At 42.1% G+C, this 1,153,433-nt stretch overlaps 3 protein-coding genes, 1 non-coding gene and 3 pseudogenes across 4 annotated transcripts; 1 reads left to right on the plus strand and 6 right to left on the minus strand.

Annotated features, from left to right (window-relative positions):
• Positions 1-4,400: 4,400 nt before the first annotated feature.
• Positions 4,401-729,401, minus strand: LOC126298982 (lysosomal acid phosphatase-like). Its single transcript, XM_049990605.1, has 7 exons — positions 729,340-729,401; positions 691,209-691,307; positions 655,624-655,863; positions 619,213-619,398; positions 591,963-592,086; positions 16,749-16,960; positions 4,401-4,651 (listed from the first exon to the last, which is right to left on the minus strand). Exons 3-7 carry the CDS (start codon positions 655,846-655,848, stop codon positions 4,499-4,501), a joined length of 900 nt encoding a protein of 299 aa, XP_049846562.1. The 5' UTR covers positions 655,849-655,863; positions 691,209-691,307; positions 729,340-729,401; the 3' UTR covers positions 4,401-4,498.
• On the minus strand, positions 120,737-120,854 carry LOC126299628 (5S ribosomal RNA; annotated as a pseudogene).
• LOC126299947 (5S ribosomal RNA) lies at positions 349,165-349,281 on the minus strand (annotated as a pseudogene).
• LOC126298981 (uncharacterized) lies at positions 462,072-467,295 on the minus strand. The gene is made up of 3 exons (XM_049990604.1): positions 466,451-467,295; positions 464,574-464,732; positions 462,072-463,796 (listed from the first exon to the last, which is right to left on the minus strand). Exons 1-3 carry the CDS (start codon positions 467,289-467,291, stop codon positions 463,561-463,563), a joined length of 1,236 nt encoding a protein of 411 aa, XP_049846561.1. The 5' UTR covers positions 467,292-467,295; the 3' UTR covers positions 462,072-463,560.
• Positions 729,402-871,005: 141,604 nt separating the features above from the next.
• On the plus strand, positions 871,006-871,080 carry Trnas-uga (transfer RNA serine (anticodon UGA)). The gene has a single exon. It is a non-coding gene; the product is annotated as a tRNA-Ser (tRNA).
• Positions 871,081-984,662: 113,582 nt separating this feature from the next.
• LOC126299696 (5S ribosomal RNA) lies at positions 984,663-984,780 on the minus strand (annotated as a pseudogene).
• Positions 984,781-1,078,384: 93,604 nt separating this feature from the next.
• On the minus strand, positions 1,078,385-1,084,194 carry LOC126298568 (uncharacterized). Its single transcript, XM_049989935.1, has 3 exons — positions 1,083,362-1,084,194; positions 1,081,374-1,081,532; positions 1,078,385-1,080,120 (listed from the first exon to the last, which is right to left on the minus strand). The coding sequence occupies exons 1-3, from the start codon at positions 1,084,026-1,084,028 to the stop codon at positions 1,079,885-1,079,887; spliced, it is 1,062 nt and encodes a 353-aa protein (XP_049845892.1). The 5' UTR covers positions 1,084,029-1,084,194; the 3' UTR covers positions 1,078,385-1,079,884.
• Positions 1,084,195-1,153,433: the final 69,239 nt, after the last annotated feature.

Raw genomic sequence — 1,153,433 nt, forward strand, 5'->3', positions numbered from 1 at the left:
TTGTTCGCTTATGCTCTCCCTGAAACTCTGTACAACCTCTGAGCTACCCATTCTTCTTCTACTGTGTTTCTTTCCCTCGTTCCTGTCAATTGTTTGCTTATGCTCTCCCTGAAACTCTGTACAACCTCTAGTTTAGTCAGTTTATCCAAGTCAGGAATAGATTGTAGTCAGAGTCCACATCTGCCCCTGGAAATTTCTCACAACTTAAAACCTGCTTCCTAAATCTGTGACTTACCATTATATAATATATCCGATACTTTCTACTATCCCCAGGATTCTTCCATGTATACAACCTTCTTTTACGATTCTTGAACCAAGTGTTAGCTATGATTCAGTCATGCTCTGTGCAAAATTCTACCAGACGGCTTCCTCTTTCATTTCTTGCCCCCAATCCATATTCATCTACTATGTTTCCTTCTCTCCCTTTTCATACTCCCTAATTCCTGTCACCCATGACTATTATTTTTGTCTCCCTTCACTACCCGAATAATTTCTTTTATCTCTTCATATGTTTCATAAATTTCTTCATAATCTGCAGAGCTAGTTGACATATAAACTTGTACTACTGTAGTGGGCATGGGCTTTGTGTCTATCTTGGCCACAATAATGCATTCACTGTGCTGTTTGTAGTAGCTTACCTGCACTCCTATTTTTTATTCGTTATTAAACCTACTTCTGCATTACCCCTATTTGATTTTGTATTTATAAACCTGTATTCACCTGACCAGAAGTCTTATTCTTCCTGCCACTGAACTTCACCAATTTCCACTATATCTAATTTTAAACTATCCATTTCCCTTTTTAAATTTTCTAACCTACCTGCCCGATTAAGGGATCTGACATTACATGCTCTGATCCATAGAACGCCAGTTCTCTTCCTCCTGATAACGATGTCGTCTTTAGTAGTCCCCACCCTGAGATCCCAATGGGGCACTATTTTACCTCCAGAATAATTTACCCAAGAGTATGCCTTTATCATTTAACCATACAGTAAAGCTGCATGCCCTTGGGAAAAATTATGGCTGCAGTTTCCCCTTGTTTTCAGCCATTTGCAGTACCAGCACAGCAAGGCCGTTTTGGTGACTGTTACAAGGCCAGATCAGTCAATCATCCAGACTGTTGCCCCTAACTACTGAAAAGGCTGCTGCCCCTCTTCAGGAACCACACATTTGTCTGGCCTGTCAACAGATACCCATCCGTCGTGGTTACACCTACGGTACGGCCATCTGTATCACTGAGGCACGCAAGCTTCCCCACAAAATTCAAGGTCCATGGTTCATGGGACAGGGAGGGGGGGGGGATATGCTGATATCAATATTATTCAAGAAAAGGCTCCAAAGAAGATATGGAAAACTATCATCCCTTCCCTCATCTTCCAGCATTTTCTAAAGTATTTCAAAAGCTTGCTGTAATACAAGCTAGAAATTTCATTAAAAAAATTTTTGTCATCTCAGTAAATTAATTTGGTTTCCCAAGAGGCAAAAGCACAAATTATGCTATTAATTGTGTAAAAAGAGTTCTAACTAACAAACTACACAGAAAACTCTCAGGAAACTACAATAACTTTTTTTACTTACCAAAAACCTTTCACAGTGTCAAACACCCTTTACTTACACACACATTGGAAAAATATGGAATTGAGGGTTGCATTTTACAGTAGTTTGTCATATGCTGTCATTCAACAGAAAATGGAATCAGAGTGGAAAACCATTTTAAAAGGAATTTCACAAGGCTCTGTATTAGGGCAAATATCATTTTTTATGTAAATGACTCACCACTCAACATAAATTTTCATTCAGTATTATTTACAGTTGGTACAACAGTGCTGATTGAACACAGTAATGCATACTTCCCAAAAATAATGCACAAGCCCAATGCTGATTGAATATAGTGATGCAGACAAACTTCCCAAAAATGTTGCATGTGCCCTAAGAAATTTGATACCCAATTTCACTGAAATGGACTGAAATTAAATATTTCAAACATTCAACTATTGCAATTTAAAACCAAACAATCAAAAACAAATCGTATTCAGATAAACCACAAAATTGAGGAACTAAAAGAAGCAGACTGTGTCAATTTCTTGGAAACTCGTGCAGATGAAAAGCTGTCACAGTTTTCACATATTGCACACTTTCCAAATAAATTAAACAGCCGGGCATTTGGTATGACAGTTGAAGCCAACACAAGCTACATGTACACAAGAAAAATGGTGTACCATAGTTACTTTGAATCTGTGCTAAAATATGGTATTGCCTTTTGGGGAAACACAGGCAACATGAAAGAATATTGAACCAGCAAAACAAAAAAAAAGAAAAAAAAGAAAAAAAACAATTATATATATATGACACACACTTCTGGAAATTGAAATAAGAACACCGTGAATTCATTGTCCCAGGAAGAAGAAACTTTATTGACACATTCCTGGGGTCAGATACATCACATGATCACACTGACAGAACCACAGGCACATAGACACAGGCAACAGAGCATGCACAATGTCGGCACTAGTACAGTGTATATCCACCTTTCGCAGCAATGCAGGCTGCTATTCTCCCATGGAGACGATCCTAGAGATACTGGATGTAGTCCTGTGGAACGGCTTGCCATGCCATTTCCACCTGGCGCCTCAGTTGGACCAGCGTTCGTGCTGGACGTGCAGACCGTGTGAGACGATGCTTCATCCAGTTCCAAACATGCTCAATGGGGGACAGATCCGGAGATCTTGCTGGCCAGGGTAGTTGACTTACACCTTCTAGAGCACGTTGGATGGCACGGGATACATGCTGACGTGAATTGTCCTGTTGGAACAGCAAGTTCCCTTGCCAGTCTAGGAATGGTAGAACGATGGGTTCGATAATGGGTTGGATGTACCGTGCACTATTCAGTGTCCCCTCGACGATCACCAGAGGTGTACGGCCAGTGTAGGAGATCGCTCCCCACACCATGATGCTGGGTGTTGGCCCTGTGTACCTCGGTCGTATGCAGTCCTGATTGTGGCGCTCACCTGCACGGCGCCAAACACGCATACGACCATCATTGGCACCAAGGCAGAAGCGACTCATCGCTGAAGATGACACGTCTCCATTCGTCCCTCCATTCACGCCTGTCACGACACCACTGGAGGCGGGCTGCACGATGATGGGGCGTGAGCGGAAGATGGCCTAACGGTGTGCGGGACCGTAGCCCAGCTTCATGGAGACAGTTGCGAATGGTCCTCGCCGATACCCCAGGAGCAACAGTGTCCCTAATTTGCTGGGAAGTGGCGGTGCGGTCCCCTACGGCACTGCGTAGGATCCTACGGTCTTGGCGTGCATCCGTGCGTCGCTGCGGTCCGGTCCCAGGTCGACGGGCACGTGCACCTTCCGCTGACCACTGGCGACAACATCGATGTACTGTGGAGACCTCACGCCCCACGCGTTGAGCAATTCGGCGGTATGTCCACCCGGCCTCCCGCATGCCCACTATACGCCCTCGCTCAAAGTCCGTCAACTGCACATACGGTTCACGCCCATGCTGTCGCAACATGCTACCAGTGTTAAAGACTGTGATGGAGCTCCATATGCCATGGCAAACTGGCTGACACTGACGGTGGCGGTGCACAAATGCTGCGCAGCTAGCGCCATTCGACGGCCAACACCGCAGTTCCTAGTGTGTCTGCTGTGCCGTGTGTGTGATTATTGCTTGTACAGCCCTCTCACAGTGTCCGGAGCAAATATGGTGGGTCTGACACACCGGTGTCAATGTGTTGTTTTTTCCATTTCCAGGAGTGTATATATAAAATAAATAATCGAGCATACACACAATTCTAGGAATAAAGAAAAGTTCATGCGTGCTACTCTCAGGTTTTTGTCCACACTTTGCACTACATAGGAGTGGTGATTTGTAACAAATTAAAAGATAGAAATTAAAATAGAATCAAGAATAGTTTTCTGAAGAGAAAATTGTACAGCATGCTACTCCAAAAGTGCTATTACTCAGTAGAGGAATTATTGAATGATAATGTTGTTACTTGACCAAGAATACAGCAAAAGGAACTAAAATATGTAAACCTACATTATCTTAAATAGTGATCAGTTTCCATGTAGCTTATGAAATTAAATGATGTATTATAGTTGAACTGTGCATGATCACGATACACTGAAACTGGACTTTAGAATAACATTGGTGAGTCACTTGTATGTAAGTCTATGATTTAACTTTTAAAGTATATTATGAGAAAACAAGTTTATAATTCTGATAGCTTTGCAATGAAATAAGGATGACCACATTTCCTGCAGATACATCATGAGTGAAACTTCTCTCTCCATAAAAATGTATTATCTACATGTAACAAATTTATATTTATTTACAAAAGAAGTGACAAAATTCAATCTCACATTTATCAGATACACTCTGAATATGGTACAATTTTTTTTTGGCTGTGTGATCACATTTATGGCATGAAATATTTGATCATTAATATAAGTGTTCAATCACTTTGCTGAATATCTGTTATTTAGCTGTCTAACTTTTGACATTCCACTGTCCAGTCTACTGGTAAAACAGGCTTCATCAGATCTACAAACTGCTGCAGATGACAACTGTCTGTGCAACCAGGAGTGTTGAGGACATGTGGCTCACTGTCAGAAGCATTGTTCAAATACAACACCTGTAACAAAGTCAGCATTAATTTAATAATACATTGTGTGTATAAGGTGACATTTGATTGGTAAAATATTTTGTTGTTATAATGGAACGTCTTGTCTGAATATAGTGACTATGATGAAAGGCAGCCATCCACTCCCCAGTGAAGTAATGTGACCATGAGTATGTTGTAAGAAAACTTGTTTGTATGTGTGGTAACAGACATACAAAAGAAACATCCTTTAATCCGTTTCTAGAAAATTGAAGTTGTGGTTTCACTTGAGATACATGAGATAGAACTGAACAGGGTCCACACATTTATTATAAAGATTCAAAGGTTGCATGTAAGCTGTTTTGTAAACTTCTTGATTGTGTCAATTAGCACAAAAAATTCCAAACCCAAAACAGACAAAGACAGAATACTCCACTTCCAGACATCTGTTTTTGAAAATAAACCATTAAAGAGATCACAAAAATCATTAGGTCACTGAAAAACAGTAAATCTTTTAATTATAACAGTATAACAAGCAAAATACTAAAATGTTGTCCTAACTTGATTGTGGCCCATACAATACTCTGATGCATAAAGGTATGTTTCATGAATAACTGAGGTACACAGTAATATCACCTGCTTGTGAAAGTGGTAAAAATACGTTACTTCAAACTGTAGCTCAGACTTAATCCTTTCCAAGTTCTTAAAATTTCTGAGATGGCAGCTTTTTACAAAAGAATGTTGAAACATATTCCATAAAATTTTAATAACAACTCAACCTGGATTCCACAAAGGCTTCTCCACAGAGGAACTGAAATTAACCACAAGAATAAGATTAAATTCCGACTGGGGAAACATTAAGTAATGGAGCCCTGTATGCTTCAGTGCTTGGTAGACCCTTGTTCTTGACTGACATAAATTATCTGTACGTGACATTTGAGGACTTTTCAGAATTATGATGGCTATTGATGACAATTAGACTGAAAAAGTGCCCATAAAAAATCAGGACAATTATAGAATATGATGACAGCCATTTCATAGCAAACACCTAAACATTTAAGCATACAAAGGCATGCTACACCATTCCATACAAATAAAAGTCATTTACAGGTGTCTGCACACACTAGATGAGACTATGTGCAATACTACTCAGCATCGAGATGGATAATAAAGTGATATGGCATGAACACGTGAATAAGTTAACCAAAAAGCTCAGTTCTGCTTGCATTGCATTTATAAATTTTACCTTATCTACCACTCCTGTAATTTATAAGAGTATTTGGTCTGAAGTTGTAAATTCAACTTAACTCTAATGTTTGTGTTAAAGAGGTTTTGACATTGTCATTAGATACACAACTAATAGTGTTCTGTGTAAAGTTACATAAAACAGCAACTGAGCTGCGTAAGTGAAAGAGTAGAATCTAAAATTGCTACTTTTCTCATAGTATACCCATATGAAGTAATATATACAAATAGACTACCTAATAAAAAAAGTGAAGCATTCAGAAGGGGAGGAGAGAACAAAACTTAATGTGTTGAGAGGATCTACGTCTCCATCCATATATATATACTCCTGAAGCCACTGTATGGTGCGTGATGGAGAGTACCCTGTACCACTACTAGTTATTTCCTTTTCTGTTCCACTTGTAAATAGATCAAGCAAAAAATGACTATCTATATGTCTCCGTATGTGCCCTGATCTCTCTAATCTTATCTTCTGGTCCTTACACAAAATGTGTGTAGGCAGCAGTAGAATCACTCAGCAGTGAGCCTTAATACTAAATACTTGCATGTTGCCTGAACCTGCTGGTATCAAATCTAGTAGCGGGCCTCTAAATTGCTTCAACGTCTTTCTTTAATATGACATGATGCAGATCCCAAACACTTTAACAGTACTCAACAACAAATCACCCTAGTCCCCTATATGCACTTTCCTCTGCAGATGAACCACCCTTCCGTAAAATTCTCCCAATAAACCAAAGTCGACCATTCACCTTCACTACTACAGTCCTTACATGCTCATTCCATTTCATATTACTTTGCAATGTTATGCCCTGATATTTAAATGATGTGACTGTCAAGCAGCACACCACTATTACTGTATCCAAACATTATGGGTTTGTTTTTCCTACTCATCTGCATTAACTTACATTTTTCCACCTTTAAAACCAGCTGCTATTTATCTCACCAACTAGAAAATTAAATAGAAATTTTGTCTAAGTCATCTTGTATCATCCTACAGTCACTCAATGACAACATCTGTCCATACACCAGAATATCATCAGCAAACAGCCACAGACTGCTACTTGCCATGTCCGCCAAATCATTTACGGGTACAGAAAATAAGAATGGTCCTATTACACATCCCTGGGACACTCATGATGACACCCTTGTCTCTGATGAACACTCACTGGTGAGGACAATTTACTGGGCTCTGTTACTTAAGAAACCTTTGAGCCACTCACATATCGAGTACCTATCCCGTATGCTTGTGCCTTCATGAACACTTCTCAGTATAGCATTGTGTCAAATGTTTTCTGGAAATCTAATAATACTGAATGTGCCTTTTGCCATTCATCCACGGTTCACAGGATTTCATGTCAGGAAAGGATAAGTCAGTTTATTTTGATGATTACAAAACTGAGTCAAATTTACAAAGAGCCCACTTACCAGTTTAAAATTTCAGCCCCTCTGGCCTGTAAGCATGTGTTGGTTCAGCTGGGAAAGGTGTCATAAAGCTGTTGTATACTACCCTAAGGCAAACTGCTTTGCATCTTTCGTAACTGGTCCTTGATGTCCCAGACACTGGCACCAGGACAAAGTTGACATCTGGGCTGGTCCCACACATTCTATTGGGAACAGATCTGAGGATAATTCTGGCCATAGTAGTACCTCAGCACAATGCAGTCAGTTAATAAAGACATGTGTCATGTGTGGACAAGCATTGTGCTGTTGAAAAATGGCACGAGAAGAAACACATGTGGACATGTGATGTCCATAACATGCCATTGTGTCATCAGAGTTTGCTCAATCATTTCCAACCACAACCTTAAATTTGCACAGGATTGGCTCCCCACACTGTGAACCCAGGAGTATCAGCCCTGTGCCTCTCCAAAACAGCTGAAGAACAGGGTCTCTCCAGGCTACCTGCATTTATGTCAATGATGGAAATCCTGGGTAGTGCAGAACTGTAATTCATCACTGAATATAATGTGACATCATTCATCAGCAGTCCATGCTTCCAATGCTTGTCAGTCATGAAATCACTCAATGTACTGCCAGGAATGTTAATTTCCTATTCCAGCTGCTGGTAGCCTCTGACCAATGGTGTTGGATGACACAATGTTGAAGGGAGTCCATTACTTGTTTCAGGATGGCAGGTGAAGATGTGAAGAGGTTATGATGTGCTTGGTGGATATTACAGTGACTATCTCTTGTGTTGTCAGATATCATCAACCAGAATCTTGATGATGAGTATGCCTGCTGTCACATTCTCATGTGGTCCAATACCAGGACACTGTCACATCCATATGCCCCACATATATGGATATTGCACAGTTTGCCCAGGTGGCCAAATGAGGACCCACAATGAGGCCCCTTTCAAACTCTGTAAGTTGCTGATAACACAGTCTCATTAGAAGATGAAATATCTCCATGCCCTTCACAGTGAGCAGCCAACATTTCATGTTGTTCACACCCTTCATAAAACCTACCAGGCCTGGTAACAACACTACACATGAACAACACAAATGTATTCCAGTGGCTGTTCCACCTGTCGCACATAATTACAACTCTAATCATTTACATACCCACTGATGGTGTGTACATGTATGAAGTTACAATGACATCTGACCATGACCACGACTTCCGGGTGCTTCACATTTTTTTATCAGGTAGTGTAAAATGATTCATGCTTATCCTAATGTTGTAACTCTGTATTTCAGATCACTTTCCCTGACATGTGCATCTATCATGTGGGACAACAAGGGAATCTGAACAGGTGAAAACTTTCTACTTCAATTACATTTCATCTGTTCCAGTGTCTTCAGAGCTGAATATAGTTCTACAATTCGCTGATGAGCCATAACATTATGGCTACTTACATAATAATATGTTGGCCCTTTTTGGAACCCAATACAGCAGCTATACTTCGTGGCGTGGTGTCACCAAGTCCCTATTACTTTCCCGGCGAAATGTGTGCACAAATGACAGACTGATGGTGTGTGTGAGCAAGGAACTGACATTGGATAACATCCCAGCTGTGTTCCATCAGATTCACATCGGGCAAATTTGTTGGTCAGGAAATCAGCCTGAGTTCAATATCATGCCCCTCAAACCACTGTAGCATGATTGTGGCACATGAAATGGTCAGTTATCCTGCTGGAAGGTGCCATTGCCATTGGATATGACGTCTAGTGTAGAGAGGTGCAGGTGGTCCACAGTAACATTCATGTAGTCTACGGCTGTCATGTTGCTTTCAATTATTATCCCAGGTACCACGAAAACCAAGGTGAATGTCCCCCATATCATATCACGGCCTCCACTGACCTACACCAAGGGTGCAGTGCATGTTTCAAGCATCCTTCCAGCTGGGTGATGGCATATGCTGACATGACCATCATCTTGGTGTAACCAGAAATTCGATTCATCTGACCAAGTGCCATGTTTCCTTTGCTCCACAAGAGAACAGTACTGAGGACTTGGAAAAATAGGCACCTGCCAAGTGTGCAAACACAGGGGGAGAGTAAAAAAATCCATGAAAAAAAAGACAGCTCAAGAACTACCAAGGAGAGCTAAGCAAGTTCTGCTAACCCTCATTTTGTTATCTTCTGCCTGCAAGAAGAAGCCTTTCCCTCTGGCAATGACTATAAATGTATGCTGCTGTTAGAGTGTAATTTTGTCCCAGTATTATCATAAAGAAATGAGTACCACTGAACAGATGTCTACCATCAACATGAATTACGCGGCAACAGAGTGCTTGGCTGACACAGCTGCATCATGGGATTTTTTGCTATGGTGATATATCTAGTTACTCAAAGCAAATATATGCTATCTGACCAAAGGCTGTTTCAGCTAAAGTATATAACACAATAATACATGAAATGCAAAGTAGAGTTTACATATATCACACTATTTCATCTTGGTTACCTGTCAGAAAACACTGTAAATGAAACCTCTGAATCTTATCCTGAAAACTGTACAGCTGAATTTGCTGACAAATACCAATTGCTGGTGTTGAATTTGAACTAGTGACCCACAGCACACCAGTCAGTGATGCTAACCTCAAGACTGGACTGTATGCACAACATCTCATGGCAATATTGGCACAGACAAGCTAGTTAACAAAACAGCTGCTTTCAGGTTCCAGCTGAAAGAACAGGTGAAAAGCAGTGATATGGCCCCCTTTTGGATATTTGTAAAGGATAGGTCAAGGAATCCTTATCCAGTCATCAAATTAGCTTTAAGGATATTTAAAGAGAACACCAGTGATTGCAGCACACAATTTTAGATAATAAGAGAAGCTACTTAAGGTCAATTATGGTGAAAGCTGACTATCAAATTTAGATATTTTGTCAACAGAACACAGCTGCTAAGTGTGAATTTTATAACATAGTCAATGAACTTGTTTCACTCAAATGAGGAAACTGCAAATTAAAATTGTAACCCTTTTTATTTTATTTCTGATTAGTAATTTAAGCACAATTAAAATAGGGGTGTTCAATAAGTAATGCAACATATTTTTTCTGAAAACAGATTGAAGTATGCCATATTATTCCCCACTCTTTTGGCTACAAAATTCTATTTTTCAACATAATCCCTGTTCAATGTGATGGTCTTATGCCACCTTACTGGGAGGGCCTGTATGCTCAAATGGGACAACTCTAATGGTTGACATCAGAGCCAACATATTGCTGCGGTAATAACTTCCCCATCATTCACATACTGCTTCCTGTGGAGTGCATCCTTCATTAGGCCAAACCGATGGAAGGTACAAGATCCGGGCTGTAAGATGGATGAAGAAGAACAGTCCAATGAAATTTGTGATCCGCTCTCAGGTGCACACATTTGTGTGAGGCCTTGGTTATCATGGAGAAAGAGATGTTTGTTTCCATTTTTGTGGCAATGAACACACTGAAGTCACTTCTTCAATTTCCTGAGGATAACACAACACAATTCTGAGGCAATTGTTGCAAACATGAGGGAGGACATCACTCTTGTTTCTGGTTCAAAGTGATGAACCCATGTCATCAAAGTGACCTGTGACGATGTTCGACAAAAAGTTGTCATTATCAAACCTTGTAATGCACAAGCAATTCTGTACACATGGTCCTTCATTGCTCTTTATGGTCTTCTGTTAGGTGGCAAGGAACCCAGTGGGCACACACCTTTGAGTACTCCAGCTGGTGGGCAAGTGTGTCACCACTACCAACAGAGACATCCAGTTGTGCAGCAAGGTGTTGTATTGTGATCCACCGATCACCTCATGAGAGTGTCCTCGTGTTCCAGTATTGCATAAGTCACAGCTGTGTGCAGCCAGCCACCACGTTGGAGATCACACAGGTTTGCACAACCTTGCTGCAATGATGACAACGCCTTGCCCAATGACTCACCATGCTTTTGTTCACTGCCAGGTCTCCACAGACATTCATCAAGTGCATATGAATATCTGTGATGCTCTGGGTTTCCACCAAAACAAACTGAATGACAGCTCTCTGCTTGGAATGAACCTCTGTTGCAGGTCCCATTTTGAAGGCTATGCACAGCACCGCAACTTATCAGAACTTCCTGAAACTATAGGGACTGAAGCCCAAATATTCCATGATGTCCCACAACAAGTTCTGAATTTTTCAACCAAAATTGGCTGAGGAAAAAAATGGGTTGTATTACTAGTTGGAGGCCCCTTGTAGTTTATGAGAAACAAAATGTATTATATATCATACTGAAAACAGTGTGCAACAATTGTCATAAATAATAAAATTTAGATTTTTTACTCGCAGGTTTTCAGAAAATTTATACAATGTTTAATTTATTTACTGCATTGATACTTTTAATTTGCTGTATGTAATATTTTATATTATCAATATGGTTAATTTAAGGAGTTTTTCAGTAATGTTCCATTTTTATTAAACTATACTTACAAGAGTATCTGTGTAGGGAAAACTGCAGGAAAATAATTTAATGGCAGAGGAGGTTGGCATGCTGGCAAGGGGGAGGGTGGGATGGTGGGGAGGGGGTTTGGGGGGAGTCAGGGGAATGGAGTGGGGTGTCACGACTTTGGCAGTTTTATCAGCAGTTCAGTATCACCTTAGCATGACTCTGATCCAGAGCCCAGTCTCTATGATGCCATGCCAACTGCAACCATATTTGACAATGCTGTCAGATCATCAAGGGAACATACAGGCAATGTCTGCTGCAGAGCCCCACGTTCAACAATTTATGTTGAACGGTGTGCTCTGAAACACTTGTGCCTACACCAGCATTGTACTTTGTTATCAGCTCTACCACAGATCACTATCTATCCGGCATCACAGAGTGGACAATCCTTCAACCTCCATGTCCTGTAATGATGCATAGACATCCAACACTTTGTTGCCTATTGATGATTTCACTATCCTTCAACCATTTTCCATAGATGCTCACAAGTGTAGCATGAGAATAGCCAATGAGCTCGGCCATTTCTTTGATTCTCATTCCTTGGTGCCAGCCTGTAACAATGTACACTTTGTTAAAATCATTTGTGTGTTAGTGGGTTTCCCCATTTGTGGCCCTTATCATTTCTAGAATGATTCCATAATTGTCTCTGCTTCATTTATATATTTTCTTTGGCATGTGACTTGCTTGCATCACCACCAGGTAGTATTCAGTCTCATGGTGCCAATGGTGAAAATGCTTTTGCTCATCATTGTTTATACACTACAATAAAGTTGAGGTACATACTTGTTTAAAATTTTACAGAATAAAGACTTAAATATATGTACAAAGCTCATTTATTTTTAAATTGTTTCAAACCCAAGAAGCCGAAGAGGCACCATCTCAGTCTTTATTCATTTCTCACATCCGCCTCTAAAACAAAAGTTTTATTTTGATTCAAAAGGCACTGTTGCTTACAGATTATGAAATGGTTGTTACGTTTGTGGGCAAGCAATGACATGAATAAAATGTTACTTGCAGGCATACAGTTGCCTGTGGTGTTTTTTATAACATAGAAGACCACTGCACCATGTAGACTCACTGCCTGATATATGTGGGGCCTTATCAGTCCAAACACAGACTGGGAACAGGGCTCATTGAAAACCCCCCAATGACTAAACTAATTCTCTCACAGTACACTGCACATGAATTATTTTAAACCTATCATCCAAACCCAAGCTGGTATTACACAAAGACTCTGTCGAACTAGGGTACACAGGCATACTATGACACACATTTTAAAACATCCAGATCTTTGAAGAACCTTACTCTCAGGTCCATATGATGTAGCAGCAATGAAGCTTAAAATCAAGTGTGCCCCACAAACCTCATACAGGGAGGTCAGAAATCCCCATTACAAACTTTTACAACTTGTATAGGGGACTCAATACATAGTAATTTGAAGAGGAACCCATGTTCAGATGCGTACTGCTTCTGTTGTATGACAGTTTCAATTCAGATGTTTAACTCATACACTTCTGCTTGAGGAATTGAATTACGCATGACACAGTGCTATTATTAGGTAGCAATTTAAGAGGAATTGTAACAAAACATTCATTTACCACCTAAGGACATTTGATTGTATTAACACTTAAACACTGAACATTACCTGTTTACATTATTCCAAAACAAACAAGAACCTAGAGCATACTCTATGTACAGAACATAAAATTTGCCTAGAGGTGATGTTGTCATTACTGAAGGTTATTCAAAACAAATATTTCACCAGGCAAGTAACATGTGATGTTGCCCAATCCTGCATGAAAATATTGGAGTGGACACAGTTGCATTTTTGCAAAGTTGGAATCACATGTTGCACAAGGAGGTCCTTATGTTATGCAGATGCCAGTGTATACCTTATAGGCCTGTGAGGTGTCATCCTCAAAGAAAAACAGACTGAGAATGAAGGAGCTTATAAAATCCCATCACTCAGTCACATAAGTTGTGTGTAATGGATGTTCCTGCAGAACTCCATATGTGACAATTCTGGACATATACAACACTGTGCAGAGTAAAATCTGCTATGTCCACCTTAAGGATATTACTTGGCCACGTGTCACCTAGTTCCATCTGTGCCAAAAACTGATGGACAAAGTCATGAAGTTGTAGCCTTTCTTGAGGCTTCATTTGATGCACATTCTGAATACTGTAAAGACACCAGTGTAAAATACATCACAAAATCTTTTTAACTGTTTCCCAGGACAGAGAGAATTCCCATGACACAGCTTGAGCACTGGTTGCAGAATCTGAAGCACATGCTGCATGGCAGGTTATAGCTACAACAACTTCATCAATAACTGCTGTGGGAATGAGTTGCCTCCCTCTCCCTCCTGCACCACGTTACTCATCTGTTTCTTCAAATTTCTTGATCATATTTTATAGCCCATTTATTAACATCAGGCCTCTTTGCAGTTGTTTCTGTTGATGATATTCCCACAATGCAGTGCTGCTGTTGCTGGTGTTCTGATAAAACAACTTTACCAGCAGCACATGATCTTTCTTCTCAACAGTCATTACATTCCGTATGCAAAACTTAACCCTTTATACCAACAGTCACTTCACAAAGAAGTCAACACGCATTGCCCAGTGACAAACAGCATACTGACATTGAAACAGGGAACATTACACATGCATTCTGATTGCTTACAGCACCATATTTTCACCTTGTGGCAGAAAGTGGAACTATTATCTTTTTCAGCGTACTTCATAAGTGCACTCATTAATTAACATAACTATTTTGATGTCACCATCCTGTGATGTATATGGCATGCACTGTATCACTCTGAACTCTTATGTTTAAATGGAACCACCTAGTATTTCCTATGCAGGTGGTAAGCGCAACACTTTAAGAGCTACTTGAGCATGTGCAGTCCTTCCCGAATTTTTAATAGGGGATTGAAAAAGCATTGCTCCACCAATTATGAAATACCCCATTACCTAAATACATTTTAAAAGGGTGAGGAGAGCATTTCTTTAATTCTCTTGCTATGAGCTCCTGTAGCATACTGTAATCAACTATCATGACCAGGTAACATGAGAAGCTGCAGACAAAACAAATTCAAGCTCCAACATGCAGAAGGGACTACTGTAAGCTTCGTGATTGGTAGAATAAAACTCCCAACAATCCATTTCTACAAACACTTTGCATTATTGAAAAACTGGATCCTAACTAGCAGGGGCAGTGACCATGGCAAAATGTTCCACCATTTTCTAGATTTCCATTGGCATTACAGCAGAAACTTGGTAACTTCTCTAAATGGAGTGGTTAAGAACTGTTTCTCTTCTTAATAACTCAACAATATTTTGTCTTTGCAATCCTTAAGGCTTTTTTTTCCCAACAGCTTACTTATCTTGAATCCAGACAGAGCTGGGAAACTAACTTTGATTGCAAAGAGGCACTCGAAAGTGCAACAGAAATGACTTGAGCCTTGTCTAAATCACTCTGAACAATTTGCTACTTCAGTAATCTACAATAAACTGTAGCTAGTTGCTGAATAAGTTGTTTTGCATGAACTCTGTATAATTGTAGAAGTAATTCATTATACCTAGCTGCCTTTGCTCTGGTGGCCAAATTTTATCTAATTTTTCCACCAGAGTTTCTTTTTAAGCTTTAGCTTACCACTAATAAGTTCCACATCATTACATATTTTCATCCACACAAGACATATTGAAGGCTTCACAGCATCAGAATACTTAAGAGCTTCAAGGAACCACGTAAAGGAAGACTTTACATATTGGCACCAATCATTAACTCCAGAATCTTTGTACTTCAGTGGTCAACAAGAAAATGATATCAGACATTAGTAATACAGCACATAAACATTTTTTAAGTTACAGATAATATTTTATCAGCAGGCTGCTCTCCACCAGCAAAATATCTCCACTTAAAATGCTCTATACCTGAGAAATCTCATTCCTTAACAAGTACAACTTTGAAAGACATTCTCCAAATTATAAAGAATATGAACTTTCCCTCTTATTTAACCTCAGTGATGTACCTAGCTACATAATAAAAAAGGTTGGTAATGAGATAAAATTTGTGTGTGATACAATCAAATGTTCCATAAGTTAGTGTCCTGGGATCTGTCATCACACAGATTCATTTATTTATACTGTATGTTTTCCGACTGCTTTTGGTTATCTGAAAATCACCAGATCTTGTGTAGGATGCATCTTCTGCAGTTTATATGCCTGTTACACATGGGCCAGAATGTATGTGTTGTCTTCCTTGAAAGCGACTCCTTATTAACAGCAAATCAGTTTGGCATCCATAAGAAAATCATTCAAACACTGAAGTTCTCTCTTCATTTAATGATCTGAAACAGTGTGAGTCAATCTAAAATATTATCCTTCTAGTCTTTTTATGAATCCAACAATAGCCTTTGAACTAGTAAATTAATATCTGCTCTTACATAACTGAATATATATATTACAAGATGTGTCTACAATCAGTTTTTCCAATCCTGTCTGTCAAATGTAATGCATCTGATGGAAATAACAACACCTGATGGAAGAATAACTCCATCAAATAAATTATCCATTACCTAAGAAGTACCACAAGGCTCAATGCTACATTTAATACTCTACATTCTGTTAGTAATGATCTCCCCGGAAACCTACCATCAACAGTACTAGTGTTACTTGTTGATAATGCAGCCTTTTTCTCACCTAACATTTCACAATGGCAGAAAAGAAAGGACCTAGACAAAAGCAAATGAAATGCCCTTGTACTGGCTGAATGATAACAACCTTTTGTTGAACATGAATAAAACAATCAATATGAGCAGAACTACCTTGATGATCTTCTGCTCATCAAAGCACAATCTATCATATTTTGTACCTAGCATGACTAATTTACACGAATAAACATGTAGAATGTCAGTGCAGTCAACAAAATTTAAGACATCTAATTACTATTTTATATGCAATGTCTACATACCTTAACTTCATAATCACTGTCATTTGTTGAATGAAGTTCAATGATAACTGCTGCACCATACTGTGGCTTTAATAGATCTGTGAACCCCATAGTTTGGAGAACATTCACAATGGTAACATCGTGGGCAGAAAACATGAGAAATTTTGGAGACACAGTTCTTGAAGTATTACTTTGTGACTGCATTTTCTCTACAATGTGTTTCACTAAAGGACCTGAAAAATTTAAAATTATTTTAGAATATCTTACATAATTATTGCACAACTGCTAACATCAGTCAGAGAAGCAAAAGACAAACCTCCATTAAGACGTTTCATGGTCTGACTTTCGGAAAACAAAGCCAAACTTCTGGCAGCCAGTGTCCTTAATTTATCTGGATAATAACCAGCAGTCCAAGCAGGAAGCTGCAGTTTACGTTTTTCCTGTAAAAGATAAAAACTGACAAGCAACACACTAAGCATTTCATCAAATGAGAATGTTACAAAAAACAGTGTGCTATCAGTGCCACATAATATTATTCTTAGAAAGTCATAAAAGTGTCTATGAGTGGTAATTTAAAAGTAGTTAATCACTAGCCAGTGGAAATTTAAGAACGAAAAATTATTCAGGTTTCAAATAATGGAAGGAGTATAGATAACATCTACAGTATAGTTGAGGAATTGAGTGATCAATAGCCATGTTCCCAAATTAATGATGGGAACCTCTGGTGGTCAAGTACAGAAGACTTGCACTATTCACAGGAGAACTTCTCACAGTGTGCATTATAGGATAGCCTTGTAGCATATCGGATGAAGCCTGTGAGTCCAAGCAGTTACTACAAAGCCCACATTGGCAAACAGGACTGCATTGTGGTATGATTTTTCAACATCCAGTCACTTGTAGTTAGTTATAACTGGCAGTGTTGACATTGGCAGTTTTATGCAAAATTTTAGCCAACTTTTGAGAGAATGTATCTATGTGTGCTGATAAGTTTCTTCTGTCATAAAATAGTACCCCTAAACATCTGTAAACAGTGTTATGTAAGCTTCAACTGTAGCCTAGTTTACAAGTTGGATTCCAGTTTAAGGAAATTTGCCCCTTAGGCAATGTATATGTATTTTTATCTGCACTTATTGCTAATGTCACATCCCTGCAACAACACTGCTTCTTTGTATGTGCAGGGTTTTATTTTCTTCAAGCTTCTGTTCACAGCCCCAGAGACCACTTTCAAGTTATCATCAGCATAAGCCAGAATTCAATCTGCTTAATCAGTGCCATCATACAATTCTAGCAGTGTCTCAGTTATCAAGGTCAAGAAAATCTGTCTACATCATTGAGCCCTATAGCCAGCTCTTGGCAATCTTTTTTAATTGCCTTGTGCTGTCAAGTAAGCCATTTGCTGTACAATCTTACAGAAGTCCATGAAAGTTAAATGAAATAGCTCCCCACAAGACATACAGGATTATCATCACAGCAACTTCCTTTACTGATTTTTCTGGAGTTCCCTTTCCAGCAAGAAATGAAACTTTGCTACTCACTTTTTTTGACCTGTCACTAACCTGTGTAGAACATGAGCATATATAGTGCCCATATTGATAAAAAGAAAAAGGAACTTTCTATATCATTTCATTGTTTTTCATATTGAGCCAACATAGCTTCACAGCATAACAAAACAATCCATTTCTATCATATTCAAGTTACATTCTACAGTTCATTTCATTTTCTTAATTTTTCTCCAGTATTGCTGTCAATTTTTTTCCTGTCTCTAGCATTTCTATAGTGTTACATGTAGATAGTATCCACACTTCCCTTTCCTTGCACCACTTATTGGAAAGCACCATATAATTTGACATCAAATATCTCCTCATTTCAGTTTTTTCTGAAGTTTTGCTTATTGTGCCTGTTACTGTGAACAGTACCACATGTTTTTGTGCCATGGTTGCAAAGCCAGGCAAACAAGTGTGGCTTTAATATATATTGTTACTGTAAAGGGTGTGTGCATGTTCCACAAATGTTGCCACTTGACGTAGCCAGTCTGACAGTCACACCACATACATTTTGTTTAGATCAACTGTATTCCATTTTGATATAATAAATTGTTTGAAAGATATAAACACTCTTTAACAACAACAGGCTTTTGTAAATGCAGAATTTCTGCTACAGATTGAATTCACTAAGGGATACCGTACAAACATTACCAATACTGCTCCCAATTTTAAAATGGCAGAGGTGTCACTGAAATCCAGCATTATAAAAAGTGAAAGAAGCTGTTCTCTATACATAACTTCACTGAAAACTGGCTTGCTCATAAAAACTTCTCTGGATTAATATCTGTTAATTTTTAGCTGCTTTGTGGGAGGCATGAGAAAATAAACAGATATGAAATAGTACATTTCTTCACATCCTGTATCTACTTCCTTTGATAATCATGAATGCAGTGATTCTAAAACAGTTTACTTGAATAAATAAAACTGACTGCCTCATCACCATAAATGTCATCATATCTACTGTGAAGAATAACAAGAAGTCTAACAGAGTGCTTGGATCATTTCCTGTTTGACACTTGTGTCCAGATGGCGAATCATCAAAACTGTGATTAACTGGATGAAAATCATTTTCTTCCCTGTCAAATTTGTGACTAAACCGTAATTTCTTTCTAAACATTTAACTATCACTGTCTCAGTCTTTGAATTCACATGAACTATCAATTACATCTCTTGTTGAAACATAGAACTGTGGTTTACACCTGTTAACATTGATAGCTTAGGACTGTTGCTTTCAGAATATGAATAGTAGTTATCACTTACATCAACATTGAATAATTCATCCCCACCATCAATCAGCATCTTTATGACCTCTTCCTCAGTGAAACTATGAAACCTTTGTCATTTTCTTTGTAGCACAAATGATGACAAAAGCCTTTTTACCAAATCCTGATGAATATTAAGACACGAAATGAAACTAAATGCAGAAAAATGAGATCACAACAGACAAATTACAGGAAGAGAACTCTGTGACCAGAACTGTAAAAAGCTAATGAGGTGTGTAACAGAAAATCTGCTGTACATTTAAACTTACTAACAGCACACTGGTACCAGAGTTGTGGCATAGCTATACTTTTGATTAGCACTGAAGGATCAGCATGGATGCCCAAGTTAAGCCATCAACTGTGCTGAATGAGAACCCAGAGGCCACACACAAACTCATCAATAGCACCTGGGAAGCAGTTGAGCATAACAAGTTAACTTGTCAATAGCAGTCAAAGAGTTAACCAATCAGCAAGAACTTTATGTGGCTGACTCCATAAATCATATTTAAGTTGCCCATTTAGAAAATGCTCCAGCATTTCTTCTTAGTTCCTCAAATCTTTGTCCTATGTACCTGGTTACAGTATTGGTATGTATTTTGTCTTGTGTACCTCTGATCCTTCCTAGTAAATGCTGACGGCTCAGGGTGGAAGAAACTATTTTGCAATGTGCACTCCATGCAATTTTATCCATAGTGCAATGGAAGTGAGATCATGGTTGTAATTTAATAATTCACAAGAGTAATTTGTTTCAACCACATGTGTAATGTTTGTCACCTTAAAATATGATCACATTAAAACTGATGTGTTCACTACACCTCTCCATACAATATTTTATTATACAATCAAATCATCTGCACCCATCTATTATTCTGAACTTCTCAGTCTCCAACTACTGGTAGCTTACTCCAAACTCACCTCCACAAGTTTTCCAATCTTCTGTCATTTTATTCCTGCCTTGGAATACCATTGTTCAACTAGATCCACTCCACATTCAGTGAACCCCCTTGTCAACCCCTTGTAACATGCAGCCCTTCACCTTATTCACTTCTTCCATCAACAACATCTATCAAAATTCCCTCCAAATGCTTCAAAAAATCTACAAGCCAAATAAATCCAGAACGCTGGTGTCAACCTATCCACTATTAACAATGATGCCACAGAAGTTTTTTTCCTATTCCAAAGGTCTAAATTCAGTGATGCTGGGTTAGTCAAACATCTATTCCCCTTTGCAGGATCTGTATAGTGGAAACAATTTCCTTCTGAACCTTACCTTTCTATAATACCTCTGTCCAAGCATTACCATCTTACAATCTCACCCAACCAGCTCTGATTACCTTCCAGTTATTCCTTACCTCCAACTTGATCTCAACTTCCTTTCCCAGGTCTCTTCTTGAGAACATAAACCTCTTAGTGGAGGAAAGAACAGTTTCACAATTGTAAAAGAGATTCTGATTTGATTATCAGCCATGCAGACAAAGATTCTGCCATTATCATGAAGAACTACACTGATTACCTGACAGAAGGTATAGGTCAACTGTCTGACGCTCTCACCTAAAGGCCCAACAACAGTTGTCCCATCTTAGAAGTTCATCATAAACTCTAATACCATTGCAAATTCCACAGCAGATTCTCCCTCCTCATCTAAGATATCTCCATGCACAGTCACTTTTTATGTGCTTCCTAAAATTCGTAAATCTAACCATCCTAGATTGTTCCATGGTAATTACTGTGCACCCATAAAAGTAATCTTTGCTCTAGTTGCCCAACACTTCCAATCCACTGACCACAGCTTAATTTTCTATATCAAGGCAAGGACACAAATCACTTCTTTCATCACTTCTCCAATCCTCACTCTATTATGAGCTGGATTCTTGCTTATCACATTTTACAACATTTGCCCACACATCAATGTCCCTCATGGCCATTACATTATCACCACTAAGCAACATTTGGTGAGCTAATATCTGATGGTCTAATATCTCTGGCAGACGTACGTCCATGAAGCTCTTGATAAGTTACGTGATTAAAATTGAAATAAGAGGTAATTTAGTTAATATTACATTTTAGACTAGTGCATTTACTTCTTTGCTAGGCTACCTATTGAATGTTTCACTTTTCTGAACGTATTTAGATCAAAAAGAAAGTATTTAATAAAAACCGATAGTCTTTCATTTTGTTTACATTTTAGGCATAAATTTTGTGCGAGTGTAGACCTTTATTTATTTATTTATTTACTAGACTGAGCAGTTCAAAGTTAAATTAATTCATGTTGATCATATAGAGTATAGGTAGGTAGTTAATACTTTCGAAAGTAAGTTTAAATGTTTATTTACATTAGCATTTAGTTATGTATTAGTACAGGCTACAGAACTTCAGTGCTCTTATGCCAAGTTATTCTCTGATTTGCTCAAATTTTGTAAAAATTTTTCTATCAAACCATGTGTGACTAATGTGGTGGTTGCCTTAGAAATCTGAAGTGGGGGGGGGGGGGGGGGTTTCTGTCAAGACTGTACGTTATGGTTTCATTGGGGCGAATGAAGCAGTGAGGAAACAGGGTAGATAATGAGGCCCTTACATGGTAATAAGGGTTACATAGAAAGGACAGAAAAATCTCTGAACAGGAGGCAAAAATTTGTACCCTTATGGCTGAATTATCAAATGTGAATTTGGAATTTTGTAGGCTATGGGGGGAAAAAGATATTGGGTGCTAGGAAAAGGTAGGAATCAAAGGGCGAAAAAGGGGAACTGCTGAAAAAACTATAGAAATTGAGTTAGTAAACCAGTTTGGCTTGCTATCTGAAGTAGTGGAGGAAGTAGTCTACTTCGCATATTTTCATACGCTTATGTCATATGGTATTATTGTTTGGAGTAATTCTTCTGATTCAAAAAAGGTATTTTTGGCTCAAAAACGGGCTGTTCGAGCCATGTGTGGTGTAAGTTCGAGAGCCTCTTGTCGACTCCTATTCAATAGCCTGGGAATTTTGACATTGCCCTCACAGTATATATTTTCTTTAATGTCGTTTGTTGTTAGCAATATTAGCTTATTCCCAAGAGTTAGCAGCTTTCACTCAGTTAATACTAGACAGAAATCAAATCTGCATGTGGAATGCACTTCCTTGACTCTTGTGCAGAAAGGAGTGCAGTATTCTGCTGCATCCATTTTCAGTAAGCTACCACAAGAACTCAAAAGTCTTAGCAGTAGCCCAAACACTTTTAAGTCTAAACTGAAGAGTTTCCTCATGGCTCACTCCTTCTGTTCTGTCAAGGAGCTCTTGGAAGAGCTAAAAAATTATGCAAATTCCAGTGTTACATTCTTGATTTTCTTTATTTAAACTAATGACTTGTCGCCTGAATATGTTTCTTATATTTCATTTTATCTGCTTCTACAATCATGTTATAATTTCATGTATTGACTCGTTCCATGACCATGGAGACTTCTCCTTAATGTGGCCCCACGGAACAATAAATAAATAAATAAATAAATAAATAAGGGCCTCATCCAGATGTAGTTGAATGTAGGCTGAAGCAGAATATTAGCTTACAGAAAAATGACAGGTCGGCAACAAATCAGAATAGGAAAAGAAGAATTCTGCTTCTAGGTAGCAGTCATGGGAGGGGTGTAGGCCAGCAGCTTTTAGAGAAATTACATGCAGGGTACCAGGTGGCAAGTTTTGTGAAACCAAGTGCTAGCCTCAGCCAGGTGACAGGAAACTTAGGTCAGCTATGCTGTGACTTTGAAAAAGAAGATAAGGTAATTAGTTGGGGGAGCAGGAAACAGTCTGGCTATTAATCCTACATACAGTATTAGGAGTGACCTGGACAAAATAGGAGAAGAAACTGGGTGCACAAATGTGGGGCTTGTGGAGGTCTTTCAGTGCCATGATTGGCCCTGGGTAAACACTGTTGTAAGATGTGTTAAGACTGAGATGAACAGGATGCTACAGTCACCAGCAAAATCTCACATAAGTGTTGTTCCAGTTGATGCTACTGGTAGGTGGGATACACTATACACAGCCTGCACCTAAATAGGAAGAGGAAAGATAAGTTGTCTTCACTGCTAGCAGGTACTGTAGGGGCAGGGGGGGGGGGGGGGCAGTGTCACACAAGAAGTGATCCCTGTGGTTAATGAGACCAGGAAAACCACTTTTTTGGGTTAAAGCCAAAGTCCAAACAGACAAGGACCAAGAAAAAATAATAGAAGTAGTTCCACGTACACTAAACAGAGATAAAGCTAAGGGTATTACCAATTTACTTTAGCAAAATATCAGTGGAATAAAAAATAAAGTAAATAAGTTGTTAGTGTGTTTACATGACCTCAAACATAAGAATGAGATTGATATACTTTGTCTGCCTTCACACCACATAACTGTGGCAATGGAAAGTGTCACTATAAATGGGTATAATTTAGCATCTTACACCTGCAGGTTTAGTGTGGATAAAGGATGAGTTGCCATTAACACAAAATGAGGGAACAAGTACAAAACTATAGAAGTAAGCAAATTTTGTGTCAATCAGCACTTTGAAGTTTGTGCATGTGAACTACAGGTAGACAATGTAGCATTGATATTAGCACCAGTGTACAGGTCCCCATTAGGAGATTAGGAGCTATTCATAAAAAGGTTTGACTCCCTATTATGCTGCCTGTCAGACAAAAGGAAGAGGTTATTAATTTGTGGTGATTTCAGTGTAAACTTTCTAAACATTTCTGATAGGAAAAGTGAATTGGAAGTGTTATTAATGACATATAACTTAGAAGCAGTGATCAACTTCCCTTGTATAGATCATGACAGTAGCACTCTAATAGATAATGAAGTTGTACAGCAAGAGGATGTAAAACTAATGCATGCCTTCACTGTGATAAATGGATTATCAGACCGTGTTGCACAACTAATTAACTTTCAAAACCTGGCAGGGCGTATAAATCAGAAACCACTAAGCAAAGGTTAAAGTCTAGTCAAGCCGATACCTATAGGGCACTTCAGAGAGTGAGTAAGAAATGTTAATTGGGGAGGTGTATATAATGAGCCAAATACTAACAATAAATACAACATATTTCTTGATAAATTTATATCACTTTTTGAACACTGTTGTGCCAAAAAAAATTACTAAATGTAAAATGAAATAGTTTTCAAAGAAACCTTGGATTACTACAGGTATTAAAGTGTCTTCAGAAAGAAAAAGAAAATTGTATGAGACAGCAATAATTAGTGAAGACCCAGAAGTAATTTTACACTATAAAAATTATTGTAACATACTTAGAAAAGTTGTCAGAAAATAAAAAAATTATGTATATTAGAAATGAAATTAACAACACAGGCAATAAAATCAAATCAATATGGAATGTTATACTTATATGGATATGGTGTCGGTTGTTTCAGGCATGTCCGAAAGAACAAACACCATTGATGACCTGCAGTCATCTAGAACAAAATTGGAATTATATTAATACCTTCAGCTGTTGATGGGCATTGATTCATATGACGAGGACAGGTGAAAAAATTGGTGAGAATAGTTCAAAAGAAAAAGCCAAGCAGTACATGGAAGAGTCAGTTTTGAAAAATCCTTGTCAGATTAATTTTCATCTAACAAGCTCTGGTGAAATAAGGAAAATCATTAAATCTTTTAAAAATAAATTTTCTGTCGAGTAGATGATATCTCTGAGATATTAAAACAATTTGGAGCAGTTACAGTTAATGTCCTGAGCTACATCTGTAATACATCACTAACACAAGGTATTTTCCCAGACAGGTTAAAATATGCCATTGTCAAACCTCCCTACAAAAATAGAGGACACCACCAATGTCAATAATTACCAGCCAGTATCCTTGCCTACAGCATTTCCAAAAATTGTCGAGAAAGTAATGTACACAAGAGTGGTCAGCCATCTCAACAGTAATGGGATACTTGTTGTTGTTGTTGTCTTCAGTCCTGAGACTGGTTTGATGCAGCTCTCCATGCTACTCTATCCTGTGCAAGCTGCTTCATCTCCCAGTACCTACTGCAACCTACATCCTTCTGAATCTGCTTAGTGTACTCATCTCTCGGTCTCCCTCTACGATTTTTACCCTCCACGCTGCCCTCCAATGCTAAATTTGTGATCCCTTGATGCCTCAAAACATGTACTACCAACCGATCCCTTCTTCTAGTCAAGTTGTGCCACAAACTTCTCTTCTCCCCAATCCTATTCAATACCTCCTCATTAGTTACGTGCTCTATCCACCTTATCTTCAGTATTCTTCTGTAGCACCACATTTCGAAAGCTTCTATTCTCTTCTTGTCCAAACTAGTTATCGTCCATGTTTCACTTCCATACATGGCTACACTCCAAACAAATACTTTCAGAAACAACTTCCTGATACATAAATCTATATTCGATGTTAACAAATTTCTCTTCTTCAGAAACGCTTTCCTTGCCATTGCCAGTCTACATTTTATATCCTCTCTACTTCGACCATCATCAGTTATTTTACTTCCTAAATAGCAAAACTCCTTTACTACTTTAAGTGTCTCATTTCCTAATCTAATTCCCTCAGCATCACCCGATTTAATTTGACTACATTCCATTATCCTCGTTTTGCTTTTGTTAATGTTCATCTTATATCCTCCTTTCAAGACACTGTCCATTCCGTTCAACTGCTCTTCCAAGTCCTTTGCCGTCTCTGACAGAATTACAATGTCATCGGTGAACCTCAAAGTTTTTACTTCGTCTCCATGAATTTTAATACCTACTCCAAATTTTTCTTTTGTTTCCTTTACTGCTTGCTCAATATACAGATTGAATAACATCGGGGAGAGGCTACAACCCTGTCTCACTCCTTTCCCAACCACTGCTTCCCTTTCATGCCCCTCGACTCTTATGACTGCCATCTGGTTTCTGTACAAATTATAAATAGCCTTTCACCCCCTGTATTTTACCCCTGCCACCTTTATAATTTGAAAAAGAGTATTCCAGTCAACATTGTCAAAAGCTTTCTCTAAGTCTACAAATGCTAGAAACGTAGGTTTGCCTTTTCTTAATCTTTCTTCTAAGATAAGTCGTAAGGTCAGTATTGCCTCACGTGTTCCAACATTTCGACGGAATCCAAACTGATCCTCCCCGAGGTCTGCATCTACCAGTTTTTCCATTCGTCTGTAAAGAATTCGCGTTAGTATTTTGCAGCCGTGGCTTATTAAACTGATAGTTCGGTAATTTTCACATCTGTCAGCACCTGCTTTCTTTGGGATTGGAATTATTATATTCTTCTTGAAGTCTGAGGGTATTTCACCTGTCTCATACATCTTGCTCACCAGCTGGTAGAGTTTTGTCAGGACTGGTTGTCCCAAGGCCGTCAGTAGTTCTAATGGAATGTTGTCTACTCCGGGGGCCTTGTTTCGACTCAGGTCTTTCAGTGCTCTGTCAAACTCTTCACGCAGTATCGTATCTCCCATTTCGTCTTCATCTACATCCTCTTCCATTTCCATAATATTGTCCTCAAGTACATCGCCCTTGTATAAACCTTCTATATACTCCTTCCACCTTTCTGCCTTCACTTCTTTGCTTAGAACTGGGCTGCCATGTGAGCTCTTGATATTCATACACGTGGTTCTCTTCTCTCCAAAGGTCTCTTTAATTTTCCTGTAGGCAGTATCTATCTTACTCCTAGTGAGATAAGCTTCTACATCCTTACATTTGTCCTCTAGCCATCCCTGTTTAGCCATTTTGCACTTCCTGTCGATCTCATTTTTGAGATGTTTGTATTCCTTTTTGCCTGCTTCATTTACTGCATTTTTATATTTTCTCCTTTCATCAATTAAATGCAATATTTCTTCTGTTACCCAAGGATTTCTAGCAGCCCTCGTCTTTGTACCTACTTTATCCTCTACTGCCTTCACTACTACATCCCTCAGAGCTACCCATTCTTCTTCTACTGTATTTTTTCCCCCTATTCCTGTCAATTGTTCCCTTATGCTCTCCCTGAAACTCTGTACAACCTCTGGTTCTTTCAGTTTATCCAGGTCCCATCTCCTTAATTTCCCACATTTTTGCAGTTTCTTCAGTTTTAATCTACAGGTCATAACCAATAGATTGTGGTCAGAGTCCACATCTGCCCCTGGAAATGTCTTACAACTTAAAACCTGGTTCCTAAATCTCTGTCTTACCATTATATAATCTATCTGACACCTTTTAGTATCTCCAGGGTTCTTCCACGTATACAACCTTCTTTCATGATTCTTAAACGAAGTGTTAGCTATGATTAAGTTGTACTCTGTGCAAAATTCTACTAGGCGGCTTCCTCTTTCATTTCTTAGCCCCAATCCATATTCACCTACTACGTTTCTTTCTCTTCCTTTTCCTACTGTCGAATTCCAGTCACCCATTACTATTAAATTTTCGTCTCCCTTCACTATCTGAATAATTTCTTTTATTTCATCGTACATTTCTTCAATTTCTTCATCATCTGCAGAGCTAGTTGGCATATAAACTTGTACTACTGTAGTAGGTGTGGGCTTTGTATCTATCTTGGCCACAATAATGCGTTCACTATGCTGTTTGTAGTAGCTTACCCGCATTCCTATTTTCCTATTCATTATTAAACCTACTCCTGCATTACCCCTATTTGATTTTGTGTTTATAACCCTGTAGTCACCTGACCAGAAGTCTTGTTCCTCCTGCCACCGAACTTCACTAATTCCCACTATATCTAACTTTAACCTATCCATTTCCCTTTTTAAATTTTCTAACCTACCTGCCCGATTAAGGGATCTGACATTCCACGCTCCGATCCGTAGAACGGCAGTTTTCTTTCTCCTGATAACAACATCCTCCTGAGTAGTCCCCGCCCGGAGATCCGAATGGGGGACTATTTTACCTCCGGAATATTTTACCCAAGAGGATGCCATCATCATTTAATCATACAGTAAAGCTGCATGTCCTCGGGAAAAATTACGGCTGTAGTTTCCCCTTGCTTTCAGCTGTTCGCAGTACCAGCACAGCAAGGCCATTTTGGTTAATGTTGCAAGGCCAGATCAGTCAATCATCCAGACTGTTGCCCCTGCAACTACTGAAAAGGCTGCTGCCCCTCTTCAGGAACCACACGTTTGTCTGGCCTCTCAACAGATACCCCTCCGTTGTGGTTGCACCTACGGTACGGCCATCTGTATCGCTGAGGCACGCAAGCCTCCCCACCAACGGCAAGGTCCATGGTTCATGGGGGGGATGGGATACTTAGTAAATCACAATTTGTATTTCAAGAATGCTATTCTACTGAAACAGCAATATACAGTTTCGCTGCCCACATAACAGAGTCTTTAAGTAATAAAATGTCACCAACAGGAATTTTCTGTTACTTATCCTAAGCATTTTATTGTGTGAACCATGATATTATGTTACAGAAATTACAATTCTAAACCATAAATGGAACAGCATATAAGTGGTTTAAGTCATATCTACAAAACAAGAAGCAAAAAGTTTCTTTACATGGATTAAATGACTTAAGGAGGGTTTGACCATGGGTCCCCTTCTGTTCTTGATGTATGTGAATTACCTCCTTTCTTCTCTGAAACAAAGAGCTAAATTGATACTGTTTGTTGATGATACAAGCATAATTATTAATCCAGTAAAAAAACTCCAATAGAAAATGATACAAACAATGTCTTTGGAAAAGTTATTGATTGGTTTTCTGCAAATGGGCTTGCTCTGAACTTTGAAAAAACACAGTACATCCTATTTTCTACAGCAAAGAGTACAGCTTCTTCAATAAATATAACGCATCATCAGAAGTCACTAGCCAAGGTAGAGCATACTAACTTTTTGAGTTTACACAGAGATGAGAATCTTAAATGGAAAATTCATATTTTGGATCTCCTAAAGTGACTAGGTTCAGCAACTTTTGAAATCACAATAATTGCTAATTTTGAGGATATAGAAATTATCAAGCTAACATAATATGCTTACTTTCACTTCCTGACATCATACGGAATAATATTTTGGGGTAACTCAACACTTAGGCAAAAAGTATTCACTGCTCAAAAAAAGTGTTTGGAATAATGTGTGGGGCTCATAGTCACACATCTTGTCAGCGTCTGTTTTACAGGTTAGGAATTCTTAAAACAGCCTCACAGTACATTTACTCAGTAATGAAATTTGTTTTCAAGAACATGGACGAGTTTAAAAACAATAGTGACATTCATGATTATAATATCAGAAGAAAGAAAGACTTATACTATCCTCTATGTAATCTATCTTTGGCAGAGAAAGGGGTAAAATATGCTACTGTAAAACTTTTTGATAAATTACCAGGTGAAATAAAATGTCTGACAGACAGCAGTAATAGTTTCAAAAATAAATTGAAATCGTATAGGTATAATACATGCATTTTGTTCCATTTAAGGGAATGGACTAATTAAAAAAAAATTAATCTTTTTCCTTTTTTACACTACTAGCCATTAAAATTGCTACACCACGATGATATGTGCTACAGAAACAAAATTTAACCAACAGGAAGATGCTGTGATATGCAAATGATTAGGTTTTCAGAGCATTTACACAAGGCTGGTGCTGGTGGCGACAGCTACAACGTGCTGACATGAGGAAAGTTTCCAACCGATTTCTCATACACAAACAGCAGCTGACTGGCATCGCCTGGTGAAATATTGTTGTGATGCCTAGTGTAAGGAGGAGAAATGCGTACCGTCACGTTTCTGACCTTGATAAAGGTCGGATTGTAGCCTATCGTGATTGCAGTTTATATCGCGGCACTGCTGCTTGCGTTGGTCGAGATCCAATGGCTGTTAGCAGAATATGGAATCCGTGGGTTCAGGAAGGTAATACGTAACGCCGTGCTGGATCCCAATGGCCTCGTATCACTAGCAGTTGAGAAGACAGGCATCTGATCCGCATGGCTGTAACAGATCATGTAGCCATGTCTCAATCCCTGAGTCAACCGATGGGGACGTTTGAAAGACAACAACCATGTGCATGAACAATTCAACGACGTTATCGGCAGCATGGACTATCAGCTCGGAGACCATGGCTGTGGTTACCCTTGACACTGCATCACAGACAGGAGCACCTGCGATAGTGTACTCAGCGATGAATCTGGGTGCACGAATGGCAAAACGTAATTTTTTTGGATGAATCCAGGTTCTGCTAACAGCATCATGATAGTCACATCTGTGTTTGGCGACATTGTGGTGAATGCACATTGGAAGTGTGTATTCATCATCGCCATACTGGCGTATCACCCGGCGTGATGATATGGGGTGACAATGGTTACACGTCTCTGTCACCTCTTGTTCCCATTGACGGCACTTTGAACAGTGGATGTTACATTTCAGATGTGCTGTGATCTGTGGCTCTACCCTTCATTCGATCCCTGTGAAACCCTACATTTCAGCAGAATAACGCACAATCGCATGTTGCATGTCCTGTATGGGACTTTCTGGATATAGAAAATGTTCAACTGCTGCCCTGGCCTGCACATTCTCCAGATCTCTCACCAATTGAAAATGTCTGGTCAATGGTGGCTGAGCAACTGGCTCATCACAATATGCCAGTCACTACTCTTGATGAACTGTGGTATTGTGTTGAAGCTGCATGGGCAGCTGTACCTCCATCCAAGATCTGTTTGACTCAATGCCCAGGCATATCAAGGCCATTATTACGGCCAGAGGTGGTTGTTCTGGGTACTTGTTTCTCAGGATCTATGCACCAAAATTGTGTGAAAATTTAATCACATGTCAGTTCTAGTATAATATATTTGTCCAATCAATATCCGTTTATTATCTGCTTTTCTTGGTGTAGCAATTTTAATGTCCAATAGTGTAAAAAGAACCTTTGATTAATGTGTGCATTTCTTATGCACTTGCCACATTCCATATCATAACAGTTTCTGTTAGACTGATCAATGGAACACCCTGCAAACCAACCAACCAACCAACATCTGTTCCATATTCCGCCAACTACAAAGGCACCACCTCATTCTTTATACAATATGTTCTTGTGCACAACTTGTTTTCCGTTGAGAGGAAGATTTAAAAACAAATTTGTGGCACAGCCATGGTGCCTACATAGTACTCTCACATGTCAGCCTGTTCATGGCCATCTACAGGAAATGTTCCTAATCTCGCAATTTTTTTCTGGGATCTAAAATAATCAAGATCATTAAGTGCTCAAATCATTACTTAAAATGGGTTGTTTCCTAGGGACAGCACTCCATGGTTCCGGCAGTCAGTTGACACATAAGAGCCTAAATGACATATATGGAGAATGACATTTAACATTGTATGCTAGTTAAAAAGCAACAAACATGGTAGAAAGGTAAAATGAACAATTACAATGACATTCCTTCTTTAACAGGCCATTTTATTGGAGTTTATAGATCAACCTGTGTTCACGATGAAAAAATTAAATCTCCTTTGTGAAGCTGCTACAGTAAGAAAACAGTAGAATACATTCTAGAGCCTGTGCTGTATCTGCTATAACCTTGTATAGCTCAGATGGCAAACATACATTAAAGTGTAAGGGGTTAAAAACTGAAGTTGGGTTAGAAAGCAGGGTGCCATCAGCGTTTTATTAGAGTGAGAGTAAAGAGGTGCGGGATCACTGCATAACAGATGACGATGACTGAAAAAGACAGAGCCCTAAATATAGACTAGTTTGCCAGAGAAATGAACACTGTATGTGCAAGAGTGATAGAATGTTCCTACATATAGCAATGCTGAGATCATCCATAGGGACAGAACTGTTAGAAAGCTTTTTAGCAGAGTTGCAGCCATAGTAGCAGCAGCAGCTGCCTCATTTCCTGACCTGTGTCTAAGGACCCATGTAAGAGATACATTAGTACCAGCATCAGTGAGTAAGTGAAGGCATTCATGGATCCACTGTACTAAAGGGAGGTATGTCTACATCACAGTGAGGCTCTGGAGAGCAGCAAGGAATCAGAGCATATAACAGACTCAGCGATTCCATGTCCATGAATGTACAAGATGGCCTGATAAAGGGTAAACAGCTCTGCAGTAAAAATTATGCACAGATCTAAAAGACAATATCTAAAAACTTCTTTACCAACAACAAAAGAGCATCTCATACCATGATGATCCTTAGGGCCGCCAGTGTAAATGAAGGTGGTCTCTCAGAACTACATATAAAGGTTCAGAAATATAAAAAAAGTTATTGGAGCCAGGGTAGTGTTCTTTAGTATTGAACTAAGTTCAAGATGGGCACAGACCTCTGCATGGAGCCAAGGAGAGGAAAGAGACTGACCTCACAGAAACATAGCACATAATGCAAGATGGAGCTTTTGAAGGATATGAAAGTGAACTCTCAGAGGGAACAAGGGAGCAGAACTAGTGTCATATTGCCAGTCAGGGGAGTCATTAATGAGGGAAGCATAAGATGGATAGGTGGACACCAAGGAGAACTGGCAAGTATATTTGCAGAGGACACCATATCACAATAACAGTGGTAATTTGGCAGCGCCTGGATAGAAGCTCATGACTGAACTGGTGGGGAACACACCAATAATCAAGTTGATTCTGCAGTGATGAATCACATTAAGGCTGCGTAAAATGAATGGTCATGAAGATGAATGTAAGATTCATCCATAGTCCAGCTTCGATCAGACTAAGGATTGCTACAAATGAAGAACAGTCTGGTCCACTCCCCATGATGTGCCTCTTGGAAACTGCACAACATTCAGAGATTGTACAGAGAGAGATGCCAAACAGGACTCAAGAGAGCATCAACATAGTTTTCTGTAAGCTGTTAACCCCAACCATTTCATGGTTTCAATGAAAAGGGGTGCAGTGGTACCAAGATGTAAGTATGGTAAGAGAAATTCCTTTTGCCAACAAAAATTCTTACAGATAGTTTGTTTAGTGGAAAAGAACATAAGAAAGCTGTGTTCTGCAAAAGGAGAGATCCAAGTGTGACAATGAATGTGTCAAATTTGAAAGAAATGTGGATTTGACTATGTTGAAGGAAATAATATTAAGCTGATTCAGAATATCTGTCATGAGTGTGCGCCCTTCCACAGGTCCTGAGAAGATCCTATATAGGATGGTAGGTCATAGAACAGCCAGAAAATTGTTGAGAGCTTGGTGATAAGTTGTAGTACATATGCCCATGTGAGAATAAATGATGGGTGAATGTAGGTGTTGCAAAGGGAAAATGTAACACCAATGAAGGGTGATACAAACAGCAAAAACTTGCAAATACATGTTCTACAGAATGATATGGCTATGGACATCCAACTGGATGAGCATCATTACACCACACAGAGCTGGACTGCCATACTGAGAGGAAGACTGTTCAGAATGTTCTTCAAACTGATTGCCAACAGCTATGGTCCGATGACATGGAACATTATCATCCATAAAAATTCCATTGATGTTTGGAAACAAGAAGTCTAGGAATGACTGCAAATGGTCTTCATGTAGCCGAACATAACCCTTTCTAGTCAATGATCAGTTCAGCTGGGCCAGAGGACCCAGTCCATTCCATGTAAACACAGAACACACCATTATGGAGCCACCACCAGATCGCACAGTGCCTTGTTGACAACTAGGGTCTATGGCTTCATGGGGTCTGCACCACACTCTGACCCTACCATCATCAGCTCTTACCAACTAAAATCAGGAACCATCTGCAATCAGGAACCATCTGACCAGGCCACAGTTTTTTTACAGTCATCTAGGGTCCACCTAACATGGTCACAAACACAGGAGAGGTGCTGCAGGTGTGCTGTAAAAAAAGGCACTCACATCAACCATCTGCTGCCACAGCCCATTAACAAAATTTTGCTGCATGTCCTAATGGATATGTTTGTTGAACATTCCACATTGATTTCTGCATTATTTCCTTCAGTGTGCTTGTCTGTTACCACTGACAACTCTATGCAAATGTCACTGCTCTTGGTCATTAAGCGAAGGCCTCTGGCCACCACATTATCTGTGGTGAGTGGTATTGCCTGAAATTTTATATTCTCAGCACACTCATGACACTGTGGATCTTGAAAGTTTTGTGAAGTCACAATAGATTTATTTGGAAGTTTAATCTAAGTAATATTTTTAAGATACTGCCTGTCTAATTCTTTGGGAAATTCACAAGCTGATTTCTGAATGGCTAGCTGCAGAGGGGCTACTTTGCTCATGTCTTCAGTCCAGACAAAGGTGCTTAGAGGTGAGCCAGTGAGAAAGTCATATCTACTTTGCTGGAGAAGAAACACTTATGTTCACAGGAACTTTTAATTAACATCATTGAACATAGTGCCAGAAGTGTGCTGTTATATGGACATGACTGCTCCAAGATAATGGCTGCTGGATATCATTGCTAGACCTCACTCCATCTTCTGGTTTCCCAATGATAGGAAATGATTCTCTACAGTACCATAGTTACCATTAATTAAGTGCACCACAATTAAATTGTAGGCAGAAGATGATGAGTAAAAACCATAACAGGTTTGTATGAACATATGACACTAAATCATGCTGGCTAGCAACAGGTCATATTCTTGCATAAATTCTACTTTAAATCTGACTGCATTGATGCAAGACTTTTACTGATTGTTGCTGAGATGATAGCCATATTCAAATGTGTATTCTAAGATGTCAAACTGTGTGATGGAGTAACTTTAGTTATTTCACTTACTACAAATTGTAAATATTTTCCATCATTGCTGTTGCCTAATGAAATCACATTGTGTCTGATATGGAAAAAGTAAATATCAGTGGTTATAAACTAGCTGCACATATGAGTAGAGAGAATAAGGTGAAAGGAGGAGTTGCCATATATGTCAAAAGTTATCACTGTGTAGAAAGCTTAATACAAAAAAGTTTTGTCTGGAGCAACATATAGAAGCATGTGCCTGTCAACTTAAACTGAAGGAGGGCTCTTTTATAATTGTAACAGTATATAGGTCCCCTTCAGGGAACTTTCATTTATTCCTGGAAAACTTGGATACTTTGTTGTGCTGTCTGTCAGATATGGGAAAGCAAATTATTATTTGTGGGGACTTCAATGTTGATTCACTGAAAGAGCATAATAGGAAGAATGACCTGGAAGTCTTGCTCAGTTCTTTCAATTTGACATCTGTCATTAATTTTCCTTCTTGGGTAGTAAAGGACAGCAGCACATTGATAGATAACACTTTTATAGACCAAGACAGGTTTAAAAACATAAAATCTTGTCCTGTTGAGAATCAGCTTTCTGATCATGATGCTCAACTAGTTACAATTTATGACATAGCTCCATTCAGTAATTCAAAACTACCCTCCAAAGTTTTGCATTTAATTAATGACACAACAATTAGAAATTTCAGAAAAAGTGTTCAGCAGTTAGACTGGGATGAGGTGTACAAGGAACCCGATGCTAATTTAAAATATATCTTATTTCATGATACACTTGTAAGAGAATTTGAAAACTGTTTCCGTAATAAAGTAGTCAAATCTAATTATAAGAAACCATGCAAAAAACCTTGGCTTACTAAAGGAATAAAAATTATCTTGTAACCACAAAAGGGAACTGTATCTAACAACAAGAAAGAGTAATGACCCAGAAACAGCCAAATATTATAAAAACTACTGTGCTACATTAAGAAAGTTTATTAAAAAGTCCAGAAGCATGTGCATCATGTCTGAGATTAATACCTCTGATGGCAAAATCAAAACAATTTGGATTATTATTACAAGGGAGACAGGGCAACCAAGAGTACAGGATGATGGCATCACCATCGAAGCAAATGGAAACTTGATAAACAACAAGCCAGAAGTTGAAAACATTTTGAATAATCATTTTTTAAATGTTGTAGAGAAAATAGGATCTAAATGTTCATTAGAAGAAGCAAGGCAGTTAGTGGAAGAGGCCTTACCCACATCATTTGATACAATTAAAATTCCACCCACCTCTCCTGCTGAAATTAGGAAGATAATAAACTCTCTCAAGAATAAAAGCTCATATGGAATTGATGGCATTTCCTGCAGAATAATAAAAGCTTGTTCCCAAGAAATAAGTGGGATTCTTAGCCACATATGTAATAGCTCTCTAAAGCAGGGTATGTTCATAGATAGAATGAAGTATGCCATTGTGAAACCACTGCATAAAAAAGGGGATATGTCTGATGTCAACAACTACTGCCCAATCTCTCTTCTGACTGCCTTATACAAAATTTTTGAAAAAGTAATGTATTGTAGAGTAGCTTAACACCTTTGTAAAAATAAAGTTTTAACAAAATGTCAGTTTGGTTTCCAGAAGGGTTTTTCAATGGAAAATGCAATATATATACTTTCACTAATGAAATATTAAATGCTCTGAGTAACCAGAAGGCACCCGTTGGGATTTTTTGTGATCTATCAAAGGCTTTCGATTGTATAAATCATGGAATACTTCTAGATAAGCTCAAGTACTTTGGTATGAATAGGACAGTGCTCCAATGGTTTATATCATACCTAAGTGGAAGAGTGCAGAAAGTTGAAATAAGCAGTTCACATAATATGCAAAAAAACTGGTGATTTCTCAAACTGGGGAACAATCAAGAATGGGGTGCCACAAGGTTCGGTCTTGGGTCCTCTTCTGTTCTTAATATATATTAATGACTTTCCATTCTATATTCATGAAGATCCAAAGCTGGTAATTTTTGCCAATCAGACCAAACTGACAGGAATTAACTGGTGAAAATGTAAACGATGTTTTTCAGAAAATCGTTAAGTGGTTCTCTGTAAATGGGCTCTCATTCAACTTTGACATAACACAGTATATACAGTTCCACACAGTAAATGGAATGACACCATTAATAAATATAGACTTCAATCAGAAGTCAGTAGCTAAGGTGGAATATTCAAAATTTCTAGGTGTATGCATTGATGAAGAGTTGAACTGGAAAAAACACACTGAGGATCTGTTGAAATGTTTGAGTTCAGCTACTTATGCTATTACGGTCATTGCAAATTTTGGCGATATACATCTGAGTAAATTAGCTTACCATGCATATTTTCATTCTCTGCTTTCGTATGGCATCATATTCTGGGGTAACTCATCATTGGGTAAAAGAGTGTTCATTGCACAAAAGCGTGTAATCAGAATAATTGCTGGAGCTCATCCAAGATCATCCTGCAGACACTTATTTAAAGAGCTAGAGATCTCCACTGTAACCTCACAACACATATATTCACTCATGAAATTTGTTATTAACAATCCAAATGAATTCAAAAGTAATAGCAGTGTACATGGCTACAACACTAGGAGAAAGGATGATCTTCACTACTCAAGGTTAAATCTAACTTTGGCTCAGAAGGTAGTAAATTATGCTGCCACGAAAGTCTTTGGTCACTTGCCTAATAGCATCAAAAGTCTGACAGATAGCCATATAGCATTTAAAAGGCAATTAAAAGAATTTCTTAATGTCAAGTCTTTCTATTCATTAGATGAATTTTTGGATATAGTAAGTGGGTAATTTCCCCAAACCCCACAAAAAATTAAAACTATTAAGTGTCATGTAATATTTTGTGTAATGTAATATTTTGTATAGACACCCTTAATTAACCTGACATGTTCCACATCATTACAATGTGTCGTATTAATCATCTATGGCACAAGTACTAATGTAATGTAATGAAAGCAGTAAACAGTTTGAATCTGCATACTTCTGGATCTATGTTCTCATTTCCTAACATAACAACAACACCATTCCTTTTTTGGCCTGTCCAGTCTACATCTACTCCAGAAATGACTATGGACGGCATTGTGGATCGTACTTCATATTAATTTTCTTCTCCTTTACATCTTGCACTAATGAATGCAGTTGGGCAAGATTGATTGGTTGAAGACCTCTGTAAGCATGTTAATCTCCCTTCTATTGTCTTGTTACGTACATGAGGCCCCCAATGAAGATAGAAGAAATGTTTTGTCTATTTTGAATACTAAGTCTTCAAACTTGCATAATAGCATTATACAAAATAACTGTTCCTTTCTAAAGATTTCTATGTAAGATTCTCGTGCACCTTCACAAAACACTAATTCTAATTCAACCAGCCAGTTAAAAATTTAATAACATGAATTCTTTTGATTACCTTCTTTAATCAGACCTGCAGAGGATCACAAAAATTTTCAAACAAAAGTCTCTTTCACAACCTAATTTGCAGCTGTACTACAAATTCCCAGAATTCTCCCAACAAATACTAGTCATTCATTTGCATTTACTAAAACTTGTTCTATGTATACTTCCCACTTCTTATCACTAAACAGAATTATGCCTAAATACTTAATCAGAGTCAGACAGCCTGTGTACTGCCAATACTGTACTCAAAAGCTACCAGTTTTTCCTTTCTAGTCAGGTAAATGATCTCTGATTTATCCACAATCATGGCAAGTGGCCATTTATTACACTGGGTGATACTTTGTCCGACATTATCAATTTTGTTGGAGCTAATCATTGGGCAGACTGTCCTCTACCATTTTTGTATGTTTGCTAACAGTTAGGAGTGTCATTTGGTGTCAGATATACTATAGTCCAGAAATACATTAGAAAGGTATCTTTTCCTTCTCTTGTATCAACAGTTTATGAGATACTGTGTTAAAGCTAAAGTTGCAATACACTCATCATATTTCCTAAAGCTGCACTGAGTTTCAAGGAGAACATTCTTATTCTTTAATCATGATATCAGAATATTTTCTGGGATCCTATAACAGACAATCATTACTGATATTTCTGACTAACTTCATACATATGTTCTTCCATTTACACCTAAATCTGTATCTATTAGGTTGGTGTACAATTTCATGGCCTTTTTTGTTTTGCATGTCAGTATTCTGGTTGCTAAGGGTCTGTTTATCGACTTATTTTTTTATTTGTAGTTGACTATTGCTATCTGAGTTTACATGTCTATATTTTGTCATTTGGAGATAGTGAGTGGAGCTGTGGATGTTAGAAAATGGAGTGCCAAGTGGAGAAATTGGAATATTTCTGACATATTCTTCAGTTGAATTCAACAGAGGGGTGACAGCAGCAGAGGCAGTCATAAATATTTGTGCCATGTATGGGTACAATGCCACTGGACAGAGTATGGCAAGAAAATGGGTTTCTTGTTTACGGAGGATCATCACATAAGTGAATCGCCATGTTCAAGAGGACCTTCAGGGTTTGAATAAGGTCATTGAAATGCATTAATCCACAATGACCAATGTCAGTGTAACCGAGAAGCAGAGAATGTGATTAACTGTGGTGATTCCACCATCATACAACATTTGCATGCAATGGGGAAGGTCCAAAAATCATGTGTGTGGGTACCGCATACTCTAAGCCAAAATCATGAAGATCAGCAGCGGCCGTATGTGCATCTCTACTTGCTCATCATCAACTGGCTCATGAACAACAGCAACCATTCCTACTCTATATTGTTACTAGTGACAAGAAATTTTATCTTGTTGCTAACATAAAAAAAATAAAAAATGGTGCAGCCCAAACAGTGCAGCAGTTCTCCATACAATGACCTGCATGCATCTACAAAAGATAATATTACGCACCTGCTGGAACGCTGATGGTGTGGTGTACTACAGATTGCTTCCCTAAAATGTAACCATCAGTGTCAGTGCTGATATTTATTGTCAACAACTAACATGTCTTGCAGACACAATCAAAGAACAGCAACCAGGAATACTGGAAGACTGTATTAAATGATGCTACTCCATGATAAAACTTGCCCACATACTGCTAGACTGACAAAAAGTACTATTAAGGAGTCAGGTTGGGAAATCATTCCACACCCACATTATCTCATGCCCGAGATATTCACCTTTTCAGATTTCTATCAAACAACCTTCAAAGAACTTCCTTTCTGGATGAAAATGCGCTACAAACATGGCTAAACAGGTTCTTTGCCTCAAAATCACATGATTTCTACAGGCACAGAATTGAAAAGTTACCCCATGGGTGGCAGACTGTTGTAAATAGTGAAGAATAATATATTATTATTGACTAAAGTCCCTGTTGTGTGTATCTGTTGTGTCTACTGAACTTATGGGAAAAAGAAGCGCTATGAAATTATACACTGACCAGATATATCTATATCTATACTTCAAAAACCACCTTCCAATGCATGGTGGAGGATGTTTTGTGTACCACTGTCACTTCCTCCATTTTCTGTTCCAGTCACAAATGGTGCATGGGAATGACAGCTGTTGGTACACTTCCATGTGTTTTGGAATCTAATTTTCCTTAATGTTCTTTCCACAATATGTATGTAGGAAGAATCAGTGTATTATTAGACTCTTCTAGAAATGCATAGTCTTGGAATTTTTAAAGTAAATCACAAAATTGATGCACAAGAGTACTTACAAAATGAATTGTCCTGCTATTCTTTTGATCTTCTCTATCAAATCTTTCTGTTTAGGGTCCCAAACTAATGAGCAATTCCCAAGAATCAGCCCAAATGAGGGTTTTGTAGGCTACTTCCATACGATATCACCTCCATGGGTGGATCACACTTCCTGCGGATTCTTCCAATGAATCTCAGGCTGGCATCTGCTTTCCTACAATTGGTTTTGTGTAATTGTTCCACTTTGAATCACTCTGTATGCTCACTACCACATTCTTAAAGTATGTTACCATTACCAGTGAGTACTGAACAATCATGTAATCACACAACAATTGGTATTTCCATCAACTTATGTGCAGTGTATTCCATCTGTTTATGCTGAAGGTCAACTGCTGGTCCCTGCACTAAATGTTGATCATCAACAAATCTTCTGCCTGAATTTTGCCACAATTTTATAGTCTTATGACTTCTCTACATACAACAGTATCATCCACAAACTAATGAATATCAGCTAGATTGTTTATGTATCAGTGCTGGTCCTGTATCACTCTGCTGGAGTATGACTGAAGTTACTTTCATGTCAGAAGATTTCACTCCATTAAGAATGAAATGTTGCGTTACATTTACATTTCAGTCACAAAGCTGGTCTGATAGCGTGTGCACTCACATTTTTTTAAATTAGAGAACAGTGAGTAACTGTATGAAAGACCTAACAGTGGAGAGTCCAGATTGGAATATCAGCAATATTATGAAAAGGAAAGTGTGCTACTCAATGTAAAGATGACAAGCTAAGTTGCAGACAGCCTCAACAAAAACACTGTTACACGCAGAGCTTTTGGCCAAAGTCTTCTTCAGGAAATAAAAGAAAACACATGCACAGTCACACAAGCAAGCACATCTGAAGTACACATGACCACTGTCTCTGGCTATTCTTGCCAGAGCAGCCGCAGATAGAGGCTATGTGTGCAGGAGGTGTGCTTTGTTTTGTTTTCTCTCTTTTCTCAAGAGGGCTTTGGCCACAAGCTCAATGTGTAACAGTCTTTTCATTGCGCTTGTCTGCAACTCAATGTGTCATATGTGTTGTGAGTAGCAACATATCCTTTTCATAATATTGTTGTACCTAACAGCCTCTAGAAGTCTAGGAATACCACATCAACATGAGCAGTATCAACTATCTTCTGTGTCTCATGAATGAACACAGTCAGCTGCACTTCACATGAGACACATTTGTAGAATTCATTTTGATGGCTACAGAACAGATTTTTGGTCTCCAGAAAAGCCATAATAGGCAAGCCTGAAACGTGTTCTGAAATTCTACAATGAACTGACATCAGCAGTATAAGCCCATAGTTGTGTGCATTTTTTAGCTAAAGATTCTTGAAAATGTAAATGACCTGGACATTTTTACAATCATTTGAAACACATGGAAGAGGCCTGGAGATACTAGAAGGTATCAAATAGATTATATAATGGTAAGACAGAGCTTCAGGAACCAGGTTTTAAATTGTAAGACATTTCCAGGGGCAGATGAGGACGCTGACCACAATCTATTGGTTATGAACTGTAGATTAAAAATGAAGCATCTGCAAAAAGGTGGGAATTGGAGGAGATAGGACCTGGATAAACTGAAAGAACCAGAGCTTGTAGAGAGCTTTGGGGAGAGCATTAGGGAATGATTGACAAGACTGGGGGGAAGAAATGCAGTAGAAGAAGAATGGGTAGGTTTCAGAGATGAAATAGTGAAGGTAGCAGAGGATCAAGTAGGTAAAAAGACAAGGGCTAATAGAAATCCTTGGGTAACAGAAGAGATATTGAATTTAATTGATTAAAGGAGAAAATATAAAAAAAATGCTGTAAATGAACCAGGCAAAAAGGAATACAAACATCTCAAAAATGAGATCAACATGAAGTGCAAAATGGCTAAGCAGGGATGGCTAGAGGACAAATTTACGGATGTGGAGGCTCACTAGGGATAAGATAGATACTGCCTACAGGAAAATTAAAGAGACCTTTGGAGGAAAGAGAAACACTTGCATGAATATCAAGAGCTCAGATGGAACCCTAGTTATAAGCAAAGAAGGGAAAGCAGAAAGGTGGAAGGAGTATATAGGGGGTTTATGCAAGGGTGATGTTCTTGAACACAATATCATAGAAATGGAAGAGAATGTAGATGAAGATAAAATATGAGATATGATATTGCGTGAAGAATTAACAGAGCACTGACAGACCAAAGTCTAAACAAGGTCCTGGGAGTAGACAACATTCCATTAGAACTACTGACAGCCTTAGATTAGATTAGATTAATACTTGTTCCATAGATCATGAATACGACACTTCGTAATAATGTGGAACGTGTCAGGTTAATGAAAGATGTCTGTACAAGATATTACATTACACAAAATATTGCATGACACTAATGCTTAAGTTAGTTTTTTCCCCTCCCTTAATTTATATCTAAAAATTCAGCCAATGAGTAGAAGGAGTTGTCATCTAGAAATTCTTTTAATTTATTTTTAAATGTTGGTTGACTATCTGTCAGGCTTTTGATGCTGTTTGGTAGGTGACCAAAGACTTTTGTGGCAGCATAATTTACCCCCTTCTGTGCCAAAGTCAGATTTAACCCTGCATAGTGAAGATCCAGTCCTGACAAAACTCTACCATCTGGTGAGCAAGATGTGTGACACAGGTGAAACACACTCAGACTTCAAGAAGAATATTATCATTCCAATCCCAAAGAAAGCATGTGTTGGCAGATGTGAAAATTACTGAACTATAGGTTTAATAAGCCACAGCTGCAAAATATTAACATGAATTCTTTACAAACAAATGGAAAAACTGGTAGAAGCCGATCTCGGGGAAGATCAGTTTGGATTCTGTAGAAATGTTGGAACACGTGTGGCAATACTGACCCTACAACTTATCTTAGAAAATAGATTAAGGAAAGGCAAACCTACACTTCTAGCATTTGTAGACTTAGAGAAAGCTTTTGACAATGTTGACTGGGATACTCTCTTTTAAATTCTGAAGGTGGAATCAATAAAGTACAAGGAGCAAAAGGCTATTTACAATTTGTTCAGAAATCAGATGGCAGTTACAAGACTTGAGGGGCATGAAAGGGAAGCAGTGGTTGCGAAGGGAGTGAGACAGGGTTGTATAGGCTCTCCCCGATGTTATTCAATCAGTATATTGAGCAAGCAGTAAAGGAAACAAAAGAAAAAATTGGAGTAGGAATTAAAATCTATGGAGAAGAAATAAAAACTTTGAGGTTCACTGTAATTCTGCCAGAGACAGCAAAGGACCTCAAAGAGCAGCTGAACAGAATCGACAGTGTCTTGAAAGGTGGATATAAGATGTACATCAACTAAAGCAAAATGATGATAATGGAATGTAGTCAAATTAAATTGGGTGATTCTGAGGGAATTAGATTATAAAATGAGACACTTAAAGTAGTAAATGAGTTTTGCTAGTTGGGAAGCAAAATAACTGATGATGGTCAAAGTAGAGAGGATATTAAATGCAGACTGGCAATGGCAAGGAAAGCATTTCTGAAGAAGAGTAATTTGTTAATATCGAGTATAGATTTAAGCATGAGGAAGTTGTTTCTGAAAGTATTTGTATGGAGTGTAGCCATGTATGGAAGTGAAATGTGGAGGGTAAGTAGTTTAGACAAGGAGAGAATAGAAACATTTGAAATGTTGTGCTACAGCAGAATGCTGAATATTAGATGGATAGATCACATAACTAATGAGGAGGTATTGAATAGAGTTGGAGAGAAGAGAAATTTGTGGCACAACTTGATTAGAAGAAGGGATCGGTTGGTAGGGCATATTCTGAGGCATGAAGGGATCAGCAATTTAGTATTGGAGGACAGTGTGGAGGGTAAAAATCGTAGAGGGAGACCAAGAGATGAATAAACTAAACAGATTCAGAAGGATGTAGGATGCAGTAGGTACTGGGAGATGAAGAAGCTTGCTCAGGATAGAGTAGCAGGGAGAGATGCATCAAACCAGTCTCTGGAATGAAGACAACAACAACAAAATTGAAACACTTTGTTCCTCTAGTGACCTATGGTAGGCTGCTACTACAAGAAGAGAATGTGCTCTTCAATATGCTATGTAGAATTGTTAAGCTATTACATTAGGCCCAGTTACCTTCCCTTCTCTTGAGTACTTTCAGTTGTTTTTCTGTATCACAGTCACTTATTTTGATATATGCTATTTTAGGATTAGTGCAACAACTGAAAAGAGGAACTGCAGAGAAATTTTCTGCAGTGATGCAATTTTGGAAGAAGTAATTTAGTATTTTGACCTTCTCGCTGTCACCTTCTGTTTCAGTGTCATTATGGTCACTGAGTATTTGGTATGGTGGGTTTGATATGTTTACCAATTTAACATAGGATTAAAACTTTATAGGATTGTCTGTCACCCTTAAAATGCAAGAGGGTAATCTATAATGTCTTTCACTCACATGTAACTGGTTAATCAGTTCAAAACATGAGAGGAATGCCGTACTGTCCAGTTGCTTCATTTGGTTTCACAACTGCCTTCCAACATGAAGGGAACTTATATCCACCTTTAAAAACTGAATTTAACTTTTCAAATTTACATTTGTTGTCCTCTATTTTACCACCAAACTGATCCATGAATGGTAGAACAAAAGTTTGAAATTCTGTTCTGCCTAGTACAAAACCAAGGTGTGTGATTTACACCTATATATGGGAAGAATCTGCCCAAAGAATCTTAACTGGTAAGTTTAAATTTGATGTTAAATTCAAGATAAATTTTCTTATTTAATTTTGAAGGGACTGTGTGAAATTTAATTTATGATCTTATTCTATGCAATTTAATGTTTAATAATCTACTAAAGCAAACATTTTCAAAATACAGTTTTCTTGCAAATTTATTTCAGACATTTAGTAAGAATTCTTACTAAAATGGCAATATGATAACTAAACTTTGTTTTCTTGTTAATAATGCCTATAATGTGAGACCTACTTATCAGAAATATATATGAAATATTTACCATTCATATAGTCTGTTCCAGTAGTTGTTTGAGGTAGTAGTCACTGAATATGGAAAGTACTATTTTTCTTTAACATTTATGTATGCCCGAAGTACTTATTGCATTAATACCCAGTAATTGTTTGACAACTTGGAAGTCACTCCAGTGTATTATCACAGTTGAGTCTTTTAGTGAGCTTAGAACACTGTAGTTTAATCTGGTGGCCAACAAAGACAAGTGATTACTTATTTAGACTGGAACGCATGTTCACAGTTTGGCTGTAGTATCAACAACTTAAACTTTTGTTTGTTTATATTTCTTCATTCATTTATTTAGTGTCTTGAACCGGGGACACAGAAACAACAGAGAGGCTTCTTCCTGTCACAGCCCTCAGTGGTTCACAAGCCCACAACAGACCACAGCAGTCTACCCAACCCACCGCCACCCCACACTGAACCCAGGGTTATTGTGTGGTTCGGCCCCCAGTAGAGTAACCCCAAATGTTTGCATGGTAGAGTAATTATGATGTACAGATGTGTGGAGACAGTGTTGGCACAGCGATTGCTGACATAGTTTAACTGAGGCACAGTAAGGGTAACCAGTCTGTATGCACCAAGGCAGATGAAAAACCACCTTAAAACCATCCACAGCGTGGCTGGCACACCAGACCTCCACACTAATCTACCGGGCAGATTCATGCTGGGGACTGGCACACCTTTCCATCTGGGAATCAGTGCAGCTAGCTGAGTGGGCCAACTTTTGTTTACTACGGTAAACACATGTCTTGAAAAATTAAGTTTCTCTCTTCTCAATTACTTCTGCATTCTGTTAAAAATCTCAGAACACCTTACCCCAAGTTGCAGGTTGTCTTGATGTGGAGGTTATTTATTGTAATGGCTTTCTTCAAGGGAATTAAATTCTAGAACACATTGTTGTATATCTTTAACCTTTTCATACAGCATAAGTTGCAGCATATTAGCTTATGAGACAACAGGTCAGCCAGACATGTACTGTGTCCATGCACTAGATTAGTAGCCTTTGTTTTGGTACCTCTCCCTGCTTAGTGAGGCTTTTAGTCAGTTTGTCACCCTTTTCTAGGCATATGCTGGGCTGGTCTCCAGTGTCCACATCAGACAAAATTAAAGACAAACAGTTTAAATAGGATATGGTATACAGAGCAAATTTCACACAAGTCACAGAACAGGTACTACACACAGCATTTCTTTCAGATGAGATGATTTTGGCAGGAGATAGGGCATCTGACCACGAAGTAAAAATAAAAGTAATTGGCAAACCATGAACTGGGTTGTACCCCATAAGTACAGAGGCACACAAGAGAGGACGAGAAGATTGTCGCAAATCTTTAGCAGCTATCAACTATACTTTAAAGAATATTTCACTCTACAACGAAGTGAAGACTGTTACAAAACTCCTTGCTAGATGAAAAGTAGGTGCTAGCCTGGTACTTGAATTACGATCTTTGCCAACTGATGCAGCCCATGAGATGTGTTTAGATAGCTCACTTTTTAGGAGCATTACACATAAAAGGCACTGATCTGGGTCCAAGTTCCAGTTAGCACATTTTGAATTAGGCTATTTACTCTCTACCTTTGGTTGTGATCTGGTACGGTGTTTTGTTTATGTCATGGCAAGCTTTCATATACTTAAACTATTTTTGTGCCTTTTAATACCTTTATAAGATATTGCTGTTTTACTCTGTTTTTATTGCCCTGAAATTTATTTGTTTCTAAACCTCTGTTATTTAAATGTGGCATGTATGTGAATGTAGCCTATTCCTGAAACCTGTTTCATGATATGACCTCTCAAATTCTATATACAAACAGAATATTCATGTTTTATTATCAGTTATAGATTTAATTTATGAGTTAATTAAAAGGAGCATTTTCTGAACGTACCTCAATTTCCAGAGTATTGTACAGATATTCAACATCCAGGATGCTCTGAATGGATTTTCCTGTGTGTTTAGACAAATATTTATACAGCTCAGAGTTTTCTTCATTAATTTTTTGTATTTCTGGTGAGTTATACATCTGCTGAAGTTCTTTCTCGTATCTGGGGCATGGCTTCTTCATTACAATCAACTATAAAGAAAATTACAGTCATAAATGTATAAAAGTATCTACTGGAAGAATGATATTTTGGATTTAACTAGTACCAATGTATATGACATTTGCATGTACAGAGGTAGCAAAAGACGAAACCAGCAATGCTTATTTTTTTAAAAAAGAAAAGAAAAAGATAAGGGTGGGGGTGGGGAGGCTGGTCTCAGGTGTAGTCTCACACCGAGTTAACATAGCCTACTTCCCGCAATATATCTAATGCATTACATTGTACAGTGTCTCCTTTCTCTGCATTAAGAATATTATGTAGTTTGGACTGCTAACCAAAAATTGATTAATGTCCAAAACCAGAAACAGCAAAAAAAATAATTTTTATAAAATTGAGAATTGTTTAGTGTGTTTTCTATCATCATTACATTTTTAAATACACAGAGTTTCACAGTGAGTAAAGTAGTTAGATGTGGAGTTGTATATACATGACGAATCGGCTACAGCTATCATATAAATATTTCTCAGACCAATGTGTAATCAATGCCCCTCCCCCTCCCACCATATACACATAAAATGATAAAATGGTAGTACATTCCATAAAAAATTAACTTAAATTGTCATTCTAAAAATAATGGAAATGCTGTTTTGCAATGCCATAAATACAACATTGATAACAATAAATTTTTTTTCATCACAGTGGAGTTTGATGCACAGTCTACTACAAATACACTATGAGGTATCATCATTTTACTCTGATAATTACTGTTTGCTCCCACTGGAACCACTACTAGCATGGTGCCTGTACCAAGGGCAACCAGATGTGTTCTGTTTTCATATATGTTCAAAATGGTGGCTATTAGCAGGAGGTATCCATGCTTTTAGTCTTGAACACAATGAGTTCCTACACACTGCAAAGAATTACATACAAAAGAGCTCTAATCTGGTATTTAATTTAAGTTCGTTTGTCATGACAAAATACAATCTTTTAAAGAATCTTTTATCTCTCACCATAGAACTGTGTCTTGGTTCAGAGGAACAGGCTTGTTAACTTACAAGTTCACAAGTTCTCTTTGCCCAATGGAGCACTGAGGTAACCTTTGTTCAATATGTGCTATAGAACAGCCAGCTCCACACCAGGTGAGGATCCAGTCAGGCAATAATTATGTATACAGTAAACACAGCTGAACCAAGGCATTTAATTCTATGCAGTTGGTTTTCCAATCATCTCAAATGGTCATTCTGTAGACACAAAAATTACCACTTCTTATTTATTGCCTTTCACTGTTTGGGGGCTCTATTTTTATAGCTTTTGGAGTTCTCTGAGAGGTACTGAGCTGGTTGTACTGAGTCTTGTCAAAATTAAATGATAATCCATTTGCTTTGAACCATCTGTTGATATTTTCAAATATTTCATTAGATGCCTTTTCAGTAAGGGGATTGGTACAATTTTTTATTCCAATACTCAGATCATTTGCAAAATGTACAAAATTTGTATCTTCTTAAACTGTAAGTGGAACATCATATATCAGAGATAGTAGACGACCAAAAATCGAACCTTGTGATATGCCATGTCTGACTGCTACAAATTCTGAGCACATATCGCCGTGTAGTTGATACAGAACTGATACATATTGCTTTCTATCATTAAACTAGATAAAACTGATGATCCTGTTGTGCCCACTATTGCGTAATATTTTAACTTTTGCATTACGGTATCATGACGTACACAACCAAGAGGCTTAGCCAAGTCAGGAATCATTATCAACACACAGAAAGCATAGACAAACTTCTCACAATCCTATAATTTTATTGTGTTTGCACCTGTTAAATATTAATATGAACAGAAAACAAATGTATTGAGTCAAAAGAATACACTATTTACATGTACTATTAGAGCCAGTGATAAAACTAATAAGATCTATACATTAACACTCTGTAAACTACTGAAGTACATGAGAGAAACTACTACTCATTGTGCCCCATGTTACTGTTTCTTCCTGTTCCATTTGTATATGGAGTGCAGGAAGAATGACTGCCTAAATTCCTGTTTGCGTGTTTTAATGCATGTAACTTTATTTCCATGGTTCCTATAGGTGTGACATGTAGGAGGGGAGAGGAGGGGGGGAGGTAAATCAAGGGCAGATCTATATTCTTCACTTTATGCTGTATCTTGAATTTCAGGAAGTAAGCTTTTGTGGTATAATTTGCTTCTATCTTCAGCATTCTGAAAGTTCAGGTTTATCAACACTTTTGTGGTGCTCTCCCACACATCAAGAAAATCTGTGAATATTCGATACCCTTCTTTGTATTCATTTGATATTCCCTGTGAGTCCAATTTTGTTTGGATCCTACACACTTCTGCAATATTCTAAGGCAGAACACACAAGTGATTCATAAGCAGTCTCCTTTGTAGACTGACTGAATTTTCCCAGTATCCTGTCAGTGGACCACAGTCTGCCACCTGATTTACCAGCTATTGAGTCTATATTATCATTCCATTTCATATTCCTACAAATTGTTGCACCCAGGTAATTATATGAGTTAAATAGTCATAACTATGTAAATCCTTGGTATTTTAGTCATAGATTACTACACCCTTCATTTTGTAAAATGAATAATTTTATTTTACTGTACATTTACAGCAAGTTACGAACCTTTGCACCACTGGGAAACATTATCAAGCTCAAATCAAATATTACAATAATTTTTTTTTCAAAGTGTAAATAACGGCATCATTTGCAGGAGGTATGAGGTTGCTATTCATGTTGTCTAACAGGTCATTAATGTACAATAGAAACAACAAAGATCACAGTACACTTTCCTGAGGACATCTTGAGTTACTTTTACATCTGTCAATGGCTCTCCATCAAGGTGACAGGCTGCATCCTGCCTAACAATAAACTGCCCACCCAGTCTAAAGAGGCAGTTCTCTACACTAATCAATCCTGTGCAAGTCTCTTCTTAATTTCAACCTACATTTCCACCTGCTTGCTCTTGTAGATTCAATTGGTTTCTGACCTGCTCTCATAATCTCAAGAACGTATTCTACTGCAGCACCAAATTTCAGAAGTTTCTATTCTCTTCTTTTCTGACATTTCAAGGCAACTTCAGACAAATACCTTCAGGAAAGACTTCCTAACACTTAATTTTTTTATTGAGACAAGAAGGAATTACCCAAGGACCAGTCTCAGGTAGCACCTGAAGAAGACAGCGAGGCACGCTGTTGAAATATCGTGCGAGAACGACGCGAACATCCGACTGGATTGCCGAATATCCAAGATGTCAACAGATCGCCGGGAAAGCATGAAGAATTACAGGAATTACAGGCATTGGCTGTGAGTCGGCATTGATTGAAATCACTACCATAGCATTCCTTCTGTTGCAACCAAATTCTCGACTTATCCACACACTACTAATGTAGAGGCCCTTGCACATTATCCACATTACTTGCAGCATTTTGCCAATTCCTGTAAGAGTTCAAGTCTGGTGTCTGAAAGAACAGACTCTATATATGTATACATACTTAAGTGTATATTCTAAACCGTGCATGAACATGTCATGAAGGCTCAATAGTACCGTCTGGCCGCCATGTCATCCTCAGCCCACAGGTATTACTGGATGCTGATATGGAGTGGCATCTGGTCAGCACATCACTCTATGGCCGTATGTCAGTTTAAGAGACCAGAGCCACTACTTCTAAGTCAAGTAGCTTCTCAGTTAGCCTCACAAGGGCTGAGTGGATCCTGCTTGGCAAAAGCACTCGGCTGACTCAATAGTTACCCATCAAACTGCCGGTCCAACTCGACAGCACTTTGGTAATCTGACAGGAATCGGTGTCACCACTGTGGCAAGACCATTGCCTAAGTTTATATTAAATGTCATCAAATTTCTCTCTTTGAAAAATATTTTTCTTGTTATTGTCAGTCTGCATTTTATATCGTCTATGCTTCAGTTATTATCAGTTATGGTGACTAAACAGCAAAACTCATCTACTACGATACTTTCTGTGTCTTATTTCCTAACTTGATTCGACATGCACCTAATTTAATTCCATAATCATTGCCTTATTTAATACTACAACATTCTATTATGGTAAGCTTGTTTTACTTTTGTTGTTGTTCATCTTATATCTTTCTTTCCAGATGCTATTTATTCCATTCAGCTGTTCTTCCCAGCCCTTTGCTGCCACTGACATAATTATATCATTGGCAAACCTCTTAGTTTTAACGTCTCCCTTAACTCTTATTACTTTTCCAAATTTGGGCTTCATTCACCTCACGAAAAACACTCCCCAAAATGTCATCCTCCACACACAGTGGGATAAACGCCTCATTGGGCTGTTGGAGCATTCTATGCCTTCCATAATTTTAGAAGAAGCAAAAATCACGTTTTGTAGAATCTCAGTACACTCCTCCAGTCAAGTACTCTCCAGTTTATGTATTGTTTGACCCACAGAAGATGTGGAACTTCATGTGCCACTGTGAGGATGTATCAGACTCAAAATATCTATTACAAGCAATTTCTTTCGCAATATTCACTAGTAAGTTGATGTGTACCTGGATCCAATGATAGCAGCAATTCCTGTCGACTTTGCAACCGACTGTCGCTAACGAGGCGTGCAATCTTCTTCGAACTTGGTTAGTAGGTTTTTGTGACCTCTGTTCTTGCACCATCTAACGTGGCCACAAGTGATACACCAGTCTTGTAGACATGTTGAATGGTGCCCAAAGATATCGGGCAACTTCGTTCACGACGTGGCCTTGGACGTGTCCAAACTTGATAGCTCATTTCGGTTATTCTATCACATCTGCAATTCGACCCGTCTAAGTGCAAGTAGGCCTACACACTTGCACAAAAAATCGAGCGATTGTCTATAGACATGTAGCCAGACAATGTACACTACTGGCCTTAAAAATTGCTACACCAAGAAGAAATGCAGATGATAAACAGGTGTACATTGGAAAAATATATTATACTAGAACTGACATGTGAGTACATTTTCACGCAATATGGGTGCATAGATCCTGAGAAATCAGTACCCAGAATAACCACCCATGGTCGTAATAACGGCCTTGATACACCTGGGCATAGAGTCTAACAGAGCTAGGATGGCGTGTACAGGTACAGCTGCCCATGCAGCTTCAACACGATACCACAGTTCCTCAAGAGTAGTGACTAGCGTATTGTGACGAGCCAGTTGCTCGGCCACCATTGAACAGATGTTTTCAGTTGGTGAGAGAATTGGAGAATGTGCTGGCCAGGGCAGCAGTCGAACATTTTCTGTATCCAGAAAGGCCCTCACAGGACCTGCAACATGCGGTCGTACATTATCCTGCTGAAATGTAGGGTTTCGCAGGGACTGAATGAAGGGTAGAGCCACGAGTCTTAACACATCTGAAATATAACGTCCACTGTTCAAAGTGCCGTCAATGCTAACAAGAGGTGACCGTGACGTGTAACCAATGGCACCCCATACCACCACGCCGGTTGATACGCCAGTATGGCGATGACGAATACACGCTTCCAATGCGCGTTCACCGCGATGTCGTCAAACACGGATGCGACCATCATGATGCTGTAAACAGAATCTGGATTCATCCGAAAAAATGACTTTCTGCCATTCATGCAACCAGGTTCGTCATTGAGTACACCATCGCAGGAGCTCCTGTCCGTGATGCAGCGTCAAGGGTAATCGCAGGCAATGTCTCCGAGCTGATAGTCAATGCTGCTGCAAACGTCGTCGAACTGTTCGTGCAGATGGTTGTTGTCTTGCAAACGTCCCCATCTGTTGACTCAGGGATCGAGTCGTGGATGAACGATCCGTTACAGACATGCGAATAAGATGCCTGTCGTCTCGACTGCTAGTGATGCGAGGCTGTTGGGATCCAGCACGGCGTTCCGTATTACCCTCTTGAACCGACGGATTCAATATTCTGAGTCATTGGATCTCGACCAACGCGAGCAGCAATGTTGTGGTACGATAAACCGCAATCGCGATAGGCTACAATCCGACCGTTATCAAAGTCGGAAACGTGATAGTATGCTTTTCTCCTCCTCACACGAGGCATCACAACAATGTTTCACCAGGCAACGCCAGTCAACTGCTGTTTTTTTATGAAAAATCGGTGGGAAACTTTCCTCATGTCAGCACGGTGTAAGTGTCGCCACCGGCGCCAACCTTGTGTGAATGCTCTAAAAAGCTAATCATTTGCATATCACGGCATCTTCTTCCTGTCGGTTAAATTTCGCGTCTGTAGCACGTTATCTTCCTGGTGTAGCAACTTTAATGGCCAGTAGTGTTTATAGCCAGTCCACGTACTTCGTCTCGTGTACACATTTGAATGATATGTGCCTTTTTCCTAGATATCTGCTAAATATGGCTGACCATTTTGAGATTTCTGCTTGTCCATTGATGATAGTAAATACCGAAGTAAATCGAAATAGGAAATGTATACTGGTTGCAGAGGAATTTGTTTCGGTTGTAATTTACTTTCGACTCGAAAGGGTAAGTAGCAAGATTCTTTTTTTATATCACTCACTGCTACTTTTTTTTTGCCAGCTCTTCGATAGCCAGCCTCTTCCTGTTGCGATTTTTATATTTGGTATTACTAACATCCCACGAACATGATGTCACATGAAAATCTACAATCAGCTGGCCACATCTTGATAAGTGATGTTTAACAACAAAAGCAAAAACTTGAATTGGAAAGGTCATACAGACAATTTTGCGGGAAAAGCAAACCAGAAACTGAGATTTATTGGCAGAATACATAGGAAACGCAACAGATGTATCAAAGAGACTGTTTACACCACGATTTTCCGACGTCTTTAGGAGTATTGCTGTGCGGTGGGACTGACGAAGCATATCTAAACCGTTCAAAAACGGCACCTTGTTTCGTATTATCGCGATTTATGGGAGAGAGTACCACACATATGATACCTGAGTTGGGGTGCCAATCATTAAAACAAAGGTGTTTTTCGTTGCGGCAGAGTCTTCTCGTGGAATTCAAATCACCAACTTTCTCCTCCGACTGCGAATATATTCTGCTGGAGCCCGCCTATATAAAAAGATATGATCATCACGATGAAATAAGATAAATCAGAGCTCGCACACAAACTTAGGCTAATGCATCAGTAGGCGATTTTCTCCGCTAAACGTGAACGATTTTTGTCTCGCCGTAAATGGAATCCATGTTGCATGCGGAAGGTGTCACACTGAGCTGAAATTGTCGTTCCATTATGTTTCCGCGCGCGACTGTCGCTGTCGAATGGGCCCGGGACTATTTTTGGCGCGGCAATAATCGTCGGCATCACTGCCACACTAGACTGTTATTATCACCAGCCTGGCAGCAGCCACAATGATACTGCACTCAGTTCTGTGTGTGGCACTGTCCGAAAACTCTGTAAATGTTGTTCCAATGGATCATTTGGACAGTCAACTGATAATAATTGAGGTCCAGAAATATCCCTGCCTCTAAAACATATAATCGCAAGATTCTGCTGAAGACAGAAGCATGAGGGAAGGTGTGTGTAGATGTTGTAGGAGCCTGGAAGTGGAACTCGTAATCACTGAAAGCACAAAATGCAGCAGGCAAGAAGATATACGTACATACATGTATATAAGTGCTTGCAAAGTTTTACGACATGTGCAAGCTTCTTCATCTCCCAGTACTTACTGCAAACTACATCCTTCTGAATCTGCTTAGTGTATTCATCTCTTGGTCTCCCTCTACGACTTTTAACCTCCACGCTGCCCTCGAATGCTAAATTTGTGATCCCTCCTCATAAGTTAAGTGATCTACCCATCTGATCTTCAGCATTCTTCTGTAGCACCACATTTCGAAAGCTTCTATTCTCTTCTTGTCCAAACTATTTATCGTCCATGTTTCACTTCCATACATGGCTACACTCCATACAAATACTTTCAGATACGACTTCCTGGCACTTAAATCTACACCCGATGTTAACAAACTTCTTTCTTCAGAAACGCTTTCCTTGCCATTTCCAGTCTACATTATATATCCTCTCTACTTCGACCATCATCACTTATTTTGCTCCCCAAACAGCAAAACTCCTTTACTACTTTAAGTGTTTCAATTCCTAATCTAATTCCCTCAGCATCACCTGATGTAATTCGACTACATTCCATTATCCTCGTTTTGCTTTTGTTAATGTTCATCTTATATCACCCTTTCAGGACACTGTCCAATCCATTCAACTGCTCTTCCAAGTCCTTTGCTGTCTCTGACAGAATTACAATGTCATCGGCGCACCTCAAAGTTTTTTATTTTTTCTCCATGGGTTTTAATACCTACTCCGAATTTTTCTTTTGTTTTCTTTACTGCTTGTTCAATATGCAGATTGAATAACATTGGGGAGAACCCACATCCCTGTCTCACTCCCTTCCCAACCACTGCTTCCCCTTCATGTCCCTCGACTCTTGAAATTGCCATCTGGTTTCTGTATAAATTATAAATAGCCTTTCGCTCCCTGTATTTTACCCATGCCACCTTTAGAATTTGAAAAAGAGTATTCCAGTCAACATTGTCAAAAGCTTTCTCTAAGTCTACAAATGCTAGTAACGTAGGTTTGCCTTTCCTTAATCTTTCTTCCAAGGTAAGTTGTAAGGTCAGTATTGCCTCACGTGTTCCAATAAAAAAAAATTACTTCCACTATTCCGGGCTTCACCAACCGCACGTGCTTACCGTCAATGGCACCTATGCAGTAAGGAAAATTTGTAGTTTCCTCAAAATTCAGAGCTATTTTTGTAAGTCCTTTTTCGTTGGCATTGGTATGTACTTTGGTGTACGCAGTTCCAAATTTCTCTGCATGTATCTTCCATTATAGATGCAATAGTTGAGTGGACTAGTACAAGTAAAAACTCATATTGCAGAGACTTCATGAGGCATCCCGTTCCAAGATACCTGTTATAAATAAGTAGAGCATAAAACACAATATCAGGCTGATGGAAATTTATTAATTCTAATGAGCAGGTGTAAGAATAATTTTTTTAACGTTCCTACAGGAAAAGAAGTACAAAAACGGTGGAAAAATATGCGTGATGCATACAGTCGCAGCCTAAAAGAATATTATAAGGAAATAAAAAGAGTGGCAGCGCAACGACTACAAAAAAAAAAAAAAATATGTCCACTAAAGACAGATGTCTTTCCTGCAAGAAGCCATGGAGGCAGTAAGTAAAAACTTTCTTCTGTAATTTTGTAACATTTAAATATATTTACAATAGATATGGTAGTTAATTACCTACTCAATACCGACTTGCTACATACTTACCACATCAAACCCATTTGCACAGTACAAAGTCACATGCGGGTTTTTCCAAAAATGTTTCTTTTAACTTCAGGACCTCAGGAAATATGAGTGTTGCCTCTATTGTTGAGGATGATGAAGCCGAAAAGTATCATAAGACAGTGCACCGCCACCTAACAGTCCAGCTCTAAGCCTTCCACCGCTGAAGCAAATAAAAGGAAACTTCAGGATCCATTTGAAAGAGGGTTGATAACAGTTTTGACACATAGTTCAATTTTTTTGTGCTGCACCACAAAAGGATCCTGATGAGTTGTTTTTGACATATCTTTTGTCTTACTTAAAAGAAATGACTACCGACGATTAAACAGACTTTCAAATACAAACATTACAATTAATAAAATCTTACAGCCTAAAGACTATAGAGAGCAGCACTAACACTGACTCCATAAATACTGCACCGTCAGGTACGTCGACATTGACAAGCTCACAAAGCCCTACACCTGAGAGTCTAATCACTTATTTCTCACCAGTTATTGGTCTGCCAGATTAAGACTCGATCTTGTCATTTGAAGAATATTATAAGTGATTAGGCAGCTGAAATGAACTTGTAATGTAACCTAGTTTATGTTAACGTCATGTTAAGTGTATGTTCATGTCCATAAATTACTTACTCTATTTAAATAAAAAACGTACGTCAATGTTACTGCAAGTTTTTCTTCCACGCCAACGCAGTCACGTAAGTTGGTATCCTTCTTTTGTAAGTTAGTTTCTGTATTTGAGAGCAGTAAGTCGAAAGATGCTACGGTCATCTGGTAATAATCAAAGAATTTCTCCCTATAACTTCTAAGTTTCTTGCGTCATAACACAAACTTTCCTTCACTTGGACGATTCAGAATAATTGGATGAATCTACTATTTTTGTTGGCCGTTATGCCTTCTGCGACGTCGACCTACATATACTGCTACTGCAGCTAAATATCTTAGTTTTGAATGGCAGGTCATCATGTGTTGTGTCTCATGGCTAGCTGCAACACAACCGCAGAAGGCGCCGATTTTTGGCGCTAGTGCAGCACCCGCTTTCGTCGGCGGGACTTCATCCGCCGCGATTGTAATCGTTTGAGGTGTGGTATCCTAGGCGACTATTTCAGCCGTGATTATTACCGAGGGGAGAAAATCGCCTAGTGTGGCATTAGCCTAGCGCTCATTTTCCCCGCGCGCCGTTTGAGAGTGTAACGGTAGAGAAATAACTTGAAGGTGGGTCGATGAATCATTTGCCAGGCAATTAACTGTGAAGTGTAGAGTAATCAAATGTTGAAATGTTTGTGAAAATCTTATGGGACTTAACAGCTAAGGTCATCAGTCCCTAAGCTTACACACTACTTAACCTAAATTATCCTCCCTAAGGACAAACACACACACCCATGCCCGAGGCAGGACTCGAACCTCCGCTGGGACCAGCCGCACAGTCGATGACTGCGGCGCCTAAGACCGCTCGGCTAATCCCGAGCGGCGCAGAGTAACCATGTAGATATATATGTATAAGAAAACCGACGAAGCCTTTTACACGGCGCAAAGAGCCGCCGTGCGACCTGGCGCAGGCGCGTGTCGCGTCGCAGTCGCGTCTCGTTGCGTTGCAATTTCGCTGTCGCAATTTCGCTGTCCCATTTGAACCAGTTAAGTTACAAAAATACGCACTGCGCCACGTCGTGCTATACGCCTCTCAATTTCATGTCTGCCAACACGTCCACTCTACGACGAGTTGCGCAACATTGCCCAGGCATAGGCTATTTTCCTATATTAAGCAGATGGTTCGTGTTATTGTTGCTGTGATTATTATAACATTTAAACATCATTTGCGGTCAATATTTTCAAAAAATGTTACTTTTATGTAATTAGAGTTTAAAAATCATTAAATATCAATATCTGGTCAGGTGATCGAAAACGCTCTGATAGAGGCTGATGCTCTGGTGACATCACAGGCTAGGAGTAAGACGGAGCTATACGTTTGTTATAGGAGCGTTAGCCGAAGTTACGAGTGTTTTACGTACCCTTTTTGCAAACAGTTTACCTATCTAGTTATGGAAAACACAATTACAGCTTTTAAGTAACAATAGAAAGATATTTTGTGAACGCTGATAGTGGAGTACCTTCTCACGCCCAAAGATGTAAACAACCACGCATGAGCAGCGCCTATTAGACGAAGTGGGTCCGACAGCCGATCAGTTCCAGTCATTCCACCAGGAAGGAGGTACACGGCTCATGTTATCTGTAGTGCAACCATGCCTAGACGATCGATACTGCGGTTCGATCGAGTTTGCATTGTTACTTTTGGCCAGGAAGGGCTCTCAACAAGGAAAGTGTCCAGACGTCGCGGAGTGAACCAAAGCGATGTTGTTCAGACATGGAGGGGATACAGAGAGACAAGAAATGTCGATGACATGCCTCGCTCAGGCCGCCCACGGGCTACTACTGCAGTGGATGACGACTACCTACGGATTCTGGCTCGGGGGAACCCCGACAGCAACGTCACCATGTGGAATAATGCTTTTCGTGCAGCCACAGGACGTCGTGTTACGACTCAAACTAGGCGCAATGAGCTGCATGATGCACAGCTTCACTCCCGACGTCCATGGCGAGGTCCATTTTTTTCAACCACGACACCATGCAGCGTGGTACAGATGAGCCCAACAACATGCTGAATGGACCGCTCAGGATTGGCATCACGTTCTCTTCACGGATGAGTGTCGCATATGCCTTCAATTAGACAATCGTGGGAGACGCGTTTGGAGGCAACCTGGTCTGGCTGAACGCCTTAGATACACTGTCCAGCGAGTGCAGCAAGGTGGAGGTTCCCTGCTGTTTTGGGGTGGCATTATGTTGGGACGACGGCTGTACGATACGTGAATGCCATCCTTCGACTGATAGTGCAATCATATCGACAGCATATTGGCGAGGCACTCGTCTTCATGGATGATAATTCACGCCCCCATCGTGCAAATCTTGCGAATGACTTCCTTCAGGATAACGACATCGCTCGACTATAGTGGCCAGCATGTTCTCCAGACATGAACCCTATCCAACATGCCTGGGATAGATTGAAAAGGACTGTTTATGGACGACGTGACCCACCAACCAATGAGGGATCAACGGCGAATCGCCATTGAGGAGTGGGACAATCTGGACCAACAGTGCCTTTATGAACTTGTGGGTAGTATGCCACGACGAATACAGGCATGCATCAATGTAAGAGGACGTGCTACTGGGTATTAGAGGTACCGGTGTGTACAGCAATCTGCACCACCACAACCAGCACCACCACCACCACCCCCACCACCACCACCTCTGAAGTTCTCGCTGTATGGTGGTACAACATGCAATGTGTGGTTTTCATGATCAGTAAAAAGGGCGGAAATGATGTTTATGTTGCTCTCTGTTCCAATTTTCTGTACAGGATGTGGAACTCTCAGAACCGAGGTGATGCAAAACTTTTTTTTAATGTGTGTAGTAATATTGGCAGTTACAAGCTTTACGACCTACAGGCCAATGATCACATGTTGTGAGGCGTTAGTGTTCTTGCTGAACGGATGGAGGATCTGCTGGAATAAATCATCCTGAGTGATGCAGGGACATTCCATATATCTTGAGGGTTTAAGAGCCACATTGTGTAGGTACGTGGTATCAAATAACCCCATATAGTCGTTCTGACAGGACTTCACAACCAAACCACTGACCCGCCTCTCCCCCCTCCCTCCCTCCCTCCCTCCCTCTCTCTCTCTCTCTCTCTCTCTCTCTCTCTCTCTCTCTCTCTCTCTCTCTCTCTCTCTCTCTTTCCCCAGCTCTCTCTCTCTCCACCCTCTATCCCCTCCTTGTATGTGTTTTTCCCTGAAGACAGCAATCGCGAATATCTGAATAAAGAGGTTCAGTGTCGATGGAACTAAAGATTTACTGAATCGCCCAACAAATTAGACTGGTCAAAAAAAAAAAAAATCTATCACAAGAACGAAACACAGTTTCTAGAAGATAATTCGTCCCTGAATTCAGTTTCAGAATGTCTGTATCGGCCTCAATTTCCATGTGATACTGGTTTCTGTAAATGTCTATGCCAGCCTGTGTAACACATTAATCAGCCAGAACATTATGACCATCAACCTACTATCGATATAAACCCGTCCAGGCGACAGCAACTTCACCTGTCGAGGAGTGACTGCTAGTCAGACACACACTCAGTGCATGTAGTATGAGTGAATGTCCGTGTGTAAAATGGAGAAGGCGCGCGATCTGAGTTTGATCGAGGACAGATTGTGATGGCCCAGAGGTTCGGCACGAGCATTTCGGAAACTGCACGACTTGTCGGGTGCTCGAGGCGTACTGTGGTGAGTGTCTTCAAAACGTGGCGAAACCAAGATGAAACCTAGTCCAGACGTCGTGGGGTTGGGCGGCCACGACTCATTACAGATCTCGGACATCATGGGCTGCACAGACTGATACAAAAGGACATGCGGGGAACTGTGGCGGAACTAACATCAGACTGTAACGCCGGGCAGAGTACAAGTGTGTCTGAACCCAAATCCGGCGAAAACTCTTAACGATGGGCATCTGCAGCCAACGAACCTTACATGTGCCAGTGATAACGCCACGACGCGGCAGCTATGACTGAAATAGGCACGTCACCATCGGGACGGGGCGTTGGCGCAGTGCCAAAGAGCTGCATGGTCTGATGAATCCCGATACCTTCTTCATCATGCCGATGGGAAGGCGCGAATACGTCGTGTTTGACACCTGTACTACGGGGCGAAGATAAGCTGGTGGCGACTCCATTATGCTCTGGGGAACATTCACGTGGGGGTCCATGGCTCCAGTGGTGCTCATGCAAGGCACCATAACGGCCAAGAAGTATTGTGCACTGGCTGCAAATCACGTACACTCCTTCATGACGATCATGTTTTCCGACGTCAGTGGCATTTTTTCAAGAAGGTAATGTGATGTGTCATAAGGCCAAGAGTGTGATGGAGTGGTTCAAGGAACACAGTGGCTAGTTCCAATTGATGTGCTGCCCCACAACTCGCCAGATCTGAGCCCGATGGGTCACATCTGGGATGAGATTGAACACGGCGTCAGAGATCATCGACCCCCTCCCTGAAATTTACGGGAATAGGTGACCTGTGTGTGCAGTCGTGTTGCCAACTCCCTCCAGCGACCTACCAATGCCTCAATGCTTCCATGCCACGACGTGTCGCTGCTGTTATCCGTGCCAAAGGTGGACATACTGGCTATTATTTAGGTGGTTCAAAGGGTTCAAATGGCTCTGAGCACTATGGGACTTAACTTCTGAGGCCATCAGTCCCCTAGAACTTAGAACTACTTAAACCTAACTAACCTAAGGACATCACACTCATCCGTGCCCGAGGCAGGATTCGAACCTGGGACCGTAGCGGTCGCACGGTTCCAGACTGTAGCGCCTAGAACCGCTCGGCCACCCTGGCCAGCCGATTATGTAGGTGGTCATAATGTTCTGGCTGATGGGTGTATGTGTCTGGCACAAGGAGAACAAAAATGTCTGTGTCAATACTCATATGAGCCAAAGAAATGAGCAAGATAAGATTAAAGAAAAGTGAATAAATATATCTAATAATAGTTTCTCACTGATTTTCTGTAAAAATTTGCCTTATGACAGTCTCTTTGTAAGGTCCAGCAGTACTCCAGATGACTTGGTAACAAATCTCCATTTAAGAAATGTCCTGATGGAACCTTTCTCTATGTTCGTTTATTTCTGTCACACAGAAATAACAGTCTCTTGTGTGAGCCGTTGGTCCCCTCCAAATCATGGGGACAAAAAAGGAAAGTGACGTTATCCTTTTAACCAACCTGTCAGGAGAGTAGCACATGTGAAACAGCATATGTGATTGCCCATTTCTTGTATTAATCGCAAACCTTGCACCCAAAATAAAGTTCACAGCTCTTTTTCTTACGAGTAGATTAAGTTTTCGTTTTTGCGAATTCAGAGTTAATTCACCACGGATACAACAGGAAGAACTTGGGTTATTTACACAGTTATGAAGCGTTTCCACTGCACTGTGTGGAATACGAAGATTCTGTTATAGTTCACTAACCTGCTGTCTTCAAGTTGATGTCCCCAGAGCATAAAACAGCACGCAGGTCGTAGGTTCTGTATCCAGAGGCTGAAACCGACTTTTAGGGAGGTTCTGTTCTGAAATAATGTATCACTTCTTTCGCATGCCACTCGCGTATTTTAATATAGCCACACGAGAAGACTACATGATCTTAATAGAACACCTTCTGATACAGCAAAGTACATGATCAAACATAATGTTTACGAAAATGTATCTTTACACTATTTGTGGCACGTGTCTGTGCCTCATGACTACCGGAGTGAATCTTTTGTACTGAATACTGGCAAACACATCCTGCCACAGACAACATGACTGTACATCCCGACTGCCTAATCCAGAGTGACGAACAGGAACTTGAATAAAAATTGGAAACACATCCTAGACAGACAACATGTCTGTTCTTCTCGACTGCCTAATCCAGAGTGACGAACAGCCCGAAACACTTCGCGCGCCATACCAGAAAAGGCGTGACCCGAACGCTTCCGAAGTGCTTCGTCTGCAATTTCGTCAGTCTTTTGTTTTTGATTTAAATTGTTTTTAATAATTCTATAATGACTAATTGATAGTCAGCTGTTGAGATATATTTATATTAAAAAGTGAAGTCGTTCCAAGGAGTAGTTTAACTAACAATAATAACTATACTTCGACGTTTTGGCGCACTGTCTCCGAACACAGTAGCCAATCACAGAGCAGTAGCATTATGCAGGCGCTATTTCTCACGGGAATGGTACCGAATCTAACATCTATCACAGGTACCTCGCATCACATTTCGTCATCTATATACTTCTTGCATCTCCACTGCTCTGGGAACAGCTGCTTGGAGCCTAATATGATGGCTGACTAAGGCAGAAATACTACAAGTGGGGAAATCTATTGAAATAAGTGACTTTTCGAGCGGTCTAAGGCGCTGCAGTCATGGACTGTGCGGCTGGTCCCGGCGGAGGTTCGAGTCCTCCCTCGGGCATGGGTGTGTGTGTTTGTCCTTAGGGAGGATAATTTAGGTTAAGTAGTGCGTAAGCTTAGGGGCTGATGACCTTAGCAGTTAAGTCCCGTAAGATTTCACACACATTTGAACATTTTAAGCGAGTTTAACAAAGTACAGATTATTGGCGTTCGGAGGCTTGTCTGCTCTGTAAAGTAGGATAGATCTGTGGCATCGCTGCCGAAAGAGCAAAATGCTGGTGCACGCACAAGTGATTCGGAGCACACCGTTCATTGTAAATTGCTGAACATGGAGCTCCCGCAGCAGAACACCCTACGTTTTCATATAATGATGCAACGACATTGTCAATTACGATTGCAGTGGGCACCGGACCATCGAGATTCTACCATCGATCAATCTAAACGTGTCGGCTCTTCGGGTGAACCACATTTTTGCTACACTAGGTCGTTGGTCGTCTGCACAAACGCCATTATCGAGGTGAACAGCGGCTCGAAATGTGCAGCGCGCCAAGGAAGCAAATTGGGGGGAGCAGTATACGCTACGGGAGACATTCTCCTGCGCTTGCATTTGACCTGTAGTAGTAATCGAAGACACGCTGACAGCTGCGAACGAGCTACATCCCTTCACAGTTTATGTCTTCCCCGACGGCGATGTCATCTTTTAGCAGTATTATTGTCCGTGTCTCGGAGTCAGAACCGAGCTACAGTCGTTTGAGCACCATTATAGTGATGTGTTGATGTCTCGGCGACCAAATTCGCCTGATGTAAATCCTATGGAATTCATGTGGGTTGCTATCGTGCGCCATCACCGGTACACAAATCAGCGGCTCGTTATTTACCCGAATTACGTGACCTGTCCGTAGACATCTAAGGCCACATACCCTCCACGCTGCCCTCCAATGCTAAATTTGTGATCCCTTGATGCCTCAGAACATGTCCTACCAACCGGTCCCTTCTTCTTGTCAAGTTGTGCCACAAACTCCTCTTCTCCCCAATCCCATTCAATATCTCCTCATTGTCCGCAGCTCGTGGTCGTGCGGTAGCGTTCTCGCTTCCCGCGCCCGGGTTCCCGGGTTCGATTCCTGGCGGAGTCAGGGATTTTCCCTGCCTCGTGATGACTGGGTGTTGTGTGATGTCCTTAGGTTAGTTAGGTTTAAGCAGTTCTAAGTTCTAGGGGACTGATGACCATACATGTTAAGTCCCATAGTGCTCAGAGCCAATACCTCCTCATTAGTTATGTGATCTACCTATCTAATCTTCAGCTTTCTTCTGTAGCACTACATTTCGGAAGCTTCTATTCTCTTCTTGCCCAAAGTATTCATCGTCCATGTTTCACTTCCATACATGGCTACACTCCACACAAATAGTTTCAAGAAACGACTTCCTCATGCTTAAATCTATACTCGATGTTGACAAATTTCAAACTCATTCCTTGCCATTGCCAGTCTACATTTAATATCCTCTCTATTTCGACCATCATCAGTTATTTTGCTCCCCAAATAGCAAAACCCCTTTACTACTTTAAGTGTCTCAATTCCTAATCTAATTCCCTCAGCATCATCCGACGTAATTCGACTACATTCCATTATCCTCGTTTTGCTTTTGTTGATGTTCATCTTACATCCTCCTTTTAAGACACTGTCCATTCCGTTCAACTTCTCTTCCAAGTCCTTTGCTGTCTCTCTGTATTTTACCCCTGCCACCTTTAGAATTTGAAAGAGAGTATTCCAGTCAACATTTTCAAAAGCTTTCTCTAAATCTACAAATGCTAGAAACGTAGGTTTACCTTTCCTTAATCTTTCTTCTAAGTTAAGTCGTAAGGTCAGTATTGCCTCACATGTTCCAACATTTCCACGGAATCCAAGCTGATCTTCCCCAAGGTGGGCTTCTACCAGTTTTTCCATTCGTCTGTAAAGAATTCGCGTTATTACTTTGCAGCTGTGACTTATTAAACTGATAGTTCGGTAATTTTCACATCTGTCAACACCTGCTTCCTTTGGGATTGGAATTATTATATTCTTCTTGAAGTCTGGGGGTATTTCGCCTTTCTCATACAGCTTGCTCAACAGATGGTAGACTTGTTTTGTCAGGACTGGCTCTCCCAAGGCCGTTAGTAGTGCTAATGGGATGTTGTCTACTCCTGGGGTCTTGTTTGGACTCGGGTCTTTCAGTGCTCTGTCAAACTCTTCACGCAGTATTGTATCTCCCATTTCATCTTCATCTACATTCTCTTCAATTTCCATAATATTGTCCTCAAATACATCGCCCTTGTATAGACCCTCTATATACTTCTCCAATCTTTCTGCTTTCCCTGCTGTGCTTACAACTGAGTTTTCACCTGAGCTCTTGATATTCATACAACTTTCTCTCTTTTCTCCAAAGGTCTCTTAATTTTCCTGTAGGCAGTATCTATCTTACCCCCAGTGAGATAAGAATCTACATCCCTACATTTGTCCTCTAGCCATATCTGCTTAGCTATTTTACACTTCCTGTCGATCTCATTTTTGAGACGTTTGTATTCTTTTTTGCCTGCTTCATTTACTGCTTTTTTGTATTTTCTCATTCCATCAATTAAATTCAATATCTCTTTTGTTACCCAAGGATTTCTACTAACCCTACTTGATCCTCTGCTGCCTTCACTACTTCATCCCTGAGAGCTACCCATTCTTCTTTTACTGTATTTCTTTCCTCCATTCTTGTCAATTGTTTCCTTATTCTCTCCCTGAAACTCTGTACAATCTCTGGTTTAGTCAGTTTATCTAGGTCCCATCTCCTTAAATTACCACCTTTTTCTAGTTTCTTCAGTTTTAATCTACAGTTCATAACCAATAGATGGTGGTCAGAGACCACATCTACCCCTGGAAATGACTTACAATTTAAAACCTGGTTCCTAAATCTCTGTCTCACCATTATATAATCTATCTGAAACCTTCTGGTATCTCCAGGCCTCTTCCAATGTATACAACCTTCTTTTATGATTCTTGAACCAATTGTTAGCTATCATTAAGTTATCCTCTGTGAAAAATTCTACCAGACGACTTCCTCTTTTATTTCTTATCCCCAGTACATATTCACCTACTACATATCCTTCTCTGCCTTTTCCTTCTCTCGAATTGCAGTCACCCATGACTATTAAATTTTCGTCTCCCTTTGCTACCTGAATAATTTCTTTTATCTCATCATACATTTCATTAATTTCTTCATCATCTGCAGAGCTAGTTGACATATAATCTTGTACTCCTGTATTAGGCATGGGCTTCGTGTCTATCTTGGCCACAATAATGCATTCACTATGCTGTTTGCAGTCACTTACCGGTATTCCTACTTTTTTATTCATTATTAGACCTACTCCTGAATTACCCCTATTTGATTTTGTATTTATAACCTTGCATTCACCTGACCAGATGTCTTGTTCATCCTGCCACCGAACTTCACTAATTCCCACTATATCTAACTTTAACCTATCCATTCCCCTTTTTAAATTTTCTGACCTACCTGCCCGATTAAGAGATCTGACAATCCAAGCTCCGATCCGTAGAACGCCAGTTTTCTTTCTCCTGATAACGACGTCCTCTTGAGTAGTCCCGGCCTGGAGATCCGAATTGGGGACTATTTTACCTCCGGAATATTTTACCGAAGAGGACGCTATCATAATTTAACCATAGAATAAAGCTGCATGTCCTGGGGAAAAATTACGGGTGTAGTTTCCCCTTGCTTTCAGCTTTTCGCAGTACCAGCACAGCAAGGCCGTTTTGGTTAGTGTTACAAGGCCAGATCAGTCAATCTTCCAGACTGTTGCCCCTGCAACTACTGAAAAGGCTGCTGCCCCTCTTCAGGAACCACACGTTTTTCTGACCTCTCAACAGGTACCTTTCCGTTGTGGTTGCACCTACGGTACGGCCATCTGTATCTCTGAGGCGCGCAAGCCTCCCCACCAACGGCAAGGTCCGTGGTTCATGGGGGGGGGGGGGGGGGACTGAATTATAAGTAGGCCAAATATAAAGTACTGAAAAGGAGAATATTACGTCAGATATTAGGAGCGTTGGAATCAACCAGAACATAGAATATTTAAAAACAAACTATATGGAGACGACTAATGTTGTTTGGACATTTGTACAGAATGGCAGAAAAAAGGTTAACGAAACAGATTTTCGAGGAACACAACCACAATAGTGTTTATTTAATTTATATACACTACTGGCCATTAAAATTGCTACACCAAGAAGAAATGCAGATGTTAAACGGGTATTCATTGGACGAATATACTATACTAGCACTGACATGTGATAACATTTTCATGCAATTTACGTGCATAGATGCTGAGAAATCAATACCCAGAACAACCACCTCCGGCCTTAATAACGGCCTTGATACGGCTGGGCAATCAGTCAAACAAAGCTTGGATGGCGTGTACAGGTACAGCTGCCTATGCAGCTTCAACACGATACCACAGTTCATCAAGAGTAGTGACTAGCGTATTGTGACGAGCCAGTTGCTCGGCCACCATTGAACAGACGTTTTCATTTGGTGAGAGATCTGGAGAATGTGCTGGCCAGGGCAGCAGTTGAACATTCTCTGTATCCAAAAAGGCCCGTACAGGACCTGCAACATGCGGTCGTGCATTATCCTGCTGAAATGCAGGGTTTTGCCGGGATCAGATGAAGGGTAGAGCCACAGGTCGTAACACATCTGAAATGTAACGTCCACTGTTCAAAGTGTCGTCAATGGATATAAGAGGTGACCGAGACGTGTAACCAATGGCACCCCGTACCATCACGCTGGATGATACGGTAGTATGGCGACGACGAATACACGCCTCCAATGTGCGTTCACCGCGATGTCGCCAAACATGGATGCGACCATAATGATGCTGTAAACAGAACCTGCATTCATCTGAAAAAATGACAGTTTGCCGTTCGTGCACCCAGGTTCGTCGAGTACACCATCGCAGGCGCTCCTGTCTGTGATGCACCGTCGAGGGTAACCGCAGTCATGGTGTCCTAGCTGATAGTCCGTGCTGCTGCAAACGTCGGCGAACTGTTCGTGCAGATGGTTGTTGTCTTGCAAACGTCACCATCTGTTGGCACAGGGATGGAGACGTGGCTGCACGATCCGTTACAGCCATGCGGATAAGATGCCGGTCATCTCGACTGCTCGTCTTACGAGGCCATTGGGATCCAGCACGGCGTTCCGTATTACCCTCCTGAACCCACTGATTCCATACTCTGCCAACAGTCATTGGATCTCGACCAACACGAGCAGCAATGTTGCGATACGATAAACCGCAATCGCGATAGGCTACAATCCAACCTTTATCAAAGTCGGAAACGTGATGGTACGCATTTCTCCTCCTTACACGAGGCATCACAACAACGTTTCACCAGACAACGCCGGTCAACTGCTGTTTGTGTATGAGAAATCGGTTGGAAACTTTCCTCATGTCAGCACGTTGTAGGTGTCGCCATCGGCGCCAACCTCGTGTGGATGCTCTGAAAAGCTAATCACGCATGTCACGGCATCTTCTTCCTGTCGGTTAAATTTAGCGTCTGTAGCACGTCATCTTCGTGGTGTAGGAATTTTAATGGCCAGTAGTGTATTTTAAGGACGTTCAGTCCCTACCTTAATGAGACCTGCAGTGGTGTTCCTTTTCGCGAAGATGTATGGCTATTTTATTCTGTTTCACAGGTTTATTTTGTTTGCAACTGATTTCTGGATAATAAGAGGGGTGAGGAATGTTACTAAAGTTTCCCAGTCGTGACTGTAGGATGCGTTGCAAGGGGCAGTTCTGGAATTCGCCTTAACGCCGAGGGAAACTTACGAAAACCCTGACTATAACTGTTGGTGTTTTACCAATTATTTTAGTGGTGTCGGTGTCCGTCTGCTGGTCCCCATTGCGCGTTCTCCTTGAGTCGCGGAGGCCAGCAGCAATATTCCAGCAGAGGACGGACAAGTGTAATGTACGCTGTCTCTTTAATGGGTTTGTCGTGTCTTCTAAGTGTTCTGTCAACAAAGTACAGTCTTTGTTTCACTTTCCCCACAATATTATCTATGTGGTCGTAACTGTAATTCCTAGGTATTTAGTCGAATTGATAGTCCTCAGCTTTGTGCAATTTATCGTACACCCAAAATTTATCGGATTTCTTTTAGTACCCATGTGGATGACCTCGCACTTTTCTTTGTTTAGTTTCAATTGCCACATTTCACACCATGCAGAAATGCTCTCTAGATAATTTTGTGATTGGAATTGATCGTCTGATGATTTTATTAGACGGTAAATTATAGCGTCATCTGCAAACAATTTAAGGGGGCTGCTGAAGATTATCACCTAGATCATTTATGTTAATCAGGAACAGCAGAGGGCCTATGACACTACATTGCGGAACGCCACCATATGTCACTTCTGTTCTACTCGATTTACCATCTATCACTACGAACTGTGACCTCTCCGAGAGGAAAAAACGAATCCAGTCCCACAACTGAGACGATACTTCATACACACGCAATTTGATTAATAGTCGCTTGTGAGAAACAGTATCAAAAGCCTTCTCGAAATGTAGGAATATGGAATCGATCTGAGATCCCTTGTCAACAGCACTCATTACTTAATGGGACTAAAGAGCTAGCTGTGTTGCACAAGAACGGTATTTGCTGAATCCGTGTTGGTTATGTATCAATAAGTCATTTTCTTCAAGGCGATTATCGCCTTCTCCGATGGCCTCCGTTCGATCATCGTTTGGTCACCATCATCTTTTTGCTGGATGTCTGCGCTGCCTGATGCTCTTAATTGCAACTTTCCGTCTGGTGCGCCACAGTAGCACACGCAGTGCGCTGGTTTGCGCCTCACGCGTTACCCTCTATGGCCGCCGATGCTGGACCTACCTCAGTAAAAAGCATGCAGCTTCCATCCCGTTTCGAGCACTGTTCCGCTACTGTGAGTGCCTCGTCGACGTCATCGCGCAGGTTGTTCTCGCTCTGATGTGCTGGTTCGGGTCCTGCCCCTCCACTACTCTTATCACTGGTAGATCGCAGAGGGAGCGGCAGTTGTCACGCGAGAGGGGGGGGGGGGGGAGAGAGAGCGGCCTGCTGCGCCAGTGGGGAGACCACAATGGGTAACTCAGAAGGCGATATTGTGGGACAGCTGCCTGGTCGTGTCTTCCAACGTCTTCTCTTCTTCTGCGCGGAATTTGGCGTGCACATGTTTCGTCGTCTCCTTCTTTGCCTGGCTTTCGGTGCCGCACCTCACATCAGCGGGCGCACGTCGGTGTATTCTCGTCCTCTGCGAGTGTAGTGTTCTCCGGAGCATAGGACGCATCTGATGGCGTTAAGGCAGTATTGCGTCACTTGGCCGTCACCCAGACACCGAAAGCACTACGGCTTACGTTCCAGGTTGCTTGTTAGTGCTTCCGCTGTGGCAGAGAAGTCGAGGAGCTTGCGCAACGTCGCCTGCAGTTTGCACGGCGAGTACAGCGGCGGCCTCTTCTTATTTGTCCGGTTGTGCAGCTTTACTCCTGCAACACCGAAGGCATCTCGTTGCAGCCTTTCCTGGACTGCCTCCTCATTACAGATCCGAGGCAGTCCGCGAAGTTGGGGTTTAAAGACACACGGAGAGTATGGACGTATGCGGTACCTCGGGGGGAGTACCGCAATACAATCAGATTCCTGACGTCGGTCTCGCCAAAACTCGGCCGCCAGCGATAAATTTTATCGACAGAAACTTCGCACCCACTTCCGGTAAACATAAACATCTTTGAATGCCGGACATTTGCCACACTTGGCCCTTCGCCAGGTAGCTTGAGTAAGCGATCCCTCAGGTTAAGGGACGCCCTTCCCCGCACTACCTCCGTCCGCTTTCAAACCACCGTCTCCATTTACTCGATACAACCAGTACGTAAGGGACCTTCTTCTTCGACATCCTGGCCAAATACAGAGCTTCTTTTCCGAAATTGAAATATTTATAACTTTTGTGAAACGAAAGCAATACCGACGATTATGTTAGTATGTAATTAGTTCTGCCAAGTATAAATATAGATTCCTCTGCCTGTACGGTAGCTTGCTTTCATGCTTACTGATTGCGATAGAAATAGTCCGTCGACGTGGGAGCAAAAAGAAAGGAACGATGAAACGAGAATGCGAATGTACGCTAATCATTTCTTTTTGATCACTGCATTGGTGCCTACTTTAATTACTACAGCTGCATACCCAAGAGACAATAGGGAAAGAATAAATGGGTTTGTGAATGTTTGAAAAGAAGAACGACATACTCCATATTAATTTACTCTCTAAAAACATTAGTTAATAAAGTGTAGCGGGACAGTGTTCAAAACATAACTGAAAACAAAAAATGGCTCTGAGCACTATGGGACTCAACTGCTGTGGTCATCAGTCCCCTAGAACTTAGAACTACTTAAACCTAACTAACCTAAGGACATCACACACATCCATGCCCGAGGCAGTATTCGAACCGGCGACCGTAGCAGTCGCACGGTTCCAGACTGCGCGCCTAGAACCGCGAGACCACCGCTGCCGGCTAACTGAAAACACGTTCACCAAATAGGGATAAGAACATCTATGATTGACATGTCATCTGAAGTCGACTTACAATTTTAAAATGTTAGAAATAAGGAAGTGAAGTAATACAGAATGCTACGCTTGTAACGTACGTTGTTGTTCTACATTGTTTAGCTCTGGTATTTACAGGGTCACAGAGAAAACATCTTAGGTTCTGGAGGGAAAAGCAGTAATTGTAATTATCTGCGCTACAACAGAAACAAGGAGGACAACTTAAGGAAAAATAATGTAAGCTCAAAATCTACTTTGAAGTAGATAGTTCCTGTGACTTAGTATGGGCAGAAGTTATATTCGATAACCGGAATAAATTAATAACTAGCTCCTTTTATCGACACCCTGTCTCAGATGAAACAGTTGCTGAACAGTTCAAAGAAAAGAAAACTTGAGCCTCGTCACAAATAGGTAACCTACTCATACAATTATGGTTGGCAGTTACTTCAATCTACCTTCTACATTTTCATACCCTATTGTAAATAGAAAACAACTTCCGTAATTGCTCTAAATGCTTTTTTAAATTATTTTTAACAATTAGTTGACGAGGCCATTCAAATTGTAAATGGTTACGAAAACACACTTGACCTCTTAGCCACAAATAATCCTGGGCATCACGACGGATACAGGCTTTAGTGAACACGCAGTCGTAGCGAGGCTCACTTCTGTAACAAAAAAATTCACCAAAACTAAACGCGAAATGTATCTATTTATGAAAGCAGCTAAAAATTCGGGTGAAGTCTTTCTAAGAGAGAGTCTCCAATCCTTCCAAACTATGTAAATGAAGACCATATGTGGCTTAAGTTCAAAGAAATAGTATCAACAGCACTCGAGATATTCATACCAAATAAATTAATAAGAGACGGAACTGATCCCCAACGGTACACAAAACACGACAGAAAGCTGTTGCAGGAGCACCGCAAAAGGCACGTATAATTTAGACGAACGCAAAATCTTCAAGATTGGTTAAGTTTTGCTGAGGCTTGAAATTTGGTGCGGATTTCAATGCGAGATGCATTTAATAGCTTCCACAACAAAACTCGCTCTAGAAATGTGGTGGAAAATCCAAAGAGATACTGGTCCCACGTTAAGTAGACCAGCGGAAAGTATCAATAAATACCTTTACTGCGCGACAGCGACGGTAATGTTATGATGACAGTGCCACTAAAGTGGAGTTAATAAATGATGCATTTTCCGAAATTCCTTCACCAAAGAAGACGAAGTAAATATTCCAGAATTCGAAATGAAAACAGCTGCAAACATAATTTAGAAGTAGATGTCCCTGGTGTTGCAAAGCAACTGAAATTACACTGTCAGTGACAGAGGAAATGATCATTTTTCAAAAAGTCTCTAATGTATAAGAAAAGTAGGTCTAATACATTTGTTTCTGATGTTCTTTAGTAACAATTTTCAGTCGTAAGCTCCTTGACTTTACTGACCTGTTTAAAGATAATCAACAATTTAGTAAGAAAATTTAATTTTTAATGGACTATATCTAAATGTACTTAAGTAGATTTACGTCTACTATACATGTTTGCAGCTAAACTTAAATAAAAAATATTTGAGGTGCCAAAATTGTCAACCTTAGGATCAGATGAGTTTTGGGATGTCAATTTTAGGTGCAATTTAAAGGTTCATTTCCCATTTTCTTTTACAAAAGCGTATACTATCAGTTTAACAAACCATGATATTTTAGGTGATAGTTGCGATTCTGAAGCTTCACAAAATTATTTTAGAACTCACAATTATTTAATAGTATGGCCATAATATTGGAAGGTAGAAAAAAGTTATCCTAACGTGACAATAGGGATACTTTTGTGAGGCTTGAAACACTTTTTAATTTTTCATTAAAGGCTGATTCGTATCACACTTTGGACAGGCTTTGGACCGTGAAAATGATAAATGACCATATACCATTCTGGCGTGTGTAAAATCAGCCTAAACACGCTGAACTAATGTACACTCTATTTACAATTACAACTTAATATTAGTTCCGATAATGCTGCTTCAGTGTTTTAATAATTTTATCTCAGTAATCTGCGAGGACTCAGTGGTCTTCATAGTTTTTAATACATTATTTTTAACGCATTCTGAATATGGGCAATGGATTTCAAGCAAGGCCTAATGTTGCCAGTCTCTTCATAAATCTTTACGATTCTCTCTATCCTGTCATCTAGCTTCAAGTACTTCTCCTTCCTCTTCTTACCTTCGACATTCATTTCCAATTTCATGTACATGCAGTTTGTGAGCTCTGCTTCCTTTTTCAAGCACTCCACCAAATAGTTGATTCTAGGGTAAGGGTTTCCAATAATACTATTTATTTTGTTGTGCCACCCTTCAACAGCATTCGTCGTTAAGTGCCTTTTTCCGTAACAGTGCCACATTTCTATTGTGATATCGTCATTCTCTAGCAAATTATCCACAAAGTAGTCAAAAAATTGAGAGAACCTTCAGTTATCAGGAGCTTCTGCATTAATCTCAATCCATCCATTGCTTACGTACTCCGGTTTTACAACTGCCAGCGGTGCACACATGCTGACGTGAAATCTTAAATCCTCGTTCTAGCAGTACTCCTCAGTTAGACCGAAAACTCGAATTCTTCTCCATAAACTTCTTTATATGGAAATAGAATCCATTTATTTCAGTTGTGGAAAAACTTGACCAATGGCCAATATCGCAGCTGCCTCAAAGTCCACCTTTACTTGTTTAGGACACCACTCACAGACAGCCTGTTTTATCAGACGAAACAGACGAACATAAGTGTCTTTCTTCTTATTAGGGAGCAGTGAAAATACAGTAGGAAGAATGTTTGTTTCTTTAATCGGGCCTCCTAAGTCTACGTGTATGGTGTAGATCTGTGCAAACTGCTTGCTGCATCTCTTGAATGTTCCATCCATAAAAAAATGGGAATATGTTTTTAAACTTTCTTTTCCTTTGCTTCCACTAAAAATCATTATTCTCACCTCTAATCTATCGTCTTCCAGAAGAAAACTACTGCAATCTCCCATTTTAATATATCTTCATGAAGATAAATTTCATAAGAGGTCTTAGGCTCTTGTTGGTTCCCCCGCTCTTGACTCCATCTACGACGCATGGTTCTCTTCATAGATTCTGAATTAGGCATCACTGTAACAAAGTCATAAACTTTATTATGTAGATTTCCAATTTCATTCGCGTATATCTCCGATAACTGTGTAGTTTCTTCTCAAGACCTTCTCTTCGCTCTTTTCCACTTGCTTTCCACTTGCTTTCTCACTTTCAGAGCTGCATCGTCAGGTGGTCCACAGAGATGTTCTAATACGCTCAACACTTCTCTGCTACTCGAAAGCAGCTTTCCCTTGCAATGATCCGCTTTTTGGCGTATGCTCATCCATGTAACAAAACCTTCTTTAGATTCCCTCTGTTTAAGATATGCGTAACCTTTCTAATGTTCGTTGTAATAACTTCCATACTGATGGTCACGTTAGGAACTTCGAAAGCAAACTGGCCGGGCGGGTGAGCAGGAGGAGGAGGAGGAGGAGGAGGAGGAGGAGGAGGAGGAGGGGGAGGGGAGACAAGGGACCTGACCCTTCGGAGCAGGTAAAACCGTAGCAAATGTCTAGCGTGGCAAATGTGGCAAATGTCCGGACATCAACATCTTTACCGGCAGGCTTACAGCAAACTCCGCACAACACCAACGTCGTCCCAGGCAGGCTCACAAACACAGAACTGTTTTCCTACACCGGTCACACACTGGCTGGAATCCGATCGTGTAAGCATCCTCCGGGGGTATATATAAACAGTAGCCTGGGCCTTAATAGGCCTGGGTCACTCACAATTCTGCTGCTCTACTATATAGCTGCGGTTCACATCGTCGCTGTCGCTCTTCTCGCTCATCTACACATCCGAACATGTCTGGAAGCGGAAATGGAGGCGAAGGTAAGGGGAAGTCGAAGTCCGGCTTGCTTGCCACCACCATGGAACACCTGGCAGACGAGGTATTGGAGTTGACCGCAACCACAGAGGAAGAAGAGGAAGAAGCTGCGCTACCACTGCCACAAACTTGGCGACGTGGCCGAGTACTGGAAAGAAAATGTAGCGTGTATGTAGTGCGCACAAGCGCACGACACAGTTGAGCACAAAAATGGCCAATGAACGACAGGAAACCGCATCGTTGGCCGAGATTTGCTTTCTGTGTAGGGCGGCAAACCGGAGCCAACGAAGCGGTTGGCCTTAGCTGCAGCTTGGTCTGCTGGTGGTAACATCAAAGCGTTGACAGTTGATTGGCATTGGGAGCCCTCTTCTTAGTGTTAAAACCAGGTCGGATGTTTGTTGATTAAGTAGCGATTTGTTGTGTCTCTGGAACAGGTGTGTATTTAAAATTTGCAGGTAAGCCACAAGTCGCACTCTGCATGTTTTATTGACCAGTTTTGCTCTTTAATTTAACAAGTGGATTATCAGAAACTCTGGAATTAAAGTTTAAAGTGCAGTAACTGGCTATCAAATCAAGGAGTGAAACCAGTCTATAAATACATACAGAGTGCGATGTGTGGCTGTCCTGAGAAACTTAATTTCAACATTTACTGTCACCCCTGCAGGCAAGGCCTGATCTCACTAAGGATATGTAAAAAAAATGTTCAAAAGCGTGTGAAATCTGCTTAGGTCATCAGTCCCTAAGCTTACACACTACTTAACCTAAATTATCCTAAGGACAAACACACACACCCATGCCCGAGGGAGGACTCGAACCTCCGCCGGGACCAGCCGCACAGTCCATGACTGCAGCGCATATAGACCGATCGGCTAATCTCGCGCGGCTTAAGGATGTGTATTGCTTGTGTTTAAAAATACTGGCGTATACATTGGAATATGGAGAAAGCATTAAAGCTGACAGTTTTTTCGTGAACAGGAATATTTATGGCGTCCTACGGACTGCGATTATAAAAACGGAAAAGACCAGACACTTGAAGTTATTAGAAAGTGGTGTGCACGATGTCAAAAATAAAACAGTGCCTTGAACGTGGCGCGAACGACAAAAAGAAACAAACAAAACCGGGAGAGTCTTTTAAAATCCTGCTGCAGATACATCTCTCCAAAAAAACCGTTAACTTTGGAAACAGCTGGGCCAATATGGTTCAGTTATAAATCCAAGTCTGCAGGTTTCGTTCGAAAAGAAAATTATAAAATACCCCATATTCCAAATCAGCTTAAGGCAGACACTAATTTTGTTTCACCCCACCGCTCCCTGCTTCTTGAAAGAGGGGTCATCCACCAGTGCCGTCTCTTCGTCTTCTTTTTCTGGTGATCAGCTTCTTTGAGTAAAATAAATGCTGCACATGAAACGACTGTTAAATCCCCTTCTCCCCTCATAATATCGGCCGATAAAATTGTAATTAAAACGCTACACCTGCGGCAGTCTGTTGGACTTACTAGTCTTACACACTGCACGCACACGTGCACCTTAAGCCACGACGCACAGCAACAGGGACATTACTGTCTCAACAATTCTGTACCAAAATAGCACTGATAGCTTCCCAATTTTCTATAATAATGCGATATTTCAAGCCAACATGAATTTTACGAATAAAAATTACACCTTTTTTAAAAAAGGATAATTCACGAACAAAAAAGTAATAGCGTTGCTGCTATTGGTATATGATATTTCGGTTTTTTACTCGGTAAAAAAAACACCTGTTATAACCCAGACCAAACAAATATAGAAAAATACCGGTTACTCCGCACTAAAATACCGGTATCTGTGCCGGCCGAAGTGGCCGTGCGGTTCTAGGCGCTGCAGTCTGGAACCGCGAGACCGATACGGTCGAAGGTTCGAATCCTGCCTCGGGCATGGATGTGTGTGATGTCCTTAGGTTAGTTAGGTATAACTAGTTCTAAGTTCTAGGGGATTAATGACCTCAGAAGTTGAGTCCCATAGTGCTCAGAGACATTTTTGAACCGGTATCGGTTTTAACCGGTCGGTTTTTTTCATCACTACCACCCAACCGTCACCGGACGCGGCCTCGGTGTATCACACTCCACTGCCTCGTTTGGGCTAGCATTCATGGACTCTGTGAGAAACTCCATATTCCGGTGTTGGAATATACAGGGTGTTACAAAAAGATACAGCCAAACTTTCAGGGAACATTCCTCACACACAAAGAAAGAAAATATGTTATGTGGACATGTGTCCGGAAACGCTTACTTTCCATGTTACAGCTCATTTTATTACTTCTCTTCAAATCACATTAATCATGGAATGGAAACACACAGGAACAGAACGTACCAGCGTGTCTTCAAACACTTTGTTACAGGATATGTTCAAAATCTCCTCCGTTAGCGAGGATACATGCATCCACCATCTGTAGCATGGAATCCCTGATGCAGCCCTGGAGAATGGCGTATTGTATCACAGCCGTCCACAATACGAGCACGAAGAGTCTCTACATTTGGTACCGGGGTTGAGTAGACAAGAGCTATCGAATGCCCCCATAATGAAAGTCAAGAGGGTTGAGGTCAGGAGAGCGTGGAGGCCATGGAATTGGTCCACCTCTACCAATCCATCGGTCACCGAATCTGTTGTTGAGAAGCGTACGAACACTTCGACTGAAATGTGCAGGAGCTCCATCTTGCATGAACCACATGTTGTGTCATACTTCTAAAGGAACATGTTCTAGCAGCACAGGTAGAGTATCCCGTATGAAATCATGATAATGTACTCCATTGAGCGTAGGTGGAAGAACATGGGACCAATCAAGACATCACCAACAATGCCTGCCCAAACGTTCACAGAAATTCTGTGTTGATGACGTGATTGCACAATTGCGTGCGGATTCTCGTCATCCCACACATGTTGATTGTGAAAATTTACAATTTGATCACGTTGGAATGAAGCCTCATCCATAAAGAGAACATTTGCACTGAAATGAGGATTGACACATTGTTGGATGAACCAGTCGCAGAAGTGTACCCGTGGAGGTCAATCAGCTGCTGATAGTGCCTGCACACGCTGTACATGGTACGGAAACAACTGGTTCTCCCGTAGCACTCTCCATACAGTGACGTGGTCCACGTTACCTTGTACAGCAGCAACTTCTCTGACGCAGACATTAGGGTTATCGTCAACTGCACGAAGAATTGCCTCGTCCATTGCAGGTGTCCTCGTCCTTCTAGGTCTTCCCCAGTCGCGAGTCACAGCCTGGAATGTTCCGTGCTCCCTAAGACGCCGATCAATTGCTTCGAACGTCTTCCTGTCGGGACACCTTCGTTCTGGAAATCTGTTCCGGCCGCTGTGGTCTCGCGGTTCTAGGCGCGCAGTCCGGAACTGCTACGATCGCAGTTTCGAATCCTGCCTCGGGCATGGATGTGTGTGATGTCCTTAGGTTAGTTAGGTTTAAGTAGTTCTAAGTTCTAGGGGACTGATGACCACAGCTGTTAAGTCCCATAGTGCTCAGAGCCATTTTGGAAATCTGTCTCGATACAAACGTGCCGCGTCACGGCTATTTCCCCGTGCTAATCCATACATCAAATGGGCATCTGCCAACTCCGCATTTGTTAACATTGCACTGACTGCAAACCCACGTTCGTGATGAACACTAAGCTGCTGATGCTACGTACTGATGTGCTTGATGCTAGTACTGTAGAGCAATGAGTCGCATGTCAACACAAGCACCGAAGTCAACATTACCTTCCTTCAATTGGGCCAACTGGCGGTGAATCGAGGAAGCACAGTACATACTGACGAAACTAAAATGAGCTCGAACATGGAAATTAAGCGTTTCCGGACAGATGTCCACATAACGTCTTTTCTTTATTAGTGTGTGAGGAATGTTCCTGTAAGTATGGCCGTAGCTTTTTGTAACACGCTGTAGACTCTGAGAACTTCCGACTGGTGGACTGCAGTGTTAACCTCGGACCTATCAAGCAATGACTTATTTTCTTGTTGACTGCCAGTGACAAAGCATTTACTGGTGAAATTTTGGTTAAAATATGTTGTTCCCTTGCGGTCATGGACACGAAATAAAGATTTTGAAAGAACTATGAAGGAAGAAAAAGCAATGGAAGGAGTTTTTTTAGGAAAAAACTAACAAAGAAAAGATTTATAGAAAGGAAGCAGAAGACTGTTGCAACATGTTCTGAGGAGAGGATAAAGACAAACAGTAAGAGAATTAAGGAGTGTAAGAGGAGGAGGAGGAGAGAACAGCAGGGGATGAAGCATTGAAAATGTCCGTTTCTAGGAGACCCAAAAATAAACACGTATGTAAGTTCATGTAAGCTTTTCATTTATTGAGCTTCTTACTACGGAAGACGTCATTTGCAGTATAACTGGATTAACAGTTGGCGTGCGGCTGGGGTAATATTACAGCGCTTCCTGAAAATGGGGATGTGCGGCGGACGTAATATTACGTCACGTCAGTTATAACTATCTTCCACACTGTCAAACGTATATTTACGACTCTCGGTAACGTCTGTTAGACCTGCAGCCTTCGCAGTTTCTTTTAGATGGCAGTAGCGGTATCATTGGAAAAATTCGTCGTTTTTGAAACATTTGTTATCTCTTGTTTCATAGGCGGTAGCAGGGGTTCATGTTCTCTCTTTCGAGCGCTTTTGTAGATTGCGTGTCCAAAATGTGTAGTAAAGTGGCGAAACGTCTGAAGCGAATGATTTTCAATGTCCTTGACGATTCTACAGATGATGAGAATGAAATATTTGATGATGATGATTCAGATTACACGTTTCTCGTAGATTGTGTCGTCATGAATAATTCTCCAGCAGGTAAATCAGAAAACCAATTCGAACATATCATAACAGTGAGTGCAATATTGGATATGTGCAGGGTGAAAATTATTGAACTATACGAAAAAAATCTTAAATTAATTACAGACTAAGGGGTGCAAACACTTTGTTCAACACGTAAACGTTACTACAAATATTCAGATTTACGTTATCACGAGTCCGATACGACTGTCATCACTGACGATGATGTGATACAGACGAATAGCGAAATTCTGCCTGAGCCGCTGAAGTGTCGAAATATCGATGCTGTCGATGACCTCCTGAATGGCTGTTTTGAGCTCGGCAATGATTTTGGGGTCATTGCTGTACACATTGTCTTTAACACAGCCCCACAGAAAGGGGTCGCGTGTGTTCAGATTCGAAGAATATACGGCCAATCGAGGCCCATGCCAGTGGACTCTTGGTACCCCATGGCCAGAATTCAGTCCCTAAAGGCTCCTACAGGACATCAAACACACTCTGGCTTCAATGGGGCCGATCTCCGTGTTGCATAAACCACACATTGTCGAAATAAGGGTCACTTTGGATAATGGGGATGAAATCATCTACTAAAACTTTCACTTACCGTTCGGTAGGCTCTGTGCTATCAAGGAATATCGCACAGATAATTCCGTGACTGGACATAGCACACCACGCAGTCACCCGTTGAGGTTGAAGAGACTTTTCGATCGCGAAATGCGGATTCTCAGTCCCCCAAATGCGCCAATTTTACTTTTTGACGAACTCATCCAACTGAAAGTGAGCTTCGTCACTAAACCAAGCCATGCATGCTCATACTAATTTCCATCATGTCACGTGGCCAGCCGCGCAGTTTGAACGTCCTAACGCAAACCGGTTAGAAGGTATGAATATTTTATTTTATATAGTTCAATAATTGTCACTCTGTATCTATGTTTCAATTTTTATCGCGTACCCACCATGAACGTAAAATTTTGTTTTGTTATTGTGTTTTCTGTGTTGCTTTAAACTTGTTTTACAATCAATTTCAATCTAAACGCAGAGAGCACTTGTTTGCGTACCGGGGTACGAATTTGAATATCACGACTCCTTTATAATTTTTTCCGCGAAAATTACTATTAAATTTAAGTTTCATCTGTAGATTCAGATTTAACACTAGCAATGCCAAAATATGTAATTTAAGGTAGAAAGTCTAAAAAGCATAAAGTTTTAAAATTCGAATTACGGTACATATTTGTACACACGGTTACGACTTCCAAAAACGACATTTTTGCCAGTCCGTAGTTAGTGGTAGTTACGCACAAGACCAGCACCGTAAGTGTTAAGGTAGTGAGTAGCTGTTTGGGTAAAGTCAGAGACTAGAGTCACCTTACCGCATCGAGATTCCTGGGCGTCGCGTGGATTGGTATGGGCTGCCATAGCAGCTCAGTGTTCCAGACTTGATCGCCCTTTGGAGGGTACAGGCCTGCCAAGCAAGTCTCCGCACTCATTAAACAGCGATCGTTGTCGCTGCTCCTGACGTGCACTTCTTGCGGATAATACGTTTCACTCAGAAACCCATTGTATCGTTGCCGTAAGAATTTTCCAAGTGTAAACATCTCCACTTTCCCTTTCTGTAAACAAGGAAGTGGAATGTGTGATTAGTATACAATTTTCAAAGAAAATACCACAGAAGCTAAAAAAACTGAAGGCAGTGAATGTGGAGGGCAAAAATGACTGATACAGCATATACAGAAGGGTATTAGATTTCTTGAAGAAGGCTACTCGAATAAGGGCCCAGACGCTGGTTCCTCATTTTATGATAGGACATGGTCAACAACCCACTAACATCTTATGGACGAAGGTAAGAAAGATTACTGAGCTTTCTCGTGAAAGTGTGTTAAGTGGGAAAATCAATACACTAAGACACTGGTGTCAGAAACACACAGACAGGTTTCATCTATTGTATACCATCTTAAACACGAGACAATATTTACGCAACTTTTATAGAAATATGGCATTTCAGTCTTTGATCGCTATTTTTTTATTTTCAGTAACCGGTTTCAGGCTAGCTGCCCTTCTTCAGATCTGTTAGATAAAGCTAAAAATATAATTAACAATCGAGATTATATAATCACTGATAGAACTATCTTAGTTTACAAAAAAAAAAAAAATCGGAATGAATTAAAATGTAAACATACCATACATTGCAGTTATAGAGTAACTTGTCAGTACAGAACTATTGGTTCGCTGTCATAACTAAAGTCATTTTTAATCTGTTAAAACCTTATATCACAGTTTGGAGAAACCTGATTGGTAAAAGTAAAAAGTGCCCTCCATCTGTAAGAATTGTGTATATAGACCAGGAGGTTATGTTATCACCGTACATATTAATGGCGAATATACTTTTTAATAATAAGACAATTTTTAAAGAAATAACATTTACATGACCTATTTTGAGTGCACAATGAACTGAAATAATTTACATAATTAAAAATTGTTTTCAAATAACTTAAAAATATACTTAAAACATTTTATACTTTTTCAAATATGCGTTTCCTCTTCTGTTTATTAATTGGTGGTAGAGAAAGTTTCCCTAGGTTAGAACGCACACAGCGCCACGCCATGTCCTCTTCCGCTGCGCCCAATTTACCTCGCTGCCAGTACGCTGGAAGGCCGTTACGCTGCAGCTGGTTCTTATTGGAGCGTGCTATTGTATTCAAGAGTAAGCCTAAAATATGTCTTTAAAAATCTCATAATTCCATATTTTTATTCGAAGAACGATCGTGGATATCCCAGTAAGACAATAATGTCTAGTTTTGATATACGCAACTTTTATCATTCGATATTATGAACTTGATATGAAATGCTGCAGTTGTTATCAGCATATAAAGACGAGATTTGTGGTAAGAATGAGTTCCAACTTCATACTTTACGCTTTCAATCCAAAGGAAAAAGAGAATGTAATGAGAAATATTTCTGGCAAGTCATGTAGTGAGAATAGCAGAGCATAATCAGAATATGTTGCATATACAATGGCAAGGTGATAATTTCCCTCTATAGCAGTGAACGACTAACTGTTTTAGATAACTGCGCTTATTTTCCTAAATTACGTCCTCAAAAGCTCTTTGTGAGATACTACTCAACAGGTGACAAATTTTTGCACTGTACTAAAATAGATTTTCTTAGCCACACATTTCTTTAGATATGAGAATACACCGACGAAAAAAAATCCAACACTAAGGAATAAGAGGGGTGTTCGGAAAGTAAGGTCCGATCGATCGCGAAATGAAAACCACAGAGACAATCAAAAATATTTTATTCGCAACAGTTGGTCACACCTCCCAGCTACCTCTCTAATTAATTGGCGCTTCGACTTAGACATTTGTCGTAGAGTTGTACAAACTTTCCACTACCCTCGACTCAGAAAGCAGCCGCCTTTGGTTTTCGCCTATTCTCTACGCTCGTCTGCTTTTCGTGGTTTGTGCCAAAATGTTGTCTTCGTAGCCAGCGGTTCATGTGAGCAGAGATGATCAACGTAGGGTGCCAATTAAGGGCTGTATTGTGGGTGATCAAACAGTTCCCATCGAAAACACTGCAGGAGCGTCTTCATTACCCCTGCAGAACGCAGCTGAAAATTGTCTTGAAGAGAGAAACGCATGACATTTATGTAGGCTGCAAAGCTTCAGGCGAAATCTCTCACCAGATCCACATACTTGGTGGGAAACAAGGTTGTTTTAGGCACTTCTACGTGATCACTTTGCGCTCTGAACTGAAAAGAGCGACTTCAAGCGATCGACAGTCACACTACAGACACTACCCAACACATCTGTGCATAGTTCCATTGGATTTTCACAGTGGTTTCCATTTCGCTCCTAATCTGACCTTACTTTCCTAATTCGCCTCATTCGTTTAGGTAACCTATTTCAGTGATTAACGTTGCAAAATCGCAAGTTAATGTAAGCGTGAGAAAGCCATTGCAAATGTGAAATGCTGGTAAATTAACAACCAGTGTAACCGCCAGAATGTTGAATGTAAGCATGCAAACGTGCTAGAGGTCAGTTTGGGGGTTGGAGTTCCCTGCATGTACCATTTGGGGGGTCAATATAGGGACGGTTAGTGCTGGTTGTGCATGACACTGGAGTTTTTGTCCATCTGATGATTCAGCAGGCCCAGGCGACATGTCGACACTCTGTACAGTATGTTGGGGAACAAAAGCGGCATATGGGCGAGCATTATCCTGTTGGAAAACACACACAGGAATGATGTTCAAGAATGGCTGTAGGACATGTCGAATCACCAAACTGACTTACAAACATGCAGTCAGTGCGCGTGGGAAAACCATGAGAGTTTCCCCGCTGCCACACGAAATCGCACGCCAGACCATAACTCCAAGTGTAGCTTCAGTGTGTCTAGCACACATACAGGTTGGTTGCATATGCTTAGCTGGCCTCCTAACAAATACACAGCCATCACTAGCACCGAGGCAGAACTAGCGTTTGTCAGAAAACGCGACAGGCATCCACTCCGCCCTCCAATGAACTCTCGCTTGACACCACTGAAGTCACAAACGGTGGTGGTTTGGCGTCGGTGGAATGCACGCCATAGCTCGTGTGGCTCTACAGATCGCACTGTGGTGCCAACTGCTGCTGCTGACGCAGTAGAATGCGCCACAGCCATGCCGAACACGACGGTCTTCCCTTTCGGTAGTGCCACGTGGCCGTCAGAAGCCCAGTCTTCTTGCCACCGTACATTCACGTGACAACCACTGTCATCAATCACGTACAGTGGTTACGTTCCTGACAAGTATTTCCTCCATATCGCGGAAGGAACATCTAGCCTCTCGCAAACATATTGCACGACCTTAGTCAAACTCTTAACTGTTAATAATGGCGTCTTTGTCATCTTAAAGGCATTTTTGACTGTCATCAACTCGCCGCGCCCAGTCTCAAATGTAACTAACGCTCACGACCGCTACAACGTGTATTTAAAGCAAACCGGACTAGCATTCTCAGGGTGGCTCTATTAGTGCCACTCTTGTGCGACTGGTGCTAAATTTGAATAGGAATCATCATTCACCTCCCCCCATGAACCATGGACATTGCCGTTGGTGGGGAGGCTTGCGTGCCTCAACGATACAGATAGCCGTACCGTACGTGCAACCACAACGGAAGGGGGATCTGCTGAAAGGCCAGACAAATGTGTGGTTTCTGAAGAGGGGCAGCAACCTTTTCAGTAGCTGCAGGGGCAACAGTCTGGATGATTGACTGATCTGGCCTTGTAACACTAACCAAAACGGCCTTGCTGTTATGGTACTGCGAACGGCTGAAAGATACAGCTGTAATTTTTCCCGAGGGCATGCAGCTTTACTGTATGGTTAAATTATGATAGCGTCCTCTTCGGTAAAATATTCCAGAGGTAAAATAGTCCCCCATTCGGATCTCCGGGCGGGGACTACTCAAGAGGACGTCGCTATCAGGAGAAACAAAACTGGCATTCTACGGATTGGAGCGTGGAATGTCAGATCCCTTAATCGGGCAGGTAGGTTAGCAAATTTAAAAAGGGAAATGGATAGGTTAAAGTTAGATACAGTGGGAATTAGTGAAGTTCGGTGGCAGGAGGTACAAGGCTTCTGGTCAGGTGAATACAGGGTTATAAATACAAAATCAAATAGGGGTAATGCAGAAGTAGGTTTAATAATGAATAAAAAATAGGAGTGCGGGTAAGCTACTACAAACAGCATAGTGAAAGTATTATTGTGGCCAAGATAGACACGAAGCCCATGCCTACTACAGTAGTACAAGTTTATATGCCAACTAGCTCTGCAGATGATGGTGAAATTAACGAAATGTATGATGAGATAAAAGAAATTATTAAGGTAGTGAAGGGAGACGAAAATTTAATAGTCATGGGTGACTGGAATTCGACAGTAGGAAAAGGGAAAAAAGGAAACATAGTAGGTGATTATGGATTGGGGCTAAGAAATGAAAGAGGAAGCCGTCTGGTAGAATTTTGCACAGAGCATAACTTAATCATAGCTAACACTTGGTTCAAAAATCATAAAAGAAGGTTGTATACATGGAAGAATCCTGGAGATACTGAAAGGTATCAGACTATATAATGGTAAGACAGAGATTTAGGAACCAGGTTTTAAATTGTAGGACATTTCCAGGGGCAGATGTGGACTCTGACCACAATCAATTGGTTATGAACTGTAGATTAAAATTGAAGAAATTGCAAAAAGGTGGGAATTTAAGGAGATGGGACCTGGATAAACTGACTAAACCAGAGGTTGTACACAGTTTCAGGGACAGCATAAGGGAACAATTGACAAGAATGGGGTAAAGAAACACAGTAGAAGACGAATGGATAGCTCTGAGGGATGAAGTAGGGAAGGCAGCAGAGGATCAAGTAGGTAAAAAGAAGAGGGCTAGTAGAAATCCTTGGGTAATAGAAGAAATATTGAATTTAATTGATGAAAGGAGAAAATATAAAAATGCAGTAAATGAAGCAGACAAAAAGGAATACAAAAGTATCAAAAATGAGATCGACAGGAAGTGCAAAATGGCTAAGCAGGCATGGCTAGATGACAAATGTAAGGATGTAGAGGCTTATCTCACTAGGGGTAAGATAGATACAGCCTACAGGAAAATTAGAGAGACCTTTGGAGAAAAGAGAGCCACTTGTATGAATATCAAGAGCTCAGATGGAAACCCAGTTCTAAGCAAAGAAGGGAAAGCAGAAAGGTGGAAGGAGTATATAGAGGGTCTATACAAGGGCGATGTACTTGAGGACAATATTTTGGAAATGGAAGAGGATGTAGATGTAGATGAAATGGGGGATACGATACTGAAGAGTTTGACAGAGCACTGAAAGGTCTGAGTCGAAACAAGGCCCCGAGAGTAGACAACATTCCATTAGAACTACTGACGGCCTTGGGAGAGCCAGTCCTGACAAAAACACTCTACCATATGGTGAGCAAGATGTACGAGACAGGCGAAATACCCTCAGACTTCAAGAAAAATATAATAATTCCAATCCCAAAGAAAGCAGGTGTTGACAGATGTGAAAATTAACGAACTATCAGTTTAATAAGTCACAGCTGCAAAACACTAACGCGAATAATTTACAGACGAATCGAAAAACTGGTAGAAGCTGACCTCAGGGAAGATCAGTTTGGATTCCGTAGAAATGTTGGCACACGTGAGGCAGTACTGAGCTTACTACTTATCTTAGAAGAAAGATTAAGGAAAGGCAAACCTACGTTTCTAGCATTTGTAGACTTAGAGAAAGCTTTTGACAGTGTTGACTGGAATACGCTCAATCAAATTATAAAGGTGGCAGGGGTAAAATAGAGGGAGCAAAAGGCTATTTACAATTTGTACAGAAACCAGATGGCAGTTATTAGAGTCAAGGGGCATAAAAGGGAAGTAGTGATTGGAAATGGAGTGAGACAGGGCTGTAGCCTCTCCCCAACGTTATTCAATCTGTATATTGAGCAAGCAGTAAAGGAAACAAAAGAAAAGTTCGGAGTAGGTATTAAAATCCAGGGAGAAGAAATTAAAACTTTGAGGTTCGCCGATGACATTTTAATTCTGTCAGAGACAGCAAAGGACTTGGAAGAAAAGTTGAACGGAATGGACAGTGTTTTGAAAGGAGGACATAAGATGAACGTTAACAAAAGTAAAACGAGGATAATGGAATGTAGTCGAATTAAGTCGGGTGAGGCTGAGGGAATAAGATTAGGAAATGAGACACTTAAAGTAGTAAAGTGGTTTTGCTATTTGGGGAGCAAAATAACTGATGATGGTCGAAGTAGAGAGGGTATAAAATGTAGACTGGCAATGGCAAGGAATGCGTTTGAAATTTGTCAACATCGAGTATAGATTTAAGCTTGAGGAAGTCGTTTTTTGAAAGTATTTGTGTGGAGTGTAGCCATGTATGGAAGTGAAATGTGGACAATAGATAGTTTGGACAAGAAGAGAATAGAAGCTTTCGAAATGTGGTGCTGCAGAAGAATGCTGAAGATTAGGTGGGTAGATCACGTAACTAATGAGGTGGTATTGAGTTGGATTGGGGAGAAGAGAAGTTTGTGGCACAACTTGACTAGAAGAAGGGATCGGTTGGTAGGACGTGTCCTGAAGCATCAAGGGATCACAAATTTAGCATTGGAGGGCAGCGTGGAGGGTACAAATCGTAGAGGGAGACCAAGAGATGAATACACTAAGCAGATTCAGAAGGATGTAGGTTGCAGTAGGTACTGGGAGAAGAAGGAGCTTGCACAGGATAGATTAGCATGTTGAGCTGCATAAAAATAGTCTCGGGACTGAAGACCACAACAACAATAACATTGAGATGTAGAAACATGTCTACAACTTTTGTTTATGTCGCACATCTCCTCCTTATTTTTCGCATGAGTGTAGATGGAAGTCAGATGAAGACAAATTTGATGAACAGCGAGGTCTGTGACTAATTTATCAATTTTAACATTGCCGGAGCACTTTTATTGTCAGTTGTACTGACCAAGTGAAAGACAGTATTTTACTTTTTCCAGTCCGAGCCTCCTGCCGTTCATTTATTCCCAATTCAGTTGGCCTGTAAGACTTGAGCAATATTCGCCTGTTACTGCTTTACCAGTTTCCGGGTTACCTACAAAAGAAATCTTCCTGCAGTACAGAAATCACTGGACATACTCGTTCCCGAAGATGACATCGAAATCGCCTTCGTTTCGCGCCAGGGCTACCGTCTTCCACCAGCTGCTTCGTTTAATGTTCCGTTCCTGGCGTGAAATAGTGGATTCACATCTCATGTAGTGTAACAAACTGGCTCACAAAATCACCTTGAATCGTTTAAAAAGAGTCAAAACATTGCCTAGGAATTATTTTTTGTATTTTTTGGTCAGTATTCAACAAATGTAGCATTTATTTGTCAAAAAACACTGATAGTTGATTATTCATGTACAAGTACCGTAATTCTTACCTTTTGGTATGGCTATGGTATCAGATATTTAATGCGCCGTTAATGGTCAATCTAAGAAATTTAGGTTTTATGTCAAAGCGGTAGGTGGATCAAAACAAAATGTCCAGACACTCTGTGACCAATATGGTGCTGAAACAGAGGATGACAATCTAAAGGCCGAAATACTAAATGTCTTCTTCCAAAGCTGTTTCACAGAGGGAGACTGCACTGTAGTTCCTTCTCTAGATTGTCGCACAGATGACAAAATGGTAGATATCGAAATAGACGACAGAGGGATAGAGAAACAATTAAATTCGCTCAAAAGAAGGAAGGCCACTGGACCTGATGGGATACCAGTTCGATTTTACACAGAGTACGTGAAGGAACTTGCCCCCCTTCTTGGAGCGGTGTACCGTAGGACTCTAGAAGAGCGTAGCGTTCCAAAGGATTGGAAAAGGGCACAGGTCATCCCCGTTTTCAAGAAGGGACGTCGAACAGATGTGTAGTACTATAGACCTATATCTCTAACGTCGATCAGTTGAAGAATTTTGGAACACGTGTTATGTTCGAGTATAATGACTTTTCTGGAGACTAGAAATCTACTCTGTAGGAATCAGCATCGGTTTCGAAAAAGACGGTCGTGTGAAACCCAGCTCGCGCTATTCGTCCACGAGACTCAGAGGGCCATAGACACGGGTTCACAGGTAGATGCCGTGTTTCTTGACTTCCGCAAGGCGTTTGACACAGTTCCCCACAGTCGTTTAATGAACAAAGTAAGAGCATACGGACTATCTGATCAATTGTGTGATTGGATTGAGGAGTTCCTAGATAACAGAACGCAGCATGTCATTCTCAATGGAGAGAAGTCTTCCGAAGTAAGAGTGATTTCAGGTGTGCCGCAGGGGAGTGTCATAGGACCGTTGCTATTTACAATATACATAAATGACCTGGTGGATGAAATTGGAAAGTTCACTGAGGCTTTTTGCAGATGATGCTGTGGTGTATCGAGAGGTTGCAACAATGGAAAATTGTACTGAAATGCAGGAGGATCTGCAGCGAATTGACGCATGGTGCACGGAATGGCAACTGAATCTCAATGTAGACAAGTGTAATGTGTTGCGAATACATAGAAAGGTAGATCCCTTATCATTTAGCTACAAAATTGCAGGTCAGCAACTGGAAGCAGTTAATTCCATAAATTATCTGGGAGTTCGCATTAGGAGTGATTTAAAATGGAATGATCATATAAAGTTGATCGTCGGTAAAGCAGATGCCAGACTGAGATTCATTGGAAGAATCCTAAGGAAATGCAATCCGAAAACAAAGGAAGTAGGTTACAGTACACTTGTTCGCCCACTGCTTGAATACTGCTCAACAGTGTGGGATCCGTACCAGATAGGGTTGATAGAAGAGAGAGAGAAGATCCAACGGAGAGCAGTGCGCTTCGTTACAGGATCATTTAGTAATCGCGAAAGCGTTACGGAGATGATAGATAAACTCCAGTGGAAGACTCTGCAGGAGAGATGCTTAGTAGCTCGGTACGGGCTTTTGTTAAAGTTTCGGAAACATACTTTCACCGAAGAGTCAAGCAGTATATTGCTCCCTCCTACGTATACCTCGCGAAGAGACCATGAGGATAAAATCAGAGAGATTAGAGCCCACAGAGAAGCATACCGACAATCCTTCTTTCCACGTACAATACGAAACTGGAATAGAAGGGAGAACCGATAGAGGTACTCAGGGTACCCTCCGCCACACACCGTCAGGTGGCTTGCGGAGTATGGATGTAGATGTAGATGTAGACTATATTTTAAACTTTCGCTACAATTTTATTTGTGGTCCCAGTCTTGGGATGACATTCAAGTGCATTATCATCAAGGAAAATATCGCGGAAAACAAAGAGTGGGCGCATGGCCACGGTGGTGTCACCGCCAGACACCACACTTGCTAGGTGGTAGCCTTTAAATCGGCCTCGGTCCGTTTGTATACGTCGGACCCGCGTGTCGCCACTATCAGTGATTTCGGACCGAGCGCCGCCACACGGCAGGTCTAGTCTAGAGAGACTCCCTAGCACTCGCCCGAGTTGTACAGCCGACCTTGCTAGCGATGGTTCACTGTCTACATACGCTCTTATTTGCAGAGACGACAGTTTAGCATAGCCTTCAGCTACGTCATTTGCTACGACCTAGGAAGGCGCCATATTCAGTTAGTAAAATTACTTCAAGAATGTCTTCTGAACAGATAATATTGTGACTCATGTACCGTCAAGAGCGACGTCCATCATTAATGGATTTAAGTTAAGTATCAAACTAATTACGTCCGCTTTCTGAATTCTCATTCCTTGTCATGTTCCAGACCTCACGTCAGTAAAGTTTTTCCCTTCTCACGCCAGCCTGCGTGAGTTACAACGCGTGCATTTCGGCCTCCACTAGTAACACGGTGTTGGCTCTTCTACCAACACAAAAGCCACGATGAGCCAGACGCCTAGAATGTCGGCAACAGGCGTGAATCTGGCTATGCCTACTGTTAGACAGCGTTTCCTGCAGTCTGGGCTGGTGGTTCTATTACTTGAGGTGCTATTGGAGAAACGCCTGAATGTGCACTGCAAATCTGAAATATGTTGTACTGTGGGACAAAACACAGTGTTCTCATTTGAATTCCGCTTCAACCCGCTCTTCAGTGAAGGTTGCATATGGAAATTTATTTATTTGTAAATATTACAGAGTCCCCCTCCGCCCTGGAAATTATGGTGGGTCGTTTGCTACTAAAAACTAGTAAGAAGCCGCAGAGACAAATTCTTTGTCTTTTTATACAGCTTCTCTCAGTACTGTTATTTTTCTTGTCTTTAACTTAACAGTGTTAGTTGTTAAAAAAACCTTTCCACGAAGTACATTTTCGAAAAGAAAAACAAATTTGAGTACACTCTTCAGAAGAAAAAAACAAAAGCAAAGATTTAGTTCAGTGTTTGTCAAAGTAGAGTCTGCAGACCTCTGGGGGTCCGCGGTGCCTAACCACAGGGTCCGCAACGCCTAAAAATTGAAAAGTGTTGTAATAAAATTCAATAAGTATTTTTCAGATAATAAAAAGAAAGCAATTACAAATTATACCTACGTTTGTAAATTTAAATGTTTCCCTACTTTACTATTTCTGCCCCGAAGCTGGTCAAGCGTTATATAGGACTACTTCAAACGAGAGAAATTCGTTCTTTGTTACGACACTTTTACAGGTTGGAAGACAGGCCTAGCGACTCGAGAGCAACCTTTAGCAGCAGAAGTAGTGTACTAATTGATTCATACACAGAGAAGCTTTAGCAGCGAGAAAAATGCCTGACGATTTGAAACGTGTTCTGGATGAAGTTACAAAACTTGATACTTTCATTAAATCACGTTCTCTAAATTCCCCAATTACCGTCTTGTCACAGTTTTATGTGGAATTGTCAGTTAGCACCCTCAACTCTTCTTACATACTGAAGTGTGTTGTTCGACAAGAGGGTAAGTTTTATGTTGTTTCTTTGGTATGCGTGATGAAGTACGCTTGTTTCTTTTGGACAAGTAACATTGTTTTTCAAGCGATAAATTGTGTGATTTTGATTGGTTGTTTAAAGTGGCCTACCTGGTGGATATTTTCTCCATTCTCAACGGATTTAACGGGGGCCTACAAGAAAGAAATGGTTATAACATGTAGGTTGAGAGTAAAGTTGAAGATACAATTAACAAACGGCAGCTGTGGGTAGTTCGAATACAGAACAATAACGATTCATCATTTCCAGTGCTCAGGGACTTCACTGATTCTTCGAGTGGAAAACCTCTGTGCTGAAATGCAGACCACTTGTAAGACACTTTATAGCATTAGTTGTAGATTTTCGAGAATATTTCCCTGTGCCTCAACCTGGTAACTGCTAGATTGAAGATCCTTTCACTAATGGCGAAATGTCTCTGACACAGTACAAGAACAGCTATTGGAACTATCCTGCAATACTTCGTGGAAACTGTTCTCAAGGAAAATGAACTTCGTCGCTTTGGTTGCGTGTGCGTTGTAAGTATGAAGAGTTGTCTAAAGAGGCATTGCAACATTTGATGCCTTTCCCTACCACTCACTTACTTGAGCAGACATTTCCTGCTCTTTGCAGTATTAAAACCTTAAAACGAAATCGTGTTAATGGGGAATCAAACCTAATATTGATGGTGACAAAACTTATTGAAGATTTCAATGGAATTATGGAAAAACACAATTTAATTCCTCAAATTGGTGACCCTACATTTCTGAACATTGCTTCTTAAAAAAAATAGGACAATTTTCAGTTACTGTATTTCTTGTATTACTATACTGTTACTGTATTACTGTAAGCTACAGTATTTTCAATTGACATTTGGTTCAATAGCCAACAATCATATCTTTAGAATAAATTACTTATCGCATTATTTATCTTGACATTTTTGTCAAGGTAATTCTGATTAGTACATTTTTTTAATACCATGTGAAATTTTAGATAGCATTGCAAGGGGGTCCGCAGGTCACATTCCGAAAAAAACATGGGGGTCGGCGTTATCGGAATGTTTGAGAGCCATTGATTTAGATACTAAAAGACGTCCCTTAAAATTGCCATTTCAAGTGGGAGGGCGTCCCCAAACCCGCTTCAGTCCCTGTAGTTTCATTAAGTTTCGATAGGTGGGGCGCTATACGTAGCTTCACAATGGCGTCTGAAACGGAGGTGTATTCCGAACAGAGAGCTGGCATTGAGTTTATTTTCGCGGGATGTCAGCCCATTGCATATATTCATAGGCGCTTGCAGACTGACTACGGAGACCTGGCAATGAACAAACACTGAGTCGTTGGGCGAAGAACAGAAACCTGAAGGATGCCCTTCTCTTGGACTCATGGTAAGCTGATCACTATACCAACTCTAACCCAAAACAATTGGTGGGATATAAACTGATGAAAAGCTACGCTCATGGAAGGTAAGTAAAATGTCATGGCGCCATGCAGTGTAGTATGAATCATTTATGTAAAAAAGTTCAATGAGACGATGGCGTTTAGAAAGAGACTGCAACATAGCTGTTTCACGCAGATGTTCGGTTGCGGATCGTCCCTAATTGGAACCACAATGATAGGTGGACAAAATGCCCCATGATTCTTGCACCCAGAATAATCGTCATGCTATTATCCTTTCTAACAATTAGCAGAGCAAGTTGCTGAGACTAATCGGTCGGTAGCTGTCGACGGACGCTGGGTCTTTGCCTATTTTAGGGATTAGGGCGAGGATGCTATCTCGCCACCACGAAGGTAAAACACCTAGTCGAATACAGTTGAGGACCCTGAGAAGATGGAGTCTTTGAGTAACATTCAGTCGTTGATTCATCTGATGATGAATCAAATTAAGAGTCTGATGCACTTCCCAGTCAGCAGAAGGTTCATCAAATGATTCAGAGTGATGAGGATGAAGGATAGGGGGATGTTTTTAACATATCCTTTGTGCATTCAAAAAGTAACCCGTTAAAAGAGGACACTTAAGCTGTCGCAAAGTTGGTTGCAAGGAATTTAGCAAGAATCGTTGCATCAGTAGAAATGAAAGAGACCTGGAACATTTGCTGGACAGTGGTGGACCAGTAAGCTACAGTGCTTGAAACACACCTGGGATGCGTTGACATACATTCCCAAGAAGAAGAAAATCTCCCAGCATTCCTTTTTACTGCATTTAATGAGGTAACGAGGATGGGCAGCGAAAGTGGATAGTAGTATCACCATCGAGGAAATGCCGATCATAATCGGAAAGAAGCTGGTCAACCAGTAGGCCCTGCCCGACGACATGGAAGTTATGCACAACGGGAAGGTGTGCACTGAAATCCCCAAGTAAGAGAAAATGAAAGGAGAACTGTCGGATTAAGGTGGCCATCTCAAGGGAGGTATGTCCCCTTCGTGGGGGTAAATAAACGTTGGAAACTGATGACTGGCTTCGTTCACGCTTCCATTGCAATTTCTTCCAACATGGTATGGAAATTACTCCACTCGCTGACCCCTCTAGTGCTCTCTTGGCACCAGTATAGCTCTGACAGACTGCATGGTAACCTCAAAGATTTGGGACATGGTCATCAATGAAATGCATTTCTTGGAGAGCAACATAGATCGCAGAACAGGAAAACATTATTAGTTGTAGTTCTGGTGGGCTAAAATTATATCCATCGCAGTTCCACAGAATTATTCTGGCGAGGTTGTCCTTATCAGGCGTGAAGTAGTCAAGAGGACAGGACTGCTGTGTCACGGGTGAGGGTGGAACAGCATCAACGAGCGTACGTTGAGAGTCGAATGGCGTGCGGGTTCACCAGAATCCTCTCTTCTTTATCCACTGTGGGTATAAGAAGTGAGTGGAAGTGAGCAACCCTGAAATACGCAGTCCGTGGCGCCTTCAGCTTCACATCGCAGGTCTGTACATTTTCACGGAGAGGGCTCCCAAGAAACACTCATGTCTGACGCCAGGTGCAAGGAGTTGGGAACCTCGAAGATGGTGTAGGAATCACAAGAGAGAAAGGCTCATCTCCTGCATGGCTCAATTTATTTGTGTGACTGCCACAGGTCGACATCGAGGCAGTAAATATGTGAAGTACTGCTGACAACCTAGCCACAGCAGCGGAAAACGTAGATATGTTTGGGAGCGGATATAAATGATTTACATTTTCAGAGCTTCAAAGTATGAGAGGCGATCAGAGACCTTCTGTTCCTCGATTTTTACTCTGTAATGAGGGTAGCATATTTTCGGAAATGGGGATGGTGGTCGTTTCCGCAACTGACGTAGATAGGTGGTAGCTCATGTGGTGAGATTTCATGAAGAGATCGACGCAAATCCAGTTGTATGTACATCGCAAGACTTACGCATGAAGTGCAGCCATTTGGAGCATCGCATAGGGGACCGGGAATTATGGCTACAAATTACAGTTAAGAAAAAGCCCTATTCCTTGGCCATGCCATGGCCTCGCTAGATGTCAGCAGAGGCGCTTTCACATTACACATCAGCAGATGATCTTCCACGCTACGCGTCAGAAGAGACGCTTCGCTGGCAAGTTCCCAAGAAACGTTTCCTTGCTGCATGCCACGAGAAGGATTGTTACGCTATATGCCACGAGATATACTACCATGCTACGCATCAGAAGACACACTTCGATCCTAGGCTCAATGTGAAGCACATGCACAGGTTCGCTCAGAACTACGTGCAATGCGTGCCACACATAGAAAGCCAGGAGACGGCACATAAACAGTGTGATCAAAAGTATCCGGACACCTGGTTGAAAATGACTTACAAGTTCGTGGCGCCCTCCATCGGTAATTCTGGAATTCAATATGGTGTTGTATCACCCTTAGCCTTGATGACAGCTTCCACTCTCGCAGTCATACGTTCAATCAGGTGCTGGAAGGTTCCTTGGGGAATGACAGCCCATTCTTCACGGAGCGGAGAGGTATCGATGTCGGTCTGTGAGGCCTGGCACGAAGTCGACGTTCCAAAACATCCCAGAGGTGGTCTATAGGATTCAGGTCAAGACTCTGTGCAGACCAGTCCATACAGGGATGTTACTGTCGTGTGATCACTCCGCCACACGCTGTGCATTATGAACAGGTGCTCGATCGTGTTGAAACATGTAATCGCCATCCCCGAATTGCTCTTCAACAGTGGGATGCAAAAAGGTGTTTAAATCATCAATGTAGGCCTGTGCTGTGATAGTGCCACTCAAAACAACACGGGGTGCAAGCCCCCTCCATGATAAACACGACCACACCATAACAACACCGCCTCCGAATTTTACTGTTGGCACTACATACGCTGGCAGATGACGTTAATCGGTCATTCGCCATACCCACAGCCTGCCATCGGATAGGCACACTGTGTACCGTGATTCTTCACTCCATAGAACGTTTTTCCAATGTTCAATCGTCCAATGTTTACGCTCCTTACACCAAGCGAGGCGTCGTTTGGCGTTCACCGGCGTGATGTGTGGCTTATGGGCAGCCGCTCGACCATGAAATCCACGTTTTCTCAGCTCCCGCCTAAGTGTCATAGTACTTGCAGTGGAACCTGATGCAGTTTGGAATTCCTGTGTGATGGTCTGGATAGATGTCTTCATATTACACATTACGACCCTGTTTAGCTGTCGGCCGTCTCTGTCAGTCAACAGACGACATAGGCCTGTATGCTTTTGTGCTGTACGTGTCCCTTCACGTTTCCACTTCACTATCACATCGGAAATAGTGGACATAGAGATGTTTAGGAATGTGGAAATCTCGCGTACAGTCGTATGACGCGAGTGACACGCAATCGCCTCACCACGTTCAAAGTTCGTGAGTATCGCAAAGTGCCCCATTCGGCTCTCTCACTATGTCTAATAACGACTGAGATAGGTGATATGGAGTACCTGGCAGTAGGTGGCAGCACAGTGAACCTAATGAAAAACGTATCTTTTTGGGGGTGTCCGGATACTTGTGATCACATGGTGTATAAACCTCATCCCAGTGAGCCACCGACGAGCTCACTCTTCCATCACTCGCAGTCACCAATGGCGTGTGGGAGTGGGAGTGCCATGCATGCACGCCACCAGAAGAAGCTGAATGACCACACTGTCTGTGACTCTGACTGGTCAGTGCATCTTTTTCAAACAGTCCCACTCAGAGAGCAGCACTGAGATTCACAGTATCTTCGGATCTGGATCAACCTTAATATAGAAGACTGCAGTGAGAAATTGTATCTCTATAACATGATACTACTAAGCATTACTAGTGTTCAGAGACTGTCTGATGGTACCGACATTCAACACTATTTGTTTCTACCAATAACGTTACTCTGCTTGTATATAACAACACTGCAGAAGAACCTGCAGCAATTCATGTGATGTCTATCTCAGTCATTAAGTGTACATATTGCAAATAAACTGAAGAATGCGTTACCTATTTGTAAATGTCTGTCTTTCTTAGCCACCTCAGTTACCGACAAATCAGTATTGTTCTGAGCACCATGGCTGTCAGGTGTAGTCATTGCTGATTGTCAACTGTCCCAGTTCGCCACAGCCACTGCGTTCAGCCTGACCACCATCTACATGCAAGCTATGCAGCATGCCACTGGAACATTCTATGTGCCGACCACTGCATGCAATCATTCCATGTATGGGTAAGTCAGCCAAGCACTATATATAAAGCAACTCCAGTAACAGTTCGCCTGTGAGTGCTGCCTTTGTCTCAAGCGAGAAGGTGAAATTCGCATAAAATGACCCTACAACTGTCGTTAATATTATAGGCACATTAGTTTTCTATTTTTATTTGGGTTTGTGATGGAAGTACACTAAACAGCCAAAGAAACTGGTACACCTGCCTAATATCGTGTAGGGTCCCCGCAAGGACGCGGAAGGGCCGCTACACGACTTGGAATGGATTCGACTAATGTCTGAAGTACTGCAGGAGTGAACTGACACCATGAATCCTGCAGAGCAGTCCATAAATCCGTAAGAGTACGAGGTGGGGCAGATCTCTTCTGAACAGCACGTTGCAGGGTATCCCAGATGTGGTCAGTAATGTTCGTGTCTGAGGAGTTTGGGGGCCAGTGGAAGTGTTTAAACCAGAAGAGTGTTCCTGGAGACACGCTGTAGCAATTCTGGACGTGTGGAGTGTCGGGAGTGTCGCATTGACCTGTTGGAACTGCCCAAGTCCGACGGAATGCAAAATGGACATGAATGGATGCAGGTGATCAGACAGGATGTTTACTTACGTGTCACCTGTCAGAGTCATACCTAGATGTATTAGGGCTTCCATATCAATCCAACAGCACGCGCCCCACACCAACATTGAGCCTCCACCAGCTTGAACAGTCTCCTGCTAACATGCAGGGTTCATGGACCCATGAGGTTGTCTCAATAGCCGTATACGTCAGTCTGCTCAGTACAACTTGAAAGGAGACTTGTCCGACCAGGCAACATGTTTCCAGTCATCAACAGTCCAAAATAGTTGTTGACGGGCCCAGGCTTGCGTAAAGCTTTGTGTCGTGCAGTTATCAAGGGTACACGAGTGGGCCTTCAGCTCTGAAAGTTCATAACGATGATGTTTTGTGGAATAGTTGGCACGCTGACATTTGGTGGCCCAGCGTTGAAATCTGCAGCAATTGGCGGAAGGGTTGCACTTCTGGCACGTTGAACGATTCTCTTCAGTTGTCGTTGGTCCCGTTCTTGCAGGATCTTTTTCCGGCCGCAGCAATGTAGAGGATTTAATATTTTACTGGATTTATGATATTCACGGTACACTCGGAACCCTGAAATGGTCGCACGGGAAAATCCCCACTTCATCGCTACCTCGGAGAGGATGTGTCCCAACCCTAGTGAGCTGACTGTAACACCACGTTCAAACCCACATAAATCTTGATAACCTACCATTATAGCAGGAGTAACTGATCTAGCAGCTGCGCCAGACACTTGTTGTCTTACATAGGCGTTGCCGACCTCAGCGCCGTATTCTGCCTTTTTACATATCTCTACATCTGAAAAGGCATGGCTATACAACTTTCTTTGGTGCCTAAGTGTATATTAACTGTTTGTAAGTCTGTGATGGAGCTCGATTATGAAGAGAGGCGGTTCGAATCCACGTGGTGGGAAATTTTCGCTGGTGGTATTTGGCTGGCTAGGGTAGACGAGGTGTGGTGTGAACTTCCCAGTCACTTGTCTTTGAGTCAACAACCTGGATTAAATTCCACCCTTTCCATAGTGTGTCACGAAGTGAGGGCACGTGACACTGTTGATGATGTTCCGTCCATCTGATAGGGATGCTGAACTTGGTGTCCCCATTGGGTGCTTTTGATAGGAGTACGCTATGTACTGGCACTGGGTGCACCCTCTCCCTTCCCTTCATCCATAGGAACACAAAGCCAACACTACACTGTGCAAGCATTCATCACAGTCATCCACACGACTCGGACACTCACCGGAGACTTCATAACTTGTAGGAGGAAGGCAGCGGTAAACCACCTCCACTAGGACCTTGCCAAGATCGACTACACAGGATCCCTGCATCTGCTCCCCCGCGCTGATTTCCTCAGTATGGAACCACTTTGAGCTATTAGTGAATGTAACTGGTACAAAGATGATAAGGTATTAAAAGGTCTTCAGTGACGTTAGCCACATTTGGGCAAAGAAATGAATCAATGACAACATGTGAATTTTTGTAACGGACTAGGACTTGAACCCTCATCACCCATTCAATATGAGCGATCGCCTTAACCACTTCGGTCATCCTAGCACCTTTCGTATCCGATCCAAATTCCATGCCTGTTGCACACTACCACTCGTAGAATAGCGTCAACTATCCATCAACCCTTCACTCGCCATTTCGGATTCACATACTGAAAGAATGGATTTTTGGTGTGTGTGTGTGTGTGTGTGTGTGTGTGTGTGTGTGTGTGTGTTTTTGACATGTCCGAGAGTGTATATATATATGGCCACACTTTCAGGAAACATGTCTCACACACAAAGAAAGAAAATATGTTATGTGGACATGTGTCCGGAAACACTTACATTCCATGTTAGAGCTCATTTTATTACTTCTCTTCATATCATATTACTCATGAGATGGAAACACACAGCAACAGAACGTACCAGCGTGACTTCAAACACTTTGTTACAGGAAATGTTCAAAATGTCCTCCGTTAGCGAGGATACATGCATCCACACTCCGTCTCATGGAATCCCTGATGCGCTGATGCAGCCCTCGAGAATGGCGTATTTTATTACAGATGTCCACAATACGAGCACCAAGAGTCTCTACATTTGGTACCGGGGTTGCGTAGACAAGAGCTTTCAAATGTCCCTATAAATGAAAGTCAAGAGGGTTGAGGTCAGGAGAGCGTGGAGGCCATGGAATTGGTCCGCCTCTACCAATCCATAGGTCACCGAATCTGTTGTTGAGAAGCGTACGAACACTTCGATTGAAATGTGCAGGAGCTCCATCTTGCATGAACCACATGTTGTGTCGTACTTGTAGAGGAACATGTTCTAGCAGCACAGGTAGAGTATCCCGCATGAAATCATGGCGGTGAATCGAGGAAGTACAGTACATACTGACGAAACTAAAATAAGTTCTAACATAGAAATTAAGCGTTTCCGGATCCATGTCTACATAACATCCTTTCTTTATGTGTTTGTGAGTAATGTTACCTGAAAGTTTGGCCGTAACTTTTTGTAACACCCTGTATATATAGAGGGTGATTATAATTTAAGTTTTACTTTCAAACCGCTGTAGAAATAACACCACTGGTCAGAATGACGTCAGATTGGAACACAATATTATCGGAGTAGAGGGGGAAAACGAATGGCAGAAGAAAAATAAATAGTAACAAAATATAGCAATAGAAAATTTTGATATTTGTGGTAAGGTCTTAGAGAGACCAAACTGCTGATGTCTACGGTCCCCCTAAGCTTACACAATATTTAATCTAACTTAAACTAACTTACGCCAAGGACGACACACACACCCATGCCAGAGGGAGGACTCAAACCTCCGACGGGGGCAGCCGCGAGGACCGTGACAAGACGCCCTAGACCGCGCCGCTGTAGCAATAGACGGCGCTGTAAAAATCATAATTTAGTAGTGGTCGACTACAAATGACAAATGAATCATAGAACAATGCCTAAGATGTACGTTTGACGTTAAACATACTTTACCACTCAGTGTGCGTGGGTGTACAGGTATGATACTGTTAGTTACGTAATCACATTCACCATGGCAAGGTCATATGACATCGGATGGGAAAAATCGGTTTTTAATTGACCAAAAACCGCATAGAAAGAATCAGTCAAAATAAAATCAGATTATTAATTTCCGTGTGACTGGCGCAAAACATGTACAGTATGCTGTCCACCGGTTTCTGCGTAAAGTTTAAATCGAGGAACAGCATGTTTCACAACTGACCGAAGTGTTTCTGGGGTCACGTTCAGAATGTGTTGCGCAACGCGAGCGTCCAATGCAGCTAAGTTTGCAATCGGAACACTGAACACAACATATTTGCCGTCCGGTGTGGCCGAGTGGTTCTAGGCGCTTCAGTCTGGAACCGCGCGACCGCTACGGTCGCAGGTTCGAATCCTCCCTCGCTCATGGATGTGTGTGATGTCCTTAGGTTAGTTACGTTGAAGTAGTTCTAAGTTCTAGGGGACTGATGACCTCAGATGTTAAGTCCCATAGTGCTGAGAGCCATTTGTACCACAACATCTTTCAGATAGCACCACACCCAGAAGTCACACGGATGAAGATCAGGTGATCGGTACGGCCAGGCTGATAATTCTAGCATTTCCGAAATGGCGCTTCAGCAGCTGCTTAACTGGATTTGCAATGTGCGGCGGTGCGCCATCTCGCTGAAAAATGATCCCATCCACACATCCACGCTGTTGGAGAGATGGAATGGTGTGGATGCGCAAAAAACACTCTTAGCGCTTACCAGTGACGGTACAGGTAACGTGACAGGAAGCACATGTCTCTTCGAAAAAATATGGCCCTATGATAAATGATGCCGTAAACCCGCACCACACAGTGACCTTTTCAGGATGAAAAATTGATCTGAGTGTGGCTTGTTTTTCACTTAAAGAGCGCAGTTGGACTTAACTACATGGCAAATTTCTTTTGCTGCCTTTCTTGCTGCCTTAACTACCCCCAATCGCTCGCTGTGTTTCTGTTTCCGGTCCTCTGTCCATGCTTCTTGTCGGCCTCGTGTCTTCGGCATCATCTTGGTTGCCTTTTTGGTTGCCCATATTTCTATCGTTTTCCGGCTGTGATCATGTTTGTGTTCTTCAGTCCATTTTACGCCTGTTCGTTTGTCACAGTGTATCTCATGTAGTTTACTTTTCTTAATAATGTTTCTGAATTTTTTCGTCATTTATTGTGTCTTGTGTGATGTTGAGTTGGTTCAGGTCGTTTTTTTATCTCTGCCGCCCATTTGTTGTTTCTAGTGGTTACCCAGTCAAAGATCTGCTTGGCCAGTCTGTGTGATGGCAATCTGTAGGTGGCCATAGAATTGAAGTCTGCGTTCTCTAATCTTTTCTGTGATAGTCTCCGTCAGTTAGTATAGTTCCTCTGTAGGTTTCTTGATCGATATTCAATTGCTAGTAGTTGAGCCAAATATTTTCCTAAGTGTTTTCCGTTCTACTTTTTCTAGTTGTCTGATACGTGTATGCTCTAGGATTAGTGTGGTCTCTGCTGCATATAGTGCTTCGGGGAGCACCACCGCGTCGTAGCGGCGTAATTTGGCTTTTTGTGAGATAGACTTCTTATAGTAATGATTCCACACTACTTTGTATGCCTTGTCCAGTTTAGATTTGCTTTCTTCGTTTGAGTCTCTGTTATGTCCGCTAATTTGTAGTGTTTCACCGTGGTATTTAAAGTTTGTCATTTTGTAAATCGTGCCATACTTTGTGTTCAGGGATGAGAGTTTCTTTGTCCTCATAAACTGTGTCTTTTCGTAAGAGATCTGTAGTCCAGTTTTGGAAGCGATTTCGTGTAGTTTTTCAATAGCTTCTTTTGTTTCGTTTATACCTTTCTTGACAATCGCTAAATCGTCTATAGAAGCCAGGCATTTAATCTGTTGGTTTCCTAAGGTTATCCCCTGTTGTGATATTTCCCATTCTTTTATTACCTTGTCTAACACTAGATTAAAAAGGAGAGGTGAGAAGCCATCGTCTTGTCGGACACCTGTGCGAATTTCAAAGGGCTCTGACAGTTCCCCACAGAACTTTACTTTGGAGGTCGTGTTGGTCAAGGTTTGCTCTATGATAGTCCGTGTTTTGTTGTCTATTTTGTATTCAGCTAAAATTTTGAACAGGGTTTTCCCGTCGATAGAGTCGTACGCCTTTCTAAAGTCGACAAAGGTAATGATCAGGTTCTGTTTGTGTTGTAAAATCATTTTCAGGTTCCACATTTCTTCCGCACAAGAGCGCCCTTTATGGAAGCCTGCTTGGTATTCCCCAATCAAGTGGTCGGTCTGGCATTCTAGTCTGTTTAGTAGAGCTTTAGAGAGGATCTTGTATGTTACCGGTAGTAGGGATATTCCTCTGTAGTTGTTCGGGTCAGTCTTAGTACCTTTTTCGTGTAGTGGGTGTATCAGGGCAGTTTTCCTGTCGTCAGGAATTTTCATGGTCTCCCATATATCTTCCAAGATCCTGTGGATGTCTCTGGTGAGTTCTGGGTCTTGCAACTTCCAGATTTCAGCGTTGATGCCGTCTTCTCCTCGTGCTCTACGAGTCTTGAGTGACTTGAATATTTCTTTAACTTCTTGTAGAGTTGGAGGTGACCTATATATAAACACAGTAATGAAACTGTTGGACTGTGACACTCTACCCATGGGAATAAAATGTCTGACAATGTGCTTAGCTTCAGTACAAATCATTTGGGGGTGTGATTGCACCACAATGTGACACAAATTCGGCTATTGTTACAGGCAGCACCCATCAGGGCGATGTAGTACTTCATCTGTGTATGTGCTACTTGATCCCTGTCTAAACATTTGTCACATACCAGGAGCGTGCCACGTGTTAATTGGACGACACGTTATGGGGGAGCTGAATGAACAGGGGAAGTGACGACCAAACATAAATTTTGATTTGTTCAAGAAGATACACAAACTAACTGAAGTTTCCAGACACCCCTCTGTGATGCAGAATCTAACACTAGACGTCACGAGATGTGGAAACACGAGTGTAAAAGGAGGCAGATAGGGTTGTGGTGTGAACAGGGAAGCAGTAACAGCTGAATGAGTCGCTCACGAGAGTTCAGTGACTTCTAACGTAGTCTGGTCATAGATATCAGCAGAGTAACTTATCCATCAAGGACATTTCAACCCATCTAAAGCCACTCACGTCGACTGAAGTGGAAACACGAAGAAACAGCCACAGCTAAACCATGATCAGGTAGATCACATGTACTGCCAGGCAGGGACCCACCGTTGGGCATTGCGGAGGGATGCTGTAAAAGAACACATGAAATCAGCGGAAGGACAAACTCACAAGTAGACTACTGGCCATTAAAACTGCTACACCAAGAAGAAATGCAGATGATAAACAGGTATTCATTGCACAAATATATTATACTACAACTGACATGTGATTACATTTTCACGCAATTTGGGTGCATAGATCCTGAGAAATCTGTACCCAGAACAACCACCTCTGGCCGTAATAACGGCCTTGATACGCCTGGCCATTGAGTCAAACAAAGCTTGGATGGCGTGTACAGGCACAGCTACCCATGCAGCTTCAACACGATACCACAGTTCATCAAGAGTAGTGACTGGCGTATTGTGACGAGCCAGTTGCTCGGCCACCATTGACCAGGCGTTTTCAATTGGTGAGAGATTTGGCGAATGTGCTGGCCAGGGCAGCAGTCGAACATTTTCTATATCCAGAAAGGCCAGTACAGGACCTGCAACATGCGGTCGTGCATTATCCTGCTGAAATGTGGGGTTTCGCACGGATCGAATGAAGGGTAGAGCCATGGGTCGTAACACATCTGAAATGTAACGTCCACTGTTCAAAGTACTGTCAGTGCGAACAATAGGTGACAGAGACGTGTAACCATTGTCACCCCATACCATCACGCCGGATGATACGCCAGTATGGCGATGACGAATACACGCTTCCAATGTGCGTTCACCGCGATGTCGCCAAACACGGATGCGACCATCATGATGCTATAAACGGAACCTGGATTCATCCGAAAAAATACCGTTTTGCCATTCGTGCACCCAGATTCGTTGTTGAATACACCATCGCAGACGCTCCTGTCTGTGATGCAGTGTCAAGGGTAACCGCAGCCATGGTCTCCGAGCTGATAGTCCATGCTGCTGCAAACGTCGTCGAACTGTTCGTGCAGATGGTTGTTGTCTTGCAACCGTCCCCATCTGTTGACTCGGGGATCGAGACGTGGCTGCACGCCCGTTACAGCCATGCGGATAAGGTGCCTGTCATCTCGACTGCTAGTGATACGAGGCCGTTGGGATCCAGCACGGCGTTCCGTATTACCCTCCTAAACCTACCGATTCCATAGTCTGCTAACAGTCGTTGGATCTCGACCAATGCGAGAAGCAATTTCATCGCGATAGGCTACAATCCGACCTTTATCAAAGTCGGAAACATGATGGTACGCATTTCTCGTCCTTACACGAGGCATCACAACAACGTTTCACCAGACAACGCCGGTCAACTGCTGTTTGTGTATGAGAAATCGGTTGGAAACTTTCGACATGTCAGCACGTTGAAGGTGTCGCCACCGGTGCCAACCTTGTGTGAATGCTCTGAAAAGCTAATCATTTGCATATCACAGCATCTTCTTTCTGTCGGTTAAATTTCGCGTCTGTTGCACGTCATCTTAGTGGTGTATCAATTTTAATGGCCAGTAGTATACCTACGTGCTACCGGTGGTCCAGCTAACACAATGTTTATGGAGTCAAAAAGAATGTGGTACAATGACAGGGTACCGCCACATAAGCCACACGTTTCTGTAGTCGATGGTAAGCGATTCTAGAGGTGGTATAAAGAGCGACGCTAGTAGACAGAGGATGACTGGAAACGAATGGCTTGGTGTGATGAATCACGCTATACGCTGTAGCAACCAGATGGAAGTGTTTTGGTTTGGCGAATTACTCCAAACATTACCTGGCATCATCTCTAGTGGCAACAGCAAAGTGGGGAGGAGTTAATATTATGCTATCAGAGTGCTTCTCGTGGTTAAGGTGTGGTCCCCTTGCTGCATTTAAGAAAAATCTAAATGCAGAAGGATAAGAACACATTTTACAGCATTTTGTAATGCATACAGTAGATGAACAGTTCGGAGACACTGATTGATTGTATTGGGCATGACAATGCACCTTGCTTTGAAACAGCATCTGTGAGACAATACTTTGCGACAGTAACATTCTTGAACCCAATGGGATGTATTAGACGTCGACGTCTCTGCAGACCCTACGGCCCCATGTCATTACGTTCTTTGGTTTCGGCTCTTAAGGAAGAATGAGCTGCCGTTCCTCCACGGACATTCAGAAATCTCGTTGAAAGTGTCGCCATACAGATGTCCACTAATACACGGTCCAGTTACATTAATGTGACCACCGCCTATGCTTCACGTCAAAATGGAATAAACAAGCACAGACGGCAAGTGGCAGCACTGGCAGTGGAGGATACACACACAGCGTCTGAGGACGCGGAAAACAGGGCAGTCGATGTAATGCGAAAACAAACATTTTTATGACGTCCAGAAGGGCATGACCACTGCCTTCGGGCCAACGGTGGAAGCATTTGCGAATCGGCTAGGTTTGTAAACTATTCGCGTGCCGCCGTGGTTAAAGTATATTGTGCGTAGCAAAATGGCGCTATCCAGCTTTCAAAAACTGTCGCCGAGGCAACTGTGGTTCACCACGGGCCGTATATGACAGGGTTGAATGATGGCTGCGGAGATGTGTACGGGCGAAAAGGCGTGCATCTGTTGAGCGACTGTGATCAACTGACAGCCCAGATGAACCAAGGGGCTGCCAATAGTCTCCTCAACGACCGTTCGGCGAACGTCGCTGCACGCACGAGCGCCCCCGCGGGGCCGCGCGCGCGCGCACACACACACACACACACACACACACACACACACACACACACACACACAGAGAGAGAGAGAGAGAGAGAGACAGAGAGAGAGAGAGAGAGAGAGAGAGAGAGAGAGAGAGCATGTGCCTGGTTCACGCACTCATGATGGCTGCTGTTCATCGGCGAAGAAGGCTGCAATTTGCACGACAATACCGCATGTGGACGTTCACCGGTTGGCGACAAGTGGCCTTTTAAGATGAATTACGGTTTTATGCTCCGTCGGATAGATGGTCGTTGGTGTGTACGGCATGAAAGGAAACATCTAGCAATCAGGAGGGAGCGTTATGGTCTGGTGGATGTTTTCGTGGCATTCCCTGAGTGAACTCGTTATTCTCGGAGGCAGTTTGCTGTTTCTTCAGTACGATGGCATCTACGAACAGGCCATTGCTACGTGTCACACAAGTCGTAGTACACGTGCGTGGTTCGAAGAGCACCAATTCAACGTATTCCTCTGGCCACCAAACTCCCCGGATCCAAACCCAATCGAGAATTGTGGGACTACCTCGACGGGACTGTCTGCACCAAGGGTCCTAAACCGAGTAACCCAGGCAGCTGGCCACGGCACTTGAGCCGCCTTAGCTTGATATCCCTGTCTGTAGTTTCCAGGATCTCATATACTCTCCTCGGGCACGTCTCGCGCTGCACAATGTGGTTATTCAGGCTTTTGACAGTTGATCACACTGTGACTGGACAGTGTAGACCTCAGGTAACGTATATAATTAATCAATGTTTAGAAGACAGTGTATTGTCCCTTTTCAGTTTATCCTCCGAAAATTGTTTACTTTGCAAGTCCCAAATAACATCCCAAATTAATTTTCCCTTCACCAGAGATAACTATTCCACTGTTGACCGAGCGAGGTGGCGCAGTGGTTAGCACACTGGACTCGCATTCGCGAGGACGACGGTTCAATCCCGCGTCCGGCCATCCTGATTTAGGTTTTCTGTGATTTCCCTAAATCGCTCCAGGCAAATACCGGGATGGTTCCTTTGAAAGGGCACGGCCGATTTCCTTCCCCGTCCTTCCCTAATCCGATGAGACCGATGACCTCTCTGTTTGGTCTTTCTCCCAAACAACCCAAGCCAATCCACTGTTGAAGCAATTTTCTTTGTAAACATTTACCATCAATTTCAGCTGTTATTTATTCGCCAGGTATTGCAATACCTTCTTTCAAGTATTTGGTTTCATGGTAGAGCTCTCTCAAAAAAATAATCAAGTCCTCGCGCAACCTTTGTAAACAGAAGGCTAACAATAAAATAAAGATTAATATCAGTAGCACCGAAGCCATTACTATACCATGAGTGGGCGCGGCGAGTATTGGTGACGAATTCTGGTATTAGCAGACGGCAACAGGAAGCTCTGCGCTTGCGCAGTCTTCAGTAAACTCAGGAGTTTAGAACGTTACACTAGGAACAGTCAACAGATCATTGACAGGCTGGTGTGTGATGCACGTCCACTACGAGTAGTCGATTTCGAACACAAAATCGATCGTGTGAAACAGGCTTAATTTGCAGTGGTCTTGAAGTTAAGCCATTTCCGGTTTTCGTTGTCGACCAGGTCATATGAAACGCTCATGCTGTGCGATACGTCAGTTAATGGGGGCGTCCTGCCTCGCTAGTGCCGACAAGCCTGCATTCGGAGCAAAGCGTGGAGCTTATCGACGACATTGTTAGTGGATCCCAGAAAATCTCCTATTTGGTTACCGTTGTAGTACACTGATGTGATGGCCCCCTCCGCGTGGAATCATTTCAAAGGTCATCATCATTTTGCACCCATTAAAAGGGATTTTTTTCCGCTGTGCATCATCTTTGTTGTTTTTAACTTTTTCCCATATCGACACAGTCATATTTATGGCTTTTACACTTTATATACGACGGTTGTTCAATAAGTAATGCAACGCATTTTTACTCTGCCAGTTTCGGTTGAAAATAAGTAGAATCTGTTGATGGACATTGTGGAACATTCCTGCTTCAGTCCTTATAGTTTCATGAAATTCCGATTGGTGACGAAGCTGTACGTTGATTTCAAAGTGGCGTCTGAAACGGGCGTGCGTTCCAAGCAGGGAGCTGACACTAAATTTCTTTTGGCATAAAACTAGAGCATCGGAGATATTCATAGGGGCTTGCAGAATGTCTGCAGAAACATAGCACTAAGAAAAAAACACGCTGAGTCGTTGGACGAGATGTCTGTCGTCACTGATCAAACAAGGTCACTCAGATCTCCCACGTGCCGGCCAGCCTCACACAGCTGCGATTACTGCAATGTTGGAATGTGTGGAAACATTCTAGCTGATCGATGGATCACTATCGAACACCTCGCTGCACAACTGAACGTCTCTGCTGGTAGTGCTCACACACTCGTCCACCAGTTGGGGTACTCAAAGGTGTGAGCCCGCTGGGTTGCTTGCTGCCTACTAGAAGCCCATAAAGAGCAAAGAGGGGCTATTTGTACGGAATTGGTTGCGTGTTACGAGGCTGATCGTGATAATTTTTGTCGAATATCGTCACCGTTGATGAAATGTGGGTTCATCACATAGAACAGAAAACGAAAGGGCAATCCATGGAGTGGCTCCACATCACTTCTTCCCCGAATAAAAAGTTCGAAGCTGCACCCTAAGCTGGTAGACTCATGGCGACGGACTTCTGGTACTCAGAAGCGGTTGTTCTGTTTGATGTCTTCCCTCAAGGTGAAATAATCTTCTCCATGACGGCGCAAGGCCTCAGCCAAGTCTGTGCACCCGAGAGGTGGTCACAAAACTTCATTGGATTGTTCTTCCTTACCTGCCCTGCTGGCCAGATCTTAAACCTTCCATCTGCTTGCCGCAGTGAAGGATGCACTCCGCGGGAAGCAGAACGTGGATGATGGAGAGGCTATTGATGCCGAAGACGTTGGCTCCGACGTCGACCAGTAGAGTGATACTATGCGGGCATACAGGCCCTCCGAGTGAGGTGGCATAAGGCCATTGCATTGAACGGAGATAATGTTGAAAAAGAGGTTTCCGTAGCCAAAAGAAAGGTGAATAATATGGTATATTGGAATCCTGAATAAAAATAACCTACTTTCAGAAAAAATGCATTGCGTTACTTATTGAACGCCCCTCGTACTTTCAGTAAACCCAGCTCGTAGTTTTTACGGTACAGGCATCAGTTTGACCTTGATGCAGACAATGCCCAATGAACTTGATGACGTCAACCAACGATCATTAAACCCAAACGTTTTTGGTAATAATTACTTGACCTCCCTCTTCCTCGATCCTGTCATCCAATTACTGAATCAGAAGACAAATAGGACCCACAGCTGCAACGACACGTTATAACCAGTCATCCTAATGAATGCAGCCTGTATTAGTAACGAGACGGATAAGAAATTAAGGCAATGGGCTCTCATTGGGGAGGAGGGACGTTCAAAGGCCCGTTGGTCAATCCTGAGTATGGTCAATCCAGACTGAGGTTTTCTGGTAGTTTCCGTACATTGATTAAGGCAAATGCTAGGACAGTTCATTTGAGAACAATATGGGCGATTTTCTTCCGCATCCTCGTGCTTTCCGAGCTTGTGCTGCATTTCTGACGCCGTTGTTGTTGTTGTAGTTGTTGTTGGTGGTGGTGTGGTCTTCAGTCCGCAGATTGGGTTGATGCAGCTGTCCATGCTGCTCTATCGTGTGCAAACTTCTTCCTCTCCGAATAGCTACCTCCACATAGATCATTCTGAATCTGCTTACTGCTCGTCTCTTGATCTGATAGTTCGGTAATATTCACATCTGTCAACATCTGCTTTCTTTGACATTGGAATTATTGTTATTCTTGAAATATGAAGGTATTTCGACTGTCTCCTACATATTGCTCACCAAATGGAAGAGTTTTGTCACCTCTCTCCCAAGGCTATCAGTAGTTTTGACGGAATGTCTTCTACTCCCGGGGCTTTCTTTCGACCTAGGTCTTTCAGACTTCTTCCGCAGTATGATATCTTCCGCCTCATCTCCATCCTCTTCCATTTCCGTAATGCTTCCTTCAAGTTCATCTACTTTGCAGAATCCCTCTATTACACTCCTTGCACCTTCCAGCTTTCCCTTCTTTGCTTAGGACTGGTTTTCCATCTGAGTTATTGATATTCATACAGCTGCTTTTGTTTTCTTTTCCTGTAGGCGGTATCTGTCTTTCGCCTAGTGATTACATGCTTATACTACTTACATGTGTCCTCTAGCCATTCCTGCTTAGCCATTTTGCGCATCCTGTCTATCTCATATTTCTACTTCATTTTCTGTATTTTCGTATTTCCTCCTTTCACCAACTAAATTCAATATCTCCTGCGTTATTCAAGTATTTCTAGTAGACCCTGTCTTTTTAACTCTTCGATTCTCTACTGCTTTCATTATTTCCTCTCTCAATACCACCCATTCGTCTTCTACTGTATTCCTTTCCCCCGTCCTAGTCAGTTGCTGTCTAATGCGCCCTCTGAAACTTTGAACAACCTCTGGTTCTTTCAGCTTACCCCCAGCCAAACTTCTTTAGGAGGTGTCAATAACATCCGCACTGGCCTCTGTCGCTATCGTGTCATAATCGCTCTTGCTGGCGCTCGTCGTATGCCTGGACTTTTGGCAGCTCTTCACTTCAGCCAGGCGTTCGATCGGGTCGATCACGACTACCTGGAAGAGGTGCTCCGCAATATGGGCTACCCTGATGCTACCGTCGACGTCGTAATGCGTCTCCTTCGTGGAGCTACTTCTCGTGTACTCTGCAATGGCAATCTCACTCCTCCCATCTCGATCCGTCGAACTGCGTCAAGGCTGCCCGCTCTCTGCACCGTTGTATGCTTTCGCCATGGATCCGTTGTTCTGCGGCTTTCCTCAAAGCCTCTCTGTGACTATGCATTCAGCAGCACTGCTTATGCAGAGGTCAGGGAGACACTGGCGAGGGTTACCACCTACGGCGAAACTTTTGGTAACTGCCTTAACGTCCACAAATCGAGCGCCATGGCTATAGGTGCGGGGCTCTCTATGGACAGCGTTGCCCCTTTGCGTGCACCTAATACTATACGATGCTTAGAACTCGATTTCGCTAGTGATCTGTGGTGCACGATTGCCGTCAACTGCCGTGCCTACTGTGCCAATAAGAGCTGGGCTCTTAGATCACCGTGTACGAGCCCTCGACCTTCTGCAACGGGCACAATGTGTAAATGTATATTTGGCGTCACGTATCCCCCATGTGGCACAGACACTTCCTATTCCGCTATCCGTGGCCCACCGCATTGGGTTCATTTGTTTGCGACGGCTTGCTGTTCGAGACCTAGTAGATAGTGCCGGAAGTTCCATGCGGCTTTTCGTGGATGATGCTGTTGTATACAGAGAAGTTGCAGCATTAGAAAATTGTAGCGAAATGCAGGAAGATCTTCAGCGGATAGGCACTTGGTGCAGGGAGTGGCCACTGACCCTTAACATGGACAAATGTAATGTATTGCGAATACATAGAAAGAAGGATCCTTTATTGTATGATTATTTGGTAACCGTGATAGCGTTACGGAGATGTTTAACAAACTCAAGTGGCAAACTCTGCAAAGAGAGGCGCTCTGCATCGCGGTGTAGATTGCTCTCCAGGTTTCGAGAGGGTGCGTTTCTGGATGAGGTATCGAATATATTGCTTCCCCCTACTTATACCTCCAGAGGAGATCACGAATGTAAAATTAGAGAGATTCGAGCGCGGACGGAGGCTTTCAGACAGTCGTTCTTCCCGCGAACCATACGCGACTGGAACAGGAAAGTGAGGTAATGACGGTGGCACATAAAGTGCCCTCCGCCACACACCATTGGGTGGCTTGCGGGATGTAGATGTAGATTTAGAATCGGTCTTGTTGCAACATCGTATGGTCTTGTTCAAAGTAACACTGTGTCAGTACTTTGTAATCTTTGTTTTATTGTTTGTTTGTTGGCTTAGAGTTTATCGTCCAGAACAGAGCCCGTTCGCTAACTGTCAGAAACGAAGTTGTACTCAGTCGATAGATCCATTGACGCTACTTCAAATCCTAGCAGTGGAACAAATATTTTCCTCTGAATTTGTCGGGGCAAAGGGCTTATGACAAGGCACATATATGTTTCGTGCGGTGGTTCTTTAACAAAGTCGAATGGTCCACAACGAGAGCAGGAAAAAGTGTCGGAGCAGGTGAATGTATCTACAATGTAACTACAATGGTGAATGTAACTACAATAAACAACAGCAATCGACGAAAAAGCTTATTTTTCAGAAAAATCGGAGTATTGTGAAGTACTGTGAATGCTGCATGTATCGAAGCTAACTTAATAATTTTTCATTCGGATGTACTAAATAACATTAACCAATTAAATAGTCTGCTATCGTCAATCTTCCATTCTCAACTTCTTGCTGATCGTCGAGAACCCTGACATGTTACTCATGCATAATACGCTTCCTCAAAAATATAAAGTTTAAATCACGTCAGGTATATGCTAGCAGTGTTTCTTAGGAGAAGCACAGCTGATTCCTCGGTCAACCTTTGTCCAACTTAAGGCAGTGCTCATTATCTAAGGACCAATATTTAAACTGGGTGCGAGCTTCTAGTAAATAACTAAAGACCGAAATGATTATATCACTCTTGGCTGTTGCACGATTACACGTGTAGATTTCAGCAATGGAAAGATCGAACATGTTACTATGCAGCTGGCTTTCAAAAAAGAGAGAATAATTTACTTACGTGTTTCCGGATATCAAAAGTATAATTGAGAAGTTATAGCAGAAATTATTAGCAGTCGTCATTCGAGTGCAAGTTAATTTCTGAAGAGACAAACATGAATCCATCTTTTTCTTATAGTCAAAACATTAAAATCGGTGCTGCCTTACGTCATCTTGTATATATGTTCTCGTCAGATGCCCTTAGAGGCCGGGCAAATGTCTTCTTATTTGCAGAGTTCTGCCTAAATGGTCCGACACAGATCGGGAATGAAGCGGTAGTATATTGTCTTGTTGGATATAATAGGTTGATCCATATGTTCGTAGCGTTTATGTTTTACATGTTGGTATTCCAGTTGCTATGGGTTTTGTTTGTAGTTCGCTGTTGCTATTTGAGTTTACGTATTGTAATTTCCTCATTTTGAGACAGTGAGTAGAGCTGTGGACGTCAGAAAATGGAGTGACAAGTGGAGAAATCGGAACATTTCCGACATATTCTTCTGTTTGAGTTCAATATAGCGGTGACAGCAGCAGAGGTACCCAGAAACATGTGCACATTGTATGAGGATAATGCCATTCAACAGAGCATGGCAAGAAGATGGTTTTCTCGTTTTAAGGAGGATCGTTTTGTTATTAGTGACTTTCCATGTTCACGAAGCCCTTCGGGGTTTTATGAGGATCGTTTAAACGCATTAATCCACATTGATACACGTCAATGTACTCAAGAATTGGCAGATGAGATGAACTATGATCATTCCAGCATGGTACGACATTTGCATGTAATGGGGAGGCTCAAAAATCGTTTTTGTGGGTACCGCATGCTCTAAGCCAAATTCACAATGTTGTGCACATAGTTCTGCGTAGTTAGCGCTTACACAACTTTCACACTAGAGCGCACCCCGCTAAGCACAACAGCGCAGGCGCAGCGCTCGTCCGTCTCCGCACTACGAGATGGCGCTGCCTTAGAGACGGACCAAATTCTGCTTCCGCCGATCCGTGTATTAATATGTAACGCAGCCAATGAGATTGCTGCTAACATAGAACCTTTTCTCCTCGCGGATCACACTCGCGTTGTGATACCTGAACGCGCGAGGTATTATAACGAGTGTACAGACCTCCGATCAGTCAGTCTACATTTGTCTGTAGCAGTCTATAGTCAAGTTTCAGTCTGCGCCTAATAAGATTGCCATATTCCTGTACATAGCCATGAAGATAAATGTATAGACACTTTGTCGAGTATCAGAGATATGTGAGAATAAGATTAACGTACCAAGACCAAAAGAACTTCTGATTGTCAATTGTAAATAGCTTCCAGAATCAAGCTACATAAGGTTTATGCTTGTTACTATTTTAGTAAATGTGTGTGAAAATTAATCAAGTTCTGTTTAAAGTTGGTCACCGTCAATCTGCTACTCTAAACGTGCAAGTGGCATTTCTATCGTCTGACCTAACGGCAGAAGATAAACATGCCACGATAAGACCAGTAGACATATTGCTGACACTCACCTACTTCGTTAGAGTGAGAAGTCAAATAATCTGATGGTGTGTGTACCGAAGGTCTTACAGTACGCACACCACACACAAAAAGCAGTGTGGGGCCATATGTGCATCTCTGATTGCTCGTCATCAAATGGCTCGTGAACAACACCGACCATTCCTATCATGTATTGTTACTGGTGATGAGAAATGGTGTCTTTATACTAACATAAACAAAAGAAAGGAATGGTTGAGTCTATAAAAAGCAGCATCTCCCTGCACAAAGATCTGCGCACATCCACAAAAGATAATGTTACGCATCTGGTGGAACAGCGACCGTGTGGTGTACTACGAAATGTAACCACCACTGCTGGCATTTATCGTCTACGACTGAGAAGTGTTACAGATGCAATCCGGGAAACATGACCAGGAAGACTGCGTGAAGTGATGCTACTCCACGATAACGCCCGCCCGCATTCTGCTAGACTGATAAAAAACCACCCACCTTATTCACCTGATTTTGCGCCCTCAGAGTCTCACCACTTCTGCTCTCTATCGAACATCCTTCAAGGAACTTGATTTCCGGATGAAACTGCGCTTCGAACACGGCTCGACGAGTTCTTCGCCTCAAAACCATGTGATTTCTACAATTGCGGAATCGTAAAGTGACCTCAGCGTTGGAAGACTTTTGTACATAGGGAAGGAGAATATATTATTGATGACTAAAGTCTCTGTTATTCATATCTGTCGTGTTCGTTAATATTCTAGAAAAACGCTACAAACTTATTCACCAACCCAATACATCAATGGATTATTGGAATTTGAGGACAACATAAAATATGTGATTCCTGAGTTTCTCCCAGCGTATTTGATAATCAAAATATCCACGGGTGTACTGCCGGTCTACAGTGTCCAACGGGCACAATATTTCGGCGATCATACATGTCGCCATCATCAGGTGAACTGACGGACTGAGCTCCTGTGAACATGCCGGCACGTTGATCCATGAGCAGCCATAGCGTACGGATCTCCGTGCCGGCACGTTCACAGGAGCTCAGTCCGTCAGTTCACCTGGTGATGGCGACATGTATGATCGCCGAAATATTGCGCCCGTTGGACACTGTAGACAGGCAGTACACCCGTGGATATTTTGATTAACATAAAATATGCTAGAGATTCAGTTTCATTCCATGATAATATTTGCAATGCTAGAGTACCACCGCACATGTGAATTTAACCCCCCCCCCATTTCCAAGAACAGGAATTATTCCTATTTTTCTGGCAAACGTACCTTGCCATGACTGTATGCTATAGCCATACACCGTAACTCCTCAGCCCAGACGACCTTCGTCCATACTGCACCATGCTAATCTTTGTTCCCTGTTGCGTCGTCACCGGTCAGTTCAATTTTCGTTTTCAGTCAGGATATTGGGACAAGAGTTAATACACTCAGTGTATTGTGTGTAGTAAGTCTATGTCTCCAAAATATCGGTGGCTGCAGCTGAATCTTGTTACAGCTCCTGTGAGCCGAAGGAGCAGGAACAGTTACTCTCGTGAGAACGCTTGCCTGAGTACCTCCCTCTCTCGTCCACATAAAACAAGAAAATACGAAGTATGCGCACCATCCTACACTGTCGGTAATTACAAGCACACGTCACGATGTACATTTTTCTAGGAATTTGTGACGAATTGTTTCGAATATTTCTTCTTTTGATATGGGATATTTGTCATTTGCTTTGATACGATACGAAACGCCGAAATAAATTGGAAAAAAATATCAACAACTCGTGTAGGCAATCACAGTATGTGATCACATTTAATCGAACTGCTATCTGTTGCAATAACAGGCTGCGGACTTGAAACCAATAACAAAGATATTTGAGGCTAGATTTGATTGAAAAGACTCCTATGTAAAGCGCGTTGCCACTGAGAAATGTTGTCCGAATGACAGACGCCACCTTTTCACGAGTTAACTAGGCAGGAGCTGCTGCGTTCAACACTCCCCTCGGCCGATGAGGTTTAGTCGCACCGTGACGTTCAGAAAGCGGAGATATTCGTGACTCATTGTGGCTTTTGTTGTGCAAGACGGTTTGCCGGTGGCTTGTCACAAGTAGCTGTTCTCCATTGCTGAAAACACTGTAACGTGTCTATCCTTTCTTGCAATCCCAACTAGCCAACGACGACCCTTCTCATCCACTCGATATTAAACAAGGACAATGATTTTGGTGGCAGTGATTTTGTCCGAATCTAGGTAAGTCCTTTGATTTCCTTTTTGCTTGGGGGGAGGGGGGGGGATGGGAGAGGACTACGAAAAGTAAGCACACAAACATCTTCGGGGATGGTGTAATGGGCAAAGTCCTATAGCGTGACGATTATTTGCTGCACTGAAGTATTCCGTTCACCTACGAGTCTCCAACATAGCAGCCACCTCTAACTCAGTAGTTCATCAGTATTAAGATGACATGAAAATACAATGAGTTGGTGAGCATTCATTATCAATTGTGCTCGTCCAAAGCTGTTTAGATGATGTCTTTCTCACGACAACATACTCTTTGACTGTGTATATAACACCATTACTGAGGCATAGCGTGATTTGATGTTTTAATGGATGTGTCAGGCCTTAGGAAGAATAGAAACTGTGGTGCAATGGTGGATCAAGCGTTCCTCGATATGAAATCATAAGTACATAGTACAAAATATTTAAAAAGCGGCAAAAGGTTTATCAACAGTTATGAGAGACATTGTTTCTGGAAGACAGGTACAGAAAGTAGACGCCAAGCTTCACGTTGACGTCTGCAGTCCATTAGAGAATGGTGCTCCGGAATATCGACTGTTGGTAAGACCATATACTATCAGGAATATCCCTAATTTTTCCTGTATGTTATTTACGCAAAATACATGTAAAAGAAAGCAGTATGGTGACTTACCCATCAAGGAATGTTTGCTCTCTCAATTTCAACAAGGAAACCATGCTGTGACGCACAACGCCTCTAGTGTAACGTCTGTTAGCGGAGTTGAATCACCATCCCTGTGGCACTTTTGCATTTACAAAACGAATCCTTAACAAAACGCACAGCTCGTCATTTGATCTTTTTTACGACTCTATCAGTCCTACATGGTTAAGTTCATCTACATCTACATTTATACTCAGCAAGCCACCTTTACGTGCCACTGTCATTGCCTCCCTTTCCTGTTCCAGTCGCGTATGGTTCGCGTTAAGAACGACTGCCGAAAAGCCTCCGTGGGCGCTCGAATCTCTCTAATTTTACATTCGTGATCTCCTCGGGAGGTATAAGCACTCCGTCTTCAGGTCACAAGTGGCCAATCGGGACCATCTGACCGTCGTGTCATCCTCAGATAAGGATGCGGAGAGGAGGAGCGTGTGGTTAGCACACCGCTCTCCCGGTCGTTACGATGGTTTTCTTTGACCGGAGCCACTACTATTCGGTCAAGTAGCTCCTCAATTGGCATCACGAGGATGAGTGCACCCCGAAAAATGGCAACAGCGCATGGTGGCCCTAATGGTCACCCATCCAAGTGCCGGCCACGCCCGACAGCGCTTAACTTCGGTGATCTGACGGGAACCGGTGTATCTACTGCGGCAAGGCCGTTGCCCCTGGGAGGTATAAGTAGGGGGAAGCAATATATTCGATACCTCATCCAGAAACGCACCCTTTCGAACCTGGACAGCAAGCTATACCGCGATGCAGAGCACCTCTCTTGCAGAGTGTGCCACTTGAGTTTGCTAAACATCTCCGTAACGCTATCACGCTTACCAAATAACCCTGTGACGAAACGCGGTGCTCTTCTTTGGATCTTCTCTATCTCCTCTGTCAACCCGACCTGGTATGGATCCCACACTGATGAGCAATACTCAAGTATAGATCGAACGAGTGTTTTGTAAGCCACCTCCTTTGTTGATGGACTGCATTTTCTAAGAACTCTCCCAATGAATCTCAACCTGGTACTAGCCTTACCAACAATTAATTTTATATGATCATTCCACTTCAAATCGTTCCGTACGCATACTCCCAGATATTTTACAGAATTAGCCGCTACCAGTGTTTGTCCCGCTATCATGTAATCATACAACAAAGGATCCTTCTTTCTATGTATTCGCAATACATTACATTTGTCTATGTTAATGGTCAGTTGCCACTCCCTGCACCAAATGCCTATCCGCTGCAGATCTTTCTGCATTTCGCTGCAATTTTCTAATGCTCCAACGTCTCTGTATACTATAGGCCGAGGAGCAACACTCGAGTAACGACTGAAAAAGTTTTGTATGTTATCTCCCTCGTTGGTTATCTACCCTCCCTGAAGATTGCTTCAATGAATCTTAGTCTGGCATCTGTCCCTCCTACGATTAGTTTTATGTGGTAGTTAAAGTTTAAACAACTCGACAGGTATATACCCAGATACTTAATGGCTATGACTGTTTCCATTGATTTTGGACCAAACAATAACGGGTCTGAGGGTGCACGATCTGTCACTCATATACTTTGATCGATCCAAACCTCCATTCATGCACGTAATCTATACTAGAACTCTTCTGTTGACGTCACTTCGTTTATCATAGTTCAGAAACTTGCTGATGAAATGAGACATGGGCAGGGACTTGATGATTCACAGAAACGTTTGGATGCTATTTGAAAACAAACCATTTAATAATAGCTGTCGATACGGTACACGGGTCAAATAATCAAATGTGGTATTCATGTTGTGAAGTCAGTCAGCCGATCTGGTACCTCTGGCTTGCACGGACGTCTGCCCAGGGCAAGTTATTATAATTACTGTACGTAAATATTGGCTGTATGTTGGATTATTTGGTGTTCCATGATATATCCAGTTCCTTTCAGTCATCTAAATTTGAAAATTTAGCAGAATGGTAATAATTAGACATCACAGTCTTCTACACTGAAGAGCCAAAGAAACTGGTATACCTGTCTAAATATTGGCTGTATGTTGGATTATTTGGAGTTCCATGATATATCCAGTTCCTTTCAGTCATCAAAATTTGCAAATTTAGCAGAATGGTAATAATAAGACATCACAGTCTTCAACACTGAAGAGCCAAAGAAACTGGTATACCTGTCTAATATCATGTAGGGCCCACGGGAGCACGGAGAAGTGCCGCAACACGATGTGGCATGGACTCAAATAATGTCTGAAGTAGTGCTAGAGGGAACTGACACCGTGAATGCTGCAGGGCTGTCCATAAATCCGTAAGAGTACGATGGGGTGGGGATGTCTTCTGAACAGCACGTTGCAAGGCATCCCAGATATGCTCAATAATGTAAATGTATGCGGGGTTTGGTGGCCAGCGGAAGTGTTTAAACTCAGAAGGGTGTTCTTGGAGCCACTCTGTAGCAATTCTGGACGTGTGGGGCGTCGCATTGTCCTGCTGAATTTGCCCAAGTCCATCGGAATGCACAATGGACATCAATGGATGCAGGTGATCGGACAGGATGCTTACTTACATGTCACATGTCAGAGTCGTATCTAGGCGTATCTGAAGTCGGCACAGTCCATGGATTCATGAGGTTGTCTCCATACCCGTACACGTCCATCTGCTCGATACAATTTGAAACGAGACTCGTCCGACCAGGCAACATGTTTTCAGTCATCAACAGTCCAATGATGTCCGTGTTGATGGACCCAGGCGAGTCATAATGCTTTGTGTCGTACAGTCATCAAGGGTACACGAGTGGGCCTTCAGCTCCAAAAGGCCATATCTATGATGTTTCGTTGAATGGTTCACATGCTGACATTTTTTGATGGCCCAACATTGAAATGTATAGCAGTTTACAGAAGGGTTGCACTTCTGTCAAGCTGATCGATTCTCTTCAGTCGTCATTGGCCTCATTGTTGCAGGATCTTTTTCAGGCCGCGCGATGTCGGAGATTTGATGTTTTACCGGATTCCTGAAAGTCAAGGTACTCTCGTGAAATGGTCGTACGGGAAAATCGCAACTTCATCGCTACCTCGGAGATGCTGTGTCCTATCGCTTGCGCGCCGACTATAACACCACGTTCAGACTCACTTAAATCTTGATTACCCACATGAAGACGCACAATTCACACAAAAAAGCTGGGGGCCTGCCAGAGGGAAGAGGTGTTGGTAGGAGAGAGAGGGCTAGGGGTATGTGCCAGTGGGAGAGTGGAAGAGAGGGGTAGGGGAGAGGGTAGGGGGGTATTGGAAGCTCGGTGAGGGGGGGAGGGGAGGGAGGGAGGTAGTAATGGGGGGAGAAAGGAAAGAAGGTGTTATGGAGGTAAAACACAGGGGGAGGAATGGGAGGATGAAAGTTGGTAGGAGGGGTAGATGGAAGGGATGAAGGGATCATCAGGGAGGGGGAGTTGGCGGAAGCCAACTTGGGCAATGGTATCGAGTGTGGAGAGACGGAGAGTGGGTGGGATGTGGGAGTACAGGCTCAGCAGTGGGCAGGGATAGAAAAGGATGGGAGAGACAAGTTTGTGGGAGGTGTAAAAGATCCGTGTCCATTCAAGGAAAAGGAGGAGGTGTAGGAACGGAATTAAGTCATACAGGATCTGCATGGGGAGGGGAGGCAGATGCGATAGGCGAAGTGGAGCGCATGGCGTTCCAGGATTTGAAGGGATTTGTAGAAGGTAGGAGAGGCGGCGATCCAGGCAGGATGGGCATAACAGAGGATAGGGCAGATGAGGGATTTATAGGTGTGGAGGACGATGGAGGGCTCCAGACTCCATGTGCGGCCAGAAAGGAGCTCGAGGAGGCAGAGTCGGGAGCGTGCCTTGGCTTGGATCGTCCAGAGATGGAGGATCCAGGAGAAGCGATGGTCAAGGGTGACGCCAAGGTACTTGAGGGTGGGGGTGAGGTTGATAGGACGGCCATAGATAGTGAGATAGAAATCGAGGAGACGGAAGGACGGGGTGGTTTTGCCTATAATGATCGCCTGGGTCTTGGAGGGATTGACCTTGGGCAGCCACTGGTTACACCAAGTGGTGAACCAGTCAAGATGGGATTGGAGAAGGTGCTGGGAGCGTTGCAGGTTGTGAGCGAAGGCAAGGAAGGCAGTGTCATCGGCGTACTGGAGAAGGTGTAAGGGGGTGAAGGCGGCGGCATGTTTGCCGTGTAAAGAAGGCAGAGAAGAGGGAAGAAAACGGAACCTTGGTGCACACCGACGGAGGGGTAGAAGGTGTAGGAATCCGTGTAATGCATGGTGACATAGGAAGGACGGTGGGAAAGAAAGAAGGCGATCAGACGGACGTAGTTAATAGGAAGGTCAAAGGTTTGGAGCTTGAAGAGGAGGCCGGAATGCCATACACGGTAGTAAGCACGTTCAAGGTTGAGGGAGAGGAAGATGGAAGAGCGATGGGAGTTGAGTTGTTCGGAGAGGAGGTGACTGAAGTGAAGGAGAAGGTCATCGGCAGAGAAGGACAACTGCGCTACACACTTATTGTCTTATATAGGCGTTTTCGACCGCAGCGCCGTATTCTGCCTGTTTACTTATTTCTGTATTTGAATACGCATGCCTGTACCAGTTTCTTTGGCGCTTCAGTGTAGTAGGCCAGCTGAGTGATCAGTGTATAAGACAGAGCTCAAAGTGAAAGTTATTGTTAAATGTACTCTGAGTGAGAGAAATGTATTTTGTCTGCATTAAATGATACGTTAATGTCCAAAGGTAGATGTAAATACTCGTAAAATTCCTGCGGAAATGAAGTGTACAAAACTAGATAATTCATCTTATCTACACTACTGGCCATTAAAATTGTTCACAACAAGAAGAAATGCACATGATAAACGGGTATTCATTGGACAAATACATTATACTAGAACTGACATGTCATTACATTTTCACGCAATTTGGGTGCATAGATCCTGAGAAATCAGTACCCTGAAGAACCACCTCTGGCCGTAATAACGCCCTTGATACGCCTGGGCATTGGGTCAAACAGAGCTTGGATGGTGTGTACAGGTACAGCTGCCCATGCAGCTTCAACGCGATACCACAGTTCGTCAAGAGTAGTGACTGGCGTATTCTGACGAGCCAGTTGCTCGACTACCATTGACCAGACGTTTTCAATTGGTGAAAGAGCTGGAGAATGTGCTGGCCAGGTCTGCAGTCGAACATTTTCTGTATCCAGAAAGGCCCATATACGACCTACAACGTGCGGTCGTGCATTATTCTGCTGAAATGTAAGGTTTCGCAGGGATCGAATGAAGGTTAGAGCCACGGGTCGTAACACATCTGAAATGTAACGTCCACTGTTTAAAGTGCCGTCAATGTGAACAAGAGGGACCGAGACGTGTAACCAATGGCACCCTATACCACCGCCGGGTAATATGCCAGTATGGCGACGACGAATACACGCTTCCAATGTGCGTTCACAGCGATGTCGCCAAACACGGATGCGACCATCATGATGCTGTAAACAGAACCTGGATTCATCCGAAAAAATGACGTTTTGCCGTTCGTGCACCCAGGTTTGTCGTTGAGTACACCATCGCAGGCGCTCCTGTCTGTGATGCAGCGTCAAGGGTAACCGCAGCCATGGTCTCCGAGCTGTTAGTCCATGCTAGTGCAAAATTCGTAGAAGTGTTCGTGCAGCTGATTGTTGTCTTGCAAACGCCCCCATCTGTTGACTCAAGGATCGAGGCGTGGCTTCACGATCCGTGACAGCCATGCGGATAAGATGCCTGTAATCTCGACTGCTAGTGATACGGGGCCGTTGGGAACCAGCACGGCGTACCGTATTACCCTCTTCATCCCACCGATTCGATATTCTGCTAACAGTCATTGGACCTCGACCAATGCGAGCAGCAATGTCGCGATACGATACACCGCAGTCGCGATAGGCTACAGTCCGACCTTTATCAAAGTCGGAAATGTGATGGTACGCATTTCTCCTCCTTACACGAGACATCACAACAACGTTTCATTAGGCAACGCCGGTCAACTGCTGTTTGCGTATGAGAAATCGGTTGGAAACTTTCGCCATGTGAGCACGTTGTAGGTGTCAACCCCGGCGCCAACCTTGCGTGAATGCTCTGAAAAGCTAATCATTTACATATCACAGCATCTTTTTCCTGTCGGCTAAATTTCGCGTCTGTAGCACATCATCTTCGTGGTGTAGCAATTTCAATGACCAGTAGTGCAGGCCATGGTACAGGACCACCTCTGCCAATCCACGTTTCTGGGAACCGTCAGTCCAGGAATAGACGCACTCGATGACTGAAATGTGCCGGCGCCCCGTCATGTTGGAACCACATGCGCTGTCTGGTAGCGAGCGGGACGTCATCCAGATATTCTGGCAATGCTCTGGCGAGAAAATTGTAATAGTGCCTACCATTTAATGGCCTAGGTAGCAGATACGGCCCAATTAAACAGTCTCCAGCAACACCGACCCACACATTAACGAAGAACCGCACTTGATGAGCGCTAGTAACTGTGGCATGTGGGTTATCCCCACCCCAAACATGCAAATTGTGAATGTTGAAGACTCCATCACGCCCGAACGTTGCTTGGTTCAAATGGCTCTGTGTACTATGGGACTTAACATCTGTGGTCATCAGTCCCCTAGAACTTAGAACTACTTAAACCTAACTAATCTGAGGACATCACACACATCCAGGCCCGGGGCAGGATTCGAACCTGCGACCGTAGCGGTCACGCGGTTCCAGACTGAAGCGCCTAGAACCTTACTCCCACACCGGCCAGCAACGTTGCTTCATCGGTAAACGACACAGAGGATGGAAACGTAGGATGCATTTCACACTGTTCCAGGTACCACTGCAAAAACTGGGCTCTGGGTGGATAATCAACTGGTTCCAGGCTGTGGGCACGCTGTAAGTGAAATAGCCGTAACAATTGCTCTCGGAGGACTGTTCTTACATTCGTCTGATTCGTCCCTATGTTACATGCAATTTTACGAATGTTAATTGAAGGTACTCGCTCCACATGTTGCAAGGCAGCTTCCTCAAATTTTAGCGTTCTTACCATGCGACGGCGTCTCTGTCCAGGTAATCTGCTAAATGACCTGGTCTCACGCAGACGTTGGCACACAATAGCAAAGGTCGTATGATTCGGGATACGGCGATTAGGATATTGTTGCTGATAAACCCGTTGTGCATCTCGTCCGTTGTGGTGCGCTACGTAGTACGCACCAATCATATCAGTGTATACACTCCAAGTGCATCGCTCCACTAGTAAACAGAGACAATGCACTACTACACTGGTGGACAGCAGTTGTCTACAACTGAAGATCGTAATACGCCCTCTAACAACTGAAGATCTTAATACGACCTCTAACAACTGAAGAGCGTAATATGGCCTCCATCGGTTTGAATAATCCTCATAGGAAAAAATGACAATAGGGAAAAATATTTGTTTTGATGTCCCCTACAACCTCCCAGAATTTGTCGGTTTAAATACTTTTCACACTGTATACACACATCAAAAAAAAGTTTTGCATCACCCCGGTTCCCAGAACTCCCGAAGATAGACGTTGACTGTGGATATTGTATCACAGACACAGTCCCTTTCACTGTTCAGAGATTTCACTAAACCCGCCCAAAGATGTAAACAACGATGCATGGGCAACGCCTGTTAGACGGGGTGCATCCGATAGCTGATCACTGCTAGTCATTCCACCGAGAAGGAGGTACACGGCTCGTGTTGCCTGTAGTTCAACCATGCCTAGGCGGTCAATACTGCGGTTCGATCGCGTCCGCATTGTTGCTTTGTGCCAGGAAGGGTTCAAACAAGGGAAGTGTCCAGGCGTTTCCGAGTGACCCACAGCGGTGTTGTTCGGACAAGGAGGACATACAGAGAGACAGGAACTGTCGATGACATGCCTCGCTCGGGCCGCTCAAGGGCTACTACTGCAGTGGATGACCGCTACCTTGGGATAATGGCTCCGAGGAACCGTGACAGTAACGCCACCATGTTGAATAATACTTTTCGTGCAGCCACAGGACGCCGTGTTACGATTCAAACTGTGCGCTATAGGCTGCATGATTCTCAACTTCACTCCCGACGTCCATGGCGAGGTCCATCTTCGCAAACGCGACACCATGCAGTGCTATACAGATGGGCCCAACAACATGCCGAATGGACCGCTCAGGATTGGCATCACGTTCTCTTCACCGATGATTGTCGCATATACCTTCAATCAGACAATCGCCGGAGACGTGTTTGGAGGCAACCCGGTCAGGCTGAACGCCTTACACATACCGTCCAGCAATAGCAGCAAGGTGGAGGTTCTCTGCTGTTTTGGGGTGGGTTTTTGCAGGGCCGACGTACGCCGCTGGTGATCATGGAAAGCGCTGTAGTGGCTGTACGATACCTGAATGCCATCCTCCGACCGATAGTGCAACCATATCGGCAGCATACTGGCGAGGCATTCGTTTTCATGGACGACAATTCGCGCCCCCCATCGTGCAAATATTGTGAATGACTTCCTTCAGGATAATGACATCGCTCGACTAGAGTGGCCAGCATGTTCTCCAGACATGAACCCTGTCGAACATGCCTGGGATAGATTGAAAAGGGACGACGCGACCCATCAACCACTCTCAGGCATCTACGCCGAATCGCGTTTGAGGAGTGGGACAATCTGGACCAACAGTGCCTTGATGAACTTGTGGATAGTATGCCACAACGAATACAGGCAGGCATCAATGCAAGAGGCCGTGCTATTGGGTATTAGAGGTACCGGTGTGTACAGCTATCTTGACCACCACCTCTGCAGGTCTCGCTGTATGGTGGTACAACATGCAATGTGTGGTTTTCATGAGCAATGAAAAGGGTGGAAATTGTGTTTATGTTGACCTGTATTCCAATTTTCTGTACAGGTTCCGGAACTCTAGGAACCGTGGTGATGCAAAACTTTTTTGATGTGTGTAGTAATAAGCTGTACTACATGCATAAACCACTTGGCAGAACACATCAATAAAAGTAACTGGAGTAACAGATGAACAATCAACAGAATATAACATAGGCTACACCAGAGAAAATAAAACTTCGAGTAAGGTGAAAGAATTAATTACAGAGTGCCTATGTTACTCGTCCAACGCAGATATAGATTTACATCAAAGAAAACACTGAAATTAATCCCACCAAGCAGTGACGTACCTTAAAACGATTTTGGCTCAGAAGTAAGGGAGATTCAGCAACAGGACAACAGAATAAAATCAAGCTTCATCAAGGAAAATAAAATATTTGAATAAGGTGAAAGAATTAATTGCAAAGTGATAATGTTAGCTGTCCAAACTGATAATGAATTACATCAGAATCATAACATTAAGACTAATTACATAAAATAGTAACCTATCTAGAAACAATTTTCGATTTTAAGTCTTGGAAAGAGAGCTCGAGGGGTGAAGGGGAGGATAGGGTGGAGAGAAAGGTCGTGTGGGTAGGGAAGGTGGGGGGGGGGGTTGACAGGAGGTAGGCCTGTGAGGGGGCTGGGGACAGGTAGGAAGGAAGGATGACGTAAATGCTTGTAAAACGGTATTTAATTGCAGGAGATTAATCAAGCGACGGGAAAAAGCCAATGATCGGTGCAATGTTGTTATATGAACAATATATTGGGTTTACTATAGGGTAGAAAAACATATTTAACAAAGCACAAGCCACGACAGCTAACATAGTTTGGAAAGTTAACGATCCACCTAGTCACGAGCAAAAAGAAAGCATATCTCGCTGATCACAAAAATGTATAAAGTAAATAATTAAATTTAGTCAGCGACGACATGAAGGAACATGGTGACACATATTTGTATAAAGAACGTGGAAGAATTTTATTAAGAACATTTCTGGCAGCTCCAAATAAGCAGGGGTGGGGGATAGGTTGTTGGGAAGAAGGTTCAAATGGCTCTGAGCACTATGGGACTTAACATCTGTGGTCATCAGTCCCCTAGAACTTAGAACTACTTAAACCTAACTAACCTAAGGACATAACACACGTCCAAGCCCGAGGCAGGATTCGAACCTGCGACCGTAGCAGTCACGTGGTTCCAGACTGTAGCGCCTAGAACTTCACGGCCACAGAGGCTGGCGGGAAGAAGGAGATGGGAGATATTACACCGTGGCGCCACTTTGTAGCCCCTGCCCTCCGGTGGCTAACCTTGTCTTTCTTCCCCTCCAGCTCTATACGATAGCTAGTAGTCAGCTTATGTTACATATGCAGGGTGTTGCACAATTCGTGTTACACACTTCTAGTGATTGTAGAGGGACTTATTAGAGCACGCTATACACAGGAACCCACGTCCCGAAATGTCATCCAACGACACTACGAACGTTACAGGTGCTGGTGTCTATAAATGTATGGATGTGCAGGGACATTCTGTCATGATGTTACAAACTTTCTAGGATGATGCAGAAGGATAAGTGTATCGATTAGAAGTAAGGGTCCCTATAACGGAAAGCAACGAGTCGAAAGTTATAAGCGGTAACCGTTCTTATACCTCTGACAGAGGGCCGGCCTTAGTGGCCGAGCGGTTCTAGGCGCTACAGTCTGGAACCGCGTGACCGCTGCGGTCGCAGGTTCGAATCCTGCCTCGGGCATGGATGTGTGTGATGTCCTTAGGTTAGTTAGGTTTAAGTAGTTCTAAGTTCTAGAGGACTGATGACGTCAGAAGTTAAGTCCCATGGTGCTCAGAGCCATTTTGAACCTCTGAAAGTGGAATACATTCACTGGTACTGTTTTTGCTAAGATTGTAGGGTAGGCAACTTTCGAAAGTGCTACTTTGGACCAAAAAAGGAAAAAAAATTCAGTAAATATGAACTCTAAAATGCGCACCTGAGAAGCTATGAACACTTGTTCATATTCACTAGAGTGTAACATATCTCCTCTATTGAACAAGTGTACATAGCTTTTAAGGTGTGCATTTTAGAGCCCGTATTTACTAGACATTGTTTATTATTTTGATCCATATTAGCATCTCTGAAAGTTGCCAACACTACAACGTTAGAAACAACAGTACCCGTTCAAGTATCTCACTTTCAGAGGTATGAGAACGGTTTGCGCTTATAATTTTCGACTCGTTAGTTTCCGAATCAAGGACTCTTATGTCAACTGATACATTTATCCTTTTCCACAATCCTAGAAAGTCTGTAACATCATCATAGAATCGGCCTGTATATACACACATTGCCGGCGCCTCTGACTCTCCGTAGCGTCGTTGAACGACGTTTCCGGACATGGGTTCCTATGTAAAACTCGATTTACTAAATCCCCTCTACAGATGGTAGATGTGTGTAAAGTGAATTGTAAAACGCACTGTAGAGCTAGCCCTGTGGCCCTCTGTGCACATGGGTGGGTTTTCATATATTTTGTACTTTGTTAACGCCTGTTATATGTTTACACATTGTACGTACAGATTTGTTCTCATCTGGTGTTGGAAATAAACGGAAATGCGTAACTTGAGCAATTTGGGTAATGAAGTCATTTTTAACCGGGTGTATAACTTGTTTGAAGTGACTAATTCAGCTTCAATACAATATTACGTTGCAATATAACAATGGTCCCCTGCCTCCTCCGAAATTTCATGTCTCAAGTAAACTGCACAAGTAGTTTGATTTTCGTGACCTTGTAAATGCATTAAAATATGGGTAATGCTACGGAAGACAGAACCGTTGGGGAAAGAATTCTGAGGGCTGGTTATGAGAGAGCAACAGCAATTTATCAACAGCTGGACATATCAGCCTTTTTTAAGATCCAAAAAAACGGACCAGACTGCTTGATGCATGTGAAACGTCACCTTAGAAAAATTAGTGAATTACTGTGCTGGTAAACCCCTTAAGTTATTTGATTTTCAAACAGCTGAACAAAACTGAACGTACTCAGACCTTTCTCTCTTTACTTATTCTGATCATCATTAAACTGACACACAATATTTTTAGCGCAACGCAATCTGACTTTCAATAATCCATAGAAAAGAATGGCCCTGACTAACAATAACCTATACCTTTCATCAATCACTTACCTCACAAAAATCTTCATTACTCAAACTACTGCAATACAGCGAGCGCCAATACTGCCAGCTAAATAAAAGACTTGTAACTACTGAAGTCACTAACTACTGATAGGCATAGTTAGCAAATGAAAATTTTGATAAAGAACAAACAATGTATTTACCTTAATAGTGTTCAAAAGTTTATATATATATATATATATATATATATATATATATATATATATATATATCCAGTCTTACAAATTTACTGTCTGTGATGGACACACGTCCAGATCATCCGCTCTCAAAACTCCGACATCTCTCTCCCCACATCCACCACTGCTGGCGGCTCACCTCCAACTGCACAACGCTACGCGCTGTTAACAGTCAACTGCCCAACACTACCATAGCTACTATTTCAACAATGCCCACTAACCACAGACTGCACACAGCATCGCCAGTGATTTTCATATAGAGCGCTACGTGGCGTTACCAACATCAAAACCTAAACAGCCTAGTTACACACGTGCCTGAAGAGTACTACGGAGGGCCGGTCTCTATTCCATTTTTACATTGTTTACTGAAAATAAGAAAGCGCTGTCTGGATTTTCTTCAATGTTTCCAATTTCAACTAGTGAAAAACTCTTAAACTGTGACGAACGAGAAGTGTTCAAGGCTTTAATTGAACTCTACATTGAAGATATAGAATGTGTAGTGGAAGACATTCTTGCTGAGATATATTTCTAGAGAAGGAGATCTGTGAAAAAAGGTTCCGAAGCTCCATCTGTCATGGAAGCACTGCAGTTACGCAACGAAGACGTGTATCCAAATATGAACAGCCATCTGAAGGTATCGGCAACACTTCCTGTATCGACAGCCACAGCAGAGAAGTCATTTCCTATTTAAAGAGAAGCGAGACATACCTAATAAATTCAACAGGACAGGGAAGTTTTGAAATATGTTGTCTTACATTCTTATACAGCAACTATTAGATTTTTATTTTCTATTATTTACAAGTTCAAAAAATAATGTATGTTGTCGTACTAGTTGAGTTATCCTTTCTGAGAACACTAAATGGATTAGACCTCTTGTCCATTCATCGTTTAGAATCTGTTACACCACTGGAGGCGACAGACAACCTTGCCAAGAGAAAAAAGGAACTGGGTATGTCATTACAGGGAACATGCTTATTATTATCTGGACCGTAGACTTACTTTTGATTATTTTAAGCCAGAATTTATTTATTTGTTTATCTGTAGAACTATGTAAGTGGTATGCATGCCGTCAATACTTCGCATAATGCTTCTTATATTTAGTCCTAAAACACCAACCCTCAGGCTGACTAATGATTTGCCCCTTTTATTCAGATCCGTGCTAGGTTTTGCAAAGTTCTATACTTCCATATAAATTATGCTGAGAAAGGAAGCAGCCGGCCGTTGTGGCCGAGCGGTTCTATTCGCTTCAGTCCGGAGCCGCGTGACTGCTACAGTCGCAGGTTCGAATCCTGCCTCGGGCATGGATGTGTGTGATGTCCTTAGGTTAGTTAGGTTTAAGTAGTTCTAAGTTCTAGGGGACTGATGACCTCAGAAGTTAAGTCCCATAGTGCTCAGAGCCATTTTTTTTTTTTTTTTTTTGAGAAAGGAAGCATTTGAAGTGGACTGTCTTATAACTTTATAGACGCTAAATACTCATGATTTATGTCAACATCCTTAAGCGTCGGAATTTTTGTACTACAGCGCTTTCATCTCCGCTCAATTCTGTCACGTGACCGAGTTGTTTTAAATACTCGTCGAACGGCGCTGGCGCGTTCTGCACACACCACTGGAGAAGTGTACTCGCTCGCCGCAGCTACTGAGGGGAGTGTCTCGCCCCAGTAAAACGCCTGACTGGATTCACGTTTTGGACTGGATATCGGTATCACGTCACTAGCTACTGTACACACCTGGCTGCAACGACAGAAGAACAGCTAACATGGAACTTATGCTAGATTGTGTATTCGTAGCTATAAAATTCGTGTAGGCACAAGATAAATTATCGATTGTACTAAAATGGCTGACTGCTATTAATGGAAAAATATAGTGCTAATTACATTTCAGTTGTGGTTAAAAACTTTGGCCTGACAGACAGAAAGAGTGTGATTGCTATTTTCGCAACACATGTTTATGACCCTGTTCTACAAGCACACTCAAGATTAAGCAGTTGTTAACGTTTGTTGTGACATACGTGGTCAAGTTAATTGTTATATTACGGTATCGAAGCTTTGCTCGAGAAGTTATTACAAAAAACTGTTCCATACGCTACTGGCGCGTTGGGGATATTGATATTTTAAACGTAAGTATTACTCAATGCACATAAATTACTTTAATGTTGAGTAATTGTTTAATTTTAGATATAATTATTACTATATGCCCATAAATTACTTTCCTGTTGTAAAATTGTATCCGTGAACCAAGTGAACGACTTTCAAATTTGATAAACGCTTCTGTTAACACTTGGTGTGTGATACAAAGTTCACATATTCTTCTAGGCATATGTATGACTAGTTAAGATAATTCATTGAAATCTTCATCCCAGCGAAGTTAAAACTATTAAGATTTATTCAGTCTAAAAACGAAGTCTAGATTACTACCGCATGCCAGTTCATGCCTGTGTACAACACGTCTTTGTGATAATGACGCAACCAGCTTTTGTCTGCGTTTAGAATAAGGCATTTTTTAGCTTCTAAGTCTACATTTACATCCATAATCCGCAAGCCACCTGACGGTGTGTGGTGGAGGGTACCCTGTGTACCTCTATCGGTTCTCCCTTCTGTTCCAGTCTCGTATTGTTCGTGGAAAGAAGGATTGTCGGTATGCCTCTGTGTGGGCTCTAATCTCTCTGATTTTATCCTCATGGTCTCTTCGCGAGATATACGTAGTAGAGAGCAATATACTGCTTGACTCCTCGGTGAAGGTATGTTCACGAAACTTCAACAAACGCCAGTACCGAGCTACTGAGCGTCTCTCCTGCAGAGTCTTCCACTGGAGTTTATCTATCATCTCCGTAACGCTTTCGCGATTACTAAATGATCCTGTAACGAAGCACGCTCCTCTCCGTTGGATCTTCTCTATCTCTTCTATCAACCCTATCTGGCAGGGAGCCCACACTGGTGAGCAATATTCAAGCAGTGGGCGACAAGTGTACTGTAACCTACTTCTTTTGTTTTCAGATTGCATTTCTTTAGGATTCTTCCAATGAATCTCAGTCTGGCATCTGATTTACCGATGATCAACTTTATATGATCATTCCATTTTAAATCACTCCTAATGCCGACTCCCAGATAATTTATGGAATTAACTGCTTCCAGTTGCTGACCTGCTATACTGTAGCTAAATGATAAGGGACCTATCTTTCCATGTATTCGCAGCACATTACACTTGTCTACATTGAGATTCAATTGCCATCCCCTACACCATGTGACAATTCGTTGCAGATACTCCTGCATATCGGTACAATTTTCCATTGTTACAACCTCTCGATATACCACAGCATCATCCGCTAAAAGCCTCAGTGAACTTCCAATGTTATCCACAAGGTCATTTATGTATATTGTGAATAGCAACTGTCCTACGACACTCCCCTGCGGCACACCCGAAATCACTCTTACTTCAGAAGACTTCTCTCCATTGAGAATGACATGCTGCGTTCTGTTTTCTAGGAACTCTTCAATCCAATCACACAATTGGTCTGATATTCCATATGCTCTTACTTTATTCATTAAACGACTGTGGGGAAGTGTATCGAACGCCTTGCGGAAGTCAAGAAACACGGCATCCACCTGGGAACCCGTGTCTATGGCCCTCTGAGTCTCGTGGACGAATAGCGCAAGCTGGGTTTCACACGATCGTCTTTTTCGAAACCCATGTTGATTCCTACTTGCAGTGGTAATACAATTAATGCTGTAAATCACTGAGAATGGTGGCCTACATAATTGTCACGTATTCAGTATTCCTTTGACGGCTCTGGTTGTTTTCTTTTGCACAGTAATACTGTTAGTGAACAGTGAAGATTCTGCAGAGAAAATTGTTACAGACGAAAGTAGCATGAGTGTAGCTTGCAACTATTTATCACTTATATTGGTTCCTAATTTGTGAAGGATGAAACCACTTTTAATAGCATGTTATATACCTGCTTAGTATGTGCCTACAACCTCAATTTGAGACTTATCAGTGGGACTTGACTTCTGATCGAGCATACTTATTAATTCCGTCACTGAGTTTGTGATGGAAAATGTAACTAGCATCAGCTTCAATGTTATTCGAAATGTGAATGTTATGTGGAGAAACGATTAAGAGTACCTATTATGCCTACTTTCTTTCCCGACTTAAATGTGGATAGATAGTCTGGATTAATTCGGCAGCAACTAAAATAGTTTACAGAATACAAAAAAGGCCATTAGGGTCGTAAAGGATGTCAACTCTGTTTACATTACGGTGACTCTTGTTCTTTAAAAGCAAAGTAATGCACAAGAAATAGCATGCTATTTAAACAGTGACAGTCATCCCCGTAACAACATTGTGGTGGCTGTTGTCTTCATTCTGGGACTTATTTGATGCAGCTCTCCAAACTATGCTAATCCGTGCAAGCTTCTTCACCTCCAGATAACTGTTGTAACCTGTACCATGTTGAAACCGATTGCTGTGTTCATCTCTTTAATAGCACAAAATATGTAAAAATAAATAAATTCCAGCAACTAATATAAAACAACAAGCAGTAACAAAACCAGCAAACGAAATGAGGATAAGCAAGCGAAATGGGAGTAGACACGATGGTCACGTGGTATCAACTTACGGTCCGAAACGTCGGCGCGGTAGTGCTGAGAAAAACTGATCAGTTAAAACCGATACCGGTGTTTTAGTTCGCAATAATCGGTATTTTTCGGTATTTGGCTGTTTTTGGTTGTAACAGGTGTTTCTTGCAGTAGTACTTAAATTTTTAGTTTGTAAGTAAACCTTTTCTAATGAACGAGGATTTTTTTATTCGTCAAATTTCCATCGCTTTGAAGTACTGCGCTGTTATAGAAAATAGGAAAAGCCATCAGCATAACAATGCCATGAGACAATAATGTATCTGTTACCAGATGGTACGAGTGCACATTTCAGTGTGCAACACTTGCCCCGTCTGGTGTGAATGGTAGTTTCTCACTGCCGTTGTTGGACATCAGTTTTATTATGGAATGGCAGAACCCCTAATTGGGAAGTTCTTACGAAGTGCGGCATCTATGAAGAGTGATGCTCAGTTTGCTTTAAAAGATTAAAAACGGGAGGAGACACAAAAAAACTTGTGACGTAACATCGAAGAAAACTTAAAACGTAACAGTTCATCCATAGTTCACAATAACAACTGAAAGCAACTGACCTGCTGCCTGCGTCTACATGACGTGCCATTATCTGATTGTAGCCCTAAAAAACCGACAAATTTACGTGTGAAGTAGAGTGCCTTAACCTCAGTTTCCACTCTTTAGCATCAGCTTTTCGTACTATCCCAATAGTGGTATAATTCAACAGTTTATAAAAATTAGAATCAATAGGAGAATAATGGTGATTTTTTTGTAATAATCAACCAAAGAAAACTGGCATTCTACGGATCGGAGCGTGGAATGTCAGATCCCTCAATCGGGCAGGTAGGATAGAAAATTTAAAAAGGGAAATGGATAGGTTAAAGTTAGATATAGTGGGAATTAGTGAAGTTCGGTGGCTGGAGGAACAAGACTTTTGGTCAGGTGAATATAGGGTTATAAATACAAAATCAAATAGGGGTAATGCAGGAGTAGGTTTAATAATGAATAAAAAATAGGAGGGCGGGTAAGCTACTACAAACAGCATAGTGAACGCATTATTGTGCCCAAGATAGACACGAAGCCCACGCCTACTACAGTAGTACAAGTTTATAGGCCAACAAGCTCTGCAGACGATGAAGAAGTTGATGAAATGTATGATGAGATAAAAGAAATTATTCAGGTAGTGAAGGGAGATGAAAATTTAATAGTCATGGGTGACTGGAATTCGACAGTAGGAAAAGGAAGAGAAGGAACCGTAGTAGGTGAATATGGACTGGGGCAAAGAAATGAGAGGAAGCCGCCTAGTAGAATTTTGCACAGAGCACAACTTAATCATAGCTAACACTTGGTTCAAGAATCATGAAAGAAGGTTGTATACATGGAAGAACCCTGGAGAAACTAAAAGGTTTCAGATAGATTATACAATGGTAAGACAGAGATTTAGGAACTAGGTTTTAAATCGTAAGACATTTCCAGGGGCAGATGTGGACTCTGACCACAATCTATTAGTTATAACCTGTAGATTAAAACTGAAGAAACTACAAAAAGGTGGGAGCTTAAGGAGATGGAACCTGGACAACCTGAAAGAACCAGTGGTTTTACAGAGTTTCAGGGAGAGCATAAGGGAACAATTGACAGGAATGGGGGAAAGAAATACAGTACAAGAAGAATAGGTAGCTTTGACGAATGAAATAGTGAAGGCAGCAGAGCATCAAGAAGGTAAAAAGACGAGGGATAGTAGAAATCCTTGGGTAACAGAAGAGATACTGAATTTAATTGATGGAAACAGAAAATACAAAAATGCAGCAAGCGAAGAAGGCAAAAACGAAGACAACGTCTCAAAAATGAGATCGACAGGAAGTGCACAATGGCTAAGCAGGGATGGCTAGAGGACAAATGTAAGGATGTAAAGGCTTATCTCATGAGGGGTAAGATAGATACTGCCTACAGGAAAATTAAAGAGACCTTTGGAGATAAGTGAACCACTTGTATGAACATAAAGAGCTCAGGGTGACCCAGTTCTAAGCAAAGAAGGGAAAGCGGAAAGGCGGAAGGAGTATATAGAGGGTCTATACAGGGGCGATGTTCTAGAGGACAATATTATGGAAATGGAAGAGGAGGTAGAGGAAGATGAAATGGGAGATATGATACTGCGTGAAGAGTTTGACAGAGCACTGACAGCCTTGTGAGAGCCAGTCCTGGCAAACCTCTACCATCTGGTGAGCAAGATGGATGAGACAGGCGAAATTCCCTCAGATTTCAAGAATAATATAATAATTCCAATCCCAAAGAAAGCAGGTAATGACAAATGTGAAAATTACCGAACTATCAGTTTAATAAGTCACAGCTGCAAAATACTAACGCGAATTCTTTACAGACGAATGGAAAAACTGGTAGAAGCCGAACTTGGGGAAGATCAGTTTGGATTCTGTAGAAATGTTGGAACACGTGAGGCAATGCTGACCCTAAGACTTATCTTAAAAAATGGATTAAGGAAAGGCAAACCTACGTTTCTAGCATTCGTAGACTTAGAAAAAGCTTTTGACAATGTTGACTGGAATACTCTCTTTCAAATTCTGAAGGTGGCAGGAGTAAAATACAGGGAGTGAGTGGCTATTTACAGTTTGTACAGAAACCAGACGGCAGCTATAAGAGTCGAGGGGCATGAAAGGGAATCAGTGGCTAGGAAGGGAGTGAGACAGGGTCGTAGCATCTTCCCGATGCTATTCAATCTGTATATTGAACAAGCAGTAAAGGAAACAAAAGAAAAGTTCGGAGTAGGTATTAAAATCCATGGAGAAGAAATAAAAACTCTGAGGTTCGCCGAAGACATTGTAATTCTGTCAGAGACAGCAAAGGACCTGGAAGAGCAGTTGAACGGAATGAATAGTGTCTTGAAAGGAGAGTATAAGATGAACATCAACAAAAGCAAAACGAAGATAATGGAATGTAGTCGAATTAAGTCGGGTGCTGCTGCGGGAATTAGATTAGGAAATGAGACACTTAAAGTAGTAAAGGAGTTTTGCTATTTGGGGAGCAAAATAACTGATGACGGTCGAAGTAGAGAAGATATAAAACGTAGACTGGAAATGGCAAGGAAAGCGTTTCTGAAGAAAAGAAATTTGTTAACATCGAGTGTAGATTTAAGTGTCAGGAAGTCGTTTCTGAAAGTATTTGTATGGAGTGTAGTCATGTATGGAAGTGAGACATGGACGATAAATAGTTTAAACAAGAAGAGAATAGAAGCTTTCGAAATGTGGTGCTACAGAAGAATAATGAAGATTACATGGGTAGATCACATAACTAATGAGGAGGTATTGAATAGAATTGGGTAGAAGAGGAGTTTGTGGCACAACTTGACTAGAAGAAGGGATCGGTTGGTAGGACATGTTCTGAGGCATCAAGGGATCACCAATTCAGTAGTGGAGGGCAGCGTGGAGGGTAAAAATCGTAGAGGGAGACCAAGAGATGAATACACCAAGCAGATGTAGTTTGCAGTAGGTACTGGGAGATGAAGAGGCTTGCACAGGATAAAGTAGCATAAGAGCTGCATCAAACCAGTCACAGGACTGAAGACCACAACAACAACAACAACCTCTTGTCACTTTTAGAGAAAAACAGCGAATGATGGACGGGCAAGTTTTTCCTTTATTAGCCTACTCAATTTAATATTTCAACTCTATGAATTTTAAAACTGAGGGAGTCTAATTTATTCAACCTTTGTTCGATTTCACAGGAAATAATAGGAATAAAAAACGTAAAATAGGTTATTTCAGGAACCAGTTTTTTTGAGCGGTTTTAATAGTCCGGTTAAACTGGCTTGAAAAACAACGGTATAGCCGAAAACCGGTTGTTTCAGCAATAACTGCCATCCTTTCGGCGCAGCCAGGCGTTTTACTGGCGCGAGATACAGCGAACTACTGAGCAGGCTCTTTCCGATGGCGCGGCAATCCTAGCGTGGTCTCCTCTGTCGAGCTACACTGAAGAGCCAAAGAAACTGGTACTCCTGGCTAATATCGTGTAGGGCACCCTAAAGCATGCAGAAGTGCCGCAACACGACGTGCCATGGACTCGTCTAATGTCTGAAGTAGTGCTGGAGGGAACTGACACCATGAATCCTGCAGGGCTGTCCATAATCTGTAAGAGTACGAGGGTGCGGAGATATCTTCTGAACATCACGTTTCAAGGCATCCCAGATATGCTCAATAATTTTCATGGCTGGGGAGTTTGGAGACCAGCGGAAGTGTTTAAACTCAGAAGGGTGCTCCCGGAACTACTCTGTAGCAATTTTGGAAGTGTGGGGTGTCGCATTGTCCTGCTGGAATTGCCTAAGTCCGTCGAAATAAACAATGGACATGAATGGATGCAGGTGATCAGACAGGGTACTTATGCACGTGTTACCTGTCAGAGTCATATCTAAATGTATCAGGGGTCTGATATCATCCTAAGTGCACATGCTCCACATCATTACAATGACTCCACCTGCTTGAACAGTCCCCTGCTGACATGCAGGGTCCATGGATTGATGAGGTTGTCTCCATACCCGTACACGTCCGTCCACTCGATACAATTTGAAAAGAGGCTCGTCCGACTAGGCAACATGTTTCCAGTCATCAATAGTACATTGCTGGTGTTGACGGGCCAGGCCAGGCGTAAAGCTTTTTGTCGTGCAGTCATCAAGGGTACACGAGTGGACCCTCGGCTCCGAAAGCCCATATCGATGATGTTTCGTTCAATGGTTCCCACACTGACACTTGTTGATGGCCCAGCGTTGAAATCTGCAGCAATTTGCGGAAGGGTTGCACTTCTCTCACGTTGAACTCTTCTCTTCAGGACCTTTCCTGGCCTCAGCGATGTCGGAGATTTGATGTTTTACCGGATTCCTGATTTTCACGGTACACTCGTGACCTGGTCGTATGGGAAAATACCCACTTCATCGCTTCCTCGTAGATACTATGTTCCATCGCTGGTGCGCCGACTATAACACCGCGTTGAAATTCACTTAAATTTTGATAAGCTGCTATTGTAGCAGCAGTAACCGATCTAACAACTGCGCCAGACACTACTTGTCTTATATAGGTGTTGCCGACCGCAGCGCCGTATTTTGCCTGTTTACATATCTCTGTATTTGAATACGCATGTCTATACCAGTTTCTTTGGTGCTTCAGTGTATCAGCAAGAAAACATCGTCTGTCATAGCATAGGCGCGGCGGCTCTGAGTGGACCGTGCCACATGCCTTATCTGGCGACGAGATGAACTTACCATCGAGATTTGCCGCTGGCGTGTCACTTTGCGTCGAATCGGCTCACTTTGGCTCGTATGAAATGGAGCCCAAGTGTGTTCTATTTTTGGTTCGCTAGGGACTTATTGGGTGATAGGGTCACTGGTTTACAGGACGACATATAAACGTCGCCATTGACGGCTTTAAAGGTGATTGTGTTCTTCTTTCGTACAAATGTTTACTGCTAACTACTGGCATGGTGACAGTTCCATGCTGACTGAGGCTGCCGTTTGAATGACAGTAGTTGCGTTTGTTTTCTGTGCTCATGTGTGTTAACTGGTATCCATCTTTATTCCCAATGTTTTGGGCGCTGTATAGAGTTTTAAAGCTACCATAGACTACCGTAAACTATCACAAGTAAGCGTACACTACGGTAGTTTCCATAATATCTTTGGTCAGTTAAAATCGTAAACGCCTTTCCTGTATGGTATGTGTGTTGCATACCTACAGGACGTTAGCTAATTTCGATCGCTTTCTTTGCTTATGCGATCAGTGTCTTACTGGATCCCTCTAGAAACAGAGCTTGTGGCGAGCTGTCTGGAAACTAAAAGAGGATTTCTATTAAGAGACCCGTAACCCATTGAACAGTTTTGTTGAACATAGCTATCCTCCGGACTTGTACTTAAAAATAAACGGTGATTATAGCAAATCTGAAGTGGTCAATATTTAATTCACGTTTATTCGAAAACTGTTGATCTGTAACGTGAAACGGAGGAATGTAATACAAATAAAAAACAATACAGACGTATCATATAGCACCAGAAAATGTAATTTCTTTTAAAAACCGGTAAAATATAAAAAAGGCACAACAAAAACATGTCAAACATATCTTCAGTTCTTCGTCGAGGTTATATAAAACACGTTTCTGGTATTCATAAAAACTTTCGAACTTATCAGCAGTAAGAGGAAACTCTTGCTTTTGATCATGTTGAAGAACTTTTTATGGTGTACAGAAAATAACAATAATAAACATTTTTATGTTTGTGCATGTATACTATTCTTGAATCAGAAGTACTTGCTTTGGTTACACAAAAGCGCAGAATTTCCTTAATCAACAAATTTTTATTACTTGAAATATGCAATTTATATTTTGTAAGGATACAGAATGCAAAGTGGACTAACACTGAATGATGTATGGTCTAGTTACGTGTAAAAAAAATAAATAAACAAACAAACAAAAAACAAAGAGAAGTCTTCGGCTCCCGGTTTCTCTCTCATATATTCACTTACGTTTCTGTCCCTGCCAATGCTACCAGTACTGCTGGTAATCCTACCATTTACTAAGTCTTGTGTGTACTGTACCAAAACGACGGAACCGTAATTTTGGTAGAGCACAACACTAGTATCGAGTATTTTGTGTAGCCGTATGTTGGTCATACTGTGTTCCTTAAAACGTCTGGTGATTATTGTCTGAGGCGGATTTTTTAACCTAACTGGATTTGAAATAACAACGCACCTCATTTAATTGTTTTAAAGAGTCAAATATAAATGGTGCCATAGTTCTGAGATCTTTAGGTCGTTTTAATTGTGATACAAGCTGTGTATTGTATTGTATGATTAACTGGGAGGGGGGGGGGGGGGGGGTGGCGCGGGGAGAGGGGAGTAGAGACTTGGGGACAGGCGTCTCTTTACTTTGGACTTCAGTCTAAAAATTTTACGTGATTAATAAAAATGCTTCCTGAATGTTGTTGCACACCTCTCAACCCACCACTCCACTTCTAATATCACCATAGTATAAAAATTTTTAGTAGATGCAACCTGAGTTCCAATTCTAAACGTTGAAGCAGTTTATGAGAATTCAGCTGCTGATATTTTGCAATAATAATCTTAATCAATATCTTGTACTTGAACAGAACCATCCCCCCCCCCCCCCCCAAAAAAAAAAAAAGAAAAAATTGTCTGGGCCTCTTTGGTCGTGGAATGGTAATCTACTTCTAAATACTCGACTGGAAAACCCTTTGTGTAGCTCCCAGTTCAGTGGAATATGGCTCAAAAGAATCGAGTGTTCTACAGCAGCCTGCAGCCTGGTGCCAGACATGTCCCCTTGGGATGAGATGTAGCAGACTGGAACTCTTCTATACTGGTGTGGCGTATACGGTGTATATGGATTGAAATAGGGGGACCATAACCGATTACACTGAGATAGGGAACCAGTGATCGGAAATCCATATTTATTGTTATGGACATACACAGCATACACCGAACAACAACAATGTAGCTCATAGTAGTTGTTCAAAAGCCAGTCTCGGTGCATGTATTGCAACTGCACATGTAGTTCTTGGAGACTGCATGCTGTGTTGTCTGCGAACGTGGTTTCAAACGACAGTGCACCAACTAATTTCTCTGCTAATGTCCGAGAGCACCTGAACAACACGTACACTCGTCGTTAGGGAGGTCCTGTCTCATGGCCAGCGTGATCACCTGATCTCATGCTTCTGGCCTTTTTCCTCTGGGGCTATGTCAAGACGTGGGTGTATGAAGCCCCCACAGAAACGGATCAAGACCTGCTTTCTAGGGTCCAAGCTGCCTGTCTCCTTGTAGAACAGACACTATAGTCCGACCCACGATTGATGGCTGTCCATGCATCTTGAGACACGGACGGGAATGGCATTGTTGAAGATTCCAAGCGACAGCTGCGGTACGCGCATGCGCGAGCTTTTCGCGTGAAGGAAGCGTATAACCTGCAAATTACGTCGCTCGCTTGCTTATGCAGAATTTATCACTTACCACAACCATCGACAGTGACAACTCGCAATAAATGAAATATAAATTCATTAAACAATTCGCTACGATCTTGTTTAAGCTCGTATTAGCTACGGCATTCAAACGTTCAGATGTGTGTGAATACCTAAGAGACCAAACCGCTGAGGTCATCGGTCCCTAGACTTACACACTGCTTAAACTAACTTAATGTAACTTATGCTAAGAACAACACACACACACACACACACACACACACACACACACACACACACACGGCCGACGGAGGACTCGAACCTCCGGCGGGAGAGGCCGCGCAATCCGTGACATGGCGCCTCTAACCGCGCGGCCACTCCACGCGGCTACGGCATTCAGAGCAGAACACTACTGAACACTCTCTGTCTGTCGCAATATATCTGACGTAGGTGCGCAGAACAATCGACAGAATGCCCTGTGGAGATACACTCCTCGGCTGTGGCAAACTTACCGGAGTGCCACAGGCGACCGGCGGTGATGAATCGTGCTCGACGAATTGAGCGCGTGCCCTGACCAGTGTAGGCTTTACGGCATTGACAAGGTATTCTGTGGACTACAACCTTCTGCAAACCTAGTTCATCCGCTACATCTACATGGTTACTCTGCAATTCACACTTAAGTGCCTGGCAGAGGGTTCATCGAACCTTTTCCATACTACTTCTCTACCATTCCACTCTCGAATGGCGGGTGGGAAAAAGGAGCACCTAAATCTTTCCGTTCGAGTTCTGATTTCTCTTATTTTATTAGATGATCATTTCTCCCTACGTAGGTGGGTGTCAACAAAATACTTTCGCATTCGGAAGAGAAAGTAGGTGATTGAAATTACCTAAATAGATCTCGCCGCATAGAAAACCGCCTTTGTTTCAGTGACTGCCACCCCAACGAGCTGCCTTTATTTGCACTTTTTCGATGTCCTCCGTCAATCCTACCTGGTAAGGATCCCATACCGCGCAGCAGTATTCCAGCAGAGGACGGACAAGCGTAATGTAGGCTGTCCCTTTACTGGGTTTGTCGCATCTTCTAAGTGTTCTGCCAACAAACCGCAGTCTTTGTTTCGCCTTCCCCACAATATTATCTATGTGGTCTTTCCAATTGAAGTTGCTCGTAGTTGTAATTCCTAGGTATTTAGTCGAACTGACAGCCCTTAGATTTGTGCGATTTATCGTATACCCAAAATTTATCGGCTTTCTTTTAGTACCCATGTGGATGATCTCACTCTTTTCTTTGTTTAGCACCAATTGTCACTTTTCGCGGCCTACAGAAATTCTCTTCAGATCATTTTGTAATTGTATTTGATCGTCTGATGATTTTACTAGACGGTAAACTACAGCGTTATCTGCAAACAGAGTAAGGGGTCTGCTCAGATTATCACCTAGATTATTTGTGTAAATGAGGAACAGCATAGGGCCTATGACACTACCTTGCGAAACGCCAGATATCACTTCTGTTCTACTCGATGATTTACCGTCTTATCACTACGAATTGTGATCTCTCTGAGAGGAAATCACGAATCCAGTCACACAACTGAGACGATACTCCATATGCACACAATTTGATTAATAGTCGCTTGTGAGGAATGGTATCAAAAGCCTTCTGGAAATCTAGGAATATGGAATCGATTTGAGATCCCTTGTCGACAGCACTCATTACTTCATGGGAATAAAGAGCTAGCTATCTTGCACAAGAACGATATTTTCTGAATCCGTTTTGGTTATGTATCAATAAGTCAATTTCTTCAAGGTGATTCATAATGTTCGAGAACAGTATATGCTCCAAAATCCTACTGCAAATTGCGGTCAGTGATATGGGTCTGTAATTCAGTAGGTTACTCCTATTTCCTTTCTTGAATATTGGTGTGACCTGTGCTACTTTCTATTCCTTAGGAACAGAACTTTCGACAAATGAGTGGTTTTATATGATTGCTAAGAAAGGCACTATTGTGTCTGCATACTCTGAAAGGAACCTGATTGGTATATCATCTGGACCGGAAGACTTGCCTTTCTTAAGTGATTTCAGTTGTTTCGCAACACCTAAGATATCTACTTTTATGTCACTCATGCTAACAACTGTTCTGGTTTCGAATTCTGGAATATTTACTTCGTCTTCTTTCGTGAAGGAATTACGGAAAACTGTATTTAGTAACTCTGCTTTAGCGATACCATCATCGGTAACATTTCCATCGCTATCGGGCAGTGACGGTATTGACTGTTTTTTGCCACTGGTCTACTTTACATACGACCGGAGTCTCTTTTGGTTTTCTACATTATTTTGAGATAATATTTCGTTGTGGAAATTATTAAAAGCGGCTCGTATTGACGTCCGCACTAAATTTCGAGCTTCCGTGAAACTTAACCAGTCTTAGGGATTTTGCGTTCTTCTGAATTTGGCATGCTCTTTTCGTTGCATCTGCAACAGTATTCTGACGTGTTTTGTGTATCATGATGGATCAGTCCTGTCTCTTGTTAGCTATGAATCTATCTATTGCTCTCGATGCTGTATCTTTGAATTGGAGCCATATGTGGTCTACAGAGCCCAAAGGAGCATAGTTATTTGTAGATAGCCTAAAGATTACTTTAACATAACGTTAGTTGGGTTTCTGCGTGATTTAAATGAAACACTGTCCACATGTGGAAGGAACGCCCTGGACTGGAACAGCTCCTTCTCTATGTCATCTTGCGGATGGTAACACTGTCCTAATCTGATGTGAAGAATATCCATTGTCCTTAAAAACAGACTACAGGTGCTTTGGCTGCTTTACAAGGCTGTCTTTCAGACATAACGTGTGTCCAAGGCACCAGCGTACGAAGGACGGCCATAGATTGCGGAAGATGGCCCCAACTGAGGCATTAAAATATGGGTCGGAGTGTGTGGACTTCAATAAGCAGAACGCCCTAACGACCCAACTTTCCAACTGACTAAAACTTCTCGAAATGGAAGACAGCCACTTTTCTCCATTTCCACTGTCGACGTCATCTGTCCGTCAAGTATGTAAATTTTGTTAAGTGTTTTGCTGTGGCCAACGGCCTTGCAGCAGTAGTAACACCACTTACCGTCAGATTACCAAAGTTTCGGTACCGTTGGACCTTCAATGTCTGTTCGGACAGTGGTGTTGTTGCTGCATGTACCGTTTTAACAATTTTAGTAATGTATTTTTGGGACAGATATGGGGAACCAGCCCAGCATTTACCTAAACTTGTGTGGAAAATGGCGTGTAGACTGGGTAGAATATCAAATGGTTCAAATGGCTCTGAGATCTATGGGCCTTAACTTCTGAGGTCATCAGTCCCCTAGAATTTAGAACTACTTAAACCTAACTAACCTAACGACATCACACACATCCATGCCCGAGGCAGGATTCGAACCTGCGACCGTAGCGGACGCGCGGTTCCAGACTGTAGCGCCTAGAACCGCTCGGCCACCCCGGCCGGCGCTGTTATATCAGACCAATAATAATTCTTAATCTGGCGCGTGGATCAATCCGCGTCTGAACAACCTCACTGACCAGTGCGTTACGCATTAACGAGAATATCTGTAAGAATCAACACGCATTCCACAAACAGAGATCTCGTGAAACTCATCTCGCTGTCTTTGTTCGTGAGATCCAAAGGCCTACCCAGGTCGATACGTATTCCTTGACTTCCGGAAGGTATTCGAAACGGTTCCTTACTGGTGCATGGCAAACAGAATACGGGACTACGGAATGTAGGGTCATCTTTGTGCCTATGAGTTTTATTTTTTTAATTTTTAATTTTTATTTATTTATTTATTTATTTTTATGGGGTGAAGGGAGGAGAATAAAACCGTTCCATAGATTAAACAGGCAGACAAGATAGGATTTAATGCCTTCACTCTCCTTAACGATTCATAAGCGTGTTAAAAGCCTAAATTTCAGCAAAACTACTAGATATACATGTTTACTTAGTTTATAACAGTGGACGGCTTGGTTGGCCGAGCGGTTCTAGGCGCTACAGTCTGGAACCGCGCGACCGCTATGATCGCAGGTTCGAATCCTGCCTCGGGCATGGGTGTGTGTGATGTCCTTAGGTTAGTTAGGTTTAAGTAGTTCTAAGTTCTAGGGGACTGATGACCTCAGAAGTTAAGCCCCATAGTGCTAATAGCCATTTGAATCATTTTTTATAGCACTGTTACTGAAATATCAATTCCACACGGTGTGTAGTAGAGAATGAAACTAACAGAAGGTTACTCAGTACAGTCAAATCGTCGAGTGGATTGAGCGAAAATGTCAATTATTACGTCGGGATTCATACTAAAACGTCGGTTAGCGGACAGGTGTGCCAATCCATTCAACTTCTCTTCTTTCATTGTCAAGCGCAAGCAACGATTCCAGCAGCCGAAACTTCGTTCACAACTGCAGGATGATAGAAGGACAGCTAATATTCAGTGTGCGATTTGCAGGGGGGTTGGGGGGGGGATTTCCTCCCCTCTGCATCAGACCATCCCCTCCTCTGGTTTTAGTTTATGCTTCCCAACCTGGGATGTTTATTTCTCACGCATTGGAGTAAAACTTTACATATAATTTAAATTTGTGGAGCCGAAAACTGAAAGTTTTTAATAATACTATTCATATGTTTCAGTTTTCAATCATCAGGATAAGTACATCTTTTCACAAATGTGCCTCTACTTTTTTAATTCCCCTCGTATATCTGTATCCGTATGTAGATGATTTTGTAAATAAGCTTTACCTATAATGTGTTTTTAAAGATATAACAAGAGATGGCTTTTCTGATAGTGCATACGCGTCAATAGTGAGTTTCGCTATTCTGCTAACCCCCTAAGACATCCCCCCTCCCCCCCCCCCCCACCACCACCCCACGGGTAAAAGCACAAATCGCACCCTGCTAATATTTGAATCAGTGTTCGGATGTTCAGGAAGGAAGTCTCCGAGCAGATTCTAATGTTTCGACTGCATTGTTCGCCTTATCACTCTGATCAACGATTTCCCATTTCTTCTTCCACCTCTCGAAATCACTTTATAAACACTTCCTGAACTTGGGAGGTCACTACCTAAGCGCGAATAGTGAACTGTGTACCTGAAAAGTCGACTTTAGTAATGAATTTCGGGACAAGGTATTGCAACTTAAGATGTTCATTCTGATGTCTGGAAAAAATCTGACAATTCACTGTGTAATAGTTGAATGTAGGGATGTAAAAACTGATGTTGAAGTATTCCTCAGGTGTCTAGCGTGAAGTGTTCTCACGGTCCTGTTGTCTTCCAACCAAACATGGCAATCGAACGTTGACACCAAGCTCTTCACAGAGCTCTGGAATCTGGAGAAATACCGTTAGCTGATTGATTTCATCAACATCATTTTGCCTTCTTCCACCCAGTATGCTGAGGACATCTTCAACCTGGAACGAGAGAAATTATACATTTTTATTTCTATGAATAATTTGTCATCTTTAAAAGGTAACACAGCCACTTATTCAGACGTTGAAAATTTACTCCAATTGTTACTGGTTCGAAAGTTATAAGTTGATAGATGAAAAATCTCTAGTTAAGTGAGTCCGAGCTAGTGTCTTCCCTTCTTTATGTGGTTGGAGGTGCTTACTTTGGTGTGATTGGACAGTGGCTTGAAGATCACTCTCCACTCCATGTGAAGCTACATGATGTAATCCTCTTTCTGATGCCACAACTGTTAAGCCTATGTAATATGTGTTCTGACATACATAGCAAAATATATTTAGATACACAAGACAAACTTCAGACTTTTTTCGCACATTTAATACCTCAATTACAGATATGTAAGCTAGAAAGATTTCTGTGGTGGTAGATCTACATTTCCCAAGCCATTCTGTGCTTCATTGAGTACCTGTATGACATTCTTCTCTGTAACATGTAATATCCTACATTTCAAGGCTTTTTCTACAGTTGCAGAGAGGACAGATATAATGTAACTTGGACTGTAATTTTCAGGATGTTTCCCATCACCACTTTTATAAATGAGCACTACCTTATTCCTTTACAGGTATTTAGGAAGTACAGTATCCCTTCTTTCATCAGTTGAATGTATCAAGTCAGTCACATCTTGCCAACCAATAAGCACAACATTTTACTACACTAATAGATATTTCATTAAGACCCTCTGTTGATTGTGTATTATTTTTGCTACCTCAGGTTCTTTTGTTGGCAGTAGAAAAATACGGTCTGTGAAAGTAGGTATTTTATGCTTTCGGAAGCTACTGGTACTGTTATGTATTTTCCACTATCTCAACATGATGTTGATTGAACATATTGGTGGCCTCATTTAGAACTCCACATCCCCTCCAGTCTTCTTTCAGAATTTGTTTACTGTTCCATTTCCTACCAGAAACTGTCTTATATGCTTTTATGTGGAATGATATAGTCTCAGAAGTGTTACTGGACCCTCAGATTTCATTTTGGTAAAACCTAGATTTCGTTTCTCTTATTAACCAACCATAGATTTCCTTCTTGTCCTTATAAATGTTTATGCTGGCTTGAGTTACGTTTGCATTTCAATTTTCATGTGTCGTGTTCAGTTCTTCATTTGATATCATAACACATGTTGTGATTGCTCTCATAGTATTCTCCATATTCGATTTCTGCATCCAGTGATGCATGCAATATTTATGTAGTAACACAGTTTTGAGGAAAAGTATCCTCTTTTTTTCCTCCATAAAACTAGATGTCTGTTTTTCCCTTCAGTCTTTTGCTGTAGTAATATTTTCAGCCTTTATGAATTTACCCTTTTCAGTTCCATAAATTCTGAAGATTTTTTTGTTTTCTTACAGCAGACATTGACATATGGTGTTTCAACTACTTTTTCATAATCATTTGAGATTACAGTATTTGTTACTTGCACCATTTGCCCACCTTTGACAGGTATTAGTACTGCAATTACATGGTAAGAGTCTGTGATGTCCTACAAAACATTGTTGAACTATTTAGCTATCGGTTATCCCAAGCATCAGCAGTAAACCATGTCAGTATCTTCTGTAAAATTTTCCGGAGATAAAATAGTCCCCCAATCGGATCTCCGGGTGGGGACTGCAAAAGATATAGACAACGTGAAGGAAATGAATCCCAATTTTAACATAGCCACTTGGAATGTGAGAACACTGCTTCAGTGTAGCAAGCTAGAAAATGTAAAACTTGAAATGGAGCGACTGGAAATCGATATCCTGGGCATATCGGAGATGAGATGGCCCCAACCAGGTGATTTCTGGTCTGGAGAATACAGAGTCATTCACACCGGAACTGACCAAGATAGACCGGGAATGGGAGGAGTTGGAATAATTTTGAGGAAAAACTATGGCTCACGTGTCAAGGGATATGTGCAATATAGCTCTCGAATAATACTAGTCAAACTTGAAACTAAACCAAAGGACACTGTGATAATACAAATATACATGCCAACATCCAAAGAAGAAGATGCAGTCATTGACGAAATATACGAAGAAATAAGTGATGCGATGAGAAATGTTAAGGGAGATGAAAACCTGATTGCCATGGGGGACTGGAACGCGATTGTGGGTGAAGACCCGGAGGAAGGAATTGTTGGCAAATATGGACTTGGAAGAAGAAATGAAAGAGGTGATCGACTGATCGAGTTCTGCTCAAAGCACCAATTAGTTGTTGCAAACACACTTTTCCAACACCACAAACGAAGAAGATATACATGGAAGGCCCCTGGAGACCTGAGGAGACAACAGATTGACTACATTCTAGTGAAAGCACGTTTTAGGAACCAGATAAAAGATTGCAGGAGCTATCCATCTGCAGACATAGGCAGTGATCATAACCTGGTCATGATGAAAAGTTCACTGAGATTCAAACGTTTGAAGAAGAAGCCAGTAAAACTTAAGTGGGAACTAGAAAAACTGAAAACTGAGGGACTGGCAAAGCACTATGCTCATGAAACAGACAACCTAATTAAGAATTTTCAACATGGTGGAGTAAATGAAGACTGGAATCAGATTAAATCTGGTATATACAAAGCAGCAGAAAAGATAGTTGGAAGAACTGAACCCAAAAACAAGAGGAAATGGATTACAGCAGGTATTATTGAGCTTATAGAAAACAGAAGATTATACAAAAATGCAACTGAGGAACAAGGAAAAGCTGAATACAGAAGACTAAGGAATTTAGTTAATAGAGAAGCTAGAAAAGCAAAAGAAAATTTTCTTGGAGAAATGTGCAGGAAAGTAGAAGAAAATATGCAAAACGGAAGAATTGATTTAGCCTACAGAACAGCAAATCAATTTTTTTTTAACAAACGTAAAACAGTACTCTCAGGCACAATAGAAAATAAAGAGGGGAAAATGCTGTTTGGTGAAGACATGCTGAAGAGATGGAAAGAATACATAGAGGAGTTGTATGCTGGAAGAGAAGAGGAAGTAGACGAAGATGACAAGGGAGATGACATTCTGCAAGAAGAATTTGACAGAGCTCTAAAAGAACTACAGGACAACAAAGCAACGGGTATTGATGACATCCCTGCAGAACTAATAAAGAATGCTGGTGACGGCATGAAAATGATGCTGCTTAAACTTATTAGGTCCATCTATAACACAGGAGAGATACCGACAGACTTCCAGAAATGTATCATTGTTCCTATACCAAAGAAGGCAGCAGCTACAAAATGTAAACAGCACCGAACTCTTAGCCTAATATCACATGCATCAAAAATTCTCATAAAAATAGTTCTGAAGAGAATTGAAGAGAAGGTGGAGGATATGCTGAGTGAAGATCAGTTTGGTTTCAGAAGGGGATTGGGAACAAGAGAGGCGATTCTGGCACTAAGACTCATTATCGAAAAGCAATTACAGAAAAATAAACCAACTTATATTGCCTTTATAGACATGGAAAAGGCATTTGATAACGTTATCTGGCAAGAGATGTTCAGAGTGCTGAGGAAAATTGGAATAAAGTACAAAGACATCCGCCTGATACTCAGTTTCTATAAGAATGAGGTGGCAGTGATTAGGAACTGTCACCAGGAACAACAAGCAAATATTAGAAAAGGGGTAAGAGAAGGATGTGCTCTCTCTCCTCTTATATTCAATGCTTACATCCAGGAAGCTATAGACCAAGTTCGAGAAACTACTGAGGTGGGGATCAAAATTAATGGGCAGAAGATAGACATGGTACGTTATGCAGATGATATTGCTATAGTCACGGGGACAGAAGAAGATCTAGAGGAAGTCCTCAGAACAACGGAAAAAATTCTATACAATCAGTATGGAATGAGAATAAACAAGAAAAAGACTAAAGTGATGGTATGCAGTACAGGAGCAGAATATGAACCTCCGAGAATTAGAATTGGAAGAGAGGAACTGGAAGTGATACAGGAATTTACTTACCTGGGAAGCAAAATCACAAGGGATGGTAGAAGCCGGAAAGAAATTGCGACCAGAATACAAAAAGCCAAAATTGCATTTAATCGGAGAAGGAACTTACTCACCAGCAACAACATCAGTCTGAAAATAAGGAAACGCATCATGAAAGGTTTCGTTTGGAGTGTGGCCCTATATGGATGTGAAACTTGGACAGTTGGAAGAGCAGAGAGAAGACGGCTAGAGGCCGTGGAGATGTGGTGCTATAGAAGGATGATGAAGATCAGCTGGACAGACAAAGTAACAAATGAAGAGGTGCTTAGAAGAGTACAGGAAACCAGATCTCTGTGGAGGCACATCCAAACAAGAAGAGACAAACTTGTAGGGCACATCCTACGACACAACAATATCATTGGAACAATAGCAGAAGGAGTTATTGAGGGAAGGAATTGGCGGGGGCGACCAAGGATATCATACATGCAACAGATCATGAATGACGTTGGATGTAACACATATGTGGAAATGAAGAGGAAAGCAGACAGAAGAGAGGAATGGCGCTCTGCTGCAAACCAACCTCAGGGTTGAACACTAAAGAAGAAGAACATGAGATTGCATGTACTTACCATGTCACAGAAAATTCTTGTATGACAACTATCTTTTAAAGTTAGTTTTATTTATTTATTTAGCCATCCGTGGACATTTTAAAACTTATGGATGTTGTCAGTTGCGTACATTCATATAGTTATACAGTATGTTGTTACATGTAGTTAAACTTTTTTTTTACAATCATTTTTGCTCCTTATCAAAATATTGTGAAACAAACACTATTTACAATCATTTTGTACTAAGGAATTCACTTATAGTGTAAAAGCAGTGATACTGCAAAAACAATTTAAGAATTTTCCTAAAGTGGTACATGTTATCTGCTTCTTTTATTTTTTGCGGCAGTTTATTATACAGTTTTACACCTTCATACAAGAATCTATTTAGAGTCTTGTGTTTATTCTTGCTGTCTAGGTGAAAACAATAACTTGTTCTTGTACTATAGTTATGAAAACTGCTATTTGTGCTATAATTTTCTATATTTTTCTTGATGTACACTATGGTTTGGAATATAAATTCACGAGGAACAGTTAGAATTTCTAACATATTGAAAAATTATCTGCAGTGGGCCCAGTTACAGCTTTTTGTTATAATTCTTACTGCTCTCTTTTGCGTTTTAAATACTGTTTGTAAATTCTGAGCACTGTTTCCCCAGAAAATAATACCACAACTGGTTACTGAATTAACATAACTAAAGTATACAGTTCTCAAACATTCACTACTGCATGCGGATACAAGCACTCTAAGTGCATAACATGTTGTGGATATCTTTTTCGAGAGTTTCATAGCATGTTCATTCCACTTCATTTGGCTGCCAATGTGCATCCCTGAGAATTTTGTTGTAGATACATCATCTATGGAGATGTTATGTAGTTTTAAATTTAAGGGACTCTGTTTTCTGTTCGTTCTAAAGCATATTGTATTTGTTTCCTTTACGTTGAGAGTTACTTTGTTTTCCTGAGACCATTTGTGAACATCCCTAAGCACTTCAGTAGAATTTTCCAACATTTGTGCTGGTGTCTTACTGGTCATTACTATGTTGCTGTCATCCGCAAACAATATCTTCTCTCCGTGGTTGATATGTTGCGAGAAATCATTTATATACACCACAAGTAATACAGGGCCTAGTACACTTCATTGAGAGACCCCAATATTGATATATTGTGGATCAGATATACGTTTTTCAATGTACTTTGATCCACTGGAGACATGTGTGACTTCTACTGACTGTACTCTGTTTTCTAGATATGAAGGAAACCATTTGAGAATCACTCCCCTTATTCCTAGTGCCTCTAATTTATGCAACAGCTTCTGGTGGTCAACTGTATAAAATGCCTTAGACAGGTCTACGAAAAGGCCACTTACATAGCTGTTCTCATCTAGTGCTTCCAAAACTGTTTTTGTAAATTGTGTAATTGCATATTCTGTACCTCTGCCAGGCCTGAAACCATGCTGGTCATTGCAGAGGAGGTTGAATTTCCTTAGATAGCTCAAAAGCCTGTTTTTCATTATTGTTTCCAACACTTTGGAAAAGCATGACAATAGGGCTATTGGTCTGTAGTTCTCAATGTTTTCTATGTCACCTTTCTTGTGAACTGGAAAAATTTTGGCATGCTTCAGATAGTCAGGGAAGGAACTAGTTTTGAAGGACTCATTTATGATTTCTGTTAGCAGAGCTGTGATACCGATTATGCATTTTTTTCAGCACACACATTGGGATTTCATCTAAACCTGCTGAACACTAGATCGCGTGTTGCCTTACAACATTGCATACTTCCTCCTCAGTAGTTGGAAGCAATACCATTGAGTTTGCTAAATGCTTCTGTATTGGTTGACTAGCACCCTTTGTAAAAAATTTCTGTAAGTTCGTTGCAATGTTGCTAAAGTAGGTATTCACATAATTTGCTAATTCCTTCTGGTTACTTTCTACGTTTTCCTTGTTCCTGATTTGCGTGTTTGTACCTCTCTGCTTCACAGTTCCTGTTTCTTGTTTCACTACAGCCTATGTAGCTTTACTTTTATTATTGGCTAAATTTATGAACCTATCGTTGGCTGATTTTTTGCAGTGTTGAGTACCTTCCTGTAGATCCTTTTGTAGTTTTTGCAGTAGTGCAAAAAAAATGGATCTCTATTCTCCTTTTTATTGGAGTTTAAGTATGTACAAGTTTCAGCACTTTTTCTAATTCCTTTAGTAATCCATTTGTTGTTGTTGGGTGTTCGAATGGGAATTAATGCTTTGGGGAATGTTTCTTCAAATTTTAATTTAAACTCAGACATAAAATTGGGGATCTTGCTATTTACTTTAGTTTCTATGTATACTCCTTCCCAACTTTCATGTACTAACTTTAAGGAAAACTCTTTCAAAGCTGATGGAGAGTAGACTCTTTTATATACATGCAGTTTTGATTCTTGTTTTACACAAGCTTTTACTTTTATAATCTGACATAGGTGGTCAGGCAGTCCCAGATTTTTGACAAGTACATCAGTTTTCTCTGCCTACATCTGTAGCTACATTGTCAATTGTAGATGAGGAATGTGTGGTTATTGTTGTTGCACAGTTGACTAGTGATGGTAGACCAAAACTATGTAGGATATTCATAAACGTATTACTGGTGCCAACTGTTTTAGTTATATTTATGTTAAAGTCCCCACACAAAAGGATATTATGTTTCAGAGTCAACACTAGTTCTAGGCTTTGTATAAGTTTTGAAAAAAATATCTCTAAATTATCACTGGGAGAATGATATACACATAATATAGTTAGTTTCTTGGGCATATTTATAGCAACTATCTCTATTGCTGACACTGCAAAGTCTTTGTCTACACTTAGCATGATAATATCATTTCTGACCGTTCTTAACATTAATACATGATCCTCCACCTTTCACTGTGTTTCTGCAATAAGAACGTGCTTGGACATATGAGGGTAAATTAATATATAAGATTTCAATTTCTTCACACCAGTGCTCTGTAATACAGATAACAGTGCTGTCTAAGATTTGTAACTCGACTTCCAGCTGTAGCACTTTGTTTTTTACACACTGAATATTTTGGTGGAGTACTGTTAGACATTTAATGTTACTTATCTTGGTGGCTTCTTTTTTGTCATATCTACCACTAAAAAATCCTTCAGATAGGAAGGAGGTGTCTTTTTCCATCTACTTGCTGCCCCATGGATGGTTGTTTCCATGACTGCTGCTGTTCCTGCTATTGCTGGGATTTCTGCTGTTACTGCTGCCTGTGATGCTGCTGTTGATGGTGATGCTGTTGTTGGCATTTCTGTTCTGATTATTGTTTGTACTGCTGCATTTTGTGTAACTGCTATTGGTTGTGTTTGTTCTGCTGCATTTTGTGTTGCTGGTATCATCTGTGATGAGGTGGCTGCTCTGTTTTGATTTGATACAATAATAGGCATGATGTTTTTTGTGTACATCATCTCAGCCACCTCATTTATTCTAGAACCTATAAACTTTTTCCCATGAGTATTTAAATGGCTACCTTGCCTGGTGAAGTGTTTCCTTTGAAGAATTTCACATCTAGGAAGTTTGTGTTTCTGTATGCTTTGCATATTTTGTGAAATTGCCTGTTGGCCTTAATAATTTCTTGGTTGATACATGACGTTTCTATTAGGTCATATCTGTGTGGTATTCCAGTCACTATTACACTTTTATTTTAACTGTATCTAGGGTTTTCCGGAGGTCACAGATGGCACTTTTCAGTTCATTGCAATAAACACCATTTGCACCACCAAGGCCGGCCTGAGTGGCCGAGCGGTTCTAAGTGCTTCAGTCTGGAACCGTGTGACCGCTACGGTTGCAGGTTCGAATTCTGTCTCAGGCATGGATGTGTGTGATGTCCTTAGGTTAGTTAGGTTTAAGTAGTTCTGAGTTCTAGGGGACTGATTACCACAGATGTTAAGTCCCATAGTGCTCAGAGCCATTTGAACCATTTTTTTGCACCACCAAGTATAACTAAAACCTGATTTTCTTGTGTAGTGTTATCACGCTGTGTGTTCCTTATAGCTTCGTTCATAGGGGCCCCATGTTTTACATAGCAGGTAGCTATAAGATTGTGTTTGTTTTGCAAGATTTTTGCAAGATCACGACCATGACTGTCTGAGTAAACAACTAACTTGGATTTCCTAAGATATGTATTGTGTTCTGTAGATTGTTTGTATGATTAATCATAATGATGTGTAACAAATCATTTTATATTTGTGTTAAACATTCACATATAAATATGGCTACATTCTGAGCATCTACAATCCTAAGTTAATAATTCCTGCTGATCACCTTTTATGCATTCTTCTATAAAGTATGAGTTGTCAAGGAGAAACTTCTTCAGTTCAGTTTCAAATTTAACTTGGCTGACTATCAGATATTTTATATCACTCGTCAAGGGATCAGCAATTTTGGTGGCAACAAATATTAATATTTTGCTCACCCTCTACAACTACATAAGGCAACTCCTTAATGGCCTTATATAAAAGCACTTACTGTTCTTTCAGAAAATGAGAGAGCTACGTGATCAGTACAGATACAGTATCAAACTCTTTCCATCCTGTAACTGTATTTGCATAGTAGATGCTTTGTAAATTTATTTTTGACCTAAAATACAGCCTTCCTCTGCTAAACCAAAAACCTCTCTCTTTGCTTGTAAGTAGCATCATTACTGTACTGTGAGTGCTAGATGCTTACTCCATCTCGTGGGGTGCAAGATCACCCATTGAACAAAATAGTGTGCATGTACAGAGAGCACTAAATCCTTTTCTCTCCTCCTGTGTCCACAAACTGCCCAAGCACTTTATGCATAAATCATTCACATCTGATTTGTAATTTAAATAATTAGTTTTAATCATACTTTATAGAAGTTTATGAACACCAAGATATCACAGTTATCATCTCCTGCAGTTTACTAATACTGCATGACAAACTGAGGAAACAGTTTTGAAGATGTGGCTTTCCTCCTTTCTTTGCCCTTCACTCAACTCATCTGCCTTAATTAGGATTCAGTCAACTTTTTTGTCCACCACAGCTGAATCTGTAATTGCATAGATCTTGGTGTGCTTCCTGAACATGAGCCAACTTTTGCTAGTGAAGCAAATGCCATTGGTTGCCATAAAATAATAATCTTCTGAAGCAAAATTAAACAGCTGGCTCTGAGGTCTCTGTCCTCATCCGATAGATGTCCTGATGTATAGGGATTTGATAAAAATATGGAAACACCATGGGAAATGCATTCCTGGACATAAATGCAGTACTAGCCAAGGTGGCAGGTTGTTCTCTTGTATTTGCCCATGAATGGCAATGTCCTCAATATATTGTAACTGCCAGTCATAACTAGAACAATGTTCTATGTAGCTGGGGCTACCTGAAATCAAACATGGGCAAATGGTTGATGCTTGTATGAGGGGGGGGGGGGGGGGGGGTACTTCCATAACCAAGGCAGCATGTGTCTGGTGCTTCAAGAGGCTCTGTATTGAGGATTTATACCACATGCAGGGATAAGCAGATGAACTTTATCCTCTAAGTCACAATGTGAACAAAGCACGTGTTGAGTGATCTTGTCAGATGGTCATTGAAGAGGACTGTGATGAAAAATGAGATTATGGCAGTTGTAGAAATCACTGGAGAAGTGACTATCACACTCCCAAATTCTGTCAGTAGCATGAAAGCTCCATAAGCAAGAAAGCTGGAATTCCAAAACCACACATCAGTAATTCAGATGCTTGTAATAGAAAAAACATAAAATGGACTGTGGAGCAAATAAAGATTCTTATTTGGTTGGATAAGTCTTGTTTCACATTGTTTCCAACTTCTGGTTAAGTTTACATCCCAAGAGTGACACATGGTGAGTGTTCACTGAAGATTCGGGCATCAATATTGTGGCATTCCGTGGGCCCTGTGGTTACTCGGCAGGGTAATATTACTGCCAGGCATTATGTGACCAATTTATCTGATGAGATATCTCCCACTGTACGGCTTTGTTCCCCAGAGATGATGCTATGTTCCAAGGTAACAGGGTAACAGGATTCCTATTCACAAAGCTCACATAATCCAGAATAGGTTTTGTGAGCCCAAGGATGATATTTTGTATCTCCACTGGTACGGCCACAAGATCTTAATATTATTGAGCCTTTGTGGTCTACTTTGATGAGAAGAGCATGTGATTATTATTGTCCTCCATCATTGTTTCCTGAACTTGTCACTGTTTTACAGGAAGAATGGTGCTAGATTCCCTTGAACAGAATATAGTATCCTGTTATCCCATTCATATTTATCCAGCCTGAGATCTGAACTTGTCACTGTTTTACAGGAAGAATGGTGCTAGATTCCCTTGAACAGAATATAGTATCCTGTTATCCCATCCATATTTATCCACCCTGAGATAACTGGAAGCTGGTTTCAATGTCAACTCTTTCCCTGCTGAGTAACCATGGGGCCCATGGAATACTATGATATTGTTACCAAAATCTTCAATGAACCCCCACCATGTTTCACTCTTCATATGTAAACTCAACCAGAAGTTGTGTTTTTGGTGTTACCATATTTTTTCCACCCTGTGTATGTTTCACACTGTTTTTGTACACAGTCTAAAATGTGAACTGTTTCAGAATATAAACTGCTTAAAATTTGTGAAAGAGTATTTCTGGATGAAAAATGCATTACTACCATACTGTAATGTCATCTCAATAATAACTATTTCTTTTTTTCTTGCACTATTTGATTATTAAGTCAAATCACTGAACTTAAGCACTGTCAGCCATGGATGGCACTTGGATGGGTGAAAATCTGGACTGCCATGTGCAGTTGACCTACCAGGGTGCACTCAGCCTTATTATGCCAATAGAGGAGCTACTTGGCTGAACAGTAATGACTCCAGGGCACAAAACTGACAACGACCAGGAGAGGGAGGGAATTTGATTATTAAGTTTATAGAGATGACAGTAACCGTTTCTGTTGAAGCTGCAAGAATAATACGATGTGGAAGTAAATGAAACTGATTCACTTTATTTCCAAGTAACTTCATAATCATAATAAAGAGGACCAGGTTAGCAATTCCTTCTTAGAAACTGGACAGGGATCGTGGGAAATTGTTGAAAACACCTGACCATTTTGTATGTTTAACCTGTTAATAAGCTTTCAGATATGAATGTAACAGTCAGTTAGAACTGCATATATTGGGGCAATGAAAATCAGTACATTGTAGCACAGTAAGTAAATAATATTCATGGGTTGACAGTGTGTTGCTTTTGTCTGACAGAAAAATCACAAAGTCCATTTTTTTAAGGGAATTCTGGTGCAGGATACTTGTATTCGCCAACTCTAATACTGAATGTGGTATCCCAGTGGTTAAGCCACAGAACTCCTGTTCAGGAGGACCATGATTAACATCTTTAATGAACTAACCAGGCTTAGATAAAAGGTGAAATGATCGTATGGCATTTTGGGTTTGGAGGCCCCATGCGGGGGAGTTCGGCGGCCGTATTGCAAGTCCTTTTTAGTCCCCTGCCAGGAATCAAACCTGGGCCCCTTGCATGGATGGTGGAAACGCTACCACTACACTACAGAGGCAGACAGATAATCTAAAATTTCCCTACATTGTTAAAGCCAAAGCAAAGGATGTGATCAATTTACTTTCTCCACACTTGATATATCCTTGATTGCACTCCAGCTCTTGATTACTTTGTCATCAATAGGAAACTAAACTCATGCCTTTGTTCCTCAGTATCTCCAGGCAGATGACAACTCCATTTGCCAGCAGGATCGTGCACTACTACATCACCATCAAGACACTCACTCCTGCGTCAAACACTTGTCAGGAAATGGCTAGGCAAATGAGAAATTATTGAATACCCACTCAGGTCTTCATGTTTAATACTTTATCATTAGACTCTAACCTTCCTTAGTAAAGCAATTAAGATCACACATTCAAGAATGTTGCATATTTCTGCCAAATTGAGACTAGTCAGTCTTAACTGAGAGTAAATATATCATGCGCTATAATGTAAATGGCTTAGATGCTGAATACTTGGGTGACATAACCTCTGAAATAGATAAACTACAAATGATTTTGACTGAGATTAAAATTATTGACATAATTTGTTGAAATGAACACTTCATGACAGTACAATAAAAATATTAAGTAAAACTGAAAACTTTAAGGTAGCTACTAGCTTTTCTACAAAAAATAAGTCAGTAGGAGGTTCATGCATACTTATTCAGGTGTAGATTACCATGTAACAAGTGACTTTAACTGTCTGGATGAAGAATGTAGTTTTGAGGTTTATTACGTCAAAATTAAGGAACATATATGTTCTTATAACATCAATTTATAAAATCCTGGGAAGAGTTCAACTTAGCATTTCCTATGTAAACTTCAGTTTTTGCTAAAACACTTCAGTAAAGAGAAAAAGAAAAAAATTGAAATTTCTGCTGATTTAAATATCAGTGCATTGAGTCAAAACACTGAAGCACCAAAATCTATTCATTTAATAAAAAAATAATGTTTGAAATAAAAATTTTCAGAAGCAGTGAGATAGAGTTCTCAGTCAGCTACATGTATTGACAAATTTTAATAAATTAGGTGTTTGACCATTTGGATTTAGGAGTTTCTGATCATTCAGCATTATTAATTGAGCTGCCCATATCAAGTAAGGAAGTTCTGTGTAAAAAAGTCTACATAAAAAGGAACTTTAATCAGGTAAATGAGATCTTATTTCATGACAAGCTGAGTGGGACACTATGGCACTTTGAGCAAATATTTCAAACACCACAAATTTTTAAGTAGTTTTTTAAAATGTTTCTAATGAAATGATTCCACATGAAACTTGTTTTAATATAGTGACAAAAAATTGAAATGGATCACTAAAGGTACAAAATCTCTAGTGATAAGAAAAGACAGCTACACAACTAAGGTATAATAAAAGTACCAAATTTGCTAAATATACAAGATTATAAAAAAATTACATTTAAATAAGTGTGAAGTCAGGAAAGCGAATGGCAAATAATAAATTAATTTTAAAGACATGAGAATAAACGAAAAGCTGTGTGGTCAGTTGTGAAATCTGAATTAGGTATTAAAGCGTCTAGTCATGAAATTTGTAAAAATCATTCTTGTAAATTCAGCTCAAATTTCAGAATGCTTCAATGAATTCTTCATTAATGTAGTGGTGAAATCAGATGACAGTGTTGTAGATTATGACAACAAAGCATGCCATTTGTACCAGATCAAGGGCCTGACTGCCTTACAAAATTTTAAAACAGTGCCAGCAGTAGAAGCAGAAAATATTATATTGATACTGAAAAATCAATGTCCTGCAGGTTGGAGTGAAATATCTGCAAAAGTTCTCAAATTCCTAAGTAAAATAACAGGACACCCAATATTTATTATATTAAACCAATCTTTTGAACAAGGATGTTTCCCAGAGGTGCTAAAGTATGCAAAAGTAAAACTACTGTTTAAAAAAAGTGTCAAGAGATGATATGGAAAATTATTGTTCCATATCTATTCTTAAAATCCTCTCAAAAGTGTTCAAAAAGTTGCTGCTACACAGGTTCAAAATTTTATTGAAAAACAAGAGATTATTTTGAAAAATCAATTTGGTTTCTAGTATGGAAAAAGTGTTATAGATGCAATTAACAAATTTGCTGACAAGATTAGAACATCTTAAATGGTAAGAATACAGCTGCAGGGATGTGAAATTGGAGATAATGTTCTACATTGGCTCACTTTGTTCATGAGCAATAGGAAACAATGAGTGACTGTTTCTGCAAAAGCAGCAAATTATTCTTTCAAATGGAAGACAGTAACATAAGGTGCCCTCAGCATCCTGTTCTAGGACCTACTTTGTTTCTATTTTTCATTAATGACCTACTAATCAATCTAGTGCCACATTGGTTTCATTTTTGGATGATACATCCGCATTAATTGTCAAGTGTGAGTCAGAAAATATTCCTGTCTGTATCAGCAGTGCAATAGATACTTTAGAAACATGATTTCGTCTCAATGAATTAACCCTGAACATTTCAAAAACGCAAATGATCCAGCTTAGAACCAAACAGTCAACATCCTAGGAAATTAAAGTAAACCATAAAAACCAACATTTATAAGAGATGGATACAATGAAATATTTATAATTAAACCTGGACTAGAATTTAAATTGGAAATGTCGACTATCAAGTAAACAAACTATGTATGTAGATTTACATCTGCAATGCAAATATTAGCTAATGATACCGACAGGGACAAAAGGAAAAATTGCATATTATATCTACTTTTAGTCAGTTATAAGATATGATATTGCGTTTTGTGGAAATTCGAGCAACATAATGTGCACACTGAAATCACACAAAAGAATTATTAGAAATGTGTGAAGTGTATCCAAGGAAATCATGTCACCTGTTAGTTAAAATTCTAAAACTGTTAACAGTTCCCTCCCTAGGTGTCTATGATGTTATCATGTTTTTACATAGAAATTTAGAATTATGCAAGGAGAAATGCTTTGGTCACACTTGCAATACAAGAAATAAATATAATTTACTGCTCCCTGCTCATTGTTTTAATCTATATGCTCAATCTCCTCAGTATATGAGAATGAAAATTTACAATATACTAAAAGCCAAAGACATTCTGAGTATGAACCCAGTTCAATGAAAAGAAAGCTACATGATATTCTACTTCAGTGATGCTACTACTCAGTTGTAGAATTCATGAACAATGAACTGAATATTTGAGCAGGCTGCAGTGTGTGCATTGTCTTGTTATGTAATTATCTAAAGGTATCTTTCCACAAAAAAGTTGCATTAATGTCTGAATAATACTGCATCTTATTAACTATAGAATTCTAATATATGGAGATAGTCATGTTCAGGGAACAGCACAGAACATTGTGAGTATCCAAGACAACTTTACAGCTATGGCTCACATTCAATCTGTAGCAATTCTTTCTGCTGTTGTGAAGCTGTGTGTGCTAGATAGTGAATCTTTCTCAGAAAATAATTATGTCATAATCACGGGAGATACAAAAGATATAGCAAAAGATCAAGCAAATTACACTATCAGGCACATGAAAGTGACACTTAGTAAGTTAAATAGCACTAAAGTAATTGTTGTTAATATTATACAGAGACACAATCTAATGGAACACTGCACAAGGCTTAAGACAATATGTAATAAATGTCACAGTGTGTCTCTAATAAATGTCAGCAATCTAGAAAGAGACCTGCAGACAGCTCATGGTATGCACATGAATAAAAGAGGCAAAACAATCGTCAGGAAATTTACTGTTGTGAAAATTAGACAAAATTCTCCACAAAGTGGTATAAATAAGTGGATTGCCTTGGAATGGCACAACCCACCAAATCAGGATCTGTAACACTAAGAGCCACTGCAGGCAAGCCAGGAAAAACTGTAAAACCTGCTGGACAGCTGGGTATTCCTAAATCACCCTGTATGGGCCAGCAGAAAAAACTCAATGTCCTACACCAGAATTTTGGTAGCCTAAAAATAAGTACAGTTATTTGGAGGAGAAGGAGGTTAGAGTTTAATGTCCCATCGACAATGAGGTCATTCGATATGCAGCACAAGCTTCGTTAGGAAAGGACGGGGGAAAGAAATGGGCCATGCCCTTTCAAAGGAGCTATTCCAGCATTTGCCCGAAGCAATTTCGGGAATGATCTGCATATCATTGCAGGTGTTGACAGACCTAATACCTTAGTTGTAGCTGAATATTTGTACACTGAAGATCTAATAAGCAATAATCAACCACTTTTCATGAAATTCTGGTGTAGCAATCTTCACTGTAAAAGCAAGTAATTTCAGTGTTATTGCTGTAAGGACATTCTGCTTAGGAGGGGTCAGATAATTTTCTGCAAAAAATTTAAGATACGATGGAGAAAATATAGTGATTATTGTCATGTATAGGCCACCTGGGGCTTGCATGGATACCTTTTTCAAAAATGTATCTATCTCTCTAATAAATATAGATAGTACATTTTCAGGGTTGAAAGGCCATGTAAATCTTATAATGATAGGGGATGTAAATGTAGACTTATTAAACAATGATGCCAACTCCTAAAAGCTATACCTCCTACTCCACAAATTCAATCTGACCCCAATTATCCATAAGCCAACTAGAGAAACAGGAAACAGCGAAACAGGTCTAGATAAAGTAATAACAAACATGACCCATATTTCCCACATCTGTTCTAAAACTAGCCATCTCTGATTGCCATGCAATATAGCTGCAGTTGGAGATAAATGAGATGCCCTTCATCACTAAGGAAAACTATGTGTAAGCAAATGATTTATGTATAATGATAACATCAACAGACTGAGCTGCATATTTGCACACATACCATGATTTCAGAATGGTAGGTTTTCCTATGATAGCTTTGCTGCTGACTTCTACTACTGTTTTGATGCCACATACTCAGTTGTAGCCAAAAAAGTGATACAAACAAAAAATATAAACAGAAGTACCCACTGATGTCACTGAAGCAAGGAAATATTAAAATTACTCCATAGTGGAATGTTGAATAAGAGAGAAACTCTCAAGCTAATGGAGACCTTCAAAATGTATCAAGAATATTAAAAAGATTTATTAATACTGTGAACAAGCAACTATGTTGCTAACAAGCTTCACTTTGTTACTACTGGCTTCTGGGGAGTGATAAACTGTTTTAGAACAGGCAGAGACAAATCCTGTATGGACTTTATTATTGACCACTGTGCAGTAGTTGTGAAAGACCAACTTGAAGTTGCAAATATTTTCAATGGATATTTTTCTTCAGTAAGGGAAGCTATCACTGACAAACATAATAACCTGTTGTATAATTTTAAAGGCAATCCATCTGAGCACAGCATATCTCTATCCCCCAAAAATTGCAAAGAAAGAATGAAAATCAATTGCTCTTTAAAATCCTCCAGTTCTGCTGGGCATGATGCCCTCAATACTAATGAATTATAAGTGTGTAGAAAAACTGTCTCTGTACCTCTTTGTGTAGCAGTAAACAATATAACAGAGCTGGCCACCATCCCACACAGGTTAAAATTTCCCTGGTTACATTAATCTTCAAATAGGTGACGAATACAAAAGTGAAAATTACAGTCAAATCTCAATACTTTCTGCCCATTCCAAAATAGTTGAAAAAGTCATACACAATGCGCATTCAGAACAGTTTGCACAGTTGTCTCTATTTCTTTTTTCATTTTTTGCAGGAGGAGAATGAAATTTTTTCTTAACATATATACATATATACATATACATGTATATGTATGACTTTATTATACATATACATACATATATACATTGGTATATACAAGCATTTTCTTTTATTTACAGGTTAGCCTTAATGGACCGTGAAGTAGATGTCAGGTTGTGACAACGGTCGGTGATGGAGTCCCTGTTCAAGACTAGCGCTGACTCTGCCACCTCGATTCACAGGAAGTTGCTCCATGTTTATAGCAAAGACACAGTGGATCACAATAGTATCCTGCAGTAGTTGCAGAGGTTTAAAGTAGGTGATTTCTCTCTACTGGACAATCCATCGATGGCCGTGAGTGATATGGATAAGGAGAAAACGATGAGGAAGAATGTGTGCGAGGGTCTTGTGAAGACCTTTACTGAAGAATGGAAACAGTGTTTTGATGGCATCATTACCCAGGATGAAACATGGTTATTTTTGTCTGAACCTGAGAGCAAAACCCAATCCATGGAGTGGCGTCATCTGAGTTCTCCTTGGAAGAAGAAACCAAGACTTTGATGAGCAGCAGGCCGAAAGGTGATGGCCTCCTTCTTCTGGGATCAGTGTGGTGCCATTTTCATTGACTTTTTGGAACCTGGCTCCACAATTAACTGGTACTGTTACTGTTTATCACTGGACAAGCTGCAATGTGCCATCAAGACCCACAGACCACAGCTTCAGGGTCAGCTCATAAGACTACACCATGACAATGCCAAACCATATACAGCCCTTACGACACAGGAGAAAATCAGGAAAATGTATTGGAAAATTGTTCCTCATCCTCCCTACAGTCCAGATTTGGCTCCATCTGATTTTTACTTCTTTGGTCATCTGACGGCCCACTTGTGCAGTAAAACTTTTGATAGTGAGAAAGACATTATTTCCTGTGTCAAGCAATGGTGTAAAAGTCAATCCCCAGAATTTTACCAAAGTGCATTTACATCATGGAAAGAATGTTGGGCCAGATGCATCACAGCTGATGGAGGCTACATTGAGTCAAAATGGGTCTTTAAAATGTAAATCAATTAGCATAGCAGCTGCTCTGTTAACTGAAGCGTTAGTAAGTGACATTGAGAGCAAGTAACATGTTGCAGGTATATCCCTCAACCTGGAGAAAGCTTTTGACCGTGTGAATGCTACGGTTCTGTTAGATAGGCTGTGGAACACTGGCTCGCGAGAGGTAGTGCTCACGAGAGGTAGTGCTCACGACCTAATAAAGTCTTACATGACTAACTGAAAGCAGTATGTACTGCTCAAAACCAAAAGTGGTGTTCACAAATCCAAAATCACTAATATAAGATACAGAGCGCCCCAGGACTTGGTGTTGGCTCCTCTTCTGTTTTTTATGTATGTAAATGGTGTAAAATAATGTGCACAAAGTTTCAAAGTAGTTCTGTATGAGGATTAGTCATCTGTTGTGTGAAAAATGGAATCATTTATCAAACTAGAGACCCATTGTAAAAATGTGACAAATGAAATTGTTCAGTACTTTAATGAAATCCATCTAAATGTAACCACTACTAAAACTTGTCTCAAGGAGTTGAACAACATCAGTTTTAGTGATGAAGTTAAACTGTACATAGGCAATGAATGAGTAAAAAGAAGAGTTTAGTGTAAAATTCTTCAGTTTAACAATTCAAAGCAATCTGAAATGGGATCTACATGTTGACATTTTAGCATGTAAGTTGTCTAAGAACATATTTGCAATTAGACAGTTCTGCAAAGACACTGTTGTCCCAAAGACTGACTCCATGCCTTATTCTCCTCTCACCTGAATTACAGAATAGAAATTTGGGGAGCAACAACCAGAGCAAACCTATATAAGCTATTGCTACTTGAAGAAAGGGCTATAAGAATCATTTGTGGAGCAAAATATAAGGAACCATGCTGTGGCTTGTTTCCAAAAACTGGTGTGCTAACTGAAGTAAACATGCACATTCTAAAGGCCCTATTACTTGTTAAAAGACTACAGTCCTGTATTTGTTCTGATTTGCATCAGTACAGTTTCAGAAATAAAGAGAAAATTTTCATCAGCAGGCACAGAACTGCACTTTAAGAAAAGCATTCACAATGTGCAGGTTTAAAATTAGTCATCAAGAACTGTAGCCTGTTTTTATACAAACACAATGAATCATTTGATGGTGAATAAAGTATTATTATAATTATTATTATTACTACTATCATTATCAGTGAAATTGTGCTAACCATATTTTGTTTTGTCTGCTGTACTCTAATCAAATGACAGGAACATCACAATTCAAAATTTTGAATTTGTGTTTCAGAACCATATTTCTACAGAGCAACCATTTTTCAATTTTTAAAATAATTTAAAAGCCATGATTGCTTCAATCGTTTATTAGATGACCGGTTTCAGCACTCTGAAAGTGCCATCATCAGATCTGAAATGAGGAATAACATTTATAAAAGCATGTGGACATCATGGCATATGAGGCAGACCATGTGATAAAATGATTATCACAACCAATAAAAAATAATAAACTGCTCTCATGGTCTTTCTTTCCATAAAATATAAAACTGAAGTCACCAGATGAAACTCGACGCGCAAGTCACCAAAGTGGCGTCAAATCAAAAGGCTTGCACCAGGCAAACGGTCTACCCGTCGGGGGGCCCTCGTCACACGACATTTCATTTATACCAGATGAAACTACCACTGCTCGCCAACACCGGTCGGTATCATCACTCTAACCGGTGATAGGTGAACTGTTGTAGTTTCATCTGGTGATTTCAGTTTTATATTTTATGGCAAGAACGACCATGAGAGCAGTTTATTATTTTTTATTGGTTGTGACAGTGATTCTATCAGATGGTCTGCCTCATATTCCATGATATCCATATGGTTTTATAAATGTTAATCCACATTTCAGATCTGATGATGGCACCTCAGAGTGCTGAAACCAGTCATCTAATAAATGATTGAAGCAATCATGGCTTTTCAATTATTTTAAAAACAGAGTGATCAGCCCACAACACACCATATGTTAACTGCAGTTTTCAATTCATTGATCAACATAATTTTTGAATGACAATATTTCAATAACTGATATTTTCTGTAACTTATCTCAGTTCTTTTTATTGTACTGTAAACAGTATTCTTTATTAAGTACTTGAAATTATGATGTTATGGATGCTGTGGGAATAGGTTTATTTCTATCTTGTCTAGCTAACAGAAAGCTGCAACAACAATCAGATGGAGTGTGAGTATTGAAATAGCATTTTCAGAAGGGGAGAAATCACTACTAATGTGCCACATTGTACAAAATTGGCTCCATTTTTAACCTTTTCTGTCACTTACCAAAGAAGCAAGAATTGTTCTTTTGCTGACTATGCAAGCATTGTAGTCAAGAGATACAACAGCAGAGAACATAAATGAAATGATCCTAAAAATTCATAACTGTTTCTCATAAAATAGACAAAGAGCATCCAACTCTCTTTTATATACATTATCTCATCCTTAACAAATACCACCAGTTAGATGAAGTTTGCAAAATTTTTGGGTGTGATTCTGATATAGTATTGAAATGGAAGTCATATAATATACATTATCTCAAATATTTGAGTTCAATGCCATTTATGTTACAACTAATAAGAGTTATGGTGTACCTTCACTCACGATGCACACAGTTACAGAGAATCTATACAGTTCACAGGTCTGCTTGTAGAATCTCCCGGGGTCAGCCGTCTGGCATGCTCTGGTGAGCCACCAAACAAACAACATTATTTAAGTGATCACAAATGAATGCTTAGCCTATCCTAGGTTGTATTACTGTTGTCCAGTCAATGTGTTCAGTGCTACACACAACCTGTACCATACACGTTGCTCTATAAAGCACAATGTTCCAGATAAAATGTTTGTTCTTGCTATAACAAACTTGGCATTGAGTGAGGGTTCTTTTTTCTCTGTGTTGTACAGTGCTATGTCACTCGATAAACCTTTCAATGGAAGAAATACTCCAATGTCTCATTGCCCAGCAGCAAGGTTTCATGGAACAACAGTGAATGGACTACACCACTTGTAATTGTTAAGAAGCTGATGTCACGATTAATGGACAGTCAATGATAGATATGTATCCTTTGGCCCACTCTGATGAGTTACTTGCAAAATTGTCAGAGGCCCACTACTTTTCCAAGACTGATTTGTAGGGAGCATACTTCTAGTTTCCCTTGGATGAGGCCACTAGTTGCCTTCTCATTACAGATACACTTTCTCGTTTATACCAGTATCAACGCTTGCCTTTTGGTGATGCTAGTGCACCCACAATTTTTTAGCATCTTTTAGAACAGCTGACAGCCTCTGTACCCAGACAAATCAATTACCTTGATGTTGTAGTTGTTTTGGGTTCTTCCTCCGTAGACCATATTAGCAATATCTGATCATTTTTCTCTGTTTTGCTGTGCAATCTTGCAACATCTCAGTTTTTTCAGCCATCAAATGAGTACCTAGCTCTTCATGTTTCTCACACAGAGATCAAGCTATTGCATAACCACATTGGTGCAATTGCATCTTTGCCAGTGTTTCTAGGAAAGTTGTGTACTAGCATAAGTTTTAATCAAACGCATCCTCTTTGGGTCAGCTAGTGCATACACTTTTGTGCAAAAACGTGCCTTTTTTGGTCCCTGTCTTGTGAGTAAGCACTCATATTGCTTAAACCTAACCCTCAGTCTGTGCCACATGTGGCCACTTTTCAGCTGGGTCAGCATCTTGTCTTGGCTACACATGCCTCTCAGCATGGTCTTCATGGACAAATACACACATGGATTTGAATGACCCATTGCTTATTCTTCTTAGACTTTAACTCCTACTCAGCAGCGGTCTTCACAGACTGAAAAGGAGGCTTTAGCAATTGTGTTCACCCTTAAGAAATTTCAGGTCTTCTTGTGTCGTTATGAGTTCAGTTTAATTGTGGATCACAAGCTGTTGGTTGCTCTTTTTAACTCTTCAGCTTCTGTGTTGCACAAGGCAACACATTGTTTGCAGCAGTGAGCTCTCTTCCTTTCCTGTTATCATCATCAGCTCCAATACTGGCAGGTGATACAACAGGCCAACTCTGATGCCTTATCTTACCTTCTGATTTGGCTGGACCCAGCATTTGATCAGGGTGAGTTTGGTTTCTTTCTATTTAGACACTGAGAAACAGAATGTGGTCGATGGTTTTCCCATTACTAGTGCCACGATAACACCAGGTAAACACCAGATGTCACCGCAGATCTTTTGCTTAGTCAGATCCTATCTTCTGCATCTTTTATGCCTTGCATATTTACTTCACCCACCAGTACAGCCTTTCTGTGTTTAATGGGGTTCTTTTGTCAGCTATGGAGGACTCTTCACCCCGGTTTGTGATTCTCACTTCCTTATTCCATAATGTACTGCAACATTTGCATGTTGGAAATTGAGGGACCTCTCGCACCAAAGCTTTTGACTGCCAACTTGTGTATTAGTCAGGCATAGATGGGGATATTGCAGAACCTACCACCACTTGCATTCACTGTGTTCAGCAACAGGCAGCCCTACAGGCTTCTTTTTCCCCCTGGCCAATGCCAAAGTTCCAGTGGGAGCTTCTACATGTTGATTTTGCTGTGTCCTCCCTAAAACAGTATTGGCTAACTGTAGTGGATGCCTGTTTCAAGATTCACTACATGATGTATTGTCCGTCGACATCCATGGTGACCACTATTTTGACCCTGTGTAAGTTATTTATAACTGAAAAACTTCCATAGAGTGTGGTTACTGGTAACAGCTCCCAATTTGTTTCTCAAGAATTTGCATTTCTTTGTCAGTCTAGTGGTATCAGCCATCTCACAGCTCCCCAGTTTCATTCTCACTGTAATGGTGAGGCTGAACACATGATTTAGATGTTTAAAACTCACATGCAGAAGTATATATCTGGCATGTCCTCTGAAGCTGTTTTAAACAGTTTCTTGAGTTCGTACTGTTTCACTCCAGTGGGGGACAAGAGCCTGGTGGAACTGGTACATGGACACCAACCAAGGGACCTTCTTCACCTACTCCATCTGACACCATGTCTGCTCACATTACCAGCCCCATGACAGTTTTGGCTGGGTGTGCTTGATTGGGCTCATGGTTTCAGCTGCAGGCTAAACTAGGTTCCTGCTGTCATTAAGTGTCACCAAGGCCAGTGCCTGTTTGTCATCCACTCTCCTGATGGGCAGCCATTCCATCACTTCAATAAGCATGGTGGAGCCTGTTATGGAGGGCCTTCCACGTACTCTGCCTCCAACACAGCTGATGCATGTTGCTGCATTGCAGACAGTCTGGTTTGTCCACCAGATGCCACAGCCACTGCTAACAGTTCCATTGCTGCATATCCTGTGCAGCCATCATCTCTTATGTCCCCACCTCTGGCAATGAACAATGACATTAATGATGACGTCACTATGGAGATGCCATTCCTTGTCCTAACCTATGGCCTCTCATGAGAGAGAAGACAGCATCCCAACATACCCCCTCATCATTTCTGCACCAGCCACCAACACTGGGTGATGAAATGGACATCACTATCATCACTGGTATTTTCTGTGACTCATAATCTTGGTGCCTTGTGAGATCAGTGTTTCTTTTTTCCTTTTTCATGGTACCAGTGCTTTGTCTTTATTAGTGCTTTTTTGGTACTAGTGCTTCTTTTCTGTATCATGCATTTTTCTTTGCCCACTGTTTTTGCGTATATGTGTATTTATGTGGTCTTCCCACCCCTAAAAGTGAGGAGTGATGTATTAACTGATGAATGCAGTTTCAGAGAGAGCACGTCCATACAGGTCACAGGCCTGCTTAAAAATGCCACTTGGGTCAGTCACCTGACATGTTCTGGTGTGCCGTCAAAGAAACAGTATTATTGAAGTGATTGCAAGCGAGTGCTAGGCCTATTCTTTATGATGTATTACTGTTGTGCAGTCAATGTGTCAGTGCTATGCACAATCTGTATCTTACATGCTGTTCTATAAAGTACTATGTTCCATATACTGTATTTGTTCTTGCTATAACAAGTTATTTTATTTATTTATTGCCCAGAAAAAAAAACAATGAAGATAAAATATGGTTTTCATCTTATGACGTGATTTGCAGTAAGTTCTTTCAACTGCTGTATATATTGGCAACAGTCTGGTGTTAAATCTGTGTTATCCACTAACATCATACTAGTTTAGCACTGTTCACCACAAGAGGTATGTGAGGAAACATCATGATTATTTTTATACACCTTCTTTTCACCATAATATTTTCCATCACTTTCTTCCATGATGAGCAAGATTGTTGTGACAATGTGAAGACTTATGCAATATGTATCATACTAGTACCGGATAGGCATAAGGATTTGTGATAGTTATGTATGAAGCACCTTGTGCAAGCATCTCTTAAGTAACCACTGTGAAATTTGAATTCAGTTCATTGTCTCCATCCATCGATATACACCTAATTATGATGTTTGTAGATCTCATCAGTTCACTGAATGCATGCAGAAAATCATAAATTATTAGACTACTGTATTTTTAAACTAAATACTTCATACATTTAAAAACTAAACTCACAATATTTCATTCATTTGAAGAACTAGTTGGTGAAGACCGCTGTCAGCTACTGTGCTCATCAAACAACAAAAATTTAGATACAGCTGTACCTGAAGTTTGTAAGTTGGCATTACTAACTCTATCTTCACCACATACACCAACATCCTTCTTCTTTGACACTTCAGTTGTTGGGAAACACTGTGTCTTTACTTACAGATTACTGCAATATTTTGTAAAGATATCAGCAATACATTCACTAATCAAGGAATATATACTGATTTTAAGTGAAGGTTAAAAGGGGAAGACCAAGTAATGGTCTGGAATTAAAATTAGTGAGTCCTATAAATTGTGAAACAATTGTATGGAGGAAATTTTGCATACATTATGCTGGTTATTAGTATGAACCATGCAACAATGAATAAAGATGGTTTTCCTTACATTTGTTTGAAATAAATTACATATTATATCTTCTTCTTCTTCTTCTCCTTATTATTATTATTTTAATTTTGTATGATAGCATATCAAATTAAATAACTGTGATTTTACAAGTGTCTGAGATTCAGCATATTTGCATTCATAGGGAGGAAGAATTTGTGTGTGTGTGTGTGTGTGTGTGTGTGTGTGTGTGTGTGTGTGTGTGTGTGTGTCACATAGAGAGAGAGAGAGAGAGAGAGAGAGAGAGAGAGAGAGAGAGAGAATGTAAAAAAGACTGCACTGATCCCTTACTTGTCATTCAGAAAATGTAGCCATTCCCCTACATGCTTCTTTTTTTGTTTTTAAAGCAAGAATTGTGATGGTGATGGTCTCAGGGGGAACACTAGAACCAGCTCTAGAGCTCCCAGGTTCAGTCCTGCATAGGAAGAGGAATTTTGACTTGTTCTAGTCCCTCTTGGATGGCTACAGGTCAACTCAGTCAGCTATCAAATGAGTACTGTGATCTTTCTTGGTAAAAGGTGGCTGGGGTGGTGGTGTTACCACTCTACTGCTCGTAGTGTTGTAGCAAAGCCAGGCCTCACTGTACCTGCTATCAGGTTAATAGTTCAGTCATGGGCCTGTGCTACAGACTTCATTTTTACTTTTGCTTGTCTTTTAATGCAAGAATACATAAATAATGCATCCATTATTGAATGGCATAAATGCATTCCTGTATGTCATCATTTCAAAATCTCCATTATTGGTTAAAAATCAGCCAAAAACTGTAGCCCGACTTCTATAACATTATTATCATCAATCCCACTTTGTAAGTATGCAGGGTGTCTCAGAAATTTTGCTATAAGCTTCTGGGGGAGCTGGGGCACATTGCAATGTTTGAGAATTGCATAGTAACACGTGGTAGCTATCATCATTGTATGCCACTAGGTGATGTTATACATGAGAGTACTGGAGAGGCACATAAGGATTTCCTCATTAAAGCACTAGTCAGCATAAGGAGCATGAAATGAGAATGGCGAGCTTGCAGGCATGAACTTAATGTACGGAATAGCTGAGTGCAATGAATGAGCTGCTGGATGCATTTGTTGAGAACACTTCCCCGATAGACATCAACCACACCACAGTTTGTTTAGATGTTTGCACTGGAATTTGTGAAAGTTCAGGGCATCAGGATGTGGTAAGGGTAGTGAGGGCAGGCCACAACTGGCACATTTGGTCATTTGGGAAGAAAGTGTGTCGGATACCATGGAGAGTAATTCAAATATTGGGATATGTGTCATTGCCTTGGATTTAAGAATGTTTCATACCAGTGTCCAGCATGTTTTGAATGTTGAGTTCTAAATCAAATCAATCAAATCATCTCAAAAGAGTGCAGTTACTGCATCCTGATAACCATCGAGCATGTGTGCATTTCACACAGTGGTTTCTGCAACATTGTGGCTGAGATGAACATTTCTATGTGTTATGACGCCAGATTCACCACAGTCACCACAATTACCATTTGTGGACACCATAAAACCCCCACAGTGTGTGCCACTGCATAGCACATCATCACTTCACAGTTAATGTGTGGGAAGGTTTTTTGAGCAAATGCTTAGTCGGGTCATCCATTTTATCATAGCACTGGACCATGGAAAATTATCAGAACTTTCTGGAAGAGATTCTTCTCAGCTTGCTTCAAGATGTTCCAGGAAATTTCAGGCACAGCATGTAGTTCCAACACGATAGGGCACCTGCTCATTTTGGACTAGTTGTATGTAGGTGTTAAAACAGGTCATTCCTGTCTCAATGAGTTGGGCATGGTGGTCCGGTTCCCTGGCACCAGCATTCATCAGATTTATCAAGCCTTGATATCTTTCTGTAGGGAGCCATGAAATCATATTCATATTCATATTCATATTCATATTCTTTATTCACCATTGACCACAAGAGGTGGAATAGGCAATTTACATGGATATAATATAACACTTTCCTTGAATAATATCTTAAAGCTAAATGAACATTGCAAATAGTACCCATAGATGCTAACATACACCATAACATAAGATAAATACATTCAGTGACATCACATAATGAAATACTTAAAAATTAATGTCAATTGATTTTATATTCATAAATTCTGTTATATTGTAAAAAGGATTGATTAGTAACCATTTTAGTAGCTTGCTCCTGAAGCTACATATATGAGCCAACCGAGAAGAAAATGGAAGTTTATTAAATATTTTTATACTATTGATTAGATGGGCATTTCCTGTTCTTGTCAGCCTGTGCCTAGGTATGTCTAATTTTGTTTTGCCTCTGGTATTATGGTGGTGTATGTTTTCTCTCATTTCGAAATCTGCTATATTATTTTTTGCATACAATGCTGAGGTGTATATATAAAGATTAATAACTGTTAATATTTTCAGCTGAATGAACAGTGGCCGGCAGTGCTCTAATCTACCAGAATTGCTCATTGCCCTTATCACTTTCTTCTGAATTTTTAGAACTTCAGTGATGTGAAGAGAGTGTCCCCATATCAGCAGTCCATATTCTATATGTGACTGAAAGAGTCCAAAATAAATAACTCTTAAATATTCTTTCGTCACTAGGCTTCTCAGTTTCCACATTAAATACATAACTCGAGACAATTTTGTGCAGATATGGTTGATGTGTGTTTCCCACGTTAACTTAGAATCTACATGAATTCCTAGAATTTTAACTGCTTTCACCTCTATCTCTTTTGACAATCCCAAGTATAATCTGCTGGTTTTTATCAGGATTGCAAAGCAGTGTATTTGATGAGAACCAATTTAGTGCCGCTTCCAGGCCATCTCGCATCATATCTTCCAGAACTGACATGTTCTCATGCTGAGCAAGCAAAGTTGTGTCATCAGCATAACAGATAACAGTATTGGGGATACAATGGGGTAAATCATTGACTGCAATTATAAAGAGGAAGGGCCCAAGGACAGAACCTTGTGGAACTCCTGTCTTAACATCTAGTAATTGTGAGTCTTTGTTTCCGACAGAGGCAAACTGCTTCCTATTGTTTAGGTATGATTCAATTACTGCCAATGCAGAGTCTTGTACACCATAGAATTTGAGTTTTGCAAGTAAGATATCATGAGAAATGCAGTCAAATGCCTTACTCAAATCGCATAAAAGAAGTGATGCTTTATTTTTATTCTCAAAGGCTGTTATTACTTCATTCACAATTGAAAGAACAGCATTGGTGGTATTTCTTCCCTTGCGGAAGCCGAATTGACTATTAGAGAGTAAGTTATGTGACTCAAAGTAGTAGTTTAGTTGGTTATAAATAAGAGATTCAAATATTTTCGAGAAAATGGGAACTATTGAAACTGGTCGGTAATTTTTGAGATCTTGTTTGTCCCCTTTTTTATACACTGGGATAACTTTCGATATTTTTAGAGTTGTAGGATAAACTCCAAACTCTAGACACCTATTAAACAGAAAGGCCAATGGTTCACTAATTATATGGACTGTTTTTTTAATTATGTTATTGGACAACCAAGAGTAGTCCATACTCTTGGAGTTTGAGAATTTTGCCACTACCTTTGTGATCTCAGAGGGTGTGATTGTCCTCCATTTAAAGGTATAGTTCCCAGCTTCTGTTTGCTTAAGTAGATCACTTGCATTAGTGTTCGTTGTTTCAATTTTGTTCCTAATATCAGTTACAGAGTCCATGAAAAAACGATGGACTACATCTGGGTCAAGAGCTACGCTATGTTCATCATTCCTGCAATGCTCTTGTGCAACAACATTCCATGCAGCTTTGCACTTATTAGTAGCCCCTTCAATGTATCTTTCGTATGCTGTTCTTTTTGCCATTCTAAGCTTAGTTCTGTAGGTTCTCTTACATTCAAGATACGCTTTGTACAATTCATCTTTCTGCTCCGTTCCATATTTAAGAGAATTTTTATACATGTGGTACAATGATAACATATTTTCCCTCACATTGGTAAGTTCATCTGTGTACCACTTAATGTTTTTTCTTTTTAGGTCGACTTTGTGATTGATTTTTATAAGAGGAGAACAAGAATACCACAAATCTAAATATATTTTAATGAAGTTCTCAAAAGCAGCTTCAGTCTTATTTATTCCCACTTGACAGTTATATACACAGTACCAGTTAATATCTCTGAGTTTCTGAATGAACTGGTATACCAATTCTTCCTTCTGCCCTCTAACCCAAGTCACCTTTTCCTTAGCATTGGCACTAGTGTTGGAGGGGAGTCCTTTAGTTTTGTTCAGGTTGAATGTGAGGAGTATTGGATCGTGGTCTGCAAATCCCCCACCTACAATACTGACAGTGTACAAATCCCTATCAAAGTTAACAATGATGTTATCTATACATGCTCCATCACGTGTGGCATTTCTATTGCTACAATATAGATTGAACATTCTGAGGAGGTTGAAAAAATACTTTGTGGCTTGCTCACAATCATTTCCCATTTCTATGTTGAAGTCCCCGCAGACAGCAATTTTTGATTTAGATTTTAACAACTTTTCCATTATTAATTCAAATTTCTCAAAGAAAACAGACATGTCACCCCTTGGTGATCTGTAGAGACTTACAATAATTAGGTTATGATCCACAAGATTTACACAGGTGAATTCCCCATCCATTTCAGAACAGTATGGGCTAATATCAATTTTTCTGAATATTGTACCCTCTTTGACAAAAATGCCTGCCCCCCCATTTTTTTTCACTTCCCGACAATTCACATCTGCAGCAACATATCCCTGAGGAATAAAGCAATCTACCTCATTACTCCTCAGCCAGTGCTCTGATACACAAATAACATCTACTTTCTTATCAACGCAGAAATGCTCCAATTCCAACAATTTATTCCTAATGCTACATATATTCACTTGCATCACAGTTAGTGTTTTGTTAATATGAGAAAGTTTTTTAGTCATATTCTGTGTCGTGTCCTGTTCTGTGTCCTGCTGAGGCTCCAAAATTCCTTGAGAAGCTTCTACATTTCGATTACTTTCACTATTATTATTTAGAGAAGGTTGTTTTGATTTGTCACCCCCTACAGACAGTATCAGTTTCCCTTATTTTTGATTATTTTACAGATATCAACGAGCATTTTACTAAAAGTCATTGAACCCAGTCTATTTAAATGAACACCGTCCCTACTCAGACATTTGTCACTCAGGAATTTGTTTGGGTCAACGAAAATCGCACCAAGTTCATCGCACTGTTCCCTAATGCCACTGTTTAAATTGTTTATGTGAGTATTACTCACCGATCTTCTTTGTAAAATTCCACTGATTACCAGTCTTGAGCCTGTATAAACAGTTTTGGCACAGTGAATTACGTTTCGTGTTTCATTTATTATTTCTTCCTGGCTGTTGCTTCGTAATGAATTTGTCCCTGCGCGTATTATAACAGCTTTGAAATTTGTATTAGGACCACTATTATTTCTGGAGTTAGAATCATGCTTTTTGATATTCTTAAAATGTTTTGCGAGTTGTTGAGGCTGAATGCCAGGGCGAACATCAATATCACAGTTCGGAACTACCACATTTTTTAGTATGGAATCGCCAATAACGAGAAATTCCTTTTCATCAACCTGTTTTGATGAGACACCGGAATTTTCGAGTTTGTTCTTTTTCTTGTACGTAACTGTTTTCCAAATGTATTTGTTTACAGATTTTCCACTCCGTATGCCCTCTGTGTCTTTTTTCACTGAAATTTGCGCATGAGAATCGTCCTTGTTTTGTATTGTACTTGACAAAGAATTTCCATATACACAAGAAACTGTTTCACTTGTCAACTTTGCGTTTGCGTCTTTCAGAGATTTAATCTCCTTTTTCAGAGATCCAATATCACTTTGTAGTAATTTTATTATTTCATCTTTCGACTTTATCGTAGTTACAAGTTCGGCTGTTTCACACTGCAAACAGTCAGAGCAAGTCCATGCGAGATCGTCACTTCTGAATATTAGGTTCACTCTAGCGCACTTTTCATGATGCCAGTAGTTGCACTTTACACATAAGACTCCTTTCATAACACGTTTTTTACACTGTTTACACAATGAACTTTTGTTTTTACTCTTTCTGTACGCATGCGATGTGTCATTACACTGTTCACTCGGCGCCATCTTATTTGAGATCATATAACCAAATCCTGTGGAGTCAGAACTGGACCTAACCACAATAACTGTCTGCACAGCTGCTACAACTAAAGAAACTTCTGGTGTGCCCAAGCATGTCTGGCAGTCAGTGCTCTGTCACTGTCAGGCATGTATGGTGTCTGATGGTGCAGACTTTGAGCATCTGTTGTTAACATTAAAGCTGCATTCACATCCTATACCATGTGTACTCATTATGTCCAATAAATGTTTCAGATGAATTACTCTTTGGTTCTGTTTTTGGTCTGCAGCCTCTGCTGCCACCTACCTCCTCTTGACATTTGTGGCCATGGGTTGCTGTGCAATTCCCAGTCCTTGTGATGTACCACACCTCAGGACATCTCCCAGCAGTCTATGCCCGGTGGCATACCTATATGGTCATCATCTCAGGACACCTCTGCTCTTATCTACCCTCTAGACCATGCCATGATGAAGACTCTGCAGGTTTTCTCACATCCTCTGCACACAGGATACTTTCCAGAACAGTGTAAGTAGTCCTGGCCACATGTGGGTTAGACACTGCATCCACTTTTGGGCTCTTCCTGATCGCTGAAACATGACAATGGCACCCTCCAATTTCACAACTGGTGTCAATGAACACTGCTCCTGGAATGATTAGTCCTGTCACTGTACACATGAGGTGGTGCTACATGACATGGGAATGACTCCACCATCTCTCCCCTAGGGGAGGAGGGATGCTGTACTTGATACTGGCATTGCTGCCCCAGAGCACTTCATCACATCAAGACAGTTCCACATGACATCAAGATGGCTTCACCACCTCTTCCCTAAGGGTGGAGGAATGCTGTATCCTAGTGCTATACCCTACAATTTCAGGTAAATTACAACAAAGCCTAGATTGATGGGTTGCCACAGCAGTAAACACCAACCACCTGTAAATAATAGCATCAAATGGCATCACCTACCAGTGAATAATAATACTGGTTTGCATCCAATAGAGATAAATAACATCTTTACCAGCTGGCCTGCATTAGACTTCCACAGACTCATGGCACCAGCATCACCAATTGTGGCACCTGCATCACCACTGGTAGTGCTACAGTCACTGTACTGTTTTCCTATGCTGGTCACATACCTGCCTGGGAATGGAACATGTAACCTTCTGTAAAATGAGTATTTATGTGGCTGCCCTGTACCTAGGCAGCATGGGCCATTTGCATATCAAATCCTGGGTCAACACTGCTGAGGCCCAATGAACAACTGAGCCATTGCCAGCATGTAGCCATCACTCTCACCGCTGACCACTGCCTTGTTGAACTTAAACTCTACTGTTGCCAGTCAGCAAGCAACTAAGCCTTCACCAGTGCAGGTCCATGATGCTCACTATTGACCGCAGATTTGTGGGACTTAGCATTCAAATGAACCGTAATCTCCTACTTGGATTCAGCCTCCAACAGATTACCAGCCTTTCCTTATGTGGACTTAGTCACCAAGTGAACAATAAATCTACTAGTTTGACTCAGCATTCAAGTGATTATTTAATGTACATTATTTAGTCTTGATAGACAAACACTATTTTTCATTCCTAGACTTTGTCAGAACAGTAGCAGCTTCTCATTTAAATTCCTCATTTTATTCCATTATTTGGACCTTGCATCCCACTATTACACTCAGACTGATTTACAACCATGTGCACTGACAGGCTAACAACTTTGTGTCTAAACTAATTGCTAGATTGTGTTAAATTATGTTCACTGAGACTTAAGTAAATGTGTTTGTTTTTGGTTTGCTGCCTGGAAGTATCAGGTAACATGTGTTGTTCAGTTTTGTCACAAAACAAGACAGATTTAAATAATTATCACCCAATTTCCTAACACATATTTTCTTCCAAAATATTCAAAAAAGTAGTGTGTTCAAGAAAAGTGTTGCATTTAAGTAGAAATAATTTATTTAGTACATCACAGTTTGCATTTCAGAAGGGATGCTCTTCTGAGAATAAGTTATACACATTAGCCGATGAAGTAATTTTATTTAGCTGTAAGCAGTATATTTTAAGAATGGTAAAAATAATAATTGTACTATAAACATGTATGTCTTACATGAACTTGGGTCTACAGAAACATACCAAGAATGTTGTGGAAAGATAACTTTTCTAATCACAATATTTCACAAACTAACATTTTATTCTGGGAAAGTTATACACTTCCATAATCAGAAAAATTTGCACTGCAAATTTACAATTGTGAAATTTTGAGAAGATTACCTTTTAAGATTGGCACATTTTGGAATATGATATAACTTTGAACAAATATAGCTTTTGAAATATTAAGCCTTTGAAAAACATAAAATACTTGTTTGACAGAGAAGAATAAGACGTTTCAAATAAGGTACATTAGTCATAAAGTAATCATTTATTAATGGGTTCACATTATGAAGAGTTTTTGGTTTTAGGGAATCATAAATTTAGAACAGTTCTTTAAATAAAGTGCTTCTACATGACTTAATTGCAGTGTTATCAGCAGGCTGTAAAGTATATACTGAAAATACAGCCTGAAAAAAGAACTTGTTGAGCCATATGTAGTGATGAACTTTTCTATGATTTACACGTCATTCATGATAAAAATTGCTGTCTCTCAAATAGAAATATCTTTAATAATTACAAACTATCTAAATGAAAATATCTCAAAGACAATATTATGAAAAGGAAAGTTGCCACTCACTATATAGCACAGATGCTGGGTAGCGGACAGGCACAACAAAAGGACCCTCACAAATAAGCTTTGTCCAGCAAGGCCTTCATCAATAATAGACAACAGACATACACACACACACACACACACACACACACACACACACAAATGCAACTCACACACACATTTCTGCAGCCTCTGGCAACTGAAGTCATTCAAATAAGAGACAAATAAATGTATTTACCAGTTCATCAGATGTGACTATTGTGCCAAGTATTAACATAAATACAAGTTGCTTTATGCAGTTAGGTATTTTTTCCTGTGCAAGTTCTGTTTGAAAGTTATCTAAGTCACAATTAATCTACATATAGAAACAGACATGGTCCAATCCAAGAATATACTTGAAAGAAAATAGTTCATTTAGTAAATTAGATTGTAATGAATTTGTTAATCTATGTCAGGTCACAATGATCTATCATTGTTGTCATTCATATATTGACAATACTGTTCAATTACAAATTTTTTCACTATTCATAAAAGTAAAATGGGATTTTTACTGATAAACTATAAACCAGACAGCTCATCACAAGTTTCCTAATCATTACATCAATAAACATGAAAAACAAAATGCATCAAATTACAATCATTAGTAAAGCAAATTCACTGTACAAATGACTTGTTTACATCTTTAATAGTTTTGATTGATTCTTCTCCATCTTGGGGGTTTGGTTTCATTTCTTCATGATTTTGATAGCTGTTCCTCTTTGATAATATAAAATTGGCTTGATGTCTGTACTGTCTTGACCTCATTTTCTCATGTTTTTTGCATGTGATATACCTACAAAATTATACTAGTTTTGAGCACTGGTTCCTTCAAATATAGATCTGAGAATAATAATTCTCCTTACTGGGCCAAACTAATTCTAGGGTGGATGTCAATTCTCTCCTTACACAACTGTATGCACAGGAAACATGAAATATGTCATTTACACAAGGAACAAGAAATGGTGTGGCTAGAGAAGCTGTGGCTAGAGAAGTTTAGTATATGTGCAGTGTTCCAGCCCATCTTAGTGCATAGCACTGACCATAACATATCAACTATTCACACAACTACTGCACAAAATTTATTCTGCTAAGTTGTATACATAACAAGTACAGATGAAAACATATGAAGGGTGTCCCAGCAGGAATGATCAACACTTAGGGATATGTCCATTAATGATCTTTCCAAGCAAAAAAGTCCAGTAATCATGGGCTCTAAAAGGCATACCTTAAAAGCTATGAGCGCCTCTTCACCTTTGTTGCTGTGAAACAAATCTCTTCTTCTGCAAGCTCTTTGTTTTCCATATTTGGGGAGGTGTTAGTGTGGACTGAAACAAGAAAAAATTATCTAGTAGACATGGTCTGTAAAATGCATATCTTAAGAGGTACGAGCACTTGCTCTGAGGAAGACATGTGTTTCACAGTATTAGTTTCCATCTGAGATACCCAACATGATTGTCACAATGAATCATCAAGCACTGCCAGTAAATCTCTTTTAAAAGAATGTTGACTGTGTGCCAGTAGCTCTGCAGAAGTTCTGGACACTCAAGGGCATTGAGAAAGGCTCTGGTCCGATATCTGCTAAGTGTCTGGAGAAAATGATTACTACAGTTTTATTCATGCACTATTTCAATAAACTTTATTATGTCTGCTGATCGTAATATTGCAAGTAATTCTATGTGCTCATCAAAATTTCACACAACTAATGTATGTTTGTTTTAAGATCAAAATAGCTTATTTGAAAGACTTGTTTCTCACTTTTAAGTAATTTTTCTACTTTTCTTGAAAACTTAACACTTCAAATGCTATTCATATTTGAAATTTTTGTATTTCAAAGTATTCTAATCTTAAAATGTAATCTTCTAAAAGTTTTATTGCTACATGACTTTTAGGTTTCCAAAAATTTATATGTTTTCTAAGCTAATATGCTATTTTAAGAAGAACTTAAATTATAGAACTTCACTTTCTAGAAAATTCATGGGTAACTTTGAAAATCCCTGTGTAAAGAACAACTTCCTCATCATAAAACATCATAAAAAGGTAACTATAGGACTTCCATGCAGGATGTGAATTATATTAAAGTCTAATACTACAGATACAGTTATATCTGCTTTATTAATATCAGGAGTACAACAGAAACACATACAGGTATGCCCAACATGGAAATCAGCAACAGACTAACTAACTCCAGAGAGAGTGCACCTGCCCTCCCAATTTGTATTAGTATCAAAGAGTGTAGTTTATGACAAATTTCTCATCTCTGATGGGTGAAGTCTTCAAATATCTGTCATTTTGATTGTAAAGCATATAGTTAATGATAATTAATTCACTATGTATTTTATTTTCATATATTTTGCTTTTTTCTGCTTTTGTATTAATATTTATAATGTAATAGTTCAATATTTCACAATTGTTTTTTTTTATACTTTGTGCATCTATAAACCTTAAGCAGGTGCACTGCTTTTTCTAACAAATATGTGTGTGCAGTGTACTTCGTACACAAGTAAGGAAAAACTCTCTTTTAAGTTACCAAGGTAAACATGTATGAGCAAAATCACAGTTAATCTTATTTGAATTAAATAACAATCAAATAAACTTATATAATGTGAGCTATTACATTGTTTAATTAATCAATAATGAAATGAACTGTCCTTATACCACTTTGTTGCCACAACAAGTGTTACCACACTAATGACCCACACAAAAGAGTGCAGTTGCATCTATCCCAACCAACTGCTTATTTGATTACTATCATCTAGACAACTGCCTCATTGTGAGACTTTGCTGCTAGCTCATAGTCTGGATCATCTGCTTGTAGGGGTTGAAACTTTTTTCTCACCTAGCTTTCTGTTTATTTTATGTTACTACTGATCAGTTGGCCATAAGACAACACAATTTATCACTGTGTTAGCTAAAGCAATAATGAAGGAATGGGTATGGACTTGCAAGTGTGAAACAACAATGGAACAGTGCAAAACAATTTTATTTGTGGCTGATGCACTTTATACATAGGCACACCAACTTAAGGGTTAAATAGGCATCACACAAAAAGCCATAGTCAGTCACTCAATATGCAGATGTCTGTGTTAATCAGATAGTCTTTGCCATTTGTGAATTTTGTCAAACAACTCATTGTGTATGTATATTACTGAACAGTGTTGTAAAATCTTTGATATAACATTACAAGCTAGTTGATTTGCATGGGTTTAGCAACAATAAATGTGAATGAACTAAAAAGTAAAATCATTAACTAATCCTCTGATGAGGACTGGATAGGTAATATTGCATGAGACTGATGAGGTATATCTATCAGGTCACAATCCCTTCTGTTCTCCTGTCTTTTATTATTTTGCACCCCATTGCCCCTTCTCATGTCCTGACACTGTTTTCAAATCCTTTTTCTCCATTTCTATGTCTCCCATTTCCACTGAAATCCTTTCTAATGCCACCACCCTCATATTCATTTCTAAAGTTTCCATATTCTTTTTTTCCATGATTCCCCAATTACAGCTCCAAATCCACCATATATTGGTCACTTCTTTCATTAATTTTTTTTCTAGTACTTATGTCCAAAGCCCAAAGTCCTGTTAATCAATGTTGTAGAAACTCAAAGAAAAGGGGGACAACATGAAACACACAGACACGGCATAATTCTTACAGAGTGACATATGTATTTAGGACAATAACAAAGGACATTGGTATACAGAGATATGCTATATGGCAAAGAGATTAAAATAACTTCTCTTAAAAGAGATTAAAATAACTTCAACACTTCCCCTAAATGTTTACATTGCTAAATGCAGTACTTAACACATTCAAACTAATGATTTTAAATATTCAAGTGAAACATATGGTATTGGGTTGTTGAGAATACCTGCCACTTGTTTATTGCCCAGTATATGCTAGGAAACTAACTGATTGATTGATTGATTTTTATTGTTGTAGCGACCTCAGAGATCATCTGAGGCATTATAAAAGTGAATATTACGCAGTATAAATGTTACACACATAATTACAAAAACAATAAAAATATTACACAATATAAATATTACACAAATAGTTATGGTACCTTCACACAAATCCAAAACAGAGAAACTTCTGGTACAAATTGATATTGCATAGTAAATTTAGCCAATTACAGACTTACTCATATATAGAAGCATATAAAAACTGATCACAAAGTGTAGTCACACCATATTCTTTGCCTCCCTTAAAAATTCATCAGTTTCATAAATCCTGAGCTCATGAAGAAATTCTTTTACTTTTTTTTTGAATTTTTGAATTGGAAGATCCTTGATGCCCTGAGGTATGGCATTAAAAATTTTTATGGACTTGTATAAGAAGCACTTTTGTGTTTTTTTATAGTTACATCGGTAAGACACCAGGTCCTGCTTGTTTCTTGTGTTATAATTATGTTGCATGTCATACTGTTGATAACTCGGATAGTTTTCCTTAATATGCATTACACACTGTAGTATAGATATTGACGGCAGGGTCATAATCTGTAATTTTTTAAAGCTTGGCCTACAGTGAGCTCTGGGTGCCAAGCTACATATCAGTCTTATAACCTTCTTTTGTAGTTTGAAGACATTAGCCGCCTTGCTTTCTTGAGTCTTTTCATGGATGTGGTGCATATAAACATCATTGTTCTTTGATCTCTTGTGAAATTCAGGAGCTTTGGTTAGTTTAATGGCACTTGGATTACTGCTACTACTATTACTGCTGCTACTACATCAACAAGGACAACAGGAACACTCCAATGCCGAAATTTCTTCATAGAATTCCAATAGGCATATTGCTTCCCTTGCCCCTGCACTGGCAGCTGCATATTCCAACTTGGTTGTTGACAATGATGACCATTATTTGCTCCACATAATCTTATGAGCACTCTACTAACTGAGCACCAAGTTGCTGGACCACTGGCATAATCAGCATCAATATATGTTGTGACCCGCCGATCTTTCAAAATGCCACTGTGCACTTACGCGCATCCTCTACATGCAGCAGTCTGCCAGCCATGCAGCAGCAGCACCACCACCACCTAAGCAGCCTGCCAGCCAATGGCCACTTGACTTGGACTCAGTTATGATTTGACTGTTAAAGTGTACACATGTCTTACTCTGTTTACTTGATCTGTTACTTTCATGTATTGTTTCTTCCTTGAAATATATTTGTTCAACTTGAAGTTATAACAATTGGTGATGAGGTAGTGATTTTTCTTTTCCATCATTGACCCACATGTTTTCATGGCTACTTTAGAGCAACTATTGCAAGGTCTCATAGAACAGCAAATGCTTCTCACAAATGCAATTCATGATTTCATAATGGCATCGAATGCGGTGCATCTCTCGTTGTTGTCTCTACCTCCTATTCCTCCTTGCGACGAGATGGCAGAAGACTGGTATGATGACGAAAAATGTCTTCGACAGCACTTCTTCGCATTTCATGTCATGGACGAACAAATATGTGAGCCTCTGTTCCTTTCATGAATTTCACCTCAAATATATTGGTTGTTGTCGCAATTGGCTCCTTTGAAAGATCCTGTGTCTTTGTCCTTTGCTGAAATGTGCTCACTTCTGTTTCTCTATTTTCAAAAGCAAATGCATGTGGTAGCCTCTCGTGTTGCCTTTTATCATTGTCAAAAACAACCGAATCAATCCTATCTGGCTTGGGCTGCTGAATTTCAATATACATCTCAACTCTTCCAATTGCATGCTTTACATCCAACAACACTGAACCTTTGGTATACTTTAGAACAATTTTTTACCAAAAACCAGTGATATTCTTGAGGTTTCTCTAAAAAATATTGACACACAGCTCATTCTAAAATCTATATCAGATCTTGTACCAACAGCTAAATATACAAGACAGCTAACTGCTTCTTGATATGGAGCATTTGTTAGTTTATCATTAGTGAGCACATCTGGTTGTAGATATTGCTCAATTGGAGTTGACACAGAATGTGCCTCTGTCATGTTAAACTATCAAAGCATGTCTTCAGCATAAATTAATTGGTTAATGTCTACTGATTCATCTTCTTGACATATAATATTAATATTTAAGAAGTATCCTACTGGCTCTATAGTAATCTTAAACAGATCTTGATTTTTCCTCAGGAAAACTTCAATGCCATAGTTCTTACTTGCACGTATTAACTCATCATCAACATACATAACTACCATAAATGTATCATTACAGCCTTCTCAGGGATCTGCCTTACTTTTTGGAAGCCCAAGATTCACTATGAAGTCCTTGAACCATTGAGTCCAGTACCTCAGAGATTGTTTCAATCCATGTAAACTTTTATGTAGTTTGCACACCAGATCAGTCCTACCAGTGAATCCCGCAGGCCCCTGCATATATATCTCTTCTTCTAGAAATCCATCCAGAAAAACAAATTTTGCATCAAATGGGCTAAACAAAAATGAATGTTAGCAGCAACACTCAAAATTGTTCAAACTGTGTCACCTCTAGCAATAGGACTAAATGTCTGATAATAGTCAGTACCTTCTTGCAGACTAAATACATGTAGAACAAGACTTGCTTTATAATGATGAATTTTACGATGAGCTTAATGCTTAATTCTATAAGTTCAGTGGTTTGCTATGGGCCTAAAATTTGGGGGCAGAGGTTCCAAAGACCATTTATCATTTCCTCCAATGAAGCCATTTCTTACTCCATTGATTTTTTCCAATGTTCATTGTCTACAGACTTAATAGCTTCTGTATAAATCTTAGGCTCATTTACCTCAGCCAGAATAATTTCAATAATGTTGATATGGTTCCTTGAGTTGTCACCCATTTCTCAATTCTCTCTCTCTACATCTTGGTACTGCAGGTTCTTTAAACTCAGTTGTATCATCTTCATGATTAATATTGATTCTTCATCGCCCATTTGACTTGGCAGCATTGCCACTACCTTTCCAATTTTCTCAGGTACAAAGACAAAATCTTTGCTACAAATAACCAATTTTTCTTATTTGTTCCACACTGGAAAGCCATCAGAGGCATTAGAATATCCAGAAAGGTTCATGATTTTCCTTTTGGAACCCCTTTCCTTTGTCTTTCCTTTTGAATATGAACAAAACACCTTGTCCCAAGAATATGTAGCTTGTTTAGCTCTAATATCTTTCCAGTGAATACTTTGTTGGGTGTTGTACCATTCACATGACTTGTACTAGTTGTATTTAACACTCAAACAGCTGTGTTAATTGCTTCTGCTCACATAAGCTTAGGGAAACCATGAACTAGCAATATGGTTTGAACTACTTCCACAACACTTCTGTTGTTTTTCTCAGCACACCTGTTCTGCTCTGGAGTGAAAAGATATGTGACAAGAGTTGTACAGCATTTGATTTCACCAAATATTTAACTTCAGTTTTCTCAAATTCACATAATCCAAAAAAATAAAATGCTTTTGGTGATCAGCCACAAAAGTTATTTGCAATGCTTAGTATTTTCACAATTTTTTCTGTAGTCTCAGACTTTTGCCTGAGAAATCCAGCCATACATGATCTTCAAAAAACACAGGTAAAATACAGAAAACATTCAGCTCCTCCCAGCTATTTACACTCTGTGGGTCAACACAGATCAATGTGAATCACTGCTCCAGGTGTTGTAACACACTGTTGTTGTGGCTGAAAACTGCTCTGATGCTGCTTCTCATTAATGCATACCTCAGAAAATTTTATGCCCAAGTGTTCAGCAACAACACCAAATTGCTTCAAGAATTGTTATCATGATATTTGTTCTGATTATCCAAGCATTCATGCCAAATTTGCAAAGATTCCTTGGCTGCAAGATTTACTTAGAGATCAATTAACTTTGTCACTCACATCAACACCTTCAATAAATTGCTACTACATATACCACATGCTTTAGCAACATCATTGTTTCAATTCACACTTGTCTTTTAATGAACTAAAGTCTGATTCCTTGTCCATAGCAGATGACACAGAAAAGAGATTTCCTCACCATTCTGCAGTGTAGAAAAATTTATCCATATGGCATAACTTAAATTCTCTATCAGTAAAAGCTTCAAAATAAATAGTCCTTTTTCTTAGTTGAGTAGTTGCCCAAACATATCTGCAATGGTTTTGTAAATCTAGTAAATGATTCATACCACTCAGTTGTCTTGGTTATGTGGTTTGTCACTCCACAATCAGCAACCCATGAGCAATGAGTCCTCATCTAATTCTTCACTCATTACTTCACCAATGAAAGCCTACTAGAGGCAGTTCACTTTTATTTTGGTTATGGACATTTTTCTGGTTGTTTCTGATTGTCTGAGAGTTGGACACTTCTTTTATTATTTTTTTTAATATAACAAAATTCGCCACAATCAAAACTTTTAAGCTTCTTTTTGTTTGTTGACTTTTTGTACTTATTTGAAAAGGTAATACTCTTTCCAGTGGTACTATCTGCAGTTCTCATTTCTTTAATATTTGTTTGGTAGTGAACAGTGAAACTAACTTGTCTCATTTTCCCCTCCGAAAAGTACAACAACTTCCATCAGATGTTAACGCATGCATTAAATGTTGTCTATTGACCTTCAGATCTTGCCCACCATATGTATAAAAAACTTTCAAAATTGCCAGGACATGTGTCAAGTAGTCACACCATTAATGATGATTCATCAAGTCTCACACTGAGTTGCTGCATGCAAAAAACCATATTTTCAAACTGAGAGAAATGTGTAACTATGTCATCACCTGAAATCATATGAAAATTGAAAAATTCTGACTGAACAGAATGTGTTTCTTGTCTTCTGTTCAAACATTGTAAGTAGCTTGTCCCACATATCTTATGCACTCTCACAAGTAACCAACAACACCATGAGTATTGCTTCAGCAGTTCTAATATAATCTTACTCATTGCATTATCAGCTTTGTACCTTGTCTTTATCACGGAATGAACCCCATCTGTTTCTGCTGTTGTAGCATCTGCTGGCAAAGTTGCTGGTTTTTGCACATTACCAATACACAGATGCATGTAATATGTTTTGTACTGCAAACTTACATACCATTCTGTTTTCAGAGACACACATTTTCTCAGTGCCATAGAAATTCTTTACAGCGTTGTAAAACAGTTCAGATCTGCAGTGCTAAGATTCTGCACAAGAACATGATGCACAATTATTCATACATGATATAACCATGCAAATCACATAAAACATGCAAATGTATTTCTGTTGGTACAAGCAGTACAATAACAGTACCCAGTTTCCTTCTTGAACCACAGAGTGGACCTATAATTTATTGTACAAATGTAAAGGAAATGGAACAACTGAGAGCACATGCATGGCATAGTTCTTACAGCATGGCCCATGTATTTAGGACAACAACAAAAGATGTTGCAGAAATAACATACATTGCTACATAACAAAGGGGTCAATAAAAACATGTCACTTCAACACTGTGCATGTTTCAGAAAATGTTCTAATTCAAATGTAATATCTACCCTGGTAATAACCTGTTCATATATTCTACATTTCCCTTAGTAGTAGATATTTTGAGATATTCCCTAATGCTTAAATATCAAAATTAAATAAAGCATACAAATACAAAATGAACATACTTATATTTTTTTCCAGAAGTTCACTTTGTCGGATGTCCACAGTCCTTTCTTCAGCTCATTTGCAATTTATCACTTTTGACAGAATCTGCATTACCACCAGCTCTCCAACATTTAAATTTGGTTTTATTTGTGGTGCTGATAAATAAACAGTACATTAACAGTTCAACGTTTTATATAAAAATCCCAGAAGATAACTCAAATATAATATCCTCTCTTATCTATGAAGTATTTTTTTGAGAATTAGGTATATTATTAGTTGCGATATAAGGAATTTCCATCAGTCATGACAAGTGTACCTCAGTATATAACAAACACTTTCACTGCACTGCATGTATTTAATAGGATAGGAATGTTATGATAAAAAAAACTATTTGTTACTTACAGTTTAATGGTTTCCTGACCTAGTGTGTGTTCAGATTCAATTTGAATAAAGCAATTAATGCACTCTAATTTTTTATTTACAGCTCATATTTCACAGCCATTATCAACCACATCAGAAAAAATGTAACACCAAATTATGTTTTATAGTGAATGTAGTCTGTAAGTGCTTGACACAGAATGTATTTGGGTTTGTGTGTGACACTTATATAAAGATGTGTGTAGGACAGATACTACAAAATGATAAAATACTCAGTATTTACATATTCAACAATAATGTGAAAGAAAAAAAACAGTAATACATAACATTTAAGCAAATAAATATTTATTATACAACTAGTAAGTTTCTTTATCCATAAGCTGTATAATCTAAAATGACAAAATAATAGTTCTGTTATTTGGGGTTTAAGTTTTGGCATGAACTTGGATCTACAAAAAAACCTCAAGAATTATCGATGAAGTGTATTTTCAAATTGAAACATTTCACAAACTAACATGTCATCATAGAAAAGTTTTACATTTTTATAAACAGAAAAACTTAGATTGCAAAACCATAACAGTGGTTTTTTTTTAATTTTAATATTTTGGGAAAGAATGATTTTGAATAATTTGAAATATCACATTTTTGAAAAACATAAAATATTTTTTTGATGGTTGTGGTGGTTAGTGTTTAACGTCCCATCGACAACAAGGTCATTAGAGACGGAGCGCAAGCTCGGGATAGAGAAGGAATGGGAAGGAAATCAGCCATGCCCTTTCAAAGGAACCATCCCGGCATTTGCCTGAAACGATTTAGGGAAATCACGGAAAACCTAAATCAGGATGGCTGGAGACGGGATTGAACCGCCGTCTTATCGAATGCGAGTCCAGTGTGCTAACCACTGTGCCACCTCGCTCGGTAATTCTTTTTTTTTTTCTTTTTGACAGTGTAGAATAATGAGTTTCATATAAGGTATATTAATCCCAAAACAAACAGTTATTAACAGGGTCAAATTATGAAGGACACATGGCCTTAGGAATTGCAAATTTTGTGTAGTCTCCAGTTGCTGCCGAGTCTACAAGCTGCAGTTTTTGTCTGTCGTCTCCAGACTTACGCTCAGTAGACGTCATAGGCCAGATCTGGATTCTACATAGGAATCACTCAGAGACACAGTGATGGCACTTTGATATTTTAGAGGACTTGTAATAAATTCAAATGTCTAATTGTGCTGGAAATTTCACAGGAAGAAGTATCATTTAAGTTGATCATTTCTTCATATTTAATAAATATCATTTTATTGCTAGTTGTTGTGATCATTCTGACTGAATATAACATAAGCTGTCCTCCCACATTCTCAAAACTCACAATGGTCTAGTTCTGCTTCCCGTAATATCCTTGATAACACTTTTTAGGATTCTTAAGTTTCTCTGAGGTGCTGGAGAATATCTCCAGAATATGTAACCATATTATACTGCTTGTTAAAACATGCACTCGTTATTAAATGTTCATTTATGGATCCTTTTAGGACCCTTAAAAGACAATAGTTGTACTCAGCTTGGAACTGATACACTCAATATATTTATAAACTTTATACTTTGTGTTCAAGTACTAAGAAAATTTGGTGACTATTTATTTCCAGTAACTTGATTGTTGATAATGACATAAGGACAATGCAAGACACTATTTTTAAAGCTATAGAGATTGAATTTTAAGAGATGATTTGTTTCAGACCACTTACTGAACTGATATGCAACAGAGGTTGGATACCTTAACTTTTTTCTCTTACTTTTACCAATAATGTTCACCTATGACACTGTTGATCATTTAGCACCACCCATGGGTCACATGTAGGGTAATTTAGGTTATACCTATGGACGTTAGCAATGATCAATCCCCAATGTGTCTGGAAACATAACCAATAACCATCCTTTTCAGGATCATCCAACTAGAGATGAGAAACACCCAGTTCGTATTATGCAACTTAATGTTGAAGGCATAAGCTCTGCCAATTGTGAGTATCTACAGAAACAGCGGCATGAACTTAACATTGATGTTGTCAACATTCAAGAAACACATGCCAAAGATATCAAGATCTTCAGCATAGAGGACAATTACCTAATTATACACTGGTTGAAGCTATCCACCATCCAAAATATGGAATAGTCACTTATGTGAAGTCAGACCTAAATGGAGTGCATGTAATTGATTCTACAGAAGTCAGCCACCTACAAAATAGTAATCCAGGTAAACAACTTAAAAACTGTCAACATGTACAAGCCTCCAAGTGTGAATTGGACCTCCACAGTTCTGCCAGCTTTCGATCACCCTTGTATATACACTGGAGACTTTAACATCTGTCACACAGATTTGTGGTTCAACACTGTGGGTGTCAATGGGGAATCACTAGCTTGGTGGGCAGAAACTACCAGCATGCACTTGGTCTTTGATGTGAAAGACAAGGGAACCTTCCACTCTGCATGCTGGAATAACGATTACAACCCAGACTTGGTATTTATATCCGAAGATCAGCTAGATCAACCACTTAACACCACTTGTACTGTTCTGTCTAACTTTCCAAACTGCCAACACCATCCTGTTATGACAGAAATTGGTTTAAAAATCCCAGTTGTAAACTCAATGCCCCTACCCAGATGGAATTTTCATCGAGCTAACTGGGATGGATTCTCAAGAGACCTTGACTCCAACTTAGCTGCGAAGAACTTACAGCAACAGCAAACAACTACAATGAATTCATTAGACTAGTTATTGAAGCTGCTAAGTCAAACATTCCTAGGGGTTACAGAAAGGAATATGTGCCTCGCTGTAACCAAGAAAGTGAGGCTTTATATCAAGAGTACCAAAGTAATAGAAATCAAAAAGTGGGTTTACAGCTACTCCATTCTTTAAACAAGAACAGATGAGAGAAATGGGAAGCAACCCTCAAAGAAATGAACTTCGCCAAGTCAAGTAGGAAAGCATGGAGAGTCTTGAATGGGCTAACTGGCAAGCAACACCTCAAAAAGTCGTATCCTAAATTGAGTCCTGACCCCATTGCCAACCAGATCGCAGACCTCACAAGGGCAAACAGAGACAAGAATCATACCAGAGCAGTAAAATGTAACGTCTCTAATCTCAAGAGCAGTGCCCCAGAAACGAGCTGCTTTCCAGGCCCTTCTCCATAGCAGAAGTAAAAAGTGCTGTCAAACAACTGAAAGTCAGTAAGGCTGCTGCTCCTGATATCTATAATGAATTCATTAAGAACATGGGCCCACACTGCATATGCTGGCTCACTTAGCTCTTCACTTACATACTCAAAAAGAACAAACTTTCCAGTCAATTCAAACTGTTGAAAGTTATAGCCACTCTCAAACCTGGCCAGCCTGAAGACAGCCCTGGAAGCTACCACCCTACAGCACTGCTCAGTTGTACATTAAAACTTTTGGAATGAGTCCTCCTAACCAGAATAGCACAGTTTGTTGAGGCTGCTACCCCTCCTGAACAAGCTGGCTTCAGACAAGCACGCAGCTACACTGATCATGTTCTTGCCCTAACTACCCAATTGAAGCAGGTTGTCAAGGCCATGAAATCAACAGCTGCCTTCATCAACCTGACAGGTACATATGACACTGTCTGGCGACAGGGACTGATCTACAAGCGACTGCAGTTTCTACTAAGTCGAGAAATTGTGGATCTAATATCCAGCATGCGTAGTGAAAGGCAATTTGAAGTGTTTCTAGACAGCTCTAAAAGCCACAAATGGAAACTAAATAATGGACTACCACAGGGATCTGTTTTAGCCCCATGACTATTCAATTTATACATTAATGATTTACCAACCACAACAACAACTAAATTCATCTATGCTGATGACATTGCACTGGTAGCACAGAGCAGTAACTTCGAAGATGGTGAACGAATTCTTATGGAGGGTCTGGTGATGTCAGCCTTCTTTTGGACCTGGAGATTGATCCAAAGCACATCAAAACCTGAAGTCTCTTGTTTCCACCTAGTGAATCATGCTGCAAACTACAAACCAAAAGTTCTGCTCAATGAATAAACATTGAGGTACAATCCTCCAAAATCACTCTAGATATAACCCTGAGCTACAAAGAGCACATCACCAAGCTTTCTCGCCAAGTTGCTGCAAGAAACAATATACTACATAAGCTCAGTGGTACCACCTGAGGAACCTCTGCTGAGTGTCTGCATATAACTGGCATCAGTCTTGTGTACTCTATTACTGAGTACTGTGCACCTGTCTGGCTGGAAAGTGTACATGTGAAGAAGGTAGACACAAAACTGAATGACACAATGCGCTGCATTACTGGTTCCATCAAATCAACCTCATGCCACTGGTTACCTGTATTAAGTTACATCTCTCCACCTCACTTAAGGTGGAAACAAGCTCTACTGAGGGAGGCCAAGGAAATCTCTGCATCACCCATCATAATTGCAATCAAGAAGACCAGCAAGTGTTACTGCAGGACAACTCATCATGGATGGTTTTGATCTAAATGAAAGCTAGGAGCATGAATGGTCAACAAAAACATTGGGAACAAGAGCCCATCACCTTGATCCCACAAAGAAGCCAAAACATTTTGTCTTACCAAGGAACTTCTGGCGCCGCCTCAACAGGTTAAGAACTGGACAAGGTTGTTGTAACTACTTCAGGTACAAATGGGCTTGATCAGTTCACCAATGTGTGAATGAAATCAAGAAGAGCAGACAACTGAACATCTAGTCCAATGCTGTCCACTTTATTCATACCCTGGAATTCCTGATGACTTGTTCACTCTCACACCCAGCTTAATTAATTGGTTGAAAAACACGGACTTTAAGGTTTAATCTTGTCTTATATGCATACTGCATAAAATCACTTGTCTTATATCAACTGTATATTGTATAAAATCACCATATGATTAAATAGAACCAATAATGTTGTATTATCATCAAACAAAAATGTTTTATGTGAATGAGCATACATGTGCAGATCATTGATATAAATCAGGAAAAGAAGAGGTCCCATTACTGACCTGTGAACTACCTCATAGGTGACTGAGCTTTCTTCTGACTAACATTCTGTGACTATTTGTGAATTTACTTTGTCATATCAGATGCTTACCTTTGCTGGTGATTGCTAAGAAATTAAGAGATCCATTACAAATGCAATACTGACAACAGCATCAATACATTCACTTAATTAATAATAAAATTAGTAGTAAAGTAACTGAACTGTTGGTGAGTGAAGGTGTAGTCAAAATTTCTTTTTGGATTTGTAACAAAGTAAAAGAAAGCTGTATTCATATCAATTGACCTCAGTTTCAATTGCAGCCATCTAGTGGGTTAAGCTACTTGCAGTATCTCTTTGAAAGAAAGGATAGAAGGAAGGTAGAATATAGTTTACTTTTTTTTATCAATAGCAGGGCTGTTAGAAATTGTGTACAAACTCAAACTGGACAAGGATTCAATAATTAATTGTCCATTTTTTGTTGTTGTGGTCTTCAGCCCTGAGAATAGTTTGATGCAGCTCTCCATGCTACTCTATCCTGTACAAGTTTCTTCATCTCCCAGTATGTACTGCAACCTACATCCGTCCATGGCATATTCAAAAGAACCATCTAACCATTTGTCTGAAATGATTTTACGGACACCACGGTGAAGCTATAGCTCAATTATTGGATGAACATATATTACCCTCCCTTGTTCTAGAATTTCAGCCCAGGTGTTATACACTACATCATCTTGCAGGAGATTTCTTGGTCTTACTTCATGGAGAATTCGTCACTGTGTGTTGAGGCTTGCTGCCAGGTCTTTTCAAAAGAGCTCAGTACACAGACTTCTTTCAGAGTGATATCTTACCCTTGTGGTTTGGGTGTCACCAACTACTACACACCCACTTTCAGTTGTTACCTAGTTTCCCAACTACCCCAACTGCAAGATCAATTTTGTTTCCACTTCAACCTAGGAGTTCTGGCGATTTGATACCCAGTTTATGTCTGGGATACACATTTGAATCCTCTGTGGAGGTGTTTTTATCCTCACACTTCACTGTATCAATCAGATCACTTCATACTACCACCTCCGTGTGTACGTAAACCCTAAATCTATTCCATATGACTAAAAGCTATGTTTCCTTTATTGTCTACCAGTGTATCTTTTTCTCTGTTATCCATAAGTGTCAAGGACCCAGTATCATCTATAGTAATGGTTCTAAAGATATTGGAAGAGACACATGCTATCTGCCAGGAAATACTCTATCTGCCAGAGATATGCAGTGTCTTCATGGCAGAAATTATGGGTATTGTCATAGCATTCTTTTTTATCAAAAAGTAAGACTATTAGCAATTTATGATATGTGGTGTCTCAATGAATATTGTACAGGCTTCCCTCAGCACATGACAGTGTCCACTATCCACATCCTTTTACATGACCTCAGCCACAGTTGTCATTCAGTTGTCTTCCCTTGGGCCCTGGGTCATACAAAGATCCATGGAAATCAGAATCCTGTGGCCTAGACAGAGAAGTACCCTCATTACTGACTCTTGCAATGGGAATACTGAACTGTGACCCAGAGGAAGTAGTAGCAGTAGTAGTAGTAGTAGTAGTAGTAGTAGTAATAGTAGTAGTAGAAGTAGTATTAGGAAGTTTATTCACCTCAGGATCACTTTTATGACAATATTGGCTTTATCATATATTAGAATTAAAGAACAAAAAAATATAATTCAAACTACGGAGAGTGCTGGATCGAATAACAACAATATAAAAATGATAGATTGCTGTTCAGTTGGGCTCCAGCACCTGGAGAAATGACTGTGTGTGTGTGTGTGTGTGTGTGTGTGTGTGTGTGTGTGTGTGTGTGTGTGGTTTTTTTTTACTATTTCAGAAGAAGAACATTCTCCAAAAGCTTAATATTTTAGCACTCTTTTTCATTATGCCTGCCTGTGACTCAGTGCCTCCTCTACGTGGTGAGTAGCAAACTATTCCTCTGATACTGTAAATATATAATTCAAATATACAGCTGTTTACATACTTACATGTCTTGTTTGATGAGGATGGGGAGGATAACAAGAGCCATCTCAATGCTGGCCTTAAGTAACTTAGAGAAACCATGTAAAACCTAAGTCAGGATGGCCAGATGGAGATTGGAACCTACATAATACAAGGATAATGTGTCTAAAACAATAACCTCATCTGGTTTATCCATAGTGCACAATACTGTTTTTCAAAGATGTTATTTAAGAATTCATGTTCCAATAGCATACACCACAATACACTGTAACACATTGCAAGACGCTACAATACTATACACACTAAACAAACTGTACATACATTGTTTCAGAACACACCATCAACTGACGTTAAGACCATGGTGACAGTTAGTTAGTTGGTTAGTTAGACAATGTTTGGTTTCCATTTTTTATATTGCAGCTTCCCATTTTCTTGCCAGAAAAATTGACCCAACATTCCTCCAAAACGAGTGAGAAGTTGAGGAAAGAGGATAAGATTGCAGTTTTACCAATTCCAGAGATTTTTGTTGGAATTTCCATACACAAAATTATAGAGAGAAATTCTGGTATCAAATGACAGGATTGTTTATTATTATTATTGTTATTACTATTTAGTTTTGTTAATCTTTTACTAAAATGCTTCTTTGTGTTATCTAATTAATTCCCCTTTGTACAGATTTTGCAGATACAAGTTTTTTTAACTGTCTTTTTAAATAGATTTGTCTTTGTAGCCTCCTTGGGTAACCTACTCTACAATATTACTCCATGTAGATATTGCTGTTTTGAGTATTATGTTTATTCTTTCTTGGTAGATGTAAGTACAGTCTAGATCTTGCTCCACAGTCATTGCCATAGCTGTTTGTGACTAATTATTAAGGTTATTTCTGATGTGCCTAAATGATTAGTTAATACAGTACCATATTCACATAGTGTATTTAAGACCCTGTGTTTTAACAGATTTTTAGAATGAGGCCAAATCTATTTTTTGTTATAATTCTTACAAATTTTCAATAGTTTGAAAACTTTGTTCACATTATGCGCATTTTGGCACATGAAAAGAATACCATAGCTATGAATTGGGTGCACATATTGATAGTAGACACTGATCAAGGGCCTCTTAAGTGCATAATATGCTGATGATATTATGTATGCAAGAATCTTTGTGTGTTCATACTATTTCAATTGAGAATCAGTATACATTCCTAGAAATATTTTGGTTGTTATTTTGTTTATAGAGGTACCATCTACATTTAAAATAACAGGGGCATTTTGCCTCTTCAAACTTAAACTCATGGCGTCTTTTTTCTTTTTTTCAGTGTACCTTTGTAGTTTTCTAATCAATTTTAAACTTCCATGAGGGTTTCATTTGCTTTTACTGCAAGGAGTTCTCTTGTTTCCCCATTGACTATAATATTACTTTCACCAATAAAGATAATTTTTTTCTCATGACTAACACTATTAGGAAAGTCATTGATGAAATTAGGAACAGTATTAGTCCTAATATGCTTTCCTGAGGAATTCCTATATTAAAATATTTTGGTTGTGATAAGTGTGTCATTTAAAATTTAACCTTATTTGAGTTTTGTGTTAGTCCTGTTCCTTGTACCGTTTCTGCTAGTTTGATTGAAACCAGGCATTAGCTATCTACACCTCTTATTCCTAATTATAGTAGACCTTTTGTAAAAATCTTATGGTCAACAGTATCAAAGGTATGACATACTGCTACATAACAGACTTTCACACATTGATGGTGGCTCTACAACATAAATTGCCCTTCTACCTCCATACCACTGCAGATCTGCACATGTAACTTCTGACTGCAGCTACTTAAGAGACCTCAGAAAAGCAGTGTTGAAGAAATTGAGAAACATAACTACACGTCAGAGGCCGCCATAAGTACAACATGCTGAAAATAGTTATGTGAACTCTAAAGAATAAATTGGAAATGGGTTGCTGTTCAAATGTCCTATTAAACTTGCATGAGGATTCTTTTTATTGCTGTTAAGCAAAATCATCAGGCCATATGTGTTCAAATCATTAGAGTTCCTGTTCACAGTACTTGTCCCACTCAAACAGCCAGAACTTTTCCTATCCAATGCCAGAGTAACACAGCCAATAAACAGCTATTTACTTTTGCACTCGGCATTCAGTGGTTGTCTTTAAATAAAGTGAAAAAAATTTACTTAGTACCACCACGCTTTTTGTTCAAAGTTTACATACACGATTTTCTCCAGAACGAAGCATCTCTCGACTCTTAAAATTTTACAAATAGTTAACAGTAAACACCAGCTACCTTTATCACTGTACCAAAATGTGGAAGTCACAATATCACTTCATTTTACACATAATGCGTTTGGATACTTTCAGCATGACCGGCTCCTTTGAAAGCTAGTCCACCACCTCCTTTTTCTCTCTCTGCCTCTACAAGCCCCTCTATTTCCTGGGTTAGGTGGAAAACCGTCTCATTTCTTATTGGCTGTACAGAAATATGGCCAATCAGATCTGACTTTCAGGGCATGGCTCACACCAAAATCTAGCAAGAACCAACCACTGCTCTCAGCTCATTGAGAGAATTACAAGCTGAAAATTTAATATTGTCAAATGTCCCACCTACACTCACACAAGTACTCTCTTTCACACTCACCCTAATATAAAACATAAATATCTACTTGAAATTCTTAAAGTTATTACTACAGCAAAATTACGGAAGGTGTTCTAAAATGAGAACTTTCCAAATTTGAGTCTAAACACTGAAGGTGTTATCATATCTTTTCAAATAGTCACAGTTGGTGAACTATTAACATACACATATTGATTTAGTTTTTTAAGTGTCAGATAATTACATTTTTACTGACCTTTTTTGTGTAACTTCCAAATTATGGCAGTTACTTGCTTCAGATTTTGACAGATTGTTCCTTTACACAGCAGAAGGTTATGTACCTAATATGAAGTTCCTCAAGCTATTTCTAGATCAGTTATTAATTCTTATAATTCCAGAGAAGCGCCACTCTGCAACTTTCACATGCTGCAGTCATGCCATATGGTCATGATGCACGTCTGCAGGACACAGCTTGCTTGTTTCAGATCGTATATAATTCTGACTGCTTACACTGGAGCCCACACACATTCACACAAGAAAGCTTTAATAGACAAGTTGGTGATCACGCCCTAGCTGCGATGCCTCAATACCACTTTTTTGAATTCTGCTATGGTTGAATTCTTACTTCTATCACTTAGAACATAGCATATATTCAAGTTATTCATTAATCTTACTTTTATAAATGATTCTATTGTTTTTGAGAAGGATGATGGCTGGAAAATGGGCCTGCAGTTTTCTATGCATTATCTTTCTTTAGTGGAAGCACAACTCTTGCCTATTTTAAATACTCTGTAAAATACCCCAATGTGAATGTCTATTTTATCATGCTCTTCTTTTAAGGCTTCTGAGGTCTATATGTATTGTTTCAAAAATGGCTCTCAGCACTATGCAACTTAACTTCTGAGGTCATCAATCACCTAGAACAGAATTAATTAAACCTAACTAACCTAAGGACATCACACACATCCATGCCGAAGGCAGGATTCGAACCTGCGACAGTAGCGGTTGCTCAGTTCTGGACTGTAGCGCCTAGAACCGCACGGCCACTACGGCCGGCTTGTATTGTTTCACTACAAAGTTTGGTACTTCTTCTCAGCCTGTTAACTTTCTATTATTTGAGGTTAGTACAGTTTTTATGACTTCATGCTCTGCACTTGGCAACTTATTAACATCATTGTACTTAGTGAATAATTATTTCCAGGTGCAATGTTTGTTTTTGGCTGTTTTTACTGTAATTAGTCTGTGAAAAGAATTCTCCTAAAAATGCTCATTCACAAAGCTTGTTAACTGATGTGCATCAGTTATTACTTTATCTCTGTAGATTAGCTGTGTATCAGAGTGCTTTTGTTTGTGTTTGCATTTCCTCAGTCCTGGAAACTCATCTATGACAGGCAGTCTCTGAGACAATGGGTTTATTCCTAACTTTAATGTTTTGACCACACCCTCTTGGAGGGCGGAGCAGTTGTGGGAGGGCTACAACTGCTTCTGCTTCAAATGTCAGCCCAGACACTGAATTTGTTTCACTACCATCTGTAACTTTCAGATCTTTACTGAGCTTTTACTCCTTTGCCCTTTTACTTGTGTTAACTTCATCTCCACCAGTATGGTATATATTTGTAGTATTTACTATAAAGTTGTTTCATTTCTGCACTGCATCAGCTTGAGAATCCAGGTAGGTGGGGCCGCCCAAGACTGAGTGCACGATCTGTCACTAAGCAAATTAATAGTTATTAGCCAAAGCTACAAATTACTAATATTACTTTACACACAAACCTAGGGAACAAATCCATTTTGTATGGGTGATGGCTTCTAAACACTTGTGCCCCATCTTTATTTGATTAAACCTTTAGAAATTAAATTCCCATTAAGTCACTGAATATTGGGGCTGGATTAGCTAGTCACCCAAACTTCAACATCAGCTGGGGCACTGAGGTAATGCTTGCATCCTAGCAACAAACAGGTGAGGGCAGTGTCTGGGTGTGTGCTGTGCCTCTCATCACAGATGAGCCCAGAGGGCTCCACATCAACTCACTAGTCTACAAGCCAACCTGACCTCACATTCACTTTGTAGCTCATGCAACTAGTCCAATAACCCTAGCACTGAGCACAACATCTTTCAGATAACCCCATAGCTGGAAGTCACACAGATTAAGATCAGGTGATCTGGACAGTCAAGCTGTAGTAAAATGATGGCCAATAATTGTAGCATTTCCAAAATTCCTCTGCATTAGCCACTTTGCTGGCTGTGCAATGCGAGGAGGAGTACCATCTTGCATAAAAATAATCCTACCCACACATCCATACTGTTGAAAGGTTGGAATAACATTGCTGTGTGAAAGAATCTCATAACATTTATCAGCGACAGTACAGGTAACAGAACCCATGGAACTCATCTCCTCAAAAAAATATGGCTCTACAATAAATAATTCCACCAATCAGGACCACAGTTACCTTTGTGGAATGAAGTGGTACTAGTGGATGGGCATGCGGATTTACTATTGCCCACATTCTGCAGTCCTTCATATTTAAATGTCCTTGGAAATGTAAGTGAGCCTTGTCTGTTCCCAGAATGTTCCAACTCCATTCATTGTCCACTTCCATGTGAGAAATTCTTGAATGAATGGTGGCTTGCTGACAGGTCAGCAGGAAGCATCCCCTGAACATGGAAGATTTTGTATGGAAAATAATGCAGGATGTTTCGTAGGATTTTACGCATTGTGCTCATAGTCAGTGTTTGGGCAATTCCCTTTGCACTGCATGTTTGCACACAACTGCTCAACAGCTCCTGTGAGGCTGTGGCAATATCTTCAACAGATGATTTCGTCCCTCTGTCACACTGCACTTTCAAAGAACCCATATTTTTTAATTTTGTAATCATTTTCTAGAGAGTTTAGCAGACATCAGAAAATGCCTTTCTTCATACTCTTGAGTGTCTGGAAATTCTGTAGGGCTACTGACATACAGTCACCATTCTTGTAAAAATGCTTTACCAGCAGTGCACACTCCTTCATGGAGACAGTCGTATTGGGCATCCTGGAGGCAAACTGAGGAACAGTTGTATTCTGTGTATCTGTTGCTATGCATATTCTGATGCTTTCAGCACCATTTCTTGGTCAAATTTTCTTTAATCTCCGCCCCCCCCCCCCCAATGATATTTGCCCTGCATCAGTAATATGATGTTCAAATTTGGCATAATTCTGAACAGTAGTACTCTTTTTGCACTATTTTCGAAACTGTAACTTTCATTGTGTATACAATGTACATCACTGAATTGAAAATGAGAAAACTATTTGTATATGAGATTTTAGATTTTGTCTTTGTAATTTATCTTACATTTAAGATGGATCAAAGCTGAATGTTGTTTACAGACTAAAGAAAGACATTTTATACACTCTTTAGAACGTTTTCTATCTTTGGATCTTTCATTTTGGGAGCACCATCCACATTTTGTCTCACTTTATACTTGTGCTGAAGTAGGCAAAGGAGGGGGAGAAGAACGAATGAACTTTACTGTGCCAACATCCATTTCTCTGTATAAGAGGTGTTCCCAGTTCAAGAAGAAATTCTTCTAGTTAGGATTTATATTCATCCAAATTATGAAAGCACTGAGGGCAGTAATATCCAAAACATTATAAGGAGATTACTGCATCTGATTCCTGGGAAGCAAAGGAGAAATGTAGCTGCAGTTTTAGAAATTGATAGGACAAATTCTACAGGTAATCCTTGTTAATATTTTCTTATTGTTCCCGGCAGAGTCATAAGAATAAGAATTATAAGAGAAATGTAATATTTTAATCATAAATATTTGTTCTCAGTACTAACAAAAGTTCTAAGTTTTAGCTGCAGCACCAAATGGCACAATTAAAATAGCCCAGCATAGAAATGAAAGCAAATTTTCTGATAAAATTGTGACAGCTCAGTAAAATTTTTACATCTCAAGAAAAGTAAAAATTGCAACTGTTACATTAATTCTTTATATAGATATTAAAGATCTGTCATATTTACTGAAATGGTAAAGGAACCCACTAAAGAATATTTTGAGGGACTTCTTGTACAACCAGCTGGGAAACACCGGAGTTGAGATCTGTTTCTAGGAAATATAAAAAGTATCTAAATGACACAGCACATCATATATCAACTTAGGCTTTATGGAGGTAGTGAAATGATTGGATTCAGTCATAAAACCATTTTCAAAGTGGAAAAATATCTTCTATAAATGCAGCAGCACACCACATTTATGCTTTTCAGACATAGCATGAAGGACATTGAATTACTTAAAAAATGTAAGAACATTAAGTACTCAGCATTATAACACTGATCCAAACAATAACAGGTAGTCTAATTATTGTTTGTTGGGTCAGTGTTGTAATGCTATGCACTCACGGTTATTACAGTTTTCTAGTTATTAATCCATCATGCCATGTCTGAAAAGTATGAAGGCGATGTGGTATTTCCTTTGTAAAAGATATTTTTCCACTGCCTAAGTGGTCTTATGAGAAATTAGTTGTGAATAAACTGGGTTAAAAGACAGCATAATGTTCACAATGCATTTCAACAAATAGAAAGGAAGAGAGAGTTTTATGGAAACAAGCTAGTGCATGCAATGATATAAAAGTAGTTACTTATTACTAACAGTAAGAAAATCTGTCGTGTGTGTGTGTGTGTGTGTGTGTGTGTGTGTGTGTGTGTGTGTGTGTGTGTGTGTCCACACACCATCAAATTTTAGAACTGTGATGTACTCAATACCTTTAATACCACAAAAAAATGTGGATGAGAAATTTGATTGAAATAGATAAGCACAAGAGGCAAAGCAGTACATAAAAGGAACAATATATCAATCCTCAGCTTTGTTTGCCAGTGAAAGAGTCCCTGCTGTCCACATGCTGATCCAATAACATTTCTGCACTACTTTCATTTGGAAGCTCTTTCTCACCAGTCTGTTGATACACAGTTTTACTGCCACTATTAATTTCATTTCATCACTGTCTGGGGGTCTCCTAGTGGTCATGTAATGACAAATGTCGTATTACAAATGGTGTGTCTTTGTTATAGTTCCTGTCCATTAAACTCACTTGTTATGTATCTTTGAGTCAATTACTTTGTATCATAGGTTCATAAATATTTTTGCTCTTTCTATTTCTTTGTATACTGTTGTGAACTACTTGTACTCACAAGCTACTACATGTTGTATTTGTTTTTTGTAACAAATAAATAAATCATACATGCAGTAAATGTATAACTTCACATATTGTTTTAAGAAGAAAAATAATGCAATCTTATGAAAATAAAAATACATGCCAAATTTCACACAGATTGGTACTATCTACAAGAAAACTGAGACCACAGATGTCAATAAAATACTGTGTGGTCTCCCTCGGCTTATATACACTCTGCAACACCGAAAATTGTGCAACCAGAGGGAAGAAAGACACAAATGTGAAATTTTGCAAATAATTACAGTGAGATCTGATATGTAAATGTTCCAAGTTTGATGTCAATGTGCATACCCACAGACATTGCAGTAGTGTTGTAGTCAGACAGGGGGTCCTATTTAAACAGTGTATAGTGAATGAATCGTACATATGATGATCACATCCTGACTGTAGGAGGGCATTAGTAGGTGGAGAATGCCAGGTAGATGTGCCAGACAACATTTCTCACAGCTAAGCTTGTTTCAAATGGGCTTAATCATTGGCATGAAATTTGCAGGCTGGTCAACACACCATGTGGCTTGGTAGGTTAATTGTTCTGAGTGTTCTGTCAGACAGTGTTGGGAGTAGAGGACATGAGATGGCACCCAAGTGACATATTGAATCAGGAGTGACCAGAAAGACAATGAGGTGAAAAGGTCCTGGAATTGCGAGGAAAACGATCAGAGATCATACAGTGACTGATCCCATGACACAAGCAGATGTATCGGTGCTAGCTGTTCCACAAACTGATTCCTGATGCCTTGCAGATGTGAATTTGCAATCCAGTGGTCCTTGTTGTTTACTTCTGTTAGCACTGAGACATTGGTGACTCCATCTACAGTGGTGCCAGAATAACACAGGCTGCCACAGCTTCGAAAATTGTGGTGTTGAGTGATAAATCCTGATTCATTTTGGAGTTGGATGATAACTGTATATTAGTGTGTAGGCGGCCTGGTGAATGGTACATTTCCACCCTTGTTGTCATATGATACACCACGAAAACAGCCAGTGAAATGGTCTGGGGAGCCATAACCTATGATAGTCGATCCCATCTAATTGTGTAATGTTGATGGCATTCTTCAACCCATTGTGAGACCTTTCCTGCGAAGTCTACCCGGGGCACTTTTCCAGGAAGATAATGCTAATCCACATACAGCTTGAATACATATTCCTAAATCATGTTTGGACTCTCTCATGGCTGGCCTGATCCCAGACTTGTAATCCATTGTGCATGAGCTGGGCAGGCTGAAATGCCAGATGACACTGCATCACTCTGTAAAAGATTTGGAGGCATCTGTTCTTTGTGAGCCAGTCTACCTCAGAATAACGTCAGATGTCTAATCAACTCAATGCTGGATTGCTGAAAAATGTGGTCTTATGCTTTACTGGTGTTGCACTGTATTTGTCTCTTCATAATCACTGTTTTTATTTACATGTCTTGATTCTGGGATCAAGTGAATCTCTCATCTGCATCATTATATCTAATTAATTTCATTTGAAATTTTCTGGGCTGCAGTTCTTTTAGCATTTTGTGCAGCTTGTGAATGTCTCTCTAACAATTAAATAAGTATAACAGACTTAATGCCAGGAGGTATTACACTAATACCAAGTAACACCACCTTTAGCTTGGTAATAAACTCAATTCAGTGAGGAAGAGAGTCCAGAAATTTCTTCAGGTGCATCACATCAAGCTCAAGCCATTGACTAATTAATAGATCTACCAAAAAGTCGTGGTGTTCACTGATACATCCCATCTGCTGTTCCAACTAGTCAAGGTATTTAGTAATGGGTTAAGGTTTGATGCTTTAGTAGGCTAGTTGAGATGTGATAGGGTGCTGGAGTGTTCACAAAACCAAATGCCTGTTGCATGCTCCCTGTGAACACACCTGTTGTCATCTTGGAAGACGGGAGTATTCACAGCACACTCATCATGAAGATGTAGAAGAAAGGGTAACATTCAGTCACCAAGAATCTTAAAGTAAACCACCTGCTTAATATTCATGGTAACCTGGAGTGGGTAGTCATCATGATACAGCAAGAAAAGTTCACTCAAAACATCATAGGACAACCTTCATTCCGAAGTATGCCTTCTACACACTGTGAGTTAAATGCTTCCTTGTGGTGTCAGTGCACTTGATGCTTTCCATCATTTCAAAAGAGGCAAAATCATGTCCTATCAGACTAAACCACGTGCTTCCACTTAGCTACTGTTCAGTTTTGCTGTTTTTTGGACCTTTCAAGATATGTAGCTGTATGTGCTGCTGTGAGAAATGGCATTTTGTGAGGTAAATGGCTCCAAAAGTCAATTATGTGCAGTTTAATTCCCAATTCTCCCATGGAAACTTTTTGTGATTCACCTACATTCTTTAACACAGCAATTCCTGTTGGGTTGGAAACCAACTATTATTCATTACATGTGATGCCCATCTCTGAACTCTGTTGGTTAAGATATTTTTATGACCACTTTTCATATCATACGTTACATAGCTGCAAGTGGTACACTGTTTCTTGTTGATTCATTGGACTGTCGATATAGAAACACCAAAGGCAGGTAACTACACCAACAGTATGGTGATGGGCATATCCAAACACAACTGTTCCATTCTATCATGAAAGCTGCACGGTCATCAACAGTATCTGTTCCTTCGAGAACAGTTCCTATCTTGATATATATAGTTAGAGGCTACCCAGCCATTGACCTTCGTCGGTGCAAATGCACACAGGTTACCCAAAGCATGCGAGAGTAATGAGTGGATGGGCAAATGACTATAAGGTACATTACATGTATAGAATTGTGGACAGTTGGGAATGTGAGTCTCATGGGAAGTGTGCAAGGGATAAGTCCCTGCAGTCGCACTATTCATCTGTGTCTTGGTGGCTCAGATGGATAGAGCGTCTGGCACGTGAGCAGGAGATCCCGGGTTCTAGTCCCGGTCGGTGCACACATTTTCAGCTGTCCACATCGAGGTATATCAACACCACCTGCTGGCAGCTGAGGGTTTCAGTTATAGCCTTCTTTGTTTGTTGTTGAAATGTGTTACTGACATATGTCATGTTCTCTTAGACCATTCTTCATTAACTGTGTACCTGTCTTCTTCAGTATGCTACAAATTTTGCTCACAGGAACATGTCACTTTTAACAACCTTAACTCTGATGAAACTGTTTGTCAGTGGATGAAGGAAGATGTCAGTGATACAGATATAGAAACAGCCAGAATGTATGAGAATTTGACAACAGCCAGTGATCACAGTTCTGCTAGCAGAGGGTCATTCAGAGGAAGAACATAAGGACAATTGTGATGTGATCCTCTGATTGTCTAATAAAATACTTATTGTGTTCTCTGTGGTGATGAAGAAAACTATGGATCCCAGTATTGAATGCCACTTTTGTAGACATGCTTTTTACACATATCAAGGGCAATTGTGATGTGAAACTTGCGTTTTCTGTGAACATTTGTTTGCTACAGAGATGATATAGTTTTCCAGAACATAAAATTCATTTGTCAAACAATTTGTTTATGTGTGCTACTTTCAAAAATGCACAAAATGTGTGATTTTGTATGATATTAAGTAAATTACTGCAGGCTTAATTTATCAAAATAAGGTAAAAAAGGAGTACTTAAACAACACTTAAGTAATTCTAAAACTAAATTTTATTTAACTTAAATTAAAAATTTCAGACAATTTATGCATTAAATCTCAGTTTAAATGTTAGATTCCTGTAGATTTCACTGCACAGTATACATTACACAAAAGTAAGCTTGGAGTTAAGTGTTAATGAAAAAGAATAATTCAGAACCTTACAACAGGTAGTTTTAGTAACGTACAGATAGATACTAGGCCATTATTAACCGTAAACACTTAGAGCTGAGGGTGTTTCACGTTTTTAATGTCACCAATCTGAAGTTTATTTGAGACAGAGCACCTATTTAGGGGAAGAAAGATTGGAAAAGGAAGCAGTATGGCTTGTCTATTCATAAATGAGATATGTACCATATTATTTGAAGCAACAGGCAAAATTATCTCTTTTAGTTCGTTATACGAGAATGACAGGTGGGGAAAATAAAGGAGTGTTAACACAGTGAATTATAAATGATATATTGTGAAATACTGAACTTATCTTCCATGCTCTAACATTCTCTGATTTTTCAAAAGAGGTAGTTCATGAAGTTGAGTATAGATAAAAACAGCATCAGTAGTAAATACAGATCCTTAAAAAGATTAGTAAATGTGGCAACATATTCTAAGTCTGCATGGTTACATTTTGTTAGAATTTTAACTAAGATATTTATTTCACAGTAGTTTCAAATTTGAAACTTAAGCTGCTTTTGCAATAGGAGTAACATGGAGACAAATCAGTATGTAAACATCATGTTCTTTCACTAATGTCCTATCACATAGTATTTTGGGATAATTCTACGCTGAATCTTGAAGCATTCATTCTTAAAAGGTGTATAATTAGAATAATGCATTGAATTCAAACACATAAAGCTTTTAAATACCTATATAAACATTTATGAGGACATGAAATGGAAAGATCGTTTGGCATTGATTGCCAGGAGTCCCCACATGGGGAAGTTTGGCTGCCAAGTTGCATGTCTTTTCAGGCGATGCTAAGTGGAAAACTTGATTGTCTGTGATGGTGAAATGATAATGAGGACTACATAACATGCTGCTCCAAGCAGAGAAAATCTCCAACCTGGTGAGGGACCAAACACTGGACTGCGAGTCTGCTGCTTGACAGTCAGCTGTGCTGGCCACTGAGATAAGGGGTGGACTTCCGAGTAAATGAAACATCACTGCAGTACATTCATACTATAATAAAATTTGTTTTCAACCAATTGTGTTCTGAACATTTTTAAGTCTTTAATTTTTTTATTACAAAAAGGGAAAAGATACACAAATGTGAGATAGTAATTTCTGCCCTCCACCTTTTACATATTACAATAATAGAAATTCTTCTGTGGAATAGAAGGCGTTGTCAAGGAGAAACTTCCTCAGTTTGTTTCCAAATTTTACTTTTCTGTCTGACATTTTATATCACTGGGTATCTGATCAAAGATTTTTGTTTCAGTGTTGTGGACCCCTTTTTTTGTGCTAAAGATCACATTAATATGGTGTAATGAATTTCATTTTTCCTTCTGGTATTTTAATTATATAAGTCATTGTTCCTTTAGAACTGCAATGGATTGTTTACAGTGAATGTAAGAAGGGAATAAATCTACTGACAAGCAGTTCTCAGAATGCCCTCCTTAAACAGATGTCTACAAGACGGTTGTGGGTGAGTACCTCATAGTAGTCTTAGCATAGTTCAATGAACACTTTTTTTAAAAGATGAGTGACCCCAGGATGTTATTGTGTGTGGCATTATTAAATAAAAATATTGATTTGTCTCTCCTCTGAGATTTGCAATGATTTAAGTGCAAATGTGGATGAACTAAGTTGTTTTAGAATTTCCAAAATGTGTTATTTTCTTTTGTCAATTGAAATTCTCATCAATATGAACCCAACAGAATTTTGAAGTTTCTACCCTATTTATTATTTCCTGACCATGTGTTACACTTTTCACTGGTGTAGTACGCCTAGCTGTGCAGAACTGAGTATGTTGTGTCTTTTTAAAATTCAGGGTGAGACCATTCATAGAAAACCAATCAACGATATTGTTAAGAAATTTGTTTGCCATTTCTTCTGTTTCTTTATATATTCTTGGATTGATTGCAATACCAGTGTCATCTGCAAAAAGAACTAATTCTGCTTCTTATACATTAGACAGAAGATTGTTTATGTATGTGAGAAACAGTAGTGGACCTAATATTAAACCCTGGGGAACCCCATGTGTGATTTCTCCACAGTTAGAATTACGTCCCTGGACTATATTCTTTGAATTACTGAGTACAACTTTCTGCATTCTTTTGGTTAGATATGACATTATCCATAGGTTGGCTATACCATCAGTCCAATATAAGGTCAATTTATCTTGGAGAATATTTCAGTTCACACAGTCAGATGCCTTAGAGAGGTCACAAAAATACCAACCAGCGCTATTTTATTACTTAATGCTTGCAAAATCATGTGAATGAAAATATAAACGGCATTCCCAGTAGAGAAATCCTTCTGAAACACAAACTGTGTTTTGCTAAGGCTACTACACTGATCAGATACAATATTATGACCACTGACCTGCTATTGATATAAATCACTCCATGCAATAAAAACATCACCTGGTGAGGAACGACTGCTAGTCAGACACAAACACATCGCATATAGTATCAGTGAACATGATGTCCACATATAGAATGGGGAAGGCACACGGTCTATCTGAATTTGACCAAGGGCAGATTGTGATGGCCTGGAGGCTCAGCATGACCATTTTGGAAACTGCACAATATTTTGGGTATTCCAGGAGTGCTGAGGTGAGTGTCTTCAACACATGGTGAAACCACATCCAGATGTCATGGGTCTGGACAGCCACCCCTCATTACAGATGGCAGACATCGCGGGTGGGCAGACTGGTAAAACAGGACAGATGGCAACCTGTGGTGGAGCTAAAATCAGACTTTAATGCTGGGCTGACAAAGTGTGAGTGAACACATAGTGCACCAAACACTCATAATGATGGGCCTCTTTATGTGCCAATGTTAACATCATGACATCGGCAACTACTACTGAATACCTTGTTCATCATGCTAATGGAAGGGCGTGAATCCATCGTTTTCCAGGTGAACAACTCCTTGACACTTATACTGTGGGGGAAGGAGACAAGCAAGTGGAAGTTCCATTATGATTTGGGGGAACATTCATGTGGACATCCATGGACCCAGTGGATCTTGTGCAGTGCTTCATGACTGCCAAGGAATATCGTACACTGCTTGCAGACCATGTACACCTCTTCATGATGATCATGTTTTCCAAAGGCAGTGATATTTTTCAAAAAGATGCTGCACCTTGTCACAAGGCCAGGAGTGCAATGGAGATGGTCGAGGAACACAGTGGGGACTTCCAGTTGACATGTTAGCCCTCCACCTCACCAGATATAAACTAAATCAAACACATTTGGGATGTAGCACTCATTGCCTCCTTGCCAGTATTCACAGGTATTAGGCTGTGTGTGCAGATGTGGTGCCAATTCCCTCCAATGACCTACCAAGGCCTCATTGCTTCCATGCCAAGACACGTCACTGCTGTTATTTGTACCACAGGTGGGCATACTGGCTATTAAGCAGGTGGTCATAATATTCTAGCTGATCAGTGTATTGCTGATAATATCCGATACTATTCTAGTATACATCACCTTCTCAGAAAGTTTGGAGAATGATGTCAGCAGTGAAACGGGTCTGCAGTTATTGACACCTTTCTTAAAGTTGGGTTTAACAATGGCACATTTCAATCACCTTGGAAAAATTTGAGTTAGTGATGCAGTACATATTTTGGATAAGACTGGGCTTATTACATGGGAAAAATCTTTAGTACTGTATTGGAAACAACATCAAAACCAGATGCACTTTTATTTTTCAGAGAATGTATAATTTTCTTAATTTCAGAAGGATAAGTTGGTCATACATTCATACAACTGAATTTTGTGAGAGTTCCATTTTCAACATGGTGCTGTGATTTTGGTCTTGAACTGTTTGTCAAGATTCAACAGAAAAAAAGAAAACCTCACATCATCCACATGACTTTCATGGTTTCTATTTTTGTGATCTGAAACGTCTCTGTGAAAACTCTTTTACTTACATGATATCTCTAGATGCAGGTGCTGTGGAATGTAGGTTTTCTTAATTCTGAATGACAACTCCTTCTACTCCATAGATGAATTTTTAGACATAGGCCAAAGAAATACAGTAAGCATTAACAATTGTACCGTATATAAGACTAACAATTATTATTTGGGATAAATTAATCTTGTGTACTTTGACACGTTCCACATCATTACAAAAGAATCGTGTTCATGATCCATGGAACGAGTAATATAACTAACTAACTAACTAACTCAGTCACATATCATGTTCTCTAAATCTGATCAAGAAGGAAAGCCTTAAGGGATAGGGAAGGGGTCAAGTATACATATCAGGCAGAAGTAGTCACTGCAGACCACTTCTGAGAAGTAATCTAATGACAAATCATGACTTAATGTGGTAATCCATGCAAATTGATATTTACATAAATAGCTTCTACATGAATTTATGTATGCACAGAAAAAAAACGAACAGCTACTCTGGAAAAAGCCACTGCTACTCACCTTACACTACTCAACTGCTATTTTTATCTCCTGCTTTATACCAAGCATTTATGTAACTTAACTGATTTCAAAGACTGCTATAACTGTCTATAAACTGAGAAATTTATAAAAGTGCCTAATGTGAACAGTAGTGTTAATCAGTGTTTAAGTCCTGTAGCCGAAATATTCAGATTATTTATAGGAGGAGTCATTAATAATATCATCTTATTCTTTGTTTTAGAATATCTGGGATTTTCAATCTCCTGCCTGGTGTCTACTGGAAAAATGTTATATACTTTTACACAGTGCTTGGTTTAGATAATACACACCAGTACCCTATATCGGTAAATCTGACAAAAGAAAAAAAAATCAGAACCACAGATTCTGAGGTTTGGTGTGACAGAAATTAATTTTTACCAGTAAAAATGTTGTAATCACACTTGTGCATAAAAACATTGAAATAACATTATATGAAGTCTGCCTGATTTTCACTAGAATATAAAACATTTACACTAAATCCTAAATAGGGATGCAATGACTATTAGGGAATTATATTTAGTTTTAGTATTTTGATTGTGAATTGCACAGTTATTACTAAATTCACTGTTGTAATTAACATCAAATATCATTGGGGAGCAAATGCATGTCGCAAAAGTTTAAGAATTCCTAGTTCACTGATGAGACCTCTGCAGGGTAGTTGTTTAAGTCATTTCACATTGTATTTTTACTGCACATTTCTGTAGCATGAATATATACAGTAGGCTCAATGATCTGGCTCATGACTGTGACTTCTTCACAATTCAGATTACCTAATTAATATCATAGTAATACTTCTCTGTGATAAAACGAGGATTAATGTATTGTATGTAGTATACCTTTACAAAAAGTTAGAAGGTGGGTGTCAGACATAATTCTGTGTGGCGTTTCAAATTGTTTTATGTTGCTTTTGTGCTTCTAGCACATCTGTGGTCACAATTATAAAGTACATACTGAACTGCTAATATTGAATAAATTACCGGAACCACTCTTTGACAAATGATATTTGAAGCTCTCTTTCAGTGGTTCATAAACAACAGTAAACACATATAGAAAGCAGTTCTGTTGGGAGTCGTTTGTCCTCCAATTCTTCACTTGCATAGCAGATGTCCAAAGAGTGTGAACTGTTAAATTGTTGCTTTGTGTGGTGCTTTGTGTTTTAGGTAAAGAGTCCAGAATGAGTGATTAAAAAAAAAGAAAAAAATTGTAGTGACCATGGATCAAAAACTACTTGCTATTATGAAACTATTGCTTTGGAGATAGGAGTAGGAAAAAGTAGTGTTAGAGATTGGAAGAGAAATTGATCAGAAACTGAAAAGTGGTGTTCTTCCAAAGTTAGTGGAAGTGGAATGAAAGTAAGGAGGAAAATGTCAAAAAGTAAACATAAACGAGTTCAGAAAGCTTTATTTTTATGGAATGAACATCTAAGAGGAAAAACTTTGCCTGTTATTGGACAACTACTACAGGAAAATACATTGTCAAACAATGGAAAATCCAGGATGAAATTTAACAATATTATGAAAAGGTTTGTTGCTAGTCATCATATAGCAGAGATGCTGAGTCACAGATAGGCACAACAAAAAGACTTTCACAAAATGAGCTTTTGGTGAGCAAGGCCTTTTTTGAAGGGAAAAGGGGGGGGGGGGGGGGGCTGGAGAAACCAGCTGACATGCGCGCACGCACAAATATATATATATATATACCAAACAAAAGTGTTGGCATGTTGATAGACACACACATCCATCCGAACATATACAGACCCATATACAAAATCACACAAATGCAACTCACATGCGCTTGACCATAGTCTGTTGCAGCTTAAACCAGAGCAAAAATCATTGCAATTTCAATGACAGGTAAAAGGAGAAGACTCAGAATTTACTGCCAGCAATGATTGGTTGAAAGCTCCCTATGAAAATGCTACGTTCAAAAAAGGAAGTTGCAGCACTCAGATACAAGAAAAAAAAGAAATGAGTAACACATCAGTTTTCAGTAAGGCAACTGGCAACCATAAGCTTGGGCTTACATTGATAGATAATTATGGAAACCTAGAGCTTTCAAAAACCTGAAGAATCAGGAATCACTGGCAATATGAAGGTAAGTCAATTATTATCTGCAATTTTGTTACATTTTTGTTTATTTTGGTAATACTGTCATTTTTCATTGATGATGCAGGTTTTGTCTATTTTTTGTCATATCTTTGCTATTTTCAAGCTGCTAGGTTAATTTTGCTATTGCTGCCATGCTGTTAATCATGGCTGCTCTGCAGTCTATTTGCACAAAAGAAGATCAATGTTCAGTGATCCGTTTCTTGTGGTAGGAAAGCATACCAGGGGCCAAAATTCATCAAAGACTTTCAGTAAAGTACGGGAACAGTGTTTTGCCACAACAGAGTGCCTACAAATGCATTGAAAAATTCCAAAATGGTTGCACAAGTGTTATGCATGATGAAGGAGCTGGATGACTATTTCCCGCTACAAATGAAAAAATCATTGAGTGTTTATGTGAAATGATTCTCTTAGACAGATGATTAACTATTGACAAAGTGGCACATTGTCTGCAAATAAGTCATGGTTCTGCCTACGAATTTATCCACAACAGACTTGAGCTTCATAAAGTTTGTGCAAGATGGGTCCCAAAACTACTTACTCAGTTGCATAAACAAATGCTCTTGGGAATCTGCAAAAAACATTTGGATCACTAGGGTAACGAAGGGGACAACTTCTTAGAGAGGATCATTACTGGTGACGAAACATGGATCCATCATTAATAGCTGGAGAGTAAATGGCAGAGTATGGAATGGAAACATCCAAATTCGCCATGCAAGAAAAAGTTCAAGACTCAAACATCTGCAGGAAAACTGATGCTTATGGTTTTTTTGGGATGCACAAAGTCCAGTACTGGAACATTATGGGGAAATCCGCACAACAATAAACAGTGTACATTACTGTGAGATGCTTACAGCCAGGATAAAGCTTGTCAAAAGGTGTTGTGTTGTTGCACAACACTACCCATCCACATACTGCTGCCCACACTGCTGAAACACTCCAGAAACTCAAATTTGAAGTACTGGATCATTCTCCATACAGTCCTGATCTTGCCCCTTCTGACTATCACTTGTTCTGTCCACTCAAACAGGCATTAAAGGGCCATCAATTTGCCTCAGACAAAGCAGTGAAAGAAGTGGTACATTCCTGGCTCGCAGCTAAACTGAGAAGCTTCTTTTATGAAGGCATCAGGAAGCTTCTACAATGATTGACCAAGTGCATTGAAACCCAAGGAGACTATGTTGGTAAATGATGTTCTTGTAAGTTTCCTATTTCATTACAATAAAATGTTATAACTACTTTGCGGATAATAATTGACTTACCCTCGTACATTACACTCATGGAAAGAAAGCATGCATGAAATTGAAAATTTTAAAGATTGTTTCCAGAATGAATTTGTACTAGCTGTAGAGAAATATCTGAAAGAGAATGATTTACAAAGGAAATCTATGCTGCTTCTTGATAATGCACCATTGCAACCTGCCAGAGATGATTTCACAGATGTAGATATCAAAACATCATTCTTACCATCAAGTGTGACTGCTCTTTGTCAGCCAATGGATCAGGGAAACGTTAAAGAAGTATCACCATCATCTTCTCTGTTAGTTGATATCAGCAACTGATAACAATGAAGAATCTTGCCAGATGTTATATGGTGGTTGGCTGGTGCATTGGGAGATTCTGAATTTATAACTAGCAAGGTCTTGGAAAATTCTTTTAGACCATGAAGGTGGACACTGTATCTCTGAAGCCATGATTGAAACCAAAGTCAAAGATGGAAACAATGATATTGTTTTGTTGTTCAAAATTGAACCAGTCTGTGAGGACATCTGTGCAGTGGATTTCACAAAATGGATGGCAATTTATGAAGTTGATGAGCTAACTAACAATGATATTGTGGAAATGGTGATGCAGGGAAAGTAACTCAAAAGAAGGATGGCAGGCAAACTCTCATCCCACATTTGGAATGTTTCAAGATGACTGAGGTAGTGCTACAGTACATTAGTGAGCAGGAGGAAGCAATGTCACCTGACATCATCAGCTGCATAAGTGGAGGGATACTGCAGCATGAAAGAGGGCTAAAGGAGGGAAACAGTCATCTATTAAAGACTATTTTAAAACCTCAAATGTGCAAGTTTCATGTTTTTTGTTGGGCCTGGCTTTTTACATATGTGTAATCATACATTCATTCTTGTAAAAGTGGATCATTTTATGTTAATTTTTGGAGGGTACAGTACGCACATAACAAACACTTGTAACTAGCATGTATATTGTAAGAAGTCAGAAAATGTTGTTAAAACTGTGTTCTGGTATAGAAAAGGGTGTTTTGAATGCTACAGCTGGGGTTAAAAGAGAGAATTTATGTAACTCTGGCCTATCCAGCCATTCTTTTATATGGCTTGAGTTTGTCACATTTGGATGGATAGCTGAGAGTCAACATCAGTCCAGATAGTTGAGAGTCTACAATACTATTTTGACTTCAGTTGTGTTGCCCTAGAAGAGTATGTCATAGGAGAGTATTAAGTGGCTGCTTGCAGGATATTTTAGAAATCCTATCAGCTGCTCAGCACAATGAGAGATTTTTAACCTGGACTAAGTTGTTTGGATAATTAATTCATGTGATGGTGCCACCAGTGTGCATATGTAGTCCACACATGAAGCCTCATCCGGAGTGTTCTCTCTAATATCTACTTCAGACACCTAGAAGTCACTTTTATTTGTTTGGAATCACATACTAAGAGTCTTTGTAAGATTAAGACTTAAGCACTTGTAATCCTGTACCATTATTCTGCTTGTGGAGTCTGATATGGGTTTGTTTAAACCCTTTACTGGTAGCCTGTGCTTTACTGCAGTCATGCAACATTCATGGTAAATCATTTATGTAGATCAAGAACAGGATTAAACCAAACATTAAACCTTGCACGAAACTGTAACTTTAGGTTTCCCACTTGGAATATAGTTTTACTCTTATGACATAATTTGTTAATGTGAGCCTCTGTTTCCTATAATTAAGATATTATTCATTCCATGCAAAGGGAATGCCACAATGTATAACATTTTTTTTCCCCTTGATGAACAATATGGTTTACATAATCAAAAGGATTGTTAAGATACATGTCAACACACTAATTTTTTGTGTTTATTCTACCAGGATGGAGTTTGTGAGATAATTAATTGCTGTCTCTATAGGACAGCATTAACAAAGGGCAAACTATGCTTCTGCCAAACATTATTATCAGTAATATTCAATATTCAGTTACAAACTACCTTCTAAAAACGTTTTGAGAACACAAGAAGAAGGGAGATGAGTCTACAATTGGAGGTCACCTGGTTGCCTCAAATTTTGAAACAGATATTACTTCTGCAGGTTTTGTTCTTTCAGAACATATACTTTGACCCATCAAATGATTACAAAGCAAACTCAGGGTTCCTGTTGCACTATCTTGTAAGTAGGAGAGTTTAGTACCGATGTCAAAATATCATCACCACCTAAATTGCTGTTGGCCTACCAAAATTTGGGATCTCTGTAATAACAGATGATATGGCAAACCTGCTGTCTGCTGCTGAAGAATGTGAAGTCTAAGCAAATCTAATGGATATGCTTTCAACTATCCCATTTGTGCAAGTTTTTCCAGCTGCTATATGTAGGCTTCACTGAATTTTGGAGACAGTGATTTGAATTTAACATCCATTTCACTACTACAGTCATCCAGTTGCTAAAATTATTTATAGTCTAGTCACTGAAGGAAATTAGGGGAAAAATTAGTATAGTTGCAAATTTTTGTTCAGTGGTCGGAGGGCGTGAACACCAGTGGGGTGTGAGCATGGAGATGGGGGAGAGAGGGGGTTATGATGGGGCCATTTGAGAGTTCCCTTTTTGGTTTTTCTTGAAGAATTTGGAAACTGCACCTTCTAGCAAAAATGTTTCCCTGCGCAGACTTAAACTACAAATTTTACACAAAAAAGGTCCCATTCAATTGTTATCTAGAAATAATATTTCCCACATTAAAGGAGCTAGGGAAAAATCACAGAGTATTAAAAATAGTGTTTTAAAAGGTTAAAATTATTGTTTATTGTTAAATGAAGAACAAATATCAAATGTGTGTACCACGTCTTAGTGCTGTAGAGATGTAGTAAGGGATGAATCATGTTCTGGGGGTGTAGCAGGATGGAGGGGGTAGTGGACAGAAGAAACATGAGGAAAGGTAGCTTGCTGAGTTGTGGTCATGCACATTTCTTCTTTGTGGGTCTGCAAATTGAAGAGTGAGCAGGCAACTCCCTACTCTCTCTAACCCAATACTTCTCATGAAGCAACTGCAGAATGTTTCACCAAGTTATTCTGATTCTGTGGCCCACCTTGTTGTTCACTCACCTCACTGTGCGCAATCATGCCCAGGGATAGTTCATTTTCCATAAAGTCTTAGCACCACATAGAATACTGATATGAGTTACTAATAATAGTATTACAAGAAACATGTATGGACACGGTGAGAATAAAACAAGTGAGAGTGACAACACAAAATGGAGAGAAAGGAAAAACCACAAGAACGACGGAAGGGCAAAAAACACTTGAATGGACAAAAGGTGAGAAGAAAACCACAGAAATGCAAGAAACAGGCAGAAGAGATTAAAACAACAAAACAGATTACTATGGCTGGCTGACCATGAGAATAAAAAGGAGAAGCCAGCCACTCTGCAACACATTAAAACCTCCACTCTAAAAGCACTAGGGTAGAGGACACAGAGAGACAATGGACATACACTAAAACTTAGATCAAATGATAAAACCTACCGTCATGAATAAAACATAAAACTAAATCAGCTGATGAAGCATTGTCAGATAAAATTAGTGGCAACGGGTCTGATAACTAAAGATTTTGTCGCAGGGCAGTCAAAGTGGGGCAGTGCATCAGAATATGGGCCACTGTCAACTGGGCACCACATTGACACTGACGTGGTTCTTCACAGTGCAGTAGGTAGTCGTGGGTTGCCTATGTGTGGTCAATGTGCAGCCAGCAGACAACCACAGAGTCCCTGCAAGAGGCCGACATGGAGGACTGACACATGTTCATAGTCTCCTTAATGGTACACAGTTTTTTGTGCATACTGAGACTATGTCATTCCATCTCCCAAAGCTGAAAAAGCTGGTGTCATAACAATGAACACAGGTCAGTTATTGGAATGCCAATCTCCATAAACAGTTCCCATGATTCCTGTTTGACCAGCTGGTCAGCAAGTTCATTGACTGTGATTCTGACATGTCCTGGGGTCCACACAAACACCACTGGATGACCGGACCGTTCCAGGGCAGAGATGGACTCTTGGATGGCCGCTACCAAAGGATGACGAGGGTAGCACTGGTGAATAGCTTGTAGGCTGATCAGGGTGCCAGTACACAGAAGTGGTGCTTGATTGCCCAGGCCACTGACGAGTTGGTTTTCCAATTCCCACACCACTGCGTAGAGTCTCATCGCTGATGCTCAGGATAAGAATTCTGGCAATTTGCTGAAGCTCTCTGTTGGGGAAGTCAGGGGCAATTGCAGCAACAATCACAGATCCTTATTCTGTACCATCTTCAGCATCTTGAGTGATATGTTGGCAGTATTTCCCAACACCACAATGGTGAACTCCGGCACAGGCCTGATGAGTGCCAAGTACAGTGTGATGCTGCATGTGGGGTCCTGCCCACTTGTCGCTTATAGGGTGCCTTACACAACAATTCAAGTAAATAGCATTAGCGGTTTTTATTACAAATAGGAAGAATGACAGTACTTAACTTTGGAGTTACATTGGTGTCACAAGTGATGGGCGACATGGAAACATTAATGTTCTTCACTATAGACAAAGTTCAAACTAGCAGTGGATATGGATCACTAATAACTGTTCTCATAGCACTCTCTGCTAGGCCACGATAATGCTGTCCACTAATGTCCAGGCGAGGCTGGCAGGAGCAGTGCTTATATTCATTTCGAATAGATTTCACTCCTATAGTGGTGACGACCTGGTCAGCACACTATTGGCTGACGTCTTCTCACCACCTTCTCTGGTCTTGTGTTCTTATCCTTTGTTCTGGTGCTTGTGGTTACAACAGGACACTGCAGTGTGACAGCAGCACCGTTGTAGGGTTATATGTGGAGTACGGCAAGCATATCCACCTTACCGATCACCTCCTGAAAGTGCAGTTTTGAAATTAGACACCTATCCAAAGTGACGCCAAGTTACATTCCAGTGCAAGATCAAGGAATGGGGCCACCTATGATCTCACTGGCTGGAGACCTGTGGACAGCTTCTTGCAAATGAAAACCACCTCCTGTCTCTTAGCTACACTGAAATTGAGCTGCCATTTAGTGGGCTAGGGTACCAGCTCATTGCAGGCCAGCTGAAAGCACAGGCCCAACAGTTGTGCATTCTTTCTCCATGTGAACGCAGTGGTGTCAATTGCATAGTTCACCAAGTGGCTCCTCGATGTCTTTGATACATCTGCAGTAAAGAGGAAATATAGAAGGGAACGGAGAACAGACCCCTGTGGTAGATCCACTCCAATGAGACGAGCTGTCGAAGTGCCTCCATCCACATACATGCAGAATATGCACCCAATCAGATACGAATGGAGAAGGTGGATGTGCTAAACAGGTCCCACAGTACAAGCAACTTGTACAGGACCTCGTCCTGCCACAGGTTGTCAGGAGGATTTCAGTGACAATTCTAGATTTTAAGTGGCATGATTTAAAGGGGCTTGATTTAAAGAAACACACTTTGAATAATAAAATAGCAATTATTCAGGATGTGTACGAGCCTACAGCCGATTATAACTGGTTTCATGGCATCACTTCTGGTGTTAGTTAATGCCATTGCTTGAGTTATATTCAAGGTCACCCAGGGAATCCGTGTCCCATCCACACACTTATATGGAATATATTCAAGGTCAGCCCCTCTCTTTCTCCCTACAGGCTTGCCCTTACACTTGAGGCACTGCAGGTACAAGCACCCATCCCTCAGGCTTTCCTGTGTACCTGAAGACTTACACTGCTAGATTACACTTCATCTTGAAGGGGATGCCAGGTTATACTGATAAGGACTTACAGATATCTTCCCCACACAAAAGTATGCGGTACATTGCATGTAACTCCAACTTACTTGAGGGACTCTCTTCAACCTGCTCCACACACTGATAAGGGCTTCCAGGAACCCTAGTCATATGGCCTCTGGGAGCAGGGCAGCAGGGGGGGAGTGAGAAATAAATAATAATAATAGCTTTATTCAACATCAAATGGCACACTGCAGACGTACAAAGAAACAGTAATGATTAAAGTTATTTTCACAATACACAAGACACATTCTTCTGAATACGTCATTAATTTTCAACAAAATTACAATAAGATATTTACTGATTTCTATTCACATAATTTCACAAAGCATTTGTTGTTCTTCATATAAGTATGGTACTCTTATAATGTGTAGAAAGGGTGTTTTACTAAAACTTTCTTAAGCTGATGTTTCACTTTATTTTTGTCATTGCAGGTTTAAAACTGTTTATCACTGCCCAGATGCCAGCAGTTATGTTGTGTGAGTTTTGAAGCTTATTTTCAACATAGTTGCTCCTGGTCTGTGTGAATAAGTCCTTATAGTGTGCTTGATATATTTTTAAGGCTTCCTTTAATTCAGAAATCTCTCTATTACTCAGGAGTGCACTGTGGAGTACTTTTAATTTTTCCCTTGCTTCAGTGATATTACTGTTTACCCAAATTTTTGTTTATATTTTTAGTTTGTTTCTTTTTTGTGATCACAACTGGGCATGTGGTATCAAAGCAGTAATAGAAGTCAGTTGCAAAGCTATCATATGAAAAGGTATTATTTTCAAACCATTTTATTTGTGCTAGCATGTAGTTTATTTATGTTGTCATTATACATTATTCTTTTATTTACAAACCGTTGATTTGTGGTGACAGTGGGGGCCTCATGGAGCTCCGATTTAAGCTGTACTGCATGGTGATCTGAGATGGGTAGTTTTAAAACCAATGCACTGTGCGATAGGTGGGTCTTGTTTGTTATTATGTTGTCAAGACATCAAGACATGTTTTACTATTGCCAATTTCTCTAGTGGGTCTCCGACTGAGTGGGGGCAGATCAAATTCATCACACAGGCGATGTACCGTTTTGGTGCTGACATCCCCTGTAACTATGATATTTACATGATCATTGTGTCTATATATTCAAGTAAGTCAGAAAGATTTACAAAAAAGGTATCTGTATTTGCTACAGGTGGCCTGTAAACACCGATAACTGTTATGTTATCTCTACCCCATTTTAGTTTTATTGCAGCAAATTCTGAGACTCCTACCAAGCAGAAGGCACTCACATCAGTAACATTAAAATTACTTTCATTTACAGTGAAAATTGCTACACCTCCTCCAGTCTTGTCTTTTCTACTGAAGGCTGATCAGAATTTCACACACAGTGATTGACTAATGTTAATCAGAGCTTCATTATACCAAAGTTCAGTTACAACTAACATATCGGGTTTGTCAATCTGTGAAATTACATCTAGATCATTATGCTTATTTCTAAGACTACCAAAACTGTGGTGTATGATTTTAAGGCTGAGGTTTACCTGCTGGGCCTTAGAGGATAATTTTGGACTAGCAATGAGACCAGCAGGCTTTACAAGTTTCCCGGCTTGCCAGTGGTGGCTGGTGTTGTGGCAGATTTTGTTGAGGTGGGTTGTACCACTCCATGGCAATGGACTTCTTTTCATCACTTTATGAACAATGTCGCTTGAATTCCTCAATAATTTTGCTACTAACAATCTTTTTGCCTCTTTGGTTCATGTGCAGACCATGAGATGTGTGCAGCTCCCTTTCTAAATATTGTCATTGTGGTCTTCAGTCCTGAGACTGGTTTGATGCAGCTCTCCATGCTACTCTATCCTGTGAAAGCTTCTTCATGTCCCAGTACCTACTGCAACCTACATCCTTCTGTATCTGTTTGGTGTATTCATCTCTTGGCCTCCCTCTACGATTTTTACCCTCCACACTGCCCTCCAATACTAAATTGGTGATCCCTCGATGTCTCAGAACATGCCCTACCAACCGATCCCTTCATCTAGTCAAGCTGTGCCACAAGTTCCTCTTCTCCCCATTTCTATTCAGTACTTCCTCATTAGTTATGTGATCTACTCATCTAATCTTCAGTATTCTTCTGTAGCACCACATTGCGAAAGATTCTATTCTCTTCTTGTCCAAACTATTTATCGTCCACATTTCACTTCTATACATGGCTACACTCTATACAAATACTTTCAGTAACGACTTCCTGACACTTAAATCTATACTTGATGTTAACAAACTTCTCTTTTTCAGAAATGCTTTCCTTGTCATTGCCAGTCTACATTTAACATCCTCTCTACTTCGACCATCATCAGTTATTTCGCTCCCCAAATAGCAAAATTCTTTTACTACTTTAAGTATCTCATTTCCTAATCTAATTCCCTCAGCATCAGCCGACTTAATTTGACGACATTCCATTATCCTCGTTTTGATTTTGTTGATGTTCATCTTATACCCTCCTTTCAAGACACTGTCCATTCCGTTCAGCTGCTCTTCCAAGTCCTTTGCTGTCTCTGACAGAATTACAATGTCATCGGTGAACCTCAAAGTTTTTATTTCTTCTCCATGGATTTTAAAACCTTCTCCGAATTTTTCTTTTGATTCCTTCACTGCTTGCTCAATATAGGGATTGAATAACATTGGGGATAGGCTACAACACTGTCTCATTCCCTTCCCAACCACTGTTTCCCTTTCATGCCCCTCAACTCTTATATCTGCTATCTAGTTTCTCTACAAATTGTAAATAGCTTTTCGCTCCCTGTATTTTACCCCTGCCACCTTCAGAATTTGAAAGAGAGTATTCCAGTCAACATTGTCAAAAGCTTTCTCTAAGTCTACAAATGCTAGAAACGTAGGTTTGCCTTTCCTTAATCTAGCTTCCAAGATACGTCGTAGGGTCAGTATTGCCTCACGTGTTCCGATATTTCTACGGAATCCAAACTGATCTCCCCCAAGGTCTGTAAAGAATTCGCGTTAGTATTTTGCAGCCGTGACTTACTAAACAGATAATTCGGTAATTTTCACATCTGTCAACACCTGCTTTCTTTGGGATTGTAATTATTATATTATTCTTGAAGTCTGAGGGTATTTCGCCTGTCTCATACATCTTGCTCACCAGATGGTGGAGTTTTGGCAGGACTGACTCTCCCAAGGCTGTCAGTAGTTCTAATGGAATGTTGTCTACTCCCGGGGCCTTGTTTCGACTCAGGTCTTTCAGTGCTCTGTCAAACTCTTCACGCAGTATCATATCTCCCATTTCATTTTCATCTACATCTTCTTCCATTTCCATAATATTGTCCTCAAGTACATCGCCCTTGAATAGACCCTCTACATACTCTTTCCACCTTTCTGCTTTCCCTTCTTTGCTTAGAACTGTGTTTCCATCTGAGCTCTTGAGATTCATACAAGTGGTTCTCTTTTCTCCAAAGGTCTCTTTAATTTTCCTGTAGGCATTATCTATAGGATTTTTACGAGCCCTCGTCTTTTTAGCTACTTCATCCTCTGCTGCCTTCACTACTTCATCCCTCAAAGCTACCCATTCTTCTTCTACTGTATTTCTTTCCTCCATTTTTGTAAATTGTTCCCTTATGCTCTCCCACAAACTCTGTAAAACATCTGGTTTAGTCAGTTTATCCAGGTCCCATCTCCTTAAATTACCAACTTGTTGTAGTTCCTTCAGTTTTAGTCTACAGTTCATAACCAACAGATTGTGGTCAGAGTCCACATCTTCCCCTGGAAATGTCTTACAATTTAAAACCTGGTTCCTAAATCTCTGTCTTACCATTATATAATCTATCTGAAACCTGTCAGTATCTCCAGGGTTCTTCCATGTATACAACCTTCTTTCATGATTCTTGAACCAAGTGTTAGCTATGATTAAGTTGTGCTCTGTGCAAAATTCTACCAGGCGGCTTCCTCTTTCATTTCTTAGCCCCAATCCATATTCACCTACTATGTTTCCCTCTCTCCCTTTTCCTACTGGCGAATTCCAGTCACCCATGGCTACTAAATTTTCGTCACCCTTCACTATCTGAACAATTTCTTTTATTTCATCATACATTTCTTCAATTTCTTCGTCATCTGCAGAGCTAGTCGTCATATAAACTTGTACAACTTCGTATCTATCTTGGCCACAATAAGGCGTTCACTATGCTGTTTGTAGTAGCTTTCCCTCATTCCTATTTTCCTATTCATTATTAAACCTACTCCTGCATTCCCCCTATTTGATTTTGTGTTTATAACCCTGTAGTCACCAAACCACAAGTTTTGTTCCTCCTGCCACCGAACTTCACTAATTCCCACTATATCTAACTTTAACCTATCCATTTCCCTTTTTAAATTTTCTAACCTACCTGCCCGATTAAGGGATCTGACATTTCACACTCCGATCCGTAGAACGCCAGTTTTCTTTCTCCTGATTAACGACGTCCTCTTGAGTAGTCCCCGCCCGGAGATCTGAATGGGGGACTATTTTACCTGCAGAATATTTTACCCAAGAGGATGCCATCATTTAACCATACAGTAAAGCTGCATGCCCTCGGGAAAAATTACGACTGTAGTTTCCCCTTGCTTTCAGCCGTTCGCAGTACCAGCACAGCATTTAACCATACAGTAAAGCTGCATGCCCTCGGGAAAAATTACGACTGTAGTTTCCCCTTGCTTTCAGCCGTTCGCAGTACCAGCACAGCAAGGCCGTTTTGGTTAGTGTTACAAGGCCAGATCAGTCAATTATCCAGACTGTAGCCCCTGCAACGACTGAAAAGGCTGCTGCACCTCTTCAGGAACCACACGTTTGTCTGGCCTCTCAACAGGTACACCTCCGTTGTGGTTGCACCTACGGTACGGCTATCTGTGTCACTGAGGCACGCAAGCCTCCTCACCAACGGCAAGGTCCATGGTTCATGGGGGGGGGGGGGGGGTCTTTCTAGATAGCTGACATCTACTAGACACACATTCTGAAATTTACTACATACAGCTTTAATCCTATCATTTGTTTTATGAACTTCCCGGTTCACAATAGACTGTTTCATAAGAGCATGCCTCTGTGGAATGTTGACAACAGTTGTTTTGGCGTCATGAAATGAAAGTCAGCACTGGAAAAGTGGGACTGATGCTTACCCTCCTGCTTCTCTAACTAGAGCACTGGTGTGGGTGGCTTCATTCTTGCATTGGACACAGTAGGGAGAGAACCATCATGTTTGTTACAAACAATAATTTTCTCTCTTTAGGGAAAAGGTCAGTTGATAATAACAATGATATAACAAATTAATTTACTGTTAATTAAAATTTTTTGCAATGCATATATTTATAGTATTTTTTTATAGTTTACACTACTGGAAAAAGTAATTAGTACACCCTTTTAGACATTATTAGTATTTTCACTTAAGCATTAGATCATCATTTTCTCCACACAAAACACATTGAACAATGGCAGCATGATACCTTACTGAATCATTAGGTACCGTAATAAAATATTTGTTCACCACAAGATTGGGAAACCCACAGGCGTCTATTGTCTATTGAGTCCTAAATGCTGTAGTGTGCAAGTGAGAGAGACGAAAACCTACGTCATAGGGAAACCCAGTAGAAGGCTATTGTGGCCAAGGAGGCATAGCTGTGTTAAATATGGCGGACCTAAGATCTGCCATAAAGAGAAACATTTATGAAAACTATTTAATTCTGTAGTAATGCAGGAAATCAAGCCACAGTATTTTTAATCTGCAATCCTCCATAAATTTTCGTGGTGATCCCAATAAAACTTGAACATTGATCATCTCCATAATAGTTCTGGATTTACTGTTAAAGTGAAATACATAAGTTTTGTAACAAAAACCTGAATGCTAAAATCTGAGCGCTGTGGTCGATCTTAACGAACGACATTTCATATAGAAGCGCCTCATTAAAATGACAAACTTTGCAAATATCAACTCTGTAACTGTATTTCTTTAAAGGATATAGTAAATTTAAATTAACAGTATAATAGTTAAACATCCGTTTATCATTTCCTCCACAAAAACATACTGAACGAAGACAGCATGACACCTTATTGAATCAGTCCGCAGCCCGTGGTCGTGCGGTAGCGTTCTCGCTTCCCACGTCCGGGTTCCCGGGGTCGATTCCCGGCGGGGTCAGGAATTTTCTCTGGCTCGTGATGACTGGGCGTTGTGTGATGTCCTTAGGTTAGTTAGGTTTAAGTATTTCTAAGTTCTAGGGGACTGATGACCATAGACGTAAAGTCCCATAGTGCTCAGAGCCCACCTTATTGAATCAATAGGTTACAGAATATTTGTTGTAAAGTTTAGTGCATAATAGTTACTTTTGTGCTTTACTTATTTATCAGAAAGCATATTAGTGCATTCAAAGCAAGAAGGAAATTGTATCGGTTTTGTGTAAAAGAACTTAACGTTTACTATGTAATGGATATTATTGTTGCTTTATTTAGAACGTGAAAGTGGCAAAGGTTTGGTTATTTAAATATGTTAAAATGTAAAATAATGTAGAATACGCTGTAGCCAATCAGATGGAAAGGGAACTGCTCTAGTCAGCTGAGCGACGATGTTGGGCACGCGGGGGACGCAGCCAGAGACGGGCAGAGGACAGACGCACAGTTCTTGTGGAGACACCAAAGGCTACAGCGCTGGCGGACGGGTGGTCTTCAGGCAGCTGGGAAGTGAAACGACTTAGAAAATGTCGCGTTGTGTGGTACCGCGGGACTTCAGTCTCTGAGAGGTGAGCAGCTGCGCGCCTGGTGTGAACTCAACTTTTCGTGTAGTTAACGAGGTGGAGTATTGGACTTGGTTGAGATTGTGAATGATCGAATTGTGTCAAATGGATATGCAGTCGAGTGTAATTGTAATTCTAAATACGAATTTCGCTATTAGTTTGCTTTCTGAATAAAATTATTCTAACCAAATCGCAACTGTGTAGGCTACATCATTTATGGGTTGTTAATTTAGCTCCCGATATTATTATTACTACTGTTATATGTTATATTAAACACACAATTTCGCAAACTTGCATCAGCCAGACAATTTAACCGAATGGTCACAAGTGTCTAATTTATAGCCTGTAATGCGACACTTGCGGTTCAACCTCTTGACGAGTTTGAGCCAAGGCATTTCGACGAAGAGGAACCGCATGTGAGCCTGATCATCTTCGGGAGACTTTTCCCTGGTGCTCCCTTTGATAGGATCCTCCAAATCGTCGCGTGTGAAAACCTCATTGGTTTATAGTCGATCAGCCCTCGTTAAAACATGGGGAACGTTTGCCAGAACATTTGCCAACGCTTCGGAGGCTATGTCACACCCCTTTTCGCAATAGAGCGATAAGAAGGCAGATTCATAGCCAGGACCTATGTCAACTTCTGCACCGCATCTACGACCCATTTGTCATAGGTGGTGATTTTAATGCAGTGTTCAGTGGTTCAGATAAAATGCCATGGCCAAACAGATTCTCCAAACTTCTTGCTGTAGTCGACAGTTTCCAGCTTAAAGACATGTGGTGTGTCCTGAATCCAGACAAATCACACTACGCCTATTTTTATAACACGGACCATAGTCAGCTAGACAGGATATACACTATGTGATCAAAAGTATCTGGACACCTTGCTGAAAATGACTTACAAGTTCGTGGCGCCCTCCACTGGTAATGCTGGAATTCAATATGGTGTTGGCCCACCCTTGGCTTTGATGACGGCTTCCACTCTCCCAGGCATACGTTCAATCAATGCTCGAAGGTTTCTTGGGGAGTGGCAGTCCATTCTCCATGGAGTACTGCACTGAGGAGAGGCATCGATGTCGGTCGGTGAGGCCTAGGATGAAGTTGGCTTACCAAAACATTCCAAAGGTGTTCTATAGGATTCAGGTCAGGACTCTGTGCAGGCCAGTCCATTACGAGCGGCTCAGTAGCGCCATCAAGTTTCTCGAGCGACGTAAACTGAAACGCTAGGAATTACTGAGCGCTATTGTGACTGGAAATGAAACGTGGGTGGCTCATTACACGCCTAAAAGTCTCATAGTGGCGCCACACTAATTCCTCATTTGCCAAAATATACAAAACAACAATTTCGGGGAAAAATTATGGCCTCAATGTTTTGGAACCGAAAAGACACCATTTGGGTCGAATTTCTGCCTCAGGGGGAGACCTTCAACGCACATCGATTTTGTGAGACCCTAAGAAAACTCAAAGGAGTATCCAAAACGAAAGGAGGGCAATGCTAACGAGAGGAGTGTGCCTGTTACACGACAACGCCTATCCTCACACAGTCTTTGAGCCCTCTTCCAAAGCCCCTGATTTGGCGCCTTCAGGTTATCTTTTCACCTGCTTCAAGCCACACGTGAATGGAATTAAATTTTCAACCGACAAGCAGGTGCAGAAAGAGGTTCTGAAGTGAGGGAAGGAGCTGCAATGAGAGTTCTTCGAGGATGCCACAAAGACGCTTGTGCCACAGCTCACCACTTGCATTGAACAGGAGGGCGACTATGTAAAAAAAAAAAGTAGTCAAGAAGTGTTTTAACGATATCCTGTATTTTTTCAAAAAAAAGTAAACATTCAGTACACTTACTTTCAGAACATGCCCCGTACATCTCGCGAAATGACCACAGCGGTAAAATGACATTAGAACTCGCACAGAAGTTTAACAACAGTCGGTCTTCCTACACACCACTCGTGAATGTAAACATGAAAGAAAAGAAAAATCCTCTGTTCTTGCCTCAGACCGGCCACGATGCCATCCGCAGCCTATGGTGCCATTTGGATGCGGTATTAAGGTGCGCCGGCCGCGGTGCTCTCGCGGTTCTAGGCGCTCAGTCCGGAATCGCGCGACTGCTACGGTCGCAAGTTCGAATCCTGCCTCGGGCATGGATGTTTGTGATGACCTCAGGTTAGTTAGGTTTAAGTAGTTCTAAGTTCTAGGGGACTGATGACCTAAGATGTTAAGTCCCATAGTGCTCAGAGCCATTTTTGTAATTACATGTCAGTTCTAGCATAATATATTTGTCCAATGAATACCCGTTTAACATCGGCATTTCTTCTTGATGTAGCAATTTTATTTGCCAGTAGTGTGTAAAACACCACCCAGTGGAGCTACTGAGTGTGTTTTATGTCTGAAGAAAAGAAGGGACGTGTAACATGTCATTCTGTCCTACTTTTCTATTGGCTCCACCGCATCGTACAATTTTTATGTTGGCTGTATACGTATCTGAGGTTCAAAATTTCTTCGTTGGGTACAGAGACGGAAGTGATATCAATGAATTTGTTGATATTTTTCTTTATATTGCACAATAACGTACATCAATTGTCAATCTGATTTGTGAAACTATTTCATACATATAACTTTCTAAAGCTGCCCTGCTATATACAGGGTGAGTCACCTAACATTACCGCTGGATATATTTCGTAAACCACATCAAATACTGACCAATCGATTCCACAGACCGAACGTGAGGAGAGGGGCTAGTGTAATTGGTTAATACAAACCATAAAAAAATTACACGGAAATATGTTTTTGAACACAAACCTACGTTTTTAAAAAAAAATGGAACCCCGTTAGTTTTGTTAGCACATCTGAACATATAAACAAATACGTAATCAGTGCTGTTTGTTGCACTGTAAAATGTTAATTACATCCGGAGATATTGTAACCTAAAGTTGACGCTTGAGTACCACTCCTCCGCTGTTCGATCGTGTGTATCGGCGAGCACCGAATTACGTAGGGATCCAAAGGGAAGAGACTGGAACAGCACATTACGTCAACATGCTAACACCTTTTTATTGGTCTTTTTCACTGACGCACATGAACATTACCATGAGGGGTGAGGTACACGTACACACGTGGTTTCCGTTTTCAATTACGGAGTGGAATAGAGTGTGTCCCGACATGTCAGGCCAATAGATGTTCAATGTGGTGGCCACCATTTGCTGCACACAATTTCAATCTCTGGCGTAATGAATGTCGCACACGCCGCAGTACATCTGGTGTAATGTCGCCGCAGGCTGCCACAATACGTTGTTTCATAGCCTCTGGGGTTGTAGGCACATCACGGTACACATTCTCCTTTAACGTACCCCACAAAAAGAAGTCCCGAGGTTTAAGATTAGGAGAACGGGCTGGCCTATTTATGCGTCCTCCACGTCCTATGAAACGCCCGTCGAACATCCTGTCAAGGGTCAGCCTAATGTTAATTGCGGAATGTGCAGGTTCACCATCATGCTGATACCACATACGTCGACGCGTTTCCAGTGGGACATTTTCGAGCAACGTTGGCAGATCATTCTGTAGAAACGCGATGTATGTTGCAGATGTTTGGGCCCCTGCAATGAAGCGAGGACCAATGAGGTGGTCGCCAATGATTCCGCACCATACATTTACAGTCCACGGTCGCTGTCGCTCTACCTGTCTGAGCCAGCGAGGATTGGCCACAGACCAGTAATGCATGTTCCGTAGATTCACTGCCCCGTGGTTTGTGAAACCCGCTTCATCGGTAAACAGGTAGAACTGCAACGCATTCTCTGTTAATGCCCATAGACAGAATTGCACTCGATGATTAAAGTCATCACCATGTAATTACTGATGTAGCGACACATGAAACGGGTGACAGCGGTGACGATGCAATATGCGCATGACACTACTTTGACTCAGTCCACCGGCTCTCGCAATGTCCCGTGTACCAATGTGTGGGTTCATGGCAACAGCAGCTAACACACCCACTGCACACGCTTCTCTTGTGACGGGCCTGTTACGGACCCGTTTGCGTGCTTCGACCATACCAATTGCATACAGTTGGTGGTTGATGTTTTGCAATGTGCGGCACGTTGGATGCTCTCTGTCCGGGTACCGTGCTGCATACACTCTGCAGGCTTCAGCTGCATTTCGTGGACACTCGCCATAGATGAGTATCATCTCCGCCTTTTCAGAGTTCGAATACACCATGATCACAGTTCCTACAACACTACACATCACAGACGTCTGGTAACATGCTGTACTACAGTTGGTCTGCGTGCGGAGACGAATGCAGTATAACAATAGCAGCAAGCGCTACATGCGGACACTGCGACAGCTAGACGAAATCACAACAGTGAACTACAACCACATTCGTTAACACGGTCGTCATCGTAAACATGTCCCTGCAGATGCTGCTCGCCGACCGTGGCCCGTGTTTGTTACAACACGCAATGAACGTCGGAGGTTTCAAGCGTCAACTTTAGGTTACAATGTCTCCGGATGTAATTAACATTTTACAATGCAACAAACGGCACTGATTACGTATTTGTTTATATGTTCAGATGTGCTAACAAAACTAAAGTGGTTCCATTTTTAAAGGAAACGTAGGTTTGTGTTAAAAAAACGCTTCCGTGCGTATTTGTATGGTTTGTATTAAACAATTACACTAGCCCCTCTCCTCACGTTCGGTCTGTGGAATTGCTTCGTCAGTATTTGATGTGGTTTACGAAATATATCCAGCGGTAACGTTAGGTGACTCACCCAGTATATTTCGACCAAATAGATAAACTGAAAATCTGCACCATCTCGAATGTCTTCATTTTGAATAGTTTGTCACCAACCGTAATACATCCAAAGGCGATGAGGGATTATACAGAGTGCACTGTTTCATTCTAAACAGTTAAGGAATGGACAGCTCAATTCGAATGTAGCCACTCTTCAGCGTGATTCACTTGTTGCACGTTTGAAAACTGCAACAACACGTGAAAATAGCCGCCCTACATGAGTTGTGAGGTGGAGGGATGTGGGGAGGGAGATGTTCGGTAGGCATCCATCACACAGGGCACCGATGGTTGAGTGCACCATTCTCCCCTAAGCTAATTAGACATTTCTACCCAGACCTGCCTTATCATAAATTTTATTTTACAAGCAGGCATGGACGACAGTTCAGTGTTACATGAGTGACATTCATCCTCACACTTCAGACTAAACATTTAACTGAAAATATTTTTATTTTAAAGTTGAATAACGAATTATTCTTAAGTCTTTTATGTGTGATAATAAATGAAGATTCTAAAACATGTCTTTCTGTGTAAACCATAAAACAAAATTAAGACCCCCTGTTATATTTTTGAAGACTAAAGTTGGATTAGCTTGTCTTCCTAGCACGAACATCAGCTGGAAATGTTATGGAAGTGCTCACATCTCTGTAACCGATAGGTTAGGGCTATCTCTGGATTAAAACATTGAAAAAGTGCCATATATCACCTCGACGATCAGCAGTTACAGCTCTGTGAAATACCTAATGCCATCAACACGTCAGATGAGTGCAGTACATTTTATATCAATAATTAACTAGTAGAAAGCTTTGCGTAAAATGATCGTGAAAAATGCTATTTATTTCTCAGTATTTTTGGGTCATTTTGAAGAGAATTAAATGTTTTTGTATTGCAGTTTGTTTCTATGAATAAGACAAGGATACATCACTTTGCATCACAAATGAAGAACGGAAGAATTGTGTTTAGTTTTCTTTCAACACTGCGGTCGTTAAAGGAGGAGCACAAGCTTGATTTCGAAAGGATATGGAAGGAAGTAGGTTGCGCCTTTTTCAAAGTAGCAATGCTGACATTTACTTGGAGAAGTACCCCTGAATTACTTAAAACGTAAACCTGAATGGCCAGACAGGTATTTGAGCCGTCGTCCTCCAGAATGCGAGTACAGTGTGCTAATCACTGCACCACCTCACTTGCTGTCAAAAATGTACACAAATCAAAATACTGAGTCGAGGCTGATGATTTTGCAGCGAAAGGATGAAATCGGTTTCATCTGTCAAAAATAAGCCTGAATTGTGAGTGTTTACAGGTATGGTACACAAAATGGATTCTTTATATTGATTACCCTGCAAAGAATAAAACAATAGTGCTTAATAGTATTTGGTAGTGCGACAGTGAGAGTTGATAAACATATTAAGATGAGGCGTGAATTACAAAAGAAACTAAAAACTCATCTTTCTTCAAGATAATTCACATGTTCACAAAGTTTCAGTGGCAATGAAAGTACTGATTTGATGCAGCTGATTGACAATAAAAATTAAATGACGTGAAAAAGAAACGGGCTATATGTAGGGGAGATATTTACATTGAATTTGAAACTTCGTAGAGGTGAAAAACAAAGTAGATATTTTTAGAAACATTTAGAAGTACCTCTTCCACTAGCAGTTAGAAACAGTAACAATAAACGGTAAAACGAAGCACAGTTAGCGCACGTTTAAAAACGTGTAAACCGTGATGCCGAAACACTGATATTTTTTTTTTAAAAAAAAAGCACTTTCCTAGCATTAAGAACCGGGAAGACGTGCGCTAATGTAAGAAGTCTGTTGTGGGGAAAGGCCGACCGTGAGGAAGGTACGAATGTGACGGTATAAGCATGGAGGACTGGTGCATAGTAGCGAGGGGGTAGGATTGTCTGTTGTGACAGAAGAAGGGGTGAGGTTGGACTGGGTGACCAGATGTCCTATATTTTATGTGACTATCACTTAGCTTAAGTGTCCCATTGTTTCCACAAAGAGAGTAAAGGTCGAACACTGTCCCGTTTTTTTGTTAAATGTCCCGTATATTTTGAAACAGCATGTTTTTAAGTAACGTGCAGCATAACAAAATGGAGAATAAATGTCGTCACACTGAAAAAATAAAGAAAATACACGTTTTGATTAAACCAAATGGACGAGACACTTTTGTTAAGTTCTGTGGTTTGTAATATGCAACGCTTTCATATAGCAAGGAGTTTGTCACTTACCTTTTTTTTTTTTGGTGCATTGTCTATTGCTTCAGGTCATCATGTTTAGAAGTGTAGTATTAGACTATAAGAATCACACGTTACGTCACTTCGTGTCACACACTGCAAAATTTTCGCACGAATCCTAAAAAGATTATTGTATTTACAGACGAAATTAAAGCATAGTTTCAATTTTTGAAATTAAAACGCAAAACTAGAAATCATTTTCCTCATTTGTTTGGATGTTGCAACCACAAATAATAAAATATTTGCTCGATTATTAACAGAAGAGTTCTTATTTCAGTGAGTTTCAACAGAATGGTACTGTGAGCTGCGTAGTTGTAGTATAAACAAAGTATTTTAACACAAATCTAGTACATAAAGGTAGTGTTAACTAAAGTTTCCACAAAACATAGATTTATTTCAGTTTCTGATTTTGTACATCAGGTCTCCCTATGGTAGAAATGGGAATTGGTGATGTTAACTGTTGTTGGGAAAATGTGTATACCATACTACCGCCATTTGTATATGTATCTGTATCCCATGGCTACAGTGACCGCACTGTAATATAAAAAGAAACGATGTTTGTTGAACCCAATACAGCGCCTCAAATGTGGCGAGCGAAGGAGGCCGAGGTTCTACATTCCTGTTTCAGCCAACTGCCAGACCTACCTCTGATTTTGAGACACTAGTGTTTACATCAGTGATCGGATGTATAGTGCACACGCAGAATATCGTGACCTTCCGATGCGCAGTCGGCTAGACCTGCGTGCTGAGAGCGGTAGTGGTGGAGGTTGCGGGCAGGCGCTAAGGTAAATGCTGATCGCTGGAGTGAGAGCGCCATTCTAGACTGAAGCCTACGCTCATAGTTTTTGGAAATAGTAAGTGGTGTCCCTCCACATCCACACTTGAATGGTGAACACTCGAAGCGATATACTGTCAGCTTTGCTTTGGTTAGTGTCTAAGAGAATTCTGCTGAAAACAAATCCAGCGATTTATTTTTCCCTGACTTGTTAACAATTTGCAGATTACAGAGAAGTTATATTGTAACAAATAAGCCCTCGGTCACAAGTACTAAGTCAAAATTGACCTGGTTTCGACGCTACTATAAGCGTCGCCCTCAGAATTAGACTAAATGTACTAAAACATTAGGTATATAGTTCATTAATAAAATTAAAGTTTGTGCTGACAAGAAAAGATGCAGTACTTACAAGTCACATATTAAAAAAGATCTAAGCCGGAAAGGCGACGTCATGGACACTTGTGAGATGTTGAGCCGCTAAGGGCTGCTCGTACTGTGAACAAGGGTTGCAACAAGACTGAGAACCCCGCCGATGGAATTGATCATATATTTATACTTTTTAACGACCTCCACGAAAAAATTTCTTTCACTATTGAGCTCGAAAACGATAACCGCCAATTAAATTATTTAAATTTGACGCTTACAATAGAAGACAATAACATTACTTCCAACATTTTTCGAAAAGAAACGTATACTGACCAAATCGTGCCTGCTTCCTCTTTTTATCCACAGTCTCAAAAAATGGCCTTTTTTCTCTCTACCGTCCACCGAACCACCTCCATACCACTTTCAACAGAAAAGTTTAATGAGAAGATTAATTTACTTAAAACACTTAAAACCATAGCAGTCAATAATGAATATACGTCTAAGATAGTGGACAATATCCTAAAAAAGAAAACTGGAAGAAGTACCACTTTCAACACCTCATGCACTGAAATTTCCCCCAAAAAAAGTTTTTCTATTCCTTTCATACGACCCATTTCCTATCAGATTCAGCGCATGCTTCGCAACAAATACAACTGTAATGTGTGCCTTACGGCTCTACTAACAATAATTTAAAGAGAAACTTAATTCATAATTTGAAATCCATTCGCTCCCCTACAGAAAGTTCTGGCGTTTATAAGATCATCTGCGATACCTGCTCCTCCTATTATCTAGGGCAAACCGGACGTTCTTTCACCATCAGATGTAAAGAACATCTTTTGAGAACGAACGGCACCAGTCCCCTAAATTCATTCTTTGCCGATCATCTCTGAATTACTGGACACTTGCCGAAAGCCATAGGCGATAGCAGTATTCTGCATACCGAAAAGAAGGGGCGTAGGTTAGATGTCTTAGAGGAACTGGAGATTTTCTAACATCTCACTCGTCATGATGGCCTCATCCTCAACGAACAGCTGCAGTTGCGAAATAAAAACTTTTTTGACTGTATAAAGCCATTGCTTTATCTTCGATTCAGTTTTCCTCATGCAGTTTACCGGAATGTTTTCCTGTCACATCTTTGCTGTTTTCTTGTATGTCAAAACTAACGTTTTTACGTTACAAAATGTATCTATATTTAAAGCAGATAAATATGTTGCTTCATCCTGTTATTATTAATGCTTACGTTATGCCTGAATCAGCTGCATCACAATTTCATGTGTCTAATTTTGAATGTACAGTAGCCTAGTTGTTTCTGCGGCTTCTAGATGGCGCTCGAAGCAACACCATGTTTACTTGCCCACACTTTCTAAAGTGGGCACCTCAGTCTTGTTGCAACCCTTGTTCACAGTGCGAGCAGCCCTTAGCGGCTCGCCATCTCACAAGTGCTGATGACGTCGTCTTTCCGACTTAGATCTTTAATATGTGACTTGTAAGTACTGCATCTTTTCGAGTCAGTACGAACTTTAATTTTATTAATGTACTGTATACCTAATGTTTTACTACAGTTTAATTCTGAAGACGACGCTCATAGTAGCGTCGAAACCAGGTCAATTTTGAATTAATATTTGTGACCGAGGGCTTATTTGTTACTATATAGTTCTGATAGGGTCACAAAACCTTAGCAGCTATGTTCAAAGTTACAGAGATGTGTCATGAGTGGCGAATTTTGAGCTTAAATCTCATTTCTCTTGTTGTCAAGGTAAAATTTTTACTTTGGCCATAGCACGTTGGAGATACTGTTTTGGTGCACACGCTACTTCATTGCGCAGACTACTACAAAATCCACAGTATTTCTCGTTCCATCAGCTATTGATGGCCCCTATAAATAATTACGTAATTCCATCGAAAAGGTTTGTACTAAGTGAAATAACATGCTAAACCTGAAATATTGTATTACCATATGGAAAATTCTCTGCTCTCAGCATGCTATCGTCTGCAAAAATCTCATTTTGATACCTCAAACAGCTTATGAATTATGAGTGTTCTGGATGTTTCATTCTGGCTTTATCGCTACCTTGCGCGATCGCAAATGGGTGTGCTACATCAGATGAATTTTGTCGAGGTTGGTAATAGATCAAGACCTCGACCCATGTCTCCAGAAAGATTTAGTATGTTAGTTAAATTTACGACGCAATAAAATATAATGTAATATGCACAAAAGGCAAAATAATAGAAACCCCTGATTTTCGTTGCAAGCTTTTTCGAAATTTACAGTATATTACGTAAGAGCAAATATCACGATAACTATGACCATTGACGGAATGCCGAACACGGCATAGTGGATCTGACATGTAAAGGTATAAATAACGCAAAAAGATTTTTACAGAATAATTTCTATAAAATCGTTTAAAAAAGATTGCATGGCGTGCGCACACCGGCCGAAAATTGCTTACTGCACATCGGCCACAGTACTCTTTGCGGGCTGTCCGTGCTGCCATCTCGTTTAACAGTTGAGAAACCACCTAAGTGTGACTCCCGTTGGCGGCTATCAACTCAACTCTGTGAAGGTACACGTTTGCTACACTATTGAAATTCCACATAACGCATCACATTGAACACATAATACTCAGTGAAACATGAATTTAATTGATTAAAATAAGATACGGTACGTCCATGGAAATAAAAGGCGAAGTGATTTCGTTGTAGTAGTTACACGCTCGTTTTGTATCGCTATTTTTGTAGTGTATGAATAGCCATCTGAAGCGCGTGTACGGTCAGGAAAGCTAAGGTAACCCAAGGTCGTCCTAATTTAAATCCACTCGGTCTTTGGTGTGGTCGAGTGTGGAAATGGTTTATGAAAGTATTTTAGTAGAAAAGAATCTTTAACAACTATGCATACAGAGTTGCTCGTCTTGAAGCGGCGGTTGTCGGTCTCAAGTCTGAATGGAGCAGGTGGGATGACTGTCTAAAGAAAAGCAACGCCCCTTCTTCGTCCATAACGTTCTCTTGAACTCCAAATTTATGCTAATGATGGATTTAGTAAGTACAGTATTTATCATTATGCCCGCTGTCTTTGCACCATTGAAAATCGACGACGAATTTACAGGAATTTTGGTTCTGAATAAATTCACTGTCCTCTAGCGTTCGTAACTGAGGCATAAACAAATTTTTAAAGCTTTCACAACATTTGGGAACTGATTTTTAATACATGTCTTGATATGACCACGTAGCTGGAATTTTTCTCCACTTTTAACAATTTCCCAGATGAAATACTTATTGTACTACTTCATCTGCAAAATTCACTTAAAAGTCCGCAGAACAGTTTTCAAGGAACCTATTTGTTGCTACGGGCACCTACCTGAAATTCGGCAACAGACTTCACTCAGAACTCAGCGAAAAATCTGTACAGGAAAGAGCTCTCCTTTAAGCATTTATACAATCAGGAAATACTCAGCGTAGCATGACTATTGGTACGTAAATGTCATGATCTCCTCTGTTCCACGAACCGCAGTTTTTCCTGTTACCATCATCGTGTATTTCGCTGTCATTTTTCCACTTATTTTCTCGTAGTGATCGAATATTTCTCTTTGTGATGTTACGAAGTTTCGTAACGATTTCAGAAACTCCACAGCCATTTGAAGCTCAACTGCTCTATTTTGTAAGACTCTGTTAACGCCATTCATCCGGTCTGGTGCTGCGTTTTGTAAGGACTGAACTGTTGGAGGCTTGTGATTCCCACCTTAAGCAACGTTCAAAAGGCTTCAGAAACTGGGTAAGGTTTTAAGAAAGCATATTTGCTGCGTCAGCTCTTCAACACCGTCTAGTGTTATGTGGCGTTTTTAAAACAAATGCGGCGCCTTGCCAACAGTAATGATTTATCCCTTAAAGATGTTCAAGCACGGAATAACTCAAACCTTCGGTTCAAATTGGAGCAGATTATAGTGGGACCAAACCGATTATTATGATGTATCGGACAAATTCTCGACTTGAATTTTTTGTTTAAAGGACACACGCAGCGTACATGGCGTAATAACGATGTATCGCATACTAACTGCTCAAAGTGATCACCAGTCTGAATGTACATATGGCATGGCGCATGGAGTTTTACATTAGGCTCTCAAAGATACCTGGTGTTTGTTGTACCAGGAGACAGGCAGTTTGGACTGTAGTAAGTCTTAATCCCTCAAGGGTGTGTGCTGTTTAAAACCCACTGCCTTTTCGTGTATAACAGATGCCCCAAATCTGTGCGAGAGTGCGTCAGAACTGAATTGCGTCGCTTTGAACAATTACTATGAGCTACCTTATGCGTCGTATGTACACAGTGCATTAATTATGCATTTACGACTATCGATCCTTTATCTCAATATAATCCGTCGTGGGCACACTCTGCCGTGTTTCGATTTGACCAAAAAGAGATTCTGTATCTTTATCCACCGTTTGGATAAATCTGAGAAAATGGTACATTGCTTGCACCAGCAACAACAATGAGGTTGCTCCAGTGCATCCTTCCACAGTAAATACTCCAACCTGAGTCTAGTATTCATTGTTTTTTTGTTTCGAACACATATATATCACAATCCTTTTTCATACACGAACATTGTCTGATCCAGAATGAAATTTTCACTCTACAACGCTGTGCGCGCTGGTACGACAGTCCTAGCTGATTAGAGCTGTGTGCCAGACCTAGACTCGAATTCGAGACAGTTTCGTGGTTAAGTGCTCTACCGACAGAGCAACCAGTGCACGACTCACGACCCGTCCTCACAGCTTTACTTCCGCCAGTAACCCGTCTCCTTCATTTCAAGTTTCACAGGATCTGTCTTGCGAAACGTCTGTAAGAGAATATTTTGTGAAGTTTGGAAGGTAGGCGACGAGTTTGTGGCGGAATTAAAGATCTGAAGACGGGTCGTGGGTCATGTTTCTTTAGATCTATCGGTAGAGCACTTGCTCACGAATGGCAAAGGTCCCGACGTCGAGTTTTGGTCCATCACAGTTTTGATTTACCAGAAAGTTTATTTGATAATCTTACCTAGGCGCCTAGATTTCTTGTAATGCTGAGGAAACGTGGCCCACAAATAAAACTGTATGTGGTAGATTTAAAATCGTAAAAACGCAGCACTATCCTTCAACAAAAAGACAGAATAATTTTTTATCGCCAGATAAAAGTCTACAAAATCCGTTAAGTGTGGAGGAACAGTCGTTAACACGTATCTTTTAGTCGAAATGCTAAATTATTGCTCGCGAGGCAAAACGTTTGTGCAGTACATTAGGTTACTAGGAGTAGCAGTCCTCAGGCCGCTACCTGCTACGCGTAGTGGATCACAGGCAGGGCAGTAGCAATAAACTTACTCCTCGCATTACACAATGCCTCTCCAAAATAATCGCCAGTTACCCCAGCCTGCATTTTCAAAAATGGCTCTGAGCACTATGGGACTTAACTTCTGAGGTCATCAGTCACCTAGAACTTGGAACTACTTAAACCTAACTAACCTAAGGACATCACACACATCCATGCCCGAGGCAGGGTTCGAATCTGGGACCATAGCAGCCGCGTGGTTCTGGACTGAAGCGCTTAGAACCGCTAGGCCACATCAGCCGGCTCAGTCGTGAACACTTGGTGGAAATATACACACCTTTTTCAGATTAGTCATCGTGAATTATTTTTGAACTTATTGTGTGGGTGAAATCTTATGGGACTAAACTGCTAAGGTCATCAGTCCCAAAGCTTACACTACTTAACCTAAATTATGCTAAGGACAAACACACACTCCCACGCCGAAGGGAGGTATCGAACCTCCGCCGGGACCAGCCGCATAGTCCGTGACTGCAGCGCCTTACACCGCTCAGCTAATCCCTCACGGCTATTGAACTTATTGCTAGAAGAAAATGAAGATATTCTGCACCAACAGTTGAACAATGGAAAAGTTGAAACATATCCCATCTTTAAGACAAGGCCTGACAAAAATTCCGTTTGCGACACTCCTTAAGCGAAGGCCAAGTTCCTTGAGTCCTTCTGGTTAAGTATTACCCGGTTCAGTTATTTCTTAGATCTGGCTAAACTAGCTTTGGGAAAGAAATAGCTATTTTTATCCAGTAACACCTGACGTGAATTAGCTGTAACACTAAAGTAAGAAAGTCAAAATAATTTGAAGACTACAGTCGTTTATCATGTTCGCTGTTGTAAATGGTGTTTTTCCACATGCCTGGCAAATATTAACAAAAGCAGAACAGCTGCAGTTTCACTCCAGGTGTAAGTAGGCTGTATAGGTTTTGTTATTGGTAACTAATCACTGGCTGTGCTGTGCGCAGTCTGTGGCTAGTTTGCATCGTCTGCAATTGTAGCGTTGCGCAGTTGGAGGTGAGCCGCCGGTAGTGATGGATGTGGGGAGAGAAATGGCAGAGTTTTGAAATTGGTAAGACTGGATGTCATGAACTGCTATATATATTATGACTTTTCGACACTAGTAAGGTAAATACATTGTTTGCTCTCTACCAAAATATTTCATTTGCTAACTATGCCTATTAGTAGTTAGTGCCTTCAGTAGTTCGAATCTTTTATTTAGCTGGCAGTAGTGGCGCTCGCTGTATTGCAGTAGTTGGAGTGACGAAGATTTTTTTTGTGAGGTAAGTGATTTGTGAAAGGTATAGGTTAATGTTAGTCAGGGCCATTCTTTTGTAGGGATTTTTGAAAGTCAGATTGCGTTGCGCTAAAAATGTCAGTTTAAGCACAGTCATGTATAATTTTTCAAAGGGGACATTTCATATGTCGGCCCTTAGCCGAGGATGCCTCACTGAAATCTTCTGATTTTTTCTTGTAGTTTTTGTTTATTGCTAACGCGTAATTGTAGAGAGAATCTCCTTTGTATTAGCAGTCTTTCATTCTTGGACAGTAAAACAGTTGCGGCATGCGTGTAGATTTGCACCAAGTATTTCGCAGCTGCGCTTGCGATTAACTAGATATTACTTTCAGTGCTATGTTAATGTGTGTTCTTGTTTTTGCTCTTCAAATTGTGCTTTTCTGTGTTACTGTGGGAAATACTGTGACAGTTATGGCATGTGAAAAACGTAATACTAGGCTCCAAAGTAAACTGAGAAATGACAGTGAAGACGAAACCAGTGTGTTAGCGCCACCGTGTAATGAATTAACTACTGTTCAACATAGTAATTTGGTAATTGTGCATAGGGAAATGGAGCGGGCGGCAAACAATGGTATAGACAGTGAAACAATTAGTGAACAGGGAAGCATTATCGATCGATCGGTCCGCAACAGCCCGCCTCAGGAATCTGGAATGACAGGACACAATCTCGCAAATACTGCAGATTCAGGTTTTGGGTTCTCACCGTTTTGTCAAATCAGTCAAGACACATTTTCTGATTGTCAAAATGTGAATGTTGCCGGTGCAACTTCACTGCCGAAAAGCACTGAGGAACATGTTCCAGACATCAGTGCATTGTTATTACAGTTAATGCAACAAATGGGACAAAGGCTACAAAAGTTAGACACAATGGAACAACACCAGAGACAAACACAGCAAAAGCTTCAAAAGTTAGACACCACACTTTAACAAACAAGTGACGATTTAACTACTGAGTTACGTAACATTGAATAGAAATATCAAAAAGTCTGTAATGACGTAAAAACACAAATTTGTGATCATTTTCAACCTATTTTTTCGCGGCATGAAAATGCATTGCAGAGTCACGAAGCAGCCATAAAAGAACTGCAAACCATTGTTCATGAAAATCATGAGACCTTGTGGGCTAAAACTGACTCAGTTTCATCCACCGATTTGGTTACGCTACTTGCAAAAACTCAGGAAAACTTAAAGGACACAGTAGATACGACTTCAACACAAATGGACACTCTGAAACTTGGTTCAGAAAAACACACTGAGGAAATAAGTACACTATCGGAGAAAGTAGCCGAATTTTCGGATCAGTTCTTTAACTTATCTGCAAAGGTAGATGATCTGAATGACACAAGACCTGTAGCCATCACCGACACAGAAGAGTATGAACAAATTAAGAAATTCAAACAAAATGAGAATCTAATTAATACGCAATACAAAAGAGAAATCCGGGAAGTACAGGATCAGTTCGCACAAGTAATACAAAAATTACATATTTCAGAGGACACCGGCGCTCCAACACGGGAAGAGGAACTTTGAAATACGGAAAAGCCACAAAATAATAACACAGGGCAGTTCGGAAATTACGAAAGAAATTGGCAAGGTGCACCCAATTTTGAGATGGAACCGCAGACACGAAGTAACAATGACCGATCTGCTACACGCCGACACGATGATTTTGACTATAAGCTGTTCATTACTACACGTAAATTCAAAACATTTAAGAATTCTGACGACATTGATCCACAAGCATGGCTTCATCAATTCTCTCATTGTTTTCCTCCCAACTGGTCATTAGAGCACAGATTAGAATGTATGTGTGGCTACTTAGAAAATGAAGCAGCTGAAAGAATGCGATCCGTCATTAAAGATCGTCACAGTGAAGGAGAATTTTATCATGCCTTCCTCTCTGCATATTGGTCTCAAGCCACACAAGACCGAGTAAAACATAGATTCATAATGATGAAACATTTCGAACAATCTGAATTTTCCAGTCTTGTGAAATATTTTGAAGACATGTTGCACATGAATCAGTACCTGTCAAACCCGTACAGCCCCTCAGAACTCCTCCGCATTTGCTTAATCAAACTACCTGAGCATTTACGACCTATTATTTTGGCAGGACGTTGCAAAGATGACATCGAAGCTTTTCAGGGACTGTTACAAGAATTGGAAATTGACACTGACAATCGCGTAAAGCGAAACCAGGAACATAACAATTACAGGTCACATCTGTCACAATTCCGCGATGCAAGAAATAGTAACTGGACACGACAAAGCTATTCTCACAACACAAATCGTGACCAAAAGACACCACCCGTATGACAACCGTTGGCAGAGTAGTAATAATTACAGGGAAAGATCACCTCTCCTCGGTAGTGACTATCACAGAGACAATCAGAGAAACAGACAATATGGGAACCAAAATAATTATCAAGGGAGAGAGAATAACTTTAGACGCAACGGTCCAGCGCGAAGTTAAGATTCAGGGAGAAATTCTCCACCACGTGACCGACAAGAAAGAGACTATGGAATCTACCGACATGACGACAGACGATACGTTCGTAACGACAGACCTGAATTGCATCAAAACTGGCGGGATTCAAACAGGGCGGGGCCCTCTCGCCTAGGTGAATTAGTAGAAGGTAGGTCTCCAAATCCCAATAACGACGCGCGCCAACAAAGAGACAATAGGCAATGACTCATACCGCTGGCAGCCACAAAATGTACTTCTGAAACTGACGACGCAGCGGCCGTATCTAGTAATTACGTAAAAATGGAAGACATTAGGGACATCTTACTCCAGGAACGCGACGTAGAACATAACATTGCATATCCTGTGATTCACATTACAGTAAATGACGTAAAATTTACGGCAGTACTAGACTCAGGCAGTCGCATTTCAGTAATTAGTGAAACAGCCTTTAGCAAATGCAACAAATCGAACGATTGCCCCATACTTCCGTTACGTAAGATTAAATTACAAGGTGCAATCTTTGGAAAAGCTGTAGATGTACGCCAACAAACCAACTTGAATTCTTTTGTCAAAGCCACAGCTTCTCTATGAACTTTATTGTTCCATTATTGTCGACGGGAATTATAGGGGGAGCAGAATTTTTGAATGAATACAAGGCAATCTTAAACTTTCACGATGCTGAAATAAATTTAGAGAAAGAAGGTAAGTCAATAGCTTTGAACTTTGAAGATTGGCTCTCAAACCATGACGAAGAAATAAATCGGCTTCACCTCCTGTTACACAATAGTTCGGAATTTTCGACGGAACTTGACACGAACAATCACTCTGCAAGTACTGACAGGGATGATATCGACGGCGCATTTGATAGTAATGAGTTAATTCAGAATAAATTGGAAACAATTGAGAATTGTAATGACACTGATAGGCAAGACCTTTTTGAGATCTTACAAGCACATTCCACAGTTTTTACTCCCAAAACAGTAACAATCAAGGGATTTAAATACCAATTTAGTGTTCGTGAGCATACAAAATTTTGTGTTAGACCATACGTAATTCCGGCACATTATAGGGACCGTGTTAGAACATAAATACAATCTATGCTTGACGAGGGCATTATTGAGCCTGCAGTAAGCTCATACAACAATCCATTACATGTTGTTGAGAAGAAAAATGGATCGATCAGGCTTGTCTTAGATTCGAGACAACTCAATACTATAATCATTCCTGAAACAGACAGGCCGCAAACGTTGGAAGAACTTCTTCAAAATTTTAATGGCGTAAAAGTGTTAATTTCTATTGATCTCAGATCCAGCTTTTATCAGATCGAATTTCATCCAGAATGTAGAAAATACACAGCTTTCCTTTGTTTCGGCGTTTATCTGTTTCGGAAACTTCCTTTTGGTTTGAACATTTCTTCGGCGGTATTCATTCGCGGGCTAATTCCATATTACCTGAGATCTTAAAACGTCACATCACCTTGTATGTGGACGATATTGTTGATAGCAGAAGCCTCATAGGAACAACACAATCGCATCCTCAACAGCGTGTTAAATATTTTTGCAGAATCTGGAATTACCGTTAACTTGGAAAAGTCTGAACTCGGTAGGACAAAGGTGAAGTTTTTGGGACGTATTATTTCTTCTGAAGGCATTCAGCTGGATCCTGAAAAGTCAGAAGCAGTCAAAGCCATTCCAGTTCCATCTGCAAAAAACAAGTCCGCAGTTTTCTAGGTCTCGTAAATTTTTACCGTCGTTTTCTGAATATGCAAATTCTAGTTACACCAAAACCATATCCTCCCACGGTAAAAAATACTATTTGGAACTGGGACGAACAAGTACAGTTGGAACTCAATTCTTTGAAAGAAGCGTTACTTAACGCGTCAATACTAGCTCATCCAGATCTGTCACAAGATTTTTGCCTTAGCACGGATTCTTCTAAAGTCGGTATTGGTGCTCATTTATTTCAAGAAGCCATAGAAAATGAAACAACTGTTCATGATTTAATTTTTAAGACATCAGAAATTGTAATGCACGATGATCACTATACTTTTACGTGCTTAACTGAAAGAAAGAAGCGGTATTTATTAAATGCCCAAACGATAGCTAAAGCTTGTAATTCAGTAAAGGAATAATTTTTCAGATTTTGTTAGCTCTTGGCTAGCAAAAGCAATGGTTTTCTATTGCTTTTGCGTATTTAGTCACTGAACCATTCCTGGCAAAGTCGGCTGTACAACTGGGGCGAGTGCTAGGGAGTCTCTCTAGACCTGCCGTGTGGCGGCGCTCGGTCTGCAATCACTGATAGTGGCGACACACGGGTCCGACGTATACTACCGGACCGCGGCCGATTTAAAGGCTACCACATAGCAAGTGTGGTGTCTGGCGGTGACACCACATTCCTCCCCCGCAAATCGGCGTACGGTTGTGGCATAAGGCTTCCGTCCGAAGTGGGAAGTACCCCATGTTGACGTATGCGACGAGGTGGGGTGCCTAACAAAAGGCGAGGCTATGCCATTCGGACCGCGGGGAGCTAGGGAACGCCTGAAAACCTGCTCCAGGGTGCACGACAACATGCGGTGTATGCGCCCGTAGAGAGACAAGAGGGGCCGAAGGGGCGACCTCCATCGGGCCGGGGCACCAGCCGGGCGAAGACGACATATGGTCCGGAGCGGGCAAGAGTTCAATGTCGGAGGAAAACTGGTCCCGGGAAGCGATCGGCGGCGCGTGACCCAGGGAGGCGCCCGGCAGCTGCAGCGACGCGTCCACTGCGGGCGGCGGCGGCGGCGCGTCGCCATGGGGCAAAATGGAAGGCAGCGTCGGTAACACCTGGGACTGAGGTGAGCCAGTAGATGGGTCCCCAGGGCGCTTACCGGGCGGCACCGTCGCTGAAAGCAGAGGGGGAGCGGCAGACCCCGTACGACGACAGAGGCGCAGCTGATTGAGATGCCGACGCACCTCACCAGAGGCCCCCAAAACCAGATACATAGCGCGGCCGAGGCAGCGAAGAATGCGCCCTTCGAGCCAACGCCGTGAACATCGATAGTGCCGATAGTAGACAACGTCGCCTGGAGCAAAAGCAGGTGTCTGCCGCTGCATAGGAACCTGATGCGGCGGATGTAGCAAAGACATCAAGGTTTGATGACCGTGGAGCAACTCAGCCTGCGAGCGACCATCTCGGGGCTGAGAGCGATACGAGGACAAAAAGAGCAATGACACGTCGTCCCGAGAATGCGACTCTTTCAACTTCAACATCTGTGGCTTGTAAGCCCTGACCAATCGTTCAGCGGCACCGTTTGACTGTGGCGAAAACGGTGCGGACGTCAGATGTTGAATACCATTGGCCTTGAAGAATGACTGAAATCCTGGGGAAGACCTTCAATCCAAAAGATAGCAGATACCGCTTGGATGGTGGCAGATGACGTCGTGGAAGACATCCGGACAACAAAAGGAAAATTACTGAATGAATCTACGACAACCAACCATGGAGCATTGCAGAATGGACCAGCAAAATCGGTGTGTAAGCGTTGCCAAGGGGAAGTGGCCTTTGGTCACGTAAAGAATTTCCGCGGTGGTGGTGATTGTTGTTCGGCACACACCATGCAAGAAGAGCACATTTTCGTAATAGCGGCATCGATTCCGAACCAAGTACAGTGCTGACGAGCAAGTTGTTCATTCGCACTACACCCCAATCTCCTTGGTGGAGAAGTTGTAAGACAGAGGACTGTAACGAACGTGGGACCACGACCCTAGACTGATCATAATCAGAACGCAACAGCATAACACCACGTCGAACAAAGTCTCTCCTTGCGAGCAAAAAATCGGCAAACTAACGGGTCACCGATCCGTGACTTTGACAAGGGCCATTGCGTAGCAACAAAACGCAGAATGGTAGCAAGTACAGTGTCGGTAGCTGTGGCTGTAGCTACACGACGAACATCAATCGGAAACGATTCGACCACGTCATCGGTTTCCGCATCAATGAACATGGAACAAAGTTCGGAGGAATCGAATGCTCTATCCTCAGCAACAGGCAAACGGGACAACGCATCGGCCTTTTCCGTGCGTAGCAGTGGACCTATATAAGATTTCGTAGCGGTACTGCTAGAGGAAAGTAGACCAGCGAATGAATTTCTGCACTGTACGTGGAGGTACAGGCTTGTTCGCATGAAAAAGCGATGTCAAAGGTTTGTGGTCTGTGATGATGATAGCGATGACCATACAAGAAATCATGAAACTTTGTAACACCAAATACGAGAGCCAATGCTTCTTTTCCGATCTGTGAATAATTTCTTTGAGCAGACCAGAGCAATTTGGACGCAAAGGCAATAGGGCGATCGTGGGATCCATCTTTGTGCGCAAGCACAGCACCGATCCCGAAATCCGATGCATCCACCATCAACAAAAGGGGCTTCTGGGGATCGAATGGCGTAAGGTAAGTATTGGAAAGCAACGCAGATTTCAACTGGCGAAAGGCGCGTTCGCATTCCGTCGTCAAGACGAACGGAACACCTTTACGGCGTAAGCGATGAAGCGGAGCTGAAATGGAAGAGGCATGTGGCACATAGTGGTTGTAATACGTAATATTTTCCAGCACACTCTGTAGCTGCTTCAAATTCTGCGGCGAAGGCAAGTCTTGTATGGCACGGAGGTGGTCGGGACTGGGATGTATGCCTTGGGCATTGAGTACATGTCCCAAGTATGGCAAGTCCCGAGCAAAAACACACATTTGTCCTTCCGCAAGTGAAGACCATTTTGTCGCAAGACCAGAAATAATGATCTGAGATTGGCCAAATGTTCTTCTTCCGTCTTTCCGGAGATGACAATATCGTCCGGATAATTTGCTGCAGTAGGGACCGATGCACAAACAGTTTGTAGATATTGCTGAAACAATGCAGGGGTGGATACACACCCGAATGGCAGTCGTTTAAATTGATACAAACCAAGATGAATGTTAACCACCAAAACGCACTGGGATTCTTCGTCTACCGGTATTTGCAAGTACGTATCTGCAAGGTCCAACTTCGAAAAATATTTACCCGGGCACAGTTTGTCAAAAAGTTCTTCCGGGCGGGGTAAAGGAAAAGTTGCAATCACTAGTTGTGGATTCACTGTTGCCTTGAAGTCCACACACAGTCTCAATTTTCCGGAATGTTTTGCCAAAATTACTAAGGGTGATGCCCAGAGAGAAGCCTGCACACGTTCAATTACACCTTGTGATTCCAAATCGTGTAATGTTGTTGTGACCTCACAACACACTGCGTGGGGAACATTGTGCGCTCTGAAAAATTTCGGTTGCACGTTCACTTTCAGTTCCAAATGTGCTTTATAGTTCTTAGCACAACCGAGGCCCGGTGCAAAAATGTCTGCAAATTCTTCACATAGAAGAGAAACACTGTCTGAAGGCACAGTCTGGTTCACTGATAGGACCTGATTTACTATAGACGAGTTAAACAACTGAAATAAATCGAAACCAAACAAGTTCACTGCAGAAGAAGAACGAAGGACGTAAAATGACGTAAGTTTTGTGTATCCTTGGTATGTTGCAAGAAGGCTGCACTGTCCTAACACAGGGATCGCTTGACCTGAATAGCTAGTTAACATTTGCGGCACACAACGGAGGTGTGCCCAGCAGTTTGTGTCTTGATTGATCAGTTAAACTGCAGCCCCGGTATCGAGCTGGAATGGTATCGCTTTACCGTTAATGTCCAAGTCCACAAAAAGTTCATTGTCCTGCTGACAAGAGCGACTGTCTCGTGCAACGTGAACTGACACGGGTACAAAATCACTTGCAGCTTTATGGGAGTCCCGGCGATGTCGACGCACACTATTTGTGGGACGAATACAGGCACTATTAGAGCAGTGGAGCAGCTGCCGCCGCATCATTTTGCATCGCACGTTGACCCTGGACGCGCTGTCAAAGGGCATCTAGTAAGGCATGCATCTGCTGATTCTGTGAGTGATGAAATTCTGAGAGTACATCTGGAGATTGTGGAAAAGCCATTACACAAGTAAATCAGGGCAATATCGATAATAACACGGGTTTTGCCTCGTCGCCTGCGTTATGGTCGGCAGGAGAGCCGACACCATGTTACTAGAGGAGGCCGAAATGCACGCATTTTAGCTCACGTAGGCTGGCGTGAGGTCTGGAACAGGACAAGGAAATTAGAATTTAGAAACAACGGACGTAGCTGGTGGAATACTTAACTTTAATCCATTAATGATGAACGTCGTTCTTGACGGTACGTGATTCACAATATCAATAGTAACTGAACATGGTGTCTTGCTAGGTCGTAGCAAAGGACGTAGCTGAAGGCTATGCTAAACTATAGTCTCGGCAAATGAGAGCGTAGTAGTCAGTGAACCATTGCTAGCAAAGTCGGTTGTACAACTGGGGCGAGTGCTAGGAAGTCTCTCTAGACCTGCCTCGTTCTGCAATCACTGATAGTGGCGACACGCGGGTCCGACGTATACTAACAGACCGCGGGCGGTTTAAAAGCTACCACCTAGCAAGTGTAGTGTCTGGAGGTGACACCACAAACAGCATGAGATTCTAAATGCACCAGGCGAATACTCCTACCTATCTGTTAGGCACTTCAAATAGGGCATTAGCAATTGTCCTAACAGCAGCATTAATGATATGGCAAAAGAGCTAGACTAAAATTACGTTTACCAAGAGTGAGCAAAGAAGCTACAAAGCAGTTTTTTCCGAGAGTATATAGATTAAAGAAACAAGTAAAATCAAAATATTTAAAAAATCAGTTAAAACATCTCTCAAATAATTAATACTACAAAATTGAGGGCTACGAGTATTTATATAATACAGAGTATTTAATGATAATAAATTTACATTAGTTAATTACTAATGGCTGTCAAATTCCGCCATAGCCGGTCCTACTGAGAAACCTCGTTAAAATGCCTAGGTTCAACTAGTCCGTCTGATAGTACCTACTGAGAGCTCCTGCCTGGGTCACAGGTGAATATGGTCGAAAACTTCAACGCCAGATGGATACTGCAGCTCCCAATGACGAAGAAGGAGGAAGAACTAGTTTCAAAAGCTTCTGAGTCTCATCGAGCGACTGTCCTCCATGTTAGAAGTGGCTCAAATTATAAACAGCTTCAAGACTTACAACCATGATATTGAACAACCTGGTACTTTCAGGTAACCAAATTTGTACACCTGTTTGACAAGTTACATCCAGTATGAAACACAAACCTAAGATTAAAAGAACGTCAGGTGGTATTCATTCCTTCCCCCTCCCCCCGCTCCCCTCCCCCCTCCCCCTTGCTTGTGACGCAACATGGATGTCTGGATGTCTTCAAATAATGGGCGATCTACCTTTTCAAATATGACCCAACTTGAACTTAGAGTGAACATCTAAGGAACCTCACTTACCTTCCTACGAACTCACTCATAAAAACTGGGGAACTTAAAAATATACTGGAAGTCCTGAACTACAAGAGCTCCGTTACAGAAGCACCCCAAGAGATAAGATTCCCATGGAATCACAAAGATTCAGAATGTATAAATGAAAACTTGGTGAGACATCGAGAATCTACCCGTCTTGGGGACTGGATTTGCAATACTGTACTGCACAAATAGCTTCCAAGCACACTTGACTTCTCTTCACCCAATGACAGACCCTCGTTAATACCCATCAGGTCCTGCAGCAGGGTGTACTGTTGGTAAACTTCTATGCTCCTACCAATGACTCTAAAAGGAAAAACTGAGGGATCACAGACCAGTATTTGGATACCCTTGTGGAGTTACTCGATAAGGCCGCCCCCCCCCCCCCTAACACAAGATCATACTGCTAGGAGGTATCAACGTCCAGGTTAGGAGATAACAGATACTGCGGAAGATTGTCGGAAAACGCCTTGTCCATAAGAGAATTAACAAGAATGGCGAAAGCTTAATCAGACTGTGCACCAAGTATGGAATATCCCTGATGTCCACAGGCTTTTAAACGTCTACAACGTAGGTCAAGACGTGGTACAGACCAAATTGCATTCTCAGTGAGTTCCAGATAGACCACGTAGCAATACACAGGCTTAATGAATGTCGACGTGCATAGGAGAGCTAACATCAATTCCGATCACTACCTATCGCTGTCAAGATAAATCTAATGCCACTGATAAGGACCAAAAATGACAGTGAAGAGTAAGAAGATTCGTAGATTTGATGCCACAAAACTTGAAAACGACACTACTAGGTACCGAGAGAAACTGACACAGAATACCAACGGAATGAACACCGTTACAAACTGGGACCAGCTTAGGCACGCCATAGCAACAGCTCAGGAGACAATCCGCAGTAGAGTTAAGGGGAAAAGACACTATTAGTGGTCCAGTGAATGCAATAATACTACAGGGGCGAGACGATTAGCGTGGGACAAATGGAACAAGCACAAGAATTAAGCATAGCTAACAGCCTTCATTACACAAAGGTAGACTGCAGCCAGCATCATAAGAGCGTCAAAGACAAAGAACAACAGGCCGGCCAGAGTGGCCGAGCAGTTATAGGCGCTGCAGTCTGGAACCGCGCGACCGCTACGGTCGCAGGTTCGAATTCTGCCTCGGGAATGGATGTGTGTGATGTCCTTAGGTTAGTTAGGTTTAAATAGTTGTAAGTTGTAGGGGACTGATGACCTCAGAAGTTACGTCCCATAGTGCTCAGAGCTATTTTTTGAAACATACAGTAGACAGGCGTATAAATACAGTAATCCTGGACATACGGGCCAGCGAGAACCTCCCAGGCGACTTGACCTCGCCCGTTATCCCCCAATTCACAAATTATCGCTCCTTGCAGTCACGAACAAAATCTTTCCCAAGAGGCTCGGACGGCAGGTTAACGAGACAGTTGGACAATGAGTTAGTGCAATATCAAGCATGTTTCAGAGCATGGAATACTTGTACGAACAAACATAATACCTAAAGACCATTCTTCGATACCGCAAAGAAACAACCAGGTCCTACCGGAAAACATCGGGTTAAGGGTAGTGATCAAAGCAGACAACTGAAGGATCCCGTGCCTGGGTTTCTGCTAATGACCTGATCATATTGGCAAACGACACCCAAGAGGCTTCGATACAGCTCCAAGCGCTGTAATCAGTATCAGAGGAAACAGGACTATTGATCAACATCGACGGATCGAATTCATTACGAGTATTAGACGTCCATAGAACAATGAGATTGAGCTCTACCAAAAAATATCAAGAGAGTCAAAACAGGAAAGTACCTTGGAGAAAGCATATAAGATGTTGTCAGTGACGCGGTAGCTCTCGAAAAAAAGGGAAAATCAAACTAGATAGGGCAGTCTTTCATGCAGCGGACTGCCTATCCCCAGCTAAGAAGATCACAGACGAGTCCTCATATTACAAGAAAGGAAATTCCTGCGAAAGATAGTGGGACCAAGGATCGTGCCAGGTGGGAGACGATGGTACAAACCTAATCGCAAATTCTACCAACACTAAAAACTCCACCGATGCCATAAGATGGCTAGCTTTCTATGGCTACCTTGAAAGGTCTATTGGATTCCTTTCATGTTAATTTCTTAAATCTGTTGTCATTTACGGCATAAATTCCTCTTCTAAATTTACTGTGGTGTTTCTGACTATCCGGGAGGAGATATAGTAGTGAAACGTGTTACTTTTACACATAAACAAGAACGATCTGTCACACTACTACACTTCAAAACACAGTTTATATGTAATTCATGTCTCACAGTCTCATACGGAACCTACATCCGCTTTCTTCTATATACTTTATATGATAAGATACCGTCATCCCCCTTCCCTTCTGTGTGAGAAGATGAATGAGCAAACGTATTTCTAGTTCGATGTTTGTTGGTAGCAGACAAGCCTGTCTGCTAGAGAACAGTAGGACCAACTTCGGAACATGTAGCTACGCTTTCTAAAAGCAAAGAGTTTTGTATTCTTAGTATGGTCCTGTCCGTCCCTTGTCATGTTGGCATAGGAAGCTGCCTCTGTGGTCACTTCGGTTTGTATCGGTTAAGCACGCTCGGTAGGAGCCCAGGTCAGTCTGTCCGCGGGGAGCGTCTGAAGTGGTAAGATCTCCGGCTAAGCGCGTGTCTGCTAAGTCCGTAGGACAATGGATTTCTTAAGTTCAGCCTAACTGAAAATTTAATCACCTTTATTTCAGGTTTAACTCTGAAATATCTAATGTTATCTTAAACTGCAACGCAGTGTAACTAGAGTATGAAGTTCAGAATATCTTCCGGTAATTGCTTTGTCACTACTTTGTGAGTAAAGTGGAACGACTTGTTGATCAGTAACACTAAGATCATCAGTCTTAAATGCGAATGTGCGTGAGATTATATCGTCTCGTCTTGACAATATTTTTCAATATAGCAACTTTCCTTTATGTTCAACCCACGTGGGGTGTAATTTGTAAGACCAGTACCACGTGCTTATACAATTTTGACCCATCAGGTTAATAGTAAGACGATAGTAGCCAGTTCGAGATTTTTCTTTTGTAAATTGCGTTTCGATGTAATTTATTACAATTATCAAAATTATTGTGGAGTTACTCTCTTTGTGTATAGCAAGTTGACCACGTGAAGCATGTGGTGTAAGCATCAAAGTAGCCTTCAGCTATTCTTTGCGGGAAGATTTCACAGAAAGTTAGTATGAATTTAGTATACCAGTGTGTGATAATTTAATGACGGACAGGATTGCGCTACGAACGTAACTTATTTGGGTGAATATTGAATCGGTTGGTTGTGGTTAATTTTCTCTTGCATATGTTTCAACGTTCTTCGTGTGTTATTTTATGAATGCAGTGTTGTATGTAGTCTCCCAGTCTTGGCTCCCTATTTGATGTGTTCCGTAAGATTACAAACTCACATTTTCACAATCCTAAATAAGGCACCAGTTTGGTTGCCGTAAGATGAGTACTAAAAGATTATAATTAATGTTAGTCTGGTTGGGAATTTGGTAAGCTAGACTAGATACCTGGTGAAACAGTTGCGCAGTAATGCAAGGTTAACTTCCTCAGATAGCTCACAGCTTTTAACCCACTTTCATGGTCTTGAATATCAGCACCGCTAACAGAACAAATCTTTGCAACAACATTACAATCTGTACTGAATGTAACCCCAAAGTCTATACTATACGATCTTCAAAGAAAACAAGGGTAAAGCTACTGTTTTGCTGTGGCTCAATCAACTAGAGAACGACCTTGCAAATCTTTATATTAGGCAAGGCATAATAGCTAACAGCAATGACTATCATTTAGTTATTGAAACCAGGTCGTTCCTAACATCCCTCACAGAGGTTAACGCCTATGAGACCAGGAAATAGTTCGTGGAACACAAGAGGTAGGTCAGAAGCAAAATAAAGGAATGGTGGTGTAAAAGAAAAGCGCAATGTACTAACAAGAAAAAGATACTATACTTCACCAAGAACACCAGAAATGGTAAACAATAGCACAGCTAACATAAAAGCACTGTGGTCCACAGATTGTCCAAACGAGGTAAATCTATAGGAAACTGACAGTTCAATGAATGTTTTTATAAAATATTATGCCCAGAATAAAATAACATTACTGCATGAATGAATGAGATACTTCGCATAATTTTTTATTTTTTAGTTAAAATAACTTGCCTCATATAATTTTGTGAGTAACCTACGCACGTATAAGCAACTAATCGACTAACTAGAAAGTAGGTTGTTTAAATTCCACAAACTGCTGCTAAAGAATCAGTTTTTTCCTGAATTTACTATTAACGTCTTACGCGCAAAAATAAGATCTTTTATGACTGAACTTAATTTTCATGTTACGCTATTTTTCATTTTTGTAATTTCATTAAGAAATGGACATTACATAACACGGGATTCTTACAGTTTCAGATAATGGTATATACAAATGGAAATACTCAGTTCTTTTCAGTACTGCACAATACTTAAGGGAACAAGTTTTATATCTATGGAATAGATCGGGTAAAATAAGTTTGACATGATGTATGGTCATCGTGAACGGCGAATACTTCTGCAAGGCCAACATGACATTTTTTCAAATCAGCTTATTTATGAAATTAAAAAGACAACCACAACAGCATAAATTCTTTTTCCACAACTGGTTAATGGTCAGCTCATTTTGAAATGGGTTTAAGAATAAACCAAAAACGAAACAATAACCACTACAGTATGTTACAGAACAGCAAATTGTGATTGCCAATGTACGTATAAACTCTGCTAAATTATGACGGAGCAAAATATAGCATTCCACTTAAACGTACAAGTCTACATAAATTACGCAGATAATCTTCAGAAACTTCTGCTTATTATGACGCAAATACCCAATTTTCTAGCAAAGCGAAGTGGTAACTCGGCCGTAGCAGGAACTAACCTGATAACCTGAGTAAGTATAGCCAAACTGAGGTTACGTTGTGCGCGTTGTTACATCGCAGTGCAAACATGGAAAGTTTAACGCTATTAATTTCGTAACCGCCAGAAGGTTGCACGCAAGCATGCAAACTTGCATACATTGCGTTGTACACGTTCCGTATGTCCGTTTGTGGTATTCAACTCAATGCTTCATGCACTTGATCGGTCGATACGGGACGCTTAATGCTGTTTGTAAATGACGCTGGAGTGTCCCCCGATGATGTCCCATATGCGCTCAGCTGGAGACAGATCAGATGATCCAGCTGGCCATGAAAATACGTCGACATTCTGTAGAGCATGATGGATTGCAACAGCGGTATGTGGACAAGCGTTATCCTGTTGGAAATGACCCCCTGAAACGCTGTTCATGAATGGCAGCACAACAGGCCGAATCACCAGATTAACGTACAAATTTGCAGTCAGGATGCCTGGAATAACCATAAGAGTGGTCCTACTGCCATACGAAATAGTACTGCAGACTGTATCTCCAGGTGTAGATCCAATCTGCCTAACACGCAGACAAGTTACTTGCACGCACTCTGTAGGCCTCTTCTTTAGCAAGGTCACTGGCACCAAGGTAGAATCAGGTTTCATCAGAAAACTCAGCAGGCGTTTACTCTGCCCTCCAATGAGCTCTCACTTGACCACAATGCTGTCTCGAATGGAGGTGGTTTGGGGTCAGTGGAATGTACGTTACAGGGCGTCGGGCTCAGAGCTGTCCTTGAAGTAATCAGTTCATAAGAGATCGTTGTCAGTGTGGTGCCAACTACTGCTGCAGATGGAGTACGATGTGCCAGATCCATAAGCCGAACTCGGTGGTCTTCATAATGTTCAATTGTGTTTGAATTCCTAAGGCGCCAAACTGCTGAGGTCATCGGTCCCTAGACTTACACACTACTTAAACTAACTTAGCGAAAGATATCACACACCTATGCCCGAGGGAGGACTCGAACCTCCGGCAGGAGGGGCCGCGCAATTCGTGGCCTAACTTTAAATATAGATAAAAGTAAATTAATGCAGACGAATAGGGAGAAGAATCCTGCAATGTTTGAATACTCCATTAGTAGTGTAACGCTTGACGCAGCCACGTCGATTAAATATTTGGGCGTAACACTGCAGAGCGATACGAAGTGGGACAAGCATATAATGGCAGTTGTGCGGAAGGCAGATTGTCGTCTTAGGTTCATTGGTAGAATATTGGGAAGATGTCGTTCATCTGTAAAGGAAACCGCTTATAAAACACTAATACGACCTATTTTTTATTACTGCTCGAGCGTTTGGGATCCCTATCAGGTCGGATTGAGGGAGGACATAGAAGCATTTCAGAGGCGGGCTGCTAGATTTGTTACTGGTACGTTTGATCATCATGCAAGTGTTAGGAAACGCTTCAGGAACTCGGGTGGGAGTCTCTAGAGGAAAGGAGGCGTTCTTTTCGTAAATCGCTACTTAGTAAATATAGAGAACCAGCATTTAAGGCTGACTGCCGTACAGTTTTACTGCCGCCAACTTACATTTCGCGGAAAGACAACAAAGATTAGATAAGATAGATCAGTGATCGTACAGAGGCATATAAGCAGTCATATTTCCCTCGTTCTGTTTGGGAGTGGAACAGGGAAAGAAATGCTAGTTGTGGTACGAGGTACCCTCCGCCACGCACCGTGTGGTGGTCTGCGGAGTATGTATGTAGATGTTGATGGCGCCTTTAACCGTGCGGTCACTCCGCGCGGCTCAATGGTCTTCTCTTTGTAGTGCCACGTGGCCGTCCGGAGCTCGGTGTTCTTGGAACCCTACATTCTCGTGACCACCGCTGCCAACAACCATGTACAATGACTATATTCCTCAGTTTTTCTGCAGTATTGCAGAAGGAACATCCAGTTCCTCTTAGCTCCACTGCACGATGTCCTTCAAACTCAGTGAGGTGCAGACACTGGCGTCTTTGTCTTCTTAAAGGCGTTCTTGACTGACTTCATCTCACCACGTCCTGTCTCAAAATTAACAAATGCTCACGACCGTTAAAGCCTGTATTTAAAGCAAACCTCATTTGCATACCCATCGTGGCGCTACTAGCACCTCTCCTACGTGGCTGGCGTGAAACGTGAATAGATAACATCTTTCAGATGTAGAAACACACCAACTTTCGTTTATGTCGCACAGCTCCTCCTTGGTGTTGGGATATTTTTCCGTTAGTGCATTAGTTAACGCGGCAGTAATAGCTAGACTGCTTCAACGCAGAAGCGCTTCACTTTCTTGCAAAGTGGTAGGAAATTGTTGTTCCATCATGAATGTCCGTTTCAAGAGGTAGAGTCTTTGATCTTTACTTCGTAAGTAATCTATAAAAAACTAAAACCGAAATATGTCATTTCAAATAAATCTTCGTTTATTAACAGTTGTCGATTTCCCGGAAGTATTAGACACTCAAACATAATAATGCGGTAGTAAATATCATGAGGAGTGAGAAGAGCTTGCCACGCTAGTTACACACTGTGCGTGTTAGTCACGAAATCTGAAATCTTCCCCATCCACCCCCTCTTCTTGGGCAACTTTAGTAGGTAAGTGTTCTATTGCAGTAGACTGATCATCAACCAATTCAGTCATTAAATGATATGGCGTCTTCGAGTCGTGGATTCAGGTAGGCTTTCAGCAGGCTTCTCCAAGTGGGACTGTCTTGGGCAGTTCTCTGCCAGGTATTACTAGCGATCTTCTTGATGTCTTTGCCCCATCTGTCTGGTGGTCTTCCTCTAGGCCTCCGGTGTTCTCTCGGACTCCACTCCAGTACTAACTTCGTCCATCTGTTGTCTTTTCTTCTTGCGATGTGGCCAGCCCACTGCCATCTCAAGGAACCAACTGTCTCTAAGATGTCACTAACCTTCGTCACAGACTGGATGTCATCTGCCCTTTTCCTATCCTTTCTTGTCTAGCTCAGCATTGATCTCTCCATGGCTCTCTGTGCTGTCCTAAATTTCCCTTTTGTAAATGAGTTCAGTGTCCATGTCTCGCAGCCACCCGTAATCACAAGAAGAATACGTTGATCACATACTGCTTTCTTCAGATTTAGTGGCATTTGTTATCTGAATACTGTAGAATTCTTCCCAAATGCTTGCCAGCCAAGCCTGATGCGTTGATAGATTTCTGGCCTTATGTCTCCCTTCATATTTATAATCTGGCCAAGGTAGACATATTCACTGACCTCTTCTAGTAAACTGTCCTTGACTTTCACATCTCCAGCTTGGACCCATTTTTTGACATCACTTTTGTTTTGGGAAGGTTCATGTTCAAGCCAACCAGCTGACATTCCGAGGCAAGATGTGTAACTAAGTTTTGGAGCTCTGTGAAGTCTTTGGCCAGTTAGGCAATATCATCAGCAAATCTCAGGTTGGTAAGCCTTCTTCCATTAATTCTAATTCCCTTACCTTCCCAGTTCAGCTTGGACATAACCATTTCCAATACAGCAGAGAACAGTTTCGGGGAGATGGGATCGCCTTGCTTGACACACCTCATGATGCGGAATTCTTGAGTTGATTTCGCCGATGTTAACATATGCTGAAGAAATGTCGTCGATTTTCCTGAGCAATTCAATGTATGCTGCTTCCACTCCTTGTTAATTCTAAGCTTGGAGGACAGCTACATGGCTAACGGAGTCAAATGCCTTTCCTAAGTCAACAAACGCTGTAAGGATACGGAAACCAAAATAAAAGCTACTATTAGCTTCGCTGACGAATCTAGTGATATCACAGATCAGAAAAAGTACTTACTCACATACGCTATCTTATCAAAAGCATCCGAGATCACCTCTGTGTAATTCGGAATTAACAAATAAATGTTGTTCAAGTGGCTCTGAGCACAATAGGACTTAACATCTGCGGTCATCAGTCTCCTAGAACTTGGAACTACTTAAACCTAACTAGCCTAAGGACATCACACACATCCATGCCCGAGGCAGGATTCGAACCTGCGACCGTAGCAGTCGCGCTGTTCCGGACTGAGCGCCTAGAACCGCGAGACCACCGCGGCCGGCACTAGGCTTACATCTAAACACTGTAATACGAATTTCGTAAACAAACTTCACATTCAATCACTACAGACGAAGAACTGGAAACAACAAAGTAAACTGGCAGTTGTTTTCATCATTGTTGCCAACAGTATTTCATCAGTGTTACCAACTAAGCTTTCAAACAGCTGTGCTGTAACAAGTAGTCACTAGCGAGTAAAAAGAAGGTTGAGTTCATGAAAAGTGTGCGTTGCAGGGTTTGACTAAAACGCTTGTAAAACGGAAACCACTCAACATAAATTAATAAATTTGGTATCAATTTAAACCCAATATATGTGTAACAAAAAATTACAATTAATCAAAAATTTTGAACCAAAAAACCATCCGACTCACCTTAAGGAACGAGACTGGCAGGATGTTTATAGTGCCGACCGATAACATATATGACAAATATATTGCTTTCCTTAACACATTTCTCATGCTCTTCATAAGTTGCCTACCATTAGAACGTTCTGTACAGGGTACCAGCAGTAAAAGGCAGTCAGGTGGATGACAAGTGGTATAAGGATATCATGAAGAACAAAGCGAGGATTAAATCAAAATATTAGTACTCTCAATCAAGCTAGAGAATTCCATTACAAACAGTACTGTAAGGCGCCTAAAATGTTATTAGGAAGGTTAAGAGTATGTGGTACGCAAATAGAATAGCTAATTCACAGGATAAAATTAAAACCATATGGTCAGTTGTGAAGAAAGTGTCTGGTCAGCAGAACAAGGTCGACGATATAAAGTCAGTTTGCAGTAAAAATATTTCTTTACTGATACGCCAGATATATTATCAGTATTTAACAATATTTTTCTGAACATTGCTGGTGAATTAAATAACTAAGTTTCTACAGGGAATAATATAACTTTCTTGACAAATGCCTTTAAGAGATTGATGTCTGAAACATTATTCTGTGATACTTACAAGGGGAGATCGAGGCAATAATTACAGCACTGAAGACTAAGGACTCACATGAATATGATGCAGTGCCTAGCAGAATATAAAAGAACTGTGCTGCACATGTTAGCCCTGTACTTAACCATATCTGTAGTTCCTTCTTTAAGGATGGTCAGTTTTCTGAACTATTAAAGTACTTGGTAGTAAAGCCGCTTTATAAAAAGGGAGAAAGGGATGGTGTAGACAACATTAGACCTATTTCTATGATATCAGTGTTTGCTTAAGTTATTAAAAAGCCTGCGTATGTAAGGACAATTGATCATTGTATATCATATGATTTGCTATGAAATGTACAGTTCAGCTTTAGAAGTTGTTTAACAATTGAAAATGCTATATTCTCTTTTCTCTGTGATGTACTGGATGGATTAAACAAAAGGTTTCGAACGCTAGGCATATTTTTTGATTTAACTAAGGTTTTTGATTGTGTTGATCACAAAATATTGCTCCAAAAAGTTGGACCATTATGGAATATGGGGAGTAGCTCGCAACTGGTTCACCTCTTACTTTAACAACAGACAGCAAAAGGTCGTTGTTCACAGTACTGAGAATGGCTGTGATGTGGGGTCTGAGAGGGGCACAGTGCATTGTGCATATTTATATAGATTATATGCCTTCTGGTATTACAGGTAATTCTAAAATATTTCTCTTTGCTGATGGCACTAGCTTGGTAGTAAAGGATGTTTTGTGTAGCACTGGCTCTGTTTTAGATAGTGGATTTCATGACATAAGTTCATCGCTTGTAGAAAAGAAACTAACGCTAAATCACAGTAAGACTCAGTTTTTACAGTTTCTAACACACAATTAATCAAAACCAGACGTTTTAATTTCACAGAATGGGCATATGATTGGTGAAAGTGAACAGCTCAAATTTCTAGGTGTTCAGATAAATAGTATTCTGTCGTGGAAATTCCAATTTAAGGATCTTGTTCATAGACTTATTGCTGCCATTTTTATTATTCGAACGGTATTTGAAGTAAGTGATCGTTCGACACCAAAGTTAATCTACTTCGCTTATTTTCACTCGCATATGTTACATCGTATTATACTTCTATATAACTCTTCCCAGTCTCAAATGATATTTTTGGCTCAGAAACGGGCAGTTCTAGCAGCTTTAACTCAGCTGATACTAGGCAGAAATACGGTGGATCGCACTATCTTAACTCTCGTGCAGAAAGGTATGCAGTATACTGGTGCATACATTTTCAATAAACTACCACAAGAATTCAAAAATATTAGCAGTAATACGCGCGCATTCAAATCGAAACTGAAGAGTTTCCTCAGGGGACATTCCTTCAATTCTGTCGATGAGTTCCTCGAAAAATGAAGCTGATTACTATGTTATATTGTTGATTGCATTTACTGGAACTTCTGACTTTACTTTTGTGGTTTCATAAACATTTATTTTATGTTATTACTTTACGTTGCAATTTCATGTATTAACACGTTCCATGACATTAGAGATTTGCTCCGGAATTTCTTACGGAACTAGACATGAAAATAAATAGATAAATAAATAATTATTCACCTAGTGGGATGTGGGAAGCTGCCTAGTTGCCACTTCCAGGCTAGGTGACCCTCACTGTTAATTTGCCATATTAGATCTGGGGTCAGGCCAACTGCCCGAATCCTGGAGACGGGGTGCTAATAAGTGCGACTATCCGTGAGGGTTACGTGGCACAGTGATAGTGGAAGATATCTTTGTGAACTCAAGTCCATTCAATATTTAAAGCTACAAATATTTATATGTACGACATAATTATAGGACACTTAGCGCGAAATTTAATAAATATCTTTCAGTTATTCGCTTTCAACAAGCACATAAATCGGTAGTTGTGGCCCATTTACTTGAAACGCAACACACTTTGGACAATACTGAAAACGACGTAAAAGTCCTACAACGTAAATCCAAAACTGGACTTTGTAGAGCATTTAAAAATTTTCAGGCACGAAGTTACGAAATAGTAACATTTGCTTAATGGAAAGACCAACAGCGAATACATTTAAGTTGTCAATAGTTTCAAGAAACTTTCGTTTAAACTATACCACGCATTTTAAGCTCATATCTTTATACTTTCTTTCTCTTCAGGAATCAATTTGTCAATTTTTTCTGTAAAACCTCTCCATATCTAATAATATTATGCTTTACAATTACTAATGTAATACGTATATACAGGGTGGTCCATTGATCGTGACCGGGCCAAATATCTCACTAAATAAGCATTAAACGAAAAACTACAAAGGACGAAACTTACCTATCTTGAAGGGGAAAACAATGGCGCTATGGTTGGCCCGCTAGATGGCGCTGCCATAGGTCAAACCGGTATGAACTACCTTTTTTTAAAATAGGAATTACCATTTTTTAATATTGGTGTAGTATGTAAAGAAATATGAATGTTTTAGTTGGACATCTTTTTTCGCTTTGTGATAGATGGAGCCGTAATAGTCACAAACATATGGCTCACAATTTTAGACGAACAGTTGGTAAGAGGTAGGTTATTTAATTAAAATACAGAACGTAGGTACGTGTGAACATTTTATTTTGGACGACCAATCCACCTGTCACGAAAAATGCTATTCAACACCGCTTCAACCGCACGCGAGCTATGTGCTGGACATCTATCATGTTGGAAGTACATCGCCATTCTGTCATGCAGTGAAACATTCTGTAGTAACTTCGTAGAACATTACGTAGGAAATCAGCATACATTGCACCGTTTAGATTGACGTCGATAAAATGGGGGCCACTTATCCTTCCTCCCATAATGCTACACCGTACATTAACCTGCCAAGGCCGCTGATGTTCGACTTGTCGCAGCCATCGTGGATTTCCCGTTGCCCAATAGTGCTTCTTAAGCCGGTTTACGTTACCGCTGTTGGTGAATGACACTTCATCGCTAAACAGAACGCGTGCAAAAAATCCGTCACCGTCCCGTAATTTCTCTTGTGCCCAGTGGCAGAAATCTACATGCTGTTCAAAGTCGTCGCCATGCAATTCCTGGTGCATAGAAATACGGTACGGGTGCAATCGATGGCTATAGCATTCTCAACACTGACGTTTTTGAGATTCTGATTCTCACGCAATTTGTCTGCTACTGATGTGCGGGTTAGCTGCGACAGCAGCTAAAACACCTACTTGGGTATCATCATTTGTTGCAGGTCGTGGTTGACGTTTCACATGTGGCTGAACACTGCCTGTTTCTTAAATAACGCAGCTATCCGGTGAACGGTCCGGACACTTGGACGATGCCGTCCAGGATACCGAGCAGCATACATAGCACTCGCCCATTGGGCATTTTGATCACAATAGCCATACATCAACACGATATCGACATTTTCCGCAATTGGTAAACGGTCTATTTTAACATGGGTAATGTATCACAAAGCATATACTGCTCGCACTGGCGGAATGTTGAGATACCACATACTCATACGTTTGTGACTATTACAGCGCCATCTGTCAATGCCAAAAAGTGAGACAACTAAAACATTCATATTTCTTTACGTACTATACGAATATGTAATAAAAAATGGGGGTTACTATTTTTAAAAACATTTGATATCCGTTTGACCTATGGCAGTGCCATCTAGCGGGCCAACAATAGCGCCATCTGGTTTCCCCTTTCAAGCTAGACGAGTTTCGTTATTTCTAGTTTTTTCGTTTGATGGTTATTTCGTGAGATATTTGGCCCGGTCACTATCAAAGGACCACCATGTATACAACAATCTTACTTTTCCAAGTCAAATCAATAACTGCGCATGAAAACTTCAAGCAATATTCATTAGTCATAGACTGCATTGCTAATTATTTCTCCTTTTGCTTTTGATACGATAAGGGAGTCTTGGTATATCGGTAGCGTTGGGACTTACAGCTGACTCGTGAAAGGGAAGGTCATTTTGAGTGACGGAATACTTGTAAAGCTGTCTTCTGTTGAAAGCTGTTTTCCGCACAGGTGGAGAACAGAGGACAGTCTGCCATCCCAGCCCAGCAGTAATGTCGAGGAGGCCGGGTAACGGGCCATAAATCTGCGTTGTGCAAGAAGCACAAGAAATCCTTTTTATCTGACAACGGGAGGCCACGACATTGGGATCACAGATTTACTTCAAAATATGTACACCTTTAGTAGACCATTAAAACAACATAATGTGCAAGTAGTGAGGTGTACTACTCTGGCAATTCCGAGAAACTCGCAAGAGAACTTCAACGCGTCTACTATGTAACTGATGTATCTGTACGTAGGTAAGAGTTCACGGTGGTCTGGCTTCAGCGGCCGCCCGGTGTGGACGTGCCGTGCTTCCGCCTGTGGAGCATGTGAGCTCTGTTTATTTACATTGCGACTTACCCTACGCGCGGGCTTCGCGCACTGAGATCAAGACAAACACACTCAGTCGCAAAAGTATTCGGACAGCACGTAACGGCGCATAATTTTGCAGCTTGCCGCATGAACAAATACAGAAATAGCACTTTGTAATGTATTTGGGACTCTGGGTACGATATCGCAACATGAAAAACGCGTCAAATACGAAGAATTGTTGTTGGTTATGTGTCTGTTAGGTAATGTTTCCTGAAAACGGCATGGGAAAGTGCAACAACAGTATCCGGAAAAAGGACGACAACGTGAGAGAATAATTCATTTCGAGACGCACAGAGGGTGAAGCGACTGCAGTGTCACCGAGATTTCCGCGCGACGATAGCGATGATAAGTAAACACGTATCGCAAACCTGTGCAGGTCGACGATGGGACGCAGAGGGAAGTGTTCTACGTTCGAGCAAAGGCAGCTTATCGTTTATCATCACGCGAAGTGGAAAACCTGCAGGGAAATTGCCGCAATAGTGAACACGAAGAAAAGTACAGTAAACGACATAAACGGTTCGTGAAAGAAGACTGATTTGAATTCCGTTGCAGTACAGGACGGCCACGGATATTTTCACAGAGATGAACGTGTGATCGTGTGAAAGATACAAAAGAATCCGAAAATATCTGTTACACGAATTGCAAGTGAGGTGGAGGAAGACCTTGGTATAAAAGTTCAATCTGAAACCGTGCGGAGAGTACTAAGACGATCGCAGTACCACGGTCGAGTGGCACGGTGAAAGCCATTCATACATGCAGTGAACCAGAAGAAACGTATGTAGTTTTCGAGGGAATACGCCGAATACGATCAGGCTTGGTGGAATCGGGTGATATTTTGCAACGAAAGTAAATTTTCATTATGGCAAAGCGACGGAAAGGCAAACGTGTTGCGAAATACCAATGAAGACCTGAATCCCAGGAACCTCAAACCAACTGTAAAGTTCGGAGGTGTGAGCATTATGGTGTGGAGATGAGTGTCCGACAATGGTGTGGGTGATATAGTGTTCATTGATGATACGATGAACAAGGAAGCGATTTTGACTATACTGCGAAGACATTTGAAGCAGAGTGCACGACATCTAGGTATTGCGAACAACTTTCATTTTTATCAGGATAATCGTGGTGTCACCGTCGGACACCACACTTCCTAGGTGGTAGCCTTTAAATCGGCCGCGGTCTGTTAGTATACGTCGGAACCACCACAATCAGTGATCGCAGACCGAGCGCCGCCACACGGCAGGTCTAGTCTAGACACTTCTAGTTCCTGCCTCGGACATGGATGTGTGTGATGTTCTTAGGTTAGTTAGGCTTAAGTAGTTCTAAGTTCTAGGGGACCGATGACCTCAGAGCCAGACTCCCTAGCACTCGCCCTAGTTGGACAGCCGTCTTCTCTAGATGGTTCAAATGGCTCTCAGCACTATGGGACTTACGTGGTCATCAGTCCCCTGGAACTTTGAACTACTTAAACCTAACTAACCTAAGGACATCACACACATCCATGCCCGAGGCCGGATTTGAACCTGCTACCGTAGCAGTCGCGAGACTTTGCTAGCGGTGGTTCACTGTCTACATACGCTCTCATTTGCAGAGACGACAGTTTAGCATAGCCTTCAGCTACGTCATTTGCTACGACCTAGCAAGGCGCCATATTCAGTTATGTCTTCTGAACAGATAATATTGTGACTCGTGTACCGTCAAAAGTGACATTCCTCATTAATGGATTAAAGTTAAGTATCGACCTAATTATGTCCGCTTTCTGAATTCTAATTCCTTGTCATGTTTCAGACCTCACGTCAGTATAGTCCTTCCCCCCTCACGGCAGCCTGCGTGAGCTAAAACGCGTGCATTTCGGCCTCCACTAGTAACACGGTGTTCGCTCTTCTGCCAACACAACAATAATGATCCAAAGTATACCGCGCATATTGTACAAATGTGGTTGCTCTTCAATTGCCCGAAAGTATTGCACCCCCTCCCCAATCACCAGACCTTAACCCAATCGAACATTTGTGGGATAAATGGAAACGGACCCTCCGCGCGGACATCTATACGAAGAAGACCTTGAAAGAGAAACTACGCCAAGAATGGGAAAATATAGGCCCAGATTTCACGAAAAAACTCGTGGAAAGTATGCCTAGTAGATTTGAGGAGGTATTGAAAATGAAAGGTGGACCCACAAGGTATTGACATTTTCGTCGTACAACTTACGAATACTTACTCGACAGTGTCCGTCGACTTTTGTAGCAGCAGGGTGTGCAGGACGTTTCATTTTTGTTGTTAATTTGTCTGTTTCTTTTTTGGAAACTAAATAATACATAAATTCCTTTGTAATTAATGTTGTTACGCATATTTATTGCTAATAAATATGTTTAGGTTTCATTGTGAAACTTCCCACTGTCCGAATTCTTCTGCGACTGAGTGTAAGTTCAGAAAATCGACATTACGTTTCATCTTTTGCCCAGACTTAGCACGACCGAAAGCCTTAGTTGTGGAACGATTCCTCCGTAAAGAGGAGAAGATTCCGCCGTCAAAACGTCTGGGTATCAAACTCTCGAATCTCAACAACACGTTTACATTAAAATGATCAATGACGCTGCGTGCGAGCGCGTTTGGAACGCGACCAGACAGAGACTGCATTTCCGTCACGCTGACGGTAACGTCGGTGTGGTCGAAGTCCAACATACGGGATTAGGCTGAGATTAGCTGAGAATGAAGACACACACAGAGGGCGGAAATAAATGGTTCATTCCTTTTTCTTGACCGCAAAACCTCGTTCAAGAACGAGATCTGGGCGCCTGGATTTAACACTGATAATTGTTTTGTAAGTTCCAATGTGGAAGATCGATGCTTGAAAATCGTATACGCACCTGTTCCTAAACACAGCAGTGTCCTATCGGAATCAAAATACTTGCTGCTGTCAGAACAACAAAAATACCATCCCGCCGAATGTTCAGCTTTAAAAAAGATAAATGGATAGAGCACGGTTAGGAACGGGATATAGAAATAAAAAAATCTCTGCCCATTTCCGGAAAAGTAAAATCTCTGCCCAATCCCGGAAAAATACCAAACCTTCGTAGACACCTTTCAAAAGACTTCTAGAAGATATACCACAAGCCCACAGAAAGGCTCCTATGAATCAAAGAACGTCCTGAAGAAGTACGATGCACTTCAGGAACCAGGAGGAAGTAGTCCCATGCGGGGAAACACTAATGGAAATGATTACTAAGTGACAAAGAAATTGAGTCTAAACGCTGTGAAGAATGGATATAACCCATAACAGCATATTGGCCTGTAACTTAGTCAATAAACTAAACTATGGCCCTTTTTAGTCAAACAACTTCCTACAGTAACACCCAATAAAATTGCCTACCAACTCCTATTAAATGGAAAATCCAACGAAAAATGTCAGAAAATCAAAATCATCAGAAACCAAGAATCAACCATGTTCGAAACACCATTCACTGTAAAAAGAACTAAATCGTGGACTGAATTCCATTAAAAATGGGAAAGCAGCTGGAGTCGACGATATACAGGGTGTCACAAAAAGGTACGGTCAAACTTTCAGGAAACATTTCTCTCACGCAAATAAAGAAAAGATGTTATGTGGACATGGGTCCGGAAACGCTTAATTTCCATGTTAGAGCTCATTTTAGTTTCGTCAGTATGTACTGTACTTCCTCGATTCACCGCCAGTTGGCCCAGTTCAAGGAAGGTAATGTTGAATCCCCACGCAGTTGTGCAATCACTTCCCGACAGGAAGACGTTCGAAGCAGTTGATGGGCGTCTTAGGGAGCACGGAACATTCCAACCTATGACTTGGGAATGGGAAAGACCTAGAACGACGAGGACACCTGCAATGGACGAGGCAATTCTTCGTGCACTTGACGATAACCCTAATGTCGGCGTCAGAGAAGTTGCTGCTGTACAAGGTACCGTTGACCACGTCACTGTATGGAGAGAGCTACGGGAGAACCAGTTGTTTCCGTACCATGTACACCATGTACAGCATGTGCAGGCACTATCAGCAGCTGATAGGCCTCCACGGGTACACTTCTGCAAATTATTCATCCAACAAGAAGTCAATCCTCATTTCAGTGCAAATTTTCTCTTTACGGATGAGGGTTCATTCCAGCGTGATCAAATCATAAATTTTCACAATCAACATGTGTGGACTGACGAGAATCCGCACGCAATTGTGCAACCACGTCAACACAGATTCTTTGATAACGTTTGGGCAGGCATTGTTGGTGGTGTCTTGATTGGGCCCCATGTTCTTCCACCTACGCTCAATGGAGCACGTTATCATGATATCATACGGGATACTCTACCTATGCTGCTAGAACATATGCCTTTACAAGTACGACACAACACGTGGTTCATGCACGATGGAGCTCCTGCACATTTCAGTCGAAGTGATCGTACGTTTCTCAACAACAGATTCGGTCACCGATGGATTGGTAGAGGCGGACCAATTCCATGGCCTCCACAGCTCTCCTGACCTCAACCCTCTTGACTTTCATTTATGGGGGCATTTGTAAGCTCTTGTCTACGCAATCCCGGTGCCAAATGTAGAGACTCCTCGTGCTCGTATTGTGGACGGCTGTGATAAAATACGCCATTCTCCAGGGCTGCATCATCGCATCAGGGATTCCATGCGACGGAGGGTGGATGCATGTATCCTCGCTAACGGAGGACATTTTGAACATTTCCTGTAACAAAGTGTTTGAAGTCATGCTGGTACGTTCTGTTGCTGTGTGTTTCCATTCCATGATTAATGTGATTTGAAGAGAAGTAATAAAATGAGCTCTAACATGGAAAGTAAGCGTTTCCGGACACATGCCCACATAACATATTTTCTTTCTTTGTGTGTGAGGAATGTTTCCTGACAGTTTGGCCGTACCTTTTTGTAACACCCTGTATGTGTAAAACAGATTAAACACCTCGGCCCTAGTGTCTGACAATGGCTCTGTCAACTCTTTAACCACCTACTTGTATGAGGGACAACCGCAACCGGAAGCAGACATCTTTAATAATAACCGCTCTTGTAAATAATTTTTTTAAGGGGAGGTTTACTATCTTTGGCCCGAAAATACATGCTCTTTGAGAAGTTTTTTCTCCTCGTGTTACAGGTATCAATGTCAAATTTGGTCACAATGTTTTCTGATATTTCCTCTAAAAACTGGAATTTTTTCGACCGGAAATGTCTAAGAGCAAATCGGAAGCGCCGTCGGAACGAAACAAAATTTCTATGTAGACCTCCACGCACGGTCACAGGTCAGCCGGCTCGTATGAAATCAAAATTGAGTTAACGTTAGCGAAGTATGTAAGATTCTTTAGGAGTTGCACCTCGGTTAAGTTATTTGGACCATAGGAAACAAAATGGCGGCTATTTGAAGAAAAAGGGTTTTTCATCGATTTTTCGACTTCATCGGTCTGGTAAAAATATTTATAATTGATGGATCGGAATAAAAGTGCTGCAACGCCTAGACAATTTATGTAGCTTCGTCGGAAACAAAGAATCATGCAAATCGGCATCATACCGCGCGAGAAAAGTCATTCCGAGAAAAACGCGTTTGCCGGTTGGGGTGGCCTTGCGGTTCTAGGCGCTACAATCCGGAACCGCGCGAACACTACGGTCGCAGATTCGAATCCTGCCTCGGACATGGATGTGTGTGAAGTCCTAAGGTTAGTTCGGTTTAAGTAGTTCTAAGTTCTAGGGGACTGATGACCTCAGAAATTAAGTCCCATAGTGCTCAGAGCCATTTACACCATTTTGAAAAACGCGTTTGAAGTTTTGACTACATGTAGATGCAGTATTATGCAGCTTACTTTCAATCTGCTGTTCCGGGTCCATAAACTAGTCCTTCCTCTTTCTCATAGAAGACGTTCTGCGCAATCTAGGACATCCTGTGCTGCTTCAGAGCCGCTCGTACGGCCGGTGACAAGCGGTTTTCAGCCGCTTCAATCCAGCGGTCGTTCGAATGCTTGGCGAACTGCGTCGAAGAGAGTCCCAGGGCGACATCCATCGTTGTCATGGTCTTCAGAATTGCTGAATACCCTTCGCTGAAGCTGCTCACTTCCAGGAAAGTCGCAATCTCCACAGTCTTCGCACCAGAATGCAAATGCTTGGGAGCTAACTTCCAAACACACGCGTTCTAACTTTCATTTGAATTTTGTGTGTATCCTCCCACGCACCGGTACAATAACTCGTCCTCCTAAAGAAAAAACTAGTGCGTGAAAAAGGCCGATTTCAGGAAGGTACATTTTTTGTTCAACCGCGAATAACATACATTCAGTTCCGTATTCGGAAAAACCGTTTCAGAGGTTGATTCTTAACATTTTTATGGATCCAAAAATACAATTTAAAAACATCGATTTTTTGAACCAAAAGATAGTAAACCTCCCCTTAACAACCGGTGTCGTAGCCTAGATGCCACATCATCAGGTTGGATCTTTTGAGGTAGAAAAAGCGTTCGCAACAATTGTAGTATATTATAGATACAATCAATAGTGAGAAATCGAGCAAATTAATTACTTGTTAAATCATAACATTAAACATGCGACATGAAGAAATGACAAGAAATGTTCAAATATGTGTGAATTCCTAAGGGACCAAACTGCTGACGTCGTCGGTCCCTAGACTTACACACTACTTAAACTAACTATTGCTAGGAACAACACACACACCCATACCCGAGGGAGGACTCGAACCTCCGCCGGTACCAGCTGCACAGTGCATGATCATAATCCATCAAAAGAGCCTAGGAATTAATAAAAAAATAAAGGAACTATCACCAGGAAGCCGCTTGGTAATAAAACAGTACGAAACCGAAAACTGATGGAGAAATCTGTGTGCTGATGAAATTGACACACCACGAGTACAGCAGACCGCGATGCATGGAGATGCAGGCGAAAGTGTGCCTAGCTACAGACAGCAGAAAGTTGCGTCGGTCATGTTATATAATGTCTACTTCGTTATTCAGTCCGGGATACTAACATTTGTCTACGAATATGGTCACGCCACACGAATATTACTCTCGGTCATATTGCCCCATCGTGCATGCGCGAACCCGGTTGCCACGACCGACACGACATCTTGCTGTCCGTAGCTGGGCGCTTTCTCGCCTGCATCTTGATGCATTGCGGTCTGTTGTGTTTATATATGATTCTCATCAGCATACATATTTCCCCATCAGTTACCTGCTTTAAAGGCTTTTTCTAATCTAACAGATCTAACCTGACGATTTGGCTTCTAAGCTACGAAAATGGTCCTAAAATAAATTATTTTTAAGAGTAGCGAAACGGTTTTTATTCAGGATGTCTTTAACACTGCGTAGAAATATGCAAGACCCCAAAAATGTGGAGGATATCAAAGATAGTCACGCTATTGAAATCTGGGAAAAAGGCAAGCCAACCAGAGAACTACCGCACAACAGCGCTGTTACACTACCTGTATAAGCTGTATAAACAGTCTATTTAAATCGAATAATAAATATCGCAGACCAAAAGCTCATCCCCTAACAGGCTGGATTCAGGTTCGAAAAATCGTGCACCAGTCAAATCCTGTCATCTACAGAAAACACACAAAGGAATAGTTTGAAAACAATATGTGTAGCTCTGGTAGACTCAGCAAGACCTTCACCGACTATCAGCTCACAAAAATTATTGAATCTCTACTAGAAAAGCGAAACCCTTACTTAAAGCTAGAGGGAAAGATCAGTTAATGAGGTTGACAAAAGGAAGCCCTCGCACACGGCAGCGTCCTGGACCCCACTTTAACTATACATAAGTGATCAATTAACACCATGCTACCCATTTCAAATGGCTCTGAGCATTATGCGACTTAACTTCTGAGGTCATCAGTCACCTAGAACTTAAAACTAATTAAACCTAACTAACCCAAGGACACCACACACATCCATGCCCGAGCCAGGAGTCGAACCTGCGACCGTAGCGGTCGCTCGGCTGCAGACTGTAGCGCCTAGAACCGCCCGGCCACTCCGGCCGGCTGCTACCAATTTCCTGCATGCCGATGATCTGGGTACTAGCGTATAAGGTAAGAGCTTTGAGGAAGTAGAAGAGAAACTGGAAAGCTCGTTAAACTTAATGTCTCAGTATTAGGAAGAGAAATGGTTGAAATTTAACCCTTTGACGACATAAGTTAGCGCTTTCCACCTTAGCGCAAAACAGACAAACAGAAAGCTGAACGTCACCTGGAATGGCAGCAACATGTTTAAGATTCTTACATCTATTCTGCTATTGTACAGGGTGCGCCGCTTAAATCAGGACAAATGAAACTTTTTTAAAAAGCAAACTTATTACAACAAAATAGAAATGAAAATGAAAGTCCATTTATATGTAACTAGTGGTATCTTTCAAGGGTAAATTAATTGTTGGTAAGGCAGGTGCCAGTTTGAGATTCACTGGGAGAGTCCTTAGAAAATGTAGTCCATCAACAAAGGAGGTGGCTTACAAAACACTCGTTCGACCTATATTTGGGTATTGCTCATCAGTGTGAGATCCGTACCAGGTCGGGTTGACAGGAGATAGAGAAGGTCCAAAGAAGAGCGGCGCGTTTCGTCACAGGGTTGTTTGGTAAGCGTGATAGCGTTACGGAGATGTTTAGCAAGCTCAAGTGGCAGACTTTGCAAGAGATGCGCTCTGTATCGCTGTGTAGTTTGCTGTCCAGTTTTCGAGAGGGTGCGTTTCTGGATGAGGTATTGAATATATTGCTTCCCCCTACTTACACCTCCTGAGGAGATCACGAATGTAAAATTAGAGGGAGTCGAGCGCGCAGGAGGCTTTCCGGCAGTCGTTCTTCCTGCGAACCATACGCGACTGGAACAGGAAAGGGAGGTTATGACAGTGGCAAGTAACGTGCCCTCCGCCACACAGCGTTTGGTGGCCTTCGGAGTATAGATGTATATGTACTCGATGTAACACCCTTCAGCCGCAGTGACCGATAAACATCTTGTCCTGAAGCGATAGCACGCACTCTTTAAAGCATCACTGTCCATATTCGCGAATTCTGCTTCAATAGCTGTGCGTAGAGATGAGACATTAGGGCGCCTAGTCTTATTGGAAAGCCTTCCGCCTACGCTCCAAACATAATGGTCGAGGTGTTAAAATCAGGGTTGTTTGGGTGCTATAAGTCCTTTGGTCAGAACATGTCAACGTTATCCGAGAGCCAATTCGGACTACATGGCTTGTATGAGGTCCTCTTCTGCAATCCGACGGACTGTTCGTTCGTTGACGTTCAATATTCACACCAGTTTCCCCTGCGATTGCCCCTGGTCCTCCGAAAACCGCTCCTGAGCCATTTCGATGACTGCCGCAGTTCGTGACACGCGTTTCCTCGAATGAGCTTCCTCGCCGGGTTAGCGTAACCTTCCCCAGACTTCTCAGACTGTGTGTGCCACAATATCATAAACGCTTGATCTCGTGCACCTGAAGAGTCTAACTATTTCAGTGGCCGAATGTCCAGCGAGAAGACTATGATCGCGGCTCTTTGGTTGTAATCCGCACTTGTCCGTAACATCTCTGCCATTTGGAAGTTCTTACCGTTTACTAGATGCCTATGGCGGAACTAGGATACGACTGGAAATCCATACTGAAATTTGTCCGGATTCCAGCGCCGCGCCGTGTAAATAATCCACCTTTGCTGTCATGGGACAAAAATAAATGAGAGCACTGCATTGGAGGCATATTAGCACACAGTTTAGATTTTTCAGAGAAAGAGATTTGTTATTTGTGAATCTTGGACCCGCGCGAGATTAGCCGAGCGGTCTCGGGCGCTGCAGTCATGGACTGTGCGGCTGGTCCCGGCGGAGGTTCGTCCTCCATCGGGCATGGGTGTGTGTCTTTGTCCTTAGGCTAATTTAGGTTAAGTAGTGTGTAAGCTTAGGGACTGATGACCTTAGCAGTTGAATCCCATAAGATTTCAAATACATTTTAACATTTCGAATTTTGGAGAAATTATCTGGAATACTTTATTATCGAGATGGAAACACATTTATAATACTTTCTTGTTCTTTTTATTGATGGAGAAGATTTTGGAGGAATTTTAAAGGTTTGTTTGTAATTTCTGTAATTATAGAATTTTGTAATTGTTAGATTCTTATGTTGTGCCGTATTTTTTTCAGTAACTAAGTCTGATTCCTCAAACTATTTTCTTTAAAGTAAAACCCACCACCACGATTCACAGTGAAGTTTTGAATTTACATCGTACGTGAATTGCCTCTTACGCATTTCTAACAAGAAAGATTGAGTAGATTATTTATTTTTAGCTGCTGCACCTGCTATTTGTTTGCGAGAACGCCAGGACTCCAGACACAATAAACTGTGTGCTGAGCAAGAGGTAAGTCATTTTTATTTCAGGGCAGATCTCTCCTTGCAGTTATGCGCAAACAGTGTGTAGTCAGGATTGTCAGACGTCGTGGTAGCTAGTAAGTACATTAATTTTCAGTGAATAGTATTGGTAGTTTCGAACAGTTGTTTTCTTCTGACTAGAGCTGTAATTTATTTTTGTGGATATTCTTAGTAAAACTTTGCACTTAATATCAGGTAACGTGCGTAATGTGTTTCGGTACTGAGTTTTAGTTATATAGATTTCACTGAGCACACAATTAGTTTCTTTTCGCATTTAATTAGATTCATGTTGTTTATTCCAAATTTTTCATTTAAAGAGGTTCAAAGTTATATTTCATGAGACTGTTCACATGCGCAGCACAAGGCCAACCAACAGTGAGTTTTTCTCAGCGACTGAATATGATAACTGAAGCACACGTTATATAAGGAGAAAGTTTTTGTAATCAATACATTCTACTTTTGTTCTATGGGGTCCGCAGTGGAAAATATGCCTTTCAATGATATGATTATTATGAATAATAGCCAGCTACACTGCTATGTAATTTTTTTATATTTTATATATTTCACCATGAGCCCATTTCGACAAATTGCCATCGTCAAGAGCTCTGTAAATACATAAGTGATGGTCTTGATATAATGGTCTTGTAACTATGATACGAAAAGCTGTAACACATCATTAGGTGTTTTCACCTTACATGTAAGATCGTTGCTGTCATGTTCTGTCTGTTTTAGAATTGTTAACTCCTCCCAGGTGTACAATGGTGATGGATATCGGGTTTTACTTTTTTCAATGTATGCTATTTCTCCGACAGCTTGGATGACAATGGGTCAGCGATATTACATGTTGACATAGTTAACATTATAAATAAGTGATGTGTGGAATTCAGTTGTTATGCGTTATTTTTATAACTTTGTTTCTAATTGTTTTTGCCTAGAGTTTTTCAGTTTTATTTGAGATTTTTATTTTACGTTATTAATTTTTTCCTAATAATTGTTGTCTATTACAAATGTTGGTGTTATGCCTGTGTTTTATACTACTCATGTTGTTACAGCTGTTACTATTTCTATGTGTTATTACGCGTCTCTGTTTTTATTACTTTACCCGTTTTCTTGAAAAATTATGTGAATAAAGTTTCCTAAATACTTTTTGTGTTTTGTCGGTTTGTTCGTTCAGTGATTCAGTCGGGTTGCCGTATGCATATGAATATACACTAAGTGATCAAATGTATCCGGACATCTGGCTGAAAATGACTTAAGAGTTCGTGGTGCCCTCCATCGGTAATGCGGAGATTCAATATGTTGTTGTTCAATCCTTAGCCTTGATGACAGCTTCCACTCTCGCAGGCATACGTTCAGTCAGGTGCTGTAAGGTTTCTTGGGGAATGGCAGCCCATTCTTCACCGAGGGCTGCACTGAGGAGAGGTATCGATGTCGGTCGGTGAGGCCCGGCACGAAGTCGGCGTTCCAAAACATCCCAAAGGTGTTCTATAGTATTCAGGTCAGGACTCCGTGCTTCATTTATAGTTTATACGTCCTGTTTCACTGCGTGTAAATGTTGAAAAAATGTTCGGCAATTTGTCGAAATCGTTTCATCGTAAATGATATAAAATACAAAGAAATTACATACCACTGTAGCTGGCTATTATTCATAATAATCAATATTGTATTTAGTTTTCTCACATAAAGAATAATTTTTGTAGAAAGCAGGCACATGTCGACCCTTTTCGCCTAGGATAGTCCTCAGGTGTTTCTGTGATTACGTAGTTAGAAAGCAACGCAGGTTCTCGAAAGCAAACCACTGCCACGAGCATATGTACTAAAATTTGTGTTTTCTCTTTGAGCTATTGTAATTTCATTGTCATTTATTTGTGTGAAAAATTTTGCTTCTTTTGTAAAATAATAGTAACTGAAGAAATTTGTTGCGTAGCGGACACTAATACAAACCGTGTCAAACACTTCTGGGTTAGCTATATTTTTCGCAGATATTTGTTGCTTGAAATAATTTATTACTTCCGGTTACTTAATTCCAACTTTATTACTTTAGGTTATTTAACTGCAAATAAAAATTTTGTTTGCTAATTCAGTTTTGACACTTTGACGTATGGCTTGCAAAACAGTATTTTGTCGAGCTACTAGATCGCAAACCACGTCACAAAGTAATTACGCAATTATTAATGAAACAAAACAAACACAAATATCGTTCTACATTAATAATTAACTTGAGATTTCAAAGACTGCAAATAACTTACCAACACAGATGAGTTCTTTATTAGTAAAGGCAACAGTACAATTTCCAACAGTGAACAAGAATTTTCAGAAGACTAATCAGCATGTGAAAAGTCGCTCAACCATGCGAAATTTCGCAACAACCAGATACTGAGACAGTCGATTCGGGTTATGTTTCTGTTTCTTTTAAGCAAACAGGAAACGTGCTCACGTTACTGACTGACATTACACAGTCAGCCGTTGCAAATCCACTAAATGTGAATGCGGAAAATGATGTTCCAGATTTGTTAGAATTGCTACAAAACACGAATAAAATCTGGAAAGACACAAAGGACTTTAACAAAACGCAGAACAATTACAGAAACTATACAAAACACTAGAACAGTACACAAAAGCACTTACGAGACTTAAGGCTATGCTACGCAGCGTTGAAGCTGAACAAAATAATTTAAAAAACTATGAAACAGAAACTCGAAGCAAATGCTAACACACAGTTAGTCGATTTGAGTTTAAACAGCGAAAAAAATACGCGCAGTGACAAAGTAGGACAACCATCTCAAGAAAACAACGTAATATCATGTACCATTACGGCTCATGGAAAACAAGAAATCTAATATCTTGCTATCCCAACCTCCGAAGAACAATAACAGCTGTCGTTTCGAGCAACATTAATAGAAACTAAGATAACGTTTTTCTAGTTTGTTCTTCACGTAGAAAGAAACTTGCAGCTTTAGAATAGCATACAGAAGATCACGTAAGAATACGGAACAACCTCTTACACATAGTGGAAGAAAATGCGAGTACGATGATTCTGGTCATTTTTATTTACATTTTGGCGCCTGCCGTATTTGTATGTGTTCATGGCATTAAGAATATTTCGTGACAATAGAATTTCACTCGCTGTCGAAACAGTGAACAGCCTTGGCAGCATACCAGAGAGGTTTAGTGGATACAGGAAGCTTACAATTGCAATTACAAAATGTTTTCACACAGTGAACTTTGGCGATTACTTTCTCGTACAAAAATGCACTTACACACGCAGGGAACAATCCTCTCGCTAATATACTGAGCATTGGAGCAAAATAATTACAAAAATAAGTGAAAATCTAAATTCGATACATTTTACTAAGTTCAAATACAGGCAAGGGATCCATTATCCTTGTTTGAATACATTGACTGGCGAACGACGCCTCCCCAATTGGGTTTTTACTGTTTTTCAGTTTCTTGGTACACTCGTCTTCTCGTACAATCCTTTTTAGCCGCTAAGTGCTAGTAATTTTCTTCTAATAACCTAATGTATACCTGTTAAAAGTAATTTTAGTGACTAATGACCAAGATCAAGGATGCGTACATTCCGATACTGACAAATTGAAGACTTCGATTAGACTCATTTCGTGACAGTAACAAAATTTGTCCCTGTAGAAAAAACGTTAAAATGCAACATAGCTCGTATTTTATGAATATTTGATCCCGTTAGAAAAGATGTAAAGGAAACCAAGTAGCATTTCATTAAAGCTAGACCGCGGCACATATGTAACAGTACGTGACAGGAATGCACTGCACGACAGCGACTTGCAGTTCCAGCATTAAACAAGGAGTCACACCACGCAGAATATACCGCTGCCACCACATTCAACTTTGTTTATTTAAATAAATATCTCTGATATCTTACTACCGCCCCAAACACAACGTTATAATACCCACCTCACACAAAAACACGAATCGTAGTTTCGGTAAACTTTTTTCGATACGAAATTTTTGGAAGTAAGACACAGATTGACGAAACAGGTATACGTCTTTGAACACCATTTGTACATTCAGCAGTAGCAGCCATGTGTTATAAAATGAAAGATTTAGTACCAGTTCTTATGAGGTATACAGATTATTGAGTCTATAGTTGTGTTGTCCAAACAGTCTTTTTTGCAAATACTAGTGGTACTGATTAATTACAAGTACGATATGAAGCATTTTCTATCAGTTCAAGGAATAATTAAAAGTTGTTAAATGTACAACTGTGTTGTCTGAAAACAATTGTCAGTGTTCGAGATATGTACTTTTGTGAAGATTTTCTCATGTAAGTATTAATGAACGAGAGAAGGAAGTATTTACTGTTTTTTTTTTTTCGGAATGTGTGGATATTAAAAGATATGAAGTTATACTGATAATACAGTGGAGGCAAAAATGTTAAGTCTAGTGAAAATTGGTAATGATGGCGGTTGTGAGGGTAATGATGGCGGTTGTGAGGGTAACGATGGCGGTTGTGAAGGTAATGACAGAAATATCCAATGGTTAAGAATTACGAAGTATTAAGAGGAATGAGTAGAAATGGTTGGAACATACGTTAGGGCTCTGTTTTTGTTGAAGTTGATTTTCCTAAGCATGGATATATTTCTTTAGTTCACATGTAATGAAAAAAGAGTGATGAACAGTCATGCTTAGTAGCACAACAGAAATCTGAAACGGTAAGTAACACGAATTTGGTGAAAGGCAAAACAATTTTTTTGTATGAAGTTTTTTTCTCTTCAGGTATATCTGGTGTGGCATACATTTCTGACAGATTATGTTCTTATGTTTTGTGGTGTTTTTTATTTTGCTGCATATGTCATACGAATGCATTACCCTGTTGAGGTATGTACTTTTTTGTTTTATGACTAACCACACACCTTTTTGTTTTCAGGTCAGATTACGACAGATATGATGCTATACATATGTATTCAAACGAATTTGTGTACTATGCATATGTTCCAGATTTATAATCCATAAATGTACATAAGATCTACCGTTGAATAACAAGTATTTATGATGATACTAGTCAGAGATGGAAAACATGATGTATTTTGTGCTAAAATGAGCATTTTAATAATTTTTTCGTTTTTTCATTTCAGTGCTTATTAATTTTCTTTCCATGGCCTAGGTTAGTATTATGAAATGTTTATAATTCTGTTACATAATATGAACATATCTTAACATAGCTTTTTCCTCCTGTGAACTCATCCATATCACAATCAGTGGTGCACCAACAAACTTTGAAGCTGCTGTCTTAATGGCATTTTGTGGTGACATGCTTGGCTGGGTTTGCTACATCGCTTTTATGATGCAACTATTGCTTATGATGAAACGTCCCCTTAGAACAATTTATACACGACTGTGCTTAAACTGACACACAATAGATTTTAGCACAACGCAATCTGACTTCCAAAAATCCCTACGAAAGAATGGCCCTGACTAACATTAACCTATACGTTTCACAAATCACTTACCTCACAAAAATCTTCGTTACTCAAGCTACTGCAATACAGCGAGCACCACTACTGCCAGCTAAAGAAAAGATTCAAACTACTGAAGGCACTAACTACTGATAGGCATAGTTAGTGAATGAAAGATTTTAATGGAGTACAAACAATGTATTTACCTTAATATTCATAATATATATATATATATATATATATATCAGTTCATGACACCAATTCTTACAAATTTCAAAAATCCGGCATCTCTCTCCCCACGTCCACCACTGCTGGCGGCTCACCTCCAACTGTGCAACGCTACCCGCTGTTAGCATCCAGCTGCCGCTACCCAACACTACAATGGCAGACAAAAATGCAAACCAGCCACAGACTGCACACGGCACAGCCAGTAATTTTTATACAGAGCGCTACGTGGCGGCGGCATTACCAAAAAAAAAACCTAAACAGCCTACTTACATAGCCCCCATGCTCCCCACAAAAAAATTACAAGTTGTTTTGGGCAGTGGCCAATACAGAGTTGAAAATTGTTTTCATAATTACAATGACAAAGAAATGAAATGCACACACTTATCGATACGATGTTGGTCAAAAGCTAAAATTTTCTCACAGTCCATAAAGACAGTCCTGATCATTCATCAAACTAAAATTGCAGTGTTTTTCTCAAAGTCTGAGTAGTAAAAGAAAATGCACACGGAAGTAGTGGATTTCCATGCATTCTTGAAGAAGTAGTGTTGTCCTTCCAACGGAAAGACAGTGCTGACTCTTGACATGCAGACAGGTAATGGGCCACAACAGAGCAAACCCACAGCAGAGTCAGTCGAAGTTTTCAAGAAGATCGGTAGGTAGGCCGTCACAGAGTAGACCCATTGTAGTCCTGGTAGAGATTACGGTATTGGTGGGCCACCAGAGGTGCAGACCCACTGCAGTCCTTGTAGAAATAATGGTATCGGTGGGTCGTCAAAGGTGTAGACCCACTGTAGTCCTTGTAGAGATGGCCAGCAGCCATCTGTTTGACTGTGCAGGTGCACAATCACCATTGAAGAGTCTTGCGGATAATATAGCAAGTCCATAACCACCACTTGTGCACTCACAAAAATTGTTTTTGAAATGTCCTTACAACCAGCAATGCTGTTATACAGTCCCTTGTTGAATTATTAACACACGTGCAAACACTATCAGTCCCTACTTCTCACATATTGTCCATATACCATGACCAACAGAAATGTGTGCAGTGAAATGTAATTTACAAGTTACTTAATTTGATGAACTGGTGTCAATTACAATTTTATAACATAAGAATACAATAATAAAGGTACAAAATACATCATTAAAGAACATAACAATACAGATAACATTAGCAGTAGTACAGGCTTTACAAAAGAATCGAAATAGCAAATACATCAGTGTTACAAAATTACGACATAAGTACATACATAAAAGATAAGAATAACTTTTGAAACATCAACTTCACACATGAGCATCAAAACAGAACAGAATAAATAATTTCTAAACGTATTTACAAAGAAAACGACATATTATTAAAGCAAATTATATTTGAGGATAACAGTATTCCTCATCATAGTGAATGTAGCTGAATATTAGAAAATTCTACAACGTAAGTCTTATCAGATGAACATATAAAGACAGGAAGAACATAAATACACAAGGGTACACAAACACATAGTGGGATAACACAAGGAAAGGGCAGGGTTTGTTTTACTGCAGTATTTTGCAAACAAAACTTTCTTTACTTCTCGGAGATCTCCCTTCGTTCTTCATTATTTACAAAAAGTCCTATCTATACCTGCTTTCTGTACTTTTCTCATATAACCTCTCAGTACATTTCGTCAAATTCATCGCAACTCATTCTCTTATATAGGTTACCCCCTCTTAAGCTAACTTAAATCCACTGAGCTCAGATGCTTAACTAAGGGACGAGGCAATGCAGCAGCACAACACAATTTACACAAAAAGCAATGATAAAAAAATTGAAATTGGCAAAAAAAGGCAGCAATATTACAACTAATATAAGGCAATGCGCAGCAAACAAGAAAAATGAATCAGTAATAAAATTGGTTTAACCTAGTAATACAAAGTGACATTCAGTAGCACTATGAATAGCAAACAGCCGCAGCAAATGCTATAACTTATATCTAAACATGACATAGCTCAAGCAGAAAAAATATTACACTAAAGACAACAATGCAGGTAAGGGAAATGTATATTCACATCTTAATTTCTATATAATTAAAGTGGTGTACCACAAAAACTAATGCTACAACAAATTACCAAGTACTTGAAAAGAAAATTATGTATGCAGTTCCTGTTACTCATTGTCCTTTCCTTTCCAAGTGCTCCTTTTTGAGGAATGTGGATCATAAAATTATTATTTTACAGATCTGTTGACAGAAAGTTTTCACATTAGCAAATGCATTTACTTTTATTTTATAAAACCAATGCTGCAACACAGCTGGAAAACAGATATCAAATGAAATAAGCATGTATGTAAAAAGCATAAAAATATCATTCAATAGTGATGTGGCATTTCATAAGTTAGTAGAAATTCTCTCAATTCTCGTAGAAAGACGCTTGTCATTATCAGGTGTGCAGATGTAAGAAAGTATCTTTCCAAGTAATGAGCGTGTCGTTTTTGCGATGCTTTCTACAAAGGAATGTCAATAGCGAGGATAACGGCCTCCCTTTTTTTTTCACGTGTGCCTCTGACAGGCACACACTAATAGCTTTCTTTTGTCAGGTGGTTGTCGCGCAGCTGGGTGCCCACGATGCATTACGTACAGGTGGACACTTAACTGTCTTGTCGAAATATTTACGACACCAGTTTCCGCTACAGTGGCAGTCTCATATAAAAAATTTCACAGGTTAAGCATTTGCGTTACAAATATGTAGAAACAAAATCCTGTAAATATAACAGTGTCCAATAATTTTTGGCGGCCTTGTGATACATTCACGCGTATACACACATTTCATAACTCTTAAAGTACGATTCTTGGTTTCCAACATCCTTTTTCACAAACCAGAGTCCCTAACCACTACTCATTATTCCTTACCTTATTATACATATGTATATTCGTCGACACGTCTTCAATATGTCATCATAACAGATACGTAGCATAACCAAATAACTCATATAACATCAGCTTAAGCATACTTCAGCAGCGTAATTCACATCGTCGTCGTAATAATATCATAACACCACAGTCAAATTCTCAAAATCTCGGTAGCTTCCTCCAATAATTTCAATACCTAAAAAAAAAATTCGCTGCTCATGTCAAAAGTGTCATCTGCCTCAAACGTACTTTAAAAATCATGATCACATACCAAATAAATCATTCCAAGCTCTCATAGTATCACAATGGTTCTGAAAAAGTATGAACTGTTCACAAAGTACAGACAAAATACAATTTCGTAAGTCTGAAGCTATCCAACTGTGTAATTACGTAAACATCTGTCACTGATGTAGTATAATAAATGTTTGTTTCTCTCAGTTAAATGATCAGATAGCTGTGGAATTTGTGTGTTATAGAAATATGGTACCGATGTGTAAATTTGTATAAGCAAATACCATATTAGCTAGGGCTCCTTGTGCTTGCCATACACATTGTACACAAAGTAAGCGTGCACCCCCCTGAGGATTAATGTAATTATATCCTCAGGTGTTACAGATTACAGCAATGGAATGAAATGTATCACGGAAAACTTTCTTTGTAATTCAAATATGTTGAAAAATAAATAGTTTAATGCCTGTCCTGTAGCGCTAAATGTGCGTCTTGCTGTAAGACAATCTCTGTGGAAGTGTCGTAGTTATTGTCCTCCGAAAGCTAAGTTCTGCAGAAATCAATGTACTTACCTCATGATAAACGAAATTGAAATGAAATGCTTTGCGTATAGATACCTTAGTTATTACGCTTATTGCCATGATGAAGTAAGTACTGTACTGTACGTATTGTTGTGCTACAGAAAAGGTTGACTCATTGTAGCTATGCCACAAAGTTACTACTGAAGCATGTTTCCCTTTCCAGAAGAATTCAGAAAAACTGTGCAGGTATAAAACAGATACGCCGCAAAAGCACAATGTAAATTGTCACACATTAGTAGCGTCGTGATATAATCGTGTAGCTGTCAAATAAACCAAATTCTAAGTCATCTTTAATTTCACAGAAAGTACTTCAAATAAAGAATGTCTTTTCAACTAAACCAAAATGTTGCATTAAAATCTCATTACCAGTACTGGTAAATGTTCTAAGTATGTGATCCTTATGGTCGTTCCGTAATCGTGCAACTGTTGTTGTTGTCTTCAGTCCTGAGACTGGTTTGATGCAGCTCTCCATGCTACTCTATCCTGTGCAAGCTGCTTCATCTCCCAGTACCTACTGCAACCTACATCCTTCTGAATCTGCTTAGTGTACTCATCTCTCGGTCTCCCTCTACGATTTTTACCCTCCACGCTGCCCTCCAATGCTAAATTTGTGATCCCTTGATGCCTCAAAACATGTCCTACCAACCGATCCCTTCTTCTAGTCAAGTTGTGCCACAAACTTCTCTTCTCCCCAATTCTATTCAATACCTCCTCATTAGTTACGTGATCTATCCACCTTATCTTCAGTATTCTTCTGTAGCACCACATTTCGAAAGCTTCTATTCTCTTCTTGTCCAAACTAGTTATCGTCCATGTTTCACTTCCATACATGGCTACACTCCAAACAAATACTTTCAGAAACGACTTCCTGATACATAAATCTATATTCGATGTTAACAAATTTCTCTTCTTCAGAAACGCTTTCCTTGCCATTACCAGTCTACATTTTATATCCTCTCTACTTCGACCATCATCAGTTATTTTACTTCCTAAATAGCAAAACTCCTTTACTACTTTAAGTGTCTCATTTCCTAATCTAATTCCCTCAGCATCACCCGATTTAATTTGACTACATTCCATTATCCTCGTTTTGGTTTTGTTAATGTTCATCTTATATCCTTCTTTCAAGACACTGTCCATTCCGTTAAAGTGCTCTTCCAGGTCCTTTGCTGTCTCTGACAGAATTACAATGTCATCGGCGAACCTCAAAGTTTTTACTTCTCCATGAATTTTAATACCTACTCCGAATTTTTCTTTTGTTTCCTTTACTGCTTGCTCAATATACAGATTGAATAACATCGGGGAGAGGCTACAACCCTGTCTCACTCCTTTCCCAACCACTGCTTCCCTTTCATGCCCCTCGACTCTTATGACTGCCATCTGGTTTCTGTACAAATTATAAATAGCCTTTCGCTCCCTGTATTTTACCCCTGCCACCTTTAGAATTTGAAAGAGAGTATTCCAGTCAACATTTTCAAAAGCTTTCTCTAAGTCTACAAATGCTAGAAACGTAGGTTTGCCTTTTCTTAATCTTTCTTCTAAGATAAGTCGTAAGGTCAGTATTGCCTCACGTGTTCCAACATTTCGACGGAATCCAAACTGATCCTCCCCGAGGTCTGCATCTACCAGTTTTTCCATTCGTCTGTAAAGAATTCGCGTTAGTATTTTGCAGCCGTGGCTTATTAAACTGATAGTTCGGTAATTTTCACATCTGTCAGCACCTGCTTTCTTTGTGATTGGAATTATTATATTATTCTTGAAGTCTGAGGGTATTTCGCCTGTCTCATACATCTTGCTCACCAGCTGGTAGAGTTTTGTCATGACTGGCTCTCCCAAGGCCGTCAGTAGTTCTAATGGAATGTTGTCTACTCCGGGGGCCTTGTTTTGACTCAGGTCTTTCAGTGCTCTGTCAAACTCTTCACGCAGTATCGTATCTCCCATTTCATCTTCATCTACATCCTCTTCTATTTCCATAATATTGTCCTCAAGTACATCGCCCTTGTATAAACCTTCTATATACTCCTTCCACCTTTCTGCCTTCCCTTCTTTGCTTAGAACTGGGCTGCCATCTGAGCTCTTGATATTCATACACGTGGTTCTCTTCTCTCCAAAGGTCTCTTTAATTTTCCTGTAGGCAGTATCTATCTTACCCCTAGTGAGATAAGCTTCTACATCCTTACATTTGTCCTCTAGCCATCCCTGTTTAGCCATTTTGCACTTCCTGTCGATCTCATTTTTGAGACGTTTGTATTCCTTTTTGCCTGCTTCATTTACTGCATTTTTATATATTCTCCTTTCATCAATTAAATTCAATATTTCTTCTGTTACCCAAGGATTTCTAGCAGCCCTCGTCTTTGTACCTACTTTATCCTCTGCTGCCTTCACTACAACATCCCTCAGAGCTACCCATTCTTCTTCTACTGTATTTCTTTCCCCTATTCCTGTCAATTGTTCCCTTATGCTCTCTCTGAAACTCTGTACAACCTCTGGTTCTTTCAGTTTATCCAGGTCCCATCTCCTTAATTTCCCACATTTTTGCAGTTTCTTCAGTTTTAATCTACAGGTCATAACCAATAGATTGTGGTCAGAGTCCACATCTGCCCCTGGAAATTTCTTACAATTTAAAACCTGGTTCCTAAATCTCTGTCTTACCATTATATAATCTATCTGATACCTTTTAGTATCTCCAGGATTCTTCCACGTATACAACCTTCTTTCATGATTCTTAAACCAAGTGTTAGCTATGATTAAGTTGTGCTCTGTGCAAAATTCTACTAGGCGGCTTCCTCTTTCATTTCTTAGCCCCAATCCATATTCACCTACTATGTTTCCTTCTCTCCCTTTTCCTACACTCGAATTCCAGTCACCCATTACTATTAAATTTTCGTCTCCCTTCACTATCTGAATAATTTCTTTTATTTGATCGTACATTTCTTCAATTTCTTCATCATCTGCAGAGCTAGTTGGCATATAAACTGGTACTACTGTAGTAGGTGTGGGCTTTGTATCTATCTTGGCCACAATAATGCGTTCACTATGCTGTTTGTAGTAGCTTACCCGCATTCCTATTTTCCTATTCATTATTAAACCTACTCCTGCATTACCCCTATTTGATTTTGTGTTTATAACCCTGTAGTCACCTGACCAGAAGTCTTGTTCCTCCTGCCACCGAACTTCACTAATTCCCACTATATCTAACTTTAACCTATCCATTTCCCTTTTTAAATTTTCTAACCTACCTGCCCGATTAAGGGATCTGACATTCCACGCTCCGATCCGTAGAACGCCAGTTTTCTTTCTCCTGATAACGACATCCTCCTGAGTAGTCCCCGCCCGGAGATACGAATGGGCGACTATTTTACCTCCGGAATATTTTACCCAACAGGATGCCATCATCATTTAATCATACAGTAAAGCTGCATGTCCTCGGGAAAAATTACGGCTGTAGTTTCCCCTTGCTTTCAGCCGTTCGCAGTACCAGCACAGCAAGGCCGTTTAGGTTAATGTTGCAAGGCCAGATCAGTCAATCATCCAGACTGTTGCCCCTGCAACTACTGAAAAGGCTGCTGCCCCTCTTCAGGAACCACACGTTTGTCTGGCCTCTCAACAGATAACCCTCCGTTGTGGTTGCACCTACGGTACGGCCATCTGTATCGCTGAGGCACGCAAGCCTCCCCACCAACGGCAAGGTCCATGGTTCATGGGGGGAGGATCGTGCAACTAACAAGCAAGAATGTACAAATAACAACACTGCGTCGTCTGTTCACTATAACAATGCATTCGTAATTTCTGTTTAAAAATGTTCCCTAGGTTCTAGACTGGATAGTTAACTTCAAATGATTGTTGCATGTTAACCGTTTCTCAGTGTGACAAATTGTACTAGTGGCGTGAAGTGAAAAGTTTTATGGTAAAGACTAAGTTAAAAAGCAGATTATCTTTCAATAAACGGTTTTACATGTGAAATATGGTGCAATCCTTTACTCTTCATAGTACTCAGGGTTTCAACTTGAACGCAATTATCATGCGGTAAACGTCGGTAAAGAATACTGGAGTTTTTCTCAAGGTTAGCGCCTATGTTATTTTCCTCTGAGTCGGCCGGCGCACGCGGCTGCCTGCGGTGCGAGTCATTGTCTGCCTCTTTGTTGGCGCGCGTCAGTATTGGAATTAGGAGACCTAACTTCTACAAATTAACCTTGCCGAGAGTGTCCTGCTCTGTTTGAATCCCGCCAGTTCTGATGCAATTGAGGTCTGTCGTTACGATCATATCGTCTGTCGTCATGTTGGTAATTTCTGTAATCAATTTCTTGTCGGCCACGTGGTGGAGAATTTCTCCCTGAATCGTAACTGCGCGCTGGACCGTTGCGTCTAAAGTTATTCTGTCGCCCTTGATAGTAATTACTTTGGTTTCCATATTGTCTGTTTCTCTGATTGTCTCTGTGATAGTCACTACCGAGGAGAGGTGATCTTTCCCTGTAATTATTACTACTCTGCCAACGGTTGTCATACGGGTGGTGTCTGTTTTGGTCACGATTTGTATTGTGAGAATAGCCTTGTCGTGTCCAGTTATTATTTCTTTCATCGCGGAATTGCGACGGATGTGACCTGTAATTGTTGTGTTCCTGTTTTCGCGTTCCGCGATTGACAGTGTCAATTTCTAATTCTTGTAAGAGTCCCTGAAAAGCTTCAATGTCGTATTTGCAACGGCCTGCCAAAATAATATGCCGTAAATGTTCAGGCAATTTGATTAAGCAAATGCGGATGAGTTCTGACGGGCTGTATGGGTTTGAAAGATACTGTTTCTTATGTAACATGTCTTCAAAATATTTCACACGACTTAAAAATTCAGATTGCTCGAAATTTTTCATCATTATGATTCCATCTTTTACTCGGTCTTGTGTGGCTTGAGACCAATATGCTGAGAGGAAGGCATGGTAAAATTCTCCTTCACTGTGGCAATCGTGAATGACCGATCGCATTCTTACAGCTGGTTCATTCTCTAAATAGCCACACATAAATTCTAATCTGTGCTCTAATGACCAGTTGGGGGGGAAACAATGAGAGAATTGATGAAGCCATGTTTGTGGATGAATGTCGTTATCAGAATTCTTAAATGTTTTGAATTTACGTGTAGTAATGAACAGCTTGTAGTCAAAATCATCATCTCGGCGAGTCGCATGTCGGTCATTGTTACGTCGTTTCGGCGGTTCCATCTCAAAATTCGGTGTACTTTGCCAATTTCTTTCATAATCTCCAAAGTGCCCTGTGTTATTTTGTGGCAGTTCCGTATTTTTATGTCCCTCTACCCGTATTGGAGTGCGAGTGTCCTCTGAAATACGTAATTCTTGTATTACCTGTGTCAGCTGATCTTGTACTTCCCGGATTTCTCTTTGGTGTTGCGTATTTATTTGATTCTGATTTTGTTTGAATTTCCTAATTTGATCGAACTCTTAAGTGTCATTAAAGACTACCGGTTTTGTGTCATTCAGATTATCATCTACCTTAGTAGATAAATTAGTTAGCTGATCCGAAAGTTCAACTACTTTCTCTGATAATGAACTAATGTCCTCCATGTGTCTTCTGAACCAGTTTTCAGAGTATCTACTGTGTCCTTTAAGTTTTCTTGAGTTTTTGCAAGTTGCGAAACCGAATTGGTAGATGCAACTGAGTCAATTTTAGCTTGCAAGGTCTTATGATTTTCATGAACAATTGTTTGCAGTTCTTTTATTGCTGCTTCGTGATTCTGTAATGCATTTTCATGCCGCGAAAAAATAGGTTGGAAATGCTCACAAATTTGTGTTTTTAGGTCATTACAGACTTTTTGACATTTCGATTCAATCTATGTAACTCATTAGTTAAATCTTCACGTGTTTGTTCAAGTGTGGTGTCTAACGTTTGAAGATTTTGTTCCATTGAGTCTAACGTTTGAAGCTTTTGCTGTGTTTGTCTCTGATTTTGTTTAATTTGCTGCATTAATTGCAATAATAATGTATTAGTGTCTGGAATCTGTTCCTCTATGCTTTTCGGCAGTGCATTGGCACCGGCAACATTCACATTTTGACAAGCAGAAAATGTGTCTTGACTTATTTGAGAAAACGGTAAGGACGCAAAACCTGAATGTACAGTATTTCCTAGATTGTGTCCTGTCGTTTCCGATTCCTGACGCTAGCTGTTCCCGACCGATCGATCGATAATGCTTCCCTGTTCACTAATTGTTTTACTATCTACACCATTATTTGCAGCCCGCTCCATTTCCCTATGCACTATTACCAAATTACTATGTTGAACATTAGTTAATTCATTACATGGTGGCGCTAACATACTGCTTTCGTCTTCCCTGTCATTACTTTGGAGCCTAGTATTACGTTTTTCACATGCCATTATTGTCACAATATTTCACACGACAACACAGAAAAACGCGATTTGAAGAGCAAAAATACGAGAACACATTAACACAGCACTGAAAATAATATCTAGTTAATTGCAAGCGCAGCTGCGAAATACTTGGTGCAAATCTACATGCATGCCACAACTGTTTTACTGTACAACAATGAAAGACTGCAACTACAAAGGAAATTCTCTCTATGATTACGCGCTAGCAATAAACAAAGGCTACACTAGCTACACAAACTACAAGAAAAAAAAATCAGAAGATTCCAGTGAGGTATCCGTGGCTAAGGGTCGACATATGAAACGTCCTCTTAGAAAAATTTATACAAGACTGGTCTATGTGAAACGACCTCTTATAACAATTATACACGACTGTGCTTAAACTGACACACAATAGTTTTTAGCGCAACGCAATCTGACATCCAAAAATCCCTACGAAAGAATGGTTCTGACTAACATTAACCTATACGTTTCACAAATCACTTACCTCACAAAAATCTTCGTTACTCAAGCTACTGCAATACAGCGAGCACCACTACTGCCAGCTAAAGAAAAGATTCAAACTACTGAAGGCACTAACTACTGATAGGCATAGTTAGTGAATGAAAGATTTTAATGGAGTACAAACAATGTATTTACCTTAATATTCATAATATATATATATATCAGTTCATGACACCAATTCTTACAAATTTCAAAAATCCGGCATCTCTCTCCCCACGTCCACCACTGCTGGCGGCTCACCTACAACTGCGCAACGCTACCCGCTGTTAGCATCCAGCTGCCGCTACCCAACACTACAATGGCAGACAAAAATGCAAACCAGCCACAGACTGCACACGGCACAGCCAGTAATTTTTATACAGAGCGCTACGTGGCGGCGGCGTTACCAAAAAAAAAAACCTAAAAAGCCTACTTACAATGATTCATTTTCCTTACTGGCTTACCATGATGATTCTTTTGCTAGATCAGCATATGATAAAATATATTGCTGCTCTGGCATTCAAATAAAATATCTGACATGCCTATATGTGTATGATCATCTAATTGGGTGCATTGCTTTTCTGATGAAATATTTTTGTGATTATATGTATATCACGACGCCTACAGTTTTATGAGAAGTCACTTAGGATAAGCATTTACTGTTAGAGGCTATTAATAAAGTATATGTTATAACATAACAAAATTATGAAAAATGGGTATACGAGGAGAGTAAAATAAAAATGTAACAGATTCATAGAGAAATGAGAAAGGAATGTGAGTGTAATATGAAAAAATGAGTATATGCACGTTGAATAATAATTATATTATGTGAGTATGAGGATGTGATAATGAAATGCAGTCAAACTGACGATGTTTTTGGCAGGAAAACTGAGAAATGATATTATGAGGAAAGTCTGAGGTTTTGAGAAAACATACCGTAAGCATGCAGTACAGAAGTAAAAAGTGACTAGTACACAACAATAAGATATTACACAGGACGACTGAGACTTTCCTTTTCCTTTATATGAACCGTGAAACATTTGATTGTTAGTCGTTTACTTCTGGCCTATATGCGTTCTTCCTCTTAAATTGTGTTTTTGTCATGTCTGTATTTTTACTATCACTGCTCCTGTGTTTGCATGTTAGTTATTAGATCTGAATAACTAAACATCTTCTGTAACATAAGATGAATTAGTGTTCACACTGTTTTCGTGTACATTTTTATGGCCACTTGTCACAATTAGAAGGTAGGGATATTTGGTAGTTGCCCCTCTTCTTAACTTTGCTTTGTACCTGGCACAAAATATTGTATAGCTCTTTCTGGACCGTAGATATTTTATGATCATACTGACAATTGTGATCAACAAATACAGTGTTTTAAACATAAGCTTCATGTTACACCTTCAAGTAATGCTGTATTACTATTTCAAATATCTGCTAGGAATAAGGTCCTTTTTCTAGAGAGACAATACTGCAAGTGCAGTTCAGATTTTTGTAATGTATAATCACAAATTCAATATAGTTGCTAGGTATTTAAACAAGTTTTGCACGGACTTACAGGAAATGGTTGTTGACTGCACTAATTACTTATTGTTCATACTATTCGTCGATAGAAAATGACACACCTCAGACTGTGTAAAAATTCTTCGTGAAACCATAGTCTCGTCATATCTCTGTAACACGTTTAGATTACAAAAACAGAGTGTGTGAGTAATGATTTGCTTGTGTGTGATATTCGGTGTGATTGAGATTCAATACTTGTAAGCAGACAAACAAAAATACCAATTTTAACAGTAGCATTTGAAAACATTCCATGCTTCATTTAGTGCATTTTAAACTCGAAAAGGCAACTATAATGCAAGAGAGTCAAAAAATCACACATACAGATATCATAAAAAATATTTCTGTTCACCAATGCACTTGAAAATAATAATAAAACCTCGAAACTCTTCGTGTTAAGCATGAAAAAGTAACAGTTATAAGTTAGGACCTCAAAGAGGAAGCAGATAACAAATGTGATTAAGATGAAGTCCACACGAAATGTACCCTTGAGGACCTATGGCTTGCCTAGAATGAAACATAGGACGTGGCCCGCTATTAGGCTGAAAAAATTAGAAAAGAAACTTGCCGGTCGCGAAAAAATGAAGTACAGGTATGTAAGTGCAGCTTACACACATAGATGCAGATATGCAGCAGTGCACAATTACAAAAGATTTTATATGTAAACTGTCTATGACTGCACGCTGTTTGGAGGAAGAGGATTGGAGGTGACTTAGATTTCAAATTCTGTTGCACATAAAAGCTGTGGTACATTAAATGAATTCGCAATTGCGAATACGGACAGCCATCAGCTATAGAAGGGAATGATGGCAATGAAAATTTTGGCCGGACCGGGTCTCGAACACGGAGTTCACGCTTATCGCGAGCGGTCGCGTTACTACACACATCAAGAAAGGTTCCGCATCACCCCGGTTCCAACTCCAGAACATAGACGTTGACTGTGGATATTTAATAACAGACACAGTACCTTTGGCTGTTCAGAGATGTCACTAAAACCGTCCAAAGATGAAAACAATCAAGCATGAGCAGTGACTCTTAGACGGAGGGGTTCCAACAGCCGATCAGTTCCAGTGTTTCCACCAGGAAGGAGGTACACGGCTGGTGTTGTCTGTAGTTCAAACAAGCCTAGAAGATCAATACCGCGGTTCGATAGCGTCCGCCTTGTTACTTTGTGCCAGGGAGGGCTCTCAACTAGGGAAGTGTCAAGGCCTCTCGGAGTGAACATGGAGGAGATTCGGAGAGACAGGAACTGTCGATGACGTAAATCGCTCAGGCAGTGGATGACCGCTACCTACGGATTATGTCTCGGATGATTCCTGACAGCAACGCCACCATGTTGAATTATGCTTTTCGTGCAGCCACAGGACGTCGTGTTACGGCTACGACTGTGCGCAATAGACTGCATGATGCGCAACTTCACTCCCGACGTCCTTTGCGAGGTCCATCTTTGCAACCACGACACCATGCAGCGCGGTATAGATGGTCGCAACAACATGCCGTATGGACCACTCAGGATTGGCATCACATTCTCTTCACCGATGAGTGTCGCATATGCCTTCAACCAGACAATAGTCAGGCCCGTGTTTGGATGCAACCCGGTCAGGCTGAACGACTTGAACAGACTGTCCATCGAGCGTAGCAATGTGGAGGATCCCTGATGTTTTGGGGTGGCATTATGTGGGGCCGACGCATGCCGCTGGCTGTCATGGAAGGCGCCGTAACGGCTATACGATACCCTGAATGCCATCCTCCGACCGGTAGTGCAACCATATCGGCAACATATTGGCGAGGCATTCGTCTCCATGAACGACAATTGGCGCCCCCAACGTGCACGTTTTGTGAATGACTTCCTTCAGGATAACGACATTGCTCGACTAGTGGCCAGCATGTTCTCCAGACATGAATCTTATCGAACATGTCTGGGATAGAATGAAAAGAGCTGTTTATGGATGACGAACCCAGCAGCCATTCTGAGGGATCTACGAGAAGTCGCCGTTGAGGTGTGGGACAATCTGGACCTACAGTGCCTTGATGAACTTGTGGATAATATGCCACGACGAATACAGGCATGCATCAATTTATGAGGACGTCCTACTGGGTATGAGAGGTATCGGTGTGTACAGCAATCTGGACCACCACCTCTGAAGGTATCGCTGTATGGTGGTATAACAGGTGATGTGTAGTTTTCGTGAGCAATGAGAAGGACGGAAATGAGGTTTATGTTGATCTCTATTCCAATTTTCTGTGCAGGTCCCGGGACTCTCGAAACCAAGGTGATGCAAAACTTTTTTTTGGTGTGTGTATTATTACGCATATTAATTATTTAGCGAAGCAAGCAATGCTTCGGAATTACTAAATATGTTTTGGAATTGAATATATATCCTATATTCCTTGCCCCACCCCTCTCTGCCCATCTTTACATCACGGCTCTCTCTCCGTACATCTCCTGCTCATTCTGAATGTTCAGTAGCTCCATACGTCTCTTCCTCACCCCCCCTCCCACCCCATCTCTGTATGCATAACCTCCCCCCCTCTCTCTGTCCACCTCCTCCTCTCTACGTCCATTTCCATCTGAATGTTCGCTAGAGTATCGTGTATAAACTTGAACGCGGCCCCTCCCGCCGGAGTGGCATGGGTGTGTGTGCTGTTCTTAACGTAAGTTAGTTTAATTTAGTGTAAGTAGTGTGTTACTGTAGGGACCGATGACCTCAGTGGTTTGGTCCCTTAGGAATTCACACACATTTGGTCATTTGAACAAAAACTTGAAGTAAATACATCAAGCTCTTTTAGAGATTTTTGGTAACTACGTTTCCCACTTACATATTACATATACATCTATATACGTAATATACTACAAAAATATATATCCATTGGCGTACGAAAGTTAATTAGAACAACGTGTAAAATTTCCTAGTAAATTGGTAAATAACTTTTCGAGATATTCCGCTACAACTTTTCCCTTTTATGTATTTGGTGATGATCTCTTAAAACTGATTTTAATTCCAGACTGACCATGTGGATTTAGAAAAAAAAATTTTCCTACAAACTTCCTCCTAACAATTGCGAACACAATAAGGACAAAAATGAACCAAATCTGTCGAGCCGTTCTTAATTCGTGGCATTTCATACATATTGCAACTGACTTTAATCTCTGACTTTTCCGTTGGATATTCCATAAATTTTATGTCATACAAACTCTTAAACACGATTGCGAGTCAGAAACTGTGTATAGCTGTAGAGAATGAAAAGGTCAGTCAAATAGTTGCAAAACAAAGGTTTTTTAGCTCTTGACCTATGTTTCGATATTTCTAAAAACATCATCTTCAAAAGGAGTGGAGCTTGTTACATCACATGACAGTGCATTAGATTCTGTTAATAGATAACCTAATGCACTATCATGTGATGTAACAAGGCTCACTCCTTCTGAAGACAACATTTTTAGAAATAGCGTGGGGGTGTAGCTAGGGGTGCCAGACGGCCTTGACCCGCCTCGTGTACCTCTGCAGACCCAGCCTCCCCCCGGCTGCCCCTCGGCGCGTGGGCGCGACTGACACGTGGCTGACCCCTCAGGCAGCGGCAGACAGTGTCCTAGACCTCACTCTCCGTCTTCTACAGTACCCCATCGTAACAGGGTTCGTTTGCAACACGTGTTACTTATGTCCTAAGTCCAGTAAAATACACTCCTGGTAATGGAAAAAAGAACACATTGACACCGGTGTGTCAGACCCACCATACTTGCGAGAGGGCTGTACAAGCAAAGATCACACGCACGGCACAGCGGACACACCAGGAACCGCGGTGTTGGCCGTCGAATGGCGCTAGCTGCGCAGCATTTGTGCACCGCCGCCGTCAGTGTCAGCCAGTTTGCCGTGGCATACGGAGCTCCATTGCAGTCTTTAACACTGGTAGCATGCCGCGACAGCGTGGACGTGAACCGTATGTGCAGTTGACGGACTTTGAGCGAGGGCGTATCGTGGGCATGCGGGAGGCCGGGTGGACGTACCGCCGAATTGCTCAACACGTGGGGCATGAGGTCTCCACAGTACATCGATGTTGTCGCCAGTGGTCGGCGGAAGGTGCACGTGCCCGTCGACCTGGGACCGGACCGCAGCGACGCACGGATGCACGCCAAGACCGTAGGATACTACGCAGTGCCGTAGGGGACCGCACCGCCACTTCCCAGCAAATTAGGGACACTGTTGATCCTGGGGTATCGGCGAGGACCATTCGCAACCGTCTCCATGAAGCTGGGCTACGGTCCCGCACACCGTTAGGCCGTCTTCCGCTCACGCCCCAACATCGTGCAGCCCGCCTCCAGTGGTGTCGCGACAGGCGTGAATGGAGGGACGAATGGAGACGTGTCGTCTTTAGCGATGAGAGTCGCTTCTGCCTTGGTGCCAATGATGGTCGTATGCGTGTTTGGCGCCGTGCAGGTGAGCGCCACAATCAGGACTGCATACGACCGAGGCACACAGGGCCAACACCCGTTATCATGGTGTGGGGAGCGATCTCCTACACTGGCCGTACACCTCTGGTGATCGTCGAGGGGACACTGAATAGTGCACGGTACATCCAAACCGTCATCGAACCCATCGTTCTACCATTCCTAGACCGGCAAGGGAACTTGCTGTTCCAACAGGACAATGCACGTCCGCATGTATCCCGTGCCACCCAACGTGCTCTAGAAGGTGTAAGTCAACTACCCTGGCCAGCAAGATCTCCGGATCTGTCCCCCATCGAGCATGTTTGGGACTGGATGAAGCGTCGTCTCACGCGGTCTGCACATCCAGCACGAACGTTGGTCCAACTGAGGCGCCAGGTGGAAATGGCATGGCAAGCCGTTCCACAGGACTACATCCAGCATCTCTACGATGGTCTCCATGGGAGAATAGCAGCCTGCATTGCTGCGAAAGGTGGATATACACTGTACTAGTGCCGACATTGTGCATGCTCTGTTGCCTGTGTCTATGTGCCTGTGGTTCTGTCAGTGTGATCATGTGACGTATCTGACCCCAGGAATGTGTCAATATAGTTTCCCCTTCCTGGGACAATGAGTTCACGGTCTTCTTAATTAAATTTGCAGGAGTGTATCTTCTGATACAATTAATAGTTTAGTCCGATTGTCAAGAGTACCCTCTCCCCATACTACTTCGCAGGAACTATCTACTTCAATTTCACGACAAGGTAAACAACTTCTAACAGCAAAAAATACTCCACCACCAACTGTATTTGATCTATCCTTTCTGAACACTGTTAGATAGTTTGAAAAAATTTCGGCTGAACTTATTTCGGGCTTTAGCCAGCTTCCTATACCTATAACTATTTCAGCTTCAATGCTTTTATTAGGGCTTGGAGCTCTGGCCCTTTCCCATAACAGCTACGACAATTTACGACTACAATACCGGTCGTTTCGACAACTACCTTACTGTGTTTTACGTGCCGCCTTTTAGACGGACGCCCTTCCTGTGGTTCTCTGAGACTCTCTAACCTAAATTTATCTATAACGTGAAAGACCTACTTAATGAAATCAAAAATACTAAAGAAATTTTTTTATTTAAAAACAAATTATCTTGCGATTTTGATAAAAAACCTAGAAAATGGCTTGGTTGAAATGGATCTGAGCTGTATGCGACTTAATTTCTGAGGTCATCATGTAAGGTGTCAGGCAAATCCAACACCTTTCATGAAAACCCTGACATAATAAGCAAATCTACTAGTATGTCACATAGCTCCGAATAAATCGTGACATTAAATTAACCAAAGTAATACAAATAACGAGTGAGCAAATGGAATGCCACAGACTAACACAAGAATGCCTAAATGCATGTCCTACCTTCCCACCGTGAGGCAGACGCAGTTCCGATGGGAGAAACGAGGACAGAAACCGAGAGCAGGCCCATGTTAAAAGCTAGAGCCATCCAGAAAAACAGTATAGATCTTACGATAACACAAAAAGGGCCACTACCACCCGCAAGTTTTGAGCATGAGACTTTTTCGCGTCTCAGGTACGTCAAGGACCACCCCCCAGCCCATGTTAAAAGATAGAGCCCTCCAGAAGAACAGTATAGATCTTAAGATAACGCTAAAAGGACCACACCAGCTGCAGGTTTTAGCGTGAGACTTAAAAAACATTGCCCCACCACGAAAAGTATAGGGTTTCTCATTGGATAGACAGAATTTTTGTAGGTGGAGTTTAAGGTTAACATTGAGACCCTGATTGGTCACATGAAAACATAGCCAGATAGTTTTTTTAAACTAACTTCGGTAAATTGTAGTAAGGAGAAGTTAGGAGTGAGTTGCTTGCTAGATGGCGAGGTGAGCGGAGCTGTGCTGCCCGCCGCTCTCTGACGAACACCGACAAGGTAATGAACGCACGTGATGCCGCATAGTAGCACATAAAGCTTCACTCAGAACTGTAGAAGACTCATCTGTTACACCCCTTTTTTGCGTAATACTAGTGTCGATCGTTCATTAAAACTAATGGTGTTCACATTTGTCACTTGAAGAACAGATTTGAAATGCTATGATTTTTTCTTTTATATAGTTATTGAGAAGCCACATCAGCCACTATAATTTACGACAAGTTAGATAAGTATTTAAAGATGATTGAGGGTCACTGTAGACCATTTTGATAGTTTTCTCTTTTGTGAAACTTAAATTAAACCTAGATTATAGATGTGATATGGCATAGGTCATCCTTCGATCGATTGTAGAACTTGGAAACCCATTCAGGGAATATTCCTTCACATTTTTGTTGAACGGAGTTGGTTTTTACCATCCTGTATTAAAACATTTCCTTTTATCAATAGTGCAATTTATAAATGTTTTGTGAGTAGAATAAAATTTCCAATGGTAAACTTAACTGCTTTTTCGACGTTATTTTACCAGCTAACTAAAAATAGGAAAGCCTTCAACTCTTTCCACTATATTTAGTTAGTATTAAGATTCTTTTACAGGGAGTGCAGTGGAGTTGACGCTGAAATCATTTAGTATTTGGTTATATCATCGATAGTCTCACTGAACTTTTCTGAATTCTACATGTCATGTGTGGTCTGCCGTCTCCTTACCAGCAACAGGTCCCAGGTTCAAACTAGTCAATTTCCTAAAAAACTCGCTCAAAACGTCGTTGCGCGAAAGTGGTAGGGAGACACGATATAGAACAATCAGACACCACCATGAATGTTTAGAATCAGTCGCCTAGAACTTAGAACTAATTAAACTTAACTAACCTTAGGACATCACACACATCCATGCCCGAGGCAGGATTCGAACCTGCGACCGTAGCGGTCGCTCGGCTCCAGACTGTAGCGTCTAGAACCGCACGGCTCTCCAGGCCGGCAAATAACTTTGGGTGTAGCATACCCTGATAATATAAAGTAAAGTAGTGTACTGAAATGGTTATTGTAAAATATACTGTAATGTTGTAGAAAAGATTAAACTGCTGAAATGTAGTGCTATAATCAACACAGAAATTAATCAGGTTGTTCTGTATTATCTTTCGAACAATGTGTAGTGTAGAGTTCATAAGCGATTAAACCTTTTAGCATTCTCAAACTAAATACAGTTAAGGCCCACCATTTGATTAACTGCTGAAATGATGCATAAATGAAAGAATGATAAATTCAAAGTATGTCTTAATACTGTTAGTAACATAATGCAGCAATTCCACTTAACTAACTTAGAATAATAACTGGTTCACCAAATCGTATTTGTAAAGACCCCTTAAAGCCGATTTTTCGTTGTTTGCACTTGAATAATATTATCTACACAAAGAATAAGGTTTTAATGTATCTGGGTGCTGTAGCATGTTGGGCCTGTTGACAAAGTAAGAATGTAAGTTAGCTGTTCTGCCGGCCATGAGAAACTGGTTCTGCTTTCCTAAGCACAGTAAGATACATACGAAACAGGAAATCACAATTTCGCTTAGAATAATCCAATGAAGGCCAATTCGTGCCTAATTAGACTGGCGACGGTTCATAAAGAGTCTTGACCACATAAAACACCTGGAACCAAAAGATTACTGGTTGGATTTCTGATTGCCTAGTGGCTTGCTCCAAACTGGAATCGCATCATATTCGAAACAATAGTCTGACACTTGCATCTATTACACATACACTACATGGTCAAACTAACTTCTAAAATTCCTGTAAAAGGGGCAACGTTAACTCAATGAATGTGATTTAGAATCTGCTTTTAGGATAACTTTTGTTAGGAATTGTTAGAGTAGGTGGTGATTCGTTGATACCGACAGGAGGCCACATTCAGAAGAGAATGTTAAACACGGATAGTGTTGTACTTGCGTCTCTGTGACAGGACGTTTTAATGTTACACGTGGCTTTTACCCGTGACAGTACTAATAATACTGTAAAAGATTTAAATGTTACAAGGGTACTACATCACAACTGACAATGATTCAACTAATCATTTATGATCTCAAGACATTTTGTACTGAATTCGACTTGATAATTAATGAAAGTATTCACAATATCGTGGTCACTTACTGCATACTAACTCGATAGGTCCACAGAAGGAATTGTACCTACTATTAAGCATAGTAAACATTTATCTGCTTTGTTGGCAGATGTGCGACCGCTCCTGATGCGTCCGTACCCCCATCCATCGCCAATTATGATCTCATCTTTTGTGTTTCTTCAGATGAACGCAAGCTTCTGTTCCTTTTCCCCCAGCCAACAAGATGCCAGGAAGACACACACAGCTGGCGAAATGCGTCTCTTTCCGCAGCCTCAGATGCACCAGTTTGAGACAAGACAACGTTTTGTTACCTTAAAAGACAACATCACCACGCTGCAAGGTTATTACCTGAGGTTGAATGACAGCTTTACCTTATGATTTGTAACACATTCATTCTTTTAGGCTGGATATCATGTTACCTGCAACAACACGATTATTCTGGAAGATGTGTCAGACTTACGAAACTCAGAATCTCGAAGTGTTACGCGATTTTTTCTCCCAGTGGTCAGTACTATACGCTCAAAGCGACTTCCCACCTCACTCTGATGATGTTGTATGCGATAACATAGGCAAAATCTCTCAAGATCGCCTCCAGTAGATCGTGCCAAATTACACTGCACATACAGTAAACATGGGATGTGAGCTTTTGCTTGTTAGCGCTCAGAGATCTACCTCGTTTTTAAGTCTAAATAGACAGACAATAGTGGCAGGTTCATTGGTAGATGCCTGATTTTCTCTATTTCTCGGGGCTGTGTCATAAGTTCAAAGCTTTTTCTAAATTTGTTGTCTACACGACATGCTATCTCAAATGTAAGTTTTTTTAATATTTTGTTGTTGTAAATGAATATACCACGCTTGGGAGTTTTTTGCTTATGGAGGAGGAGAAAAATTCCTTTTCGGCTGTTTCACTTTGCTCGATAGTGTCTGACGAAGTAATTTGCTACATATCTCGGCACAGAGACGTGACATCACTTGATGTCACTGCTGATACCAACCAACATTATAAGAATGATCCCTGAAGCACTTCACCTCCATAACGAAGTATTAGTATATTTACTATTTTTGGTCAAACTTATTGGCGTGCGTTGTAACCTTTGTCGCCTCTGTACACAGCCGGCGAATGTATCCGTTCCTGGTCAAGAGAACGAAGGTTTTTTCGAAGAGAGTCTTACGGCATCCTCTTTGCAAAACGTGTGCCAGTGCAGCTAAGAAAATGGCTTGAGCACTATGTAACTTAACATCTGAGGTCATCAGTCCGCTAGAACTTAAAACTACTTAAACCTAACTAACCTAAGAACATCATACACATCCACGCCAGAGGCAGGATTCGAACCTGCGACCGTAGCGGTCGCGCGATTCCATTTCATTCCAATGATCCTTAATTTTATGCCCCTCTGTTCGTTGTCACTACTTTCTTCGTACAATCTATGTACATCTATTCAGTTACTTTGTAGTCTACACATGGTGGTCACAAACAGTTTGATAAGCTTGTGCGGGTGTTGGTAGAGATATTGGCCTGAGATATAACTGTAGCAAAAAATTCGATACATTAAGCCTTTTCCGAGTTATTTAGCACTGAATTACTCAATCAGGTTCCTGCGAACGCAAATTGAAGCAGTTTGCTGGAGGGAAATAGTGTCAATTTTCTCACAGTGTAGATTACAGAGCACGGGACAGTTCAGTCTTTGTCTCTAGTTCGACCATTACTGCCGTGTCAAGTTCAGTTTTTGTATCGCTGTCTTGTTCGGATATAGGAAACCAAACGAAGTACACGTTTGGCGACGCTGTGTCTGGCGGGCTGCTTGAATTTGCGTGGGCTACGACCTGATTGGCTAACTTCAATGTTAACTAACTCGCAAACGGTGCAACCACCGAAATTTTTCTTAAAAATTATTCCTCAGTAAAACGTATCCTGCAACACCCTTAGACGCTTTTCAGACTGTTTCTGAGCGCACTGTATATCCACGGTTCTGACGATTGGAGAATGACCTTGACCAGCGTTAACCATTCCTGTAAACTGCTATGAAAATAGGATATAATTATAAATCACGAAGACAGTCACAGAGGATTACAACCTTCGTTCAAATCCATGTCTGACGAAGGTCTTAAAATGAAGCGTTTAAGTTTATAGTGACATTAGCTGATGGCGTTTGTCCTCTGTTTTCAGCACAGCTAATATTCATAACAAGTCAGTTTAAAACACGAATATCTGAACTCTATACTAGATAGCAGAGATATCATCAGTAAATCTTAGCTCTCTGATACTGAATTACCAGGACATATACTCCAAAGTCATAATGCAGCTAACAGTACCTTTGTTGCAATATCTCAGCATTCTTTTTCAAAAATCAAATTCTGCTTACATTCTGCAGTGAGTCAACAACGGTTATGTGGCTTGACAATAATACGAAAACGAAGGGACACGAAACATTGAGTGTCATAAAATAAGCAAGTCTTCATTCACCTAAGATAGGAAAAAATATTTTAAATAAGAGAAATATTTAGTTTACCAACAACATGTACTTCACCAGCAGTTCATACTGAACGTAGAATACATACTTATGAATTACGTTTAAATTAACGTTGTGTGTTCTGTATTGGACGAAACTTACACATCAAAAAAAGTTCTGCATCACCTCGGTTCCGAGAATTCCAGTACCTGTACACAAAATCGGAATAAAGATCAACATAAATATCATTTCCGCCATTTTTGTTGCTCATGAAAACCACACATTGCATGTTGTACCACCATACAGCGAGACCTTCTGAGGTGGTGGTGGTGGTACCCCCAATACTCAGTAGCACATCCTCTTGCATTGATTAATGCCTGTATTCGTCTTGGCATACTCTCCACAAGTTCATCAAGGCTCTGTTGGTCCAGATTGTCCCACTCCTAAACGGTGATTCAGGGTAGATCCCTGAGAGAGGTTGGCGGGTCACGTCGTCCATAAACAGCACTTTCCAATCCATCCCAGGCATGCTCAATAGGATTCATGTCTGGAGAACATGTTGACCACTCTAGTCGAGCGATGTCGTTATCCTGAAGGAAGCCATTCAGAAGACGTGCACGATTGGTGCGCGAATTGTCGTCCATGAAGACGAATGCCTCGCAAATATGCTGCCGATATGGTTACACTATCGGTCGGAGGATGGCATTCAAGTATCTTACAGCCATTACGGCGACTTCCATGACCACCAGCTGCGGCCCCACATAATGCCACCCCAAATCAGCAGGAAACCTCCAACTTGATGCATTCGCTGGACAGTGTGTCTAGGGCGTTCAGCCTGATCGGGTTGCCTCCAAACAAGTCTCCGACGATTGACTGGTTGAATCCATGTGTGACACTCATCGATGAAGAGAACGTGATGCCAATCCTGAGTTGTCCATTCGGCATGTTGTTGGACCCATATGTACCGCGCTGCATGGTGTCGTGGTTGCAAAGACAGACCTTGCCATGGACGTCGGGAGTAAAGTTGCGCATCAAGCAGCCTACTGCGCACAGTTTGAGACGTAACACGAGGTCCTGGGGCTGCACGAAAAGCCTTACTCAACACGGTGGCGTTGCTGTCACGGTTCCTCCGAGCCACGATACGTTGGGTGCGGTCATCCATTGCAGTATTAGCCTTTGGGCCACCTCAGCGAGGCAAATCATCGACAGTTCCAGTCTCTATGTATCTCCTCCATGTCTGAACAACATTGCTTTGGTTGAGAGCCCTTCCTGGCACATAGTAATAATGCGGACGCGATCGCACCGCGGTATCAACCGTCTAGGCATGGCTGAAGTACAGACAACACGAGCCGTGTTCCTCCTTCCTGGTGGAATGACTGGAACAGATGAGCTGTAGGACACCCTCCGTCTAATAGGCGTTGCTCATGCACGGTTGTTTACATCTTTGGGATGGTTTAGTGACATCTCTGAAGAGTCAAAGGGACTGTGTCTGTGATATAATTTCCACAGTCAACGTCTATCTTCAAGAGATCTGGGAACGGGGATGATGCAAAGCTATTTGTTGATGGGTGTAGTTGTCTATGTTTTTGTTCTGAACTTGGGAAGGAGGTCTTACTAGATAACAAATTTTTCTACAGAAAACTGTTTGCTTTTGTATGTCGCTAACATTTCGAGTGTGTAGTTTTCAGTATTTGCTGCTGACTATGGTATAAGAATACAGAGACGTTTGTAATACTGATACAGCAGAGAAAATATTGCTAAGATTATATTCCCTTTTAGTATTAAAAAGTAATTGAACTAATTTTTTAAATACTTTTTTCTTCCTCAATTTACCATTTTTCTGTGAGACAATATACAGGGTGGTCCATTGATAATGACCGGGCCACATATCACAAGAAGTAAGCATCAAACGAAAAAACTACAAAGAACAATACTCGTCTAGCTTGAAGGGGGAAAGCAGATGGCGCCATGGTTGGCCCGCTAGATGGCGCTGTCATAGTTCAAACGGATATCAACTGCGTTATTTTTAAAATAGGAACCCCCATTTCTATTACAAATTCGTGTAGTACGTAAAGAAATATGGATGTTTTAGTTGGACCAATTTCATTTGGTTTTTTGATAGAGGGCGTTGTAATACTCACAAACGTTGAAGTACGTGGTATCACGCAACATTCCGCCAGTGCGGACGGTATTTGCTTCGTGATACATTACCCGTGTTAAAATGGACAATTTACCAATTGCGGAAAAGATCGATATAGTGTTGATATATGGCTATCGTGGTCAAAATGACTAGCGGGCGTGTGCTATGTATGCTGCTCGGTATCCTGGACGACATCAACCAAGTGTCCGGACCGTTCGCCGGATAGTTACCTTATTTAAGGAAACAGGAAGTGTTCAGCCACATGTGAAACGTCAACCACGACCTACAACAAATGATAATGCCCAAGTACGTGTTTTAGCTGCTGTCGCGGCTAATCCGCACATCAGTAGCAGACAAATTGCGCGACAATCGGGAATCTCAAAAACGTCGGTGATGAGAATGCTAAACCAACATCGATTGCACCCGTACCATATTTCTATGCACCAGGAATTGCATGGCGACGACTTTGAACGTCGTGTACAGTTCTGCCACTGGACACAAGAGAAATTACGGTACGATGACAGATTTTCTACAGGCGTTCTATTTAGCGACGAAACGTGGTTCACCAACAGCGGTAACGTGAACCAGCATCATATGCACTACTGGGCAGCGAAAACTCCACGATGGCTGCGACAAGTGGAACATCAGCGACCTTGGCGGGTTAATATATGGTGCGACATTATGGGAGGAAGGATAATTGGCCTCCATTTTATCGATGGCAATCTAAATGGTGCAATGTATGCTGATTTCGTACGTAACGTTCTACCGATGTTACTACAAGATGTTTCACTGCATGACAAAATGGCGATGTACTTCCAACATGATGGATGTCCGGCACATAGCTTGCGCGCGGTTGAAACGGTACTGAATAGCATATTTCATGGCAGGTGGAAAGGTCGTCGAAGGACCATACCATGGCCCGCACGTTCACCGGATCTGACGTCCCCGAATTTGTTTTTGTGGGAAAAGTTAAAGGATTTTTGCTATCGTGATCCACCGACAACGCCTGACAACATGCGTCAGCGCATTGTCAATGCATGTGCGAACATTACGGAAGGCGAACTACTCGCTGTTCAGAGGAATGTCGTTATACGTATAGCTAAATGCAGTGTGGTGGACGAATATCATTTTGAGCATTTATTGCATTAATGCGGTATTTACAGGTAATCACGCTGTAACAGCATGCGTTCTCAGAAATAAGTTCACAAAGGTACACGTATCACATTGGATCAACCGAAATAAAATGTTCAAACGTACCTACGTTCTGTATTTTAATTGAAAAAAACCTACCTGTTGCCATCTGTCACAAAGCGAAAAAAGTGGTCCAACTAAAACATTCATATTTCTTTACGTACTACACGAATATGTAATAAAAAATCGGGGCTCCTATTTTAAAAAAACGCATTTGATATGCATTTGACCTATGGCAGCGCCATCTAGTGGGCCAACCATGGCTCCATCTGGTTTCCTCCTTCAAGCTAGACAAGTTTATTTCTTAGTAGCTTTTTAGTTTGACGCTTATTTCGTGAGATATTTGGCCCGGTCACGATCAATGGACTACCCTGTATGGACAGATTTTTGTGTAACGCTAAGCAATTTTGAACTAAAGAAGAGATGAACGGAGTTCACTAGTGCTGTGACAAGGGCTGCGAACGGGGAAATCCGCTGACACGAGCGACTTTGACAAAATGCAATTTTTTCTGGTCCAGCAACTGGGAATGAGCATTTCGGAATAGGCGAAGCCGATTGCATCTCTGCATGCTATTGTCGTGAGCATCTATGGAAAATGGATCAAAGACGCTGCAACCACAGTAGGCGACAACATGCTGGATTTCCATACCGCATCACAGAACTTGTAGATCGGGGGCTTGTCCATTCTGTAACGCAGGATAAGCGGCGGTCTGCGGCACATCTGAGGACAGAGCACAATGCTCGTGCAGGTACAAGTGTTTCGGAGCACACTATTCAGCGCATATTGTTTAACATGGGACTCCGTAGCTGACGAACCTGCCTCCTCCTCTGATAACGACGTGAGCAAGCGATGTGACACAGTGATTAACACGTGTGAATCGTATTCGGGAGGACGCCGGTCGTAATCTCAGTACGGCCATCCAGGAAAATGTCTGTGGTTCCTTTGAAATTGGTGTGACTAATCTCTTTCTCCATCCTTAAGCGAGCTTGTGTAACGTCTTTAATGACTTCATTATAGACGGGACGTTACGCTCTAATCTTCCTTTCTGTTTCAGGGACATCGTCAACTGCGAGTACAGTGGAGACGGGATTGTCGAGATTTGACTGGGAATCAACGGAAACGTGCGGCCGAGGGTCGGATGATGCACGTTTCTGGTAACAACATGGTGATGCTCGTGTCCAGATATATCGTCATCCAGGGGAACGTCTACTCTAAATACGCTTCGCGTCACGGAAGCAGGGCGGTGGGGTTATTATGCTACGAGTGACATTACTGGACTCATGTGGGACTGGTGTTAGCAATGGAAGGTTCCATGACAGTCGTGAACTAAGTGAACATTTCTGTGGACTACCTGCATCCTTTAATGGTACATGTCTTCTACACGACTGTGACATCTTCCAGCAGAGGAGTAGGATGGTGAAGCCGTTTCAGTATCTTGGCCACAAATCTGCCTGATGTGAGCCAGATGAAACACACGTGAGACGCTATCGGGTGGGAGCTCAACGCCTACAAACCACAGGGTCAGAATTCACGGGAACTTCGTGACTTTGGGGTAGACATCTGGTGCCACGTACTTCTGGAAACCTACCAAAGCCTTGTAGAAGCCGCGCAGAAAAGCTCATGTACTGCAACATAAAGGTGGACTAACCCGCTGTGGAGGTCATCACGATTTGGCTGCTCAGTGTGTGTGTCACAACAATGTTCGTTGTTACCCACGAAACATAACGAATGTTAAATGATACGCTGTTCGGGTAAGTGCACCTGTTCTGAAGAGTGTATGTTAACAAAAAACGTAAAGTGTAAAGGTCATTTCCGGTAAATAGCGTTGACCTTTTAAGCATAATTATCGGATTCATGTTATTCTTCATTTATGAGTTTCTGCGGAAGAGCATAGTTACGTATTGTGCCGCAGGGCAAGGAACAGTAACGTCATCACGTATTAGTAAGCAATATATACACTTTTGTCATTACTTGAAAATCCTACCCTCGTATTTAATGTGTAGGCTACATTAATTTCTACAGTAAGTGGAGAGAATAAAGTTATCTGTGCGTGACATGTATAAGTCGCATTGTAGTCAAGATATGCCTGTGTCGTCTGTGAACTTCAAAGCTCGTATATCCGGATTGCTTCATGTTTGGGTGGTAAATCTATATGGTGGATACAGTTATTTTTTTGCCCATTATCCCTACGACGTTTAGGTTTTGCTTGATTAAAAATTCCTCGTCTAAGATATAATAATACTACAACATGCACAGTATGTAATATAATCTAATTCAGTATAGTTGCTGATGAGACCTTAACAAAATAGTGTAATATAGAACCTTGCAGAAGAATAACCTTTAATCTGAAGTCTTAAATAAACCTAGTCGTCGGGAAGCATAGATTCTTTATAGTAAATGGTTGTATTATATTAAACCGATGACCTATAAAGGACGGAAAGGCTTCGTCCTGCTGTAGCCCTCAGTGGTTCACAACTCCATAGCAGTCCACCAACCCCACCGCCACACCGCCGCCGCCCCACACCGAACCCAGGGTTATTGTGCGGTTCGGCCCCCAATGGACACTCCCCCCCTCCCCAAAATCCTCTCATGGCAGACGAGTGTAGCCCCAAATGTTTGCGTGGTAGAGCAATCATGGCGTAAGCGTACGTGGAAACGGTGTTTGCGCTGCAATCGCTGATGCAGTGTAACTGAGGCAGAAAAAGGGGAAACAGCCCGCATTCGCCGACGTAGATGGAAAACCACCTTAAAATACCTTGCTCAGGCTGCACGGCACACCGGATCTCGACACTAATATGCCGTGCGTATTCGTGCCGGGGATCGGCACGCCTTCCCGCTCGGGAAGCAGCACGTTATTACTAACGGCTAGTCTGGCGGGCAGTAAATGGTAGGTTTTAGCTATTTTAATTTATGTAACGAAAATTGTTTCAGAACCCTCGAGTTTATCCCACAGCTTTTATTTTTCCTTGTAGAAACGACATTCTGAACATAAACGCTGTTACTTACCATTTCCTGCTGCTGTTAATGAAGATCCGAGATGATCAGTTTTAAGCTACTCACTTACCAGTAATTATTTGTGTTAGCTTTCATAACAGGAACTGTGAAAGGAATCCATGACGACGTTAATAAAAGAGGAGTGAAAATAACATTCTACATGCCATTATATGACAAAACCCTTTTTCTGTGCTACTGTGTTCGCGGCACTCTGCGTGTCTCTAGACTTGATCCAGGTGCCAAACCACGGCGACAGTGTTTCAAATATGCCTTAGTAGATGGCGTAAGGTCTTTGTGACAAGCTGGCCTTCTCTCTAGAATTTCCAAATGTAAAAAACTTAATGCTGTGTATCTGCATTTGTATTATCAGAAATAAAACGTAGTGATTTTGTATTAACGGCACTTGAACAAATACCTTCTTCCGCCTAGTTTGTCGAAAAATAAGGTTATTGAGACTGTGGCTTTGAACAGAATACAAGTTGAGTCATGCAGTGAACAAAATAGTAACCAGCCACTTTTCATAATGCTGTTTAGGTACGCAAATAGCGCTGTATTGTTCTCGAATCGACAGGTTCACCTTCCGACGGCTGCCCAGCTTTATATTACATTTTTTGTTGTTTACATTAACTGTTGAAAAAAACTAGTGTAATCAACACTAAATTTAACATAATCGTAAACAGCCATCTGAAGATGAACCCGTCGGTTCCAAACCGGTAACAACGCTACTTGGGTAAATAACCTTTTTGCGATGATGCGGTCAACAGTATAATTCAGCACAATCAAAATACATTCTCAAATTTTGGTATAAGATTTGGCACTTAGAACGTTTCCTGCTTCCACTCTCCAAATGCTAGTTGCGTGAAAATTAGGGATTATCGTCGTCACAAAATATATTTTTGGAAACATTTTGCTCACATTTCTATTGCCGAAGATTCAAAACGTTCAGTTTGAAGCTGTTGCTCTACCTTAGCAACATGTGCGCTAGTGGAGCATGGTTTATCAATAGAAACCTCTAAATATACTGCAGTGGTTAATGCATGACCAGCAGCACGATGGTCTCAAAACGGCAGCAGCCGGAAAGGTGGCCACACTTCCCCTATACAGGGTTTTTATGAACCCCTCGTTGGTCCTGGTCCGTCCCCAGGCCTGTACAGTCCTTAAGAGACTGTCAGGTTTATTGAGGACGGAACAGTTAAGCCCTCCCCCCCACCTCAACAAGGTCTGGGGTCCATAGGGCGGGACCAGTAAGCCGCCCAAAATCCAAGAGCCCACGTCCCTTCCTTCTGCTGAAAGCATGTGTAGAGACGTATGCTCTTTGGACCGTTCGCAGTTTACTGGCAACCAAATGCCAAACTCTAATTAGTGTGCCAATACATGTTGAGGACACCAGCAATTACTGGCTATCAAACGACTGAATCTACAAACAGAAACTTAATGAAAGAGAAGTGTTTAATACCTTTTGAGCGAAGTGGATATATCTTTCCGTGCCTCCCAGTCTGATAATAAAAGAACCGTGAAGCATGGAGATAACTACAATACAGGATTTATACTTGGTCGGAATGTCTCTCTACGGTCGATGAATCGCAAATAAGCGACACAATCGAGATGTGAAATGCGAAATGCAACGACAGCATTTGAAACGACGAAGTTGTTAACAAGGCATTTGGTCTTTATGACCTCTTACACTTATTTCAAATTCTTTCTTCGCTGTACCATATCGGCACTTACAGATTGTCGCATCACGGAGCAATGACCTGTCTTCGGGCTGGGAGACTGTGGGAGGCTCTCTGGCACAATGGTCGGCCGCGAGGGAAGTCGTTGTCACCTGGAGTGTGGCAAGCCGGAAGCTTGGTCGGGGGTCCTGACCGGGGACAATGGTGTATCTGGAGCCATGCTCAGACAGTGTTATTGCAGAAGTATCAGTGCTTGATCGGAAAACGTGACAACAAAATTTTTGTGCTGATGTAAGAATGTGCGAAGCTGACGTTTGAAATAAGGTTAATGAAACCCTTGTTAAAGTACTGTGCCAATGAACTCCATGTGATGTTGCTTCTGTAAAAGGAAAATACGCTATATACACGTCGTATGCTGCTGAATTATTGGACAGGATAGTGGCAGCTCTACGGGAGTGCTGCAAAAGAAGGGAAGCCTCAGGTTGTATTCACTATAGATTTCTGTACTTCTGAAAAGCGTGTTCACCTACTGGATTCTAACCTGGATCGAAAGACTCGTGGATTCCATGATTATGATTTGTTCAGGGAAAAATCTAAATGGTTGTTCCGTCGTTTCATTAAAATAATAATTTTGTATTTTGTGTTTGCTATTTTTAAGTTCTGGTCTTAACATCTTGTTGTGTTTGATTATCAGAAACTATACAAAGTATTACGGAAGGTAAAGGCTCGAAACAGTTTTGCTGCAGAAATTCAATTTTTAGTAGCTTCATCCTGTTAGTCATTCCTATATTAACCCGCAGTCGTTAAGCTATACTAAGTATGATATCTATACTTGAGATCTACATCTACATCTACATCCGTACTCCGCAAGCCACCTGACGGTGTGTGGCGGAGGGTACCCTGAGTACCTCTATCGGTTCTCCCTTCTATTCCAGTCTCGTATTGTACGTGGAAAGAAGGACTGTCGGTATGCTTCTGTGTGGGCTCTAATCTCTCTGATTTTATCCTCATGGTCTCTTCGCGAGATATACGTAGGAGGGAGCAATATACTGCTTGACTCTTCGGTGAAGGTATGTTCTCGAAACTTCAACAAAAGCCCGTACCGAGCTACTGAGCGTCTCTCCTGCAGAGTCTTCCATTCGAGTTTATCTATCATCTCCGTAACGCTTTCGCAATTACTAAATGATCCTGTAACGAAGCGCGCTGCTCTCCGTTGGATCTTCTCTATCTCTTCTATCAACCCTACCTGGTGCGGATCCCACACTGCTGAGCAGTATTCAAGCATTGGGCGAACAAGCGTACTGTAACCTACTTCCTTTGTTGTCGGATTGCATTTCCTTAGGATTCTTCCAATGAATCTCAGTCTGGCATCTGCTTTACCGACGATCAACTTTATATGATCATTCCATTTTAAATCACTCCTAATGCGTACTCCCAGATAATTTATGGAATTAACTGCTTCCAGTTGCTGACCTGCTATTTTGTAGCTAAATGATAAGGGACCTATCTTTCTATGTATTCGCATCACATTACACTTCGCTACATTGAGATTCAATTGCCATTCCGTGCACCATGCGTCAATTCGCTGCAGATCCTCCTGCATTTCAGTACAATTTTCCATTGTTGCAACCTCTCGATACACCACAGCATCATCTGCAAAAAGCCTCATTAAACTTCCGATGTCATCCACCAGGTCATTTATGTATATTGTGAATAGCAACGGTCCTATGACACTCCCCTGCGGCACACCTGAAATCACTCTTACTTCGGAAGACTTCTCTCCATTGAGAATGACATGCTGCGTTCTGTTATCTAGGAACTCCTCAATCCAATCACACAATTGATCTGATAGTCCGTATGCTCTTACTTTGTTCATTAAACGACTGTGGGGAACTGTGTTAAACGCCTTGCGGAAGTCAAGAAACACGGCATCTACCTGTGAACCCGTGTCTAAGGCCCTCTGAGTCTCGTGGACGAATAGCGCGAGCTGGGTTTCACACGACCGTCTTTTTCGAAACCCATGCTGATTCCTACAGATTAGATTTCTAGTCTCCAGAAAAGACATTATATTCGAACATAATACGTGTTCCAAAATTCTACAACTGATCGACGTTAGAGATATAGGTCTACAGTTCTGCACATCTGTTCGACGTCCCTTCTTGAAAACGGGGATGACCTGTGCCCTTTTCCAATCCTTTGGAACGCTTCGCTCTTCTAGAGACCTACGGTACACCGCTGCAAGAAGGGGGGCAAGTTCCTTCGCGTACTCTGTGTAAAATCGAACTGGTATCCCATCAGGACCAGCGGCCTTTCCTCTTTTGAGCGATTTTAATTGTTTCTCTATCCCTCTGTCGTCTACTTCGATATCTACCATTTTGTCAACTGTGCGACAATCTAGAGAAGGAAGCACAGTGCAGTCTTCCTCTGTGAAACAGCTTTGGAAGAAGACATTTAGTAATTCGGCCTTTAGTCTGTCATCCTCTGTTTCAGTACCATTTTGGTCACAGAGTGTCTGGACATTTTGTTTTGATCCACCTACCGCTTTGACATAGGACCAAAATTTCTTAGGATTTTCTGCCAAGTCAGTACATAGAACGTTACTTTCGAATTCATTGAAAGCCTCTCGCATAGCCCTCCTCACACTACATTTCGCTTCGCGTAATTTTTGTGTAATTTGATGAAAAAAGGCACAGGCTGACAGGGTAGACACGGTACAGACAGTGTGAATCAGAAAAGGCGTGTGAAACTGAGGGCTATGGTAGCGCACGGAATCGCTGACCACGCTTAAGAAATGTGTTAAGGAGTGCATAATGGGGTCTGCTGGGGTTGCGGTAAGCAGGGACACACAAAGAATGAGTGCGCAGAGACGCAAAGGATCCAGCAAGTACTTTGAAAATTGTCAGCGAAAGATTATGAGTGTGATTCGCGAAAAGACAGGTTCGCGGTTACTGTTTATGTGCAGCCCTTAACGGAATGGGGTACCTATGTGTGGACTGTTGCACTTAAGCATTGTCATTTAATGGAAATTAAGACTGTTGTGTCAAAAATAAACATGTATACACGTGGGGAAGGTTAGGGCGATAGTCAGGAGAGTAGTGAACGGAAAATAAAACAAATTTAAGAGTGAATGGTTCTGTTAAATTAAAATCAGTGTTGGGAATTTGTCTGGAAGATAGGTATGAAGGCGATAGAATATGAAGCTGCCATTTATATCCTCGGAGCCGATTGGATTGCTAAGGCAGGATTAATTCTCCATTAGTCTCGTGGCCATTCTTACTTTAAATTTCGTCCCCAAAGAAAGGTGTTCTTATGGGCACATGAACAGAAGCCCGTCGTCTTTGCCACAAGTGGGACACAAAAGGGCGAAAAGAAAGACGAAGTTAAGGTCGAACTATTTGAAGAACAAATGGCTCATTTGGTTGAAGCATTAAGGGAGCAAATCAAAGGACTGTACACAGAGCGCTCCTGCAGTACGGACAACATGGGTGGTGGCGGGAGTGTAATGGTGCGGCAACTGGAAACACACTCCCAAGTTGAAGTACGCTGGACCGTACGATTCTTGTGAGCAAAATGTCTCAATTGCACAGATTCACTGTGATCTTATGGTGGCATTTGTGCCAAATGAGAAATGGTGTTAACAATGTGACCCAGATCCCTCTGATGTGTGTTATTCTAGTCGGGAAGAAAGGCCATAGACAATGTCCAGGTATCGAGGGAGAACATCAGGGGGAAAGAGATCTTCAACGATCAAGACATTCAGACAGCAGTTCTCGAATGGTTTCGTCACCAAGGAGTGGATTTCTATTGCCGACCATCTGAACAGTTGGAAAAACGTCCTGCCCTTTATTTGTAGATACTTGGTGACTATGTTAAACGACAGTATCTACGTCACTTTGTAGTGTAGTGCAGCATTCAAGAAAAGTTACTTGGTCTGTCATAATAATGTGTAACATAGTTTTTGAAGTTCACTGGTATAATTTTGTCAACACAAGTAGCTTTTGATGGGAAAGGGAGAGCGGGACGAATGTCATCCACGCCGCAAGGGACACAGTGGGAAACACTGAGTGAAGGCCCCCCAAGCCCGATCTAGCATGAGAAGCATCTCAAAAGATCTACTGCCGCCTCTGTATTTGTTAGTAATTACATTGAGGAGTTCACAGAAGCAGGGTCTGTGATGTCTGTCCACCTAGGTAAGATTACCCATCAACACGGGCCCATCGCGTGATAGAAAGTGGTAGATATTCGTTTGAAAGAAGAGTGGTTTTAAGGGCGGAGGGAAAAAAGTACCAAGGCAAACGTCAAGGAAAGAAGAATGCACGAGAGTATGGATGACTAGTAAGAACACTAGCGGATATCTTACTGTCTGCGATGTGTCATGAAAAGGTAGGTTGTGTTAGTAGTGGGTATCATGCAGCCTATACTGGGTCATAGCCATTTGTTCGCCATGATGAGATCTGTTCGAATCTGTGCGGCAGGAACAGTACGCTGTTGTGGGGCGCCACTGCGGTAGAGGATACAGTGCACATTACTCGTAATTTCCTTTCCCGTTCCACTCTCAAAGACTGCGAGGGGAAAAGACAGTCTATATGCCTCCGTAGGAGCCCTAATTTCTCGTCTCTAATCTTCGTGGTCCTTAAGCACAATGTATTTCGGGGCAGTAGAATCGTTCGGCATTCAGCTTCAAATGCCGGTTAACACTTACGTGTTGTTTGAACGTACCGCTAACAAATCTAGCAACCCGCCTCCGAATTGCTTCAATGTCTTCCGTCAATCCGACCTGGTACGGATCCCAAGCACTCGAGCAGTACTCAGGAATAGGTGGCACTATGTTCCTATATGTGGTCTCCTTTACATGTGAACCACATCTTCCTAAAATTTTCCCAGTAAACTGAAGTCGACGTATCGCCTTTCCTACCACAGTTCTCACATGCTCGTTGCATTTCATATCGCTTTCCAGCATTACGCCCAGATATTTAAACAACTTGACTGTGTCAAGTGGGACAATATTAATACTGTATCTGGACATTACAGGTTTGATCTCCCTACTCATCTGCATTAACTTACATATTCTCACATTTAGAGCTAGCTGCCTTTCATCACGGGAACTAGAAAGTTTGTCTACGTCGTGTTGTATCTTCCTACAGTCACTCAACTTCAAAACTTTACCGTACATTACAACAAACAATCGAAGATTGCTGCCCACAATGACTCCCAAATCATTTATGTACATAGAGAACAGCAGCAGTCCTATCACAAATCCGTGGGCCACTCCTGTCGGTACCCTTCTCTTTGATAAACACTTGCCGTCGAGTTACTTCTTCATCCCATAGTCTGGCTGAATAGCTGGGTCTGCTGCTGCTGCTGCTGCTGTGTCTTTCCAGAGCGCGGCCGCAGTTCCCGTCCCCCCCCCCCCCCCCCCCCCCCCCCCTGGCGGCTGGTCCTCCCCACAACAGTTGGGACATTCCAGCCGCTCGGAGGAGGGGAGGGGGGGCAGGCAGCAGTTGCTGACAGCTGGCGCCGTCGTCTTCTCCTGCCTCCTATGTAAGTTGGTCCGTATTCAATTCCTGGCCGAAATGGAGATTGTCTCTGCTCGTGGACTGGGTGTTGTCTTGTCCTTATCATTTTATCCTCATCACTGGCGCGACAGTAGCCCAGTGTGGTGTCAAATGAAATAACACTTGCACTTGGTGGCCGTATTTCCGTGAATGTGGCCTCCCGGCCAAATGATATCATACACTCATTTCCATTTTATCTCATAGTTTGACTACTGTAGACTGTTCGGCAGGGGCAGTGCCTGAGGAGTGGATGTCTGCCTGGCGGCTACCTTCTCCTATGACTATGCTGGGGCAGTGGCAGGGGCACGTACCCCTCTGCCTGCTAGAAAACTCTCGACGCAGTCTTTCTGTGTGGCTGAGAACGCAGTCCTCTGTGTACCATGATGGCTTGGATGGCCGTAGTCGTTCCTCAGACGTTAAAACGCATTGTGGCGAGCATGTGGACGGTCTTCTGCTGCTGCTGTGTCTTTTCAGATCACAGCCACTCAGGGGAAAGGGGGGGGGGGGGGGAGTGAGGGTTGCAGCGGTTGCTGACGACTGGCGTCGTCGTCTTCTCCTGCATCTGCGTGCGCTGAGTCTGGGCCGCATACCGCCATCGGCTTGGCTGCCGCCAGAGATGGCGTTGTAGCAACGGTAGTTGACGACACGGTGCATGGCACAGCGAGCACCCGCGTCCTCCATGTGTCTCCTGCTAGCAAGGCTGTCATGGTTGCCTGAGTTTCTGACGTATCTCGGTGTGTTGCGGCAGCACTTTGCCACTCGGCCCTCTCCCCGGCAGCTGAAGCAATGCAAGACCGGAGGGAAAGCTTCAACTTTGATAGGGAAGACTTGGACGTCTTCCCACATTGATTTGGCGGCGGCTTTTCTTCTTTGCTGGTGCCTCGACATTTAGGCGACCATAGGCGCTGTGAGTGCCCTGTGGTGGGCCATGCTCGCTGGTCGCAGCTCGGCAGTAGTGTGTCAGCAGACTCGACACCTACATCATGCCTGCAGCAGCCGACTAAATCATCGTACAGCACTGCCCGTGCTGTATCTATGTCGTGGTTGTGCAGAGGCAAGGCAGGTGCGCGATCTTCTTCTTCTTAAAAAGTAAAGTCAGTAATCCGTTTTTTCTTTTAAAAAAAAATCTTCTACTAAATTTTAAGTGCTCTAATTTGTTGGGAATAGTTCTTTTATTTTCCAGTAAATACAATGAATGCACATGCATAAAATTTTTCATCGTAGATTTAAGACAGCAGAGGACGGCAATCCGCACTGATTCGTCTGCTGCCCTCTTTATCCATCTTCATTATCATCCGAGAACAAATATTTCTTTTTTAGAGCATTTAAAACTATTAAAAATATTGCAGTCCTGTTAAGAAATGTAAATGTGTGTTATCACTTGAAATATTTTCACATAGTACTCTTGGACTCTGCAATACACCTATCAGCTGAGATTATCACACACAATCCTTGGGCACCTCCAACACAAACAGATCAGCCGGAAGAGCGTAACGTGACACGCATTTCTTACAAACATTTCATCCTTTCTGTCACTGTCTCTCGGGATTTGGTGCTCAGGTAAAAAATCCATCCAGCTTATTACGATGAATCAAAACTTTCTTGTATTACGATTTGGAATTTACTCAAAAAACGTTCTGTTGCATTATTAAATTCCTGTGGAAGTATTGTTTGATATTTGTAAGCTAAACGAATGGAAAATCTTGCTGTGTCTTCCATGTTCTTCTTATCGACTTTTTTCTTCATACCTTCATTCTTCTACCTGTTCAGTAGTCTGGTATTCTTCAGTTGTTCTTACGAAGCAATCTGTTATGCCATTCGTTGTGATACAGTAATAGTTGGCCGGCTGCGGTGGTCTCGCGGTTAAGGCGCGCAGTCCGGAACGGAGCGACTGCTACGGTCGCAGGTTCGAATCCTGCGTCGGGCATGGATGTGTGTGATGTTCTTAGGTTAGTTAGGTTTAAGTAGTTCTAAGTTCTAGGGGACTGATGACCACAGATGTTAAATTCCATAGTGCTCAGAGCCATAATAGTTGTTTTTGGTAAAATATGACTATTATAAACTGAAACACATTCGTCAGGATCCATACATCGCTTTTAGAAACATGAGATCCACCTCACAGTCAGCTTACATAACTTGCACATTTTGAGACGATACTGCAGAAATTTTTTTTCTGGTCAGCACAGATAACTCATCGAATTGAAAAAAATTCTTTTGATGCGTTTGAAGTCACTTTTCTGTGTTTCCAATCCTGGCTCTTGATAAAAACATGCGTCTTATCTCTCTCTTCTAAACCATCCTTAAAAAGAATTGTTACTGAAAATGATCAGATTTTGGACAAAAGAATGGAAATTTTGTGAAGATGGTGGCCAAAGAGATACGTCGCCGTAGGAACCTGGACAGGCTAGCGAAAGGTTAGTTGACACAAGCGCACAATAAATAAACATACTTTACTCCAGGGCTACTGAAGAACTGATACGCTGTTAACAGTTTCTGGCAGCCGTGGCTACGAAAAGTAGGGACTCTTGACAGCAAGTTTCCTTCTTCTATTATCAGCCACGTTCTGAGTAACAGCGCCACGTATCATGAGGTCACTGCAATACTTGCCAAAGCTACATTTAATCTTACGTAAACTCTTGTAAGTCTGTCACACACCACCCCGGCTGTTTCTTTAGTCTGACATATTCAAACCTGGCACCCACCAAAAGGAACTTCTTGTCATAATATCTATTCCAAGCGTGGATTAATTCTTCATAGATCACAAGTTCTGGTCCCGAAGTGGGCAACAATGTGCAGTACATCCTATAAACTGACACAAAAGCCGTTGTTAAAGAGACGGTTCAACAGTACTTGGCATTGGTGTTCAAATAGATGAGCAAATAGATGAGCAAATAGATGAGCTTCAAAATGGACCAGCTACTCAACCCACTCCTCTTTGACCACTTGAAATGGGCGAAACGGAAGCGCTAAGGGCGGCTGTGTAAGCTGTAATTGGTGGCGCCTGACGGTGATTCTCATTGATTGCTGTCTGCATCCGAATGAAGCCCTTCATAAGCTCATTAACCTGCGTCATTTGTGGCATCTCTGTCTGAAGAAGCTGTGTTAGATCGAGCGTTGGTGTCAAAGGCGCTTGCAATTGTGGCACCGCTAACTACGAGACGGGCTGGCTTGGGGCGATGCGATAGCCATGGCAAAGTAAAAGATGCTAAAGCTATATCAATATGTGGCAGCACAAACAAGTAAAATAAGAGAAAATTGCATGTACGGATCTGAAGCACATATATCGAGAAGCAGAAATAGTAAAAGTTCAATTAAAAATATCCAGAAAGCGCTAAGAAAAATAGGCGTCGAGAGAAGAAAAGTGATGCTTGCGTCTATGTACACCGAATGTTTTCCCGTAGAGCTATCTATCAACAGCTTGATCTAATGTTCGGCACCATCTAGTAACACCGAACTAAACTCGAACTAGATGACTGGTGCCGAGTTGGCAGCTGTCTGTAATACCGTCCTGATAATGTTCATTAGCCGGTGGCCTGGATGTTCTTCATTGGTCAGGTCGTCCTACTGCTGACAATATTCAAAGCGCTGCTCGCAGTGCACGAAAGAATTTTCATCGAGACGCCACCTCTAGCAGTATCGATAAGCTGCGACGCTACATTCCTCCCTCCAACCACCTCTCCATTGTCGTGTAGTGACAACTGCAACAACAGCGGGGCGGGAGGCGTGGATGCAGGAAGAGACGAGGAGGTAAGAGGCGAATCTGGGGCTGGTGCCGAGCTCCTATATGCGCCCTGGCATTCGTTTTGAGGCCGTCCTGGAACGCCAGCCGAGAAACGAGACGGAATGTGCGTCTCTGCATCCAGCAATAGTGCGAGGTCTCCTGGTGGTCGAACCGATACGGTGTCTCGAATTGGTGCGTCGACCCCCTGGCCGGCCGTGAAGTGGAGAGGACCAACGCCTGTGGACGTCTGCTGTCCGCTAGACGCCGGATGAGGTGTAGGGTCCAGGACCTTAGGTTCATGGCCAGGTGCTGGCGACGCAGGACCCCAGGTAGCCAGAGAAGACACAGGCTGCATCACCCGCTCTGGCAGTGAATCTGTGAACAAAGAGTCAGTAGCAGGATAACGCAATTTACAGGTGCGAATTTGATTCAGGTGCTGTCGCTACAATCTGCCTGGACCCTCTATCAAACAAAAATAAGTTATTACCAAGCAACCTTTCAACGAAGCCGCGTTACCAGCACTTCCGATCGCTACGTGATCTGAAAAAAAGCAACTAGGCTCTTAGTTTGATTCGTAGCATGAGGAGAGGAGTAGGCACCGACCACCGCGGTGAGCGCAGCAACTGGAGCAAGATGCGGTGGCGCCGTCCATGAAGCAACTCCACCAGTGATGCGCCGTTGCGACAGGGGAATGGCAGGACAAGAAGAGCCACAAACCTTCATCCCGTGTCTGGTATGTGGGTAGTTCATCAGCTGCTTATAAGCGCGCAGGCAGGTATCTTCATCGATGCACCAGCTCCTTCGGTTAGCTGACAGACGACAGATAAAGTGGCATACGGTATCTTACATGTATCTAACCCATCGCTTCCTTCTTACGTTGATGGATACTGATCACCAACTGTTTAAGAAATTGTATACCTACCTTAGCAAGAAACTAGAACATTTTCCCTTTCTAGAAGATGAAACAACATCGCAAGAAGCTCTTTCACTTTATGGCATTACGATGTACCTTCGACATTAGATCTTGTTTCTGAAGACCTAAGTCATGCTATAGGCCGCCTACGACCCGCTTCCACGATTTTTGTGGTCTCACGATAGAGAAGACAGATGAAATCTTTTTTTCTTAAATACGGAAGACACTGTGGCAAAAATTATTCGCGGATGTTTTGCGAAACATGTAGGAACTGTAACGAGAAATAGCAACAAGAAATAAATTTGCTCTAATATGGCCTGGAGATTATTAGAAGTTTTCGAATGTTTTTGATCAATTTCGAGATAAATAGAAGCTGCAAGAAGTAAAAAATTATCATTGTCTCCTCAGTTGTCCATCTTCATACGTTTCCATTGTTTTGCAGATTCTCAAAAAATTATAGATGCTATATTAATACCTCCCGATGGTTTAAAATGAAGACTCAAGTTGGTAAGCGTAGGATCAAAGATGATTTTGCTTTGCTAAAACATATGTCAACTTTGTCGCATTCTAAGATTGGCAAACAAATATTGCGATCGTTTTCTTTAACGCTTTGATGCTCTGTGGTTAATTCCGATTTTCGTTAGTGAAATTATAGTTCTTTTTCCACTGGAGAGTATCATCAGTTACATGTCTTTTGATGATAGAAGCTTTGTACCGGCAGTCACGCGAAAAATTAATTGAATAATAATTCGTGTACATCGTCATCTCTTTTTTCACTTGGTCAGTAAATGAAATTCGTGTCATTATTGCTTGTTTGGAGCCTTTCGGACGTATGGTATACTGTGCACTTTGATAACTGCTTAGATGAAGCCATGTACCGGGTGATCAAAAAGTCAGTATAAATTTGAAAACTGAATAAATCACGGAATAATATAGATAGAGAGGTACGAATTGACACACATGCTTGGAATGACATGGGGTTTTATTAGAACCAAAAAATACAAAAGATCAAAACATGTCCGACAGTTGGCGCTTCATCTTATCAGAATAGCAGAAATTAGCATAAAAAAGTAAGACAAAGCAAAGATGACGTTCTTGACAGGAAATGTCCACCATCATTCCTCAACAATAGCTGTAGTCGAGGAACAACGTTGTGGGCAGCACTGTAAAGCATGACGGGAGTTATGGTGAGGCATTGGCGTTGGATGTTGTCTTTCAGCATCCCTAGAGATATCGGTCGATCACGATACGCTTGCGACTTCAGGTAACTCCAAAGCCAATAATCGCACGGACTGAGGTCTGGGGACCTGGGAGGCCAAGTATGACGAAAGTGGTGGCTGAGCACACTATCATTACCAAGTTCAAATATTTCAAATGGCTCTGAGCACTATGGGGCTTAACTTCTAAGGTAATCAGTCCCCTAGAACTCAGAACTACTTAAACCTAACTAACCTAAGGACATCGCAAACATCACCAAGTGACGCGCGCAAGAGATCTTTCGCACACCTAGCAATATGGGTTGGTTCTAATAAAACCACATGTTATTCCAAGCATGTGTGTCAATTTTTACCTCTATTTACATTATTCCGTGGTTTATTAAGTATTCAAATTTATACTGACTTTTTGATCACCCGGTACATTATCTCTTAGCTTGAAGTTTCTCTCTTCATTGGGAACTCTTTTCGCTGATATTCCTTTTCATTGGCTACTCTTTCGCTGGTGTCTCAGATTATGCTTAAAACAGTCATTTGGTACTTTCGGTTGCTACTGCTGAAAAAAGGTGCATCATGTTATCTACGTGTACGATGTATCACAGTTTGCTGGAATATGTTCTACGACAGTAAATTCACTTAAATGAAAAACTTCTTTTCTGTCTCTGTCATACTACCATTTTTTTTCTTTCCCTGTCAATGTACCTCATGCTCGCATTTTATTAATCGTGTTTTGCTGCAGGCCTCCAATTTAGTGCGGAATTTCATAGTATTTGATATCTATTTCCCATAGTCGACATGGTTGCACCCTTTTTCAATAACATGAGTGACTGCGTTAGCATTTTGAAGGTTTTGTTTCGTCCGATAGCCCATGGTCACGTCTGATATGTCACCTCTGTAATGTCAATTCCTATTCGCAGACAGATATACCTTTGCAACATCATTAAAACATTTTTAATCATTAAGCTGTATATGAAAATGTTTCAACTTCTTTTTGTTAATAAATATTTCTTTTTATCAGCTACTTTCAAAGAAGGTTGTTTCTATGAAACAGAGATGTGGCAGCTGAATGGAAAGCGTCCATTGTCGCTTTGGATCACACGATAGATCCTCTCAAAAATGTCTTTGGCTCAAGTAGCTTAACTATGTACAGTTATGCCTCTATTGCATATGAAGTTTCTATCTACTGCTTTTCATTTATTATAATGTTGTTCTACCAAGAACGGACGAAAATTCAGATAACATGAAGGTTCTGTTGTTGTAATTCTGACATTATCCTCTTCTTCCACTGTCCATGCGAGTAAATTCTTTTCACATATGAATTTGCAATCTTCAGTTAATTTAACTCTCCGTGTATGAGTGTCTGCTCCTCTCACTTTCACAGCTGCTGCTGTTTCATCGTGTTTTATCAGATTTCTATATTCTTTAGCTCGTGTATTTAAATCTTATCTTCCTTATGAAAACACGAGGCCCGCTCGAGGGGAAATGAGTGAATTGTATTGTAATAACTCAGGCAAATACTCCGGTGCCTTCTCAAAGATGATAAAATGGCGAATCGTTCCAAGATCCAATACAATTCAGCTGCATCGCATTCATTCTGAAATTGTTGTTGTTAAATAGAAGCCTTTGTCAATGTGCTTCTTTTTCCTGGAAGTCAGTGGTTCAATTTGTAGGACAACGACACAGTTCTGAGAATTATTCGTTATAAATTTATGCTCCTTACTGGTTAATCCCCCCCTCCCTCCATGAACCATGTAGTTTGCCGTTGGTGAGGGGGCTTGGGTGCCTCAGCGATGCAGATAACCGTACCGTAGGTGTAACCACAACCGAGGGTATCTGTTGAGAGGCCAAAGAAACCTGTGGTTCCTGAAGAGGTGCAACAGCCTTTTCAGTAACTGCAGAGGCAACAGTCTAGATGGTTGACTGATATGGTCTTGTAATATTAACAAAAACGGCATTGCTGTACTGGTAATGCGAACAGCTGAAAGCAAGGGGAAACCACACCCTTAATTATTCCCGTGGGCGTGCAGCTTTACTGTATGGTTAAATGATGATGGCGTCCTCTTGGGTAAAATATTCCGGAGGTGAATACTCCCCCATTCGGATCTCCGGGCGGGGACTACTCAGGAGGACGTCGTTGTCAGGAGAAATCGAACTGGCGGTCTGTGGATAAGAGCGTGGAATGTCAGATCCCTTAATCGGGCAGGTAAGTTAGAAAATTGATAGATTAAAGTTATATATAGTGGAATTAGTGAAGTTCGGTGGCAGGGGGAACAAAACTCCCGGTCAGGTGAATACAGGGCTATAAATACAAAATCAAGTAGGGGTAATTCAGGAGTAGGTTTAATAATAAAAAATAGGAGCGCGGGTAAGCTAATACGAACAGTATAGTGAACGCATTATTGTAGCTATGATAGACACGAAGCCCACGCCTACCCCAATAGTACAAGTATATATGCCAACTAGGTGCGAAGATGACGAAGTGATTGAAGTGTGTGTGATAAGATAAGACATTATTCTGGTAGTGAAGAGAGACGAAAATCTAGTAGCCATGAGGGACTGGAATTCGATAGTAGGAAAAGGAAGAGGTGGAAAAGAAGCAGGTAAATATGGAATGGGGGTAAGGAATGAAAGAGGAAGCCGCCTGGTAGAATTTTGCACAGAGCATAACTTAGTCACAGCTAACACTTCGTTTACGAATCGTGAAAGAGGGTTGTATGCATGGAAGAGGCCTGGAGACACTAGAAGGGTTCAGATAGATAATATGGTGGTAAGACAGAGATTTGGCAACCAGGTTTTAAATTGTAAGACGTTTTCAGGGGCAGATGTGGACTCTGACCACCATGTATTGTTTATGAACTGTACATTAAAACTGAAGAAACTGCAAAAATGCGGCAATTTAATGGGACCTGGACAAGCTGGAAGAACCAGAGGTTAGAGAGAGGTTCAGAGAGACCATTAGGGAACGATTGAAAGGACGGGGGAAAGAAATACAGTAGAAGTAGTACGGGTTTCTTTGGGATATAAAGTAGTGAAGGCAGCAGAGGATTAAGTAGGTAAAAAGACGAGAGCTACTAGAAATCCTTGGGTAACAGAATTTAATTGATTAAAGAAGAAAATATAAAAATGCACAAAATCAAGCAGCCAAAAAGAAATACAAACGTATCAAAAATGAGATCGAGAGGAAATGCAAAATGTCTAAGCTGGGATGGCTTGAGGATAAATGTAAGCATGTAGAGGCATATATCACTAGGGGTAACATAGATACTGCCCACAGGAAAATTAAAGAGACTTTTGGAGAAAAGAGAACCACTTGCATGAATATCACGAGCGCAGACGGAAAACCAATACTAAGCAAAGAAGGAAAAGCAGACAGGTGGAAGGAATATGTAGAGGGTCTATACAAGAACGATGTACTTGAGGGCAATATTATGGAAATGGAAGAGGACATAGACGAAGATGAAATGGGAGATATGATACTGTGTGAAGAGTTTGCCGGAGCACTGCAAGTCGTAAGTCGAAAAAAAGCGTAGACAATATCCCATTGAACTACTGATAGCCTTGGGAGTGCCAGCATTGACGAAACTCTGCCATCTGGTGAGCAAGATGAATGAGACAAGCGAAATACCCTCAGACTTCAAGAAGAATATAATAATTCCAATCCCAAAGAAAGCAGGTGTTCACAGGCGTGAAAATTACCGAACTATCAGTTTAATAAACCACGGCTGCAAAATACTAACACGAATTCTTTGGAGACGAATGGAAAAACTGCTAATAAGTCACGATATTTCCTATTTTGGGAGCAAAATAACTAATGATGATCGAAGTAGAGAGTATATAAAATGTAGACTAGCAGTGTCAAGGAAATTGTTTCTGAAGAAGAGAAATTTGTTAACATCGTGAATGTATGTGTCAGGAAGTCTCTTCTGAAAGTATTTGTATGGAAGTATGGAAGTGAAACGTCTACAATAAATAGTTAAGACAAGAAGAGAATAGAAGCTTACGAGATGTGGTGCTACAGAAGGATGCTGAAAATTAGGTGGGTAGATCACGTAGCTAAGGAGGAGGTACTGAATAAAATTGGGGAGAAGAGGAATTTGTGGCACAACTTGACTAGAAGAAGGGATCGGTTGGTAGGGCGTGTTCTGAACCATCAAGGGATCACCAATCTAGCACTGGAGGGCAGCGTGTAGGGTAAAAATCGTAGAGGGATACCAAGTGATGAATGCACTAAGCAGATTCAGAAGGATATAGGTTTCAGTAGTTACTTTGAGATAGAGGTTTGCACAGGATATAGTAGTATGGAGAGCTACATCAAATCAGACTCTGATCTGCAGACCACAACATTAACTGGTTAATCTGAGTTGTTAGGCTGAGTTATACTTTAATAGTTGAAATTTACACCGATGAACCAAAACGTTATGACTATCTGTTTAGTAGCGTGTTCGTGCACGTTTCAAACACATACAAGAGTACACCAGCGATGTATTCTACAAGTCCTCGCTAGGTTTCCAGATGCATGTGTCATCAGATGGGTACTCACTTGTCTCTAAATTTTCGCAAATTGCTGGACCACTGTTTGTGGGCATGCAGCTGCCGCTAGCTAAGACATCAATGTGATGTCACTATCAAGTTCGTCAAACCACACTGCAGCACGATTTAAACCTTGTATCATGGAGAGTTATCCTGCTGGAAGATGTCATCGGCGTAGTGGGAGACTCAAAAGAATGAAACGATGCAGGTGGTTCGCAGTAATGTTCCAGTAGCTCACTGCTGTCATGGTTTTTTCGAGTACTACCATGTGTCTCACAGAATCCCAGCTCAATGTACCCCACGGCACAATTATGCTCTCACCAGCCTGCATCTGTGGCACAATGCAAATTTCAAGCAGCCATTCACCTTCTTCATGGCGTGTAAGAACCCAACGATCGATATGGTGTAACAAGAAATGCAACTCATTCGACAAGCGAAACATATCTATTGATCCACTGTGAAAACACAGTGATGCTGTGCCAACTGCAGTCGTAAATGACGTAGATGTGTGATGTGGAGCTCTATGTTCAACAATGGACATTGAACAGTGTGCTACGAAACACTTGTACCAGCACCAGCATTGTACTATGACGTCATATCTGCCACCGATCGGTGATCACACATTGTGGGATCCTTCGACCTCTACGTTTTGTACTGAGACGTGGACGTCCAGTACCATACGGCCTACGCGCTGTTCCACCATCCTTCAACTACTTTCCCAGGTGCTCATGACAGCAGTACGCAAACAGCCGACAAGCTTCGTCGTTTCAGAGGTTGTCGTTTCCACCAGCAGCGCCACAACAATATGCCCTATGTCAAACGCTTTTGCCGCCGGCATCTTTGCTGTAATGACTGCCCACTCGTCTCTTCCGCTTGCATGTTTTCATCACTGCGTCATGTGCCCGCAACACCACCAGGACCCTTTGAACTTCCCAGTGGGCAGTAGTAGTTATGTTTTGGCTCATAAATGTAACTCCGTACAATGTTGCCATAGACTAACTACGGTGGATGATCTTCATCCTTTTGAGACGGTTGTTTTACAAATTTGCTCCCAGTCTTTAATTTAGCTAATTGCGTGTAGTCTTACCGTTCTAAATAGGCATAAATACTTCACCTGCATCAATTATGTGCATTTTCTGGCGGAAATTATACTGTATTTCGTGTTCTGATATAATAAAGCGGCACTGAACCTCCTTACCATGCTACTTCTTTTTACATCGATTAAGTACGGAAACAAGATATTACAAAAAAACCAACTCTTCTGTTCTTCTTAAGTGATAATACCTCAACGGTGTCACGTTCTTGTCTCGAAAATTGTTTGGTGCTCTAATTTAGAGTTTCTGTCACAATTTTGCAATAAAGTACTACGATCTTCCAAATACATATGCCAGTTGTAACGCTTTTCTTATATTTCATTTCAATTAACAATTTCATATCATGTAGGGAGGCAGACTGGAAGATTATTACGTGGCCGCGTGTTTTCATATCAAACATAGTCATGCTGCATGCTTTTTCCTAACCCCACTCATCACTCACTTCCTGCCACAGTTTTCTACTTTGATATTGGAGTGCTGTTATCCCATTTGGAATTAGAGCAACCCCCCTTCGTTGCATAATGCCTTCTATTAATTGTGGGTATAGAAAAATGACACTCAGGAAACGGATGAGGAATTAAGGTTTATCGCGTACCTGTAACGAAGTAAGCAGTGAACCTCTTTTATTTTTGATATGATGCGGGATTGTCATCAACACTACGCGAGTTCCTTTTCCAGAGGACAGTTGTTATCGTAGCACTGCCCCTGTGGGCAGAGAGGTTTGTGTGTTAATGTCAAGCTGAGGGCTATGCTGGCGGTAGCGTAGCTACTGGCCGGGTCTCCCAAGCCGGACAGGTCTCAGCGGATGAACCAGACAAAGTGTGTCCCACAATGCACCATCCCTTTCGGCATCCCTTTCCATAGTCCCTTTCCCTAACATCCTACGACTCAACAGCGAAGCAGATGGAAGAGGAACATATCACACCTGAGTTCCCCAACGGTCGCGTAGGCGGAAGAGGTCATGCCACACGAATTGGCTGTAAACGCGCTGCTCTACTGTTTTAGAGCTCGCGGAACTTCGCTGCAGTACTGGTGTCTGAAACCACAAGTCTCGTACACACGTGCCGCGATGAATTGTTCCAGAATCATAGTGAGCGGGTCACTTCCTTGTAAGCTGAGATCTACCTTAGACAAAGACACGCGATTGGCAATTGCTCCTCCCATCTTTCTTGAAAGCCAGTGGCGATGGGATAAAGACGGTGGTGGTAGGCGTGAGCAAGGCTGAAAGCTAGTAGTCTGGACCTGCATATTAGAGGCAGGTGTGTGATGGTCACCTTCCTGAGAACTCGTGTGACTACTCAGGCCATTCGTCTGCGACTGGGCAGGCCTATTTAGGATAACCGCTGCCCGCCCTGAATGGGCAAAGCCCTAGAAAAGGCTGATTAAACATCAGTAGTTTCTCTTGTACCTGGCTCTGAATCTTCACACAGAAGGTTACTCCTAATTTGCAGACGAAAACCCAGAAAGAATAATTTGATAATGACTACTGGAACATGGAATGTCAGGACTCTTCTGGACTTAAATGGTAACATCCCAGAAAGAAGAACAGCTCTTATCATCCACGAGCTAGCTAGACTAGATGCAGATATTGCTGCCTCAGGTGAAACTAGACTATCAGGGGAACGACAACTTTGTGAGGCTAGCTCAGGGTACACAATATTTTGGAAAGGATACACCCGTGGAGTAGGATTTGTGGTAAAAACAAATATAGCGAAACAACGTCGATTAACCCCAAAACGTGTCATTGAAATAGTTGTGACTCTTCGAATTCTCATTTGTGGAGACAGCTTCGTTACTCTTGTCTCTGCCTCTCCCACATTAGGCGGTGAGAAGGATACAGAGAATCAATTCTCCGATCAGCTGATCGTCAAGATACCAACTGCCAATAAACTCTTGTTACTAGGCGACTTCAGTTCTTGAGTGGGAAGAGGGAATAGTTTTTGGGGTAACAATGGATAATCAAGGTGTCAGAAACTGTACAGCAAATGGGCTGCTACTTACAGGTCTCTTAGATGAGCGTGAGTTTTGCATCATCTACATGCATTTCCGCTTACCTAATCGTTATAAGACAACGTGGATTCATCCACGCTCCAAACACTTGCATCTCAGTGATTATGTCAGCACTGTCCAGCATGACAAGAAAGTCGTCCTGACCACAAAAAAACAACTCGAAACATCGATGATTGCTGGACCGATCATAAACTGCTGGTTATCCATCTGACGATCCTTGTACGTCGTAAACAATGATCCTCCTCCTTAAATCCTTCGCGGAGAAAATTCAACATCAGCGTCCTCCAGAATGAAACGGTTCGTTCTCCCTTGCAAGACACACATTTGGAACGACTTAGCAATACCCTAGTTAACACAAAAGATGTTGAACAGGAATGGTCTATTTAAACAAAAAAATCAAAAAGGCTGCAGAGGTAATCAACGTTTGGTGCGAAGTAGACAAATAACTGATTTTATGACAAAAATGAAGTGATTAAAAGTCTCATAAGAGTGGGATATATTCCTATGTATTGCTCGAGATCCATCCTACTTGGAAAAGAAAACACACTTTCAAGAGATCAAGCAGAAATGTCAGAGTGAAATAAGAACAATAAAGAACCATTGGTGACAATAAAAAGCAAAGATACTTCAAAGTCTGTCAGATGTCGGGGACTTGCCAAGTTTTTTGCTGGAATAAAAAAAAATTGGGCCTGTTCGTTTATCATCAGGAATCCTGAAGGCCGCCGACACCATGACAATCCTCGCTGACAATCACAGGACATCTTAAACCGGTGGAAACAGCTTCACGACTCACTTTTAAACCGTAGTTCTACTGCTGCTGCCGACTTTCTCGGACATGTCCCACAACATCCAGTACAACCTTGTATAGCAGTCACACCGATATTTCATGAACTCAACAAGGCTCGAGATAGTATAAAACCGACAAAGACGCCTAAACGTGACAGCATCCCTCTGGAGACCTTTCAAAATGGTGGCTTTCCTCTAAAAAACAGACTATTCTCCCTGTTTCTTCTAATGTGAGAAACCCGTGAGGCACCAGCTGACGTAAAAAACTCCACACTTGCCAAGATTTTTAAAACAGGCGACGGAACCAAAAGTGACAATTACCCTGACATATCCTTGGCCTCCGTAACTGGTAAAATAATTTCTTAATTTTGTCGAATCACCTCCAGACTCTTTCTGAGACAGTACTTCCCTGCTCTTAGTACGGATTTCGCCTCTCCAAAGGATCAACTTATATGTCAGCTGCATGAGAGGTGCTAGGCATAACGTAAGCCTTTACTAGTTGTGCTCTATGATCTAGACAAGGCCTTTGATACAATGCCAGAGAAGCATCGTGGAAGGTCTTCAAACGTTTCGGCTGCCCTGAAGACTTTAGTCAAATGACTCAAGCTTTCCATGATGACATGTCTGAGCTACGCTTTGCGAGACTTCGCCTGTAAGCAACGTAGGAGAAAAACTTAAATACAGTTTTGACCCAGGGCTATTCAATTAGTCCAGACTGCACTCTAAAAGGTTCACATGTCTCACTTAGGTAACTAAACTGCAGTACGCTGACGACAATGTTTCTCCACCTCACACCCCCACAGAGCCGCAACTGTCTGTAAATTGTTTCGGTATCGCATATAAACGGTTTAGCCTGACCATCAGCATACAAAAAACAAAGATTTAGCAGAGCCAGCTCCTGGAACGGCCTTTCCGGATTTTAGTATCTCTATTCCCAGCACACCTTTGGAACAGATAGAGCACTTGCTCTACCTAAGAAGTATATTATCAACTAATTGCTCATCGGAAAAGAACGTGAAGAGCAGACTGCATGCCGCACATGTTACTTTTGGACGTTTCCCACATAGGGTATCCCTGAATAAAGATCTTACACTATCGACAAAACTGATTGTGTATCGAGCAGTTGTTCTTTCTACCCGGCCCTATGGTTAGATACATCATTAACATAAAATGAAATGACTCCGTATCAGACACTATGGTTCTCGAGAAGGACAAGATGTATAAAATAGGAGCCACCGTTACCGGATGGATAGATTGGTCATGTCCAATGGATGAAAAACAGACTTCAAATGCGAACATTTTAGGTTAGGCTTTACCGTGACTGTTATTGACATTAAATGAACCAATAAGTTTACTGTTACTAGTCACTGTTTGTCTCCACGATGCGTTTCAAAGGTTTAAACCTCCATCATTAGGTGGTTAGTATAACATTCGAATGTGTGTTGTGTTACAATATTTTGGAGGAACATGTGGCTCTGTCTACTGGAGAAGAAAATGATTATTTCTGAACATGATATTGGGTTTCTTTTGACAAAAAAGCTAAACGTATATCTAATGGTAAAAACAAAGTAAGTAAAACAGAGTACCTACAGTGGTAACAGGTTCTTCTCATTGTCGTAACACATCACATGTATAAACATATTTTGTAAACAAATATGGCGTCTGGAAACTATTAGGTTCAAAAAATGGTTCCAATGGCTGAGCACTATGGGACTTAATTTCTGAGGTCATCAGTCCCCTATAACTTACAACTACTTAAACCTAACTAATCTAACGACATAACACGCATCCATGCTCGAGGCAGGATTCGAACCTGCGACCGTAGCGGCCGCGTGGTTCCAGACTGTAGCGCTTAGAACCGATCGGCCACCACAGCCGGCGAAACGTTTTGGTGCAAGGATCGTATAGCAGACGAGAAAACATTATCACAAAGCTCAAGGAATATACAATGCAGAAGAGAAAACATTATCACTAAGTACGAAGAATATACACACATGAAAAGAAGTTTTGTATCATACCTGTTCCCAGAACTCTTGAAGATAGGCGTTGACTATGGATATTCTGTCATGGACACAGTACCTTTGGCTGATCAGAAACGTCACTAAAAGACACCCAAAGATGTAAACAACCATGAACGAGCAGCGCCTATTAGACGGAGGAGGTCCAACAGCCGATCAGTTCCAGTCATTCCACCAGGAAGGAGGTACACGGCTCGTGTTGTCTGTACTTCAGCCATGCCTAGACGGTCAATACCGCAATTCGATCGCGTCTGCATTGTTACTTCGTGCCAGTAAGGGCTCTCAACAAGGGAAGTGTCCAGATGTCTCGGAGTTAACCACAGCGATGTTAATCGGACATGAAGGAGATACAGAGAGACAGGAACTGTCGATGACATGCCTCGCTCAGGCCGCCCATGGGCTACTACTGCAGTGGATGACCACTACCTTAGGATTATGGCTCGGAGGAACCCCGACACCAACGCCGTCGTGTTGAATAATGCATTTCGTGCAGCCACAGGACGTCGTGTTGCGACTCAAATTATACGCAATAGGCTGCATCTGCATGAAGGGCAACTTCACTCTCGACGTCCATGGCGAGGTCCATCTTTGCAACCATGACATGCAGTGCGGTACAGATGGACCCAACAACATACCAAATACTGTATATCGCTCAGGATTGACATCACGTTCGTCACCGATGAGTGTCGCATATGCATTCAACCAGACAATCGTCGGAGACGTGTTTGGAGACAACCCTGTCTGGTTGAACGCCTTACACACACTGTCCAGCGAGGGCAGCAAGGTGGAGGTTCGGGCCGACGTACGCCGCTGGTGGTCATGGAAGGCGCCGTAACGGCTGTACGATACGTGAATGCCATCCTCCGACCGACAGCCCAACGATATCGGCAGCATATTGCGCTGGCATTCGTCTTCATGGACGACAATTCTCGCCCCCATCGCGCACATATTGTGAAAGGTTTCCTTCAGGATAACGACATCACTTGAATAGAGTGGCCAGCGTGTTTTCTAGTCATGACCCCTATCGAACATGCCTGGGATAGATTGAAAAGTGCTTTTTATGGACGACGTGACCCACCAACCACTCCGGGGGATCTACGCCGTATCGCCGTTGAGGAGTCGGACAATCTGGGCCAACAGTACCTTGATGAACTTGTGGCTAGTATGCCAGACGAATACAAGCATGCATCAATGCTAGAGGAAGTGCTATGGGTATTACAGACACCGGTGTCTACAGTAATCTGAGCCACCACCTCTGAAGGTCTCACTGCATGATAGTACAATGTGCAATGTGTGGTTTTCATGAGCAATAAAAAGGGCGGAAATGATGTTTATGTTGGCCTCCGTTCAAGTTTTCTGTACAGGTTCCGGAACTCTCGGAACCGAGGTGATACAAAACTTTTTTGATGTGTTTTCATCGTAACAACATTATTTCAGAACAAATTTTTAAAGGATTCTGGAGATGTTTGTTTTGAGGTGTCGATTGCATGCGTTGGAATAAATATTTCTGGTGACACATAAACCCTATTTTTGAGAAGTTAATATAGCTTAAACTTCATACTTGTTTATATAATCAGGTGGCATGTTACACACTTTAAGTACAATAATAATGTTGGCTACAGTGGTAAAATTCTACATTAATGACAATTTTTTTGGTATTAGCAGTTACGCTGGTAGCAGAGGGAGAGTAGAGAGAGAGGGAGGGAGAGGATGGAACGTGTGATTGTATGAGACCGAACTTTACAAAGCAGGGGGTCTTAAGATTTTATCTGTTACATATAATAACTTGCTAAAGGTTGCGGTACTGCATTAGTTAATGCCTTAAAATATGCAGATAGATGTACAAATTTTGCCAGTAGTTGACGTACATATAGTTTCAAGCTGATAGGGGTCACAAGAAAAGCTGGGATTACTGAAGAAATACTAGATTTATTGTATCACAGAAACAACTATAAGAAGGGAAATACAAAAAAAGCAAAATGCAGGTCAGAACAATACTGAATGTGATTGTGACAGAAGTTACAGGGGACGAAGAAGAATGGATGAAGGAAATTAGGCGAAGTTCAAGAACGATGTACTGGAGTAAGAACAGATAAAGCATATAACGCGATAAAGCCACTGCAGTACATACTTAAACAAGTGGTACCACGATAAAAGATACGAACGGACAGATACTTATTGACAGAAAATATAAGAGATACCGCTGGAAGGTAGGTGTTGAAGACTTGTACTCCGATGAGGAAGTGTTGGAAATTACAACCATTTCTATCCTGAATATGTGGTGGGAAAAAAAATGGTTCAAATGGCTCTGAGCACTATGAGACTTAAAATCTATGGTCACCAGTCCCCTAGTACTTAGAACTACTTAAACCTAACTAACCTAAGGGCATCACACACATCCATCCCCGAGGCAGGATTTGAACCTGCAACCGTAGCAGTCGTGCGGCACCTGACTGAGCGACTAGAACCGCTAGACCACCGCGGCCGGCCCATATGGTGGAAGAAGATAATTAACGACCGATAATCACACGAAAAAAATTGATCCAGCACTTCAGCTGTTAAAGAACAAGAACGCAACAGGAATATACAACATCCCAACAGCACTGCTGAAGAGATCAGGAGAAAAAAGTGAAACAAAAACTGTACAACGTCATTGTAAGAAGCTATTACAATGGATAATTACAGGAAGACTTTTACCGAAAATAGGACAGTCACTTTACCGAAGGAAGGAAATGTTAGTGAATGTTCCGACTATAGAAAACTAATACTGCTGTTGCACGCAGAAAAATATTGCTCAATGTAATTAAGAACGGAATTAAAAAGAACACTGAATTGAAATTTCTCGGGTTTCCAGCCACGTCAAGTAATTAAAATGACACGATCTTTCCGCCAAGCACTTCTTGGTTATTGTCAAGTGGTATGACTGTCAGCGAGATGCTGGTACGCCCCTTACAAAGGGCCGGGCGTTGTGACCGAGCGGTTCTAGGCACTTCAGCCCGGAACCGCGCTGCTGCTAAAGTCACAGGTTCGAATCCTGTCTCGGGCGTGGATGTGTGTGATGTCCTTAGGTTAGTTAGGTTTAAGTAGTTCTAAGTCTAGAGGACTGATGACCTCAGAGGTTAAGTCCCGTAGTGCTTAGAGCCTTTTGAACCATTTTAACCTTATACAGGGTGGTTCGGGAGGAAAGGTCAATATTTTAAACAGTGATTGTATAAGCAATTGCAATGTTCAAATGTGGGTGAAATATTATGGAACTTAAATGCTAAGGCCATCAGTCCCTAAGCTTACCCACTACTTAATCGAAATTATCCTAAGGACACACACACACACACACACACACACACACACACACACACACACACACACACACACACACGCGCGCGCGCCCGCCCCGTGGGAGGACTCGAACCTCCGCCGGGACCTGCCGCACTGTAATTAACTCTGAACAAAAAATGTTACGCGAACATAGGTCCACAAATGCTTCGTTAGGGAGGTATGGGTATTGAAAGGAACTTTGATTCTGCAAAATTGATGTGCACAGCGTGAACGTATACGCAATACAATTGGACCGTAACTTGATTTTCTTGCGGACAATGCAAGTGTACATGCCATGTTTACACTATGCAACCTCCCATGTACTATGGTCATGTGACGTACGTAGTACATAGTACAATTACCCGGTGTTTACGCAGTTGTGCCGTGTAAGCCGCATTGAGTAGTGTACTGGCGACGGATCGGTTAGCTGTGTAGCGCGTGGTGTTAACTGTTTTGGTACAAGCGCTGCTAACAATTCCACACGTCCACAGTATTGAGAAATACGCAGATATGATGTATGTTTATGGCTTCTGCGACGGTAGTGCTACCGCTGCAAGAGAAGAATACCACAGGCACTTTCCGACTCGAAGCGTACCTGATAGCAGAGTGTTTATCAAAGTGTTTATCACTTTTCGTGTAACAGGCTCTCTTCCAAGTAGACATTTTTCGTACGGTACGGTACGAGCAAACGAAGAATCTCCCTGCGAATGAATGTCCCACAGACACGTGTATGGTAGACATTACATGCGGAAAACCTGTATCCATTTCACATACTGCGTGTCCAAAATCTCCACGTTGGCGACAGTGCCCAACGACTTCAGTTCTGTCACTAGGTAATTGAGAATAGTCATTTGCTTCCACGCATACTATTCACTGACGAAGCCCAGTTTTCATTACATGGAATGAACAACACACGCAATAATCATCGATGGTCACGGGAAAAGGCGTGGATGCAATTCACAAGTTCTTTAGGCCATAAATATTTGGTGCGGCATGATCGATAATCTGTTAGTAGGTCAGTTCATTATCAATCATCTATTGACGGGAGAGAGGTACTGCATTTTTGGAAAATTCATTTGTAGAGCTATTGGAAGACGTTCATTTAGCCAAGCGAACTGGAATGTACTTTCAACACGACGGTGCCCCTCCACATGTTACCTTATGTGTTAGGGACTATCTCAACCCCACCTACCCTAATCGCTGGACTGGCCGTGGCGGTGCTATTAACTGGCCTCCAAGACCATCTGACCTTACACCTTTAGATTTCTGTTTATGGGGTTCGATTGCATCAGAGGTGCACAAAGTGAAGATAAATACACGAGATGAACTGCTTCGTCGCATCATGGAAGCTGCTGAATAGATTAGGAACCAACCACAGGCAATTGAACATGCAACTCAACATGTTACTGCTAGAGCGCAAAAGTGCATTGACGTTCATGCTGGGATATTCGAGCCTGTTGTGTGAACGGTACATTTGTACGGTCGCAGGTTCGAATCCTGCCACGGGCATGGATGTGTGTGATGTCCTTAGGTTAGTTAGGTTTAAGTAGTTCTAAGTTCTAGGGGGCTGATGACCACAGATGTTAAGTCCCATAGTGCTCAGAGCCATTTGAACCATTTTTGTAACAGTTTCCATTTCTATCAGCACACGTCGTGAGGATGACTTGTACTGTTCATCTGAAAACTTCTTGCTGCAGGCGGATGAACTGCTCCAAGGGTGGTGTGCATTGCTTGCATATCTGAAAGCGTCTGTGTGCTTAGATTCTAGGGAAACAGAGATTCAAAATATAGTAAATGCAGATATGGCTTATCGGGAGTGCATCGCCCGTTGTAGATGACATACAGATTAGTTATTGGTCACCTAGAATTTGGTTTTATAACTGATTTCGGCCCACAGAATCGAACATCATCTGTCAATCGTTTCCCACAGACGCTCGCATTTGACGGGCGAATCCGGGCATAAAATCTGGTTGCGTGCGTCCTGCAGCTGTTTTATTTGCATATTAGGGAATTAAAGCACAAGACTTTTGAAACAAATTTTTTTGTTAAATCAGTATATATATATTCCGTTCGAACGTGCAATTCTATGAAATCAAATTCTGTTGCTGGGTGAAACTTCAGTATCATTTTGTTCCGCCCCAATCGTTGCAACACGCGTATGTCCTCCTTGAAATACTGTCCACAACGTGCCCAGATGTTACTGCTGAACAATGTCCCATTCTTTGACGCTTTTCTGACGGTATTCAGTATGAGAGGAAGCTTCTTGCGAAGACACGCTGCGAGTTTCGAATGGCGTCCTTCAAATTACCCTCGACAGCGATGAGTGGCTTCAGATATCTGTACATTTTACCGCCCAAAACACGACTGAGCCACCTCCTTGCTGAACCTGAGGTACAGGCATTGATACCTGTCCACCTCCACAGTCTCCGCTTACGATCATCAGGCGCCAGACAAATTCTGCTCTGGTCGGTCAAGAGAACTCGACGCCACTATTCCAGTTTTCATTCGAGATGTTCTTTCGCCCAACTACTTCGTGTATCACGGTGTTGGGGTGCTTGTACTATTTCTCATAAACGACGTTTAGGAGCAAATTAGATTGTGTGGAGACGATTTCGTGTTTGAGTCGCAATTTGTACGTAGTGGTTTGCATGATCACTAAGAGGCAGAATTTTAGTAATTTGAGTCTCAAGGTAGTGGTGTAACTATAGAGTGACGTAGACGCGATGAACACCAGTTTATGACCATCTGCCTTCCGTGAAATGGAAATGAGCGCATGGAATTAAGCGTGATTCAATCCTTCGAGGCACGTTGACAAACCGAACAGTGTTCACAAGCTGCGTTGTCCCACAGCTACTGAGAAAGCTACCTTACCTCTACCTCAGTGACACTAGTGCATGTACATTGTGCTTTCCTAGAGTTAAGACAGCACTTAGTTTCCTCTGTGAAAAAAATACAAACTATGAAAATCGTTATGTTGATTCAGAACGGTCTTTGTGTATTTTATTGGGACCATCTTCTAGGGCAGCCATGGGACAGGAAATGGAGTAACGTAATCTACCACGCGCGGCTGGAATAGTTTGTAGTGCCACTGTTGGTCATGTGTTCTGCTGATTCTTATCCGATTTTATCCTTAGATGCGTAGGAAGTAGATAACACCACAGAAATCGCCACTAGTTCAAATAGCTTTGAGCACTATGGGACTTAACATCTGAGGTTATCAGTCCCCTAGAACTTAGAACTACTTAAACGTAACTAACCTAAGGACATCACACACATCCATGCCCGAAGCAGTATTCGAACCTGCAACCGTAACGGTCGCGCGGTTCCAGACTGAAGCGGCTACAAGCGCTCGGCCACAAAGGCCGGCAGTGTCATTTTTTTTCATTCACTGCATTGTATTACAACAGCCTTAATCTTTTTGCAAATTACATGCTACAAACACGAACCGCATTTTAAAATGACCGTCTCTTTAACGCGCTGTCGGAATACATGTTAATTCCGTCTGACATTTATAACAAAGCATCTGATCCGTGCTAGTTGCTCACGTTCGTGAGTTGTCAGTATTGAAAGTCGAATAATAAAATATGCTCCCTCTCACGTCTATCAGTCCTACAGTGACCGCGCAACCGACAAACTTTACTTAGCTCACTTGCAAATTCACCAACATCAGTTAAAATTAAGCACATCTTAAAATATTACTGTTTCTTTAAGGATTTTGTTTGTAACTAAGCCAGAAAAATACTCTTAAGACGCTCTTATCTTTAGTTTACGTTTTTTGATTCGGCTGTTAGTTGGTTGATGCATGTGGGCTTCACGAATCCTTGGTCTAAACACTTGTATTCAGAAAGATTTAAGTAAAAGGTATGTCTCCTTCCAACAAACAAAAAGCACTCCGCCATCAGGCCACATGTGGCCCACCGGGACATCCGACCGCCGTGTCATCCCCACTGAGGTTGCAAATAGGAGGGGCATGTGGTCAGCACACCGCCCTCCCAGTCGTTATGATGGTTTTCTTTGACCGGAGCCGCAACTATTCGGTCGAGTAGCTCCTCAATTGGCATCATGAGGCTGCGTGCACCCTGAAAAATGGCAACAGCGCATGGCGGCCCGGATGGTCACCCATCCAAGTGCGGCCACGCCCGACAGCGCTTAACTTCGGTGATCTGACGGGAACCGGTGTATCCACTACGGCCAGTCCGTTGCCACTGATTGCTTCCGACAGGTGCTACTTAAATAGATTGATGACCAGCTGGGTAGCGGTCGCCCGGTTCCAGACTGTCGCCACTAGTGACACAAACTCAAAGTAGAAAACTCGTTTACAAAATTGAAACAGAAAGGTCTTACTATATTTTTTCAGCCGGCTTAAGTCTTGAACGTTAGTTAATCGTATTATTGGCATTACTCTAACTTGCGGTATGGATGCATTGCTGAATATGGCAATGCTTCATATTACACATTTCAGATCAAAATTATACTTAAACACCCATGGTATGTGGTACCGACATCTAGATGCCACGAGAGGAGGACTAACCATCATAAACTCTAAGAAAATGGGAGAGAAGTCGCTGGAAGTAAGATAGTTCATGTTCTAACAAACAAATGATTACTATTTCAAAAAGTGGGACGATTTATTCAAGAGAAAGAGCTTCAGAAACCGAGCAAATCAGTAATGTGTTGGTCCACATCTGGGCCTTAAGCAAGCAGTTACTCGTCTTGGCATTGACTGATAGAACTGTTGGATGTCCTGAAGGATATCATCCCATATTATGTCCAATTGGTGCGTTAGAGGGCCAAACTTCCGAGCTGGTTGGAAGGCCTTGCCCGTAATGCCCCCAACTTTCTTAATTGTGGAGAGATGTGGCGACCTTGCTGGCAATGGTAAGGTTTGGCATGCATGAATCAGGGCAGTGGAACCTCCCACCGTGTGTGGATGGGCATTAGCTTGCTGAATAGTAAGCCCAGGATTGTTTGCCATGAAGGGCAACAAAATAGGGCACACTATATCGTCGACGGACCGCTGTGCTGTAAGAGTGGTGCAGGTAACAACCGACGATGTCATGCTGTGAAAAGAATGGCACACCAGAGCGTCACTCATCGTTGTCGGACAGCACGGGGGGTGAAAGTGTCTTTGGTATCTCACATCCGTCCGTGTCGTCTCGAGACATGTCTTCGGCATGTAATCTCATTGAATGAGTGGAATTGCCTTCAGTGATGAGTCCCGCTTCGAACTGAGCCTTGATGAGCCCAGGCAGCAGTGGGATACCGATATGACTGTCACCTTCCTAACAGCCCGATAACCAGGAACGATGGTCTGGAGTCCTTTCCTTTTCATAGCAGGACTCCTTCATTTCTCACCGTGGCACTCTGACGGCATAGCGGTAAGTAGACGGTTTTCTACGCCACGTTTTGATGCCCGTCGTGCAAGTGATCCTGGGCTTACATTTCAGCAAGCTAACACGGCGAGAGTTTCTCCTGCTGGTGTTAATACTTGGCAAACCCTGCCGACTCCTGTCCCACTCTTATAATTCCTTCATGGGCTGTCGTTTCTGTCTAAGAGTGTAAAAGGAGGCAAGGAGTATTGTATTGTCTGTTGAAAAGCACTGACTGCAGAATGGATTGGTCTGGAGAGCTCAGTGACTTCGAACATCGACTATTCATTGAATGTCACCTGAGTAACAAATCAATCAGGGACACTTGATCCCTGTTAAACCTGTCCAAGTCGATTGACTGTGAAGTAGAAACTTGAAGGAACAACCACAACTAAACCAAGACCAGACAGACCTAATGCACTGGCGCAAGTGATCGTTAAGCATTATGGAAGGTAGTTGTAAAAAAACGCATGCAGTCAGCATGAGGGACCACTCGTCAGTTGCAAAAAGGTACAACCAGTCCAACTGGCTCAATGACTTTGTGTTGAAAGTTAAAACGAGTGGGGTACAATAGTCAGGCATATTCTCATAAGCCACTCAATCCTGCAATCAATGCCAACGGGTGTTTGAATGTTACGAGTGCTGCCACTGGACAATGGATGGCGGGAATTCTGTAATAGCTCTCATGAATCACGCTGTATGTGACATTCCGATGAGAGGGTCTGGGTTCGCGAATGTCCACAGAAAGTTACCTGCCAACATGTGTAGTGCGATCAGTGAAATACGGAGGTTGTGGTGTTATGGTGTGGGGCTGTTTTTCGTGGTTATGGGATTGGTCTCCTTATTGGGCCTAAGGAAACCGTAAATGCGGAAGGATATGAGCACATTTAACAGCAATGCGTACTGCCTATAGTATTGGAACCGTTCCGAGACGATGATTATTGGTGTCAGCATGACAATGCACCGTCATAAAGCAGCATCTGTGAGGCGATGGTTCGTGGACAACACCCTTCCTGAAATGGACTCTGCTGCTAAGTCAATGGAACACCAATGGAATGAGTTAAAACGTTGACTTTGCTCCAGGCCCCATTGCCCGGCATCACTACCTTCTCTAGTTTTGGACCTTTCGGAAGAAAAGGCTGCCATTCCCTGCAGTCCCTTCACTGAAAAGTGTCCCCAGCAGAGTTGAAGCTGTTACAAGCGCGATGGGCGGACACATCCCATCATGTCCACTAATAATACTTTATATCAGAAGATCAGACAGATTATACCAGCAACATATCTGCATGTCTTTAGCTGAAAAACTTCGATATACCCGAAATTAGGTAGAATAAAACCTAAGTTCTTTGATGATTCTACACAAGAATCTTCAAACTGTTGACTAGACGATAGCTTACAGTGTCTGAGATTTCACAAATTGTTCTCCTTAACTTCCGATCTATCTTGCGTCCTGTTTGTTTATTTGGAAGTTCATTTTACACCATATCAACTGTAATTTGTTATGTGAATCTATATCTGTATGTTATGCACCCTAAAATCCATTTCGGTTTTAGTGAGAATCTAATAGTAACTAGGAAAAACTTTAACGCATCATGTGTTATGCTGCCATGGAATATAAACTGAGCTAACAGCATGCATACTAGTATGAACAACAATAATTGTTTCTTGTACTCAGTATCCACAGTAATTAAAATTTTAATTGATGAAATCGTTCTCACTATCACTGGCTTCAGCGGTGAGTCCCATAAGTAACACATCACTTTTTTTGTACTCGAATCAGTAATTAATGTTCAAATATGTGTGAATTCCTAAGGTACCAAACTGCTGAGGTCATCGGCCCCTAGACTTAGACACTACTTAAACTAACTTATGCTAAGAAAAACATACACACCCATGTCCGAGGGAGGACTCGAAATTCCTACGGGAATGGTCGCGCAATCCGCGCAAACCGCGTGGCCAGTATATGAAGTGTTATCTGTTTGCAATTGTTAAAAAGCAGAGTGATAACAGATTTATTATTTTATTTTTTTGCTTTAAACAAAGATTTATTATATGAAGTGTTTACTGTTTGCATTTCTTCGGGAAGAGAGTTACTTTTACAAGAAATGAAAAAAAATCTCTAACAGCGACCTTATTTTTCTATATATCATGCTAGTCATTCTCCTATGCGACAAGAAAGCTCCTGACACTGTGTACCTGGTGTGAAGCGCATTACACTATGAATGAAAATGATTTATTTTGAGAATTTAAGCTCATTATGCATAAATTACTTAACAGCACATACAAGAGGAACGTTCAACATAATTATAATCTGAACGTTAAGTCGTAAACTCAAAATTTTTTCTAAAATGACACATTTTGATACACGGCGAATCAAATGGGTTTGGCAGCTTTCTTTTGTATTTTCATATAGTAGCTTCTAAACTGAAACTGACTTTACGCAACTTGGCCATGCAGACAGCACACCTTTTGATACACTTATCATAAACAGTATTCATTACCTTATGATCTTCATTATTTACTTGTCTAACGTCATATTCGTTGTTTAAATGTACCTGAAATAATTTCCGCGATTACTTTCTGTCAGTCTGAATGACTCATCCAGTAGTGGCAATTTTAAAACCCATAAAAACTCTCACTTAGGGCAAGGAGGGACTTCAACCTGTCACAAGACAGCGCAGTTTGAAAATATGTTATTTATTATAAGAAAGACAGCGTTTTCCTCAACTAGGAAACCGTCGGTCAAGCAAATGGCGAATTATTTACAATAAATCATGTAGCTGTGTAGATAAATAGTTCTTTCGTCATCTTAATAAATCAACGAATTGGTCACTTTTCCGCTGTGACGGTTTAAGACTTCGAAGTGAAAAACTATCCAAAAATTATTTTTTAGATACTTTTTGTATAACGAAAGTGAAGACATCATCCATTCAATATGATTTCCCTGCTGACTGTTTTCTTTTAGCTTTAGAGAGTTGCAAAACATTGCTAAAGTGTCTGTCAAGTCATAAGTGCTACAAGTTCAGTCGAATTAGCTTCTAGCTTCTACGGTAAACGAAGACCGTATCACGGTTTTGCTGCTGCAAGCTAGAAGTCAGCCTAATTTTATGCACCAAATAGAAATTCCACCTAAAATGTTTAGCAACTATATTTCCAATAAAGAAACGATCTGATTCTACGCAAAGATGAATTAGAAGTGAATGACAGAAGTGCGTTCTGTCGGGCAGACTTCTGGGCTGCGGCTGCGGGTGTGCCTTACCTGAAGAGCGGCGCGAGCAAGGCGTCTGGCCGCGGCTGCTGCTGGCTGTGGACTCCACCCCTTCGCAGGAGCTGCCGCGCCCTCAGTGGCCGTCCGCAGCGGCCCTAACCATGGAGACAAACCTGTTCCACCCACGCTCACTCCACCGACCGAGGCCAGCCATATGGGAGGTATTGATCGTTCTCGTCGTCCCTCCGACACCTTCTGCTCCGTGAAAAATAGCAGAAAACCGGTAGCGCCATTGGGCTATAACGAGCCGATATCAGAGCAGTGATAAAACACTATCACGTTCTAGATACTTCTGCCGGTTCACAGGATAGCAGTTCCTCCCAAGCACAACTGTTGGCACTCTTACTTTCTTTGTTTGAGTCCGTATAACCAGGCTTTGCTAAGGTATACGACAACTTAATATTTTTTTTCTGGAGGTTGACACCTATTAACTGTGTTCCTCTCGTAGGTTTCCGAAATAACACCGTACACGATATTTTGTCTATAGAAGTCCATTTGTACGAAGTTCTTTCTGAATGGTGAAGTAGGCTACTTATCGTGGGAGTATGTAATGTAGAGATTGCATCCACTTCGTCTCCGTGGCTCAGAACAGCATTGCTGCCTATGAAGCAAAGGTCGTGGGGTCAAGCTACGCGTTGGCCAAGGCCATGAGTTATTAAGGTGTCGATACTGCATACATACTACGCTCATGTGAAATCAAATGATACAAAATTACGTTGTACAAATTAAAAATGTCTTGTAAATAAATTTCATCATAATCTGTAACATGGTTGGGATTAAAACCTCACGTCTCGAAGCTGCCAAAATAGATGAAAACAAACGACAGTGTAAAAAAAGAGGGAGGAGGACATTAAACGGTGACTTTACTCGCCCTATCCCCTGCTCTCTCTCTCTTCTTTTTTTTCGGACGTACACGACTAAATTGGTCTTGCATGTCGGTTTCTCTAAAACTAATGAATATCAAACATTAATGGCAGCTTTATTAGACATTTTCTACCGAGACACGAACCCTCCCAGTTCTCCCCACAAATCGCTCTCAGTGTTCACAGTAAATCTCTCCTCTTGAAGGTGTGTTTGATTCCGAGCAAATTCGAGGCGTGCTAAGATAGCTCATACTGAAGAGAGCAGAGATTTTACTGAGAGTGGCAAATGTCTGCTACAAACGTATGATGGGTCGTAAATATTCACGATATGTAACGCGTTATAAAAGATTTTATTTGGTCGCCCACGTGCTATTAGGAGGGGAAGAAAGGCAGACTATCGAGGACCAGTACGCTCTCACAGTAGAATGTTAGTTACCAACGTCCTTAGCCGAGGTCGTTGGTCCACTCCTGTGCGCTGTCTTTTGACTTGGAAATAAGCTGGTTCGAATCCTGGTGGTGGATGAAATTTTTGCTGCAGTATTTGAAAGGGGAGGGGGATGGTGTGAAGTTCCTGATCACCAGTCCTCGATTAAACTGCAAAGCTCTCTGCAGCATTTCATCAAGTGAGTCATCATATCAATTATGTTTTGTTGAATAGTTCGCACGCTGACACTTCAATGTTATTGACTATGCGCATGGAGAGAAATCATTGTAGAATATAATGAGATTGCGTTATTAAAATGTTCAGTGCTGATCTGGATCTTTTGGCCACCGGACTTAGCTTACATTCTAATTGTAGCTGCAGGCGGTGCACTCCGAAAACACCGGAGCTTGTCGCAATCAAGATAATCCTCCTTGGATGTTCTTCTCTTCACTTCAATAAATAAAAAAATACTTCGTACTGTTGTTCAATGTAATATTTTTCACGCACGCATATTATACATAGAGCTCACATTACTTCATATCCAAAATCGCACATCTTCGTCGTCCTTCTACCCACGAGAGAGTTTTAAAAACAAAAAAACTGTACAAAAATTGAATGTTTTTTTTCTTTCATTTGTCATCGCCTTACCGCGCATTAACTTCTTGGCAAACTCTCTGATCGTTCGGTGTTTCATTTCTTTTGTTTCTTAATAAATCTTAACTTTACGGCTTCTCGGGGCCTTTCATCATGTACCTACACAATTGCCACCACACTGTACGTTGGTGTGGTATGGAGACATACAGTGTTTTTTTGTTTTTATTTACATTTGCCGATAGAGATCGATGCCCTTTATTGTCCTCTTCCTTTTTCATTTGATGACTGGACATATCAGCTTATCCTATGTATGTTAGAATTTTAAAAGAAATTAAAAGATTATATACATAATGACAGTCCATTGCATGTTTGAATTTAGCACGCTAACATAATGTTCAGTTTGCTTCATAGATCTGATGCTAACAGCTACCGCCCAATTTCACTTTTGACAGCTTTATCAAAAAGTCTTGAAAAAGTAATGCATTCAAAATTAGCATCACAGTGTCGTCGTAACTGCCGTCTGCTTCACATCTGCTGTGCACCAAGCTACGTAAATTTAAGCATTAACTTTGTTTTTCTTACTTGTCACTTCTTTTTCCGTGTGTGTTTGCCTTTAGGAAGCTTTAATTTTCGAGTACTAGTAATAGTGTTCCATAGATTTCGTGTTTGTTGTGAATACAGTCCAGTTAGAGGTAGTGCTTATTTTCATTGTTTCCAACAAAGTGTCTAGTAACCACAGTTTAGTCAGCTATCAACCGCTTTTAGTGAATTAGCAGTCTAGTTAAAAGTTAATTAGCTCTCTACAGTAAACTGTTTATTTCTTAGGATGGATAGGATGTGTGACTGATGTGTACGGACGCAGGAGGAGCTGGCCACAGTTCGTGAACAGCTGAACGTGTTGATGGCCGCGGTCAGGCATCTTCAAGCTGGTGCCTCGGAGTGTAGCGGCAGTGGGGAGTCCGGTGCGTCGTATGGTACACCCCAGGTATTACAAGCTGCACCCACGGTCCCTGCTGTCGAGACATCTTCGTGGGTACCGGGTGCTGTTGGGCCACCCTCTCCCCAAGGGGAGTGGCGGGTTTAGCGGCGTTCCCGTCGCACGAGGCGCAGGGTCAATGTGGAAGCTGGCGGTGTGGCATCGCCCGCTCTGCCTGTGAGTGGACACGTGGCCTCTCCAGCAAGGTGCGGGCAGGCTCACCGGGGGAGGGGTTTATTAGTGATTTCATGCTTTCCCGGCGAAATGCTGACATTCTGGAGTAGTCGGGTGTTCTGCCGGATGTTCGTGTCAAACTTGCACAATATTTCGACAGTGTGCCTCACTGTCTTCCTCAGGTGCTTCCTGGGACTTGTTCCTGTTTGGAACGCGTCCAGTATTTATGCCTAGGTGTTAGGCGTTCCATGTGCGGTCCACGCCGAGTCCTCTGCTCTGTGATTGGTCTATTCCCGAGAGGGTGTGTCTGGTTGGCGCCTCTTGCTCCCTCCGCCGTCCGCGCCGCGCCAGGCGTCCCATCCGCCGTCCGCGCCGCGGCAGGCCCTTAAAGTGCACCAACGTCTGGGGGCCTTGTACCCCTCCTCAATGAACGTTCTGCTCTCTCCGTGAGGAACGGGCTTCTCGTCTACCGCCTCTTTCTCCGCCCTGTGATGGATTACGCCAGCGCTGTGTAGGGCAACGCCGCCACTAAGCACATTCATCGCCTTCAACAGCTACAGAACAAGGCCCTCCGCCGTATTTTTCACGTTCCTGCCACGTTCCCATCTCTCTTTCTCCACGAGGCAGCTCAAGAGGAATATGTTCTGGCTCGTTTTCAACGCCAGGCCAGACTTCTGTATCGGTGCGCTGGGGACTCTGCGAATCCTCTCATCCGGAGCCTCGGTGCCCTGTCTGATGACAGAGACCGCTATAAGCGGCCCAGTGCTATACTTACTCGCTAAGGTGCAAAGTATAGCTCTCTTCTTGTGATTCAGATTTCTCCACCGCTTGCATGCTGACATATAAATGAACGTGATGTCCCTTCTTTCCTTATTTCAATCTGCTGTTAGTAGTAAATGCCTCCTTGGTAAACACTACCTTTCCTAAGTTGATGAAACTCTGATGATGCGGACCGGCTGCGGCAGGCGCTTTCTCCGCCGTCCGCGCCGCTGCAGGTGCTGCCTCCACCGTCTGCGCCGCGCCGAGCTACGGGGATGTCGACGGGTACAGACCACGTTAGCTGCGCTCCGGAGGGGACTGACCGCCGCGCGGTGGGGCTTGCCCCGCCGCCGGCCCCGTCAGTCACTCCACTTACGACGACCAGGCAAAGGAGGAGGGGTAATGATCTGCTGACGGCCACGGCGAGGAACTTGGACTATGATATGGATTATTCGACAGATGTTTCGACTGAAGATGATACTACTGGGCATTCTACTGCGTCTGCCACGCAGTACCGCCGAAAACGAAGCGACCCAGGACCTGCAACTCAGCCTGCAGCAGCCACGGACGACGGTTTCGTCAGACCACCGCGGAAAAAACAAGCCAAGAAGCAGCAGCCAGAGGCAACCACTTCACTACCGCTAAGCAACCGTTATGACGTCATCCAAGATGGCGGGACGGCGGCCGCGGACGATGCCGCACAGCAGCAACCGCAACAACAACAACAACAACAACAACAACAACAACAACAACAACAGCCACTGCAGCAGCAGCAACAACAGTCTACGAGGATACCGCCGATCGTTTTGCAGTAACCTAACTCTTACAAGGAACTGTACGACTGGCTGAAGAGTAATTTGAAACAACCTTTTACGGCAAAACAGGCTGGCGGCGACAAGTTAAAACTTTCTGTTGCCACTACTGACGACTATATGACGGTCATGGACATGGCTGGGGCGCGCGGGATACCAAGTTACACCTTCCCTATGGTGCGGCCACCGACGCTGAAGATCGTCCTGCGTGGAGTTGTGCAGTCTCTCTCCAATGAAGATGTCAAGGACGAATTGGCGGAACTTGGCTTCCATGCTTCCATCGTGGACTACCACAAGATGCCTGGCACGAACAAGAGATCTGGACTTCGCGTCGTCATCCTGCCAGACACGCCTGATAATCGGAAGATCTTCAACGTGACCCGACTCTGTGCCTTGTCTATCACTGTAGAATCACTACGAAAATCTCGTGGTGTTACGCAGTGCTTCAGATGTCAAGGGTTCAATCATGTGGCTCGACACTGCACCATGCCCTTTGTGTGTGTCAAATGTGGCGGGCCTCATGACAGCCGACTGTGCCCTGTGCCGAAACAAGACCCAGCTAAGTTTGGTCTCTGCGGAGGAAATCATACAGCTAACTTCCGATCGTGCCCCAAGCACAAGGAAGCTAGTCGTCGGCAACGCGGGTTCCCTCCGCTTACTGCCAAGGAGAGGAATAGGAGGACCAACGTCGTCCGTGGTATCCCAGCAAGCTCTCGCGGCGCTGCAGTGTTTCCAAAGGAACAAGTGCCGCCGCTGCAGAGTCGCAATGCGGCTCCCCAGCAACGCCGTTCGACTCCCTACGTCATTCGGCACGACGCTGCCCCTTCAGCGTCGCCTCAGGACGGTTTTGTGGCTGATACAGCTGCTTTCCCGACTGCTCCCAGATGGCCCTCTACTGTGCCTGACCGCCAGCACCGTCGAACGTCTCCAGCTGATACCACTGATCTTGTTGACCTGCTCAAAACCATGATGACTGCAGTAACCGAGATGAGTAGAGCTATCCAGGCTCTCCCCACGACTCTTGCAGCAACTGTGGAGGCCACGATTCGAAGTGTCCTTCGACCAGCGAGCGGCTCTACCACACATCAACATGAATAGAGCGCGTCGTTTTGAAGATCTTCGCATTGTCACTTACAATGCTGATGGGCTGTATCACGATCTCCAAGAACTCGATGTTATGGTCCACAAGAAAGTGCTTGACATCATGATGATCACCGAGACGCACCTGAAACCTGCTCTGAGGGCAAACATCTCCAACTACAGCTGTCATCGTACTGATCGCCTGACGCGAGGGGGCGGCACGGCCATCTATATCAAACGTTCCATACAGCATTACACTGTCCCTCTTCCAGCCCTTCGGCAGAAGGAAGCCACGGCTGTCACAGTTGAGACGTCGGCGGGGCTCATCACCTTCATCTGCGTTTATTGTCTGCCGAAATATCATCTGGACGCTGACGATGCCGCAGTGCTGCTCCGGCTCCCTGGCAAGCTATTCCTTGCTGAGGACTTAAATGCTAAGCATGCGGCGTGGAATTCTCTCCACACCACCTACAGTGGCAGACGACTTCTCCAGGTCCTTGAACGTGCGAATGCCTACGCCTGTGGCCCTGAGGAGCCGACGTACTATCCCTCCAGAGGCACGCCGGACATCCTAGACATCGCCATCACGAAGGGATTGCACCAGTTTCTGACGGCTGACGTCATTCACGAGTTAAACTCCAACCACCTGCCTGTCCTGTTCGACTTAGCGGTCGGCGCTGCCGCCAGACCGCGGAAGTGCAACCTCCGCCTCACGGACTGGGAAGCATATCGCACCGACATCACGGCCATGCTGGCACCCCATCTCGACGCGGATCCTGCCTCAGTCGATGCTGGCATGGCAGTTTTTACTGATACCGTCGCAGCTGCTCTGCACTCGTCAACTCCGCCATCACGCGGCCCCTCTCGCCCACGCCCAGGACTGTCTGCCGATATCCTCGACTTCATCAAAGCCCGGAACCGCCTACTCAAGGAATGGCGCTTAACTCGAAATGTGGAGCTCAAGCGAAGGATCAATCGGTTCCGCCGGGACATCAAGGCCGCCACTATTGAGTACCAGAATAGCCAATGGGCGCAGACGCTCGAATCGTTCACTCCTGATCCTGATGCATGGGACACGTTGCGGTTTTTCACCAAGAGGAGGGCCACTATTCCACCTTTGGACGCTGCAGCTGGAATGGCATAAACACCGTCAGATAAGGCCAACGCCCTCGCCGACGTTTTTCAGGAGAACTTCCTTCCGGTAGCGGATCCCATTGACGCCCAGCATGTGCGACACGTCGAAGGCAGCCTTGCGGCATATCTTACTGCAGAGGACGCAGATGACCGACTTCCACTTATTACCACGGACGAAGTCTCTTCCTGTATAAGGGCCTTGGGTACCAACAAAGCCCCGGGAGCGGACGACATACCAGGAAGGGCGCTTAAGGAACTCCCTCATGCAGCGTTTACATATCTCGCGCTGCTCTTCAACCTTATTCTTCAACTGCAGATTTATCCTGCGGCGTGGAAGCACGCTGTCATTGTGGCTGTCCCCAAGCCGGGACGTAACAGGAAAAATCCACTTCATTACCGACCGATCAGCCTCCTGCCGCAGTTAAGCAAGATCTTTGAACGGATGTTACTTCATCGCCTCAAGCGGATTATTGATCGCCGGCAGCTGCTACCCCCGGAACAGTTTGGGTTCCGCAGCTGGCACTCCGCGACACTGCGACTCATATGCGTGGTTGAAGAAATTACGAAGGCCTTCAACAACAAGGAATATTGTGGGGCCCTCTTCCTTGATGTCAGTAAGGCTTTCGACAGCGTATGGCATGGTGGGCTACTCTGGAAGGTGACTCTGCAGGGATTCCCGCGATCTGTCATCAAGCTGCTCCGTTCCTACCTGCAAGGACGGACCTTCGCTGTTCGCATCGATGATGCCCTCTCCACGGTTCGACCCATCGCTGCTGGCGTGCCGCAGGGATCGGTGTTGGGCCCCACACTCTATTCCCTGTACACGTCTGACCTCCCTCGGCTTTCACGCATAGAACGGGCCATCTACGCTGACGACACCGCTCTCTTCACGCGGAGCCGCTGGTCCCAAGCGCTGTATCGACGCCTCCAGGACGCCTGTGCCGCCCTTGAAACCTGGGCCACCCTTTGGCGCGTTGGATTCCACGCTCGGAAGACTCAAGCTGTCGTCTTCACCAGGAAACGAGTTAAACCTCCAGACCACCAGCTTCTGCTCTTTGGTGACGCTATCCAGTGGACGTCGTCAGCCACCTATCTTGGGGTAACCATGGACAGCCAACTCATCTGGCACTTACAGGTAGCCAACGTTCGCCGGAAAGTGGATCAACGACTGGGAATGTTGTACCCACTCATTAATGAACGGTCTTCCCTGTCCATCAACAACGGGCTCCTGATATACAGGATGTTCATCCGTCCAGTCATGGATTATGCCTGTGCTGCATGGGGTAATGCGGCGAACCGCCATCTCCACCGCCTCCAAGCGCTCCAAAATAAAGCGCTCTGAAGGATTTTTCATGTGCACCCGCAGTTCCCATCACGGTACCTCCATGACGCGGCGTCGGAACTCGAGGTCCTCGCCAGATTTCAAGCAACAGCGCGCATGATTTATCACCAGGTCGCCGCCTCTGCTAATCCCCTCCTGCGGGCGCTCGGAGCTCCATCGGATGACAGAGATGTGTATAAAAACCCTGTTGCGCTGTTAAACAGGTAACAAGCACTTAGCCTGAAGCGCGGCTAAACAAACCAGAAACCCAGGATGCAATGACCTATCCCACAAATAACGAAGACACACTCAACTCCTGAAGCCTATCTACTTCCTACCCATCGAAGCCGTAGTAAATGCCTTCGGGTAAAAGCTACATTGTCTCACTTGGAGTAGTTCGAAGACGTGGACTGGAGCCGCGCCGAGCTTTACGATGGAACTGGAGAAGGATGGTCTACTTCCTTTCCTGGATGTGCTGGTTAAGAGGAAGGCAGACGGTACCTTTGGGCATAGTGTGTATCGCAAGCCCACACATACGGATTTGTATCTACAAGCAAACAGTTGTCACCATCGAGCACAAAGGAATGGTGTGCTCAAAACTCTTATCCATCGGGCACAGACGCTCTCTGATTCTGACAGTCTGATGACAGAGATGGCACACTTGCGGTCAGTATTTAACAGGAATGGATATTCTGCCAGAGACATCCAGAAGGCGTTTCACTCAGTAAGTGCAGCAAAGGAACCAGCAGAGGAACAGGAAGAGGAAGAGGCCAAGAGGGTGGCATACCTCCCATATGCAGGGCCAGTATCTGCCAAAATCAGCAAAATTTTGGCCAAACACAACGTCAAGAGCATATTCTGCCCACCCACGAAGATCGGTGCACTATTGGGCAATACTAAGGACGACCTGGGACTACAGATGCCAGGAATTTACAGCATACCATGCTAGTGTGGGTTGGCATACATAGGCCAGACCACCAGGACGGTTCAAATCAGGTGCAAGGAACACCAAAGGCACACCAGATTGGGACAAGCTACGAAATCAGCAGTGGCTGAACACTGCCTAGAACTTACCTACGCCATGGACTACAAAAACACCAGAATAGTAACACAGACGCCGAGATTCTGGGACAGTGTCATAAAAGAATCCATTGAGATTAAGATCAGTGAAAACCTCATCAACCGTGACACTGGATATCAACTTAGTGCTGCATGGAACCCAGCACTGGAGCTTCTAAAATCTCAACGAAAAAACGACTGGGAGAGCACCTAGCAGGTCGCAGACGGCAGAGGGAGCGCCCAGGGCGGCCGGTCCGCATCATCAGAGTGTCATCAACTTAGGAAAGGTAGTGTTTACCAAGGAGGCATTTACTACTAACAGCAGATTGAAATAAGGAAAGAAGGGACATCACGTTCATTTATATGTCAGCATGCAAGCGGTGGAGAAATCTGAATCACAAGAAGAGAGCTATACTTCGCACCTTAGCGAGTAAGTATAGCACTGGGCCGCTTATAGCGGTCTCTGTCATCAGACGGGGCACCGAGGCTCCGGATGAGAGGATTCGCAGAGTCCCCAGCGCAACGATACAGAAGTCTGGCCTGGCGTTGAAAACGAGCCAGAACATATTCCTCTTGAGCTGCCTCGTTGAGAAAGAGAGATGGGAACGTGGCAGGAACGTGAAAAATACGGCGGAGGGCCTTGTTCTGTAGCTGTTGAAGGCGATGAATGTGCTTAGTGGCAGCATTGCCCCAGACAGCGCTGGCGTAATCCATCACAGGGCGGATAAAGAGGCGGTAGACGAGAAGCCCGTTCCTCACGGAGGGAGCAGAACGTTCATTTAGGAGGGGGTACAAGGCCCCCAGACGTTGGTGCACTTTAAGGCGGACAGCCACTGCCTGCTGTTGCCACGTCAGTTGACGGTCCATAATGACCCCCAGGTAGGTGGCGGCGTCGGTCCACTCAGTGTCCACACCAAACAGGCGGATCGGCTGGACTTGTGGCGAGCGTCGTCTGGTGAAAATGACGGCCTGGCTCTTGAGGGCATTAAAGGAGACACGCCATCTCGTCGCCCACGTCTAGAGGTCAGAGCAGGCATCCTGCAACCGACGGTGGAGAGCTGCTCGCCAGCGGCTACGTGTGTAGAGAAGGGTGTCGTCAGCGTACAGGGCCCTCTCGACGCGGGGAGACCGATGGAGGTCCAACGTGTAGATGGAATACAACGTGGGGCCCAGGACAGAGCCCTGCGGAACGCCAGCCGTTATCAGCCGAGTCGAGGACAGGGCGTCGCCTATCTGCACCTGAAAGCGGCGTCCCTGCAAGTACGAGGCGAGGAGATAGACGATCTTCTTCAGGAAGCCCAAGTCCTTGAGTTTATACAGCAGCCCGCAATGCCACACACTATCAAACGCCTTCGAGACATCCAAGAAGATGGCGCCGCAGAACTCCCTACTGTTGAAGGCGAGGGTAATTTCCTCCACCACACGGATCAACTGGAGGCAGGTGGAATGCCCCTTCCGAAAGCCAAACTGTTCAGGCGGCAGAATGCGTCTGTGGTCCAGGAAGTCCCGTAAGTGGTGCAGCAGAAGCCTCTCGAAGACTTTGCTGAGGTGAGGCAGCAGACTGATAGGCCTGTAGTTGCGAGGATCCTGACGGGGTTTAACCGGTTTAGGAACAGCCACAACAATCGCACCCCGCCAAGCTGTTGGGTAAATGGACGTCCGGATGATGCTGTTCAAAATAGTGGCCAGGATCACGAAAGCGATGTGCGGCAATTCCTTCAGGACCCTCACAGGAACGTCGTCAGCGCCCGGCGCCTTGGTCACTATAAGGCAGCAACGGTGGACTTGATTTCCGCCGGAGTGATGGGAACGAACAGATAGTCCTCCTCGCCAGTGTCTTCCGCCAAGTACGTGGCCATAGCCCCCACCACGTGGTGAACATGCTGCAGATCGATGGGGTCTCCATTGGGGCGAAAGTTCGCCTCAAAGACGTCGGCCAACGCGTTGGCTTTGTCCAAAGGCGCATAATCGACGCCGGCAGGAACGTCCAGAGGAGGAACGGAGGCCTTCCGTTTGGTGAAAAACCTCACAGCGTCCCAGGAGTGGGCATCCGGTGTAAAGGAGGATAGCTGCGACGCCCATTGACGATTCTTAAGTTCAATGATGGCGGACTTGATGGTCCGGCGGAGAAAGTTGACATGCCGCTTCAGGTGAGGATCCTTTGTAAGCCGCCAGTCCTTGAACAGCCGATTTCGCTCACGGATGAGATCGCAAATGTCCGACGGAAGACCAGGCCGCGGCTGTGGAGATCGTCGAGGGCGCGGCGTGGAAGAATCCAAAGCATTCCCCACAGCGGCGGTGAATTCATCAACCGCCCAGTCCACGTCGCGAGCGTCATCCTCAGGGTGAAGATGAACAGAATTCGTGAGGCGGGCATGGAAACGGTCCCAGTCCGTCCTCTTGAGGTCCCGACGAACAGGCTGTGACGATGGGGTGACAGCAAGCCTGAAGAGGACAGGGACGTGATCGGAATTTAGCGCATAGATTGACTCCGTCGTGAGAAACTGCCGCAGCCCTTTGGTGATTGCAAAGTCCAGGACATCCGGAGCACCCCTGGATGGAAAACAGGTGGGTGTGTCGGGCCCACAGGCATAGGCGTCCACCTGGTCCAGGACGCGAAGAAGTCGCCGGCCATTGTGTCTCGTGGTCATAAAGTTCCACGCGGCGTGCTTTGCATTGAGATCGCCTGCGACGAAGAGCCTGCCACGAACTTGGAGCAGCGCTCGGGCTTCATCCATGATGAGAGGTCCACGTGGCGGACGATAGTCCGCGATGAAAGTCACGAGGCCGGCAGAGGTCTCAACCGCGACCGCCGTCGTCTCAAAGGTGTGGAGCGGCGGCGTGGGTGCAGCATAGTGACGAATACTGGCCTTGACGTAGATGGCAGTGCCGCCCCCGGCCGTCAGTCGGTCAGTACGGTAGCACCGATAGTTAGCAATGTTGGCCCGGAGTGCAGGCTTCAGATGGGTCTCCGTGACAAGGCAGAGATACACGTCATGGTCAAGAAGGAACTGCCGCAGGTCCAGGAGGTCGTAGTAGAGGCCGTTGGCATTGTAAGTAACAATGCAGAGATCCTGCAGGCGCCTAATTCTGGCCATGCTGGCTAGAGGGTGCCTCGTTGGTGGCACGTAGTGCTCCTCGAACGGTCGCCTCGACCGCGGCTGCAATAGTAGCTGGGAGTGCGTGAATGGCCTTGGTCATCTCCGCAAGAGGAGCAAGCATCGTGTGAAGAAGAGTCTTCACGTCACATTCGGCATCGTGGGGTTGACTCCCGGAGGGGTGCTGACGTCCAGCAACCGGAAGAGCCTGGTCAGTTGGAAAATTTCATGATGGCGGTCCGTGTCGGGCAGCACGACGACCCGCAAACCCGACTTCTTGTTCGTGCCAGGAATCTTGTGGTAGTCCACGAAGGTGGCCACGAAACCGAGCTCTTCAAGCGACTCCTTCACATAGTCATTTTGAAGGGAGTTTAGAATCCCTCGAATGACAACTGTCAGAACCGGTGGGCGCACCATCGGGAAAGTATAACAGGCGATGCCCTGGGAGCCAACCATATCCATGACTTTCATATAGTCGTCCGTGTGAGTCAGCGTCAGCTTCAGCTTATCCCCGCCGGCCTGCCTAGCGGTGAACGGCTGTTTGCAGTGCTGCTTAAGCCACTCGTACAACGTGCGATAATCTGCAGGATACTGTAAGACGATGGGCGGTATCCTCTGTTGTGGCGGCGGTGCAGGGCGTTGCTGCTGTGGCGGTGGCTCCGGCGGCGCTGCCGCACCCGTCCCCTCGTCGCCTTCTTCCATAGCCTCAAAACGATTTTGCAGGGCGATCGCGTCATCAGAAACTTCCTGTCGATTTCGCGCCACTTTCTTTTTGGGAGGGCGGACAAACCCTTCCTCGTAGATTTGCGATGTTGAAGGACGTTGGCGTCCTTTTCCTCTCAGGCGTCTGTCACTCCGACAGAGGTTGGAAATAAACTGCTGTTCAGCGTCGTCCTCGACCGACGCGTCCGTGGAATATTCTGCTGCGAAGTCCAGTTCACCTGCCGTGATCGTCAATAGATCGTTACCCGTCCTCCTTTGCCTGGTCGTCACCGGTGGAGTGACTGATGGGGCCGGCGGTGGGACATGCCCCACCGCACGGCGGTCAGTCCCCTCCTGAGTGCAGCTAACCTGGTCTGTACGCGTGGACATCCCCGTAGCGACTGGGGCCCAGCGTGGCGCAGACGGTGGAGGCAGCACCTGCAGCGGCTCCAGTCCACGTCTTCGAACTACTGCGAGTGAGGCAAGGTAGCATTTACCCGAAGGCATTTACTACTGCTTCGATGGGTAGGAAGGAGATAGGCTTCAGGAGTTGTGTGTCTTCGTTATTTGTGGGATAGTTCATTGCATCCTGGGTTTCTGGTTTGTTTAGCCGCGCTTCAGGCTAAGTGCTGGTTACCTGTTTAACAGCGCAACAGGGTTTTTATACACATCTCTGTCATCCGATGGAGCTCCGAGCGCCCGCAGGAGGGGATTAGCAGAGGCGGCGACATGGTGATAAATCTTGCGCGCTGTTGCTTGAAATCTGGCGAGGACCTCGAGTTCTGACGCCGCGTCATGGAGGTACCGTGATGGGAACTGCGGGTGCACATGAAAAATCTTTCAGAGCGCTTTATTTTGGAGCGGCGCGGACGGCGGAGGGAGCACCTGCCGCGGCACGCTCACTCGCAAATTCACAGAGCTTCATGCTCTGGTGTGTCGTAGGGTGAGCGGATCACGCCTTTCCTACTTCTATCTTGGGTTGATGGTTGTTTTCCTCTTTTTCTGGATCTTCGTCTCGGTTGCGTTGTTTCTTTTCTTTCTTCTAGCTCGTGTTGCGGCGTATATTTACGCCAGCAACAGATCTGGCCACCTTGTGGTCGGGAGCCAGTGCACCTGGTTGCCCAGGTTGCGGACGGGGTCGTTCTCCGAAGTCCTCGCGGTCGCATAAAATCGATGCGCCGCTTGCCAGAATCGGTGTTTGAGCAGCGGTACTCCGGCTATTCTGTGGAGTTCTCCGGTGCTGAAATCTCGTGGGATGTGAAGCGCTAACCTAAGCGCCTTTTTCTGGACCGTCTGCAGCTTGGCGATTGACGAGTCGGCCGTGTTGCCCCACACCACAGCAGCGTATTCTAACAATGGCCTGATCAATGTTAGGTACAGTGTAACACCGCAGTGTGGGGGCAGGGTCGTCGCTGGGTTCAGTAAGGGGTATAGCAAGCGCAATCTGCCAAGCGCTTTACCCCTTACTTCCTTGATGTGCGCCTTCCACGTTAGGCGCCGGTCCAGTGTGACGCCTAGGTAGCGTCCGGTGTTCGACCATGGGATGGGGCCTCCCATGATGTTGAGGGGCTGGAGGTCGGCCGGAATTTTCTTCCTGGTGAAGATCACCGCCTGACTTTTGGCTGCATTGAACTTTAGCCGCCATTTGGTGGCCCAGGCTCCAAGCACATCGCAAGCCGATTGCAGGCGGTGACGCATCATCCTGGCGTTGATGCTCTTGTTATAGAGCGCGGTGTCGCCTGCGTAGAGCGCGACATGCACGCCCTGCCTCTTCGGGACGTCGGCGGTGTAGAGTGAGTAGAGCAAGGGGCCGATGACGGACCCTTGCGGTACTCCGGCTGCAATGGGACGCGCTGTCGATGTCCCGTCGTCGGTGCGCACGTGGAAGGTGCGCCCAGTCAAATAGGATTTGATCAGGCGGGCGTGCGACACCGGTAGGCCCTGTGTAAGCAGTTTATACACATGGCCGTCGTGCCACACGCTGTCAAAGGCTCTGGAAACGTCCAGGAGTACCGCCCCAAGGTACTCGCGACGCTCCAGCGCCTCCATCGCCTGCTCGACCAGTCGAAGCAGCTGCTGCTGAGTGGAGTGGCCCCTCCTGAACCCGAATTGTTCGTTAGGGAGCAGGCCTTCCTCCCCGACGTGCCGCCACAGCCTCTTGACGTAGAGCCGTTCGAAGACCTTCGAGACTGCGGGCAACAGGCTGATAGGTCTGTGGTTTTGCGGCAGCCGCAGGTCTTTTCCGGCCTTGGGGACCGCTACAACTTCCGCATGTTTCCATGCAGTTGGGAAGCTGCAGGTCCCGAGCACGGAGTTGCAAATCCTCGTGAGTTGCCGCACAGCGGCTGGCGGCAGCATCTTCAGAAGCTCGCTGCTGATGTTGTTGCACCCTCCCGCCTTCCTCTACCAGGCGGACGTGCTCTTCGTCCACGACGTCCTCCACTGGCGTGAAATTGGCGGCGAAGGCGTCGGCTAGCGCGCCAGCTTTGGCGTCAGGCTCTGTGATGGCGATGCCTCCGACTTGGAGCGGTGGGACTCGTTGGCGTTGTTGCAGGAAACTCTTGGTCACCCTCCAGGCCGTTCCATCCTCTATCCTGAGAGTGGCAATTCTGCCGGCCCAGTCGCGATTGCGGTGGTTTTCAATAGCGTATTTGATCTCGCGACGCATTCCGTTGATGGTGGCCTTCGTTGCCGGCTGTCGCGTGATCTGCCACTCTCGGAACAGAAGGTTCTTCTCCCGGATGGCCTGGAGGATGTCTGGTGGGAGCTGCTTGGAGTGTTCCCGTGGACGTCTGCGTTGGCGTGGCGTGGCGTGGCGTGGCGTGGCGTGGCGTGGCGTGGCCGCTGCGGCCGCTTCGTGCGTCAGACGCGTGAATGCTGTAAGGGCGGCATCGGCGCCCTCGTTTTCTGGGTCAGGCATGGCGGCGACCGTCTCTTCTAGGTGGTCCCGGAAGTGGTCCCAGTCGACGTTACGGTACTGCTTGCGGCCCTCCGGTGGTTCGACCCCGTCGGTGGCGAGGTCGAATACCACAGGAAGGTGGTCAGACGATAGTGCCACCCGCGTGGTAGCGACAGCGTCGTGTGCGGCACCCTTGATGATAGCGACGTCCAAGACGTCGGCGCGGCCGCGTTGGGGATAGTGTGTGGGGTCAAAAGGCCCCACTACTATCGCGTCGTGTTGCTGGGCCGCTCGCAGTAGCCTCCTCCCGCTAGTGGTCGTCATCCGGGAGTTCCACTCCGGGTGTTTGGCGTTGAAGTCGCCGCCGATGAACAGGTTGCCACGCATCGACAACAGCGAGTATGACCCGCCGAGGTGTTGACCACAACACCAGTCGCCTCCACTGTGGTCAGTTCGGAAAGTTGGAACGGGTGGTGCCGCAGCGATGTTTTCACATACACCGCCGTTCCGCCGCCCGCCGTCTCTCGGTCCGTGCGGTAGCACCGGAAGTTCGGCGCCCGCACTGGTTTCAGCCAGGTTTCGGTGACGAAGCACACGTCCACGGCCTCGTCACGTAAAAACTGCCGAAACTCCCCTGCATGGTTACGGATGCTGTTTGCATTCCAGACGCAAACGGTGAGCCTCAGTATTGGCGTATTAGCCATGATGTGGGGCGGGGGCTGCACGTGTGGTGGCGGCCTGGCTGGCCGTAGTCAGGGCAGATACAATCATCTGCGGAAGCTGCAGTATGAGCTGCTTGAATTCACGCAGCTCTGCAGCTTCACTGGGCGCAGCTGGCGTCTCTGCCGTCTGCGTCGGTGGAGGCAGGACTTGCTCGGCGGGCGTCGAAGCGGTGGGGGCGTTGTTTGGCCGCCCTCTGCGTCTGCCACACCGGTTTTCTGCCCTGGCTAGCGTGGACTCTGCGGCTGGCGGTGCGCCGGTCAGCGGTGGCTGCTCTCTTCGCCGTCCGCGTCCCTGGCCCTCGGATGCTGCGCCCGCAGGCGCTGGCTGCTCTCTCCGCCGTCCGCTCCCATGGACGTCCGCGGGGTGGGCGGGTGGTCTCTGGGCCGGTCTCGTCATCAGTGCCGCAGATGCAGCCGCTTGCACAGGCCTGGAAGGCGCAGGTCGCCCCCTGGCCGCTGCTCTCTTGAAGGCCTTGCAGCCTCTGTAGTTGGCTCCTGCCGCGGCTCCAGTCCACGTCTTCGAACTACTGCAAGTGAGGCAATGTAGCTTTTACCCGAAGGCATTTACTACGGCTTCGATGGGTAGGAAGTAGATAGGCTTCAGGAGTTGAGTGTGTCTTCGTTATGTGTGGGATAGGTCATTGCATCCTGGGTTTCTGGTTTGTTTAGCCGCGCTTCAGGCTAAGTGCTTGTTACCTGTTTAACAGCGCAACAGGGTTTTTATACACATCTCTGTCATCCGATGGAGCTCCGAGCGCCCGCAAGAGGGGATTAGCAGAGGCGGCGACCTGGTGATAAATCATGATTGCTGTTGCTTGAAATCTGGCGAGGACCTCGAGTTCCGACGCCGCGTCATGGAGGTACCGTGATGGGAACTGCGAGTGCACATGAAAAATCCTTCGGAGCGCTTTATTTTGGAGCGGCGATCAATAATCTGCTTGAGGCGATGAAGTAGCAGCCGTTCAAAGATCTTGCTTAACTGCGGCAGGAGGCTGATCGGCCGGTAATGAAGTGGATTTTTCCTGTTACGTCCCGGCTTGGGGACAGCCACAATGATAGCGTGCTTCCACGCCGCAGGATAAATCTGCAGTTGAAGAATAAGGTTGAAGAGCAGCGCGAGATAGGTAAATGCTGCATGAGGGAGTTCCTTAAGCGCCCTTCCTGGTATGTCGTCCGCTCCCGGGGCTTTGTTGGTACCCAAGGCTCTTATACAGGAAGAGACTTCGTCCGTGGTAATAAGTGGAAGTCGGTCATCTGCGTCCTCTGCAGTAAGATATGCCGCAAGGCTGCCTTCGACGTGTCGCACATGCTGGGCGTCAATGGGATCCGCTACCGGAAGGAAGTTCTCCTGAAAAACGTCGGCGAGGGCGTTGGCCTTATCTGACGGTGTTTATGCCATTCCAGCTGCAGCGTCCAAAGGTGGAATAGTGGCCCTCCTCTTGGTGAAAAACCGCAACGTGTCCCATGCATCAGGATCAGGAGTGAACGATTCGAGCTTCTGCGCCCATTGGCTATTCTGGTACTCAATAGTGGCGGCCTTGATGTCCCGGCAGAACTGATTGATCCTTCGCTTGAGCTCCACATTGCGAGTTAGGCGCCATTCCTTGAGTAGGCGGTTCCGGGCTTTGATGAGGTCGAGGATATCGGCAGACAGTCCTGGGCGTGGGCGAGAGGGGCCGCGTGATAGCGGAGTTGACGAGTGCAGAGCAGCTGCGACGGCATCAGTAAAAACTGCCATGCCAGCATCGACTGCGGGAGGATCCGCGTCGAGATGGGGTGCCAGCATGGCCGTGATGTCGGTGCGATATGCTTCCCAGTCCGTGCGGCGGAGGTTGTACTTCCGTGGTCTGGCGGCAGCGCCGACCGCTAAGTCGAACAGGACAGGCAGGTGGTTGGAGTTTAACTCGTGAATGACGTCAGCCATCAGAAACTGGTGCAATCCCTTCGTGATGGCGATGTCTAGGATGTCCGGCGTGCCTCTGGAGGGATAGCACGTCGGCTCCTCAGGGCCACAGGCGTAGGCATTTGCACGTTCAAGGACCTGGAGAAGTCGTCTGCCGCTGTAGGTGGTGTGGAGAGAATTCCACGCCGCATGCTTAGCATTTAAGTCCCCAGCAAGGAAGAGCTTGCCAGGGAGCCGGAGCAGCACTGCGGCATCGTCAGCGTCCAGATGATATTTCGGCGGACGATAAACGCAGATGAAGGTGATGAGCCCCGCCGACGTCTCAACTGCGACAGCCGTGGCTTCCATCTGCCGAAGGGCTGGAAGAGGGACAGCGTAATGCTGTATGGAACGTTTGATATAGATGGCCGTGCCGCCCCCTCGCGTCAGGCGATCAGTACGATGACAGCTGTAGTTGGAGATGTTTGCCCTCAGAGCAGGTTTCAGGTGCGTCTCGGTGATCATCATGATGTCAAGCACTTTCTTGTGGACCATAACATCGAGTTCTTGGAGATCGTGAGACAGCCCATCAGCATTGTAAGTGACAATGCGAAGATCTTCAAAACGACGCGCTCTATTCATGTTGATGTGTGGTAGAGCCGCTCGCTGGTCGAAGGACACTTCGAATCGTGGCCTCCACAGTTGCTGCAAGAGTCGTGGGGAGAGCCTGGATAGCTCTACTCATCTCGGATACTGCAGTCATCACGGTTTTGAGCAGGTCAACAAGATCAGTGGTATCAGCTGGAGACGTTCGACGGTGCTGGCGGTCAGGCACAGTAGAGGGCCATCTGGGAGCAGTCGGGAAAGCAGCTGTATCAGCCACAAAACCGTCCTGAGGCGACGCTGAAGGGGCAGCGTCGTGCCGAATGACGTAGGGAGTCGAACGGCGTTGCTGGGGAGCCGCATTGCGACTCTGCAGCGGCGGCACTTGTTCCTTTGGAAACACTGCAGCGCCGCGAGAGCTTGCTGGGATACCACGGACGACGTTGGTCCTCCTATTCCTCTCCTTGGCAGTAAGCGGAGGGAACCCGCGTTGCCGACGACTAGCTTCCTTGTGCTTGGGGCACGATCGGAAGTTAGCTGTATGATTTCCTCCGCAGAGACCAAACTTAGCTGGGTCTTGTTTCGGCACAGGGCACAGTCGGCTGTCATGAGGCCCGCCACATTTGACACACACAAAGGGCATGGTGCAGTGTCGAGCCACATGATTGAACCCTTGACATCTGAAGCACTGCGTAACACCACGAGATTTTCGTAGTGATTCTACAGTGATAGACAAGGCACAGAGTCGGGTCACGTTGAAGATCTTCCGATTATCAGGCGTGTCTGGCAGGATGACGACGCGAAGTCCAGATCTCTTGTTCGTGCCAGGCATCTTGTGGTAGTCCACGATGGAAGCATGGAAGCCAAGTTCCGCCAATTCGTCCTTGACATCTTCATTGGAGAGAGACTGCACAACTCCACGCAGGACGATCTTCAGCGTCGGTGGCCGCACCATAGGGAAGGTGTAACTTGGTATCCCGCGCGCCCCAGCCATGTCCATGACCGTCATATAGTCGTCAGTAGTGGCAACAGAAAGTTTTAACTTGTCGCCGCCAGCCTGTTTTGCCGTAAAAGGTTGTTTCAAATTACTCTTCAGCCAGTCGTACAGTTCCTTGTAAGAGTTAGGTTACTGCAAAACGATCGGCGGTATCCTCGTAGACTGTTGTTGCTGCTGCTGCAGTGGCTGTTGTTGTTGTTGTTGTTGTTGTTGTTGTTGTTGTTGCGGTTGCTGCTGTGCGGCATCGTCCGCGGCCGCCGTCCCGCCATCTTGGATGACGTCATAACGGTTGCTTAGCGGTAGTGAAGTGGTTGCCTCTGGCTGCTGCTTCTTGGCTTGTTTTTTCCGCGGTGGTCTGACGAAACCGTCGTCCGTGGCTGCTGCAGGCTGAGTTGCAGGTCCTGGGTCGCTTCGTTTTCGGCGGTACTGCGTGGCAGACGCAGTAGAATGCCCAGTAGTATCATCTTCAGTCGAAACATCTGTCGAATAATCCATATCATAGTCCAAGTTCCTCGCCGTGGCCGTCAGCAGATCATTACCCCTCCTCCTTTGCCTGGTCGTCGTAAGTGGAGTGACTGACGGGGCCGGCGGCGGGGCAAGCCCCACCGCGCGGCGGTCAGTCCCCTCCGGAGCGCAGCTAACGTGGTCTGTACGCGTCGACATCCCCGTAGCGACGCCTGCCGCGGCGCGGACGGCGGAAGAAGCGCCTGCCGCGGCGCGGACGGCGGAGGGAGCGCCAGGCGCCAACCAGACACACCCTCTCGGGAATGGACCAATCACAGAGCAGAGGACTCGGCGCGGACCGCATATCGAACGCCTAACACCTAGGCATAAATACTGGACCCGTTCCAAACAGGGACAAGTCCCAGGAAGCACCTGAGGAAGACAGTGAGGCACACTGTCGAAATATTGTGCAAGTTTGACACGAACATCTGGCAGAACACCCGACTACTCCAGAATGTCGGGTTTATTAGTGATTGGGAGCTCTGTTAGGCGGGTGATGGAGCCACTTAGGGAAATAGCGGAAAGGTTGGGGAAGAAGGCCATTGTTCACTCTGCTTGCCAGAGGGTTTCATCCGAGATGTGGACGGGACCCTGCCGGCGGCGATAGAGAGCACTGGGTGCACCAGACTGCAAATTAATTGCTGCTCATGTCGGCACCAATGACTCCTGCCATCTGGGTTCAGAGGTCATCCTCAGTTCATACATACGGTTGGCGGAGTTGGTGAAGGCGGAAAGCCTCACTCATGGGGTGGAATCTGAGCAATTTGTAGCATCGTTCCCAGAACCGATCGTGGTCCTCTGGTTTGGAATCGAGTGGAAGGCTTAAACCAGAGGCTCAGATGATTATGCGGAGATCTTCGGTGCAAATTTCTCGATCTCCGCTATCGGGTGGAGAAAGTAGGATCCCCCTGAATAGGTCAGGCCGGCACTATTCGCAGGAAGCGGATACAAGTGTAGCGTGGTACGTGTGGAGTGCACATGGGTTTTTTTAGGTTAGAGAATTACCTCCCTAGGCCCGACAAGGCGCCTCCTGAGACGGGACAAGGTAGTAGTAGGCAAAACGCAACAGAGAATAACAATATTAATGTGGTAATAGTAAACTGCAGGAGCGTCTATAGAAAGGTCCCAGAACTGCTCTGATTAATAAACGGTCACAACGCCCACATAGTGCCACGAACGGAAACTTGGCTGAAACCAAATGTAAACAATAATGAAATTCTAAACTCAGATTGGAATGTATACTGCAGAGACAGGCTGGACAGTGAAGGGAGAGGCGTGTTTATAGCAATAAAACGTGCAATAGTATCGAAGGAAATTGACGGAGATCCGAAATGTGAAATAATTTGGGTGAAGGTCACGGTTAAAGCAGTCTCCAACATGGTAATTGGATATCTCTATAGGCCCACTGACTCAGCAGCTGTTGTGGCAGAGCACCTGAAGCAAAATTTGGAAAATATTTCGAGTAGATTTCCCAATCATGTTATAGTTCTGAGCGGAGATTTTAATTTGCCGGATATAGACTGGGAGACTCAAATGTTTATAACAGATGGGAGGAACAAAGAATCCAGTGAAATTTTTTGAAGTGCTTTATCTGAAAACTACCTTAAGCAGCTAAACAGAGAACCGACTCGTGGCGATAACATATTAGACCTTGTGGTGACAAACAGCCCTGAACTATTTGAAACAGTTAACGCAGAACGAGGAATAAGCGATCATAAAGCGGTTACTGCATCAATGATTTCAGCCGTAAATAGAAATATTGAAAAAGGTAGGAAGAATTTTCTATTTAGCAAAAGTGACAAAAAGCAGATTTCACAGTACTTGACGGCTCAACACAAGTTTTATCTCAAGTGTTGAGGATCAGTGGACAAAGTTCATAACCATCGTACAATATGTGTTAGATGAGTATGTGCCAAGCAATATCGCAAGAGATAGAAAAGAGCCACAGTGGTACAACAACCGAGTTAGAAAACTGCAACGGAAGCAAAGGGAACTTCATAGCAAACATAAACATAGCCAAAGCCTTGCAGACAAACAAAAACTATAAGAAGCGAAATGTAGTGTGAGGAGGGCTATGCGAGAAGCGTTCAGTGAATTCGAAAGTAAAGTTCTATGTACTGACTTGGCGGATAATAATAAGAAAATTTGGTCTTATGTCAAAGCGGTAGGTGGATCAAAACAAAATACCCAGACACTCTGTGACCAAAATGGTACTGAAACAGAGGATGACAGACAAAAGGAAGATATACTAAATTGATAAATATAGATTATGAACAGAAGTCCGTTGCAAAGGCAGAATACTCAAAATTTCTGGGTGTGTGCATGGATGAGAAATTGAATTGGAAGAAACAGGTTGATGATCTGCTGAAACGGTTAGGTTCAGCTAATTATGATATTAGGGTTATTGCAAATTTTGATGATAAACGTATCAGTAAATTAGCCTAATATGCCTATTTTCATTCACTGCTTTCATATGGCATCATATTTTGGGGCAATTCGTCACTAAGGGAGAAAGTATACTTCGCACAAAAGCGTCTAATCAGAATAAAAGCTGGAGCCCATCCAAAACTACCTTGCAGGTATTCATTTAAGCAACTGGGGTTATTCACAGTACCTTCACAATACATATATTCACTTATGAAATTTGTCATTAATAACCCATCCCAATTCAAAAATAAGAGCGAAGTGCATACTTGCAACACTAGAAGAAAGGATGATCTTCATTATTCTGGATTAAATTTCACTTTGGCACAAAAAGTGGTGAATTAAACTGCCACAAAACTTTAGTCTTTTGCCAAATAGTATTAAAAGTCTGACCGATAGCCAACGAACATTTACGAAATGTCGTATTCGTGATCTGTGGAACAAGGTTAATGTATGTATGCATGTGTTCTCGCTGTCTGGTTTCGCGCTGGTGCACTGGCCGATTTGGCGTCTAAGAGCTAGGCGCTAACGGTCAACATACCAGAAGCTACCGCCGCACGTGCGTACAATCGCTTTCTTAGTGTTTATTTCACACTGAGTACTAGAGTTTCACCTGAGTGCCACGTATCGAAGATTTGCTGTGGCGGTTGTCTTCATTCAGGGTGCAGCGGGTGTGTGCTTACTGTTCAAAATCCGACGCTGTAGCAGAAGATCTCCATTTTTACGACTCGGGCGTCATTATTACCCGTCGCACACGGATCTTCAGCGGAGAGAAACCCTGGCCAACAGCATCCGTCGATGAGGTAAGTACCAGCTCGAACAACTATAGTTCACTTGTCTATGTCTCAAGCGTTGTGAGCCACGATGCTCAGAAGTTATTTCGTTGCACACGCATGTTCATGTCACCACACTTCAGCGTCCACTTGTTGAAAGGCACATATAGCCGTCCAAAATATTGTATAAATTGCTGGTCTTTGAAGTTCATTTCTTCATATGGCGTTTGGTTTCCAATGAAAATTCATGCAAGTATTGAGTTACAACAATATACATAACACGATAGCTTATACCTATGGCTAACATTCCATCCATCGCTTATATTACAAACACAATTTTTTTAATTTTTAAAACGTCATGAAATTTTCATTAACTGGTTTCTGTTACTACAGTTTGGTTGTTAGTTTCAACTTCTCTTCGTTCACATCACATTTACAAAGTGATTACATATCATATTATTATGACAAAATACAAGCATATGATACATTTATCTTTCATTGTAGATACACTTTTATCACTTATGGGAGCTCATTCCTTTCAAAGGTATAAGAGGGAGAAAAAATTGGAAATAGAACTAAAACTTTGCACACCACTGGCCTAACTACACTTGGCGCCCTCTCCTTTGTCTGGGAGGGAAGAAGGGAAATACTCATATACTGGCTCAAGAATTTATGAGGAAATGCTAATCGAACAATGATGGACTAGTTGCCAAGGAACGTTTGATTCATTGAAACAATATGCACCGACTAATCACCCAAGTAGTATCATGTTGTTTCTACATGTGTTAGTGCTGTTTACTTCAATTCACGTGTAGCTTAGGGTGAAACATGACGTTTTTACGATCGTAGACTTGTCTTTCTCAACTACCTTGAAATGTCAGTATTCAAGCTTAACTGGTTTTGTAAAATCTCATCCTTAAATGTTTGTGTGCTCTGCATCGAATAGGAACTGATAAGTGTCATGGAGACACACTGAAACGATGCATATTTCATTTTTCATTTGCCTTATGACCTTTGTATAAATATCCATATAACTAAATTGTTTACTCCACGTGCGGCGCGTTTCTTCTTTTGGTACCGTACCTGCTACTCTTGACGTTAATTCCCTTCTTCTGCGATGTGATAATACATTGGTCACTGAAAGAAAAACCTTAAAACTAACTTAAAACTAATTGCATTACGTAGCTCGATGGCCACTGATACGTTTGGTCATTGCATGCGTCCGTAAAAATTTTCCATATTTCGTTTAAATTCATAGACATTTGTTTATTCTGTTACCCATTATGATCATTTACTCTGCGAAGAAAATTGTCATCTCTCACGGTATTTTGTCGTTAGCCTTTAGCTTACACGTCTCGTGTAGTTCTTCATAATACTTACTTTTAGTTGTAAATATGTTGTATATAAATTAGTATTAAATTAAGTCCCTGTGTACAACATATACATAGGTTCCTTAGTCCTTAGATAGTTGTAGTATTTGCGTAGTATTTCCGTTTACTTTGTATTTAAGTTAGGTACATATCGAATTCCTGTTTTGGTTGCGCCTTCTGAAAGTCTGTCGCACATGCGCACAGGTCAGTGTCTCCTCTCCTGCTACTAACGTCAGCGCGTATTGTTGAGCGCGCGACCGCTGACCCATAAGCCAATATCGTTTATACTTTCGCTTCGCATTAAGTGATGTGTTACTACTCATTGCTGTTAATTTTTATGCCTACGTGTACAGATCAAAAGAATTACTCATGCCTATACACATTACTTTATCTTAAATTCCATGAGAAAAATTACACTTAGAATTATGTACACTATGTACAATTATCTTACGATAAAAAAAATTGTTGCCACGCTTCGTCATTTCGTAAAGGCTTTTATATCATTGTGAGGGTGGAGACCCTTGTCTCTTCCTGTTTTCTCATAAACTAACCAGTACGTCCCAGGATATGGTATTTTAGAAATTACATATGGCCCTGAATAGAAAAACTGCCACTTATTCAGTTTGCCAAATTTTGTCGATTTAGGGTGCGTACCTAAGACGACTCGTTGACCTTGAAAATTTCTGTTTCAGTTTCTTGTTATAAATTTTCCTCTTGCACTCGGCCCTGTTTTGTAGTGTTACTATGGCTCGTTAGATTTTGTCTTGTGGTGTCATTTCTGTAGTGGGTACTTTTGGTGTAGGGGACTCTCACTCATTCGTAGGTTTTGACTGAAACGTCACTTCATTCGTTGTGAAATCTGTTGAAGAATGCGGAAGGTTACTGACCACTTGCATGAAAGGAGTTACGTATTCCACCCATCAGGTGTGTTTGCGAGGTGTGTATGCCCTAATAAACCGGTTAAATTCTTTAAAGACTCGTTCTATTGGGCTTGCTTCTCAGTGAAAAAGGCTTACAAACACGTCCTTTGCGCCCTGTGATATCATAAATGGTTTCCACTTTTGCCCAATGAAATATTAAGCATTGTCAGTTAGTAGTACCTTTGGTTTACCTACGTTTTTCAAACAGTCTCCCTCAGTCATTTTTAGTCGCATACATTTTGAAGCGTTACGAGGAAATGGCATATAGTGCTACTACGTATCTTACTCCTCCTTTACTTCTTAGATATGGACCAGCTATGTCCAGGGACACTACACCTAGAGATTTTTTTTTTTTTTGGAGAGTATTGGATGTAGCTCAGTGAATTTTGACACACTGGACGGTTTAGAGTTTTGACATATGGCACTCTTTCTTAATACCTGTAGGAATCGCCTTCTAAAATTTAGAAAACTAACAGATTGTTGCAATTTTTTCAGTACATTTGCCTACTCCATAATGCCCCATACTTCATTTGTGTGTCTTATAAATAATTTTCAGGAGTACACACACCACTGATCAGATTTTTCTTGATTCCCATGAAACAAAACGCCCTTGTACTCCTAATACCATTTACTTACCTTTCCACCTTCATCTTACTTAAGGTTTTGCATGACTTTACTCCATCTGCGATCTTGCTGTTGTATAATTGTCATTTGCTTCCAAAACGTATGGTAATCAGGCTGCTATGCTGTACCTTGGATTAATAACGTTCTCATATTCAAAGCCTGCTCAGTTAATTTACTAAATCTTGTGGTCCCCTGGACAAGGCAATCACGATAACATTCTGACTTCCTTTAATATAAATGATTTCAAAATTGAATTCTTGTAAATATAGACACCACCTAGCTAATCGACAGTGTAATAATTTACATGTTAAAAGAAATGACAGTGACTGGTGGTCACAATAAACTTTGGTATTCTTGCCCTACAAAAAAAATTCAAACTTTTTAAATGCTCATGTTACAGGAAAGCTTCCCAATTCTGACACAGAGTAACATCTTTCTGCTTCTGATAGCGTGCTGATAGCAAAACTGATGACCTTGGGTACTTCCTTAACTACTCCCTCTCGCATCTGGAATAAGCATGGCCCCAGCCCTTGAGATGAGGCATTTGTGCATAGACAAAAATACTTGGACAACTCACGGTAACTAAGAATGTTTGCATTGAGTAATGCCTGCTTAATTTTATTAAAGTCCTCGTGACATTTGTCATCCCATAACCAAATCCTATTTTTTCCTAACAAGCTGAGCAATGCATCACTGTTCATCAGTTGTTATGGTACGAACTTACGAAAAAACGAAACTAGTCCTGAAAAGGCCTTTAGTTGCTTTTTATTTCTTGAAGCTGGAGAATTGTGTATGGCATCAAGTTTCATCGCATCAGGGAATATAACTTGTTCTAACACAACATGTCCGAGAAATTTGACTTGCTCTTTCCCAAAACAAGACTTTTTTAAATTGGCTGTTACTCCGTAATCTGCAAATCGTTGAAGCACCTGTTCAATGAGTCTGATATGTCCTAGCCACGTGGGTGTGGCTATTAGCATGTCGTCTACATAAAGAGTGACTTTGCTAAGCAATTCTGTCCCTAAAATCTAGTCCAGTGCAAGTGTAAACACTGCTGCGCAAATGTTCAGTACAAAAGGTAGAACACGGAATTCGTAACTTCTACCATCACAAGCAAATGCTGTATACTTCCGACTTTCTTAGTGGAGCTTGATTTGCCAGTAGGACATATTGAGATCATATATACTAAAATATTTTGTATTGTCAAACTACAGAAGCTGCTTTTCCAAGTTCTCTGGACTTATGCGTACTGGTACTATGATCTTGTTGATACCTCTGGCATCGTAAACTAATCTTACAGCACCGTCTGGTTTCCTTACTGGTAATATTGGACTACAATAGGGTGAAAATGGAGGTTGTATAATTCCCAATTTACTCATACGAGTGATCTCTTCCTTACTGACTCTCGTTTTGACCATGGAATAGGATATAACGTTACACAAGATGCTGTGATTCACTCTTTTCTGCTCTATCATTTCGTAAGTAACCTCAGAGTTTGCTTCTTGTTCAGTATCAAATTTGTATGTCAAATATACAGCTGGAAATGAACATTGTACCACTACGTTTGACTATAGTTTGTTTTTGTTACTTTCATTAGTTGTCTAACATTCTGCGTGGTGTCTGTCTGTTCTAAGTCATGTCTCCCTACCGCTTTCGCGCAACGATGCTCTGAGCGTGTTTTTTGGGGAATTGACTAGTTTGAACCTGGAACCTGTTGCTGGTAAGGAGACGCCAGACCACACATGACATGTAGAATTCAGAAGAGTTCACTGAGACTAGCGATATATAACCAAATACTGAATGATTTCAGCGTCAGCTCCACTGCACTCCCTGTAAAAGAACCTTAATAATAACTAAATTTAGTGGAAGGGGTTCAAGGCTTTCCTATTTTTAGTTAGCTGGTAAAATAACGTCCAGAAAGCAGTTACGTTTACCATTGGAAATTTTGTTCTACTCACAAAACATCGTTTATAAATTGCACTGTTGATAAAAGGAAATGTTTTAATACAGGTTGGTAAAAACCGAGTTCAACAAAAATGTGAACGAATATTCCCTGAGTGAGTTTCCAAGTTCTAAAATGGATCAGAGGATGACCTATGCCATATCACATCTATAATCTAGGTTTAAATTAAGTTTCACAGAAGAGAAAACTATCAAAATGGTCTACAGTGACCCTCAATTATCTTTAATTACTTATCTAACTTGTCGTAAATTACAGTGGCTGATGTGGCTTCTCAATAATTATATAACAGAAAAACCATCACATTTCAGATTTTAACTTGCCTAGCAAATGAGAATACCATGAAATTCAGTTGACGATCGACACTAGTATTACGTAAAAAGATTAGACTTCTGCAGTTCTGAATGAAGCCTTGTGTGCTTAAAAATGCTACATCGCATGCGTTCATTACCTTGTCAGTGTTCGTCAGGGGGTGGCGGTCGGCGTAGCTCCATACAGCTCAGAAGCAACTCCCTCCTAAGTTCTCCTTCCTACAATTTACCAAAGTTGGTTTAAAAAAAATATCTGGATGTGTTTTCGTTTGACCAATCAGGGTCTCAATGTTAACCTTCAGCTCCACCTACAAAAATTCTGTCTATCCAATGAGAAACGTTATGCTTTTCGTGCTGGGGCAATGTTTTTAAAGTTTGAAATGTAACAGAGACGAGAAAAAGGCTCACGCTAAAACTTGCAGCTGGTGTGGCCCTTCTAGTGTTATCGTAAGATCTATACTGTTCTTCTGGAGGACTCTATCTTTTAACATGGGCTGGGGGTGGTCCTGGTGGTTAGCTGGCGACATGGGTGTCCGTCCCTTATCGTAGGGCCTTCTAGCTTAACGCTGTTCAGCTCTCGGCTTCTGTTCTCGTTTCTCCCCTCGGAACTGGGTCTGTCTCACGGTGGGAAGGTATGACATGCATTTAGGCATTCTTGTGTTAGTCTGTGGTATTCTATTTACTCACTCGTTACTTGTATTACTTTGGTTAATTTAATGTCACGATTTATTTGGAGCTATGTGACATACTACTGGATTTGCTTATTATGTCAGGGTTTTCATGGAAGGTGTTGGATTTGCCTGACACCTTACATATCACCACCCGTCAAACTTAATTTTTGCACTGAAGTTAGGCAATGATTGAATAATTGTCTAAGTCAGTCAAAATTATTCCATATCTACATTTTGTTGCCTACTGTTCAGCCACATTATTCTGGTTCTATGCTAGTATGTATTACTAATTTATATTTTTATATTCTTCCACATTATTCTCAAAAATGTGTTTATATTGACAAGAGAAGAATATTTTTATGCTATTATTATTATTATTATTATTATTATTATTATTAATAATTATTTTCTATCTTTATTTAAGTGTGAAGTTTGTTTTATAAGAAGTTTGTTATCGAAAGTGAGGAGTCTTTCACATCGATTTTTTTAGAATATTTTTTTATAAATTTAGTAATTAAGTAAAATCTATTCCTAACACATTTTCTAAATAGCATGTACAAGTAAAATGTTTTTCTTTTTCTAGGCACTCATTTCAACATTGTTACACTAACAAATAAGAACCATTTCCAAGAATTGCTTTGACAAAGAAATATACATACACAAGTATTGAGATATTACCCTAACAAATGGTACAAATGTTAAAAGAAAGGGAAAACATCCAACACGATAATTTTTATTCTTTGTTTTTTTAAGGGGAAAATAAGTAAAATACAGTTATTCTTTTATTTTTCTGAGGAGAAAATAAGTGGCACATAGTTTTGGTGTTTATTATGCCTTACTTTTGTTCTTTATATACTGTCCATTTCAGAACTAATGACTTATTTTTATCGATAGTGTATTTTTTAATAAAGTCCATAGTCAATTACTGTTATTTTGTAGTTAATTAGCTGTGTGGTGTGCTGTGCTTAACTTATTTAGTTTTTCACACATTTCTTTTGCACAGTTCCTACATCACATAATTTGATTTCACACAATCCTATGAATGTTTAAGCATGAGGTTGGCAAATGATTTTATTTATTTATTTATTTATTTATTTTTTTGCACGAAGGTGATGGACTTTGGAGATATGGATGTGGGCAAGTATTTGATGTACAGCTTCATTCGTCATTCCTTGTTGGCTTTGCAAGTGTGTGTTGCTGTTGTGGAGGTCCCATAATGGAATGGAGCTGTGAGTGCAGAATCTTGTGGTTTACTGGTCGTTGTATGCGTGAAAGTCCTCGTTATGTGTCACTGAAAGCGGGCGTTTTTCGTTGCAATACTTCGCAGACGACTAGTTTACAATAGGATAGGGATTTGGGAAGGTATGTCTTCTATTCTTCACCCATCTTCTTTCTTGGTCTCAATCTTGCGAATCTTCAACTTCTGTTCTTCCTGCTTCTTACTTGCTTCTTGGTCCTTCTCTGGGCAGGATATGGAAATATTTATTGATAACTAGTCGCTTTGAAGTTCTCCTCTTAGTAACAGTTTGATAAATTGTTTGGATGTGTCATTTTTACTTTGTGGAAGTTTTCTTCAGTTCCGTGCATCAGTGCTGTTTAATAGCAGTAGTGTGACTTTTACACATTTTTTTTTTTTTTTTGCCAGTGGTGGCTTGCCCAAGCGGTCTTCTCGTCGGGCCGTTTTTCCTCGTTCTGCTGAGTCGCAGCGTTCTAAGACCCTCTTGGCCTTCCGTGTTCTGCCACTCTGTGGTTCTGTCTTTCTGTGTTTTGTCCCAGCAGGGTTCCGCCAACCTGTGGTTCAGCAGATTTACTTCCCACTTCGGCTACAAGGGCCTTCTGTCGCTCTCGCTGTCCTTTCCCTTCTCTCGATGCTTCTGCTTTGTAGGAATCATGTCTTGCTAATTACGTCCTTTTCTTTCTTGATACTTCTCGCATTGCAACTTTGGGGCCTTGCATCTGGTCTTTGCTGGAGTTTTTACAATGGTTCATACAAAAAGTTTTACTTATAATCATCTAACATATGTCTAGTACCTACATTATTTTATGCCTTCTTAAAAAGCTTTACAAATTTTGGCCCCCTTTCCATGTTACAATTCTAAGATATTTTGAGTCTCAACTTCTACAAGAATCCTCAAATTAGTTTTTTTTGTGTTGTCGTGGTATATAGCATTTTAGTATTTCATTCTGTCACAGTATCTACGCTTCATCCCTTCACCTTAATCTATGGTACTTTTGGTGGTGTTTTTTGTTTTTGTTTTTATTGAAACTACTGTCTTTTTGCCACCTTCCTCCCTCTTTCTCCTGACGATCTTACCTGCAACATAATCTTGAAATATTGTGCTGATTATTTACCAGTAATAAAATTAATCTTCAAACTTTTTGATATGGTTCACATGGTGAAGTCCTAAGATTTTGCCAGTTTTTGGGTTTATTAGTTCCATAGCAATATCATGAGCAATTCAATTAATTATGACAGGTCCTTTGTATGCAGCGTAAACCTTATGTATTTTGTGTTTTTGTTTGCTAGAGAGACGGTGTGTTTTTACAAATACTTTGTGGCCTACTGAGAATGTTCTTTTGATCGCTGTTCTTTTCTTTTTATGGCTGCCTTTCTCATGTTGGAGAGTGCTGTTGCTATGACTTGTTTGTGCTGTCTACGTGATTTAATAGGAATTATAACAGTTTCTCTGGTTATGTTTGTGCGTTAGTGTGACATTTCTGAATGTTACGCTACCTTTCCTCATATCTATTATCGCTAGTCTCTCATTTAAAAAATCTGCACCTATAATCAAATCTATGGTTAGTTTAGGTATAATCATGAAGTTGGCTCCAATCTTTTGACCTTGACACGAAAGAGTTAACCTTGTTTGTCTCGTAACTTCCGCAGCATTGTTTCTAATAGGACCTCTTACTCTAATCTTACATGTTTTCAGAAATGGCAATTCCTCATTGGCATTACACAGCATGAATAAATTTTCTGATATCGCAGTCAGTTCACTTCCGCTATCAGTTACAATATTGACTGGGACATGCTTTACCATGGCCTTCACAATTGGTTGAATTTGAAAGGGTTGGTTTTCTTCTTCTTCTTCGTCTTCTTCTTGCATCAACGAATCCTCCACTGAATCATACATGAGTCTTTTCAGGAATTTCCCTTGTAAATTAGAACTTTCTATAGGATAAGCTTCGACTGCTACTTCTCTCTCTTTTATTTCCTCTTCTCTATTTCTTCCTCCATTTACACTTTCTTCAACGACCTCTACTTTTCCTCCTCCTCGTCTATCTTCTCCTTCTTTGTCGCTACTTCCACATAATCGCATCTAAATGCTGTAATTATCGCTTCATAACTTCCTTCATTATATATGTTGGGTTGTGTGCCCAATAAAAACTTATTTTCAACTTCTGTCGACTGCGCATTATCCTCATAGAATTCGCTTTCCCTGGTTTCCATCTCAAATAGCTCATCAATACTCATTACTTCATCCTTTCCTCCTACATTCGTTGTGCATGCCTCTGGTAATTCATCTTCTTCATCAGTATTCTCCCAATTAATTTCGTCCCAACACGATATTGTTATTTTCCTGTCTACGTTTTGATCTGGTCCTGCGGATTTGTTTCTTCCTTCTTCTCTTCTCGTGATAAGGTATTTACTGCTCTGTTCAAGGTCCTGCAATTGTCCTGGGTCGGTGCGTCATTCGCTTTGGCATGGGCACCTAGCTGTCAATTCGAACGTTTTTCGGGGTTTGGTGGTCTTACCTCCACCTCTTCTATCTGTATTCTCTTTTCTTGCTCAACTTGTTGATATCGGTTTCTTTGTTAATGATTTGTCGGTCTATTGGCGCTCCAATACCCGTTCGGGTTGTCGTTATTCCCTTTGTGATAGCTGTTGCTGTTCCTGGGTGAATTATAGTTATTACCATATTCTCTTCTAAATCCATAACCGGTTCTTTGTTGAAATCTATTGTCGTTTCTTGGTGCGAAGTTATCACGTGGTTCGTAATTATTGTATCTTCGTACTGTGTCTTCTGGATTCCACTGCTTTTTACTTTCGTTTTCACGTGCGCTTGGTTTTTTTTTTTTTTTTTGTGCATCATCTTCCGAAAATATGAACTCTAGTTCCCTTAGCATACCCTTAAATGCGACGTCATTGCCTCCGCGACCTACTAATGATTTCTGGTATTTCAATGGTAACTTCATCGCGCATAATTTAATCAACTTTCCGTCGCTGTATGGTACATCTAAACATTGATTTTTCTTTGCCATTAATTCGAAAAATTTCACGGGACTCTTCTCTCCTGAATTTTCAAAATATGGGTCCTGTAATAATTAGTACTTCACTCTGTTCTGTGCTTCGCTGGACCAATATCGTGAGAGAAACTTCTCTCTGAAATCTTCGTACGATCGGCATGTCGCTACAATATTCTGCATGGTTTCTGCGACTGTTCCTGACATGTGCACATATAGTGTCTAATTTGTGTGCTAGCGTCCAGTGTTCTGGTAATCCTACTCGGAATTGATCAATAAAAGTTCGTGGATGTAATGAGTTTCCTTCTCGAAAGTGTTGAAATTTTCAGACTGTGAGAAAATGATCGTTGTCGTACTTCGTCATAGTTCCATATGAAATTCGCGATTCTTCGCCACTTTTGTTTCTGATCGTTTCTCCCGTCGTTCCTTCCGGTTGTGGTATCTCCATTGGATATTGTCCACTGTAACTTTCGCCCACCCTTGCGTAGTATCGTTGAAGTGGTACGCAATAATTTTCTTCCATCGGTTGTGAACGTGTAGCTGAATGCATTGCACTGTACTCTTCGCGTCCTATCTTTCCATTGTCACGTATTGGTTGGGTATCTTCTCTGGCTAACCTTGCTGCTTCATTGCACGATCCAAACTGTCTTGAAACATACATTTGTGGTTCTGCATGTGTTTGTGGTGCCGTTTGTTCATCAGGAATTTCGAAACGTGTTTGTTGCGGTGCAGGCTGTCTGATATCACGTATGTTATTTTCCGCCTGTGATTGGAATCGCAAATGCTTAATATCTTCGTTAATTGCTTGTTTTTCCGGTGCTGTCACAGATACGGATGTGGTTGCAGACTCTGTGCTTGTTCGATCCTGTTCACTACGCTCTTCAATGGTTTGCAACAACTCTGTTCGCAATTTCTGAAATTGTTGCTTCGTTTGCGCTTCTATTTTGACTCTGCGGTTATCATATCTTTTCGGCGCTGCTTTTGTGATACGTTTGTGTAACACACTGTTTTCAACAATTTCACGTGCTGTACCTGCTGCTTGTCTAGTAATTACGTTTATGTGTTTCTCTAGTTTGTTGACTCATCCCTGTGTGTTGTTACGTAATGTTTTGATCTCGTCCTGAGTGTCATTACGCAATATTTGTACGTCTGCTTGTACCTTGTCAATGTCTGTTCTCAATTGATTGTGACCTTTTATTAAGTTTCCTATGACTTATCGAGATTCTTTTGCGTCGTCTTCAATATGACTTAGGTGTAATTGAATTTCTTTGTTTTGTTCTTTAATCTCACGTATTTGTCTCGTGGTTACTGCAATTTGTTTCGTCGTTTCTGGATTCTGAATTTTAATTCGTTTCGCAATTTCTTTATTTTGTCTTCTCATAGTTTCCGTAATTTGTTGTAATAATTCTGACAGATTTGTGGGTCCTATTGCGTTTTCTTACGACGTGCTACGCTCTGTATTTTCGCCCACGTGCTGGTTTGCAACCGATTGCATTGAACTGTGCGGCGACACGTTTCTGCTCGAATTCCTTGGATTTGCCTGAAACCTTAGAGGTGTTTTGACTACATCAATAGAAGAGATCTGATCCTTTTCAAAAAATGTGGCATTTACCATTACCTATGTCAATCTGCGTTTAGTATCTTCTAATTGGGTCCATGCAAATAAGACAATTAACTATAAGTTTGTCGATTATAATAAAGTTGCACTACACTGTAAAATGTTCAATTTGTAATGGAATAAGTGCCTAATGTTTAACCAATTTAGTCTTACTGTCTGTAGCAGTTTGCACCTTGAAATTTTGAACAGGAAATGTTGGGAATTTGCCTCTCGTCTTCAATTCACAAAAAAATGCATTTGACATTAGGTTAGTAGTTGAACCCGTATCTAAAATTTACAGTGTGTCAGTGTTAAATACTTTCACCTTAATGATTGCTTGTGTTTATTCTCCTTGACTTTATCTACTATATCTAACTCAGGATGATACGAATCATCCTTGATGTCACTTTGTTTGTCAAACCTTATAAAACATATTTGTAGTTCTGCCTTGCCCCCACTCCCTGAGAGGTCAAAAGCCTGGGTTGGTGTTCTCCGACGCCGTAGTGCGACTTAGTTAGTTAGCTGTGGTAATTTCAGTCAGTTGCACTGTGTGGGTACTTCGCCAGTTTGTGTTGTTAGCGTATGTGCAGAATTCGACGCAGGGTGTGTAGGTACATGATGAAAGGCCCCATGATGCCTTAAAATTAACATTTATTGACAAAAATGAAACACCGAACGACCAGAGAGTTGGCTAAGACGTTAATTATGAATGCACGGCAAGGCGCAGACAAATAAAAGGAAAAAAAAGACATTCAATTTTTGTACAGTTATCTTGGTCGGAAATCATTGCAATCTTCTCCAGTCTGGTACAGGTCATCTCATGCCAGACAAGTAGACATTGCTCTCAACGAAGCGTGCAGGTTGATCACAGGTTGCTTAAGACCGACCCCAACTGATAAGCTCTACTGCCTGGCTGGAATAGCGCCACCATGGACACGCAGAACAGTGGCTGCCAACAAGGAGAGACTGAAAGTGGAACAGGACAGTACCCATCAAATGCACGGACATAATCCACCACAGCAGCAGCTGAGATCGCGAAAGAGCTTCCTGAGAACATCCGAGAAGCTCACCATTTCACCAGAGAAGCAAGGCTGGAGTTATGGAAGAAACCGACGCCTCACCTGCAGACGCCAGGAGCTGAAGAACTACCACCTGGACACAACGAGAGCTGGCTGGTGTGGAAATGTTTAAACAGATTACGATCAGGAGTTGGACGATCCAGAGACAACCTGAAGAGATTGGGCTTCATAACAGAAAATACGTCATGTGATTGTGGACTGGAACAAACCACAAGTCACATGCTCCAGTGCCTTTTGAGCCCTACATCCTGCACGAAGATTGATCTTCTGCAAGCCACTCCAAGCGCCTTGGAGGTTCCTAAGTACTGGGCACATGTAATATAAATACAATTAGTGTGTATATACACTCCTGGAAATGGAAAAAAGAACACATTGACACCGGTGTGTCAGACCCACCATACTTGCTCCGGACACTGCGAGAGGGCTGTACAAGCAATGATCACACGCACGGCACAGCGGACACACCAGGAACCGCGGTGTTGGCCGTCGAATGGCGCTAGCTGCGCAGCATTTGTGCACCGCCGCCGTCAGTGTCAGCCACTTTGCCGTGGCATACGGAGCTCCATCGCAGTCTTTAACACAGGTAGCATGCCGCGACAGCGTGGACGTGAACCGTATGTGCAGTTGACGGACTTTGAGCGAGGGCGTATAGTGGGCATGCGGGAGGCCGGGTGGACGTACCGCCGAATTGCTCAACACGTGGGGCGTGAGGTCTCCACAGTACATCGATGTTGTCGCCAGGGGTCGGCGGAAGGTGCACGTGCCCGTCGACCTGGGACCGGACCGCAGCGACGCACGGATGCACGCCAAGACCGTAGGATCCTACGCAGTGCCGTAGGGGACCGCACCGCCACTTCCCAGCAAATTAGGGACACTGTTGCTCCTGGGGTATCGGCGAGGACCATTCGCAACCGTCTCCATGAAGCTGGGCTACGGTCCCGCACACCGTTAGGCCGTCTTCCGCTCACGCCCCAACATCGTGCAGCCCGCCTCCAGTGGTGTCGCGACAGGCGTGAATGGAGGGACGAATGGAGACGTGTCGTCTTCAGCGATGAGAGTCGCTTCTGCCTTGGTGCCAATGATGGTCGTATGCGTGTTTGGCGCCGTGCAGGTGAGCGCCACAATCAGGACTGCATACGACCGAGGCACACAGGGCCAACACCCGGCATCATGGTGTGGGGAACGATCTCCTACACTGGCCGTACACCACTGGTGATCGTCGAAGTGACACTGAATAGTGCACGGTACATCCAAACCGTCATCGAACCCATCATTCTACCATTCCTAGACCGGCAAGGGAACTTGCTGTTCCAACAGGACAATGCACGTCCGCATGTATCCCGTGCCACCCAACGTGCTCTAGAAGGTGTAAGTCAACTACCCTGGCCAGCAAGATCTCCAGATCTGTCCCCCATTGAGCATGTTTGGGACTGGATGAAGCGTCGTCTCACGCGGTCTGCACGTCCAGCACGAACGCTGGGCCAACTGAGGCGCCAGGTGGAAATGGCATGGCAAGCCGTTCCACAGGACTACATCCAGCATCTCTACGATCGCCTTCATGGGAGAATAGCAGCCTGCATTGCTGCGAAAGGTGGATATACACTGTACTAGTGCCGACATTGTGCATGCTCTGTTACCTGTGTCTGTGTGCCTGTGGTTCTGTCAGTGTGATCATGTGATGTATCTGACCCCAGGAATGTGTCAATAAAGTTTCCCCTTCGTGGGCCAATGAATTCACGGTGTTCTTATTTCAATTTCCAGGAGTGTATATATATATGTACATATATATTGATGTGTATAACTACTGTAAATTTGTATGTTTCTGATTGGAGAATAATAATAATGGCTACTGTATATAGCAAATGACACTGTTTGCACATCGCCAATTGCTTGCGACGCGTTCTTCTAAATCAAAGTTTAGTATTGTCAATCTACTTTTAAAAATGGTTCAAATATCTCTGAGCACTATGGGATTTAACTTCTGAGGTCATCAGTCACCTAGGACTTAGAACTACTTAAACTTAACTAACCTAAGAACAGCACACACATCCATGCCCTAGGCAGGAGTCGAACCTGCGACCGTAGCGGTCACGCGGTTCCAGACTGTAGCGCCTAGAACCGCTCGGCCTCTCCGGCCGACCAATCTACTTTATGGTAATAAAACCTATTAACGTGATTTTCTTCAATTGTTGTGTAGCTATTCGAGAAAGCAGCATCCTTTAGACGAGTGGGCAGGACACCACATAACCCACAACATTTTGAAGTTCATTGCGTGCCCCCTTCAAGATGTTGGAATTGGAATTTGCAGAACTGTAATTGCTTGCGGAAAGCAGTTAATGAAGCGCGGTATGTATGGTGGTGTGATTCGTAACGTGACAAAATAACGTGCACTTTCAGTTTTAGCATATCTTACACTAACCCTTCATTACGTCCCACTGCCCATCATACTTAAATAAATATTTATAACAGGAAATACAGAGCTGAAACAACAACTTTTATGAACATTGTTTCGTCGTAGTCGAATGAACATATACAGGGTAGTCCATTGATCGTGACCGGACCAAATATCTCACGAAATAAGCGTCAAACGAAAAAACTACAAAGAACGAAACTTGTCTAGCTTGAAGGGACAAACCAGATAGCGCTATGGTTGGCCCGCTAGATGACGCTGCCATAGGTCAAACAGATATCAACTTAGTTTTTTTAAATAGGAACCCCATTTTTATTACATATTCGTGTAGTACGTAAAGAAATATGAAACTTTTAGTTGGACCACTTTTTACGCCTTGTGATGGATGGCGCTGTAATAGTCATAAACGTATAAGTACGTGGTATCACGTAACATTGGGCCAGTGCGGACGGTATTTGCTTCGTGATACATTACACGTGTTAAAATGGACGGTTTACCAATTGCGAGAAACGTCGATATCGTGTTGATGTATGGCTATTGTGATGAAAATGCTCAACGGGGGTGTGCTATGTATTCTGCTCGGTATCTTGGACGACATCATCCAAGTGTCCGGACTGTTTGCCCGATAGTTAAGTTATTTAAGGAAACAGGAAGTGTTCAACCACATGTGAAACGTAAACTACGAGCTGCAACAAATGATGATGCCCAAGTAGGTGTTATAGCTGCTGTCGCGACTAATCCACACATCAATAACAGTTAAACTGCGTGAGAATCGAGAATCTCAAAAACAATGTTCCAAGCGTTCTAAGTTAAGGAGCGGTCCTGGGATCTTGATGGCCGACGTAGGCTTTGGTAAGCACGAAGACAATAGGTAGAAAGTCTCGCCGTGTGCGGGTGGACGTTATCTTGCTCAAATCTAAGCCAAGGATTGCTTGCCATGAAGGACAACAAAACGGGGTGTAGAATGTCGTCGGCGTACCGCTGTGCTGTAAGGACGCGGATGACAACCAAAAGGCTCCTGCTACGGAAAGGAATCGAACCCCAGACCATCACTCCTGACTGCAGACACGTCTTCACTTCTCAGTTCGAAGCGGGATTCACAGTGAAGACATTTACACTCCAGTCAAAGAGATTACAGTCCGAAAATGTGTTTGGAGATACCCTGGATAGCGGTGGGATACCAATCTGTTTGCCGCCCGCCCCATGGCCATTTATTTTCGCAGCAGGAATCCTTTGGTTTTTATCCGCTGCATTCTGACAGCATTGCGGTACGTCGGCGATATTCGATGCTCAATTTTGTTGCCCTTCATGGCAAACTATCCTGGGCTTACATTTAAGGTACGTAATGAGCATCCGCATAAGGCGAGAGTTTCTACTGCTTGTCTTCATGATTGCCGGACCGTACCTTCACCAGAAAGTTTTCTGGGTCTCTCCGAAGTTTAGAAAGTTTGGAACATTATAGGCAACCCCTCCTGAGCTCTCCAACCAGCTCGGAATTTTAGCAATCTAACGCGCCAATTGAATTTGGCTCGATATTCCTCAGTAGGAAATCCAACAATTTCATCAGTCAGTGCCAAGTAGAATAACTAATTGCATAAGAGTCAGAGCTGGACCAACACATTACTGAATTCATGAACCTGTGGAGATCATTCTCATGTATAAATCACCAAATTTTTCTGAAATTTTAATTATTTGTTTTTGTGTACACGTAAAACTCATCTAGCGATTTCCGGCCCATTCGAATAACTCCTACGAGATGCCCATTTTTTTTCTCTTGGAGTGTACAGGATGATTATAATTAAAGCTAAACTTTCAAAACGCTATAGAAATCCAACCACTGGTCTGAATGACGTCAAATTGCAACAGAATATTTTCGGAGAATGGAGGAAACGTATGCCAGAAGAAAAAAATAGTGTGACAATTGATCAATAGATGGCGCTGTACGTGTCCGAATGTGTAAATGGAAACATCTGTCATGCGCACGACCCATTGCAGACGGTTTTTCCTCCTTTCGCTTCTGGGACGTTCGCCGTGACAATCTCAAAGCAGGGTCGCGCTCTACTTGTAAAGTTGTATTATAAGAATGATGACTATGCATACGTCGCTCTGAAGAAGCTTCAGACACTGAAGAGTTTGAAAAAGGCGTTGGCCCTAGGGACTGCCGTGGGTCTGGAGAAACTGATTCGGAAATTCGAAAAGTCGGGTCCTTTTGGTGTGCAGCCTGGTAGAGGGAGGAAATGAATTTATTCGACGTCAGAGGAGGCAGTGGCCACAGCAATGCAGGAGGAGACGAGTGGTGGTGTGCAAACGTGTAGTGCACGGAGAACTGCCCGAACATTGGACATACCCGTGAACGTGGTGCGTAAAATCCTATGAAACATTCTTCTTTGCTATCCGTTCAAAACTTCCCATGTGCACGAGTTGCTTCCTATTGACCTGCCAGCAAGAGACGTTTGCTTTAGAATTTCTTGCTCCCGTGGAAGTGGACAACGATTGGCCGAGGGAGATTTTGTGGGCAGACGAAGCCCACTTCCATCTGACACGATACGTCAATACACTGAATTGTTGAATATGGGCAACGGAAAAATCACACGGAAATCAACCAGTACCACTTCATCCTGAAAAGGTCACTGTGTGGTGCGGGTTTACGTTATCATTTATGATAGGGTCACATTTTTTCGAAGAGACAGGTGCTTCTGATTCTGTTACCTATACCGTCACTGGTAAGCGATATGAGTGTCTTTTGCCCAACCACGTCATTCCACCTCTCCAACGGCTTGGATGTGTGAATGGGATCATGTTTGTGCAAGATGGAGCACCTCTGCACATAGCAAATTCAGTTAATCAGCTGCTGAAGCGCGATTTCGCAGATGCTAGAATTATCAGCCGCCATCTCCCTACAGCCTGGGCGTCCCGATCACCTGATTTTAATCCACGTGATGTCTTGATGTGGGGCTGTCTGAAAGATGTCGTGTTCAGAGCTCCGATTGAAAAATTAGCTGAATTGAAGGCAAGCATTGCGCAACGCATTCTGAACGTGACCCAGGCAACACTTCGATGATTTATGGAACATGCTGTTTCTCGATTTCAGCTTGTTGCAGAAAACTGTGGACAGTATCCTGAACATGTTTTACACCAGTCACACGGAAATTAATGATCCGATTTGATTTTCATTGATGCTTTTTATGCGGTTTTTGGCTTCAGGACAATTAAAAACCTATTTTTCCCATCCGATGTGATATGACCTTGCCGTGGTGGATGGGCTTACGTAACTAACAGTATCACACCCGTACACCCATGCACACTGATTTGTTTAACGCCAAACTTATACCTTGGGCATTCTTGTATAATTCATTTTTCATTTGTAGTCGATCACTATAAAATTATGATGCTTTCTATTCCTTCATTTTATATCTATTTATTTTTTTCTGCCATACATTTTCTGCACCTTTCCGCAGTGGTAACACCGGTTCCCGTCAGATCACCGAAGTTGCGCGCTGTCGGGCTGGGCTAGCACTTGGATGGGTGACCATCAGGTCTGCCGAGCGCTGTTGGCAAGCGGGGTGCACGCAACACTTGTGAGGCAAATTGAGGAGCTACTTGATTGTGAAGTAGCGGCTCCGGTCTCGGAAACTGACATACGGCCGGGAGAGCGGTGTGCTGACCTCATGCCCTCCATGTCCGCATCCAGTGACTCTAGTGAGCTGAAGATGAAACGCCGGCCAGTCGGTACCTTTGGGCCTTCATGCCCTGTGTGGGAGGAGTTTAGTTTTAGTTTTCATACGTCTTCCCTCTCTCCGATAATATGCGGTTGCAATTTTATGTCATTGTGAACAGTGGTGTTATTTCTACAGCTATTTGAGAGTTTAACTTTTATTATAACCACCCAGTATAATTCGTTACGTATGAAAGTATTTTAGGGTGATCTTAGTACCATGCAATACCTCTAATTCGCAATTATTAATTTTCACTAAGAATATGGTAATCGTTAAGCAGTCTCTTTCTGTGAATTAGAAAAGATACGTAAAGATACATAGACGATTAGGGACACCAGGCAATGGAAATCTAACAGATCTGCAGAGTTCCATCACAACTCACCTGTAAAAGTGAAAGATTTCTTGTAGTAACGTCCAGTTAGGATTGTAAATGAAATTAATACCAATGACTACAGTATCATTTATTTCTGGAAACGAGTTATTAAACAGGACCCGTCAGGAACTTTCTTATTGGTTTTTTAATGCAGATGAATTTAAAGTTCAGGTCGTGGAGTAGGTATCCACCGTAATGAACCTTGTTGGCAAAGTCTCGTGGTGAGAGCGTATACAATCAGAGAATTAGTAAGAGCATCTCATGTTGATCATTGAACGAAACAACTTCGTGATTTAATCGGGAGATGAATCGGCAACCAGGAGTCAAGTGCTACCTACAGGCTAGCTAAGTTCCACTATCGCTTCGCGTTTGTCGCGCCACTGAAAATATCAGAAGATATAAACTTGTAAGCTTGCATTTAAAATATATATTTTTGTTATCCAGAGAAACCTGATGATATGTAAATCTGGCGCCCACTGTATTTCAGTCATCGTGTGAAATGTGAGCTCTTGTCAGGGTTACGACTACAGTATGGTCGTCCTTTTCTGTTAATGCACATTCCCATGGTTAGCTTTGATTAATCATTGTACAAACTAACAGTTCCAGACACCATGAGACGGAATCTCTTTATTCGATTTCCAGTTGTTAAAGGAACTAATGGGCAGTGTAGTGTATCTCCATGTCATATAATACAGTCAAGCCGGAGGGTCTAATACTGCCAGTACCATACTCAGTGCTGGGGGAGATTGCTATTAAAATGAATCATTCATTTTAAAGTAGAGTATTTGCAGATATGGAGCTATATGGCAGGGTGCTGAAGGGACAAGGAATGCAGAAAAGCTTATATGTGGTTTGGAAAGTAACAGACAGGTATTGGCAGAATAACAAATTACGTGACTTTAATATAGAATACAAAATATTAACGTACTGGATCCGCATTTAGGAGCTGCGGGACACTTGGTTGCTGACGGCTGCTGTTTCGTTGTGGACTTGTGACAGTATCTGTTTATTGTTCAAATTTTAGCATATTGGTACTATATTTTATGTATATGTAAAGTTAAGTGTCTTATACTGGAGATTGAAGTTCTTTTCGTTATATGTGACTAATGTATGTAAAATACTATTTAAATTGTTTTTTACCTTAAATAATTTTCTGATATTGTTTGCATTTCAAAATATTGGAGTGTATAAACTATTCATGTTGATGTAAATTTGACAACTGTAAGAATTGTCACGCTTAGGACAATGTAAGAGATAGGTGTTACGTAAAGGCCAGTGTGCTATTGTTTGAAAAGAAAATGACTGAGGAGTGGAAAAGGTGGTAAGGACGGATTGGCGCGCTGGCTAAAGCAAGGGCGCGAAGTAGGTAATAGTCTCTGGCAGCAGCGATTTGGAGCAGGAGAAGCTTTGCCTACAAATTTGGACAAAAATGCTTCGGGTGAAGACTGCAAAAGGCTTAAGTCATAGCTGCGAGTTGTTGGGCTATTGCATGTAAAATTGAACGACGCCAAGAAGAAAACTGAGCCCGTACAGCAAGATAGCTGCAGGCCGTACTGTGGCTAGTCCAGCAGTCACAACTGTTCGCCGCATCCAAATCTACAGCCAACATATAAGATTTTTTCTTTAAATTTTACTTTTGTACAGTGTGGACCAATAATTTAAACTGTGTTTTAATTAAACTCTTCAACTTTAAAGAAACTGGTTCACAGTGTTACTTCATCCTAATCATTCACCTGTATAGGGTCCCTTCCTGGTGTTTGATTAATCCGAGTACTTTTTTTTTTACAGACTTATGAATTGCCAAGTTAATATAAAGAGGCACCATTTAACTTGTTTTTGTGTTAATAATAAAAAAGTTTTCTTTTTTAGCTACCTTGAAGTTATCTACTGGGCTTTTTCTCTTTTTAAAACGTGATGTATAAGGGTGTAGTCCAACATTGTTGAAGTGGAGTAATATTTATTTGATGAAGCAACTTAAACAATAGCAAGAAAATAACCAAAATTCATACTTCTGCTTTTCCAACACTTCACTGTTTCATTACCTGGATAGGCTGGCGACGGTTAGTACATGTTTCAAAACACTAAATGAACTTGGAACTGAGTTGTCCTAGCTTCAATATAATACTTTTCATACTGTGTTTCTTTCGAACCACTGGGTAGAATCTTAAAGAATCGAATAGTCTGATTTACTTTTCTCTACACATAACACACGGTCAAATCCAGTAGAGAGTAACTCTGTTGATTAGCTTTTCCTTTTAACAGTACTATCCTCCCATAGCGTGCTTTATTTGGAAACAAAACTAAATTTAGTAAGAGGGCTATACGTGGAAAGATAGCGAGTGTGTTTTCTGTTATTTAGGTAAAATCATACTAAATTACAATAGTAGTGGTAGGATTATAGACTTCGCTGTCTGTTGAGGCCATTTTAGGTCACTCGTACACTATCGGATTACTAGTATCTGGACACCTGTTAGGGGATATTAGTATGGGGTGTTCACTCCATTCTCCTTTATGACGGGTTGAGCTCTGTTGGGAACGCTGGGGTATGGAGCAAAGCCAACGGTCTCTCTCATCCGAAAGGTGTTCCACTGGGTTCAGGTCAGGCCTCTGAGCAGACAAGTCCATGCCAGGAATTTTATTGTCCAAAAACCATTGCCTCACAGACGATGCCTTACGAAAGGGTTCATTGTCATACTGATACAAACAATCAGTCCCTCCGAATTGTTCCTCACCTGCACGCAGTACAAAATATTGTAAAATCTGTTCGTATCCTTTCGCATTTAACGTGTTCATCAGCGCAGTAAGAAGCCCACTCTCAAATCGTGAAAAACATCCCCATACTGAAACAAACCACCCCCTCTGTACTTCACTGTTAGCGCTACGCATGATGGTAGGAAAAGTTCTCCAGGCATTCTCTTCTTCTCTTCCTTTGTGCAGCAGTTCTCGAAACGTCGGCGTGGTTATGGTCCGATCTGGCGTGGTTAAATTTAAGGGGTGGTTAGATGCCCTTCCTGTCGCCACTGCAAACCCCCTGGGACGGAATTAGTGTACCCCAGCTATCGGTGTCTAGTGGAAGCCGTGAAAGAGTGCGAACGTTTTTAAATGTCTGCGAGCTGTGTAACTGAGGCAGGACATGAGGACCAGCCCAGTATTCCCCTAGTTGGATGTGGAAGACTGCCTAAAAACCACATCCTGGCTGGCACACTGGCCCTCGTCGTTAACCCGCTAGGCGGATTCGATCTGGGACCGGCGTACCCATCCGAGTCCAGGAAGCAGTGCGTTAGTGCCATCGGCTAACTTGGTGGTCTACCAGGCATTCGCCGAACCCAAATTCTTCTCCGATTGCCACAGGGTATAGCGTTATTCAGCACTCCCAATTACTCACTCCAGTCAACCACCGACCAGTAGCGTAACTCTTTACTCTATCTCAACGTACGTAAGGCACTGACTGCAGAAACGTTTGGCTAATGAGGAGCGTCTAGAACATTGTGCCCCTACCTTTTTAATTCCCTACGCACAATCGTTATGCTAGCTGGACTGCTGGTAGCACTTTGACAATTAGGGGTGATTCATTCTGTGGATTTCATTCGAATTTTTACGACCACCCACCGCAATGCTCCACGGACCCTACCCGTCAGCACGTATGGTCAGGCTGGTCTTAGTTTAGCTGTGGTTGTTCTTCGCGTTTCCCCTTCATCATAATATCAGCAATAATCGACTTGGGCAGGTTTAAAAAGGTTTAAATCTCTCCGATAGATTACTTACGGAATTGACATGCAATGACTAGTCAACATTCGAAGTCATGGAGCTCTACTGGCCCACCAATTCTGCTGTTACTACACTATGTGATCAAAAATATCCGTGCACCCCCAAATAATACGTTTTTCCTATTAGGTGTAGTGCGCTGCCACCTGCTGCCAGTTACTCCATATCAGCGACCTCAGTAGCAGAAAATGAAAGTTCGTGGCGCCCTCCATCGGTAATGCTGGAATTCAATATGACGCTGGCCCAATCTTAGCCTTGATGACAGCTTCCACTCCCACAGACACACGTTCAGTCAGGTACTGGAAGGTTTCTTTGGGAATGGAAGCCCATTCTTCACGGAGTGCTGCACTGTGGAGAGGTATTGATGTCGCTCGGTGAGACGTGGCACGAGGTCGGCGTTCCGAAACATCCCAAAGTTGTTCTATTGAATTCAGGCCAAGACTCTGTGCAGGGCAGTCAATTACAGGGATGTTATTGTCGTGTAAGCACTTCGCCATAGGCTATGCATTACGAACAGGTGCTCAATCATGTTGAAAGATTCAATCGCTATCCTCGAATTGATCTTCAACAGTGGAAAGCAAGAAGGTCCTTGAAACATCATTGTAGGCCTGTGCTCTTGTAGTGCCACGCCTCAGTGAAAAATACGACCACACCATAACACCACCGCCTCCGAATTTTACTGTTGGCACTACACACGCTCTCAGATGACGTTCACGGGGCATTCGCCATACACACAACCTGCCATCTGATCGCCACATTCTGTACCGTGATTCGTCACTCCATACAACATTTTTTCACTGTTCAGTCATCCTATGTTTACTGTCCTTACTCCAAGCAAGGCGTCGTTTGGCATTTATGGGCGTGATGTGTGGATTTTGAGAAGCGGCTCGTCCATGAAATCCAAGTCTTCCCACATCCCACCCAACTGTCATAGTACTTGCAGTGAATCCTGATGCAGTTTGGAATTCCTGTGTGATCGTCTGGAAAGATGTCTGCCTATTACACATTACGATCATCTCAAACTGTCGGCGGTCTCTATCAGTCAACGGTCGGCCTGTACGGTTTTGTGCTCTACGTGTCCCTTCACGTTTCCACGTCGCTATCAAATCGGAAACAGTGGACCTAGGGATGTTTAGGAGTGTGGAAATCTCGCGTACAGACGTATGATCCAAGTGACATCTAATGACCACGCTCGAACTCCGTGAGTTCCGCGGTGCGCCCCATTCTGCTCTCTCACAATGTCTAATGACTACTGAGGTCGCCGATATGGGGTACCTGCCAGTAGGTGGCAGCACAATGTACCTGATGTGAAAAACGTATGTTTTTGGGGGTGTCCGGATACTTTTGATCATATGGTGTATCACTAGTGTATTTCACGTCACTACTCCAGTGGAAACGCTTCGGCAAATACTTTCAGAAGTTACTTCCAAGTTTATAGACGCCTTACCACTGACCATTGCCTTGTCAATACCTCTCTGGCACTACCTTCTCCTACAGAGTGAAGCGATGTTGGTGGCCGCCGCTATAGTCCAGTTTAAACCAGTTGGCGTTTGGTGGCTGTGGGGCAGGGCTCTTCCCACCACGAGTACACCAATGGGGGTCTGTTACTGCCGTCTACCACTGTGCTGCCGCTGAGCAAACCATCGAGTTCTCAGGCAACCATTGCGGCAGGAGATTCGTGTAACGTTCAATTTTGCGTGCCTTGCAGTGTGCGATGAAGGCAGTCGAAAGACAGGCATAGGGAGAAACTACATAAATCTACACTCTACTAATTTTTTATTCTATTTTGGCATTAGATAGCGGCCTTAAGGTTATTTTCTACCGTGGAGCACTGTTGCGCCTGCTGCAGACACTGCTTGTCTCGAAAACGTTGTGGGGCCGAAATGGACAGTAACCCTAGAGCGTGCACCAAGCCATGAACACTGGTAGCCGTCTCGAACTCTGTCGTCCAGGTTCCTGGTACATCCTGCGAACATCATACGCCCCACATCAAGCGTTGACATGAGTCGATATTACTCTGTGCATTGTTTCCTCTAATGCTGAGTCTGCTGGGTGAGTCACTAACTATTGCCACCTAGAATAACTCCGAAAGTATGATAGTAGCTGAAAAGTCTGTGGGACAAATGTTGCATGGGACAACAAGGGCCAATACACGACGTTGTTTTTTTGTTGCTAGGTGGGGTCGCGTCAGAGATATGAAGATCAACTTTGTTTTTTATTTTAATGGGATGCCATAGTTTGGCAGTTTCTTTTCTGACAGCGGCTGTTGAGACGATTTCAATGATGTGTAACAGTAAGGTCTTTGAAGGTCAACGAAGGTCAAAAAGGTGGCATGAAAGTCCATTTATTGAAGGTGTTCGAAGTGATGACCATTGGTATCGGTGAAATGCTGCAATCTTCTTATCATGGATTGTGTGGTATTCCTTATCACATCGGCACTTATCAAGGCTCATGCTCTGACAGTTCTCTCTCGCATATCTTCAGGTGTACTTGGAACGTCTTTATAAACAACGTCTTTTACGAATCCCCACAAGAAAAAATTCAGAGGCGTCAAGTCTGGCCGGCGAGTCGGTCACGACACATCTCCTCCGCGTCGAATCCCACGATTTGGGAATTGTCTCTGCAACTCATTTCTAGCCATCAGCGAAAAATGTTCCGGACACCCATCGTGTTGATGCCACATTCTGTTCCTTGGTCCTAAAGGTATTCCTTCCACTAACAGACATAATGTTTCTTACAGTAATGTGATGTACTTCCTACCATTAAGACTTCCTTCGATGCCGCAATCCCACACCATACATTCACCGACCATGGTCTTTGGAGTGCAACTTTTGGCAGCCAACATGGATTTTCAGTTGCCCAATAATGCGTGTTATGCAAATTAATATTTCTGTGGTTCATCGATGTAGCCTCGTCAGTAAATACACTCCTGGAAATGGAAAAAAGAACACATTGACACCGGTGTGTCAGACCCACCATACTTGCTCCGGACACTGCGAGAGGGCTGTACAAGCAATGATCACACGCACGGCACAGAGGACACACCAGGAACCGCGGTGTTGGCCGTCGAATGGCGCTAGCTGCGCAGCATTTGTGCACCGCCGCCTTCAGTGTCAGCCAGTTTGCAATGCCATACGGAGCTCCATCGCAGTCTTTAACACTGGTAGCATGCCGCGACAGCGTGGACGTGAACCGTATGTGCAGTTGACGGACTTTGAGCGAGGGCGTATAGTGTGCATGCGGGAGGCCGGGTGGACGTACCGCCGAATTGCTCAACACGTGGGGCGTGAGGTCTCCACAGTACATCGATGTTGTCGCCAGTAGTCGGCGGAAGATGCACGTGCCCGTCGACCTGGGACCGGACCGCAGCGACGCACGGATGCACGCCAAGACCGTAGGATCCTACGCAGTGTCGTAGGGGACCGCACCGCCACTTCCCAGCAAATTAGGGACACTGTTGCTCCTGGGATGTCGGCGAGGACCATTCGCAACCGTCTCCATGAAGCTGGGCTACGGTCCCGCACACCGTTAGGCCGTCTTCCGCTCACGCCCCAACATCGTGCAGCCCGCCTCCAGTGGTGTCGCGACAGGCGTGAATGGAGGGACGAATGGAGACGTGTCGTCTTCAGCGATGAGAGTCGCTTCTGCCTTGGTGCCAATGATGGTCGTATGCGTGTTTGGCGCCGTGCAGGTGAGCGCCACAATCAGGACTGCATACGACCGAGGCACACAGGGCCAACACCCGGCATCATGGTGTGGGGAGCGATCTCCTACACTGGCCGTACACCTCTGGTGATCGTCGAGGGGACACTGAATAGTCCACGGTACATCCAGCCTGTCATCGAACCCATCGTTCTACCATTCCTAGACCGGCAAGGGAACTTGGTGTTCCAACAGGACAATGCACGTCCGCATGTATCCCGTGCCACCCAACGTGCTCTAGAAGGTTTAAGTCAACTACCCTGGCCAGCAAGATCTCCGGATCTGTCCCCCATTGAGCATGTTTGGGACTGGATGAAGCGTCGTCTCACGCGGTCTGCACGTCCAGCACGAACGCTGCTCCAACTGAGGCGCCAGGTGGAAATGGCATGGCAAGCCGTTCTACAGGACTACATCCAGCATCTCTACGATCGTCTCCATGGGAGAATAGCAGCCTGCATTGCTGCGAAAGATGGATATACACTGTACTAGTGCCGACATTGTGCATGCTCTGTTGCCTGTGTCTATGTGCCTGTGGTTCTGTCAGTGTGATCATGTGATGTATCTGACCCCAGGAATGTGTCAATAAAGTTTCCCCTTCCTGGGACAATGAATTCACGGTGTTCTTATTTCAATTTCCAGGAGTGTACAATCAAATTAATAAATTTGTCATCCCTCTGAATCTGAAGTTAAGCCCATCGACAGAATTCAGTGCGACGCATACAATCCGTACCATTTAATTCTTGGTGGAGACTGATATGGTAAGGGTGATATTTATGGCGATGCAGAACACGAACAACACGTCTTTGGCTCAAGCCAGATCGCCTTGCGATTTGACGCGAACTAACACAACGACCACGAACCACAGCGGCAAGAGTACCAATTTCTGTTTCCTCGCTAGTAACTTTCCTTGCCCGATGTATTTCCTATGCGTTAAAGATCCAGTTGTTCTCAATTTATAGTACACATATTTAAATTTACGACATGTAGCGTGAGTACGATGAGGATATGCTTCAGCGTGTAAGTCTCTATCTCTCACTGAATTTCGTTGGTACTCTCCGTAAACGAGAAGCATATCGACTTGTTCTTCGAAGGAATACATCATTCACAGTCGCTTGATTCGACGATACCAGTCTTACCGTTCGTATTACTGTTCTATTGCGAAACCGTCGAATGATGTTTACATGTCAGTGGCACGTTAGATGGATATGACCGTATTCTGCGAATATTTACAATATGTACGATATACGACAGAATTCTCAGAGCATGTGTTTTGATAAGTGCCGAAGTGATTAGGAATACCACTCTACATGAAATATGTGGCATTGTCTGACCAGGACAGCACATGCTTCTCTCCTAGGCACATTGTTTGAACTAGGATCCGTTCAACTCTGAAACAGCAGAGCTAGAGAGGGAGCCGTTTCACGTCAGCATTTGTGGGGTCACGAAAGGCAGGAAACGTTAGTCACCGCAAGGTGTGCTCGGCACTGGTTGTCTCAGACGTGTTGCTGTACGCAACAGGTTAGTCAGAGATGGAGGTGGTGGGGTCGCTCACACCCTTGTGTGAATCGATTTACCAACGGTGCACTGACCTACATCAGCCAGGTGAGGTTTAGCGCTCTCTCGGGGTGAATCGGGCAGCTAGATGAATGGAAAAATCTGGCAGCAGAGTCGTCATTTTTGTTTAGCAGTGGCAGTGTGGCTGGCAGCAAGAGTCTAATGAAAAGCAACATCCTTATGTGTGTCTTATTTCCCAGTCCTGTAATACTACAACATATCCTCTGTGCGATGCCCAGAATCTAATATTGTGACCCTCCATTACATAAAGACAAACAGAGACCAGAGACCAACAGAGGTGCCGCAGCACTTAGCCCACAAGACTCATACTCCACAGGGGTACATAGGAGTAGCATTCCGGTCCCAGAATATTTAAACTGACACCATGAAGCTTGTAGTAACCCAGCTCTACAACACTACTTTAGTCACAGTGGAAACAAACACTTCTAATCCTGCTCGTGTCGTGAGTAAACGTTAGCTCTACCAAGCAATATAATTTAAGTTTATCAAATTTTGACCGTGATAGTGTTAAATAATCTGTAAATGAGGTATGGAATTTCTTACCAGAATGATATCCGTAAGTACCAGAATTGCAGAAGATAAAAGATTTCCAATAACCTTAAAAACAAGGTCTTAGAGTCACTAATACTCCCCATTGTGTGTATTGAACCTGGGACCTAGAAACGACGGAGAGGCTTCGTCCCGCCGTAGCCCTCAGAGGTTCACAACCCCACAACAGGCCACCCACCCACCTCAGCGCCACCTCACACCGAAGCCAGAGTTATTCCAGACGAGTGTAACTCCAATGTTTGTGCTGTAAAGCAATTATGGTGTACACGAACGTGGAGACAGTGGATGCGCAGCAATCGCCGACATAGTGTAAGTGAGGCGGAATAAGGAGAACCAGCCCGCATTCGCAGAGACTGACGAAAATCACCTTAAAAACGATCCACAGGCTGGCCGGCACAACAGTCCTCGTGCCGGGGACTGTTAAGCCTTCCGGCAAAGGAAGCAGCGCGTTAGACCACGCTGTTAGCCGGGCGAGCTATACTCCCCATACTTAACTATGGTGTTGCTATTCTCCAAGAACGTACGTACGAAACCGCACGCAGGCTAGAACTGGCGATGAATGCTTGTGTGAGATACATTTGTGACGTATGCCATTTCTACCATCCCGCTCACGTCTATGAACAATTATCATGGCTGCGTGCCGATAAGTGTATACGGTTATTAATATATCCGCCGTCCGCGGATTGGAACATCTCAGTGTGTGTGTTATAGCGTTTTTATTTAAACTAAAGTATCTCTTCAAAATTCACAAAACAATATTCGTGAGGTAGGACTGATCCTCCAAGCCTACCAAAAACTAAATCAGAGATTGTTCCAAACATAAACTGTCCGTAGTAACCATACAACGTCTCCAAACCAAGCCCCGGGCGTCTCGAGAAGAGCGGCGCTGAGTCCAGGTGCCGTCACCGGAGTCCGAGGACGAGTAGAGGCCCTGCGAGGATGGCTCCGGTACGCTGGCGACGGTGGACGACGACGCGGCGGCTACGATGACACCAGTGGGCTCGCTCTGCACTGCACTGCAAATATCTGGTTACATCTACCAGGAGGGAGACAGGCTAAGCAGCGAAGCTGCTGTTCCCGTGTGGACCTCAAAAACTGTGTGGCCTCACGGTGAGGATTGGCCTATGGGAGCGTCTGCGCGGGGGCGGACGCTGCGTCAAATGTGTCACAGTCTGTGGAAGAAACTACTCCCTCAGCAGATCAGGCAAGGCGTGGTCGGCCTGCGGTGGACTTGGTGTCCCAGTCCGCGTATAAGACGACTGCCAGAGTGTTCTGCAGAGGCATAGAACACCCTGGCGGACTGCCTGAAGCGATCCCGCAGCACAGCAACGGGACGCCAGCTTCCTCATGAAGGAGCCTTGTGGAGTAACGAGGCGGCTTGTGGAGATCGAGTCGCAGCGCCCGATTCTGGACACGCTGGAGCATCGCAACGTGCGATGGAGCGGCATTCCCCCACACAACGGCGGCGTACTCGAGTACCGGCCGGATGCGGGCCAAGTACACGGTCAGGCCGTGCCGAGGGCGGAGGGTGGATGAGGGGTTCAGCAGCGGGTAGAGCGCCCGGAGACGCCCAATCGCCCGCCCACTGATGTCGCGGATGTGCGGCAGCCAGGTGAGATGCCTGTCCAGCGTCACACCGAGGTATGTGCCGGCCGGGGACCACGGGATGGGGCCTCCCGAGATCGAGACAGGCGGCAGGTCAGGAGGCAGCCGTCTCAGAGTGAAGACGACCGCATGGCTCTGGGCGGCGTTAAATTTGAGTCGCCACTTGGTGGACCACGCCCCCAGAACGTCCCACGCTAGTTGGAGTCGGCGGCACATCGCGACCACGTTCATGCTGCGGGTGAACAGCGCAGTGTCGTCGGCATAAAGAGCCAACTCCACGCGCGCCACCCGCGGTGCGTCAGCAGTGTACAAGGTGTACAGCAGGGGGCCGAGAACCGACCCCTGGGGTACCCCCGCACGAATTGGCCGGTCAGTGGAGGTGCCGCCGGCGGCCCGGACGTGGAAGGTGCGGCCCGCGAGGTAGGACCGCAGCAGAAGGGCGTGTGACGTCGAGACCCCATGTACAAGGAGCTTGTACACGAGGCCCTCGTGCCACACGCAGTCGAACGCCTTGGAGACGTCGAGGAGTACCGCCCCAAGGTACTCCCTTGACTCCAGCGCCCGCATCGCCTGTTCCACCAGGCGTAATGGCTGGTGCGTGGTCGAGTGGCCCCGCTGGACGGAGCCCTTCGGCAGTGACGTGCCGCCCAGTGGGCTCGCTCTGCGTGAACTGCTCCAGCCTAAATACTGCTTGGCGCATGGATATGGCTGACTCTATTTGCAGTCACGTGTCGAGCGGAAGGAAAGAGGTCCGTGGCTGTAACGACCTCTTGCGGCGCCGTGGACGCCTCCTGGTGGTCTCTGGGAAGCGTCTATGTTTCCGGGACGACCGGCCAGGCTGACCCCTACTCGGTCCGTGGCCCGCTGTACCGGTCTGCTTCGCGGGAAGCGGAAGGTGCAGGCGCTTAGTGTGGACACAGTAGTTATATTGTATGTATTCTCAATCACTGCTACCTGAAAAGCACAGCAGAAATAGTCGTTCTCAACGAATTAAAATAATCTCTGTACCATCTTGTAACTCTCCCATGTTCTGTCATTTTTTGTATTAGGAAGCTTTCTCCGGAAAATCTTCATGAAAATGTCAAGAAATTAAATTTCTTCCAAACTTCAAAATACAGTTATTGCCCCCGCCTTCTGTCACAATAGACATCTCTTCCATATTCTAGCCTACAGCTTACTCTCGTCAAACCATTTCCCTCCCCAATGTTAGCAGAGTTCTTTATTTGAATTGTGTTCTTCCTAATAGCCACTCTCTCTGACATTTCGATCTTCTCCTCTTTCCTTATCCCATCCGCTTCTATAATACTAAACATGGGATCAAATGTGCTGAATTAATCTGTATCATTTTTAAGGACCTTTAGTATTTTCATCATTGTTATTATTATTGTCAGTTTTTACCTGGTCAGATGTAACAGAAGGCCATAAAATTCTAATCAGGTCAGGTTAGATAAATAACATATAAAGAAATAGATAAATAAATACATAAAAGAGTTCTTTAACAGAGTGGTAGAATCAGGAATCTGAGAATTTTCTTAGCTGTTTCACAGCCTCATGGAGAAGCCTTAGCGACCATTTCGTCCAGCCCTTACAACGGAAGAGTCTCGAATTATTCAGCTGACATAAAATCCAATCAAGATTCGAACAGATGGGAATATTATGAAACCATTGACTACGATCACGCATCGATAGCGTGCATAATAAATGAGTTGGAAAACTTAATAAGGAAATTTGTTCTAGGACATCAATTTTGCTGTGGATTCCGGACCGCCCGATGTGTAGTTGAAGCACAGGATCATCAATTGATAAGACTCCGATAATTTTGATACCCACTAAACATGACGCAGCTCGTGGTCGTGCGGTAACGTTCTCGCTTCCCGCGCCCGTGTTCCAGGGTTCGATTCCCGGCGGGGTCAGGGATTTTCTCTCCCTCGTGATGACTGGGTGTTGTGCGATGTCCTTGGGTTGGTTAGGTTTAAGTAGTTCCAAGTTCTAGGGGACTGATGACCTCCGAAGTTAAGTCCCATAGTGCTCAGAGCAATTTTGAACCCACTAAACATATTATGAGAGATAAAGTCCCAAGATTGCGTGGACCATTGAAGGAAAATAAGGTTTTTGCTTCACATTGCCTTTGTGACCACACTGGCACGAAGTAAGACCTCTCTTCTCGGTATGCTCGAATGGCACCATTTCAGAATGGACAACCTAAGAGCCGGGGAGTCGCCCCCCGCTCCCCCCACCCACCTCACTGCATAAAAAGCAGTAGAAAGGTTAGTGCGGGGTTGAAATTTGTAAACAGTGACAACTGTAAACAGTGACAACTGTAAACAGTGACAACTGTAAACAGTGACAACTGTAAACAGTGACAACTGTAAACAGTGACCACTGTAAACAGTGACAGTCCTACAGAACCTGGGGCTCTTGCTGGAATAAGCGGTTTTCCACCGGAGAGAGAATGAATGGATGCCGTTACTTGTCATTTCCCTGTGTTTCCTCGGCAACGATTTTGTGTTCGGTGTCCACTCAGACATTTTTATTCATACAATCTCTCAACGGGAATGCCTACAAGAGGCGTGGCCTTTAAGATGCTCATTTCGGTCTTCATTTGCGAATACTTTACAAACTGCAACAGACATTTTGCCGCATTTCTGTCGTTTCCAAGGGAAACTGCATTTCGCCTCTTATTAAACTTATTTACAAGATAGCCAAAGAGTATGACGTTAATTAAACTACTTTTCAGTATTTATATAATTTCCAGTGCTTGTGACGTTTTCTTCTTCACTGTATTTTATGTGCACAAGTCATAAATGATTTTAGGTTACTCATGTAACTGATAATTTGAAAGTGTTTACAACACAACTTTTATTTACGTGAGTCTACATGGAAATGACTGAATAACAACGAAAAGTCACAATTACAAAGCCAGTAAGAATTTCCTACTAGAGGCAACAAAAGATAACTTGTAAGTTTCCCACAAGAGTCCAAGGTAACACACATGCGCTTAATTCCAAGTCCTGTTCTGATGTCGAAGACGTAGTCTTCTGAGGAGACGTCCTTGAGGGCGATATTTGGCTAGAACTGACGTCCCGTACGGGTTCTGGCCTATAAATAGTATAGGCCAGTCAATCAGATGTTGTTGTAGTAATACTTTCTGCAGGACATCTCGAACTCCCTCTGCAGGATGTAGTACGCGGAATGTTTGTTACCAAAACAGCAGATGTTTTCAATTGCTTACGCCTTGGGCATAGACAACCTCGGTCCTGTGTGGTGTTAGATGTGTTGCCGTCCCGGAGTGTCTACCTTGGCAACGGCGTAACACCCCTCCCCCCCTTGCAAGAGCTAGAGTGCAACGGGCGACCGCGGGGGGAGAGAGCACCGATGTAGCCTGGTGCCGTAGGCCGATCAGCAACTAAGTTGTCCTGAAGGAGGTGGTGGAAACCGGTCGCCGGTGAGTAGGGCACCGTCTTCCGCGTGATGTGGAGGGAACGTCGAAGCGGTGGCGGTTGCAAGCCGACGGTGAGCTGTGCAAGCGGCATGGGAATGTTCGCGTTCTCCAACCGGGGCGCCGCCGAAGAGGGGCCCGGAAATGGATCTCGGGGAAGAACCCGGGGTTGCCCCAGGTCCGGAGGAAGCGGCGGTAGCGCGGTGCTAGCAGCCGGCGGCTATTGGCCATTTCCTGGAAGATCCCCCACTAACTGAGAAGAAGGCAGCAACAGAGGCCTCATGGAAGGGACTGGCAACGGGAGAGAGAGAGAGAGAGAGAGAGAGAGAGAGAGAGAGAGAGAAGCGAGCATTTGGGGCTGACGCTGGTCGAGGAAATGAGGACGAAGTTGGTTGCGGTGACGCGAAACCATCCTGTCGTCCAGGCGGATGTCGAACAGTTGTCGATCACGGGGCCCGAGAACGACCCCCGGCAGCCTGCGGGGCCGGTACCCAAAACCGCGAGCCCACACTGTGGAGCCGGATGAATATCTGAAAGCACCGGGCTGGGCGCAAGGTGCCACCCACGACAGGAGCAGATGGAATAGAATCCGAGGCTGGCGACAATGGAGCAGATGGGCTGCACTCGTGTCACCCACTGGCGTGGACCTGTAGGAACTGAGAAATAACGTAAGAGTGTCTTCCGGAGAATGGTCTTCCGTGTACTTTCTAACATTCTGCGTGGTGTCTGTTTGTTCCATATCGTGTCTCCCTACCACCTTCGCGCAACGACGAGTTTGTTCTTTAGGGAATTGACTAGTTTGAACCTGGGACCTGTTGCTGGTAAGGAGACGCCAGACCAAACATGACATGTAGAATTCAGAAGAGTTCAGTGAGACTAGCGATGATATAACCAAATACTTAATGATTTCAGCGTAAGCTCCACTGCACTCCCTGTAAAAGAATCTTAATACTAACTAAATATAGTGGAAAGGGTTCAAGGCTTTCCTATTTTTAGTTAGCTGGTAAACTAACGTCCAAAAAGCAGTTACGTCTACCATTGGAAATTTTATTCTTCTCCTCACAAAACATCGTTTATAAGGTGGTGGGTAGTGTTAAACGTCCCGTCGACAACGAGGTCATTAAGGACGAAGCGCAAGCTCGGGTTAGGGAAGGATTGGGAAGGAAATCGGCCGTGCCCTTTTAAAGGAACCATCCAGGCATTCGCCTGAAACGATTTAGGGAAATCACGGAAAACCTAAATCAGGATGGCCGGAGACGGGATTGAACCGTCGTCCTCCCGAATGCGAGTCCAGTGTGGTAACCACTGCGCCACCTCGCTCGGTATCGTTTATAAATTGCACTATTGATAAAAGGAAATGTTTTAATACAGGATGGTAAAAACCAACTGCGTTCAACAAAAATGTGAACGAATATTCCCTGAATGGGTTTCCAAGTTCTGCAATGGATTGAAGGATGACCTATGCCATATAACATCTATAATCTAGGTTTAAATTAAGTTTCACAAAAGAGAAAACTATCAAAATGGTCTACAGTGACCCTCAATTATCTTTAATTACTTATCTAACTTGTCATAAATTACAGTGGCTGATGTGGCTTCTCAATAATTATATAACAGAGAAATCATCGTGTTTCAGATTTTAACCTACGTAGCAAATGTGAATACTATGAGATTTAATTGACGATTGACACTAGTATTACGCAAAAAGGGGGTGTAACAGATGAGACTTCTACAGTTCTGAGTGAAGCTTTATGCGCTACTATGCGGCAGCACGTGCGTTCATTACCTTGTCGGTGTTCGTCAGAGAGCGGCGGGCAGCACAGCTCCGCTCACCTCGCCATCTAGCAAGCAACTCTCTCCTAACTTCTCCTTACTACAATTTACCGAAGTTGGTTTTAAAAAAACTATCTGGCTGTGTTTTCATCTGATCAATCAGGGTCTCAATGTTAACCTTAAGCTCCGCCTACAAAAATTCTGTCTATCCAATGAGAAACGTAATACGTTTGGTGGTGGGGCAATGTTTTTGAAGTTTGCAACGTAACAGAGGCGCAAAAATGTCTCACGTTGAAACTTGCGGGTGGTGTGGTCTTAGCGGTAGGCTGGCGACGTTGGTGTCCAGTCCGTCCCTTATCGTAGGGCCTTCAGCTTGACACGATTCTGCTCTCGGCTTCTGTTCTCGTTTCTCCCCTCGGAACTGAGTCTGTCTCACAGTGGGAAGGTATGACATGCATTTAGGCATTCTTGTGTTAGTCTGTGATATTCCATTTGCTCACTCGTTACTCGTATTACTTTGGTTAATATAATGTCACAATTTATTGGGAGCTATGTGACATACTACTGGATTAGCTTATCATGTCAGGGTTTTCATGGAAGGTGTTGGGTTTGCCTGACACCTAACAACTTCTGCATGAGTTTTAAATGTACTAACAAGGCTCTCCACCCCGCCGTTGTATTGTGGATGAAAAGGCGAGGTGAACACAAGGTGGATACCAAGGTGGCAGAATTTGGCGAACTCTTGACTGTGAAGTTGCGGGCCATTATCAGCAACCAAGGTGACAGAAAGGTCTACAATGGAAAATATTTTGGCCAGGCGCATGATAGTAGTCCCGGTGGTGATACAGGCGCATCCGACAATGAAAGGGAAGTGGGAGCAGGCATCCGTCACATACAACCAGTAAGCCCGAGGAAGGGTCCCACAAAACACACATGGATGTGTTCCCATGGTAGGGAAGCAGCCGGCCAGGATTGGAAAGACTGGCATGGAGCAGGAATGGCCTGGCTACACTTCTGACAACATCGGGCCATGCGCTTCACGTCCACCGCCATCCCTACCCAGAAGACATTGTGACATGCAAGGGTTTTCACCCGAGCAATACCCCAGGGACCTTGATGTAAGATGTTTAGAATCCAGGACTGCAGGGAATTTGGTACGATGATTCATGGATTGGCACTATGTTCCACATGAAGGAGCACCCCGTCAGTGGCCACCAGGTGATGGCAGATGGAGAAAAAGAATTGGTGGTCAGCCTGGGCACGAGGCGGAGGAAGTGTCGGCCAACCGTGGAGAACATAGTGGTGCACCAGTTGCAGGAGCGGATCCACGGCTGTCGTGGTGGCCACCCATGCAGCTGTGAAAGGGAATGCCACTAACGCCTACTGTGTTTCTTCGTCGACCTGAAAAATTAGATGTCCAGTGAGTCAAATTCCAAATCCTGGCTCGAGGGGAGCTAAGACAAGGCATCGGTGTTGACATTATGGGCAAGGGGCCAGAAATGGATGGTACCAAAAACATGAAAGAAATAGGGCCCATCGCTGCAGGCGGTGGGAAGTCTTCGTGGGTAACTGGGCTGCTGCTGAAAATAAGGCCAGAAGGGGCTTATGGTCAGTGATTAAACGAAAAGACGTACCATAATGGTATGGGAGGTATTTGGTACAGGCAAACATGATGACGAGGGCCTCATTATCAAACTGGGAATTTTTGCATTGGGCCTCTGTAAGGGATTTAGATATGTATGCTACCGATCCATCCGGTAGATGGTGCCGAAGGACAGCCCCAACACCATAGTCTGAGGCATCCATAGACAAGAGAAGAGGAAGAGATGGGGTATACGGCATGAGACACTCGCCGAGCGCAACCCCCACCTTAAGGATCGGAAAGCCGATTCACAAGCCAGGGACCAATGAAATGGCACAGTCTTTCGGCATAGGCGAAGGAAGGGCGCTGCAACGTGAGTGGCGGAGGTAATGAGCTTTCAATAATACGCAATTTTACCCAGGAAAGACCGCAACTGGTGGGCGTCGCTCAGACGAGAAAGGGCCTCTATAGCGGTGACGTGACCCAGATAGGAGACAGCAGGTTGAAAAAAGGAGCATTTAGCAAGTTGGCTTTTTAGGCTCGCAGTCCGCAGGAACAGGATCAATTGTCGCAGATGATTGAGATGTTCATCCACGGCACAACCGGTGACAACGATATCGTCGAGGTAGTTGATACATCTGGGCACATCCCGCAAGACCTGTTCCAAGTAACGCTGTAAGATGGCCGGTGCACTACCGATGCTGTACATGAGGCGATTCAACTGGAACAGCTAAAAAGTGTGTTGATAATGGCCAAGTGAGTAGAAGGCTCATCAGAAGGTATTCGGGGGTAGGCCTGTGCAATATCGATCTTCGAAAAAAATTGTCCCCCAGCGAGGTTGGAGAATAGGTCCTCAGGACGGGGAAGGGGATAGTCTTCAACCTGTAGCTGAGGGTTTAGTGTACCCTTGAATTTGCCACAAACCCGATTACGCCAATTTGGTCTCTTGAGGATGACCAGGGGTGTCGCCCAGTTACTGTAACTGACCAGAGTGATGACTCCCTCCGTGGTGAGACAGTCCAGTTCCTTTTTAAGAAGATGCTAGAGGGCGAGGGGAACCTGCCAAGTGTTGAAGTACTTTGGATGGGCAGAAGCTTTCAGCTGGAGCAACACCTGAAAAATCTTGAGCACAGCCGACGCCCAGCGGGAGGAGGTCCTGGAATTCCGTGCACAAGCTATCGACTATGGAAACAGAACCTGGGAAGACACCACATGAACATAGTCGTCGATGACAAAGCCAGAGGCACGGGAGGCATCCAACCGAAAGAGGTCGGCAGTGGCTGCATTGTTGACTACAAGGAAGATAACTTCCCATCAAACCGATTTACACAGGATGGAAGCCGTGAAGTGACCCAAGAGAGCGATCGCTTGCTTATTATATGTAAGGAGGCGCTGAGGTGTGAGCTCCAGGTGGCGCCCCAATCTTCGCATTAGAGGAATAGTTGATCAGTGAGACCACTGCTTTGGTATCCACCTGCACCTGCGGCGGCCGATCGTTGACCTGAATGTCGATCATCAGCTTGGAAGATCCCGAAGATTGCGCCTGGTTGATGTCAATGGGTAGCAGCCACCGACGGTCATTGGCTGGAGGAGGAGGAAGAGGAGGCTGCCGAGAGCGGAAGACCGAACTGACATCTTCATTATGGGTACACACTATACAATATGCCTACCTGTCAGAGCAGTCTTCCGGTGCATGGTCCTAAAAGCATCCTGGGCAGGACAGCAGTAATGCACCGACGGTCTGCGTCAGAGCCGCGGAGCCAGGAGAGGGTGCGAAGTCCTGGACAGGGCGGCAGTCATCAGAACAGACAGATGGAACGTCTTCGACCTCCACTAGTGGCGCAACAGGCTTCGAGACGTCGTGGTCTCAGTGGGACGCCACTTCCGGCCAGAATTCCAAACTGTTGACGGCCGCCGTAGAGATTTCGTACTTGAATGCCAGATCAATGATCTGGTCCAGAGTGGCATCGTCGAGTCTGAGGGCGTGGCGTTGGAAATTCGCGTCAGGGGTGGCCTGGATGAGGTGGCCACGGACCATTTCGTCCATGTAGGATTCTTTGGAGGCCCATTTGATGGATAGTCACTTCTGGCTGAGACCTTGCAGTTCCGCTGCTCACTGGCGATAGGAGTGGCCTGCCTTCTTGCGACACTGGTAGAATTCGACTTGGGCAGCCAACATATGGAACCGTCGTTGGTAGTAAGCTGCGAGAACCACACAAAACCAGGAGAAAGTCCAGGCATCCGGGGGTCGAGGTTGTAGTTTCGTCAATAGAACATGCACTGTGGAATGGTTCCAGGACAAAAAGTAGAAACGACGAGCAGCCTCTTGGATAACCTGGTAGATGTGAAAATGCTGCAAGGAAACGGCCGGGGTGGCGGAACAGGTTGGTTTTTCAAGAGTTCCGTAATGAAATGTTCCTGTGTTTCTTGAGATTTCTGGCAAAACTGTTGAACTTGGAGTAAATCGTGCACAGTTTGGATAAACTGCTGATGCACTATTTCCGCCATAATGAAGACACACACAGGTACAAATTCGTCGCCACTTGTGTTGTTACTGACAATTTGAAAGTTATTACAACACTACTTTTATTTACGTGAGTCTTCATGGAAATAACTGAATACCAACGAAAAGTTCAAATAGTTCAAATGGCTCTGAGTACTATGGGACCTAACATCTGAGGTAATTAGTCCCTTAGAACTTAGAAATACTTAAACCTAACTAACCTGAGGACATCACACACATCCATGCCCGGGCAGAATTCGAACCTGCGACTGTAGCAGCCACGTGGTTCCGGAGTGAAGTACCTACAACCGCTCGGCCACACCGGCTGGCACCGAAAAGTCGCAAACACAAAGCCAGTAAGAATTTCTTACTAGAGGCAACAAAAGATAACTTCTAAGTTTCCCCACAAGAGTCCTAGGTAACACACATACAGTTAATTCCAAGTCCTATTCCGATGGCGAAGACGTAGTCTTCACCCCCTGTGGGTTCGGGGGTAAGAATAGGCCCACGGTATTCCTGCCTGTCGTATGAGGCGACTAAAAGGAGTCTCAAACGTTTTGGCCTTGTGAGATGGTCCCCTAACGGGTTTGACCTCCATCCTTCTAAATTTTCCGAAGAGCGAGCCGATTGGGGAAGGGCGCCTTACAAGGAGCGATGTGTCCATCATGCATTACCATCTCTAGCCAGGTTTGTCGTCATCGCTTAGCAGTCCCGCTCACCTACCATCTCTTGGGCGTGGATTTGTTCTTGGGTGCAGTTTATTGCAGTCTGCTATGCTGTGTCGCTTTATGCGCCAATGACGATATTGGACTACATCACCTGAAATCCAGCACGGTAGCCAGTCCGTTGTGGTGGGGCCGCCATGTACCCTGTTCGTTGTAGCTCCCTGACTACACAGGGATCGCTCTGCTGATGCCAGCACCGTTAACTCCCCACGTATGCCAAGGAGTAGATGCCTATCTCCTTGGGGCATTGGGACTCCCGGCAATGGCCATCCTGCCAGGTGGTCGTTGCTGAGGCTGGGTGGCGCCCGTGCGGAGGGCCCTTGGTCGAAGTAGGTGGCATCAGGGCGGATGACCCGCAATGAAGCGTGGTACATCATCTCTTGCTGCCGGCCAGCCACCAGCAGTCTCTAAGCGTTCCAGGGCTCAATACAACGCAACTACATATGACCCCAAATTGTTCCCCTCCCTGGCTACACCATGGGAGGAACGAAAGACTAAGGATGCCAGCGAACCATACTCGCCCCGCTACCTGGTGTGTACGAGAGCTGATGGTGAATCCTTTACATCCATGAAGCCTCAGTTCTTCATCGAGCACTTAGGGGACAAGTTCGGGGAGGTGGAGGGCTTGTCCAAAATGCGCTCGGGCTCGGTTTTGATCAAATCGGCGTCCTCCGCCCAGTCCCGCCGGTTACTCGCTTGTAACAAGCTGGGGGATGTTCCGGTTACAATCACACCCCATAAGAGTCTTAATATGGTCCAGGGCATAATATTCCATCGGGACCTTCTATTGCAGTCCGATGACGAGCTTCGCGCCAATTTAGAGTGGCGAGGTGTCCACTTCGTCCGGCGCGTACATCGTGGTCCAAGGGATAAGCAGATTGCCACCGGTGCCTTCATCTTGGCCTTCGAGGGTGATACTTTACCTGAGAAGGTCAAGGTGATGGTCTATCGTTGTGCCGTCAAGCCATATATCCCTCCCCCGATGCGGTGCTTTAAGTGCTGGAAGTTCGGCCATATGTCTTCCAGCTGTACTTCCAGCCTCACATATCGAGATTGTGGACGCCCATCACATCCCAATACTCCATGTGCTCCGCCTCCCATCTGTGTAAACTGCGGAGAGCACCACTCGCCTTGCTCGCCGGACTGCAGGATCTTCCAGAAAGAGCGCAAAATCATGGAGTATAAGACCCTGGACCGCCTGACATACACTGAGGCCAGGCAGAAGTTCGAACGCCTCCATCCTGTTCGAATGACTGCCTCTTACTACTGTTATGGCCCCATTAGCTCTCCCTCAGACTGCCACCTCTCAGAGCCGGAATGCTACACCTGCCCCCTTGATGGTGGGGGGCACTTCACTCCCTGCTGCTCCTGCACTACCTGCCTCAGGAGCAGCAACCCCCCAACCATCGGGGACATCAGTCCCCACTTCTAAGCTGGGGAAGCCTCAAACTTCCCCGGCTCGAATTGCACGGAAAGGGTCCCTTGGGTCCTTTCCTTCCCAGGTTTCCGCCTCTGGGAAGGGTGACGTCAGCCAATGGAAGAAAAGCAGACCAGGGCTGGTCGCAGGGCTTCCCGCTCCTCCTCCGTCCCGGAGACTGACTCGCTGGAGCCCTCCCAGCCAATGAAACCCAAGGACCAGAGAGACAAGACGAAGAAGAAGAAGACCTCTAAGGCCAATGACCACGCGGTGGCATCCACCCCACTGCTCCCTACAGGCCCTGCGTCCGAGGATAAGGTGGGGATCCGGGCGTCCGCTGAGGACCTGGATCTCGCCGGACCCTCAGACACCATGGAAGCAGATTGTACTGGTCCTCCATCGGTGGCGGCAGGTGACCCAGTGGCGTGATCTGCCTCCTCGGGCCCTTCACGCCTTTGTCGGACATGGACAAAGCGATACTCCAGTGGAACTGCAGCGCTTTTTTCCACCACCTTGCTGAGCTTCGCCAACTCATCAGCAGTCACCCTTTCCTCTGCATTGCCCTACAGGAAACTTGGTTTCCGGCAATGCGGACCCCTGCCCTACGTGGGTATCGGGGTTATTACAAGAACCGGGCAGCTTATGAGAGGGTATCTGGTGGAGTCTGCGTCTACATCCTTAACTCTGTCTACAGCGAATGTGTACCTCTTCACACACCTTTAGAGGCTGTCGCTGTAAGGATGTGGACGCCTCAGCCTATTACTGTCTGCAGTTTGTATCTTCCGCCAGATGCTGATGTCTCGCGTCAAGTGTTGGCTGCATTGATAGCACAACTGCCTCCTCCTTTTGTGTTACTGGGCGACTTTAACGCCCATAACCCCCTGTGGGGTAGCGCCGCGATTACTGGCCGGGGTAGAGATGTCGAGACTCTTCTCTCGCAGCTTGACTTCTGCCACTTAAACACGGGAGAGCCGACACATTTCAGCGTAGTCCATGGCACATTTTCGGCCATCGACCTTTCTATCTGCAGCCCCGGACTTTCACCATCCATCCACTGGAGTGTCCATGACGACTTATGTGGTAGTGACCATTTCCCCATCTTTCTGTCACTACCACAGCGTCACTCTTCTGAACGCCCCTCCAGATGGGCTCTGAATAAGGCTGATAGGGGCTTATTCTCCTCTCTCGCCACTATCGCACCTCCTTCCCATGACACCATTGATGCGGTGGTTCAGTCGGTCACCACCGGCATCGTTTCTGCGGCGGCATCTGCGATTCCATGTTCATCCGGGTCCCCTCGGCGGAGGACTGTGCCTTGGTGGGCGCCCGAAATCGCAGAGGCGATTAGAGATCGCCGGCAGGCTCTTCAACGCCATAAGCGGCACCCGTCCTTGGAGAACCTCATCGTTTTTAAACAGCTCCGGGCCCGTGCCCGACGCCTTATTCGCCAACGGAAGCAGGAGTGCTGGGAACGGTATGTTTCCACCATTGGCGTCTGTACCTCTGCATCGCAGGTTTGGGCTAAGATTAGGCGACTTTATGGCTATCGGCCACCTGTCTCTGTCCCTGGGCTTTCGCTGAATGGAGTGGTGTGTACTGACTCCGACACAATTGCGGACCGGTTAGCAGCGCATTTTGCTCAGTGTTCCGCATCTACGAATTACCCACTGGCCTTCCGCTCCCGGAAAGAGCGGTTGGAAAGTTGGAGGCTTTCCTTTCACACGAGCCACGCGGAGTTGTACAATGCTCCTTTCAGCGACTGGGAATTCCAGAGTGCCCTATCTGCTTGCCCTGATACGGCTCCTGGGCCAGACCGCATCCACAGCCAGATGCTGAAACACCTCTGTGAATTGCCAGCGACGCCTCCTAGATGTTTTCAACCGCATCTGGGTTGAGGGTGTGTTCCGTCTCAATGGCGAGAAAGCATCGTCCTCCCCGTGTTGAAACCTGGCAAGAACCCGCTGAAGGTGGACAGCTACCGCCCCATAAGCCTCACCAACGTTCTTTGCAAGTTGCTAGAACGTATGGTGAGCCGGAGGCTGAGTTGGCTCCTCGAGTCTCGAGGCCTTCTGGCTCCGTCTCAGGGTGGGTTCCGTAAAGGCCGCTCTGCCGTCGATAATCTGGTCTCCCTAGAGTCTGCCGTCCGTACAGCCTTTGCACGCCGCCAACATCTGGTTGCCGTCTTCTTCGACATGTGGAAGGCGTACGATACGACTTGGCGATATCACATCCTGGCCACACTTCATGGGTGGGGTCTTAGGGGCCCGCTCCCGATTTTTATTCAGAATTTTCTGTCGTCTCGTTCCTTCCGCGTGCAAGTTGCTGCGTCCCATAGTTCCTCCCGGGTCCAGGAGAATGGGGTCCCACAGGGGTCTGTCCTCAGTGTCTCCCTGTTTTTAATTGCGATCAATGGGCTCGCTGAGGCGGTGGGATCGTCCGTCGCAGCTTCGTTGTATGCAGACGACTTCTGCCTCTACTACAGCTCCGCTGGCATTGCAGTTGCTGAGCGCCAGCTGCAGGGCGCTATCCGCAAGGCGCAGTCGTGGGCTGTAGCGCACGGCTTCCAGTTTTCGGCCGCTAAGACCTGCGTCATGCATTTCTGCCGGCGTCGCACGGTTCACCCTGAGCCACGCCTTTACCTTGACGGTGAACCTCTTGCTGTGGTAGAGACGCATCGGTTCTTGGGACTGGTATTTGATGCCCGGTTGACTTGGCTGCCTCATATTAGGCAGCTTAAACAAACATGCTGGCGGCATTTAAACGCTCTCCGTTGCCTTAGCCACACCGGATGGGGTGCCGATCGGTCCACCCTTCTCCGGCTGTATCAAGCGCTGATCCAGTCCCGCCTTGATTATGGGTGTGTGGCTTATGGTTCGGCATCGCCATCAGCGTTGCAATTGCTGGATCCCATCCATCACTGCGGGATCCGACTCGCCACAGGAGCATTTCGGACAAGCCCTGTTGACAGCTTACTTGTGGAGGCTGGTGTTCCTCCATTGCGGATCCGGCGCGACTGACTTCTGGCCGCTTATGCTGCCCACGTTTGTAGCTTGCCAGGGCATCCCAACTACCGTCTCCTGTTCCCGCACTCGATCGTCCATCTTCCAGACAGGCGGCCCCGGTCAGGGTGTACGATCGCGGTTCACATCCGGGCTCTACTGTGTGGGATTGAGTTTTTTCCTCTCCCACCTGTTTTCCGGGCCAATCTCCTTCTGCCCCCTTGGTGTGTGCGCCGACCATGCATTCGGCTGGATTTGGCACAGGGTCCGAAAGACTCGGTCCCTCCTCCGGCCCTCCGCCGCCTCTTTGTTTCTCTCCTTGCCGAGTTTCCCGGATCTGCCGTGGCCTATACCGACGGCTCGATGGTCTCTGGTCGCACTGGTTACGCTCTTACTCTAGAGGATCATTGTGAGCAACAGTCGCTGGCACCCGGGAACAGTGTATACACTGCCGAGTTGGTTGCCATCTATCGCGCCCTAGAGTATATCCGCTCCCGCTCAGGTGAGTCCTTTGTCATTTGTAGTGACTCCCTGAGTGGTTTACGAGCTCTTGACCAGTGCTTTCCTCGTTCCCGTCTGGTGATGGCCATCCACGAGTCGCTCCATGCTCTTGCCCGTTGCGGCCGCTCCGTGGTCTTTGTTTGGACCCCAGGTCATGTCGGCATCCCGGGCCATGAGCGGGTTGACACGCTGGCTAAACAGGCAGTGAGTTCACCGGCTCTGGAACTCGGCCTTATGGAGTGTGATCTCCTGTCGCTTTTGCGCCAGAAAGTGCTTGGTGCCTGGGGTGACGAGTGGCGCACCCTGCCCACGCCCAACAAACTTCGGGCGCTGAAGGAGACGACCGGTGTGTGGCGCTCCTCCATGCGGGCCTCTCGGAAGGACTCTGTCGTCCTCTGCCGGCTGCGCGTTGGACACACGTGGCTGACGCACGGCCATTTGTTGCGCCGGGAGGACCCACTGCTATGTCGCTGCAGGGCAGCTCTGACGGTGGTCCACATACTGGTGGACTGCCCGCTTTTAACAGGACTCAGGCAGACGTTTGCGCTGCCTGATACCCTCCCTGCCCTTTTATGTGATGACGTTGCTATGGCGGACCTCGTGTTGAGTTTTATTCGGGCAGGGGGTTTTTATCGTATGATTTGAGTGTTTGTCCTTTCATTTCCTGTATTGACTTGGGCCTTTGGCCTGTGGTTTTGAACTGTGGGTTTTAATGTCATTTAGTGGTTGGCTTTTCCTTATTTTCATGGTCGGCCAACCACCTTCACACTCGGTGTGATTTTAGTTCCGTTTGTCTGGTCTTTGTCTGTCTTTCTTGTATTGTGTCGTCCCTTGTCTCAGTTCTCCGTTTTTAACGACTGACAGTTTTTATTTCGTATGATTTTATCGTGGAACAAGGGACCGATGACCTTAGCAGTCTGGTCCCTTCAATCCCACACCCAACCAACCAACGTAGCCTTCCTTGGAGACGCCCTTGAGGTCGATATTCGGTGTGAACTGACGTCCGTGCTGGTTCTGGCCTTTAAATAGTATTGGCCAGCCAGTCAGATGTTGTAGTACGAGGTGCGTTCAAGTTCTAAGCCCTCCGATTTTTTTTCTAACTAACTACTCACCCGAAATCGATGAAACTGGCATTACATCTACATCTACATCTACATCTACATGACTACTCTGCAATTCACATTTAAGTGCTTGGCAGAGGGTTCATCGAACCACAATCATACTATCTCTCTACTATTCCACTCCCGAACAGCGAGCGGGAAAAACGAACACCTAAACCTTTCTGTTCGAGCTCTGATTTCTCTTATTTTATTTTGATGATCATTCCTACCTATGTAGGTTGGGCTCAACAAAATATTTTCGCATTCGGAAGAGAAAGTTGGTGAGTGAAATTTCGTAAAAAGGTCTCGCCGCGACGAAAAACGTCTATGCTGTAATGACTTCCATCCCAACTCGTGTATCATATCTGCCACACTCTCTCCCCTATAACGCGATAATACAAAACGAGCTGCCCTTCTTTGCACCCTCTCGATGTCCTCCGTCAATCCCACCTGGTAAGGATCCCACACCGCGCAGCAATATTCTAACAGAGGACGAACGAGTGTAGTGTAAGCTGTCTCTTTAGTGGACTTGTTGCATCTTCTAAGTGTCCTGCCAATGAAACGCAACCTTTGGCTCGCCTTCCCGACAATATTATCTATGTGGTCCTTCCAACTGAAGTTGTTTGTAATTTTAACACCCAGGTACTTAGTTGAATTGACAGCCTTGAGAATTGTACTATTTATCGAGTAATCGAATTCCAACGGATTTCTTTTGGAACTCATGTGGATCATCTCACACTTTTCGTTATTTAGCGTCAACTGCCACCTGACACACCATACAGCAATCTTTTCTAAATCGCTTTGCAGCTGATACTGGTCTTCGGATGACCTTACTAGACGGTAAATTACAGCATCATCTGCGAACAACCTAAGAGAACTGCTCAGATTGTCACCCAGGTCATTTATATAGATCAGGAACAGTAGAGGTCCCAGGACGCTTCCCTGGGGAACACCTGATATCACTTCAGTTTTACTCGATGATTTGCCGTCTATTACTACGAACTGCGACCTTCCTGACAGGAAATCACGAATCCAGTCGCACAACTGAGACGATACCCCATAGCTCCGCAGCTTGATTAGAAGTCGCTTGTGAGGAACGGTGTCAAAAGCTTTCCGGAAATCTAGAAATACGGAATCAACTTGAGATCCCCTGTCGATAGCGGCCATTACTTCGTGCGAATAAAGAGCTAGCTGCGTTGCACAAGAGCGATGTTTTCTGAAGCCATGCTGATTACGTGTCAATAGATCGTTCCCTTCGAGGTGATTCATAATGTTTGAATACAGTATATGCTCCAAAACCCTACTGCAAACCGACGTCAATGATATAGGTCTGTAGTTAAATGGATTACTCCTACTACCCTTCTTGAACACTGGTGCGACCTGCGCAATTTTCCAATCTGTAGGTACAGATCTATCGGTGAGCGAGCGGTTGTATATGAGTGCTAAGTAGGGAGCTATAGTATCAGCGTAATCTGAAAGGAACCTAATCGGTATACAATCTGGACCTGAAGACTTGCCCGTATCAAGCGATTTGAGTTGCTTCGCAACCCCTAAGGTATCTACTTCTAAGAAACTCATGCTAGCAGATGTTCGTGTTACTTCTCTGCGTAATCGCCCTGCAGACGTAAGCATTTTTCACAACGCTGATGCCATGATTCCTTGGCAGCGGCGAAGGCTTCTTTAGGAGTCTGTTTTGACCACTGGAAAATCGCTGAGGCAATAGGAGCACGGCTGGTGAATGTGCGGCCACGGAGAGTGTCTTTCATTGTTGGAAAAAGCCAAAACTCACTAGGAGCCAGGTCAGGTGAGTAGACACCATGAGGAATCACTTCAAAAATGTTATGACGAAAAAACTGTTGCGTAACGTTAGCTCGATATTCGGGTGCATTGCCTTGGTGAAACAGCACACGCGCAGCCCTTCCCGGACATTTTGTTGCAGTGCATGAAGGAATTTGTTCTTCAAAACATTTTCGTAGAATGCACCTGTTACCGTAGTGCCCTTTGGAACGCAATGGGTAAGGATTACACCCTCGCTGTCCCAGAACATGGACACCATCATTTTTTCAGCACTGGCGGTTACCCGAAATTTTGTTGGTGGCAGTGAATCTGTGTGCTTCCATTGAGCTGACTGGCGCTTTGTTTCTGGATTGAAAACTGGCATGCACGTCTCATCTAGTCACAACCGACGAAAAGCAAGCCCCATTCATGCTGTCGTTGCGCGTCAACATTTCTTTGCAACATGCCACACGGGCAGCCATGTGGTCGTCCGTCAGCATTCGTGGCACCCACCTGGATGACACTTTTCGCATTTTCAGGTCGTCATGCAGGATTGTGTGCATTGAACCCACAGAAATGCCAACTATGGAGGCGATCTGTTCAACAGTCATTCGGCGATCCCCTGAAACAATTCTCTCCACTTTCTCGATCATGTCGTCAGATCGGCTTGTGCGAGCCCGAGGTTGTTTCGGTTTCTTGTCACACGATGTTCTGCCTTCATTAAAGTGTCGCACCCACGAACGCACTTTCGTCACATCCATAACTCCATCACCACATGTCTCTTTCAACTGTCGATGAATTTCAATTGGTTTCACACCACGCAAATTCAGAAAACGAATGATTGCACGCTGTTCAAGTAAGGAAAACGTCGCTATCTTAAGTATTTAAAACAGTTCTCATTCTCGCCGCTGGCGGTAAAATTCCATCTGCCATACGGTGCTGCCATCTCTGGGACGTATTGACAATGAACGCGGCCTCATTTTAAAACAATGCGCATGTTTGTATCTCTTTCCAGTCCGGGGAAAAAAAATCTGAGGCCTTAGAACTTGAATGCACCTCGTAATACTTCCTGCAGGCCATCTCGATCTCCCTCTATAGGAAGTAGTATGTGGGATGTCTGTTTCCATAACAGCCAAAGTTTCTCATTGCTTATGCCTTGGGCATAAACGTCGGTCCTGGGTGGTGTTAGACGTGTTACCAACCCGCAGGTGCTACCTTGGCGATGGCGTAACAGTAACCGGCAGTACGGAGCCTTTTACAGCTTTTGCAGTAATTTCGTCAGACTTAATCGCTGACTTTCCTTCCCCCCCCCCCCCCCAACCCCATCCCCCATGGCCTTGTCGCAGTGGTAACACCAGTTTCCGTCAGTTCAACGAAGTTGAGCGCTATTGGGCACGGCTAGCACTTGGGTGGGGGACCACACGCTCTGCTCAGCGCTGTTGCCAAGTGGGGTGCACTCAGCCCTTTTGAGGAAAACTGGGGAGTAGCGGCTCCGGTCTCGTAGTGACATACGGCCTGGAGAGCGGTGTGCTGACCACATGCCCCTACATATTCGCATCCAGTGACGCCTATGGGCTGAGGATGACACAGCGGCCGGTCGGTACCGTTGGGCTTTCGTGGCCTGTTGTGATGGAGTTTACTTTAGTTTCTTTTTTTCTTTTCCCATCGAGATCTGACATCAATCAGCCAAACAACTCTTCTCGAAAATTTTTATTATTAAGCAAGCATTTGAACGAATTTCTGATAATAATATATTTATCCTTCGCCTCCATTCTTCAGCGACGTTGTTAGTGTGATGGGGTGTACCACTGCAGTTATAGGTATCCATTGGCATACGCATGTTATCGAACCGCTGGTCCAGAAATAATCGTGTAAGTCCTGAAACTTTTGGTTTTCAGATGTGCTCTCCTAACTAGACAGCCAAACATCACCCAAGTAGTATAGGCATGCGTATTCTTAAACAGATATATGTAAACAAGCATAATACGGCGCTGCTTTCGCGCGGGTGCGCTACACGATATTACGAAGTGGCACCAGTTGCCTTGGCTCTTCAGTGTAACTGTGTCGTTTTGAGGGGATAGTCTTCCTTTTAATTTATATTTTTGGCATCTATAAAACACTTGTACGTCACTTGTTCTTTCTTGATATACGAGGGTTATTGGGAAAGTAAGGAAATCAGGCAAGGACCCACGCCACCCATCGAGCTACCGACCCATCACCCTGCTCCCGACCGTCTCTAAAGTTTTCGAGAGGCTGTATGTGAGAAGACTCATGCGACACATCACCCAGGATGATATCATGCTGGACGAGCAGTTCGGGTTCCGAGAAGAACATGCCACTTCCCACCAGCTCTTGCGTGTGGTAGAACCGGCGGTGAGGGCACTGGAAACAAGGGAATTCTTTGGGGCAGTGTTACTCGACGTCACCCGAGCGTTTGACTCGGTGTGGCACGACGCTCTCGAGTTCAATATTTTTGAGCAAGGGATGCCGAAGTCTCACATGACGCTGCTGCAGTCGTACCTGTCTGAACGAATCTTCCACTTGAGGGCTGAAGACGGTACGTCCACAGACCGGCAGATACGCGCAGGAGAGCCGCAGGGGTCAGTTCACGGCCCCTCGCTGTATTCCCTGTACACTGGCGACGCGCCGAAAGTGGCAGGAGTCAAACTGGCGCTGAACACTGATGACACAGCCCTGTTCACTCGCAGTATGAAGTCCCAAGTGCTGAGAAAGCATCTCCAACGCTGATGCGACGCCTTGAGCTCATGGGCAACAAAGTGGCGGCAGAAATTCAACGCCACAAAGAGCCAGGCAGTCGTTTTCACCCGAAGACTTCCTCCGCCAAGGCTTACGCCTGTCGAAATCGTGGGAAAACCTACGGAGTGTGACGACGAAATACCTAGGGGTTACCCTAGACCGCAGGCTCACCTGGAAGCATCAGATCCGTGATGTGAAAGGGATAGCAATAGGACGCCTTCGCGCCCTGTATCCGCTGCTAAACCCGCAGTAGTCATTGCCACTGCAACAGGGCATCACTCTTTACCTAACATTGGTTCGCTCACTGTTACAGTATGCCGCCGTGGTCTGGGGAAAAGCCGCAGATGCTCACATTGTGACTGCAGCGGATACAGAACCGCGGCCTAAAGGCTGCTATGCATCTTCCGAGGCGCTTCTCGACGCACCAACTCCGCGAGGACACCGGGATCCTGCCTCTCCGAAACAGGTTTCGCGCCATCGCCAGGAAGTTCTGCGAGAAGATGGGACGCTCCCGCAACCGGCTCATCCGTGGACTGGGCCAACAACCTCATCACAGGCCAACCACGCGTTGGGCTCACCTGCTGAAGGATTAAGTTTTACTAATCCCTCAACAGAGTGTATCTTTCTCTTTCTCAGGTTACACCAGATACGACCAATCAACAAGAGTGGTAATATATCTTTCTCCCTCTTACAGGAACCACAGGAATGACAAACTTTTGTCTAAACTGCACCACCACGACCCAAGGACAGGCTCGTCATTCCAGCGTCAACAAACGTCCCCATCTGTTGACTCAGGGATCGAGACGTGGCTGCACGATCCGTCACAGCCATGAGGATAAGATGCCTGTCATCTCGACTGCTAGTGATACTAGGCCGTCAGGATCCAGCACGGCGTTCCGTATTACCCTCCTGAACCCACCGATTCCATATCTCGACCAACGCGAGTAGCAATGTCGCGATACGATAAACCGCAATCGCGATAGGCTTCAATCCGACCTTTATCAAAGTCTGAAACGTGATGGTACGCATTTCTCCTCCTTACACGAGGCACAACGTTTCACCAGGCAACGCCGGTCAACTGCTGTTTGTGTATGAGAAATCAGTTGGAAACTTTCTTCATGTCAGCACGTTGTAGGTGTCGCCACCGGCGCCAATCTTGGGTGAATGCTCTGAAAAGCTAATCATTTTCATATCACAGCATCTTCTTCGTAGCGGTTAAATTTCTCGTCTGTAGCACGTCATCTGCGTGGTGTAGCAATTTTAATTGCCAGTATTGTATTTGACACAGTGCCCCACTGCAGGCCGTTAACGAAGATACTAGCATACAGAACAGTTTCTCAGATACAAGAGAGGCTTGAAAACTTCTTGAGAATACAGTATATTGTCATCGACGGCGAGTGTCATCAGAGACAGGGGTATCGTCAGTTGTGCCCAAGGAAAATGTGATATGACCGCTGTTATTTTCTGTATACGTAAACGATCTGACAGATGGGGTGGCCAGCAACCGGCGGTGATGATGCTGTGGTGTACTGGAAGGTGTAGAAGATGACTACCTGCACTAGGATACAAGATGATTTAAACATGATTTCTAGTTAGTGTCAAGAATGGCAGCTGGCTCTAAACGTAGAAAAATGTACGTTAATTCAGTTGAGTAGGAAAAACAAATCCGTAATGTTCGGATACAGCATTGGTAGTGTCCTGAAAGGCACAGTCACATTGTTTAAATATGTGGACGTAACGCTGCAAAGCGATATAAAATGGAACAAACGTGTGTGCATTGTGATTGGGTAGGCGACTGGTTGACTTCGATGTGTTGGGAAAATTTTAGGATACTGTGGGTCTTGCGTGAAATAGACCTCTTATAGGACGCTTGTGCCAACTATTGTTGAGTATGGTCGAGTGTTTTGTATCCGCACCAGGTCGCATTAATGGAACATATGAAGCAATTCAGAGACGGGCTGCTAGATTTCTAAGTGGTAGGTACGAACAACACTCAAGTGTTACGGAGATGCTTCGCGAAATCATGTGCGAACCTTTGGAGGGAAGACAACTTTTTTCGAGGAACACTGTTGAGAAAATTTAGAGAACCGGCATTTACAGCTGCCTGCAGAATGATCCTACTCCCGCCAATAACTAAGGAACATGAGGGGGCATATAGATAACGGTTTTCGCTCTGTCTGTCTGCGAGTTGAACAGTAAAGGAAACTACTATGACTGGTGCAGGATACCCACCGCCACGCAACGTACGGTAACTTGCGGAGTATGTATGTAGATGTATATGTAGGTGAAAGGACAGGTGCCGTTTTGCTAACAATTCTTGGCGTAGGGACACGTATGGAAAGGAGCAGTCCGCAATTACGATGCGCCCACAACTGCGAATAGTGGTTATAAACTCTTTCACTATCTCCACGCTGCTGTTATCGACCTGAAACGGCCCTTGTCGCTGTATGCCTGCGTAAATTTCGAGGTTACAAGTATAAAGCATCTTTGAGCCAAAAACTTTTATTCCGTACTTGACAGGTTTGGTCGGCGTATATTTTATAAAGGACCACCTGTCCCTAAACGCCTCCAGTGTCTCATCAACAGTGACATCTGCCTGAGCTGCGTAAGAGTTCCCACAATTTTCCACGAATTCCTCGAAAAAAGTCTCGAATTGGAGCCAACAGATCAAATTCTCCTTGTTGTTGACGAGATTGTGTATCATCCAAGTATTTCCACTCCAAACTCATTTGCGCCGTCTTCGAGATTTGACCTCCCTCCCTCGAACATCGTAGCAAAATATGAAAGCTGAATCACGGCTTTGATTTGTGTATTGTCCATTGCTATTGCATCCCTTTCTCGAACATAGACGAATCGAACTGATGTACTGATTTGTGAATGTGACAATGGTGTCCAACATCACATCATTGAATAAACAGTGTCAGGTGTTCAGAATGCCCTCTACCTTTTTTTTTTTTTTTTGCTTCCCCCATAACGGAAAGGAGTCTCACCTGCAAATTGGATGAACTTGTTTACACCGATTGGTGTAGGAAGTTCCCTTCCATGAAAAGGTTTCGAGAATCTTCCTGCATCTGTGTAATCCTGCGCAGAGTTTAAATCCTTATGTTCTTCTATTTGTTCTGACGCATCTATGTCGTAATCCTCATCGTCCGGGTGATAGGAAGGTTGTTTTAGATCATTTACAGAGGCCCCCGGAGTAGGAGCATTGAAGTCCAGTAGAGAAGAATCTTCAACTAGAAGTTTCTGGAATACTTTAATATCTGCTGGATCATTTAGGTCAAAGCATTTCGACGCCATGTCGCCCCTGGAAGATCACAATATCGTAATCCAGTCATCAAAAACAGTCACTGAAGATAAGAAAATAAAAAATGAGTGTTTTGGCAAAAAAACAGAACAGGAAAGAGCAGGGATTGGAGAGTAAATGAAAAAGAGTTGCAGTGGTTCTATTAGATGCAATCCGTAAATATCCTACAGAAATAAAATAATTGTAACGTTTGTGCTAGAAGCGAATACATTTATGTAGAAGTGCAATAATAACTACGAAAAACGAAAGTTTATTCAGTCAAAATACTTACAGAATTTAGTCGCTGTGGGTCGCACAGATCCATCTGGCACCTACGGCACTGCATCATATCAGTCGGAACGTCGAACTAACACTGAAGTATAATGCCTGACTAGTTAGGAGAATATTGGGGCGGGTAGCTCCCCACTCAAAAACACTAGCTGTGCACTGACATTGTGCAATTAGTGGTAATAGAATAGTGGACTCAATTTTTTATTAACACACTTAACAGCGAAAGATATGTGCAAAAAATTTTGCAACCATTTTTTAATTAATGAAGTGAAATAGACTGAAGCTTCGCATATTTTCCAAATTAGTTGGCAAGGACTCATAAGGCCATCGTTTCTTTGCATGCAGTTCATAATGTGTCCCATAACGGATTCGTTAGCAACAATACACCAACACGCGGCCCGCTGGAAGTCCCGATTTTGGGGGCAGCGCTACGGGATAAAGTGTACTCAACAAATCCACACACGTTAAAGGAACTCGAAGATAATATCTGCTAACCAATTAATTCAATTTCTCGAAGAGAATTACATCGAATGACGAATAATTTCTTGTGTAAATGTCATAAACGCGAAGGAAATAATGAGAGGCCGTTCCAGCATCCCCTTGCATGTTATGGGTGAATGCAAAATTTATTTGCATATGTTTTAGACTAGCGAATCCTACAATGTTTCACAATTGCTAAATATTTAGGGGAACTGGATGTGTGTCCCAATCTCCATCTCCGTCTGTCTCCTCTTCCCCCTTTCTTTGTCTATCTCCTCCTCCTTCCCCCTTTCTCCGTGCATTGCTTCTTCCTCCCTCTCTCGGTTCATCTCCTCCCTTTCTCTATCTCTCTGTATTCATTTCCTCCTCCCTCTCTGTCCACATCCTCTTCCCCGCCCTCGTCGGTGACTTTGAGAGTAGTGTATTAGTGTTGTAAAGGAAACGTTGATGGAGAAACTGAAGTCTTAAAATGAGTGAGTAAATCGGTTAGGATCATTTGGTGTACAGGGTATGAGAAAGCCCTCTCCAAGTGCTGGATCTGTGCGAATAGTAACATCAAAGACAATGTTTTGCATGGTTTTAATCCATGAACGAGAAGGATTACAAATTTTCAGATGATTGAGACTTCGTTTTGATAAGCCTTTAAGACATAAATACAACTTTTTGTTTAGTTTTAGAACCAACTGCTAGGATAAAACCAAACAAAATATTGTTGTGTTTGTTCGAAATTATACAGAGGGAAGAAGAATACGTGTAGGAGAAACTATTTGTCTAATTGTTTAATTGTCTTCATATCGTAGTTAAAATCGACCGCGAGAAAAAAAAGTAAACCACACCTTTTTACATTACGGCACAGCATTCTCTCTCGCAATCACTTTTACCAGAAAACCTGTGTAGTCTTGTTTAAAGAGGGGTGGAATGGATTTTGGTTCAAAAAATCGATTTTTAAATATTATTTTATAGATCTACATAGTTTAATCTGTGTTGTGTGTGAGTTTTATCGTGATAGCAGCCTTAGAAATGCCTTTAAATCGTTAAACTGGTTAACTCTACACTGGCGGCCACTCCCACCTTTTTTTTGCTTCAGCGGAATTTTTTTAAATGTGAAGGATCTTTTCTTTCGAGATCTTTGGCTGACATATATATCTCTGGCTGACATCTGTATCTTTGCCTGAAAACTTTCTTGAATGTGGTTCATTTACGTTTTGACAGTACTAACACATATTAGTAATTAGAAGGTTGAATTCGCAAAATTTCACTGGAAATAGAGACTTAGGCATAATAGGTGGTGGAGAACCTGTATTTGCTATACGGAGGTTTCATGGAAATCGGTTTACCAACAAAAACGAGGAAGCAGCTGGAAATAAAGAACAGAAGCCCCCAGCTTCAGCATCTAAACTTAGGGCGGGATATCCTAAATACCTTGGTGATGAGGACTCCTCTTCGTTCAAAGCTGTAACAGATAAAAAACCGAACAATACACTATAGAAAATTTGGAATGTGTTGGCCACAAACTGAAGAGGCTTGGCGGTAGGCTTCGTGACTTGCTGAAAGAGAAGAAAGGTGACGTACTTGAGGATGGAAAACCACTAGGAGGATAAGGCAGGCTTACTCTGAAAGAAATTGATTCTCCTCAGTTATTTTATGGGAGAGCTATCAGAAAAAACACACACAATTTGGAGTCAATGATGCGTTTTATGTGGCCAGTTTTTTTCACAAATTATCCACTGGCCAAAACCAACGCACAATCTGTGTGCGAAAGACGACTGGTGTAAGTTCAACAACAGAAATGAGACGTATTCAAATAAACACTCATTACCAGAACCTGTTATGAATGAAATTAAGCCCACATTCAGGTTCCTTGGGAACCCTGAGTTATTGAGAAAGTGTCATCACGGAAAGACATTAAATGCAAAACAAAGCCCCAATAATTGAATTTGGATTAGATGCTCGAGAAGGACATTCTCTGGACTTGAAGTACTCAAAAAAGGTGTCTATGATGCAGTTTTATGTTACAATAACGGAAAAAAATTGCAGAAGTGAAGTGCTGAAGAGAGTTGGTATAGATCCTGGCGTGTTTACAACAAAAGCATTTTACACCATCGACGAGAGCAGTGTCAAGAAAAAATAACAGATCAATGTCTTACGTGCAAATACAGGCCAAGCAGATTCGAAGAGAAGAGAAACCTGGAGGATGTGGAGTATCAGTATGGAGGATTTTAAAACTGAGGTAAGCTTATTACGTGTAGAAGTATGAGAAGAAGATCTTTGAACCATATTTCCTCTGTTTTACTTTTTTTACGTTATTAGAAGCCTTTTCTCAAAAAGTGTATGTGATAATCCTATGAACTCTTCACAACGTGTTGCTGTATCCCTGGAACTAAAATATGCGAGATCCTGCAATTACATACAGAGTTTCAGATGACTGTATGTAGAAAAAAAGTTAATTTTGGATTTGTAATATTAAAAACTCTGTTAATGATACAACTTGTTCCATAAATTAATAACCGTAGTTCAGCGGTCTCATAATCATCTCAGGACACTTCAATAAAATTTTCAGATTATTTGCATGATTTAAATGTGAGTTACGGCTTTTATAAAAAGAAGACCATAAAAAAAATAAAAATTCAGATTTCTGGCAAAATATTAATTCTGCATATTTTGTTATATTTTTCCGTTAAAACACAGCTCTTTTGCTTTACACATGCAAAATTTTAGATTTGTACATCAATAAATATGGCTGTAATGATTTTTAAATAAATGTTTATATTTTGCGTTGCATCCCTCTTTAAAACATTTGTAGCCTATGTCCGTCGAAATGTTCAGAGCCATGTACAAAAATTCGAAGTACATCGATCGAGAACGTTTCGAAATTTTTGCAAAAAACATTTGCATATCACGTCTTGTATATATTTATATATTAAGGATGTGTATATTATATGGCTGTATTTTATTACAGTGTCGTGTCAAAAGTAGTGGTAAATCCGTAAAGAACTTGGCGTTTCTGAGTTGGCAACTCATGAGGCGAACACTAAATGATGATTCGGTGCGTCAGTCTGTATAGAAAAAAAACTAAATGTCGGAATACTATTGATAGTGACTGTCAGACTTGCTGCCTTAACTCTAACTTCCTCCCACTGTCTCCAAATAAGTAACAGCTTACCTGAAAGACCTTCGTGTCACTTTGCCGGTGGCAGCAACGTAGAATCGAACACACAGCACATGTTTCAACTGGGAAGTATTGTAGAACTGGGGACAGGTCGAGGATCACACCCGAGTAACAGAGGTGCAGGAAATCAATTAATTATTGTATCTATTGAACTATAAACACAAATGAAATATAAGGCTTCCGTTTCAGAGTGGGATAGTAACATTCCACAATGCCCGATTCTCCGTATTAACCACCTGTCCTCTACTGGATTATGAATTTACGAAACGTGAATACAAAAATTTCTTCCAACCCATAAGGAGTTGTAGTTGGTAAAAACCACGGGAAGTAGTTTTGACTGAAGGAAGTAAGACAATGTTTGACCATGACGATGAATGAGATTCGAATGTAAATGTTACTCAAGTAGCATCGGCGTGTGGTGTGCAGTCAGCTCACAGAACAGATTGCGAGAACTCGTAGTATCGGGAATAGTGGTAGTCGTATACATACTTTTGCAACATGAACGGCTCCCTACATTGATAATTCTATGCACATCTCACTCCTAGGTGGTGGTGGTCAAAACAAGCTGCTAACTAATATGACGGCCGGTTTCCACGCCAGTTTTCTCGAACGAATTCGAAACCAAATGGCATCGACGAGAGCATGCATCAGGAAGTACTGGAGTGGTTGTCCCAGTTAGTTTTATTGCCCAGGTGGTGTATGTCTACTAGTAAGAAGATAGCCTCCACAGCCAGCATTACCGAGTGACACTTAAACAAAGATCGAATGTGTTGACGTTTCTACGGAGGCCAGGTCACTTCAAGTAGTGGACCTCGGAATAGCGTCTTCAGGGTGTAGGTTACCAGGATGGCCGTCACTATCTGTGACGTTCAACTGGGGAAAGGTCACCTCCTGTACTAAGAACCCTACCAGCACACCAGTCCGACAGATGGCCGTGGTGTGTGACTTTGTCCCAGTTTACAATACTGCAGTTGATCTCTGACTTAAAAGTAGTGATCCGTGTTCAACGTTTTGTGAAGATGGAGTTCACCGACACCACAAAAAAGGAAGCATTTATTAATTTACAACGATCATCATTATACTTTGTATATTGAACTACGAGGTCTGTTCGGAAAGTAAGGAACGATAGGTGGAAATCAAAACTGTTTTATTTGCAACAGTTAGCTTCAACTTCCAGCTACTTAGCTCTATAGTCGCCGATCCGACTTAGACGTTTGTCGTAGCGTTGTACCAACTTTCTAATACCTTCGTTATAGAAGGCAGCCGCCAGAACTTTCCGCCAATTCTCTACGCTGGCCTACAGCTAGTTGTCTGTGCCAAAATGTTATCTTCTTAGCAGCGGTTCATGTGAGCAGAGATGAAACTCAGAGGGAGACAATTACGGGCTGTATTATGGGCAATCAAAAATTTCCAATTGAAAACGATGCAGGAGCATCTTCATTGCCCCTGAAGAATGCAGCTGAGAATTTTCTTGAAGAAGAAAACGCATGACAGTTATGTAATGTTAGCTGCATAACTTCAGGCGAAATTTCTCACCAGGCCCCCTTTACTTGGCGGAAGATACTATCGTTCTAGGTATCTTTATGTGGTCCCTGTGTACTCAGAACTAAAAAGAACGACGTAATGCGATCGATAGGCATACTACAGACACTGCCCGACATACCTGTGCAAAACTTCATCGGATTTTCACTGTGGTTTCCATTTCGGAAAGGAACGTTGCTTACTTTCGCAATAACCCTCGTATATCAAGAAAGAACATGTGACGTACTAGCGTTTTATAGACGTCAAAAAGGTAAATTCAAATGAAGGCTATCACCTCAAAACGACACAGTTACGCTGAAGAGCCAAGGAAACTGGTATAACTTTGTAATATTGTGTAGGGCATCCGCGCGAAAGCAGAAATGCTACAACACGACGCGGCATGGCCTCGACTAACGTCTGAAGTAGTGCTGGAGGGAACTGACACCATGAATCCTGCAGGGTGTCCGTAAATCCTTAAAAGTACGGGGGTGTAGAGATCTCTTCTAAACTACACGTTTCAAGGCATCCCAGATATGCTCAATAACATTCATGTCTGGGGACTTTGGTGGCCAGTGGAAGTGATTGAACTCAGAAGAGTGTTCCAGGAGCCACTCTGTAGCAATTCTAGAGGTGTGGGGTGTCGCATTGTCCAGCTGGAATTGCCCAAGTCCGTCGGAATACACAATGGACAGGAACTGATGTAGGTGACCAGACAGGATGCTTACGTACGTGTCACCTGTCAGAGACGTATCTATAAGTACCAGGGGTCCCATACCACTCAAACCGCACACACCCTACATCACTTTCGAGTCTGTACCATCTTGAACAGTCCCATGCCGACATGCTGAGTCATGGATTCATGAGGTTGTCTCCATCTGCTCAATACAATTTTAAACGAGACTCAAATAACCAGGCAATATGTTTCCAGTGATCAACAGTCCAATGCCGGTGTTGACGGCCCAGACGAGGCGTAAGGCTTTGTGTCGTGCAGTCGATAACGGTACACGAGTGGGTCATCAGTTCCGAAAGAACATATCGATGATGTTCCGTTGAATGGTTCGCACCCTGACACTTGTTTATGGCCCAGCATTGAAATCTGCAACAATTTGTGGAAGCGCTGCACTTCTGTCACGTTGAACGATTCTCTTCAGTCGTCTTTGCCCTGTTCTTGCAAGATCTTTCTCCGGCCACAGCGATGTTGGAGATTTGATGTTTTGCCAGATTCCTGATATTCACAGTACACTCGTGGAATGGTCGTAAGGGAAAATCCCCACTTCATTACTACCTCGGAGATACTTTGTAGTATCGCTCATGCGCCGAGGTTAAAATTCAATTAATCTCGATAACCTCCCATTGTAGCAGCAGCAACTGAACTAACAACTGCGCCAGTCAGTTGTTGTCTTATATAGGAGTTGCCGACTGCAGGGCCGTATTATGCCTGTTTACATATCTCTGTTTTTTAAATACGCATGCCTATACTAATTTCTTTGGCGCTTCAGTGTATAACGAGAGGTAGCCATGCTGTATTCAAGTCGGAGCAGCAAATGAAGTGCGAAAACGATTTGTAAGTGCAGAAAAGCGGCCAAAAGAAACAGACTACAGTTTCATCAGCTTATGTCGAAGAAATAGGGCTCCAGTGAAGGCTACAACTTAGTAACATCGTCACCACCCCATAGAAGTGCGGAGCAGTAACTGCACTGTCTTAGGAGAAACGAGTACGCGGGATCTACGCAGGCTCCGACCAATTCTGCAGGAATATTGTTTCTAGAAAATAACTTGTTGAATAATGGCACCAGATTTTTATTTGCAGTTGATAACACGGGACCGACTGAGAGAATATTGGTGTCTGTATCTCAGGTTGTGAAACATTCTTTGTGGATGGAACGTTCAGAAATTCGAACAAATAGTTTGGAGGATTGTATATGCTTTACACCTTATATTGGAAGTTCTTGGGAGGAAACAAACACTATTCCAGTTGTCTATCTTTTTCTACGACAGAAAAAGTGAAATATTATATTTTCATTTAACTCTTAAAACCTTGAATGGGCCGTTGCTTCTCTCATTATGGACTATGAAACTGCCACAGTCCAATCAGCTAGAAGTTTGTTTCCTCAACAGAGATTATCGGTTGCAATTTCCAATTTAATCACTATCTGTGGAGAGAAGTTCAGTGTTGCGGCCGGTTTCTGACTACAAGGAAGATGAAGAAATACACTGTTACATAAGGTGTTCAGCTCTAGCAGTCATAGATCTTCCCCTGGAAATATTGGGTCAGCCAGTAAGTCAGACTAAATTATTGCAAATGCTTTAAAAGGCTCCGTATTGACGGTAACTGTTACGCCATCGCCAAGGTAGCCCCTGCGGGCAGGCAACACGTCTAACACCACACAGGACCGAGGATGTCTATGCCCAAGATATAAGCAATGGTAAAAATTGTCTGTTTTGGAAACTGACTTTCCGTGTACTCCTTCCTACACGGGGAGATTGAGATGGCCTGCAGGAAGTATTACTACACCAACATCTGACTGGCTGGCCAATACTATTTAAAGGCTACAACCAGCACTGGACGTCAGTTCACGCCGAATACCGACCTCAAGGACGTCTCCACGGAAGACTAAGTTTCCGCCATCGGAATAGGACTTGGAATTAAGTGTATGTGTGTTACATAGGACTCTTGTAGGAAACGTAGAAGTTACCTTTCATTGCCTCTAGTAGGAAATTCTTACTGGCTTTGTGATTGCGACTTTTCGTTGCCAGCCGGCGTGGCCGAGCGGTTGTAGGTGCTTCATTCCGGAACCACGTGGCTGCTACAGTCGCTGGTTCGAATTCTGCTTCGGGCATGGATGTGTGTGATGTCCTTATGTTAGTTAGGTTTAACTAGTTCTAAGTTCTAAGGGACTAATTACCTCATATTTGAGGTCCCATTGTACTCATAGCCATTTGAACCATTTGAACTTTCCGTTGTTATTCAGTCATTTCCATGAAGACTCACGTAAATAAAAGTAGTGTTGTAATAACTTTCAAATTGTCAGTTACAACACAAGTGGCGACGAATTTGTACCTGCGTGTGTCTTCATTATGGCGGAAATAGTGCTTCAGCAACTGATCCAAACTGTGCACGATTTACTACAAGGTCTTCAACAGTTTTGCCAGAAATCTCAGGATACACAGGAACGTTTCATTACGGAACTCTTGAAGAACCAACCGGTTCCGTCGCCCCAGCAGTTTCCCGTTTTCAACGAGGATACTGAAGACTGGGAAACATGTGTGAAGTGGCTCCTGCAGCATTTTCACATCCACCAGGTTATCCAAGAAGCTCCTCGTCGTTCCTACATTTTTTTCTGGAACTATTCCACAGTGTATGTTCCCTTGACGAAACTACAACCTCGACCTCCGGATTCCTTGATTTTCTCCCAGATTTGTGTGGTTCTCACTGCTTACTACCAACGACAGTTCCACATGTTGGCTGCCCAGGTCGAATTCTACCTGTGTCGCAATAAGGCAGGCCACTCCTATCGCCAGTGGGCAAGGTCGAGCCAGAAGTGACACTTCACCATATGGTCTCCAAAGAATCCTACATGAACGTGATGGTCCGCGACCACCTTATCCAGGCCACTCCTGACGCGACTTTCCAACGCCACGCCCTAAGACTCGACGATCCTACTCTGGACCAGATCATTGATCTGGCATTAAAGTACGAAGCCTCTAAGGCGGCCGTCAACTGTTTGGAATCCTAAGCGGAAGTGGCGTCCTTCTGAGACAACGACGTCTCAGAGCCTGTCGCATCGCTGGCGGAGTTGGAAGACGTCGCATCTGTCTGTTCTGATGACTGACTCCTGCCGCCAGGTCAGCACAGCGTTGGCAGGGCAGCCGCCCGGTCCAGGATTTCGCATCCTCCGCCAGCTCCGCTGGTCTGGCGCAGACTGTCGGTGCTCGGAGGGCCCCGAGTCCTCGCCAGTGCCACCCGTCCCTCCGACTGCTGTCCTGCCCAGGATGCTTTCAGGACCATGTAGGGGACGACTGCTCTGACAGGTGGGCATATTGTACAGTGTGCACCCATAACGGAGATGTCAGTTCAGTCTGCCGCTCTCGGCAGCCTCCTCCTTCTCCTCCAGACAATGACCGTCGGGGGCTGCTACCCATCGGCGGCAACCAGGCGCATCTTCGGCATCTTCCAAGCTGATGATCAATGTCCAGGTCAACGGTCGGCCGCCACAGATGGAGGTCGATACCAGAGCAGCGGTCTCACTGAGCAACTATAGTTGAAGAATGCTAGGGCGGCGTCTGCCCCTACCACAGCGGGGTTTGGCGCGTCCTCGAGCAGTTCGAGGGCTTTCGTCTGAAAGCGCTCGGCGTCGAGCCAGCGATAGCTCGGACGGCTGTCTGGAAGAGAAGCTCCGGCCACGTCGAGGCCAAAAATGACCGGTACGTGGTCGGAGGAGAGGACGTTACGCTTCTCGGCTGTCGCGAAGGGCCCGATGCCCTCCAGAAGAGCAATATCGAGCACGTCCGGTTGTCCCCCTGCAGGGAAGATCGTGGGGGTCAAACGTCCCCACGGTGATCGCGCCGTTGCGCTGAAGAACGCGGGAGAGGCGGCGCCCACTGCGGCTGACAGTTCACCCCCTCCAGCGACAGTAGGACGTCGAAGTCGGCTTCCTCTACGGGTCAGCTAGGCTGCTGATAGACCGACACTAAAAGAATCTTTCCGACGGTGGTGTTGACGGCCACTCCTGTGGCTTCCAGCGCGTTGAGCGCCGGCAGTTGAACTCTGTGGTGGCGCAGTGACTTCTTCAAGTAGGTGGCAGTGACGCTCTCGTGGGTGGCTCTCTCATCTCGGTAGCAGCAAAAACTTGCTGCTCGCACATCGACCCCGGGTTTGAGGAAGGCCTCCTGCACAAGGCAGATGTCGACCACCTCGCCCCGTAGGGATTGGCGAAACTTGTCCTGCTGGAGGTGGATACCCCGAGCGTTGAACGTGCAAATGGTTAACCCATAAATATGGTCGTTATCCATTTTAAGGCAGGCTTCTCCCGGCGGTGGCCTGGAGGGCCGCCGTCACTGCTCCCACGAGGACTGGTAGCTGCGTCATCAGCTGGTTAAGAGACCGCAGAAGCGCGGCCAGCTCGGTGGTCTCTTCCTTCGCCGTTTCGGGAAGGTTTTACTCCCTTGCGACATTTCCCGTAGTTGGCAGCGGAGCGGCTTGCTGCGAACGCCCTGCGCGGGCGGCAACCCTCCTTACAGCCTCGGGGGGGCGGCAAGCCGGCCTGCCCGACTGCAGGCGGCGACGCGAGCGAAAGCAGCTGCGACGGCTGCGGTGCCGGTGCGGCCTTCACTGCGAGCGGCCGTGGCCTCTCGGAGGGGGCGGCCGGCTTCCTCTTAGCAACGTCCGCGAAGCTGCGACTCGGCTGGCGCGCTTCCCGCTCTTGAATGCGGCGCATCCCCGGTAACCGGTGACGTGGTCCCCGTTACAGTTGCAGCACGTCGGTCGCCCCTCCTTCTTGGGGCAGTCACGCGACGTGTGCTCCTCGGCGCACTTGCAGCAGCGCACAGGCATCCTGCAAAACTTTGCCACGTGGTCCATGCGTTGGCAGTTGAAGCACTGGCCTCGTCTGCCTTTCGGGCGGAGTGGCTCGACTTTCAAATCGAAGTCGGCAATGTTTTCAACCTGAAAAATTTTCCGGTTGTCGACATTGTCGACTAAGACCACAAGGAACAAGGGCATGTCCCTGTGGGTCCTGGCCACCTCATTAGGCCGAAGTGGCGGGTCTGGAAGCCGAGTTCTTCCAGCTGCCGCTGTAGGAACGCCGGTTCCATCTTCAGCGGCAGGTGACGAAAAACGTCCTTCAGCTGCTTCAGCTGCTCCGTGCGCTTCGTGAAGCAGTTCCACTTCTCGGTCGCACAGAGTTGCATGAGTTTCGCATGGTCCTCTATGCACACTGCTCTGATCTTGTAAGTGTCGGTCCCCGCGATCATCTTCCGCGGTTTTGCGGCGGAGTAGAGCTTCTGTCTGAGCTCGCTGTAGCCCTCCCTCCACTGGAGGGTAATCAGCGGCGGGCGGCTTCGTCACCGTAGTCAGGGTAGTCCCGTCCCCGTCGGTCTCGGCCACTTCCGGTAGATCTGCAAACCGGTTTGCAGCCTCGACCTGTTCCGGCGTCACCGGTCCAAACTACCTGGCTCTCGCTGTGTGGATGAAACCTCCTTCGTCCTGCTTCCTCGGCGATGCGGTCGTCGTCCTGCGGCGCACCCTCCTCTTCTTCCGCCTGGCGCGACCGGAGCTTGCCTGGGGGGAGGGGGCGTCCTCTACAGCCGCGGCTGGGCGCTTCCGCGAGGTTTGCTCAACCTCCGCATGCTCGTCGGGTGTTGCCAGCCTGGACGTTGGTGATGGCGTAGCAGCTTCTGTAGCCACCACGGCTGGTGCGACTGCTGGCGCGGCAGCTGTCGTGGCAACTGCGACAGGTAATTGCCTGTCGCGACCCAAAAGTACCAGGGACCGGAGTCTCGTCAGTACCTCCACCCTGTCCGCATCGGTTCCCATGGCCAGGCGTTGCATGCAGATGCAACTCTCCTCGGGAGTCAGCATGGCGATGGCAGCGGCAAATTCCTCGTTTGTCAGGGAGATCGGCGGCTCGATGCGTCTTCTCGGCACAGAGTGTGGCGGCGCGACGCTGTCCGTTCGCGGAAATTCCCGCGTCCGTCCGGCGGCCGCGAGCAACACTCTCACTCGTCGTCCTCGTCGGTGATGGGGAGCCAGACGCTACCGTCGTCGGGGAAACTTCCCTTAGAACGCCATCTGCCTCACTCTACGTCTCGCCGGAGCGATCGTCTCGTTCCGGCCCCTCCTCCATGTCGTAACCCACAGTACGACAAATTTGCCTCTTTAGAAAGACACGACAGTTTTGCTTTCTCACACAGTGGGGTCACGCCACGTGGATTTTGCCGCAAGAGTCGCTAAAGGCCCTTGCAGGCTGATGTCGACTCTGGAAGAAAGAGAGAAAACTCTGGTCAGTGAGAACACGCAAGACGAGTAGCCAAATGCGTGAACCCGCGCAACCGATCGCTACAAAATACGAGCGAGAAGTTAGCCTCGGCAGCTTCAGCAAAGAGCGCCCGCACACTTCGGCAGCCACAGCGCGTTGGTCGAGATCCAATGATTGTTAGCAGAATATGGAATCCGTGGGTTCAGCAGGGTAATACGGAACGCCGTGCTGGATCCCAACTGCCTCGTATCACTAGCAGTCGAGATGACAGCTATCTTAACCGCATGGCTGTAACGGATCGTGCAGCCACGTCTCGATCCCTGAGTCAAAAAATGGGGCGTTTGAAAGACAACTACTATCTGCACGAACAGTTCGACGACGTTGCAGGCAGCATGGACTATGAGCTCGGAGACCATGGCTGCGGTTACCCTTGACGCTACATCACAGCAGGAGCGCCAGCGATGGTGTACTCATCAATTACGAACCTGGATGCACGAATGGCAAAACGTCATTTTTCGGATGAATCCAGGTTCTGTTTACAGCATCATGATAGTCGCATCCGTGTTTCGCGACATTGCGGTGAACGCACATTGGAAGCGTGTATTCGTCATCGCCACACCGGCTTATCATCCGGTGTGATGGTGTGGGGTGCCATTGGTTACACGTCTCGGTCACCTCTTGTTCGCATTGACGGCACTTTTAACAGTGGACGTTTCATTTCAGATGTGTTACGATGCGTGGATCTACACTTCATTCGATCTCTCCGAAACGCTACATTTCAGCAGGATAATGCGCGACCGCATGTTGCAGGTCCTGTAGGGGCCTTTCTGGATACAGAAATTGTTCGACTGCTGCCCTGGCCAGCACATTCTCCAGATCTCTCACCAACTGGATAATGGTGGACGAGCAACTAGCTCGTCACAATACGCCAGTCACTACTCTTGATGAACTGTGGTATCGTGTTGGACTGCATGGGCATCTGTACCTGTACACGCCATCCAAGCTCTGTTTGACTCAATGCGCAAGCGCATCAAGGGCGTTATTAGTGCCAGAGGTGGTTGTTCTGAGTACTGATTTCTCAGCATCTAAGCACCCAAATTGTGTGAAAATGTAATGACATGTCAGTTCTAGTATACTATATTTGTCCAGTGAATACCCGTTTGCCATCTGCATTTCTTCTTTCTGTAGCAGTTTTAATGGCCAGTAGTCTACTATCCGGAAATCTAGAAATACGGAAATCCCTGTTGCTCTTGAACAGTAGTTCTCAGTACTGTGAGAAAAGGGCAGGCTGAGTTTCACACAAGCGACGCTTTCTAAAACAGTGTTGATTCGTGGACATACGTTTTCCGGTCTCTAGGATATTGATTACATTCGCCCTCAGAATATGTTCTAGAAGTCTGCAGCAAACCGATGTTAATGATATTGGTCTCTAGTTTTGCAGTTCATTTCTGTTACTGCACTTCCTTTCGGTTTCCGCCTGGCACGTAGTCGGCGTTCCAAAACATCCAAAAGGTGTTCTATAGGATTTAGGTCAGGACTCTGTGCACGGCAGTCCAGTACAGGGATGTTATTGTCGTGTAACCACTCCGCCATAGGCCGTGCATTATGAACATGTGCTCGATCTTGTTGAAAGATGGGATGGCCATCACCATTTTGCTGTTGGCACTACACACGCTGGCAGATGACGTTCACCAGGCATTCGCCATACCCACAACCTCCGATCGGATCGCCACGGTTTGTACCGTGATTCGCCACTCTACACAACGTTTTTTCCACTGTTCAATCTTCGGATGTTTACGCTCCTTACAGCAAGCAAGGCGTCGTTTCGCATTCAGCGGTGTGATGTGTGGCTTATAAGCAGCCGCTCGAATATTGAATCCAAGTTTTCTCACTCCCCTCGCCGGACGGGGTGGCCGAGCGGTTCTAGGCGCTACAGTCTGGAACCGTGCGACCGTGGTAAGTGACTAAAGACTTTAGTGGCAGTATAATTCACCCCTTTCTGTGCCAAAGTTAGATTTTATCTTGAACAGTAAAGATCATCCTTTCTCCTAGTATTGTTAGTTATGCACACTGCTATTACTTTGAATTGGGTTTGGTTGTTAATAACAAATTTCTTAAGACAGTATATACAGGGTGTTACAAAAAGGTACGACCAAACTTTCAGGAAACATTCCTCACACAAAAGGAAAGAAAATATGTTATGTGGACATGTGTCCGGAAACGCTTACTTTCCATGTTAGAGCTCATTTTATTACTTCCCTTCAAATCACATTAATCATGGAATGGAAACACACAGCAACAGAACGTACCAGCGCTACTTCAAACACTTTGTTACAGGAAATGTTCAAAATCTCCTCCGTTAGCGAGGATACATGCATCCACCCTCCGTCGCATGGAATCCCTGATGCGCTGATGCAGCCCTGGAGAATGGCGTATTGTATCACAGCCGTCCACAATACGAGCACGAAGAGTCTCTACATTTGGTACCGGGCTTGCGTAGACAAGAGCTTTCAAATGCCCCATAAATGAAAGTCAAGAGGTTTGAGGTCAGGGGAGCGTGGAGGCCATGGAATTGGTCCGCCTCTACCAATCCATCGGTCACCGAATCTGTTGTTGAGAAGAGTACGAACACTTCGACTGAAATTTGCAGGAGCTTGTGCATGAATCACATGTTCTGTCGTACTTGTAAAAGCACATGTTCTAGCAGCACAGGTAGAGTATCCCGTATGAAATCATGATAACGTGCTCCGTTGAGCGTAGGTGGAAGAACATGGGGCCCAATAAAGGCATCACCAACAATTCCTCCCCAAACGTTCACAGGAAATCTGTGTTGATGACGTGATTGCACAATTGCGTGCAGATTCTCGTCAGCCCACACATGTTGATTGTCAAAATTTACAATTTGATCACGTTGGAATGAAGCCTCGTCCGTAAAGAGAACATTTGCACTGAAATGAGGATTGACACATTGTTGGATGAACCATTCGCTGAATTGTACCCGTGGAGGCCAATCAGCTGCTGATAGTGCCTGCACACGCTGTACATGGTGCGGAAACAACTGGTTCTCCCTTAGCAATCTCCATACAGTGACGTGGTCAACGTTACCTTGTGCAGCAGCCACTTCTCTGACGCTGACGTTATGGTTATCGTCAAGTGCACGAAGAATTGCCTCGTCCATTGCAGGTGTCCTCGTCGTTCTAGGTCTTCCCCAGTCGCGAGTCATAGCCTGGAATGTTCCGTGCTCCCTAAGACGCCGATCAATTGATTCGAACGTCTTCCTGTCGGGAAGTGATTGCACAACTGCGTGGGGATTCAACATTACCTTCCTTCAACTGGGCCAACTGGCGGTGAATCGAGGAAGTACAGTACATACTGACGAAACTAAAATGAGCTCTAACATGGAAATTAAGCGTTTCCGGACACATGTCCACATAACATCTTTTCTTTATTTGCGTGTGAGGAATGTTTCCTGAAAGTTTGGTCATACCTTTTTGTAACAACCTGTATGTACACTTACAGACAGTCATGCCTCATGTTCCACCCTTTCAATGAATACTTTACTTTTTTAAAAAAGAAAATTATCCATTTGCCTCGTGTGCATCTCTCATTCATAGCGACTATCCAGGTACGACTCTCCATGTGCCTGTTTGGGGTGCACCAAACTGAGTGTTAACAGGGAGACGTGGGACCCATTCGACTGGCCTGCGCTGCTCCGGTGGCCCGCAAACACAACCAAGCATGTGCGGTCATCATATAAATGGAACACGCCGTAGTATCATATGGCCAATGCCGATCTTATAGGAATCTAAAAGCACTTTTCGAATTCGTTCGTTGGTTGTCATGGCTGCTTGATAATGAACAATATTCTAGAACTGACCACACGAACAACTCGTATGCCATTTCCTCTACGGATGCATTGCATTTTCATAAATCTCTTCCAACAAATCTAATATTCCATTTGCTTGCCGTAATACTGATTTTACGTGACCTTGTCATATCCTATGACTTTTTAGTATTACCCCTGTGACTTCACAAACGAGGTTGAGAGGGTCATAAACACTGAACACCTACTGCTTCCTAAGTTATCACTTTCCCATAGTACGAAGAAACACATGACTGCGAAGAATTGTTTTGCGGTGCTCATGGGTATCCACGCACATCCGTAATATTCTGCTCCTAAAATATCAGCAACCAGCTGAAAACAATAGAACGTTCAGCAAATATATGCACCAATCTAAATAAATTAGGCGACACTTGGATCGATTTGAGCTTTAATTAGAATTTATTCTATTCAACATCTATCTGAGCTATCTTCCAAACACAAGAAGTATCAGTCTAATGAAAGCTGGTGCATGATTAAACACTAATTGTCAGTCCCACTGACTATTAAACTCATTTAATAAAGTTGCACCATTAATTCATCTACTTTGCAACAAAATTGCGTAGCGTCATTTCTGTCATCAAACTACACTACTGGCCATTAAAATTGCTACACAAAGAAGAAATGCAGATGGCAAACGGGTATTAATTGGACAAATATATTATACTAGAACTGACGTGTGATTACATTTTCACGCAATTTGGGTGCATAGATCCTGAGAAATCAGAACCCAGAACAACCATATCTGGCCCTAATAACGGCCTTGATACGCCTGCGCATTGAGTCAAACAGAGCTTGGATGGCGTGTACGGATACAGCTGCCCATTCAGCATCAACACGATACCACAGTTCATCAAGAGTAGTGGCTAGCGTATTGTGACGAGCCAGTTGCTCGGCCACCATTGACCAGACGTTTTCAATTGGTGAGAGATCTGGATAATGTGCTGGCCAGGGCAGCATTTGAACATTTTCTGTATACTGAAAGGCCCGTACAGGACCTGCAACATGCGGTCGTGCATTATCCTGCTGAAATGTAGGGTTTCGCAGAGATCGAATGAAGGGTAGAGCCGCGGGTCGTCACACATCTGAAATGCAACGTCCACTGTTCAAAGTGCCGTCAATGCGAACAAGAAGTGACAGACGTGTAACCAATGACACCCCATACCATCACGCCGGGTGATATGCCAGTATGGCCATGACGAATAGACGCTTCCAATGTGCGTTCACCGCGATGTCGCCAAACACGGATGCAACCATCATTATGATGTAAACAAAACATGGATTCGTCCGAAATAATGACGTTTTGCCATTCGTGCACCCAGGTTCGTCGTTGAGTACACCATCACAGGCGCTCCTGTCTATGATTCAGCGTCAAGGGTAACCGCAGCCATGGTCTCCGAGCTGATAGTCCATGCTGCTTCAAACGTCGTCGAACTGTTCGTGCAGATGGTTGTTGTCTTGTAAACATTCCCATCTGTTGACTCAGGGATTCGAGACGTGGCTGCACGATCCGTTACAGCCATGCGGATAAGATGCCTGTCATCTCGACTGCTAGTGATACGAGGCCGTTGGGATCCAGCACGCCGTTCCATATTCTGCTAACAGTCATTGGATCTCGACCAACGCCAGCAGCAATGTCGCGATACGATAGACCGCAAACGTGATAGGCTACAATCCGACCTTTATCAAAGTCAGAAACGTGATGGTACGCATTTCTCCTCCTTACACGAGGCACTACAACAACGTTTCACCAGGCAACGCCGGTCAACTGCTGTTTGTGTATGAGAAATCGGTTGGAAACTTTCCTCATTTCAGCACGTTGTAGGTGTCGCCACCGGTGCTAACCTTGTGTGAATGCAGTGAAAAGCTAATCATTTGCATATCACAGCATCTTCTTCCTGTCGGTTAAATTTCGCGTCTGTAACATATCATCTTCGTGGTGTCGCAATTTTAATCGCCAGTAGTGTAACATTATTGTTCACCGGCGCGTAGCAGCAGGTTGTAGCCGCGTGGTCTTAAGCGCCTTGCCACGGTTCGCGCGGCTCTCCCCGTCAGAGGTCCGAGTCCTCCCTCGGACACGGGTGTGTGTGTTGTCCTTAGCGTAAGTCAGATTAAGTAGTGTGTAAACCTAGCGACTGATGACCTCAGCAGTTTGGTCCCATAGGAACTTATCACAAATTCTCAAATTTCACCGTCGCTATTCATTTCTTAGCACAACTTGTGACTTTTACGAAGTCACATCCGAGACTAGCTCCAAAAAGTTTATCAACATCGAAGGAGTTCAAACTATCGACGATATTATCGAACACGAGTGAGTCGCCGCTTGGATCATTATCGCTGCTCCCGCTTTCTCCGTACCAAATGCACTGCCCACACAAGCAGGGGTGTAGCAATGGGGGTGCGAGAGGTGCGGCCCGAATCGGGTGCCAGCTTCACAGGGGCGTTAAAACTTGTTAGGTCCTCTGGTAGGGGTTGTAAAACATATTTCCTTTTTCATCGTTTCACTCCTGGTACTTACAGAAGGGGGCGGACAACTAGAGAGCTCGTGGACTACGCCTGAACCGTTTGTGTGCGAGAATTTTACCTCTAAAATAGCTTCTGAACAAAACAATTTCTTTTCTTTAATAGTCTACATGTCTAAAATAGTGTAATCGGAGTAGTTTCTGGTATTACTGTTTCACGTTAAACGGCCATTTGTGTGCGACTGACCCGACACAAGTGTTTGCATGCATTTATCGCGAGTAACCCGGCGCGAGTGAGTGTTTTCTTCCACATGGCACAGCTTCCAGAAAGTCGAATGAAATCTGTGCTGAAAAAATGTTCAAATGTGTGTGAAATCTTATGGGACTTAACTGCTAAGGTCATCAGTCCCTAAGCTTACACACTGCTTAACCTAAATTATCCTAAGGACAAACACACACACCCATGCCCGAGGGAGGACTCGAACCTCCGCCGGGACTAGCTGCACAGTCCGTGACTGCAGCGTACCAGACCGCTCGGCTAATCCCACGCGGCGAAATATATATTGATTTGTATGTAAGTAAATGGGATTATTTATGAATATATTTTTGTACATCATGTTAGCCTCTCTTGTTAGTCGTAAGCCAGCTTTCAAGGGTTTCTTTTCCTCAATGCAAAATGTCTGAAAATTCTCGCGGAATTACTTTGCAACGACGACGACGATGACTACAACGACAACGATTATGGTAACGATGAATCTGTGAGATGTTACTCTGAGATTAAACATGAGATTTGAAAAAGTTCTTTTTATCTGCAACCAAAGGGAGCGGACGTCACGTCACCTGCATACCTCAGGTGGAAATAAGGAATGTAAACAGTGCTTACTTGCAGACATCTCCAACACGTTTCGCGGGAATACTTTTGTCAGCGTTGTTCATTTGTTGCTCACCCATCAGCTTCTTCTTCTTTATTACATTTTTGTTCCTTCTTAACGTTTCGGCATTTTAAGCCACTGAACACAGTCTTAAGAATTCATAATAGAATCTCAGACACTGAAGCGCCACTTTACAAAGAGTAGATTGGAATAATCAGACAACTACATCGAGAGCGACAATGAACAGTAAGGTTGCGTTGTCGCCTGCTTTCATACAAAAATAGCCCTTGTCAAATGACAAAGGCTGTTTTTGTCAAATATGATTTTGACACGGGCTGTTTTTGTAGAAACATCACATTTTTGAGCTTCAGAACTCAAGGCAAGGGACGTTTCTGCCATATCTGTTTAGAACAAACTGTGAGTCTTGGTGATGACCGCAAGATTGCACTGAAATCACGAAAACGATTCTAAAAACTGACAAGAATTGTTTTTGTTACGAAATCTTCAATCGATTTAGTTCTCTGATAAATGTCCTGAGACTTAAAGTCTATCACTATAAACTGAGGTGACAAAAGTCATGGGATGCCTCCTAATATCGTGTCGAACTTCAATTTTCCAGGCTTAGTGCAGCAACTCGACGTGGCATGGACTCCACAAGTCGTTGGAAGTCCCCTGCAGAAATATTGAGTCATGCTGCCTTTATAGCCGACCATAACTGGTGCAACATTTTGTGTACGAACTGACCTGTTGATTATGTCCCACGTCGGGCGATATGGGTAACCAAACGCCGGACGGAGTCGCCGAGCGGTTCTAGGCGCTACATTCTGGAACCGGACGACAGCTACGGTCGCATGTTCGAATCCTGCCTCGGGCATGGATGTGTGTGATGTCCTTAGGTTAGTTAGGTTTAAGTAGTTCTACGTTCTAGGGGACTGATGACTTCAGAAGTTAAGTCCCGTAGTGCTCAGAACCATTTGAAACATTTGAATTACCTCCATCGAATTATCCTAAATATTCTTCATACCGGTCGCAAACAACATGACGCACTGTTGTCCATAAAAATTCCTTCGTTGTTTGGGTACATGAAGACCATGAATGGTTGCAAATGGTCTCCAAGTAGCCGAACGTAACCATTTCCAGTCAGCGATTGTATATAAACACAACCCACACCATTACGTAGTCAACAGCAGCTTGCACAGAGCCTTGTTGACAACTTGGGTCCATGGCTTTTTTTGGGGGGGGGGGGGGGGGGGGGGTGTCTGCGCCACACTCGAACAGTACCATCTGCTCTTACCAACTGAAATCTGGACTGATTTGACCAGACCACCATTTTTTGGCTATTTAGGGTCCAATCGATATGCTCCCGAGCCCAGAACAGGCACTACAGGCGATGTTGTGCTGTTAGCAAAAGCACTTGCATTGGTCGCCTGCTACCATATCCTAAGAATACCAAACTTCGCGGCACTGTCCTATCTCGACATGTTTGTCGTACGTTCCACATTGATTTCTGAGGTTATTTCACGCAGTGCTGCTAGTCTGTTAGCACTGATAACTATTCGCACACGCCACTGCTCTCGGTCGTTAAGTGAAGACTGTCGGTCATTGCGTTGCCTGTGGTGAGAGGTAATGCCTGTAATGTCCTACTCTCGGCACACTGTTGACACTAAGCATCTGAGCATATGAATTCCCTAAGGATTTCCGAAATAGAATGTCCCCTGAGTTTATCTCCAACTATTATTCCGCATTCAAAGTCTGGCAATGGCTGATGAATTTTCGATGGCGTTGGGCCACAGTCGTGGAATACTTTTTAAATGTGTAAACAGCCAATTGACGGTATTATTACATTTATCTTCTGTACTATGCAGATTTCGGCTTTTATGCCATTATCAAGTGCAATGCTAAAAGTTTTTAGACCATTATTAAGTCATATTTGTAGAGGCAGTCCAAAGTAGGTAAAAAAGTCACACATGAAAAAAATCTGTTAATTCCCGTCTTGTGCCCATAATAACTTTGGAAACCTTTTCGCATAAAACACCTGAGTACTAATGACAGGTCCGCCAATGAATTTTTTTTTATACCTTGCATACGCTATACTACCACCATTTTTATATATGCTCTCCCATGATTTTTGTCATCTCACTGTAGCTGGTTGAATTTGGGTATGAGACCGAACAGCGAGGTCGTAAGTCCCATCGGATTAGGGAAGGATAAGGAAGGAAGTTGGCCGTACCCTTTCAAAGGAACCATCTTGGAATTTGCTTGAAGGGATTTAGGGAAATCACGAGAAACCGAAATCAGGATGGCCGGATGTGGGCTTGAACTGTTGTCCTCCCGTATGAGGGTCCAGTGTGCAAACCACTGCGCCACCTCCCTCAGTCTCAGTGTATTATTTCACTAAATTGTGACGATAATGCACTGCGTCAAGACGTATGCTAGTTATGTGTGGTATCTGACATGCATCATCAGGCCTAGTGATGTTTCTCTCTCTGTCTGTGTGTGTGTGTGTGTGTGTGTGTGTGTGTGTGTCGGGTTGAGAGAGTCATGGGACGCAGCACCTCACACACCTTGGTGCTATGCAGTCTCTCTATGTAAAATTACAGGCATGTTTTGAGATTTGCTACTAACACATACATGGATGCAGGATGTGAATTACTTCAGTATTCCAATATTAATTTACCACATGGCCGATTTACAACATTCATAGCCAGCACAGAGCCCCAGTTTTTTTTTCTTAGTATTGTGCACTAATGGTAACTTTCTTCACACATCCACATTCTACACTTGAATAGCGCACTGAAAAAAAAAATGAATTGTTAAAGACGACATTTCTTCTTACCCATCTAGAAGGCTAGTTATGGTGGCTAGATCGGATGGCAGTTTTGGGAGTAAGGCGATCATGATGTCGACAACGTGTGCCCTATGTGCCTACTGAGATATCACGTAGAGAGACAAATTAAGTTGTACATGAATGAAATTTTCTTTTCTTTCAGTATTGCTTCATGGCATGATGATGTAAAAGATGGACACAGAGCATGGTTCGTAATGCTTACAGACCTCGTGTTGATGGTTTGGTTAGTAGTAAAGGTTTGTCTTTGTTTTTTTGAGCACGTCATAGTAACCCCAGTGGAGTAGTACAATATTTTCTCCGTATGTGTAGAGTAAGTGCTTTAGTTATAAATTGAAGATTAACAATCAAAAGTAGATCCACGATATGCAGCATGACGTGATAGCTCCTCCTATACAACAGTATTTCCTCGTTATATGATTAAAACCATTGACAGATAGATAATATTCTGCATTTGATGCACTGGTTCTTTTTTCTTAGAAATTGTATCTTATTCTCATTTTCATACGCCTTCACTTTTTATACTTCCAGTAACAGATGGCTACCTTATGTTCCTTACAAAGGTTCGCGTCTTTGTATCACGGTATATTTGTTTACTTTGTTCTATTTCTATGCATTTACAACTTGTGTAAAGACGCTCGCCATAGCTCTTGTGCTTCTTTCATCTGTTAGTTTTTATTACAAGCTGACGTCAGTCAATATGACTCTGTTCATTCGTTTCTTATTTGCATTGTGATAATGTATTATTTTTTGTTTAGCTTTTAATATAGCTATTTTCAGGTACAACGATGTACAGCGTCAATGTTGCTACTATTCTGCTACCTGATACCAGCCAGAACGTCTTCGTTTATTGGTTTTTATTTTACATTTTAAAGTTTGTAACTAATTACTTTGTTGTCTACATACTCATATCTAGTACTTCTCATAGATAAAATTCACTATCAATCTTGACGAAGTACGTCATCATATTTGCTACTACTTTGCCACCTGACGGTAGCCAATCAGTTTTTTTCTTTTCTGTCCTCGTTATAAACTAAAAAAATCTTTTGCTTTCTTGCTTCCTGTTGTAATTTTATCATGTTTATTTGACCACTGTATTTTTATGATTAAATTTTTTGGACTCTGTTGTGAATTACGAAGAGGTATAGCGCCAGCATCACTGCTATGCTGACATCTGGCATGACTGTTCACCTGTTTCATGTTAAAGATTTTTCCACTAGTCTGCTAACGATTGTTATGTACACATCTTGTAAGCTTTATATCTACGTGCAGCATCATGATGCTAGGCATGTTTTGCCCTGAAGCACCTTGTGTGAACAACTGAGCTTTGTTCTTGTAGTTCACTGTTCTGATTCAGTTTTGTAATTTCCATGTATCTTTGGTACTTTATCACAGATATCTAAACAGGCCGAACTTTTGAGTTTTCAGATTAAACTTCATACCGCAATCTTAAGTGCATTTACTGATAGTTTAGTGTGCTAAATACGTTAGCTGCCCCTTTATATCTGTAGAGTATCGTCATCTCTTAAGTAATTTCCAGTAAAAAACTTCTGAACCACTGTTTACATAGTCGCGAGTAGGCCTAATTTTTCGTACACGTATTTTCATTGTTTTCCGGTAACTTAATTGTCTTTCTGTCACTGAAATCGATTTGTACCATGAGTGTAAAGTGCCTGACGTGCCGTAGGATCGTTAGCTCCGGGGTCTGGTGTGATGGATGTAGTAACTTTTTCCATTGGGGCGACTGTAGTGGCGTGGGAATTGGGAAAATAGGCGAGACTCATCAGTGGTTCTGTAGGCTATGCAGTAGAGATAGGAAGATTGTGGAACAGGAGGGGAAAATTGCTTCCCTTCAGGCTGAGTTAGATGAGGCTAGGCGAGAACTGGGCAGGTTAAGGGGGGAGAAGGGTAAACAGGGGTGGGAAGTGGCAACAGGCATGAGGAACAGGCCAAGAAATTCTTCTGACAGCTTTGTTATTAATGTACAAAATAGGTTTGACCTGTTGCCTCAGTCAGAAACTGATGAGCCTCTCACAGAAGTAGATGTAGACAGGGCTCAACAAGCTTTCAGCAGCAAATTGATTAAGAATGTAGGGAAGTCTGCAAAGAGAAAGAAAGTCTTATTGCTAGGTAGTTCGCATGCAAGGGGTGTGGGCCAACTTCTACAGGATGAATTAGGGTTGGATTACCAGGTCACAAGTTTTTTCAAACCTAGTGCTGAACTTGTGCAGGTTACTGAGGATTTAGGTTCACTATGTAAAGGTTTTACTAAGGAAGACACCGTGGTTATTGTGGGTGGGCCGGGCAACAGTATTGACAGAGATCCGGGGTACAGCATAAAGTGTGACCTGGCAAAGATTGCATCGGCATCGAATCATACCAGTGTTGGGTTTGTGTCGGTTCTGGAGCGCTACGACCGACCTCATTTGACCTCTTCTGTCAGGAGAGTTAATTTGGAGTTGGAACGGATACTTGGATCTGGTGCAGGGTCACACATTGGTGTGGTTCCTGTTGATTCACTCTGTAGGTGGGACTATACTAGACATGGCCTACACCTCAACAGGAAAGGGAAGGGTAAACTGGCTGGGCTGATAGCAGGAAATTTAAAGGGGGGAGGAACTACATCTCATGGTGGAAACTCTTTTTTAGTGTAAGATCAGTGTCCAGTGGGAAACTCAGCCAGGCAAGTACTAAAGATGTTAAAAAAGTTAAAGATACTCACAAAAGTAAAGTGAAAAATACTGTTAGTATATTTCATCAAAATATTGGGGGATTGAAGAATAAAATAGATGAGCTTCTGCTTTGTTTAGAAGATATAGAAACCAAGAATGTAATAGATATACTATGCCTGTCTGAGCATCACATTGTCACTGATATGCCAAAGGTTAGCATCAATGGGTACAAATTAGCTGCACATGTAAGTAGAGATAATATGATGAGAGGAGGAGTTGCCATATATGTCAAAAGCTTCCACAGTGCAAAAAATTTAGAAACTAAAAAATTTTGTGTAGAGCAACATATGGAAGCATGTGCCACTGAACTTACACTAAATGATGGCACTTTCATAATTGTAACAGTGTATAGGTCCCCCTCAGGGAATTTCCAGCATTTCTAGAAAACTTGGATGCTTTGTTGTGCTATCTGTCAGACAGGGGGAAGCAAATTATCATTTGTGGGGATTTCAATGTTGATTCCCTGAAAGAGTGTAATAGGAAGAATGACCTTTTAGTATTACTCAGTTCTTTCAATTTGAGCTCCGTCATTGATTTTCCTACTCGGATAACAAAGAACAGCAGTACATTGATAGATAACTTTTTTATAGACCAAGATAAGTTTAAGGACATAAATGCTTATCCTGTTGAGAATGGTCTTTCAGATCATAGTGCACAGCTTGTTACAGTACATGACATAGCTCCATGCAGTATAATAAATCAGACTTTCAAAGCAGTGCGTTCAATTAACAATATAAATATTGCAAACATTAGGGAAAGCCTACAGCAGCTAGACTGGGATGAAGTGTATAAGGAACCCGATGCAAACTTGAAATATAACTTATTTCACAATACATTTTTAAGGGTATTTGAAAATTGTTTTCCCAAGAAAATAGTTACATAATTCCAAGAAAACATATAAAAAACCTTGGCTAACTAAAGGAATAAGAATATCTTGCAACCGTAAAAGAGAACTGTATCTAACAGCAAGAGGGAGTACTGACCCCGAAATTGTTCAATATTATAAAAACTATTGTGCGGTACTAAGAAAAGTTATTAAAAAGTCCAGAAGCATGTGTATCATGTCTGAGATCAGTAACTCTGATAATAAAATTAAAGCAATTTGGAATATTATTGAAAGGGAAACAGGGCAACCAAGAGCACAGGAAGACTTTAGTGCAATAAAACTGAATGACAAGTCCTCTAACAAACAATCAGAAATTGAAAATATTTTGAATAATCGTTTTTTAAATGTTGTGGAGAAAATAGGATCTAGATCTTCACTAGAAGAGGCAAGGCTATTAATAGAAGAGGCCATACCTGCGCAGTTTGAAACAACTGTAATTCCACCAACCTCTCCCTCTGAAATCAGTAAAATAATAAACTCACTGAAAAGTAAAAGCTCTTATGGAATTGATGGCATTTCCAGCAAAGTACTTAAAGCTTGTTCCCCACAGATAAGTAGGATTCTCAGCCACGTATGTAATAGCTCTATGGAGCAGGGTGTTTTCCCTGATAGACTGAAATATGCCATTGTAAAACCATTGCATAAAAAGGGGGATACGTCGGATGTCAACAACTACCGCCTAATCTCTCTTCTGACAGCTCTATCAAAAATTTTTGAGAAAGTAATGTATTCAAGAGTAGCCTCCCATATTTGTAAAAATAAAGTACTAACAAAATGTCAGTTTGGTTTTCAGAAAGGCTTTTCAACAGAAAATGCTATATATGCTTTCACTGATCAAATATTAAATGCTCTGAATAACCGGACATCACCCATTGGTATTTTTTGTGATCTCTCAAAGGCCTTTGATTGTGTAAATCATGGAATTCTTTTAGATAAGTTAAATCATTATGGTTTGAGTGGGGCAGTGCACAAATGGTTTAATTCATACTTAACTGGAAGAATGCAGGAAGTTGAAATAAGTGGTTCGTGTAATGTTAAAACAACAGATGATTCCTCAAACTGGGGTGCTATCAAGCACGGGGTCCCACAGGGTTCGGTCTTAGGTCCTTTACTGTTCTTGATATACATTAATGACTTACCATTCCACATTGATGAAGATGCAAAGTTAGTTCTTTTTGCTGATGATACAAGTATAGTAATAACATCCAAAAGCCAAGAACTAAGTGATGTAATTGTAAATGATGTTTTTCACAAAACTATTAAGTGGTTCTCAGCAAATGGACTCTCTTTAAATTTTGATAAAACACAGTACATACAGTTCTGTACAGTAAATGGCACAACTCCAGTAATAAATATAGAATTTGAACAGAAGTCTGTAGCTAAGGTAGAATTTTCAAAATTTTTAGGTGTGTCCATTGATGAGAGGTTAAACTGGAAGCAACACATTGATGGTCTGCTGAAACGTCTAAGTTCGGCTACGTATGCTATTAGGGTTATTGCAAATTTTGGTGATAAGAATCTCAGTAAATTAGCTTACTATGCCTACTTTCATTCACTGCTTTCGTATGGCATCATATTCTGGGGTAATTCATCGTTGAGTAGAAAAGTGTTCATTGCACAAAAACGTGTAATCAGAATAATTGCTGGAGCCCACCCACGGTCATCCTGCAGACATCTATTTAAGGATCTAGGGATCCTCACAGTAACCTCACAGTATATATATTCCCTTATGAAATTTGTTGATAATAATCCAACCCAATTCAAAAGTAATAGCAGTGTGCATACCTATAACACCAGGAGAAAGGATGATCTTCACTATGCAGGGTTAAATCTGACTTTGGCACAGAAAGGGGTAAATTATACTGCCACAGAAGTCTTTGGGCACCTACCAAACAGCATCAAAAGCCTGACAGATAGCCAACTAACATTTAAAAATAAATTAAAAGAATTTCTAGATGACAACTCCTCCTACTCATTGGCTGAATTTTTAGATATAAACTAAGTAAAAAAAAAAAAATTAATCATTAGTGTCATGCAATATTTTGTGTAATGTAATTTCTTGTACAGACATCTTTTATTAACCTGACACGTTCCACATCATTACGAAGTGTCGTATTCATGATCTATGGAACAAGTATTAATCTAATCTAATCTAATCTACTGCCAAGTCCGAAACACGTCATATTACGAGCAATAAAGTCATTATATTTTCAAACATGATTTTTTAATTGTGACCAGTCCAGCCTTAATATAGTACTACTATTTATTTTCAACATGTCTGTGAGCCTCTTACACGATTTTATGTGGCAACTGTGTTGTCAAATCAGCTCTATGAATGTGGACCCGAAGTATAAATGCGAGTGGCTGACTTTTCCTTGGTCACTTGTTGCTTGAACGATTAGAAACATTTTCTATAGATTGTAAATCAGAATTTCTTAACTTTCTAAATAGACTCCAATATATTCATAAAATGTGTTACTGCTGTTGAGAAAACAACTACAGCGTTCTCGTTGTTTGCCTTTAAGTGACGCACCTGCGCTCCTTTTATTTACTTTCTAGTACTTCATGCTGTATAGTATCAGTTTACCATATGAAGTGCTTTGTGTCTCAGAATTTTTGCTAAGAAGCCAGTAACTGAGCAAATATGTGTTTTAGTGAACAGGAGATAGTAATGTGTGTGTCAAATGTAGAGCGTTCGTGACTATATTGAATCTGTACTGAAAAAAGCACTGGAAATGAATGTGAATTGTTGTAAGAGGTGCCTTTTTCAGTGAGAGAGACTATTTTTTACAAGAGGCATAGTTTTTGTGAAGTGTATGGTATTCATTTTTTAGATTGTTGTGTTATTAGGCGTCACGTCGTAGTAATAAAATTGGTGTCCTCTTCTCAGTGACATAACAAACCTCCATTCAGTAAGTATAGTTTCAAGAAATGTAGTGACCCCATCCATTCACGACAATATTTGCAGTTGAGCAAGTTTTACAGACAAATTTCGTTATATAATTGTTAATGTGAAAACTATGACAGAGACATACAAGAACAAATTTAAACAAAGTATGTAAAAAAGATAATGAAGTAACAACTTGCTGAATACACTGAAACTTTAATTCTGCTTTAAAACTGATGTGCCACCAGAACAATACTGTGTTTTACAAAAATATTTTCTTCATTTACCTTCAACATGGGATTCATGAAATTATTAAACCAAAAGAACGATAATTTTTCTCTTCCAAAACTGATAAACTCATGTTATACATGATTTTAACATTATTTTTCCAACTTAAATATTGGCCTAATTAGTTGGTGCTAAAAGTCATTTAATGAAAACTTACTTTTTTGATTTTTGTCCTGAATCTTGCAAGCAACACAGTACAAGAAAATCTACAAATATTGTTGATGATCGTTATATTAGCTAGAAAAGATATACTTTTTATTCTGCATATACATACATAAAATATGTACTGCAGATTTGAAGACATACCTGCAAAAGCTTCTAGAAATAGCAGCTGTTTTCTTCGACCGATTAACTTGACTAGTTATCTATGAACGTTTTTATCTCTGTTTTGCTTATGTAAAAAGTATTGCGTGTATAATTTTAGTTAATACTGCAGAAAATCCTGACACTACGTTTATGGTAGCATCTTAACACAAACATTAATTATTGTTCATAATGAAATGAATAATGTGGAAATTCCACTCACTCTACTGAACTGTATCAGTCATGGGGATCCACGGTCTTAGTAGGGTTGGGTTATTTGGGGGAGGAGGCTAAACAGCGAGGTTATCGGTCTCATCGGATTAGGGAAGAATGGGGAAGGATGTCGGCCATGCTCTTTCAAAGGAACCGCCACAAAATTTGCCTGGAGCGATTTAGGAAAATCACCGAAACCCTAAATCAGGATGGCCAGATGCGGGATTGAACCGTTATCCTCCAGAATGCGAGTCCAGTGTGCTACCCACTGCATTACCTCACTTGGTCTACAGTCTTAGTACCAATATTAATTTGCTCCGTGATAGCCCTCAGCATATGCTGCAGAGGCCTTCCAGCTTTTATTTAGATATGTTATTGCTTACCAGTTGCCTAAAAAGCAATAAGAAAATAATTACACAAAAGAGTTGTTGTTCAAGGTATTGATCCTTTATTTAATGAAAAACATACAGAAATCATATAATCTTATAAGAAAAAACTAATTACAAAAAACACATCTCAAAGTGAAATTTCCAATTTCATAAGTATTTTCACAAATATATCAAGGATAACTCGTTCCTATATAAGAACAATTGTCAAACTATATTTTTTACACATTGTTAGCATACTTACAGCAGTACAGGTGCTCAGCAATTTCAGTTTTTAGAAAAGTCATAGACAAATGATTACCCATAAGTAGAACTGTGTAATACTAAAATTTTATTAGTTATCATTTTGGGATTCATAGTAATATACACATGATATATTTAGGGAAAACACATTACCCACAAATTTATCTATGTCCAATTAGAAATTTATCAGTGTATTTGGTTATACCATAAAAGGCTATAATTAACTGTCACGTATGATACTGTATGTAATATAGAAGCTAAGCATTCGTTTCTCACATTGTATAAAAAATGGGTTTCACACACATTTTTTACTTAATGCTCACAAACATTTTACAAGTCACTTATAACAACCAATAAATTGATAATTCATGAAATCATACCCAATTGTAGCACAGAAACTGAACAGCTACATCAGTCAGATATTATCTATCACATCCAAAGGTCAATTACATGATTAAAACAGTCTATTTAACTGAAATATTTACTTCTATTTCCAACTATAATTTTGTATAATTCCCTTTTCTACCTACAGTAATTCTACAATAACAATAATCCCCAATACAAGTTTCCATAGTAAGATTGTTCAACAAACAGTAATGTATTCTGTCAGAATTGTAGAAACATAGCAATTCTGTATCATATGTTTCCTGCTTTAAATGAACATTTTACTTAGGTTTTTAATTCATTAACTGGTATGAGTGAAGCACACATGTTAAAATCACAAGTATTTTACACAGCAGTGGAAAATGATGTAACCACTGTTGAAAGATCTCTGTACAATAGAAATCACAATAACTATGGTTGGACAACCTTCTTATTCATACCCACCACAGAATGCAGGTACCAGGCAATAAGTACACATTAGTATAAAATGCTACACGTCATCTTAATAAACAACTAGTTGACACTGTAGACACCTAGTAGATTACTTTCAGATGGCTGAGCACTTTTTCTACTTGCTTAGCATTCCATCGTCATATGAAAAGCTTTCAATCAATCTTTACACTACAAAACTCTACTCATAGCATAAAAATGAATTCTTCATGTTTAAATTTAAAAAATACACATAAAAATGTTAAGACTATCTCTGTTGGAAACCTGAGCCAGACACCACATGCATGCTTACATAAGTCTCTAAACCACCTCCTGTGAGGTAAATAAAGTTACGTACATTACTTTAGAGGCCGTAATTTGCCAATATGTCTAAAATACAAATGAAATTCCCCATGGCATTGAGCACAGGATGAGTGAAAAGAGTCATCATGTGGCTAAATTTGCATCCATCTATTTGTCGTCATTGACATATGCATCTTCACTGAGCTTCTCGTTGTCCTGAACGACATTTCCATCATCGTTCTCTTCATGCGAATTCAAACGATCCATTTCATCTTTTATGGTGGCAGCAGCAGGCTCAGTGGAAGCATTTTTGTCTTGTATCCCTGTTGCTATTTCATGTAACCCATCTTTCTCTGGCAACTGTTGAGTCAATGTAGGCTTTTCTTGCTTTTGCAGATTGTTTTCTAAAAAAAAAAAGAAAAGAAACCACAGGTCTAGTGTACATCACAGTTATTGTAATAAATAGGGTGTCGAATCTGTGGGTAAATATACAAAAAATATATTAACTGTAAGACACTTCAAGGATACACTGTGTCAAGCTGCCTATAGCATACTGTGCTTATTTTCTCATAATTAAACATTATAAGGTTCTTTCAAGACTGAAAAAATTTAGATATTTTCATTAACCTTAATTAGAAATTTATGCATGTGGCTTCAACTAATGAGTGCAAGTCAGTAACTAGCAGTGCCATAGGGACAGCACAACTTACTGAGTGACAGCAGATATTTCATACTGCTTTTAATGGAACTCATCTGTTTAAATGTTGTATAAAGTATTTGGTATTGTATGTTGCAGAAAAGCAAACAAATATCATAAACAAATAAATTGTTGTTTTTCATTAACTATGGACATAACTTCACATCATTGTAATTGCATCACAGAACAGAAAAATCGAGCTGAATGTGTATAAAGCATAGGAAATAGTGTTAAATACACAATTCTGAAAGGGAAATACTTAACACCGAAATGCGCAGACAAAATGTCAATTCTGGTTTCACAACATAATTGACTTTACGGGCAACATAAAATACAAATAAAATTCCTCATGACGTTGAGTGCAGGATGTATGACAAGAATCGCCATGTTGCTAAATTTGCATCCATCTAGTTGTCGTTATCAACATTTGCATCTGCATAAAGCTTCTCACTGTCCTGAACTACATTTCCCTCATTATTCTTACCTTGTATATTCAAACGATCCATTGCCTTTTCGATGGTTGCAACAGCAGCCAGAGTGGAAACATTTTTCTTTTGTATTCCTGTCGCTATTTCATGTAACTCATTTTCCTCTGGCAACTGCTGAGTCACTGTACGCTTTTTGCGCTTTTGCAGATGTTTTTCTGAAAAAAAAAGAAACCCACAGGACTAGCTTATGTCAGTTATTGCAATAAATGGCATATAAAATCTGTGGGCAAATGTAGAAAAAAATATATTAACTGCAAAACACTTCAAAGACACAGTTTGTAAAGCACCCTATGACATACTGTGCTATTTTCCCATAATGACACATTGTAAGGTCCGTTCGAGACTGATAAACAAGTGAGGTCTGGCAGCTATTATCATTCTTGTGAGCAACTCCATTACTTTCTGTATGAATTGCTTACCAAACACAGACCTCTAACAAATCCTTTACTACAGATAACTCACTAATAACTAGTTTAGTACAGAATACCTAGTAAGATTGCATTGGGCTGTAGCAAAGAATTAAATGAAGTATGTTGATGTGCCTCTGTGACTCATGAACTAGTAACATTCATGTGTGAAAATTCATATTTTGTGCAAATTATTTGGTAATCACTGAGGGATTCTGAGTTCCCAAAATTTAGCTGAATATAGAGGCTTGACAATAATGACTTTTCACAGTCCAATTAATATTTTCTTACTGGAAATTCAGATAGTTTCATTAACTTGAATTAGCAATTCATGTACGGTATGTAGCTGGAACTAGTAGTGCAATTTCAAATAAGGTACCACTTACTGAGTGGTAGTAGGTAGCATATTATTTTAACATGTATAAATCCACAACTAGTAGTGGAGTGTCAAATTAGATACCACTTACTGTGTGATGGCAGGTGGTGGTGGTGGTTAGTGTTTAACGTCCCGTCGACAACGAGGTCATCAGAGACGGAGCGCAAGCTCGGGTTAGGGAAGGATTGGGAAGGAAATCGGCCGTGCCCTTTCAAAGGAACCATTCTGGCATTTGCCTGAAACGATTTAGGGAAATGACGGAAAACCTAAATCAGGATGGCTGGAGACGGAATTGAACCGTCATCCTCCCGAATGCGAGTCCAGAGTGCTAACCACTGCACCACCTCGCTCGGTATGTGTGATGGCAGTAATATTGTTAAATGTTTTCATATTGTCTCTAATAGAACCTATCTCCATAAATGTTAGATAAAATATTTGTTGTTACACGTTGCAGAAAAGCAATCGAATATCATAAATAAATAAATCGAATATCACTAAATATGAACATAACTTCATATCATTGTAATTTCGTCACAGAGGGGAAAACTAGAGGTGAATGAATGTAAAATATAGGAAATAGTATACTCAATTTTGAAAGAGAGAGACAAACTGAAATGCGCAGGAAATGTCAGATTCTGGTTTATGATGCAGTCCTTTCAGAATAACACACGACAAATATAAGAAATATATACTTTACGATTCTTAGTGTGCTTTAGTATTTTGAAATTTTCTTCAGTCTGAATCACAGTCGAAAGCGATTAGTACATCTTCCTGATCCAAAATCATAAAGCAGACTTAGAAATCAACCACATTCTCTCAAAAATACAAATTTCTTTTGTGATTAAGGAAGGTTTTCAGCGATCACATGATACAACTACTTCAAATCCTGTTGGCAACAATGTATTCACTAGTTGTCTCCAGGTAGTAGCATCGAAATTTATTAGACTGGCAGATCTCTAGTGCAAGTCATGAATATAGTAAAACAATTACGGGAAGCATTAGAAAGACATCCACAGATAATATGTAGCGTAATATGTAGCGTAATATGTTTAAATTGTTATCCGAAAATTTTCAAAAGCATTATACTCACTGGGGCCTGTGGTGACACTTTCACCGGCTGTGTGTGGTGCTGCATGTGACGTGTCCTGCTCATCTGTGGATGTGGACTTTGATGGACGCTGATATGAACGCCCTGGCTGTTTGTGTGACTGCTTTGAGTGCTTGCGTTTTGGAGCACCTCGGGGTCGTTTCATGTGAACAAGTTCTGGATCTCTGTGAAACTCATTGCACTCGTTGCAGTGAGGAATGACGTCGTATGGTGTGTCATCAATTACCATAAATTCCCCAGGCTGGCCATTTGCGATATCTACAAGCACACGAGTATAAAGTTGTTCCTGCAACATCATAGCTTGCTGGCGTAGACGACGATAAAACGACTGGGTTGGATGTGGATTATCTGGGTGCATTGGTGGATAGACATCAGGGAGTGGAGGGTAGGAATGTGGCACATCACCTTCGAATGAAAGAGGATTTGGCATTTCATCGAAGTATGCTGGATTGCAGATAATACCATCTGGGAAGTAAAGCTGAACACGGATCAAGCGTGGAGGTTGACCGGCCACAGATGGATCCGCTTGTGCATCAGGAGGGTTAACAAGTATATCAAACCCAATCTGATATCTGAGGTAGTATGGACGCCCAGGAAAGTAACACATAACTGCGTTCCATCGTAATTCATTGCCAGGCTCAGACGACATAATGCCCTGAAAAGTGATCCAACTGACACTATGAAACCGACTGGAACTCGAGCAAAGCACTAAGACGCCCTTCGAATAGCTAAGACTAGTCGCACTATTCACCGAAGTCTCACTGAAACTGAATGCCAAATGCGTTATTCGTACTGTAGGAGTAGTCGTATAGTGGGGGCTCATAAGCAGTAGTGGGAGAAGTCGTGGTGGGAGAAGCTACATGGTGGGGGAAGCTACAGGGTGGGGCAATCTCAGGCAGGGCCTCCAGAACAATGCCAACACACGCTTTGTAGTGTCCATATCCAATCCCATAATAATCTTGACTGTAAAAATCAGTCAAGTTGTCGGTCAGCTTAATTGGCAATGGTCGAGAGTAAAAAAATAAAATTGAAATTTATTGATGAAATTGCAAAACGAAACAATTTATTGGCCGTAAAAGGACTGAATATGTTTAAATAGACTCTTCTGTTCGTTTTGGGAATCCATTATACGTACAGCAGGATTATTATCTTACCTTGGATTATTTTAGGCTGTCTATATTACAAAAAAATAACATCGCAGTAAGTGTGCACGTATCTGTATGTACCCGTATATAAACATATGAAAACAGGGTTGTTGCCATTACAGAATTGGACCGGCTTTCTGTGAAATTTAGTGCGACACAGAAAGTAAGGTAATTTTCTGCGGTAAATGAGACGTATCTACAATATACCGTGCCACTATAAACAAAGTGAAATACACAAAAATACAACTGTATCATTTTCTTTTTATTTTTATTTGATGAGACTAAAAGCAAATAGAAACCAAAAGTTCACAAAGGCAAATTAGCAGTTATTTATCCTCGAAGAAATAACGTCTTAGGAAAAATACATACTTTTAATTCGTGGTGATTATTTTACTTTTTTGTTGGAGTAATTAGTGGATTTCCCTCCAGGAGTAAAACAAAGAACAGTCACATTGTACTGATATTCTAAAGAACACAGTGCACTATCAAACAAGACGCTGGAATAGTCTCTTCATGGTGCATAAATAACACTCTTCTGAAACAGTTACTGTTTTGACCTCGAAATCGTTTCAAGTGATAGCTGCTATAGTCTCTTTAATAACGTCTCCCTGTAACAACGAATTGATGGCCACTTAATATGCTATTCATTTCTTGACATTAGACTGCATTTTCGGACGAGCATGCGGTAACCATTGATAGTTGGTGCTTTTATAGTCGTCAGTCCGAAGACTTGTTTCATGCAACTTTCCATGCTACACTATCCTGTGCAAGCCTCTTCATCTCCGAATAACTGCTGCAACCTACATCCTTCTGAATCTGCTTGCTATATTCATCTCTCGGTCTCCCTCCAAGATTTTTTCCTCAAATACTAAACTGGTGATCCCTTGGTGCCTCAGAATGTGTCCTATCAACATATCCCTACCTTTAGTTAAGTTGTAGCACAAATTTCTTGTCTCCCCAATTTCAGTTGGTACCTCCTCATTAGTTACTCGATCAGCCTATCTAATCATCAGGATTACTCTGTAACACCACATTTCAAAACTTAAATTCTCTTCTTGTCCAAACTGTTTATCACTCACGTTTTGCTTCCGTACAAGGCTACACTCCACACAAATAGCTTCAGAAAATACTTCCTAACATTTAAGTCTATATTCTATGTTAACAAATTTCTCTTCTTAGTAAACGCTTTTCTAAAAATTGCCAGCCTACATTTTATATCCTCTCTATTTCGTCCAGAATCAGTTGTTTTGCTGCCGAAATAGCAAAAAAAAAAAAAGGTTCAAATGGCTCTGAGCACTATGGGACTTAACATCCATGGTCATCAGTCTCCTAGAACTTAGAACTACTTCAACCTAACTAACCTATGGACATCACACACATCCATCCCCGAGGCAGGATCGAACCTGCGAGCGCAGCGGTCGCGTGATTACAGACTGTAGCGCCTAGAACCGCTCGGCCACTCCAGCTGGCGCAAGGGTTGCAGATGCCAGCTGATAAAATGCACACAGACCAGGCCAACGAAGGCCAACGAATTACAGAAACTGGATTCGGCAGAAAGTTCGTCACCAATGCAATGGCTTTAGATTTCTCATCCACACCAAACGAAGGGCTTGGGGCCAAGGGATTGGACCATGTGGAGTCACATTTGGCTTTGATAACTTGTCGACGTTGCTCCAGTTTAAAAGCAAAACTAGGATAATGGAATTAAGTCAGGTGATGCTGAGGGAATTAGATTAGGTGATGAGACACTTAAAGTATTAAAGGAGTTTTGCTATTTGGGGAGGAAAATAACTGATGATGGTCGAAGTAGAGAGGATATAAAATGTAGACTAGCAATGGCAAGGAAAGCATTTCTGAAGAAGAGAAATTTGTTAACATCGAGTGTAGATTTAAGTGTCAGTAAGTCTCCTCTGAAAGTATTCGTATGTAAGTATGGAAGTGAAACATAAACGATAAATAGGTCAGACAAGAAGAGAATAGTAGCTTTCGAAATGTGGTGCCACAGAAGAATGCTGAAGATTAGATGGGTAGATCACATAACTAATGAGGAGGTATTGAATAGAATTGGGGAGAAGAGCAGTTTATGGCATAACTTGTTTAGAAGAAGGGATCGGTTGGTAGGACATGTTCTGAGCCATCAAGGGATCACCAATTTAGTAATGGAGGGCAGTGTAGAGGGTAAAAATCGTAGAGTGAGACCAAGTGATGAATACACTAAGCAGATTCAGATGGATGTAGGTTGCAATAGGTACTGGAAGATGAAAAAGCTTACACAGGATAGAGTAGCATGGAGAGCTGCATCAAACCAGTCTCAGGACTGAAGACTACAACAACAACAACATAAAGGTAGCGTTTTAATTACAATTTCACCGGCTGATATTGAGAGGAAGAAGAGGATTTAGCAGTCGTCGCATGTGAAACATTTATTTTACTGCAAGAAGCTGATCATCAGAAAAAGAAGAAGAAACGTTACTGGTGGACAACGTCTCTGTCGAAAAGTAAGGAGCGGGGCGGTGGGACAAAATTACTGTTTGCCTTTAAGCTGAATTGGAATATGGGCTATTTCACAATTTTTTTTTTCGAATGAAACATACAGATTTCGAATTATTACTGAACTGAATTGGCCCTAATATTTACAAGGATAGCCCCTCTTTTAGGAGAGCTGTATCTGCAGCAGAAAGTTAATAGTTACTCCCTTCTGCAACGTTCCTGATTGGCTTTCAGGTGTCTAAATTGTTGGTGGGAGACATCGGGCTCGACGTCAGTGCTCTCAGTGGAGAGACAGTTAGGCCTTTTCAGTGATTAGAACGTCAAATCAAACACCTTTCAACCGTTTAAATTTCCATATTGTTATTTTAGTTGGCTTCGAGTTCCGACGATACATTACGTCATCTTCATGCCGCTCTATATGTCATATAGCCTTTGAGCAGGGGAAGATAAAGGATAGTATGAGCCTGACTGACGTGTAGGAAGATTCCCACAGATTACTCCAGCAAGATAAGAGCATAGCTGCTCCTGATAGACCGCGATAGATACATTCGCCCTAGCTTGGTCATTGCTAAGCTTTGGAAAGTGAAACATATCTTAAGGTGCTCACTGAATATGATTGTTAATTTATTCACATGTTTTTTATCATTTGGCATTAAGTAACAAAAACTATTATTCTTATATTTTCCTTTTTTTTAAGTTCTCGATACAAACTGACATATTCCATGACCATTTCCCAGTGACACTGAGTTCCATCGCAATGAAGTAGGGCTAACATGAGTTTCAGTCCTTTTATAATAACATTATTTGCTTGGCGATAGAATTTTATTTAATCTATAGAATTGCTTATTGATAAAATGAGTCACTAAATTTTATCAAAGATGCCGTGCGTGAGACGGACCGTTACACTGACAGCAACAACAGACTCGTCAACTGACAAGCGTGGTTAGGATCGTAGCTCCCGACTTCTTGCGTCATTTACGCGCAGGTCTAGAGAACGGCGGGCACCGTACTCGAAGATTTCTTCGGAATGTCACGTGCAGCGACGTCAGTGTTTCTACAGCTTCGATGATTCACAGCCAAGCTTCTAGGCAGCTGTGTGGCAGGGCCGGTGTAGCGAGGCGGAATGATTCATACTGAGAACTTTGTTGCTTCCGGCAGTTCTGCTCCCTGCTTCGTCACTCCACAATTGGGCTGCCGAGAAATTCCTGCCCGTTCGTACTCTCAAACACGCCCTTTGGAAGCAGCCATTTTCTCAGACAAAGCGATGATCTGCTGAGAAGCATCTACCAAACTATTCCGGAATGACATCAGAAACAAATAAAACTTCGAACACTGACATGGAGAAACTAATGTTGAACGAAAAGAAGTAAAATAATAAAAACTTTCTCTTTCGCCTTTACCTTCTCCTTCTAATGAGGAACAGCGTCAGAAATATGGCTTAAAGTCAATTTATATTCAAAATGCTTACAATATTATGCAGTCACATGCGGAACTTCATTCGTCTCTGATTTATATAACCTCTGTAATAATCGTGCTGGATTTTTTTGTTTATTTTATTTACCGCATAATTCAGTAATTACACATAATTTACGGAAATCGCTGCTACCAGTTCAAAACACAATGGAACTGCTGTTTTATATCTCTAGTGTTAATGTGCCTTGGTTGCTAATGTAAAGAGTTAGAGTTAAAAATACAGGGCTTGGCCAGAAATGTGTATGCGCGCAAAACACACCACATTAGCATGCCTAATACGGCACCGAGTGAGATGGCGCAGTGGTTATCACAGTGGACACGAATTCGGGAGGAAGACGGTTCGAGCCCCCATCCTGCCATCCCTAAATCGCTTCAGACAAATGCCTGGAGAGTTCCTTTGAAAGGGCACGGCTGACTTTTATCCCCATCCTTCCCTAATCCGATGGGACGACGACCTCACTGTTTGGTCCCCTCCCCGAAATCAACAAATCAACATATTACGGAATAAGCAAACCGTTGGCGTTTACAACAGCCTCCAGTACACTATGACGGATAAATACAGGTCCTGTATGGTTTCCAAGGGAATATCATGTCATTTACCCTGCAAAATAGTGCTAAGTTCAGGTAACGATGTCAGAAGTTGATGGCGGTTGTAACTACTTTCCTCAAAAGTAGGCCACAAAGGCTCAATAAAATTGATACATGGTGACGGTCGTGGCCGAGGGAGATGTGAAAATCCGTCCCCGTGCTCACAAAACCACTACTGGGCCATTCGAGCTGTGTGAACGGGGGCTCTGTAGTCTTGGAATACGGCTTCATCATTAGGGAACAAACATTGTACCATGGGACAGACATGTTCAGCCAAACGGTCGCATAATACATGTCACCCTCCACCCCGTACCGCCCTGAAAGATTGACCTTACCGTTCGTGGGGAGGGTTTGCGTGCCTCCGGATGTAAAATAGTCCCCACTGCGAATCTCCGGGCGGGGACTACTCAGGAGGACGTCGTCATCAGGAGAAACAAAACTACGGATCGGAGCGTGGAATGTCATATCCCTTAATCGGGTAGGTAGGTTAGAAAATTTAAAAAGTGAAATGGATAAGTTAAAGATAGAAATATTGGGAAGTTCGGTGGCAGGAGGAACAAGACTTCTGGGTAGGTGAATACAAGGTTATAAATACAAAATCGAATAGGGGTGGTGCAGGAGTAAGTTTAATAATGAATAAAAAATAGGAAGCTACTATAAACAGCATAGTGAACGCATTATTGTGGCCAAGATAGATACGAAACCCAAGCCTACCACAGTAGAACGAGTTTATATGCCGACTAGTTACGCAGATGACGAAGACATTGAGGAAATGTATGATGAGATAAAAGAAATCATTCGGATAGTGAAGGGAGACGAAAATTTAATAGTCACATGTGACTGGAATTCGATAGTAAGAAAAGGAAGAGAAGGAAACGTAGTACGTGAATATGGAATGGGGGTGAGGAACGAAAGAGGAAGCCGCCTGGTAGAATTTTGCACAGAGTATAACTTAATCATAGCTTACACTTGGTTCAAGTATCATATAAGGAGGTTGTATACATGGAAGAAGCCTGGGGATACCGACAGGTTTCAAATAGATTACATAATGGTAAGACAGAGGTTCAGAAACCAGATTTTAAATTGTAAGAAGTTTCCAGGGACAGATGTGGACTCTGACCACAATCTTTTGGTTATGAACTTTAGATTAAAACTAATGAAACTGCAAAAAGGTGGGAATTTAAGGTGATGGGACCTGGATAAACTGACAGAACTAGAGAATGTAGAGTGTTTCAGGGAGAGCATTAGGGAACTATTGACAAGACTGGGTGAAAGAAATACAGTAGAAGAAGAAGACACGTAAGTCGTCCCTGAAATAAGACTTAAAACTCGGCGGTCGAACTTCCCTGGATAGGGCCTCCCGCCCATCAATGCCACACGGTCATTTCATACCTTCAGCACCACGTTTTCCTGTTTCTGGCACTTGCTTCACTGCTGTGTGATTTTGAAAGCCAGCTCGCCCTGCAATCCTCTGATTTTGAAGCTCTCTTCTCGTTGTTTTGGTGCTGACAATTTGCGAGTGCGACATTCAGTTCTGCCGTGGCTTTTGCAGCTGTCGTCTCCTAATTTTTTTGTGGAAATTCTTTTCAGTGACTGTCATGATCACATAACACACGCTTTCGTTCGCATTGTGATTTAGCGGATGACGTTTTCCCGCTTTCCCTGACGTGGCATAGATCTTGGATATGGTGCCTGTTGGAACACCGAACAGTTGGGCTACCTTGGTTACAAACGCGCCTAGCATACGAGCACCAACAATTTTCCTACGTTGGAATACACGTAGCTGCGACATAATGCACTGACAACCATGTGGAACACGGTTGTACCACGACTGACACTTTGAAAACGTTCAGGGTATTGCAAAGGTGTCGTCCGGGGTCACATGCAACAGCACCATCCGCAGGCTTGAATATGGTCAAGCGTGCATTTCTTTCGGTGTTTCCATTTTTTGTCGACCCCTATTTACAGCATTCGTTCAGGAAAGACAGCCGACTTTACTATTAACATACTGGTTAGACTTAACTGACAAGTAACGTGCCCAATTTTTAGTTACTTTTGAATTCTTTACGTCAATCACATTTGTGTGTGTGTGTGTGTGTGTGTGTGTGTGTGTGTGTGTGTGTGTGTGTGTGTGTGTGTGTGTGTGTGTGTGTGTATTAAAATGAGGGCTTCTAGGCGATTTTAATTTACCGAACTCCTCTTAAAAACGAAGTTTTGTGCAAAATTGTGTTTATTTATATGAATAAATTATTTACAGACCCTGAATGAATGTTCAAATGTGTGTGAATTACTATGGAACCAAACTGCTGAGGTCATTGGTCCCTAGACTTATACACTACTTAAACTAACTTATGCTATGAGTAACACACACACACACCCATGCCCGAGGAAGGACCGAATCTCTGGCGGGAGGGGCCGTGCAATCCGTGACATGACACCGCTAACCTCTCGGTCTCTCCGCGCGGCTTTGAATGAACAATACGTCATTAAAGTCATGTGCCAGCTGTGTCATCTAAAAACGTATCTAACAATACGTAGGAAAGGGACTAGCTCCAGTCCATTATGTGTCTCCTTTTTACCCCATTATTACATTTCTTGCGATTATAGAGCGGCCGACACTAGTTAAGTGCTATTCTTGATCTACACACTCTATACTAATTGAAAATCGTGCATTAAAACATTAAATAATAGTAAACTGTGGCTTATATAATTATGACCTGATAATGATGTAGTGATGAAGACTTCATTTGTGTCCGTTGTGATGTTCATGTTGTTGATGTTGAGAGGATTGACATTGGTATTGCTGTTCGTCAAGCATATCTGTGTAAAGTAAGTGTGTGGAATCAAAACGTGACAAAGATGGTGTAAGTTGGGTGTGAAAACAGAAATGAATTTAGGGGTATGTCTATGGGTATAGAAGAACGAGCATTTGGTGTTCGCTTCATCTACTCCTCATGTGCATCTACATCAACATCTACATGATCACTCTGCAATTCATATTTAAGTGCTTGGCAGAGGGGTCATCGAACTACAACCATACTATCTCTCTACCATTCCACTCCCGAACAGCGCGCGGGAAAAACGAACACCTAAACCTTTCTGTTCGAGCTCTGATTTCTCTTATTTTATTTTGATGATCATTCAACAAAATATTTTCGCATTCGGAAGAGCAAGTTGGTGACTGAAATTTCGTAAATAGATCTCGCCGCGACGAAAATCGTCTTTGCTTGAATGACTTCCATCCCAACTCGCGTTTCATATCTGCCACACTCTCTCCCCTATTACGTGATAATACAAAACGAGCTTCCCAATTTTTGCACCCTTTCGATGTCCTCCGTCAATCCAACACCGCGCAGCAATATTCTAATAGAGGACGAACGAGTGTGGTCTAAGCTGTCTCTTTAGTGGACTTGTTGCATCTTCTAAGTGTCCTGCCAATGAAACGCAACCTTTGGCTCGCCTTCCCCACAATATTATCTATGTGGTCTTTCCAACTGAAGTTGTTCGTAATTTTAACGCCCCAGTTCCTTAGTTGAATTGAAAGCCTTGAGAATTGTACTATTTATCGAGTAATCAAATTCCAACGGATTTCTTTTGGAACACGTGAGGATCACCTCACACTTTTCGTTATTTAGCGTCAACTGCCACCTGCCACACCATACAGCAATCTTTTCTAAATCGCTTTGCAACTGATACTGGTCTTCGGATGATCTTACTAGACGGTAAATTACAGCATCATCTGCGAACAACCTAAGAGAACTGCTCAGATTGTCACCCAGGTCATTTATATAGATCAGAAACAGCAGAGGTCCCAGGACGCTTCCCTGTGAACACCTGATATCACTTCAGTTTCACTCGATGATTTGCCGTCTATTACTACGAACTGCGACCTTCCTGACATGAAATCACGAATCCAGTCGCACAACTGAGACGATACCCCGTAGGCCCGCAGCTTGATTAGAAGTCGCTTGTGAGGAACGGTGGCAAAAGCTTTCCGGAAATACAAAAATACGAAATAAACTTGAGATCCCTTGTCGATAGCGGACATTACTTCGTACGAATATAGAGCTAGCTGCGTTGCACAAGAATGATGTTTTCTGAAACCATGCTGATTACGTATCAATAGATCCTTCCCTTCGAGGTGATTCATAATGTTTGAATACAGTATATGCTCCAGAACCCTACTACAAACCGACGCCAATGATATAGGTCTGTGGTTCAATGGATTACTTCTACTACCCTTCTTAAACACTGGTGCGACCTGCGCAATTTTCCAATCTGTAGGTACAGATCTATCGTTGAGCGAGCGGTTGTATATGAGTGCTAAGTAGGGAGTTATAGTATCAGCGTAATCTGAAAGGAACCTAATCGGTATACAATCTGGACCTGAAGACTTGCCCGTATCAAGCGATTTGAGTTGCTTCTCAACCCCTAAGGTATCTACTTCTAAGAAACTCAGGCTAGCAGCTGTTCGTGTTTCAAATTCTGGAATATTCCATTCGTCTTCCCTGGTGAAAGAATTTCGGAAAACTGCGTTAAATAACTCCGATTTAGCGGCACAGTCGTCGGTAACAGTACCATCGGCACTGCGCAGCGAAGGTATTGACTGCGCCTTTGCCGCTTGTGTACTTTACATACGACCAGAATGTCTTCGGATTCTCTACCATATTTCGAGACAATGTTTCGTTCTGGAACCCATTAAAAGCATCTCGCATTGAAGTCCGTGCCATATTTCGCGCGTCTGTAAATTTTATCCAATGTTCCGGATTTCGCATTCTTCTGAACTTCGCATGCTTTTCCCGTTGCCTCTGCAACAACGTTCGGACCTGTTGTGTACCATGGGGGTTAAGTCCCATCTCTTATCAATTTATGAGGTATGAATCTCTCAATTGCTGTTGCTACTATATCTTTGAATTTGAGCCACATCTCGTCTACATTTGCATAGTCAGTTCGGAAGGAATGGGAATTGTCTCTTAGGAAGGTTTCTAGTGACACGTTTTCCGCTTTTTTTTTTAAATAAAATTAGTTTGCGTTTGTTTCTGGTGGATTTGGAAGAAACGGTATTGAGCCTAGCTACAACGACCTAGTGATCACTAATCCCTGTATCAGTCATGATGCTCTCTATTAGCTCTGGATTGTTTCTCACTAAGAGGTCAAGTGTGTTTTCGCAACCATTTACAATTCGCGTGGGTTCGTGGACTGACTGCTCGAAATAATTTTCGTAAAAAGCATTTAGGACAATCTCGGAAGATGTTTTCTGCCTACCACCGGTTTTGAACAAGTATTTTTGCCAACATATCGAGGGAATGTTGAAGTCCCCGCCAACTATAAACGTATGAGTCGGGTATTTATTTGTTACGAGACTCAAATTTTCTCTGAACTGTTCAGCAACTATATCATCGGAGTCTAAGGGTCGGTAGAAGGAGCCAATTATTAACTTAGTTCGGCTGTTAAGTATAACCTCCACCCAAAGCAATTCGCACGGAGTATCTACTTCGACTTCACTACAAGATAAACCACTACTGACAGACACAAACACTCCACCACCAATTCTGCCTAATCTATCTTTCTTGAACACCTTCTGAGACTTCGTAAAACGTTCTGACGAACTTATTTCAGGCTTTGGCGAGCTTTCTGTACCTATAACGATTTCAGCTTCTGTGCTTTCTATTAGCGCTTGAAGTTCAGGGACTTTCCCAGCACAACTGCAACAATTTACAACTACAATTCCGACTGTTCCTTGATCCAAGCACGTCCTGTATTTGCCATGCACCCTTTGAAATTGCAGCCTACCCCGTACTTTCGCGAGGCCTTCTTACTAAAAAGAAAAAAAAAACGCCCAGTCCACGCCACACAGCCTCCGATACCCGTGTAGCCGCCAGCTGAGTGTAGTGAACTCCTGACCTATTCAGCAGAACCCAAAACCCCACCACCCTATGGCACAAGTCAAGGAATCTGCAGCCAACACGGTCGCAAAACCGTTTGAGCCTCTGATTCAGACCCTCCACCCGGCTCTGCACCAAAGGTCCGCAGTCGGTTCTGTCAACGATGCTGCAGATGGTGAGCTCTGCCTTCATCTCGTAAGCAAGACCGACAGCCTTCACCAAATCAGTGTTCTCAAGAACAACATCGTACATATTTGCGCATAAAATATACGCGAACCCTGTAAAAATGAAGACGCTCGTGCTTACATCCGGATCGACTTATGGTCTCCCCCGTGAAATGACCTCATTAATGCAGTGGTCTGCCTAGGCATCGGCACATTGCTGTTCTTAATTTCTGGTGGTTTTGCTAGCAATTCTACACTCAGAACTGTGGCTTGACGGCCGAGATGCATACTGTTAAGGAAGCACGAAAATAAAAATAAAGACACACGCGAGGATTCGTTAAATGCCTTTTTGCCGAATTGTGTCAGACGAGTGGTGGAATGGTCCACATGTTCTTCTAGATAGGGGCTGCAGAACTTGACCGTAAGCTGCATATCGCACAGTAGAACGGCGTTGCAAGTCGCTAACTTACGCATCCTGTCACATTGCTGAGTGCTAGTTCTAAGTACTGAAGAGTGCTCGACAGAATCCGTTGGTCACATCTTCCGCGATTCGTGACCGACCAGTGGCTGTGGGGGTGTGGGTGGACCAGCGAGGCGCTCTGTGACACCAAAAGCTTTACTTACGTTGCACGTCATATAGAAGGCGCATTATGTTATGAATCCAGGAAAATGGGCACCCGTTTAAGAGGAGACTGAAGGCAAGTGGGCTTCCAAAATTCAATTTTTAGATTTTAGCATATTTGAAATGCCTGGACTTCCCTGCGTGAAACAGTTTTTGTTTTATAAAAATACGACAACTTCTTTGTGAGATATGATGGTTTTACTGACGCTCTGTGCAGTCTGGCATTTAAATGCCACGCCTTCCTTTTAGCACCATGTAGAGATAATGCACAGCATTCTGTTACTCCTTGTATATTATTTCATGCTTCTATTGTTTTATCGCTTCAGTGTTTCCTTACCTGTATCTACTATCGATATTCTTTTTTACGGTCGTGTTTGTTATTGTTTTCGAGCGTTAACGGTTCTACTTAGTGAAGTTTGTTGTGAGTGAAGTACGTGTTGATTTGTATTTTCTTTGGTTCCGCGTGTTTTCATAAAAATGCCGCGAATAAAGAAATTCTCACCTAAATTAAAACTCAGAGGAAATAAATACGTAAAGGTAAATGAGGTTAGCGGGTCAAAGGACCCAAGAATGTTAGACATAAAGAAAATCAGCACATCAAGAAAGAAACTGCAGTGTCTTCCAGGCTTTTCCTCACGGTCAGCTTGTGGAGATGAACATTCGTCTGGAAATATTATGGTGAACCTTAGCATACTCTGTGAGTCATTTCCAAAAATACTGTGTGCAGAATATGTGGTGCTGACGTATCTTTGGCTGAGAATCAGCGTCTTCGTAGAGAGATTGTGTCAAAACTGACATTGAGTTGCACAAAATGTGGTGCAGTTGCTACAAAAATGACATCAAAAATGGCATATAATAATTTATATGAGAACAACATAAGGCTGGTTTATGGTCCCAGATCAATTGTTAAAGTGATGGAGGCAGGCAAACTCTTATGTGCATTACTTGACATTCCAAATCCTCCTGCAAAATTTATGACTTACAATAACGCTATGGGTACTGCTGTTGTTGAAGTTTGTAACATCCCAATGAAGGAAGCAGCTGAAGAAGCACTCAAGCAAGGTGATGATAGTGAAAGTAGTGATAGTTGTGAATGTTTTTATATGAGCTGGCAGAAACGTGGACAAACTTCACTAAATGGTGTCGTGACAGCTACATCATTTGATACCGGCAAGGTAATTGATGTAGAGGTTCTAAATAAGTTCTGTAAAACTTATGGCAGTGGAACTTAGCAAGAGCATGAACATAACTGTCAGATAAAATATACTGGTACAAGTGGTGGGATGGAAGTAGGAGGAGTTCTCAGGATTTTTAATCGTTCAGAGGCAAACAGAGGTGTCAGATACAGACAGCATTTAGGGGACGGTGACAGCAAGGCTTATGACCGGGTATGTGCAGGACAACCCTATGGTCCTAATGTCACAATTTCTAAATTAAAGTGCATTGGGCATGTCCAAAAGATAATGTGGTCCAGGTTGAGAAGATTATTGAAACAAAAGTCAAAAATAGCATTGGAAGATGGTAAGGAGATAGGTGGTAAAGGTCACCTGACAAATGTTGGAATAGATAGCTTGCAGAATTATTATGGCTTGGCCATAAGAAGAAATGTAGGGAATTTCGAAAATATGAAAAAAGCCGTATGGGCTATTTATTCCCATAAGCTTTCCACAAATGAAAATCCAGTGCACAGTCTTTGCCTGAATGATCCTGACACTTGGTGTAAGTAAAGGAGAAGTGCCAAATATGACCACAAACACTCTTTACTTGCATCAGTAATGAATGATGGCTCTAGCAATATGGGACTTAACATATGAGGTCATCAGTCCTCTAGAACTTAGAACTACTTAAACGTAACTAACCTAAGGACATCACACACATCCATGTCCGAGGCAGGATTCGAATCTACGACCGTAGCGGTCGCGCGGTACCGGACTGAAGCGCCTAGAACCGCTCGGCCACATCGGCCGCCAGTAATGAATGAAATTAAATCCATATTTAGAGATCTTTGTAAAGGTACCTTGTTGAAGAAATGTCTTAATGAGAAAACCCAAAATTTAAATGAATGTGTGAATTCTGTCTTCTGGAACTGGTTACCCAAAGCTGTATTTGTTCAGTATACAACCCACAAATTTGGTGTTTATGGTGATATTTTATGCTTCAGTGATGGTGTAATTAGAAAACTGCGTGTTTTGCAATTATTGGGCATAAAATCTAGTGGAAATACTGCAAAATCCTTAGTGCAAATAGATAAAGAGAGAATCTGCAAAGCAGATATTGTTAATTTAAAATGCACAAAAGAAGCCAGACAGAAAAGAAGAGGGACCAAGAGAAGAAACGAAGATCAGTGTGATTCAGATGATGCTTAGTATGGTGCAGGAAAATATTAGTGGTAAGTAATTCTCATCAATAACTTTAGCTTCAGGTACTATGATTTGATAAACTAATGGGTTAGAAAAATGATTTTTTTAAAAAAAATGTATTGCAGATGGTAATAAGTTAATAACAAAGGAAGTTAAATTTTACTAGTGACAGAATAAAACTTTTTTTCTTCAAAACCATAAGAGGTACTATGTTCATTTTCCTTGTAAATAGATGCATATAGTTATGTATAAGCAGTAAAAATTTCATTGTTTTATCACTTATAGTTCTTTTGAAAAGTGTACCTACTCAAAGGGTAAAATAACATTGGCAGAATAGGGATAAAATTGCCTTCCGTCTCCCCTTAACCAACAGGTTTAAATGAACATCCTGCCACCTGATCATCCATCTGAACGCAGTAAATTATGTGCAACACACTGTATCCAACCCTAGAACTTTGAACGTTTCTGGCTCTCTAAATAAAATTGATAGAAATTCCGTTCAAACTGATATGTGTACAGCTAATTTACATGCAGAGTGCCCATAATTAATGTTCCAGTTTCAAAACGTTATAGAAAGATAACCATTGCTCAGAATGGGTAAAATTTTAACAACACGTTATTGACACAACGGGAAACGGCATGGAACGAAACATGTGCACACAGCCAGACACGCGGTACACAGCTGTTTCTCAGGTAGCATCCGAGATGCCCAATATGACTGACGCCATGATACATCGCGCGTTCCGGGAGCGGTGACTGTGCTCGAGGTGCCCTGCCGAAGGCCTGGACACTCAGGTGTATGGAAAATGGCATTCGTCCAATGTCAGCTAACGGTCTGCAGAAAATGATTATGTCGTTGTTGTTGTGGTCTTCAGTACTGAGACTGGTTTGATGCAGCTCTCCATGCTACTCTATCCTGTGCAAGCTTCATCTCCCAGTACCTACTGCAGCCTACATCCTTCTGAATCTGCTTAGTGTACTTATCTCTTGGTCTCCCTCTACGATTTTTACCCTCCACGCTGCCCTCCAGTACTAAATTGGCGATCCCTTCATGCCTCAGAAGATGTCCTACCAACCGATCCATTCTTCTATTCAAGTTGTGCCACAAACTCATCATCTCCCCAATTCTATTCAATACCTCCTCATTAGGTATGTGATCTACCCATCTAATCTTCAACATTCTTCTGTAGCACCACATTTCGAAGCTTCTATACTCTTTTAGTCTAAACTATTTAACGTCCACGTTTCACTTCCATACATGGCTACACTCCAAACAAATACTTTCAGAAACAACTTCCTGATACATAAATCTATATTCGATGTTAACAAATTTCTTTTCTTCAGAAACGCTTTCCTGGCAATTGCCAGTCTACATTTTATACCCTCTCTACTTCGACCATCATCAGTTATTTTGCTCCCCAAATAGGAAAACTCCTTTACTACTTCAAGTGTCTTATTTCCTAATCTAATTCCCTCAGCATCACCCAAATTAATTCGACTACATTCCATTATCCTTGTTTTGCTTTTGTTGATGTTCATCTTATACCCTCCTTTCAAGACACTGACCATTCCGTTCAACTGCTCTTCCAAGTCCTTTGCTGTTTCTGACAGTATTACAATGTCATCGGCGAACCTCAAAGTTTTTATTTCTTCTCCATGAATTTTAATACCTACTCCGAACTTTTCTTTTGTTTCCTTTATTGCTTGCTCAATATACAGATTGAGTAACATCGGGGATAGTCTACAACCCTGTCTCACTCCCTTCCCAACTACTGCTTCCCTTTCATACCCCTCGACTCCTATAACTGCCATCTCGTTTCTGCACAAATTGTAAATAGTCTTTCGCTCCCTGTATTTTACCCCTGCCACCTTCAGAAAATTCGAAAAGTCAGGTTCTTTTGAAGTGTAATGTGACAAAGGGAGGAGAGCAGTTCATCAGACGTCTGTCGAAGGTGTGATCACAGCTTTGGTGTGGAAACATACATTGCAAGGGGAATTGCCTGAATGTTAGACATTCCTGCGAGCAAACTGCATAAAATCCTACGAAACGTCCTGCATTGCTATCCACACAAAATCACAGATGTTCAGGAGTTGCTTCCAGCTGACCTGCCAGCTAGACAAATGTTCGCTCTGGAATTTCTTGCTCTCAGGTAAGTAGACAATGAATGAGCATGGAAGAGTCTGTGGACAGATGAGGCCAATTTCCATCTCCAAGGATATGTCAACGCGCAGAACTGCAGCACATGAACAACGGAAAATCCGCACGAACAACGCCCGGTACCACTTCATTCTGCAAAGGTGACTGTGTGGTGCGGATTGGCGGCACCGTTTATCTCAGGGCAGTATGTTTTAGAGGAGATTAGCCCTGTGGGTCGTGTTTGTTACCTGTACCGTCACTGGGAAACGCTATGAGGGTCTTTTGCCCACCGTTGTCGTTACAACCCTTCAACAGCGTGGATGTGTGGGTAGGATCATTTATATGCAAGCTGGCGCTCCTCTGCACGTCGCACAGCAAGTGAAGCGGCTACTGCAGAGGCATTTCGGTAACGCTGGAATCACCACCTGTCATTTTCCTACAGGTTGGACACCGATATCACATGTTGTTGTTTTCAATGCTCCAATTACGAATGTAGCTGAACTGAAGGCACACATTGCACATCACATTCAGAACGTGACCCTCGCGACACTCCGGTCTATTGCGAAACAAGCTTTTTCTCGATTTCAGTTTGTAGCAGTAAATGCTAGACATATTTAACATATTAGAAACCGATGTCATTTTGCTTTTCATGCGGTTTTCGGTCCCAGGACACTTAGAAAACTATTTTTCCCGTTGGATGTGGTACGATCTTGCCATGGTGGACAGGCTTACCTAGCTAATTGTGCCACAACTGTTGACAGCACATTGAACAACTCGGATACTGTAATGTGAAACTCACGATATTCATCGTACTGCGATTCATGTTTCATTTGTAGGCGACCCCATTTACGTCAAGACGCTATGAATTGCTAAAATTTTCGTTTCCTTTTTTTTCTTGACGTTGTCCCCTACGTCAATAATACACTGTTAAATTTGACGTCGCTTGAGCAGTGGTGCTCTTTCTAAAGCGTTTTGGAACTGTAACTTTAGTTATGGCCAACCCGTACATCAACTACATGATAAGAAAAACAGTAACTCGTTGCTGCACCTTTCTGGAAAATAACTAAATACACAAGGTTTTGAACATGGCTGTGCTTTAGTGTGCATACGAGAGCTTCAATGGATTAGAAATAACAGCCAATCAGTTGCAAAATACAGGTTTATTAAATCTTGACCATAGTTTTGAAGGTTTTAGAACCGTCTTCTTCAAAAGAGGTAGGACGTATTAACAGATTACGACATAGTGTATGGAACAAAGACTGTAGCATTACAATAAGGAAAATTACAGGAAATGTTGCAAAAAAAATTTAGAGAAGCATACTCACGTAAAATCACATTATCTATAGTCAATGTGGGAGTCGTTACCTTACGCTAGTGCATTCCATATACTTAATCACCATTTACGGTATATTATATGAAAGTAGTAGCGGTCCACTGCAGGGCTTTGTCTTAAAACTTTTAAAAAATGTCAGTTTTATACAAGTCTTTAAAGTGATATACTATATGTTGTTGTATCCTGCGTCAAATATGTGATGTATAGAAAAAAGAAATGTAAGTTTTAAGACAGGGCCCTACAATAGATAGGCACTACCTTTATATAATGTTTTTTAAATGGTGATTAAGTAGATGACATGTATTAGACTGAGTCAACGCCTTCCACATTGACTATAGATAATGTGATTTTACGTGAGATTTCTTCTCTAAAAAAATTTTGTAGCATTTCCCGTAATTTTGCTTATTGTTACTTAACGATCTTTGTTCGACACGCAATGTCGTTAACTTGTTAGCAGGTCCTACGTTTTCTGAAGAAGACGATTTTAAAACCATCGAGACCATGGTCGAGGTTTAACAAAACTGTGTTTTTCAACTGGTCGGTTGTTATCTCTAATCCACTGAGCTATTCAATACGCTATGTTCATAACCCCTTATACAGATCTCTGCTTGTTTTAGTTGTTCTTCTATTTCTGTAAACTATGTATTTTTGGTTGAACTATTTACTACATCAAAAATCCTCCTTGTGAGTCTGTTGTTGTTAATTCTATGTATGTATCCATAGAATGCAAGTTGGCGTTTTGTGATCATGTTTGTGAGCCTGTGTGTGTGTTAATATAATTATGAGACAATGTTGAATAAAAGCTGTGAGAGACCATGTCTTTGTCTGAACCTTATATGTATCTCGAATGGGTTTGAGATTTCTCCAATAAATTTTGTTTTGAATGTAGTGTCTGTAAGTGTATGTTGTATAAGTGTCCTAGTTTTTCTGTCTGTACAATATTCTTCTCATGTGACAAAGAGGACCCGCCTGGCTATGGAGTCGTAGGCCTTCTTAAAGTCCACAAATGTGACTACAGTGTTATTCGCCTGTCTGGCATTCAGGAGAGTTCGCAGGTTCCAAAACCGTTCAATACGAGACGTTCCTTTTCTGAAGTCTCCATGGCAGTCACCTATCTTTATCAGATTGTGGTTCTTATTATTTTGTAAATTACAGATAAAAACACCTAATCTGAAAAATCTTTCTGTACCACTGGCGTCCATAGACTGGAAGTCTAGAATGTGCTGCATCCTTGAACCTATAGCAGCAGCGAGGGGAGCGTGTTCCGAATTCCCGCGCTATCATCGTTCGCCCGGCGTCACTGGCCAGTTACGGCAGTAGAGGAAAGATGCCTATTATGTGATAGTTCCCTAATATGAGACACCCCAACTGTACTCATGTTAGGGGCTGCACTTTGGTAGAGAGTATCTTAAACACGTCTATTGCGTGCCAGACGACGACACAGCGAGTGGACGCCATAGTTGAGCCGGACACAGTACGTAGAGGTTGATACAAAATTTCTTGTGTTTGGAGTTTCCGCGACATCGGTATTAAGACAATATTTCAGCTTAAAAGCGAGTGGATATTACTGCACTCTTTTCTTGTTGTTATTTTTGACGGTATTACTTATAATTATTGACAGTTAGATTCCAGAATGAGATTTTCGCTCTGCAGCGGAGTATGCGCTGATATGAAATTTTCTGGCACATTAAAACTGTGTGCCTAACCGAGACTCGAACTCGGGACCTTTGTCTTTCGCGGGCAAGTGCTCTACCAACTGAGCTACCCAAGCACGACTCACGACCTGTCCTCGCAGCCTTACTTCTGCCAGTACCTCGTCTCCTACCTTCCAAACTTTACAGAAGTAAGGCTGTGAGGACGGGTCGTGAGACGTGCTTGGGTAGCTCAGTTGGTATAGCACTTGCCCGCGAAAGGCAAAGGTCCCGAGTTCGAATCTCGGTCCGGCACGATAGTTAGATTCCAATGAACTTTGTTAGCAAGTCCGTGATTCTTTGTGTAAGATGGCGAAATTCCTAATATGCGATAGGATGGGATTACAAATACGCGACAGTGTCGCATATTACCATACCTATCGCATATTCGGGGAACTTTCAGGAAATTCGTTCTCTCACGATTTGTTATATGTACTTTAAATAAATTGCTCCGAGCTTTCCTTAAGAGACACCCAGTTTTTTCAATGAGAACTCCTCAAGGTGTTGCAGCAGCAAGAGTGAAAGCTTTCACTCCAGAAAATGCAGGGAGATTTTTTGATATTTACGAATCTGTGCTATCTAAAGTCAACCATAACCCGCATCGAGTCTTGAATGTTGACGAAACTGGGGTAACATCTGTGCAGCACAAACACAGCAAGGTTACTGCTATGAAAGGGAAGAGACAAGTTGCTGCCTTGACTTAACCAGAAAGGGGAACTCTCATCACAGTTGTAACGTGTTTGAACGAAGCTGGCACTTATGTTCCACCACTAATCGTCTTCCCACGGAAGAATATGAAGCAGGAATTGACGGACGGTGCATCTGCAGGATCAATATCAGCTTGTCATCCAAGTGGATGGATACAAACTCAAATTTTTACTCAGTGGTTTGATCATTTTGTGAGTGATGTAAAGCTATCTTCAAATGACCCTGTCATTTTGATTCTTGATGGGCATTATTCCCACAAAAAGAATCTCGATGTATTAGATAAAGCACGTGAAAACAACGTTCATATTGTATGTTTTCCACCTCACTCAACACATAAAATTCAGCCACTTGACTTCGTATTTATGGGGTCTTTGGAAACCTACTATGCCCAAGAGATAGAAACGTGGTTGGCAAGTAACCCAGGTCGTGTTATCTTCCCATTATTAATAGCCAGGTTATTTGGGCCAGCTTACAACCGAGCAGCAACAATGGAAGCATCTGTGAATGCTTTCAGAAAAACAGGTCTCATCCCATGAAACAGAGGCGTCTTTAGGGAACATGAATTTTCAGTTCATTGCCATGCCGACACTCTTCCAGAAAGAGATGCCAAAAATGAAAATGAAACTACTGATGGTAATGGTCAAGCTGTCAGCCCGGCTGACATCAGACCTCTCCCACACATTGCAAAACCACCTGGAGATAGTCAAATAGGTAGATTATTTAGGGAGTAAAATGAATCAAAGAGCGCCTCGATGAGCTTCTGCTAAGAAGAATTCTGCTCTTCGAACAAATGGCTAAGTTTACCGTCGCTTTCCATAACACAGGAGGTCAAAAGTCTCGATCAATTTCTAAGAAATAATGGCTGCATTTACGCAATAGATAATTATAATCCATTCCAGTGATATCGTTGGCCAATTACTTTTTGGGGTAGTCAAGAAGAATACTTACGATAAAATATCGTACGGTTGGTGTTAGTCTCCGATTGCGCGGCTTATCTTGTAAGGCAATCCAAAAGGCGCTCGCTCTAAAATTTTACATGCCAGCAGAAACAAGAGCCAACATTCGTTTACTTGAAAAGATGTTCCAAAGAAATGTAAACTTTGCCGATGAGTCAGACTCCGGGAGACATCTTGTTCCACACGAGACGGTTCAGCGAATCAGAGGAGATATCCCAAGAAGTCAGAATGCATCAACCAATCGTGTTCATGAACGAATTAGAGGTGGCTAAATGAATGACGCCGAAAGCTTTACACTTAACTCTAAAGAAAAAAGCTACCATATTCAGATGCTTCGCATATTAGACCACAAAGATTACGTAGCTCGCAAAGCTGTGTGTTACGATTTAATAGAAGCTGCACACAGCGAACACGTCATGTATCACATTTTGTTTAAGAAGATCACATTCCGTATCTGCGGCAAAGTTAACTAACATAACTGCTACATATGAGGTAATGGGCCACCACACGCTATCACTGAATGGCAAAGAGACACACGGAAAGTGAGAGTGTGACTAGGATTGAAAAAAGCCACAGTTTGTGGATCCTCAATTGTTGCGAAAGAGTCAGTTAAAAGATATACTGTGACATGCTGGAATAATTCCTGGAACCACAGCTTCAGTAAGAAGATGGAATCACAGCACATTGTTGAACTTGGAGCTCCGCAACAGACTACCCCTACGAGGTCACATGCTGACACAGCGACATCTTCAGTTACGATTACAGTGGTCACGGAATCAACGCGATTCGAACGTCGATCAATGGAAACGTGCCAGCTCTTCGGATAAATCAATTTTTGCTACACTTGGTCGACGGTTGTCTCCACAAACGCCGTCATCGAAGTGAACGAGAGCTCGAAACGTGCGCGCCACTGTCCCAGGCTGGTGGGAACAGTATTATACTACGGGAGACATTCTCCTTCGCTTGCATGGAACCTCTGTTAGTAATCGAATACGCGCTGACAGCTGCCTACCACCTTCATACCTTCATGCTTGACGTCCTGCCCGACGGCGATGTCGTCTTTCAGCAATGTAATTGTCTGCGTCTCGGAGCCAGAACCGCGCTACAGAATTTCGCCTGATGTAAATCCTATGCAACCCATATGGGTCGCTATCGGGCGCCATCACCGGGTACGCAAATCAGCGGCACGTTATTTATGCGAATTACATGACCTGTGCGTAGGCATCTAATGCCACAAACCTCCACAAACGTACCAATGAGCTGTTGAATCCGCGATGAATTTTGTTCCCAAGACGGACATACAAGCTAATAACCAGGTGGTCATGACGTTTTGGCTCATCAGCGTACATGAGTATTACTTAAATGTATCTTCCAATAAAAAACGTAGATGTAAGGGTCGAAGACTACACCGTACTAGAAAATGCCCTTACAACCTGAAACCTAGCTCCCACGAAAATAAATGTTTGTAAATGAATCCAAAAAACCCTATTTCGATAAGTTTATAAATATACAATGTTCCACCAAGAACATGAAGTTCAGTTAATTAAAATGCTAAATAAACTTTCTTCATAGCTCTGAAGAAAAATCAGCGATTTTTACTTTTACCTATCTATATAAATATTCCTTTGACCCATTGTTTTGTATGTTATAGAGAAAAATATCTTATGTGAAACACAATACACAAGAGAACTGACTTTGTTGTGTACTTCACAACACTGAACGATTCCTTTGACAAACAGACAAGTAACCTACCCTCAAAATCTACACAGTAAGAAGGTGACGGCACTAACTCTAATATTTGATGTAATGCCATTACATTTAACTTATGTATAAGTACAGGAACAGTAAATCCTTGATTCATAACCACTTACAGCATAGAAGAAAGCCGCATTTAATATACAGGTGAGAAGTTCTAGACGAATGTTCGTGTATTGTCCTATTTGGTCCTCGAGTCGTACAGCTGTAACACGTTTGACGATAGTTGGTGGAAAGGAAACCGTTAAGATATGAAATGAGTACTCATTCTGCTGAAAAAAAAATCTATTGACCAACCGCTACTCCTTCAACATGTGCCCGTAGGAGGCTATAACTGCTGAAGCTATAGAAACACAAGTGCTTGTTCTATGTTACAATATTGTGCCGGTTGTTACATGGATCAGTTGAAAGCTTGATGGCTGATTCACGCTGAAAACATATTCGTCGAAAATCACTGTCTCCGACAACATAACGGAGCCTACTTTAATTCCCAGCTGCTTTCTGTATAGTACCCTTTATTAATGCAAGTAGCAGGATGGCAGTACCGAAATCCTGACTCGAATAAAACCTGATATTTCTCGAATGCTCTGGGAATAGCGAGATTATGCAACACCACGAATATCCACATCCAGCTTGACTGCAAATATAAGACAAGAATGGGTTGCTACACATCCATCCAAGACGACATAGAACAGACGTAATAAATCGCTGTAAATGATCGTTAATATTTCTCTGTAAACCTCAAATGTATTGTTCGAAGAAGAATGCAGTACTTCTTCTCTCGAATAGGCACGAGATCTAAAGACAACGGAAAGCACTGCATTAGATCCGTAATATGTCAGTATAGGATCACTTCAAGGTTTTCATGGCTCTTCCAAGATACAGAGAATGTTTGTTGCAAGTTGGTGTAAGAGAATAAACAAGACAATATCTGATCGTAGCTATATCTAGATTCAATAACGCCTGTAAAGCTTAAAGTTGCCCCAGAAGCTGCAGATTTCAAAGTGTGCAGAGCATATTTATACCAGTCTGAATGCTTCTCACAGTGGTGAAATGACGGAGCCATGTATAGTGAGTCTAAGAATCTAGAAACTAGACCACAAACGACTGGAAAATGATAGTTTTGACAGATGAATCCTGCACCAGGAAACAGAATGATTTCCGCCATACATATGCCTGAAGCAAAACTGGTATCTGGTACAGACGTAAAAATACAGGCTAAAGACAGCAGTTAGCGATAGGATCCGTGTGGAAGGAATAATCATATTGTTAAACGTACGGAGGAAGGTGCAGACCCCTAGTTAGGTTTGAAGGGTGCGGTAGGGGTGGTGTGGCCTCCCCCTCTCTCTTCTCTCTCACTTCCCTCTCCCTACATCAAATATAATACGTCAGTGCTGAGTACATTTCTTTTGGTTTTTGGAGAGAGAGAGAGAGTCATTATCCCATAACCTCATGACCTCCCTCCCCATTCCCCACCCGTCGAACCAGCACTTGTACGGAGCTTCACCTCCTTGCTAGAGCCGAAGATGCGCTGTAAATGGCCCTAGATATGGAGGTCAGGTACAACAGTGGCCTATGCGATTTTCTTTCATTGACATTGATACCGCCCGTATCAAGCTATTTTAGTAAATGAACCTATCGTGGGTAAAGAAATATGTCAGATGGATTGAGCGTCAATATCTGTAGCTACATATACAGGATAATTCAGCTGCCACTATCGAGAGGTTTTAAACAACACGCAACACCTACAGAAAACACGTGTGAGATATTCATATTCTCTCGCTCGCCACCCACAAACTATTAGTCCTGGCTCAAAAATCAAGGGGGCCTTTTTGTAGGAAATTTAATGTAGCTAAATTTTATACTGTGCTACGTTTTCGAGTTATTCAGCAAAACCACGTTTTAAAGTTACTTTTCTAGGTTTTTCTTGAATAACTTAAAAGAACTATGGCCTCTGGCGAAAACATAGTACAAAATTTAACTACATTAAACTTCCTACAAGAAGGTCCTGTTCATTTTTTCTGTAGGATTAAGAGTTTGCGTGTAGCGAGCAAGAGAACATGAAGATCTTGTGCGTGGTATCTGAAGGCGTTGCAGGTTACATAAAATCCAAAAACAGGGACAGATGAATCACCCTGTATACTGCGTCAGCCGGTATGCAGAGTCTGGCAGAGGGTGCTTTGTACCAATATCAGAGATTTTCTATCCCATTCCATTCGCCCAAAGAGCAACCCAAGAATTACTGTCTGTATGCATTTGTATGTGCCATGAACTTTATCTTGTTCTCATGACCCTAACGTGGGATATACGATGGAACTATCATATTGGTCGCAGTCGCTCTAGAACTCAGCTTCTTCAGATTTACAAACAGGTTTTCCGTAAACAGCGTCGTCTTTCTTCCGATTATTTCGATGTAAGTTCTCTCTGCTACACTTCCGTATGGGCTATACCGACCTGTTACTATCCTAGCAACGTGTCTCTGAATTTGTTCAATGTCTGGTATGACGCCTACTCGATAAAGACATGCTGGAACAATACTCTAGAATTCATTGGGCAATATTCTTATAATTTACGTTTTCCTTTAAAGATGCAGTATACTTTCGAAGAACCTTTCCAAGAAATCTATCTATCTTAATACTGAGCGTAAGTTTTCGTCCCATTTCATACCACTTCTTAGTATTACCGCTAAATACGAGGGGCGTTCAGTAAGTACCGCAACTCATTTTATTCGCGAAGCAGGTTGGTTTTATTCAGAATTCCAATACACCATATTATTTCCCACTCTTTTGGCCACAAAACCCTATTTTTCAACATAATCTCCGTTCAATGCGAAGGCCTTACGCCACCTTACTGGGAGAGCCTGTATGCCCGCGTGATCGCAGCCGGACTCAACGTCGAGCTGCATCAATACCCTCCCTATCACCCAAGTACTGCTTCCCGCGGAGTGCATCCTTCTTTGGGCCAGACAGATCGGAGTTGAAAGGTACGAGATTCACCTGTATGATGGATGAAGAAAGACAGTCAAATAACGTTTTATGAGCTCCTTCCGGGTGAGCAAACTTTTCTGAGGCTCTACATTGTCGCGGAGAATGGGAAGTTCGTTGGCACTTTTGTGGTGACAAACACGCTGAAGTCGTTTCTTCAGTTTCCTGAGTGTAACACAATACAATTCAGAGGCGATCGTTGCTCAATAAGGGAGCACATCGAATAGAATAACCCCTTCAGAATCCCAGAAAACCATCGCCGTGACTTTACCGGCTGAGTGTGCGGCTTTGGACTGTTTCTTCCGAGTAGAGGCAGCGTGGCGCCACTCCATGGATTGACGTTTTGTTTCCCGTTTGAAATGATGAACCCATGTTTCTTCCCCTGTGACAATGTTCGATGAAAAATGATTACGATCAGGCTCGTAACGCCCAAGTCCTTCCGCGCAGATGGTCCTCCGCTGCTCTTTACGGTCTTCTGTTACGCGGCGAGGAACAAAGAAGGCACACACGCCTATGAGTACTCCAACTGGTGGACGAGTGTGTCAGCACTGTCAACAGAGACGTCCAGTTGAGCAGCGAAATGTTTGCTTGTGGTCCGTCGATCACCTCGAATGAGAGTACCCGCACGTTCGAGCACTGCAGGAGTTACAACTGTGTGCGGCCGGTCGGCACGCGAGAGATCGGATAGGTTTGGGCGACCTTGTTGTGATGATAACAGACGCCTACTCCAATGACTCGCCGTGCTTTTGTTCACTGCCATCTCTCCGTAGACATTTTGCAGGGGTCTATGAATATGTGTGGTGCTCTCGTTTTCCGCCAAGAGAGACTCAGTGACACTTCCCTGCTTGGAATGCACGTCCGTTACAGGTACCATTTTGAAGGAGACATATTGCGCCGCTACCTATCGGAACGACGGAACTTCATGAAACTATAGAGGCTGAAGAGGGAACGCCGTAACAATGAGCACTAAAATTTTTCTGTGCGAGCTTTGATTTCTCTTATTTTATCGTGATGATCATTTTTCCCTATGTAGGGTGCTGAGAACAGAATGTTTTCGCAATCGGAGGAGAAAACTGATGATCGAAATTTCATGAGAAGATTCCGTTGCAAAGAAAAACGCTTTTGTTATAATGATTGCCACTCCAATTTACGTATCATGCCTGTGATATTATCTCCCCTATTTCGCGATAATACAAAACGAGCTGCCCTTCCTTGCATTTTACCGATGTCTTCCGTCAGGCTCACCTGATGCGGATCCCGCACCGCACAGCAATGCTCCAAAATATAGCGGACAAGCGTGGTGCAAGCAGTCTCTATAGTAGACCTGTTGCACATTCTAAGTGTTCTGCCAATGAATCGCCTTCAGATTTGTGACTTATCGCGTGATCGAAATTTAGCTGATTTCTTTTAGTGCTCATGTGAATAACTTTACACTTTTTCTTATTCTGGGTCAATTGCCACTTTTCCTACCATACAGATACCTTATCTGAATCATTTTGCAAGTTGTTTTGATCATCTGATGACTTTACAAGACGGTAAATGACAGCATCGTGTGCAAACAATCTAACGCGGCTACTCAGATTGTCTCCTATGTCGTTAATATACATCAGGAACAATAGAGCGCCTATAACACTTCCTTAGTAACTTCTGTTTTACTCGTTGACTTTCCGTCTATTACTACGAACTGTGACCTTTCTGACAGGAAATCATGAATCCAGTCCTACAGCTGAGGCAATACTCCGTAGGCACGCAGTTTGGTTACCAGACGCTTGTGAGTAACGGTGTCGAAAGCCTTCTGGAAACCTAAAAATATGGAATCAATTTGACATCCCCTGTCGATAGCACTTATTACTTCATGAGTATAAAGACCTGGTAGTGTTTCACAAGAACGATATTTTCTGAAACCGTGCTGACTATGTGTCAATAAATCGCTGTCTTCGACGTGCATCCTAATGTTCGAATACAGTATGTGTTCCAAAACCCTACTGCAAATCGACGTTAGTGATATAGGCCTGTAATTCAGCGGACTACTACTCCTTCCCGTTTTGGGTATCGGTGTGACTTGAGCAATTTTCCAGTCTTTAAGTGCGGATCTTTCTGTTAACTAGTGGTCGTATATAATTGCTAAGTATGGAGCTATTTTATCAGCATACTCTGAGAGGAACCTGACTGGTATACAATCTGGACCGGAGTCCTTGCTTTTATTAAGTTATTTAAGCTACTTCGTTACTCCGAGGATATGTACTTCTATGTTTCTCGTCTTGGCAGTTGTTCTTGATTGGAATTCAGGTATATTTACTTCGTCTTATTTGGTGAAGGAGTTTCGGAAAGCCGTGTTTAATAACTCTGCCTTTTTGGCACTCTCATCAGTGACTTCACCGTTGCTATCGCGCAGTAAAGGTATTGATTGCGTCTTGCCACTGGTGTGTTTTATGTATGACCAGAATCTCTTTGGGTTTTCTGCCAGATTTCGAGACAGAATTTCGTTGTGGAAATTATTAAAAGCGTCTCACGATGAAGTACGCGCCATATTAAATTTGCCATGCTTTTTTCGTTGCTTCTGCAACAACGATCTGACCAGTTTGATAAATGCTCCTCGTATTTATATGGTGTGACGAGCTCAAGAAATTTGCCACAAATCTTGTAAAAGGATACTGTCGGGTCCCTTCCGTTTTCTGTGGGAATTATCTAACCATTATCCGCATTTAACGAGAGGTGACATTCTTTACAGCAAGTGGAAAGTATTTCAGAACGTATCTGCACTTTCTTACGATCGCGTTGCTACGACGCTTTCCTGTAGACGACACAATCGTGAAAGGATAAACTGACACTGCAACTGATCTCACCCGACATTTTTTTATGTATATTGAGGACATTACAGGCCGTATTACGGTTTCTTGGGCATAACGATGTTAATTTCCTTTATGTTTGAACATTCACAGCTATGTAACTTACTGGGTTCTGTAGTGAATTTTCCATCGATCGGAGTTCTCATCGAAAATTTGCAGGGAGATATATCTCGGATATTAGCCAATGATGTGGTTCAGTGTCTATCGCGTCTCATAAATCTAGGAAGACGGAACGTTCTGCAAACTGCGTCTATTGTTTGAAAGATTTCGTTTAGAAATAAAGGAAGCTATATTTCACACGAATCTTAGGACGTAAACTCTGCTCTTCGTATCAGAAGTTATGTAATTTCACGTAGTGGGAACAGTTTTCTGTAAAACGAGCTTCTGTTAAGTTTTAGCTTATTCTGTAAATCTGCCAGTTTACGAGTGGCTTAATCTTGATCTGACAGCCATCAGGCATTAACAGTTGCCTTCGCCTACTCGGAGGCTTTGTTGGTCAATGTGCTTTTAGAGAAAGTTTTGAAATATTCATTTTTGCAGATACTAAATACACCCACAGTGGTTTTTAGCACAGGTTTTAGAAATTAATACAAGAGAACTTTAATCTCTTGGAACAATAAACCTCGTGAATAATACTTAAGTTTTTCAGAGAATCATTTCCGTATTCGTAGTAAACTTCAGAGGTTAGTCACCCATCAAAATTGTACACTGTGCTAGGCTAATTCATGTTTTAATAAGAGCAGTATTAATGCCACCAAGCATTTAAAAATGATTATATAAACCTAGGTATTCCCATTGTCACAATATGTGTCTGCTTTTTAGTGTGTTGGGTAGCGGGCGTATCTAGTGCAATAGTGTCTACGGTGATCCGTCGTACACGATCTGTCGTAGAAAATTATCAGCGAAGGGTAATAATAGCGGTAAACGAGTCCTCTGAAATGGTCACCGCCAACTACTGGAAAGGATCGTCACAGTGATAATTAAAGTGATGTCAGAAATCAAGAAACACCTCGTAAATTCATTCTCCATGGCCACAGACGACGTGAATTCCAGAAACGAAACAGAGGCAGACTTACAGCTATCGTTCGGTCGAAATATCACACTACGAACCTCCGCCAGCTGAAATAGAATAACACCATTGGAGGAGATCTCATCCATCTTTTAATCGATAAATGGTTAATTATGTGGGGAATCCTGTATTCCCGATGATAATTGTGAACCAGACTAACTGTTTTCTAGCTTCTAATATGTATGTGGTTCTTTGATGAATTGAAGCCATGTTTCATGCTATGCCATCATTTATATTATTACTGTCCATGGATGTATAATGGCATAGGTTTACGTGAATATTACATGTGTTAAAGTGCTTCAATTCTTCTAAGTAATGTTCTGTTCCAACGGTGCCCGTCTGAAAATTACCTGTATCGCACTAACACGTGTGTTGGGATATGGTTTGATGAACGTACGACTGAACTTCTAAAAATTATCCGGCCTTTCCCAGGATCCCAAACACAATATTAGTGAGAGTCTACACTTCACTTCAGTCTTGTTGCAACCCTTGTTCACTCAAGTACGAGCAGGTTACTAAATCTTAGCAGCTAAGTTCAAAGTTTTAAATTCTATGTTATATGTATCTGTTGTGTTCATTAAACTAGTGGAAAAACGCTACGTACTTATGCACCAACTCAGTAATTGTACTGGGCTTCTCCCTCATCAATAAAATAAACCAATTAAAAAAATTATTAAAGGGGAGGAATACAGGAAAAAAAGGGTGGGATTAGAAAAACGGTCGTCATGAATAGGAGTCTAATGTTTTATCACTACGTCATCACAGTCCGTCTCCCAACACATACGTCTATACTATAAAGATACATGCACACGCACACGCTCGCGCCCATAGGAGGAATGGTGTCAATAGGCACGAAAGAAGAAATTCCTTTCAAGTAGGAGACAGAACAACCCTGTGACATCTCTGACCCAATTATTCCTCAGGACTTCTGTTCTTGTCCTGATGATACAGTGCCCTAATGAGCTGTTGTGTCGGCCGTAGTTTCCGAGCGGTTCTAGGCGCTACAGTCTGGAACCGCGCGACCGCTACGGTCGCAGGTTCGAATCCTGCCTCGGGCATGGATGTGTGTGATGTCCTTAGGTTACTTAGGTTTAAGTAGTTATAAGTTCTAGGCGACTGATGGACTGATGACCTCAGCAGTTAAGTCCCATAGTGCTCAGAGCCATTTAAACCTTTTTTTTATTTTTTAGCTGTTGTGTCATTGTGGCAGTGTACCTTCGAAACATGGCTGTTTACGAACGCTGGGTCGACACACACAGCAGTATGAATACTTTCTCAGCACAAATTTAATGTTTCTGTTTGTCGCATGATACTGGTACTGTAGGAGACATGAAACCCATTGGCTCTTAACGTGCCGACGTACTTCATAAATTAATCTCTGTTAAGGTCCCACACGCCATAAAAGCGTAATGCACTATGGGATCAAAAGTACCCGGACACCTATTTCTGGACGTTAAAACCTTTCGCCTTTCTGATGGCTTTCCGACGGTCTTGCAGCAGTGGTAACACCGTTTCCCGCCAGTTCACCGAAGTTAAACGCTCTCAGGCTGGGCTAGCACTTGGATGGGTGACCATCCGGTCTGCCGAGTGCTGTTGGCAAGCGGAGTGCACTCAGCCCTTGTGAGGCAAACTGAAGAGCTACTTAACTGAGAAGTAGCAGCTCCGGTCTCGTAAAATAACATACAATCGGGAGAGTGGTGTGCTGACCACATGCCCCTCCCTAACCTCATCCAGTGATGCATGTGGGCTGCCGGCGGTCGGTACCGTTGGGCCTGCATGGCCTGTTCGGGCAGAGATTTTTTTATGGCGGCTTTAGCCCTTCTGGGAAAACTTTCAATAAGACGTCTGAATGTTTGTGCAGGAAGAGCAGCCCATTCTTCCTCAATAGCCGAAGCGCGAGAAGGTAATAATGGTGTTGGACGCTGGTGTCTGAACCAACCTCAATCGTTTTACTCATCCCAAAGGTGTTCCATTGGGTCGGGAATCTGGGCAAGGCATTCCATTTTCGCAACGGTATTGTCCACAACGTATTGCCTCACAGTACAGCATTATTCAGGGTGCATTGTCGTACTTATGCAAAACGGATTGCCTCACAGTACTGCATTATGTCAGGGTGCATTGTCGTACTGATACAAATAATCATAGTCACCGAACTGTTCCTATATTATACGCAATGCTGTAAAATGTGTTCATATTCTCCCATACTTAACAGTTTCAGCACGATAAGGGGACCACACCTCACCCACGAAGAATACCCCATATCTTAACACAGTCTCCTTCGTACTTCATTGTTGGCACTACACTGATGGCACGTAACATTGTCCAGGCATTCACCGAACCCACACTCTTCCATTGGACTGCCAAGGGGTATAACATGAGTCAACACTAAAAATCACTCGTTTTCAGTCATACAGTGTCCTGTGGCGACGCCCTTACACCACACCAAGTGTCGCTTAGCACGGTCTACTGATATGAGGTTTATGAGAAGCTGCCATACCACTGTACCACATTGTTTTTAGCCCCCTAAGAACAGTCATTTTTCTAGATGGATTGCTGTTACAGATTTGGAACTCACGAGTGATTCCTTCCGCTGATTTGTGCACATTTTACAAACAACGTCTGCAAAGCCTGAAGGTCCCTGTCGGTACTTTATGTATGTCTTCTCTCGGTTTGGCTGTGTTTGTTCTTTCACGTTTCCACTTCAGAATGACCAACGGACAACTTTGGCAGCCTGACGGATTTGCTGTTGGGGTGGCCCACCTTCGAAGTCACTGAACTTTACTGACCGATCTATTCTTCTTTCGAGTAGTCTGCAAAATTCCGAACAGATCGGTATGGTAAAGATTGTTGACTAAATGCAAAGTGATTTTACTAACCCAATATTGCACGTTTTCGTGGTGTGCCATCATCTTTTGAAATAAAATAAATCACATAACTACATATGAAATTAAAAGTAGTTTACAAAACCAACATAGACATACAATAAAAACATTAAAATCATGAGACGTATCCTGGAGCTTCAAGTAACCAATGGACATAGTAGTTACATGTTATACTGGTAAGAAACACGAGAAGATTATAAAAGTGGGTATGCCGCTCTACAGCAACATGGTATGAATTTCAAACGACTTACAAACAACATTAAACCAAGAGTCGTGCGCCTATAATCACGGCGGACACCCTTTCACATGACTCAGCTGAATCCCTTTTATACCGTGTGTAAGCGATACTACTGCCATCTGTATATATGCATATCGCTGTCCCATGAGCTTTGTCACCTCAGTGTAATTGATACGATGGCGTTATACAGCGCCACCCAAACTTTTGCTAGGCCATCTGGTGTTCAAAATTTGTGTAGTCGTTTAATGGTCAATAATCTCTTATCAGTCTGCCCATGCTTTTTACCAATATAACGTAACTGTTATGTCCACTGGTTACTTGAAGTTCCAGTGTACGTAGCGTTTTATGATTGTGACTGTTTTATTAGATGTATATGAGACTATTGTAGCCGATTTTTATTTCATATGCAGTTCTGTGATTTATTATATTTAAACGGATGAAACGCGTAATACTGGATTAATATGAAGTCATTTTGCATTCAGTCAGTGACGTTTCCTTCAGCGAATTATTCAGCATTTTGCAGACTACACATATATTTCGACATGGTCGCATACCTCCTTCGTCACATTCTATCCTGGCTATGCCATTCTGTTATCACCGTGTCCTCATATTTTTCTTTTACTGTCATTCATTCGCCTCGCCTAGTATTGGCGGGGGTGATGTAGGCGGAGTGGGCTATGAGCGGGTGGAAGTCGCCGCTCTTCGGCCACAGAGGGTCAGTTGTAAAAGTTAAAAAGTAAAAGGTCTGTGTGTTCTCCGTTGAACATAGGGATACATGAGTGGAATGATGAGTGAGCCTAGACTGCCTAGGAGAAAGGTTCAAATGGGTTCAAATGGGTTCAAATGGCTCTGAGCACTATGGGACTTAATTTCTGAGGTCATTAGTCCCCTAGAACTTAGAGCTACTGAAACCTACCTAAACTAAGGACACCACACACATCCATGCCCGAGGCAGGATTCGAACCTGCGTCCGTAACGGTCGCTCGGTTCCATACTGTAGCGCCTAGAACTGCTCGGTCACCCCGTCCGGCGGTATCATGGGAATTTAGCAGCTGGGGTAGTGCGTAAGAGAGTGATTGTGTAGGCGGATGTTTGGAAGAGGAATGCGAGAGAGTGAAGACGGATGCCGTTCCGCACCAATCCTTAGGCTGTGGGTGGAGGGGAGTGAAGAGGGAGAGGTTCCTGACCATATGAGGCGCGTTGGGCTCTGTTTGGATCAGGTAGGCTGGGTATACAGGGTGTTACAAAAAGGTACGACCAAACTTTCAGGAAACATTCCTCACACAAAAAGAAAATATGTTATGTGGACATGTGTCCGGAGACGATTACTTTCCATGTTAGAGCTCATTTTATTACTTCTCTTCAAATCACATTAATCATGGAATGGAAATACACAGCAACAGAACGTACGAGCGTGACTACAAACACTTTGTTACAGGAAATGTTCAAAATGTCCTCCGTTAGCGAGGATACATGCATCCACCCTCCGTAGCATGGAATCCCTGATGCAGCCCTGGAGAATGGCGTATTGTATCACAGCCGTCCACAATACGAGCACGAAGAGTCTCTACATTTGGTACCGGGGTTGCGTAGACAAGAGCTTTCAAATGCCCCCATAAATGAAAGTCAAGAGCGTTGAGCTCAGGAGAGCGTGGAGGCCACGGAATTGGTCCGCCTCTACCAATCCATCGGTCACCGAATCTGTTGTTGAGAAGCGTACGAACACTTCGACTGAAATGTGCAGGAGCTCCATAGTGCATGAACCACATATTGTGTCGTATTTGTAAAGGCACATCTTCTAGCAGCACAGGTAGAGTATCCCGTATGAAATCTTGATAACGTGCTCCATTGAGCGTAGGTGGAAGAACATGGGGCCCAATCAAGACATCACCAACAACTCCTGCCCAAACGTTCACAGGAAATCTGTGTTGTTGACGTGATTGCACAATTGCGTGCAGATTCTCGTCAGCCCACACATATTGATTGTCAAAATTTACAATTTGATCACGTTGGAATGAAGCCTCATCCGTAAAGAAAACATTTGCACTGAAATGAGGATTGACACATTTTTTGATGAACCATTCGCTAAATTGTACCCGCGGAGGCCAATCAGCTGCTGATGGTGCCTGCACACGCTGTACATGGTACGGAAACAACAGGTTCTCCCGTAACACTCTCCATACAGTGACGTGGTCAACGTTACCTTGTGCAGCAGCCACTTCTCTGACGCTGACATTAAGGTTATCGTCAACTGCACGAAGAACTGCCTCGTCCATTGCAGGTGCCATCGTCGTTCTAGGTCTTCCCCAGTCGCGAGTCACAGCCTGGAATGTTCCGTGCTCCCTAAGACGCCGATCATTTGCTTCGAACGTCTTCCTGTCGGGACACCTTCGTTCTGGAAACCTGTCTCGATACAAACGTACCGCGCCACGGCTATTCCCCCGTGCTAATCCATACATCAAATGGGCATTTGCCAACCCCGCATTTGTAAACATTGCACCGACTGCAAAATCACGTTCGTGATGAACACTAACCTGTTGATGCTACGTACTGATGTGCTTGATGCTAGTACTGTACAGCAATGAGTCGCATGTCAACACAAGCACCGAAGTCAACATTACCTTCTTTCAATTGGGCCATCTGGCGGTGAGTCGACGAAGTACAGTACATACTGACGAAACTATAACATGGAAATGAAGCGTTTCCGGACACATGTCCACATAACATCTTTTCTTTATTTGTGTGTGAGGAATGTTTCCTGAAAGTTTGGCCGTACCTTTTTGTAACACCTTGTATATCAGGGTGGATTACAGGGTCGTGTAAGCGAAGGCGATTAAAATTTCGTTGTGAGACAATGTGGAGAGTGTGGATGTGTAGCGTAGGGGGAATGTGGTGGTAGAGGCGCAGTTGAGTACCAGTAGCATTTAGCAGGGTGAAATTATAGGGTGGGGAGTGTCGAATTTGTGGGTAATGTAGGGTATTCGGAAGTGTTCAAGATGGAAGAGGAGGGAGGGAAATTTTATACATTGGTAGAGGATGCGGGTCGGGGAGCGTAAGCAGAGTGCATGGCGTTCGAGGATCTGCAGGGCGTGATACGTGGAGGGAGGAGCGGAAGTCCATGCCACATTTGCATAGCAGGGAATGGGTCGGATCAGCGACATAGGTATGGAGGATTGTGGAAGGATGCAATCGCCATCTTCGGCTGGATAGTAGTTTTAGTAATTTTAGTCTGCTCTGGGCTTTCTGTAGAATGGTTAGTAGATGGGGCTACCATGTTAGTCGGTGATCCAGTATTGGTCCGAGGTATTTTAGTGTGTCAGTTAACTGGATAGGGCGGTTGTAAATCGTAAGATAAAAGGTGTCGGAATCGAATCTGCTGGTGGTACGCTCTATTATTATTGCCTGGGTTCCGGTAGGGTTGATTTCGAGGAGCCACTGTTTGCACCAGGAGGTGAACTAATTGAGAAGGAGCTGGAGGGATCTTTCTTCTAGGATATCCTAGAAGAAAGATTAAGGAAAAGCAAACCTACGTTTCTAGCATTTGTAGACTTAGAGAAAGCTTTTGACAATATTGATTGGAATACTCTCTTTTAAATTCTGAAGGTGGCAGAGGTAAAATACAGGGAGCGAAAGGCTATTTACAATTTGTACAGAAACTAGATGGCAGTTATAAGAGTCGAGGGGTATTAAAGGGAAGCAGTAGCTGGGAAGGGAGTGAGACAGGGTTGTAGGCTATCCCCGATGTTACTCAATCTGTATATTGAGCAAGCAATAAAGGAAACAAAAGAAAAGTTCGGAGTAAGTATTAAAATTCATGGAGAAGAAATAAAACCTTTGAGGTTCGCCGATGACATTGTAATTCTGTCAGAGACAGCAAAGGACTTGGAGGAGCAGCTGAACAGAATGGACAGTGTCTTGATAGGAGGGTATAAGATGAACATCAACAAAAGCAGACCGAAGATAATGGAATGTAGTCGAATTAAGTCGGGTGATGCTGAGGGAATTAGATTAGAAAATGAGACTCTTAAAGTAGTACATGAGTTTTGCTATTTGGGGAGCAAAATAACCGATGATGGTCGAAGTAGAGAGGAGATAAAATGTAGACTGGCAATGGCAAGGAAAGCGTTTCTGAAGAAGAAAAATTTGTTAACATCGAGTATTGTTTTAAATGTCAGGTTGTCGTTTCTGAAAGTATTTGTATGTAGTGTAGCCATGTATGAAAGTGAAATGTGGACGATACATAGTTTAGACAAGAAGAGAATAGAAGCTTTCAAAATGTGGTGCTACAGAAGAATGCTGAAGATAAGATGGGTATATCACATAACTAATGAGGAAGTATTGAATAGAATTGGGGAGAAGAGGACCTTGTGGCACAACTTGACTAGAGGAAGGTATCGGTTGGTAGTACATGTTCTGAGACATCGAAAGATCACCAGTTTAGTATTGGAGGGCAGCCTGGAGGGTAAAAATCATAGAGGGAGACCAAGAGATGAATACACTAAACAGATTCAGAAGGATGTAGGCTGCAGTAGGTACTGGGAGACGAAGAGGCTTGCTCAGGATAGAGTAGGATGGAGAGCTGCATCAAACCAGTCTCAGGACTGAAGACCACAACAACAACAACAGCAACTGGAGGGATCGTTGGGATTTCTGTAAAGTGGTATAGAGGAGGAGGATGGCGTAGTCAACGGCATTCTGGTGGAGATGAGAGGGGGAAAGGGCATAGGCATATCGGCGGTGCAGATGACATGCAGGACAGGAGAACGCTGGGGCACTCCTGCAGTGGGATGGAGTTGAGTACTGCTTTGTTTATGCATGTCATTAGTATGGGTGTCTTCCAAAGTCCTGTGTACTATTCTGGAATTGATGACATGCTCTTCACATAAGACATGGCCATTATTTATGTAATGACAGATGTTATGTTATAGCTTAAATTGTTTTAACCCTAATCCATGAAGATGGTCTGTAACTGAAACCGGTAGATATTAGGGTTTAAAATAAAAAAGCATCTGATGGTCAAACATACATTTTTTTTCCTGGTGAGTTAGACTGACATTCTCTCAGAAAACAGTGCAAGACGTTACTGTGCCGCTATTCTTTTGTTCTAGCGTACTTGGAACTGATATTTCATCACATATTTGACGCACAGTATTTAACATCTCATCTTGATCACAAACGGACGTCATTTTACGTAATCTGAAGGGAGGCCACAAAGATGATACTATATCGTGTAACGTCCGAATTACGACTATCTCCTCCAGCAGTTAAGTCCAGCGCCGGCCGGTGTGGAAGAGCGGTTATAGGCACTACAGTCTGGAACCGCGCGACCGCTACGGTCGCAGGTTCGAATCCTGCCTCGGGCATGGATGTGTGTGATGTCCTGAGGTTAGTTAGGTTTAAGTAGTTCTAAGTTCTAGGTGACTGATGACCTCAGAAGATAAGTCCCATAGTGCTCAGAGCCATTTGAACCAGTATATCCAGATTTCATTTGCAAGACACACAGCGTACGTTACACCAGAAACTTGACTCTACAACAATTTAAATGTGCCTAAGTATCTTCAGGCACTGCGTTAGTATGACTTTTCATTTTACGCTCCCATAACAAAACAAACTGAACTATAGGTTACTTGTCGCCTTCGAGCACTTCTATTGTATCTATGAATGGCTCTAGAAACGTCACGACTTCATTTAACGTGTTATTATCGTAACCAATAAGATTTTTAAAGACGTCCTTCTCCATAAGCAATTCCTTGATTTTGTCGCACTGCCTAACTATATACTGTAGCATTCTAAACAAGCTGTACCTAGCCTAAACTTCAAGCTTGTCTTTATCGAATTCTTGTCACCAGTTTGTCTTTATCTGCATCTACATAGATATTCCCCAAGTTACCGCATAATGCGAAGTTGAGGGTACCCTGTCACTTCTCTTCCTCTTCCATCCACAAACAGAGCAAGGGAAAACAACTATGTATACGGCTCCATATGAGCCCTAATTTCTCGTAGCTTATCTTCGTGGACCATACACGCAATGTATGTTGGCGACAGCAGAATCGTCGGGCAGTCAGCTTCAAACGCCGGTTCTCTAAATTTTCTTAACAGTGTTCCTCGAAAATAATGTCGCCTTCCCTCCAGCTATTCCCATTTGAGTTCCCGAAGCATCTCCATAACAATCACGTGTTGTTCCAACATACCGATAACAAATCAGTAGGGGTTCCTATTGGGATAACGGCCGTTATTAAACAAGAATAAAATATATTACTTTGACTGTGACGGCTAACTACCACTGATTACTGAATCAAAAGCGATATTGTAAATAACTTGTATTTATTGTAAATTATCTCACTATAGAAATTAGATCATATTGAACAAATCGTCAATGAAAACAAATTAAACAAATTGTACACTGTTCGTAGATACACTACAATGGTAAGATTGGCTCTCAGCTCTTCATGTTAAGTTGATGCGAAGTTAGATGTAATTATGGCCCTGGATAAGCAAATGGGAAATGCGATCTGACTGCGTTCCTATAATCTCAATGCTAAGTTGATGTGCAGTTAAATTTAATTATGCCCCTGGATAAGCAAATGGTAAATGCGATCTGACTGCGTTCCTATAATCTCTTTTGTGTTTGAAATAATACGCACTTCGGACACCACCACCAAGAAACAAACCAAACAACATGCAAAAAGAGAAATAACCAATAAAGAATCGTAAGCAAAACTGCACGGATGCTCAGTGGATGGCAAGAACACGATCCAACAACTATTTTTGAACTTTACTGCCGCTGCTGCAAGTTTTACAATACCGTCTACCAGCGTGCTGGCTCCGTCGATACTACTGGGGCGACGATTGCCGCTGTGAAGTCGCTGAATTAAGATAAGTCTCTCAAATATCTTGAGCAGAATAAACTACTCAGAAACTGCTAATACCACAAGCCCTATATGTCCTCTAAATGGTATACAACGCTTTCAAGACTGGCTCAACAACCTTTAAGGTACAGCCCAGTGTATCTTGTACTAACGTGCAATACCAGTATGATAGCTCTGTGCACTGATTGACTACGTTCAATGGTGACTGCCAGCCTATAAGGCGGAATCAACTGCAATTATACTAGTAGTCAATGCAATGCCTATCTTGGACGCTGATGTCCTACTGTAGCTGCAAACTCTCGATCATACACAGCACAGTACACCGAATCTAAGTCCCTATCTCAGAGCTACCGAACTTTGCGACTGTCCGCTTTCACGGCTCAAGACACTCTCCCTCCTGTCGCCCTCTGCACAATGCTCTTGCCACAATCTTGCCGCCAAACTCTAATCAGCCAATCCCGACACTGCAAAGGCCTCCCACATCCCCCTCGCGGAGTGATACAATTTCTCCACCTATCCAAAAATTTCTCTGTTCAAACAGTGGGTGTTGACCCTCAGCGTTTCCCGCACTTTCTTATGAACTGCCCAATCAGAGCTGAGCCCATTGTCGCTAAAACAGCGCGCGACCGGGCGGCGCCAGCGCGTACGTTGGACGCTCTCTGTCTTCTCGACATTCCCCCCCCCCCCCTCTCTCTCTCTCTCTCACTCTCCCCCCCTCTCTCTCCCTCTCTCCCCCCCCCCCCCTCTCTCTCTCTCGCTCTCTCTCTCTCTCTCTCTCTCTCTCTCTCTCTCTCTCTCTCTCTCCTGGCACCCGCCGGCTTTCCTTTTGATGCTTGCAGGTCAGAGGCCCCATCCCCTGGGACCCCGCGGCCCCTGCACAATTCTCTTCCGGCGCTCACCGGCCTTCGCCCCCCCGCCTCCACTGGCAAATCCACTTTGCTTACACCTACAGCATGCAACTAAATGTTGTCATTAGCAAAGCCCGTATTATTTCAGACATGTGTCTAATCATCACGTATCTCTCTTTCTAATCCACCTAATAAGACTAATTAACCATTATTTATGTTTATTTACTTCAAATATGCAGAATAATCTGTGAAATGAATGTCACAAATGAAAGCCACCTTTCAAATCTAACAGCTCGCCTCTGAATTGCTTCGATGTCTTCTTTCAACCCGACCTGGTACGGATGCCAAACACTCGATAGTTCTCAAGATTAGGTCGTACCAGAGTCCTACATGCGTTCTTCTTTACAGGTGAACCAGTCTTTCTTAAAATTCTGCTGATAAACCGAAGTAGACGATTCGCCTTCCTTACCACAGTCCTCACATGCTCGTTCCATATCATACCGCTTTGCAACGTTAAGACCAGATATTTAAACGGCTTGACTGTGTCAATTAGGACTCTAGTAATAGGCTATCCGAACATTGCAAGTTTGTTCTTCCACATTAACTCACATTTTTGCACAAATTTGGGCTAGCTGCTATTCATCACGCCAACTGGAAATTTTGTCTAAATCGTCTCGTATCTTCCCACCATCACTCAACTTCGACACCTTACCGTACATCACGGCATCATCACCAAACAACCGCAGATTGCTGCCCACCCTGTCCGCCAAATCATTTATGTATATAGAGAACAACAGCGACCATATCACACTTCCCTGTGCCACTCCTGACGGTACCCTTGTCTCCGATGAACACTCACCGTCGAGGACAACATACTGAGTTCTATTACTTGAGAAGTCTACGAGCTACTCACATATCTGCGAACTTGTTCCATATGCTCGTCTCTTCGTTAACAGCCTGCAATGGGGCACTGTGTCAAATGCTTTCCGGAGATCTAGAAATATGGAATCTGCCTGTTGCCCTTCATCCATAGTTCTCAGTATATCATGAGAAAAGGGCAAGCTGACTTTGACACGCGCGATGCCTTCTAAAACCTTGCTGATGCGTGGAAATAAGCTTCTCACTCTCAAGAAAGTTTATTAAATTCGAACTGAGAATATGACCAAGGATCACGCAGCAAACAGATGTTAGTGATATTGGTCTGTAATTATCAGTCAATTTTGATTCCTTGAACGACCAGAGTGACCGAGCGGTTCTAGGCGCTACAGTCTGGAACCGTGCGACCGCTACGGTCGCAGGTTCGAATCTTGCCTCAGGCATGGATGTGTGTGATGTCCTTAGGTTAGTTAGTTTTAAATAGTTCTTAGTTCTAGGGGACTGATGACCTCAGCAGTTAAGTCCCACAGTGCTCAGAACCATTTTAACCTTTTTTATTTCTATTCCTTGAGGAACCGTTGCCCACAGCGACCGTAGATTATAAGAAAGGAAAGGCATACAACAGTCCCATTTGTTTTTATTATGCTTACAGATCTATATTTCGGCTATAAGTAGCCATCTTCAGTGCATTTTCGTTACAATTCAACAGACTCGCGGAGTTCACGTCACCATATGTCCCAACAGGAGGATGGGTAATGCCTATACACTTGTAAGAACATAGGGTGGCGTGAACTGCCGCGAATCTGTTGAACTGCAACGAAAATACGCAGAAGGAGGCTATTTATAGCCGAAATCTAAATTTCCAAGCACAATAACAACTCACGGGATTACGACTGACTGCTATGTGCCCCTCCTTCCTTATCAGTCAGTAATGAAAATCTCTCCCCAACACTGCTACGACCAGCATCTTCCGTACTCATGGTGCTTTCAGGACAAGTTTCGTTTTTACACTCTCCTTCCTATCACGTTCGAGCGCAATGATCCTGCAGCGGGCGACTGACCGGCGATGGGTTAACTAGAGTAGACGGTTGGGCCCTTCGAGCAATGCATGCTTGAACGAGCGTCAGGGAAGTAGAGTATAGTTTGTTATTCTGTAAGGGGGAGTATAGTTGCTCCTCGAGTCCGAAGTAGCTTTATTGGCTACCGGACTTTCACTTTTGCTGAACTAGATGCTCCGAGCAATTCGAGCGAGCACCATCTCTACATGCAGACCTCTGATAGAACGGTCAATTCCACATTACATACGGATGTCCATATACTGTTGAACAGATAGTGTTGATCAGTTCGATCGGAGAAATGACCGATGTTTTGCAGATTTGAATGCATGCTTTTCCTGTTTTTCCTGTACGGAGATCCTAACGGTAGCTACGATCCCCTTTCCAGCGTATTAGCCTAGTGAGTCCTTTCTCCAACTGACGTAGTATGACTGAGTGCCTCCTAAAATACTTTAATTCGATTTTCCTTACGCATCGGATACCAGTACAATATTACTTGCATGATATGTTGCCCATTGCCTATGAACTGTAAGATGAGGTTGTTTTAATGAGTGTGATTTATGGGCTTAATCAATGTTCTTATTTCCTTTGTATGTATTAAGATTGGTACAGGATGTATTGCCGTGCAGTAAGTATTAACATAGTCTTGCAATGCTTCTCTTGCTTCCCATTTGCTATCACCCATTCCGGAAGTAATACATAACCACTTTTTCAGTTGGGCCTAATGTCGGAGGAGTCTTGTTAGTTAAATCATTTGATCTGTTTGTCTATGTTTGAGGTAGATCAGGTTCTTTACATGATTCCTTTTTGTCTATTCTGGTTAATCTGGTGGCATATTTGAGTTGATTTGTGCGAGAATAAAACTGGAAGGAACTGAATGATTACATTTCTTGAGTGACGTGGCCCAGAGCAACTGAGTCTGTGAGTTAATTGCACAACAATAAGTATCCACAATAACTCCCCTAGCCAGGATTAACATTAAACTTCTAGGTATCACAGTTATTAACCTCCTGGGAGCCACAACAATTAATATTTATTTTATACTGTTATTAGCGGAGCATTATTTACATTTAACTGTAGAGTGTAGCACGAATCAATATTTATCAGCGTTTACATTGTTAGTCCGGTTTTTATGATATGTTACATAAATGGACATTTTGGTTCACAGTAACGGGACAGGCACGGGTAAGATTAATGTACAATCAAATTTCTGCGTTCAGAATCTATTTGGTAAAGAACACAGTCTATAATGTAACAATTAAATTTCTTTTAGTAATTGAATCCTCTAAAGCAGTTCCTATCTTTGCTGAGGAACAGAAAATCCTTACATTTTTTTTACACTTGACACAAATATTATGTTTATTGCAGATTTTGCACCATCCTCTTGTCTTGTTCCGCTGAGGAAAGTGGTCAGTTTTGTCTTTTCGGCATCCTAACGCTGACGTTACTGTCGTAGCAGTTTTTTTAATTTTTTGGACAAGTCATCAGTGCTTGGATGTAACACATTCAAATTTCCTTATTTAGTAGATATGATTGCACTAGTAAGATTTGTCTCAAACTTTCTGAGAAAAACATGTTTTTCAGACAGGGTTTTCCTGTCTTCAGAAATAGTCTGAAAAGCTTTTGAGGGTGGTGCAGGGGAACTGTGCTGAGACGTAACTGTTAAGAAAAAAAATCAGTACCTTGTGACGTTTATGGGCTATATAGCACTGAAGTTAGCCAATCAGTTCGTTGCACGCCCAAATTCAAGCACTAAAGTACGTTAATACCCAGGTATCTGTGGCTCACTGAGTTACCACTTGTTCAAACGCTCATTATCAGTTGAAATGTGCCTTTTTCGGAAGCGATAAATTTAATTTCGATGAGGATAGAAACTGAAATAATGAATCAGAATTTGTGCCAAGGTCAGGAGTTAAACCCCGGGTCTCCTGCATACTAGGCAGATGTGCCAACCATTATACCATCGTGGTATTGTGGCTCACACAGCTTCTATCCTTATCGAAGGTAAAGTTGAGACTCATACGTCTGCAGGAGAATGTAACTCCGTCAGATCAATAGATCACCTATCCCTGCGGTACAGGTGGGATTTCCCATTACGTACAAAGCTGCGGAGCTATTCCAATATAAGAGAGCATTGGCAATGCTAACGTTTAAAGAAGTGGAAATGTGCTGAAAGCATGAATTCAGGTTTGTGCGGCGGCGCGGAGTGGATGCCGGCATGGTAGTTCAGCGTGTTCGGTCGGAGGGTTTAACTGCCCTCTGCAATAAAAAAAACTGAGTTAATCGATTAACAACGAACTTAAACGGATGTCTTACGACGTCCGCAACGAGCAGATGCAACGAACAAAAGCGAAGAAAATGAGATTAAAAAAAAAAAAGTGGCCGCGCGGTTAGAGGCGCCATGTCACTGACTGCGCGGCCGCTCCCGCCGGAGGTTCGAGTCCTCCCTCGAGCATGGGTATGTGTGTGGTGTTCTTAGTATAAGTTAGTTTAAATAGTGTGTAAGTCTAGGTACCGATGACCTCAGCAGTTTGGTCCCTTAGAAATTCACACACATTTGAACATTTTTTGTTTTGTTTTGGGGTTTGTGTTAGGGAGGGGATGGGACTAGGATAACCCATGCATCTGTCTGAGCCAGAGTGCCACAGAGATGTAGTGGAAAGCACATCTGCGTAGTAAGCAGGAGAGCCAGGGTCAAGTCCCAGCCGTAAGGCAAGTTTTAATTCATTACTTCACCTTCTACTCTTGTCACAGATTATGTTGAGGCTCATATGTCTCCTACAAAATGTAGTTCCATCAAATCAGTTCATAAATTTAAGCTACGGGAACAAAGGCAAAAGCTACGGTTTTTCAGTTCGAGGAAACCAAACGAAGTACAAGTTTGGCAACACTGTCTCTGGCAGAATGCCTGAATTTGTATACGTATATGTGGTGCATGTTCTTTCGGACATGTCTGAAAGAGCAGGCACAAAATTTGATCCTCTAGCCTTATACGACAGTTAATACAAGGAATAATGGTAGTAGTTGCTACTGCGAAATGAATTATGTCATTGGGGGAAATCAGAAAATTCGTACCGGACCGAGACCGAGCACGAATTTCTTCTTTGCTCGTGGACGGTCACCATGAACGCCTAGGCCGTCCCGACACGGTCCCTGACCGACCCTTATTTACGACTTTACGACACACTACAGCGAAACCTAACTTAAGGAGCACCTCCCATAACGCCCAATTACCATTACGAGCAGCCGGTGTGGCCTTGCGGTGTTAGGCGCTTCAGTCTGGAACCGCGTGACCGCTACGGTCGCAGGTTCGAATCCTGCCTCGGGCATGGGATGTGTGTGATGTCCTTAGGTTAGATGGGTTTAAGTAGTTCTAGGTTCTAGGGGACTGATGACCACAGCTGTTAAGTCCCATAATGCTCAGAACCATTTTTGAACCCATAACGAGCAAAACAAATTGTAAAAAAATAACTTGATTAACCAGCGATGTATCGCATAACGAGTGACGACGATATAGTATGGTGTCTCCAACCGTTCGAGAGTGTTGGGGGAATCGTTCAACAACATGAATACCTTTCATTGTCGGCAGCGGAATATGACCAACGTCTTTAGTGCGTACGGAAATCTCGGTTTAGCACCTTCCTGCTACCATCTTAGTGCAGCTTGTGATTTTTCCAAACTCGTGTTCACACAATGGTTTTATTCTGAAAATTTTAACAACCTTCGTAGAAATGTCGCCGAAGATAAAGCAGCAAGTAGACGACCATTGCTGTTGTCGTGGTTTTCAGTCCTGAGACTGGTTTGATGCAGCTCTCCATGCTACTCTATCCTGTGCAAGCTTCTTCATCTCCCAGTACCTACTGCAGCTTACATCCTCCTGTATCTGCTTAGTGTATTCATCTTTTGGTCTACCTCTACGATTTTTACCCTCCTCGCTGTCCCCCAGTACTAAATTGGTGGTCCCTTGATGCCTCAGAACGTGTCCTGCCAACCGATCCCTTCTTCTCGTCAAATTGTGCCACAAACTCGTCTTCTCCCCAATTCTACTCAATACCTCCTCATTAGTTATGTGATCTACCCATCTAATCTTCAGCATTCTTCTCTAAGCACCACGTTCCGAAAGCTTCTATTCTCTTCTTTTCTAAACTATTTATCGTCAAGGTTTCACTTCCATACATGGCTACACTCCATACAAATACTTTCGTAAATGGGTTCCTGACACTTAAACCTATACTCGATTTTGACAAATTTCTCTTCTTCAGAAACGCTTTCCTTGCCATTGCCAGTCTACATTTTATATCCTCTCTACTTAGGACATCATCAGTTATTTTGCTCCCCACATAGCAAAACTCCTTTACTGCTTTAAGTGTCTCATTTCCCAGTCTAATTCCCTCAGCATCACCCGACTTAATTAGACTACATCCCATTATCCTCGTTTTGCTTTAGTTGATGTTCATTTTATAGCCTTCTTTCAAGACACTATCCAATCCGTTCAACTGCTCTTCCAAGTCCTTTGCTGTCTCTGACAGATTTACAATGTCATCTGCGAACCTAAAAGTTTTTATTTCTTCTCCATGGATTTTAATACATACTTCGAACTTTTCTTTTGTTTCCTTTACTGCTTGCTCAATATACAGATTGAATTGCATCGGGGAGAGGTTACAACACTGTCTCACTCCCTTCCCAACCACTGATTCCCTTTCATGTCCCTCGACTCTTATGACTGCCATCTGCTTTCTGGACAATTTTTAAATAGCCTTTCGCTGCCTGTATTTTACCCCTGCCACCTTTAGAATTTGAAAGAGAGTATCCCAGTCAACATTTTCAAAAGCTTTCTCTAAGTCTACAAATGCTAGAAATGTGGGTTTGCCTTTCCTCAATCTTTCTTCTAAGATTAGTCGTAGGGTCAGTATTGCCACACGTGTTCCAACATTTCTACGGAATTCAAACTGATCTTCCCCGAGGTCGGGTTCTATCAGTTTTTCCATTAGTCTGTAAAGAATTCGCGTTAGTATTTTGCAGCCGTGGCTTATTAAACTGACTGTTTGGTAATTTTCACATATGTCAACACCTACTTTCTATTGGATTGGAATTACTATATTCTTCTTGAAGTCTGAAGGAATTTTCGCCTGTCTCATACACCTTGCCCACCAAATGATAGTTTTGTTAGGCCTGGCTCTCCCAAGGCTATCAGTAGATCTAATGGAATGTTGTCTACTCGCGGGGCCTTGTTTCGACTTACGTCTTTCAGTGCTCTGTCAAACTCTTCACGCAGTATCACATCTCCCATTCCATCTTCATCTACCTCTTGTTCCATTTCATGATATTGTCCTCAAGAACATCGCCCCTGTATAGACCCTACGTATATTCCGTACACCTTTCTGCTTTCCTTTCTTTGTTTAGAACTGGGTTCATTTTTGAGACGTATGTATTCCTTTTTGCCTGCTTCACTTACTGTATTTTTGTATTTTCTCCTTTCATCAATTAATTTCAGTGTCTCTTCTGTTTCCCAAGGATTTCTACCAGCCATCGTCTTTTTACCTACTTGATCCTCTGCTGCCTTCACTATTTCATTCCTCAAAGCTACCCATTCTTCTCCTACTGTATTTGTTTCCCCCATTCCTGTCAATTATTCCCTTGTGCTCCCCCTGAAACTCTGTACAACCTCTGGTTCCTTCAGTTTATCCAGGTCCCATCTCCTTAAATTCCCACCTTTTTGCAGTTTCTTCAGTTTTAATCTACAGTTCATAACCAATAGATTGTGGTCAGAGTCCACATCTGCCCCTGGAATGTCTTACAGTTTGAAACCTGGTTACTAAATCTGTGTCTTACCATTATATAATCTATCTGATACCTTTTAGTATCTCCAGGGTTCTTCCATGTATACAACCTTCTTTCATGATTCTTAAACCAAGTGTTAGCTATGATTAAGTTGTGCTCTGTGCAAAATTCTACCAGGCGGCTTCCTCTTTCATTTCTTAGCCCCAATCCATATCCACCTACTACGTTTCCTTCTCTTCCTTTTCCTACTGTTGAATTCCAGTCACCCATGAATATTAAATGTTCGTCTGCCTTCACTACCTGAATAATTTCTTTTATCTCATAATACATGTCATCGATTTCTTCATCATCTGCAAAGCTAGTAGGCATATAAACTTGTATTACTGTAGTAGGCGTGGGCTTCGTGTCGATCTTGGCATTAATAATGCGTTCGCTGTGCTGTTTGTAGTAGCTTACCCGCACTCCTATTTTTTGATTCATTATTAAACCTACTCCTGTATTACCCCTATTTGCTTTTGCATTTATAACCCTGTATCCAATTGACCAAAAGTCTTGTTCATCCTGCCACCGAACTTCACTAATTACCACTATATATAACTTTAACCTATCCATTTCCCTTTTCAAATTTACTAACCTACCTGCCCGATTAAGGGATCTGACATTCCACGCTCCGATCCGTAGAATGCCAGTTTTCTTTCTCCTGATAACGACGTCTTCCTGAGTAGTCCCCGCCCGGAGATCCGAATCGGGGACAATTTTTCTTAAGAGGACGCCATCATTTAATCATGCAGTAAAACTGCATACTCTCGGAAAAAATTACGGCTGTAGTTTCCCGTAGCTTTCAGCCGTTCGCAGTACCAGCACAGCAAGGCCGTTTTGGTTAGTGTTACAAGGCCAGGTCAGTCAATCATCTAGACTGTTACACCTACAACTACTGAAAAGGCTGCTGCCCCTCTTCAGGAACCACACGTTTGTCTGGCCTCTCAACAGATACCCCTCCGTTGTGGTAGCACCTACGGTACGTCTATCTGTATCGGTGAGGTACGCAAGCCTCCCCACCAACGGCAAGGTCCGTGGTTCATGGGAGGGGGGAATGAAACGTTGAATCACCGAAAACCGTGAATGTCGTGTGACCGTTGCCGATTTAGCACGCACATACAATCGGTCTACATCAACTATTTGCACTATCCTCAAGAACAAAGACAAGATTAAGGAGACAGATGTTTCAAAGGGAGTGACAAGAGTATCTAAACAACGGTTTCGTATTTTTGACTATGCTCCTTATATGAATAAATGAAAAGCAATTGCAAGGTGGCACTACTAACGAGAACAACATTTGTGAAAAGGCGAGAATGATTTTCGCCGACTTCGTTAAGAAGACCCCAGCGGTCGAAGAAGTGTTTAAGGGAAGCCGTGGGGTTTCGAGACGTTTAAGGGAAAAAAATATACCGTCGAAACAGAAACGAGCTCTGGCTGTAAAACAAAATCAGAAAATTATACATATCGTCGACAACGGTTCAAATGGCTCTGAGCACTATGGGACTTAACATCTGTGGTCATCAGTCCCCTAGAACTCAGAACTACTTAAACCTAACTAACCTAAGGACATCACACACCTCCATGCCCGAGGCAGGATTCGAACTTGCGACCGTAGCGGTCACGCGGTTCCAGACTGAAGCGCCTAGAACCGCCGGCCACACCGGTCGGTTTAAGACCATATCCGGCATCCACAGCGTTGTGAGGCATGGCAAAGCAGCCAGCTCTGACTCAGACGCACCAGAGAACTGCGTCAGCCACTTCAAGATGATCATAGATTCTGAGGGTTATCTGCCGCAATAGGTTTATAATTGTCAAGAGGCGGGTCTATCCTGGAAAAACACGCCAGAGCGTACATTTGTAACAGCGGCGGAGAATGCATTGCCCGGTCACGAGACAATGAAAGCCCGTCACACTCTTCTATTCTGTGCCAATGAAAGCGTCAGTTTGAAAGTTAAACTATTGCTTGTTTACCATTCGGAAACTCCACGAGCATTCAAGAAGTGTAAAGTCCAGAAGAACGTGTTAAATGTGATGTGTAAGTTCAACAAAGCTTGGGCGACAGGTGATTTTCTTTTTGTGATTGGATCAGTGAACTGTTTGGTCCTTCGGTGAAAAAGTATTTGCTTGAGATGAATCTGCCACCGCATGTCTTGCTTGTTGTGGACAACGCTCCTACCCATTCTCCAGGCCTACAACACCATCTCCTTGAAGAGTATCATTTCATCAAGATCCAATTTCTGCCTCGCAACACCACTCCGTTACTCCAGCCTATGAACCAGCAGATTATTTCTAACTTAAAGAAGGTCTACACTAAAACACTCATCGAGCACTGCTTTCAGTTGACTGAAGCTACCAATCTTAAACTCAGAGAGTTTTTGAAATACTTCAACATCGTTGCCTCCGTCAAGATGATCAGAAAGGCTTGGAAAGGGGCTACCAAGAGAACTCTCACTTCTGTTTCGAAGAAGCTTTGGCCGGAGTGCGTTGCGAATTAGACTCTGTGGCATTTGCTTGAGAAAAATTTGCCACTCCATGTCTTGCTTGTTACCGAGAGAGGTGGCGCAGTGGCTAGCACACTGGTCTCGCATTCGGAAGGACGGCGATTCAATCCCGCGTCTGGCCATCCTGATTTAGGTTTTCCGTGATTTCCCTAAGTCGCTCCAGGAAAACACCGGGATGGTTTCTTTGAAAAGGCACGGGGCACGGCCGACTTCCTTCTCCGTCTTTCCCTAATCCGATGAGACCGATGAGCTCGGTGTCTGGTCTCATCCCCCAAACAACCCAACCCATCTTTCTTGCTTGTTATGGACAACGCTCCGGCCCATTCTCCAGGCCTACAAAACCACCTGTAGTTAACGAGATTGTATCTTTGGCCAAGACCATGGGACTAGAAGTGGATAATAATGATATCGATGAACTTGTGGAAGATCACAGCCAAGAAATGACAACCGAAGAGCTTATGGAGGTACAGTGTGTTTCATAGCAGGAAGTTGTGGAGAGGATTTCTTCAGAGGGAGAGGAGGAGGCGGTAACAGTTGCATCGTACATTGAAAGTCATCATCCAACTAAAGCAGTAGCTATGCGCGCTAGAAATTATTTGACGATAATACTGTGTCGCAATTTCTGCAAGTGTTAAAGCGTCGGCAGAACAAAAAACTGTAGATAGCTTTCTAGTGAAAAAGAATTATGTGGTATCGTGAATAATAAAGTAGATACTACTGTATGTGTAATTTTCTTTGAACAAACGGCATGAATGAGATAAAACGTTCAGTACCTTTTCTGCATGGAACGCATTGTCGTAGTTTACATTAATTTGTATGTGATAAATTGTTTCACTTAACAAGTCCTTCGCACTACGGGTAATTATGCTCAGTACCCGAGGTTCCGCTGCACTAACGTAGTGCCCCTGCCCATTACTCGTAGCTATCGCTGATTCCCTTAGGAGTTCAGGTGTGTGTGTGTGTGTGTGTGTGTGTGTGTGTGTGTGTGTGTTTCCGCACAGAAAGGATCATTGGGCCGCCTCACTCTCTCTCTCTCTCTCTCTCTCTCTCTCTGGCACTGATAGTCCAAAACAAAATTAACAAAATGGTGATTTCGGCAGAAACTACTGGAGTTCAAACGGTTAACAGGAACCATCCCATGTTACTGGGAAATTCACGTCAGGATACCTGGATTCTGAGAAAGTCTAGAGACGTAGTACTGTTGTCGATGTAAAGAAATGTTCTTAGTTATTTTATTACAAACTACCCAAAGAGTCTACTTCAGAAACAATCGGTTACGCAGTCAAGTAAGGAAAGGGATGTTGCGTTGGACTGTTGTAATGTACATTGCTTGATTGAGCCGTCAACCACGTCTGCCATACTTCACAATTGTCCATGGGGTCTCAGGCTCCAGCTACATTTCTCATTGCATGACTGCGACGGAGTGTAACAAGCCTAAGAGAATTTATCTTTAAACTTTAAATTCGTCATTCGCTCAAAACCAAAGGCGATTTTTTGTATTTTATTTAAAAAAAATTAATACGGGAAGGTATTTGAACACGAATGTTCCACAGATCAGTGTTGAATACTTCTTTTACAATACTGTAGATGCTCATTTAACCTAATTTCAAGAGGCCAGAATGTACCCAATTCCGTTTAACAACGTTACGACTGTTCAGTATACTTTCAGTCGTGTTATGGGTACCAACGAAAGAGGGTGTTCTGTTTCCATAACCTCCAAAAAAGAAATGAAAATAACTACACTGTACATGTACAAAAGTATTTCTAACATTTGTGTAACTGATAAAGTAATATGTACACATTGTCAAATGCTTGCCATCATTTTTTTCAAACACTGCAGTTAAGCCTACATATACGTATATTGTGGAACAATATTGTACTCATTGAACTAGTGTATCATGTAATAGAACAAGCTATAATCTTAAGAGACGCTTTAATGCTTAATGTACTGTTCTTCAGCACACTAGGTTACAATCAGAACACATGTTTTAATTAATAACAATCCTTATCCAAAAAATGGTTCAAATGGTTCTGAGCACTATGTGACTTACCATTTGTGGTCATCAGTCCCCTAGAACTTAGAACTACTTAAACCTAACTAACCTAAGGACATCACACGCATCCATGCCCGAGGCAGGATTCGAACCTGCGACCGTAGCAGTCGCGCGGTTCCGGACTGCGCGCCTAGAACCGCTAGACTACCGCGGCCGGCAATCCTTATCCATTACACATTTTACTTGTATAAGTTAATTTTGAAAAAGAAATTTTAATTATTGTTGGTCGTAATACGATGGCACTCTCTGAAGATACCAAATCCGGAGCAGCCTGAAATACCATGGAGACATCAGAAATACGATGAAAATATCAGAAGTGGCAACAAATCTCTGGAGAACAACAGCTGCAGCTGCCACTTAAGCGCGACTTTCCGGTGTCATATATTCATGTTCCTCCTCACAAAATGGCAGTAAAACATTATCATTCTCTTCTTTATCATAGTCAGAGCTGATGACTAGTTCTTCGGCAGCAAAGATGGTGTCTGCCTGCGTCAATACTTCCATATTGACGGCACAAGAGGGCACCAGCCGGGTATAAGCCAGCAAAAGAGCAGCATCTGAATCCAAAATTGTATCCGCATTATGAGTAATTTCAAATTTGGATGATAAGTTTCCTCTTCAGTTTCAACTACGTTATCAGTTGTTGTTCTGGTGTCTGTAGTAATTTCATCGCCAGCCGGTGTGGCCGAGCGGTTCTAGGAGTTTCAGTACGGAACCGTGCGACCGCTAGGTCGCAGGTTCGAATCCTGCCTCGGGCATGGATGTGTGTTATGTTCTGAGGTTAGTTAGGTTTAAGTAGTTCTACGTTCTACGGGACAGATGACCTCAGATGTTGAGTCCCATAGTGCTAATAGCCATTTGAACCGTTGTCGACGATATGTATAATTTTCTGATTTTGTTTTACAGCCAGAGCTCGTTTATGTTTCGAAGGTATATTGAGAGTGGTGGAGCGAAAGGACGGAAAACACATTCACCGTTGACGTTGTTGAGTGTCGCACATTATATGCAATCCTCTTACCAATCCCTCTCTTTCCCCGCCATTGCATCTTACGCTACGGTAGTGCCACGTGACCGGCAATCAGGCACTCGAGCCGTTGTTACGGAATTACGGTGCAATACATTTATAAGAAAATGTATGTAAAATGCATAATGGGAACTACCGCAGTGCACGGCACTACAAATGCACAAGGGCCGTTCATTAAGTAATACAACACATTATTTTCTTGACCAGTTTCGGTTGAAAATGCAGAATTTATTCTGGAATATCGTGAAATATTCTCGCTTCAGACCCTATAGTTTCATGAAGTTCCGATAGGCAACCTCCAAAATGGCGTCTGAACGTAGGTGAGTTCCGAGCAGAGAGTTGTCATTAATTTTCTTTTGGAGAAAAACCTGACCGTCGCTCATATTCATAGACTTTTGGAGAATGTTTGCGGAGACCTGGCATTAAACAAAAGCACGGCGAGTCATTGAGCAAGGTGTCTGCCTTCATTGCAACAAGGTCGCGCAAACCTGTCCGATCTCCCACGCCCCGGGTGGCAGCACCCTCCTGCAATGTTGGAACGTACGGACATTTTCATTCGAGATGATCGACAGACTGCATTAAACACCTAGCTACACAACTAGACGTCTCTGTTGGTAGTGCTGACACACTCGTCCACCAGCTGGGGTACTCAAAGGTGTGTCCCCGCTGGGTTCGTCGGCGACTGACAAAAGACCATAAAGAGCAACGTAGGACCATCTGCGCACATTTGCTTGCACACTACGTCGCTGATCGTGACAGGGGATGAAACATGTGTCCATCACTTTGAACCGGAAACGAAACGGCAGTCCATGGAGTGGTGCCACACTACATCTATTCCGAAGAATTCTGAGATTCTGGAGGGGTTATTCTGTTTGGTGTCGTCCCTCATGGAGCAACAATCAAATACACTACTGGCCATTAAAATTGCTACACGACGAAGATGACGTGCTACAGATTCAAAATTTACCGACAGGAAGAAGATGCTGTGATATGCAAATGATTAGCTTTTCAGAGCATTCACACAAGGTTGGCGCCGGTGGCGACACCTACAACGTGCTGACATGAGGAGAGTTTCCAACCGATTTCTCATACACAAACAGCAGTTGACCGGCGTTGCCTCGTGAAACGTTGTTGTAGTGCCTCGTGATAAACATCGGATTGTAGCCTATCGCGATTGCGGTTTATCGTATTGCAACATTGCTGCTCGCGTTGTTCGAGATCCAATGTCTGTTAGCAGAATATGGAATCGGTGGGTTCAGGAGGGTAATACGGAACGCCGCGCTGGATCCCAACGGCCTCGTATGACTAGCAGTCGAGATGACAAAAATCTTATCCGCATGGCTGTAACGGGTCGTGCAGCCACGTCTCGATCCCGGAGTCAACACATGGGGATGTTTGCAAGACAACAACCATCTGCACGAACAGTTCGACGACGTTTGCAGCAGCATGGACTATCAGCTCAGAGACCATGACTGCGGTTACCTTTGACGCTGCATCACAGACATGAACAGGAGGTTAGTTAGGTTTAAGTAGTTCTAAGTTCTAGGGGACTGATGACCACAGATGGTAAGTCCCATAGTGCTCAGAACCATCTGAACCATTTTTTTGGATAAGGATTGTTATTAATTAAAACATGTGTTCTGATTGTATACTCAACGACGAACCTGGGTGCAGGAATGGCAAAACGTCATTTTTTCAGATGAATCCAGGTTGTGTTTACAGCATCATGATGGTCGCATCCGTGTTTGGCGACATCGCGGTGAACGCACATTGGAAGCGTGTATTCGTCATCGCCATACTGGCGTATCATCTGGCGTGATGGTATGGGGTGCCATTGGTTAGACGTCTCAGTCACCTATTGTTCGCATTGACCACACTTTGAACAGTGGACGCTATATTTCAGATGTGTTATGAGCCGTGGCTCTACCCTTCATTCAATCACTGCGAAACCCTACATTTCAGCAGGATAATGCACGCCCGCATGTTGCAGGTCCTGTAGGGGCCTTTCAGTATACAGAAAATGTTCAACTGCTGCCCTGGCCACCAGATTCTCCAGATCTTTTACCAATTGAAAACGTCTGGTCAACGGCGGCCGAGCAACTGGCTCGTCACAATACGCCAGTCACTACTCTTGAGGAACTGTGGTATCGTGTTGAAGCTGCATGGGCTGCTGTACCTGTACACGTCACCCAAGCTCTGTTTGACTCAATGCCCAGGCGCATCGAGGCCGTTATTACGGCCAATGGTGGTTATTCTGGGTACTGATTTCTTAGGATCTATGCACCCAAATTGCGTGAAAATGTAATCACATGTCAGGTCTAGTGTAATATATTCGTCCAATGAATACCCGTTTATCATCTGCATTTCTTCTTGGTGTAGCAATTTTAATGGCTAGTAGTGTATGAAGCGCATTATGCTACCCTCAAGAAATTGAAGAAATGACTTCAGCGCGTTCGTCGCAACGAAAATGCAAACGAACTTCCCCTTCTCGTGACAACACAAAGCATCACACAAAACTGTGTACGTGAGAGAAGCTCTCTAAATTTCATTGGACCGTTCTTCCTCATCCACCCTACATCCCGGATCTCGCACCTTCTGACTTCCATCTGTTTGGCCCAATTATGTTTGCACTCTGCGGGAAGCAGTACTGAGTTTACGGAGAGCTTATTGATGCAGCAAGACGTTGACTCTGACGTCGAGTGGTACCGTGCGGGCGTACAGGCTCTACCAGTAAGATGGCGTAAGGCCATCGCACTGACGGAGGTTATGTTGAAAACTAGCGTTTCGTCGCCAAAAGATTGAGAAATAATATGGTGTACTGGTAACCCGAACAAAGCCAATACGCTTAAAAAAAAAATGTGTGTCGCATTACATTTTGAACGCCCCTCGTGTATACTTACCCGGTTTAGACGGAGAATAAGATGTGTAATTCGTAATGTGGAGACCAAATTTTGGTTTTTAGTACGAAGCATCTGAAATTCGGTTTAAGTGGCAGGTTTCTCGATGTAATTATGGATTAACCGAATTTTCGTTTTACCAAATTTCGAAATAAAGATTGTTTGCTTTATTACTTTATCACACTTTCATTCATGTTAACAGTGGCCATACTATATAGAGCATCTCGTTTGGGACGTGATACGTTACTATTATCGAAATCTGTTAATATTACGTTCCAGTGACAACAGTTCGAAGCGAATTCCTGCCAGAATTCGTCATATGTTTGAGGTTATAACACAGTGACTACTCGGTATGGCAAGACAAAACATTTTTATTTGCAGCCATAAAAACAGGAAACCAAACCTTTCTCTCACATACAACTAAAACAAGTTCAGGGAAATTTGGAATTTCAATTTGGAAATCTCAGGCAAATTTTTGGACGAAACCAAGTCGCCACCCATTCAGTTTGTTTTTTTCTCCGTATCAGCTTGATTTTCCGTCTCAAAGGAGAGAATGGCGAGAAGGTAAGGAGAGTAGATAAACCTATTCAGCAAACTATTTCCATTCTATAGTTGAAACTAAAGCAATTAAAACTTTCAGTATCAGGACGATCACTGTGCTTTTGTCTGCAGGAGACCCTTCAAATCTAGCGTCAGCACTGCTATGTTGAAATACAACCACTAACGAAAGAAGGATGATCTGACAGTCACGATGTTGCTATACAAGTGCACATTCCATTTAATATTACAGTTTATTACATTTTCCATTATAAGAAGCTCTCGACAGAAAGGCAATGACCCGGTTTTAAATCTCCTCCTGCTAGCCGCATTCATAGGTGGTTTTAGTGCGCCTTGTACGCAAAGTGCAGTGGTGTGTGTTGAACTTCTCGTTGAGGTAAGCAGTTACAATGCAATATGTCATTTTTAAATATGAAATAACGTTATTGGTGAATTCGTCGGTCATCGTGTCGTAAGATACTTCAACTGCCACAGGAGATCATTTTCAATTAATGTCAGAGCTGTTCTTGAGAGTATAAATTAAATACATAATGCTTTCTTTTTCTCTTTTTTATGTCTGAAAAGCTTGTCTCAAATCAGGCATTAGATGCAGAAATAATCATAATAACTTCAAAGAGTTTTACAGTTTCACAGTATGCAATCTGGGGTCAATGACAATAAACTTCTATAAGTCACCAACACCTCTATGATGCATTTCTCTGGAAATATATGCAACCAGTAGCTGTGGTATTAAACAGGAAAAACCTGAAACCGATCCTTAGCAGTCTTTTAGTGAATTTAATGCAGGTTCAGGGTAACAATGTTTATACTGATCAAAATTATGTACATTTAAAAATTGCAAAAATAACAAAAAGGCCAAGTTATTGAATCCATCTCGTAACTGTCTCATCACTGTGTACAAAATTCCACTGGCAATTCTTCCAACTTTTGTTTCCAAATTGACTGCAGTAGGGTTATTATTCCCAAGATGTTTAATTGCTGGTTCTAACATATGCTGGTCATGAATGACTCTTTCCTACATTCTTTCAGAACCGTCACATTCTGACATTAACATTTATACGGACTCATTAATTTTGTTACAAAATACCAAATGTAATAAGTCCTGGTTTGAAATATATCAAATAAGATGTCAGTCCTCACCCCATGAACCATGGACCTTGCCGTTGGTGGGAAGGCTTGCGGGCCTCAGCGATACAGATAGCCGTACCGTAGGTACAACCACAACGGAGGGGTATTTGTTGAGAGGCCAGACAAACGTGTGGTTCCTGAAGAGGGGCAGCAGCCTTTTCAGTAGTTGCAAGGGCAACAGTCTGGATGATTGACTGATCTGGCCTTGTAACAATAACCAAAACGGCCATGTTGTGCTGGTACTGCGAACGGCTGAAAGCAAGGGGAAACAAAGGCCGTAATTTTTCCCGAGGGCATGCAGCTTTACTGTATGACTAAATGACGATGACGTCCTCTTGGGTAAAATATTCCGGAGGTAAAATAGTTCCCCATTCGGATCTCCGCGCGGAGACTACTCAAGAGGATGTCGTTATCAGTAGAAAGAAAACTGGCGTTCTACGGATCAGAGCGTGGAATGTCAGATCCCTTAATCGGGCAAGTAGGTTAGAAAATTTAAAAAGTGAAATGGATAGGTTAAAGTTAGATATAGTGCGAATTAGTGAAGTTCGGTGGCAGGAGGAACAAGACTTCTGGTCAGGTGACTAGAGGGTTATAAACACAAAATCAAATAGGGGTAATGCAGTAGTAGGTTTAATAATGAATAGGAAAGTAGGAATCCGGGTAAGCTACTACAAACAGCAAAGTGAACGCATTATTGTGGGCAAGATAGATACGAAGCCCACACCTACTACAGTAGTACAAGTTTATATGCCAACTAGCTCTGCAGATGACTAAGAAATTGAAGAAATGTATGATGAAATAAAAGAAATTACTCAGATAGTGAAGAGAGATGAAAATTTAATAGTCATGGGTGACTGGAATTCGAGTGTAGGAAAAGGGAGAGAAGGAAACGTAGTAGGTGGATATGGATTGGGGCTAAGAAATGAAAGAGGAAGCCACCTGGTAGAATTTTGCACAGAGCACAACTTAATCATAGCTAACACTTGGTTTAAGAATAATGAAAGAAGGTTGTATACTTGGAAGAACCCTGGAGATACTAAAAGGTATCAGATAGATTATATAATGGTAAGACACAGATTTAGTAACCAGGTTTCAAACTGTAAGACATTCCAGGGGCAGATGTGGACTCTGACCACAATCTATTGATTATGACCTGTAGATTAAAACTAAAGAAACTGCAAAAAGGTGGGAATTTAAGGAGATGGGACCTGAATAAACTGAAAGAACCAGAGGTTGTACAGAGTTTCACGGAGAGCATAAGGGAACAATTGACAGGAATGGGGGAAAGAAATACAGTAGAAGAAGAATGGGTAGCTTTGAGGGATGAAGTAGTGAAGGCAGCAGAGGATCAAGTAGGTAAAAAGACGAGGGCTAGAAGAAATCCTTGGGTAACAGAAGAAATATTGAATTTAATTGATGAAAGGAGAAAATATAAAAATGCAATAAGTAAAGCAGGCAAAAACGAATACAAAGGTCTCAAAAATGAGATCGACAGGAAGTGTAAAATAGCTAAGCAGAGATGGCTGGAGGACAAATGTAAGGATATAGAGGCTTATCTCACTAGGGGTAAGATAGAGACTGCCTACAGGAAAATTAAAGAGACCTTGGGAGATAAGAGAACCACTTGTATGAACATCAAGAGCTCAGATGGAAACCCAGTTCTAAGCAAAAAAGGGAAAGCAGGAAGGTGGAAGGAGTATATAGAGGGACTATACAAGGTCGATGTACTTGAGGACAATATTATGGAAATGGAAGAGGATGTAGATGAAGATGAAATGGGAGGTACGATACTGTGTGAAGAGCTTGGCAGAGCACTGAAAGACCTGAGTAGAAACAAGGCCCCCGGAGTAGAAAACATTCCATTGGAACTACTGACGTCCTTGGGAGAGCCAGTTCTGACAAAACTCTACCATCTGGTGAGCAAGATGTATGAAACAGGCGAAATACCCTCAGACTTCAAGAAGAATATTATAATTCCAATCCCAAAGATAGGAGGTCTTGACAGATGTGAAAATTACCGAACAATTAGTTTAATAAGCCACAGCTGGAAAATACTAACGCCAATTCTTTACAGACGAATGGAAAAACTGGTAGAAGCCGACCTCGGGGAAGATCAGTTTGGATTCCGTAGAAATACTGGAACACGTGAGGCCATACTGACCTTACGACTTTTCTTAGAAGAAAGATTGAGAAAAGGTAAACCTACGTCTCTAGCATTTGTAGACTTAGAGAAAGCTTTTGACAGTGTTGACTGGAATACTCTCTTTCAAATTCTAAAGGTGGTAGGGGTAAAATACAGGGAGCGAAAGGCTATTTACAATTTGTACAGAAACCAGATGGTAGTTATAAGAGTTGATGGGCATGAAAGGGAAACGGTGGTTGGGAAGGGAATGAGACAGGGTTGTACCTATCCCCGATGTTACCCAATCTGTATATCGAGCAAGCAGTAAAGGAAACAGAAGAAAAATTCGGAGTTGGAATTAAAATCCATGGAGAAGAAATAAAAACTTTGAGGTTCGCCGATGACATTGTAATTCTCTCAGAGACAACAAAGGACCTGGAAGAGCAGTTGAACGGAATGGACAGTGTCTTGAAAGGAGGATATAAGATGAACATCAACGAAATCAAAACGAGGATAATGGAATGTAGTCGAATTCAATCCAGTGATGCTGAGGGAATTAGATTAAGAAATGAGACACTGAAAGTAGTAGATATGTTTTGCTATTTTGGGAGCAAAATAACTTATGATAGTCGGAGTAGAGACATGAGCAATGTTCTGTGGAACAATGCACATAAGAAAGAAATAGTATGAGGATGTAGTGGTAAACATTCTCGGCTGCCTTCCCACTGTCCCGTTGATGCATAACACAAGTTCAGGGCAAGAACAAATAAATTCGCTATGTCCTTTCTTGATGAATCATCTTGGCATTTGACGTAAACGTTTACGGAAATCTTAATCGTGATGGCTAGACAGGCATTTGGAATCTGCCTCTGAATTTGAAACCAGTGTGTTGGCCAGTGTGAAAGAGAAAAGTTAGACTTAAACTCATCACTGCAATTGAAGGGATTAGTCATGGGACATTAGCTCAGCTGCAAAGCGGATATTATACATAATCTCAAAATCCACAAGAGATAATTTGAATGACAAATTCAGCAAAACCTACACCACTTCACTTAATTGTTTTCACTTCTTGAAAATCTCATAAGCATAAATTATTTACTAATATGAAACTTGTTTGGGTAACTAATGATATAAAAATACCATGCACAAGCTGCGACATAATATGACATACAGTCACAGTCCAGTTACTGATTTTCAACACAGACATAAGTGGAAAATACTGAAGGGTGTCATCAGATAGATTAAAACTATCCCTTACACCAAGAGAATGGGAAGATCACTCCCAAAAAATTTCAAAAATGTATGTCCCCAGACTGAAATTTTAAGTCTGCAACGGAGTGTGCGCTGATATGACACTTTCATATCAGCGTACACTCTGCTGCAGAGTTAAAATTTCATTCTGGCAACATCGCCAGTCTGTGGCTAGGTCTTGTCTCCGTAATATCCTTTCTTCCAGAAATGCTGGTCTTCCACGTTTTGCAGGAGAGCTTTTGTGAAATCTGGAAGGTAGGAGACGCGGTACTGGCAGAGGTAAAGCTGTGAGAACGGGTCGTCATTTACACGTGGGTGCTTCAGTCAGTAAAGGAGTTTCCCACGAAATGCAAGGGTCCGGCACGCAGTTTTGACCTGCCAGGAAGTTTCATATCAGCGCACACTCCGCTAAAGGATGAAAATTTCATTCTGGAAACATTACTCAGGCTGTGGGTAAGCCGTGTCTCCGCAGTATCCCTTCTTCCCGGAATGCTAGTCTTGCATGCTTCGCAGGAGAGCTTCTGTGAAGTTTGGAAAGTAGGAGACGAGGTACTGGCGGAAGTAACGCTATGAGGACGACTCGTGGGTCATACTTGGGTGGTTCAGTCGGTGGACCACTTTCTCGTGAAAGGCAAAGGTCTCGATATAGAGCCACATAGATTTAACTTGCCTGGAAGTTACAAATATATGTTGTTCGGTGAAGTAAGTGTCAGAGAAAAGAGTGACAGGTGTATTACGTGTATTTTGTGTCATGGATAAATGAAATTGATAGTGATCTACCATGTTTGCGAGAGATGTTGGCACTGAGTTAAATGTGATGGAGGAACTCCTTGGTTTGACCCCAGTGCATGGCATGACTGATGATATTTTTTTTTGCTTAGAAAATAGAATGACAAACATGATCTTTTTTAGAAAAGACTCTCCTAGATCACAACAAAGCTCCAGCAATGACTGGTCACAAGCCTGGTGTCGTTGCTTTGGCGAGATAAAAGTTGGAAGAAGTTGATATTCCGCAGAAAATACCAGCAATACAGTGTGTTCTACATCACATTTATCTTATAGCAAAATAATTCAAAATAAATGGCGTCACGCATGCAGTTGTAAAGAGCTCTTGGTTAGATCACACTACGGATAATAGGTAAGGGCGCAGTAGCAAGCCGCGCCAATGACGTCAGAATGAACCCGACCAGCGCTCAGTAGCCTGCAATTACCACAGCGTATTAGGCCGTGATCGCGTTTGCGAGCGCGTTTACGGCATATATCCTCGGAGTCTTTTGCTGCGGCATGTCTGAATAAAATCTTCTCGGTTTTCAAGCCGGGTCAATATCGAACTGACGCTGCTTGAAAACGGAGAAGATTTTATTCGTTGCTTATGGTAGTTCGAATTTTTATTAGTGACTGGCGATTAAGTACAAAGTTATGCTGTAATTATCAGTGTACTGAGAGATTTTTAGAGTAAGAGGGTTAAGTGAAAAATAATGGTCTCCTGCACGATCGCCAGTTGTACTAACCCCAACAGACAAAAAAGTAAGTTAGGAATTAAAGAAGATAGGTTTCATATATTGCCTAAAAAAAAAGAAAAGAAATTTTAAAAAAGTCGAAACGAAAATGGATAAACGCTTTTAAACGTGCAGATTCGTTTCCAGTCGAAAATGCGTCTGTCCGCTAAATATATTTTACTGATTCGCGTTATGAAAGGGATTGGAAAATTGAACTGTTGAATATTCCTTCGAAAGGCAAAGCTGCCGTAAGGAAACTGAACATATTTCACGGATATATATATTACTAACTAATGAAGAACTGTCTACCAGAGAAAACGTAAGCCCTGACAACAAACACTGCTGTGAATGCGACAATGTGTGGTTACGCCACCAGTCGAAATTATGGAAACAGTAATAAAAGATTTAGGCAAAAGAATGCAGCTTTATAGGATCGTCTGTATCGATGTAGAGCTGAGTTGCCGAGATTAAAACAAGTTCCAAAAGTGACGCTGGGCTCTTTTACTGACTGTCATAAACAAGTGGTTATGAAAGGACGGTATACTAACCGGCCATCTGATGATATTCTAAAGGCTGCGACTTTCCGTTGCCTATCTTGTTTTGCCAGGGTCGTATTGAAATATTCTCTTCCTAATGAAGTCGTTATTAAGAGAAAGTTTTACTGATTTCAGCCTCAGTGTTCTGAAAACTAAATCAAAATTAATAACAAAATTTGAAAAAGACTTACTTCTTAACTGCGATGAAATGAAAGTAAACGCTTATCTATGTTTTGACCGGGCTTAGGACATTATCAGAGGACCACACAACAATGCTCAAGTTTGGCCATCAGAAGTTTGGTAGGAAATTGGGTGTTATGCATTTACTATACCTTTGACAAAGCCGTTTCTAAAAACTTGTTGACTGAAACAATTCAAGTAATATAAAATGTTTAATTTAAAGTGAGAGCATTTGTGTGTGATCTGGGACCATCAAACAGAAGAGTTATAGAGAATCTAAAATTTACATATGATAACTTAGGGACAGAAAATCCATGAAGCCAAAAATGGAAAGTAAGGTTTTTTTGTGGCCCGCCTCATGCCTTAAAACTCCTACGGAATTATATGCTTGACTGTGGTTATCGATTAAAATCTGGTAGTTTGCTCACAAAATAACCGTTCATTAAGGTAGCTGAACTTCAAAACACTGGCGTAGATTTACATTATACCCATACAATAACTACGAACCATTTGTTTACTGCTGGTATGGAAATTCAAAACGTAAGGAAACCAGCTGAGTTGTTTCCTCTCACTATAGCGCAAGCCATTTGTCACAACCTTCCTGAGTTCGGTTGTAAAAGTCATAAAAAATGGATTCGATGTACTGAACTCGAGAACCCCTGTTAATGAATACAAATTAGAAAGTGCAAATGGAAATTCGCACCCTAACAGAATAACGTGCCAGAACTGTACGATCTCATTGTCACAATGAGAGAAATAAGCTAACAGGAACCAAAAATGCCTGCCAGAGTACCTGCTCGAAGCAGCTGATCTAACTCCATAATGACCCTTCTGACAGAACTGTTCACGTGGGGCCGATCATACCGCATGAAAGCAGGAACCAAGCCAACATTTGTACGGTTCGTTGTAGAGGCTATTTTATCCAAGCCACATTCAATATTGTCGCCCTAATCCTTAACAGTACTGTTTACCGCTCCACACACAATCATAACCCTAACTCAGTGATCCTACATCCTCTATCAGTTACCGAGCGAGGTGACGCAGTGGTTAGACACTGGACTCGCATTCGGGAGGACGACGGTTCAATCCCGCGTCCGGCCATCCAGGTTTAGGTTTTCCATGATTTCCCTAAATCACTCCAGGGAAATGCCGGGATGGTTCCTTTCAAAGGGCACGGCCGACTTCCTTTCCCGTCCTTCCCTAATCCAATGAGACCGATGACCTCGCTGTCTGGTCTCCTTCCCCATAACAACCAACCAACCAATCCTCAATCAGTTCGCTAAGACAGGCACTGGGCTTCAAAATACTTGTGACCCAGTACCTGTCACTTAACTTTTCCTGCAAAATTTGGTCCACATCTCTTTCATGGCTACTACCTAACAACAGATCTTTCCTTTTACTTTCTACTTGTATTTAACAGTTGGTTTCCTGGTGAAAGTCTGTTGAGTATTAACTAAACTTACACCTGCTTGAGCCTCCTCCTTAGTTAACTGAGGTAGCAAGGCAAATCTATTGTTTATGCCAATGATGAAACTGTCATATACTGGTTTCTTTCTGTGGTCCTGTTTTTTGATACCAATTCTCACCTATTTCCACCTTTCTCTCCCCTTAACCTCTTCAGTTCCTCCCTAGCACTATCCATTTCTTCCTTACTGGCTCTAATGTCCCCTTGCTCTTCAGCTGTTTTCCTGTTCCATAAACAAACTTTGTAGTGTAAGACACCCATTTACTTCGCCAGTTCCCATGCGACTGCATTCCTAACAATGTAACCATCTGTTACAACAGCTGCATAGAACCCAAGAACTATCTTTCCTGTGGCAGATCAAACACTTCTCGTTCATAGTGTTTACAAAAATTATCTAGTCATTAAAGATATTTGAAACACGAATATACCTGTATACTATTAATATAGTAACGTAATTCACTTAAAACAACGTTAAAACTCAAAACCTGTATACTCAAAAAATTAGGCCAAAGATTGCGTATGCGCAATATGGAATTTAAGCGTTTTGAAAAGAAATAAAAAATAGAACTTAAAGCCTTTAATTCCCCTAGTAGATACGGGACTACTAATTATATATGTAACGAAAACAACCTAAATGCTTAGCTTAATACTTACGCAAACGACTTAAATTTCTATGAAAACTTTCGCCTAAAGTACGTGGAAACCTGCCGTTACTATTTCTTTTCGATAAATTCGTCGAAACGAGTGAGAAATGCAATAGATAAAATGAAGTAAACTCTACGTAACTTCCTTAAGGTATAATAATTGACAGTTATTACAGAATTAACTACTCTTCTCCACGATTTCAGTATTCTAGAATGTGCAGTCTGCGCCAGGGCTTCCTACAGAATGTCGCAAACCAGTTGCTACTATTGGTGCGTGGGAATTCACAAGACATGACCTGCATCTAAACGAGAAAGGGAAGGGTAAATTGGCCGAGATGATAGCAAAATATGTATTGGGGGGGGGGGGGGGGGTATTGAAACTAATGGGAGTACCTCTTCCTTTTAGGCTAAGATCAGTGTCCAGTGATTCAACAATTAATTAAATTAAGCTTAATGAGAACCTCAGACATGCAGGTATCAGAAGTGTTAAATTATCACAGCATTCTCATAAAAGCACAGTGAAAAATAATCTTGGCGTATTGCATCAGAATATCAGGGGATTAAAGAACAAGGTAGATGAGCTGCTTGTTTGTTTAGAAGATTTAAAAATTGAAGGTGGAATAAATGTACTATGGCTATCTGGACATCATATAATCACAGATATCATAGTGTGAAAAATTTAGAAACCAAAAATTCTGTGTATAAAAACATACAGAATCATGTACCTGTGAGCTCAACCTATATAATGGTACTTTTGTAATTGTAGCTGTGTATAGGCCCGCACTGAGAAATTTTCAGCTATTTCTGAAAAGAAACTTGGATCATTTGTTGTGCTATATGTCTGACAGAGGGAAGCAAATTATTGTTTGTGGGTATTTCAATGTTGGTTTTCTGGAAGAGTCCGACAGAAAGCACGACCTTGAAGTATTATTTGGTTCTTTCAATTTCACATCAGTTATTGATTTTCCTATTAGGGAAATACAGGAAATCAGTACACTGATCGATAATGGTTTTATAGGCCAAGATAAATTTAACCAAATAAAAACTTTTCCTGTTAAGAATAGTCTTTCTGATCATCAGGTACAGCTAGTTACAGTATATGACATAGCTCCATATAGCAATGCAAAACAGTCCTCCAAAATAGTTCATTCAACTAACGATTTACAACTGCGAATTTTAGGGAAAGTTTGCAACACTTACACTTGGATGAGGTGTACAGGGAGGGAACCTGTTGCTGATTTAAAGTTTAACCTATTTCATGATACCGTTGTGAATATACTTGTACACAATTTCCCTAAGAAAACAGCGAAGCATAATTATAAGAAACCATCTAAAAAGCTACGGCTTACTAAAGGGATAAAAATATCTTGTAAGCAGAAAAATTAAATGTATCTTATACCTAGAAGGAGAAATGATCCTGAAATAGTCAAACATTATAAAAACTATTTCTCTGTATTAAGAAACGTTTTTAAAAGTTCAGAAGTATGTACATAATGTCTGAGATTAGCACATCCGATAAAGAAATTAAAACAGTCTGGAATATTGTTAAAACGGAAACAGGGCAACCAAGAACACAGGAAGACTGTATTTCTTATCAGACTCGGTGACCAGTTTGTTACAAAAAGTGAGAAGTAATTTTTTTAAAATAATAATTTTCAAGTATTCTAGAGAAAATAGGATGCAGCTGTTCAATAGAAAATGTAAGGCTGTGTATGGAGAAAGCAATACCTGTGCCGTTTGATAAAATTGAAGTTCAACCCACCTCTCCTACTGAAATTAGGATAATAATAAATTCACTCGAAGGTAAAAGCTCACCTGGAACTGATGGCCTTTCCAACAGAGTACTAAAATCTTGTTCCAAACAGCTAAGTAGGATTCTCAGCCACATTTGTAGTGGCTTACTGGAACAGGGCATTTTTCCAGATAGACTGAAATGTGCTACTGTTAAACCATTGCACAAAAAGGATGATAGGTCTGATACTAACAACTACTGCGCAATTCACTTCTGACTGCTTTATTCAAAATTCTTAAAACGTTATGTATTCAAGAGTACCTTCACATATATATAAAAATGAAGTACTACAAAAAGATTAATTTAGTTCTCAGAAATGCTTTCACTGATGAAATATTAAATGCTCTAAATAACTTAACATCACCTATTGGGATTTTTAGTGATCTCTCAAAGACTTTTGACTGTGTGTATCATGAAATCCTTCTAGTTAAACTTAAGTAATGCGGTATGAATGGGACAGTTCACAAATGGTTTAATTCATATTTAACTGGGTGAATGCAGAATATTCACATTAACAGTACAGATAGTCTACAAAAATCAACAGAGTCCTCTAACCGAGGACATATCAAGAACTGTGTCCCTAAAATCCAGTCCTGAGTCCCTTATTGTTCTTAGTATGTAATAATGTCTTGCCACTCTATATTTATGAAAATGCAAAGCTAGTTCTATTTGCTCATGATACAAGATAATTATCACACCCATCAAAGAAGAATTAGCTGAGGAAATCGCAAATAATGTCTTTCAGAAAATTCTTAAGCGATTCTCAGTAAATTTTGAGAAAACACAGTATATACAGTTCTGTAAAATAAATGGCACAACACCACCGATAAGTATAGACTTTGAAAAGTAGTCTGTTGCTATGACAGAATATTCCAAATTTCTGGGTGTGTGGATTGATGACAAAGTGAATTGGAATGTTTGAAATGTTTAAGTTCAGCTACATATGTTATTAGGGTTATTGCAAATTTTGGTAATAAGCGTATCAGTAATTTAGCCTACTATGCCTATTGTCACTCACTGCATTCATATGGCATCATATTTTGGGGTAATTCATCATTAAGAGAAAAAGTATTCGTTGCACAGATGCGTGCACAGAATAATAGATGGGCTCACTCAAGATCACATTGCAGACATTTATTTAAGGATCTAGGGATATTTACAGTACCTTTATAATACCTATATTCACTTACGAAGTTTGTTTTTAATAATCTATTCCAATTCAAAAATAACAGCGAAGTGCATAGCTATAACACTAGAAGAAAGGATGATCTTCAGTAGGATTTTGGAATGTATACGGCATTCGAACATTAGGAAGTACCTCGAAGAAAACGATTTGCGACACATAGTCGGCATGGATTCAGAAAATATCGTTTATGTGAAACACAACTAGCTCTTTTACTCATGAAGTAATGAGTGCTATCGATAGGGGATGTCAAATTGATTCCATATTAAATTTCCAGAAGGCTTTCGGCACCGTTCCTCAAAAGCGTCTTCTAACCAAACAGCGTGCCTATACAATATCGCCTGTTGTGCGACTGGATTCGTGATTTCCTGTCAGATAGATCACAGTTCGTAGTAATAGACGGAAAGTCATCGAGTAAAACAGAAGTAATATTCGGCGTTCCCCAAGGAAGTGTTATAGGCCTTCTATCGTTCCTTATCTATATTAACGACATAGGATACAATCTGAGTAGCCGTCTTAGGTTGTTTGCGCATGATGCTGTCATTTACCGTCTTGTAAAGTCATCAGATGACCAAAACGAATCAGGCTTGTCTCGGCGAAGGTTCGAGTCCTCCCTCGGGCATGGGTGTGTGTGTGTGTGTGTTTGTCCTTAGGATAATTTTGGTTAAATAGTGTGTAAGATTAGGGACTGATGACCTTATCAGTTAAGTCCCATAAGACTTCACAAACATTTGAACAAAACGAATCAGGGCTCGCACAAAAAAATTTACGTGCTCGTTTTTTCCGCGTGTGGGGCGAATGCAGTTGGAGTGATATGGGACCCCTGATACGTCTAGATACGACTCTGACAGGTGACGCGTACGTAAGCATCCTGTCTAATCACTTGCATCCATTCATATCCATTGTGCATTCCGATGGATTTGGGCAATTCCAACAGGACACTCCATACGTCCAGAATTTCTACAGAGTGGCTCCAGGAACACTCTTCTGAGTTTTGTCCGAATTAGTACCTACGAATGTACACTGCATTACTGTGAAAGTAGGCAGCTTGTAAATACAGCCGTATATTTTAATGATAATTCCCAGCCCGTAAACAAATAAAAAAAACTTGACGCTCTATGGGTTCTTAGCCATAAACTGTTTGGCAGGAACTGCTGCAGCGTCGAGGGAACAAGCTCCATTCATCGTACACAGCGCAGTCAATCAATATACGTACAAGAATTGTGGCTCTAAAGTACGAGGGCAGTCCAGAAAGTAAGAAAGTTTACACTTACAGTCCGAGCACCTGTCTTGCGGTAGTCGCTTATTGGTTTTTGGTGTGGCGGACAGTTGCCACATACCGCTATAGGTCAGATCTCGTCAGGTAATACGTGGAGAGATAAGGGTGACCGTGGCTGTACTGACTGCGAATCCCACCGACTGTGAGGTGCGATGTGTTATTCATTTTGTGCAGGTGGAAAATAGTAGACTATGTGACATTCACCGCAGACGTGTTACTGTTTACGGTGAAGGTGTAATGATGCAGCCAGTGTCCGAAAGTGGTGCATAATGTTTAAGAATGGGAGAACAGATGTTCATGACGAAGAAAGATTAGGGCGATCCTCCGTCATCACATATCCACTGAAAGAAATGGTGGATCGCATCGAGGGACAGGATCGACGAATTACGATTATCGACGTGCAACGAACGATGTTAGGAAGTGTCTCGTTCAACTGTACACGAAGTTGTCACTCAGCAATTAGAGTACCACAAAACCTGTGCACGGTGGGTGCCACGAGTGGTCACGGACGACCAGAAAGACGCGAGAATGGTTGCTGCATTAGCGTTATTGGAGGGTTACAAAAGGGATGGCAACACGTTCATTCACCAGTGTGTTTCAGGAGATGAAACATGGGTTTCCAATAACACCCGCGCGACAGTCTATGGAGTGGTAGCCAAAGTCAAAATAAGAATCGGATGGCAGCGTCCTAAAAAGGATTGGCAAAAAATGCAGGTGTAAAACATGTATGTTAAACAGAAATGTACAAAGATTGTACAGTAGAAGTAAAATATGTTTGTTAAATAAAATGTAAAGTAGTTAAGCTTGAGATCCATGAGGTACCTTTTGTTACAAAATAAATAAAATAGAGTGACATCGCTAGAAATATGATGAGCAGCATACAACGAGCTGTCAAATCGCAAACCCTACCCAGTATATGCTACGAAAGTCAGCCAACATACTGGAAGGGGGTGGGAAATTATATGAAGAAAGCAGAATTTATATCTAAATATGCACAAAATTTATTATCAAAATCATTTTTTTTATTCAGTTAAAAGTCTCAATTGACAAGAATATCTCTTATCATTAACTCTCTCTCTCTCTCTCTCTCTCTCTCTCTCTCTCTCTCTCTCTCTCTCTCTCTCTCTCTAAGTCTGGCCTGCTGGCCTGGTATTAATTTGTATTGAACTTTTCGCCCCCTTGAACAAATTGTGCAACGCGATCTGACTAAATACCGACAAACGGGACGTCGTCGAGTTATAGCAAGGAAAGCAACCAACTCTCAAATTAATCTGACAGCTTTAGAATACAGCACAACGGCAAGGAACTCAACGCATTTATTGAATTAAGGCCGTACATTCTGCCGAGCTACGGTATCATCATATCCAAAACGACAGTAAAAGCGACTTTGCTGACTGTCTGATTGCGGCTCCCGCACCGTTAGTAGACGCTCACTGCGTCTCTGAAACCTGCCTACTCACTTGGACTAATATTGTCCGTAACACTCCTCTCTGTGAACTGCACCGGTATCGTACAGTGTGCGAGTGCGATCAGCTGCTTGCCCACTGGCCAGATAGAGATAGTCTCACTACAAGTACGATAAAATAAAAAAAGCACTTGTACTGTCCAACTGCTCTTTCAGCCACTTAATTTCCCCCACACTGCTTGCTGAGTGACGAATATACAAGGGGGGGGTGGGGGGGGGTGGAACTTGGAACTTTAATAGTGGCAACTAGTTATTTACAGATCCTACAAAACAGATACGTGCTTCAAAGTTTTACTGACCTTCAAAGTAGTCACCAACATTGTGTATAACCAGTTGACAGCGATGTGGAAGTCGTAGGTTTCTCTTAGCAGTGCCAGTTGCGTTGACGGTTCCAACGGAGCGGGCAATTGCCGGACGAATTTGAAGCGGTTCTGAAGCGAATGCCGTGGAGCGTTTCCTTCAGTTTATAAATCGAGTTGAACTCACGAAGGCTTAAGTCAGGGGAATGCAGTAGGTGGTACAGCACTTAGCAGCCCCATCAGTCAAACAAATCAGTAACAGATTGCACTGTACGTGCTTGAACATTGTCCTGCAAAATGATGGTCAGGTACTGCAGAAAGTGTCACCACTTCTGTCTCTAAGCTGGTCGTAGGGAACACTTCACGGCATTAGCTTCAGAACTGCTACAAATTCGTCGGGCAATAGACCGCGCCGCTCGAATCGTCAACACAACTGGCAGTGCTAAGAGTAGCCTACGACTTTCACATCGCTGGCAACGGGTTATACACAATGATGGTCACTACTTTGAAGGTCATTAAAACTCTGAAACACGTATCTATTCTAAACGAGTTGTAAATAAGTAGTTGCCACTATTAAAGTTCCAACCCTCGTACATTTCATAGAGACGCGCTGGTACATCTACTCGATTATCAATCGCAGCCTAAGGGCCACTCTGCTGTGCACAAGATGACGCAAATCGAGACACGTCCTCACCGCTCCCGGATAAGGTTCAGACTCATGCTCTTACACAAAACTAACAGCTCTGCTATTGCGAAAGATCACAAGGACCGCAAATTCCTGCTCATTCACATGACTCGTCTGTAAATGAGTGCGCCATTCCTACTTCGAGTCATACGGCCTGTCGCCGATCCGTGCTAGTTCACGTAGCAATTGAGCATAAATTTCCAATAGCACTCCCATTCCTGCGCAGTTTTTCAGAAGAGCTAACGGCTGTTGGTTTTTGAAATTTAAGCTATGGCCATTGGACGGCAGCTGTGATGGAGCCGTTTCGCCACAAAAGACTTTACTCCCACTCCTCCGTGTGCAAACTCTCAATGGCTAGAGCCCGTATAAACATGGAGTACTAAGTGGCCTGCGTCCTCCGCTGTTCCGTGATCACCGGCACACGTCCTCCCCGAACGACACCGCCCTGAGGCGGCCCAAGTAAGAGCGATGTTCTGTCCCTGCTAAGCACCGCACGAGCAGCCCGCTAGTTCACAATTATCCCTTGAGCATTCAATATAGACGATAAGTAACGTCATTTCATTGTCTGCATACAATGGCTCTGAGCACTATGGGACTTAACTTCTGAGGTCATCAGTCCCCTAGAACGTAGAACTACTTAAACCTAACTAACCTAAGGACATCACACACATGCATGCCCGAGCAGGATTCGAACCTGCGACCGTAGCGGTCGCGCAGTTCCAGACTGTAGCGTCTAGAACCAATCGGCCACTTCGACCGGCCATTGTCTGCATACATCAGTGTTCTAAATATACTATTGGCCATTAAAATTGCTACACGAAGAAGTAATTCAGATGATAAACGGGTATTCATTGGACAAATATATTACACTAGAACTGACATGTGATTACATTTTCACGCAATTTGGGTGCATAGATCCTGAGAAATAAGTACTCAGAACAACCACGGCCTTGATACGCCTGGGAATTGAGTCAAACAGAGCTTGGATGGCGTGTACAGGTGCAGCTGCCCATGCAGCTTCAGCACGATACCACAGTTCATCAAGGGTAGTGACTGGCGTATTGTGACGAGCCAGTTGCTTGGCCACCATTGACCAGACGTTTTCAGTTGGTGAGAGATCTGGAGAATGTGCTGGCCAGGGCAGCAGTTGAACATTTTCTGTGTCCAGAAAGGCCTGTACAGGACCTGCAACATGCTGTTGTGCATTATCCTGCTGAAATGTAGGATTTCGCAGGCATCGAATAAAGGGTACAGCCACGGGTCGTAACACGTCTGAAATGTAACGTCCACTGTTCAAAGCGCCGTCAATGCGAACAGGAGGTGACCGAGACGTGTAACCAATGGCACCCCATACCATCACGCCGGGTGATACGCCAGTATGGTGATGACGAATACACGCTTCCAATGTACGTTCACTGCGATGTCGTCAAACACGGATGCGACCATCACGATGCTGTAAACAGAACCTGGATTCAGCCGAAAAAATGACGTTTTGCAGTTCGTGTACCCAGGTTCGTCGTTGAGTACACCATCGCAGGCGCTCCTGTCTGTGATGCAACGTCAAGGGTAACCGCAGCCATGGTCTCTGAGCTGATAGTCCATGCTGGTGCAAACGTCGTCGAACTGTTTGAGTCAACAGATGGGGACGTTCGCAAGACGACAACCATCTGCACAGTGATCGAGACTGGCTGCACGATCCGTTACAGCCATGTGGATAAAATGCCTGTCATCTCGACTGCTAGTGATACGAGGCCGTTGGCATCCAGCACGGCTTTTCGTATTACCCTCCTGAACCCACCGATTCCATATTCTACTAACAGTCATTGTATCTCTACCAACGCGAGCAGCAATGTCGCGATACGATAAACCGCAATCGCGATAGGCTACAATCTGACTTTTATCAAAGTCAGAATCGTGATGGTACGCATTTCTCCTCCTTACAGGAGGCATCACAACAACGTTTCACCAGGCAACTCCGGTCAACTGCTGTTTGTGTATGAGAAATCGGTTGGAAATCTTTCTCATGTCAGCACGTTGTAGGTGTCGAGACCGGCGCTAATTTTGTGTGAATGCTCTGAAAAGCTAATAATTTGCACATCACAGCATCTTCTTCCTGTCGGTTAAATTTCGCGTCTGTAGCACGTCATCATGAATCCTGCAGGGCTGTCCATAAATCCTTAAGAGTACGAGGGGGTGGAGATCTCTTCTGAACAGCACGTTGCAAGGCATTTCAGATATGCTCAATAACGTTCATGTCTGGGGAGTTTGGTGGCCACTGTAAGTGTTTAAACTCAGAAGAAAGTTACTGGAGCCACTCTGTAGCAATTCTGGACGTGTGGATTTCTCATTGTCCTGCTGGAATTTCCCAAGTTCGTCGTAATGCACAATGGACATGAATGGATTGCAAGTGATCAGACACGATGTTTATGTATGTGTCACTTCTCAGAGTCGTATCTAGTCTTATATGGATCCGGTATCACTCCAACAGCACTCGCCATACACCATTACAGAGCCTCCCCCAGCTTGTACTGACCCCTGCTGACATGCAGGGTCCATGGATTCATGAGGTTGTCTCCATACCCGTACACGTCCATCCACTCGATACAATTTGAATCGAGACTCGTCCGACCATGCAACATGTTTCCAGGCGTGAATTGTCCAATGTCGGTGTTGACGACCCCAGGCGTGGCGTAAAGCTTTGGTCCATGCAGTCATCAAGGTTACACGAGTGGGCCTTCGGCTCTGAATGCCCATATCTATGATGTTTCGTTGAATGGTTCTCATGCAGACACTTGTTGGCCGAGCATTGAAATCTGCAGCAGTTGCAGAAGGGTTGCACTTCTGTCATGTTGAACGACTCTTCTCAGTCGTCATTGGTCTCGTTCTTGCAGGATCTTTCTCCTACCGCAGCAACGTCGGAGATTTGATGTTTTACCGGATTCCTGATGTTCACGGTTAACTTGTGAAATGGTCGTACGGGAAAATCCCCACTTCATCGCTACCTCGGAGATGCTGTGTCCCATCGCTCGTGCGCCGACTATAACACCAGATTCAAACTCTCTTAAGTCTTGATAACCTGCCATTGTAGCAGCAGTAACCGATCTAACAACTGCGGCAGACACTTGTTGTCTTACATAGGCGTTCCCTACTGTCCTGTTTAAATGTCTCTTTATTTGAATACGCATTCCTGTGCCAGTTTCTTAGATGCTTCAGTGTAATTTCTTCATGTAAGACGTTCATAAAATCCGACGCCTTACAATACTGATGACCTGGAAAGAATTGTACACGCATGTATACAAATTGTAATTATAGTCTGTAATAAAGTGTTCAACAACTGAAGGGCAAGTGTGCATTAAATCTTATAAAACCATATAAAATTATTATCAAAAGCTTTCAAACAGACGATAAAACAATGTTTCAAGTGTTAAGCAAACAGACATTTAAAATATAACATCATTATTATGTAAAAGGGCCTAACAAAGGAAGGTAAATTGTTCAGATTTTATCATCAGTTTATGGTGGCACCATGCGCCATTGGAAGAGCGGCGATGCTTTGAACTGTTCATAATCCTGGAGGCGAGGCCGACCGCTGGACACGCGTTACCGGGAAACACAAGTGAGCTGCACTCTGGTTTCAATAGAAAGGAGCGAACGCCGCCGACCCAAAGGCGTGCTAGGGTCCCATGCACGGTTTTACAAGTTGACTTGGTGTTTAGAACTGTGCCTGTAGCGTATCTAGATGCTAAAGAGGAGAACACGGCAAGTGCCATCACCCGATTTCCCAGAGCTTCTTTGACTGAAAGATGAATCATAATAACGAACACGTGTCTCGACTTATCCCTAAATGCTCACTGTTTCTGAGAAAACGGAGGTCAAAGTTTTCGACGTAGTTTACATGCCTTTTAGAGCGTAATAAGTTGGACCAAAGCGGTGGTACAACGCCTAGCGTCGAGGCGTCACACATTTGCATTCGAAACCCGGTTATTGTTTTCAATTTGTTTTTGTTTTGCATTTATCTAGGTCCGTAAAAGATTACTGTACAAATGTTTTCCATTGTATGTTGAAACAATGCTGTCCCTATGCATCTACTAAATGTCTGTTGAATCAATTCAATAAAACCATAAATGGATGAGGAAGTTATTCGAAATTTTTTTCGGTAAAATTTCTATAGTTTATCTACAGCACCAGTTCTGGGGAAAATTATCCTTTGCCGTGAAATTATTGGCAACAAATGAAATGTTCAGCAATGTTAAAGATGTTTTTTCCCGAATGAGATTCAAACGAAGATATGCCACTGTGGTTTACCTGCCCTCACGCGGTGCTCATGGTGTTCGGAATTTCTGTGTCCAATGCTCCTACGATCGGTAACATCCGAGTGGATGGACTAAAACTTCCTGAAGAAGAGTAAAATGTAATAATCAATATAAGAAATGATGTAAGAATGAAATGTAAGAACAGGAGCAATTAAAATGATTGAAACCCTCAAAATACCATAGAAATATATTATTTAGTAAATGTATGACACTGATTGTGAAACACACTTGCAATTTCACAATTACTGTTACGCCCTTGTATCCCCTAATTTGATACGAAACATTCGGATACTAATCTTCTATGGAAATTGGCAGAGGAACAAAATAAAATAAACCAACAATCGAGTTTCGAACCCGGAGAGCAAAAGTGGAAAGTCGCGACGCTAGCCACTGCGTCCCCGCAGCGGTTAAACTTATTGCCGAGCGAAAACATTATGACATCCTTCTTAATAACTTCTTGATTCATCTCTGAAAAGCATTACGGCACCGATTCTGCGTCTCATGGATTCGACAGATTGTTGGTAGGTTTCTGGAGGTATGTCGGACCAGATGTCCACGCACAAGTCACGTAATTTCCGCCGGAACTGTGACCGAGCGGTTCTAGGCGCTTCAGTCCGGAACCGCGCTGCTGCTACGGTCGCAAGTTTGAATCCTGCCTCGGGCATGGATGTATGTGATGTCCTTAGGTTACTTAGGTTTAAGTAGTTCTAAGTATAGGGGACAGATGACCTCAGATGTTAAGTCTCATGGTGCTTAGAGCCATTTGAATCATTTGAACTTTCACGTCTTCCGATTGTCCCTGATACAGATTCTGACGCTTCTGCTGCATCTCGTTGTCACATCTATGCTCAGAATTCTGAATTGGTTCCATCTTTTCCACTGAACTATAAGCAAATGGCACAGGCCACTGAAGCTGATTCAGTTTTTAACATTTTGCTAACATACATTCGCACATCTTCGCCTCTCTCATTGAATAGCATAAAGAACTCTGTAGTGCGCCGATACTTTGCACGTCGACATAGTCTCGCTGTACAGAAAGGTGTAATTCTTGTTTAAAATGACAGTGGACAGTCACGTGAGTTGATCCCTAAACCTTTGCAAAAGTAAGTGTTGCGGTTACTTCACCAAGGACACTGGGGGATTGCTCGTACGAAACAGTTAGCGAGTCGACACAGTACTTGGCGGGGTATGGACACCCAAATAGAGAGGATGACGTCACAGTGTCAAGCATGTGCGGAAAATCAGTCCGCTCCGCCACAAAAATTCTCTGCTTGGCCTAAATCTCAGTCACGTGTGCACATAGACTTTGCGGGACCTTTTTGGAACACTCTCTGGTTTATTTTGATTGACTCGTATAGCACGTTTCCTTTTGCTGTGCCAGTAAACTCGACAATGTCACGTAGCAGAATTCAGGTGTTTTCCCTTATTTTTTGCCTCGAAAATTTACCTGAAGTAATAGTGTCAGTCAATGGACCTCAGTTCAAGTCAAATGAATTTTAAACATTCTGTTAACACAGTGACATACAGTATCTCACTAGTGCACCGTTCCATCAACAGTCATGCGACGAATTGGAACGTTCTGTCAGAACCTTCAAGCAGCAGATGGCCAAACTTCGCTCCGCACACACCATGGATCAAGCATTGCAATTGTTTCCACTTCCTATCGTTCGTACTCACGAGATGGACCTTCGCCGGCGGAATTGCTTCATGGCCGGAGCTATCGGACGCTGCTGTACCTGCTCCACCCTCCTCAGCATCCGACAGGATTTTTAGTGGCAGCAGACGGAGGGCTCGAGGTGAGATCGTCCGCCGACTTGGCACTTGCATGTACTGTTGAGTGGTAGTTAAGATAGGTAAATGAATTAGTGAAATCAATATGAAGTGAAGCAGAAATTAGAAAATAATTGAATAAATTAGTTTAGTTTAGAAGAATTACACACTGGCAGACAGCGGACATAGAAGCCATCGCCCTCCCCACACACGCGGAAGCTGTCGATTCAGCCGTCAGGCCATCCCCCGACCGGCTCACGTGTTTCTCAATTTTCTCATGTGATCGAAGGCCCTCGCCTTCATTCCAAGAGCCAATGACCGACGTTAAGAAGATTCTTCGAGAAGCTTTTCAACGTGACAGAAGAGGCAATGACCGTGAAGTCGTTCACCTCCACTGAAGTGAAGTGAATAAATACGCGAGACGCAGTGGGCCCGACAAGAGTAGTTTTCAGTTCAGTTTCGGTGCTGAAGACCATCATGCAGGAAGAGACTACATCGTACACAGAAGCACCAAGTCCGCCGCTGTAATGAAATAGCAAGCAGCAGCCTCGCCGCCAGAAGACAGAAGTTAGAAGGTATTTGAAGACTGATTTTTACATACCCAGGTGACTCGTGAGGATGGGAAGGAGACGGCCTCACGTCTGCAGTCACCTGTGAGCTAGTGATGAAGATCTGACAGCCGAAGACTGGCAAGCTGGAGTCCGTTGTTCGAGTCCGGGACACTGGCCTCCCCCGCCGCCCCGCCCCGCTGGCCGACGCACAACATCCAAGGTATCACCATCCGATTCACGACTTCGTTCTCAACAATTAAACGGGCCACCGCACGAGGCGCGTCTGCAGTCAAGTGGTCGAGACGGCGACACGAGATACACACCGCCAGGCGTAATCAGACGCCGCCGCTCACGGAGCATGATGGCTTCGGTAACGACACAGCATCCGCTCTCCCAGCCATAACAATCCAGTAAGGAAACCATTGTACAAATCTTTCAATAAAAGTTATCTCATGTAAAAATGCTGTTTCATTGTACCTCATACCCGAGCCAAGGACGAACCCACCCTGCCCACATGTTGTTAAGAGAGAAGAAGTAATTTATTTAGTTTTTTTCACCCTGACTTAATGCTTTAGAATCAAATGCCCTTTGCAGTAATGCTCATCCTGACAATTGACTAGCATCAAAAGAGAGGAAGCCCAGTTACAGTACCTTATTTCATGTCCAGATGGCTTGCAGCGCCGACGTCAAAATCGACCTCGCCCCTGTAATGTGCACGATGATCTTTCAGTGTCTCTTCCACCAGATTCACGGGTCCAGAGGGCACCGCGGCCACAGCAGCCGTCAGAGGGTGCCATCACGGCACCACGGGACAACCCCATGGAGATGTAATCTTCACCTCCTCCGCCTCCTCTCGTCCTAACGATGGAGCTGGAGCCGCCCACACCGCAGCAGTCTCCGCCTTCTTCATCCGGGTCATGGCAGCTGGAGGTGGACACGTATTCTTCTGGTCCTTTTCTGGAGGACGTTTCTGCCAGAGCATGGTGGGGTACGACCGGAAGCTTGACGTCCCCTGCAACCACAGCTTCCCGTCCAGCGATGCGCCCACACTCCGGCCTCCCCCGCCATGGTCGCACTCCCTACACGACGACGGTCCGTCGACTTTGGGGGGGGGGGGGGGGGAGGAATGTTCCGGAGTAACGACAAACGCCCGCAGTAAGATGAAGAACGCAAGAGCAGACTGTCTGGCTCTGAGCACTATGGGACTTAACATCTATGGTCATCACTCCACTAGAACTTAGAACTACTTAAACTTAACTAAGGACGTCACACAACACCCAGTCATCACGAGGCAGAGAAAACCCCTGACCCGGCCGGGAATCGAACCCGGGAAGCCCGGCGTGGGAAGCGAGAACGCTACCGCACGACCACGAGCGGCGGACGAACCCAAGAGCAGAGAAGGCTGTGAGACGTCTGCCAATAGTTGGCTGACTAGGACCGCACCAAGACAGGAACGGCCTCTAAATCCACACCAGTTCGAAGTTCACTGCGTGCCGCCTTCATGGTGATGGAATTGCAATGTCCAGAAGTGAAACTGCACGCGGGAAGTAGTTAAACGAAGGGCGGTATGTATGGTGGTGTGATTCGTAACGTGACAATATAATGCACATTTTCAGTTTTTCCCAATCTTACGCCAACCCTGCATTACACCTCACTGCCCATCATACTTAAATAAATACTGTACATATAACAGGAAAAACAGAGCTCAAACAACAACTTCCATGAACATTGTTGGTTGTAGTCGAATGAAGATATATACTTATTATACTGATGAAAATAGCGTAATCAAGCAACATACTATTCTATGACGTAAATGCGGCAGGCGTTTGATAATATAGCAACCCGTAGTGTGACACCAAAAGGCGTACGTACAGGGGATAAGCAAATTAATATGAACAGTGGTAGTAATTGGATCGTTGTGTTTGACGGTCAAAAACGGAGGTAAGGCACGTGTCGCGCCTGACTTTACGTGTTCAGTACGGACTAGCAATCAGTGCAGGTTGTGGAGGAATAGTGCATACTTCGTATCTGCATTCAGAGGACGAGGACGATGTGCAAAGAAAGACCTAATAGAGTTCCGAAGAGGGCAGGCTGTGGGGTACCAATTAGCTGGAGCGCCGGTCGGTGAGGCCGAGCAGTTCTAGGCGCTACAGTCTGGAACTGCGCGACCGCTACGGTCGCAGGTTCGAATCCTGCCTCGCGTATGGATGTGTGTGATGTCCTTGGGTTAGTTACGTTTAATTAGTTCTAAGTTCTAGGGGACTGATGATCTCAGAAGTTAAGTCCCATAGAGCTCAGAGCCATTTGAACCATTTTGAACCGTTCTGGTGAAACACAACTGGCTCTTTATTCACACGAAGCAATGAATGAGTGCTATCGACAGGGGACATCAAACAGATTATATATTATTAGATTTCCAAAAGGCTTTTGGCACAATCCCTCAATCAAACCGCTTGCATGTATAGTATCACCTCCGTTTTGCGAGTGGGTTCGTGATTTCTGTCAGAAAGTATTAAGTAATTGACGGAAAGCCGCCTAGTAAAATGGAAATGATATTCTGACGTTCCCCGAGGTAGCCCTCTTCCATTTCTAATTCATACAAACGATTTAGGAGACGACTTGAGCGCCACACTTGTATTGTTTGCTGATGACGCAGTTGTTTACCGTGTAGTAAAGTCATCAGATGATGAAAATCAAATGAAATATGATTTAGAGAAGATATCCGTATGGCGAGAAAAGTGACAGTTGACGAAAAGTGTGAGTCACCACATGAGTGCTGAAAGTAATCCGTTACATTTCGGTTACACGGTAAATTACACAACTGTAAAGCCCATCAATTCAACTAAATACCTAGGGACCATAATTAGGAACAACTGAAATTGGAACGTCAGGCACTTAGGAATGAATTGAGAGTAGTCATGCAGGCGAACATAGAAAGTACGGCATGGCCCTTCTCAAACTATCGAATCCATATTCGCAAGAATGCTGTATATCAGTGAGAATGCCTCTGCATAATCTTTCCTATTATAGAGATTGCACATAGTGTTGCACCAACATAATTTGTGGGGTGTCTCTGAAATATCCGAGCATGTGGTATAATCTGTCCTGGCGTAGCGACAAATGTCGGCACAAAGATAAAGAAGGCAAGAGCAGAGGAGGCTGTGAGACGACGTCAGCCAATAACTCGCTGACTAGCACCGCACCACGAAAGGAGCGGCCTCTACAAGAAGAGGACATAAGCGCCGCTCCTGCCAGCCTGAGCCGTACAGTAGTAGACGAATACTGGTAGAGATGTCACTTGTGATCCATAGCCATTACTTGCATGGGCATTATATATAGCAAAGGACACTGATTGTTTGCAGGTCGTCAGTTGCAGAGCACTACATAAGCCGTGACGTGTGATCCATATCCATTACTTGCATGGACATTGTATATGGCGAAAGACGTCGATTATTTGAAACTTCATGCCAGATTAAAACTGTGTGCCCGACCGAGACTCGAACTCGGGACCTTTGCCTTTCGCAGGCAAGTGCTCTACCAACTGAGCTACCCAAGCTCGACTCACAGCTTTACTACTGCCAGTATCTCGTCTTCTACCTTCCAAACTTTCCAGAAGCCCTCCTGCGAACGTTGCAGAACTGGAACTCCTGGAAGAAAGGATACTGCGGGGACATGGCTTAGCCACAACCTGGGGGTTGTTTCTAGAATGAAATTTTCACCCTACAGCGGAGTGTTCGCTAATATGAAACTTCCTGGCAGATTAAAACTGTGTGCCGGACCGAGACTCGAACTCGGAACCTTTGCCTTTTGCGGGCACGTGCTCTACCAAAGTTGTGAGGACGGGGCGTGACTCGTGCTTGGGTAGCTCAGTTGGTAAATTGCAAATACAGTTGTAATAACGGAGGGGTATCTATTGAGAGGCCAGACAAACATGTGGTTCCCTAAGAGGGCAGCAGCGTTTTCACTAGTTGCAGCAGCAACAATCTGGATGATTGACTGAGATGGCCTTGTAACATCAAGCAAAACAGACTAACTGTGCTAGTACTATGAATGGCTGAAAGCTAGAGGAAAATACAACCGTAATTTTTCCCGAGGGCATGCCGCTCTACTGTATGGTTAAATGATGACGGCATCTTCTTGGGTAAAATATTCCGGAGGCAAAATAGCACCCGTTCGGATCTCTGGGTGTGGACTACTCACAAGGATGTCGTGATCGGGAGACTCAAAACTGGTGTTCTAGGGATTGAAGTGTGGAATGTAAGACCCATTAATCGAGCAGGTTGGTTAAGAAGTTAAAAATCGAATGGATAGGTTGAAGTTAGATATAGTGGGAATTAGCGAAGTTATGTGGCAGGAACAACAGGACTTCTGGTCAGGTAATATGGGGGCTACAGTTACAAAATCAATTAGAGGTAATCCAGGAGCATATTTAATAATGATTAAGAAAATACAAATGTAGGTGAGTTACTATGAACATTACCATAGCCGAGATGTACAAGAAGCCCACACCCACCACAAAAAATGGTTCAAATGGCTCTGACCACTATGGGACTTAACATCTGAGGTCATCGGTCCCCTAGAACTTAGAACTACTTAAACCTAACTAGGGTGACCAGACGTCCGGATTAATCCGGACATGTCCTCCTTTTTAGTTCTTTGTCTGGTGTCCGGGCGGGTTTTTCGCAAAGTTGAGCGTAATGCAGTTAAATTTACAATTCGTCCCGTTCTATTGCTCCTTTCTTAAATACTTTAACTATTGGCACAGCCTTCGTGATAAACACGCAAGAAGGTGGTGTTAGTAGATGGCACCAGGATCGTTGATGTTATCGTTGATCGACCTGTAAGCGAATGCAAATATCGATTATTTAAAATTTTCGTTTCGTATCTTCGCTTTGTATTGGCTTGGCTTCCTGTAGTGCACGTGTGATTTGTGAGTATAATTTTTAACCCAGTGAGTTACGTAAAATATTTGGCTATGCCTGGACGAAAGTGTACATTTTGTGATGTCCTTTCCTGCAAATATCCGGCTTTCAAGAAAGGGAGAAATGAATTTGAAGCGGAATGTAAAGACAAGTGGAGCTGGAATGTACTTCTTAGTGGCCAATAAAGGTAAGAAATAACTCGACAGATTAACTGTCATGGTTTTATTTATTGTTTCATAGTCATTCAATTTATTTGTGTTCGGAAAGGTGAAAGTGCAGTTTACATGTCAGCTGCTGCTTGAATTGTAGATGTTGGTAGCGGTGCGTCGAATGAAGGGAGGTGAATGGTCTTACGTTTTTCGCTTTGTACACAATTCCCTGTTGTTGACATAACAAAACACTTGATGCCACACTGTCACCACAATAAATATTTTTAATTTTTTTTATATTATTCAGTTAATTACCACCTGCCCATCAGTAACAATTAACTACTAGTTTTACCGGTAATTCCCGGCAGTCACGTGATTTGTCCAAAGCTGACGAGTGGTATCCTCATCTGCAGTTGACCCGTTTGATGTGTCCTCTTTTTTTTTTCTTCCTTTGTCCTCCTTTTTGAAGTTGTTTGTCCTCCTTTTGAAACAATTGCATCTGGTCACCCTAAACCTAACTAACCTAAGGACATCACACACATCAATGCCCGAAGCAGGATTTGAACCTGCGACCGTAGCGGTCGCGCGGTTCCAGGCTGAAGCGCCTAGAGCCTCTCGGTCACATCGGCCGGCACTCCCGCAACAGTAGTGGTTTATGTACTAACTAGCTCCATAAACGATGAAGAGATTGATGAACTGCATGATGAGATAAAAGAAATTATTCAGGTAGTTAAGGGAGACGAAAGTTAATTGTTATGGGGGGTTGGAATTCGACAATAGGAAAAGGAAGAGAAGGAAAAATAGTAGGTGAATTTGGAATGGGGGAAAGGAATCAAAGAGGAAGCTGCCTGGCAGAATTTTTAGCAGAGCATAATTTAAGCATTGCTAACGCTTGGTTTAAGAAACAATGGGAGGTTCCAGAGTGATTATATAATGGTTAGACAGAGATTTCGGAACAAGATTTTAAACTGTACTTGCAGATGTGGACTTTGACAATAATTTGTTAGTTATGAACGGAAGAATAAATCTGAAGAAACTGCAAAAATGTAGGAAATTAAGGAGATGAGATCTCGATAATTTGTAAGAACCAGAGATTTCTGAGAGTTTCAGAGGGAGCAATCTGCCACAATTGGCAGAGGAAATTAATAGAGTTTAAGACGAATGGATAGCTTTGAGAGATGAAACAGCGAAATCGGCAGAGGATCAAATAGGTAAAAAGACATGGCCTTGTACAAGTCATTGGATAACACAGGAGGTATTTAATTTAATTGATGAAAGGAGAAAATATAAAATGCACCAAATGAAGCAGGCGAAAGGGAATACAGATGTCTAAAATATGAGACTGACATGAAGAGCAACATAGCTAACCGCGAGTGACTGGGGGACTAATCAAAAATGTTCAAATGTGTGTGAAATCTTATGGGACTTAACTGCTAAGGTCATAAGTCCCTAAGCTTACACACATTTAACCTTAATTTTCCTAGGGACAAACACACATACCCATGCCCGAGGGAGGACTCGAACCTCCGCCGTAACCATAAGGGACTAATGCAAGGAGCTAGAATCATACACCATTAGGAGAAAGATAGACACTGCCACAGGAAAATTAAAGAGGCCTTCAGAAAAAAGAGAAGTAGCTGTATGAATATCAGATGGGAACTAGTCCTAAGGGATGAAGGGAAGGCTGAAAGGGGGAAAAACTGGAAATTTGTGGTACGTTCCTATGGTATCAAACTGATGAGGTCATCGGTCCCAAGTCTTATACACCACTTAATCTAACTTAAACTAACTTATGCTCACGACAACACACACTCACACCCCCTTGTCCGAAGGAGCCACGCGAACCGTGGCAAGGAGCCTGAGATCGCACGGCTGAAAGGTAGAAGCAGTATATTAAGGATCTGTACAAGGGTGTCGAACTTGGAGGCAATATTACAGAACTGGAAGAGGACGTAGATGAAGGTGAGATGGGACATACGATACTGCGAGAACAATTTTATCAAGACCTAAGCCAAAACAAGGCCCGTGGAGTACATGGCATTTCGTCAGAACTATTGAAACCCTTCGGAGAGCCAGCCATGACAAAACTCTTCCATGTAGTGAGCAAGATGTATGACACTGGGGAAATACAATCAGACTCCTAGAATAATATAAAAATTCCAATTCCAAAGTAAGAAGGTGATGAGAGCTATGAACATTGTAGCAGAAGAATCGTGTGGTGGTTATGATACTACACGGTTGCATGTATATTTTTAATTTCTTTTTTCGGTTCGAGTACATACTAGAGGTATCCACAAATATCAAGAATCATTATACTGGAATGTTCTCTAACTGTATACAAGGTGTTAGAAAAAGGTACGGCCCGACTTTCAGGAAACATTCCTCACACACAAATAAAGAAAGGATGTTATGTGGACATGTGTCCGGAAACGCTTAATTTCCATGTTAGAGCTCATTTTAGTTTCGTCCACCTATGCTCAATGGAGCACGTTATCATGATTTCATACGGCATACTCTACCTGTGCTGCTAGAACATGTGCCTTTACAAATACGACACAACATGTGGTTCATGCACGATGGAGGTCCTGCACATTTTAGTCGAAGTGTTCGTACGCTTCTCAACAACAGATTCGGTGACCGATGGATTGATAGAGGCGGACCAATTCCATGGCCTCCACGCTCTCCTGACCTCAACCCTCTTGACTTTCATTTATGGGGGCACTTGAAAGCTCTTGTCTACGCAGTCCCGCTACCAAATGTAGAGACTCTTCGTGCTCGTATTGTGGACGGCTGTGATACAATACTCCATTCTCCAGGGCTGCGTAGGCGCATCAGGGATTCCATGCGACGGAGGGTGGATGCATGTATCCTCGCTAATGGAGGAGATTTTGAACATTTCCTGTAACAAAGTGTTTGAAGTCACGACGGTTCGTTCTGTTGCTGTGTGTGTCCATTCCATGATTAATGTGATTTGAAGAGAAGTAATAAAATCCCCTCCAATTCTGTGAAATGTGTTTCGTACATCGAGAGTTTGAATTCTGCAAATGGTGTCGCAGATCATCTGGCCAAGTTCTCGTTGGTTAACAGGCATTATCTATGACACCTCAAATGGAGTTGCTTCTTGCACAAGGAACAAAACTCCATGGAAGAAAGGGCATCTTTCAATTGGCGAGAACCCTCTTCTTTGCAAAGAAATACTGCTAAGCCGATCTGAAGAGGGGGGAGGAATGACACAGGCTGCACAGCACTAATCACACGCTATCTGCAACGGCTCCTCATTTTTTCTTCCATTTTTCGAGATCCTTTCACTTTTTGCTGAGCACCACAGCGTCCATTAAAACTCTAAGAATCACAGAAATGAGATCCTCAGTTTCATGTAGAAAGCTTTCTTCACAGGGTGGGAGTGTTCAGTCAAATTTCATACTTGCGATCTTATGTCTTCCTCAATGGCACGCTTTTCTTCTTTTTCTAGCGCCTCAGAACGTCCTGATACCAGCATTCATTAGTGATTTTTTGTCCATTGACTATGAAACATACAACGTAATAGCTGCTTGTTGTAACCAAAGTATCATCGCCATATTTCTGAAGGAGATGTCTTCTAATACTGCTTGGATACAGACAGAAACCACCTTCAATTATGCTCCATCAATTCTTCCATGGTGCACTGGCATTCCTCATCAGTTTTTTCTAGGAAACAGTAAACTGCTTGCATAGCATCTGCCACCTCACGTACAGGGGGTCTGCCAACTGCAGTGATAGTCTGTGTGGTCTGAAGCAAAGTTTCCATGCGACAGAAAACTGTACTGTGCATCAGCTACTACCAAGTAAGTAACTGGCTATACACACTGTACCACACAGCAGTGACAACAAACATGGGATACCTCCTAGTATCATGTCATACCTCCTTCTGCCCTGCATAGGGCAGCAACTCGGTGTGGCCTGGACTCAATAAATAATTTGAAGTCCCCTGCAAAAATTCTGACCCATGGTGCCTCTATCGCTGTACATAATTTCGAAAGTGTTGCTGGCGTATGATTTTGTGCACAAACTGACCTATCGATTATGAAGTACAAACGTTTGATGTGACCCATGTCAGGCCATCAGGGTGGCCAAATCATTCGCTCGGATTGTCCAGAATGCTCTTCAAACTAGTCGTAAGCAATTGTGGTCCAGCGCCATGGCGCAATGTTACCCACAAAAATTCCATCATTTTTTGGGAACACGAAGACCGTGAATGGCTGCAAATGGTCTCCAGGTAGCCAAACTTCAACATTTCCAGTCAATGTTCGGTTCACGTGGAGCAGAGGACCCAGTTCATTCCATGTAAACACAGACCACACCATTGTGGAGCCACCACCAGATTGCATAGTACCTTGTTGACAACCTGGGTCCATGACTTTGTGGAGTTCCGCGCCACACTCGAACCCTACCATCAGCTCCTACCTGCTGAAACTTCGACTCATCTGACCAGGCCAGGGTCAGCCACTGCGTTGTCCGTGGTGAGAGGTACTGCCTAAAATTTGATGTTCTCAGCACACTCTTGACACTTTGGATCTCGGAATATTGAATTCCCTAACGATTTCCTAAATGGAATGTCATATGCATCCAATACCTTTTACAATTAAGTATTCAAAGTCTCTTAATTCCCGTCATACAGCAATAATCACATCGGAAACCTTTTCACATAACTCACCTGAGTACAAATAAAGTTCTGCCAATGCATTGCCCTTTTACCCTTTTATACCTTGTGTTTATCATCTGTATATGAGCATATCGCTGTCTAATGACTTTTGAAACCTTAATTTATACTTCTCGTGAATGTGAGCGCATTTTCTGTAAAGGTTATTTTCCTCGCAGGGTGCACCAAACCGTGTTTTGAGTCAGCCTTTTGGTTTGTTTCTTGACATAATGCAGAGGCACCTCCTCTCCGGATGAAAAGCAGTGAGTTTTAGCAGCAGTTTTGATTCAGGGTTTTATTGAGCCCAGTTCAAATAAGTAGCAACTGACTTTTCAGTCATGTAATTCTTCCGGCATTTGTCATGGATATGTCTTAAATGTTACAGTGTTATCATCCTGTCTCTTGGTACTGTCTTGAACGAAATATTTCAATACTTTTCCTCTCACAGCACTCGTCTGTGCCCCATCTTTTAACAGTCTATCAAAAACTTCATAGTCGAGGAGACATGCATGCGCATAACGAAAAAAGCTTGAAACTGCATTGAAAACCGAGAAAATATTTTAGCCTTTAAGATCCAACCATGATGTGTTGGTTATTCTGAGCTGACCGACCCACCACAAGATAAGAGTAGATGGGCTGCGAGACGCTGGAATGGGCCTGGAAGAGCGAACAATGAAGGGAGAATGTGAACAATAAATAAATCGTAGGACCATCCCGTTAGGGGGGAGGGAATGTGTTTGGCCTCCTCCAGGAGACTCACAAAAATATTCATCTCCACATCTAAATAAAAATGGCATTACTACGCAACCAACTTTAAATTAATTTCTCGTGCAAATTGTCGCTCTTTTCATTGTTACCAAGGGATTTTCATCTTTCATATATAATTCAGACTTCAGTCATTCAGTGTAAGGTTTCATAAAGCTATGGGGTGGACAGACCAGGTGTGCCACGCCAGATGAACCTCTGACAACAGGTCTTGGGTGTCCGACGAGGCTGTCCTCAAAATTTCGATACAAACAATTGTGACACGCAACGCGGAAGAGACAGATGGCAGGCAAATGTAGTTCCATTCAACTCATGGACGTAAGAGAATAAAGCGCCGTGACGTTTTAGGAGCGCGAAATTAATGTACTTCCACGTAGTGCAGAGTTTTTTGTTTATATCATATATAATTTTCGAGTTATTGGGGGGGGGGGGGGGCGGAGTGGTCGTTTTTGACGTTTTCACACAAGGATCAAGGAATCGCTATTTTATTAGCACGATGTAACGCCGATACCGCTCGTCACAATATCAAAGCGGACTGGTGCATTATGTAAGAATTTAACTAATTTTGTATAGTATGGTCATCCTTGTTGAAAAACGTATAGTTGTAGAGAGATTAGTGAAAAACTGACAAAACTGCGAATTTTTTAGGTTTGTTTGCCTTTTTTTTTGTGAAACCAACAAACTTAAAATTCGGATTCGACATCCCCAAGGATATATGGAACTGCTGATAAAGAAACTCCCGCAATTTTGTTCTGAAAACGGCAGTTCTGAGCAATTAATTGGATTATAAGGAGCAATATGGATCTAACAACGAGACGAGGCGGTGGTTGAGCATTCTCCCCAAGACAGCTAGTCAGGGAAACACTACACCCTATGGTAACTACTCGGATACGTGTGATCCTTCCTAGATTTCTTAAAAGTCGAATTCGAATTGCTGCTCGTCATGAATTGGCAAAGTGTCCTGCCACCCAACTGAGATTAAAAGGGCGAGGAGGATTTCTTTGTTCTGCCCCGTGAGGTGGCATTATATACCGTGCTACAATGGACAGTGTCGTGACCAGGTGACATGTCATGAGTTGCAAATAACACAGAACCCAGCTCCCACGTGGAGAAGGGGGTAGTTGTATCCTTCATACGTGGTAGAATTGAAGTCCAAGCTGCTCCTCTCGGTAGTCACCCTGTTGTGACAGAAAGCTGAATCGTTACTGGCGGTGGCTGTACCTGTGACAAAAAATAGGTCGCCATATTCTGGGTAATGTCTCACAGGTCGGTCTCGCCTCTCGCCATATGGGGGTATGTAAGGCACTAGAAGCATTGTCAGAAGTAATTGTCTTGATGGTCCAGGTGTTATAGTGTGGGAGGGCATAATGTTGCATGGGTGTACTGACTTCAAAACTTTTGAACACAGTACAGTCACTGGTCAGTATTATTGAGGGAACAGTACTACTTCCCCATGTGCGCCTTTTCAGGTATGTAATTACAGATGAATTCATTTTTATGGATGACAATGCACAACTGCATCACTCTGCACTGGTGGAATGCCTCTTGATACAAGAGAATCCATGAATGGCGAACTACGAGTTGTCAGCCACGCTGTTGCAGGATGAAATGTGGCCAGGATGGGAGCACATTGCAGAGCTATGCATTGCCACCCATGGTGATCATGCACTCTATTATAAACAATATCCCACCTGTAGTAATGTCTCGCTGGCCTGGGTACCCAAGCGGTTCTAGGTGCTACAGTCTGGAACTGCGTGACCGCTACGGTCACAGGTTCGAATCCTGCCTCGGGCATGGATGTGTGAGATGTCCATAGGTTAGTTAGGTTTAAGACGTTCTAAGTTCTAGGGGACTTATGGCCTCAGGAGTTAAGTCCCATAGTGCTCAGAGCCATTTGAACCATTTTGTTGTAATGTCTATGGGACCATAATAATCACAGTTACTTCAATGTAATTACTGTCTTTGAATACAGGTGTCATTTCTGTTCATCTCATTGCTCATTTCTTTTAGCTACCTTCTTCACTATATCACAGCAGTTCTTTCTATATAAGATCGAAGTTTCAGTGAGCTATGTAACTTGGCTGTGACACATCACACAAAAGCTACTGTTGTCCTTAAGTTTTGCACCCTAGCATAAGTCCACAATAGTACTTGTAATTTTCTGTACTGTGAAAAATTAGTATTGGGTTCATTGCAACAGTTCTGGGAAACTTGTGAACTTTTCCAAACCCTCTGTGTTCCTCTTGTTAGTCATCAATATTCATTAGAGGTGTCTAATACAACAAAGATAAATACAAACCATATCGATCCCAAATTCAGCAAATTCTTTCTATTTGATCCTATCTGGACAGGTTAAGTATCAGTTTTACTAAAAATTATACCGAGCAGCTTCTTATTTGATCTCGTAAGTGTAGGTAGACTCAATTCCGGAAAAACACATGGCATAAAAATCTGGGGCTAACAAGAACTGAATCCTTGACTTGTATGTCACTCTACAGTGGCGCTAACCACTAGCCAATGGAGGCATTCTTAGGACTCTGTAAGATCATTTGTTTAGTATTAGTCAAGTGAGCTGGCTTAAAACAAGTGAGAGATTATTGCTTGTAAACTGACATTCTACCAGCTTGCTCATGTGCTAATCATTATGAATAAATGGACAGACTTTTGTTTGTGACATATGTTGTTAATCCACTGGGAAAGATGTCAAAACTTTTTGTTTTCTCCATGTACTGTGTAGCTGTGATGTAAGAAGTGTTGCTTATATTCTTCACATTTTTATAGGACATGGTCTACAAGAAAAGCATAAAAATGTTCCATCAGACATGTGCTCTCACTTCTCATTCCTGTCTGTAAGTTTCACAACATTTCCGTAACACCTTTGTGATGATGCAATTTACATAATCTGTTGTATAAAATGGTTCAAATGGCTCTGAGCACTATGGGACTTAACATCTATGGTCATCAGAACTTAGAACTACTTAAAACTAACAAACCTAAGGACAGCACACAACACCCAGTCATCACGAGGCAGAGAAAATCCCTGACCCCTCCGGGAATCGAACCCAGGAACCCGGGCGTGGGAAGCAAGAACGTTACCGCACGAACACGAGCTGCGGACAGCTGTTCTGTAATTGGTGGAAAACTTCAGTGGGCATTTTCAACTACAAAAGAGTATATTTATTAAGTATCCATTCATCAAAGTTTTGACATTGGATATAGCTTACTTTGTCCATTAGTATACAGTTTTAAATATATTGTACATTGATTGAATAACATAAATAATTTTTAGCACACAATACAGTACACTAAATCACTGGAATATAATACATTAGAATAATAGCACAAGATAATATATAGTACAATAGGCAGCAAAAGCAATTTGAGATACATAATACAAAAAACAAAATAATTTAAATTTGTGTCAACAGATTTGTTTACAGTTTAATAGCACCTGTGTTCCCACATTGAATTTTTGGATTTCTTTTATTGTCTTGATGTGGACAGGAATTTTATTGTAAAATCTTTTGCAATTTTGTCTGAGAGTTGTGCTTACATACTCACTGTCGAAGTCCAATTTTTGTCTGGTGTCATCAGCATGAACTGCTTGATTTGTGCAAAGTAAGTTGTTTTTTAGCCTCTGAGAATGTATAACCATGGCAGTGGTAGTACCTGGAGTACTTTAAAAAGGAGTTTGCAGAATTTATGGATGTAGTATTTTCAATTAGCCTAATGTTACTCTTCAGTGTTATGAAACAGCATTTGCTGAATGGTGAGTTGCCCCAAAAGGTTATCCCATATCATAGCAGTGATTGTGCTTGGGCATCATACAATTCTTTCAATATTTCTATCATTTCGCGTCTAGCAATATTTTAAGCAAGAGTATAATATCCTTAGCTTCTTGCTTGTGTAACTGATGTGTGTGTTCCACATCATGTCATCCTGAATCTGTATTTCTAGAAATTTTGTTGACTTTACAGTTCCTAATTGCTTATTAAATAACTTTATGATGAAGGTTAATAGATACTTGTTTTGTGTGGTATGTAGGTGCATTGCAACAGTTTCCTCTGTGTTAGCAATAACATTGTTATTAGTGAACCATTCTGCAATGTGTGTGGTGCAATTTTGTAGGCAGTTTACCCTCTATCAATATATTTGTTTCATTCTAAAATTTTATATATTTTTGGTAGTTGCTGGATGACTCTAGGTAACTGGTAAATATCAAGACCAACACTGGGCCCAAACCAGAACCTAGAGGCACACTGTAATTAAGTTTAACATCATTAGTTATTTTATTTAGCATTGTCATTCCAAGGAGTGCATACTACAATCCATAAAGGCTATTTTTAATTTCTTAAATGACTTCAATTTATTAAGATTATATTTGTGCACTGCAAACACACTTGAAGCTAATACTATCATTTTGTACCTTTCTTTGTGAGGAATAGTCATTTGTAATGGCTTTTTAAATTATTTTTTTTCAGCAGAAGATGTGTAAGTTCTCATTTTTATCTGGGAGCAAATCATATTCACTACCTTCCTTGGCAGTATTTTGGGACAAAGCTGCTGAATGACTATTTATAAATTTACAAAAACAGCCAGTTTCCAACTGCTGAAACATCTTTCAAATATCCTGCTTTTATCACACCAATAGTTCATTCATTATTGACATTATAGTATCTTCCATAGGGGCAGAATGTTTCCAAAACTGAAAGTCAATCTCTACCATGATTAATTCAAATGCCTATTCTTGTACTGAAAACGATAGAATTGTTATTGTTGTGGTGGTCTTCAGTACAAAGACTGCATGTATCTCCATCTCCGAATAACTACTGCTACCTACATCCTTCTGAAACTACTTACTATATTTATCTCTTGATCTCCCTGTACAATTTTTACCCCCCGTCCCCCGCCACCTCACACACACACACTTCACCCAATTCCTAAACTGGTGATCCCTTGATGTCTCAGATTGTGTCCTTCCAACCTGTCCCTTCTCCTAGTCTGGTTGTGCCACAAATTTTTCTCCCCAGTTTTATTCTGTATATCCTCATTAGTTATGTGATCTACCCACCTAATCTTCAGCATTCTTCTGTAGCACCATATATCAAAAGCTTCTATCTTCTTCTTATATAAGCTCTTTATTGTCCATTTTTCACTTCCATACATAGCTACACTTCACACAAATACTTTCAGAAGAGACTTCCAGGTACTTATATCTATATTTGATGTTGACAAAATTATTATCTTCAGAAACACTTTTCTTGCCACTGCCAACCTACATTTTATATCCTCTCTACTTTGGCCATCATCATTTATTTTGCTGCCCAAACAGCAAAAGTTATCTAGTACTTTTAGTGTCTCAGTTCCTAATATATTTCCCTCAGCATGAACTGATTTAACTTGACTACATTCCATTGTCCTTGTTTTTCTTTGGTCGATGTTTATCTTACATTTGTCTTTCAAGACACTCTGCATTCCATTCAGCTGCTCTTCCAAGTCCTTTGCTGTCTCTAACAGAATTACAATGTCATCGGCAAACCTCAACATTTTTATTACTCCTCCCTGAACTTTAATTCCTACTCCACATTTTTCTTTAATTTCCTTCACCATTTTCTCAATGTAAAGACTGAATAATGTCAGAGATAGGCTACAACAATTTCTTACTCCCTTCTCAATAACTGTTCTCCTTTCTTGCCAATAACTCTTATAACTGCCATCTGATTTCTGCAAAAGTTGTGAATAGCCTTATGCTCCCTGCATTTCACTCTTGCTACCATCAGAATTTTAAACAGTGGGCTCCAGTCAACACTCCAAAAGCTTACTCTACATCTGCAAATACTATAAATGTAGGTATACCTTTCCTTAACTTATCTTCTAAGGTAAGTCGTAGGGTCAGTATTGCCTCACATGTTGCCTGAGGTTGGCTTCTGCCAGTTTTTCCATTCTTCTGTAAAGAATTCGTGTTCTGATCTAATTTCATCTACTCCCAGAGACTTATTTCGAATTAGGTCTTTCAATACTCTATCAAAGTTTTCTTGCAGTAACATATCCTACTCTATCTTCACCTACATCCTCTTCCTGTTCTATAAATATTCCCTTCAAGTTGCATAGAGCCTCGTGTACTCCTTCCACTTTTCAATTTTCCCTTGTTTGCTTAGGAATGGACTAACATCTGAGCTCTTGCTACTCATACTACTGTTTCTCTTTTCTCCAAAGACCTATTTAATTTTCCTTTAGGTGGTATCTATCCTTCCCCTAATGATATATTATTCTACTTCCCTATGTTTATCATCTAACCATTCCTGCTTAGTCATTTTGCAATTGTCATCAATCTCATTTTTTAGACATTTGTATTCCCTTTCGCCTGCTTCATTTCCTGTATTTTTATGTTTTCTCCTTTCATGAGTTAAATTCAACAGCTCAAGTTCTCAATGGATTTCTACTAGGCCTTGTTTTTTTCCCTATTTGATCCTCTGCAGCCTTTACTGTTTCATCTCTCAGAACTACCCATTTGTCTTCAACTGTATTCCTCTCCCCTCGTCTAGTCCATTGTTGCCTGATGCTCCCTCTGAAACTTTCAACATCTTTAGTCCTTTCAACTTATCTAGGTCCCATCTCCTCCATTTCCTACCTTTTTTAAATTTCTTCAGTTTTAATCTACAGTTCATAACCAAATAAATTGTGGTCTGAGTCCACAACTGCTAATGGAAATGTCACAGCATAGAGGTGACAGAAAGTAAGGGAAGAAACATTTGAATCATCATATATACTTTCGTCAAATAAATTTGGAAAAATAGCTGCTTACCAGGTGTCAGCTGAGACTGACAAAGGGGAATGGAATGGCAGTTTTTAGACCCAAAAGTAAAGAAAAGATGGAGAAGATGGGACTATTCAGAGGTGAAGTGAAGTGACAAAGTAACCACTGCCATGAGGTGGTCAAGCAGAAAAAGAGAATGGAGAAGCACTGAAAAGTCATTAGGCAAAATGAGACTGGTGATAAGGTCCACCACAAGGAACAGAAACATATTTGTCCTGTAATAATAATGATAAAAATTAATGAAAACATATATTCATACAATCATGATGAACATTTGCATAAAAGTATTTAATGAGTTCACAATCAATACAGTGTGTCAGATGTGTAACAAGTTGAGAGAATGTCTCATTGGCATGCTGTACTTCAAGATCAAGATGGGACACAAGTTAACCATAAGAATTGTTTGCTTTTTAAAATTATCAATAAAGATAAAAGTACCTTCTTAATACAGTTAAACATTAATAGTCTGAATGATATTGGTAAATACAATCAAACTCTAATAGTTGATAAGCTTGAAATTATCTGGTCAGAACTCAGAAATATCAAAGTAATTTGCTTGAATTAACACTGGGTTATGAAAGTCTATCACTGTTCTAAATAAACTGGAAACTTTCAAAGTTGTTAGTAGCTTTTTAGAAGCACTAGATGTCTCGGAGGCTCCTGTATACTTGTTGAAAATGTGTTGCAATATAAAAAGGACATGATTTTTAGGCCTCAAATGAAGAATTTGTATTTGATAGCTGCTATGTATCATTAGGCCAATTTTTTTCAATTATTCCATAAACAGGAGTCTAGCTGCTGAAATAACTTACTTATTTTCAGCAAAATCGTAATGTGTTTTTGAAAATCTTAAGAAAAAAGAAGGAAAGAAGTGTATATTGAGTACTGCTGATTTCAACATACAGACAGCAAGTGAATCAAGCAATGATATGTAGTTTGCTGATCGGTGAAAACTTTGGGAGAGTGTTCTGCTGATCTTCAGGCAAACATTTTCACCAGTAGTCTGCCAGAGAAAGACAACTAATAAATTTAACTGGACTATTGTTGGCATAAAAAGATCTAGTGGCAAAAAGAAAAGAAAATTACATGCAGAACTGTTATACTAGAACAATACAAATCCAGAGTTTATAATTAATGTTAAAAATGATAAACAAGATATCTAAGCAGCTTTTAAAGGGAGGAAAAGAAATGACCAACAATTTCATTCATTCAGAAGCAAAGAAACCAATCAAAGGCAGTTGGACAGTTGTTAAATCAGAACTTGGAATTAAATCCAACAATCAAGAAATTTCAAAAATTAAAATATAAAACATTTTCATTGTAAATCCTACTTAAATACCAGAACAGTTCAATGATTTCTGTAAAAATGGAGCACAATATGACATCGATGTAGAACATTACCTAAAAAATAAATATGTATTTCTTTGTATCATAATGTGAGTGAATGTTTTGTAAATTTGATGCAGTGACTTACAAAAAGGTGGGAAAAACAATACTACACTTAAAAAAACTAAAAATTCTGTAGGATGGGGTGGCATAAACCATGCCTCTCCAAAGTTTCTGAAAGCAGCTTCCAGTATAATAGCTGGCCCATTCATGATTATAGATCGATCATTTGAAAGGGCTGTACTTTCCAGATAATTTGAAATATTGTCATGTTCTGAGTATGAGTATTGCCGAAGATTTTGTGGCACTGTTTGTGAGAAGTGAATTAGCCAGTTGGTCTATATGACAGGGAGTCTTGACCTGGCTGTAATGTTAAATCCCTTATTACAAAATATAACGATTGGGAAGTAATTCGAAATAACCCCAGCTAGAAGTGGTTTGAAACTTTTAAATTTATTCTGAGAACAGTTCCTACTTGCCTTGAAGAAGTACCCATGAAGAGATCAAGTGTTAGTACAGAGATGGTGACTGGCTAGCACCATTCTATCTAGCTTTAACATGACACAAACAGTATTAACTGAGCCCGCACCCAATATACAATGCACACATTTCTCCAGCTAGTTGCCTTTGAGTTCATTAACTGCAATGATACTACTGCAGCTACTGTTGTCTAGTCCCCCCCCCCCCCTTCCCCCCCGCAATACAAGTGGATAAAGAATGGGAAACAACCACCATGGATTAATAACAAAATTCGGAGGACACTGAGGAGACAGAGGTTGTTGCACTCTCAGTTCAAGAGAGAATGCACAAATGTTGACAAAACAATGGTTAATAGAGATTCGTGCATCTGTGAAAAGACCTGTGTGTGAAGCGTACAACTACTAATGTCATATCAGCGAAAGATCTGGCAGAGGACCCAGGAAAATTGTGGTCCTATGTGAAATTGCTAAGTGGGCCTAAGGCTCCTATTCAGTCCTTTGTTGACCAGTATGGTGTGTCAGTTGAAGCCAGCAAATCAAAATCTGAAGTTTTAAATTTTGCATTTGAGAAATCATTCATGCAGGAGAATCATACAAACATACCATCATTTGACCATTGGACAGACTCCTGTATGGATGACATATTAATAAGCCCACCTGGAATAGAGAAACAACTGAAAGATTTGAAAGCAAATAAGTCACGAGGTCTGAATTGAATCCCAATTCAGTTGTACAGAGTACTCTGTGGCATTGGCTCCTTAGCGAGCTTGTATTTATCATGAATCTTTTGCCCAGCACAAAGCCCCAAGGGACTGGAAAAAAGTACAGGTGACACCTGTATATAAGAAGGATAAGAGAATGGTTCCACAAAATTACAGACCAATATCCCTAACTTCAGTTTTCTGCTGAATTCTTGAACATATTCTCAGTTTGAATATAATAAATTTTCTTGAGACTGGGAAGCATATGTCCACAAATCAGCATGGTTTCAGAAAGCATCACTCATGCAAAACTGATCTTACCCTTTTCTCACCTGATATACTGTGAACTATGGATGAAGGTCAACAGGCAGATTCCACATTTCTAGATTTCTGAAAAGCATTTGACATGGTGCTCCATTGCAGGCTGTTAATGAAGGTACAAGCATATGGAATAAGTTCAGAGATATGTGAGTGGCTTGAAGACTTCTTAACTAATAGAACCCAGAATGTTGTCCTCAATGGCGAGTGTCCACCAGAAACAAGGATATCATCAGGAGTGCCCCAGGGAAGTGTGATAGGACTGCTGCTGTTCTCTATATAGATAAATGATTTGGCAGACAGGGTGGGCAGCAATCTGCAGTTGTTTGCTAATAACACTATGGTGTATGGTAAGGTGTGAAAGTTGAGTGATTGTAGGAAGATACAAGATGACTTACACAAAATTGGTGTTATGAATGGGAGCTAGTTCTAAATGTGGGAAAATGTAACTTAATGTGGGTGAGTAGGAAAAACAAACCTGTAATGTTCAGATACAGTATTAATAGCGTCCTGCTTGACTCAGTCAAGCCATTTAAATATCTGGGCTTAACGTTTCAAAGCAGTATGATATGGGACGAGCATGTGAGGGTTGTGGTAGTGAAGGCCAATGGTCTACTTCAGTTTATTGGGAGAATGTTAGGAAAGTGTGGTTCATTGGTAAAGGAGACAGCTTATAGGAGATTGGTGTGACCTATTCTTGAATAGTGCTTGAGTGTTTGGGATCTGTATCAAGTCAGATTGAATGAGGACATTAAAGCAATTCAGAGGCAGGCTGCCAGATTTGTTATTGATAGGTTCAGACAACATGTAAGTGTTATCAAAGTTCTTCAGGAACTCAAATGGGAATCCCTGGAGGGTAGGCAATGTTCTTTTCGAGGAAAATTACTGGGAAAATTTTCGAGAACCAGCATTTGAAGCTGACTGATGAATGGTTCTACTGCCACCAACATATATTGCGCATAAGGACTATGATGATAAAATACTTGAAGTTAGGGGTCATATGGAGGCATGCAGACAATTGTTTATCCTCCTTTCTACTTGAAAGTGGAAGAGGAGAGCAAATGACTAGTAATGGTACAGGGTACCCTCCACCATGCACTGTATGGAGGCTTGCAGAGTACCTACATAGATGCAAAAGTAGAGTAGTGTCAATTTAAAATCCAGTTTTTTTTTTAGACATTTATAACCATTTTTGTCACATTTCTTTCCAAAGGGTTACATTTTCTTTTGTGTCAATTTCATATTTCATTTTGATACAATTATAATCTTTTTCTGATATGAGATAATTACATTTTGTTACACCATAAAAGTTTCTCTTTCTCTGTTTCTAAAAGATGTAGAGCTGTCTTGCTCTTTTGGACTCCTTTCATAGATCACTATTTCCTCACTACTACTGTTACAAGATCTTTGCACTAGTATGTTTTCTGGGCCCTGATTTACAATGATAGTTGATACACATATTCATCCACAACAATCATTGTCATTAAAGTGTTTCCATACACTTCTAAAGCATTCCATACAACATTTACATTACCTACAAAAACAGGTCATCGTAACTATTATAATCAGTGTTATACTCACATATTCAGTGATGAAATAGTATGTTACACACCTGAATTGCCTCATCTTTTCCCACTGTTCAGTGACCATTCTTTCTGCATCATTTGAACTCTTTCCGACAACATTCATATCATCTAATTGTGCAACTACATGATCTAATGGTAACTCTTAAGTTAGCAATGGAATGTGTGTATTCTCCTTATTTACTATACAACCATCAATTTTTAACTCCATTTGTCATGTTAAATCCGTCTCAGTTTTATTTGCACGTATTATTTTGTCTGTCTGTATGAATGTTCTTGTTCCATACCCTTTACAGTGATTGTTGAAGTGCACTTTTCCAACTCCTCCCAGTACTACATCCTTTGGAGCTTGCTTCCTACATAATACTGTCAGACTATTCCTCATTAGGAACCATGTATAACCACTTATTGTTATTTAAATGTGTTCAAATTCTTTGATTTAAAGATACAATCCTCTTTACACACTCACTTGGCATAGCAATTACCGGCTGAAGCAACTTTGCTTCACACATCTTCCTGATCAAGTGTTGACAATAGTGCAAATGTTTGTCTGCAAAGTATTCTGTTCTTATTTAAGTCTTTAGAATCCAATATTTTTGCATACTCTCTCTTTGCATCATTGATAAGTAAGATCTCCTCCTCTGGCTGGATGAAAACATACTTCCCTGATAGCTGAGTGATTGCTTATAGTAAAGGAAATATTCCATATAACATAAACAAGTCATTAGCTACTAAAAGTAACATTTTTTTTATATATCCTAATATTCTTTCCCCTACAAAGACATCCACATTGATAACCTTTAATGAGAATTACCCGATGATTCAACTAGAGGAACAGAGAACTTCATGTTTAAGTTCGCCTTTTGTTAAACTGAGGAACTTCACAATTTCTGGAGCAATTATTATGTGAGGCTGCGATATTCTGTTCTATGCATTAACTATAGCACTTATCATTTGTTCATACTCTGATTTTATCTCTAAATAAATCTGCCAATTGTGGCACTTATTTGCATATTGTTACAAATGTTCCAACTCTTTTAAATCCTATCTCTGCCTCTGTAACACACAATTTGATAAATCTTTCATTCCAAACTATAACACATTTTTGTTTTCCTTTATCACACTTACTGTTCTGTTTACCCCTGATAATATGACTCTTACAACTGCCACTTGTTTTACATCATCTCAAAAGCCTTTTTGAATTTTTCTCCACCTCTTTTCCGTGCTCCTTGCAATATGTAGCACCAGCTTCATCTAGTGTGCCAAGTAGTATCATCCTTAGCTCCAAAGGAAGTTAAAGAGGACATTCTTCTTTTTTTATCATTGTCTCATGCTGTTTCAACTGATGCACCAACTACTGTAATTCTGTTATCCTTCCTGTATGACATGTCACATATTTGCATAGCAAGCAACATCCTATTCAGCCTACATTAAGTTCCTTCAGAGTGCCACTGCACCTCTGTACTGTTAATTTGCCACATTGTTCAGCTGTCTGAAAATGCTCATGTATACCATCTAAATTTATACATGTTACAATTCTCCATCATGTAATCCATGTTTCCACTTCTCCTAAATAATTATAGTACAGTCCTGAAGACATCTCTATTTCTGAAACTTTGAACTCCATTAGCAATTGTTCTGTGTCAGTGCTTTCTGTGATTACTACTACTATTTGAAATGTCAGCATGTATCTCTTACCTGTGCTTGATACCTCTAAAGCACACACTACGTCCACTGAACACTTTTCAGTTATACGTTTCTCAATGTCTGTTACTTTCAGTGGCAATTTTTGTCTTCACCTGCATAAATTTATTTTTTATGGCATGATGGAAATTTCTGTACATATTCTTCTGTCTCACATTTCAATCCTTTCCATTGTTTCTACTGCTGTATCCTCTTCTGTAGCTGCCCATTGCCCTATTAACAGATTACATCTATTTTCTTTAGAATATTTTTCTTTTCTTCCAGACTAATTTCATTTTCCTTAACCTCTGCCCTGCATTTTCTGCTGACACATTCAGCATTTACCTGTGCCTGTTGCGCAGTCATCTGATTACCTCTTTCCTTTCCGTACATCTGATCCCTATCAGTATGGATTAGCTCACTGGGATGTATTCTATTAAGAGCATCTGTGCTGCTATTCAGCCTAGATGGCTTGTAGGTAACCTTGTAATTGCACTTTTCAAGCTTAGTTCTCCTATTCAGAAGCCTCACATTAGGATCCTTTACACTGAATATCCATATTAATAGCTTATGTTCTGTTGGCACTATAAACCATTGTCAATGTATGTACTGTTGTAACTGTTTCACTGCATATCCTGTAGCCAGCACTTCTTCCTCTATGTCACTATAGTTTAATTCTGCCTTGTTTAATGACCCAGATGCATATAAAATGGGCAAGTCATCACCAACTTCCTTGTCTTGTGATGTAATTGCTCCCAGAGCTGCATTTCTTGCTTCTGTTGTCACTATGAATGGCTTTCAAAAATCTGGCTACTGAAGTAGTAGTGGATTGATCAGCTTCTCCTTTAGTTCATCAAATGTATCACTTTGTTTTTTGTATCATTCATATTCTATTCCTTTCTTTAGCAATTCATGAAGTGGCTTTACAATAAACCATCGGTAGTACCCAATTAGATCTAGAAATACTTTCAGTTCTTTCATTGTTTTCGGCTGTGGAAAGAATTTCACCTTAACCACCTTTACCATGTCTGGTAAGATTCCCTTGTCTGTAATACAATGACCCAAGAAAATCATATCTTTTCATAAGAATTACACTTATCTCGTTGCAACTTTAATTTATGCTTTTGAAACCTATCAAAATTTAAACAGAGGTTCTCATTATGCTCCTGCAGATTTATTCTTTACCACACTATATCGTCTAGCTACACAAAACATGTTATCCCTTGCAGACCTGCCAAATCTTTGTTCATCAGTCACTGAAAACAAACTGGAGCTCCTTTCAGTCCTACTGGTATTTGGTTATACTCATAATGTTGATAGTAATAGCCCATATACTTCCTTCCACCATGTTTCTCCTACATTTGCTTACGGTATGCCCTCAAAAGCCACACATAAAACATCTCAATTCTTTACTTTCATTAGGCAATGATACTGGTTCATTTGTATGCTCAGTCCTTGTTTGTAGACCTATTCCTCTTTCTCTCATAGACAATAGTACACTTCCTTTCTGCAATGCTAATACCACTGCTAGGCTAATGTAATTTTATCACTGTATGATACATGCTCTTTCTAAAAATTCTACAAACTCTGTGGCATCTTTATGGTTCTCTCTACTTGTAGCCCTGCTGCCAAAAAGTCTCTCTGCATTTCATCATTGTTATTTGCCCACAACAAGATTGGTTCCCCATGGCCTAGTCTTACCTGAAACATCCTGCAAGCATAAAAGTCTATTGTCCTCTTACACAGTTCTCTTTTAAAATGTGCTTCACTTCATCCCACATCCCATTCTCTCACAAACAGATTTAACCAAAATTCCATGTTCACTAATTCACACATATATTCAATAAATTCCCTTAGGTCTCTCCTTTTCCCATCAGAAGAGTTTGCTATAACACACTATGTTCCTTCAGAATGTACATTACCATTTCCTACTGAACTTATTTTGCCAAGTGGAGCTGTTTTAAACATCTTACAGCTAGCAACGTATAATTATAGTTACAACAGGTTTATACCATCTTATTGTGGTGCTATGAGACAAACTGTCTGTACTGATTCAATGCTGTCACTCACTCTTACTGTTGCTACTGCTGCTGAGACTGGTCCCCTGGCCTCAAGCTCTTGGACCTTCAGTTGCTTGGGCATGCCCTTATGCCAACTATCTGTGATGCATCAGCCATTGACCTGCTTGGCTATGCTGACCCCCACACTCATCCTTGATGCTGCCTCTGCTACCACAGCCCACTACCAACTGGGACTCCATATGGAACTCTGCTGTCATAGAGCAGAATTTCTTCTAGGCTAAAAGCTGCTACCTGCCACAACTTATTGCAATTTTCCATAGTTGCTGTAGCAATCCAAGTAAGTAGGTTATCTTCTACACGACTTCGTGAAAGGCATTTGTTTTCCCCATACCTGGCACCAAAATTATTTCTTTCTGTCATGTCTCAAGCATGAGTGTTGACAGAATGTGTGACACATTTCAAAAGAAAGGAATTAAGGGAATTACCCAGTTGGCCTAGGTGAGGGGGAGTGTTTACATGGCTATAATGTTATTTGCCTTGTTACAAAAGTGACTTTAAATAACCTCAACTGGCAGAGGATTGTAAATTCTAAATTTATTCAGAAAATAGTTTTAACTCTTGCCATACTTGCCTTGAAGGAGATGTATGGATGTAGAGACCAAGTGTTAGCACAGAGATGGTGACACGGCTAGCACTGTTCTTCCTGGTTTGAAATGAGACTGTCAGTATTAATTAAGCCTGCACCCACTGTATGACACACAGAGTTCCCCAGCTATTCACCTATGATTACATTAACAGTGTTGAAGTTAAGACTTGGCTATCTTCTATGGATACAATAATATGCTGATGTTGTTGTTGTTGTTGTTGTTGTTGTTGTTGTCTTCAGTCCTGAGACTGGTTTGATGCAGCTCTCTGTGCTACTCTATCCTGTGCAAGCTTCTTCATCTCCCAGTACTTTCTGCAACCTACATCCTTCTGAGTCTGCTTAGTGTATTCATCTCTTGGTCTCCCTCTACGAGTTTTACCCTCCATGCTGCCCTCCAATAATAAATTTGTGATTCCTTGATGCCTCAGAACATGTCCTACCAATCGGTCCCTTCTTCTTGTCAAGTTGTCCCACGAACTCCTCTTCTCCCCAATTCTATTCAATACCACCACATTAATTGTGTGATCTACCCACCTAATCTTCAGCATTCTTCTGTAGCACCACATTTCGAAAGCTTCTATTCTCTTCTTGTCTAAACTGTTTATCGTCCATGTTTCACTTCCATACATGGCTACACTCCACACAAATACTTTCAGAAACTACTTCCTGACACTTAAATCAGTACTCTAAGTTAACAAATTTCTCTTCTTCAGAAATGCTTTCCTTGCCATTGCCGGTCTACATTCTGTACCTTCTCTACTTCAACCATCATCAGTTATTTTGCTCCCCAAATAGCAAAACTCCTTTACTGATTTAAGTGTCTCATTTCCTAATCTAATTCCCTAAGCATCACCTGACTTCATTCGACTAAATTCCATTATCCTTGTTTTGCTTTTGTTGATGTTCATCTTATATCCTCCTTTCAAGACACTGTCCATTCTATTTAACTGCTCATCCAAGTCCTTTGCTGTCTCTGACAGAATGACAATGTCATCAGCCAACCTCAAAGTTTTTATTTCTTCTCCATGGATTTTAATACCTACTCCAAATTTTTCTTTTGTTTCCTTTACTGCTTGCTCAACACACAGATTGTGTAACAATGGGGAGAGACCACAACCCTGTCTCACTCCCTTCCCAACCACTGCTTCCCTTTGATGCCCCTCGAGTCTTGTAACTGCCATTAGGTTTCTGTACAAATTGTAAATAGCCTTTCGCTCCCCGTATTTTACCCCCGCCACCTTTAGAATTTGAAAGACAGTATTCCAGTCAACATTGTCAAAAGCTTTCTCTAAGTCTACAAATGCTAGAAATGTAGGTTTGCCTTTCCTTAATCTTTTTTTTAAGATAATTCATAAGGTCAGTATTGCCTCACGTGTTCCAGTATTTCTACGGAATCCAAACTGATCTTCCCCGAGGTCGGCTTCTACCAGTTTTTCCATTCGTCTGCAAAGAATTCGCTTTAGTATTTTGCAGCTGTGACTTATTAAACTGATAGTTTGGTAATTTTCACATCTGTCAATACCTGCTTTCTTTGGGATTGGAATTATTATATTCTTCTTGAAGTCTGAAGGTATTTCGGCTGTTTCATACATCTTGCTCAACAGATGGTAGAGTTTTGTCAGGACTGGCTCTCCCAAGGCTGTCAGTAGTCCTAGTGGAATGTTGTGTATTACCGGGGCCTTGTTTCGACTCGCGTTTTTCAGTGCTCTACCAAACTCTTGACACAGTATTGTATCTCCCATTTCATCTTCATCTACATCCTCTTCCATTTCCATAATAATGTCCTCAAGTACATCGCCCCTGTATATACCTTCTATATACTCCTTCCATCTTTCTGCTTTCCCTTCTTTGCTTAGAACTGGGTTTCTATCTGAGCTCTTCATGTTCATACAAGTGGTTCACTTATCTCCAAAGGTCTCTAATTTTCCTGTAGGCAGTATCTATCTTACCCCTAGTGAGATAAGCCTCTACATCCTTACATTTGTCCTCTAGCCATCCCTGCTTAGCCATTTCAATGAAATTCACTATTTCTTCTGTTAGCCCTTGTCTTTTTACCTACTTGATCCTCTGCTGCCGTCACTACTTTATCCCTCAGAGCTACCCATTCTTCTTCTACTGTATTTCTTTCCCTCGTTCCTGTCAATTGTTCGCTTATGCTCTCCCTGGAACCCTGTACAACCTCTGAGCTACCCATTCTTCTTCTACTGTATTTCTTTCCCTCATTCCTGTCAATTGTTCGCTTATGCTCTCCCTGAAACTCTGTACAACCTCTGGTTTAGTCAGTTTATCCAAGTCAGGAATAGATTGTGGTCAGAGTCCACATCTGCCCCTGGAAATTTACGAGCTACCCATTCTTGTTCTACTGTATTTCTTTCCCTCGTTCCTGTCAATTGTTCGCTTATGCTCTCCCTGAAACTCTGTACAACCTCTAGTTTAGTCAGTTTATCCAAGTCAGGAATAGATTGTGGTCAGAGTCCACATCTGCCCCTGGAAATTTTTAACAAGTTAAAACCTGCTTCCTAAATCTGTGACTTACCATTACATAATATATCCGATACCTTCTACTATCCCCAGGATTCTTCCATGTATACAATCTTCTTTTACGATTCTTGAACTAAGTGTTAGCTAGGATTCAGTCATGCTCTGTGCAAAATTCTACCAGACGGCTTCCTCTTTCATTTCTTGCCCCCAATCCATATTCATCTACTATGTTTCCTTCTCTCCCTTTTCATACTCTCTAATTCCAGTCACCCATGACTATTATTTTTGTCTCCCTTCACTACCCGAATAATTTCTTTTATCTCTTCATATGTTTCATAAATTTCTTCATCATCTGCAGAGCTAGTTGACATATAAACTTGTACTGCTGTAGTGGGCATGGGCTTTGTGTCTATCTTGGCCACAATAATGCATTCACTGTGCTGTTTGTAGCAGCTTACCCGCACTCCTATTTTTTATTCATTATTAAACCTACTTCTGCATTACCCCTATTTGATTTTGTTTTTATAAACCTGTATTCACCTGACCAGAAGTCTTATTCTTCCTGCCACTGAACTTCACCAATTCCCACTATATCAAACTTTAAACTATCCATTTCCCTTTATAAATTTTCTAACCTACCTGCCCGATTAAGGGATCTGACATTACATGCTCCGATCCATAGAACGCCAGATTTCTTCCTCCTGATAACGATGTCCTCTTTAGTAGTCCCCACCCTGAGATCCGAATGGGTGAGTATTTTACCCCCAGAATATTTTACCCAAGAGTATGCCTTCATCATTTAACCATACAGTAAAGCTGCATGCCCTTGGGAAAAATTATGGCTGCAGTTTCCCCTTGTTTTCAGCCATTTGCAGTACCAGCACAGCAAGGCCGTTTTGGTGAGTGTTACAAGGCCAGATCAGTCAATCATCCAGACTGTTGCCCCTAACTACTGAAAAGGCTGCTGCCCCTCTTCAGGAACCACACATTTGTCTGGCCTCTCAGCAGATCCCCCTTCCGTTGTGGTTGCACGTACGGTACAGCTATCTGTATCGTTGAGGCACGCAAGCCTCCCCACCAACGGCAACGTCCATGGTTCATGGGACAGGGAGGGGGGGGGGGGGGGGGGGAATATGCTGATATCAATATTATTCAAGAAAAGGCTCCAAAGAAGATATGGAAAACTATCATCCCTTCTCTCATCTTCCAGCATTTTCTTAAGTATTTCAAAAGCTTGCTGTAATACAAGCTAGAAATTTCATTAAAAAAAATTTTTGTCATCTCAGTAAATTAATTTGTTTTCCCAAGAGGAAAAAGCACAAATTATGCTATTAATTGTGCAAAAAGAGTTCTAACTAACAAACTACACAGAAAACTCTCAGGAAACTACAATAACTTTTTTTTTACTTACCAAAAACCTTTCACAGTGTCAACCACTTTTTTACTTATACACACATTGGAAAAATATGGAATTGAGGGTTGCATTTTACAGTAGTTTAAGTCATATGCTGTCATTCAACAGAAAATGGAATCAGAGTGGAAAGCCATTTTAAAAGGAATTTCACAAGGCTCTGTATTAGGGCAAACATCATTTTTTATGTAAATGACTCACCACTCAACATAAATTTTCATTCAGTATTATTTACAGTTGGTACAACAGTGCTGATTGAATACAGTAATGCATACTTCCCAAAAATAATGCACATGCCCAATGCTGATTGAATATAGTAATGCAGACAAACTTCCCAAAAATGTTGCAGGTGCCCTAAGAAATTTGATACCTAATTTCACTGAAATGGACTGAAATTAAATATTTCAAACATTCAACTATTGCAATATAAAACCAAACAATCAAAAACAAATCGTATTCAGATAAACCGCAAAATTGAGGAACTAAAAGAAGCAGACTGTGTCAATTTCTTGGAAACTCACGCTGATGAAAAGCTGTCACAGTCTTCACATATTGCACACTTTCCAAATAAATTAAACAGCCGGGCATTTGGTATGACAGTTGAAGCCAACACAATCTACACGTACACAAGAAAAATAGTGTACCATAGTTACTTTGAATCTGTGCTAAAATATGGATTTGCCTTTTGGGGAAACACAGGTAACATGAAAGAATATTGACCTAGCAAAAAAAAAAAAAAAAAATAAGAACACCGTGAATTCATTGTCCCAGGAAGGGGAAACTTTATTGACACATTCCTGGGGTCAGATACATCACATGATCACTCTGACAGAACCACAGGCTCATAGACACAGGCAACATAGCATGCACAATGTCGGCACTAGTACAGTGTATATCCACCTTTCGCAGCAATGCAGGCTACTATTCTCCCATGGAGACGATCGTAGAGATGCTGGATGTAGTCCTGTGGAACGGCTTGCCATGCCATTTCCACCTGGCGCCTCAGTTGGACCAGCGTTCGTGCTGGACGTGCAGACCGCGTGAGACAACGCTTCATCCAGTCCCAAACATGCTCAATGGGGGACAGATCCGGAGATCTTGCTGGCCAGGGTAGTTGATTTACACTTTCCAGAGCACGTTGGATGGCACGGGATACATGCGGACGTGCATTGTCCTGTTGGAACAGCAAGTTCCCTTACCAGTCTAGGAAAGGTAGAACGATGGGTTCTATAACGGTTTGGATGTACCGTGCACTATTCAGTGTCCCCTCGACGATCACCAGAGGTGTACGGCCAGTGTAGGAGATCGCTCCCCACACCATGATGCCGGGTGTTGGCCCTGTGTGTCTCGGTCGTATGCAGTCCTGATTGTGGCGCTCACCTGTACGGCGCCAAACACGCATACGACCATCATTGGCACCAAGGCAGAAGTGACTCTCATCGCTGAAGACGACACGTCTCCATTCGTCCCTCCATTCACGCCTGTCGCGACACCACTCGAGGCGGGCTGCACGATGTTGGGGCGTGAGCGGAAGATGGCCTAACGGTGTGCGGGACCGTAGCCCACCTTCATGGAGACGATTGCGAATGGTCCTCGCCGATACCCCAGGAGCAACAGTGTCCCTAATTTGCTGGGAAGTGGTGGTGCGGTCCCCTACGGCACTGCGTAGGATCCTACGGTCTTGGCGTGCATCCGTGCGTCGCTGCAGTCCGGTCCCAGGTCGACGGGCACGTGCACCTTCCGCCGACCACTAGCGACAACATCAATGTACTGTGGAGACCTCATGCCCCACGTGTTGAGCAATTCGGCGGTACGTCCACCCGGCCTCCCGCATGCCCACTATACGCCCTCGCTCAAAGTCCGGCAGCTGCACATACGGTTCACGTCCACGCTGTCGCGGCATGCTACCAGTGTTAAAGACTGCGATGGAGCTCCGTATGCCACGGCAAACTGGCTGACACTGACGGCGGTGGTGCACAAATGCTGCGCAGCTAGCGCCATTCGACTGCCAACACCACGGTTCCTGGTGTGTCCGCTGTGCCGTGCGTGTGATCATTGCTTGTACAGCCCTCTTGCAGTGTCCAGAGCAAGTATGGTGGGTCTGACACACCGGTGTCAATGTGTTCTTTTTTCCATTTCCAGGAGTGTATATATAAAATAAATAATCGAACATACACACAATTCTAGGAATAAAGAAAAGTTCATGCGTGCTACTCTCAGGTTTTTGTCCACACTTTGCACTACATAGGAGTGGTGATTTGTAACAAATTGAAAGATAGAAATTAAAATAGAATCAAGAATAGTTTTCTGAAGAGAAAATTGTACAGCATGCTACTCCTAAAGTGTTATTGCTCAGTAGAGGAATTATTGAATGATAATGTTGTTACTTGACCAAGAATACAGCAAAAGGAACTAAAATATGTAAACCTACATTATTTTAAATAGTGATTAGTTTCCATGTAGCTTATGAAATTAAATAATGTATTATAGTTGAACTGTGCATGATCACGATACACTGAAACTGGACTTTAGAATAACATTGGTGAGTCACTTGTATGTAAGTCTATGATTTAACTTTTAAAGTATATTATGAGAAAATAAGTTTATAATTCTGATAGCTTTGCGTTGAAATAAGGATGACCACATTTCCTGCAGATACATCATGACTGAAACTTCTCTCTCCATAAAAATGTATTATCTACATCTAACAAATTTATATTTATTTACAAAAGAAGTGACAAAATTCAATCTCACATTTATCAGATACACTCTGAATATGGTACAATTTTTTTGAGGCAGTGTGATCACATTTATGGCATGAAATATTTGATCATTAATATAAGTGTTCAATCACTTTGCTGAATATCTGTTATTTAGCTGTCTAACTTTTGACATTCCACTGTCCAGTCTACTGGTAAAACAGGCTTCATCACATCTACAAACTGCTGCAGATGACAATTGTCTGTGCAACCAGGAGTGTTGAGAACATGTGGCTCACTGTCAGAAGCATTGTTCAAATACAACACCTGTAACAAAGTCAGCATTAATTTAATAATATATTGTGTGTATAAGGTGATATTTGATTGGTAAAATATTTTGTTGTTATAATGGAACGTCTTGTCTGAATATAGTGACATATGATGAAAGGCAGCCATCCACTCCCCAGTGAAGTAATGCGACCATGAGGATGTTGTAAGAAAACTTGTTTGTATGTGTGGTAACAGACATACAAAACAAACATCCTTTAATCCGTTTCTAGAAAATTGAAGTTCTGGTTTCACTTGAGATACATGAGATAGACCTGAACAGGGTCCACACATTTATTATGAAGATTCAAAGGTGGCATGCAAGCTGTATTGTAAACTTCTCGATTGTGTCAATTAGCACAAAAAATTCCAAACCCAAAAGAGACAGTCTGAAGTGTTACTATACAAAGAAAGAATACTCCACTTCCAGACATCTGTTTTTGAAAATAAACCATTAAAGAGATCACAAAAATCATTAGGTCACTGAAAAACAGTAAATCTTTTAATTATAACAGTATAACAAGCAAAATACTAAAATGTTGTCCTAACTTGATTGTGGCCCATACAATACTCTGATGCATAAAGGTATGTTTCATGAATGACTGAGGTACACAGTAATAGCACCTGCTTGTGAAAGTGGTAAAAATACGTTACTTCAAACTGTAGCTTAGACTTAATCCTTTCCAAGTTCTTAAAATTTCTGAGATGGCAGCTTTTTACAAAAGAATGTTGAAACATATTCCTTAAAATTTTAATAACAACTCAACTTGGATTCCACAAAGGCTTCTCCACAAAGGAACTGAAATTAACCACAAGAATAAGATTAAATTCCGACCAGGGAAACATTAAGTAATGGAGGCCTGTATGCTTCAGTGCTTGGTAGACCCTTGTTCTTGACTGACATAAATTATCTGTACGTGACATTTGAGGACTTTTCAGAATTATGATGGCTATTGATGACAATTAGACTGAAAAAGTGCCCATAAAAAATCAGGACAATTATAGAATATGATGACAGCCATTTCATAGCCAACACCTAAACATTTAAGCATACAAAGGCAAGCTACACCATTCCATACAAATAAAAGTCATTTACAGGTGTCTGCACACACTAGATGAGACTATGTGCAATACTACTCAGCATCGAGATAGATAATAAAGTGATATGGCATGAACATGTGAATAAGTTAACCAAAAAGCTCAGTTCTGCTTGCATTGCATTTATAAATTTTACCTTATCTACCACTCCTGTAATTTATAAGAGTATTTGGTCTGAAGTTGTAAATTCAACTTAACTCTAATGTTTGTGTTAAAGAGGTTTTGACATTGTCATTAGGTACACAACTAATAGTGTTCTGTGTGAAGTTACATAAAACAGCAACTGAGCTGCGTAAGTGGAAGAGTAGAATCTAAAATTGCTACTTTTCTCATAGTATACCCATATGAAGTAATATATACAAATAGACTACCTAATAAAAAAGTGAAGCATTCAGAAGGGGAGGAGAGGACAAAACTTAATGTGTTGAGAGGATCTGCGTCTCCATCCATATATATATACTCCCGAAGCCACTGTATGGTGCGTGATGGAGAGTACCCTGTACCACTACTAGTTATTTCCTTTTCTGTTCCACTTGTAAATAGATCAAGCAAAAAATGACTATCTATATGTTTCCGTATGTGCCCTGATCTCTCTCATCTTATCTTCTGGTCCTTACACAAAATGTCTGTAGGCAGCAGTAGAATCACTCAGCAGTGAGCCTTGATACTAAATACTTGCATGTTGCCTGAACCTGCTGGTATCAAATCTAGTAGCTGGCCTCTAAATTGGTTCAACGTCTTTCTTTAATATGACATGATGCAGATCCCAAACACTTTAACAGTACTCAACAACAAATCACCATAGTCTCCTATATGCACTTTCCTCTACAGATGAACCACCCTTCCGTAAAATTCTCCCAATAAACCAAAGTCGACCATTCACCTTCACTACTACAGTCCTTACATGCTCATTCCATTTCATATTACTTTGCAATGTTATGCCCTGATATTTAAATGATGTGACTGTCAAGCAGCACACCACTATTGCTGTATCCAAACATTATGGGTTTGTTTTTCCTACTCATCTGCATTAACTTGCATTTTTCCACCTTTAAAACTAGCTGCTATTTATCTCACCAACTAGAAAATTAAATAGAAATTTTGTCTAAGTCATCTTGTATCATCCTACAGTCACTCAATGACAACATCTGTCCATACACCACAATATCATCAGCAAACAGCCACAGACTGCTACTTGCCATGTCCGCCAAATCATTTATGGGTACAGAAAATAAGAATGGTCCTATTACACTTCCCTGGGACACTCATGATGATACCCTTGTCTCTGATGAACACTCACTGGTGAGGACAATTTACTGGGCTCTGTTACTTAAGAAACCTTTGAGCCACTCACATATCGAGTACCTATCCCGTATGCTTGTGCCTTCATTAACAGTTCTCAGTATAGCATTGTGTCAAATGTTTTCTGGAAATCTAAGAATACTGAATGTGCCTTTTGCCATTCATCCACGGTTCACAGGATTTCATGTCAGGAAAGGACAAGTCAGTTTATTTTGATGATTACAAAACTGAGTCAAATTTACGAAGAGCCCACTTACCAGTTTAAAATTTCAGCCCCTCTGGCCTGTAAGCATGTGTTGGTTCAGCTGGGAAAGATGTCATAAAGCTGTTGTATACTACCCTAAGGCAAACTGCTTTGCATCTTTCGTAACTGGTCCTTGATGTCCCAGACACTGGCACCAGGACAAAGTTGACATCTGGGCTGGTCCCACACATTCTATTGGGAACAGATCTGAGGATAATTCTGGCCATAGTAGTACCTCAACACAATGCAGTCAGTTAATAAAGACATGTGTCATGTGTGGACAAGCATTGTGCTGTTAAAATGGCACGAGAAGAAACACATGTGGACATGTGATGTCCATAAAATGCCATTGTGTCATCAGAGTTCGCTCAATCATTTCCAACCACAACCTTAAATTAGCACAGGATTGGCTCCCCACACTGTGAACCCAGGAGTATCAGCCCTGTGCCTCTCCAAAACAGCTGAAGAACAGGGTCTCTCCAGGCTGCCTGCATTTATGTCAATGATGGAAATCCTGGGTAGTTCAGAACTGTAATTCATCACTGAACATAATGTGACACCATTCATCAGCAGTCCATGCTTCCAATGCTTGTCAGTCATGAAATCACTCAATGTACTGCCAGGAATGTTAATTTCCTATTCCAGCTGCTGGTAGCCTCTGACCAATGGTGTTGGATGACACAATGTTGAAGGGAGCCCATTACTTGTTTCAGGATGGCAGGTGACGATGTGAAGAGGTTATGATGTGCTTGGTGGATATTACAGTGACTATCTCTTGTGTTGTCAGATATCATCAACCAGAATCTTGATGATGAGTATGCCTGCTGTCACATTCTCATGTGGTCCAATACCAGGACACTGTCACATCCATATGCCCCACATATATGGATATTGCACAGTTTGCCCAGGTGGCCAAATGAGGACCCACAATGAGGCCCCTTTCAAACTCTGTAAGTTGCTGATAACACAGTCTCATTAGATGATGAAATATCTCCATGCCCTTCACAGTGAGCAGCCAACATTTCATGTTGTTCACACCCTTCATAAAACCTACCAGGCCTGGTAACAACACTACACATGAACAACACAAATATATTCCAGCGGCTGTTCCACCTGTCGCACATAATTACAACTCTAATCATTTACATACCCACTAATGGTGTGTACATGTATGAAGTTACAATGACATCTGACCATGACCACGACTTCCGGGTGCTTCACATTTTTTTATCAGGTAGTGTAAAATGATTCATGCTTATCCTAATGTTGTAACTCTGTATTTCGGATCACTTTCCCTGACATGTGCATCTATCATGTGGGACAACAAGGGAATCTGAACAGGTGAAAAACTTTCTATTTCAATTACATTTCATCTGTTCCAGTGTCTTCAGAGCTGAATATAGTTCTAAAATTCGCTGATGAGCCATAACATTATGGCTACTTACATACTAATATGTTGGCCCTTTTTGGAACACAATACAGCAGCTATTCTTCATGGCATGGTGTCACCAAGTCCCTATTACTTTCCCGGAGAAATGTGTGCACAAATGACAGACTGATGGTGTGTGTGAGCAAGGAACTGACATTGGATAACATCCCAGCTGTGTTCCATCAGATTCACATCGGGCAAATTTGGTGGTCAGGAAATCAGCCTGAGTTCAATATCATGCCCCTCAAACCACTGTAGCATGATTGTGGCACATGAAATGGTCAGTTATCCTGCTGGAAGGTGCCATTGCCATTGGATATGACGTCTAGTGTAGAGAGGTGCAGGTGGTCCACAGTAACATTCATGTAGTCTACAGCTGTCATGTTGCTTTCAATTATCATCCCAGGTACCATGAAAACCAAGGTGAATGTCCCCCATATCGTATCACTGCCTCCACTGACCTACACCAAGGGTGCAGTGCATGTTTCAAGCATCCTTCCAGCTGGGTGATGTCATATGCTGACATGACCATCATCTTGGTATAACCAGAAATTCGATTCATCTGACCAAGTGCCATGTTTCCTTTGCTCCACAAGAGAACAGTACTGAGGACTTGGAAAAATAGGCACCTGCCAAGGGTGCAAACACAGGGGGAGAGCAAAAAAGTCCATGGAAAAAAAAGACAGCTCAAGAACTACCAAGGAGAGCTAAGCAAGTTCTGCTAACCCTCATTTTGTTATCTTCTGCCTGCAAGAAGAAGCCTTTCCCTCTGGCAATGACTATAAATGTATGCTGCGGTTACAGTGTCATTTTGTCCCAGTATTATCATAAAGAAATGAGTACCACTGAACAGATGTCTACCATCAACATGAATTAAATGGCAACAGAGTGCTTGGCTGACACAGCTGCATCATTGGATTTTTTGCTATGGTGATATATCTAGTTACTCAAAGCAAATATATGCTATCTGACCAAAGGCTGTTTCAGCTAAAGTATATAACACAATAATACATGAAATGCAAAGTAGAGTTTACATATATCACACTATTTCATATTGGTTACCTGTCAGAAAACACTGTAAATGAAACCTCTGAATCTTATCCTGAAAACTGTAAAGCTGAATTTGCTGACAAATACCAATTGCTGGTGGTTGAATTTGAACTAGTGACCCACAGCACACCAGTCAGTGATGCTAACCTCAAGACTGGACTGTATGCACAACATCTCATGGCAATATTGGCACAGACAAGCTAGTTAACAAAACAGCTGCTATCAGGTTCCAGCTGAAAGAACAGGTGAAAAGCAGTGATATGGCCCCCTTTTGGATATTTGTAAAGGATAGGTCAAGGAATCCTTATCCAGTCATCAAAGTAGCTTTAAGGATATTTAAAGAGAACACCAGTGATTGCAGCACACAATTTTAGATAATAAGAGAAGCTACTTAAGGTCAATTATGGTGAAAGCTGACTGTCAAATTTAGATATTTTGTCAACAGAACACAGCTGCTAAGTGTGAATTTTATAACATAGTCAATGAACTTGTTTCACTCAAATGAGGAAACTGCAAATTAAAATTGTAACCCTTTTTATTTTATTTCTGATTAGTAATTTAAGCACAATTAAAATAGGGGTATTCAATAAGTAATGTAACATATTTTTTCTGAAAACAGATTGAAGTATGCCATATTATTCCCCACTCTTTTGGCTACAAAATTCTATTTTTCAACATAATCCCTGTTCAATGTGATGGTCTTATGCCACCTTACTGGGAGGGCCTGTATGCTCAAATGGGACAACTCTAATGGTTGACATCAGAGCCAACATCTTGCTGCGGTAATAACTTCCCCATCATTCACATACTGCTTCCTGTGGAGTGCATCCTTCATTAGGCCAAACCGATGGAAGGTACAAGATCTGGGCTGTAAGGTGGATGAAGAACAACAGTCCAATGAAATTTGTGAGCTGCTCTCAGGTGCACACACTTGTGTGAGGCCTTGGTTATCATGGAGAAAGAGATGTTTGTTTCCATTTTTGTGGCAATGAACACACTGAAGTCACTTCTTCAATTTCCTGAGGATAACACAACACAACTCTGAGGCAATTGTTGCAACATGAGGGAGGACATCACTCTTGTTTCTGGTTCAAAGTGATGAACCCATGTTTCAGCACCTCTGACGATGTTCGACAAAAAGTTGTCATTATCAAACCTTGTAATGCACAAGCAATTCTGTACACATGGTCCTTCATTGCTCTTTATGGTCTTCTGTTAGGTGGCAAGAAACCCAGTGGGCACACACCTTTGAGTGCTCCAGCTGGTGGACAAGTGTGTCACCACTACCAACAGAGACATCCAGTTGTGCAGCAAGGTGTTGTATTGTGATCCACCGATCACCTCATGAGAGTGTCCTCGTGTTCCAGTATTGCATAAATCACAGCTGTGTGCAGCCAGCCACCACGTTGGAGATCACACAGGTTTGCACAACCTTTCTGTAATGATGACAACGCCTTGCCCAATGACTCACCATGCTTTTGTCCACTGCCAGGTCTCCACAGACATTCATCAAGTGCATATGAATATCTGTGATGCTCTGGGTTTCCACCAAAACAAACTGAATGACAGCTCTCTGCTTGGAATGAACCTCTGTTGCAGGTCCCATTTTGAAGGCTATGCACAGCACCGCAACTTATCAGAACTTCCTGAAACTATAGGGACTGAAGCCCGAATATTCCATGATGTCCCACAACAAGTTCTGAATTTTTCAACCAAAATTGGCTGAGGAAAAAAATGGGTTGTATTACTCGTTGGAGGCCCCTTGTAGTTTATGAGAAACAAAATGTATTATATATCATACTGAAAACAGTGTGCAACAATTGTCATAAATAATAAAATTTAGATTTTTTACTCGCAGGTTTTCAGAAAATTTATACAATGTTTAATTTATTTACTGCATTGATACTTTTAATTTGCTGTATGTAATATTTTATATTATCAATATGGTTAATTTAAGCAAGTTTTTCAGTAATGTTCCATTTTTATTAAACTATACTTACAAGAGTATCTGTGTAGGGAAAACTGCAGGAAAATAATTTAATGGCAGAGGAGGTTGGCATGCAGGCAAGGGGGAGGGTGGGATGGTGGGGAGGGGGTTTGGGGGGGGGGTCAAGGGAATGGAGTGGGGTGTTACGACTTTGGCAGTTTTATCAGCAGTTCAGTATCACCTTAGCATGACTCTGATCCAGAGCCCAGTCTCTATGATTCCATGCCAACTGCAACCATATTTGACAATGCTGTCAGATCATCAAGGGAACATACAGACAATGTCTGCTGCAGAGCCCTACGTTCAACAATTTATGCTGAATGGTGTGCTCTGAAACACTTGTGCCTACACCAGCATTGTACTTTGTTATCAGCTCTACCACAGATCACTATCTATCCGGCATCACAGAGTGGACAATCCTTCAACCTCCATGTCCTGTAATGATGCATAGACATCCAACACTTTGTTGCCTATTGATGATTTCACTATCCTTCAACCATTTTCCATAGATGCTCACAAGTGTAGCATGAGAATAGCCAATGAGCTCGGCCATTTTTTTGATTCTCATTCCTTGGTGCCAGCCTGTAACAATGTACACTTTGTTAAAACAAATTTATGTGTTAGTGGGTTTCCCCATTTGTGGCCCTTATCATTCCTAGAATGATTCCATAATTGTCTCTGCTTCATTTATATATTTTCTTTGCCACGTGACTTGCTTGCATCACCACCAGGTAGTATTCAGTCTCATGGTGCCAATGGTGAAAATGCTTTTGCTCATCATTGTTTATACACTACAATAAAGTTGAGGTACATACTTGTTTAAAATTTTACAGAATAAAGACTTAAATATATGTACAAAGCTCATTTATTTTTAAATTGTTTCAAACCCAAGAAGCCGAAGAGGCACCATCTCAGTCTTTATTCATTTTTCACATCCGCCTCTAAAACAAAAGTTTTATTTGGATTCAAAAGGCACTGTTGCTTACAGATTATGAAATGGTTGTTACGTTTGTGGGCAAGCAATGACATGAATAAAATGTTACTTGCAGGCATACAGTTGCCTGTGGTGTTTTTTATAACATAGAAGACCACTGCACCATGTAGACTCACTGCCTGATATATGTGGGGCCTCACCAATCCAAACACAGACTGGGAACAGGGCTCATTGAAAACACCCCAATGACTAAACTAATTCTCTCACAGTACACTGCACATGAATTATTTTAAACCTATCATCCAAACCCAAGCTGGTATTACACAAAGACTCTGTCGAACTAGGATATACAGGCTGCTACCTATGACATACTATGACACCCATTTTAAAACATCGAGATCTTTGAAGAACCTTACTCTCAGGTCCATATGATGTAGCAGCAATGAAGCTTAAAATCAAGTGTGCCCCACAAACCTCATACAGGGAGTTCAGAAATCCCCATTACAAAGTTTTACAACTTGTATAGGGGACTCAATACATAGTAATTTGAAGAGGAACCCATGTCCAGATGCGTACTGCTTCTGTTGTATGACAGTTTCAGTTCAGATGTTTAACTCATACACTTCTGCTTGAGGAATTGAATTACGCATGACGCAGTGCTATTATTAGGTAACAATTTAAGAGGAAATGTAACAAAACATTCATTTACCACCTAAGGACATTTGATTGTATTAACACTTAAACACTGAACATTACCTGTTTACATTATTCCAAAACAAAGAAGAACCTAGAGCATACTCTATGTACAGAACATAAAATTTGCCTAGAGGTGATGTGGTCATTACTGAAGGTTATTCAAAACAAATATTTCACCAGGCAAGTAACATGTGATGTTGCCCAATCCTGCATGAAAATATTGGTGTGGACACAGTTGCATTTTTGCAAAGTTGGAATCACTTGTTGCACAAGGAGGTCCTTATGTTATGCAGATGCCAGTGTACACCTTTAAGGCCTGTGAGGTGTCATCCTCAAAGAAAAACAGACTGAGAATGAAGGAGCTTATAAAATCCCATCACTCAGTCACATAAGTTGTGTGTAATGGATGTTCCTGCACAACTCCATATGTGACAATTCTGGACATACACAACACTGTGCAGAGTAAAATGAGCTTCGTCCACCTTAAGGATATTACATGGCCACGTGTCACCCAGTTCCATCTGTGCCAAAAACTGATGGACAAAGTCATGAAGTAGTAGCCTTTCTTGAGGCTTCATTTGATGCACATTCTTAATACTGTAAGGGCACCAGTGTAAAATACATCACAAAATCTTTTTAACTGTTTCCCAGGACAGAGAGAATTCCCATGACACAGCTTGAGCACTGGTTGCAGAATCTGAAGCACATGCTGCATGGCAGGTTATAGCTACAACAACTTCATCAAGAACTGCTGTGGGAATGAGTTGCCTCCCTCTCCCTCCTGCACCACATTACTCATCTGTTTCTTCAAATTTCTTGATCATATTTTATAGCCCATTTATTAACATCAGGCCTCTTTGCAGTTGTTTCTGTTGATGATATTCCCACAATGCAGTGCTGCTATTGCTGGTGTTATGATAAAACAACTTTACCAGCAGTGCATGATCTTTCTTCTCAACAGTCATTACATTCCATATGCAAAACTTAACCCTTTATACCAACAGTCACTTCACAAAGAAGTCAACACGCATTGCCCAGTGACAAACAGCATCCTGACATTGAAACAGGGAACATTACACATGCATTCTGATTGCTTACAGCACCATATTTTCACCTTGTGGCAGAAAGTGGAACTATTATCTTTTTCAGCGTACTTCATAAGTGCACTCATTAATGAACATAACTATGATGATGTCACCATCCTGCAATGTATATGGCATGCACTGTATCACTCTGAACTCTTATGTTTAAATGTAACCACCTAGTATTTCCTATGTAGGTGGTAAGCGCAACACTTTAAGAGCTACTTGAGCATGTGCAGTCCTTCCCGAATTTTTAATAGGGGGTTGAAAAAGCATTGCTCCACCAATTATGAAATACCCCATTACCTAAATCCATTTTATAAGGGTGAGGGGGGGGGGGGGGGTGGGCATTTCTTTAATTCTCTTGCTATGAGCTCCTGTAGCATACTGTAATCAACTATCATGACCAGGTAACATGAGAAGTTGCAGACGAAACAAATTAAAGCTCCAACATGCAGAAGGGACTACTGTAAGCTTCATGATTGGTAGAATAAAAGTCCCAACAATCCATTTCTACAAACACTTCGCATTATTGAAAAACTGGATCCTAACTAGCAGGGGCAGTGACCGTGGCAAAATGTTCCACCATTTTCTAGATTTCCATTGGCATTACAGCAGAAACTTGGTAACTTCTCTAAATGGAGTGGTTAAGAACTGTTTCTCTTCTTAATAATTCAACAATATTTTGTCTTTGCAATCCATAAGGCTGTTTTTTTTCCAACAGCTTACATATCTTGAATCCAGACAGAGCTGGGAAACTAAATTTGATTGCAAAGTGGCACTCAAAAGTGGCAACAGAAATGACTTGAGCCTTGTCTAAATCACTCAGACCAATTTGCTACTTCAGTAATCTACAATAAACTGTAGCTAGTTGCTGAATAAGTTGTTTTGCATGAACTCTGTATAATTGTAGAAGAAATTCATTATACCTAGCTGCCTTTGCTCTGGTGGCCAAATTTTATCTAATTTTTCCACCAGGGTTTCTTTTTAAGGTTTAGCTTACCACAAATAAGTTCCACATCATTACATATTTTCATCCCCACAAGACATATTGAAGGCTTCACAGCATCAGAATACTTAAGAGCTTCAAGGAACCATGTAAAGGAAGACTTTACATATTGGCACCAATCATTAACTCCAGAAACTTTATACTTCAGTGGTCAACAAGAAAATGATATCAGACATTAGTAATACAGCACATAAACATTTTTTAAGTTACAGATAATATTTTATCAGCAGGCTGCTCTCCACCAGCAAAATATCTCCACTTAAAATGCTCTATATCTGAGAAATCTCATTCCTTAACAAGTACAACTTTGAAAGACATTCTCCAAATTATAAAGAATATGAACTTTCCCTCTTATTTAACCTCAGTGATGTACCTAGCTACATAATAAAAAAGGTTGGTAATGAGATAAAATTTGTGTGTGATACAATCAAATGTTCCATAAGTTAGTGTCCTGGGATCTGTCATCACACAGATTCATTTATTTATTATGACTGCATTTGGTTTTCCGACTGCTTTTGGTTATCTGAAAATCACCAGATCTTGTGGAGGATGCATCTTCTGCAGTTTATATGCCTGTTACACATGGGCCACAATGTATGTGTTGTCTTCCTTGAAAGCATCTCCTTATTAACAGCAAATCAGTTTGGCATCCATAAGAAAATAATTCAAACACTGAAGTTCTCTCTTCATTTAATGATCTGAAACAGTGTGAGTCAATCTAAAATATTATCCTTCTAATCTTTTTATGAATCCAACAATAGCCTTTGAACTAGTAAATTAATATCTGCTCTTACATAACTGAATATATATATTACAAGATGTGTCTACAATCAGTTTTTCCAATCCTGTCTGTCAAATGTAATGCATCTGATGGAAATAACAACACCTGATGGAAGAACAACTCCTTCAAATAAATTATCCATTACCTAAGGAGTACCACAAGGCTCAATGCTACATTTAATACTCTACATTCTGTTAGTAATGATCTCCCCGGAAACCTACCATCAACAGTACTAGTGTTACTTGTTGATAATGCAGCCTTTTTCTCACCTAACATTTCACAATGGCAGAAAAGAAATGACCTAGACAAAAGCAAATGAAATGCCCTTGTACTGGCTGAATGATAACAACATGAATAAAACAGTCAATATGAGCAGAACTACCTTGATGATCTTCTGCTAATCAAAGCACAATCTATCATATTTTGTACCTAGCATGACTAATTTACACAAATAAACATATAGAATGTCAGTGCAGTCAACAAAATTTAAGACATCTAATTACTATTTTATATGCAATGTCTACATACCTTAACTTCATAATAACTGTCATTTGTTGAATGAAGTTCAATGATAACTGCTGCACCATACTGTGGCTTTAATAGATCTGTGAACCCCATAGTTTGGAGAACATTCACAATGGTAACATCGTGGGCAGAAAACATGAGAAATTTTGGAGACACAGTTCTTGAAGTGTTACTTTGTGACTGCATTTTCTCTACAATGTGTTTCACTAAAGGACCTGAAAAATTTAAAATTATTTTAGAATATCTTACATAATTATTGCACAACTGCTAACATCAGTCAGAGAAGCAAAAGACAAACCTCCATTAAGACGTTTCATGGTCTGACTTTCGGAAAACAAAGCCAAACTTCTGGCAGCCAGTGTCCTTAATTTATCTGGATAATAACCAGCAGTCCAAGCAGGAAGCTGCAGTTTACGTTTTTCCTGTAAAAGATAAAAACTGACAAGCAACACACTAAGCATTTCATCAAAGGAGAATGTTACAAAAAACAGTGTGCTATCAGTGCCACATAATATTATTCTTAGAAAGTCATAAAAGTGTCTATGAGTGGTAATTTAAAAGTAGTTAATCACTAGCCAGTGGAAATTTAAGAACAAAAAATTATTCAGGTTTCAAATAATGGAAGGAGTATAGATAACATCTACAGTATAGTTGAGGAATTGAGTGATCAATAGCCATGTTCCCAAATTAATGATGGGAACCTCTGGTGGTGAAGTACAGAAGACTTGCACTATTCACAGGAGAATTTCTCACAGTGTGCATTATAGGGTAGCCTTGTAGCATATCGGATGAAGCCTGTGAGTCCAAGCAGTTACTACAAAGCCCACATTGGCAAACAGGACTGCATTGTGGTATGATTTTTCAACATCCAGTCACTTGTAGTTAGTTATAACTGGCAGTGTTGACATTGGCAGTTTTATGCAAAATTTTAGCCAACTTTTAAGAGAATGTATCTATGTGTGCTGATAAGTTTCTTCTGTCATAAAATAATACCCCTAAACATCTGTAAACAGTGTTATGTAAGCTTCAACTGTAGCCTAGTTTACAAGTTGGATTCCAGTTTAAGGAAATTTTGCCCCTTAGGCAATGTGTATGTATTTTTATCTGCAGTCATTGCTAATGTCACATCCCTGCAACAACACTGCTTCTTTGTATGTGCAGGGTTTAATTTTCTTCAAGCTTCTGTTCACAGCCCCAGAGACCACTTTCAAGTTATCATCAGCATAAGCCAGAATTCAATCTGCTTAATCAGTGCCATCATACAATTCTAGCAGTGTCTCAGTTATCAAGGTCTAGAAAATCTGTCTACATCATTGAGCCCTATAGCCAGCTCTTGGCAATCTTTTTTAATTACCTTGTGCTGTCAAGTAAGCCATTTGCTGTACAATCTTACAGAAGTCCATGAAAGTTAAATGAAATAGCTCCCCACAAGACATACAGGATTATCATCACAGCACCTTCCTTTACTGATTTTTCTGGAGTTCCCTTTCCAGCAAGAAATGAAACTCTGCTACTCACTTTTTTTGACCTGTCACTAACCTGGGTAGAACATGAGCATATATAATGCCCATATTGATAAAAAGAAAAAGGAACTTTCTATATCATTTCATTGTTTTTCATATTGAGCCAACATAGCTTCACAGCATAACAAAACAATCCATTTCTATCATATTCAAGTTACATTCTACAGTTCATTTCATTTTCTTAATTTTTCTCCAGTATTGCTGTCAATTTTTTTACTGTCTCTAACATTTCTATAGTGTTACATGTAGATAGTATCTACACTTCCCTTTCCTTGCGCCACTTATTGGAAAGCACCGTATTATTTGACATCAAATATCTCCTCATTTCAGTTTTTTCTGAAGTTTTGCTTATTGTGCCTGTTACTGTGAACAGTACCACATGGTTGCAAAGCCAGGCAAACAAGTGTGGCTTTAATATATATTGTTACTGTAAAGGGTGTGTGCATGTTCCATAAATGTTGCCACTTGACGTAGCCAGTCTGACAGTCACACCACATATGTTTTGTTTAGATCAACTGTATTCCATTTTGATGGAATAAATTGTTTGAAAGATATAAACACTCTTTAACAACAACAGGCTTTTGTAAATGCAAAATTTCTGCTACAGGTTGAATTCACTAAGGGATACCGTACAAACATTACCAATACTGGTCCCAATTTTAAAATGGCAGAGGTGTCACTGAAATCCAGCATTTTAAAAAGTAAAAGAAGCTGTTCTCTATACGTAACTTCACTGAAAACTGGCTTGCTCATAAAAACTTCTCTGCATTAATACCTGTTAATTTTTAGCTGCTTTGTGGGAGGCATGAGAAAATAAACAGATATGAAACAGTACATTTCTTCACATCCTGTATCTATTTCCTTTGATAATCATAAATGCAGTGATTCTAAAACAGTTTACTTGAATAAATAAAACTGACTGCCTCATCACCATAAATGTCATCATATCTACTGTGAAGAATAACAAGAAGTCTAACAGAGTGCTTGGATAATTTCCTGGTTGACACTTGTTTCCAGATGGTGAATCATCAAAACTGTGATTAACTGGATGAAAATCATTTTCTTCCCTGTCAAATTTGTGACTAAACTGTAATTTCTTTCTAAGCATTTCACTATCACTGTCTCAGTCTTTGAATTCACATGAACTATCAATTACATCTCTTGTTGAAACATAGGACTGTGGTTTACACCTGTTAACATTGATAGCTTAGGACTGTTGCTTTCAGAATATGAGTAGTAGTTATCACTTACATCAACATTGAATAATTCATCCCCACCATCAATCTTTGTCAGCATCTTTATGATCTCTTCCTCAGTGAAACTATGAAACCTTTGTCATTTTCTTTGTAGCACAAATGATGACAAAAGCCTTTTTACCAAATCCTGATGAATATTAAGACACGAAATGAAACTAAATGCAGAAAAATGAGATCACAACAGACACATTACAGGAAGAGAACTCCGTGACCAGAACTGTAAAAAGCTAATGAGGTGTGGAACAGAAAATCTGCTGTACATTTAAACTTACTAACAGCACACTGGTACCAGAGTTGTGGCATAGCTATACTTTTGATTGGCACTGAAGGATCAGCATGGATGCCCAAGTTAAGCCATCAACTGTGCTGAATGAGAACCCAGAGGCCACACATAAACTCATCAATAGCACCTGGGAAGCAGTTGAGCATAACAAGTTAACTTGTCAATAGCAGTCAAAGAGTTAACCAATCAACAAGAACTTCATGTGGCTGACTCCATAAATCATATTTAAGTTGCCCATTTAGAAAATGCTCCAGCATTTCTTCTTAGTTCCTCAAATCTTTGTCCTATGTACCTGGTTACGGTATTGGTATGTATTTTGTCTTGTGTACCTCTGATCCTTCCTAGTAAATGCTGATGGCTCAGGGTGGAAGAAACTATTTTGCAATGTGCACTCCATGCAATTTTATCCATAGCGCAATGGAAGTGAGATCATGCTTGTAATTTAATAATTCACGAGAGTAATTTGTTTCAACCACATGTGTAATGTTTGTCACCTTAAAATATGATCACATTAAAACTGATGTGTTCACTACACCTCTCCATACAATATTTTTATTATACAATCAAATCATCTGCACCCATCTATCATTCTGAACTTCTCAGTCTCCAACTACTGGTAGCTTACTCCAAACTCACCTCCACAAGTTTTCCAATCTTCTGTCATTTTATTCCTGCCTTGGAATACCATTGTTCAACTATATCCACTCCATATTCAGTGAACCACCTTGTCAACCCCTTGTAACATGCAGCCCTTCACCTTATTCACTTCTTCCATCAACAAGATCTATCAAAATTCCCTCCAAATGCTTCAAAAAATCTACAAGCCAAATAAATCCAGAACGCTGGTGTCAACCTATCCACTATTAACAATGATGCCACAGAAGTTTTTTTCCTATTCCAAAGGTCTAAATTCAGTGATGCTGGGTTTGTCAAACATCTATTCCCCTTTGCAGGATCTGTATAGTGGAAACAATTTCCTTCTGAACCTTACCTTTCTATAATACCTCTGTCCAAGTATTACCATCTTCCAATCTCACCCAATCAGCTCTGATTACCTTCCAGTTATTCCTTACCTCCAACTTGATCTCAACTTCCTTTCCCAGGTCTCTTCTTGAGAACGTAAACCTCTTAGTGGAGGAAAGAACAGTTTCACAATTGTAAAAGAGATTCTGATTTGATTGTCAGCCATGCAGACAAAGATACTGCCATTATCATGAAGAACTACACTGATTACCTGACAGAAGGTATAGGTCAACTGTCTTACGCTCTCACCTAAAGGCCCAACAACAGTTGTCCCATCCTAGAAGTTCATCATAAACTCTAATACCAATGCAAATTCCTCAGCAGATTCTCCCTCCTCATCTAAGATATCTCCATGCACAGTCACTTTTTATGTGCTTCCTAAAATTTGTAAATCTAACCATCCTAGATTGTTCCATGGTAATTACTGTGCACCCATAAAAGTAATCTTTGCTCTAGTTGCCCAACACTTCCAATCCACTGACCACAACTTAATTTTCTATATCAAGAACACAAATCACTTCCTTCATCACTTCTCCAATCCTCACTCTATTATGACCTGGATTCTTGCTTATCACATTTTACAACATTTGCCCACACATCAATGTCCCTCATGCCCATTACATTATCACCACTAAGCAACATTTGGGGAGCTAATATCTGATGGTCTAATATCTCTGGCAGACGTACGTCCATGAAGCTCTTGATAAGTTAAGTGATTAATATTGAAATAAGAGGTAATTTAGTTAATATTACATTTTAGACTAGTGCATTTACTTCTTTGATAGGCTATCTATTGAATGTTTCACTTTTCTGAACGTATTTAGATCAAAAAGAAAGTATTTAATAAAAACCGATAGTCTTTCATTTTGTTTACATTTTAGGCATAAATTTTGTGTGAGTGTAGACCTTTATTTATTTATTTATTTATTTACTAGACTGAGCAGTTCAAAGTTAAATTAATTCATGTTGATCATATAGAGTATAGGTAGGTAGTTAATACTTTTGAAAGTAAGTTTAAATGTTTATTTACATTAGCTTAGAAATCTGAAGTGGGGGGGGGGGGGGGGTGTTCTGTCAAGACTGTAGGTTATGGTTTCATTGGGGCGAATGAAGCAGTGAGGAAACAGGGTAGATAATGAGGCCCTTCCATGGTAATGAGGGTTACGTAGAAAGGACAGAAAAATCTCTGAGCAGGAGGCAAAAATTTGTACCCTTATGGCTGAATTATCAAATGTGAATTTGGAATTTTGTAGGCTATGGGGGGAAAAAGATATTGGGTGCTGGGAAATGGTAGGAATCAAAGGGCGAAAAAGGGGAACTGCTGAAAAAACTATAGAAATTGAGTTAGTAAACCAGTTTGGCTTGCTATCTGAAGTAGTGGAGGAAGTAGTCTACTTCGCATATTTTCATATGCTTGTGTCATTTGGTATTATTTTTTGGAGTAATTCTTCTGATTCCAAAAAGGTATTTTTGGCTCAGAAACAGGCTGTTCGAGCCATGTGTGGTGTAAGTTCGAGAGCCTCTTGTCGACCCCTATTCAATAGCCTGGGAATTTTGACATTGCCCTCACAGTAAATATTTTCTTTAATGTCGTTTGTTGTTAGCAATATTAGCTTATTCCCAAGAGTTAGCAGCTTTCACTCAGTTAATACTAGACAGAAATCAAATCTGCATGTGGAATGCACTTCCTTGACTCTTGTGCAGAAAGGAGTGCAGTATTCTGCTGCATCCATTTTCAGTAAGCTACCACAAGAACTCAAAAATCTTAGCAGTAGCCCAAACACTTTTAAGTCTAAACTGAAGAGTTTACTCATGGCTCACTCCTTCTGTTCTGTCAAGGAGCTCCTGGGAGAGCTAAAAAATTATGCAAATTCCAGTGTTACGTTCTTAATTTTCTTTATTTAAACTAATGACTTGTCTCCTGAATATGTTTCTTATATTTCATTTTATCTGCTTCTACAATCGTGTTATAATTTCATGTATTGACTTGTTCCATGACCACGGAGACTTCTCCTTAATGTGGCCCCACGGAACAATAAATAAATAAATAAATAAGGGCCTCATACAGATGTAGTTGAATGTAGGCTGAAGCAGAATATTAGCTTACAGAAAAATGACAGGTCGGCAACAAATCAGAATAGGAAAAGAAGAATTCTGCTTCTAGGTAGCAGTCATGGGAGGGGTGTAGGCCAGCAGCTTTTAGAGAAATTACGTGCAGGGTACCAGGTGGCAAGTTTTGTGAAACCAAGTGCTAGCCTCAGCCAGGTGGCAGGAAACTAAGGTCAGCTATGCTGTGACTTTGAAAAAGAAGATAAGGTAATTAGTTGGGGAAGCAGGAAACAGTCTGGCTATGAATCCTACATATAGTATTAGGAGTGACCTGGACAAAATAGGAGAAGAAACTGGGTGCACAAATGTTGGGGTTGTGGAGGTCTTTCAGTGCCACGATTGGCCCTGGGTAAACACTGTTGTAAGACGTGTTAAGACTGAGATGAACAGGATGCTACAGTCACCAGCAAAATCTCACATAAGTGTTGTTCCAGTTGATGCTACTGGTAGGTGGGATACACTATACACAGCCTGCACCTAAATAGGAAGAGGAAAGATAAGTTAGCTTCACTGCTAGCAGGTACTGTAGGGGCAGGGGGGGGGGGGGGGGCAGTGTCACACAAGGAGTGATCCCTGTGTTTAATGAGACCAGGAAAACCACTTTTTTGGGTTAAAGCCAAAGTCCAAACAGACAAGGACCAAGAAAAAATAATAGAAGAAGTTCCACGTACACTAAACAGAGATAAAGCTAAGGGTAGTACCAATTTACTTCATCAAAATATCAGTGGAATAAAAAATTAAGTAAATAAGTTGTTAGTGTGTTTACATGACCTCAAACATAAGAATGAGATTGATATACTTTGTCTGCCTTCACACCACATAACTGTGGCAATGGAAAGTGTCAGTATAAATGGGTATAATTTAGCATCTTACACCTGCAGGTTTAGCGTGGATAAAAGATGAGTTGCCATTAACACAAAATGAGGGAACAAGTACAAAACTATAGAAGTAAGCAAATTTTGTGTCAATCAGCACTTTGAAGTTTGTGCATGTGAACTACAGGTAGACAATGTAGCATTGATATTAGCACCAGTGTACAGGTCCCCATTAGGAGATTAGGAGCTATTCATAAAAAGGTTTGACTCCCTATTACGCTGCCTGTCAGACAAAAGGAAGAGGTTATTAATTTGTGGTGATTTCAGTGTAAACATTCTAAACATTTCTGATAGGAAAAGTGAATTGGAAGTGTTATTAATGACATATAACTTAGAAGCAGTGATCAACTTCCCTTATATAGATCATGACAGTAGCACTCTAATAGATAATGAAGTTGTACAGCAAGAGGATGTAAAACTAATGCATGCCTTCACAGTGATAAATGGATTATCAGACCGTGATGCACAACTAATTAACTTTCAAAACCTGGCAGGGCGTATAATTCAGAAACCACTAAGCAAAGGTTACAGTCTGGTCAAGCCGATACCTATAGGGCACTTCAGAGAGTGAGTAAGAAATGTTAATTGGGGAGGTGTATATAATGAGCCAAATACTAACAATAAATACAACATATTTCTTGATAAACTTATATCACTTTTTGAACACTGTTGTGCCAAAAAAATTACTAAATGTAAAATCAAATAGTTTTCAAAGAAACCTTGGATTACTACAGGTATTAAAGTGTCTTCAGAAAGAAAAAGAAAATTGTATGAGGCAGCAATAATTAGTGAAGACCCAGAAGTAATTTTACACTATAAAAATTATTTTAACATACTTAGAAAAGTTGTCAGAAAATAAAAAAAATATGTATATTAGAAATGAAATTAACAACACAGGCAATAAAATCAAATCAATATGGAATGTTATACTTATATGGATATGGTGTCAGTTCTTTCGGGCATGTCCGAAAGAACAAACACCATTGATGACCTGCAGCCATCTAGAACAAAATTGGAATTATATTAATACCTTCAGCTGTTGATGGGCATTGATTCATACGATGAGGACAGGTGAAAAAATTGGTGAGAATAGTTCAAAAGAAAAAGCCAAGCAGTACATGGAAGAATCAGTTTTGAGAAATCCTTGTCAGATTAATTTTCATCTAACAAGCTCTGGTGAAATAAGGAAAATCATTAAATCTTTTAAAAATAAATTTTCTGTCGAGCAGATGATATCTCTGAGATATTAAAACAATTTGGAGCAGTTACAGTTAATGTCCTGAGTTACATGTGTAATACATCACTAACACAAGGTATTTTCCCAGACAGGTTAAAATATGCCATTGTCAAACCTCCCTACAAAAATAGAGGACACCACCAATGTCAATAATTACCAGCCAGTATCCTTGCCTACAGCATTTCCAAAAATTGTCGAGAAAGTAATGTATACAAGAGTGGTCATCCATCTCAACAGTAATGGGATACTTAGTAAATCACAATTTGTATTTCAAGAATGCTATTCTACTGAAACAGCAATATACAGTTTCGCTGCCCACATAACAGAGTCTTTAAGTAATAAAATGTCACCAACAGGAATTTTGTGTTACTTATCCTAAGCATTTTATCGTGTGAACCATGATATTATGTTACAGAAATTACAATTCTACACCATAAATGGAACAGCATATAAGTGGTTTAAGTCATATCTACAAAACAAGAAGCAAAAAGTTTCTTTATATGGATTAAATGACTTAAGGAGGGTTTGACCATGGGTCCCCTTCTGTTCTTGATGTATGTGAATTACCTCCTTTCTTCTCTGAAACAAAGAGCTAAATTGATACTGTTTGTTGATGATACAAGCATAATTATTAATCCAGTAAAAAAACTCCAATAGAAAATGATACAAACAATGACTTTGGAAAAGTTGTAGATTGGTTTTCTGCAAATGGGCTTGCTCTGAACTTTGAAAAAACACAGTACATCCTATTTTCTACTGCAAAGAGTACAGCTTCTTCAATAAATGTAACACATCATCAGAAGTCACTAGCCAAGGTAGAGCATACAAACTTTTTAAGTGTACACATAGATGAGAATCTTAAATGGAAAATTCATATTTTGGATCTCCTAAAGTGACTAGGTTCAGCAACTTTTGAAATCACAATAATTGCTAATTTTGAGGATATAGAAATTATCAAGCTAACATAATATGCTCACTTTCACTTCCTGACATCATATGGAATAATATTTTGGGGTAACTCAACACTTAGGCAAAAAGTATTCACTGCTCAAAAAAAGTGTTTGGAATAATGTGTGGGGCTCATAGTCACACATCTTGTCAGCGTCTGTTTTACAGGTTAGGAATTCTTAAAACAGCCTCACAGTACATTTACTCAGTAATGAAATTTGTTTTCAAGAACATGGACCAGTTTAAAAACAATAGTGACATTCATGATTATAATACCAGAAGAAAGAAAGACTTATACTATCCTCTATGTAATCTATCTTTGGCAGAGAAAGGGGTAAAATATGCTACTGTAAAACTTTTTGATAAATTACCAGGTGAAATAAAATGTCTGACAGACAGCAGTAATAGTTTCAAAAATAAATTGAAATCATATAGGTATAATAGATGCATTTTGTTCCATTTAAGGGAATGGACTAATTAAAAAAAAAAATTAATCTTTTTCCTTTTTTACACTACTAGCCATTAAAATTGCTACACCACGATGATATGTGCTACAGAAACAAAATTTAACCGACAGGAAGATGCTGTGATACGCAAATGATTAGCTTTTCAGAGCATTCACACAAGGCTGGTGCTGGTGGCGACACCTACAACGTGCTGACATGAGGAAAGTTTCCAACCGATTTCTCATACACAAACAGCAGCTGACTGGCATCGCCTGGTGAAATATTGTTGTGATGCCTAGTGTAAGGAGGAGAAATGCGTACCGTCAAGTTTCTGACCTTGATAAAGGTCGGATTGTAGCCTATCGTGATTGCAGTTTATATCGCGGCACTGCTGCTTGCGTTGGTCGAGATCCAATGGCTGTTAGCAGAATATGGAATCCGTGGGTTCAGGAAGGTAATACATAACGCCGTGCTGGATCCCAATGGCCTCGTATCATTAGCAGTCAAGAAGACAGGCATCTGATCCTCATGGCTGTAACGGATCATGCAGCCATGTCTCAATCCCTGAGTCAACCGATGGGGACGTTTGAAAGACAACAACCATCTGCATGAACAATTCAACGACGTTATCGGCAGCATGAACTATTAGCTCGGAGACCATGGCTGCGGTTACCCTTGACACTGCATCACAGACAGGAGCACCTGCGATAGTGTACTCAGCGATGAATCTGGGTGCACGAATGGCAAAACGTATTTTTTTTGGATGAATGCAGGTTCTGCTAACAGCATCATGATAGTCACATCTGTGTTTGGTGACATTGTGGTGAATGCACATTGGAAGTGTGTATTCATCATCGCCATACTGGCGTATCACCCGGCGTGATGGTATGGGGTGACAATGGTTACACGTCTCTGTCACCTCTTGTTCCCATTGACGGCACTTTGAACAGTGGATGTTACATTTCAGATGTGCTGTGACCTGTGGCTCTACCCTTCATTCGATCCCTGTGAAACCCTACATTTCATCAGGATAACGCACAATCGCATGTTGCAGGTCCTGTATGGGCCTTTCTGGATACAGAAAATGTTCAACTGCTGCCCTGGCCTGCACATTCTCCAGATCTCTCACCAATTGAAAATGTCTGGTCAATGGTGTCTGAGCAACTGGCTCATCACAATATGCCAGTCACTACTCTTGATGAACTGTGGTGTTGTGTTGAAGCTGCATGGGCAGCTGTACCTCCATCCAAGATCTGTTTGACTCAATGCCCAGGCATATCAAGGCCATTATTACGGCCAGAGGTGGTTGTTCTGGGTACTGGTTTCTCAGGATCTATGCATCCAAATTGTGTGAAAATGTAATCACATGTCAGTTCTAGTATAATATATTTGTCCAATCAATACCCGTTTATTATCTGCTTTTCTTGGTGTAGCAATTTTAATGTCCAATAGTGTAAAAAGAACCTTTGATTCATGTGTGCATTTCTTATGCACTTGACACATTCCATATCATAACAGTTTCTGTTAGACTGATCAATGGAACACCCTGCAAACCAACCAACCAACCAACATCTCTCCGCATATTCCGCCAACTACAAAGGCACCACCTCATTCTTTATACAATATGTTCTTGTGCACAACTTGTTTTCCTTTGAGAGGAAGATTTAAAAACAAATTTGTGGCACAGCCATGGGGCCCACATAGTACTCTCATATGTCAGCCTCTTCATGGCCATCTACAGGAAATGTTCCTAATCTCGCAATTTTTTTCTGGGATCTAAAATAATCAAGATCATTAAGTGCTCAAATCATTACTTAAAATGGGTTGTTTCCTAGGGACAGCACTCCATGGTTCTGGCAGTCAGTTGACACATAAGAGCCTAAATGACATTAGTAGGATGAGAAAACTATAATGGAGAATGACATTTAACATTGTATGCTAGTTATAAAGCAACAAACATGGTAGAAAGGTAAAATGAACAATTACAATGACATTCCTTCTTTAACAGGCCATTTTATTGGAGTTTATAGATCAACCTGTGTTCACGATGAAAAAATTAAATCTCCTTTGTGAAGCTGCTACAGTAAGAAAACAGTAGAATACATTCTAGAGCCTGTGCTGTATCTGCTATAACCTTGTATAGCTCAGATGGCAAACATACATTAAAGTGTAAGGGGTTAAAAACTGAAGTTGGGTTCGAAAGCAGGGTGCTATCAGTGTTTTATTAGAGTGAGAGTAAAGAGGTGCGGGATCACTGCATAACAGATGACGACGACTGAAAAAGACAGAGCCCTAAATATAGACTAGTTTGCCAGAGAAATGAACACTGTATGTGCAAGAGTGATAGAATGTTCCTACATATAGCAATGCTGAGATCATCCATAGGGACAGAACTGTTAGAAGGCTTTTTAGCAGAGTTGCAGCCATAGTAGCAGCAGCAGCTGCCTCATTTCCTGACCTGTGTCTAAGGACACATGTAAGAGATACATTAGTGCCAGCATCAGTGAGTAAGTGAAGGCATTCATGGATCCACTGTACTAAAGGGAGGTATGTCTACATCACAGTGAGGCTCTGGAGAGCAGCAAGGAATCAGAGCATATAACAGACTCAGCGATTCCATGTCCATGAATGTACAAGATGGCCTGATAAAGGGTAAACAGCTCTGCAGTAAAAATTATGCACAGATCTAAAAGACAATATCTAAAAACTTCTTTACCAACAACAAAAGAGCATCTCATACCATGATGATCCTTAGGGCCATCAGTGTAAATGAAGGTGGTCTCTCAGAACTACATATAAAGGTCCAGAAATACAAAAAAAAATTATTGGAGCCAGGGTAGTGTTCTTTAGTATTGAACTAAGTTCAAGATGGGCACAGACCTCTGCATGGAGTCAAGGAGAGGAAAGAGACTGACCTCACAGAAACATAGCACATAATGCAAGATGGAGCTTTTGAAGGATATGAAAGTGAACTCTCGGAGGCAACAAGGGAGCAGAACTAGTGTCATATTGCCAGTCAGGGGAGTCATTAATGAGGGAAGCATAAGATGGATAGGTGGACACCAAGGAGAACTGGCAAGTATATTTGTAGAGGACACCATATCAGAATAACAGTGGTAATTTGGCAGCTCCTGGATAGAAGCTCATGACTGAACTGGTGGGGAACACACCAATAACCAAGTTGATTCTGCAGCGATGAATCACATTAAGGCTGCGTAAAATAAATGGTCATGAAGATGAATGTAAGATTCATCCATAGTCCAGCTTCAATCAGACTAAGGATTGCTACAAATGAAGAACAGTCTGGTCCATTCCCCATGATGTGCCTCTTGGAAACTGCACAACATTCAGAGATTGTACAGAGAGAGATGCCAAACAGGACTCAAGAGAGCATCAACATAGTTTTCTGTAAGCTGTTAACCCCAACCATTTCATGGTTTCAATGAAAAGGGGTGCAGTGGTACCAAGATGTAAGTATGGTAAGAGAAATTCCTTTTGCCAACAAAAATTCTTACAGATAGTTTGTTTAGTGGAAAAGAACATAAGAAAGCTGTGTTCTGCAAAAGGAGAGATCCAAGTGTGACAATGAATGTGTCAAATTTGAAAGAAATGTGGATTTGACTATGTTGAAGGAAATAATATTAAGCTGATTCAGAATATCTGTCATGAGTGTGCGCCCTTCCACAGGTCCTGAGAAGATCCTATATAGGATGGTAGGTCATAGAACAGCCAGAAAATTGTTGAGAGCTTGGTGATAAGTTGTAGTACATATGCCCTTGTGAGAATAAATGATGGGTGAATGTAGGTGTTGCAAAGAGAAAATGTAACACCAATGAAGGGTGATACAAACAGCAAAAACTTGCAAATACATGTTCTACAGAATGATATGGCTATGGGCATCCAACTGGATGAGCATCATTACACCACACAGAGCTGGACTGCCATACTGAGAGGAAGACTGTTCAGAATGTTCTTCAAACTGATTGCCAACAGCTATGGTCCGATGACATGGAACATTATCATCCATAAAAATTCCATTGATGTTTGGAAACAAGAAGTCTAGAAATGACTGCAAATGGTCTTCATGTAGCTGAACATAACCCTTTCTAGTCAATGATCAGTTCAGCTTGGCCAGAGGACCCAGTCCATTCCATGTAAACACAGAACACACCATTATGGAGCCACCGCCAGGTTGCACAGTGCCTTCTTGACAACTAGCGTCTATGGCTTCATGGGGTCTGCACCACACTCTGACCCTACCATCATCAGCTCTTACCAACTAAAATCAGGAACCATCTGCAATCAGGAACCATCTGACCAGGCCACAGTTTTTTTACAGTCATCTAGGGTCCACCTAACATGGTCACAAACATGGGAGAGGTGCTGCAGGTGTGCTGTAAAAAAAGGCACTCACATCAACCATCTGCTGCCACAGCCCATTAACAAAATTTTGCTGCATGTCCTAATGGATATGTTTGTTGTACATTCCACATTGATTTCTGCATTATTTCCTTCAGTGTGCTTGTCTGTTACCACTGACAACTCTATGCAAATGTCACTGCTCTTGGTCATTAAGCAAAGGCCTCTGGCCACCACATTGTCTGTGGTGAGTGGTATTGCCTGAAATTTTATATTCTCAGCACACTCATGACACTGTGGATCTTGAAAGTTTTGTGAAGTCACAATAGATTTATTTGGAAGCTTAATCTAAGTAATATTTTTAAGATACTGCCTGTCTAATTCTTTGGGAAATTCACAAGCTGATTTCTGAATGGCTAGCTGCAGAGGGGCTACTTTGCTCATGTCTTCAGTCCAGACAAAGGTGCCTAGAGGTGAGCCAGTGAGAAAGTCATATCTACTTTGCTGGAGAAGAAACACTTATGTTCACAGGAACTTTTAATTAACATCATTGAACATAGTGCCAGAAGTGTGCTGTGATATGGACATGACTGCTCGAAGATAATTGCTGCTGGATATCATTGCTAGACCTCACTCCATCTTCTGGTTTCCCAATGATAGGAAATGATTCTCTACAGTACCATAGTTACCATTAATTAAGTGCACCACAATTAAATTGTAGGCAGAAGCTAATAAGTAAAAACCATAACAGGTTTGTATGAACATATGACACTAAATCATGCTGGCTAGCCACGGGTCATATTCTTGCATAAATTCTATTTTAAATCTGATTACATTGATGCAAGACTTTTACTGATTGTTGCTGAGATGATAGTCATATTCAAACGTGTATTCTAAGATGTCAAACTGTGTGATGGAGTAACTTTAGTTATTTCACTTCCTACAAACTGTAAATATTTTCCATCATTGCTGTTGCCTAATGAAATCACATTGTGTCTGATATGGAAAAAGTAAATATCAGTGGTTATAAACTAGCTGCACATATGAGTAGAGAGAATAAGGTGAAATGAGGAGTTGCCATATATGTCAAAAGTTATCACTGTGTAGAAAGCTTAATACAAAAAAGTTTTGTCTAGAGCAACTTATAGAAGCATGTGCCTGTCAACTTAAACTGAAGGAGGGCTCTTTTATAATTGTAACAGTATATAGGTCCCCTTCAGGGAAATTTCATTTATTCCTGGAAAACTTGGATACTTTGTTGTGCTGTCTGTCAGATATGGGAAAGCAAATTATTATTTGTGGGGACTTCAATGTTGATTCACTGAAAGAGCGTAATAGGAAGAATGACCTGGAAGTCTTGCTCAGTTCTTTCAATTTGACATCTGTCATTAATTTTCCTTCTCGGGTAGTAAAGGACAGCAGCACATTGATAGATAACACTTTTATAGACCAAGACAGGTTTAAAAACATAAAATCTTGTCCTGTTGAGAATCGGCTTTCTGATCATGATGCTCAACTAGTTACAGTTTATGACATAGCTCCATTCAGTAATTCAAAACTACCCTCCAAAGTTATGCGCTTAATTAATGACACAACAATTAGAAATTTCAGAAAAAATGTTCAGCAGTTAGACTGGGATGAGGTGTACAAGTAACCCAATGCTAATTAAAAATATATCTTATTTCATGATACACTTGTAAGAGAATTTGAAAACTGTTTCCGTAAGAAAGTAGTCAAATCTAATTATAAGAAACAATGCAAAAAACCTTGGCTTACTAAAGGAATAAAAATTATCTTGTAACCACAAAAGGGAACTGTATCTAACAACAAGAAAGAGTAATGACCCAGAAACAGCCAAATATTATAAAATCTACTGTGCTACATTAAGAAAGGTTATTAAAAAGTCCAGAAGAAAGTGCATCATGTATGAGATTAATACCTCTGATGACAAAATCAAAACAATTTGGATTATTATTACAAGGGAGACAGGGCAACCAAGAGTACAGGATGATGGCATCACCATCGAAGCAAATGGAAACTTGGTAAACAACAAGCCAGAAGTTGAAAACATTTTGAATAATCATTTTTTAAATGTTGTAGAGAAAATAGGATCTAAATGTTCATTAGAAGAAGCAAGGCAGTTAGTGGAAGAGGACTTACCCATATCATTTGATACAATTAAAATTCCACCCACCTCTCCTGCTGAAATTAGGAAGATAATAAACTCTTTCAAGAATAAAAGCTCACATGGAATTGATGGCATTTCCTGCAGAATAATAAAAGCTTGTTCCCAAGAAATAAGTGGGATTCTTAGCCACATATGTAATAGCTCTCTGAAGCAGGGTATGTTCACAGATAGAATGAAGTATGCCATTTTTAAACCACTGCATAAAAAAGGGGATATGTCTGATGTCAACAACTACTGCCCAATCTCTCTTCTGACTGCCTTATCCAAAAATTTTGAAAAAGTAATGTATTGTATAGTAGCTTAACACCTTTGTAAAAATAAAGTTTAAACAAAATGTCAGTTTGGTTTCCAGAAGGGTTTTTCAATGGAAAATGCAATATATATACTTTCACTAATGAAATATTAAATGCTCTGAGTAACCAGAAGGCACCCGTTGGGATTTTTTGTGATCTATCAAAGGCTTTCGATTGTATAAATCATGGAATACTTCTAGATAAGCTCAAGTACTTTGGTATGAATGGGACAGTGCTCCAATGATTTATATCATACCTAACTGGAAGAGTGCAGAAAGTTGAAATAAGCAGTTCACATAATATGCAAAAAAACTGGTGATTTCTCAAACTGGGGAACAATCAAGAATGGGGTGCCACAAGGTTCGGTCTTGGGTCCTCTGCTGTTCTTAATATATATTAATGACTTTACATTCTATATTCATGAAGATCCAAAGCTGGTACTTTTTGCCAATCACACCCAACAGACAGGAATTAACTGGTGAAAATGTAAATGATGTTTTTCAGAAAATCATTAAGTGGTTCTCTGTAAATGGGCTCTCATTCAACTTTGACATAACACAGTATATACAGTTCCACACAGTAAATGGAATGACACCATTAATAAATATAGACTTCAATCAGAAGTCAGTAGCTAAGGTGGAATATTCAAAATTTCTAGGTGTATGCATTGATGAAGGGTTGAACTGGAAAAAACACACAGAGGATCTGTTGAAATGTTTGAGTTCAGCTACTTATGCTATTACGGTCATTGCAAATTTTGGCGATATACATCTGAGTAAATTAGCTTACCATGCATATTTTCATTCTCTGCTTTCGTATGGCATCATATTCTGGGGTAACTCATCATTGGGTAAAAGAGTGTTCATAGCACAAAAGCGTGTAATCAGAATAATTGCTGGAGCTCATCCCAGATCATCCTGCAGACACTTATTTAAAGAGCTAGAGATCTTCACTGTAACCTCACAACATATTTATTCACTCATGAAATTTGTTATTAACAATCCGAATGAATTCAAAAGTAATAGCAGTGTACATGGCTACAACACTAGGAGAAAGGATGATCTTCACTACTCAAGGTTAAATCTAACTTTGGCTCAGAAGGTAGTAAATTATGCTGCCATGAAAGTCTTTGGTCACTTGCCTAATAGCATCAAAAGTCTGACAGATAGCCATATAGCATTTAAAAGGCAATTAAAAGAATTTCTTAATGGCAACTCTTTCTATTCGTTAGATGAATTTTTGGATATAGTAAGTGGGTAATTTCCCCAAACCCCACAAAAAATTAAAACTATTAAGTGTCATGTAATATTTTGTGTAATGTAATATCTTGCATAGACACCCTTAATGAACCTGACATGTTCCACATCATTACGAAGTGTCGTATTCATCATCTATGGAACAAGTACTAATGTAACGTAATGAAAGCAGTAAACTGTTTGAATCTGTATACTTCTGGATCTATGTTCTCATTTCCTAACATAACAGCAACACCATTCCTTTTTTGGCCTGTCCAGTCTACATCTACTCCAGAAAGGACTATGGATGGCATTGTGGATCGTACTTCATATTAATTTGCTTCTCCTTTACATGTTGCACTAATGAATGCAGTTGGGCAAGAATGATTGATTGAAGACCTCTGTAAGCAAGTTAATCTCCCTTCTATTGTCTTGTAACTTACATGAGGCCACCAATGAAGATAGAAGAAATGTTTTGTCTATTTTGAATACTAATTCTTCAAACTTGCATAATAGCATTATACAAAATAACTGTTCCTTTCTAAAGATTTCTATGTAAGATTCTTGTGCACCTTCACAAAACACTGATTCTAATTCAACCAGCCAGTTAAAAATTTAATAACATGAATTCTTTTGATTACCTTCTTTAATCAGACCTGCAGAGGATCACAAAGATTTTCAAACAAAAGTCTCTTTCACAACCTAATTTGCAGCTGTACTACAAATTCCCAGAATTCTCCCAACAAATACTAGTCATTCATTTGCATTTACTAAAACTTGTTCTATGTATACTTCCCACTTCTTATCATTAAACAGAATTATGCCTAAATATTTAATCAGAGTCAGACAGCCTGTGTACCACCAATACTGTACTCAGAAGCTACCAGTTTTTCCTTTCTAGTCAGGTAAATGATCTCTGATTTATCCACAATCATGGCAAGTGGCCATTTATTACACTGGGTGATACTTTGTCCGACATTATCAATTTTGTTGGAGCTAATCATTGGGCAGACTGTCCTCTACCATTTTTGTATGTTTGCTAACAGTTAAGAGTGTCATTTGGTGTCAGATATACTATATTTCAGAAATACATTAGAAAGGTATCTTTTCCTTCTCTTGTATCAACAGTTCATGAGATACTGTGTTAAAGCAAAAGCTGCAATACACTCATCATATTTCCTAAAGCTGCACTGAGTTTCAAGGAGAACATTCTTATTCTTTAATCATGCCATCAGAATATTTTCTGGGATGCTATGACAGACAATCATTACTGATATTTCTGACTAACTTCATACATATATTCTTCCATTTACACCTACATCTGTATCTATTAGGTTGGTGTACAATTTCATGGCCTTTTTTGTTTTGCATGTCAGTATTCTGGTTGCTAAGGGTCTGTTTATCGACTGTTATTTTTTTATTTGTAGTTGACTATTGCTATCTGAGTTTACATGTATATATTTTGTCATTTGGAGATAGTGAGTGGAGCTGTGGATGTTAGAAAATGGAGTGCCAAGCGGAGAAATTGGAATATTTCTGACATATTCTTCAGTTGAATTCAACAGAGGGGTGACAGCAGCAGAGGCAGTCATAAATATTTGTGCCATGTATGGGTACAATGCCACTGGACAGAGTATGGCAAGAAAATGGGTTTCTTGTTTACGGAGGATCATCACATAAGTGAATCTCCATGTTCAAGAGGACCTTCAGGGTTTGAATAAGGTCATTGAAATGCATTAATCCACAATGACCAATGTCAGTGTAACCGAGAAGCAGAGAATGTGATTAACTGTGGTGATTCCACCATCATACAACATTTGCATGCAATGGGGAAGGTCCAAAAATCATGTGTGTGGGTACCGCATACTCTAAGCCAAAATCATGAAGATCAGCAGCGGCCGTATTTGCATCTCTACTTGCTCATCATCAACTGGCTCACGAACAACAGCAACCATTCCTACTCTATATTGTTACTAGTGACAAGAAATTTTATCTTGTTGCTAACATAAAAAATATAAAGGAATGGTGCAGCCCAAACAGTGCAGCAGTTCTCCATACAATGACCTGCATGCATCTACAAAAGATAATATTACGCACCTGCTGGAATGCTGATGGTGTGGTGTACTACAGATTGCTTCCCTAAAATGTAACCATCAGTGTCAGTGCTGACATTTATTGTCAACAAGTAACATGTCTTGCAGACACAATCAAAGAACAGCAACCAGGAATACTGGAAGACTGCATTAAATGATGCTACTCCATGATAAAACTTGCCCACATACTGCTAGACTGACAAAAAACACTATTAAGGAGTCAGGTTGGGAAATCATTCCACACCCACATTATCTCATGCCCGAGATATTCACCTTTTCAGATTTCTATCAAACAACCTTCAAAGAACTTCCTTTCTGGATGAAAATGCGCTACAAACATGGCTAAACAGGTTCTTTGCCTCAAAATCACATGATTTCTACAGGCACAGAATTGAAAAGTTACCCCATAGGTGGCAGACTGTTGTAAATAGTGAAGAATAATATATTATTATTGACTAAAGTCCCTGTTGTGTGTATCTGTTGTGTCTACTAAACTTATGGGAAAAAGAAGCACTACGAAGTTATGCACTGACCTAATATATCTATATCTATACTCCAAAAACTACCTTCCAATGCGTGGTGGAGGATGTTTTGTGTACCACTGTCACTTCCTCCATTTTCTGTTCCAGTCACAAATGGTGCATGGGAATGACAGCTGTTGGTACACCTCCATGTGTTTTGGAATCTAATTTTCCTTAATGTTCTTTCCACAATATGTATGTAGGAAGAATCAGTGTATTATTAGACTCTTCTAGAAATGCATACTCTTGGAATTTTTAAAGTAAATCACAAAATTGATGCACAAGAGTACTTACAAAATGAATTGTCCTGCTAGTCTTTTGATCTTCTCTATCAACTCACTCTGTTTAGGGTCCCAAACTAATGAGCAATTCCCAAGAATCAGCCCAAATGAGGGTTTTGTAGGCTACTTCCATACGATATCACCTCCATGGGTGGATCACACTTCCTGCGGATTCTTCCAATGAATCTCAGACTGGCATCTGCTTTCCTACAATTGGTTTTATGTAATTGTTCCACTTTGAATCACTCTGTATGCTCACTACCACATTCCTAAAGTATGTTACCATTACCAGTGAGTACTGAACAATCATGTAATCACACAACAATTGGTATTTCCATCAACTTATGTGCAGTGTATTACATCTTTTATGCTGAAGGTCAACTGCTGGTCCCTGCACTAAATGTTGATCATCGACAAATATCTGCCTGAATTTTGCCACAATTTTATAGTCTTATGACTTCTCTACATACCACAGTATCATCCACAAACTAATGAATATCAGCTAGATTGTTTATTTATCAGTGCTGGTCCTGTATCACTCTGCTGGAGTATGACTGAAGTTACTTTCATGTCAGAAGATTTCACTCCATTTACATTTCAGTCACAAAGCTGGTCTGATAGCGTGTGCACTCACATTTTTTTAAATTAGAGAACAGTGAGTAATTGTATGAAAGACCTAACAGTGGAGAGTCCAGATTGGAATATCAGCAATATTATTAAAATGAAAGTGTGCTACTCAATGTAAAGATGACAAGCTAAGTTTCAGACAGCCTCAATAAATAACTGTTACACACAGAGCTTTTGGCCAAAGTCTTATTCAGGAAATAAAAGAAAACACATGCACAGTCACACAAGCAAGCACATCTGAAGTACACATGACCACTGTCTCTGGCCATTCTTGCCAGAGCAGCCACTGATAGAGGCTATGTGTGCAGGAGGTGTGCTTTGTTTTGTTTTCTCTCTTTTCTCAAGAAGGCTTTGGCCACAAGCTCAATGTGTAACAATCTTTTCATTGCACCTGTCTGAAACTCAATGTGTCATTTGTGTTGTGAGTAGCAACATATCCTTTTCATAATATTGTTGTACCTAACAGCCTCTAGAAGTCTAGGGATACCACATCAACATGAGCAGTATCAACTATCTTCTGTGTCTCATGAATGAACACAGTCAGCTGTGCTTCACATGATACACATTTGTAGAATTCATGTTGATGGCTACAGAACAGATTTTTGGTCTCCAGAAAAGTCATAATAGGCAAGCCTGAAACGTGTTCTGAAATTCTACAATGAACTGACATCAGCAGTATAAGCCCATAGTTGTGTGCATTTTTTAGCTAAAGATTCTTGAAAATGTAAATGACCTGGACATTTTTACAATCATTTGAAACACATGGAAGAGGCCTGGAGATACTAGAGGGTATCAAATAGATTATATAATGGTAAGACAGAGCTTCAGGAACCAGGTTTTAAATTTAAGACATTTCCAGGGGCAGATGAGGACGCTGTCCACAATCTATTGGTTATGAACTGTAGCTTAAAAATGAAGCATCTGCAAAAAGGTGGGAATTGGAGGAGATAGGACCTGGATAAACCGAAAGAACCAGAGCTTGTAGAGAGCTTCGGGGAGAGCATTAGGGAATGATTGACAAGACTGGGGGAAGAAATGCAGTAGAAGAAGAATGAGTAGCTTTCAGAGATGAAACAGTGAAGGTAGCAGAGGATCAAGTAGGTAAAAAGACAAGGGCTAATAGAAATCCTTGGGTAACAGAAGAGATATTGAATTTAATTGATTAAAGGAGAAAATATAAAAAAATGCTGTAAATGAACCAGGCAAAAAGGAATACAAACATCTCAAAAATGAGATCAACATGAAGTGCAAAATGGCTAAGCAGGGATGGCTAGAGGACAAATTTATGGATGTGGAGGCTCACTAGGGATAAGATAGATACTGCCTACAGGAAAATTAAAGAGACCTTTGGAGGAAAGAGAACCACTTGCATGAATATCAAGAGCTCAGATGGAACCCTAGTTATAAGCAAAGAAGGGAAACCAGAAAGGTGGATGGAGTATATAGGGGGTTTATGTAAGGGTGATGTTCTTGAGGACAATATCATAGAAATGGAAGAGAATGTAGATGAAGATAAAATATGAGATATGATATTGCGTGAAGAATTAACAGAACACTGACAGACCAAAGTCTAAACAAGGTCCTGGGAGTAGACAACATTCCATTAGAACTGCTGACAGCCTTAGATTAGATTAGATTAATACTTGTTCCATAGATCATGAATATCACACTTCGTAATAATGTGGAACGTGTCAGGTTAATGAAAGATGTCTGTACAAGATATTACATTACACAAAATATTGCATGACACTAATGCTTAAGTTAGTTTTTTCCCCTCCCTTAATTTATATCTAAAAATTCAGCCAATGAGTAGAAGGAGTTGTCATCTAGAAATTCTTTTAATTTATTTTTAAATGTTGGTTGACTATCTGTCAGGCTTTTGATGCTGTTTGGTAGGTGACCAAAGACTTTTGTGGCAGCATAATTTACCCCCTTTTGTGCCAAAGTCAGATTTAACCCTCCATAGTGAAGATCCAGTCCTGACAAAACTCTACCATCTGGTGAGCAAGATGTGTGACACACGTGAAATACACTCAGACTTCAAGAAGAATATTATAATTCCAATCCCAAAGAAAGCATGTGTTGGCAGATGTGAAAATTACTGAACTATAGGATTAATAAGCCACAGCTGCAAAATATTAACATGAATTCTTTACAGACAAATGGAAAAACTGGTAGAAGCCGATCTCGAGGAACATCAGTTTGGATTCTGTAGAAATGTTGGAACACATGTGGCAATACTGACCCTACAACTTATCTTAGAAAATAGATTAAGGAAAGGCAAATCTACACTTCTAGCATTTGTAGACTTAGAGAAAGCTTTTGACAATGTTGACTGGAATACTCTCTTTCAAATTCTGAAGGTGGCAGCAATAAAGTACAAGGAGCAAAAGGCTATTTACAATTTGTTCAGAAATCAGATGGCAGTTACAAGACTTGAGGGGCATGAAAGGGAAGCAGTGGTTGGGAAGGGAGTGAGACAGGGTTGTATAGGCTCTCCCCGATGTTATTCAATCAGTATATTGAGCAAGCAGTAAAGGAAACAAAAGAAAAAATTGGAGTAGGAATTAAAATCTATGGAGAAGAAATAAAAACTTTGAGGTTCACTGTAATTCTGCCAGAGACGGCGAGGACCTCAAAGAGCAGCTGAACAGAATCGACAGTGTCTTGAAAGGTGGATATAAGATGTACATCAACTAAAGCAAAACGATGATAATGGAATGTAGTCAAATTAAATTGGGTGATGCCGAGGGAATTAGATTACAGAATGAGGCACTTAAAGTAGTAAATGAGTTTTGCTAGTTGGAAGCAAAATAACTGATGATGGTCAAAGTAGAGAGGATATTAAATGCAGACTGGCAATGGCAAGTAAAGCATTTCTGAAGAAGAGAAATTTGTTAATATCGAGTATAGATTTAAGCATGAGGAAGTTGTTTCTGAAAGTATTTGTATGGAGTGTAGCCATGTATGGAAGTGAAATGTGGACGATAAGTAGTTTAGACAAGGAGAGAATAGAAACTTTTGAAATGTTGTGCTACAGCAGAATGCTGAATATTAGATGGATAGATCACATAACTAATGAGGAGGTATTGAATAGAGTTGGAGAGAAGAGAAATTTGTGGCACAACTTGATTAGAAGAAGGGATCGGTTGGTAGGGCATATTCTGAGGCATGAAGGGATCACCAATTTAGTATTGGAGGGCAGTGTGGAGGGTAAAAATCGTAGAGGGAGACCAAGAGATGAATACACTAAACAGATTCAGAAGGATGTAGGTTGCAGTAGGTACTGGGAGATGAAGAAGCTTGCTCAGGATAGAGTAGCAGGGAGAGATGCATCAAACCAGTCTCTGGAATGAAGACAACAACAACAAAATTGAAACACTTTGTTCCTCTAGTGACCTATGGTAGGCTGCTACTACAAGAAGAGAATGTGTTGTTCAATATGCTATGTAGAATTGTTAAGCTATTACATCAGGCCCAGTTACCTTCCCTTCTCTTGAGTACTTTCAGTTGTTTTTCTATATCACAGTCACTTATTTTGATATATGCTATTTTAGGATTAGTGCAACAACTGAAAAGAGGAACTGCAGAGAAATTTTCTGCAGTGATGCAATTTTGGAAGAAGTAATTTAGTATTTTGACCTTCTCGCTGTCACCTTCTGTTTCAGTGTCATTATGGTCACTGAGTATTTGGCATGGTGGGTTTGATATGTTTACCAATTTAACATAGGATTAAAACTTTTTTGGATTGTCTGTCACCCTTAAAATGCAAGAGGGTAATGTATAATGTCTTTCACTCACATGTAACTGGATAATCAGTTCAAAACATGAGAGGAATGCCGTACTGTCCAGTTGCTTCATTTAGTTTCACAACTGCCTTCCAACATGAAGGGAACTTATATCCACCTTTAAATACTGAATTTAACTTTCCAAATTTACATTTGTTGTCCTCTATTTTACCACCAAACTGATCCATGAATGGTAGAACAAAAGTTTGAAATTCTGTTATGCCTAGTACAAAACCAAGGTGTGTGATTTACACCTATATGTGGGAAGAATCTGCCCAAAGAATCTTAACTGGTAAGTTTAAATTTTATGTTAAATTCAAGATAAATTTTCTTATTCAATTTTGAAGGGACTGTGTCAAATTTAATTTATGATCTTATTCTATGCAATTTAATGTTTAATAATCTACTAAAGCAAACATTTTCAAAATACACTTTTCTTGCAAATTTATTTCAGACATTTAGTAAGAATTCTTACTAAAATGGCAATATGATGACTAAACTTTGTTTTCTTGTTAATAATGCCTATAATGTGAGACCTACTTATCAGAAACATATATGAAATATTTACCATTCATATAGTCTGTTCCAGTAGTTGTTTGAGGTAGTAGTCAGTGAATGTGGAAAGCACTATTTTTCATTAACATTTATGTATGCCCGAAGTACTTATTGCATTAATACCCAGTAATTATTTGACAACTTAGAAGTCACTCCAGTGTATTATCACAGTTGAGTCTTTTAGTGAGCTTAGAACACTGTAGTTTAATCTGGTGGCCAACAAAGACAAGTGATTACTTATTTAGACTGGAACGTATGTTCACAGTTTGGCTGTAGTATCAACAACTTAAACTTTTGTTTGTTTATATTTCTTCATTTATTTATTTAGTGCCTTGAACCGGGGACACAGAAACAACAGAGAGGCTTCTTCCTGTCGCAGCCCTCAGTGGTTCACAAGCCCACAACAGACCACAGCAGTCTACCCAACCCACCGCCACCCCACACTGAACCCAGGGTTATTGTGTGGTTCGGCCCCCAGTAGAGTAACCCCAAATGTTTGCATGGTAGAGTAATTATGATGTACACATGTGTGGAGACAGTGTTTGCGCAGCGATTGCTGACATAGTTTAACTGAGGCACAGTAAGGGTAACCAGTCTGCATGCACCAAGGCAGCAGAAAAACCACCTTAAAACCATCCACAGGGTGGCTGACACACCAGACCTCCACACTAATCTGCCGGGCAGATTCATGCCGGGGACTGGCACACCTTTCCATCTGGGAATCAGTGCAGCTAGCTGAGTGGGCCAACTTTTGTTTACTACGGTAAACACATGTCTTGAAAAATTAAGTTTCTCTCTTCTCAATTACTTCTGCATTCTGTTAAAAATCTCAGAACAACTTACCCCAAGTTGCAGGTTGTCTTGATGTGGAGGTTATTTATTGTAATGGCTTTCTTCAAGGGAATTAAATTCTAGAACACATTGTTGTATATCTTTAACCTTTTCATATAGCATAAGTTGCAGCATATTAGCTTATGAGACAATAGGTCAGCCAGACATGTACTGTGTCCATGCACTAGATTAGTAGCCTTTGTTTTGGTACCTCTCCCTGCTTAGTGAGGCTTTTAGTCATTTTGTCACCCTTTTCTAGGCATATGCTGGGCTGGTCTCCAGTGTCCATATCAGACAAAATTAAAGACAAACAGTTTAAATAGGATATGGTATACAGAGCAAATTTCACACAAGTCACAGAACAGGTACTACACACAGCATTTCTTTCAGATGAGATGATTTTGGCAGGAGATAGGGCATCTGACCACAAAGTAAAAATAAAAATAATTGCCAAACCATGACCTGGGTTGTACCCCATAAGTACAGAGCCACACAAGAGAGGAGGAGAAGATTGTTGCAAATCTTTAGCAGCTATCGACTAAACTTTAAAGAGTATTTCACTCTACAACGAAGTGAAGACTGTTACAAAACTCCTTGCTAGATGAAAAGTAGGTGCTAGCCTGGTACTTGAATTATGATCTTTGCCAACTGACGCAGCCCATGAGATGTGTTTAGATAGCTCACTTTTTAGGAGCATTACTCATAAAAGGCACTGATCTGGGTCCAAGTTCCAGTTAGCACATTTTGAATTAGGCTATTTACTCTCTACATTTGCTTGTGATCTGGTACGGTGTTTTGTTTATGTCATGGCAAGCATTCATATACTTAAACTATTTTTGTGCCTTTTAATACCTTTATAAGGTATTGCTGTTTTACTCTGTTTTTATTGCCATGAAATTTATTTGTTTCTAAACCTCTGTTATTTAAATGTGGCATGTATGTGAATGTAGCCTATTCCTGAAACCTGTTTCATGATATGACCATTCAAATTCTATATACAAACAGAATATTCATGTTTTATTATCAGTTATAGATTTAATTTATGAGTTAATTAAAAGGAGCATTTTCTGAACGTACCTCAATTTCCAGAGTATTGTACAGATATTCAACATCCAGGATGCTCTGAATGGATTTTCCTGTGTGTTTAGACAAATATTTATACAGCTCAGAGTTTTCTTCATTAATTTTTTGTATTTCTGGTGAGTTATACATCTGCTGAAGTTCTTTCTCATATCTGGGGCATGGCTTCTTCATTACAATCAACTATAAAGAAAATTACAGTCATAAATGTATAAAAGTATCTACTGGAAGAATGATATTTTGGATGGAACTAGTACCAATGTATATGACATTTGCATGTACAGAGATAGCAAAAGACGAAACCAGCAATGCTTATTTTTTTTAAAAAAGAAAAGAAAAAGATAAGGGTGGGGGTGGGGAGGCTGGTCTCAGGTGTAGTCCCACACCGAGTTAACATAGCCTACTTCCCACAATATATCTAATGCATTACATTGTACAGTGTCTCCTTTTCTCTGCATTAAGAATATTATGTAGTTTGGACTGCTAACCAAAGATTGATTAATGTCCAAAACCAGAAACAGCAAAAAAATAATTTTTATAAAATTGAGAATTGTTTAGTGTGTTTTCTATCATCATTACATTTTTAAATACACAGAGTTTCACAGTGAATAAAGTAGTTAGATGTGGAGTTGTATATACATGACGAATCGGCTACAGCTATCATATAAATATTTCTCAGACCAATGTGTAATCAATGCCCCTCCCCCTCCCACCATATACACATAAAATGATAAAATGGTAGTACATTCCATAAAAAATTAACTTAAATTGTCATTCTAAAAGTAATGGAAATGCTGTTTTGCAATGCCATAAATACAACATTGATAACAATAAATTTTTTTTCATCACAGTGGAGTTTGATGCACAGTCTACTACAAATACACTATGAGGTATCATCATTGTACTCTGATAATTACTGTTTGCTCCCACTGGAACCACTACTAGCATGTTGCCTGTACCAAGTGCAACCAGATGTGTTCTGTTTTCATATATGTTCAAAATGGTGGCTATTAGCAGGAGGTATTCATACTTTTAGTCTTGAACACAATGAGTTCCTACACACTCCAAAGAATTACATACAAAAGAGCTCTAATCTGGTATTTAATTTAAGTTCGTTTGTCATGACAAAATACAATCTTTTTAAAGAATCTTTTATCTCTCTCGCCATAGAACTGTGTCTTGGTTCAGAGGAACAGGCTTGTTAACTTACAAGTTCATAAGTTCTCTTTGCCCAATGGAGCACTGAGGTAACCTTTGTTCAATATGTGCTATAGAACAGCCAGCTCCACACCAGGTGAGGATCCAGTCAGGCAATAATTATGTATACAGTAAACACAGCTGAACCAAGGCATTTAATTCTATGCAGTTGGTTTTCCAATCATCTCAAATGGTCATTCTGTAGACGCAAAAATTACCACTTCTTATTTATCGCCTTTCACTGTTTGGGGGCTCTATTTTTATAGCTTTTGGAGTTCTCTGAGAGGTACTGAGCTGTATGTACTGAGTCTTGTCAAAATTAAATGATAATCCATTTGCTTTGAGCCATCTGTTGATATTTTCAAATATTTCATTAGATACCTTTTCAGTAAGGGGATTGGTACAATTTTTTATTCCAATACTCAGATCATTTGCAAAATGTGCAAAATTTGTATCTTCTCAAACTGTAAGTGGAACATCATATACCAGAGATAGTAGACGACCAAAAATCGAACCTTGTGATATGCCATGTCTGACTGCTACAAATTCTGAGCACATATCACCATGTTGTTGATACAGAACTGATACATATTGCTTTCTGTCATTTAAACTAGATAAAACTGATGATCCTGTTGTGCCCACTATTGCGTTATATTTTAACTTTTGCATTACGGTATCATGACGTACACAACCAAGAGGCTTAGCCAAGTCAGGAATCATTATCAACACACAGAAAGCATAGACAAACTTCTCACAATCCTGTAATTTTATTGTGTTTGCACCTGTTAAATATTAATATGAACAGAAAACAAATGTATTGAGTCAAAAGAATACACTATTTACATGTATTATTAGAGCTAGTGATAAAACTAATAAGATCTATACATTAACACTCTGTAAACTACTGAAGTACATGAGAGAAACTACTACTCATTGTGCCCCATGTTACTGTTTCTTCCTGTTCCATTTGTATATGGAGTGCAGGAAGAATGAATGCCTAAATTCCTGTTTGCGTGTTTTAATGCATGTAACTTTATTTCCATGGTTCCTATAGGTGTGACATGTAGGAGGGGAGAGGAGGGGGGGGGGGGAAATCAAGGGCAGATCTATATTCTTCACTTTATGCTGTATCTTGAAATTCAGGAAGTAAGCTTTTGTGGTATAATTTGCTTCTATCTTCAGCATTCTGCCAGTTCAGGTTTATCAACACTTTTGTGGTGCTCTCCCACACATCAAGAAAATCTGTGAATATTCATGATGCCCTTCTTTGTATTCATTTGATATTCCCTGTGAGTCCAAATTTGTTTGGATCCTACACACTTCTGCAATATTCTAAGGCAGAACACACAAGTGATTCATAAGCAGTCTCCTTTGTAGACTGACTGAATTTTCCCAGTATCCTGTCAGTGGACCACAGTCTGCTACCTGATTTACCAGCTATTGAGCCTATATGATCATTCCATTTCATATTCCTACAAATTGTTGCACCCAGGTAATTATACGAGTTATATAGTCATAACTATGTAAATCCTTGGTATTGTAGTCATAGATTACTACACCTTTCATTTTGTAAAATGAATAATTTTATTTTACTGTACATTTACAGCAAGTTACAAAGCTTTGCACCACTGGGAAACATTAGCAAGCTCAAATCAAATATTACAATAATTTATTTTTTTTCAAAGTGTAAATAACGGCATCATTTGCAGGAGGTATGAGGTTGCTATTCATGTTGTCTAACAGGTCATTAATGTACAATAGAAACAACAAAGATCACAGTACACTTTCCTGAGGACATCTTGAGTTACTTTTACATCTGTCAATGGCTCTCCATCAAGGTGACAGGCTGCATCTTGCCTAACAATAAACTGCCCACCCAGTCTAAAGAGGCAGTTCTCTACACTAATCAACCCTGTGCAAGTCTCTTCTTAATTTCAACCTACATTTCCACCTGCTTGCTCTTGTAGTCAACATATATCACAAATTTAATTTTTCCCCAGTTCTATCAGAGATTCAATTGGTTTCTGAACTGCTCTCATAATCTCAAGAACCTATTCTACTGAGGCACCAAATTTCAGAAGTTTCTATTCTCTTCTTTTCTGACATTTCAAGGCAACTTCAGACAAATACCTTCAGGAAAGACTTCCTAACACTTAATTTTTTTATTGAGACAAGAAGGAATTACAGGCATTGGCTGTGAGTCGGCACTGATTGAAATCAATGGGAAAAGTTGAAAATTTGTGTTGGACTGGGATTCGAACCTGGGTCTCATGCTTACTAGACAGTTGCTCTGACTACTAAGCTACCTGTACACAGTGGTCATTTCAACTGCATGCACTACCATAGCATTCCTTCTGTTGCAACCACATTCTCAACTTATCCACACACCACTAATGTAGAGGCCCTTGCACATTATCCACATTACTTGCAGCATTTTGCCAATTCCTGTAAGAGTTCAAGTCTGGTGTCTGAAAGAACAGACTCCATATATGTATAATACTTAAGTGTATATTCTAAACCGTGCATGAACATGTCATGAAGGCCCAATAGTACCGTCTGGCCGCCGTGTCATCCTCAGCCCACAGGTATTACTGGATGCTGATATGGAGTGGCATCTGGTCAGCACGTCACTCTATGGCCGTATGTCAGTTTAAGAGATCAGAGCCACTACTTCGAAGTCAAGTACTCAGTTAGCCTCACAAGGGCTGAGTGCATCCTGCTTGGCAAAAGCACTCGGCAGACTGGATAGTTACCCATCAAACTGCCAGTCCAAGTCGACAGCACTTTGGTAATCTGACAGGAATCGGTGTCACCACTGTGGCAAGACCATTGCCTAAGTTTATATTAAATGTCATCAAATTTCTCTCTTTGAAAAATATTTTTCTTGTTATTGTCAGTCTGCATTTTATATCGTCTATGCTTCAGTTATTATCATTTATGGTGACTAAACAGCAAATCTCATCTACTACGATACTTTCTGTGTCTTATTTCCTAACTTGATTCCACATGCACCTAATTTAATTCCATAATCATTCCCTTATTTAATACTAAAACAATCCATTAGGGTAAACTTGTTTTACTTTTGTTGATGTTCATCTTATATCTTTCTTTCCAGATGCTATTTATTCCATTCAGCTGTTCTTCCCAGCCCTTTGCTGCCACTGACATAATTATATCATTGGCAAACCTCTTAGTTTTAACGTCTCCCTTAACTCTTATTACTTTTCCAAATTTGGGCTCCATTCACCTCACGATAAACACTCCACAAAATGTCATGCAACAACCTCCTGCCTGAGCTTCATCCTCCACAAACAGTGGGATAAACGCCTCATTGGGCTGTTGGAGCATTCTATGCCTTCGACAATTTTAGAAGAAGCAAAAATCACGTTTTGTAGAACCACACTACACTCCTCCAGTCAAGTACTCTCCAGTTTATGTATTGTTTGACCCACAGAAGATGTGGAACTTCATGTGCCACTGTGAGGATGTATCAGACTCAAAATATCTATTACAAGCAATTTCTTTCGCAATATTCACTAGTAAGTTGATGTATACCTGGATCCAATGATAGCAGCAATTCCTGTCGACTTTGCAACCGACTGTCGCTAACGAGGCGTGCAATCTTCTTCGATCCTTGGTTAGTAAGTTTTTGTGACCTCTGTTCTTGCACCATCTTACCTGGCCACAAGTGATACACCAGTCTTGTAGACATGTTGAATGGTGCCCAAACATAATGGGCAACTTCGTTCATGATGTGGCCTTGGGCGTGTCCAAACTTGATAGCTCATTTCGGTTATTCTGTCACATCTGCAATTCGACCCGTCTAAGTGCAAGTAGGCCTACACACTTGCACAAAAAATCGAGCGATTGTCTATAGGCATGTAACCAGACAATGTACACTACTGGCCATTAAAATTGCTACACCAAGAAGAAATGCAGATGATAAACAGGTGTACATTGGACAAATATATTATACTAGAACTGACATGTGAGTACATTTTCACGCAATTTGGGTGCATAGATCCTGAGAAATCAGTACCCAGAATAACCACCGATGGTCGTAGTAACGGCCTCGATACACCTGGGCATAGAGTCAAACAGAGCTAGGATGGCGTGTACAGGTACAGCTGCCCATGCAGCTTCAACACGATACCACAGTTCATCAAGAGTAGTGACTAGCGTATTGTGACGAGCCAGTTGCTCGGCCACCATTGAACAGAAGTTTTCAGTTGGTGAGAGATTTGGAGAATGTGCTGGCCAGGTCAGCAGTCGAACATTTTCTGTATCCAGAAAGGCCCTCACAGGACCTGCAACGTGCGGTCGTACATTATCCTGCTGAAATGTAGGGTTTTGCAGGGACTGAATGAAGGGTAGAGCCACGAGTCTTAACACATCTGAAATATAACGTCCACTGTTCAAAGTGCCGTCCATGCTAACAAGAGGTGACCGTGACGTGTAACCAATGGCACCCCATACCACCACGCCGGTTGATACGCCAGTATGGCGATGTCGAATACACGCTTCCAATGCGCGTTCACCGCGATGTCGTCAAACACGGATGCGACCATCATGATGCTGTAAACAGAACCTGGATTCATCCGAAAAAATGACTTTCTGCCATTCATGCACCCAGGTTCGTCATTGAGTACAACATCGCAGGAGCTCCTGTCTGTGATGCAGCGTCAAGGGTAATCGCAGCCAATGTCTCCGAGCTGATAGTCCATGCTGCTGCAAACGTCGTCGAACTGTTCGTTCAGATGGTTGTTGTCTTGCAAACGTCCCCATCTGTTGACTCAGGGATCTAGTCGTGGATGAACGATCCGCTACAGCCTTGCGAATAAGATGCCTGTTGTCTCGACTGCTAGTGATGCGAGGCTGTTGGGATCCAGCACGGCGTTCCGTATTACCCTCTTGAACCGACGGATTCAATATTCTGCTAACAGTCATTGGATCTCGACCAACGCGAGCAGCAATGTCGTGGTACGATAAACCGCAATCGCGATAGCCTACAATCCGACAGTTATCAAAGTCGGAAACGTGATAGTATGCATTTCTCCTCCTCACACGAGGAATCACAACAATGTTTCACCAGGCAACGCCGGTCAACTGCTGTTTTTTTTATGAAAAATCGGTGGGAAACTTTCCTCACGTCAGCACGGTGTAAGTGTCGCCACCGGCGCCAACCTTGTGTAAATGCTCTAAAAAGCTAATCATTTGCATATCACGGCATCTTCTTCCTGTCGGTTAAATTTCGCGTCTGTAGCACGTTATCTTCCTGGTGTAGCAACTTTAATGGCCAGTAGTGTTTATAGCCAGTCCACGTACTTCGTCTCGTGTACACATTTGAATGATACGTGCCTTTTTCCTAGATATCTGCTAAATATGGCTGACCATTTTGGGATTTCTGGTTGTCCATTGATGATAGTAAATACCGAAGTAAATCGAAAGAGGAAACGTATACTGGTTGCAGAGGGATTTGTTTCGGTTGTAATTTACTTTCGACTCGAAAGGGTAAGAAGCAAGATTCTTTTTTTATATCACTCACTGATACTTTTTTTTTTGCCAGCTCTTCGACAGCCAGCCTCTTCCTGTTGCGATTTTTATATTTGGTATTACTAACATCCCACAACATGATGTCACATGAAAATCTACAATCAGCTGGCCACATCTTGATAAGTGATGTTAAACAACAAAAGCAAAAACTTGAATTGGAAAGGTCATACAGACAATTTTGCGGGAAAAGCAAACCAGGAACTGCGATTTATTGGCAGAATACATAGGAAACGCAACAGATGTATCAAAGAGACTGTTTACACCACGATTGTCCGACGTCTTTCGGAGTATTGCTGTGCGGTGGGACTGACGAAGGATATCTAAACCGTTCAGAAACGGCACCTTGTTTCGTATTATCGCGATATATGGGAGAGAGTACCACACATATGATACCTGAGTTGGGGTGCCAATCATTAAAACAAAGGTGTTTTTCGTTGCGGCAGAGTCTTCTCGTGGAATTCAAATCACCAACTTTCTCCTCCGACTGCGAATATATTCTGCTGGAGCCCGCCTATATAAAAAGATATGATCATCACGATAAAATAAGATAAATCAGAGCTCGCACACAAACTTAGGCTAATGCATCAGTAGGCGATTTTCTCCGCTAAACGTGAACGATTTTTGTCTCGCCGTAAATGGAATCCATGTTGCATGCGGGAGGTGTCACACTGGGCTGAAATTGTCGTTCCATTATGTTTCCGCGCGCGACTGTCGCTGTCGAATGGGCCCGGGACTATTTTTGGCGCGGCAATAATCTCGGCATCCCTGCCACACTAGACTGTTATTATCACCAGCCTTGCAGCAGCCACAATGATACTGCACTCAGTTCTGTGTGTGGCACTGTCCGAAAACTCTGTAAATGTTGTTCCAATGGATCATTTGGACAGTGAACTGTTAATAATTGAGGTCCAGAAATATCCCTGCCTCTAAAACATATAATCGCAAGATTCTGCTGAAGACAGAAGCATGAGGGAAGGTGTGTGTAGATGTTGTAGGAGCCTGGAAGTGGAACTCGTAATCACTGAAAGCACAAAATGCAGCAGGTAAGAAGATATACGTACATACATGTATATAAGTGCTTGCAAAGTTTTACGACATGCGCAAGCTTCTTCATCTCCCAGTACTTACTGCAAACTACATCCTTCTGAATCTGCTTAGTGTATTCATCTCTTGGTCTCCCTCTACGACTTTTAACCTCCACACTGCTAAATTTGTGATCCCTCCTCATAAGTTAAGTGATCTACCCATCTGATCTTCAGCATTCTTCTGTAGCACTACATTTCGAAAGCTTCTATTCTCTTCTGGTCCAAACTATTTATCGTCCATGTTTCACTTCCATACATGGCTACACTCCATACAAATACTTTCAGATACGACTTCCTGACACTTAAATCTACACCCGATGTTAACAAACTTCTTTCTTCAGAAACGCTTTCCTTTCCATTTCCAGTCTACATTTTATATCCTCTCTACTTCGACCATCATCAGTTATTTTACTTCCTAAATAGCAAAACTCCTTTACTACTTTAAGTGTCTCATTTCCTAATCTAATTCCCTCAGCATCACCTGATGTAATTCGACTACATTCCATTATCCTCGTTTTGCTTTTTTTAATGTTCATCTTATATCACCCTTTCAGGACACTGTCCAATCCATTCAACTGCTCTTCCAAGTCCTTTGCTGTCTCTGACAGAATTACAATGTCATCGGCGAACCTCAAAGTTTTTATTTTTTCTCCATGGGTTTTAATACCTACTCCGAATTTTTCTTTTGTTTTCTTTACTGCTTGTTCAATATGCAGATTGAATAACATTGGGGAGAGCCCACATCCCTGTCTCACTCCCTTCCCAACCACTGCTTCCCCTTCATGTCCCTCGACTCTTGAAATTGCCATCTGGTTTCTGTATAAATTACAAATAGCCTTTCGCTCCCTGTATTTTACCCATGCCACCTTTAGAATTTGAAACAGAGCATTCCAGTCAACATTGTCAAAAGCTTTCTATAAGTCTACAAATGCTAGTAACGTAGGTTTGCCTTTCCTTAATCTTTCTTCCAAGGTAAGTTGTAAGGTCAGTATTGCCTCACGTGTTCCAATAAAAAAAATTACTTCCACTATTCCAGGGCTTCACCAACCGTACGTGCTTACCGTCAATGGCACCTATGCAGTAAGGAAAATTTGTAGTTTTCTCAAAATTCAGAGCTATTTTCAAGTCCTTTTTCGTTGGCATTGGTATGTACTTTGGTGTACGCAGTTCCAAATTTCTCTGCATGTATCTTCCATTATAGATGCAACAGTTGAGTGGACTAGTACAAGTAAAAACTCATATTGCAGAGACTTCATGAGGCATCCCGTTCCAAGATACCTGTTATAAATAAGTAGAGCATAAAACACAATATCAGGTTGATGGAAATTTATTAATTCTAATGAGCAGGTGTAAGAATAATTTTTTTAACGTTCCTACAGGAAAAGAAGTACAAAAACGGTGGAAAATATGCGTGATGCATACAGTCGCAGCCTAAAAGAATATTATAAGGAAATAAAAAGAGTGGCAGCGCAACGAGTACAAAAAAAAAACCATATGTCCACTAAAGACAGAGGTCTTTCCTGCAAGAAGCCATGGAGGCAGTAAGTAAAAACTTTCTTCTGCAATTTTGTAACATTAAATTATATTTACAATGGACATGGTAGTTAATTACCTACTCAATACCGACTTGCTACATACTTATCACATCAAACCCATTTGCGCAGTACAAAGTCACATGTGGGTTTTTCTAAAAATGTTTCTTTTAACTTCAGGACCTCAGGAAATACGAGTGTTGCCTCTATTGTTGAGGATTATGAAGCCGAAAAGTATCATAAGACAGAGCACCGCCACCTAACAGTCCAGCTCTAAGCCTTCCACCGCTGAAGCAAATAAAAGGAAACTTCAGGATCCATTTGAAAGAGGGCTGATAACAGTTTTGACACATAGTTCAACTTCTTTGTGATGCACCACAAAAGGATCCTGATGAGTTGTTTTTGACATATCTTTTGTCTTACTTAAAAGAAATGACTACCGACGATTAAACAGACTTTCAAATACAAACATTACAATTAATAAAATCTTACAGCCTAAAGACTATAGGGAGCAGCACTAATACTGACTCCATAAATACTGCACCGTCAGGTACGTCGACACTGACAAGCTCACAAAGCCCTACACCTGAGAGTCTAATCACTTATTTCTCACCAGTTATTGGTCTGCCAGATGAAGACTCGATCTTGTCATTTGAAGAATATTATAAGTGGTTAGGCAGCTGAAATGAACTTGTAATGTAACCTAGTTTATGCTAACGTCATGTTAAGTGTATGTTCATGTCCATAAATTACTCTATTTAAATAAAAAACGTACGTCAATGTTACTGCAAGTTTTTCTTCCACGCCAACGCAGTCACGTAACTTGGTATCCTTCTTTTGTAAGTTAGTTTCTGTATTTGAGAGCAGTAAGTCGAAAGATGCTACGGTCATCTGGTAATAATCAAAGAATTTCTCCCTGTAACTTCTAAGTTTCTTGCGTCATAACACAAACTTTCCTTCACTTGGACGATTCATAATAATAGGATGAATCTACTATTTTTGTTGGCGGTTATGCCTTCTGCGACGTCGACCTACATATACTGCTACTGCAGCTAAATATCTTAGTTTTGAATGGCAGGTCATCATGCGTGGTGTCTCATGGCTAGCTGCAACACAACCGCAGAAGGCGCCGATTTTTGGCGCTAGTGCAGCACCCGCTTTCGTCGGCGGGACTTCATCCGCCGCGATTGTAATCGTTTGAGGTGTGGTATCCTAGGCGACTATTTCAGCCGCCATTATTATCGAGGGGAGAAAATCGCCTAGTGTGGCATTAGCCTAGCGCTCATTTTCCCCGCGCGCCGTTTGAGAGTGTAACGGTAGAGAAATAACTTGAAGGTGTGTCGATGAATCATTTGCCAGGCAATTAACTGTGAAGTGCAGAGTAATCAAATGTTGAAATGTTTGTGAAAATCTTATGGGACTTAACAGCTAAGGTCATCAGTCCCTAAGCTTACACACTACTTTACCTAAATTATCCTCCCTAAGGACAAACACACACACCCATGCCCGAGGCAGGACTCGAACCTCCGCTGGGACCAGCCGCACAGTCGATGACTGCAGCGCCTAAGACCGCTCAGCTAATCCTGAGCGGCGCAGAGTAATCATGTAGATATATATGTATAAGAAAACCGACGAAGCCTTTTACACGGCGCAAAGAGCAACACCGTGCGACCTGGCGCAGGCGCGTGTCGCGTCCCAATCGCGTCTCGTTGCGTTGCAATTTCGCGGTCCCATTTGAAACAGTTAAGTTACAAAAATATGCACTGCGCCGCGTCGTGCTATACGCCTCTCAATTTCATGTCTGCCAACACGTCCACTCTACGACGTGTTGCGCAACATTGCCCAGGAATAGGCTATTTTCCTATATTAAGCAGATGGTTCGTGTTGTTGTTGCTGTGATTATTATGTCTTCTTCCAAAGCTGTTTCACAGAGGAAGACTGCACTGTGCTTCCGTCTCTAGATTGTCGCACAGTTGACAAAATGGTAGATATCGAAATATACGACAGAGGGATAGAGAAACAATTAAAATCGCTCAAAAGAGGAAAGGCCGCTGGTCCTGATGGGATACCAGTTCGATTTTACACAGAGTACGCGAAGAAACATGCCCCCCTTCTTGCAGCGGTGTACCGTAGGTCTCTAGAAGAGCGAAGCGTTCCAAAGGATTGGAAAAGGGCACAGGTCATCCCAGTTTTCAAGAAGGGACGTCGAACAGACCCAGCTCGCGCTATTCGTCCACGAGACTCAGAGGGCCTTAGACACGGGTTCACAGGTAGATTCCGTGTTTCTTGACTTCCGCAAGGCGTTTGACACAGTTCCCCACAGTCGTTTAATGAACAAAGTAAGAGCATGCGGACTATCAGATCAATTGTGTGATTGGATTGAGGAGTTCCTAGATAACAGAACGCAGCATGTCATTCTCAATGGAGAGAAGTCTTCCGAAGTAAGAGTGATTTCAGGTGTGCCGCAGGGGAGTGTCATAGGACCGTTGCTATTCACAATATACATAAATGACCTGGTGGATGACATCGGAAGTTCACTGAGGCTTTTTGCAGATGATGCTGTGGTGTATCGAGAGGTTGCAACAATGGAAAATTGTACTGAAATGCAGGAGGATCTGCAGCGAATTGACGCATGGTGCAGGGAATGGCAATTGAATCTCAATGTAGACAAGTGTAATGTGATCCGAATACATAGAAAGATAGGTCCCTTATCATTTAGCTACAAAATAGCAGGTCAGCAACTGGAAGCAGTTAATTCCATAAATTATCTGGGAGTACGCATTAGGAGTGATTTAAAATGGAATGATCATATAAAGTTGATCGTCGGTAAAGCAGATGCCAGACTGAGATTCATTGGAAGAATCCTAAGGAAATGCAATCCGACAACAAAGGAAGTAAGTTACAGTACGCTTGTTCGCCCAATGCTTGAATACTGCTCAGCAGTGTGGGATCCGCACCAGGTAGGGTTGATAGAAGAGATAGAGAAGATCCAACGGAGAGCAGCGCGCTTCGTTACAGGATCATTTAGTAATTGCGAAAGATTTACGGAGAGACGCTCAGTAGCTCGGTACGGGCTTTTGTTAAAGTTTCGAGAACATACCTTCACCGAAGAGTCAAGCAGTATATTGCTCCCTCCTACGTATATCTCGCGAAGAGACCATGAGGATAAAATCAGAGAGATTAGAGCCCACACGGAAGCATACCGACAATCCTTCTTTCCACGTACAATACGAGACTGGAATAGAAGCGACGACCGATAGAGGTACTCAGGTACCCTCCGCCACACACCGTCAGGTGGCTTGCGGAGTATGGATGTAGATGTAGATGTAGATGTAGATAACGTTTAAACATCATTTGCGGTCAATATTTTCAAGAAATGTTACTTTTATGTAATTAGAGTTTAAAAATCATTACATATCAATATCTGGTCACGTGATCGAAAACGCTCTGATAGATGCTGATGCTCTGGTGACATCACAGGCTAGGAGAAAGACGAAGCTACGCGTTTGTTATAGGAGCGTTAGCCGAAGTTACGAGTGTTTTACGTACTCTCTTTGCAAACAGTTTACCTATCTAGTTATGGAAAACACAATTACAGCTTTTAAGTAACAATAGAAAGATATTTTGTGATCGCTGATAGTGGAATACCTTCTCACGCCCAAAGATGTAAACAACCACGCATGAGCAGCGCCTATTAGACGAAGTGGGTCCGACAGCCGATCAGTTCCAGTCATTCCACCAGGAAGGAGGTACACGGCTCATGTTATCTGTAGTTCAACCATGCCTAGACGATCGATACTGCGGTTCGATCGAGTTTGCATTGTTACTTTTGGCCAGGAAGGGCTCTCAACAAGGAAAGTGTCCAGGCGTCGCGGAGTGAACCAAAGCGATGTTGTTCAGACATGGAGGGGACAGGGCTACTACTGCAGTGGATGACGGCAACCTACGGATTCTGGCTCGGAGGGACCCCGACAGCAACGTCACCGTGTGGAATAATGCTTTTCGTGCAGCCACAGGACGTCGTGTTACGACTCAAACTAGGCGCAATGAGCTGCAGCGCGGTACAGATGAGCCCAACAACATGCCGAATGGACCGCTCAGGATTGGCATCACGTTCTCTTTACGGATGAGTGTCGCATATGAATTCAATCAGACAATCGTGAGAGACGCGTTTGGAGGCAACCTGGTCTGGCTGAACGCCTTAGATACACTGTCCAGCGAGTGCAGCAAGGTGGAGGTTCCCTGCTGTTTTGGAGTGGCATTATGTTGGGCCGACGGCTGTACGATACGTGAATGCCATCCTCCGACTGATAGTGCAACCATATCGACAGCATATTGGCGAGGCACTCGTCTTCATGGATGATAATTCACGCCCCCATCGTGCAAATCTTGCGAATGACTTCCTTCAGGATAACGACATCGCTCGACTATAGTGGCCAGCATGTTCTCCAGACATGAACCCTATCCAACATGCCTGGGATAGATTGAAAAGGACTGTTTATGGACGACGTGACCCACCAACCAATGAGGGATCAACGGCGAATCGCCATTGAGGAGTGGGACAATCTGGACCAACAGTGCCTTTATGAACTTGTGGGTAGTATGCCACGACGAATACAGGCATGCATCAATGTAAGAGGACGTGCTACTGGGTATTAGAGGTACCGGTGTGTACAGCAATCTGCACCACCACAACCACCACCACCACCACCACCACCACCACCACCACCACCACCACCACCACCACCACCTCTGAAGTTCTCGCTGTATGGTGGTACAACATGCAATGTGTGGTTTTCATGATCAGTAAAAAGGGCGGAAATGATGTTTATGTTGCTCTCTGTTCCAATTTTCTGTACAGGATGTGGAACTCTCAGAACCGAGGTGATGCAAAACTTTTTTTTAATGTGTGTAGTAATATTGGCAGTTACAAGCTTTACGACCTACAGGCCAATGATCACATGTTGTGAGGCGTTAGTGTTCTTGCTGAACGGATGGAGGATCTGCTGGAATAAATCATCCTGAGTGATGCAGGGACATTCCATATATCTTGAGGGTTTAAGAGCCACATTGTGTAGGTACGTGGTATCAAATAACCCCATATAGTCGTTCTGACAGGACTTCACAACCAAACCACTGACCCGCCTCTCCCCCCTCCCTCCCTCCCTCTCTCTCTCTCTCTCTCTCTCTCTCTCTCCCCCTCTCTCCCCTCCTTGTATGTGTTTTTCCCTGAAGACAGCAATCGCGAATATCTGAATAAAGAGGTTCAGTGTTGATGGAACTAAAGATTTACTGAATCGCCCAACAAATTAGACTGGTCAAAAAAAAAAAATCTATCACAAGAACGGAACACAGTTTCTAGAAGATAATTCGTCCCTGAATTCAGTTTCAGAATGTCTGTATCGGCCTCAATTTCCATGTGATACTGGTTTCTGTAAATGTCTATGCCAGCCTGTGTAACACATTAATCAGCCAGAACATTATGACCATCAACCTACTATCGATATAAACCCGTCCAGGCGACAGCAACTTCACCTGTCGAGGAGTGACTGCTAGTCAGACACACACTCAGTGCATGTAGTATGAGTGAATGTCCGTGTGTAAAATGGAGAAGGCGCGTGATCTGAGTTTGATCGAGGACAGATTGTGATGGCCCAGAGGTTCGGCACGAGCATTTCGGAAACTGCACGACTTGTCGGGTGCTCAAGGCGTACTGTGGTGAGTGTCTTCAAAACGTGGCGAAACCAAGATGAAACCTAGTCCAGACGTCGTGGGGTTGGGCGGCCACGACTCATTACAGATCTCGGACATCATGGGCTGCACAGACTGATACAAAAGGACATGCGGGGAACTGTGGCGGAACTAACATCAGACTGTAACGCCGGGCAGAGTACAAGTGTGTCTGAACCCAAATCCGGCGAAAACTCTTAACGATGGGCCTCTGCAGCCAACGAACCTTACATGTGCCAATGATAACGCCACGACGCGGCAGCTATGACTGAAATAGGCACGTCACCATCGGGACGGGGCGTTGGCGCAGTGCCAAAGAGCTGCATGGTCTGATGAATCCCGATACCTTCTTCATCATGCCGATGGGAAGGCGCGAATACGTCGTGTTTGACACCTGTACTACGGGGCGAAGATAAGCTGGTGGCGACTCCATTATGCTCTGGGGAACATTCACGTGGGGGTCCATGGCTCCAGTGGTGCTCATGCAAGGCACCATAACGGCCAAGAAGTATTGTGCACTGGCTGCAAATCACGTACACTCCTTCATGACGATCATGTTTTCCGACGTCAGTGGCATTTTTTCAAGAAGGTAATGTGATGTGTCATAAGGCCAAGAGTGTGATGGAGTGGTTCAAGGAACACAGTGGCTAGTTCCAATTGATGTGCTGCCCCACAACTCGCCACATCTGGGATGAGATTGAACACGGCGTCAGAGATCATCGACCCCCTCCCTGAAATTTAAGGGAATAGGTGACCTGTGTGTGCAGTCGTGTTGCCAACTCCCTCCAGCGACCTACCAATGCCTCAATGCTTCCATGCCACGACGTGTCGCTGCTGTTATCCGTGCCAAAGGTGGACATACTGGCTATTATTTAGGTGGTTCAAAGGGTTCAAATGGCTCTGAGCACTATGGGACTTAACTTCTGAGGCCATCAGTCCCCTAGAACTTAGAACTACTTAAACCTAACTAACCTAAGGACATCACACTCATCCGTGCCCGAGGCAGGATTCGAACCTGGGACCGTAGCGGTCGCACGGTTCCAGACTGTAGCGCCTAGAACCGCTCGGCCACCCTGGCCAGCCGATTATGTAGGTGGTCATAATGTTCTGGCTGATGGGTGTATGTGTCTGGCACAAGGAGAACAAAAATGTCTGTGTCAATACTCATATGAGCCAAAGAAATGAGCAAGATAAGATTAAAGAAAAGTGAATAAATATATCTAATAATAGTTTCTCACTGATTTTCTGTAAAAATTTGCCTTATGACAGTCTCTTTGTAAGGTCCAGCAGTACTCCAGATGACTTCGTAACAAATCTCCATTTAAGAAATGTCCTGATGGAACGTTTCTCTATGTTCGTTTATTTCTGTCACACAGAAATAACAGTCTCTTGTGTGAGCCGTTGGTCCCCTCCAAATCATGGGGACAAAAAAGGAAAGTGACGTTATCCTTTTAACCAACCTGTCAGGAGAGTAGCACATGTGAAACAGCATATGTGATTGCCCATTTCTTGTATTAATCGCAAACCTTGCACCCAAAATAAAGTTCACAGCTCTTTTTCTTACGAGTAGATTAAGTTTTCGTTTTTGCGAATTCAGAGTTAATTCACCACGGATACAACAGGAAGAACTTGGGTTATTTACACAGTTATGAAGCGTTTCCACTGCACTGTGTGGAATACGAAGATTCTGTTATAGTTCACTAACCTGCTGTCTTCAAGTTGATGTCCCCAGAGCAGAAAACAGCACGCAGGTCGTAGGTTCTGTATCCAGAGGCTGAAACCGACTTTTAGGGAGGTTCTGTTCTGAAATAATGTATCACTTCTTTCGCATGCCACTCGCGTATTTTAATATAGCCACACGAGAAGACTACATGATCTTAATAGAACACCTTCTGATACAGCAAAGTACATGATCAAACATAATGTTTACGAAAATGTATCTTTACACTATTTGTGGCACGTGTCTGTGCCTCATGACTACCGGAGTGAATCTTCTGTACTGAATACTGGCAAACACATCCTGCCACAGACAACATGACTGTACATCCCGACTGCCTAATCCAGAGTGACGAACAGGAACTTGAATAAAAATTGGAAACACATCCTAGACAGACAACATGTCTGTTCTTCTCGACTGCCTAATCCAGAGTGACGAACAGCCCGAAACACTTCGCGCGCCATACCAGAAAAGGCGTGACCCGAACGCTTCCGAAGTGCTTCGTCTGCAATTTCGTCAGTCTTTTGTTTTTGATTTAAATTGTTTTTAATAATTCTATAATGACTAATTGATAGTCAGCTGTTGAGATATATTTATATTAAAAAGTGAAGTCGTTCCAAGGAGTAGTTTAACTAACAATAATAACTATACTTCGACGTTTTGGCGCTCTGTCTCCGAACACAGTAGCCAATCACAGAGCAGTAGCATTATGCAGGCGCTATTTCTCACGGGAATGGTACCGAATCTAACATCTATCACAGGTACCTCGCATCACATTTCGTCATCTATATACTTCTTGCATCTCCACTGCTCTGGGAACAGCTGCTTGGAGCCTAATATGATGGCTGACTAAGGCAGAAATACTACAAGTGGGGAAATCTATTGAAATAAGTGACTTTTCGAGCGGTTTAAGGCGCTGCAGTCATGGACTGTGCGGCTGGTCCCGGCGGAGGTTCGAGTCCTCCCTCGGGCATGGGTGTGTGTGTTTGTCCTTACGGAGGATAATTTAGGTTAAGTAGTGCGTAAGCTTAGGGGCTGATGACCTTAGCAGTTAAGTCCCGTAAGATTTCACACACATTTGAACATTTTAAGCGAGTTTAACAAAGTACAGATTATTGGCGTTCGGAGGCTTGTCTGCTCTGTAAAGTAGGATAGATCTGTGGCATCGCTGCCGAAAGAGCAAAATGCTGGTGCACGCACAAGTGATTCGGAGCACACCGTTCATTGTAAATTGCTGAACATGGAGCTCCCGCAGCAGAACACCCTACGTTTTCATATAATGATGCAACGACATTGTCAATTACGATTGCAGTGGGCACCGGACCATCGAGATTCTACCATCGATCAATCTAAACGTGTCGGCTCTTCGGGTGAACCACATTTTTGCTACACTAGGTCGTTGGTCGTCTGCACAAACGCCATTATCGAGGTGAACAGCGGCTCGAAATGTGCAGCGCGCCAAGGAAGCAAATTGGGGGGAGCAGTATACGCTACGGGAGACATTCTCCTGCGCTTGCATTTGACCTGTAGTAGTAATCGAAGACACGCTGACAGCTGCGAACGAGCTACATCCCTTCACAGTTTATGTCTTCCCCGACGGCGATGTCATCTTTCAGCAGTATTATTGTCCGTGTCTCGGAGTCAGAACCGAGCTACAGTCGTTTGAGCACCATTATAGTGATGTGTTGATGTCTCGGCGACCAAATTCGCCTGATGTAAATCCTATGGAATTCATGTGGGTTGCTATCGTGCGCCATCACCGGTACACAAATCAGCGGCTCGTTATTTACCCGAATTACGTGACCTGTCCGTAGACATCTAAGGCCACATACCCTCCACGCTGCCCTCCAATGCTAAATTTGTGATCCCTTGATGCCTCAGAACATGTCCTACCTTCTTGTCAAGTTGTGCCACAAACTCCTCTTCTCCCCAATCCCATTCAATATCTCCTCATTGTCCGCAGCTCGTGGTCGTGCGGTAGCGTTCTCGCTTCCCGCGCCCGGGTTCCCGGGTTCGATTCCTGGCGGAGTCAGGGATTTTCCCTGCCTCGTGATGACTGGGTGTTGTGTGATGTCCTTAGGTTAGTTAGGTTTAAGCAGTTCTAAGTTCTAGGGGACTGATGACCATACATGTTAAGTCCCATAGTGCTCAGAGCCAATACCTCCTCATTAGTTATGTGATCTACCCATCTAATCTTCAGCTTTCTTCTGTAGCACTACATTTCGGAAGCTTCTATTCTCTTCTTGCCCAAAGTATTCATCGTCCATGTTTCACTTCCATACATGGCTACACTCCACACAAATAGTTTCAAGAAACGACTTCCTCATGCTTAAATCTATACTCGATGTTGACAAATTTCAAACTCATTCCTTGCCATTGCCAGTCTACATTTAATATCCTCTCTATTTCGACCATCATCAGTTATTTTGCTCCCCAAATAGCAAAACCCCTTTACTACTTTAAGTGTCTCAATTCCTAATCTAATTCCCTCAGCATCATCCGACGTAATTCGACTACATTCCATTATCCTCGTTTTGCTTTTGTTGATGTTCATCTTACATCCTCCTTTTAAGACACTGTCCATTCCGTTCAACTTCTCTTCCAAGTCCTTTGCTGTCTCTCTGTATTTTACCCCTGCCACCTTTAGAATTTGAAAGAGAGTATTCCAGTCAACATTTTCAAAAGCTTTCTCTAAATCTACAAATGCTAGAAACGTAGGTTTACCTTTCCTTAATCTTTCTTCTAAGTTAAGTCGTAAGGTCAGTATTGCCTCACATGTTCCAACATTTCCACGGAATCCAAGCTGATCTTCCCCAAGGTGGGCTTCTACCAGTTTTTCCATTCATCTGTAAAGAATTCGCGTTATTACTTTGCAGCTGTGACTTATTAAACTGATAGTTCGGTAATTTTCACATCTGTCAACACCTGCTTCCTTTGGGATTGGAATTATTATATTCTTCTTGAAGTCTGGGGGTATTTCGCCTTTCTCATACAGCTTGCTCAACAGATGGTAGACTTGTTTTGTCAGGACTGGCTTTCCCAAGGCCGTTAGTAGTGCTAATGGGATGTTGTCTACTCCTGGGGTCTTGTTTGGACTCGGGTCTTTCAGTGCTCTGTCAAACTCTTCACGCAGTATTGTATCTCCCATTTCATCTTCATCTACATTCTCTTCAATTTCCATAATATTGTCCTCAAATACATCGCCCTTGTATAGACCCTCTATATACTTCTCCAATATCTCTGCTTTCCCTGCTGTGCTTACAACTGAGTTTTCACCTGAGCTCTTGATATTCATACAACTTTCTCTCTTTTCTCCAAAGGTCTCTTTTAATTTTCCTGTAGGCAGTATCTATCTTACCCCCAGTGAGATAAGAATCTACATCTCTACATTTGTCCTCTAGCCATATCTGCTTAGCTATTTTACACTTCCTGTCGATCTCATTTTTGAGACGTTTGTATTCTTTTTTGTCTGCTTCATTTACTGCATTTTTGTATTTTCTCCTTCCATCAATTAAATTCAATATCTCTTTTGTTACCCAAGGATTTCTACTAGCCCTACTTGATCCTCTGCTGCCTTCACTACTTCATCCCTGAGAGCTACCCATTCTTCTTTTACTGTATTTCTTTCCTCCATTCTTGTCAATTGTTTCCTTATTCTCTCCCTGAAACTCTGTACAATCTCTGGTTTAGTCAGTTTATCTAGGTCCCATCTCCTTAAATTACCACCTTTTTCTAGTTTCTTCAGTTTTAATCTACAGTTCATAACCAATAGATGGTGGTCAGAGACCACATCTACCCCTGGAAATGACTTACAATTTAAAACCTGGTTCCTAAATCTCTGTCTCACCATTATCTAATCTATCTGAAACCTTCTGGTATCTCCAGGCCTCTTCCAATGTATACAACCTTCTTTTATGATTCTTGAACCAATTGTTAGCTATCATTAAGTTATCCTCTGTGAAAAATTCTACCAGACGACTTCCTCTTTTATTTCTTATCCCCAGTACATATTCACCTACTACATATCCTTCTCTGCCTTTTCCTTCTCTCGAATTGCAGTCACCCATGACTATTAAATTTTCGTCTCCATTTACTACCTGAATAATTTCTTTTATCTCATCATACATTTCATTAATTTCTTCATCATCTGCAGAGCTAGTTGACATATAAACTTGTACTCCTGTATTAGGCATGGGCTTCGTGTCTATCTTGGCCACAATAATGCATTCACTATGCTGTTTGCAGTCACTTACCGGTATTCCTACTTTTTTATTCATTATTAGACCTACTCCTGAATTACCCCTATTTTATTTTGTATTTATAACCTTGCATTCACCTGACCAGATGTCTTGTTCATCCTGCCACCGAACTTCACTAATTCCCACTATATCTAACTTTAACCTATCCATTCCCCTTTTTAAATTTTCTGACCTACCTGCCCGATTAAGAGATCTGACAATCCAAGCTCCGATCCGTAGAACGCCAGTTTTCTTTCTCCTGATAACGACGTCCTCTTGAGTAGTCCCGGCCTGGAGATCCGAATGGGGGACTATTTTACCTCCGGAATATTTTACCGAAGAGGACGCTATCATAATTTAACCATACAATAAAGCTGCATGTCCTGGGGAAAAATTACGGGTGTAGTTTCCCCTTGCTTTCAGCCTTTCGCAGTACCAGCACAGCAAGGCCGTTTTGGTTAGTGTTACAAGGCCAGATCAGTCAATCTTCCAGACTGTTGCCCCTGCAACTACTGAAAAGGCTGCTGCCCCTCTTCAGGAACCACACGTTTTTCTGACCTCTCAACAGGTACCTTTCCGTTGTGGTTGCACCTACGGTACGGCCATCTGTATCTCTGAGGCGCGCAAGCCTCCCCACCAACGGCAAGGTCCATGGTTCATGGGGGGGGGGGGGGACGACTGAATTATAAGTAGGCCAAATTTAAAGTACTGAAAAGGAGAATATTACGTCAGATATTAGGAGCGTTGGAATCAACCAGAACATAGAATATTTAAAAACAAACTATATGGAGACGACTAATGTTGTTTGGACATTTGTACAGAATGGCAGAAAAAAGGTTAACGAAACAGATTTTCGAGGAACACAACCACAATAGTGTTTATTTAATTTATATACACTACTGGCCATTAAAATTGCTACACCAAGAAGAAATGCAGATGTTAAACGGGTATTCATTGGACGAATATACTATACTAGCACTGACATGTGATAACATTTTCATGCAATTTACGTGCATAGATGCTGAGAAATCAATACCCAGAACAACCACCTCCGGCCTTAATAACGGCCTTGATACGGCTGGGCAATCAGTCAAACAAAGCTTGGATGGCGTGTACAGGTACAGCTACCTATGCAGCTTCAACACGATACCACAGTTCATCAAGAGTAGTGACTAGCGTATTGTGACGAGCCAGTTGCTCGGCCACCATTGAACAGACGTTTTCATTTGGTGAGAGATCTGGAGAATGTGCTGGCCAGGGCAGCAGTTGAACATTCTCTGTATCCAAAAAGGCCCGTACAGGACCTGCAACATGCGGTCGTGCATTATCCTGCTGAAATGCAGGGTTTTGCCGGGATCAGATGAAGGGTAGAGCCACAGGTCGTAACACATCTGAAATGTAACGTCCACTGTTCAAAGTGCCGTCAATGGATATAAGAGGTGACCGAGACGTGTAACCAATGGGACCCCGTACCATCACGCTGGATGATACGGTAGTATGGCGACGACGAATACACGCCTCCAATGTGCGTTCACCGCGATGTCGCCAAACATGGATGCGACCATAATGATGCTGTAAACAGAACCTGCATTCATCTGAAAAAATGACAGTTTGCCGTTCGTGCACCCAGGTTCGTCGTTGAGTACACCATCGCAGGCGCTCCTGTCTGTGATGCACCGTCGAGGGTAACCGCAGTCATGGTGTCCTAGCTGATAGTCCGTGCTGCTGCAAACGTCGGCGAACTGTTCGTGCAGATGGTTGTTGTCTTGCAAACGTCACCATCTGTTGGCACAGGGATGGAGACGTGGCTGCACGATCCGTTACAGCCATGCGGATAAGATGCCGGTCATCTCGACTGCTCGTCTAACGAGGCCATTGGGATCCAGCACGGCGTTCCGTATTATCCTCCTGAACCCACTGATTCCATATTCTGCTAACAGTCATTGGATCTCGACCAACACGAGCAGCAATGTTGCCATACGATAAACCGCAATCGCGATAGGCTACAATCCAACCTTTATCAAAGTCGGAAATGTGATGGTACGCATTTCTCCTCCTTACACGAGGCATCACAATAACGTTTCACCAGGCTCGCCGGTCAACTGCTGTTTGTGTATGAGCAATCGGTTGGAAACTTTCCTCATGTCAGCACGTTGTAGGTGTCGCCATCGGCGCCAACCTCGTGTGGATGCTCTGAAAAGCTAATCACGCATATCACGGCATCTTCTTCCTGTCGGTTAAATTTAGCGTCTGTAGCACGTCATCTTCGTGGTGTAGGAATTTTAATGGCCAGTAGTGTATTTTAAGGACGTTAAGTCCCTACCTTAATGAGACCTGCAGTGGTGTTCCTTTTCGCGAAGATGTATGGCTATTTTATTCTGTTTCACAGCTTTATTTTGTTTGCAACTGATTTCTGGATAATAAGAGGGGTGAGGAATGTTACTAAAGTTTCCCAGTCGTGACTGTAGGATGCGTTGCAAGGGGCAGTTCTGGAATTCGCCTTAACGCCGAGGGAAACTTACGAAAACCCTGACTATAACTGTTGGTGTTTTACCAATTATTTTAGTGGTGTCGGTGTCCGTCTGCTGGTCCCCATTGCGCGTTCTCCTTGAGTCGCGGAGGCCAGCAGCAATATTCCAGCAGAGGACGGACAAGTGTAATGTACGCTGTCTCTTTAATGGGTTTGTCGTGTCTTCTAAGTGTTCTGTCAACAAAGCACAGTCTTTGTTTCACTTTCCCCACAATATTATCTATGTGGTCGTAACTGTAATTCCTAGGTATTTAGTCGAATTGATAGTCCTCAGATTTGTGCAATTTATCGTACACCCAAAATTTATCGGATTTCTTTTAGTACCCATGTGGATGACCTCGCACTTTTCTTTGTTTAGTGTCAATTGCCACATTTCACACCATACAGAAATGCTCTCTAGATAATTTTGTGATTGGAATTGATCGTCTGATGATTTTATTAGACGGTAAATTATAGCGTCATGTGCAAACAATTTAAGGGGGCTGCTGAAGATTATCACCTAGATCATTTATGTTAATCAGGAACAGCAGAGGGCCTATGACACTACATTGCGGAACGCCACCATATGTCACTTCTGTTCTACTCGATTTACCATCTATCACTACGAACTGTGACCTCTCCGAGAGGAAAAAACGAATCCAGTCCCACAACTGAGACGATACTTCATACACACGCAATTTGATTAATAGTCGCTTGTGAGAAACAGTATCAAAAGCCTTCTCGAAATGTAGGAATATGGAATCGATCTGAGATCCCTTGTCAACAGCACTCATTACTTAATGGGACTAAAGAGCTAGCTGTGTTGCACAAGAACGGTATTTGCTGAATCCGTGTTGGTTATGTATCAATAAGTCATTTTCTTCAAGGCGATTATCGCCTTCTCCGATGGCCTCCGTTCGATCATCGTTTGGTCACCATCATCTTTTTGCTGGATATCTGCGCTGCCTGATGCTCTTAATTGCAACTTTCCGTCTGGTGCGCCACAGTAGCACACGCAGTGCGCTGGTTTGCGCCTCACGCGGTACCCTCTATGGCCGCCGATGCTGGACCTACCTCAGTAAAAAGCATGCAGCTTCCATCCCGTTTCGAGCACTGTTCCGCTACTGTGAGTGCCTCGTCGACGTCATCGCGCAGGTTGTTCTCGCTCTGATGTGCTGGTTCGGGTCCTGCCCCTCCACTACTCTTATCACTGGTAGATCGCAGAGGGAGTGGCAGTTGTCGCGCGAGAGGGGGGGGGGGGGAGGAGAGAGCGGCCTGCTGCGCCAGTGGGGAGACCACAATGGGTAACTCAGAAGGCGATATTGTGGGGCAGCTGCCTGGTCGTGTCTTCCAACGTCTTCTCTTCTTCTGCGCGGAATTTGGCGTGCACATGTTTCGTCGTCTCCTTCTTTGCCTGGCTTTCGGTGCCGCACCTCACATCAGCGGGCGCACGTCGGTGTATTCTCGTCCTCTGCGAGTGTAGTGTTCTCCGGAGCATTTGACGCATCTGATGGCGTTAAGGCAGTATTGCGTCACTTGGCCGTCACCCAGACACCGAAAGCACTACGGCTTACGTTCCAGGTTGCTTGTTAGTGCTTCCGCTGTGGCGGAGAAGTCGAGGAGCTTGCGCAACGTCGTCTGCAGTTTGCACGGCGAGTACAGCGGCGGCCTCTTCTTATTTGTCCGGTTGTGCAGCTTTACTCCTGCAACACCGAAGGCATCTCGTTGCAGCCTTTCCTGGACTGCCTCCTCATTACAGATCCGAGGCAGTCCGCGAAGTTGGGGTTTAAAGACACACGGAAAGTATGGACGTATGCGGTACCTCGGGGGGAGTACCGCAATACAATCAGATTCCTGACGTCGGTCTCGCCAAAACTCGGCCGCCAGCGATAAATTTTATCGACAGAAACTTCGCACCCACTTCCGGTAAACATAAACATCTTTGAATGCCGGACATTTGCCACACTTGGCCCTTCGCCAGGTAGCTTGAGTAAGCGATCCCTCAGGTTAAGGGACGCCCTTCCCCGCACTACCTCCGTCCGCTTTCAAACCGCCGTCTCCATTTACTCGATACAACCAGTACGTAAGGGACCTTCTTCTTCGACATCCTGGCCAAATACAGAGCTTCTTTTCCGAAATTGAAATATTTATAACTTTTGTGAAACGAAAGCAATACCGACGATTATGTTAGTATGTAATTAGTTCTGCCAAGTATAAATATAGATTCCTCTGCCTGTACGGTAGCTTGCTTTCATGCTTACTGATTGCGATAGAAATAGTCCGTCGACGTGGGAGCAAAAAGAAAGGAACGATGAAACGAGAATGCGAATGTACGCTTATCATTTCTTTTTGATCACTGCATTGGTGCCTACTTTAATTACTACAGCTGCATACCCAAGAGACAATAGGGAAAGAATAAATGGGTTTGTGAATGTTTGAAAAGAAGAACGACATACTCCATATTAATTTACTCTCTAAAAACATTAGTTAATAAAGTGTAGCGGGACAGTGTTCAAAACATAACTGAAAACAAAAAATGGCTCTGAGCACTATGGGACTCAACTGCTGTGGTCATCAGTCCCCTAGAACTTAGAACTACTTAAACCTAACTAACCTATGGACATCACACACATCCATGCCCGAGGCAGTATTCGAACCGGCGACCGTAGCAGTCGCACGGTTCCAGACTGCGCGCCTAGAACCGCGAGACCACCGCGGCCGGCTAACTGAAAACACGTTCACCAAATAGGGATAAGAACATCTATGATTGACATGTCATCTGAAGTCGACTTACAATTTTAAAATGTTAGAAATAAGGAAGTGAATTAATACAGAATGCTACGCTTGTAACGTACGTTGTTGTTCTACATTGTTTAGCTCTGGTATTTACAGGGTCACAGAGAAAGCATCTTAGGTTCTGGAGGGAAAAGCAGTAATTGTAATTATCTGCGCTACAACAGAAACAAGGAGGACAACTTAAGGAAAAATAATGTAAGCTCAAAATCTACTTTGAAGTAGATAGTTCCTGTGACTTAGTATGGGCAGAAGTTATATTCGATAACCGGAATAAATTAATAACTAGCTCCTTTTATCGACACCCTGTCTCAGATGAAACAGTTGCTGAACAGTTCAAAGAAAAGAAAACTTGAGCCTCGTCACAAATAGGTAACCTACTCATACAATTATGGTTGGCAGTTACTTCAATCTACCTTCTACATTTTCATACCCTATTGTAAATAGAAAACAACTTCCGTAATTGCTCTAAATGCTTTTTTAAATTATTTTTAACAATTAGTTGACGAGGCCATTCAAATTGTAAATGGTTACGAAAACACACTTGACCTCTTAGCCACAAATAATCCTGGGCATCACGACGGATACAGGGTTTAGTGAACACACAGTCGTAGCGAGGCTCACTTCTGTAACAAAAAAATTCACCAAAACTAAACGCGAAATGTATCTATTTATGAAAGCAGCTAAAAATTCGGGTGAAGTCTTTCTAAGAGAGAGTCTCCAATCCTTCCAAACTATGTAAATGAAGACCATATGTGGCTTAAGTTCAAAGAAATAGTATCAACAGCACTCGAGATATTCATACCAAATAAATTAATAAGAGACGGAACTGATCCCCAACGGTACACAAACCACGACAGAAAGCTGTTGCAGGAGCACCGCAAAAGGCACGTATAATTTAGACGAACGCAAAATCTTCAAGATTGGTTAAGTTTTGCTGAGGCTTGAAATTTGGTGCGGATTTCAATGCGAGATGCATTTAATAGCTTCCACAACAAAACTCGCTCTAGAAATGTGGTGGAAAATCCAAAGAGATACTGGTCTCACGTTAAGTAGACCAGCGGAAAGTATCAATAAATACCTTTACTGCGCGACAGCGACGGTAATGTTATGATGACAGTGCCACTAAAGTGGAGTTAATAAATGATGCATTTTCCGAAATTCCTTCACCAAAGAAGACGAAGTAAATATTCCAGAATTCGAAATGAGAACAGCTGCAAACATAATTTAGAAGTAGATGTCCCTGGTGTTGCAAAGCAACTGAAATTACACTGTCAGTGACAGAGGAAATGATCATTTTTCAAAAAGTCTCTAATGTATAAGAAAAGTAGGTCTAATACATTTGTTTCTGATGTTCTTTAGTAACAATTTTCAGTCGTAAGCTCCTTGACTTTACTGACCTGTTTAAAGATAATCAACAATTTAGTAAGAAAATTTAATTTTTAATGGACTATATCTAAATGTACTTAAGTAGATTTACGTCTACTATACATGTTTGCAGCTAAACTTAAATAAAAAATATTTGAGGTGCCAAAATTGTCAACCTTAGGATCAGATGAGTTTTGGGATGTCAATTTTAGGTGCAATTTAAAGGTTCATTTCCCATTTTCTTTTACAAAAGCGTATACTATCAGTTTAACAAACCATGATATTTTAGGTGATAGTTGCGATTCTGAAGCTTCACAAAATTATTTTAGAACTCACAATTATTTAATAGTATGGCCATAATATTGGAAGGTAGAAAAAAGTTATCCTAACGTGACAATAGGGATACTTTTGTGAGGCTTGAAACACTTTTTAATTTTTCATTAAAGGCTGATTCGTTTCACACTTTCGACAGGCTTTGGACCGTGAAAATGATAAATGACCATATACCATTCTGGCGTGTGTAAAATCAGCCTAAACACGCTGAACTAATGTACACTCTATTTACAATTACAACTTAATATTAGTTCCGATAATGCTGCTTCAGTGTTTTAATAATTTTATCTCAGTAATCTGCGAGGACTCAGTGGTCTTCATAGTTTTTAATACATTATTTTTAACGCATTCTGAATATGGGCAATGGATTTCAAGCAAGGCCTAATGTTGCCAGTCTCTTCATAAATCTTTACGATTCTCTCTATCCTGTCATCTAGCTTCAAGTACTTCTCCTTCCTCTTCTTACCTTCGACATTCATTTCCAATTTCATGTACATGCAGTTTGTGAGCTCTGCTTCCTTTTTCAAGCACTCCACCAAATAGTTGATTCTAGGGTAAGGGTTTCCAATAATACTATTTATTTTGTTGTGCCACCCTTCAACAGCATTCGTCGTTAAGTGCCTTTTTCCGTAACAGTGCCACATTTCTATTGTGATATCGTCATTCTCTAGCAAATTATCCACAAAGTAGTCAAAAAGTTGAGAGAACCTTCCGTTATCAGGAGCTTCTGCATTAATCTCAATCCATCCATTGCTTACGTACTCCGGTTTTACAACTGCCAGCGGTGCACACATGCTGACGTGAAATCTTAAATCCTCGTTCTAGCAGTACTCCTCAGTTAGACCGAAAACTCGAATTCTTCTCCATAAACTTCTTTATATGGAAATAGAATCCATTTATTTCAGTTGTGGGAAAACTTGACCAATGGCCAATATCGCAGCTGCCTCAAAGTCCACCTTTACTTGTTTAGGACACCACTCACAGACAGCCTGTTTTATCAGACGAAACAGACGAACATAAGTGTCTTTCTTCTTATTAGGGAGCAGTGAAAATACAGTAGGAAGAATGTTTGTTTCTTTAATCGGGCCTCCTAAGTCTACGTGTATGGTGTAGATCCGTGCAAACTGCTTGCTGCATCTCTTGAATGTTCCATCCATAAAAAAATGGGAATATGTTTTTAAACTTTCTTTTCCTTTGCTTCCACTAAAAATCATTATTCTCACCTCTAATCTATCGTCTTCCAGAAGAAAACTACTGCAATCTCCCATTTTAATATATCTTCATGAAAATAAATTTCATAAGAGGTCTTAGGCTCTTGTTGGTTCCCCCGCTCTTGACTCCATCTACGACGCATGGTTCTCTTCATAGATTCTGAATTAGGCATCACTGTAACAAAGTCATAAACTTTATTATGTAGATTTCCAATTTCATTCGCGTATATCTCCGATAACTGTGTAGTTTCTTCTCAAGACCTTCTCTTCGCTCTTTTCCACTTGCTTTCCACTTGCTTTCTCACTTTCAGAGCTGCATCGTCAGGTGGTCCACAGAGATGTTCTAATACACTCAACACTTCTCTGCTACTCGAAAGCAGCTTTCCCTTGCAATGATCCGCTTTTTGGCGTATGCTCATCCATGTAACAAAACCTTCTTTAGATTCCCTCTGTTTAAGATATGCGTAACCTTTCTAATGTTCGTTGTAATAACTTCCATACTGATGGTCACGTTAGGAACTTCGAAAGCAAACTGGCCGGGCGGATGAGCAGGATGAGGAGGAGGAGGAGGAGGAGGAGGGGGAGGGGAGACAAGGGACCTGACCCTTCGGAGCAGGTAAAACCGTAGCAAATGTCTAGCGTGGCAAATGTGGCAAATGTCCGGACATCAACATCTTTACCGGCAGGCTTACAGCAAACTCCGCACAACACCAACGTCGTCCCAGGCAGGCCCACAAACACAGAACTGTTTTCCTACACCGGTCACACACTGGCTGGAATCCGATCGTGTAAGCATCCTCCGGGGGTATATATAAACAGTAGCCTGGGCCTTAATAGGCCTGGGTCACTCACAATTCTGCTGCTCTACTATATAGCTGCGGTTCACATCGTCGCTGTCGCTCTTCTCGCTCATCTACACATCCGAACATGTCTGGAAGCGGAAATGGAGGCGAAGGTAAGGGGAAGTCGAAGTCCGGCTTGCTTGCCACCACCATGGAACACCTGGCAGACGAGGTATTGGAGTTGACCGGAACCACAGAGGAAGAAGAGGAAGAAGCTGCGCTACCACTGCCACAAACTTCGCGATGTGGCCGAGTACTGGAAAGAAAATGTAGCGTGTATGTAGTGCGCACAAGCGCACGACACAGGTGAGCACAAAAATGGCCAATGAACGACAGGAAACCGCATCGTTGGCCGAGATTTGCTTTCTGTGTAGGGCGGCAAACCGGAGCCAACGAAGCGGTTGGCCTTAGCTGCAGCTTGGTCTGCTGGCGGTAACATCAAAGCGTTGACAGTTGATTGGCATTGGGAGCCCTCTTCTTAGTGTTAAAACCAGGTCGGATGTTTGTTGGTTAAGTAGCGATTTGTTGTGTCCCTGGAACAGGTGTGTATTTAAAATTTGCAGGTAAGCCACAAGTCGCACTCTGCATGTTTTATTGACCAGTTTTGCTCTTTAATTTAACAAGTGGATTATCAGAAACTCTGGAATTAAAGTTTAAAGTGCAGTAACTGGCTATCAAATCAAGGAGTGAAACCAGTCTATAAATACATACAGAGTGCGACGTGTGGCTGTCCTGAGAAACTTAATTTCAACATTTACTGTCACCCCTGCAGGCAAGGCCTGATCTCACTAAGGATATGTAAAAAAAAATGTTCAAAAGCGTGTGAAATCTGCTTAGGTCATCAGTCCCTAAGCTTACACACTACTTAACCTAAATTATCCTAAGGACAAACACACACACCCATGCCCGAGTGAGGACTCGGAACCTCCGCCGGGACCAGCCGCACAGTCCATGACTGCAGCGCATATAGACCGATCGGCTAATCTCGCGCGGCTTAAGGATGTGTATTGCTTGTGTTTAAAAATACTGGCGTATACATTGGAATATGGAGAAAGCATTAAAGCTGACAGTTTTTTCGTGAACAGGAATATTTATGGCGTCCTACGGACTGCGATTATAAAAACGGAAAAGACCAGACACTTGAAGTTATTAGAAAGTGGTGTGCACGATGTCAAAAATAAAACAGTGCCTTGAACATGGCGCGAACGACAAAAAGAAACAAACAAAACCGGGAGAGTCTATTAACATCCTGCTGCAGATACATCTCTCCAAAAAAACCGTTAACTTTGGAAACAGCTGGGCCAATATGGTTCAGTTATAAATCCAAGTCTGCAGGTTTCGTTCGAAAAGAAAATTATAAAATACCCCATATTCCAAATCAGCTTAAGGCAGACACTAATTTTGTTTCACCCCACCGCTCCCTGCTTCTTGAAAGAGGGGTCATCCACCAGTGCCGTCTCTTCGTCTTCTTTTTCTGGTGATCAGCTTCTTTGAGTAAAATAAATGCTGCACATGAAACGACTGTTAAATCCCCTTCTCCCCTCATAATATCGGCCGATAAAATTGTAATTAAAACGCTACACCTGCGGCAGTCTGTTGGACTTACTAGTCTTACACACTGCACGCACACGTGCACCTTAAGCCACGACGCACAGCAACAGGGACATTACTGTCTCAACAATTCTGTACCAAAATAGCACTGATAGCTTCCCAATTTTCTATAATAATGCGATATTTCAAGCCAACATGAATTTTACGAATAAAAATTACACCTTTTTTAAAAAAGGATAATTCACGAACAAAAAAGTAATAGCGTTGCTGCTATTGGTATATGATATTTCGGTTTTTTACTCGGTAAAAAAAAACACCTGTTATAACCCAGACCAAACAAATATAGAAAAATACCGGTTACTCCGCACTAAAATACCGGTATCTGTGCCGGCCGAAGTGGCCGTGCGGTTCTAGGCGCTGCAGTCTGGAACCGCGAGACCGATACGGTCGAAGGTTCGAATCCTGCCTCGGGCATGGATGTGTGTGATGTCCTTAGGTTAGTTAGGTATAACTAGTTCTAAGTTCTAGGGGATTAATGACCTCAGAAGTTGAGTCCCATAGTGCTCAGAGACATTTTTGAACCGGTATCGGTTTTAACCGGTCGGTTTTTTTCATCACTACCGCCCAACCGTCACCGGACGCAGCCTCGGTGTATCACACTCCACTGCCTCGTTTGGGCTAGCATTCATGGACTCTGTGAGAAACTCCATATTCCGGTGTTGGAATATACAGGGTGTTACAAAAAGATACAGCCAAACTTTCAGGGAACATTCCTCACACACAAAGAAAGAAAATATGTTATGTGGACATGTGTCCGGAAACGCTTACTTTCCATGTTAGAGCTCATTTTATTACTTCTCTTCAAATCACATTAACCATGGAATGGAAACACACAGGAACAGAACGTACCAGCGTGTCTTCAAACACTTTGTTACAGGATATGTTCAAAATCTCCTCCGTTAGCGAGGATACATGCATCCACCCTCCGTAGCATGGAATCCCTGATGCAGCCCTGGAGAATGGCGTATTGTATCACAGCCGTCCACAATACGAGCACGAAGAGTCTCTACATTTGGTACCGGGGTTGAGTAGACAAGAGCTATCGAATGCCCCCATAATGAAAGTCAAGAGGGTTGAGGTCAGGAGAGCGTGGAGGCCATGGAATTGGTCCACCTCTACCAATCCATCGGTCACCGAATCTGTTGTTGAGAGGCGTACGAACACTTCGACTGAAATGTGCAGGAGCTCCATCTTGCATGAACCACATGTTGTGTCATACTTCTAAAGGAACATGTTCTAGCAGCACAGGTAGAGTATCCCGTATGAAATCATGATAATGTACTCCATTGAGCGTAGGTGGAAGAACATGGGACCAATCAAGACATCACCAACAATGCCTGCCCAAACGTTCACAGAAATTCTGTGTTGATGACGTGATTGCACAATTGTGTGCGGATTCTCGTCAGCCCACACATGTTGATTGTGAAAATTTACAATTTGATCACGTTGGAATGAAGCCTCATCCATAAAGAGAACATTTGCACTGAAATGAGGATTGACACATTGTTGGATGAACCAGTCGCAGAAGTGTAACGTGGAGGTCAATCAGCTGCTGATAGTGCCTGCACACGCTGTACATGGTACGGAAACAACTGGTTCTCCCGTAGCACTCTCCATAGAGTGACGTGGTCCACGTTACCTTGTACAGCAGCAACTTCTCTGACGCTGACATTAGGGTTATCGTCAACTGCACGAAGAATTGCCTCGTCCATTGCAGGTGTCCTCGTCCTTCTAGGTCTTCCCCAGTCGCGAGTCACAGCCTGGAATGTTCCGTGCTCCCTAAGACGCCGATCAATTGCTTCGAACGTCTTCCTGTCGGGACACCTTCGTTCTGGAAATCTGTTCCGGCCGCTGTGGTCTCGCGGTTCTAGGCGCGCAGTCCGGAACTGCTACGATCGCAGTTTCGAATCCTGCCTCGGGCATGGATGTGTGTGATGTCCTTAGGTTAGTTAGGTTTAAGTAGTTCTAAGTTCTAGGGGACTGATGACCACAGCTGTTAAGTCCCATAGTGCTCAGAGCCATTTTGGAAATCTGTCTCGATACAAACGTGCCGCGTCACGGCTATTTCCCCGTGCTAATCCATACATCAAACGGGCATCTGCCAACTCCGCATTTGTTAACATTGCACTGACTGCAAACCCACGTTCGTGATGAACACTAAGCTGCTGATGCTACGTACTGATGTGCTTGATGCTAGTACTGTAGAGCAATGAGTCGCATGTCAACACAAGCACCGAAGTCAACATTACCTTCCTTCAATTGGGCCAACTGGCGGTGAATCGAGGAAGCACAGTACATACTGACGAAACTAAAATGAGCTCGAACATGGAAATTAAGCGTTTCCGGACAGATGTCCACATAACGTCTTTTCTTTATTAGTGTGTGAGGAATGTTCCTGTAAGTATGGCCGTAGCTTTTTGTAACACGCTGTAGACTCTGAGAACTTCCGACTGGTGGACTGCAGTGTTAACCTCGGACCTATCAAGCAATGACTTATTTTCTTGTTGACTGCCAGTGACAAAGCATTTACTGGTGAAATTTTGGTTAAAATATGTTGTTCCCTTGCGGTCATGGACACGAAATAAAGATTTTGAAAGAACTATGAAGGAAGAAAAAGCAATGGAAGGAGTTTTTTTAGGAAAAAACTAACAAAGAAAAGATTTATAGAAAGGAAGCAGAAGACTGTTGCAACATGTTCTGAGGAGAGGATAAAGACAAACAGTAAGAGAATTAAGGAGTGTAAGAGGAGGAGGAGGAGAGAACAGCAGGGGATGAAGCATTGAAAATGTCCGTTTCTAGGAGACCCAAAAATAAACACGTATGTAAGTTCATGTAAGCTTTTCATTTATTGAGCTTCTTACTACGGAAGACGTCATTTGCAGTATAACTGGATTAACAGTTGGCGTGCGGCTGGGGTAATATTACAGCGCTTCCTGAAAATGGGGATGTGCGGCGGACGTAATATTACGTCACGTCAGTTATAACTATCTTCCACACTGTCAAACGTATATTTACGACTCTCGGTAACGTCTGTTAGACCTGCAGCCTTCGCAGTTTCTTTTAGATGGCAGTAGCGGTATCATTGGAAAAATTCGTCGTTTTTGAAACATTTGTTATCTCTTGTTTCATAGGCGGTAGCAGGGGTTCATGTTCTCTCTTTCGAGCGCTTTTGTAGATTGTGTGTCCAAAATGTGTAGTAAAGTGGCGAAACGTCTGAAGCGAATGATTTTCAATGTCCTTGACGATTCTACAGATGATGAGAATGAAATATTTGATGATGATGATTCAGATTACACGTTTCTCGTAGATTGTGTCGTCATGAATAATTCTCCAGCAGGTAAATCAGAAAACCAATTCGAACATATAATAACAGTGAGTGCAATATTGGATATGTGCAGGGGGAAAATTATTGAACTATACGAAAAAAATCGTAAATTAATTACAGACTAAGGGGTGCAAACACTTTGTTCAACACGTAAACGTTACTACAAATATTCAGATTTACGTTATCACGAGTCCGATACGACTGTCATCACTGACGATGATGTGATACAGGCGAATAGCGAAATTCTGCGTAAGCCGCTGAAGTGTCGAAATATCAATGCTGTCGATGACCTCCTGAATGGCTGTTTTGAGCTCGGCAATGATTTTGGGGTCATTGCTGTACACATTGTCTTTAACACAGCCCCACAAAAAGGGGTCGCGTGTGTTCAGATTCGAAGAATATACGGCCAATCGAGGCCCATGCCAGTGGACTCTTGGTACCCCATGGCCAGAATTCAGTCCCTAAAGGCTCCTACAGGACATCAAACACACTCTGGCTTCAATGGGGCCGATCTCCGTGTTGCATAAACCACACATTGTCGAAATAAGGGTCACTTTGGATAATGGGGATGAAATCATCTACTAAAACTTTCACTTACCGTTCGGTAGGCTCTGTGCTATCAAGGAATATCGCACAGATAATTCCGTGACTGGACATAGCACACCACGCAGTCACCCGTTGAGGTTGAAGAGACTTTTCGATCGCGAAATGCGGATTCTCAGTCCCCCAAATGCGCCAATTTTACTTTTTGACGAACTCATCCAACTGAAAGTGAGCTTCGTCACTAAACCAAGCCATGCATGCTCATACTAATTTCCATCATGTCACGTGGCCAGCCGCGCAGTTTGAACGTCCTAACGCAAACCGGTTAGAAGGTATGAATATTTTATTTTATATAGTTCAATAATTGTCACCCTGTATCTATGTTTCAATTTTTATCGCGTACCCACCATGATCGTAAAATTTTGTTTTGTTATTGTGTTTTCTGTGTTGCTTTAAACTTGTTTTACAATCAATTTCAATCTAAACGCAGAGAGCACTTGTTTGCGTACCGGGGTACGAATTTGAATATCACGACTCCTTTATAATTTTTTCCGCGAAAATTACTATTAAATTTAAGTTTCATCTGTAGATTCAGATTTAACACTAGCAATGCCAAAATATGTAATTTAAGGTAGAAAGTCTAAAAAGCATAAAGTTTTAAAATTCGAATTACGGTACATATTTGTACACACGGTTACGACTTCCAAAAACGACATTTTTGCCAGTCCGTAGTTAGTGGTAGTTACGCACAAGACCAGCACCGTAAGTGTTAAGGCAGTGAGTAGCTGTTTGGGTAAAGTCAGAGACTAGAGTCACCTTACCGCATCGAGATTCCTGGGCGTCGCGTGGATTGGTATGGGCTGCCATAGCAGCTCAGTGTTCCAGACTTGATCGCCCTTTGGAGGGTACAGGCCTGCCAAGCAAGTCTCCGCACTCATTAAACAGCGATCGTTGTCGCTGCTCTTGACGTGCACTTCTTGCGGATAATACGTTTCACTCAGAAACCCATTGTATCGTTGCCGTAAGAATTTTCCAAGTGTAAACATCTCCACTTTCCCTTTCTGTAAACAAGGAAATGGAATGTGTGATTAGTATACAATGTTCAAAGAAAATACCACAGAAGCTAAAAAAACTGAAGGCAGTGAATGTGGAGGGCAAAAATGACTGATACAGCATATACAGAAGGGTATTAGATTTCTTGAAGAAGGCTACTCGAATAAGGGCCCAGACGCTGGTTCCTCATTTTATGATAGGACATGGTCAACAACCCACTAACATCTTATGGACGAAGGTAAGAAAGATTACTGAGCTTTCTCGTGAAAGTGTGTTAAGTGGGAAAATCAATACCCTAAGACACTGGTGTCAGAAACACACAGACAGGTTTCATCTATTGTATACCATCTTAAACACGAGACAATATTTACGCAACTTTTATAGAAATATGGCATTTCAGTCTTTGATCGCTATTTTTTTTATTTTCAATAACCGGTTTCAGGCTAGCTGCCCTTCTTCAGATCTGTTAGATAAAGCTAAAAATATAATTAACAATCGAGATTATATAATCACTGATAGAACTATCTTAGTTTACAAAAAAAAAATCGGAATGAATTAAAATGTAAACATACCATACATTGCAGTTATAGAGTAACTTGTCAGTACAGAACTATTGGTTCGCTGTCATAACTAAAGTCATTTTTAATCTGTTAAAACCTTATATCACAGTTTGGAGAAACCTGATTGGTAAAAGTAAAAAGTGCCCTCCATCTGTAAGAATTGTGTATATAGACCAGGAGGTTATGTTATCACCGTACATATTAATGGCGAATATACTTTTTAATAATAAGACAATTTTTAAAGAAATAACATTTACATGACCTATTTTGAGTGCACAATGAACTGAAATAATTTACATAATTAAAAATTGTTTTCAAATAACTTAAAAATATACTTAAAACATTTTATACTTTTTCAAATATGCGTTTCCTCTTCTGTTTATTAATTGGTGGTAGAGAAAGTTTCCCTAGGTTAGAACGCACACAGCGCCACGCCATGTCCTCTTCCGCTGCGCCCAATTTACCTCGCTGCCAGTACGCTGGAAGGCCGTTACGCTGCAGCTGGTTCTTATTGGAGCGTGCTATTGTATTCAAGAGTAAGCCTAAAATATGTCTTTAAAAATCTCATAATTCCATATTTTTATTCGAAGAACGATCGTGGATATCCCAGTAAGACAATAATGTCTAGTTTTGATATACGCAACTTTTATCATTCGATATTATGAACTTGATATGAAATGCTGCAGTTGTTATCAGCATATAAAGACGAGATTTGTGGTAAGAATGAGTTCCAACTTAATACTTTACGCTTTCAATCCAAAGGAAAAAGAGAATATAATGAGAAATATTTCTGGCAAGTCATGTAGTGAGAATAGCAGAGCATAATCAGAATATGTTGCATATACAATGGCAAGGTGATAATTTCCCTCTATAGCAGTGAACGACTAACTGTTTTAGATAACTGCGCTTATTTTCCTAAATTACGTCCTCAAAAGCTCTTTGTGAGATACTACTCAACAGGTGACAAATTTTTGCACTGTACTAAAATAGATTTTCTTAGCCACACATTTCTTTAGATATGAGAATACACCGACGAAAAAAAATCCAACACTAAGGAATAAGAGGGGTGTTCGGAAAGTAAGGTCCGATCGATCGCGAAATGAAAACCACAGAGACAATCAAACATATTTTATTCGCAACAGTTGGTCACACCTCCCAGCTACCTCTCTAATTAATTGGCGCTTCGACTTAGACATTTGTCGTAGAGTTGTACAAACTTTCCACTACCCTCGACACAGAAAGCAGCCGCCTTTGGTTTTCGCCTATTCTCTACGCTCGTCTGCTTTTCGTGGTTTGTGCCAAAATGTTGTCTTCGTAGCCAGCGGTTCATGTGAGCAGAGATGATCAACGTAGGGTGCCAATTAAGGGCTGTATTTTGGGTGATCAAACAGTTCCCATCGAAAACACTGCAGGAGCGTCTTCATTACCCCTGCAGAACGCAGCTGAAAATTGTCTTGAAGAGAGAAACGCATGACATTTATGTAGGCAGCAAAGCTTCAGGCGAAATCTCTCACCAGATCCACATACTTGGTGGGAAACAAGGTTGTTTTAGGCACTTCTACGTGATCACTTTGCGCTCTGAACTGAAAAGAGCGACTTCAAGCGATCGACAGTCACACTACAGACACTACCCAACACATCTGTGCATAGTTCCATTGGATTTTCACAGTGGTTTCCATTTCGCTCCTAATCTGACCTTACTTTCCTAATTCGCCTCATTCGTTTAGGTAACCTATTTCAGTGATTAACGTTGCAAAATCGCAAGTTAATGTAAGCGTGAGAAAGCCATTGCAAATGTGAAATGCTGGTAAATTAACAACCAGTGTAACCGCCAGAATGTTGAATGTAAGCATGCAAACGTGCTAGAGGTCAGTTTGGGGGTTGGAGTTCCCTGCATGTACCATTTGGGGGGTCAATATAGGGACGGTTAGTGCTGGTTGTGCATGACACTGGAGTTTTTGTCCATCTGATGATTCAGCAGGCCCAGGCGACATGTCGACACTCTGTACAGTATGTTGGGGAACAAAAGCGGCATATGGGCGAGCGTTATCCTGTTGGAAAACACACACAGGAATGATGTTCAAGAATGGCTGTAGGACATGTCGAATCACCAAACTGACTTACAAACGTGCAGTCAGTGCGCGTGGGAAAACCATGAGAGTTTCCCCGCTGCCACACGAAATCGCACGCCAGACCATAACTCCAAGTGTAGCTTCAGTGTGTCTAGCACACATACAGGTTGGCTGCATATGCTTAGCTGGCCTCCTAACAAATACACAGCCATCACTAGCACCGAGGCAGAACTAGCGTTTGTCAGAAAACGCGACAGGCATCCACTCCGCCCTCTAATGAACTCTCGCTTGACACCACTGAAGTCACAAACGGTGGTAGTTTGGCGTCAGTGGAATGCACGCCATAGCTCGTGTGGCTCTACAGATCGCACTGTGGTGCCAACTGCTGCTGCTGACGCAGTAGAATGCGCCACAGCCATGCCGAACACGACGGTCTTCCCTTTCGGTAGTGCCACGTGGCCGTCAGAAGCCCAGTCTTCTTGCCACCGTACATTCCCGTGACAACCGCTGTCATCAATCACGTACAGTGGTTACGTTCCTGACAAGTATTTCCTCAATATCGCGGAAGGAACATCTAGCCTCTCGCAAACATATTGCACGACCTTAGTCAAACTCTTAACTGTTAATAATGGCGTCTTTGTCATCTTAAAGCCATTTTTGACTGTCATCAACTCGCCGCGCCCAGTCTCAAATGTAACTAACGCTCACGACCGCTACAACGTGTATTTAAAGCAAACCGGACTAGCATCCTCAGGGTGGCTCTAGTAGTGCCACACTTGTGCGACTGGCGCTAAATTTGAATAGGAATCATCATTCACCTCCCCCCCTGAACCATGGACGTTGCCGTTGGTGGGGAGGCTTGCGTGCCTCAACGATACAGATAGCCGTACCGTACGTGCAACCACAACGGAAGGGGGATCTGCTGAAAGGCCAGACAAATGTGTGGTTCCTGAAGAGGGGCAGCAACCTTTTCAGTAGCTGCAGGGGCAACAGTCTGGATGATTGACTGATCTGGCCTTGTAACACTAACCAAAACGGCCTTGCTGTTATGGTAGTGCGAACGGCAGAAAGATACAGCCGTAATTTTTCCCGAGGGCATGCAGCTTTACTGTATGGTTAAATTATGATAGCGTCCTCTTCGGTAAAATATTCCATAGGTAAAATAGTCCCCCATTCGGATCTCCGGGCGGGGACTACTCAAGAGGACGTCGCTATCAGGAGAAAGAAAACTGGCATTCTACGGATTGGAGCGTGGAATGTCAGATCCCTTAATCGGGCAGGTAGGTTAGCAAATTTAAAAAGGGAAATGGATAGGTTAAAGTTAGATACAGTGGGAATTAGTGAAGTACGGTGGCAGGAGGTACAAGGCTTCTGGTCAGGTGAATACAGGGTTATAAATACAAAATCAAATAGGGGTAATGCAGAAGTAGGTTTAATAATGAATAAAAAATAGGAGTGCGGGTAAGCTACTACAAACAGCATAGTGAAAGTATTATTGTGGCCAAGATAGACACGAAGCCCATGCCTACTACAGTAGTACAAGTTTATATGCCAACTAGCTCTGCAGATGATGATGAAATTAACGAAATGTATGATGAGATAAAAGAAATTATTCAGGTAGTGAAGGGAGACGAAAATTTAATAGTCATGGGTGACTGGAATTCGACAGTAGGAAAAGGGAAAAAAGGAAACATAGTAGGTGATTATGGATTGGGGCTAAGAAATGAAAGAGGAAGCCGTCTGGTAGAATTTTGCACAGAGCATAACTTAATCATAGCTAACACTTGGTTCAAAAATCATAAAAGAAGGTTGTATACATGGAAGAATCCTGGAGATACTGAAAGGTATCAGACTATATAATGGTAAGACAGAGATTTAGGAACCAGGTTTTAAATTGTAGGACATTTCCAGGGGCAGATGTGGACTCTGACCACAATCAATTGGTTATGAACTGTAGATTAAAATTGAAGAAATTGCAAAAAGGTGGGAATTTAAGGAGATGGGACCTGGATAAACTGACTAAACCAGAGGTTGTACACAGTTTCAGGGACAGCATAAGGGAACAATTGACAAGAATGGGGTAAAGAAACACAGTAGAAGACGAATGGATAGCTCTGAGGGATGAAGTAGGGAAGGCAGCAGAGGATCAAGTAGGTAAAAAGAAGAGGGCTAGTAGAAATCCTTGGGTAATAGAAGAAATATTGAATTTAATTGATGAAAGGAGAAAATATAAAAATGCAGTAAATGAAGCAGACAAAAAGGAATACAAAAGTATCAAAAAATGAGATCGACAGGAAGTGCAAAATGGCTAAGCAGGCATGGCTAGATGACAAATTTAAGGATGTAGAGGCTTATCTCACTAGGGGTAAGATAGATACAGCCTACAGGAAAATTAAAGAGACCTTTGGAGAAAAGAGAGCCACTTGTATGAATATCAAGAGCTCAGATGGAAACCCAGTTCTAAGCAAAGAAGGGAAAGCAGAAAGGTGGAAGGAGTATATAGAGGGTCTATACAAGGGCGATGTACTTGAGGACAATATTTTGGAAATGGAAGAGGATGTAGATGTAGATGAAATGGGGGATACGATACTGCGTGAAGAGTTTGACAGAGCACTGAAAGGTCTGAGTCGAAACAAGGCCCCGAGAGTAGACAACATTCCATTGGAACTACTGACGGCCTTGGGAGAGCCAGTCCTGACAAAAACACTCTACCATATGGTGAGCAAGATGTACGAGACAGGCGAAATACCCTCAGACTTCAAGAAAAATATAATAATTCAAATCCCAAAGAAAGCAGGTGTTGACAGATGTGAAAATTAACGAACTATCAGTTTAATAAGTCACAGCTGCAAAACACTAACGCGAATTATTTACAGACGAATGGAAAAACTGGTAGAAGCTGACCTCAGGGAAGATCAGTTTGGATTCCGTAGAAATGTTGGCACACGTGAGGCAGTACTGAGCTTACTACTTATCTTAGAAGAAAGATTAAGGAAAGGCAAACCTACATTTCTAGCATTTGTAGACTTAGAGAAAGCTTTTGACAGTGTTGACTGGAATACGCTCAATCAAATTATAAAGGTGGCAGGGGTAAAACAGAGGGAGCAAAAGGCTATTTACAATTTGTACAGAAACCAGATGGCAGTTATTAGAGTCAAGGGGCATAAAAGGGAAGTAGTGATTGGAAAGGGAGTGAGACAGGGCTGTAGCCTCTCCCCAATGTTATTCAATCTGTATATTGAGCAAGCAGTAAAGGAAACAAAAGAAAAGTTCGGAGTAGGTATTAAAATCCAGGGAGAAGAAATTAAAACTTTGAGGTTCGCCGATGACATTTTAATTCTGTCAGAGACAGCAAAGGACTTGGAAGAGAAGTTGAACGGAATGGACAGTGTTTTGAAAGGAGGACATAAGATGAACGTTAACAAAAGTAAAACGAGGATAATGGAATGTAGTCGAATTAAGTCGGGTGAGGCTGAGGGAATAAGATTAGGAAATGAGACACTTAAAGTAGTAAAGTGGTTTTGCTATTTGGGGAGCGAAATAACTGATGATGGTCGAAGTAGAGAGGATATAAAATGTAGACTGGCAATGGCAAGGAATGCGTTTGAAATTTGTCAACATCGAGTATAGATTTAAGCTTGAGGAAGTCGTTTTTTGAAAGTATTTGTGTGGAGTGTAGCCATGTATGGAAGTGAAATGTGGACAATAAATAGTTTGGACAAGAAGAGAATAGAAGCTTTCGAAATGTGGTGCTGCAGAAGATTGCTGAAGATTAGGTGGGTAGATCACGTAACTAATGAGGTGGTATTGAGTTGGATTGGGGAGAAGAGAAGTTTGTGGCACAACTTGACTAGAAGAAGGGATCGGTTGGTAGGACGTGTCCTGAAGCATCAAGGGATCACAAATTTAGCATTGGAGGGCAGCGTGGAGGGTACAAATCGTAGAGGGAGACCAAGAGATGAATACACTAAGCAGATTCAGAAGGATGTAGGTTGCAGTAGGTACTGGGAGAAGAAGGAGCTTGCACAGGATAGATTAGCATGGAGAGCTGCATAAAAATAGTCTCAGGACTGAAGACCACAACAACAACAACATTGAGATGTAGAAACATGTCTACAACTTTTGTTTATGTCGCACATCTCCTCCTTATTTTTCGCATGAGTGTATATGGAAGTCAGATGAAGACAAATTTGATGAACAGCGAGGTGTGTGACTAATTTATAAATTTTAACATTGCCGGAGCACTTTTATTGTCAGTTGTACTGACCAAGTGAAAGACAGTATTTTACTTTTTCCAGTCCGAGCCTCCTGCCGTTCATTTATTCCCAATTCAGTTGGCCTGTAAGACTTGAGCAATATTCGCCTGTTACTGCTTTACCAGTTTCCGGGTTACCTACAAAAGAATTCTTCCTGCAGTACAGAAATCACTGGACATACTCGTTCCCGAAGATGACATCGAAATCGCCTTCGTTTCGCGCCAGGGCTACCGTCTTCCACCAGCTGCTTCGTTTAACGTTCCGTTCCTGGCGTGAAATAGTGGATTCACATCTCATGTAGTGTAACAAACTGGCTCACAAAATCACCTTGAATCGTTTAAAAAGAGTCAAAACATTGCCTAGGAATTATTTTTTGTATTTTTTGGTCAGTATTCAACAAATGTAGCATTTATTTGTCAAAAAACACTGATAGTTGATTATTCATGTACAAGTACAGTATTCTTACCTTTTGGTATGGCTATGGTATCAGATATTTAATGCGCCGTTAATGGTCAATCTAAGAAATTTAGGTCTTATGTCAAAGCGGTAGGTGGATCAAAACAAAATGTCCAGACACTCTGTGACCAATATGGTGCTGAAACAGAGGATGACAATCTAAAGGCCGAAATACTAAATGTCTTCTTCCAAAGCTGTTTCACAGAGGGAGACTGCACTGTAGTTCCTTCTCTAGATTGTCGCACAGATGACAAAATGGTAGATATCGAAATAGACGACAGAGGGATAGAGAAACAATTAAAATCGCTCAAAAGAAGGAAGGCCACTGGACCTGATGGGATACCAGTTCGATTTTACACAGAGTACGTGAAGGAACTTGCCCCCCTTCTTGGAGCGGTGTACCGTAGGACTCTAGAAGAGCGTAGCGTTCCAAAGGATTGGAAAAGGGCACAGGTCATCCCCGTTTTCAAGAAGGGACGTCGAACAGATGTGTAGTACTATAGACCTATATCTCTAACGTCGATCAGTTGAAGAATTTTGGAACACGTGTTATGTTCGAGTATAATGACTTTTCTGGAGACTAGAAATCTACTCTGTAGGAATCAGCATGGGTTTCGAAAAAGACGGTCGTGTGAAACCCAGCTCGCGCTATTCGTCCACGAGACTCAGAGGGCCATAGACACGGGTTCACAGGTAGATGCCGTGTTTCTTGACTTCCGCAAGGCGTTTGACACAGTTCCCCACAGTCGTTTAATGAACGAAGTAAGAGCATACGGACTATCTGATCAATTGTGTGATTGGATTGAGGAGTTCCTAGATAACAGAACGCAGCATGTCATTCTCAATGGAGAGAAGTCTTCCGAAGTAAGAGTGATTTCAGGTGTGCCGCAGGGGAGTGTCATAGGACCGTTGCTATTTACAATATACATAAATGACCTGGTGGATGAAATTGGAAAGTTCACTGAGGCTTTTTGCAGATGATGCTGTGGTGTATCGAGAGGTTGCAACAATGAAAAATTGTACTGAAATGCAGGAGGATCTGCAGCGAATTGACGCATGGTGCAGGGAATGGCAATTGAATCTCAATGTAGACAAGTGTAATGTGTTGCGAATACATAGAAAGATAGATCCCTTATCATTTAGCTACAAAATTGCAGGTCAGCAACTGGAAGCAGTTAATTCCATAAATTATCTGGGAGTTCGCATTAGGAGTGATTTAAAATGGAATGATCATATAAAGTTGATCGTCGGTAAAGCAGATGCCAGACTGAGATTCATTGGAAGAATCCTAAGGAAATGCAATCCGAAAACAGAGGAAGTAGGTTACAGTACACTTGTTCGCCCACTGCTTGAATACTGCTCAACAGTGTGGGATCCGTACCAGATAGGGTTGATAGAAGAGAGAGAGAAGATCCAACGGAGAGCAGTGCGCTTCGTTACAGGATCATTTAGTAATCGCGAAAGCGTTACGGAGATGATAGATAAACTCCAGTGGAAGACTCTGCAGGAGAGATGCTTAGTAGCTCGGTACGGGCTTTTGTTAAAGTTTCGGGAACATACTTTCACCGAAGAGTCAAGCAGTATATTGCTCCCTCCTACGTATACCTCGCGAAGAGACCATGACGATAAAATCAGAGAGATTAGAGCCCACAGAGAAGCATACCGACAATCCTTCTTTCCACGTACAATACGAGACTGGAATAGAAGGGAGAACCGATAGAGGTACTCAGGGTACCCTCCGCCACACACCGTCAGGTGCCTTGCGGAGTATGGATGTAGATGTAGATGTAGATGTAGACTATATTTTAAACTTTCGCTACAATTTTATTTGTGGTCCCAGTCTTGGGATGATCTTCAAGTGCATTATCATCAAGGAAAATATCGCGGAAAACAAAGAGCGGGCGCATGGCCACGGTGGTGTCACCGCCAGACACCACACTTGCTACGTGGTAGCCTTTAAATCGGCCTCGGTCCCTTTGTATACGTCGGACCCGCGTGTCGCCACTATCAGTGATTTCGGACCGAGCGCCGCCACACGGCAGGTCTAGTCTAGAGACACTCCCTAGCACTCGCCCGAGTTGTACAGCCGACCTTGCTAGCGATGGTTCACTGCCTACATACGCTCTTATTTGCAGAGACGACAGTTTAGCATAGCCTTCAGCTACGTCATTTGCTACGACCTAGGAAGGCGCCATATTCAGTTAGTAAAATTACTTCAAGAATGTCTTCTGAACAGATAATATTGTGACTCATGTACCGTCAAGAGCGACGTCCATCATTAATGGATTTAAGTTAAGTATCAAACTAATTACGTCCGCTTTCTGAATTCTCATTCCTTGTCATGTTCCAGACCTCACGTCAGTAAAGTTTTTCCCTTCTCACGCCAGCCTGCGTGAGTTGGCCTCCACTAGTAACACGGTGTTGGCTCTTCTACCAACACAAAAGCCACGATGAGCCAGACGCCTAGAATGTCGGCAACAGGCGTGAAACTGGCTATGCCTACTGTTAGACAGCGTTTCCTGCAGTCTGGGCTGGTGGTTCTATTACTTGAGGTGCTATTGGAGAAACGCCTGAATGTGCACTGCAAATCTGAAATATGTTGACGTACTGTGGGACAAAACACAGTGTTCTCATTTGAATTCCGCTTCAACCCGCTCTTTAGTGAAGGTTGCATATGGAAATTTATTTATTTGTAAATATTACAGAGTCCCCCTCCGCCCTGGAAATTATGGTGGGTCGTTTGCTACTAAAAACTAGTAAGAAGCCGCAGAGACAAATTCTTTGTCTTTTTATACAGCTTCTCTCAGTACTGTTATTTTTCTTGTCTTTAACTTAACAGTGTTAGTTGTTAAAAAACCTTTCCACGAAGTACATTTTCGAAAAGAAAAACAAATTTGAGTACACTCTTCAGAAGAAAAAAACAAAAGCAAAGATTTAGTTCAGTGTTTGTCAAAGTAGAGTCTGCAGACCTCTGGGGGTCCGCGGTGCCTAACCACGGGGTCCGCGACGCCTAAAAATTGAAAAGTGTTGTAATAAAATTCAATAAGTATTTTTCAGATAATAAAAAGAAAGCAATTACAAATTATACCTACGTTTGTAAATTTAAATGTTTCCCTACTTTACTATTTCTGCCCCGAAGCTGGTCAAGCGTTATATAGGACTACTTCAAACGAGAGAAATTCGTTCTTTGTTACGACACTTTTACAGGTTGGAAGACAGGCCTAGCGACTCGAGAGCAACCTTTAGCAGCAGAAGTAGTGTACTAATTGATTCATACACAGAGAAGCTTTAGCAGCGAGAAAAATGCCTGACGATTTGAAACGTGTTCTGGATGAAGTTACAAAACTTGATACTTTCATTAAATCACGTTCTCTAAATTCCCCAATTACCGTCTTGTCACAGTTTTATGTGGAATTGTCAGTTAGCACCCTCAACTCTTCTTACATACTGAAGTGTGTTGTTCGACAAGAGGGTAAGTTTTATGTCGTTTCTTTGGTATGCGTGATGAAGTACGCTTGTTTCTTTTAGACAAGTAACATTGTTTTTCAAGCGAGAAATTGTGTGATTTTGATTGGTTGTTTAAAGTGGCCTACCTGGTGGATATTATCTCCATCCTAAACGGATTTAACGTGGGCCTACAAGAAAGAAGTGGTTATAACATGTAGGTTGAGAGTAAAGTTGAAGATACAATTAACAAACGGCAGCTGTGGGTAGTTCGAATACAGAACAATAACGATTCATCATTTCCAGTGCTCAGGGACTTCATTGATTCTTCGAGTGGAAAAACTCTGTGCTGAAATGCAGACCACTTGTAAGGTACTTGATACCATTAGTTGTAGGCTTTCGAGAATATTTCCCTGTGCCTCAACCTGGGAACTGCTAGATATAAGATCCTCTCACTAAGGGCGAAATCTCTCTGACACAGTACAAGAACAGCTATTGGAACTATCCTGCAATACTTCGTGGAAAACTGTTCTCAAGGAAAATGAACTTCGTCGCTTTGGTTGCGTGTGCGTTGTAAGTATGAAGAGTTGTCTAAAGAGGCATTGCAACATTTGATGCCTTTCCCTACCACTCACTTACTTGAGCAGACATTTCCTGCTCTTTGCAGTATTAAAACCTTAAAACGAAATCGTGTTAATGGGGAATCAAACCTAATATTGATGGTGACAAAACTTATTGAAGATTTCAATGGAATTATGGAAAAACACAATTTAATTCCTCACATTGGTGACCCTACATTTCTGAACATTGCTTATCAATTGGACTTCTTAAAAAAAAATAGGACAGTTTTCAGTTACTGTATTTCTTGTATTACTGTACTGTTACTGTATTACTGTAAGCTACAGTATTTTCAATTGACATTTGGTTCAATAGCCAACAATCATATCTTTAGAATAAATTACTTATCGCATTATTTATCTTGACATTTTTGTCAAGGTAATTCTGATTAGTACATTTTTTTAATACCATGTGAAATTTTAGATAGCATTGCAAGGGGGTCCGCAGGTCACATTCCGAAAAAACATGGGGGTCGGCGTTATCGGAATGTTTGAGAGCCATTGATTTAGATACTAAAAGACGTCCCTTAAAATTGCCATTTCAAGTGGGAGGGCGTCCCCAAACCCGCTTCAGTCCCTGTAGTTTCATTAAGTTTCGATAGGTGGGGCGCTATACGTAGCTTCACAATGGCGTCTGAAACGGAGGTGTATTCCGAACAGAGAGCTGGCATTGAGTTTATTTTCGCGGGATGTCAGCCCATTGCATATATTCATAGGCGCTTGCAGACTGACTACGGAGACCTGGCAATGAACAGAAACACTGAGTCGTTGGGCGAAGAACAGAAACCTGAAGGATGCCCTTCTCTTGGACTCATGGTAAGCTGATCACTATACCAACTCTAACCCAAAACAATTGGTGGGAAAAGCTACGCTCATGGAAGGTAAGTAAAATGTCATGGCGCCATGCAGTGTAGTATGAATCATTTATGTAAAAAAGTTCAATGAGACGATGGCGTTTAGAAAGAGACTGCAACATAGCTGTTTCACGCAGATGTTCGGTTGCGGATCGTCCCTAATTGGAACCACAATGATAGGTGGACAAAATGCCCCATGATTCTTGCACCCAGAATAATCGTCATGCTATTATCCTTTCTAACAATTAGCTGAGCAAGTTGCTGAGACTAATCGGTCGGTAGCTGTCGACGGACGCTGGGTCTTTGCCTATTTTAGGGATTAGGGCGAGGATGCTATCTCGCCACCACGAAGGTAAAACACCTAGTCGAATACAGTTGAGGACCCTGAGAAGATGGAGTCTTTGAGTAACATTCAGTTGTTGATTCATCTGATGATGAATCAAATTAAGAGTCTGATGCACTTCCCAGTCAGCAGAAGGTTCATCAAATGATTCAGAGTGATGAGGATGAAGGATAGGGGGATGTTTTTAACATATCCTTTGTGCATTCAAAAAGTAACCCGTTAAAAGAGGACACTTAAGCTGTCGCAAAGTTGGTTGCAAGGAATTTAGCAAGAATCGTTGCATCAGTAGAAATGAAAGAGACCTGGAACATTTGCTGGACAGTGGTGGACCAGTAAGCTACAGTGCTTGAAACACACCTGGGATGCGTTGACATACATTCCCAAGGAGAAGAAAATCTCCCAGCATTCCTTTTTACTGCATTTAATGAGGTAACGAGGATGGGCAGCGAAAGTGGATAGTAGTATCACCATCGAGGAAATGCCGATCATAATCGGAAAGAAGCTGGTCAACCAGTAGGCCCTGCCTGACGACATGGAAGTTATGCACAACGGGAAGGTGTGCACTGAAATCCCCAAGTAAGAGAAAATGAAAGGAGAACTGTCGGATTAAGGTGGCCATCTCAAGGGAGGTATGTCCCCTTCGTGGGGGTAAATAAACGTTGGAAACTGATGACTGGCTTCGTTCACGCTTCCATTGCAATTTCTTCCAACATGGTATGGAAATTACTCCACTCGCTGACCCCTCTAGTGCTCTCTTGGCACCAGTATAGCTCTGACAGACTGCATGGTAACCTCAAAGATTTGGAACATGGTCATCAATGAAATGCATTTCTTGGAGAGCAACATAGATCGCAGAACAGGAAAACATTATTAGTTGTAGTTCTGGTGAGCTAAAATTATATCCATCGCAGTTCCACAGAATTATTCTGGCGAGGTTGTCCTTATCAGGCGTGAAGTAGTCAAGAGGACAGGACTGCTGTGTCACGGGTGGGGGTGGAACAGCATCAACGAGCGTAGGTTGAGAGTCGAATGGCGTGCGGGTTCACCAGAATCCTCTCTTCTTTATCCACTGTGGGTATAAGAAGTGAGTGGAAGTGAGCAACCCTGAAATACGCAGTCCGTGGCGCCTTCAGCTTCACATTGCAGGTCTGTACATTTTCACGGAGAGGGCTCCCAAGAGACACTCATGTCTGACGCCAGGTGCAAGGAGTTGGGAACCTCGAAGATGGTGTAGGAATCACAAGAGAGAAAGGCTCATCTCCTGCATGGCTCAATTTATTTGTGTGACTGCCACAGGTCGACATCGAGGCAGTAAATATGTGAAGTACTGCTGACAACCTAGCCACAGCAGCGGAAAACGTAGATATGTTTGGGAGCGGATATAAATGATTTACATTTTCAGAGCTTCAAAGTATGAGAGGCGATCAGAGACCTTCTGTTCCTCGATTTTTACTCTGTAATGAGGGTAGCATATTTCCGGAAATGGGGATGGTGGTCGTTTCCGCAACTGACATGGGTAGGTGGTAGCTCATGTGGTGAGATTTCATGAAGAGATCGACGCAAATCCAGTTGTATGTACATCGCAAGACTTACGCATGAAGTGTTGGCATTTGGAGCATCGCATAGGGGACCGGGAATTATGGCTACAAATTACAGTTAAGAAAATGCCCTATTCCTTGGCCATGCCATGGCCTCGCTAGATGTCAGCAGAGGCGCTTTCACATTACACATCAGCAGATGATCTTCCACGCTACGCGTCAGAAGAGACGCTTCGCTGGCAAGTTCCCAAGAAACGTTTCCATGCTGCATGCCACGAGAAGGATTGTTACGCTATATGCCACGAGATATACTACCATGCTACGTATCAGAAGACGCACTTCGATCCTAGGCTCAATGTGAAGCACATGCACAGGTTCGCTCAGAACTACGTGCAATGCGTGCCACACATAGAAAGCCAAGAGACGGCACATAAACAGTGTGATCAAAAGTATCCGGACACCTGGTTGAAAATGACTTACAAGTTCGTGGCGCCCTCCATCGGTAATTCTGGAATTCAATATGGTGTTGTATCACCCTTAGCCTTGATGACAGCTTCCACTCTCGCAGTCATACGTTCAATCAGGTGCTGGAAGGTTCCTTTGGGAATGACAGCCCATTCTTCACGGAGCGGAGAGGTATCGATGTCGGTCTGTGAGGCCTGGCACGAAGTCGACGTTCCAAAACATCCCAGAGGTGGTCTATAGGATTCAGGTCAAGACTCTGTGCAGACCAGTCCATACAGGGATGTTACTGTCGTGTGATCACTCCGCCACACGCTGTGCATTATGAACAGGTGCTCGATCGTGTTGAAAGATGTAATCGCCATCCCCGAATTGCTCTTCAACAGTGGGATGCAAAAAGGTGTTTAAATCATCAATGTAGGCCTGTGCTGTGATAGTGCCACTCAAAACAACACGGGGTGCAAGCCCCCTCCATGATAAACACGACCACACCATAACAACACCGCCTCCGAATTTTACTGTTGGCACTACATACGCTGGCAGATGACGTTAATCGGTCATTCGCCATACCCACAGCCTGCCATCGGATATGCACACTGTGTACCGTGATTCTTCACTCCATAGAACGTTTTTCCAATGTTCAATCGTCCAATGTTTACGCTCCTTACACCAAGCGAGGCGTCGTTTGGCGTTCACCGGCGTGATGTGTAGCTTATGGGCAGCCGCTCGACCATGAAATCCACGTTTTCTCAGCTCCCGCCTAAGTGTCATAGTACTTGCAGTGGAACCTGATGCAGTTTGGAATTCCTGTGTGATGGTCTGGATAGATGTCTTCATATTACACATTACGACCCTGTTTAGCTGTCAGTCAACAGACGACATAGGCCTGTATGCTTTTGTGCTGTACGTGTCCCTTCACGTTTCCACTTCACTATCACATCGGAAATAGTGGACATAGAGATGTTTAGGAATGTGGAAATCTCGCGTACAGTCGTATGACGCGAGTGACACGCAATCGCCTCACCACGTTCAAAGTTCGTGAGTATCGCAAAGTGCCCCATTCGGCTCTCTCACTATGTCTAATAACGACTGAGATAGGTGATATGGAGTACCTGGCAGTAGGTGGCAGCACAGTGAACCTAATGAAAAACGTATCTTTTTGGGGGTGTCCGGATACTTGTGATCACATGGTGTATAAACCTCATCCCAGTGAGCCACCGACGAGCTCACTCTTCCATCACTCGCAGTCACCAATGGCGTGTGGGAGTGGGAGTGCCATGCATGCACGCCACCAGAAGAAGCTGAATGACCACACTGTCTGTGACTCTGACTGGTCAGTGCATCTTTTTCAAACAATCCCACTCAGAGAGCAGCACTGAGATTCACAGTATCTTCGGATCTGGATCAACCTTAATATAGAAGACTGCAGTGAGAAATTGTATCTCTATAACATGATACTACTAAGCATTACTAGTGTTCAGAGACTGTCTGATGGTACCGACATTCAACACTATTTGTTTCTACCAATAACGTTACTCTGCTTGTATATAACAACACTGCAGAAGAACCTGCAGCAATTCATGTGATGTCTATCTCAGTCATTAAGTGTACATATTGCAAATAAACTGAAGAATGCGTTACCTATTTGTAAATGTCTGTCTCTCTTAGCCACCTCAGTTACCGACAAATCAGTATTGTTCTGAGCACCATGGCTGTCAGGTGTAGTCATTGCTGATTGTCAACTGTCCCAGTTCGCCACAGCCACTGCGTTCAGCCTGACCACCATCTACATGCAAGCTATGCAGCATGCCACTGGAACATTCTATGTGCCGACCACTGCATGCAATCATTCCATGTATGGGTAAGTCAGCCAAGCACTATATATAAAGCAACTCCAGTAACAGTTCGCCTGTGAGTGCTGCCTTTGTCTCAAGCGAGAAGGTGAAATTCGCATAAAATGACCCTACAACTGTCGTTAATATTATAGGCACATTAGTTTTCTATTTTTATTTGGGTTTGTGATGGAAGTACACTAAACAGCCGAAGAAACTGGTACACCTGCCTAATATCGTGTAGGGTCCCCGCAAGGACGCGGAAGGGCCGCTACACGACTTGGAATGGATTCGACTAATGTCTGAAGTACTGCAGGAGTGAACTGACACCATGAATCCTGCAGGGCAGTCCATAAATCCGTAAGAGTACGAGGTGGGGCAGATCTCTTCTGAACAGCACGTTGCAGGTTATCCCAGATGTGGTCAGTAATGTTCGTGTCTGAGGAGTTTGGGGGCCAGTGGAAGTGTTTAAACCAGAAGAGTGTTCCTGGAGACACTCTGTAGCAATTCTGGACGTGTGGAGTGTCGGGAGTGTCGCATTGACCTGTTGGAACTGCCCAAGTCCGACGGAATGCAAAATGGACATGAATGGATGCAGGTGATCAGACAGGATGTTTACTTACGTGTCACCTGTCAGAGTCATACCTAGATGTATTAGGGCTTCCATATCAATCCAACAGCACGCTCCCCACACCAACATTGAGCCTCCACCAGCTTGAACAGTCTCCTGCTGACATGCAGGGTTCATGGAGCCATGAGGTTGTCTCAATAGCGGTATACGTCAATCTGCTCAGTACAACTTGAAAGGAGACTTGTCCGACCAGGCAACATGTTTCCAGTCATCAACAGTCCAAAATAGTTGTTGACGGGCCCAGGCTTGCGTAAAGCTTTGTGTCGTGCAGTTATCAAGGGTACACGAGTGGGCCTTCAGCTCTGAAAGTTCATAACGATGATGTTTCGTTGAATAGTTGGCACGCTGACATTTGGTGGCCCAGCGTTGAAATCTGCAGCAATTGGCGGAAGGGTTGCACTTCTGGCACGTTGAACGATTCTCTTCAGTTGTCGTTGGTCCCGTTCTTGCAGGATCTTTTTCCGGCCGCAGCAATGTAGAGGATTTAATGTTTTACTGGATTTATGATATTCACGGTACACTCGGAACCCTGAAATGGTCGCACGGGAAAATCCCCACTTCATCGCTACCTCGGAGAGGATGTGTCCCATCCCTAGTGAGCTGACTATAACACCACGTTCAAACCCACATAAATCTTGATAACCTACCATTATAGCAGGAGTAACTGATCTAGCAGCTGCGCCAGACACTTGTTGTCTTACATAGGCGTTGCCGTCCTCAGCGCCGTATTCTGCCTTTTTACATATCTCTACATCTGAATAGGCATGGCTATACAACTTTCTTTGCTGCCTAAGTGTATATTAACTGTTTGTAAGTCTGTGATGGAGCTCGATTATGAAGAGAGGCGGTTCGAATCCACGTGGTGGGAAATTTTCGCTGGTGGTATTTGGCTGGCTAGGGTAGACGAGGTGTGGTGTGAACTTCCCGGTCACTTGTCTTTGCGTCAACAACCTGGATTAAATTCCACCCTTTCCATAGTGTGTCACGAAGTGAGGGCACGTGACACTGTTGATGATGTTCCGTCCATCTGATAGGGATGCTGAACTTGGTGTCCCCATTGGGTGCTTTTGATAGGAGTACGGTATGTACTGGCACTGGGTGCACCCTCTCCCTTCCCTTCATCCATAGGAACACAAAGCCAACACTACACTGTGCAAGCATTCATCACAGTCATCCACACGACTCGGACACTCACCGGAGACTTCATAACTTGTAGGAGGAAGGCAGCGGTAAACCACCTCCACTAGGACCTTGCCAAGATCGACTACACAGGATCCCTGCATCTGCTCCCCCGCGCTGATTTCCTCAGTATGGAACCACTTTGAGCTATTAGTGAATGTAACTGGTACAAAGATGATAAGGTATTAAAAGGTCTTCAGTGACGTTAGCCGCATTTGGGCAAAGAAATGAATCAATGACAACATGTGAATTTTTGTAACGGACTAGGACTTGAACCCTCATCACCCATTCAATATGAGCGATCGCCTTAACCACTTCGGTCATCCTAGCACCTTTCGTATCCGATCCAAATTCCATGCCTGTTGCACACTACCACTCGTAGAATAGCGTCAACTATCCATCAACCCTTCACTCGCCATTTCGGATTCACATACTGAAAGAATGGATTTTTGGTGTGTGTGTGTGTGTGTGTGTGTGTGTGTGTGTGTGTGTGTGTGTGTGTGTTTTTGACATGTCCGAGAGTGTATATATATATGGCCACACTTTCAGGAAACATGTCTCACACACAAAGAAAGAAAATATGTTATGTGGACATGTGTCCGGAAACACTTACTTTCCATGTTAGAGCTCATTTTATTACTTCTCTTCATATCATATTACTCATGAGATGGAAACACACAGCAACAGAACGTACCAGCGTGACTTCAAACACTTTGTTACAGGAAATGTTCAAAATGTCCTCCGTTAGCGAGGATACATGCATCCACCCTCCGTCGCATGGAATCCCTGGTGCGCTGATGCAGCCCTGGAGAATGGCGTATTTTATTACAGCTGTCCACAATACGAGCACGAAGAGTCTCTACATTTGGTACCGGGGTTGAGTAGACAAGAGCTATCGAATGCCCCCATAATGAAAGTCAAGAGGGTTGAGGTCAGGAGAGCGTGGAGGCCATGGAATTGGTCCACCTCTACCAATCCATCGGTCACCGAATCTGTTGTTGAGAGGCGTACGAACACTTCGACTGAAATATGCAGGAGCTCCATCTTGCATGAACCACATGTTGTGTCATACTTCTAAAGGAACATGTTCTAGCAGCACAGGTAGAGTATCCCGCATGAAATCATGGCGGTGAATCGAGGAAGTACAGTACATACTGACGAAACTAAAATAAGTTCTAACATAGAAATTAAGCGTTTCCGGATCCATGTCCACATAACATCCTTTCTTTATGTGTTTGTGAGTAATGTTACCTGAAAGTTTGGCCGTAACTTTTTGTAACACCCTGTATATATAGAGGGTGATTATAATTTAAGTTTTACTTTCAAACCGCTGTAGAAATAACACCACTGGTCAGAATGACGTCAGATTGGAACACAATATTATCGGAGTAGAGGGGGAAAACGTATGGCAGAAGAAAAATAAATAGTAACAAAATATAGCAATAGAAAATTTTGATATTTGTGGTAAGGTCTTAGAGAGACCAAACTGCTGATGTCTACGGTCCCCCTAAGCTTACACAATATTTAATCTAACTTAAACTAACTTACGCCAAGGACGACACACACACCCATGCCAGAGGGAGGACTCAAACCTCCGACGGGGCAGCCGCGAGGACCGTGACAAGACGCCCTAGACCGCGCCGCTGTAGCAATAGACGGCGCTGTAAAAATCATAATTTAGTAGTGGTCGACTACAAATGACAAATGAATCATAGAACAATGCCTAAGATGTACGTTTGACGTTAAACATACTTTACCACTCAGTGTGCGTGGGTGTACAGGTATGATACTGTTAGTTACGTAATCACATTCACCATGGCAAGGTCATATGACATCGGATGGGAAAAATCTGTTTTTAATTGACCAAAAACCGCATAGAAAGAATCAGTCAAAATAAAATCAGATTATTAATTTCCGTGTGACTGGCGCAAAACATGTACAGTATGCTGTCCCCCGGTTTCTGCGTAAAGTTTAAATCGAGGAACAGCATGTTTCACAACTGACCGAAGTGTTTCTGGGGTCACGTTCAGAATGTGTTGCGCAACGCGAGCGTCCAATGCAGCTAAGTTTGCAATCGGAACACTGAACACAACATATTTGCCGTCCGGTGTGGCCGAGTGGTTCTAGGCGCTTCAGTCTGGAACCGCGCGACCGCTACGGTCGCAGGTTCGAATCCTCCCTCGCTCATGGATGTGTGTGATGTCCTTAGGTTAGTTACGTTGAAGTAGTTCTAAGTTCTAGGGGACTGATGACCTCAGATGTTAAGTCCCATAGTGCTGAGAGCCATTTGTACCACAACATCTTTCAGATAGCACCACACCCAGAAGTCACACGGATGAAGATCAGGTGATCGGTACGGCCAGGCTGATAATTCTAGCATTTCCGAAATGGCGCTTCAGCAGCTGCTTAACTGGATTTGCAATGTGCGGCGGTGCGCCATCTTGCTGAAAAATGATCCCATCCACACATCCACGCTGTTGGAGAGATGGAATGGTGTGGATGCACAAAAAACACTCTTAGCGCTTACCAGTGACGGTACAGGTAACGTGACAGGAAGCACATGTCTCTTCGAAAAAATATGGCCCTATGATAAATGATGCCGTAAACCCGCACCACACAGTGACCTTTTCAGGATGAAAAATTGATCTGAGTGTGGCTTGTTTTTCACTTAAAGAGCGCAGTTGGACTTAACTACATGGCAAATTTCTTTTGGTGCCTTTCTTGCTGCCTTAACTACCCCCATTCGCTCGCTGTGTTTCTGTTTCCGGTCCTCTGTCCATGCTTCTTGTCGGCCTCGTGTCTTCGGCATCATCTTGGTTGCCTTTTTGGTTGCCCATATTTCTATCGTTTTCCGGCTGTGATCATGTTTGTGTTCTTCAGTCCATTTTACGCCTGTTCGTTTGTCGCAGTGTATCTCATGTAGTTTACTTTTCTTAATAATGTTTCTGAATTTTTTCGTCATTTATTGTGTCTTGTGTGATGTTGAGTTGGTTCAGGTCGTTTTTTTATCTCTGCAGCCCATTTGTTGTTTCTAGTGGTTACCCAGTCAAAGATCTGCTTGGCCAGTCTGTGTGATGGCAATCTGTAGGTGTCCATAGAATTGAAGTCTGCGTTCTCTAATCTTTTCTGTGATTGTCTCCGTCAGTTAGTATAGTTCCTCTGTAGGTTTCTTGATCGATATTCAATTGCTGCTAGTTGCGCCAAATATTTTCCTAAGTGTTTTCCGTTCTACTTTTTCTAGTTGTCTGATACGTGTATGCTCTAGGATTAGTGTGGTCTCTGCTGCATATAGTGCTTCGGGGAGCACCACCGCGTCGTAGCGGCGTAATTTGGCTTTTTGTGAGATAGACTTCTTATAGTAATGATTCCACACTACTTTGTATGCCTTGTCCAGTTTAGATTTGCTTTCTTCGTTTGAGTCTCTGTTATGTCCGCTAATTTGTAGTGTTTCACCGTGGTATTTAAAGTTTGTCATTTTGTAAATCGTGCCATACTTTGTGTTCAGGGATGAGAGTTTCTTTGTCCTCATAAACTGTGTCTTTTCGTAAGAGATCTGTAGTCCAGTTTTGGAAGCGATTTCGTGTAGTTCTTCAATAGCTTCTTTTGTTTCGTTTATACCTTTCTTGACAATCGCTAAATCGTCTACAGAAGCCAGGCATTTAATCTGTTGGTTTCCTAAGGTTATCCCCTGTTGTGCTTCGGGGAGCACCACCGCGTCGTAGCTGCGTAATTTGGCTTTTTGTGAGATAGACTTCTTATAGTAATGATTCCACACTACTTTGTATGCCTTGTCCAGTTTAGATTTGCTTTCTTCGTTTGAGTCTCTGTTATGTCCGCTAATTTGTAGTGTTTCACCGTGGTATTTAAAGTTTGTCATTTTGTAAATCGTGCCATACTTTGTGTTCAGGGATGAGAGTTTCTTTGTCCTCATAAACTGTGTCTTTTCGTAAGAGATCTGTAGTCCAGTTTTGGAAGCGATTTCGTGTAGTTTTTCAATAGCTTCTTTTGTTTCGTTTATACCTTTCTTGACAATCGCTAAATCGTCTACAGAAGCCAGGCATTTAATCTGTTGGTTTCCTAAGGTTATCCCCTGTTGTGATATTTCCCATTCTTTTATTACCTTGTCTAACACTAGATTAAAAAGGAGAGGTGAGAAGCCATCGTCTTGTCGGACACCTGTGCGAATTTCAAAGGGCTCTGACAGTTCACCACAGAACTTTACTTTGGAGGTCGTGTTGGTCAAGGTTTGCTCTATGATAGTCCGTGTTTTGTTGTCTATTTTGTATTCAGCTAAAATTTTGAACAGGGTTTTCCCGTCGATAGAGTCGTACGCCTTTCTAAAGTCGACAAAGGTAATGATCAGGTTCTGTTTGTGTTGTAAAATCATTTTCAGGTTCCACATTTCTTCCGCACAAGAGCGCCCTTTATGGAAGCCTGCTTGGTATTCCCCAATCAAGTGGTCGGTCTGGCATTCTAGTCTATTTAGTAGAGCTTTAGAGAGGATCTTGTATGTTACCGGTAGTAGGGATATTCCTCTGTAGTTGTTCGGGTCAGTCTTAGTACCTTTTTCGTGTAGTGGGTGTATCAGGGCAGTTTTCCTGTCGTCAGGAATTTTCATGGTCTCCCATATATCTTCCAAGATCCTGTGGATGTCTCTGGTGAGTTCTGGGTCTTGCAACTTCCAGATTTCAGCGTTGATGCCGTCTTCTCCTCGTGCTCTACGAGTCTTGAGTGACTTGAATATTTCTTTAACTTCTTGTAGAGTTGGAGGTGACCTACATATAAACACAGTAATGAAACTGTTGGACTGTGACACTCTACCCATGGGAATAAAATGTCTGACAATGTGCTTAGCTTCAGTACAAATCATTTGGAGGTGTGATTGCACCACAATGTGACACAAATTCGGCTATTGTTACAGGCAGCACCCATCAGGGCGATGTAGTACTTCATCTGTGTATGTGCTACTTGATCCCTGTCTAAACATTTGTCACATGCCAGGAGCGTGCCACGTGTTAATTGGACGACACGTTATGGGGGAGCTGAATGAACAGGGGAAGTGACGACCAAACATAAATTTTGATTTGTTCAAGAAGATACACAAACTAACTGAAGTTTCCAGACACCCCTCTGTGATGCAGAATCTAACACTAGACGTCACGAGATGTGGAAACACGAGTGTAAAAGGAGGCAGATAGGGTTGTGGTGTGAACAGGGAAGCAGTAACAGCTGAATGAGTCGCTCACGAGAGTTCAGTAACTTCTAACGTAGTCTGGTCATAGATATCAGCAGAGTAACGTATCCATCAAGGACATTTCAACCCATCTAAAGCCACTCACGTCGACTGAAGTGGAAACACGAAGAAACAGCCACAGCTAAACCATGATCAGGTAGATCACATGTACTGCCAGGCAGGGACCCACCGTTGGGCATTGCGGAGGGATGCTGTAAAAGAACACATGAAATCAGCGGAAGGACAAACTCACAAGCAGACTACTGGCCATTAAAACTGCTACACCAAGAAGAAATGCAGATGATAAACGGGTATTCATTGTACAAATATATTATACTAGAACTGACAAGTGATTACATTTTCACGCAATTTGGGTGCATAGATCCTGAGAAATCTGTACCCAGAACAACCACCTCTGGCCGTAATAACGGCCTTGATACGCCTGGCCATTGAGTCAAACAAAGCTTGGATGGCGTGTACAGGCACAGCTACCCATGCAGCTTCAACACGATACCACAGTTCATCAAGAGTAGTGACTGGCGTATTGTGACGAGCCAGTTGGTCGGCCACCATTGACCAGACGTTTTCAATTGGTGAGAGATTTGGCGAATGTGCTGGCCAGGGCAGCAGTCGAACATTTTCTATATCCAGAAAGGCCAGTACAGGACCTGCAACATGCGGTCGTGCATTATCCTGCTGAAATGTGGGGTTTCGCACGGATCGAATGAAGGGTAGAGCCATGGGTCGTAACACATCGGAAATGTAACGTCCACTGTTCAAAGTACTGTCAGTGCGAACAATAGGTGACAGAGACGTGTAACCATTGTCACCCCATACCATCACGCCGGATGATACGCCAGTATGGCGATGACGAATACACGCTTCCAATGTGCGTTCACCGCGATGTCGCCAAACACGGATGCGACCATCATGATGCTATAAACGGAACCTGGATTCATCCGAAAAAATACCGTTTTGCCATTCGTGCACCCAGATTCGTTGTTGAATACACCATCGCAGACGCTCCTGTCTGTGATGCAGTGTCAAGGGTAACCGCAGCCATGGTCTCCGAGCTGATAGTCCATGCTGCTGCAAACGTCGTCGAACTGTTCGTGCAGATGGTTGTTGTCTTGCAACCGTCCCCATCTGTTGACTCTGGGATCGAGACGTGGCTGTACGCCCGTTACAGCCATGCGGATAAGGTGCCTGTCATCTCGACTGCTAGTGATACGAGGCCGTTGGGATCCAGCACGGCGTTCCGTATTACCCTCCTAAACCTACCGATTCCATATTCTGCTAACAGTCGTTGGATCTCGACCAATGCGAGAAGCAATTTCATCGCGATAGGCTACAATCCGACCTTTATCAAAGTCGGAAACATGATGGTACGCATTTCTCGTCCTTACACGAGGCATCACAACAACGTTTCACCAGACAACGCCGGTCAACTGCTGTTTGTGTATGAGAAATCGGTTGGAAACTTTCGACATGTCAGCACGTTGAAGGTGTCGCCACCGGTGCCAACCTTGTGTGAATGCTCTGAAAAGCTAATCATTTGCATATCACAGCATCTCCTTTCTGTCGGTTAAATTTCGCGTCTGTTGCACGTCATCTTAGTGGTGTATCAATTTTAATGGCCAGTAGTATACCTACGTGCTACCGGTGGTCCAGCTAACACAATGTTTATGGAGTTAAAAAGAATGGCGTACAATGACAGGGTAGCGCCACATAAGCCACACGTTTCTGTAGTCGATGGTAAGCGATTCTAGAGGTGGTATAAAGAGCGACGCTAGTAGACAGAGGATGACTGGAAACGAATGGCTTGGTGTGATGAATCACGCTATACGCTGTAGCAACCAGATGGAAGTGTTTTGGTTTGGCGAATTACTCCAAACATTACCTGGCATCATCTCTAGTGGCAACAGCAAAGTGGGGAGGAGTTAATATTATGGTATCAGAGTGCTTCTCGTGGTAAAGGTGTGGTCCCCTTGCTGCATTTAAGAAAAATCTAAATGCAGAAGGATAAGAACACATTTTACAGCATTTTGTAATGCATACAGTAGATGAACAGTTCGGAGACACTGATTGATTGTATTGGGCATGACAATGCACCTTGCTTTGAAACAGCATCTGTGAGACAATACTTTGCGACAGTAACATTCTTGAACCCAATGGGATGTATTAGACGTCGACGTCTCTGCAGACCCTACGGCCCCATGTCATTACGTTCTTTGGTTTCGGCTCTTAAGGAAGAATGAGCTGCCGTTCCTCCACGGACATTCAGAAATCTCGTTGTAAGTGTCGCCATACAGATGTCCACTAATACACGGTCCAGTTACATTAATGTGACCACCGCCTATGCTTCACGTCAAAATGGAATAAACAAGCACAGACGGCAAGTGGCAGCACTGGCAGTGGAGGATACACACACAGCGTCTGAGGACGCGGAAAACAGGGCAGTCGATGTAATGCGAAAACAAACATTTTTATGACGTCCAGAAGGGCATGACCACTGCCTTCGGGCCAACGGTGGAAGCATTTGCGAATCGGCTAGGTTTGTAAACTATTCGCGTGCCGCCGTGGTTAAAGTATATTGTGCGTAGCAAAATGGCGCTATCCAGCTTTCAAAAACTGTCGCCGAGGCAACTGTGGTTCACCACGGGCCGTATATGACAGGGTTGAATGATGGCTGCGGAGATGTGTACGGGCGAAAAGGCGTGCATCTGTTGAGCGACTGTGATCAACTGACAGCCCAGATGAACCAAGGGGCTGCCAATAGTCTCCTCAACGACCGTTCGGCGAACGTCGCTGCACGCACGAGCGCCCCCGCGGGGCCGCGCGCGCACACACACACACACACACACACACACACACACACACACACACACACAGAGAGAGAGAGAGAGAGAGAGAGAGAGAGAGAGAGAGAGAGAGAGAGAGAGCATGTGCCTGGTTCACGCACTCATGATGGCTGCTGTTCATCGGCGAAGAAGGCTGGAATTTGCACGACAATACCGCATGTGGACGTTCACTGGTTGGCGACAAGTGGCCTTTTAAGATGAATTACGGTTTTATGCTCCGTCGGATAGATGGTCGTTGGTGTGTACGGCATGAAAGGAAACATCTAGCAATCAGGAGGGAGCGTTATGGTCTAGTGGATGTTTTCGTGGCATTCCCTGAGTGAACTCGTTATTCTCGGAGGCAGTTTGCTGTTTCTTCAGTACGATGGCATCTACGAACAGGCCATTGAAACGTGTCACACAAGTCGTAGTACACGTGCGTGGTTCGAAGAGCACCAATTCAACGTATTCCTCTGGCCACCAAACTCCCCGGATCTAAACTCAATCGAGAATTTGTGGGACTACCTAGATGGGTATGTTTGCACCAATGGTCCTAAACCGAGTAACCCAGCGCAGCTGGCCACGGCTCTTGAGCCGCCTTAGCTTGTATCCCTGTCTGTAGTTTCCAGAATCTCATATACTCTCCTCGGGCACGCCTCGCTCTGCACAATGTGGTTATTCAGGCTTTTGACAGTTGATCACAATGTGACTGGACAGTGTAGACCTCAGGTAACGAATATAATTAATCAATGTTTAGAAGACAGTGTATTGTCCCTTTTCAGTTTATACTCTGAGCATTGTTTACTTTGCAAGTCCCAAATAACATCCCAAATTAATTTTCCCTTCACCAGAAATAACTATTCCACTGTTGACCGAGCGAGGTGGCGCTGTGGTTAGCACACTGGACTCGCATTCGCGAGGACGACGGTTCAATCCCGCGTCCGGCCATCCTGATTTAGGTTTTCTGTGATTTCCCTAAATCGCTCCAGGCAAATACCGGCATGGTTCCTTTGAAAGGGCACGGCCGATTTCCTTCCCCGTCCTTCCCTAATCCGATGAGACCGATGACCTCTCTGTTTGGTCTTTCTCCCAAACAACCCAAGCCAATCCACTGTTGAAGCAATTTTCTTTGTAAACATTTACCATCAATTTCAGCTGTTATTTATTCGCCAGGTATTGCAATACCTTCTTTCAAGTATTTGGTTTCATGGTAGAACAAAATAATCAAGTCCTCGTGCAACCTTTGTAAACAGAAGGATAACAATAAAATAAAGATTAATGTCAGTAGCACCGAAGCCATTACTATACCATGAGTGGGCACGGCGAGTATTGGTGACGAATTCTGGTATTAGCAGACGGCAACAGGATCCTATAGCTCTGCGCTTGCGCAGTCTTCAGTAAACTCAGGAGTTTAGAACGTTACACTAGGAACAGTCAACAGATCATTGACAGGCTGGCGTGTGATGCACGTCCACTACGAATAGTCGATTTCGAACACAAAATCGATCGTGTGAAACAGGCTTAATTTGCAGTGGTCTTGAAAAGCCATTTCCGGTTTTCGTTGTCGACCAGGTCATATGAAACGCTCATGCTGTGCGATACGTCAGTTAATGGGGGCGTCCTGCCTCGCTAGTGCCGACAAGCCTGCATTCGGAGCAAAGCGTGGAGCTTATCGACGACATTGTTAGTGGATCCCAGAAAATCTCCTATTTGGTCACCGTTGTAGTACACTGATGTCATGACCCCCTCCGCGTGGAATCATTTCAAAGGTCATAATCATTTTGCACCCATTAAAAGGGATTTTTTCCGCTGTGCATCATCTTTGTTGTTTTTAACTTTTCCCCGTATCGTCACAGTCATATTTATGGCTTTTACACTTTATATACGACGGTAGTTCAATAAGTAATGCAACGCATTTTTACTCGGCCAGTTTCGGTTGAAAATAAGTAGAATCTGTTGATGGACATTGTGGAACATTCCTGCTTCAGTCCTTATAGTTTCATGAAATTCCGATAGGTGACGAAACTGTACGTTGATTTCAAAGTGGCGTCTGAAACGGGCGTGCGTTCCAAGCAGGGAGCTGACACTAAATTTCTTTTGGCATAAAACTAGAGCATCGGAGATATTCATAGGGGCTTGCAGAATGTCTGCAGAGACATAGCACTAAGAAAAAAACACGTTGAGCCGTTGGACGAGATGTCTGTCGTCACTGATCAAACAAGGTCACTCAGATCTCCCACGTGCCGGCCAGCCTCACACAGCTGCGATTACTGCAATGTTGGAATGTGTGGAAACATTCTAGCTGATCGATGGATCACTATCAAACACCTCGCTCCACAACTGAACGTCTCTGCTGGTAGTGCTGACACACTCGTCCACTAGTTGGGGTACTCAAAGGTGTGAGCCCGCTGGGTTGCTTGCTGCCTACTAGAAGCCCATAAAGAGCAAAAAGGGGGGGGGGGGCATTTGTGCGGAATTGGTTGCGCGTTACGAGGCTGATCGTGATAATTTTTGTCGAATATCGTCACCGTTGATGAAATGTGGGTTCATCAAGTAGAACAGAAAACGAAAGGGCAATCCATGCAGTGGCTCCACATCACTTCTTCCCCGAATAAAAAGTTCAAAGCTGCACCGTAAGCTGGTAAACTCATGGCGACGGACTTCTGGTACTATGAAGCGGTTGTTCTGTTTGATGCCTTCCCTCAAGGTGAAATAATCATTTCCAACGTGTATTGTGCTACCCTCAGGAAAATGAAGAAACGACTTCAGCGTGTTCGTCGCCACGAAAATGCGAACGAATTTTTCCTTCTCCATGACGATGCAAGGTCTCAGCCAAGTCTGTGCACCCGAGAGGTGGTCACAAAACTTCATTGGATTGTTCTTCCTTACCTGCCCTGCTGGCCAGATCTTAAGCCTTCCATCTACTTGCCGCAGTGAAGGATGCACTCCGCGGGAAGCAGTACGTGGATGATGGAGAGGCTATTGATGCCGAAGACGTTGGCTCCGACGTCGATCAGTAGAGTGATACTATGCGGGCATACAGGCCCTCCAAGTGAGGTGGCGTAAGGCCATTGCATTGAACGGAGATAATGTTGAAAAATAGGTTTTCGTAGCCAAAAGAAAGGTCAATAATATGGTAGAATGGAATCCTGAATAAAAACAACCTACTTTCAGAAAAAATGCATTGCGTCACTTATTGAACGCCCCTCGTACTTTCAGTAAACCCAGCTCGTAGTTTTTACAGTACAGTAATCAGTTTGACCTTGATGCAGACAATGCCCAGTGAACTTGATGACGTCAACCAACGATCATTAAACCCAAACGTTTTTGGTAATAATTACTTGACCTCCCTCTTCCTTGATCCTGTCATCCAATTACTGAATCAGAAGACAAATGGGACCCACAGCTGCAACGACACGTTACAACCAGTCATCCTAATGAATGCAGCCTGTATTAGTAACGAGACGGATCAGAAATTAAGGCAATGGGCTCTCATTGGGGAGGAGGGACGTTCAAAGGCCCGTTGGTCAATCCTGAGTATGGTCAATCCAGACTGAGGTTTTCTGGTAGTTTCCGTAAATCGATTAAGGCAAATGCTAGGACAGTTCATTTGAGATCAATATGGGCGATTTTCTTCCGCATCCTCGTGCTATCCGAGCTTGTGCTGCATTTCTGACGCCGTTGTTGTTGTTGTTGTTGTTGTTGGTGGTGGTGGTGGTGTGGTCTTCAGTCATCAGATTGGGTTGATGCAGCTGTCCATGCTGCTCTATCGTGTGCAAACTTCTTCCTGTCTGAATAGCTACCTCCACATAGATCATTCTGAATCTGCTTACTGCTCGTCTCTTGATCTGATAGTTCGGTAATATTCACATCTGTCAACATCTGCTTTCTTTGACATTGGAACTATTGTTATTCTTGAAATATGAAGGTATTTCGACTGTCTCCTACATATTGCTCACCAGATGGAAGAGATTTGTCACCTCTCTCCCAAGGCTATCAGTAGTTTTGACGGAATGTCTTCTACTCCCGGGGCGTTCTTTCGACGTACGTCTTTCAGACTTCTGTCAAATTCTTCCGTAGTATGATATCTTCCTCCTCATCTTCATCCTCTTCCATTTCCGTAATACTTCCTTCAAGTTCATCTACTTTGCACAGTCCTTCTATTACACTCCTTGCACCTTCCAGCTTTCCCTTCTTTGCTTATGAATGGTTTTCAAACTGAGTTATTGATAATCATACAGCTGCTTTTGTTTTCTTTTCCTGTAAGCGGTATCTGTCTTTCGCCTAGTGATTACATGCTTCTAACTCCTTACATTTGTCCTCTAGCCATTCCTGCTTAGCCATTTTGCGCATCCTGTCTATCTCATATTTCTACTTCATTTGCTGTATTTTCGTATTTCCTCCTTTCACCAACTAAACTCAATATCTCTTACGTTATTCAAGTATTTCTAGTAGACCCTGTCTTTTTACCTCTTCGATTCTCTACTGCTTTCATTATTTCCTCTCTCAATGCTACCCATTTGTCTTCTACTGTATTCCTTCCCCCCCCCCCCCCTCCCCATCCTAGTAGTTGCTGCCTAATGCGTCCTCTGAAACTCTGAACAACCTCTGGTTCTTTCAGCTTACCCAGGTCCCATCTCCTTAATTTCCTACATTATTCCAGTTCCTTCAGTTTTAATCTACAGTTCATAAACAACCAATTGTGGTCAGGGTCCTCATCTGCCCCTGAAAATTTGTTACAGTTTAAAATCTCGTTTCGAAACTTGTGTCTTACCATTATATAGCCAATGTGAAACCTACCGGTGTCTCCAGGTCTTTTCCACGTATACAACCTCCTTTCACGATTCTTAAGACAAGTGTTAGAGTTGATTAAATTATGCTCTGCGAGAAGCTCTACCAGGCGGCACGTCCTTTTTTATTCCTTTCCGTCTGTCCGTATTCACCTACAATTACTCCTTTTCTTCCTTTTCGTAATATTTAATTACAAACCCCATCCCAAATTATCGTCTCCCTACACTACTTGGTGGCAACGGTTTTGCCGCAGTGGATACACTGGTTCCCATGAGATCACCGATGTTAAGCGCTGTTGGGCGTGGCCGGCACTTGGATGGGGTGACCATCCAGCGGCCATGCGCTGTTGCCATTTTTCGGGGTGCACTCTCCCTCGTGATGCCAATTGAGGAGCTACTCAACCGAACAGTAGCGGCTTCGGTCAAGAATACCATCATAACGACCGGGAGAGTGGTGTGCTGACCCCACGCCCCTCCTATCCGCATCCTCCTCTGAGGATGACCGGCGGTCGGATGGCCCGTTAGGCCGCTTGTGGCCTGAAGACGGAGTGCTACACTATTTTAATATTTTTTTTTTATTTCATCATGCATTTCTTCAATCTCTTCATTATCTGCGGTGCTAGTTCAATATTAACTTGTACTACTGTTGTGGGTGTGAGCTTTGTGTCTCCCTTGGCTACAATAATACGTTCACTATGCTGTTCATAGTAGCTTACTTGCATTCCAATTTTATAATTGATTATTAAACCTACTACTGCATCATCCTTATTTGATTTTGTATTTATAACCTTGTATTCATGTGACCAGAAATTCTGTTCCTCCCACCACCAAATTTCACTAATTTCCACTATAGCTTCAACCTATCCGTTCCCATTTTTAAATTTTTTAACCAATCTTCTCGATTAAGGGAACTAACATTCTACGCTCGGATACGCAGCCAGGTCTGTTTTTCCTGATGACGACATCATCCTGGGTAGTCCCCGGCTGTAGATCCGAATAGGGAACTATGTTACATCAGGAATATTTTACCCAAGAGAATGCATTCATTTAAACACACAGTAGGCTGAATTCCCTCGGGATAAATTATGGCTATAGTTTTCCTTTTAGCCATGACAGGATTTTAAACCCCAATATTCACTCTTCATTTTTGGTAGTTTTAGTTGCCATACATTATTATGCAGTCATAAACCCTAAATAATTTTACAACAAATGTGTAACATCAGTTCCTGGCTGCACCCTTGGGTTAGTGGCTGTCGCTACTGCGAACAGCAGTTTCGGTTCCCCATGTTGGGACTATTCTCTACACAGGATAAATGGGCCGGTCTGTTCTCAATTCGGTTACATTTCGGCTAGTCGGGACCGACACTACTGATTTCAAATGGGGAACAATTTCCACTGAATGGGTGCAGTTTCCCTACCCTTTGAGAAACAAACTTGAAAGGTTTACAGACTGAATGAAATGTTTCGTAGTCACAAGGAGTTAGGTATGTTACCATTCGGTGCAGCTTTGAAATTTTGCAAAAACAGACATAGTGTCTGATGGGATAACAGCAATCAGTGATTTTATAATATTACTTAAAATCCATTTTGATTGCAAATTTTTTTATTCATATGACCGGTTTCGGTTGATTCAGAACTATCTTCAGAGCTGATATTTCAGTTACAGGAGTAACCCGTCCAAATTCAGCAAATTTCACATGCTGCGTCACACTGAAATATCAGATCTGAAGATGGTTCTGAATGAACCGAAACCGTTCATATGAATAATAAATAAATTTAAAAAAAATGCAATCAAGACGGATTTTAAGTAATATTATAAGCGTCTTTGAAAGCAAAACTAATGAAATTTACATCTTTATTCGGAATATTGTCACATCAGGTATCACTGCATGCAAAACACATGAGCGATACAGCGTCTCTGGTTTCCAGAGGTTTCATTATTAAGAAAAGCAAGGGCAAACTATTAGGTAATTGTGGAGTCGTGGAACGATGGTGTTGGATCATGGCGGAATTAGCACACTAGGATAGCAGATGGACTGCACAGAGATTTCCGTTTGAGATGTTTTGTGTGTACCTGGGTTAAGAAATATACTTTTTTTGTGAATAAAAGATAATAGCTGTGGAAAAAACAGCATGATGGTGAACATCTTTTGCACATATTACAACTGCAAGGTGTGCTTGAACACTAGCACACTATCGTCTACGAGGTCTATAACAGTTATTGTGCAATTACGACATCTAGGCGAAATAATGCTAACAAGAAAAACAGTTCACGTTCTTTGTTCGTAAATATGAAACTTTTTTAACAAACAGTAACGGAAAAATACATTATATTGCTATGCTGAAATGTTCTTTACTAAGGTCTGACCTGAAACACCAAGAACTGGTTAAATAATATTACACAGATCAACTGTTGGGCCGACTGATGAGTATTATTCGAAGTCTATTATTCTTACCGCGTTGGATTAATAGAAGAGATGGAGAAGATACAAAGAAGAGCGGTGCGTTTCATCACAGGCTAGTTTAGTAAGCGCAAGAACGATATGGAGATGCTCAATAAATTCCAGTGGCAGGCGCTACAAGAGATGCGTTGGACCTCATGAGGAGGTTCACTGTTGATATTTCGAGAGTGTACGTTCCAAGAAGGAGAGGGGCACGTTTTGCTTTGTCCGAAGTACGTCTTGTGAAACATCCAAAACAAGAAAATCAGAGAAATTGGAGCCCATACAGAGGTTAACCGACACTTACATCACACGTACAGTTTGAAAATGGGGGCAGGAAATTGTGAAATGATGCGGATACCAGAGATACAACCCGCCACATGGTGTAAAATAGCTTGTAGAGTATATATGTAGATTCGGATACCGTTAACTTAGCTATATTTTCTCAGCTGATCCGACCAGAAAGTCGTGGGTCATTTGCAGTGAATAATGAGAGTCTGCAATCTGTAACATTATACAATATAAGAAGGCGTTTGAATACACACTGAAGAGTCAAAGAAACTGATATAGGCATGCGTATTCAAATACAGATATATCTGATCATGTACAATATGGCGCAGCGGTCGGCAACGCCTATATAAGACAATAAGTGCCTGGCGCAGTTGTTAGATCGGTTACTGCTGTTGCAAGGGCAGGTTATCAAGATCTGAGTGAGTTTGAACGTTGTGTTACAGTCGGCGCACGAGCGATAGGACACAGCATCTCCGAGGTAGCAATGAAGTGGGGATTTTGCCGTACGACCATTTCACGAGTATACCGTGAATATGAGGAATCCGGTAAAACATCATATCTCCGACATCGCAGCGGCCGGAAGAGGAACATGCAGGAACAGGACCAACGACGACTGAAGAGAACCGTTCAACGTGACAGAAGTGCAACCCTACCGTACATTGCTGCATATTTCAATGCTGGGCCATCAACAAGTGTAAGGGTGCGAACCATTTAACGAAACATCATCGGTATGGACTTTCGGAGCCGAAGGCCCACTCGTGTACCCTTGCTGTCTGTACAACACAAAGCTTTATGCCTCGGCTGGGCCCCTCAACACGGACATTGGACAGCTGATGACTGGAAACATGTTGGCTAGTCAGATGAGTCTCGCTTCATATTGTATCGAGCGGATGACGTGTACGGGTATGGAGAAAATATCACAAATCCATGGACCGTGCATGCTCGCATGAGACTATTCAAGCTGATGGAGGCTCTGTAATGCTGTGGGCATGTGCAGTTGGTGTGATATGGGACCCCTGATAAGTCTAGATACGATTCTGACAGGTGACACATACGTAAGCATCCTGTCTGATCACCTGCATCCATTCATGTCGATTGCGCATTCCGACGGACTTGGGCAATTCCAGCAGGACAATGCGACACCCCACACGTCCTGAGTTGCTACAGATTGGCTCCAGGAATACTCTTCTGAGTTTAAACACTTTCTCTGGCCACCAAACCCTCCACACGTGAACATTATCGAGCATATCTGGGATGGCTTGCAACGTGCTTTTCAGAAGAGACCTCCAGCCCCTCGTACTCTTAGGGATTTATGGAGAGCCCTGCAGGACTCATGGTGTCAGTTCCCTCCAGAACGACTTCAGACATTATTCGAGCCCATGTAACGTAGTGTTGCGGCACTTCTGCACGCTCCCGGGGCGCTACACGTGGCCGGCGTACAGGTTCGTAAGTGTAGTAGCTCACTGATGAGATACGCATGTCACATACGTAAAACAGTGTTTGTTTGTACTTACATTTGTCAGGGCACCCCAGCCTTCGGGCCAGTACTTATCGTCATTGTAAGGATCCTCTGGATAAGTGTCCGTTGGTGTGCGGTCTCCATGGCGGAAAATCTGGAACAGTTAACAAAACATCACGAAAACCTTTGGGCGCTGCGTGCGCTTAGGCATCTATCTTAGTCGTTCAACAACATCAGTATTTATAGCAACTGTTAAACTGCACTTTCTCCTGCAAGTTCTCACGACACCAAGCAACTAATTGACCTATTACAATTTTTACTAGGGGCTTCTGAGTTGTCTGTAAACATGGTGAGGTAACTTAAAATATAATAAAGAAAACGAACAGACCGTTAATGGTACTAAAACTGAAAGAAGTACACTTTATAACAAACAAAAGTAAGACCTAACCGAGTCAACCAGGAAATACTGACTGGCTTTAAGGATAGTTGCAGACTGAATGTATTTGGAACTGAACACTGTCGGTATGGGCCCATAATATTTCAGTCGCCGACGGTTTCAGTAACACCAGTTCCTCATGTAACAGCATTTGCCATCTAAAGCGACTACCAATGCCGAAGCTGGAGCCGGGAAGTAGAGCAGTGGAGGAAGTACGTCACTCGCGACCTTGAGTACCGCGATTCTCATTCCCGTCCCGCCACCCAGATTTAGCTTTTCATTCCCTTTCTAAGTCGGACCACGAATGACTACTTTAAACAGATCACGACCGATTTTATTCGTCATCCTTGACTAATTGAGCTAGTGTAACGAAAGATATATATGTTAGAAGGTTTTGATTTTGCTGATCAACAGTCATACACCATTTACTTTAAAATGGGAGCACATCATATTTAATAAAAACAGGCTTATGTTGGTAAATAAAAGATGAGCACATGTCCTTAAAACGTAATTATTAAATATGACGTGCGCCCACAATTATTTATTCACCTGTTGCAAAATGGTGATTGTCTGGCATTTCGTAGGCAGCCAATATTTTTCTTAATTTATGGCCATCTGTGAGCTTAACAACATGTTAAGTGTTCTGCAATATGTGTTAAAGACATAGAATCAAATATTTGAAGCCGGCTGCCGTGACCGATGGGTTCTAGGTGCTTCAGTCCGGAACCGCGCTGCTGCTACGGTCGCAGGCTCGAATCCTGCCTCGGGCATGGATATGTGTGATGTCCTTAGGTTAGTTAGGTTTAAGTAGTTCTACGTCCTCAGATGTTAAGTCCCATAGTGCTTAGAGCCATTTGAAATACTTGAAAATAGCATAAAAGGCCGAAACCTGCGTTGTATTTTAGTAAACAATAAAACAATCAAATGGCGGTGTGTTTCTTTAAAAAATGTGTTGGAAAATCGTTTAAGAATCGAATATCATACGTGTTAAAGATGGGTGTGAGGTCACTAAGAATACCGAAGTTCTATCATGACATTTCATAGGAAATGGATTTAAATAATTTCTCGAGACGTGACCACGCGGAAAGATGAGAACGAAATACTGCGCAACAGTCAGGACAAAGAATGAAATCAGTTCTGTCAGTAGGACTGCTAAGAGTCAAAGTTTTTTGGGGTATTAAACTAAGGTTGGTTGTTCATTATCTTCAACAGATCAAAAGATGCGAAGAGAGCCCAAATATAGACAAAGATACAACGAAAAAGGTTCGCGTTGCGATTAAGTCATGTGATAGTCGGAAGAGTTTCCCCTCGAAATTATCTTCACCTGCAAATGTAATTTTGATACGTATCTGAACTGTTTGACAAATTTTTTAGGTTACACTTTTCTTTTTTTTGAAATACGTAATCCGAAGCTTTTTCTTTCAATGAATCAGTGGTACCTGTGAAATTTTGAAGAATGCTTGTAGAATTCTCGTCAAATGTTACCTCGCTTGTCGCCAATAAATATGGCACGTGGTGCTCCTTGACGAAAGGACAGTATCCCATGTAACACGTACAGAACTATCACTGCAGGAAAAGATAAATCGGGATCCGTCTAAAAGCAACAGATTCCGCAACTTAGGGCGAAAGCGACCGACTTCACACGCTTATTGTGACCAGACTAGTGTAGTGTTTCGGCTTATCACAATCCAACGTGCTGCAGATGGCTTCGAGTCGTCTTCACAGACTTGTCTAAAATCCTTGCAGCGCCCCATCGTCTTGGCAATACCGGACGAAGATGTACATGTTCCGTTCCACACAAGCATTACTGACGTAGCTGCATGCCGTGTACGAGAAGAAATGTCACGATAAGAGAAACTCATTTCTCGGAGTCTGGTCATTTTGCCACACTCGAACTAAGCCATACCGATACTGCAGCCTTGTCCAGTTTCTTTCGCGTATCAGTCTCGTTTGATGGCCGTTAAATGACTGACCGTTTAACACAGACCTTTCTGGTCACCCGAGATGACACTGTTTACCCATGTGTACGCCTCTCTTCCGTGTTAACTCCTTATTGGTGATACACTGTTCTACACGTACTCTGAGGCTGTTTTCAATCGGGTCTTTCTTTCTGTGTGCTGCAATTCCTACAAACGTTTGGATATTAAGATTTCTTTCTCCCTTTCCTGCCATGAATGATGCGTTATAGCAATTATGAACGGCAGTTTTCTCTAAACGTAGTAAAATATAAGCTCATGCAAATGAGTATGACGAACAATCCTGTAATGTTCGAATACAGTACTAGCGATATGCTGGTTGACACAGTCACATCGGTTAAATACCTAGACGTAACATTGCCGAGCGATCTGAAATGGAACGCAAACGTAAGGTCAGTAGCAAGAAGGCGAGTGTTCGACATCAGTTTATTGGGAGAATTTTAGCACACTGTACCTCATCCACAAAGGAGACCACGAATAAAATACGAGGGTTGGAACATTAATAGTGGCAACTATTTATTTACAGCTCGTACAAAATAGATGGTTCAAATGGCTCTGAGCACTATGGGACTTAACATCTTAGGTCATCAGTCCCCTAGAACTTAGAACTACTTAAACCTGACTAACCTAAGGACATCACACACATCCATGCCCGAGGAAGGATTCGAACCTGCGACCGTACCAGTCGCGCGGCTCCGGACTGAGCGCCTAGAACCGCGAGAACATCGCGGTCGGCGTACAAGATAGATACGTATTTCAAAGTTTTACTGACATTCAAAGTAGTCACCAGCATTGTGTATAACCCGTTGCCAGCGATGTGGATGTCGTAGGATACTCTCAGCAGTGCCAGCTGTGTTGGCAGTTCGAGGGACGCGGTCTATTGTCCGACGAATTTGTAGCAGTTCTGAAGCGAATGCCGTGAAGTGTTTCCTTCGGTTAATAAATCGAGTTGAACGCACGAGGGCTTAATTCAGGGGAGTGCAGTAGGTGGCATAGCACTTAGCATCCCCATCAGTCAAACAAATCAGTAACAGCTTGCACTGTACGTGCTTGAGCATTGTCCTGCAAAAGGATGGTCAGGTTCGACAAAAAGTGTCATCACTTCTGTCTCTAAGCTGTTCATTTATGGAACATAACCTTAGCTTAGAGACAGAAGTGCTGACACTTTTTGCAGGACCTGACCATCATTTTGCAGGACAATGCTCAAGCACGTACAGTGCAAGCTGTTACTGATTTGTTTGACTGATGGGGCTGCTAAGTGCTATGCCACCTACTGTACTCCCCTGACTTAAGCCCTAGTGCGTTCAACTCGAAGAAGCAGCCAAACGACTGTTCCAGTTCGCGTGTAGAATCTCTGTGAATGTCGACCTTACCACAGTACCACCAGACTTTCGGAAAAATATCTTTCACACTATTCCGAAGACAGCATGGGCAGATGAGTGCGCCAGTTAACGCGCAATCAGCTTGACAGCTCTGGCATCCAACTGCTGACAAGAATAATATACGCAAAAATAGAGAAGAAATTTGATTATCTGTTAGATGACGATTAATTTGACTTACGTAAGGTAAAGGTACCAGGGAGTTGCGCCTGATAATGGAAGTGTGACTGAAGAAAAATTATGATATGTTCATAAGATTTGTCGAATTAGAAAAAAAACGTTTGGCAATGTAAAACAGTGCAGGTTCTACGAAATTCTAATAGAAATAGGAGTAAGCTATAGGGGAAGACTGGCAACATACAATCTGTAGAAAAACCGAGAGTGAACAATAAGAGTGGAAGACCAAGAGCCGACCAGTGTGACCGAGCGGTTCTAGGCGCTTCAGCCTGGAAACGCGCGACCGCTACGGTAGCAGGTTCGAATCCTGCCTCGGGCATAGATGTATGTAATGTCCTTAGGTTAGTTAGGTTTAAGTAGTTCTAAGTTCTAGGGGACTGATGACCTCAGATGTTAAGTCCCATAGTGCTCAGAGCTATTTGAACCATTTGAAGACCAAGAACGAAATGTTCGGATTAAAAATGGTGCAAGGCAGGGATGCAGTCTTCCGTCCCCGCTGATCAGTCTGCACATCGAAGAACCAATGACGAAAATAAAATAAAGTTCGAGAGCGGGATTAAAATTCGGAGTGAAAGGATGTCAATGGTAAGATTCGATAGTGATATTGCCACCTCCAGTGAGAGTGAGGCAGAATTACGGGATCCGTTGAATGGAGTGGACAGTCTGGAGTACAGAATATGGACTGAAAGTAAATGTGGAAAAAGAAAAAAAAGTAGTGAGAAGCAGCAGAAAGGAGAAGAGAGAGAAACTTATCAAATTTGGTGATCAGGAAGTAGACGAAGTTAAGGAATTCTGCTACTTTAGGAGCAAAATAACCCACGACGGATGGAGCAAGGTGGTCATAAATAGCAGACTGGCTCAGTCAGAGAGGGCATTCCTGGCCAAGAACGTCTACTGGTATCAAACATAGGCCTTAACGTACAGAAGAACATTCTAAAGCATATGTTTGGAACACAGTATGTGATTAGCAGTGAATCATGGACAATGGGAAAACCGGAACAGAAGAGAATTAAAGCGTTTGAAATCTGGTGCTTACATAGGATTGTTGAAAATCAGGTAGACTGATAACGTAAGAAATGAGGTGGTTTTCCAAAGAATCGGTGAAGAACATACGGAAACAACGACAAGAAGAAGTGTCAGGATGACAGAATGTGTGTTAAGATATCAGGGCATAGAATAACCTCCATGGTACTAGAGGGAGCTGTACAGAGTAAAAATTGCAGGTGTAGACAGATTGTAATAGATGTGACAAATAAAAAAATTTAATGAGAAGGCAAGTATTTTACTTTTTTACGTTTTGTGAAATGTGGAACTTTACATTCCTCTGTGTCTAGAGAAAGCTGCTTGCTTTTGTAATCTTACCAAGATCTTGTGTCAACCCTAAATGTATTTCCTTTATGAAGCTGTAATCTAACAGCTATAAATTTAGAATCGAACTTTTGATGTGTGGAACTTTTACATAGGTTATGGAACTGAATGGCCTGTTGTGCATTTTAATTTGTGTCCTTGTAAAGAGGGCTGTTCTAGAAGGCAAAGCGGAAACAGTTCAAGCGTGTATTTAGTAATCAACTTTCATCATGCTACATGAAATGGCAGGCCGAATGGAAAAAAGGCCCAAGATGGCGATTTGAAGGCACGATTAGCGCCCTGGAATCTTTTATGAAGCCTCCTACGAGGAAAGATAAAAACCGAAGGGAAACATACTGCCTGGTTTTTGTGCCAGGGCCTGGCAACTTTTTGGCAGACCGACGTTACCATATGTCCAGAAATAGTGCTGCCTATTCCTTTTTTATTGTATGATTGTACTGGAAAATGAAATAATGCTTTGGGAGTGAAAGATGCCCTGACCAGCAGCAGATAATTGACACATTATTAAATGTAAAATAAATACCGTGTGGAAAGGAACGTTGATGCGAAAAGGCCAAAACGTGTTTATACAGGCTGTCGCTCATGCTACAGAAAGACCTTTGTAACGTTTGCTAGGTCCACCGTCACTCTCAGAGACCTCCATCTAGAGGTAGGACTAGAGCAGAACCTGTCGCAGTTGCCGACTTTAGTCCTAACGGGTGAGAAACTGCCTTTGAGCTTGTATTCCTTCCAGATAATGCTCTTCGCAGTTTTAGAATCTCACGCGTTTTCTCGACGTGATTAATTAATGCTATACTGTCGGGCATTCAGCCGAATTGTTGATTCCATTTTCCTACACGATATTTCGTCGGCCAACCCATTCATCTGCTTTAGATACTCCTAATTGTGTTGTTCTTATGTGTACTCGCTGTCTCGGCTACCACTACTCTGGTGGTGCATACAAATTAACAATTGTGCATGCTTCTATACCTGCATGCCCTTATATACTCGCCAAGAAAACTGCTACTAGCAACTATTTAGGAAGCTGAGATAGCACTGCGTGACAACCTTAAGATTTCCTTTAACTTGAACAATCCAGGACCTGCAAATTTTGTGGTCCTTTTTTCCCAAGAAGGCCACAACTAATTATTTTCATAATAAAAATATCCACGGGTGTACAGCTGGTCTACAGTGTCCAACGAGCACAATATTTCGGCGATCATACATGTCACCATCATCAGGTGAACTGACGGACTGAGCTCCTGTGAACGTGCCGGCACTGAGATCCGTACGCTATGGCTGCTCAGAGGGAACTGGGTTCGGTCGCGGCGGCGGCCGATTTAAATACCCTCCGCCCGCGGCGCGCTCCTTCCGCCGTCCGCGCCCCGCGCCACGGTCGCGCGGTGGAACAGATGGCGACGGCGTCTGAGATGACGTCGGTGTGATGGCTTTGTCCGCCGTGGTCGTCACAACTATACGTTTGCTCGATTTACTCTTGATTAACCCAACCGCTGGTTCCCAAGCCTTGCTAAGATTATAGCCACAGTCACGGTTTATGAGGTCGTCATTGGTGCAAATTTCGATGGCCTCTCTAACAACGCTGTCCCAGTACCTCGACGTCTGTACCAGAATCCTCGTGCGTTCATACTCCATAGCGTGATTTTCCGACAAACAATGTTCAGCGACCGCCGACTTGGTCGGATACATCAGTCGAGTGTGCCTCTGGTGTTCACGGCATCGATCCTCGACGGTACGCATCGTCTGACCAATATACGAGTTGCCACATTGACACGGAATCTGGTACACGCCGGCCTTCCTCAAACCGAGGTCATCTTTGGCGCTCCCCACCAGTGCACGGGTTTTATTCGGAGCACAAAACACAGTTCCGACCCGGTGTTTCTTCAAAATGCGGGCGATTTTCCCCGAGAGTGCGCCTGTCCATGGAATAAACGCAGTGCCCACCTCTTCCCTCGTGATTTCATCCATCTCCACAGGTTGTGCTGTAGTGGTTGGACGAAGAGCACGTTGAATCTGCCACTCTGATTACCCATTTTTTTCGAAATACAGTTCTCAGATGTTCCATTTCCTGGGGAAGACTCTCTGCGTCAGAGATAGTGCGCGCCCTATGTACTAGAGTTTTAAGTACCCCATTCCTCTGTGAAGGGTGGTGGCAGCTGTCTGCGTGCAAATACAGATCAGTGTGCGTTGTCTTCCGATACACCCCATGATCTAGGGTGCCGTCAGCCCTTCTCTTGACCAAGACATCAAGGAAAGGTATTTTACCCTCCGTTTCAGTCTCCATAGTGAATTTGATGTTGGGGTGTATGGAGTTTAGATGTGTAAGGAAGTCAAGGAGTTTATCCATACCATGTGGCCAGATGACGAACGTGTCGTCAACGTAACGGAAAAAGCAAGTAGGTTTCCATTCGGATGACGACAGGGCTTCCTCCTCGAAGTTCTCCATGTACAAATTCGCTACCACCGGTGAGAGTGGGCTACCCATGGCGACTCCCTCCGTTTGTTCGTAGTATTCTCCATTAAAAAGAAAATACGTGGAAGTCAAGACATGTCTGAAAAGTTCAGTGGTCTTCTCTTCAAACTTCTGACTAATCAATTCTAGTGACTCTCGCAGGGGTACCCTCGTAAACAAGGACACGACGTCAAAACTCACCATGATATCTGACTCATCCAACCTGAAGCTATCAAGGCGTTTAACAAAATCCACGGAATTACGGATGTGATGAGGGCATTTACCCACATAAGGACGTAATATTCCCGTCAGGTATTTGGCCAACAAATATGTAGGTGCCCCGATGTTGCTGACATTGGGGCGTAATGGTATCCCCCTTTTGTGAACCTTCGGAAGTCCATATAGTCTAGGCGGTACCGGACCTTGGGGTAACAATTTCTTAGCGTCACCCTCCGGTAAAACTGCGTCCTTGAGAAGCGACCTCCTCTTGTTCTCCACCTTCTTTGTAAGGTCAACGCTGATCTTCCGGTAGGAATCGTCATTTAGCAGGCTCTGCATCTTATCAGTGTAGTCCCTATAGGAACAAGAACTGTAGCATTGCTTTGTCAGCCGGTAAGAAAATTTCAGAGTTCTCCCTCAGATCAGGAATGGCCGCCCTCTCTTTACTGGTGATATTTGACTTCATCGACTTGGATTTCGTCAACGCACGACAAGTTTCACGACGTATTTCCTCAGCGGATTCAGGCGGAAGTCGAGCTGCTACCTGTTCAAGAGCACTAACAATGGATATTTTGATTATCAAATACGCCGGGAGAAACTCAATAATCAAATTATTTTCGTGATCCTCGTCCAGCTGAAGGAATAATTCGCCTCGAAGACCTCGAGGTGGACGGAAGGGTTTCACCCTTCCTCCTCCCTCTACCAGCTTCATCCAAGATCAAACATGTGCTAGATTTTATGTAAATTGAAGGTGGAGGGGGCGGGAGAGGGAGAAAGGAAAGGAAGTGGTAGTGATTACTGATGTCAGCTGCATTGGGACATTACGCGGAATCAGCGGCGACGAGTGAAAATGTGTACCAGACCTTGATTCGAACCCGGGATCTCCTGCTTATTGAGCACGTGTGTTAACCATTGCGCCATCCGCGAGACAGTGTGATCGCATGGACAGTGTGATCGCATGGACAGTGTGATCGTATGGTCTACCTCGGCATGCCTCTCGGCAGACCCACCGAGCGCCGCCTAACTTCAGTTTCTGTCCATTTCCTGCATGGCAGCTACTCCGAGATTCCCACGTACTTGTGCTTCCGCACTGAAGAAGGTAGATCCATTGTCAATTTAGGCGAAACAGTTATATGAACATCGTGCGGGAATCTCAGAGTAATGAGCATGGAGGATATGGACAGGGACTGTGCATAGGTGGTGCTCCGTGGGAATGTGGATGGCCGTGAGGTGTGCCGAGGTAGTCAACATAGTTCTGATAACACTGTGTCCCGGGTGGTGCGATGATTAATGCAACTGCCTATTAAGCAGGAGATCCCGGGTTCAAATCCCAGTCCAGTACACATTTTCACTCGTCGCCGCTGATTCCGTGTATTGTCCCGGTATAGATTACATCGGTAATCCTTCCCCATTCCTTTCCATTCTCTCCCTCCTCCACCTTCAATTTACTTGTAATGTATCTCAGCTGAGGACCCCGTTTGGTGTCTGTTCTTTCGGACACACAAACAGGCACCACGAATTCATCTAATATGTGTGTGTGGTAGATTTACTTGATGTTCTGAATAATAAATTAAAGTGTTCTTAAAGGAAGTAATTTTTATGCTAAATTAGTTGACGTGCCCCCTCATTTTTACACGCTGACCGAGACACACGTGTTTCCACTTCACTAGCCACGCTAATTTAGGTTATGTGTTACGTATGATGGTGCAATCACAAAATGCGCATAAGGGTTGCACTTTTTCCCATTTTATGTATGGATTTCACATCTGCGAAAGTTGTACCTGCCCTTACTATGATTGTGCAAAAACTATTATTACGGAAACCACCACATGTTACTTTTCCTCCACACTGTTATGTGCAGTAGAATAGAATTTATTCAATTTTTATTTTCATGTAGCTCTTTAACGCGCAAGGAGGCAAAATTGGCTAACTGCTAAATAACTAAGGTGTCTATTCCGAAATAGGACACCCTATGCAGGAAATTTCCTCCCTTTAAGAAACTTACAGTGCCTTTGGATCCATACATAAAACATACTGTTAGTAAATAAGAACCGTAAAAAAATTCACGATATTTATCATACTTTGCTTTCGGTCAACTTCAAACTTGGGACACCGAAGAGCAAACGGTTGGTTAACTTCCTCTGCAACATAGATTTCTGGTAATGCTACTCTGTCGTAAACAGAAAGCATAATATGTGCAATAAAGTAATCGTGATGCTGATGGCTGATTTAAGTGATCATGGCGGACAGCGTTGTTAAGTCACTGAAAACGTCAAGCACCGTATGATGCAGACACACAAAACAGTAATAGAATCCGTCCTGCTTTTAATGTAAGCTCTGGTCTAAGAGAATGTAATTTCGGAGCTAGTGAAAGACGTTATAAACTCAAGGAGCGATAACTGCTAAGCTGCTAACAGGAGCATCACAGGTCTGCGTCAGAGATACGCGAGGACAAAGCAAATTCTCCTTCATGCCTGCCTTACGATCTTGGCCAACGTCGTAACATTTTTAAGAAAGAAGTAAGTGCCACTTAGTTCGAATAACGGCGTGTAAGTTGAAAACACTGTGTGGATCCGAACTTTACCACGCAATTCACGTCTCGGCACTACCTAGTGAGACACATTACTGCCACAAAACAAACTTTAGAAGGTAATCACAGACAACATAACCTTCATCATCTCGACAGCATTCCACACGGAAGGCACGTTCCATCAAAGTCAAAAGCTTTCTAGCTAAAATTTTCATTAGGTGCGGGAAAGGTGAAAGTCAGATGGTACCTGCTCTGTTGCGGAGAAAGTACTTGCAATAACCAGTCAAAAACAGCTATGGGAAAAAATAGAAGTAACAAGTTAGAAGTGCTTCTTCTGTAAATGGGTGTGAAAATACCTGTAACTGATAAAGGACAAAAAAGAAATGTGACAATCTGAATTGTGACAGGGTGTCGCAAATCCTTCCTCAGCAATGTACGATGCAGTTAAGGTGTTCCTTATACCATAATGGGAAACTATCAGTCACTAGTTCTGCTGAATATGCATTTGAAATATTTCACTTTTACCAGTACCAAGAAATCTTTATGGGTAAGTACAACCTCCTGATTTTTTTTAACAGAGGCATCCACTCACGTATTTTTTTCCTCCATTTGATCCAAAAGACCTGTGTAATATTTACCAGTTACTGTCTTACCCTTTTGAAGATAATCTCTGAGAGGCCCCCACCCCCTTTTGCATTCCAGAAAGCAGTTGCCTGCAGATAAAATCGACTTCGTCCCCGAAGGTTTCTACCCACTGTTTTGATTGTCGTTTCGTTACTGGCGATGACTGGTGGTCCAACATGGCCCCACGTCTCTGCCACAGTAACGACCAGGACACAAGGTAAGTTGCATTCTTCTTAAATAGATGAATCACTGCCGAGAAATTATTGGGTTGTTACCTAAGTTCTTAGTGTTCTTTCCATAAGTTAATAAGCACAACAGATACGCTTAATAGACACTTTAGTCATCATTAATATATTCTCCTTCACTATTTACAACTGTTCGCCAACGCTGGGTAACATTTCGACCCCGCGACTGTAGAAATCTTGAGGTTTTGAGGCAAAGAACTCGCCGAACCATGTCCGGAGCGCATTTCATCCGGGAAGGAAGTTTCTTAAAGGTTGTACGATGGAAATCGGAGAAGGTGAAAATCTGAGGGTGCAAGATCATGCGAATAAGGTGAGTGCGGAATGACTTTCCAACTCAGCTCCTGTACAGCGTCTTTTGTCACTCTAGCAGAATGCGGGCGAGCGTTATTGTGGAGTAGGATTACGTCACACAGTTTTCCAATCCTCTTGGTCGTTGTTCTTGGAATGCGTTTGCAAGGCGTATCAGTTTTTGACAACAAATGCCAGCAGTGATGGTCGTTGTTCTTGGATTGCGTTTGCAAGGCGTATCAGTTTTTGACAATAAATGCCAGCAGTGATGGTTACATCTCGTGGAAACAATTTGTAGTCCACCACACCGTCGCTATTCCTTCAAATGCATAACATTTGATGCACGCAGCTCTTTGTACGGGGAGTTGCTGCTTTGTTTGTACTCAGTCATTCCTTTCTTTTCCTTGTGTCAGCGTAAATATACTATTTCTCGTCACCAGTAACGACACAGCAGAGGAATGTCCAGTGTTGTTCACGAGTCAATTGATGACGAGCAAACAGAGATGCACGTATGGCCATCCCTGTATTTTTGCGATTTTGGCTTAGAGCATGTGGTACCCATACACCCGATTTTTTTGAACCTTCCACATTGCATGGAAATATCGCAAGTTCAAGTGGCTCTAAGCACTTTGAGACTTAACATCTGAGGTCATCAGTCCCCTAGACTTAGAACTACGTAAACCTAACTAACATAAAGACATCACACACATCCATGCCTGATGCAGTATTCGAACCTGCGACCATAGCAGCTGCGTGGTTCCGGATTGAAACGCCTAGAACCGCACGGTCACAGCGGCCGGCTGAAATGTCGCACGATGACGGAATGTTCACAATTCATCACATTTGCCAATTCGAGTAAACTGACGTGGATCAATGTGTATTAATTCGTTTCAACTATCTTCATCAAACCCTATAGATGGAGAGTCACCAACGGCAAAACTGTCCCCCATGAACCAAGAAACCATTTTCTTGGCATGTTCTGTCCAATGGCATTCTTCCCACATGCGGCGCAAGTGTTTTTGATTGCTGTCGCCCGCCTATAGCACTCAACCAGAATAATATGTCTGAAATGTTCCGATTTCTCCACATGCCACACCCATTTTTTTGTGCCCACGGCTCCATTCACTACCTTTAAATCAGAAAATGGCAATATGTAAACTCAAATAGCAACAGTGAACTACAAATAAAAATGACAATCGATCAATAAACCCATAGTAACCGGAATACAAAAATGATCTTATGCACTATGATCGCTATCATCTTATGCCCCAACCTAATAGATTTTGTAATCTATTTTGGTCACCATTAATAGAATGCGATACCGTTCTAGCTAACAATTCCTTGCTGTTAATACTTCGTGTAAAAATACCGTTCTGTTTCTTCTGAAATGCCTACAGCGTCAGGTTTTACACAGGGTGAACACGCAATTCCACCTACAAAATTTCAAGGGTTGTCCAGGGATATTGTCAGATTATTTTGGTAGATGGCAACCGTTATCTCCCGTGGCACGTTGCAGAGTAGTAACGTATCTTCGATTTATTGCGTTTAATGCCCAGTTATCTTTGTTTGTGTGAAAACGCCTGTCATATGCAGTCACCACACCACAAAGCATAGGGTAATACAATAACCTGGACAGCAAAATTTTGCCATTAGGCCTCCATCGCTGCGACAACAGCTCAGAATAGCGTCTTTGTGCCGCTTTTCCATTCTACATCTACTTAGATACTCCTAAAGTCACCGTACGGTGCGTGGCGGAGTGTATCCTGTACCAGAGAGCCTATATACAGGGAATGCAGGCTCTACCCTGTACCATAACTACTCATTTCATCTTCCACTCGCAAATACAGCGAAGGAAAAACGACAGTCTATATGCCTCCGCATGAGCATTAATTTCTAGTATCTTATCTTCGTAGTCCTTACGCGCATTGTATTTGGCGCTAGTAAAATCGTTCGGCAGTCTGCTTCAAATGCCGGTTCTCTAAATTTTCTCAATAGTGTTCCTCGAAAAGAACATCATCTTCACTCCAGGGAAGGTAGTATCTGTTCCCGAAAGAACAAATACCATTGATGACCGTGCAGCGTCTCTAGAATGGAATGATAATTAAATCGACACCCTAGCTGCAAACAGGCGTTGATATACATCATTGGGGACGTGATGAAACGTGTGTCCCGAACGGGAATCGAGCCCAGGATCTCCTGCTTACATGGCAGACGCTCTATCCATCTGACCCACCGAGGATACAGAGGATAGTGCGCCTGCAGGGTGCACGCTCCCTGTGAGACCCACATTCCCACCATGTCCACACCACTACATTCGTAGTGCGCTTCTACATCTACATCTACATCTACATCCGTACTCCGCAAGCCACCTGACGGTGTGTGGCGGAGGGTACCCTGAGTACCTCTATCGGTTCTCCCTTCTATTCCAGTCTCGTATTGTACGTGGAAAGAAGGATTGTCGGTATGCTTCTGTGTGGGCTCTAATCTCTCTGATTTTATCCTCATGGTCTCTTCGCGAGATATACGTAGGAGGGAGCAATATACTGCTTGACTCTTCGGTGAAGGTATGTTCTCGAAACTTTAACAAAAGCCCGTACCGAGCTACTGAGCGTCTCTCCTGCAGAGTCTTCCACTGGAGTTTATCTATCATCTCCGTAACGCTTTCGCGATTACTAAATGATCCTGTAACGAAGCGCGCTGCTCTCCGTTGGATCTTCTCTATCTCTTCTATCAACCCTACCAGGTGCGGATCCCACACTGCTAAGCAGTATTCAAGCATTGGGCGAACAAGCGTACTGTAACCTACTTCCTTTGTTGTCGGATTGCATTTCCTTAGGATTCTTCCAATGAATCTCAGTCTGGCATCTGCCTTACCGACGATCAACTTTATATGATCATTCCATTTTAAATCACTCCTAATGCGTACTCTCAGATAATTTATGGAATTAACTGCTTCCAGTTGCTGACCTGCTATTTTGTAGCTAAATGATAAGGGACCTATCTTTCTATGTATTCGCATCACATTACACTTCGCTACATTGAGATTCAATTGCCATTCCGTGCACCATGCGTCAATTCGCTGCAGATCCTCCTGCATTTCAGTACAATTTTCCATTGTTGCAACCTCTCGATACACCACAGCATCATCTGCAAAAAGCCTCAGTGAACTTCCGATGTCATCCACCAGGTCATTTATGTATATTGTGAATAGCAACGGTCCTATGACACTCCCCTGCGGCACACCTGAAATCACTCTTACTTCGGAAGACTTCTCTCCATTGAGAATGACGTGCTGCGTTCTGTTATCTAGGAACTCCTCAATCCAATCACACAATTGATCTGATAGTCCGTATGCTCTTACTTTGTTCATTAAACGACTGTGGGGAACTGTGTCAAACGCCTTGCGGAAGTCAAGAAACACGGCATCTACCTGTGAACCCGTGTCTAAGGCCCTCTGAGTCTCGTGGACGAATAGCGCGAGCTGGGTTTCACACGATCGTCTTTTTCGAAACCCATGCTGATTCCTACAGAGTAGATTTCTAGTCTCCAGAAAAGACATTATACTCGAACATAATACGTGTTCCAAAATTCTACAACTGATCGACGTTAGAGATATAGGTCTATAGTTCTGCACATCTGTTCTACGTCCCTTCTTGAGAAGAGATGTTTGCCCATCACACTCATTACTCGTGGCAGATTAATCTACCAAGTCCGGTACGAGTTGGGACATAGTGTATGCGTTAGCACAAGAAGGTCAATGGCCGAGTAGCCATATTTTAACTATATATGAAGGTAGTATCCGTTCCCGAAAGAAGCTGCATGGTCATCAATAATATATGTTCTTTCGGGAACAGATACTACCTTCATATATAGTTAAAATATGGCTACCTGGCCATTGACCTTCTTGTACGAACGCACACACTATGCCCCAACTGGTACGGGACTTTGCAGATTAATCTGCCACGAGTAATGAGAGTGATGGGTAAAAATCTATTAGGCTCACCACGAATGTAGTGCGTACAGTCGGCTCGGTAGCTCAGCGTGTTCGGTCAGAGGGTTAGCTGCCCTCTGTAATAAAAAAAACTGAGTCAGTCGATGAACAACGAACTTAAACGGCAGTCTTACGACCTCCGCCCCGACCAGATGAACCAAACAAAAGCTAACAAAATGAGATTTTTGAAAAAAAGGGAAAAAGAAATGGATAAAGCGTCTGCCATGTAAGCAGGAGATCCCGGGTTCGAGTCCCTGTCGGGGCACACATTTTCAACATGTCTCCAATGATGTATGTCAACGCCTGTTTGCAGCTAGGGTGTCGATTTAATTATCATTTCACTTACGTGTTGTTCGAATCTACCGGTAGAAAATCTAGCAGCCCGCCTCTGAATTGCTTCGATGTCTGCCTACAGTCCGACCTGGTACGGATCACGAACTCTTGAGCAGTGCTCAAGAATAGTTCGCACCACCAGCGTCCAATATGCGGTCTCTTTTACAGCTGAAGGATTCTTTCCTAATATTTTCTCAATAAACCGATGTCGTCCATTCGCCCTCTCTATTCCTGTTCTCACAGGCTCGTTCCAACACATATCGTTTTGCAACGCTGCGCCCAGATATTTTAAAGACTTGAATATGTCACGCAGGACACTAGTAACACTGTATCCGAACAGTACAGGTTTGTTCTTCGTATTCAACCGCATTAACTTACATTTTTCCACATTCAGAGCTAGCTGCCATTCATCACACCGACTAGAAATTTTTGTCTAAGTCGTCTGGTATCTTCCTATAGTCACTCAACTGTGACACGTTACCGTATACTTCAGCGTCATCAGCAAGCAATAGCAGATTGCTGCCCACCCTGTCCGCCAAATCATTTGGGTATACAGAGAATAGCAGCAGTCCTATCGCACTTCCATGGGGCTCTCCTGACGTTACCCGTGCCTCTGATGAACACTCGGTGGCAAGGACAACTTACTGGGTTTTATTATTTAAGTAGTCTTCGAGATACATGTCTGTGAACTTATTCCGTAAGCTCGTACCTTCGTTGAAACCGTGCAATGGGGGAAGGTGTCAAACGCCTTCCGGAAATCTAAAAATATGGCATCTGCCTGTTGCCCTTCATCCATAGTTCACAGTATACTATATGAGAAAAGGGCAACCTGAGTTTCGCAAGAGCGATGATTTCCTACACCATGGTGGTTTGTGGACATAAGCTTCTCAGTCGCAAGAAAGTTTATTGTATTCTAACTGAGGATATGTTCAAAAAATGGTTCAAATGGCTCTGAGCACTATGGGAGTGCTGTGGTCATCAGTCCTCTAGAACTTAGAACTACTTAAACCTAACTAACCTAAGGACATCACACACATCCATGCCCGAGGCAGGATTCGAACCTGCGACCGTAGCAGTCACGCGGTTCCGGGCTGAGCGCCTTAACCGCTAGACCACCGCGGCCGGCCTGAGGATATGCTCCAAGATTCTGTAGCAAACGGAAGTTAGGGGTATTGGTCTGTAAAGTTGCTGGTCCGTTCTTCTACTCTTCTTATTTACTGGAGTCATCTGCGCTTCTTTCCAGTCGCTTGGGACTTTGAGCTGGGCGGGAGATTCATGATCAATGCAGACTAGGCAAGAGGCTAATGCCGTAGAGTACTCTTTGTAAAAGCGAACTGGGATTCCATCCGGACGTGACGATTTATTTGCTTTCCAATCTTTCAATTGGTTCTCTACGGCAGGGATGCTTGTTAATATGTCGTCCTTACTTGAGTCAGTCTGTTGGTCAAATTACGGTATGCTTTTACGACTCTCCTGTGTGAACGATTTCTTGAACGTGAAATTCACACACACAAATACCTATCCATATTCCTTTGAGTCACTGTTAACGTACAACTAACACTACTGGTAAACTACACCAGAGACGTAATCTAGCGGTAATGAATGTAAGTTTCAAGGCGAAGAGTAAAGTCAGCATTACTGTTTTCAACAGCAAGCACCGTGAGTGGATGGGATAAGTTTGTGCCAAGCAAGACACACAGGGCGTATCATCGACATTGCACTGTGACTCTTCCAGCTTTCCCGGCGGGTGCGCTGTAAATAGTCTTTACGGGTTTGCCGCCGCATCACGTGCAAATTCCACATTATTTCCTCCGAGCAACTGTCCGACATCTTCATGTGGTTCAACCTTGCTGGCGGCTAGGTACGACTGACGGTAGCAGCACGTATACGCCCCGTTTCTAGAACACACGCACGAAGAGTGCGCAGGCGCGGAAATCGCGCATGGGCCATGATTTGCACTTAGATGGTGCCATATTCAAACTCCCTCTGCTGAAAATCGCAGAGCGGCTCTCCTGCGCGTGCGCTGATCGCTGCGTTTGCCAACATTGGGGCCAGACGTTACTCACCAACGGCCGCAATAGACCAATGTTATGACGGGCATATTATCGAAGAATCTTGATTTTCGTGTCGTGATTTAATAGCAGCCAATGCAGGGTTCCAGGCTGTGCTCAGATGAAATCTCGCATCCTTGTTGATAAGATTATCGGCTGTACCGGTGTGTATTACTTCCTTAATGACGCAATCCCAGAAAGATGATGCCGAGGATGAAACTTCCGTCTTTTCATAAATCATTCGATGTCCCGTATTCAGACAGTGTTCCGTAATTGCCTACTTTTCCGGTTGGCGAAGGCGTGTATGACGCTGATGTTCATTGCAGCGTTCTTGTACTGTGCAGCATGTCTGGCCTATATACGCTGTCCCACATTGACAAGGAATCTTGGACGCACCATATTTCCTCAGGCCAAGGTCATCTGTAACCGAACCTGACAGGTTTCTCAGTTTTACAGATACTTGAAAAACACACTTAATTCCATATCTTCGGAGGACTGTTCCGATTCTTGACGACATGGCACCAAAATACGGCTAAAAGGACTAAGTGGTGCTTGTCTTCCTATCTTCATTCTGCTCCATAGATTGAACTCGCCTGGGCCTAAATGCATTACGTATCTTTCTCTCAGAATAACCCTTTTGTCCGAACAAGTTTCGCTGCCATACGGTAAATACAGCCCGTACTGGACTTCCGAGAGCAGCTGCACTTTAACTATAACTACCTGGTACTACCTGCATTGGTGCTGGATTTCATAATGAAAATATTGCTCTCTAACCGCAGGCGAGACTTTTTCGACAAGTAGCATGTCAAGTTTATGGTTCAAATGGCTCTAAGCACTATGGGACTTAACATCTGAGGTCATCAATCCCCTAGAACTTAGAATTACTTAAACCTACCTAACCTAAGGACATCACACACATCAATGCCCGAGGCAGGATTCGTACGTGCGACCACCCCTGTCGCGCAGTTCCAAACTGTAGCGCCTAGAACCACTCGGCCAATCCAGCCGGCGGCACTTGGAACGTTTGACATTTTAAATCTTCGTTTGTCTTTTGCAGTCAAGTGCTCTACCGGCTGAAATACCCAGGTCCGAGCGAGAACCACCCTCACAGCTTTACTTCCCGGAACAACACGCCATTTTAATATGTCAGGAAGTTTCAAATCATGAAAATTAATTCTCCAAGGGATATATTATTTCCCTCTGCGAGATCTGGATACCTCACTACGCTGTGTGGATTATTTTGCATGTAATGGACTGCAGGTAGGGAAAGACTATATACAGCTTTTACAGAAACCAGAATGCAGCTACGGTGCGAAGGATACATAAGGGAAGCAGTTATTGAGAAAGGGGGGGGGGAGGGGAGACGTAATTATTGTCGCTTATCCCCAATGTTATTCACTCTGTGCATTTAGTTAGCAGTAAATGAAATGCAAGAGAAATCTGGAAGAGAGTTCGGGGAAAAGAAAAGAAATGATATGTACGTATGGCATCTGGCCAGGAGTCCCATCTGGGATTGTTGGCCACCCAGTGTGAGTTTTTATTTGACGTCATTTCGGTGAGTTGCGCCTTGGTGGTGATGTAATCTCTCTCTCTCTCTCTCTCTCTCTCTCTCTCTCTCTCTCTCTCTCACACACACACACACACACACACACACACGAACGGAAAAAATCCTAGAACTGGAGGGGAATCGAAACCTTAACCCAGCGATCGAGGATCAACGACGCTAATCTCAAGATTACGAGGTGCTAACAGGAAGAAGAAATAAATAGTGAATGCTTTCACGACCAGATGTCATAGTTGCTCATGAGTCATCCGGGCTGTAAGAGCGTGATTGAAGAAACATATCGGTTCCAGAAGTTTCTCTCACAGCTGCGCTGCACGTCTTCGGAGGTGCTCTTGGCAACACCGAGTCTTGCCGACTGCATGTCTACGAAGGAGGAAATGGAGACGTCTAACAGTGATACGAATGAAGATGACCCCGCTTACAAGGTATCGTCGATGGAGGGTGATGACGAAACGGCAAGACTTACCGTGGCCAGGAGCACCTTTGAAGATGTCCAGCGCGGCTCTGGACAAAACTTCAGGAACCGAAAAATTTCTTCGACCACGGACATACGCCAACTAAGAAATACACTAATCAGTAAAAACATTATGAGCACTGCCTACCGCGAGCTGGGGCCTGCATAGTGACGATGTGTGCACGTGACGCGCTATGAAAAGTATGTAAGCGCAATGGAGACGGATGGGGATCACCCCGCGATTATATGGGCTGCAAATGGGGAAAACCACTGAGATAAGCGATTTTGTCAAATGATACGTTATTATTACGCAAAGCCTGTGAACAAGTACCTCGCAAACGGCGAAGTTGGTCGAATGTTAACGTGTTACTACCGTGAGCATCTGCAGGACGAAGGAGGCCGACAGTGAAACTACCACCAGGTGCTAAGTGATTGGACGTCCTCGACGCTCCATAGTATGTGGGATTCGGAGGCTTGGCTGCTCTGTAAAGTAGGATAGATGGTGATCTGCGGCACCTCTTCCGAAAGAACACAATGGTGGAGCACGCCGTTCATCGTACGTTGCTGAACATGAAGCTCCGCAGCAGATTATCCCTGTGTGTTCACATGTTGACACAACGGCCTCGTCAGTTACGATTACAGTGGGCCGGGGACCATCGGGAGTCGACCGTCGATCAATGTAAACGTGTCGGGTCTTCGGATGAATCACATTTTTGGTACAGTAGGTCGATGATAGTCTCCGTAAACGCCGTCACCGAGGTGAACGGCGGCTCGAAATGAGCAGCGCGCCACGGACGCAAGCTGGTGGCAGCGGTATTATGCTATGGGAGACATTCTCTTGCACTTCCATGGGACCTGTGGTAGTAATAGGAGACATGCTGTCAGCTGCGAGCCACCTGTATGGCTTCTCGCTTGATGTCTTCCCCTACTGCGATGTGATTTTCAGCAGTATAACTGTCCGTGTCTCGGAGCCAGAACCGTGATATAGTGGTTTGAGGACCTCTATAGTGAACTTACGTTGATGTCTCGGCGACCAAATTCACCTGATATAAATCCTATGCAACCCATCTCCGTGTACGTAAATCAGCGGTCCGTTATTTACACGAATTACGTGACCTGTACATATACATATAATGCCACATACCTCCACTAGCCTACCAACAAACTATCGGATCCGTGATACGCAGAATCAGTGATGCATTTCGCTCCAAAAACGAACAAACAAGCTATTAAGCAGCTGGTCATATTGTTTTGGCTCTTCAGTATAAATAAGACGAAGTTTGTCGATGACATTGCAATCCAGTCAAACAGGGTAAAGGACTTGGGAGATCAGTTGAATGGAATGGGTTCTATGTTGAAAAAGAGGTTACAAGATAAACATCAGCAGAAATAAAACAAGGGTAGTAAAATGTAAGCAAATTAACTCATGTCATGCCCAAGGAATTTAGTTAGGAAACTAGAAAACGTAAGCAGTAAACGAGTTTCACTGTTTGTGGAGTAATGTGACTGACGAATGGCCAAAGTAGAAAAGATATCAAAGGCACACTGGCTAGAGGAAGATGATAATTTCTGAAAGAGATAAATATCTTAATATCTAACACAAATGTATTAGAAACTATTTTTTCAGAGAATTTGAAATTGGCAACATTTTACGGAAGCTAAACGTGTACGATAAACAGCACATGAAGAAGGGAATAAAAGCTTCTGAAATGGGAAGCTAGCGAAGAATGCTGATGGGTAGTTCGGGTAACTTATCAAGAGGTACCAAATCTAATTTGGGAGGAAAGAAATTTATGGCGTAATTTGACTAAGAGAATAGATCTGTTGACGGGATACATCCCGAGACTTCAAGCAACCATGCCGCGCGGCGTAGCTGTGCGGTCTACGGCGCCTTGCCACGGTTAGCGCGGCTTCCCCCGTCGGAAGTTCGAGTCATCCCTTGGAGCACCAAACAAATAGAAGCAATCATGGTTCAAATGGCTCTGAGCACTATGCGACTTAACTTCTGAGGTCATCAGTCCCCTAGAACTTAGAACTACTTAAACATAACTAACCTAAGGACATCACAAACATCCATGCTCGAGGCAGGATTCGAACCCGCGACCGTAGCGGTAGCGCGGTTCCAGACCGCAGCGCCTCGAACCGTTCGGCCACTCCGGCCGGCGAAGCACTCACCAAGTTAGTAATGGAGGGGAGTATGCAGTGGGATACCAATGCCTGGGTGCAGCAAACAGTTTGAAATTGGTGTAGGTTGCATTAGTTACTCAGAGACGAAGAGGCTTGCACAGAACCGACTAACGTGGAGGGCTCTAGCTACAGATTGAAGACCAGAACAACAACAAATGTACAAAGTGTGGTGGAAACTACATTTTCCCGTTGACAGAATGAATCATTAGAGATGGAGCACTTGCTTAGTTGGACAATGGTGCGGAAGAAACCCTTCCTGATTTTTTCTTACGTAAATTAAGCAATCATCAGGAAACAGTCAGTCTCAACCACTGCCCCAAATAGCTCACAACTTGAGTTGTAAAACTACGTAGTATATCGAAAGTAAGTGTAGATTACGGTAGTATTACTAATAGCCTCGGTCAGTTAAGCCCACACCAGCATCACATGTATGATCGGTGTGTAGCATACCTAATGGGCTTTACCTCATATCGATCGCTTTGTTTACGTCAGTGCATTACTAGACTCCCCTTAAAACCGTAAGTGTTGAACCTCCTAAAAACGGATTGACGATATATTAAGGGCCATGTACAGTAATACAAGAAACATATTTTTTTCTTATTATTCCTCCTGTCTGTTACTTAAAAATAAACACAATTTATAGCGAAATCGAAACTGTCAGTGTTTAATTCAGTTGCCGGTCGGAGTGGCCGTGCGGTTCTAGACTCTACAGTCTGGAACCGAGCGACCGCTACGGTCGCAGGTTCGATTCCTGCCTCGGGCATGGATGTGTGTGATGTCCTTAGGTTAGTTAGGTTTAAGTAGTTCTAAGTTCTAGGCGACTGATGACCTCAGAAGTTAAGTCGCATAGTGCCCAGGGCCGTTTGAACCATTTTATTTAATTCAGTTTTTATTCGAAAATTATTGATTTGTACTGCGAAACAGAGTGAATGGTCTCTGTTGGATTCCTTTCATGTTAATTTTTTAAAACTGTTGCCATTTACGGCATACATTCCACTTCTAAATTTACTGTGGTGTTTCTGACTATCTGGGAGGAGACTGAGCAGTGGAACGTTCTGGGAGGAGACTGAGCAGTGGAACGTGTTACTTTTACACATAATCAAGAACGATCTGTCACATTACTACACTTTAAAACACAGTTTATATGTAATTCATGTCGCACAGTCTCATACGGAACCTACATCCGCTTTCTGTTATATACTGTATGTGATAAGATATTGTCATCCCCCTTCCCTTATGTGTGAAAGGATGAATGAGCAAATGTATTTCTAGTTGCATGCTTGATGGTGGCAGACAAGCCTGTCTGCTAGAGAACATTAGGGCCAACGTCGGAACAGCTAGCTACGCTTTCTAAAAGCAAAGGGGTTTCTATTCTTAGTACGGTCCTGTCCGTCCCTTGTCATGTTGGTATAGGAGGCTGCCTCTCTGGTCACTTCCGTTTGTATATGTTAAGCACCCTCGGTAGGGGCCCAGGCAGTCTGTCCGCAGCGAGCGTCTGAAGTGGTAAGATCTCCGGCTAAGCGCGTCTCTGGTAAGTCCATAGGACAATTGATTTCTTAAATTCAGCCAACTGAAAATTTGATCACCTTTATTTCAGGTATAAATCTAAAATATCTAATGTTATCTTAAATTGCAACACAGTGTAATTCGAGTGTGAAGAACAGAATATCTTCCAGCAGTTGCTTTGTCACTACTTTGTGAGTAAAGTGGAACCACGTGTGGATGATCTGTAACTAACTAAGATCATTAATCTTAAATGCGAATGTGCGTGAGATTATAAAATCTCGTCTTGACAATTTTTTCAATATAGTAACTTTTCTTTATGCTCAACCCACGTTGGGTGTACTTTGTGAGACCAGTACCACGTGCTTATACAAATGTTTGACCAATCAGGTTAATAGTAAGACGATAGTAACCAGTTCGAGGTTTTTCTTTTATAATTTGTGTTTCGATGTAGTTTATTTTAATTATCAAAATTATCATGGAGTTACACTCTTTGTCTAAACCTAGTTGACCACGTGAAGCATGTAGTGTAATCATCAAAGTAGCCCTCAGCTATTCTTTTCGGCAAGAGTTCACAGAGAGTTAGTACGAATTTAGTATACCAGTGTGTGGTAATTTCGTGACGGACAGGATTGCGCTACGAACTTAACTTCTTTGGGTGAAAATTGAATCGGTTGGTTGTGGTTAATTTCCTCTTGCATATGTTTCAACGTTCTTCGTGTGTTATTTTATGAATGCAGTATTGTATGCAGTCTCCCAATCTTGGTTCCATATTTGATGTGTTCCGTAAGATTAGAAACTCACATTTTCACAATCCTAAATAAGACACCAGTTTAGTTATGAGTCAAGTTTAATATGCTGAAATTTTAACGGAACAATGATCAATGTTAAAATAAATGTCCAAATATAAACTGATTTATTTCTTTTTATTTAAATTGTCTTATATATATAGCCGGTTATCGTAAGATGACTACTAAAAGATTATAATTAATGTTAGTCTAGTTGGGAATTTGGTAAGCTAGACTGGATACGTGGTGAAACAGTTGCTCAGTAATGCAAGGTTAACTTCCCCAGATACCTCACAGCTTTTAACCCGCTTTTATTGTCTTGAATATCAGCACCGCTTTCAGAACAAATTAATGCATCAACATTACAAGAGGGATGATGATGTAAAAATAAAATAACAATTCAGGTTTATGACATAGTACAAGAAAATGCAATTTCCTCAAAAGAAGAGAAAATTGAAAGAAGACAGCAAAACAAAAATACGAGGGCTATTCGGAAAAAAAGGAACGATATGTCCCGAAATGGAAACCAGACTGAAAATAAAAACTGTTTTATTTGCAACAGTTAGCTACAACTTCCAGCTACTTATATTCATAGTCGCCGATCCGACAGACGTTTGTTGTAGCGTTGTACCAACTTTTCAATAACCCCGTTATAGAAGGCAGCCGCCAATGCTTTCCCCCAATTCTCTACGCTGGCCTACAGCTCGTCGTCTGTGCCAAAATGTTGTCTTCATAGCAGCGGTTCATGTGAGCAGAGACAATTACGGGCTGTATTGTGGGTAATAAAACATTTCCAATTGAAAACGATGAAGGAGCATCTTTATTGACCCTTCAGAATGCAGCTGAGAATTGTCTTTAAGAAGAAAATGCGCGAAAGTTATCTAATGTTGGCTGCACAGCTTCAGGCGAAATTTCTCACGAGGCCCTCGTATCTGGCGGAAGGCACTATTGTTCTAGGTATCTTTATGTGCTCCCTGTGTACTCAGAACTAAAAAGAACGACGTAATGCGATCGACGGCCATACTACAGACACTGCCCTACACACCTGTGCAAAACTACATCAGATTTCCACTGTGGTTTCCATTTCGCGACCGATCGTTTCTTGCTTTCCGAATAACCCTCGTATATCAATCATTTTCTTCAATACTTCGTCGAGTTTACATAAAACATGTTTCTGTTATTCATAAACAACTTTCGTATTTATAAATAATTACAAACTCTTGCCTTTGGTCATTGTAACGGACGTTCTACTAAGTAAAAAACTATAATAATTATAATAATCTTTATGCATATTCATGTAAACTGGGTTTGCATCAAAATTAATTGCTTTGGTTGCAGAAGAGAGCAGAAGTTACACACGCTTAACTAATTTTTAATACTTATGCAATTTATGTTCTGTAAAGATATAAAATACACATTGGGCTAACAGTGAATGATGTGCGGTTCTAATTATGTGTAAAACAAACTACCAAAAAAATAAAAAGTCGTGGGCTCCGAGTTCCTGTCTTAATTATGAATTTGTTTTTTTCCCCTACGATTGCTACCAGTAATCTCACCATTTACTACGTCATTTATATGCTGTAGTAAAACTACCGAAACTTCGCTTCAGTAGAGCGCAATTCTACTCACAAATATTGTGAAACACTGAAATAATTAAAGTTGTACTGAAAAGTCGTAGTAGTGACCATTGTACTTAAGAACGAACAGTGTTTATGTCACGCACATACAGAAAGTGGAAGCCTCGTGTTTTCCTGTGAGGTTCGTATTAGCTTCATGTAACTGTCAGCTGCTATCTAAACCATTTCCTCCTATGTGAATAGAACGTGTGTAGATCGCCCTCGAGGAGCTGTGCGCGGCTTTCTTTACCTGCTAAAAACTGGTACCGCTTCTGTTCGTAAAACTGCGAACAACTTATTTTTGTTTTTTGCAGTGGCTTTTATTCGCCCTGAAAATGTGTACAGCGAAATAAATACCTTCTGACTTTAACATTGCTATCTTAGGCAAACAGTCGAAAACAGATGGAAGTTAATTTGGTGATGGCGAAAAATTTCGCTTTCGTTCAGGGAACTGTGTATCACAATGGACGATTATTGGTGTAGAATTCTGTTTAATAATCAAGGCCAAAAAATTTATTTCAATCTGCATTTTCCTAGGATCAGTAGAGCACGGCGACATGAAAGGTGACAGAACAAGAGGCGGTTGTTCCACACAGCGGCAGAGTGTTGTTAAAGCTGCGAAATACACACACGTTTTAAATTTTTAACACAATGTACATTGAGAGAAGACGTACAACTTTCCCCAGACATGCATACCTGACAAAACAGGCATACGATATCTGGGTCAGTTCCTTTCTACAAAATACAAGTTTTCTCTCTCTCATGTCTATTTGTACAACTTCAAAGAAATTTTATGGAATATGACTCAAAAATTTTTCGCGTAGGTCTGATGATGTGAATTTCATCATTATTCCAGTTAACACTTGTTTGAAACGCAAATCCAAACAATTTTTTTTCTGGACATGCAAGATTTAACTAGTATGTTGGATCTTGCAGCTATACTCATACTATATCAAACTGTTCACTTTGCCAAAGAGACTGAATTTGAAAAATGACACGTAAATGGTGGCACACAAAAATAAGTAGCTTTCAACCGAAGACAGAATAACATAGAAAAGTCCCTAGGATGAAGATCGGCATATGTGTAATCGAGAAAGACAGCGGTCATTTTTTTGACCGAAAGAGTTGGCACACTGGGCTAATTGGACTCGCATTCGGGAGGAAGACGGTTCAAATCCACGTCCGATCATCCTGATTTAGATTTTCTTTGATTTCCCGAAATCGCTTCAGGCAAATGCCGGGATGGTTCCTTTGAAAAGCCACGGCTGACTTCCTTCACCATCCTTCCCTCATCCGATGACCTCGCTGTTTGGTCCCCTTCCCCGAATCAACCATGTAGCCATCATTTTTTTGTAATTAAACATGAAGTCTTAACAATATTAATCACGTTTTACGGCCGGTTTCGAATGTTAATCGTTTGCAGGTTCTTTTTCATGTTTGTCAAATAGAGGGCGTGTAATAATTAATGGCGTAAACGCAAACACCTGAAAGTACACGATACTAGAAGCAAAAGTGTCTCAGTAAACACTGAGTTGAAAATGCATACCTTAAGATCTACAAGCAGTTTTTCATCTTCGATACTGTGAAGCAAATCTGTTCTACTGCAAGCTCTTTGCTTCCATATTTTGGGAAGTGATAATATGGATCAAGGAAGAAAAAATGTCCAGTAAACATGTGCTCTAAAATGCATTCTTTAAAAGTTATGAGCAATTGTTCATCTTCGGTACTTTGGAATGCAACTCTTGTAATGGACAACTGATCATAGCTCTAAAGGTATGTATTTTAGAGTACATGTTTAATGGACTGTTTTCCTTGTTTGGTCCATATTATCACTTCCCAAAATATGGAAAACAAAGAGCTTTCAGTAGGAGAGATTCTCTTCACAGTATCGAAGACGAAAAATTGCTCGTAGGTCTTAAGGTACGCATTTTCGACCCTATGTTTAGTGAAGCTTTTTTGCTTCTAGTATCGCGTACTTTCAACTGTATGCGTTTGCGCCATTAATTATGATACACCTTGTATATATACTGTCATTCCGCAGCTGCAAACTGTCGACGTCATACATTCATACAGCTGCGTTGATACGTTAAAGATTTAACTAAAAGTGTCATAGATCTGAAAATGACTTTTTACCTGCCGATACCAGTTATAAAAATCATCACTATGATCATACATCCGGCCTCTTCAATTTCTTTTTATAAAGTCAAGGTATGGTAGCAGAAACGGTGGACACAGTGCCACTTTTTTAAATGCAGCTGTTACTATTTGAAAAACAAAAAATCATAGAAATATTGTCCAGATATAACCTGCGACTACTCTGGCGCTTCGAACTATAAACAATATAGCTGTTATTTCAATACAGAGATTGCTTAAAATTTGCAGGCATAGTTATGACAACTTCTCATTCACAATCTAAGCCAGAAACAGTTTGTTATCACTTGATACGGGCGTAGTATACATTTGATAATTACTGAACAGTATTAGGAATATCGAAACAAATTTCAAATTTATTGTGAGAGTATTGCCCCAAAGCCGGCCAGTGTGGCCGTGCGGTTCTAGACGCTTCAGTCTGGAACAGCGTGACCGCTACGGTCGCAGGTTCGAATGCTGCCTCGGGCATGGATGTGTGTGATGTCCATAGGTTAGTTAGGTTTAACTAGTTCTAAGTTCTAGGGGACTGATGACCGCAGATGTTAAGTCCCATAGTGCTCAGAGCCATTTATTACCCCAAAATAAGGACGCAAAAAGTTGCGCAAAAATATGTATTGCCTATTTTTCCACCAAATCTGCTCTTTAGAAACCATTCTAAAAATCCGGAAACCGAATGTTTTGCAGCCTCCGCTTCATTACGAGGGCAAGGTAAAAATTTCTCCGCTTGGCACAGTGGAGATGATGCTGATGTTATAAATTACGTCCTTGGTGTGTTGGTACGTATTTAGGAATCATTCAAGTCAAGTGTGAATTTAGTCAGCAGAATTGTTTTAAAATAGTCGTCCAAGTTTAGTTCCAGTGGATACTCCGGAGCAGATTACGGCCAAAAATCAATCATTGCTTTGAAGGATTTATCGAGAACAGAAATATAGTGCGTCCCTAGATCCATGGTGTAGAAATGAACCGTTGCTGTAGCTAACAGAAACGAAACGAAAGTTTGAAATTTGCCCTGCATTGGACAGCACTGCAAAAAGTTTCTGTACAATGCTGTTCAATGGTATGCGTGCGAAAATGATGCATCACAGCGAGTCGTGTGACAACAGCATATCACGTTACGTCAGTCGATATGTGGGCGGTACAGAGAAACGTTCATTATGCTCTGTGGCTTGGTAAATTCGAATCCGTAACCAATGTTCAACGTGAATGTTGTCGCGTGTACAACGAAGAGCCACCACATAGAAGAAACATTAATGGTTGGGATAAGCAGTTAAAGGATGCCGACAGTTTGTTGGACAACCCTGTTCTGGTAGGCCTCCAGTAAGTGACGACTCTGTAAGAGCTATGTGGGATAACTACATAAGGAGCCCCACAAAATCAGTGCGAGCGTGTGCTCGAGAATTATTATTAGACCTGCACGCCATCGAATCGACTGATAGACCCAAACGATTCGAGGTTGTTACAGATATGCTTAACGAGATCGACTGTGATGAACCATTTATGAAAAAGATTGTGTTTAGGAAATGATGCTACATTTAATGTCTGTCGTTCTATTCATCGCTATAACATCAGAATATGGGCTTCTGAAAATCCTAGTGTCTACACTGAGTACGAACGTAAGACCCCTAAGGTGAACTGATGCATGATAAAATTGTACGTCCATTTTTATTTGCGGAGCAGAGTGTGACGTCAGACAACTATCTTGTCATGTTGTAATTGCTTAGAGTGCCAGAGTTCCCAGAAGGTTTCATCTTTCGATAATACAGCGCTCCTACACACTACACCACCAATGTTCGTGAATTCCTGGATACAAAATTTCCCCAGCGGACGATAGAAAGGAGTGGTTTGAAGTCATGGCCACCACGATCCCTAGACCTAACACCATAAGACTTTTACTTTTGGGGTTATTTGCACCAACGTGTGTGAAGTGAACATATCAATGACATTAATCATTTAAAACAGAATCGCTGGCGCTGTTCACTCTTTTACACCAGATGTCCTTGCACGTGAATGGGAAGAGCTAGAATATCGAAACTTCCAGGCAGATTAACACTGTGTGCCGGATCGAGATTCGAACTCAGGACCTTTGCCTTTTGTAGGCAAGTGCTCTACCGACTGAGCTATCCAAGCACGAATCACGACCCGTCCTGACAGCTTTAATTCAGCCAGTATCTCGTCTGCTACATTCCAAACTGCACAGAAATTCTCCTGCGAAACTTGCAGAAGGTAGAAGACGAGTTACTGGCGGAATTAAAGCTTTGATGACGGGTCCTGAGTCGTCCTTGGGCAGCTCAGTCGGTAGAGCACTTGTTCACGAAAGGTAAAGGTCCCGAGTTCGAGTCCAGGATCCGGCACACAGTGTTAATCTGCCAGGAAGTTCCGTATCAGCGCACACTCCACTGTAAAGTGAAAATTTCATTGTGGTAACTAGAATATCGTTTAGATGTGTGCAGGGCAACAAATGGAAGACACATCGAACTGTGCTGAACAGCTATGCTTACTTCGAGTGTTTCTCTTTCATTTCCATCTTGTCTCATTCCTTTTCTGGGGCCGATTAACACTATAGTAAGTCTTCACAGTCACACAGTACACCAAAATTAGGCGTAGGCTTCTAGGGCATGGGTCTTCCATTAAAATAGTTAAGAATTCAAACGTAGCCGCAGTTGTCTTTATGAGGATCCAAGTGAGGTGGGGAGGGCGGGTTCTAAAAAAGCAATTTATGTTGGAGATATCACGAAAGTGCACCAATCCGGTCTCAACAATTAAAGGTATTTTAAATAGCTGACGCTACAGGCATTTCAAACGATCTAGTTCGGCTTATTTTGCATTAGGAATGAACTATGATATAGCTTTGTGCAAGATGAATGCCGCGTTAGTGATATGTTGACCAATAAACGAATTTATGAGCCATGTCTGGACTTTTTTTAACGAAACCCAACTGATTTAACACGTTTCACAACCCTTGGGCAAATTTTTAAGCTCATTCATGTTGCAACGCATAGTCTACGCGTATGTGGCAGTTATAAAATGCAGTAAATGATGTACCCCTCTGCGAGAGTGTCGATATTAAGTTTTCAATTTTGGAGTATTAATCCTCCATCTTTAGATAATTTAACGTGGATCAGTGCTACATTTATTAAATTTTAGGAGCCGGAACCCGCATCTCTTCATTCACACAACTTCCCCCTCCCCATCCAACCACCATAAAAATCACAAGTTACGATCTTTGAAAACTTACACGATACCATGAAATTTTTTTTAACAAAACATTGTTCTGAAATTCAGGTTATTGAAACATACTTTAGAGCTCTGAGTTTGGTGTCAGTCATAAACGAAAGACACTCACCCAGAAAAAACCGAATTTATCTTGTGGAATTGAACCAAGGGTCATCAAGTTTGTTATCAACGACGCCAAACACTAGGAAAGGAAGGAATATAATCTTAAATAGATTAGGTAACTAGGTAACAGCGTGCAAAAATGTCATACGCATGTGTACATCTGCGTTTGCAGATGACAATGTGGAGCTTCAATCAAGTCACTATTAAGATGGCCAAACACGTAACTGCATGCTTGACAGGCACCCATGCGGAAGCGTTTTACACAAGGATGCCTGCACGTGAGTGCGATAAATTTGCGCAAGTATCAGGACTGCATACGATGCTTTTTCGATTTTCTATATTTAAGCTTGTGCAAGCATGCAAGTGTGTGCACCAAGAATAGGGAGGCTTGTTAAGCACGTGTCAGTAGTAGATTAGTTTTCTTAGCTGTCATGTCGAGCGATCTGACACACATCAACATCGAATTCCTTGAAGATTTTATTCGTGGTTATGAAAATCAGCCTTTCCTACGGAATATGATACAGAAGGCGTGTTATGACAAAGTGAAAAGAGATGCTGCGAATAACCTTTCAGTTACATATAATGCAGTTTATTCGGTAGTAGAGACAGATGCAGTAATTGAGAAGATAAATTCACCGAGATCAAATAATCGTAGGGAAAGAATAAAATGTGGAAAGCAATTATAAATTACGGACTGCTGCATGCCAGGTGTACAAACCAATGCAGTGGTATTTTCATTTGTTTAGCTGTCTTTGTGAGCAAGAGGTACCTAGGTGGTCTGCAACTAATTTAGAACAATGGAAAGTAAGTCAGGTAGGTTTTGAAGAATTATTTGATTTCGTTACAACACCTCTACTGACAGCCTTGGGAGAGCCAGTCCTGACAAAACTCTACCATTTGGTGAGCAAGATGTACGAGACAGGCGAAATACCCTCAGACTTCAAGAAGAATATAATAATTCCAGTCCCAAAGAAAGCAGGTGTTGACAGATGTGAAAATTACCGAACTATCAGTTTAATAAGTCACAGCTGCAAAATACTAAATCGAATTCTTTACAGACGAATGGAAAAACTGGTAGAAGGCGACATCGGGGAAGATCAGTTTGGATTCCGTAGAAATGTTGGAACACATGAGGCAATACTGACCTTACGACTTATCTTAGAATGAAGATTACGGAAAGGGAAACCTACGTTTCTAGCATTTGTAGACTTAGAGAAAGCTTTTGACAATGTTGACTGGAATACTCTCTTTCAAATTCTGAAGGTGGCAAGGGTAAAATAGAGGGAGAAAAATGCTATTTACAATTTGTACGGAAAGCAGATGGCAGTTATAAAAGTCGAGGGGTATGAAAGGGAAGCTGTGGTTGGGAAGGGAGTGAGACAGGGTTGTAGCCTCTCCCTGATGTTATTCAATCTGTACATTGAGCAAGCAGTAAAGGAAACAAAAGAAAATTTCAGAGTAGGAATTAAAATCCACGGAGAAGATATAAAAACTTTGAGGTTCGCCGATGACATTGTAATTCTGTCACAGACAGCAAAGGACATGGAAGAGCAGTTGAACGGAATGGGCAGTGTCCTAAAAGGAGGATATAAGATGAACATCAACAAAAGCAAAACGAAGGTAATGGAATGTAGTCGAATTAAGTCGGGTGATGCTGAGGGAATTAGATTAGGAAATGAGACACTTAAAGTAGGAAATGAGTTTTGCTATTTGGGGAGCAAAATAACTGATGATGGTCGAAGTAGAGAGGATATAAAATGTAGACTGGCAAGGGGAAGGAAAGCGTTTCTGAGGAAGAGAAATATGTTAACATCGAGTATAGATTTAAGTGTCAGGAAGTCGTTTCTGGAAGTATTTGTATGGAGTGTAGCCATGTATGGAAGTGAAACATGGACAATAAATAGTTTGGACCAGAAGAGAATAGAAGAATGCTGAAGATTAGATGGTTAGATCACATAACTAATGAGGAGGTATTGAATAGAATTGGGGAGAAGAGAAGTTTGTGGCACAACTTGACTAGAAGAAGCTATCGGTTGGTAGGGCATGTTCTGAGGGATCAAGGGATCACAAATTCAGCATTGGAGTGCAGTGTGGAGGGTAAAAATCGTAGAGGGAGACCAAGAAATGAATACACTAAGCAGATTCAGAAGGATGTAGGTTGCAGTAGGTACTGGGAGATGAAGGAGCTTGCACAGGATAGCTTAGCATGGAGAGCTGCATCAAACCAGTCTCAGGACTGAAGACTACAACAACAACAACAACAACAACAACAACAACATACAACACCTCTATCATAGTTGCCTTTATTTGTTTGTATAAAACTTTCATTCGTAGTTTTATTTTGTTAATGCACGATGTTTTGTCGCCCAGGAACTTGTCACTCATTTATAAAGCAGGTCATGAATTTTTCAACATATTTATGATCATGTGGAATGTTTACAGAGACAAAGTTCCGTACTACTAACATACCGATTTATCTGGTGTTCGCAAGACCGGCCCTGGTGGAGGGCGTGGGGTCGGGTGGAGGGGGGACGGAGAGGGGGGGCGGCCAAATCCTAGGCTTGAGAAGTTCCGAAAGGAGGAATTAACCAACCCAATGACAGTTTTTTATAAATGAAGAAGTGTGAGAAAAAGTTGGAAATACAAATCGTTCACAGAATCTAATTCCCTACTGGAAGCTGTCTACGGTATTGTGAAAACAGATGACAAAGGAAGCGCTGGACTTAGTTACTTTCGTTGCGCCTTGCGAAGTAGCAAAGACTGCTACAACCAATGTTGGCCACTATTTTTACTAGACGTCTACATAAACTTAAAATGTACTTACACCAGCTCGAGAGCCCCCCTACCCTCCCGTTATGCGAAAAACTTTGTAATAAAGAGATAAAGATAAATGTCAACATATGATGGCGTGAAAATTCCTTAAATAAACTATAGGAATACAGCTGAAAAAATAGTTTGAAATAGAGAAAGAATAGGTAAATTATGCACTACCCGTCACATAACATACTATTTTTAACCCAGACGTTGCTATTAAGAGATGTTTACACTCTGAAAGGAATACGGCAGTTTTCTCCACCAACCCCTGTCCTTGATTTGCTATTAATACCATTCACATTGCACTATTTCTTGCCACAATCAATGCAATTACTTTTTTCACCTAATTCTGTAACTTCTTTGAAGTATTCCCTCATTCCCTATTTTCTCAGTGTTGAAGCCAGAAGTAATAGCTATTAATATTAAAGTTATCACAGAAAACCTGTCAGACCTTATTTTGGACTGAAGCAATTAAAATGCATTGCACGAACTGCTTATCCAGTTACGCCGTGTTTCATACTGTTTTCATTGCAATAACTTTATACACAATGTAATTGTTACTTTCCTCTGCAATACGTGAAAGTGCTTTCAAAATTTCTCGATATTCGAATGCAGCTGTTTTTCCTGTATGTACTGCGGACACACTGACTACGCACTGACGATTTTCACCCTTCTTTTTCAACAAATACATACAAGTCACTCGCTGTCCTATGATCTTCCACTTTGTACAGTAAAAGCGGCGACGATACCGTCGACAGTGTAATACTCAGGTATGCTGTTTGTTACATGTCTTGCGCCGCACGCTGTCCGCTGCTCAGGAAACGACGAAAAGTGAAAAATGGTTCAAATGGCTCTAAGCACTAGGGGACTTTACATCTGAGGTCATCTGTCCCCTAGACTTAGAACTACTTAAACCTAACTGACTAAAGGACATCTCACACATCCATGCCCGAGGCGGGATTCGAACCTGCGACCGTAGCAGCAACGCGGTTTCGGACTGAAGCGCCTAGAACCGCTCTGCCACGGCGGCCGATCCGACGAAAAGTGAACACGCATTAGTTACAGACCCTGCTTGTGAAATAACTTCCTTTGGTTGTACAATTAATTTTGCAGTTAGGATGCCTATATCTCAATGTATTACGTAGTAAACATTTCACTTCCGTTTCTCTGACCATTGCTCCACACCAGTCTCTGGTATTAAAGACGTATTCATGTCAAAACTACGTATGAGGAAGTGTGATATGTGAAATTAAGACGTCATGGATGAATGCCATTGTAAAAATGGTTGATGATGTCCGAAAATACAAGGGAGAGGGCGGCGCTTGAAATTTCCGCACGGGGCGGCAAAAGTCGCTGGAGCCGGCTGTGGATGCTGTGCCAACATGAATTGCTTAATATCATGTGATATCACAAACTACAGAATCACAAGGATCATACGTTCGACCTATATCGGTAATTAAATAAGTATGTAAAGCAACAGTTACTTTTAGTACTTTATCAATAGGACCCACTTCCAAATTTATAGCGGTGTTAAAATTCTAAAGCGTGCTGTGAAAGCTCTGAGAGATTTTCTGTTCCGAAGACCACCATCACCACCCGATATTCTGACATTTGAGCGACAGAACATCAGATCGAACACGAAAAATGTATAATTTAACTCTGTTGTGACATGTAGAACCAGTCTCAGAGTATGTTTGTACTGAAAATCAAGTGAGCCGTCTGTAGCTGCAGAAACTCTTCTATGCTTGTTTTCCACCGATGAAACCAGCACAGTGCGGAAAATTCCATTTCTTTGTAAAATAATTTACTAACTTGCACCAGTCATGCGAGCGCATCATCAGCTGCCAAGGGGAGGCCATGCGTTAGATCATGGATTTACTTCAGACTTTGTATACTTCTAATAAAAATGGCTGTGAGCACTATGGGACTTAACTTCTGAGATCATCAGTCCCCTAGAACTTAGAACTACTTAAACCTAACTAACCGAAGGACATCACACACATCCATGCCCGAGGCAGGATTTGAACCTGCGACCGTACCGGTCGCGCGGTTCCAGACTGTAGCGCCTAGAACGGCTCGGCTACTCCGGCCGGCTATACTTGTAATAGACGATTAGGACAAAACAATGTGCAAGAAGTATGGCGTACTACGTAGGCGATTTCAAGAAAATCGCAAGAGAAGTACCGAGGCGTTGCGACCCTAAGCACACGATGACGGTAGTTATGTGGTAAGCGTTAAAGTTCCTCAACCGGTGGATCGCTGAATCGAGTACCGCTAATGGTTTTTTAAATTTATATTTTTCTCCAACACTAGTCTTATTATTTCGTACATATTTGAAAGGTACTATGATGAAAAAACACACATATTTGCTTGAACTTTTATTGAATTTCCAATGTTATTTCGCTGTTTACTACTTTTTATTATAATAAATATTATGCGACTTGTATTCCTATTGGCGAGTTAAAAATTATCAAGCGCCTTAAAACTTGATAGTTGATTGACAACGAACGAAATATTGTTTCTCGTGAAGATGCTATTACAATACATTCAGTCGTACATCGCCAATTTCGGGCACCTATATTTACGAAAATGTTACCTTACTAATGGTTTGTATCCAAATTATCGGAAGAAAGAAGTTTTACAAAGTATCGACGAGCTTTGTTTCTCCTTGGAAACGCTGAAGATTTCTTGTGTGTGCGGGGTAATTACATTCCATTAGATGCAGTAGATGCCCTTTTAATTTGTTTCCCGGGTTTGTATGAAAAATATTATACTGCACCTTGTAATGTCGAAAGCACATCCGCCGATTAATCTTACATTATTTTCACGATCTGGCATAGTGTAACGCGTTGTATTATTTAATAAAGTCGCGTACACCTTTATGTATCGATGTGTGACTTTGGCTTTCCAAGCGTATCTCTCCTCCTTGAAACCTGTGTCTGTGGATCGAAATGTTCAGTTGTAAAGCAGTCCTCACTGCCTTTCCCGATTGCAGGTACAAAGGATTTCTGAAATTGCGACAGGCATACATTTTCAGGAAAACATTATGGGTTGGGTCATTTACTTGTCGATAATTATAAATATAATTTTTGTTGTGGTAAGAGAAGTTAGCAAATAGCCAAGCAACATTGGAAAAATCAAGAAACGTTCCCTCAGACACATGTGTCTACATCATATTTTCTTTCAATTGTGCTATGTACGAAATAATGTGACTAGTATTTAAATAAATATAAATAAAAAAAACACGAGCAGGGCTCGATCCAGGGACCCCGATAACGCTTGAACGCTGAGCACATGACAGCTGCCATCTCGTGTTCAGGGACGCAACGCACTGGTTGGTACAGCAATGACGCGTGACATTTCTCTTGCGATTTTCTCGAAGTCGCGTAAGTAGTATGCGTTGCTACTTGCGAATTAAGTTGCCCCGATGGACTTCTGAAAGTATACAAAGTTTGAAGTAAACTCGATATCCGAATGTCGTGGCCTCCCCGGGTGAGTCAGACGCATTTCACATACGTGCAAGCATGTTTGAGCCCTGTGAAGGCGAGAGGGTTTTGTTCACGCTTGTGCAAGACGTCTGATTATGAATACTCGTCAAGCATGCAGTTATGTACGCCTGTAGCCACTTTCAGTCACTTAAGACTATGATTCATTTTGATTATTTCAAGCGAATATCCGAGTGCGTGCTGAGTAACATAGGTACTCACAATAGACACGAGTTTCAACGTACTGGAGGATTGCTTCTCGGTGTGCCCGAGGGAGATGTAGAGCGAGAAGACAACTGCGATGGTGGCGCCCAGGCAAGTGAGCCCCGCCACACGTAGCGTCCTGCGATGACACGGCAGCCGACCTCCAGGCCTTTCCGACCTCGCTGCGCGTCAGCTGACAACCCACTGCCAGCGTCCGCTTCTCACAGCTGACGGCAGCGCTCCGACGGCTGTTGCCCGAATCAGTAGGCTCGAGCGCTGTCTAGGTGAGACGCCGACTGTTTACGAACTCACAACCTGAAGCGCGCATTCTTTCCAGGTACTGGGATTCAAGCTTACGAGAGCAAGATGAAAATTTCTTTATCTTGCTCACAGATGGCGCTCATACAAATGACATTCCCGTTTTCGTTATGTTGCGCAGTAACACAAATCTGCGAAATGCACTAGTTCATACGGCTTTTTAAATGCGCGTGTGATAAGCTAGAAAAATGCCGCACTGTCGAAAAATTCGGCATTTTGAACGCTTTATCAACCTCGTCAGAAATTTACCTCAAACTGATAAAGATTCATCCTATGTGATGTTATTTTAAGGAATGAAGGATTGATCCGCCTTTTTTACACATACACAATTATTGTTTTGCTTTAATACCCACAGTAGTGGCATCCTAAGCGCGCTTTTTTCTTTTATTTTACATTGTGTGTGTCCAGTGGCTACCAATTGAAATCAGCCGCAACACTAAATTAGTTAACCACTTCATCACAACTGCATTTGGCTTGTCGTGAGCTGTGGCTGGCTCGTACTTGAGTGCCAAACACGTTTTTGTTGTCTTCTGTCGTTGGTCTGGTGTTTTCTCCTGCTCATTTGTGAATACTGCGTCTTATTATGTTGCTGTGACTTGGACACAGTTTCACTGCAAAAATTTACGTTTCTATTTGTGCAGTGAAACGTGTATTCAAGTAACAGCAACATACAGGGTGTAAACGGTATAAGGCGCCAAAATTATACAGATGGTACATCTCGGTGTGCTTGACAAAAAGTCTAATGACATTTTCTTGTATCATGTACTTTATTTTTGTATTATTAAAACCTAATGTTCGTAGGATAGATAGTATTAGCATTTCTGTTTACGTAGTCAACCGACAGTACACGGCGTACCGAGCTTATTGCCTACAATGACGGGGCGGCCAGAGAAAGGCAACGAACCGACCAGAGGATTGAAATCATTAGACGTGTACAATAACGTGGTGTGATAATCAGGTGGTACCGAAAAAAGGAATGTAAACGGTTTTTGGGTTGTCAAGAATGTGTAATTCGCTTTGCGTGAATTGAATACAACCAATATGTTTCTCAACAAGTCGATAACGAAGGTCGTAGTAGTAATGACAAGCTAATATCAAACCTAATGTCTTTCCATTAGTACAAATTCAGTCAGTTACCAAGTAGACAGTTGTGCATTAATCACAATCAACTGTGTCACCTTTTTATGGCAATGCCATAACGAATACTAAATTCACATTATTTTCCTTCTGTACAACAACATTGTAACGAAAAGAAAACCCATTACATCGTTTGCTCTTAAACCAATACTACAATAAATGTTCGAAATGACCATCATTCGCTTCTACACATGCTTCATTACGGCGAACCCAGTTTCGTCGCACTCATTCACACATATGCACATTGGCCTTCATGGTATTGGCAGCATCTAAAACCTTCTGCGTCAATCCGTCCACATTATTTACTGGCTCACCGTAAACAAGTTTCTTCATATGACCCCAAAAGTAAAAAATCTAGTTGATTTAAATCAGGGCTGCGTGCTGGCCATCGACGTGGACCCGAACGCCCGATCCATCGTCCTATCCAAAATTCTACGTACTCTGTGACCAATGTGGGGTGGAGCACCATCGTGGAGGAACCACATGTTATGACGTATGCCTAACGGAATGTCTTCTAACAACATTGGTAACAATGTTTCCTCTAGAAACGTACGGTAATGGTTACCAGTCAAATGTGCAGGTAAAACAGAGGGCCCAATAATGTAATTATCGAGCATACCCGCCCACACATTTACGGAAAATCGTCGCTGAAAATGTGTTGCCACTACGTGGCGAGGATTGTGTACACTCCACGTGTGCATGTTGTGGAAATTAGTTATTCAGTCTCGAATGAAACACGCTTCATCTGTGACGAGTATTTTGTTGACAAAATCATACTGCGCACTGTGTAACAAAAACCACTCTGAGAATTCACGTCATGGAGGGAAATCTTGTTCTTCCAATGCTTATACGCGTTGAATGTGGTAAGGCCGCAGACGCTCCTCTTTCAAAGTGCGACGAACGACAGTGTGCGATATACCCACGTGGCGGGAGATGCTTCTAGTACTCTGAGAAGGATCCTCCTGGATGCGGTCCAGAATTCTTTCCTCAGCTTCCAATGTACGGTCGGTGCGTTGTGGGCCTCTGCCTTCTGCGCGGGGCAGTAAAGAGCCAGTATCTCTCAATCTAAGGAAATTAAATACGTACTCGTCAGTTGTATTCTGTCATGATGTGAAAAAAACGGAAAGCATATCAGAACAGAAGATACGTTTCGCATGCGGACGAAAATTTACTAAGGTGCAGATAACTACTGTACTTTATTAAGATGTAAATGCATAATGATCGCATACAAGTTGAGAATTACAATGACACAAACCTTTGGTGCACAGCAGCAAATGTCTATCGTGCAGGAAGTTTTCGTTATGGGAAGCGTTCTCGATAAATTCGTACAGCTGCCCTCGGAACATCTTTTGCCTCGCCATAAACTAAATGCATATCGCATAGTTCAGCTATAGTAAATCTCCCTTCCATCCTAACAATTAACAGAGTTGCAATAACATCTGCACAGGTTACTCGCCTACTGTCGTCGCTCGGTGTATTACAATGACGCAGCCACTCAGGCCGCAATTGCCTACGTGTTTACGATTTACGCTCGCGATGTCAATACGCACACGGGCAATAGAAGAAACTGATTCCTCACGTACGTGCACGGCCAAGTATCTACTTTTCCAAAACCATTATCCTGAGACGGAACTGTTTTTTTCTGGGACAACCGTAGGAAATACGCCAACATGTTACTAGAATTTTTTGTTAAGCATTGCGAGATGTGCCATCTGTATAATTTTGGCGCTTATACCGTTTACACCCTGTATAATAAGACTCAGTATTCACAAATGAGCAGGTTCAAAAATGGCTCTGAGCACTATGGGACTCAACATCTGAGGTCATAAGCCCCCTAGAACTTAGAACTACTTAAACCTAACTAACCTAAGGACACCACACACATCCATGCCCGAGGCAGGATTCGAACCTGCGACCGTAGCGGTCGCGCGGTTCCAGACTGTAGCGCCTAGAACCGCTCGGCCACCCCGACCGGCAAATGAGCAGGAGAAAACATCATTCCAGCAACACAAAAATAACAAAAACACGTATGGCACACAAATACGAACCAGCCACAGCACAAAACAAACCAAATACAGCAATGATAACGTGTAGTAATTTAGCCTTGTCACTGACTGCAGTTGGTAGCTGCAGGACATACAAAGTGTAAAATATAAGAAAAAAAACCTACTTAGGAAGCCACAACTGTAGTGAAACATGTTTGGATCTTAAAGCAAAATAATAATTGTGTACTTGCAAAAAGGCGGATCCATCCTTAACTAGGAATGAAACACGCACAACACTGGTGTAATACTCTAGAATGTTTATTATTTTTACACGAGCCGGTTTTCGGCTGTTAGGCCATCATCAGGTACAAAGATAATATACCTGGCGCAACAGCCGACAACCAGTTCAAATAATAAATAATAAATATTGTAGAATATTACACCACTGTTGTCAATGTTTCATTCGTAATGTATTATATATTCCCCAAGAATGGACGGAACAGTCAATCAGTGCAATACGTCCTTAGTTCATTATTTTCCGCAAGTACGGAACTTGGGCACAAAACTCCAATATGGTGCTTCTGTACTTTTGACGGTTAAGAAATAGGTACCTGACTTTAAATCTGGGCATATTTCTATTGAAGATGGTACTCGTTGGTACTTGTGGAGAATGTCTGACAACTCCAACCACAGATGAAATTGTCGCGAATGCGCACACTATGATAGTGGGCGACCGGCGATTAAAGTTGACGCCATGGACGTACCAGAAGAATGAGTACGTACTGAACATTAAAAATTAACAGTGAGACAAGATGAGTGCCAAAAGCAAGTGTGAAACAAAATTTGTCAACTATGTTGGAGCTTTTACAAAAAAAGACTTATTTCAGTATATCCATTGTGAATGACGAACTGCGACTGTGATTTAAACTTATGTTTTAAACTAGCGATGACTTAGGCAACGCAAAGCCTTTTCTTCCAGAATTTCCTGGCACAAAAAATAAATAAATAAATAAAATTAAAAATGACAATAATTTATCTTCCTGCATAAATATTGTTCTTCTTGGTGTGTAACGACTATGGTATTCCGTAACTTGCAAAAAGTTTTTAATTATGTATTAAATATTCACCTCTAGCTGTTTACCTTTTGTAAGCAGCTAGCAACATACACTGAAATGTAAAACACGTACTAGTAATATTTGTATCATAATACAATGCATCTCTTGGCAAAGACTATTATGTAGTAAAAGTGCAGTATCTGTCATATCTGTATTCTTTGTAAAAACATCGAATGTTTACATCCTATGAGCCAGTGTAAAACCAAGTGTAGCTACATATTGTGTTTATTTGAATCATAGCATAATAATGCACGTTATAAGAAGCAATATGATGCGAATACCACAAGGCAGTGCACTGTAAGTACCCAAAACCTAAAAAACTTTCGGATTCGTAAATGTTTCGTCACCGATTACTAAATTTCCGTGATTTCCGCCAGAAACACCAGCACTGGATCTAGCTACACTTGGCCCACAAGATACTGTTTCTGTAACACTTTCATCTGAAGATAAGCCTGCAGTGGCTCGAAAACATGTTAATGGTCGAATAAATCATAAAAAAGCGACTGGTAGCATATTTATTACCAAAAAACGCCAGACTGCTTTATTTTGTGTACAGCTTAGCTACCACAGTTGAGATGTGAGCCAGCCAGTGCAGCGAGAAATTAGACAACACTCAGTGCAGTTTGTGGAAGCAATGGCATCATCACAGAAATGGTGAGCCTATTTGGACTTCCATAAATGTTATGGCAACTGTTTTGAGCGATGAAAAAATATTCCTGTTGTCGACTAACTTCCAAAGGATAAGAAGCCTACTGGCGAAGACTACACACAAGCCTTCCTGACCCAGTGAACGGATAGAAACTATGGGCATGGTCCTGTATTGCAAAAGAAAAAATAAGTAATCACCTCTCTTGAAGACAACACATCTGTCTACCAAGATGCTTAAACACGGAAAAACTGAGTGTTTCGGAGTGAAAATTAATGAAACACCCGCCCTGTTCACTAGATTTAGTACCTAATAAGAAAAGCTGTGTTAGGAAATGTTTTGAGTCCATTTAAGAAGTTATGACAGCATCATATGGTTTTTTATAACTTTTCAGAGTTGAATACTACTCACTGTAAAACTGTTGGGTGAAGTACATTGACCTAAAAGTGATCTACATGGAGAAAGAAGTGCATTTTTGTACAGTCTTTCATGCCAGGCGGGAAAATTCACCTTGTCCTCATATGCACTTTCTCTAATAGAGTGGCGACAGAAGTCGTTGCAACCATCTGCGTGAAAAATAGTGTGAAATAAGTCTACACAGAAACTTCGACAGTCCAGTCCTCAGCACGAGTGTTGTTTTGTTTCTTGCCATGTCAAATTATGTATGTTCTTCGTAACCTGCCAACGGTCATCTATAGCAGGGCCCGTCATTCTGCAGCCCCTAGGCTGCGTGTGGTCCTAATAAAGTCTTCGTGAAGCCCGCGGTTCTCACAAAGGGAACTCCCCATCGCACCCTCTCTCAGATTTAGTGGTAAAATGGCCCAGTGGATATCCCGTTAAAAACTGAAGACAGATCAAGCATGAAAACAGGAAGAAAGTATACTGAACTGTGAAAAAAAGCAGAATAGAAACACCGAACGATCCAAGCTGAAAACGTACAACATCAACTAGTTGCTGCAATCATAGCGTCGTGGTTATGTGGTCACGGTGTTGGAATGCAAAGAGGGTCAAATTTCGCTCGTACGCCAAATTTCTCTTTCATAAAATTATGAACTTTCCTTCCTGCCATTGACGTGCCTGTTCCCCTTCTGTAGTCTTCACAAGTGTACTGTACATTGGTTACAGAATATGAGTCATGTGGTAAGAATATATTACTGTCGCAAGTAAATGTGATGAACAGTCCGAGCAGGCAAGATGGCGAATAGACCTCTCACAGAAATGAAAACAATAAATCAACGGTTGTGAACTATGTAACAACAAAGAAATTCAAAGTTAAAATTCCCAAAACGGAACGCAAGAGCCATAACATGTGGTACGTGCGTGGGACAACTACAAGGTACGTACATCTGGTTGTCTCTTCCTTGCACCTCGCTGCTGTAAACGGACGTTACACCACGACACAGACACAAAATTGAATACATCGAACGGACATGTCTACATCTACATCTACATGATTACTCTGCAATTCACATTTAAGTGCTTGGCAGAGGGTTCATCGAACCACAATCGTACTATCTCCCTACCATTCCACTCCCAAACAGCGCGCGGGGAACACCTAAACCTTTCTCTTCGAGCTATGATTTCTCTTATTTTATTTTGATGATCATTCCTACCTATGTAGGTTGGGCTCAACAAAATATTTTAGCATTCGGAAGAGAAATTTGGTGACTGAAATTTCGTAAATAGATCTCACCGCGACGAAAAACGTCTTTGCTTTAATGACTTCCATTCCAACTCGCGTATCATATCTGCCACACTCTCTCCCCTATTACGTGATAATACAAAACGAGCTGCCCTGTTTTTGCACCCTTTCGATGACCTCCGTCAAACCCACCTGGTAAGGATCCCATACCGCGAAGCAATATTCTAACAGAGGACGAACGAGTGTAGTGTAAGCTGTCTCTTTAGTGGACTTGTTGCATCGTCTAAGTGTGCTGCCAACGAAACGCAACCTTTGGCTCGCCTTCTCCACAATATTATCTATGAGGTCTTCCCAGTTGAAGTTGTTCGTAATTTTTACACCCAGGTACTTAGTTGAACTGACAGCCTTGAGAATTGTACTATTTATCGAGTAACCGAATTCCAACGGATTTCGTTTGGGACTCATGTGGATCACCTCACACTTTTCGTTATTTAGCGTCAACTGCCACCTGCCACACCATACAGCAATCTAAATCGCTTTGCTACTGATACTGATCTTCGGATGACCTTACTACACGGTAAATTACAGCATCATCTGCGAACAACCTAAGAGAACTGCTCAGAGTGTCACCCAGGTCATTTAAATAGATGAGGAACAGCAGAGGTCACAGGACGCTTCCCTGGGGAACACCTGATATCACTTCAGTTTCACTCGATGATTTGCCGTCTATTACTACGAACTGCGGCCTTCCTGACAGGAAATCACGAATCCAGTCGCACACCTGAGACAATACCTCATAGGCCCGCAGCTTGATTAGAAGTCGCTTGTGAGGAACGGCAATGACTGACGGGACATTTTCTGAAAAAAATGGGTATAAGGGTGATTTGAGCACGAATATCCCCCTCTACTGTCCAACACTGTAACCATACAACAACGACGCCGTTGCTATTCGAGTGCGCTCGATGTTACACATCTTGATCTTGGACCGTTCGCTGTTTCGATTTTTCTTCTTTTTTTGACAGTTCAGTACACCTTCTCCCTGTTTTCATGCTGGATCTGATTTCAGTTTTTGACGGGATATCCACTGGGCCATCTTACCACTAAATCTGAGGCTATGTGATGGGGAACTTCCCTTGTCAGCTGCATCTGATAATAATGTGTGTCTATTAACTAACAGCCGAACCCTGAAATGTCATCTAACGTTAAGAGCTTCTTAAAGTATAATTTTCCTACTAACAAGGGAACATCCCCATCGCAACCCCTTCAGATTTAGTTATAAATTGGCACAGTGGATAGGCCTTAAAAAACTGAACACAGATCAATCGAAAAAACAGGAAGAAGTTGTGTGGAACTATGAAAAAAAATAAGCAAACTATACAAACTGAGTAGTTCGTGCACAACACATCAAGGATAGTGTGAGCTCAGGAGCGACGTGGTCCCGTGGTTGGCGTGAGAAGCTGCGGAATGAGAGGTCCTTGGTTCAAGTCTTCCATCGAGTGGAAGGTTTAATTTTTTTATTTAATTTATGATTATCACATCCACAAGAAAACCTAAATCGGGCACGGTAGAAGAATCTATTTACCCATTCGCCAAGTGTACAAGTTAGGTGCGTCGACAACATATTCCTGTCATGTGACGCACATGCCGTCACCAGTGTCGTATAGAATATATCAGACGTGATTTCCTGTGGAGGAATCGGTTGACCTATGACCTTGCGATCAAATGTTTTCAGTTCCCATTGGAGAGTCACGTCCTTTCGTCTACTAATCACACGGTTTTCCGGTGCGGTCGCGGAACACAGACATTAAACTTATTACAGTGAACAGAGACGTCAATGAACGAACGGACAGATCATAACTTTGCGAAAATAAAGAAAGTAAACTTTTAACTTGAGGGAATACTTGAACCTAGGACCTCTCGTTCCGCAGCTGCTCACGCTAACCACGGGGCCACGGCCCTCTGGAGCTCACACTATACCTGATGTTGCTTATCTTGCGCATGAACTACTCAGTTTGTATATTTTGCTTATTTTTTCATAGTTCCACACAACTTCTTGCTGTTTCCTCGATTGATGTGTTCAATTTTTCAAGGCATATCCACTGTGCCAATTTATAATTGAATCTGAGGAGGGTGCGATGGTGACGTTCCCTTGTAAGTAACAGACAAAAATACTTGCAGAGACAATAATATTTTAAGATGTGTTTGATTTTAAGTGACATTGGAGAATGAGCCCGTGAGCTAAGTATAGGTGGTCGCTCACCTCAGAGGCAGAGACAGAAATGCCAATTGGGGCTCACAGGATACGGGAGGGGGAAGTTTTGTTGTTTGTCTTCCACTACTAACAGCTCATGGGCGTGTATGTGTCGTACCGATCTGCTGCTCTGGTGTAAATTTCAGACTGATTCATGTGTGCGTTTTAGATTCGGTCATCTTGAAATGTAGTATATAGTCTGTAGTAAGGAATACGAAATTAAAGTAAGGCTGTTTTAATACAACTCAATGAGTAGGAGAAACATGACATCAGTCATTCGCTGACACAGACAAAACAATAACAGTTCGTCAGGCAGTAACAGTGTCATATCTCTGGGTAGGCCACGACTTTGGATCATAGATTTACTTCAAACTTTGTACACCATTAGTAGGCCATTAAAACAACATAGTGTGCACGTAGGAAGGTGCACTACTCTGGCAATTCTGAGAAAATTGTAAGAGAAATTTTACGCGTCTGTTATGTAACTGATGTATCTGTGCGTAGGTGCCAGAGGTCTGAGTTCCTGTTGGTCAAAAGTTTGCCTTCGGCAGTGGTGAGGCGCGCACGGCTTGTTTGCGTCTCGCCTGTTGAGCTGCTTGTGTCAGAGTCCGTCTTCAACGACCATCATGGCGTTTTCTTACCGCCAAGCCACAATTAAATTAACTTTCCCTTTGGATCACGAACGACCGAAGGCGTATGAAATATAGAACGTTTCAAACGGGATGAAATGCGTCTCCTGCCACACGATGTTCTCGGAATTCATTTTTCGATCCTTAGTACTGCTGTGTACTTAAAGTTGGCGAATGACGAGCTATGCGCCGACATTGTGCGGCCCCATGCTAATGCTCTCAAGTTCCCATACTCCGTCCGCCCCCGTTAGCTGAGTGGTCAGGCCAGGATTCGATTCCTGGCTGGGGCAGGTGATTTTCTCCACTCAGGGACTGGGAGTTACGTTGCCCTCATTGTCATTTCATCCTCATCTCCGACGCTCAAGTTGCCCAATGTGGCGTCGAATGCAATAAGTACTTGCCCTCGGCGGCCGAACTTTCCCGAATGGGGAACTCCCAGCCCACAATGCCGTACGCTCATTTCCATTTCCGATACTCTCACGGACACATAGGGACTGTCGTGGATGATCACAGTCTCCGAACGTTGCGGGTTTTCGAGCTCCCGTTTGAGATACCGTCGGACGTTGTGGTGGCCGCCTTTAAACCTTAGAGCAACGTCGTCAGTCTCGTTGCTGAAACTTGGAAGACGTTGGATACATACCGCGTCCTCAGTGGTGTCCGTCAGATAAAAATTGAACTATGGAAACACGTACCTTCCTCCTTCGTTATTGCCGGCTGCAGAGCTGTCGTCTTGTACGATGGGCAGCCGCGCACCTGCTCAGGTTGTGGCCGGGAAGGCCATCTCTGTTCTGAATGTCTCGGACGTAGAATGGTCAGGCGCCGTCGGAAACGTCGCTCTTCCTGCGGCACCCAATGTGTTGCACCCATCTTACGCGTCTGCGCCGCTGCTGCCTGCTGCGCCCCCTCTGAATCTGTATGTATGTATGTATTTATTGAACTGGGGACATAGAAACGACGGAGAGGCTTCGTCTCGCCGTAGCCCTCAGCGTTACTCAACCCCACGACAGGCTACAGCAGTCCACTCACCCCACCGCCGCCCCACACCGAACCAACGGTTATCCTGTCGACCTCCATCCCCTCCTCCTCTCCCTCCTCCCCCCTCCTCCCTCCCACCAACCCGGGATCTTCTCATTCCAGACGAGTGTAACCCCAATGTTCGCATGGTAGAGTAATTATGGTGAACGCATACGTGGAGAAAGTGTTTATGCAGCAATCGCCGACATAGTGTAACTGAGGCGGAATAAGGGGAACCAGCCTGCATTCGCCGAGGCAGATGGAAAACCGCCTTAAAAACCATCCACAGGATGGGCCGCACACCCCAACTGGTAGTGGGGTGGTGACCTTCTTACGTGATGGTGTCCTCACTGATGCAGTTGCCTAGTTGCCTGATGCCAGAGGTTTAGTGGCGTCAGGATCGTCAGTATCTATTCTCCATCTAGTTCGGGTCGCTGCCGTGAACGAACCACTTTCTTCTCAGAGCCAGTCATGTCTCTTTTCCTGAGTCGGCAGTATGCGTTGATCATGTGAGGCGATTTCAACTGTATCCGGGCACCCAAAAGCCAACTACCACGTCACTCTCCATGCGTGGCGTTAGCATCACTTCTCCAGCACCTCAGCCTTGTGAATTATTGGGAGCACGCTCATGGCGATCATGCAGGGTTTACGCATTTCACCAGCCATGCTTCCAGCCGCCTCGATCGTGTTTAAATCTCCCGCGATATTGTCAGCGAGCTGCAGGCTGGTGAAGCCTGAAGAAAATGGTTCAGATGGCTCTGATCACTATGGGACTTAACTTCTGAGGTCATCAGTCCCTTAGAACTTAGAACTAATTAAACCTAACTAACCTAAGGACATCACACACATCCATGCCTGAGGCAGGATTCGAACCTGCGACCTTAGCGGTTGCACGGTTCCAGAATGTAGCGCCTAGAACGGCTCGGTCACGCAAGTTGGCCTGAAGCCTGACCATGACACATATCTGCGCCATCAATCTCTGCCGCTAAAGGGTGTAGTGCAGTCGTGGACTTTGGAAACTGAACACGATCCACTTCACCCGACTGCCGGCAGCTCATCGAGGTCACGTTGACAGCTTGTCGTCGACGCCGCGCTACGTATTAGTCTGCCCTGTCTTGGTGGGTGCTCTGTGCATAGCCTGCTCTACGCAAGGCCTTGATAGGTTGCGGAAGGGTGGTTGCGTCACTGCGGCAACGAACTCAGTAATTCTAATTCAGCGTTCTCCCTGAGTGTACTGTGATGCCGTATTCGCCAGAGTGCCAGGCCATGGTGAATCGTGCCAAGACACGGATCACATCCCTGTATCACCGCCACCTTGGGGGAGCTGTGATCAGGGCGCATACACGACGGGTTAGTGCAAGAGCGTCCATCTATGTACTATGTCATAGCAGAGCACTGCAGCCTAGGAGGACTTCAATTAATGTTCTTACGACTGATGATGCCGGCTGGAGTGGCCGAGCGGTTCTAGGCGCTACAGTCTGGAGCCGCGCGACCGCTACGCTCGCAGGTTCGAATCCTGCCTCGGCATAAATGTGTGTGATGTCCTTAGGTTAGTTAGGTTTAAGTAGTTTTAAGGGGACTGATGACCTCAGAAGAGCGATTTGAACTATTTCGAAGTGATGAAGGGCGGCCTTATGATACCCAACGGGATATAGTGTCTGCACTCCATGCACTTTATTTTATGCTGTACTCCGAACGATGTCACCACCCTACCAACAACGCGACGGTCTCCAGACTCTCCTTCGGCTCAGTTTCCGTGGATGCGACGATGGATATGCTTGCTAACGTCACAGGGGACGAAGTCCACGATGCTATTCAAGCGGATTCTACGAACAGGTCCCCTGGCCCTGACGGCCTCTCATTGGGGTTTTATCGGACATGTCGTTCCCTTCTGACGCCAGTGTGGACGGAAATTTGTCACGACCTTATGTCACGTTTCGTGCCGATTCTAGACGGTTTCCTCGATGGTTTCCTCATTCCCATCCACAAGGCTCGGGGCACCTCACGGATATGCGATTACCGCCGCTTGACGTTACTCAACAGCGGCTGTTAGCTGCGCGGCTTAAACGGACTGCTGGGTACGTGGTTTCCCCCAGCCAAACTTCTTTAGGAGGTGTCAATAACATCCGCACTGGCCTCTGTCGCTATCGTGTCATAATCGCTCTTGCTGACGCTCGTCGTATGCCTGGACTTTTGGCAGCTCTTCACTTCAGCCAGGCGTTCGATCGGGTCGATCACGACTACCTGGAAGAGGTGCTCCGCAATATGGGCTACCCTGATGCTACCGTCGACGTCGTAATGCGTCTCCTTCGTGGAGCTACTTCTCGTGTACTCTGCAATGGCCATCTCACCCCCCCCCCCCCCATCTCGATCCGTCGAACTGCGTCAAGGCTGCCCGCTCTCTGCACCGTTGTATGCTTTCGCCATGGATCCGTTGTTCTGCGGCCTTCCTCAAAGCCTCTCTGTGACTATGCATTCAGCAGCACTGCTTATGCAGAGGTCAGGGAGACACTGGCGAGGGTTACCACCTACGGCGAAACTTTTGGTAACTGCCTTAACGTCCACAAATCGAGCGCCATGGTTATAGGCGCGGGGCTCTCTATGGACAGCGTTGCCCCTTTGCGTGCACCTAATACTATACGATGCTTAGAACTCGATTTCGCTAGTGATCTGTGGCTCACGATTGCCGTCAACTGCCGGCACCTACTGTGCCAATACGAGCTGGGCTCTTAGATCACCGTGTACGAGCCCTCGACCTTCTGCAACGGGCACAATGTGTAAATTTATATTTGGCGTCACGTATCCCCCATGTGGCACAGACACTTCCTATTCCGCTATCCGTGGCCCGCCGCATTGGGTTCATTTGTTTGCGACGGCTTGCTGTTCGAGACCTAGTAGATAGTGTCGGAAGTTCCATGCGGCTTTTCGCTGATGATGCTGTTGTATGCAGAGAAGTTGCAGCATTAGAAAATTGTAGCAAAATGCAGGAAGATCTTCAGCGGATAGGCACTTGGTGCAGGGAGTGGCCACTGACCCTTAACATAGACAACTGTAATGTATTGCGAATACATAGAAAGAAGGATCCTTTATTGTATGATTATTTGGTAACCGTGATAGCGTTACGGAGATGTTTAACAAACTCAAGTGGCAGACTCTGCAAAGAGAGGCGCTCTGCATCGCGGTGTAGCTTGTTCGCCAGGTTTCGAGAGGGTGCGTTTCTGGATGAGGTATCGAATATATTGCTTTCCCCTACTTATACCTCCCGAGGAGATCACGAATGTAAAATTAGAGAGATTCGAGCGCACATGGAGGCTTTCAGACAGTCGTTCTTCCCGCGAACCATACGCGACTGGAACAGGAAAGTGAGGTAATGACGGTGGCACATAAAGTGCCCTCCACCACACACCATTGGGTGGCTTGCGGGATGTAGATGTAGATTTAGAATCGGTCTTGTTGCAGCATCGTATGGTCTTGTTCAAAGTAACACTGTGGCAGTACTTTGTAATCTTTGTTTTATTGTTTGTTTGTTGGCTTAGAGTTTATCATCCAGAACAGAGCCCGTTCGCTAACTGTCAGAAACAATGTTGTACTCAGTCGATAGATCCATTGACGCTACTTCAAATCCTAGCAGTGGAACAAATATTTTCCTCTGAATTTGTCGGGGCAAAGGGCTTATGACAAGGCACATATCTGTTTCGTGCGGTGGTTCTTTAACAAAGTCGAATGGTCCACAACGAGAGCAGTAAAAAAGTGTCGGAGCAGGTGAATGTATCTACAATGTAACTACAATGGTGAATGTAGGTACAATAAACAACAGCAATCGACGAAAAAGCTAATTTCTCAGAAAAATCGGAGTATTGTGAAGTATTGTGAATGCTACATGTATCGAAACTAACTTAATCTTTTTCATTCGGATCTACTAAATAACGTTAACCAATTAAATAGTCTGCTATCGTCAATCTTCCATTCTCAACTTCTTGCTGATCGTCGAGAACCCAGACATGTTACTCAAGCATAATACGCTTTCTCAAAAATATAAAGTTTAAATCACGTCAGGTATATGCTAGCAGTGTTTCTTAGGAGAAGCACAGCTGATTCCTCGGTCAACCTTTGTCCAACTTAAGGCAGTGCTCATTATCTAAGGACCAATATTTAAACTGGGTGCGAGCTTCTAGTAAATAACTAAAGACCGAAATGATTATATCACTCTTGGCTGTTACATGATTACACGTGTAGATTTCAGCAATGGAAAGATCGAACATGTTACTATGCAGCTGGCTTTAAAAAAAGAGAGAATAATTTACTTACGTGTTTCCGGATATCAAAAGTGTAATTGAGAAGCTATAGCAGAAATTATTAGCAGTCGTCATTCGAGTGCAAGTTAATTTCTGAAGAGACAAACATGAATCCATCTTTTTCTTATAGTCAAAACTTTAAAATCGGTTCTGCCTTACGTCATCTTGTATATATGTTCTCGTCAGATTCCCTTAGAGGCCGGGCAAATGTCTTCTTATTTGCAGAGTTCTGTCTAAATGGTCCGACACAGATCGGCAATGAAGCGGTAGTATATTGTCTTGTTGGATATAATAGGTTGATCCATATGTTCGTAGCGTTTGTGTTTTGCATGTTGATATTCCAGTTGCTATGGGTTTTGTTTGTAGTTCGCTGTTGCTATTTGAGTTTACGTATTGTCATTTCCTCATTTTGAGATAGTGAGTAGAGCTGTGGACGTCAGAAATGGAGTGGCAAGTGGAGAAATCGGAACATTTCCGACATATTCTTCTGTTTGAGTTCAATAGAGCGGTGACAGCAGCAGAGGTACCCAGAAACATGTGCACATTGTATGAGGATAATGCCATTCGACAGAGCATGGCAAGAAGATGGTTTTCTCGTTTTAAGGAGGATCGTTTTGGCATTAGTGACTTTCCACGTTCACGAAGCCCTTCGGGGTTTCATGAGGATTGTTTAAACGCATTAATCCACATTGATACACGTCAATGTACTCAAGAATTGGCAGATGAGATGAACTATGATCATTCCAGCATGGTTCGACATTTGCATGCAATGGGGAGGCTCAAAAATCGTTTTTGTGGGTACCGCATGCTCTAAGCCAAATTCACAATGTTGTGCACATAGTTCTGCGTAGTTAGCGCTTACACAACTTTCCCACTAGAGCGCACCCCGCTAAGCCCAACAGCGCAGGCGCAGCGCTCGTCCGTCTCCGCACTACGAGATGGCGCTGTCTTAGAGACAGACCAAATTCTGCTTCCGCCGATCCGTGTATTAATATGTAACGCAGCCAATGAGATTGCTGCTAACATAGAACCTTTTCTCCTCGTGGATCACACTCGCGCAGTGATACCTGAACGCGCGAGGTATTACAACGAGTGTACAGACCTCCGATCAGTCAGTCTACATTTGTCTGTACCAGTCTATAGTCAAGTTTCAGTCTGCGCCTAATAAGATTGCCATATTCCTGTACATAGCCATGAAGATAAATGTATAGACACTTTGTCGAGTATCAGAGATATGTGAGAATAAGATTAACGTACCAAGACCAAAGGAACTTCAGATTATCAATTGTAAATAGCTTCCAGAATCAAGCTACATAAGGTTTATGCTTGTTACTATTTTTATAAATGTGTGTGAAAATTAATCAAGTTCTGTTTAAAGTTGGTCACCGTCAATCTGCTACTCTAAGCGTGCAAGTGGCATTTCTATCGTCTGACCTAACGGCAGAAGATAAACATGCCACGATAAGACCAGTAGACATATTGCTGACACTCGCCTACTTCGTTAGAGTGAGAAGTCAAATAATCTGATGGTGTGTGTACCGAAGGTCTTACAGTACGCACACCACACACAAAAAACAGTGTGTGGCCATATGTGCATCTGTGCTTGCTCGTCATCAAATGGCTCGTGAACAACACCGACCATTCCTATCATGTATTGTTACTGGTGATGAGAAATGGTGTCTTTATACTAACATAAACAAAAGAAAGGAATGGTTGAGTCTATACAAAGCAGCATCTCCCTGCGCAAAGATCTGCGCACATCCACAAAAGATAACGTTACGCATCTGGTGGAACAGCGACCGTGTGGCGTACTACGAAATGTAACCACCACTGCTGGCATTTATCGTCTACGACTGAGAAGTGTTACATATGCAATCCGGGAAACATGACCAGGAAGACTGCGTGAAGTGATGCTACTCCACGATAACGCCCGCCAGCATTCTGCTAGACTGATAAGAAAACCACCCACCTTATTCACCTGATTTTGCGCCCTCAGAGTCTCACCATTTCTGCTCTCTATCGAACATCCTTCAAGGAACTTGATTTCCGGATGAAACTGCGCTCCGAACACGGCTCGACGAGTTCTTCGCCTCAAAACCATGTGATTTCTACAATCGCGGAATCGTAAAGTGACCTCAGCGTTGGAAGACTTTTGTACATAGGGAAGGAGAATATATTATTGATGACTAAAGTCTCTGTTATTCATATCTGTCGTGTTCGTTAATATTCTAGAAAAACGCTACAAACTTATTCACCATCCCAATACATCAATGGATTATTGGAATTTGAGGACAACGTAAAATATGTGATTCCTGAGTTTCTCCCAGCGTATTTGATAATCAAAATATCCACGGATCTACTGCCGATCTACAGTGTCCAACGGGCACAATATTTCGGCGATCATACATGTCGCCATCATCAGGTGAACTGACGGACTGAGCTCCTGTGAACGTGCCGGCACGGAGATCCATGAGCAGCCATAGCGTACGGATCTCCGTGCCGGCACGTTCACAGGAGCTCAGTCCGTCAGTTCACCTGGTGATGGCGACATGTATGATCGCCGAAATATTGCGCCCGTTGAACACTGTAGACCGGCAGTACACCCGTGGATGTTTTGATTAACATAAAATATGCTAGAGATTCAGTTTCATTCCATGATAATATTTGCAATGCTAGAGTACCACCGCACATGTGAATTTAACCCCCCCCCCCCCCCCCCCATTTCCAAGAACAGGAATTATTCCTATTTTTCTGACAAACGTACCTTGCCATGACTGTATGCTATAGCCATACACCGCAACTCCTCAGCCCAGACGATCTTCGTCCATACTGCACCATGCTAATCTTTGTTCCCTGTTGCGTCGTCACCGGTCAGTTCAATTTTCGTTTTCAGTCAGTATATTGGGACAAGAGTTAATACACTCAGTGTATTGTGTGTAGTAAGTCTATGTCTCCAAAATATCGGTGGCTGCAGCTGAATCTTGTTACAGCTCCTGTGAGCCGAAGGAGCAGGAAGAGTTACTCTCGTGAGAACGCTTGCCTGAGTACCTCCCTCTCTCGTCCACATAAAACAAGAAAATACGAAGTATGCGCACCATCCTATACTGTCGGTAATTATAAGCACATGTCACGATGTACGTTTTTCTAGGAATTTGTGACGAATTGTTTCGAATATTTCTTCTTTTGATATGGGATATTTGTAATTTGCTTTGATACGATACGAAACGCCGAAATAAATTGGAAAAAAATATCCACAACTCGTGTAGGCAATCACAGTATGTGATCACATTTAATCGAACTGCTATCTGTTGCAATAACAGGCTGCGGACTTGAAACCAGTAACAAAGATATTTGAGGCTAGATTTGATTGAAAAGACTCCTACGTAAAGCGCGTTGCCAGTGAGATGTAAATATTGTCCGAAGGACAGACGCGTGGTGCAAGCACCTTTTCACGAGTTAGCTAGACAGGAGCTGCTGAGTTCAACACTCCCCTCGGCCGGTGAGATTTAGTCGCACCGTGACGTTCAGAAAGCGGAGATATTCGTGACTCATTGTGGCTTTTGTTGTGCAAGACGGTTTGCCGGTGGCTTGTCACATGTAGCTGTTCTCCATTGCTGAAAACACTGTAGCGTGTCTATCCTTTCTTGCAATCCCAACTAGCCAACGACGACCCTTCTCATCCACTCGATATTAAACAAGGACAATGATTTTGGTGGCAGTGATTTTGTCCGAATCTAGGTAAGTCCTTTGATTTCCTTTTTGCTTGGGGGGAGGGAGGGGGTGGGAGAGGACTACGAAAAGTAAGCACACAAACATCTTCGGGGATGATGTAATGGGCAAAGTCCTATAGCGTGACGATTATTTGCTGCACTGAAGTATTCCGTTCGCCTACGAATCTCCAACGTAGCAGCCACCTCTAACTCAGTAGTTCATCAGTATTAAGATGACATGCAAATACAATGAGTTGGTGAGCATTCATTATCAATTGTGCTCGTCCAAAGCTGTTTAGATGATGTCTTTCTCACGACAACATACTCTTTGACTGTATATATAACACCATTACTGAGGCATAGCGTGATTTGATGTTTTAATGGATGTGTCAGGCCTTAGGAAGAATAGAAACTGTGGTGCAATGTTGGGTCAAGCGTTCCTCGATATGAAATCATAAGTACATAGTACAAAATATTTAAAAAGCGGCAAAAGGTTTATCAACAGTTATGAGAGACATTGTTTCTGGAAGACAGGTACAGAAAGTAGACACCAAGCTTCAGGTTGACGTTTGCAGTCCATTCGAGAACGGTGCTCCGGAATATCGACTGTTGGTAAGACCATATGCTATCAGGAATATCCCTAATTTTTCCTGTATGGTATTTGCGCCAAATACATGTAAAAGAAAGCAGTATGGTGACTGAACCATCAAGGAATGTTTGCTCTCTCAATTTCAACAAGGAAACCATGCTGTGACGCACAACGCCTCTAGTGTAACGTCTGTTAGCGGAGTTGGATCACCATCACTGTGGCACTTTTGCATTTACAAAACGAATCCTTAACAAAACGCACAGCTCGTCATTTGATATTTTTTACGACTCTATCAGTCCTAACTGGTTAAGTTCATCTACATCTACATTTATACTCAGCAAGCCATCTTTACGTGCCACTGTCATTGCCTCCCTTTCCTGTTCCAGTCGCGTATGGTTCGCGCTAAGAACGACTGCCGGAAAGCCTCCGTGGGCGCTCGAATCTCTCTAACTTTACATTCGTGATCTCCTGGGGAGGTATCAGCACTCCGTCTTCAGGTCACAAGTGGCCAATCGGGACCATCTGACCGTCGTGTCATCCTCAGCTAAGGATGCGGAGAGGAGGAGCGCGTGGTTAGCACACCGCTCTCCCGGTCGTTACGATGGTTTTCTTTGACTGGAGCCACTACTATTCGGTCAAGTAGCTCCTCAATTGGCATCACGAGGATGAGTGCACCCCGAAAAATGGCAACAGCGCATGGTGGCCCTGATGGTCACCCATCCAAGTGCCGGCCACGCCCGACATCGCTTCGGTGATCTGACGGGAACCGGTGTATCTACTGCGGCAAGGCCGTTGCCCCCGGGAGGTTAAGTAGGGGGAAGGAATATATTCGATACGCACCCTTTCGAACCTGGACAGCAAGCTATACCGCGATGCAGAGCACCTCTCTTGCAGAGTGTGCCACTTGAGTTTGCTAAACATCTCCGTAACACTATCACGCTTACCAAATAACCCTGTGACGAAACGCGCTGCTCTTCTTTGGATCTTCTCTATCTCCTCTGTCAACCCGACCTGGTATGGATCCCACACTCATGAGCAATACTCAAGTATAGACCGAACGAGTGTTTTGTAAGCCACCTCCTTTGTTGATGGACTGCATTTTCTAAGAACTCTCCCAATGAATCTCAACCTGGTACTAGCCTTACCAACAATTAATTTTATATGATCATTCCACTTCAAATCGTTCCGTACGCATACTCCCAGATATTTTACAGAATTAACCGCTACCAGTGTTTGTCCCGCTATCATGTAATCATACAACAAAGGATCCTTCTTTCTATGTATTCGCAATACATTACATTTGTCTATGTCAAGGGTCAGTTGCCACTCCCTGCACCAAATGCCTATCCGCTGCAGATCTTTCTGCATTTCGCTGCAATTTTCTAATGCTGCAACTTCTCTGTATACTACAGGCCGGGGAGCAACACTCGAGTAACGACTAAAAAAGTTTTGTATGTTATCTCCCTGGTTGGTTATCTACCCTCCCTGAAGATTGCTTCAATGAATCTTAGTCTGGTATCTGTCCCTCCTACGATTAGTTTTATGTGGTAGTTAAAGTTTAAACAACTCGGCAGGTATATACCCAGATACTTAATGGCTATGACTGTTTCCATTGATTTTGGACCAAACAATAATGGGTCTGAGGGTGCACGATTTGTCACTCATATACTTTGATTGATCCAAACCTCCATTCATGCACGTAATCTATACTAGAACTCTTCTGTTGACGTCACTTCGTTTATCATAGTTTAGAAACTTGCTGATGAAATGAGACATGGGCAGGGACTTGATGATTCACAGAAACGTTTGGATGCTATTTGAAAACAAACCATTTAATAATAGCTGTCGATACGGTACGCGGGTCAAATAATCAAATGTGGTATTCATGTTGTGAAGTCAGTCAGCCGATCTGGTACCTCTGGCTCGCACGGACGTCTGCCCAGAGCAAGTTATTATAATTACTGTACGTAAATATTGGCTGTATGTTGGATTATTTGGTGTTCCATGATATATCCAGTTCCTTTCAGTCATCTAAATTTGCAAATTTAGCAGAATGGTAATAATAAGACATCACAGTCTTCTACACTGAAGAGCCAAAGAAACTGGTATACCTGTCTAATATCATGTAGGGCCCACGGGAGCACGGAGAAGTGCCGCAACACGATGTGGCATGGACTCAAATAATGTCTGAAGTAGTACTAGAGGGAACTGACACCGTGAATGCTGCAGGGCTGTCCATAAATCCGTAAGAGTACGATGCGGTGGGGATCCCTTCTGAACAGCACCTTGCAAGGCATCCCAGATATGCTCAATAATGTTGATGTATGCGGGGTTTGGTGGCCAGCGGAAGTGTTTAAACGCAGAAGGGTGTTCTTGGAGCCACTCTGTAGCAATTCTGGATGTGTGGGGCGTCGCATTGTCCTGCTGAAATTGCCCAAGTCCATCGGAATGCACAATGGACATCAATGGATGCAGGTGATCGGACAGGATGCTTACGTACATGTCACATGTCAGAGTCGTATCTAGGCGTATCTGAAGTCGTACAGCACTCCATTACAGAGCCTTCACCAGCTTGAACAGTCCCCTCCTGACATGCAGAGTCCAATGGATTCATGAGGTTGTCTCCATACCCGTACACGTCCATCTGCTCGATACAATTTGAAACGAGACTCGTCCGACCAGGCAACATGTTTTCAGTCATCAACAGTCCAATGATGTCCGTGTTGATGGACCCAGGCGAGTCATAATGCTTTGTGTCGTACAGTCATCAAGGGTACACGAGTGGGCCTTCGGCTCCAAAAGGCCATATCTATGATGTTTCGTTGAATGGTTCACATGCTGACATTTTTTGATGGCCCAACATTGAAATGTATAGCAGTTTACAGAAGGGTTGCACTTCTAACAAGTTGATCGATTCTCTTCAGTCGTCATTGGTCTCATTGTTGCAGGATCTTTTTCCGGCCGCGCGATGTCGGAGATTTGATGTTTTACCGGATTCCTGAAAGTCAAGGTACTCTCGTGAAATGGTCGTACGGGAAAATCGCAACTTCATCGCTACCTCGGAGATGCTGTGTCCTATCGCTTGCGCGCCGACTATAACACCACGTTCAGACTCACTTAAATCTTGATTACCCACATGAAGACGCACAATTCACACAAAAAAGCTGGGGGCCTGCCAGAGGGAAGAGGTGTTGGTAGGAGAGAGAGGGTTAGGGGTATGTGCCAGTGGGAGAGTGGAAGGGAGGGGTAGGGGAGAGGATAGGGGGGTATGTGGAAGCTCGGTGAGGGGGGGAGGGGAGGGAGGGAGGTAGTAAGGGGGGGAGAAAGGAAAGAAGGTGTCCTGGAGGTAAAACACAGGGGGAGGAAGGGGAGGATGAAAGTTGGTAAGAGGGGTAGATGGAAGGGATGAAGGGATCATCAGGGAGGGGGAGTTGGCGGAAGCCACCTTGGGCAATGGTATCGAGTGTGGAGAGACGAGAGTGGGTGAGATGTGGGAGTACAGGCGCAGTAGTGGGCAGGGATAGGAAAGGATGGGAGATACAAGTTTGCGGGAGCTCTAAAAGATCCGTGTCCATTCGAGCAAAAGGAGGAGGTGTGGGAACGGAATTAAGTCATACAGGATCTTCATGGGGAGGGGAGCCAGATGCGATAGGCGAAGTGGAGCGCATGGCGTTCCAGGATTTGAAGGGATTTGTAGAAGGTAGGAGGGGCGGCGATCCAGGCAGGATGGGCATAACAGAGGATAGGGCAGATGAGGGATTTATAGGTGTGGAGGACGATGGAGGGGTCCAGACCCCATGTGCGGCCAGAAAGGAGCTTGAGGAGGCAGAGTCGGGAGCGTGCCTTGTCTTGGATCGTCCAGAGATGGGGGATCCAGCAGAAGCGATGGTCAAGGGTGACGCCAAGGTACTTGAGGGTGGGGGTGAGGTTGATAGGACGGCCATAGATAGTGAGATAGAAATCGAGGAGACGGAAGGACGGGGTGGTTTTGCCTATAATGATCGCATGGGTCTTGGAGGGATTGACCTTGGGCAGCCACTGGTTACACCAAGTGGTGAACCAGTCAAGATGGGATTGGAGAAGGTGCTGGGAGCGTTGCAGGGTGTGAGCGAAGGCAAGGAAGGCAGTGTCATCGGCGTACGGGAGAAGGTGTAACGGGGTGAAGGCGGCGGCATGTTTGCCGTGTAAAGAAGGCAGAGAAGAGGGGAGAAAACGGAACCTTAGTGCACACCGACGGAGGGGTAGAAGGTGTAGGAATCCGTGTTATGCATGGTGACATAGGAAGGACGGTGGGAAAGAAAGAAGGCGATCAGACGGACGTAGTTAATAGGAAGGTCAAAGGTTTGGAGCTTGAAGAGGAGGCCGGAATGCCATACACGGTAGTAAGCACGTTCAAGGTTGAGGGAGAGGAAGATGGAAGAGTGATGGGAGTTAAGTTGTTCGGAGAGGCGGTGACTGAAGTGAAGGAGAAGGTCATCGGCAGAGAAGGACAACTGCGCTACACACTTATTGTCTTATATAGGCGTTTCCAACCGCAGCGCCGTATTCTGCCTGTTTACTTATTTCTGTATTTGAATACGCATGCCTGTACCAGTTTCTTTGGCGCTTCAGTGTAGTAGGCCAGCTGAGTGATCAGTGTATAAGACAGAGCTCAAAGTGAAAGTTATTGTTAAATGTACTCTGAGTGAGAGAAATGTATTTTGTCTGCATTAAATGATACGTTAATGTCCAAAGGTAGATGTAAATACTCGTAAAATTCCTGCGGACATGGAGTGTACAAAACTAGATAATTCATCTTATCTACACTACTGGCCATTAAAATTGCTACACCAAGAAGAAATGCACATGATAAACGGGTATTCATTGGACAAATACATTATACTATAACTGACATGTCATTACATTTTCACGCAATTTGGGTGCATAGATCCTGAGAAATCAGTACCCAGAACAACCACCTCTGGCCGTAATAACGGCCTTGATACGTCTGGGCATTGGTTCAAACAGAGCTTGGATGGTGTGTACAGGTACAGCTGCCCATGCAGCTTCAACACGATACCACAGTTCATCAAGAGTAGTGACTGGCGTATTCTGACGAGCCAGTTTCTCGACTACCATTGACCAGACGTTTTCAGTTGGTGAAAGAGCTGGAGAATGTGCTGGCCAGGTCTGCAGTCGAACATTTTCTGTATCCAGAAAGGCCCATATACGACCTACAACGTGCGGTCGTGCATTATCCTGCTGAAATGTAAGGTTTCGCAGGGATCGAATGAAGGTTAGAGCCACGGGTCGTAACACATCTGAAATGTAACGTCCACTGTTTAAAGTGCCGTCAATGTGAACAAGAGGGACCGAGACGTGTAACCAATGGCACCCTATACCACCGCCGGGTAATATGCCAGTATGGCGACGACGAATACACGCTTCCAATGTGCGTTCACAGCGATGTCGCCTAACACGGATGCGACCATCATGATGCTGTAAACAGAACCTGGATTCATCCGAAAAAATGACGTTTTGCCGTTCGTGCACCCAGGTTTGTCGTTGAGTACACCATCGCAGGCGCTCCTGTCTGTGATGCAGCGTCAAGGGTAACCGCAGCCATGGTCTCCGAGCTGATAGTCCATGCTAGTGCAAAAGTCGTAGAAGTGTTCGTGCAGCTGATTGTTGTCTTGCAAACGCCCCCATCTGTTGACTCAAGGATCGAGGCGTGGCTGCACGATCCGTGACAGCCATGCGGATAAGATGCCTGTAATCTCGACTGCTAGTGATACGGGGCCGTTGGGAACCAGCACGGCGCACCGTATTATCCTCTTGATCCCACCGATTCGATATTCTGCTAACAGTCATTGGACCTCGACCAATGCGAGCAGCAATGTCGCGATACGATACACCGCAGTCGCGATAGGCTACAGTCCGACCTTTATCAAAGTCGGAAATGTGATGGTACGCATTTCTCCTCCTTACACGAGACATCACAACAACGTTTCATTAGGCAACGCCGGTCAACTGCTGTTTGCGTATGAGAAATCGGTTGGAAACTTTCAACATGTGAGCACGTTGTAGGTGTCACCGCCGGCGCCTACCTTGCGTGAATGCTCTGAATAGCTAATCATTTACATATCACAGCATCTTTTTCCTGTCGGCTAAATTTCGCGTCTGTAGCACATCATCTTCGTGGTGTAGCAATTTCAATGGCCAGTAGTGCAGGCCATGGTACAGGACCACCTCTGCTAATCCACGTTTCTGGTAACCGTCAGTCCAGGAATCGACGCACACGATGATTGAAATGTGCCGGCGCCCCGTCATGCTGGAACCACATGCGCTGTCTGGTAGGGAGCGGGACGTCTTCCAGATATTCTGGCAATGCTCTGGCGAGAAAATTGTACTAGTGCCTGCCATTTAATGGCCTAGGTAGCAGATACGGCCCAATTAAACAGTCCCCAGAAACACCGACCCACACATTAACGAAGAACCGCACTTGATGAGCGCTAGTAACTGTGGCATGTGGTTTATCCCCACCCCAAACATGCAAATTGTGAATGTTGAAGACTCCATCACGCCCGAACGTTGCTTGGTTCATATGGCTCTGTGTACTATGGGACTTAACATCTGTTGTCATCAGTCCCCTAGAACTTAGAACTACTTAAACCTAACTAATATGAGGACATCACACACATCCAGGCGCGGGGCAGGATTCCAACCTGCGACCGTAGCGGTTACGCGGTTCCAGACTGAAGCGCCTAGAAACTTACGGCCACACCGGCCGGCAACGTTGCTTCATCGGTAAACAACATAGAGGACGGAACTGTAGGATGCATTTCACACTGTTCCAGGTACCACGGCAAAAACTGGGCTCTGGGTGGATAATGAACTGGTTCCAGGTTGTGGGCACGCTGTAAGTGAAACAGACGTAACAATTGCTCTCGAAGGACTGTTCTTACATTCGTCTGATTCGTCCCTATGTTAAATGCAATTTTACGAATGTTGATTGAAGCCACTCGCTCCACATGTTGCAAGGCAGCTTCCTCAAATTTTAGCGTTCTTACCGTGCGACGGCGTCTCTGTCCAGGTAATCTGCTAAATGACCTGGTCTCACGCAGACGTTGGTACACAATAGCAAAGGTCGTATGATGCGGGATACGGCGATTAGGATATTGTTGCTGATAAACCCGTTGTGCATCTCGTCCGTTGTGGTGCGCTACGTAGTACGCACCAATCATATCAGTGTATACACTGCAGGTGCATCGCTCCACTAGTAAACAGAGACAATGCACTACTACACTGGTGGACAGCAGTTGTCTACAACTGAAGATCGTAATACACCCTCTAACAACTGAAGATCTTAATACGACCTCTAACAACTGAAGAGCGTAATATGGCATCAATCGGTTTGAATAATCCTCATAGGAAAAAATGACATTAGGGAAAAATATTTGTTTTGATGTCCCCTACAACCTCCCAGAATTTGTCGGTTTAGATACTTTTCACACTGTATACACACATCAAACAAAAAAAGTTTTGCATCAACCCGGTTCCCAGAACTGCTGCAGATAGACGTTGACTGTGGACATTGTATCACAGACACAGTCCCTTTCACTGTTCAGAGATTTCACTAAACCCGCCCAACGATGTAAATAACGATGCATGGGTAGCGCCTGTTAGACGGGGTGGATCCTATAGCTGATCACTGCCAGTCATTCCACCAAGAAGGAGGTACACGGCTCGTGTTGCCTGTAGTTCAACCATGCCTAGACGGTCAATACTGCGGTTCGATCGCGTCCGCATTGTTGCTTTGTGCCAGGAAGGGCTCCCAACAAGGGAAGTGTCCAGGCGTTTCCGAGTGACCCAAAGCGGTGTTGTTCGGACAAGGAGGACATACAGAGAGACAGGAACTGTCGATGACATGCCTCGCTCGGGCCGCTCAAGGGCTACTACTGCAGTGGATGACCGCTACCTTGGGATAATGGCTCCGAGGAACCGTGACAGTAACGCCACCATGTTGAATAATGCTTTTCGTGCAGCCACAGGACGTCGTGTTACGATTCAAACTGTGCGCTGTAGGCTGCATGATTCTCAACTTAACTCCCGACGTCCATGGCGAGGTCCATCTTCGCAAACGCGACACCATGCACCGCTGTACAGATGGGCCCAACAACATGCCGAATGGACCGCTCAGGATTGGCATCACGTTCTCTTTACCGATGATTGTCGCATATACCTTCAATCAGACAATCGTCGGAGACGTGTTTGGAGGCAACCCGGTCAGGCTGAACGCCTTACACATACCGTCCTGCGATAGCAGCAAGGTGGCGGTTCTCTGCTGTTTTGGGGTGGGTTTTTGTGGGGCCGACGTACGCCGCTGGTGATCATGGAAGGCGCTGTAGTGGCTCTACGATACCTGAATGCCATCCTCCTACCGATAGTGCAACCATATCAGCAGCATACTGGCGAGGCATTCGTCTTCGTGGACGACAATTCGCGCCCCCATCGTGCACGTATTGTGAATGACTTCCTTCAGGATAATGACATCGCTCGACTAGAGTGGGCAGCATGTTCTCCAGACATGAACCCTGTCGAACATGCCTGGGATAGATTGAAAAGGGACGACGCTACCCATCTACCACTCTGAGGCATCTACGCCGAATCGCGTTTGAGGAGTGGGACAATCTGGACCAACAGTGCCTTGATGAACTTGTGGATAGTATGCCACAACGAATACAGGCAGGCATCAATGCAAGAGGCCGTGCTATTGGGTACTAGAGGTACCGGTGTGTACAGCTATCTAGACCACCACCTCTGCAGGTCTCGCTGTTTGGTTGTACAACATGCAATGTGAGGTTTTCATGAGCTATGAGAAGGGCGGGAATTGTGTTTATGTTGACCTGTATTCCAATTTTCTGCACAGGTTCCGGAACTCTCGGAACCGTGGTGATGCAAAACTTTTTTGATGTGAGTAGTAATAAGCTGTACTACATGCATAAACCACTTGGCAGAAAACATCAGTAAAAGTAACTGGAGTAACAGATGAACAATCAACAGAATATAACATACACTACACCAGAGGAAATAAAACTTCGAGTAAGGTGAAAGAATTAATTACAGAGTGCGTATTTTATTTGTCCAACGCAGATATAGATTTACATCAAAGAAAACACTGAAAATAATCCCACCAAGCAGTGACGTACCTTAAAACGATTTTGGCTCAGAAATAAGGGAGATTCAGCAACAGGACAACAGAATAAAATCAAGCTTCATCAAGGAAAATAAAATATTTGAATAAGGTGAAAGAATTAGTTGCAAAGTGATTATGTTAGCTGTCCAAATAGATAAAGAATTACACCAGAACCATAACATTAAGACTAATTACATAAAACCTATCTAGAAACAATTTTCGATTTTAAGTTCTGGAATCAGAGCTCGAGGGGAGAGGGGGAGGATAGGGGGGAGATAAAGGTCGTGTGGGTGGGGAAGGTGGGGGGGGGGGGGGTGTTGACAGGAGGTAGGACTGTGAGGGGGCTGGGGACAGGTAGGAAGTAAGGATGATGTAAATGCTTGTAAAACGGTATTTAATTGCAGGAGATTAATCAAGCGTCGAGAAAATGCCAATGATCAGTACATTGTTGTTATATGAACATTATTTTAGGTTTACTATAGGGTAGAAAAATATATTTAACAAAGCACAAGCCACGACTGATAACATAGTTTGGATAGTTAACGATCCACCTAGTCACGAGCAAAAAGCAAGCATATCTCGCTGATCACAAAAATGTATAAAGTAAATAATTAAATTTAGTCAGCGACGACATGAAGGAACATGGTGACACATATTTGTATAAAGAACGTGGAAGAATTTTATTAAGAACATTGCTGGGAGCTCCAAATAAGGAGGGGTGGGGGATAGTTAGTCGGGAAGAAGGTTCAAATGGCTCTGAGCGCTATGGGACTTAACATCTGTGGTCATCAGTCCCCTAGAACTTAGAACTACTTAAACCTAACTAACCTAAGGACATAACACTCGTCCATGTCCGAGGCAGGATTCGAACCTGCGACCGTAGCTGTCACGCGGTTCCAGACTGTATCGCCTAGAACCTCAAGGCCACAGTGGCTGGCGGGAAGAAGGAGATGGGAGATATTACGCCCATGGCACCACCATGTAGCCCCTGCCCTCCGGTGGCTAACCTTGTCTTTCGTCCCCTCCAGCTCTCTACGATAGTTGGTAGTCAGCTTATGTTACATATGCATGGTGTTGCAGAATTCGTGTTACACACTTCTAGTGATTGTAGAGGGACTTATTAGAGCACGCTGTACACAGGAACCCACGTCCGGAAACGTCATCCAACGACACTACGAACGCTACAGGTATCTATAAATGTATGGACGTGCAGGGTGATCCTGTCATGATGTTACAAACTTTCTAGGATGATGCAGAAGGATAAGTGTGTCGATTACAAGTAAGGGTCCCTATAACGGAAAGCAACGAGTCGAAGGTTATAAGCGGTAACCGTTCTTATACCTCTGACAGTGGGCCGGCCGAAGTGGCCGAGCGGTTCTAGGCGCTACAGTCTGGAGCCGCGTGACCGCTGCGGTCGCAGGTTCGAATCCTGCCTCGGGCAGGGATGTGTGTGATGTCCTTAGATTAGTTTGGTTTAAGTAGTTCTAATTTCTAGAGGACTGATGACCTCAGAAGTTAAGTCTCATAGTGCTCAGAGTAATTTTGAACCTCTGACAGTGGAATACATTCACTGGTACTGTTTTTGCTAAGATTGTAGGGTAGGCAACTTTCGAAAGTGCTGCTATCGACCAAAAAAGGAAAAAAAATCAGTAAATATGAACTCTAAAATGCGCACCTGAGAAGCTATGAACACTTGTTCATATTCACTAGAGTGTAACATATCTCCTCTATTGAACAAGTGTTCATAGCTCTTACGGTGTGCATTTTAGAGCCCGTATTTACTAGACACTGTTTATTATTTTGATCCATATTAGCATCTCTGAAAGTTGCCTGCACTACAATGTTAGAAACAACTGTACCAGTTCAAGTATCTCACTTTCAGAGGTATGAGAACGGTTTGCGCTTATAATTTTCGACTCGTGAGTTTCCGAATCGAGGACTCGTATTTTTGCTCAGAAATAAGGGAGATGGGCCGGCCGAAGTGGCCGAGCGGTTCTAGGCGCTACAGTCTGGACATTTCCGGACATGGGTTCCTATGTAAAACTCGATTTACTAAATCCCCTCTACAGATGGTAGATGTGTGTAAAGTGAATTGTAAAACGCACTGTAGAGTTAGCTCTGTGGCCCTCTTTGCACATGGGTGGGTTTTCATATATTGTATTTTGTACTTTGTTAACGCCTGTTATATGTTTACACATTGTAAGTACAGATTTGTTCTCATCTGGTGTTGGAAATAAATGGAAATGGGTAACTTGAGGAATTTGGGTAATGAAGTCATTTTTAACCGGGTGTATAACTTGTCTGAAGTGACTAATTAAGCTTCAATACAATATTACGTTGTTGTATAGCCATAGTCCCCTGCCTCCTCCGAAATTTCATGTCTCAAGTAAACTGCACAAGTAGTTTGTTTTTCGTGACCTTGTAAATGCATTAAAATAGGGGTAATGCTACGGAAGACAGAACCGTTGGGGATAGAATTCTGAGGGCTGGTTATGAAAGAGCAACTGCAATTTATCAACAGCTGGACATATCAGTCTTCTTTGAGATCCAAAAAAACGGACCAGACTGCTTGATGCATGTGAAACGTCCCCTTAGAAAAATTAGTGAATTACTGTGCTGGTAAACCCCTTACGTTATTTGATTTTCAAACAGCTGAGCAAAACTGAACGTACTCAGACATTTATCTCTTTACTTATTCTGATCAGCATTAAACTGACACACAATATTTTTAGCGCAACGCAATCTGACTTTCAATAATCCATAGAAAAGAATGGCCCTGACTAACAATAACCTATACCTTTCATCAATCACTTACCTCACAAAAATCTTCATTAATCGAACTACTGCAATACAGCGAGCGCCAATACTGCCAGCTAAATAAAAGATTCTAACTACTGAAGGCATTAACTACTGATAGGCATAGTTAGCAAATGAAAATTTTGATAAAGAACAAACAATGTATTTACCTTAATAGTGTTCAAAAGTCATAATATATATATCAGTTAATGACATCCAGTCTTACAAATTTACTGTCTCTGATGGACACACGTCCAGATCATCCGCTCTCAAAACTCCGCCATCTCTCTCCCCACATCCACCACTGCTGATGGCTCACCCCCAACTGCACAACGCTACGCGCAGTTAACAGCCAACTGCCCAACACTACAATAGCGAACAACATTGCCCACTAACCACAGACTACACGCAGCACCGCCAGTGATTTTCATATAGAGCACTACGTGGCGTTACCAACATCAAAACCTAAACAGCCTAGTTACACATGCACCTGAAGAGTACTACGGAGGGCTGGTCTCTATTCCATTTTTACATTGTTTACTGAAAATAAGAAAGCGCTGTCTGGATTTTCTTCAATGTTTCCAATTTCAACTAGTGAAAAACTCTTAAACTGTGACGAACGAGAAGTGTTCAAGGCTTTAATTGAACTCTACATTGAAGATATAGAATGTGTAATGGAAGACATTCTTGCTGAGATATATTTCTAGAGATGGAGATCTGTGAAAAAAGGTTCCGAAGCTCCATCTGTCATGGAAGCACTGCAGTTACGCAACGAAGACGTGTATCCAAATATGAACAGTCATCTGAAGGTATTGGCAACACTTCCTGTATCGACAGCCACAGCAGAGAGGTCATTTCCAATTTAAAGAGAAGCGAGACGTACCTAATAAATTCAACAGGACAGGGAAGTTTTGAAATATGCTGTCTTACATTCTTATACAACAACTATTAGATTTTTATTTTCTATTATTTACAAGTTCAAAAAATAATGTATGTTGTTGTACTAGTTGAGTTATCCTTTCTGAGAACACTAAATGGATTAGCCCTCTTTTCCATTCATCGTTTAGAATCTGTTACACCACTAGAGGCGACAGACAACCTCGCCAAGAGAAAAAAGGAACTGGGTATGTCATTACAGGGAAGATGCTAATTATTATCTGGTACCGTAGTCTTACTTTTGATTATTTTAAGCCAGAATTTATTTATTTGTTTATCTGTAGAACTATGTAAGTGGTATGCATGCCGTCAATACTTCGCATAATGCTTCTTATATTTAGTCCTAAAACACTAACCCTCAGGCTGACTAATGATTTGCCCCTTTTATTCAGATCCGTGCTAGGTTTTGTAAAGTTCTATCCTTCCATATCAATTATGCTGAGAAAGGAAGCAGCCGGCCGTGGTGGCCGAGCGGTTCTATTCGCTTCACTCCGGAGCCGCGTGACTGCTACGGTCGCAGGTTCGAATCCTGCCTCGGGCATGGATGTGTGTGATGTCCTTAGGTTAGTTAGGTTTAAGTAGTTCTAAGTTCTAGGGGACTGATGACCTCAGATGTTAAGTCCCATAGTGCTCAGAGCTATTTGAACCATTTGAAGACCAAGAACGAAATGTTCTGATTTTTTTTTTAGAAAGGAAGCATTTGAAGTGGACTGTCTTATAACTTTATAGACGCTAAATACTCATGATTTATGTCAACATCCTTAAGCGTAGGAGTTTTTGTACTACAGCGCTTTCATCTACGCTCAATTCTGTCACGCGACCGAGTTGTTTTAAATATTCGTCGAACGGCGCTGGCGCGTCCTGCACACACTACTGGAGAAGTGTACTCGCTCGCCGCAGCTACTGAGGGGAGTGTCTCGCCCCAGTAAAACGCCTGACTGGATTGACGTTTTGGACTGGATATCGGTATCATGTCACTAGCTACTGTACACACTTGGCTGCAACGAAAGAAGAACAGCTAACATGGAATTTATGCTAGATTATGTATTCTAGCTATAAAATTCGTGTAGGCACAAGATAAATTAGCGATTGTACTAAAATGGCTGACTGCTATTAATGGAAAAATATAGTGCTAATTACATTTCAGTTGTGGTTAAAAGCTTTGGCCTGACAGACAGAAAGAGTGTGATTGCTATTTTCGCAACACATGTTTGTGACCCTGTTCTACCAGCACACTCAAGATTAAGCAGTAGTTAACGTTTGTTGTAACGTACGTGGTCAAGTTAGTTGTTATATTACGGTATCGAAGCTTTCCTCGAAAAGTTATTAGAAGAAAACTGTTCCATACGCTACTGGCGCTTTGGGGATTACTTTAAATATATTTATATTGATATTTTAAACGTAAGTATTACTCAATGCACATAAATTACTTTAATGTTGAGTAATTGTTTAATTTTAGATATAATTATTACTATATGCCCATAAATTACTTTGCTGTTGTAAAATTGTTTCCGTGAACCAAGTATACGACTTTCAAATTTGATAAACGCTTCTGTTAACACTTGGTCTGTGACACAAAGTTCACATATTTTTCTAGGCGTCTGTATGACTAGTTAAGATAATTCATAGAAATCTTCATCCCAGCGAAGTTAAAACTATTAAGATTTATTCAGTCTAAAAACGAAGTCTAGATTACTACCGCATGCCAGTTTATCCCTGTGTACAACACGTCTTTGTGATAATGACGCAACCAGCTTTTGTGTGCGTTTAGATTAAGGCATTTTTTAGCTTCTACGTCTACATTTACATCCATAATCCGCAAGCCACCTGACGGTGTGTGGCGGAGGGTACCTTGAGTACCTCTATCGGTTCTCCCTTCTATTCCAGTCTCGTATTGTTCGTGGAGAGAAGGATTGTCGGTATGCCTCTGTGTGGGCTCTAATCTCTCTGATTTTATCCTCATGGTCTCTTCGAGAGATATACGTAGTAGGGAGCAATATACTGCTTGACTCCTCGGTGAAGGTATGTTCACGCAACTTCAACAAACGCCCGTACCGTGCTACTGAGCGTCTCTCCTTCAGAGTCTTCCACTGGAGTTTATCTATCATCTCCGTAACGCTTTCGCGATTACTAAATGATCCTGTAACGAAGCGCGCTCCTCTCCGTTGGATCTTCTCTATCTCTTCTATCAACCCTATCTGGTACGGAGCCCACACTGGTGAGCAATATTCAAGCAGTGGGTGAACAAGTGTACTGTAACCTACTTCCTTTGTTTTCGGATTGCATTTCTTTAGGATTCTTCCAATGAATCTCAGTCTGGCACCTGATTTACCGACGATCAACTTTATGTGATCATTCCATTTTAAATCACTCCTAATGCCGACTCCCAGATAATTTATGGAATTAACTGCTTCCAGTTGCTGACCTGCTATACTGTAGCTAAATGATAAAGGATCTTTCTTTCCATGTATTCGCAGCACATTACACTTGTCTACATTGAGATTCAATTGCCATCCCCTACACCATGTGTCAATTCGTTGCAGATACTCCTGCATATCGGTACAATTTTCCATTGGTACAACCTCTGGATATACCACAGCATCATCCGCAAAAAGCCTCAGTGAACTTCCGATGTTATCCACAAGGTCATTTATGTATATTGTGAATAGCAACTGTCCTACGACACTCCCCTGCGGCACACCTGAAATCACTCTTACTTCAGAAGACTTCTCTCCATTGAGAATGACATGCTGCGTTCTGTTATCTAGGAACTCTTCAATCCAATCACACAATTGGTCTGATATTCCATATGCTCTTACTTTATTCATTAAACGACTGTGGGGAACTGTATCGAACGCCTTGCGGAAGTCAGGAAACACAGCATCCACCTGTGAATCCGTGTCTATGGCCCTCTGAGTCTCGTGGACGAATAGCGCGAGCTGGGTTTCACACGATCGTCTTTTTCGAAACCCATGTTGATTCCTACTTGCAGTGGTAATACAATTAATGCTGTAAATCACTGAGAATGGTGGCCTACATAATTGTCACGTATTCAGTATTCCTTTGACGGCTATGGTTGTTTTCTTTTGCACTGTAGTACTGTTAGTGTACAGTGAAGATTCCGCAGAGAAAATTGTTACAGACGAAAGTAGCATGAGTGTAGCATGCAACTATTTATCACTTACAATGGTTCCTAATTTGTGAAGGATGAAACCACTTTTAATACCATGTTATATACCTGCTTAGTATGTGCCTACAACCTCAATTTGAGACCTATCAGTAGGACTAGCCTTCTGATCGAGCATACTTATTAATTCCGTCACTGAGTTTGTGATGGAAAATGTAACTAGCATCAGCTTAAATGTTATTCGAAATGTAAATGTTATGTGGAGAAACGATTAAGAGTACCTATTATGCCTACTTTCTTTCCCGACTTAAATGTGGATACATAGTCTGGATTAATTCGGCAGCAACTAAAATAGTTTACAGAATACAAAAAAGGCCATTAGGATCGTAAAGGATGTCAACTCTGTTTACATTACGGTGACTCTCGTTCTATAAAACTAAAATAATGCACAAGAAATAGCATGCTATTTAAACAGTGACAGTCATCCCCGTAACAACATTGTGGTGGCTGTTGTCTTCATTCTGCGACTTATTTGATGCAGCTCTCCAAACTATGCTAATCCGTGCAAGCTTCTTCACCTCCAGATAACTGTTGTAACCTGTACCATGTTGAAACCGACTGCTGTGTTCATCTCTTTAATAGCATAAAATATGCAAAAATAAATAAATTCCAGCAACTAACATAAAACAACGAGCAGTAACAAAACCAGCAAGCGAAATGAGGATAAGCAAGCGAAATGGGAGTCGACACGATGGTCACGTGTTATCAACTTACGGTCCGAAACGTCGGCGCGGTAGTGCTCAGAAAAACTGATCAGTTAAAACCGATACCGGTGTTTTAGTTCGCAATAATCGATATTTTTCGGTATTTGGTTGTTTTCGGTTGTAACAGGTGTTTTTTTCAGTAGTACTTAAATTTTTAGTTTGTAAGTAAACCTTTTCTAATGAACGAGGATTTTTTTATTCATCGAATTTCCATCGCTTTGAAGTACTGCGCTGTTACAGAAAATAGGCAAAGCAATCAGCATAACAATGCCATGAGACAATAATGTACCTGTTACCAGATGGTACGAGTGCACATTTCAGTGTGCAACACTTGCCCCGTCTGGTGTGAATGGTAGTTTCTCACTCTCGTTGTTGGACATCAGTTTTATTAAGGAATGGCAGAACCCCTAATCGGAAAGTCCTTACGGAGCGCGGCGTCTATGAAGAGTGATGCTCAATTTGCTTTAAAAGATTAAAAACGGGAGGAGACACAAAAAGCTTGTGAAGTAACAAACGAAGAAAACTTAAAACGTAACAGTTCATCCATAGTTCACAATAACAACTGAAAGCAACTGATCTGCTGCCTGCGTCTACATGACGTGCCACTATCAGCTTGTAGCCCTAAAAAACCGACAAATTTACGTGTTAAGTAGAGTGCCTTAACCTCATTTTCCACTCTTTAGCATCAGCTTTTCGTATTATCTCAGTAGTGGTATAATTCAACAGTTTCTAAAAATTAGAATCAATAGGAGAATAATGGTGATTTTTTTGTAATAGTCAACCAAAGAAAACTGGCATTCTACGGATCGGAGCGTGGAATGTCAGATCCCTTAATCGGGCAGGTAGGTTAGAAAATTTAAAAAGGGAAATGGATAGGTTACAGTTAGATATAGTGGGAATTAGTGAAGTTCGGTGGCAGGAGGAACAAGACTTTTGGTCAGGTGAATATAGGGTTATAAATACAAAATCAAATAGGGGTAATACAGGAGTAGGTTTAATAATGAATAAAAAATAGGAGTGCGGGTAAGCTACTACAAATAGCATAGTGAACGCATTATTGTGCGCAAGATAGATACGAAGCCCACACCTACTACAGTAGTACAAGTTTATAAGCCAACAAGCTCTGCAGATGATGAAGAAGTTGATGAAATGTATGATGAGATAAAAGAAATTATTCAGGTAGTGAAGGGAGATGAAAATTTAATAGTCATGGGTGACTGGAATTCGACAGTAGAAAAAGGAAGAGAAGGAACCGTAGTAGGTGAATACGGACTGGGGCAAAGAAATGAAAGAGGAAGCCGCCTGGTAGAATTTTGCACCGAGCAGAACTTAATCATAGCTAACACTTGGTTCAAGAATCAAGAAAGAAGGTTGTATACAAAGAAGAACCCTGGAGAAAGTAAAAGGTTTCAGATAGATTATACAATTGTAAGACAGAGATTTAGAAACCAGGTTTTAAATTGTAAGACATTTCCAGGGGCAGATGTGGACTCTGACCACAATCTATTAGTTATGACCTGTAGATTAAAACTGAAGAAACTGCAAAAAGGTGGGAACTTAAGGAGATGGAACCTGGACAAATTGAAAGAACCAGTGCTTGTACAGAGTTCCAGGGAGAGCATAAGGGAACAATTGACAGGAATGGGGTGAAGAAATGCAGTACAAGAAGAATAGGTAGCTTTGAGGAATGAAATAGTGAAGGCACCAGACCATCAAGAAGGTAAAAAGACGAGGGCTAGTAGAAATCCTTGGCTAACAGAAGCGATACTGAATTTAATTGATGAAAGTAGAAAATACAAAAATGCAGTAAGTGAAGCAGGAAAAACGAAGACAACGTCTCAAAAATGAGATCGACAGGAAGTGCAAAATGGCTAAGCAGGGATGGCTAGAGGACAAATGGAAGGATGTAAAGGCTTACCTCATGAGGGGTAAGATAGATACTGCCTACAGGAAAATTAAAGAGACCTTTGGAGATAAGTGAACCACTTGTATGAGCATAAAGAGCTCAGGTGGAAACCCAGTTCTAAGCAAAGAAGGGAAAGCAGAAAGGCGGAAGGAGTATATAGAGGGTCTATACAGGGGCGATGTTCTTGAGGACAATATTATGGAAATGGAAGAGGAGGTAGATGAAGATGAAATGGGAGATATGATACTGCGTGAAGAGTTTGACAGAGCACTGACAGCCTTGTGAGAGCCAGTCCTGACAAAACTCTACCATCTGGTGAGCAAGATGGATGAGACAGGCGAAATTCCCTCAGATTTCAAGAATAATATAATAATTCCAATCCCAAAGAAAGCAGGTGATGACAAATGTGAAAATTACTGAACTATCAGTTTACTAAGTCACAGCTGCAAAATACTAACTCGAATTCTTTACAGACGAATGGAAAAACTGGTAGAAGCCGAACTCGGGGAAGATCAGTTTGGATTCTGTAGAAATGTTGGAACACGTGAGGCAATACTGACCCTAAGACTTATCTTAAAAAATAGATTAAGGAAAGGCAAACCTACGTTTCTAGCATTCGTAGACTTAGAAAAAGCTTTTGACAACGTTGACTGGAATACTCTCTTTCAAATTCTGAAGGTGGCAGGGGTAAAATACAGGGAGTGAATGGCTATTTACAATTTGTACAGAAACCAGATGGCAGTTATAAGAGTCGAGGGGCATGAAAGGGAAGCAGTGGTTGGGATGGGAGTGAGACAGGGTTGTAGCCTATCCCCGATGTTATTCAATCTGTATATTGAGCAAGCAGTAAAGGAAACAAAAGAAAAGTTCGGAGTAGGTATTAAAATCCATGGAGAAGAAATAAAAACTTTGAGGTTCGCCAATGACATTGTAATTCTGTCAGAGACAGCAAAGGACCTGGAAGAGCAGTTGAACGGAATGGACAGTGTCTTGAAAGGAGAGTATAAGATGAACATCAACAAAAGCAAAACGAGGATAATGGAATGTAGTCGAATTAAGTCGGGTGCTGCTGCGGGAATTAGATTAGGAAATGAGACACTTAAAGTAGTAAAGGAGTTTTGCTATTAGGGGAGCAAAATAACTGATGATGGTCGAAGTAGAGAGGATATAAAATGTAGACTGGCAATGGCAGGGAAAGCGTTTCTGAAGAAGAAAAATTTGTTAACATCGAGTATAGTTTTAAATGTCAGGTTGTCGTTTCTGAAAGTATTTGTATGGAGTGTAGCCATGTATGAAAGTGAAACGTGGACGATAAATAGTTTAGACAAGAAGAGAATAGAAGCTTTCGAAATGTGGTGCTACAGAATAATGCAAAAGATAAGATGGGTAGATCACATAACTAATGAGGAGGTATTGAATAGAATTGGGCAGAAGAGGACCTTGTGGCACAACTTGACTAGAGGAAGGGATCGGTTGGTAGGACATGTTCTGAGACATCGAAGGATCACCAATTTAGTATTGGAGGGCAGCGTGGAGGGTAAAAATCGTAGAGGGAGATCAAGAGATGAATACACGAAGCAGATTCAGAAGGATGTAGGCTGCAGTAGGTACTGGGAGATGAAGAGGCTTGCACAGGATAGAGTAGCATGAGAGCTGTATCAAACCAGTCTCAGGACTGAAGACAACAACAACAACAACCTCTTGTCACTTTTAGAGAAAAACAGCGAACAATGGACGGGCTAATTTTTCCTTTATTAGCCTACTCAATTTAATATTTCGACGCTATGAATTTTAAAACTGAGGGAGTCTAATTTATTCAAACTTTGTTCGATTTCGCAGAAAATAATAGGAATAAAGAACCGAAAATCGGTTATTTCAGGAACCAGTTATTTTAAGCGGTTTTAATAGTCCGGTTAAACTGGCTTGAAAAACAACGGTATAGCCGAAAACCGGTTGTTTCAGAAATAACTGCCATCCTTTCGACGCAGCCAGGCGTTTTACTGGCGCGAGGTACAGCGAACTCTTGAGGAGGCTCTTTCCGATGGCGCGGCAATCCTAGCGTGGTCTCCTCTGTCGAGCTACACTGAAGAGCCAAAGAAACTGGTACTCCTGGCTAATATCGTGTAGGGCACCCTCGAACACACAGAAGTGCCGCAACACGACGTGCCATGGACTCGTCTAATGTCTGAAGTAGTGCTGGAGGGAATTGACACCATGAATCCTCCAGGGCTGTCCATAATCTGTAAGAGTACGAGGGGGTGGAGATCTCTTCTGAACAGCACGTTTCAAGGCATCCCAGATATTCTCAATAATTTTCATGGCTGGGGAGTTTGGAGACCAGCGGAAGTGTTTAAACTCAGAATGGTGCTCCCGGAACTACGCTGTAGCAATTTTGGACGTGTGGGATGTCGCATTGTCCTGCTGGAATTGCCTAAGTCCGTCGAAATAAACAATGGACATGAATGGATGCAGGTGATCAGACAGGATGCTTACGTACGTGTTACCTGTCAGAGTCATATCTAAATGTATCAGGGGTTTGATATCATCCTAAGTGCACATGCTCCACATCATTACAAAGAATCCACCTGCTTGAATAGTCCCCTGCTGACATGCAGGGTCCATGGATTGATGAGGTTGTCTCCATACCCGTACACGTCCATCCGCTCGATACAATTTGAAAAGAGGCTCGTCGGACCAGGCAACATGTTTCCAGTCATCAACAGTACATTGCTGGTGTTGACGGGCCAGGCCAGGCGTAAAGCTTTTTGTCGTGCAGTCATCAAGGGTACACGAGTGGACCCTCGGCTCCGAAAGCCATATCGATTATGTTTCGTTCAATGGTTCCCACACTGACACTTGTTGATGGCACAGCGTTGAAATCTGGAGCAATTTGCAGAAGGGTTGCACTTCTCTCACGTTGAACTCTTCTCTTCAGTTGTCGTTGGTTCCGTTCTTGCAGGACCTTTTCTGGCCTCAGCGATGTCGGAGATTTGATGTTTTACCGGATTCCTGATTTTCACGGTACACTCGTGACCTGGTCGTATGGGAAAATACCCACTTCATCGCTTCCTCGTAGATACTATGTTCCATAGCTGGTGCGCCGACTATAACACCGCGTTGAAATTCACCTAAATTTTGATAAGCTGCTATTGTAGCAGCAGTAACCGATCTAACAACTGCGCCAGACACTTCTTGTCTTATATAGGTGTTGCCAACCGCAGCGCCGTATTTTGCCTGTTTACATATCTCTGTATTTGAATACGCATGCCTATACCAGTTTCTTTGGTGCTTCAGTGTATCAGCAAGAGAACATCGTCTGTCATAGCATAGGCGCGGCGGCTCTGAGTGGACCGTGCCACATGCCTTACCTGGCGACGAGATGAACTTACCATCGAGATTTGCCGCTGGCGTGTCACTTTGCGTCGAATCGGCTCACTTTGGCTCGTATGAAATGGAGCCCAAGTGTGTTGTATTTTTGGTTCGCTAGGGACTTATTGGGTGATAGGGTCACTGGTTTACAGGACGACATATAAACGTCGCCATTGACGGCTTTAAAGGTGATTGTGTTCTTCTTTCGTACAAATGTTTACTACTAACGACTGGCATGGTGACAGTTCTATGGTGACTTAGGTTGCCGTTTGAATGACAGTAGTTGAGTTTGTTTTCTGTGCTCATGTGTGTTAACTGGTATCCATCTTTATTCCCAATGTCTTGGGCGCTGTATAGAGTTTTAAAGCTACCATAGACTACCGTAAACCATCACAAGTAAGCGTACACTACGGTAGTTTCCATAATACCTTTGGTCAGTTAAAATCGTAAACGCCTTTCCTGTATGGTATGTGTGTTGCATACCTACCGGACGTTAGCTAATTTCGATCGCTTTCTTTGCTTATGCGATCAGTGTCTTACTGGATCCCTTTAGAAACAGAGCTTGTGGCGAGCTGTCTGGAAACTAAAAGAGGATTTCTATTAAGAGACCCGTAACCCATTGAACAGTTTTGTTGAACATAGCTATCCTCCGGACTTGTACTTAAAAATAAACGGTGATTATAGCAAAACTGAAGTGGTAAATATTTAATTCACGTTTATTCGAAAACTGTTGATCTGTAAAGTGAAACGCAGGAATGTAATACAAATAAAAAACAATACAGACATATCATATAGCATCAAAAAACGTAATTTCTTTTAAAAACCGGTAAAATATAAAAAAGGCACAACAAAAACATGTCAAACATATCTTCAGTTCTTCGTCGAGGTTATATAAAACACGTTTCTGGTATTCATAAAAACTTTCAAACTTATCAGCAGTAAGAGGAAACTCTTGCCTTTGATCATGTTGAAGAACTTTTTATGGTGTACAGAAAATAACAATAATATACATTTTTATGTTTGTGCATGTATACTATTCTTGAATCAGAAGTACTTACTTTGGTTACACAAAAGCGCAGAATTTCCTTAATCAACAAATTTTTGTTACTTGAAATATGCAATTTATATTTTGTAAGGATACAGAATGCCAAGTGGACTAACACTGAATGATGTATGGTCTAGTTACGTGTAAAACAAATAAACAAACAAACAAAGAACAAAGAGAAGTCTTCGGCTCCCGGTTTCTCTCTCATATATTCTCTTACGTTTCTGTCCCTGCCAATGCTACCAGTACTACTGGTAATCCTACCATTTACTAAGTCTTGTGTGGACTGTACCAAAACGGCAGAACCGTAATTTTGGTAGAGCACAACACTAGTATCGAGTATTTTGTGTGCCCGTATGTTGGTCATACTGTGTTTCTTAAAACGTCTGGTGATTATTGTCTGAGGCGGATTTTTTAACCTAACTGGACTTGAAATAATAACGCACCTCATGTAATTGTTTTAAAGAGTCAATTATAAATGGTGCCATAGTTCTGAGATCTTTAGGTCGTTTTAATTGTGATACAAGCTGTGTATTGTATTGTATGATTAACTGGGGGGGGGGGGGGGGGGGGTGGCGCGGGGAGAGGGGAGTAGAGACTTGGGGACAGGCGTCTCTTTACTTTGGGCTGCAGGCTAAAAATTTTACGTGATTAATAAAAATGCTTCCTGAATGTTGTTGCACACCTCTCAACCCACCACTCCACTTCTAAATATCACCATAGTATAAAAATTTTTAGTAGATGCAACCTGAGTTCCAATTCTAAACGTTGAAGCAGTTTATGAGAATTCAGCTGCTGATATTTTGCAATAATAATCTTAATCAATATCTTGTACTTCAACAGAACTGAACCACCCCCCCCCCCCCCCCAAAAAAAAAAAAAAAGAAAAAATTGTCTGGGCCTCTTTGGTCGTGGAATGGTAATCTACTTCTAAATACTCGACTGGAAAACCCTTTGTGTAGCTCCCAGTTCAGTGGAATATGGCTCAAAAGAATCGAGTGTTCTACAGCAGCCTGCAGCCTGGTGCCAGACATGTCCCCTTGGGATGAGATGTAGCAGACTGGAACTCTTCTATACTGGTGTGGCGTATACAGTGTATCTGGATTGAAATAGGTGATAAGGGGGCCATAACCGATTACACTGAGATAGTGAACCAGTGATCGGAAATCCATATTTATTGTGTTACGGACATACACAGCATACACCGAACTACAACAATGTAGCTCATAGTAGTTGTTCAAAAACCAGTCTCGGTGCATGTATTGCAACTGCACATGTAGTTCTTGGAGACTGCATGCTGTGTTGTCTGCGAACGTGGTTTCAAATGACAGTGCACCAACTAATTTCGCTGCTAATGTCCGAGAGCATCTGAACAACACGTACACTCGTCGTTAGGGAGGTCCTGTCTCATGGCCAGCGTGATCACCTGATATCATGCTTCTGGGCTTTTTCCTCTGGGGCTATGTCAAGACGTGGGTGTATGAAGCCCCCACAGAAACGGATGAAGACCTGCTTTCTAGGGTCCAAGCTGCCTGTCTCCTTGTAGAACAGACACTATAGTCCGACCCACGATTGATGGCTGTCCATGCATCTCGAGACACGGACGGGAATGGCATTGTTGAAGATTCCAAGCGACAGCTGCGGTACGCGTATGCGCGTGCTTTTCGCGTGAAGGAAGCGTACAACCTGCAAATTACGTCGCTCGCTTGGTTATGCAGAATTTATCACTTACCACAACCATCGACAGTGACAACTCGCAATAAATGAAATATAAATTCATTAAACAATTCACTACGATCTTGTTTAAGCTCGTATTAGCTACGGCATTCAAACGTTCAATTGTGTGTGAATTTCTGAGAGACCAAACCGCTGAGGTCATCGGTCCCTAGACTTACACACTGCTTAAACTAACTTAATGTAACTTATGCTAAGAACAAAAAACACACACACACACACACACACACACACACACACACATGGCCGAGGGAGGACTCGAACCTCCGGCGGGAGAGGCCGCGCAATCCGTGACATGGCGCCTCAAACCGCGCGGCCACTCCACGCGGCTACGGCATTCAGACCAGAACACTACTGAACACTCACTGGCTGTCGCAGTATATCTGACGTAGGTGCGCAGAACAATCGACAGAGTGCCCTGTGGAGATACACTGCTCGGCTTTGGCAAACTTACCGGAGTGTCACAGGCGACCGGCGGTGATGAATCGTGCACGACGAATTGAGCGCGTGCCCTGACCAGTGTAGGCTTTACGACATTGGCAAGGTATTCTGTGGACTAGAACCTTCTGCAAACCTAGTTCATCCGCTACATCTACATGGTTACTCTGCAATTCACACTTAAGTGCGTGGCAGAGGGTTCATCGAACCTTTTCCATACTACTTCTCTACCATTCCACTCTCGAATGGCGGGTGGGAAAAAGGAGCACCTAAATCTTTCCGTTCGAGTTCTGATTTCTCTTATTTTATTAGATGATCATTTCTCCCTACGTAGGTGGGTGTCAACAAAATACTTTCGCATTCGGAAGAGAAAGTAGGTGGTTGAAATTTCCTAAACAGATCTCGCCGCATAGAAAACCGCCTTTGTTTCAGTGACTGCCACCCCAACGAGCTGAATTTATTTGCACTTTTTCGATGTCCTCCGTCATTCCTACCTGGTAAGGATCCCATACCGCGCAGCAGTATTTCAGCAGAGGACGGACAAGCGTAATGTACGCGGTCACTTTAGTGGGTTTGTCGCATCTTCTAAGTGTTCTGCCAACAAACCGCAATCTTTGTTTCGCCTTCCCCACAATATTATCTATGTGGTCTTTCCAATTGAAGTTGCTGATAGTTGTAATTCCTAGGTATTTAGTCGAACTGACAGCCCTTAGATTTGTGCAATTTATCGTACACCCAAAATTTATCGGATTTCTTTTAGTACCCATGTGGATGACCTCACTCTTTTCTTTGTTTAGCGCCAATTGTCACTTTTCGCGGCCTACAGAAATTCTCTCTAGATCATTTTGTAATTGTAATTGATCGTCTGATGATTTTACTAGACGGTAAACTACAGCGTCATCTGCAAACAAAGTAAGGGGTCTGCTCAGATTATCATCTAGATTATTTGTGTAAATCAGGAACGGCATAGGGCCTATGACACTACCTTGCGAAACGCCAGATATCACTTCTGTTCTACTCGATGATTTACCGTCTATCACTACGAATTGTGATCTCTCTGAGAGGAAATCACGAATCCAGTCACACAACTGAGACGATACTCCATATGCACGCAATTTGATTAATAGTCGCTTGTGAGGAACGGTATCAAAAGCCTTCTGGAAATCTAGGAATATGGAATAGATTTGAGATCCCTTGTCGACAGCACTCATTACTTCATGGGAATAAAGAGCTAGCTATCTTGCACAAGAACGATATTTTCTGAATCCGTTTTGGTTATTTATCAATAAGTCAATTTCTTCAAGGTGATTCATAATGTTCGAGAACAGTATATGCTCCAAAATCCTACTGCAAATTGCGGTCAGTGATATGGGTCTGTAATTCAGTGGGTTACTCCTATTTCCTTTCTTGAATATTGGTGTGACCTGTGCTACTTTCCGTTCTTTAGGAACAGAACTCTCGACAAGTGAGCGGTTGTATATGATTGCTAAGAAAGGCACTATTGTGTCTGCATACTCTGAAAGGAACGTGATTGGTATATCATCTGGACCGGAAGACTTGCCTTTCTTAAGTGATTTCAGTTGTTTCGCAACACCTAAGATATCTACTTTTATGTCACTCATGCTAACAACTGTTCTGGTTTCGAATTCTGGAATATTTACTTCGAATTCTTTCGTGAAGGAATTACGGAAAACTGTATTTAGTAACTCTGCTTTAGCGATACCATCATCGGTAACATTTCCATTGCTATCGCGCAGTGACGGTATTGACTGTTTTTTGCCACTGGTGTACTTTACATACGACCGGAGTCTCTTTTGGTTTTCTACATTATTTTGAGATAATGTTTCGTTGTGGAAACTATTAAAAGCGTCTCGTATTGACGTCCGCACTAAATTTCGAGCTTCGGTGAAACTTAGCCAATCTTGGGGATTTTGCGTTCTTCTGAATTTGCCATGCTCTTTTCGTTGCATCTGCAACAGTATTTTGACGTGTTTTGTGTATCATGATGGATCAGTCCTGTCTCTTGTTAACTATGAATCTATCTATTGCTCTCGATGCTGTATCTTTGAATTGGAGCCATATGTGGTCTACAGAGCCCAAAGGAGCATAGTTATTTGTAGATAGCCTAAAGATTACTTTAACATAACGTTAGTTGGGTTTCTGCGTGATTTAAATGAAACACTGTTCACATGTGGAAGGAACGCCCAGGACTGGAACAGCTCCTTCTCTATGTCATCTTGCGGATGGTAACACTGTCCTAATCTGATGTGAAGAATATCCATTGTCTTTAAAAACAGACTACAGGTGCTTTGGCTGCTTTACAAGGCTGTCTTTCAGACATAACATGTGTCCAAGGCACCAGCGTAGGAAGGACGGCCATAGATTGCGGAAGATGGCCACAACTGAGGCATGCAAATATGGGTCGGAGTGTGTGGACTTAAATACGCAGAGGGCCCTAACGACCCATGCACTTTCCAACTGACTAAAACTTCTCGAAATCGAAGACAGCCACTTTTCTCTATTTCCATTGTAAACTTGATGTTCTCATAGACAGATTTTAGACATGGAAAAAATCGTGACGGCTCTTCCTTACCTAGAGACAACACTACAAAAGTATTTAGAAGATACGTCGACGTCATCTGTCCGTCAAGTATGTAAATTTTGTTAAGTGCTTTGCTGTGGCCAACGGCCTTGCAACAGTACTAACACCACTTCCCGTCAGATTACCAAGGTTTCGGTACCGTTGGGCCCTCAATGTCTGTTCGGACAGTGGTGTTGTTGCTGCATGTACCGTTTTAACAATTTTAGTAATGTATTTTTGGGACAGATATGGGGAACCAGCCCAGCATTTACCTAAACTTGTGTGGAAAATGGCGTGTAGACTGGCTGGAATATCAAATGGTTCAAATGGCTCTGAGCACTATGGGACTTAACTTCTGAGGTCATCAGTCCCCTAGAATTTAGAACTACTTAAACCTAACTAACCTAACGACATGACACACATCCATGCCCGAGGCAGGATTCGAACCTGCGACTGTAACGGAGGCGCGGTTGCAGAATATAACGCCTAGACCCGCTCGGCCACTCCGGCCGGCGCTGGAATATCAGACCAATAATGATTCTTAATCTGGCGCGTGGATCAATCCGCGTCTGAACAACCTCACTGACCAGTGCGTTACGCATTAACGAGAATATCTGTAAGAATCAACACGCATTCCACAAACAGAGATCTCGTGAAACTCATCTCGCTGTCTTTGTTCGTGAGATCCAAAGGCCTACCCAAGTCGATACCGTATTCCTTGACTTCCGGGAGGTATTCGAAACGGTTCCTTACTGGTGCATGGCAAACAGAATACGGGACTACGGAATGTAGGGTCATCTTTGTGCCCATGAGTTTCATTTTTTTTAATTCTTTATTTTTTTTTTATGGGGTGAAGGGGGGAGAATTAAACCGTTCCATAAATTAAACAGGCAGACAAGAACTGATTTAATGTCTTCACTCTGCTTAAACGATTCATAAGCGTGTTAAAAGCCTAAATTTCAGCAAAACTACTAGATATACATGTTTACTTAATTTATAACAGTGGACGGCTTGGGTGACTGAGCGGTTCTAGGCGCTACAGTCTGGAACCGCGCGACCGCTATGATCGCAGGTTCGAATCCTGCCTCGGGCATGGGTGTGTGTGATGTCCTTAGGTTAGTTAGGTTTAAGTAGTTCTAAGTTCTAGGGGACTGATGACCTCAGAAGTTAAGCCCCATAGTGCTCATAGCCATTTGAATCATTTTTTATAGCAGTGTTACTGAAATATCAATTCCACACGGTATGCAGTACAGAATGAAACTAACACAAGGTTACTCAGTACAGTCAAATCGTCGGGGTTCATACTAAAACGTCGGTTAGCGGACAGGTGTGCCAATCCATTCAACTTCTCTTCTTTCATTCTCAAGCGCAAGCAACGATTCCAGCAGCCGAAACTTCGTTCACAACTGCAGGATGATAGAAGGACAGCTAATATTCAGTGTGCGATTTGCAGGGGGGTTTGGGGGAGGGGGGATTTTCCCCCTCTGTATCAGACCATCCCCTCCCCTCCTCTGGTTTTAGTTTATGCATCCCAACCTGGGATGTTTATTTCCCACGCATTGGAGTAAAACTTTACATATAATTTAAATTTGTGGAGCCGAAAACTGAAAGTTTTTAATAATACTATTAATACTACTAATACTATTAATATGTTTCAGTTTTCAATCATCAGCATAAGTACATCTTTTCACAAATGTGCCTCTACTTTTTGAATTCCCCTCGTATATCTGTACCCGTATGTAGATGATTTTCTAAATAAGCTTGACCTATAATGTGTTTTTAGAGATATAACAAGGGATGACTTTTCTGATAGTGCATACGCGTCAATAGCAATAGTGAGTTTCGGTATTCTGCTAACCCCCTAAGACATCCCCCCCCCCCCCCCCCCCACTGGTAAAAGCACAAATCCCACCCTGCTAATATTTGAATCAGTGTTCGGATGTTTAGGAAGGAAGTCTCCGAGCAGGTTCTAATGTTTCGACTGCACTGTTCGCCTTATCACTCTGATCAACGATTTCCCATTTCTTCTTCCACCTCTCGAAATCACTTTATAAACACTTCCTGAACTTGGGAGGTCACTACCTAAGCGCGATTAGTGAGCTGTGTACCTGAATAGTCAACTTGAGTAATGAATTTCCGGACAAGGTATTGCAAGTTAAGATATTCATTCTGATGTCGGGAAAAAATCTGACAATTCACTGTGTAATAGTTGAATGTAGGGATGTAAAAACTGATGTTGAAGTATTCCTCAGGTGTCTAGCGTGAAGTGTTCTCACGGTCCTGTTGTCTTCCAACCAAACATGGCAATCGAACGTTTTCACCAAGCTCTTCACAGAGCTCTGGAATCTGGAGAAATACCGTTAGCTGATTGGCTTCATCAACATCATTTTGCCTTCTTTCGCCCAGTATGCTGAGGACATCTTCAACCTGGAACGAAAGAAATTATACATTTTTATTTCTATGAATAATTTGTCAACTTTAAAAGGTAACACAGCCACTTATTCAGACGTTGAAAATTTACTCCAATTGTTACTGGTTCGAAAGTTATAAGTTGATAGATGAAAAATCCCTTGTTAAGTGAGTCCGAGCTAGTGTCTTCCCTTCTTTATGTGGTTGGAGGTGCTTACTTTGGTGTGACTGGACAGTGGCTTGATGATCACTCTCCACTCCATGTGAAGCTACATGATGTAATCCTCTTTCTGATGCCACAACTGTTCAGCCTATGTACTATGTGTTGTGACATACATAGCAAAATGTATTTAGATACACAAGAAAAACTTCAGACTTTTTTCGCACATTTAATGCCTCAATTACAGATACATAAGCTACAAAGATTTCTGTGGTGGTAGATCTACATTTCTCAAGCCATTCTGTGCTTCATTGAGTACCTGTATGACATTCTTCTCTATAACATGTAATATCCTACATTTCAAGGCTTTGCTACAGTTGCAGAGAGGACAGATATAATGTAACTTGGACTGTAATTTTCAGGATGTTTCGCATCACCACTTTTATAAATGAGTGCTACCTTACTCCTGTAAAGGTATTTAGGAAGTACAGTATCCCTTTTTTCATCAGCTGAATGTATCAAGTCAGTCACATCTTGCCAACCAATAACCACAACATTTTACTACACAAATGGATATTTCATTAAGACCCTCTGTTGATTGTGTATTATTTTTGCTACCTCAGGTTCTTTTGTTGACAGTAGAAAAATACGGTCTGTGACAGTAGATATTTTATGCTTTCGGAAGCTACAGGTACTGTTATGCATTTTCCACTATCTCAACATGATGTTGATTGAACATATTGGTGGTCTTATTTAGAACTCCACATCCCTTCCAGTCTTTTTTCAGAACTAGTTTACTGTTCCATTTCCTACCAGAAACTGTCTTATATGCTTTTATGTGGGATGATATAGTCTCAGAAGTGTTACTGGACCCTCAGATTTCATTTTGGTAAAACCTAGATTTCGTTCCTCTTATTAACCAACCATAGATTTCCTTCTTGTCCTTATAAATGTTTATGCTGGCTTGAGTTACGTTTGCATTTCAATTTTCATGTGTCGTGTTCAGTTCTTCACTTGATATCATAACACATGTTGTGATTGCCCTCATAGTATTCTCTATATTCGATTTCTGCATCCAGTGATGTATGCAATATTTATGTAGTAACACAGTTTTGAGGAAAAGTATCCTCTTTTTTCCTCCATGAAACTAGATGTCTGTTTTTCCCTTCAGTCTTTTGCTGTAGTAATATTTTCAGCCTTTATGAATTTACCCTTTTCAGTTCCATAAATTCTGAAGATTTTTTTGTTTTCTTACAGCAGACATTGACATATGGTGTTTCAACTACTTTTTCATAATCATTTGAGATTACAGTATTTGTTACTTGCACCATTTGCCCACCTTTGACAAGTATTAGTACTGCAATTACATGGTAAGAGTCTGTGATGTCCTACAACACATTGTTGGACTATTTAGCCATATCTAACATGAGATTGCAGGTACTTACCATGTCACAGAAAATTCTTGTATAACAACTATCTTTTAAAGTTAGTTTTATTTATTTATTTAGCCAGCCATGGACATTTTAAAATGTATGGATGTTGTCAGTTGCGTACATTCATATATTTATACAGTATGTTGTTACATGTAGTTAAACATTTTTTTACAATCATTTTTGCTCCTTATCAAAATATTGTGAAACAAACGCTATTTACAATCATTTTGTTCTAAGGAATTCACTTATAGTGTAAAAGCAGTGATGCTGCAAAACAATTTAAGAATTTTCCTAAAGTGGTACATGTTATCTGCTTCTTTTATTTTTTGTGGCAGTTTATTATACAGTTTTACACCTTCATACAAGAAGCTATTTAGAGTCTTGTGTTTATTCTTGCTGTCTAGGTGAAAACAATGACTTGTTCTTGTACTATAGTTATGAAAACTGCTATTTGTGCTATAATTGTCTATATTTTTCTTGATGTACACTATGGTTTGGAATATAAATTCATGAGGAACAGTTAGAATTTCTAACATATTGAAAAATTATCTGCAGTGGGCCCAGTTACTGCTTTTTGTTATAATTCTTACTGCTCTCTTTTGTGTTTTAAATACTGTTTGTAAATTCTGAACACTGTTTCCCCAGAAAATAATACCACAACTGGTTACTGAATGAACATAAATTAAGTATACAGTTCTCAAACATTCACTACTGCATGCGGATACAAGCACTCTAAGTGCATAACATGTTGTGGATACCTTTTTTGAGAGTTTCATAGCACATTCATTCCACTTCATTTGGCTGCCAATGTGCATCCCTGAGAATTTTGTTGTAGATAAATAATCTATGGAGGTGTTATGTAATTTTAAATTTAAGGGACTCTGTTTTCTGTTCATTCTAAAGCATATTGTATTTGTTTTCTTTACGTTTTCCTGAGACCATTTGTGAACATACCTAAGCACTTCAGTAGAATTTTCCAACATTTGTGCTGGTGTCTTACTGGTCACTACTGTGTTGCTGTCATCCACAAACAATATCTTCTCTCCATGGTTGATATGTTGCGAGAAATCATTTATATACACCAGAAATAATACAGGGCCTAGTACACTTCATTGAGAGACCCCAATATTGATATATTGTGGATCAGATATACGTTTTTCAATATACTTTGATCCACTGGAGACATGTGTGACTTCTACTGACTGTACTCTGTTTTCTAGATATGAAGGAAACCATTTGAGAATCACTCCCCTTATTCCTAGTGCCTCTAATTTATGCAACAGCTTCTGGTGGTCACATGTATCAAATGCCTTAGACAGGTTTACGAAAAGGCCACTTACATAGCTGTTCTCATCTAGTGCTTCTAAAACTGTTTTTGTAAATTGTGTTATTGCACATTCTGTACCTCTGCCAGGCCTGAAACCATGCTGGCCATTGCATAGGTGGTTTAATTTACTTAGATAGCTCAAAAGCCTGTTTTTCATTATTGTTTCTATCACTTTGGAAAAGCGTGACAATAGGGATATTGGTCTGTAGTTCTCAATGTTTTCTATGTCACCTTTCTTGTGAACTGGTAAAATTTTGGCATGCTTCAGATAGTCAGGGAAGGAACTAGTTTTGAAGGACTCATTTATGATTTCTGTTAGCAGAGCTGTGATACCGATTATGCATTTTTTTCAGCACACACATTGGGATTTCATCTAAGCCTGCTGAGTTTTTGTTCTTTAATTGCCTTACAAGATTGCATACTTCCTCCTCAGTAGTTGGAAGCAATACCATTGAGTTTGCTAAATGCTTCTGTATTGGTTGATTAGCACCCTTCGTAAAAAATTTCTGTAAGTTCGTTGCAATGTTGCTAAAGTAGGTATTCACATAATTTGCTAATTCCTTCTGGTTACTTTCTACGTTTTCCTTGTTCCTGATTTGCGTGTTTGTAACTCTCTGCTTCACAGTTCCTGTTTCTTGTTTCACTACAGCCTATGTGGCTTTACTTTTATTATTGGCTAAATTTATGAACCTATCGTTGGCTGATTTTTTGCAGTGTTGATTACCTTCCTGTAGATCCTTTTGTAGTTTTTGTAGTAGTGCAAAAAAACTGGATCTCTATTCTCCTTTTTATTGGAGTTTATGTATGTACAAGTTTCAGCACTTTTTCTAATTCCTTTAGTAATCCATTTGTTGTTGGTGAGTGTTCCAATGGGAATTAATGCTTTGGGGAATGTTTCTTCAAATTTTAATTTAAACTCAGACATAAAATTGGGGAACTTGCTATTTACTTTAGTTTCTATGTATACTCCTTGCCAACTTTCATGTGCTAACTTTAAGGAAAACTCTTTCAAAGCTGATGGAGAGTAGACTCTTTTATATACATGCAGTTTTGATTCTTGTTTTACACAAGCTTTTACTTTTATAATCTGACATAGATGGTCAGGCAGTCCCAGATTTTTGACAAGTACATCAGTTTTCTCTGCCTACATCTGTAGCTACATGGTCAATTGTAGATAAGGAATGTGTGGTTATTGTTGTTGCACAGTTGACTAGTGGTGGTAGACCAACACTATGTAGGATATTCATAAACGTGTTACTGGTGCCAACTGTTTTAGTTATATTTATGTTAAAGTCCCCACACAAAAGGATATTATGTTTCAGAGTCAACACTAGTTCTAGGCATTGTATAAGTTTTGAAAAGAATATCTCTAAATTATCACTGGGAGAATGATATACACATAATATAGTTAGTTTCTTGGGCATATTTATAGCAACTATCTCTGTTGCTGACTCTTCAAAGTCTTTGTCTACACTTAGCATGATAATATCATTTCTGACCGTTATTAACATTAATACATGATCCTCCACCTTTCATTGTGTTTCTGCAATAAGAACGTTCTTGGACATATGAGGGTAAATTAATATATAAGATTTCACTTTGTTTACACCAGTGCTCTGTAATACAGATAACAGTGCTGTCTAAGATTTGTAACTCGACTTCCAGCTGTAGCACTTTGTTTTTTACACACTGAATATTTTGGTGGAGTACTGTTAGACATTTAATGTTACTTATCTTGGTGGCTTCTTTTTTGTCATATCTACCATTAAAAAATCCTTCAGATGGGAAGGAGGTGTCTTTTTCCATCTACTTGCTGCCCCATGGATGGTTGTTTCCATGACTGCTGCTGTTCCTGCTATTGCTGGGATTTCTGCTGTTACTGCTGCCTGTGATGCTGCTGTTGATGGTGATGCTGTTGTTGGCATTTCTGTTCTGATTATTGTTTGTACTGCTGCATTTTGTGTAACTGCTATTGGTTGTGTTTGTTCTGCTGCACTTTGTGTTGCTGGTATCATATGTGATGAGGTGGCTGCTCTGTTTTGATTTGATACAATAATAGGCATGATGTTTTTTGTGTACATCATCTCAGCCACCTCATTTATTCTAGAACCTATAAACTTTTTCCCATGAGTATTTAAATGCCTACCATGCCTGGTGAAGTGTTTCCTTTGAAGAATTTCACATCTAGGAAGTTTGTGTTTCTGTATGCTTTGCATATTTTGTGAAATTGCCTGTTGGCCTTAATAATTTCTTGGTTGATACATGATGTTTCTATTAGGTCATATCTGTGTGGTATTCCAGTCACTATTACACTTTTATTTTAACTGTATCTAGGGTTTTCTGGAGGTCACGGATGGCACTTTTCAGTTCATTGCAATAAACACTGTTTGCACCACCAAGGCCGTCCTGAGTGGCCGAGCGGTTCTAGGTGCTTCAGTCTGGAACCGCGTGACTGCTACGGTTGCAGGTTCGAATTCTGTCTCGGGCATGGATGTGTGTGATGTCCTTAGGTTAGTTAGGTTTAAGTAGTTCTAAGTTCTAGGGGACTGATGACCACAGATGTTAAGCCCCATAGTGCTCAGAGCCATTTGAACCATTTTTTTGCACCACCAAGTATAACTAAAACCTGATTTTCTTGTGTAGTGTTATCACGCTGTGTGTTCCTTATAGCTTCGTTCATATGGGCCCCATGTTTTACATAGCAGGTAGCTATAAGATTGTGTTTGTTTTGCAAGATTTTTGCAAGATCATGACCAAGACTGTCTGAGTAAACAACTAACTTGGATTTCCTAAGATATGTATTGTGTTCTGTAGATTGTTTGTATGATTAATCATAATGATGTGTAACAAATAATTTTATATTTGTGTTAAACATTCACATATAAATATGGCTACATTCTGAGCATCTACATTCCTAAGTTAATAATTCCTGCTGATCACCTTTTATGCATTCTTCAATAAAATAGGAGTTGTCAAGGAGAAACTTCTTCAGTTCAGTTTCAAACTTAACTTGGCTGACTATCAGATATTTTATATCACTCGTCAAGGGCTTGGCAATTTTGGTGGCAACAAATATCAATATTTTGCTCACCCTCTACAACTACATAAGGCAATTCCTTAATGGCCTTATATAAAAGCTCTTACTGTTCTTTCAGAAAATGAGAGAGCTACCTGATCAGTACAGACACAGAATCAAACTCTTTCCATCCTGTAACTGTATTTGCATAGTAGATGCTTTGTAAATTTATTTTTGACCTAAAATTCAGCCTTCCTCTGCTAAATTAAAAACCTATCTCTTTGCTTGTAAGTAGCATCATTACTGTACTGTGAGTGCTGGATGCTTACTCCATCTCGTGGGGTGCAAGATCACCCATTGAACAAAATAGTGTGCATGTGCAGAGAGCACTAAATCCTTTTCTCTCCTCCTGTGTCCACAAACTGCCCAAGCACTTTATGCATAAATCATTCACATCTGATTTGTAATTTAAATAATTAGTTTTAAACATACTTTATAGAAGTTTATGAACACCAACATATCACAGTTATCATCTCCTGCAGTTTACTAATACTGCATGACAAACTGAGAAAACAGTTTTGAAGATGTGGCTTTCCTCCTTTCTTTGCCCTTCACTCAACTCATCTGCCTTAATTAGGATTCAGTCAACTTTTTTGTCCACCACAGCTGAATCTGTAATTGCATAGATCTTGGTGTGCTTCCTGAACATGAGCCAACTTTTGCTAGTGAAGCAAATGCGATTGGTTGCCATAAAATAATAATCTTCTGAAGCAAAATTAAACAGCTGGCTCTGAGGTCTCTGTCCTCATCAGATAGATGTCCTGATGTATAGGGATTTGATAAAAATATGGAAACACCATGGGAAATGCATTCCTGGACATAAATGCAGTACTAGCCAAGGTGGCAGGTTGTTCTCTTGTATTTGCCCATGAATGGCAATGTCCTCAATATATTGTAACTGCCAGTCATAACTAGAACAATGTTCTATGTAGCTGGGACTACCTGAAATCAAACATGGACAAATGGTTGATGCTTGTATGAGGGGGGGGGGGGGGGGGGGTACTTCCATAACCAAGGCAGCATGTGTCTGGTGCTTCAAGAGGCTCTGTATTGAGGATTTATACCACATGCAGGGATAAGCAGATGAACTTTATCCTCTAAGTCACAATGTGAACAAAGCACGTGTTGAGTGATCATGTCAGATGGTCATTGAAGAGGACTGTGATGCAAAATGAGATTATGGCAGTTGTAGAAATCACTGGAGAACTGACTATCACACTCCCAAATACTGTCAGTAGCATGAAAGCTCCGTAAGCAAGAAAGCTGGAATTCCAAAACCACACATCAGTAATTCAGATGCTTGTAATAGAAAAAACATAAAATGGACTGTGGAGCAAATAAAGATTGTTATTTGGTTGGATGAGTCTTGTTTCACATTGTTTCCAACTTCTGGTTAAGTTTACATCCCAAGAGTGACACATGGTGAAGATTTGGGCATCAATATAGTGGCATTCCGTGGGCCCTGTGGTTACTCGGCAGGGTAATATTACTGCCAGGCATTATGTGACCAATTTATCTGATGAGATATCTCCCACTGTACGGCTTTGTTCCCCAGAGATGATGCTATGTTCCAAGGTAACAGGGTAACAGGATTCCTATTCACAAAGCTCACATAATCCAGAATTGGTTTTGTGAGCCCAAGGATGATGTTTTGTATCTCCACCGGTACGGCCACAAGATCTTAATATTATTGAGCCTTTGTGGTCTACTTTGATGAGAAGAGCATGTGATTATTATTGTCCTCCATCATTGTTACCTGAACTTGCCCCTTTTTTACAGGAAGAATGGTGCTAGATTCCCTTGAACAGAATATAGTATCCTGTTATCCCATCCATATTTATCCAGCCTGAGATAACTGGAAGCTGATTTCAATGTCAACTGTTTCCCTGCTGAGTAACCATGGGGCCCATGGAATACTATGATATTGTTAGCAAAATCTTCAGTGAACCCCCACCATGTTTCACTCTTCATATGTAAACTCAACCAGAAGTTGTGTTTTTGGTGTTACCATATTTTTTCCACCCTGTGTATGTTTCACACTGTTTTTGTACATAGTCTAAAATGTGAACTGTTTCAGAATATAAACTGCTTAAAATTTGTGAAAGAGTATTTCTGGATGAAAAATGCATTACTACCATACTGTAATGTCATCTCAAAAACAACTATTTCTTTTTTTCTTGCACTATTTGATTATTAAGTCAAATCACTGAACTTAAGCACTGCCAGGCATGGATGGCACTTGGATGGGTGAAAATCTGGACTGCCATGTGCAGTTGACCTACCAGGGTGCACTCAGCCTTATTATGCCAATAGAGGAGCTACTTGGCTGAACAGTAATGACTCCAGGGCACAAAACTGACAACGACCAGGAGAGGGAGGGAATTTGATTATTAAGTTTATAGAGATGACAGTAACTGTTTCTGTTGAAGCTGCAAGAATAATACCATGTGGAAGTAATTTAAACTGATTCACATTATTTCCAAGTAACTTCATAATCATAATAAAGAGGACCAGGTTGGCAATTCCTTCGTAGAAACTGGAGAGGGATCGTGGGAAATAGTTGAAACACCTGACCATTTTGTATGTTTAACCTGTTAACAAGCTTTCAAATATGAATGTAACAGTCAGTTAGAACTGCATATATTGGGGCAATGAAAATCAGTACATTGTAGCACAGTAAGTAAATAATATTCATGGGTTGACAGTGTGTTGCTTTTGTCTGACACAGGAATCACAGTCCATTTTTTTTTTTTTAAGGGACTTCTGGTGCAGGATACTTGTATTCGCCAACTCTGATACTGAATGAGGTATCCCAGTGTTTAAGCCACAGAACTCCTGTTCAGGAGGACCATGATTAACATCTTTAATGAACTAACCAAGCTTAGATAAAAGGTGAAATGATCGTATGGCATTTTTGGGGTGGAGGCCACATGTGGGGGAGTTCGGCAGCCGTATTGCAAGTCCTTTTTAGTTTACGCCACTTTGGCGACTTGTGTGTCAATGATGATGAAAATGATGATGGACAGACAATACCGAGTCCCCTGCCAGGAATCAAACCTGGGCCCCTTGCATGGATGGTGGAAACGCTACCACTACACTACAGAAGCAGACAGATAATCTAAAATTTCCCTACATTGTTAAAGCCAAAGCAAAGGATGTGATCAATTTACTTTCTCCACATTTGATATATCCTTGATTGCACTCCAGCTCTTGATTACTTTGTCATCAATAGGAAACTAAACTCATGCCTTTGTTCTTCAGTATCTCCAGGCAGATGACAACTCCATTTTCCAGCAGGATCGTGCACTACTACATCACCATCAAGACACTCACTCCTGCATGAAACACTTGTCAGGAAATGGCTAGGCAAATGAGAAATTATTGAATACCCACTCAGGTCTTCATGTTTAATACTTTATCATTAGACTCTAACCTTCCTTAGTAAAGCAATTAAGATCACACATTCAAGAATGTTGCATATTTCTGCCAAATTGAGACTAGTCAGTCTTAACTGAGAGTAAATATATCATGCACTATAATGTAAATGGCTTAGATGCTGAATACTTGGGTGACATAACCTCTGAAATAGATAAACTACAAATGTTTTTGACTGAGATTAAAATTATTGAAATAATTTTTTGAAATGAACACTTCATGACAGTACAATAAAAATATTAAATAAAACTGAAAACTTTAAGGTAGCTACTACCTTTTCTATGAAAAATAAGTCAGTAGGAGGTTCATGCATACTTATTCAGGTGTAGATTACCATGTAAGAAGTGACTTTAACTGTCTGGATGAAGAATGTAGTTTTGAGGTTTATTACGTCAAATTAAGGAACCTATATGTTCTTATAAGATCAATTTATAAAATCCTGGGAAGAGTTCAACTTAGCATTTCCTATGTAAACTTCAGGTTTTGCTAAAACACTTTGGTAAAGAGAAAAAGAAAAAAAATTGAAATTTCTGCTGATTTCAATGTCAGTGTGTTGAGTCAAAACACTGAAGCAACAAAATCTATTCATTTAATAAAAAAATAAGGTTTGAAATAAAAATTTTCAGAAGCAGTGAGATAGAGTTCTCAGTCAGCTACATGTATTGACAAATTTTAATAAATTAGGTGTTTGACCATTTGGATTTAGGAGTTTCTGATCATTCAGCATTATTAATTGAGCTGCCCATATCAAGTAAGGAAGTTCTGTGTAAAAAAGTCTACATAAAAAGGAACTTTAATCAGGTAAATCAGATCTTATTTCATGACAAGCTGAGTGGGACACTATGGCACTTTGAGCAAATATTTCAAACACCACAAATTTTTAAGTAGTTTTTTTAAAATGTTTCTAATGAAATGATTCCACATGAAACTTGTTTTAATACAGTGACAAAAAATTGAAATGGATCACTAAAGATACAAAATCTCTAGTGATAAGAAAAGACAGCTACACAACCAAGGTATAATAAAAGTATCAAATTTGCTAAATATACAAGATTATAAAAAAATTACATTTAAATAAGTGTGAAGTCAGGAAAGCGAATGGCAAATAATTAATTAATTTTAAAGACATGAGAATAAATGAAAAGCAGTGTGGTCAGTTGTGAAATCTGAATTAGGTATTAAAGCGTCTAGTCATGAAATTTGTAAAAATCAAGCTTGAAGATGAGATTCTTGTAAATTCAGCTCAAATTTCAGAATGCTTCAATGAATTCTTCATTAATGTTGTAGTGAAATCAGATGACAGTGTTGTAGATTATGACAACAAAGTATGCCATTTGTACCAGATCAAGGGCCTGACTGCCTTACAAAATTTTAAAACAGTGCCAGCAGTAGAAGCAGAAAATATTATATTGATACTGAAAAATCAATGTCCCGCAGGTTGGAGTGAAATATCTGCAAAAGTTCTCAAATTCCTAAGTAAAATAACAGGACACCCAATATTTATTATATTAAATCAATCTTTTGAACAAGGATGTTTCCCAGAGGTGCTACAGTATGCAAAAGTAAAACTACTGTTTAAAAAAAGTGTCAAGAGCTGATATGGAAAATTATTGTTCCATATCTATTCTTAAAATCCTGTCAAAAGTGTTCAAAAAAGTTGCTGCTACACAGGTTCAAAATTTTATTGAAAAACAAGAGATTATTTTGAAAAATCAATTTGGTTTCTAGTATGGAAAAAGTGTTATAGATGCAATTAACAAATTTGCTGACAAGATTAGAACATCTTAAACGGTAAGAATACAGCTGCAGGGATATGAAATTGGAGATAATGTTCTATATTGACTCACTTTGTTCATGTGCAATAGGAAACAACGAGTGACTGTCTCTGCAAAAGTAGCAAATTATTCTTTCAAATGGAAGACAGTAACATAAGGTGCCCTCAGCATCCTATTCTAGGACCTACTTTGTTTCTATTTTTCATTAATGACCTACTAATCAATCTAGTGCCACATTGGTTTTATTTTTGGATGATACATCCGCATTAATTGTCAAGTGTGAGTCAGAAAATATTCCTGTCTGTATCAGCAGTGCAATAGATACTTTGGAAACATGATTTCGTCTCAATGAATTAAATCTGAACATTTCAAAAACGCAAATGATCCAGCTTAGAACCAAACAGTCAACATCCTAGGAAATTAAAGTAAACCATAAAAACCAACATTTATAAGAGATGGATACAATGAAATATTTATAATTAAACCTGGACTAGAATTTAAATTAGAAATGTCGACTATCAAGTAAACAAACTATGTATGTAGATTTACATCTGCAATGCAAATATTAGCTAATGATACTGATAGGGACAAAAGGAAAAATTGCATATTATAGCTACTTTTAATCAGTTATAAGATATGATATTGTGTTTTGTGAAAATTCGAGCAACATAATGTGCACACTGAAATCACACAAAAGAATTATTAGAAATGTGTGAAGTGTGTCCAAGGAAATCATGTCACCTGTTAGTTAAAATTCTAAAACTGTTAACAGTTCCCTCCCTAGGTGTCTATGATGTTATCATGTTTTTACATAGAAATTTAGAATTATGCAAGGAGAAATGCTTTGGTCACACTTGCAATTCAAGAAATAAATATAATTTACTGCTCCCTGCTCATTGTTTTAATCTATATGCTCAATCTCCTCAGTATATGAGAATGAAAATTTACAATATACTAAAAGCCAAAGACATTCTGAGTATGAACCCAGTTCAATGAAAAGAAAGCTACATGATATTCTACTTCAGTGATGCTACTACTCAGTTGTAGAATTCATGAAGAATGAACTGAATATTTGAGTAGGATGCAATGAGTGCATTGTCTTGTTATGTAATTATCTAAAGGTATCTTTCCACAAAAAAGTTGCATTAATGTCTGAATAATACTCCATCTTATTAACTATAGAATTGTAATATATGGAGATAGTCATGTTCAGGGAACAGCACAGAACATTGTGAGTATCCAAGACAACTGTACAGCTATGGCTCACATTCAGTCTGTAGCAATTCTTTCTGCTGTTGTGAAGCTGTGTGTGCTAGATAGTGGATCTTTCTCAGAAAATGATTATGTCATAATCACGGGAGATACAAAAGATATAGCAAAAGATCAAGCAAATTACACTATCAGGCACATGAAAGTGACACTTAGTAAGTTAAATAGCACTAAAGTAATTGTTGTTAATATTATACAATGACACAATCTAATGGAACACTGCACAAGGCTGAAGACAATATGTAATAAATGTCACAGTGTGTCTCTAATAAATGTCAGCAATCTAGAAAGAGACCTGCAGACAGATCATGGTATGCACATGAATAAAAGAAGCAATACAACCGTCAGGAAATTTACTGTTGTGAAAATTAGACAAAATTCTCCACAAAGTGGTATAAATAAGTGGATTGCCTTGGAATGGCACAACCCACCAAATCAGGATCTGTAACACTAAGAGCCACAGCAGGCAAGCCAGGAAAAACTGTAAAACCTGCTGGACAGCTGGGTATTCCTAAATCACCCTATATGGGCCAGCAGAAAAAACTCAGAGTTAATGTCCTACCGCAGAATTTTGGTAGCCTAAAAATAAGTACAGTAATTTGGAGGAGAAGGAGATTAGAGTTTAATGTCCCATCGACAATGAGGTCATTCGATATGGAGTACAAGCTTCGTTAGGAAAGGACGGGGAAAAGAAATGGGCCATGCCCTTTCAAAGGAGCTATTCCAGCATTTGCCCAAAGCAATTTCGGGAATGATCTGCATATCATTGCAGGTGTTGACAAACCTGATACCTTAGTTGTAACTGAATATTGGTACACTGAAGACCTAATAAGCAATAATCAATCACTTTTCATGAAATTCTGGTGTAGCAATCTTCACTGTAAAAGCAAGTAACTTCAGTGTTATTGCTGTAAGGGCATTCTGCTTAGGAGGTGTCAGATAATTTTCTGCAAAAAATTTAAGATACGATGGAGAAAATATAGTGATTATTGTCGTGTATAGGCCACCTGGGGCTTGCATGGATACCTTTTTCAAAAATGTATTTATCTCCCTAATAAATATAGATAGTACATTTTCAGGGTTGAAAGGCCATGGAAATCTTATAATGACAGGGGATGTAAATGGAGACTTATTAAACTATGATGCCAACTCCTAAAAGCTATACCTCCTACTCCACAAAATTCAATCTGACCCCAATTATCCATAAGCCAACTAGAGAAACAGGAAACAGCGAAACAGGTCTAGATAAAGTAATAACAAACACGACCCATATTTCCCACATCTGTTCTAAAACTAGCCATCTCTGATTGCCATGCAATATAGCTGCAGTTGGAGGAAAATGAGATGCCCTTCATCACTAAAGAAAACTATGTGTAAGCAAATGATTTATGTATAATGATAACATCAACAGACTGAGCTGCATACTTGCACACATACCATGATTTCAGAATGGTAGGTTTTCCTATGATAGCTTTGCTGCTGACTTCTACTACTGTTTTGATGCCACATACTCAGTTGTAGCCAAAAAAGTGATACAAACAAAAAATATAAACAGATGTACCCACTGATGTCACTGAAGCAAGGAAATATTAAAATTACTCCATAGTGGAATGTTGAATAAGAGAGAAACTCTCAAGCTAATGGATACCTTCAAAATGTATCACGAATATTAAAAAGATTTGTTAATACTGTCCACAAGCAACTATGTTGCTAACAAGCTTCACTTTGTTACTACTGGCTTCTGGGGAGTGATAAACTGTTTTAGAACAGGCAGAGACAAATCCTGTATGGACTTTATTATTGACCACAGTGCAGTAGTTGTGAAAGACTAACTTGAAGTTGCAAATATTTTCAATGGATATTTTTCTTCAGTAAGGGAAGCTATCACTGACAAACATAATAACCTGTTGTATAATTTTAAAGGCAATCCATCTGAGCACAGCATATCTCTATCCCACAAAAATTGCAAAGAAAGAATGAAAATCATTAGCTCTTTAAAATCCTCCAGTTCTGCTGGGCATGATGCCCTCAATACTAATGAATTATAAGTGTGTAGAAAAACTGTCTCTGTACCTCTTTGTGTAGCAGTAAATAATATAACAGAGCTGCCCACCATCCCACACAGGCTAAAAATTTCCCTGGTTACATTAATCTTTAAATAGGTGACGAATACAAAACTGAAAATTACAGACAAATCTCAATACTTTCTGCCCATTCCAAAATAGTTGAAAAAGTCATACACAATGCACATTCAAAACAGTTTGCACAGTTGTCTCTATTTCTTTTTTTAATTTTTTGCAGGAGGAGAATGAAATTTTTTGTGAACATACATATACATGTATATGTATGACTTTATTATACGTATACATACATATATACATATATACATTGGTATATACAAGCATTTTCTTTTATTTACAGGTTAGCCTTAATGGACCATGAAGTAGATGTCAGGTTGTGACAACGGTCGGTGATGGAGTCCCTGTTCAATACTAGCACTGACTCTGCCACCTCGATTCACAGGAAGTTGCTCCATGTCTATGGCAAAGACACAGTGGATCACAATAGTATCCTGCAGTGGTTGCAGAGGTTTAAAGTAGGTGATTTCTCTCTACTGGACAATCCATCGATGGCCGTGAGTGATATGGATAAGAAGAAAACGATGAGGAAGAATGTGCGCGAGGGTCTTGTGAAGACCTTTACTGAAGAATGGAAACAGTGTTTTGATGGCATCATTACCCAGGATGAAACATGGTTATTTTTGTCTGAACCTGAGAGCAAAACCCAATCCAAGGAGTGGCATCATCTGAGTTCTCCTTGGAAGAAGAAACCAAGACTTTGATGAGCAGCAGGCCGAAAGGTGATGGCCTCCTTCTTCTGGGATCAGTGTTGTGCCATTTTCATTGAATTTTTGGAACCTGGCTCCACAATTAACTGGTACTGTTACTGTTTGTCACTGGACAAGCTGCAATGTGCCATCAAGGCCCACAGACCACAGCTTCAGGGTCAGCTCATAAGACTACACCATGACAATGCCAAACCATATACAGCTCTTATGACACAGGAGAAAATCAGGAAAATGTATTGGAAAATTGTTCCTCATCCTCCCTACAGTCCAGATTTGGCTCCATCTGATTTCTACTTCTTTGGTCATCTGACGGCCCACTTGTGCAGTAAAACTTTTGATAGTGAGAAAGACCTTATTTCCTGTGTCAAGCAATGGTGTAAAAGTCGATCCCCAGAATTTTAACAAAGTGCGTTTACATCATGGAAAGAATGTTGGGCCAGATGCATCACAGCTGATGGAGGCTACATTGAGTCAAAATGGGTCTTTAAAATGTAAATCAATTACCATAGCAGCTGCTCAGTTAACTGAAGTGTTAGTAAGTGACATTGAGAGCAAGTAACATGTTGCAGGTATATCCCTCAACCTGGAGAAAGCTTTTGACCGTGTGAATGCTACGGTTCTGTTAGATAGGCTGTGGAACACTGGCTGCAGAGGTACTGCTCACGACCTAATAAAGTCTTACATGACTAACTGAAAGCAGTATGTACTGCTCAAAACCAAAAGTGGTGTTCACAAATCCAAAATCACTAATATAAGATACAGAGCGCCCCAAGACTTGGTGTTGGCTCCTCTTCTGTTTTTTATGTATGTAAATGGTGTAAAATAATGTGCACAAAGTTTCAAAGTAGTTCTGTATGAGGATTAGTCATCTGTTGTGTGAAAAATGGAATCATTTATCAAACTAGAGACCCATTGTAAAAATGTGACAAATGAAATTGTTCAGTACTTTAATGAAATCCATCTAAATGTAACCACTACTAAAACTTGTCTCAAGGAGTTGAACAACATCAGTTTTAGTGATGAAGTTAAACTGTACATAGGCAATGAATGATTAAAAAGAAGAGTTTAGTGTAAAATTCTTCAGTTTAACAATTCAAAGCAATCTGAAATGGGATCTACATGTTGACATTTTAGCATGTAAGTTGTCTAAGAACATATTTGCAATTAGCAAGTTCTGCAAAGACACTGTTGTCCCAAAGACTGACTCCATGCCTTATTCTCCTCTCACCTGAATTACAGAATAGAAATTTGGGGAGCAACAACCAAAGCAAACCTGTATAAGCTATTGCTACTTGAAGAAAGGGCTATAAGAATCATTTGTGGAGCAAAATATAAGGAACCATGCTGTGGCTTGTTTCCAAAAACTGGTGTGCTAACTGTAGTAAACATGCACATTCTGAAGGCCCTATTACTTGTTAAAAGACTACAGTCCTGTATTTGTTCTGATTTGCATCAGTACAGTTTCAGAAATAAAGAAAAAAATTTCATCAGCAGGCTCAGAACTGCACTTTGAGAAAAGCATTCACAATGTGGAGGTTTAAAATTAGTCATCAAGAACTGTAACCTGTTTTTATACATACACAATGAATCATGTGATGGTGAATAAAGTATTATTATAATTATTATTATTACTACTATCATTATCAGTGAAATTGTGCTAACCATATTTTTATTTGTCTGCTGTACTCTAATCAAATGACAGGAACATCACAATTCAAAATTTTGAATTTGTGTTTTAGAACCATCTTTCTACAGAGCAACCATTTTTCAATTTTTAAAATAATTGAAAAGCCATGATTGCTGCAATCATTTATTAGATGACCGGTTTCAGCACTCTGAAGGTGCCATCATCAGATCTGAAATGAGGAATAACATTTATAAAAGCATGTGGACATCATGGCATATGATGCAGACCATCTGACAAAATCATTATCACAACCAATAAAAAATAATAAACTGCTCTCAAGGTCATTCTTTCCATAAAATGTAAAACTGAAGTCACCAGATGAAACTACCACTGCTCGCCAACACCGGTCGGTGTCATCACTTTAACCGGTGTTAGGCTAACTGTGGTAGTTTTATCTGGTGATTACAGTTTTATATTTTATGGCAAGAATGACCATGAGAGCAGTTTATTATTTTTTATTGGTTGTGACAGTGATTCTATCAGATGGTCTGCCTCATATTCCATGATACCCATATGGGTTTATTAATGTTAATCCACATTTCAGATCTGATAATGGCACCTCAGAGTGCTGAAACCAGTCATCTAATAAATGATTGAAGCAATCATGGCTTTTCAATTATTTTAAAAACAGAGTGATTGGCCCACGACACACCATATGTTAACTGCAGTTTTCAATTCACTGATCGACATAATTTTTGAATGACAATATTTCAACAACTGAGATTTTCTGTAACTTATCTCAGTTCTTTTTATTGTACTGTAAACAGTATTCTTTATTAAGTACATGAAATTATGATGTTATAGATGCTGTGGGAATAGGTTTATTTCTATCTTGCCTAGCTAACAGAAAGCTGCAACAACAATCAGATGGAGTGTGAGTATTGAAACAGCATTTTCAGAAGGGGAGAAATCACTACTAATGTACCACATTGTACAAAATTGGCTCCATTTTTAACCTTTTCTGTCACTTACCAAAGAAGCAAGAATTGTTCTTTTGCTGACTATGCAAGCATTGTAGTCAAGAGATACAACAGCAGAGAACATAAATGAAATGATCCTAAAAATTCATAACTGTTTCTCATAAAATAGACAAAGAGCATCCAACTCTCTTTTATATACATTATCTCATCCTTAACAAATACCACCAGTTAGATGAAGTTTGCAAAATTTTTGGGTGTGATTCTGATATAGTATTGAAATGGAAGTCATATAATATACATCATCTCAAATATCTGAGTTCAATGCCATTTATGTTACAACTAATAAGAGTTATGGTGTACCTTCACTCATGATGCACACAGTTTCAGAGAATCTATACAGTTCACAGGCCTGCTTGTAGAATCTCCCTGGGTCAGCCCTCTGGCATGCTCTGGTGTGCCACCAAACAAACAACATTATTTAAGTGATCGCAAATGAATGCTCAGCCTATCCTTGGTTGTATTATTGTTGTCCAGTCAATGTATTCAGTGCTACATACAACTTGTACCATACATGTTGCTCTATAAAGCACAATGTTCCAGATAAAATGTTTGTTCTTGCTATAACAAACTTGGCATTGAGTGAGGGTTCTTTTTTCTCTGTGTTGTACAGTGCTATGTCACTCAATAAACCTTTCAATGGAAGAAATACTCCAATGTCTCATTGCCCAGCAGCAAGGTTTCATAGAACAACAGTGAATGGACTACACCACTTGTAATTGTTAAGAAGCTGATGTCACGATTAATGGACAGTCAATGATAGATATGTATCCTTTGCCCCACTCTGATGAGTTACTTGCAAAATTGTCAGAGGGCCACTACTTTTCCAAGACTGCTTTGTAGGGAGCATACTTCCAGTTTCCCTTGGATGAGACCACTAGTTGCCTTCTCGTTACAGATACACTTTCTCGTTTATACCAGTATCAACGCTTGCCTTTTGGTGATGCTAGTGCACCCACAATTTTTTAGCATCTTTTAGAACAGCTGACAGCCTCTGTACCCAGACAAATCAATTACCTTGATGTTGTAGTTGTTTTGGGTTCTTTCTCCGTAGACCATCTTATCAATATCTGATCATTTTTCTCTGTTTTGCTGTGCAATCTTGCAACATCTCAGTTTTTTCAGCCATCAAATGAGTACCTAGCTCTTCATGTTTCTCACACAGAGATCAAGCTATTGCATTACCACATTGATGCAATTGCATCTTTGCCAGTGTTTCTAGGAAAGTTGTGTACTAGCATAAGTTTTAATCAAACGCATCCTCTCTGGGTCAGCTACTGCATACACTTTTGTGCACAAATGCGCCTTTTTTGGTCCCTGGCTTGTGAGTGAGCACTCACATTGCTTAAACCTAACCCTCAGTCTGTGCCACATGTGGCCACTTTTCAGCTGGGTCAGCATCTTGTCTTGGCTACACATGCCTCTCAGCATGGTCTTCATGGACAAATACACACATGGATTTGAATGACCCATTGCTTATGCTTCTTAGACTTCAACTCCTACTCAGCAGCGGTCTTCACAGACTGAAAAGGAGGCTTTAGCAATTGTGTTCACCCTTAAGAAATTTCAGGTCTTCTTGTGTCATTATGAGTTCAGTTTAATTGTGGATCACAAGCTGTTGGTTGCTCTTTTTAACTCTTCAGCTTCTGTGTTGCACAAGGCAACACATTGTTTGCAGCAGTGAGCTCTCTTCCTTTCCTGTTATCATTATCAGCTCCAATACTGGCCGGTGATACAACAGGCCAACTCTGATGCCTTATCTTACCTTCTGATTTGGCTGGACCCAGCATTTGATCAGGGTGAGTTTGGTTTCTCTCTATTTAGACACTGAGAAACAGAATGTGGTTGATGGTTTTTCCATCACTAGTGCCACGATAACACCAGGTAAACACCAGATGTCACCGCAGATCTTTTGCTTAGTCAGATCCTATCTTCTGCATCTTTTATGCCTTGCATATTTACTTCACCCACCAGCACAGCCTTTCTGTGTTTAATGGGGTTCTTTTGTCAGCTATGGAGGATTCTGCACCCTGGTTTGTGATTCTCACTTCCTTATTCCATAATGTACTGCGACATTTGCATGTTTGAAATTGAGGGACCTCTCGCACCAAAGCTTTTGACTGCCAACTTGTGTATTAGTCAGGCATAGATGGGAATATTGCACAACCTACCACCACTTGCATTCACTGTGTTCAGCAACAGGCAGCCCTACAGGCTTCTTTTTCCCCCTGGCCAATGCCAAAGTTCCAGTGGGAGCTTCTACATATTGATTTTGCTGTGTCCTCCCTAAATCAGTATTGGCTAACTGTAGTGGATGCCTGTTCCAAGTTTCCCTACATGATGTATTGTGCGTCGACATCCATGGTGACCACTATTTTGACCCTGTGTAAGATATTTATAACTGAAAAATTCCATAGAGTGTGGTTACTGGTAACAGCTCCCAATTTGTTTCTCAAGAATTTGCATTTCTTTGTCAGTCTAGTGGTATAAGCCATCTCACAGCTCCCCAGTTTCATTCTCACTGTAATGGTGAGGCTGAACACATGATTTAGATGTTTAAAACTCACATGCAGAAGTATATATCTGGCATGTCCTCTGAAGCTGTTTTAGACAGTTTCTTGAGTTCATACTGTTTCACTACAGTGGGCGACAAGAGCCTGGTGGAACTGGTACATGGACACCAACCAAGCGACCTCCTTCACCTACTCCATCTGACACCATGTCTGCTCACATTACCAGCCCCATGACAGTTTTGGCTGGGTGTGCTTGATTGGGCTCATGGTTTCAGCTGCAGGCTGAACTAGGTTCCTGCTGTCATTAAGTGTCACCAAGGCCAGTGCCTGTTTGTCATCCACACTCCTGGTGGGCAGCCATTCCATCACGTCAATAAGCATGGTGGAGCCTGTTATGGAGGGCCTTCCACCTATTCTGCCTCCAACACAGCTGATGCATGTTGCTGCATTGCAGACAGTCTGGTTTGTCCACCAGATGCCACAGCCACTGCTAACAGTTCCATTGCTGCATATCCTGTGCAGCCATCATCTCTTATGTCCCCACCTCTGGCACTGAACAATGACATTAACGATGACATCACTATGGAGATGCCATTTCTTGTCCTACCCTATGGACTTTCATGAGAGAGGAGACAGCATCCCAACATACCCCCTCATCATTTCTGCACCAGCCACCAACACTGGGTGATGAAATGGACATCACCATCATCACTGGTATTTTCTGTGACTCATAATCTTGGTGCCTTGTGAGATCAGTGTTTCTTTTTTCCTTTTCATGGTACCAGTGCTTTGTCTTTATTAGTGCTTTTTTGGTACTAGTACTTCTTTTCTGTATCATGCATTTTTCTTTGGCCACTGTTTTTGCGTATATGTGTATTTATGTGGTCTTCCCACCCCTAAAAGTGAGGAGTGATGTATTAACTGATGAATGCAGTTTCAGAGAGAGCACGTCCATACAGGTCATAGGCCTGCTTAAAAATGCCACTTGGGTCGGTCACCCGATGTTCTGGTGAGCCGTCAAAGAGACAGTATTATTGAAGTGTTTGCAAGCAAGTGCTAGGCCTATTCTTTATGATGTATTACTGTTGTGCAGTCAATGTGTCAGTACTATGCACAATCTGTATCTTACATGCTGTTCTATAAAGTACTATGTTCCATATACTGTATTTGTTCTTGCTATAACAAGTTATTTTATGTATTTATTGCCCAGAAAAAAAACAATGAAGATAAAATATGGTTTTCATCTTATGACGTGATTTACAGTAAGCTCTTTCAACTGCTGTATATATTGGCAACAGTCTGGTGTTAAATCTGTGTTATCCACTCACATCATACTAGTTTAGCACTGTTCACCACAAGAGGTACGTGAGGAAACTTCATGATTATTTTTATACACCTTCTTTTCACCATAATCTTTTCCATCACTTTCTTCCGTGATGAGCAAGATTGTTGTGACAATGTGAAGACTTATGCAATATGTATCATACTAGTACCGGATAGGCATGAGGATTTGTAATAGTTACGTATGAAGCACCTTGTGCAAGCATCTCTTAAGTAACCACTGTGAAATTTGAATTCAGTACGTTGTCTCCATCCATCAATATACACCTAATTATGATGTTTGTAGATCTCATCAGTTCGCTGAATGCATGCAGAAAATCATAAATTATTACACTACTGTATTTTTAAACTAAATACTTCATACATTTAAAAACTAAACTCACAATATTTCATTCATTTGAAGAACTAGTTGGTGAAGACCACTGTCAGCTACTGTGCTCATCAAACAGCAAAAATTTAGATACAGCTGTACCTGAAGTTCATAAGTTGGCATTACTAACTCTACCTTCACCACGTACACCAACATCCTTCTTGTTTGACACTTCAGTTGTTAGGAAACACTGTGTCTTTACTTACAGATTACTGCAATATTTTGTAAAGATATCAGCAATACATTCACTAATCAAGAAATATATACTGATTTTATGTGAATGTTAAAAGGGGAAGACCAAGTAATGGTCTGGAATTAAAATTAGTGAGTCCTATAAATTGTGAAACAATTGTATGGAGAAAATTTTGCATACATTATGCTGGTTATTAGTATGAACCATGCAACAATGAATAACGATGGTTTTCCTTACATTTGTTTGAAATAAATTACATATTATATCTTCTTCTTCTTCTTCTTCTCCTTATTATTATTATTTTAATTTTGTATGATAGCATAACAAATTAAATAACTGTGATTTTACAACTGTCTCAGATTCAGCATATTTACATTCATAGAGAGGAAGAATTTGTGTGTGTGTGTGTGTGTGTGTGTGTCTGTGTGTGTGTGTGTGTGTGTGTGTGTGTGTGTGTGTGTGTGTGTGTGTGTGTGTGGATGTGGGTGTAATATGGAGGGACACACACACACACACACACACACACACACACACACACAGAGAGAGAGAGAGAGAGAGAGAGAGAGAGAGACTGCACTGATCCCTTACTTGTCATTCAGAAAATGTAGTCATTCCCCTGCATGCTTCTTTTTTTGTTTTTAAAGCAAGAATTGTGATGGTGATGGTCTTGGGGGAACACTAGAACCAGCTCTAGAGCTCCCAGGTTCAGTCCTGCATAGGAACAGGAATTTCAACTTGTTCTAGTCCCTCTGGGATGGCTACAGGTCAACTCAGTCAGCTATCAAATGAGTACTGTGATCTTTCTTGATAAAAGGTGGATGGGGTGATGGTGTGACCACTCTACTGCTCGTAGTGTTGTAGCAAAGCCAGGCCTCACTGTACCTGCTATCAGGTTAATAGTTCAGTCATGGGCCTGTGCTACAGACTTCATTTTTACTTTTGCTTGTCTTTTAATGCAATAATACATAAATAATGCATCCATTATTGAATGGCATAAATGCATTCCTGTATGTCATTGTTTCAAAATCTCCATTATTGGTTAAGAATCAGCCAAAAACTGTAGCCCGACTTCTATAACATTATTATCATCAATCCCACTTTGTAAGTATACAGGGTGTCTCAGAAACTTTGCTACAAACTTCTGGGGGTGTTGGGGCACATTGTAATGTTTGAGAATTGCATAGTAACACGTGGTAGCTATCATCACTGTATGTCACTAGGTGATGTTATACATGAGAGTACTGGAGAGGAACATAAGGATTTCCTCATTAAAGCACTAGTCAGCATAAGGAGCATGAAATGAGAATGGCGAGCTTGCAGGCATGAACTTAATGTACGGAATAGCTGAGTGCAAATGAATGAGCTGCTGGATGCATTTGTTGAGAACACTACCCAGATAGACATCAACCACACCACAGTTTGTTTAGATGTTTGTACTGGAATTTGTGAGCGTTCAGGGCATCAGGATGTGGTAAGGGAAGTGAGGGCAGGCCACAACTGGCACGTTTGGTCATTTGGGAAGAAAGTGTGTTGGATACCATGGAGAGTAATTCAAATATTGGGATATGTGTTATTGCCATGGATTTAAGAATGTTTCATACCAGTGTCCAGAATGTTTTGAATGTTGAGTCCTAAATCAAATCAATCAAATCATCTCAAAAGAGTGCAGTTATTGCATCCTGATAACCAACGAGCATGTGTGCATTTCAAACAGTGGTTTCTGCAACATAGTGGCTGAGATGAACATTTCCATGTGTGATGACGCCAGATTCACCACAGTCACCACAATTACCATTTGTGGACACCATAAAACCCCCACAGTGTGTGCCACTGCATAGCACATCATCACTTCACAGTTAATGTGTGGGAAGGTTTGTTTAGCAAATGCTTAGTTGGGTCATCCATTTTATCATAGCACTGGACTATGGAAAATTATCAGAAATTTCTGGAAGAGATTCTTCTCAGCTTGCTTGAAGATGTTCCAGGAAATTTCAGGCACAGCATGTAGTTCCAACATGATAGGGCGCCTGCTCATTTTGGACTAGTTGTATGTAGGTGTTAGAACAGGTCATTCCTGTCTCAATGAGTTGGGCATGGTGGTCTGGTTCCCTGGCACCAGCATTCATCAGATTTATCAAGCCTTGATATCTTTCTGTAGGGAGCCATGAAATCATTCATATAACCAAATCCTGTGGAGTCTGAACTGGACCTAACCACAATAACTGTCTGCACAGCTGCTACAAATAAAGAAACTTCTGGTGTGCTCAAGCATGTCTGGCAGTCAGTGCTCTGTCACTGTCAGGCATGTATGGTGTCTGATGGTGCAGACTTTGAGCATCTGTTGTAACATTAAAGCTGTATTCACATCCTATACCATGTGTACTCATTATGTCCAATAAATGTTTCAGATGAATTACTCTTTTGTTATGTTTCTGGTCTGCAGCCTCTGCTACCACCCACCTCCTCTGACATTTGTTGCCATGGGTTGCTGTGCAATTCCCAGTCCCTGTGATGTACCCCACCTCAGGACATCTCCCAGCAGTCTATGCCCGGTGGCATACCTATATGGTCATCATCTCAGGACACCTCTGCTCTTATCTACCCACTAGAGCATGCCATGATGAAGACTCTGCAGGTTTTTCACATCCTCTGCACACAGGATACTTTCTAGAACAGTCTAAGTAGACATGGCCACATGTGGGTTAGGCACTGCATCCAGTGTTGTGCTCTTTCTGATCGCTGAAACATGACAATGGCACCCTCCAATTTCCCAACTGGTGTCATTGAACACTGCTCCTGGAATGATTAGTCCTGTCACTGTACACGTGAGGTGGTGCTACATGACATGGGAATGACTCCACCATCTCTCCCCTAGGGGAGGAGGGATGCTGTGCTTGATACTGGCATTGCTGCCCCAGAGCACTTCATCACATCAAGACAGTTCCACATGACATCAAGATGGCTCCACCACCTCTTCCCTATGGGTGGAGGGATGCTGTATCCTAGTGCTATACCCTACAATTTCAGGTAAATTACAACAAAGCCTAGATTGATGGGTTGCCACAGCAGTAAACACCAACCACCTGTAAATAATAGCATCAAATGGCATCACCTACCAGTGAATAATAATACTGGTTCATATCCAATAGAGATAAATAACATGTTTACCAGCTGGCCTGCAGAAGACTTCCACAGGCTCATGGCACCAGCATCACCAATTGTGGCACCTGCATCACCACTGGTAGTGCTACAGTCACTGGACTGTTTTCCTATGCTGGTCACATACCTGCCTGGGAATGGAACATGTAACCTTCTGTAAAATGAGTATTTATGTGGCTGCCCTGCACCTAGGCAGCATGGGCCATTTGCATATCAAATCCTGGGTCAACACTGCTCAGGCCCAATGAACAACTGAGCCATTGCCAGCATGTAGCCATCACTCTCACCACTGACCACTGCCTTGTTGAATTTAAACTCTACTGTTGCCAGTCAGCAAGCAACTAAGCCTTCACCTGTGCAGGTCCATAATTCTCACTATTGACTGCAAATTTGTGGGACTTAGCATTCAAGTGAACTGTAATCTCCTACTTGGATTTAGCCTCCAACAGATTACCAGCCTTTCATTATATGGACTTAGTCACCAAGTGAACAATTAATTGACTAGTTTGACTCAGAATTCAAGTGATTAATTGATGCACATTATTTAGTCTTGATAGACAAACAATATTTTTTATTCCTAGACTTTGTCAGAACAGTAGCAACTTCTCATTTAAATTCCTCATTTTATTCCATTATTTGGACCTTGCATCCCACTATGACACTCAGACTGATTTACAACCATGTGCACTGACAGGCTAACAACTTTGTGTCTAAACTAATTGCTAGATTGTGTTAAATTATGTTCACTGAGACTTAAGTAAATGTGTTTGTTATTGGTTTGCTGCCTGGAAGTATCAGGTAACATGTGTTGTTCGGTTTTGTCACAAAACAAGACAGATTTAAATAATTATCACCCAATTTCCTAACACATATTTTCTTCCAAAATATTCAAAAAAGTAGTGTGTTCAAGAAAAGTGTTGCATTTAAGTAGAAATAATTTATTTAGTACATCACAGTTTGCATTTCAGAAGGGATGCTCTTCTGAGAATAAGTTATACACATTAGCCGATGAAGTAATTTTATTTAGCTATAAGTAGTATATTTTAAGAATGGTAAAAATAATAATTGTACTATAAACATGTATGTCTTACATGAACTTGGGTCTACAGAAACATACCAAGAATGTTGTGGAAAGATAAGTTTTCTAATCAAAATATTTCACAAACTAACATTTTATCCTGGGAAAGTTATACACTTCCATAATCAGAAAAATTTGCACTGCAAATTTACAATTGTGAAATTTTGAGAAGATTACATTTTAAGATTGGCACACTTTGGAATATGATATAATTTTGAACAAATATAGCTTTTGAAATATTAAGCCTTTGAAAAACATAAAATACTTGTTTGACAGAGAAGAATAAGACGTTTCAAATAAGGTACATTATTCATAAATTAAACATTTATTAATTGGTTCACATTATGAAGAGTTTGTGGTTTTAGGGAATCATAAATTTAGAACAGTTCTTTAAATAAAGTGCTTCTACATGACTTAATTGCAGTGTTATCAGCAGGCTGTAAAGTATATACTGAAAATACAGCCTGGAAAAAGAACTTGTTGAGCCATATGTAATGATGAACTTTTCTATGATTTACACGTCATTCATGATAAAAATTGCTCTCTCTCAAATAGAAATATCTTTAATAATTACAAACTATCTAAATGAAAATATCTCAAAGACAATATTATGAAAAGGAAAGTTGCCACTCACTATATAGCACAGATGCTGGGTAGCGGATAGGCACAACAAAAGGACCGTCACAAATAAGCTTTGTCCAGCAAGGCCTTCATCAATAATAGACGACACACACACACACACAACACACACACACACACACACACACACACACACACACACACACACACACACACACACACACACACACACACACACACACACACACATTTCTGCAGCCTCTGGCAACTGAAGTCATTCAAATAAGAGACAAATAAATGTATTTACCAACTCATCAGATGTGACTATTGTGCCAAGTATTAACATAAATACAAGTTGCTTTATGCAGTTAGGTATTTTTTCCTGTGTAAGTTCTGTTTGAAAGTTATCTAAGTCAGAATTAATCTACATATAGAAACAGACATGGTCCAATCCAAGAATATACTTGAAAGAAAATAGTTCATTTAGTAAATTAGATTGCAATGAATTTGTTAATCTATGTCAGGTCACAATGATCTATCATTGTTGTCATTCATATATTGACAATACTGTTCAATTACAAATATTTTCACTATTCATAAAAGTAAAATGGGATTTTTACTGATAAACTACAAACCAGACAGCTAATCATAAGTTTCCTAATCATTACATCAATAAACATGAAAAACAAAATGCATCAAATTACAATAGTTAGTAAAGCAAATTCACTGTACAATTGACTTCTTTACATCTTTAATAGTTTTGATTGATTCTTCTCCATCTTGGGGGTTTGGTTTCATTTCTTCATGATTTTGATAACTGTTCCTCTTTGATAATATAAAATTGGCTTGATGTCTGTACTGTCTTGACCTCATTTTCTCATGTTTGTTGCATGTGATATACCTACAAAATTATACTAGTTTTGAGCACTGGTTCCTTCAAATACAGATCTGAGAACAATAATTCTCCTTACTGGGGACAAACTAATTCTAGGGTGGATTTTAATTCTCTCCTTACACAACTGTATGCACAGGAAACATGAAATAACAAGAAATGGTGTGGCTAGAGAAGCTGTGGCTAGAGAAGTTTAGTATATGTGCAGTGTTCCAGCCCATCTTACTGCATAGCACTGACCATAACGTATCAACTATTCACACAACTACTGCACAAAATTTAATCTGCTAAGTTGTATACATAACAAGTACAGATGAAAACATATGAAGGGTGTCCCAGCAGGAATGATCAACACTTAGGGATATGTCCATTAATGATCTTTCCAAGCAAAAAAGTCCAGTAATCATGGGCTCTAAAAGGCATACCTTAAAAGCTATGAGCACCTCTTCACCTTTATTGCTGTGAAACAAATCTCTTCTTCTGCAAGCTCTTTGTTTTCCATATTTGGTGAGGTGTTAGTGTGGACTGAAACAAGAAAAAATTATCTAGTAGACATGGTCTGTAGAATGCATACCTTAAGAGTTACGAGCACTTGCTCTGAGGAAGACATGTGTTTCACAGTATTAATTTCCATCTGAGATACCCAACATGATTGTCACAAAGAATCATCAAGCACTGCCAGTAAATCTCTTTTAAAAGAATGTTGAGTGTGTGCCAGTAGCTCTGCAGAAGTTCTGGACACTCAAGGGCATTGAGAAAGGCTCTGGTCCGATATCTGCTAAGTGTCTGGAGAAAATGATTACTACAGTTTTATTCATGCACTATTTCAATAAACTTTATTACAGCTGCTGATCATAATAGTCCAAGTAATTCTGTGTGCTCATCAAAATTTCACACAACTAATGTATGTTTGTTTTAAGATCAAAATAGCTTATTTGAAAGACTTGTTTCTCATTTTTAAGTAATTTTTCTACTTTTCTTGAAAACTTAACACTTCAAATGCTATTCATATTTGAAATTTTTGTATTTCAAAGTATTCTAATCTTAAAATGTAATCCTCTAAAAGTTTTATTGCTACAGTTTTGTAACCATGACTTTTAGGTTTCCAAAAATGTATATGTTTTATAAGCTAATATGCTATTTTAAGAAGAACTTAAATTATACAACTTCACTTTCTAGAAAATTCATGGGTAACTTTGAAAATCCCTGTGTAAAGAACAACTTCCTCATCATAAAACATCATAAAAAGGTAACTATAGGACTTCCATGCAGGATGTGAATTATATTAAAGTCTAATACTACAGATACAGTTATATCTGCTTTATTAATATCAGGAGTACAACAGAAACACATACAGGTATGCCCAACATGGAAATCAGCAACAGACTAACTAACTCCAGAGAGAGTGCACCTACCCTCCCAATTTGTATTAGTATCAAAGAGTTTAGTTTATGACAAATTTCTCATCTCTGATGGGTGAAGTCTTCAAATATCTGTCATTTTGATTGTAAAGCATATAGTTAATGATAATTAATTCACTATGTATTTTATTTTCATATATTTTGATTTTTTCTGCTTTTGTATTAATATTTATAATGTAATAGTTCAATATTTCACAATTGTTTTTTTTTTATTTTTATACTTTGTGCATCTATAAACCTTAAGCAGGTGCACTGCTTTTTCTAACACATATGTGTGTGCAGTGTACTTCGTACACAAGTAAGGAAAAACTCTCTTTTAAGTTACCAAGGTAAACATGTATGAGCAAAATCACAGTTAATCTTATTTGAATTAAATAACAATCAAATAAACTTATATAATGTGAGCTATTACATTGTTTAATTAATCAATAATGAAATGAACTGTCCTTATACCACTTTGTTGTCACAACAAGTGTTACCACACTAATGACCCACACAAAAGAGTGCAGTTGCATCTATCCCAACCAACTGCTTATTTGATTACTATCATCTAGACAACTGCCTCATTGTGAGACTTTGCTGCTAGCTCATAGTCTGGATCATCTGCTTGTAGGGGTTGAAACTTTTTTATCACCTAGCTTTCTGTTTATTTTATGTTACTACTGATCAGTTGGCCATAAGACAACACAATTTATCACTGTGTTAGCTAAAGCAATAATGAAGGAATGGGTATGGACTTGCAAGTGTGAAACAACAATGGAACAGTGCAAAACAATTTTATTTGTGGCTGATGCACTTTATACATAGGCACACCAACTTAAGGGTTAAATAGGCATCACACACAAAGCCATAGTCAGTCACTCAGTATGCAGATGTCTGTGTTAATCAGATAGTCTTTGCCATTTGTGAATTTTGTCAAACAACTCATTGTGTATGTATATTACTGAACAGTGTTGTAAAATCTTTGATATAACATTACAAGCTAGTTGATTTGCATGGATTTAGCAACAATAAATGTGAATGAACTAAAAAGTAAAATCATTAACTAATCCTCTGATGAGGACTGGATAGGTAATATTGCATGAGACTGATGAGGTATATCTATCAGGTCACAATCCCTTCTGTTCTCCTGTCTTTTATTATTTTGCACCCCATTGCCCCTTCTCATGTCCTGTCACTGTTTTCAAATCCTTTTTCTCCATTTCTATGTCTCCCATTTCCACTGAAATCCTTTCTAATGCCACCACCCTCATATTCATTTCTAAAGTTTCCATATTCTTTTTTTCCATGATTCCCCAATTACAGCTCCAAATCCACCATATATTGGCCACTTCTTTCATTAAATTTTTTTCTAGTACTTATGTCCAAAGCCCAAAGTCCTGTTAATCAATGTTGTAGAAACTCAAAGAAAAGGGGGACAACATGAAACACACAGACACGGCATAATTCTTACAGAGTGACATATGTATTTAGGACAATAACAAAAGACATTGGTATACAGAGATATGCTATATGGCAAAGAGATTAAAATAACTTCTCTTCAAAGAGATTAAAATAACTTCAACACTTCCCCTAAATGTTTACATTGCTAAATGCAGTACTTAACACATTCAAACTAATGATTTTAAATATTCAAGTGAAACATATGGTATTGGGTTGTTGAGAATACCTGCCACTTGTTTATTGCCCAGTATATGCTAGGAAACTAACTGATTGATTGATTGATTTTTATTGTTGTAGCGACCTCAGAGATCATCTGAGGCATTATAAAAGTGAATATTACACAGTATAAATGTTACACACATAATTACAAAAACAATAAAAATATTACACAATATAAATATTACACAAATATTTATGGTACCTTCACACAAATCCAAAACAGAGAAACTTCTGGTACAAATTGATATTGCATAGTAAATTTAGCCAATTACAGACTTACTCATATATAGAAGCATATAAAAACTGATCACAAAGTGTAGTCACACCATATTCTTTGCCTCCCTTAAAAATTCATCAGTTTCATAAATCCTGAGCTCATGAAGAAATTCTTTTACTTTTTTTTTTTTAATTTTTGAATTGGAAGATCCTTGATGCCCTGAGGTATGGCATTAAAAATTTTTATGGACTTGTATAAGAAGCACTTTTGTGTTTTTTTATAGTTACATCGGTAAGAAACCAGGTCCTGCTTGTTTCTTGTGTTATAATTATGTTGCATGTCATACTGTTGACTTTCCTTAATATGCATTACACACTGTAGTATAGATATTGACGGCAGGGTCATAATCTGTAATTTTTTAAAGCTTGGCCTACAGTGAGCTCTGGGTGCCAAGCTACATATCAGTCTTATAACCTTCTTTTGTAGTTTGAAGACATTAGCCGCCTTGCTTTCTTGAGTCTTTTCATGGATATGGTGCATATAAACATCATTGTTCTTTGATCTCTTGTGAAATTCAGGAGCTTTGGTTAGTTTAATGGCACTTGGATTACTGCTACTACTATTACTGCTGCTACTACATCAACAAGGACAACAGGAACACTCCAATGCCGAAATTTCTTCATAGAATTCCAATAGGCATATTGCTTCTCTTGCCCCTGCACTGGCAGCTGCATATTCCAACTTGGTTGTTGACAATGATGACCATTATTTGCTCCACATAATCTTATGACCACTCTACTAACTGAGCACCAAGTTGCTGGACCACTGGCATAATCAGCATCAATATATGTTGTGACCCGCCGATCTTTCAAAATGCCACTGTGCACTTACGTGCATCCTCTACATGCAGCACAGTCTGCCAGCCATGCAGCAGCAGCAGCACCACCTAAGCAGCCAGCCAGCCAATGGCCACTTGACTTGGACTCAGTTATGATTTGACTGTTAAAGTGTACACATGTCTTACTCTGTTTACTTGATCTGTGACTTTCATGTATTGTTTCTTCCTTGAAATATATTTGTTCAACTTGAAGTTATAACAATTGGTGATGAGGTAGTGATTTTTCTTTTCCATCATTGACCCACATGTTTTCATGGCTACTTTAGAGCAACTATTGCAAGGTCTCATAGAACAGCAAACGCTTCTCACAAATGCAATTCATGATTTCATCATGGCATCGAATGCGGTGCATCTCTCGTTGTTGTCTCTACCTCCTATTCCTCCTTGCGACAAGATGGCAGAAGACTGGTCTGATGACGAAAAATGTCTTCGACAGCACTTCTTCGCATTTCATGTCATGGACGAACAAACATGTGAGCCTCTGTTCCTTTCATGAATTTCACCTCAAATATATTGGTTGTTGTCGCAATTGGCTCCTTTGAAAGATCCTGTGTCTTTGTCCTTTGCTGAAATGTGCTCACTTCTGTCTCTCTATTTTCAAAAGCAAATGCATGTGGTAGCCTCTCGTGTTGCCTTTTATCATTGTCAAAAACAACCAAATCAATCCTATCTGGCTTGGGCTGCTGAATTTCAATATACATCTCAACTCTTCCAATTGCATGCTTTACATCCAACAACACTGAACCTTTGGTATACTTTAGAACAATTTTTTACCAAAAACCAGTGATATTCTTGAGGTTTCTCTAAAAAATATTGACACACAGCTCATTCTAAATTCTATATCAGATCTTGTACCAACAGCTAAATATATAAGACAGCTAACTGCTTCTTGACATGGAGCATTTGTTAGTTTATCATTAGTCAGCACATCTGGTTGTAGATATTGCTCAATTGGAGTTGACACAGAATGTGCCTCTGTCATGTTAAACTATCAAAGCATGTCTTCAGCATAAATTAATTGGTTAATGTCTACTGATTCATCTTCTTGACATATAATATTAATATTTAAGAAGTATCCTACTGGCTCTATAGTAATCTTAAACAGATCTTGATTTTTCCTCAGGAAAACTTCAATGCCATAGTTCTTACTTGCACGTATTAACTCATCATCAACATACATAACTACCATAAATGTATCATTACAGCCTTCTCAGGGATCTGCCTTACTTTATGGAAGCCCAAGATTCACTATGAAGTCCTTGAACCATTGAGTCAAGTACCTCAGAGATTGTTTCAATCCATGTAAACTTTTATGTAGTTTGCACACCAGATCAGTCCTACCAGTGAATCCCACAGGCCCCTGCATATATATCTCTTCTTCTAGAAATCCATCCAGAAAAACAAATTTTGCATCAAATGGGCTAAACAAAAATGAATGTTAGCAGCAACACTCAAAATTGTTCAAACTGTGTCACCTCTAGCAATAGGACTAAATGTTTGATAATAGTCAGTACCTTCTTGCAGACTAAATACATGTAGAACAAGACTTGCTTTATAATGATGAATTTTACGATGAGCTTAATGCTTAATTCTATAAGTTCAGTGGTTTGCTATGGGCCTAAAATTTGGGGGCAGAGGTTCCAAAGACCATTTATCATTTCCTCCAATGAAGCCATTTCTTACTCCATTGATTTTTTCCAATGTTCATTGTCAACAGACTTAATAGCTTCTGTATAAATCTTAGGCTCATTTACCTCAGCCAGAATAATTTCAATAATGTTGATATGGTTCCTTGAGTTGTCACCCATTTCTCAATTCTCTCTCTCTACATCTTGGTACTGCAGGTTCTTTAAACTCAGTTGTATCATCTTCATGATTAATATTGATTCTTCATCGCCCATTTGACTTGGCAGCATTGCCACTACCTTTCCAATTTTCTCAGGTACAAAGACAAAATCTTTGCTACAAATAACCAATTTTTCTTATTTGTTCCACACTGGAAAGCCATCAGAGGCATTAGAATATCCAGAAAGGTTCATGATTTTTGGAACCCCTTTCCTTTGTCTTTCCTTTTGAATATGAGCAAAACACTTTGTCCCAAGAATATGAAGCTTGTTTAGCTCTAATACCTTTCCAGTGAATACTTTGTTGGGTGTTGTACCATTCACATGACTTGTACTAGTTGTATTTAACACTCAAACAGCTGTGTTCACTGCTTCTGCTCACATAAGCTTAGGGAAACCATGAACTAGCAATATGGTTTGAACTACTTCCACAACACTTCTGTTGTTTTTCTCAGCACACCTGGTGACCAGCCACAAAAGTTATTTGCAATGCTCAGTATTTTCACAATTTTTTCTGTAGTCTCAGACTTTTGCCTGAGAAATCCAGCCATACATGATCTTCAAAAAACACAGGTAAAATACAGAAAACATTCAGCTCCTCCCAGCTATTTACACTCTGTGGGTCAACACAGATCAATGTGAATCACTGCTCCAGGTGTTGTCGTGACTGAAAACTGCTCTGATGCTGCTTCTCATTAATGCATACGTCAGAAAATCCTATGCCCAAGTGTTCAGCATCAACACCAAATTGCTTCAAGAATTGTTGAACATGATGTTTGTTCTGATTATCCAAGCATTAATGCCAAATTTGCAAAGATTCCTTGGCTGTAAGATTTACTTAGAGATCAATTAGCTTTGTCACTCAAATCAACACCTTCAATAAATTGCTGCTACATATACCACATGCTTTAGCAACATCATTGTTTCAATTCACACTTGTCTTTTAATGAACTAAAGTCTGATTCCTTGTCCATAGCAGATGACACAGAAAAGAGATTTCCTCACCATTCTGCAGTGTAGAAAAACTTATCCATATGGCATAACTTAAATTCTCTATCAGTAAAAGCTTCAAAATAAATAGCCCTTTTTCTTAGTTGAGTAGTTGCCCAAACATATCTGCAATGGTTTTGTGAATCTAGTAAATGATTCATACCACTCAGTTGTCTTAGTTATGTGGTTTGTCACTCCACAATCAGCAACCCATGAGCAATGAGTCCTCATCTAATTCTTCACTCATTACTTCACCAATGAAAGCCTACTAGAGGCAGTTCACCTTTATTTTGGTTATGGACATTTTTCTGGTTGTGTCTGATTGTCTGAGAGTTGGACACTTCTTTTATTATTTTTTTTAATATAACAAAATTCGCCACAATGAAAACTTTTAAGCTCCTTTTTGTTTGTTGACTTTTTGTACTTATTTGAAAAGGTAATATTCTTTCCAATGGTACTATCTGCAGTTCTCATTTCTTTAATATTTGCTTTGGTAGTGAACAGTGAAGCTAACTTGTCTCATTTTCCCCTCCAAAAAGTACAACAACTTCCATCAGATGTTAACACATCCATTAAATGTTTAAGTGTCTATTGACCTTCAGATCTTGCCCACCATATGTATAAAAAACTTTCAAAACTGCCAGGACATGTGTCAAGTAGTCACACCATTAATGATGATTCATCAAGTCTCACACTGAGTTGCTGCATGCAAACAACCATATTTTCAAACTGAAAGAAATATGTAACTATGTCATCACCTGAAATCATATGAAAATTGAAAAATTCAGACTGAACAAAATGTGTTTCTTGTCTTCTGTTCAAACAATGTAAGTAGCTTGTCCCACATATCTCATGCACTCTCACAAGTATCCAACAACACCATGAGTATTGCTTCAGCAGTTCTAATATGATCTTACTCATTGCATTATCAGCTTTGTACCTTGTCTTTAGCACAGAATTAACCCCATCTGTTTCTGCTGTTGTAGCATCTGGTGGCAAAGTTGCTGGTTTTTGCACATTACCAATACACAGATGCATGTAATATGTTTTGTACTGCAAACTTACATACCATTCTGTTTTCAGAGACATACATTTTCTCAGTGCCATAGAAATTCTTTACAGCGTTGTAAAACAGTTCAGATCTGCAGCGCAAAGATCCTGCTCAAGAACACGATACGCAATTATTCATATGTGATATAACCATGCAAATCACATAAATCATGCAAATGTATTTCTGTTGGTACAAGCAGTACAATAACAATACCCAGTTTCCTTCTTGAACCACAGAGTGGACCTATAACCTATTGTACAAATGTAAAGAAAATGGAACAACTGAGAGCACATGCATGGCATAGTTCTTACAGCATGACCCATGTATTTAGGACAACAACAAAAGATGTTGCAAAAATAACATACATTGCTACATAACAAAGGGGTCAATAAAAACATGTCACTTCAACACTGTGCATATTTCAGAAACTGTTCTAATTCAAATGTAATATCTACCCTGGTAATAACCTGTTCATATATTCTACATTTCCCCTAGTAGTAGATATTTTGAGATATTCCCTAATGCTTAAATATCAAAATTAAATAAAACATACAAATACAAAATGAACATACTTATATTTTTTTCCAGAAGTTCACTTTGTCGGATGCCCACAGTCCTTTCTTCAATTCATTTGCAATTTATCACTTTTGACAGAATCTGCATTACCACCAGCTCTCCAACATTTAATTATGGTTTTATTTGTGGTGCTGATAAATAAACAGTACATTAATAGTTCAACGTTTTATATAAAAATCCCAGAAGATAACTCAAATATAATATCCTCTCTTATCTATGAAGTATTTTTTTGAGAATTAGGTATATTATTAGTTATGATATAAGGAATTTCCATCAGTCATGACAAGTGTACTTCAGTATATAACAAACACTTTCACTGCACTGCATGTATTTAATAGGATACGAATGTTATGATAAAAAGAAACTATTTGTTACTTACAGTTTCATGGTTTCCTGACCTAGTGTGTGTTCAGATTCAATTTGAATAAAGCAATTAATGCACTCTAATTTTTTATTTACAGCTCATATTTCATAGCCATTATCAAGCACACCAGAAAAAATTTGACACTAAATTATGTTTTATAGTGAATGTAGTCTGTAAGTGCTTGACACAGAATGTATTTGGGTTTGTGCATGACACTTATATAAAGATGTGTGTAGGACAAATACTACAAAATGATAAAATACTCAGTATTTACATATTCAACAATAATGTGAAAGAAAAAAAACAGTAATACATAACATTTAAGCAAATAAATATTTATTATACAACTAGTAAGTTCCTTTATCCATAAGCTGTATAATCTAAAATGACAAAAATAATAGTTCTGTTATTTGGGGTTTAAGTTTTGGCATGAACTTGGATCTACAAAAAAACCTCAAGAATTATCGATGAAGTATATTTTCAAATTGAAACATTTCACAAACTAACATGTCATCATAGAAAAGTTTTACATTTTTATAAACAGAAAAACTTAGATTGCAAAACCATAACAGTGGATTTTTTTTAATTTTAATATTTTGGGAAACAATGATTTTGAATAATTTGAAATATCACATTTTTGAAAAACATAAAATATTTTTTGGATGGTTGTGGTGGTTAGTGTTTTATCGTCCCATCGACAACGAGGTCATTAGAGACGGAGCGCAAGCTCGGGTTAGAGGAGGACTGGGAAGGAAATCAGCCGTGCCCTTTCAAAGAAACCATCCCGGCATTTGCCTGAAACGATTTAGGGAAATCACGGAAAACCGAAATCAGGATGGCAGGAGACGGGATTGAACCGTCATCCTATCGAATGCGAGTCCAGTGTGCTAACCACTGTGCCACCTCACTCGGTAATTCTTTTTCTTTTCTTTTTGACAGTGGAGAATCATGAGTTTCATATAAGGTATATTAATCCCAAAACAAACAGTTATTAACAGGGACAAATTATGAAGGACACATGGCCTTAGGAATGCAAATTTTGTGTAGTCTCCAGTTGCTGCCGAGTCTACAAGCTGCAGTTTTTGTCTGTCGTCTCCACAACTTACGCTCAGTAGACATCATAGGCCAGATCTGGATTCTACATAGGTATCACTCAGAGACACAGTGATGGCACTTTGATATTTTAGAGGACTTGTAATAAATTCAAATGTCTAATTGTGCTGGAAATTTCACAGGAAGAAGTAACATTTAAGTTGATCATTTCTTCATATTTAATAAATATCATTTCATTGCTAGTTGTTTTGAATCTTTCTGGCTGAATATAACATAAGCTGTCCTCCCACATTCTCAAAACTCACAATGGTCTAGCTCTGCTTCCCGTAATATCCTTGATAACTCTTTTCAGGATTCTTAAGGTTCTCTGAGGTGCTGGAGAATATCTCCAGAATATGTAATCGTATTATACTGCTTTTTAAAACATGTGCTCGTTATTAAATGTTCATTTATGGATCTTTTTAGGACCCTTAAAAGACAATAGTTGTACTCAGCTTGGAACTGATACACTCAATATATTTATAAACTTTATACTTTGTGTTCAAGTACTAAAAAAATTTGGTGACTATTTATTTCCAGTCACTTGATTGTTGATAATGACATAAGGACAATGCAAGACACTATTTTTAAAGCTATAGAGATTGAATTTTAAGAGATGATTTGTTTCAGACTACTTACTGAACTGATATGCAACAGAGGTTGGATACCTTAAGTTTTTTCTGTTACTTTTACCAATAATGTTCACCTATGACACTGTTGATCATTTAGCACCACCCATGGGTCACATGTAGGGTAATTTAGGTTATACCTATGGACGTTAGCAATGATCGATCCCCAATATGTCTGGAAACATAACCAATAAACATCCTTTTCAGGATCATCCAACTAGAGACGAGAAACACCCAGTTCGTATTATGCAACTTAATGTTGAAGGCATAAGCTCTGCCAATTGTGAGTATCTACAGAAACAGCTGCATGAACTTAACATTGATGTTGTCAACATTCAAGAAACACATGTGAAAGATATCAAGATCTTCAGCATAGAGGGCAAATACCTAATTATACACTGGTCAAAGCTATCCACCATCCAAAATATGCAATAGTCACTTATGTGAAGTCAGACCTAAATGGAGTGCATGTAATTGATTCTACAGAAGTCAGCCACCTACACAACAGTAATCCAGATAAACAACTTAAAAACTGTCAACCTGTACAAGCCTCCAAGTGTGAATTGGACCTCCACAGTTCTGCCAGCTTCCGATCACCCTTGTATATACACTGGAGACTTTAACAGGTGTCACACAGATTTGTGGTACAACACTGTGGATGTCAATGGGGAATCACTAGCTTGATGGGCAGAAACTACCAACATGCACTTGGTCTTTGATGTGAAAGACAAGGGAACCTTCTACTCTGCATGCTGGAATAAGGATTACAACCCAGACTTGGTATTTATGTCCTAAGATCAGCTAGATCAACCACTTAACACCACTCGTACTGTTCTGTCTAACTTCCCAAACTGCCAACACCATCCTGTTATGACAGAAATTGGTTTAAAAATCCCAGTTGTAAGCTCAGTTCCCCTACCCAGATGGAATTTTCATCGAGCTAACTGGGATGGATTCTCAAGAGACCTTGACTCCAACTTAGCTGTGAAGAACTTACAGCAACAGCAAACAACTACAATGAATTCATTAGACTAGTTATCGAAGCTGCTAAGTCAAACATTCCTAGGGGTTACAGAAAGGAATATGTGCCTCGCTGTAACCAAGAAAGTGAGGCTTTATATCAAGAATACGAAAGTACTAGAAATCAAAAAGTGGGTTTACAGCTACTCCATTCTTTAAACAAGAACAGATGAGAGAAATGGGAAGCAACCCTCAAAGAAATGAACTTCGCCAAGTCAAGTAGGAAAGCATGGAGAGTCTTGAATGGGCTAACTGGCAAGCAACACCTCAAAAAGCTGTATCCTAAATTGAGTCCTGACCTCATTGCCAACCAGATCGCAGACCTCACAAGGGCAAACAGAGACAAGAATCATACCAGAGCAGTAAAATGTAACGTCTCTAATATCAAGAGCAGTGCCGCAGAAACGAGCTGCTTTCCAGGCCCTTCTCCATAGCGGAAGTAAAAAGTGCTGTCAAACAACTGAAAGTCAGTAAGGCTGCTGGCCCTGACATCTATAATGAATTCATTAAGAACATGGGCCCACACTGCATATGCTGGCTCACTTAGCTCTTCACTTACATACTCAAAAAGAACAAACTTTCCAGTCAATTCAAACTGTTGAAAGTTATAGCCACTCTCAAACCACAAGCTGGCTTCAGACAAGCACGCAGCTACACTGATCATGTTCTTGCCCTAACTACCCAATTGAAGCAGGTTGTCAAGGCCATCTGAAATCAACAGCTGTCTTCATCAACCTGACAGATACGTATGACACTGTCTGGTGACAGGGACTGATCTACAAGTGACTGCAGTTTCTACTAAGTCGAGAAATTGTGGATCTAATATCCAGCATGCTTAGTGAAAGGCAAAGCTCTAAAAGCCACAAATGGAAACTAAATAATGGACTACCACAGGGATGTGTTTTAGCCCCATGACTATTGAATTTATACATTAATGATTTACCAACCACAACAACAACTAAATTCATCTATGCTGATGACATTGCATTGGTAGCACAGAGCAGTAACTTCGAAGATGGTAAACGAATTCTTACGGAGGATCTGATGATGTCAACCTTCTTTTGGACCTGGAGATTGATCCAAAGCACATCAAAAACTGAAGTCTCTTGTTTCCACCTAGTGAATCATGCTGCAAACTACAAACCAAAAGTCCTGCTCAATGAATAAACATTGAGGTACAATCCTTCCCCAAAATCACTCTAGGTATAACCCTGAGCTACAAAGAGCACATCACCAAGCTTTCTCGCCAAGTTGCTGCAAGGAACAATATACTACATAAGCTCAGTGGTACCACCTGGGGAACCTCTGCTGAGTGTCTGCATATAACTGGCATCAGTCCTGTGTACTCTATTACCGAGTACTGTGCACCTGTCTGGTTGGAAAGTGTACATGTGAAGAAGGTAGACACAAAACTGAATGACACAATGCGCTGCATTACTGGTTCCATCAAATCAACCCCATGCCACTGGTTACCTGTATTAAGTTACATCCCTCCACCTCACTTAAGGTGGAAACAAGCTCTACTGAGGGAGGCCAAGGAAATCTCTGCATCACCCATCATGATTGCAATCAAGAAGACCAGAAAGTGTTACTGCAGGACAACTCATCATGGATGGTTTTGATCTAAATGAAAGCTAGGAGCATGAATGGTCTACAAAAACATTGGGAACAAGAGCGCATCACCTTGATCCCACAAAGAAGCCAAAACATTTTGACCTACCGAGGAACTTCTGGTTCCGCCTCAACAGGTTAAGTACTGGACAAGGTTGTTGTAACTACTTCAGGTACAAATGGGCTTGATCAGTTCACCAATGTGTGAATTTAATCAAGAAGAGCAGACAACTGAACATCTAGTCCAATGCTGTCCACTTTATTCATACCCTGGAATTCCTGACCACTTGTTCACTCTCACACCCAGCTTAATTAATTGGTTGAAAAACACAGACTTTAAGGTTTAATCTTGTCTTATATGCATACTGCATAAAATCCCTTGCCTTATATCAACTGTATACTGTATAAAATCACCATATGATTAAATAGAACCAATAATGTTGTATTATCATCAAACAAAAATGTTTTATGTGAATGAGCATAGATGTGCAGGTCATTGATATAAATCAGGAAAAGAAGAGGTCCCATTACTGACCTGTGAACTACCTCATAGGTGACTGAGCGTTCTTCTGACTAACATTCTGGGAATATTTGTGAATTTACTTCTTCATATCAGATGCTTACCTTTGCTGGTGATTGCTAAGAAATTAACAGATCCATTACAAATGCAATGCTGACAACAGCATCAATACATTCACTTAATTAATAATAAAATTAGTAGTAAAGTAACTGAACTGTTGTTGAGTGAAAGTGTAGTCAAAATTTCTTTTTGGATTTGTAACAAAGTAAAAGAAAGCTGTATTAATATCAATTGACCTCAGTTTCAATTGCAGCCATCTAGTGGGTTAAGCTACTTGCAGTATCTCTTTGAAAGAAAGGATAGAAGGAAGGTAGAATATAGTTTACTTTTTTTTATCAATAGCAGGGCTGTTAGAAATTGTGTACAAACTCAAACTGGACAAGGATTCAATAATTAATTGTCCATTTTTTGTTGTTGTGGCCTTCAGTCCTGAAAATAGTTTGATGCAGCTCTCCATGCTACTCTATCCTGTGCAAGCTTCTTCATCTCCCAGTACCTACTGCAACCTACATCCGTCCATGGCATATTCAAAAGAACCATCCAACCATTTGTCTGAAATGATTTTATGGACACCACGATAAAGCTATAGCTGAATTATTGGATGAACATATATTACTCTCCCTTGTTCTAGAATTTCAGCCCAGGAATTTAACCACTACATCATCTTGCAGGAGATTTCTTGGTCTTACTTCATGGAGAATTCGCCACTGTGTGTTGAGGCTTGCCACCAGGTCTTTTCAAAAGAGCTCAGTGCACAGACTTGTTTCAGAGTGATATCTTACCCTTGTGGTTTGGGTGTCACCAACTACTACACACCCACTTTCAGTTGTTACCTAGTTTCCCAACTACCCCAACTGCAAGATCAATTCTGTTTCCACTTCAACCTAGGATTTCCAGCCATTTGACACCCAGTCTATGTCTGGGATACACATATGAATCCTCTGTGGAGGTGTTTTTATCCTCACACTTCACTGTATCAATCAGATCACTTCATACTACCACCTCCGTGTGTACGTAAACCACAGGTTACCCTAAATCTATTCCATGTGACTAAAACCTATGTTTCCTTTATTGTCTACCAGCGTATCTTTTTCTCTGTTATCCATGAGTGTCAAGGACCCAGTATCACCTATAGTAATGGTTCTAAAGATATCGGAAGATACACATGCTATCTGCCAGGAAATACACTATCTGCCAGAGATATACAGTGTCTTCATGGCAGAAATTATGGGTATTGTCATAGCATTCTTTTTTATCAAAAAGTAAGACTATTAGCAATTTATGATATGCGGTGACGCAATGAACATTCTACAGGCTTCCCTCAGCACATGACAGTGTCCACTATCCATGACCTTTTACATGACCTCAGCCACAGTTATTCATTTGTCTTCCCTTGGGCCCTGGGTCATTCAAGGATCCGTGGAAATCTGAATGCTGATGGCCTAGACAGAGAAGTACCCTCATTACTGCCTCTTGCAATGGGAATACTGAACTGTGACGCAGAGGAAGTAGTAGGCAGTTGCAGTAGTTGTAGTAGTAGTAGTAGTAGTAGTAGTAGTAATAGTAGGAAGTTTATTCACCTCAGGATCACTTTTATGACAATATTGGCTTTATCATATATTCAATTAAAGAACAAAAAATATAATTCAAACTATGGAGAGTGTTGGATCGAATAACAACAATATAAAAATGATAGATTGCTGTTCAGTTGGCCTCCAGCACCTGGAGAAATGACTGTGTGTGTGTGTGTGTGTGTGTGTGTGTGTGTGTGTGTGTGTGTGTGGTTTTTTTTTACTATTTCAGAAGAAGAACATTCTCCAAAAGCTTAATATTTTAGCACTCTTTTTCATTATGCCTGCCTGTGACTCAGTGCCTCCTCTACGTGGTGAGTAGCAAACTATTCCTCTGATACTGTAAATATATAATTCAAATATACAGCCATTTACATACTTACATGTCTTGTTTGACGAGGATGGGGAGGATAACAAGAGCCATCTCAATGCTTGCCTTAAGTAACTTAGAGAAACCATGTAAAACCTAAGTCAGGATGGCCAGATGGAGATTAGAACCTACATAATACAAGGATAATCTGTTCCTTGTACCGTTTCTGCTAGTTTGATTGAAACCAGGCATTAGCTACACCTCTTATTCCTGATTATAGTAGACCTTTTGTAAAAATCTTATGGTCAACAGTATCAAAAGTATGACATACTGCTACATTACACACTTTCACACATTGATGGCGGCTCTGCAACATAAACTGCCCTTCTACCTCCATACCGCTGCAGATCTGCACATGTAACTTCTGACTGCAGCTACTTAAGAGATCTCAGAAAAGCAGTGTTGAAGAAATTGAGATACATAACTACATGTTAGAGGCTGCCGTAAGTACAACATGCTGAAAATAGTCTTATGAACTCTAAAGAATAAATCAGAAATGGGTTGCTGTTCAAATGTCCTATTAAACTTGCATGAGGATTCTTTTTATTGCTGTTAAGCAAAATCATCAGCCCATATGTGTTCTAATCATTAGAGTTCCTGTTCACAGTACTTGTCCCACTCAAACAGCCAGAACTTTTCCTATCCAATGCCAGAGTAACACAGCCAATAAACAGCTATTTACTTTTGAACTCGGCATTCAGTGGTTGTCTTTAAATAAAGTGAAAAAAATTTACTTAGTACCACCACGCTTTTAGTTCAAAGTTTACATACACGATTTTCTCCAGAACAAAGCATCTCTCAACTCTTAAAATTTTACAAGTAGTTAACGGTAAACACCAGCTACCTTTATCACTGTACCAAAATGTGGAAGTCACAATATCATGTGTTTGGATACTTTCAGCATGATCGGCTCCTTCGAAAGCTAGTCCACCACCTCCTTCTTCTCTCTCTGCCTCTACAAGCCCCTCTATTGCCTGGGTTAGTTGGCAAACCATCTCATTTCTTATTGTCTGTACAGAAATATGGCCAATTAGATCTGACTTTCAGGGCATGGCTCGCACCAAAATCTAGCAAGAACCAACCACTGCTCTCAGCTCATTGAGGTCATTAAAATAAGCAACTCAAAATTCTCTTGTTAAACAAATAAAATGAAATAAACTTGAAGCTGTACTTTACGTCTGGAATTTAACTATATAGTCACGAATGTTCTGGCTGTCTCTTACATATTCAAACATGCTTGGACATCCGTAATCCACTTTTAGGGTAACCACTGGTGGATTCTTTCTCATGATACGAAGCTGGAACACTTGCAAGTTGCTATAGAGAATTACAAACTGAAAATTTAATACTGTCAAATGTCCCACCTACACTCATGCAAGTACTCTATTTCACAGTCACCCTAACACAAATCATAAACATCTATGTGAAATTCTTAAAGTTATTACTGCAGCAAAATTACGAAAGGTTTTCAAAGATGAGAACTTTCCAAATTTGAATCTAAACACTGGAGGTGTTACCATATCTTTTCAAATAGTCACAGTCAGTGAACTATTAACATGTACATATTGATTTAGTTTTTTAAGTGTCAGATAATTACATTTTTTACTGATCTTTTTTCTTAACTTCCAAATTATGACAGTTATTGACTTCAGATTTTGACAGATTGTTCCTTTACAAAGCAGAAAGCAGAAGGTTATGTACCTAATATGAATTTCCTCAAGCTATTTCTAGATTAGTTATTAATTTTTTATAATTCCAGAGAAGTAACTACTCTGCATGTGTCTCTCCACTACTCTCACATGCTGCAGTCATGCCATATGATCATGATGCATGTCTACAGGACACAGTTCGCCCATTGCAGATTGTATAAGATTCTGACTGCTTACACTGGAGCCCACATACATTCATACAAGAAAGCTTTAATAGACAAATTGGTGATCGCAAGCTAGCTGTGACACTTAATACCTCCTGAGGAACCAAAAAAATTTAACCTCTTCAAATGTTTTTGTTTCTAACAAATTTTTCTATAAGTCTTTTACCCTCTACTAATACGATATTTTCAAGCTGGAATTCAATTAAACTTTCATAGGAATTAATATATGACATTTTTATTTATGTATATACATTATTCATGAATATGTAGGGCTGATGACCTACAGTCATTTAATTCTAAACATATTTATTACATCATCATTCAATGTAAAGAAAAAATAAATACAATCTTAACAAAATTTTACAAATTGCTGAAAAAGAAACAACACCTAAAATCTTCATATTTTATAACATCACTTTTTCTTCTTCACACATCGCTATTGTGAGTGTCTGTGTAACAACATCTTACTCTTTGTACATCACATGCACACTAACAACAATATCGCTTTGGGGAGCATCTACCTATGAACACTTACATCTTTCACTTTGCTAGCACTCGTTTTCCAACTCAATCCTGCTTTGGAGGTCTCTATGAGTTTCATGCTATCTCTATATCATGTCAGCACACCTGAAAAATTCACCTGGCTTCAGATTCCACCCTTAATTGCTGCTTCTTAACCTAACATGAATATACATCTCAAAATTCTCTTAATCCTTCTTTCAATGACTTTTTGTGAATAAATCTACTTTCTCATGTCACAGCATTTTTCAATATATTTACATTTACTGATAATCTTTTTAACAAATAGTGAACTAACTTTCCATCAAGCAGTACCAAAGTAGCACATTGACTATTAATCTTTTCTTCAAAATCTCACTGCAATCAATCAAAGAAGTTACTGTTACAATTTTATATACAAATTACTTCTGAAAATCATTAAACAAATAAACATAAAATTCCAGCCAATGCTTGAGGCTATCCAATCTTGCATAACATGTTACCTTTAAAAAAAACACAATATTATTAATTAAACAAATTTTCTCCAGGACCTCTCATGTAGTCCTGTAAACCTGACATATACACCTACTTAAATATAATACATGCAGAAATGTAAATTATTAATGAATCCACTGTGTGTGAATCACTGCAACCTCAACATCTTCTCCACATCTTTAGTTCTTGCCAACTACCGTGACCCTCATCATCATAACCAAATACTGAAACCATCTTCCAATCAACTGTGTGGTTTTTAGACACACTTATTTATTCTGCGTATATACATGAAAAACAAAAGCTGAAAACACCTCTTGAAATCACTAATCTTGAAAATTGTTCTGTCGACTTCTGTGGCACTTCATGTCAGATTCGCATACATTTTACTATTTACTAAAGTCCACTTAGGGTTTCTCAAGCCAGCATTTTGCTGCTCTGTTACAATAACATCCACATCAGGTTTCAGAAGTAGCTCTTTTACTGTTCTGCTTCAATGTCTCACAACTACAACATCAGGTTCCTCCATATCCATACCACATTCACTCACATTACTGTTGGTTAAATATATACATATCTATTCTTGGTTACTTCAGGTCCTTTCTTTTGTCTCGTTTGCACTTCCTCCTGTTTCTAAACTTTGCTCCCTTTTGTTTAACCACATTGCATCTCTTTTTTTACTACAATTAGCAGACAACACCTTGCCGCTCTCATTTCTTTATTCACCACCACTGTCTTACAGTCAGCCTTGCTGATTTGTAAATACTTACTTACATGAAATATAACCCCTTCTGAGGGTACCCAGTACCTTAATGTCTAAATTTAGTTGAATAATTCATCTCTTCCTGGACAATATTACCATTGTCTTACAACCAGCCTTGCTGTTATGTAAATATTTTTAGTTTCTTCTTACAATAACAACCTTCTGATGTTTCCACAGCACTTATCTCTCTCACTTAATATTACTATAGTCAAGAAGGAAAGATGACAGTCAAGAGTTCTGAATGATGAAGAGAAGAATTACAACATTAAATGAAAATTAAGTAGCATTGTCATTAACTCAAGTCCTAGTGTTCGTCAAACACTTAGCCCTGCAAAGAGTGCAAAGCCCTCTGAGGTTTTTCATTACTCCTGGCTATGTCTCTTTTTTGTACATCTCTCTTTAGATCATTTATATTTCTTAAGCCTAGTAGCTTATGAGACTTTACAAACTCCAGTCAGTAAGCATTAGGGTGAGGTTTCTTCATTATCCTAAATGGACCCACATACTTGTCAGTAAACTTTTTGGTTTTCGAGGTAAATTTTTTTGATTTCTCCTTGGTCTTTATTAAAACTAGATCACCTATTTGGAAGCTAGTAGGATTAGCCCTAGCATGGTCCTCTTTCTTTCCAGTGCCTTCTTCCTTATAGTAGCATGTTCTAGTTTCTTCTTTTCTTCCATAGATAAATCAGTAAGACTAGGGAATTCTACAAGATCAAACAAGATGTTATTTGGCCTAATTCCACAAATTAGTTGTACAGGTACAAATCCGGTGGCTTCATGTTTAAGATGGTTAACAACTTCCTTAAAATATACTATGTAGTGGGCCATTGCAGAATGTTTCTAGTGGCAGTAAGTCCTACATAATCGCTTTAATTCCTTCATGATCCTCTCACACATATTACCTTGATGAAAATGTGCTGAGTTAACATGCTCTACCCCACGTTGTTTCAGGCACTCCTCAAACCTCTTAGAAATAAACTGTGGCCCATTGTCAGGTAAGATGGTCTTAGGCTCTCCTATATTTACAAAAAAAATCCTTTTCAAATTTGCTTACTATTATCGTAGAATTAGCATTCTTGATAGGGTAAAATCTAACATACTTGGAAAAACCATCTACCATTACAAAAAAATACTTACAGCCACCTTGTGACACTGGTAGCAGGCCAAATAAATCAATTGCTACCAAATCCAATCGATGCTGTGGTTCTAAAGAATACATCTGACCTTGAATAATTTTATTGTTGGCTCTGACTTTCTGACACCAATCACATGACTAACTGTTGTTGAACCCTTCTCCACATGTTGTTAAATATCACCACTTCACTCAACATAGCTATACACTTATGAGCTCCATAGTGTCTGTACTTACAGTGTATATAATCAATTAATGCATCTACATGACGTTCCAGGAAACAAATTTTCCAATTCTCCTCCATATTTTTCCTATGCCTAAATAAGACATCTTCATGCAACTTATAGTATACAGATAGTTTTGGAAAATCAGGATGAACTATTCTGCTTTTTATTAGTTTGATGTTGTCATCTTGGTTTTGCTCCCTTCGCAGATTCTTACAAATATGTTTGATCGAGCCGTCATCCTGCAACTACATAACTGCCAACAACACTTCATTGTTGTTGTTGTTGTGGTTTTCAGTCCTGAGACTGGTTTGATGCAGCTCTCCATGCTACTCTATCCTATGCAAGCTTCTTCATCTCCCAGTACCTACTGCAACCTACATCCTTCTGAATCTGCTTAGTGTATTCATCTCTTGGTCTCCCTCTACGATTTTTACCCTCCACACTGCCCTCCAATACTAAATTGGTGATCCCTTGATGCCTCAGAACATGTCCTACCAACCAATCCCTTCTTCTGGTCAAGTTGTGCCACAAACATCTCTTCTCCCCAATCCTATTCAACACTTCCTCATTAGTTATTTGATCTACCCATCTAATCATCAGCATTCTTCTTTAGCACCACATTTTGAAAGTTTCTATTCTCTTCTTGTCCAAACTATTTATCGTCCACGTTTCACTTTCATACATGGCTACACTCCGTACAAATATTTTCAGAAACGACAACCTGACATTTAAAACTATACTCGATGTTAACAAATTTTTCTTCTTCAGACGGAAGCTCTGACGGATCCACTTCTTCACTTCCACCATTCTCATTACAGGCTTCCATTAGTTTTGCTGTCCTGCAAATACAGATTGGCAAGTCATTTAGTTCTTCATCCTCACTTGATCTCTTACCTATGAATGGTATAAGGTTAGCATTAACTCTTATCATTATGTCTTTGGTCCCAAAATATACCCATCCTTCATGTTTACTAAGGAAATCAGAGCCCACCATCATATAAACACTCAGTCCACTAATTACTAAGAAATTCTGCTTAATTGCTAACCCCTTTACCACTATGGATGGAAATATTTCTTGCTTCACCACCTTTTTGATTTTTCCCATTGTTACAATTATATTTAGGCCACTCACTGGCATTCTTACTACTTGCTTATTTGCTGGGAGTTCATTTACAAAATTTTGGGACACAGCACACACCTCTGATCCTGTATCATTCAAATACTTTACATTTTCATCAAAAACACTTATATCTATTATAGGCTGTCCTATGTACTCTCTTTCCTTTGCAGGTTCTACCTCACCTAGTAAACCTTGGACCGTTTCCCTTCTGGGAAAACCTATGTTCTGTGTGTATATCATATTTATGTTTTCTGGGTCTTCCTCATGCTTAATATTATTACTACTAGTGCAGCTCGTACCAGTCTGTCCATTATTGCTAAATTGAAACATCTTTCTAGTGTTTCCCTTTTTGTATTTACCTCTGTTTCTGCGACACTATACCAGGTGTTGTCAGCATTATACATTTCCTCCTCTTCTTCCTTTTCCTCCTCCTCTTCACTACTCTCAATTACTTCAAATAACCTATCAACCACCCCTTTGACCCCTGCTCCATTATTGACTCCACAACTGTCAGACAATTCCTCCTCTGTTTCGCTGTGCAGATTTACCTCCACATCCTGAGTCAAAACCTTGTTATTAGTACTTATCTTCTCTACAAATGTGTTCTTATTACAGGTGTTATTACTATCGTGTTCCCTTAACTCTACATTGGTTAATTCTCTTGCCTCTTGCTGCTCCCAGTTATTCTCCCCTTCTTTCTTAGCGACTACATTAATACTAAGTGGTTGTACTGGTGCCGTTCTTACAAATGGTTTTGCCAGTGGGTTCAACTGGTAATGTTGTTGTCTACGAGCACCAGCCTTCTCGTAGACTCTTAGCAGTTTCCCTGTCAAGGTACGTCACCGCTAACTGACGTCCTCTGCCAGCTGGTTGCATCATCTCCTGGCAGCTGTCTACAGTTTCCATATTGACCTTGGTCACTGAGCCGATTATCATATGTTTGGCCTCTCTCTCATGATTGACCTCAGTATCTGCTTCCTCTCTGTACACTCATTCTGTTTATATTTACCTTGGCTCAATTTTCATTCTGCCTAACAGGGTGTCGATACTCTCTCCTTGTGCTGTCCTCCTATTTTAGTACAGATTCTACACATTCAAGATATTGCAGAAATTCATCTACATTATCTCTAGGTTCAGATATAATCTTATTCTTTCCAATACCAAGGTAGCTTATTTTCTACACCCATAACTATTTGTTCAGATTCTGCCTTAGTACTAAGATAGAATAGACTAGTTACCCACCTTTGTACGAATCTTTTTATCCCTTCCTTCTTGGGGTCATATTTTTCCGAAGACCAAAACTTATTTAGCACATCCATTTGTTTATGCTTTCCCTAGTGCTCTTCAAAGAAAGCTTGCTTAGATTCTGTAACTTATTATATTTATCTAAGGCCAAGTTTCCCCAGATTCTTGCCTCCCCCATTAAGTTAGAAGTAATAAACCTGATCTTCTGCTTATCACTCCACACTTTAGGCAAGATATCTGCAAAGTCATTCCAAAATTCACGTGGATGTACACTTTTATTTAGGTCAAACTTGAGAAACTGATGATGTGTGACATAATCAATCTCAGTGGATTCTATTATTCCACAAGAAACAGTGCTACCACTACTGTTAGTAAAACACTGTTCTACTTTTGTTATTTGACAGTCAGGCTCACACAGTTGACTCATTCACACTGTTACTGAATTGATTAAGATGAGTTTCATAGCCAGTGACTTTATTTATTAAATGTGCCCCAAGTTTTTCATACTTATCTTTACTTTCTTTCAATTTACATTCTAATGCTGCATGATTTATTAAACCATAGGTTTACACCCCTTGGATATGTTCACGAGCCTTGACTATCTATGATCTAACAAGCACTTTAAACTATTGGTGGTCATCATTAACTTGTTTGATCTGTGTTGTTAATTCACTTTTTACTTTAACAATAGATTGTGTACGTTCCTGTTTAACCTGATTGATTTCAATTTTTATATTATTGTTAAGCACTGCCATGTTGTGCTTCCATAATTCTCTTAGATCTAAAACTTTTATCCAGTTTAGCTTTTATTTCAACACCCATGTTACTCACTTTTGAATCTAACCCACTCATTTTTGTATCAATATCAGACCACATTTTACTTATTTTAGATTCCATCTCATCACTTAATAACGTACCCATTTTTGTCATATTAGAATGTAACCCACTCATTTTTGTCAATAGATTCATTAACATCCCTGCTGCACTATCTTTCGCCACATTATTGACTGACACAATTTCCTGATCAATATTAGCTACTGCAACAGGTAGGTCTGAAACACTGCGATCCTATACATTCTGTTCCCCCTCCGAGCCATAATTACCATATAATGAATGTGACAAACTACTACTAAAATTTGGTTGTGATACATCCAGACTAAAGATCATGGAATCATTAACTTCTTTTCCCTTTTCTTTCCCCAAATCTATCTTCAGCTTGTCCTTTACACTTATCTGCTTACTTTCAGCCCTTTTATTCCATTTCTGTGCACTTACACACAAAGTTTTACAGAGAACACTACTTAACTTGGCGCTTCTGATTTCTCTGACACAGCTAGCTGTAACTGCGGATCTGACCACCATGCTCCGGGCTGTTATACCAGTTTACAGGCCACCACTCCGGTCAGTGCTGCCAACTGCTTTCATTGCCAGTGTCACGTTATCTCTCATAGCTTGTGGTCTGCATGAAGTTGCCACTATCTGCTACTCCAGTCAGCGAGATATAACCACAAATCCGTCTACCAAGTACAGCAAATGCAATCACAGTTCATGGGCTATCACTTTCTTTCTATTCACGTGGCAATAGTTCACTCATAATATTTGTCCTTACACAGTTCCTATTTATTCACGAGTACTTTTACACAGTCTGATTATCCCAACACTACTGCTTTTCTAGGAAGTTGCCTACCACCACGAACTTTACTAATGTCTTTCCTGGCCAAATCTGCACTAATTGTGACGTAACACAATTTTTCGCACATCAACGGTGGTTCTGCAACATAAATTGTCCACCTACCTTGATACTGCTGCAGATCTGCACATGTAACTCCTGACTGCAGCTACTTATGAGATCTCAGAAAAGCAGTGTTGAAGAAACTGAGATTTCATAACTACACATTGGAGGCCGCTAAAGTACAACAAGCAGAAAATAGTCTTGTGAACTCTGAAGGTCCTTTTAAACTTGAATTAGGATTTTTTTATTGCTATTAAGCAAGATCATCAGCCCACATGTGTTCAAATCATTAAAGTTCCTGTTCACAGTCCTCATCCCACTAAAACAGCCAGAACTTTTCCTCTCCAATTCTGAAATCATTTACGAGAGTAACACAATCAATGGACAGCTATTTACTTTTGCACTTGGCATTCAGTGGTTGTCTTTAAATAAAGTTTTAGCTCATCATAAGTGCTCGGTAAAAACTATTTACTTAGTACCACGATGCTTTTAGTTCAAAGATTACGCATGTGATTTTCTCCAGAACAAAACATCTCTCGAAACTTAAAATTTTACATTTAGTTAATGGTAACACCAGCTACCTTTATCACTGTACCAAAATGCAGAAGTCACTATATCACTTCATTTTGCACATAACGCGTTCGGACACTTTCAGCATGACCGGCTCCTTCGAAAGATAGTCCACCACCTCCCTCTTCTCTCTCTGTCTCTAGAAGCCCCTCTATGTCCTGCGTTAGGTGGCAAATCATCTCACTTCTTATTGGCTGTACAGAATTACGGCCAATCAGAACTGACTTTCAGGGCACAGCTTGCACCAAAATCTAGCAAGAACCAACCACTGCTCGCAGCTCATTGACGTCATTAAAATAAGCAACTCAAAATTCTTTTGTTAAACAAATAAAATGAAATAAACCTTAAGCTGTGCTTTACATCTGCAATTTAACTATATAGTTACAAATGTTCTGGCTGTCTCTTACATATTCAAATATGCTTGAACATCCGTCATCCACTAGTAGGGTAACCACTGGTGGATTCTTTCTCATGATACAAAGCTGGAACACTTGCAAGAACCTACAGAGAATTAAAAGCTGAAAATTTAATATTGTCAAATGTCCCACCTACACACACACAAGTACTCTCTTTCACACTCACCCTAATATAAAACATAAATATCTACTTGAAATTCTTAAAGTTATTACTACAGCAAAATTACGGATGGCTTTCTAAAATGAGAACTCTCCAAATTTGAGGGTAAACACTGAAGGTGTTATCATATCTTTTCAAATAGTCACAGTTGGTGAACTATTAACATACACATATTGATTTAGTTTTTTAAGTGTCAGATAATTACATTTTTACTGACCTTTTTTTGTGTAACTTCCAAATTATGCCTGTTACTTGCTTCAGATTTTGACAGATTGTTCCTTTACACAGCAGAAGGTTATGTACCTAATATGAAGTTCCTCAGGCTACTTCTAGGTTATTAATTCTTATAATTCCAGAGAAGTGCCTCTCTGCTACGTTCACATGCTGCAGTCATGCCATATGGTCATGATGCACATCTGCAGGACACAGCTTGCTTGTTGCAGATCGTATATAATTCCGACTGCTTACACTGGAGCCCACACACATTCACACAAGAAAGCTTTAATAGACAAGTTGGTGATCACGCCCTAGCTGTGATGCCTCAATACCACTTTTTTTAATTCTGCTATGGTTGAATTCATACTTCTATCACTTAGAACATAGCATATGTTCAAGTTATTCATTAATCTTACTTTTATAAATGATTCTATTGTTTTTGAGAATGATGATGGCTGGAAAATGGGCCTGTAGTTTTCTATGTATTCTGCATTATCTTTCTTTAGTGGAAGCACAACTCTTGCCTATTTTAAATACTCTGTAAAATGCCCCAATGTGAATGTCTATTTTATCATGCTCTTCTTTTAAGGTAGCTTCTGAGGTCTATATGTATTGTTTCAAAAATGGCTCTCAGCACTATGCAACTTAACTTCTGAGGTTATCAGTCACCTAGAACAGAATTAATTAAACCTAACTAACCTAAGGACATCACACACATCCATGCCCAGGGCAAGATTTGAACCTGCGACTGTAGCGGTCACTCGGTTCTGGACTGTAGTGCCTAGAACCACATGGCCCTACGGCCGGCTTGTATTGTTTCACTACAAAGTTTGGTACTTCATCTCAGCCTGTTAACTTTTTATTATTTGAGGTTAGTACAGTTTTTATGACTTCATGCTCTGCACTTGGTAACTTATTAACATCATTGTACTTAGTGAATAATTATTTTCAGGTGCAGTGTTTGTTTTTGGCTGTTTTTACTGTAATTACTCTGTGAAAAGAATTCTCCTAAAAATGCTCATTCACAAAGCTTGTTAACTGATGTGCATCAGTTATTATTTTATCTCTGTAGATTAGCTGTGTATTAGAGTGCTTTTGTTTGTCTTTGCATTTCCTCAGTCCTGCAAACTCATCTATGACAGGCAGTCTCTGAGACAATGGGTTTATTCCTATCTTTAATGTTTGGCCACACCCTCTTGGAGGGCGGAGCAGTTGTGGGAGGGCTGTAACTGCTTCTGCTTCAAATGTCAGCCCAGACACTGAATTTGTTTCACTACCATCTGTAACTTTCTGATCTTTACTGAGCTTTTAGTCCTTTGCCCTTTTACTTGTGTTAACTTCATCTCTACCAGTATGGTATATATTTGTAGTATTTACTATAAAGTTGTTTCATTTCTGCACTGCATCAGCTTGAGAATCCAGGTAGGTGGGGCTGCCCAAGACTGAGTGCACAATCTGTCATTAAGCAAATTAATAGTTATTAGCCAAAGCTACAAATTACTAATATTACTTTACACACAAACCTAGGGAACAAATCAATTTTGTATGGGTGATGGCTTCTAAACACTTGTGCCCCACCTTTATTTGATTAAACCTTTAAAAATTAAATTCCCATTAAGTCACTGAATATTGGGGCTGGATTAGCTAGTCACCCAAACTTCAACATCAGCTGCGGCACTGAGGTAATGCTTGCATCCCAGCAACAAACAGGTGAGGGCAGTGTCTGGGTGTGTGCTGTGCCTCTCATCACAGATGAGCCCAGAGGGCTCCACATCAGCTCACTAGTCTACAAGCCAACCTAACCTCACATTCACTTTGTAGCTCATGCAACTAGTCCAATAATCCTAGCACTGAGCACAACATGTTTCAGATAACCCCATAGCTGGAAGTCACACAGATTAAGATCAGGTAATCTGGACAGTCAAGCTGTAGTAAAATGATGGCCAATAATTGCAGCATTTCCAAAATTCCTCTGCATTAGCCACTTTGCTGGCTGTGTAATGTGAAGAGGAGCACCATCTTGCATAAAAATAACCCTACCCACACATCCGTACTGTTGAAAGGTTGGAATAACATTGCTGTGTGAAAGAGTCTCATAGCATTTATCAGCGACAGTACAGGTAACAGAACCCACGGAACTCATCTCCTCAAAAAAATATGGCTCTACAATAAATGATTCCACCAATCAGGACCACATTTACCTTTGTGGAATGAAGTGGTACTGGTGGATGGGCATGCGGATTTACTATTGCCCACATTCTGCAGTTCTTCATATTTAAATGTCCTTGGAAATGTAAGTGAGCTTTGCCTGTTCCCAGAATGTTCCAAGTCCATTCATTGTCCACTTCCATGTGAGAAATTCTCGAGTGAATGGTGGCTTGCTGGCAGGTCAGCAGGAAGCATCCCCTGAACATGGAAGATTTTGTATGGAAAATAATGCAGGATGTTTCGTAGTATTTTACACATTGTGCTCATAGTCAGTGTTTGGGTATTTCCCTTTGCACTGCATATTTGCACACAACTGCTCAACAACTCCTGTGAGGCTGTGGCAATATCATCAACAGATGATTTCGTCCCAATGTCACACTGCACTTTCAAAGAACCCATATTTTTTAAATTTTGTAATCATTTTCTAGAGACTTTAGCAGACATCAGAAAATGCCTTACTTCATACTCTTGAGTGTCTGGAAGTTCTGTAGGGCTACTGACATACAGTCACCATTCTTATAAAAATGCTTTACCAGCAGTGCACACTCCTTCATGGAGACAGTCGTGTTGGGCATCCTGGAGGCAAACTCAGGAACAGTTGTATTCTGTGCATCTGTTGCTATGCATATTCTGATGCTTTCAGCACCTTTTCTTGGTCAAATTTTCTTTAATCTCCACCCCCCCCCCCCCCCCCCCCCCAATGATGTTTGCCCTGCACCAGTAATATGATGTTCAAATTTGGCATAATTCTGAACAGTAGTACTCTTTTTGCACTATTTTCGAAACTGTAACTTTCATTGTGTATACAATGTACATCACTGAATTGAAAATGAGAAAACTATTTGTATATGAGATTTTAGATTTTGTCTTTGTAATTTATCTTACATTTAAGATGGGGCAAAGCTGAATGTTGTTTACAGACTAAAGAAAGACATTTTATACACTCTTCTAGAACGTTTTCTATCCATGGATCTTTCATCTTGGGAGCACCATCCACATTTTGTCTCACTTTATACTTGTGCTGAAGTAGGCAAAGGAGGGGGAGAAGAACGAATGAACTTTACTGTGCCAACATCCATTTTTCTGTATAAGAGGTGTTCCCAGTTCAAGAAGAAATTCTTCTAGTTAGGATTTATATTCAGCCAAATTATGAAAGCACTGAGGGCAGTAATATCCAAAACATTATAAGGAGATTACTGCATCTGATTCCTGGGAAGCAAAGGAGAATTGTAGCTGCAGTTTTAGAAATTGATAGGACAAATTCTACAGGTAATTGTTTTTAATATTTTCTTATTGTTCCTGGCAGAGTCATAAGAATAAGAATTATAAGAGAAATGTAAAATTTTAATCATAAATATTTGTTCTCAGTACTAACAAAAGTTCTAAGTTTTTGCTGGAGCACCAAATGGCACAATTAAAATAGCCCAGCATAGAAATGAAAGCAAATTTTCTGATAAAATTGTGACAGCTCAGTAAAATTTTTGCAGCTCAAGAAAAGTAAAAATTGCAACTGTTACATTAATTCTTTATATAGATATTAATGATCTGTCATATTTACTGAAATGGTAAACGAACCCACTAAAGAATATTCTGAGGGACTTCTTGTACAACCAGCTGGGAAACATCGAAGTTCAGCTCTGTTTCTAGGAAATATAAAAAAATATCTTAATGACACAGCAACATCATATATCAACTTAGGCTTTATGGAGGTCGTGAAATGATTGGATTCAGTCATAAGACCATTTTCAAAGTGGAAAAAATATCTTTTATAAAGGCAGCAGCACACCATATTTACGCTTTTCAGACATAGCATGAAGGACATTGAATTACTTAAAAAATGTAAGAACATTAAGTACTCACCATTATAACACTGATCCAAACAATAACAGGTAGTCTAATTATTGTTGTTTGGGTCAGTGTTGTAATTCTGTGTACTCATGGTTATTACAGTTTTCTAGTTATTAATCCATCATGCCATGTCTGAAAAGTATGAAGGCGATGTGGTATTTCCTTTGTAAAAGATATTTTTTCCACTGCCTAAGTGGTCTTATGAGAAATTGGTTGTGAATAAACTGGGTTAAAAGACAGCATAGTGTTCACAATGCATTTCAACAAATAGAAAGTAAGAGAGAGTTTTATGGAAACAAGCTAGTGCATGCAATGATATAAAAGTAGTTACTTATTACTAACAGTATTGCAAGAAGTTAAGAAAATCTGTCACCAGGATTCAAGAGTATGCAATGTGTGTGTGTGTGTGTGTGTGTGTGTGTGTGTGTGTGTGTGTGTGTGTGTGTGTCTGTGTGTGTGCGTGCGTGTAACCTAACAGAGAGCATAAAAAATGTCACTGGCCACACACCATCAAATTTTAGAACTGTGATGTAATCAATACCTTTAATACCACAAAAAATGTGGATGAGAAATTTGATTGAAATAGATAAGCACAAAAGGCAAAGCAGTACATAAAAGGAACAATATATCAATCCTCAGCTTTGTTTGCCAGCAAAAGAGTCCCTGCTGTCCACATGCTGATCCAATAACATTTCTGCACTACTTTCATTTGGAAGCTGTTTCTCACCAGTCTGTTGATACACAGTTTTACTGCCACTATTAATTTCATTTCATCACTGTCTGAGGCTCTCCTAGTGGTCATGTAATGACAAATGTTGTATTACAAATGGTGTGTCTTTGTTATAGTTCCTGTCCATTAAATTCATTTGTTATTCATCTTTGAGACAATTACTTTGTTTCATAGGTTAATAAATATTTTTGCTCTTTCTATTTCTTTGTATACTGTTGTGAACTACTTGTACTCACAAGCTACTACATGTTGTATTTGTTTTTTTTTGTAACAAATAAATAAATCATACATGCAGTAAATATATAACTTCACATATTGTTTTAAGAAGAAAAATAATGCAATCTTATGAAAATAAAAATACATGCTAAATTTCACACAGATTGGTACTATCTACAAGAAAACTGAGACCACAGATGTCAATAAAATACTGTGTGGTCTCCCTCGGCTTATATACACCATGCAACACCGAAAATTGTGCAACCAGAGGGAAGAAAGACACAAATGTGAAATTTTTGCAAATAATTACAGTGAGATCTGATATGTAATTGTTCCAAGTTTGATGTCAATGTGCATACCCACAGACATTGCAGTAGTGTTGTAGTCAGACAGGGGGTCCTATTTAAACAGTGTATACTGAATGAATCGTACATATGATGATCACATCCTAACTGTAGGAGGGCATTAGTAGGCGGAGAATGCCAGGTAGATGTGTCAGACAACATTTCTCACAGCTAAGCTTGTTTCAGATGGGCCTAATCATTGGCATGAAATTTGCAGGCTGGTCAACACACCATGTGGCTTGGTAGGTTGATTGTTCTGAGTGTTCTGTCAGACAGTGTTGGGAGCAGAGGACATGAGATGGCACCCAAGTGACATATTGGTTCAGGAGTGACCAGAAAGACAATGAGGTGAGAAGGTCCTGGAATTGCGAGGAAAACGATCAGAGATCATACAGTGACTGATCCCATGACACAAGCAGATGTATGGGTGCTAGCTGTTCCACAAACTGATTCCTGATGCCTTGCAGATGTGAATTTGCAATCCAGTGGTCCTTGTTGTTTACTTCTGTTAACACTGAGACGGTGACTCCACCTACAGTGGTGCCAGAATAACATAGGCTGCCACAGATTGGAAAATTGTGGTGCTGAGTGATAAATCCTGATTCATTTTGGAGTTGGATGATAACTTTATATTAGTGTATAGGCTGCCTGGTGAATGGTACATTTCCACCCTTGTTGTCATATGATACACCATGAAAACAGCCAGTGAAATGGTCTGGGGAGCCATAACCTATGATAGTCGATCCCATCTAATTGTGTAATGTTGATGGCATTCTTCAACCCATTGTGAGACCTTTCCTACGAAGTCTACCCGGGGCACTTTTCCAGGAAGATAATGCTCATCCACATACAGCTTGAGTACATATTCCTACATCATATTTGGACTCTCTCATGGCTGGCCTGATCCCAGACTTGTAATCCATTGTGCATGAGCTGGACAGGCTGAAAGGCCAGATGCCACTGCATCACTCTGTAAAAGATTTGGAGGCATCTGTTCTTTGTGAGCCAGTCTACCTCAGGATAACATTAGATGTCTAATCAACTCAGTGCTGGATTGCTGAAAAATGTGGTCTTATGCTTTACTGGTGTTGCACTGTATTTGTCTCTTCATAATCACTGTTTTTATTTCCATGTCTTGATTCTGGGATCAAGTGAATCTCTCATCTGCATCATTATATCTAATTAATTTCATTAGAAACTTTCCGGAGTGCAGTTCTTTTAGCATTTTGTGCAGCTTGTGAACTGCTCTCTAACAATTAAATAGGTATAACAGACAAAATGCCAGGAGGTATTACACTAATACCAAGTAACACCACCTTTAGCTTGGTGATAAACTCAATTCAGTGAGGAAGAGAGTCCAGAAATTTCTTCAGGTGCATCACATCAAGCTCAAGCCATTGACTTATTAATAGATCTACCAAAAAGTGGTGATGTTCACTGATACATCCCATCTGCTGTTCCAACTAGTCAAGGTATTTACTAATGGGTTAAGGTTTGATGCTTTACTAGGCCAGTTGAGATGTGATAGGGTGCTGGAGTGTTCACAAAACCAAATACCTGTTGCATGCTCCCTGTGAACACACCTGTTGTCATCTTGGAAGACGGGAGTATTCACAGCACACTCATCATGAAGATGTAGAAGAAAGGGTAACATTCAGTCACCAAGAATCTTAAAGTAAACCACCTGCTTAATATTCATGGTAACCGGGAGTGGGTAGTCATCATGATACAGCAAGAAAAGTTCACTCAAAACATCATAGGACAACCTTAGTTCCGAAGTATGCCTTCTACACACTGCGAGTTAAATGCTTCCTTGTGGTGTCAGTGCACCTGATGCTTTCCATCATTTCAAAAGAGGCAAAATCATGACCTACCAGACTAAACCACGTGCTACCACTTAGCTACTGTTCAGTTTTGCTGTTTTTTGGAACTTTCAAGATATGTAGCTGTATGTGCTGCTGTGAGAAATGGCATTTTGTGAGGTAAATGGCTCCAAAAGTCAATTATGTGCAATTTCATTCCCAATTCTCCCATGGAAACTTTTTGTGATTCACCTACATTCATTAACACAGCAATTCCTGTTGGGTTGGAAACCAACTATTATTCATTACGTGTGATGCCCATCTCTGAACTCTGTTGGTTAAGATATTGTTATGACCACTGTTCATATCATACGTTACATAGCTGCAAGTGGTACACTGTTTCTTGTTGATTCATTGGACTGTCCATATAGAAACACCAAAGGCAGGTAACTACACAAACAGTATGGTGATGGGCATATCCAAACACAACTGTTCCATTCTGTCATTCTGTCACGAAAGCTGCACGGTCATCAGCAGTATCTGTTCTTTAGAGATCACTTCCTGTCTTCATATTTATAGTTAAAGGCTACCCAGCCATTGACCTTTGTCTGTGCGAATGCGCACAGGTTGCCCAAACTCTTATGGGAATCGCCAAAGCATGCGAGAGTAATGAGTGGATGGGCAAATGACTATAAGGTACATTACACGTATAGAATTGTGGACACTTGGGAATGTGAGTCTCATGGGAAGTATGCAAGGGATAAATCCCTGCAGTCGCACTATTCATCTGTGTCCTCGGTGGCTCAGATGGATAGAGCATCTGGCATGTGAGCAGGAGATCCCAGGTTCGAGTCCCGGTCATGGCACACATTTTCAGCTGTCCACATCAAGATATATCAACACCACCTGTTGGCAGCTGAGGGTTTCAGTTAGTCACCATTTACTACAGTGTTTTGTATTCAGTTGCATTATAGCCTTCTTTGTTTGTTGTTGAAATGTGTTACTGACGTATGTCATGTTCTCTTAGACCATTCTTCATGAACTGTGTACCTGTCTTCTTCAGTGTGCTACAAATTTTGCTCACAGAAACATGTCACTTTTAACAAGCTTAACTCTGATGAAACTGTTTGTCAGTGGATGAAGGAAGATGTCAGTGATACAGATATAGAAACAGCCAGAATGTATGAGAATTTGACAACAGCCAGTGATCACTGTTCTTCTAGCAGAGGGTCATTCAGAGGAAGAACATAAGGACAATTGTGATGTGGTCCTCTGATTGTCTAATAAAATACTTATTGTGTTCTCTTTGGTGATGAAGAAAACTATGGATCCCAGTATTGAATGCCACTTTTGTAGACATGCTTTTACACATATTAAGGGCAATTGTGATGTGCAACTTGCGTTTCCTGTGAACATTTGTTTGCTACAGAGTTGCTATAGTTTTCCTGAACATAAAATTCATTTCTCAAACAATTTGTTTATGTGTGCTATTTTCAAAAATGCACAAAATGTGTGATTTTGTATGATATTAAGTAAATTACTGCAGGCTTAATTTATCAAAATAAGATAAAAAAAAGAGTACTTAAACAACACTTAAGTAATTCTAAAACTAAATTTTATTTAACTTAAATTAAAAATTTCAGACAATTTATGCATTAAATCTCAGTTTAAATGTTAGATTCCTGTAGACTTCACTGCACAGTATTCATTACACAAAAGTAAGCTTGGAGTTAAGTGTTAATGAAAAAGAATAATTCAGAACCTTACAACAGGTAGTTTTAGTAACTTACAGATAGATACAAGGCCATTATTAACTGTAAACACTTAGAGCTGAGGGTGATTCAGGTTTTTAATTTCACCAATCTCAAGTTTATTTGAGACAGAGCACCTATTTAGGGGAAGAAAGATTGGAAAAGGAAGTAGTCATGGCTTGTCTATTCATAAATGAGATATGTACCATATTATTTGAAGCAGCAGGCAAAATTATCTCTTTTAGTTCGTTATACAAGAATGACAGGTGGGGAAAATAAAGGAGTGTTAACACAGTGAATTATAAATGATATATTGTGAAATACTGAACTTATCTTCCATGCTCTAACATTCTCTGATTTTTCAAAAGAGGTAGTTCATGAAGTTGAGTATAGATAAAAACAGCATCAGTAGTAAATACAGATCCTTAAAAAGATTAGTAAATGTGGCAACATATTCTATGTCTGCATGGTTACGTTTTGTTAGAGTTTTAACTAAGATATTTATTTCACAGTAGTTTCAAATTTGAAACTGAAGCTGCTTTTGCAATAGGAGTAACATGGAGATAAATCAGTATGTAAACATCATGTTCTTTCAATAATGTCCTATCACATAGTATTTTGGGATAATTCTACACTGAATCTTGAAGCATTCATTCCTAAAAGGTGTACAATTAGAATAATGCATTGGATTCAAACACATAAAGCTTTTAAATACCTATCTAAACATTTATGAGGACATGAAATGAAAGATCGTTTGGCATTGATTGCCAGGAGTCCCCACCTGGGGAAGTTTGGCTGCCAAGTTGCATGTCTTTTCAGGAGATGCTAAGTGGAAAACTTGATTGTCAGTGATGGTGAAATGATAATGAGGACTACATAACATGCTGCCCCAAGCAGAGAAAATCTCCAACCTGGTGAGGGATCGAAGTGTGCTGCTTGACAGTAAGCTGTGCTGGCCACTGAGATAAGGGGTGGACTTCCAAGTAAATGAAACAGCACTGCAGTACATTCATACTATAACAAAATTTGTTTTCAACCAATTGTGTTCTGAACATTTTTAAGTCTTTTATTTTTTTTTTATTACAAAAAGGGAAAAGATACACAAATGTGAGATAGTAATTTCTGCCCTCCACCTTTTACATATTACAACAATAGAAATTCTTCTGTGGAATAGAAGGCGTTGTCAAGGAGAAACTTCCTCAGTTTTTTTCCAAAATTTACTTTTCTACCTGACATTTTATATCACTGGGTATCTGATCAAAGATTTTTGTTTCAGTGTTGTGGACCCCTTTTTTGTGCTAAAGATCACATTAATGTGGTGTAATGAATTTCATTTTTCCTTCTGGTATTTTAATTATATACGTCATTGTTCCTTTTGAACTGCAATGGATTGTTTACAGTGAATGTAAGAAGGGAATAAATCTACTGACAAGCAGTTCTCAGAATGCCCTCCTTAAACACATGTCTACAAGACGGTTGTGGGTAAGTACCTCATAGTAGTCTTACCATAGTTCAATGAACACTTTTTTTAAAAGATGAGTGACTCCAGGATGTTATTGTGTGTGGCATTATTGAATAAAAATATGTAAAATATCTCAACATATTGATTTGTCTCTCCTCTGAGATTTGCAATGATTTAAGTGCAAATGTGGATGAACTAAGTTGTTTTAGAATTATGAAAATTTGTTATTTTCTTTTGTCAATTGAAATTCTCATCAATATGGACCCAATAGAATTTTGAAGTTTCTACCCTATTTATTATTTCCTGACCATGTGTTACACTTTTCACTGGCGTAGTAAGCCTAGTTCTGCAGAACTCAGTATGTTGTGTCTTTTTAAAATTCAGGGTGAGACCATTTGTAGAAAACCAATCAACGATACTGTTAAGAAATTTGTTTGCCATTTCTTCTGTTTCTTTATATATTCTTGGATTGATTGCAATACTAGTGTCATCTGCAAAAAGAACAAATTCTGCTTCTTATACATTAGACAGAAGATTGTTTATGTATGTGAGGAACAGTAGTGGACCCAATATTAAACCCTGGGGAACCCCATGTGTGATTTCTCCACAGTTAAAATTACGTCCCTGGACTACATTCTTTGAATTACTGAGTACAACTTTCAGCACTCTTTTGGTTAGATATGATATTATCCATAGGTTGGCTATACCATCAGTCCAATAAAAGGTCAATTTATCTTGGAGAATATTTCAGTTCACACAGTCAGATGCCTTAGAGAGGTCACAAAAATACCAGCCAGCGCTATTTTATTACTTAATGCTTGCAAAATCATGTGAATGAAAATATAAATGGCATTCTCAGTAGAGAAATCCTTCTGAAACAAAAACTGTGTTTTGCTAAGGCTACTACACTGACCAGATACAATATTACGACCACTGACCTGCTATTGATATAAATCACTCCAGGCAATAAAAACATCATCTGGCGAGGAACGACTGCTAGTCAGACACAAACACATTGCATATAGTATCAGTGAACATGCTGTCCACATATAGAATGGGGAAGGCACACGGTCTATCTGAATTTGACCAAGGGCAGATTGCGATGGCCCAGAGGCTCAGCATGACCATTTTGGAAACTGCACAACATGTTGGGTACTCCAGGAGTGCTGAGGTGAGTGTCTTCAACACATGGTGAAACCACATCCAGATGTCATGGGTCTGGACAGCCACCCCTCATTACAGATGTCAGAAATCGCGGTGTGGGCAGACTGGTAAAACAGGACAGATGGCAACCTGTGGTGGAGCTAACATCAGACTTTAATGCTGGGCTGACAAAGTGTGAGTGAACACATAGTGCACCAAACACTCCTAATGATGGGCCTCTTTATGTGCCAATGTTAACATCATGACATCGGCAACTACCACTGAATACCTTGTTCATCATGCTAATGGAAGGGCGTGAATCCATCGTTTTCCAGGGGAACAGTTCCTTGACACTTGTACTGTGGGGGAAGGAGACAAGCAAGTGGAAATTCCATTATGATTTGGGGGAACATTCATGTGGACATCCATGGAGCCAGTGGAGCTTGTGCAGGACTTCATGACTGCCAAGGAATATCGTACACTGCTTGCAGACCATGTACACCTCTTCATGATGATCATGTTTTCCAAAGGCAGTGATATTTTTCAAAAAGATGCTGCACCTTGTCACAAGGCCAGGAGTGCAATGGAGTTGGTTACAGAACACAGTGGGGACTTCCAGTTGACATATTAGGCCCCCACCTCACCAGATCTAAACTAAATCAAACACATTTGGGATGTAGCACTCATTGCCTCCTTGCCAGTATTCACAGGTATTAGGTGATGTGTGTGCAGATGTGGTGCCAATTCCCTCCAGTGACCTACCAAGGCCTCATTGCTTCCATGCCAAGACACATCACTGCTGTTATTTGTGCCACAGGTGGGCATACTGGCTATTAAGCAGGTGGTCATAATATTCTAGCTGATCAGTGTATTGCTGATAAGATCCGATACTATTCCAGTATACATCACCTTCTCAGGAAGTTTGGAGAATGATGTCAGCAGTGAAACAGGTCTGCAGTTATTGACACCTTTCTTATCACCTTTCTTAAAGTTGGGTTTAACAATGGCACATTTCAATCACCTTGGAAAAATTTGAGTTAGTGATGCAGTACATATTTTGGATAAGACTGGGCTTATTACATGGGAAAAATCTTTAGTACTGTATTGGAAACAACATCCAAACCAGATAAGCTTTTATTTTTTAGAGAATGTATAATTTTCTTAATTTCAGAAGGATAAGTTGGTCATACATTTATACAACTGAATTTTGTGAGAGTTCCATCTTCAACATAGTGCTGTGATTTTGGTCTTGAACTGTTTGTCAAGATTCAACAGAAAAAAAAGAAAACCTCACATCATCCACATGACTTGCATGGTTTCTATTTTTGTGATCTGAAACGTCTCTGTGAAAACTCTTTTACTTACATGATATCTCTAGATGCAGGTGCTGTGGAATGTAGGTTTTCTTAATTCCTCATTCATTCAGTCACATATCATGTTCTCTAAATCTGATCATGAAGGAAAGCCTTAAGGGATAGGGAAGGAGTCAAGTATACGTATCAGGCAGAAGTAGTCACTGCAGACCACTTCTGAGAAGTAATCTAATGTCAAATCATGACTTAATGTGGTAATCCACTCAAACTGATAGTTACATAAATAGCTTCTACATGAATTTATGTATGTACAGAAAGAAAAATGATCAGCTACTCTGGAAAAAGCCACTGCTTCTCACCTTACACTACTCAACTGCTATTTTTATCTTCTGCTTTGTACCAAGCATTTATGTAACTTAACTGATTTCAAAGACTGCTATAACTGTCTATAAACTGAGAAATTTATAAAAGTGCCTAATGTAAACAGTAGTGTTAATCAGAGTTTAAGTCCTGTAGCCAAAATATTCTGATTATTTACAAGAGGAGTCATTAATAATATCATGTTATTCTTTGTTTTAGAATATCTGGTATTTTCAATCTCCTGCCTGGTGTCTACTGGAAAAATGTTATATACTTTTACACAGTGCTTGGTTTAGATAATACACACCAGTAACCTATATCGGTAAACCTGACCCAAAAAAAAAAACAGATTCTGAGGTGTGGCGTGACAGAAATTAATTTTTACTAGTAAAAATGTTGTAATCACACTTTCAAAATGTGCAGAAAAACATTGAAATAACGTTATATGAAGTCTGCCTGATTTTCATTAGAATATACAACATTTACACTAAATCGTAAATAGGGATGCAATGACTATTAGGAAATTATATATAGTTTTAGTACTTTGATTGTGAATTGCACAGTTATTACTAAATTCACTGTTGTAATTAACATCAAATACCATTGGGGAGCAAATGCATGTCGCATAAGTTTAAGAATTCCTAGTTCACTGATGAGACCTCTGCAGGGTAGTTGTTTAAGTCATTTCACATTGTATTTTTACTGCACATTTCTGTAGCATGAATATATACAGTAGGCTCAATGATGTGGCTCATGACTGTGACTTCTTTACAATTCAGATTACCTAATTAATATCATAGTAATACTTCTCTGTGATAAAATGAGGATTAATGTATTGTATGTAGTATACCTTTACCAAAAGTTAGAAGGTGGGTGCCAGACATAATTCTGTGTGGCAATTCAAATTGTTTTATACTGCTTTTGTGCTTCTAGCACATCTGGGGTCACAATTATAAAGTACATAGTGTACTGCTAATGTTGAATAAATTATCGGTACCACTCTTTGACAAATGATATTTGAAGCTTGCTTTCAGTGGTTCATAAACAACAGTAAACACATATAGAGTGCAGTTCTGTTGGGAGTCGTTTGTCTTCCAGTTCTTCACTTGCATAGCAGATGTCCAAAGAGTGTGAACTGTTAAATTGTTGCTTTGTGTGGTCCTTTGTGTTTTAGGTAAAGAGTCCAGAATGAGTGATTAAAAAAAAGAAAAAAAATGTAGTGACCATGGATCAAAAACTATTTGCTATTATGAAACTATTGCTTTGGAGATAGGAGTAGGAAAAAGTAGTGTTAGAGATTGGAAGAGAAATTGATCAGAAACTGAAAAGTGGTGTTCTTCCAAAGTTAGTGGAAGTGGAATAAAAGTAAGGAGGACAATGTCAAAAAGTAAACATAAACGAGTTCAGAAAGCTTTATTTTTATGGAATGAACATCTAAGAGGAAAAACTATGCCTGTTATTGGCCCACTACAACAGGAAAATACATTGTCAAACAATGGAAATTCCAGGATGAAATGTAACAATATTATGAAAAGATTTATTGCTAGTCATCATATAGCACAACAAAAAGACTATCACAAAATGAGCTTTTGGCGAACAAGGCCTCTGTTGAAGGGAAAGAGGGGGGGGGGGGGGGTGGAGGAACCAGCTGACGTGGATTTCACAAAATATACACTCCTGGAAATGGAAAAAAGAACACATTGACACCGGTGTGTCAGACCCACCATACTTGATCCGGACACTGCGAGAGGGCTGTACAAGCAATGATCACACGCACGGCACAGCGGACACACCAGGAACCGCGGTGTTGACCGTCGAATGGCGCTAGCTGCGCAGCATTTGTGCACCGCCGCCGTCAGTGTCAGCCAGTTTGCCATGGCATACAGAGCTCCATCGCAGTCTTTAACACTGGTAGCATGCAGCGACAGTATGGATGTGAACCATATGTGCAGTTGACGGACTTTGAGTGAGGGCGTATAGTGGGCATGAGGGAGGCCGGGTGGACGTACCGCCGAATTGCTCAACACGTGGGGCGTGAGGTCTCCACAGTACATCGATGTTGTCGCCAGTGGTCGGCGCAAGGTGCACATGCCCGTCGATCTGGGACCGGACCACAGCGACGCACGGATGCACGCCAAGACCACAGGATCCTATGCAATGCCGTACGGGACCGCACCGCCACTTCCCAGCAAATTAGGGACACTGTTGCTCCTGGGGTATCGGCGAGGACCATTCGCAACCGTCTCCATGAAGCTGGGCTACGGTCCCGCACCCCGTTAGGCCGTCTTCCGCTCACGCCCCAACATCGTGCAGCCCGCCTCCAGTGGTGTCGCGACAGGCATGAATGGAGGGACGAATGGAGACATGTTGTCTTCAGCGATGAGAGTCGCTTCTGCCTTGGTGCCAATGATGGTCGTATGCGTGTTTGGCGCCATGCAGGTGAGCGCCACAATCAGGACTGCATACGACCGAGGCACACAGGGCCAACACCCGGCATCATGGTGTGGGGAGTGATCTCCTACACTGGCCGTACACCTCTGGTGATCGTCGAGGGGACACTGAATAGTGCACGGTACATCCAAACTGTCATCGAACCCATCGTTCTACCATTCCTAGATCGGCAAGGGAACTTGCTGTTCCAACAGGACAATGCACGTCCGCATGTATCCCGTGCCACCCAACATGCTCTAGAAGGTGTAAGTCAACTACCCTGGCCAGCAAGATCTCCGGATCTGTCCCCCATTGAGCATGTTTGGGACTGGATGAAGCGTCGTCTCACGCGGTCTGCACGTCCAGCACGAACACTGGTCGAACTGAGGTGCCAGGTGGAAATGGCATGGCAAGCCGTTCCACAGGACTACATCCAGCATCTCTACGATCGTCTCCATGGGAGAATACCTGCCTGCATTGCTGCGAAAGGTGGATATACACTGTACTAGTGCCGACATTGTGCATGCTCTGTTGCCTGTGTCTATGTGCCTGTGGTTCTGTCAGTGTGATCATGTGATGTATCTGACCCCAGGAATGTGTCAATAAAGTTTACCCTTCCTGGGACAATGAATTCACAGTGTTCTTATTTCAATTTCCAGGAGTATATATATATATATATATATATATATATATATATATATATATATATAATGATGTCACTTACCAAACGAAAGTGTTGGCATGCTGATAGACACACACATCCATCCAAACATATACAGACCCATATATAAAATCACACAAATGCAACTCACATGCGCTTGTCCATAGTCTGTTGCAGCTTAAACCAGAGCAAAAAGCATTGCAATTTCAATGACAGGTAGAAGGAGAAGATTCAGAATTTAGTGCCAGCAATGATTGGTTGAATGCTCCCTATGAAAATACTACGTTCAAAAAAGGAAGTTGCAGCACTCAGATACAAGAAAAATAAGAAATGAGTAACACATCAGTTTGCAGTAAGGCAATTGGCAACAGTAAGCTTGGGCTTACATTGATAGAGGAATTATGGAAACCTAGAGCTTTCAAAAACCTGAAGAATCAGGAATCACTGGTAGTATGGAGGTAAGTCAATTCTTATCTGCAATTTTGTTATATTTTTGTTTATTTTGGTAGTACTGTAATTTTTCATTGATGATGCAGGTTTGTCTATTTGTTGTCATAGCTTTGCTATTTTCAAGCTGCTAGGTTAATTTTGCTATTGCTGCCATGCTGTTAATCGTGGCTGCTCTGCAGTCTATTTGAACAAAAGAAGAGCAATGTTCAGTGATCCGTTTCTTGTGGTAGGAAAGCATACCAAGGGCCAAAATTCATCGAAGACTTTCAGTACAGTACGGGAACAGTGTTTTGCCACAACAGAGTGCCTACAAATGCATTGAAAAATTCCAAAATGGTTGCACAAGTGTTATGCACGATGAAGGAGCTGGATGACTATTTCCCGCTACAAATGAAAAAATCATTGAGCGTTTATGTGAAATGATTCTCTTAGACAGACGATTAACTATTGACAAAGTGGCACATTGTCTGCAAATAAGCTCTGCCTACGAATTTATCCACAACAGCCTTGGGCTTCATAAACTTTGTGCAAGATGGGTCCCAAAACAACTTACTCAGTTGCATAAACAAATGCTCTTGGGCATCTCCAAAGAACATTTTGGTCACTATGGTAATGAAGGGGACAACTTCTTAGAGAGGATCATTACTGGTGATGAAACATGGATCCATCATTAAATGCTGGAGAGTAAATGGCGGAGTATGGATGGGAAACATCCAAATTCGCCATGAAAGAAAAAGTTCAAGACCCAAACATCTGCAGGAAAACTGATGCTTACGGTTTTTTTGGGATGCACAAAGTCCAGTACTGGAACATTATGGGGAAATGCGCACAACAATAAACAGTGTACATTACAGTGAGATGCTCACAGCCAGGATAAAGCTTGTCAAAAGGTGTTGTGTTGTTGCACAACACTACCCATCCACATACTGCTGCCCACACTGCTGAAACACTTCAGAAACTCAAATTTGAAGTACTGGATCATTCTCCATACAGTCCTGATCTTGCACCTTCTGACTAGCACTTGTTCTGTCCACTCAAACAGGCATTAAGGGGCCATCAATTTGCCTCAGACAAAGCAGTGAAAGAAGTGGTGCATTCCTGGCTCGCAGCTAAACTGAGAAGCTTCTTTTATGAGAGCATCAGAAAGCTTCTACAATGATTGACCAAGTGCGTTGAAAGCGAAGGAGACTATGTCGATAAATGATGTTCTTGTAAGTTTCCTATTTGATTACAATAAAATGTTATAACTACTTTGCGGATAATAATTGACTTACCTTCATACATTACACTCATGGAAAGAAAGCATGAATGAAATTGAGAATTTTAAAGATTGTTTCCAGAATGAATTTGTCCTAGCTGTAGACAAATATCTGAAAGAGAATGATTTACAAAGGAAATCTCTGCTGCTTCTTGATAATGCACCATCGCAACCTGCCAGAGATGATTTCACAGATGTAGATATCAAAACATCATTCTTACCATCATGTGTGACTGCTCTTTGTCAGCCAATGGATCAGGGAAACGTTAAAGAAGTATCACCATCATCTTCTCTATTAGTTGATATCAGCAATTGATAACAATGAAGAATCTTGCCAGATGTGCTATGGTGGTTGGCTGGTGCATTGGGAGATTCTGAATTTATAACTAGCAAGGTCTTGGAAAATTCTTTTAGACCATGAAGGTGGACACTGTATCTCTGAAGCCATGATTGAAACCAAAGTCAAAGATGGAAACAATGATATTGTTTTGTTGTTCAAAATTGTACCAGTCTGTGAGGACATCTGTGCAGTGGATTTCACAAAATGGATGGCAATTTATGAAGTTGATGAGCTAACTAACAATGATATTGTGGAAATGGTGATGCAGGGGAAGTAACTCAAAAGAAGGATGACAGGCAAACTCTCATCCCACATTCGGAATGTTTCAAGATGACTGAGGCAGTGCTACAGTACATTAGTGACCAGGAGGAAGCAATGTCATCTGATATAATCAGCTGCATAAGTGGAGGGATACTGCAGCATGAAAGAGGGCTAAAGGAGGGAAACAGTCATCTATTAAAGACTATTTTAAAACCTCAAATGTGCAAGTTTCATGTTTTTTTGTTGGGCCTGGCTTTTTATGTATGTGTAATCGTACATTCATTCTTGTAAAGGTGGATCATTTTATGTTTATTTTTGGAGGGTACAGTATGCACATAACAAACACTTGTAACTAGCATGTATATTGTAAGAAGCCAGAAAAATTATTAAAACTATGTTTTGGTATAGAAAAAGGTGTTTTGAATGCTACACCTGGGGTTAAAAGAGAGAATTTATAGAACTCTGGGCTATCCAGCCATTCTTTTATATGGCTTGAGTTTGTCACATTAGGATGGATAGCTGAGGGTCAACATCAGTCCAGATAGTTGAGAGTCTACAATACTATTTTGACTTCCGTTGTGTTGCCCTAGAAGAGTATGTCATAAGAGAGTATTAAGTGGCTCCTTGCAGGATATTTTAGAAATCCTATCAGCTGCTCAGCACAATGAGAGATTTTTAACCTGGACTAAGTTGTTTGGATAATTAATTCATGTGATGGCGCCACCAGTGTGCGTATGTAGTCCACACATGAAGCCTCATCCAGAGTGTTCTCTCTAATATCTACTTCAGATAACTAGAAGTCACTTTTATCTGTTTGTAATCACATACTAAGAGTCTTTGTAAGATTAAGACTTAAGCAGTTGTAAGCCTGTACCATTATTCTGCTTGTGGAGTCTGGTATTGGTTTGTTTAAACCCTTTACTGGTAGACTGTGCTTTACAGCAGTCATGCAACATTCATGGTAAATCATTTATGTAGGTCAAGAACAGGAGTAAACCAAACATTGAACCTTGCAGGAAACTGTAACTTTAGGTTTCCCACTTTGAATATAGTTTTACTCTTATGACATAATTTGTTAATGTGAGCCTCTGTTTCCTATAATTAAGATATTATTCATTCCATGCAAAGGGAATGCCACAATGTATAACATTTTTGTTCCCCTTGATGAACAATATGGTTTACATAATCAAAAGGATTGTTAAGATACGTGTCAACACACTAATTCTTTGTGTTTATTCTATCAGGATGGAGTTTGTGAGATAATTAATTGCTGTCTCTATAGGACAGCATTAAAAAAGGACAAACTATGCTTCTGCCAAACATTATTTTCAGTAATATTCAATATTCAGTTACAAACTACCGTCTAAATACGTTTTGAGAACACAAGAAGAAGGGAGATGAGTCTACAACTGGAGGTCACCTGGTTGCCTCAAATTTTGAAACAGATATTACTTCTGCAGGTTTTGTTCTTTCAGGACATATACTTTGACCCATCAAATGATTACAAAGCAAACTCAGGGTTCCTGTTGCACTATCTTGTAAGTAGGAGAGTTTAGTACCAATGTCAAAATATCATCACCACCTAAATTGCTGTTGGCCTACCAAAATTTGGGATCTCTGTAATAACAGATGATATGGCAAACCTTCTGTCTGCTGCTGGAGAATGTGAAGTCTAAGCGAATCTAATGGATATGCTTTCAACTATCCCATTTGTGCATGTTTTTGCAGCTGCTATATATATAGGCTTCACTGAATTTTGCAGACAGTGATTTGAATTTAACATCAATTTCACTACTACAGTCATCCAGTTGCTAAAAATTATTTATAGTCTAGTCACTGAAGGAAATTAGGGGGAAAATTAGTATAGTTGCAAATTTTTGTTCAGTGGTCGGAGGGCGTGAACACCAGTGGGGTGTGAGCATGGAGTTGGGGGAGAGAGGGGGTTATGATGGGGCCATTTGAGAGTTCCCTTTTTGGTTTTTCTTGAAGGACTTGGAAACTGCACCTTCTATCAAAAATGTTTCCCAGCACAGATTTTAACTACAAATTTTACACAAAAAAGGTCCCATTCAATTGTTATCTAGAAATAATATTTCCCCACATTAAAGGAGCTAGGGAAAAATGACAGAGTATTAAAAATGGTGTTTTAATGGTTAAATTTATTGTTTATTGTTAAATGAAGAACAAATATCAAATGTGTGTACAACATCTTAGTGCTGTAGAGATGTAGTAAGGGATGAATCATGTTCTGGGGGTGTAGCAGGATGGAGGGGGTAGTGGACAGAAGAAACATGAGGAAAGGTAGCTTGCTGAGTTGTGGTCATGCACATTTCTTCTTTGTGGGTCTGCAAATTGAAGAGTGAGGAGGCAACTCCCTACTCTCTCTACCCCAATACTTCTCATGAAGCAACTGCAGAATGTTTCACCAAGTTATTCTGATTCTGTTGCCCACCTTGTTGTTCACTCACCTCACTTTTCGCAATCATGCCCAGGGATAGTTCATTTTCCATAAAGTCTTAGCACCACATAGAATACTGATATGAGTTACTAATATTAGTATTACAAGAAACATGTATGGACAGGGTGAGAATAAAACAAGTGAGAGTGACAACACAAAATGGAGAGAAAGGAAAAACCACAAGAACGACGGAAGGGCAAAAAACACTTAAATGGACAAAAGGGGAGAAGAAAACCACAGATATGCAAGAAACAGGCAGAAGAGATTAAAACAACAAAACAGATTACTATGGCTGGCTGACCATAAGAATAAAAAGGAGAAGCCAGCCACTCTGCAACAGATTAAAACCTCCACTCTAAAAGCACTAAGGTGGAGGACACAGAGAGACAATGGACATGCACTAAAACTTAGATCAAATGATAAAACCTACCATCACGAATAAAACATAAAACTAAATCAGCTGATGAAGCGTTGTCAGATAAAATTAGTGGCAACGGGTCTGATAACTAAAGATTTTGTCGCAGGGCTGTCAAAGTAGGACAGTTCATCAGAATATGGGCCACTGTCAACTGAGCATCACATTGACACTGAGGTGGTTCTTCACAGTGCAGTAGGTAGTCGTGGGTTGCCCATGTGTGGTCAATGTGCAGCCAGCAGACAACCACAGAGTCCCTGGAAGAGGCCGACATGGAGGACTGCCACATGTTCATAGTCTCCTTAATGGCACACAGTTTGTTGTGCATACTGAGACTGTGTCATTCCATCTCCCAAAGCTGAAAAAGCTGGTATCATAAAAACGAACACAGGCCAGTTATTGGAATGCCAATCTCCATAAGCAGTTCCCATGATTTCTGTTTGACCAGCTGGTCAGCAAGTTCATTGACTGTGATTCTGACATGTCCTGGGGTCCACACAAACACCACTGGATGACCGGACCTTTCCAGGGCATAGATGGACTCCTGGATGGCCGCTACCAAAGGATGACAAGGGTAGCACTGGTGAATAGCTTGTAGGCTGCTCAGGGAGCCAGTACACAGAAGTGGCACTTGATTGCCCAGGCCACTGATGAGTTGGTTTTCCAATTCCCACACCACTGCGTAGAGTCTCATCACTGATGCTCAGGATCAGAATTCTGGCAATTTGCTGAAGCTCTCTGTTGGGGAAGTCAGGGGCAATTGCAGCAACAATCACAGATCCTTATTCTGTACCATCTTCAGCATCTTGAGTGACATGTTGGCAGTATTTCCCAACACCACATTGGTGAAGTCCAGCACAGGCCTGATGAGTGCCAAGTACAGTGTAATGCTGCATGTGGGGTCCTGCCCACTTGTCGCTTATAGGGTGCCTTACACAACAATTCAAGTAAATAATATTAGCGGTTTTTATTACAAATAGGAAGAATGACAGTACTTAGCTTTGGAGTTACATTGGTGTCACAAGTGACGGGCGTCATGGAAACATTAATGTTCTTCACTATAGACAAAGTTCAAACTAGCAGTGGATTTGGATCACTAATAACTGTTCTCATAGCACTCTCTGATAAGCCATGCTAATGCTGTCCACTAATGTCCAGGTGAGGCTGGCAGGAGCAGTGCTCATATTCACTTTGACTAGATGCCACTCCTATCGTGGTGACGACCTGGTCAGCACACTATTGGCTGACATCTTTTCACCAACTTCTCTCGTCTTGTGTTCTTCTCCTTTGTTCTGGTGCTTGTGGTTACACCAGGACACTGCAGTGTGATGGCAGCGCCGTTGTGGGGTTATATGTGGAGTACAGCAAGCATATCCGGCTTACCCATCACCTCCTGAAAGTGCAGTTTTGAAATTAGACACCTATCCAAAGTGACGCCAAGTTACATTCCAGTGCAAGATCAAGCAATGTAGCTACCTATGATCTCACTGGCTGGAGACCTGCGGACAGCTTCTTGTGAATGAAAACCACCTCCTGTCTCTTAGCTGCACTGAAATTGAGCTGCCATTTAGTGGGCTAGGGTACCAGCTCATTGCAGGCCAGCTGAAGGCCAAGGCCCAACAGTTGTGGATTCTTTCTCCATGTGAACACAGTGGTGTCAATTGCATATGTCTTTGATACATCTGCAGTAAAGAGGAAATATAGAAGGGAATGGAGGACAGACCCCTGTGGTAGATCCACTCCAATGAGATGAGCTGTCGAAGTGCCTCCATCCACATGCATGCAGAATATGCACCCAATCAGATACGAATGGAGAAGGTGGATGTGCTACACAGGTCCCACAGTACAAGCAACTTGTACAGGACCTTGTCCTGCCACAGGTTATCAGGAGGATTTCAGTGTCAATTCTAGATTTTAAGGGGCATGATTTAAAGGGGCTTGATTTGAAGAAACACACTTTCAATAATAAAACAGCAATTATTCAGGATGTGTACGAGCCTACAGCCGGTTATAACTGGTTTCATGGCATCACTTCTGGTGTTAGTTAATGCCATTGGTTGAGTTATATTCAAGGTCACCCAGGGAATCCGTGTCCCATCCCCACACTTGTATGGAATATATTCAAGGTCAGCCCCTCTCTTTCTCCCTACAGGTTTGCCCTTACACTTGAGGCACTGCAGGTACAAGCACCCATCCCTCAGGATTTCCTGTGCACCTGAAGACTTACACTGCTAGATTACACTTTGTCTTGAAGGGGATGCCAGGTTATACTGATAAGGACTTACAGATATCTTCCCCACACAAAAGTATGCAGTACATTGCATGTAACTCCAAATTACTTGAGGGACTCTCTTCAACCTGCTCCACACACTGATAAGGGCTTCCAGGAACCCTAGTCATATGGCCTCTGGGAGCAGGCGGGGGGAATGAGAAATAAATAATAATAATAGCTTTATTCAACATCAAATGGTACACTGCAGATGTACAAAGAAAGAGTAATGATTAAAGTTATTTGCACAATACACAAGACACATTCTTCTGAATACGTCATTAATTTTCAACAAAATTACAATAAGATATTTACTGATTTCTATTCACATAATTTCACAAAGCATTTGTTGTTCTTCATATAAGTATGGTACTCTTATAATGTGTAGAAAGGGTGTTTTACTAAAACTTTCTTAAGCTGATGTTTCACTTTAATTATAGGAAGAGCCGTGACTGCACTAGGCAGTGCATTAGCTAATTTTATACCTGTGTACTGAGGCCCATTTCTGTAAAGTGCTGTTCTGTGGCTGCCAATGCAAAACTTTCTTTATTTCTAGTATTGTACTGGTGGAAATCTGAATAAGTGTTTGGGTGCAGTCTTTTCACAAGCAATATGGCTTTTAGTATGTATGTGTTTATAACAATTAACACCTCTGTTTTTGGAAACAAGTTGTGACAAGATTCCCTATATTTTTCTCCACAGATTATTCTCACCCCCCCCCCCCTTTTTATAGAATGGGTAGCTTATCTAGATTAGCTTTGGTTGTTGCCCCCCAAATTCCAATACTTTAGTTCAAGTGAGAGGAGAAAAAGAGCATGGTATGCAGTCTTTAGGACTACAGTGTCTCTACAGAACTTGCTAATAGTACTGATCGTAAATATATTTCTTGACAACTTAGTTGCTAGGGAGTCAATATGTGTGTCCCATTTCAGGTTGCTTTGGATTGTTACACCAAGGAATTTTAAACTAGACTCTTTCTTTACCAATTCGTTGCCAATGTATAATTTAATTTCATTATTCAAACTACTTTTGTTAAACTCCATCAAACATGTTTTACTGGTTCTTACATTTAAGTGGCTTTCATTAAAAAACTGAACAATTTCTTTTGTCACATTATTACACTCGGCCTCTAGTTCATTACATGATTCCTTTTTACACACAATGGACGTGTCATTGGCATACAGAACAATTTTGGAATTTATAGTACAGTATTTAATATCATTTACATAGATCAAGAACAGAAGGGGACACAACACCGAGCCCTGGGGCACACCATATTTTATGCAAGTGATCTATGATTTGTAGACACCACTTTCCATTTTAAGTAGAACAAACTGTTTTCTATTGCTCATATAACACTTTATTAGGTCATATGCAGCGCCTCTAATGCCCATGTTCCATAGCTTGTCTAATAGGATGTCAACATTCACACAATCAAAGGCTCTTTCCAGGTCTAGGTATACACCTGCCATGGGTTCCTTGCTTTCGATACCCCCTAACACCTCTTCAATTAGTTGAGCAGCCACAGTGCTAGTTGATTTACCTTTTAGGAACCCATTTTGATTTTCAAACATCAGGTGGTGTTCGTTAATAAAGTGTATAATCCTGTTGTATATAACTTTCTCAACTATTTTGTAAAAGACATGAAGGACTGAGACTGGTCTGTAGTTTTCTGTTTTGTCGTCACCTTTCTTAAAATGGGTGTTACCTGTGCTATTTTTAGTCTGTCTGGAAAGGTGCCTGATTCTATTACATTGTTGACTGCTACAGACAGAGGTACAGACACATTTTGGCTTCAGGCTTTTAAAACATTAATATTTAAACCACCATGCCCAGCTGAATTAGAGAGTTAATGATGCCCATTATTTCTGCACAGTTTGTGGGGGCTAGATATATACTATGGTCAAATGTAGTACCTTTAAAACTGTAGTGCATGTTTTTGTGTTAGTCATTTATGGCTGTCCCCACAGAAGAAAAATATTCATTAAAAATATTTACAATTTCCAGTTGGTCTTCTATGAACATGCCATTGTGGTTAATAGTTAAGTCCATACAGGATTTGTCATTGCAGGTTTAAAACTGTTTATCACTGCCCAGATGCCAGCAGCTATGTTGTGTGAGTTTTGACGCTTATTTTCAACATAGTTGCTCCTGGTCTGTGTGAGTAAGTCCTTATAGTGTGCTTGATATATTTTTAAGGCTTCCTTTAGCTCAGAAATCTCTCTATTACTCAGGAGTGCACTGTGGAGTACTTTTAATTTTTCCCTCGCTTCAGTGACATTACTGTTTACCCAAATATTTTTGTTTATATTTTTTGTTTGTTTCTTTTTTGTGATCACAACTGGGCATGTGGTATCAAAGCAGTAATAGAAGTCTGTTGCAAAGCTATCACATGAAAAGCTATTATTTTCAAACCATTTTATTTGTGCTAGCATGCAGTTTATTTATGTTGTCATTATACTATTCTTTTATTTACAAACTGTTGCTTTGTGGTGACAGTGGGGGCCTCATGGAGCTCCAGTTTAAGCTGTACTGCATGGTGATCTGAGATGGGTAGTTTTAAACCCAATGCACTGTGCGGTAGGTGGGTCTTGTTTGTTATTATGTTGTCAAGACATCAAGACATGTTTTACTATTGCCAATTTCTCTAGTGGGTCCCCGAATGAGTGGGGGCAGGTTAAATTCATCACACAGGCGATGTACCTTTTTAGTGCTCACATCATTTGTTAATAAATCTATATTTATATCCCCTGTAATTATAATATTTACATGACCATTGTGTCTATATATTCAAGTAAGTCAGAAAGATTTACAAAAAAGGTATCTGTATTTGCTACAGGTGGCCTGTAAACACCGATAACTGTTATGTTATCTCTACCCCATTTTAGGTTTATTGCAGCAAATTCTGAGACTCCTACCAAGCAGAAGGCACTCACATAAGTAACATTAAAATTACTTTCATTTACAGTGAAAATTGCTACACCTCCCCCAGTCTTGTCTTTTCTACTGAAGGATGATCAGAATTTCACACACAGTGATTGACTAATGTTAATCAGAGCTTCATTATACCAAAGTTCAGTTACAACTAATATATCAGGTTCGTCAATCTGTGAAGTTACATCTAGATCATTATGCTTATTTCTAAGACTACCAAGATTGTGGTGTATGATTTTAAGGCTGAGGTTTACCTGCTGGGTCTTAGAGGATAATTTTGGACTAGCAATGAGGCCAGCAGGCTTTACAAGTTTGCCCCGCTTGCCAGTGGTGGCTGGTGTTGTGGCAGATTTTATTGAGGTGGGTTTTACCACTCCATGGCAATGGACTTCTTTTCATCACTTTGTGAACAATGTCGCTTGAATTCCTCAATAATTTTGCTACTAACAATATTTTAGCCTCTTTTGTTCATGTGCAGACCATGAGATGTGTGCAGCTCCCTTTCTAGATATTGTTGTTGTGGTCTTCAGTCCTGAGACTGGTTTGATGCAGCTCTCCATGCTACTCTGTACTGTGAAAGCTTCTTCGTCTCCCAGTACCTACTGCAACCTACATCTTTCTGTATCTGTTTGGTGTATTCATCTCTTGGCCTCCCTCTACGATTTTTACCCTCCACACTGCCCTCCAATACTAAATTGGTGATCCCTCGATGTCTCACAACATACCCTACAACCAGGCCCTTCGTCTAGTCAAGCTGTGCCACAAGCTCCTCTTCTGCCCAATTCTATTCAGTACTTCCTCATTAGTTATGTGATCTACCCATCTAATCTTCAGTATTCTTCTGTAGCACCACATTACGAAAGATTCTATTCTCTTCTTGTCCAAACTATTTATCGTCCACATTTCACTTCAATACATGGCTACACTACATACAAATACTTTCAGAAACTACTTCCTGACACTTAAATCTATACTCAATGTTAAACTTCTCTTTTTCAGAAAAGCTTTCCTTGTCATTGCCAGTCTACATTTTACATCCTCTCTACTTCGACCATCATCAGTTATTTCGCTCCCCAAATAGCAAAATTCTTTTACTACTTTAAGTATCTCATTTCCTAATCTAATTCCCTCAGCATCAGCCGACTTAATTTGACTACATTCCATTATCCTCGTTTTGCTTTTGTTGATGTTCATCTTATACCCTCCTTTCAAGACACTGCCCATTCCGTTCAGCTGATCTTCTAAGTCCTTTGCTGTCTCTGACAGAATTACAATGTCATCGGCGAACCTCAAAATTTTTATTTGTTCTCCATGGATTTTAATACCTACTCCGAATTTCTCTTTTGATTCCTTCACTGCTTGCTCAATATAGAGATTGAATAACATCGGGGATAGGCTACAACCCTGTCTCACTCCCTTCCCAACCACTGCTTCCCTTTCATGCCCCCGACTCTTATATCTGCCATCTGGTTTCTGTACAAATTGTAAATAGCTTTTCGCTCCCTGTATTTTACCGCTGCCACCTTCAGAATTTGAAAGAGAGTATTCCAGTCAACATTGACAAAAGCTTTCTCTAAGTCTACAAATGCTAGAAACGTAGGTTTGCCTTTCCTTAATCTAGCTTCCAAGATCGTCGTGGGGTCGGTATTGCCTCACGTGTTCCGATATTTCTACGGAATCCAAACTGATCTTCCCCAAGGTCGGCTTCTACTAGTTTTTCCATTCATCTGTAAAGAATTCGCGTTAGTATTTTGCAGCCGTGACTTACTACACAGATAATTCGGTAATATTCACATCAGTCAACACCTGTTTTCTTTGGGATTGTAATTATTATATTCTTCTTGAAGTCTGAGGGTATTTCGCCTGCCTCATACATCTTGCTCACCAGATTGTGGAGTTTTGTCAGGACTGGCTCTCCCAAGGCTGTCAGTAGTTCTAATGGAATGTTGTCTACTCCCGGAGCCTTGTTTCGACTCAGGTCTTTCAGTGCTCTGTCAAACTCTTCACACAGTATCATATTTTCCATTTCGTCTTCATCTACATCTTCTTCCATTTCCATAATATTGTCCTCAAGTACAGCGCCCTTGAATAGACCCTCTATATACTCTTTCCACCTTTCTGCTTTCCCTTCTTTGCTTAGAACTGTGTCTCCATCTGAGCTCTTGAGATTCATATAAGTGGTGCTCTATTCTCCAAAGGTCTCTTTAATTTTCGTGTAGGCATTATCTATCTCACCCCTAGTGAGATAAGCCTCAACATCCTTACAGTTGTGCTCTAGCCATCCCTGCTTAGCCATTTTGCACTTTCCATCGATCTCATTTTTGAGACGTTTGTATTCCTTTTTGCCTGCTTCATTTACTGCATTTTTATATTTTCTCCTTTCATAAATTAAATTCTATACTTCTTCTGTTACCCAAGGATTTCTACGAGCCCTCGTCTTTTTAGCTACTTGATCCTCTGCTGCCTTCACTACTTCATCCCTCAAAGCTACCCATTCTTCTTCTACTGTATTTCTTTCCTTCATTTTTGCCAATTGTTCCCTTATGCTCTCCCTGAAACTCTGTAAAACCTCTGGTTTAGTCAGTTTATCCAGGTCCCATCTCCTTAAATTACCAACTTTTTGTAGTTCCTTCAGTTTTAATCTACAGTTCATAACCAACAGATTGTGGTCAGAATCCACATCTTCCCCTGGAAATGTCTTACAATTTAAAACCTGGTTCCTAAATCTCTGTATTACCATTATATAATCTATCTGAAACCTGTCAGTATCTCCAGGGTTCTTCCATGTATACAACCTTCTTTCATGATTCTTGAACCAAGTGTTAGCTATGATTAAGTTATGCTCTGTGCAAAATTCTACCAGGCTTCTTCCTCTTACATTTCTTAGCCTCAATCCATATTCACCTACTATGTTTCCTTCTCTCCCTTTTCCTACTGACGAATTCCAGTCACCCATGGCTATTAAATTTTCGTCACCCTTCACTATCAGAACAATTTCTTTTATTTTATCATACATTTCTTTAATTTCTTCGTCATCTGCAGAGCTAGTCGTCATATAAACTTGTACAACTGTCATAGACGTCGGCTTCGTATCTATCTTGGCCAGAATAAGGCGTTCACTATGCTGTTTGTAGTAGCTTTCCCGCATTCCTATTTTCCTATTCATTATTAAACCTACTCCCGCATTCCCCCTATTTGATTTTGTGTTTATAAACCTGTAGTCACATGACCAGAAGTTTTGTTCCTCCAGCCACCGAACTTCACTAATTCCCACTATATCTAACTTTAACCTATCCATTTCCCTTTTTAAATTTTCTAACCTACCTGCCCGATTAAGGGATCTGACATTTCACACTCAGATCCGTAGAACGCCACTTTTCTTTCTCCTGATTAACGACGTCCTCTTGAGTAGTCCCCTCCTGGAGATCCGAATGGGGGACTATTTTACCTCCAGAATATTTTACCCAAGAGGACGCCATCATTTAACCATACAGTAAAGCTGCATGCCCTCGGGAAAAATTACGGCTGTAGTTTCCCCTTGCTTTCAGCCGTTCGCAGTACCAGCACAGCAAGGCCGTTTTGGTTAGTGTTACAAGGCCAGATCAGTCAATTATCCAGACTGTAGCCCCTGCAATGACTGAAAAGGCTGCTGCCCCTCTTCAGGAACCACACGTTTGTCTGGCCTCTCAACAGGTACCCCTCCGTTGTGGTTGCACCTACGGTACGTCTATCTGTGTCACTGAGGCATGCAAGCTTCCTCACCAACGGCAAGGTCCATGGCTCATGGGGGGAGGGGGGGTCTTTCTAGATAGCTGACATCTACTAGACACAGAGCTTTAATCCTATAATTTGTTTTATAAACTTCCCTGTTCACAATAGACTGTTTCATAAGAGCATGCCTCTGTGGAATGTTGACAACAGTTGTTTTGGCGTCATGAAATGAAAGTCAGCACTGGAAAAGTGGGACTGATGCTTACCCTCTTGCTTCTCTAACTAGAACACTGGTGTGGGTGGCTTCATTCTTGCATTGGACACAGTAGGGAGAGAACCATCATGTTTGTTACAAACAATAATTTTCTCTCTTTAGGGAAAATGTAGTTGATAATAACAATGATATAACAAATTAACTTACTGTTAATTAAAATTTTTTGCAGTGCAAATATTTATAGTATTTTTTTATAGTTTACACTACTGGAAAAAGTAATTAGTACACCCTTTTAGACCTTATTAGTATTTTCACTTAAGCATTAGATCATCATTTTCTCCACACAAAACACATTGAACAATGGCAACATGATACCTTACTGAATCATTAGGTACCGTAATAAAATATTTGTTCACCACAAGATTGGGAAACCCACAGGCGTCTATTGTCTATTGAGTCCTAAATGCTGTAGTGTCCAAGTGAGAGAGACGAAAACCTACGTCATAGGAAAACCCAGTAGAAGGCTATTGTGGCCAAGGAGGCATAGCTGTGTTAAATATGGCGGACCTAAGATCTGCCATAAAGAGAAACATTTATGAAAACTATTTAATTCTGTAGGAAATCAAGCCACAGTATTTTTAATCTGCAATCCTCCATAAATTTTCGTGGCGATCCCAATAAAACTTGAATATTGATCATGTCTATAATAGTTCAGGATTTACTGTTAAAGTGAAATAAATAAGTTTTGTAACAAAAATCTGAATGCTAAAATCTGAGCGCTGTGGTCGATCTTAACGAACGACATTTCATATAGAAGCGCATCATTAAAATGACAAACTTTGCAAATATCAACTCTGTAACTTTATTTCTTTAAAGTATATAGTAAATTTAAATTAACAGTATCTACAGTTAAACATCAGATCATCATTTCCTCCACACAAAACATACTGAACGATGACAGCATGACACCTTGAATGAGATTTTCACTCTGCAGCGGAGTGTGCGCTGATATGAAACTTCCTGGCAGATTAAAACTGTGTGCCCGACCGAGACTCGAACTCGGGACCTTTGCCTTTCGCGGGCAAGTGCTCTACCAACTTTTTTTTTTTTTTTATTATCAGATTGACTTGGTATATTTCATGAGAATTCAGACAACCATAGTCAAATCATCATTTAATATTAGCTGCAAAAAGAAAATCAACAAATTAGGTGAAACACAAATAAAACATTTCTTCTGAAGGGGAAGACCAACCCGTTACCCCACCCGTATGAATTTTGGGTGTATATATATACATGCAAAAGAGAGAGAGAGAGAAAAAAAAATTACGAAAAAATACAACAAGGGAGGGGACTCGAGCTCAGGGAAGAAACAGGAATCACAGGGGAACTTAACCAACCCCTTGACGGTTAAACACAAGAAAAAGCATATTCGCAAAAAGCGTTCGGTATTGTGGTAACCGCTGCCATTTCCAATGCGCAGTTGACAAATAATGGTGAAATACGCGGGGATCTGGGTCATTACCGCCTTCAATGACGTAATGGACATAGTAACCCAAGAGCCAAACAATCGTGTTCATTTTCGTCTGAGGAAAATAAGAGATGTCCGGATGTAAGAAGATGTCGTCTGGGAATGCGGTTTCAGGCCCTCTAGTAAGAAAAGCTAATTGACGGCGGACCCAGAGCCAATGATCCCGTCCGCAAGCAACTAGCCTGTGAAGTAAGGTGTCAGTTTGATGACATTCCTCACACTGATCAGTCGGACGAAGGCCAATACGAAAAAGACGATCACCAGTAGGTATCAGACGGTAAATGACCTTATACCACGTTGAAACAATCTCCATCGGCAAAATGGGAAGACTAAGATGAGACCAGACCGTTTTCCATGACGTTGACGGGGAAGCAAGTTCAACAGAAGAAGGGAAACATGCTGTACCCCAACGGATTTGTAGCATGTTGGTAGTTATATGCGTCATAGAAAGTATATCAGCACCCAGAATACCGACAAGTACAAAGTATTCACGAATGTGCCGCAATTTAGGATTAATCCGTCCAACATCAACAGGAGGGGTCAGACTGGCCGGCCGGAGGCGGGAAAGTAAACGAGAGGTGACTGAATGCGGAGCCCGCGTACAGGTTAAAACATTGCGGCGGGCAAATAAGATGGACGTCTTCACTTTGATATCTGAAAGACCCAATCCTCCAAGCTTCCGAGGCCTGGCCACAACTTCATATCGGACACGGAAGACATGGCGGCGCCACAGAAATCGACTAGACAGCTGTTTCAGCCTGCGGGCCATCATCGCGGGAAGCGGGAAGACCTGCGCAACGTAGTATATTTTACTGAAGACATAGGTCTCTAAAACCCGTGCCTTGTGAAGGAGGCTAAGGGAACGGCGGTCATGTTCAAGGATCGCCCCGTGAACACGACTCGTAACCTCACGCCAATTTAGTGCCGCCATTTTGATCGGATTACGATCCACTATGATCCCCAAGGTCTTATGGCGATCGACAACCGTCGCCCAAGGAATGACGACATGATCAAAGCCTCTCAACGGCAGGAACGTGCATTTGCGATCATTAATGCGAGCACCAGCAAGACCACAAAATGAATCCAAGGTATCCTTAAGCCGCGGTATATCCTCGGCATGTCGTACTAAAACCATGACGTCATCGGCGTATGCACGGACTGCAAAAATTTCCCCCAATATATTCCAGCCACGTAAGTGCATGGTGAGATGGCGAAGTAAGGGCTCTAAGGATAGAACAAAAAGTGACATGGATAAGGGGCTTCCCTGGGGTAACCCCCGTCTGATCGATATCCGGGGGGTAGGGTGACCGTTCACAATCACCGAGACACTGATACCGGTAAAAAGATTAGTTAAGACTTGTCGAGCATCATTATTAAAGCCGACAGCGGTGAGCACTCTCGATAAAAAATCATGGCTGACGCGATCGAACGCTTTTTGGAAATCAAGAAAAAGCAAAGCCCCTGGGATATTAGCGGCAGCCGCCACCGAGATTACATCGCGACATTCGAGAACGGAAGTCAGTATCGTGCGTCCAGGCACACAGCTTTGGTGGGCGGCAATAATGGTATCGAGCAGCTTAGAGAGACGGATATTAATTGCTCGAGCGACAAGTTTATAATCAAAGTTAAGGAGAGTAATAGGACGGAGGGAATCAATTGCAGGTCGACCTGTGGATTTCGGGAGGAGGACCATTCTGCCTTCCTGAAAAGGAGCAGGAAGTGAGACTCCCCGCATCACTTCATTTACCATTGACGTTAAGGTGTCACCAATGAGCGGCCAAAATGGAACATAGAACTCCTTAGGAATACCATCTAATCCAGGCGACTTGCGGGACTGCGATCCTGCAACAACATCATATATGTCATCCTTCTGAAAGGGACGCAGAAAGGCGTCGTTTAATTGAGGAGTGACGACGCGAGGCAGCAAGGAGGTAAAGTCGTCAAGAGAGGTTTCCGCCGGGACATGAGTATCGTACAAATCAGTAAAATAGGTGTAAACGAAGTCAGAAATGTCACGGTGAGAGGTGAACACGCGGCCGTCAGCGGTTGTGAGGGAGGCAAGGCACCCACGTTTCCGGCGCGACCGTAAACGGACTAGATGGTAGAGTGACGTCAGTTCCTCTTGTAGAAGGGAACGTGGTTGAGACCTCGTCCGCAGGCCCTCCATTTGAATGCGTTTGAGCTGCAGCAATTTGGCTTTGATGCGCTGTATATCAGTAACCCGGAGGGGAGCATGCGTAGCACTATCGTACAGTTGACGTAAGACAGAATAGTAAAATTCTTGCGTTCGTCGATCTTCTGCCACCTTCGCAGCCCCAAAACGCATGAGAGCCCTACGGATGTGAGGTTTTGCATACAGTGTCCACCATGCCACGATAGACGGGTACCGGTCCATAGTACGAGAACAACGTGTCCAAATGTCCTCCAGGACGATACCAAGGGAGGTATCTTGCAAATACGCGATATTGAGCATCCAAGGAGGACGAAACAATTTTACCGGTTGTCGCTCGTAATTAAACGTAACGGCTACAGCGCAATGATCAGTAAAACAGGCTGGTATCACATCAACAGCCAGAAGTTGCCCACACAAGGAATCGGAAAGGTAAAAGCGATCGAGGCGACTGCTAGACGTGGGAGTAAAGTAGGTATGTCGCACAAGTGTAGGATAGCGAGAAACCCACACGTCACGCAGGTGCAAGGAGCGCACAAGGTCGTCGAGTTCTTTACTGAAATTAAAATTAGGAGACTGATCTACCGGCCGTAGAACACAATTGAAGTCCCCACCTAAAATTATCTTTGTCGGGGATTTACGAAGCAGGTAAATGACTTCTTCTTTATAGAAACTCGAGCGTGCGGTAGTACAACCCGAACCAGAAGGGGCATAAAGAAGGAGTAAACTGAGATCATAAAACGTGCACCCGATCCCCCTTCCACTGTCAAGTACTTCGAAATTCATCAACGGAATGCCTTCTCTATAAAACAAGGCAGTGCCCGTAGAAAGTTCGGAAGCGACATTAAAAAACGTCGAGAACCCAGGAATGGAAAACTGGTCGAATAGGACTTCCTGTAAAAAAACAACATCTGCCCCAGACTGATAGATAAACTGTCGCAAAGCGGCGAGCCGAAGCTCAGAACATATTCTGTTAATATTCAGAGTAAGAAATGTATATGCTTGCATGGAACTTCAACCTACAAAGAAAAACAAAGATCGGTAGAGAGCCGTCAGCTGACGGAGCAGCATACAAGTAATCATACCAGAAACAAGCGCTGAACCACAGAGAGAAAAACTACGAAACAGAACCCTCATCTTCCCACTGCTTTTTCTTCGGCCGTGACGCGGCTCTCCGTGGCTGTTTACGGATTCGACTGCGGCTCCGCGATGCCGACGCTGCAGCGTTCGGCTGCGTAGGAGCATCATGTAGACATTCCGTGTCAGATTGCGAGAGAGAGGCCTCTACATCCCACTCGTCCGCAGACATGGGTTCACGGTGGGACAGTTGGTGAATAACAACGGGATCCACTGGCTTTGGAGAATCAATCAGTTGTTTGATGGGAGGAGGCTGTGACCCAGAGGGGGCGACAGAAATTCCAGAAGGGGAATGCGAAACAGAGTCAATAGGAGAAGTGTCAGAGAGCACCGGAGAAGACACGTGGCAACCAGAAGCAGGTTCCGTCACTGGCGTCTCCGAAGAGGCTGCCGCGGTAGCAGGAACAACGTCAGATAAGGTGTCAGGGAGCTTCTGCAAAGGCGTGATAGCACCTGTGGCTTCCTCATCCACGATTTCCGACTGAGAAAGAGAGTCCTTTACCGGAGGCCCATCGGAAGGGCGAGCCAATAAGGAAGATTCATCAGCCGCATCATCCTGTGTTCGCCGACGCTTGTTGTGAGAAATCAGCGCGGGAACATCGGAATTATGGGCAGCAACATCCCTACTCAAGGACAACGGGGGAAAATCACGGCCGTTGTCGGGTAACGGATCACTGCGTCCCTCAGTAACAGTGAGCGATTCAGTCCGAGATCCTTGCGGGAGAAGATCAGCTAAAGTCAATTTTTTACGCTGTTCGTATGTAGGTTTTAATACCACCACACGCCGCGGACAATTAGTACGGAAATGACCAGTTTCATTACAATAATAACATGTTCCTTCCTGGCCACTGTACGTGATATGGACCCTATAACCACATACCTGTAGGTGAGAAGGAATAGGTTTTTTGACCACCATTTCCACCGACCGAATACCACTATATACCTGTAAGCGGTGCTGAGCAGACCAGCGTTCCTTTCGAATATGGCGTACGTCCCCATAAGGAAGCAAAACGGACTTCAGAAAAGAGTCGTCAACCTCGGGCGGAAGGTTAAATACCCGAACATTCGTATATACCACTTCTGCATTTGCCAAGAGAACCATACTAGTGGAACCATCACGGTGCGTAAAGGGTACCTGAGAACCATGACGAGAAAGTAGCCTATCAACCTGGAGCGGGTCAAGAAACTTAACAAAAAACACATATAATTCGCTGTCGAAATATGCGGTATGCACCTGATCAGTAGTGACCTTAACTGTATCGACTAACCAGTCATGTATCTCCAAAGAACCGGGCTGGACGTGACGCGTGGATTTGTCAAAGGTAAAACTGACTGTACCTGTACGCGGAACTTTCGTGGGAACCATGGTGGACATCACGGCGAGAGACGACGCCGCGACAGGAAGGGCCGCACGAACACCAAACACCAGCCGACAACCAGCGATGCGACGCGCACGGAGACCAACACGGCACTAAACTGACAGGAGGAAAACACGCTGCGCTACGGTAGAGGCGGAACTAAGAGCACGACCTAGTCGACCGACGCGCGAAGCGAGAATGCGGCCAACTGAGCTACCGAAGCACGACTCACGCCCGGTACTCACAGCTTTACTTCTGCCAGTATCCGTCTCCTACCTTAAACTTTACAGAAGCTCTTCTGTGAAACATGCAGAACTAGCACTCCTGAATGAAAGGATACTGCGGAGACATGGCTTAGCCATAGCCTGGGGGATGTTTCCAGAATGAGATTTTCACTCTGCAGCGGAGTGTGCGCTGATATGAAACTTCCTGGCAGATTAAAACTGTGTGCCCAACCGAGACTCGAACTCGGAACCTTTGCCTTTCGCGGGCAAGTGCTCTACCAACTGAGCTACCGAAGCACGACTCACGCCCGGTACTCACAGCTTTACTTCTGCCAGTATCCGTCTCCTACCTTAAACTTTACAGAAGCTCTCCTGCGAACCATGCAGAACTAGCACCCCTGAAACTTTTAATCTGGCAGGAAGTTTCATATTAGCGTACACTCCGCTGCAGAGTGAAAATCTCATTCTGGAAACATCCCCCAGGCTGTGGCTAAGCCATGTCTCCACAGTATCCTTTCTTTCAGGAGTGCTAGTTCTGCATGTTTCGCAGAAGAGCTTCTGTAAAGTTTGGAAGGTAGGAGACGGATACTGGCAGAAGTATAGCTGTGAGTACCGGGCCTGAGTCGTGCTTCGGTAGCTCAGTTGGTAGAGCACTTGCCCGTGAAAGGCAAAGGTCCCGAGTTCGAGTCTCGGTCGGGCACACAGTTTTAATCTGCCAGGGAGTTTCAGCATGACACCTTATTGAATCAGTCCGCAGCCCGTGGTCGTGCGGTAGCGTTCTCGCTTCCCACGCCCGGGTTCCCGGGGTCGATTCCCGCCGGGGTCAGGGATTTTCTCTGCCTCGTGATGACTGGGTGTTGTGTGATGTCCTTAGGTTAGTTAGGTTTAAGTATTTCTAAGTTCTAGGGGACTGATGACCATAGATGTAAAGTTCCATAGTGCTCAAAGCCTACCTTATTGAATCAATAGGTGACAGAATATTTGTTGTAAAGTTTAGTGCATAATAGTTAGTTTTGTGCTTTACTTATTTATCAGAAAGCATATTAACGCATTCAAAGCAAGAAGGAAATTGTATCGGTTTTGTGTAAAAGAACTTAACGCTTACTATGTAACGGATATTATTGTTACTTTATTTAGAACGTGAAAGTGGTAAAGGTTTGGCTATTTAAATATGTTAAAATGTAAAATAATGTAGAATACGCTGTAGCCAATCAGATGGAAAGGGAACTGCTCTAGTCAGCTGAGCGACGATGTTCGGCACGCGGGGGACGCAGCCAGAGACGGGCAGAGGACAGACGGGCAGTTCTTGTGGAGACACCAAAGGCTACAGCGCTGGCGGACGGGTGGTCTTCAGGCAGCTGGGAAGTGAAACGACTTAGAAAATGTCGCGTTGTGTGGTATCGCGGGACTTCAGTCTCTGAGAGGTGAGCAGCCGCGCGTCTGGTGTGAACTCAACTTTTCGTGTAGTTAACGAGGTGGAGTATTGGACTTGGAATTCGCGAGGAGATTGTGAATGATCGAATTGTGTCAAATGGATATGCAGTCGAGTGTAATTGTAATTCTAAATACGACTTTCGCTATTATTTTGCTTTCTGAATAAAATTATTCTAACCAAATCGCAACTGTGTAGGCTACATCATTTATGGGTTGTTAATTTAGCTCCCGATATTATTATTACTATTGTTATATGTTATATTAAACACACAATTTCGCAAACTTGCATCAGCCAGACAATTTAACCGAATGGTCACAAGTGTCTAATTTAGAGCCTGTAATGCGACACTTGCGGTTCAACCTCTTGACGAGTTTGAGCCAAGGCATTTAGACGAAGAGGAACCGCATGTGAGCCTGATCATCTCTGGGAGACTTTTCCCTGGGGCTCCCTTTGATAGGATCCTCCAAATCGTCGCGTGTGAAAACCTCATTGATTTATAGTTGGTCATGGGGAACGTTTGCCAGAACATTTGCCAACGCTTCGGAGGCTATGTCACACCCCTTTTCGAAATAGAGCGATAAGAAGGCAGATTCATAGCCAGGACCTATGTCAACTTCTGCACCGCATCTACGACCCATTTGTCATAGGTGGTGATTTTAATGCAGTGTTCAGTGGTTCAGATCAAATGACATGGCCAAACAGATTCTCCAAACTTCGTGCTGTAGTCGACAGTTTCCAGCTTAAAGACATGTGGTGTATCCTGAATCCAGACAAATCACACTACGCCTATTTTTATAACACGGACCATAGCTAGACAGGATATATACTATGTGATCAAAAGTATCTGGACAACTTGCTGAAAATGACTTACAAGTTCGTGGCGCCCTCCACTGGTAATGCTGGGATTCAATATGGTGTTGGCCCACCCTTGGCTTTGATGACGGCTTCCACTCTCCCAGGCGTACGTTCAATCAGGTGCTCGAAGGTTTCTTGGGGAGTGGCAGTCCATTCTCCATGGAGTACTGCACTGAGGAGAGGTATCGATGTCGGTCGGTGAGGCCTGGCATGAAGCTGGCTTACCAAAACATTCCAAAGGTGTTCTATAGGATTCACGTCAGGACTCTGTGCAGGCCAGTCCATTACGAGCGGCTCAGTAGCGCCATCAAGTTTCTCTAGCGACGTAATCTGAAACGCTAGGAATTACTGAGCGCTATTGTGACTGGAAATGAAACGTGGGTGGCTCATTACACGCCTAAAAGTCTCATAGTGGCGCCACACTAATTCCTCATTTGCCAAAATATACAAAACAACAATTTCGGGGAAAAATTATAGCCTCAATGTTTTGGGACCGAAAAAACACCATTTGGGTCGAATTTCTGCCTCAGGGGGAGACCTTCAACGCACATCGATTTTGTGAGACCCTAAGAAAACTCAAAGGAGTATCCAAAACGAAAGGAGGGCAATGCTAACGATAGGAGTGTGCCTGTTACACGACAACGCCTGTCCTCACACAGTCTTTGAGCCCTCTTCCAAAGCCCCTGATTTGGCGCCTTCAGGTTATCTTTTCATCTCCTTGAAGCCACACGTGAATGGAATTAAATTTTCAACCGATAAGCAGGTGCAGAAAGAGGTTCTGAAGTGAGGGAAGGAGCTGCAATGAGAGTTCTTCGAGGATGCCACAAAGACGCTTGTGCCACAGCTCACCACTTGCATTGAACAGGACGGCGACTATGTAAAAAAAAGTAGTCAAGAAGGGTTTTAACGATATCCTGTATTTTTTTTTCAAAAAAAAAAGTAAACATTCAGTACACTTTCTTTCAGAACATGCCTCGTACATCTCGCGAAATGACCACAGCGGTAAAATGACATTAGAACTCGCACGGAAGTTTAACAACAGTCGATCTTCCTACACACCACTCGTGAATGTAAACATGAAAGACAAGAAAAATCCACTGTTCTTGCCTCAGACCGGCCACGATGCCATCCGCAGCCTATGGTGCCATTTAGATGCGGTATTAAGGTGCGCTGGCCGTCGTGCTCTCGTGGTTCTAGGCGCTCAGTCCGGAATCGAGCGACTGGTACGGTCGCAGGTTCGAATCCTGCCTCGGGCATGGATGTTTGTGATGTCCTCAGGTTAGTTAGGTTTAAGTAGTTATAAGTTCTAGGGGGCTGATGACCTAAGATGTTAAGTCCCATAGTGCTCAGAGCCATTTTTGTAATTACATGTCAGTTCTAGCATAATATATTTGTCCAATGAATACCCGTTTAACATCGGCATTTCTTCTAGATGTAGCAATTTTATTTGCCAGTAGTGTGTAAAACACCACCCAGTGGAGCTACTGAGTGTGTTTTATGTCTGAAGAAAAGAAGGGACGTGTAACATGTCATTCTGTCCTACTTTTCTATTGCCTCCACCGCATCGTACAATTTTTATGTTGGCTGTATACGTATCTGAGGTTCGAAATTTCTTCGTTGGGTACAGACACGGAAGTGATATCAATGAATTTGTTGATATTTTTCTTTATATTGCACAATAACGTACATCAATTGTCAATCTGATTTGTGAAACTATTTGATACATATAACTTTCTAAAGCTGCCCTGCTATATACAGGGTGAGTCATCTAACATTACCGCTGGATATATTTCGTAAACCACATCAAATACTGACCAATCGATTCCACAGACCGAACGTGATTAGAAGGGCTAGTGTAATTGGTTAATACAAACCATAAAAAAATACACGGAAATATGTTTTTGAACACAAACCTACGTTTTTTTTTTTTTTTAAATGGAACCCCGTTAGTTTTGTTAGCACATCTGAACGTATAAACAAATACGTAATCAGTGCTGTTTGTTGCACTGTAAAATGTTAAATACATCCGTAGTTATTGTAACCTAAAGTTGACGCTTGAGTACCACTCCTCCGCTGTTCGATCCTGTGTATCGGAGAGCACCGAATTACGTAGGGATCCAAAGGGAACGGTGATGTGCCTTAGGTACAGAAGAGACTGGAACAGCACATTACGTCAACATGCTAACACCTTTTTAATAGTCTTTATCACTGACGCACATGTACATTACCGTGAGGGGTGAGGTACACGTACACACGTGGTTTCCGTTTTCAATTACGGAGTGGAATAGAGTGTGTCCCGACATGTCAGGCCAATAGATGTTCAATGTGGTGGCCATCATTTGCTGCACGCAATTTCAATCTCTGGCGTAATGAATGTCGCACACGCCGCAGTACATCTGGTGTAATGTCTCCTCAGGCTGCCACAATACGATGTTTCATAGCCTCTGGGGTGGTAGGTACATCACGGTACACATTCTCCTTTAACGTACCCCACAAAAAGAAGTCCCGAGGTTTAAGATTAGGAGAATGGGCTGGCCTATTTATGAGTCCTCCACGTCCTATGAAACGCCCGTCGAACATCCTGTCAAGGGTCAGCCTAATGTTAATTGCGCAATGTGCAGGTTCACCATCATGCTGATACCACATACGTCGACGCGTTTCCAGTGGGACATTTTCGAGCAACGTTGACAGATCATTCTGTAGAAACGCGATGTATATTGCAGATGTTTGGGCCCCTGCAATGAAGTGAGGACCAATGAGGTGGTCGCCGATGATTCCGCACCATACATTTACAGTCCACGGTCGCTGTCGCTCTACCTGTCTGAGCCAGCGAGGATTGGCCACAGACCAGTAGTGCATGTTCCGTAGATTCACTGCTCCGTGGTTTGTGAAACCCGCTTCATCGGTAAACAGGTAGAACTGCAACGCATTCTCTGTTAATGCCCATAGACAGAATTGCACTCGATGATTAAAGTCATCTCCATGTAATTACTGATGTAGCGACACATGAAACGGGTGACAGCGGTGACGATAAAATGTGCGCATGACACTACTTTGACTCAGTCCATCGGCTCTCGCAATGTCCTGTGTACTCATGTGTGGGTTCATGGCAACAGCAGCTAACACAGCCACTGCACACGCTTCTCTTGTGACGGGCCTGTTACGGACCCGTTTGCGTGCTTCGACCATACCTATTGCATACAGTTGGTGGTTGATGTTTTGCAATGTGCGGCACGTTGGATGCTCTCTGTCCGGGTACCGTGCTGTATACTCCCTGCAGGCTTCAGCTGCATTTCGTCGACACTCGTCATAGATGAGTATCATGTCCGCCTTTTCAGAGTTCGAGTACGTCATGGTCACAGTTCCTACAACACTACACTATCACAGACGTCTGGTAACACGGTGTACTACAGTTGGTCTGCGTGCGGAGACGAATGCAGAATAACAATAGCAGCAAGCGCTACATGCGGACACTGCGACAGCTAGACCAAATCACAACAGTGGACTACAACCACAATCGTAAACACGGTCGTCATCGTAAACATGTCCCTGCAGATGCTGCTCGCCGACCGTGGCCCGTGTTTGTTACAACACGCAACTGAAAGTAAGAGGTTTCAAGCGTCAACTTTAGGTTACAATGTCTCCGGATGTAATTAACATTTTACAATGCAACAAACGGCACTGATTACGTATTTGTTTATATGTTCAGATGTGCTAACAAAACTAACGTTGTTCCATTTTTAAAAAAAAAGTAGGTTTGTGTTAAAAAAAAAACATACTTCCGTGCATTTTAGTATGGTTTGTATTAAACAGTTACACCAGCCCCTCTCCTCACGTTGGGTCTGTGGAATCGATTGGTCAGTATTTGATGTGGTTTACGAAATATATCCAGCGGTAACGTTAGTTGACTCACCCTGTATATTTCGACCAAATAGATAAACTGAAAATCTGCACCATCTCGAATGTCTTCATTTTGAATAGTTTATCACCAACCGTAATACATCCAAAGGCGATGAGGGATTATACAGAGTGCACTGTTTCATTGTAAACAGTTAAGAAATGGACAGCTCAATTCGAATGTAGCCACTCTTCAGCGTGATTCACTTGTTGCACGTTTGAAAACTGCAACAACACGTGAAAATAGCCGCCCTACATGAGTTGTGAGGTGGAGGGATGTGGGGAGGGAGATGTTCGGTAGGCATCCATCACACAGGGCACCGATGGTTGAGTGCACCATTCTCCCCTAAGCTAATTAGACATTTCTACCCAGACCTGCCTTATCATAAATTTTATTTTAGAAGCAGACATGGACAACAGTTCAGTGTTACATGAGTGCCAATCATCCTCACACTTCAGACTCAACATTTAACTGAAAATATTTTTATTTTAAAGTTGAATAACGAATTATCCTTTAGTCTTTTATGTGTGATAATAAATGAAGATTCTAAAACATGTCTTTCTGTGTAAACCATAAAACAAAATTAAGCTCCCCTGTTATATTTTTGAAGACTAAAGTTGGATTAGCTGGTCTACCTAGCATGAACATCATCTGGAAATGTTATGGAAATGCTCACATCTCTGTAACCGATAGGTTAGGGCTATCTCTGGATTAAAACATTGGAAACGTGCCATATATGACCTCGACGATCAGCAGTTACAGCTCTCTGAAATACCTAATGCCATCAACAAGTCAGATGAGTGCAGTACACTTTATATCAATAATTAACTAGTAGAAAGCTTTGCGTAACATGATCGTGAAAAATGCTATTTATTTCTCAGTATTTTAGGGACATTTTGAAGAGAATTAAATGTTTTTGTATTGCAGTTTGTTTCTGTGAATAAGACAAGGATACATCACTTTGCATCACAAATGAAGAACGGAAGAATTGTGTTTAGTTTTCTTTCAACACTGCGGTCGTTAAAGGAGGAGCACAAGCTTGATTTCGAAAGGATATGGAAGGAAGTAGGTTGTGCCTTTTTCAAAGTAGCAATGCTGACATTTACTTGGAGAAGTACCCCTGAATTACTTAAAACGTAAACCTGAATGGCCAGACAGGTATTTGAGCCGTCGGCCTCCAGAATGCGAGTACAGTGTGCTACTCACTGCACCACCTCACTTGCTGTCGGAAATGTACACCAATCAAAATACTGAGTCGAGGCTGATGATTTTGCAGCGAAAGGATGAAATCGGTTTCATCTGTCAAAAATAAGCCTGAATTGTGAGTGTTTACAGGTATGGTACACAAAATGGATTCTTTATATTGATTACCCTGCAAAGAATAAAACAATAGTGCTTAATAGCATTTGGTAGTGCGACAGTGAGTGATGATAAACATATTAAGATGAGGCGTGAATTACAAAAGAAACTAAAAACTCATCTTTCTTCAAGATAATTCACATGTTCACAAAGTTTCAGTGGCAATGAAAGTACTGATTTGATGCAGCTGATTGACAATAAAAATTAAATGACGTGAAAAGGAAACGGGCTATATGTAGAGGAGATATTTACATTGAATTTAAAACTTCGTAGAGGTGAAAAACAAAATAGATATTTTTAGAAACATTTAGAAGTACCTCTTCCACTAGCAGTTAGAAACAGTAACAATAAACGGTAAAACGAAGCACAGTTAGCGCACGTTTAAAAACGTGTAAACCGTGATGCCGAAACACTGATATTTTTTTTTAAAAAAAAGCACTTTCCTAGCATTAAGAACCGGGAAGACGTGAGCTAATGTAAGGAGTCTGTTGTGGGGAAAGGCCGACCGTGAGGAAGGTACGAATGTGACGGTATAAGCATGGAGGACTGGTGCATAGTAGCGAGGGGGTAGGATTATCTGTTGTGACAGAAGAAGGGGTGAGGTTGGACTGGGTGACCAGATGTCCTATATTTTATGTGACTATCACTTAGCTTAAGTGTCCCATTGTTTCCACAAAGAGAGTAAAGGTCGAACACTGTCCCGTTTTTTTGTTAAATGTCCCGTATATTTTGAAACAGCATGTTTTTAAGTAACGTGCAGCATAACAAAATGGAGAATAAATGTCGTCACACTGAAAAAATAAAGAAAATACACGTTTTGATTAAACCAAATGGACGAGACACTTTTTTTTAAGTTCTGTGGTTTGTACTATGCAACGCTTTGATGTAGCAAGGAGTTTGTCACTTGCCCTTTTTTTTTTTGGTGGATTGTCTATTGCTTCAGGTCACCATGTATAGAGTGTGGTATTAGACTGTAAGAATCACACGTTACGTCACTTCGTGTCACACACTGCAAAATTTTCGCACGAATCCTAAAAAATATTATTGTATTTAAAGTCGAAATTAAAGCATAGTTTCAATTTTTGAAATTAAAACGCAAAACTAGAAATCATTTTCCTCATTTGTTTGGATGTTGCAACCACAAATAATCAAATATTTGCTCGATTATTAATAGAAGAGTTCTTATTTGAGTGAGTTTCAACAGAATGCTACTGTGAGCTGCGTAGTTGTAGTATAAACAAAGTATTTTAACACAAATCTAGTACATAAAGGTAGTGTTAACTAAAGTTTCCACAAAACATAGATTTATTTCAGTTTCTGATTTTGTACATCTGGTCTCCCTATGGTAGAAATGGGAATGGGTGATGCTAACTGTTGTTGGGAAAATGTGTATCCGATACTACCGCCATTTGTATATGTATCTGTATCCCATGGCTACAGTGACCGCACTGTAATATAAAAAGAAACGATGTTTGTTGAACCCAATACAGCGCCTCAAATGTGGCGAGCGAGGGAGGTCAAGGTTCTACATTACTGTTTCAGCCAACTGCCAGACCTACCTCTGATTTTGAGACACTAGTGTTTACATCAGTGATCGGATGTGTAGTGCACACGCAGAATATCGTGACCTTCCGATGCGCAGTCGGCTAGACCTGCGTGCTGAGAGCGGTAGTGGTAGAGGTTGCGGGCAGGCGCTAAGGTAAATGCTGATCGCTGGAGTGAGAGCGCCATTCTAGACTGAAGCCTACGCTCATAGTTTTTGGAAATAGTAAGTGGTGTCCCTCCACACCCACACTTGAATGGTGAACACTCAAAGCGATATACTGTCAGCTTTGCTTTGGTTAGTGTCTAAGAGAATTCTGCTGAAAACAAATCCAGCGATTTATTTTTCCCTGACTTGTTAACAATTTGCAGATTACAGAGAAGTTATATTGTGACAAATAAGCCCTCGGTCACAAGTACTAAGTCAAAATTGACCTGGTTTCGACGCTACTATAAGCGTCGCCCTCAGAATTAGACTAACTGTACTAAAACATTAGGTATATAGTTCATTAATAAAATTAAAGTTTGTGCTGACTCGAAAAGATGCAGTACTTACAAGTCACATATTAAAAAAGATCTAAGCTGGAAAGGCGACATCATGAACACTTGTGAGATGTTGAGCCGATAAGGACTGCTCGTACTGTGAACAAGGGCAAGGGTTGCAACAAGACTGAGAACCCCACCGATGGAATTCATCATATATTTATAGTTTTTAACGACCTCCACGAAAAAATTTCTTTCACTATTGAACTCGAAAACGATAACTGCCAATTAAATTATTTAGATTTGACGCTTACAATAGAAGACAATAACATTACTTCCAATATTTTTCGAAAAGAAACGTATACTGACCAAATCGTGCCTGCTTCCTCTTTTTATCCACAGTCTCAAAAAATGGCCTTTTTTTCTCTCTGCCGTCCACCGAACCACCTCCATACCACTTTCAACAGAAAAGTTTAATGAGAAGATTGATTTACTTAAAACACTTAAAACCATAGCAGTCAATAATGAATATACGTCTAAGATAGTGGACAATATCCTAAAAAAAGAAATCTGGAAGAAGTACCACGTTCAACACCTCATGCACTGAAATTTCCCCCCAAAAAGTTTTTCTATTCCTTTCATACGACCCATTTCCTATCAGATTCAGCGCATGCTTCGCAACAAATACAACTGTAATGTGTGCCTTCTCTACTAACAATAATCTAAAGAGAAACTTAATTAATAATTTGAAATCCATTCGCTCCCCTACAGAAAGTTCTGGCGTGTTTATAAGATCATCTGCGATACCTGCTCCTCCCATTATCTAGGGCAAACCGGACGTTCTTTCACCATCAGATGTAAAGAACATCTTTTGAGAAATAACGGCACCAGTCCCCTAAATTCATTCTTTGCCGATCATCTCTGAATTACTGGACACGTGCCTAAAGCCATAGGCGATAACAGTATTCTGCATACCGAAAAGAAGGGGCGTAGGTTAGATGTCTTAGAGGAACTGGAGATTTTCTAACATCTCACTCGTCATGATGGCCTCATTCTCAACGAACAGCTGCAGTTGCGAAATAAAAAGTTTTTTGACTGTATAAAGCCATTGCTTGATCTTCGATTCAGATTTCCTCATGCAGTTTACCGGAATGTTTTCCTGTCACATCTTTGCTGTTTTCTTGTATGTCGTAACTAACGTTTTTACGTTACAAAATGTATCTATATTTAAAGCAGATAAATATGTAGCTTCATCCTGTTATTATTAATGCTTGCGTTATGCCTGAATCAGCTGCATCACAATTTCATGTGTCTAATTTTGAATGTACAGTAGCCTAGTTGTTTCTGCGGCTTCTAGATGGCGCTCGAAGCAACACTTTGTTTACTTGCCCACACTTTGTAAAGTGGGCACCTCAGTCTTGTTGCAACCCTTGTTCACAGTACGAGCAGCCCTTAGCGACTCGCCATCTCACAAGTGCTCATGATGTCGCCTTTCCGGCTTAGATCTTTTTTAATAGGTGACTTGTAAGTACTGCATCTTTTCGAGTCAGCACAAAATTTAATTTTATTGATGTACTATACACATAATGTTTTAGTATAGTTAGTTTAATTCTGAAGACGTTCATAGTAGCGTGGAAACCAGGTCAATTTTGAATAAATATTTGTGACCGAGGGCTTATTTGTTACTATATAGTTCTGACACGGTCACAAAACCTTAGCAGCTATGTTCAAAGTTACAGAGAAGTGTCATGAGTGGCGAATTTTGAGCTTAAATCTCATTTCTCTTGTTGTCAAGCTAAAATTTGCTACTTTGGCCATAGCACGTTGGCGATAATGTTTTGGTGCACACGCTACTTCATTGCGCAGACTACTACAAAATCCACAGTATTTCTCGTTTCATCAGCTATTGATGGCCCCTATAAATAATTACGTAGTTCCATCGAAAAGGTTTGTAGTAAGTGAAATAACATGCTAAACCTGAAATATTGTATTACCATATTGAAAATTCTCTCTCAGCATGCTATCGTCTGCAAAAATCTCATTTTGATACCTCAAACAGCTTATGAATTATGATGAGTGTTCTGGATGTTTCATTCTGGCTTTATCGCTAGCTTGCGCGATCGCAAATGGGTGTGCTACATCAGATCAATTTTGTCGAGGTTGGTAATAGATCAAGACCTCTACCCATGTCTACAGAAAGATTTAGTATGTTAGTTGAATTTACGACGCAATAAAATATAATGTAATATGCAACAAAGGCAAAATAAAAGAAACCCCTGATTTTCGTTGCAAGCTTTTTCGAAATTTACACAGTGTATTACGGAAGAGCAAATATCACGATAACTATGACCATTGACGGAATGCCGAACACGGCATAGTGGATCTGACATGTAAAGGTATAAATAACGCAAAAAGATTTTTACTGAATAATTTCTATAAAATCGTTTAAAAAAGATTGCATGGCGTGCGCACACCGGCCGAAAATTGCTTACTGCACATCGGCCACAGTACTCTTTGCGGGCTGTCCGTGCTGCCATCTCGTTTAACAGTTGAGAAACACCACCTAAGTGTTACTCCCGTTGGCGGCTATCAACTCAACTCTGTGAAGGTACACGTTTGCTACACTATTGAAATTCCACATAACGCATCACATTGAACACACAATACTCAGTGAAACATGAGTTTAATTGATTAAAATAAGATACGTTACGTCCATGGAAATAAAAGGCTAAGTGATTTCGTTGTAGTAGTTACACGCTCGTTTTGTATCGCTATTTTTGTAGTGTATGAATAGCCATCTGAAGCGCGTGTACTGTCAGGAAAGCTAAGATAATCCAAGGTTGTCCTAATTTAAATCCACACGGTTTTTGTTTTAGTCGAGTGTGGAAATGATTTGTGAAAGAATCTGAGTGGAGGAGAAAGTTCAACAATTATGCATACAGAGTTGCTTGTCTTGAAGCGGCGGTTGTCGGTCTCAAGCCTGAATGGAGCAGGTGGGATGACTGTCTAAAGAAAAGCAACGCCCCTTTCTTCGTCTATAACGTTCTCTTAAGAAACTCCAAATTTAAGCAAATGATGGATTTAGTAAGTACAGTATTTATCATTATGCCCGCTGTCTTTGCACCATTGAAAATCGATGACGAATTTACAGGAATTTTGGTTCTGAATAAATTCACTGTCCTCTAGCGTTCGTAACTGAGGCATAAATAAATTTTTAACGCTTTCACAACATTTGGGAACTCTGATTTTTTAAACATGTCTTGATATGACCACGAAGCTGGAATTTTTTCTCCACTGTTAACAATTTCCCAGATGAAATACTTATTGTACCACTTCATCTGCAAAATTCACTTCAAAGTCCGCAGAACAGTTTTCAAGGAACCAATTTGTTGCTATGGGCACCTACCTGAAATTCGGCAACAGACTTCACTCAGAACTCAGCGAAAAGTCTGTACAGGAAAGCTCTCCTGTAAGCATTTATACAATCAGGAAATACTCAGCGTAGCATGACTATTGGTACGTAAATGTCATGATCTCCTCTCTTCCACGAACCGCAGTTTTTCCTGTTACCATCATCGTGTATTTCGCTGTCATTTTTCCACTTATTTTCTCGTAGTGATCGAATATTTCTCTTTGTGATGTTACGAAGTTTCGTAACGATTTCAGAAACTCCACAGCCATTTGAAGCTCAACTGCTCTATTTTGTAAGACTCTGTTAACGCCATTCATCCGGTCTGGTGCTGCGTTTTGTAAGGACTGAACTGTTGGAGGCTTGTGATTCCCACCTTCAGCAACGTTCAAAAGGCTTCAGAAACTGGGTAAGGTTTTAAGAAAGCATATTTTCTGCTTCATTTCTTCAACACCGTCTAGTGTTATGTGGCGTTTTTAAAACAAATGCGGCGCCTTGCCAACAGTAATGATTTTTCCCTTAAAGATGTTCAAGACGGAATAACACAAACCTTCGGTTCAAATTGGAGCAGATTATAGTGGGACCAAACCGATTATTTTGATGTATCGGACAAATTCTCGACTTGAATTTTTTGTTTAAAGGACACACGCAGCGTACCTCGCGTAATAACGACGTATCGCATACTAACTGCTCAAAGTGATCACCAGTCTGAATGTACATATGGCATGGCGCATGGAGTTGTACATTACGCTCTCAAAGATACCTGGTGTTTGTTGTACCAGGAGACAGGCAGTTTGGACTGTAGTAAGTCTTCATCCCTCAAGGGTGTGTGCTGTTTAAAACCCACTGCCTTTTCGTGTATAACAGATGCCCCAAATCTGTGCGAGAGTGCGTCAGAACTGAACTGCGTCGCTTTGAACAATTACTATGAGCTACTTTGTTATGCGTCGTATGTACACAGTGCATTAATTATGCATTTACGACCATCGATCCTTTAACTCAATATAATCCGTCGTGGGCACACTCTGCCGTGTTTCGATTGGACCAAAAAGAAGAGATCCTGTATCTTTATCCACCGTTTGGATAAATCTGAGAAAATGGTACGTTGCTTGCACCAGCAAGAACAATGAGGTTGCTCCAGTGCATCCTTCCACAGTAAATACTCCAACCTGAGTCTAGTATTCATTGTTTTTTTTTTTTCGAATACATACATATCACACTCCTTTTTCATACACGAACATTGTCTGATCCAGAATGAAATATTCACTCTACAGCGCTGTGTGCGCTAGTACGACAGTCCTAGCTGATTAGAGCTGTGTGCCAGACCTAGACTCGAATTCGAGACCGTTTCGTGGTTAAGTGCTCTACCGACAGAGCAACCAGCGCACGACTCACGACCCGTCCTCACAGCTTTACTTCCGCCAGTAACCCGTCTCCTTCATTTCAAGTTTCACAGCATCTCTCTTGCGAAACGTCTGTAAGAGAAATTTTGTGTGGTTTGGAAGGTAGGCGACGAGTTTGTGGCGGAATTAAAGATCTGTAGACGGGTCGTGGGTCATGTTTCTTTAGATCTATCGGTAGAGCACTTGCTCACGAATGGCAAAGGTCCCGACGTCGAGTTTTGGTCCATCACAGTTTTGATTTACCAGAAAGTTTATTTGATAATCTTACCTAGGCGCCTAGATTTCTTGTAATGCTGAGGAAACGTGGCCCACAAATAAAACTGTATGTGGTAGATTTAAAATGGTAAAAATGCAGCACTATCCTTCAACAAAAAGACAGAATAATTTTATATCGCCAGATAAAAGTAAGTCAACAAAATTCGTTAAGTGTGGAACAGTCGTTAACACGAATCTTTTAGTCGAAATGCTAAATTATTTCCCGCGAGGCAAAATGTTTGTGCAGTACGTTAGGTTACTAGGAGTAGCAGTCCTCAGGCCGCTACCTGCTACGCGTAGTGGATCACAGGCAGGGCAGTAGCAATAAACATACTCCTCGCATTACACAATGACTCTCCAAAATAATCGCCAGTTACCCCAGCCTGCATTTTCAAAAATGGCTCTGAGCACTATGGGACTTAACTTCTGAGGTCATCAGTCACCTAGAACTTAGAACTACTTAAACCTAACTAACCTAAGGACATCACACACATCCATGCCCGAGGCAGGGTTCGAATCTGGGACCATAGCAGCCGCGTGGTTCTGGACTGAAGCGCTTAGAACCGCTAGGCCACATCAGCCGGCTCAGTCGTGAACACTTGGTGGAAATATACACACCTTTTTCAGGTTAGTCATCGTGAATTATTTTTGAACTTATTGTGTGTGTGAAATCTTATGGGACTAAACTGCTAAGGTCATGAGTCCCAAAGCTTACACTACTTAACCTAAATTATGCTAAGGACAAACACACACTCCCATGCCGAAGGGAGGTATCGAACCTCCGCCGGGACCAGCCGCATAGTCCGTGACTGCAGCGCCTTACACCGCTCAGCTAATCCCGCACGGCTATTGAACTTACTGCTAGAAGAAAATGAAGACATTTTGCACCAACAGTTGAACAATGGAAAAGTTGAAACGTATCCCATCTTTAAGACAAGGCCTGACAAAAATTCCGTTGGCGACACTCCTTAAGCGAAGGCCAAGTTCCTTGAGTCCTTCTGGTTAAGTATTTCCCGGTTCAGTTATTTCTTAGATCTGGCTAAACTAGCTTTGGGAAAGAAATAGCTATTTTTATCCAGTAACACTGACGTGAATTAGCCATAACACTAAAGTAAGAAAGTCAAAATAATTTGAAGACTACAGTCGTTTATTTATCATGTTCGCTGTTGTAAATGGTGTTTTTCCACATACCTGGCAAATATTAACAAAAGCAGAACAGCTGCAGTTTCACTCCAGGTGTAAGTAGGCTGTATAGGTTTTGTTATTGGTAACGAATTACTGGCTGTGCTGTGCGCAGTCTGTGGCTAGTTTGCATTGTCTGCCATTGTAGTGTTGGGCAGATGGATGTGAACAGCGCGTAGCGTTGCGCAGTTGGAGGTGAGCCGCCAGCAGTGATGGATGTGGGGAGAGAAATGGCAGAGTTTTGAAATTTGTAAGACTGGATGTCATGAACTGCTATGTATATTATGACTTTTGAACACTAGTAAGGTAAATACATTGTTTGCTCTCTACCAAAATCTTTCATTCGCTAACTATGCCTATTAGTAGTTAGTGCCTTCAGTAGTTTGAATCTTTTAATTAGCTGGCAGTAGTGGCGCTCGCTGTATTGCAGTAGTTAGAGTAACGAAGATTTTTTTGTGAGGTAAGTGATTTGTGAAAGGTATAGGTTAATGTTAGTCAGGGCCATTCTTTTGTAGGGATTTTTGAAAGTCAGATTGCGTTGCGCTAAAAATATTGTCAATTTAAGCATAGTCATGTATAATTTTTCAAAGGGGACATTTCATATGTCTGCCCTTAGCCGAGGATGCCTCACTGAAATCTTCTGATTTTTTCTTGTAGTTTTTGTTTATTGCTAACGCGTAATTGTAGAGAGAATCTCCTTTGTGGTAGCAGTCTTTCATTCTTGGACAGTAAAACAGTTGCGGCATGCATGTAGATTTGCACCAAGTATTTCGCAGCTGCGCTTGCGATTAACTATATATTATTTTCAGTGCTATGTTAATGTGTGTTCTTATTTTTGCTCTTCAAATTGCGCTTTTCTGTGTTACCGTGGGAAATATTGTGACAGTTATGGCGCGTGAAAAACGTAATACTAGGCTCCAAAGTAAACTGAGAAATGACAGTGAAGACGAAAGCAGTGTGTTAGCGCCACCGTGTAATGAATTAACTACTGTTCAACATAGTAATTTGGTAATTGTGCATAGGGAAATGGAGCGGGCGGCAAACAATGGTATAGACAGTGAAACAATTAGTGAACAGGGAAGCATTATCGATCGATCGGTCCGCAACAGCCCGCCTCAGGAATCGGGACTGACGGGACACAATCTTGCAAATACTGCAGATTCAGATTTTGGGTCCTCACCATTTTCTCAAATAAGACAGATTTTCTGCTTGTCAGAATGTGAATGTTGCCGGTGCAACTTCACTGCCGAAAAGCACTGAGGAACATGTTCCAGACATCAGTGCATTGTTATTACAGTTACTGCAACAAATGAGACAAAGGCTACAAAAGTTACACAAAGCTTGAAAAAATCAGAAATAAATGGGACAAAATCTTCAAAAGTTAGACACAATGGAACAACACCAGAGACACACAGCAAAAGCTTCAAAAGTTAGACCCACACTTGAACAAACAAGTGACGATTTAACTACTGAGTTACGTAACATTGAATAGAAATATCAAAAAGTCTGTAATGACGTAAAAACACAAATTTGTGATCATTTTCAACCTATTTTTTTCGCGGCTTGAAAATGCATTGCAGAATCACGAAGCATCCATAAAAAAACTGCAAACCATTGTTCATGAAAATCATGAGACCTTGTGGGCTAAAACTGACTCAGTTGCATCCACCGATTTGGTTACGCTACTTGCAAAAACTCAGGAAAACTTAAAGGACACAGTAGATACGATTTCAACACAAATGGACACTCTGAAACTTGGTTCAGAAAAACACACTGAGGAAATAAGTACACTATCGGAGAAAGTAGCCGAATTTTCGGATCAGTTCTATAACTTAACTGCAAAGGTAGATGATCTGAATGACACAAGACCTGTAGCCATCACTGACACAGAAGAGTATGAACAAATTAAGAAATTCAAAGAAAATCAAAATCTAATTAATACGCAATACAAAAGAGAAATCCGGGAAGTACAGGATAAGTTCGTACAAGTAATACAAAAATTACATATTTCAGAGGACACCGGCGCTCCAACACGGGAAGAGGAACTTTGAAATACGGAAAAGCCACAAAATAACACAGGGCAGTTCGGAAATTATGAAAGAAATTGGCAAGGTGCACCCAATTTTGAGATGGAACCGCCGAAACGAAGTAACAATGACCGATCTGATACTCACCGACACGATGATTTTGACTATAAGCTGTTCATTACTACACGTAATTAAAAACATTTAAGAATTCTGACAACGACATGCATCCACAAGCATGGCTTCATCAATTCTCTCATTGTTTTCCTCCCAACTGGTCATTAGAGCACAGATTAGAATTTATGTGTGGCTACTTGGAGAATGAAGCAGCTGAAAGAATGCGATCCGTCATTCAAGATTGTCACAGTGAAGGAGAATTTTATCATGCCTTCCTCTCAGCATATTGGTCTCAAGCCACACAAGACCGAGTAAAACATAGCATCATAATGATGAAACATTTCGAACAATCTGAATTTTCCAGTCTTGTGAAATATTTTGAAGACATGTTGCACATGAATCAGTACCTGTCAAATCCGTACAGCCCCTCAGAACTCCACCGCATTTGCTTAATCAAACTACCTGAGCATTTACGACCTATTATTTTGGCAGGACATTGCAAAGATGACATCGAAGTTTTTCAGGGACTGTTACAAGAATTGGAAATTGACACTGACAATCGCGGAACGCGAAACCAGGAACACAACAATTACAGGTCACATCAGTCACAATTCCGCGATGAAAGAAATAGTAACTGGACACGACAAAGCTATTCTCACAACACAAATCGTGACCAAAACAGACACCACCCGTATGACAACCGTTGGCAGAGTAGTAATAATTACAGGGAAAGATCACCTCTCCTCGGTAGTGACTAACACAGAGACAGTCAGAGAAACAGACAATACGGGAACCAAAATAATTATTGTCAAGGGAGACAGAATAACTTTAGACGCAACGGTCCAGCGCGCAGTTAAGATTCAGGGAGAAATTCTCCACCACGTGACCGACAAAGAAACTATGGAATCTACCGACATGACGACAGACGATATGTTCGTAACGACAGACCTGAATTGCATCAGAACTGGCGGGATTCAGACAGGGCGGGGCCCTCTCGACAAGGTGAATTTGTAGAAGTTAGGTCTCCAAATCCCAATAACGACGCGCACCAACAAAGAGACAATAGGCAATGACACATACCGCTGGCAGCCACAAAACGTACTTCTGAAACTGACGACGCAGCGGCCGTAGCTAGTAATTTCGTACAAATGGAAGACATTAGGGACATCTTACTCCAGGAACACGACGTAGAACATAACATTGCATATCCTGTGATTGACATTACAGTAAATGACGTAAAATTTACGGCAGTACTAGACTCTGGCAGTCGCATTTCAGTAATTAGTGAGACAGCCTTTAGCAAATGCAACAAATCGAACAATTGCCCCATACTTCCGTTACGTAAGATTAAATTACAAGGTGCAATCTCTGGAAAAGCTGTAGATGCACGCCAACAAACCAACTTAGAATTCTTTTGTCAAAGCCACAGCTTCTCTATGAACTGTATTGTTCCATTATTGTCGACGGGAATTATAGGGGGAACAGAATTTTTGGATGAATACAAAGCAATCTTAAACTTTGACGATGCTGAAATAAGTTTAGAGAAAGAAGGTAAGTAAATAGCTTTGAACTTTGAAGATTGGCTCTCAAACCATGACGAAGAAATTAATCGGCTTTACCTCCTGTTACACAACAGTTGGGAATTTTCGACGGAACTTGACACTAACAATCACTATGCAAGTGCCGACAGGGATGATATCGACGGCGCATTTGTTAGTAATGAGTTAATTCGGAATAAAATTGAAACAATTGAGAATTGCAATGACACTGATAGGCAAGACCTTTTTGAGATATTACAAGCACATTCCACAGTTTTTACTCACAAAACAGTAACAATCAAGGGATTTCAATACCAATTTCGTGTTCGTGAGCATACAAAATTTTGTTAGGCCATACGTAATTCCGGCACATTATAGGAACCGTGTTAGAACAGAAATACAATCTATGCTTGACGAGGGCATTATTGAACCTGCAGTTAGCTCATACAACAATCCATTACATGTTGTTGAGAAGAAAAATGGATCGATCAGGCTTGTCTTAGATTCGAGACAACTCAATACTATCATCATTCCTGAAACACAGGCCGCAAACGTTGGAAGAACTTCTTCAAAATTTTAATGGCGTAAAAGTGTTAATTTCTATTGATCTCAGATCCAGCTTTTATCAGATCGAATTTCATCCAGAATGTAGAAAATACACAGCTTTCCTTTGTTTCGGCGTTTATCTGTTTCGGAAACTTCCTTTTGGTTTGAACATTTCTTCGGCGGTATTCATTCGCGGGCTAATTCCATATTACCTGAGTTCTTAAAACGTCACATCACCTTATATGTGGACGATATTTTGATAGCAGAAGCCTCATGGGAACAACACAATCACATCCTCAACAGTGTGTTACATATTTTTGCAGAATCTGGAATTACAGTTAACTTGGAAAAGTCTGAATTCGGTAGGACAAATGTGAAGTTTTTGGGACGTATTATTTCTTCTGAAGGCATTCATCTGGATCCTGAAAAGTCAGAAGCAGTCAAAGCCATTCCAGTTCCATCCACAAAAAACAAGTCCGCAGTTTTCTAGGTCTCGTAAATTTTTACCTTCGTTTTCTGAATATGCAAATTCTAGTTACACCAAAACTATGTTCTCCCACTGTAAAAAATACTATTTGGAACTGGGACGAACAAGCACAGTTGGAAATCAATTCTTTGAAAGAAGCGGTACTTAACGCGCCAATGCTAGCTCATCCAGATCTGTCACAAGATTTCTGCCTTAGCACGGATTCTTCTAAAGTCGGTCTTGGTGCCCATTTCAAGAAGCCATAGAAAATGACACAACTGTTCATGATTTAATTTTTAAGACATCAGAAATTGTAATGCACGATGATCACTGTATACTTTTACGTGCTTACCTGAAAGAAAGAAGCGGAATTTGTTAAATGACCAAACGATAGCTGAAGCTTCTAATTCAGTAAAGGAATAATTTTTTAAGATTTTGTTAGCTCTTGGCTAGCAAAAGCAATGGTTTTCTATTGCTTTTGCGTATTTAGTCACTGAACCATTGCTAGCAAAGTCGGCTGTACAACTGGGGCGAGTGCTAGGGAGTCTCTCTAGACCTGCCGTTTGGCGGCGCTCGGTCTGCAATCACTGATAGTGGCGACACGCGGGTCCGACGTATACTACCGGACCGCGGCCGATTTAAAGGCTACCACCTAGCAAGTGTGGTGTCTGGCGGTGACACCACATTCCTCCGCCGCAAATCGGCGTACGGTTGTGGCATAAGGCTTCCGCCCGCCGTGAGAAGTACCCCATGTTGACGTATGCGACGAGGTGGGGTGCCTAACAGGCGAGGCTATGCCATTCGGACCGCGGAGACCTAGGAAACGCCTGAAAACCTGCTCCAGGGTGCACGCCAACATGCGGCGTATGCTCCCGTAGAGAGACAGGAGAGACAGGAGGGGCCGAAGGGGCGACCTCCATCGGGCCGGGGCACACGACGGGCGAAGACGACATATGGTCCGAATCGGGCAAGAGTTCATTGTCGGAGGACAACTGGTCACGGGAAGCGATCGGCGGCGCGTGACCCAGTGAGGCGCCCGGCAGCTGCAGCGACGCGTCCACTGCGGGCGGCGGCGCGTCGCCATGAGGCAAAATGGAAGGCAGCGTCGGTAAAACCTAGGGCTGAGGCGAGCCAGTACATGGGTCCCCAGGGCGCTGACCGGGCGGCACCGTCGCTGAAAGCAGAGGGGGAGCGGCAGACCCCGTGCGACGACAGAGGCGCAGCTGATTGAGATGCCGACGCACCTTACGAGAGGCCCCCAAAACCAGATACATAGCGCGGCCGAGGCAGCGAAGAATGCGCCCTTCGAGCCAACGCCGTGAACATCGATAGTGCCGATAGTAGACAACGTCGCCTGGAGCAAAAGAAGGTGTCTGCCGCTGCATAGGAACCTGATGCGGCGGATGTAGCAAAGACGTCAAGGTTCGATGAAGACGACCGTGGAGCAACTCAGCCGGCGAGCAACCATCTCGGGGCTGAGAGCGATATTAGGACAAAAAGTTCAATAACGCGTCCTCCCGAGAATGCGACTCTTTTAACTTCAACATCTGTGACTTGAAAGTCATGAGCAATCGTTCAGCGGCACCTTTTGACTGTGGCGAAAACGGCGCGGACGTCAGATTGGCCTTGCAGAATGACTGAAATCCTGGGGAAGACCTTCAATGCAAAAGATAGCAGATAACGCTTGGATGCTGGCAGATGACGTCGTGGAAGACATCCGGACAACAAAAGGAAAATTACTGAATGAATCCACGACAACCAACCATGAAGCATTCCAGAATGGACCAGCAAAATCGATGTGTAAGCGTTGCCAAGGGGAAGTGGCCTTTGGTCACGTAAAGAATTTCCGCGGTGGTGCTGATTGTTGTTCGGCACACACCATGCAAGAACAGCACATTTTCGTAATCGCGGCATCGATTCCGACCCAAGTACAGTGCTGACGGCCAAGTTGTTCATTCGCACTATACCCCTATCTCCTTGGTGGAGAAGTTGTAAGACAGAGGACTGTAACGAACGTGGGACCACGACCCTAGACTGATCTTAAACAGAACGCAACAGCATAACACCACGTCGAACAAAAAGTCTCTCATTGTGAGCAAAAAATCGGCAAACTAACGGGTCCCTTTTGACAAGGGCCATTGCGTAGCAACAAAATGCAGAATGGTAGCAAGTACAGTGTCGGTAGCTGTGGCTGTAGCTATACGACAAAAATCAATCGGAAACGATTCGACCACGTCATCGGTTTCCGCATCAATGAACATGGAAGCAAGTTCGGAGGAATCGAATGCTCTATCCTCAGCAACAGGCAAACGGGACAACGCATCGGCCTTTTCCGTGCGTAGCAGTGGACCGATATAAGATATCGTAGCGGTACTGCTAGAGGAAAGTAGACCAGCGAATGAATTTCTGCACTGTACGTGGAGGTACAGGCTTCTTCGCATGAAAAAGCGATGTCAAAGGTTTGTGGTTTGTGATGATGGTAAAGTGACAACCATACAAGAAATCATGAAACTTTGTAACACCAAATAAGAGAGCCAATGCTTCTTTCTCGATCTGTGAATAATTTCTTTGAGCAGACGAGAGCAATTTGGACGCAAAGGCAGTAGGGCGGTCGTGCGATCCATCTTTGTGCGCAAGCACAGCACCGATCCCGAAATCCGATGCATCCACCATCAACAAAAAGGGGTTCTGGGGATCGAATGGCGTAAGGCAAGTATTGGAAAGCAACGCAGATTTCAACTGGCGAAAGGCGCGTTCGCATTCCGTCGTCCAGACGAACGGAACACCTTTACGGCGTAAGCGATGAAGCGGAGCTGAAATGGAAGAGGCATGTGGCAAATAGTGGTTGTAATACGTAATATTTTCCAGCACACTCTGTAGCTGCTTCAAATTCTGCGGCGAAGGCAAGTCTTCTATGGCACGGAGGTGGTTGAGACTGGGATGTATGCCTTGGACATTGAGTACATGTCCCAAGTATGGCAAGTCTCGAGCAAAACCACACATTTGTCCTTCCGCAAGTGAAGACCATTTTGTCGCAAGACCAGAAATAATGTTCTGAGATTGGCCAAAAGTTCTTCTTCCGTCTTTCCGGAGATCACAATTTCGTCCGGATAATTTGCTGCAGTATGGACCGACGCACAAACAGTTTGTAGATATTGCTGAAACAATGCAGGGGTGGATACACACCCGAATGGCAGTCGTTTAAATTGATACAAACCAAGATGAATGTAAACCACCAAAACGCACTGGGATTCTTCGTCTACCGGTATTTGCAAGTACGTATCTGCAAGGTCCAACTTCGAAAAATATTTACCCGGGCACAGTTTGTCAAAAAGATCTTCCGGGCGAGGTAAAGGAAAAGTTGCAATCACTAGTTGTGGATTCACTGTTGCCTTGAAGTCCACACACAGTCTCAATTTTCCGGAAGGTTTTGCCAAAATTACTAAGGGTGATGCCCAGAGAGAAGCCTGCACACGTTCAATTACACCTTCTGATTCCAAATCGTGTAATGTTGTTGCGACCTCACAACACAACGCGTGGGGAACATTGTGCGCTCTGAAAAATTTCGGTTGCGCGTTTACTTTCAGTTCCAAATGTGCTTTATAGCTCTTAGCGCAACCGAGGCCCGGTGCAAAAATGTCTGCAAATTCTTCACATAGACGAGAAACACTGTCTGAAGGCACAGTCTGGTTCACTGACAGGACCTGATTTACTATAGACGAGTTAAACAACTGAAATAAATCGAAACCAAACAAGTTAACTGCAGAAGAAGAACGAAGGACGTAAAATGACGTAAGTTTTGTGTGTCCTTGGTATGTTGCAAGAAGGCTGCACTGTCCTAACATAGGGATCGCTTGACCTGAATAGCTAGTTAACATTTGCGGCACACAACGGAGGTGTGCCCAGCAGTTTGTGTCTTGATTGATCAGTTAAACTGCAGCCCCGGTATCGAGCTGGAATGGTATCGCTTTACCGTTAATGTCCAAGTCCACAAAAAGTTCATTGTCCTGCTGACAAGAGCGACTGTCTCGTGCAACGTGAACTGACACGGGTACAAAATCACTTGCAGCTTTATGGGAGTTCCGGCGATGTCGACGCACACTATTTGTGGGACGAATACAGTCACTATTAGAGCAGTGGAGCAGCTGCCGCCGCATCATTTTGCATAGCACGTTGACCCTGGACGCGCTGTCAAAGGGCATCTAGTAAGGCATGCATCTGTTGATTCTGTAAGCGATGAAATTCGGACAGTACATCTGGAGATTGTGGAAAAGCCATTACACAAGTAAATCAGGGCAATATCGATAAAAACACGGGTTTTGCCTCGTCGCCTGTGTTATGGTCGGCAGGAGAGCCGACACCATGTTACTAAAGGAGGCCGAAATGCACGCATTTTAGCTCACGCAGGCTGGCGTGAGGTCTGGAACAGGACAAGGAAATTAGAATTTAGAAACAACGGACGTAGCTGGTGGAATACTTAAATTTAATCCATTAATGATGAACGTCGTTCTTGACGGTACGTAATTCACAATATCAATAGTAATTGAATATGGTGTCTTGCTAGGTCTACATCTACATCCATCCTCCGCAAGCCACCTGACGGTGTGTGGCGGAGGGTACCCTGAGTACCTCTATCGGTTCTCCCTTCTATTCCAGTCTCGTATTCTTCGTGGAAAGGAGGATTGTCGGTATGCCTCTGTGTGGGCTGTAATCTCTGATTTTATCCTCATGGTCTCTTCGCGAGATACACGTAGGAGGGAGCAATATACTGCTTGACTCTTCGGTGAAGGTATGTTCTCGAAACTTTAACAAAAGCCCGTACCGAGCTACTGAGCGTCTCTCCTGCAGTGTCTTCCACTGGAGTTTATCTATCATCTCCGTAACGCTTTCGCAATTACTAAATGATCCTGTAACGAAGCGCGCTGCTCTCCGTTGGATCTTCTCTCTCTCTTCTATCAACCCTACCTGGTGCGGATCCCACACTGCTGAGCAGTATTCAAGCATTGGGCGAACAAGCGTACTGTAACTTACTTCCTTTGTTGTCGGATTGCATTTCCTTAGGATTCTTCCAATGAATCTGTCTGGCATCTGCTTTACCGACGATCAACTTTATATGATCATTCCATTTTACATCACTCCTGATGCGTACTCCCAGATAATTTATGGAATTAACTGCTTCCATTTGCTGACCTATTTTGTAGCTAAATGATAAGGGACCTATCTTTCTATGTATTCGCATCACATTACACTTGTCTACATTGAGATTCAGTTGCCATTCCGTGCACCATGCGTCAATTCGCTGCAGATCCTCCTGCATTTCCGTACAATTTTCCATTGTTGCAACCTCTCGATACACCACAGCATCATCTGCAAAAAGCCTCAGTGAACTTCCGATGTCATCCACCAGGTCATTTATGTATATTGTGAATAGCAACGGTCCTATGACCATCCCCTGCGACACACCTGAAATCACTCTTACTTCGGGAGACTTCTCTCCATTGAGAATAACATGCTGCGTTCTGTTATCTAGGAACTCCTCAATCCAATCACTCAATTGATCAGATAGTCCGTATGCTCTTACTTTGTTCATTAAACGACTGTGGGGAACTGTGTCAAACGCCTTGCGGAAGTCAAGAAACACGGCATCTACCTGTGAACCCGTGTCTGGCCCTCTGAGTCTCGTGGACGAATAGCGCGAGCTGGGTTTCACACGACCGTCTTTTTCGAAACCCATGCTGATTCCTACAGAGTAGATTTCTAGTCTCCAGAAAAGACATTATAGTCGAACATAACACGTGTTCCAAAATTCTACAACTGATCGACGTTAGAGATATAGGTCTATAGTTCTACACATCTGTTCGACGTCCCTTCTTGCAAACGGGATGACCTGTGCCCTTTTCCAATCCTTTGGAACGCTACGCTCTTCTAGAGACCTACGGTACACCGCATCAAGAAGGGGGGCAAGTTCCTTAGCGTACTCTGTGTAAAATCGAACTGGTATCACATCAGGACCAGCGGCCTTTCCTCTTTTGAGGAATTTTGTTTGTATATCCCTCTGTCGTCTACTTCGATATCTACCATTTTGTCAACTGTGCGACACTCTAGAGAAGGAAGCACAGTGCAGTCTTCCTCTGTGAAACAGCTTTGGAAGAAGACATTTAGTATTTCGGTCTTTAGTCTGTCATCCTCTGTTTCAGAACCATTTTGGTCACAGAGTGTCTGGACATTTTGTTTTGATCCACCTACCGCTTTGACATAGGACCAAAATTTCTTAGGATTTTCTGCCAAGTCAGTACATAGAAATTTACTTTCGAATTCATTGAAAGCCTCTCGCATAGCCCTCCTCACACTGCATTTCGCTTCGCGTAATTTTCGTAGCAAATGACCTAGCTGAAGGCTATGCAAAACTATCCTCACGGCAAATGAGAGCGTTTTTTGGTCAGTGAACCATCACTAGCAAAGTCGGTTGTACAACTGGGGCGAGTGCTAGGAAGTCTCTCTAGACCTGCCTCGTTCTGCAATCACTGGTAGTGGCGACACGCGGGTCCGACGTATACTAACAGACCGCGGGCGATTTAAAAGCTACCACCTACAAATGTGGTGTCTGGCGGTGACACCACAAACAGCATGAGATTCTAAATGCACCAGGCGAATACTGCTACCTATCTGTTAAACACTTCAAATAGGGCATTAGCAATTGTGTCCTAACAGCAGCATTAATGATATGGCACAAGAGCTAGACTAAAATTACGTTTACCAAGAGTGAGCAAAGAAGCTACAAAGCAGTTTTTTCCGAGAATATATAGATTAAAGAAACAAGTAAAATCAAAACATTAAAAAAATCAGTTAAAACATCTCTCAAATAATTAATACTACAGAATTGAGGGCTACGAGTATTTATATAATACAGAGTATTTAATGATAATAAATTTACATTAGTTAATTACTAATGGCTGTCAAATTCCGCCATAGCCGGTCCTACTGAGAAACCTCGTTAAAATGCCTAGGTTCAACTAGTCCGTCTGATAGTACCTACTGAGAGCTCCTGCCTGGGTCACAGGTGAATATGGTCGAAAACAACGCCAGATGGATACTGCAGCTCCCAATGACGAAGAAGGAGGAAGAACTAGTTTCAAAAGTTTCTGAGTCTCATCGAGCGACTGTCCATGTTAGAAGTGGCTCAAATTATAAAGCTTCAAGACTTCAACCATGACATTGAACAACCTGGTACTTTCAGGTAACCAAATTTGTACACCTGTTTGACAAGTTACATCCAGTATGAAACACAAACCTAAGATTAAAAGAACGTCAGGTGGTATTCATTCCTTCCCCCTCCCCCCCGCTCCCCTCCCCCCCCTCCCCCTTGCTTGTGACGCAACATGGATGTCTGGATGTCTTCAAATAATGAGCGACCTAAGTTTTCAAATATGACCCAAGTTGAACTAAGAGTGACCATCTAAGGAACCTCGCTTACCTTCCTACAAACTCACTCATAGAAACTGGGGAACTTAAACATATACTGGAAGTCCTGAACTACAAGAGCTCCGTTACAGAAGCACCCCAAGAGATGCGATTCCCATGGAATCACAAAGTTTCAGAATGTATAAATGAAAACTTGGTGAGACATCGAGAATCTACCCGTCTTGGGGACTGGATTTGCAATACTGTACTGCACAAATAGCTTCCAAGCACACTTGACTTCTCTTCATCCAATGACAGACCCTCGTTAATACCCATCAGGTCCTGCAGCAGGGTGTACTGTTGGTACACTTCTATGCTCCTACCAATGACTCTAAAAGGAAAAACTCAGGGATCACAGACCAGTATTTGGATACCCTTGTGGAGTTCCTCGATAAGCCCCCCCCCCCCCCCCACTAACACAAGATCATACTGCTAGGAGGTATCAACGTCCAGGTTAGGAGATAACAGATACTGCGGAAGATTGTCGGAAAACGCCTTGTCCATAAGAGAATTAACAAGAATGGCGAAAGCTTAATCAGACTGTGCACCAAGTATGGAATATCCCTGATGTCCACGGGCTTTTAAACGTCTACAACGTAGGTCAAGACGTGGTACAGACCAAATTGCATTCTCAGTGAGTTCCAGATAGACCACGTAGCAATACACAGGCTTAATGAATGTCGACGTGCTTAGGAGAGCTAACATCAATTCCGATCACTACCTATCGCTGTCAAGATAAATCTAATGCCACTGATAAGGATAAAAAATGACAGTGAAGAGTAAGAAGATTCGTAGATTTGATGCCACAATACTTGAAAACGACACTACTAGGTACCGAGAGAAACTGACACAGAATACCAACGGAATGAACACCGTTACAAACTGGGACCAGCTTAGGCACGCCATAGCAACAGCTCAGGAGACAATCCGCAGTAGAGTTAAGGGGAAAAGACACCATTAGTGGTCCAGTGAATGCAATATACTACAGGGGCGAGACGATTAGCGTGGGACAAATGGAACAAGCACAAGAATTAAGCATAGCTAACAGCCTTCATTACACAAAGGTAGACTGCAGCCAGCATCATAAGAGCGTCAAAGACAAAGAACAGGCCGGCCAGAGTGGCCGAGCAGTTATAGGCGCTGCAGTCTCGAACCGCGCGACCGCTACGGTCGCAGGTTCGAATTCTGCCTCGGGGATGGATGTGTGTGATGTCCTTAGGTTAGTTAGGTTTAAATAATTGCAAGTTGTAGGGGACTGATGACCTCAGAAGTTACGTCCCATAGTGCTCAGAGCTATTTTTTGAAACATACAGTAGACAGGCGTATAAATACAGTAATCCTGGACATAAGGGCCAGCGAGAACCTCCCAGGCGACTTGACCTCGCCCGTTATCCCCCCAATTCACAAATTATCGCTCCTTGCAGTCACGAACAAAATCTTTCCTAAGAGGCTCGGACGGCAGGTTAACGAGACAGTTGGACAATGAGTTACTGCAATATCAAGCATGTTTCAGAGCATGGAATACTTGTACGAACAAACATAATACCTAAAGACCATTCTCCGATACCGCAAAGAAACAACCAGGTCCTACCGGAAAACATCGGGTTAAGGGTAGTGATCAAAGTAGACAACTGAAGGATCCCGTGCCTGGGTTTCTGCTAATGACCTGATCATATTGGCAAACGACACCCAAGAGGCTTCCATACAGCTCCAAGCGCTGTAATCAGTATCAGAGAAAACAGGACTATTGATCAACATCGACGGATCGAATTCATTAAGAGTATTAGACGTCCATAGAACAATGAGATTGAGCTCTACCAAAAAATATCAAGAGAGCCAAAACAGGAAAATACTTGGCGAAAGTATATAACATGTTGTCAGTGACGCGGTAGCTCTCGAAAAAAGGAAAATCAAACTAGATAGGGCAGTCTTCCATGCAGCGGACTGCCTATCCCCAGCTAAGAAGATCACAGGCGAGTCCTCATATTACAAGAAAGGAAATTCCTGAGAAAGATAGTGGGACCAAGGATCGTGCCAGGTGGGAGACGATGGTACAAACCTAATCGTAAATTCTACCAACACTAAAAACTCCACCGATGCCATAAGATGGCTAGCTTTCTATGGCTACCTTGAAAGGTCTCTGTTGGATTCCTTTCATGTTAATTTCTTAAAGCTGTTGTCATTTACGGCATAAATTCCTCTTTTAAATTTACTGCGGTGTTCCTGACTATCTGGGAGGAATTGAGCAATGAAACGTGTTACTTTTACATATAAACAAGAACGATCTGTCACACTACTACACTTCAAAACACAGTTTATATGTAATTCATGTCTCACAGTCTCATACGGAACCTACATCCGCTTTCTTTTATATACTGTATATGATAGGATACCGTCATCCCCCTTCCCTTCTGTGTGAGAAGATGAATGAGCAAATGTATTTCTAGTTCGATGTTTGATGGTAGCAGACAAGCCTGTCTGCTAGAGAACAGTAGGACCAACTTCGGAACATGTAGCTACGCTTTCTAAAAGCAAAGAGGTTTCTATTCTTAGTATGGTCCTGTCCGTCCCTTGTCATGTTGGCATAGGAAGCTGCCTCTGTGGTCACTTCGGTTTGTATCGGTTAAGCACGCTCGGTAGGAGCCCAGGTCAGTCTGTCCGCGGAGAGCGTCTGAAGTGGTAAGATCTCCGGCTAAGCGCGTGTCTGCTAAGTCCGTAGGACAATGGATTTCTTAAGTTCAGCCTAACTGAAAATTTAATCACCTTTATTTCAGGTTTAGCTCTGAAATATCTAATGTTATCTTAAACTGCAACGCAGTGTAACTAGAGTATGAAGTTCAGAATATCTTCCGATAATTGCTTTGTCACTACTTTGTGAGTAAAGCGGAACGACTTGTTGATCAGTAACTCTATGATCATCAATCTTAAATGCGAATGTGCGTGAGATTATATCGTCTCGTCTTGACAATATTTTTCAATAGAGCAACTTTCCTTTATGTTCAACCCACGTGGGGTGTACTTTGTAAGACCAGTACCACGTGCTTATACACTTTTGACCCATCAGGTTAATAGTAAGACGATAGTAGCCAGTTCGAGATTTTTCTTTTGTAAATTGCGTTTCGATGTAATTTATTACAATTACCAAAATTATTGTGGAGTTACTCTCTTCGTGTATAGAAAGTTGACCACGTGAAGCATGTGGTGTAAGCATCAAAGTAGCCTTCAGCTATCATTTGCGGGTAGATTCCACAGAAAGTTAGTATGAATTTAGTATACCAGTGTGTGATAATTTAATGACGGACAGGATTGCGCTACGAACGTAACTTCTTTGGGTGAATATTGAATCGGTTGGTTGTGGTTAATTTTCTCTTGGATATGTTTCAACGTTCTTAGTGCGTTATTTTATGAAAGCAGTGTTCTATGCAGTCACCCAATTTGATGTGTTCCGTAAGATTACAAACTCACATTTTCACAATCCTAAATAAGGCACCAGTTTGGTTGCCGTAAGATGAGTACTAAAAGATTATAATTAATGTTAGTCTGGTTGGGAATTTGGTAAGCTAGACTGGATACCTGGTGAAACAGTTGCGCAGTAATGCAAGGTTAACTTCCTCAGATAACTCACAGCTTTTAACCTAATTTCATGGTCTTGAATATCAGCACCGCTAACAGAACAAATCTTTGCAACAACATTACAATTTGTACTGAATGTAACCCCCAAGTCTATACTATACGATCTTCAAAGAAAACAAGGGTAAAGCTACTGTTTTGCTGTGGGTCAATCAACTAGAGAACGACCTTGCAAATCTTTATATTAGGCAAGGCATAATACCTAACAGCAATGACTATCATTTAGTTATTGAAACCAGGTCGTTCCTAACATCCCTCACAGAGGTTAACGCCTATGAGACTAGGAAATAGTTCGTGGAACACAAGAGGTAGGTCAGAAGCAAAATGAAGGAATGGTGGTCTAACAGAAAAGCTCAATGTACTAACAAGAAAAAGATACTATACTTCACCAAGAACACCAGAAATGGTAAACAATAGCACAGCTAACATAAAAGCACTGTGGTCCACAGATTGTCCAAACGAGGTAAATCTATAGGAAACTGACAGTTCAATGAATGTTTTTATAAAATATTATGCCCAGAATAAAATAACGTTACTGCATGAATGAATGAATGAGATACTTCGCATAATTTTTTATTTTTTAGTTAAAATAACTTGCCTCATATAATTTTGTGAGTAACCTACGCACGTATAAGCAACTAATCGACTAACTAGAAAGTACGTTGTTTAAATTCCACAAACTGCTGCTAAAGAATCAGTTTTTTCCTGAATTTACTGTTAACGTCTTACGCGCAAAAATAAGATTTTTTTATGACTGAACTTCATTTTCATGTTACGCTACTTTTCATTTTTGTAATTTCATTAAGAAATGGACATTACATAACACGGGATTCGTACAGTTTCAGATAATTGTATATACAAATGGAAATATTCAGTTCCTTTCAGTACTGCACAAGACTTAAGGGAACCAGTTTTATATCTATGGAATAGATCGGGTAAAATAGGCATGACATTTTGTATGGTCATCGTGAACGGCGAATACTTCTGCAAGGCCAACATGACATTTTTTTCAAATCAGCTTATTTATGAAATTAAAAAGACAACCACAACAGCATAAATTCTTTGTTTCCACAACTGGTTAATGGTCAGCTCATTTGGAAATGGGTTTAAGAATAAACCAAAAACGAAACAATAACCACTACAGTATGTTACAGAACAGCAAATTGTGATTGCCAATGTACGTATAAACTCCGCTAAATTATCACGGAGCAAAATGCAGCATTCCACTTAAACGTACAAGTCTACATAAATTACGCAGATAATCTTCAGAAACTTCTGCTTATTATGACGCAAATACCCAATTTTCTAGCAAGGCGAAGTGGTAACTCGGCCGTAGCAGGAACTAACCTGATAACCTAAGTATAGCCAAACTGAGGTTACGTTGTGCGCGTTGTTACATCGCAGTGCAAACATGGAAAGTTCAACGCTATTAATTTCGTAACCGCCAGAAGGTTGCACGCAAGCATGCAAACTTGCATACATTGCATTTTACACGTTCCGTATGTTTGTGGTATGCAACTCAATGCTTCATGCACTTGATCGGTCGATACGGGACGCTTAATGCTGTTTGTAAATGACGCTGGAGTGTCCCCCGATGATGTCTCATATGCGCTCAGCTGGAGACAGATCAGATGATCCAGCTGGCCATGAAAATACGTCGTCATTCTGTAGAGCATGATGGATTGCAACAGCGGTATGTGGACAAGCGTTATCCTGTTGGAAATGACCCCCTGAAACGCTGTTCATGAATGGCAGCACAACAGGCCGAATCACCAGATTAACGTACAAATTTGCAGTCAGGATGCCTGGAATAACCATAAGAGTGGTCCTGCTGCCATACGAAATAGTACTGCAGACTGTATCTCCAGGTGTAGATCCAATCTGCCTAACACGCAGACAAGTTACTTGCAGGCACTCTGTAGGACTCTTCTTTAGCAAGGTCATTGGCACCAAGGTAGAATCAGGTTTCATCAGAAAACGCAGCAGGCGTTTACTCTGCCCTCCAATGAGCTCTCACTTGACCTCAATGCTGTCTCGAATGGAGGTGGTTTGGGGTCAGTGGAATGTACGTTACAGGGCGTCGGGCTCAGAGCTGTCCTTGAAGTAATCAGTTCATAAGAGATGGTTGTCAGTGTGGTGCCAACTACTGCTGCAGATGCAGTACGATGCGCCAGATCCATAAGCCGATCTCGGTGGTCTTCATAATGTTCAAATGGGTTTGAATTCCTAAGGCGCCAAACTGCTGAGGTCATCGGTCCCTAGACTTACACACTACTTAAACTAAGTTACCGAAAGACATCACACACCTATGCCCGAGGGAGGACTCGAACCTCCGGCAGGAGGGGCCGCGCAATTCGTGGCCTAACTCTAAATATAGATAAAAGTAAATTAATGCAGACGAATAGGGAGAAGAATCCTGCAATGTTTGAATACTCCATTAGTAGTGTAACGCTTGACGCAGCCACGTCGATTAAATATTTGGGCGTAACACTGCAGAGCGATACGAAGTGGGACAAGCATATAATGGCAGTTGTGGGGAAGGCAGATTGTCGTCTTAGGTTCATTGGTAGAATATTGGGAAGATGTGGTTCATCTGTAAAGGAGACCGCTTATAAAACACTAATACGACCTATTCTTGATTACTGCTCGAGCGTTTGGGATCCCTATCAGGTCGGATTGAGGGAGGACATAGAAGCATTTCAGAGGCGGGCTGCTAGATTGGTTACTGGTACGTTGGATCATCACGCAAGTGTTAGGAAACGCTTCAGGAACTCGGGTGGGAGTCTCTAGAGGAAAGGAGGCGTTCTTTTCGTAAATCTCTACTTAGTAAATATAGAGAACCAGCATTTAAGGCTGACTGCCGTACAATTTTACTGCCGCCAACTTACATTTCGCGGAAAGACAACAAAGATTAGATAAGATAGATCAGTGATCGTACAGAGGCATATAAGCAGTCATATTTCCCTTGTTCTGTTTGGGAGTGTAACAGGGAGAGAAATGCTAGTTTTGGTACGAGGTACCCTCCGCCACGCACCGTATGGTGGACTGCGGAGTATTTATGTAGATGGCGCCTTTAACCGTACGGTCACTCCGCGCGGTCAACGGTCTCACCCCTCGGTAGTGCCACGTGGCCGTCAGGAGCTCGGTGTTCTTGGGACAGTACATTCTCGTGACCACCGCTGACAACAATCATGTACAATGACTATATTCCTCAGTTTTTCTGCAGTATTACAGAAGGAACATCCAGTTCCTCTTAGCCCTACTGCACGATGTCCTTCAAACTCAGTGAGGTGCAGACACTGGCGTCTTCGTCTTCTTAAAGGCGTTCTTGACTAACACCATCTCACCACGTCCTGTCTCAAAATTAACAAATGCTCACGACCGTTTAAGCCTGTATTTAAAGCAAACCTCATTTGCATACCCATCGTGGCGCTACTCGCACCTCTCCTACGTGACTGGCGTGGAACGTGAATAGATACTATCTTTCAGATGTAGAAACACACCTACCAACTTTCGTTTATGTCGCACAGCTCCTCCTTGGTGTTGGGATATTTTTTCCGTCAGTGTATTTGTTAACGCGGCAGTAATAACTAGACTGCTTCGACGCAGAAGCGTTTCACTTTCTTGCAGAGTGGTAGGAAATTATTGTTCCATCATGAATGTCCATTTCAAGAGGTAGAGTCTTTGATATTTACTTCGTACTATAAAAAACTAAAACCGAAATATGTCATTTCAAATAAATCTTCGTTTATTAACAGTTGTCGATTTCCCGGAAGTATTAGACACCCAAACATAATAATGCGGTAGTAAATATCACGAGGAGTGAGAAGAGGTTGCCACGCTAGTTACACACTGTGCGTGTTAGTCACGAAATCTGAAATCTTCCCCATCCTCCCCCTCTTCTTGGGCAACTTTAGTAGGTAAGTGTTCTATTGCAGTAGACTGATCATCAACCAATTCAGTCATTAAATGATGTGGCGTCTTCGAGTCGTGGGTTCAGGTAGGCTTTCAGCAGGCTTCTCCAAGTGGGACTGTCTTGGGCAGTTCTCTGCCAGGTATTACCAGCGATCTTCTTGATGTCTTTGCCCCATCTGTCTGGTGGTCTTCCTCTAGGCCTCCGGTGTTCTCTCGGACTCCACTCCAGTACTAGCTTCGTCCATCTGTTGTCTTTTCTTCTTGAGACGTGGCCAGCCCACTGCCATCTCAAGGAACCAACTGTCTCTAAGATGTCACTAATCTTCGTCACAGACCGGTTGTCATCTGCCCTTTTCCTATCCTTTGTCTAGCTCAGCATTGATCTCTCCATGGCTCTCTGTGCTGTCCTAAATTTCCCTTTTGTAAATGAGTTCAGTGTCCATGTCTCGCAGCCACCCGTCATCACAGGAAGAATACGTTGATCACATACTGCTTTCTTCAGATTTAGTGGCATTTTTTATCTGAATACTGTAGAATTCTTCCCAAATGCTTGCCAGCCAAGCCTCAAGCGTCGATAGATTTCTGGCCTTATGTCTCCCTTCATATTTATAATCTGGCCAAGGTAGACATATTCACTGACCTCTTCTAATAAACTGTCCTTGACTTTCACATCTCCAGCTGGGACTCATTTTTTGACATCACTTTTGTTTTGGGAAGGTTCATGTTGAAGCCAACCAGCTGACATTCCGAGGCAAGATGTGTAACTAAGTTTTGGAACTCTGCGAAGTCCTTGGCCACTTAGGCAATATCATCAGCAAATCTCAGGTTGGTAAGCCTTCTTCCATTAATTCTAATTCCCTTACCTTCCCAGTTCAGCTTGGACATAGCCATTTCCAATACAGCAGAGAACAGTTTTGGGGAGATGGGATCGCCTTGCTTGACACACCTCATGATGCGGAATTCTTGAGTTGATTCGCCGATGTTAACATATGCTGAAGAAATGTCGTCGATTTTCCTGAGCAATTCAATGTATGCTGCTTCCACTCCTTGTTATTTAAAGCTTGGAGGACAGCTACATGGCTGACGGAGCCAAATGCCTTTCCTAAGTCAACACACGCTATAAGTATACGGAAACCAAAAAAACCTACTATTAGCTTCGTTGCCGAATCTACTGATATCACAGATTAGAAAAAGTACTTACTCACATACGCTATCTTATCAAAAGCATCCGAGGTCACCTCTGTGTAATATGGAATTAACAAATGTTGTTAAAGTGGCTCTGAGCACAATAGGACTTAACATCTGCGGTCATCAGTCTCCTATAACTTGGAACTACTTAAACCTAACTAGCCTAAGGACATCACACACATCCATGCCCGAGGCAGGATTCGAACCTGCGACCGTAGCAGTCGCGCGGTTCCGGACTGAGCGCCTAGAACCGCGAGACCACCGCGGCCGGCACTAGGTTTAAATCTAAACACTGTAATACGAATTTCGTAAACAAACTTCACATTCAATCACTACAGACGAAGAACTGGAAACAACGAAGTAAACTGGCAGTTGTTTTCATCATTGTTGTTAACAGTATTTCATCATTGTTACCAACTAAGCTTTCAAACAGCTGTACTGTAACAAGTAGTTACTAGCGAGTAAAAAGGTAGAGTTCATGAAAAGTGTGCGTTGCAGGGTTTGACTAAAACGCTTGTAAAACGGAAACCACTCAACAGAAATTAATAAATTTGGTATCAATTTAAACCCAATATATGTGTAACAAAAAAATTACAAACAATTAATCAAAAATTTTGAACCAAAAAACCATCCGACTCACCTTAAGGAACGAGACTGGCAGGATGTTTATAGTGCCGACCGATAACATATATGACAAATATATTGCTTTCCTTAACACATTTCTCATGCTCTTCATAAGTTGCCTACCATTAGAACGTTCTGTACAGGGTACCACCAGTAAAAGGCAGTCAGGTGGATGACTAGTGGTATAAGGATATCATGAAGAACAAAGCGAGAATTAAATCAAAATATTAGTACTCTCAATCAAGCTAGAGAAGTCCATTACAAACAGTACTGTAAGGCGCCTAAAATGTTATTAGGAAGGTTAAGAGTATGTGGTACGCAAATAGAATAGCTAATTCACAGGATAAAATTAAAACCATATGGTCAGTTGTGAAGAAAGTATCTGGTCAGCAGAACAAGGTCGACGATATAAAGTCAGTTTGCAGTATAAATATTTCTTAACTGATAAGCCAGATTCATGGTCAGTATTTAACAATATTTTTCTGAACATTGCTGGTGAATTAAATAACAAGTAAGTTTCTACAGGGAATAATATAACTTTCTTGACAAATGCCTTTAAGAGATTGATGTCTGAAACATTATTCTGTGATACTTACAAGGGGAGATCGAGTCAATAATTACAGCACTGAAGACTAAGGACTCTCATGAATATGATGCAGTGCCTAGCAGAATATAAAAGAACTGTGCTGCACATGTTAGCCCTGTACTTAACCATATCTGTAGTTCCTTCTTTAAGGATGGTCAGTTTTCTGAAGTATTAAAGTACTTGGTAGTAAAGCCGCTTTATAAAAAGGGAGAAAGGGATGGTGTAGACAACATTAGACCTATTTCTATGCCATCAGTGTTTGCTTAAGTTATTAAAAAGCCTGCGTATGTAAGGACAATTGATCATTGTATATCATATGATTTGCTATGAAATGTACAGTTCAGCTTTAGAAGTTGTTTAACAATTGAAAATGCTATATTCTTTTTTCTGTGATGTACTGGATGGATTAAACAAAAGGTTTCGAACGCTAGGCATATTTTTTGATTTAACTAAGGTTTTTGATTGTGTTGATCATAAAATATTGCTCCAAAAGTTGGACCATTATGGAATATGGGGAGTAGCTCGCAACTGGTTCACCTCTTACTTTAAGAACAGACAGCAAAAGGTCGTTGTTCACAGTATTGAGAATGGCTGTGATGTGGGTTCTGAGTGGGGCACAGTGCATTGTGCATATTTATATAGATTATATGCCTTCTGGTATTAAAGGTGATTCTAAAATATTTCTCTTTGCTGATGACACTAGCTTGGTAGTAAAGGATGTTTTGTGTAGCACTGGCTCTGTTTTAGATAGTGGATTTCATGACATAAGTTCATCGCTTGTAGAAAAGAAACTAACGCTAAATTACAGTAAGACTCAGTTTTTACAGTTTCTAACACACAATTAATCAAAACCAGACGTTTTAATTTCACAGAATGGGCATATGATTGGTGAAACTAAACAGTTCAAATTTGTAGGTGTTCAGATAAATAGTATTCTGTCGTGGAAATTCCAATTTAAGGATCTTGTTCATAGACTTATTGCTGCCATTTTTATTATTCGAACGGTATTTGAAGTACGTGATCGTTCGACACCAAAGTTAATCTACTTCGCTTATTTTCACTCGCATATGTTAAATCGTATTATTCTTCTATCTAACTCTTCCCAGTCTCAAATGATATTTTTGGCTCAGAAACGGGCAGTTCTAGCAGCTTTAACTCAGCTGATACTAGGCAGAAATACGGTGGATCGCACTTCCTTAACTCTAGTGCAGAAAGGTATGCAGTATACTGGTGCATACATTTTCAATAAACTACCACAAGAATTCAAAAATCTTAGCAGTAATACGCGCGCATTCAAATCGAAACTGAAGAGTTTCCTCAGGGGACATTCCTTCTATTCTGTCGATAAGTTCCTCGAAAAATTAAGCTGATAAATGTTATATTGTTCATAGCATTTACTGGAACTTAGGACTTTACTTTTTTGGGTTCATAAACATTTATTTTATGTTATTACTTTACGTTGCAATTTCATGTATTAACACGTTCCATGACATTAGAGATTTGCTCCGGAATTTGTTCTTACGGAACTAAACATGTAAATAAATAAATAAATAAATAAATAAATAAATAAATAATTATTCACCTAGTGGGATGTGGGAAGCTGCCTAGTTGCCACTTCCAGGCTAGGTGACCCTCACTGTTAATTTGCCAGATTAGATGTGGTGTCAGGCCAACTGCCCGAATCCTGGAGACGGGGTGCTAACAAGTGCGACTATCCGTGAGGGTTACGTTGCACAGTGATAGTGGAAGATATCTTTGTGAACTCAAGTCCATTCAATATTTAAAGCTGCAAATTCTTATATGTACGATAGAATTATAGGACACTTAGCGCGAAATTTAATAAATATCTTTCAGTTATTCGCTTTCAACAAGCACATAAATCAGTAGTTGTGGCCCATTTACTTGAAACGCAAGACACTTTGGACAATACTGAAAACGACGTAAAAGTCCTACAACGTAAATCCAAAACTGGACTTTGTAGAGCATTTAAAAATTTTCAGGCTCGAAGTTATGAAATAGTAACATTTACTTGATGAAAAGACCAACAGCGAATACATTTAAGTTGTCAATAGTTTAAAGAAACTTTAGTTTAAACTATACCACGCATTTTAAACTCATATCTTTATACTTTCTTTCTCTTCAGAAATCAATTTGTCAATTTTTTCCTATAAAACCTCTCCATATCTAATAATATGATGCTTTACAATTACTAATGTAATACGTATATAAAGGGTGGTCCATTGATCGTGACCGGGCCAAATATCTCACTAAATAAGCATTAAACGAAAAACTACAAAGGACGAAACTTACCTATCTTGAAGGGGAAAACAATGGCGCTATGGTTGGCCCGCTAGATGGCGCTGCCATAGGTCAAACCGGTATGAACTACCTTTTTTAAAATAGGAATTACAATTTTTTAATATTCGTGTAGTATGTAAAGAAATATGAATGTTTTAGTTGGACATCTTTTTTCGCTTTGTGATAGATGGAGCCGTAATAGTCACAAACATACGGCTCACAATTTTAGAACAGTTGGTAAGAGGTAGGTTTTTTTAAATTAAAATACAGAACGTAGGTACGTGTGAACATTTTATTTTGGACGACCAATCCACCTGTCAGGAAAAATGCTATTCAACACCGCTTCAACCGCACGCGAGCTATGTGCTGGACATCTATCATGTTGGAAGTACATCGCCATTCTGTCATGCAGTGAAACATTTTGTAGTAACTTCGTAGAACATTACGTAGGAAATCAGCATACATTGCACCGTTTAGATTGACATCGATAAAATGGGGGCCACTTATCCTTCCTCCCATAATGCTACACCATACATTAACCTGCCAAGGCCGCTGATGTTCGACTTGTCGCAGCCATCGTGGATTTCCCGTTGCCCAATAGTGCTTCTTAAGCCGGTTTACGTTACCGCTGTTGGTGAATGACACTTCGTCGCTAAACAGAACGCGTGCAAAAAATCCGTCACCGTGCCGTAATTTCTCTTGTGCCCAGTGGCAGAAATCTACATGCTGTTCAAAGTCGTCGCCATGCAATTCATGGTGCATAGAAATACGGTACGGGTGCAATCGATGGCTGTAGCATTCTCAACACCGACGTTATTGAGATTCTGATTCTCACGCAATTTGTCTGCTACTGATGTGCGGGTGTGCTGCGACAGCAGCTAAAACACCTACTTGGGTATCATCATTTGTTGCAGGTCGTGGTTGACGTTTCACATGTTTCTGAACACTGCCTGTTTCTTAAATAACGCAACTATCCGGTGAACGGTCCGGACACTTGGACGATGCCGTCCAGGATACCGAGCAGCATACATAGCACTCGCCCATTGGGCATTTTGATCACAATAGCCATACATCAACACGATATCGACATTTTCCGCAATTGGTAAACGGTCTATTTTAACACGGGTAATGTATCACAAAGCATATACTGTTCGCACTGGCGGAATGTTGTGAGATACCACATACTAATACGTTTGTGACTATTACAGCGCCATCTGTCAATGCCAAAAAGTGAGACAACGAAAACATTCATATTTCTTTACGTACTATACGAATATGTAATAAAAAATGGGGGTTACTATTTTTAAAAACATTTGATATCCGTTTGACCTATGGCAGTGCCATCTAGCGGGCCAACAATAGCGCTATCTGGTTTCCCCATTCAAGCTAGACGAGTTTCGTTATTTCTAGTTTTTTCGTTTGGTTATTTCGTGAGATATTTGGCCCGGTCACTATCAAAGGACCACCATGTATACAACAATCTTACTTTTCCAAGTCAAATCAATAACTGCGCATGAAAACTTCAAGCAATATTCATTACTGTCATAGACTGCATTGCTAATTATTTCTCCTTTTCTTTTGATACGATAAGGGAGTCTTGCTATATCGGCAGCGTTGGGACTTTTAGCTGACTCGTGAAAGGGAAGGTCATTTTGAGGGACGGAATACTTGTAAAGCTGTCTTCTGTTGAAAGCTGTTTTCCGCACAGGTGGAGAACAGAGGACAGTCTGCCATCCCAGCCCAGCAGTAATGTCGAGGAGACCGGGTAACGGGCCATAAATCTACGTTGTGCAAGAAGCACAAGAAATCCTTTTTATCTGACAACGGGAGGCCACGACATTGGGATTACAGATTTACTTCAAACTATGTACACCTTTAGTAGACCATTAAAACAACATAATGTGCAAGTAGTGAGGTGTACTACTCTGGCAATTCCGAGAAACTCGCAAGAGAAGTTCAACGCGTCTACTATGTAACTGATGTATCCGTACGTAGGTTAGAGTTCACGGTGGTCTGGCTTCAGCGGCCGCCCGATGTGGACGTGCCGTGCTTCCGCCTGTGGAGCATGTGAGCTCTGTTTATTTACATTGCGACTTACCCTACGCGCGGGCTTGGCGCACTGAGATCAAGACAAACACACTCAGTCGCAAAAGTATTCGGACAGCACGTAACGGCGCATAATTTTGCAGCTTGCCGCATGAACAAATACAGAAATTGCACTTAGTAATGTATTTGGGACTCTGGGTACGATATCGCAACATGAAAAACGCGTCAAATACGAAGAATTGGTGTTGGTTATGTGTCTGTTAGGTAATGTTTCCTGAAAACGGCATGGGAAGGTGCAACAACAGTATCCGGACAAAGGACGACAACGTGAGAGAATAATTCATTTCGAGACGCACAGAGGGTGAAGCGACTGCAGTGTCACCGAGATTTCCGCGCGACGATAGCGATGATAAGTAAACACGTATCGCAAACCTGTGCAGGTCGACGATGGGACGCAGAGGGAAGTGTTCTACGTTCGAGCAAATGCTACTTGTTTATCATCACGCGAAGTGGAAAACCTGCAGGGAAATTGCCGCAATAGTGAACACGAAGAAAAGTACAGTAAACGACATAATTAAACGGTTCGTGAAAGAAGACTGATTTGAATTCCGTTGCAGTACAGGACGGCCACAGATATTTTCACAGAGATGAACGTGTGATTGTGTGAAAGATACAAAAGAATCCGAAAATATCTGCTACACGAATTGCAAGTGAGTTGGAGGAAGACGTCGGTATAAAAGTTCAATCCGAAACCGTGCGGAGAGTACTAAGACGATCGCAGTACCACGGTCGAGTGGCACGGTGAAAGCCATTCATACATGCAGTGAACCAGAAGAAACGTATGCAGTTTGCGAGGGAATACGCCGAATACGACAGGCTTGGTGGAATCGGGTGATATTTTGCAACGAAAGTAAATTTACATTATGGCAAAGCGACGGAAATGCAAACGTGTTGCGAAATACCAATGAAGACCTGAATCCCAGGAACCTCAAACCAACTGTAAAGTTTGGAGGTGTGAGCATTATGGTGTGGAGATGTGTCCGACAATGGTGTGGGTGATATAGTGTTCATTGATGATACGATGAACAAGGAAGCGATTTTGACTATACTGCGAAGACATTTGAAGCAGAGTGCACGACATCTAGGTATTGCGAACAACTTTCATTTTTATCAGGATAATCGTGGTGTCACCGTCGGACACCACACTTGCTAGGTGGTAGCCTTTAAATCGGCCGCGGTCCGTTAGTATACGTCGGAACCGCCACAATCAGTGATCGCAGACCGAGCGCCGCCACACGGCAGGTCTAGTCTAGACACTTCTAGTTCCTGCCTCGGACATGGATGTGTGTGATGTTCTTAGGTTAGTTAGGCTTAAGTAGTTCTAAGTTCTAGGGGACTGATGACCTCAGAGCCAGACTCCCTAGCACTCGCCCCAGTTGGACAGCCGTCTTCTCTAGATGGTTCAAATGGCTCTGAGCACTATGGGACTTACGTGGTCATCAGTCCCCTGGAACTTAGAACTACTTAAACCTAACTAACCTAAGGACATCACACACATCCATGCCCGAGGCCGGATTCGAACCTGCTACCGTAGCAGTCGCGAGACTTTGCTAGCGGTGGTTCACTGTCTACATACGCTCTCATTTGCAGAGACGACAGTTTAGCATAGCCTTCAGCTACGTCATTTGCTACGACCTAGCAAGGCGCCATATTCAGTTATGTCTTCTGAACAGATAATATTGTGACTCGTGTACCGTCAAAAGTGACATTCTTCATTAATGGATTAAAGTTAAGTATCAACCTAATTATGTCCGCTTTCTGAATTCTAATTCCTTGTCATGTTTCAGACCTCACGTCAGTATAGTCCTTCCCCCCTCACGCCAGCCTGCGTGAGCTAAAACGCGTGCATTTCGGCCTCCACTAGTAACACGGTGTTCGCTCTTCTGCCAACACAACAATAATGATCCCAAGTATACCGCGCATATTGTACAAATGTGGTTGCTCTTCAATTGCCCGAAAGTATTGCACCCCCTCCCCAATCACCAGACCTTAACCCAATCGAACATTTGTGGGATAAATGGAAACGGACCCTCCGCGCGGACATCTATACGAAGAAGACCTTGAAAGAGAAACTACGCCAAGAATGGGCAAATATAGGCCCAGATTTCACGAAAAAAAATCGTGGAAAGTATGCCTAGTAGATTGGAGGAGGTATTGAAAATGAAAGGTGGACCCACAAGGTATTGACATTTTCGTCGTACAACTTACGAATACTTACTCGACAGTGTCCGTCGACTTCTGTAGCAGCAGGGTCTGCAGGACGCTTCATTTTGGTTGTTAATTTGTTATTTCTTTTTTGGAAACGAAATAATACATAAATTCCTTTGTAATTAACGTTGTTACGCATGTTTATTGCTAATAAATGTTTCGGTTTCATTGTGAAACTTCCCACTGTCCGAATTCTTCTGCGACTGAGTGTAAGTTCAGAAAATCGACATTACGTTTCATCTTTTGCCCAGACTTAGCACGACCGAAAGCCTTAGTTGTGGAACGATTCCTCCGTAAAGAGAAGATTCCGCCGTCAAAACTTCTGGGTATCAAACTCTCCAATCTCAACACGTTTACATTAAAATGATTGACACTGCGTGCGAGCGCGTTTGGAACGCGACCAAACAGAGACTGCATTTCCGTCACGCTAACGGTAACGTCGGTGTGGTCGAAGTCCAACATGCGGGATTAGGCTGAGATTAGCCAAGAATGGACATACACGCAGAGGACGGAAATAAATGGTTCATTCCTTTTTCTTGACCGCAAAAACCTCGTTAGAGGACGAGATCTGGACGCCTGGATTTAACACCGATAATTGTTTTGTAAGTTCCAATGTGGAAAATCGATGCTAGAAAATCGTATACGCCCCTGTTCCTAAACACAGCAGTGTCCTATCGGAATCAAAATACTTGTTGCTCTCAGAACAACAAAAATACCATCCCGCCGAATGTTCAGCTTTAAAAAAGATAAATGGATAGAGCACTGTGAGGAACGGGATATAGAAATAAAAAATCTCTGTCCATTTCCGGAAAAATAAAATCTCTGCCCATTTCCGGAAAAATACCAAACTTTCGTAGACACCTTTCAAAAGACTTCTAGAAGATATACCACAAGCCCACAGAAAGGCTCCGATGAATCAAAGAACGTCCTGAGGAAATACGATGCACTTCAGGAACCAGGAGGAAGTAGTCCCATGCGGGGAAACACTAATGGAAATGATTACTAAGTGACTAAGAAATTGAATCTAAAGGCTGTAAAGAACGGATATAACCCATAACAGCATATTGGCCTGTAATTTAGTCAATAAACTAAACTATGGCGCTTTTTAGTCAAACAACTTCCTACAGTAACACCCAATAAAATTGCCTACCAACTCCTATTAAATGGAAAATCCAACAAAAACTGTCAAAAAATCAAAATCATCAGAAGCCAGAACCAGGAATTAACCATGTTCGAAACACCATTCACTGTAAAAAGAACTAAATCGTGGACTGAATTCCATTAAAAATGGGAATGCAGCTGGAGTCGACGATATACAGGGTGTTACAAAAAGGTACGGTCAAACTTTAAGGAAACAATCCTCCTCACACAAGTAAACAGAAGATGTTACGTGGACATGTGTCCGGAAACGCTTAATTTCCATGTTACAGCTCATTTTAGTTTCGTCAGTATGTACTGTACTTCCTCGATTCACCGCCAGTTGGCCCAATGGAATGAAGGTAATGTTGACTTCGGTGCTTGAGTTGACATGCGACCCATTGCTCTATAGTACTAGCATCAAGCACATCAGTACGTAGCATAAACAGGTTAGTGTTCCTCACGAACGTAGTTTTGCAGTCAGTGCATTGTTTACAAATGCGGAGTTGGTAGACGTCCATTTGATGTATGGATTAGCATGGGACAATAGCCGTGGCGCGGTACGTTTGCATCGAGACAGATTTCCAGAACGAAGGTGTCCCGACAGGAAGACATTCGAAGCAGTTCATCGGCGTCTTCGGGAGCACGGAACATTCCAACCTATGACTTGGGACTGGGGAAGACCTAGAACGACGAGGACACCTGCAATGGACGAGGCAATTCTTCGTGCACTTGACGATAACCCTAATGCAGCGTCAGAAAAGTTGCTGCTGTACAAGGTACCGTTGACCACGTCACTGTATGGAGAGTGTTACGGGAGAACCAGTTGTTTCCGTACCATGTACAGCATGTGCAGGCACTATCAGCAGCTGATAGGCCTCCACGGGTACACTTCTGCAAATTATTCATCCAACAAGAAGTCAATCCTCATTTCAGTGCAAATTTTCTCTTTACGGATGAGGCTTCATTCCAACGTGATTAAATCATAAATTTTCACAATCAACATGAGTGGACTGACGAGAATCCGCACGCAATTGTGCAACCACGTCATCAACACAGATTCTTCGATAACGTTTGGGCAGGCATTATTGGTGGTGTCTTGATTGGGCCCAATGTTCTTCCACCTAGGCTCAATGGAGCACGTTATCATGATATCATACGGGATACTCTACCTATGCTGCTAGAACATGTGCCTTTACAAGTACGACACAACACGTGGTTCATGCACGACGGAGCTCCTGCACATTTCAGTCGAAGTGATCATACGTTTCTCAACAACAGATTCGGTCGCCGATTGATTGGTAGAGGCGGACCAATTCCATGGCCTCCACCGCTCTGCCGACCTCAACCCTCTTGACTTTCATTTATGGGGGCATTTGTAAGCTCTTGTCTACGCAATCCCGGTGCCAAATGTAGAGACTATTCGTGCTCGTATTGTGGACGGCTGTGATACAACACGCCATTCTCCAGGGTTGCTTCATCGCATCAGGGATTCCATGCGACTGAGGGTGGATGCATGTATCCTCGCTAACGGAGGACATTTTGAACATTTCATGTAACAGTGTTTGAAGTCAGGCTGGTACGTTCTGTTGCTGTGTGTTTCCATTCCATGATTAATGTGATTTGAAGAGAAGTAATAAATTGAGCTCTAACATGGAAAGTAAGCGTTTCCGGACACATGTCCACATAACATATTTTCTTTCTTTGTGTGTGAGGAATGTTTCCTGACAGTTTGGCCGTACCTTTTTGTAACACCCTGTATGTGTGAAACAGATTAAACACCTCGGCCCTAGTGTCAGACAATGGCTCTGTCAACTCTTTAACCACCTACTTGCATGAGGGACAACCGCAACCGGAAGCAGACATCTTTAATAATAACCGCTTGGATACTCGAGTAGATAATTTACTTGAGGGGAGGTTTACTATCTTTGACCCGAAAAAACATGCTCTTTAAGAAGTTTTTTCTCCTGGTGTTGCAGATATCAATGTCAAGTTTGGTCACAATGTTTACTGATATTTCCTCTACAAACTGGAATTTTTTCGACCGGAAATGTCTAAGAGCAAATCGGAAGCGCCGTCGGAACGAAACAAAATTTCTATGTAGACCTCCACGCATGGTATGTCACAGGTCAGCCGGCTCGTATGAAATCAAAATTGAGTTAACGTTAGCGAAGTATGTAAGATTCTTTAGGAGTTGCACCTCGGTTAAGTTATTTGGACCATAGGAAACAAAATCGCGGCCATTTGAAGAAAAAGGGTTTTTCATCGATTTTTCGACTTAATCGGCCTGGTAAAAATATTCATAATTGATGGATCCTAATAAAAGTGGTTCAACGCCGAGATAATTTATCTAGCTTCGTCGGAAACAAAGAATCATGCAAATCGGCATCATACCGCGCGAGAAGAGTCATTTCGAGAAAAACGCGTTTGCCGGCCGGAGTGGCCTTGCGGTTCTAGGCGCTACAATCCGGAACCGCGCGAACACTACGGTCGCAGGTTCGAATCCTGCCTCGGGCATGGATGGGTGTGAAGTCTTTAGGTTAGTTCGGTTTAAGTATTTCTAAGTTCTAGCAGTTGAGTCCCATAGTGCTCAGAGCCATTTGAACAATTTTGAAAAACGCGTTTGAAGTTCTGACTACACGTGGATGCAGTATTATGCAACTTACTTTCAATCTGCTGTTCCGGGTCCATAAACTAGTCCTTCATCTTCCTCATAGAAGGCGTTCTGCTCGATCTGGGCCATCCTGCGCTGCTTCAGAGCCACTAATACGGGCGGTGACAAGCGGTTTTCGGCCGCTTGAATCCGGTGGTCGTTCGAATGCTTGGCGAACTGCGTCGAAGAGAGTCGCAGGGCGACATCCATCGTTGTCATGGTCTTCAGAATTTCTAAATCACCTTCGTTGAAGCTGCTCACTTCCAGGAAAGTCGCAATCCCCACAGTCTTCGCTCCAGAAAGAAAATGCTTGGGAGCTAACTTCCAAACACACGCGTTCAAACTTTCATTTGAATTTTGTATCCTCCCACGCACCGGTTCAATAACTCGTCCTCCGAAAGAAAAAAAAATAGTGCGTGAAAAAGGCCGATTTCAGGAAGGTACATTTTTTGTTCAACCGCGAATAACATACATTCAGTTCCGTATTCGGAAAAACCGTTTCAGGGGTTGATTCTAAACACTTTAATGGATCCAAAAATACAATTTAAAAAAATCGATTGTTTGAACCAAAAGGTAGTAAACCTCACCTTAACGAGCGGTGTCGTAGCTTAGAAGCCACATCATCAGGTTGGATCTTTTGAGGTAGAAAAAGCGTTCGCAACAATTGTAGTATATTATAGATACAATCAATAGTGAGAAATCGAGCAAATTAATTACTTGTTAAATCATAACATTAAACATGCGACATGAAGAAATGACAAGAAATGTTCAAATATGTGTGAATTCCTAAGGGACCAAACTGCTGACGTCGTCGGTCCCTAGACTTACACACTATGTAAACTGATTTATGCTAAGAACAACACACACCCATGCCCGAGGGAGGACTCGAACCTCCGGCGGGAGGGGCCGCGCAGTCCGTGACATGGTGTCTCTATTCGCTCGGCCACTCGGCTCGCCGAAGAAATGACACAATTACGATTCGTCACTTCAGGTGAAAGAATGGGCCCACGGTTCTTCAAACCTGCCTAAGAAATGTTTTTAAAAACAGTAACAATCGTCAACAAATATCGGCCCAACATAATGTCACATAAAACCAATAATGGGATGCAACACCCAGTCAAAAACTTAAAATGATTAACATGAATCCGGAAAGGACGACATAACTGGTCATCCATTAAATTGAGTCTCATAATACATCTAAAGCGCCTAGGAAATAATAAAAAAATATAGGATGTGTCACCAGGAAGCCGCTTGGTAATAAAACAGTATGAAACAGAAAACAAATAATGAAATTTGTGTGCTGATGAAAATGACACACCATACGTACAGCAGACCGCGATGCATGGAGATGCAGGTGAAAGTGTGCCTAGCTAGAGACAGCGAAAAGTTGTGTAGGTCGTGTTGTGTTGCGTTTACTTTGCTATTCAGGCCGGGATCCTAACATTTTTTGTCTACGAATATAGTCACGCCACACGAATATTACTCTAGGTCATATTGCCCCATGGTGCATGCGCGAACCCCGTTGCCACGACCGACACGACATCTTGCTGTCCGTAGCTGGGAGCTTTCTCGCCTGCATCTCCAGGCATCGCGGTCTGTTGTGTTTATATGTGATTCTCACCAGCATACATATTTCCCCATCAGTTATCTGCTTCATACGCTTTTTCTAACCTTATCTGACGATGTGGCTTGTAAGATACGAAAATGGCCGTAAAATAAATTATTTTTAAGAGTAGCGAGGCGGTTTTTTATTCAGGATATCTGACACTGCATAGAAATATGCAAGACCCCCAAAAATGTGGAGGATATCAAAGATAGTCACGCTATTGAAATCTGGGAAAAACGCCAACCAGAGAACTACCGCACAACAGCGCTGTTACACTACCTGTATAAGCTGTATAAACAGTCTATTTAAATCGAATAATAAATATCGCAGACCAAAAGCTCACCCCCCCCTAACAGGCTGGATTCAGGTTCGAAAAATCGTGCACCAGTCAAATCCTGTCCTCTACAGAAAACACACAAAGGAATCGTTTGAAAACAATATGTGTAGCTCTGGTAGACTAAGCAAGACCTTCACCGAGTATCAGCTCACAAAAATTCTTGAATCTCTACTAGAAAATCGAAAGCCTTACTTAAAGCTAGAGGGAAAGAGCAGTTAATGAGGTTGACAAAAGGAAGCCCTCGCACACGGCAGCGTCCTGGACCCCACTTTATTTAACTATGCATAAGTGATCAATTAACACCATGCTACCCATTTCAAATGGCTCTGAGTATTATGCGACTTAACTTCTGAGGTCATCAGTCACCTAGAACTTAAAACTAATTAAACCTAACTAACCTAAGGACACCACACACATCCATGCCCGAGCCAGGAGTCGAACCTGCGACCGTAGCGGTCGCTCGGCTTTAGACTGTAGCGCCTAGAACCGCCTGGCCACTCCGGCCGGCTGCTACCAATTTCCTGCATGCCGATGATCTGGGTACTAGCGTATAAGGTAAGAGCTTTGAGGAAGTAGAAGAGAAACTGGAAAGCTCGTTAAGCTTCATGTCTCAATATTAGGAAGAGAAATCGTTCAAATTTAACCCTTTGACGACATAAGTTAGCGCTTTCCACCTTCGCGCAAAACAGGCAAACAGAAAGCTGAACGTCACCTGGAATGGCAGCAACATGTTTAAGATTCTTACATCTATTCTGCTGTTGTACAGGGTGCGCCGCTTAAATCAGGACAAATGAAACTTTTTTAAAAAGCAAACTTATTACAACAAAATACAAATGAAAATGAAAGTCCATTTATATGTAACTAGTGGTATCTTTCAAGGGTAAATTAATTGTTGGTAAGGCGGGTGCCAGTTTGAGATTCACTGGGAGAGTCCTTAGAAAATGTAGTCCATCAACAAAGGAGGTGGCTTACAAAACACTCGTTCGACCTATACTTGGGTATTGCTCATCAGTGTGGGATCCGTACCAGGTCGGGTTGACAGGAGATAGAGAAGGTCCAAAGAAGAGCGGCGCGTTTCGTCACAGGGTTGTTTGGTAAGCGTGATAGCGTTACGGAGATGTTTAGCAAACTCAAGTGGCAGACTATGCAAGAGAGACGCTCTGCATCGCGGTGTAGCTTGCTGTCCATGTTTCGAGAGGATGCGTTTCTGGATGAGGTATCGAATATATTGCTTCCCCCTACTTATACCTCCTGAGGAGATCACGAATGTAAAATTAGAGAGATTCGAGCGCGCAGGAGGCTTTCCGGCAGTCGTTTTTCGGGCGAACCATACGCGACTGGAACAGGAAAGGAGGTTATGACAGTGGCAAGTAACGTGCCCTCAGTCACAAAGCGTTTGGTGGCCTGCGGAGTATAGATGTATATGTACTCGATGTAACACCCTTCAGCCGCAGTGACCGATAAACATCTTGTCCTGAAGCGATTGCACGCACTCTTTCAAGCATCGCTGTCCATATTCGCGAATTCTGCTTAGATAGCGGTGCGTAGAGATGCGACATTAGGGCGCCTAGTCTTACTGGAAAGCCTTCCGCCTACGCTCCAAACAAAGTGGCCGAGGGGTTCAAATCAGGGTTATTCGGGTGCCAGAAGTCCTTTGGTCAGAACATGTCAACGTTATCGGAGAGCCAATTCGGACTAAATGGCTTGTATGAGGTCCTCTGCCATCCGACGGACTGTTCGTTCGTTGACGTTCAATATTCACACCAGTTTCCCCTGCGATTGCCCCTGGTCCACCGAAAACCGCCCCTGAGCCATTTCGATGACTGCCGCAGTTCGTGACACGCGTTTCCTCGAATGAGGTTTCCTCGACGGGTTAGCGCAACCTTCCCCAGACTTCTCAGACTGTGCCACAATATCGTAAACGCTTGATCTCGGGTACCTGAAGAGTCGAACTATTTCAGTGGCCGAATGTCTAGCGAGAAGACTATGATCGCGGCTCTTTGGTTGTACTCCGCACTTGTCCGTAACATCTCTGCCATTTGGAAGTTCTTACTGTTTACTAGATGCCTATGGCGGAACTAGGATACGATTGGAAATCCATACTGAAATTTGTCCGGATTCCAGCGCCGCGCCGTGTAAATACTTCACCTTTGCTGTCATGGGACAAAAATGAATGAGAGCACTGCACTGGAGACATAGTAGCACACAGTTTCGTTTTTTCAGAGAAAGATATGTTATTTGTGAATCTTGGACCCGCGCGGGATTAGCCGATCGGTTTGGGGCGCTGCAGTCATGGGCTGTGCGGCTGCTCCCGGCGGAGGTTAGAGTCCTCCCTCGGGCATGGGTGTGTGTCTTTGTCCTCAGGCTAATTTAGGTTAACTAGTGTGTAAGCTTAGGGACTTATGACCTTGGCAGTTAAATCCCATAAGATTTCACATTTTAACATTTCGAATTTTGGAGAAATTATCTGGAATACTTTATTATCGAGATGGAAACACATTTATAATAGTTTATTGTTCTTTTTATTGATGGAGAAGATTTTGGAGGCATTTTAAAGGTATGTTTGTAATTTCTGTAATTATAGAATTTTGTAATTGTTAGATTCTTATGTTGTGCCGTATTTTCCTCAGTAACTAAGTCTGATTCCTCAAAAACGATATTCTTTAAAGTAAAACCCACCACCACGATTCACAGTGAAGTTTTGAATTTACATCGTACGTGAATTGCCTTTTACGCTTTTCTAACAAAAAAGATTGAGTAGATTATTTATTTTTAGCTGCTGCACCTGCTATTTGTTTGCGAGAACGCCAGGACTCCAGACGCAATAAACTGTGTGCTGAGCAAGAGGTAAGTCATTTTTATTTCAGGGCAGATCTCTCCTTGCAGTTATGCGCAAACAGTGTGTAGTCAGGATTGTCAGACGTCGTGGTAGCTAGCAAGTACATCAATTTTCAGTGAATAGTGTTGGTAGTTTCGATCAGTTGTTTTCTTCTGACTAGAGCTGTAATTTATTTTTGTGGATATTCTTAGTAAAACTTTGCACTTCATATCAGGTAACGTTGGTAATGTGTTTCGGTACTGAGTTTTAGTTATATAGATTTCACTGAGCACACAATTAGTTTCTTTTTGCATTTAATTAGATTCAGTTTCTTTATTCCAAATTTTTCATTTAAAGAGGTTCAAAGTTGTATTTCACGAGACTGTTCACATGCGCAACACAAGGCCAACCAACAGTCAGTTTTTCTCAGCGACTGAATATATCTGAAGCACACGTTACACGGGGAGAAAGTTTTTGTAATCAATAGATTTTACTTTTGTTGTATGGGGTCCACAGTGTAAAATACGCCTTTAATGATATGATTATGAATAATAGCCAGCTACACTGCTATGTAATTTTTTTATATTTTATATCTTTCACCATGAGCCCATTTCGACAAATTGCCATCGTCAAGTGCTCTGTAAATACATAAGTGATGGTCTTGATATAATGGTCTTGTAACTATGACATGAAAAGCTGTAACACATCATTAGATGTTTTCACCTTACATGTAAGATAATTGCTGTCATGTTCTGGATGTTTTAGAATTGTTAACTTCTCCCAGGTGTACAATGGTGATGCATATCGGGTTTTACTTTTTTTTTCAGTGTATGCTATTTCTCTGACAGCATGGATGACAATGAGTCAGCGATATTACATGTTTACATAGTTAACATTATAAATAAGTGATGTGTGGAATTCAGTTGTTTTTTATTATTTTTATAACTGTTTCTAATTGTTTTTGCCTAGTTTTTTTCAGTTTTGAGATTTTTATTTTATGTAATTAATTTCTTCCTAATAGTTGTTGTCTATTACAAATGTTGGTGTAATGCCTGTGTTTTATACTACTCATGTTGTTACAGCTGTTACTATTTCTATGTGTTATTAAGCGTCACTGATTTTATTACTTTACCCGTTTTCTTGAAAAATAATGTGAAAAAAGTTTCCTAAATACTTTTTGTGCTTTGTCTGTTTGTTGGTTCAGTGATTGTCGGGTTGCTGTATGCATATGAATATACACTAAGTGATCAAAAATATCCGGACACCTGGCAGAAAATGACTTGAAAGTTCGTGGTGCCCTCCATCGGTAATGCGAGGATTCAATATGGTGTTGGTCCACCCTTAGCCTTGATGACAGCTTCCACTCTCGCAGGCATACGTTCAGTCAGGTGCTGTAAGGTTTCTTGGGGAATGGCAGCGCATTCTTCATCTAATGCTGCACTGAGGAGAGGTATCGATGTCGGTCGGTGAGACCTGACATGAAGTGGGCGTTCCAAAACATCCCAAAGGTGTTCTATAGGATTCAGGTCAGGACTCTGTGCTTCATTTATAGTTTTTAGTCGTATACGGGCTGTTTTCGGAGCACTAACTACACTCCTGGAAATGGAAATAAGAACACCGTGAATTCATTGTCCCAGGAAGGGGAAACTTTATTGACACATTCCTGGGGTCAGATACATCACATGATCACACTGACAGAACCACAGGCACATACACAGGCACATACACAGGCAACAGAGCATGCACAATGTCGGCACTAGTACAGTGTATATCCACCTTTCGCAGCAATGCAGGTTGCTATTCTCCCGTGGAGACGATCGTGGAGATGCTGGATGTAGTCCTGTGGAACGGCTTGCCATGCCATTTCCACCTGGCGCCTCAGTTAGACCAGCGTTCGTGCTGGACGTGCAGACCGCGTGAGACGACGCTTCATCCAGTCCCAAACATGCTCAATGGGTGACAGATCCGGAGTTCTTGCTGGCCAGGGTAGTTGACTTACACCTTCTAGAGCACGTTGGGTGGCACGGGATACAGGCGGACGTGCATTGTCCTGTTGGAACAGCAAGTTCCCTTGCCGGTCTAGGAATGGTAGAACGATGGGTTCGATGACGGTTTGGATGTACCGTGCACTGTTCAGTGTCCCCTCGACGATCACCAGAGGTGTACGGCCAGTGTAGGAGATCGCTCCCCACACCATGATGCCGGGTGTTGGCCCTGTGTGCCTCGGTCGTATGCAGTCCTGATTGTGGAGCTCACCTGCACGGCGCCAAACACGCATACGACCATCATTGGCACCAAGGCAGAAGCGACTCTCACCGCTGAATAGGACACGTCTCCATTCGTCCCTCCATTCACGCCTGTCGCGACACCACTGGAGGCGGGCTGCACGATGTTGGGGCGTGAGCGGAAGACGTTCTAACGGTGTGCGGGACCGTAGCCCAGCTTCACGGAGACGGTTGCGGATGGTCCTCGCCGATACCCCAGGAGCATCAGTATCACTAATTTGCTGGGAAGTGGCGGTGCGGTCCCCTACGGCACTGCGTAGGATCCTACGGTCTTGGCGTGCATCCGTGCGTCGCTGCTGTCCGGTCCCAGGTCGACGGGCACGTGCACCTTCCGCCGACCACTGGCGACAACATCGATTTACTGTGGAGACCTCACGCCCCACGTGTTGAGCAATTCGGCTGTACGTCCACCCGGCCTCCCGCATGCCCACTATACGCCCTCGCTCAAAGTCCGTCAACTGCACATACGGTTCACGTCCACGCTGTCGCGGCATGCTACCAGTGTTAAAGACTGCGATGGAGCTCCGTATGCCACGGCAAACTGGCTGACACTGACGGCGGCGGTGCACAAATGCTGCGCAGCTAGCGCCATTCGACGGCCAACACCGCGGTTTCTGGTGTGTCCGCTGTGCCGTGCGTGTGATCATTGCTTGTACAGCCCTCTCGCAGTGTCCGGAGCAAGTATGGTGGATCTGACACACCGGTGTCAATGTGTTCTTTTTTCCATTTCCAGGAGTGTATATATCTGAGCCAGTGGAGAGGTGGATTCGTGGTAAAATCTTAACGTCCTACACCTGATAATATTGTTGTATAGAGCACAAGTATGGTATGTTTGTGCTGTTAAATACTGTTATTTTGTTAGTAAAACTGTATTGGTAAATCCAACAGCTCACAGACGTGCAATAAAAATATTAAAATGTTATTGTGCGTACATCTATCTTCTGGCTGCTTCGCGGTTCGACGGGTGACTTGCTGGTAGCCTTATCAACTTGGAAATTTGTGGTAAGGTCTTATGGGACCAAACTGCTTTGGTCATCGGTCCCTCAGCCTACACATTACTTAACCTAAATTAAACTAACTTACGTTAAGGACGACACACACACACCCATGCCCGAGCGATGACTCGAACCTCCGACGGGGGGAGCCGCGCGGCCGCTACAAGACGCCGCAAACCGCGTGGCTACCCCGCGCTGCTAGCCTTATCAAACCGGCCTATATTGTTACAGGTGCTGCTAGCGTGTGGGCCGCTGCTCGGATATCGTCTCGTAATGGCTGGATTGCGGGCGCAGTATTCCAGACGCCCCAACCACAGGTGGATACAGAAGGAATTTTCTGTCCGTTTACTAGACCGACTCAAAGGTCGATGATTACCCCCACTTCCCAGTTGGTGTGGGCCGTCTTTATTGCGCTTACTTGGCGCCAATGAAGTAACCCTTCCTCTGAAACTAGCAGGAGGGATGATGGACGTCGCTGTATTCCATGTCTAGCACCCGAAGGATTCACGATTCTGGCTCGGCAGCATCGAGTCATAAATGTGATGCTCATAATGCTGTTATCAGGTGTGATCAAAAGTATCCGGACACCTGGCAGAAAATGACTTGAAAGTTCGTGGTGACCTCCATCGGTAATGCGGGAGGTTGAATATAGTGTTGGCCCATCCTTAGCCTTGATGACAGCTTCCACCCTTGCAGGCATACGTTCAGTCAGGTGCTGTAAGATTGCTTGGGGAGTGGCAGCCCATTCTTCCCGAGGGCTGCACTGAGGAGAGGTATCGATGTCGGTCGGTGAGGCCCGGCACGAAGTTGGCGTTCCGAAACATCCCAAAGGTGTTCTATAGTATTCAGGTCAGGACTCTGTGCTTGATTTATAGTTTATACGTCCTGTTTCACTGCGTGTAAATGTTGAAAAAATGTTCCGCAATTTGCCGAAATCGGTTCATCGTGAATCATATAAAATACAAAGAATTTACATACCAGTGTAGTTCGCTATTATTCATAATAATCAATATTGTATTTAGTTTTCTCACATACAGAATAATTTTTGTAGAAAGCAGACACATGTCGACCCTTTTCGCGTAGGATAGTCCTCCAGTGTTTCTGTGATTACGTAGTTAGAATGCAACGCAGGTTCTCGAAAGCAAACCAGTGCTACGCGCATATGTACTAAAATTTGTGTTTTCTCTTTCAGCTATTGTAATTTCATTGTCATTTATTTGTGTGAAAAATTTTGCTTCTTTTGTAAAATAATAGTAACTGAAGAAATTTGTTGCGTAGCGGACACTAATAAAAACCGTGTGAAACACTTCTGGGTTACCTATATTTTTCGCAGATATTTAGGTTGCTTAAAATAATTTATTACTTCTGGTTATTTAATTCCAACTTTATTACTTTAGGTTATTTAACTGCAAATAGAAATTTTGTTTGCTAATTCAGTTTTGACACTTCTACGTATAGCTTGCAAAACAGTATTTTGTCGAGCTACTAGATCGCAAACCACGTCACAAAGTAATTACGCAATTATTAATGAAATAAAACAAACCCAAATATCGTTATACATTAATAATTAACTTGATTTCAAAGACTGCAAATAACTTACCAACACAGATGAGTTCTTTATTACTAAAGGCAACAGTACAATTTCCAACAGTGAACAAGAATTTTCAGAAGACTAATCAGCATGTGAAAAGTCGCCTCAACCATGCGAAATTTCGCAACAACCAGATACTGAGACAGTCGATTCGGGTTATGTTTCTGTTTCTTTTAATCAAACAGTACACGTGGCCATGTTACTCACTGACATTACACATTCAGCCGTTGAAAACCCACTAAATGTGAATGCGGAAAATGATATTCCAGATTTGTTAGAATTGCTACAAAACACGAATAAAAACTGGAAAGACACAAAGGACTTTAACAAAACGCAGAACAATAACAGAAACTATACAAAACACTAGAACAGTACACAAAAGCACTTACGAGACTTAAGGCTATGCTACGCAGTGTTGAAGCTGAACAAAATAATTTAAAAAACTATGAAACAGAAACTCGAAGCAAATGCTAACACACAGTTAGTAGATTTGAGTTTAAACAGTGAACAAAATTCGCGCAGTGACAAAGTAGAACCATCTCACGAAAACAACGTAATATCATGTACCATTACGGCTCATAGAAAACAAGAAATCTAATATCTTGCTATCCCAACCTCCGGAGAACAATAACAGCTATCGTTTCGAGCAACATTAATAGAAACTAAGATAACGTTTTTCTAGTTTGTTCTTCACGTAGAAAGAAACATGAATCTTTAGCGTACAGACGATCACGCAAGAATACGGAACAACCTCTTACACATAGTGGAAGAAAATGCGAGTACGATGGTTCTGGTCATTTTTATTTACATTTTGGCACCTGCCGTATTTGTATGTGCTCATGGCATTTAGAATATTTCGTGACAATAGAATTTCACTCGCTGTCGAAACAGTGTACAGCCTTGGCAGCATACCAAAGAGGTTTAGTGGATACTGGAAGCTTACAATTGCAATTACAAAATGTTTTCACACAGTGAACTTTGGCGATTATTTTCTCGTACAAAAATGCACTTACACACGCAGAGAACAATCCGCTCGCTAATATACTGAGCATTGGAGCAAAATAATTACAAAAATAGGTGAAAATCTAAATTCGATACATTTTACTAAGTTCAAATATAGGCAAGGGATCCATTATCCTTTTTTGAATACATTGACTGGCGAACGATGATTCCCCAATTGGATGTTTACTGTTTTTCAGTTTCTTGGTACACTTCTAAACATTCATGGTGGTGTCTGATTGTTCTATATCGTGTCTCCCTACCACTTTCGCGCAACGACGTCCTGAGCGTGTTTTTTAGGGAATTAACTAGTTTGAACCTGGGACCTGTTGCTGGTAAGGAGACGCCAGACTACACATGACATGTAGAATTCAGAAGAGTTCAGTGAGACTAGCGATGATATAACCAAATACTAAATGATCTCAGCGTCAGCTCCACTGCACTCCCTGTAAAAGAATCTTAATACTAACTAAATTTAGTGGAAGGGGTTCAAGGCATTCCTATTTATAGTTAGCTGGTAAAATAACGTCGAAAAAGCAGTTACGTTTACCATTGGAAATTTTATTGTACTCAAAAAACATCGTTTATAAATTGCATTATTGATAAAAGGAAATGTTCTAATACAGGATGGTAAAAACCAACTGCGTTCAACAAAAATGTGAACGAATATTCCCTGAGTGGGTTTCCAAGTTCTACAATCGATCGAAGGATGACCTATGCCATATCACATCTATAATCTAGGTTTAAATTAAGTTTCACAAAAGAGAAAACTATCAAAATGGTCTACAGTGACCCTCAATTATCTTTAATTACTTATCTAACTTGTCGTAAATTACAGTGGCTGATGCGGCTTCTCAATAACGATATAAAAGAAAAATCATCGCGTTTCAGATCTGTTCAAGTGGCAAATGTGAACACCATGAGTTTTAATGAACGATCGACACTAGTATTACGCAAAAAGGGGTTAAAAGAGGAGACTTCTGCAGATCTGAGTAAAGCCTTATGCGCTCAAAAATGCGGCATCGCGTGCGTTCATTACCTTGTAGGTGTTCAGGCAGCGTCAGGACGACAGAGGCCGGCGCACCAGCCATCCAGCTCGCCGTCTCAGAACTAACTCTAACTTCTCCTTACTAGTATTTACCGAAGTTAGTTTTTTAAACTATCTGGCTATGTTTTCATGTGACCAATCAGGGTCTCAATGTTAACCTTAAGCTCCGCCTACAAAAATTCTGTCTATCCAATGAGAAACGCTATACTTTTCGTGGTGGGGCAATGTTTTTTAAGTTTGCAACGTAACAGAGACGCTAAAAAGTCTCACGCTAAAACCTGCAGCTGGTGTGGTCCTTTTAGCGTTATCGTAAGATCTATACTGTTCTTCTGGAGGGCTCTATCTTTTAACATGGGCTGGGGGTGGTCCTTGACGTACCTGAGACGTGCGGGTTGTGTGGCTCTACTGGTTAGCTGGCGCCGTAGGTGTCCAGACCTTCCCTTCTCGTAGGGCCTTCTAGCTTAACACGGTTCTGCTCTCGGCTTCTGTCCTCGTTTCTCCCCTCGGAACTGCGTCTGCCTCACGGTGGGAAGGTACGACATGCATTTAGGCATTCTTGTGTTAGTCTGTGGCATTCCATTTGCTCACTCGTTACTCGTATTACTTTGGTTAATTTAATGTCACGATTTATTTGGAGCTACGTGACATACTACTGGATTTGCTTCTCATGTCAGGGTTTTCATGGAAGGTGTTGGATTTGCCTGATACCTTACACACTCGTCTTCTCGTACAATCCTTTTTAGCCGCTAAGTGCTAGTAATTTTCCTCTAATAACCTAATGTATACATGTTGAAAGTAATTTTAGTGACTTTTGACCAAGATCAAGGATGTGTGCATTCCGATACTGACAAATTGAAGACTTCGATTAGACTCATTTCGTGACAGTAACAAAATTTGTCCCTGTATAAAAAACGTTAAAATGCAAAATAGCTCGTATTTTATCAATATTCGATCCCGTTAGAAAAAATGTAAAAGAAATAAGTAGCATTTCATTAAAGCTAGACCGCGGCACATATGTGACAGTACGTGACAGGAATGCACTGCACGACAGCGACTTGCAGTTCCAGCATTAAACAATGAGTCACACCACGCAGAATATACCGCTGCCACCACATTCAACTTGGTTTATTTAAATAAATATCTCTGATATCTTACTACCGCCGTAAACACAACGTTATAATACCCACCTTACACAAAAACAGGAATCATAGTTTCGGTAAACCTTTTCGATACGAAATTTTTGGAAGTGAGACACAGATTGACGAAACAGGTGTACGTCTTTGAACACCATTTGTACATTCAGCAGTAGCAGCCATGTGTTATAAAATGAAAGATTTAGTAACAGTTCTTAAGAGGTATACAGATTATTGAGTCTATAGTTGTGTTGTCCAAACAGTCTTTTTTGCAAATACTAGTGGTATTGATTAATTACAAGTACGATATGATGCATTTTCTATCAGTCCAAGGAATAATTACAAGTTGTTAAATGTGAGACTGTGTTGTCTGAAAACAATTGTCAGTGTTCGAGATAATATGTACTTTTGTGGAGATTTTCTCATGTAAGTATTAATTAATGAACGAGAGAAAGAAGTATTTACTGTTTTTCTTTTTTTTTTCGGGATGTGTGGATATTATGAGATATGAAGTTATACTGTTAACATTTTTGCCTCCATTGTATCATCAGTATTAGTGAAAATTTGTAATGATTGTTGGGTAATGATTGTTGGGTAATGATGGTTGTCGGGGTAATGATGGTTGTCGGGGTAATGATGGTTGTCGGGGTAATGATGGTTGTCGGGGTAATGATGGTTGTCGGGGTAGTGGTGAGGGTTGTCGGGGTAGTGGTGAGGGTTGTCGGGGTAGTGGTGAGGGTTGTCGGGGTAGTGGTGACGTGTTATGCTTAGTAGCACAACAGAAATCTGGAACGGTAAGTAACACAAATTTGGTGAATGGCAAAACAATTTTTTTTGTATGAAGTTTTTTTTTGCTCTTCAGTTATATCTGGTGTGGCATACATTTCTGAGAGATAATGTTCTTATCTTTTGTGGTGTTTCTTATTTTGCTGCATATTTCATGAGTGCATTACCCTGTTGAGGTATGTACTTTTTTGTTTTATGACTAACCACATACCTTTTTGTCTTCAGGTCAGTTTACGACAGATACGATAATATACATATGTATTAAAACGAATTTGTGTACTATGCATATGTTCCAGATTTATAAGACATAAATGTACTTAAGACCTAGCGTTGAATAACAAGTATTTATGATGATACTAGTCAGAGATGGAAAACATGAGATGTATTATGTGCTAAAATGAGCATTTTAATGATTTTTTCGTTTTTGCATTTTAGCGCTTATTAATTTTCTTTCCATGGCTTAGGTTAGTATTATGAAATGTTTATAATTCTGTTACATAATATGAACATTTCTTAACATAGCTTTTTCCTCCTGTGAACTCATCCATATCACAATCAGTGGTGCACCAACAAACTTTTGAAGCTGCTGTCTTACTGCCATTTTGTGGCGACACTGGTATCTTGGATTTTTGTGGTGACATGCTTGGCTGTGTTTGCTACATCGCTTTTATAATGCAAGTTTTGCGTGTGATTTATCTTAACCTAAGAATATGTTCTTCATTTTGCTTACTGGCTTACCATGATGATTATTTTGCTAGATGTGCATATGATAAAATATATTGCTGCATTGGCATTCAAATAAAATATGTCATGCCTATATGTGTATGATCATCTAATTGAGTGCATTGCTTTTCTGATGAAATATTTATGTGATTATATGTATATCACGACGCCTACAGTTCTATGAGAGGTCTCTCAGGATAAGCATTTACTGTTAGAGGCTATTAATAAAGTGTGTGTCATGACATAACAAAATTATGAAAAATGGATATAGGAGGAGAGTAAAATGAAAATGTAGCAGATGCATATAGAAATAAGAAATGTGAGTGTAATATGAAAAAATGAGTATATGCAAGTTGAATAATGATTATATTATGTGGGTATGATGATGTGATAATGAAATGCAGGAAAACTGAGATAGAGGATATTATGGAGAAAGTCTGAGGTTTTGAGAGAACATACCGTAATCATGCAGTACAGAAGTTAAAACTGACCAGTACACAACAATAAGATATTACACAGGACGACTGAGACGTTCCTTTATATCAACCGTGAAACATTAGATTGTTAGTCGTTTACTTCTGGCCTATATGCGTTCTTCCTCTTAGATTGTGTTTGTTTGCCATGTCTGTATTTTTACTATCACTGTTCCTGTGTTTGCATGTTAGTTATTAGATCTGAATAACTGAACATCTTCTGTAACATAAGATGAATTCAAGTGTTCACACTGTTTCCTTGTACATTTTCATGGCCACTTGTCACAATTAGAAGGTAATGATATTTTAACTTTACTTTGTACCTGGCACAAAATATTGTATAGCACTTTCTGGACAGTAGATATTTTATGATCATACTGACAGTTGTGATCTACAAATAATGTTTTAAACATCAGCTTCATGTTACCTTCAAGTAATGCTGTATTACTATTCCAAATATCTGCTAGGAATAAGGTCCTTTTTCTAGAGAGACAATACTGCAAGTGCAGTTCAGATTTTTGTAATGTATAATCACAAACTCAATATAGTTGCTAGGTATTCAAACAAGTTTTGCACGGACTTATAGGAAATAGTTCACTGCACTAGTTACTTATTTGTTCATACTATTCGTCGATAGAAAATGACACCTCCGACTGTGTAAAAATTCTTCGTGAAACCATAGTCTCGTCATATCTCTGTAACACGTTTAGATTACAAAAACAGTGTGTGAGCGATGATTTGCTTGTGTGTGATATTCTGTGTAATTGTGGTACAATACTTCTAAGCAGACAAACAAAAATACCAATTTTAACAGTAGCATTTGAAAACATTCGATGCTTCATTTAGTGCATTTTAACCTCGAAAAGGCAACTACAATGCAAGAGAGTCAAAAAATAACACATGCAGATATCACAAATATTTCTGTTCACGAATGCACTTGAAAATAATAAAATCTCGAAACGCTTTGTGTTAAGCATGAAAAAAGTATCAGTTATCAATTAGGACCTCAAATAGGAAGCAGAAAACAAATGTGATTAAGATGAAGTCCACACAAAATGTACCCTTGACGACCTATGGCTTACCTAGAATGAAACATTGGACGTGGCCCGCTATTAGGCTGAAAAAATTAGAAAAGAAACTTGCCGGTCGCGAAAAAATGAAGTACAGGTATGTAAGTGCAGCTTTAACAGATAGATGCAGATATGCAGCAGTGCACTATTACAAAAGATTTTATATGTAAACTGTCTATGACTGCACGCTGTTTGGAGGAAGAGGATTGGAGGTGACTTAGGTTTTAAATTCTATTGCACATAAAAGCTGTGGTACATTAAATAAATTAGCAATTGCGAATAAGGTCAGCCATCAGCTGTAGAAGGGAATAATGGCAAGGAAAATTTTTGCCAGACCGGGTCTCGAACACAGAGTTCGCGCTTATCGCTAGCAGTCGCGTTACTACACACATCAAGAAAGGTTCTGCATCACCCCGGTTCCCACAATTCCAGAACATAGACGTTGACTTCGCAATTGCTAAATATGTTTCGGAATTGAATATATATCCTATATTCCTTGCCCCCCTCTCTGCCCATCTTTACGTCACGGCTCTCTCTCCGTACATCTCCTGCTCATTCCCCCCGACTTTCTCCAACTATCTCTGCCCATCTCCGCCCTCCTCTCTCTACGTCCATTTCCGTCTGCTCTGCTCATCTCCTCCGGCCACACTCTATGTGAAGTTTCGTCTGAATGTTCAGTAGCTCCATACATCTCTTCCTCACCCCCCCCCCCCCTCCCACCACATCTCTGAATGCATAACCTCCCCCCCCCCCCCTCTCTCTATCCACCTCCTCCTCTCTACGTCCATTTCCATCTGAATGTTCGGAAGAGTATCGTGTAGAAACTTGAACGCGGCCCCTCCCGCCGGAGGGGCATGGATGTGTGTGCTGTTCTTAACGTAAGTTAGTTTAATTTAGTGTAAGTAGTGTGTAACTGTAGGGACCGATGACCTCAGTGCTTTGGTCCCTTAGGAATTCACACACATTTGGTCATTTGAATAAAAACTTGAAGGAAATACGTCAAGCTTTTAGAGATTTTTGGTAACTACGTTTCCCACTTACATATACATCTATATACGTAATATACTACAAAAATATATATCCATTGGCGTACGAAAGTTAATTAGAACAACGTGTAAAATTTCCTAGTAAATTGGTGAATAACTTTTCGAGATATTCCGCTACAACTTTCCCTTTTATGTATTTAGTGATCTCTTAAAACTGATTTTAATTCCAGACTGACCATGTGGATTTAAAAAAAAAAATTCTTTCATACAAACTTCCTCATGACAATTGCGAACACAAGAAAGACAAAAATGAACCAAATCTGTCGAGCCGTTCTTAATTTGTGATATTTCATACATGCTGCAACTGACTAATTTCCGACTTTTCCGTTGGACATTCCATAAATTTTATGCCATACAAACTCTTAAACACGATTGCGAGTCAGAAACTGTGTATAGCTGAAGAGAATGAAAAGGTCAGCCAAACAGTTGCAAAACAAAGGTTTATTAGCTCTTGACCTATGTTTCGATATTTCTAAAAGCATCATCTTCAAAAGGAGTGGAGCTTGTTACATCACATGACAGTGCATTAGATTCAGTTAATAGAGAATCTAATGCACTATCATGTGATGTAACAAGGCCCACTCCTTCTGAAGACTACATTTTTAGAAATAGTGCAGGGGTGTAGCTAGGGGTGCCAGACGGCCTTGACCCGCCTCGTGTAGCTCTGCGGACTCAGCCTCCCCCCAGCTGCCCCTGGGCGCGACTGACACGTGGCTGACCCCTCAGGCAGCGGCAGACAGTATCCTAGACATCACTGTCCGTCTCCTACAGGACCCCATCGTAACAGGGTTCGTTTGCAACACGTGTTACATAATGTCCTAAGTCGAGTAAAATAATTACCGTGGTAGCTAATCTCTTGAAAAAGGTATCGATTACACAGGAGGCAGCTGTGAGAATAATAAGTGTTCACCAACAAGAATCTTATACACCATTCTTCATCGAGTTAAGAATTTTGAACTCTCCGTCACAAGAAGGAATTTCACCAATTAAATTCATCTTAGAGTTCCTTACAATTTAAGCAAGAATAGTGATGTTCACGGCTTCGTCACTAGAAGAACAAAAGACCTTTATTAGTTGTTACTACAGTTGTCACTTTCTTAGAAAGGTGTCCAATATTCAGCCACGATAGTCATTGTTTGCTCAATAAAACAACATGTCTGAGGTAGCACATTTTCAAATAAAAAAATTCATTGATAATTGGTTTAATTACAAACTTCCAGCAAGTGCAGTTTAAAATAACTAAATTTTATTCTCTTACTCGTTAAATAAGTAGTAATTGAGAGCAATATGCCCATTCATGTCAATTTCTACTACTGTCCTGGGTAGTAATGTGTAAGCGGTCAGCAAGTAGTCATACAAATAAATTATGTATACATAGCCTGTACTTAATTTGAACAAAGAATAGTGCAAATAAACTATGGAAAACGTAGCTTACTAACTAATTAGGTGTGGCTGCGAATTTATATCAAGCTGGTGGCGTATCTGTAGTTTTTACTCGTATTCATTCTATAAATTTCTTATCTACGTGACAGTGTGTCGTCTGGCACCAGACAACTGTTATGTGATGCTATTCTTATATCCATGAGCGTGTCTTGTGTCACTGTACAAGTGATTTGGGAATGAAGGGGCAAAATAACATAGAATACTGCTGAGAAAGAGACACAGAGAGAAAATGGGTCACATTTAATTTCGTCTTTGACTTACAGCCATAATGCTACAACGCTTACAAGCAACAGGATGCATTCAGTCGCTACACCTTACACCTGAAGCCTACGATACTAACCTTTTTGTTGAAAACTGCCGAATTAATATTTTCGAGTCAAATATGCGTGATGATGAAGGTTAATGAGAAAAAGCATTCAGTTAAAGAACTGTTTGTGACTGAACTAGCTTATCAAGACTGAAATGGACAGTTCCAAGCCGGCCGCTGTGGCCGAGCGGTTCAACGCTCTTCAGTCCGGAACCGCGCTGCTGCTACGGTCCTGGTTCGAATCCTGCCTCGGGCATGGATGTGTGTGATGTCCTTAGGTTAGTTAGGTTTAAGTAGTCCTAAGTCTAGGGTACTGATGACCTAAGATGTTAAGTTGGTTGGTTGGTTGGTTGGTTGGGGAAGGAAGTCGGCCGTGCCCTTTCAGAGGAACCATCCCGGCATTTGCCTGGAGTGATATAGGGAAATCACGGAAAACCTAAATCAGGATGGCCGGACGCTGGACTGAACCGTCTTCCTCCCCAATGAGAGTTCAGTTAGCTGACCACTAGGCCACCTCGCTTGGTCAAGCACATAACAATGCCCGAGGGAGGACTCGAACCTGCGGCGGGGGAGAGCCGCGCGAACCAGTGACGAAGCGCCCCAGACCGAGCGCCTACCCGATGCGGCTATCATAGTGAAAATGGTTCTTAATATTATGAAATGTTGCAGAACTACACTCCTAGAAATGGAAAAAAGAACACATTGACACTGGTGTGTCAGACCCACCATACTTGATCCGGACACTGCGAGAGGGCTGTAGAAGCAATGATCACACGCGTGGCACAGCGGACACACCAGGAACCGCGGTGTTGGCCGTCGAATGGCGCTAGCTGTGCAGCATTTGTGCACCGCCTCCGTCAGTGTCAGCCAGTTTGCCGTGGCATACGGAGCTCCATCGCAGTCTTTAACACTGGTAGCATGCCGCGACAGCGTGGACGTGAACCGTATGTGCAGTTGACGGACTTTGAGCGAGGGCGTATAGTGGGTACGCGGGAGGCCAGGTGGACGTACCGCCGAATTGCTCAACACGTGGGGCATGAGGTCTCCACAGTACATCGATGTTGTCGCCAGTGGTCGGCGGAAGGTGCACGTGCCCGTCGACCTGGGACCGGACCGCAGCGACGCACGGATGCACGCCAAGACCGTAGGATCCTACGCAGTGCCGTAGGGGACCGCACTGCCACTTCCCAGCAAATTAGGGACACTGTTGCTCCTGGGGTATCGGCGAGGACCTTTCGCAACCGTTTCCATGAAGCTGGGCTACGGTCCCGCACACCGTTAGGCCGTCTTCCGCTCACGCCCCAACATCGTGCAGCCCGCCTCCAATGGTGTCGCGACAGGCGTGAATGGAGGAACGAATGGAGACGTGTCGTCTTCAGCGATGAGAGTCGCTTCTGCCTTGGTGCCAATGATGGTCGTATGCGTGTTTGGCGCCGTGCAGGTGAGCGCCACAATCAGGACTGCATACGACCGAGGCACACAGGGCCAACACCCGGCATCATGGTGTGGGGAGCGATCTCCTACACTGGTGGTACACCTCTGGTGATCGTCGAGGGGACACTGAATAGTGCACGGTACATCCTGCTGTTCCAACAGGACAATGCACGTCCGCTTGTATCCCGTGCCACCCAACGTGCTCTAGAAGGTGTAAGTCAACTACCCTGGCCAGCAAGATCTCCGGATCTGTCCCCCATTGAGCATGTTTGGGACTGGATGAAGTGTCGTCTCACGCAGTCTGCACATCCAGCACGAACGCTGGTCCAACTGAGGCACCAGGTGGAAATGGCATGGCAAGCTGTTCCACAGGACTACATCCAGCATCTCTACGATCGTCTCCATGGGAGAATAGCAGCCTGCATTGCTGCGAAAGGTGGATATACACTGTACTAGTGCCGACATTGTGCATGCTCTGTTGCCTGTGTCTATGTGCCTGTGGTTCTGTCAGTGTGATCATGTGATGTATCTGACCCCAGGAATGTGTCAATAAAGTTTCCCCTTCCTGGGACAATGAATTCACGGTGTTCTTATTTCAGTTTCCAGGAGTGTATCTGCTGAGTCGGGTGGTCGGTAAAATGATCCAATTAATAGTTTAGTCCGATTGTCAAGAGTACCCTCTACCCATACTATTTCGCAGAAACTATCTACTTCAATTTCACTACAAGGTAAACAACTTCTAACAGCAAAAAATACTCTACCACCAACTTTATTTGATCTATCCTTTCTGTACACTGTTAGATAGTTCAAAAAAAGTTTGGCTGAACTTATTTCGGGCTTTAGCCAGCTTTCTATACCTATAACTATTTCAGCTTCAATGCTTTTATTAGGGCTTGGAGCTCTGGCTCTTTCCCAAAACAGCTACGACAATTTACGACTACAATACCGGTCGTTTCGACAACTACCTTATTGTGTTTTACATGCCGCCTTTGACGGACGCCCTTCCTGTGGTTCCCTGGGACTCACTAACCTAAATTTATCTATAACGTGAAAGACGTAATTAATGAAAACAAAAATACTAAAGAAATTTTTTATTTAAAAACAAATTATCTTGCGATTTTGATAAAAAAAAAGCCTAGAAAATGGCTTGGTTCAAATGGATCTGAGCTGTATGCGACTTAATTTCTGAGGTCATCATGTAAGGTGTCAGGCAAATCCAACACCTTCCATGTAAACCCTGACATAATAAGCAAATCTACTAGTATGTCACATAGCTCCAAATAAATCGTGACATTAAATTAACCAAAGTAATACGAGTAACGAGTGAGCAAATGGAATGCCACAGACTAACACAAGAATGCCTAAATGCATGTCGTACCTTCCCACCGTGAGGCAGACGCAGTTCCGAGGGGAGAAACGAGGACAGAAGCCGAGAGCAGAACCGTGTTAAGCTAGAAGGCCCTACGAGAAGGGAAGGTCTGGACACCTACGGCGCCAGCTAACCAGTAGGGCCACACAACCCGCACGTCTCAGGTACGTCAAGGACCACCCCCCAGCCCATGTTAAAAGATAGAGCCCTCCAGAAGAACAGTATAGATCTTACGATAACGCTAAAAGGACCACACCAGCTGCAGGTTTTAGCGTGAGACTTTTTAGCGTCTCTGTTACGTTGCAAACTTAAAAAACATTGCCCCACCACGAAAAGTATAGCGTTTCTCATTGGATAGACAGAATTTTTGTAGGCGGAGCTTAAGGTTAACATTGAGACCCTGATTGGTCACATGAAAACATAGCCAGATAGTTTAAAAAAACTAACTTCGGTAAATAGTAGTAAGGAGAAGTTAGAGTTAGTTCTGAGACGGCGAGCTGGATGGCTGGTGCGCCGGCCTCTGTCGTCCTGACGCTGCCTGAACACCGACAAGGTAATGAACGCACGCGATGCCGCATTTTTGAGCGCATAAGGCTTTACTCAGAACTGCAGAAGTCTCCTCTTTTAACCCCTTTTCGCGTAATACTAGTGTCGATCGTTCATTAAAGCTCATGGTGTTCACATTTGCCACTTGAAGAACAGATCTGAAACGCGATGATTTTTCTTTTATATCGTTATTGAGAAGCCGCATCAGCCACTGTAATTTACGACAAGTTAGATAAGTAATTAAAGATAATTGAGGGTCACTGTAGACCATTTTGATAGTTTTCTCTTTTGTGAAACTTAATTTAAACCTAGATTATAGATGTGATATGGCATAGGTCATCCTTCGATCGATTGTAGAACTTGGAAACCCACTCAGGGAATATTCGTTCACATTTTTGTTGAACGCAGTTGGTTTTTACCATCCTGTATTAGAACATTTCCTTTTATCAATAATGCAATTTATAAACGATGTTTTTTGAGTACAATAAAATTTCCAATGGTAAACGTAACTGCTTTTTCGACGTTATTTTACCAGCTAACTATAAATAGGAATGCCTTGAACCCCTTCCACTAAATTTAGTTAGTATTAAGATTCTTTTACAGGGAGTGCAGTGTAGCTGACGCTGAGATCATTTAGTATTTGGTTATATCATCGCTAGTCTCACTGAACTCTTCTGAATTCTACATGTCATGTGTGGTCTGGCGTCTCCTTACCAGCAACAGGTCCCAGGTTCAAACTAGTCAATTCCCTAAAAAACACGCTCAGGACGTCGTTGCGCGAAAGTGGTAGGGAGACACGATATAGAACAATCAGACACCACCATGAATGTTTAGAATCAGTCGCCTAGAACTTAGAACTAATTAAACTTAACTAACCTTAGAACATCACACACATCCATGCCCGAGGTAGGATTCGAACCTGCGACCGTAGCGGTCGCTCGGCTCCAGACTGTAGCGTCTAGAACCGCACGGCCTCTCTAGGCCGGCAAATAACTTTAAGTGTAGCATACCCTGATAATATAAAGTAAAGTAGTGTACTGAAATGGTTATTGTAAAATATACTGTAATGTTGTAGAAAATATTAAACTGCTGAAATGTAGTGCTATAATCAACACAGAAATTAATCAGGTTGTTCTGTATTATCTTTCGAACAATGTGTAGTGTAGAGTTCATAAGAGATTAAAGCTTTTAGCATTCTCAAACTAAATACAGTTAAGGCCCACCATTTGATTAACTGCTGAAATGATGCATAAATGAAAGAATGATAAATTCACAGTATGTCTTAATACTGTGTTAGTAACATAACGCAGCAATTCCACTTAACTAACTTAAAATAAAACTGGTTCACCAAATCGTATTTGTAAAGACCCCTTATGGCCGATTTTTCTTTTTTTGCACTTGATTAATATTATCTACACAAGGAATAAGGTTTTAATGTATCTGGGTGCTGTAGCATGTTGGGCCTGTTGACAAAGTAAGAATGAAAGTTAGCTGTTCTGCCGGTCATAAGAAACGGGTTCTGCTTTCCTAAGCACAGTAAGATACATACGAAACAGGAAATCACAATTTCGCTTAGAATAATCGAATGAAGGCCAATTCGTGCCTAATTAGACTGGCGACGGTTCATAAAGAGTCTTGACCACATAACACCTGGAACCAAAAGATTACTGGTTGGATTTCTTATTGCCTAATGTCTTGCTCCAAACTGGAATCGCATCATATTCGAAACAATAGTCTGACACTTGCATCTATTACACATACACTACACGGTCAAACTTCTAAAATTCCTGTAAAAGGGGCAACGTTTACTCAATGATATGTGATTTAGAATCTGCTTTTAGGATAACTTTTATTAGGAATTGTTAGAGTAGGTGGTGATTCGTTGATACCGACAGGAGGCCACATTCAGAAGAGAATGTTACACATGGATAGTGTTGTACTTGTCTTTGTGACAGGACGTTTGAATGTTACACGTGGCTTTTACCCGTGACAGTACTAATAATACTATAAAAGTTTTAAATGTTACAAGGGTACTACATCACAACTGACAATGATTCAACTAATCATTTATGATCTCAAGACATTTTGTACTGAATTCGACTTGATAATTAATGAAAGTATTCAGAATATCGTGGTCACTTACTGCACACTAATTTGATAGGTTCACAGAAGGAATTGTACCTACTATTAAACATAGTAAACATTTATCTGCTTTGTTCGCAGATGTGCGACCGCTACTGATGCGTCTATACCCCATCCATCGCCAATTATGATCTCATCTTTTGTGTTTCTTCAGATGAACGCAAGCTTCTGTTCCTTTTCCCCCAGCCAACAAGATGCCAGGAAGAGACACACAGCTGGCGAAATGCGTCTCTTTCCGCAGCCTCAGATGCACCAGTTTGAGACAAGACAACGTTTTGTTACCTTAAAAGACAACAGCATCACGCTGCAAGGTTATTACCTGCGGTTGAATGACAGCTTTACCTTATGATTTGTAACACATTCATTCTTTTAGGCTGGATATCATGTTACCTGGAACAACACGATTGTTCTGGAAGATGTCAGACTTATGAAACTCAGAATCTCGAAGTGTTATGCGATTTTTTTCTCCCAGTGGTCAGTACTATACGCTCAAAGCGACTTCGCACCTCACTCTGATGATGTTGTATGCGATAACATAGGCAAAATCTCTCAAGATCGCCTCCAGTAGACCGTGCCAAATTACAGTGCACATACAGTAAACGTGGTATGTGAGCTGTTGCTTGTTAGCGCCCAGAGATCTACCTCGTTTTTAAGTCTAAATAGACAGACAATAGTGGCAGGTTCATTGGTAGATGCCTGATTTTCTCTATTTCTCGGGGCTGTGTCATAAGTTCAAAGCTTTCCTAAATTTGTTGTCTACACGACATGCTATCTCAAATGTAAGTTTTTTAAATATTTTGTTGTTGTAAATGAATATACCACGCTTGGGAATTTTTTGCTTATGGAGGAGGAGAAAAATTCCTTTTCGGCTGTTTCACTTTGCTCGATACTGTCTGACGATGTAATTTGCTACATATCTCGGCACATAGACGTGACCTCACTTGATTTGAATTTAGAGTATCATTTCGTCATTATCGGTCGTTGTCAACACTGCTGATACCAACAAACATTACAAGAATGATCCCTGAAGCACTTCACCTCCATAACGAAGTATTACTATATTTCCTATTTTTGGTCAAAATTATTGGCGTGCGTTGTAACCTTTGTCGCCTCTGTACACAGCCGGCGATAGTATCCGTTCCTGGTCAAGAGAACGAAGGTTTTTTCAAAGAGTGTCTTACGGCGTCCTCTTTGCAAAACTTGTGCCAGTGCAGCTAAAAAATGGCTCTGAGCACTATGTAACTTAACATCTGAGGTCATCAGTCCCCTAGAACTTAGAACTACTTAAACCTAACTAACCTAAGAACATCATACACATCCACGCCAGAGGCAGGATTCGAACCTGCGACCGTAGCGGTCGCGCGATTCCAGACTGAAGCGCCTAGAACCGCTCGGCCACACCGGCCGGCTCCAGTGGAGCTAATGTGTCCATTTCATTCCACTGAACGCTAATTTTATGCCCCTCTGTTCGTTGTCACTACTTTCTTCGTACAATCCATGTACATCTATTCAGTTACTTTGTAGTCTACACAGGGTGGTCACAAACAGTTTGATAAGCTTGTGCGGGTGTTGGTAGAGTGATTGGCCTGATATATAACTGTAGCAAAAAATTCGATACATTAAGCCTTTTCCGAGTTATTTAGCACTGAGTTACTTAATCAGGTTCCTGCGAACGCAAATTGAAGCAGTTTGCTGGAGGGAAATAGTGTCAATTTTCTCATAGTGTAGATTACAGAGCACGGGACAGTTCAGTCTTTGTCTCTAGTTCGACCATTACTGCAGTGTCAAGTTCAGTTTTTGTATCGCTGTCTTGTTCGGATATAGGAAACCAAACGAAGTACAAGTTTGGTGACGCTGTGTCTGGCGGGCTGCTTGAATTTGCGTGGGCTACGACCTGATTGGCTCACTTAAATGTTAACTAACTCGGAAACAGTGCAACCACCGAAATTTTGCTTAAAAATTATTCCTCAGTACAACGTATCCTGCTACACCCTTAGACGCTTTTCAGACTGTTTCTGAGCGCACTGTATATCCACGGTTCTGACGATTGGAGAATGACCTTGACCAGCGTTAACCATTCCTGTAAACTGCTATGAAAATAGGATATAATTATAAATCACGAAGACAGTCACAGAGGATTACAACCTTCGTTCAAATCCATGTCTGACGAAGGTCTTAAAATGAAGCGTTTAAGTTTATAGTGACATTCGCTGATGGCGTTTGTCCTCTGTTTTCAGCACAGCTAATGTTCATAACAAGTCAGTTTAAAACACCAATATCTGAACTGTATACTAGTTACCAGAGATATCATTAGTAAATCTTAGCTCTCTGATACTGAATTACCAGGACATACATTCCAAAGTCATAATGTAAATAACAGTACCTTTGTTGCAAAACCTCAGCATTCTTTTTCAAACATCAAATTCTGCTTACATTCTGCAGTGAGTCAACAACGGTTATGTGGCTTGACAATAATACGAAAACGAAGGGACACGAAACATTGAGTGTCCTAAAATAAGCAAGTCTTCATTCACATAAGATAGGAAAAAATATTTTAAATAAGAGAAATATTTAGTTTACCAACAACATGTACTTTACTAGCAGTTCATACTGAACGGAGAATACATACTTATGAATTACGTTTAAATTAACGTTGTGTGTTCTGTATTGGACGAAACTTACACATCAAAAAAAGTTCTGCATCACCTCGGTTCCGAGAATTCCAGTACCTGTACACAAAATCGGAATAAAGATCAACATAAATATCATTTCCGCCATTTTTGTTGCTAATGAAAACCACACATTGCATGTTGTACCACCATACAGCGAGACCTTCTGAGGTGGTGGTGGTACCCATAATACTAAGTAGCACATCGTCTTGCATTGATGAATGCCTGTATTGGTCTTGGCATACTATCCACAAGTTCATCAAGGCTCTGTTGGTCCAGATTGTCCCACTCCTTAACGGTGATTGAGGGTAGATCCCTGAGAGAGGTTGGTGGGTCACGTCGTCCATAAACAGCACTTTCCAATCCATCCCAGGCATGCTCAATAGGGTTCATGTCTGGAAAACATGTTGACCACTCTAGTCGGGCGATGTCGTTATCCTGAAGGAAGCCATTCAGAAGATGTGCACGATTGGTGCGCGAATTGTCGTCCATGAAGACGAATGCCTCGCAAATATGCTGCCGATATGGTTACACTATCGGTCGGAGGATGGCATTCAAGTATCTTACAGCCATTACGGCGACTTCCATGACCACCAGCGGCGGCCCCACATAATGCCACCCCAAATCAGCAGGAAACCTCCAACTCGATGCATTCGCTGGACAGTGTGTCTAGGGCGTTCAACCTGATCGGGTTGCCTCCAAACACGTCTCCGACGATTGACTGGTTGAAACAATGTGTGACACTCATCGATGAAGAGAACGTGATGCCAGTCCTGAGTTGTCCATTCGGTATGTTGTTGGACCCATATGTACCGCGCTGCATGGTGTCGTGGTTGCAAAGACAGACCTTGCCATGGACGTCGGGAGTGAAGTTGCGCATCAAGCAGCCTACTGCTCACAGTTTGAGACGTAACGCGAGGTCCTGGGGCTGCACGAAAAGCATTACTCAACACGGTGGCGTTGCTGTCAGGAATCATCCGAGCCATGATCCGTTGGGTGCGGTCATCCATTGCAGTAGTAGCCTTTGGGCGACCTGAGCGAGGCAAGTCATCGACAGTTCCTGTCTCTATGTATCTCCTCCATGTCTGAACAACATCGCTTTGGTTGAGAGCCCTTCCTGGCACAAAGTAATAACCCGGACGCGATCGCACCGCGGTATCAACCGTCTAGGCATGGCTGAAGTACAGACAACACCAGCCGTGTTCTACTTCCTGGTGGAATGACTGGAACAGATGAGCTGTAGGACACCCTCCGTGTAATAGACGCTGCCCATGCGTGGTTGTTAACATCTTTGGGCGGGTTTAGTAACATCTCTAAACAGTCAAAGGGACTGTGCCTGTAATACAATATACACAGTCATCGTCTGTCTTCAAGAGATCTGGGAACGGGGATGATGCAAAGCTATTTGTTGATGTGTGTAGTTGTCAATGTTTTTATTCTGAACTTGGGAAGGTCTTACTAGATAACAAATTTTTATACAGAAAACTGTTTGCTTTTGTATGTCGATAACATTTCGAGTGTGTAGTTTTCAGTATTTACTGCTGACGATGGTATAAGAATACAGAGACGTTTTTAATACTGATACAGCAGAGAAAATATTGCTAAGATTATATTCCCTTTTAGTATTAAAAAGTAATTGAACTAATTTTTGAAATACTGTTTTCTTCCTCACTTTACCATTTTTCTGTGAGACAACATACAGGGTGGTCCATTGATAATGACCGGGCCACATATCACAAGAAGTAAGCATCAAACGAAAAAACTACAAAGAACAATACTCGTCTAGCTTGAAGGGGGAAAGCAGATGGCGCCATGGTTGTCCCGCTAGATAGCGCTGTCATAGTTCAAACGGATATCAACTGCGTTATTTTTAAAATAGGAACCCCCATTTCTATTACAAATTCGTGTAGTACGTAAAGAAATATGGATGTTTTAGTTGGACCAATTTTATTTCGTTTTTTGATAGAGGGCGCTGTAATACAAACGTTGAAGTACGTGGTATCACGCAACATTCCGCCAGTGCGGACGGTATTTGCTTCGTGATACATTACCCGTGTTAAAATGGACAATTTACCAATTGCGGAAAAGATCGATATAGTGTTGATGTATGGCTATCGTGGTCAAAATGCCCAGCGGGCGTATGCTATGTATGCTGCTCGGTATCCTGGACGACATCAACTAAGTGTCCGGACCGTTCGCCGGATAGTTACCTTATTTAAGGAAACAGGAAGTGTTCGGCCACATGTGAAACGTCAACCACGACCTACAACAAATAATGCCCAAATACGTGTTTCAGCTGCTGTCGCGGCTAATCCGCACATCAGTAGCAGACAAATTGCGCGACAATCGGGAATCTCAAAAACGTCGGTGTTGAGAATGCTAAACCAACATCGATTGCACCCGTACCGTATTTCTATGCACCAGGAATTGCATGGCGACGACTTTGAACGTCGTGTACAGTTCTGCCACTGGGCACAAGAGAAATTACGGTACGATGAAGATTTTCTACACGCGTTCTATTTAGCGACGAAACGTGATTCACCAACAGCGGTAACGTGAACCAGGATCATATGCACTACTGGGCAGCGAAAACTCCACGTTGGCTGCGACAAGTGGAACATCAGCGACCTTGGCGGGTTAATATATGGTGCGACATTATGGGAGGAAGGATAATTGGCCTCCATTTTATCGATGGCAATCTAAATGGTGCAATGTATGCTGATTTCCTACGTAACGTTCTACCGATGTTACTACAAGACGTTTCACTGCATGACAAAATGGCGATGTACTTCCAACATGATGAATGTCCGGCACATAGCTTGCGTGCGGTTGAAACGGTACTGAATAGCATATTTCATGGCAGGTGGAAAGGTCGTCGAAGGACCATACCATGGCCCGCACGTTCACCGGATCTGACGTCCCCGAATTTGTTTCTGTGGGAAAAGTTAAAGGATTTTTGCTATCGTGATCCACCGACAACGCCTGACAACATGCGTCAGCGCATTGTCAATGCATGTGCGAACATTACGGAAGGCGAACTACTCGCTGTTCAGAGGAATGTCGTTATACGTATAGCTAAATGCAGTGTGGTGGGCGAATATCATTTTGAGCATTTATTGCATTAATGTGGTATTTACAGGTAATCACGCTGTAACAGCATGCGTTTTCAGAAATAAGTTCACAAAGGTACATGTATCACATTGGATCAACCGAAATAAAATGTTCAAACGTACCTACGTTCTGTATTTTAATTGAAAAAACCTACCTGTTGCCATCTGTCACAAAGCGAAAAAAGTGGTCCAACTAAAACATTCATATTTCTTTACGTACTGCACGAATATGTGATAAAAAATCGGGGCTCCTATTTTAAAAAAACGCATTTGATGTCCGTTTGACCTATGGCAGCGCCATCTAGCGGGCCAACCATGGCTCCATCTGGTTTCCTCCTTCAAGCTAGATAAGTTTATTTCTTTGTAGCTTTTTCGTTTGACGCTTATTTCGTGAGATATTTGGCCCGGTCACGATCAATGGACAACCCTGTATGGACAGATTTTTGTGTAACGCTAAGCAATTTTGAACTATAGAAGAGATGAACGGGGTTCACTAGTGCTGTGACAAGGGCTGCGAACGGGGAAATCCGCTGACATGAGCGACTTCGACAAATGCAATTTTTTCTGGTCCAGCAACTGGGAATGAGCATTACGGAATCGGCGAAGCCGATTGCATCTCTGCATGCTATTGTCGTGAGCATCTATGGAAAATGGATAAAGACGCTGCAACCACAGTAGGCGACAAGGTGCTGGATTTCCATACCGCATCACAGAACTTGTAGATCGGGGGCTTGTCCATTCTGTAACGCAGGATAAGCGGCGGTCTGCGCCACATCTGAGGACAGAGCACAATGCTCGTGCAGGTACAAGTGTTTCGGAGAACACTATTCAGCGCACATTGTTTAACATGGGACTCCGTAGCTGACGAACCTGCCTGCTCCTCTGATAACGACGTGAGCAAGCGATGTGTGACAGTGATTAACACGTGTGAATCGTATTCGGGAGGACGCCGGTCGTAATCTCAGTACGTCCATCCAGGAAAATGTCTATGTGGTTCCCTTGAAATTGGTGTGACTAATCTCTTTCTCCATCCTTAAGCGAGCTTGTGTAACGTCTTTAATGACTTCATTGTAGACTGGACGTTATGCTCAAATCTTCCTTTCTGTTTCAGGGACATCGTCAACTGCGAGTACAGTGGAGACGGGATTGTCGAGATTTGACTGGGAATCAACGGAAACGTGCGGCCGAGGGTCGGATGATGCACGTTTCTGGTAACAACATGGTGATGCTCGTGTCCACATATATCGTCATCCAGAGGAACGTCTCCTCTAAATACGCTTCGTGTCACGGAAGCAGGGCGGTGGGGTTATTACGCTATGAGTGACATTACTGGACTCCTGTGGGACTGGTGTTAGCAATGGAAGGTTCCATGACAGTCGTGAACTAAGTGAACATTACTGTGGACTACCTGCATCCTTTAATGGTACATGTCTTCTACACGACTGTGACATCTTCCAGCAGAGGAGTAGGATGGTGAAGCCGTTTCAGTATCTTGGCCACAAATCTGCCTGATGTGAGCCAGATGAAACACACGTGAGACGCTATCGGGTGGGAGCTCAACGCCTACAAACCACAGGGTCAGAATTCACGGGAACTTCGTGACCTGAGGGTAGACATCTGGTGCCACGTACTTCTGGAAACCTACCAAAGCCTTGTAGAAGCCGCGTCACGCAGAAAAGCTCATGTACTGCAACATAAAGGTGGACTAACCCGCTGTGGAGGTCATCACGATTTGGCTGCTCAGTGTGTGTGTCCCAACAATGTTCGTTGTTACGCACGAAACATAACGAATGTTAAATGATACGCTTTTCGGGTAAGTGCGCCTGTACTGAAGAGCGTATATTTACAAAAAACGTAAAGTGTAAAGGTCATTTCCGGTAAATAGCGTTGACCTTTTAAGCATAATTATCGAATTCATGTTATTCTTCATTTATCAGTTTCTGCGGAAGAGCATAGTTACGTATTGTGCCGCAGGGCAAGGAACAGTAACGTCATCCCGTATTAGTAAGCAATATATACACTTTTGTCATTACTTGAAAATCCTACCCTCGTATTTAATGTGTAGGCTACATTAATTTCTACAGTAAGTGGAGAGAATAAAGTTATCTGTGCGTGACATGTATAAGTCGCATTGTAGTCGAGATATGCCAGTGTCGTCTGTGAACTTCAAAGCTCGTATATCCGGATTGCTTCATGTTTGGGTGGTAAATCTATATGGTGGATACAGTTATTTTTTTGCCCATTATCCCTACGACGTTTAGGTTTTGCTTGATTCAAAATTCCTCGTCTAAGATGCACAGTACGTAATATACTCTGTCAGTCTAGTTGCTAATGAGACCTTACCAAAATAGTGTAATATAGAACCTTGCAGAAAAAAAATGGTTCAAATGGCTCTGAGCACTATGGGACCCAACTGCTGTGGTCATTAGTCCTCTAGAACTTAGAACTACTTAAACCTAACTAACCTAAGGACATCACACACATCCATGCCCGAGGCAGGATTCGAACGGTTCCGGACTGCGCGCCTAGAACCGCGAGACCACCGCGGCCGGCCAACCTTGCAGAAGAAAAACCTTTAATCTGAGGTCTTAAATAAACCTAGTCGTCAGGAAGCATAGTTTCTTTATAGTAAATGGTTGTATTGTATTTTATTAAACCGATGACCTATAAAGGACGGAAAGGCTTCGTCCTGCTGTAGCCCTCAGTGGTTCACAACTCCATAGCAGTCCACCAACCCCACCGCCACACCGCCGCCGCCCCACACCGAACCCAGGGTTATTGTGCGTTTCGGCCCCCAATGGACACTCACCCCTCCCCAGAAACCTCTCATAGCAGACGAGTGTAAGCCCAAATGTTTGCGTGGTAGAGCAATCATGGCGTACGTGTACGTGGAAACGGTGTTTGCGCTGCAATCGCCGATACAGTGTAACTGAGGCACAATAAGGAAAACCAGCCCACATTCGCCGACGTAGATGGAAAACCACCTTAAAATACCTTGCTCAGGCTGCACGGCATACCGGATCTCGACACTAATATGCCGTGCGTATTCGTGGCGGGGATCGGCACGCCTTCCCGCTCGGGAAGCAGCACGTTAGAACTAACGGTTAGTCTGGCGGGCAGTAAATGGTTGGTTTTAGCTATTTTAATTTATGTAACGAAAATTGTTTCAGAACTCTGGAGTTTGTCCCACTACTTTGATTTTTCCTTGTAGAAAAGACATTCTGAACATAATAGCTGTTACTTACCTTTTCCTGGTGCTGTTAATGAAGATTCGAGATGATCAGTTTTAAGCTACTCACTTACCAGTAATTATTTGTGTTAGCTTTCACAACAGGAACTGTGAAATGAATCCATTCCGACGTTAATAAGAGTGGAAATAACATTCTACATGCCATTATATGACAAAACCCTTTTTTCTGTGCTACTGTGTTCGCGGCATTCTGCGTGTCTCTAGTCTTGATCCAGGTGCCAAACCACGGCGATAGCGTTTCAAATATGCCTTACTAGATGGCGTAAGGTCTTAGTGACAAGCTGGCCTTCTCTCTGGAATTTCAAAATGTAAAAAATTTAATGCTGTGTATCTGCATTTGTATTATGAGAAATAAAACGTAGTGCTTTAGTATTAACGGCACTTGAACAAATACTTTCTTCCGCCTAGTTTGTCGAAAAATAAGGTTATTGAGACTGTGGCTTTGAACAGAATAAAAGATGAGTCATGCAGTGAACAAAATAGTAACCAGCCACTTTTCATAATGCTGTTTATGTACGCAAATAGCGCTGTATTGTTTTCGAATCAACAGGTTCACCTTCCGACGGCTGCCCAGCTTTATATTACATTTTTTGTTGTTTACAATAACTGTTGAAAAAAACTAGGGTAATCAACACTAAATTTAACATAATCGTAAACAGCCATGTGAAGATGAACCCGTCGGTTCCAAACCGGTAACAACGCTACTTGGGTAAATAACCTTTTTGCGATGATGCGGTCAACAGTATAATTCAGCACAATCAAAATACATTCTCAAATTTTGGGATAAGATTTGGCACTTAGAACGTTTCCTGTTTCCACTCTCAAAATGCTGGTTGCGTGAAAATTAGGGATTATAGTCGTCACAAAAGATATTTTTGGAAACAGTTTGCTCACATTTCTATTGCCGAAGATTCAAAACGTTCAGTTTGAAGCTGTTGCTCTACCTTAGCAACATGTGCGCTAGTGGAGCATGGTTTATCAATAGAAACCTCTAAATATACTGCAGTGGTTAGTGCATGACCAGCAGCACGATGGTCTCAAAACGGCAGCAACCGGAAAGGTGGCCACACTTCACCTATACAGTTTTTATGAACCCCTCGTTGGTCCTGGTCCGTCCCCACGCCTGTACAGTCCTTTAGACTCTGTCGGGTTTATTGAGGACGGAACAGTTAAGCCGCCCCCCCCCCCCCCCCACCTCGGCAAGTTCTGGGGTCCATAGGGGGGGGGGGGGGGGACCAGTAAGCCGTCCAAAATCAGAGAGCCCACGTCCCTACCTTATGCTCAAAGCATGTGTAGAGACGTATGCTCGTTGGACCGTTCGCAGTTTACTGGCGACCAAATGCCAAACTCTAACTAAAGTGTGCAAATAGATGTTGAGGACACCAGCAATAACTGGCTATCAAACGACTCAATCTACAAACAAACTTGATGAAAGAGAAGTGTTTAATATCTTTTCAGCGAAGTGTATATATCTTTCTGTGCCTCCCAGTCTGATAATAAAAGAACCGTGAAGCATGGAGATATCTACAATACAGTATTTATACTAGGTCAGAATGTCTCTCTACGGCCAATGAATCGCAAATAAGCGACACTATCGAGATGTGAAATGCAAAATGGAACGACAGCATTTGAAACGACGAAGTTGTTAACAAGGCATTTGGTCTTTATGACCTCTTACACTTAAATTCTTTCTTCGCAGTACCATATCGGCACTTAGATTGTCGCATCACAGAGCAATGACCTATCTTCGGGCTGGGAGGCTGTGGGAGGCTCTCTGGCACAATGGTCGGCGGCGAGAGAAGTCGTTGTCACCTGGAGTGTGGCAAGCCAGAAGCTTGGTCGGGGGTACTGACAGGGGACAATGGTGTATCTGGAGCCATGCTCAAACAGTGTTATTGCAGAAGTATCAGTGCTTGATCGGAAAACGTGACAACTGAATTTTTGTGCTGATGTAAGAACGTGCGAAGCTGACGTTTGAAATAAGGTTAATGAAACCCGTGTTTAAGAACTGTGCCAATGAACTCCATGTGATGTTGCTTCTGTAAAAGGAAAATAAGCTATGTACACGTCGTATGCTGCTGAATTACTAGACAGTATAGTGGCAGCTCTACGGGAGTGCTGCAAAAGAAGGGAAGCCTCAGTTTGTATTCACTATAGATTTCTGTACTTCTGAAAAGCGTGTTCACCTACTGGGTTCTAACCTGGATCGAAAAACTCGTGGATTCCATGATTATGATTTGTTCAGGGAAAAATCTAGATGATTGTTCCGTCGTTTCATTAAAATAATAATTTTGCATTTTGTGTTTGCTGTTTTTAAAAGCTCTGATCTTAACATCTTGTTGTGTTTGATTATCAGAAACTATACAAAGTATTACGGAAGGTCAAGGCTCGAAACAGTTGTTTGATAAGATTTTGCTGCAGAAATTCAATTTTTAGTAGCTTCATCCTGTTAGTCATTCCTATATTAACCCGCAGTCGTTACGCTATACTAGGTATGCTATTTATACTTGAGATCACTATTGTGTAATTTGATGAAAAAATTGGACCTTGTATTGTATACTCAATCAGTCGACTCCACGAGTAATTATTTTGGGCCACAACTACCTGCTTCCATAACACCTTAGTAGCAGAGTGTGGTTGACTGATTGAGGTGTAGTTATTGTAGTTCCAGTAATATATTTATTCCTCGTACTGTTGCTTGTAGAAAGAAGATCGACCGTTGTGATTTCAATATGTCCGGGGATGGGACTTGTTTGCGGTGGAGGCAGCTGATCTGTGAGTTGCAAAGAACGAGTATTCACGTGGAAGATGCTGTTAGGGAACTGATGGAAGCATTACTTCAAAATACCATATAAGATTTCGGACCCCAGGAAGGTAAGTCTCGCAGCCGAATGTGAACAGGACTTTGATGAATCATTAGCACAACATGTAGAACTCTTTTGAAAGAGTGTGGTAGCCTTTACTCTCCAGTAGAGGAGGAGAAGAAGGCAACGCATGTGTTAGGGGGATTAAACTCCAAAACCATGCAACGAGCTGTATTTTGTGAAATTCCGAAAAGTTTGACTTAATTAGAAGAGATGTTAAGAGAAGTACAGGCCATCGAATTTCTCGACACCCATAGAGAGGCACAGGCTCACAGGGTAGACACGGAACAGAGAGTGTGAATCAGAAAAGGCGTGTGAAACGGAGGACTATGGTAGCGCACGGAATCGCTGACCACGCTCAAGAATTGTGTTAAGGAGTGCATAATGGGGTCTGCTGGGGTTGCGGTAAGCAGGGACACACAAAGAATGAGTGCGCAGAGACGCAAAGGACCTAGCAAGTACTTCGAAAATTAAGGTTCGCGGTTACTGTTTACGTGAAGCCCTTCACGGAATGGGGATCCTATGTGTGGACTGCTGCACTTACGCATTGTCATTTAATGGAAATTAAGACTGTGTTGTCAAATATAAACATGTATACACATGGGGAAGGTTAGGGCGATAGTCAGGAGAGTAGTGAACGGAAAATAAAACAAATTTAAGAGTGAATGGTTGTGTTAAATTAAAATCAGTGTTGGGAATTTGTCTGGAAGATGGGTATGAAGGCGATAGAATATGAAGCTGCCAATTATATCCTCGGAGCCGATTGGATTGCTAAGGCAGGATTAATTCTCCATTAGTCTCGTGGCCATTCTTACTTTAAATTTCGTCCCCAAAGAAAGGTGTTCTTATGGGCACATGATCAGAAGCCCGTCGTCTTTTCCACAAGTGGGACACAGAAGGGCGAAAAGAAAGACGAAGATAAGGTCGAACTATTTGAAGAACAAATGGCTCATTTGGTTGAAGCATTAAGGGAGCAAATCAAAGGACTGTACACAGAGCGCTCCTGCAGTACGGACAACATGGGTGGTGCCGGGAGTGTAATGGTGCGGCAACTGGAAACACACTTCCAAGTTGAAGTACGCTGGACCGTACGATTCTTGTGAGCAAAATGTCTCAATTGCACAGAATCACTGTGATATTATGGTGGCATTTGTACCAAATGAGAAATAGTGTCAACAATGTGACCCAGATCCCTCTGATAGGTGTTATTATCGTCGGGAAGAAAGGCCATAGACATCGACCATAGATAATGTCCAGGTATCGAGGGAGAACATCAGGGGGAAAAGAGATTTTCAACGATCAAGACATTCAGACAGCATTTCTCGAATGGTTTCGTCACCAAGGAGTGGATTTCTATTGCCGACCAACTGAACAGTTCGAAAAATGTCCTGCCCTTTATTTGTAGAGACTTGGTGACTATGTTAAACGACAGTATCTACGTCACTTTGTAGTGTAGTGCAGCATTCAAGAAAAGTTACTTGGTCTGTCAGAATAATGTGTAACATAGTTTTTGAAGTTCACTGGTATAATTCTGTCAACACAAGTAGCTTTTGGTGGGAAAGGGAGAGCGGGACGAATATCATCCACGCCGCAAGGGACACAGTGGAAAACACTGAATGAAGGCCCCCCAATCCCGATCTAGCATAAGCATCTCAAAAGATCTACTGCCGCCTCTGTATTTGTTAGTAATTACATTGAGGAGTTCACAGAAGCAGGGTCTGTGATGTCCATCCATCTAGGTAAGATTACCCATCAACACGGGCCCATCACGTGATAGAAAGTTATAGAAATTCGTTTGAAAGAAGTGGTTTTAAGGGCGGAGGGAAAAAGGTACCAAGGCAAACGACAAGGAAAGAAGAATGCACGAAAGTATGGATGACTAGTAAGAACACTAGCGGATATCTTGCTGTCTGCGATGTGTCATGAAAAGGTAGGTTGTGTGAGTAGTGTGTATCATGCAGCCGATACTGGGTCATAGCCATTTGTTCGCCATGATGAGATCTGTTCGAATCTGTGCGGTAGTAACAGTACGCTGTTGTGGGGCGCCGCTGCGGTAGAGGATACAGTGCACATTACTCGTAATTTCCTTTCCCGTTCCACTCGCAAAGACAGCGAGGGGAAAAGACAGTCTATATGCCTCCGTAGGAGCCCTAATTTCCCGTCTCTAATCTTCGTGGTCCTTAAGCGCAATGTATTTCGGGGCAGTAGAATCGTTCGGCATTCAGCTTCAAATGCCGGTTAACACTTACGTGTTGTTCGAACGTACCGCTAACAAATCTAGCAACCCGCCTCCGAATTGCTTCGATGTCTTCCGTCAATCCGACCTGGTACAGATCCCAAGCACTCGAGCAGTACTCAGGAATAGGTGGCACTAGGTTCCTATATGTGGTCTCCTTTACATGTGAACCACACCTTCCTAAAATTTTCCCAGTAAACTGAAGTCGACGTATCGCCTTTCCTACCACAGTTCTCACATGCTCGTTGCATTTCATATCGCTTTTCAGCATTACGCCCAGATATTTAATCAACTTCACTGTGTCAAGTGGGACAATATTAATACTGTATCTGGACATTACAGGTTTGATCTCCCTACTCATCTGCATTAACTTACATATTCTCACATTTAGAGCTAGCTGCCATTCATCACAGGAACTAGAAAGTTTTTCTACGTCGTCTTGTATCTTCCTACAGTCACTCAACTTCAAAACTTTACCGTACATTACAACAAACAATCGAAGATTGCTGCCCACAATGACTCCCATATCATTTATGTACATAGAGAACAGCAGCAGTCCTATCACAAATCCCTGGGCCACTCCTGTCGGTACCCTTGTCTTTGATACACTTACCGTCGAGTTACTTCATCCCATAGTCTGGCTGCTTAGCTGGGTCTTCTGCTGCTGCTGCGTCTTTCCAGACTGCAGTCTCCCCCCCCCCCCCTACCCCCACTGGCGGCTGGTCCTCCCCACAACTGTTGAGACATTCCAGCCGCTCAGTGACGGGGGGGGGGGGGGGGGGGGGGGGGGGGGCGGCAGGCAGCGGTTGCTGGCAGCTGGCGCCGTCGTCTTCTCCTGCCTCCTATGTAAGTTGGTCCGTATTCAATTCCTGGCCGAAATGGAGATCGTCTCTGCTCGTGGACTGGGTGTTGTCTTGTCCTCACCACTGGCGTGACAGTTACCCAGTGTGGTGTCAAATGAAATAACACTTGCACTTGGTGGCCGTATTTCCGTGAATGTGGCCTCCCAGCCAAATGATATCATACACTCATTTCCATTTTATCTCATAGTTAGACTACTGTAGACTGTTCGGCAGGGGTAGTGCCTGAGGAGTGGATGTCTGCCTGGCGGCTACCTTCTCCTATGACTATGCTGGGGCAGTGGCAGGGGCACGTACCCCTCTGGCTGCTAGAAAACTCTGGACGCAGTCTTTCTGTGTGGCTGAGAACGCAGTCCTCTGTGTACCATGACGACTTGGATGGCCGTAGTCGTTCCTCAGGCGTTAAAACGCATTGTGGCGAGCATGTGGACGGTCTTCTGCTGCTGCTGTGTCTCTTCAGAACACAGCCACTCAAGGGAAAGGGGGGGGGGGGGGAGGGAGGGAGGGTTGCAGCGGTTGCTGACGACTGGCGTCGTCGTCTTCTCCTGCATCTGCGTGCGCTGAGTCTGGGGCCACATTTCGCCATGGGCTTGGCTGCCGCCAGAGATGGCAGCGTAGCAACGATAGTTGACGACACGGTGAAGGCACAGCGAGCACCCGCGTCCTCCATGTGTCTACTGCTAGCAAGGCTGTCATGGTTGCCTGAGCCTCTGACGTATCTCGGTGTGTTGCGGCAGCACTTTGCTACTCGGCCCTCTCCCCGGCAGCTGAAGCAATGTGAATTAGGGTCAAAGACCGGAGGGAAAGCTTCGACTTTGATAAGGAAGACTTGGACATCTTCCCACATTGATTTGGCGGCGGCTTTGTCTTCTTCGCTGGTGCCTCGACATTTAGGTGACTATAGGCTCTTTGTGTGCCCTGTGGACGGCCATGCTCGCTGATCGCAGCTCGGCAGTAGTGTCAGTCAGCAGACTCGACACCCACATCGTGCTTGCAGCAGCTGACTATATCATCGTACAGCACTGTCGGTGCTGTATCTATGTCGTGGTTGTGCAGAGGCAAGGCAGGTGCGCGATCTTCTTCTTAAAAAGTAAAGTCAGTTATTCGTTTTTTATTTTGAAAAAAATCTTCTACTAAATTTTAAGTGCTCTATTTGTTGGGAATAGTTCTTTTACTATCCAGTAAATAAAATGAATGCACATGCATAAAATTTTTCATCGTAGATTTAAGACAGTAGAGGACGTCAATCCGCACTGATTCGTCTGCTGCCCTCTTTATCAATCTTCATTATCATCCGAGAACAAATATTTCTTTTTTAGAGCATTTAAAACTATTAAAAATATTGCAGTCCTGTTAAGAAATGTAAATGTGTGTTATCACTTGAAATATTTTGTCATAGTAGTCTTGGACTCTGCAACACACGTTTCAGCTGAGATTATCACACACAATCCTTGGGAACCTCCAACACACACAGATCAGCCGGAAAAGTGTAACGTGTCACGCATATCTTACAAACATTTCATCCATTCTGTCACTGTCTCTCGGGATTTGGTGCTCTGGTAAAAAGTCCATCCAGCTTATTACGACGAATCAAAACTTTCTTGTATTCCGATTTGGAATTTACTCAGAAAACGTTCTGTTGCATTATTAAATTCCTGTGGAAGTATTCTTTGATATTTGTAAGCTAAACGAATGGAAAAGCTTAATTACTTCGTGCTGTGACTTCCATGTTCTTCTTATCGTCTTCTTTTCTTCATACCTTCATTTTTCTACCTGTTCAGTAGTCTGGTTTTCTTCAGTTGTTCTTAGGAAGCAGTCTGTGATGCCATTCGTTGTGATACAATAATAATTTTTTTTGGTAAAATATGACTTTTATAAACTGAAACACATTCGTCAGGATCCATACATCGCTTTTAGAAACATGAGATCCACCTCACAGTTAGCTTACATAACTTGCACAGTTTGAGACGATACTGCAGAAAATTTTTTTCTATTCAGCACATATAACTTATCGAATTGAAATAAATTATCCTTTGATGCGTTTTAAGTCAGTTTTCTGTGTTTCCAATTCTGGCTCTTGATAATAACATGCGTCTCATCTCTTTCTTGTAAACCATCCTTAAAAAAGAATTGTTACTGAAAATCATCAGATTTTGGACAAAAGAATGGAAATTTCGTGAAGATGGTGGCCAAAGATATATGTCGCCGTAGGAATCTGGACAGGCTAGCGAAAGATTAGTTGACACAAGCGCACAATAAACAAACATATTTTACTCCAGTGGCTACTGAAGAACTGATACACTGTTAAGTTTTTGGCAGCCGTGGCTACGAAAAGTAGGGACTCTTGACAGCAAGTTTCCTTCTTCTATTATCAGCCACGTTCTGAGTAACAGCGCCACGTATCATGAGGTCACTACAATACTTGCCACAGCCACATTTAATCTTACATAAACTCTTGTAAGTCTGTCACACACCACCCTGGCTGTTTCTTTAGTCTGACATATTCAAACCTGGCACCCACCAAAAGGAACTTCTTGTCATAATATCTATTCCAAGCGTGGATTAATTCTTCATAGATCAAGTTCTGGCCCCGAAGTGGGCAACAATGTGCAATACACCCTATTAACTGGTAGAAAAGCCGTTGTTAAAAAAGACGGTTCAGCAGTACTTGGAATTGGTGTTAGAATAGATGAGCTTCAAAATGGACCAGCTACTCAACCCACTCCTCTGTGACCACTTGAAATGGGCGAAACGGAAGCGCTAAGGGCGGCTGTGTAAGGTGTAATTGGTGGCGCCTGACGGTGATTCTCATTGATTGCTGTGTGCATCCGAATGAAGCCCTTCATAAGCTCTTTAATCTGCGTCATTTGTGGCATCTCTGTCTGAAGAACCTGTGTTAGATCGAGCGTTGGTGCCAAAGGCGCTTGCAATTGTGGCGCCGCTAACTACGAGACGGGCTGGATTGGGGCTTGGAGCAATGCGATAGCCATGGCAAAGCAAAAGATGCTAAAGCTATATCAATATGTGGCAGCACAAACAAGTAAAATAAGAGAAAATGGCATGTACGGATCTGAAGCACATATATCGAGAAGCACAAATGGTAAAAGTTCAATTAAAAATATCCAGAAAGCGCTAAGAAAAATAGGCGTCGAGAGAAGAAAAGTGATGCTTGCGTCTATGTACACCGAATATTTTCCCGTAGAGCTAGCTATCAACAGCTCGATCTAATGTTCAGCACCATCTAGTAACACCAAACTAAACTCGATGACTGGTGCCGAGGTGGCAGCCGTCTGTAATACCGTCCTGATAGTATTCATTAGTCGGCGACCTGGATGTTCTTCATTGGTCAGGTCATCCTACTGCTGACAATATTCAAAGCGCTGCTCGCAGTGCACGAAGGAATTTTCATCGAGACGCCAGCTCTGGCAGTATCGATAAGCTGCGACACTACATTCCTCCCCTCTAACCTCCTCTCCATTGTCGTGTAGTGAGAACTGCAACAACAGCGGAGCGGGAGGCGTGGATGCAGGAAGAGACGAGGAGGTAAGAGGCGAATCTGGGGCTGGTGCCGAGCTCCTGTATGCGCCCTGGCATTCGTTTTGAGGCCGTCCTGGAACGACAGCCGAGAAACGAGACGGAATGTGCGTCTCTGCATCCAGCAATAGTGCGAGGTCTCCTGGTGGTCGAACCGATGCGGTGTCTCGAATTGGTGCGTCGACCCCCTGGCCGGCCGTGAAGTGGAGAGGACCAACGCCTGTGGACGTCTGCCGTCCGCTAGACGCCAGATGAGTTGTAGGGTACAGGACCTTAGGTTCATGGCCAGGTGCTGGCGACGCAGCACCCCAGGTAGCCAGAGAAGACACAGGCTGCATCACCCGCTCTGGCAATGAATCTGTGAACAAAGTCAGTAGCAGGATAACGCAATTTACAAGTGCGAATTTGATTCAGGTGCCGTTACTACAATCTGCCTGGACCCTCTATCAAACAAAAATAAGTAATTACCAAGCAACCTTACAACGAAGCCGCGATCCCAGCACATCCGATCGCTACTTGATCTGAAAAAAAAAACTAGGCTATGAGTTTGATTTGTAGCATGAGGCAGAGGAGTAGGCACCGACCACCGCCGTGGGCGCAGCAACTGGAGCAAGATGCGGTGTCGCCGTCCATGAAGCATTTCTACCAGTGATGCGCCGTTGCGACGCAGGGAATGGCAGGACAAGAAGAGCCACAAACCTTCATCCCGTGTCTGGTGTGTGGGTAGTTAATTCATCAGCTGCTTATAAGCGCGCAGGCAGGTATCTTCATCGATGCACCAGCTCCCTCGGTTAGCTGGCAGACTACAGATAAAGCGGTATCTTACATGTATCTAACCCATTGCTTCCTTCTTACGTTGATGGCTACTGACCACCAACTGTTTAAGAAATTGTATACCTACCGTAGCAAGAAACTCGAACATTTTCTCTTTCTAGATGATGAAACAACATCGCAAGAAGCTCTTTCACTTTATGGCATTACGATGTACCTTCGACATTAGAACTTGTTTCTGAAGACCTAAGTCATGCTATAGGCCGCCTACGACCCGCTTCCACGATTTTTGTGGTCTCACGATAGAGAAGACAGATGAAATCTTTTTTTCTTAAATACGGAAGACACTGTGGCAAAAATTATTCGTGGATGTTTTGCGAAACATGTAGGAACTGTAACGAGAAATAGCAACAGGAAATAAATTTGCTCTAGTATGGCCTGGAGATTATTAGAAGTTGTTTTCGAATATTTTTGATCAATTTCGAGATAAATAGAAGCTGCAAGAAGTAAAAAATTATCATTGTCTCCTCAGTTGTCCATCTCCTTCATACGTTTCCATTGTTTTGCAGATCCTCTAAAAATTATAGATGCTATATTAATACCTCCCGATGGTTTAAAATGAAGACTCAAGTTGGTAAGCGTAGGATCCAAGATGATTTTGGTTTGCTAAAACATATGTCAACTTTGTCGTATTCTAAGATTGGCAAACAAATATTGCGATTGTTTTCTTTAACGCTTTGATGCTCTGTGGTTAATTCCGATTTTCGTTAGTGAAATTATAGTTCTTTTTCCACTGGAGAGTATCATCAGTTACATATATTTTGATGATAGAAGCTTTGCACCGTCAGTCACGCGAAAAATTAACTGAATAATAATTCGTGTACATCGTCATCTCTTTTTTCACTTCGTCAGTAAATGAAATTCGTGTCATTATTGCTTGTAAGGAGCCTTTCGGACGTATGGTATACTGTGCACTTTGATAACTGCCTAGATGAAGTCATGTACCGGGTGATCAAAAAGTCAGTATAAATTTGAAAACTGAATAAATCACGGAATAATATAGATAGAGGGTACGAATTGACACACATGCATGGAATAATATGGGGTTTTATTAGAACCAAAAATAAAAGAGTTCAAAACATGTCCGACAGTTGGCGCTTCATCTTATCAGAATAGCAGAAATTAGCATAAAAAAGTAAGTCAAAGCAAAGATGACGTTCTTGACAGGAAATGTCCACCATCATTCCTCAACAATAGCTGTAGTCGAGGAACAATGTTGTGGGCAGCACTGTAAAGCATGACGGGAGTTATGGTGAGGCATTGGCGTTGGATGTTGTCTTTCAGCATCCCTAGAGATGTCGGTCGATCACGATACGCTTGCGACTTCAGGTAACTCCAAAGCCAATAATCGCACGGACTGAGGTCTGGGGACCTGGGAGGCCAAGTATGACGAAAGTGGTGGCTGAGCACACTATCATTACCAAGTTCAAATGTTTCAAATGGCTCTGAGCACTATGGGGCTTAACTTCTAAGGTCATCAGTCCCCTAGAACTCAGAACTACTTAAACCTAACTAACCTAAGGACATCACAAACAACACAAAGTGACGCGCGCAAGAGATCTTTCGCACATTTAGCAATATGGGTTGGTTCTAATAAAACCACATGTTATTCCAAGCATGTTTGTCAATTGTTACCTCTATTTACATTATTCCGTGGTTTATTAAGTATTCAAATTTATACTGACTTCTTGATCACCCGGTACATTATCTCTTAGCTTGAAGTTTCTCTCTTCATTGGGAACTCTTTTCGCTGATGTTCCTTTTCATTGGCTACTCTTTCGCTGGTGTCTCAGATTATGCTTAAAACGGTCATTTGGTACTTTGGGTTGCTACTACTGAAAAAAGGTGTCATGTTATCTACGTGTACCATTTATCACAGTTTGCTGGAATATGTTCTACGACAGTAAATTTACTTAAATGAAAAACTTCTTTCCTGTCTGTCATACTACCATTTTTTTCTTTCCCTGTCAATGTACCTCATGCTCGCATTTTATTAATCGTGTTTTGCTGCAGGCCTCCAATTTAGTGCGGAATTTCATAGTATTTATCTATTTCCCATAGTCGACATGGTTGCACCCTTTTTCAATAACAATAATGACTGCGTTAGCATTTTGAAGGTTTTGTTTCGTTCGATAGCCCATGCTCACGTCTGATTTCAGTCACCTCCGTAATGTCAATTGCTATTCGCAGGCAGATATACCTTTGCAACATCATTAAAACATTTTAATCATTAAGCTGAATATTAAAATGTTTCAACTTTTTCTGTTAATATGTATTTCTTTTTATCATCTACTTCCAAAGAATGTTGTTTCTATGAAACAGATATGGCAGCTGAATGGAAAGCGTACATTGTCGCTTTGGATCACACGATAGATCCTCTCAAAATATGTGTCTTTGGCTCAAGTAGCTTAACTATGTACAGTTATGCCTGTATTGCATATGAAGTTTCTATCTAGGGCTTTTCATTTATTATAATGTTGTTCTACCAAGAACGGACGAAAATTCAGTTAACATGAAGTTTCTGTTGTTGTAATTCTGACATTATCCTCTTCTTGTACTGTCCATGTGAGTAAATTCTTTTCACATGTGAATTTGCAATCTTCAGTTAATTTAACTCTCCGTGGATGAGTGTCTGCTCCTCTCACTTTCACAGCTGCTGGTGTTTCATCGTCTTTATCATATTTCTATATTCTTTAGCTCGCGTATTTAAATCTTATTTTCCTTATGAAAACACGAGGCCCGCTCGAGGGGGAAATGAGTGAATTGTATTGTAATAACTCAGGCAAATACTCCGGTGCCTTCTCAAAGATGGTAAAATGGCGAATCGTTCCAAGATCCAGTACAATTCAGCTGCATCGCATTCATTCTGAAATTGTTGTTGTTAAATAGAAGCCTTTGTCAATGTGCTTCTTTTTTCTGGAAGTCAGTGGTTCAATTTGTAGGACAACGACACAGTTCTGAGAATTATTCGTTATAAATTTATGCTCCTTACTGGTTAACCCCCCCCCCCCCCTCCCTCCCTCCATGAACCATGTAGTTTGCCGTTGGTGAGGGGGCTTGGGTGCCTCAGCGATGCAGATAACCGTACCGTAGGTGTAACCACAACCGAGGGTATCTGTTGAGAGGCCTAACAAACGTGTTTCCTGAAGAGGTGCAACAGCCTTATCAGTAACTGCAGAGGCAACAGTCTAGATGGTTGACTGATATGGTCTTGTAATATTAACAAAAGCGGCATTGCTGTACTGGTAATGCGAACAGCTGAAAGCAAGGGGAAACCACACCCTTAATTATTCCCGTGGGCATGCAGCTTTACTGTATGGTTAAATGATGAGGGCGTCCTCTCGGGTAAAATATTCCGGAGGTAAAATACTTCCCCATTCGGATCTCCGGGCAGGGACTACTCAAGAGGACGTCGTTGTCAGGAGAAACCGAACTGGCGGTCTGTGGATCGGAGCGTGGAATGTCAGATCCCTTAATTGGGCAGGTAAGTTAGAAAATTGATAGATTAAAGGTATATATAGTGGAATTAGTGAAGTTCGGTGGCAGGGGGAACAAAACTCCCGGTCAGGTGAATACAGGGCTATAAATACAAAATCAAGTAGGGGTAATTCAGGAGTAGGTTTAATAATGAATAAAAAAATAGGAGCGTGGGTAAGCTACTACGAACAGTATAGTGAACGCATTATTGTAGCCACGATAGACACGAAGCCCACGCCTACCCCAATAGTACAAGTATATATGCCAACTAGGTGCGAAGATGACGAAGTGATTGAAGTATGTGTGATAAGATAAAAGAAATTATTCTGGTAGTGAAGAGAGACGAAAATCTAGTAGCCATGAGGGACTGGAATTCGATAGTAGGAAAAGGAAGAGGTGGAAAAGTAGCAGGTAAATATAGAATGGGGGTAAGGAATGAAAGAGGAAGCCGCCTGGTAGAATTTAGCACAGAGCATAACTTAGTCACAGCTAACACTTCGTTTACGAATCGTGAAAGAGGGTTGTATGCATGGAAGAGGCCTGGAGACACTAGAAGGGTTCAGATAGATTATATGGTGGTAAGACAGAGATTCGGCAACCAGGTTTTAAATTGTAAGACGTTTTCAGGGGCAGATGTGGACTCTGACCACCATCTATTGTTTATGAACTGTACATTAAAACTGAAGAAACTGCAAAAATGCGGCAATTTAAGGCGATGGGACCTGGACAAGCTGGAAGAACCAGAGGTTAGAGAGAGGTTCAGAGAGAGCATTAGGGAACGATTGACAGGACGGGGGAAAGAAATACAGTAGTAGTAGTATGGGTTTCTTTGAGAGATAAAGTAGTGAAGGCAGCAGAGGATTAAGTAGGTAAAAAGACGAGAGCTACTAGAAATCCTTGGGTAACAGAATTTAATTAAAGAAGAAAATATAAAAATGCACAAAATCAAGCAGCCAAAAAGAAATACAAACGTATCAAAAATGAGATCGAGAGGAAATGCAAAATGACTAAGCTGAGATGGCTTGAGGATAAATGTAAGCATGTAGAGGCATAGAGCACTAGGGGAAACATAGATACTGCCCACAGGAAAATTAAAGAGACTTTTGGAGAAAAGAGAACCACTTGCATGAATATCACGAGCGCAGACGGAAAACCAATACTAAGCAAAGAAGGAAAAGCAGACAGGTGGAAGGAATATGTAGAGGGTCTATACAAGAACGATGTACTTGAGGGCAATATTAAGGAAATGGAAGAGGACATAGACGAAGATGAAATGGGAGATATGATACTGTGTGAAGAGTTTGCCGGAGCACTGAAAGTCATAAGTCGAAAAAAAGCGTAGACAATATCCCATTGAACTACTGATAGCCTTGGGAGTGCCAGCATTGACGAAACTCTGCCATCTGGTGAGCAAGATGAATGAGACAAGTGAAATACCCTCAGACTTCAAGAAGAATATAATAATTCCAATCCCAAAGAAATCAGGTGTTCACAGGCGTGAAAATTACCGAACTATCAGTTTAATAAATCACGGCTGCAAAATACTAATACGAATTCTTTGGAGACGAATGGAAAAACTGCTAATAAGTTTCGAGATTTCCTATTTTGGGAGCAAAATAACTAATGATGATGGAAGTAGAGAATATATAAAATGTAGACTAGCAGTGTCAAGGAAAGCGTTTCTGAAGAAGAGAAATTTAACATCGTGAATGTATGTGTCAGGAAGTCTCTTCTGAAAGTATTTGTTTGGAAGTATGGAAGTGTAACGTCTACAATAAATAGTTAAGACAAGAAGAAAATAGAAGCTTACGAGATGTGGTGCTACAGAAGGATGCTGAAAATTAGGTGGGTAGATCACGTAGCTAAGGAGGAGGTACTGAATAAAATAGGGGAGAAGAGGAATTTGTGGCACAACTTGACTAGAAGAAGGGATCGGTTGGTAGGGCGTGTTCTGAACCATCAAGGGATCACCAATCTAGCACTGGAGGGCAGCGTGTAGGGTAAAAATCGTAGAGGGATACCAAGTGATGAATGCACTAAGCAGATTCAGAAGGATATAGGTTTCAGTAGTTAATTTGAGATAGAGGTTTGCACAGGATAGAGTAGTATGGAGAGCTGCATCAAACCAGACTCTGATCTGCAGAACACAACATTAATTGGTTAATCTGAGTTGTTAGGCTGAGTTATGCTTTAATAGTTGAAATTTACACCGATGAACCAAAACGTTATGACTACCTGTTTAGTAGCGTGTTCGTGCACTTTTCAAACACATAAGAGTACACCAGCGATGTATTCTACAAGTCCTCGTTAGGTTTCCAGAAACGTGTCATCAGATGGGTACTCACATGTCTCTAAATTCTCGCAAATTGCTGGACCACTGTTTGTGGGCATGCAGCTGGCGCTAGCTAAGACATCAATGTGATGTCACTATAAAGTTCGTCAAACCACACTGCTTCACGATTTAGACCTTGTATCATGGAGAGTTATCCTGCTGGAAGATGTCATCGGCGTAGGGGGAGACTCAAAAGAATGAAACGATGCAGGTGGTCCGCAGTAATGTTCCAGTAGCTCACTGCTGTCATGGTTTCTTCGAGTACTACCATATGTCTCACAGAATCCCAGCTCAATGTACCCCAAGGCACAATTATGCTCTCACCAGCCTGCATCTGTGGCACAATGCAAATTTCAAGCAGCCATTCACCTTTTTGATGGCGTGTAAGAACCCAACGATCGATATGGTGTAACAAGAAATGCAACTCATTCGACAAGCGAAACATATCTAATGATCCACTGTGAAAACACAGTGATGCTGTGCCAACTGCAGTCGTAACTGACGTAGGAGATGCGTGATGTGGAGCTCTATGTTCAACAACAGACATTGAACGGTGTGCTACGAAACACTTGTACCAGCACCAGCATTGTAATATGACGTCATATCTGCCACCGATCGGTGATCACACAGTGGGGGATCCTTCGACCTCTACGTTTTGTACTGAGACATGGACGTCCAGTACCATACGGCCCACGCGCTGTTCCACCATCCTTCAACTACTTTCCCAGGTGCTCATGACAGCAGTACGCTAACAGCCGACCAGCTTCGTAGTTTCAGAGGTTGTCGTTTTCACCAGCAGCGCCACAACAATATGCCCATTGTCAAACGTATTTGCCGCCCGCATCTTTGCTGTAATGACTGCCCACTCCTCTCTTCAGCTTGCATGTTTTCCTCACTGCGTCATGTGCCCGCAACACCACCAGGACCTTTTGAACTTCACAGTGGGCAGTAGTAATAATGTTTTGGCTCATAAATGTAACTCCGTACATTTTTGCCATAGACTAAGTTGCATTACGGAAAATACGGTGGATGATCTTCATCCTTTTGACACTGTTGTTTTACAAATTTGCTCCCAGTCTTCATTTAGCTAATTCCGTGTAGTCTTACCGTTCTAAATAAGCATAAATACTTCACCTGCATCAGTTATGTGCATTTTCTGGCGGAAATTATACCGTATTTTGTGTTCTGATATAATAAAGCGGCAGTGAACCTCCTTAACATGCTACTTCTTTTTACATCGATGAAGTACGGAAACAAGATATTACAAGAAAACCAACTGTTCTGTTCTTCTTAAGTGATAATAACTCAACGGTGTCACGTTCTTGTCTCGAAAATTGTTTGGTGCTCTAATTTAGAGTTTCTGTCACAAATTTGCAATTAAAGTACTACGATCTTGCAAATGCATATGCCAGTTGTAACGCTTTTCTTATATTTCATTTCAATTAATAATTTCATATCATGTAGGGAGGCAGACTGGAAGATTATTACGTGGCCGCGTGTTTTCATATCAAACAGTCATGCTGCATGCTTTTTCCTAACCCCACTCATCACTCACTTCCTGCTACAGTTTTCTACTTTGATATTGGAGTGCTGTTATCCCATTTGGAATTAGAGCAACCCCCCTTCGTTAAATAATGCCTTCTATTAATTGTGGGTATAGAAAAATGACACTCAGTAAACGGATGAGGAATTACGGTTTATCGCGTACCTGTAACGAAGTAAGCAGTGCACCTCTTCTATTTTTGATAAGATGCAGGATTGTCATCAACACTACGCGCGTTCCTTTTCCAGAGGACAACGGTTATCGTAGCACTGCCCCTGTGGGCAGAGAGGTTTGTGTGTTAATGTCAAGCTGAGGGCTATGCTGGCGGTAGCGTAGCTACTGGCCGGGTCTCCCAAGCCGGACAGGTCTCAGCGGATGAACCAGACAAAGTGTGTCCCACAATGCACCATCTCTCTCCGCATCCCTTTCCATAGTGCCTTTCCCTAACATCCTACGACCCAACAGCGAAGCAGATGGAAGAGGAACATATCACACCTGAGTCTCCCAACGGTCGCGTAGGCGGAAGAGGTCATGCCACACGAATTGGCTGTAAACGCGCTGCTCTACTGTTTTAGAGCTCGCGGAACTTTGCTGCAGTACTGGTGTCTGAAATCACATGTCTCATACACACGTGCCGCGATGAATTGTTCCAGAATCATAGTGAGCGGGTCACTTCCTTGTAAGCTGAGATCTACCTTAGACAAAGACACGCGATTGGCAGTTTCTCCTCCCATCTGTCTTGAAAGCCAGTGGCGATGGGATAAAGACGGTGGTAGCAGGCGTGAGCAAGGCTGAAAGCTACTATTCTGGACCTGCATATTAGAGGCAGGTGTGTGATGGTCGCCTTCCTGAGAACTCATGTGAGTACTCAGGTCATTCGTCTGCGACTGGGCAGGCCTATTTAGGATAACCGCTGCCCGCCCTGAATGGACAAGGCCCTAGAAAAGGCTGATTAAACATCAGTAGTTTCTCTTGTACCTGGCTTTCAGTCTTCACCCAGAAGGTTACTCCTAATTTGCAGACGAAAACCCAGAAAGAATAATTTGATAATGACTACTGGAACATGGAATGTCAGGACTCTTCTGGATTTAAATGGTAACATACCAGAAAGAAGAACAGCTCTTATCATCCACGAGCTAGTTAGACTAGATGCAGATATTGCTGCCTCAGGTGAAACTAGACTATCAGGGGAACGACAACTTTTTGAGGCTAGCTCAGGGACGGACCGGTTCCGGCGGCGGGCTCTTTGTGGCCCACGCGAACGCGCAGTCGCTAACGGCTCACTTCGATGAGTTCTGTGACCTGTTCTGCCAATCGCTGTTCCACATTATCCTCGTCTCTGAAACTTGGTTGAAACCAAACATTTCTTCCGACGCTATCCGAATCGCTGGTTACTCTCTCCTAAGGGCAGATCGTGAAACACGACGCGGGGGTGGTGTGGGTGCCTATGTTCGCTCTGATCTGACACCTACTGTACTATGCACATCGGATGCAAAGGGCGAAGGAGAAGCAGAGTTCTTGTTTTTCGAAATAAATACATCAAATCAGAAACTGCTAATTGGAGTAATCTATAAACCTCCAAACGTCGGTGCCATGTCCTCCTTTCAGTCTGCCCTGTCCTCACTCGTGACACAGTATGAACACATAATCATTATGGGCGACACAAACATCGACTTACAGTTAAAATCTCCCTCTGCCGAAAAACTAAGGCGACTGTTCCACTCCAATGATATGAGTTTAACACCGCTAGACCCAACTCACCACACGTCACACAGCCACACACTCATAGATATAATAGCAACAAAGCGACCAGATAAAATAATCCGCGCCAATCAGACATCCGCTCCGGGACTCTCTGCTCATGACGTGATATTCTTAAATTACTCAGTGCATACTACCAAAGAAAAATCTCACCTGGTAACCTACAGAAACTTAAAAAATGTTAACCATGACGCTCTTCAAAAGGATTGCTCAGACATCCCTTGGCATGATATAAGCAATGAACCGACTTTAGACGGAAAAATTCGGCAATTATGTTGCAAAATTATTGCACTGTATGATAAACATGCTCCTCAACGCACTGTCAAGGTAAAGAGAGCTCCTGCTCCATGGCTCACCACTGCATTACGCCAGTTAATGAATAAACGTGATGCTGCACACAGGGCCTTCAAGCGTAACCCAACTCCCGAGGCGTACGAAGCTTATAGGAAACTCCGAAACAGAACGAAGCAAAGCGTGAGAAATGCCAAAATCAGACATGCCCGCTCTGTCGTATGCGGCATATCAAAACCTGCTGCACTGTGGAAAAAGCTGCACAGTTTCGGTATAGGGAAGCGAAGATATGACGCTGTTTATCAAGCGTCTGCAGAAGAATTAAACGATTTCTTCTCAACAGCTGTAATCTGCCACGCAGCGACAAATTACCAGCCCCAAGATATCAATCTCTTGAGAGACAAGTTTTTCCTAAAACATGTCACTACCGGCACAGTACACAAGGCAATTATGAGAATCTCTTCCGAGGCAGTAGGAAATGATGGAGTGAGCATTGGCATGATTAAAAACGTCGTAGCCACTATTATTCCAATTATCACAGACATCTTCAACCTGTCTCTTGTCAGTAGTATATATCCTACTGAGTGGAAGCAAAGTTTAATCCAGCCTATACCAAAGACTGACAACCCTAAGTCGCCAGGTGACTACAGGCCGATCAGCATACTACCTGCAATATCTAAAGCCCTAGAATACATCGTACATGAACAGCTGACGGATTACCTCAAAACTCACAACATCCATGACGAATATCAGTCAGGCTTTCGAAAGCACCATAGTACAGCAACTGCATTAATCAAAGTAACTGATGACATTAAACATGCTATGGACAGACGTGAAGCTACTATCCTAACACTGCTTGACTTTAGCAAGGCTTTTGACACAGTTGACTTCGATATATTACTAATTAAAATGAAACAGCTGAATTTCTCAAACAGCGCAATACACTGGTTCGACAGCTACCTCAAAAACAGAAGTCAACAAGTCATTTGTGGGTCGGAAAAGTCATCATGGAAAAGCGTGCGCTCTGGAGTTCCCCAAGGCTCCGTCCTTGGTCCACTACTCTTCTCACTGTATATTAATGATATTTCTTCAGTGATTCACTCCTGCAGCTACCATCTATATGCTGACGACATCCATCTGTACATAAGTGCAAGCCCCAAAAACATTGCTGGCGCAGTAGCGAGTATGAACGCAGATCTTTGCTCTGTTTCTCGATGGGCACAGAACCTAGGTCTGAAACTAAACCCCAAGAAATCCCAGGTCATACTTATATCTCATCCAAAGTCAATCAGCCGGTACTTTCGCGAAACAGTCCCTAAAATACTCCTCAATGGTACCCAACTACCATACCAAAAAACAGTAAAAGACCTTGGAATAATCTTGGATGGACACCTAAACTGGGAAGAACAAACAGTCACAGCTTGCCGGAAATCGCTCTCCTCCCTACATGCAATTCAAAAATTTAGAAAAATATTTCCAACCCACGTTAAACAAAAATTAGTCCAAACACTAGTCTTGCCTAATCTTTACTACTGCGATGTAGTTCAACACGGCACGAATAGTGAAAATTCTAGACGCCTCGAGCTAGTGATGAATGCTTGCGTCAGATACGTGTGCAATATTCGGTTGTATGATCATATCAGTCCTTCATACTCCCAGCTAGGTTGGATACGCCCACATAAGGCACGCGATCTCCACACGATGTGCTTACTTCATCAATTTCTTAGCCACTGGTGCCCTCAATACTTATCTTCTCACATTAAACATCTATCATCATTCCACAATCGCAATACCAGATCGGATACGTCTATCATCTTGGCTGTACCTTTACATAACACAAAATCTTTCTCCGTGTCATTCTCCATCTCAGCCATACGACTATGGAACGCACTCCCCTGTGATCTGCGTCTTATCCAGAACTACTCAACATTCAAGAGGGAACTCAAAACTTACATATTAGGGACGGTATAGCCACCATTGTTGTGCCCCTAACATCTCTTTCTTTCTTCTCTCCATCACAGCTTCGAATTTTACCATTCTTTTTCTCTTCCTCAAACCTATCTACCTCTTATATATCTCTTTCACCCCATTCTATCGTCTTATGTCTCTGCTCGATGAGAATAACTCACAAGCTGCAAGAATATAACGAGAAAATTCCCAACTAACTGACATTCACAAAAGAAATGTATGTTTACTTTCATATACTTAGTCACTATTATTATTATTATTATTACTATTATCATTATTATTATCATTATTATCGTTGATTGTTATAATTATTTTTATTGTTATAACTATCATTGTACTACTGTTATAATCTCAATTTTTTTTCGTTTGACATCAATACTGCATAATACGTTAAATGTTCTTAATGTTATTCAGTAACTGTAACTCGTTCAATCTGAGTATGCCTGGTTAGGTGTAAGAGAGGGCCTGAAGGCCCTAATCTTGCCAGGTAAAATAAATGCATAAATAAATAAATAAAAAATAATACACCATATTTGGAAAGGATACACCAGTGGTGTAGGATTTGTGGTAAAAACAAAAATAGGGAAACAACGTCGATTAACCCCAAAACGTATCAATGAAATAGTTGTGACTCTTTGAATTCTCATTTGTGGAAACAGCTTCGTCACTCATGTCTCTGCCTCTCCCACATTAGGCGGTGAGAAGGATACAGAGAATCAATTCTCCGATCAGCTGACCGTCAAGATACCAAATGCCAATAAACTCTTGTTACTAGGCGACTTCAGTTCTAGAGTGGGAAGAGGGAATAGTTTTTGGGGTAACAATGGATAATCAAGGTGTCGGAAACTGTACAGCAAATGGGCTGCTACTTACAGGTCTCTAAGATGAGCGTGAGTTTTGCATCATCAACATGCATATCCGCTGACCTAATCGTTATAAGACAACGTGGATTTATCCACGCTCCAAACACTGGCATCTCAGTGACTATGTCAGCTCTGTCCAGCATGACAAGGAAGTCGTCCTGACCACAAAAAACAACTCGAAACATCGATGATTGCTGGAACGATCATAAACTGCTGGTTATCCGTTTGAGGATCCTTGTACGTCGTAAACAACGATCCTCCTCCTTAAATCCTTCCAGGAGAAAATTCAACATCAGCGTCCTCCAGAATGAAACGGTTCGTTCTCCCTTGCAAGACACACATTTGGAACGACTTAGCAATACCCTAGTTAACACAAAAGATGTTGAACAGGAATGGTCTATTTAAACAAAAAAATCAAGAAGGCTGCAGAGGTAATCAACGTTTGGTGCGAAGTAGACAAATGACTGACTTTATGACAAAAATGAAGTGATTAAAAGCCTCATAAGAGTGGGATATATTACTATGTATTGCTCAAGATCCATCCTACTTGGAAAAGAAAACACACTTTCAACAGATCAAGCGGAAACGTCAGAGTGAAATAAGAACAATAAAGAACCATTGGTGACAATAAAAAGCCAAGATACTTCAAAGTCTGTCAGATGTCGGGGACTTGCCAAGTTTTTTTGCTGGAATAAAAAAAAATTGGGCCTGTTCGTTTATCATCAGGAATCCTGAAGGCCGCCGACACCATGAAAATCCTCACTGACAATCACAGGACTTCTTAAACCGGTGGAAACAGCTTCACGACTCACTTTTAAACCGTAGTTCTACTGCTGCTGCCGACTTTCTCGGACATGTCCTACAACATCCAGTACAACCTTGTATAGCAGTCACACCGATATTTCATGAACTCAACAAGGCTCGAGATAGTATAAAACCGACAAAGACACCTAAACGTGACAGCATCCCTCTGGAGACCTTTCAAAATGGTGACTTTCCTCTAAAAAAACAGACTATTCTCCCTGTTTCTTCTAATGTGTGAGCCCGTGAGGCACCAGCTGACGTGAAAAGCTCCACACTTGCCAAGATTTTTAAAACAGGCGACGGAACCATAAGTGACAATTACCCTGACATATCCTTGGCCTCCGTAACTGGTAAAATAATTTCTTAATTTTGTCGAATCACCTCCAGACTGTTTCTGAGACAGTACTTCCCTGATCTTAGTACGGATTTCGCCTCTCCAAAGGATCAACTTATATGTCAGCTGCATGAGAGGTGCAGGGCATAACGTAAGCCTTTACTAGTTGTGCTCTATGATCTAGACAAGGCCTTTGATACAATGCCAGAGAAGCATCGTGGAAGGGTCTTAAAACGTTTCGGCTACCCTGAAGACTTTAGTCAAATGACTCAAGCTTTCCATGATGACATGTCTGAGCTACGCTTTGCGAGACATCGCCTGTAAGCAACGTAGCAGAAGAACTTAAATACAGTTTTGACCCAGGGCTATTCAATTAGTCCAGACTGCACTCTAAAAGGTTCACAAGTCTCACTTACGTAACTAAACTGCAGTACGCTGACGACAATGTTTCTCCACCTCACACCCCCACAGAGCCGCAACTGTCTGTAAATTGTTTCGGTACCGCATATAAACGGTTTAGCCTGACCATCAGCATACAAAAAACAAAGATTTAGCAGAGCCAGCTCCTGGAACGGCCTTTTCCGATTTTAGTATCTCTATTCCCAGCACACCTTTGGAATAGATAGAGCACTTGCTCTACGTAAGTATATTATCAACTAATTGCTCATCGGAAAAGAACGTGAAGAGCAGACTGCATGCCGCACATGTTACTTTTGGACGTTTCCCACATAGGGTCTCCCTGAATAAAGATCTTACACTATCGACAAAACTGACTGTGTATCGAGCAGTTGTTCTTTCTACCCGGCCCTGTGGTTAGATACATCATTAACATAAAATGAAATGACTCCGTATCACACTATGGTTCTCGAGAAGGCCAAGATGTATAAAATAGGAGTCACCGTTACCGGATGGATAGATCGGTCATGTCCAGTGGATGAAAAACAACAGACTTTAAATGCGAACATTTTAGGTTAGGCTTTACCGTGACTGTTATTGACATTAAATGAACCAATAAGTTTACTGTTACTAGTCACTGTTTGTCTCCACGATGCGTTTCAAAGGTTTAAACCTCCATCATTAGGTGGTTAGTATAACATTTGAGTGTGTGTTGTGTTACGATATTTTGGAGGAACATGTGGCTCTGTCTACTGGAGAAGAAAATGATTATTTCTGAATATATTGGGTTTCTTTTGACAAAAAAGCTAAAAGTATATCTAATAGTAAAAACAAAATAAGTAAAACAGACCTACAGTGGTAACAGGTTCTTCTCATTGTCGTAACACATCACATGTATAATCATATTTTGTAAACAAATATGGCGTCTGGAAACTATTAGGTTCAAAAAACGGTTCCAATGGCTGAGCACTATGGGACATAATTTCTGAGGTCATCAGTCCCCTAGAACTTAGAACTACTTAAACATAACTAATCTAAGGACATCACACGCATCCATGCTCGAGGCAGGATTCGAACCTGCGACCGTAGCGGTCGCGCGGTTCCAGACTGTAGCGCCTAGAACCGCTCGGTCACCACAGCCGGCGAAACGTTTTGGTGCAAGGATCGTATAGCAGACGAGAAAACATTATCACAAAGCACAAGGAATATAAAATGCAGAAGAGAAAACATTATCACAAAGTACAAAGAATATAAATTGCAAAAGAGAAAACATTATCACAAAGTACGAAGAATATACACACATGAAAAGAAGTGTTGTATCATCCCGGTTCACAGAACTCTCGAAGATAGGCGTTGACTGTGGATATTCTATCATGGACACAGTCCCTTTGGCTGATCAGAAACGTCACTAAAAGACACCCAAAGATGTAAACAACCATGAACGAGCAGCGCCTATTAGACTGAGGTGGTCCAACAGCAGATCAGTTCCAGTCATTCCACCAGGAAGGAGGTACACGGCTCGTGTTGTCTGTACTTCAGCCATGCCTAGACGGTCAATACCGCAATTCGATCGCGTCTGCATTGTTACTTAGTGCCAGTAAGGGCTCTCAACAAGGGAAGTCTCCAGAGGTCTCGGAGTGAACCACAGCGATGTTAATCGGACATGGAGGAGATACAGAGAGACAGGAACTGTCGATGACATGACTCGCTCAGGCCGCCCAAGGGCTACTACTGCAGTGGATGACAACTACCTACGGATTATGGCTCGGAGTAACCCCGACACCTACGCCGTCGTGTTGAATAATGCATTTCGTGCAGCCACAGGACGTCGTGTTGCGACTCATATTATACGCAATAGGCTGCATCTGCATCATGGGCAACTTCACTCTCGACGTCCATGGCGAGGTCCATCTTTGCAGCCATGACATGCAGTGCGGTACAGATGGGCCCAACAACATACCCAATACTGTATATCGCTCAGGATTGACATCACGTTCGTCACCGATGAGTGTCGCATATGCATTCAACCAGACAATCGTCGGAGACGTGTTTGGAGACAACACCGTCTGGTTGAACGCCTTAGACACACTGTCCAGCGAGGGCAGCAAGTTGGAGGTTCGGACCGACGTACGCCGCTGGTGGTCATGGAAGGCGCCGTAACGGCTGTACGATACGTGAATGCAATCCTCCGACCGACAGCCCAACGATATCGGCAGCATATTGCGCTGGCATTCGTCTTCATGGACGACAATTCGCGCCCCAATCGCGCACATATTGTGAAAGGTTTCCTTCAGGATAACGACATCGCTTGAATAGAGTGGCCAGCGTGTTTTCTAGTCATGACCCCTATCGAACATGCCTGGGATAGATTGAAAAGTGCTTTTTATGGACGACGTGACCCACCAACCACTCCGGGGGATCTACGACGTATCGTCGTTGAGGAGTCGGACAATCTGGGCCAACAGTACCTTGATGAACTTGTGGATAGTATGCCACACGAATACAAGCATGCATCAATGCAAGAGGAAGTGCTATGGGTATTACAGACACCGGTGTCTACAGTAATCGGGGCCACCACCTCTGAAGGTCTCGCTGCATGATAGCACAATATGAAATGTGTGATTTTCATGAGCAATAAAAAGGGCGGAAATGATGTTTATGTTGGCCTCTATTCCAGTTTTCTGTACAGGTTCCGGAACTCTCGGAACCGAGGTGATACAAAACTTTTTTGATGTGTTTTCATCGTAAAAACATTATTACAGAATAAATTTTTAAAGGATTTTGGAGATGTTTGTTTTGAGGTGTCGATTGCATGCGTTGGAATAAATATATCTGGTGACACACAAATCCTATTTTGAGAAGTTAATATAGCTTAAACTTCATACTTGTTTATACAATCAGGTGGCATGTTACACACTTTAAGTACAATAATAATGTTGGCTACAGTGGTAAAATTCTACATTAATGACAATTTTTTTGGGATTAGCAGTTACGCTGGTAGCAGAGGGAGAGTTAGAGAAAGAGAGGGAGGGAGAGGGTGGAACGTGTGATTGTATGAGACCGAACTTTACAAAGCAGGGAGTCTCAAGATTTTATCTTTTACATATAATAACTTGCTAAAGGTTGCGGTACTGCATTGATTAATGCCTTAAAATATGCAGATAGATTTACAAATTTTGCCAGTAGTTGACGTACATATAGTTTCAAGCTGATAGGGGTCACAAGAAAAGCTGGGATTACTGAAGAAATACTAGATTTAATATGTCACAGAAACAACTATAAGAAGGGAAATACAAAAAAAAAAGCAAAATGCAGGTCAGAACAATACTGAATGTGATTGTGACAAAAGTTACAGGGGACGAAGAAGAATGGATGAAGGAAATTAGGCGAAGTACAAGAACGATGTACTGGAGTAAGAATAGATAAAGCATATAACGCTATAAAGCCACTGCAGTACCTACTTACACAAGTGGTACTACGATAAAAGATACGAACGGACAGTTACTTATTGACAGAGAATATGAGATACCGCTGGAAGGTAGGTGTTGAAGACTTGTACTCCGATGAGGAAGTGTTGGAAATTACAACCACTTCTATCCTGAACATATGGTGGAAAAAAATGGTTCAAATGTCTCTGAGCACTATGAGACTTAACATCTATGGTCACCAGTCCCCTAGTACTTAGAACTACTTAAACCTAACTAACCTAAGGGCATCACACACATCCATCCCCGAGGCAGGATTTGAACCTGAAACCGTAGCAGTCGTGCGGCACCGGACTGAGCGACTAGAACCGCTAGACCACCGCGGCCGGCCCATATGGTGGAAGAAGATAATTAACGACCGATAATCATATGAAAAAAATTTGATCCAGCACTTCAGCTGCTAAAGAACAAGAACGCAACAGGAATAGACAACATCCCAACAGCACTGCTGAAGAGATCAGGAGAAAAAAGTGAAACAAAAACTGTACAACGTCATTGTAAGAAGCTATTACAATGGATAATTACAGGAAGACTTTTACTGAAAATAGGACAGTCACTTTACCGAAGGAAGGAAATGTTAGTGAATGTTCCGACTATAGAATACTAATACTGCTGTTGCACGCATAAAAACATTGCTCAATGTAATTAAGAACGGAATTAAAAAGAACACGAAATTGGAATTTCTCGGGTTTCCAGCCGCGTCAAGTAATTATAATCACACGATCTTTCCGCCAAGCACTTCTTGGTTATTGTCAAGTGGTATGACTGTCAGCGAGATGCTGGTACGCCCCTTATAAAGGGCCGGGCTTTGCGACCGAGCGGTTCTAGGCACTTCAGCCCGGAACCGCGCTGCTGCTAAAGTCACAGGTTCGAATCCTGTCTCGGGCGTGGATGTGTGTGATGTCCTTAGGTTAGTTAGGTTTAAGTAGTTCTAAGTCTAGAGGACTGATGACCTCAGAGGTTAAGTCCCGTAGTGCTTAGAGCCTTTTGAACCATTTTAACCTTATACAGGGTGGTTCGGGAGGAAAGGTCAATATTTTAAACAGTGATTGTATAAGCAATTGCAATGTTCAAATGTGGGTGAAATATTATGGAACTTAAATGCTAAGGCCATCAGTCCCTAAGCTTACCCACTACTTAATCGAAATTATCCTAAGGACACACACACACACACACACACACACACACACACACACACACACACACGCGCGCGCGCCCGAGGGAGGACTCGAACCTCCGCCGGGACCTGCCGCACTGTAATGAATTCTGAACAAACAATGTTATGCGAACATAGGTCCACAAATGCTTCGTTAGGGAGGTATGGGTATTGAAAGGAACTTTGATTCTGCAAAATTGATGTGCACAGCGTGAACGTATACGCAATACAATTGGACCGTAACTTGATTTTCTTGCGGACAATGCAAGTGTACATGCCATGTTTACACTATGCAACCTCCCACGTACTATGGTCATGTGACGTACGTAGTACATAGTAATATTACCCGGTGTTTACGCAGTTGTGCCGTGTAAGCCGCATTGAGTAGTGTACCGGTGACGGATCGGTTAGCTGTGTAGCGTGTGGTGTTAACTGTTTTGGTACAAGTGCTGCTAACAATTCCACACGTCCACAGTATTGAGAAATACGCAGATATGATGTATGTTTATGGCTTCTGCGACGGTAGTGCTACCGCTGCAAGAGAACACCACAGGCACTTTCCGACTCGAAGCGTACCTGATAGCAGGGTGTTTGTGAAAGTATTTATCACTTTTCGTACAACAGGCTCTCTTCCAAGTAGACATTTTTTGTACGGTACGGTACGAGCAAACGAAGAATCTCCCTGCGAATGAATGTCCCACAGACACGTGTATGGTAGACATTACATGCGGAAAACCTGTATCCATTTCACATACACCGTGTCCAAAATCTCCACGTTGGCGACAGTGCCCAACGACTTCAGTTCTGTCACTAGGTAATTGAGAGTAGTCATTTGCTTCCACGCATACTATTCACTGACGAAGCCCAATTTTCATGACATGGAATGAACAACACACGCAATAATCATCGATGGTCACGGGAAAAGGCGTGGATGCAATTCACAAGTTCTTTAGGCCATAAATATTTGGTGCGGCATGATCGATAATCTGGTGGTAGGTCAGTTCATTATCAATCATCTATTGACGGGAGAGAGGTACTGCATTTTTGGAAAATTCATTTGTAGAGCTATTGGAAGACGTTCATTTCGCCAAGCGAACTGGAATGTACTTTCAACACGACGGTGCCCCTCCACATGTTACCCTACGTGTTAGGGACCATCTCAACCCCACCTACCCTAATCGCTGGACTGGCCGTGGCGGTGCTATTAACTGGCCTCCAAGACCATCTGACCTTACACCTTCAGCTTCCTGTTTATGGGGGTTCGATTGCATCAGAGGTGCACAAAGTGAAGGTAAATACACGAGATGAACTGCTTCGTCGCATCATGGAAGCTGCTGAATAGATTAGGAACCAACCACAGGCAATTGAACATGCAACACAACATGTTACTGCTAGAGCGCAAAAGTGCATTGACGTTCATGCTGGGATATTCGAGCCTGTTGTGTGAACGGTACATTTGTACGGTCGCAGGTTCGAGTCTTGCCTCGGTCATGGATGTGTGTGATGCCCTTAGGTTAGTTAGGTTTAAGTAGTTCTAAGTTCTAGGGGACTGATGACCACAGATGTTAAGTACCATAGTGCTCAGAGCCATTTGAACCATTTTTGTAACAGTTTCCATTTCTATCAGCACACGTAGTGAGGATGACTTGTACTGTTCATCTGAAAACTTTTTACTGCAGGCGGATGAACTGCTCCAAGGGTGGTGTGCACTGCTTGCATATCTGAAAGCGTCTGTGTGCTTAGATTCTAGGGAAACAGAGATTCAAAATACAGTAAGTGCAGATATGGCTTGTCGGGAGTGCATCGCCCGTTGTAGATGACATACAGATCAAACAGTTACAGGTCACCTAGAATTTGGTTTTATAACTGATTTCGGCCCACAGAATCGAGCATCATCTCTCAATCGTTTCCCACAGACGCTCGCATTTGACGGGCGAATCCGGGCATAAAATCTGGTTGCGTGCGACCGGCAGCTGTTTTATTTGTATATTAGGGAATTAAAGCACAAGACTTTTGAAACTACAAATTTTTTGTTAAATCAGTATATATATATACATTCCGTTCGAACGTGCAATTCTATGAAATCAAATTCTGTTGCTGGGTGAAACTTCAGTATCATTTTGTTCCGCCCCAATCGTTGCAACACGCGTATGTCCTTCTTGAAATACTGTCCACAACGTGCCCAGATGTTCTTGCTGAACCATGTCCCATTCTTTGACGCTCTTCTGACGGTATTCAGTATGAGAGGAAGCTTCTTGCGAAGACACGCTGCGAGTTTCGAATGGCGTCCTTCAAATTACCCTCGACAGCGATGAGTGGCTTCAGATATCTGTACATTTTACCGCCCAAAACACGACTGAGCCACCTCCTTGCTGAACCTGAGGTACAGGCATTGATACCTGTCCACCTCCACAGTCTCCGCTTACGATCATCAGGCGCCAGACAAATACTGCTCTGGTCGGTCAAGAGAACTCGACGCCACTATTCCTGTTTTCATTCGAGATGTTCTTTCGCCCAACTACTTCGTGTATCACGGTGTTGGGGTGCTTGTACTATTTCTCGTAAACGACGTTTAGGAGCAAAATAGATTGTGTGGAGACGATTTCGTGTTTGAGTCGCAATTTGTACGTAGTGGTTTGCATGATCACTAAGAGGCAGAATTTTAGTAATTTGAGTCTCAAGGTAGTGGTGTAACTATATAGTGACGTAGACGCGATGAACACCAGTTTATGACCATCTGCCTTCCGTGAGATGGAAATGAGCGCATGGAATTAAGCGTGATTTAATCCTTAGAGGACGTTGACAAACCGAACAGTGTTCGCAAGCCGCGTCGTCCCACAGCTACTGAGAAAGCTACCTTACCTCTACCTCAGTGACACAAGTGCTTGTACATTGTGCTTTCCTAGAGTTAAGACAGCACTTAGTTTCCTCTGTGAAAAAAATACAAACTATGAAAATCGTTTTGTTGATTCAGAACTGTCTTTGTGTAGTTTATTGGGACCATCTTCTTGAGCAGCCATGGGACAGGAAATGGAGTAACGTAATCTACCACGCGCGGCTGGAATAGTTTCTAGTGCCACTGTTGGTCATGTGTTCTGCTGATTTATCCTTAGATGCGTAGGAAGTAGATAACACCACAGTAATCGCCACTAGTTCAAATGGCTTAGAGCACTATGGGATGTAACATCTGAGGTTATCAGTCCCCTAGAACTTAGAACTACTTAAACGTAACTAACCTAAGGACATCACACACATCCATGCCCGAAGCAGGATTCGAACCTGCAACCGTAACGGTCGTGCGGTTCCAGACTGAAGCGGCTACAACCTCTCGGACACAAAGGCCGGCAGTGTCATTTTTTCTTTCATTCACTGCATTGTATTACAACAGCCTTAATCTTATTGCAAATTACTTGCTACAAACATGAACCGCATTTTAAAATGACTGTCTCTTACGCGCTTTCGGAATACATGTTAATTCCGTCTGACATTTATAACAAAGCATCTGATCCGTGCTACTTGCTCACGCTCGTGAGTTGTCAGCATTGAAAGTCTAATAATGAAATATGCTCCCTCTCACGTCTATCAGTCCTACAGTGACCGCGCAACCGACAAACTTTACTTAGCTCGCTTACAAATTCACTAACATCAGTTAAAATTAAGCACATCTTAAAATATTACTGTTACTTTAAGGATTTTGTTTGTAACTAAGCAAGAAAAATACTCTTAAGACGCTCTTATCTTTAGTTTACGATTTTGGATTCGGCTGTTAGTTGCTTGATGCATGTGGGCAGCACGAATCCTTGGTCTAAACACTTGTAGTCAGAAAGATTTAAGTAAAAGGTATGTCTGCTTCCAACAAACAAAAAGCACTCCGTCATCAGGCCACATGTGGCCCACCGGGACATCCCCACTGAGGTTGTTGATAGGAGGGGTGTGTGGTCAGCACACCGCCCTCCCAGTCGTTATGATGGTTTTCTTTGACCGGAGCCGCAACTATTCGGTCGAGTAGCTCCTCAATTGGCATCATGAGGCTGCGTGCACCCTGAAAAATGGCAACAGCGCATGGCGGCCCGGATGGTCACCCATCCAAGTGCCGGTCACGCCCGACAGCGCTTAACTTCGGTGATCTGACGGGAACCGGTGTATCCACTACGGCCAGGCCGTTGCCACTGATTGCTTCCGACAGGTGCTACTTAAATAGATTGATGACCAGCTGGGTAGCGGTCGCCCGGTTCCAGACTGTCGCCACTAGTGACACAAACTCAAAGTAGAAAACTCGTTTACAAAATTGAAACAGAAAGGTCTTACTATATTTTTTCAACAGGCTTAAGTCTTGAACGTTAGTTAATCGTATTATTGGCATTACTCTAACTTCCGGTATGGATGCATTGCTGAATATGGAAATGCTCCATATTACACATTTCAGATCATAATTATACTTTGACACCCATGGCATGTGGTACCTACATCTAGATGCCACGAGAGGAGGACTAACCATCATAAACTCTAAGAAAATGGGAGGGAAATCGCTGGAAGTAAGATAGTTCATGTTCTAACAAACAAATGATTACTATTTCAAAAAGTTGGACGATTTATTCAAGAGAAAGAGCTTCAGAAACCGAGCAAATCAGTAACGCGTTGGTCCACATCTGGGCCTTAAGCAAGCAGTTACTCGTCTTGGCATTGACTGATAGAACTGTTGGATGTCCTGAAGGATATCATCCCATATTGTCCAATTGGTGCGTTAGAGGGCCAAACTACCGAGCTGGTTGGAAGGCCTTGCCCGTAATGCCCCAACTTTCTTAATTGTGGAGAGATGTGGCGACCTTGCTGGCAATGGTATGGTTTGGCAAGCATGAAGCAGGGCATTGGAACCTCTCACCGTGTGTGTATGGGCATTAGCTTGCTGAGTAGTAAGCCCAGGATTGCTTGCCATGAAGGGCAACAAAATGGGGCACACTATATCGTCAACGGACCGCTGTGCTGTAAGAGTGGTGCAGGTAACAACCGACGATGTCATGCTGTGAAAAGAATGGCACACCAGAGCGTCACTCATCGTTGTCGGACAGCACGGGGGGCGAAAGTGTCTTCGGTATCTCACATCCGTCCGTGGCGTCTCGAGACAGGTCTTCGCCATGTAATCTCATTGAATGAGTGGAATTGTCTTCAGTGATGAGTCCCGCTTCGAACTGAGCCTTGATAAGCCCAGACAGCAGTGGGATACCGATATGACTGTCACCTTCCTAACACCCCGATAACCAGGAACGATGGTCTGGAGTCCTTTCCTTTTCATAGCAGGACTCCTTCATTTGTCACCCGTGGCACTCTGACGGCACAGCGGTAAGTAGACGGTTTTCTACGCCCCGTTTTGATGCCCGTCGTGCAAGTGATCCTGGGCTTACATTTCAGCAAGCTAACACGGCGAGAGTTTCTCCTGCTGGTCTTAATACTTGGCAAACCCTGCCGACTCCTGTCCCACTCGGATAATTCCTTCATGGGCTGTCGTTTCTGTCTAAGAGTGTAAAAGGAGGCGGGGAGTATTCTATTGTCAGTTGAAAAGCACTGACTGCAGAATGTATTGGTCTGGAGAGCTCAGTGACTTCGAACATCGACTATTCATTGAATGTCGTGCAAAAGGTCTTGAGTTCATATTGACGACAACAAGTAATTCTTCATTACAGACGTTTATTTACAAACAGAACTGACAGACTTCACAGACTCAACAACTGACTCTCCGAGCTAACCGCACTGCATATCCGAACTGAACTGGCAACTGACAACTGCTAGGTGTATTAATATCTTTCCAAACAATGAGTCTTTGACAATGTTTTGTTTACAATACGATAGCAATTCACGACTTAAAACTAAATTAGACATTACAGAATTTTAGTACAGATTAAAGTAAGTAAAAGGATCAGTACATAGAAATTCTTACAAGCATAATTTCCAAATAGATTTTATAACATTTTTCTACCAGCTTCTGGATAACCTTCACCAGGTTTGTACCGATGTTTCCAGAAATATCTTGACATTTGATTCTGGATATTTCTTGAGTGATTTAGAACAACTATTTATATGTACAATGATTTAAATCGTGTTTCAAAACGTAAATAAATCTTTTTAGCAATATTTCTTGATACAAATCGTCTTTCGAAATTAGGTTATGAAACAGTTTTCACAAGTTTTCGTATTTTTGCGATCATAATATAGAATTTCTCCATAGAAAGATCCAGAAGTGTCCATATTATACGAAATAATTTAGCTCAAAACTGATAATTTATACAATTAATCAGAGCTACAGCAAACAGAGAGTCTTTCTTTTACAAAAATGAAATATAATTACAAAATTGAATGAAAATATGTTACTAACACTAATATATAATTACATTAATTCTATTTTTGTTCTTTCTGTGCAAAATGTCCTAATATTGACACAGTACAATATTTAAACATCACCAAAGTTTCCCTTTACATTTTGCCTATCTGTATCGACATCCCCTAAAAGTCTACAGTATCGAATACTTCAATATGTCCCAATATGTCCTGTAATGTTACACAGTCCAACTGGCTCAATGACTTTGTGTTGTAAGTTAAAACGAATGGGGTACAATAGTCAGGCATATTCTCGTAAGCCACTCAATCCTGCAATCAATGCCAACGGGTGTTTGAATGTTATGAGTGCTGCCACTGGACAATGGATGGCGGGAAATCAGTAATTGATCTCATGAATCACGCTGTATGTGACAATCCGATGAGAGGGTCTGGGTTCGCGAATGTCCACAGAAAGTTACCTGCCAGCATGTGTAGTGCGATCAGTGAAATACGGAGGTTGTGGTGTTCTGGTGCGGGGCTGTTTTTCGTGGTTATAGGATTGGTCTCCTTATTGGGCCTAAGGAAACCGTAAATGCGGAAGGATATGAGCACATTTAACAGCAATGCGTACTGCCTATAGTATTGGAACCGTTCCGAGACGATTATTGGTGTCAGCATGACAATCCACCCTGTCATAAAGCAGCATTGTGAGGCGATGGTTCGTGGACAACACCCTTCCTGAAATGGACTCTGCTGCTAAGTCAATGGAACACCAATGGAATGAGTTAAAACGTTGACTTTGCTCCAGGCCCCATTGCCCGGCATCACTACCTTCTCTAGTTTTGGACCTTGCGGAAGAAAAGGCTGCCATTCCCTGCAGTCGCTTCACTGAAAAGTGTCCCCAGCAGAGCTGAAGCTGTTACAAGAGCGATGGGCGGACACATCCCATCATGTCCACTAATAATACTTTATATCAGAAGATCAGATAGATTATACCAGCAACATTTATCTGCATGTCTTTAGCTGAAAAACTTAGATATACCCGAAATTAGGTAGAATAAAACCTAAGTTCTTTGATTCTACACAAGAATCTTCAAACTGTTGACAAGAAGATAGCTTTCAGCGTCTGAGATTTCACAAATTGTTCTCCTTAATTTCCGATCTATCTTGCGTCCTGTTTGTTTATTTGGAAGTTCCTTTTACACCATATCAACTGTAATTTGTTATGTGAATCAATATCTGTATGTTATGCACCCTAAAATCCATTTCGGTTTTAGTGAGAATCTAATAGTAACTAGGAAAAACTTTAACGCATCATGTGTTACACTGTCATGGAATATAAACTGAGCTAACAGCATGCATACGAGTATGAACAATAATAATTGTTTCTTGTACTCAGTATCCACAGTAATTAAAATTTTTAATTGATGAAATCGTTTCCACGATCGCTGGCTTCAGCGGTGAGTCCCATAAGTAACACAACACTTCTTTTGTACTCGAATCAGTAATTAATGTTCAAATATGTGTGAATTCCTAAGGTACCAAACTGCTGAGGTCATCGGCCCATAGACTTAGACACTACTTAAACTAACTTATGCTAAGAAAAACATACACACCCATGTCCGAGGGAGGACTCGAAATTCCTGCGGGAATGGTCGCGCAATCCGCGGCATGGCGTCCTAAACCGCGCGGCTAGTATATGAAGTGTTAGCTGTTTGCAATTGTTAAAAAGCAGAGTGATAACAGATTTATTATTTTATTTTTTTGCTTTAAACAAAGATTTTTTATATGCAGTGTTTACTGTTTGCATTTCTTCGGGAAGAGAGTTACTTTTACAAGAAATGAAAAAATCTCTTTTTCTATATATCATGCTAGTCGTTCTTCTATGCGACCAGAAACCTCCTGACACTGTGTACCTGGTGTGAAGCGCATTACACTATGAATGAAAATGATTTATTTTGAGAATTTAAGCTCATTATGCATAAATTACTTAACAGCACATACAAGAGGAACGTTCAACATAATTATAATCTGAACGTTAAGTCGTAAACTCAAAATTTTTTCTAAAATGACACATTTTGATACACGGCGAATCAAATGGGTTTGGCAGCTTTCTTTTGTATTTTCATATAGTAGCTTCTAAACTTAAACTGACTTTTCGCAACTTGGCCATGCAGACAGCACATCTTTTGATACACTTATCATAAACAGTATTCATTACCTTATGATCTTGATTATTTACTTGTCTAACGTCATATTCGTTGTTTAAATGTACCTGAAATAATTTCCGCGATTACTTTGTCAGTCTGAATGACTCATCCAGTAGCCGCAATTTTAAAACCCATAAAAACTCACACTTAGGGCAAGGAGGGACTTCAACCTGTCACAAGACAGCGCAATTTGTAAATATATGTTATTTATTATAAGAAAGACATCGTTTTCCTCAACTACGAAACCGTCGGTCAAGCAAATGGCGAATTATTTACAAAAAATCATGTAGCTGTGTAGATAAATAGTTCTTTTGTGATCTTAATAAATCAACGAATTCGTCACTTTTCCGCTGTGACGGTTCGATTAAGACTTCGAAGTGAAAAACTATCCACAAATTATTTTTTAGATACTTTTTGTATAACGAAAGTGAAGACATCGTCCATTCAATATGATTTCCTTGCTGACTGTTTACTTTTAGCTTTAAAGAGTTGCAAAACATTGCTAAAGTATCTGTCAAGTCATAAATGCTACAAGTTGTCGATTTAGCTTCTAGGTTGTACGGTAAACGAAGACCGTATCACGGTTTTGCTGCTGCAAGCTAGAAGTCAGCCTAATTTTATGCACCAAATAGAAATTCCACCTAAAATGTTTAGCAACTATATTTCCACGAAAGAAACGTTCTGATGCGACGCAAAGATGAATTAGAAGTGAATTACAGAAGTGCGTTCTGTCGGGCAGACTTCTGGGCTGCGGGTGTGCCTTACCTGAAGAGCGGCGCGAGCAAGGCGTCTGGCCGCGGCTGCTGCTGGCTGCGGACTCCACCCCTTCGCAGGAGCTGCCGCGCCCTCAGTGGCCGTCCGCACCGGCCCTAACCATGGAGACACACCTGTTCCACCCACGCTCACCCCACCGACCGAGGCCAGCCATATGGGAGGTATTGATCGTTCTCGTCGTCCCTCCGACACCTCCTGCTCCGTGAAAAATTGCAGAAAACCGGTAGCGCCATTGGGCTATAACGAGCCGATATCAGAGCAGTGATAAAACAGGATCACGTTCTAGATACTTCTGCCGGTTCACAGGACAGCAGTTCCTCCCAAGCACAACTGTTGGCACCCTTACTTTCTTTGTTTATCGAGTCCGTATAACCAGGCTCTGCTAAGGTATACGACAACTTACTTTGTTTTCTGGAGGTTGACACCTATTAACTGTGTTCCTCTCGTAGGTTTCCGAAATAACACCGTACACGATATTTTGTGTATAGAAGTCCATTTGTACGAAGTTCTTTCTGAATGGTGAAGTAGGCTACTTATCGTGGGAGTATGTAATGTAGAGATTGCATCCACTTCGTCTCCGTGGCTCAACAGCATTGCTGCATATGAAGCAAAGGTCGTGGGTTCAAGCTACGTGTTGGCCAAGGCCATGAGTTATTAAGGTGTCGATACTGCATACATACTACGCTCATGTGAAATCAAATGATACAAAATTACGTTGTACAAATTAAGAATGTCTTGTAAATAAATTTTATCATAATCTGTAACATGGTTAAGATTGAAACCTCACGTCTCGAAGCTGCCAAAATAGATGAAAACAAACGACAGGGTAAAAAAAAGAGGGAGGAGGACATTAAACGGTGACTTTACTCGCCCTATCCCCTGCTCTCTCTCTCTCTCTCTCTCTCTCTCTCTCTCTCTCTCTCTCTCTCTCTCTCTCTCTCTCTCTCTCTCTCTCTCTCTCTCTTTTTTTTTTTTTTTTTTTTTTTTTTTTTTTTTTTTTTTTTTTTTTTTTTTTTTTTTTCGAACGTACACGACTAAATTGGTCTTGCATGTCGGTTTCTCTAAAACTAATGAATATCAAACATTAATGGCAGCTTTATTCGCAATTTTCTACCGAGACACGAACCCTCCCAGTTCTCCCCACAAATCGCTCTCAGTGTTCACAGTAAATCTCTGCGGCAAATTGAAGGTGTTTGATTCCGAGCAAATTCGAGGCGTGCTAAGATAGCTCATACTGAAGAGAGCAGAGATTTTACTGAGAGTGGCAAATGTCTGCTACAAACGTATGATCGGTCGTAAATATTCACGATATGTAACGCGTTACAAAAGATTTTATTTGGTCGCCCACGTGCTATCAGGAGGGGAAGAAAGGCAGACTATCGAGGACCAGTACTATCTCACAGTTGAATATGTCGGTTACCAACCTCCTTAGCCAAGGTCGCTGGTCCACTCATGTGCTCTGTCTTTTGACTCGGAAATAAGCTGGTTCGAATCCTGGTGGTGGATGAAATTTTTGCTTCAGTATTTGAAAGGGGAGGGGGATGGTGTGAAGTTCCTGATCATTAGTCCTCGATTAAACTGCAAAGCTCTCTGCAGCATTTCATCAAGTGAGTCGTCATATCGATTATGCTTTGTTGAATAGTTCACACGCTGACACTTAAATGTTATTGACTATGCGCATGAAGAGAAATTATTGTAGAATATAATGCGATTGCGTTATTAAAATGTACTTCATACTGTTGTTCAATGTAATATTATTCACGCACTCATATTATACATAGAGCTCGCATTACTTCATATCCAAAATCGCACATCTTCGTCGTCCTTCTACCCACGAGAGAGTTTTAAAAACAAAAAAACTGTACAAAAATTAAATGTTTTTTTCTTTCATTTGTCATCGCCTTACCGCGTATTAACGTCTTGGCAAACTCTCTGATCGTTCGGTGTTTCATTTTTTTGTTTTTTAATAAATCTTAACTTTACTGCTTCTCGGGGCCTTTCATCATGTACCTACACAATTGCCCCCACACTGTACGTTGGTGTGGTATGGAGACATACAGTGTTTTTTTGTTTTTATTTACGTTTGCCGATAGGGATCGGTGCCCTTTATTGTCCGCTTCCTTTTTCATTTGATGACTGGACATATCAGCTTATCCTATGTATGTTAGAATTTTAAAAGAAATTAAAAGATTATATACATAATGATAGTCGATTGCATGTTTGAATTTAGCACGCTAACAATAATGTTCAGTTTGCTTCATAGATCTGATGCTAACATTTACCGCCCAATCTCACTTTTGACAGCTTTATCAAAAATTCTTGAAAAAGTAATGCATTCAAAATTAGCATCACAGTGTCGTCGTAACTGCCGTCTGCTTCACATCTGCTGTGCACCAAGCTACGTAAATTTAAGTATTAACTGTGTTTTTCTTACTTGTCACTTCTTTTTCCGTGTGTTTTTGCCTTTAGGAAGCTTTAATTTCCGAGTACTAGTAATAGTGTTCGATAGATTTCGTGTTTGTGTTGAATACAGTCCAGTTAGAGGTAGTGCTTATTTTCATTGTTTCCAACAAAAAGGGTCTAGTAACCACAGTTTAGTCAGCTATCAGCCGCCTTTAGTGAATTAGCAGTCTAGTTAAAAGTTAATTAACTCTCTACAGTAAATTGTTTATTTCTTAGGATGGATAGGATGTGAGACTGCTGTGTACGGATGCAGGAGGAGCTGGCCACAGTTCGCGAACAGCTGAACGTGTTGATGGCCGCGGTCAGGCATCTTCAGGCTGCTGCCTCGGAGTGTAGCGGCAGTGGGGAGTCCGGTGCGTCGTATGGTACACCCCAGGTATTACAAGCTGCACCCACAGTCCCTGCTGTCGAGACTGCTGTTGGGCCACCCTCTCCCCAAGGGGAGTGGCTGGTTTAGCGGCGTTCCCGTCGCACGAGGCACAGGGTCAATGTGGAAGCTGGTGGTGTGGCATCGTCCGCTCTGCCTGTGAGTGGACACGTGGCCTCTCCTCCAGCAAGGTGCGGGCAGGCTCATCGGGGAAGGGGTTTATTAGTGATTGGGAGCCCCTTAGGGAAATAGCGGAAAGGTTGGGGAAGAAGGCCATTGTTCACTCTGTCTGCTTGCCAGAGGGTTTCATCCGAGATGTGGACGGGACCCTGCCGGCGGCGATAGAGAGCACTGGGTGCACCAGACTGCAAATTAATTGCTGCTCATGTCGGCACCAATGACTCCTGCCGTCTGGGTTCAGTTGGCGGAGTTGGTGAAGGCGGAAAGCCTCACTCGTGGGGTGGAATCTGAGCAATTTGTAGCATCGTCCCCAGAACCGATCGTGGTCCTCTGGTTTGGAACCGAATGGAAGGCTTAAACCAGAGGCTCAGACGATTATGCGGAGATCTGGGGGTTCAAATTTCTCGACCTCCGCTATCGAGTGGAGAAAGTAAGATCCCCCTGAATAGGGCAGGCCTGCACTATACGCAGGAAGCGGCTACAAGTGTAGCGTGGTACGTGTGGAGTGCACATGGGGGTTTTTTAGGTTAGAGAATTCCCTCCCTAGGCCCGACAAGGCGCCTCCTGAGACGCGACAAGGTGGTAGTAGTAGGCAAAACGCAACAGGGAATAACAATATTAATGTGGTAATAGTAAACTGCAGGAGCGTCTATAGAAAGGTCCCAGAACTGCTCTGATTAATAAACGGTCACAACGCCCACATAGTACCACGAACGGAAAGTTGGCTGAAACCAAATGTAAACAATAATGAAAGTCTAAACTCAGATAGGAATGTATACCGCAGAGACAGGCTGGACAGTGAAGGGAGAGGCGTGTTTATGGCGATAAAACGTGCAATAGTATCGAAGGAAATTGACGGAGATCCGAAATGTGAGATAATTTGGGTGAAGGTCACTGTTAAAGCAGTCTCAAACATGGTAATTGGATATCTCTATAGGCCCCCTGACTCAGCAGCTGTTGTGGCAGAGCACCTGAAGCAAAATTAGGAAAATATTTCGAGTAGATTTCCCAATCATGTCATAGCTCTGAGCGGAGATTTTAATTTGCCGGATATAGACTGGGAGACACAAAGAATCCAGTAAAATTTATTGAAGTGCATTATCTGAAAACTACCTTGAGCAGCTAAACAGAGAACCGACTCGTGGCGATAACATATTAGACCTTCTGGTGACAAACAGCCCTGAACTATTTGAAACAGTTAACGCAGAACGAGCAATAAGCGATCATAAAGCGGTTACTGCATCGATGATTTCAGCCGTAAATAGAAATATTTAAAAAGGTAGGAAGAATTTTCTATTTAGCAAAAGTGACAAAAAGCAGATTTCAGAGTACTTGACGGCTCAACACAAAAGTTTTATCTCAAGTATTGAGGATCAGTGGACAAAGTTCATAACCATCGTATAATATGCGTTAGATGAGCATGTGCCAAGCAATATCGCAAGAGATGGAAAAGATCCACAGTAGTACAACAACCGAGTTAGAAAACTGCAACGTAAGCAAAGGGAACTTCACAGCAAACATAAACATAGCCAAAGCCTTGCAGACAAACAAAAACTATATGAAGCGAAATGTAGTGTGAGGAGGGCTATGCGAGAGGCGTTCAAATAATTCGAAAGTAAAGTTCTTTGTACTGACTTGGCGGATAATAATAAAAAATTTTGGTCTGATGTCAAAGCGGTAGGTGGATCAAAACAAAATATCCAGACACTCTGTGACCAAAATGGTACTGAAACAGAGGATGACAGACTAAAGGAAGAAATACTAAATTGATAAATATAGATTCTGAACAGAAGTCCGTTGCAAAGGCAGAATACTCAAAATGTCTGGGTGTGTGCATTGATGAGAAATTGAATTGGAAGACACACATTGATGATCTGCTGAAACGGTTAGGTTCAGCTACTTATGATATCAGGGTTATTGCAAATTTTGATGATAAACACAACAGTAAATTAGCCTACTATGCCTATTTTCATTCACTGCTTTCATATGGCATCATATTTTGGGGCAATTCGTCATTAAGGGAGAAAGTATCCCTTGCACAAAAGTGTGGAATCAGAATAAAAGCTGGAGCCCATCCAAGATCACCTTGCAGGTATTTATTTAAGCAACTGGGGATATTCACAGTACCTTCGCAATACATATATTCACTTACGAAATTTGTCATTAATAACCCATCCCAATTCAAAAATAAGAGCGAAGTGCATAGCTGCAACACTAGAAGAAAGGATGATCTTCATTATTCTGGATTAAATTTCACTTTGGCACAAAAAGTGGTGAATTAAACTGCCACAAAACTTTAGTCATTTGCCAAATAGTACTAAAAGTCTGACCGACAGCCAACGAACATTTACGAAATGTCGTATTCGTGATCTATGGAACAAGGTTAATGTATGTATGCATGTGTTCTCGCTGTCGGGTTTCGCGCTGGTGCGCTGGCCGATTTGGCGACTAAGAGCTAGGCGCTAACGGTCAACATACCAGAAGCTACCGCCGCACGTGCGTACAATCGCTTTCTTAGTGTTGATTTCACACTGAGTACCAGTGTTTCACCTGAGTGCCACGTATCGAAGATTTGCTGTGGCGGTTGTCTTCATTCAGGGTGCAGCGGGTGTGTGCTTACTGTTCAAAATCCGACGCTGTAGCAGATCATCTCCATTTTTACGACTCGGGCGTCATTATTACCCGTCGCACACGGATCTTCAGCGGAGAGAAACCCTGGCCAGCAGCATCCGTCGATGAGGTGAGTACCAGCTCGAACAACTATAGTTCACTTGTCAATGTCTCAAGCGTTGTGAGCCACGATGCTCAGAAGTTATTTCGTTGCACACGCATGTTCATGTCACCACACTTCACCGTCCACTTGTTGAAAGGCACACATAGCCGTCCAAAATACTGTATAAATTGCTGGTCTTTGAAGTTCATTTCTTCATATGGCGTTTGGTTTCCAATGAAAATTCATGCAAGTATTGAGTTGCAACAGTATACATAACACGATAGCTTATACCTATGGCTAACATTCCATCCATCGCTTATATTACAAACACAAATTTCTTAATTTTTAAAACGTCATGAAATTTTCATTAACTGGTTTCTGTTACTACAGTTTGGTTGTTAGTTTCAACTTCTCTTCGTTCACATCACATTTACAAAGTAATTACATATCACATTATTATGACACAAGACAAGCATATGATACATTTATCTTTCATTTTTATAGACACACTTTTATCACTTACGGGAGCACATTCCTTCGAAAGGTATAAGAGGGAGAAAAAATTGGAAATACAACTAAAACTTTGCACACCACTGGCCTAACTACACTTGGCGCCCTCTCCTTTGTCTGGGAGGTAAGAAGGGAAATACTCATCTACTGGTTCAAGAATTTGAGGAAATGTTACTCGAACAATTATGGACTAGTTGCCAAGCAACGTCTGATTCATTGAAATAATATGTACTGACTAATCACCCAAGTAGTATCATGTTGTTTCTACATGTGTTAGTGCTATTAAATTCACGTGTAGCTTAGGGTGAAACATGACGTTTTTACGATCGTAGACTAGTCTTTCTCAACTACCTTGAAATGTCAGTATTCAAGCTTTCAAGTGACACGATAAAAATTAACTGGTTTTGTAAAATCTCATCATTAAATGTTTGTGTGCTCTGCATGAATAGGAACTGATAAGTGTCATGGAGACACACTGAAACGATGCATATTTCATTTTTCATTTGCCTTATGACCTTTGTATAAATATCCATATAGCTAAATTGTTTACTCCACGTGCGGCGCGTTTCTTCTTTTGGTACCTGCTACTCTTGACGTTAATTCTCTTCTGCGATGTGATAATACATGGGTCACTGAAAGAAAAATCTTAAAACTAATTGCATTACGTAGCTCGATGGCCACTGATTCATTTGGTCATTGCATGCGTCCGTAAAAATTTTCCATATTTCGTTTAAATTCATAGACATTTGTTTATTCTGTTACCCATTATGATCATTTACTCTGCAAAGAAAATTATTTGTCATCTCTCACGGTATTTTGTCGTTAGCCTTTAGCTTACACGACTCGTGTAGTTCTTCATAATATTTACTTTTAGTTGTAAATATGTTGTATATAAATTAGTATTAAATTAAGTCTCTGTGTACAACATATACATAGGTTCCTTAGTCCTTAGATAGTTGTAGTATTTGCGTAGTATTTCCGTTTACTTTGTATTTAAGTTAGGTACATATTGAATTCCTGTTTTGGTTGCGCCTTCTGAAAGTCTGTCGCACATGCGCACAGGTCAGTGTCTCCTCTCCTGCTATTAACATCAGCGCGTATTGTTGAGCGCGCGACCGCTGACCCATAAGCTAATATCGTTTATACTTTCGCTTCGCATTAAGTGATTTGTTACTACTCGTTGCTGTTAATTTTTATGCCTACGTGTACAGATCAAAAGAATTACTCATGCCTATACACATTACTTTATCTTAAAATCCATGAGAAAAATTACACTTAGAATTATGTACACTATATACAATTATCTTGCGATAAAAAAAATTGTTGAAACGCTTCGTAATTTTGTAAAGGCTTTTATATCATTGTGAGGGTGGAGACCCTTGTCTCTTCTTGTTTTCTCATAAACTAACCAGTACGTCCCAGGATATGGTATTTTAGAAATTACATATGACCCTGAATAGAAAAACTGCCACTTATTCAGTTTGCCAAATTTTGTCGATTTAGGGTGCGTACCTAAGACGACTCGTTGACCTTGAAAATTTCTGTTTCAGTTTCTTGTTATAAATTTTCCTCTTGCACTCGGCCCTGTTTTGTAGTGTTACTATGGCTCGTTAGATTTTGTCTTGTGGTGTCATTTCTGTAGTGGGTACTTTTGGTGTAGGGGACTCTCACTCATTCGTAGGTTTTGACTGAAACGTCACTTCATTCGTTGTGAAATCTGTTGAAGAATGCGGAAGGTTACTGACCACTTGCATGAAAGGAGTTACGTATTCCACACATCAGGTTTGTTTGCGAGGTGTGTATGCCCTAATAAACCGGTTAAATTCTTTAAAGACTCGTTCTAATGGGCTTGTTTCTCAGTGAAAAAGGCTTACTAACACATGCTTTACGCCCTGTGATAACATAAATGGTTTCCACTTTTGCCCAATGAAATATTAAGCATTGTCAGTTAGTAGTACCTTTGGTTTTCCTACGCCTTTCAAACAGTCTCCCTCGGTCATTTTTAATCGCATACATTTTGAAATGTTACGAGAAAATAGCATATAGTGCTGCTACGTATCTTACTCCTCCTTTACTTCTTAGATATGGACCAGCTATGTCCAGGGACACTACACCTAGAGGTTGGTTTTTTTTTTTTTTTTTTTTTTTTTTTTTTTTTTTTTTTTTTTTTAGAATATTGGGTGTAGCTCAGTCAACTTTGACACACTGGACGGTTTAGATTTTTGACATATGGCACTCTTTCTTAATACCTGTGGGAATCGCCTTCTCAAATTAGGAAAAATAACAAATTGTTGCAATTTTTCAGTACATTTGCCTACTCCATAATGCCCCATACTTCATTTGTGTGTCTTATAAATATTTTTCAAGAGTACACACACCACTGATCAGATTTTTCGTGTTTCCCATGAAACAAAACGCCCTTGTACTCCTGATACCATTTACTTACCTTTCCACCTTCATCTTACCTAAGGTTTTGCATGACTTTACTCGATCTGCGATCTTGCTGTTGTATAATTTTCATTTGCTTCCAAAACGTATGATAATCAGGCTGCTATGCTGTACCTTGGATTAATAACGTTCTCATATTCACAGCCTGCTCAGTTAATTTCCCAAATTCCTCTACAGCTTGTGGTAACGTGGACAAGGCATTCGGGATAACATTCTGACTTCCTTTAATATAAATGATCTCAAAATTGAATTCTTGTAAATATAGACACCACCTAGCTAAAATACAGTGTAATATTTTTTTTTACATGTTAAAAGAAATGACAGTGACTGGTGGTCAGAATAAACTTTGGTATTCTTGCCCTACAAAGAATATTCAAACTTTTTAAATGCTCATATTACAGGAAAGCTTCCCAATTCTGACATAGAGTAACATCTTTCTGCTTCTGATAACGTGCTACTAGCAAAACTGATGACTTTGGGTACTTCCTTAACTTCTTCCTCTCGCATCTGGAATAAGCATGGCCCCAGCCCTTGAGATGAGGCATCTGTGCATAGATAAAAATCCTTGGACATCTCACGGTAACTAAGAATGTTTGCATTGAGTAATGCCTGCTTAATGTTATTAAAGTCCTCGTGACATTTGTCATCCCATAACCAAATCCAATTATTCCTAACAAGCTGAGCAATGCATCACTGTTCATCAGTTGTTGTGGTACGAACTTAGGAAAAAACGAAACTTGTCCTGAAAAGGCCATTAGTTTCTTTTTATTCCTTGAAGCTGGAGAATTGTGTATGGCATCAAGTTTCATCGCATCAGGGAATATAACTTGTTCTAACACAACATGTCCGAGAAATTTGACTTGCTCCTTCCTAAAACTAGACTTTTTTTTTAAATTGGCTGTTACTCCGTAATCTTCAAATCGTTGAAGCACCTGTTCAATGAGTCTGATATGTCCTAGCCACGTGGGTGTGGCTATTAGCATGTCGTCTACATAAACAGTGACTTTGCTAAGCAATTCTGTCCCTAAAATCTAGTCCAGTGCAAGTATAAACACTCCTGCGCAAATGTTCAGTCCAAAAGGTAGATCACGGAATTCGTAACTTCTGCCATCACAAGCAAATGCTGTATACTTCCGACTTTCTTCGTGGAGCTTGATTTGCCAGTAGGACATATTGAGATCAAGTATACTAAAATATTTTATATTGTCAAACTACAGAAGCTGCTTTTCCAAGTTCTCTGGACTTATGCGTACTGGTACTATAATCTTGATGATACCTCTGGCATCGTAAACTAATCTTACAGCACCATCTGGTTTCCTTACTGGTAATATTGGACTACAATAGGGTGAAAATGGAGGTTGTATGATTCCCCATTTACTCATACGAGTGATCTCTTCCCTCACTGACTCTCGTTTTGACCATAGAATAGGATATAACGTTACACAAAATGATTCATGCGGGTTGACTTCAAATTTATATTCATAACCTTTAATTACTCCTGGCTTCTTAGTGAAAACTATAGTTCGTTTTTGTTACTTTCATTAGTTGTCTAACATTGTGAGTGGTGTCTGTCTGTTCTAAGTCATGTCGCCCTACCGCTTTCGCGCAACGATGCTCTGAGCGTGTTTTTTGGGGAATTGACTAGTTTGAACCTGGGACCTGTTGCTGGTAAGGAGACGCCAGACCACACATGACATCTAGAATTCAGAAGAGTTCAGTGAGACTAGCGATGATATAACCAAATACTGAATGATTTCAGCGTCAGCTCCACTGCACTCCCTGTAAAAGAACCTTAATAATAACTAAATTTAGTGGAAGGGGTTCAAGGCTTTCCTATCTTTAGTTAGCTGGTAAAATAACGTCGGAAAAGCAGTTACGTTTACCATTGGAAATTTTATTCTACTCACAAAACATCGTTTATAAATTGCACTATTGATAAAAGGAAATGTTTTAATACAGGATGGTAAAAACCAACTGCCTTCAACAAAAATCTGAACGAATATTCCCTGAGTGGGTTTCCAAGTTCTACAATGGATCAAAGGATGACCTATGCCATATCACATCTATAATCTAGGTTTAAATTAAGTTTCACAAAAGATAAAACTATCAAAATGATCTACAGTGACCCTCAATTATCTTTAATTACTTATCTAACTTGTCGTAAATTACAGTAGCTGATGTGGCTTCTCAATAATTATACAACAGTAAAATCATCACATTTCAGATTTTAACTTGCGTAGCAAATGAGAATACCATGAGCTTCAGTTGACGATCGACACTAGTATTACGTAAAAAGATTAGACTTCTGCAGTTCTGAGTGAAGCATTATGTGCTTAAAAATGCGATATCGCATGCGTTCATTACCTTGTCGGTGTTCGTCAGGGGGCGGCGGTCGGCGCAGCTCCATACAGCTCGCCGTCTTGGAAGCAAGTCTCTCCTAACTTCTCCTTACTACAATTTACCAAAGTTGGTTTAAAAAGAATATCTGGATGTGTTTTCAGTTCACCAATCAGGGTCTCAATGTTAACCTTAAGCTCCACCTACAAAAATTCTGTCCATCCATTGAGAAACGTTATGCTTTTCGTGCTGGGGAAGTGTTTTTAAAGTTTGAAGTGTAACAGAGACGCGAAAAAACTCACGCTAAAACTTGCAGCTGGTGTGGCCCTTTTAGTGTTATCGTAAGATCTATACTGTTCTTCTGGAGGGCACTATCTTTTAACAGGGGCTGGGGGTGGTCCTGGTGGTTAGCTGGCGACATGGGTGTCCGTCCCTTATCGTAGGGCCTTCTAGCTTAACGCGGTTCTGCTCTCGGCTTCTGTTCTCGTTTCTCCCCTCGGGACTGGGTCTGTCTCACAGTGGGAAGGTATGACATGCATTTAGGCATTCTTGTGTTAGTCTGTGGTATTCCATTTACTCACTCGTTACTCGTGTTACTCTTATTACTTTGGTTAATTTAATGTCACGATTTATTTGGGGCTATGTGACATACTACTGGATTTGCTTATTATGTCACGGTTTTCATGGAAGGTGTTGGATTTGCCTGACACCTTACATATCACCACCCGTCGAACTTAATTTTTGCACTGAAGTTAGGCAATGATTGATTAATTGTCTAAGTCAGTCAAAATTATTCCTTTATCTAAATTTTGTTGCCTACTGTTCAGCCACGTTGTTATGGTTCTATGCTAGTATGTATTACTAATTTATATTTTTATATTCTTCCACATTATTCTCAAAAATATGTTTATATTGGCAAGAGAAGAATATTTTTATGCTATTATTATTGATGATGATGATGATGATGATGATGATGATGATGATGATGATGATGATGATGATGATGATGATGATGATGATGATGATGATGATTTTTAATTATTTTCTATCTTTATTTAAGTGTGAAGTTTGTTTTTAAGAAGATTGTTATCGAAAGTGATTAGTCTTTCACTTCGATTTTTTTAGAATATTTTTTTATAAATGTAGTAATTAAGTAATATCTATTCCTAACACATTTTCTAAATAGCATGTACAAGTAAAATGTTCTTGTTTCTAGGGACTCGTTTCAACATTGTAACACTAACAAATAAGAATTATTTCCAAGAATTGCTTTGACAAAGAAATATACAATTTCCAAGAATTGACAAAGAAATATACATACTCAAGTATTAAGATATTATCCTGACAAATGGTACAAATGTTAAAAGAAAGGGAAAACATCCATCACGATAATTTTTTTCTTTGTTTTTATAAGGGGAAAATAAGTAAAATACAGCTATTCTTTTATGTTTATGAGGAGAAAATAAGTGGCACATAGTTTTGGTGTTTATTATGACTTACTTTTGTTCGTTATATACTGTCCATTTCAGAACTAATGACATACTTTTATCGATAGTCTATTTTTTAAATAAGTCCATAGTCAATTACTGTTATTTTGTAGTTTATTAGCTCTCTGGTGTGCTTAACTTAGTTTATCACACATTTCTTTTGCACAGTTCCTACATCACATAATTTGATTTCACACATTCACACAATCCTATGAATGTTTCAGCATGAGGTTGGCGAATGTTTTTGCACGAAGGTGATGGACTTTGGAGATATGGATATGGGCAAGTATTTGATGTACAGCTTCGTTCGTCGTTCCTTGTTGGCTTTGCAAGTGTGTGTTGCTGTTGTGGAGGTCCCATAATGGAATGGAGCTGTGAGTGCAGAATCTTGTGGTTTACTGGTCGTTGTATGCGTGGAAGTCCTCGTTATGTCACTGAAAGCGGGCGTTTTTCGTTGTAATACTTCACAGACGACTAGTTTACAATAGGATAGGGATTTGGGAAGGTATGTCTTCTATTCTTCACCCATCTTCTTTCTTGGTCTCAATCTTGCGAATCTTCAACTTCTGTTCGTCCTGCTTCTTCTCTGCTTCTTACTTGCTTCTTGGTTCTTCTCTGGGCAGGATATGGAAATATTTATTGATAACTAGTCGCTTTGAAGTTCTCCTCTCAGTAACAGTTTGATAAATTGTTTGGGCATGTCATTTTTACTTTGTGGACGTTTTCTTCAGCTCCGTGCATCAGAGTGCTGTTTTAATAGCAGTAGTGTGACTTTTACACATTTTTTATCCAGTGGTGGCTTGCCCAAGCGGTCTTCTCGTCGGGCCGTTTTTCCTCGCCCCGCTGAGTCGGAGCGTTCTAAGACCCTCTTGGCCTTCGGTGTTCCGCCGCTCTGTGGTTCTGTGTTACTGTGTTCTGTCCCAGCAGGGTTCCGCCAGCCTGTGGTTCAGCAGATTTACTGCCCACTTTGGCTACAAGGGCCCTCTGTCGGTCTCGCTGTCCTTTCCCTTCTCTCGATGCTTCTGCCTTGTAGGAATCATGTCTTGCTAATTACGTCCTTTTCTTTCTTGATACTTCTCACATTGTAACTTGGGGGCCTTGCATCTGGTCTTTGCTGGAGTTTTTACAATGGTTCATACAAAAAGTTTTACTTATAATCATCTAACATTTGTCTAGTACCTACATTGTTCTATGCCTTCTTAAAAAGCTTTACAAATTTTGGCGCCCTTTCCATGTTACAATTCTAAGATACCAGAATGATATTTTCACTCTGCAGCGGAGTGTGCGCTGATATGAAACTTCCTGGCAGATTAAAACTGTGTGCCCGACCGAGACTCGAACTCGGGACCTTTGCCTTTCGCCGGCAAGTGCTCTACCAACTGAGACGGATACTGGCAGAAGTAAAGCTGTGAGTACCGGTCGTGAGTCATGCTTCGGTAGCTCAGTTGGTAGAGCTCTTGCCCGCGAAAGGCAAAGGTCCCGAGTTCGAGTCTCGGTCGGGCACACAGTTTTAATCTGCCAGGAAGTTTCAATTCTAAGATATTTTGAGTCTCAACTTCTACAAGAATCCTCAATTAGTTATTTTTTGTGTAGTGTCGTGGTGTATAGCATTTTAGTATTTCATGCTGTTACAGTATCTACGCTTAATTCCTTCACCTTAATCTATGGTACTTTTGGTGTTATTTTTGTTTTTGTTCTTATTGAAACTTTCTTTTTCCCACCTTCCTCCCTCTTCATTCTTCTTTCTCCTGACGATCTTATCTGCAACATAATCTAGAAATACTGTGCTGATTATTTACCAGTAATAAAATTAATTTTCAAACTTTTTGATATGGCTCATATGGTGAAGTCCTAAGGTTTTGCCAGTTTTTGGGTTCATTAGTTCCACAGAAATATCATGAGCAATTCGGCTAATTATGACAGGTCCTTTGTATGCAGCGTAAAACTTGTGTATTTTGTGTTTTTGTTTCCTAGAGAGATGGTGTGTTTTTACAGATACTTGCTGGCCTACTGAGAATGTTCTTTTAATCGCTGTTCTATCTCCTCTTTCTTTTCTTTTTATGGCTGCCTTTCTGATGTTGGAGAGTGCTGTTGCTATGACTTGTTTGTGCTGTCTACGTGGTACAATAGGAAATACAACATTTTCTCTGGTTATGTTTGGGAGTTAGTGTGACATTTCTGAATGTTACGCTACCTTTCCTCATATCTATTATCGCTAGTCTCTCATTTAAAAAATCTGCACCTATAATCAAATCTACAGTTAGTTTAGGTATAATCACGAAGTTGGCTTCGATCTTTTGACCTTGACACGAAAGAGTTAACCTTGTTTGTCTCGTAACTTCCGCAGCATGGTTTCTAATAAGACCTCTTACTCTAATCTTAAATGTTTTCAGAAATGGCAATTCCTCATTGGCATTACACGGCATGAATAAATTTTCTGATATCGCAGTCAGTTCACTTCCGCTATCAGTTACAATATTGACTGGAATATGTTTTACCATGGCCTTCACAATAGGTTGAATTTGAAAGGGTTGGTTCTCTTCTTCTTCTTGCATCAACGAATCCTCCACTGAATTATACATGAGTCTTTTCAGGAATTTCCCTTGTAAATTAGAACTTTCTGTAGGAGAAGCTTCGACTGCTACTTCCCTCTCTTTTATTTCCTCTTCTCTATTTCTTCCTCCATTTACACTTTATTCAACGACCTCTACTTTTCCTCATCCTCATCCTCGTCTATCTTCTTCTTCGTCGCTACTTCCACATAATCGCATCTAAATGCTCTAATTATCGCTTCATAACTTCCTTCATTATATATGTTGGGTTGTGAGCCTAATAGTAACTTATTTTCAACTTCTATCGACTGCGCATTATCCTCATAGAATTCGCTTTCCCTGGTTTCCATCTCAAATAGCTCTGCAATACTCATTACTTCGTCCTTTCCTCCTACATTCGTTGTGCATGCCTCTGGTAATTCATCTTCCTCATCAGTATTCTCCAAATTAATTTTGTCCCAACACAATATTTTTATTTTCCTGTCTTCGTTTTGATCTGGTCCTGCGGATTTGTTTCTTCCTTCTTATCTTCTCGTGATAAGGTATTTACTGCTCTGTTCAAGGTCCTGCAATTGTCCTGGGTCGGTGCGTCATTCGCTTTGGCATGGGCACCTAGCTGTCAATTCGAACGTTTTTCGGGGTTTGGTGGTCTTACCTCCACCTCTTCTATCTGTATTCTCTTTCTTTGCTCCGCTTGTTGATATCAGTTTCTTTGTTGATGATTTGTCGGTCTATTGGCGCTCCAATACCCGTTCCGGTTGTCGTTATTCCCTTTGTGATAGTTGTTGCCGTTCCTAGGTGAATTATGGTTATTGCCATATTCTCTTCTAAATCCATAACCGGTTCTTTGTTGAAATCTATTGTCGTTTCTTGATGCGAAGTTATCACGTGGTTCGTAATTATTGTATCTTCGTACTGTGTCTTGTGGATTCCACTGCTTTTTGCTTTCGTTTTCACGTGCGCTTCGTTTTTTTTGTGCATCATCTTCAGTAAATATAAACTCTAGTTCCCTTAGCATACCCTTAAATGCTTCGACGTCATTGCCTCCGCGATCTACTAATGATTGCTGGTATTTCAATGGTAACTTCATCGCGCATAATTTAATCAACTCTCCGTCACTGTATGGTACATCTAAACATTGATTTTTCTTTGCCATTAATTCGAAAAATTTCACGGGACTCTTCTCTCCTGAATTTTCAAAATATGGGCCCTGTAATAATTAGTACTTCGCTCTGTTCTGTGCTTCGCTGGACCAATGTCGTGAGAGAAACTTCTCTCTGAAATCTTCGTACGATCGGCATGTCGCTGCAACATTCTGCATGGTTTCTCCGACTGTTCCTGACATCTGTGCACATATAAAGTCTAATTTGTGTGCAAGCGTCCAGTGTTCTGGTAATCCTGCCCGGAATTGATCAATAAAAGTTCGTGGATGTAATGAGTTTCCTTCTCGAAGGTGTTGAAATTTTTTGAATATGAGAAAATGATCGTTGTCGTACTTCGTCATAGTTCCATATGAAATTCGCGATTCTTCGCCACTATTGTTTCTGATCATTCCTCCCGTCGTTCTTTCCGGTTGTAGTAGATCCATTGGATATTGTCCACTGTAACTTTCGCCCACACTTACGTAGTATCGTTGAAGTGGTACGCAATAATTTTCTTCCATCGGTTGTGAACGTGTAGCTGAATGCATTGCACTGTACTCTTCGCGACCTGTCTTTCCATTGTCACGTATTGGTTGGGTTTCTTGTCTGGCTAACCTTGCTGCTTCATTGCACGATCCAAACTGTCGTGATGCATATATTTGTGGTTCTGCATGTGTTTGTGGTGCCGTTTGTTCATCAAGAATTTCGAAACGTGTTTGTTGCGGTGCAGGCTGTCTGATTTCACGTATGTTATTTTCTGCCTGTGATTGGAATCGCTAATGCGTAATATCTTCGTTAATTGCTTGTTTTTCCGGTGCTGTTACAGATACGGATGTTGTTGCAGACTCTGTGCTTGTTCGATCCTGTTCACTACGCTCTTCAATGGTTTGCAACAACTCTGTTCGCAATTTCTGAAATTGTTGCTTCGTTTGCGCTTCTATTTTGACTATGCGGTTATCATATCTTTTCGGCGCTGCTTTTGTGATACGTTTGTGTAACACACTGTTTTCAACAGTTTCACGCGCTGTACCTGCTGCTTGTCTGGTAATTACGTTTATCTGTTTCGTTTGTTGACTCCTCCCTGTGTGTTGCTACGTAATGTTTTGATCTCGTCCTGACCGTCATTACGCAATGTTTGTACGTCCGCTTGTACCTTGTCAATGTCTGTTCTCAATTGATTGTGACCTTTTATTAAGTTTCCTATCACTTACCGAGATTCTTTTGCGTCGTCTTCAATATGACTTCGGTGTAATTGAATTTCTTTGTTTTGTTCCTTAATCTCACGTATTTGTCTCGTGGTTACTGCAATTTGTTTCGTCGTTTCTGGATTCTGAATTTTAATTCGTTTCGCAATTTCTTTATTTTGTCTTATCATAGTTTCCGTCATTTGTTGTAATAATTCTGCCAGATAGGTGGGTCCTATTGCGTTTTCTTACGACGTGCTACGCTCTGTATTTTCGCCCACGTGTTGGTTTGCAACCGATTGCATTGAACTGTGCGGTGACACGTTTCTGCTCGAATTCCTTGGATTTGCCTGAAACCTTACAGGTGTTTTGACTACATCAATAGAAGAGATCTGATCCTTTACAAAAAATGTGGCATTTACCATTACCTATGTCAATCTGCGTTTAGTATCTTCTAATCGGGTCCATGCCAAGAAAACAATTAACTACAAGTTTGTCGGTTATAATAAAGTTGCACTACACTGTAAAATGTTCAATTTGTAATGGAATAAGTGGCTGGTGTTTAACCAATTTAGTCTTACTGTCTGTATCAGTTTGCACCTTGAAATTTTGAACAGGAAATGTTGGGAACTTGCCTCTCGTCTTCAATTCACAAAAAAATGCATTTGACATTAGGTTAGTAGTTGAACCCGTATCTAAAATTTACCGTGTGTCAGTGTTAAATATTTTCACCTTAATGATTGCTTGTGTTTATTCTTCCTTGACTTTATCTACTATATCTAACTCACGATGATACGAATCATCCTTGATGTCACTTTGTTTGTCAAACCTTACATAACATGTTTGTAGTTCTGCCTTGCCCCCACTCCCTGAGAGGTCAAAAGCCTGGGGCTTAACTACGACCGGTTGGTGTTTTCCGACGCCGTAGTGTGACTTAATTAGTTAGATGTGGAAATTTCAGTCAGTTGCACTGTGTGGGTACTTCGCCAGTTTGTGTTGTTCGCTGCTGTGCAGTTATTTTGCTGCCCAAAGGTAGGCTGCGGACAGCGTAAGGCATGGCATTGTTGCCGCCCGTTGGCCTCTGCTGTGGCTGACTCTATTCATGTTCGGCATAGCGCCTTGCTATGGTGACTTGTAATTCGCTCGTGCGTTGAAATTACCTTTATACTTTTGGAAATGTTTTTTAAATCGTTTTTTTCCTTTCTCGTTACCGCATCATTACCTCTTGGTATGTAATTTTGCTGTCGTGTGTACCATCCTTACTATATGTTTACATCATGTTTTACTGACTGATTTACATAACTATGTTGTTGTTATACCTGATTTTCTGTTTCTCTATTGGGTGCAGGTCTTGCCTCACAGATTAGGTCGATATAATCAAGCACGTCCAGAAAATATTCAATGTCGTGCTCTGGCGTTGTGACTCATTTTTCTCTAATGTGCGACGGCAAACGACTTTTCAAAATTCTTAAAACGTCTGCCTGTGATACTGAGTTCGTCCAGTAGCGTGTCTTGTTCAGGTATTTTTTCAAAGGATCCACGTAGACTACCGTATTTGTCATTGAATGGGTCAGGGTTGAAAACCTCGCGTCTGAGTCTTTCTTGCACTGCCTCAGACCAGTATTTGTCGAGAAAAGCTCGTTACAATTGGATTTAACTGCTGCAACGTTCGGCCACTTCCGTTGCCCATAAAAGCACATCACCTTGCGTACATTCCACGACAGATCTGATTTTATGTGCTTCTGCCCAGTTGCGTGGAAATACATGACGAAAATTACTGATAAATACTACGTGATTCCTTCTTTTACCTTCGGTAGTGAATGTAGAAAACTATGTCTCACCCAACCTTCTTCTGCAGAGACAGTTGATAGACACACAGCATTCTCGATCGTATTTGGGTGATTATTGTAGTTACGTGTGATTCCGGCTGGTAATTGTTCAGGTATTGGAGTTGTGGGTATGTTTACATTTTGCACTGCACAAATGTCACTGGTGTGGGACTCGTGACGGTTTGTGGATAAATACCACCAGGTTGTGGTTTGTTCGCTTATCACTGAGTATTATTTACATGCATATTTCGAGACCCGGTAATACTTTATTCTAAAAGATTGCGGATCCTATTTTCCGCGTCTTATAGATTAGTGTATACCTAGTTCACTATTTCGTTGTTTTTTTTCTCTGGATGGTTTTTTCCACTAACTCTGTGTACAACTTACAATCTGTTACTAATTTCTCTCCAATAGTATTACCCTTACCTGACGTACTTGCTTCAACTTGACTAATGATATTACTCAAACTTTCATTGATTTTCTCTCTCTCCTTCATAGCACATGCTGAATCAACTTCTAATGTTGCTACCCTTAAAGTAAGCTCTACTACGGCTAGAGGTACACCTTCTTAGTCCTTATTTCGATTGTTAACGACAGCAGTTATCTTTCTTACAGTCGAACGCAACTGGTTTTGTGTGGCTTCAATGTTTGTGTTGGTGTCTGTGATTCTCTTTATCTGTTGTTCTCTAGATAATTATGTTTGTTAAAAGAATCAAGCTTCAGTTCTAACGCCGTAATGTCACTGTTAACTTGAAAAAGCACTTCATGCTTTACCTGTGTTTTCATATAATTCAATTTTCTGTCGATTTCAGTGCGAAAATTTGTGGCTAAGTCATTGAATTTCAGTGAGACCGTGCCTTGCCAATCCAAGAATACTTGGTTTTGTTCTTTTTTCATTGTATTTATATCTTGTGTGACGGTGTACAGATGGTGTGCAAACTATCAGTTTTGGTATACATATCTTTTTTCATAAAACTGAAACCTGGTGTTCATATTGTTTCATATCATCAAATTTCACGTTTATGTTAGATAACAACTGCGATAGCAGTGCTTCAGTTTTACCACTGTTGTTACTGTCAGCTGTACTTTTCAAGTTAATGTTTGTATTGTGACCAAGTCTGTGTTTGTAACATGTTGCCAAAATTCGTATTCGAATCGCTCTCCAATGTTTCATTCATGGGCCCAAGTCCGTCGGAATGCACAAAGGACATGAATGAAAGCAGGTGATCAGACAGGATGCTTACCAAAAAATGGTTCAAATGACTCTGAGCATGATGGGACTTAACATCGGAGGTCATCAGTCCCCTATACTTAGAACTACTGAAACCTAACTAACGTAAGGACATCACACACATCTATGCCCGATGCAGGACTCGAACGTGCGACCGTAGCAGCAGCACGCTTCCGCACTTGTACCTAGAACTGCTCGGCCACAACGGCCGGCGGATGCTTACCTGTCGGAGCCGTATCAAGATATATCAGGGGTCCAATATCACTTTAACTGCACACGCTCTACACCAATACAGAGCCTGCACCAGCTTGTACAGTCCCTGCTGGCATTCTGCGTCCATTGATTCATTAGGTTATCTCCATACCCGTACACGTCCATCCGCTCGATACAATTTGAAACGAGACTCGTCCGATCAGGTGACGTATTTCCAATTACCAACAGTTCAATGTCGGTGTTGACAGGCCCTGGCGAGGCGTAAAGCTTCGTGTCGAGCGGTCATGAAGTGAGTCATCATATCGATGTTTCGTTGAACAGTTCGCACGCTGACACTTAAATATTATTGACTATGCGTATGAAGACACATTTTTGTAGAATGTAATACGACTGCGTTGTTAAAATGTTCTGTGCTTATTTATATCTTTTGGCCGTCGCAATTTGCTTACATTTTAATTGTAGCTGCAGGCGCCGGACTCTGAAGAAACCAGAGCTTGTCGTAATCAAGAAAATCCTCCTATGTCGTTCTCTTTACTTCAATAAATAAAAAACTGCTTCATACTGTTGTTCAATATAATATTATTCACGTGCACATATGATATGTAAAGCTCGCAATACTTCATATCTAAATTCGCACAACTTCATCATCCTTCTACCCACGAGAGAGTGTAAGAGTAATTAAAAAAAAACTGTACAAAAATTGAATGTTTTTTTCCTTTTATTTGTCTGCGTCTTGCCGTGCACTCATAATTAACGTCTTAGCCAACTCTCTGGTCGTTCGGTGTTTCATTTTTGTCAATAAATCTTAATTTTAAGGCATCATTGGGCCTTTCATCATGTACCTACACACCCTGCGTCGAATTCTGCAGCAATTTGCGGAAGGGTTGCGCTTATGTCACGTAGAATGATTCTATCAGTCGTCGTTGGTTCCGTTCTTGGAGCATCTTTTCCGGCCGCAGCTATGTCGGAGATTTGATGTTTTATCGGATTCCACATTTTGTGATTGGCAGGAGAGCCAACACCGTGTTACTAGAGGAGGCCGAAAGGCACGCGATTTAACTCACGCAGGCTGGCGTGAGGTCTGGAACAGGACAAGGAAATTAGAATTTAGAAACAACGGACGTAGCTGGTGGAATACTTAACTTTAATCCATTAATGATGAACGTCACTCTTGACGGTACATAGTTCACAATATCAATAGTAACTGATAACGGCGCCTTGTTAGGTCGTAGCAAATGACGTGGCTGAAGTCTATGCTAAACTATCTTCTCGGCAAATGAGAACGTAAGTAGGCAGTGAACCATCGCTAGCAAAGTCGGCTGCACAACTGGGGCGAGTGCTGGGAAGTCTCTCTAGTCCTACCGTGTGGCGGCGCTCGGTCTGCAATCACTGACAGTGGCGACACGCGGGTCCGACGTATACTAACGGACCTCGGCCGATTTAAAGGCTACCACCTAGCAAGTGTGGTGTCTGGCGGTGACACCACACCAGATATTCGCGGTGGAGATGCTGTGTCCTATCGCCGCGTGCGCCGAATATAACACTTCGTTCAAACTCAATTAAATCTTGATAACCTGCCGTTGTAGCAGCAGTAAGCGATCTAACAAATGCTCCAGACACTCGTTGTCTTATATAGGCGTTGCAGACCGCAGGGCCGTATTCTGCCTGTTTACATACCTCTGTATTTGAATACGCATACCTGTACTAGTTTCTTTGGCGCTTCATCGTGTAATCCGAGCGATCCACATAGAAATGGTGCCATTATCTGAGCATTAATTTCAGCGAAATCTAATCGAAGCTTTCCACAGCACACTTCTAACATGATTTACGCAGAACACTAATCTAAAACGATGACATGGTGCCACGCTCGCATCCAGTTATGCCTCTAGCCGGCCATGGTGGCCGAGCGGTTCCAGGCGCTACGGTCTGGAGCCGCACGACCGCAACGGTCGCAGGTTCGAATCCTGCCTCGGGCAGGTTTTAGGTTTAAGTAGTTCTGAGTTCTAGGGGACTGATAACCTTCGACGTTAAGTCCCATAGTGGTAAGAGCCATTTGAACCATTTTTAGTTATGCCTCTGGCCGCACCGTGTCAACGTGCCTCTCTCCTCAACAGCATCAAAGGAAAGCTGCAACAATGGTGGCCGTGCCGACAGTCCGTACTGCTCCAGATATCGTGGAGTTGTCGGTGATGATACTTGTGTTGCTGCTAACAAGCCCACTGCCGGACTCAAAGCATGTCACAAGGCAGTACGATCCTGCACAGGTGATAGAAAAATCGTTGTTCTCTCGGGCACTAGTTATTTGGGGCCGTTGGCATCCTGAATGGCTTTGAGCATTTATTTCAAAAAGAGCAGATAAAAATTTGTTTGACGCCTTCGTAAGGGACAGTCTTCACTCCTTACAAATCAATTACGTATGTGTAAACCAGACGTGTCTTAAATTGAAAGAAGTGGTATTGACAGCAATTGAGAGATATATATAAAATAATTTTATAAACGTTGGACTGATCCCGCATGCTACACAGTACAGATCAGAAGATTTTTGCAGATGCAACGAAAACCGGTTGGCAGATTTAAAAAAATGCAAAATCTCCAAGAATGGTGACGTTTTACAGAGCCACGAACTCTAGTGCTGACATCAATGCAAGATGCTTTTATTAGTTTCCACCACGAATCTGTCTGGAAATCTGGCAGAAAATCGAAAGGGATTTTGATGTTATGTGTACCAGTGGCAAGGCACGATCAGTACCATCACTGCGCATTAACAGTGGTATTGTAACCGGTGACTGCAACTATATAGGAGTTACAGCACACGGTTTTCTGAAATTCCTTCACCAAAGAAGAAGAAATAAATATGCCGGCATTCTAGTCAAGTGCAGCTGCAAAAACTAGAAGTCGATATCCGCGATGTAGAAAAGTACCTGAAATCACATAATGAAGGCAAGTCTGCCAGCCAAGTCGGTATAACAGTTATGTTCCTTTCAGAGTATACAGATATAGTAGTTCCATACTTAGCAGTCATATATAACTGCTTACTTGACGATAGGTTCGTTCCTAAAGAGTGAAAATTACGCCGGTCAGTCCAATACTCAAAGAAGGAAATTATGTTTAATCAGCTGAATTACAGACTCGTATCATTGACAACAATTTGCAGTAGGATTTTGGAACATATATTGCGTTCGAATATTATGAATTACCTCCGCCGGCCGCGGTGGTCTCGCGGTTCTAGGCGCGCAGTCCGGAACTGTGCGACTGCTACGGTCGCAGGTTCGAATCCTGCCTCGCGCATGGATGTGTGTGATGTCCTTAGGTTAGTTAGGTTTAAGTAGTTCTAAGTTCTAGGGGACTGATTACCACAGCAGTTGAGTCCCATAGTGCTCAGAGCCATTTGAACCATTTGAATTACCTACATGGAAACATGTCACGGATTCATGAAATACCGTTCTTGTGAAACACAACTGGCTCTTTATTCACACGAAGCAATGAATGAGTGATACAGTGACGGGCTCTCAGACAGATTACATATTACTAGATTTCCGAAAGGCTTTTGGCACTGTCCCTTAATTAAACCACTTGCACGTGGAGTATCGCCTACGTTTTCCGAGTGGTTTCGTCATTTCGCCAGACAGGTCATCGTATTCAATAATCGACGGAAAGTCGTCTAGTAAAATGGAAATATCTGGCGTCCCCCGAGGCAGTCTTATAGACCGTCTTCCACTGTTAATCTATACAAATGATTTAGGAGACGATCTGGGCGCCACACTTATATTGTTTGCTGATGACGCAGTTGTTTACCGTGTAGTAAAGTCATCAGAAGATAAAACAATTGAAATATGATTTAGAGAAGATACCTCTATGGAGAGAAAAGTGACAGCTGACGAAAAGTGTGTGTCACCCACATGAGTGCAGAAAGTAATTGGTTAAATTTCGGTTACACGGTGAATTACACAAAAGTAAGGCCTGTCAGTTCAACTGAATACCTAGGAACCATAATTGCGAACAACTTAAATTGGAACGTCAGGCATTTTAGTATAAACTGAGAGCAGTCATGCAGGCGTACATACAAAGTACGTCATGGCCCTTCTCAAACTATCGAATCCATATTCGCAAGACGTGTAAGTAGGCTGTTTAGGTTTTTATGTTGGTAACGCCAAATAGGGCTCTCTATGAAAATCACTGGCTGTGCTGTGTGCAGTCTGTGGCTTGTTTGCATTGTTCGAATATTTGCTATTGTAGTGTTGGGCAGTTGGATGTGAACAGCGCGTAGCGTTGCGCAGTTGGAGGTGAGCCACCAACAGTGGTGGATGCGGGAAGAGAGATGGTGGAGTCTTGAGAGCTGATGATCTGGACGTGTGTGTATCAGAAAGAGTAAATTTGGAAGACTGGATGTGATGAACTGATGTATACATGATAACTTTTGAACACTATTAAGGTAAGTACATTGTTGTCTACCAAAATTTTTCATTTGCTAAGTATGCTTATCAGAAGTTAGAGCCTTCAGTAGTTAGAATCTTTTATTTAGCTGGCAGTGTTGGCGCTCGCTGTATTGCTGTAGTTAGAGTAACGAAGATTTTTGTGAGGTAAGTGATTGATGAAAGGTATAGGTTATTGTTAGTCACGGCCATTCTTTTGTAGGGATTATTCATAGTCAGATTACGTTGCGCAAAAAAAAATTGTGTGTCAGTTTAGTGATGATCAGAATAAGTAAAGAGAGAAATGTCTGAGTACGTTCAGTTTTGCTCAGCTGTTTGAAAATCAAATAACGTAAGAGGGTTACCGGCACAGTAATTCATAAATTTTCCAAAGGGGATGTTTCAGACGGTCATTAAATACTGATCAACGTGAGTAGCATTTTGGTGGGACAATATACTACAGTGTTGATAGGCCACGATCGTCGTGCTGTCGAATTTCGACTCAATCTGATAGACGTTTCTCGTTAACACATGAAGCATAACGCGATCTTCTTACAAGCCATCAGTATTCAAATGCTGTATATCAATGAGAATGCCGCTGCGTAATCTTTCCCATTATAGAGATTGTACGTGCTGTTACACCAATATAATTTGTGTGGTGTCTCTGAAGTGATAAACATTTGCATATCCGAGCATGTGGTATAATCTGTTCCGGCGTAACGACAGATCCCGGCACGAAGATTAAGAACCCAAGAGGAGAGAAGGTTGTGAGACGACGTCGGCCAATAATTCGCTAACTAGGACAGCACCACGACAGGAGCGGCCTCTAGCCGAAGAGAATAGAAGTGCTGCTCCTGCCAGCCTCGGCCGGACAGTAGAAGACTGACACTAGTAGAGATGTCACTTGTGATCCATACCCATTATTTGTATGGATACTGCGTGATGGTCAACTGTGGTCCTGAAAAGGACCAAGATGATGTTTCTGGTGTGAAAGGATCAGCCACCAGAGAAACCTGATGCCCAGGGTACGCCCGATTGCAAGTCTTATTTTGGTCGGAAATAACTGCAATCTTCTCCAGTCTGGTACAGGTCATCTCATGCCAGACAAGTAGACATTGCTCTCAACCAAACCTGCAGGTTGATCACAGGTTGCTTAAGACCTACCCCAACTGATAAGCTCTACTGCCTGGCTGGAATAGCGCCACCATGGACACGCAGAACAGTGGCTGCCAACAAGGAGAGACTGAAAGTGGAACAGGACAGTGCCCATCCACTGCACGGACATAATCCACCACAGCAGCAGCTGAGATCGCGAAAGAGCTTCCTGAGAACATCCGAGAAGCTCACCATTTCACCAGAGAAGCAAGGCTGGAGTTATGGAAGAAATCGACGCCTCACCTGCAGACGCCAGGAGCTGAAGAACTGCCACCTGGACACAACGAGAGCTGGCTGGTGTGGAAATGTTAAAACAGATTATGATCAGGAGTTGGACGATCCAGAGACAACCTGAAGAGATGGGGCTTCATAATAGAAAAAACGTCCTGTGATTGTGGACTAGAACAAACCACAAGTAACATGCTCCAGTGCCTTTTGAGCCCTACATCCTGCACGAAGATTGATCTCCTGCAAACCACTCCAAGCGCCTTGGAGGTTGCAAAGTACTGGGCACATGTAATATAAATACAATTTATATATATATATATATATAGACTACTGTAAATTTGTATGTTTCTGATTGGAGAATAATAATAATAATAATAATAATAATGGATACTGTATATAGCAAAGGACACTGTTTGCACGTCGCCAATTGCTTGCGACGCGTTCTTATAAATCAAAGTTAAGTATTGTCGATCTACTTTTAAAAATGGTTCTAATATGTCTGAGCACTATGGGATTTAACTTCTGAGGTCATCAGTCACCTAGGACTTGGAACTACTTAAACTTAACTAACCTAAGGACAGCACACACATCCATGCCCTAGGCAGGAGTCGAACCTGCGACCGTAGCGGTCACGCGGTTCCAGACTGTAGCGCCTAGAACCGCTCGGCCACTCAGGCCGACCAATCTACTTTATGGTAATCAAACCTATTAACGTGATTTTCTTGAATTGTTGTGTAGCTATTCGAGAAAGCAGCATCCCTTAGACGAGTGGGCAGGACACCACATAATCCACAACATTTTGAAGTTCATTGCGTTCCCCCTTCACGATGTTGGAATTGCAATGTGCAGAACTGTAATTGCTTGCGGAAAGCAGTTAATGAAGAGCGGTATGTATGGTGGTGTGGTTCGTAACGTGACAAAATAACGTGCACTTTCAGTTTTAGCATATCTTACACCAACCCTTCATTACGTCCCACTGCCCATCATACTTAAATAAATATTTATAACAGGAAATACAGAGCTGAAACAACAACTTTCATGAACATTGTTTCGTCGTAGTCGAATGAACATATACAGGGTAGTCCATTGATCGTGACCGGACCAAATATCTCACGAAATAAGCGTCAAACGAAAAAACTACAAAGAACGAAACTTGTCTAGCTTGAAGGGACAAACCAGATAGCGCTATGGTTTGCCTGCTAGATGACGCTGCCATAGGTCAAACGGATATCAACTTAGTTTTTTAAATAGGAACCCCCATTTTTTATTACATGTTCGTGTAGTACGTAAAGAAATATGAATGTTTTAGTTGGACCACTTTTTACGCCTTGTGATAAATGGCGCTGTAATAGTCACAAGCGTATACGTACGTGGTATGACGTAACATTGGGCCAGTGCGGACGGTATTTGCTTCGTGATACATTACGCGTGTTAAAATGGACCGTTTACCAATTGCGAAAAACGTCGACATCGTGTTGATGTATGGCTATTGTGATCAAAACGCTCAACGGGGGTGTGCTATGTATGCTGCTCGGTATCTTGGTCGACATCATCCAAGTGTCCGGACTGTTTGCCAGATAGTTAAGTTATTTAAGGAAACAGGAAGTGTTCAACCGCATGTGAAACGTAAACTACGACCTGCAACAAATAATGATGCCCAAGTAGGTGTTATAGCTGCTGTCGCGACTAATCCGCACATCAATAACAGTTAAACTGCGTGAGAATCGAGAATCTCAAAAACAATGTTCCAAGCGTTCTAAGTTAAGGAGCAATCCTGGGATCTTGATGGCCGACGTAGGCTTTGGTAAGCACAAAGACAATAGGTAGAAAGTCTCGCCGTGTGCGGGTGGACGTTACCTTGCTGAAATGTAAGCCAAGGATTGCTTGCCATGAAGGACAACAAAAAGGGGTGTAGAATGTCGTCGGCGTACCGCTGTGCTGTAAGGACGCGGATGACAACCAAAAGGCTCCTGCTACGGAAAGGAATCGAACCGCAGACCATCACTCCTGACTGCAGACACGTCTTCACTTCTCAGTTCGAAGCGGGATTCACAGTGTAGACATTTACACTCCAGTCAAAGAGATTACAGTCCGAAAATGTGTTTGGAGATACCCTGGATAGCGGTGGGATACCAATCTGTTTGCCGCCCGCCCCATGGCCATTTCTTTTCGCAGCAAGACTCCTTTGGTTATTATCCGCTGCATTCTGACAGCATAGCGGTACGTCAGCGATATTCGACGCTCAATTTTGTTGCTCTTCATGGCAAACTATCCTGGGCTTACATTTCAGGTACTTAATGACCATCCGCATAAGGCGAGAGTTTCTACTACTTGTCTCCATGTTTGCCGGACCGTACCTTCACCAGAAAGTTTGCTGGATCTCTCCCAAGTTTAGAAAGTTTGTAACATTATAGGCAACCCCTCTACAGCCCTCCAACCAGCTTGGAATTTTAGCGATCTAACGCGCCAATTGAATAGAATTTGGCTCGATATTCCTCAGTAGGAAATCCAACAATTTCATCAGTGCGAAGTAGAATAACTAATTGCATAAGAGTCAGAGCTGGACCAACACATTATTGAATTCATCAACCTGTGTAGATCATTCTCATGTATAAATCACCAAAAGTTTTCTGAAATTTTAATTATTTGTTTTTGTATACATGTAAAACTCATCTAGCGATTTCCGTCCCAATCGAATAACTCCTACGAGATGCCCATTTTTTTCTCTTGGAGTGTACAGGATGATTATAATTAAAGCTAAACTTTCAAAACGCTATAGAAATCAAACCACTGGTCTGAATGACGTCAAATTGCAACAGAATATTTTCGGAGAATGGAGGAAACGTATGCCAGAAGAAAAAAATAGTGTGACAATTGATCAATAGATGGCGCTGTACGTGTCAGAATGTGTAAATGAAAACATCTGTCATGCGCACGACCCATTGCACACGGTTTTTCCTCCTTTCGCTTCTGGGACGTTCGCCGTGACAATCTCAAAGCAGGGTCGCGCTCTACTTGTAAAGTTGTATTAGAAGAATGATGACTGTGCATACGTCGCTCTGAAGAAGCTTCAGACACTGAAGAGTTTGAAAAAGGCGTTGGCCCTAGGGACTGCCGTGGGTCTGGAGAAACTGATTCGGAAATTCGAAAAGTCGGGTCCTTTTGGTGTGCAGCCTGGTAGAGGGAGGAAATGAATTTATTCAACGTCAGAGGAGGCAGTGGCCACAGCAATGCAGGAGGAGACGAGTGGTGGTGTGCAAACGTGTAATGCACGGAGAACTGCCCGAACATTGGACATTCCCGTGAGGACGCTGCGTAAAATCCTATGAAACATTCTTCTTTGCTCTCCGTTCAAAACTTCTCATGTGCACGAGTTGCTTCCTATTGACCTGAGAGCAAGAGACGTTTGCTTTAGAATTTCTTGCTCCCGTGGAAGTGGACAATGATTGGCCGTGGGAGATTTTGTGGGCAGATGAAGCCCACTTCGATCTGACACGATACGTCAAGACACTGAATTGTCGAATATGGGCAACGGAAAAATCACACGCAAATCAACCAGTACCACTTCATCCTGAAAAGGTCACTGTGTGGTGCGGGTTTACGGCATCATTTATGATAGGGTCACATTTTTTCGAAGAGACAGGTGCTTCCGATTCTGTTACCTATACCGTCACTGTTAAGAGCTGTGAGTGTTTTTTGCCCAGCCACGTCATTCCACCTCTCCAACGGCTTGGATGTGTGAATGGGATCATGTTTGTGCAAGATGGAGCACCTCTGCACATTGCAAATTCAGTTAATCAGCTGCTGAAGCGCGATTTCGCAGATGCTAGAATTATCAGCCGCCATTTCCCTACAGCCTGGGCGTCCCGATCACCTGATCTTAATCCACGTGATGTCTTGATGTGGGGCTGTCTGAAAGACGTCGTGTTCAGAGCTCCGATTGAAAAATTAGCTGCATTGAAGGCAAGCATTGCGCAACGCATTCTGAACGTGACCCAGGCAACACTTCGATGATTTATGGAACATGCTGTTTCTCGATTTCAACTTGTTGCAGAAAACTGTGGACAGTATCCTGAACATGTTTTACTCCAGTCACACGGAAATTAATGATCCGATTTGATTTTCATTGATGCTTTTTATGCGTTTTTTGGCTTCAGGACAATTAAAAACCTATTTTTCCCATCCGATGTGATATGACCTTGCCGTGGTGGATGGGCTTACGTAACTAACAGTATCACACCCGTACACCCATGCACACTGATCTGTTTAACGCCAAACTTACACCTTGGGCATTCTTGTATGATTCATTTTTAATTTTAGGCGATCACTATAAAATTATGATGCTTTCTATTCCTTCATTTTGTATCTATTTATTTTTTTCTGCCATACATTTTCTGCGCCTTGCCGCAGTGGTAACACCGGTTCCTGTCAGATCTCCGAAGTCAAGCGCTGTCGGGCTGGGCTAGCACATGTATGGGTGACCATCAGGTCTGCCGAGCGCTGTTGGCAAGCGGGGTGCACGCAGCACTTGTGAGGCAAACTGAGGAGCTACTTGATGGGGAAGTAGCGGCTCCGGTCTCGGAAACTGACATACGGCCGGGAGAGCGGTGTGCTGACCACATGTCCTCCATGTCTGCATCCAGTGACGCCTGTGAGCTGAAGATGAAACGCCGGCCAGTCGGTACCTTTGGGCCTTCATGCCCTGTGTGGGAGGAGTTTAGTTTTAGTTTTCATACGCCTTCCCCCTCTCTGATAATATTCGGTTGCCATTTTATGTCATTGTGAACAGTGGTGTTATTTCTACAGGTATTTGAAAGTTTTTTTATTATAACCACCCAGTATAAATCGTTACGTATGAAAGTATTTTAGGGTGATCTTAGTACCATTTAATACCTCTAATTCGCAATTATTAATTTTCACTAAGAATATCGTTAAGCAGTCTCTTTCTGTGAATTAGAAAACCACGAACGTAAAGATACGTAGACGATTAGGGACACCCAGTCAATGGAAATCTAACAGATCTGCAGAGTTCCATCAGAACTCACCTGTAAAAGTGAACGATTTCTTGTAGTATCGTCCAGTTAGGATTGTAAATGAAATTAATACCAGTGACTACAGTATCATTTATTTCTGGAAACGAATTATTAAACAGGACCCGTCAGGAACTTTCTTATTGGTTTTTTAATGCAGATGAATTTAAAGTTCAGGTCGTAGAGTAGGTATCCACTGTAATGAACCTTGTTGGCAATTTCTCGTGGTGAGAGCGTATACAATCGGAGAATTAGTAAGAGCATCTCATGTTGATCATGGAACAAAACGACTTCGTGATTTAATCGGGAGATGAATCGGCAACGCGGAGTCAACTGCAACCTACAGGCTAGCTAAGTTCCACTATCGCTCCGCGTTTCTCGCGCCACTGAAAATATCAGAAGATATAAACTTGTAAGCTTGCATTTAAAATATATATTTTTGTTATCCAGAGAAACCTGATGATATGTAAATCTGGCGCGCACTGTGTTTGTCATCGTGTGAAATGTGAGCTCTTGTCAGGGTTACGGCTGCTGTATGGTCGGCCTTTTCTGTTCGTGTACATTCCTATGGTTATCTTTGATTAATCATTGTACAAACTGACATTTCAAGTTACCATGAGACGGAATATCTTCATCCGATTTCCAGTTGTTAGAGGAATTAATGGGCAGTATAGGGTATCTCCATGTCATATAATACAGTCAGGCCGGAGGGTCTAATACTGCCAGTACCATACTCAGTGCTAGGGAAGATTTGCTATTAAAATGAATCACTCATTTTAAAGTAGAGTATTTGCAGATATGGAGCTATATGGCAGGGTGCTGAAGGGACAAGGAATGCAGAAAAGCTTATATGTGGTTTGGAAAGTAACAGACAGGTATTTGCAGAATAACAAATTACGAGACTTTAATATAGAATACAAAATATTAACGTACTGGATCCGCATTTAGGAGCTGCGGGACACTTGGTTGCTGACGGCTGCAGTTTCGTTGTGGACTCGTAACAGTATCTGTTTATGGTTCAAATTTTAGCATATTGGTACTATATTTTATGTATATGTAAAGTTAAGTGTCTTATACTGGAGATTGAAGTTCTTTGCGTTATATGTGACTAATGTATGTAAAATACTATTTAAATTGTTTTTTACCTTAAATAATTTTCTGATATTTGCATTTCAAAATATTGGAGTGTATAAACTATTCATGTTGATGTAAATTTACCAATTGTAAGAATTGGTCACGCTTAGGACAATGTAAGAGACAGGTGTTAAGTAGAGGCCAGTGTGCTTTTGTTTCAAAAGAAAATGGCTCTGAGGAGTGGAAAAGGTGGTAAGGACGGATTGGTGCGCTGCCTAGAGCAAGGGCGCGAAGTAAGTAATAGTCTCTGGCAGCAGCGATTTGGAGCAGGAGAAGCTTTGCCTACAAATTTGGACAAAAATGCTTCGGGTGAAGACTGCAAAAGGCTTAAGTCATAGCTGCGAGTTGTTGGGCTATTGCATGTAAAATTGAACGACGCCAAGAAGAGAAATGGACCCGTACAGCAAGATAGCTGCAGGCCGTACTGTGGCTAGTCCAGCAGTCACAACTGTTCGCCGCATCCAAATCTACAGCCAACATATAAGATTTTTTCTTTAAATTTTACTTTTGTACAGTGTGGACCAATAATTTAAACTGTGTTTCAATTAAACTCTTCAACTTTAAAGAAACTGGTTCACACTGTTACTTCATCCTAATCATACACCTGTATAGGGTCCCTTCCTGGTGTTTGATTAATCCGAGTACTTTTTTTTTACAGACTTATGAATTGCCAAGTTAATATAAAGAGGCACCATTTAACTTGTTTTTGTGTTAATAATAAAAAAGTTTTCTTTTTTAGCTTCCTTGAAGTTATCTACGTGATGTATAAGGGTGTAGTCCAACATTAAGTGGAGTAATATTTATTTGATGAAGCAACTTAAACAATAGCAAGAAAATAACCAAAATTCATACTTCTGCTTTTCCAACACTTCACTGTTTCATTACCTGGATAGGCTGGCGACGGTTAGTACATGTTTTAAACACTAAATGAACTTGGAACTGAGTTGTCCTAGCTTCAATATAATACTTTTCATACTGTTTCTTTCGAATCACTGGGTAGAATCTTAGTTAAAGAATCGAATAGTCTGATTTACTTTTCTCTACACATAACACACGGTCAAATCCAGTATAGAGTAACTCTGTTGATTAGCTTTTCCTATTAACAGGACTATCCTACCATAGCGTGCTTTATTTGGAAACAAAACTAAATTTAGTAAGAGGGCTATACGTGGAAAGATAAAGTGTTTTCTGTTATTTAGGTAAAATCACACTAAATTACAATAGTAGTGGTAGGATTATAGCTGTCTGTTGAGGCCATTTTAGGTCACTCGTACACTATCGGATCAATAGTATCTGGACACCTATTAGGGGATATTAGTATGGGGTGTTCACTCCATTCTCCTTTATGACGGGTTGAGCTCTGTTGGGAACCCTGGGGTATGGAGCAAAGCCAACGGTCTCTCTCATCCGAAAGGTGTTCCACTGGGTTCAGGTCAGGTCTCTGAGCAGACAAGTCCATGCCAGGAATTTTATTGTCCAAAAACCATTGCCTCACAGACGATGCCTTACGAAAGGGTTCATTGTCATACTGATACAAACAATCTCCCTCCGAATTGTTCCTCACCTGCACACAGTACAAAATACTGTAAAATCTGTTCGTATCCTTTCGCATTTAGCGTGTTCTTAAGCGCAGTAAGAAGCCCACTCTCAAATCATGAAAAACATCCCCATACTGAAACTAACCACCCCCTCTGTACTTCACTGTTAGCGCTACGCATGATGGTAGGAAAAGTTCTCCAGGCATTCTCTTCTTCTCTTCCTTTGTGCAGCAGTTCTCGAAACGTCGGCGTGGTTATGGTCCGATCTGGCGTGGTTAAATTTAAGGGGTGGTTAGATGCCCTTCCTGTTGCCACTGCAAACCCCCTGGGACGGAATTAGAGTACCCCAGCTATCGGTGTCTAGTGGAAGCCGTGAAAGAGTGCGAACGTTTTTAAATGTCTGCGAGTTGTGTAACTGAGGCAGGACATGAGGACCAGCCCAGTATTCCCCTAGTTGGATGTGGAAGACGGCCTAAAAACCACATCCTGGCTGGCACACTGGCCCTCGTCGTTAACCTGCTAGGCGGATTCGATCCGGGGCCGGCGTACCTATCCGAGTCCAGGAAGCAGTGCGTTAGCGCCATCGGCTAACTTGGTGGTCTACCAGGCATTCGCCGAACCCAAATTCTTCCATCTGATTGCCACAGGGTATAGCGTTATTCAGCACTCCCAATTACTCACTCCAGTCAACCACCGACCAGTAGCGTAACTCTTTACTCTATCTCAACGTACGTAAGGCACGGACTGCAGAGACGTTTGGCTAATGAGGAGCGTCTAGAACATTGTGCCCCTACCTTTTTAATTCCCTATGCACAGTCGTTATGCTAGCTGGACTGCTGGTAGCACTTTGACAATTAGGGGTGATACATTCTGTGGATTTCATTCGAATTTTTACGACCACCCACCGCAATGCTCCACGGACCCTACCCGTCAGCACGTATGGTCAGGCTGGTCTTAGTTTATCTGTGGTTGTTCTTCGCGTTTCCCCTTCATCATCATATCAGCAATAATCGACTTGGGCAGGTTTAAAAAGGTTTAAATCTCTCCGATAGATTACTTACGCAATTGACATGCAATGACTAGTCAACATTCGAAGTCATGGAGCTCTACTGGCCCACCAATTCTGCTGTTACTACACTATGTGATCAAAAGTATCCGTGCACCCCCAAATAATACGTTTTTCCTATTAGGTGTAGTGCGCTGCCACCTGCTGCCAGTTACTCCATATCAGCGACCTCAGTAGCAGAAAATGAAAGTTCGTGGCGCCCTCCATCGGTAATGCTGGAATTCAATATGACGCTGGCCCAATCTTAGCCTTGATGACAGCTTCCACTCCCACAGACACACGTTCAGTCAGGTACTGGAAGGTTTCTTTGGGAATGGCAGCCCATTCTTCACGGAGTGCTGCACTGTGGAGAGGTATTGATGTCGCTCGGTGAGGCCTCGCACGAGGTCGGCGTTCCAAAACATCCCAAAGATGTTCTATTGAATTCAGGCCAGGACTCTGTGCAGGGCAGTCAATTACAGGAATGTTATTGTCGTGTAAGCACTTCGCCATAGGCTGTGCATTACAAACAGGTGCTCAATCATGTTGAAAGATTCAATCGCTATCCTCGAATTGATCTTCAACAGTGGAAAGCAAGAAGGTCCTTGAAACATCATTGTAGGCCTGTGCTTTTGTAGTGCCACGCCTCCGTGAAAAATACGACCACACCATAACACCACCGCCTCCGAATTTTAGTGTTGGCACTACACACGCTGGAAGATGACGTTCACGGGGCATTCGCCATACACACAACCTGCCATCTGATCGCCACATTCTGTACCGTGATTCGTCACTCCATACAACATTTTTTCACTGTTCAGTCATCCTATGTTTACTGTCCTTACTCCAAGCAAGGCGTCGTTTGGCATTTATGGGCGTGATGTGTGGATTTTGAGAAGCGGCTCATCCATGAAATCCAAGTCTTCCCACCCAACTGTCATAGTACTTGCAGTGAATCTTGATGCAGTTTGGAATTCCTGTATGATCGTCTGGAAAGATGTCTGCCTATTACACATTACGACCATCTCAAACTGTCGGCGGTCTCTATCAGTCAACAGACGAAGTCGGCCTGTACGGTTTTGTGCTCTACGTGTCCCTTCACGTTTCCACGTCACTATCAAATCGGAGTGGACCTAGGGGTGTTTAGGAGTGTGGAAATCTCGCGTACAGACGTATGATCCAAGTGACATCTAATGACCACGCTCGAAGTCCGTGAGTTCCGCGGTGCGCCCCATTCTGCTCTCTCACGATGTCTAATGACTACTGAGGTCGCCGATATGGGGTACCTACCAGTAGGTGGCAGCACAATGTACCTGATGTGAAAAACGTATGTTTTTGGGGGTGTCCGGATACTTTTGATCATATGGTGTATCACTAGTGTATTTCACGTCACTACTCCAGTGGAAACGCTTCGGCAAATACTTTCAGAAGTTACTTCCAAGTTTATAGAAGCCTTACCACTGACCATTGCCTTGTCAATACCTCTCTGGCACTACCTTCTCCTACAGAGTGAAGCGATGTTGGTGGCCGCCGCTATAGTCCAGTTTAAACCAGTTGGCGTTTGGTGGCTGTGGGGCAGGGCTCTTCCCACCACGAGTACACCAATGGGGGTCTGTTACTGCCGTCTACCACTGTGCTGCCGCTGAGCAAACCATCGAGTTCTCAGTCAACCATTGCGGCAGGAGATTCGTGTAACGTTCAGTTTTGCGTGCCTTGCAGTGTGCGATGAAGGCAGTCGAAAGACAGGCATAGGGAGAAACTACATAAATCTACACTCTATGTGAAATACTAATTTTTTTATTCTATTTTGGCATTAGATAGCGGCCTTAAGGTTATTTTCTACCGTGGAGCACTGTTGCGCCTGCTGCAGACACTGCTTGTCTCGAAAACGTTGTGGGGCCGAAATGGACAATAACCCTAGAGCGTGCACCAAGCCATGAACACTGGTAGCCGTCTCGAACTCTGTCGTCCAGGTTCCTGGTACATCCTGCGAACATCATACGCCCCACATCAAGCGTTGACATGAGTCGATATTAATCTGTGCATTGTTTCCTCTAATGCTGAGTCTACGGGGTGAGTCATTAACTATTGCCACCTAGAATAACTCCGAAAGTATGATAGTAGCTGAAAAGTCTGTGGGACAAATGTTGCATGGGACAACAAGGGCCATTACACGACGTGGTTTTTTTGTTGCTAGGTGGGGTCGCGTCAGAGATATGAAGATCAACTTTGTTTTTTATTTTAATGGGATGCCATAGTTTGGCAGTTTTTTTTCTGACAGCGGCTATCGAGACGAATTCAATGATGTGTAACAGTAAGGTCTTTGAAGGTCAACGAAGGTCAAAAAGGTGGCACGAAAGTCCATTTACAGAAGGTGTTCGAAGTGATGACCATTGGTATCAGTGAAATGCTGCAATCTTCTTATCATGGATTGTGTGGTATTCCTTATCACATCGGCACTTATCAAGGCTCATGCTCTGACAGTTCTCTCTCGCATATCTTCAGGTGTACTTGGAACGTCTTTATAAACAACGTCTTTTACGAATCCCCACAAGAAAAAATTCAGAGGCGTCAAGTCTGGCCGGCGAGTCGGTCACGACACATCTCCTCCGCGTCCAATCCCACGATTTGGGAATTGTCTCTGCAACTCATTTCTAGCCATCAGCGAAAAATGTTCCGGACACCCATCGTGTTGATGCCACATTCTGTTCCTTGGTCCTAAAGGTATTCCTTCCAATAACAGACATAATGTTTCTTACAGTAATGTGATGTACTTCCTACCATTAAGACTTCCTTCGATGCCGCAATCCCACACCATACATTCACCGACCATGGTCTTTGGAGTGCAACTTTTGGCAGCCAACATGGATTTTCAGTTGCCCAATAATGCGTGTTATGCAAATTAATATTTCTGTGGTTCATCGATGTAGCCTCGTCAGTAAATACAATCAAATTAATAAATTTGTCATCCCTCTGAATCTGACGTTAAGCCCATCGACAGAATTCAGTGCGACGCATACAATCCGTACCATTTAATTCTTGGTGGAGACTGATATGGTAAGGGTGATATTTATGGCGATGCAGAACACGAACAACACGTCTTTGGCTCATGCCAGATCGCCTTGCGATTTGACGCGAACTAACACAACGACCACGAACCATAGCGGCAAGAGTACCAATTTCTGTTTCCTCGCTAGTAACTTTCCTTGCCCAATGTATTTCCTATGCGTTAAAGATCCAGTTGTTCTCAATTTATAGTACACACATTTAAATTTACGACATGTAGCGTGAGTACGATGAGGATATGCTTCAGCGTGTAAGTCTCTATCTCTCACTGAATTTCGTTGGTACTCTCCGTAAACGAGAAGCATATCGACTTGTTCTTCGAAGGAATACATCATTCACAGTCGCTTGATTCGACGATACCAGTCTTACCGTTCGTATTACTGTTCTATTGCGAAACCGTCGAATGATGTTTACATGTCAGTGGCACGTTAGATGGATATGACCGTATTCTGCGAATGTTTACAATATGTACGATATACGACAGAATTCTCAGAGCATGTGTTTTGATAAGTGCCGAAGTGATTAGGAATACCACTCTACATGAAATATGTGGCATTGTCTGACCAGGACAGCACATGCTTCTCTGCTAGGCACATTGTTTGAACTAGGATCCGTTCAACTCTGAAACAGCAGAGCTAGAGAGGGAGCCGTTTCACGTCAGCATTTGTGGGGTCTCGAAAGGCAGGAAACGTTAGTCACCGCAAGGTGTGCTCGGCACTGGTTGTCTCAGACCTGTTGCTGTACGCAACAGGTTAGTCAGAGATGGAGGTGGTGGGATCGCTCACACCCTTGTGTGAATTGATTTACCAACGGTGCACTGACCTACATCAGTCAGGTGGGGTTTAGCGCTCTCTCGGGGTGAATCGGGCAGCTCGATGAATGGAAAAATCTGGCAGCAGAGTCGTCATTTTTGTTTAGCAGTGGCAGTGTGGCTGGCAGCAAGAGTCTAATGAAAAGCAACATCCTTATGTGTCTCTTACTTTCCAGTCCTGTAATACTACAACATATCCTCTGTGCGATGCCCAGAATCAATTATTGTGACCCTCCATTACATAAAGACAGAGACCAACAGAGGTGCAGCAGCATTTAACCCACAAGACTCATACTCCACAGGGGTACACAAGAGTAGCATTCCGGTCCCAGAATATTTAAACTGACACCATGAAGCTTGTAGTAACCCAGCTCTACAACACTACTTTAGTCACAATGGAAACAAACACTTCTAATCCTGCTCGTGTTGTGAGTAAACGTTAGCTCTACCAAGCAATATAATTTAAGTTTATCAAATTTTGACCGTGATAGTGTTAAATAATCTGTAAATGAGGTATGGAATTTCTTACCAGAATGATATCCGTAAGTACCAGAATTGCAGAAGATAAAAGATTTCCAATAACCTTAAAAACAAGGTCTTAGAGTCACTAATACTCCCCATTGTGTGTTTTGAACCTGGGACCTAGAAACGACGGAGAGGCTTCTTCCCGCCGTAGCCCTCAGAGGTTCACAACCCCACAACAGGCCACCCACCCACTCACCCACCTCACCGCCACCTCACACCGAAGCCAGAGTTATTCCAGACGAGTGTAACTCCAATGTTTGTGCTGTAAAGCAATTATGGTGTACACGTACGTGGAGACAGTGGATGCGCAGCAATCGCCGACATAGTGTGAGGCGGAATAAGGAGAACCAGCCCGCATTCGCAGAGACAGACGAAAATCACCTTAAAAACGATCCACAGGCTGGCCGGCACAACAGTCCTCGTGCCTTCCGGCACGGGAAGCAGCGCGTTAGACCGCGCTGTTAGCCGGGCGAGCTATACTCTCCATACTTAACTATGGTGTTGCTATTCTCCAAGAACGTACGTACGAAGCCGCACGCAGGCTAGAACTGGCGATGAATGCTACTGTGAGATACATTTGTGACGTATGCCATTTCTACCATCCCGCTAACGTGTATGAACAATTATTATGGCTGCGTGCCGATAAGTGTATACAGTTATTAATATATCCGCCGTCCGCGAATTGGAAAATATGAGTGTGAGTTATAGCGTTTTTATTTAAACTAATGTCTCTCTTCAAAACTTACAAAACAATATTCGTGAGGTAGGACTGATCCTCCAAGCCTACCAAAAACTAAATCGGAGATTCTTCCAAACATAAACTGTCCGTAGTAACCATACAACTTCTCCAAACCAAGCCCCGGGCGTCTCGAGAAGAGCGGCGCTGAGTCCAGGTGCCGTCACCGGAGTCAGAGGACGAGTAGAGGCCCTGCGAGGATGGCTCCGGTACGATGACGCGGCGGCTCCGATGACGCGGCGGCTCCGATGACGCGGCGGCTCCGATGACGCGGCGGCTCCGATGACGCGGCGGCTCCGATGACGCGGCGGCTCCGATGACGCGGCGGCTCCGATGACGCGGCGGCTCCGATGACGCGGCGGCTCCGATGACGCGGCGGCTCCGATGACGCGGCGGCTCCGATGACGCGGCGGCTCCGATGACGCGGCGGCTCCGATGACGCGGCGGCTCCGATGACGCGGCGGCTCCGATGACGCGGCGGCTCCGATGACGCGGCGGCTCCGATGACGCGGCGGCTCCGATGACGCGGCGGCTCCGATGACGCGGCGGCTCCGATGACGCGGCGGCTCCGATGACGCGGCGGCTCCGATGACGCGGCGGCTCCGATGACGCGGCGGCTCCGATGACGCGGCGGCTCCGATGACGCGGCGGCTCCGATGACGCGGCGGCTCCGATGACGCGGCGGCTCCGATGACGCGGCGGCTCCGATGACGCGGCGGCTCCGATGACGCGGCGGCTCCGATGACGCGGCGGCTCCGATGACGCGGCGGCTCCGATGACGCGGCGGCTCCGATGACGCGGCGGCTCCGATGACGCGGCGGCTCCGATGACGCGGCGGCTCCGATGACGCGGCGGCTCCGATGACGCGGCGGCTCCGATGACGCGGCGGCTCCGATGACGCGGCGGCTCCGATGACGCGGCGGCTCCGATGACGCGGCGGCTCCGATGACGCGGCGGCTCCGATGACGCGGCGGCTCCGATGACGCGGCGGCTCCGATGACGCGGCGGCTCCGATGACGCGGCGGCTCCGATGACACCAGTGGGCTCGCTCTGCACTGCACTGCAAATATCTGGTTACATCTACCAGGAGGGAGACAGGCTAAGCAGCGAAGCTGCTGTTCCCGTGTGGACCTCAAAAACTAATGTGTGGCCTCACGGTGAGGATTGGCCTATGGGAGCGTCTGCGCGGGGGCGGACGCTGCGTCAAATTTGTCATAGAGTCTGTGGAAGAAACTACTCCCGCAGCAGATCAGGCAAGGCGTGGTCGGCCTGCGGTGGACTTGGTGTCCCAGTCCGCGTATAAGATGACTGCCAGAGTGTTCTGCAGAGGCATAGAACACCCTGGCGGACTGCCTGAAGCGATCCCGCAGCACAGCAACGGGACGCCAGCTTCCTCATGAAGGAGCCTTGTGGAGTAACGAGGCGGCTTGTGGAGATAGTCGCAGCGCCAGATTCTGGACACGCTGGAGCATCGCAACGTGCGATGGAGCGGCATTCCCCCACACAACGGCGGCGTACTCGAGTACCGGCCGGATGAGGGCCAAGTACACGGTCAGGCCGTGCCGAGGGGGGAGCGTGGATGAGGGGTTCAGCAGCGGGTAGAGCGCCCGGAGACGCCCAATCGCCCGCCCTCTGATGTCGCGGATGTGCGGCAGCCAGGTGAGATACCTGTCCAGCGTCACACCGAGGTATGTGCCGGCCGGGGACCACGGGATGGGGCCTCCCGAGATCGAGACAGGCGGCAGGTCAGGAGGCAGCTGTCTCCGAGTGAAGACGACCGCCTGGCTCTTGGCGGCGTTAAATTTGAGTCGCCACTTGGTGGACTACGCCCCCAGAACGTCGCATGATAGTTGGAGTCGGCGGCACATCGCGACCACGTTCATGCTGCGGGTGAACAGCGCAGTGTCGTCGGCATAAAGAGCCAACTCCACGCGCGCCACCCGCGGTGCGTCAGCGGTGTACAAGGTGTACAGCAGGGGGCCGAGAACCGACCCCTGGGGTACCCCCGCACGAATTGGCCGGTCAGTGGAGGTGCCGCCGGCGGCCCGGACGTCCAAGGTGCGGCCCGCGAGGTAGGACCGCAGCAGAAGGGCGTGTGACGTCGGGACCCCATGTACAAGGAGCTTGTACACGAGGCCCTCGTGCCACACGCAGTCAAACGCCTTGGAGACGTCGAGGAGTACCGCCCCAAGGTACTCCCGCGACTCCACCGCCCGCATCGCCTATTCCACCAGGCGTAATAGCTGGTGCGTGGTCGAGTGGCCCCGCCGGAATCCGAACTGCTCCGCTGGAAGGAGCCCTTCGGCAGTGACGTGGCGCCCAGTGGGCTCGCTCTGCATGAACTGCTCCAGCCTAAATACTGCTTGGCGCATGGATATAGCTGACTCTTTTTGCAGTCACGTGTCGAGCGGAAGGAAAGAGGTCCGCGGCTGTAACGACCTCTTGCGGCGCCGTGGACGCCTCCTGGTGGTCTCTGGGAAGCGTCTGTGTTTCCGGGACGACCGGCCAGGCTGACCCCTACTCGGTCCGTGGCCCGCTGTACCGGTCTGCGTCGCGGGAAGCGGGAGGTGCAGGCGCTTAGTGTGGACACAGTAGTTATATTGTATGTATTCTCAATCACTGCTACCTGAAAAGCACAGCAGAAATATTCGTTCTCAACGAATTAATATAATCTCTGTACCATCTTGTAACTCCACCATGTTCTGTCATTTTTGAATTGTGTTCTTCCTAACAGCCACTCTCTCTGACATTTCGATCTTCTCCTCTTTCTTTATCCCATCCGCTTCTAAAATACTAAACATGGGATCAAATGTGCTAAATTAATCTATCATTTTTAAGGACCTTTAGTATTTTCATCATTGTTATTATTACTGTCAGTTTTTACCTGGTCAGATGTAACAGAAGGCCGTAAAGTTCTAATCTGGTCAGGTTAAATAAATAACATACAAAGAAATAGATAAATAAATACATAAGAGTTCTTTAACAGAGTAGTAGAACCATGAATCTGAGAATTTTCTTAGATGTTTCACAACCTCATGGAGAAGCCTAAGCGACCATTTCGTCCAGCCCTTACAACGGAAGAGTCTCGAATTATTCAGCTGACATAAAATCCAATCAAGATTCGAACAGATGGGGATATTATGAAACCATTGACTACGATCACGCATCGATAGCGTGCATAATAAATGAGTTGGAAAACTTAATAAGGAAACTTGTTCTAGGACATCAATTTTGCTATGGATTCCGGACCGCCCGATGTGTTGTTGAAGCACAGGATCATCAAATGATAAGACTCCGATAATTTTGATACCCACTAAACATGTCGCAGCTCGTGGTCGTGCGGTAACGTTCTCGCTTCCCGCGCCCGTGTTCCAGGGTTCGATTCCCGGCGGGGTCAGGGATTTTCTCTCCCTCGTGATGACTGGGTGTTGTGTGATGTCCTTGGGTTGGTTAGGTTTAAGTAGTTCCAAGTTCTAGGGGACTGATAACCTCAGAAGTTAAGTCCCATAGTGCTCAGAGCAATTTTGAAACCACTAAACATATTATGAGAGATAAAGTCCCAAGATTGCGTGGACCGTTGAAGGAAAATAAGGTTTTTGCTTCACATTTGCTTTGTGATCACACTGGCACGAAGTAAGACCTCTCTTCTCGGTATGCTCGAGTGGCACCATTTCAGAATGGGCAACGTAAGAGCCGGGGAGTCGCTCCCCCGCTCCCCCCACCCACCTCGCTGCATAAAAAGCAGTAGAAAGGTTAGTGCGGGGTTGAAATTTGTACCAAGTGACAATTGTAAACAGTGACAGTCCTACGGGACCTGGGGCTCCTGCTGGAATAAGCGGTTTTCCACCGGAGAGAGAATGAATGGATGGATGCCGTTACTTGTCATTTCCCTGTGTTTCCTCGTCAACGATTTTGTGTTCGGTGTCCACTCAGACAGATTTTTATTCATAGAATCTCTCAACGGGAATGCCTAGAAGAGGCATGGCCTTTAAGATGCTCTTTTCGGTCTTCATTTGCGAATACTTTACAAACTGCAACAGACATTTCTGTCGTTTCCAAGGGAAACTGCATTTCGCCCCTTATTAAACTTATTTACAAGATAGCCAAAGAGTATGACGTTAAATAAACTACTTTTCAGTATTTATATAATTTCCAGTGCTTGTGACGTTTTCTTCTTCACTGTATTTTATGTGCACAAGTCAGAAATGATTTTAGGTTACTCATGTAACTGATAATTTGAAAGTGTTATAACACAACTTTTATTTACGTGAGTCTACATGGAAATGACTGGATAACAACGAAAAGTCGCAATCACAAAGCCAGTAAGAATTTCATACTAGAGGCAACAAAAGATAACTTGTAAGTTTCCCACAAGAGTCCAAGGTAACACACATGCACTTAATTCCAAGTCCTATTCTGATGTCGAAGACGTAGTCTTCTGAGGAGACGTCCTTGAGGGCGGTATTTGGCTAGAACTGACGTCCCGTACGGGTTCTGGCCTATAAATAGTATAGGCCAGTCAATCAGATGTTGCAGTAGTAATACTTTCTGCAGGACATCTCGAACTCCCTCTGCAGGAAGTAGTACGCGGAATGTTTGTTACCAAAACAGCAGATGTTTTCAATTGCTTACGCCTTGGGCATAGACAACCTCGGTCCTGTCTGGTGTTAGATGTGTTGCCGTCCCGGAGTGTCTACCTTGGCGACGGCGCAACACCCCTCCCCCCCTTGGAAGAGCTAGAGCGCAACGGGCGACCGCGAGGGAGAGAGCACCGATATAGCCTGGTGCCGTAGGCCGATCAGCAACTAAGTTGTCCTGAAGGAGGTGATGGAAACCGGTCGCCGGTGAGTAGGGCACCGTCTTCCGCGTGATGTGGAGGGAACGTCGAAGCGGTGGCGGTTGCAAGCCGACGGTGAGCTGTGCAAGCGGCATGGGAATGTTCGCGTCGTCCAACCGGGGCGCCGCCGAAGAGGGGCCCGGAAATGGATCTCGGGGAAGAACCCGGGGTTGCCCCAGGTCCGGAGGAGGCGGCGGTAGCGCGGGGCTAGCAGCCGGCGGCTATTGGCCATTTCCTGGAAGATCCCCCACTAACTGAGAAGCTGGCAACGGGGGGAGAGAGAGAGAGAGAGAGAGAGAGAGAGAGAGAGAGAGAGAGAGAGAAGCGAGCATTTGGGGCTGACGCTGGTCGAGGAAATGAGGACGAAGTTGGTTGCGGTGACGCGAAACCATCCTGTTGTCCAGGCGGATGTCGAACAGTTGTCGATCACGTGGCCCGAGAACGACCCCCGGCTGCCTGCGGGGCCGGTACCCAAAACCGCGCGCCCACACTGTGGAGCCGGATGAATATCTGAAAGCACCGGGCCGGGTGCAAGGTGCCACCCACGACAGGAGCAGATGGAATAGAATCCGAGGCTGGCAACCATGGAGCAGATCGGCTGCACTCGTGTCACCCACTGGCGTGGACCTGTAGGAACTGAGAAATAACGTAAGAGTGTCTTCCGGAGAACGGTCTCCCGTGTACTTTCTTACATTCTGCGTGGTGTCTGTTCCATATCGTGTCTCCCTACCACCTTCGCGCAACGACGCTCTAAGCTTGTTCTTCAGGGAATTGACTAGTTTGAACCTGGGACCTGTTGCTGGTAAGGAGACGCCAGACCACACGTGACATGTAGAATTCAGAAGAGTTCAGTGAGACTAGCGATGATATAACCAAATACTAAATGATCTCAGCGTCAGCTCCACTGCATTCCCTGTAAAAGAATCTTAATACTAACTAAATATAGTGGAAAGGGTTCAAGGCTTTCCTATTTTTAGTTAGCTGGTAAAATAACGTCCAAAAAGCAGTTACGTTTACCATTGGAAATTTTATTCTTCTACTCACAAAACATCGTTTATAAATTGCACTATTGATAAAAGGAAATGTTTTAATACAGGATGGTAAAAACCAACTGCGTTCAACGAAAATGTGAATGAATATTCCCTGAATGGATTTCCAAGTTCTGCAATGGATTGAAGGATGACCTGTGCCATATCACATCTATAATCTAGGTTTAAATTAAGTTTCACAAAAGAGAAAACTATCAAAATGGTCTACAGTGACCCTCAATTATCTTTAGTTACTTATTTAACTTCTCATAAATTACAGTGGCTGATGTGGCTTCTCAATAATTATATAACAGAGAAATCATCGTGTTTCAGATTTTAACCTACGTAGCAAATGTGAATACTATGAGATTTAATTGACGATTGACACTAGTATTACGCAAAAAGGGGGTGTAACAGATGAGACTTCTACAGTTCTGAGTGAAGCTTTATGCGCTACTATGCGGCATCACGTGCGTTAATTACCTTTTCGGTGTTCATCGGAGAGCGGCGGGCAGCACAGCTCCGCTCACCTCGCCATCTAGCAAGCAACTCTCTCCTAACTTCTCCTTACTACAATTTACCGAAGTTGGTTTTAAAAAAACTATCTGGCTGTGTTTTCATCTGACCAATCAGGGTCTCAGTGTTAACCTTAAGCTCCGCCTACAAAAATTCTGTCAATCCAATGAGAAACGTAATACGTTTCGTGGTGGGGCAATGTTTTTGAAGTTTGCAACGTAATAGAGGCGCAAAAATGTCTCACGTTGAAACTTGCGGGTGGTGTGGCCCTTTTTGTGTTATCTTAAGATCTATACTGTTCTTCTGGAGGGCTCTAGCTTTTAACATGGGCTGCGGGGTGGTCCTTGACGTAACAGAGACGCGAAAAACGTGCGGGTGGTGTGGTCTTAGCGGTAGGCTGGCGACGTGGGTGTCCAGTCCGTCCCTTATCGTAGGGCTTTCAGCTTAACACGATTCTGCTCTCGGCTTCTGTTCTCGTTTCTCCCCTCGGAACTGAGTCTGTCTCACAGTGGGAAGGTATGACATGCATTTAGGCATTATTGTGTTAGTCTGTGATATTCCATTTGCTCACTCGTTACTCGTATTACTTTGGTTAATATAATGTCACAATTTATTGGGAGCTATGTGACATACTACTGGATTAGCTTATCATGTCAGGGTTTTCATGGAAGGTGTTGGGTTTGCCTGACACCTAACAACTTCTGCATGAGTTTTAAATGTACTAACAAGGCTCTCCACTCCGCCATTGTATTGTGGATGAAAAGGCGAGGTGAACACAAGGTGGATACCAAGGTGGCAGAATTTGGCGAACTCTTGACTGTGAAGTTGCTCGCCATATCAGCAACCAAGGTGACAGAAAGGTCTACAATGAAAAATATTTTGGCCAGGGGCATGATAGTAGTCCCCGTGGTGATACAGGAGCATCCGACAATGAAAGGGAAGTGGGAGCTGGCATCCGTCACATACAACCAGTAAGCCCGAGGAAGGGTGCCACAAAACACACATGGATGTGTTCCCATGGTAGGGAAGCAGCCGGCCAGGATTGGAAGGACTGGCATGGAGCAGGAATGGCCTGGGTACACTTCTGACAACATCGGGCCATGCGCTTCACGTCCACCGCCATCCCTACCCAGAAGACATTATGACGTGCAAGGGTTTTCACCCGAGCAATACCCCAGGGACCATGATGTAAGATGTTGAGAATCCAGGACTGCAGGGAATTTGGTACGATGATTCATGGATTGGCACTATGTTCCACATGAAGGAGCACCCCGTCAGTGGCCACCAGGTGATGGCAGATGGAGAAAAAGAATTGGTGGTCAGCCTGGACACGAGGCAAAGGAAGTGTCAGCCAACCGTGGAGAACATAGTGGTGCACCAGTTGCAGGAGCGGATCCACGGCTGTCGTGGTGGCCACCCGTGCAGCTGTGACAGGAAATGCCACTAACGCCTACTGTGTTTCTTCGTCGACCTGAAAAATTAGATGTCCAATGAGTCAAATTCCAAATCCTGGCTCGAGGGGAGCTAAGACAAGGCATCGGTGTTGACATTATGGGCAGTGGGCCAGAAATGGATGGTACCGAAAACGTGAAAGAAATAGGGCCCATCGCTGCAGGCGGTGGGAAGTCTTCGTGGGTAACTGGGCTGCTGCTGAAAACAAGGCCAGAAGGGGCTTATGGTCAGTGATTAAACGAAAAGACGTACCATAATGGTATGGGAGGTATTTGGTACAGGCAAACATGATGACGAGGGCCTCATTCTCAAACTGGGAATATTTGCATTGGGCCTCTGTAAGGGATTTAGATATGTATGCTACCAATCCATCCGGTAGATGGTGCGGAAGGACAGCCCCAACACCATAGTCTGAGGCATTCATAGACAAGAGAAGAGGAAGAGAGTGGGTGTATGGCATGAGACACTCGCCGAGCGCAACCCCCACCTTAAGGATCGGAAAGCCGATTCACAAGCCAGGGACCAATGAAATGGCACAGTCTTTCGTCATAGGCGAAGGAAGGGCGCTGCAACGTGAGTGGCGGAGGTAATGAGCTTTCAATAATAAGCAATTTTACCCAGGAAAGACCGCAATGGTGGGCGTCGCTCAGACGAGAAAGAGCCTCTATAGCAGTGACGTGACCCAGATAGGAGATAGCAGGTTGAAAAAAGGAGCATTTAGCAAGGTCGCTTTTTAGGCTCGCAGTCCGCAGGAACAGGAACAATTGTCGCAGATGATTGAGATGTTCATCCACGGTACAACCGGTGACATCGATATCGTCGAGGTAGTTGATACATCTGGGCACATCCTGCAAGACCTGTTCCAAGTAATGCTGTAAGATGGCCGGTGCACTACCGATGCTGTACATGAGGTGGTTCAACCGGAACAGCTAAAAAGTGTGTTGATAATGGCCAAGTGAGTAGAAAGCTCATCAGAAGGTATTTGGGGGTAGGCCTCTGCAATATCGATCTTCGAAAAAATTGTCCCCCAGCGAGGTTGGAGAACAGGTCCTCAGGACGGGGAAGGGGATAGTCTTCAACCTGTAGCTGAGGGTTTAGTGTACCCTTGAATTTGCCACAAACCCGATTACGCCAATTTGGTCTCTTGAGGATGACCAGGGGTGTCGCCCAGTTACTGTAACTGACCAGAGTGATGACTCCCTCCGTGGTGAGACAGTCCAGTTCCTTTTTAAGAGGATGCTAGAGGGCGAGGGGAACCTGCCAAGTGTGGAAGTACTTCGGATGGGCAGAAGCTTTCAGCTGGAGCAACACCTGAAAAATCTTGAGCACAGCCGACGCCCAGCGGGAGGTGGTCCTGGAATTCCGTGCACAAGCTGTCGACTATGGAAACAGAACCTGGGAAGACACCACATGAACATTGTCGTTGATGACAAAGCCAGAGGCACAGGAGGCATCCAACCCAAAGAGGTCGGCAGTGGCTGCATTGTTGACTAAAAGGAAGATAACTTCCTGTCAAACCGATTTACACAGGATGGAAGCCTTGAAGTGACCCAAGAGAGCGATCGCTTGCTTATTATATGTAAGGCGCTGAGGTGTGAGCTCCAGGGGGCGCCCCGATCTTCGCATTAGAGGAATAGTTGATCAGTGAGACCACTGCTTTGGTATCCACCTGCACCTGCGGCGGCCGATCGTTGACCTGAATGTCGATCATCAGCTTGGAAGATCCCGAAGATTGCGCCTGGTTGACGTCGATGGGTAGCAGCCACCGACGGTCATTGGCTAGAGGAGGAGGAGGAGGAAGAGGAAGCTGCCGAGAGCGGAAGACCGAACTGACATCTTCATTATGGGTACACACTGTACAATATGCCTACCTGTCGGAGCAGTCTTCCGGTGCATGGTCCTAAAAGCATCCTGGGCAGGACAGCAGTCATGCACCGACGGTCTGCATCAGAGCCGCGGAGCCAGGAGAGGGTGCGAAGTCCTGGACAGTGCGGCAGTCATCAGAACAGACAGATGGAACGTCTTCGACCTCCACTAGTGACGCAACAGGCTTAGAGACGTCGTGGTCTCAGTGGGACGCCACTTCCGGCCAGAATTCCAAACGGTTGACGGCCGCCGTAGATATTTCGTACTTGAATGCCAGATCAATGACCTGGTCCAGAGTGGGATCGTCGAGTCTGAGGGCGTGGCGTTGGAAAGTCGCGTCAGGGGTGGCCTGGATGAGGTGGCCACGGACCATTTCGTCCATGTAGGATTCTTTGGAGGCCCATTTGATGGAGAGTCACTTCTGGCTGAGACCTTGCAGTTCCGCTGCTCACTGGCGATAGGAGTGGCCTGCCTTCTTGCGACACTGGTAGAATTCAACCTGGGCAGCCAACATATGGAACCGTCGTTGGTAGTAAGCTGCGAGAACCACACAAAACCAGGAGAAAGTCCAGGCATCCGGGGGTCGAGGTTGTAGTTTCGTCAATAGAACATGCACTGTGGAATGGTTCCAGGACAAAAAGTAGAAACGACGAGCAGCCTCTTGGATAACCTGGTAGATGTGAAAATGCTGCAAGGAAACGGCCGGGGTGGCGGAACAGGTTGGTTTTTCAAGAGTTCCGTAATGAAATGTTCCTGTGTATCTTGAGATTTCTGGCAAAACTGTTGAAGAGCTTGAAGTAAATCGTGCACAGTTTGGATAAGCTGCTGAAGCACTATTTCCGCCATAATGAAGACACACAAGGGTACAAATTCGTCGCCACTTGTGTTGTTACTGACAATTTGAAAGTTATTACAACACTACTTTTATTTACGTGAGTCTTCATGAAAATAACTGAATACCAACGAAAAGTTCAAATAGTTCAAATGGCTCTGAGTATTCTGGGACCTAACATCTGAGGTAATTAGTCCCTTAGAACTAGTTAAACCTAACTAACATAAGGACATTACACACATCCATGCCTGGGCAGAATTCGAACCTGCGACTGTAGCAGCCACGTGGTTCTGGACTGAAGTACCTACAACCGCTCGGCCACACCGGCTGGCACCGAAAAGTCGCAAACACAAAGCCAGTAAGAATTTCTTACTAGAGGCAAGAAAAGATAACTTCTAAGTTTCCCCACAAGAGTCCTAGGTAATGCACATACACTTAATTCCAAGTCCTATTCCGATGGCGAAGACGTAGCCTTCCGTGGAGACGCCCTTGAGGTCGCTATTCGGCGTGAACTGACGTCCGTGCTGGTTCTGGCCTTTAAATAGTATTGGCCAGCCAGTCAGATGTTGGTGTAGTACGAGGTGCGTTCACGTTCTAAGGCCTCCGATTTTTTTTCTAATTAACTACTCACCCGAAATCGATGAAACTGGCATTACTTCTCGGCGTAATCGCCCTGCAGACGTACGCATTTTTCACAACGCTGATGCCATGATTCCTTGGCAGCGGCGAAGGCTTCTTTAGGAGTCTGTTTCGACCACTGGAAAATCGCTGAGGCAATAGGAGCACGGCTGGTGAATGTGCGGCCACGGAGAGTGTCTTTCATTGTTGGAAAAAGCCAAAACTCACTAGGAGCCAGGTCAGGTGAGTAGGGACCATGAGGAATCACTTCAAAGATGTTATCACGAAAAAACTGTTGCGTAACGTTATCTCGATATTCGGGTGCGTTGCCTTCGTGAAACAGCACACGCGCAGCCCTTCCCGGACATTTTGTTGCAGTGCATGAAGGAATTTGTTCTTCAAAACATTTTCGTAGAATGCACCTGTTACCATAGTGCCCTTTGGAACGCAATGGGTAAGGATTACGCCCTCGCTGTCCCAGAACATGGACACCATTTTTTCAGCAGTGGCGGTTACCCGAAATTTTGTTGGTGGCAGTGAATCTGTGTGCTTCCATTGAGCTGACTGGCGCTTTGTTTCTGGATTGAAAACTGGCATGCACGTCTCATCTAGTCACAACCGACGAAAAGCAAGCCCCATTCATGCTGTCGTTGCGCGTCAACATTTCTTTGCAACATGCCACACGGGCAGCCATGTGGTCGTCCGTCAGCATTCGTGGCACCCACCTGGATGACACTTATCGCATTTTCAGGTCGTCATGCAGGATTGTGTGCATTGAACCCACAGAAATGGCAACTCTGGAGGCGATCTGTTCAACAGTCATTCGGCGATCCCCTGAAACAATTCTCTCCACTTTCTCGATCATGTCGTCAGACCGGCTTCTGCGAGCCCGAGGTTGTTTCGGTTTCTTGTCACACGATGTTCTGCCTTCATTAAAGTGTCGCACCCACGAACGCACTTTCGACACATCCATAACTCCATCACCACATTTCTCTTTAAACTGTCGATGAATTTCAATTGGTTTCACACCACGCAAATTCAGAAAACGAATGATTGCACGCTGTTCAAGTAAGGAAAACGTCGCTATTTTAAGTATTTAAAACAGTTCTCATTCTCGCCGCTGGCGGTAAAATTCCATCTGCCGTACGGTGCTGCCATCTCTGGGACGTACTGACAATGAACGCGGCCTCATTTTAAAACAATGCGCATGTTTGTATCTCTTTCCAGTCTGGGGAAAAAAAATCTGAGGCCTTAGAACTTGAATGCACCTCGTAATACTTCCTGCAGGCCATCTCGATCTCCCTCTGTAGGAAGTAGTATGTGGGATGTCTGTTTCCATAACCGCCAATGTTTTTCATTGCTTATTCCTTGGGCATAGACAAAGTAGGTCCTGGGTGGTGTTAGACGTGTTACCGACCCGCAGGTGCTACCTTGGCGATGGCGTAACAGTAACCGGCAGTACGGAGCCTTTTACAGCTTTTGCAGTAATTTCGTCAGACTTAATCGCTGACTTTCCTTCCCCCCCCACCCCCACCCCCACCCCCCATGGCCTTGTCGCAGTGGTAACACCAGTTTCCGTCAGTTCAACGAAGTTAAGCGCTATTGGGCACGGCTAGCACTTGGGTGGGGGACCACACGCTCTGCTCAGCGCTGTTGCCAAGTGGGGTGCACTCAGCCCTTTTGAGGAAAACTGAGGAGTAGCGGCTCCGGCCTCGTAGTGACATACGGCCTGGAGAGCGGTGTGCTGACCACATGCCCCTACATATTAGCACCCAGTGACGCCTATGGGCTGAGGATGACACAGCGGCCGGTCGGTACCGTTGGGCTTTCATTGCCTGTTGTGATGGAGTTTTTCCCATCGAGATCTGACATCAATCAGCCAAACAACTCTTCTCGAAAATTTTTATTACTAAGCAAGCATTTGAACGAATTTCTGATAATAATATATTTATCCTTCACCTCCATTCTTCAGCGACGTTGTTAGTGTGATGGGGTGTACCACTGCAGTTATAGGTATCCCTTGGCATACGCATGTTATCGAACCGCTGGTCCAGAAATAATCGTGTAAGTCCTGAAAATTTTGGTTTTCAGATGTGCTCCTCTAACTAGACAGCCAAACATCACCCAACTAGTATAGGCATGCTTATTCTAATACAGAGATATGTAAGCAAGCATAATAAGGCGCTGCTTTCGCGCGGGTGCGCTACACGATATTACGAAGTGGCACCAGTTGCCTTGGCTCTTCAGTGTAACTGTGTCGTTTTGAGGGGATAGTCTTCCTTTGAATTTATATTTTTGGCATCTATAAAACACTTGTACGTCACTTGTTCTTTCTTGATATACGAGGGTTATTGGGAAAGTAAGGAAATCAGGCAAGGACCCACGCCACGCATCGAGCTACCGACCCATCACCCTGCTCCCGACCGTCTCGAAAGTTTACGAGAGGCTGTACGTGAGAAGACTCATGCGACAAATCACCCAGGATGATATCATGCCGGACGAGCAGTTCGGGTTCCGAGAAGAACATGCCACTTCCCACCAGCTATTGCGTGTGGTAGAACCGGCGGTGAGGGCACTGGAAACAAGGGAATTCTTTGGGGCAGTGTTACTCGACGTCACCCGAGCGTTTGACTCGGTGTGGCACGACGCTCTCGAGTTCAATCTTTTTGAGCAAGGGATGCCGAAGTCTCACATGACGCTGCTGCAGTCGTACCTGTCTGAACGAACCTTCCACGTGAGGGCTGAGGACGGTACGTCCACAGACCGGCAGATACGCGCAGGAGTGCCGCAGGGGTCAGTTCACGCCCCCTCGCTGTATTCCCTGTACACTGCCGACGCGCCGAAAGTGGCAGGAGTCAAACTGGCGCTGAACACTGATGACACAGACCTGTTCACTCGTAGTATGAACTCCCAAGTGCTGAGAAAGCATCTCCAACGCTGATGCGACGCCTTGAGCTCATAGGCAACAAAGTGGCGGCAGAAATTCAACGCCACAAAGAGCCAGGCAGTCGTTTTCACCCGAAGACTTCTGCCGCCAAGGCTTACGCCGGTCGAAATCGTGGGAAAACCTATCCCACGGAGTGTGACGGCGAAATACCTAGCGGTTACCCTAGACCGCAGGCTCACCTGGAAGCATCAGATTCGTGATGTGTAAGGGATAGCAATAGGACGCCTTCGCGCCCTGTATCCGCTGCTAAACCCGCAGTAGTCATTGCCACTGCAACAGGGCATCACTCTTTACCTAACATTGGTTCGCTCACTGTTACAGTATGCCGCCGTGGTCTGGGGAAAAGCCGCAGATGCTCACATTGTGACTGCAGCGGATACAGAACCGCGCCCGGAAGACTGATATGCATCTTCCGAGGCGCTTCTCGACGCGCCAACTCCGCGAGGACACCGGGATCCTGCCTCTCCGAGACAGGTTTCGCGCCATCGCCAGGAAGTTCTGCGAGAAGATGGGACGCTCCCGCAACCGGCTCATCCGTGGACTGGGCCAACAACCTCATCACAGGCCAACCACGCGTTGGACTCACCTGCTGAGGGATTAAGTTTTACTAATCCCTCAACAGAGTGTATCTTTCTCTTTTTCGGGTTACACCAGATACGACCAATCAACAAGAGTGGTAATATATCTTTCTCCCTCTTACAGGAACCACAGGAATGACAAACTTTTGTCTAAACTGCACCACCACGAGCCAAGGACAGGCTCGTCATTCCAGCGTCAACAAACGTCCCCATCTGTTGACTCAGGGATCGAGACGTGGCTGCACGATCCGTCACAGCCATGAGGATAAGATGCCTGTCATCTCGACTGCTAGTGATACGAGGCCGTCGGGATCCAGCACGGCGTTCCGTATTACCCTCCTGAACCCACCGATTCCATATCTCGACCAACGCAAGTAGCAATGTCGCGATACGATAAACCGCAATCGCGATAGGCTTCAATCCGACCTTTATCAAAGTCGGAAACGTGATGGTACGCATTTCTCCTCCTTACACGAGGCACTACAACGTTTCACCAGGCAACACCGGTCAACTGCTGTTTGTGTATGAGACATCAGTTGGAAACTTTCTTCATGTCAGCACGTTGTAGGTGTCGCCACCGGCGCCAATCTTGGGTGAATGCTCTGAAAAGCTAATCATTTTCATATCACAGCATCATCTTCGAAGCGGTTAAATTTCTCGTCTGTAGCACGTCATCTGCGTGGTGTAGCAATTTCAATTGCCAGTATTGTATTTGACACGGTGCCCCACTGCAGGCCGTTAACGAAGATACTAGCATGCAGAACAGTTTCTCAGATACAAGAGAGACTTGAAAACTTCTTGAGAATACATTATATTGTCATCGACAGCGAGTGTCATCAGAGACAGGGGTATCGTCAGTTGTGCCCAAGGAAAATGTGATATGACCGCTGTTATTTTCTGTATACGTAAACGATCTGACAGATGGGGTGGCCAGCAACCGGCGGTGATGATGCTGTGGTGTACTGGAAGGTGTAGATGATGACTACCTGTACTAGGATACAAGATGATTTAGACATGATTTCTAGTTAGTATCAAGAATGGGAGCTGGCTCTAAACGTAGAAAAATGTACGTTAATTCAGTTGAGTAGGAAAAACAAATCCGTAATGTTCGGATACAGCATTGGTAGTGTCCTGAATGGCACAGTAACATTGTTGAAATATGTGGACGTAACGCTGCAAAGCGATATAAAATGGAACAAACGTGTGTGCATTGTGATTGGGTAGGCGACTGGTCGACTTGGATGTGTTGGGAAAATTTTAGGATACTGTGGGTCTTGCGTGAAATAGACCTCTGATAGGACGCTTGTGCCAACTATTCTTGAGTATGGTCGAGTGTTTTGTATCCGCACCAGGTCGCATTAATGGAACATATGAAGCAATTCAGAGACGGGCTGCTAGATTTCCAAGTGGTAGGTACAAACAACACTCAAGTGTTACGGAGATGCTTCGCGAAATCATATGCGAACCTTTGGAGGGAAGACAACTTTTTTCGAGGAACACTGTTGAGAAAATTTAGAGAACCGGCATTTACAGCTGCCTGCAGAATGATCCTACTCCCGCCAATAACTAAGGAACATGAGGAGGCATATAGATAACGGTTTTCGCTCTGTCTGTCTGCGAGTTGAACAGTAAAGGAAACTACTATGACTGGTGCAGGATACCCACCGCCACGCAACGTACGGTAACTTGCGGAGTATGTATGTAGATGTATATGTAGGTGAAAGGACAGGTGCCATTTTGCTAACAATTCTTGGCGTAGGGACACGTATGGAAAGGAGCAGTCCGCAGTTACGATGCGCCCACAACTGCGAATAGTGGTTATAAACAGTTTCACTATCTCCACGCTGCTGTTATCGACCTGAAACGGCCCTTGTCGCTGTCTGCCTGCGTAAATTTCGAGGTTACAAGTATAAAGCATATTTGAGTCAAAAACTGTTATTCCGTACTTGACAGGTTTGGTCAGCATATATTTTATAAAGGACCACCTGTCCCTAAACGCCTCCAGTGTCTCATCAACAGTGACATCTGCCTGAGCTGCGTAAGAGTTCCCACAATTTTCCACGAATTCCTCGAAAAAAGTCGCGAATTCGAGCCAACAGATCAAATTCTCCTTGTTGTTGACTAGATTGTGTATCATCCAAGTATTTCCACTCCAAACTCATTTGCGCCATCTTCGAGATTTGACCTCCCTCCCTCGAACATCGTAGCAAAATATGAAAGCTGAATCACGGCTTTGATTTGTGTATTGTCCATTGCTATTGCATCCCTTTCTCGAACATAGACGAATCTAACTGATGTACTGATTTGTGAATGTGACAATGGTGTCCAACATCACATCATTGAATAAACAGTGTCAGGTGTTCAGAATGCCCTCTACCTTTTCTCTTTGCTTCCCCCATAACGGAAAGGAGTCTCACCTGCAAATTGGATGAACTTGTTTACACCGATTGGTGTAGGAAGTTCCCTTCCATGAAAAGGTTTCGAGAATCTTCCTGCATCTGTGTAATCCTGCGCAGAGTTTAAATCCTTATGTTCTTCTATTTGTTCTGACGCATCTATGTCGTAATCCTCATCGTCCGGGCGATAGGAAGGTTGTTTTAGATCATTTACAGAGGCCCCCGGAGTAGGAGCATTGAAGTCCAGTAGAGAAGAATCTTCAACTAGAAGTTTCTGGAAAACTTTAATATCTGCTGGATCATTTAGGTCAAAGCATTTCGACGCCATGTCGCCCCTTGAAGATCACAATATCGTAATGCAGTCATCAAAAACAGTCACTGAAGATAAGAATATAAAAAATGAGTGTTTTGGCAAAAAAAACAGAACAGGAAAGTGCAGGGATTGGAGAGGACATGAAAAAGAGTTGCAGTGGTTCTATTAGATGCAATCCGTAAATATCCTACAGAAATAAAATAATTGTAACGTTTGTGCTAGAAGCGAATACATTTATGTAGAAGTGAATAATAACTACGAAAAACAAAAGTTGATTCAGTCAAAATACTTACAGAATTTAGTCGCTGTGGGTCGCACAGATCCATCTGGCACCTACGGCACTGCATCATATCAGTCGGAACGTCGAACTAACACTGGAGTATAATGCCTAACTAGTTAGGAGAATATTGGGGCGGGTAGCTCCCCACTCAAAAACACCAGCTGTGCACTGACATTGTACAATTAGTGGTAATATAGTGGACTCAATTTTTTATTAACACACTTAACAGCGAAAGATATGTGCAAAAAATTTTGCAACCATTTTTTAATGAATGAAGTGAAATAGGCTGAAGCTTCGCATATTTTCCAAATTAGTTGGCAAGGACTCATAAGGCCATCGTTTCTTTGCATGCAGTTCATAATGTGTTCCATAACGGATTCGTTAGCAACAATACAACAACACGCGGCCCGCTGGAAGTCCCGATTTTGGGGGCAGCGCTACGGGATAAAGTGTACTCAACAAATCCACACACGTTAAAGGAACTCGAAGATAATATCTGCAAACCAATTAATTCAATTTCTCGAAGAGAATTACATCGAATGACGAATAATTTCTTGTGTAAATGTCATATACGCGAAGGAAACAATGAGAGGCCGTTCCAGCATCCCCTTGCATGTTATGGGTGAATGCAAAATTTATTTTCATATATTTTAGACTAGCGAACCCGACAATGTTTCACAATTGCTAAATATTTAGGGGAACTGGATGTGTGTCCCAATCTCCATCTCTGTCTGTCTCCTCTTCCCCCTTTCTTTGTCTATCTCCTCCTTCCCCCTTTCTCCGTGCATTGCTTCTTCCTCCCTCTCTCGGTTCGTCTCCTCCCTTTCTCTATCTCTCTGTATTCATTTCCTCCTCCCTCTCTGTCCACATCCTCTTCCCCGCCCTCGTCGGTGATTTTGAGAGTAGTGTATTAGTGTTGTAAAGGAAACCTTGATGGGGAAACTGAAGTCTTAAAATGAGTTAGTAAATCGGTTAGGATCATTTGGTGTACAGGGTATGAGAAAGCCCTCTCCAAGTGCTGGATCTGTGCGAATAGTAACATCAAAGACAATGTTTTGCATGGTTTTAATCCATGAACGAGGAGGATTACAAATTTTCAGATGATTGAGATTCCGTTTTGATAAGCCTTTAAGACATAAATACAACTTTTTGTTTAGTTTTAGAACCAACTGCTAGGAATAAAACCAAACAAAATATTGTTGTTTGTTCGAAATTACACAGAGGGAAAAAGAATACGTGTAGGAGAAACTATTTGTCTAATTGTTTAATTGTCTCCATATCGTAGTTAAAATCGACCGCGAGAAAAAAAAGTAAACCACACCTTTTTACATTACGGCACAGCATTCTCTCTCGCAATCACTTTTACCAGAAAACCTGTGCAGTCTTGCTTAAAGGGGGGCGGAATGGATTTTGGTTCAAAAAATCTATTTTTAAATATATTACTTTATAGATCTACATAGTTTAATCTGTGTTGTGTGTGAGTTTTATCTTGATAGCAGCCTTAGAAATGCCTTTAAATCGTTAAACTGATTAACTCTACACTGGCGGCCACTCCCACCTTTTTTTTTTTTTTTTTTTTTTTTTGCTTCAGCGGAATTTTTTTAAATGTGAAGGATATATTCTTTCGAGATCTTTGGCTGACATCTATATGTCTGGCTGACATCTGTATCTTTGCCTGAAATCTTTCTTGAATGTGGTTCATTTACGTTTTGATAGTACTAACACATATTAGTAATTGGAAGGTTGAATTCGCAAAATTTCACGTGGAAATAGAGACTTATGCATAATAGGTGGTGGAAAACCTGTATGTGCGAAACGGAGGTTTCATGGAAATCGGTTTACCAACAAAAACGAGGAAGCAGCTGGAAATAAAGAACAGAAGCCCCCAGCTTCAGCATCTAAACTTAGGGCGGGATATACTAAATACCTTGGTGATGAGGACTCCTCTTTGTTCAAAGTTGTAACAGATAAAAACCGTACAATACACTATAGAAAATTTGGAATGTGTTGGCCACATACTGAAGAGGCTTGGCGGTAGGCTTCGTGACTTGCTGAAAGAGAAGAAAGGTGACGTACTTGAGGATGGAAAACCACTAGGAGGAAAAGGCAGGCTTACTCTGAAAGAAACTGATTCTCTTCAGTTATTTTATGGGAGAGCTATCAGAAAAAACACACACAATTTAGAGTCAATGATGCGTTTTGTGTGGCCAGTTTTTTTCACAAATTATCCACTGACCAGAACCAACGCACAATCTGTGTGCGAAAGACGACTGGTGTAAGTTCAACAACAGAAATGAGACGTATTCAAATAAACACTCATTACCAGAACCTGTTATGAATGAAATTAAGCCCACATTCAGGTTCCTTGCGAACCCTGAGTTATTGAGGAAGTGTCATCACGGAAAGACATAAAATGCAAAAGAAAGCCTCAATAATTGAATTTGGATTAGATGCTCGAAAACGACATTCTGTGGACTTGAAGTATTCAAAATAGGTGTCTATGATGCAGTTTTATGTTCCAATAACGGAAAAAATGACAGAAGTGAAGTGCTCAAGAGAGTTGGTATAGATCCTGGAGTGTTTACAACAAAAGCATTTTACACCATCGACGAGAGCAGTGTCAAGAAAAAAATAACAGATCAATGTCTTACGTGCAAATACAGGCCAAGCAGATTCGAAGAGAAGAGAAACCTGGAGGATGTGGAGTATCAGTATGGAGGATTTTAAAACTGAGGTAAGCTTATTACGTGTAGAAGTATGAGAAGATCATCTTTGAACCATATTTCCTCTGTTTTACATTTTTTACGTTATTAGAACCCTTTTCTCAAAAAGTGTATGTGATAATCCTATGAACTCTTCGCAACGTGTTGCTGTATCCCTGGAACTAAAATATACGAGATCCTGCAATTACATTCAGAGTTTCAGATGACTGTATGTAGAAAAAAAGTTAATTTTGGATTTGTAATATTAAAAACTCTGTTAATGATACAACTTGTTCCATAAATTAATAACCGTAGTTCAGCGGTCTCATAATCTTCTCAGGACACTGCAATAAAATTTTCACATTATTTGCATGATTAAAATTTGAGTTACGGCTTTTATAAAAGACCATAAAAAATTAAAAATTCAGATTTCTGGCAAAATATTAATTCTGCATATTTTGTTATATTTTTCCGTTAAAAAACAGCTCTTTTGCTTTACACATGCAAAATTTTAGATTTGTACATTAATAAATATGGCTGTAATGATTTTTAAATAAATGTTTACATTTTGCGTTGCATCCCCCTTTAAAACATTTGTAGCCTATGTCCGTCGGAATGTTCAGAGCCATGTACAAAAATTCGAAGTACATCGATCGAGAACGTTTCGAAATTTTTGCAAACAACATTTGCATATCACGTCTTGTATATATTTATATATTAAGGATGTGTATATTATATGGCTGTGTTTTATTACAGTGTCGTGTCAAAAATAGTGGTAAATCCGTAAAGAACTTTGCGTTTCTGAGTTGGCAACTCATGAGGCGAATACTAAATGATGATTCGGTGCGTCAGCCTGTATAGAATCACGTAAAAGAAATAACAAAACTAAATGTCGGAATACTATTGATAGTGACTGTCAGACTTGCTGCCTTAACTCTAACTTCCTCCCACTGTCTTCAAATAAGTAACAGCTTACCTGAAAGACGTTCGTGTCACTTTGCCGGTGCAGCACCGTAGAATCGAACACACAGCACATGTTTCAACTGGGAAGTATTGTAGAACGGGGGACAGGTGGAGGACCACACCCGAGTAACAGAGGTGCAGGAAATCAATTAATTATGGTATCTATTGAACTATAAACACAAATGAAATATGAGGCTTCAGTTTCAGAGTGGGATGGTAGCATTCCACAATGCCCGATTCTCCGTATTAACCACCTGTCCTCTACTGGATTATGAATTTACGAAACATGAATACAAAAATTTCTTCCAACCCATAAGGAGTTGTAGTTGGTAAAAACCACGGGAAATAGTTCTGACTGAAAGAAGTACGACAATGTTTGACAATGACGATGAATGAGATTCGAATGTAAATGTTACCAAAGTAGCATCGGCGTGTGGTGTGCAGTCAGCTCACAGAACAGATTGCGAGAACTCGTAGTATCGGGAATAGTGGTAGTTGTATACATACTTTTGCAACATGAACGGCTCCCTACATTGATAATTCTATGCACATCTCATTCCTAGGTGGTGGTGGTGGTCAAAACATGCTGCTAACTGATATGACGGCCGGTTTCCACGCCAGTTTTCTCGAACAAATTCGAAACCAAATGGCATCGACGAGAGCATGCATCAGAAAGTACTGGAGAGGTTGTCCCAGTTAGTTTTATTGCCTACGTGGTGTATGTCTTCTAGTAAGAAGATAGCCTCCACAGCCAGCATTACCGAGTGACACTTGCACAAAGATCGAATGTGTTGACGTTCCTACGGAGGCCAGGCCACTTCAAGTAGTGGACCTCGGAATAGGGTGTTCGGGGAGTAGGTTACCAGGATGGCCGTCGCTATCTGTGATGTACAACTGGGGAAAGGTCACTTCCTGTACTAAGAACCCTATCAGCACACCAGTCCGACAGACGGCCGTGGTGTGTGACTTTGTCCCAGTTTTCAATACTGCAGTTGATCTCTGACTTATAAGTAGTGATCCGTGTTCTACGTTAGGTGAAGATGGAGTTCACCGAAACCACAAAAAAGGAAGCATTTATTAATTTACAACGATCATCATTATACTTTGTATATTGAACTAAGAGGTCTGTTCGGAAAGTAAGGAACGATAGGTGGAAATCAAAACTGTTTTATTTGCAACAGTTAGCTACAACTTCCAGCTAATTATCTCTATAGTCGCCAATCCGACTTAGACGTTTGTCGTAGCGTTGTACCAACTTTCCAATACCTTCGTTATAGAAGGCAGCCGCCAGCGCTTTCCGCCAATTCTCTACGCTGGCCTACAGCTCGTTGTCTGTGCCAAAATGTTATCTTCTTAGCAGCGGTTTATGTGAGCAGAGATGAAACTCAGAGGGAGACAATTACGGGCTGTATTATGGGTAATCAAACATTTCCAATTGAAAACTATGCAGGAGCATCTTCATTGCCCCTGAAGAATGCAGCTGAGAATTTTCTTGAAGAAGAAAACGCACGACAGTTATGTAATATTAGCTGCATAATTTCCCACCAGGCCCCCTTTACTTGGCGGAAGATACTATCGTTCTAGGTATCTTTATGTGGTCCCTGTGTACTCAGAACTAAAACGAACGACGTAATGCGATCGATGGGCATAGTAGAGACACTGCCCGACATACCTGTGCAAAACTTCATCGGATTTTCACTGTGGTTTCCATTTCGGAAAGGAACGTTGCTTACTTTCGCAATAACCCTCGTATATCAAGAAAGAACATGTGACGTACTAGCGTTTTATAGACGTCAAAAAGGTAAATTCAAATGAAGGCTATCCCCTGAAAACGACACAGTTACGCTGAGAGCCAAGGAAACTGGTATAACTTGGTAATATCGTGTAGGGCACCCGCGCGAAAGCAGAAATGCTACAACACGACGCGGCATGGCCTCGACTAACGTCTGAAGTAGTGCTGGAGGAACTGACACCATGAATCCTGCAGGGTGTCCATGAATCCTTAAAAGACGAGGGTGTAGAGATCTCTTCTAAACTACACGTTTCAAGGCATCCCAGATATGCTCAATAACATTCATGCCTGGGGACTTTGGTGGCCAGTGGAAGTGATTGAACTCAGAAGAGTGTTCCAGGAGCCACTCTGTAGCAATTCTAGAGGTGTGGGGTGTCGCATTGTCCAGCTGGAATTGCCCAAGTCCGTCGGAATACACAATGGACATGAACTGATGTAGGTGACCAGACAGGACGCTTACGTACGTGTCACCTGTCAGAGACGTATCTATAAGTACCAGGGGTCCCATACCACTCAAACCGCACACACCCTACATCACTATCGAGTCTCTACCATCTTGAACAGTCCCATGCCGACATGATGAGTCATGGATTCGTGAGGTTGTCTCCATCTGCTCAATACAATTTTAAACGAGACTCAAATAACCAGGCAATATGTTTCCAGTGATCAACAGTCCAATGCCGGTGTTGACGGCCCAGACGAGGCGTAAGGCTTTGTGTCGTGCAGTCGATAACGGTACACGAGTGGGTCATCAGTTCCGAAAGAACATATCGATGATGATCCGTTGAATGGTTCGCACCCTGACACTTGTTTATGGCCCAGCATTGAAATCTGCAACAATTTGCGGAAGCGCTGCACTTCTGTCACGTTGAACGATTCTCTTCAGTCGTCTTTGCCCTGTTCTTGCAGGATCTTTCTCCGGCCACAGCGATGTTGGAGATTTGATGTTTTGCCAGATTCCTGATATTCACAGTACACTCGTGGAATGGTCGTAAGGGAAAATCCCCACTTCATTACTACCTCGGAGATACTTTGTAGTATCGCTCATGCGCCGAGGTTAAAATTCAATTAATCTCGATAACCTCCCATTGTAGCAGCAGCAACTGAACTAACAACTGCGCCAGTCAGTTGTTGTCTTATATAGGAGTTGCCGACTGCAGGGCCGTATTATGCCTGTTTACGTATCTCTGTTTTTTAAATAAGCATGCCTATACTAATTTCTTTGGCGCTTCAGTGTATAACGAGAGGTAGCCATGATGTATTCAAGTCGGAGCAGCAAATGAAGTGCGAAAACGATTTGTAAGTGCAGAAAAGCGGCCAAAAGAAACAGACTACAATTTCATCAGCTTATGTCGAAGAAATAGGGCTCCAGTGAAGGCTACAACTTAGTAACATCGTCACCACCCCATAGAAGTGCGGAGCAGTAACTGCACTGCCTTAGGAGAAACGAGTACGCGGGATCTAAGCAGGCTCCGACCAATTCTGCAGGAATATTGTTTCTAGAAAATAACTTATTGTTGAATAATGGCACCAGATTTTTATTTGCAGTTGATAACACGGGACCGACTGAGAGAATATTGGTGTCTGTTTCTCAGGTTGTGAAACATTCTTTGTGGATGGAACGTTCAGAAATTCGAACGAATAGTTTGGAGGATTGTATATGCTTTACACCTTATATTGGAAGTTCTTGGGAGGAAACAAACACTATTCAGGCTGTCTATCTTTTTCTACGACAGAAAAAGTGCAAAATATTATCTTTTGATTTAACTCTTAAAACCTTGAATGGGCCGTTGCTTCTCTCATTATGGACAATGAAACTGCCACAGTCCAATCAGCTAGAAGTTTGTTTCCTCAACAGAGATATCCGGTTGCAATTTCCAATTTAATCACTATCTGTGGAGAGAAGTTCAGTGTTGCGGCCGGTTCCTGACTACAAGGAAAATGAAGAAATACACTGTTACATAAGGTGTTAAGCTCTAGCAGTCATTGATCTTCCCCTGGAAATATTGGGTGACGTTTGGCTGTCTAGATAGGAGAGCACATCTGAAAACCAAACGTTTCAGGACTTACACGATTATTTGTGGACCCGTGGTTCGATAACATATGCATGCTAAGAGACACCTATAGCTGCAGTGCTACACCCCATTACACTAACGACGTCTCTGAAGAATGAAACCGAAGGATAAATATATTATCATCCGAAGTTCATTCAAATGTTTGCTCAGTAACAAAAATCTTCGAGAATACTTGTTTGGCTGATTAATGTCAGACCTTGATGGGAAAAGAAAAAAAGAAACTAAACTAAACTCTGCTAAACTCCGTCGGAACAGGCCAGGGAAGCCCAACGGTGCCGTGTCATCCTCAGCCCACAGGCGTCACAGGATGCGGATATGTAGGGGCAAGTGGTCAGCACACCGCAGTCCGGACCACATGCCAGTTTACGAGACCGGAGGCGCTACTCCACAGTTTGCCTCACAAGGGCTGAGGGCACCCCACTTGACAACAGAGCTGAGCAGACCGGATGGTCACCCATCCAACTGCTAGTCGTGCTCAACAGCGCTTAACTTCGTTGGACGTACGTAAACTGGTGTTACCACTGCAACAAGGCCATTGGGGGAGGGGGGGGGGGGAAGTCAGCCAGTAAGTCTGACGAAATTACTGCAAATGCTTTAAAAGGCTCCGTATTCACGGTAACTGTTACGCCATCGCCAAGGTAGCCCCTGCGAGCAGGCAACACGTCTAAACCACACAGGACCGATGTTGTCTATGCCCAAGGTTTAAGCAACGGTTAAAATGGTCTGTTTTGGAAACAGACTTTCCGCGTACTCCTCCCCACAGAGGGAGATTGAGATGGCCTGCAGGAAGAATTACTACACCAACATCTGACTGGCTAGCCAATACTATTTAAAGGCTACAACCAACACTGGACGTCAGTTCACGCCGAATACCGACCTCAAGGACGTCTCCACGGAAGACTAAGTTTTCGCCATCGGAATAGGACTTGGAATTAAGTGTATGTGTGTTACCTAGGACTCTTGTAGGAAACGTAGAAGTTACCTTTCATTGCCTCTAGTAGGAAATTCTTACTGGCTTTGTGATGGCGAATTTTCGTTGCCAGCCGGCGTGGCCGAGCGGTTGTAGGTGCTTCATTCCGGAACCACGTGGCTGCTACAGTCGCTGGTTCGAATTTCTGCTTCGGGCATGGATGTGTGTGATGTCCTTATGTTAGTTAGGTTTAACTAGTTCTAAGTTCTAAGGGACTAATTACCTCATATGTGAGGTCCCATTGTACTCAGAGCCATTTGAACCATTTGAACTTTCCGTTGTTATTCAGTCATTTCCATGAAGACTCACGTAAATAAAAGTAGTGTTGTAATAACTTTCAAATTGTCAGTTACAACACAAGTGGCGACGAATTTGTACCTGCGTGTGTCTTCATTATGGCGGAAATAGTGCTTCAGCAACTGATCCAAACTGTGCACGATTTACTACAAGGTCTTCAACAGTTTTGCCAGAAATCTCAGGATACACAGGAACGTTTCATTACGGAACTCTTGAAAAACCAACCGGTTCCGTCGCCCCGGCAGTTTCCCGTTTTCAACGAGGATACTGAAGACTGGGAAACATGTGTGAAGTGGCTCGTGCAGCATTTTCACATCCACCAGGTTATCCAAGAGGCTGCTCGTCGTTCCTACATTTTTTTCTGGAACTATTCCACAGTGTATGTTCCCTTGACGAAACTACAACCTCGACCTCCGGATTCCTTGATTTTCTCCCAGATTTGTGTGGTTCTCATTGATTACTACCAACGACAGTTCCACATGTAGGCTGCCCAGGTCGAATTCTACCTGTGTCGCAATAAGGCAGGCCACTCCTATCGCCAGTGGGCAAGGTCGAGCCAGAAGTGACACTTCACCATATGGTCTCCAAAGAATCCTACATGAACGTGATGGTCCGCGACCACCTCATCCAGGCCACTCCTGACGCGACTTTCCAACGCCACGCCCTAAGACTCGACGATCCTACTCTGGACCAGATCATTGATCTGGCATTAAAGTACGAAGCCTCTAAGGCGGCCGTCAACTGTTTGGAATCCTAGGCGGAAGTGGCGTCCTTCTGAGACAACGACGTCTCAGAGCCTGTCGCATCGCTGGCGGAGTTGGAAGACGGCGCATCTGTCTGTTCTGATGACTGACTCCTGCCGCCAGGTCAGCACAGCGTTGGCAGGGCAGCCGCCCGGTCCAGGATTTCGCATCCTCCGCCAGCTCCGCTGGTCTGGCGCAGACTGTCGGTGCACGGAGGGCCCCGAGTCCTCGCCAGTGCCACCCGTCCCTCCGACTGCTGTCCTGCCCAGGATGCTTTCAGGACCATGTAGGGGACGACTGCTCTGACAGGTGGGCATATTGTACAGTGTGCACCCATAACGGAGATGTCAGTTCAGTCTGCCGCTCTCGGCAGCCTCCTCCTTCTCGTCCAGACAATGACCGTCGGGGGCTGCTACCCATCGGCGGCAACCAGGCGCATCTTCGGCATCTTCCAAGCTGATGATCGATTGCCAGGTCAACGGTCGGCCGCCACAGATGGAGGTCGATACCAGAGCAGCGGTCTCACTGAGCAACTATAGTTGAAGAATGCTAGGGCGGCGTCTGCCCCTACCACAGCGGGGTTTGGCGCGTCCTCGAGCAGTTCGAGGGCTTTCGTCTGAAAGCGCTCGGCGTCGAGCCAGCGATAGCTCGGACGGCTGTCTGGAAGAGAAGCTCCGGCCACGTCGAGGCCAAAAATGACCGGTACGTGGTCGGAGCAGAGGACGTTACGCTTCTCGGCTGTCGCGAAGTGCCTGATGCCCTCCAGAAGAGCAATATCGAGCACGTCCGGTTGTTCCCCTGCAGGGAAGATCGTGGGGGTCAAACGTCCCCACGGTGATCGCGCCGTTGCGGTGAAGAACGCGGGAGAGGCGGCGCCCACTGCGGCTGACAGTTCACCCCCTCCAGCGACAGTAGGACGTCGAAGTCGGCTTCGTCTACTGGTCAGCTAGGCTGCTGATAGACCGACACGAAAAGAAACTTTCCGACGGTGGTGTTGACGGCCACTCCTGTGGCTTCCAGCGCGTTGAGCGCCGGCAGTTGAACTCTGTGGTGGCGCAGTGACTTCTTCAAGTAGGTGGAGGTGACGCTCCCGTGGGTGGCTCTCTCATCTCGGTAGCAGCAAAAACTTGCTGCTCGCACATCGACCCCGGGTTTGTGGAAGGCCTCCTGCACAAGGCAGATGTCGACCACCTCGCCCCGTAGGGATTGGCGAAACTTGTCCTGCTGGAGGTGGATACCCCGAGCGTTGAACGTGCTAATGGTTAACCCATAAATATGGTCGTTATCCATTTTAAGGCAGGCTTCTCCCGGCGGTGGCCTGGAGGGCCGCCGTCACTGCTCCCACGAGGACTGGTAGCTGCGTCATCAGCTGGTTAAGAGACCGCAGAAGCGCGGCCAGCTCGGTGGTCTCTTCCTTCGCCGTTTCGGGAAGGTTTTACTCCCTTGCGACATTTCCCGTAGTTGGCAGCGGAGCGGCTTGCTGCGAACGCCCTGCGCGGGCGGCAACCCTCCTTACAGCCTCGGGGGTGCGGCAAGCCGGCCTGCCCGACTGCAGGCGGCGACGCGAGCGAAAGCAGCTGCGACGGCTGCGGTGCCGGTGCGGCCTTCACTGCGAGCGGCCGTGGCCTCTCGGAGGGGGCGGCCGGCTTCCTCTTAGCAACGTCCGCGAAGCTGCGACTCGGCTGGCGTGCTTCCCGCTCTTGAATGCGGCGCATCCCCGGTAACCGGTGACGTGGTCCCCGTTACAGTTGCATCCTGCAAAACTTTGCCACGTGGTCCATGCGTTGGCAGTTCAAGCACTGGCCTCGTCTGCCTTTCGCGCGGAGTGGCTCGACTTTCACATCGAAGTCGGCAATGTTTTCAACCTGAAAAATTTTCCGGTTGTCGACATTGTCTACTAAGACCACAAGGAACAAGGGCATGTCCCTGTGGGTCCTGGCCACCTCATTAGGCCGAAGTGGCGGGTCTGGAAGCAGAGTTCTTCCAGCTGCCGCTGTAGGAACGCCGGTTCCATCTTCAGCGGCAGGTGACGAAAAACGTCCTTCAGCTGCTTCAGCTGCTCCGTGAAGCAGTTCCAGTTCTCGGTCGCACAGAGTTGCATGAGTTTCGCATGGTCCTCTATGCACTCTGCTCTGATCTTGTAAGTGTCGGTCCCCGCGACCATCTTCCGCGGTTTTGCGGCGGAGTAGAGCTTCTGTCTGAGCTCGCTGTAGCCCTCACTCCACTGGAGGGTAATCAGCGGCGGGCGGCTTCGTCACCGTAGTCGGGGTAGTCCCGTCCCCGTCGGTCTCGGCCACTTCCGGTAGATCTGCAAACCGGTTTGCAGCCTCGACCTGTTCCGGCGTCACCGGTCCAAACTACCTGGCTCTCGCTGTGTGGATGAAACCTCCTTCGTCCTGCTTCCTCGGCGATGCGGTCGTCGTCCTGCGGCGTACCCTCCTCTTCTTCCTCCTGGCGCGACCGGAGCTTGCCTCGGGGGAGGGAGCGTCCTCTACAGCCGCGGCTGGGCGCTTCCGCGAGGTTTGCTCAACCTCCGCAGGCTCGTCGGGTGTTGCCAGCCTGGACGTTGGTGATGGCGTGGCAGCTTCTGTAGCCACCACGGCTGGTGCGACTGCTGGCGCGGCAGCTGTCGTGGCAACTGCGACAGGTAATTGCCTGTCGCGACCCAAAAGTACCAGGGACCGGAGTCTCGTCAGTACCTCCACCCTGTCAGCATCGGTTCCCATGGCCAGGCGTTGCATGCAGATGCAACTCTCCTCGGGAGTCAGCATGGCGATGGCAGCGGCAAATTCCTCGTTTGTCAGGGAGATCGGCGGCTCGATGCGTCTTCTCGGCACAGAGTGTGGCGGCGCGACGCTGTCCGTTCGCGGAAATTTCCGCGTCCGTCCGGCGGCCGCGAGCAACACTCACTCGTCGTCCTCGTCGGTGATGGGGAGCCAGACGCTACCGTCGTCGGGGAAACTTCCCTTAGAACGCCATCTGCCTCACCCTACGTCTCGCCGGAGCGATCGTCTCGTTCCGGCCCCTCCTCCATGTCGTAACCCACAATACCACAAATTTGCCTCTTTAGAAAGACACGACAGTTTTACTTTCTCACAGAGTGGGGTCACGCCACGTGGATTTTGCCGCAAGAGTCGCTAAAGGCCCTTGCAGTCTGATGTCGACTCTGGAAGAAAGAGAGAAAACTCTGGTTTGTGAGAACACGCAAGACGAGTAGCCAAATGCGTGAACCCGCGCAACCGATCGCTACAAAATACGAGCGAGAAGTTAGCCTCGGCAGCTTCAGCAAAGAGCGCCCGCACACTTCGGCAGCCACAGCGCGTTGGTCGAGATCCAATGATTGTTAGCAGAATATGGAATCCGTGGGTTCAGGAGGGTAATACGGAACGCCGTGCTGGATCCCAACTGCCTCGTATCACTAGCAGTCGAGATGACAGCTATCTTAGCCGCATGGCTGTAACGGATCCCTGAGTCAAAAAATGGGGCGTTTGAAAGACAACTACTATCTGCACGAACAGTTCGACGACGTTGCAGGCAGCATGGACTATCAGCTCGGAGACCATGGCTGCGGTTACCCTTGACGCTACATCACAGCAGGAGCGCCAGCGATGGTGTACTCACCAATTACGAACCTGGATGCACGAATGGCAAAACGTCATTTTTCGGATGAATCCAGGTTCTGTTTACAGCATCATGATAGTCGCATCCATGTTTCGCGACATTGCGGTGAACGCACATTGGAAGCGTGTATTAGTCATCGCCACACCGGCGTATCACCCGGTGTGATGGTATGGGGTGCCATTGGTTACACGTCTCGGTCACCTCTTGTTCGCATTGACGGCACTTTTAACAGTGGACGTTTCATTTCAGATGTGTTACGACGCGTGGAAGTACACTTCATTCGATCTCTCCGAAACGCTACATTTCAGCAGGATAATGCGCGACCGCATGTTGCAGGTCCTGTAGGGGCCTTTCCGGATACAGAAATTGTTCGACTGCTGCCCTGGCCAGCACATTCTCCAGATCTCTCACCAACTGGATAATGGTGGACGAGCAACTAGCTCGTCACAATACGCCAGTCACTACTCTTGATGAACTGTGGTATCGTGTTGGACTGCATGGGCATCTGTACCTGTACACGCCATCCAAGCTCTGTTTGACTCAATGCGCAAGCGCATCAAGGCCGTTATTAGTGCCAGAGGTGGTTGTTCTGAGTACTGATTTCTCAGGATCTAAGCACCCAAATTGTGTGAAAATGTAATGACATGTCAGTTCTAGTATACTATATTTGTCCAGTGAATACCCGTTTGCCATCTGCATTTCTTCTTTCTGTAGCAGTTTTAATGGCCAGTAGTCTACTATCCGGAAATCTAGAAATACGGAAATCCCTGTTGCTCTTGAACAGTAGTTCTCAGTACTGTGAGAAAAGGGCAGGCTGAGTTTCACACAAGCGACGCTTTCTAAAACAGTGTTGATTCGTGGACATACGTTTTCCGGTCTCTAGGATATTGATTACATTCGCCCTCAGAATATGTTCTAGAAGTCTGCAGCAAACCGATGTTAAAGATATTGGTCTGTAGTTTTGCAGTTCCTTTCTGTTACTGCACTTCCTTTCGGTTTCTGCCTGGCACGAAGTCGGCGTTCCAAAACATCCAAAAGGTGTTATATAGGATTTAGGTCATGACTCTGTGCACGGCAGTCCAGTACAGGGATGTTATTGTCGTGTAACCACTCCGCCATAGGCCGTGCATTATGAACAGGTGCTCGATCTTGTTGAAAGATGGGATGGCCATCACCATTTTGCTGTTGGCACTACAGACGCTGGCAGATGACGTTCACCAGGCATTCGCCATACCCACAACCTCCGATCGGATCGCCACGGTTTGTACCGTGATTCGCCACTCTACACAACGTTTTTTCCACTGTTCAATCTTCGGATGTTTACGCTCCTTACAGCAAGCAAGGCGTCGTTTCGCATTCACCGGTGTGATGTGTGGCTTATAAGCAGCCGCTCGAATATGGAATCCAAGTTTTCTCACTCCCCTCGCCGGACGGGGTGGCCGAGCGGTTCTAGGCGCTACAGTCTGGAACCGTGCGACCGTGGTAAGTGACTAAAGACTTTAGTGGCAGTATAATTCACCCCTTTCTGTGCCAAAGTTAGATTTAATCTTGAACAGTAAAGATCATCCTTTCTCCTAGTATTGTTAGTTATGCACACTGCTATTACTTTGAATTGGGTTTGGTTGTTAATAACAAATTTCTTAAGACAGCATATACAGGGTGTTACAAAAAGGTACGACCAAACTTTCAGGAAACATTCCTCACACAAAAGGAAAGAAAATATGTTATGTGGACATGTGTCCGGAAACGCTTACTTTCCATGTTAGAGCTCATTTTATTACTTCCCTTCAGATCACATTAATCATGGAATGGAAACACACCGCAACAGAACGTACCAGCGCGACTTCAAACACTTTGTTACAGGAAATGTTCAAAATGTTCTCTGTTAGCGAGGATACATGCATCCACCCTCCGTCGCATGGAATCCCTGATGCGCTGATGCAGCCCTGGAGAATGGCGTATTGTATCACAGCCGTCCACAATACGAGCACGAAGAGTCTCTACATTTGGTACCGGGCTTGCGTAGACAAGAGCTTTCAAATGCCCCCATAAATGAAAGTCAAGAGGGTTGAGGTCAGGGGAGCGTGGAGGCCATGGAATTGGTCCGCCTCTACCAATCCATCGGTCACCGAATCTGTTGTTGAGAAGAGTACGAACACTTCGACTGAAATTTGCAGGAGCTTGTGCATTAATCACATGTTCTGTCGTACTTGTAAAAGCACATGTTCTAGCAGCACAGGTAGAGTATCCCGTATGAAATCATGATAACGTGCTCCGTTGAGCGTAGGTGGAAGAACATGGGGCCCAATAAAGGCATCACCAACAATTCCTCCCCAAACGTTCACAGGAAATCTGTGTTGATGACGTGATTGCACAATTGCGTGCAGATTCTCGTCAGCCCACACATGTTGATTGTCAAAATTTACAATTTGATCACGTTGGAATGAAGCCTCATCCGTAAAGAGAACATTTGCACTGAAATGAGGATTGACACATTGTTGGATGAACCATTCGCTGAATTGTACCCGTGGAGGCCAATCAGCTGCTGATAGTGCCTGCACACGCTGTACATGGTGCGGAAACAACTGGTTCTCCCTTAGCACTCTCCATACAGTGACGTGGTCAACGTTACCTTGTGCAGCAGCCACTTCTCTGACGCTGACGTTATGGTTATCGTCAACTGCACGAAGAATTGCTTCGTCCATTGCAGGTGTCCTCGTCGTTCTAGGTCTTCCCCAGTCGCGAGTCATAGCCTGGAATGTTCCGTGCTCCCTAAGACGCCGATCAATTGATTCGAACGTCTTCCTGTCGGGAAGTGATTGCACAACTGCCTGGGGATTCAACATTACCTTCCTTCAACTGGGCCAACTGGCGGTGAATCGAGGAAGTACAGTACATACTGACGAAACTAAAATGAGCTCTAACATGGAAATTAAGCGTTTCCGGACACATGTCCACATAACATCTTTTCTTTATTTGCGTGTGAGGAATGTTTCCTGAAAGTTTGGTCATACCTTTTTGTAACAACCTGTATGTGCACTTAAAGACAGTCATGCCTTATGTTCCACCCTTTCAATGAATACTTTACTTTTTTAAAAAATAAAATTATCCATTAGCCTCGTGTGCATCTCTCATTCATAGCGACTATCCAGGTACGACTATCCATGTGCCTGTTTGGGGTGCACCAAACTGAGTGTTAACAGGGAGACGTGGGACCCATTCGACTGGCCTGCGCTGCTCCGGTGGCCCGCAAACACAACCAAGCATGTGCGGTCATCATATAAATGGAACACGCCGTAGTATCATATGGCCAATGCCGATCTTTTAGGAATCTAAAAGCACTTTTCGAATTCGTTCGTTGGTTGTCATGGCTGCTTGATAATGAACAATATTCTAAAACTGACCACACGAGCAACTCGTATGCCATTTCCTCTACGGATGCATTGCATTTTCATAAATCTCTTCCAACAAATCTAATATTCCATTTGCTTGCCGTAATACTGATTTTACGTGACCTTGTCATATCCTATGACTTTTTAGTATTATCCCTGTGACTTCACAAACGAGGTTGAGAGGGTCATAAACACTGAACACCTACTGCTTCCTAAGTTATCACTTTCCCATAGTACGAAGAAACACATGACTGCGAAGAATTGTTTTGCGGTGCCCATGGGTATCCACGCACATCCGTAATATTCTGCTCCTAAAATATCAGCAACCAGCTGAAAACAATAGAACGTTCAGCAAATATATGCACCAATCTAAATAAATTAGGCGACACTTGGATCGATTTGAGCTTTAATTAGAATTTATTCTATTCAACATCTATCTGAGCTATCTTCCAAACACAAGAAGTATCAGTCTAATGAAAGCTGGTGCATGATTAAACACTAATTGTCAGTCCCACTGACTATTAAACTCATTTAATAAAGTTGCACCATTAATTCATCTACTTTGCAACAAAACTGCGTAGCCTCATTTCTGTCATCAAACTACACTACTGGCCATTAAAATTGCTACACAAAGAAGAAATGCAGATGGCAAACGGGTATTCATTGGACAAATATATTATACTAGAACTGACGTGTGATCACATTTTCACGCAATTTGGGTACATAGATCCTGAGAAATCAGAACCCAGAACAACCAAATCTGGCCCTAATAACGGCCTTGATACGCCTGCGCATTGAGTCAAACAGAGCTTGGATGGCGTGTACGGATGCAGCTGCCCATTCAGCTTCAACACGATACCACAGTTCATCAAGAGTAGTGGCTAGCGTATTGTGACGAGCCAGTTGCTCGGCCACCATTGACCAGACGTTTTCAATTGGTGAGAGATCTGGATAATGTGCTGGCCAGGGCAGCATTTGAACATTTTCTGTATACTGAAAGGCCCGTACAGGACCTGCAATATGAGGTCGTGCATTATCCTGCTGAAATGTAGGGTTTCGCAGAGATCGAATCAAGGGTAGAGCCGCGGGTCGTCACACATCTGAAATGCAACGTCCACTGTTCAAAGTGCCGTCAATGCGAACAAGAAGTGACAGACGTGTAACCAATGGCACCCCATACCATCACGCCGGGTGATACGCCAGCATGGCCATGACGAATAGACGCTTCCAATGTGCGTTCACCGCGATGTCGCCAAACACGGATGCAACCATCATAATGATGTAAACAAAACATGGATTCGTCCGAAATAATGACGTTTTGTCATTCGTGCACCCAGGTTCGTCGTTGAGTACACCATCACAGGCGCTCCTGTCTATGATTCAGCGTCAAGGGCAACCGCAGCCATGGTCTCCGAGCTGATAGTCCATGCTACTGGAAACGTCGTCGAACTGTTCGTGCAGATGGTTGTTGACTTGCAGACGTCCCCATGTGTTGACTCAGGGATCGCGATGTTGCTGCACGATCCGTTACAGCCATGCGGATAAATGCCTGTCATCTCGACTGTTAGCGATACGAGGCCGTTGGGATCCAGCACGGCGTTCCGTATTACCCTTCTGAACCCACCGATTCCATATTCTGCTAACAGTCATTGGATCTCGACCAACGCCAGCAGCAATGTCGCGATACGATAGACTGCAATCGTGATAGGCTACAATCCGACCTTTATCAAAGTCAGAAACGTGATGGTACGCATTTCTCCTCCTTACACGAGGCACTACAACAACGTTTCACCAGGCAACGCCGGTCAACTGCTGTTTGTGTATGAGAAATCGATTGGAAACTTTCCTCATTTCAGCACGTTGTAGGTGTCGCCACCGGTGCTAACCTTGTGTGAATGCAGTGAAAAGCTAATCATTTGCATATCACAGCATCTTCTTCCTGTCGGTTAAATTTCGCGTCTGTAACATATCATCTTCGTGGTGTCGCAATTTTAATCGCCAGTAGTGTAACATTATTGTTCACCGGCGCGTAGCAGCAGGTTGTAGCCACGCGGTGTTAGGCGCCTTGCCACGGTTCGCGCGGCTCTCCCCGTCAGAGGTCCGAGTCCTCCCTCGGACACGGGTGTGTGTGTTGTCCTTAGCGTAAGTCAGATTAAGTAGTGTGTAAACCTAGCGACTGATGACCTCAGCAGTTTGGTCCCATAGGAACTTATCACAAATTCTCAAATTTCACCGTCGCTATTCATTTCTTAGCACAACTTGTGACATGCGAGACTAGCTCCAAAAAGTTTATCAACATCGAAGGAGTTCAAACTATCGACGATATTATCGAACACGAGTGAGTCGCCGCTTAGATCATTATCGCTGCTCCCGCTTTCTCCGTACCAAATGCACTGCCCACACAAGCAGGAGTGTAGCAATGGGGGTGCGAGAGGTGCGGCCCGAATCGGGTGCCAGCTCCACAGGGGCGTTAAAACTTGTTAGGTCCTCTGGTAGGGGTTGTAAAACATATTTCCTTTTTCATAGTTTCACTCCTGGTACTTATAGAAGGGGGCGGACAACTAGAGAGCTCGTGGACTACTCCTGAACCGTTTGTGTGCGAGAATTTTACCTCTAAAATAGCTTCTGAACAAAACAATTTCTTTTCTTTAATTGTCTACATGTCTAAAATAGTGTAATCGGAGTAGTTTCTGGTATTACTGTTTCACGTTAAACTGCCATTTGTGTGCGACTGACCCGACACAAGTGTTTGCATGCATTTATCGCGAGTAACCCGGCGCGAGTGAGTGTTTTCTTCCACATGGCACAGCTTCCAGAAAGTCGAATGAAATCTGTGCTGAAAAAATGTTCAAATGTGTGTGAAATCTTATGGGACTTAACTGCTAAGGTCATCAGTCCCTAAGCTTACACACTGCTTAACCTAAATTATCCTAAGGACAAACACACACACCCATGCCCGAGGGAGGACTCGAACCTCCGCCGGGACTAGCTGCACAGTCCGTGACTGCAGCGCACCAGACCGCTCGGCTAATCCCGCGCGGCGAAATATGTATTGATTTGTATGTAAGTAAATGGGATTATTTATGAATATATTTTTGTACATCATGTTAGCCTCTCTTGTTAGTCGTAAGCCAGCTTTCAAGGGTTTCTTTTCCTCAATGCAAAATGTCTGAAAATTCTCGCGGAATTTCTTTGCAACGACGACGACGATGACTACAACGACAACGATTATGGTAACGATGAATCTGTGAGATGTTTCTCTGAGGTTAAACATGAGATTTGAAAAAGTTCTTTTTATCTGCAACCAAAGGGAGCGGACGTCACGTCACCTGCATACCTCAGGTGGAAATAAGGAATGTAAACAGTGCTTACTTGCAGACATCTCCAACACGTTTCGCGGGAATACTTTTGTCAACGTTGCTCATTTGTTGCTCACCCATCAGCTTCTTCTTCTTTATTACATTTTTGTTCCTTCTTAACGTTTCGGCATTTTAAGTCACTGAACACAGTCTTAAGAATTCATAATAGAATCTAAGACACTGAAGCGCCACTTTCCAAAGAGTACATTGGAATAATCAGACAACTACATCGAGAGCCACAATGAACAGTGAGGTTGCGTTGTCGCCTGCTTTCATACAAAAATAGCCCTTGTCAAATGACAAAGGCTGTTTTTGTCAAATATGATTTTGACACGGGCTGTTTTTGTAGAAACATCACATTTTTGAGCTTCAGAACTCAAGGCAAGGGACGTTTCTGCCATATCTGTTTACAACAAATTGTGAGTCTTGGTGATGACCGCAAGATTGCACTGAAATCACGAAAACGATTTTAAAAACTGACAAGAATTGTTTTTGTTACGAAATCTTCAATCGATTTAGTTCTCTGATAAATGTCCTGAGACTTAAAGTCTATCACTATAAACTGAGGTGACAAAAGTCATGGGATGCCTCCTAATATCGTGTCGGACTTCAATTTTCCAGGCTTAGTGCAGCAACTCGACGTGGCATGGACTCCACAAGTCGTTGGAAGTCCCCTGCAGAAAAATTGAGCCATGCTGCCTTTATAGCCGACCATAACAGGTGCAACATTTTGTGTACGAACTGACCTGTTGATTACGTCCCACGTCTGGCGATATGGGTAACCAAACGCCGGCCGGAGTCGCCGAGCGGTTCTAGGCGCTACATTCAGGAACCGGACGACCGCTACGGACGCATGTTCGAATCCTGCCTCGGGCATGGATGTGTGTGATGTCCTTAGGTTAGTTAGGTTTAAGTAGTTCTACGTTCTAGGGGACTGATGACTTCAGAAGTTAAGTCCCGTAGTGCTCAGAACCATTTGAAACATTTGAATTACCTCCATCGAATTATCCTAAATATTCTTCATACCGGTCGCAAACAACATGACGCACTGTTGTCCATAAAAATTCCTTCGTTGTTTGGGTACATGAAGACCATGAATGGTTGCAAATGGTCTCCAAGTAGCCGAACGTAACCATTTCCAGTCAGCGATTGTATATAAACACAACCCACACCATTACGTAGTCACCAGCAGCTTGCACAGAGCCTTGTTGACAACTTGGTTCCATGGCTTTTGGGGGGAGGGGGGGGGGGGGGGGGGGTGTCTGCGCCACACTCGAACAGTACCATCTGCTCTTACCAACTGAAATCTGGACTGATTTGACCAGACCACCATTTTTTGGCTATTTAGGGTGAAATCGATATGCTCCCGAGCCCAGAACAGGCACTACAGGCGATGTTGTGCTGTTAGCAAAAGCACTTGCATTGGTCGCCTGCTACCATATCCCAAGAATACCAAACTTCGCGGCACTGTCCTATCTCGACATGTTTGTCGTACGTTCCACATTGATTTCTGAGGTTATTTCACGCAGTGCTGCTAGTCTGTTAGCACTGATAACTATTCGCACACGCCACTGCTCTCGGTCGTTAAGTGAAGACTGTCGGTCATTGCGTTGCCTGTGGTGAGAGGTAATGCCTGTAATGTCCTACTCTCGGCACACTGTTGACACTAAGCATCTGAGCATATGAATTCCCTAAGGATTTCCGAAATAGAATGTCCCCTGAGTTTATCTCCAACTATTATTCCGCATTCAAAGTCTGGCAATGGCTGATGAATTTTCGATGGCGTTGGGCCACACTCGTGGAATACTTTTTAAATGTGTAAACAGCCAATTGACGGTATTATTACATTTATCTTCTGTACTATGCAGATTTCGGCTTTTATGCCATTATCAAGTGCAATGCTAAAAGTTTTTAGACCATTATTAAGTCATATTTGTAGAGGCAGTCCAAAGTAGGTAAAAAAGTCACACATGAAAAAAATCTGTTAATTCCCGTCTTGTGCCCATAATAACTTTGGAAACTTTTTCACATAAAACACCTGAGTACTAATGACAGGTCCGCCAATGAATTTTTTTTTATACCTTGCATACGCTTTACTACCACCATTTTTATATATGCTCTCCCATGATTTTTGTCATCTCACTGTAGCTGGTTGAATTTGGGTATGAGACCGAACAGCGAGGTCGTAAGTCCCATCGGATTAGGGAAGGATAAGGAAGGAAGTTGGCCGTACCCTTTCAAAGGAACCATCTTGGAATTTGCTTGAAGGGATTTAGGGAAATCACGAAAAACCGAAATCAGGATGGCCGGATGTGGGCTTGAACTGTTGTCCTACCGTATGAGAGTCCAGTGTGCAAACCACTGCGCCACCTCCCTCAGTCTCAGTGTATTATTTCACTAAATTGTGACGATAATGCACTGCGTCAAGACGTATGCAAGTTATGTGTGGTATCTGACATGCATCATCAGGGCTAGTGATGTTTCTCTCTCTGTGTGTGTGTGTGTGTGTGTGTGTGTGTGTGTCGGGTTGAGAGAGTCATGGGACGCAGCACCTCACACACCTTGGTGCTATGCAGTCTCTCTATGTAAAATTACAGGCATGTTTTGAGATGTGCTACTAACACATACATGGATGCAGGATGTGAATTACTTCAGTATTCCAATATTAATTTACCACATGGCCGATTTACAACATTCATAGCCAGCACAGAGCCCCAGTTTTTTTTTCTTAGTATTGTGCACTAATGGTAACTTTCTTCACACATCCACATTCTACACTTGAATAGCGCACTGAAAAAAAAATGAATTGTTAAAGACGACGTTTCTTCTTACCCATCTAGAAGGCTAGTTATGGTGGCTAGATCGGATGGCAGTTTTGGGAGTAAGGCGATCATGATGTCGACAACGTGTGCCCTATGTGCCTACTGAGATATCACGTAGAGAGACAAATTAAGTTGTACATGAATGAAATTTTCTTTTCTTTCAGTATTGCTTCATGGCATGATGATGTAAAAGATGGACACAGAGCATGGTTCGTAATGCTTACAGACCTCGTGTTGATGGTTTGGTGAGTAGTAAAGGTTTGTCTTTGTTTTTTTGAGCACGTCATAGTAACCCCATTGGAGTAGTACAATATTTTCTCCGTATGTGTAGAGTAAGTGCTTTAGTTATAAATTGAAGATTAACAATCAAAAGTAGATCCACAATATGCAGCATGACGTGATAGCTCCTCCTATACAACAGTATTTCCTCGTTATATGATTAAAACCATTGACAGATAGATAATATTCTGCATTTGATGCACTGGTTCTTTTTTCTTAGAAATTGTATCTTATTCTCATTTTCATACGCCTTCACTTTTTATACTTCCAGTAACAGATGGCTACCTTATGTTCCTTACAAAGGTTCGCGTCTTTGTATCACGGTATATTTGTTTACTTTGTTCTATTTCTATGCATTTACAACTTGTGTAAAGACGCTCGCCATAGCTCTTGTGCTTCTTTCATCTGTTAGTTTTTATTACAAGCTGACGTCAGTCAATATGACTCTGTTCATTCGTTTCTTATTTGCATTGTGATAATGTATTATTTTTTGTTTAGCTTTTAATATAGCTATTTTCAGGTACAACGATGTACAGCGTCAATGTTGCTACTATTCTGCTACCTGATAACAGCCAGAACGTCTTCGTTTATTGGTTTTTATTTTACATTTTAAAGTTTGTAACTAATTATTTTGTTGCCTACATACTCATATCTAGTACTTCTCATAGATAAAATTCACTATCAATCTTGACGAAGTACGTCATCATATTTGCTACTACTTTGCCACCTGACGGTAGCCAATCAGTTTTTTTTCTTTTCTGTCCTCGTTATAAACTAAAAAAATCTTTTGCTTTCTTGCTTCCTGTTGTAATTTTATCATGTTTATTTGACCACTGTATTTTTATGATTAAATTTTTTGGACTCTGTTGTGAATTACGAAGAGGTATGGCGCCAGCATCACTGCTATGCTGACATCTGGCATGACTGTTCACCTGTTTCATGTTAAAGATTTTTCCACTAGTCTGCTAACGATTGTTATGTACACATCTTGTAAGCTTTATATCTACGTGCAGCATCATGATGCTAGGCATGTTTTGCCCTGAAGCACCTTGTGTGAACAACTGAGCTTTGTTCTTGTAGTTCACTGTTCTGATTCAGTTTTGTAATTTCCATGTATCTTTCGTACTTTATCACAGATATCTAAACAGGCCGAACTTTTGAGTTTTCAGATTAGACTTCATACCGCAATCTTAAGTGCATTTACTGATAGTTTAGTGTGCTAAATACGTTTGCTGCCCCTTTATATCTGTAGAGTATCGTCATCTCTTAAGTAATTTCCAGTAAAAAACTTCTGAACCACTGTTTACATAGTCGCGAGTAGGCCTAATTTTTCGTACACGTATTTTCATTGTTTTCCGGTAACTTAATTGTCTTTCTGTCACTGAAATCGATTTGTACCATGAGTGTAAAGTGCCCGACGTGCCGTAGGATCGTTAGCTCCGGGGTCTGGTGTGATGGATGTAGTAACTTTTTTCATTGGGGCGACTGTAGTGGCGTGGGAATTGGGAAAATATGCGAGACTCATCAGTGGTTCTGTAGGCTATGCAGTAGAGATAGGAAGATTGTGGAACAGGAGGGGAAAATTGCTGCCCTTCAGGCTGAGTTAGATGAGGCTAGGCGAGAACTGGGCAGGTTAAGGGGGGAGAAGGGTAAACAGGGGTGGGAAGTGGCAACAGGCATGAGGAACAGGCCAAGAAATTCTTCTGACAGCTTTGTTATTAATGTACAAAATAGGTTTGACCTGTTGCCTCAGTCAGAAACTGATGAGCCTCTCACAGAAGTAGATGTAGACAGGGCTCAACAAGCTTTCAGCAGCAAATTGATTAAGAATGTAGGGAAGTCTGCAAAGAGAAAGAAAGTCTTATTGCTAGGTAGTTCGCATGCAAGGGGTGTGGGCCAACTTCTACAGGATGAATTAGGGTTGGATTACCAGGTCACAAGTTTTTTCAAACCTAGTGCTGAACTTGTGCAGGTTACAGAGGATTTAGGTTCACTATGTAAAGGTTTTACTAAGGAAGACACTGTGGTTATTGTGGGTGGGCCGGGCAACAGTATTGACAGAGATCCGGGGTACGGCATAAAGTGTGACCTGGCAAAGATTGCATCGGCATCGAATCATACCAGTGTTGGGTTTGTGTCGGTTCTGGAGCGCTACGACCGACCTCATTTGACCTCTTCTGTCAGGAGAGTTAATTTGGAGTTGGAACGGATACTTGGATCTGGTGCAGGGTCACACATTGGTGTGGTTCCTGTTGATTCACTCTGTAGGTGGGACTATACTAGACATGGCCTACACCTCAACAGGAAAGGGAAGGGTAAACTGGCTGGGCTGATAGCAGGAAATTTAAAGGGGGGAGGAACTACATCTCATGGTGGAAACTCTTTTTTAGTGTAAGATCAGTGTCCAGTGGGAAACTCAGCCAGGCAAGTACTAAAGATGTTAAAAAAGTTAAAGATACTCACAAAAGTAAAGTGAAAAATACTGTTAGTATATTTCATCAAAATATTGGGGGATTGAAGAATAAAATTGATGAGCTTCTGCTTTGTTTAGAAGATATAGAAACCAAGAATGTAATAGATATACTATGCCTGTCTGAGCATCACATTGTCACTGATATGCCAAAGGTTAGCATCAATGGGTACAAATTAGCTGCACATGTAAGTAGAGATAATATGATGAGAGGAGGAGTTGCCATATATGTCAAAAGCTTCCACAGTGCAAAAAATTTAGAAACTAAATATTTTGTGTAGAGCAACATATGGAAGCATGTGCCACTGAACTTACACTAAATGATGGCACTTTCATAATTGTAACAGTGTATAGGTCCCCCTCAGGGAATTTCCAGCATTTCTAGAAAACTTGGATGCTTTGTTGTGCTATCTGTCAGACAGGGGGAAGCAAATTATCATTTGTGGGGATTTCAATGTTGATTCCCTGAAAGAGTGTAATAGGAAGAATGACCTTTTACTATTACTCAGTTCTTTCAATTTGAGCTCCGTCATTGATTTTCCTACTCGGATAACAAAGAATAGCAGTACATTGATAGATAAACTTATCTTGGTCTATAAAAAAGTTAAGGACATAAATGCTTATCCTGTTGAGAATGGTCTTTCAGATCATAGTGCACAGCTTGTTACAGTACATGACATAGCTCCATGCAGTATAATAAATCAGACTTTCAAAGCAGTGCGTTCAATTAACAATATAAATATTGCAAACTTTAGGGAAAGCCTACAGCAGCTAGACTGGGATGAAGTGTATAAGGAACCCGATGCAAACTTGAAATATAACTTATTTCACAATACATTTTTAAGGGTATTTGAAAATTGTTTTCCCAAGAAAATAGTTACATAATTCCAAGAAAACATATAAAAAACCTTGGCTAACTAAAGGAATAAGAATATCTTGCAACCGTAAAAGAGAACTGTATCTAACAGCAAGAGGGAGTACTGACCCCGAAATTGTTCAATATTATAAAAACTATTGTGCGGTACTAAGAAAAGTTATTAAAAAGTCCAGAAGCATGTGTATCATGTCTGAGATCAGTAACTCTGATAATAAAATTAAAGCAATTTGGAATATTATTGAAAGGGAAACAGGGCAACCAAGAGCACAGGAAGACTTTAGTGCAATAAAACTGAATGACAAGTGCTCTAACAAACAATCAGAAATTGAAAATATTTTGAATAATCGTTTTTTAAATGTTGTGGAGAAAATAGGATCTAGATCTTCACTAGAAGAGGCAAGGCTATTAATAGAAGAGGCCATACCTGCGCAGTTTGAAACAACTGTAATTCCACCAACCTCTCCCTCTGAAATCAGTAAAATAATAAACTCACTGAAAAGTAAAAGCTCTTATGGAATTGATGGCATTTCCATCAAAGTACTTAAAGCTTGTTCCCCACAGATAAGTAGGATTCTCAGCCACGTATGTAATAGCTCTTTGGAGCAGGGTGTTTTCCCCGATAGACTGAAATATGCCATTGTAAAACCATTGCATAAAAAGGGGGATACGTCGGATGTCAACAACTACCGCCTAATCTCTCTTCTGACAGCTCTATCAAAAATTTTTGAGAAAGTAATGTATTCAAGAGTAGCCTCCCATATTTGTAAAAATAAAGTACTAACAAAATGTCAGTTTGGTGTTCAGAAAGGCTTTTCAACAGAAAATGCTATATATGCTTTCACTGATCAAATATTAAATGCTCTGAATAACCGGACATCACCCATTGGTATTTTTTGTGATCTCTCAAAGGCCTTTGATTGTGTAAATCATGGAATTCTTTTAGATAAGTTAAATCATTATGGTTTGAGTGGGGCAGTGCACAAATGGTTTAATTCATACTTAACTGGAAGAATGCAGAAAGTTGAAATAAGTGGTTCGTGTAATGTTAAAACAACAGATGATTCCTCAAACTGGGGTGCTATCAAGCACGGGGTCCCACAGTGTTCGGTCCTCGTCCTTTACTGTTCTTGATATACATTAATGACTTACCATTCCACATTGATGAAGATGCAAAGTTAGTTCTTTTTGCTGATGATACAAGTATAGTAATAACATCCAAAAACCAAGAACTAAGTGATGTAATTGTAAATGATGTTTTTCACAAAATTATTAAGTGGTTCTCAGCAAACGGACTCTCTTTAAATTTTGATAAAACACAGTATATACAGTTCCGTACAGTAAATGGCACAACTCCAGTAATAAATATAGAATTTGAACAGAAGTCTGTAGCTAAGGTAGAATTTTCAAAATTTTTAGGTGTGTCCATTGATGAGAGGTTAAACTGGAAGCAACACATTGATGGTCTGCTGAAACGTCTGAGTTCAGCTACGTATGCTATTAGGGTTATTGCAAAGTTTGGTGATAAGAATCTCAGTAAATTAGCTTACTATGCCTACTTTCATTCACTGCTTTCGTATGGCATCATATTCTGGGGTAATTCATCGTTGAGTAGAAAAGTATTCATTGCACAAAAACGTGTAATCAGAATAATTGCTGGAACCCACCCACGGTCATCCTGCAGACATCTATTTAAGGATCTAGGGATCCTCACAGTAACCTCACAGTATATATATTCCCTTATGAAATTTGTTGATAATAATCCAACCCAATTCAAAAGTAATAGCAGTGTGCATACCTATAACACCAGGCGAAAGGATGATCTTCACTATGCAGGGTTAAATCTGACTTTGGCACAGAAAGGGGTAAATTATGCTGCCACAAAAGTCTTTGGGCACCTACCAAACAGCATCAAAAGCCTGACAGATAGCCAACTAACATTTAAAAATAAATTAAAAGAATTTCTAGATGACAACTCCTTCTACTCATTGGCTGAATTTTTAGATATAAACTAAGTAAAAAAAAAAAAACTTAATCATTAGTGTCATGCAATATTTTGTGTAATGTAATTTCTTGTACAGACATCTTTTATTAACCTGACACGTTCCACATCATTACGAAGTGTGGTATTCATGATCTATGGAACAAGTATTAATCTAATCTAACCTAATCTACTGCCAAGTCCGAAACACGTCATATTACGAGCAATAAAGTCATTATATTTTCAAACATGATTTTTTAATTGTGACCAGTCCAGCCTTAATATAGTACTACTATTTATTTTCAACATGTCTGTGAGCCTCTTACACGATTTTATGTGGCAACTGTGTTGTCAAATCAGCTCTATGAATGTGGACCCGAGGTATAAATGCGAGTGGCTGACTTTTCCTTGGTCACTTGTTGCTTGAACGATTAGAAACATTTTCTATAGATTGTAAATCAGAATTTCTTAACTTTCTAAATAGACTCCAATATGTTCATAAAATGTGTTACTGCTGTTGAGAAAACAACTACAGCGTTCTCATTGTTTGCCTTTAAGTGACGCACCTGCGCTCCTTTTATTTACTTTCTAGTACTTCATGCTGTATAGTATCAGTTTACCATATGAAGTGCTTTGTGTCTCAGAATTTTTGCTAAGAAGCCAGTAACTGAGCAAATATGTGTTTTAGTGAACAGGAGATAGTAATGTGTGTGTCAAATGTAGAGCGTTCGTGACTATATTGAATCTGTACTGAAAAAAGCACTGGAAATGAATGTGAATTGTTGTAAGAGGTGCCTTTTTCAGTGAGAGAGACTATTTTTTACAAGAGGCATAGTTTTTGTGAAGTGTATGGTATTCATTTTTTAGATTGTTGTGTTATTAGGCGTCACGTCGTAGTAATAAAATTGGTGTCCTCTTCTCAGTGACATAACAAACCTCCATTCAGTAAGTATAGTTTCAAGAAATGTAGTGACCCCATCCATTCACGACAATATTTGCAGTTGAGCAAGTTTTACAGACAAATTTCGTTATATAATTGTTAATGTGAAAACTATGACAGAGACATACAAGAACAAATTTAAACAAAGTATGTAAAAAAGATAATGAAGTAACAACTTGCTGAATACACTGAAACTTTAATTCTGCTTTAAAACTGATGTGCCACCAGAACAATACTGTGTTTTACAAAAATATTTTCTTCATTTACCTTCAACATGGGATTCATGAAATTATTAAACCAAAAGAACGATAATTTTTCTCTTCCAAAACTGATAAACTCATGTTATACATGATTTTAACATTATTTTTCCAACTTAGATATTGGCCTAATTAGTTGGTGCTAAAAGTCATTTAATGAAAACTTACTTTTTTGATTTTTGTCCTGAATCTTGCAAGCAACACAGTACAAGAAAATCTACAAATATTGTTGATGATCGTTATATTAGCTAGAAAAGATATACTTTTTATTCTGCATATACATACATAAAATATGTACTGCAGATTTGAAGACATACCTGCAAAAGCTTCTAGAAATAGCAGCTGTTTTCTTTGACCGAGTAACTTGACTAGTTATCTATGAACGTTTTTATCTCTGTTTTGCTAATGTAAAAAGTATTGCGTGTATAATTTTAGTTAATACTGCAGAAAATCCAGACACTACGTTTATGGTAACATCTTAACACAAACATTAATTATTGTTCATAATGAAATGAATAATGTGGAAATTGCACTCACTCTACTGAACTGTATCAGTCATGGGGATCCACGGTCTTAGTAGGGTTGGGTTGTTTGGGGGAGGAGGCCAAACAGCGAGGTTATCGGTCTCATCAGATTAGGGAAGAATGGGGAAGGATGTCGGCCATGCTCTTTCAAAGGAACCACCACAACATTTGCCTGGAGCGATTTAGGAAAATCACCGAAAACCTAAATCAGGATGGCCAGATGCGGGATTGAACCGTTATCCTCCAGAATAAGAGTCCAGTGTGCTACCCACTGCATTACCTCACTTGGTCTACAGTCTTAGTACCAATATTAATTTGCTCTGTGATAGCCCTCAGCATATGCTGCAGAGGCCTTCCAGCTTTTATTTAGATATGTTATTGCTTACCAGTTGCCTAAAAAGCAATAAGAAAATAATTACACAAAAGAGTTGTTGTTCAAGGTATTGATCCTTTATTTAATGAAAAACATACAGAAATCATATAATCTTATAAGAAAAAACTAATTACAAAAAACACAGCTCAAAGTGAAATTTCCAATTTCATAAGTATTTTCACAAATATATCAAGGATAACTTGTTCCTATATAAGAACAATTGTCAAACTATATTTTTTACACATTGTTAGCATACTTATAGCAGTACAGGTGCTCAGCAACTTCAGTTTTTAGAAAAGTCATAGACAAATGATTACCCATAAGTAGAACTGTGTAATACCAAAATTTTATTAGTTATCGTTTTGTGTTTCATAGTAATATACACATGATATATTTAGGGAAAACACATTACCCACAAATTTATCTATGTCCAATTAGAAATTTATCAGTGTATTTGGTTATACCATAAAAGGCTATAATTAACTGTCATGTATGATACTGTATGTAATATAGAAGCTAAGCATTCGTTTCTCACATTGTATAAAAAATGGGTTTCACACACATTTTTTACTTAATGCTCACAAACATTTTACAAGTCACTTATAACAACCAATAAATTGATAATTAATGAAATCATACCCAATTGTAGCACAGAAACTGAACAGCTACATCAGTCAGATATTATCTATCACATCCAAAGGTCAATTACATGATTAAAACAGTCTATTTAACTGAAATATTTACTTCTATTTCCAACTATAATTTTGTATAATTCCCTTTTCTACCTACAGTAATTCTACAATAACAATAATCCCCAATACAAGTTTCCATATTAAGATTGTTGAACAAACAGTAATGTATTCTGTCAGAATTGTAGAAACATAGCAATTCTGTATCATATGTTTCCTGCTTTAAATGGACATTTTACTTAGGTTTTTAATTCATTAACTGGTATGAGTGTAGCACACATGTTAAAATCACAAGTATTTTACACAGCAGTGGAAAATGATGTAACCACTGTTGAAAGATCCCTGTACAATAGAAATCACAATAACTATGGTTGGACAACCTTCTTATTCATACCCACCACAGAATGCAGGTACCAGTCAATAAGTACACATTAGTATAAAATGCTACACGTCATCTTAATAAACAACTAGTTGACACTGTAGACACCTAGTAGATTACTTTCAGATGGCTGAGCACTTTTTCTACTTGCTTAGCATTCCATCGTCATATGAAAAGCTTTCAATCAATCTTTACACTACAAAACTCTACTCATAGCATAAAAATGAATTCTTCATGTTTAAATTTAAAAAATGCACATAAAAATGTTAAGACTATCTCTGTTGGAAACCTGAGCCAGACACCATATGCATGCTTACATAAGTCTCTAAACCACCTCCTGTGAGGTAAATAAAGTTACGTACATTACTTTAGAGGCCGTAATTTGCCAATATGTCTAAAATACAAATGAAATTCCCCATGGCATTGAGCACAGGATGAGTGAAAAGAGTCATCATGTGGCTAAATTTGCATCCATCTATTTGTCGTCATTGACATTTGCATCTTCACTGAGCTTCTCGTTGTCCTGAACGACATTTCCATCATCGTTCTCTTCATGCGAATTCAAACGATCCATTTCATCTTTTATGGTGGCAGCAGCAGGCTCAGTGGAAGCATTTTTGTCTTGTATCCCTGTTGCTATTTCATGTAACCCATCTTTCTCTGGCAACTGTTGAGTCAATGTAGGCTTTTCTTGCTTTTGCAGATTGTTTTCTAAAAAAAAAAAAGAAACCACAGGTCTAGTGTACATCACAGTTACTGTAATAAATAGGGTGTCTAATCTGTGGGTAAATATACAAAAAATATATTAACTGTAAGACACTTCAAGGATACACTGTGTCAAGCTGCCTATAGCATACTGTGCTTATTTTCTCATAATTAAACATTATAAGGTTCTTTCAAGACTGAAAAACAAGTGACGTCTGCCAGTTATTATCATTCTTGGGAGAAACTCCATTTTGTTCTCTGAGTCACAAGTCAAACATAGAAGATTTTATGGGCTTTCAACAAATCATTTGCCAAACGTAACTCATTGACAACTGGTTTAGTATAGCACAACTAGTAAGGTTACATACAATGAAAAATGTTAAGCTTAGTAGAAAAAAATGAATGACAAGTAAACAAATATTTCTAGGGTGCTGTATGCTCCATAATGCTGTTAAGTGTTGAAATTTCTTTTTATGTTGTATCGTGAAATGCTGAAAAAATATAAATGACGTATGTTGATGTGCATCTGTGATTCATGAGTTAATATCATTCATGTGTGGAAATTTCTATTTTGTGCAAACTATTTCTGATTCACTGAGAAATTCTGAGTTCCCAAAATACAGATGAACATAGAAGCTTGACAATTATGATTGTGCCCAGTTTCATTAAGATTTGCTTACTGGAAATTTAGATATTTTCATTAACCTGAATTAGAAATTTATGCATGAGGCTGCAACTAATGAGTGCAAGTCAGTAACTAGCAGTGCCATAGGGACAGCACAACTTACTGAGTGACAGCAGATATTTCATACTGCTTTTAATGGAACTCATCTGTTTAAATGTTGTATAAAGTATTTGGTATTGTATGTTTCAGAAAAGCAAACAAATATCATAAACAAATAAATTGTTGTTTTTCATTAACTATGGACATAACTTCACATCATTGTAATTGCATCACAGAACAGAAAAATCGAGCTGAATGTGTATAAAGCATAGGAAATAGTGTTAAATACACAATGATGAAAGGGAAATACTTAACACCGAAATGCGCAGACAAAATGTCAATTCTGGTTTCACAACATAATTGACTTTACGGGCAACATAAAATACAAATAAAATTCCACATGACGTTGAGTGCAGGATGTATGACAAGAATCGCCATGTTGCTAAATTTGCATCCATCTAGTTGTCGTTATCAACATTTGCATCTGCATAAAGCTTCTCACTGTCCTGAACTACATTTCCCTCATTATTCTTACCTTGTATATTCAAACGATCCATTGCCTTTTCGATGGTTGCAACAGCAGCCTGAGTGGAAACATTTTTGTTTTGTATTCCTGTCGCTATTTCATGTAACTCATTTTCCTCTGGCAACTGCTGAGTCACTGTACACTTTTTGCGCTTTTGCAGATGTTTTTCTGAAAAAAAAAAGAAACCCACAGGACTAGCTTATGTCAGTTATTGCAATAAATGGCATATAAAATCTGTGGGCAAATGTAGAAAAAAATATATTAACTGCAAAACACTTCAAAGACACAGTTTGTAAAGCACCCTATGACATACTGTGCTATTTTCCCATAATGACACATTGTAAGGTCCGTTCGAGACTGATAAACAAGTGAGGTCTGGCAGCTATTATCATTCTTGTGAGCAACTCCATTACTTTCTGTATGAATTGCTTACCAAACACAGACCTCTAACAAATCCTTTACTACAGATAACTCACTAATAACTAGTTTAGTACAGAATACCTAGTAAGATTGCATACAATGAAAAAGTTTAAGCATAGAATAAAAAAAGAAATTACAAGTAAATAAATATTTCTCAGATTCTCTATGCTCTGCAATGCTGTTTAATTAATGTAATTTCCTTTTGTATTCTTTCTGGGCTGTAGCAAAGAATTAAATGAAGTATGTTGATGTGCCTCTGTGACTCATGAACTAGTAACATTCATGTGTGAAAATTCATATTTTGTGCAAATTATTTGGTAATCACTGAGGGATTCTGAGTTCCCAAAATTTAGCTGAATATAGAGGCTTGACAATAATGACTTTTCACAGTCCAATTAATATTTTCTTACTGGAAATTCAGATAGTTTCATTAACTTGAATTAGCAATTCATGTACGGTATGTAGCTGGAACTAGTAGTGCAATTTCAAATAAGGTACCACTTACTGAGTGGTAGTAGGTAGCATATTATTTTAACATGTATAAATCCACAACTAGTAGTGGAGTGTCAAATTAGATACCACTTACTGTGTGATGGCAGGTGGTGGTGGTGGTTAGTGTTTAACGTCCCGTCGACAACGAGGTCATCAGAGACGGAGCGCAAGCTCGGGTTAGGGAAGGATTGGGAAGGAAATCGGCCGTGCCCTTTCAAAGGAACCATTCTGGCATTTGCCTGAAACGATTTAGGGAAATGACGGAAAACCTAAATCAGGATGGCTGGAGACGGAATTGAACCGTCATCCTCCCGAATGCGAGTCCAGAGTGCTAACCACTGCACCACCTCGCTCGGTATGTGTGATGGCAGTAATATTGTTAAATGTTTTCATATTGTCTCTAATAGAACCTATCTCCATAAATGTTAGATAAAATATTTGTTGTTACACGTTGCAGAAAAGCAATCGAATATCATAAATAAGTAACATGGAGGTTTTTCACTAAATATGAACATAACTTCATATCATTGTAATTTCGTCACAGAGGGGAAAACTAGAGGTGAATGAATGTAAAATATAGGAAATAGTATACTCAATTTTGAAAGAGAGAGACAAACTGAAATGCGCAGGAAATGTCAGATTCTGGTTTATGATGCAGTCCTTTCAGAATAACACACGACAAATATAAGAAATATATACTTTACGGTTCTTAGTGTGCTTTAGTATTTTGAAATTTTCTTCAGTCTGAATCACAGTCGAAAGCGATTAGTGCATCTTGCTGATCCAAAATCATAAAGCAGACTTAGAAATCAACCACATTCTCTCAAAAATACAAATTTCTTTTGTGATTAAGGAAGGTTTTCAGCGATCACATGATACAACTACTTCAAATCTTGTTGGCAACAATGTATTCACTAGTTGACTCTAGGTAGTAGCATCGAAATTTATTAGACTGGCAGATCTCTAGTGCAAGTCATGAATATAGTAAAACAATTACGGGAAGCATTACAAAGACATCCACAGATAATATGTAGCGTAATATGTTTAAATTGTTATCCGAAAATTTTCAAAAGCATTATACTCACTGGGGCCTGTGGTGACACTTTCACCGGCTGTGTGTGGTGCTGCATGTGACGTGTCCTGCTCATCTGTGGATGTGGACTTTGATGGACGCTGATGTGAACGCCCTGGCTGTTTGTGTGACTGCTTTGAGTGCTTGCGTTTTGGAGCACCTCGGGGTCGTTTCAAGTGAACAAGTTCTGGATCTCTGTGAAACTCATTGCACTCGTTGCAGTGAGGAATGACATCGTATGGTGTGTCATCAATTACCATAAATTCCCCAGGCTGGCCATTTGCGATATCTACAAGCACACGAGTATAAAGTTGTTCCTGCAACATCATAGCTTGCTGGCATAGACGACGATAAAACGACTGGGTTGGATGTGGATTATCTGAGTGCATTGGTGGATAGACATCAGGGTGTGGAGGGTAGGAATGTGGCGCATCACCTTCGAATGAAAGAGGATTTGGCATTTCATCGAAGTATGCAGGATTGCAGATAATACCATCTGGGAAGTAAAGCTCAACACGGATCAAGCGTGGAGGTTGACCGGCCACAGATGGATCCGCTTGTGCATCAGGAGGGTTAACAAGTATATCAAACCCAATCTGATATCTGAGGTAGTATGGACGCCCAGGAAAGTAACACATAACTGCGTTCCATCGTAATTCATTGCCAGGCTCAGACGACATAATGCCCTGAAAAGTGATCCAACTGACACTATGAAACCGACTGGAACTCGAGCAAAGCACTAAGACGCCCTTCGAATAGCTAAGACTAGTCGCACTATTCACCGAGGTCTCACTGAAACTGAATGCCAACTGCGTTATTCGTACTGTAGGAGTAGTCGTATAGTGGGGGCTCATAGGCAGTAGTGGGAGAAGTCGTGGTGGGAGAAGCTACATGGTGGGGGAAGCTACAGGGTGAGGCAAGCTCAGGCAGGGCCCCCAGAACAATGCCAACACACGCTTTGTAGTGTCCATATCCAATCCCATAATAAGTTGTCGGTCAGCTTAATTGGCAATGGTCGAGAGTAAAAAAATAAAAGTGAAATTTATTGATGACATTGCAAAACGAAACAGTTTATTGGCCGTAAAAGGACTGAATATATTTAAATAGACTCTTCTGTTCGTTTTGGGAATCCATTATACGTACAGCAGGATTATTATCTTACCTTGGATTATTTTAGGCTGTCTATATTACAAAAAAATAACATTGCAGTAAGTGTGCACGTATCTGTATGTACCCGTATATAAACATATGAAAACAGGGTTGTTGCCATTACAGAATTGGACCGGCTTTCTGTGAAATTTTGTGCGACACAGAAAGTAAGGTAATTTTCTACGGTAAATGAGACGTATCTACAATATACCGTGCCACTATAAACAAAGTGAAATACACAAAAATACAACTGTATCATTTTCTTTTTCTTTTTATATGATGAGACTAAAAGCAAATAGAAACCAAAAGTTCACAAAGGCAAATTAGCAGTTATTTATCCTCGAAGAAATAACGTCTTAGGAAAAATACATACTTTTAATTCGTGGTGATTATTTTACTTTTTTGTTGGAGTAATTAGTGGATTTCCCTCCAGGAGTAAAACAAAGGACAGTCACATTGTACTGATATTCTAAAGAACACAGTGCACTATCAAACAAGACGCTGGAATAGTCTCTTCATGGTGCATAAATAACACTCTTCTGAAACAGTTACTGTTTTGACCTCGAAATCGTTTCAAGTGATAGCTGCTATAGTCTCTTTAATAACGTCTCCCTGTAAAAACGAATTGATGGCCACTTAATATGCTATTAATTTCTTGACATTAGACTGGATTTTCGGACGAGCATGCGGTAACCATTGATAGTTGGTGCTTTTATAGTCTTCAGTCCGAAGACTTGTTTCATGCAACTTTCCATGCTACACTATCCTGTGCAAGCCTCTTCATCTCCGAATAACTGCTGCAACCTACATCCTTCTGAATCTGCTTGCTATATTCATCTCTCGGTCTCCCTCTACGATTTTTTCCTCAAATACTAAACTGGTGATCCCTTGGTGTCTCAGAATGTGTCCTATCAACATATCCCTACTTTTAGTTAAGTTGTAGCACAAATTTCTTGTCTCCCCAATTTCAATTGGTACCTCCTCATTAGTTACTCGATCAGCCTGTCTAATCATCAGGATTACTCTGTAACACCACATTTCAAAACTTAAATTCTCTTCTTGTCCAAACTGTTTATCACTCACGTTTTGCTTCCGTACAAGGCTACACTCCACACAAATAGCTTCAGAAAATACTTCCTAACATTTAAGTCTATATTCTATGTTAACAAATTTCTCTTCTTAGTAAACGCTTTTCTAAAAATTGCCAGCCTACATTTTATATCCTCTCTATTTCGTCCAGAATCACTTGTTTTGCTGCCGAAATAGCAAAAAAAAAAAAAAAAAAAAAAAAAAAAAAAAAAAAAAAAAAAAAGGTTCAAATGGCTCTGAGCACTATGGGACTTAACATCCATGGTCATCAGTCCCCTAGAACTTAGAACTACTTAAACCTAACTAACCTAAGGACATCACACACATCCATCCCCGAGGCAGGATCGAACCTGCGAGCGCAGCGGTCGCGTGATTACAGACTGTAGCGCCTAGAACCGCTCGGCCACTCCAGCTGGCGCAAGGGTTGCAGATGCCAGCTGTTAAAATGCACACAGACCAGGCCAACGAAGGCCAACGAATTACAGAAACTGGATTCGGCAGAAAGTTCGTCACCAATGCAATGGCTTTAGATTTCTCATCTACACCAAACGAAGGGCTTGGGGCCAAGGGATTGGACCATGTGGAGTCACATTTGGCTTTGATAACTTGTCGACGTTGCTCCAGTTTAAAAGCAAAACTAGGATAATGGAATTAAGTCGGGTGATGCTGAGGGAATTAGATTAGGTGATGAGACATTTAAAGTATTAAACGAGTTTTGCTATTTGGGGACCAAAATAACTGATGATGGTCGAAGTAGAGAGGATATAAAATGTAGACTAGCAATGGCAAGGAAAGCATTTCTGAAGAAGAGAAATTTGTTAACATCGAGTGTAGATTTAAGTGTCAGTAAGTCTCCTCTGAAAGTATTCGTATGTAAGTATGGAAGTGAAACATGAACGATAAATAGGTCAGACAAGAAGAGAATAGTAGCTTTCGAAATGTGGTGCCACAGAAGAATGCTGAAGATTAGATGGGTAGATCACATAACTAATGAGGAGGTATTGAATAGAATTAGGGAGAAGAGCAGTTTATGGCAGAACTTGTTTAGAAGAAGGGATCGGTTGGTAGGACATGTTCTGAGCCATCAAGGGATCACCAATTTAGTAATGGAGGGCAGTGTAGAGGGTAAAAATCATAGAGTGAGACCAAGTGATGAATACACTAAGCAGATTCAGATGGATGTAGGTTGCAATAGGTACTGGAAGATGAAAAAGCTTACACAGGATAGAGTAGCATGGAGAGCTGCATCAAACCAGTCTCAGGACTGAAGACTACAACAACAACATAAAGGTAGCGTTATAATTACAATTTCACCGGCCGATGTTGAGAGGAAGAAGAGGATTTAGCAGTCGTCGCATGTGAAACATTTATTTTACTGCAAGAAGCTGATCATCAGAAAAAGAAGAAGAAACGGTACTGGTGGACAACGTCTCTGTCAAAAAGTAAGGAGCGGGGCGGTGGGACAAAATTACTGTTTGCCTTTAAGCTGAATTGGAATATTGGCTATTTCACAATTTTTTTTCGAATGAAACATACAGATTTCGAATTATTACTGAACTGTGTTGGCCCTAATATTTACAAGGATAGCCCCTCTTTTAGGAGAGCTGTATCTGCAGCAGAAAGTTAATAGTTACTCCCTTCTGGAACGTTCCTGATTGGCTTTCAGGTGTCTAAATTGTTGGTGGGAGACATCGGGCTCGACGTCAGTGCTCTCAGTGGAGAGACAGTTAGGCCTTTTCAGAGATTAGAACGTCAAATCAAACACATTTCAACCGTTTAAATTTCCATATTGTTATTTTAGTTGGCTTCGAGTTCCGACGATACATTACGTCATCTTCATGCCGCTCTATATGTCATATAGCCTTTGAGCAGGGGAAGATAAAGGATAGTATGAGCCTGCCCGACGTGTAGGAAGATTCCACAGATTACTCCAGCAAGATAAGAGCATAGCTGCTCCTGATAGACCGCGATAGATACATTCGCCCTAACTTGGTCATTGCTAAGCTTTGGAAAGTGAAACATATCTTAAGGTGCTCACTGAATATGATTGTTAATTTATTCACATGTTTTTTATCATTTGGCATTAAGTAATAAAAACTATTATTCTTATATTTTCCTTTTTTTTTAAGTTCTCGATACAAACTGACATATTCCATGACCATTTCCCAGTGACACTGAGTTCCATCGCAATGAAGTAGGGCTAACACGAGTTTCAGTCCTTTTATCATAACATTATTTGCTTGGCGATAGAATTTTATTTCATCTATAGAATTGCTTATTGATAAAATGAGTCACTAAATTTTATCAAAGATGCCGTGCGTGAGACGGACCGTTACGCTGACAGCAACAACAGACTCGTCAACTGACAAGCGTGGTTAGGATCGTAGCTCCCGACTTCTTGCGTCATTTACGCGCAGGTCTAGAGAACGGCGGGCATCGTACTCGAAGATTTCTTCGGAATGTCACGTGCAGCGACGTCAGTGTTTCTACAGCTTCGATGATTCATAGCCAAGCTTCTAGGCAGCTGTGTGGCAGGGCCGGTGTAGCGAGGCGGAATGATTCATACTGAGAACTTTGTTGCTTCCGGCAGTTCTGCTCCCTTCTTCGTCACTCCACAATTGGGCTGCCGAGAAATTCCTGCCCGTTCGTACTCTCAAACACGCCCTTTGGAAGCAGCCATTTTCTCAGACAAAGCGATGATCTGCTGAGAAGCATCTACCAAACTATTCCGGAATGACATCAGAAACAAATAAAACTTCGAACACTGACATGGAGAAACTAATGTTGAACGAAAAGAAGTAAAATAATAAAAACTTTCTCTTTCGCCTTTACCTTCTCCTTCTAATGAGGAACAGCGTCAGAAATATGGCTTAAAGTCAATTTATATTCAAAATGCTTACAATATTATGCAGTCACATGCGGAACTTCATTCGTCTCTGATTTATATAACCTCTGTAATAATCGTGCTGGATTTTTTTGTTTATTTTATTTACCGCATAATTCAGTAATTACACATAATTTACGGAAATCGCTGCTACCAGTTCAAAACACAATGGAACTGCTGTTTTATATCTCTAGTGTTAATGTGCCTTGGTTGCTAATGTAAAGAGTTAGAGTTAAAAATACAGGGCTTGGCCAGAAATGTGTATGCGCGCAAAACACACCACATTAGCATGCCTAATACGGCACCGAGTGAGATGGCGCAGTGGTTATCACAGTGGACACGAATTCGGGAGGAAGACGGTTCGAGCCCCCATCCTGCCATCCCTAAATCGCTTCAGACAAATGCCTGGAGAGTTCCTATGAAAGGGCACGGCTGACTTTTATCCCCATCCTTCCCTAATCCGATGGGACGACGACCTCACTATTTGGTCCCCTCCCCGAAATCAACAAATCAACATATTACGGAATAAACAAACCGTTGGCGTTTACAACAGCCTCCAGTACACTATGACGGATAAATACAGGTCCTGTATGGTTTCCAAGGGAATATTATGTCATTTACCCTGCAAAATAGTGCTACGTTCAGGTAACGATGTCAGAAGTTGATAGCGGTTGTAACTACTTTCCTCAAAAGTAGGCCACAAAGGCTCAATAAAATTGATACATGGTGACGGTCGTGGCCGAGGGAGATGTGAAAATCCGTCCCCGTGCTCACAAAACCACTACTGGGCCATTCGAGCTGTGTGAACGGGGACTACAGAGTCTTGGAATACGGCTTCATCATTAGGGAACAAACATTGTACCATGGGACAGACATGTTCAGCCAAACGGTCGCATAATACATGTCACCCTCCGCCCCCTAACGCCCTGAAAGATGGACCTTGCCGTTCGCGGGGAGGGTTTGCGTGCCTCCGGATGTAAAATAGTCCCCAGTGCGAATCTCCGGGCGGGGACTACTCAGGAGGACGTCGTCATCAGGAGAAACAAAACTACGGATCGGAGCGTGGAATGTCATATCCCTTAATCGGGTAGGTAGGTTAGAAAATTTAAAAAGTGAAATGGATAAGTTAAAGATAGAAATATTGGGAAGTTCGGTGGCAGGAGGAACAAGACTTCTGGGTAGGTGAATACAAGGTTATAAATACAAAATCGAGTAGGGGTGGTGCAGGAGTAAGTTTAATAATGAATAAAAAATAGGAAGCTACTATAAACAGCATAGTGAACGCATTATTGTGGCCAAGATAGATACGAAACCCACGCCTACCACAGTAGAACGAGTTTATATGCCGACTACTTACGCAGATGACGAAGACATTGAGGAAATGTATGATGAGATAAAAGAAATCATTCGGATAGTGAAGGGAGACGAAAATTTAATAGTCACATGTGACTGGAATTCGATAGTAAGAAAAGGAAGAGAAGGAAACGTAGTACGTGAATATGGAATGGGGGTGAGGAACGATGAGGAAGCCGCCTGGTAGAATTTTGCACAGAGTATAACTTAATCATAGCTTACACTTGGTTCAAGTATCATAAAAGGAGGTTGTATACATGGAAGAAGCCTGGGGATACCGACAGGTTTCAAATAGATTACATAATGGTAAGACAGAGGTTCAGAAACCAGATTTTAAATTGTAAGACGTTTCCAGGGACAGATGTGGACTCTGACCACAATCTTTTGGTTATGAACTTCAGATTAAAACTAATGAAACTGCAAAAAGGTGGGAATTTAAGGTAATGGGACCTGGATAAACTGACAGAACCAGAGAATGTAGAGTGTTTCAGGGAGAGCATTAGGGAACTATTGACAAGACTGGGTGAAAGAAATACAGTAAAAGAAGAAGAAGACACGTAAGTCGTCCCTGAAATAAGACTTAAAACTCGGCGGTCGAACTTCCCTGGATGGGGCCTCCCGCCCATCAATGCCACACAGTCATTTCATACCTTGAGCACCACGTTTTCCTGTTTCTGGCACTTGCTTCACTGCTGTGTGATTTTGAAAGCCAGCTCGCCCTGCAATCCTCTGATTATGAAGCTCTCTTCTCGTTGTTTTGGTGCTGACAATTTGCGAGTGCGACATTCAGTTCTGCCGTGGCTTTTGCAGCTGTCGTCTCCTAATTTTTTTGTGGAAATACTTTTCAGTGACTGTCATGATCACATAACACACGCTTTCGTTCGCATTGTGATTTAGCGGATGACGTTTTCCCGCTTTCCCTGTCGTGGCATAGATCTTGGATATGGTGCCTGTTGGAACACCGAACAGTTGGGCTACATTGGTTACAAACGCGCCTAGCATACGAGCACCAACAATTTTCCTACGTTGGAATACACGTAGCTGCGACATAATGCACTGACAACCATGTAGAACACGGTTGTACCACGACTGACACTTTGAAAACGTTCAGGGTATTGCAAAGGTGTCGTCCGGGGTCACATGCAACAGCACGATCCGCAGGCTTGAATATGGTCAAGTGTGCATTTCTTTCGGTGTTTCCATTTTTTGTCGACCCCCTATTTACAGCATTCGTTCAGGAAAGACAGCCGACTTTACTATTAACATACTGGTTAGACTTAACTGACAAGTAACGTGCCCAATTTTTAGTTAATTTTGAATTCTTTACGTCAATCATATTTGTGTGTGTGTGTGTGTGTGTGTGTGTGTGTGTGTGTGTGTGTGTGTGTGTGTGTCTGTGTGTGTGTCTGTGTGTGTGTGTGTGTGTGTGTGTGTGTGTGTATTAAAATGAGGGCTTCTAGGCGATTTTAATTTACCGAACTCCTCTTAAAAACGAAGTTTTGTGCAAAATTGTGTTTATTTATATGAATAAATTGTTTACAGACCCTGAATGAATGTTCAAATGTGTGTGAATTACTATGGAACCAAACTGCTGAGGTCATTGGTCCCTAGACTTATACACTACTTAAACTAACTTATGCTATGAGTAACACACACACACACCCATGCCCGAGGAAGGACCGAATCTCTGGCGGCAGGGGCCGTGAAATCCGTGACATGACACCTCTAACCTCTCGGTCACTACGCGCGGCTTTGAATGAACAATACGTCATTAAAGTCATGTGCCAGCTGTGTCATCTAAAAACGTATCTAACAATACGTAGGAAAGGGACTAGCTCCAGTCCATTATGTGTCTCCTTTTTACCCCATTATTACATTTCTTGCGATTATAGAGCGGCCGACACTAGTTAAGTGCTATTCTTGATCTACACACTCTACACTAATTGAAAATCGTGCATTAAAACATTAAATAATAGTAAACTATGGCTTATATAATTATGACCTGATAATAATGATGTAGTGATGAAGACTTCATTTGTGTCCGTTGTGATGTTCATGTTGTTGATGTTGACAGTATTGACATTGGTATTGCTGTTCGTCAAGCATATCTGTGTAAAGTAAGTGTGTGGAATCAAAACGTGACAAAGATGGTGTAAGTTGGGTGTGAAAACACAAATGAATTTAGGGGTATGTGTATGGGTATAGAAGAACGAGCATTTGGTGTTCGCTTCATCTACTCCTCATGTGCATCTACATCAACATCTACATGATCACTCTGCAATTCATATTTAAGTGCTTGGCAGAGGGTTCATCGAACTACAACCATACTATCTCTCTACCATTCCACTCCCGAACAGCGCGCGGGAAAAACGAACACCTAAACCTTTCTGTTCGAGCTCTGATTTCTCTTATTTTATTTTGATGATCATTCAACAAAATATTTTCGCATTCGGAAGAGCAAGTTGGTGACTGAAATTTCGTAAATAGATCTCGCCGCGACGAAAAACGTCTTTGCTTGAATGACTTCCATCCCAACTCGCGTTTCATATCTGCCACACTCTCTCCCCTATTACGTGATAATACAAAACGAGCTTCCCAATTTTTGCACCCTTTCGATGTCCTCCGTCAATCCAACACCGCGCAGCAATATTCTAACAGAGGACGAACGAGTGTGGTCTAAGCTGTCTCTTTAGTGGACTTGTTGCATCTTCTAAGTGTCCTGCCAATGAAACGCAACCTTTGGCTCGCCTTCCCCACAATATTATCTATGTGGTCTTTCCAACTGAAGTTGTTCGTAATTTTAACGCCCCAGTTCCTTAGTTGAATTGAAAGCCTTGAGAATTGTACTATATATCGAGTAATCAAATTCCAACGGATTTCTTTTGGAACACAAGAGGATCACCTCACACTTTTCGTTATTTAGCGTCAACTGCCACCTGCCACACCATACAGCAATCTTTTCTAAATCGCTTTGCAACTGATACTGGTCTTCGGATGATCTTACTAGACGTTAAATTACAGCATAATCTGCGAACAACCTAAGAGAACTGCTCAGATTGTCACCCAGGTCATTTATATAGATCAGAAACAGCAGAGGTCCCAGGACGCTTCCCTGTTAACACCTGATATCACTTCAGTTTCACTCGATGATTTGCCGTCTATTACTACGAACTGCGACCTTTCTGACATGAAATCACGAATCCAGTCGCACAACTGAGACGATACCCCGTAGGCCCGCAGCTTGATTAGAAGTCGCTTGTGAGGAACGGTGTCAAAAGCTTTCCGGAAATATAAAAATACGAAATAAACTTGAGATCCCTTGTCGATAGCGGACATTACTTCGTGCGAATATAGAGCTAGCTGCGTTGCACAAGAATGATGTTTTCTGAAACCATGCTGATTACGTATCAATAGATCCTTCCCTTCGAGGTGATTCATAATGTTTGAATACAGTATATGCTCCAGAACCCTACTACAAACCGACGCCAACGATATAGGTCTGTGGTTCAATGGATTACTTCTACTACCCTTCTTAAACACTGGTGCGACCTGCGCAATTTTCCAATCTGTAGGTACAGATCTATCGTTGAGCGAGCGGTTGTATATGAGTGCTAAGTAGGGAGCTATAGTATCAGCGTAATCTGAAAGGAACCTAATCGGTATACAATCTGGACCTGAAGACTTGCCCGTATCAAGCGATTTGAGTTGCTTCGCAACCCCTATGGTATCTACTTCTAAGAAACTCAGGCTAGCAGCTGTTGGTGTTTCAAATTCTGGAATATTCCATTCGTCTTCCCTGGTGAAAGAATTTCGGAAAACTGCGTTCAATAACTCCGATTTAGCGGCACAGTCGTCGGTAACAGTACCATCGGCACTGCGCAGCGAAGGTATTGACTGCGCCTTTGCCGCTTGTGTACTTTACATACGACCAGAATGTCTTCGGATTTTCTACCATATTTCGAGACAATGTTTCGTTGTGGAACCCATTAAAAGCATCTCGCATTGAAGTCCGTGCCAAATTTCGCGCGTCTGTAAATTTTAGCCAATGTTCCGGATTTCGCGTTCTTCTGAACTTCGCATGCTTTTCCCGTTGCCTCTGCAACAACGTTCGGACCTGTTGTGTACCATGGGGGTTAAGTCCCATCTCTTATCAATTTTGAGGTATGAATCTCTCAATTGCTGTTGCTACTATATCTTTGAATTTGAGCCACATCTCGTCTACATTTGCATAGTCAGTTCGGAAGGAATGGGAATTGTCTCTTAGGAAGGTTTCTAGTGACACGTTTTCCGCTTTTTTTTTTTAAATAAAATTAGTTTGCGTTTGTTTCTGGTGGATTTGGAAGAAACGGTATTGAGCCTAGCTACAACGACCTAGTGATCACTAATCCCTGTATCAGTCATGATGCTCTCTATTAGCTCTGGATTGTTTCTCACTAAGAGGTCAAGTGTGTTTTCGCAACCATTTACAATTCGCGTGGGTTCGTGGACTGACTGCTCGAAATAATTTTCGTAAAAAGCATTTAGGACAATCTCGGAAGATGTTTTATGCCTACCACCGGTTTTGAACAAGTATTTTTGCCAACATATCGAGGGAAGGTTGAAGTCCCCGCCAACTATAAACGTATGAGTCGGGTATTTATTTGTTACGAGACTCAAATTTTCTCTGAACTGTTCAGCAACTATATCATCGGAGTCTAAGGGTCGGTAGAAGGAGCCAATTATTAACTTAGTTCGGCTGTTAAGTATAACCTCCACCCAAAGCAATTCGCACGGAGTATCTACTTCGACTTCACTACAAGATAAACCACTACTGACAGACACGAACACTCCACCACCAATTCTGCCTAATCTATCTTTCTTGAACACCGTCTGAGACTTCGTAAAACGTTCTGCCGAACTTATTTCAGGCTTTGGCGAGCTTTCTATACCTATAACGATTTCAGCTTCTGTGCTTTCTATTAGCGCTTGAAGTTCAGAGACTTTCCCAGCACAACTACAACAATTTACAACTACAATTCCGACTGTTCCTTGATCCAAGCACGTCCTGTATTTGCCATGCACCCTTTGAAATTGCAGCCTACCCCGTACTTTCCCGAGGCCTTCTTACTAAAAAGAAAAAAAAAACGCCCAGTCACGCCACACAGCCTCCGATACCCGTGTAGCCGCCAGCTGAGTGTAGTCAACTCCTGACCTATTCAGCAGAACCCAAAACCCAACCACCCTATGGCACAAGTCAAGGAATCTGCAGCCAACACGGTCGCAAAACCGTCTGAGCCTCTGATTCAGACCCTCCACCCGGCTCTGCACCAAAGGTCCGCAGTCGGTTCTGTCAACGATGCTGCAGATGGTGAGCTCTGCCTTCATCTCGTAAGCAAGACCGACAGCCTTCACCAAATCAGTGTTCTCAAGAACAACATCGTACAGATTTGCGAATAATATATACGCGAACCCTGTAAAAATGAAGACGCTCCTGCTTACATCCGGATCGACTTATGGTCTCCCCCGTGAAATGACCTCATTAATGCAGTGGTCTGCCTAGGCATCGGCACATTGCTGTTCTTAATTTCTGGTGGTTTTGCTAGCAATTCTACACTCAGAACTGTGGCTTGACGGCCGAGATGCATACTGTTAAGGAAGCACGAAAATAAAAATAAAGACACATTTCAGCAGCTACGCGAGGATTCGTTAAATGCCTTTTTGCCGAATTGTGTCAGACGAGTGGTGGAATGGTCCACATGTTCTTCTAGATAGGGGCTGCAGAACTTGACCGTAAGCTGCATATCGCACAGTAGAACGGCGTTGCAAGTCGCTAACTTACGCATCCTGTCACATTGCTGAGTGCTAGTTCTAAATACTGAAGAGTGCTCGACAAAATCCGTTGGTCACATCTTCCGCGATTCGTGACCGACCAGTGGCTGTGGGGGTGTGGGTGGACCAGCGAGGCGCTCTGTGACACCAAAAGCTTTACTTATCGTTGCATGTCATATAGAAGGCGCATTATGTTATGAATCCAGGAAAATGGGCACCCGTTTAAGAGGAGAAGGAAGGCAAGTGGGCTTCCAAAATTCAATTTTTAGATTTTAGCATATTTGAAATGCCTGGACTTCCCTGCGTGAAACAGTTTTTGTTTTATAAAAAATACGACAACTTCTTTGTGAGATATGATGGTTTTACTGACGCTCTGTGCAGTCTGGCATTTAAATGCCACGCCTTCCTTTTAGCACCATGTAGAGATAATGCACAGCATTCTGTTACTCCTTGTATATTATTTCATGCTTCTATTGTTTTATCGCTTCAGTGTTTCCTTACCTGTATCTACAATCGATACTCTTTTTTACGGTCGTATTTGTTATTGTTTTCGAGCGTTAACGGTTCTACTTAGTGAAGTTTGTTGTGAGTGAAGTACGTGTTGATTTGTATTTTCTTTGGTTCCGCGTGTTTTCATAAAAATGCCGCGAATAAAGAAATTCTCACCTAAATTAAAACTCAGAGGAAGTAAATACGTAAAGGTAAATGAGGTTAGCGGGTCAAAGGACCCAAGAATGTTAGACATAAAGAAAATCAGCACATCAAGAAAGAAACTGCAGTGTCTTCCAGGCATTTCCTCACGGTCAGCTTGTGGAGATGAACATTCGTTTGGAAATATTATGGTGAACCTTAGCATACTCTGTGATTCATTTCCAAAAATACTGTGTGCAGAATATGTGGTGCTGACGTATCTTTGGCTGAGAATCAGCGTCTTCGTAGAGAGATTGTGTCAAAACTGACATTGAGTTGCACAAAATGTGGTGCAGTTGCTACAAAAATGACCTCAAAAATGGCATATAATAATTTATATGAGAACAACATAAGGCTGGTTTATGGTCCCAGATCTATTGTTAAAGTGATGGAGGCAGGCAAACTCTTATGTGCATTACTTGACATTCCAAATCATCCTGCAAAATTTATGACTTACAATAACGCTGTGGGTACTGCTATTGCTGAAGTTTGTAACATCCCAATGAAGGAAGCAGCTGTAGAAGCAGTCAAGCAAGGTGATGATAGTGAAAGTGGTGATAGTTGTGCATGTTTTTATATGAGCTGGCAGAAACGTGGACAAACTTCATTAAATGGTGTCGTGACAGCTACATCATTTGATAGCGGCAAGGTAATTGATGTAGAGGTTCTAAATAAGTTCTGTAAAACTTATGGCAGTGGAACTGAGCAAGAGCATGAACATAACTGTCAGATAAAATATACTGGTATAAGTGGTGGGATGGAAGTAGGAGGAGTTCTCAGGATTTTTAATCGTTCAGAGGCAAACAGAGGTGTCAGATACAGACAGCATTTAGGGGACGGTGACCGCAAGGCTTATGACCGGGTATGTGCAGGACAACCGTATGGTCCTAATGTCACAATTTCTAAATTAAAGTGCATTGGGCATGTCCAAAAGATAATGTGGTCCAGGTTCAGAAGATTATTGAAAGAAAAGTAAAAAAATAGCATTGGAAGATGGTAAGGAGATAGGTGGTAAAGGTCACCTGACAAATGTTGGAATAGATAGCTTGCAGAATTATTATGGCTTGGCCATAAGAAGAAATGTAGGGAATTTCGAAAATATGAAAAAAGCCGTATGGGCTATTTATTCCCATAAGCTTTCCACAAATGAAAATCCAGTGCACAGTCTTTGCCTGAATGATCCTGACACTTGGTGCAAGTAAAGGAGAAGTGCCAAATATGACCACAAACACTCTTTACTTGCATCAGTAATGAATGATGGCTCTAGCAATATGGGACTTAACATATGAGGTCATCAGTCCCCTAGAACTTAGAACTACTTAAACCTAACTAACCTAAGGACATCACAGACATCCATGTCCGAGGCAGGATTCGAATCTACGACCGTAGCGGTCACGCGGTACCGGACTTTAGCGCCTAGAACCGCTCGGCCACATCGGCCGCCAGTAATGAATGAAATTAAATCCATATTTAGAGATCTTTGTAAAGGTACCTTGTTGAAGAAATGTCTTCATGCGAAAACCCAAAATTTAAATGAATGTGTGAATTCTGTCTTCTGGAACTGGTTACCCAAAACTGTATTTGTTCAGCTTACAACCCACAAATTTGGTGTTTATGGTGCTATTTTATGTTTCACTGATGGCGTAATTAGAAAACTGGATGTTTTGCAATTATTGGGCATAAAATCTAGTGGAAATACCGCAAAATCCTTAGTGCAAATAGATAAAGAGAGAATCCGCAAAGCAGATATTGTTAATTTAAAATCCACAAAAGAAGCCAGACAGAAAAGAAGAGGGACCAAGAGAAGAAACGAAGATCAGTGTGATTCAGATGATGCTTAGTATGGTGCAGGAAAATATTAGTGGTAAGTAATTATCATCAATAACTTTAGCTTCAGGTACTATGATTTGATAAGCTAATAGGTTAGAAAAATGATTTTTATAATTGTATTGCAGATGGTAATAAGTTAATAACAAAGGAAGTTAAATTTTACTAGTGACAGAATAAAACTTTTTTTCTTCAAAACCATAAGAGGTACTATGTTCATTTTCCTTGTAAATAGATGCATATAGTTATGTATACGCAGTAAAAATTTCATTGTTTTGTCACTTATAGTTCTTTTGGAAAGTGTACCTATTCAAAGGGTAAAATAACATAGGCAGAATAGGGATAAAATTGCCTTCCGTCTCCCCTTAACCAACAGGTTTAAATGAGCATCTTGCCACCTGACCATCCATCTGAACGCAGCAAATTATGTGCAGCACGCTGTATCCAACCATAGAACTTTGAACGTTTCTGGCTCTCTAAATAAAATTGATAGAAATTCCGTTCAAACTGATATGTGTACAGCTAATTTACATGCAGAGTGCCCATAATTAATGTTCCAGTTTCAAAACGTTATAGAAAGATAACCATTGCTCAGAATGGATCAAATTTGAATAGCACCTTATTGACGCAACGGGAAACGGCATGGAACGAAACATGTGCACACAGCCAGACACGCGGTACACAGCTGTTTCTCAGGTAGCATCCGAGATGGCCAATATGACTGACGCCATCATACATGGCGCGTTCCGGGAGCGGTGACTGTGCTCGAGGTGCCCTGCCGAAGTCCTGCACTCTCAGGGGTATGGAAAATGGCATTCGTCCAATGTCAGCTAACGGTCTGCAGAAAATGATTATGTCGTTGTTGTTGTGGTCTTAGTACTGAGACTGGTTTGATGCAGCTCTCCATGCTACTCGATCCTGTGCAAGTTTCTTCATCTCCCAGTACCTACTGCAGCCTACATCCTTCTGAATCTGCTTAGTGTACTTATCTCTTGGTCTCCCTCTACGATTTTTACCCTCCACGCTGCCCTCCAGTACTAAATTGGTGATCCCTTCATGCCTCAGAACATGTCCTACCAACCGATCCCTTCTTCTATTCAAGTTGTGCCACAAACTCCTCTTCTCCCCAATTCTATTCAATACCTCCTCATTAGGTATGTCATCTACCCATCTAATCTTCAACATTCTTCTGTAGCACCACATTTCGATGCTTCTATATTCTTTCTGTCTAAACTATTTAACGTCCACGTTTCACTTCCATACATGGCTACACTCCATACAAATACTTTCAGAAACGACTTCCTAACACTTAAATAAATACTCAATGTTAACAAATTTTTTCTTCAGAAACGCTTTCCTTGCCATTGCCAGTCTACATTTTATACCCTCTCTACTTCGACCATCATCAGTTATTTTTCTCCCCAAATTGGAAAACGCCTTTACTACTTCAAGTGTCTCATTTCCTAATCTAATTCCCTCAGCATCACCCAAATTAATTCGACTACATTCCATTATTCTTGTTTTGCTTTTGTTGATCTTCATCTTACACCTTCCTTTCAAGACACTGTCCATTCCGTTCAACTGCTCTTCCAAGTCCTTTGCTGTTTCTGACAGAATTACAATGTCATCGACGAACCTCAAAGTTTTTATTTCTTCTCCATGAATTTTAATACCTACTCCGAACTTACCTTTTGTTTCCTTTATTGCTTGCTCAATATACAGATTGAGTAACATCGGGGATACCCTACAACCCTGTCTCACTCCCTTCCCAACTACTGCTTCCCTTTCATACCCCTCGACTCCTATAACTGCCATCTGGTTTCTGCACAAATTGTAAATAGTCTTTCGCTCCCTGTATTTTACCCCTGCCACCTTCAGAAAATTCGAAAAGTCAGGTTCATTTGAAGTGTTATGTGACAAAGGGAGGAGAGCAGTTCATCAGACGTCCGTCGAAGGTGTGGCCACAGCTTTGGTGTGGAAACATACATTGCAAGGGGAATTGCCTGAATGTCCGACATTCCTGCGAGCAAACTGCATAAAATCCTACGAAACGTCCTGCATTGCTATCCACACAAAATCACAGATGTTCAGGAGTTGCTTCCAGCTGACCTGCCAGCTAGAGAAAGGTTCGCCCTGGAATTTCTTGCTCGTAGGTAAGTAGACAATGAATGAGTATGGAAGAGTCTGTGGACAGATTAGGCCAATTTCCATCTCCAAGGATATGTCAACGCGCAGAACTGCAGCATATGAACAACGGAAAATCCGCACGAACAACACCCGGTACCACTTCAGTCTGCAAAGGTGACTGTGTGGTGCGGATTGGCGGCACCGTTTATCTCAGAGCAGTATGTTTTAGAGGAGATTAGCCCTGTGTGTCGTGTTTGTTACCTGTACCGTCACTGGGAAACGCTATGAGGGTCTTTTGCCCACCGTCGTCGTTCCAAACCTTCAACAGTGTGGATGTGTTGGTAGGATCATTTATATGCAAGCTGGCGCTCCTCTGCACGTCGCACAGCAAGTGAAGCGGCTACTGCAGAGGCATTTCGGTAACGCTGGAATCACCACCTGTCATTTTCCTACAGGTTGGACACCGATATCACATGATGTTGTGTTCAATGCTCCAATTACGAATGTAGCTGAACTGACGGCACACATTGCACATCACATTCAGAACGTGACCCTCGAGACACTCCGGTCTGTCGCGAAACAAGCTTTTTCTCGATTTCAGTTTGTAGCAGTAAATGCTAGACATATTGAACATATTAGAAACCGATGTCATTTTGCCTTTTATGCGATTTTTGGCCGCAGGACAATTAAAAGCCGATGTCATTTTGCTTTTCATGCCGTTTTCGGTCCCAGGACACTTAGAAAACTATTTTTCCCGTCGGATGTGGTACGATCTTGCCATGGTGGACAGGCTTACCTAGCTAATTGTGCCACAACTGTTGACTGCACATTGAACAACTCGGATGCTGTAATGTGAAACTCACGATATTCATCGTACTGCGATTCATGTTTCATTTGTAGGAGACCCCATTTACGTCAAGACGCTATGAATTGCTAAAATTTTCGTTTCCTTTTTTTTTCTTGACGTTGCCCCTTACGTCAATAATACACTGTTAAATTTGACGTCGCTTGAGCAGTGGTGCTCTTTCTAAAGCGTTTTGGAACTGTAACTTTAGTTATGGCCAACCAGTACATCAACTACATGATAAGAAAAACAGTAACTCGTTGCTGCACCTTTCTGGAAAATAACTAAATACACTATCAAGATTTTGAACATGGCTGTGCTTTAGTGTGCATACGAGAGCTTCAATGGATTAGAAATAACAGCCAATCAGTTGCAAAATACAGGTTTATTAAATCTTGACCATAGTTTTGAAGGTTTTAGAACCGTGTTCTTCAAAAGAGGTAGGAAGTATTAACAGATTACGACATAGTGTATGGAACAAAGATAGTAGCATTACAATAAGGAAAATTACAGGAAATGTTAGAAAAAAACTTTTAGAGAAGCATACTCACGTAAAATCACATTATCTATAGTCAATGTGGGAGTCGTTACCTCACGCTGTGCATGCCATACACTTAATCACCATTTATGGAATATTATATGAAAGTAGTAGCGGTCCACTGCAGGGCTTTGTCTTACAACTTTTAAAAAATGTCAGTTTTATACAAGTCTTTAAAGTGATATACTATATGTTGTTGTATCCTGCGTCAAATATGTGATATATAGAAAAAAGAAATGTAAGTTTTAAGACAGGGCCCTACAATAGATGGGCACTACCTTTATATAATGTTTTTTAAATGGTGATTAAGTAGATGTCATGTGTTAGACTGAGTCAACGCCTTCCACATTGACTATAGATAATGTGATTTTACGTGAGATTTCTTCTCTAAAAAAATTTTGTAACATTTCCCGTAATTTTGCTTATTGTTATTTTACGATCTTCGTTCGACACGCAATGTCGTTAACTTGTTAGCAGGTCCTACGTTTTCTGAAGAAGACGATTTTAAAACCATCGAGACCATGATCGAGGTTTAACAAAACTGTGTTTTTCAACTGGTCGGTTGTTATCTCTAATCCACTGAGCTATTCAATACGCTATGTTCATAACCCCTTATACAGATCTCTGCTTGTTTTAGTTGTTCTTCTATTTCTGTAAACTATGTATTTTTGGTTGAACTATTTACTACATCAAAAATCCTCCTTGTGAGTCTGTTGTTGTTCGTTCTATGTATGTGTCCATAGAATGCAAGTTGGCGTTTTGTGATCATGTTTGTGAGCCTGTGTGTGTGTTAATATAATTATGAGACAATGTTGGATAAAAGCTGTGAGAGACCATGTCTTTGTCTGAACCTTATATGTATCTCAAATGGGTTTGAGATTTCTCCAATAAATTTTGTTTTGAATGTAGTGTCTGTAAGTGTATGTTGTATAAGTGTCCTAGTTTTTCTGTCTATACAATATTCTTCTAATGTGACAAAGAGGACCCGCCTGGCTATGGAGTCGTAGGCCTTCTTAAAGTCCACAAATGTGACTACAGTGTTATTCGCCTGTCTGGCATTCAGGAGAGTTCGCAGGTTCCAAAACCGTTCAATACGAGACGTTCCTTTTCTGAAGTCTCCATGGCAGTCACCTATCTTTATCAGATTGTGGTTCTTATTATTTTGTAAATTACAGATAAAAACACCTAATCTGAAAAACCTTACTGTACCACTGGCGTCCATAGACTGGAAGTCTAGAATGTGCTGCATCCTTGAACCTATAGCAGCAGCGAGGGGAGCGTGTTCCGAATTCCCGCGCTATCATCGTTCGCCCGGCGTCACTGGCCAGTTACGGCAGTAGAGGAAAGATGCCTATTATGTGATAGTTCCCTAATATGAGACACCCCAACTGTACTCATGTTAGGGGCTGCACTTTGGTAGAGAGTATCTTAAACACGTCTATTGCGTGCCAGACGACGACACAGCGAGTGGACGCCATAGTTGAGCCGGACACAGTACGTAGAGGTTGATACAAAATTTCTTGTGTTTGGAGTTTCCGCGACATCGGTATTAAGACAATATTTCAGCTTAAAAGCGAGTGGATATTACTGCACTCTTTTTTTGTTGTTATTTTTGACGGTATTACTTATAATTATTGACAGTTAGATTCCAGAATGAGATTTTCGCTCTGCAGCGGAGTGTGCGCTGATATGAAATTTTCTGGCACATTAAAACTGTGTGCCGAACCGAGACTCGAACTCGGGACCTTTGTCTTTCGCGGGCAAGTGCTCTACCAACTGAGCTACCCAAGCACGACTCACGACCTGTCCTCGCAGCCTTACTTCTGCCAGTACCTCGTCTCCTACCTTCCAAACTTTACAGAAGTAAGGCTGTGAGTACGGGTCGTGAGACGTGCTTGGGTAGCTCAGTTGGTATAGCACTTGCCCGCGAAAGGCAAAGGTCCCGAGTTCGAATCTCGGTCCGGCACGATAGTTAGATTCCAATGAACTTTGTTAGCAAGTCCGTGATTCTTTGTGTAAGATGGCGAAATTCCTAATATGCGATAGGATGGGATTACAAATACGCGACAGTGTCGCATATTACCATACCTATCGCATATTCGGGGAACTTTCAGGGAATTCGTTCTCTCACGATTTGTTATATGTACTTTAAATAAATTGCTCCGAGCTTTCCTTAAGAGACACCCAGTTTTTTCAATGAGAACTCCTCAAGGTGTTGCAGCAGCAAGAGTGAAAGCTTTCACTCCAGAAAATGCAGGGAGATTTTTTGATATTTACGAATCTGTGCTATCTAAAGTCAACCATAACCCGCATCGAGTCTTGAATGTTGACGAAACTGGGGTAACATCTGTGCAGCACAAACACAGCAAGGTTACTGCTATGAAAGGGAAGAGACAAGTTGCTGCCTTGACTTCAGCAGAAAGGGGAACTCTCATCACAGTTGTAACGTGTTTGAACGAAGCTGGCACTTATGTTCCACCACTAATCGTCTTCCCACGGAAGAATATGAAGCAGGAATTGACGGACGGTGCATCTGCAGGATCAATATCAGCTTGTCATCCAAGTGAATGGATACAAACTCACATTTTTAATCAGTGATTTGATCATTTTGTGAGTGATGTAAAGCTATCTTCAAATGACCCTGTCATTTTGATTCTTGATGGGCGTTATTCCCACAAAAAGAATCTCGATGTATTAGATAAAGCACGTCAAAACAATGTTCATATTGTATGTTTTCCACCTCACTCAACACATAAAATTCAGCCACTTGACTTCGGATTTATGGGGCCTTTGGAAACCTACTATGCCCAAGAGATAGAAACGTGGTTGGCAAGTAACCCAGGTCGTGTTATCTTCCCATTATTAATAGCCAGGTTATTTGCGCCAGCTTACATCCGAGCAGCAACAATGGAAGCATCTGTGAATGCTTTCAGAAAAACAGGTCTCATCCCATGAAACAGAAGCGTCTTTAGGGAACATGAATTTTCAGTTCATTGCCATGCCGACACTCTTCCAGAAAGAGATGTCAAAAATGAAAATGAAACTACTGATGGTGATGGTCAAGCTGTCAGCCCGGCAGACATCAGACCTCTCGCACACATCGCAAAACCACCTGGAGATAGTCAAATAGGTAGATAATTTAGGGAGAAAAATGAATCAAAGAGCGCCTCGATGAGCTTCTGCTAGGAACAATAATTCTGGTCTTCGAAGAAATGGCTGAGTTTACCGTCGCTTTCCATAACACAGGAGGTCAAAAGTCTCGATCAATTTCTAAGAAATAATGGCTGCATTTACGCAATAGATAATTATAATCCATTCCAGTGATATCGTTGGCCAATTACTTTTTGGGGTAGTCAAGAAGAATACTTACGATAAAATATCGTACGGTTGGTGTTAGTCTCCGATTGCGCGGCTTATCTTGTAAGGCAATCCAAAAGGCGCTCGCTCTAAAATTTTACATGCCAGCAGAAACAAGAGCCAACATTCGTTTACTTGAAAAGATGTTCCAAAGAAATGTAAACTTTGCCGATGAGTCAGACTCCGGGAGACATCTTGTTCCACACGAGACGGTTCAGCGAATCAGAGGAGATATCCCAAGAAGTCAGAATGCATCAACCAATCGTGTTCATGAACGAATTAGAGGTGGCCAAATGAATGACGCCGAAAGCTTTACACTTAACTCTAAAGAAAAAAGCTACCATATTCAGATGCTTCGCATATTAGACCACAAAGATTACGTAGCTCGCAAAGCTGTGTGTTACGATTTAATAGAAGCTGCACACAGCGAACACGTCATGTATCACATTTTGTTTAAGAAGATCACATTCCGTATCTGCGGCAAAGTTAACTAACATAACTGCTACATATGAGGTAATGGGCCACCACACGCTATCACTGAATGGCAAAGAGACACACGGAAAGTGAGAGTGTGACTAGGATTGAAAAAAGCCACAGTTTGTGGATCCTCAATTGTTGCGAAAGAGTCAGTTACAAGATATACTGTGACATGCTGGAATAATTCCTGGAACCACAGCTTCAGTAAGAAGATGGAATCACAGCACATTGTTGAACTTGGAGCTCCGCAACAGACTACCCCTACGAGGTCACATGCTGACACAGCGACATCTTCAGTTACGATTACAGTGGTCACGGAATCAACGCGATTCGAACGTCGATCAATGGAAACGTGCCAGCTCTTCGGATAAATCAATTTTTGCTACACTTGGTCGACGGTTGTCTCCACAAATGCCGTCATCGAAGTGAACGAGAGCTCGAAACGTGCGCGCCACTGTCCCAGGCTGGTGGGAACAGTATTATACTACGGGAGACATTCTCCTTCGCTTGCATGGAACCTCTGTTAGTAATCGAATACGCGCTGACAGCTGCCTACCACCTTCATACCTTCATGCTTGACGTCCTGCCCGACGGCGATGTCGTCTTTCAGCAATGTAATTGTCTGCGTCTCGGAGCCAGAACCGCGCTACAGAATTTCGCCTGATGTAAATCCTATTCAACCCATATGGGTCGCTATCGGGCGCCATCACCGGGTACGCAAATCAGCGGCACGTTATTTATGCGAATTACATGACCTGTGCGTAGGCATCTAATGCCACAAACCTCCACAAACGTACCAATGAGCTGTTGAATCCGCGATGAATTTTGTTCCCAAGACGGACATACAAGCTAATAACCAGGTGGTCATGATGTTTTGGCTCATCAGCGTACATGAGTATTACTTAAATGTATCTTCCAATAAAAAACGTAGATGTAAGGGTCGAAGACTACACCGTACTAGAAAATGCCCTTACAACCTGAAACCTAGCTCGCACGAAAATAAATGTTTGTAAATGAATCCAAAAAACCCTATTTCGATAAGTTTATAAATATACAATGTTCCACCAAGAACATGAAGTTCAGTTAATTAAAATGCTAAATAAACTTTCTTCATAGCTCTGAAGAAAAATCAGCGATTTTTACTTTTACCTATCTACATAAATATTCCTTTGACCCATTGTTTTGTATGTTATAGAGAAAAATATCTTATGTGAAACACAATACACAAGAGAACTGACTTTGTTGTGTACTTCACAACACTGAACGCTTCCTTTGACAAACAGACAAGTAACCTACCGTCAAAATCTACACAGTAAGAAGGTGACGGCACTAACTCTAATATTTGATGTAATGCCATTACATTTAACTTATGTATAAGTACAGGAACAGTAAATCCTTGATTCATAACCACTTACAGCATAGAAGAAAGCCGCATTTAATATACAGGTGAGAAGTTCTAGACGAATGTTCGTGTATTGTCCTATTTGGTCCTCGAGTCGTACAGCTGTAACACGTTTGACGATAGTTGGTGGAAAGGAAACTGTTAAGATATGAAATGAGTACTCATTCTGCTGAAAAAAAAAAATCTATTGACCAACCGCTACTCCTTCAACATGTGCCCGTAGGAGGCTATAACTGCTGAAGCTATAGAAACACAAGTGCTTGTTCTATGTTACAATATTTTGCCGGTTGTTACATGGATCAGTTGAAAGCTTGATGGCTGATTCACGCTGAAAACATATTCGTCGAAAATCACTGTCTCCGACAACATAACGGAGCCTACTTTAATTCCCAGCTGCTTTCTGTATAGTACCCTTTATTAATGCAAGTAGCAGGATGGCAGTACCGAAATCCTGACTCGAATAAAACCTGATATTTCTCGAATGCTCTGGGAATAGCGAGATTATGCAACACCACGAATATCCACATCCAGCTTGACTGCAAATATAAGACAAGAATGGGTTGCTACACATCCATCCAAGACGACATAGAACAGACGTAATAAATCGCTGTAAATGATCGTTAATATTTCTCTGTAAACCTCAAATGTGTTGTTCGAAGAAGAATGCAGTACTTCTTCTCTCGAATAGGCACGAGATCTAAAGACAACGGAAAGCACTGCATTAGATCCGTAATATGTCAGTATAGGATCACTTCAAGGTTTTCATGGCTCTTCCAAGATACAGAGAATGTTTGTTGCAAGTTGGTGTAAGAGAATAAACAAGACAATATCTGATCGTAGCTATATCTAGATACAATAACGCCTGTAAAGCTTAAAGTTGCCCCAGAAGCTGCAGATTTCAAAGTGTGCAGAGCATATTTATACCAGTCTGAATGCTTCTCACAGTGGTGAAATGACGGAGCCATGTATAGTGAGTCTAAGAATCTAGAAACTAGACAACAAACGACTGGAAAATGATAGTTTTGACAGATGAATCCTGCACCAGGAAACAGAATGATTTCCGCCATACATATGCCTGAAGCAAAACTGGTATCTGGTACAGACGTAAGAATACAGGCTAAAGACAGCAGTCAGCGATAGGATCCGTGTGGAAGGAATAATCATATGTATAAACGTACGGAGGAAGGTGCAGACCCCTAGTTAGGTTCTGAAGGGTGGTGTGGCCTCCCCCTCTCTCTTCTCTCTCACTTCCCTCTCCCTACATCAAATATAATACATCAGTGCTGAGTACATTTCTTTTGGTTTTTGGAGAGAGAGAGAGTCATTATCCCATAACCTCATGACCTCCCTCCCCATTCCCCACCCGTCGAACCCGCACTTGTACGGAGCTTCACGTCCTTGCTAGAGCCGAAGATGCGCCGTAAATGGCCCGAGATATGGAGGTCAGGTACAACAGTGGCCTATGCGATTTTCTTTCATTGACATTGATACCGCCCGTATCAAGCTATTTTAGTAAATGAACCTATCGTGGGTAAAGAAATATGTCAGATGGATTGGGCGTCAATATCTGTAGCTACATATACAGGATAATTCAGCTGCCACTATCGAGAGGTTTTAAACAACACGCAACACCTACAGAAAACACGTGTGAGATATTCATATTCTCTCGCTCGCCACCCACAAACTATTAGTCCTGGCTCAAAAATCAAGGGGGCCTTTTTGTAGGAAATTTAATGTAGCTAAATTTTATACTGTGCTACGTTTTCGAGTTATTCAGCAAAATCACGTTTCAAAGTTGCTTTTGTAGGTTTTTCTTGAATAACTAAAGAAACTATGGCCTCTGGCGAAAACATAGTACAAAATTTAACTACATTAAACTTCCTACAAGAAGGTCCTGTTCATTTTTTCTGTAGGATTAAGAGTTTGCGTGTAGCGAGCAAGAGAATATGAAGATCTTGTGCGTGGTATCTGAAGGCGTTGCAGGTTACATAAAATCCAAAAACAGGGACAGATGAATCACCCTGTATACTGCGTCAGCCGGTATGCAGAGTCTGGCAGAGGGTGCTTTGTACCAATATCAGAGATTTTCTATCCCATTCCATTCGCCCAAAGAGCAACCCAAGAATTACTGTCTGTATGCATTTGTATGTGCCATGAGATTTATCTTGTTCTCATGACCCTAACGTGGGATATACGATGGAACTATCAGATTGGTCGCAGTCGCTCTAGAACTCAGCTTCTTCAGATTTACAAACAGGTTTTCCGGAAACAGCGTCGTCTTTCTTCCGAATATTTCGATGTAAGTTCTCTCTGCTACACTTCCGTATGGGCTATACCGACCTGTTACTATCCTAGCAACGTGTCTCTGAATTTGTTCAATGTCTGGTATGACGCCTACTCGATAAAGACACGCTGGAACAATACTCTAGAATTCATTGGGCAATATTCTTATAATTTACGTTTTCCTTTAAAGATGCAGTATACTTTCGAAGAACCTTTCCAAGAAATCTATCTATCTTAATACTGAGCGTAAGTTTTCGTCCCATTTCATACCACTTCTTAGTATTACCGCTAAATACGAGAGGCGTTCTGTAAGTACCGCAACTCATTTTATTCGCGAAGCAGGTTGGTTTTATTCAGAATTCCAATACACCATATTATTTCCCACTCTTTTGGCCACAAAACCCTATTTTTCAACATAATCTCCGTTCAATGCGAAGGCCTTACGCCACCTTACTGGGAGAGCCTGTATGCCCGCGTGATCGCAGCCGGACTCAACGTCGAGCTGCATCAATACCCTCCCTATCACCCAAGTACTGCTTCCCGCGGAGTGCATCCTTCTTTGGGCCAGACAGATCGGAGTTGAAAGGTACGAGATTCACCTGTATGATGGATGAAGAAAGACAGTCAAATAACGTTTTATGAGCTCCTTCCGGGTGAGCAAACTTTTCTGAGGCTCTACATTGTTGCGGAGAACGGGAAGTTCGTTGGCACTTTTGTGGTGACAAACACGCTGAAGTCGTTTCTTCAGTTTCCTGAGTGTAACACAATACAATTCAGAGGCGATCGTTGCTCAATAAGGGAGCACATAGAATAGAATAACCCCTTCAGAATCCCAGAAAACCATCGCCGTGACTTTACCGGCTGAGTGTGCGGCTTTGGACTGTTTCTTCCGAGTAGAGGCAGCGTGGCGCCACTCCATGGATTGACGTTTTGTTTCCCGTTCGAAATGATGAACCCATGTTTCTTCCCCTGTGACGATGTTCGATGAAAAATGATTACGATCAGGCTCGTAACGCCCAAGTCCTTCCGCGCAGATGGTCCTCCGCTGCTCTTTACGGTCTTCTGTCACGCGGCGAGGAACAAAGAAGGCACACGCCTATGAGTACTCCAACTGGTGGACGAGTGTGTCAGCACTGTCAACAGAGACGTCCAGTTGAGCAGCGAAATGTTTGCTTGTGGTCCGTCGATCACCTCGAATGAGAGTACCCGCACGTTCGAGCACTGCAGGAGTCACAACTGTGTGCGGCCGGTCGGCACGCGAGAGATCGGATAGGTTTGGGCGACCTTGTTGTGATGATAACAGACGCCTACTCCAATGACTCGCCGTGCTTTTGTTCACTGCCATCTCTCCGTAGACATTTTGCAGGGGTCTATGAATATGTGTGGTGCTCTCGTTTTCCGCCAAGAGAGACTCAGTGACACTTCCCTGCTTGGAATGCACGTCCGTTACAGGTACCATTTTGAAGGAGACATATTGCGCCGCTACCTATCGGAACGACGGAACTTCATGAAACTATAGAGGCTGAAGAGGGAACGCCGTAACAATGAGCACTAAAATTTTTCTGTGCGAGCTTTGATTTCTCTTATTTTATCGTGATGATCATTTTTCCCTATGTAGGGTGCTGAGAACAGAATGTTTTCGCAATCGGAGGAGAAAACTGATGATCGAAATTTCATGAGAAGATTCCGTTGCAAAGAAAAACGCTTTTGTTATAATGATTGCCACTCCAATTTACGTATCATGCCTGTGATATTATCTCCCCTATTTCGCGATAATACAAAACGAGCTGCCCTTCCTTGCATTTTACCGATGTCTTCCGTCAGGCTCACCTGATGCGGATCCCGCACCGCACAGCAATGCTCCAAAATATAGCGGACAAGCGTGGTGCAAGCAGTCTCTATAGTAGACCTGTTCCACATTCTAAGTGTTCTGCCAATGAATCGCCTTCAGATTTGTGACTTATCGCGTGATCGAAATTTAGCTGATTTCTTTTAGTGCTCATGTGAATAACTTTACACTTTGTCTTATTCTGGGTCAATTGCCACTTTTCCCACCATACAGATACCTTATCTGAATCATTTTGCAAGTTGTTTTGATCATCTGATGACTTTACAAGACGGTAAATGACAGCATCGTGTGCAAACAATCTAACTCGGCTACTCAGATTGTCTCCCATGTCGTTAATATACATCAGGAACAATAGAGCGCCTATAACACTTCCTTAGTAACTTCTGTTTTACTCGTTGACTTTCCGTCTATTACTACGAACTGTGACCTTTCTGACAGGAAATCACGAATCCAGTCCTACAGCTGAGGCAATACTTCGTAGGCACGCAGTTTGGTTACCAGACGCTTGTGAGTAACGGTGTCGAAAGCCTTCTGGAAACCTAAAAATATGGAATCAATTTGACATCCCCTGTCGATAGCACTTATTACTTCATGAGTATAAAGACCTAGTAGTGTTTCACGAGAACGATATTTTCTGAAACCGTGCTGACTATGTATCAATAAATCGCTGTCTTCGACGTGCATCCTAATGTTCGAATACAGTATGTGTTCCAAAACCCTACTGCAAATCGACGTTAGTGATATAGGCCTGTAATTCAGCGGACTGCTACTCCTTCCCGTTTTGGGTATCGGTGTGACTTGAGCAATATTCCAGTCTTTAAGTGCTGATCTTTCTGTTAACTAGTGGTCGTATATAATTGCTAAGTATGGAGCTATTTTATCAGCATACTCTGAGAGGAACCTGACTGGTATACAATCTGGACCGGAGTCCTTGCTTTTATTAAGTTATTTAAGCTACTTCGTTACTCCGAGGATATGTACTTCTATGTTTCTCGTCTTGGCAGTTGTTCTTGATTGGAATTCAGGTATATTTACTTCGTCTTATTTGGTGAAGGAGTTTCGGAAAGCCGTGTTTAATAACTCTGCCTTTTTGGCACTCTCATCAGTGACTTCACCGTTGCTATCGCGCAGTAAAGGTATTGATTGCGTCTTGCCACTGGTGTGCTTTATGTATGACCAGAATCTCTTTGGGTTTTCTGCCAGATTTCGAGACAGAATTTCGTTGTGGAAATTATTAAAAGCGTCTCACGATGAAGTACGCGCCATATTAAATTTGCCATGCTTTTTTCGTTGCTTCTGCAACAACGATCTGACCAGTTTGATAAATGCTCCTCGTATTTATATGGTGTGACGAGCTCAAGAAACTTGCCACAAATCTTGTAAAAGGATACTGTCGGGTCCCTTCCGTTTTCTGTGGGAATTATCTAACCATTATCCGCATTTAACGAGAGGTGACATTCTTTACAGCAAGTGGAAAGTATTTCAGAACGTATCTGCACTTTCTTACGATCGCGTTGCTACGACGCTTTCCTGTAGACGACACAATCGTGAAAGGATAAACTGACACTGCAACTGATCTCACCCGACATTTTTTTATGTATATTGAGGACATTACAGGCCGTATTACGGTTTCTTGGGCATAACGATGTTAATTTCCTTTCTGTTTGAACATTCACAGCTATGTAACTTACTGGGTTCTGTAGTGAATTTTCCATCGATCGGAGTTCTCATCGAAAATTTGCAGGGAGATATATCTCGGATATTAGCCAATGATGTGGTTCAGTGTCTATCGCGTCTCATAAATCTAGGAAGACGGAACGTTCTGCAAACTGCGTCTATTGTTTGAAAGATTTCGTTTAGAAATAAAGGAAGCTATATTTCACACGAATCTTAGGACGTAAACTCTGCTCTTCGTATCAGAAGTTATGTAATTTCACGTAGTGGGAACAGTTTTCTGTAAAACGAGCTTCTGTTAAGTTTTAGCTTATTCTGTAAATCTGCCAGTTTACGAGTGGCTTAATCTTGATCTGACAGCCATCAGGCATTAACAGTTGCCTTCGCCTACTCGGAGGCTTTGTTGGTCAATGTGCTTTTAGAGAAAGTTTTGAAATATTCATTTTTGCAGATACTAAATACACCCACAGTGGTTTTTAGCACAGGTTTTAGAAATTAATACAAGAGAACTTTAATCTCTTGGAACAATAAACCCCGTGAATAATACTTAAGTTTTTCAGAGAATCATTTCCGTATTCGTAGTAAACTTCAGAGGTTAGTCACCCATCAAAATTGTACACTGTGCTAGGCTAATTCATGTTTTAATAAGAGCAGTATTAATGCCACCAAGCATTTAAAAATGATTATATAAACCTAGGTATTCCCATTGTCACAATATGTGTCTGCTTTTTAGTGTGTTGGGTAGCGGGCGTATCTAGTGCAATAGTGTCTACGGTGATCCGTCGTACACGATCTGTCGTAGAAAATTATCAGCGAAGGGTAATAATAGCGGTAAACGAGTCCTCTGAAATGGTCACCGCCAACTACTGGAAAGGATCGTCACAGTGATAATTAAAGTGATGTCAGAAATCAAGAAACACCTCGTAAATTCATTCTCCATGGCCACAGACGACGTGAATTCCAGAAACGAAACAGAGGCAGACTTACAGCTATCGTTCGGTCGAAATATCACACTACGAACCTCCGCCAGCTGAAATAGAATAACACCATTGGAGGAGATCTCATCCATCTTTTAATCGATAAATGGTTAATTATGTGGGGAATCCTGTATTCCCGATGATAATTGTGAACCAGACTAACTGTTTTCTAGCTTCTAATATGTATGTGGTTCTTTGATGAATTGAAGCCATGTTTCATGCTATGCCATCATTTATATTATTACTGTCCATGGATGTATAATGGCATAGGTTTACGTGAATATTACATGTGTTAAAGTGCTTCAATTCTTCTAAGTAATGTTCTGTTCCAACGGTGCCCGTCTGAAAATTACCTGTATCGCACTAACACGTGTGTTGGGATATGGTTTGATGAACGTACGGCTGAACTTCTAAAAATTATCCGGCCTTTCCCAGGATCCCAAACACAATATTAGTGAGAGTCTACACTTCACTTCAGTCTTGTTGCAACCCTTGTTCACTCAAGTACGAGCAGGTTACTAAATCTTAGCAGCTAAGTTCAAAGTTTTAAATTCTATGTTATATGTATCTGTTGTGTTCATTAAACTAGTGGAAAAACGCTACGTACTTATGCACCAACTCAGTAATTGTACTGGGCTTCTCCCTCATCAATAAAATAAACCAATTAAAAAAATTATTAAAGGGGAGGAATACAGGAAAAAAAGTGTGGGATTAGAAAAACGGTCGTCATGAATAGGAGTCTAATGTTTTATCACTACGTCATCACAGTCCGTCTCCCAACACATACGTCTATACTATAAAGATACATGCACACGCACACGCTCGTGCCCATAGGAGGAATGGTGTCAATAGGCACGAAAGAAGAAATTCCTTTCAAGTAGGAGACTGAACAACCCTGTGACATCTCTGACCCAATTATTCCTCAGGACTTCTGTTCTTGTCCTGATGATGCAGTGTCCTAATGAGCTGTTGTGTCGGCCGTAGTTTCCGAGCGGTTCTAGGCGCTACAGTCTGGAACCGCGCGACCGCTACGGTCGCAGGTTCGAATCCTGCCTCGGGCATGGATGTGTGTGATGTCCTTAGGTTACTTAGGTTTAAGTAGTTCTAAGTTCTAGGGGACTGATGACCATGGATGTTAAGTCCCATAGTGCTCAGAGCCATTTAAACCTTTTTTTTATTTTTTAGCTGTTGTGTCATTGTGGCAGTGTACCTTCGAAACATGGCTGTTTACGAACGCTGGGTCGACACACACAGCAGTATGAATACTTTCTCAGCACAAATTTAATGTTTCTGTTTGTCGCATGATACTGGTACTGTAGGAGACATGAAACCCATTGGCTCTTAACGTGCCGACGTACTTCATAAATTAATCTCTGTTAAGGTCCCACACGCCATAAAAGCGTAATGCACTATGGGATCAAAAGTACCCGGGCACCTATTTCTGGACGTTAAAACCTTTCGCCTTTCTGATGGCTTTCCGACGGTCTTGCCGCAGTGGTAACACCGTTTCCCGCCAGTTCACCGAAGTTAAACGCTCTCAGGCTGGGCTAGCACTTCGATGGATGACCATCCGGTCTGCCGAGTGCTGTTGGCAAGCGGAGTGCACTCAGCCCTTGTGAGGCAAACTGAAGAGCTACTTAACTGAGACGTAGCAGCTCCGGTCTCGTAAAATAACATACAATCGGGAGAGTGGTGTGCTGACCACATGCCCCTCCCTAACCTCATCCAGTTATGCATGTGGGCTGCCGGCGGTCGGTACCGTTGGGCCTTCATGGCCTGTTTGGGCAGAGATTTTTTTATGGCGGCTTTAACCCTTCTGGGAAAACTTTCAATAAGACGTCTAAATGTTTGTGCAGGAAGAGCAGCCCTTTCTTCCTCAATAGCCGAAGCGCGAGAAGGTAGTGGTGTTGGACGCTGGTGTCTGAACCAACCTCAATCGTTTTACTCATCCCAAAGGTGTTCCATTGGGTTTATGTCGCGAATCTGGGCAAGGCATTCCATTTTCGCAACGGTATTGTCCACAACGTATTGCCTCACAATACAGCATTATTCAGGGTGCATTGTCGTACTGATGCAAATCGGATTGCCTCACAGTACTGCATTATGGCAGGGTGCATTGTCGTACTGATACAAATAATCATAGTCACCGAACTGTTCCTATATAATACGCAATGCTGTAAGATGTGTTCATATTCTCCCATACTTAACAGTTTCAGCACGATAAGGGAACCACACCTCACCCACGAAGAATACCCCATATCGCAACACAGTTTCATTCGTACTTCATTGTTGGCACTACACTGATGGCACGTAACATTGTCCGGGCATTCACCGAACCCACACTCTTCCATTGGACTGCCACGGGGTATAACATGAGTCAACACTAAAAATCACTCGTTTTCAGTCATACAGTGTCCTGTGGGTACGCCCTTACACCACACCAAGTGTCGCTTAGCACGGTCTACCGATATGAGATTTATGAGAAGCTGCTATACCACTGTACCACATTGTTTTTAGGCCCCTAAGAACAGTCACTTTTCTAGATGGACTGCCGTTACAGCTTTGGAACTCACAAGTGATTCCTTCCGCTGATTCGTGCACATTTTACAAACAACGTCTGCAAAGCCTGAAGGTCCCTGTCGGTACACTATGTATGTCTGCTCTCGGTTTGGCTGTATTTGTTCTTTCACGTTTCCACTTCAAAATGACCAATGGTCAACTTTGGCAGCCTGACGGATTTGCTGTTGGAGTGGCCCACGTTCGAAGTCACTGAAATTTACTGATCGATCTATTCTTCTTTCGAGTAGTCCGCAAAATTTCGAATATATCGGTGAGGTAAAGATCGTTGACTAAATTCAAAGTGATTGTACTAACCCAATATTTCACGTTTTCGTGGTGTGCCATCATCTTTTGAAATAAAATAAATCACATAACTACATATGAAATAAAAATAGTTTACAAAACCAACATAGACATACAATAAAAACATTAAAATCATGAGACGTATCCTGGAGCTTCAAGTAACCAATGGACATAGTAGTTACATGTTATACTGGTAACAAACACGAGAAGATTATAAAAGTGGGTATGCCGCTTTACAGCAACATGGTATGAATTTCATACGACTTACAAACAACATTAAACCAAGAGTCGTACGCCTATAATCACGGCGGACACCCTTTCACATGACTCAGCTGAATCCCTTTTATACCGTGTGTAAGCGATACTACTGCCATCTGTATATATGCATATCGCTGTCCCATGAGTTTTGTCACCTCAGTGTAATTGATACGAAGGCGTTATACAGCGCCACCCAAACTTTTGCTAGGCCATCTGGTGTTCACAATTTGTGTAGTCGTTTAATGGTCAATAATCTCTTCTCAGTCTGCCCATGCTTTTTACCAATATAACGTAACTGTTATGTCCACTGGTTACTTGAAGTTCCAGTGTACGTAGCGTTTTATGATTGTGACTGTTTTATTAGATGTATATGAGACTATTGTAGCCGATTTTTATTTCATATGCAGTTCTGTGATTTATTATATTTAAACGGATGAAACGCGTAATACTGGATTAATATGAAGTCATTTTGCATTCAGTCAGTGACGTTTCCTTCAGCGACTTATTCAGCATTTTGCAGACTACACATATATTTCGACATGGTCGCATACCTCCTTCGTCACTTTCTATCCTGGCTATGCCATTCTGTTATCACCGTGTCCTCATATATTTCCTTTACTGTCATTCATTCGCCTCGCCTAGTATTGGCGGGGGTGATGAAGGCGGAGTGGGCTATGAGCGGGTAGAAGTCGCCGCTCTTCGGCCACAGAGGGACAGTTGTAAAAGTTAAAAAGTTAAAAGTCTGTGTGTTCTCCGTTGAACATAGGGATACATGAGTGGAATGATGAGTGAGCCTAGACTGCCAAGGAGAAGGGTTCAAATGGCTCTGAGCACTATGGGACTTAATTTCTGAGGTCATTTGTCCCCTAGAACTTAGAACTACTGAAACCTACCTAAACTAAGGACATCACACACATCCATGCCCGAGGCAGGATTCGAACCTGCGTCCGTAGCGGTCGCTCGGTTCCATACTGTAGCGCCTAGAACTGCACAGGTCACCCCGGCCGGCGGTATCATGGGAATTTAGCAGCTGGGATAGTGCGTAAGAGAGTGATTGTGTAGGCGGATGTTTAGAAGAGGAATGCGAGAGAGTGAAGACGGATGCCGTTCCGCACCAAACCTTAGGCTGTGGGTGGAGGGGAGTGAAGAGGGAGGGGTTCCTGACCATATGAGGCGCGTTGGGCTCTGTTTGGATCAGGTAGGCTGGGTATACAGGGTGTTACAAAAAGGTACGGCCAAACTTTCAGGAAACATTCCTCACACAAAAAGAAAGAAAATATGTTATGTGGACATGTGTCCGGAGACGATTACTTTCCATGTTAGAGCTCGTTTTATTACTTCTCTTCAAATCACATTGATCATGGAATGGAAATACACAGCAACAGAACGTACCAGCGTGACTACAAACACTTTGTTACAGGAAATGTTCAAAATGTCCTCCGTTAGCGAGGATACATGCATCCACCCTCCGTAGCATGGAACCCCTGATGCAGCCCTGGAGAATGGCGTATTGTATCACAGCCGTCCACAATACGAGCACGAAGAGTCTCTACATTTGGTACTGGGGTTGCGCAGACAAGAGCTTTCAAATGCCCCCATAAATGAAAGTCAAGAGCGTTGAGCTCAGGAGAGCGTGGAGGCCACGGAATTGGTCCGCCTCTACCAATCCATCGGTCACCGAATCTGTTGTTGAGAAGCGTACGAACACTTCGACTGAAATGTGCAGGAGCTCCATCGTGCATGAATCACATGTTGTGTCGTACTTGTAAAGGCCCAAGTTCTAGCAGCACAGGTAGAGTATCCCGTTTGAAATCGTGATAACGTGCTCCATTGAGCGTAGGTGGAAGAACATGGGGCCCAATCAAGACATCAACAACAATTTCTGCCCAAACGTTCACAGGAAATCTGTGTTGATGACGTGATTGCACAATTGCGTGCAGATTCTCGTCAGCCCACACATATTGATTGTCAAAATTTACAATTTGATCACGTTGGAATGAAGCCTCATCCGTAAAGAGAACATTTGCACTGAAATAAGGATCAGACACATTTTTGGATGAACCATTCGCTAAATTGTACCCGCGGAGGCCAATCAGCTGCTGATAGTGTCTGCACACGCTGTACATGCTACGGAAACAACTGGTTCTCCCGTAGCACTCTCCATACAGTGACGTGGTCAACGTTACCTTGTGCAGCAGCCACTTCTCTGACGCTGACATTAGGGTTATCGTCAAGTGCACGAAAAATTGCCTCGTCCATTGCAGGTGTCCTCGTCGTTCTAGGTCTTCCCGAGTCGCGAGTCATAGCCTGGAATGTTCCGTGCTCCCTAAGACGCCGATCAATTGCTTCGAACGTCTTCCTGTCAGGACACCTTCGTTCTGGAAATCTGTCTCGATACAAACGTACCGCGCCACGGCTATTGTCCCGCGCTAATCCATACATCAAATGGGCATTAGCCAAACCCGCATTTGTAAACATTGCACTGACTGCATAACCACGTTCGTGATGAACACTAACCTGTTGATGCTACGTACTGATGTGCTTGATGCTAGTACTGTACAGCAATGAGTCGCATGTCAACACAAGCACCGAAGTCAACATTACCTTCTTTCAATTGGGCCATCTGGCGATGAGTCGACGAAGTACAGTACATACTGACGAAACTATAACATGGAAATTAAGCGTTTCCGGACACATGTCCACATAACATATTTTCTTTATTTGTGTGTGAGGAATGTTTCCTGAAAGTTTGGCCGTACCTTTTTGTAACACCTTGTATATCAGGGTGGATTTCATGGTCGTGTAAGGGAAGGCGATTAAAATTTCGTTGTGAGACAATGTGGAGAGTGTGGATGTGTAGCGTTGGGGGAATGTGGTGGTAGAGGCGCAGTAGAGTACCAGTAGCATTTAGCAGGGTGAAATTATAGGGTGGGGAGTGTCGAGTTTGTGGGTAATGCAGGGTATTCGGAAGTGTTCAAGATGGAAGAGGAGGGAGGGAAATTTTATACATTGGTAGAGGGTGCGGGTCGGGGAGCGTAAGCAGATTCGAAACGCTAGGCAGAGTGCATGGCGTTCGAAGATCTGCAGGGCGTGATACGTGGAGGGAGGAGCGGAAGTCCATGCCACATTTGCATAGCAGGGAATGGGTCGGATCAGCGACATAGGTATGGAGGATTGTGGAAGGATGCAATCGCCATCTTCGGCTGGATAGTAGTTTTAGTAATTTTAGTCTGCTCTGGGCTTTCTGTAGAATGGTTAGTAGATAGGGCTTCCATGTTAGTCGGTGATCCAGTATCGGTCCGAGGTATTTTAGTGTGTCAGTTAACTGGATAGGGCGGTTGTAAATCGTAAGATAAAAGGTGTCGGAATCGAATCTGCTGGTGGTACGCTCTATTATTATTGCCTGGGTTCCGGTAGGGTTGATTTCGAGGAGCCACTGTTTGCACCAGGAGGTGAACTAATTGAGAAGGAGCTGGATGGATCTTTCTTCTAGGATATCCTAGAAGAAAGATTAAGGAAAGGCAAACGTACGTTTCTAGCATTTGTAGACTAAGAGAAAGCTTTTGACAATATTGATTGGAATACTCTTTTAAATTCTGAAGGTGGCAGAGGTAAAATACAGGGAGCGAAAGGCTATTTACAATTTGTACAGAAACCAGATGGCAGTTATAAGAGCCGAGGGGTATGAAAGGGAAAAAGTTGTGGGGAAGGGAGTGAGACAGGGTTGTAGGCTATCCCCGATGTTACTCAATCTGTATATTGAGCAAGCAATAAAGGAAACAAAAGAAAAGTTCGGAGTAGGTATTAAAATTCATGGAGAAGAAATAAAACCTTTGAGGTTCGCCGATGACATTGTAATTCTGTCAGAGACAGCAAAGGACTTGGAGGAGCAGCTGAACAGAATGGACAGTGTCTTGATAGGAGGGTATAAGATGAACATAAACAAAAGCAGACCGAAGATAATGGAATGTAGTCGAATTAAGTCGGGTGATGCTGAGGGAATTAGATTAGGAAATGAGACTCTTAAAGTAGTAAATGAGTTTTGCTATTTGGGGAGCAAAATAACTGATGATGGTCGAAGTAGAGAGGAGATAAAATGTAGACTGGCAATGGCAAGGAAAGCGTTTCTGAAGAAGAAAAATTTGTTAACATCGAGTATTGTTTTAAATGTCAGGTTGTCGTTTCTGAAAGTATTTGTATGGAGTGTAGCCATGTATGAAAGTGAAACGTGGACGATACATAGTTTAGACAAGAAGAGAATGGAAGCTTTCGAAATGTGGTGCTACAGAAAAATGCTGAAGATAAGATGGGTATATCACATAACTAATGAGGAGGTATTGAATAGAATTGGGGAGAAGAGGACCTTGTGGCACAACTTGACTAGAGGAAGGGATCGGTTGGTAGGACATGTTCTGAGACATCGAAAGATCACCAGTTTAGTATTGGAGGGCAGCGTGGAGGGTAAAAATCATAGAGGGAGACCAAGAGATGAATACACTAAACAGATTCAGAAGGATGTAGGCTGCAGTAGGTACTGGGAGATGAAGAGGCTTGCTCAGGATAGAGTAGGATGGAGAGCTGCATCAAACCAGTCTCAGGACTGAAGACAACAACAACAACAACAACAACAACAACAACAACTGGAGGGATCGTTGGGATTTCTGTAAAGTGGTATAGAGGAAGAGGAAGGCGTAGTCAACGGCATTCTGGTGGAGATGAGAGGGGGAAAGGGCATAGGCATATCGGCGGTGCAGATGACATGCAGGACAGGAGAACGCTGGGGCACTCCTGCAGTGGGATGGAGTTGAGTACTGCTTTGTTTATGCATGTCATTAGTATGGGTGTCTTCCAAAGTCCTGTGTACTATTCTGGAATTGATGACATGCTCTTCACATAAGACATGGCCATTATTTATGTAATGACAGATGTTATGTTATAGCTTAAATTGTTTTAAACCTAATCCGTGAAGATGGTCTGTAACTGAAACCGGTCGATATTTTGGTTTAAAATAAAAAAGCATCTGATGGTCAAACATACATTTTTTTCCTGTTGAGTTCGACTGACATTCTCTCAGAAAACAGAGCAAGACGTTACTGTGTCGTTATACTTTTTTTCTAGCGTATTTGGGACTGATATTTCATCCCATATTTGACGCACAGTAATTAACATCTCATCTTGATCACAAACGGACGTCATTTTACATAATCTGAAGGGAGGCCACAAAGATGATACTATATCGTGTAACGTCCGATTTACGACTATCTCCTCTACGAAACGGAGACAGCACACTTTCGGTGCTCGTAGTATCTACAGTTAATAGACGATAATACAGTTCTGGTATATTGACAAAATACCAGTTATATTGAAACTAGAGTTTAGCAGTTAAGTCCAGCGCCGGCCGGTGTGGCCGAGCGGTTCTAGGCACTACAGTCCGGAACCGCGCGACCGCTACGGTCGCAGGTTCGAATCCTGCCTCGGGCATGGATGTGTGTGATGTCCTGAGGTTAGTTAGGTTTAAGTAGTTCTAAGTTCTAGGTGACTGATGACCTCAGAAGTTAAGTCCCATAGTGTGCAGAGCCATTTGAACCAGTTAAGTCCAGATTTCATTTGCAGGACACACAGTGTATGTTAGACCAGAAACTTGACTCTACAGCAATTTAAATGTGCCTAAGTATCTTCAGGCACTGCGTTAGTATGACTTTTCATTTTACACTCCCATAACAAAACAAACTGAACTATATGTTACTTGTCGCCTTCGAGCACTCCTATTCCTATTGTATCTATGAATGGCTCTAGAAACGTCACGACTTCATTTAACGTGTTATTATCGTAACCAATAAGATTTTTAAAGACGTCCTTCTCCATAAGCAATTCCTTGATTTTGTCACACTGCCTAACTATATACTGTAGCATTCTAAACAAGCTGTACCTAGCCTAAACTTCAAGCTTGTCTTTATCGAATTCTTGTCACCAGTTTGTCTTTATCTGCATCTACATAGATATGCCCCAAGTTACCGTATAATGCGTGGTTGAGGGTACCCTGCCACTTCTCTTCCTCTTCCATCCACAAACAGAGCAAGGGAAAACAACTATGTATACGGCTCCATATGAGCCCTAATTTCTCGTAGCGTATCTTCGTGGACCATACATGCAATGTATGTTGGCGACAGCAGAATCGTCGGGCAGTCAGCTTCAAACGCCGGTTCTCTAAATTTTCTTAACAGTGTTCCTCGAAAATAATGTCGCCTTCCCTCCAGCTATTCCCATTTGAGTTCCCGAAGCATCTCCATAACAATCACGTGTTGTTCCAACATACCGATAACAAATCAGTAGGGGTTCCTATTGGGATAACGGCCGTTATTAAACAAGAATAAAATATATTACTTTGACTGTGACGGCTAACTACCACTGATTACTGAATCAAAAGCGATATTGTAAATAACTTGTATTTATTGTAAATTATCTCACTATAGAAATTAGATCATATTGAACAAATCGTCAATGAAAACAAATTAAACAAATTTTACACTGTTCGTAGATACACTACAATGGTAAGATTGGCTCTCAGCTCTTCATGTTAAGTTGATGCGAAGTTAGATGTAATTATGGCCCTGGATAAGCAAATGGGAAATGCGATCTGACTGCGTTCCTATAATCTCTTTTGTGTTTGAAATAATACGCACTTCGGACACCACCACCAAGAAACAAACCAAACAACATGCAAAAAGAGAAATAACCAATAAAGAATCGTAAGCAAAACTGCACGGATGCTCAGTGGATGGCAAGAACACGATCCAACAACTATTTTTGAACTTTACTGCCGCTGCTGCAAGTTTTACAATACCGTCTACCAGCGTGCTGGCTCCGTCGATACTACTGGGGCGACGATTGCCGCTGTGAAGTCGCTGAATTAAGATAAGTCTCTCAAATATCTTGAGCAGAATAAACTACTCAGAAACTGCTAATACCACAAGCCCTATATGTCCTCTAAATGGTATACAACGCCTTCAAGACTGGCTCAACAACCTTTAAGGTACAGCCCAGTGTATCTTGTACTAACGTGCAATACCAGTATGATAGCTCTGTGCACTGATTGACTACGTTCAATGGTGACTGCCAGCCTATAAGGCGAAATCAACTGCAATTATACTAGTAGTCAATGCAATGCCTATCTTGGACGCTGATGTCCTACTGTAGCTGCAAACTCTCGATCATACACAGCACAGTACACCGAATCTAAGTCCCTATCTCAGAGCTACCGAACTTTGCGACTGTCCGCTCTCACGGCTCAAGACACTCTCCCTCCTGTCGCTCTCTGCACGATGCTCTTGCGACAATATTGCCGCCAGACTCTAATCAGCCAATCCCGACGCTGCAAAGGCCTCCCACATCCCCCTCGCGGAGTGATACAATTTCTCCACCTATCCAAAAATTTCTCTGTTCAAACAGTGGGTGTTGACCCTCAGCGTTTCCCGCACTTTCTTATGAACTGCCCAATCAGAGCTGAGCCCATTTGTCGCTAAAACAGCGCGCGACCGGGCGGCGCCAGCGCGTACGTTGGACGCTCTCTGTCTTCTCGACATTTCCCCTCTCTCTCTCTCTCTCTCTCTCTCTCTCTCTCTCTCTCTCTCTCTCTCTCTCTCTCCTGGCACCCGCCGGCTTTCCTTTTGATGCTTGCAGGTCAGCGGCCCATCCCCTGGGACCCGCGGCCCCTGCGCAATTCTCTTCCGGCGCTCACCGGCCTTCGCCTCCCCGCCTCCACTGGCAAATCCACTTTGCTTACACCTGCAGCATGCAACTAAATGTTGTCATTAGCAAAGCCCGTATTATATCAGACATGTGTCTAATCATCACGTATCTCTCTTTCAAATGCACCTGATAAGACTAATTAACCATTATTTGGGTTTATTTACTTCAAATATGCAGAATAATCTGTGAAATGAATGTCACAAATGAAAGCCGCCTTCCAAATCTAACAGCTCGCCTCGGAATTGCTTCGAGGTCTTCCTTCAACCCGACCTGGTACGGATGCCAAACACTCGATAGTACTCAAGAATAGGTCGTACCAGAGTCCTACATGCCTTCTCCTTTACAGGTGAACCAGTCTTTCCTAAAATTCTGCTAATAAACCGAAGTAGACGATTCGCCTTCCTTACCACAGTCCTCACATGCTCGTTCCATATCATACCGCTTTGCAACGTTAAGACCAGATATTTCAACGGCTTGACTGTGTCAATTAGGACTCTAGTAATAGGCTATCCGAACATTTCAAGTTTGTTCTTCCACATTAACTCACATTTTTGCACATTTAGGGCTAGCTGCTATTCATCACGCCAACTGGAAATTTTGTCTAAATCGTCTCGTATCTTCCCACCATCACTCAACTTCGACACCTTACCGTACATCACGGCATCATCACCAAACAACCGCAGATTGTTGCCCACCCTGTCCGCCAAATCATTTATGTATATAGAGAACAACAGCGGCCATATCACACTTCCTGTGCCACTCCTGACGGTACCCTCGTCTCCGATGAACACTCACCGTCGAGGACCACATACTGAGTTCAATTACTTAAGAAGTCTTCGAGCTACTCACATATCTGCGAACTTGTTCCATATGCTCGTCCCTTCGTTAACAGCCTGCAATGGGGCACTGTGTCAAATGCTTTCCGGAGATCTAGAAATATGGAATCTGCCTGTTGCCCTTCATCCATAGTTCTCAGTATATCATGAGAAAAGGGCAAGCTGACTTTGACACGGGCGATGCCTTCTAAAACCTTGCTGATGGGTGGAAATAAGCTTCTCACTCTCAAGAAAGTTTATTAAATTCGAACTGAGAATATAATCAAGGATCACGCAGCAAACAGATGTTAAGGAAATTGGTCTGTAATTATCAGTCAATTTTGATTCCTTGGCCGACCAGCGTGGCCGAGCGGTTCTAGGCGCTACAGTCTGGAGCCGTGCGACCGCTACGGTCGCAGGTTCGAATCTTGCCTCAGGCATGGATGTGTGTGATGTCCTTAGGTTAGTTAGTTTTAAATAGTTCTTAGTTCTAGGGGACTGATGACCTCAGCAGTTAAGTCCCATAGTGCTCAGAACCATTTTAACCTTTTCCATTTTTATTCCTTGAGGAACCGTTGCCCACAGCGACCGTAGATTATAAGAAAGGAAACGTATACAACAGTCCCATTTGTTTTTATTATGCTTACAGATATATATTTCGGCTATAAATAGCCATCTTCAGTGCATTTTCGCTACAATTCAACAGACTCGCGGAGTTCACGTCACCATATGTCCCAACAGGAGTATGGGTAATGCCTATACTCTTGTAAGAACATAGGGTGACGTGAACGGCCGCGAATCTGTTGAACTGCAACGAAAATACGCAGAAGGAGGCTATTTATAGCCGAAATCTAAATTTCCAAGCACAATAAAAACTTACGGGATTGCGACTGACTGCTATGTGCCCCTCCTTCCTTATTTATCAGTCAGTAATGAAAATCTCTCCCCAACACTGCTACGACCAGCATCTTCCGTACTCATGGTGCATGCTTTCAGGACAAGTTTCGTTTTTACACTCTCCTTCCTATCACGTTCGAGCGCAATGGTCCTGCAGCGGGCGACTGACCGGCGATGGGTTAACTAGAGTAGACGGTTGGGCCCTTCGAGCAATGCATGCTTGAACGAGCGTCAGGGAAGTAGAGTATAGTTTGTTATTCTGTAAGGGGGAGTATAGTTGCTCCTCGAGTCCGAAGTAGCTTTATTGGCTACCGGACTTTCACTTTTGCTGAACTAGATGCTCCGAGCAATTTGAGCGAGCACCATCTCTACATGCAGACCTCTGATAGAACTGTCAATTCCACATTACATACGGATGTCCATATACTGTTGAACAGATAGTGTTGATCAGTTCGATCGGAGAAATGACCGATGTTTTATACATTTGAATGCATGCTTTTCCTGTTTTTCCTGTACGGAGATCCTAACTGTAGCTAGGATGCCCTTTCCCGCGTATTAGCCTAGTGAGTCCTTTCTCCAACTAACGTAGTATGACTGAGTGCCTCCTACAATTCTTTAATTCGATTTTCCTTACGCATCAGATACTAGTACAATATTACTTGCATGATATGTTGCCCATTGCCTATGAACTGTAAGGTGAGGTTGTTTTAATGAGTGCGATTAATCAATGTTCTTATTTCCTTTGTATGTATTAAGATTGGTACAGGATGTATTCCCGTGCAGTAAGTATTAACATAGTATTGCAATGCTTCACTTGCTTCCCATTTGCTATCACACGTTCCGGAAGTAATACATAACCACTTTTTCAGTTGCGCCTAATGTCGGACGAGTCTTGTTAGTTAAATCATTTGATCTGTTTGTCTATGTTTGAGGCAGATCAGGTTTCTTTACATGATTCATTTTTGACACCAACCTCCATCACTCTATTCAGGTTAATCTGGTGGCATATTTGAGTTAATTTGTGCGAGAATAAAACTGGAAGGAACTGAATGATTACATTTCTTGACTGACGTGGCCCAGAGCAACTGAGTCTGTGAGTTAATTGCAAAATTTAAACAACAATAAGTATCCAAAATAACTCCCCTAGCCAGGATTTTCTTGTGATCAAATTAAGATTAAATTTCTAGGTATCACAGTTATTAACCTCCTGGGAGTCACAACAATTAATATTTATTTTATATTGTTATTAGCAGAGCATTATTTACATTTAACTATAGAGTGGAGCACGAATAAATATTTATCAGCGTTTTCATTTTTAGTCCGGTTGTTATGATATGTTACACAAATGGACATTTAGGTTCACAGTAACGGGACGGGCACGGGTAAGATTAATGTACAATCAAATTTCTGCGTTCAGAATCGATTTGTTAAAGAACACAGTCTATAATGTAACAATTAAATTTCTTTTAGTAATTGAATCCTCTATAGCAGTTCCTATCTTTGCTGAGGAACAGAAAATCCTTACTTTTTTTTTACACTTGACAAAAATATTATGTTTATTGCAGATTTTGCACCATCCTCTTGTCTTGTTCCGCTGAGGAAAGTGGTCAGTTTTGTCTTTTCGGCATCCTAACGCCGACGTTACTGTCGTAGCAGTTTTTTTTTTTAATTTTTAGGACATGCCATCAGTGCTTGGATGTAACACATTCAAATTTCCTTATTTAGTAGATATGATTGCACTAGTAAGATTTGTCTCAAACTTTCTGAGAGAAACATGATTTTCAGACAGGGTTTTCCTGTCTTTAGAAATAGTCTGAAAAGCTTTTGAGGGTGGTGCAGGGGAACTGTGCTGAGACGTAACTGTTAAGAAAAAAATCAGTACTTTGTGCCGTTTATGAGCTGTATAGCATTGAAGTTAGCCAATCAGGTCGTAGCACGCCCAAATTCAAGCACTAAAGTACGTTAATACCCAAGCATCTGTGGCTCACTGAGTTACCACTTGTTCAAACGCTCATTATCAGTTAAAATGTGCCTTTTTCGGAAGCGATAAATTTAATTTCGATGAGGGTAGAAACTGAAATAATGAATCAAAATTTGTGCCAAGTTTAGGAGTTAAACCCCAGGTCTCCTGCATACTAGGCAGATATGCCAACCACTATACCATCGTGGTATTGTGGCTCACACAGCTTCTATCCTTATCTAAGATAAAGTTGAGACTCATATGTCTGCAGGAGAATGTAATTCCATTAATATCAATAGATCACCTATCCCTGCGGTATAGGTGGGATTTCCCATTACGTACAAAGCTGCGGAGCTATTCCAATATAAGATCGCATTGGCAAAAAGTGGAAATGTGCTGAAGGCGTGAATTCAGGTTTGTGCGGCGGCGCGGAGTGGATGCCGGCATGGTAGCTCAGCGTGTTCGGTCAGAGGGTTTAACTGCCCTCTGCAATAAAAAAAAACTGAGTTAATCGATTAACAACGAACTAAAACGGATGTCTTACGACGTCCGCCCCGAGCAGATGCAACGAACAAAAGCGAAGAAAATGAGATTAAAAAAAAAAGTGGCCGCGCGGTTAGAGGCGCCATATCACTGACTGCGCGGCCGCTCCCGCCGGAGGTTCGAGTCCTCCCTCGAGCATGGGTGTGTGTGTGTGGTGTTCTTAGGATAAGTTAGTTTAAATAGTGTGTAAGTCTAGGTACCGATGACCTCAGCAGTTTGGTCCCTTAGAAATGCACACACACTTGAACATTTTTTGTTTTGTTTTGGGGTTTGTGTTAGGGAGGGGATGGGACTAGGATAACCCGTGCATCTGTCTGAGCCAGAGTGCCACAGAGATGTAGTGGAAAGCACATCTGCGTAGTAAGCAGGAGAGCCAGGGTCAAGTCCCAGCCGTAAGGCAAGTTTTAATTCATTACTTCACCTTCTACTCTTATCACAGATTAAGCTGAGACTCAGATGTCTCCTACAAAATGTAGTTCCATCAAATCAGTTCATAAATTTAAGCTACGGGAACAAAAGCAAAAGCTACGGTTCTTCAGTTCGAGGAAACCAAACTAAGTACAAGTTTGGCGACACTGTCTCTGGCAGACTGCTTGAATTTGTATACGTATATGTGGTGCATGTTCTTTCGGACATGTCTGAAAGAGCACGCACCAAATTTGATCCTCTAGCTTTATACGACAGTTAATAAAAAGAATAATGGTAGTAGCTGCTACTGCGAAATGAATTATGTCATTGGGGGAAATCAGAAAATTTGTACCGGCCCGAGACCGAGCACGAATTCCTTCGTTTCTCGTGGACGGTCACCATGAACGCCTAGGCCGTCCCGACACGGTTCCTGACCGACCCTTATTTATTTATTTATTTATTTATTTATTTAACCTGGCAAGATTAGGGCCATCAGGCCCTCTCTTACATCTAACCAGGCATTCTACTTATTGTACAGTCATATGTTTCAGTAGGCATGTTAAACTACATCTAATACAAAAAGTGAGATAAACAATTAGAAAGGTACACCTCGAAAAATGCATTATTGAAGAGAAAGATTTAAGATAGGAGTGCTGGCAGCAGGGAGTATGAGGGAGACTCATGGTGAAGGGAGGAGAAGAATACAGAGACATGATGAAACATAATTAAGGAAAATATAAAGGAAAAGGAGACTGCGTGGCTAATAGAGATAGATGAAGAGGAAGGCATCTCAGCAGCAAGATACGAGACGCTAGCTTTGCTATTTGACAGATGAGAGGATTGGCCTTGCACATTAATTTTGTGGAGAATTTTATGCGGATGATAGTAGGAAATGCTTCAACTTCTTCTTAAAAGCCACAGGAGATTGAATTTTCCTCAAGGTAAGGGGCAGTTTGTTCCAGAGGCGGACAGCGGCAACTGAGAAGGAGTTTGCAAAAGTTTTTGTTTTGTGAGTGGGCACAGTTAGGATACCAGATAAGAGTGACCTCGTGTTTCGATTATGATGGCATGACAGGTTTTTAATCTCTGAAGCTAGGTACTGGGGTGCTTGCGCGATGAGGAGTCGGTGAAGTAGACATAGAGTGTGGTAGTCACGCAGTTTGTCTGGCCGCAGCCACCCTAGCTCGGAGTATGAAGCACTAACATGATCATATCGGCGAATGTTGCAGGTGTAACGCACACAGGCATTCATGGTTAGCTCTAGCCGTCTTTTGTTTTCACTACTCATGCCTTGTTGAATCACATCACAATAGTGGAGGTTCGGTAGAACGAGTGCTTGCACGTGCTGGCGTTTCAAGTCCTGTGGGAATATGTTCCGAAACTTTTTGAGAGCATAGAGACAAGCAGACGTCTTTCGGCACACTGCGACTGTATTCTCCGCCCAGTTGAGATGCTCGTCCAAAGTTACACCCAAGTTCTTCACTGTTTTCTGATATGGTATTGGAGTACCTTCGAGCAGAATAGGAGGTAGCCGTTGGCGGAAATCTGAACTTATTAATTTCTGATGGGCTATTAAGATTACTTGCGTCTTTTTTGCATTTAATTTAAGCCCCAGATTTTTCGCCCATGTCACTACTGAAGACAGATCATCATTCATCAGAGCGATTGCAGTGTTTACGTCTTCAGGTCTGACGCTTAGGTAGAGCTGGAGGTCGTCGGCATAGAAATGATGTTTACAGGAGGACAAAACCGACGAAATATCGTTGACATATAAAGAAAACAAAAGTGGTCCTAAGACTGATCCTTGTGGCACTCCCGAAGAAACATGTTTCCAGGAAGATTTTTCATTTGCGCAGACAACACATTGCTGTCTGTCTTTTAAGTAGCTTTCAAACCATCTCATTGCACTATCAGAGAAATTAAGCTGTTGCATTTTTCTGAGTAATATGTCAAAGTTAACAGTGTCAAAAGCTTTGCTGAAGTCCAGTAGCGTCAATATTGTTGCCTTTCGATTGTCGATGGCATATTTCAGGTCATCAGTTAATTTAATTAGAGCAGTGTTTGTGCTGTGATGTTTACGGAAACCGGATTGAAATTTGTCATATAGACTGAATTCATGCAAGTGTTCAGTGATTTGGTCATGAACAATATATTCCAGTGCTTTGGAAACAGCAGGCAGTATGCTAATTGGTCGGTAATCACTAGGCAGTTGCGGGTTTTCGACCTTAGGGATGGGTCGAATTATGCTTCTTTTCCATGCAGTGGGGTATATTCCGTTCACGAGGGAAAAATTAAATATGTCAGTTAAGACAGGTACTAAGATATCGGCAACATTCTTAATCATGGCTATACCGATACTGTCGTTGCCTATTGCATCAGAAGAGATTCTCATTATTGATTTTCTTGCCGTATTTGTTGTTACATGTTTTAGATGGAAGGTATCGTTGTTAGTTATCCTGTTTGGAGATTCTTGTGGACGGTAATTATCAGCCGTGCTGGTATTCAGAGGTGCAGAGAGAATTCATTTAATTCGTTAGCTGACACATGAAAAGTAGTTTCCGATTTTGCCTTTCCGACCCCCAAGCTACGGAGATTCTTCCATAGAGTCGTGGGTGTCAGATCGCTGCATACAAGGGAGCGAGCGTGCCTGATTTTGGCATTGCGAATGCATTGTTTCACTCTGTTCCGTAGCTTTCTATATTCTTCAAAACGTTCGGGTTTCGGATCTGCCTTGAAACGCCTGTGGGCAGCATCCCTATTAGTCATCATTTGACGTAATTCAGCTGTCAGCCATGGAGCAGGAGATTTTCTTACACGGACTGTGCGCACAGGTGCATGTTTGTCATAGAGGGCAGTGAGTTTATCACCAAGTTCATTAATTTTGCCGTCGATTGTAGGTTCTCTGATTATTTGATGCCATGAGATTTCTGAGCAATCGGCTGTTAGAGCGTCAAGGTCAATACGTTTCATGTTCCTACAAGTTATGTAACGCGATTTGGTCCTTGGGGGCTGCACAGAGTAGGCCAGGAATATTACATCATGTGCTGAGAGGCCAGGGGCCGATGATTGACCAACATCTCTTACTTTGTCAGTCTGTTTCGTTGCTATCACGTCTATAAGAGTATGACTGTGCGCCGTATGGTGTGTAGGTTGCAATGGAAGAATGTTCATGCTATTGCAACTAAACAATCTTCTTAGGTTTATTGCGGAGGGAGTGTCTCTTAGCAGGTCTATGTTCAAGTCACCCATTACGATGACATGTTCGTATTGACACTGAAGTGAATGTAATTCCGACTGGAAGGAACTCATTGAGCTTATTTTTGGCGGCTTGTACACGACGCCAGTCAAGAATTTCCGACTTTGTATATTTATTTCAATGAACATGAATTCAGCCTCTTTTTCTTCAGCAGGATTTGACGTACATAAGACTTTCGCTTTGAGATCTGTTCGTATATATGCGCCGACCCCGCCACCTCGCTTTTTTGATCTGTCGCCCTAAGAAATGTGTACCCTGGGAGATGAATAGATGCAGAGGATATGTGTGGTTTCAACCACGTTTCGGATAAGAGGATTACGTGGTAGTTTAGTTGGTGGAAGAGGAGGCTAAGTTCTTCGTAATGCGCAGGTAAAGACTGAATGTTGCAGTGAGCTGCTAAAACCTCGGACGCGTTCCGCTGAGCAGCCTGGAGTAGGGTGGCAGACTGGTTTGTCCCATTGTTAGGCACTACCTGCCGCGAGGGGCACTGACCGGTGTTTCCGCCAAGTGACATATTACAGGGGTGTCCGAGATTTTGCGCGCCCTGTTTGTGACTCCGCGAGAGCCGAAAGAAAAGCGACTGCAAGAGATTTCCTGAGGTTGCGGGAGTATAGAAAATGGATTAGTGGTATTCGGTGCAGGGAGAATATGACCAAAATGGTGACAGCTGTGTGTCACTGAGTATCCTGTGTCGTAAGAGGAAAAATGTAATTAGAGTATTTGAAACAGCTTAGGGTGGAAATAAGGGAAAGAGGAGTGATTTAAGAGGCCGATGCTGCCAGCAGGGAGAAGTAAGCTTAATATTTAATAGAGTATCGTAGGAAGCTAGAATTAAATTGAAATTTGCTAAAGTGATACTGATAGTGATTTTTGTTATGAACAATTTAAACCGAAGAGATGGTTGACTAATGAACTAAAGGAGAGACTAATAATTGCAATAGAACTATTACAGAATGGAAGAGAATAAACTGAGAAAATGAAAAAAGTATTAGCAGTAACTAAAACTAAGCAATGGCTACAGCTAAAGACACAAAAAATAGTAAAAAGTTAATACAGTTACAAGAACAATTAGTTGAAGGTACAAATAATTAAAAAGTTAATACAATTACAAGACTATATCTGAGTATAGGACTGTTAAGATTTGCAAATGGTGTTAAGTTTGACTTTTGGCTCGAGTAGGTTCACTTAATACTATTTAGTTCTGTCATGTTTGTGACTGTCTTCTTTCCAGCTGCAGTCTTAATGATTACTCTGCCATCCAGAGTCCACACATTCTGAAGACCGAAATGGGATATGGCACTGTTTAAAATCCTTAGCCGCTCGTGTGTCAGATCTTCCCTTATTGTAATCCCTGTCCTTGCTAACTTCTTCTTCTGGGTAAAGATCTCAGCCCTTTTTCGGTACGACACAAATTTAATTATTATTGGACGAGGTTTGGTAGCACCTGGTAGTTTTCGTCCCACCCGGTGGCTCCTGTCAATGTCTGCCTTGGTCACTTCGACGCCTAATTTTTCACGCGCAACCTGTATAAGCAGGTTGTCCGTGTCTTCTTCTTTAGTTTCTGCTACTCCAAACAGTCGTAGACTATTTCGCCTTTGGTACTGTTCTAGCTCGTCTGTGGCGGCAGATAGTTTCACTTCCAACTCTCGTGCCTTTTTCTCGTATTCAGACACAGACTTTTTTAGTGCTGTAATTTCGGCAGTATTGGCCTCAACAGTTTCACACATTTTGGCCAATACTGCTGCCGTTACAGTATCTGATATGGTGCCTGCTATCAGATCGAGATTGTTTTTATCGCGAAGCGCAGCGTTTACCTCAGAGCGAACCAGCTCCGCTATACCGGGAGCCGCGGCCGCACCTTCCGCCAGGAGCAGGCCCGCCGCACCTGCTGCTTCCCCGCTGCTGGACGCGCTGCTGTTGATTCTTCTGTTTACCATTTTCTCGCAGATATTGGCGGAGCACAGAAAAAAAATAGCACTACTACACAGAGCACTGTTGTTTACACGATTTCCACTTGTACTAGACAACACCACCTGCGAGAAACACCGTCGAATTCGACTAAATTTCGCGAGCCGAACTTAACACGTGTTACACTGCAGCCGCCATGAGCTAACTCCCCTTACGACTTTGCGACACACTACAGCGAAACCTAACTTAAGGAGCACCTCCCATAACGCCCAATTCCCATTACGAGCAGCCGGTGTGGCAGTGCGGTTCTAGGCGCTTCAGTCTGGAACCGCGTGACCGCTACGGTCGCAGGTTCGAATCCTGCCTCGGGCATGGATGTGTGTGATGTCCTTAGGTTGGATGGGTTTAAGTAGTTCTAGGTTCTAGGGGACTGATGACCACAGATGGTAAGTCCCATAATGCTCAGAACCATTTTTGAACCCATAACGAGCAAAACAAATTGTAAAAAAATGACTTGATTAACCAACGATGTATCGCATAACGAGTGACGACGATTTAGTATGGTGTCTCCAACCGTTGGAGCGTGTTGGGAGAATCGTTCAACAACATGAATACCTTTCACTGTCGGCAGCGGAATATGACCAACGTCTTTAGTGCGTACGGGAATCTCGGTTTAGTACCTTCCTGCTACCATCTTAGTGCACCTTGTGATTTTTCTAAACTCGTGTTCACACAATTGTCTTTTTGTGAAAATTTTGACAACCTTCGTAGAAATGTCGAAGAAGATAAAACAGCAAGTAGACGACCATTGCTGTTGTCGTGGTCTTCAGTCCTGAGACTGGTTTGATGCAGCTCTCCATGCTACTCTATCCTGTGCAAGCTTCTTCATCTCCCAGTACCTACTGCAGCTTACATCCTCCTGTATCTGCTTAGTGTATTCATCTTTTGGTCTACCTCTACGATTTTTACCCTCCTCGCTGTCCCCCAGTACTAAATTGGTGGTCCCTTGATGCCTCAGAACGTGTCCTGCCAACCGATCCCTTCTTCTGGTCAAGTTGTGCCACAAACTCCTCTTCTCCCCAATTCTACTCAATACCTCCTCATTAGTTATGTGATATACCCATCTAATCTTCAGCATTCTTCTGTAGCACCACGTTCCGAAAGCTTCTATTCTCTTCTTGTCTAAACTATTTATCGTCAAGGTTTCACTTCCATACATGGCTAAACTCTATACAAATACTTTCGTAAATGAGTTCCTGACACTTAAACCTATACTCGATTTTAACAAATTTCTCTTCTTCAGAAACGCTTTCCTTGCCATTGCCAGTCTTCATTTTATATCCTCTCTACTTACGCCATCATCAGTTATTTTGCTCCCCACATAGCAAAACTCCTTTAATGCTTTAAGTGTCTCATTTCCCAATCTAATTCCCTCAGCATCACCCGACTTAATTAGACTACATTCCATTATCCTCGTTTTGCTTTTGTTGATGTTCATCTTATAGCCTTCTTTCAAGACACTATCCAATCCGTTCAACTGCTCTTCCAAGTCCTTTGCTGTCTCTGACAGATTTACAATGTCATCCACGAACCTAAAAGTTTTTATTTCTTCTCCATGGATTTTAATACATACTTCGAACTTTTCTTTTGTTTCCTTTACTTCTTGCTCAATATACAGATTGAATAGCATCCGGGAGAGGTTAAAACACTATCTCACTCCCTTCCCAACCACTGATTCCCTTTCATGTCCCTCGACTCTTATGACTGCCATCTGCTTTCTGGATAAATTGTAAATAGCCTTTCGCTGCCCGTATTTTACCCCTGCCACCTTTAGAATTTGAAAGAGAGTATTCCAGTCAACATTGTCAAAAGCTTTCTCTAAGTCTACAAATGCTAGAAATGTGGGTTTGCCTTTCCTCAATCTTTCTTCTAAGATAAGTCGTAGGGTCAGTATTACCTCACGTGTTCCAACATTTCTACGGATTTCAAACTGATCTTCCCCGAGGTCGGCTTCTATCAGTTTTTCCATTAGTCTGTAAAGAATTCGCGTTAGTATTTTGCAGCCGTGGCTTATTAAACTGACTGTCTGGTAATTTTCACATGTATCAACACCTACTTTCTATTGGATTGGAATTACTATATTCTTCTTGAAGTCTGAAGGAATTTTCGCCTGTCTCATACACCTTGCCCATCAAATGGTAGTTCTGTTAGGCCTGGCTTTCCCAAGGCTATCAGTAGATCTAATGGAATGTTGTCTACTCGCGGGGCCTTGTTTCGACTTACGTCTTTCAGTGCTCTGTCAAACTCTTCACGCAGTATCACATCTCCCATTCCATCTTCATCTACCTCTTGTTCCATTTCCATGATATTGTCCTCAAGAACATCGCCCCTGTATAGACCCTACGTAAATTCCATACACCTTTCGGCTTTCCCTTCTTTGTTTACAACTGGGTTCATTTTTGAGGCGTATGTATTCCTTTTTGCCTGCTTCACTTACTACATTTTTGTATTTTCTCCTTTCATCAATTAAATTCAGTATCTCTTCTGTTACCCAAGGATTTCTACCAGCCCTCGTCTTTTTACCTACTTGATCCTCTTCTGCCTTCACTATTTCATTCCTCAAAGCTACCCATTCTTCTCCTACTGTATTTGTTTCCCCCATTCCTGTCAATTGTTCCCTTGTGCTCCCCCTGAAACTCTGTACAACCTCTGGTTCCTTCAGTTTATCCAGGTCCCATCTCCTTAAATTCCCAACTTTTTGCAGTTTCTTCAGGTTTAATCTACAGTTCGTAACCAATAGATTGTGGTCAGAGTCCACATCTGCCCCTGGAAATGTCTTACAATTTAAAATCTGGTTCCTAAATCTGTGTCTTACCATTATATAATCTATCTGATACCTTTTAGTATCTCCAGGGTTCTTCCATGTATACAACCTTCTTTCATGATTGTTAAACCAAGTGTTAGCTATGATTAAGTTGTGCTCTGTGCAAAATTCTACCAGGCGGCTTCCTCTTTCATTTCTTAGCCCCAATCCATATCCACCTACTACGTTTCCTTCTCTCCCTTTTCCTACACTAGAATTCCAGTCACCCATGACTATTAAATTTTCATTTCCCTTCACTATCTGAATAATTTCTTTTATTTCATCATACATTTCTTCAATTTATTCGTCATCTGCAGAGCTAGTTGGCATATAAACTTGTACTACTGTAGTAGGCGTGGGCTTCGTGTCGATCTTGGCATTAATAATGCGTTCGCTGTGCTGTTTGTAGTAGCTTACCCGCACTCCTATTTTTTGATTCATTATTAAACCTACTCCTGTATTACCCCAATTTGCTTTTGCATTTATAACCCTGTATCCAATTGACCAAAAGTCTTGTTCCTCCTGCCACCCAACTTCACTAATTCCCACTATATATAACTTTAACCTATCCATTTCCCTTTTCAAATTTTCTAACCTACCTGCCCGATTAAGGGATCTGACATTCCACGCTCCGATCCGTAGAACGCCAGTTTTCTTTCTCCTGATAACGACGTCCTCCTGAGTAGTCCCCGCCCGGAGATCCGAATCGGGGACTATTTTACCTCGGGAATATTTTACTTAAGAGGACGCCATCATCATTTAATCATGCAGTAAAGCTGCATACTCTCGGAAAAAATTACGGCTGTAGTTTCCCCTTGCTTTCAGCCTTTCGCAGTACCAGCACAGCAAGGCCGTTTTGGTTAGTGTTACAAGGCCAGGTCAGTCAATCATCTAGACTGTTGCACCTACAACTACTGAAAAGGCTGCTGCCCCTCTTCAGGAACCACACGTTTGTCTGGCCTCTCAACAGATACCCCTCCGTTGTGGTAGCACCTACGGTACGTCTATCTGTATCGGTGAAGTACGCAAGCCTCCCCATCAACGGCAAGGTCCGTGGTTCATGGGAGGGGAGGAATGAAACGTTGAATCACCGAAAACCGTGAATGTGGTGTGAGTGTTGCCGATTTAGCACGCACATACAATCGGTCTACATCAACTATTTGCACTATCCTCAAGTACAAAGACAAGATTAAGGAGACAGATGTTTCAAAGGGAGTGACAAGAGTATCTAAACAACGGTTTCGTATTTTTGACGATGCTCCTTATATTGATAAATGAAAAGCAATTGCAAGGTGGCATTACTAACGAGAACAACATTTGTGAAAAGGCGAGAATGATTTTCGCCGACTTCGTTAAGAAGACCCCAGGATCATCAGCCGTCGAAGAAGTGTTTAAGGGAAGTCGTGGGTGTTTCGAGACGTTTAAGGGAAAAAAATATACCGTCGAAACAGAAACGAGCTCTGGCTGTAAAACAAAATCAGAAAATTATACATATCGTCGACAACGGTTCAAATGGCTCTGAGCACTGTGGGACTTAACATCTGTGGTCATCAGTCCCCTAGAACTCAGAACTACTTAAACCTAACTAACCTAAGGACATCACACACCTCCATGCCCGAGGCAGGATTCGAACCTGCCGCCGTAGCGGTCACGCGGTTCCAGACTGAAGCGCCTAGAACCGCCGGCCACACCGGCCGGTTTAAGACAAAATCCGGCATCCACAGCGTTGTGAGGAATGGCGAAGCAGCCAGCTCTGACTCGGACGCACCAGAGAACTGCGTCAGCCACTTCAAGATGATCTTAGATTCTGAGGGTTATCTGCCGCAATAGGTTTATAATTGTCAAGAGGCGGGTCTATCCTGGAAAAACACGCCAGGGCGTACATTTATAACAGCGGCGGAGAATGCATTGCCCGGTCACGAGACAATGAAAGCCCGTCACACTCTTCTATTCTGTGCCAATGAAAGCGTCAGTTTGAAAGTTAAACTATTGCTTGTTTACCATTCGGAAACTCCACGAGCATTCAAGAAGTGTAAAGTCCAGAAGAACGTGTTAAATGTGATGTGTAAGTTCAACAAGGCTTGGACGACGGGTGAATTTTTTTTGTGATTGGATCAGTGAACTGTTTGGTCCTTCGGTGAAAAAGTATTTGCTTGAGATGAATCTGCCACCGCATGTCTTGCTTGTTGTGGACAACGCTCCTGCCCATTCTCCAGGCCTACAACGCCATCTCCTTGAAGAGTATCATTTCATCAAGATCCAATTTCTGCCTCGCAACACCATTCCGTTACTCCAGCCTATGAACCAGCAGATTATTTCTAACTTAAAGAAGGTCTACACTAAAACACTCATGGAGCACTGCTTTCAGTTGACTGAAGCTACCAATCTTAAACTCAGAGAGTTTTGGAAATACTTCAACATCGTTGCCTCCGTCAAGATGATCAAAAAGGCTTGGAAAGGGGCTACCAAGAGAACTCTCACTTCTGTTTCGAAGAAGCTTTGGCCGGAGTGCGTTGCGAATTTGACTCTGTGGCATTTGCTTGAGAAAAATTTGCCACTCCATGTCTTGCTTGTTACCGAGAGAGGTGGCTCAGTGGCTAGCACACTGGACTCGCATTCGGAAGGACGGCGATTCAATCCCGCGTCTGGCCATCCTGATTTAGGTTTTCCGTGATTTCCCTAAGTCGCTCCAGGAAAACACCGGGATGGTTTCTTTGAAAAGGCACGGGGCACGGCCGACTTCCTTCTCCGTCTTTCCCTAATCCGATGAGACCGATGACCTCGCTGTCTGGTCTCATCCCCCAAACAACCCAACCCATCTTTCTTGCTTGTTATGGACAACGCTCCGGCCCATTCTCCAGGCCTACAAAACCACCTGTAGTTAACGAGATTGTATCTTTGGCCAAGACCATGGGACTAGAAGTGGATAATAATGATATCGATGAGCTTGTGGAAGATCACAGCCAATAAATGACAGCCGAAGAGCTTATGGAGGTACAGTGTGTTTCATAGCAGGAAGTTGTGGAGAGGATTTCTTCAGAGGGAGAGGAGGAGGCGGTAACAGTTGCATCGTACATTGAAAGTCATCATCCAACTAAAGCAGTGGCTATGCGCGCTAGAAATTATTTGACGATAATACTGTGTCGCAATTTCTGCAAGTGTTAAAGCGTCGGCAGAACAAAAAACTGTAGATAGCTTTCTAGTGAAAAAGAATTATGTGGTATCGTGAATAATAAAGTAGATACTACTGTATGTGTAATTTTCTTTGAACAAACGGCATGAATGAGATAAACCTTTCAGTACCTTTTCTGCATGGAACGCATTGTCGTATTTTACATTAATTTGTATGGGATAAATTGTTTCACTTAACAAGTCCTTCGCACTACGGGTAATTATGCTCAGTACCCGAGGTTCCGCTGTACTAACGTAGTGCCCCTGCCCATTACTCGTAGCTATCGCTGATTCCCTTAGGAGTTCAGGTGTGTGTGTGTGTGTGTGTGTGTGTGTGTGTGTGTGTGTGTTTGTGTTTCCGCACAGAAAGGACCATTGGGCCGCCTCACTCTCTCTCTCTCTCTCTCTCTCTCTCTCTCTCTCTCTGGCACTGATACTCCAAAACAAAATTAACAAAATGGTGATTTCGGCATAAACCACTGGAGTTCAAACGGTTAACAGGAACCATCCCAGGATTTGTTTGATGTTATTGGGAAATTCACGTCAGGATACCTGGATTCTGAGAAAGTCTAGAGACGTAGTACTGTTGTCGATGTAAAGAAATGTTCTTAGTTATTTTATTACAAACTACCCAAAGAGTCTACTTCAGAAACAATCGGTTACGCAGTCAAGTAAGGAAAGGGATGTTACGTTGGACTGTTGTAATGTACGTTGCTTGATTGAGCCGTCAACCACGTCTGCCATACTTCACAATTGTCCATGGGGTCTCGGGCTCCAGCTACATTTCTCATTGCATGACTGCGACGGAGTGTAACAAGCCTAAGAGAATTTATCTTTAAACTTTAAATTCGTCATTCGCTCAAAACCAAAGGCCATTTTTTTGTATTTTATTTTAAAAAAATTAATACGGGAAGGTATTTGAACACGAATGTTCGACAGATCAGTGTTGAATACTCCTTTTACAATACTGTAGATGCTCATTTAACCTAATTTCAAGAGGCCAGAATGTACCCAATTCCGTTTAACAACGTTACGACTGTTCAGTATACTTTCAGTCTTGTTATGGGTACCAACGAAAAAAGAAATGAAAATAATTACACTGTACATGTACAAAAGTATTTCTAACATTTGTGTAACTGATAAAGTAATATGTACACATTGTCAAATGCTTGCCATCATTTTTTTCAAACACTGCAGTTAAGCCTACATATACGTATATTGTGGAACAATATTGTACTCATTGAACTAGTGTATCATGTAATAGAACAAGCTATAATCTTAAGAGACGCTTTAATGCTTAATGTACTGTTCTTCAGCACACTAGGTTACAATCAGAACACATCTTTTAATTAATAACAATCCTTATCCAAAAAATGGTTCAAATGGTTCTGAGCACTATGTGACTTACCATCTGTGGTCATCAGTCCCCTAGAACTTAGAACTACTTAAACCTAACTAACCTAAGGACGTCACACGCATCCATGCCCGAGGCAGGATTCGAACCTGCGACCGTAGCAGTCGCGCGGTTCCGGACTGCGCGCCTAAAACCGCTAGACTACCGCGGCCGGCAATCCTTATCCATTACACATTTTACTTGTATAAGTTAATTTTGAAACAGAAATTTTAATTATTGTTGGTCGTAATTCGATGGCACTCTCTGAAGATACCAAATCCGGAGCAGCCTGAAATACCATGGAGACATCAGAAATACCATGAAAATATCAGAAGTGGCAACAAATCTCTGGAGAACAGCAGCTGCAGCTGCCACTTAAGCGCGACTTGCCGGTGTCATATATTCATGTTCCTCCTCACAAAATGGCAGTAAAACATTATCATTCTCTTCTTTATCATAGTCAGAGCTGATGACTAGTTCTTCGGCAGCAAAGATGTTGTCTGCCTGCGTCAATACTTCCATATTGACGGCACAAGAGGGCAACAGCCGGGTATAAGCCAGCAAAAGAGCAGCATCTGAATCCAAAATTGTATCCGCATTATGAGTAATTTCAAATTTGAATGATAAGTTTCCTCTTCATTTTCAACTACGTTATCAGTTGTTGTTCTTTAAACAGTTAGAAATGGTGTCTGTAGTAATTTCATCGCCAGCCGGTGTGGCCGAGCGGTTCTAGGAGTTTCAGTATGGAACCGTGCGACCGCTAGGTCGCAGGTTCGAATCCTGCCTCGGGCATGGATGTGTGTTACGTTCTGAGGTTAGTTAGGTTTAAGTAGTTCTACGTTCTACGGGACAGATGACCTCAGATGTTGAGTCCCATAGTGCTAATAGCCATTTGAACCGTTGTCGACGATATGTATAATTTTCTGATTTTGTTTTATAGCCAGAGCTCGTTTGTGTTTCGAAGGTATATTGAGAGTGGTGGAGCGAAAGGACGTAAAACATTCACCGTTGACGTTGTTGAGTGTCGCACATTATATGCAATCCTCTTACCAATCCCTCTTTTTCCCCGCCATTGCATCTTACGCTACGATAGTGCCACGTGACCGGCAATCAGGCACTCGAGCCGTTGTTACGGAATTACGGTGCAATACATTAATAAGAAAATGTATGTAAAATGCATAATGGGAACTACCGCAGTGCACGGCACTACAAATGTACAAGGGCCGTTCATTAAGTAATACAACACATTATTTTCTTGACCAGTTTCGGTTGAAAATGCAGAATTTATTCTGGAATATCGTGAAATATTCTCGCTTCAGACCCTATAGTTTCATGAAGTTCCGATAGGCAACCTCCAAAATGGCGTCTGAACGTAGGTGAGTTCCGAGCAGAGAGTTGTCATTAATTTTCTTTTGGAGAAAAACCTGACCGTCGCTCATATTCATAGACTTTTGGAGAATGTTTGCGGAGACCTGGCATTAAACAAAAGCACGGCGAGTCATTGAGCAAGGTGTCTGCCTTCGTTGCAACAAGTCGCGCAAACCTGTCCGATCTCCCACGCCCCGGGTGGCAGCACCCTCCTGCAATGTTGGAACGTACGGACATTTTCATTCGAGATGATCGACGGACTGCATTAAACACCTAGCTACACAACTAGACGTCTCTGTTGGTAGTGCTGACACACTCGTCCACCAGCTGGGGTACTCAAAGGTGTGTCCCCGCTGGGTTCGTCGGCGACTGACAAAAGACCATAAAGAGCAACGGAGGACCATCTGCGCACATTTGCTTGCACATTACGTCGCTGATCGTGACAGGGGATGAAACATGTGTCCATCACTTTGAACCGGAAACGAAACGGCAGTCCATGGAGTGGCGCCACACTACATCTATTCCGTAGAATTCTGAGATTCTGGAGGGTTTATTCTGTTTGGTGTCGTCCCTCATGGAGCAACAATCAAATACACTACTGGCTATTAAAATTGCTACACGACGAAGATGACGTGCTACAGACTCAAAATTTACCGACAGGAAGAAGATGCTGTGATATGCAAATGATTAGCTTTTCAGAGCATTCACACAAGGTTGGCGCCGGTGGCGACACCTACAACGTGCTGACATGAGGAGAGTTTCCAACCGATTTCTCATACACAAACAGCAGTTGACCGGCGTTGCCTGGTGAAACGTTGTTGTAGTGCCTCGTGATAAACGTCGGATTGTAGCCTATCGCGATTGCGGTTTATCGTATTGCAACATTGCTGCTCGCGTTGTTCGAGATCCTATGACTGTTAGCAGAATATGGAATCGGTGGGTTCAGAAGGGTAATACGGAACGCCGTGCTGGATCCCAACGGCCTCGTATCGCTAGCAGTCGAGATGACAGGCATTTATCCGCATGGCTGTAACGGATCGTGCAGCCACATCTCGATCCCTGAGTCAACAGATGGGGACGTTTGCAAGACAACAACCATCTGCACGAACAGTTCGACGACGTTTCCAGTAGCATGGACTATCAGTTCGAAGACAATGGCTGTGGTTACCCTTGACGCTGCATCACAGACAGGAGCGCCTGCGATGGTGTACTCAACGACGAACCTGGGTGCAGGAATGGCAAAACGTCAATTTTTCAGATGAATCCAGGTTCTGTTTACAGCATCATGATGGTCGCATCCGTGTTTGGCGACATCGCGGTGAACGCACATTGGAAGCGTGTATTCGTCATCGCCATACTGGCGTATCATCTGGCGTGATGGTATGGGGTGCCATTGGTTAGACGTCTCGGTCACCTATTGTTCGCATTGACCACACTTTGAACAGTGGACGCTACATTTCAGATGTGTTACGACCCGTGGCTCTACCCTTCATTCAATCACTGCGAAACCCTACATTTCAGCAGGATAATGCACGCCCGCATGGTGCAGGTCCTGTAGGGGCCTTTGAGTATACAGAAAATGTTCGACTGCTGCCCTGGCCACCACATTCTCCAGATCTTTTACCAATTGAAAACGTCTGGTCAACGTCGGCCGAGCAACTGGCTCGTCACAATACGCCAGTCACTACTCTTGAGGAACTGTGGTATCGTGTTGAAGCTGCATGGGCTGCTGTACCTGTACACGTCATCCAAGCTCTGTTTGACTCAATGCCCAGGCGCATCGAGGCCGTTATTACGGCCAATGGTGGTTATTCTGGGTACTGATTTCTTAGGATCTATGCACCTAAATTGCGTGAAAATGTAATCACATGTCAGGTCTAGTGTAATATATTCGTCCAATGAATACCCGTTTATCATCTGCATTTCTTCTTGGTGTAGCAATTTTAATGGCTAGTAGTGTATGAAGCGCATTATGCTACCCTCAAGAAATTGAAGATATGACTTCAGCGCGTTCGTCGCAACGAAAATGCAAACGAACTTCCCCTTCTCGTGACAACACAAAGCATCACACAAAACTGTGTACGTGAGAGAAGCTCTCAAAATTTCAGTGGACCGTTCTTCCTCATCCACCCTACATCCCGGATCTCGCACCTTCTGACTTCCATCTGTTTGGCCCAATTAAGTTTGCACTCTGCGGGAAGCAGTATTGAGTTTACGGAGAGCTTATTGATGCAGCAAGACGTTGACTCCGACGTCGAGTGGTGCCGTGTGGGCGTACAGGCTCTACCAGTAAGATGGCGTAAGGCCATCGCACTGACGGAGGTTATGTTGAAAACTAGCGTTTCGTCGCCAAAAGAGTGAGAAATAATATTGTTGTACTGGTAACCCGAACAAAGCCAATACGCTTTAAAAAAAAAAAAAAGTGTGTCGCATTACATTTTGAACGCCCCTCGTGTATACTTACCCGGTTTAGACGAAGAATAAGATGTGTAATTCGGACCAAATTTTGGTTTTTAGTACGAAGCATCTGAAATTCGGTTTAAGTGGCAGGTTTCTCGATGTAATTATGGGTTAACCGAATTTTCGTTTTACCAAATTTCGAAATAAAGATTGTTTGCTTTAGTACTGTATCACACTTTCATTCATGTTAACAGTGGCCATACTATATAGAGCATCTCGTTTGGAACGTGATACGTTACTATTATCGGAATCTGTTAATATTACGTTCCAGTGACAACAGTTCGAAGCGAATTCCTGCCAGAATTCGTCATATGTTTGAGGTTATAACACAGTGACTACTCGGTATGGCAAGACAAAACATTTTTATTTGCAGCCATAAAAAACAGGAAACCAAACCTTTCTCTCACATACAACTAAACCAAGTTCAGGGAAATTTGGAATTTCAATTTGGAAATCTGAGGCAAATTTTTGGACGAAACCAAGTCGCCACCCATTCAGTTTGTTTTTTTCTCCGTACCAGCTTGATTTTCCGTCTCAAAGGAGAGAATGGGGAGAAGGTAAGGAGAGTAGATAAACCTATTCAGCAAACTATTTCCATTCTATAGTTGAAACTAAAGCAATTAAAACTTTCAGTATCAGGACGATCACTGTGCTTTTGTCTGCAGGAGACCCTTCAAATCTAGCGTCAGCACTGCTATGTTGAAATACAACCACTAACGAAAGAAGGATGATCTGACACTCACGATGTTGCTATACAAGTGCACATTCCATTTAATATTACAGTTTATTACATTTTCCATTATAAGAAGCTCTCGACAGAAAGACAATGACTCGGTTTTAAATCTCCTCCTGCTAGCCGCATTCATAGGTGGTTTTAGTGCGCCTTGTACGCAAAGCGCAGTGGCGTGTGTTGATCTTCTCGTTGAGGTAAGCAGTTACAATGCAATATGTCATTTTTAAATATGAAATTACGTTATTGGTGAATTCGTCAGTCATCGTGTCGTAAGATACTTCAACTGCCACAGGAGATCATATTCAATTAATGTCAGAGCTGTTCTTGAGAGTATAAATTAAATACATAAAGCTTTCTTTTTCTCTTTTTTATGTCCGAAAAGCTTGTCTCAAATCAGGCATTAGATTCAGAAATAATCAGAATAACTTCAAAGAGTTTTACAGTTTCACAGTATGCAATCTGGGGTCAATGACAATAAACTTCTATAAGTCACCAACACCTCTCTGATGCATTTCTCTGGAAATATATGCAACCAGTAGCTGTGGTATTAAACAGGAAAAACCTGAAACCGATCCTTAGCAGTCTTTTAGTGGATTTAATGCAGGTTCAGGGTAACAATGTTTATACTGATCAAAATTATGTACATTTAAAAATTGCAAAAATAACAAAAAGGCCAAGTTATTGAATCCATCTTGTAACTGTCTCATCACTGTGTACAAAATTCCACTGGCAATTCTTCCAACTTTTGTTTCCAAATTGACTGCAGTAGGGTTATTATTCCCAAGATGTTTAATTGCTGGTTCAAACATATGCTGGTCATGAATGACTCTTTCCTACATTCTTTCAGAACCGTCACATTTTGACATTAACATTTATACGGACTCATTAATTTGTTACAAAATACCAAATGTAATAAGTCCTGGTTTGAAATATATCAAATAAGGTGTCAGTTATCACCCCATGAACCATGGACCTTGCCGTTGGTGGGAAGGCTTGCGGGCCTCAGCGATACAGATAGCCGTAAAACGTGTGGTTCCTGAAGAGGGGCAGCAGTCTTTTCAGTAGTTTCAAGGGCAACAGTCTGGATGATTGACTGATCTGGCCTTGTAACAATAACCAAAACGGCCATGTTGTGCTGGTACTGCGAACGGCTGAAAGCAAGAGGAAACAAAGGCCGTAATTTTTCCCGAGGGCATGCAGCTTTACTGTATGACTAAATGATGATGACGTCCTCTTGGGTAAAATATTCCGGAGGTAAAATAGTTCCCCATTCGGATCTCCGGGCGGAGACTACTCAAGAGGATGTCGTTATCAGTAGAAAGAAAACTGGCGTTCTACGGATCGAAGCGTGGAATGTCAGATCCCTTAATCGGGCAAGTAGGTTAGAAAATTTAAAAAGTGAAATGGATAGGTTAAAGTTAGATATAGTGCGAATTAGTGAAGTTCGGTGGCAGGAGGAACAAGACTTCTGGTCAGGTGACTAGAGGGTTATAAACACAAAATCAAATAGGGGTAATGCAGTAGTAGGTTTAATAATGAATAGGAAAGTAGGAATCCGGGTAAGCTACTACAAACAGCAAAGTGAACGCATTATTGTGGGCAAGATAGGTACGAAGCCTACACCTACTACAGTAGTACAAGTTTATATGCCAACTAGCTCTGCAGATGACGAAGAAATTGAAGAAATGTATGATGAAATAAAAGAAATTAATCAGATAGTGAAGAGAGATGAAAATTTAATAGTCATGGGTGACTGGAATTCGAGTGTAGGAAAAGGAAAAGGGAGAGAAGGAAACGTAGTAGGTGGATATGGATTGGGGCTAAGAAATGAAAGAGGAAGCCACCTGGTAGAATTTTGCACAGAGCACAACTTAATCATAGCTAACACTTGGTTTAAGAATAATGAAAGAAGGTTGTATACTTGGAAGAACCCTGGAGATACTAAAAGGTATCAGATAGATTATATAATGGTAAGACACAGATTTAGTAACCAGGTTTCAAATTGTAAGACATTCCAGGGGCAGATGTGGACTCTGACCACAATTTATTGGTTATGACCTGTAGATTAAAACTGAAGAAACTGAAAAAAGGTGGGAATTTAAGGAGATGGGACCTGGATAAACTGAAAGAACCAGAGGTTGTACAGAGTTTCACGGAGAGCATAAGGGAACAATTGACAGGAATGGGGGAAAGAAATACAGTAGAAGAAGAATGGGTAGCTTTTAGGGATGAAGTAGTGAAGGCAGCAGAGGATCAAGTAGGTAAAAAGACGAGGGCTAGAAGAAATCCTTGGGTAACAGAAGAAATATTGAATTTAATTGATGAAAGGAGAAAATATAAAAATGCAATAAATAAAGCAGGCAAAAACGAATACAAAGGTCTCAAAAATGAGATCGACAGGAAGTGTAAAATAGCTAAGCAGAGATGGCTGGAGGACAAATGTAAGGATATAGAGGCTTATCTCACTAGGGGTAAGATAGAGACTGCCTACAGGAAAATTAAAGAGACCTTGGGAGATAAGAGAACCACTTGTATGAACATCAAGAGCTCAGATGGAAACCCAGTTCTAAGCAAAAAAGGGAAAGCAGGAAGGTGGAAGGAGTATATAGAGGGACTATACAAGGGCGATGTACTTGAGGACAATATTATGGAAATGGAAGAGGATGTAGATGAAGATGAAATGGGAGGTACGATACTGTGTGAAGAGTTTGGCAGAGGACTGAAAGTCCTGAGTAGAAACAAGGCCCCCGGAGTAGAAAACATTCCATTGGAACTACTGACGTCCTTGGGAGAGCCAGTTCTGACAAAACTCTACCATCTGGTGAGGAAGATGTATGAAACAGGCGAAATACCCTCAGACTTCAAGAAGAATATTATAATTCCAATCCCAAAGATAGCAGGTCTTGACAGATGTGAAAATTACCGAACAATCAGTTTAATAAGCCACAGCTGGAAAATACTAACGCGAATTCTTTACAGACGAATGGAAAAACTGGTAGAAGCCGACCTCGGGGAAGATCAGTTTGGATTCGGTAGAAATACTGGAACACGTGACGCAATACTGACCTTACGACTTTTCTTAGAAGAAAGATTAAGAAAAGGCAAACCTACGTTTCTAGCATTTGTAGGCTTAGAGAAAGCTTTTAACAAAGTTGACTGGAATAATCTCTTTCAAATTCTAAAGGTGGTAGGGGTAAAATACAGGGAGCGAAAGGCTATTTACAATTTGTACAGAAACCAGATGGTGGTTATAAGAGTCGAGGGACATGAAAGCGAAGCAGTGGTTGGGAAGGGAGTAAGACAGGATTGTAGCCTCTCCCCGATGTTATTCAATCTGTATATTGAGCAAGCAATAAAGAAAACAAAAGAAAAATTCGGAGTAGGTATTAAAATCCATGGAGAAGAAATAAAAACTTTGAGGTTCGCCGATGACATTGTAATTCTGTCAGAGACAGCATAGGACTTGGAAGAGCAGTTGAATGGAATGGACAGTGTCTTGAGAGGAGTATATAAGATGAACATCAACAAAAGCAAAACGTTGATAATGGAATGTAGTCGAATTAAGCCGGGTGATGTTGAGGGAATTAGATTAGGAAATGAGACATTTAAAGTAGTAAAGGAGTTTTGCTATTTGGCAAGCAAAATAACTGATGATGGTCGAAGTAGAGAGGATATAAAATGTAGACTGGCAATGGCAAGGAAAGCGTTTCTGAAGAAGAGAAATTTGTTAACATCGAGTATAGATTTAAGTGTCAGGAAGTATTTTCTGAAAGTGTTTGTATGGAGTGTAGCCATGTATGGAAGTGAAACATTGACGATAAATAGTTTGGAGAAGAAGAGAATAGAAGCTTTCGAAATGTGGTGCTACAGAGGAATGCTGAAGATTAGATGGGTAGATCACATAACTAATGACGAACTATTGAATAGGATTGGGGAGAAGAGAAGTTTGTGGCACAACTTGACTAGAAGAAGGGATCGGTTGGTAGGACATGTTCTGAGGCATCAAGGGAACACCAATTTAATATTGGAGGGCAGCGTGGAGCGTAAAAATCGTAGAGGGAGACCAAGAGATGAATACACTAAGCAGATTCAGAAGGATGTAGTTTGCATGAGGTACTGGGAGATGAAGAAGCTTGCACAGATTACAGTGGCATGGAGAGCTGCGTCAAACCAGTCTCAGGACTGAAGACCACAACAACAACAACAAGATGTCAGTAAGAGGGAAATTATCTGCAAAAGTGTGTAGAACGAAATTTAAACTCACATTTTGCATCGTGATTTCAAATCCACACGTAGGAATATAGGTTTCTTCGTCCCACATATTTTGATTTATCACAGCCTTTAAAAGTGAAACTAGTTCACTGCACCAGTTGGTTTTAACGAGAAGGGATGCACAACTCCATTGCTTAGTATATACTATAGAGAACCTTTTCTTTTGTGTTTTTTCTCAAGCCCAAGATCTTTTTGCTGACTTGAAAAAAAAAAGTAGCGTGACTATTCGAAGTGAAGAAAAAATTCTGCACTCTTAGATTTTTGACACGGCATACGATAATATTGAATTTAGTTAAAAAAATGGTTCTATGGGACTTAACGTCTGTTGTCATCAGTCCCCTAGAACTTAGAACTCCTTAAACCTAACTAACCTAAGGACATCACACACATCCATGCCCGAGGCAGGATTCGAACCTGCGACCGTAGCGGTCGCGCGGTTCCATACTGTAGCGCCTAGAACCGCTCGGCCACCCAGGCCGGCTTGAATTTAGTCGATGAACGAAATAGTGAACGAACACAAAAATCGTTTCTCGCTCTCGATTACAGTCCATTCAAATGAAGAGCCACACACCGTTTCATCGTAACTCTGAGCATGTTCGTCAATTTTGGAATACTTAAAGGAACTTCACTAACAGCTGTGACATAGTGGAGTGACGAAACCTGCGAGAAATTACGCACATCAGCTACTTCGCACAGAATAACTGAGGAAAAATTTGGTTGATTTTTCTCCTTTCTTATTTTATTCCAGACTGTGTTTGAAATAAAGACAGTCAAGTCATTCTGTGTTAGGTCTGACATTCTATAAACACAGAAGAATGTGCTAAATGGTGTTCCAGTTTTTCACTCAGACGCTACAGGAGTTCAACATAACTGTTGTTTATCAGATTTAGCATATTAGGGCGTCCTCACAGCCATTCATTGCTGTTGTAAAGTTATGCAATGAAATACCATTTTTAGTTATTATGCACGAGTCAGTTGTAGGTCTATCGATTTGTATTTATCATTCGTCTCTTGGAAACTGCGGAGAGCAAAGTTATGCAGCGGAATCCCATAATTCACACTGGCACTGCCCCGCTTCGATTTTCATGATTCTGCTGCTCAGTGTACGATACGCAACGGGCCTGCTTGTTTGTCCTACCGCCAACTAAAGCAAGCCTATGTGATGGCTATTATATACTATTAAGGCTGCTTACAGCGTTGACGTAACATGAAACTAGAAGCCACAAGTGGAATTAGGGTATGTTTTCCGTAGCACCAGAAAAGTTATTACAACATTTAACTGTTATACCCCACACCAAGATCCCCAGTCGGTTTACTGCGGGTCTCGGTAGACTGGAGGTCAGCCCACATCTCGGAGCCCCAGCTGAAACTTGTACTGCCTGTTCAGAAACCATCAGGCCTTACCTGAATCGTAAATTATAGAAAGCGCGAATTTACAAATTTTTTTGAAGGTAATAAAATAAAATAAAAGCATAACTTTTGTCAATCCATGAGAGGAACGATTTTAAAATTTAAGGTTTCCGTCAGTTTCGATATTGTTTCCAATTTACGCAAAAAGCAGTGCTTACCTTACGTCCCTTGAATAGACGTTACTGGCCTGAGGCTATATGACTATCTGCTCCGAGGGTTGCACTGTCAGAAATCTGAAGCTGACAGAGGAGTTTATCTTTTCTATAAACGTACTCTCATATACTTCAACATCTTGTTTGAGGTTATGCATGATGCATTTAAACAGCTCAGTTGATGGTAATCAGCAGAGAACAGTACATATTTTCTGTCTGTGGGAGAACAGAAAAAAGTCAGAGATATTTAGAAGAGGTCATAGCAAGTGCTTCTGGACTTGATAAATCTTTCCACCGGCCTGATAGAGCTGTGAAAAGTCATCAATAAAATGGCAGCACAACAATAACTGCTGCACTCAGAAATGTCTCCAAAAAATACCTCGGCGACATTGCCCAAAACAACTGCAAAATATTTAATTTAAAATTGTAGCGTGCGCAGGGACGAGCCCCTACGTAGTCAGCCACTTCTGTTTCTGGCACATCTTCGCCATGCAGGTTGCTGGCCCTCCTTTGAAGACAGTTTACGCACCTCACTAGTACATCGAGTGCTTGGATTTGATGCTGACTACAGATGATCTGTTTACAGGCTTATCAAAAATGGGACTTAACATCTGAGGTCATCAGTCCCCTTGACCTAGAACTACTTTAACTAACCTAAGGACATCACACACATCCATGCCCGAGGCAGGATTCGAACCTGCAACTGTAGCGCTCGTGCAGTTCCGGACTGAAGCGCCTATAACCTCTCGGTCACTGCGGCCGGCGGTTTACAGACTTAACCATCACCATCGTTCATAGGTAGCAACGTAACAACGACGACGGCACTGCTATCGGGTTCCACATTCCGTCCACGGGTCAAGTGGTCATCAAGAGCCCAAGTCCACAGCTCGTAGTCTCGTGGGTAGCGTTGCTGCCTCTGGATCACAGGGTCCCAGGTTCGATTCCAGGCCAGGTTGGTGATTTTCTCTGCCCGGGGACTGGGTGTTTGTGTTGCCCTCATCATTTCATCATCATTAGTGATAGTGGCTAAATTAGACTGAGTAAAGAAACGAGACTGTGTGAAAAGATGGGAATTCGTATGCGCGCTTATGACCGCGTAGTTGAGCGCCCAACAAAACCAAACATCAAATGGTTCAAATGGCTCTGAGCACTATGGGACTCAACTTCTGAGGTCATTAGTCCCCTAGAACGTAGAACTAGTTAAATCTAACTAACCTAAAGACATCACACACATCCATGCCCGAGGCAGGATTCGAACCTGCGACCGTAGCGGTTTCGC

Source organism: Schistocerca gregaria, chromosome X (genome assembly GCF_023897955.1).
Source record: "Schistocerca gregaria isolate iqSchGreg1 chromosome X, iqSchGreg1.2, whole genome shotgun sequence".
In the NCBI taxonomy this organism is placed as follows: domain Eukaryota; kingdom Metazoa; phylum Arthropoda; class Insecta; order Orthoptera; family Acrididae; genus Schistocerca; species Schistocerca gregaria.

Coding starts and splice junctions, on each gene's coding strand:
- LOC126298982 (XM_049990605.1), bottom strand. CDS start 655,848: ATGTTTACACTTGGAAAATTCTTACGGCAACGATACAATGGGTTTCTG. Junction 619,399..655,623: donor CGCCCAGGAATCTCGATGCG/GTAAGGTGACTC, acceptor TTTTCTTTATAG/TTGATTGTAATGAAGAAGCC. Junction 592,087..619,212: donor ACAATACTCTGGAAATTGAG/GTACGTTCAGAA, acceptor TATCTTTTACAG/GAAAAACGTAAACTGCAGCT.
- LOC126298568 (XM_049989935.1), bottom strand. CDS start 1,084,028: ATGTCGTCTGAGCCTGGCAATGAATTACGATGGAACGCAGTTATGTGT. Junction 1,081,533..1,083,361: donor AAGTGTCACCACAGGCCCCA/GTGAGTATAATG, acceptor TTTTTTTTTCAG/AAAAACATCTGCAAAAGCGC. Junction 1,080,121..1,081,373: donor GGATCGTTTGAATATACAAG/GTAAGAATAATG, acceptor TTTTTTTTTTAG/AAAACAATCTGCAAAAGCAA.
- LOC126298981 (XM_049990604.1), bottom strand. CDS start 467,291: ATGAGCCCCCACTATACGACTACTCCTACAGTACGAATAACGCATTTG. Junction 464,733..466,450: donor AAGTGTCACCACAGGCCCCA/GTGAGTATAATG, acceptor TTTTTTTTTCAG/AAAAACATCTGCAAAAGCGC. Junction 463,797..464,573: donor GGATCGTTTGAATATACAAG/GTAAGAATAATG, acceptor TTTTTTTTTTAG/AAAACAATCTGCAAAAGCAA.